Source organism: Lissotriton helveticus, chromosome 2_1 (genome assembly GCF_964261635.1).
Source record: "Lissotriton helveticus chromosome 2_1, aLisHel1.1, whole genome shotgun sequence".
NCBI lineage: Eukaryota > Metazoa > Chordata > Amphibia > Caudata > Salamandridae > Lissotriton > Lissotriton helveticus.
Genome location: NC_136059.1, coordinates 819,803,488 through 820,956,920, shown reverse-complemented (window position 1 = coordinate 820,956,920; position 1,153,433 = coordinate 819,803,488).

The following is a 1,153,433-nucleotide window of genomic DNA, read 5'->3' as shown; positions in this document are numbered from 1 at the left end:
CCACTGCAGGACGGACTGTATGCAGGTGCGAGGGTCCTAATCAGCTAGAATGAAAGGGGCTTTGTTCAGTGGCGCTTGGCGCAGGCCTGTAGGAGTTTCCAGGAATTTCAGGGGGTATCAGCGCACTGGAGAAGAAGCCCGGGAACCAAGGTCAACTATAACGAGGGTCTTGAAGAGTACCATCATGGAGTTTACCGCGCAAAGTTGTACCACGTGAGGGGCGTCCCAAGGGGCGTTTCTATTGGAAATGTGATTTGGTATTAGGGAAAGCGACCCGGGAGGAAGTTAGAGCAGATGATTTTGGGAGCCTAAGGAAGCGGATGGGTAGGCAGATAGGCTGATCAGGAGAGACCCATTATCAGAGAAGAGACAAAGAGAAGTGCGTGATCTTCTTAGGAAGTCACCACGGCTGACACCTAGAGGGGTAAAGATCTTGTTAAGTAGGGATGTCACTTAGCGTAGTGTAGGGACAGACTAACCTGAATTTTTCTTTTCTGTAATGACTTTGAGGTTGCAACTTGTATCCATTTTGGCAACGCTCATGCTTTTTGAAATTGTACTCATTATTCTGTTTTTCAGACTCAGACTATTCAAAAAGTTCATGTTCATAGTGATACCAATTTATCTTCTGAATCTCATTTTGAGAAGTTTGTATCTTCAGTTATCTTTGACTTTATATTAAATCTTTGAAACTTAAATTTGGTCAGTGGTCATTTAGAGTGGTGTAAGTTCTTAAATTGATTGACTTATTGTTAGATTACCTTTTACTCAATGACAGGTACCAACGATTCAGTCGACTTAGTTTGGGATCTGGTAAGGTAACTAGTATCCAGTAATCCCGCGTTAGCACTGGCATTGTGATTTCAGAACATTTTCTGAGTAGTAGCATCATCCACTGATTTGAACAACTTGAACAGTTCCAGAATTGCTTTTTTTGTTTTAATTATTGAGAAATCAAACTAAGCATCAACTGAGATGTTATTTTAAAAGCTTCGTCGGAAAACATACAGCAATTTGAGTCACTCCTCTGAAGAGGCATAAAGGGAAAGACGTGAAACCACAGCACTGTTTCATAACGTAATAAATGGGAATTTTCAAAAAATAGAAATATTCTGCTTTAGTGGAGCGCCTAATGTGCCCAGTGGGCCGCAGACTTTCTGCCTTTTCTGCGTCACTGTTGTTTTGTACAGATTAACATTACACTCCAAGCTCCTGAACAAATAGCACCATTTGTCCCATGTTAATTTAAAAAATATAGTCTTTAAAGCTGAACAGCTGCGCAGCATCCAAATGCTCACAATTTAGTGATGCACTCGTGGGATAGATATGCATTCTTTACTTGAACACATAGAGTATTACTGAGGAATAATGTCCGCTCTTCACCTTAGCAGGGATTGTGGCTGTAGCCTGCCAAAAAGAAGGCCTAACTAATAAATATTTTTGACAGCGTGAACTTCCGCCATACTTCCAGGCACTATCACAAATCTCTGCACAGCACGTCACAGCTGATTAAACAAGTTTGGCAAGACCTAGTTTTTTTTATCGATGGCGTGTAAACCTCTAAAATAACATTCCAATAGACTGCAATCTTAGGAGGGCTTTTTGGATCAACAATTTGTGAAGCTCTTCCCCTGCATTTCACCTTCCACCCTTGACTTGTTTAATCTACATGTTTTAAAAGTATGTTTTTGCTTTCTTCTCTGCCTATAAAAGCTGCAAAAGAACAACTGTTTCTGTCAATAAAAGAAGAAAATTGATTTTGTCATAATTTACTGATACATTTTATGTTAACTCTACAACATCAGATCAGTGGAAATGGTGCAAACAAATCGCCCCATTCTTGTTACTGGCAAATAGTTTGTCATTGTGCATTTAAAAAAACCTTTACTGGGGCATTAAAAAGCACCTGGTGTGCACTGAAGTCCATAGAGTAACGCGGAACACGCATTGATACTTTCCTATTAATTTCTGAGCATGTTCAAGCTAGTTGTAGTAATGCTGTCAATCTAGGGATCACGAGCTGCCGAAATATCAAACCTACAAAGTTAGTTTTGCGCACTGAACCACCCTTCAGAAAAGTGAATGATATCTTTCAAAATGTATGGCAGAAAAGCATTATAGTGCTGATGTTTGAAAAATAGTGAATCACAAACCAGTTGCAAACTGGTTCACAACCACAGTAATGAAGTATTAATATGTACAAAGGTATGTAGTATTGGGTTTTGCTAAAATAGCACAGTGAACAGATTATTTTCCATACCAGTATTTTGCACCCTTACCTAAATGTACATTTCTAATAATGATTCGAAATAGCTATTAGTCACTGTTAGAACTGGCATCCTTTGGGTGATCTTCCCCTAGCCCTTTTGCCTTTTACCTCCTGTTTTTGATGATTCTTTGTAATAGCCTTAGGACTCTGAGCATTTTACCTCTGCTAACCAGTGCTAAAATGCATGAGATCTCTCCCGAACATGGTGACATTGGTGTATACTTGATTGGCATATTTGATGTACTAGTAAGTCCCCTGTAAAATAGTGTACCATATACCCAGGGCCTATAAATTAAATGGTACTGGTGGGCCTGCACCACTGATTGTGCCACCCAAATAAGTACAAAAGAAGAAAGCGGTCCCAGAAAACAACTTCCTAGACACATATTTATGCACCAACATACATTAAATTACTTGCACTATAAACTTCTGCTCAATATTATTTATTCATATTGAACATCTTTCAATGTTCAAAACCCAGCAAAGATCTAGAAATTATGTACAGCAGAAGTGCTCCAAATCGGAAAAAGGGAAGGGGATTGTGTGCGTAAAGTGAGGGTTGAATGGGAGAGGAGATGTAGTGACAAAACATACATCAACAGTATTATTTACAAAGGAAAGGCTTGTCCAGCCTGATAGTTGAGTACCTACAAATCATCTGTCATTGTGTGCACTAAGTAGGCACAGTAAAAAAAGCACTGTTGACCACACTGGCATTAAAGCATTAGAAAGTCGATGGTTAGACCCCAACAATAAGTAGGTAACCTTGATCCTTACAAAGGGGTATACCTCAGGACTGTGTATGGGGCACCTGAGAATTAATAAAGGAAAAACCTTAGAATCTATTGTGATTTCCATTTTGACACTAAGTGTAACAGACAGACAACTGAATTACCGTGAGCCACCATCAGCTGGGTGGTCGAAATGATAAGCGTAGGCCTGTGGGCTCTTAAGGAAGAGAACGGGCAAATGGCAACTTGAAAACAGGGTGGACGCCTTCAGTCAAAATACTAAAAATATGTTGCTAGCTATTAATCATGTCCGCATAACATAGCGCAATCAGTTAGACTTACTTCTCAGAAAATATTTTGTCTCCAGTCAACTTCTTGCGATATTTCTTTAAAACGAGAGGGCCAAGATAAATCCTAAGGTTCCAAATTACTGTAAATATAAATAAGAAAGGGGGACAAAAGGTGTACCACCACTCAAAACATATGGTATAGGAGTTTTCACTGTTAAAAAAGCGGGAGAAATAGAATTGAGACTATTTACCTTATGCAAAATTAGTGCAGTAATAGTAGTTCAATTAGCCTCGAAAGTGCTGGGTTTCTGAAAAAAGGAAGACAATACCAGATTGATAATATGCCCATTGTCTTCCGCGGTCTTGTGAAAAGCCAGGAGACAGAATACCTCTCAAATACCTTCGCGTAGAGTGCATCCGTTCACAGCATGGTAAACGGAGCACTGGAAGGGTGAGCCCTTAAATACTCGATCGTCATAATGTGCATGTGCAGGCTGCGTCATGACAGTCGCTGGATGCTGGCATGTTTAACTGCAGGAATGACGAAGCATGCGAGTAACTCGGTGGAGGAAAGACTATTCAGAATAGTGAAAGTTAGGAGAAGCAGGAAGCTTGAAACATTGTTAATTCAATCCCTGTAAACGTTTTTTTAAGAGAAATTGTGTGGTTTTTTAACTACTAGTTGTGTTTGCAGATTGGCAGAGAAAAATGGTGGAGCCTCCCACAAGCTGTCAGCAATCTCACTGTGTGGAACTTACTGGCGGTAACAGGAGGGCTTGCTGGCCCAAAGGAGCCTCAGCAGAAAAGGGGACTTCATACCTCAACCAGTAGTGCGCCAGGAGGCGCGTTTGCAGAGTGGTGGAGAAAGGGGTGGGGCCTCTAATGACCTGTCAGCAATCCCATTTTGTGGGACTTGATGGAGGTAACAGGAGGGGATCTTGGCCCCCAAGGACAGTCAGCATACAATGGGACTTCATCCCCCAACCAGCAGTGCACGTTTGCAGAGGGGTGGAGAAAGGGAGGGGGCCTCCGATGACATCTCAGCAATCCCGCTATGTGGGACTTTCTGGAGGTAACAGGAGGTGTAGTTGGCCTCAAGGACCCTCACCAGACAAGGAGACTTCATCTCCCAACAACGTGGGTGCCAGGAGGCCCCTTTGCAGAGCAGTTGAGAAAAGGGGCTGGACCTCCAGCAACTTCCCCAGGGGCCGGCCTTTTGAAAAAAAGCCCCAGGGCCCATTTTTGCCCTGGGCCCCATCTCCAGCAGTCTGGATTTTTTTTAATGGGGGGTGGGAGCCATGTGGCCCCCCACCCTGGCCTATTTTGGCCCCAGAGACTCCAACGCCGAGGCCCAGCATTTAAAAAACAATTGTAGTGGGGAGTGAGCCATGCAGTCCCCTTTCCTGGGCTGATTTCAGCCCTGGAGACTCCATCCTCCAGGGCCCAGCCTGTTAGTTTACTTATCTGTAAGTCTGAAGGGGGCACCATGGACCCCCTCTCCTGGCTGATTTTGGCCCTGGGGACCCCATCACCCGGGCCTAGCCATTGTTTCCTGGGTACCCCTAGGGCACCTATACTGCACTAGTACTGCGGGTGGAGCCTGAAGGCTCCCTCGGGCCCTGATCGCTAACTGCCTCCTGTGGGAGCCGGCTTAGCTTCCACAGACAGGGAGCTACTTTATATGCTGCTCCCTGTGTCTGAAAGTAATTTTCTGTTTTCCAACTCACTTGACAGCGGGCAGGGGAACAGATGAATGCTCTGCTTCCAGCAAGCATTTATCCAATCTCACTTGCAGGAAGCAGGGAGCTTGCTGTGGCTTTGCTGGAGTGGTTAAAACTCCCACCAAGGCACAGCAAACAGCAGAGGTGGGCACCTTAGCACAAAGCAGGAGCCGGCCATGAGGGTGGTCCCCAGGGCCATATTTGGCCTCAGGAGGGGGGCTGTGCAGCCCCCTTCCTTTGTTGTAGTAGGGCTTCCCCGAGGGGGTGGCGAGGCCACCATCCCATTTAAAAAATAGAATTAGGTACCAGGGAGGTGGTGGTCCCCGGGCCTCAGGGGTGGTTCATGAGTCCCTCAATACAAAATTAAATAACCCCAAGGAAATGGTGCCAAGGCCCCAGATTGGTGGGGGTCCCTGGGACTGTGGGGCAGCTGCACGGGCCACTTGCAATAATTTAGGTTGATTTGCCCTGGGGAGGTGGTGGTCCGCAGGGCATCGATGGATCTATCGGGCTCACCGACATTTAATAGTGCCTCAGGAATGTGGGCAGTCCCTGGGACTGTGAGGGGGCCGCTTGGGCTCACTGCATTTATTTAAATGTTTGCCCCAGGGAGGTAGCGCTTCTTAAATTTTCAGCAGGAGCCAGGGATCCAGTGCAGCTCCTATAAAAAAAAGCCTATTTTGCCCTGTGGAGTCTCTCTGTGAATCCCCCCGCAAGAGGCCTAGGGGTCAGGGTATTCTTAACCTGCCCCGTCTCTTTTTTTTAATCTCAAGATAGCTGTCAACACTTCCTGGTTTGAAGTGTTGGCAGCCAATCAGATCTCAGCACAAGATCATAAGTCCTTCTGCTGTTAATATTCATAATTACATTTCCCTAACTTTTACTGCACTATTATTTCCACTTCTAATTCTTTTTTTTACCAAATCTTCTTCGGTCTATCTCTTTCTAAATTCTTGTTATCCCTTCATTACCTATCTATTTAGTTATATTTTTTCTAGTGTCTGTTTTTTTTTTACATCAATCTAACTGGCTCTGACTCTGTAGTACTATTAGTCTGTCTATAGCTTTCCCAGTTGGCCACTCTTTATTTTTGTAAAGTTTTAAAACTCAGATTCACCAATAGCTCTAGCCACTGTATGTCCACTACTTTGGGTTGTCCTCTTCTTAATCTTTAGAGTCTTTTCAACAATTGCCACCAACAAACTGCCCTACCAGATATTTTATTATTTTTGATAGGATAGGACATACTACTGTCTACTTTGCTCTAGTACCCGATTTGTACTAGTGATGTATGTGGTGTATGTATGTATAATATTTTCAATCTTGGTAGTGAAAAAAATAAATAGGGGGAGGCGTATTTGGCATCTAAAAATGTTTAATGTTTTTTCTAGGCCTACTGAGCACCAGTGCCAGGACCGGTGGTGGGGCAGGCAATGCCAGCCAGGAAGGAGCAGATGTGCCAGCTGCTGCAGGGGTGAGTGAGCCAGCAGCAGTGGCGGGCGGTGGTAAGTTTTACTTATATTCCTTACTTATTGACAATAGTTACACAGTCGCTGCAATAGTGTACACTGTACTATTGTGGAAGACAAAGTTGTTGTGAACAACGGTTAAAGAAGACACCCTTTACTTAGCATTAGCAAAAGCATTAGCGGGAGTTGAGTAACTAATGGCCTCTGCTATCTGACTGCAACTCAGCTGGGAAAGTTTTATGAAGAAAACTAAGAGTCAGACTACCTTGATGGATGGGTTGAACGAAAAGGGAAAGAAGGATGGAAGGAGGAAGGACGGGCAATATATCATATATGGCTGGCAGAGAAGGATGTGTGGGATGTATAGGTGGCTGATAGGAATCAGATGCATGGGTGGTTGAAGGATGGGTGGAAGGTGAAAGAAAGGATGCCTGCCTGGGAGGGTGAAACTGTATGGGTGATAGGAATAATCCTCTGGGGAGTTTCATATGTCAAACTCAAAGGCAAGCAAGGAAGGACGCATGGGTGGTGGTTAAAAACAAAATTACAAATGTAGTTGGTGAAAGGTTTGTTGAGAGATTATTTAAGAAGGATAGACCTTGGTAAAGCGCTCTGATATCCTTCGGGATCTTGTTCGCGCTATATAAAACTTTATAAATAAATAAAATAAAATGATAGCCATGTTTACTTTATATGGATGGATGCCTGTATGGTACAATCATCATAGCCTTGGGGGAGACTGTCACTGGATGAAGACAATGTAAAAGAAAAATAAACCGTGCCAGAGTAGGAAAGCCAAGGAGTATAGAACAAGATTAGAATTAAAAAATATATATAATGCTAGAAGAGCAATGCAATGATAAATGGAAAAATCACTGGGAAGAGAAACTGGTTTTTTTCAAGGTTTTTGATTCAAGGTTGTGTTTCAGAATACTCCATTGACTCACAGTAGTTTGCAAGCATAGCATATATATTGTGTATGTATGTACCCATACCCACCTATTATCAAGCACCTCCCTCCAACTCCGAGGCCCACACCCTACCTATGTCATTTTCGACTGTGTCAACCTGCCATGGGTGTCCTATCGGCCGCATGGGTACACAATTCAGGTCGTCCCATATATAATCAATGATCATTTGGACCATATATCATCTGCCTTGTTGTAGTAGTCAGGGTGAAAGTGAAATAGAGCAATTGCCATTGATGTAACAGAATATGGCCATAATGGAAAAATAATATTATTGCATAATTGTAGACTACAGCTGCCCGACCTGCAGACGGTTGTAAATAAAAATACCGTGAGTCTGCAACACAAGTATGTCTATAGAGGGTGCAAGCTGACGGAGCTGGCATGCCTACAAGGTTAATCTAGCTAAACAAGAGGGAGAGAAGAGAAAGACTTGTCTACTCTATAGTGCCTAGTAGTAATAAAGCCTGAAACTCCCACAAATGTTAGAGGCTGAGGAAGTGGGAGGATACCACAAATGTTATGTTCTATGCTTGCTAGTGCTACTGTGCCACTATGTGTATAATTAAATTTGTGTTACTGTTTTGCTAAGAGTATTGGTTACAATTGTCTTTTATCTTTCATGATATAGCTATTCCTTCTCGAACCAAACAGGAAGGAGTTAGCAGCCCCGACCCGGTGCCGGAAGCTGGAGGCCATCTGCACAGAATATTGGTGGCTGGTGGCTCTGGCAGAGGAGGAGGAGGAGGAGGCAGCAGCTGCAGCCTCCTCCAATGCCTGAGACCCAGCCAGGCCCCCCAGTGTATGGCACCATGGTCTGGCAGCCGCCCGGCGCACTTCATTAAACACTGCTTCATTTCCTGTGGATGCAACTGTAGAGCATTCAACTACTGCATGCTCCTCCGGATGGCGCGCCTAGAGGAGTGGATAAAGGAGATCCTGGAGATCAACCTGCGACTGTGAGCTTGCCATTAGAACTCCGTTGCCTTGCCCCTTTTTACATTCTTTTGGGGTGGGTGGTAATTGGGCATTGGGGAAAAGTTGGGGTTTGTATTTATGGACGATGGACTTTTTGGAGTGGGGTTGAATTGGACTCTTATCTTTGGATATTGGTTGGGGTTAGGGAGAGGGGTGGGTCAGGTGTTGTGGGTTGTTCTGCTGTTGTTCCCGGGCTTCCTTTTAAAGCTAGCAAATACAATTCAAAAATATCTTTAGGAGTCAAATATAAGCAAATGTAATAAACAACAACACACACAGTCGTAATGATTGAAGAGAAAAAATTATGATACTATAACTATGTTATGTGAAACTGGGAGTTGCAGCTCGGCATTCCTCTTGGTCCTTCCTTCCATGGATGCTCCGTCCGTCACTCTTGGGTGCATGCCTGGTGGAAGCGGATTGGTAAGGTAAGTTGTTTTTCCCAGTATAGCAGAGAGTAATGGCCGGCCTGTAAGTGTAGAAGGAAAAACAAAAGGGATATTGAAAAATCAAGGAGAAAAGTAAAGTTAAACTGCAAAAATTAAGTAGGAGTGCAACAAGAAAACTTCCAGAGGCGGCATGGCTAAATCATGTCCACTCTGGTTCCAGCATTAACCTACAAGAACACATACACAGCAACATAGCATTTTCCAAATTAAGTAACTAAATCAGTGCACCACTGTCAGTCATAGCACTACACTCCCCTCCACCACTACACAGATATGTAGGTCTGGTGTTGTTATTTATCTTTTAGGCCACTGCATGAAATGCCCCGAGTTATTCGTTCCATCAATCATCTACAATCCTACTGACTGATTGTGAGTATGGTATGGTCATCATGGTGTCAAAATCTGTAGTGTACCAAGAAGGGAAACTTTGACTTGAGTCACTTTTTTGTCTGTAGATTAAATACTAGAGACATCATGCACAACAACACAAACACCAATCACTCTGAGTCAGTGCCCAATGCATGCCATCATTTACATGTTCTTATTGGGCAGTCCCTCCAGGCTCAGAAAGGAGGATAACTATAGTCAGGTTCTTTGGAGGGACTCGACTAGGCAGGCACACATTTCACATTTCTTGTACTATTCTCCATCCAATGTCTGGCTTGACAGAAATGGGTTTAGGGCGAGTCAGGACTGGAGCAGGACTCTGAGGAGTGGACTTACTTCTTCACTGTCTGTACACAGTTGCAACTCCAATCCGGAAATAGAAGTGTAAGACGGTGGTGATGGATTTGTTGTGATTCGAACAGAAAGAAAGTGACACACACACATAATAAAAGTATATCATGTTCCTTAGCTGTATCTTATGGAGGGCTTTTTTGGGGGCATCAAAGCAAGAAAGAGAGTAACAAGTCAAAAGCCTAGTTGTTGTCAGGGAAGTAGAGCTCGTCCTTCAACTCTGGTGGTTCACCCAGAAGTAGATCATCTAACACACTACTTCCATGACCTAAGTCGCTTTCATCATCCTTTTCCTGCTGTGCTACTTCAGGTATGGTGTAATCCGGTGGTATAAAGTGCTGAATCATTTTGATCATGGTTAGCCTCTCCACGTTTTGGACCAAGAGACTGGTATTTCTCACTGTCAGAACGGCACCAGCAGCACTGAAGACACGCTCGGAAGAGACTCTTGTGACAGGGCAAACCATATAATTTCTCGCCAGCCTGCTGAGCACTGGCCATTGGCGCCTTTTCCGATACCAATACAGCAATGGGTTGTGATCAATGTAGACCTCTGTTGGGTTATCCAGATAGGCCTGGACCATCCGCTCAATGCTCAGGGGGGCTCCGTTTCCCTAGTCCTCTTTTGCCTTAGCTTCAGCACTTGACCTAACAAGCCCTTGCAGTAGAAACCATTCCTGTGTCGAGTTTGGTGGGCCTAATGCTCCTGTTCTTGTTGTTGCTGATATTGTTATTGGTGGTGTTAGTGGTTTTGGCTGCTGTGAGCCAACCACACTGCTCTCAGGCTTTGAAGTTGAACTTGAGGCCGGCTGCCCTGCAGTACTTGTTGTGGCCTGGAGTAGCAGGCCTCTAATTCCCAGATGTTCTTTTTCTAAGTGACTGGCTTCCACAGCTATCCAGGTTTTGTAGTTGGCAACATCCCCTTCTGAAAAAGGAATCAATGTGTTTAGTACTGCTTTGTACTGCGGATCCACAATTGTGGCACAAACGTAACGGTTGCATGACACAATGCCGCTTTGCACCCTTGTATTTTCAAATAAGCGAAGGGTTAGGCTCTCCACCAATTCATATGTTTCTTTTCTTTCCTCCACACCTGGGTACATTGCAGACACCCCCTTCAGCTGTTCCTGTAGCATGTGCAACAATGGGATGGCTTGGCCCATAGTAGAGTCCTCCTTACTGACTTTATGTGTGGAGAGCTCTAAAAGAAGTAGAATCTCTATCAGGCATTTAACTAGGCCCCACTGGTCCATCTCAATGTTCATGCTTTTTCACAGTAGCATCCCCTCTTTTCATGACATATTCATTGATTGATCTGTACTGCTCTAACAGACATTCAAGCATGCAAAAAGTTGAGTTCCAATGTGTTGGCACCTCCTGGATGAGTGCTTTAACTGGCATTCTATGATCATGTTGAATGATCCTCAGCTGCTTCCGGGCTTTAAAAGAATAGCTGAAATGTGTGCAGATTTTTCTGTAGGTGGTCAGGAGGTTGCTGACTCGATCTTCTTTTTTCAGAAAGTCTTGAACAATGATGTTAATGCAGTGCGCCAAACACTGGACCCTGAAATAGCCACCATCGGCCATGGCGTTAACTATATTACTGCCATTGTCTATGGCAACAAAACCAATGTTAAGTCCTCTTGGTCACAACCATTTAAAGACCTTGCTGTCAAAGTCTTCCAAAATGTTTGCAGCAGTATGATATTTTTTCATGGTGAACATGGCTACAGTTGCATGTTTCTGAGTGGCATTAAACGCTCAACAGTGTCAACAACACCTGCTGCACATATCTTTTCTTTAACCCCCACAAAAGAGATCCAGTTTGCAGTGACGCACATGGGATCAGTGGCTTGGCAACTGGTCCACATGTCTGTTGTCAGTTGGATAGTGTGAACATCACTCTGCTGTAAAGCCTTCCCAAGCAATTCTAGCACGTCGAGATGTAGTGGCTTGAACAGCAACTCTGGTGAAATAGGACCGGCTGGGAACCTTCCATTTTGGACAGATGGCTATCACAAATTCAAGAAAACCGACCCCTTCCACAAAAGAAAAAGGGAGGTGGTCCACTGCTAAAATTTTAGCTAGTTTCGTGTTGTAAAAATGTTCCGTTGAGTGGTTGCGTTCGTACTGCCGCTCCGACCTAAACATGCTGAGAATGGGAGCCTGGATTTTTATGTTTTCTGGTGCCACTGATGCAGGTGACTGCTTGACGCCAGATGTTGTTAGGCTGAACACATGTTTTTTCATTGTGGAACACTCTTGCCAGGGACCCCTTCGTGTGTCAGCCTGACTCTTGTTCCACTGTGATGTTGCTGCTGAAGATGTGTCTAGCACCACTGCACTGCTGGTGACAGTTCTGCTTTGTGTACCAGAGAAAATGTCTCCATCTTGTTCACCAACCACCGTGATTGGATCTTCTACTTCTTCAACCCCACCAACAACAATGGGTGCAGTATTTTGGCAGCTATGGTGTGCCTACCACTGGATCAAGTGGTGTTTTTTCAGATGGATTGTTTGGCCTCCGGTACCATAGTTTGTACCAAGCTTAGCCCGACTAACACCTCGTCCACAAATGGAGCATATAGCAATGCTCACCTCCTTCCTGCTAACCGAAAAGAAGTCCCAAACTGGGGAGGTCAACTATTTGGTGCTGCTGGTGGCCACTATCAATGCTGGATAAATTCGTAGGAGTCAAGCTATCCATGCTGAATGAAGGCTGATAGCCAGAAACCGGTCCTTGGATGCTTGATTCCGGTCTGGGAAAGACATGGCTTGGTAGTTCGGTCTGGACTGTTCCCATGAGGCACAGGGTCAGAGCTGATTTGCATATAGCCAGTGTCTAACCCAGGGTGGTGTGGAGTGCAAAAAAATGATGGATTTAGGCTCAGATCCCTGTACTGGGGTGAATGTATGACATTGTTCTACATTCTGTCCATCAACTATGTTTTTTGCAATTTTCACCCCGAGTGGGCTGGGTATGCTCAGACGTGAGTCCCAGGCTCTCCACACCACTGGAGTCAAGCTATCCAGGCTGAATGAAGGCTGATAGCCAGAAACCGGTCCTTGGATGCTTGATTCCGGTCTGGGAAAGACATGGCTTGGTAGTTCGGACTGGACTGTTCCCATGAGGCACAGGGTCAGAGCTGATTTGCATATAGCCAGTGTCTAACCCAGGGTGGTGTGGAGTGCAAAAAAACGATGGATTTAGGCCCAGATCCTTGTACTGGGGTGAATGTATGACATTGTTCTACATTCTGTCCATCAACTATGTTTTTTGCAATTTTCACCCCGAGTGGGCTGAGTATGCTCAGACGTGAGTCCCAGGCTCTCCACACCACTGGAGTCAAGCTATCCAGGCTGAATGAAGGCTGATAGCCAGAAACCGGTCCTTGGATGCTTGATTCCGGTCTGGGAAAGACATGGCTTGGTAGTTCGGACTGGACTGTTCCCATGAGGCACAGGGTCAGAGCTGATTTGCATATAGCCAGTGTCTAACCCAGGGTGGTGTGGAGTGCAAATAAACGATGGATTTAGGCCCAGATCCTTGTACTGGGGTGAATGTATGACATTGTTCTACATTCTGTCCATCAACTATGTTTTTTGTAAATTCGTAGGTGGGCATGACATTTGACTCTCTGCAGTACCTACTTCTACTGAGGCGTTTATGGTGGAGTAGGTCACTGCCGGCGAAATATGGAAGCTGAAGATGGTGTTGGTAATATCATCTGTGTTGGTGGTATCCGTACCACATCCCCCACAGAAATTTGGGATGGGAGAATGGCGGTCTCCACTGGGGCGGTACTAATGTCCATGATGACTGGCTCGTCATCATCCTCCTCTTCTACATCTACCTCTGTAACCCTAAAGTTTTCTAGAACTTTCCTTTTCTCTAGTCTTGTCTCGTGGCATGTCTCACTCTCAGACCGAGCTGGTGGCTTCCAAGTGGCATCTTGATCATAAGAAGGGGGCTTACTGAAGAAATCGCTGAACTAATCCTCCTTTTTCCTTGCTGGGGATCTGGAAGACAAAGGATCTTCTGAAAAAGTGTCTTGCTCTTCTTCTTCTGCAAGAAGCTCGATTTCCTGTACTGCCCCAACTTCGGGAGGAACAACTACTATTGGGGGCGGTGGTTGCGATGTTGCTGCGGCCATTGTTGCCCACTTATATGAGTCTCCTGCGTTGATTGGGTACTACTTTGCGATAAGTGAATTTCAACATCACTGCTTGTCGGCGTTGGACTTGTGATTAGACTGGTTGCCTCTGCGACAGACATAGGCTTGGGCCTAGGTTGGTGGGTGGGTCTGTTGATGTAGGGGTGCCGCTCCCAGCTTGCTCCCCAGACACTGCTGCTGCAGGCACAATTTTTTGTTTTCCCAAAAAAGGTCTTGGGCGACAAACTGGTCTTCTTGGTGATAAGTGGCAGTGCCTTCTTCTCACTGTCACTGGCAACTTTCTTGCTACTGGACCTGGTACCTTTCTTTGGGGCCATCTTCAAGATCTCAGCAGCACACAGTGGCACAAGTTAAAGAGAGGCCTGTGGTCACACGTCACGTGACGTCGTGCGCAGCAGGATTTCTGTCTGGCAATACAATGCGTGATGTTGTCTCCTCTTTTGTGCACCAAAAAGCAAAGAAGCAAGAAGAACATCAGTGAATCGTGGCATTCATTGTAGTGGTTCAATTACTACTAGCACAAACAAACAAATATAATATATACCTTAGTGTGTGTGGTCCCACTTGTCAGTGTTATTATAAAATGTTATTACCTCAGTTATTAAAAAAGCATAACAACAGTGTAGCCATTTTTGCGACTTCGACAACACGGGCTTTCATGGTATACTGTGTACACTCAGGAAAGATAGGAAAGAAGAAGAACAACAACAAAAATACAAATGTAATGGAACCGGTTTGGCATTGTGCATTTCGTGGGATGCAGTATTCAGGGAGCTGCAGCTGACAATGGATGGAAACAATAAGCCAAGAGGAACAAAGGCATGCAGGCCTATGGCAAAAGCAGTAAAACACACTAACTGCCACCACAAAATGGCCACCACCCACATGGTCACTCACAACAAGAAGGAGGCCTGGAAAACAATGAACTCAAGCAGGCCTATATGGACACAGACTTTACAAATGGCCCCTGGCCACACGGGGAGGCTCAGCCATGGCAAATGCTGGCCCACTATTCTAAACACACTCACACACTGGCCAGACAAAGGAGGCATGCTAAACACAGCGTTAATGCAACAATGCCAAAAACGAAAATCCATAGGGCTAAAAAAGGTTTGCAAGTTACACAACAACCACATATATCCAACAAAGTCATGTATTTAACCCACTCTAAAAAATTGAAATACCAAAACAAATCACATTTTGCAAGTCAATCCAATGCCATCCATGCCCTTATGATGTTTAAATTCAACAGACACCACAGAAACAGTTGCTTCATGCACCCATGAGTAGCTATGGGCCTACTAGATGGAAAGCCCATTGGCAGACTAGGCCACATAGTGAATCAATTAAAATCAATAGTATTGCAAATGTATTAAAAAATATAGGGAACTGTGCTGCATCTTTTGCTGGGTAAACGAAGAAAGAAATGCATGCTAAACAACAACAAGGCATGGCCACAACAAAGAAGGCTTGAAGGCCTAATGCAGAAGCGCACTGTCTGCCTTCACAAAATGGCCACCGGCCACCTGACCAGGCCACAACCACAAGAAAGGGAAAACAGACAACGCAGGCCTGTGGCAAAGCATGCTGGCTGCCTTCACAAAATGGCCACCAGCCACATGGCCAGGCCACAACAACAAGAAAGGGAAGTCAAACAATGCAGGCCTATGGCAAAAGCACACTGACTGCCTTCACAAAATGGCCACTAGCCACATGGCCAGGCCACAACACCAAGAAGAAGTAAGCCTCGAGGAACAAAGGAAAGACATGCAGGCCTATGGCAAAAGCACACTAACTACCACCACAAATTGGCCACCAGCCACATGGTCACTCACAACAAGCAGGAGGATTGGAAACCAATGAACTCAAGCAGGCCTACGTGGACACAGACTTTACAAAATGGCCCCTGGCCACATGGTGAGGCTCAGCAAAGGTAAATGCTGGCCCACTATTACAAACACACTCACGTACTGGCCAGACAAAGGAGGCATGCTAAACACAGCTTTAATGCAACAACGCCAAAAACGAAAATCCAAAGGGCTAAAAAATGTTTGCAAGTTACACAACAACCACACATATCCAACAAAGGCAAGTATTTAACCCACGCAAACAAATTGAAATACCAAAACAAATCACATTTTGCAAGTCAATCCAATGCCATCCATGCCCTTAATGATGTTTAAATTCAACAGACACCACAGAAACAGTTGCTTCATGCACCCATGAGTAGCTCTGGGCCTACTAGATGGAAAGCCCATTGGCAGACTAGGCCACATAGCGAATCACTTCAAATCAATAGTATTGCAAATGTATTAAAAAATATAGTGAACTGTGCTGCATTATTTGCTGGGTAAAAGAAGAAAATAATGCATGCAAACAACAACAAGGCATGGCCACAACAGAGAAGGCTCGAAGGCCTAATGCAGAAGCACACTGTCTGCCTTCACAAAATGGGCGCTAGCCACATGGTCACTCACAACAAGCATGAGGCTTGGAAAACAATGAACTCAAGCATGCCTACATGGACACAGACTTTACAAAATGGCACCTGGCCACATGGTGAGACTCAGCAAAGGCAAATTCTGGCCCACTATTACAAACACACTCACATACTGGCCAGACAAAGGAGGCATGCTAAACAACACAGCTTTAATGCAACAATGCCAAAAACAAAAATCCACAGGGCTAAAAAAGGTTTGCAAGTTACAGAACAACCACACACATCCAACCAAGGCATTTGTTTAACACACAAAAAAGCATTTTGCTATTCACTCCAATGCCGTCCATGCCCTAAATGATGTTTAAATTCAACAGACACCACATAAACAGTTGTTTCATGCACCCGTGAGTAGCTCTGGGCCTACTGGCTGAAAGACCTATTGGTAGACTACTGGGCAAGTGAATTAAATAAATGTTGCCAATGAATTTCAAAAGTTGGAGAAAATGTAGTGAACTGTGCAACATGTTTCCTTTATAAAAGATGAAAAATTACTTCGAAAGAAACAACTAGGCCCCTACTGAAACTACAGGCCACCCACCACAATAAATTTCTAAACAACGATGAAAAGTACAAACAAATGTAGGTGCAATGCCCCAATCAAACAAACAACACCAATTTTCCAAATTAGTTGTAAAATCTCAAATTCAAAATTCCTCAAATCCAATGACATATGATGCAGCAGCCACAAAGAGTGATCCTTCCAGCTCCAAATCCAAATGAAAAGTGAACAGGAGATGGACAAAGCACTGGGAGGAGCCTGCTGGACAGGAACAGGAAGTTGGAGACTCTGGGGCACTTCCTTCCTCTTCAAAAGAAAGTTAAAAAAGAAAAACGACTCCTTGCGCAATAAAGTACAGCCAAATGTCAATCTGAGGAGTTTTTTTTTAATCCAAATCATCATTTCGAAAAGGATTTATGCTGCTTGAGAGAGATTCTTCTTCAGATTGCAAATTCTGCGTTTTCGCAATTGCGATCTTTACAAAACTTCCACCCGAAATCTAATGCTGCACCTGAATGACGTGTTCGCGATCGCACACTCTCGCGGGACTGTGAGGTCGGCTACCAAATCTCATGGCACTCGTGAACGGATGGGAAATCTTTTCAGCGATCGCAGGGTGCGCGAACAAACAAAAAACTCTGCTCCAATGTGGAGCGCAGACTTTTCAGCAACTCCACATTCTACTTGGAATGCGGAGTTGCCAATAATCCGCAAATTTCATGAGCGGAGCGAAGTTTTACGCCCAGGGTTACTTCCTATATTAGTAAATTAAAAAAATATTTAGACCATTTTAATATAAATTAAAAATAATAATTTAAAAATAGTTTGACGATATATGTGTGTATAAACAAAAACACATACATATGTGTGTGTGTTTGTTAAATTTATTTATACATATTTGTAAATATTACCTAAAAGATAATTAGTTTACAATGTATTAATGTCATATGTTAAAATATTTAAGATGTACTACTTTTAAATAAATATATGTTAAAAAAACGATATTTTTGTCTATATTTTGTCTGTATTAGTGTAAAACAATATTTTTCTTCAATATCTTTGTACTTACCTGTATATGTATCGGGAAACAATGTTTTTGACAACTTTTTTCTGTTGCGTGATATTTTTTGTTTCAATATTATGCCAGTAAACTCCAATGGCATTAGGATTCACATTTGTGTGTAAAGTTCAGCATACATGTAGATGAGCTTGCGAGAAAGAGATTGTCTTTTAGCTTCAAAGCTGTGTTGTGTGCATGAGGCTGCGTGAGTACATGTGAGACGGACTACCAATGAAGATACCCCTGTTTCTAGGTCCACCAGGATAGAATGGGAGTTTAAGAGTTTAGTGGTCACCAATGCAGCTGCTCAGATTTGCCCCTCAGTATAATGAATCTAAGTGCAAATACCTGTCCTGAATCATCATCGTAGAGAAGAGAGAAGAGAATACTTTTAGTTGCACTGGACCTGGATCTAGCAGCATGTCAGCCTTTATCTGGCCATAGCAATAACTGCAAATGTTTTTAACTACAGTGATTACATAGCGGTGTTTGCAACTACACAAAAGGAACATGATAAAACACTCGCACACGTACTCTGCTGTTTGGTCATGCAGGTGCTACGCAAACAAATGATGGATGGAATGCTGAATAAATCATACATTCACCCCCAGTCAAAAGATCTGGGTTTAATCCACTGTTCTTTTGCTCACCATGCCACCCCAGTTTAGACCCAGCCATATGCAAATCAGTCTTGACCCTCATGAGAACAGTCGAGACCAAACTGCCAAGCCAGGTCCTCCCTGGAGGGTGAGTGTCTGAAAAATGTCAGCGCTCTGTCCACCATCTGTTTGTGTTTGCTTTGTTCGCCCTAAGTTGGCAGGGTATGCCCAGACGTGGGTCCCATGCTCACTTTGCCACTGGATTCAAGCTAGCCTGGATGATGAGGGCTGTTAGCCCAAAACCGGTCCCAGGACGCTTGTTTCCGGTCCAGGGAAGACATGGCTTGGCAGTTCGGACTGGACTGTTTCCATGAGGCACAGGTCAAGATTGATTTGCATATAGCTGTGTCTGAACTGGGGTGGTGACGTGAGCTAAAGAACAATGATGGATTCAACCCAGATCTTTGACTGGGGATGGGTGTCTGAAAAGTATCCGCACTCCGTCCATCATCTTTTTGTGTTTGCTTGTTCTCCCTAAGTTGTTAGGGTATGCCCAGATGTGGGTCCCTTTCTTACTTTGCCACTGGATTCAAGCTACCCTAGCTGATGAGGGCTGTTAGCCCGAAACCGGTCCCAGGATGCTTGTTTCTGGTCCAGGGAAGACATGGCTTGGCAGTTCGGGCTGGACTGTTCTGATGAGGCACAGGGTCACGACTGATTTGCATATAGCTGTGTCTGAACAGGGGTGATGAAGTGAGCTAAAGAACGATGATAGATTCAACTCAGATCTGTGACTGAGGGTGAGTGTCTGAAAAGTTTCAGCGCCCCGTCTATCATCTCTTTGTGTTTGCTTTGTTTGCTCATGCAGGTGTCACACTGAATGCATAGAAGTGTGAGTTTCACAAAAGACTTAAATTCTTTGGGCATATTTTCTCGAAAAAGGGATGACTCCTAACCCCGAAAGATCCTTCTTAGGCATGGCCAGTTACTACTTCAGGTACATTTGTGATGTTGCCACTTCGAGTGCCCCTCTAAGAGAACTAACAAAGCAAGATATTCTGTTTGAATGCTTAGAGGCACATTGTGGTCTATGCTAGCTGGAGTCTATCTCAGAACTAACGTGCTTATTCTCAACCTGAAAAAGAAAGCTTAGCTTTACTATGGGTGCATGAACACTTCCTTTTGTTTCTGTACGGAAAGCATTTCACCTTTGTCATGGAGCATCAGGCATTACTTACCATTTTCAGATATCCAAAAGCTAAAATGTCCCCTCGCATCAGGAGGTGGGGGTTGCGTCTGCAGGATTATGATTATGCGGCAATGGGGAAGGATCAGAACCATCAGACTACTTTTCACGAGTGCCGCTACAGTGTCATATGACAACGTCCAAAGCTGCTGAGGCCTACATCAACTTAATAGTAAAGTCAATTGCACCTGCAGCTCTTTCTATTGAACATATTCTGACAGCTAGTAATTCTGACAAATACATGCTCAAGCTTAAAGAAATCATTGCAACGCAATCATGCAGGAAACATACTCAGCCCCTGACAGATGATGTCGGGTACCAGTAATTCAAGAATGTTCTGGAAGAACTTTCTATTACACATGATGTTGTTGTACTAATAGGGGCAAGAATAATTATCTCTGAAAGCTTGAGCTAACAAGTTATTGTATTGGCACACACAGGACATTGTCGCATTGCCTCCACAAAAGGTGCCCTCAGGGATCAAAAGTTGTTCCCGCACCTTGATGAGTGAATTAAAAGGGAACTGAAAGCTTCTTATCTGTGAAACTGTCTGTCTCCCAAAATGAGTCAGCGCCCGCTGAATATGTCTTATCTCCCTAAACAGGCCTGGGTGAGGATTGTGGTTGACTTCTTCTGACCCCTAAATATTGGGCATCATCTCACAGTAGTTGTCATAGTCTACACATGCTTTCCTCTAGTGGAAGACTAATCATCAACCATACATGAAAAAGTCATCGAGAGGCTGGATGACATTTTCTCAACATGGGATATTCCTTCCATCCTCAAATCTGGCAACGGTCCATCCTTCAATAGCAGAGAGTTCATAGACTTTCTTAATCATTTAAGCTTCAAACATCAGAAAAGTACACTTTTCTGGTCACAGGCAAATAGAGTTGTTGACCAATTTATGAGTACTTTGAAAAGGGTGATTCAGCGTGCTGCGACCTCAAGTTAGCTTCACACCCATCCTTCCGTGCCTACAGATCCACTCCTCATTTCACTACAGGAGAAAATCCTGCCACCTTGCTGTTAGGGAGCGCTCTTGGCCTGAAGATACCACAATGGACCACCAGTCTGTCACTAGACCTTAGCGAGATTTGTGTCACTGACACTTCTCGCAAATGCAAAATGAAGGCTTACACCTATAAGCACAGATCCGCTCGAGACACGGTCTTCAAGAAAGGCGACCTAGTTTTTAACAAGGAAAAATAGACATGCAAGAATGACGCTCCGTTTAATGCTGAACTGCTTATAGTTGTGATGAGCAAAGGACATATGGTAACTGCCCAATGACTTGAAAAATCTACTTGTATCAAATAAGGATGAGTGAAAGAGGAGGGAGCACAGGGGCCTGTTTGTCTTCCCAAAATCTACCAAATAAACAATATGAATGAGCTAACGGTGGTCTGAAAAGACCAATATAACTTAGGCCATAGAAGTGGTCTTCCTTACTAAAAAAAACATTAGGTTTTTAAAAAGAACCCTCACCCACCTACCTAGTTAGTGGTATGCTTCATCATTGGGTTCCCACCTAGGGGGCTGAGTGCCTCCTAGGTGTGCTTCGACACATGATTCCAGCGGAGCGGGATTTTTGTGGAACATTTGGCTGAAACATGTAGACCACTCCACAATTTTTTGGGATGTCTGAGATAATTTCTCCTCTTTCACGTCCAACTTTGAGGTTAACCCTGCCCCAAGAACCTCTTAATAAATTTAGTCCACCCAGCTTGATTTAGTATCCTGAAGGCATTTTAAGGTTTGCACTCACTACAGTCACCTTTTCTCAAAATTCACTCTCCATTGTAATCAGGTGTTGAAGCACACCTAGGAGGCACTCGGCCACCTAGGTGTGAACCCAATGATGAAGCATGCCACCAACTAGCTTGGAGGGTAAGGGTTCTTTTTAAAAACCTAATGGCTTTTCAGTAAGGGAGACCGCTTCTATGGCATAAGTTATATGGGTCTCTTGAAAAATCCATAACCATTGACTCATGACACTTTAAGCACTTGCCTCGAAGTTCATCAGCTCCAGACTTCATTATTGAGGTAAGTCCCCCTCAGTGTCCCAGTCGAACATCTCACTCTTCTCCAGGGATGCTAGTTGAAGGTGTCCCTCCTCTACCTCATACAACTAGATCTGGATGACTGGTGCGAACACCTCAACGTCGCATGTACATATTTGTAACTTTTTATTTAGCAAAAGGGGGGATGTTGTCTCCTGTGTATGTTTGTATGAGGCCTCTAGTGGTTCTCCGCAGAATTCTTACAAGAATGATGTAATCTGTTGGCTGTGGTTAATAATATTTGTGGTGCAGTGCATTCAGTTAACGACTGCATGCCGAAGAATAAAGGTGTGCAAACCAGAGCACCGTGTGTGGTGTGGTCTGTTACATGCCCACTGGCTGGAGAGGATGCTATACTCTGGACCACTGCTTTGTCTCCCTAAGGCAGCCAACACAATCCAGAGATGTGAATCTAGCTGTGTGGCATATCTTCTTCTTTGTGAACCAGTTGCCACCTCAAATCGGGTCTGATCAATGGTTAATAATATAATATAGTTGCACTCAATGTAAAAGTGTTTATGAACAGCGTAAAAGGTTATTTTGCTATTGAAAACTTTGTGACATCTAGGAATCAAAAGGGCTGCGGCCACAACAGGGCTTTGTTCATTGTGCCCTGAGTTCACAGTGTGTACAATTGAAATTCCAGTAAGAAAGGAAATCCAATAAATCAATATGGGGATTCTAACTATGCCTACCTGCTGGTCGACGGAGGACTGGTTTGCTGCTTCTGCCCAGGTGTTGCCTCTGAAGGACCCACATCTCGCCGGACCCGCTTTACGGGTCCCGCTTTGCGGCACCCTCCGTGAGCTGGGACTGAGGAGGAGGGGCTGAGTCTTCGTGCATTGCTGCATTGGGCTGTGTGGTTGGAGGAGCAGGGCTGCAAGCGGTGTGGTCAGGGACTCCATCTCCCAGGAGCCCCTTACAGCCTGACCCGAAACACCTGGGCCGCTCTCCCTGCTTGCCACGCCCCAAATCTTTGCCATCAAAAACCCTCGCTTTCAAGCGCTCCCTGGGATTCTAACTTTGCCTACCTGCTGGTCGACGGAGGACTGGTTTGCTGCTTCTGCCCGGGTGTTGCCTCTGAAGAACCCACATCTCGCCGGACCCGCTTTGCGGGTCCCGCTTCGTGGCACCCTCCGTGAGCTGGGACTGAGGAGGAGGGGCTGAGTCTTCGTGCATTGCTGCATTGGGCTGTGTGGTTGGAGGAGCAGGGCTGCGATCGGTGTGGTCAGGGACTCCATCTCCCCAGAGCCCCTGACAGCCTGACCCGAAACACCTGGGCCGCTCTCCCTGCTTGCCACGCCCCCAAATCTTTGCCATCAAAAACCCTCGCTTTCAAGCGCTCCCTGGGATTCTAACTTTGCCTACCTGCTGGTCGACGGAGGACTGGTTTGCTGCTTCTGCCCGGGTGTTGCCTCTGAAGGACCGACATCTCGCCGGACCCGCTTCGCAGGTCACGCTTCGCGGCACTCCCGTGAGCTGGGACTGAGGAGGAGGGGCTGAGTCTTCGTGCATTGCTGCATTGGGCTGTGTGGTTGGAGGAGCAGGGCTGCAAGCGGTGTGGTCAGGGACTCCATCTTCCAGGAGCCCCTGACATCCTGACCCGAAACACCTGGGCCGCTCTCCCTGCTTGCCACGCCCCCTGCCCTCGACTCACCCCTCATAACAGGTCCAGCTTTATGCTGCGCGGGAGCGCGCGGCAGCGTCCCGGGAGAAGCCCGGGACAAGGGCGGGACCGTCTGTGGCCGTCTGTGGTCGGACGAGGTTGGGTTGGGCCATCCCCCCTGAACAGGCCTATTAATTAACTATTTATATCCCCATCCAATGTTATTGGTATAAATTATGCCTTTACACTCTGGAAAAGAACGATCTGTTCAGTTGCAGACATCTAAGGGGGTGGTTTCTGGCCCCTTGGACGCCTTTATCACTAAGGCAAAAAACCACCACTGGGTCTGGGCTTCCCACAGCAAGGCTGAGCCACAAATCACAATTAAACAAAAAAATGCCAGTACTGTCTCGATTTTTTAGTACTCAATCCTGAGCACCATACGAATAATACACTATGGTACCGTGACCTGGTTGTGTCTGAGTGAATCTTTTATTTTATTTTTAGAATTTTCTCAAAAAAGACATTTGGTTATTAATTCACCAATTCATTGTACATTACAAGACCTCCTATACACAATATATCATTTTGCACAATATTTACAAACAAACCTTTATACAATTACAAAAATACAAATTTGTTATAATCAGAAACCAATCGTACTCTCATACACGCACAGCCATTCATCACTAAAAACATATACACTCTGGAATTGAAATATTCACAGTAAGCCATACAAAATACATTCCTATCAATAAAGTTTTGTTGAAATTGTTTTGATTTTACTCTTTTTAGTTGGATGGCAAAAATTGTTTATTGATAGGAATGTATTTTGTATGGCTTACTAATGTCTTTTTTGAGAAAATTCTAAAAATAAAATAAAAGATTCACTCAGACACAACCAAGTCATGGTACCATAGTGTATTTATCACTAGGGCAACAGGCATCTTGGAAAAAGAGATAGCTATGGCCGAAAAACGGCTTTCAATTGATTTAGTCAGTGGGAAACGCTCCTTGTTGGGCAAAATTGCTACAATACCTAGCCCTGGTGCACCGGCACCGAGTGCTAGCCTCTTTCGGGTTGCTGCACCGGTGGACGTGCATCGAGAGGCGGAGGGGGAGGTTTCGTCTCTGATCTCCTCTGATAGTGAGACCAACCCTGGTAATTTACAAGGCAGTGGGGCTGAGGGTAGTGTGCTCTTGGCTAGCCAATCTCAGCCGGACTCTTCCTCGTACGAGCACTCCACGAGAAACCTATCACATAAGAGGAAGAGACGTAAGGGCCGTCAGAGGGGAGGTGTAACCAAGATTTTAAAAACAAATGGCTTATCTCACCTAACCACCACTCCCGAAGCGATCCCTACTGCACTCCCTGCCTTGGTCATAGATGATCCCCCGCACCCTCCAAAGCATTCCTTTGGGCTTTCAGATCCTTGTCCTACGTGCTACAGTAGTGATGATGGCTTGTTGGGTAAAATGGAAGCTTTATTCAAAACTCTTTTACTGCCCGTTCTGGAAAGAACAAGATTGATGACCGCAAAAATTGATGCACTTGAGAATCTTGTTAACACCAACACTGGTCTTTTAAAAAAACTAATTTATCCACAAAGTGCTATGGCGAATTCCATTCCCCCTAGTAATTTTAAATTACAGGGAGCAGTGGCCACGGGTAAGTTGTCTTCCATAGTACCCACGAAGCCAGCATCCATAAGACCTGCTCCAAACAAACCCGATGGGACGAGGGCAGGGGGCCGAATTGCGAACAATGTAAACTCACCCACACTGGCCAAAACTACACAGCCCTCAAAGAAGGTTAGCTCTAAATCCAATACCTTGGGTCAGCCAAGCATCCTGAACCCCGCTGTGGCTATGCAGGCCCAAGCCCTTGTGAGGGGTGATTCTAGCTCAACTACACAGCCCAATAGAGGTAACGGAGTACTGGGGAGTAGACCCACCAATCCTTCCATCCCCTCTCTAAAGGTAAAAAACCGGGGTCCCCCGAGCATAGACCTTCCTGTTGAAGCCACCCCATACACGATCGTCCTAACAGGTGTTGCACCCCTTAGGGAGGACCAAACTGAATACTTTGAGGATCTTAAAAACAAAGTTGTATTTTGGTTAGATAAACATCGCCCTCTCCCTCCTTCCTCATCCACAGACATACTGAATGTGCGAAGAGTTGATTGGGTGGGCCACTGTACTAAGGACTTAGAAGGGGATTGTATTATCATATCCTTCAAGGACCCTTGGGTGGTGGACTTCATACGTAGAGAAGCTAGGTTTGGCAGACTGGGTGATGTGCAGACATTGGTTCGGGGTATTTTTTTCCCCATCGTTCTAGTGAGCGCCTCCCCAATTGCATGATCCCAAGAAGACCCATTAGGAGATACCATGCAGATAGAATTCCCTCTATTCCGTATCTCCCCACTTTGTTCAACCGCTTCGAATCCCTTTCTGGCCTAGAGGGTATCGATTGACTTCATCCTGTTGCTGGAAGCGGGAACGTTTCCAGTAACTATGTAGGTGGGGCAGAAGTAGTCTGTACTTTGGCACCGAGTCCGGGGGGAGGCACCCTGGAGATAGAGAATAGGACAGCCCCAATATATAATATGGATGCTAACTTGGAGGGGGGCCCTCACCCCTTTAAGTGTGAGAACTTGGGAGTGGCCCATTGTATTCAGAACGCCACGACATCTTTTAGTCAAGTGGTGTTGCTAAAATTAGCTTCATGGAACATAGCGGGGTTAAAGGGGCGTTTGGGCTCAGAGGATTGGGTAGAGTTCATCGACACCTATGACATCCTATTGTTCCAAGAGAGCTGGGCACCTGGTCCAATACACAGGGTAGGGTTTCTGAACTTTTTCAAACCAGCAGTGAAGGGACAGGGGGGTAGAGCTTCAGGGGGCCTAGTTATCTGGGTCAAACAGTCTACTGGCTTTCGGCCAGTGGAAATTGTTGTGGATAACCCGGATATGCTGGGAATTAAATTACGTAAGGAAAACTGTCACGACGTTGAAGTTATTAACATCTATGCTCGAGGCCGCCCAGGAGGGCGTAGTCCCATCTTATTAAACATACTTGATTCGTACCTCGAGGGGATTGGGAGAGATAAGTTTCTTATTTTAGCGGGTGACCTCAACTGCACCTTTGAACCCTTGCTTAGTGCGGGGGAGGACCTGGGGTTGGAGGACGACATCGTGTGGAATATCCCGATGTTGTCCTTGAACAATATTAAAAGGGGCACTGAGGCGGCACTACATTGGGCGGGATTGTGTCTGGACTGGGGTCTGAGAGCCGTCAATGGTCGTACGGCCTCTAATAAATCCGGCAAACCCACCTTTGACAATGGGGTTAGTAAAAGTAGAATAGATTATATTCTCTTAAAAATGGAATATTGGTCATTTCTGGACGACATGGAAGTCATGGTTCACCCCGAAAGTGATCATAACCCTTTGTCACTTAGCCTAAGACTTCCTGGTGTCCCCGGCAGGCTTACCTCTGCTGTATATATAATGGGTGATGGCATTCTGACCAATGACAGAAGAAGGCTTAAATGGTCAAGGGTTGTAGAGAATCCCTCCCTCCTAGATGGCATAACAGAGGTAGTATCATCCACTCTGAGTGAAATTTTGATAGCATCGCCTGCTGTGGCTGCATTAGATCGGATCTGTGACCTACACGAACAGTGCTTTGACAAACTTAAGGCCCTCCTAACCCTCCCATTAACACAAGGCAAGGTGAGGGCACAGGGCTGTCAAGAAAAATGGTATAATAAAAACTGCAGGGTCGCGCACAGCGACTTAATCAAAGCTGTTAAATCTAGGACCACTAGTGACATAAAAGAGGCAAGCCTAAGGTATAAAAAAGTTCAGTGGGAGGCGAAAAAAGAGTGGGACGAACGTCATTGGCTGGACCTCTTGGAGGCTTGCAGTTCCTCCAATCAGTTCAAATTTTGGGAATTAGTGAAGTGGGGTAGAAACCCCGATTCACAAATCCCTGCTAACCTAGTGTCTGTGGAAGCATGGGTTGAATTCTATTCCAGCCAGTTTTTGGATCCTGACTTAGAACCTAGTACCGGACAAGCCACGTGGGAAACTTCCCCCACACTCATAACCAAGTGTTAATGTTTACGCCCCTAGAAACTGAGTCGGCAATCCGCTTGGTCCAGTGTGGGAAAGCGCCAGGGATGGATTCCATCCCGGCCGATATATTTAAAATCAATCTTCAACTCTGGGTCCCTTACATAACATCAGTAGCGAATGCCAACTCAAAGGGGGCACGGATCCCAGCTTCCTGGAAGGGGGCGGAAATCCTTCCCATCTTTAAGAAAGGGGACCGCTCGGTCCCGGGCAATTATCGCCCCATAAGCTTAATAGACTCCTTTCAAAAAATCATCGCTAGGATGGTCCTAGCTAGAGTCCAGGGCTGGATGGAGATGGAAAGCATTCTCTCTCCTATGCAGGCCGGCTTCAGATCAGGTACCAGCACCATCGATCAAGTATTCAGATTTACTCTGATATACTGGAAGGTGGTGCTGCTGGGCGGCGGATCCATCTATGCCGCCTTTGTAGATCTGAAGTCGGCCTTCGACCTTGTGCCTAGGGTTAAACTGTGGGCTGTCCTAAAAAACCTGGGGCTGCCGTCGGAATTGCTTGACTTGGTAGTAAGATTACATGAGGGCAACTTTGCTAGGGTGAGGTGGGGAGGTCAAGGGCAGGTGACGGATTGCTTCCCCGTAACCCGAGGCGTCCGCCAGGGTTGTGTATTGGCACCCACGCTCTTTTTGTTGTTCATCGATCAAGTGGTGAAGTTCTTTGCCGATACCCCCACTGATGCCCCCTCACTGGGTGGGAGTAAGTTCCCCATGCTCATTTTTGCAGATGACACCCTGCTCCTCTCAAAGACCCGCAGTGGCCTGCAAACTGCATTAAATAGATTTGAGGAGTTCTGCTTGGTTAACGACCTGAAAATCAATGTTAGTTAGACCAAATTCATGGTCCTAACTAAAAGTCGCCCAATTAAAAGTTATGTGAGCATGAACGGAGTAAGTCTAGAACAAGTAGAGGTTATGACCTATCTAGGAGTAACCTTGGACCACCGCCTCAGCTGGAAACCACAGGTTGACACACTTTACCTAAGATTTGTACGTCTTACCGGCTGTCTTCTGCAGGAGCAAAAAAGGTCCCTAACCAAATGGGTTAAACCCGCCCTCAGGATCTATGAAGCTAAGATCAGCTCCGCAATTTTGTACGGGGCGGATCTCTGGGGGTTCATGGACCTATCAACTCTGGTTAGGGCTCAAAATAAATTTTTGCGAAAGTTGGTTGGACTTCCCCAATCCACTCCGACAAAACCACTTTGTTTGGATATGGGTTGTGCACCAATCAATGAGATGGCCCGATATCGGTTAGTAGCCCTGTGGAGACGCATTTGGACATCACCAGATTTAAGCCTCTTTGCTAGGGAATTAGAGGAACTGAGATCGACTTTGTGGTCCAATAACATACCCTGGCTGCGTGGAGTCAAAACAATTTTAGAAGACATGGGCTGTAATCAGCTGTGGGTCTCTCCGCAGTCTACTGCCTTTCCCTCCAAGCAAGACTACAAAGCACTATACTGGGCCTGTGTTCCACAGGAGTCTGTCACTAGCTCAGATGCCACCAGTTTAACTGGTAGATTCCTGTCCCACAAAATAGACCCTTCCCTTGAGAACTATTGGGACCTTATAACTAAGACATTAGACAAAAAACTGTATCATCAGTTTCGAGTCGGGTCCTTACCTCTAAGGTCTTTCACTAAGAAATGGTCTGCCCCTTCTAATGACCGTTGCCCTTGGTGTATTGACCGTAGGGAGAGTGTTGGTCACTTTCTATTTGCATGCCCTGCCTATTATGCACCGAGAAACAAATGGATTAGGCCCATCTGCCTCCTTCTCAAAGTACGAGGGAGTGTTGAGGCGCTGTGGGCGCTACGTACCACCACCTCTGAGGCGGTGGTTGTAGGTGTTGCCAAATTCCTGGGGTGGGCTTGGGTTATTAGAGTAAAACAGCTACCGGCACTTTGATTTTTATTAATCTTTTAACGGGTTTTTGTATATGAGGTCTTTATTGCATTGTTTAATCCCTTCTTAATGATGATTTGTACCATGTAATCATGATGTTCTTAAATTCAGAACTGTATTTTATTTTATTCTTTTAGCTGTCTTTTATGATGTAAAAATCGAAATAAAGACTTTAAAACCTGAAAACCTGAGTTATTTGGTGTATGGTAAAGTCATGCACATAATAAGAGTTTCGTTTCTGTCTTTGTCTATTCTATTGGCTCAAGAGGCGCTCCTGCAACAAATACTTTTTCAAAGCACTCCATGAGAAAAAAAATCAGTCGGCATAGGCTGTGGTTTTTGCTGAGTTAATATTGCTTGACAGGCAAGAAGACTTTTGTCTTTTCTGCATACTGTGAATTATCTCACTCAGCAAACTTATCAGTTGTGTTTTGTGCTACTGCTTGCTTTGCAGGACCTTCCTTAGTTCCCCTCAATATATCAGGTAATATTTGATGACTGATTTAAGAAAAAAGAAACTGCATGTACCGTCAGGTAGGGAAGGAGAAATACAATCAGAACACTTGCGATTTTCTTTGATCTAGTTACACCAGTTTTAAAGGTGTTAAGGTAAAAATACCTAAAAAGTAGCGCCTTGTAGCTTAAGCCAAGCACTGTTCTCTGTGACAGCAGGATACATGTTTTGCAGAGGGAGCAATTTGCCATCCAAGCGGAAGATTGGATGGTTCTCTCTGTCTGTTACCCGGCTCATTACAGCTTATAAACCACATTAGGAGGCATCTGTCTGTGCTATAAAAACCGTCAAAATCTGGACAATGTATTACTGGAGCTGAACATAACAGTTCTTTAATTGCTTGCAAAGCCGGCACCCAGCGAGTTGCCCATCTCTGCCTCTATTTTCTGGTGTGAAAAATAAATCAGTAATGCACCGGTGCTTGATAAATGGGGCCCGGGGTGTGCCTGGCGACATGGCCCTGATATACAGTACATTGCTTTCAGGTACGCTTGATTGACTGGTGACATGAAGACCTAAGGGGCTTATACGAGGTATATCCGGTAAATCAAAAGCCACTTTCAAGCTACTCAAAGAAAATACAAAAGCAGCACCTGCATTAAGCTTTCTCATTTACAACAATATCTCCGATAGAGAGCTGAACACAAGAACCTTGGTCTCAGCGCCATTCAATTATTTTATCAAAATCCTTTGCAGCGGGCATCTGTCGGAAACAGCCCACATAAATGGAAGGACCTTGTTCAGTCGCATTTGGTGTCTGCCGTGCAGCATGTTTAATCCGAGAGCATTCCGCCAGCGAAAACAGGAGCAGGAGATGAAGAGCGCGAGGACGACTTTTACATGGCACAAAGTGCCTTTTACTAGCTCTTTAATTAATAATTCAGGAGCCGCTCTCAAAACTTCAAACAAGCATATCGTAGGCAGAGAAATGTCAAGGCTCATTAATTCACCACCGTGAGCTGACGTCCAAAAACCTCCGGATAGCTAAATAAAAGTTTTGAATGTACAGAATTGTATAAAATTAACAATTTACTAAAAGACTAGGAAATAGATATTAAGATTCACAAAGAAGGTTTCGCAAATGTCAGGTCACCGGTAAGTAAAAAGATCCCCTTAGTCTTTCTTCCCTCCATCACCAGACTACAGTCTGAATGTCTTGGCAAGAAAAAGAGGCATGTGAGCTATCTACAAACCCAGTGAGGAAAAGGGAGCGGGAAATGTCTTCTCTCTGCCACAAAACCCAGATGACATTAGCTACTGCCTTCCGCTCCAGCATTTTAGAAGGGGACTTGAATGACCAGGGAATTGGGGTGCCTCAAGGGGCCTCAAGGTGCATAATCACACGTGGCCTGATAAATCAATATTTTACCTAACCATTATTTCTCCATCTTGAATACTATCCCTTTATTTGTAGAAGCTCTGTCACTTTGGTAATTCGTTTTCAGACTATGCTATCCACTGAATTTCCAAGTTTTTAAACTGATTGCAACTGTTCTTTGGTTCTTTTGTGGTGCCATATTGTTTCATCTCCCTCTTCGCACTTAACGCCAAGCACCCACTTCAACTACTTAGGTGTGGAGGATGTGGTCTTCAAATGTTTGGAGTTGGATGCCCAACTCTCAACAGTTGTGCAGGCACAGGATGTATCCCTGCAACCAGGACCACTTACATGGCAAACTCTGACTATGTACTTTCCTGCAAAGGCAATGGCCACTCCCTGCTAAACACCATCGGGAAAGAAATGGGTTTCAACAATGTCATTATCCAGTTTTTCATCTGAGCAACAGCTATCTATTGCACGAATCTCCCTGACCAGTGGTATTCACCAAGGCCCTTGTGCTGCCACTGGTCATCTTCAACCGATACATGGATCTCTTAGACGAACTTCTGGCAGAAACTCAGCTCTGTGAATATGGTCTCATTTGATCATAATGTTGGTATCTAAAGGAACATATCTTCACATTTCAAACATGGATGTTGAGGCTTACTTGATGCTCAAACCCCTGACCGCTAACGGCTGTATACAACATCAGCTACTAAATTGTTTTAAAACAATTAACTTCTAAGATTTACACACAACTTTCATACAACGCCAAGTCTCTTGGATTCCATATCAATTGCAGCCTTATATTCAAGATACACCTCATAACCAGACAGTGTAGCATAGGCTCATCCAGCTTTACTGAGAAATGACATATCTCCCAGAACCTACTTTCAGAAAAGCTACATAAGAACTAGTTCTATTATATGACCTCCCTCTAATGCACAAGAGCCATGTATTTTTCTGTCCAATCCACCAAGAGCATAACAGGGAAAACTGCATTGATCACTAAGTTTCAATATTTTGCAATCTTCCTCCAACAGACTTGGAATCCAGAATTCAATGTATCCCAAATTCAGCATGAATATCTACCACCACTTGAGGAGGTTTAGGAAATGCATGCACGTAAAAATGCTGCTTTAATCACTGAGACTGGATGTGCAGTCATAGTGGGAGCCAAGATATAGTAGTATTTATGAGCCTTACAACACAGAAGTGCGAAGTGTAATGGTAAGCAAATGTTTGGAAGGCAACTGCATTTATTCTCCTGGAAGCAACTCCGGAGGGAACCTACAGTGAGAATTTATGTACTGCTTACATTTTTCATTAGCTTCTGTGAGAAGGTGGTCCTGATATTGTTACGCAGTTTTGACTGATATTGTTACGCAGTTTTGACTGTATGTCATATCAAGCTCTATCAGTGTGACTTGATGTAATAAAATGTGCAAAACCCTAAAGAAATGTGGGTCACGTTGTTGTAGACAAATTCTGCCAACCACAATGAAGAGGAGCTTGCTTCAGAATCTAGTTATTATTCACATGAAAAACACTGTTATAGTATTTAGTAGTTTTTCTTCATCAGCCTATTGGTTTGAGGATATGGCTAGCAGAGAGCTGGCATCAATATCCTGGAGGTTGCACTTGGCTTGTCAAAGTGGTAAAATATACATTGAAGTTTTGCTGGCAATCAATACCATGAAGACGTATTTCATTCCATAGGGAGACTGTGGCTAATTTCTGGGTAGTTGGTAAACCCTTCGGAGGTATAATTTGGGCAGTTTCAGTTTCCCCACTTTTGAAACCTTCCTTTGTAGGGATAAATTCTACAATCACCTTGAGCTAACTGGTATGCAATTGGCTAGAATGTAAATGTAAATGTATTGCGACTTATATAGCGCACGTATCACCAGAAGGCATCAAGGCGCTTGCCTTGGGAACCCGTCCTGGCTTTTCCCTGTGAGATAACCCCTACTGGGTATCCCCAGGGTGAAAGCCAGGCATCCCGCAGTGGGTGGGCCGCCGTAGTGGAGATTAAGCAACTATTGCCCAGAGTTGCAGCGTGGGACCCCATGATTAGAATAGGCACCGAGGCAAGAATTATCGAGTCCATGGACATTTTGGGCTCAGGACCCTGCCGCGTCGGGAATTGAACCCTGGTCCCGGGCCAGACCTCTGCATCAGGGTCTGCCGCTCTAATCAGTGAGCCACACTCCTCCAGAATGTGTTGGTATGGGCATAAGAAGGACTGTTGGTGCCTGTTGAGGACTTTTGTATTGTGTGCATACAGTACAAGTGAAAATATAGGTCCAAGCTTAGGGTGACATCAACAGCAACTAGGGCTACCTTTGCAAAAGGTGTAATGTTTTCTTCTCCCTGAGATGCCTACTTAGAAGTGATCAACAAAATTATTGCAATGCTCCCTGCTGTGTGGGCCATGTAGCCCTTGCCTTATGCTCTCGTGCCTTTGCATGGACGGGAATCTCCTTTGTAGGCTTTGCCTGCACATAGCTTGCAAAATCTCTTGTAAATTAAAAAAAACTTAAAAGAGTCTTAGTACACCTCCATTACTTACCTTTCCTTACCGCTGGTTGACTCCATGTCACTCTCATTTACATACTTTCTATTGGTCAGTGGCTCCTCCTGATCTCCGGACTTCTTCCTGTCTTTTAGATTCTTCTTCCATGCAGTGGAGCATAGAGCAAGTACTCCTTCCTCTGGCCAATGTCCTTCCAGTGGCCAACAATCTCTTGGAAGTACTCTTTTTATATTTACCAGCATGCACTCTTAGCGAGTGCATGCATCTGCAGACATCAACTCATCCCTCCTTCACCCACACTTGTGTTGATTGTCCGTCTTTCCCTAACTCCCCCAATGCTGCCCACCAGCCCCCTTAGCCCTCCCATCACAAAAAAATAACATTAAGCCAAATAGCTATTGCAAACCTTTCTCGCCACATAAACAGACCTGCCAAGTTTCCTATGTCAAAGTGTGACTAGCTGCTCCAGACAGGTGTGTTCTTTGAATTCTGGACCTTGTAGCCTTGTTTATTCCATTACAAACCATGACTACAAGTTACAGAATTCAAAAGAAAAAAAAACTGGACTGGGAAAGTACATCACGCATGGCCCTGGGAAAATGTGCAGTTATGGGAATCATTTTCATAGGCATACATTTACAGTGATTTTTTAAATCACATAGTCATTTACAATGCATGCATTTACTTCACCTGTGTTTTAAATAAAAATGCAATATAAAACAAGCGTTCACTGTCACAGTGATGAAGCCAATAGAACTCGCATTGGTGAAATCTATTGTGTTTGCCAATGCTTGCTTGCTCTTACGACCTTGTAGAAACATGATGACAAAAACATAGTCACTAAAGAACAGTGACCAAGGCAGCTGACTATTGGATTACTCTGTTGTCAATTTAAAGTACTGAAAGAGTCTGTGATTGGGGAGTATCATAACTGTGTGTCTGAGTCCTAGCAGTTAAGATCAGCATTCTTCACTTGCCATGTTAATAGCCAATAACACCTGATCAGCTACAGCATATTTCCCTTCTGCTGAAAAGGGCTTCCAGAACAAGGTGGCTACTGGATACAGTTGTCCCATACTTAGATTTTTCAGCAGTAAGACTCTTCCAATCGCTACTATGAAGCACCTGCTTTAAAGATGAAGGTCTTCTCAGTGTCCTGGTGCTGGTACACTGGGGCTGTGCTAACCGTCTTGAACATTTTAAAGGCAGGTTCTGTCTCTCGAGTCCACTGAAGTTAGACTCTATTGCGGAGCAGGCTGTTAACATCATTGAGGAAAAGTAATTTATAAAGTGCCAGTAAAAGTTGAAAAACCGATAAAACGTTGGCTATCTTTCAGAGAATATGGACCTTCCCACTGTTGAAAAGCCTTGAATTTTTTATAATCCATTGTTCTCCCCCGTGAAGTTACTATAAATGCAAGGAATATCACCGATTGGGTCTGAAAAGTACACCTCTCCAAGTTAGCGAAAATATGGTGTTCCCTGCTAAAGTATGGCTCGAACATGTTTGAGCCAAGGTGGCACAAAGTAAACTATGAGTACACATCTATGTAGTTCATGAAAAGTTTACTGGAAGGCTATGAGAGCGCTGCAAAGCCCGAAGGGCAAGTCAAGGTATTCACCAAGTGTACATTTAAACCTGGAGGCTATTTGCCATTTATCACCTTCTCTGATGTAAAAGGCATATTGCATTCAATTCTAGCTTGGTGTATACTGCAGCACTTTTTGCTTCACGTAAAAACACAAGAATAAGATGAACTGGGCACTTGTTCTTAATGATGATCGTATTAAGAGCTCAGTAGTCAACACGTCATCAATCACCCTATTTTGTTGGTATGAAAAAGAGACGAAAGTAGACCGTCAGACTTGAGGTTTGGTGAAACCTGAAGCCAGATGTTCCTCGATGTAGGTATTGAGATGCTTATTTTCTTTGCCACGTAGAATATCCTCCTGCACAGTATTGTGGCTCTGGGGTGTAGATCGATCGTGCAATCAAAGTGTTCTTGAGGTAGCTTGCATTAACTATGTCGAAGGTTTCCAAAAATCTGATTATTGAACTGGAAAAATGTCTAGTCAACCAATCCAGGAAACAGGTTCTAAAGCAAATAAGGTTGTTTGTTGCTCTTTTGAGGAAAACCAATTTCTCCATCAGAACTTGGACTGGGGCATAACATTGTATTTACTCCAGTCGATGTCTGGATTTTGCAGGTGCAACATGGGTATCCACAGCATTATCGAAAACCATGATGAGACCATCATGTGTGACAAGGGTCTTGATATGTTCAGCCTGAAAGGTTATGGTTCATGCAAGAGTTTGGGATTTAATGGGGCTTGATATCAACACTTGACTGTCAGCTGCTTGCACTTCTCCTGAAATAGTTTCGTGTGATTGGGTACCCCAATCGAATCAATATACTATACATCCATGAAATGCAATTTAGCACCAGAATCAATTGGAATTTGTTTTTTGTTTTGCCTTATGCAAATTTAATGTCACCTAGTGTCAAACGATGGGAATGGCAGCCATTTGCCGTCTGTGCCAGCTCTTGTAAACCCATTTTAGGAAGACTCAGAGGTGTGGACTCTTTCTGTTTCGAGTAACATCTTTCTGTGACTCTGCTTGAGCAGACACTGACATCTTGGATACTGTTCCTGACGTGTCAGTCAAGTCAAGAGTATTGTGCAGTTAATAAAAACCATTACAATAAGCAATGCAATATAATACCATATAAAATATTAAAGCAGATGACCGGATTTTCAAAATTCTTTCAATGCCTGTTTATTTGTAAAAGTAACTACTCCCACAGATATCTCTCTGCTGTCCTTGGCACTGCCAGTACAGGCTATAAGTATCCAACTTGCTTGTATTTCATTAGTGACACATTTTTGATGTACTTCTTTTGGAATACATGAGTGTAGTGCGCGCTATCAATGTCAAAGGCAGAAGGAAGCAATAAGTGCCATATGTTAGTGTAAATCGTTGAGATTGTATTTCAAAGCCCTGGAGCTTGAACGCATCATTTGAGCTCACTGGAATTAAGATTTATCTGCCATGTGAATAAAGTACAATTAAACTCATTATTAAATTACCAGTTGCAAAGTGAACCCTTTGCAATCTCATGAACACACGTTGAGCCAATTGCGGTTAAAGAGAAACTTACAAACAAAGGGGCAGATTTACAAGCCCCTTGTGCCCCTTTTACGCCGCTGTGGCGTCACTTTTGTGACGCAGTGGCGGCGCAAAAGAAGCGCCATGGTGCGGGGTACTTACAACGTGACGCATCTGGGAGATGCGTCACGTTGTAAAGCCCTGCACAAAAGGAGGCGATGCTGTGCAGGGGGGGTGTTCTGGTGCAGGAACGCCTCCTAAAAGTGGCTGAGTGAAATCTACAAGATTTCACTCAGTCACTTTGGGGCCCATGCTGCGTCAAAACCCTGTGCCTGCTTGAAGCAGGCGTAAGGATTGACGCAGCATTAACAAGATAGGGCCCCCTAGAGCCTTGCTGTAGCTGCATCGTGCCGTTTTTGCCCTTTGGTGCGCCACATTGTAAATGCGGCGCATCAATGGTGGCGGAGGCATGGCGCACAATAAGTGGTGCATCCCTGCTGATATGCAGGGATGCACCACTTATTGTAAATCTGCCCCAAAGTGCTGTGTGCTTACGTAAAGTGGCGAATTATCATTTGTGTGGCGTAATACACACAGTTAAACTCATTGTTAAAATGCCAGTTGTGGAATAAACGATTTGCGCTCGCCTAAACACACTGTGATGATTGAAAAAAGTGAAAAATAAAGTAGCAAGTGCTTATACAAACCAGTAAATTATCCTTCGAATGGGATATTACTACATTATACTGATCGCAGACCGGGTGGCAATGACTTTCGGTAAACTTTACCCAAAGTCAAGGTTTCGTTAGTACAGGATACATGAAAGGGTGTGCGGTACTAAATCCACTTTCTGTAGCTCTGTTATTGCTAAGTCCAGATCGGCACATTAATTGCAGATCTGTGCCCTCCCTACACACTGCTATTGCCTCCTTAATCCATTGGGGCCCAATTGGGAAAGGGGGGGGGGAAGAAAGCACCGACCCGAGACTCAATGTAAGTGTGATAAAGGCCGCTTTATTGGAAGCAGGTGCATCCTACACAATAACATCCTCGGCCTACGCCGCACAATCTAAACCTCATAAATATGTAATTTCCTGCCTCACCCCCACCCCCTCCCCTAACTGATTCCCACAATCCCCAAACAGTAACAATTAGCATAACGTCACTTTGCCTCTCCACCCGGCTAAATACTTTATTGTGCTTGACCTACCCCCCGATACTCCAAACAGTTCTCCTACTCTTCCCCCATATATTAGGAAGAACCGCCCCTACATACAGAATGCACCCCACACCTGCTCCAGCGACATGCGAAAACCCCCACCCAATTCAAAAAACCCCTTTTGCACAGAATACAAACATTGTAAATAGCCTTGCAAAAAACCCTGGCGCAATTCGCCACAGGGGCGAAGCACGTGTCGGCAGTCTACGTTTTATCTTATACAAGTAAAGGCAATTATCCATAAAGCACGACCTCTTCTGATTCTATCCCTACAAAAGGATTGAGCCCAAGGACACCAAGATGTAACGTCCCCACACTCATCACCCCTTTCAAACCCCTTCTTGCACCAGCCTCCAACAAAACGAGCCCAAAATCCCCATCGCCCCCAAAGGGAAAATCCCCCCGTAACGGGCGGAGCCTGTCCGTGACCACCCCCCCCCCCAGAAACATGGCCCAGGGAGGGAGGGAGGGAAAAAATTGTCCACCCGCCACCCCCCACCCGGCGGCCGAGACACCTCACTTAAAATGGTGTCTCTGCCGCGTGGCCGGGCGGATATTACAGCCCCGCCCAACAAGAAGCCCAACCAAGCCCCGCCCCCCAGCCCAAAAGCTACCAAAATAGCCAAACCCGTCCCCGTGTGGCGCCATCTCTACCCCCCCCCTCTCCCCGGCCCCCAAATTCCCCCGGGCGGGCCAGGCCTCCCTGCGGTCGGCCGCCCCCCCCAGGACCCCATTGGGGCCCAATGGGGAAAGGGGGGGGGGGAAGAAAGCACCGACCCGAGACTCAATGTAAGTGTGATAAAGGCCGCTTTATTGGAAGCAGGTGCATCCTACACAATAACATCCTCGGCCTACGCCGCACAATCTAAACCTCATAAATATGTAATTTCCTGCCTCACCCCCACCCCCTCCCCTAACTGATTCCCACAATCCCCAAACAGTAACAATTAGCATAACGTCACTTTGCCTCTCCACCCGGCTAAATACTTTATTGTGCTTGACCTACCCCCCGATACTCCAAACAGTTCTCCTACTCTTCCCCCATATATTAGGAAGAACCGCCACTCGAGGGACGTGTTAACGGTCCTCGACCCCCCCTAGGACTCCCCCTCCCTCACCCGGGACGCGCCACCTGCCCCATTCGGCCAGACCACCCCCTAACTATATGGCTGCCGCGGCCCCCCCTCAAATCCTGTGCTGTCCGGTCCACGCGTTCCAACCGCCGGCAGGTCCTCCCCCCTAACCACAGGGCCATGCCCTCCGTCCCAATGTATAGGCCCATGCCCTCCGTCACCACGTATAGGGCCATGCCCTCCGTCACCACGTATAGGGCCATGCCCTCCGTCACCATGTATAGGGCCATGCCCTCCGTCACCACGTATAGGGCCATGCCCTCCGTCACCAATGTATAGGGCCATGCCCTCCGTCACCAATGTAGAGGGCAAAGCCCTCCGTCACCAAGTTCCAGGGCCATGCCCTCCGTCACCAACGTCTCGGGCCTTGCCCTCCGTCACCAACGTATAGGGCCATGCCCTCCGTCACCAACGTATAGGGCCATGCCCTCCGTCTCCAATGCGTAGGGCCATGCCCTCCGTCACCCATGCCTAGGGCCATGCCCTCCGTCACTAACTGTATAGGGCCATGCCCTCAGTCGACGTCACCCCCGGGGCGTGCTTCCTGGTCGCGGAATCGAGCTCCCAACAGATATGCCGCACTAACACGGGGCCGTGCCCCCTCTCTGGCGCCCAGGGCCCTCCCCTGTCAACACCAGGCCTGATAAGCCGCTCGGCGCCTGCAGGCAGCCCGCCGAGCCGGCCGTCCCACCAGAGAGAAGCCCTCCGGATGCGTGTCCCACACCTGCGCCCGTCCGCCAGGAAGAAACCCCTGCCGCAGTGCCCCAACCCCCCCGTCACCTACCACACCCCGCAGCCCCCGACATGGCAGCGGCACCGTTCGGCGTCAGACCCCCCTGTGCAATGCGACCCCCCTGTCCTCCGGCGGGCGTGCTTCCTGACCACGGAGTCGAGCTCACTACGGAGAATGCCCACACCGACAAGGGACCGTGCTTCCTCTCTGGTGCCCAGAAAAAAGTCCTCCACACAGTGCGACACCCCCAGAGCCTGTCCGCCAGGAAAAAGCCCACTGCGAAGAACGTACCTCTCACCCCCGCGCGATTTGAAACGCCCGCGGCCCCTTGAAACGTTAACTATGTTTGCCGCATTCACAAGTGCAGTTTCCGATATCCTGTAAGGTGTTGCACTCTAGGACTTCAATTGTGAAAATTGTCACTTTTATAAATTTTTGCAGAGCTTGCCTCCTTGTTTCTTACTAATAAATTGATTCTACAGAAGATATCAGCGTGGCACTCCGCAATGCATAGAAAAGATCAGCAATATGAAAACTTGAAAGAAAAGTATGTATACCATTTAGAGCTCGGGATTCTAACACAACATGCCAGACCAGTAACCTGGGCCCATATGTAACATATTTCACGGAAAAGGAGGCGCCACGCGCAACCCCGCCTTACTCTCCCGAAATCCGTGAAGCACAAAATTTACCAAGAGATGCTTCCGCACTACAGGAATGCAAACCTTTTGTCCCGCTACTATCCTTCCGCTGTCCCCCTGAATCCAACTAACTCACTCACTTATACACCACTCAAATACTTTCATATAGTGGATGACTGAGGGATGAAGTGAAATCAGAACTACGCAGTCTCGCTATTGGACCCCCCTGACATTTCGATAGTGCCATTCACTGGCATCTGAGCAAATGTGAGGGCACAGTCACTGTACTCCATCTGTATCAAAACAATTCGGCAACCCCAAATGCTGTGAAACCGTAAGTGTGCCTTTTTGCAAATTAAAATTAACCTTTCAACATGTACGAAAGGCTTTGTGGTTGCAAGTTTAGGAAAGCACAAAACTGCGATTACCTGACATTCCCTATGTAAGGAACGCCAAACAGATTTTCGGTACATGACCTCATCCTTTTTCCAACTAAGCCCTGAAGACGGACATAATGTACCCACAGTAAAAGCAGTGCATTAGCTCCCGGTGGAGTACTGTATTAAACAAAGGCCCGTTGCATCCTATGCATGGCTGTAGGAATTGGGGGTCTAGAGTATTCTAGAAACTGTTTCCTACCAGTGCTACGTACTCGCCAGGACGTTCTGGGTGGCAGCACGTAACGACACAGACAGCCAGGACAAAAGGGGCAACGTGTGATTTACAACAATAAACTATACATCCACATAACACTTTTTTGTCCTTTTTAAGTTTCTCTGTAAGTTACGTCAATTGGTACTATAGTATTATGTGCATTTCGAATTGTCTGGACCACGCTGTCCCCTCTCTTGTTATTGTAGCCATCATTAACCAAATAATATTGTGACATTTGGTGTGCGTAGATGCCCAAGATTTTAAATCTGACTTTATTCTATAAGCTGACAGGAAAACCTATAATACACCCTAAGTTGGAAAAACATTGTTTAATGCATGCCTTTATTTAGTATTGTGATGTGCGGGGGCGTTCGGAATCCGCAACCAGGGGAATCAGGCCAGAGCATTCCCGCTCTCGGATCACCTGCGTGCAGCACCTGCGTGCACCTTTCTATCATTAACCGCAGCTCAGTAAGGGATAACGATGTAATTTACTCTAGAATCGACTGACTAACATGACTGATGTCTTCCAGGGTGAGCTGCAGGTGGTGAATCACCAAACAGCAGCAATCAATGAAAAACGGCGAACACGCTGCAGGGGCGTGCGACACCGAGACCCTAGGCCGCTGACTTCCACACCGAGTAGCCCTGCCAACTCACAGGGTGCCACCGTGTGCCACTCCACAGCGGCCCGTTTCCTGCGCCACCGTGTGATGACCGGTATCATACTGTGTCAGGGAACGCTGGCTGGAAACCGCTTCGTACACAACACGTGACCGCATCTAGAAACCAGAAAACACTCGGCTCTCAAACACAGACGCGCGCTATTAATCAAATGCGGTCTTTCTGATGGTGGTCTTCCGGAAATCCTAGCCACTGGGAGAAGCACGCCTGGCCGTGACGGTGACATTTCAGCCATCCATCAGTGGCCAAATAAAAGGCCAATCGAGACAAAGTGGTATATTAATCAATTCGGCGAAATCAATTTTATCGCCATACAGCAGCACGAAAGAACAAGGTTTGTTGTTTTTGCGCTCTTGTCTTCGGCGGCTGAAGCTGCACAGATACAACCACTTAACGTTCAGGCGTTTGCATTCTCTGTATATTGACAGGTTCAAGTGCATTATCTCAACAGTGCTAACATTAAGGCCACAACGGGCTGCGCTACGTATGCCTAACCACAACCTTACCGAGTATTTACATCGTTCAGAAAACACACACGGTAAACCGAGAAGTAAGCCCCGTCCCAGCCCTTCTGCGGGTTCGCTCATTGGCGATATCATTAGCACAACCAGGGGCATGTGGCAAAGAACCCCCCCATGCTTTGCAAAATTCGAGATAACCCCGCAAACATTAGTTACCTGTTTGGCACACCTCCCCCCCACACACAGCTGGATGAGCCGCCAAGGGCCCATAAAAACGCAATAAACTAAAAATCTCAAAAACCGTGGAACGGTGCACCTGCTCGGATGTTGTCACACGCGGTGCCTTTTGCAATATGCGCGCATTAAATCCAGGCTCTAAAAACTACATTTTGGTTCTGCGGTTCGGATGCGTCAGTTGAAGTAAGCCCCGTCCCAGTCCTTCACCAACATGTCCCCACGTAGCACAGAATTCAGGCTGCTACCCCACTGCTTACACTAGTGGTACAAGATCAACGTGAAAGTACATTACACTGCTGCAAGGCTTACAAGGCACAGTCTCGGCCGCTCTCCCAACCTGAATGCAGCCCGTCTTCCGTTATGTAGCCGCCTGCCCCAAAATAAACCCCGGCGGCCGTATGGACCCTTCGGGTAGAGGCAGCAGGACTCACCTAGTCCCACGTGGGAGCCTGACCGCCCGCACCAGGCAGAACAGGCCCATCCGCTCGGTCGTGTGGAGCCGCAAGCTGCTCCCCGAGCTCCTCCGGTCTCCTGCGATGCCCGTGAAGCGTCCAGCCTGCCGGTGAATTCTAGTGACGACAGATGAGTTCGAAACAATCCCCACAGCCCGAAAGTCCATTCTGACGAAACATTGTCCAAAATTTCGTCCAACCAAATCAAAAAATTGTCCACCCGCCACCCCCCACCCGGCGGCCGAGACACCTCACTTAAAATGGTGTCTCTGCCGCGTGGCCGGGCGGATATTACAGCCCCGCCCAACAAGAAGCCCAACCAAGCCCCGCCCCCCAGCCCAAAAGCTACCAAAATAGCCAAACCCGTCCCCGTGTGGCGCCATCTCTACCCCCCCCCTCTCCCCGGCCCCCAAATTCCCCCGGGCGGGCCAGGCCTCCCTGCGGTCGGCCGCCCCCCCCAGGACCCCATTTTACACCGAGCCGATTAAAACATGGTCGTGAAAACATTCTTCTTAAAAGCAATAGATGTGGACAAACACAACTAACACGAGCAATTGATTCCAGACGATATCCTCGCCCTCTGCAACATTTACATTTCACATAGGTCACCCAGGCTTCTAGTGTTTCAATTGGCCACAGCAAAAATCTCAGACTTAAGTTTATGGCTCTGATAGCTTGTTTCCAATTCAAAGAAAGATTTGGCGGGGGTGGGGGGATGGGGGTCAGGGAGGATGGGGCGAGGTCGAGGAATGGGTTGATATTAGGATAAGTGTTCTGGGCAACTTGCCGAGGGCCTCAATATTTTTGTCATATGCATTCATACTTGTCATCAGCTTGCTTGTGCTAAATGAGGCTAATAAATCTTGTTGTCCCAACACTCCTTGATCTGGAGTTCTCTCGGGATTGTATCAAGGTTGGCGAGATGCTATTATAATTATGTATTTTAAGGTGCTTTCCGAGCTCTTTCCAGATCAAGTTTTTTTCAGAACTCCCCGTGTGCCTTCCTTAATCTGAAATAGTATTTAATGAATTGTAGGTCTTCTAGAGTTGTGAAATTGACCACGCTAAACTCGCCTGAGCTGACTCACTGGTGTTCTCCTGGGTAATCCGATCTCAAATCGAATTGCTAGTACACAGGTGCCCCTGGGGCTTTTTAACTTTCTGTCAATTTTTGCAGCTGGTTTTGCAATGACACTCATGGGCGGGGGTCATACTGAAATTTAAGGCTGGATTATACTCCCAAATAGAGATATATGTCAGTGGTAGATATCGTTTGGCCTTAAATCCTCCATTCACACTTGGTCTTGGTGTGTCCAAATGTCAATTCTTTAGTTTTTGACATATTTGATGTAATTCATTATCCTTATTGTTCTTAGGAGGCCGTTTGAGGCCCTTTGCAGGCCTACTGTGGTCCAACAATGCTGTGTCATCAGTGTACTGTATAAGAGGCAGATGTCTCCCACCTAATTTAGGAGGGGGGAGGATTTGTTTCCCAAGGGTTGGAAGTAAATTGGCTGCATAAATATTTAAGAGAAACAGCGCCAGTGCACAGCCGTGCTTCAAGCCCCAGTTAGTTAGCTTTTTCATATAGACTGATTAACTGTTTCCCAGCTTCACCCTGACCCACGTGTCAATGTGCAGGAGTAAGATTGTGTTGAACAACTGAAAAGGGGGGGCCCTCGGCCCCCCCGCACGCATGGCGGCGCGGCGACTGTCGCCCCCCCTTTTTCCCTGGTGGTCATTCGGCGGTGGGGGCGTGCCCTGGGGGTGCGGCCCACCGCCGATTGGCTGGCGGCCTTCCTGACCCGGATCCAATTTAGTGGGTCCGGGTCAGGGGGGGCGGGCGTTGGGAGGGGCCGACCGGCCCCTCGAGAATAAGAGGTGGGGAGCGCCCAGGAGACCCCCTTGTCCCTGGACGCTCCCTCGCTGAACGTTGTGCCCCGCGTGCGGGGCTTCTTTGTTTTCCCACCCACCATCCCTTGGAACAAAAGTCTTGTAGCAGTTTTATGTCAGGTTGAATGGTAAGTTTCGAAGGTACGGTCCACAGTAGAGATGGATCTGTTGGGGTATTTTGTGATGCGTTTGCGTAGGAATTTTTTCCCCTTCTTAGCGAAACATGTGTGAAGTGAACTGTATTTGATGCCATGTGTCTTTAGGCCTTTTTTCCCTTTGTAGCTATACGTTGATACTGTTATTTAGCGAAACATGTGTGAAGTGAATTGTATTTGATGCCATGTGTCTTTAGGCCTTTTTCCCTTTTTTAGCTATACGTTGATACTGTTATTTATTAGCCAGTGTAGCTGTCCTTTAGAATTTTTCCCATAGGTCGTCGTATTTATTAGGTATGGGGCATGCGGTAAGGTCATTATCGGTGAGCACATATTTGAGGTCTGAGGGGGCGGGCATCATCCTATGGAGGTTCCCGCCCAGGGGGAGGGGCCTGCGGGCCACTCCCAGAACTCCAGGGGCAAGGTAATAGGCAAAGGAGCGCGGGTAGGAGTAGTTCACGCTTTCCTTAGGCTGGTAGCCACCCCGCGCGCGTGGACTCATGACGCCACCGGCGCAGAGTAAGGGCCCTCCTTTAGTGGGTAAATGGAGTTTAGGGCGTAGACCGGGCAATTCCCGGGGTAACACTGCGCATGCGCACTTCTAGGGGGGAGGCGCAGCTTGTAGGACCTGACACCGGTAGTGACCCTGCCATATGGCCAGAAATGTACAAAAATCAAGTTTAGGATGTTTAGTCTAAGTTAGGAAACAACATGTATTAGAGTTTTGTTAAGGTCAGGCTCTCAAACTTGTTGCTAAGAATTGTAACTAAATGTCCTGCTGATTTTTGTATTCATTGTTGATTATGCAATTAAACCTTTTTTAATTTCATACTTTATTAAATACGGCCGGGCGACTAGCGCCCGCCTTTCAAAAAGTAAAGACGTCTCGTTTCCACGTTCCTGGGTGTTGGGTGCCGGATTGGGGGGGAGGCGGCAGCTAGTCGCTGACCATGTGTTCCAGGCTGTTTAAATCCTTTAGCATTCTCCACAGAATTCCACTGTTGACCTTAACGCGACAGTGTAGTCAAGGATGCACACATAGAGATATAATTTATGAACTATTGCTTTTCTGGCTAACAGTTTAATGGTTATCATGTTATCCATGGGTTCACAGCCTTTTCTGAAGCAGGCCTGAAAGGTTGGCAAGATATTAAATGTATTCACCCAGACTTCAAGTTTGGTCAACAATATTCTGGCAAATATCTTTGCTTCATTATTTAGGAGGGCTATAGTTCTGTAGTTCTGAATTCTTATTGGCTGCTTTTCTTGAATGGGGTGCAAGATAGAGCCCCACTAGTTCTCCGGGAAACCTTTGGTGGCTAAAATTGCTTTATATAAAACTAGCAGTGCAGAACAGCAGGTTTCTGCATCATGTTTAAAAACTGCCACTGGAATACCATTCGGGCCAGGCCCACCACTGCTCCTTGTCAATGAGATAATGTTTAGTATGCCTAAACTTGAAATTGTGAGTGCTGGGTGGATATTGGAAGGCTGTTCCTCTGGCAGCAAAAGCAACACGATTTTAATGATTTCTGCAGTTGGCTTGTTGGTGTTGGTCTTTCAAGGTCCTTCATGAGGCACATTGTAGGAAGAATTACCCAAGTATAGCTGTGACAAACAATCTTTCCAGGTATTTTCATCTATGTTGTTTATTATGGTTTGAGAGTCATTTAAGTTATGTATTTACCATCTACAACTAATAGCTTTTCACAGCGAGAAAGTTTCACTTGACCATACTGTTCATGTGAATGGACATTCCACCTTATTTGACGTAGAGATTAATTGTCTTCTTCTAAGGGGATTGCCTTGAGCTGGTCATTGTAATAAAGATCTAAATTAATTTTTATAAACTGGTGCTAGTGGTCACTTCTAGCAGAGGGAAGTATTTGAAAAGTGAGTACCCGCTGCAGAAGTCTTAAGGTCACAAATGTTTAATCTAACACATAGGCGAAGTTTCCAACTTCATGTGTATGCATTGCTGGGTTGTTTGGCTGAAAATTGCCATCTAAATTTACCAGAAGGCAATTAAATCGTGCTACCCAGAACTTTTTATTGCTGCTGCTGACTCTGGATGTATTTACCACCATGTCCAGATCTTGTATAGGTGATTTAATTTGCTTAGGGCAGGCTCTTGAAAACATACTGGAGTCAGTACCGCTTTTGGGTACCAAGTTATGATGTATTCACACTCTGGATTGGCCAACTGTTGGCCCTTGAGATGCAATATATTTCCTGAGTTCATCTTTTTCTTACAGGATGAGGAGGGATGTATGCATTATAGAGCACAATTCCCATTTCTGCTACGAAATCTAATGTCAGTACCAGGGCCAGACTGGGAACTGAAACTGGCCCTGCCAAAGAGCTCGGCCGGCTAGGGAAGGGGGAGATTGCTTGCAGAAAGCTTTGTGCCGTTTTTTTTTTGCTGGGGGACGATATTGCATCTATGCTGTAAAACCGCCCCCTGTTCAGGACTCAGGATTAGGTTTGAAGCTCTCTCCACTGTCAACTATGTATAATCCACCAGAGATATATGTTGTGAGATCAGCCGATAGTCTTCTATGATCTGAGATCTTCACTGCTGTTAGATTGCACTTTTGCTTTCAAGGACCATTCCTTCATGAAGGACCTCCTTTAAACACTACAGGCACAGACTCTGTGATATTCTCCTACTCTTGTTTGACAAGATGAAAATAAATCCTTCCAACCTGTAAGGATTCAGAAACACCAATTCACCTGAGGTTGTCATTGAGACCCCTGCGGGTGAGTAGTGCGCTATACAAGTATCAATTTACATTCTTTTCTCATGACTTGTGATGATTTCTATGTTGTTCTTCCTTTTGGTCAAACACTTGTCCAACTTCACTACCTGATCAAGGAGTTTGGTGTAAGATTCCATGGGAACCACTAACTGTGCCAAGAGGTCCTAAGAATTCTCCTTCAATCTCTCTGAAGAGGAGTGATTACCTCTTTTCTTCTGGCTAACTTGCACCTGAAAACAAATATATTTTTTTAAAATGTCAACTAAGAGCCTAGGTCCAGGTTGATTTCGGAGCTCATTGTCCAGCAATTGAAGAAATGTGTGCTTCTTCACCTCTTTCTTGAGTGCCCACTAATCATATAATAAAGGAATAAAGCTTCATGTCCGTCAACTACAGAAACTGATCAAGAAACTGTCATTCTCATCAAGTAAGAAACAACCAAAACTATCAGGGACTGTTTGTTGGGCAATACCATTAGTCTACAGAGGAAATGCAACTGACATTACTATCCAACTCCCCATCTCCGCCACCACATTTTCACATTTAACTCTAGAATAAATTACTACAAATGTAAAAACCAGGAGGTATGCAGATAAATGCACAGTTTCAAAAGTTACTTGGACCGACAGTCAGAAGTTTAGAAGCATATTTCCTTGAAAACAGAAAATGGCAAATTCAATGGCAAATCATAATAAAAATCACTTCTGTTCAGAAGTAAAATCTTGGGGGCCGATTAGGATGGAGGATTTTCCGCCTCCTCCGGGCCGGCGGAAGCCACCTCCGGCCCGGAGGAGGCGGAAAATCCTCTGCGGAGTCACCAAAGACCCACCGCCGCATTACGATGGCTGGTGGGTCTTGGTTTCTGTCCGCTGCTTTTCCGCCGCGGTCGGATTACAACCGCGGCGGAAAAGCTCTCATTTGGCTGGCAGTGTCTATCAGACACCGCCAGCCAAATTAGGAAGCATTTGTAAACATGCTTTTCCGCGGCGGTTTTTCCGCCGTGGAAAAGCATGTGTACTTTTGATTTTGGGGGCCCGTTGCGGGCCCCCAGGGTGTAGGCGGGTGGGGGGTGCACATGGGGGGTACCTATGGTACCCCCCAGTATTTACATGCACAAAGCGGCAGGCACCGCGCGGTGCCTGCCGCTTTGTGCATGTAAATGTTACACATGCACTTTTAACATTGCGGCGGGTGCTGCTTGAAGCAGCACCCGCCGCAATGTTAAATATCCAGGATGTGACCGCCAGGGTGGCGGTCACATCCTAATTTGCACGGAGTGACCGCCGCAGCCCATGCGGACGGTCCCTCCACCTCTGGGATGGCGGACGGACGCAAGTCCGTCCGCCATCCTAATCGGCCCCATAGTTTGGAGTTTTGCTAAAATAATTATGGTACCTGACCTAGTGAAGAATGGATACTGTTGCAAGCTTTACAGAGATGAGAGGGGCAGTTAGGGAGATTCACACATACTACAGGTAGCCATGCAGAAGGGAAGGAAGAAGTATGGTGGGATAGATAACATGGAAAGTGTGTCATAGCTTCAGAAAAGGAGGTCTTGGTGAGCAGCCTCAGTGAGTGCTTTTCTATCATATATCAATTACAGCTTGCCACAGAGAACTGATTGGTGCAAGTGGGCAAAACCTGCTGTTCTGCTATCACTCAAAGAGCTTGAAACATCTATCAGTTTAAATACCAACAATAACAGATCTTTTTTTAGAGCTGCTTGGCTTACTTTATTCTACTGGTTAGTTTTATCAGCATGGGCAAGACTGCAGTGCTGTCAATAAAACAATCGAGGTAAAGGATGCTGTTTCATGCTTGAGCCATGTAGGACAGCACTACACATTGACCTGTTCCTAAAACAGACTTTTTAGAAACCTGTTCTATGTAAAGCTGCATTACTAAATTCGTAGAGGTGAGTTTTTTTGTGGAGCGCAAAAAATTACAAATATAGCAACCATACCCACAGTAAAGTGCTTATGGATGTCAAGATATATGTGAGAGCCCATGTCATAAACACCAGAGATGTGCCATGGGTTAGCCCGTTCAATAATTGGTTAATTTGGGTCCGCCTCGCTCAGCCATCAGACCAGAAGAGTATTTCTGTCTTGCCGTTAGCTATTGTCTAGTATGTGTGTTAGTCAACCTGTCTAACAATTTATCTGGTTTTTATTCCCTAAGCTGGTACCATGTAGCACCAGAACCCTGTGGAATGAAAAATGTGTCACACTAGGCACAGATACTCTGTGCTCATTTTTGAGCTTATGATTAGTACTTTAGCACCAGCCCTGTTGATCTGTCCAAATCTTGCTTATTTATTGGATTGATAGTATTACCCTACTGAGAACTAGGGATGGTCCCACCATTGATGTAATGATTGTATTTAGAAGAGGGGAGAGGTGGACCATTGAGGATTTTGAGTTAGGCAGTAGGTATCAGGTCTAGCCAGGAATGTGTTGTAGTGTTAATTGAATGGACTGTAACATAATTGATTATATCTCTTTAAATATAATTATTCCTGTTTTGTGGTGAAATACATTGGACCTGATTCACAGAACTAACTTAAGACAAAATCCTAAACTTACTACCATGTTGGTATTTACTGAAGGCACTTACTCATTTTGGTATTCACAGAAGGCACTTACTCATTTCAGTATTCACGGAAGTCAGGAGTCCTAACTTTAGGACTCCTAAATGCCTTCTGTGAATACCGAAAGTCTTAAAGTTAGGATTTTTCTCAGTTTAGGAGTTGTAAAGTTAGGACTCCTAACTTTAGGACTCCTAAATGCCTTCTGTGAATATTGAAAGTCTTAAAGTTAGGATTTTTCAGAGTTTAGGAGTAGTAAAGTGAGGACTCCTAACTTTAGGACTCCTAAATGCCTTCTGTGAATACCGAAGGTCTTAAAGTTAGGATTTTTCTCAGTTTAGGAGTAGTAAAGTTAGGAGTCCTAACTTTACTACTCCTAAACTTAGAAATTCTGTGAATACCGAAGTGAGTAAGTGCCTTCTGTAAATACCAACATGGTAGTAGGTTTAGAATTTTGTCTTAAGTCATTTCTGTGAATCGGGCCCACAGTCTCTGCTGTCCATAGGCTGACCATAATGCATGGATGACTTTCTTAGACATTATATATAGAGCTTATTTTTATATAAATTTACACATAAAAACAAACTTCATGTCAAATGGAGTTGCGGATTTTTGAAGTGTTCAAAAACAAATGCAGTAAATCTTTCAAACTAGTCTCAGTGATTGTGGTGTTGTTTCAAAATGAAGCCAATTTCCTTTCAATTATATATAACAAATTGTGTTAAATATTTTTTGTTTGTATTGATATATTGTGATATTGTCTGCTTTGTTTATTCAGGGGATAATTAGTAATGGAATGCTTCTCCTTTCATGAACCATGAAAACTTGTTAATTCATAAACATAGAAAAGAAACAATATTGTTCTGATACAAGTAAAGTGGGATTGTGTTTTTAAGTGATGTATTGCAAGATACTTCTGATGTCACAAAGGTGTGTGCCATCACCAGAGATGGTACACTGCCACAATATTGAAGTTCAAACATCAATATGTACTCCATACAAAATTGAGTACCAGGTAGATATGAGGTTAGGAAAGTAAACCTATACTTCCATTACCTCTGCTTACCTTGTTGAAATGCTTGTAGCTGATATTGTGGAGTCAAAATATGTGCAGGTCGATGTTCTTCATCTTGATAGCTTGTTCCAGAGGGAGCCCATTTCAGCATTAAGTGTGCTACCCAGTAATGGCTGCTACTGGACAGGGTGGTAGGGCGGGGGGCATTCATTTGAGAAAAAAAACCTCTTACCTAAGGAACAGACGGCAGCCGCCTCCCCTGCATTCTCTTCCTTTATTCCGTCTGGCCAGCAGCAGGAAGCACCTGGCACACATGCTCTACTGAGCCAATCACAATGCTGCAATGCAGCGTTGTGATTGGTCTGAGCGCCCTGAATCATCAAAGACTGGAACAGGGAGCCTGTGCATGTACCTCACCGGGCTGTGTAATGCAGCCTGATAGGAACATGCAAGTTTTTTCAGTGAATTTCTAAGGTTTTTTAAATTCTAATTCCTAACTATAACGTGGCTGAAACCTATGTTTTTTTTAGTGAATTTCAAAGGTTTTGTAAATTATAATTTTCAAATGTATTAATTGTTATATGTTTTTATACTAATTTACTAAATAGTTTTAGACTATTTATTTTTTGATATTTTATTTTTTAAATTACATAACATATTTTTAATATAAATGGAAAAAAATGTTTTAAAAAATATTGAAATTGTAATATTTTTTGTTTTTTAATTTTATATATTTTTTAATTTATATATATTTTATATAGCAGGCAAGGCTATCCTATGAAAGGAAATTCAAGTTACTGGTAAGTACGGTTAAAATTACTTTTCAGGATCAGTACTGGGCTGAAAGATGCAGCACTGAGGTCTCTCCTGATAACAGGTGAGTACATCGGAATTCGTAGTTTGGCTAATTATAGAGGAATGTTTTAAAGTTCCAAAACTCCACACCTAGAAGAATTTCCAAGTGAAACCAGTCAATGTTAGATTATGGAAGAAAATTCAAGTAACTGTAAGTACAGATAGAATTACTTTTCAGGATCAGTAGTGGGCTGAAAGATGCAGCACTGAGGTCTCTCATGATAACAGGTGAGTAAATCGGAATTCGTAGTTTGGCTGATTTCAGAGGAATATTTTAAAGTTCCAAAACTCCACACTTAGAAGAATTTCTAAGTAAAACCAGTCAATGTTAGCCTATGGATGGAAATTCAAGTTACAGTAAGTATGGTTAGAATTACTTTTCAGGATCAGTAGTGGGCTTAAAGATGCAGCACTGAGGTCTCCAGATAACAGCTGAGTAAATCATAATTTGTTCGGCTGATTTTAGGTTAATATTTTAAAGCACCAAAACTCCACACTTAGAAGAATTTCCAAGTGAAACCAGTCAATGTTACACTATGAAAGGAAATTCACTTAGCAGGTAAGTAGTGTTATCGTTACTTTTTCTTACTCAGTGGTGGATCCTGGATCCAGCACTGGTGCATCTCCTGTAAACAGTTGAAAGAATGCGTTTAAGTCATACAGGCAATTTTTTAGGAATATTTGTAGTTTGTGAGAATAGACACTTAGAAACTTTTCTGGTGAAAACCAGACAATGGATTTGTATGGAAGGAAATACAAGATATTTGTAAGTATGGTTAGAATTACATTTCAGGGTCAGTGCTGGGCTAAAAGAGGCAGAATTGGGTTATCTCCTGATAACAGGTGAGTAAATCGGAATTCGTTGTTCTGATGATTTTAGGTGAATATTTTAAATTTGCAAAACTCCACACTTAGAATAAATTTCAACTGAAACCAGTCAATGTTTGCCTATGGAAGGAAATTCAAGTTACTGGTAAGTATGGTTAGAATTACTTTTCAGGATCAGTACTGGGCTCAAAGATGCTGCACTGAGGTCTCTCCTGATAACAGGTGAGTAAATCGGAATCCGTAGTACATCCAGTAAGCGCCACAGAGCTGCGTAGCAGAAAGATGTAAAAAGGGGCATGGCCTGCACCACCTCTCTGCAACGCAGTGCAGTGGCGCTTCCTGGAAGCACCTGGTGGGCTCCTTGGCCCCCATGGTCCCTCAGGTTTGAAGTGGAATTTTCCCCCCAATTTAAAGTACGGCACAGGGCGTGTTTGCACACATCAAGTCAGGCCCCTCCCCTCCCTTCACCACTGTGTAAACATGCCCTGTCACCGTTCTAAGTTGAGACATTAAGTCCCCTTCAATCCTAAGGGTCCCTAGGGTCAAACTAGCCCACTAGGTACCTCCAGTAAGCGCCACAGAGCTGTGTTGCAGCGAGGTGTAAGAAGTGGAGTGGCCTCTGAACACCTGTCTGCAACACAGCTCCATGATGCATACTGGAGATACCTGTTGGCCTATTTGGCCCTCAGGGACCCTCAGTATTGAAAGAGAATTAATTCCCCAATTTAAAACGCGCCACAGGGCGCGTTTGCACATTGGTGAAGGGAGGAGTCGTGGCCTATGGTGATATGTCTGCAAGCACACCCTGTGGCGCGTTTTAAGTTAGAGAATTAATTCCTCCTCAATCCTGTGGGTCCCTGTGGGCCAACTAGCCCACCAGGACCCTCCAGTATGCGCCAGGAGGCTGTGTTGCAGAGAGGTGTTCAGAGGCCAAGCCTCTTTTTACAACACTCTGCAACGCAGCTCCGTGGTGCTTACGAGAGGTACCTTCTTATCGGGCTGGCTTGACAGGCAACCTCCTCACACCTTACCCAAGGCTACTCACTCCTTTCCCAGATTTTAAGAGGCGATGGGTTTGGTGGACAGCTGGAGAACCTACAATCCAGACAAAATCCAACACACTTTCTACTCAGGGGCTCACAACAGCCTTTCACGTCTTGACTACATAATTATCCCCGCCCCGCAAGGTCTCCACCACTCACGAGATCCCACACTTGGCCAGAGGAATATCAGACCATTCCCCCCTATGGGCCCTCATTGTTCCCGATCACACACAAGTGGGGCGCATTGCACCAATCAATCATTGGGACCTTTAAAACCCAAAATCCGTAAAGACCTCAATAAATCCATAGACAACTATTTCCTGAAAAACGAGCGAACGGTGGAATCTCCACAGACGTTGTGGGAGGCCTTCAAAACCGTGGTTCAGGCCAGGCTCTTTCTCTAATAGCAGGATCCAAAAAAGACAGGCGTAAAGCCATCTCAGAGGCCGAGCGCAAGATTTATAGCCTTGCGCGAGAAATAAGCACGGACGCCACCCCGGAAGCCCTTCACTTACTTTGATTGTACCAAGACAAATATCAGGCTCTAGCCACAGACTGGGCAAAACTAATGGGGCAAGACAGACTGGGACGTATTTACGACAGGGGAGACAAGGCCTGGAAACTAATCACCTGGCTGGACAAGAAAGACCACGCTAGCAGGCTCGTCACAGAACTTAGAGACGCTGACTGTTGCCTCATCACAGACCCTCAATTGATAGCTAATCACTTAGCCACTCACTTTTGCTCAATTTACAGCTCAGTGACGGCCTACACAGAGTCAGACTCCTCAGCCTTCATCAGAGATATCTCACTCCCAACCCTCTCTGAAACCGCCCGGACCTTCATAGACAGCTCCCTTACAACAGGTGAAATTGCACTTGCAATCCGGGCACTCCAACCAGGCAGGGATCTCAGTCCAAATGGAATCCCAATTGAGCTCTACAAGCTCCGACCTGACAAATTGGCCCCCTATCTAAAACTCAAGTATGAAGACAGCCTTGAAAAAGGAGCATTACCCCCCGATCAAAGAATCACCACCATAGTTGTGATCCACAAGGACAGAAAACCAAAAACAGACTGCTCTTCCTACCGCCCTATATCCCTCCTTAAAGCAGAACCCAAGATATTAGCTAAGATTCTCGCTAATAGACTGATTAAAGTAATTGGGGATTTAGTGCATCCCGACCAATCAGGCTTTATGCCACGCAGGAGCACAGCCCTGAACTTGCGCAGACTGCAAGGGGTGTTGGGCAGGGCTGCCACTATAAGGGACGACGCGGTCATAGCCTCATTAGATGTCACTATGGCATTTGACACAATTGAGTGGCCTTTTCTCTTTGTAGTACTCTTTGTAGCACTTGGGAAAATGGTCCAGTCTTCTGTCAGTGGGTGTGCCTGCTATATAGTAGACCTATGGCCCAAATCATCGTTAATAACAGGAAATCTGACACGTTCGAACTTAGCCGGGGTACCCACCAGGGGTGCCCCCTCTCCCCACTGCTGTTCGCCCTGGCCCTCAAACCCCTTGCGGCATGGATCCGAAAGGATGTCATGATCCGAGGGATTCGATGGTCGGTGGAATGGGAAGACCGCACCTCCTTGTATGCGGACGATATTCTTCTCTACCTTACATCGCCCTAGAGATCCCTCATTGCCGTATTTGATATCCTTGCCGCCTTTGGCAGATATTCTGGATTCCGCGTGAACTGGCATAAATCCCTTCTCTATGTTCTGCACAGGGGTCCTCCTCCACTACCTCATAACTGCCCAATACCCATTGTCTCTGATGGCTTTAAATACCTGGGCATAAACACTTCTCTATAGACCCACTGGCCAGGTATGACCGTAACCTTGCCCCCCCAGCAGAGACTCAGAAGTGACATCGCGCATTGAAAGACTCTTCCACTTTTGCTTTTGGGTAAAGCGGCCCTTTTTAAAATGATGTCCCTACCTCGCTTCCTCTATGCACTCCAAAACTCCACTGATCCTGTCCCCAATGCATATTTCAAAGAGATTGAAGGACTCCTGCGAGACGTTCTGTGGGCTGGGCGACCGCGCATAGCCATGAAAAAACTTACACTCAGTTGGTACGATTGCGGTATTGGACTACCGGACATCAAGAAGTACTACTGGGCGGCACATCTCACGCACATTAACCATTGCACCTACGGTCGCCCAGACGATCCGGGTTTTAATATTGACTGGTCGATCCTCCCAAACGGGTCTTTTACCCATGCATTATACTCCAAGCCAGATAAATTCCCACTCACGGCCCTACACGGCACGCAGCTAAAATTTGGCATGCTGCAACCAAATCCCTTGGCTGGAGTAACAAGTTGACTCTAGCCACTCCGTTGTGGGACTCTCAAAAACTGGGAGACTTGCGACAATCTAAGGGCTTCGACAAGTCGGACCTAATAAGTATTTCTCATATCAAAGTCCTTTGGAATGCTGAGGGCATGAAACCGTTTGCCACACTGCAGAACCAATACTCCCTTGTGAACTTGGAGTGCTTCTGCTATCTCCAAGTCCGGCACGCACTAACCACAACATTGCCCCGTGATGCAACCTCTCCTGAAAGCTCTCCCTTAGAAGACAGACTATTGGATGGACACCTACCCGAGAAAGCCATCTCCCTTACCTATCGTAAACTAATAAACAATATGGACGACCCCCTACAGACAGTCCATGAGAAATGGACCGGGGATGGGTTCGAACTGGATGATGAAGCCTGGCAGACAGCAGTCTTGTCCCCTAGGACTGTTGCTATCCCGGTGTGACTCCGCCTAGTGCAACTAAAAATCCTTCACAGGACATAACTAACTGGACCCCAATTAGTGCACATGGGTGGGTTGACTGACGACTCATGTAGACGGGGATGCACTCGCACATGTACCTTTATGCATATTCTCTGGCACTGTGATCCAATCCAAGAATACTGGCGTGCAATCCATGTGGTCATGAGCGAAACACTGGGTGTCGAAATCAAACCGTTGGCGTCCATGCCTCCTTAATATCTGGGAACCAACTGATCTCAATACATACGCAACACAATGGGTCACTCTCGCTTGCATTCTTGCCAAGAGAAAGATTGCTCAACTCTGGGGGGCCACACATGTACCCACTGTAGCTGATTGGGAAAAAGACCTAGACTGGAGTATGTTACATGAAAAACTGTATATATGGCCCGGGGGTGCCCCCGGAAATGGTCTAAGGTATGGGCCCATTGGAATGCCTATCGAGGAGATATTTGTTCCCCCCTCAAGATTTAGACAGTGATGATTCTCCCTCCCCGTGACTTCCATCAAACTCTTTACTGTGATTATATGACTTTTCCTTTGTAGTTCACTGTACCCTGCCTACTAATCATTGTGACTATGTACCATCATGTCAAGATTATTTAATACAAAGATTTATAATAAAAAAATAAACCCCAAACCTGTAATAAAAACAAAGCTTTAATTATACTGCCCAAAATAAAAAATAAAAAATTGTATAACATATTTACACATAGTTACATTCAAATGTTAATGTAAATACAATAACCTAATTACATTGATAATAGTATATCAATTTAATTTCTGTAAAAACAGTTACTAAAGTACTACCTGTGATTGAATGAGTATGCCCTAACATAGGACCTATGAGGTGTGTGCCACAGGACTCAATCTTTGCCTAATTGTTACAGCTCAAAAAGGCTTTTTCTGGTCTACCATTTTCCAACAGGCCAGACTAGTGTGGCGTTCCTTCGGTTTCTGTCTAGAGGGGGCATGGCCTGCCAATCCAGGTTGGACTGCTCCTATCCGGGCAGGGCCAAAACTAATGTGCATAATGCTGGTCATTGTCTGGAATAGAAAAGTGAGCATAAAAGGATCTGTAATGGAACCCTGTTTAATTACTTTTTGCTGAGATTATTTCAAGCATTCCAACAATAGTATTTTGTTCCTCCTAAGTTATGTGTCCTAAGCGTGAATGATTCACCCCAACATACATCACTGTACCATAGGTCTTAAAATGCACCTCACAGATGACCTGTTAGCTTGTGTTCTTGTCTAGTTGTGGTCTGGTCTGACAGTTTGGGCCAGACTGTTCAGATTGGCATAGGCTCAAGACTGATTTGCATATGGATGGTCCCTATTTGGAGTACAGGCGAGGTCACAACACAATGGACTTAAATGCAACCGAGTAGTACCAGTGGCTGAGATTAATTAATGAATTCCACCAATCACTATTTTCTAAATGAGATGTATGTAGTTCTATGAGAATACACAGACATTTCTCCCATTCTCATTTTGCCTCGGGATTCAGGCTGTGCCTCACTGATAAAGCCCAACAGGACCTGGCTTGACTGTTGAGGCATGATGTTCTTGTTACTGTTGTTCATTTGCTTTTGACTGGTGTCTGTTTAGAGTGGCATAGGGGGGCAAAAAAGTGATGGAACGGATTGCGGCTCGAGTAATTGTAGTGGCTGGAATTAGCCAGATATCAGTCACAAGTGGATTCTGCCAAAGGGCCTAAACTGTACTGCACTGAGGAGACCCAAAAGGCTGGAATCAACCCGGGATTGCTTGTGTTCTGATTTAGAGGGGATCTTGTTTAGGATTTCTGGCTGTAATATTCTCATTGAAATGAGGTCAGGGCTAATTTGGATTTGGCTTTTTTCAGTTGTTGTGGCATAGTATGCAAAAAGACAAAGGACAAGGATGTTGTCAGAGTAGGTTTACTGTATCCAGATTAATTCAAGCCTTCCATTCATCATGTTTCTCTTAGATCCTCGAAGTGTGGTGGATATGATGAGACAAAGGTTCTGTGTTCACTGTGCCAGAGAGGACAGCTTGAGCCTATTGATGGGGTACAATCAGACTGAAACTTGTCTGGGGTTTGCTTGTGTTCCTTTTTACAGTGGACTTTGTTTAACAGCTTAGGTTTGGGGATTCCGATTACAGTAGAGTTGACACTGTATGATTTGAACATGGTTCATCCGAGTTTGAAGTGGCCTAGTGGACAAAAACAATTAACTGAAATGTAGCCTGAGTATTTCCAGAGATTAATTATTATACCTATCACTTCTTCTTTTGTTGAATTAAAATGCCCTAATTGTAAGAGGTATGCCCAGATGTATGTCCTCTACTCACTGTACCACATAAGTCAAGTTCAATTTCACTCATGAGACCTAAAAATTCCATAACCAGGGTGATGTTGCTAGGGTTCCTGTCTAGAGAGGTCACAGCTTGGCAAGTGTGCCTTATTGCAAGACAGTGTCACAAGATATATTGCACTGGTACTGAGCCGGATGGACTATCCATTACAGTTGTGATGGAGTAACCCCTATATCAAACTCTTAATCAGGTCCCAAGCCACATTTGTATATGGCCGGTCCCTGTCTAGAATGGCACGGTAGCCAAAAAAACTAAAATGTGGTTTGAATAAAACTATAATGTGGTCTGAATAATTACCAGTAGCTGAAATGAATCCAAGCATGTTACCAATGACTTTTTCTTTTTCCACTAATTGAAGAGTGGCTATTAAGCTTTGATTCTTTACGGTTTCATGAGTTAAAGTTGTTTGTTGAATTCATGCACAGGTTTCTTGTCTAAGTTTCAATGGACAATGTGTTTCATAGTAGTGCAGAGAGTTCAATAACAATATCTTTCTACTTTAGTAGCATCTTTTAATGACATGTGCTATATACTTCTTTTATGACATTGCTCCCTATTTTGTTTTTCACTTTTTCAGCAGGCTCAGTTACATTTAATGTGCCTCAAAAAGGACTGACGAATGCTAGTCCTGGGAGATGTGACCTCCAGATGGGGGCCCTAATATCTCACATACCTTCCCAATGGAAAGGTATAAATATCTGGCCATTCCCTTCCGTATAAATGCCAGGCAATCAGGCTTCAAAATCGTGGCTCAAGCATCGCTGCAAAGTAGTCTCATTAAGACGCATGCCATCATTACACTCAGTTTTCATGTCATCATGCTCTCTCAATACTTACTGGCAGTGGTGTCTTTCTATCTCATGTTCGGCGTCTTCTGTACTGGTTGGTGCCACTTCCAAGAAGGTTTGGGACCATAAGGGTCATCAAAGCACTCCTTTCTGCTCTTTCTGTCCAACCCACTGCAATGCCAATCTAAGGAGCAGTGCTGTAACAAAACTTGAGAGGGGTCCTCTTGAAAAGTACATGGAGGGGACCCTACTCCCAAGCCCACACTATTACTTTTGCTGAGCAGCCCCCTGGATCTCGGGGGCCCCCGCACTGCGAGCCTGCGGGGGGCTTATGTTATGCCACTGCCAAGGAGCAATATGATGTGTCACCCAGGTGACTAGTCTCCATCATTACCTGAACATACCAGCTGGGGTCACTCAAGCATAATACTCCCCTAGCTCTGACATGTCTGACACCTTCTGGGGCCCTGCCACAGTAGTCCATCAGCTGGATGTTTTTATTAACACTGTCACTTTAGGGAATTAGGGACTCTCATTGAAAGGCTTTATTTATTTGTATCCACCAGGCTATCTTGTACACAAACCTTAAAATGAAAAAGGGTCCTTGACTTTGGATAAACGTATATCTGAAAGATTACATTCAAGCGTGATTTGACCCACTTTTTGGGAATTGGATGAGGTCAGCAACTATGCTCTGATTGTCAGTGAATGGTGGCAACTTCAATTCATTGAAACAGTTAATTCTCAATTAGTGATAGTGCCATACTTGAGAATAGATCAGAAAGCCACACATAATACAATTTGTTTTAACTTAACTGAAAACTTTGCTCTGAATGTGTTTTTTTAAATAGTTATTTCATAAAATGCATGCAATATTAAGATCGCACAGGGAAATGTAAGGCTTGCAAAAATAAAATCTTCAAACGCCTGGTATCTGAATCCTTAGTAATGCCTCCCTGTGGATACATTCTGCAATGTCCAAAATCAATGCACCATAAATGGAAATTACCAGTTGATGTTTCATCAATACCGACCTTGGAAATGGTGCAGTGTCATCAAGTACAACAAGTTTATTAATAATAATATTCAGACTTCAATGTTTAGGAAACAGTCCTACATAGCATCATATCTTATTTATAGTAATGTATTTGTTTTATATAATTTGTTGCCATCATTGCGAAGGATGCTTTGGCAAGTCAGGAATGAGCAATTTCTTGGAGTTCAGTTGATGTCTCTTTTGAGTTAAAATGCAATGACATTCTATGATTGATGTGGAAATAGAATTCATAAATGTGTCCGGCTGCAGGAATGATATCACTAGAGGGAGTTCTGGTGCTCTCTGTGCTGGGGATATTTATTGTGAAAGGTCCAGTGGGAGAGCACTGCTGAATCTCAATTGAAATCGTAGTACCTCTTTTCCAATGTATTATGCTTCAGCGGTTGTGTGCATATAAAAAGATGCGAGTGTCTGCTGCTGCTGCTGTGCACTAACACCCTTTATAGCCGGGAATCTTGCAGTGATATTACCGCCGGTGTGATCACTGGCACTGCTTTTCCGGAGAATAAATGCAGGACAAAGTCGCACTCTCCCATAAAATCAGAGAATTTAAAAACATTCCAGCCCTAGGGGAAATGCTGTCTCCTATCCTGTAATTACTATCAGCGTTTTAGTTTTTCACTTTCTTATGATTTTGTCAGTAAATATGTATGTGTATGTGAATTAGTACTATGGAACTACTGTTGTATGCATGCTTACTGGAACTTGTGAATCAGCCCTGGATCGTCCAACTCTTTATTAGCAGCAGTGTAAAGAAGGCACACTACTTCCAGTATGTACTAATTGCATATGAATAATATACCCGTGTTAATCTCCTCGTATTCCCATTTTATTGGACCCATTAACAAAGGCATTATGGAGTATATAAAGTAATACCCCAATAGTACTCTTTTAGATACACGTACATACGGAATTGATCTCAAAACATCTAAAATGGGAATATTCAAGGAATATTCATAAAAAAGTTTGGAAATTAAAATTACGGTGCCCCTATGTGCATTTTTACCTATAGGTTGTTGGAGAGTTTAACAAAGTATTTAAGAGTATATAAAAGAGCACTTACGATCTCTTTTAAGTACTCTTACATATCTGTTATTCGGCTCCTATGTGTGCCTTTAAGTGCAATGCAGCCAGAGTGGCCACATATAAAGTGCTGTTTTCACCCTTCAGTATTGTGAATGTATAGTATTAATGAAGGAGTACATTTATGACACTGCCTATACACAATGTGCCTACTGTCGGAATGGAAATAATGTGCAGATCTGTGTCACTGAAATCTGTGTAGCTCATCTGTAGAAACATTTCAGTTATTTCCATTAGACTAGAGCTCTGAATATGAGTTTAGCTGTTATTTATTGCACATAATAAATAGCTATAACACCGGGTTATTGAGTGTGATAAATACTACCTATAACGAGTTGTTGCGGAATAACATGTACATTTTGGTGTTCCACAAACCAGAATCCACATGATACACTAAATATCATGTGGTTTCCCGTTACATTTCAGGAAGCTTGATCTGCTGAAATTTAATGATAGTTGAGTTATTTAACGCATCCATTAAATATAGGACGCATGAAGTACCTAATAACTTGTAATTCCAACCTATGTGTAAACATGGGTTTACTCACGGGTCAGAATTAATCACCCGACTCAGGGCCTATATCTATAGTCCTAAATCCGATGACTACTTTTTTTTAAAGTGGTTGTATACAATCGTCCAAAATGTACTTTACGGTATACCTTAATTATAATTGCTGTTAGATTGTATGTAAAAGTCACAAATGTAAATCCAATTGCCCACTCTGGTTTCACCTCCCGGGGATCTGTGCCACCTATTAGGTATTTGTACTACTACTGCAGTAGGGGCAGGGGAGGAACAATCTCTCCTTGCTCAAAGGAGCTGAGAATGGGCTACGTAGCTTCACACTGTCAACTTGCTCATCACTGTAGTTGGCCCAGCAGATGCCTTGTAAGATGCTGTCAAGTAGCTACACAGCAGTGTGTGGTAATCTACCATGCTGTTTTTGTTTTTTCCTCGAAAAACATGAGTTTACTGGAGAGGAAGCCAAAAAACTGGGATTGCAGAGTTTTTAAATAATAATTCACAGAACAAAATATAGAAAATAAGTTAAAAAACAAATCATAATAAAAAGAATGAAATACTTTAATAAAAAGATATGCTTTTAAACAACATACTCTCGAAATACGCAATACAAATCCAGACGGTAGAGAATATAGTTATCTAATTCCAATTTAAAAACATTAAAAAAAACAGAAAATTCAACTTCACTAGGGAAATAATGAAGAACATGTATGCATAGGGGGCAGAGTTACTATTGTAACTCCAATCCATCAAACGTTGGGACAAATGCAGAAATTGCGGAAGAAGGGGGGTCAAATTTACGATTATAATTCAGGTTTAAAACACAATGTGGAGAGTAGATACATTGGGGGAGATAAGATTTGCTGTTTTAATTTCAAACTAAGACAGGTTGGGAAACGTGCATGCGGGGTGAGATCATCAGACCTACTATTGTAACTTCAGTCCAACAAAATTTGGTGACAGAACCAGTACTGGGGAGTCCAATTTATTATTCTAACTCAGGTCTACCAAACAGTGGTGAAATGCATACATTTGTGTGTGTGGAGAGGGGAGGAAGGTGGGGTTAGATTTACTATTATAACTCTGGTCCAACAAACATTAGGGAAAGTGCATGCATGAGTAGATGAGTCGAATGTACTATTCTAACTAAAGTCTAACAAAAATTAGTGAAAGCACATATCTTTGTTGGGGGTGGGGCACTTTTACTATTTAACTCCAGTGCAACAAAGATTGGGCAAAGTGCATTCATTTTAGTTGGGGAAATATTTACTATTTACTATTCTTAACACAGTCTCGCAAATGAGAAAGTTCATACATTAGGAATGTCTAATTTTAGGTAACATGCAGACATTTGGGGGTAATCCTGAAACCCAAATTATAAAATTACACGTTAAAATGTATTGATATTCAATCAAAATATTTGAAAAAACTTAAAATCATGCAAACATATTCACAATGGAAAAAAGCTTAAATATTTTTGAATAAAATAAAATGTAACAGAATTTGTCCCTAATTAGATGGCAGTTGGATGAGAGTCCGACTACCATTGCTTCCAAAATGTAACCACCCAACATGAAGTCGACAGTTCCACCCGCCTAATTACGATGTGACCGCAGGGTAGGTGGATGGAAAAATGCCTTTTTCCATTGTGGCTTTTGCTGCGCCCAGGAAAGGACTGCAGCACAAGCCACAATGGGAAAAGGCATTTTGCAAACATCAATGCACCGTGTGGTGGCCCACGTGGGACAGGGGCCCTGCTAGGAGTCCCCGAAGTCCCTGCCTTAAGGCAGAGACAATGGACATTGTAATTCCTGCAAGGAAGCTCCTGCTGCTTGCACAGCAAGGAGGCAGTGTGCCTGCTCTCTTGAAGCAGGGGGGCAGGATTGGTGAGGTGCAACACCAATGTTATGAATTCAGAAGATACCAGAGGTGGACTGCATGTTCATTTTAAGGATACTGTGTGAGGCTATATATTTTTATTGAGTTGCAGGATGAAGTATTTAAACCTAAACTCACATTTACTAAGCTAGAGAAGAAAGACATTGATGCTTTACCTCTTTACCCAAAACACTCAGATCAGCCAACAATAATGATAGTCATGGTGTAATGACAGAAAAATACGCAGACATTTTAAATAACACTTATTAGTAATTTGTGTGACAGTCTGTGGCAAAGTATGTAGTTGCAAAACACCTAGTAAGCTTTCTTTAAACTAGTAGCAAAATCATATTAGACTGAGACCATGGAAGTTTTTGGGATCACCATGGATTGCATCTGCAACCCCTGGCTTGCCCCTCGCAAACTCTGGCTTTGCCTTTGTGCACCCTGGCCTCAGAGGTCTCAAAATAAGCTCCAAGATCACAGGGGCAACTCTTCCTTGTGGACGTTGGTTAAGGCTCCACTTTCCATGTTTTCTGTCAATTTTTTAATGACACTAGTAGTGAATATTACTTTATTATTCACTATTATTGCAATAAAAAATGAAGTACAATTAGATTGAATAAGACCCTCCCTGCCAGCTGAGGTAAGTATAACATGTTTTAAAATGTATGTTGTGTGTGTGCTGTTAGGTAAGAGTGTGTTTATGCGAGAGACAGTGTGTATGTGTGATGTATGGGTATGTGTAAGTTTGAGAGTGAAAATAAAGGTCAAATGGTCTGTGATGTTGTTTCCACTATCCCAGGCATTTTGAGGAATTGATGTACATGATTGATTGGCCTTTGACCATTACTAACCCATTGCATTAAAAACGTAGAGTGCGTTATTATGTAACAACTGCAAAAGCACATGGAGATCATGCCCTCTTAGGCATTTTCAGTGCCAGTTCCATGAATGAAAAAAAGTGAATAAACACTGATGAATTTGTTGCACGGTGCTGGCGTGGAAAGCCAGTTTCAACAACTGCTTACAAACTATAAACAGGGACTTCAATAATATCTCAGCAGTTGGCTGTTGTTCCACCAGGATGACGGAGTAAACACCTACGTCGCCCTGGTCGAGGTCCCGACTGCCGGTAAACAGTCCAAATATCGTCTTTTTTATTTCGACAGACAATAATATCGAGTTCAAAATTTCGGAGGAACAGAACATCGAAATCAAGAATATCGAGACCAGAATATTGAGGTAAGAAATATTGTTTTTGTTAATATCGAAGTCAGTAATATCGATAGCAAAAATATTGATGTTATTTCTATCCATATTAATATTAGTGTTATGTATTGTATTATGTATTTTATTTGTTTGTTTTTATAATTTTTGTTAATTATTGTACTAGTTTTAAAATATATGTATTAAATTTTTAGAAGTTAGTAATAATGTATTTAAGTAAATTATGCATTTTAGTACCTTAGCGGGTTGTGGGTGTATAGGGGAATAGGGTGGGAAGTAATTTAATTATAGTAAATGAATTAAATATTTTTAGGCATTATTAAGTATTTTTAAATACATTTTGAGTTTTAGTTCTGTAGTGGGTTGTGGGTTTATAGGGGAATAGGGTGGAAAGTAATTTAATTGTAATTAAGAAAATATAAAACATTTATTTATTGGTGTTGATAAATATTTTTATGTTAATTGGTAATTAATTGTTATTAATCGATTAATTGGTAATTATATTAAGTATATTAATTTATTATTGAAGTGTGTTGTGAGGTTATAGGGTAATAGGGTGGGAAGTAATTTGATTGTAAATAAGTAATTTTGTGTGTGCTGAGCATTGATAATTAAATTATTGTTAATCAATTATTAATTGGTAATACATTATTAATTTATTTTTAATAATTGTGCATTAATAATTACAATTAGATTTTTATAATTGATTGGTATTTATCAATAATGTAGTGTTAATTCATTATTCATTGCTAAATGTTTTTATGAATTTTTGTTAGTTGGTGTTGAATTGTTTTTATTTTTTATTTTAGTATTATTTGTTAATACATTTTAATAATTTAATTGTATTTATTTTAATTGTGAATTATTTATTCATTGGTAATTCTTTTTAAAGTATTTATTGGTATTGTTAGTTTGTTGTAATGTAATAATTAAATTGTTATTTTTTACAAAAAAAATATTATTTTAATTATTAGTAAGTTATTTAGACCCCTATGCCTCCCTCTGGAGTTGGAATAGTAATTTTAGTAATGTTAACCCCTACGCTATCCAACACTTTCCCTACTGTTGCACCCTCTGGAGTTGGGATAGTCATTTTAACCCCTATGCTATCCAACATTTTCCCTACTGTTGCACCCTCTAGAGTTGGAATAGTAATTGTAACCCCTACGCTATCAAACACTTTCCCTACTGTTGCACCCTCTGGAGTTGTAATATTAATTTTTACCCCTACGCTATCCAACACTTTCCCTACTGTTGCAGCCTCTGGAGTTGGAATAGTAATTTTATCCCCTACGCTATCTAACACTTTCCCTACTGTTGCACCCTCTGGAGTTGTAATAGTCATTTTTACCCCTAGGCGATACAACACTTTCACTACTGTTGCACCCTCTGGAGTTGGAATAGTAATTTTTACCCCTAGGCTATCCAACACTTCCCCTACTGTTGCACCCTCTGGAGCTGGAATAGTAATTTATACCCCTTGACTATTCAACACATTCCCTACTGTTGCACCCTCTGGAGTTGGAATGGTATTTTTTACCCCCAGGCTATCCAACACTTTCCCTACTGTTGCAACCTCTGGAGTTGGAAAAGTAATTTTTACCCCTAGGCTATCCAATATTTACTGTTTTAGTTATTTTATTTAAATTATTTTTAAAAATATGTTATATATAGTTTATATAGTTTTATTTATACTATTGGTGTATGTGTATGTATGTATTTATAATTTATAAAATGTTTTAACAATTTATAAGGTATTAAAGTAATTAGTTGTAAATATTATTAAGTAAGTATATATATTATATTTTATATGTATATATATTATTTTTTTTACATTATATGTATTAGTTATAATTTTAAATATATTTTTAACTATGTTTATTTTAATTATATGTATTATTTATTTAATTTTATATTATTTGTAAACATTAAAAAATAGATATTTTTTACTACTATATTTTTGTAAATATTTTTTTTCCGATATTTTTGTACTTACCTTAAGATAGATAGGACTCCGATATTCTTGATGTCGATATTCCGCCTCTGATATTTTTGATGTTGTTATTTTTGACATCGATATTCTGTCAGTGATTCCTACATTTCCACCCATCCTGATTGGGCAGGTGGACATGTAGTCATTTCTCTGACAGCCCCAACGCCCTTTGGACAGGTTTGGCTATGGCAGTGATGGTCACCACTGTAGCCAAACTGAAGGGCCACCTGTATTTAAATTGGGTGGACTGACCTTCATATTGGCAGTATGTATACTCCTTCACCTTTGCGACAGAGTATACATACTGTCAATATGTGAGTAAGGCCCTTTGCCTGTTCACCTCAGCTTACCAAAGCCATGCTGAACAAGAGGGCATGCTAATTAAAATCAATCCCAACAGCAGACAATTTGCTTTAAAAAGGAAGACCATTTATTTTTAACTTTACAATTACAAATAGCTGCAAATCTCTTTGATGAGCTTTTTGGGCAATTAGATGAAGGTTCTTTATCTGGTAATGTTGCTGGCTATGTCAACAACCTTCATCATTGTAGATCATATCATCCTATTAGATAAGCTGGGTATGGCTATTGGAGTTTTGGGTAGTTGGGATTAGTTGGTTTAGTCCGATAGAAAAATGTGGGACTATGTAAATTTGCATCTTAGGAATTTACAATTGCATATTATCTAGCTCGTGGATATTCACTTTCTTCCCCAACTGTTTGTTATCTTTGCTAAATCAATCATGGTCTTACTCCGATCTTTTCATAGCAGCTACACTTCTTTTGACAATGACACACAGGCACTGATCCACAAGCAGATATGGTTAGGCTTTCCACTCTACATGGGAGATTAGGGACATTCATTTTCTGGTGAGTGGTCAGGAAAACACTATAGTTGATATCTATTCATTCTTTCCTTGAAAATTGGATGCAGCTACAGAAAGGGAATAATAGATTTCTGTTGAAACTCATACAGCACTATAATAAATTCTACTATTCTCTCAGATGCAGTATGAAAATACTTTACTTGTATGTATGCTGGTATGTTAAATAATCCACTTGTAAAGGATGCAAATGCTGGAGGTTGACAAAATACAAATTGTTGGGAAATAATACTTAATAGAACTACCATCACTATCTATAAATTGGCTACTCTTCGTTGCTAGAATCAGTTTAAAAATCTGATACTATCGCAACATTTTAGCATAGACTGGGTAAAAACCTAGCATGTCCCTATCAGAATGCCAAGGAGTGCAGATAATTTTCAATTGATAGTCCCACTTGACCATTTTAATGGTACTGGGACAGGAGTTGTCCTTCTATCCGTCCACGTTATTACACAGATTGGAAAACATGTGACAGAACACCAATCATTTCTGCACTTGAGAAATGATTCCAAACTTGCCTGTTTTAATAAATTATGTTTTAACATGTTGTTGCTCTTTAAATATTTTGACAGCACTTTAGTTTTAGGAACAAGTTCAAATAACCTTTTCCTCTGTGGGGCACTACCAACAAATAACTGGCTTGTATATTGTTCTTTTTTCAAGCAAAGTGAATATAAACAATAAACTAAATATAAACATTGATTTGAATTTTGATAGGAAGATTGTACATCTATCCCCATGCTCAGCAGGAAAATCATTTTTTAAGGACAGTGCCTGTGACAGTCTAGTAGTGCAGTCTTCTGGTTTTAGGCAGAAGAAATGATGGCACCTTAGAGCACAGTGAGATTGCAGTCCTCTGCATTCCCTTCCTTTCCATCCACTAGTGCTGGATGAACCAAATATGAAAAAATTTGAATTACCTGGGGCTGTATTACATATTAGCATTGTTTGCGCCGGACGCCCCTTTGAAATACCAATACCACTGTGCCCCGTTATGGTGAATGCACTGCCCTGGGGGCAGCCACGAACTTACGCTGCCTGCTCTGGGGGCAGCGCATTGATGTGAAAACACAGAGACACTGCTCTGTGGTTCTTAACAGCACAGGCGGACCCGCCTGCACTTGAAAGGCGATTGGAGATACCCTTGCAGGCGGGTGCAGTCAGTGACTGTACCCACCTGCAAGGGGATGGCTGGGTGGTCCATGGGACCCCATTGCCCCCTGCAGAGGACTGCTGTCAGGAGGAGCACCAATCGTGCATCACCTTTTCAATGGCGCACTCTCAGTGTGCCTTCTGAAGAGTTCTTTGACTCTGCTCCCGCATCCCTAATATAGCACGGATGCAGAGTCAAAGGAATTCCCTCATTTGCATAGGGCATGCCCCTATGCAAATGAGGGAACACCCTCTGTTGACAAAGCTGGTGCTTTAAGTGCGCCTGCACTATAGGTATTCTTGAAGGGGGCACACAAGTGTCTGCGCCCCCTTTTATAATATCAAAATGCCTCTTGCACTCCTGGGGCCCCACAAGTTTTTCTGATTCAATGTCATCAATCTCTGTAACACTTGGGGGCACATTAGGATGGCGGGCGGACTTTGTTACATGCATTGCCCCCGCCGGGTCGGTGATAGCTACCGCCGGCCCGGCGGGGGCAATCTGCCCGCCATCCTAATGGGCCCCTTGGTGTTTTGATTGTGGCTTATCCCTTAATTTGCCATCCTAATGTTGCATGCAAAACTACTTTTTATGGCACATGCTGCGCTCTGAACCAGCTCACCAGAAATAGCAAAAAGAGAGCAATCCCTAGCATTAGAGCACATCATTAAAAAATGAAGGAAGAGTCAAAGCACAGGCCGCAAAACTAAGCAGATTTTCCTGTGTTTTGTTAAAATTGCTAGTAATCAAAGAAGACGTCTAAGGGCCTTATATAGAGCTTGGCAGAGAGGTTACTCCATCAGAACCATGAGGATATCCTGTCTGCCTTATTATATGTCCAACGCATCCTCATCCACTTCCTCATTCCCATACTTACACAATGCAGTAAGTAGTGAGAAGAATTCTCACAAAGGACACCTCTCCCAAGCACTACCTGACTAAAATAAAATACCTCAACCCCCTTTAAGTTTTAAAGTATTTATTTTGTGAACTGCTTTGAGCATAATTCCTCACAGTGCTTTGGCATGTGTTTTTTACAGTTGGCGATTGGACGTCTATTCCTATTTCAACTTTTTATTTTATCAATGTAACTGGGTTACATCCCTTGGTTGATGTACATGGAACTGTAAATTAATTAATTCTTACAGGAAGAAACATGTTGAAATCTATGTGTCTCTGTTGCCGGCCTCTCCTGGGTGGTCCTTGTGGTGTATGTTCCCGCGTTATGGACACTAAGCAGATTGAAAGTCAGTGGGTCTTTTCGGAAAGAATTGTCATATATGCTGCCTTTTTATGGTTTGGTTTGACAGCACAGCTGTCGCTAAACAATTATGTGAATATTACTAGAAAGGGGCTATCGTTCAGCCCACATATTGTGAGCCAGAGGTACATGTTTTGGTTGGGCAAAAGTTGTGGGCTTCCACAAAAACGTGATTGCTTACCACACAGCTTTGAACAATTTGTTCATTTATACAGTAGGACATTCAGGGGAGCACACATGCCATTATACTTTCTCTGACAGCATGACAGATGGAAGGAGGACAGTCATTAACCTACGTGGATTTTTCGGTCTGGCTTGACAGCTTGACACAAATGCATGTCCATTTTCCAGCTATTCACTTATAATGCTTCTCATTACCAGATAACATTATTTTAAAGCCAGGCCTGCTGGCATGGCTAATGATTGTCTATCTCTTCACCAGTATGGGGCCTGTTTCTTCATTTGCTGGCTGATAGAGAGAATCTTGCTAAAGGCAGCTTTTCTCTCTATGTCTTTTGGTGTTACCTTGCGGTATGATAACTACTTTCCTTTTACACAGACCCTCATGTTGGGGAATAGTATTTCTCTCTAAAAGGGAAAATTGTTGGAAACATATTTCTTCTTGTTTTTTTAATGTGTATTTTGCAGTGTGAGGGCCTGCATTAAAAAAGGATGAAGTACAAGAAGTAGAAAGAGTGAAACATCCCTTTTCCTTTCCGATCACAATGAATTATTTTCTACTCATACTGGAACCTGATGAGTAGGGTACGTCTTTATGAAAAAGAAAATATCTAATGGTATTTATAAATGTACATTAAAGTTCTAAATCTTATCTTATCCCTTGTTCTTCAAATCAGTCAAAGTTGTCCTTTTATTTGTATAATAAGGTGGTCATGAAAAAGATGAGCGACGAGAAAAGAGAGAAAATTTTTCAGGTGTGGAGGAATTAGATTCGCCCTATTTATTCCCTGTTCTTTTCTTTCTTTTTTCCTTTTATTTATTTTAGAAGGAAGCATTTTATTATTTACATGTTACATATAATTAATATTTGATATTTTTAAATGAACTCCGTTGATTTCCTTGAGTCTTTATGGAATGTATAAATAGTTCTCTTTGTTGCCTAGTTAGTTTAAGCTCACAATTGAGAAGTATAGTAAAAAGAGAAGACACCTCTCTTCTGTTCGTTCCAGGAGAAGGTGCCCTCCAGTTCAGGTAAAGTGCCATTCTAAGAATGAATACCTTAGGTGATCATACTTTCTCAGAGAAGCAGGTTGAAGTGATGATAAAATCCATCCTGGAATATTTCCACAGTCAATAGGAAGATCACGGTGGCTGTCTGTTTCACACCATGAGTGAGTTTTCCCAGAGGTCTTACACTTCTAAGTCTTCACTTTCCTCTTCTTGGACCTCTCCCATCTAGGACACTGATGAGTCGCAGTCTAGATTTTCAAAAGGCAAATTCATTTAAAGGAATGAATTAAAATCTGTGGTGACCTTTTCAAGCAGTTCAACAAACCCCTTCGTCCAAGATTTCCAGTTAATTTAGTTGTTCAAGGGCTCTAAAAAAGGAAATGGAAAGAGCCAAAGAAAGCCTCTTTTCCCAGGTGGTTGGGAGGACTCTACCCACTGTCTAAGTGGGCCACTGAATTTTCTCAAAAGCTATTCAAAGACTTGATACTCTGACATTCAGTGATCTAGGTTGGTGTCAGATGAAGTCATGGTTACAGATCAAGAGGATAAGGCAGAAAAAGCCTAATTAAGAGGGCTTACTCTGCATTGAATCTGGGGTTTAGGGCCTATATATTTGCTATTCTACCATTAGTGAAGGACAGCCTTTCAAGAGGGGGAGAATGTATTGCATTTACTGGGATTTACTAGCAGACATGGAATCTCAGGAGAAATTTTTATCTGACATAGTATTTGACAATTTAAAAGTGCTCTGATATATCTGCTATGGCAGCAAGTGGGATGGTTCTGACTAGGAGCCAGTTATAAGGAGATGGAAAACTGATTCTTCACATATGATGTGTTTGCTGAAGATGCCTTTTTCAGGAGATAAACTATTATGTTAGGGGTTGGAGGATGTTATCCTAAATTCATTAGGAACCAGAAAGGATACTCTTACCTTTAAATTTGAGTGATAAACATTTTCAAAGAGAAAGAAACCTAATGGTTGCTCTAGAGGGAAGATGTTTGGCCCTTCCTTTAACAGGAGTCGTTTTCATCGTACTCTAAAAATTCCCAGGGCTCAGAGAACAACCAACGCTCCTCACTATGCTGGGAAGGAAATATCAGAGGGCCCCATTTGGTGGGAGACTAGCTCACCTTTTCATCATATAGCAAAGTCTATTCAAAGACACTTGAGTTCTTCAGATGGTATGCCAAAGGTACTCTTTGGAATTCCACAAGCTCCCTCCACACATGTTTTCATTTGACCCCTCTTCCCTGAATTCCAGAGAAGAGAAAGGGATTGCAGGTGACCGTTCTTTTATTGGCTCAACAGAGAGCTGTAATTCCTCTACCAGCTTGAACCAGAGGTCCAGTGTTCTCTGTAAAGAAGTCTTTGGGAGAGTAATGCTTAACTATTATTGTAAAAATGTTGGACATCTTCTTTAAGACTATAGATTTCTGCACCATGTAATTCTGATAATTCTTCATGAAGGTTTCCTGGATCTTTAGGACACCAATTTACATGTTCCCATGTCAGTGGATCATGAGAATTTTGTCAGATTTGCAGTGGATGGTTCACATTGGCAAATCCAAATTCTGCTATTTGGGACGGAAGCTTCCAAGAGAACAGAACATTCAGAGTTATATTTATGTTTCTGAACTTCTCAATATTTCCAATTCTCTACAGATATTGCTGATAGATATGGATCAGGTGACGCAGACCATCTGTGATTGTGGATTTCTTCTTAACCTCGAAAACCCTTACCTGGAAGTGGGTCTCACTTGCCTACCTATGGAGAAAATGATTAAATTGATTGGAGATCGTTCTAAGCATGAATCAAGCATCAGCAAGGGAGTTTCCTTCGGTTACTAGGAGACATGGTAAGTATCCCTTAAACATTTTTTGTGGGTTACAATTAAGCCTTTTTAGGAACTGTTTTATTTTTTTAACAAAGGCTATTTTCTGTGTATGCTCTTTTATAGGCTTCCTTTTGTTCATTGGGGCAACTTGCACTTCATGATCGTCAATTGCTATCTGATATCTATTTAAGTAGTAATAACAGCAGTTACCAGCAGGAGATGTTGGAAAGCAGTGCTGGGTTTCAGTAATGGGCAGGGTTTTTGGCAGATCCATGAGAGATGGCATTCTTCAAACTGAAAGGAACTCAGCTATTTGGAAAGCACTTCAAATGTTTCTATCCAAAATCTTCGAACAGAATGAAGTGGTTTGGAAAGACAATGCAGTAACAATGTCTTACTTGAACAGGCAGCTCAGGACAGCCTCTCCACCAATGAATAATTTTGTCTTGAACAAAATGGACTGGGCAGAGAAGAAACTCTTGCCTCTAAGAACAATTCATATTTGGTGCAAGAACAACTTAGTAGGGGACTCTCTGAGCATCATTTTCCTTCTTAACAGAATCATGGAATCACAAGGAAGGTGTTTGTCATGATTTTCCAAAAATATGTAGCTTCCTAGGTATACCTTTGCAAATTGGTTCAATGTCCTTCTTCCCCTCTTCTTTTCAAGTTCAGAGATTGGGGGTAGATGCATTAGCATGTCAATGGATGAACCACCTACTATATGCCTTTCCCCAATTCCTCTGATCCCTCACCTCCTGGCGAGAATTCAGGAAGAGGTGGCAGATGTAATTCTAGTTTGCCATTTTTGGCCTCAGAGACATGATTTCCTCTGATAAAGCAAATGTTGATCTTCCATGTTTAGTGTCTCTCTCTCTGAATACATTTCTTCTGCCTCGTCTTTTACGCCTACAGAGTCTTCAGATGTTTAGGGTAGTGGCTTGGAAATCAAGTGGGAAAGACTTAGAAAGTTAGGTCTGTCTGTCTCTATTACCGCATCTATCCAGTTGTCTGAATCATTAGCTATGAGCAAGGCATATGTACATCAATGGTCCTCTTTCTTAAAAAGGTGTAAGGATAAGAGTGTTTCTCCCATCCTTTGTTCTCCTGTTGCCATATTTTTTTCAAGATGGATCTGCTAAGTTTTGGTCCCCTGCTATTCTATGAGTACAATGGGCAGTGATTAAAGCCTTCAGGTTTGCCTCCAGGGATTCCTTATCTGAGGGTGAGGATGGGTTGCAAGTTTTTTTATGGGCTTTGAGCGGCTACGGCTTAAATTAAGGAATACCTTCCCAACTTCGTATCTCCTTTTCATTCTAATAACATTACAGAATGCCCACTTTGAACCTCATGCTTATTCTTCTTTAAAATTCCTGACTTTAAAAGGACTTTTTTTGGTCCGAAGACAAGGTTAACTTTCTGCCCTAATGTGTAATCCTCCCTACGTTAACATTTTTGAGGACTGTATTGTTTTGTCCCAAGGTCCATAATTTAATCCTAAAGTAAATTATTTGTTTCACAAGTCCCAAGAGATCATTCTTTCTACTCTTCCTTTCCCTTTTAAGGTGAAGACTTCTTTGGATGGGGTAAGGGCAGCGAGGATATTTATGTCCAGTTTAGAGGATTACAGGAAATGTTACTCTCCTTTTGTGAATTTTGCTCAGGCCAATAGAGAAAACAAGTCTTCGCTGGCCAACGTTTCACATTGGATTAAATAGGAAATGTTAATTTCTTACTCTAGAGCAGTCTTCACCCTCATGGTGCAGTCCACACTCATTCTACGAGAGGAATGACTGCCTCGTGTGAGGAATAGGGTGGTGTCTCTATCACTATAATTTGTGCTTCAGCAACCTGGGCTTCTCAGTCTACCTTTGTCATTATATGTTCAATTTGGCTCATGGTTCTGAATTGAATTTTGTACAGTTATTCTATCCTCTAAAGGGTTTTAAAGTTGCAGTGGTCTGACAAATTCCTATTTCTGCTTTCTGAAACTGTTTTGAATGAATTCTGTCTAGTGGTATATTTTCTCGTTGCATGCTTAGGTATCACTGCATCTTGTAATTAATGGGTCAAAGAATTGGATGAGGAGATAATGTCTACATCACTTACCGGTAATCTTCATTACTATGATTCCATATACCTCATCCCACTACTTATGTTCCTCCCTCCCTCCTTCCCTCCCTCCCTTCATGATGAGTGTTGATGAAGACTTGTAAAAATAGAACAATTATATTCTCTGTTCTCCTTTAATACTTAAAAAGTGCAATTTATTTGTTATTCAGGATGAGCTTTGAAGGGGTGATTTTTGTGAAGATTTGCCTCAATTCTCCATTATGTAAGTAATAGGACAAGGACTACAGTATCAGTGTAATGAAGATTATGTGTAAGTAATCCTGACATTATATTCAATGGTTTTTGTAATAAGGCACACGGAATATCGGTCCCATTTGTGATGGAGTACCAGTTCGCCAAACTCAGGCCTTTAGTTTTTAAAGCAAATATTTATCAGTACCCTTTGATGAGGCAAATTATCTGCACAGATAAGCAGTTAGTAAACAAGTAGGAAATCCATTTGGAGACACATTTAAATAGTTAAAAATATTATCAGTTGTTAAAGTCAGAACTTTAATAAATAGAGGAAATTTGGTTCTTCTTCTCATAGCTCAACGTAGTTCTACTTACAACAAATATGCTGCCCAGCTGAAGTGGTTCGAAAGTGTAAGCTAACGGCCATGACAGAGAGCTCCAGAGTTCCCGAGATGTGTGGCGTGAGGAGGCTGAGGAGGCGGATCGACAACTGCTGCAGGTTATCGTAAACTCTGCTCTGAGACGCTGCTGAGACGCTTCTAAATAAGAGGTTTCTTCGGCACATTTTCAGCCTAACTTTCACCCCCTAGAGTCACCTCTCTTTTTACGTTTCTTTATATCATTTGCCGGTCTATGCCCACGCTCATATTCACGCCCTCACCTCCCGCCTGCCACCGCTGCCCTGCCCTGTTACCTGCTGATTTATGCCGGTCTCCGCGCTTCTGCGGGTCGGGTGTGGCGTGCATGGAGGGCGGCGTTCTTTTGACTCCAGCCTTGGGTTTCGTGGCGGTATAGGGGCTGAGCTGTGTTTTGTTCGCACCTGCTGTGTTTTGTTTGCGCCCACTCGCCTGCCGTCTGTTTGCTCCTTTGGCCTGCCTGCTTCCCCGCATCTGTTTCTGATTGTGAGACGACTCAGGTGTGGAACGCGTGGATGGTGCATGACGGCGGAGTGGCTTCGGAGCTTCCTAGCAGCCACATCCTCGGTGCTGCCAGAGTGTGGAGCCGGCGGGCCCTCTTGTTCCAACCCCGTTTGCCCCAGGGTGTGGTACTGACCTCCTTTTTTCATTTATCTTGGCAAGCAGTGGAACTGCAGGATCTACAAGACTTGCAGGACTCCGAGCCAACACGAATGGAGGTAGGAGCTGAGAGTGAGGCCGCGGGGTGCGTGAGTGAGCTGGGCAAGGTGACCTTAAATAACACAGGCTTCCTTCCAGTATTGAGGGGTTACACGGAGGGCACTGTATTACACACCTCAAAAAATCCTGTACCCCAATTAATCTATCGTATGGAGAAGGGAGTGGGTAGCAGCCCTGATAGTAAAGTGAGTTCGGTTAAAGAAATATCCCCCTATGAGCCCACGGTCTGTCGGTACACGCTGCATAACATGCCTCCTAGCAGCCTTGCTGTAATCCCGAAGCCAAAGGTTGTTTCACCCCCCATAGTGGTAGTAAAGCCTACCACTAGGCAGGCAATAGGTGCCTCTGTAGTGGAGGGAACGCCCCTAGGTCAGGGAAAAGATTGTAAGAAAAAACCCAGGGGAGGCACTAAAAGTTAAAATTACGCCCTCACTGAAATCCTTCTATAAAGTTATTTACACCAGTACTGTGGTGTGTGGGCAAAATAATAGCACAAATAATAGCATAAAGAATAAGGCTATGGTGGTGACTTTAAATATGGCAACTGTTTCTACCCCTGCTGATACTGCGACTTTAGTCACTACAACTACAGCTATCATTACTACTGCGGATTTGGTGGTTAGTGAGCTAAGTACTCAACTTTCCACTGATTCTTCTGCTATTGTGAACGTGTTCGTCCGCGCAGGACCACATAGAATCTATCCACCTGTCAGTAGAACTGTCAAATAGCTTTTCGGCGTTAGAGACTCAACAAAGCGAGCAGGATGATGCCCTCACAATTTTAGTGAAAGAGGGTGGGTCTGACCCTGAACTTCACACGCACGGAATTCCTGAGCTACTTAACCAATCTCCTTTGTTATCCTCACCATCTGCCCAGTCCGCCCATTCTGTATTCGGTTATGCGGATATGTCTGGGCCCCCTGGGACGCTGGCTGATATCTTGTTAAGCTTGAAAGATGACATCAGTAGGAGGTTTACCACCTCAGAGGCCAATCAGGAGGCTATCCAGGCCTCCTGCGAAGCACTCGCTCAGAAAGTCGAGGAGGTGTCTCAAAGAACGGATGCTCTCGAGGCAGAATTACAAAAAATAAAGGAAGCCCTGAGTGCATAATCTGCTTCGATGAGTAAAATGGTCAAGCAAAATCAGGATCTGAAAGATGATATGGAGCGGTTGGAAAATCATTCAAGGAAGAACAACCTGAAAATTCAAATGTCCCGGAAGATCTAGAAGGGAACGATATAAAGAACTTTGTTGTCTCCGTCCTGAAGGCTACTATCCTGAAAGATTCTGAGGATGTAGACATGGACTTGAGTATGGATATTCAGAGGGTGCAACGCGATCCATTCAGGAGGGTTCAAGGAAGAGAGCGCCCTAGGAAAATTTGGGTGAAGGAGAGGATCCTGTCTCTTTCTCTGAAAGTCGGTCAGCTAAAGTGCAGTTCTTTCTCTACTGTATTTTCTTTCTTTATCGGTTCAGATGTTTCCCATATTACGGCCACTAAGCAGTGAGAACTGGGGAAGAGAATGACAATTTCGAACGGTTTGGGGGCTAAGACCAAATTGAGATTCCCCACATCGCTATGTATAATGTGAAATAATCACATGTATAACATACGTCAATTAGAAGAAGTGGATTCCCTAATAGAGAAAATTGGAGAGGAAAGTGGGGGTGGAAGCAGCTGTAGAGGTGTAAGTGTTAGTAAGGTGTGATTTTGGAAAATTTAGGCAAAACAAAATTCGGATGAGCTGTTTTGTTGAAATGGATATATGTTTAAGTTGCACAGTTGAGAATTTAGTCGACCAAATCAAGCCACACATCTAGGGGGGGGGGCCTCTGTCCAAGGGCATATGCCCAGAGAAAAGGGAGGGTTCCCCATGGGTGTAGAGAGTAGAGGGGTTCACGGGTGGGAGGGAGTGTGGGTGTCAGGGGGAGCACGGGTGGGGTTGCAGCGGGAGAACATTTTTTAAAAGTCCTCTTTTCCACCGTAGTTGTGAGTGTAAATACACTTCTAGCCTGTTTAAAGTTGGAGGGAAACATGGTATATATTGACACTGAATGAAATAAAGTTCCTGTCATGACAGAGGCTAATAATGAAATATTTGGAGCAATCCTCTGCACAGGTTATCCTCCTACAAGAAACCCATTTGGGTTATCTTAAAGCAAGAGTCATTTTTAGTAAATATAAGTGGGTCGAGAGCTTTTGTTGCTCCGAGCAAACAGTGCACAGTAAGGGAGTAGCAATATTGTTTAGATCTAACTTAGATAGCTCCATTAAGGATACGTCAACTGACCAATCTGGGAGGTGGATTTTGGTGCAGGTAGTGATGGGGGGGGGGTGGAACTTGCCATAGTGTCTTACTATGGCCCTATGGCCCTAATGTCGACGACCCGGCCTGTCTCCTTAAAGTGCAGGCCAAACTTGCAGAAGTCACCACGCCAATAATAATGGGTGGCGATTTTAATATCCTCCTCCACCCCTCCAAAGACAGGTCTAATCTTAGCCGCTATGTGGCAGCTCAGCGCATGCATCGGACAATGATTAACATGATGCATGAGCTTGGGTTAGTTGATTTATGGAGCTCAAAGAAGGACGTTGAACCGGGTTTTACTTTTTTTAGTAAAAAGTACGGGCACTCTTCCAGATTAGACTATCAGCCTGATTCATCAACGGGCCGTTTTGCGAGCCCCTAATGGCGAATCATAGCGAATCGCTATTAAGGACTCGCAAAACGGGATTCATGTAGGAATTGCTAAATAAATAGCGATTCCTACACATTCCTTATTTGCGAGTAGCAAATTGCTAATCGCAAATAAGGAATAACTCCCCATTCATTCCTATGGGCCAAAAGGCCCATAGGAATGAATGGGGAGTATTCCTTATTTGCGATTAGCAATTTGCTACTCGCAAATAAGATAGCGATTTCAAGGGTGCCAGGGGTGTCCAAAAGACACCCTGTGGCACCCCTTAAATGTACATTTGAACAGGTGTTGCGCACACACATGTCCAAAGGACATGTGTGTGTGTAACATGCAAAAGAAAAAAATGCACTAAAGTGCTTTTTACACTATTTTCGCAATTTACCACCAAGTCAGACTTGGTGGTAAATTGCGACCAAAGATTGCGATTTCGTAATTTCTAATTGGTTGATGAATTGCATTTAAGGAATCTCTATTAGAGATTCCTTAAATCCAATTCCTCGCAAATATGCGATTTCGGTAATAGAGATTTTTGCATTTGGGATGATGAATCCCAAATGCAAAAATCGCACTCGCAAAGGGCCAGATTCTCAGAATCTGGTCCTTTGCGAGCGCAAATCAGCTTGATGAATCAGGCTGTATATCCTTACGGATAGGTCATGTCTAGAGCTATTAGTATATATCTCTATTCTTCCATCTATTTTGTCCGATCATACCCCAATAACTTTCCTTTATCGTAAGGGGAAATGGACAACTGCTCCTAGGTGGACATTAAAAAGTGCATTGTTGTCGAATAAGGAGTTAATAAGAACCATTAAAACATCAACTGTGGTGTATTTCACCAAGAATGTGGGTTCAACATCATTGGAGTATGTTTGGGACGCGTTTAAGGCCCATATCCGCGGTGTACTCCACAGCTGGATAAGCTCCAAAAATAGGGAAGAAATGTCAGACCTTAATAGGGTGGAGGAGGAGATTTCCAGGCTGGAAAGGGTTAGATCTAGCTGTACATTAGATCTTTGCCACAAGTCCTTAAGGACTTGGAGGGTCATCGTTTGGCCTATAGAGACAAACTGGATCAAAAGCTTAGAGCCCAATGGGCTGTTCACAATATGGAAAATTTTGAATACGGCGAAAAGGCAGGAGCCACCCTAGCACGGAAGATCAAAGGCGACAGAGTGAGGTATAATATCAATAAGCTAATAGTGGATGAGAGTGGTACGACATCTTGTCACCAGGAGGATATGCAGAGGTGTCTCCTGTCTTTATTTTCTAAGCTCTATAAAGAAGACAACGCTCCCTCCACCGCCTCAATCCAAGATTCGTTTAAAAATAAAGCTTTACCTAGTTTGTCAAGGGAGAGCCGGGACCTACTAGAAGGTCCAATCTCTGATGAAGAAATAAGGAGCTGTCTAAAGAAGATAAAAAATAATAAGGTGGCTGGGACAGACGCACTTCCGGGGGAGGTATATAAAATCTTGGAAGAAGGTATAGTGCCTAGACTCAGAGAGCTGTTTAATTTTATCTTTAGCCCTGAAGGCAGAACCCCCCTTCATGGAAGGAAGCAATAATTGTACTGATCCCGAAGCCTGGTAAAGATCCTCTTAGAGCTGACTCATATAGACCAATCTCCCTGCTGAATGCAGATTATAAGATCTTTACTAGCATTCTGGCAGGGAGATTGGTGGGGGTAGCTTTGCAACTAATTAACGAGGACCAAAAGGGCTTCCTGCCGGGAAGATACATCCAGGAGCAAACTTTACAACTAATTGGGTGTATTGACCTGGCGGTGCCACGGTCGGAACCCTTGGCGGTAGCCGCCTATGACGCCGCCAAGGCATTTGATCGTGTAAGTTGGTTGTTCCTCTGGGAGACCCTAAAAGTAATGGGTTTTGATCTTCCGTTTATTAATACACTAACTAGATGCTATGAAGGGGCTTCTGCTGTTAATCTTCTTAACGGATTATTGACACCAAGTGTTAGTATTCAAAGGGGAACACGACAGGGGTATCCTATTTCACCCCTGTTGTTTGATATTTATATTGAGCCCTTGGCTCAAGCCTTGAGACTTGATGAGCAGATCACCCCATTCCAGGTATATGGTTATAAGTGTAAGCTGGCCCTTTATGCGGACGACCTGCTGGTGTATACCAACAACCCAGCAGAGGTGTTTCCCAGGGTGGAAAATATCTTGGTTGAGTTTGGCCTGCACTCTGAATACTCGGTCAATCCCTCCAAGACTGAGGTTATGTGCTGGGGAGTTGAGGGCTATACTGGGAGACACTGTGGGGAGTTCAGGTTTTTGGGGATTATTATAACCCATAATATAGAGGATATCCTCACGAAGAATTTGAAGAAAGTGTCTAAAGAAATTGATAATCTTTTCTTGAAATGGCAGAATCTTCCCCTTACTATTTATGGCAGGGTAAACCTGGTAAAAATGGTTATCCTGCCGAAGTTGATATACCTGTTTGGGCTGTTCCACTTCATTTTCCTGGGAAATTACTGGAAAAAATCCAAAGTAAGATAGGGAGCTTTATATGGGCCAACAAAAACTCCAGGCTATCTTGGAAGAAGTTAAAACGGAGGCTACTTAAAGGTGGCCTCGCTCTCCCAGATGTATTTCTATATTCTCTTGCCTTTTTGTTGAAAAATATCCGTTGTTCACTCTCTAGCCCTCCTGGTTCTAAATGGGGGATGATCCTGAAGGCTATGGTTCACTTTGAGGGAGGTAGTACCGGGTTTTTATATAAATTTGGTGCTCCCAAATTTTTTAAAAAGGTACGGCTGAAAGTAATGAGGTCAGCTCTCAGGGTGTGGCAAAACTTGAAAACAAAGTGGGGAATAAGATATTATTCCGACTTTGCCCCTATTTGGGACTCTCCAGGGCTCCCCGCCTGCCTAAATGATATCTTGGCTATCCCGATTAGGAGAGCGTGAATCGTCATCTGGTCCGATTTAATATCTCTGGATGGAGTTCATCCATGGGATGTGTTAAAGGCAAAGATAGGAGATTCCTTCTCCCGCTTTAAATATTTGCAAATATGTTCTTGGTTTGCTGCCAAGAGAGACCTTATAGGTGGATACTGGGAAAATACACTCCAAAATGTAAACCCCTAAAAAAAGGAGGTAGGGCAATGGTACAGGGCTTTAATTGAAGCAGAGGATACAGTTCTTCCTGTTCCCTATAGGGTATGGAACTCATCACCCCTGGAAGATGCCTCTGTCAATTTGTTTTTTTCTCTCCCTTCATAATTTATATAAGTATGTCAAATCAGCCTCCCTAAAGAAGAATAATTTTTTTGTGGTGAATAGATTATACTACACACCAAAAAAGATTGCCAGGTTTGCTTCAAACTTAGCTCCGAAGTGTCCGAGGTGTGGTTTAGTGGAGGCTGATGATTTGCATATGTTTTTTGATTGTGGATCCCTAAGGACCTTTTGGGAGAATGTGGGTAGGGCTTTGGAGGAATTTTTAAAGTTAAGATTAACCTTAATTTGTCTTTAGTTGTTTTCGGTATTGAGAATAATCTTATAAATCAATTATCTAACAAATTGACTGGTTTACTCCTCTGCTTGATATTAGCGGCCCGTAGAGAGATCTGCAGGTTGTGGAAAGACCCTGAGCCACCGGAATATGAGATTTGGTTGAGAGCAGTATTGAGCATGGCAAGACTGGACCAAGGGGAAGGGAGCATCTGGGCACCATTAATTATTTGGGGAACAGAAATGAGGCTGGTCTAAGTACCCGCGGTCTAATGATTACACCAAGCCTCGCACAAAAGAAGCTGGCCTGGTTGGCCTAAAAGCAAATGCAAGAGCATGGACCCAGGGCGCCCAGTTTGAAAGAGGGTTTTTTAATGCGAAATTGCAGATGCTTAAGGTGTAATGAGGACAAAAAAAAAAGAAAGTGTAAGTTTAATCCACAAGAAAAGCGTTTTATCCATTAGCTAGTCCCAGATGAAATTCTAACTGTATCTCATAAAGTGCCCAACTATGCTTAACTGAACACATTCTAAGAGAGGGATGATGGACCAAGACTAGGGGCTCCACGACACAGCTAGACCTATAAACCTAGACACCACAAAGGAGTTATATGTTCTATAATCAACCAATCTCTTAGGGGGTTAAGGGGACTTTACAATTCATATTTTGTCATCAGATCCCCTCTATGACATAATTGGACCATTATTAAAAGTTGCCTATTAAGTATTCTCTTCACATACCGTTAACATTTTGGAGCTCCTCTATTGCAGCTGAGTCACTTCATTAGTAGCCAAAGAGGATTCCATCAATTTCCAATTTAGATAAGCTCACCTTTTGAAGATTTAGGGTGAATGGGTGGAGATGAATAGGGCATGGGTGAATGGGTGGAGATGAATAGGGCACAATGGGTGGAGATGAATAGGGCCCTATCACTGCCCTATCTCGGGTGAGAAAAAATGCAGCTACGCGAACTTCACGTCCGTTTCATCTACTTTCTGCGGACATGTTATCCGAGGCTCTCATCTCCTTTCCTTGCCCTCTTTTGGGAAGTTTGGAGGAGAATCTTGTCCGCCTACACAATTGGCTTCTAGCAAGATTTGAGTCCTTAATCCCCAAGAAAAGCTCTAAATCCGGAGGGCGTAGGGAGTCAGCCCCTTGGTTCTCCCCTCGGCTGAGGTTACAACGTCAGGAGTGTAAAAGGGCTGAGAGGGCCTGGAGGCGGGCTTACGACCCAATAGAGAAATTGAAATTTCGGGCAGCCATTAAAGCCTATCATCATTCTATCTGGGACGAAAAGAAGGCCTATTTTGAACACCGTATTGATGAGGCTGATAATGTCTGCAAAGAAATTTTTAAAGTGGTCCAGGATTTTATTTCTCCTGTGGTTTGCACCCCCAACCACACTCATACTGATGTGTGGATACAACAACTTGCCACCTTCTTTGTCAATAAGATCACAGCCATCCAGGCCTCTCTCTCCAGTGCACAATCTGATCCATGCCATCTAACGCTACCATGTCCTGTGGAAGATCATGGCCCTTTCCTCTCTGTATTCCCCTCTATGGATCTTAGTACATCTTTGGAGCTTTTGTCCAGCCTGAAATCCGGCTCTCCATTAGATCCATGTCCGGCTAAATGCTTAGGGAAAGTGGCTTCCGCCATTAACATCTTGGTGAACCCCCTGCTGAATACATCTTTGTCGACAGGGGAGGTGCCTCAGGCTTGGAAGCGAGCCATGATTCTACCGCTGCTCAAAAAACCCACCTTGGACCCCCTGATACATGCTAACTATAGGCCAATCTCCCTGCTCCCTGCTCTGGCAAAAGTGGCCGAGCGTTATGTGCACAGGATAATTTCCAGTTTCATCGAAGGAAACGACCTGTTGCACACCTCGCAGTCTGGCTTCCGTGCTAATTTTAGCACGGAGTCGGCTCTGCTGGAGGTCACGGACGCCATCAGGGAAGTACTCGACCTGGGGGGAAAGGCCGTGTTAGTCATGCTTGACTTGTCGGCGGCTTTCGACACCGTTCCCCATGATGCCCTCCTTGTAAGACTCTGGGAGTGTGGCCTTCGTGGAACGGTGTGGAACTGGCTAAAATCATTTCTGGCCGACCGCCGACAAACGATCTGGGCGCCTCCTTTTTCCGCTGATATGGCTCCGCTAGAGGTGGGAGTCCCGCAGGGCTCCATTCTCAGCCCTATGCTGTTTAACATCTTTATGGCCCCTCTGGCGGAAGTCGCGGAATCCTTTGGCGCCCAGATCGTGTCTTATGCCGATGACACCCAACTCCTGTTCACTTGTGACAGGGCTGGGTCATTTGACGGCATAAAGATCAGGGACTGCCTTGGTGCGGTGTTTGAGTGGTTTAGAGGTCATGGCTTGAAATGCAACTCTGACAAGTCAGAGTTGCTTTTTTTCGGCTGCGCACCGGAACTTGACTGGAAATCCTGGTGGCCTCAGGATATGTCTCCTCCTGACAAAGTCGCTGTTAAGGCCAAAAATCTGGGGGTGATAGTAGACTGTGACTTATCCTTTGGACCTCACATCTCGTCCACTGTTGGGAAATGCTTCGGCATCTTACGGATGTTGAGGAAATTTCTTCCTCTACTATCACTCAACCACAGGAAGACAGTCGTTCAGGCACTAATCGGGTCGCGACTGGACTACGCAAACGCTCTCTTTGTGGGTCTACCGAAATATCTTATGACCCGTTTGCAAGTGGTCCAAAATTCGGCAGCCCGTGCCATCTTTGGACTCCCGAGGAGAGCTGGTGCCACTGCCTTACTGAACACCCTTCATTGGCTACCTATCTCCAAGAGAGTCCTTTTTAAATGCCTGACAGTGGCCTTTAAGGCCCTTCATGGTATTGGCCCCAAATATCTCGGGAAACGTTTCTCCAGGTATGTGCCAAGTAGGACTCTCAGGTCATCGGGTCTGTCCCTGTTGTCTGTCCCTGTAATTCGCCGTGCTCGTCAGGGAGGTCGATCCTTCCGTTATCTGACACCCAAGGCATGGAACGAATTACCATTGTCCTTGAGATTGGCCCCTTGTCTTCTTACTTTTAGAAAGGACCTGAAGACATGGCTTTTTAGGTAACAGTTCCTTTATTCCTTCTCCTTTTGTTGTGTGGTTGCTTTTTGCTGTTCCTTTCTTTGCCAAAGCGCCGGGATGCTCCTTTGGAGTTGCCGTGCGCTATAAAAGAATTAAAGTAACATAACATAACATAACAATGGATATGCAGGATTTGCTGTAAAGAGATTGAAAATATCAAACATTGCAAAACTATAGATGATAGATAGGTAGAAACATATTGCCAATACTTAGAAGAAAGGGTGCTGTATTGGGAAAGAACGTCATGTTTGCTCAAATTAATTATGTTTAAAGTGCAACTATTTGATTATCAATAATTTTTAATAGAAATTCTAATGTCTAGACAAGATAGACTTTGACGTGTAATGAATTAGTTAACGTCAAGCGAAGTTAACGTCAGAATTGTTTATTACCTTTAATATTAATATATGTATAGTTTATTTCTCTTTTTATTCGTACATTGGTGATACATTTTTTTTTTCAAACTGAATTCAAGATATTATTCAACAGAAGCAAAACCTTACTTGCTAAGCTGCACTTTTTGGGTCCAAAGTGCCTTGAAACTAAATTGAAAACTATCAAAATGGAATTCCCCTTTTCTTAATTTTGCTGAGGTGAATGAGGGAAACAGGTGTTCTCTGTCTCATTTCTCTGATTGGATTAAGGAGGTAAATTTGATTTCTTACTCTAAAGCTGGTCCTGACCTTGCAGCTGCCTCGTGGGCAGATTGGGGTGGTATCTCTGTTACTGAATGTTGTGCTTCAGTGACATGGGCTTCTCAGTCTACCTTTGTCATAATAGGTTAAACTTTGCTCAGGGTTCTTTATTGAATTTTGGCCAGCTATTCTAACCTCTAAAGAGTTGTGAAGCTGCACTTGTCTGACAAATTCATGTTATTGCTTTATAGAAGTGTTGTGCATGAACCTGTCAAGTGGTATCTTTTCACGTTGCATGCTTGGTTATCACTGCATTTTTTAATGAAGAGGAAAAGGAATTGGATGAGGACATAATGTCTGGATTACTTAATAATAATTTTTAGGACTGCGATTCCATATTCCTTGTCCCACTACTTATGTCCCCTGCCTCCTTCCCTCCCTGTGTCTGGGCAGTGTTGATGGAGGCTTGTTAAATTAGGGCAGCTGTATTCTCTGTTCCCTAATAATAGTTAAAGTGGGTAGAGTAATTTTCTTTTATTCAGGATGAGCTTGGGAGAAATTACTTTTGTGATTTTTGTGAAAATGTTCCTACTGAAATGACAGCAAAAGGCAAATGATTAAAGAATGCTTTTGGCTTCTTAGAATTGTGAGTGTGGAAATTAGTGAGGCCATTATCTTGAAGTGTGCGATGATATACATGCTAGCAAAGTTTCCCTGTCAATGATTATAGTAGATTGGGAGAATTTGCTACGGCCCACATGTATAAAGTGATTTTACGGTCACTAAGGCTTCAATTCGTAAAATCAGAGCCTTTATAACCTCAAAATGGCATGTTTGTATTCACAATATCCAAATTTCAATTAAGAAACACATTACTGAATTGCAATTTGAGTTGGCAAATACCTACCAAATCGATATTTAGAAGGTGTGTGTTAAGGACATTCTTTCCAGATCTGAATTCCTTAAGATATGTATTAATGTTTTAAAACTGAAATCCAGTTGCAAAATATTAAAATGTAACAAATTCCCAAAAGGAGACGGTACGCCATTTGGAACCGGGAGGGGGTACCCATTGGACTGTTTCTCCTTAGTGAATGTGAACAAAACCAGTTTTTAGGAGCAGGCAGTGGTCCATAGGACCACTGCCTGCTCCTAACAAATAAATGTTTGTTACATTTAAAAAACATTTTTAACGCATACTATTTTACTTTTAGGTGAAAGGGTTGCATTTAAAAATAAAATGCTTCATTTAAGACCATGTAAATACAACAATATCCCAACCGGTAATAATTAAAGACAAATAATAAGGATATGAGAACATTATCCAAGGAGAAACAAGGAGGCTCTATTTGATTTAAGGGGGTGCTTAAAGCATCATTTTACTAAACATTTAAATGGAATCAACAAGTACATATACAGTTAATTATCAGCACTGCAAATTGTAATTCAAGGATAACAACCCACAGTTGTACAAGGTGCGCGAGTGACAAAGTGAGAGACACTACGGCGACACAAGTGACAGAGTGGTCAGCGTGAGCGGCGCAAGGTGTAAGTGCATATATATTTACAGTGAGTAAAAACAAAACAGAGTTTCCATATGATTCAGCAGAGTTATTTTCCTTTTCTGATATTCTTGGGATAACCACTGTGTAAGGGGCGCCTATGGTCTGGCTGATGAGTCGACGGCGTTTCGATCCATAGGAATTAGGATCATCTTCAGGACAAGGAGTGTTGATGGCAGTGCTGTAAGGGGAGAAACGAGGGTTCAGAATGTATATAGGATGGCGGGGTGGGGGGGTGGGTGGGTGGAGGGGGGGCAAGTGGGGGGGGTTGAGGAGACTAGGGTGGGGACGGAAGAAGGACGGCGGTGGAGTACTCACCGTGGGGCGCAGCCAGACGGCCGTGGTATCAAGCCGAGTTAGTGGTAGTAATCCAATTGGCAGCACGTGAATCGGGTGCCCAGATGGGCATCCGGCAAGGGGGAGTGGATGGACGCTCCGTAGAGTGGGAATCTGTGGGCCAAGAGTGAATCCACATTAGCGGGGAGTACAGGTAGGGCTGCCAAAGCATATGATACCGTACAGGCGTGGTCAACTTACCCAGACGGCCGTGGGGACAATTAATTAAAATTACACAATGAAGGGGCACTCAAGCCCGCGTGGTCCGTCGAGAAACCGTGTCGATCCAGGAGTGATCGGCACGATGAGGCGAATTAATCTGCAGGAAAGGGAGAGGGATCAGAGCAAGGTAATGCAAAGGGGGGGCCAGAGTAATGGGCGGCGTGGGATCGTGAGACATACCTTCCTCGAGAAAACCGGCATGAATGGCAATCTGTCGGGGTGTCGCTAGGGCAACCAAGGGGTGTTGGGACAAAGCTAAGTAGTGGTTGGGCGATGGAAGACTGGTGGTGACGCGTGTCAGCGCGTGTCCGTAAGCTCAGAGGGGATAGGTTCGTGAGGTGGGGTGGAACCTGGGGAGGCCAGGTCTCGTGGCTAAGGAATGGAGGTGTGACTTGGGGGCGGGTCAGGAGTCGGCGAGGCTGACGGCAAGTACGAGTAATGTGGAAGCCCCAATGTCCCTTGAGCGCCAGTTAACAAAGTGGGAATAGTCCGAGTGCACAAGGATGCAAAATCAGGAATCAAGTTTCAACCATAGACATCATCAAAACAAATTCTTTGTAAGCCGTAAAACTATCCATAACAAGTCGGCATGAGGATACATAGGTATACTTAACTGCAACAAGGACTGGTATCAGCATGAATGAATAATTGCAACAGGGAACTTATGGATACGTTAGTATGAATGGTTAAAACAGGGAACAGTATCAGCATAAAAGTAATTACGTCAGGGAACAGAGTCAACATGAATGGATAGGGAAGGGAATGGGGGAAAGGGAAAAGGAAGAAGGGGGGATAGAAGGGAAAGGGTGAAGACGGGTAGGACAAAGGGAAAAAAGGGGGGTAGAGGGGAAAAAGAGGGAGGGAGAAGGGGGAAACGAGCCCAGGTGAAGTGGAAGATGCGGTCAGCATGTGCAGCTCATATGGTGATGGTACCGCTCCATTCATCCAGGGTGTTTAATCCATTATGGACAGAATCACACAGTGTCATCCACTTGCATTCATTTCTGTTTAGAAGGGATCTGATATCTCCACCTCTGGTGGGCAGTGTCATTTGTTCAATAACCTGCCAAATGATGTCTGTGTCCTTGTGATTTTTTTCGAGGTAATGGGACACTAGAGGGCTGTAGTTACTTTGCAATTGATCTGGATTTTATGTTGGATGATTCTGTTCTTGACACTTTGGGTGGTCTAGCCGATGTAGATTAATTCGCATGGACATTCAATAGCATAGATCATATTGCTAGATCGGCAATTGGTGTGATTTTTTAAGGTGTGTGTTCTGTCTTTGTATTTGAAGACTTTAGTATTGGTGGTCAGTTCACATACTGAACAGTTCTGGCATTTGTAGTGACCAGGAACTGGAGGTAGGTCCCATGCTGCTGTGATGGTGTGACGGTCCGGTGTTTTTTCAGGCCAGGTGATGGCATGTACCAAGTGGCTGGAAAGATTATGTCCACGTTAATAAGAAAATAGAGGTTCCTCCTTAAAGGGGGCAAAGGGACGGAGGATCGACCAATTCTTCTTTATTATCGTTGCCACTTTGTTGCTGCTGGGGTTGAATTTTGAGTCAAAGGGAATTCTTCTCAAAGGTTTTTTGGGTTGTCCAGTAAGTAAGTGTTTCCTGTGGCAATACCACGCTCTTTTTCGGGCTCTAGACACTAGCCGTCTCGGGTAGCCTCTGGCGATGAGTTTCTTTGTTAAAACATCTGCCTCTCGAAAATAATCATGACGCCACTTGCAGTTTCTTCTAATGCGAAGAAATAGCCCGAAAGGCAGTCCATCTCTTAGTCCTCTGGGGTGGTAGCTGTTGTATTGAAAAAGCGTATTTCTCTCTGTAGGTTTGCAGAACAACCGGGTGCCAAGTTTACCTTCCTCTGCATGAATAGTGACATCTAGAAAGGGGAGGTCATTGTGTTTCCATTCACAAGTGAAGCAGAGATTTTCCTGGGATCGATTCAGCCAGTCAATGAAAGACATGAGGTCGGCTTCGGAACCATTCCAAAGCAACAGAATGTCGTCTATATAATGACGCCAGAGCATTATGTTGTCTTTATAAGGATTGATGGGGTGTAGAATCAGAGTCTTTTCCATGTCGTGTACATAAAGTATAGCAAAGTTGGGCGCAAATCACGCTCGAATTGAGACTCCCTTGATCTGTAGGTAGAACGTGTCTCTGTAGAGGAAGTAATTGTTCTGAAGTGCGATGCGCAGTAGATCCATGATGAATTGTGTGGGAATCTTGCTGGGCCGGGGTCTAGTCTCAAGAAGGGCTTGAACAACTTGCAAACCTTCCATGTGGGGAATGTTTGTATACAACGACTCTATATCTAGTCCCGCCATAAGGTTTTGTTCAATGTCATAGTCGAAGTCCTGGATAGTGTTAATGAGATCAGTAGTGTCTCTGATAAAGGTGTCGGTGATGGGGACAAATTCTTTCAGGATGGCGTCAATATATTTTCCGATGGGTTCTAAGATGGATCCACATCCAAAAACAATCGGACATCCAGGTGGATTATGGCAGTTTTTGTGAATTTTGGGCAGGACATACAGAACTGGCGTCCTGGGATAAGGGTTATTGAGGAAGAGGAATTCTTTTTGTGTAAATATATCCCTCAATTTGGCTTCTTCGGTCACAGCGTGTATCTTTTTCCTGATCTCTTGAACTGGGTCTTTTGTGAGGGGACGTTAGTGCTCGGCATTGTCTAGTTGTCGTTTAATTTCAAAGTCATACTTATCAGCTTGCATTACGACAATGCTACCGCCTTTGTCCACAGGCTTGATGACGATATTTTTGTTTTCTTTTAAGGACAAAATAGCCTGTCTTTCAGAGAGGGGAATGTTGTAGGGTACAAATTGAGGCTGTGATTGTAGTTCAGCGATGTCTCAGAGTACAAGTCGTTCAAATGCCAGAATCTCGGGGGGCATTGTAGCTGAAGGTGGATTGAATGACGAGGGCGGGTGGAAGCGTGGGATCATGGATTCGTCTAATTCAGGTTCATCAATGAAGAATTGTCGTAATCTTATTCTTCGAAAGAATTGAAGGAGGCTTGACTGTAATTCCAGGTAGTTAGATCGTTCAGTCGGGACGAAGCTCAAACCTCGGGATAGGATACGGGTTTCTTCACTGGTCATGGTATGGTTAGATAAGTTGAAGATAGGTATAGTTTCCTCTGTATTGGTGGTAGGTGGGATGTCTCTAGGTGTGATAGGCCCTGCTTGTAGGGTAATTACTGTGGAGGACCCCATTGGTAGTAGCGATTGCGTGTCCGTCTTTCTCCTGGCAGTTGAGGTTGGTACTGATGAGCCCTGGGTTGACGTGCTGGAGCTTGGCCGCGTCCGCGGCCCGATCTAAAAAATGTTGGGGCAGTAGGGGTGGTGGTCTGTTGGTCTGTCTGGTCGAGCTTGAGCCCTCTCCTGGGTCCGACTCTTCCGCCGAAGTATTTGAAGAGTCCGAGAAGGTAATGCGTTGGTTGTTCCTGTATCTACCCCAATTCTTGGTTCTAGGGGGGATATATGGAGTATTATAGAACTCTTCGTTGAGGTAGGGGTAGGTGTTTTCTACTTTGTAGAATTTTATATCCTTTTGGATTTTGGTTGCTTTTTTGTTTTGTTCAAAAGTGCTAAATGTGGCAATAGTGTTATTTACTTTCTCTAAGAGACTCTTGGCGTCAGGGATGGTAGAATCGGCTAGGATCATTTAAGACCAGTCACAGACATGGTGGTCCACTGACATGCCACCATGCCTCTGACTCTAACCAATCATTGTGGGTTGCAATTACATACCTAATGTATGCATATTAATTAGGCAGGTCGAATTGCGACCCACTATGACTCGGTATCATGTGACTTGACCTAATAATACAGAGATTGTTTCACAAAATACTAATACATTTGGTAGAAGTTCTGCTCAAATTGTGACCACTTCTACTGAATCAATGGTAGTACAGTCCAAATAGGAAATCTTAAATTGAGAATGTGCACTGGTCGCAATTTTGGATTTTCTATGTGTAATATTAGTATATAAGTCACCAAGTTTGAAAATGTATTGATCACGTTAAACAAAGTGAAATTGTAGTGGGAGATTTTGACGATAAGTAACATTTTCAAGGAATACCTGAGCCAGTGCAGGTGATCTGTGAGCCATTTGAATCAGTGGGGCTGAATAAAGCAATCACTTATGTGGATGGGCATGCTTGTCTTTCCACGTAAGCCTGTCTCCCTAGAGAGGAGTGCAGTTCAGTGCATAAGAGGCTGATACAAGAAGTGAAATAGCCATGAGTGCCATAGAAACAGAAAATCTAAAGATCTGATTAATATTTACCAAACTCAAAAAACAGAGCTAGGCCTGCACCAGTACCTTGAGTAAAATCCACTTAAAAATCCATAGTATAACATACGCATATCCTTTAAAACACATTATAATTACTACACAATGACATATGTTGTGAATTTTTTTATAACAATTAACTAAACTGAACTAAAGTGACAATTAAAATCTTCCCTGAAAAAAGTATTTGCAAAGCCGATCGGTCTGCATTTAATCTTTTCACACATGTATAAATCATTTGTGCATGCAAGTATTTGCATGCATTAGCACATTGATTACAGACATATTGGCACATGCAGACAACCACTCATGTATTAAAAGCATCAACAATGGCAGGCTAATTCTTGGTTTGGCTTTTAAGAAAAGGTTATTTTGTGTCATCCAGACTGGTAGACTTAAGTATGCCTATCTCCCTGCCTTTCTCTTTGACTCACCTCTGTCTCAGTGCATCCCTTCTTGTTCTCCCCCTGTGCAGTCAGTGGGTGATGACCTCTTCAGCCGGCATTGCGATTGAACTATTTGCTAACAAAAGTGCAAACAGGGACTGCAATTCATGACCCAGCTTATACTGTGCATGATATGCAAAGTACTAGTCATGAATAGCAGTCTGTGTCTGCTCTTTTGTATATTACAACACAGCTGGGCTCAGAACATCACATAGGTGGGTTGTCCAGTAATGGAGGTGGCAAGTGTACTTGAAAGTGATTGCTCGCACTGGCCAGCTGCAACTTCTGGGAGCATGCAAAAGGTGATGGGAGGCATGCTTGCAATACGTCTAATCACTGGCAATTGCTTGAGGTAGCTTCCCAAACTATTGTTCTTTGCTCATCGTACCACCTCAGTTTAGACACAGCCATGTGCAAATCAGCCTTGACCCTGCTCCAACAAGAACAGTCTAGCCCCAGCTGCCAGGCCAGGCATCCCCCTAACTGGAACACAAGCAACTCGACTGGTTCCACCTTGATTGGGGTAGCTTGGTTCCAGTGGTACAGTGAGCATCGATCGCAGGTCTAGGCATACCCCTGCCATTAAGAGCCATACATCAAACAAACAAAAGGCGATAAAAGGAATTCTAGCAATGGGCCTAACCACTGGCAATCCCTCAGAGTAGCATTTCAATGCATCATACTTTTGCCCAACATGCCATCACCATTTGGTCCCAGCCATATTATAATCAGTTTCAAACTTTACTCCAGTAGGAACAGATGCTGTTTTTTTGCAATAAACACCCTATATGGGTTTGGTATGCCCAGATGTGAGTCCGGGCTCACTGTGCCATAGGACTCAAGGCATACCACACAGAGGAGCTCAAATAAGGTCGGGAATTGCTTGTGTTCCTATCTGGAGGGGACCTGTCCTGGCAGTTCAGGCTGGACTGTTCCTATTGGAGCAGAACCAAGACAGATTTGTATAAGGTGGGTCTCTGTATAGAATGACAGAGTGGGAAACTAACCAATGGTCTGGAATGTGGTCCAGAGCAATCACCAGTGCCTTAGATTAATTCAAGAAATTCCTTCCATTAGCTTGTTGTTTTTGAAGTAGATGCCCTAAGAGGGACAGGTATACCCAGATGTGGGTTTTGTGCTTAGAGGACTCAAGATATACCTCACTTAAGAGACCTATGTATGTTGAAAACTGTCTGGAGTTGTGTGTGTTCCTATTTGGAGAGGACCTGGCCTGGCAGTTCAGTCTGACCCCGTCATATAGGAGAGGTCCCAGACTGCTTTCCATAAGCGGGTCTTTGTCTAGAATGGCACAGTGGGCAAACAATAGTCTGGAACATGGCCCAGAGTGATTTCCAATGGCTGAGATTATTTCAAGCATTCTTTCCATCACATAAGTAACACATACGTGGACTGGTGCTGCATAATTTACTTCCTCAGTTCGCACCAATGGGACAAGATTAGTACCCTTGCGTTACTGAAACAGGGGAATAGTCTGTAACCAATGATGCAAGTACTACTAGACATGTGTCCTTAACCAGAGGACACCTCAGGTAGAAGTTCAGTGGTGAGCACCATAAATTCTGCTGCAAGTTTCCACACATGAGCAGGGGCTGTACTGCTGTCTCCCCACAATGTGCACCAAACAGAAGAGTTTCTTGAGGGCAGATGTGTGCTGCCATTTGCAGGTTAAAGCAAACAGTCTCTTTTGTGTGTCAATGCTTCCCTTACCAAGAAAGGCTTAGATGTAAAGAGGCAAAACACTATCACTCAAGATGAATAACACCGCAGTCACCAAATGGTTGTCTTATGTATAATCCAAAATGTGAATGACAGTGAAAACAAAGCAATGGATGAAGGTGTATTGCCATAAAATGTATAAACACACCCTTGTTTGGTCTCGTCATATGTCTCTTTTAAACTCTGGTAAACCCCTAGTAGCTATGGTATAAAATGATGGATTCCCTGAAAAATGTGTGGTAAGTTTAAGCAGTACCAACCATTTTAAAGTGAATAAGCAATACAACACATTCCTAATTTAGAAAAAGAGAAAAATGTAATGGGCAAAAACGAACCAACATTATTAAAAGCAGTTAGTGGGACCTGGATATATGATTTTTTACATGTTTAAGGCAAAAAGCACGTAGAAAAAGTGCCATTTAAAAATATCACCTTGTGGCTGACCGTGATCTAGGCAAAATCCAGGCCATGGTTGGGTACACTACGTGGGCTATCCTAAATATTTTCTTGTGACTTATGGGCCTGATTTAGATATTGGTGGATGGGATACTCATTCACAAGCATGATGGGCATCCTGTCCACCCTATTACAGGTGCCCTGGTAAAATGGCAGATGGGATGTCTGTAACATTTGTGACAGAGTATCCCATCCACCAAACTCTAAATGAGGCCCTTAGTGTACTTTTTGGAAGTTAGAATCGTCCTGTCAGGCAAGGCTGAAGCTGGCGAGGGTCCAATAAAGTTTGAAACATCATTGTTGCACTCCTGCTGAAGCCACTAGTTTTGTAGTCAAAAGCTCTAAGCAGAACATAGCTAGATTTCAGAGCTGCTAAGGATGCTTGATCACTGGAATAGCTTTGCTGGATCACCCCAGTCTAAGGGTTTAGCATCAGACTTATTGACCTTTTTGGTTACAAAAAAACCTCCACTGGGGAAAGTCAAGAAGTTATAACTGGGCAGGACTCAATAAGGATTGATACATTCTCCTTCAAATCCCTCAGAGCCCATTGTCAGCACAGTAAAAAGATCTGAGCAGGACAAACCTTTTTGCCCGCCTTGGATGCACTGTCCATGGCCAAGCTTCAGGACCTTGTGCCAATCCTCCAGAGGTGGAGAAAATGGCTAAGGAAACGTTTCTCCAACAACTGTGAAAATTCCTCCTAGTAACTCAGGGCTGGCTTCTAGGGCTCCTGCAGGATCTCGTCCTCAGTAGTCAGGAGCCTTTCCACTGTTTGTGTCCATGGGTAGTTAAACAGGAAGTCAGCTATCTATCACTTGGAGAGAAACTCTAGTCCATGGGTGCCAGCAGGATTCAAAAGTTCTTCAGTTTTCTTTCTTCCAGCAGGGCATTCTAGCAAGTGTAATCTTCCCAGATGCCAGAATGCTCACTTAGTCAGTGATTTGTAGAGCATGGCTACTCACCTGTGCGGGTCTCAAGGTGCTGAGAGGAGAGGGGCTGCTGATCCGTCTGGATGAGGAGGTTTAGTTGAAGAGCCAAGTCTTGAGGTCCTTCCTAAAATGTGTCAATGACGCGGATTGCCTCAGGGGAAGGGGCAGAGAGCTCCAGATCTTGGCAGCGAGGTAGGAGAAGGATCTTCCTCTGGTTTTTGTCTTGTGAATTTATGGGACAGAGGCCAGGGCGAGTTAGGAGGAACAGAGTTGTCTGGCGGGTATGTGGGAGGCGAGTTGGTGGTTCAGATATTCTGGTCCTGCATTGTGGACAGCTTTATAGGCATGTGTGAGGAGCTTGAAGGTGATTCTCTTGTTGATAGGGTGCGAGTGGAGTTGTTGGAGGTGTTGTGTTATGTGGCCGCGACAGGGGATGTCGAGGACCAGTATGGCTGCGATGTTTTGGACATTCTATAGTTTCTTGAGCTGTTTCTGGGCTACGCCGGCATAGAGTGAGTTGTCGTAGTCCTGTCTACTGGTGATAAATGTGTGGGTGACCGGTTTTCTGGATACTGGGGGGAGCCATCTGAAAGTCTTTCGAAGTAGGTGGATATTATGGAAACAGGATGAGGATACTGCATCGATTTGGTGGTTCATTGAGAGCGAGGAGTAAAGCAGGATGCGAAGGTTGCGTGCATGGTCTGTATGGGTGGGAGGGGTTTCTAGTTTGGCAGGCCAACAGGAGTCGCCCCAGGCTGAGTTGAGTACTTCGGTTTTGTCCGAGTTTAGCTTGAAGCAGCTGTCTTGCATCCAGGTAGCGACTGCCTTCTTTCTATTGTGAAAGTTGGTTCTGGCGGTTGCGGCTTTGCTGGTGAAGGAATGTTCTGAGGACATGGTGATGGTGAGGTGCCAGTCATCCTGTATGCTGGCCTGTGATTGAAGAATGTTTACCACCCAATGCTGCCAACCTTCTTACCCTGTAACCACCTCCATTTGCAGCACTTCCTTTCCTCTTTACTGCAAAGATTCTCTGGAGCCTTGCTAACTGGGGTGGCAGAGTGGGCTAAAGAACAGTGATGGATCAAACCCAGATCTTTTGGCTGGGTGTGAGTGTTTGATTGGTTCAGATGCTCCATCCATCACCACCCCCTTTTGTACCGCTTGCTAAGTGGCCGGCAGTTGACACTAGCACCCTGTCTTCCTGGACCCGCAGACTGCACTTTGTCCTTGTGAGAGCAGGAAAGTATATTGGCCTCTGGTGGTGAGATGAGGGGCAAAACTAATTCTAAGCCAGTCTAAGTATATGTTTTTTTCTTTTGGAAAAGACACTATGAGATTGTGAATTATTAATTTGGGAGGGGCTACCTAAGAAATAGTATAACTTGTGTAGCATAGTTCCATTGAGAATACCTGAACTTCATTTCTGGCAGCCAAGGTCTAAAACAGATTTTCCCAGAGACGAGCATGTTAACTAATAAAGCGACACCAAAATAATTGTGAAATTAACTAAATAAAATAGCAAAAAACAAGATACATTTAATACACTAAGGGCCAAATGTACGACTCACCAATTTGCGGCTTGCAAATTGCATCGCATTTGCAACTCGCAATTTGCGACTGGAATTGCGATGTACAACAGTGTCTCAGACACTGTTTGCGATTTCTAATGGGGCGCAAATTGCATACCACATTAATATTAATAAGGCAGGTGCAAACTGTGACCCCATGAGGAATGGCTGGCACTCACAGGGATGGTGGCCTGCTGGGGTCAGCAGACCACCATGTCTGTGACTGCTTTTAAATAAAGCAGTTTAGAAAAGAAATGCCTGTTTTTTTTATTTTAAGGAAAATGGGATTTAATTCCCTTTGAGACCCACTTCATTTTGGAGCACTCTATACGGGCCCTAGTTGTATAGTAGATATTGATATTACATCACATTTTCCCCATTTCCCCACTTTACCTTGCATCTAGCTAACAATAATATCAATGCAGGTATGTCCATTTGTTGGTCATTGTCATCAATATGTTATCTGCATAGTAGGGATTTAATCAGCCCTGGTCTAGGTGGAACTTCCTTTATATGAGAGAATGATCTGATAGTGATTGCTAAAGGCTCATGGGTTGGAAGGAAGAGCAGTGGTAAGAGAGACCATTGTTCTATCCAAATTGTGCAGGACAGGTGGCCCCCACAGTTGATTTGCACTGTCAGTTCTGCATATAGCCACTTAACCTTTTTCATAAAGTCCTGACCTAGTCTAAGTCTGTCCACAATCCAAAATATATAAAGCAATTCAAAGTGGTTGCAGGTCATCTTTGCATCTAATGATATGGCCATGCCTTCCTCCTCTGTGTTCTTGGACTCCCATATCCGGTATATAAGGGTTCGCTTCTAGTTCCACAAAGGCAGACCAGGCACAGAGCCCACCTGGAAAATGCAACTGATGGATGAGATCACTTTACAGAGTCTATTGAAAAGCACTTTCACCAGTACCTTGATGTCATCATTTAGGAGAGATTTTGGTTTATAACACCCACATTCAAGTAGGTCTTCATGTTCCTTGGGTAACACTGTTATAATTGCAAATGGCACAATCAGAGAAAAGGACTAGATAACCTTATGTTCCTGCTTCTTTAAAGGCAGATAATGTATTTGGGACATAGGAAGTGTACACCTCTTATTTAAATCCCAAGGAAAGCCATCCTCTCTTGGTGACTTACATGTTGGTAATCACTATATGGCTTCACCAATTTCTTCAAGAGAGATTTCTCTGCCTAACTTTCTCCTCCCCTCACCAGAGAGAAGCATAGAATCCAAAAACTGTCCTATTTGTGAGGCCCCATCACTACTGGAATTATACGGAGACACTTAGAAAGAGGCAAATGCCTCCAAAATCTCTTTTTTATGTGTGACACTAAGGATGCTTGTTTTACTGTGTTTCTCATTTGCGCCTCTCGTCATATAAGTTGGAAGGCCAATATTCACCTTGCCTTCTAGCCGCATTTGTAATGCCGCCATTTAAGTTTCACAAGCTTTCTCTTTTCCACAAAGGAGAAGAGCTTATCGTATACACATTTTTCTGTCTCTAGGCAGCACCTACTGCATAATGTGGGCCTAGTGTGTATACCAATGTGAGCAAAACTATTAACTGTTCCAAGTGTTATCCTACAGTAGTATGCTTTTTTGGCTACCGCTGAGTCCATCACTAGATGGCCTCTCCCTGTTCCCTTGCCTACTGCCCACACTATCTGTTATGAGGAAACAAATTGCTTGTTTTCCAATAAATATACCCTTACATGTGCATTTAATATCTGCTTCTCCTCCAGCAGGCAGTATTTGGATACCTGCATCCTCCAGGAACTTGCAGAGGTTGAGATCCAAGGTCAATCTCAGCCGCCGTCGGTAGGGGCGTACCTGCCGGGGCGGTGACGTGGGGAGGGGGGAGGGGCAGGGTGGGGGTTAGTAATGTATGGATAATGGAGGTTTGCATGTAAGTAAACATTTAAATAAATCAAACGAATTTGGTTGCGCACACTGCATTGCATTTGGGGATGCAGTGCGCGCAATGAAATTTGTTTGATTTATTTAAATGTTTACTTACCTGCAAACCTCCATTATCCATAAATTACTAACCCCCACCCTGCCCCTCCTCCTCCCCACAGACCGCCCCGGCAGGTACTCCCCTACCGACCGCGGCTGGCCAATCTATATACTTTGCGGCAGATTTACAAGAAACTGACGCATCTGTAGATACATTGTGCCACCATGGATGCGCTGTATTTACAATACGGCGCACCATGGCGCAAGGATTAACAAATGCTTCCGAAATTCTAATGCATGTGTTGACCTAAAAGTCACGCATTGCTGGATTTGTGCCGCAAGCATGACGCAACTCTAGCAATGCATGGGGAGGCCTAGACTCATTTTACTGCATCAGTCCTTACGCCTGCTTCAAGGAGGCGTAAGGTTTTGACACAGTGGCATCTTAGAAGTGGCACAGTGACACTTCCATGAGGCTTTCCTGCGTGGGAAGCCCCACCCTGCATACAGTATACCTGACGCAGCTATAATGATATGGAGGGCTTCACAATGTGAAACATCTAACTAGATGCATCTCATTGTAAACTGGCCGCATTGTTTATGCTGCCGCTGCATCACAAAAGTGATGCACTGGCGGGACAGAAGTGTCACAAGGGACTTGTAAATCTGCCCCTTAATGTTATAGAGTTCTGGGCAGATAGTCACCGTGATAAGATGTCAGTCAGGTATGATGAACTAGAAATATCTATTCTAGACAAGGTATTGTGAATCAATGATATAAAAGTATAGTCTTTCGATGAGGGGTAGTTCATTTGGCATATGTCTACAAAGAAGGACTAATAATTTCACTCTGTCTATGGGTTTGCATCTGTCAAGTGGACCAGTTCTGTCAATAACCGGGTCTGGGATGAGGTTCTAGTTTCCTGAGCAAACACAAGGAGATGATGGACGAAGCACTTAAAGTTTTCAGACACTCTCCCCCAGTCACAGATCTGTGTTGAATCCATAATCGTTCTTTATGTCATGATCACGACTCACCCGAACTACGTTTCCCGGCATGCCCTGGGCTGGAACTACAATTCCCGAGATCCTCAGCGGCGCTGCGTTCTCCCGATGAACACATTTAAGGAGAATGGCGGCCGGGGATCCGTGTCGGGTATTCCGGTCCACGAGTCTGTTCTGGATTTTGGATTCGCTTGTCCTGGTGTGGTAAGGGTGCTTGCACCACAGCCCTGCACAGCAGATCGCTGGTTTTGTTCTGGTTTACTGTTGCTTTGGAGTTTTGCGATAACGACTGTTATCACGATACTAGTTCTGAGACTTGGTATTATTAGGATTGACTCGGTTGGCATATTAGGCCAACGGTGTTTTCACGTTGCTTCGTGCTAACAGAATTTTGGGTAGCACATAGAACTGTCATAGTACTTTCTGTACATTGTAATTCCGCCTGGTACCCAGCTAAGAGGCATTAGTTGGGTGTTTGGAACCGCTGAGAGTTCAAGGAAGGATCTTTTGATTTATGGCATTCGAACTGTGTTTTCATTTATAAGGCAACGTGTTTATATATTCTTTAGGTGTTAACTATGTATTACCTCTTCTATTAACAGGGGATCAGGAGGTGTAGGTTACACTCTTCCCCTGTGAAGTTTAATAGAGCCAATACTTTGGTATGTTCCCATTTCATGTACAGCAGGACATGTAGATATTCCGTTGTATATTCTGTCACGAGGTATGATACAATTTCCTGTCTTTTGTGCGTATTATAGTTACACCATATCAACCCCTGCGTTGCCTCTACACATCTACAAGGTTTAAATATTCCTTTACAGGTATATCTCTTTACAGTAGTTCCAAGAGTATTATTGTGACTAAGGCATAGAATCTAGTCTTATGTGTGTGTTCTGTTTATGTCTTTCAGATCTCCCTCCCTGCTGTCCCCTTCCTTTCCTTCCCTGTTCTGTTCTATTTTACCCCTCGCTTGATCCTGTCCATGCTCTGCGCCATTGCGGCAAATCAGGCGTGGGCTCCATCTAGAGGTGGGCATACCAATCAACAAACCGATCCTGAGGACTACATCATAACACTTTAGCTCACTTCGCTACCTGAACTGCCAAGCCAGCTGTTCCCTGAACACCTGGCTTGTGACCGGTTTTGGTGTAACACCCTCATTAGCCAGGCTAGCCTGAATCCAGTGGCAAAGTGAGCAAGGGACCCACGTCTTGGCATACCCTTCCAACTTAGAACGAACAAAGCAAACACAAGGAGGTGATGGACGGAGCACTGAAACTTTTCAGACATTCTCCCCCAGTCACAGATCTGAGTTGAATCCATCATCGTGCTTTACCTCAGTACGCTACCCCAGTTCAGACCCAGCTATATGCAGATCAGTCTTAACCGTGTGCCTCATGGGAACAGTCCAGCCTGAACTCCGAACCAGGCCTTCCCTGGACTGGAAACCAGCATCCTGGGACCAGTCACGGGGTAACACCCCTCGTCAGCCAGGCTAGCTTGAATCCAGTGGAAAAGTGAGCAAAGGACAGCTACAATCCGAGCAGCTTTGAAAATGGAGTCTGGAAATTGGAACCATAAGCACAAATGTATTATTGGTACACTTATTGTAGGAGTAATCATAGTGATAGCTGTAGTCATTACTGAATCTATTTTAAACGCACACAAAGTGGATGTACAGGGAGGGAGTACATGGGACATCCACACTTACCACTGCTGCCCCCAAAGAGGGTATATTCGGATCTGATAAAAGATTAATGGATCAAACTAGTCACTTTTTGCATGTAGATTTGTCCATGGGTGATTACACATTGAATGCTTATGCCAAGTTGTATGAGTATGTGGATACCATGAATCTGAGAGATTGTTATTAAGCCTGGGTGGAGTTTGCAGAGTTTTACTCCTCGGAACTCAGCGAAGTGCCAGAAAACAGAGTTCCGTCAGCGGCAGAGTCTGTTAAGTCACGCTGCTCGCACTGATTTTTAACGCAGAGTAGTTTGTCTTGCGATTTAAAATCAGTGCAAACTGTACTACATGTCGTGCCAAAGGACGCTTTCTGCCAGCTTGAGTGGGCATTCTACTCAAGCAGCAGCTTTCCCAACCTGAATGGCAGATTTCAAATTGCGAGCAGTCGAGACCTGGTGTGACCGCCCGCGAGGAGAAATTTAGTCATGAAGAGGTCTAGAGCATAATTTATTCTTGTGAGCGCTCGCCAACTTACAGATGGTAAGCAGCTTGAGAAAAAAAACGCTGTTCCATGTCACTTCGCTGAGTTTTTCGGAACTCCGCGCATAGCACGAAGTGGGCAAAACTCAGTACACTCTGCCAGCGTAGCGGAATTCTGCCCCCACTGCTAATTGTTATGTGTGTATGGAGCTGCCTGCTTCAGTCGAGGAAGGTATTAGATACCATCACCTTCCATTGACATATGGCATTACATGTAATTTGCTTCTTAGCATGTTTTATGGAAAGGGTCACAACAAGTACTATTTCTCGAATTATGATCTGGTGCCTTTAGAAGTTCCAGTCTATAAACACCTGAACAAATAAAATTATTACAAACAAGAAGAAGAGAGATTAGGAAAGTATTTCACACCCACAGTAACTTTAGCTACAGCTTATGTGCATAGACACAACTTAAGGTGCACACTAACTGCACGCTGCTCAGGGACTGTCGTGGCTATCCCCTTTTGGTTTCCGGACTCGTGCTGTGGCCGCAGGGGACGACGACGGGCACTGATGCTCCAACTGCCGGCGCTGATCTCCTGTTGCTGCCTGATTCAGTGTGCCAGGTACTTGTTTCTGGTTTGCGCTTTATGCGGAATACTTCCGATTTTAATGATAGGGGGCCGAGGCCTCCTACTCTCTAAATGGTGGCGCCCTAAACTAAACAAAATGGCGGCGTTCTAATCTAAACACTACGAGGCACTGCTCTTAGTCCTTCATAAAATAAATCATTTTATTTTATTATCGCTTTAACTGGATTCTCATTTCAGCCACGGAAAGTAGGTTGTTTTTAACTGGATTTATTCTCAGTTTCCTCCTTTCGAACTATCGCCAAGCTATGCCTGACTCCAAAATGGCCACTGTTTAAGACACCTTCGGTCGCCCCACAGTCTCTTAAGACTTCAACCATAAAACGAGTTGTGTTATAAGCGCTTTGGCTTACATTTCATTGCAACCCTGAAGAGTGGGCTGTGTCAGCAGGGTATGTTCTCATTGAATCAACTGCCGAGGAATGCCTAACTCCAAAATGGCGACAGGTTAAGACATTTTCGGTCGCCCTACATTGCCTTATTTTTTTAAAATAGCAGAGCTACCGTTGATCATACTAGCCTGACATGTTGAGCAACTACCCTGATTTTTTGATGAGAGGGTCATTCTAGACTTATTGCTACTCACGTTAAATCCTGGTTGCCTACACTATCCTCACTGAAGGCGTGCCTGACTTTACACCGGCGGTGCTATAATACCCTATGGATTACTTCTTGATTATCCTTTCTAATTTTTAGTGGCACTCCTGACTTATCACCGCTCACTTGGCTCATCCAAGACAACCACACCACTTGTGAAGCCGTAACGCTGATGCTTCCCCCTTTAAGCACTATTCTCCTAACAACTATGACCATCATAACTATTGCTCACTGATCCGGTTTCCTACCAGTGTACCCTCCCCAAACCAACATGATGGGTCCTGGCCTGATTGCCTCTGAGTCATATACCTACACCCTGGTCTACCTCTCAAATCGCTCAAAAACCGCCAAAATAGCTTTCAAACATCTCACCCTGAAAAACCATCCCGAGGCTCTGATCTCCGACCCTCATTTCTGTGCGGACAAAGGCACCATCACCAACGACCTCATTTTCTACACCAAAAGAATTCCCGCCTGGCGCAACACCCTCTCTCTACTCCTCAATGTTCGCTTCTCCAGGAACATTCCCTATGGCACTAAGCTCTCAATAGGGCCCTCAATATCACTACAAGCTGACCTAACCATCACCCTCTACAAAAGCCGCATGGTATTGGTACAAGCCTCAACAAATAACCTTGACAAATTCTCAGCTCTTTATACAACTCTCCGTAAACATGTGCAGGACACTGGAACGCCGACCAACATCCGGCCTGACGGTAACCCGTCCCCCCGGCCCAATATAGAGCACACTCATCCCGCCACTACTCCTATCAACCCTCATATTGCCAGCGTCCTGAGACCCTTGATTTCCCCCTCCTCACTCTTTGCTCGGAACCCACGATTTCCCTCACAACACACCTCAACCCCTTCAATCTTTCTTCAACCCCACCGATCGTAATTAACCCTGGACCCTCGGTCCCCTCCCCCCTTTTCCTCCCATTCTGACTTTAAGACCACCACATCCTCAGTGATCTTCGCTGTTACAGGTCAAATCAGCCCTGCCAACACTCTATCCACCCCTTCTTTGACCCCTAACACTGTCCACCCTTCTCCAAATCCCCCCACCCTAGTGACGTCCTCTACAGCAGGTCAAGCCAGCCCCACTAACACGCACACCCCCCATTCCATGACGCCTAGCACATTCCTTGCTACCACCCAATCCACCATAATGGTCCACCCTTGTCCTCCTAATCCCTTACCCTAGTGACGTCCTCCACAGCAGGTCAAGCCAGCCCCTTAGCACGCACACCCCCCTCTCCATGACCGCTAGCACTATCCTCCCTACCACCCAACCCACCAAAACTGCCCATCCTTATCTTACTAACCCCCCCTCCATAGTGACGTCCTCTGCAGCAGATCAAGCCTGCCCCGATAACATTCACACCCTCCCTTCCCTGACTCCTAGCAAAGTCCACCCTACCACCCAATCCTCCATACCTCCCAGCTCCATCCACCCCAACCGTCTTACCCCTCCCCCCACTTATACCCGCCCTCTGCACTCCAGAGCCTCCAAAATAATTCAAAGCGTCCACTCCTCTATCCTCGACCTAACAAACCTCCTCCACCTCGCCGAATTAGCCTTCGCAAACCTCATGCCTCAGCGGTCTCCCCCGCCCATCCCTGAACTTCTCAAACGCCCGCTACCAACAGCCTTAAGACATCTTCGCCCTAGCAAGCACACTAGCTGTCTATCTGAGGAGGAAATCCTTGACCACGCCTGCTCATACAACTTTTGCCCAATCACCACCGATTCCCCTGACCTCACCGAAATCGAAATCCTGGATATTCTTAAAGACCTCAACCCAGCCCCTATCCCTCCCTGCCCACCGGACGTGAGTACCGCACACCCCATCTGCACGGTCGCTATCGACCCACACACACTGGCCCCGCTCTGCAATAGAAGGGCGATCAGAAGCAATCTTGCACCTGTACCTCTGACTGCCCAGACTCCCACTACCACTTCCCTCCCCGGGCTCTTAATCAACTGCCGATCGGCAGTAAAACATGCCGCCGATGTCGCTGCTCTCATTCTGAACAATAACACTGACCTAGCCATCCTAACTAAATCATGGCTTAATGATGCATCATCCCCTTGCCTCGACCTCTTAGTCCCCCCCAATTTCAACATTACCAGACTAGACAGACCGCCTAACAAAAAAGGTGGCGGAATCGCTTGCATCTATCGCTCTAACCTCCTTGTCTCTGAGCTTTCAACGGATACCACTGATTCCTGTGAATATCTAGCCCTCTCAGTCTGGAGCAACACCACCCTCCTGTGCAACCTGCACACTTTTTACCACTCCCAGGCAATAACAATCAATTCACTGACTACCTCATGGAAATTATCACGGCTAAGAACTCCCCCAACTCCAAAGACATCTTCCTTGGGGACTTCAACCTGCACTAGAATGACCTTAAGGATCCTCATGTCAGCGCCATTAAAGAACTCATGGCTGATCTAGCCCTGACCCAAGCTTGCCCACTCCCTACCCACTCGAAAGGGGCTACTCTCGACTGGATCATCTCTAATGAGAAAACTGTCAAGATCATATCCACCGACCCCTGCGACTGGTCAGACCACCATGCCATCGCCTTTCTTCCACCCTGCACCCTCAAAACATGGGCTCCTCAACCAGTGCTCCCAAAACGCTGGGTCAGAGACACCAAAAACCTACACCTAGTTGAACTTGAGTCACTTTGCAAATCCGACCTCCCACCCCCTCCCCACATCACCTCAGCCAGTGACCTCAATGATCACTACACTGTTTAGATGTTGAACATTTTGGATTACCTCGCCCCTCTTAAACTAAAAAGGACTCAAGTCAAAGATAGAAACCCATGGTTCACTGGCTCGCAAACTCTTTGAGATGATCAAACTCCAGTCAAACAAACTGTCCAAAACAGCGAAAGAAAACCCCAAGTCTCTCATCTCCACCGAAGATTTCTCCTCGTTCTTCGCAAACAAAATAATAACCTTAGATACCGAACTCAAAGCTGCCTCACTCCCCCCACCAAACACTGACCATCTTCCTCCTCCATCACTGCTACTGACACTGACCTCACCCAAGAACCTAGCACACTGGTCTGAATTCTTACCCTATGATGAAGACTCCGTCGCAAATATCCTCTCCTCTTTAAACCAGAACAACCATTTCAACCACCCGCTCCCCTCGAACTGTCTTGCGACGATTACCAAATCCATCATTCCTTGCTGGACCGTGCTAATCAATGCCTCTCTCCGGCAGGGATCAATACCAATCTCACTGAAAGCAGGACAATTTCTCTCTATTCTGAAAAAGCCATCGCTGGACCCAGCCTCCCCAAACAACTTTAGACCAATCTCCAACATTCCCCTCTTGGCAAAAGTGTTGGAAAAGTGAGTTCACATACAGCTAAGTCGTCACATCAGCAACTTCCATCTACTCGATGACTGCCAATCCGGCTTCCAACCAGGACATAGCACTGAAACGACCATGCTCCACGTTGTTGATGATTCTCTTCAAGCCCTGGACCAAGACAAAACGTGTCTCCTAATCCTCTTGGATCTATCCTCGGCCTTCGATACTGTCAACCACGAGATGCTACTCGAACGCATCAAACTTAGGATGGGTTTAGACGGCACAGTACTCGACTGGTTTAGTTCGTACCTCCAAAACAGATCTCAGAAATTCCTAATCAATGGTGAACTTTCCTCCTCCTCCATGGTCACGGTGTGAGTCCTTCAAGGATCAACGCTGTCCCCCACCCTGTTTAATCTCTATCTAGAACCCCTTGCTGAAATCCTCCGCAATGCTAATATCTCCTTCCATATGTACGCTGATGATACTCAGATCTACATAAAAATCTCATCTCTTGCGGAGATCCTCACCATGAATGAGGCCCTGAAGTTGACCGTCCATTGGCTAGCCTCAAACCAACTCAAACTCAATGCTAACAAAACTGAGTTCCTTCTAATCTCCCCGCTCAAGAGCAACTCTGAGATACAGGCTTGGATCAAAGCTATCACAGCCCTAAACTGTTCCCCGACCAAATCACTGGGAATCACCTTGGATTACAACCTAAACATGCGAAACCACTTCAACTCAATGGCCAAATCTGCCAGATTCCACCTGAGTTACCTATGGAAACTGAAACCATTTCTAACTGCTCCCGACCTAAAACCAGCAGTCCAATCTCTAGTCATCTCTCGGTTGGAATATGGCTGCTCCACCCTCTCTGGTTTACCCAAGATCACTCTGGCACCTTTAAAAGCCTGTGAACAACAAATTGACTGAGCTGTTCCTAAAGAAGAGGAGAAGTAAACGGTCACTAAGGTGGGAGGGATAGTGCTCAATGCAGGACCACCCTTGGGTATCCAATTAGTTGGATATAATGGCCTCACACACCCTTGCGAGTGTCATGCTTCATCATCGGCAATGCTCCTCATTGGGCAGGCGGTGCAATGCCCAACGGGCTCACCTCAAAGAGGGGCTCTTTGTCGTAGATCTTTTATCCAACTGCCTATGGGTGAAGTGTGGGTGAGGGGCCAGGTATGGGTAGATAGTGTAGGTGAGGATAAAATGTGGCACAAGTTACCGGAAAACAATTTTATTCTGGTGGTCCTCTGCCGCAAGTAAGAACGATAGTAGTCTGTGATCGCTGGAATTTAGGTTTCCAAGACACGATACAGACTAGCGTGCAAATGGTGTGGTCAACATGTTTCTCGCTTTTAGTACATTGACTGCGATTATTCAGGACCTAATACAAACTACTATCAACAAAACATGACCTATAATTGTATCAGTTTACATACAGTACAAAGGTTGTACTACCTGTTTGACACTGCTCTTGCCTAAGGGTTAAAGTATGAAGGTGTCAACAGTACCCGGTAGGTCTGACATCAAGGAGGAAACCATAGTGGTTGAGGTTTCAGCTGCCTTTGTCAGTGCCCGTTTTGCCAACCCCTCACTACCGGGTCCGGACCACAAGGCCTGATGGGAACAGTCACCTGAAAATTGTGATGCAAGTAGGGAAAGTGTCCCACTTCTTTCTTCTCTGCCTTAGGAGAAAGAGCCTCTTAGAATTAGCTCTGTAGCTTTAGGCTACTGACCCATTTAAGTGGAGAAGACTTCTTAGGAAGACTCCACATGCTGATACTTTTTTTTTCACCTCTTCTACGAATGCTAAGTAGGGATGTCCTCGATGCAGGAAAAATTAGACTCATGCTCTTTGATTCTATGTATTATTTTCCTTAAATTAATTATTCTGTTTATGCTTCATAGATTGTGCTGGGTGCACAGATTTGGTTTTATGCTAATTCCAATGTATTTGTACACTCTCATCTTGAGATGTCTTTATGTTCAGTTATTCCTGGCTTTGTAATACATTAACTAACTGCACATAGGTGTCTGTGGTTGCTATGAGTCTAAATAACTCTCTTGGGAAGACATGGCTTGGCAGTTCGGGCTGGACTGTTCCCATGAGGCACAGGGTCAGACTGATTTGCATATGGCCATGTCTGAACTGGGGTGGCTGAGTGAGCTAAAGAATGGTGATGGATTAAACCCAGATCAGTTGACTGGGGGTGAGTGTTTGATTTGCTCAAACGCTCCGTCCATCATCCCTTTTGTATCGCTTTGATTTAGATCTCAGCAGATAGGTTACTCCCTCACAACGGTGACAGATATCACCTTAGCCGAAATATAAATCATATAGGAATAATGGGATTTATATTTAAGTGGATGGGATACCGGTCACCGTTGTGACGAAGTAACCAGCTCGCCGAGATCCAAATCAGGCCCATAGTCTGGTCTCCAAAACAGTCAGAAAGAACCTGGCTTGATTCTCAAATGGTCTAACTTTATACACTTTCAGACCAAACAACTGTACAGTCACTATAGGTGACCAAGAGAGTTACAATGCACCATCCAACTGTAAAACAGAAAACACATCACTAGGTAAAATGAAATTCACTCTTAGTGTAATAAATACACTATATTATACGTCACATTGGAAAACAATACCACATTCAAAAATATACACACCATCTCTTTTCGGCTAAAGGTAGATCACTTCAATTATATACAAAGGTAAATCAGTTCTTCCAGGAACATCAGGAACCACAAATATTACCGTTTATAGATGTTACAGGACAAGTAATATTCTAAATTTAGCTGAATTTGGTACAATAATTTAACAGTAAAGGCCAAAATTAAGGCAACCCAGTAACAAACTTGCAAAACGTCTTAACTCAAGCTTCAGAGTTTTTAGAAGCACGCACATCTTGACAAGCAGGCTGCCAATACCCGTGGTAGCCAAGCTACTGACGAATCAAGCTAGGTTAATATTGGCAGACCTGGATGCAGAAGCAGTGAAAAAACACAGGCATGGTTGTCTGGCCTCGATGTTCTATGAGCCTGGGTACCTGCCATCCTACCTTTTCCTGCCCCTCAACCTCACCAGGAAATGTCAGTAATGGGCTTGTGCTTTGTAATAGTCCAACTGAAGTCCTATTGGTATGGGCGGAGGGTCCTGGAACCATTGACCCATGTGCTATGTCTCTGCGAGGAGTTGATCCCACTAATGAAGTTTTGGTTCCACCAATTTGGCGCGTTCTGAATATTCGGACTTGCTAAGGAGCCATAGAGGCATGATTGAGAGGGGAATCTGTACAATTGGCTGCCCACTTTGAGAAGTTTATGAAGGCTGCAGTAGTACTGCTGTCTGCTTGACAAGCAGAAGAGACTGTTTTCGGTGCAGAACCCTTCATAGTCCATAATGCCTAACCCGTCATTTATTTATTTATTTATGCGACTTTTAAAGCGCGCAAATACCCATGGGTGTCTCGGCGCTATAGATCAAAAAGTAGTCAGACAGAAATGGTTACACGGAAAGGACAGTTTACTGAGTGAAAAGCCAAGTTTTTAGCTGTCTCCTGAAGGTCATGAGGGTGGGGCTGGTTTTGATGTAAGTGGGGAGAGAATTCCAAAGTTTGGCGGTGGCTATTACAAAGCATCTGTCTCCCCAGTTGACTCTTCGGGTGCGGGGAATGTTAACACAGTGATAGGAAGAGGAGCGCAAAGTTCTGGGGTTGTTTTTAGGTTTAAAGGCCTCTCTGAGAAAGGTGAAAATTCTGATTTATTGGCCCTCCTTCCCCCACATGCACTCCAAATTAGGGATAGATGGGCTGAAGTGGGAAATTTTATTGTTTGGGGGGAAACAGTACTGGGCAACCGTAGGCCTTTTACTGACTTTGGCTTGAAACATTTGATCTTAACATATCTCAGTTTAAAAAAAATAATTTGTTATATTTTTACTGCAGCTGTTTTTAACTTGAAAGAGTTTTACATTGAAATGATTTTGAGTAATCGTGCAATAGATGAATGAATCCTATCTAAAGCTCCTTGGTGCACAGGATTGGAGAGAGAAAACAAGTTAGTGATAGCCACAGCATTTCAAAAGCATTATAAATGTGCTCTCTGAAAAGAAAAGTAGGCCAAGACCAATTAATGCCAAGTTAAAAGTATCTCATTACATTAAGCACAGCTAAAACATTGCATTTGCGACTCTCTAATACTGATTAGAAATGCTGAGTTATTTGTGGTGGAAGCACTGTGTTACAGATTCAAAAACGTAGCAGTGGCGGCTTCTTCGCTAAGGCGAAGGAAGATCGCTAGCCTGCTTTTCAGCAGGATAAGGAAAAATAAAATGATACTCAATGTTGTTATCATGTTATTTTTTCCTGTTGCGGGTGCGGCAGCTTTGTGAGACGGGGCGAGGCTTCTCTGCTGACAGAGCAGGGGGTGGAGTTGTTTTCACTCCCTAAGTGCGCATGATTTTTTGGCCGCCGTCTTGGACTGGCCAAACATTCATGCACACTTAGCATGTTCTCCACACAGGCTGCATTACATCCTGGGTGGACTAAATGCCCAGGGTCCCAGTCCAAATCTCAGAGCCAAACCAGGGAGCTCAGACCAATCACAATGTTGTGATTGGCTCAGGGGAGCCTGGGTGATTGGTTGCTTCCTGGGTGCTTCTTGTTCCAGCCTGAGGGAGGAGTGGAGAGAGAGGATTGGAGAGACATGACGAGGTGGACACAGTGAGGATGGGGCGAGGAGGTAAGTTTAATGTAATTTGTTATTTACCCCCTTGCCCCCCCCTTCCCTGCCATCTCGATCCACGCTGGCTGCCACTAGTGCTGGAATTGTTTTATAAATTCTGGATTCCTCACTTGCGAGAGTAATTTTGTATGCATGCATGTAACACGTGTACATTTCAGCATACAAACTGCGCATGATCAGGAAGATTTTTCCCTACCTTCCTCAAACATCCCGCAAAACGGTTGTCCAGGCACTAATCACGGCACATCTAGACTATGCCAATAGTCTATATGCTGGTGCCCCCCAATATCTGATTGACCGTTTGCAAATCATTCAGAACGCCGCTGCTCGTCTCATTGGTAATATCCCTGCCCGTAATTCGGTCAGAGCATACCGGGATGAGCTACATTGGCTTCCCATAGCCCGGCGTATCGACTTCAAAACCCTGATTCTTGCATTCCGTGCAATTCATGGAACTGGCCCGACCTATCTGAGCAAACGACTCAAGATTTCATCTTCAGTAAGACACTTGAGATCCAACAGCCTTCGTCTACTGATCGTCCCAAGATTCAGGCTCTCTCGAAGTGGCGGCAAAACTTTCACCGTCACTGCTGCCAAGCTCTGGAACAGCCTACCTCTTGACCTCAGGTTCATTGAATCCGAGCCAGTTTTTCGTCGCAAACTAAAAACCTGGCTGTTTACTAAACGCTAATTAAATGCCTTAGCATTCCTTTTCACTTTCTTTCGGATTTGAACTAGGCCTCTCTCTCTGGGGATACTCTGGTAATCTTAGCGCCGGGACACCTCCGCTGGAGGTAGCCGCACGCTTTACAAGCTACTAAATAAATAAATACATACATTTCAAAAGTGCATTTGCATTTTCTCTCTTTTTTTCTCCACATGGAAAATATTTTGTTTATAGCAAAATGTCTTGCCCAACACTCATTTTAATTTTGGAGGTGCTAACCTCTTTATGTAGATATGAATTTAATCCTGCTCCTGACTGCAACCATCATAGGAATATGTGTTGCAAAAGGTTTGTGAATTCATGAATGAATACTCAGCCTATGAATTACATGTTCGCCCACTAACTAACAGCTTTGTTGGTGTTCCTCTCTTATCAAAGGCATTCCTGCTGTGGAATATCCAGTCCATATCTTTGGGACTAGCCTTTCTCACACATAAAACATAGTCCAGGGGTAATTTTATATATGCGTAAATCAAATTCACGTTTATTGGTTGTAAAACTTGAGTTTACACCTGTAAAACATCTGTAATGCAGTCCAGGACTCCGAAATATAATTTAGGCATGCAAAAGGCTGGGAGAAGCAGGATTCAGTAATGGATGCAACGAGAAGGACGGCCAAGCTTGTAATCTGTAGACACAGACATGTAAGCACTGTAGTGAGGTTGTTGTTAAAATCGGTGAGATTTTAATGTGAGGGATATTCAAATTGTAGGGCGGGGTGTTTTCTTGCTACACGTGTTGAGTTGTAGCTTATTTTCCTGGTCTTGTGTCTGACAGTCGAATGATACCGAACATTTGAAATCAAAAAGCTCTTAATTAGCCATGGGATTTCGAAAAGTTACCTACATGTTTTACAAAGAAGTATTATAATCCAGAATAAAATGTGCTGTCATATTTACACCTGCAGAGGAATATCTTTAGAAGATGTATGCCTCCGCATAATGGCTTTGAATCAAAACCAATATGTTTTGAACCAGCTATTTTTTTCGTAGTTCCTCTGTAACAATTTAATGCACCCGAATGCATTTGTTCTCTGTGGCTTGCTTCAGAGTTATCCTTAATTTATCTCCAGTCCCTCAAATGTGCATGCATTATTTCTGCCAACCTAGTAAATGATTGAAGCACTTGTCTATGAGACATAAAACACAGACCTGGTTTATTATTGTTGTTCTGAGGCAGACAGAAGGCACCAGGTTGCATCTAAGACAGTGTTTACCAATGTTGGCTTGATTAAAGGTGTTGTTGCAATTACAAGCAGGGAGTCAGCACCACTTTAAATCAAGAACTCAATTGTGTCCTGGAATCATTTTGATTTATTGGTATTTATCCATCTTACTGAGCAATCTGTTTACTGGATCCCAACATCTTCTCCTATACTGATATTATTGACAAAAGAAACTGCTGAATATATGCAACACTACTACAAAGTCTGTTTCGCGGGAGGCTGAATGCAGTTTTTAAGTTTGAAATGGCACTACAACACGTCAGTTCTTCCGTATTTTTGCATTATTCAGTGATTACATTTTTAAGATTCACACCTGCAGATTTGACTACGTTTAAAATTGTAATAAATGCATGAATGATACAACTATTATTTGGGACATTGAAACCACTATATTTTCTTTTATTGTATGTTAATGAGTAAGCTCACAAATTACATTAATATAAAAGAATGTAATGGAATATTGGACCAGGGAACAATCAAACATCACATCGAAAGAACTTTAAAGAGTGGGCATAGGAGTGACCATTTGCACAGCCACAAAATACAAGGCTTCAGTTAAATTTAGGTGCGAATGAAACCCTGGCAAAGTCCCTTATATAAAGGGGCAATAGCCACAGACCAAAGAGGCCTAAAAAGACTCAATAAGAACGCATCCCTTTTCCATGGTAGTAATTCGGGCAGAAGTAAGAAGGCCGCTTAGCAGGCAATGTAAGGGGAAAGGTTCCAAAACAGATTTCATTGTGATACCTCAGTGGTTTTTAATTTTTTTCAGTTGTGCAGACCCCACTTAATCTTTACTGGAATATGGAAGTGTTCACTGAACATTGTTGTAATTAGAAGACCCCGGCTGTCGTGACCTGGGCACATGGCACTAGGACCCTGGACCCGACTGGTGGGAGGGGGGCAAGGAACCGGACACCACTTCCGGTCAAGGAGTAGGGGACGGGCAGAAAGCCAGGAACTGGGCATTAGGCAGGACGTGTGGTCTTGCGAAGTGACCAAGAATAATAAAGGGACCTGAATCAAGCAGAAGACTCCTGTCATGCTTCACCGATAATGACACAACAACTGGCGACGAAGGAAAGCAGAATCGGCGCGTTTGTCCAGGCACCCCAGGAGCGAATGAACTAGGAGCCCACCTGGTCCAAGTGCCAGAGCAGAGGAACAGCACTAGCAGATACAGCAGGGGGCAATGTGAGTTTACTTTTTGACAATACAGAGGTAGCTTTAGGTATAATTTCTCTAGGGGTGTGTGATGCTTGTGACATGACCATAGTCTGGGCAGGGGCAGGTGTAGGGGTTACAACTGGGGTACTTGAAGGAGTTGGTATGAGGGTAGTTTGTAAAACAGGGTTAGAAAGAACCTTAGTGGTTGCTAACTTGCTACCCATATCCCGCTCTATCTTCCCGAGCCTATCATCCATTTTATTAAGTCTTTCTACGATAGCAAGAGTGTATGTCCTTATTATGCACTCTATACTATCGAGTAAGACATGGCTTGGGGATTCCTGTGGTACCACACCAACGGATGAATTATCAGAGCTGGCCTCCACTACTTTAGACGTGGGGTTTGTATATATAAGTGATGTAGCCATAGTTCCCTGTTCCGATGCTAGTACCCGCTCTCCCCCTGTATTAGTAGTAGCTTTAATCCCAAAATCAGCATGATTTATTTTGCGCTTCGGTAAGTCTGCCCTTTTCCGCCTTTTTTTATTAGGTGGGGGGCCATAAGTTTTAGTAGGCATAACTTTCTTAGCCCTGCTCCTAGCGGGTTTACTTTGCCTAGGGATAGGGGTTATCAGTGCCTCAGTTATAATTGTGGCCTTATTTACACTGGGATTAATAGGATTAATAGGGGCATTCACAATATCCTGGGACCCAATATCATTCATGGGCGTACGCTCTCTAAATATTAATGGAACACTATCCTGAGAAAAAGTACAATCATTCTCAGTTAAAGTCCCCTCCAAGGTGGAGATGATCAATACGGGTGAGTCAGGTAGAGACCTATTTTTCATGCTTTCCACCGAGCGTCGATGCTCAGCCCGTCGTTCCGCTAGGGTAGGAATACTGGGAGTGTCCATAACAGTTCTCTTAAAATAGTTGTCTAATGTCCCATTGATCAAGCTCACTGGCTTATCTGAACCAACAAGTTCCGGAGTTAGGGCTTCAATAGACATTTTAAGCAGGAAAATAATACCCCAGTGGGCTTACTCCGATAGTCCTACACGGGCCGATGTCCGACCAGAGGTTCTGGCCCAGCCCAGCCTTTTCCCGCCTCTGAGGGCCACAGAGGGCCCGCTCTTTGCCCGGTCTTGGCCCAGCGACCGCCCGCGCGCGTCCCGCGGTCCGCGGGAAGGGGAGGGGTTAAGTAGAGAGTGTTGGGGGCGGGAAGAGACACCAGCTGCGCTGCGATGGAAACCGCGCTGAGAATGCTGGGTCTCGCAGTCCCGTCCCGGTCCCCGCAGGCGGCAACACAAAGGATAGCAGGTGTTGGTTCCCTCCAGGGAACGGCAAGTCCTCGGTACGTCCTTCAGGGGTCAGAGAGTGTCCTCGCTAACAACAGTGCAGGCAAAACCCGTAAGGTAGGAACTACGGGCTGCTTTTAGCCTACGGGAGTGCTGGGGGTGGGAAGAGACACCAGCTGCGCTGCGATGGAAACCGCGCTGAGAATGCTGGGTCTCGCAGTCCCGTCCCGGTCCTTGCAGGCGGCAACACAAAGGATAGCAGGTGTTGGTTCCCTCCAGGGAACGGCAAGTCCGCGGTACGTCCTTCAAGGCAGAGAGTGTCCTCGCTAACAACAGTGCAGGCAAAACCCGTAAGGTAGGAACTACGGGCTGCTTTTAGCCTACGGGAGTGCTGGGGGCGGGAAGAGACACCAGCTGCGCTGCGATGGAAACCGCGCTGAGAATGCTGGGTCTCGCAGTCCCGTCCCGGTCCCCGCAGCCGGCAACACAAAGGATAGCAGGCGTTGGTTCCCTCCAGGGAACGGCAAGTCCTCGGTACGTCCTTCAGGGCAGAGAGTGTCCTCGCTAACAACAGTGCAGGCAAAACCCGTAAGGTAGGAACTACGGGCTGCTTTTAGCCTACGGGAGTGCTGGGGGGCGGGAAGAGACACCAGCTGCGCTGCGATGGAAACCGCGCTGAGAATGCTGGGTCTCGCAGTCCCGTCCCGGTCCCCGCAGGCGGCAACACAAAGGATAGCAGGCGTTGGTTCCCTCCAGGGAACGGCAAGTCATCGGTACGTCCTTCAGGGCAGAGAGTGTCCTCGCTAACAACAGTGCAGGCAAAACCCTTAATGTAGGAACTACGGGCTGCTTTTAGCCTACAGGAGTGCTGTGGGCGGGAAGAGACACCAGCTGCGCTGCGATGGAAACCGCGCTGAGAATGCTGGGTCTCGCAGTCCCGTCCCGGTCCCCGCAGGCGGCAACACAAAGGATAGCAGGCGTTGGTTCCCTCCAGGGAACGGCAAGTCCTCGGTACTTCCTTCAGGGCAGAGAGTGTCCTCGCTAACAACAGTGCAGGCAAAACCCCTAACCATCTAATTTGGGGTCTGCTCCCTGCCAATATAAGATGCAATAAAAGGCTGTCTAGGGTAGTGAAGAGAGTGTTAGTTAATTGGATCGGTAGATTGAAGAAACAATAGAGGAAGCCGGGGAAGACAATCATTTTAATGCCCACCAATTGTCCTGCCAGTGTTAGTGTGATTTTATCCAATTACTGATCTATGTGGTGAGTTGGTCGATGATGAGATCGTAATTGAGGCAAATTATCTGTTCTTTTTCTCTATGGAGAATAATGCACTGGTATTTGATTGTGTTTATCCTCCTGGTCAAGGGGTTTTCAAGAGGTTCAGGCTTCGTTATATCAGTAAGGGGTAAAAGTTCTGATTTGGCCACGTTTATGTTAAGGCCAGAGAGGCCACCAAATTCGATGACTTCTCATATAAGCAGTGGAAAATCGACAGAGGGATGATGAACAAAAAGCAGTATGTCATCTGCAGAGAGCAGAGAGAATAGTGCACTCTACAAACTGTGGTAAATAAATTATTACCCTGGCAGAATTTCTAGGCATTAACAAAGTATCATGCATCAAGTGAGAAGCAAGTCCGTGGTATCTGAGTTAAAATGGGCTTTATTCCGGTTCAGGAAGAGTCTTCTAACAATTATTTACTGAACATAGAATATATACATTTCTTGTACATAGGCTAAGCAGAGCAAGGAAGAAAATGAGATAAGAACATGTGGGTGTACATGAGGGTGTGTACTTTGAAGAGTCATAGGTAGGTGATAGGTAGGTGTCATAGGTGGGTGGGTACTTAGGAGGAGTTTGCATGACCAGCTGGAACTCTGCCCTACTTGTGCAACTTTGAGCATGACGTGCAATTGACGTGTAACTGGGAGGAGAGCTGACTTTCAACCTAGTAGAGGAATCTCAATTATGTCAGGGCGACCAGCACGTCTAGTACAACTGATATCTAGAGTCAGGGGATGTATTATCTGAAGAAAAGGTTGTTCGTCACTAAAAGACAGAGAGGGCATATTTATTCGTTCATTGCATGAGCTTTCTATGGGTGCAAGCACTGTAATTCACTTAAATGGAGACAGAATGGCTATCGGACGGGTTCTGTTTACTTTTCCTCACCGGGCAGGGATGCCACTCTGTACAGCAAACAGATAACTGTTATTCATAATACCGTCTTGGCAGGCTTCTTGCTGACGTGACTGCAGCTCAGTATGCCAAGAGTCATGAAAACATTAATTCAGAAAGTGGTTTCAGGCTCAACCAGTACGATATTTATTTAAAAGAGCACAATGCAAAATGCAAATACATGGGCCTTCATTTTAGCTTAACGTTTGGGAGACTTGATGACTTGACTTGCAGGACATGTTTGCAGAGGCCTAGTGATTCAGGCCACTACGGGAAATATGCATGGGTGACATGCACATGACATGTAACATAGGGTATATGTAGTGGACATATTTGGTCAGGCAAAATATAATTTTCCTCATTCCCTCCTTGTCCCCTACATAACCCTTTAGGATACATCTATATTCATGAGACCGTATAGTTCATCATACAGAATCATTTGTTCATCTTTAACTCTTTGTTTACGTGGATGGGGAACACAGGCAGTGGCACACATGCCGCAAATCGCCGGACCACACTGCAGACAGAGACAGCAACCAAATACCATAAGTAGGGCCATTCCTAGGAAGGACATAACTTTCCATCCCCATGCAGATATTACACCCCAGAACCAACTGGACCAAGTCCATGTGCCTGGATCTTGATGTATGGCATGAGCAATCTTGTAGAGCCTTGTTATTGCTTCGTACACAGATGGTGCATTATCTGGGATGAAAATGCAACAACTAGATCGGATGACTCTACAAGCTCCGCCCCTATCCGCCAAGATGACGTCTAGAACGAGGCGGTTTTGAAGAACGACAAGTCTAATAGCAGACTGTTCCTGGGTCAAGTTCGCCAGGGCAGATGCAGTTACATTTACAACTGTTTCAAGAGTCCTTGTTAACCTGCGTATCAGTTTACTGTTTTGGACGGGACCTATGAAGAAAAAGAATCCTCTGTTGAAATCTGTATATTGCTCCCAAGCTGTTTCAGTCTGATCGATCCCTGCGGAATCTGTCTCTCTCTTTTGTCTAAAATGTTCTAGTCGTGAATCTCTATGATAATTTGATGGGGCTAGAAAAACGGGTGGCAATAAGAATGCTATATAACAAGTCCCACCCCAGTCTAAGGGCAGATGTACATAGGCTGTCTGACCACAAATGAAATAGGTATGGCGTGATGTTTTGAAAGAAGAAAGTCCGTTATCATCAAACTCTACTACAGTGTTACACTTGCTGTGTCCCATATGTACTGAGCCTTTCTTACTAACACATAAATCACCTTTTGCTGGCAGGACTGATATAAACGGTGGACCTGTGTTTTGCTTGGGCTGAACGTTTAACATTATAAAATTAACGGATGTATTTCCCTGTTCGTACTCATCATTCTCTAAATCGGATCCCTTTCTTTGGGGGAATCCGTTTTTGTCTGGAAAACATGCTTCATTCATTACTTTATTCAGGTTTCCATATATCCAGCCACCTGGATAAGCTATGTACCTTCTATCTATTGAGGTCATTAAGGCAAACCATGCTCCACACGAACCATTGTGTGAGAACGGTAAAGGGTAGAAGGGCAAGACTCCCTTCGTCTCTTGATAAGGTGGCATTTGGCCACATACCCAGCAATCGGTCGCATTGCTGGTCTGATGAGAATGGTGTAACATACGAATAAAAGTATTGTTACGTAGTGCAAGTCGATATGACAATTCATGAGGTGGCAGGTCACTAAATGTGTGCTCTGCGGTGCTGTTACTGGAAGAGTGTATATGTGAGGAAATAGGAAAGAAAACATGTAGCAATAAACTAACACCAATTATAACAATGCACAGAATAAAAAGGATGATCAAAGTAACTATACATCTACTGCGTAATACCCTGCAGTACTTTTCCTTCTTATCTCTCTTCTTGCTATTCTCATATGTGATCTTATACATGTCAGAATCGAGTCTAACCGATTCACCACCGGGTGGGCTTAAACAATTAAACTACGTCTGACTTGCTAGTTCTTAATCTAGACCTATACTCTTGCTGAGGGGTATTTTCTAGCAAAGGTCAGTGTTCTTTATAAAAGTTCCAAAGTTCCAAAGTTCCAAATAGTGATGAAGGTGAGTTCGGCCTTTACGTCCTTCCACCAACTTCGGCGTCTTCCAACGTGGCTCAAGGGGACTTGAACGATCAAAAATCCGGACACAAGTATAGAATCCTCTGGTGCTATGGCATGTTCCTTGACCTGGGTGTTGTCAGGGAAGGCGGCAGCAACCTGTGAATGAAAAAGAGAGTAGTGCAGACATCAAGGAAGCCAGGTAATCTGTCAGCATATTACTGTCAACATCAGTTATTTTCTTTGGCATAGGCGTACCCCACATATATACTCCATAAGGAGATAGGCCTGTTCTGGAATGAGCTACCATACGCATGTAAAAGAGGGCAACCGGCAAGGCCACCATCCAATCCACGCCTTTGTCTGTACAGATCTCAGCAACTATGTCTTAATTGTCTGATTATGTCTTTCTACAAGGCCTGCTGTTTCTGGGTGTCTGACACAATGGAATTTCCATGTATAACCTAACAGAAGGGACACTTGTTTCATTAGTTCAGAGGAGAATGGCTGATCGTTATCTGAATAGATCACATGAGGTAGATCACATGAGGTGATTCATAGCTGGGGAAGTACTGCGCACTAATTGTCTGGCTGTTGTAACAGCAGTATAATCTGGAACTGGATATGCTTCCGTCCATCTAGACAGTGCACACACAACTACTAGGACATACTTGTTAAACCTCTACATCTGTCCATTTGGATATAATCCATCTGGAGAACTTCAAAAGGGTGGTCAGGAGGATGAAATCCGCCTTGTTCCACCGGAATGCCTTTACCTGGATTGAACTGGCAATAGATCATACATGTTCGCTGCTTGTTAAACCAAATGTTCCGTAAGCTGTCTAGCATTGCCTTCTCTCCTAAGTGTGCGGGACTATGTGCTGTGCTTATGATTACTTGTACCATAGCATCTGAAATCATGTGCTTTTTCCCTTAGTCATCCAACCTTGGTTAGTCTGGACCCCTCCTTGTTCAGTCCATTTCTTTATCTCATCTGTTGTGGCATATGTCTGTATGTCGAGTACATCTTGTGTAGGATCCCTGACTGTCATACTTTATGTCAGTAATGGTACCTCTGTCCTTGTCGTGTCTGTTGGTGTCTGGGCTGTCTGGGCTGTCTGGGCTGTTCGGTCTGCCAGGTCATTACTCTGGGAAATGGTGTCTGTAACTTTGGTGTGAGCTTTGCATTTCAGGATAGAAATGGCTGTAGGTAAATGTATGGCCTCTAACAGGGCCTGAATAAGCTGGCTGTGCTGAATCTTGGTCCCATGGGAGGTCTCAAGAAACCTCTCTCTTTCTCCTCAGAACCCCGAAATCATGAACAACGTCAAAAGCGTATTGTGAGTCAGTATAAATGTTTACTTTCAAGTGCTTAGCTCTTATGCAGGCTTGTGTCAGAGCAATGAGCTCTGCTGCTTGTGCAGACAGGGTGTCTATTTTCTGTGTCTCTATGACTTCTGTGGTCACGGCATACGCTGCTACTAAGTCTCCTGTACTTGTTCTCATGCATGATCCATCTACATAGAGCGTCAGGTCAGGTCTAGAAGTACAATATCTGTCAGGTCTTGTCTTGGCCTTGTCACTATATTCATAACTTCCACACAGTCATGTGGTGGTGCATTTACTGTACTTGAGGGCAAAAGTGTTGCAGGATTCAGAATATTACAACGTCTGATCTCTATGTGTGGTTGAAATAATGTCAGTCCATATCCTGTCAGTCTCGCTACAGTCAAATGTAAAAACAAATAAAAATAAAAAAACATAAAAAAAGCATAAAATGTTTACTGTAACATGGAGTCGCTTAAAACTGGCGCTTGACATAATGCTCTTTTTAATTCCTCAAATGCCAAGGTGTGTTCTTGTGTCCAAGGGAGAACAGTCAAAATGGCTGCCTCCTGTGTAGTTAACTGTATGAGTGGTTTGGCTAGATATGCATACTGGGGAATCCATTGCCTACAGTAAGAAGTAAGGCCAATAAATGGTTATGTTAGCTGTATACCTGGTGTACCCTCCTTGGAAAGCAAGTGTTGTACACCACTTGCTTTTCACAGAAAGTGTAAGACTGTCAGAGATGCAATGTCACAGTCTGGTTCTGATCTTGCTGTAATTAGAATGTAGTTTATGTACTGTATCAGCGCTGTGCAGGTAAGCATGTAAACACTGACTAGCTGTCGCTTTAATGCTTGACTGCAAATGCTAGGACCCTATGTCATCAATCCAGCAAAAATGAATTACATAAAAATAAATAAATAAATAAAAATGAATTTTCAATCCAAAACCACAATTTTTATTTTGGGGGAACCTCAAACAAACGCTCATGAACCTCTGTTAACCTCTAAGTTAAGTGGAGCCTCGTTCCAAAAGCTCTGCAGTTTATACTAAAATCCTACTCTAAATCTTGGGAATAGTATGACCATACCACCTACAATATGCTCTCTAAATGTATTTGAATAAAATCCAATTTATTCTTGTCATAGACAGAAGGCTGGAGCCTCTGTGAGAAACAGCCCCTCCCTTTAGAAAGATGTCTGCGCTCGGAACTTTGGATCAACTCCAAGCCGGGCTACACTGTGATCTAAAATTGAATGACTGCCAGATGCTGAACCCATTGCAAGAGCAAGACTCCTGCCAATTATGCTTGTTACACTATTTTAAACTATACATTTGCAAGCGTGACTTAACTGTAAGGAAGAGCAACTATTTGTACACAAGTCAGAGGGGCTGGGGAGGTAACTTCGCTACGAACCCACTCCTTGCTCACCTACCCCTCCCCTCAGAGCCAGGAGCTGGCTCAGTGTCAAACATCACTAAGAGGAGACAAGCCTCTCACTCGTCTCTGCTTCTCTAAAATTGGGTCGCTGCCAACGCTGAGCTCATTGAAAGAGTCAGGCGTCTGCCAAGTTTCTGAAAGAGTGAGCTGCAAGCCTCCTCCCTCCACATTCGAAGGAAGCTAGTGTAAGTCTGATGAGCAGCCCTCCCTTTACATAAACAAAAGGATCGCGGAAAGAATTGGAGTATGGCCAATATCAACAAGACAGGCACTGCTCGCTCCAAGAGGGAGTAGCCCTCCCTTTACATAAACATTTACTGGGAGCCAGGCCATCTCGGTCTCGGACGGACTGTCTCAAGGTTAAAAAACACATTCCTTGTACGTCATAACATATCTCTTCCCAGGCCAGAACCATTATTCTCTAACTAACTGAAGCACATTTAAAACGTGTTAAAAAGTAAATTAATAAAGACATGTATTTTTCCGTAACTGAGTGACATGCTAGCATTTTAAAATCATTCTGTACTGCTACTTAAAAGCTCCACTTTCTAAAAAACACTTTTGTCTAACTAATTCAGCTAGAAGGCAAGACATTTGAAACATGGGCATTTGTTTAGCATGCAAATTACCACACAAAAAGGGACAGTTTGCTTCTGCACACAACGCTAAGCACTTTGCAGTTGAGAGAAAAAAAAACGAATTATCATGGACTGTTGCGTTGGGACTGTTCTCTGCATATATCAATTTATTGATCCTATTTTCCAAGTCTTGTTTAATGAACACTGCTTTTACCGTGCAAGATTATACCTTTCTATCAGCAGCCTGTCAAAGTACATAAGTGAGCCTTGAAACTAAATGAATGCAAATCAAGCTAATGTAGGGGACTCTTAGCAATGCACTAAGATGGTAGTGTATTGTAGCTATCAAAAAGGGCCACGTTCATTAATTTACAAATAGCCACTTTCCTAATTAAGCGTGCACGCTCTTCTATTCTACCTATTAAAAGGGCCAGATTCATAATTTTTCAAACAAAAAAAACCCCATGTTTTCTAATTGAGTCTATTAACTGTCACAACGCTATTCTAAAGGGCAGCTTGCATTGGGAAAAATATTCTGTAGGAACATTCCTATTTAAACAAAAAACACTGTTGCATTACACTAATTTAAAGCACATTCTCTAATGGGTCTGTTTCATATTTTCTTTCCAACCGTGAAAACATTGAAGCACTCTTTGTGCAAACCCTTATCTCACATTTCAGAAATACGCCCATTGGATAACATGGCAAATCGCACCTCCACACAAAACATGCTTTTTTCCACCACTTCCACAGCTCGGATCCTTTTCAAATTTGGCATCACAGTAGTCCAAGCTATTCCCTAAATCCTCACTAAAAAGCAACCAAATCCCTCCACTGGAACGGGTACGAATTTCCGCTCAAATACACGACCCCCCCGCAAAAAACGCCAAAATCCCTCAACACCTTGTTGATCAGCATGTTAAAACAAATACTGCCTACTCAGTACAAGATATTAACTCTTCGGCAGCTGAAGCACAATCTTTCCCCAATGACTGCAGTACATGGGAAAGTCATGAACTCATTTCTCCACGTTATCACATAACACATACGCACATCTTCAAAACATTTTCTCCAAGTACTTGAAAGAGATCCAGCTCTCTCCTGCCTAACGTAATGGCTAGGGACCTGATGATAACATGCTCTGCACAAGCCATAACTACATGGCGCTATTCACAAGCCATATTTACAAGAAGCTCAACAAGTCACAAAAATGACACGCTATTCACAAGGCATATTTACAAGGAGCTATACTTAAGAAAATTCAACAAACTACTCACAAGTCTTAATCACAAGGCGCTATTTACAAATAAACCAACTAGTTACTCACAAGGCACTTTCGCAGTCCAGAAGGGACTCGTCTAGATACAAGGAAATGAACTCTTCAGATGCTGTCGACTTATTTTACATACTCTAAAGGGTACAGGTGGTGGCGTTCTTTACCTACTGGGTCTTTCTGAGGTGGTCACTTGAACTAGTTCTTCTGACAGGGTGGGATAAATACCAGTAATGACGGAATTTCTTTCTCTAACAGTCTGTTCTGTCTTGACCTGTTCCCCCTTATCCCGTAGTTCTTTTTCTTTGGCTTTATTTTTTCTCTGCTTGTTTTAGTTCTCTCTGCTTTGTTGAATTCTTTCTCTGATCACCTATGTGACTCTTTGCGCCATAACTCAATGGCATCTTTCTGAGAGGGTCTTGACTTTTTAACACATATCATGACCAGGTGTGTCTCTAGGCCGGATATTAACTGTCTATTCTAGTATACCTTTTCTGGTCCCTATCTGACGCAACTTTGAAAACAGTGGCATGTTGAAATCAACACAATGGAAACACAATACACAAAAATAGACTGAAACAATCAACAATCATTCACACTAAACAACATAACATTGAAACACTAAAACAGATACCATTACAGAGAGTTAAACATGTACTTGAAAAACAGTTTTGTGCACTGAAAATACAGTACAACCATACCGGTCCCAAAAAATTGAGACACGTCTTTACCGGGCCCACGTTTAACCGTGGACCCGTCTTGACCGTTCTCATTTAAAATGAGCCCGTCTTGAAACTTGATACATTCCCCATAGTGGTACTCACCGGGAAAGCAGAACTTGAAACTTGAAGGCCTCGGAAACTTGACTTGACTACGCTTGCGCCTTGGAACAGGTGGACCTCTGGAGACCTCGGACCTAGCTCTCTCACGGGCTGGGCCTCTGGTTGAGACTATCCGCGTTCCTCACCGCCTCACATGGATGCCTGGTCGCAGTCCGTCCTCCTCCTGGGCCTGAGGGAGTAGCGGGAAATCCCGATGGCGTGCGCACTTTGAAGTCCGTCACGGCTGTAGAAGGGGGCAAAGACTAGACCCACAACTCCGGCGAGTGGGGAAAGGGATATGTCCCTGTAAGGGCGCCAAATTATGTGGTAAATAAATTATTACCCTGGCAGAATTTCTAGGCATTCACAAAGTATCATGCATCAAGTGAGAAGCAGAGTCCGTGGTATCTGAGTTAAAATGGGCTTTATTCCAATAACTCGAGTCAAAGGGAGAATATGTTCCATCACCTCTGAGGTTCAGGAAGAGTCTTCTAACAATTATTTACTGAACATCGTATATATACATTTCTTGTACATAGGCTAAGCAGAGCAAGGAAGAAAATGAGATAAGAACATGTGGGTGTACATGAAGGTGTGTACTTTGATGAGTCATAGGTAGGTGATAGGTAGGTGTCATAGGTGGGTGGGTACTTAGGAGGAGTTTGCATGACCAGCTGGAACTCTGCCCTACTTGTGCAACTTTGAGCATGACGTGCAATTGACGTGTAACTGGGAGGAGAGCTGACTTTCAACCTAGTAGAGGAATCTCAATTATGTCAGGGCGACCAGCACGTCTAGTACAACTGATATCTAGAGTCAGGGGATGTATTATCTGAAGAAAAGGTTGTTCGTCACTAAAAGACAGAGAGGGCATATTTATTCGTTCATTGCATGAGCTTTCTATGGGTGCAAGCACTGTAATTCACTTAAATGGAGACAGAATGGCTATCGGACGGGTTCTGTTTACTTTTCCTCACCGGGCAGGGATGCCACTCTGTACAGCAAACAGATAACTGTTATTCATAATACCGTCTTGGCAGGCTTCTTGCTGACGTGACTGCAGCTCAGTATGCCAAGAGTCATGAAAACATTAATTCAGAAAGTGGTTTCAGGCTCAACCAGTACGATATTTATTTAAAAGAGCACAATGCAAAATGCAAATACATGGGCCTTCATTTTAGCTTAACGTTTGGGAGACTTGATGACTTGACTTGCAGGACATGTTTGCAGAGGCCTAGTGATTCAGGCCACTACGGGAAATATGCATGGGTGACATGCACATGACATGTAACATAGGGTATATGTAGTGGACATATTTGGTCAGGCAAAATATCATTTTCCTCAAAACCCCCTGATTGATTGATTGATTAAGGGAGAGAAGGCATCTTGAACAAGGGGATAGGTGGGTATGTGGGAGCATAGTGTGTTATGTAGGCGCCTAGGCACAAAGTGCTCCATGAATGTAGAATGATAGTACCGAGCAGTTTCTGCATGTGTATGCACATGACCATCTTTTGAAAACGTTGCCAATAGTGTGTAAATTGTGTAGCGATAAAGTGCACTGGTTGAGTTTCTCCTGTGTTAGTAGAAGCCAAGAAATGTTAGCCATGGGTATGGCAGGAGAATAACGGCCCCCAGGCAGCGTAGAAGCTTCAACCATGGTGGAAAGTGTTTGTATATCAGATGGATTCATGGAAATGCCCTTGTGTAGCAGGGATGGGATAAGCACCTGTTCAGCCTGGTGCTTTTCAGGTCTTATGCAGGGAATATGTGCATCTGGGTGATACCAATGATATGCAAACTTGCATTGGGCTGCAAAACAGTAAAGTTGCAGATCTAGTAGACCGAACCCAACGCACTTGTAAGGGAGCACTAGGGTGTCCCATCTAATTTGGGGTCTGCTCCCTGCCAATATAAGGTGCAATAAAAGGCTGTCTAGGGTAGTGAAGATAGTGTTAGTTAATTGGATCGGTAAATTGAAGAAACAATATAGGAAGCGGGGGAAGACAATCATTTTAATGCCCACCAATTGTCCTGCCAGTGATAGTGTGATTTTATCCAATTACTGATCTATGTGGTGAGTTGGTCGATGATGAGATCGTAATTGAGGCAAATTATCTGTTCTTTTTCTCTATGGAGAATAATGCACTGGTATTTGATTGTGTTTATCCTCCTGGTCAAGGGGTTTTCAAGAGGTTCAGGCTTCGTTATATCAGTAAGGGGTAAAAGTTCTGATTTGGCCACGTTTATGTTAAGGCCAGAGAGGCCACCAAATTCGATGACTTCTCATATAAGCAGTGGAAAATTGACAGAGGGATGATGAACAAAAAGCAGTATGTCATCTGCAGAGAGCGACAACAGCAGCAGACACAGGAGGAATTACAGGCCCTAAGGGAGATGACGCTCCTGTAAATGCCGAACTAGTGGGTCTATAGGTATGGATAAGGGAAGTGGTGAAAGAGAGCATCCTTGACGGGTCACTCTGGTCATTTGGAAGGTGCCAGTAATTGGGCCATTGACCAGGAGGCAGGCCACAGGGTTAAAATAAAGAAGCCTGATTAGGCCAGTGAAGCAGCAGGGAAGGTCTAATTTGTCTAGTGTCACCCTTAAGAATGACCATTCTAAAGAATCAATTGCCTTTTTGGCATCTAAGAGGGCTACTGCTGTTGGAACATCTGGGGAGAATCTGCTCAAGACTGCAAAAACTGTCTGCAGATTTAGAGAAGTAGATCTGTGGGGGACAAAGCCTGTTTGCATTGGTGAAATGATCTGTTCCATGAGGAGGAAAAATCTAGTTGCAATCACTTTAGCCAGGAATTTATTATCCAAGTTGAGTAAAGAAAGTGTACAGTAAGAGGTGCATAAATGAGGTTCTTTCTCGGTTTTAACAATAGTGTGATTAAAGCTTTCCGCAACGTGGGAGAAAGGACACCCCTCTCAATAGCCTCAGCATGCAGCTCGAGCAGATGTGGCTCAAGTAGCTGTTTATACATTTTATAGAACGCGCCCGAGAGTCCGTCAAGGTCAGGGACCTTGGAGCCATCAAGAGCCTCCATTATCTGCACAATTTTCTCACAGGAGATAAGTTCACTTAAGAACTGTCTATGGCTATCCTTGAGCCACACCATGGCGACGTTGGAAAGGCAGTCTAGAATGGCTGCAGAATCCCCGGATGTGCAGGGTGAATAAAGATGTTCATAATAGCGCACATGTTCATGCATGATAGCTTCAATATCGGAGAACTGTCCAGCCTCAGCTGTTTGTAAAGTGGGTATACATCCACTCAGTCTTTTGGGATGCAGGAGATGCACCAACGTGTGACCAATGTGTTCCCCCTCCCCAAAACGTTGATCCTTAGAGTATTTTTACCAAGTATACCATCTACCTGTCAGACAGGTCTTGAACTACCTCAACAAAACTGAGCAACGGTGTTGTTGGGGTCTGCAGCACGATTGAGTGTCTTTGTGATCTCTGACTTGGTCGGGAGTGTAGCGATGTCACACACTAAGGAGCAAACTTCGACGTAGTCCGTGGAGTAATGGCCAAAATGAGGTGGGGCTGGGGAGAAAGATCCATGCAGTCTGCTGTCAGTAAGGATCATTTGGTTGGCGCAGCCGGGTGCCACCGCTCACAGAAGAGTGCCTTGTCATTAATGCAGTGCAGGGCAGAAGGAGTACTTCCGGCTTATGAGATCAGACGGTGCACCCCAAAGGACTAGTGCAGGAGAGGATCTCCAGTGTAGCGGGCCAGAAAAGCGGTCAAGGCAGCCCCAGCACAGTGGGGCAGGTAACTCACCAGCAGGCTGTAGAGTCCCGCACAAAGGAGCAGAGGCTGTATCATGCTGCCCTGTCCTCAGGGCAACAGTAGAAGCAGCGGTGTAGGCGACTCGGGTCACGGCAGAGGGGGGCATGAGGTGTGCATGGCAGTTCCCCCTCAGCCAGCAGTAGATCTGGGAGAGCGGCACATCCCCGGCAAGGCTCGATAACCCCCACCTCAGGCTCGCCCATGGTCCCTATCGCAGCAGGGCCCCCGAGGTGAATGCTGGGACCGATAGTGGAGACTCCCACTCAAGAAGTCAAGGAGACTGCGGTGGTGGCATTGATGCCTTTTAATAGGTGCTGCGTCCTTCAGAGCAGCTGATCCAACCGTCTGGTTGGGGTCGTATAGAGTAGGAGTAGGAAAACCTTTAAAGGAGGTGCCATTGAAACCAGAGATTTACTGCTGGATGGCCATCTTGGTCGCAGGCATGGCCATGCCCCCTGGTAAAGACAGTTAATCTGAAACATTATGACAGATTGAGCTAAAAGCCAATAAAATCTATCTCAATGTTGAGTCATCACCTATACAGACTGGAAAATCCTTGGTATGGTTCTTAAAAAATGTAATCATAAGTTCATTTTGCACAGAGTTTTGCCATTATAATATACAACCTTGGGCTAAAGGAGTCACCATGGAGCCTACAAGGTCATCACTCTGTTTGGACATACCCAAAGACAAAGAGAGACATAAAGAGGTATGATCACTGTGTGGGGCGGATACTAAATTCACAAATTAAACCATAGACAGAGCTGACACAAATATAAAATCAATAGTAGAAGAACAGCCCCAGCCTTTGAAGGTAGGTGGTATAATAGCAACCCCATCATCAACAATATTACCAAGGGAAAAGCATAAGTGAAATTAATTAAGAAAACTATTAAAAAACTTGCCCTGTCTTGAGTGTTCCATGTGCCAAGTTCTATCAGTTGAGCATATCTGTGTGGCAATAGAGCTAGAACGTCAGCCCCCACAAAGGTGAATATTAAAGCCACCTGATAATATCAAGTGAGTGCAAACAGAATTCCATTCCATAAAGGAGTGCAAATAGTCAGCACTAATTTGGACATTTAGATTAAGCAAAATCAAAATAATCAGCCCATCTTTGGCTCTACCAGAGGAAAAGGGGATGGCAGAGGAAAAACTGGTGTTTCCTGAAAATATATTATGCTAAAAGCCTAATAAAATCAAGCCAAAGATTATCTGATTTCCTACTGTTTAGACCCTACATGTTCCAGCTTACAATTTCAAGAAACTCAGGAATGTATGAATTGGGTCAAAATCCCTTACTGAAACCGACATAGGCAAAGTAGACAGTCAATTGCAATCTTTGAAAGTATACAGAGTTTCATACCTATTTGCATTTAGTCAGAAAATGATAAGTTGCTGTTTGCCTGTAAGTCAGTCGAGCCAACTGAGCATCCTGGGGTGGAGGTTTTGCTGCAACTAGCCCTGGTCTGTAAAATACCCTTCGGAAAGATACATACGAGTGAAAAGTTAATAACTAAGGTAAGGAAATTAGCCAAAACCTGAGCTGCCACCCATAGCTATTTAAAGGTACCACCACACAGTCCCTTTCAAAGCTCTTATCATATTTCATTATCCATCTGACCCATCTGTTCATGTTAATATGATGGGCTAGAAGAGTACCCCTTATGTGGCTGCTCATCTAAGCTTGACCTTATTTTTAAATTGAAGATTGTTTTCCCACAACCTCTCCTTATGGGGGGGGGGGTTGCCATTGAATAAAACTACAACATAAGGTTGCGGGAGATCAATTACCACATTTGAAGTTGAAATATCTGAGTCCAAGGGCCTTTTAGGGGACTGAAAATAACTTGGTCACACTAGGGACGAATGGTCTCAGGTAGGATAGGAATGCCATAAGGAGTGAGAGCGTTAGAAACTGTTATTGCACCTAACTTATTGCTAATATTAGGTCCTTTTCTCTGTTGTTAGAAATTGGATTCCTTGTTGACAGGAGTATAAGCAGTGGTCAAGCAGTAACCACAGTCCTAGTCAGGATAAGGCACGAGCACACCCTAAATTAACCTCTGGTAGGTTGGAACAATAAAACAGTGAAAACACCACACAAAAAGAGTGTACACCAGGTTAGAAAACTAGCGCTTCATTTTATAAATAAAAGAAGACCAGAATGGCAAAAATGTGATAGGTAGAACCAAAGTTATGATTTTTCGAAAGTATAAATTGCAATAGAGTGTCTAAAAACATAAAGCACGGGGATATCTGGTCATGCTTGACTGGGCCAAATCCAAAAGTTCAAGCCAACTGCAATGGAGCGTGGGTCGGATACAGTTCCAGATTAGTCCTGATGAATGTTTACCTTCTCAAGTTTTATGTCAAGAGTGCCATGCATGTGGTAGAAGGAGAGCATTTATGGTGGTGGTCGGCGTGGAGGGAAGAGCTGGCCAGGCAGCATGGACAAGCAGGCAGAAGCCTCGTGGTGGTAATCCATGCTGTCAGAGGATGCTTGCTGTGTGAAGAGACAAGCTTGCGGTGGCTCATGCTGAATCTTTGTGTGACTGACTCAGTTGCGGAGCAAACGGACCCGTTTGCATCTCAAACCACCCAAAAGTTTTTCAAGAGCTCGAGAACCACCCTGGGGCCCAGGAATCTTAGAGATGCCTCTTGAGGGTGAAGTACTCATTGAAGATGAGTACAGAAGTTGTGGAGAGCCTGTTAAGTCCCTGAGGGTCAAATCAGGAGGCCAGCAGACTAGCCCTTTCAGTTACTTCTGGGTCCTTTGTTCAAGATTGGGTCCAGTTCCTCTCCAGGCAAGAGAGCAGTAGGCAGCTGGTCAACACTGCAAGACAGCTGCTCCTTCAGAGTGGCAGTCCAGCAGAGTGACAGTCCTTTTAACAGCACAGCAGTCCTTCTTCTTCTCAAGCATCCAGAAGTCCAGAGGTGTACTGAAGTGGTGGTTTAGGCGGTCCAATACTTATACCCAGTTGTTCCTTTGTTGTAGGGGACACTTCAAATACATGCACAAATACACAAAACCCAACTGTCACCCACCCCAGACATCTGATCAGAGACAGGTAACAGGCACCAAATGGCTAAAGAGAGAACATGCCTACTTTCTAAAAGTGGCATTTCCAGAATGGCAATGTAAAGTCCGACTTAATCATAAGTTTGGATTTTAAATTGTGATTCCAAAGACACCAAATTCAAAAAGCCTATCTTTTCACAATTGGGAATTTCATCAAAAAAATATAAGGTAATGCCACTGTTAAGTTTTTCCTATACTTATATGTGCAGAGTTCTCCTCCCCTACTGCAGAGTGTCCACACTTGTGAGTATAGATTTTGGTAGTATATCTGAGAGGGACATAAGGGTGAATGGCTGGGAAAAGCCTCAGACTTTTTACTAAAGGGGATGGGGTTAGGGAGGAGCAGGAGGTGTTTAGCCAGGGGCAGGGGTGGGTTTAGGAAGGGACATCGCCCACCAACACAAGAGTAAGCCAACTGCATTACTCTGGGGGGTAAGCATTGTAATGTATACTTTTGTAGCAAGTTAACACTCAGAGTTTGTGAATACCAAAGTAGTAAACTTACTATATAGTTTACACTTACTCAAAGTTATAACTTAACTTTGGGAATCAGGGCCAGTGTATTCTGAAAATCGGGTTTGGCTGAGGAATTAAACGTTTAACTGATGTTAACATTGACTTTGAGCATTGCTAAACACTTTATGAATAATTGCATTAAAACTTGGGGCTTGATCCTGTGATTGAAAAGATAGAATTATTAATGTCTAGAAGATGTTACACATGATATGCACTATTATTAAGATGAAGGTACTGAGGATTCTTAGCAAATCATATATGATCTGCTAATGATAAGAAACATTGAATATTAATAGCTGGTAATAATGTTTCCAATGCACAAGAGTAGAATAGAAACTAAATTCATCTTCATCGTAGAGCACATAGTTATGAAGCTTGAGGTAGCTACCTGATCAGTGAGACAGAAGTGTTGAGGAACATATATGGTAGCAATCTCTTGTTATGATTCAGTTTCACCATGCACAAACTTCATATAAGAACACAGAAGGCTGGTTACACAAAGAGGCAGTATCCTCTTCTCTGCTATGGTTAGATGCTGGACTTTCATGGTGGATACTAAGATATCCCCTATTTCCTTTAGATACCCACTTCTGCCTACATATGTCAGTGGCAGCAGAGTCAGAGTGGGGTGCTCAGTCCCTCTGTTTTCTCTGTTATCTCAGTCCCATTTCCGTATTTCTACTACTGGCCCTCACATTTGCTTTTTATGCAGTCATTAGTTGAGGTGGTGTGAGCCAGAAGAGTGAATTTCTCCGGTTGTAACAAGAATACAAAGTAACTACTCTCTGCCTTCTTTCCCCTCAAGTGAGGTCAGGATGTTCCTCATACCGCTGCTGGATGTATGACGTTACAACGCATACTTTTACCACGCATACCTTTACAACGCGGTTTTTACCACGCATACCATTACAACGCATAGCGCTTAGAGGTGCTGGATAGTGGTAAGTATAATTTTCTATTCCAACTCCAGCCCCCGTGGACACTAGGGAAGGTGTTGGATAGAAAATTAAACTTATTCCCTATCCTAGAGCGCCCCCCAGCGCAATGCGTTGTAATGGTATGCGTGGTAATGCCTGCGTTGTAAAAATGTAGTTGTGAACGTTACATACCACCGCTGCTATATGTTCTCCAGTCGTAGTGTAACTTGAGCTGCAAGAAGTGATCACCATAGGTAGCATTCTTTCTTGACGGGGTCATTGAGTGCCTTTCATGTATCAGACAGAATTATCACTCACTCAATTACTTGCTCCATTAACGTACAAGTCCGGCTCTAATATCCTCCCGGCTGACTGTATTACAAATCTCATGTGCATGGGGGGTGGGGCGAGGGGGTGGTGGGGGGGGGATACATTTTGTTAGAGCCCCATCAATTGATGAAGTCCACCTCCTGATATCACAGTTGCCAATCCACTGATGAGGCTCCTGTGTTTCACATAGCTTTTCTCCTTCCTGTCAATTGCAGTAATGAAATGGTATTGTAAACCAGTACCCTATGATATGTAGAAGGTCAAAAATATTATTGGAGCAACGGTAAGGAATGCACTGCATTACACACCCAAATAGATCTGCAATTGGCACATCACAGAGCCATCACAACTATCACAACACTTCTGAGTAAACAGAATTGTACACATTACCAAACATTTCAGGGTCAAAACGGTGTGATGGAGTACTGATCTGGGATGGGCACAAGAGAAACTAGAGTAATTGCTCGGGTCATTGGAGGAGTCTGGAATCAAGAGAGACAATTGCACATCAAAGACTATCAAACAGAAGAGCAGGGGGAGAGTGGGAACCTATCCGTGGGCAGATACCCACTCTCCCACTCCTGGTTGTACTTCCTTTGGAACTTTTCAAAAAGGAGACTCTGGGCGGCAAATGCAATGGAATAAGGAAAACTTCAGAGTGCTACCTGCTGTCTGAGTGATGTGTTGACTGTAAGCAGTACCCCAGAGCAGGCCCCAGAGGCAGTTGACAAAATAAAAAATATTGGCGAAATTCTGCCTTGAGGAAGGGCTATCGGGTGTTTCATTGGTGCCTGAGTAGTTAATAGATATATGTAAATGGAGAATGAATTGTGTGGCAACAAAGAAACCTATTGTGAAGAAGGCCTTCCCATTAATGAAACTGCACCTTCCCCTTTGAACTCGAAAAAGTACATAGCTAGCATGCCCAATAAACCATGCTAATCGCATACGAGCTCTGCACTTGCTCAAAGGCAGGTTGTGCGATTCATCTTAGTATAGCAGCACTGTGATTTTTCAGGAACCAAATAAAGGAAATCCTGTGAATGTTTGTTTTAAAATGCTTGAACGCCTAGCTGTGCTGAAAAGTACATTCTGGTAATAATTTTGACAACATAATTGGAGCTGAAGAAAAACACTTTGAATATCAAGAATTCATTCGGTCATTTAACAAGGCCATGGAAATACTCTAAATGCTGCAAACGAAACATGTTTAATCTGATGGTTTATTTTATTTTTTTAAATGGCAAAAATCCTTGGCAGTAAAATAAATTGCCTAATATAAACCCCAATTAACTGATTCGTGCAAGCAGCACGCATTGTGTCTCTTCCTTACTCTTTGTTCTTGTTTGTGACCTTAAAAGAGGTTAATTAAATGAATTTCGAAGCAACATTTGCATCTCGTCCCTACGCAGCTTGTTTTTTTCTCATCTGGCACGCCAAATGTTTTGTTATGGACGGGAAACTACACTACAAAACGCGGCTTACCAAATTGGATGCTTTATATGATATGTCCTAGGTCTTACCTCAATTTATTATGGGAAATTGTATCCAGGTGTTGCTAATTGACTGCATTGCAAACATATTTGTTCACACTATGGTGCTTCTATCTGGTTTTATAATAGAAAATAGCAATTGGCCGTGCAGTTAAATTGGCACTCAGATGGTGAACTCCAATTACTACTGCATTTTTAAATCTTTATTTGTCACGACTGTGAGCGAGACAGAACTTGCCAAGTAGTTTCTAGAAAATGTGTTATTGAAATGCCCCTCTCAAAACCAATTCTTTTTAAAAACATTTGAAGCATGGGTGGCAAGTAGAAATATTTAGAAAGCCGCGTGAGATTATATGGAAGATTACAATGACTTGAAGGACGCAGTGCTCCTGTCATGGGCTTTTCTTTTACAAATGATTGTTTTCTGTTAGTTAAATTCCGAAAAAGAGAAAAGTAGAGAGAGAAGGGAGCCTGGGGAGAGAGAGGAGCTGAGGGGAATAGGAGGTATGAAAAGATGGGTTAAAAAGGATAGAGAAACCGAGAGGGGTAAGAGAGACTGCCGTAAGTCTAAATGACATGATGCGGCAGGAGAGTGGCTTAAATATGATTATGGCTCAGGACAGACTTCCACAAAACATTTTTTATTAAATTGAGCATTTTCTCACCTTTTAGTAACATGGTCCAAGGCTGAAGACTAAAGATAGCCTTAGGCCATGCACAGTGGGTGTTGGTCACAGGCACCTGCGTATCTACTTGGACAGCCAGCCCTGTCTGTGCATGGAATTAGGCCATGTGCAGCATATACACAAGACCAGGTCCTGAGCTCAATTTATTGTAAGATCAGCCCTCCACTGAGCAAGATCTTTGCCAAGAACTGTGGAACCTGGTCACAAGCAGTGCTTAGTTTGTAAAATATTAAGTGCAGGTGCTCACTTTTTTGGGAGGGAGCCCACACCCACTCTACAGGCTCCGCCTACTTCCCCCAGAGGCTCCACCCACTTCCTTTATTGGTTACACCCACATCCACAAGCCTCCCCACATCATAACCACCTCCTCACATCTTGCGTCCTGCAAGATGCTGAAGACCAGCCTCTTCGCATAAGCACCTCAGGGACCTTAGACCTATATACCTGCCCAAGTGTCTTAAAAGTTTTGACCCCAAAATGAAGCCCATTCTGACAACTGTTGCTAGTGAAAGGGGTCTTGGTACAATGTTGCAACAACATGGTCCCGATGGTATGCTTACCATATTGTTTTTGTCACAGGGCATGAGAGATGCAGAATCTAGGTATTCTGTTGTGGAGAGGGAGTCTCTTGCCATTTACTGGGCTGTTAGAAAATTGAATACGTTTTTGTGGGGTGTAGACTTTGAGATTCGAATGGATCACAAGCCGTTGATTGACATTTTTAACAAGAAGGATCTAGATGTAATCTCCAGTAGTGGGAGATTGCTTTGCAAGAATACAGTTTTAATGTGAAGTGTATTCTAGGCATTGACAACGGGTTAGCTGATACATTGTCGCGCCTAACCCCTAAGGAGTCCCTACCCGTGCTAGATGAAGATGTGGTCGATGATGAGTATGAATGGGTATGTACGTTGGAAAACTGTGTCATTTCAGAAGAAAGGTGGTGTGATGAGTTATCTGCTGACCCTATCATAAATGAGGTAACGCCATTAATCTAGAAGGGTTTGAGTAGTAGGAATTCGGGGTCTGACCTTGCCAGACCATTTTGGAGTTTGCGTGAGCAACTTGGTGTGGAAAAGGGTTTGCTTCTTTTGAGGAACCAGAGTAGTTCCTCTAAGTGGTCTTAGGAAGGAGCTGATCAAGTTGGCGCACATGACCCATCTAGGTATAACAAAAACGAAAGAAAGAGTACGTGCTTCCTATTGGTTGCCTGGGATGGACAAGCAGGTGGAGCGAATGGTGCATGACTGTCTTCCGTATGCTACGAGTAAGAAATCTGAGTGTCCACGTTTACAACCTATGGTAGTAAAAAGGTGTCCTTCACATCCATGGCAAGATGTTGCTTTAGATATCTTAGGTCCTGTGCATGGCAATGGCCTGCAAGTTTATGTTGTAGTGGTCATGGATATGTTTTCTCGGTGACCTGATGTATTCTTTTTTTTTTTTTTTTAATTGAAACAAACAGAAAAACAAAATAACAAAACTCACAAGGCAAGAGTGCAGTTACACATGATCATGAGTCCATGCAGGCAAAGCTCCAGTGTAAAATACATACAGTGCAATCAATCATTGTGGGGCGGGAGGGGTGGGCAAGGAAACAAGCAAAAATGTTATCAATGAATGAAAACTGAACGTCAATTAGGAGGACGTGGAGACGTCCGGGTATACATCTTGTGGGGGGGTACATATATTTCCACGATAGGCATTCCACTGGGACCAGATCCTACCCCATTTCCTGGGCCGGCCCCGGGAAAGGTACACAGTTTTCTCCCGGAGCATGCACCAGTCCATGTTCTCTTTCCATCTGGATACGGTGGGCGGCCTGGGGGATCCCCAAAGCTGAGCAATGTCCCTTTTCGCAACCATATTACCAAGGGACGCCCAGTTGATCTGTGCTGTATTGTAATCATTGGGTTCCCAGACATTCAGCAGACAACGCCTGGCCTCGGGCAGTAGTGACACACCCGTGACACTCTCCATCACCACATGCACACAGGACCAAAACTCAACCACCTCCGGGCATTCCCATAATATGTGGAGGAAGGTGCCAGACATTCCACAGCCACGCTTACACAACCCATCCAAAGAATAACCCATTCGAACCAGACTCGGACCAGTAACATACACACGATGGAGTATCTTAAGCTGGACAAACCTGAGGCGAGCAGGAATAGCAACTTCCTTAGGTGAGGACAAAGCAGATTGCCAGTCCTCGTAATCCAGTTCTAGTCCGTCAGCGCTCCACGAAGCCCTGAGGCGCACCAGCAAATCAGCTCTATTATTAATAAGCTTCTTATAGATCAATGAAATCGTGCTGTTGGGCACATGACCATCCAGAATACGGTCCTCCAGGGGGGAGGACTCAGGAATATCATCACCCACAGCAAATACAGATAAAAGAGCGTGACGGACCTGAGCATACCTGAAGAATTCCGTATCACCAAGCTCGTACTCCGCTTTCAACACATCGAAGGACTTGACGGTACCCTTCGTCCACAGGTCACCCACTTTGCTTATACTGATCATATCCCATTTGTCAAAGCCTTTCGTTCTCCACAGATGTCCCAGGCATTTGGAATCATACAAAGGGGTCGCACGGGTGAGTCTACCACACCAACCCAACGCCGCATTCGCAACCTGCCACACCCTTACAGCAATTTTAGTGGGACCGGTCAGTGTTCCGTAGGGTCCTCTGGAGTACGACACTCTGTTAAAGGGCCCTCCTGGCAAAAGAAATGTATCCATGGAGAAAGCCGGGGCAGGGCCTGTCGCGTAGGTCGCATGATTGATCGCACTCAACTGGGAAGCCCAGTAATAACGCCTGGTGTCCGGGAGGGCGATACCGCCGTCATACCACGGAAGCGTGAGTTTAGAGACAGCGATACGGGCACGCCCATCCCAGACCAGTCGTCTCTGCAGGCTCTCCACTTCACGAAAATAGCCCGAGGTAATCGGGTCAAAAGAGTTCTGAAGTGCGTATAAAAAACGAGGCAGTGACATCATTTTAAAAAGCGCCGCTCTACCGAGTGGCGATAACGGCAACTTACGCCAGCGCACGACATCAAACTTGAGCTGCTGAAGGCGGGGTAGTAAATTAAACTCATATCGCTTGGAAGGGTCCAAGGAGACGTAGATCCCCAAGTACTTAAAACCGGTCTCAATTATTTGAATCGGAAATCTACGACGCAGGATTTAGCCCAATTGATAATGAGACCCAAGTTCTTCCCGAAGGAGGTCAGAACATCGAAAAGGACATTCAAGGATTTGCGAGGGGAGGTGAGGTAGAGAAGGATGTCATCCGCGTATAGTGAGATTCGATCCTCAAAATCGGGAGTCCACCGCATACCCCGCATTGAAGGCTCCCAACGGAGCCACTCCGCCAAAGGTTCCAGAGCAATAGCGAAAAGCAATGGAGACAGCGGGCAGCCCTGCCGGGTACCACGCCCAAGCGTGAAAACGCAAGACACTTTCCCATTAACTACCACCTGAGCCAGAGGCTTCTCATAAAGGAGTATTACCCAAGCGATGAAACCAGGCCCAAACCCAAACTTCGAAAAGGCCGCCCAGAGGTAGGGCCACTCAATGGTGTCGAAGGCCATGGTAGCGTCAAGGGAAGCCAAAATGGCCAGCTCAGTGAGCGTCCCAGCTCTCGCGAGAACTCAATGGAGTCTGCGAAGATTCAGAGCAGTGTTGCGCTGCGGGATAAAACCGGATTGATCTGGATGGATCAAATCTCCAATCACAGTAATCAGGCGATTAGCCAATAATTTAGCCAAAATTTTGGGTTCGGCATTGAGTAAAGAGATGGGTCTATAAGAAGTACAGCGGTCCCGCGGCTTACCCTCCTTATGGATAACTACAATGGTAGCAAGAATTTGATCAGCGGGGAGGGAACCAGACTCCAAAGCCTCAAGGAACATTTCCCTTAAGTAAGGCGCCATCTTGTCGGGTCGCAGCTTGTACAGTTCAATGCGCAAACCATTGGGGCCCATTGCCTTGCCAGGACAGAGGGACCGTATAGCCACAGCAACTTCGTCAACTGTGAGCGGAGCCTCCAAGAGGTCCCTGTCAGTGTCAGAAAGGCAGGGCACAGCGATATCCCGCAGCAGCAAACGAGAGTCCTCCTCATCTCTGCCACAAACCGAGGTGTACACAGTCCTAAAGTGGTCCACGAAACACTGAACAATCCCAACTGGGTCAGTAACACTCTCACCATCAGGCCTCTCAATCACAGGAACAACACGATTCACTCTCTCTTTCTTGTCCAACCACGCAAACAATTTACCAGCCTTTTCTCCCACATCATACAACCTGCCCTGCTGCTCCCTATACATCACTCTCACCGCATCCGTCACAAGAGCTCTGTAGCCTGCCTGTTTCAGGCCAAGGGAATGCAGCTTTGCACTGAAGACACCGAGTTCAAGGTCGTCTTCAAGTGCAGTTATCTCGGATTCCAATTGTACGAGTTCCACATTTGCAGCCCTCTTAGCGGCGGTAATCAATGACAGGGATTGCCCACGTACCACCATATTGAAAGCCTCCCACAATGTGACAGCAGAGGAAACAGACCCCACATTTTCGTCGAAATAGTGATCAATAGCTTTCACAAGTTCGGAGTGGGTATTGGGGGTACGGAAGTGTGGTAAATATTTCAGTAATTTACCTTGATCAGAATTTCTAGGCAATATCAATAAGTTTAAGTATGAAGAGCAGAGTCCGTGGTGGTTCGAATTCAGGGTCTTTATTCAGTAACTCGAGTTAAGGGAGAGCTCCGTCACCTGAGGAGGATCGGAAGAATCTCTAACTTTATTATCTGAACACACAGTATTTATATACAGAAAAGAGGAAGGAGCTTCCCTTCAATGCAGGCCCGGATCATATGTTGCAATAAAAACAGAAGTCATGACTAGAAAAAGAGGCTGCGTCATGAAAAGAGGAAACATAGCAGAGGAGATGAGGCTGAGTCATGATTGGAATGAGGAAGCACAAGAGAAACAGAAATGTGGAGAAGTAACACTAGGCTGGTTCCTTAGATAAGAGAGAGATGGTCGTGACAGGATGTCTGTTTGTCGTGTTTCAGCATTCGGGGGCTCTTCTTCTCGGAATTGGTTGTCGTGGTTTTAGCATAAAGGGGCCCATTTCTCGGAATCGGCCCGATTATAGGGAAATGGTTACAAATGGGGGGGGTCTTGTTCTCGGCATCGGCTTGACCACAGAAATGTATGGTTTGAGTGGGGAAACTGGTTCTCGGATCGCTTTGACCATAAGGATGTAACTTTGAATTTTTGGGGAAGGAGAGTGCGTGTGCAACTTTGTGAGCGCGTGATCGGTTCGTGCTCATGTGCTCGTGTGCTCGTGTTCCGGCATGATGGGCTCGGGGCGTGAATGAAGAGGGTGTATGATGGTACATAACCTACGAGAAATAATCATTTTCCACATTCCCTCCTTGTCCCATAATATACCCTTCTAAAATTCTTTTCCTTTTTCTAATCCACTTCTATACTCATTAGGCCGTTTACTTGTTCCTGTAACGTGATTCTTTCCTTTTCTTTCTTTCTGGACTGTGTTTTGGCAATGCAGGTAGTGATACAGAAACTACAGAGTGCTGGACCGTACTGAATACAGAGGCAGCAGGTGAAAAGAATGGCTAGAGCAAGACCTATGACTGTAAGCGCCTTCCATCCCTATGAGGACAGGAGGCCCCAGAGCCAACCCGTCAGGGACCAGGCGCCGGTGTCTGCATCTAGTTTTCTGGAACGTATATGAAGGCGGGAAATAGCGGAATACACCGAGGGTGCATTATCTGGGATAAATATACAGCAGCTGCACCCGATCAGTTCACATACACCACCACGGTCAGCCAATATGATATCCAGGACCATACGGTTCTGTAACAACATAAGTCTGTCGGCAGCCATCTCAGCGGTGATGTTACTTAATGCACCAGCTGTTTCGTTTATGGCTCCCTGGACTACACAAGTCAGTTGTCTTATGTGGCGGCTGTTGATCATAGGCCCCCAGAATGGGATGACTCCTTTAAAGAAGTCGTCGGCCTCTTGGTCCGCTGTATCTTCAGCATCTATGGCCCCCCTTCGCCATCTATTAATTACGGTTGGAGGGTCACTGAGATGGTAATCTGCTGGGGCGGTGTAGATAGGGGGAAGGAGAAATGCAATGTAGCATTTTCCAGACCAGCCTTGAGGTAGCCAAGTGCGTGCGTGAGGTCCACAGATAAAGTAGGTGTTGGGGGCAGTGGCCATCGTTGGGAAATTTGGATCAGGTAGGGTGTATGTCTTGTTACATTCACTATCTCCCATTTAATGACCCTTGCCCTTTCCTCTTACGCAGAATAGGCCCTTGTGGGGCACGGCCCATCCTTCCTGGTCTATCTGTCTCTTCTGGACTGAGAATGTCTCCCTAAAGAAGGTAGTGTCATTAAAGAGGGAATAACTGGTGTTTTCACTATTGTCTGCTCATCCCCATGTAGTTGTGAAAATTATCATCCTTTCGACGGCTCGTACTGTTTTTGTTTTTATCTCGTTCCAGGTACTAGCGTTCTTGATCTGGGTCTCAGGAATGTTCCTAACAGAGGCGGAAAATTTCATAGAGTGCATAGGTAGATCCAGCATAGCCAAAAGGGAGAGGAATAAAAGGCATTCCTCCGTGCACAGAGTGTGGCATTAAACCACAGACCCAAAAATTGGTCTTGTTAATTACCAATTGATGTTGGTGGAGTGTGGAGATGAATGTGTTATTGAAGAACTCTTTTCTTCTGCTCTTGAGATGTGGAGGAAGATCTACGTTTGAATGCATAGCAGTGTTGTTCAAAGGCGTGGGGGAAGACGGGTGGAAAGCTAGATGAAGGAACCAACCTAGACAAGCCATGATGCAGAAAATAAGAATCATGATAGAAAGGAAAAAAGAAACTTTGTTCTGTAACAATTTCACACAATGAATCTTTATGTTCATGATTTCGGCTGCTTAGTCTTGAGTAAAAGATGCACCAATGACCGGACTCTTCCCAGCAAACGCTTCACCAAGCGTCCGTCTTGGGCTTAAATAGCCACTGGCAGGCCGAGGTTAGATGCAATGTCTCAAGTCTGTTTGGGATAGGATCGCAGCCGTGATTTGTACTCTTCTTTGGGTAAAAGTTCTGAAAGGGGTGAAATAAAGTCTGTCGTTTCAGTGTCTTTAAAGTCTGATGTTTTAGTGTCTCTGGTCTCGGGATCAGCAACAGCGTCTGAAGGAGTTGGTCCGTAGAAGGGTTTACAATGGGATACGTGTAACCACCCTTTCCGTCCCTCGACTTTGACGGCGGTCCTCGTCGTCAGCAGCACCAGCTTGGGGGACGTCCACCTTCTTTCCAGAGGGCTGGTTCGGTCAAAGTTTCTGATGAGCACCCATTGGCCAGGCTGAAGGGAGTGCTCGTCGGGTGTGGTCTTGTCTGGAAAGGCTGCAGCCACCTGTGAACGGCAAGAACGTAGTGCAGACATCAAAGAAGCCAAGTAATCTGTCAGTACATTTGCATCAATGTCAATTAGCTTTTTAGGAGATGGGACACCCCAGATATTCGGAGGCCTCCCAAATGTGATCTCATAAGGGGACAGACCCGTCCGGGAATGTGCCACCATTCTCATATAGAAGAGGGCAACCGGAAGGGCTGTAACCCAATCTATTTGTTTGTCAGCGCATAATTTTGCTAACTTCGTTTTTAATGTCTGGTTATGTAGTTCGACTAAGCCTGCTGCTTGGGGATGCCTAACACAGTGAAATTTCCAGGTGTATCCTAACAGTAAGGAAAAAGCCTCCATCAATTTAGAGGAGAATGGTTGTCCGTTGTCAGAGTATATGACTTTTGGCAACCCATAGCGAGGGAAGAATTCCCTTACCAATTGCTTGGCAGTCATCTGGGCACCATAGTCTGGGACGGGGTATGCTTCAGTCCATCGAGTTAAGGTACAGACTACTACGAGGACATACTTATATCCCCGACATCTCTCCATCTTATGTAGTCCATTTGTAGGACTTCGAAGGGGTGATCTGGAGGATGGAACCCTCCTTGTTCAACCGAAACACTTTTCCCTGGATTGAACTGACAGCAAATCATACAGGTTCGTACTTTTTGTTTGGCTGCTGCATGCAGATGCTTGTTGTGCCAGATCAGATTCAGACTGTCTATTATTCCTTTCTCTCCTAGATGTGCGGGACCATGGGCAGTTTCTATCATTATGGGAACCATTAGGTCAGGGAGAAACCATTTGGACTTGTCCTTTGTTACCCAACCTTGATCAGTATGTGAACCTCCCTCCTCCTCCCATTTTCCCTTTTCGGTCTGTGTGGCTTGGTTTTGGATGTCTACTACATCTTTGGTGGGATCGATAACTGGACAGATAGTTCTAATGGTGGTTTCGGTGTTTAGTGTCTCTGTCTGAGCAGCATGTTTAGTAAGGGTGGGCGTAGTTCGCGAAGTAGCGCTACGCGAAGCTACGCGAAGTGCACTTCGCACTACGCGAACTTCACGTAGCACTACGCGAGCTGCGTAGTAGCATGTTCGCACTGTGCAAGATGCGTTTTCAATGATTGCACAGTGCGGGCAAGCATCCGGCACTGTGCAAGCATTGAAAACGGCATCTTGCACAGTGCGAGCTGTCGTTTTCTGCTGCTCGAGTAGATTATTACTCGAGCGGCAGCTTTCTCAACGCTAACAGGTAGTTTCTCATTGAGAGCGGTCGCGAGCATGCGCAACCACTCAAAAATGAGAAACCTGACCTCCTCGCGTTGAGAATCTCGCCGGGATGTCATTTTGCTTGCTCGCGGTCGCGAACATGACGTTCAGGACCGCGAACAAGCAAAAAATGACCGCTGCACTACGCTACGCTGCACTACGCATGCTCGCACTGTGCTACGTGCAGCTCGCGTAGTGCGAAGTTGCGAAAACTTTGCAAACTCCGCGAGCGTAGCGTAGTGCTTTGCCCAGGGTTGTTTAGCTGTGGCGTCTGCCAGAGCATTACCTCTAGTGATAGAGTCTGTGACCTTGGTGTGTGCTTTGCATTTCAGTATGGCTACTTCTGTGGGTCTGTGTATTGATTCTAGTAGCTGGAGGATAAGATCTCCATGTTGGATCTTGGTTCCATGAGAGGTTAGGAAACCTCTCTCCCTCCAAAGGATGCCAAAGTTGTGGACTACCCCGAATGCGTACTGCGAATCGGTGTAGATATTGACTCGTTTTCCTTTGGACCATTCACATGCTTGGGTAAGAGCTATTAGTTCTGCTGCTTGTGCTGAATGTACGGATATTCAGGCTGCTAAAAGGACTGTGTTTTCTGTAGTGACAGCATAGGCTGCTGAAAGTTCGCCTGTTTGGAGGCGCATACAGGAACCGTCTACAAATAGTGTGTGTTCTGGTGTACTTAGAAGGACATCTGTAAGATCAGACTGGGGTTTTGTGACTAGTTCGACTACCTCTAAGCAGTCATGAATCTGATTGTCAACTGGAACAGTAGGCAGTAGCGTAGCTGTGTTGAGGATATTGCATCTTTTGATGATGATGTGGGGTTGGAACAGAGTGACTTCATAACCTGTGAGTCAAGCTATGGTCAAGTGTTGTGTCTGTGTCCTATTAAAGAGTAGTTCCACTGCATGTGGAACTTGCACTTCAAGAGAGTGTCCTAGTACTATGGAATCACTTTGTCGTATTGCTAGAGCTGTAGCTGCGACAGATTTCAAACAGGCAGGCAAACCTTGTGCAACAGGGTCAAGAGTGCTAGAAAAATGAGCACAGGGATGATGTTTGTTGGCTTGTGTTTGTGTGAGTACTGGCAAGGCTGTACCTTCCCGTTCTGTGTCAAAAAAGGACAACAGGTTTGGAATAATCAGGTGTAGCTAGGACAGGTGCAGAGCATAATGCTTGTTTGAGGGTGTCAAAAGCAAAAGTATGTTCAGGTGTCCATGGCAATGGGGAAGAGGTTGTGGTCGTTAGCTGTATCAGGGTTTGGCCAAGTATGCAAACTGGGGAATCCATTGTCTACAGTAGGACGTGAGGCCAATAAAGGCACGGACTTCTTTCTATGTTTTGGGGACAGGAATGTTAAAAATGAGTTGAATTCTTTCAGGTGTGAGTGTCCTACCCTCCTTTGACAGCAGGTGTCCTAGGTAGGCCACCTGCTGTAAACACAATTGTAATTTCGTGGGTGACACCTTGTGCCATGTTGTGCAAGGAACATTAGGACAATTTGTGATGCTTGCTCACATTCTGGTTCGGAGCGTGCGGTGATCAGCAAGTCATCGACATATTGTAACAATGTCGTATTAGTGGGCAGAACAATGTTGTCTAACTGTCTTTTAAGTGCCTGATTGTAGATACTGGGGCTTTCTGTATATCCTCGAGGAGCTCTTGTGAAACAGAAGCTACGACCTTGTAGGGAGAATCCGAATAGGTACTGACTGTCTTGGTGGATGGGTACACTGAAGAAAGCATTCTTCAGGTCGATTACAGTAAAGTGTGTGGCCTCAGGATCTATAGCTGTTAACAGAGTACTGATGTCTGAGACCACGGGGTATTGTGGTACCACACATTTATTGAGTTCACATAAGTCAACCACAAGTCTGTAGACTGGTGGCGCACCATCATCACTTTTCTTTCGGACTGGCAGAACTGGCGAGTTACATATGTTGGAAGGTACTTCTCTGACTACTCCTTTCTATATCAAGTCATCAATGATCTGGATAAGGGCTTGTTCTGCATCTGGAGGTAATTTGTATTGACGGACACGAGGTAGGACAACGCCTTCCTTCAATGTCACTAGGTGTGGTGTAATATCCATGAATCCTACATCTGTTGGATCAGTAGCCCACAGGGTAACAGGAATGTCTCTCAGTCTGACATCTAGTTCTCGTGTGGTGAAATGACCTTTAAAATCTCGGAGGAATAATCGGACCCCTTCCGGGGAACAACATATTATAGCACCTAGTTCCTTTAGTGTCTGGATGCCAAGGAGATTTTCGGGACAGGACTTTGTAAGCACCAAATCGGTGGAAGTTGTAAGAGGACCAACTTGAAGTGATATTGGTTCAGAAACTTTGTTGATGACAGGTGTACCTGAAAAACCCAAGGAAATACTATTTGAGCCAGAGAGGGGAACCTTGGGAACTTCGTTGTGCTGCACTGTAGTCCTACTAGCCCCGGTGTCGATCAGAAATTTTGCTTCTTTACCTAGGAGTTTAGCATGTACATAGGGACCCTCTTGGTCAACCGGGACCGGGATCAGTGGACGACTATCGTGTTCCTCCCAGCTGTCTCATGAAATCGTGGGGAATTCAGGATAGGATGACACTGGGTACTGGTAAAGTTGTGTGGCAGGTTTAGCATCAGTAGGAGGAGCTGATCTGGGAACAGAAGGTCGAGGGGGATAGTTACGAGGTTGTGTCTTCCCAGTGGCAATATCATGTTGTAATACTGGACAATCACGCACAAAGTGATCTGGCTTTTTACAATAATTACAAGTAACTTTTTCCTGTGACACTTGGGGTTGTTTAGGGTTCTGTTGGATCGTATTAGTTTGTGCTACCAATACCTTCATTTTAGTATCTTTTGCCCTTTTCTTTTCTTGTTCTTGTTCGTCCCTAATTCTATTTTGGTGATATTGGAGCATCTGAAGCGCTTGTGAAGGGGAGCTTGCTTGCCAAGTACTTTCTACCTTCAGTACTCTATTTTTGATCATGGGCAAAGCATTTTCTACGAGTTTGGAGACAAATAATCGACTATAGGCGTCTCCACCTGAGGAGAGGCCGCTATTGATGAGAAAACATTTCTCTAACCTTGAATAATAGTCCCCTATATCCTCATCTGGTTTCTGTTTGCATGCAGAGATAGCATCCCAATCTTCTTTCTTAGTGGTCAGCAACTGGGATAGTATTTTAGGGAAAAGGCGAGGGAGTTCCTGAACTAGAGGTCCCAGGCTTTGTCCAGGATTACGAGTAATGTCTTCTTTCTCTAAATCTGCCCATGCTACCTTTTTCCCTTCAACCTCCCAATCCTTTCCCTTTAGCTTGTCATACGTTCCTTGAGGTAGCAGGACCTTGAGGAGAATATTGAGGTCTTTATAGGTAAAGGAACCCATTTGAAGAATATCCTTGAGTTCCCTATGGAAACCCGAGGGGCCTTTTTCATGAGAAGGGACCATTTTCTTCATTTCTAGTATTTCTAGTTTTGTCAGGGGAGTGTAAACAAACGTTTGTTGCAACTTTCCTGCGGAATCTGCAACGGGGTGTACTTCTCGGAGGGGGAACTGTCCTTGGTCATAGTGATGGGGATTGGTATTATAACTGTCTGTGAAGCATTGAACATATCGCTGTCGTAGGTCAAGGAAGATATTAAGAAACTCTTGTCCCCTGGCCACCAACCTCCCTTCTGAACAGTCTCGTAAGAGAGGGTGTAACTTTTTGGGTGAGCAACCAGTATCTTCGTACATTGTAATGAGGGGTTGAACCATATAGGTGCTAGCTAGCCTTTGAGATGCTAGAGGGATTGATAAAAACATTTGAGCAACTATATCAGGGCCATATATAGAGTATTGAGATACCCAATGGGTGCTTGTTCTAGCGAGTTCTTTTTCTTGTGTGGTGAGTGGAGGCTCGTCGTCCATCCAATCATCTAGAGCTTCTTGTGTTCGTTGGAACAACCTATCTGTAGGGGCTGACAATTTCTTAGTTTTAAGTTTGAATTGTCCATTATTCTGAAAACGAGGGATACGGGAACGTACTGCACCATGAAAGGCAGCTCCTTCTTCCCTGTCTTCGCTTGTACTCTCATTCTCGGTTTCCTGGGTATGGGCATCTTTTCGATGGTAATCAGAAACCTTGCTCGTGAAGAGTGGAATAAAAAGATCTATTTATTTTATTTTATTGTAATTTCCTGCGACTACTGCTTGATTTAGTTGTAGTAAATCATCAGGGACTCTTTTTCCTGCGCTAGCTATCATTCGGATAAAACAAGTGATCATGAATCGTGAGAGGCATTTTTTATGTGCTATGGGTCTATTTTTAATAGCTTCCTGTAAGGTTTCTAAATTTTCTCCTGTTCGAAGAGCCTCATAAATTTTGTTTAGGCAATTTGTGACATTCGGTACCTCCTGTAAACCTTCTAGAGCCTCTCGTAGGCGAAGGGAGATATTTGCTTGTGACCCTTCCCCTGGGGTAGGGTCATAATCGCACTCTAACATGGGTGGAACTTCGCTTGAGGTGTCAGAGGTGGGTTCAGTCTGGGTGACTATTGGTCTGGCTATTATCTGATTGGTATAAGTAGGAGGAGGTTCCATTAAGTAGGTAGTAATAAAATCGTCGGGTACGGAAGGAACCTTAGGACGTGAAGGTGCTGTAGGGGTACTAGAGTCTGGGCTAACCTCGGACCCTATTTTTGGTGAGAGGACAGGATATATACCCGTTATTGAGGCCGAGACCTCTCTTTTCTTTTGTTCAAAACAAATATCATCATTCTGCTCCTGTAACTTTTTCATCTTACTTTCTTCTGACATTCTCTGTGCTTTCTCAACTTTCCTTTAATCTTTCTGTTCCCTTCGATGTGCTTCTTTTCGCCATAGTTCTACACTCTCTAACATCGAGGGTCTCGCTTTCTTTTCCCAACACTTCTTCTCTATTGCCATAATACAATTCAAATCCCATGTATCACTCTTTGGCCATCTAACCGCAATCTCTAAATCTTTAGTATAACCTTCCCAAAGATCCAAATTCAAGATGGCACCAATTCCATACTTTGTATACATGAAGTAACCAGGAGTATCCTTCGGGGGGACTGGTACAGATTGTTCCAGTAACCCCTTCCGGGTACCCAGTTTACACAGTTTAGAAAACAAAGGCATTGTATTAGAAACAAATAAGACTTACACTTGAAAAAACTTGATATACTCTGAGTATCAGAATACAAACATACAGTTTTCTAGAAACCTAGAACCCGTCTTTACCGTGCTCTGAAAAGATCAGAACCCGTCTTGACCGTGCTCTGAAAAGATCAGAACCCGTCTTGATACACCCCCAGCAGTACTCACGAGGTGCAGAGAACTTGAAGACCTTGAAGATCTGGACACTTGATTACGCAGCGCTCGTGGACAGGGACTGGTCGGGTTTCAGACGACCTCGAACTCGGCAATCTTCACAGGTTTTGGGCTCTGGGTCGAGACTTCCGCTGTCGTCCTCACCGCCTCGTATGGATGCTCAGATCTTGGTACAGCCTCTCTTGGACACGAAGGAGTTCATGCAGGAACACCCTGTAGCGTGCACGTAGAAGTCCGTAAATGTCTTGAAGAGACCGGTCTAGGTCTGCATCACCAGCGTGTGGGGAGAAAGGGAAGTTACTGTTCAGGCGCCAATTTGCTGTGGTAAATATTTTAGTAATTTACCTTGATCAGAATTTCTAGGCAATATCAATAAGTTTAAGTATGAAGAGCAGAGTCCGTGGTGGTTCGAATTCAGGGTCTTTATTCAGTAACTCGAGTTAAGGGAGAGCTCCGTCACCTGAGGAGGATCGGAAGAATCTCTAACTTTATTATCTGAACACACAGTATTTATATACAGAAAAGAGGAAGGAGCTTCCCTTCAATGCAGGCCTGGATCATATGTTGCAATAAAAACAGAAGTCATGACTAGAAAAAGAGGCTGCGTCATGAAAAGAGGAAACATAGCAGAGGAGATGAGGCTGCGTCATGATTGGAATGAGGAAGCACAAGAGAAACAGAAATGTGGAGAAGTAACACTAGGCTGGTTCCTTAGATAAGAGAGAGATGGTCGTGGCAGGATGTCTGTTTGTCGTGTTTCAGCATTCGGGGGCTCTTCTTCTCGGAATTGGTTGTCGTGGTTTTAGCAGAAAAGGGCCTATTTCTCGGAATCGGCCCGATTATAGGGAAATGGTTTCAAATGGGGGGGTCTTGTTCTCGGCATCGGCTTGACCACAGAAATGTATGGTTTGTGTGGGGAAACTGGTTCTCGGAATCGCTTTGACCATAAGGATGTAACTTTGAATATTTGGGGAAGGGGAGTGCGTGTGCAACTTTGTGAGAGCGTGATCGGTTCGTGCTCGTGTGCTCGTGTTCCGGCATGATGGGCTCGGGGACGTGACTGAAGAGGGTGTATGATGGGACATAACCTACGAGAAATAATCATTTTCCACAGAAGTACCAGGGATTAATAGGGGCAACTCTACCCTCACTGCCCGCCCCAACCTCATAACTAAGCCACAAGGGGGAGTGATCAGAAATAGCCCTAGGGAGTTGATGAATCTCTCTAATGGAGGAGGATTGGACCGATGGCATTAAGAAGTAATCCAATCTGGAGAGACTACCATGGGCCCCGGAGTGGAAAGTGTATTGTAGTTGTGTGGGGTGCAGTAGTCTCCAGCTGTCTACCAGCCCAAAGGTTTCGAGCAAGTCACTCAGCCACATTTGGGCCCTGGGCAAATCCCTAGGAGGATAACGATCAGAAGTTCCGGAGACAACAGAATTAAAATCCCCACCCAGAATCAGAAGGTCCTCAAGAAGTTCCAATATAACCCTGCCGAGATCAGCGTAGGTCGAGGCTTGTAAGCCCGGGGGGACATACACAGAGAGTATGGACAGTGTCTTCCCCTCCCATCTACCAGTGAGCGCTGCATAGCGCCCCCTGTCATCAAGCTTTACTTCATCAATTTCGAAAGGGAGAGAGGACCGGATAAGAATGCCCGCCCCCCTGGAACCGGAAGTAAACCCAGAGTGAGCCACCAGACGATATCTGCGCCTATTCATGGCCTGACATGCGTTACCTATTAAGTGCGTCTCTTGTAACAAGACAATATCGGGAGAATGACGCCTAAGGAACCGCAACACGATCCCTCGCTTTATCCTGTCACCCAACCCATTGACATTCCAGGATAGCAGTCTCAACTCGCCACCCCCCATCCCCAGGAAATAGGCAGAGCAACACCCACACAAGACCCACTGACCAGAACAAAGAAGAGAAACAATACGATGCCTCGTGAATGAAGGGAAAAACACATACAACCCCCCACCCCCCCAACTTGAACCCGTTACAACACCCCCACCCTGCACCCCTGCGTACGACTCATGAGCCACCCCAACTTGCAGTGTGCCTGTCGCCCCATCATTAAACTAATCTACGCAAAGAACCCAGGAGGAGGAAGAGTCCCCATTCACCCCCCGCCACCCCCAGGCTAATCTAGGCTGAAAAACAAGAGGATCAATGTCCAAACTCAGCTGAAAAAGCAGAAAAGTTCAGACGCCAGGATCCACGGTGCAACCTTCACTCTGGCGCGCCCCCGTCAGCGCCACCGGGGTGCCCAGTACGATCGTCTCTCTTGGGCAGGGAGTCAAGCCAATCACTAACGTTGTCCGGGCGATCAAAGAAAAATGTGCGTTCCCCATATTAAATCCGAAGTCTGGTCGGAAACAGCATGGCGTACTTAAGGCCCAAGTCCCGCAACCGCCTCTTTACTCCCTGGAATCCCAGCCTTTGCCTCTGAACGAGCGGTGTAAAGTCAGGATAGAAGGACACAGAGGCATTTTCAAATTTCTCAGGGCCCTTGTCCCGTGAGGCTTGAAGGATAGCATCGTGATCCCTAAAGTGAAATAATCTGGCAATAATAGGCCTCGGGGGTGCACCGGTTTTCGCCCTCCCGCCCGGAACTCGATGGGCGCGTTCAACAGCAAAGAATTTGCTAAGTCCGGCGGAAGCAAGATAATTTGTGACCAGATCCTCCACCAAAAGGTCGACCGCGGGCATCTCGGGACTCTCAGGGACACCAATTAGGCGTACATTGTTGCGGCGGGCTCTGTTTTCATAATCCTCGAGGCGACGAGCCATAATGTCGTGTGAGGAACGCAGATTACCAATCTCAGTCTGAGCCTCGGTGACATCCGTAATAAGACTGGAAGTCTTCAAATCCAGTGACTTGACCCTCTCGTTGGTCTTCGCCAAATCCGCTCTAATCAGCGTGATGTCGACGGCCACCGTGTCGATCTTAGAGGCGAGGGCCTCGTACTGTTGTCCCATAGAGGCCTGCATGTTGGTAATGGCGCCCATGACGTCCTGCAAGGATATGTCCGAAGGCGCCGCAGATACAGTCTTAGGATCGTCTGAAGTGCGACCAGAACCGCCTAGGGACCCCTTTATCTGAGAGTAGTGGTCCATAATGTTCGTCTGGGTCTGACCTCCACGGAGAGGTGTTTTGATCTTGCGCTTCTCGGGATTAGGTCTGGTGGCCATATTGGAGAAGGGACCCCGAAGGGGTCCTCGCGACCTGGTAAAAATGGCCGGTCGTAGAGTGGCCAGACAGACAACAAAACCAGACCAAATTTGCAGAGACGCCAAGGAAGCTAAAGTCTGGGCACTCAGCAGGGACAACACAAAGCAGTGGAGAGACACCAGGCCAGCCGAAAGTCGATCAGGGCAACGCTTCCATCAATCTGACCAGGGAGTAGAAAACGAAACTGAAAGTCAGGAGGGGGTCGACCGAAGGGGGACCCCCTCAGCCGTTGTTGTTCAACTACTCCCTGGCCAGCCAAGCAACTGAGCCCCCGGTCCGCTTCGGGGCGGGCCGCAAAAATTAGCAGCGATGTAAAAGTGGATCCCAGCGTCCGAATTCGATTTTTCAAAGAATATCAAGATCAGCGAGGGTGTGCGAACAAAAGCCCGTCTTCAAAATCAGGATGTAGTCAGGATATCTGTGAAGGGCGGCGTGGGTCCGGGGAGCTCTGTGCTCACGTGACCATCTTGGATGCCCACGAAGCTCCCCCCTGATGTATTCTTTACTTCTGTTATTGACACAGTACATGTTGTAAAGTGTTTCAATGAGCTGATATCAAGAGAAGGAGTGCTAGGGGCAATTCTGACTGATAATGGTGTACACTTGTTTCCAAGGAAATAAAAGAGTTCTTGTCCTCTTGAGATATATTGCACAAGACGTGCACTTTATCATCCCGAATCCAATGGGAGGGTTGAAAGATTCAATATGGTGCTTAAAGGAACCATTGCTTTAGCTAAATCAAACTTGTTGGACTGGTGGTAGGAAGTACTTAAAAAGGTGGAGGAATATAGGTTGACATCTCACAGTACAACTGGGAAGAACCCTTTTCAACTGTTCGGTGGAAGGCTTCCCAACACTTCCCCCTGAACTGTCTTGGGTAAACAGATATTAGCGCCTAGTAACAGATTAGCGCCTTGACACCCTTGGGTGAATGACTTGTGCTTTATAAATTTATTTTCCATTTAATTTCATATCACATATCTAGGGGCAAGGATTGTGATGAGAGTGGGGTGCAAGAGAGTAGAATTTAAGGTTGCTACCAGGAAAAAATGTTTTGATAACAGAAAAGCTGTAAGAAATATAAAGGTCAAAGGAGGAGATTGGGTGATGATAAAATGTCCAGGATTGTCTGGGAATTCTTGTAAGTTTACGAAACGTTTGCAAGTGATTAAAAGTTTTCGCATTGCTGTGAGGATTATTGCATTCGGAATCTCAACAGAGGCAAGATTTTTAAACGAGACTCTGGGGTGTCCCGGTCGGTGGGTGATCCTGCTTTCCTTGACAATGTCAGAGGAGAGAAGAGTGGCATGACTGATAGTAGACAATCCAGCAGGGTTGTGAAACATCCTGCATATCTGAGGGAATATGTTTAGGCAGTAGGGGACGGTAATTACTGTCTCCTTACGGTCTTGACAGGTCCCTTTATGCTTTGCCCTGATGGATTTGTTTCTTCAGCCTGCCTTTTGGCTGTAAATAGTCTTGTTCATGAATGAAGGGAGGTGTGTGGTATTGGGTGTACTTCTGCTCATGCCTAGGTATTGTTTCCCTTCACAAGCTCATTAGAATCTTGGGTATGTCATTGGAATATAGACATGTCATTAGCCTTGGAATTAGTCTCAGGAGATTCTGGCAGCTGGTTCCTGCTGCTGCCTTTGTTGGTTGGGATCTTCTTTCCCGATGAATAAACCTGAATGTTTACTCATCATTAACTGGTCGGACCCTTCTTTTGGAATATCTCAATGGCCCTCTATTTTCAGTTGAGGGTTGGCTCCTCGCTGCTGAAAACATTTACCGACAAATGGGATTTAGGTGAAGGTATCTTGTGTCCTGTCTGCAAATGCTCTGTAGAAACTATTCCTCATGTTCTGTTTGCTTGCTCTGGTTATGTTGGCCTGCGGTTGCAATGGATCAAACTTCTCTGTAAGTTGTTGGGGACCAGAATCCTGAGATCTGACCCCGGCCATCATATGCATGTTCTGTTGCCAGATGTTTAGCTTGGATGTGGGTGTTAAGAACCAGGATGTATACTTTAAGTGTGACTAGTGACACCCTTGATGTTTAAACAAACTGTCTGGGTTCCATTCAGGGGTGGTTCTTTCACAACCCTGGTTCATCAACAGCAACAAAAGTGCAAAACTATTTTCTCAGCCTTCATCTGGGGGTCTAGTTACACTTTTGTTTTATTCACATTGCAACTAGAGCATCATCTTTTATGGCTCGAACGAGATGTTGAAACCTGTACCATTAAGCAATTGGGCCTCTTGCTGTTTGATGTGCTGCTTTGGCCCCTTTTTAGATTTAATTTGTGTATGCGTTGGTCATAACTCTCTCTCACTGTAATTAATTATCATACGAAGAAGAAATACTACCTATTTTAATATATGGTTTTATAATTGTTCCTATAGGTATGTTATGTAGGTATTTATTGCAACTTTCCTTTTTATGACACGAGTTGTCGAAATGAAGATTATTGATCGAATGTAGAATGAAATCCAAAAATTGTGGTGAACAAGGGTCTCTACTCTAGATTGGACCTCAAAATCGTAAAAATTACACTGAGGCTTCTTATGGATGTATATCACTTTTCAAATTCCAAACACCAGCAGGTAGGGATGATTAAAGCCGCACAGCCCTTCTCCTTGCTCTCTCTCTTTCCTGTCCACGGTCGGGGCTGGGGCCCAACGAGAAGGGGGCGATGGAACTTTACCAGGAGTCAACGACGAGAAGCGGCGCGCACGACTGGCTTGGACTAAGGCCAATAAGATTCAACGGACCCCCCCCCCGGGCGTCTCTTCTCTTCTTTCTCCCCTCTCTCTTCTCTCTTCTTCTTCCCATGTTTATGTAATGCTCCATGTAAATATATTTTTTTCAATAAAAAATTACTGAAATAAAAAAAAAAGCCGCACAGCCCAAATAGTCACTTAAATTAGTGTAGAAACAGAAGATTCACATGCAATGCTATTGCCCACCTCTAAGGTCTGCTGCTTCTAGACCATACAATTAGGTAATACAGAACATAAGGAACAGAGAGGCAACAGAAAAGCTGTTAATTAGTCAAAGAAATGTTCTTGTGTCTTCAGTACAAAGAATTCTTCTTTATTGGTTTCAACCAAGTGCACGTGCAGCCAACGCATTTCTCCCTAAACAGGGCATCATCAGGGCAATGTGAAAACCACCCAACGGTTTTTCTTTGACTACTTAACTGCTTTTCTATTGCCTCTCTTTTCCTTATGTTTCTTTTGGATGTGAATGTCACGGACAAACCAGCGCATGTTCCTGATTTCCGTCTGTTTTTATAATTTCCTTCATGTTGGAATCAACAGGAGGATGGAAGAAGTGACCGAGATGAAACAACAGACATGTTTTGTTCAGGTAGCACGAACCAGCTCGGAAAGTTAAAGTCACTCTTTGCAGCAACTGAGCCTGGAGCCTGCATTATTGCAATGTCAATGGTGTATGAGTTATTTCAGTAATCTATACTGCTTCTCTGGTAGTTCTTTTTATGTATGGGCTCTTTGCATAAAGCAGCGTGAGCTGTAATGCATTCTCAAGCACTAATAACTTTCAATGACAATTTAACACTCTCTAGCATTTTATTTTATAGACCAAAAACAACCGCACTGTGTAGTAAAATAAGCAACGAATAATCTATGTAGTCACTTATTAGCCTTCACGTGTTCATATTTTTGAAATGCACCTGCATGTTTTAGAGACAAATGTATTAATTTACCGAAGAAACACGGAGTTTAAGATGTTTTCATGTGATATTGCTTGGTACAGTTTCTAGTTTTGTCTGGCTCAGTAGAATATTTAATGACGCATCGTAATAATTTTTGCACTGATAAATTAAAATAGCTTGCTTCAGACCTAGGACTTAAGGTGAAGCTATATATTTTCAATTGATAATTACTATAATGTATAAGTGAACTAAATTATAAACTATCTGATGTTTCTGAGATGCAAAAGAATAAAAGTTTCCATTAGTAGCATCTTAAAAGAAGAATTGGTACAGGCAATAGGCTCTGCCTATCAGGGCTATTGGCTTTGGCAACTAGTTTTAGTCATGCTGCACAGCAGCTAGCCATGCTGTACTGCAGCGCAGTTGCTGTGCAGCATGACTAAAAATATGTTGTGCTATAAAGTGGCCAGCACTAGTGCGTTTTTTAGTTTAAAAAAACAAACTAATGGGAGAGTGGGTTGGGGAAAGAGGCAACACAGTGGGAGGGAGGATGGTAGAGAATGACATGGATGGGCGAAAAGACAAGCGAGAGACAATGGTGAAGCACACAGACAAAAGATGGTGGTTGCAAGGAGCTTGGGGAGGCGAACAGACAATTGAAGGTTTGTGGAAGCTGTCTGACAATGGAGGCAAGGCAGGAGGGACTGGGGGAGCAAGCTTAGAATTGTCAGTGGGCAGGACGGGCTAAGGAAGCAGGCTGACAATGGAGGGTGGGCAGGAGGGGATGGGGAGAACAGAGGTTGGGAAGGCTGGGTTGGGGGCAAACAGCAATGGGTGATTGGGAAACAAGAACAGAAAGGGAAATTGGGCGAGGAGGAGTGGTAACTGGAGATGGGGAGAAAGAGTAACATATAAGGGGGAGAAGTACACGAGGGAGACAGCTGGAAAATACATACTCTCTCATGAAAGAAGTAGCACCTAAAAAAATGAGCAGTGGAAGGACACAAGTTATAAATCCGTGCTCCATCGTAGGGCATACAGAAGAAGAGGAAGGAAATCTATGGAAGCTGATGAATAAGAAGCAAGCAAATGAGAGCAGCAGTGAAGCTACCTAATAACCAAAAATAAAGACAAAGATTCGTGGAATGCCATTTCAGAAACCTAAATCCAGAATAATATCCTTACAATATGAGTGTACTTTCTAAATTCTCACAAGAAGAAATTTATTTTTAGGTCTCACGCCTAGCGTTGCAGTGCGTAGCAATACTCGCGCAGCGAGAGACCTCATGTACGGGCTTCAGAAAGCTGACCACACGCTTGTGCGTGTGCTTTTGTTATCGTCAGCTGCTATTGGCTTGTGCATGTTTTTTTTTTACAAAAGGCAGCATGCCATTGGTGGAAGGCGTGTGCATGTCCCAGCTTCTTTGGAAATGTAACAACCCATCTCCCAGTGGTGTCTGTTACGCACAGCAGCTGCATCTTGTTGTAATTATAAACATGTGTTTATAATTAGCGCGCGTTCGCTTTGCTGCTGCGCCCCCTCGCACCCGCTCCTCAGTGGTGCGCGCGGACCACTGGTTTCGATTCCGTGCTTCTTGTTAGTGGAGTGAACAAGTGAATGTCAAACACACTTCAGATCGCTTGTTTTCCTTTTGCACTGTCTTTGTCTTCATCAATGGCAGCCGTGCCATGCGTGGCTCACTCAATGTAACTTTTTAAACCATGTTTTTTTTTTGTTGAAGCGCCAACCTTTAACTATGTTTTGCCGCTCACTCAATATAACTTTTAAAACAAACAATGTGTTTTTTTTTTGTGGTTTCTTTTCAGCGCCAAACTTTAACTATGGCAGCCACACCTTTCTTTTTTTCCCAAGTACTAGGAGCATCAGGGAGGTGCATGGAGCAAGGCATCAAGGCAGCTTGCACCCGGTGGATTATACGACATCCGCGCCCACTGCAGCGTCTGCACCTTGCAGGGGGGCTTGCATGAGGGGCTGCTATGGTTTCCGTGCAAATGGCTGCCAATTCACAGTGTCTGCAGAACCCACCCCTGAATCCTGCTCACGTGCAAGGCCCTGAATCGGCCCAGGATTGGACTGCCCACCACCTGGCCTCACTCCGCTGCTATCCCTGTGAGGCGGTATTGACCGAGAGCCGCGCGGCGATTAGGTAAGGCAGCCCGCCTTGGTGGTGTTAACAGGTGGCTCGGCGTGCCTCATGGGAGCCGCTGGAGGGGGTGGTCTGTTACTGTTGGGGGCACTTGGAGGAGAGCTGTAGCCACCAACCGCATATGTACAGGGGGAAACCCTTTTGATGCTGAACAAGATGTTTCCTGCTTAAAGTACCAAGTGAGCGGTGTGGGGCGCACCTGATGTTTGCTGGCCCTGCACTTGGTGGCAGTAGGAGCAGAATCTGCATCTGCTTGCGCTGGTAGACTCAACCTGTGTGAACTGCAGGCAATGGATTTTCTCCCCTGATCCCCTGTTCCCCTATTTATACTGGTTGATCCTGATGCCCCCCATGCAATGCACTTGAGATGTCTGTGCTGAAAGCTACATCCTACGAAGGTGGCGGCTGCATCATTTAGAGTCGAAGCTACGACACAAACCATGGGCGGGTCTTCGTCGGCATCCAGAGCTGTGATTGACAACAGCTGTTCCTTCCTGAAAATTGTGCAATGTATTACTTTTGAAGCAACTGCTGGACACTTTGTTTTGCGTGGTAAAGGCAAAACTGGACTCCAAACTATTACTACTTGCCACGCCCAGCAGGAGGACGATAGCCGGTAAGTGCGCCTTAACCTACAGGCAAGATGTTGCCTCGGACCGTAGAAAGAGGCTGATGCGTCTGCCAGACTCCTACAATGACTGGCACTTGTGCTGATTAGAGGATTCAATCAGTGCATGACAACTATTCCAGAATCAGCGCACCTTCATATCCACACCACAGTGCAGTCAAATCTGTTCCTCCAGATATGCATCTTCACTATAGAGGCAGAGTGCCACATTTCAAGCGTGATGTCTCCTACCAGATTTAGTTTTCGGGCACTGGCTCTTGCCACACTGGGATTTTTTAGCCCCTACATATAATGAGAACACATAAAAACAAAACTACAAGCACCAGAATTCCCCTGTAGGCGAAAAAGCCAGGGCTCTTTGAGCGTGTCACACAGCGACATAAGCAGGGCTAACTTTAGTGCTGACGTTGTCAGTGCGACAATCATTTTGGGCGCCTCTGCTCCCCCCTCCGACCCCAAACTAGTGGCCTCCTTTACTGATTAGCTCAATACCACCCCCCAACAGAGACTTTCATCTCTTCATAGCCCCTCTCTCACATACACTTCATTTGTTTTAAATCTCTGGTTAGGGTTGGCTTTACTAATAAGAATGCATAGGTACCCAAATTAATCATTTTTAGCAACATTGAAAATTAAATACTGGTGAAAAAACATAATGTCGTAGCTCTTTGATGCCAGTTTATAAGTAACTGTTCTATATTAGGAGTGTAATTTATGAACTGTTGTAACACGGATCACTGTGACAAAAGCAGTAACTCACTGAGCTATCCACATAAATTACCATTCTGAGATCTGCATGGTACACGTTCTTTGCAGCAGACATATTAGTCTCTGCGCTACTTTATAATGAGTCAAAATGCCAGGAGACAAAACTCCATCTCCCTCAAACAGGAACATTAATTACTATCTTTATCTTTCCATTTTATTTGCTGCCTGAAAACTGCTGGATGCACAAAGCTCACTGCAGCAGGTGCTTTTAAAACTTTTACAACGTAGCTGACCCTGAACATTGCCCTTTTGGTAAATCTGTACTCATCCAATTCAGGCACATCACTCCTTTGGTGCTAGTACAGGGGTGTGGCTATCAATGGGGCAGCACTGGCACTCTATGCACTCGACTGGTGGAGTTTTATACTGCTCAGCATGGAAATAGGAGGTCATTTTCCATGGTTACATTAAGGTCTACTGTACCCATACTAAACTACTGCACGTATATTACGTAAACAAATGCAAAATATTGTATCTGATGCTTTTATGAAACGTGAACTCACAATAAGTGAGTAGAAAGATGGCGAACCAGGGTTATTGTGTAGTTCATCGCAGCGTCTGGTAATGGTGCCGGTATCTTTGTATAAAGCAACTGTAACAATATCACTCAGGAATTTTTTTAGGCGTGTACAGAACAAAGGACACCACATTTCATAGGAGACATTTTCAGTTAACATTTTGTAGAACCAATACCGTACATTTCTTTCTGAAGCCCTCTCATGTATAGGTTTCATGCTACATCTCCTTCCTCTCCATTGCTGTCTTTTCAATCTCTCCTTCTACATGCACTTACATTCTCCTCCTCTACATCACCATTCTCCTCCTCTACATTACCTTCTTCTTTCACACCTACCACAAAATACATTTGCATTTTATATAACATGGCCAATATACTTGTGTCCTTCTGCTGCTTGCCATGTGGAAGTGATTATTTTAACTTTCACAACTGGTTGCATTTCCATGATGTCCACTGCATCATGTTCCCACCCTTCTGTGTTGCTCTCTGTGACCATATGCGGCTTTGTTACTTTAGTTATCATATTTTGTTACTTGGCACTGCTAGCTGCTACTGTGGTCCCTTCAGTAATTTCTCCATCTTACAAACAGTGCTGCGAGCTGCTACTCAGGTCCCATCGGTAATGTCTGCATTTTAAGTCCTCTAGCAATTGCTGCAGCTGTGTCTTTTTTCACACTGATAATTCCTCATTCTTAGTCCACTAAGCAGTGCTGCTAGCTGCTTCTCTAGTTCCATCGGTATTTCCTCATTCTAAGACCCCTATCGGCAGTGCTGTAGTTGCATCTTTGGTCCTGTCAGTAATTCCCCATTACTAACAGGTAGATTCGTGAAAGAAAAATCGGCTCGCAAAGGGCCAGATTCTCAGAATCTGGCCCTTTGCGAGTGCAATTTTTGCATTTGGGATTCATCATCCCAAATGCAAAAATCGCTAATTGCGAAATCGCATATTTGCGAGGAATTGCATTTAAGGAATCTCTATTTGAGATTCCTTAAATGCAATTCATTAACCAATTTCAATTTGCGAATTCGCAATTTTTGGCCGCTATTTACCACGAATTGTAACTTCGTGGTAAATAGCGAAAACTTAGAAAAATGCACTTCAGTGCATTTTTCTAAGTTGCATGTTACACACACACATGTCCTCTGGACATGTGTATGCGCAACACATGTGTACATTTGCATTTCAGGGGTGCTACAGGGTGTCCTTTGGACACCCCTGGCACCCTTGAAATCGCATCCTTATTTGCGATTAGCAAATTGCTATTCGCAAAATTTGCGAATAGCAATTTGCTAATCGCAAATAAGGAAGATGTAGGAATCGCAATATTTTTTAGCAATTTCTACATGAATCCCGTTTTGCAAGTCCTTAATAGCGATTCCTTATGAATCGCTATTACAGACTCGCAAAACGGGACTTTGATGAATCTAGCTGTAAGTCCTTTAAACAGTGCTGCTAGCTGAGGCTCTGGTTTAATGTGCCAATGCTTGACTTTTCAACAAGACTGCTCTCATTTTAATGGATCAGTGGCGTCACTTCGCCGCAGGGTTCTTATACTTTTGATTGAACAGTACTGGCACTTTGTAACAAGAAGCCCTGATGTAATTGCTGCACTCTTCAGCAGATCTGCTATTCTTTAATGTTATAAATGTGGATATTCTGAGCAGGGCTTTAAACTTTTAAGTGGGTACTGATTTGACTAAACAGTAGTGGCACTTTTGGGGGGCGTGGCTTGCGCGCCACTAAGTGATGGAGGTCGGCGCTTGAGATCCAGGGAGGCAGCGGCTGTCGGGACGCTTTTGGAATCCCCTTCAGCGACGCTTTCCTGTCCGAACACGGCAATTCATGTCGGAATGTGCCGAGAACGTGTTGGAATGAGCAGACATCGCTGACGACGGCGGGAACATCTTTTTCCGGTGTTTTTCCAGCTCTGCTCAATGGATTTTACGAGCGGCCGCCATTTTGTTTCCTGTGGTGGCGTCGCTCGCTTCTTCTGCTCAAGGCACTATGGCAAATTCCTGGGGACTGCGCTTCTGATTCTATGAGGTGACATTTACCACTTTTTTCAAACTTTTGGATTTTCAACAGCGTTTTCATCGCCTGCTGTTAGTTCCATGGCTATCTTGCCTGGCGTGTCCTCATGTAACACATCAGTGGTCTCCCTCTGCTCTTTTGCTTTTGCCTTGTGATTACCTTGATATTTGGTCTGTTCAACCTGATTGCGAGGTTGTTGGCTACCTGGAATTCTGTTTTCCATGACTCTCTGAGGGTTATTCAAGGTCTTCTTTTTCCCTCATTTGATCTTAACGGCCATTTCAATTCTACTATTACGGCCAGTGGTCATTATTTTGGCATTTATTCAGCTATTATTCCTAGGGTACCCTTGTGAGTTGCCATTTTTGCTATTTTTCTTTCACCGGCTTTGCTCTCTTTATCTCCGCATAGTTGTTCAGGTGCTTTTTTGATCTTTCACCCAGGGCTGTTCTTATGGCGGATAACATGGCTCCTCCTACTACTAATAAAGACTCCAAAGGTCCTCTCAAGAGACCCAAACAACACTCTCCTACTCCAGATTCTTCTCCGAAGGATTCTACTACCACTTTGGATACCATTCTATCGCGTCTCAATGCGGTTCATGATATAGCTCAATCTACTAAGACTAATACTGACCTTCTACAAGTTGAAGTTGCGGCTGTCAGGAATGACTTTAAGGCATTATCTGTGAGGGTCAATGCTGCGGAGTCTCGGATTAATGGTGTGGAGGATACAGCGCACCAACATTCACGGTCTCTTCAGCAGATGGAACGTTCAATGGCTGCTCTACGGAGAGACCTTACGGAGCAGGAAGATCGTAACCGAAGAAGTAATTTACGAATTTTTGGCCTACCTGAGGACGCGGAGAAGTCAGCCTCTTCGATGGTTGACTTTATATCTCAATGGCTTCCTGCTACTTTACAGATTTCATTTTTGCGAGACTTTGAGATTGAGAGGGCTCATCGTGTTCCTTCCTTTAGGTATAAATCTGCGACAGGTCCAAGAGCGGTAATTTTTAAACCACTGCGTCGTCAACATTCGGAGCAAATTTTGGCTCACATGAGGAAGGTCAAATCCGTGACTTGGGAGGGCCATCGAATTGCTATTTCTGAAGACTTTGCCAGAGATACTGTGATTCGGAGGAAGGGGTTTCTTAACCTGCGGAGACGTCTTTTGGACATGCATATCTCTTTTTCTTTTGCTGGTCCCTCCAGATTCCGTATTACATTCCAAGGCCGCTCTAAGATTTTTGACGAGCCTTCTGATCTTTCCAGTTTTTTGGATAATCAATCTGAATTGCAGATGGACTCTTCGCCTGGTCCTGGTCCTTCTGGATCTTGATTCTATTTGTGTCTTGTTTTTGTAACTTCTTATATCTTTCCGTCCGATATGTGCCACTGTTTCAGTGTTACATGTTGTTTTTGGCTCCTTCCATCTTTTTAGATCTCGTGTTTTCTCATATTTTCGACGTCGTAGTTCCTTATGCCTTGAGTCCTGGTGCCTAGACACATATGTTGTTTTTTGTTGTCTCTTGTCCTTTTCGGACGGGTTGTCGTCAGTTTTTTTGGTTAATCAATCCGAATTGCAGATGGACTCTTCTCCTGGTCCTGGTCCTTCTGGATCTTGATTCTATTTGTGTCTTGTTTCTGTAACTTCTTATATCTTTCCGTCCGATATGTGCCACTGTTTCAGTGTTACATGTTGTTTTTGGCTCCTTCCATCTTTTTAGATCTCGTGTTTTCTCATATTTTCGACGTCGTAGTTCCTTATGCCTTGAGTCCTGGTCCTTAGACACATATGTTGTTTTTTTGTTGTCTCTTGTCCTTTTAGGACGGTTTGCCGTTTATCTGCTCTAGCTTGGCAGTTATTTGTGATGTCTGGTATATAGGTAGATTCCTTGACCTCTTTTCTTGTCTTCCTATTCGGTCTTGTTGTTTTTTGTCACTCGGCTGATGTTTTCTCCCTCCCCTGACTGGTATCTTGTTTTGCGGTTTCCTTTCACTGCTTCTTTGACACTTCCTCAAGTTCATTTGGTGTTCAGTGTTTTTATTTTGTTTTTCATATCCATTGTTACATTTTGGTATTTTGCGTCCGTGCTTTGTAGTTCTCTATTTGATTGTTCTCAAATACTGATGTTTTTTTCTTGTTAGTCTTTTTATGTCCTTAGTATAGTTTTCATTTTTCTTGTTTATTCTAATGTTTCTTTTATCATTTATGTGGTACCTTTATTGCAGTATTATTATTATTATTGTACTCCTCATTTACCTATAAGTTTTACCATGTTTGATGAATTATATGAGTTATTAGGTACTGTTCCTATTTACATATGATGTTTCTGGTGATATTGCTTCTCTTCACTTGGTTTTTCATTGTTATGTTTTGCACATAGTTATTATGCATTATGTACTTTTGCTATTACAATTGTTTGTAGATGACCTATGTACTTTTAAGACACCTATTATTGCTTTTGTTAATATCTGAATGTGGTGTTTTATATTTATTGCCACTTTACTATATTGTATGCTTCTTTGCCTTGTTCTTTACATCATATATACTATAGGGTTTATAAGCTTTATCACGTGTTTTCTCCCGGTGGCCTCCTGTTTCCCTTCCCATGTCCCCCCTGGTATGAATTTGGTCTCTTTTAGACCACCCTTGGTGGGTCTTCTCTTCTCTCTTTTCTTTTTCCCCCCTTTGCCTCTCTCCTCTTTCTCTTGGATCTTCTGGGGCGGCTTTCCCTTTCTTTTGTTTAACGTTGGTATTTGCCTGTTTGATGTTTACTGCCCTTTCTCCCTCTATCGCCCATTTTTTTACTGGATTTTTTGTCTATACACTCTTATGCCTGACTTGAATGTTGTGTCTCTTAATGTGAAAGGATTAAATCACCCGGTAAAGAGATCAAAGATCTTAGCTTATTGTAAATCTCTTTCTTCTAACTTGGTATTGTTACAAGAAATAAAAATTTCTTACAAAGAGGCTTTGTGTCTGAGAAAAGAACGGGTTCTTGATGTTGCTTGTTCTGATGCCTCTGGTAAAAAAATGGTATGATTACATTGATCTCTAAAACCTCTGGATTATCGCTGGTCTCTGCTGAACATGACTCTGAGGGGCGCTGGCTATTGTCTAGGCTTTCTAATGGTGCTAATGACTTATATGTTTTCAATCTTTATGCTCCAAATTGTGATGATCCGGTGTTCTGGCGCACGATTACGAAAAAATTGGTTGACACTCCACATCAGGGCAATTTAATTGTTGGTGGTGACTTTAACTTACCTATTGGATAGGAATTCTGCCTTTAAGTTTCGTTCTTCTAAAGCGCATAAACAAATGCTGAACATGTGCTCTACTCTTCAGCTTCAGGATCTTTGGCGGCTTCAGAATCCTACTGGTAGTGATTTTTCTTTCTTTTCTTCTCCACACTCTAGATCTTCTCGTATCGACTACCTCTTAGTTCACTCGTCTCTTGTTCAGGCTTCATCCTCCCCACTCATTCACCCTATTTTGTTTCTGATCACGCAGCTGTTTCCTTCTCCCTTTCGTACTTTGCTACGAGAAAAGGTCCTAGTTTATGGAGATTAAACACAGAAATTCTTTATGATGAGTCCCAGGTTCTGGCCGTAATGACTGATATTAAGAACTTCTTCGCTGATAATGATGGGTCGGTTAGTTCTCCAGTAGTTTTGTGGGATGCGTTTAAATGCTCGCTTTGTGGTTCCATTATTCAATGTATGGCTAGGAGGAATGCTGCAGCTAAAAAAGACCTTAAGGTCTTAGCAGATGAAATTAAATAACAGGAACTTCTCTTCCTTCGCTCTAAAGATAGAAGCCATTTGCAAAACATTAAGGGGCAGATTTACAAGCCCCTTGCGTGTTTTTTACGCCGCCGTTGCGTCACTTTTGTGACGCAGCAGCGGCGCAAAAGATGCAATATGGTGCGGGATATTTACAACGTGACGCATCTGGGAGATGCATCACGTTGTAAAGCCCTGCGCCAGAAGGAGGCGTTCCTGCGCAGGGAGGGGCGTTCCGGCGCAGGAACGCCTTCTAAAAGTGGCTGAGTGAAATCTACAAGATTTCACTCAGTCACTTTGGGGCCCATGCTGCGTCAAAACCCTGCGCCTGCTTGAAGCAGGCGTAAGGATTGACGCAGCATTAACAAGATAGGGCCCCCCAGAGCATTGCTGGAGCTGCGTCGCGCTTGCGTCGAAACTCCAGCAATGCGTCACTTTTACGGCACAGATGCGTCACGCATCTGTGCCGTTTTTGCCCCATGGTGCGCCGCATTGTAAATGCGGCCCATCCATGGTGGCGGAAGCATGGCGCACAATAAGTGGCGCATCCCTGCTGATATGCAGGGATGCGCCACTTATTGTAAATATGCCCCTTAGAACCTGAAATATTCCTACAACACTATTGTTACTAAAAGGGCTCACATCGGGGTTCAGGCCCAGAAATCCAAACATTTATTGTTAAAAAAACGTGCAGGTAAAATTTGGGCTGCGACATTGAAATTTCAGGACTCCAATTTCAAATCCGTGCAAATCTCCTCAATTACCGATAGCTCCGGGTCTACAAAGTTTCAGACCAAGGAGATTCTTGATGTCTTTAGAGATTTCTATAGTAAACTCTACACTCCCACCAATCAATCCTCTTTTGCTCAATACCAGGAGTTTCTGAAAACGTTTCCTCTTCAATCGATATCCACTGAACATAGTCAGAAGCTAGGTGGTGCGATTACTTCTGAGGAAATCATTTCTGCCATTAAGTCTACTCGGTCTGGGAAAGCTCCTGGGCCTGACGGTTTTCCTATTATGTTTTATAAAACCTTTCTTTCCATGGTTGTTCCTCGCCTTAAGGTTCTCTTTGACTCTTTCATCCAACAAGGGTCGGTCTCGGGATCGGCAGCGGATGCCACTATTGTGGTAATTCCGAAGGAGGGCAAGGATCACTTGAACCCTAAAATTTTTCGTCCTATTTCTCTCTTAAATATGGAAGCGAAAATCTTTGCCAAGATTCTGGCTAAGCGTTTAAAATCATTTATTCCTAAGCTTGTTCACCCCTCTCAGATGGGTTTTTAGGTCTCCTGGCGTTTAACAGCGCGTCAGCGCTGTGTCCGCCAGGAGAACTATTGTTGCTGACTCTGCTTCCCAGGAGACAGCACCTGGCCGCGCGCATTTCGCAAAAGGCGAAGGGCGCAGGCCACGCGCGCGCGAACGCGCCCGCCGTGGCCGTCTCCTGGGAAGCGCAAACACACAGGCACACCTCCCACTGCACGCATGCGCGCACACATACACGCACGGAGACATCCCCCCCACCATCGCACACACAGACACACACACACGCACACATACAGGCATCCCCCCCTTCCCCGCTCACCGGCACTCAGGACGGTTGCAGCCTCCGACCGCGGGGCTCTCCCTTGGGCATGGGAGCCCCGCGTCACAACTGCTCCTCGGCTCCAGGCACTCCGTGGGCGCGGGCTTCACAAAACGGAAGTCCCGCCCCCACCATAGGTTTCGTTTTTAGTGCGCGCGCAGTAGCGTCGTCCAGCACTCCAGCCCACAGCAACAGGAAACCACGGACCCGCACTTTTAAAAATAAAGTAATTGGCCTTTGGGTGCAAACTGTTTCTTTCATCTTGATACACGCCGCCTTATCTGCGTGTGGTTTTCTTCATTTCAACACTGGGTGTCATATGTAATGATGCAAAAACATATTGTCTTGCGATAACTGTGCTTCGCAACTCAGCTGGCTTCCTTTTATGTTTCTAGCTCGTTTTTATCTCTTTTTCCCCCAAACCAGAACGTATGCAGCAGCATCGCACGCTAGCTATTCTGAAATGATTGTGGCATTTCTACCCCCTAAGCAGACATTTGAGCCTTCTGTTCCACTTACAAACTTCCCAGCATTTATACTCGCCTCGGTGTATAATCCTTTAAGACGTGCCTTTTTCAGACCGACTTCAAAAGTTCCGTTCTGTATATGCCCTTCTTAATAACTGGCACCGTCGGCGACAACACGGTTCTTGGTTGCCATGGTGATTCGTTGTTAAGCAATTTCTCCGTCCACAGGGTATGCTATATGGGGATGCATCATCCCTCCTCTCCGGTCGCTGGTGATTTTATTTTCATTTCTCAAACCTGTTCTCCTGGTATAAATGCTTAGTTATACAAGAACGGCATTTTGAACAGCTTTCTGAGTTTTGGTATTAGGAGTAAATAGAATGTATATGTTTGTCCTAATATTAATATTGTCCAATATGTTACAACTTTCATTAAGCTCCCAGATTCTTTTGGCCTCTCCTCTTACATTGTTGATGTCTATGTCTCAATTATACTAAAGTATAAACATAGCTTCCTCGCCAGCCACATTGCAACGCCCAGCACTAAACTGATTTTTCCTATGAGGTCATTCACGTTTTCATTGACCAATGCCCAATTCGTCCAATTCTACCCCAATGAAATCTGCCACCCCAGTATGTTCAGCGATATAAATGTAAATAGATGTAAAACTGACGCTTGGTGCTATATTGTAGTGTGAAATGCACCCTCGCGTCCATTTTGGACACGAGGGCTCACCTTACGTTAAAAAGAAGGGCAGAAAGGCAAGTGCTTCAAACAGTAGCTGTAGTAGCCACTGCACCTGCTGTGGCAGAAGCGTTCTTCCTATGCGTTACATTTTACAGCGAATGTTACGTAATTACGTGACATGGCACAGTAGCAGAGTAGTGAGTGCAGAGTAGTGAGTAGTGAGTGCAGAGTAGTGAGTAGTGAATGCAGAGTAGTGAGTAGTGAGTGCAGAGTAGTGAGTGCAGAGTAGTGAGTAGTGAGTGCAGAGTAGTGAGCTGCCTCAAGTGAAGTACTCTGGTACCCAAGGATGACTAGCAAACAATATTATTCACAACGTTGCTTACTATTCAGCAACATTTGACAGTTTGCAAATCATCTTTATACAACAATTCAGAGTTTGATAATAAATTAATGTAACACATTGTAATATACAATACCAATAGCTCAAACTTTAATGCTGGGAGACCTATTGCATTGTAAATGCTTGTTTTAAGGGGCGTTTGGCGAGGGACAATATTCGTACCTTTTGTCATGTTTTGGGGGCTGCTAAACGAACTCTACTTCCAGCTGCCGCCTTGGCCTTAGACGCCAAGAAGGCTTTCGACAAGGTTTCTTGGCCTTTTTTACATGCGGTTCCTTGTGCACATAATTTTGGAGACTCGTTTGTCAATATGGTTATGTCCTTATATGCCCAGCCTAGGGCGAATATTAGAGTAAATGGCTCCACTTCTTCTTTTTTCAATCTTTGCCAAGGAACCCGACAAGGCTGTCCCTTGTCCCCTCTTTTGTTTTTACTTTCTATCGATCCGTTGCTTCGCTTGATTGACATTCATCCAGACATTCAAGGATTTACTTTTGGCTCACATCGTATCAAAACTGATGCATACGCAGATGATGTTCCTATTTTTCCGAAGACATTGAACGGGACATTCCCGCGATTTCAAATATCATCTCCCTTTTTTCTGGCGTTTCTGGGTATACCCTCAATAAGGACAAAACGGAAATGTTTCCTTTAAACGCTTATTGTTTTCCAGATCATATGGGTTCTGCAGGGTTTAAGTGGCAATCTAAACGGCTTAAATACTTAGGAATCTGGTTCTGTAGTACTCTTTATGATACTGTTGCGTACAATGAGGCTCAAACTATTACTAAAGTACGACAGCTTTTAGATACCTGCTCTCCTAAATATGTTTCTTGGTGGGGCCGTTTTCAAACTATAAAAATGATGATTACACCTAATATTAATTTTGTATCTTCCATGCTCCCTGTGAAACTATCTTCTTCTTTTTTTCATACGATGGACTCCCTTACTTCCAAGTTTCTTTAAAATGAGAAGAGAGCTCGGATTGCTTATAAATATCTGAGGAAACCTTACGATATGGGTGGTTGCAACTTCCCTGATTGGGAGAAATATCAAACTGCTTTCTTGGCCTCGCAGGGGGCTCTTTGGCTCTCCTCGGTTCCTGACCATGTTCCTTCCTGGCTCTTAATTGAACAGCACATTACCTCTCCCCTACCACCTTCATCTTTTCTAACTACGTCTACTTTATCTATTCCTTTTTCGCGTTCAATCATCTTAGATACCGTTGCAGCGATCAAACGAGTTGATAGGCGAGTTGCTATTCCTATCCATAAATCGAGATGGTCCTCGTTGTGGCACAATCCTCGTATTAAAATTATTGTTGACCCTTCGTTGATCTTGTTTTGGGCTAACAAAGGGATAACTTTCGTATGTCATCTGTATGATTCGAAAGGGGATCCACTACCTTTTTCTACTTTAGCTCAACAGTTTTCTCTCAATAATTTAGATTTCTACACTTTCCTGAAAATAAAGGTGGCGATAGCTAAAACTCGTCTGGCCCCAACCTCTCCTTCCATTACATTATTTCAAATGTGGCTTCGTTTAGGTCATGTGGCTTCCAAAATTTATAAATTCCTTTCTTCCACTTCTCCTGCCGGCTATACTGTCACCCAACAAAAATGGATATCTCATTTTGAGCAGGATATGGTTGACCATATTTCTGAGGACGGCTGGCGATTGATTGGGAAGCTTTCTCTTCAGAATAAGGTTGCTCCCTCTTCAATCCAATCTAAATTTTTCTCTATTAATTTGCTTCATTGGACGCCAGTACGTTTACACTCTCTCCAGCTGAAGGATGATGATCTCTGTTGGAGTTGTGGTCTGGTTACAGGCGATTACTTACACATGTTTTTTGAATGTTCGCTTCTTAAACCCTTTTGGGATTTAATACACAAACATGTTCAATTGATTTTTAACCTCAGGTTCCAGCTCTCTTTCCCCATGATTTTGTTAGGCCCACTTGCGTCTCGGACTCCTCTGCCCTTGGATTCCTTGGATTCCCAGTTACTAGATTTGTTACTAACTGTTGCGGTGAAAGTCATTCTTATGGACTGGAAATCTTTTTCCTTGGTCTCTTATCACACTTGGTGGGCTTGGGTCTCATATTTGAGAGGTGCACACACCTCAGTTGATGAAGCTCATCTTTCTCCCTCAATTTCTAGTGGTGTCTGGAGAACTTTGGATTCATATATGGATTTAGCCTCTAAGGGTTTGGTTGCTCAATATCCCTTCCTTCCTTCCGTTTCCCTTCTTTTCTTCCTTTTCCTTTCTTCAATTTCCCATCTGTCTCTTCCTCTTTCTTTTCCTTTCTTCTTATTTCTCTTCTTTTCTCTTCTTTTTCGCAAATCTCTTTTTTACCCCATGGTGATACCTCTGATTTATAACACAGTTTTTTCTGATTTCCACATTATATTATATCTTAGTAGTAACTCATGATGAATTCATATCAGCTTTTCTCAGGATTGCTATTTTATTCTTTTTATTCCAATTTTTCCTCTTATGTATCACCTTTATGACATTCAATGTTTGTATGCTCGTTTAATTCTAATAAACTTATTGATCTAAAAAAACAAAACAGTAGTGGCACTTTAATTTCAAGCTCATATCTACACTTGTGTGTTCCTATTGCAGATCACAAGGTGTCCCAACCCTTGACCAGTAAGAGTTTTTACTAACCAGCTGAATGCTCCTCGTTGCATCGACCTTAGGAAGACGATGGGCTGAGTCAGCCCTGCTACAGTCTGAGCATGTGAGTGACCTGCATGTTACACACAGATCTTTGCAGCTGGTGCTTAACCCACCGAGGGATCTCACCAGCTGCTCCAGGATTTGGAAGCACAAAAGAAATGTCGGAAATTTATTTTATTTATTTATTTATAAAATTTCTAAAGCGCGCAAATACCTTACGGCGTCTCGGCGCTAATGTTAGCATATTTCAGATTGCGAGGGTTACAGAATGTTACTGGTTAAAGAGCCAGGTTTTAAGATGTTTTCGAAAGGAAAACAACGAGGTGTGTTCCTTAATCTGAGAGGGAACCTGGTTCCATAATTTGGATGCCGCCACTACAAAACGTCTATCCCCCCATGTCACCTTTTTTGTTGGGGGGATTTGGAGCTGTTGGGCCGTCGATGACCGCAGTGTTCTGCTGGGTTTGTAGATTTTAAAAGCGTTTTTAAAGAAGTCAGGCCCATTATTTTTCAGCGCCTTGTAAGTAATGCACATGGCTTTAAACTTTATCCTGCTTCTTATAGGCAGCCAGTGAAGCTCCCGAATTGTGGGAGAGATAGAGGTATATTTTGGAATCCCCATGAGGATCCTTGCAGCGGCATTTTGGACAAGCTGAAGTTTGTTCACCACTTGTTCTTGTGCATTGAGCAGAAGGCCATTGCAATAATCCACCTTGGATAGTACCAAGGAGGACATTAGGGTTTTGCCAGCAGTAGGAGGAAGAAAAGGGAGCAGTTTCTTCACCATTCTCAGAGTGTAGAAAGAGGCCGAAACCACGGCATTGGCGTGACCAAGGAACGTGAGCTTGCTGTCAAAAAGCACGCCCAGGTTTTTCACCTTGATTACTGGCAGTGGAGGCATACCCAATTCCGGAGGCCACCAGACTGGAGACCAAGACGGGGTTAGTTCGCCAAAAACCAGTACCTCCGTCTTGTCGGAATTTAGCTTTAGGCAATTCTGGTTCATCCAGGTGCTGATGGCCTTCATGCCTGCCTGAAAATTAGCTGCCACAGCTTCTCCGTTTTTGTGTATTTCCAGGATCAGTTGTGTGTCATCGGCGTACGATGTTAGCCCTATGCCAAATGACTTAATTACCCTCGCCAAGTCCGACACATAGATATTGAAAAGTGTCGGACTTAGCGAGGAGCCCTGGGGAACACCGCACGGGAGAGAGAAATGAGTTTTCTATTGAAAAAAGCATGCGTTATGGACATTATAGATAACTTTCCACGGCTTTGACAAACAAGACGCAGTTTTTCTGTGCACTGCAAGGAAACCTAATCTCTGGTGCCCGGCTGCTGCAGTGAATAGTGTTTGTTGTTAAGTTGCTGACTACCATCCGCCTTGCAATGCAATAGGTCTTGCATTACTGAAAATTACAGCTGTTGGTGTTGCATTATTTTTTGCAACGCCAAAAGCTCAAACTTTTACTAATGTGAGACTTATTGCATTGCAAATACTTGTTGAAAGAACCATCGCTAACGATTCTTTAAAACCATATCCGGCTTTACATCCCATAATTTCCTTGACAAGCCCTATAAAATGCAACAGCAAAGCAAAGAAATGACTTTGTCTGCCAATGAATAAATATGTAAAATATACATAACTAATTTACATTGAAATTCAATATAAAAATATTTTCACTAATTTAATATTACATTTAATAAATGTTTTTAGTTTCCCCTATTCTTTACGATAGGGAGATCCCCACCCCAATTAGGAAGTTTCCCTATGGTAAAGTATAGGGAAAGTAAAACATTTTATTTAACTTAAAACAATTAGTAAACATATGTTTATGTTACTTATAAATACAAATTAATTTTGTATATTTATTTTCAATGAAGAACTAAACAGGAAAATGCTACAGCATTATCAACTTAATTTGGAATTGAATCTTTAAATAATTAAATGTATAAAATGAATAAAAATAGTTTTTGTAAATTTTAAATTAGAAAATGAAATCTCAACTAAGGAAAAAATATTAAAGTGTTTCATTTTGCATTAATAATTATTTAAAGAGCTATATATAATGAATTCAAAGAAATTAAATTGTATTTAATACAATTAATGTTACATTAATGTATACATTTGAGTAATGATGTTAAATATTTGAGCATTAGATAATAAATATGTTTTATTTTTTGTTTTTTAAACATTAAAGTATATTTATTAATAGTTTTAACTATTTAAAATAATTTAATTTAACATTATTTATTATGGTGATTTACTTTAAGTTCCTTTTTCGATTATTTCTTATGGCAGGAGGCTGAAGTACCAGTGGTTGGCCATGTGTGGTGCTGGAATTACACCAGCTCTGAGCACGAGTAATTTACTACTGTTTTGGGTCCCTCTTTCCCCATAGTAACTTTAGAATTGCAGTTTGAGAATAGCAATGGGCTTACTCGTTTGTGGCTGGGTGAATGTTGCTCCCTAAACCCCTGCCTAACCCTCCATAAACACTCCTTATTTATCCCTAAACGCCTCCCATTTGAAATAAGTATACCCTGGTTTCTAGCCAGTCCCCCGATCCCTCCAAAATTACTACTAAGAGTCCTGATTTCGATGCGGTTAGGAATGCCTCCTAACAGCGTTTGCTCTGTCCAAATCGGATCAGGAACATGTCTTTCCAACCATGGCCCGATTGCGTGCAGTTAGGAAAGCATTCCCATCTAGGGCCTGATTACGATGTGGTTAGGAACATAGACTCCCATTGAAGTCAATGGGAGTCCAACCAAATCGTATCTGGAAGAATCTACATGCTTCATATTTGGTCGGTTGGATTCTCCCAACCCGATTGGAAACCATTCCCAAACCCATTCAGTCGGGAAGCTTTCCAAATTGCATCAGAATCGGGCCCAAAGTAGTAAATTTACATGTATGAGGATCTCCGCATAGAAAAGTTAGCACTCGTAGGTTTGTGAATTGTATGACCTAGAACTTTGTAGCACTACTAAAAGTACTACAAAAAGCAGTTTGTGAAGAGGCTCCGTAGTGTCAATAACTCAAACAAATTGATTTCAGTAATTGTGAATGGGTAAAATGCCTCATGAAAATGACATGCATTCTCTCACTAGTGTCTTTCTCATGCAGATATGTGTCATATACACCACCTTGTAATCATATGTCACCACCTGGTCATCTCTGGAAGTGATTTCAGGTGCCTATGGTCAGCCAGGAGCATCAGGGCTTCCCTGAAAAGTGTAAAGCACCGTTCTCTCTACAGAACTATGCTCCAATCTTGGGGAGAGTCAGCATTGAAGTCTGTTGTGTGGCTCTATACATGTGTTGTCCACCACTGCCCAGGCTGTATTGTTAAAATGAGTAGGTCAATTTGTAGTGGCAGAATATTTTTTTCCAGTGCTTCTTGCATCCTGTGTGGTGTATCTAGAACTGGAACTGGGGCAGAGCTTTAGCATCTACACATTTCCTGCTGGTGGACCTACCTTTATTTGATGAAGAGCTCCACAGAACACATAAGTTATAGCCCATTGGCAGTCAACTCTGCAGCGCTCTATTCAGAAGCAGCTATAATCTTGCTGTTCCAATAATCACAGATTGTGTAGCCATAAAATGGAGCTACTTGCTACTAGCTAATATACTATATGCTCCACTGGGAAAGATACATTTCAGTTCTAAGTACAGCAGAATGGCAACAACTACTATTTTAAGAGACAGGCACCAAATGTACAAGGCACCAAATGTACAAATGTGCAATTCAACTTTACACCTAACCAGAGGGAGAGAGAGATCAGACTTCACAGAATTGGGTTTAAATATAGGGATATCCCTTCAGCTTACACATTAGGCCTGATTAGAGCATCAAGCACTGTGTACATCAACCCACTGAGATTGTTACAGGTGAGCGAGAACTGCCTTGCCGCAGCATACGCAGGCAAGTACATAGCCTTGAAACATATAGCATGTGCCAGTCAAAGATCATCACTTGTTGTTTGGAAGAGAAGAGGGAGGTAAGGCGGAGGGCCTGGGTTTGATGCAAAGGTAATCTTGAGTGTGAAAGGTGGGGTTTTCAAACTACTTGGAATTCTGGAATGGACAAGAAGGCTATGAGTTTGTTAGCAAGAGTGTTCCAGAAGTGTCCCAGATCAGCCCAAGCACCTCATGACCTGCTCTTTGACGTGTACATGAAGGCTTTGGGATTGTGATGATGCAGAGGATGGATAAGCACAAAATGCAGGTTGAAATATGATGTACACATTTTGACATACATATAATTAAACTAATGGTTTAGAAAACTAGAGAGAACAGTTTTTTTCTGGTAAGTATCTGGCAGATTCCCTTTCTGCATTGTGACAGTCATGCATTATAAGCAATACACTATAATTGTATAGTGTGGCAAAACGATGGTTTTATCACATGGACTGGATGAATAATGGAGGAGTCCATCAAAAAGAGGTTGCAGTAGTATTCCTGCTCACTCATGGCCAGTGTGTTAATGTGATGCTTACATACAATGTCGGAAATGGGACAGGAGTGTTGTTGGACCTTGCTGATACTTGGCCACAGAAACCTAATTGGGGAAGTAATGAAGAAGTTACATTCCATGCAGGTTTTAAATAAAAAGTGATTAAACTGCTGTGACCATGTTTAATGAGAAACACCATGGTGTGATGCTGCAATGTCCATTTATTTGCACAGAAACGATGGCAAGGGACTGACCCTGAGTCTTCTAGTGTGAGTCAGTTGCACACAGCAATGTGAGTTGAGGGAGAAAGCTACCAGAGAAGAAGGGATCTGCAAGTCTTACACTGCCCTGGTTCAAATACTTCCTGCACCGCCTGCTCCCATCTCCTATCAGGGGTGACTCCACTCATTGATGCACTCTGACACACACCCGGGACCACAATGCAAGTTAGAATACTACACATCACTTAGAAGATACTTTAATCTTGCAGAATAGCTCACGCTGGGGAACAAAATAATTGGCAGAGAAATGCTCACCAAAAACACTGGTCAAAACAGGCCAAACAACAAACTAACAGAGGTAAGAAACAGAGTGAACTAAGCTAAATAGAGAATTAGAGCCATAGGTAGTAAAAACTGGCCCCAAAATACTGTTCACAATTAACAACCAGTATTTTTTGTGACCAGTGTGGTAATTTGTGAACCGACCTATGTACAAATAGATAGGTTTGCAAATGACTGGTTTCTAGTAGGCTTAATTGTACCTACCTCATGAATATTAAGGTGGAAAGTTGCAACTTGTGACCCACTAGGAATTGCAGCCATCACAGGAATGGTGGCCTGTTGAGGCCAGCAGACCACCATGTCTGTGATTGCGTTTGAATAATCAGTCTTTTTTTAATGTATAAAAGAAAGGTTAAGTGCATCCTCCCATTAAAATAAACCCATGTAATCTCCTTTTTTATTTTTTTTTATTTTACTGTAAATATTTCCATTAATCCATCAATATTGAAGCGTTCCACAGGGTAGCATGTATTCATACAGCCGACCCGTGTTTCATCCCCTGTGGCTCGATAGCCTGGGAGTTTCTCAAGGCTCATTATCAGAGTACAAGATGCTCATATAATTTCTAAATGGCTCATGTTGATATTCATTAACAGTCAACAGTCAAATATAGCAACAGGCTAAATCTTGATCGGTTTCATCTTGTCCTGGGTTTAATCCCCAAAGATAAATAAGTCCTCTGGCACCACGCTTTTGAAGCAGCCAGTCCATATTTCACTTGAATCAGTGAACGTGTGCTGCCCTCGGGGCAGCAAATTCTGCATAATAGGGCGCACTTTCCCTGTTTGCGCTCAGTGCACCTTTTGAAGGGTGCACCAGTGTCCCATACATATAATATGGCCCTAGATTGCTGTTTTACTGCTGTGTAAGTGCATGTGATGCATGAAATGACTCGTGCTTAGTATGCCTTTTACATTGAATTAATTCTACAGTGCTACATACTGGCAATACTTTCAGTGGTCCCTATATCTGCATGTGCTCTAACTCTCATGTTGTTTAGGCTTTGTGTTTATGTGTTTCCTGCTGTTGGAATGCTCAGAAGTTGTCTATGTGAAGTCTAGCGTTTTTCATATCTCCTCCCAAATAAATAAATGCATGTAGCTTAGTGCTGTGTGTGTGTGTGAGGGGCATATCACTTTAATCGTATGCTTGGTTGTGCAGATATGAGAGAGAGCGGTGTGGGGCAGATGGTGAGAGACAGAGGTAAAGAGATAGGGAAGTGAAGGGTTTTTATACTTTTTATTTGGAGTCATACTGTGATGGAGTTTCTCAGGACTAATTTTGGATTTTGCATTTAGATAGCCTTCCTGCGTTTAGGTGTGCACATTGAGATTTGGGCCAAGATTGATCATTGTGTTGTATTGCCCTTGCATTACGCGAGATGGGGCAGGAGCAATGCAATCCTTATGTTAGATATACCAAGCAAAGCAAGGCCACCCTGCTTGGCCCTGCGTTGCTTGGTAAATCTGGAGTAAGCAAGGCAGAGCAAATTGCTGCCTTGGGTTACTCTACCCTACAAAGACATTTCATGGGTGGAGCGCAGGTTTTCCCACGAACCCAACCATGTATTTTGGCACATTCCCAGATTTATCAAGATTAGTAAGCCTGAGAATGGGTCAACATTGTACGCCTTCCTGATGGAGGCACAAAGAGGAGATAAGGAGAAATATCTTTACTTGCCCTCTTTTTTTCTCTTTCCATGTGTGTTGCATTTTGCGGCACACATCGAAAGAGGAAAACACCTCTAAGGATTGTTTTGGGGCTGGAAGGCGTCCTTTCCTGCACAAAAAATCCTGTCTGCAATGCAGGCACCCTTGCACCTTGGCAGAAGGGTTTCTGCAATCGTGCTAGGCTGCACCAACTGTGCGAGCATCAGTGAGGGAGCGAAATGCACCATATCTTTATAGATAAGGCTCATTCCTGCCCTTACCATTCTATGCAGTCAGTTGCGGCCGGTGCAGGTAAGAGGGGTTGGGCAGGGGGGGAGGGGGCAGTTGGGTTGGTGGAGTCGACATACGACTGCAAGTGAGAATAAAAGAAAAAAAAGCTAAACAATGACTTGTGCTGGACAACTCAGCAGAGGCGCTAATAGATGGCGGACTCGGATGCCAGATTAATTTCTCACATTGTATTCTGGAAACAAAACTCAGGTCAGAGGCGTTTAGTTTGAGCATGTGAGAGGCTGTGTGACAATCCCATGCAGGTTTTGGGGCACAGCTGTGGTTTTGTGACAGTTCCTGTGCCTTGCTCGATCAGACACAATGCATCTCTTAAATTTAATTTGTTTCCTTATTAGCGCAACAAATGAGAATCTTGATTATGACCTAGTTGTATTGGTTGTATGCCATTACATCGGTTGTAGTCAAATCAGTCAGTCAGTCAAATATCTTTATTCGATTATTAAAAATCATAAAAGAGCGAGCAATACATGAGAACATTTCATCAGGACACATAGTAATATAGATCAATATTTTGTTTAAAAAACCCTAAAAACACATTATACAGAATAAAATATACATTAATATTTAAAAAGAAAATAAAATCAATAAAATATGAAAGGTACACATTAATCAGGGACAAGGTGCATAATTCTAGTGCGATGCTTATTTGTACGTGCGCCTGCAACCAGAAAACTAGCAACATGAAATGCTACTTTTAAGTTCGGTAAAAGTTGCAGGAACATCATAGCTGGTTTTACCTGTGTAAAACCCAAATTGCACAGTATAGGCAGCAAATATTTTTTCCTAATCTCTCTATAATGGCCGCAGAACAAAATAAAATGAGTCGTGTCTTGGGTGGAAAAATAATCGCAATCGCATGGTTCAGCATTTTCAGGTCTAATCCACTTTTTAAAATTACCCAGAATGAAGGGAATCAGGTCAAGACGAAATCTTGTTAAAAGGAAACAATGGTATGGTTTGTTTACCAAAAAAAGATATGGTTCCATACCTGGGACAGATGTTAACGTACAATGAGTCTTAACCGTAGATTTATTTAACTCTGTGGCTTCCCTCTCCAAAACATAATAATTAGTCCAGAGATTTTTGACTATTTTTATGTCTTCCTGATTTATCAAATGTGGAGAAGAAAAAAGTTTGGGTCGGCCAATTAAAGTTAACTGCGTCTGAACGTATTTTAACCATGGAATATTGTATGCTCTATCCAGGGCTAAACAATCTTTAAGGATGTTATGATTTAAAGTAAGCTCCTGGTTGAGCCAAACTTCCAACCATCCAATAACTGGGGCTAATTTTAAAATGTCGGTAATATAGCCCAGTCCAAGCTCTGTGTGTATTATATAAGTAGAAGTCGATTGAAGGACAGAAAGCAGGGTTCTCAGGAATTTATTTTCTACTTTCTGAATTTTATCATATTCATGATTAGTGTACCCCCAAATAACAGAGCCGTATTGAGCAACCGACAGACATTTAGCTTTATAGACCTTTATAATGCTTTCCATGGGACGGGCTCCAAGTTTTTTTAGCAAAACCAAGCAACCCAGCAGCCGCTCTTGCTACAGAGTTGCTTTTAGCCAAAAGCTGGGGGCCCCACGTGCCCTTTTCATCGAAGGTCACGCCTAGGTAGGGAAAGGATGGAACTCTCCTAACCTCTTTCCCAGCACAGAAAAATGTTTTGGTCTTTCTTTTCCTGCCTGCGGCCCCTGCTATCATTACATGGGATTTTTCTACATTGGTTTTCATGTCCAACGAGGACATGAAATCCCCAAAGGATAAAAGGAGTTTATTTAATGCCACTCCAGAGCGTGCTAAGAGGACAGCATCATCCGCGTACAGGAGGACAGGTATCTTTATCTCTCCTGCACGCGGGATGTCGATGTGGGACTCTGCCAGGGCTGCCTCAAGGTCGTTTATATAGAGAGTGAAGAGGAGGGGGCAAGGATACATCCTTGCCTAACCCCCCTCTCTGACTCAAAGTGACAGGTGCATCTTCCTTCCTTAGTCACTCTAACCGAGGATCTCTATGTAGCTCGGCCAGATACCCCTCCAGGGGAGCATCAATGCCCATGGACAAGAGGACCCCCCACAGCTTAGCCCTGTTAACCAGGTCAAAAGCTGAGGAGAGGTCCATAAATGCCATGTACAGAGAGCCCCCCTTAGCAATTACGTATTTGTTTATGATCAGTTCTAGATTTAGACACTGATCTAAAGTTCCTCTTTTGGCTCTAAAACCATATTGTGCATTTGATAAGGCGCCCTTCCCTTCTAGAAGCTGAGTCAGTCTTCCTAAAAGGACTCTTCCCAGGATTTTAACACTAGAATCAATAAGGGAAATCGGCCTATAACAGGCCGGGTCTGTTCTTTGTCCCTTTTTAAAAATCGGTATTATGGTAGACTTCGACCAGCTAATAGGAAAAATAAAATCTCTTGTAGCATTAAAAATGTTAGTGAGAATTTTGGCACTTAATTCAGGGGCACTCTTAAAAAAGTCTGCGGGAACCCCATCGGGGCCCGGTGCTTTTTTAGAGTGGGTGTCACTGATCGCTTTTTTTACCTCCTCTATGCTAAAAGGGGGAATAATAGCTACTGCTTGTGTAGATTGTATTCCACAACCTGGGGTATTATCAGGGCAGCTATAGATATTACTGAAATGTGTGACCCACTGTTCATCGGGTATGGTGCAATCTGCTCTCTGCTTGTCTAAACCCACAAAAAAAGGATGGTTTATTATCGCCCAAAATCTAGAACTATCTCTCTGTGTATCGGGCGACAATAAGTCGTTCCAGGCCTCCTTTTTAATCTCGGATTTCCTCATCCTGATAGCATAATTATATTTTTTTCTCAATAATGCTATCTGTGCTTTATCTCTTGGTTTGTTTTTTAAAGCCTTTAGGAGGATTGAGTGAGCCTTGGAACAATTTGAATCAAACCATTTTGGGCCCCTACATATATGGGGCTTTTTCTTTACAGTCAGGTCTAGGTTGACCTGGCGGCAAATAACGTTAAACGCTTCTATCAAGGTAATAGCAGAGTTATTATTATCCAAGCAGATTGCAACCTCTCCCTCAACTTTAGACAGGGTATCCTGTATAAAAGTAATTGGGGTAACTTGATCCCATTTCAGTCTGCGATTCTGATCTCCCAGGACTAAATCAGTCACACATAAAACTTCAGTCTCCCTCTTTCCCAAAACTCCCTGAGATACGATCTCTAAAATTACTGGGTTATGATCACTAAAAACTGAAGTTTCTACCTTGTAACTAGAGACTTCAGACAAGATACTGGACGATAAAAAAATATAATCTACAATTGTGCCGGTGTTGTTACCCACGTATGTTGGTAACTTCAAGCATATGTTACTACTAGAAAATTCATAAAGATTAAAAATTGCTAAGAGTGATTCCAAAGCCTCTCCACGTGGTGAGTGTTCGAAATGCGGGGTGGAGAGGTAGGGGGAAAAATCCTCATATTCCACGCGGCAATCCATGTTACATGGGTGAATATTGAAGTCTCCCATGAGAATCACGTCAAAACCATGAGCACTATTCTCACTGTGGGTGGACAGGAAATCCTCTAGAGTTACCAAATGCTCGTTCAAGATTTGACTGACAGGAGAATTGTAAAAATTGACAAATAAAATAGGCTGTGAGTTTTGTGTGGTTAATTCAACCGCTAAAATATTTGTTGAATTAGTTTTTATCTGTCTTGGCCTTCCTTGAATATCTAGGGAAATATATATAGCCAAGCCCCCCTTTGCCCTTCCAGAATTACTAGGTACTGCAGGTACAAAGAAATGGGAAAAGCCGTCTAGGACAAGTCTGTCTGACGTTTCCCAAGTTTCTTGGAAGGCAAGAATGTCATTGGATCTGACCATCTCCAACCAGTTCTTATTGTTGAATTTAGATCTGATACCAGCAACGTTCCAGCTCATAATTCTGCAGACCCTGTTACCTGTAGGTTTTGGATCTAAAGGCCCGAGAACAGGCAAAGGACCCTCATCATTAGTATCTTTTGTAGGGGAGAGTCAATCGTTTTGATCCATAAAGGATAATGGGGCATAGCGATTAAATAACTGAAGAGGTTCTACGAAAGAATTTTGCTGTGGTAGAAGGGGATAATGGGCCACTGCGTTATGCCTTATATCTTGCCCCCGTCTAGGATTAGAGTCCCAGAATCTATCCCACCCTGGCGCAGGAGTCCTTGGATAAGTGACGTTCTGTTGCTCCCCATAAAAAAACTTCAAGGTTAGAGGAACAACAGTGCCCTGTCTGCGTTGAGGAGGGAATAAGTTAGCAAGTATATTAGGAAGGGCATCTTGATTTGAGAGGCTCACTGCCACACGTCCCCTTTAAACTTTTTCGGCCGGTTTCCCAGCCAGGGGACCCTGGTTGCAGACTTAATTACATTTGCCAATTGGTGTTTTCCCCCTGGGGCTAACCGCATGTTACTGGTTAGCCAGTGCAGAGCCTTACTTGTAAGGGAGGTAGGGCTTTCCACTGTTCCCCCTTCCAAAGGAGGAACGTTTGCTAACACAATAACCACTGGTGTGGCCTCGACTAAGAATTGTAGGGGGTCCGTAGAATGAGCAGTTACTTGGGGTAAGCTGGCAGAGGGATTGTTATCTGTTGGGATATTAACTAAAAGAGGGCCCTCAATAGTAGTGGTCAATGATGTTAATGGTTGGGGCGGTAAGTTCTCAACAGGCAACTGAATCCCTAGATTGTCACATACAGCTTCATTAACCACATTTCCCCCTGTATAATTGCTCAGGTTTGTTACTATCGTAGTAATGTTTTCTACCCCACTTGCAACCGTGGTGTGGAGACCACCCAGTCTCTTAATCTCTGCTTGCAATTTATCAAGTTTAGATATTAACGGTTTTATAATGGCATTAATTTTTAATTCAAGAAAGTCAGCAATCCTTTCAAAAAATGCGTCCTCAAAAGTATAGTTTTGTTTATCTTCCGTTATGTCTACTTGCTTGGTCTTTGGGGTAGTAACCCTTTTCCTTCTTGTCCCCGGGCGTGGTCCACCCAGCTTAGGAGGATTTTTAGTACATAATCGTCTCGGCCTTGTTGCGCGCCCTTTAGGTGTCAGCTCATCAGATGAAACTCGTGCATGTTTCTCCTGAACAGAGTCAATGTCAGTGTCACTTTCGGCCTGTATATTAGGAACCTCAGAGGCCGGGACTACATTGTCAGGTGCGCTACTTGATCCTTGGAAAATAGGGCCACTAATTATGCTCTCCTGATTAGCTTCCTGCAAAATAGTGTCATCAATCAAGATAGATGCAGTCGGGGACAAACAACGAAGGTCTGGGGATTGGCTTAACCCAAGAGAGCTTCTCCTGTGCGTGTTAATTTTTCTCACGGTCTGGACAAGATAATTATCAAGGGTGTTTTGTGGGGCTTCCTTCGATTTCGTAGACATGTTTACATGTACTCGCAGCCTTACTCTTTAAACTGAAAACGTAACTAATATAAATGTCTTTAAACTATAAGTCTTACTTACAATGATGATTCCTGCAGCGTTTCTGGCCCTGCCCCTGCCTCCTCGTGCCGATGAGGGCCGTAGAGGGCCCGCCCTTTGCCCGGGCTTAGCTCCGGGCGTCCCGCTCGCGTCCCGCGAAGCGGGTTCCTGTTGCGCTTAAGTGCGCCTCCCTGGCGCCCTCGCTGTGTCACAAAGCGCGCCGCCGCGTAGGCTGCCAGGAATTGTGGTCCCGGAGCGGCGGCGCGTGTACTCGGCAGGTAAGTGACTCTCGGCGGTGGCGGCGTAGTTCTGGAGTGCCTGGTGAGCTGCGGCGTCTGGCAGGTAAGTTTGCTGCTGGTTCCCCCCGCTCCGCCGGTTCCTGTTGCGCTTAAGTGCGCCTCCCTGGCGCCCTCGCGGTGTCACAAAGCGCGCCGCCACGTAGGCTGCCGGGAATTGTGGTCCCGGAGCGGCGGCGCGTGTACTCGGCAGGTAAGTGACCCTCGGCGGTGGCGGCGTACTTCTGGAGTGCCTGGTGAGCTGCGGCGTCTGGCAGGTAAGTTTGCTGCTGGTTCCCCCCGCTCCGCCGGTTCCTGTTGCGCTTAAGTGCGCCTCCCTGGCGCCCTCGCGGTGTCACAAAGTGCGCCGCCGCGTAGGCTGTTGGGAATTGTGGTCCCGGAGCGGCGGCGCGTGTACTCGGCAGGTAAGTGACTCTCGGCGGTGGCGGCGTAGTTCTGGAGTGCCTGGTGAGCTGCGGCGTCTGGCAGGTAAGTTTGCTGCTGGTTCCCCCCGCTCCGCCGGTTCCTGTTGCGCTTAAGTGCGCCTCCCTGGCGCCCTCGCGGTGTCACAAAGCGCGCCGCTGCGTAGGCTGCCGGGAATTGTGGTCCCGGAGTGGCGGCACGCGTACTCGGCAGGTAAGTGACTCTCGGCGGTGGCGGCGTAGTTCTGGAGTGCCTGGTGAGCTGCGGTGTCTGGCAGGTAAGTTTGCTGCTGGTTCCCATCGGTTGTAATAGCCATTGATTGACTTTGCCATCTTTGTAATTTGAAAGACTTAAAACCCATGGGAATGCTACGGTTCCGACTCGTTTTTCTATCCCACTTAATATGAGACAGTTTTTTTTTTAATCTACGTCTTAACTAGTGACAAGGTGCTTCGCCAATGTGGAATAGTGAGCTAATTGCAGCATCATTGGCTATTTACCTAGAAAGTAAGCAAAAACATGCATAATGTGGTGCAGTATATAACATATCTGCCTCATCAATGGGGCGATAACTAGGAATGTGAGGTATTTGCTTCGCCCCATTATGACCCTCTCATAATAATGGTCAAAGTTTGATGACGTCAAGTAGAGCATGGGGCAGCTGTGCAAAACAGTAATTTTGAAGATTCATTATAAAAAGCGAGGGTATTGCTAATGTCGAAATCAATGTGCATAACTTACCCTTAGATTGAAAGGGAAGGACATTTGGATGCTTGAGTGTGGAAGTGCTCTTTAGATTACTGAAGATGAAATGACAATGCAAAGTGAGCTGCCCGCACTTGATCAGCTCTGTCCTTCATCAACAAATGACGTCTTCGCTAATGACTTCTAAAGAAATACACGCGGCCTGCAAAACAAACCGCACTGATATTTTAAATAAAGACACGCTGACATTGCTGTGAAGGACAGCAGACACATGAACATATTGTGAAAAATGGCCGTATGCAGATTAAATCACCTTCCCGTCCACAAAAACATATTGAATGTCAGTCATTAGAAGCTGAGGTGCAGCCACAGCATTATGAAAATAAATGGAGACTTGTTTTATAGTCTATATTCTTAGGAAAGTTAAAAAGAAAAGCGACTGCTTGTATTAAAACTCACACGGCGCTTTCTTTGTGACACAGCAATGATAAATATGAGACCCCATTTGAAATACATTGATCGGGTTCTAAAACACTCCACATGTAACAAGCACTGGTAAAGACTATTGGTCTGGTTTGCATTTACAGTTACAAGGCATACCTTGAAGCTTTGCCAATACCTGTATATGTGTGCGTGTGTGTGTGTGTGTGTGTGTGTGTGTGTGTGTGTGTGTGTGTGTGTGTGTGTGTGTAAAAATACAGAATGTAAAATGTTACTTTGTGTGTCCTATGTCCTTGGTAGTTGCTGTGTGCTCATCTTTGAGCGTCCAATCAAGGTGCACAAAAGGGGGAGATGGATGAGAACTGCAAGCAGACAAGCAGCACTCAGCCGCCTCACAGGGTGGGAGAGAGTAGGATGCAGGCAGTCATGCAGGCAGGGATAGGGATGAGATAAGGGAGGCAGGTGTGTCTGAAAGGGCAAGAGAAGAGGAATCAGAGGCCTGTCAGTAAAGAAGCGAGGACAGCCACAAGAACATTCCTTATTAAGAGAGAGGAGAGAGCGACTGTGAGCAAGGTACTGTAGTGATGAAATTATTTTCCCACTACTGATTTGGACTGTGAAGATGTGACAAGCACATAGCAGCTTCCAAGGGAAGAGGAGGGAATGGGCCCAGAGCATCAGAGCTGTGGGTCGGTGTGACCTGCATGCCTACTGCTGAAGCTATAGAAGGTGATGGTAGTTTATGGAGATATGGCATGAGGGCGGCAGGGGTTGTGATGGGGTAGATCTGGCATGTTCTCTGCCGTCCTAGCACACCAGTACAGATGTTGGGGTTGTGTCCCAAGTTGTGAAGTTGCAGCAGGTGTACATGCTACATTATGCTCAGTGGGGAGTGGGGCCTCTTCGGTGGAAGCAGCCCTTCAAGATGAGGTGTGTGCGTAATTAACGTTGGGAATCATGTAAAATTTCTGAAAAAAATATTCACAATTACGTCTTTGCAAGAAAAGTAAAAATGACATTTGGAGCATATCTTAGTACAAAATGTGTTCTCGCGTACCTTTTGGATTCAAGGACGCAATTTGCTTTAAAAAAGCCAAAGAGTACAAGCAGCGCGAACAGCAGCCTCTCATGTTCTGGTTGCTTGCGCTGTTCTTGTGCATGTCTCCTCAATTTTCACCAAAATTGGCGCATAATCCTGCAATGTGGCATAGCTTCACAATTTCAGGAATTTTGCATACTATGTGTAACATGGATTGCTGAAATAATGCAAGATTAGGCCAGGTTAATGGACTATCCTGCACATTTCCTGGCCTAGCATGTGTTTGGTAGAAGGTTGGTAGGTGCTTTTACAAGGGCAGGTGGTGCCTGAGTGTGATAGTAATGGTGATAGTTGTGGTAGTAGTAGTGATGCTGATTGTGCTGGTGATGGTGTATGTAGTGGTAGTGATAGTGGAGATAGCAGTTATAGCAATCACAGTGATGGTGATAGTGGATCTAGTGGTGATGGTGATGGTAATGGTGGTGGTGGTAGTGGTAATTGTGGAAGTAGTGGTGATAATGGGGACGTAGTGGGAAGGTGGTGGTGAAGTGGCAAACAGGCTTATTGCATTTATGGTGGTGGTAAATCTTAGGGTGCTGGTAGTGGTAAAGGTGGTGGTGGTGGTAAAAGTTGTTATGAGGCTAATGATGGAGGTTGTTGTGGTAATACTTACTGAACTCAGCAATAAGACTTATAATAAAATATTTGTCGGTTATTTCAATGTTTGCGGCATTAAAACATGTTCTTATTTCTTTCTTACAAATATTAGCAGTGTAACAACTACTGTTATTAGTTTCCTTACAGATTAGTGGTTTTATTATATCATATGCTTTAAATTGTTGCTGCTTGTTGCCTAAAATTCTCAGCATTAAATTTAAACAATCCAATTATGAGGGAGAAGAAAAAGAAAGGTTAATAAAATTGATAATAATAATAATTATAATAATAAATCCCTTTATTAAACAAAAATTGCGTAAGAAGTGCTAAACCTCCAACTCAGAAAAGAGTGTTATGAGGGTGATGTTTGAGTTGTCAGTTTTCTCTGCATTTCTAAGAAAACTTCTGTATGCTCACCTCTTAACAAAAAGATGTAAATCCAACATCATGTCATTATATTGGCCAAGTAAAACAAATGAACGTGCAAGTGTGATTACTGAATAGCACTGTGGCTTTATGACAGGTGTAAGGCATCTAAACTGCATGCGCTTCCCCAGCAAAAAATCCATAAATCAGCAATTAAAATGTTGTTGTATCAGCAACGTAAATACATTAAAAAAATACAGACTTGTTCCAATTCTTAGATAGACATCATGTGCATTCACAGAATAACAAAAGGATGACTTGACGCTCCTCTCACCAAAACCTAATTCAAACACAGAAGGGATAATGTCACCATCCACGAAATCCAATATCCTTAATGGACGTTCCAACCAGGAAGTGGCAAGGTATGAATAGGAATGAGAGCTAAGGGCTTGATAACACGAGGTTCTCCCACAGCTAAAGCTGTCTGTTGTTTGGCCTGATAAGGAGCACTGAGAGAGGGGCGGTTTTGGAATGCCCGTATCTTTTGTTAAGTGAAGAAAGGGCATCAAATAAATGCCACACCTGAGCAGTTTACCACACATTCAGGAGAGGAAACATGAGAGAGTGCATGGTTTTGAGGAATGACACTGCATAGTCCCTTGGGTGAGGCTGAAAGATAAAGAAGTGAAGGACAGGATACATCCGATCTAACTCACTCCCAAGCCTCTTGATAACTTGTGTGACCCTCTGGACTCGCCATATTTTTTGACAAGCCTCACCCTTCTATTATTTTAAATGTGATCTAAAGAGCCCACGATGTAGAACATTGGGAACAGAGACCAAGAAACAAGCTGGGCTTCGTTTGCTGGAATGCCTGCCATCTAGGGGAGGTAGTTTAATGGCTGGAGTAATCTTTCTTCTTCTGCATTCAACTATTTATCCCACAAAGCACCAACACTTCCCATATTTGTCACACTCACAGCCCCCACACAGCCAAGCAGACTCAATCACAAATATAATATACATCTCATGCTGTCTGACCCCCACTCCTCTTTGCTCTATATAAGTGCTAGTAGATTACAAAATGCCAGGTGCGAGGCAAATCTGGATTTGGGCTTTAAGAGCTTCTGTTGTAATATTGAGAAATATCAGAAAATTCTTATAACTCTGTAGTTATTAGGTGCTCGTCACATTGTATTCAAGCCACAGATAATAGAACAATTCCCTGTGTGTAATTTAAATGTACTATATTCATTCCCCAGTACATGTTTGAAACAGACTAGTTTCAAGAGCTCAATTTGTTTGATTTCTGCTTGCAGGCAGTTATTGTCAAGATAAGATGTTTTTGTCAGTTGTAAACATTTTAAGGTTGAACGGACAGACAAGACACGTTCCTAGCTTTAATATTTTACTTGGAATAACCATGCTCTAGCACAACCTTTACAGTTATAAATATGGAATTGCGTCTACTGGCCAGTGAGAGAAAGAGGCCTGCTGTTTGTAAATGTGATCCTTTGAAATGGGAGAAAAAGAAGAGTTACTTAAATCATTAGGTTACTTTAACTATTTATGTTCTCACACTCCATATTTTTTTGTTGTTGAAGTTTTATATAGCGTGAACTCGACCGGAAGGTATTAGAGAGCTTTACAGGAGCACCAGACGCACACATTCATTGTGTTAGGCACAGGGAGTTTAAGGGGCAGATGCATCAAGCTATTTACCGGTTACAAACAGGCCAATTCGCAGAATCAGCCCTTTTGCGACCGGTAAATAGCCTTTTGGATGCATCAACCCCAAAGGCATCCGCAAAATAGGTAAATGCAATTTTTGCGATTACCTATTTTGCGAATGCAGTTAGGAAATCGTAATTTACGAGCATTAAGGAATCGCAAATTACCATCAATTTGAAGTTGATGGTAATTTGCAATTCCTTTGAAAAAATGCACAAAATTGCATTTTTCTAAGTGCCATGTGGCACATATACATGCCCTTAGGGCATATGTGTGCGCCACATGTCCACAAATGCCATTTTGGGGGGTGCATCAGGGTGGCCTTTTGGCTCCCTTGCACCCTTAAATTGCATTCGCAATTTGTGATTACCTATTTGGTAATCGCAAATTGCGAATGCTTGCCCATTGATTACCTGATAGCGAATCGCAATTTGCGATTTGTTAATAGGGAATGTGTAGGAATCGCATTTTGTTCTGCGAAACCTACATGCATAAGGAATTGCATTTACTTAATAGCCATTCCTTTATAATTACTATTAAGGAATTGCAATTCTTTTGCTTGATGCATGTGCCACTAAGTGATTTGCCCAGAATCACAGGACATTGAGTGTCCCTGCCGAGACTCGAACGCAGTTCCCTAGCTTCGAGGCTGACGGCTCTAGCCATTAGGCCACATCCTCTCCCCAATACTGATTTCACAAGTCCTTTTATTTAATTAGACCCTCCAGCATTTCACGATCGCAAATGAATCGCAAAATCAGCTGTGAATCACAATGACCGCAATATTTATCTTTTTGGCTGCTAAAAATGGTCTTGGGCAAATAATCAAAAAAGTGGTGCCATCTGATTGGCTGCCCGCACACACGTCACTATGTTGCTCTTTAAAGCTGAAATAACTGCCTGACTGCTAGCTCCTGTCCCTTAAGAAATCGTGTCCATGGGCCCTGCAGGGCATCGCGTCTAAAGCTTGCATTCTCAGCGGGGTGCCCCTCACAGAACAAAGGGGAAGCAATGCTGTTGAAAGCAAGACAGGAAAACGTAAGTTGCTCTTCACTGGCAAGCTCTTTAACCCCTTCGGGGCTAATGACGAGCTGGGCTCGTCATCGCGCTTACCTGTCCTGCGCGGATGACAAGGCCAGCTCGTCATCAGCCCCACCCTCGGGGGAAGCGCTGGCGCTCCCCCCGAGGCTCTCTGATCCTCGTTGTTTTGCTGGGGGCGGCAGTGGAAGAGCTTCCGCTGCCGCCCCCGCCCCCCCCCATGGTAATCCCTGATGACGTCAGCGCGCACAGCGCGCGCTGACATCATCAGGGATTCCCAGCGCTCAGGAAGCCATTTGCTTCCTGACCGCGCTGGAAGAAGGTAGGTTTCTCGAGGCTGGCGGGGGTTTGGGGGCAGCGAAGAGGCATCAGGGGAGAGGAAAGAGATTTTCCTTTCCCCTGATGTCTCTTTGCAGGGCATTTCTGCCTCACGATCGCGCACAGCGTCGCGATTGTGCTGCGGAAATGCCCCCACTAGACACCAGGGATATACTTTTAGTTTTTAGGAAGTGACCCCTTGGGCAAGGGTCGCTTCCAGGCTGGCTGGCAATAGGTTTTCGTTTTTCTGCCCCCCCCTGGGGGGAAATCGGCCCGTTTTTTCGGCCGTTTTGCCCCCAGGGGGGGCAGAAATTCCCCACTAGCACCAGGGATATTGATTTTTGCCAAGATGGCGGCCATTGATTTTGTTTACGTTTTTCTGTCCCCCCTGGGGGCAAATCGGCCCGTTTTTTTTGCCGTTTTGCCCCCAGGGGGGACAGAAAATGCCCACTAGACACCAGGGATGTAATTTTAGTTTTTAGGAAGCGACCCCTTGGGCAAGGGTCGCTTCCAGGCGGGGTCTGAGTATGTTTTCGTTTTTCTGCCCCCCCTGGGGGGAAATCGGCCCGTTTTTCGGCCGTTTTGCCCCCAGGGGGGGCAGAAATTACCCACTACAACCAGGGATTTTTGTTGGGGCAATGTGTTTGTTTTGGGAAGCGACCCCTTGGGTAAGGGTCGCTTCCAGGTGGACATGATTGTGTTTTTGTTTTTCTGTCCACCCTGGGGGCAAATCGGCCTGTTTTTTTTGCCGTTTTGCCCCCAGGGGGGGCGGAAAATGCCCACTAACACAAAGTTTTTAGGAAGCGACCCCTTGGGCATGTTTGCTGGTGGTGTGTGTGGGGAGTGGTACTTGGCTGGATGGTGTGCGTGGAGCGGTGCTTGGCTGGCGGTGTGTGTGGAGTGGTACTTGGCTGTCGGTGTGCGCTGAGTGGTGTTTGGCTGGCGGTGTGCGTGGAGGGGTACTTGGCTATCTATGCACGGAGTGGTGCTTGGCTGGCGGTGTGTGTGGAGTGGCGCTTGGCTGGTGGTGTGTGTAGAGTGGTACTTGGCTGTCTGTGCACGGAGTGGTGCTTGGCTGGCGGTGTGTGTGGAGTGGCGCTTGGCTGGTGGTGTGCGTGGAGTGCTACTTTGCTGTCTGTGCACGGAGTGCTGCTTGGCTGGTGGTGTGTGTGGAGTGGCGCTTGGCTGGTGGTGTGCGTGGAGTGCTACTTTGCTGTCTGTGCACGGAGTGCTGCTTGGCTGGTGGTGTGTGTGGAGTGGCGCTTGGCTGGTGGTGTGCGTGGAGTGCTACTTTGCTGTCTGTGCACGGAGTGCTGCTTGGCTGGCGGTGTGTGTGGAGTGGCGCTTGGCTGGTGGTGTGCGTGGAGTGCTACTTTGCTGTCTGTGCACGGAGTGCTGCTTGGCTGGCGGTGTGTGTGGAGTGGCGCTTGGCTGGTGGTGTGCGTGGAGTGCTACTTTGCTGTCTGTGCACGGAGTGCTGCTTGGCTGGCGGTGTGTGTGGAGTGGCGCTTGGCTGGCGGTGTGTGTGGAGTGGCGCTTGGCTGGATGGTGCTTGGCTGGCGGTGAGTGGTGCTTGGCTGGTGGTGCTTGTGGAGTGGCGCTTGGCAGGTGGTGTGCGTGGAGTGCTACTTTGCTGTCTGTGCACGGAGTGGTGCTTGGCTGGCGGTGTGTGTGGAGTGGCGCTTGGCTGTTAGTGTGCGTGGAGTGCTACTTTGCTGTCTGTGCACGGAGTGCTGCTTGGCTGGCGGTGTGTGTGGAGTGGCGCTTGGCTGGTGGTGTGCGTGGAGTGCTACTTTGCTGTCTGTGCACGGAGTGCTGCTTGGCTGGCGGTGTGTGTGGAGTGGCGCTTGGCTGGTGGTGTGCGTGGAGTGCTACTTTGCTGTCTGTGCACGGAGTGCTGCTTGGCTGGCGGTGTGTGTGGAGTGGCGCTTGGCTGGCGGTGTGTGTGGAGTGGCGCTTGGCTGGATGGTGCTTGGCTGGCGGTGAGTGGTGCTTGGCTGGTGGTGCTTGTGGAGTGGCGCCTGGCAGGTGGTGTGCGTGGAGTGCTACTTTGCTGTCTGTGCACGGAGTGGTGCTTGGCTGGCGGTGTGTGTGGAGTGGCGCTTGGCTGTTAGTGTGTGTGGAGTGCTACTTTGCTGTCTGTGCACGGAGTGCTGCTTGGCTGGCGGTGTGTGTGGAGTGGCGCTTGGCTGGTGGTGTGCGTGGAGTGCTACTTTGCTGTCTGTGCACGGAGTGCTGCTTGGCTGGCGGTGTGTGTGGAGTGGCGCTTGGCTGGTGGTGTGCGTGGAGTGCTACTTTGCTGTCTGTGCACGGAGTGCTGCTTGGCTGGCGGTGTGTGTGGAGTGGCGCTTGGCTGGTGGTGTGCGTGGAGTGCTACTTTGCTGTCTGTGCACGGAGTGCTGCTTGGCTGGCGGTGTGTGTGGAGTGGCGCTTGGCTGGTGGTGTGCGTGGAGTGCTACTTTGCTGTCTGTGCACGGAGTGCTGCTTGGCTGGCGGTGTGTGTGGAGTGGCGCTTGGCTGGCGGTGTGTGTGGAGTGGTGCTTGGCTGGCGGTGTGTGTGGAGTGGTGCTTGGCTGTCTGTGCACGGAGTGGTGCTTTGCTGGCGGTGTGTGTGGAGTGGCGCTTGGCTGGTGGTGTTCGTGGAGTGGTGCTTGGCTGTCTGTGCATGGAGTGGTGCTTTGCTGGCGGTGTGTGTGGAGTGGCGCTTGGCTGGTGGTGTGCGTGGAGTGCTACTTTGCTGTCTGTGCACGGAGTGCTGCTTGGCTGGAGGTGTGTGTTGAGTGGCGCTTGGCTGGTGGTGTGCGTGGAGTGCTGCTTGGCTGGAGGTGTGTGTTGAGTGGCGCTTGGCTGGTGGTGTGCGTGGAGTGCTACTTTGCTGTCTGTGCACGGAGTGCTGCTTGTCTGGCGGTGTGTGTGGAGTGGTGCTTGGCTGGCGGTGTGTGTGGAGTGGTGCTTTGCTGGCGGTGTGTGTGGAGTGGCGCTTGGCTGGTGGTGTTCGTGGAGTGGTGCTTGGCTGTCTGTGCATGGAGTGGTGCTTTGCTGGCGGTGTGTGTGGAGTGGCGCTTGGCTGGTGGTGTGCGTGGAGTGCTACTTTGCTGTCTGTGCACGGAGTGCTGCTTGGCTGGAGGTGTGTGTTGAGTGGCGCTTGGCTGGTGGTGTGCGTGGAGTGCTGCTTGGCTGGAGGTGTGTGTTGAGTGGCGCTTGGCTGGTGGTGTGCGTGGAGTGCTACTTTGCTGTCTGTGCACGGAGTGCTGCTTGGCTGGCGGTGTGTGTGGAGTGGCGCTTGGCTGGTGGTGTGCTGGAGTGCTACTTTGCTGTCTGTGCACGGAGTTCTGCTTGGCTGGCGGTGTGTGTGGAGTGGTACTTGGCTGGATGGTGTGCGTGGAGTGGTACTTGGCTGTCGGTGTGCGCTGAGTGGGGTTTGGCTGGCGGTGTGCATGGTCTGGTGCTTGGATGGTGGTGTGGGTGGACTGGAACTCTGCTGGCGGTGTGTGAGTAGTTACTTTCTGTTGGTCACTACACACACTGCTAGTTGAGTGACACTCTACGCAGTCCATCATTTTCTGTAGTTGCTATGTCAGATATGTGGGCGTGTGAAAGTGATGGGCGGCTGGTGGTGTGAATGTTTTGTATGTGTCACACGTACAAAAGGTGTATGAATGTCCTTACTGCCCCTGTGTGATATGGGTACTGGTAGTAGCAAAAGACTGACTGGCACCAAAGTGGTCAGGCACTTTAAAAAAATTAAAAAAATTATCCAGTGTCTTGATGTTAAACCTCATCTAATCTCATTTGGTCTAAGCCCTAATTGATGGCCCATCTGGCCGAATTTTAATTTGGGGGGCAAATTTGTGTGTTGTTTTTTTAATTGTTATATTGTTTGTGAAATGTGGTAGTAATTTTTTTTTCTTCTCTATTTTTGTCTTGTTCCAGGCTTTTGCTGTTTGGATTGTTGTAGGTTGCGTGTCTGTTTGCAGCTTGTGTAGTTGCTTGTGCTTGGTAAGTGAATGTATTTTGTACTACTTCTCCTTGATGTTTGTCTTTTTGAAAAAGGTTGTACTTCTAGCAGTTTGTGTGGCTCTGTGTTTTTTTTTTCAGCATTAGTGTTTGATGTGCACTTTGTTTTCTAATGTCATTTCTTTTTTTCTTTCTAGTGGGATTTCATTTCTTTTCACTGTGTCTCAACAGAGTAGGTGCTGGTGAGTGTAGCTATATTTTGTAAGAGTGAAATTGTTTTGGATTGTATTTATCTTTTAGTGAAAGCCTTACCTTGTTTACTTCTTACTTTGCACAGTGTAGGTTGTTGTTCACTTGTGTGTGCAGTCTTCTTGCTTTGTAAGGATAATGGCTAGTCGCAGGATTACTGCTCAGCAGGTTCTTGGTTTGCTTTTTGAGTCTTCCTCGGACCATGGTTCAGAGTCTGAGTCCAATTCGGACTCCCAGGAAGCGGCAGAAGATTCAGGCAGTGAGTTTTCTCTTCGCATGGAATCATCCTCATCGGATGATGACTCTTCTTCTAGTGCTGATGAAGGGCCTATGGTACAGGAGGACATTGTGTTGCCGGTAGTGGGCCAAGAGGCACCTGTGCTGCTGCCTAGGGCCGCAAGGTTTCCTTTCTTTTTACGTCGGCAAGAGGCATGTGGGCTGGAGCCTGCACCCAAAAGGCTTCACATTGCTGTGGTGCGCAAAGGGGCATCTGGTGCTTTTCGTCTTCCTGCTCGTGTAGTGCAGCAAGAGGCATCTGGGGCTGTTAGGCTTCCCATTGGTGTAGAGCGGCAAGAGGCATCTGGGCCTGCTGGGTTTCCCGGTGGTGTAGTGCAGGAAGAGCCCTCTGGGGATGCTACGTCTTCTGTTGGTGTTGTGCAGCCAGAAGTATCTGTGGCTGTTAGGCTTCCCGTTGGAGAACAGCAGCAAGATGTTTCGGTGCTGCAGGCTGGGGTGGCTGCTCCCCCCGTTGATAGGGATGGCCTCTGGGTTCCCCCTGGCTTGGTGCAGCCGGCATTGCCAGAGTTCACTGGTGTTCCTGGGTGTAGAGTGAATACAGAGAATTTTCTGCCAATTAATTTTTTTCAGTTGTTTTTTGACGATGTGTTTTTGCAAGAGATTGTTGAGCAAACCAATTTATATGCAGAACAATATTTGAGGGCCAACAGTGCCAGCCTTAAGCCCTATTGTAGAGCAATCCGGTGGACTCCCACCAATGTTGAAGAGATGAAGAAGTTTCTGGGATTAACTTTTTTGATGGGCTTGATAAGGAAGTCATCAATTACTTCATATTGGTCCACTAGTCCCTTGATGGTAACAGCTATATTTCCAGCAGTCATAAGTCGTGATCGGTATACGCTTCTTCTTCGGATGATGCATTTTGCTGATAATAGTTTAGCGTTGTCACGCGATCACCCTGATTGTGACCGTTTGTTTAAAATTCGGCCTGTCCTTGATCACTTTGTTGATCGTTTTTCTGAGATTTTTGTCCCTGGTAAAGAAATTGCAGTGGATGAGTCTTTGGTGTTGTTCAAGGGCCGCTTGGTTTTTAGGCAATACATTCCTAGTAAGAGGTCACGCTATGGAATCAAACTGTATATGCTGTGTGACAGTGAGACTGGATATGTCTACAATTTCAGGGTGTACACTGGTAAGGAGTCCCGCATTAACCCTCCTGGTTGTCCTTCTACTTTTGGAGTAACTGAGAAAATTGTGTGGGAACTAGGTAGAGGATTATTTAACAAAGGCCATCATTTATATGTAGATAACTTCTACACTGGTGTGCAGTTGTTCAAGGAGTTGGCCAAAGTGGGCACTGTTGCTTGTGGCACAATGCGCAGTAACCGTAAAGGTTTCCCAAAGGAACTTGTTTGCAAAAGGCTTGTGCGGGGACAGTCTACGGCATTGCGATGTGGGGAGCTTTTAGCTGTGAAGTATTCAGACAAGAGAGATGTGTACATGCTGACTACTATCCACGATGAAAGTACTGTACCTGTGCCTGTTTGGGGTCAGGGTGCTGAAGTGCGCAAACCTGTGTGCATTCTAGCTTACAATAAGTTCATGGGTGGTGTTGACAGAGTAGATCAGAGGTTGGAACCTTATGCTGCTCTTCGAAAGGCTTACGTTTGGTACAAGAAGTTGGCTATCCATCTGTTCCACTTGGCATCATTTAATGCTTTCGTTGTGTACCAGAAGTCTTGTCCTGGGACGAAGATGACTTTTCTTAAGTTTCAGGAGTCTATAATAGGCAGCCTTGTACTTGTGCAGCAGGCAAGTGTTCCTAGATTTGGAGTGGTGGAGGAAGTGGCTAGATTGCAAGATCGCCACTTTCCTGAATCTATTCCTTCCACTACTGCTAGAGACTTTCCGACTAGAAGATGCAGAGTCTGTTGGCGAAGAGGCGTGCGGAAGGAGTCTCGTATATACTGTCCTGACTGTCCTTCTAAGCCTGCATTGTGTATGTCAGCTTGTTTTAAATCGTACCACACGCAAAAGAACTATTGGGAGTTTGATTGAGCTGTAAAGTGAATTGCTTGGTCTGCATTCTGTAAAACATTTTTAGTTTGTTTCAAGGATTGGCATTAGTGCAAAGTTTTTATTTTAAGAATTTGTGTTACCTGATTTGTAGGTATTTCCATTTGTTTAGTGTTATTTTCAAAAAAAGAATTCTAAATGTGTTTGTGGTTTGTGCCGGCTGGTGCTTGGCTGGCGGTGTGTGTGGAGTGGCGCTTGGCTGGTGGTGTTCGTGGAGTGGTACTTGGCTGTCTGTGCATGGAGTGGTGCTTGGCTGGCGGTGTGTGTGGAGTGGTGCTTGGCTGGCGGTGTGTGTGGAGTGGTGCTTGGCTGGCGGTGTGTGTGGAGTGGTGCTTGGCTGGCGGTGTGTGTGGAGTGGTGCTTGGCTGGCGGTGTGTGTGGAGTGGTGCTTGGCTGGCGGTGTGTGTGGAGTGGTGCTTGGCTGTCTGTGCACGGAGTGGTGCTTTGCTGGCGGTGTGTGTGGAGTGGCGCTTGGCTGGTGGTGTTCGTGGAGTGGTACTTGGCTGTCTGTGCATGGAGTGGTGCTTGGCTGGCGGTGTGTGTGGAGTGGTGCTTGGCTGGCGGTGTGTGTGGAGTGGTGCTTAGCTGGCGGTGTGTGTGGAGTGGTGCTTTGCTGTCGGTGTGTGTGGAGTGGCGCTTGGCTGGTGGTGTTCGTGGAGTGGTGCTTGGCTGTCTGTGCATGGAGTGGTGCTTTGCTGGCGGTGTGTGTGGAGTGGCGCTTGGCTGGTGGTGTTCGTGGAGTGGTACTTGGCTGTCTGTGCATGGAGTGGTGCTTGGCTGGCGGTGTGTGTGGAGTGGTGCTTGGCTGGCGGTGTGTGTGGAGTGGTGCTTGGCTGGCGGTGTGTGTGGAGTGGTGCTTGGCTGGCGGTGTGTGTGGAGTGGTGCTTGGCTGGCGGTGTGTGTGGAGTGGTGCTTGGCTGGCAGTGTGTGTGGAATGGTGCTTGGCTGGCAGTGTGTGTGGAGTGGCGCTTGGCTGGTGGTGTTTGTGGAGTGGTACTTGGCTGGAGGGTGTGCGTGGAGCGGTGTTTAGCTGTCTGTGCACGGAGTGGTGCTTGGCTGGCGGTGTGCGTGGAGAGGCGCTTGGCTGGTGGTGTGCGCTGAGTGTTTGGCTGGCGGTGTGCATGGTCTGGTGCTTGGCTGGTGGTGTGGGTGGACTGGCGCTCGGCTGGCGGTGTGTGAGTAGTTACTTTCTGTTGGTCACTGCACACACTGCTTGTTGAGTGACACTCCACGCAGTCCATCAATTTGTGTAGTTCCAGTGTCAGAAATGTGGGCGTGTGAAAGTGATGGGCCCTTGAATGGCGCTGTTTGCTGGTGTGAGTGTTGAAATGTGATGGGTCCGCGGCTGGCATTGTGAATGTTTTGAATGTGTCACACGTACGAAAGGTGTATGAATGGCCTGTAAAGAGGTTGGTGCCTTGACGTGGCTTTACAGCTCACGAGCTGTGAGTCAGTGGTTCAGTTTATCATACTTGCAATTATACACAGTGTATTTCATTTTTGTGAAATTACTTGCGTATACAATTGTATGTACTGAATCATCACTCACCCTCGTGCCAAATCCAACCAGTATGTGTGTGTGCTTGCGGATTAGATGGGTGTGCAGTAATAATTGTTTTTTTTTCTCTTTCTGCATTAGGGTGTACCTTGTCCCTTATTGTGATTGTTGTAATGTGTTGCTTTTATTCCAGATGGTGTCAGTGGTCTTGTTTGTATCAGGTATGAAAGGTGCGTGAATGGCCTGTAAAACGGTTGGTGCCTTGTCGTGGCTTTACAGCTCACGAGTTGCGAGTCACTGGTTCGGTTTTTATGCATTTATTTATTGACAGAGCATTTCATTTTTTTGAAATATCTTGTTAATAAAATTTTATATACTGAACCATCACTCGCCCTCGTGCCAAATCCAACCTGTATGTGTGTGTCTTTGAGGAATAGATAGCCGTGCTTGAATGTTTGACTTTTGAGTAACTCTGTTAAGGTGAGGTACCCTTTTACTCGGGAGAACAAGGGGAACGCTGGGTGGTAGGACATTTTTGCCGGCACGGCGATCCCACGGCAACATTTTTGGAAAAGTGCTATTTTTACCTAATTAAGGTTTGCAAGGAGTTCTGGGTAGGAAAACATTGGGGGACCCATGCATGCCATACTTCCCTGGACTCCCCCGGGTGTCTACTTTTCAGAAATGTGTGGGTTTGGTAGGTTTCCCTAGATGGATGTCTCGCACGGGGCCAGAAACCCAGGTAACCCCTCTTGCAAAAGCTGGAGAATTCATGTCCACCAGCTTTTGCAAGAGGGGTTACCCGGGTTTTTGGCCCCGTGCGAGACAGCCATCTAGGGAAACCTACCAAACCCACACATTTCTGAAAAGTAGACACCCGGGGGCTTCCAAGGAGGTATGGCTTGCGTGGATCCTCCAACGTTCCTTTACCCAGAATCCCTTGCAAACCTCATTTTTTGCTTGGAAAAAATCAGTTTTTTCACACGTTTTAGTGTGGGCAAGCGTGGCATCACTGGGCTCACACAAATTACCTCCCACCCAGCGTTCCCCAAGGTCTCCCGATAAAAATGGTACCTCACTTGCGTGGTTAGGCATAGCGGCTGCTTTAGGAAAAGGCCCAATTCATACTGTGGAGACGAAAACATTACCTTTAGCCAAATAATCTTATTTTTTGAGGGGGTTACCTGAGCTTTTGGCCCGGGGCTTGGCAGGCATCTTTGGAAACTACCAAACCCAAACAGTCCTGAGAACTAGACACCCGGGGGAGTCCAGGGTGGTATGGCATGCGTGGGTCCCCCAATGTTTTCCTACCCAGAAACCCCTGCAAACCTGAAATTTTGGTCCAAAAACCCACTTTTCCATACTTTTTTGGGTGGGATCTCACTGCCGGAACAAATGTCCTACCACCCAGCGTTTCCCTTGTTCTCCCGAGTAAAATGATACCTCACTTGTGTGGGTGGGCCAAAGGCAAGTGACTTAGGCTGGGGTGCTTAATTTGTAAAACGTAAATGTGAGTAAAAACTACTTTTTTCAAAATTCATTTTTGGGGTGTTCTGCTTTGGGGCACCCACACAAGTGAGGTATCCTTTTACTCGGGAGAACAAGGGGAACGCAGGGTGGTACGACTTTTTTGCCGGCACGGCGATCCCACGCCAAAAAGTTTGGAAAAGGGCAATTTTTACCTAATTTTAAGGTTTGCAGAGAGTTCTGGGTAGGAAAACATTGGGGGACCCATGCATGCCATACCTCCCTGGACTCCCCCAGGTGTCTAGTTTTCAGAACTGTTTGGGTTTGCTACTTTGCAAAGAATACCACCGAGCCCCGGGCCACAAATTCAGATCCCCCCCCCCAAAATCAAGGTAGTTTTGCAATAAGGTAATGTAAATTCACCACCGTACGATTTGAACCGTTTCCTGTTGCAGCCACTATGTCTATCCACGCAAGTGAGGTACCGTTTTTTTCGGGAGACCTGGGGGCACGCTGGGTGAGTGGAAATTTGTTGCTCCACGCAGATTCCAGAACTTTCCACCACAGAAATGTGGGGAAAATGTGTTTTTTTGGTCAAATTTTTATGTTTGTAAGGGATTCTGGGTAACAAAACCTGGGGGTAGGCAGACGAGTCACCCCATCCTGAATTCCCCTGGGTGTCTAGTTTTCAAAAATGTATAGGTTTGCTAGGTTTCCCTAGGTGCTGGCAGAGCTACGGCGCAAAAACAAAAGGTAGTCTTTTTGTCCGAATCGTGCTAAATTTCACTGGGAAATTGAGGTGCGACCATGCTGCGTTTTGCACTGTTTCATGTCGCAGCCACTATGCCTACCCACGCAAGTGAGGTACCATTTTTTTCGGGAGACCTGGGGGCACGCTGGGTGGGTGGAAATTTGTTGATCCACGCAGATTCCAGAACTTTCCACCACAGAAATGTGAGAAAAATGTGTTTTTTTGGTCAAATTTTTATGTTTGTAAGGGATTCTGGGTAACAAAACCTGGGGGTAGGCAGACGAGTCACCCCATCCTGAATTGCCCTAGGTGTCTAGTTTTCAGAAATGTATAGGTTTGCTAGGTTTCCCTAGGTGCTGGCAGAGCTACGGCGCAAAAACAAAAGGTAGTCTTTTTGTCCGAATCGTGCAAAATTTCACTGGGAAATTGAGGTGCGACCATGCTGCGTTTTGCGCTGTTTCATGTCGCAGCCACTATGCCTACCTACGCAAGTGAGGTACCATTTTTTTTGGGAGACCTGGGGGCACGCTGGGTGAGTGGAAATTTGTTGATCCACGCAGATTCCAGAACTTTCCACCACAGAAATGTGAGGAAAATGTGTTTTTTTGGTCAAATATTTATGTTTTCAAGGGATTCTGGGTAACAAAACCTGGGGGTAGGCAGACGAGTCACCCCATCCTGAATTCCCCTGGGTGTCTAGTTTTCAAAAATGTATAGGTTTGCTAGGTTCCCTTAGGTGCTGGCAGAGCTACGGCGCAAAAACAAAAGGTAGTCTTTTTGTCCGAATCGTGCAAAATTTCACTGGGAAATTGAGGTGCGACCATGCTGCGTTTTGCGCTGTTTCATGTCGCAGCCACTATGCCTACCCACGCAAGTGAGGTACCATTTTTTTTGGGAGACCTGGGGGCACGCTGGGTGGGTGGAAATTTGTTGATCCACGCAGATTCCAGAACTTTCAACCACAGAAATGTGAGGAAAATGTGTTTTTTTGGTCAAATTTTTATGTTTGTAAGGGATTCTGGGTAACAAAACCTGGGGGTAGGCAGACGAGTCACCCCATCCTGAATTGCCCTGGGTGTCTAGTTTTCAGAAATGTATAGGTTTGCTAGGTTTCCCTAGGTGCTGGCAGAGCTACGGCGCAAAAACAAAAGGTAGTCTTTTTGTCCGAATCGTGCAAAATTTCACTGGGAAATTGAGGTGCGACCATGCTGCGTTTTGCGCTGTTTCATGTCGCAGCCACTATGCCTACCCATGCAAGTGAGGTACCATTTTTTTCGGGAGACCTGGGGGCACGCTGGGTGGGTGGAAATTTGTTGATCCACGCAGATTCCAGAACTTTCCACCACAGAAATGTGAGGAAAATGTGTTTTTTTGGTCAAATTTTTATGTTTGTAAGGGATTCTGGGTAACAAAACCTGGGGGTAGGCAGGCGAGTCACCCCATCCTGAATTGCCCTGGGTGTCTAGTTTTCAGAAATGTATAGGTTTGCTAGGTTTCCCTAGGTGCTGGCAGAGCTACGGCGCAAAAACAAAAGGTAGTCTTTTTGTCCGAATCGTGCTAAATTTCACTGGGAAATTGAGGTGCGACCATGCTGCGTTTTGCGCTGTTTCATGTCACAGCCACTATGCCTACCCATGCAAGTGAGGTACCATTTTTTTCGGGAGACCTGGGGGCACGCTGGGTGGGTGGAAATTTGTTGATCCACGCAGATTCCAGAACTTTCCACCACAGAAATGTGAGGAAAATGTGTTTTTTTGGTCAAATTTTGTTTGTTTGAAAGGGATTCTGGGTAACAAAACCTGGGGTAGGCAGACGAGTCACCCCATCCTGAATTGCCCTGGGTGTCTAGTTGTCGGAAATGTATAGGTTTGCTAGGTTTCCCTAGGTGCTGGCAGAGCTACGGCGCAAAAACAAAAGGTAGTCTTTTTGTCCGAATCGTGCAAAATTTCACTGGGAAATTGAGGTGCGACCATGCTGCGTTTTGCGCTGTTTCATGTCGCAGCCACTATGCCTACCCACGCAAGTGAGGTACCATTTTTTCGGGAGACCTGGGGGCACACTGGGTGTATGGAAATTTGTTGATCCACGCAGATTCCAGAACTTTCCACCACAGAAATGTGAGGAAAATGTGTTTTTTTGGTTAAATTGTTTTGTTTGAAAGGGATTCTGGGTAACAAAACCTGGGGGTAGGCAGACGAGTCACCCCATCCTGAATTGCCCTGGGTGTCTAGTTTTCAGAAATGTATAGGTTTGCTAGGTTTCCCTAGGTGCTGGCAGAGCTACGGCGCAAAAACAAAAGGTAGTCTTTTTGTCCGAATCGTGCTAAATTTCACTGGGAAATTGAGGTGCGACCATGCTGCGTTTTGCGCTGTTTCATGTCGCAGCCACTATGCCTACCCACGCAAGTGAGGTACCATTTTTTTCGGGAGACCTGGGGGCACGCTGGGTGGGTGGAAATTTGTTGATCCACGCAGATTGCAGAACTTTCCACCACAGAAATGTGAGGAAAATGTGTTTTTTTGGTCAAATTTTTATGTTTGTAAGGGATTCTGGGTAACAAAACCTGGGGGTAGGCAGACGAGTCACCCCATCCTGAATTGCCCTGGGTGTCTAGTTTTCAGAAATGTATAGGTTTGCTAGGTTTCCCTAGGTGCTGGCAGAGCTACGGCGTAAAAACAAAAGGTAGTCTTTTTGTCCGAATCGTGCTAAATTTCACTGGGAAATTGAGGTGCGACCATGCTGCGTTTTGCGCTGTTTCATGTCGCAGCCACTATGCCTACCCACGCAAGTGAGGTACCATTTTTTTCGGGAGACCTGGGGGCACGCTGGGTGGGTGGAAATTTGTTGATCCACGCAGATTCCAGAACTTTCAACCACAGAAATGTGAGGAAAATGTGTTTTTTTGGTCAAATGTTTATGTTTGTAAGGGATTCTGGGTAACAAAACCTGGGGGTAGGCAGACGAGTCACCCCATCCTGAATTGCCCTGGGTGTCTAGTTTTCAGAAATGTATAGGTTTGCTAGGTTTCCCTAGGTGCTGGCAGAGCTACGGCGTAAAAACAAAAGGTAGTCTTTTTGTCCGAATCGTGCTAAATTTCACTGGGAAATTGAGGTGCGACCATACTGCGTTTTGCGCTGTTTCATGTCGCAGCCACTATGCCTACCCACGCAAGTGAGCTACCATTTTTTTCAGGAGACCTGGGGGCACACTGGGTGCATGGAAATTTGTTGATCCACGCAGATTCCAGAACTTTCCACCACAGAAATGTGAGGAAAATGTGTTTTTTTGGTCAAATGTTTATGTTTGTAAGGGATTCTGGGTAACAAAACCTGGGGGTAGGCAGACGAGTCACCCCATCCTGAATTGCCCTGGGTATCTAGTTTTCAGAAATGTATAGGTTTGCTAGGTTTCCCTAGGTGCTGGCAGAGCTACGGCGCGAAAACAAAAGGTAGTCTTTTTGTCCGAATCGTGCAAAATTTCACTGGGAAATTGAGGTGCGACCATGCTGCGTTTTGCGCTGTTTCATGTCGCAGCCACTATGCCTACCCACGCAAGTGAGGTACCATTTTTTTCGGGAGACCTGGGGGCACACTGGGTGGATGGAAATTTGTTGATCCACGCAGATTCCAGAACTTTCCACCACAGAAATGTGAGGAAAATGTGTTTTTTTGGTTAAATTATTTTGTTTGAAAGGGATTCTGGGTAACAAAACCTGGGGGTAGGCAGACGAGTCACCCCATCCTGAATTGCCCTGGGTGTCTAGTTTTCAGAAATGTATAGGTTTGCTAGGTTTCCCTAGGTGCTGGCAGAGCTACGGCGCAAAAACAAAAGGTAGTCTTTTTGTCCGAATCGTGCTAAATTTCACTGGGAAATTGAGGTGCGACCATGCTGCGTTTTGCGCTGTTTCATGTCGCAGCCACTATGCCTACCCACGCAAGTGAGGTACCATTTTTTTCGGGAGACCTGGGGGCATACTGGATGGATGGAAATTTGTTGATCCACGCAGATTCCAGAACTTTCCACCACAGAAATGTGAGGAAAATGTGTTTTTTTGGTCAAATTGTTTTGTTTGAAAGGGATTCTGGGTAACAAAACCTGGGGGTAGGCAGACGAGTCACCCCATCCTGAATTGCCCTGGGTGTCTAGTTTTCAGAAATGTATAGGTTTGCTAGGTTTCCCTAGGTGCTGGCAGAGCTACGGCGCAAAAACAAAAGGTAGTATTTTTGTCCAAATCGTGCAAAATTTCACTGGGAAATTGAGGTGCGACCATGCTGCGTTTTGCGCTGTTTCATGTCGCAGCCACTATGCCTACCCATGCAAGTGGGGTACCATTTTTTTCGGGAGACCTGGGGGCACGCTGGGTGGGTGGAAATTTGTTGATCCACGCAGATTCCAGAACTTTCCACCACAGAAATGTGAGGAAAATGTGTTTTTTTGGTCACATTTTTTTGTTTGAAAGGGATTCTGGGTAACAAAACCTGGGGGTAGGCAGACGAGTCACCCCATCCTGAATTGCCCTGGTTGTCTAGTTTTCAAAAATGTATAGGGTTGCTAGGTTTCCCTAGGTGCTGGCAGAGCTACGGCGCAAAAACAAAAGGTAGTCTTTTTGTCCGAATCGTGCTAAATTTCACTGGGAAATTGAGATGCGACCATGCTGCGTTTTGCACGGTTTCATGTCGCAGCCACTATGCCTACCCACGCAAGTGAGGTACCCTTTTTTTCGGGAGACCTAGGGGCACGCTGGGTGGGTGGAAATTTGTTGATCCACGCAGATTCCAGAACTTTCCACCACAGAAATGTGAGGAAAATGTGTTTTTTTGGTCAAATATTTATGTTTGCAAGGGATTCTGGGTAACAAAACCTGGGGGTAGGCAGACGAGTCACCCCATCCTGAATTGCCCTGGGTGTCTAGTTTTCAAAAATGTATAGGTTTGCTAGGTTTCCCTAGGTGCTGGTTGAGCTACGGCTCAAAAACAAAAGGTAGTCTCTTTGTCCAAAGAGCTTAAGATTTCACTGGGAAATTGAGGAGCGACCACGTTGCATTTTGTGCCGTTTCCCGTCGTAGGCACAAGGCCGACCCACACAAGTGAGGTACCATTTTTTTCGGGAGACCTGGGGGCACGCTGGGTGGGTGGAAGTTTGTTGATCCACGCAGATTCCAGAACTTTCCACCACAGAAATGTGAGGAAAATGTGTTTTTTTTGTCAAAATCTGAGCTTTGCAAGGGATTCTGGGTAACAAAACCTGGTGGTAGGCAGTCGAGTCATCCCATCCTGAATTCCCCTGGGTGTCTACTTTTCAAAAATGTATAGGTTTGCTAGGTTTCCCTAGGTGCCGGAAGAACTAGGGTGCAAAAACTACAGGTAGGCACTTTGCCAAAAAAGGGTCAATTTGTAACTGCAAAATTTAGGTGTGAGCACGTTGCATTTTGCGCCGTTTCCTGTCGCAGGCACAAGGCCGACCCACACAAGTGAGGTACCGTTTTTATCGGGACACTTGGGGTAATTCAGATTTGTAAATCAACTGTAATTACCAATTGAGCTTTCTTGCATTTCTCCCTTTGAATGAAAGATATTGTGTAGAAAAAAAAACTTTATGAAAAATGACCAATAATTCTCATGCTAGTATGAGTATTCCCAACTTTGAAAATGTGCAATTATATACTGTTTCTGAACTCTATAATTTGTACCCAATTCATACATACATAGGTGTCTTTCATGCAGATTATTCCATGTGTACATTTTCCAAGACAAAGTGCACTATACCCAGTAAATAAAAAAATACCATTGCAAGTTGCTGCTCAGTTTTTGGATCTGGGTTTGTGTGGTTCTTGGTGAAACTACAAGTCCCATATATCCCCACAACCAGGAAGGTCTAACGGATGTAACGGTATATTGCTTTCCAAGAGCTGTCAAAATTAGAGAAAGTTATAGGTGAAAACGTTGAGACAAAAGGCCGTTGTTTTCAACAAATTTTCAAATATTCCAATATCTAACTGTTAGTTTCTATAACGAAACCTTCATGGATTTAGACAAATGACCCCTTTCTGAATTCAGAATTTTGTCTATTTTTCGGAAATGTAAAGCTTTCCAGGATCCATTATTGATTTCAAACTCATTTCTACCATTAACTGGAAGGAGGTGGAAAGCTCTAAAAATAGCAAAAATAGGCTATGTCCCAGAAAAATGCCAAAACTGAGTGAAAAATTTCGGTTCTCTGACAAAACACTGTCATTCCCTAAAAGCTGAGAAAATGGAGAATTCAGCCCCACAAACCCTTTTTTGATACCATATTCAGGGAAAAAGCCAGAGGCTTTCATTTGCAGCCCGTTTTTCCCATTTTTCTGAAAAAAACAAAAAAAACACTATATTTTGGTTAATTTCTGGGACCCCTCCAAGGGAATCCACAAACCCTGGGCGCCTTTAGAATCCCCATGATGTTGGAAGAAAAGGACGCAAATTTGGCGCGGATCCCTTATGTGGTCAAAAAGTTACAAGGGCCTAAGCGCGCACTACCCCAAAACACCAAAAAAAGCCTTAGCACAGGAGGGGGGAAAGGCCTAGCAGCGAAGGGGTTAAAGTGGTGCTTGTGCTCCCAGACCAATAGGCCTGTGGTTGTTTATCTGGGCATGTGGTTGTTTATCTAGGTACAGCCATCAAACTGAGACAGAGGTCTTCAGCATAGTCCACACTGGCTGCAGATTTGTGGATTGTTTGTGGAGGCAATCGCAGAGCTATTGGAACATTACAGGCTGTTAAGAACAGTTGTGAAAGGCAATGAAAGGACTCAGACTGCATGGCAGCGGATGTATGACATTACAACTCATGCTTTTACCACGCATGCCTTTACAACATGGTTTTTACAACGCATGCCTTTACAACGCATAGTGCTTTGGGGCGCTGGATAGTGAATTGTTTAATTTACTATTCCAACTCCAGTCCCCGTGGATAGTAGGGAAGGTGTTGGATAGTAAATTAAACCTATTCCCTATCCTAGAGCGCCCCCCAGCGCAATGCGTTGTAATGGTTTGCGTTGTAAAAGTTGCGTCGTAAAGGCAATGCGTGGTAAAAGTTGCGTTGTAAAGGATGTTTCCCCATGCCAGCTGCCCCTTGGACACTCAGGGAGAAAAAGAATTCGGCAGAGTGGAGCGGGTTAATTCCGAGAATGGACAACGGAGGCAGCACAATAGGAATCGGCCGTACTCTCATGTGGCAATAGGCAGCCCTCCAAGGAGAAAGGGACTGCAAGAGAGAGCAGAGATGAGCGGGCGGCACCAGTGTAAAGGAGCAGATAGCAAGTCTCGCGCTCTTGAGCCCCAGAAACATCTTCCAACATCCTCTCTGGGATGGAGAGTGGGACATAAATTAAAGAGAAATAGACTACATGACCAACTGAAAGTGTGGCAGAGACATAAAATGCAGTCATCAATGCTAGGTGGGATGAAAACAGCGTTTTCAGTGCAGCTTTGCAAATCATCAATTTTCATGAATTAGTGACGTATATTGCACACTGAGTTCTGCGATAATAGTTCTATGTATTTATTCAGGATTCTGAGAAAAATAATGGAAATGACCATTGTTGCAATCCCATCTGGGAGCATATCATGTGATTGGTAAATTACCAGGAGGATGTAATGCTGATGTGTATCAGTTCACTAAACTCAGAAGTGTCTCAGAGATAATCAAGCTTATCATTCTTGCTTAGAATGTATATGCAGGGCCACTGGAATTATGTGGCAGGTGATGGTCAAATTATGCATCAGGGATGATCAAATTATGCAGCAGAAAAGGCAAATTATGCGGCATAATGCAGCACATTTTGTAGTAGTACTACTTCATTATTTCATCACTTTTAAACTTGGTACCACTCTGTGGGCATTGGTTGTGCCTCAATAGTACCAGTTTAACATCCAAATATAACAATATGCAACAGAAAGGAGACCAGTTCAACTTTGCAAAGGGCCTTCCAATGCGCCACAACACGTAGTCGCATTTTTTAGTAACTTTTGAAACCATTTTTTTTTCATCTGCAGATTATGTGGCAGATGATGGATTATGTGGCAAATATGGCAAATTCATAATTAGGTGAAAATTGCACTGGCCACAGAATCGCATAATTCCAGTGGCCCTGTGTATATGCGTCCGCTGACAGATCTCAATAGATCTCATTGTGTGTTTTTCAACATTCAGGGCAATGACCAGACCCTCCACCATTTTGTGATTTCACGAAATCATCGCAAAACCAGCTGAGGAGCGAAATGACCACAAAATTTCTCTTTTTGTCTGCAAAAAACGGTCTCCGGCAGACAGCAAAAAAATGGTGACATCTGATGCGCTGTGTGCTTTAATGTTAACTGGGCTTCATTAAGATGGATGGTGTCGGCCTCTGTGCATGTGTTATGATCTAGCTGTGCATTTGTACCTGTTTGTTGAGTATCTCTTTTTGCACGTTAGATAGAAGAGACACACCTACCAGCTTTGTAAAAGACTATTCCACTGAGCAATTATGATTTTTCTCATGCAATCTGGTTACATTTCAAAACATGGTGTCTATTTAATAGTTAAAATCAGTGAATGTGAAGACACCTGCTGTAGAAAGAGTGGGCAATATAGCGTTAGTGCCATTCAGAATGTGTCACCATTGCTGTGAAGAATGAAACTAGAGAATCAAATTGCTACTATTTTCATTAATTTTCTGGAATTATTCAGTAACCTTCTAAGCCAATTGACACTGTGTAGTCCAACTACCTGGGGAAACACAACATGTTTTAATCAGGTTGAGCTGCAATACTCTATTTGTTTTTCGCTAAGGACACATTTCCCTAGGTTTCACTCAGGCCTTTTAATTTGTGCTATAATAACCCCCCCCCCCCCCGGTTTGTGGCCAGATTAGTTTTGCCCAGTATATGTAAATGGAAGCCTAAATATCTTAGTGAATGGTGTACACATTTTTGAAGGTGGCCATTTGTGACTAAATGTTCCTCCAGTCAAGCCATAGTTCTTGCTGCATTCATTCTAGTTTTCTTTTAAACCTCAGGATACAAAATATCTTGTGAAATGGAAAAGGACTAAGGGCCTGATTATGAGTTCCGCAGAACCCGTGGTGGAGGTCCTGGACTGCCAGACTGTTGGTCCACCTGCCGTATTACGAATGCGGCAGTGGGACAGCCACAGGCCCGCTGAAAACACAGACGATCATGGATCACGTGGTGGTGGTGCATCAGTGAGAGGTCTAATATGCTTGCGGTGCCGCTGCCGCACCGCTGAGCATATTAGGAGTTTCCTCACCGCCATGAAAACTGTGGCAGTGAGGAAACACACAGGGCTCTACATGGTGGACCTGCAATGTGCCCCCCTGTGTGCAGTCACCCCCTTTCCTACACAGCATGGACTGCACAATCCATGCCATGCAGGAACGGGTGTTGGCGTTCCCACTGCAATACCTTTTTAATAGGCACCACTGTGGGAATGCCAAAGGACCACCCACAATAAGATTACTCATAATCTGGCGGGCAGCTGGCGGTCAAGTTTGGCGGTCCTGGAGCAGGGCGCTGGTGTGTCGGCCCGCTCCAGGGCCGTCAAACTGAGGTTCTGTGAATTCTGAACCCGTGGGTTCCATTTTGTGTATTGCAGCCATTTTGTGGTTGCCCTCACATAGGCCGATGACTGTGGCTGAACTAGTCTTTTAAGGACATGTACACCTTAGCTCGAGTTTGTGCTGACTCCTGTTTGACCTGAGTGAACTGACCCTGTTGCCTGAAGCTGACCTTGTTAAACCAGTTCCTGCCCTTTAGCTGATCAAGATTAAGGATCAGAGCACAGGACATCATAAAGTTTTACTGCACACAAACATGCCTTATCCTACTTCTATCTGTTTCTGTTTCTTCTTTTATGATCTATTTACGATATGGGTTGTGGTCCTTTTTATTATGGGTTTGTCCGGCTTGTCTAAAGAAGAATGTTGGGTTTGTTCAATGATTGATTATGGGCCGGACAACTGCAAAATGGGTTTGTCGTCATGCAATACTTTTGCTGTGGAAACATGTGATTGGTTAAACTGTAAACAAGGAATGTTTGCCTGAAGCATAATGTTTGACATAAAAAAGGGATGACTTGCTTTGTAAAGTTGAGCAGTCTCCTGAGAACTCATACTGTGATGATTTCTAGGACTTCTGTTACTGGCTGCAGCCAATAAATTCGATTTTTGACGCCACTCAGAAGTATCCCGTGTCTCTGTATTCTAAGACAGGTGAACCCGAAGACTTTGGGCGTGCCCCTGGCGCCGCTGGGTTCTAAAACCCGGTTCTTCAAAACTCGTAATATGGCCCTAAGCTTCTGTTTAGTGTTTCAGCTACCCAACCAGGCATCACATCACTAAGAAAATGTTGTAAGAATTATTAGAAGTCCCTAAAACCAATTTTTCATTATAGACCTTCGACATAAGCGAAGAAGGTCTATTTGATGAGGCTAGTGAGAACAAGATTTACCAGCACTTGCAATCCCCTCAAAGTACACAGAACCAGTCTTGAATCCTGAAAGGTCTTCAAGTACTGGGGAAAGGGAGAAAAGACAATGGGTAAATGACCTTTACAATACAGTGTTTATTAAATGTTACCTTTACGACAAAGATTTTTCCATGTAAGCCTTTGCCAAAGTAAGTCTTTACCAGGCTAAACATTACATTGGTAAATATGGTTTCAGGTAATTCGTTGGGTTTAAAATGGGGTTGGGAGGGTTTACCTCATAAAAAGGAGAATAATTAAAAAGGGGAGAGTCGGGGCATCTTTGGTCATAAGGAGGAGTTGGGGCTTGACTCAAAAAGAAAAATGTGGTAAATACGGGTGTAGGGTGGTTTTACATAGGGATTTACGGGGATTTTAGGGGTTAAAGGGGGGTGTGATTTAAGTCTCCAAAATGTACTATAAAAAAGTGGTAAATAGGAGTCTAAAGTAATTGTAAATTATGGTGTCAAGTGTCTTGAGTAGTAGTTCCCAAACTGTGTATTACAGCAATCCGTTGAGCCGCCAAAACCAGCCACAGATTCAATTATGAATTATACTAGCTTCTGGAGTGCAGGCTGGGTGTGCTGCATCTGGCACCCGCCAGGTGGTGCACTTGCTGCCTCTTAGAGACACACTGGCGAGCAGGAGGTGTTAAAGCAGGTAATCTAGCAGTATCTCTAGATACGGTGCTCTAGTGGAAGTTACCTCTTTATCACATACATCAATACCATCCCATCCTACGGCATTAGGAGATTAACCACCCACTGTTCAACCTTCTCGAGTACGAGTCATAGCCAGTAGCGGTCGGTGGTGGGAGTAGCTGCAGGGCGGTGACGTGGGGAGGGGGAGGGGCAGGGTGGGGGGTAGTAATCTATGGATTACTGAGGATTACAGGTAAGTAAACATATAAATAAATAAAACGAATTTCATTGCGCGCACTGCATCCCCAAATGCGATCCAGTGCACGCAACAAAATTTTATTTATTTATTTATATGTTTACTTACCTGTAATCCTCCCTAATCCATAGATTTCTACCCCCCATCCTGCCCCTCCCCCTTGCCACATCACCGCCCGGCAGCTACTCCCACCACGGCCGCTACTGGTCATAGCGCATTTTAAAAACGAGCACCATACATCGAATGGGCACGAGTTAGCCACTGCTGAAGCAGCTGAGGATGGGCCTGTCCGACACCACATACTCAATTAGTACCATTTGGTAGTTAACAACCTCTATCAGGTAGCCACATGGCCAGCTTGCCTTGCTTAGGAAATGCAAAACCCAGAGAGGACGTAATTTCACTGTTATTTTTAACTAGCAGCCCGTCCCGACGTTGTCAGGGTATGAAATAGAATGTGTGTATTTGGCAAGGGCAATTTATTTTAAAATCTCGCGGTAGACAACATTTTTTGTTTCATTAGAATCGGGATGGAGAACGCCCAGCTGCAGCCCTGGTTGATGTTAGCAGGCGCGTGTAATTGGTGTAGTAATTCGCAGCCTGAGCCCGGCTACAGCCCTGGTTGATGTTAGCAGGTGCGTGTAATGTCGTTGAATGAGAGAGTTATCAGCCGTGGGTAAATCCGTTTAATGAGAGAGTTGAGTGACAGCGAGTAGGAGAGGCTGCAGTAATTGTCCCCGCAGACACGCTCATTTGCGTGTTCCCCCGCTTGAGGCCCAGATGCAGGCCTGGTTGATGTTATCAGGCGCGTGTAATTAGTGTACTGATCCACCGCCTGAGCCCGGCTAGAGCCCTGGTTGATGGTAGCAGGCGCGTGTAATTTCGTTGAATGAGAGAGTTGAGTAACAGAGCAGGAGAGGTTGCAGTAACGTTACTTACCACGCCTCCAGCTGAATGCGTTTGTCACACCCCCAGCACACGGCCACAGCAGACGATCTTCTGATTAATGTACGACCCACATGGCATGAAGGGCGGAATGTAGCACACGCCCCCAGCGTTTTTCACGCCCCCAGCGTGCCCCTTGATGCGGTGCAATTGCGTTCACATGGCATGAAGGCCGGACACATGCCCCCAGCGTTCCTCATGCCCCCAGCGTGCCCCTTGATGTTGCGCAGCAACGTAATTGGCGCTTGTATGTATGACTCACATGGCATGAAGGGCGGACAATCACCCCAGCGTTTGTCACGCCCCCAGCGTTTGTCACACCCCCAGCACACGCTCACAGCCCACGATATGATGGCCGTACCACACAACCCCAGCGTTAGTCACGCCCCAGCCCACGCCCACAGCACAGCGCAGACACGCCCACAAGGGACTACTTGTTGTATGTACGACTCACATGGCATGAAGGGCGGACACTTGCCCCAGCATTTGTCACGCCCACAGCGTTTGTCATTTCCCCAGCACACGCCCACAGCCCACGATATGATGGCCGTACCACAAGCCCCCAGCGGTAGTCCCGCCCCCATCCCACAGCACAAGGCAGACACGCCCACAAGGGACTACTTTGATGGCACGGTTCTTTTACCTTTTAAATGTATATGGTGGCCATCTGCATAGCCTATGTCCTTCTGCTGCAACTGCTCTTTCCAACGCTGTATTGGGTGTTGTGATTGGTGCTGTGGTTACTGAGATTACCCGCCTCAAAGGTTTCGTCTCTCTCTTTATAACATTAGTATGGTTAACATACCATGCCAGGTAGTTTCCTCCTGTTCTTCTGACATTATTTAATTCATTGGACTCAACTCATTTTATGTTTGACTTTATATTAAGAAAAATATTTGAACTAGTTATTGGGTATATTGGATTCATTTAATAAGTCTTCCCAAAATGAGGTAGAACAAGAGAGCTAATTAACGAACTCTATTGCGAAAGAACGCAAAAGCAACACACATGTACGTTATAGATGCTGATTAAATGGTCATGGGTTGGTGCTTAGTGAGGAGAGATACACTGGCTTTTCGTTTACCTGATGGGAGCTAGTGTACCACGCATCTTTTGTCAGGCCTCCGCAGGTAAAACTGCTGTAGTCACCTCTCTCGCCGGACTCGTGCCAACATGCCCAAAGGTGTGACCGTGCACCACGATTGCAGCCACTCGAACTGTTGCCATCAGTGTTAGCCCACACTGAAGCTTAACCCATTTACCGCGCCCGCGATTTTGCGGAAGTGCGGCACTTCCGCAAAATGGGCGGGGCCGCATCGGCCATTGGCCGATGTCAGCACTGGGGAGGTAGTGCTGCCGTCGGCTAATGGCCAACGGCAGCATGGAAGGGTTTAAACAAAAGTGACAGCCCATTCCACTAGCAAACCCCTCTGTAATGGAAGCCCCCCAAAGAAGGCACAGTGAGCAAGTAAAGAACCTAGCAGAATTAGGGGGCATATTATCAAGAACAGCGTTAAAATTATCGCCGCTTTAGCGGCAGGAAACTGCCGCTAAAGCGGCGATAATGGGCTTGATAATATGCCCTTGCGAATTCCCATAACAGCCCAGGTTCACACCAGAACCTGGACTGATATGGGAATTCACAAGTGCATATTATCAAGGCCATTATCGCTGCTTTAGCAGCAGTTTCCTGCCGCCAAAGCGGCGATAATTTTAACGCCGTTCTCGATAATATACCCCTACATTTGTCCCATCTGAGAAGGACTACTTGTGTTGGTTAGGCACCTCTACACCAAGTTTCTTGCAGTATTTTAATGCACCAAAGGGAGTTCCGTTTTTTCCTGTGTCACTTCCTTTCTGCAGGACGGGATAGTCAACTGCTTTATCAACACCCTCCTCACTTCAGAGAAAGGCGGTTTGACCTTTGCATATATCACAACGGGCTGATCGGCAGTTCATACCATTTGCTCAATTTGTTTGTTTGACTTTCGTCAGCTACTTTGTGGGCAATGGACACAAACCTCAGTAGTTAGGTTGGGGGACCATGATCACGAGAATTGGCTCTGTAGTTTTGCACTACCCCATTTCATGACTAGCCAGTACACGGTACACTTCTCCGAACAGACGGGAGTGTGCCATTCCAAAAGAAGGCGCCTCTAGCCTTTCCAACTACAGGTTTCTCTTCATGTTTGGACAGTTAGTTCATTGTACTGACGCCACACCACTCTACGCAATAGTAATTATATAGTTAGATGACAACGTGAAGCCCAATTATTCTCCAGTTTACATTGGTACGATATATGGCCTTTTTTTTTTTGTTTAAGAAAATTTGTATTTGCATTTTGAATTAATATAACAATACATATGTTATAAATTGTAGGAAAATAAACAAGTCAATACAGATTTACAAAATATATGCAATACTCCATAGGCAAATAACGGGAAGGATAAAGAGAAAACAAAAAAGGGGAGTACATGAGGAGTGGAAAGGAAAAGTGAGGAAAGGGGGAGAGATCGAGAGAGAAAGACGGAAAGGGGGGCAGGGAAAAGGAAGAAAGAAGTAGGTAAAAAACGTGTGGGAAGAACAAAAGTCACTCAAGATGGAGGGTGGGAGGAAAGATACGAGACAAGAGGGAGCCATAGGAGGTCAGATTTTACTTTTAGGGGAACAGAAGAGGATTTTTAGGGGAACAGAAGAGGATGAGGCAATAGCAATCCTATGTTCATCACATATAAAGTTCCACCAAATGTGAACAGAGATCTTAGAGTTATCTTTCCAACATAATAAAACAACTTTAAATGCAATAGCCAGAAACAGGTCCAACAATCTTGCAGAGTGAGAAATAATAACAACATCAGTAGACAAGGAACCTAAAAAAACATTCTGTAAAGATAACGGGGCAGAACAACCAAATATGCGCATACAAATCGTCCAAACCTCTTTTCAAAATGATAGGACAGAGGGGCATTCGTATAACAAGTGTTTAAGTGTCCCCGTCTCTTTAGAACAGGACCAACATAAGGAAGAGGAAGTTTGTGAAAACTTATTGATACTAACAGGGGTAAGGGTGACTCTATTGTATATAAAAAATAAGGATTGAGTAATACGAGCAGCAGGAGAAACTTTGAACAGTTTGGACCATATACGATCCCACAGTAGTACAGAGAAGGAAGTATCAAGATTGGTTTCCCACGCAGTCTCAACAGGAGATTTAGGGCGAATTGTAACAGAGGAGATTAAAAATGTATAAACAAGTGCAGCCTTAGGCTGTTGAATAGAAAATAAAGGGTATAGAGGGGAAATAGGAACAAAAGAGGGAAAAAAATCAGGCAAGGAGAGAGAAGCTAAGTGTGACTGGAAAGCAGATGTAATAATGGTATATTCATTTACATAAGATTTAGGCAGGTTAAATAAAATTTGCTAATTGGGCAATGTAATGATAGATTCACCTTCAAAAAACTGATGTACAAATATTATATTCTTTTCTTTCCAGTGTTTAAAATAAAATGATTTGCCTTTATAACGAAGAAATTTGTTATACCATACAACAGACAATAGAAAACATTGTAATGGGGATAAGGTAGAAGAAAATACATTATGTAACATAGTTTGGGAGTATTTCAAAACAGGAAATTTAGACATAAAAGAACAGTTTGACATAAACACAATATGCTGAAAGGAAAAGTCCTTCATAAGAGAACGTTCTAGGAGAACCCAAGTAGGTATAGGGGTATCATTAAAATCATAAGCCAAGGAAAAGGATTGTTTAATCAGGAAGGCGGAGTGATACAGTTTAAAATTAGGTAATCGTACACCACCTTCATTTTTTGGACGAAACAGTTTATGCAGAGCTATACGGGGATGTTTATCATTCCATAGGAATTTAGAACAAATCGCATTAATGCGTGTAAGGAATGAGTTGGGAATTTTAAAGGGAAGCATAGAGACAGTATATAGGACATGGGGAGTAATTATCATTTTAATCGTATCCAGTCTGCCCCACCTGGAGAGAAGTAAGGGGGACCAAATTTGACGAAGGGATTGGATTTTCTTAATAAGGGAGTCAAAAGTAATTTTAAGCGTGACATTCAAGGAGGATGCGAACCAAATACCCAGGTATTTAATTTTTGAGGGACGCCACGCAAAATCAGTAATATTAAACATAAATTGATAACAAAGTGTATTAAGAGGGAGGACTTCTGTTTTGGATAGATTCAATTTATATCCCGATATAGAGGAATACAGCTAGACCTCATCCAAAAAAGGAGGAAGAGAGGATTCAGGATTAGACATATATATCAAAACATCATCCGCATAAGCAGACAATTTAGTTTCGGTAGAGGAGAGTTTAAAACCAGTAATCAAAGGATTAGAACGAATTCTTTCTAAAAATAGGTTCAAGACACAAAATAAATAACAATGGAGAGAGGGTACATCCTTGTCTCGTACCTCTAGATCAGGAAAAAAACTTGGAAAACTGATTGTTAACAAAAATACCGGCACGGGGAGAAGAATATAGGAGTTTGACCATTGAAATAAAAGAGGGACCAAAACCAAACCATTGTAGGGTACGAAACAGGAATTCCCAATTGATACGATCAAAAGCTTTTTCAGCATCTAGGGAAAGTGCTGCCAGCTGGACCTTGAGACTTTTACTGTGAGCAATGACATTGGAAAACATACGGGCATTGTCCGCAGCAAGCCTACCTTTCACAAAGCCCACCTGGTCCGTTTTGATAAGGCGGGGGATAATGGAATCAAGACGTGAAGCAAGGATTTTAGCAAAAATTTAGCAATCATAATTAATTAAGGATATAGGGCGATAATTTTTGCAATGGGAATGATCTTTATCAGGTTCAGGAATTATAATAATGAGTGCCTCCAAAAAGATCCAGAAGCCTTCGCATCTAAAATAAAGGAGTGAAAAAGTTGTAGGAGTTATGGAGCAAAAAAAGCATAAAAAGAGGAATAAAATTCCACAGGTAGGCCATCCGGACCAGGTGCCTTTGATTTTTTGAGTGAGTTAATGGCTTTCGTGACTTCTTGAAGAGTGATTTCACCTTCCAAGAGAGCAAAGTCATCCGGAAGTGATGGGGGTGTGGGAAGGCCATCAAAAAAGGACGTTAGGTTTGCATTAGAGGGATGAGTGTCATCAGTATATAAGGATTGGTAATAATTATGAAAGACTTCAGCAATGTCTTCATCTGCTGAAACCAATCTATTGAGAGAATCAGTAAAAATTGGACCGACATTTTTGCGTTCAGATTTAAATTTCAAATAGTTTGCAAGCATTTTCCCTGCTTTGTTTTGGCCACCATGGAATTTGGACTTGATTGTAAGGAGGGTGTTACAAGCTTCATTAGTAATGATCTTATTGAGTTCCGTTTTAGCTAGGACTAGATCTTGAAGGGCAGAGGAGGATTTAGAGGAAAAATACAAATGTTCAAGATTTTTAATTTTCAAAAGTTGATCCTCATATCTCTTCCTATTTAGCCTCTTCTTTTTAGCAATGTAGGAAATAGTAAACGCTCTGAAAGTGGCCTTAAAAGTGTCCCAATTATTGGGAATGGCGGTATCAGCAGGATTATTGAGGGAAAAGAATTCATTAAAAAACTCCGCAATTTCTTTTAAAAAAACTGAGTCAGACAAAGAAAGGAATTAAATTTCCACCGGCTAAATTTAGAGGAGATAAGGGAGAGGTCAAGGGTAGTATAGACAGGGGCATGGTCAGAGATAAATATGGAACCAATTGCAGATTTTTGAATGGAAGGGAGCAACGATTTACTAACCATAATGTAATCAATTCTGGACCGGGTTTGGTGAACATTAGAAAAAAAAGTATATTCCAACACATCAGGATTACACAATTTCCAGGAATCATATAAAGGACGCGAGGCAATGGCTGATTGAAAACACTTATGAGATTTGTCAGGTTGGAATTTACTAGAGGATAATCTATCAGAGAAAGGGTCTAACCATTGGTTAAAATCACCGGCAATAACAAAATCGGGGCAGTCAATGGACGAAACCAGGGCTTTAATGTCATTCCAAAATTTAGGGTCAGGACGTACCGGGCCATGGATATTTAGCAAAACCAGTGTCTTATTTTGTATAATCACTTTAGCCATTGCCCAGCGTCCCTCGTCATCATGTTGAGAAGAAAGAATCTGTACTTTTAGAGCTTTATGAAATAAAATAGCAACCCCCCCTTTTTTAAGAACAGCAGGAGAAAAAACAATCTGACCCACCCACTGCCTTTTCAGTTTAAGCGATTCGACATCAGAACAATGCGTTTCTTGGAGAAAAGCAACCTGTGAATTAAGTTTAGATAAATGAGATAATACCTTTTGACGCTTGACAGGGGGACCAAGACCTCTTACGTTCCACGAAACAAAGTTACACACCATTGAGGGAAGGCATGGTTGACGACACGTGGATTGAACACATGGCAGGGGGAAGACTACAGAAAAGGAAATAACAAAAACAGAAGAAGCATGAGGAAGGAACTCCCAAAACACTAATAACGCAAAGACAAAATCTACTCATAATAACGGAATACACCAGATAGAGGAATATTCGAGTGAGAAACCACGTAGGAAAAGGGAAACATGTAGCAAAGGAAAAAAGAAAGAGAAAAAAGAAAGGAAGGAAGGGGAAAGGAAGAGGAACAAAAAACCCAGAGAAAAAAGTAAACAGATCAAGGCAAAGAAGCCTGATCGGAGAGGAAGGGAATAACCAAAACATCAGAGGCATGGAAACACCAGACAGGGGACATATCCCCACAAGCTACCGACAATAAATGGACATAGATAGAAGAAGAGAAAGCATAAAAAGTGTAGGAGCGAAAGTGCAAGAGCAATGGGGAAGACTAGAAGGATAGAGTCAGAAGAAGTCATTGAGGAAGAAGAGAAGAATCACACCTAGAAGGATAAGAACTGCAGAGAAGAATCAAGAAAAGGTAATATTAAGTAGCAATGTCCATAGTTGCAGGAGAGACACTTTGCAGGAAGGCATGCAGTTTTTGAGGATCATCAAAAGAGCGTGTACGCCCATTGTGCGTGATCTTGCAAAAACAAGGGTGAAGGATGCCATATTGGATGTCGAGCTGTCTCATGAGCGGTCGGAGATTCAAAAATTCCTTTCGTCGGGCATTCGTCGCAGATGAGAGGTCTTGGGATATGAATATGTTATGACCGGATCATTGGAGACAACGTTTAAGTCTGGCGGCCTTCAAGACAGACATCAACTCTGTGAATTCCAGAAAAAGCATAATGATGCCATGAGGTTTGTTAGAGTTAGAGTTCATATGGCCCAGGCGGTGAGCCCTTTGAATATTAAGAGGGAGTGGCGCAGGTTGAAGATCCAAAAGTTCCTGAAGAAATTTACGTAGAAAAGACACCATGTCTGAACCTTCCACATTTTCCGGAACACCATAAACGCGTAGGTTGTTTCTACGGTTACGATTTTCCAAATCCTCCGTGTGCAACTTGAGCTTGTGGATTTCTTGCTCTAATAAAGGAATTTTAGCTGAGGCATCGTGGAGGTCACTGACTCTTTGCTCCAAATTTAAGACTTTGGCCTCCATAAGTACCCACCGGTCCGCAATCTGTTTAAGCCTCTCATTGGTGGTGGTCATGAATGGTTGGAGACCATGAACCTCCTCAAGGATGGAGTCCAGAATAGGATTAGAGGAAGATTTAATAGGAGAGGGCAGGTCATTTTTAGGACGTTTAGGTTTAGTGCCAGTTTGAGACAATTTGGGTGCAGGAGAGTCATTAGCCATGCTGGCACTTTAGATGAAAGCCAGAGGACGCTGCAGAAGAAAGAGATACACAGAGGACACTGCACAGGGCAGCCCATGCCAATTATAATGACAGGACCTCACCTAGTTACTCAGCAACAAAAGCGATTAGAATGAATAAGCTAGGTACTGGAAGTTGGTATAAAGGAGCATGGTACGCAAATCTAGCTGTTCAGAGTTGGTGAGGAGACAACGCAGGTGGAGAACGCATGCAGTGCACTAACAGATATTATCAGCTTCCATAAGATGCAAGTATAAGGTTAAGCTGATCGCCAGTAAAACCAAACAATATTAGCTGAGGCACAATGGCAAGAGAGACAAGGCTGAGGCAGAGTGATACTTCGACATTGAGGCATCTAAAATGGCGGCACCTCTTCCTGTCACATCAGACATTGGAACGTCGAAAAACCGGCAACCGGACAGGTTTTAGCAGATTCAAACATCAAAAAGTCATAAAGTTAAGAATAAAAGGCATTGCAATAATTGAAAGGCGAGAACAAGCATGTGCGGTAAAATAGCGGGCTGTAAATTGTGAGGAAAACACCGACGCGGGCACAGCGGCCAAAATGGCGGCCGCCCGCGTCTCAGGAGGCAGAATTTACCGCCCCGTAGAAGATACACCTCGCCGCATGGAATCTTCTCAGGATAGCGACACTATGTGCACGGGTCCTTCCGCCGACTCTGCATCCGTCTCAACCGTCATAAAAAATGGTAAACGCAGCTCCTACGGCATCTGCGGGTCGAGTCCAACGCGGAGCTCACGGAGACGCCGTCCACACCAGCTGGCACGCAAGCCACGCCTCCCGATATATGGCCTTTTGAGGAGGGAAACATCTCTGATTTGGTCATTTGTGATGTTTATTGAGTAGAAAGCCAGGGATTGCAACCCAGCTGGCCAAAGCCACAAGATACTTTAAGTATTTTGTATGTAATTACAGATGTGATCGAGATAACTGGTTGAATATTTAAAAAATTTGATTTCACGTGGTCACTAGTATACAAGATTTTGAGGCCTTGTTTATTTTTCTGCGGGTACAATGTGGTTTGGACAGTAGTGGCTTTTGCTATGAGTAGTAGTTTATTCTGCGTTTTGGTGTTACTCTAAAGTATACTTCATGCACTTTACACCGTCCATTAAGTTAGAAATGGCATTTGTGGAATGTTACTTTAAAAATATTGGGAGCAAGTCCCATAAAAAAAACATCTGCTCTCCAGTGGCATAATGAGGAGCAGTTAGGCAATTTACAAAAGACAGTTCTGGAAAAATGTGCCGCCTCAATTAATCATACCCAAACATGTATTAACTGACAGTGCATCAATTGTCACAAAGACTCATAAACAAACTAAAGCTTAGCAAATGAGACAAGCATCCTCTATCAATTTGCAGGCCTCTGAAAAATGTTACTTTTCTGTAATCATTGACGACTCTGTGCAGTGGTTCGCAAACTGTGCACCGAGGCACCCCAGGGCCCCTGACTGGTTTTGGCTGGATGTGTCCAGCTCCAGGCTGAGCTCACATGAACTGCAAACAGATGCAGACATTGCATGATACGAGGGCGCACAAATATTGGTAAAAGAGAGAGTAGACAAGTCAGTGCATTTCAAACAACATTATCCATTCCTTCATCCCAATTATTTCCATGGATTAAAATGGAAGTACTACGACCAATATATGCTTTTATTTTGTTGTCAGGGTCCTAGGAGTGAGATCTAAGGGCTAAACGACAATAGGACAGGGATGTTTTTTAAACAAAATTTTAAAATGGTGGGGGGTAGGTATTTATTTTTTTGATGTGTGGGTATTAATTTATCTTTCACCTATAATTTTTCTATGCATTTACCTTTTAATAATTTTATTTAATAACATTTATTTTTATCTTTTATTTTGTGTCTATAGCTCGGGGACATTATTTTTTTGGGTGGTGGGGATTTATTCATTTCTAAATTATAAATGTGTAACGCAATTTTTTAAAAGTTTCTATTTTATTTCAGTTTTATGGTTTCAGGAGAAGGATGTAGAGGTTATAGGGAATGGGAATGGGAATGGGCTGGGAGTGTTTTACATTAGTTTCTTTTTAAAATGCTAGGGTGTCCGTATATATTTTTTGAGGTGTAAGTATTTAGGGGCCTATTTACAAGCCCCTTGCACAACTTTTGCGTCACTTTTCCCACGGTAAAATTGATGCAAAAAGTGGCGCATGGGGCTTGTAAATAAGCCCCTTAGTTTTTACTGTAAATTTGCATGCAAGTATTTTTACCTTTTTAAAATGTATCTCTCTCTCTCTCTCTCTCTCTCTATTGCTGAGAAAAGAAAGAGGGAGTGTCCTAAAATGTGTTTTCCACATTCATCATACAATAGGAAATTTAGACAGTGCTACAGCCCAAACGACTGAAAAGGTTTAAACCAAATTTGTCTGGGAGCAAGATCTTGGTCCAAAAAGAGTTCTTTTTGTGATTTGGTGTAAATCTATTAATTAGGTTTTGACTGCTGCAGTTTCTCTTTGAGGGCGTAGGGGCGTTGCCACCCCTATGTTTGCCCCCCCCCGCCCCTGAATTTTATGTAGATAAAATGTACAGTTTCGTTTACTTTGTTTCCAGCCTTGGGCATGTGGTTTAGTACCTGTGTGACATCATGATGAGTAGTGGGTGGGGCTTCATCTCCTGGTCTTTGAACACTCACGCTTCAAAGTGCACATGTCAGGTTGGCTGACTTCCTTTCTGTAGCCATAGTGAGTAGAGAAGGTGATGCCAGTCGTAGCCCCCTAGACTCAGAATGAGTGTTGGTGCTACCTGCCTGATCCAATATTGGTGCTGCTGTCAGCGAGGAAGCAGCACCAGGATTGGCAGGGATACACAGTTAGGCCGTTGGTCCCCAGTGGCCCTGCACACGAGGCACTGACATGGAACACCTGCCCACTCATTGCATGGCTTTATTTTCAGCTATGATGTGAAGTGCAGAATTACCAGGGTGGCTGTTTTCTCCTCCGCCAGTTATATGTTATTGACACTTTTGTAGATTTTGTGGAATTGTGCAATGTTCTCATTGATATTGTGGCAATGTATAGGCTTTCCCCGGTAGATTGTCTGTGATGTGGCATCAATGGCAAGGTGTGGGGTCCTGGGCTTTCCTTCACCACAGTTGTAGTTTACATGCTTCTGCTTATGTCCTGACAAATCGAGTCAGCCTGAATAAAACTGCAGAAATCGGGCACTTCTGCCCCTTCCAAAAGCAAGCAAGCAATCAGTACAAACCATTTGTCAGGACACAAACACGGGACCTGGTAACAGATGGCAGGCCTTATGGCCCCAGGCTGTAGTCTGCTCTGCTGTAGTGTAAACAATATGGTATGAAGATTTTCAGCTTTACCAGCCAAATGCAATGCAGTGTCAACCCTTTGTGCAGGTAAGATAACTGAAACCCTTGCTTTTCAAACTAAACAATTTTAATTCAATAAGATATGTAGCATTTTTTATGAGTTTATTTAGTTTAAATGTTTCAAGACAGCACTTTCACCATTGGTTCATAAACTTTTATGCTTCCTCAAATTAGTCTCAAAATGCACCATTTCCCCACTCTATTTCCAAAATGTTCCCATGGGTGGAACCCCCATGAACTCACCTTATGATGGTAGGGCTTGCTCGCCGCAAAGCAATCACCCCCACATATTACCCCTACCACTTTCAAAAGTCACCAGCCGCCATTGGGTGTTGAGAACTTAAGCCTTAAAATGCTTTGTATAGGGGGCGTGGCTTGGCGTCCGATGGCAATGGCGGCGCCCGTGTGAAGCTCTGCTAGAGACCCGGGAGACTCACCGCTGCAAGCTCGTCTTTTCCTGCTGGACGGCTTTTTTTCAACGGCGGATCCTTTCCAGTCACCGTCGCGACCGTCGGACATGCGCTGAATTACCCTGAAACGGACGACTTTGCAATTGCCGGCAGCTTCACTTCAGGTACTGATGCGGCCGCCATTTCATAACGCCGCGCACCTCAGACTCTTGCCGTTCCCATATGGGACTTTCTGCGTGGCTGCCGCCGCTTGCTCCCTGACACCTCAGCAATAACTTTTTATTCATTTTTTCATGGCCTGCAAGCTCCTCCTCCGTTTTAATCTCCCTCACTCCAGTTATGCAATGTTGCTGCATTATTCCTCCTCTCTGACTGCCATTTTGTGATGCTCTTGGGGATTTACCTCATTGCTCTGTCGCTGTGGTGTGGAAGTGCCTAGATCTGCCGTCAACAGCCACCTATGTACAACGCTATCGCTGAACGTTACTTACAAGTTGTCCACTAACTGGGTGATTACTACCCTGTTTGACAGTAAGCCGTCACCTCTCTATATGCTACTTCTCTTGCCTCAGCCTCACCAGATGTACAAGCCAGAGGAGTTACCAAGCTTTGTACTCTGACTTACTACTACAGCATTGAGATGGAATACTGTCGCCTTGTTGTTCTTTTTATCCGTTGCTTCATACCTTCATTGATACTCGCCCGTGCTGTTCTGATGGTGGTACGCGAGTTTTTCCGCCAATAATTATTGCTTCTTCTCTGCCTGCCACTCCATATTGCTGTTTTTGCTACTACAGATGCTGTGCTGAACTCTGAGTGTGACTCTATGCAAGGTGCTCAGTTTTTCTTTGACGTTTTCCTAGATTAAGACTTATTGTCTTCAGGAGTGCCTTTTTGGACTATTTACTTCTGCTCCATTCCGTGCTTTACATACCTTCTTGTGCAGGTGCCCTCTTTGCTACAAAGGTAGTGCGTGTTACGTAGGTTCATATAGTTTCATATTTTCTTTTTTTTATGGGACGACTGAAATCTATGTCGCGCTTACCCTCCAAAACCACAACAAAGGTGGCCTTTGTGAAGAACTCCAAAGTGTTTTCAGCTTTTTCTAAACTGGAGGATTCTCTTACTTCATCAAGCTCCGACACTGCCATGGATACTTCCCAGTCAGCATCGGGGAAAGCTACCACCAAGAGACTAAAAAAGGACCCTCCCGCACCTCTCAAATCGTCTACGCCTGTCTCCATGGAACTCTTGCTGGAAGAAATAAGATCCTTTCGCACTTTTTTGGAGGAAATTGGGACCCTGCATCCTTTTATGGAGGAAACTAATGTTAAGCTTCAGGCTCTTACGGACAACTGGCCACAAATTGAAACCAGAGTTTCTTCAGTCGAGCAGCCTGTTGCCTCCTTCCAGGAAACCCATACCATGGTTTCTCACCTAACTTCACAGGTTGGCGCCCTCCAGAAGCAGGTGGAGGAGTTGAAAAACAGGAACAGGCGGAATAACCTCCGCATTTACTGCTTGGTGGAAGGCCTTGAGGGTTCGGACTCAGTCACTTTCTTTAGGTCCTCTCTTCCCAAATTGCTCCACCTTCCAGAAGGAACGACTCTTAACATTCAACGTGCTCATCGGCTGGGCCGCCTGCCTACATCTGCTTCCATGTCGCAGCGCCCAAGAGGTGTCATTCTCTATTTTTTAGAATATACTGACCTTCTGAAGGTTCTTGCGGCTGCCAAGGCTTCACCAAAATTAACATGGTCTGGTTCTCCTTTGTTCTTCGCTCAGGACTATGCAAAAGCGACTGCCAATCGACGGAAGGCCTTCTTAGGCATGAGAGATACCCTTCGCTCCATGGGTGCTAGATATGGGTTTTACCATCCCTGCTTGTTCAAGGTCACCTACAATAACAGGACGACTACCTATGAAGACCCAGTGCGCCTACAGAGTTTCATCAATGCACACAAGACTACCGCCATGGACTCTTCTGGGCCTTCTTCATCTCATCATGCCTGAATGGATTCCCCACCTGTTCTTGTTCTTCTGATGCTCTTGCTTTGATCACGTTTGCCATTTGTCTCCGTTTTGTTACCTTGCTTGTCATTCTCCTTTTCTTACATTGTTGTTGACTACTCCTTTTCTCCTATGTTCTCCGTGTGTAATTGGTTTTCGTATTTCCCTGTTTTGTCTCCACAGGTTCCTTCCCCGTCTGACGATGTCTCCCCGGTTCTCTGCCCGGCTGACCCCGGTTATGTTGCCTTGCCTCAGTGGCCCCTTCCCCCCCGGCTCCATTCTTGTCTTCTCCTTTTGTAGGTATGTCTTCCCCTTATTCCTCTTTGTTATTTTGTTCCCTTTTTTCCTTACCCTTCCTCCTATGTCTGTGCTCCCTTGTCTATGAGGAAGTTATAACTTCTTGTTTTTCAGGTTGTAGTTTTCTTCTTATTTTCCCTTTTCTTCCATTATCTTTCATGAGCTTCTCTCTAATTTTTGACTTACTCTCTCTCTCTGCACATTCTTTCACCCTCACCGCTTCCTTTTTTCCTTCTCTCCTCTCCTCTCATACTGTATATGTATCTCCTTTTTCCTCATCCTTCCTCATGGGTCTCTGTCCTCTTTTTGCATATGATTTATTCTATAGTCTACTGCTTACAATATGTCGTTGAATATAGTGTCATGGAATGTTAAGGGTATCAATTCTCCAATTAAACGTCAACGCATTTTATCTCACCTTGCCAAATTGAATGCTGATGTGGTGTTTCTCCAGGAGACCAACCTATCCGATGCAGAATCTGTGAAGCTTAAGAGGGGTTGGGTGGGTGAGGTCTTTTATTCACAAGGTGATGGTAAGCGTAATAGTGTAGCACTCTTGTGTCGCAGGTCTCTCCCTTTCACTGTTATTTCCCAAGAATCAGATACTAATGGTAGATGGATGAATGTCAGACTATCGCTTAGAGGTGTTCCAATCTCCCTCCTTAATGTCTATGCTCCCACTAATGGTGAACCTCTTTTTTGGGCTGAATTCTCTAAATACATCACTCAATTCATGGATGATATTTTCATCCTAGCGGGAGATTGCAATCATCCCCTAGATCCTTTTGTGGATAGAAATTCTAATGCCACTTATGTTCCTAATTAAGCGCACAAACTTTTCACTCAAGCTATTTCCCAGCATAAGCTTGTTGACTCCTGGTGACTATGTAATCCGACCTTGCGGGAGTTTACCTTTTATTCTCCATCTCACCAATCCCAGTCATGTATCGACTATATTTTTGTTTCTCATACCCTTGCTCAAACGCTCATTGCTGCTGAAATTGGTCCTATCCTGCTTTCGGATCATGCCCCGGTTATAATTAGTGTTGACGTGCTTCCCAAGATTGATGGACCCAGAAGATGGCGCTTTAACAACGCCCTCCTCTTGGATCCCAAATTCACTGCCTCCTTCACTGCCTTTTTTGAAGAATTCCTCTTATTCAATGATACCCCCTCCATCCCGAAATCCACCGTTTGGGATGCTTTTAAATCAGCAGCACGTGATTTTATTATTGGCTATGTCGCAAGGAAACGTAGGGCTTCACGCCAGTATACTAATAACCTCCTCTGTGACATTAAAAGATTGGAACATGTCTACTACACCTCACTTTGTAAAGATAGTCTGACAGCTCTTGCTGCTGCCAAGATGAAATTCAATGAGAGGTCTACGGAGGATGCCTCCTTGTACTTGCTAAAATCCAGTGCTATGTTTTATGGCGGTAGGAACAAGGCTGGGAAAATTATTTGAAGGTCAAGCACTACAAATTGAATATTGATTCCTTTTATGACACCAATTCAAATTTACAGCACAAAGACGTAGACATCCTCACTGAGTTCTCCTGCTTTTACAAAATCCTTTACACCTCTGAAACCCAACCCTCTATTCATTCTCTCACACATTTCTTCTCTACTATCCAAAAGCCCTCACACTTCCCTCTCGATCTTTCTTCTTTGGAACTTGACGTTTCAACGAAGGAATTATCCACCGCATTCCAACATCTCAAACTTAATAAAGCTCCTGGACCTGACGGTTTTACCGTTGAATTTTATCTACACTTTTCCCACCTGCTACTTACGAAACTACTCTCTCTCCTTGATACCTTTGCTTCTTTGGGCAACTCCTCAGGAACCTTCTCCGATGCACACATTTGTTTAATACCCAAGGAAGGAAAAGATGCGAAGCATTGCAAGAATTATAGGCCCATCTCCCTTGTCAATATTGACTATAACATTTTTGCTAAGGCGCTGGCGATAAGGTTGGATCATCTGCTCCCGGACCTTTTGGAGGAAGAGCAGTCTGGTTTAGTCAAGGGTCGGTAAATCACTGACAATACTAGACTTTTATTCAACATCCTGTCAAAATCATCACATCTCCAACACTCCCTCGCAGTGATCGCCCTTGATGCCGAGAAGGCGTTTGATAGGGTCGAATGGCCATATTTTTTTCATACTCTTGATTGGTTTGGCTTTGGCCCTAAATTCATTTCCCTAGTTTCATTGTTGTATTCCCATCCACGGGCTGCGATTTATGCGAACGGTCAACTCTCCTCTTACTTTGCCCTTTGTAGAGGTGTACGTCAAGGCTGCCCCCTATCGCCTTTTCTTTTCAATCTTGCTTTGGAGCCCTTTTTGTCCAAGCTTCGCCAGAATCCCAATATACATGGCTTTCAAACTACGGAATCTCCCATAAAACTTGCTGCCTATGCAGATGATATTTTACTCTTTATTTCCAATCCCACTGACTCCATTCCAGCCTTCTTAGAGGAAGTGCGCATTTACTCCTCAATCTCGGGATATAAGCTCAACAATGACAAGTGTGAGATTCTTCCCCTGATGAAATTTACCTTCAAACCTGATTTTAATGCTTCTAATTTTACTTGGATTGCCTCCCATATTAAATATTTAGGTTTAAACTTCACCCCCTCTATTTCAGACACCATTTCCCTCTGTTTGAATAAGTGCTCTCAGAAAATATCAGATCTTACAGCCAGGTGGCACCCTCTCTATCTGTCTTGGTGGGGTCGTCTAGACACCATTAAGATGATGTTATCCCCTATCATTCTCTACACAATCTCTAATATCCCTGTTTCCATTCCAGCCAAATTCTTTAGGGAAATTAATTCGGTCCTGTCTTCTTTTTTGTGGCATAACAAAAAACCCAAAATGTCCCTTGGCAGATTAATCCGCCCTGCTTCTGAAGGGGTGTCAATTTTACAGACTTTCCTGCCTATCAAAAAGCCTTTCTGTTACGTCAAGCTTCTTTTTGGTTTCAGGATTCCAGTTCCCCCTGCCCTTTATGGACTAAGGTTGAGCACCTTTTCCTGTCCCCATTCTCCTTTGCTGAATATATCTTTTCTCACGCAAACCCTCTTTGATCCCCACTCCCATTCACAAATTTACTGTTAAACTCCTTCTCTCCTCCAAACCTCCCCCTCCTACGACTGTTGCTGATTTCCTCTCGTCCACCATTTGGCATAACAAATATCTTTTCATTCACAATAAACCTTTTTATTGGAAATCCTGGAGAGCCAAAGGATTCATATGGATTTCGCAGCTATTCTCCAATTCAATTTTCCTGCCTTTTCATACTCTGTGTTCCTCCTTTGCTTTACCCCCGTCTTTTGCTCCCAAGTATCTTTTACTTAAGGCAGCGGTCATGGAAACTTACACACGACTCATGCAAACGGCATCTCCCTTCACTTCTCCTGACCTAGTGTTAAAATCTAGAGCGTGGCATAAACATTATCGGCGCCATCTTGTCCTTTTCAGATCTATACGTGCGTGTAAGCAGCAGCCATTTTGAATGCCATGGCTTCCTTGCCCACTGCTGATAGCCAGCGCGTCTCTCCCCCTCCCTCTCTGGCCTCGCAAGCACCCCCCCCACGCTCTGATAGCCCCCGATCTCTCCTGCCTGGGCCATAAACGCACCTCCAGCGCGACCCTGCCTCAGAGCCACATCCCGTGCGGAACCCTCACACTCCTTTCATCTCTCTCACGCGAGCGGGCCTTTTGGTAACCTCTCCCTCCTCGTCCATTGTCCGAACCGTTCCCAGGCCACCACCTAGCCTTGCAGCTGCAGTTTATTGCCCCTACAGTAGGAACTCACCCCCCATCAAAGGAGCGGGGGTTAATCAATACCCTCACACCTCCAGATCCGACCGATCGCCCACTTTCCCGTTCACAGCGGAATGTCCAGCTGCGCGATAACCACCACATGCTGAGATCGAGGTGGGAACTCTACTGTAGATGTGTGTGGGAACGGGCCTGGACCGGGGATTCCGAGGATGTCTTTTCTGGCCTTCAAAGAAACATTATGGATGCAATGTACGTAATAAAGCCATAAACCTGTGTATAAGAGGCCAGGCCTCAGAGATGCGGTTAGAGCACCTCGAGAAGATACCCTGTTGTCTGATTTGACGTGTTCTGCTCCGTCGGAATAAACTCCTGTTTCTTGCCTTCCAGTCTCCAGCGTCTGCCTCTTTGTTTGGTAATATTGAATGGTATGAGAGGCGGTTATCGCCGGGCAAACCTTGAAAAGGGGTAATCGAGCTGACCTTTGCGCCCTTTTTAACAATTGGCCTCCCAAACGTGGGGCCCATTAGCGACACGTGGATCCAGTGGGAGAGGTCCCGATGACAGTGTGAACGACTGCAACGATCGGGAAGAGCTCCTGCCCGATAGACCCTCGTCTGGCAGCCGATCATCCGAACTTCACCGGTTCCGAGCAGACCTCTCTCAAGTGATCTACGGTCCTGACTGGGAACCATCAGGAGTGCCACAGCAATTACGGAGAATAGAGGACGATCGGGCGCTGGAAGCGGAAGACGAGAAACCGTCCATGCGGTCCGGGTAAGGTCGTGCGTGTAACAGGGCGAATTGCAAATTGATTGTTTGAAAATACTAGTATTGCTCATTTGATTGTTTCTGAGAGATTCTCTGTCTGCAAACAGGGAAGAATAGGAGTATTCTCTCTTTGCAGATAGTGAAGGGTAGGTAACGCAGGCCTTTGCCCCCGTTGTAATCCGTCGTGCCTGCTTCCCTCTCCATTTGATTGATTGTTATCCAAGCATTTACTGCTTTGGAATTGGTTCTCTTTGGATCATTCTCTATTTGCAAACAAGCACAGAGTCGCAATACTCTGTTTAGTCTTTGCAGATAGTGAAGGATAGGTAACGCAGGCTTTTGCCCCCGTTGTAATCCGTCGTGCCTATTTTTATCCCTCATTTGATTGATTTTTATCTGAACATTGATCGTTCGGAATTGGTTCTCTTTGGGTTATTCTCTATTTACAAATAAGCACAGAGTCGCAATACTCTGTTTAGTCTTTGTGAATAGTGAAGGATAGGTAGTGCAGACTTTTGTCCCCATTGTAACCCGTCATGCCTATCTTTGCCCCGTTTGTTGGTAGTTGGTTCAGCCCGGACCGGAGGGCACCCCTAATAAGGACATGTTTACTAAATATGGACTAGTCACCGTGGCTTATAGTAAGCTGTGGCATAAATACACGAGAAAGGATCGGGAAAGTCAGTGGCCACTGATAGGATCCTTTGATAACGATAAAATAAACGCGCTGGGAACAGCCCTTTATAACAATAAGACAACACCCACTATGCTCGATAGCTTCGGCATGTGGCGCAAAGAAACAGAACAGCGGAAAAAGAGAAATGAGGTCAGGTTAGAAAAGGAATTACGCAAAGCAGCTCACCTAGCCGCTAACAAATTGAAGGAAGAAATAAAAGAAAGATAGAAAACCAAGCTAAAACAAGATTCCGAATCATCGGGCCAGTGTCCCGTCAGGACACGCTCTACACTTTACCCCGAGCTACCTTCGAAACAGCGAACGAACGATGATTTACTACTAGGTCCCCCGATCATCTACATGCCCCCTCCATATGCCCCTTCCCAACCCTTAGCGCAGCACCCGCAACCCCCAACGACAGGCGAGAGTAGTGCCGGAGCCTCGGTCCTCATGGCCTCTGCGCCGACCGAACCCCTCGTACTCAGCGCAGCGCGAGCAGCGACTTCAGATGATCCCGAAGCTGGGAGGAAAGACCCTGCTAGGTTGAATAGATTAAGTAAGGATGAACGAGCTGGGATCGATAAGATTGTAAAGACACTGGTGGTGCGAAAGGAAAGTGAGGATTATGTAACGGATATGTACAATACATATGCCAATAGCCACAGACGACACTTCGTCGTACGCCTTTGTTACCATACCCTTAATGCCTATGAAGACCGATACCAAGGAAAAGGCCCTGAAAACCTAATGACTCTGTATAGGAAAGTAGATGTCGGAGATGGAGGCGAGTGTGATGTGATGAACCTCTTCACGCGTACGCTTGAAGTTTTCCACCAGAGTAGTTGGGCGGCCTCAAAGCCCGCAGCTATCCTTCAGATGGCTCAATACTATGAGCGACAAAAGAACGAGAACGATCGAGCGACTGAGAAAAAGAAAAAGGACTTGAAAGAGAGGGTGATGATTGCTCAGTTGCAAGGGGTGACTATAGGAAGGGAACAGTATAGAGGAAACTACCAGTCGAATGCTCCTGGAAATCCACCCCCTAGAGACCGCCCACCCGCACCCGGCGTTCCACGAACAGACCTCGATGAGAACCAGTGTGCGTTTTGCAAAGGATTTGGCCACTGGAAGTCTGAATGTCCAGTTCTGCAAGAAGCACTCAGAAATAAAGACACGAGAGACGTAGCGGGCGGGCCGAGAAATAGAGGACAGGGATGAGGGCACACAAACGACACCAACAATGACAGACCTGGCAGACCGAACACGTTTGACCGTCCCCGACAGAATCAGTGCCAACAGTCTGACTGCGACAATGCCCACGACTTTGCATAGGACTGCCAAGGGCAAGGAAGGGATCCAGTCGAGCTCTATGTTGACCAGCAAGGTCCTTATGTCACCGCTAAGGTCCTAGGTACGAAGTCTCCATTTCTGGTAGATACTGGTGCAACACGTAGTGCGTTGTCTAAACGATTGATTCCCAGGGCACCCTTGTCTGGCTCACATGTGACATCAATAGGTTTTGATGGAACGCCCTCCACTAATCCCTTGTCCACACCGATCTCTTTTAACTTGGACAATAACACCACTGACACGACGTTTTTGCTCTCCTCCAACACCCCCGACGCCATTACGGGACTTGACTTGTTGAAACATTTTCGAGCCACTATCAGGTGTTCACAAGACGGAGTTCGAGTCATTCTGTACGACAACCCAACGCTGCTCAGATCTTGTCGCACACAACGCATGTTTTCCATCACTGACGCTGACTTGTCCTTACTCGACACCCTACCTCTGTACCTATGGGCAAAGACTGACTCGGATGTAGGACGCATGATGATAGACCCTGTACACATAACTGTTCGACAGGACGCAGTGCTCCCAAAACTCCCACAGTATCGGATATCGCCCGAAGGCGAGAAGGCATTGGTAAAAATCATCCAGTCCCTGGTAGACGCAGGAGTGGTAGAAGAAGTAGTTAGCAATGTTTGCAACAGCCCTATCCTACCCATTGTGAAGAAGCAGGGTGAGGGAGATGAAAAAGCGTACCGCTTCATCATCGACCTACGAGAAGTCAACAAAGTAGTTGTACCTCAGTACCCTGTAGTCTCGGACATCACCACCATTCTGACCCTGATTCCTTCCACTGTTACCACCTTCACGGTAATCGATCTCAAGAACGCATTCTTCTCCATCCCCATCCACTCAGACAGCCGCTACCTTTTCGGCTTCACCTTAAAATCCCGCTCATATAGATTTTGCAGAGCACCCCAGGGCTACACTGAAAGTCCAAGCATCTACAGCCAGGCCCTCAAGAGACAGCTGGATGCAGTCCAGTTACCAGATGGAGTGGTGTTGATACAGTACGTCGATGATATCCTTTTGGCGGCCGACACCACTCCACTTGCAGTCACAGCCACCATCCAACTCCTGCACTTCCTCGCGGAAAATGGCCACAAGGTCTCCAAGAAGAAGTTGCAATTCTGCCAACCTCAAGTCACTTACCTAGGCCACCTCTTGTCCAAAGATGGGAGAAAACTCACACCCGATCGAATTCAGGCTATTCTAGAGACCCCTACCCTAAAACCCCGAAGCAAGTCTGCTCTTTGGTAGGCCTCACCTCCTTCTGTCGACAATGGTTGCCAAATTTCAGCCTCATTGTGAAACCACTACTTTCCCTACTGGCTAAAGATGTCCCCTTCCCGCTCCCTTGGACCCCTGAATGCCAATCCGCCTTCAAGGAACTACGAGACACCCTTTGTTCAGCACCAGTCCTAGGAACCCCTGATTATACAAAACCCTTCTCTCTCTACACTCACGAAAGGGAGGGATGCGCTTTGTCTGTCCTGACTCAAACCATCGGCCCCAAACAACGACCATGTGCCTATTTCTCTGCCACTCTTGACCCTGTAGCAAGAGCTTTGCCTGCCTGCCTTCGAGCAGTAGCTGCTGCTGCTGTCTCTATCCGACAAAGTGAGGGGATCGTACTCTCGAATTCCCTCACGGTACTAGTGCCTCATGCTGTTGACACCCTCCTAAACCAGACCAAGACACAACACCTGACCAGCGCACGACTGACTGGGTACGAACTGACACTGCTCGCACCTCACATCACGTTGAAACGATGCACCACACTGAACCCAGCCACCTTGTTGCCTCTGCCTGAGAATGATCCCGATGTGCCCCCTATACATGACTGTGTGACCCTCACGGACGAACAGACTAGGAGTAGAGTGGACCTTCGAGACACAGCTTTCCCAGATCCTGACGGAGAGCTATGGGTGGATGGCTCTTGCATCAAACTCCCCGATGGCACCACCTCAGCTGCGTATGCAGTTACCACAGCCCGAACCGTAGTTGAGACCGCCCGCATCACACAGAAATCTGCACAGGCAGCAGAACTGATTGCCCTCACACGAGCATGTATCCTAGCAGCAGGGACGACAGCAAACATTTACACGGATAGCCAGTATGCCTTCGGGGTGGTTCATCATTTTGGGCTCCTGTGGAAGGAAAGGGGATTCCTGACCTCACACGGCACCCCCATCCTACATGGAGATCTAGTCTCCGCTCTGACTGAAGCAGTTCTCCTTCCCAAACGACTTGCTGTGATCAAATGTCAGGCACACAAAAGGGTGACAGATATCGTCGGACAGGGGAATGCACTGGATGACATCACCGCCCGGACGACAGCAGAGAATAGGACGACAACACGCATATATGTGACCAGGTCACAAACAGAAAAATGGAAGGACGCTAGGGAGACCATTAGGGACATCCAGATAGCCAGTGCACCACACGAATTGACTGAATGGGCACGGGTGGGACTGAAAGACGATGAAGGCTGCTGGCGGACAAAAGACACGAACAAATGGTTGCTACCCAATTCATACTTGATCCCTATACTGACCATGGCTCACTCCCCTGCACACATAGGAGCAGCCCCTATGGCTGAACTTGTCTCCCGAGTTTGGCATAACGACAAATTTACAGACTCAGCCAAACGTCTTGTCCAACAATGCCTAGTCTGTCTGCAACACAACCCTGGGAAAGGAACTGTCGTACCCCAAGGAGGATTTGGGGTCCCCAACCACCCATTTGAAGTCCTACAGATGGACTATATTCAGTTAGAGAGATGTCAAGGACTGAAGTATGTACTTGTTGTTGTATGGGTGGCTCTTATTCTCTCCCGGCTGGATTATTGTAATGGCCTCCTAGCAGGCATAAAGAAATCTTCCCTTAAGAAATTGCAAAGTGTTCAACACGCAGCGGCCAGGCTTGTTCTGAAACTCCCCCGTAGGTCCTCGGCCTCTGCAGCCCTTAACACTCTTCATTGGCTGCCCCTCCATAAGAGAATTCTTTTTAAGCTCCTTGTCACGGTGTTCAAATCTACCAGGAATACCGGCCCATCTTACCTGACCAAGCGCTTTCTGCGCTACATTCCAACTCGTTGCCTCAGGTCCTCAGGAGCTAACTTAATTACTGTACCCAGAATTAAACTAAAAACTAAAGGTGGAAAAACTTTTGCTTTTTTGGCTGCCAAGGCATGGAATTGTCTCCCCCCCAACCTTAGGCATGCCCCCTCAGAAAGCCTTTTTAGGAAACTCCTGAAGACCTGGATCTTCTCTCAGTCTGACTCATCGGTCCTCGCAGCTATCTGATCCTTGTTCTCCATTGCTGGTTCTCTGTGGGCTCAGCGCCAAGATGCTCCTTCCGGAGCGATAGTCGCGCTATACAAATTTTAATAAATATCAAATATCAAATAGCCTACCCGACGCGTCCCAACACTGCCATTGCCACTGCAAAAGTACTACTGAAAGAGTTCTTCCCTCGCTACGGCCTTTGCCGTATTTTATGGAGTGACAATGGCCCCCATTTCATAGCCGAGGTTATCCAGCTTATCCTGAAAGGACTGGGGGTACGACAGAAATTCCACACAGTTTTTCACCCCCAATCTGCTGGTCTGGTCGAGCGGCACAATGCCACATTGAAACTAAAACTGGCGAATATTGTGGCTACCACAGGACTAAAATGGCCAGACGCTCTTCCCCTGGCATTGCTGTCAATGCGTTCCACCCCCACCAAACACCACTTGACCCCTTACGAGGTTGTTTTCGGCCGGCCCATGAGTATCTGGTCTGCACCCAAACCGACATCTATTCACGACGTCCCGGACGTCCTAATGTCTGACTATCTGTATAACCTAACTAAAACACTGTCTGTTATTCATCATCAGGTGCTGCAGGCCATCCCCGATGCTTCCAGGGGCCCCGGACATACCATCCAGCCTGGAGATTTCGTCCTAATTCGGAACTTCCAGCGGGAGAAGAGTCTGGAACCCCGCTGGACGGGCCCCTGGCAAGTCTTGATCACCGCCCGAACAGCTCTTCGAGTGGAGGAGAAGCGAAATTGGCTGCATGCACATCATTGCAAGAAAATCTCTCCGACCCTGACGTCGACCGAAGACGTGACCACCCAAGAAGAGCTCCTGAACAAAGACCGACCATCCCTGAGCTGCTACCCCGAAACAGAGACACTCGAATTGGCGAAATTCCCTGATCCCACTGTGCCATCCAGAGAAGGGTATAACCTGCGACGAAAGGAGGGAGCTTCGGCTAAGCAGACCACGGACTAAGTTACAATTCTCAGACCGGCGCCTAACACTACTAAGGCTGCCAGGAGAGAAGCCCAATGAAGTTTGTGGTTCTGCCCACTACCGAGCACCTTGAAGATGATGGAAGCGCCCGATACGAAGATGATGGAAGCAACCGGACATCCGAAGACCCACTACAGAAACCCCAAAACTGACAGGTTGCACAGCTCAAAGACTATTGCTCTTCTTATCGCTCTTCTCTTTTGCCTCCTCCTCATGACTACCTTCTGGATCGTGGAAGAGAACGCACCGGCTCATAAGACATTTCTAACGACTGCACGGCCTACCACCATGAAAGAACACTACCTGGTCTCTCTCTCACCTCAAATCCAAGAAAGGCGTAAGGAGTTCTGGAACAACTCCTTCGTACAGTTGCTGCACCAACACAACCTTGCTGCCAATGCCACGAATTGCTGGATCTGTGGGTTGATACCACATGCCACCGGACATTCCATCCCCTTCATCCCTTCACCTTTCTCTGTTCATGGCTCCTGCCTTGCTTGGCTGATCCTCTTGCAAGAGAGCTACAGAGACAATGCCACTTCCAGCGAAACTATGTCACACTTTTATCATGGAGTCTGGTTGAACAAAACCGGAAGAACTGCTGCTCCCTTTTGCCCTCTATCCTCCAATGCTTCTGTTCACATGGACATCCCCGCCAAAGAAATGGTGGAGATGCAAATATTCAACAATCCAGCCAGACCCACCTTCTCCTACCTCCGGAAACGAACAGCTGCCACCCTGACTGTGGCCCTATCTGTCGTCAATGTCTCGGGCCTTGTATGCATTACAGGCCATGGGACACAAATGGTGGGCCACAGCACTTGCGGCATCACCAGAACTTTGGACTCAACCGACCCACCCTCTTTTGTCACCTCTCCAAACATGTACTTCGTCTGTGGTACAAAAGCCTACACCTGGCTCCCAAAGGGTTGGGGAGGTACCTGCTACATTGCCTTCATCCTTCCTCCAACCTATGTGGCTCCGGCAAACCATCACCGACAGAGACGAGCAAAGGACATTGAGCAGGCCGACTCCACTGGAGCACAATTCTTGGATGCAATGAAAGGACTTGTTCCACTTTGGGGTCCGATGGCGAACAGTAGTGCCATTCGACATTTATCCCAGGCAGTCGAGACAACGATGAACATTACAGCTGGTATCCTCACAAACAATACAGCCGAGCTTCAGGCGGTCCGTCTGGTGGCTCTTCAAAACCGCCTTGTTCTAGATGTGGTTCTGGTGGACCGTGGAGGAGCATGTCGTATCATCGGGTCCAGCTGTTGTACCTACATACCAGACAATTCACCCTCAGTCTACAAGGCCATTGAACACCTCCACAGACTCTCCTCAGAAGTTCATCAGGAACAAGAAGGATGGTCGCTTGGGAGTTGGTTCTGGAGTGCTGTAAAGGACTGGGGATGGAGGTTGTTCATGATCATACTGATACCAATCGTCGTAATATGTGGACTCTGCCTGGGCATTCAATGCTTGCCACCTCTGTGTTCACTATTTGCTAACTGTATTTGCCTTAAGACTCCGAACTTCGAAGCTGAGCGCATGAAAGCTTTGTATGATATCGAAATACGTAACATAATGGGGATAGACATAAATTAACAAGCTGGCTAGATATGTTGAAAAGGGAGGACTGTTAAAATCTAGAGCATGGCATAAACATTATCGGCGCCATCTTGTCCTTTTCAGATCTATACGTGCGCGTAAGCAGCAGCCATTTTGAATGCCATGGCTTCCTTGCCCACTGCTGATAGCCAGCGCGTCTCTCCCCCTCCCTCTCCGGCCTCAAAAGCACCCCCCCCGCGCTCTGATAGCCCCCGATCTCTCCTGCCTGGGCCATAAACGCACCTCCAGCGCGACCCTGCCTCAGAGCCACATCCCATGCGGAACCCTCACACTCCTTTCATCTCTCTCACACGAGCGGGCCTTTTGATAACCTCTCCCTCCTCGTCCATTGTCCGAACCGTTCCCAGGCCACCACCTAGCCTTGCAGCTGCAGTTTATTGCCCCTACAGTAGAAACTCACCCCACATCAAAGGAGCGGGGGTTAATCAATACCCTCACACCTCCAGATCCGACCGATCGCCCACTTTCCCGTTCACAGCGGAATGTCCAGCTGCGCGATAACCACCACATGCTGAGATCGAGGTGGGAACTCTACTGTAGATGTGTGTGGAAACGGGCCTGGACCCGGGATTCCGAGGATGTCTTTTCTGGCCTTCAAAGAAACATTATGGATGCAATGTACGTAATAAAGCCATAAACCTGTGTATAAGAGGCCAGGCCTCAGAGATGCGGTTAGAGCACCTCGAGAAGATACCCTGTTGTCTGATTTGACGTGTTCTGCTCCGTCGGAATAAACTCCTGTTTCTTGCCTTCCAGTCTCCAGCGTCTGCTTCTTTGTTTGGTAATATTGAATGGTATGAGAGGCGGCTATCGCCGGGCAAACCTTGAAAAGGGGTAATCGAGCTGACATTTGCGCCCTTTTTAACACTAGCTCCTCAGCTTCACTCTCTCCTTCGCACCACACCTAAAGCTTCCACTGTCTATAAGCACCTTCTTGCTCATCCTTCTACTAGATCCAAGTCTAAGGTGGAAGCGCAGTGGGAACAGGACCTTGCCATATCTTGGCCGGTATCCCTATGGGACAAGATATGGACAAAGGTTCGTAAATCCTCTAGAGCAGAGTCCCTGGCGCAATCCTTGTCTTTCATCTACAACAGACTACTTCACACTCCCTCTACCCTTAACAAACAGTTCCCCACTGTTTCAGACGCTTGTTGGTCTTGTTCTTTACCACATGCTTCTCTGTTTCATATGTTATTCCTCTGCAAACCAGTGCATGATTTTTGGTTACAGGTTTGGGCTCAAATCAATGTTATTTTTCATACTTGTATTCCCCTTTCCCATGTTCATCTTTTTCTAGGGAGCCTTTCCTCTTGCTGGGAGGAAACTGATTTTCCTGTTCACATTTTTGACTTGTTAGTAGCTGTTGCATTTCAACAGATTACTATTAATTGGAAGACTTCTTCTAACATTTCATTTAAAGCATGGTGGTATAATGTTTGTTACAATCACAGGCTTGATACAGCTTTTGTGTTTCCTGCTCAATTGGCAGCCAAACGTGCAGATTTATGGTGTCCTGTTACAATGTATTTGGATAGTTGTGTGACTTGTTCATTTCGCCCACGACCTGCTCAGCAGGAAGTTCCTAAACCTCCCTGATGCCCTTTTCTTTTTTTCTTTTTTCTTTTTATTTTATCATCAGAAAATCACAGTATAAACAATTAATTATTTTTGACATATATTTCTATTACATCAGAAATCATTCATTTAAAGCATAGTCACTTAAAGTACCAAACAAATTGCAAAGCTTAAAAAAAAAAAAAGCATATTTAAGGAAAGTCTAGAGAGGGCTAAGCAATTTTTAACACTGACATCTATAATCCTCTATAAGAGTAAGCAATCATGAGTCAATCCCCCATTTAAATTACCTGTCTAATTTAAGTTTCCATTTTTCTACTGGGGTCCAGATTTGTTTCCCCAATCGCTTTGCATTAACGCCTTTTTTTCATATAAGGCTTTCTCTAGAGTATAGATAGCTAATAATTTCGAGAGCCATTGTTGAAATGAAGGAGGATTAGCGTCTTTCCATACTGTTGCAATACAAAGCCGACTCAGTGTCATTGCTATAAACAAAAATTCTTGATGGGGTACATCCTGCCCCGCATTTGCTACCCCCAGAACCATGATCTCATTAGTTAGTTTTGTAGGAATATCCAATTCCCTTTTAAAAAATTCTTCCATAGCTTGTTTGAAGGGGTCTAGTTTAGGGCAAGCGGCAAACATGTGTATTGTGTCAGCCGCCGTGCTCTGACATCTTGGGCAGAGGATTCCACTCGTACCCCCCCAGCGAGCTATTCTATGTGGTGTGTAATATAGTTCAAATAGAGTCTTATAATATTGTGCCTGCAGATTTGCAACCTTTAAGATAGTGTTTCCTAACCTAAGCAATTTTTTCACCTCATTCCCATCTAAGTTTAATTTAGTTTTCCATTTGTCAAATACCTTTCCTCTGTCATCCTCATTATACTGGCATATTGCCCCATATAATTGAGAGATTGAACATCCCCCCTCATCTCGAATGCATTCCATCAGGTCTACCCTAGTAAATTTACAATTACCGGCTTATTTTCTTTGCAAGACTGACCTTATCTGTAGATATTTTAAAAAGTCTCTCCGATCCAGATTGTATAACTGTTGTGCCTTTTCAAATGTTAATAAACCTGATTGATCTATGATGTCTCCAATTATACTAACCCCAATATTATCCCACCGTCTCATCACTTGATCATGGAATACCTCTGGGAGAAGTTCATTCATGTATAGAGGGGTATTAAAATTCATTCTCCCTAACTTAATTTTCTTCCGGATACTTGACCATACTGAAATAGCCACCCCCAACACCTTAAACTTCGTTCTTTTGTAGTAATTTAGCTCTTTTAAGGTAAGAAGTCCCTTATTAGAGTCCAAGACCAGCAGTTCATATGTATCTGGAATGCGAGTGTTATCTCTCCAGATGTCTTTCATATTGCCACCGATAAGTCCCTTACAATACTGAAGGACTGAAGCAAAATAATATGTCTTAAAGTCAGGTACTGCAAGCCCCCCCCGTTCTTTAGATAGTGCCAGCATCTTTATCGATCTTCGGGTTTTGCCGTTGGCCCATATGAAGCGATTACAGATACCCTCTATTTCCTTAAAACATTTATTAGTAAATAATAAAGGGATAGTGCAGAACAGGCAATTTTTATAACAATGCAGCGGCCTATGACTGTTAGGTGCAAATTGTCCATCCTATTTAGGTCTACTTTTGCCTTTTTAATTAATGGGGTCAAATTTTCCTCCACAGCTTTAGATAGATCAGATGTTATACTAACGCCCAAATAAACCACGGATTCTATAACTCTCCCATCCTGAATGGTAGCAAATTGGTTTACGACTATTTGCGTTTCCCCTTGGTTCAATTTATACCCTGATAAAAGACCATATTTTTTAGCCTCCTTCTCAATTTCTCTAATTGCAATTATTGGTGTTGATTATGTAATTGCTAAATCGTCCGCGTATCCTAATATTTTAGTCTCATACCCAGTCAATACAATTGGGATAATATTTTCATTTTTTTCTATATATCTAATAAACGGATCAATATAACAGGCAAAAAGTAGAGGCGAGCAAGGACACCCTTGCCTAGTCCTACGTTTGATTTTTATTACCTCACTCAATTCTCCCCCTACTCTTACTCTGATACTCAGGTTTTTATAGAGGGCCTTTAATGCTCCTATACATTTTTTCCCGAAGTTGCCCACAGAAAGCCCCACGAGACCCTATCAAAAGCCTTTTCGGCGTCCAGCAATATTAAAGACATAGAGTCTCGTGAGGCCGTTGTGCCATCCAGCAACGCAAACACCCTTCTAATGTGATCGGCCGTACTCCTCCCCGATATGAACCCGTGCTGCCAGGGAGAATCTATCTTCCCAATTACCAAGCTCAGACTATTTGATAAAATTTTAGAATAAGCTTTAGTATCGCTATTCATTAAGCTGATTGGTCTATATAACCCAGGATCCGTAGAGCTTTTGTTCTTTTTTAGAAATACCACCATTGAAGCCTCTCCCCAGGACCCCGGAGGGGCAGCACCGTTTTGTATGAGAACCATAAGTCTCTTAATGTCTGCTTCTAAGATCGAAAAGAATTTCTTATAAAACTCTAGCGGTATTAAATCAGGACCAACTGCTTTCCCAGACGGGAGATCATTACCCCTGCCTCCGTAATCATTTCTGTTATCTGCCCCTGAGTAGCAGGCTATCACGTTCTAATCGCTAGGATTCGTCCTATCTGTTCGCTATATTCATGTTGCTCTTCTCTCCTCGCTAGATATTTTCCAGCTGATTTTGCGGCATATACCTCACTCACTGTTGCTTTGGCCATTGCTAATTTTTGTGTTACTTTTGCCACATCCTCTTTCTCTCTTATATTTCCTATCAGTTCTTCTTCAAGCTTTGCTACTAGACTTATCTTTTTCCCCAAGGTCTTCTTTCTCCTGCTTGCTCCGTCTAAGAGAGTAGCTTAGCGTTTCCCCCCTAACACCTGCCTTCATAGCATCCCATACTATTTGGGGTGACACTGTACCTCTATTGTTTTCCAGGAATTCTTTTAACCAGATTTCCATGTGGGTAACATAATTTGTATCCCGTAACAGTTCTCTCTCGAAAGTCCAGCTAGTTGTATTTTTCTGTGAATTTGGTATAGAGATCTCCATGGAGAGTGGATTATGATCCGACATTAATCTAGGCATTTTTATAATTTTCACCATTGGTATCAGTGAGGGAGAGATAAAAAAATAATCTAACCGGGCTAGAGTTTTATGAGTGGCCAAATAATAGGTTCTGCCTCCCCCTCCAAATGTATGTTCCCAAATATCGATCAGACCATTATCCTGCATGAGTTGTATCAGTGCTCTGTGGGCTTTTTTCTTTTTACCAGTGAACCTTGCGGGGTCATCCTTCCACAGTCCATTTAGGCAATTTATATTTAAGTCGCCACATAGTATAGTGGGGAGAGGCCAGTTGGGTAATTGAGAATTAATATGGATTAGGGTTTCCGGGTCATCATCTATTGGTGCATAAATAGAACATAAAGTACAATTAAAACTTTGAGTTTGGCACTCCGTTAGCACCCACCGCCCGTGTCTATCTACCTGTTGTTTTTTTAATATTATCCTATTTCCCCGAGCTAATATTGCAACCACACGTGTTCTAGTACCCTGAGTCGTGCAGGTCAGTACCTTATAACCCAATTGTTCCAGAAAAAATTTCTGAGAGATCTCTATATGTGTCTCCTGAACACAAATTAAATCAGCTTGCAGTGTTCTAAAATATTCTTTCAAATCTCTTCTTTCTTTCTTGCATTATTTAGTCCACATACATTAATTGTGACTATGTGCATTATTTTTCTTTTTTTTCCCTTTTACCATTCCCTTTCTCCCCCTCTGTTTTGAAACCTTTCTTTTTCTGATGATGAATTTTTTCCCCTGCATCTCCTCCCCCAGAGTCCCCTCCCCCCCTCCCCTTTCCTCCCCTTGAGGCATCCTAGGTCCAACCGGATCCAGGTGTGGGCGCCCATGGTCAGAGCGCCTCAGTGCCCGTCCTGAGGTTCCGTAAAAATTATTACGACGTTCTGGGCATTACCGAATATGGACGAGTTTGGTATCTAGGAACCGTAAATGGCGAGTTCGATAAGTGTACGCATTTTCGCTACACTACCTGATAGGGTTCGCCTAATATTACGTGTTCTTCATCTGAACCCTCGGGTTCCATTTTAGATACGGCATCCATATTGTTTCTTGCCCTCACGTAGTCAGCGAGCAGGTAACTGTTCGCCCCCTGACCCTCTAGTTCCCGAGCCTTGCGGAAGACGCATACTCCTTTCATGCGTCTTTATGGCCGGAGGAATGACACAGCGAAGGCAGATGGCTCAGCTTGAGGGTAATCTGGTCGCGCCGGTCTATTGTGACAGCCGTGCAGGCGATGGGATCCAGCTCTTTGATCCTACGATCATGCTTCCGATATTACCCCCACACTCTTTTCTCTACACGTGTCTGACTTCCTTGCAGCTGCTCTTGTCTCTTTTTCTTGGTCATTGACAAACTCTAATGGGTGTGCCTAATGGTGGGAAGATGTACTTTTACAGTTGGGAACCGGCATTGCTACTGTAATTATGTTCCGGGATTCTGAACACATGAAAGCGACCCTTTTAAAGTTTACTGTGGGAACTGAATTGTAATCTTTTGTTCGCATATTGTGCAATGGCAACATTTTGTATAAAAGAGAGCGACCTACATATGCAATTCGAAGCAGACTCGAAGAACCTACATGCCGATGTACTTCTAATGACTCTTGTTTCCCTGCAGTAAATAAACGCTGATCTTTGACGCCGAAGGAAAGATTCCCGTGTCTCTGTCATTGTGCGCCGAAACAGGTATCCCATGAAGGTTATAGGTGTTGATCCCTGGCACCGCTGGTTCTGTTAAAAGTCCAGTCCTTCAGTTGGCGCCCAACGTGGGGCGACATCAGCGGTACCGGTCCAAAGCCTGACGATCGTGAGGAACTTCGTGTGAAATCTCCGAGGGAAGGTGCACCCCGCTTCATCGATCCTGTTGTCAAAATAAGTGGCCCGAAGATTTTCCCTGCGAAGATTCCCACCTCCTGACGGCTACGACGGACCGATGCCCTGACTGTCGACCTGTCTTCGACGCCCGGCGCCGACCTTACATACAAGCGAGACGATAGACGGGCCTTCCTGGTGACGCCATTGAAGTTCTGAGTTAAGTCTTTGTGGGTCGCTCCCAGTCCTTAGTGGTTGTTCTAGCTTCTTGAAGTTTTGTTGTAGCTTATTAAAGCTTTGTTGTTCTAGCTCATTGAGCTTTGTTGTAGCCTTTTAAGGCTTTGTTGTATTGCATGGTTCCATTGCATTTGTGGTTCTTAGTATTGGTTCTTAGTATTTTATTTGACAGTTGCAATTGCCAAAAACCGAGGGTTTTGTCTTACACGAGGATTTAGCACTTCGGTAACCCTTGAAGTTTGATACTAGGTTAGTGTGCACGATGCCTAGCCATAGTGGTTTGTTTGGTATCTTCAAATGTTGCGCAATGGATTCCCGGTTGGAGGACTCGTGTCCGATACCTCCAGTTGGAACTCCGATATATGAGCTCTACAGTCGACATGGTGTGGGTCCTATTATATATACTGAATACTGGGTCCGTTACACGAAGAAAGACGGTGTCCTTAGTTGGCCACCACATGGAAGTTTTGAACTTACGATTTTAGATAATCTTGAAGCTAAATTATTTCAAAAGAAAGCTAGGCCAGCTATGTTTGATTCTCTTCGGCTATGGCGTAAAGAGGCCAAGCAGAAAGAAATAAAAAAACTTAAAAAGGATCAAAGAGAAGGGTTTGTTCCGATAATGCAAGTTGTACAACAAAGTAAATGAGAAAAAGAAGAAAAAGAAAGGGAAGTTTCCACTAGACTACATCACATGAGTGTAGATAAATGTTATCCGGTTTTACCGACTGGTCTAGATAAGAAAGAAGAAGATCCGAAGGAGGATTCCTTGTTAGAGTATTTAATGAAATCGCCACCTCCTTATGCACAGGGTGCTACGGCTCCTGTAGCTCCTCCTGTAGCTCCTCCTATAGTTCCTCCTGTTGTTCCAGCGGCTGCGGGTCAGCCCGTTGTTAGTCCTACGTTTGTCCCACCACCTGTCCTTGTTCCCACTGCTCCTGTACCTGTACTTCCTCAGTCTGTTATTCCTGGTACTCCGACTATCTTATCTGTTTCTACTATGCTTTCCTTCGCTTCTAATGTTGTTGCTCCTGCTCTTCTTTCTTCTTCTCCTTCTGTTCGTAATCGTATCCCTAACACTGTTGCTACCCTTTATTCACCGCTTTCTGGTCAGTTATTCCCATCCGATAGTTCCGAAACTCCTCAGAGACGGAGTCAGATCCCTAGTGGAAGGGAAAAAGAGACGTTAGTGACTATGGCACATAGATGGATAAGACACCCTGCTAACTACACTCCACGTGTGGTCTTCGACACGTTTTCTCAGTTTAATGAGCCTACGCAGAGATTCGTGTTCGAAGAAATGTGTAACTTTTTGAGGGAAGAATGGTATAACGATGATCTAGATAACGTACCGCCCGATATAACTGAACTCCAGAGTCACTTTTCGAACGGTATGATTGTAGGGGGTGATGTACGACGTGCCTTGGAACGTTTGTTAGCGTTCAGATCCACAGTGCATTCTCGAGTTTCATTTGATGATGCCACTGAGAATTGGAAAGCGGCTCCTGGTCAGTATCCTATGAGAGAGGTTCCGCCACTTTGGGTGCCTGGTGATCCGCAAGCTAACCCTGCGGTTTTACCGCATTTTCGAAGAGTGTGGATACACCTCCCATGGAAACGATCGGAAGTTTTGCAAGTGAAGCAATCCTTGCCTGATCCGCGTAAGAATCCGGCTGGTTATTATAAGGAGCTATCCCAATTGGTGGAAGCTTCTATTATGAACCTTACCGACATCGACATGTTGTTTGGTAATGTTGTACCACAACCAGTTTGGGCGAAAATTCGTCAAGCAAACCACGCAAATGAGTTAGGTGGCGATTGGGCTGCACTGATAGCGGCTGATGCATTGCAAGTCGGTGGGGCTAAACCTGAGCAGTTGATCTTGGATTTACCTCAGAAAATCATTACGCTCATGAAAACTCTCATGCCAGCGATGAAGGTGAACTGGGATAAGTTATCAGCTTGTAAGCAAAAGAAAGACGAGAGTGTCTCGGATTTCTTCACAAGGTTTGAGGAAGCGTTTGTCGACCACAGTGGTCAGGACATGGGCGCTGAGGGAGGCCAGCGGTTATTTGTCGACAAGTTCGTGTCGAATTTGTTGCCTGAACTATGCAACAAATTGAAGAATTCAGAAAGTGCATGGGCGGTTTCAACCACTGCACAGATATTAGCAACGGCTCAATACTATGAGAATAGGGAAAAGGAAGAAAGTGATCGTGTAGATAAGAAAACGAAGGAGCTCAAAACGAAGGTTTTGTTGCAGAAAGCGTTTCCTCCATGATCAAACCAAAATGATTCACAACAGCAGTATCGACCGCGAGCACAGCCCGGTAGGATGCAGCCGCGTTCTGACAACTCTGACTATAGATCTTCACTTGGGTATAATCAGTGCGCATATTGTAGAAGAGAGGGACACATGAAATATGATTGTCCTGCTTTACGGGACCGTCTAAATGGTGTGTCGACACGAGGAAACCGTGGTGGTGGTCCTCAACAGGCATCACGAGGTAGAGGTCGTGGTTCACCCCAAAATCAGATTGATCGCCATCAAAATCAATTAGACACGAATAATTGTTTTGACCAGCGAAATGCGGGGTCAGTTCGATCTGCACAATATAATGTGGACGATTATTACGTAGAACATGAGACTGTTGCAAACGACCATTACTAGGACAGCCACACAGAGAGGGAGTAGTATCAGTTCCGGTTGATCAGAGTGGGCCTTACGTTGCAGTGGCTACATCGGGCGTAGTTGAGCCTTTTCTGTTAGACACTGGTGCGACGAAAAGTTCCATCATGCATTCGAAACTCCCTGGCGCACCTTTGTCTGGCTTAACGAACGTTTCCGTTGGATTCTCTGGCGCCCCTGTTAGCAACCCCGTCTCTAGTCCTTTGCCCCTTACGATTGGTCCTCGTGAGCTGAAGGCTCCACTGATTCTATCCACCGGCTGTGGTGAGAATCTTTTGGGTCTGGATTTGTTGAAACGACTATACGCGACTTTGTATTGCTCTCCTGAAGGAGTGGAGCTTACATTAGGTCGGAGGGTGATCTCTCCTATGTACTTGTCGATCGATAAATTCCCACCGGAATTGAGTTCCCTTCCTGCGTCTCTATGGGCAACAGGTCCCAATGATGTGGGTCTGTTAGACATTCCACCTTATGTGATTCAATTGAAACCAAATGTGCGATTACCACGTTTACCTCAATATCGTATCTCTCTTGATGGTGAGCGAGCGCTGTTAGCTATCGTTCATGATCTAATTAAGAAAGGCGTTGTTGAAGAAACTCGTGGAAACGTGTGTAATAGCCCTGTATTGCCTATTTTGAAACAAACTGACCCATCCAAACCTCCTGTGTATCGTTTCGTAATAGATTTGAGAGAAGTAAATAAAATAGTGATTCCACAATTTCCCGTGGTCCCTGATATCACGGCCTTACTAACAATGATTCCGGCCTCTGCCTCCTGGTTCACGGTGATCGATCTAAAGAATGCTTTCTTTAGTATCCCGATTGCTGAGGAAAGCAGAGACCTATTCGGATTCGCATTAGGTGGTCGCAGTTTTAGGCTAAAACGCGCTCCACAGGGCTACTGTGAGAGTCCGTCAATCTACAGTCAAGCACTTAAAAGTCAGCTTGATGCTTTTGTTTTACCGACGGGTGCGGCTTTGATTCAATACGTTGACGACCTTCTAGTGGCAGCTGATACAGAAGCTATTTGCAAAACGGCTACAGTATCATTATTGCATTATCTGCATGACTTACATCACAAAGTATCACCTTCTAAGCTACAATATTGTTGTCAAGAAGTTACCTATTTAGGTCACTTATTGTCAAAAGAAGGGAGAAGGTTGACCCCAGAGAGAATCGCAGCGATTTCCCGAATGACTGTGCCAAAAACCCAGAGAGATGTTCGTGCCTTTTTAGGTATTACGTCCTACTGCAGACAATGGATTCCAAATTTTTCATTGTTGGCGAAACCATTGATAGCCCTTACGTGCAAGGATGTTTCATCTCCATTGCCTTGGACTGAAGAGTGCCAGAAAGGTTTTTCTGAATTGCGTGATGCGTTGTGTTCGGCTCCTGTGTTGGGTACTCCTGACTACAGTAAGCCGTTTACACTATACGTTCACGAGAGGGATGGCTGTGCGTTGAGTGTTCTGACACAACCTTTTGGCGGCAAACAACGCCCATGCGCCTATTTTTCCTCGACTTTAGACCCAGTAGCTAGAGCCTTGCCGAGTTGTTTAAGAGCAACAGCGGCAGCTGCGGCGTCCATTCGACAGTCCGCAGGTCTGGTCATGGATAATATGCTTACGGTGATGGTCCCGCATGCAGTTGACACTCTTTTGAACCGAACGAAGACTCAACATTTGACGAGCGCAAGATTGTCTGGATATGAGTTAACGTTACTGGCCAGTCATATACGGATAAAACGATGTAATGTGTTGAATCCAGCCACATTGCTGCCGATCGACACGGAGTCAAGTGGTGAAGCACGACATGACTGTTATCTAAAAACTGAGGAAGAAACAAAGGGTCGTATTGACCTAAAAGATACTCCATTGGTAGATCCCGATGGTACTTTGTATGTGGATGGTTCCTGTTTTAAGTTGCCGAATGGTGATGTGACGACTGCGTATGCTGTAGTAACATTGAGTACGATTGTAGAAAGCGCAAGATTGAGTCAGAATTCGGCTCAGGCTGCTGAGCTGGTCGCATTGACAAGAGCGTGTGTGTTGTCTAAAGATAAGCGGGTGAATGTGTTTACAGATAGCCAGTATGCGTTTGGTGTGGCACATAGTTTTGGGCGATTGTGGAGAGAAAGAGGATTCCTTACGTCGCACGGCACGAAGATTCAGCATGGTCAGCTTGTGAATGACCTTTTAGATGCACTCACATTGCCTAAACAGGTGGCCGTAATCAAATGTAGTGCACATCAGAAAGTGACGGATGACGTGGGTCGTGGTAATGCGTTTGCGGATGAAACGGCTAAAGAGACAGCTAAAGATTTGACGAATCGAATGTATGTTACGAGTTCAGTGAGATGGCCAACGGAGACTAGTATGTGCGAAGACACGATTGAGAGTGTGAAGGGAATACAGAATGAAGCCACTGAGACGGAAAAGACTAAATGGAAAGAGAGCATGGGAAGACTGGATGAGAACGGATGTTGGGTTGATTTGTCAGAAAAGCAGAGATGGATGTTACCGGATGCATATGTGCTCGCTGTCATTACAATGGCTCATGGTACAGCACACATAAGCACAAAAGGCATATGCAAGTTGTTGTCTCATGTATGGAAGAATGATGGGATTACTAAGTGTGCAGAGAGAGTGGTTAAGAATTGTATGGTGTGTTTGATGCACAATCCCGGTAAGGGCACTCCCACTCCACCTGGCCATTTTGCCCCTCCTACTTACCCTTTCGAAGTTATCCAGTTGGACTTCATCCACATGGAGAGATGTAACAACTTGAAATATGTGTTGGTTGTGGTATGTGCATTCTCCAGATGGATTGAGGCTTACCCCCTTAAGGATAATACTGCTTTATCCACGGCAAAAATTTTGCTCAAGGAGTATTTTCCCCGATATGGAATGCCTCGGGTTGTATGGTCGGACAACGGAAGTGAGTTCGTGGGAAGTGTGATGAAGAGTGTGTGTCGTGGCCTCGGTATAAATCAAAAATTTCATAGTGCAAATCATCCACAATCAGCGGGTTTGGTGGAAGGATACAATGGCACCCTAAAACTAAAATTGGCTAAAATTCAGGCAACAACTGGTTTATCATGGCCCGACGCTTTGCCTCTAGCTCTCCTATCGACCAGGGCAACTGTACACTCACGAGTAGGGCTTAGTCCATACGAGATTGTGTTTGGCCGTCCTGCTAATATATGGGGAGTCCCAAGGCCTAAGGAGTTTGATAGAATCGAATATCCAATGTTGATTGATTATCTTCATGATCTGACTGCTAAATTGAGTTTGATTCATCAACATGTCTTTGAGGCTCTCCCGCCACGAACAGAGGGTCCTGGTCATCGGCTCCAACCAGGGGACTGGCTCCTTGTCCGCAATTTCAGACGAAAACGGAACCTTGAGCCGAGATACGTGGGACCATACCAGGTGCAACTAGCAACGAGGACGGCAGTTCGACTGGAAGGACGGAAGCACTGGGTACACGCTACCCACACCAAAAGAGTCCCGCTTCCTTTGCCGTCGGACACCTGGATGAGAAGAGGTCTTTCTTCATCTGAAACCGACGTTCCACAACGTTTTGTCCCATTCAGCGAAGCTCAGCTTGTATCTGACGCCCTTGTTGATTCCCCTCAAACAATTTCCTCTCCGTCAACTCTGGAAAGTTCGAGTACTGAACAATCACCTGAACAATCGAACACTCGTTTGCCATCCAATCCACTATTTGAAGATCAAACTCGCTCTGGGAGCAGCAGATACTTTCTTCGTCCACGCACAAGACACTAAATAAAAAGATTTTTTTGTTTTTAGGTTTCACACCTGCCCTGAACATAGTGGACATTGTATATTGTGTATTTTTTTCCTTTTCGTACAGCCAAGAACATTATAATAAATTGAATGTTCAATTTAGCTAAAACCTATCATCCAGGTTGGCCGTAGGGCCGTGCGGGTACTTCCTTCTGTTCAGCAGCTATCGACACTAGGTCGGTTTCTTTTGTCGATTTCTGGGAACTCCTGGGAATTGATAATCGCTACTCAGAACGAAGTGCGTCAAGAACGTCGCGGACGGTGGTTAGGGGATGGAATCGTCATTGTCTGAGCTGTCGAAAAGAGAGAAAATGTTGGCGCAAAGATCTGCATTAGATAAAATGTTTCGTACAAAATGGTTTTTTCTACAGGTTTTCATATTGTTCCTGACTGTATCTATGTTACTGGTGGGGGGAGTATATTTTGGGTCCCAATTCTTACTGCCTTCTACTATACCTACTCTTCCATCTCATGTGCTAAATTTCGTTTCAACTGTCTCTCCACATTCCTTTCATCTTCTGCCTCGACACGAACAAGCCAGACGTGCGGAATTTAGAAACAACTCCTTTATTCAACTCTTGCATCAGCATCAGTTAGTGGTAAACACTACCAATTGTTGGGTGTGTGGGTTAATGCCACATACCATGGATAAGGGTATTCCGTACTTGGTGCTGCCTTATAGTTCCCAAGGGTCAGCTCGAGCATTGCAAACTATGTTCCGTAGCGCACTAGATTCCTACCCCCATCGAGAACCACGCTCAGCGAACTTTGGTCCTGGCCCGTACCACAAGACTCTGGCGAGAGCTATTGCTGATTTAGATAGAGATATTTTCGACGCATCGCTTATCCCAGAGGAGGAGGTGCGAGCATATAAGGAACTAAGTGAGGCTGAGTATAGTGTATCAGTGGGTGATAGGCAGCTTAAAAGCTCATCACCGATATGGATTGTACCTCACCTTGGTAACTTCTGCCTGAAAGGTCTTGTTCGAAATCCGAGAGCTCAGTTTGGGGAGAGTGCGTGTACTGAGACATATGTCTTACCAACGCTCTCATCCCCTGTCTTCCTAACTGCCAAGGGTACCTATTTTGTATGTTATGATCGAGCCTATACGTGGTTACCTCATGACTTCTCGGGTACCTGCTACATTGCAAATCTTTTGCCTCCGACTTTCACTGTGGCCTCAGATTATCACAGAACTAGAGTTGTGAGAGGTGTTGTCAACAAAGAAGATACTGCCGGTCAAGAAGCAGGAGACTTCTTTAAGGGTTTCCTACCGTTCTGGGGCCCTATGGTCAATAGCAGGAACCTGAGGCAGTTAACTCGTGTAGTAGAATCAACTGCCAACATAACTGCAAGTGCCCTTGGTAATTTGACAGCCGAGCTTCAGGCGGATAGACTGATGACGTTACAGAACCGTATGGTTCTAGACGTTGTTCTAGCAGATAGAGGTGGTGTGTGTAAGGTCATCCATTCGAGCTGCTGCATATTCATACCTGATAACGCTCCAACGGTTTATCAAGCCATCTCTAAGTTGCACAAAATTTCGGAGTCCATACACGTGGACGAAGGGAATTGGACGCTTCTGGGATGGTTTTGGGGCCTGATGTCGACTTGGGGTTGGAAGATTCTGATGATCATAGGGGTTGTTGTGATGTTTCTATTCACATGTTGTCTTTGTGTGCAATGTGGTCCTGCCTTATGTGGCCTTTGTGCTACAACGTGTATAAGACAGCCAGTTGTCACCAAAGAGGCATTGATGGATAGAATAATGTATCAGCAACATCTAAATGATCTGATGAATATCGAAATCGATTATGATTCCGACTAGTGCTTGCCTACATGAGGGCAAAAGGACCGTCTGAGGTTCCGTAAAAATTATTACGACGTTCTGGGCATTACCGAATATGGACGAGTTTGGTATCTACGAACCGTAAATGGCGAGTTCGATAAGTGTACGCATTTTCGCTACACTACCTGATAGGGTTCGTCTAATATTACGTGTTCTTCATCTGAACCCTCGGGTTCCATTTTAGATACGGCATCCATTTTGTTTCTTGCCCTCACGTAGTCAGCGAGCAGGTAACTGTTTGCCCCCTGACCCTCTAGTTCCCGAGCCTTGCGGAAGACGCATACTCCTTTCATGCGTCTTTATGGCCGGAGGAATGACACAGCGAAGGCAGATGGCTCAGCTTGAGGGTAATCTGGTCGCGCCGGTCTATTGTGACAGCCGTGCAGGCGATGGGATCCAGCTCTTTGATCCTACGATCATGCTTCCGATATTACCCCCACACTCTTTTCTCTACACGTGTCTGACTTCCTTGCAGCTGCTCTTGTCTCTTTTTCTTGGTCATTGACAAACTCTAATGGGTGTGCCTAATGGTGGGAAGATGTACTTTTACAGTTGGGAACCGGCATTGCTACTGTAATTATGTTCCGGGATTCTGAACACATGAAAGCGACCCTTTTAAAGTTTACTGTGGGAACTGAATTGTAATCTTTTGTTCGCATATTGTGCAATGGCAACATTTTGTATAAAAGAGAGCGACCTACATATGCAATTCGAAGCAGACTCGAAGAACCTACATGCCGATGTACTTCTAATGACTCTTGTTTCCCTGCAGTAAATAAACGCTGATCTTTGACGCCGAAGGAAAGATTCCCGTGTCTCTGTCATTGTGCGCCGAAACAGGTATCCCATGAAGGTTACATATGCAATTCGAAGCAGACTCGAAGAACCTACATGCCGATGTACTTCTATTGACTCTTGTTTCCCTGCAGTAAATAAACGCTGATCTTTGACGCCGAAGGAAAGATTCCCGTGTCTCTGTCATTGTGCGCCGAAACAGGTATCCCATGAAGGTTATAGGTGTTGTTCCCTGGCACTGCTGGTTCTGTTAAAAGTCCAGTCCTTCAGTCCCCCCCCTAACCCTGCGTGAGTGTATTATTTACATACATAGAAAAATCTTTGAGATCAAGGATTCTTTTCTTTTACTCCTCTAGCAAACGTTTTCGTGTATTATTTCACGTGTAGGTAATGATTGTTATTGTTCTCACTTCATTTTACACAAGCTAAACATTCTTATTTTGACACCTATTATTTGATCCACATAGGAAAAGAATTAGTTCTTGCTCATATTCCCGGTCTGTTTTTTTGCAGTCTCCGAGATTTCTTTAAGATAATTTTCTGCTTGTATTTCGCTAGTAAAGCTCCGAGTAGATCCTCTGAATATTATTTTCAGTCTTGCCGGGTTTTGTAAATACACTTTAGCACCAATCTGTTCAGAGGGATTAAATAGCTGCCTCAGCCTCCATCTCCTTTCCACGGTTGCGTGGGCAAAATCTGGTCTTACAAAATATGTACTACCATTGTATTCTTTCTTGCTTGTGGGGCGAGCTAAATCATATATGGTGTCCCGAAGTAAAACATTTCCAAAAAATACCAACACTGCCCATGGATATTTAGATTGATTCTGTGTTCTTGTAGGTTGAGTCAGGGGAAAACGATGGGCTCTTTGGACTTCTTTCTCTAGCTCCCAGGTTTGCAGTTCGGGCATAGATGATTTAAGGAGTTTAATTATGTATCCCCTTGGGTCGTGATCTTCAACACCTTCTGGGAGCCCCAGGAAGCGCAGGTTATTCCGCCGTGCTCTATTTTCCTGTTCCTCCGCCTTTATCATTAGGTCCTGTATAGCACCTTCTTGCCTTTTTTCTTGTTTTTGCAGATAAGTGACATCATTTTCTAGATGGTCAGTTTGTGTCTCAACTGATACCATCCTTTCAGAGATTGCCAGGCAAGTGCTGCCCACCTTATTTACTGCCCCTAGGAGCTTTTGAAAAGCTGGATGATACTTTTGAGTATCTTTTTTGACGTCGTTGTGCAACTTCCTTATTGAGGTCAATATTTCTTTCAGAGATGGTTCGTTTGCCTCTCCTGCCTCGTCATATTCAGAAATGTCCGCAATTGATTCCTCCCCACTTTCCTGAGTCTTCGTTGTTTCTATTAATTTTTTAGATTTTAAGTTTTTCCGAGGATCAGTCAGTTCTGTGTTGCTTCCTTGATCGGTGGTTTCATCATAGGTCGATCTATTTAGTCTTTTATTCCTTGTTCTTCTTTTCTCTAAATTTTTCCTTGGTGTGCTTCCTTGTCCATGATCACTCTCCTTCCTTATTCCAGAGCGTCCTGATATTTCCGGGGATGATAGTTCTTGGTCTCTTCTTTTGTTGACTTCACTCGTCTCACTAGCAGTCGAGATCCCTGTCTCATACATGTCTACATCAGACTCCTCAGAGTTTGTATCAGTTCCTAGCGACAGTAGTTTATCTGGTGGGGGATTCAGGATTACTTGTCCATTGACCACAAGATTGTTTCTTGCATTTCCCCCATCCAGTACTGTTGACTCCTGTGTTATTACCGCATCCCTTAGCCCTTTATTTGCCCCCGTTTTGGGCACTGGGCTAAAAATATTTAATATGCTAGGCTGTGATGCCGTTGACTCCCCCGTCATCTTTGCATTTGCTTTTAATTCTTTGATGGTTTGTAGGCGCTTTGCTTTTTTTACCATTAATTCCATCTCTTCAGTATCTTCATAGTATTTCTCCTTCTCCTTATGTTTCTCTTTAATTTTCTCTTTCTTTTTATCTGATTCCATGCCACTGCCTTTGCCTTTAGCCGCTTGCCTGTCACTTTTTTTTTCCTTTTTTAGTTTTTCTTTAGCACCCTGTTGCTCTCTGTAGTTCATTTTTTTAGCATCATCCTTGTCTTTATCCTTTTCTATGCCCCTTCCGTTACTTGTGCTACCTTTGTCGTCCTCCTTCCCCTTCTCCTTTTCATTCTCATTCTCTTTAGCTCTCTCCTTCTCTCCGTCCTGTTCCTGTTCTTTATTTTTTATGTCTTTGGTCCCTCTTGTTTCCCGTCTTTGCGGCATTGGTTTCAAGGTATGGCCCCTGTCCACTTCTTGTACCTTGTGGTTAGACGTATTAGGCTCATCAGACTCAGGCTCTTCATGCTGTTGTACTCCCCATATATTCGGTCGGAGCATAGAGATATCACTGACCAGGCTCTGATCCTGTAATTCACTTAGCACCTCCTGAGTATTTTCTTGAAGATCCTCCACCCTTTTTATATCCGTTTCATTCATCTTGTCTATCTCTTCTTGCCCTAGACTCTGCTCGTTGTTCTTTTTTTCGTACCTTTGTTTAGTTGGATTTATCTGGTTAAGGTATAGAGTAGTTGATTCCTGCCCTGTTTTTACCGAATTTGGTGTGTTTGAGATGCCCCAGATGCTCAGACTTATGTGTCGTTTAATTCCGTTTCCTTGGACTTTGGGTTGACAGAGAGGACACAGAGAGCCAAATCTGCTATTATTACCATCACAGTTTCGGTTATATTGCTTCTGTATATGTTGTGTATATTGCCTATCACCACTTCGTGGAGTTTTAAGAAGTTCCTGGGTCGTTATCACTGTTACTGCCACCTTTATGACCGTCTTATCATATGATAAGTCAATTTTACTCTTTCTCCGAGGTAGCGCTTTCCGTGCCACGGTGTTTAACTGCCTATAATGCGATCCCTGAAGTTCACATTTACGTTTCCAATGATGCTCTTCTCGCATTCTTAAGTGGAGTGAAATATTGTGGATGTGTGCCTTTAAGACCAGAATCCCTTTTTTTTCTCCCCTCCCTGCTTGTACAAATAGCCACTGTCAGCCTCCGACCAAGTGATTGGTAGCTGAAACCCGGGGCAGAGGTCAGATCCTTCCAGATGGCTGAGCAGAGCAGAGCAGTGTAGTAAGAGCGCTGAGCAGAGAAACAGAGAAACAATGCCCTTCTCAATTCCTTCATTTTTCATTGCATTATTATCTACTATGTCATTCTTTGTATTTACTTCTGATGTACAAATATTGTTTCCCTTCTACTCCTATTGCCCATGATATGCCTTGTGTTATTTAATTATCTTACAAAGTTTGCTCTGTTTCTTTTTATTCTTCTCTTTTTCTCTCTCTTCCCCTTCCCCTTCCCTTCGCTCCCTTATTTCTTTTCCTTCTTTCTGTATTGATGCCTTATTTTATGAACAATAAAGTCTTTTTTGAAACTTAAAAAAATGCTTTGTATATATCACACCACGGATTATCCATGGAGCCGACAGATCTAAGCGTCCAGGGTAGGGATATCCTACTCCCTAGGCCTGGGTGGGGAGTTTTATTTGCAGTGAATTAGCAGTGAATCTGCAAAATGGTTTTAAAAACCTGCATTTTAAAAGTAAAACAGGGTGGGCCTGTGCCCGGGGGAAGGCACATTTGTGTATTTAAGGGAAGGGCACTCCCAGGATTCTGAGGCCCAATGGACCCCATCCCCCGGTGCTGATTGAAAATTACAAGTAAGAGTCATGCACAGCCCCCCTCTCCAAGCCTTGTAAGGTCCTGAGGACCCCATCCACCTGGGCCGCTTTTTTACTAAAGGGGTTACAAGTTACCCTTTCCCCTAGCATCAAAAGGCTGCAAGGATCCCATTTCCCTGGGCCAGCTCCACTGTTGTGCGAGTGCTCCCGTTGAGTGAGTGCATACATTTTTACCCGACAAAAGATTGCTCATGTCCAACGGGAGCAGAGAAAAAACATGCTTCCACCAGGTGGGAGCAAAGCCCGCACCTGGTGCCACCAGGATGAGTGCATGTAAGAGAGCCAACGTGGCAGCGGGGCCTGGGGGTTCCCCCAATTTCTCTAAAGTTGTGGGTTCCCTGTGTGGGCACCAGGGCACTTACCTTAGGCCCCGGGGAGATGGGGTTCCTGGGACCTGTAAAGGCTTGGGGATGGGGCTGTGCGACCCTCGCTCTGAAAATTCTTTCAGCCCCTTGGGTTGAGGTACTGAGGCCTATAATGGTTTGGTGGTGCATGCACCCCTTCTCTTTCAAATTGCATATGGACCTTGGGGTGCCCGGAATCAGTACTGGCTCAGGGAGGGGAACCACCCGCCTCCTCTTCAATAATTAAAAAACAAAAAAATTATGAATTCCCAGCTCCTGTCCAAAGCTAGGATGGGTGCTGGCAGGGGAGCTGGTGGGTGTGCTGTTGGCTGCCCAATAGGGGTTCTCTGTAGGGCCTGACCTGCAGCCAAAAACAATGCGTGGGGTTGGCGTTATGTTGCTCATAAAATCTAACTTTACATTAAAGAAAAGTCTGAAAATTCACTGAAAAAAACAAAGGATAAAATGATGTTCTAGTTATAAAAGATATTGCTCCTCATTACGTCATGGGAGGGGTGGTGTACCATTTTGCCACAATCACATATTTCCTGATTTCAGTCAAACTCAATAGGGTGGATGCACTGGAAGGTCTATGCTCGACCATGGATGCCTCTCAATTCAAAATGTCAGCTATAGCTTGTGTTACATTTCTTTACAAAATTATATAAGATGTCTCAAATCGCCTCTTCCCTGTCTTTGTAAATCCTATTTAATCATTTTTGTTACCTTGCATGATGCAAAGACAACACAAAGGCTTAATAAAACTTTGCCTAAATCTTTTCTGTAAATCATTTTTTTTAGATTTTGGATTGAAGGCATTCCTCTGGCAACATGCGCTGAGATATTCATAACCAGCTCCCCTAGAAATTAACAACAGGTCTCAATGTAGGTCTTTATTTGTTGAACATTTTCTCTCCTGTTTACCTCCGATGTAGAGGCATAGTGGTTATATGTAGGATTACGTTCTACAACATCACCAAGTATAACTGCTCGGCCTTTGCAACAAGTTAAGAAGTAGTCGCATAACCCCAATGAGTCTTTGATTCAGTTTACCAATCCTTAACCCCTTCGATGCTTATGACGGAACGGTTCCGTCATCAGCGTCGGTTGGCCTGTGCTGACGACGGAACCGTTCCGTCATGACCACACCCGTTTTTCGAATCTTCAGCATGAACAATCCATTTCCCTTTTTAGATAAAATGTAGTTTTTCTTTTGAAATGTTTTCCATCCTTACCTGTAAAAAATGAGGAAATCAAAATATTACTCATTTTGACATTATTTTTTACATTCCATCTGCTGATTTGTTTGTCTAGATAGTTTCCTTGGGGTGAGTCTGAAATGCATAGAAAATATTTATATTAAGTATGCATCTATAATTCTTTTCATTTATTCTCAATTTTTCCAATCTGTTAAAAAAAGTCAAATTATTAGGACTTGATGAGGAGTATTTTTTATTTTACTTACTTCCTCCTTTTGCTTTGAGAAAATGTTATTTAACATGTATGCTTATATGATGTACATTTCCAAAGTTTACTGATTTTTTAATTAAAGCTGGAGTCTTCAATATAGAGGGTATTTAAACGTTTCCTTCCAGTATTTCTTCAGTTTCAGTGTGATTGTTAAATTACTGGCTTTACAATTGGTTAAACTGTTGGAAAAAAATTAAAAATACATTTTAAATGTAATTTTATTGTTTTTTTTATCTTGGTATTTTATGTACTTATTATGTTATTTAGTGCTAAGACTCACTCACTTTTTGTCACTTAGATGGAGCTGCTGCTTTCTAAAATGATGTGCTGCTGCTAGAGTCATGCTGTCACCGCAGAGGCTAGCATTGACTGATTTCAAAATGGTGGATGTCAACATTTATACGATTGTTATTTTTTCTACATGATAAGTGATATTTATAATACATTGCATTTTAAATTGTATGTTTTTTTCATAATTATTCCTATGACTGAAACCTAATTTAAATTTTAAGATGGCAAATTAATTTTGACCTTCATTTTCAAATGTCATCGCCATATTTGTTAGGGACCTAAATGTAGTAAGTTTAAAATAGCAAAAAAGAATCAATTTTTAGCATTTTGTTTATAGTATATTAATTACTTTTAAGAATAAATATCATTTTTTGTCTTTGTAATCTAATTTTTTTGTTGCGTGTTTAAAAAAAGGTGTTAAAGAATTGTGTGGTAAAGGTTAACTACATAAAAATACATTACACGTATTAAAGGTTTGCATATTAAAGACCGCATTCTAAACTACCACAATGTAAAAGATGGGCGCTATCAACTTGCATTCATTGACAAAGTCTCTGCAAAGAGACATACTGAAGTCAGATCAGTTTTCTTTTGATTACTTACTATCTATTAACATCTGATTGTGCAATTGATACCTTGGCGCTGTCAGTGATGTAGCCAGAGTTACAAACAGGGGCATGAGTTCGCCCACCTCCACTCACGAAGCCACATAGAAACTGAAAATGCTCACCGTCATTGACTTATGGGCACAATAATAGAAAGAAAGGCACAGCGACAAAGTGACACCCAGAACATGTCCAAGACATGCAGAAGCACAAGCCTCCATCACCCAGCACAGGTTCTGTAAATGCAACAGTGCAAACTTCCCTCATCCTGAGCATGTCTGTAAGATGCAGAAGCACAACCCCCCCCCATACAGAACAGGTCATAAATGCAGAAGTGCAAGCTTCCTTTTCCCAGAACGTGTCTAGGAAATGCATGGATAGATATTTCCCACTCTCAGATCAGGTACAGCATATGCAAAAGTGAAGTCTTCCCCGTACAGAGCATGTCGAGGGTATGCAGAATTGCAAGCTTCCAACTACTCAGAGCAGAACTAAAACATGCAGATATAGAAAGCTCGCATTTTTGCATCAGACGAAGTATTCATATGTAGAAGATCATGGGTCATTCACTCAAAATAGGACTAGCGTATGCGTAAGCGCAAGCGTCCCTCACGTGTCAAGGCAAGCAAAAGTGCAACTTTCCCCTCACTCTGAACATGTTTGTGAGATACTGACGTGCAAGCATCGCTCACTCAGCTTAAGTGCACATATAGTACAGTAAGCTTCCCTTACTCAGAGCTTGTCTATAACATGAATACGTCCTGCAAATGCAAAACTATATGCTTCTCACTTCATATCATGTCCAGGCCATGTAGAAATGCAAGCAACTGTATCTCTCAAGAAGTTTATACATTCATAAGTAGAATCATTCCACACTTAGACCAAGTATACACAGACCAGTTATAAACGAAAGGCAATTTCACTCACTCAGGATAAGTCTAGCTCACACAAAAGTACATGGTTTCTTCACTCTCCTCACTTATATCGGGGCTGCACTAGCAAATGTGCAAGCTTCCCTCATTCTGAACATGTCCATGAGCTGCAGAAGTACAAACTTCCCTCACTCAGAATAGGTCACACTTGCAAAAGTGCAAGCTTTGCTTACTTTAGCTTGTCCTGGACCTGCAGAAATAGGAGTTGCAAATGCAAAAGAGCAAGCTTTCCACAATTTAAACATGTCCAGAACATGCAGACGTGCAAACATCTATCACTCAGAGCATGTATAGCACATCCAGAAGTGCAAGCTTTCCACACTCGGACTAAGCATGCATATGCAGAAGGGCAAGCTTGCTTCACCCACAGCATCGCATTACTAGTTGCATGGCAGGGTCACTATCGTTTGCTTACATTTTAAAGTTGCATAACATAGTCATAAACGTTAATAGTTCGTATGAGCACCTTGACATGGGATGCCTTCAGATGATCTCCCGCAGGTTCTGATGAGCAGAATATTATTATGTCCCTCACACTACAGGCAGACATAATTGAGAGATTATTCTCTCTGTTTGGCTCTGTACTGCCCTATCCTCCTATTCATGGCTTCTGCTTCCCTTGTCCTGCCCATCCCCTTCACACGTCTCAGCTTTCAAGGCCATTGTGTAGCATCATTTAACACATCTCTAATACATATATTTGGTCTTACTTACATTTACCTGCCCCTTAAAGCGGTCATATTCAAAACGTTCAAATAAAATAAAAATATTTCGTGGGAGACTCTCGCTATAGACAGAACATTCTCTGGATTGTCTTTTCAGCAGAGGATGACTGGGACTGCTTTGACTGTACTAATCATATTCATTCCACCTTTAATTTTGGGAAGGAGGAGCAAGGCAGTTAAGAGCTTTCTCAGGCACCCCTCATTCTATAGAGATAATAGATAAACGATACTTCCTGCAAATTGACAGTCCTGCTACTGATATATTAGTCTTTCTATTATGCATGTAGGCTAGGTAAACCAAGACAGCGGTCTACATTCCCAGCCTTTCTCCTATTGCTACAGAAATAGTAGAGAAAGTAAAAAACAGTAGTGTGCACCTTTCCTTTCTCTACCATTTCTACTATATTTGATGCAAATATTTAATTCTGCAGAAAATATGACATATAGGTGGCAGAAAAGTGGCCCCCAAAATAGATTCTGCCTGTGGCTGAAGTAAGAGTGTCCCATGCATATATAATAGGCTTTTGATTATGTTTTTGACATGTCAGATGGGCTAATATGCCTCTCGAAGGGCAGTTAGACTTTATATTAATGTTGGTGAATTATTTATACAACAAAAGTGACCCAAGGAAGATGCAGTACATGTTATCGTAACCTTGGCCCATTGACCTATTACACATTTCATGCTGACTGTGCTATAGGTGGAAGGGGTCTGACTGTCTTTAGATGAACGTTGCACTCCTTTACTGCACTGGTGGTATTTTGCATGAATACACGTTCAGCCTCAGGGACGATTTAATGCAATTTTGTGCATTTTGTATTAAATGTGTCCCATTTTACTTAGGCCTAGTGTGGGCATTCAAGTGTTTGTATTTTCTTAATTGTATTATTGTGTAGTAGGTGTGTTACACTCCGCAACAAGGCAAAGTTATCTAAGATTAGCTCCAGACCACTCTGCCAAAGGATAGTTAACATTGAATTGAAAACTCTTTGCTTCTGAGGGTCCTTCTGTTTGGGCAGTGTTGGACCTCTTTCTCTGATAAAATGAGACTGAGCTCCCCAGAGTGAAGAAGCCATTTCGCCACACGTCCACTCACTACACACCTCTGCGGGCCTGAATCAATCAAATGTGTTGATGATTTAGGCTAGGCAAATATTGATAGAGAAAGAACACTGTATGGTCTAAGATGATCGAACCAGGAATGACTTGATCCTACTCAAAAGGTAGTTCATGATTAAGTGTTTTACTGGATAAAGATAGAATCCAGATAATTCTAAAACACCTTGGGGTAAACCTAGAGGGAATACCTTTCTTAGTATGTAACACAGATATGGTTAAAAACAATATGTGTGATGATAAATGATACAATGGCCCTTTCATCCACTACAGAGCTAACACATTTCTTCCCACACTAATGCCTCAAAGCAGGTTAGGGTCAATCGTCAGGTTTTTACCATATTCCTTGCCGCACAGTGGGCCCGATTCACAGAATGAACTTAAGACTCAATCCTAAACTTACTACTATTTTGGTATTCACAGAATGCACTTACTACTTTTGGCATTCACAGAATGAACTTACTACTTTTGGTATTCACAGAAGTTAGGATTGTGTCTTAAGTCTGTCTTAAGTCAGTCTTAATTCTGTCTTAAGACAAACTTAAGACAAAATCCTAACTTCTGTGAATACCAAGAGTAGTAAATTCATTCTGTGAATGCCAAAAGTAGTAAGAGCATTCTGTGAATACCAAAATAGTAGTAAGTTTAGGATTGAGTCTTAAGTTCATTCTGTGAATTTAGCCCTTAGTTCATTCATGCGTGGCGAAAGGCAATTCTTACCTTCACTGGTCTTCACTTAGGAAACCTAAGTAATATGCCGTGAAATAATCCAAAGTAATATACACACAAACAACCAGAAACATATTTTCTATTCAAAATAGTAGAAAGCTTACACAAAACACTTGTTACACTCTTCTGTCACAGCACACCTGCGCAGCACACAACATATGTGATTAGTGAAGAGTGGAAAGATATATTCACTTGCTCAAAAACTTTACCCTCATATGGGTTTATACTAGCTTCATGTTCTGTGTCTGGAAAATGGCAACTCCTTTATTCACACACTTTTGTAAAAAATATGTAAACATGTTGAAAAACAACTTAAGGGTGTCAGGTATCATAATGAAAATAGTGCACAGCTAGCTGGTAGTTCTTATGTTGGTATTATTTAGAGGTTGCTTTTGGTATATTGCTCGCACCTCTGTTCATATTGATGGCAGTAGGGCACTAACTACTCGGCTCTGGCGATTAAACCCATTATTGTATTTGTCTTTGTTCACAGCTCACAATTTATTTCAGTAACCAATAATATGTAGCAATGGTTGCAGTGGGTATTAGCTGTATCCATGAAATCCATTGCCCCCCTCAATGCAGCTTTTTATCTGTGAGTGTTACTCCTAATAGAACAAGGACATTGTTCGTTACTTCCTCAAGGAGTTGAAGTAAGTGGTAATTTGCCGTTTGTGGGAGAGACTCAGTGTCTAGTAACACTGGATATTGAGTCTCTCTACACAAATATCCCCCAGCAGGCCACAGTTGAGCTGATAGAGAGAATATTAGAGAGTGCCAACTTTGAAGGAGCCAACAAAGAATTTATACTACAGAGTACAGATTTGGTTTTAAAAAACAATATTTTTTTGTTCAAAGATCAGTTGTATCGCCAAAAGAAGGGGACCAGCATGGGGGCAACCTGTGCCCCTAGCTTGGCCTGTCTTTATGTGGGGGAATTTGAAGACGCGCCGTTCGTGCTGGTTTATTTAAACGCTTTTGGAAACTTATCGAGTTGCAAAACCATAACGGGATTTATAAGATTGTCAGTTTGCCAACAGAAGACGGCATTACTGTTCCCTGATGAAGGGTGTCTCATACACCCGAAATACATTGGATTTTGCTTCAGTAATGCAGATATGAAGAAGTTTATATATTTTGAATGAAATTTAAAAGACATCCAAGAACAATTGGAATAAAAATGATATAAGTTACGACATGATCCAGTGTGGAATCCTCATTTCTTTAACAGAGGAATTAAAGTGTGCCTATAGGGATGCGACTAATGTACTGTTAGAAGCACATCCTTGAATATATTCTGACGCCCACGGACGGAGGACGTCACCTATAGAGCACCTAAGAAATTATAAACCATTTCTAAATGGATAAAACGTAATCACTAAACGTAAGGCTGTGCACCATACACAACCAATCAGAATTTGAAGACCGCCATATTTATAATGAAAATGCACCTTTTTATGAAAATGTACTTGAGTGGCATCGTTTTATCGATGATATGTTTTTCATCTGGGATGGACCAAGTGAACAACTCACTGAATTGCTTGCTTGGCTAAACTTAGGCGATTGCAACCTTAAATTTACGGCCCATTATAGCTCCAAAAGAGTAGACTATCTGGACATCACCATTAGGGAGGTGGGAGGGAAGTTGTCAGTTGAACTATTTACTTAACCTATGGCCAAAAACACACTCCTGCACTATACACGCTTCCATCCTAAGGCGCAGAAAAATAATATACCCTTTAGCCAATTCCTCCGCTTACGGAGGAATTGTACAGATTTGCAGGATTTTTATAAGCACTCAGATGTCCTAAAAACTAAACTAAGAGATAGGGGCTATCCCAAAAAATTAATATCACATTCTTTCAAACGGGCTAGGTTTTATGACCGTGAGGCAATGCTAAACAGACCAACAAGAAAACAGGAACAGGAGAGAGTGGTATTTGTCAGCCAGTTTAGCTCTATTAGTAATAAAGTAAAAAATGTAGTAAATAAAAACTGGAACATTCTTAATAATGATGAAATTGTGAAATTAGAAAGACACTTGTTTGCTTTTAAAAAAAATTATAATTTACGTAGCCAGCTGGTGCATACGTATAGAGAAAGGCCCCCTAGAAAGACAACAAACCTTGGATCATACCATTGCTAGAGGCAATGTGCCCTGTGGTAACTGTATGATACGTAACCAATGTCTCACGAGTAAAACACTACAACATAATGGTGTAACAATAGAGGCACACACTGTCAATAATTGTAGAAGTAGCAATATCATATATTTTTTGAGGAGTCCCTGCGGTCTAGCCTATGTTGGGGAGTCTGGCCGCGAGCTACGGGTCAGACTAGCTGGACACAAATCTGCAAATAAAACTAGAAAATTAACTGCCCCCTTGGTCTCCCATTATTTGGAAAAAAACATTGGTTTATTCTAGAGAAAGTGCATATGAATAAAAGAGGAGGAAGTATGGAAGAAAAACGCAAGATGCGAGAACAATGGTTTATTTCCATACTGAATACTGTGAGGTCAGGTTTGAACTCACGAGAAGAATGGGAAAAGCTCCTATAATATCGATGGAATAGATCAGCCCACTGTAGGACCACATGAGTATATAAATAGAGATCTGAGATTGACATCCTTCTTGAATTCAGGAGATAATTTTTCTTCATAGATATAAACATGACACTTAGAAGCTAGGAGGGGACTGACTGATACATTACAGATCCAATCAGATTTTAAATACTAATGTAACAATGTTTATTGAATAGAAACAGTCTAACACTGTGGCTATCATTAAAAAATTGAGGTCTGAATGGTGATTGAAGGTACTGTTTGGTCATATTTACCACATATGAGAGCCTAGGAATGGGCAGAATTTAAGGATAGGATAGCGAGCGATATCTAAAAAAGAATGATAATAAGATGGCAATCAAAATAAAATCGATGGTGGGTTGTCACACTTATAGTAAGCAACAGGATCGGTATAACATCAATATCTGCGGCAATAGCAGGGTACTAATATGAGACCAGCATTTTTAACTATTTGAAGACGGTAATTCTAATCATTCCAAGATGGTGACGACTAATGTTGTTAAGGCTATAGTCCTGTTTCTATTGCTGCTGACACATGGGGAGCTTTTGGCGCGGTCGCGAGACAATTGTGTTTATCATATATAAGGACCATGAGGCGTATTACTCCTTGACTTCCTGACTGATGTGTATGGAGTAGGAGATTATTCAATCCCGGTAAGGAGTTTTGACGGATTTTATAATAATATCACGTGGGCGGACACTCCGGTATAATTACGATGCATGTGTGCATCTTGGTGGTTTGTCTCTGACGGATCCTAATATGATTCCCGCAGTTTAATGCCTGGGTAGTCTTCGGAGTAGTCATGATGTTTTAGGCATGTGGGTGGCCCGTTTTATAGGTTGTAGTTTTAAGACTATAATAGCGGGATTAGGTAGTTTTTGATGTCCGCCGAGAATACGCAGTTCATTTGGTTCATGTAGGCTAAAAAAAACATGTGTCTACATGCAGAGTCGGGGAAACATCTATCACGAAGGGATGTATATGTAGGGCATGCTCTGGGGGGGATTTATGGCATTAAGGCCCCTGCCCCTAGGGCGCCGTAGAGATATGTTCCTTCCCAGCCCGTAAGTGAGGAATCTATTATTGCATGGCAGAGAGGCTTGCTACAGCACATGTTTATGTCCATAAGATTTGGCGTCCTTTGGTATATGTTTTTGGCGGAGAGGCTTGCTACAGCACACGTTTATGTCCATAAGATTTGGCGTTTTTATCAAAACAAAACAAAACAAATAATACCTGGATGGCTTCTAGGGAGTTCATGACTCTAGGGTGTGGGTTAACACCATAAGAGCTTGCTCAATACATGACACTTACCATCGTTCAAAGACATCTGTATATAGTGAATTAGAGATAGAGGAGACATGTTCTTCCTGCTATACTACCTGCAGGGATGTAAAGAGCCAGACCTTGTCCCCTTTTTTAAATGTTTGGTATTAGGGATAAAAAACCTGGGAGCTAGTAATTGTAAACTGATTAGTGTTACACTGTTAAAGATTTAAAATATAACATCGCCTAATAATTTTGTGTTGTAAGTTACGCTACCGTATTCCATTTACAAATGTATTGGCCATAATAAGGAAATAACAAAGTTGTGAACTATATTGAGAAGGTAACTATTGTTTTAAACATTAATATGAAATGCGGACCTTGATATTAAGGGCGCGGTCATCATTAATAGTAGCTCGTCTTCCCTACTTTTAGGAAAAAACTTTTTTATCATATATGAGGGAAGATTGGAGAATCAACAGAGTCATCAGGACCATACAATATTTCTGGTATGCTATGAAGTCTTGTTCTCTAAATAATAAGGAGATATAAGGTAGCATTATAAATGACTGGATTTTATTATTGCAGGTGAGGCAGCAATTTAAGCTGTGTCAGAAAGTCTGTAATAGCAGTGGCTCAATGCGATTTAGCATGGTGAAGATCTTAAGAAAACGTACCTAAGAAAACCAACATATAAGGTCAACGACCTATATCAATCATGGTGGGTACTAGATTCTTGTGTATATATATATATATTCACTGAAAAAACCATAGGTTATAGACCATATATAGTTAGGAATTAGCATTTAAAAAACCTTATTTTACTCACACAAAACCATTGAAATTCCATATATAGTTAGTTGCACTAACTATATATCGCGCACCCGCAATCCACTGCTGATGATGTCACATATTACATCATTCATGACATGGTCAGTGACATCACTGATGACATCACTGATGACATCTCAAATGACATCACTGATGACATCACTGATAACAACATCCAGTGATTTTATGTTTCTGTAAAGTTTAAATATGTCTTACATATTGAAGAATGAGTGGATGTATAAGTGTCTGGACGAAGGATTTAGTAGGTGCATGACTGACTGTATGAGTGAGTGATTAAATGTGTCTCACTGAGTGCATGGGTTAGTGACTAAACTGTCTTAATTTGTGCATCATTATGTCTGTTGTTCTGTAAACTGCTGCATGTGTTGATCAGTAGCTATATGAGTAACTATATGGGTTATTGATTGATTGTCCAAGTATTTGTATGGGAGACTGAGTGTGTGTGTGGCTGGCTGGGAGGTGTGTGACTCTGTGCAGATCAATGTGTACTTATATCAATGATTGTATAACAAGGTAAGTATGTGTTAGTATATGTTTGAAAATGTAAGGTGCTCTATGTTTAACTGTATAGACAAGAAAATGGAAGTGTGATTGATTCTTTACAGGACTGACTAGGTGTGTGAGTAACTCCATGGATGAGTGGCAGAGTGTGAGTGTCTGTATAGGTGTATGAGTGCATATGATAGTGTTGTAAAGATGAGTGATTGTATGTATGAATGATTGTATGGGTGAATGAGTGAATGTGTGTGTAGACGTAGGAATCAGTGAGTACATATGTAGTAACTAGTATTGGTGTCTCAATGGTTTCAAAAATTATACTCTGTATTTAACACTGGGTGAAACAGAGGTTATATTAAAATGTGAGGAGATGCATTGTATTGTCACATGAATGATATCATCAGTGATGTGGTCATTGATGTCAAATGAGATGTCATCAGTGATGTCATCAGTGATGTCATTTGAGATGTCATCAGTGATGTCATCAGTGATGTCATTGACCATGTCATGAATGATGTAATATGTGACATCATCAGCAGTGGATTGCGGGTGCGCGATATATAGTTAGTGCAACTAACTATATATGGAATTTCAATGGTTTTGTGTGAGTAAAATAAGGTTTTTTAAATGCTAATTCCTAACTATATATGGTCTATAACCTATGGTTTTTTCAGTGAATTTTCAAGGTTTTGTAAATGCTAATTCCTAACTATATATGGTCTATAACCTATGGTTTTTTCAGTGAATTTCAATGTTTTTTTAATAGCAAATATCATAAGCTGTCGAATGTCAAGTACGTGGTAAGTGAAATTTTTTTCGTGTTTATGCACACTGATCTGCTTTGAATGGTGCCCCCCCCTCATTTCTATTAGGAGTACTCTCTCTTTGCACATAGTGAAGGGTAGTTAACGCAGGCCTTTGCCCCAGTTGTAATACGTCGTGCCTGCTTCTCTCTCCATTTGATTGATTGTTATCCAAGTATTTACTGTTTTAGAATTGGTTCTCTTTGGTTCATTCTCTATTTACAAACAAACACAGAGTCGCAATACTCTGTTTAGTCTTTGCAGATAACGAAAAGTCGTGTAAAAACAAAAGAAAAGGAATCGAGCAAAATCAGTAGGCCACTAATGGGATCTCTTTTTGACCTCGCTAAAATAGAAACATTAGGAACAACCCCTCATGACAAATACAAAACTAGTGAAATGAACTGAACTCCACACAATGATGGCTGCAAAACAGCTCGGCTCCGCCACCCACCCCGCCCAAAATAACGATAAAGAGCGGCTGCCATGATTGGTTGCGGAATGGCCACGACGGAGCTACGAAATGGTACTGCTCTCATGATAACCCCAGCTTCAGTCTGAAACATCCAGAAACACTGTAGACTACCAATTCGATCAGTTCCGGTAGCGCCCCAATGTAACCCGGTAGAGAAGAACTAGCCTTCCCCTCTTTGACTGATGGTTCTTGTTGCCTGTCCCTTCTGTTGTCATTTAACAGAACTATTTAGCCTGCTGAAAGGGGTTGTGTTCCGACCGCTGGTTGGTGGAGACATTTTGACTATATTCTGGACCTGCGTTGTCGCGTAATGCGTCATATGACGCGCCGCGTTAGCGCATCCGGAAGTCATCCGGGGCGCGCAGCGCGTAACGTAAGCATAACAAGTCATGTGACTTGTTAATAAAACTTTTCATTGGTTCATTTTACTTTTCTTATTCTAATGATGAAAGGCTTGGTCATATGACCTAAAAATTACGCTTTTTATTACTTTCGAACATTATTTTTTCTTAAACATATGTTATAATGTTCCAGGCTAATGTACTTTCCCGGAAAATTTACAACTGTCCTGCAAGTAAAATATATTCTTTTTTCGAGAAAAAGAGCGTTTCTTCGTCCCATGACGGAGCCGTTGAGCAAAACAGGGTCGACCTGCTGTCTTAGTCGCCGATACGCCTGAATATGAGATTCTTATCGATCACTTTATGTTGCAGGAATAGAAAACACAACAGCCCTTGACCATTTATCTTTACTGCGTTCCTTCGTATTATACCTTTTACCCTTCATGTAATTGGTCTGCTTTATTTCACTTGCCTTTTAATGATTCTAAAACAGTGACTATTATTAAAAACTTTACCAATGTATATACTACTACCATGTTTTCTTTTAAAAACCTTTATTGTGAAAATTTCATTATACAAATACGAGCCTATAACCACGTGGGCCGGCCACGGAGCAAACTGTAATCGTATATGATGAGTAGACATTTACACTGTAGAGGAACGTAACGGGCGGGCCATTAGGTTGCAAGAACTAAGGTGTCTAACAGTTACGGAATCGGTGGACGTACATTTTATAATTAAAATACGACAGGGCCAGTTACAATAAAATGATCTAGATATACATTTGCGGGCAAGTACCATGGGTGACGTTAATTCGAACTTTCAATAGTACAGTAATCAATAACACATCAGAACTTAATATCAATAGGGATGTCGAAATATTCAATCAATTCTCGTCCCCGCCCGCCATGTGCTTCAAAACTGCATACGTATCTCGTGATTTCAAGGTTCTGCAACCAGTACACAACAAGGAGTTACAAGTCCCATTTATTCCGGCGCCATTTTGGGCGAGGACGGGCAGGTCCAGGATATAGTCAAAATGTCTCTACCAACCATCGACTATGATGATGTTCATATGCTGTATTTATTAGAGTAACACTCATCTGTCCACATGAAATTAATTTGCCACAATCTAAACATGTCATTTTAATCTTTCCAAAGTTCTTCTAAATATTTGGGACCGTTTCCCTTGCCTCTGATGCTGTCAGTGCCACTTCTTTGATGAATGTACTAGCAGGTCAGGGGTTCTCCTCCAAATCTCTCTTTTATGCAGCACTATAATTAATTGGTGCCACCTCTCCATATGACGATGCATGGTATAGTTACCATAACTATATTTTTTTTCGGTTCCTCTGGAGAGTTCATCGTGGCAGATGAAGCGTGTAACGTACCGGGCATTTACCTTTTTTTGCATGTACAGGAAAGGAAAAAAAAATTGAGCGTCTGAGTTCTAAGGTGTCCCAGGGCCATTTTAGTGCACCAGGCCCAAATCCAAAGAACAGGCCGCCATTTTGAGAGTCCTGTTGCAGCCGCCTGTCGCTGTAGCATCAAGAGCAGCCGAAACTCAGCTGAATGGCAACTGAAATGGTAAAGGGGCGCCCCACTACAGCAGACGAGCCTCCACCTAGGAAGGCCCGTTCACGCCGCCTCCCCCCCCCCCTTCGGGCACCCCACGCCGTTATTCTCAACGCCTTGTGGTGTCTTCTATTCAGAAAACATTGTTATGCTGCCTTCGACCTATTCGCCGCAAGTGCGCACGCAACTCAGCTGCATAGCTTGCTAGACACCACCTCGGTGCCATCCGGATCTTGGAATCTCAGCGCCTTTTGGTGTCTTCTCTTCAGAAAATATTGTTGCGCTGCCTTTGGCCCCATTCGCACATCGGTCCGCTACTGACGCCATCTCACAGGCTAATGGGGCGCCCCACGCCGAGTTTCAGCATTGTAGGATGACCACACCAGTACAGCAACTTGCTAGACATCACCTCGGTGCCATCCGGATCTCGGCGCCCCACTGCAGATGAAGTGCCTCTCAACTATGAAACCACCACGGTGACATCCGGATCTTGGCGCGTTGTGCTGCCTTCGGCCTATTCGCACATCGGTCCGCTACTGACGCCATCTCACAGGCTAATGGGGCGCCCCACGCCGAGTTTCAGCATTGTAGGATGACCACACCAGTACAGCAACTTGCTAGACATCACCTCGGTGCCATCCGGATCTCGGCGCCCCACTGCAGATGAAGTGCCTCTCAACTATGAAACCACCACGGTGACATCCGGATCTTGGCGCGTTGGGCTGCCTTCGGCCTATTCGCACATCGGTCCGCTACTGACGCCATCTCACAGACTAATGGGGCGCCCCACGCCGAGTTTCAGCATTGTAGGATGACCACACCAGTGCACCTTACTAGACACCACCTCGGTGCCATCCGGATCTTGGCATCTCAGCGCCTTGTGGTGTCTTCTATTCAGAAAATATTCTTGCGCTACCTTTGCCCCATTCACACATCGGTCCGCTACTGACGCCATCTCACAGGCTAATAGGGCGCCCCACGCCGAGTTTCAGCATTGTAGGATGACCACACCAGTACAGCAACTTGCTAGACATCACCTCGGTGCCATCCGGATCTCGGCGCCCCACTGCAGATGAAGTGCCTCTCAACTATGAAACCACCACGGTGACATCCGGATCTTGGCGCCTTGTGCTGGTTCCGGCCTATTCACACATCGGTCCGCTACTGACGCCATCTCACAGGCTAATGGGGCGCCCCACGCCGAGTTTCAGCATTGTAGGATGACCACACCAGTACAGCAACTTGCTAGACATCACCTCGGTGCCATCCGGATCTTGGCATCTCAACGCCTAGTGGTATCTTCCATACAGAAAATATTGTTGCGCTGCCTTTGGCCCCATTCGCACATCGGTCCGCAACTGACACCATCTCACAGGCCAACAGGGCGCCCCACGCCGACTTTTACCATTGTAGGATGGCCACACCAGTACAGCAACTTGCTAGACATCACCTCGGTGCCATCCGGATCTTGGCATCTCAGCGCCTTGTGGTGTCAGTCAGAAAATATTGTTGCGCTGCCTTTGGCCCCATTCGCACATCAGTCCGCTACTGACACCATCTCACAGGCCAACAGGGCGCCCCACGCCGACTTTTACCATTGTAGGATGGCCACACCAGTGCCACAACTTGCTAGACACCACCTCGGTGCCATCCGGATCTTGGCATCTCAGCGCCTTGTGGTGTCTTCTATTCCGAAAATATTGTTGCGCTGCCTTTGGCCCCATTCGCACATCGGTCCGCTACTGCCGCCATCTCACAGGCCAACGGGGCGCCCCACGCCGACTTTCAACATTGTAGGATGGCCACACCAGTGCGGCAACTTACTAGACACCACCTCGGTGCCATCCGGATCTTGGCGCGTTGTGCTGCCTTCGGCCTATTCGCACATCGGTCCGCTACTGACGCAAACTCACAGGCCAACGGGGCGCCCCATGCCGACTTTCAGCATTGTAGGATGGCCACACCAGTGCTGCAACTTGCTGGACACCACCTCGGTGCCATCCGGATCTTGGCGCGTTGTATTGCCTTCGGCCTATTCTCACATCGGTCCGCTACTGACGCCGCCTCACGTGCCAACGTATTTTCTCTGCATTTTATACCCTATGCCGCATAACAGGTCATGTGACTTGTTTATAAAACTTTTCATTGGTTCATTTTACTTTTGGTTTCCTAATGATGGAAGGCTTGATCATATGACCTAAAAACAACACTTTTCATTGGATGAAAACTTTTTTTTTCCCCAAACAATGAAAGCCCCACCTTGTTTCTGGATGTTTCAGACTGAAGCTGGCGTCAGCATGAGAGCACCACCATCTCGTAGCTCCGTCGTGGTCATTCCGCGAGCAATCATGGCAACCGCTCCCCACCAGAAGCCTACAGGAGTCGGGGGCCCCCAAAACTTATGATGAATCCTCAAGGCGGAGGGGAGGCTTTCGAGAATGGGGTCCAAGACCTAGCAGACAAGCGTCCGATTTCCAAGGTGTCCCAGGGCCATTTCAGTGGACCAGGCCCAAAAAGGAAACAGCCTGTCGCCATTTTGAGAGTCCTGTGACAGCCGCCTATCGCTGCACCGCAAGAGTGGGCGCAACTCAGCTGAATTGCGGCTTTTGACACAGTGGACCAAAAACGGACGGAATGGCAACTGAAACGGTAAAGGGGCGCCCCACTACAACAGATGACACTCCACCTGGAGAGGCCCGTTCACGCCGCCTCCCCCGGGGCGCCCCACGCCGTTATTCGGAGCAGCATTGTAGGATACCAAAACCAGTGCGGCAACTTACCGGACATCACCTTGGTGCCATCGTTCTGCTGCCTTGGAACTATTCGCACAACAGTTTGCTACTGATGACCCACCCCCCGCGACGCCCCACGCCGGAAATCTGGACGTTGTGCTGCGTTGGGACTATTCGCACAGCCGACCGCTACTTCGTTGTTTTTCCCTAAAAATGTTTATATGTTATTACTGTTTTTGTTTTCTTGTATATATTTATAAGTTATTAAAGTTTTATAATCTTACTACTTTGTCGGAGTGCTATATATTTTTAATGTGACACATAGTTGTAAAAACTTTGATGTACAAAGAGTCATCCCTGGAATCTTCCGCTTCAGGCTCGGTCCCCTCCCCAATCACAATACAGGATGGTTTTCAGATAATAGGAACGCGTCTGCTGTGACGGATCTCATCGAGTGTGGGCCTTGATCTACTATAACTCCTTTGAAGAGGGGTGATTCTTTACAGCTGGGGCCATAAACTACATCTGCAGGGCTAGCTGATACCCTAGGACCGGCCTGGACAATCGGACACAGAGGAAAAGGAGTGTCAGAGGGTGCGGTAGTGAATAGGGCGAAAGGGAGGTGTCGGGCGGGCACAGGGTGTGATTCTCATGGAAGAGCAGCGCAGATGGGGGGAGGTTTATTACCCATGCATAAGACAGAGAGCGGGGGTGACCACTGCCTGGGGGAGATGCTTGCGAGGGTGGGGAGCCATGCTAAGGATCGACAGCGTGCACAGAGTGGGTCTGGTCAAGGCATCTAAAATGGCTGCCGTGCACGACAAAAGTGTGGCATTTGAAAAAAGACAAGATGGCGCAGACAATGTTTTTCAACACTTCCTGATTTCCTTCGAATCGAACGTTAACAGACGTTGGGGCATATTACCAAAGTTAAGCGATATTTATCCCTAACGATGCTTAGCAACGATTTTTTTACCGCTAAGCATCGTCAGAAATTATCGCAGATAAACCTTGCTATTATCAAGGTTTATCGCAAATACGATAAAAAACGACCGCAATGCATTAATATCGCTGAAAACTCAGCGATATTCATGCATTACCGAGCTAATGCTCTTAGCCATGTTATCCACCTCCCATTGGATAACATGGCTAAGAACTGCTCAGGGCAGGTGCTAGCTTTTGGAGATATTCGCGCTTATCGCGAATATTTCCAAAAGTTGATAATAGGAGATAGCGATGTTAGCGACTGTTTCCAGTCGCTAACATCTTGGCATGTCCACTTTGCATGTCATTAGTGATAAATATCACTCACATGCAAAGTGGGGCCCAAGATGGTCGCTATCTCCTACTAGCCGTCGCTAACTGGTGTTAGCAACAGCTAGGTAATACAGATATAATTTTATCTCCGCGAAGCAGAGCGCTGTTACAGATATATATCTTGTTTTTGAACGTTAATTTCTCAAAATCTACTGAAGCACATATATTGAGACCTAGCAAAGGCACATCGAGCTACCAGTCCCTACAATTTTGCCAAGTTTCGTACAAATCCATTCAGCCGTTCGATTATTATTATTATTATTTTTTTTGCCCCGCGGGGCCCTTTTAAAACCTCCACATCAAACCTAAGAGGTCAAGGAGGATCTACTATGCCCCCTTATGGTCATTTGCCCCTTTGCTTTGGCCTCCTCTTGTCTCTCGATCCTACCGAGAGACAAGATGGCGGCCGCTACGGACTGTTTGCAATGTTTACAGACGCCGGAGAACCAATCAGCTTCGCAAACCTCCGTTACGCGAAGCGGAGCGCTGTTACAGATATATATCTTTTTTTGAACGTTAATTTCTCAAAATCCACTGGAGCACATATATTGAGACCTAGCAAAGGCACATCGGGCTACCAGTCCCTAATATTTTACCAAGTTTCGTGCAAATCCATTCAGCCGTTCGATTATTATTATTATTTTTTTTTTTTGCCCCGCGGGACCCTTTTAAAACCTCCACATCAAACCTAGGGGGTCAGCGAGGATCTACTATGCCCCCTTATGGTCATTTGCCCCTTTGCTTTGGCCTCCTCTTGTCTCTCGATCCTACCGAGAGACAAGATGGCGGCCGCTACGAACTGTTTGGAATGTTCACAGACGCCGGAGAACCAATCAGCTTCGCTTCACAAAGCTCCGTACCGCGAAAAGTCCGCGAACCGGAGCGCTGCCCGGTCCGCTGTTACAGATATATATCTTTTTTTGAACGTTAATTTCTCAAAATCCACTGGAGCACATATATTGAGACCTAGCAAAGGCACATCGGGCTACCAGTCCCTACAATTTTGCCAAGTTTCGTGCAAATCCATTCAGCCGTTCGGGCTAAAAGTGAGGCCAACCGCCCTATGGAAAACTCAATGTTAAAAACACGTTTTGGGACCCCCCTTTTTTCTCGGCCCCCCCTTGACGAACCCCCCCAAATTTTCAAGGGCTGCTCAGAAACAAAATGTGCCATTTTCCTGAAAATTTCAGCCAATTCCGTCCACAAACGCCAACGTTATTAGACATAGAATTTTCAAAAATCCCATAGAGAAAAAATCCTAACTATATATACCTACTGGCGACCGCCAGTAGGTAATATATACATTCTTATCATAAGGTTTTGCGAGTGAGTTATGGAAGAACTTCCCATGGTCCATGTTGAAGCAGGGCACATTAGAAGTGTGGTATTATACACACTGGAAGTATTAGATAAAGAAAGGAGATAATGATTTCTTTACCCTCATGATATAATATCTTTGTGAGGTTAAGGTAATATAAATGTGGTTGAAAGATCTGAATGAGTCTGTTACTTTTAATGAAAGGGAGAATGAGATAAAGTGTTGGGTCATTAAATTGTAAGTGCCAGCATTATATTGAGCAAAGCTGATTAAAGATGATGAGTTATCACAATTCATAAAACTTGATATTAAGACTTTTTGTAAATTGCACAGTTGATTGGTTTTTATTGTAGTAAATTCGAATGGAATAAATGTTTATATATTTGTGTATTTTTATAATATAGATGGTTGGAGCATCCTTAAAACAAGCCTGAAGAAGGAGGTTGGACCTGTGTTAACCCTCCAAAACGCGTTGCTCTTTGGCCCACGTATAATATGTTCCTATGTAATTGATTGTGTATTATATGATTCCTTGTCATTGTTTATGAATATATGTACGGTTGCCCTATAAATTTTTAAACAAAGAAAATTTTTTTTATACTTATTGTTTTTAATGTGTTATATTGATGTGATATTTTTCTGTGCAAAATCAATTTAATAAATTCCTTCAGGAATTAAATAATGTTTAAAATGATATTTTGAGAATTATTCTTCTGGCTACTCAGTATACTGACCCGCTGTGAATTGATTGTTATTAGTGTGTGAGTGAAATTTGGATGCGGTTTGTAAAATTGGCATGTTATAAATCCCAAAGGGAATTGTTTCTAGACTTTAACATCTTGTGTGGTGTCCTATCCCTTTGGTGTATTGGACCCCTCTCTTTATATTTGATAGTAATTTCTCTAACGCCAGCCATAGTGGTTTGGCAACCAGAGGATGATATGATGTTTTAAGTCCGCAGCTATGCTGCAGGATCCGCATCATCATGCCTGTGTGTCTGGGGCTGCCCCATGATGGGAATTGTCGTCCGCAACCACTGTTTCATAAATGGCGCATACGTCTTATGCTTAGTGTTCTACTAGTACAAAGGGAAAAGGATAAGCCAGATATTCAATAATATTATTGTTACATTTGCTGAAGAGTGTTCTTATCTCATAAATGTATTATAGTGATTCCATTCTTATTTATTAAGAAATTTAAAAAGGGCCCCACGTCTTGTGGTCCCCTATCAAAATTCAGTGGTTAACTGGAATAATGATATGATTTAGTGCCGTTTACATAGGTGTGGTCCACGATCACAGTCTGAAAGCTGCCTTTTCATTAGTGGTCATATAACAAAAAGTTGGTTTCATACTGTAGCAATAAGGAGGGCGCGCTTCCCCGCCGCTCCGGACCACTGATGCCCTGCATGTTAATTATTGTCTGTGTATATTTAATTGGCCCAGGGTATATCATCATTAAGGCCTTCAGTGTCATATTGGAGCCTATAAATCCAACCTTATACATAGTGCATGAGTGATGCGATTATATCTGCATGCAGTGATTGTAGTTTCTCAGTGATGAACGTGGGGAGCGACCCCTGACCCTGTAGAAGGGAGGTCGCTCTGTGTGCAAAATTTCCTAGGCAGTCAAGGCTTTCAAATAAAATAAACAAGTGAACGACCCAAGACAAGGACAGTTGAATAGCTGAAAAAACTGATCTAAAATCATCAAATTTTAATAAAAATGAACATATAATTAATACAAAAACAAGACACCTGCGGTGAATCAATAATAATTAATACTAAATAACACAATAATAAAAATTACAATTAAAGTTAAGTAGAAGGGAGGTCGCTCCCCACCCTGCGTAGCTCCACCTGACTGCGCCGTGTCCAGGACCCAGCTGCTGCTGAATTCGAGGACCACCTCCACCCGCAGGCTAGCTCCTGCACCTCATCCCAGGTGGTCAGTGGTAGGCCTTAGGTTTGTTTTTATGCCCGCGTTTTGTGCGCTCTGATTATCGTGCCTTGTAACTACTGCTTTGGATTCCTTTGCTTGTTTAGCCTTTGCCTGTGCTTGTTCTTTGTATTATTTGCTTTTTTGCCTTTGCCTGTGCTTTTATTTGTATTATTTTGCTTATTCTGCCTTTGCCTATGCTCGTTTTGTCTCCCGTTCCCTCGCCGGACCCTCTTCCCGCCGCTGCGTCCCCTGCAGCCCGCCCCCGCTCCCTTTCTTCTGTTCCCCCCTCCCAGCTGCTACTCCCTCCCACCTCCCCTTCTTATGGAGGCCGCTGCGCGGCAGTGAGAGCAACCCTTGACCCTGTTGAAGGGAGGTCGCTCCCCACGCCGCGTAGCTCCACCTGACTGTGCCGTGTGCAGGACCCAGTTGCTGCTGAGTTCGAGGCCCACCTGCAGGCGCAGGCTACCACCTGCACCTCATCCCTGGTGGCCAGTGGTAGGCCTTAGGTTTGTTTTTCTTCCCGGGTTTTGTGCGCTCTGATTGTCGTGCCTTGTAACTACTGCATTTCTATTCTTTTGCTTGTTTAGCCTTTGCCTGTGCTTGTTCTTTGTATTCTTTGCTTGTTTTGCCTTTGCCTGTGCTTGTTTTTTGTATTCTTTTGCTTATTCTGCCTTTGCCTGTGCTCGTTTTGCCTCACGCTCCCTCGCCGGTCCCGCTTACCGCCGCTGCGTCCCCTGCGTCTCCGCCCCCCGCTCCCATTTGTCTGTTTCCCCTCTCCCAGCTTCTCCACCATCCCCTTCTTATGGCGCCCGCTGTGCTGCGGGCAGAGCAACCCTTGACCCTGTTGAAGGGAGGTCGCTCCCCACAACGCATAGCTCCACCTGACTGAGCCGTGTCCAGGACCCAGCTGCTGCTGAATTCGAGGCCCACCTCCACCCGCAGACTACCACCTACGCCTCAACCCTGGTGGCCAGTGGTAGGCCTTAGGTTTGTTTTTCTGCCCGCATTTTGTGCGCTCTGAATATCGTGCCTTGTACCTACTGCATTGGATTCTTTTGCTTGTTTAGCCTTGGCCTGTGCTTGTTCTTTGTATTCTTTGCTTGTTTTGCCTTTGCTTGTGCTTGTTTTTTGTATTCTTTTGCTTATTATGCCTTTGCTTGTTTTGTCTCCAGCTCCCTCTCTGGTCCCGCTTCCCGCCGCTGTGTCCCCTGCGGCCCCACCAACCTGCTCCCATTCGTCCGTTCCACCCTCCCAGCTGCTCCTCCCTCCCACCTCCCCTTCTTAAGGTGGCCGCGCGCTGTGGGTGCACCGCTGGCATGCCGAAGGTGCACCTAAGGGAAGCCCGTCTGCACCCGCCGCGCCTCGACTGCACCCAGCGTCAGAACCCCTGGTCCCCGCGGATGCGACAACGCCCGACTGAGCTACGATGCCAGCACCCTCCACGCACTCAACACCGGCCAAGAACACACCTGCTACCGGGCCACCTCGACACGCACTTAAGGACCCTTCACCTGCCGGAGCTGCAGCTTCACCAGCATCCGGCCAGCCAAACCGCCAACCAAGGAACCCAACTACCTCAAATGCATCCTCCTCAACACCGGCTCCACCCGCAAACACGCCATCGAACTCTGGGACCTTCTCGACTCCACCACCCCGGACGTCGCCTTCCTGACAGAGACCTGGTTAAACCCTGCCTCAGCACCTGACTTCGCCATAGCCATCCCGGAAGGCTACAAGATCACCCACAGAGACAGTACCAATGGAGTAGGAGGAGGAATCGCCATCATCCACAAGAACACCCTCAGAGTCTTGACCAAAACCGATGACACCCTCAGCACCGAAGAACACATGCACTTCCAGATCAACACCGACCCCAACACCACCCTCCGAGGAACCCTCGTCTAAGACCCCCCGGACCCTGACCACAGTTCAGCGGCTCCATCGCCGACTTCATCAGCACACACACCCTCGCCTCCACAGACTACATCCTCCTAGGAGACCTGAACTTCCCCCTCAAGAACAACAACGACGCCAACTCCACCACCCTGACCGCCAACCTCGCCAACCTAGGACTCAGACAGCTCATGACAGCACCCTCCCACGCCGCAGGCCACACGCTCAACCCCATCTTTACCGCAAGACCCCACATCTCCTTCAACCACACCACCGAACCCCACTGGACCGACCACCACTGCATCCACTTCACCTTCGAGAAGCCCACCACCACACCCAACAGATGCCTCGACGCTGCTTGAGCAAAGTCACTGAAGACCAGCTAACCTCCACCTCCACCCTCACCCAGAACCCACCCGAAGACTCCACCGATCCCAACACCACCGCCCGCAACCTCAGACAATGGATGGATGACTGCACCAACAACCTCGCCCCTCTCAAGTCACCCTCCAAAAGCCACACCAGCAAGAAAGCCACCTGGTTCACTGAAGACCTCCAGGTCTCCAAACGAACAGGCTGAAAATTGGAGAAGAACTGGCTCCACGAACGATCACCGGACAGCTAGGCAGTCCACAGGAATGCCACCCGCTGACACCATCAACTCATGAGAGCCGTCAGAGGGCCTCCTTCAAGGACCACCTAAATAACAACGCACACAACAGCAAAGAGCTCTTCAACATTGTGAAGGAACGCTCCAACCCCAGCTCCAACACCAACGGCATCCCGCCTTCGCAAGACCTGTGCAACTCACTGGCCACCTTCTTCCACCGCAAGATCGCCGACAATCACGACAGCTTCAGTGCCGCGACCACCCAGACAACCACCGCCCCCACGACCACCACCCGCACCAACCGCCTGCTCTCCTGAACCAGCATCAATGACGAGGACACCAGCAAGATCATGAACACCATCCACTCCGGATAACCAGTAGACCCATCCCCTCATCACATCTTCAACAAAGCCAGCATACCCATCGCACCCCATCTCCAGAGAGTAATCAACACCTACTTCGAGACAGCAACCTTCCCTGAAAGCTGGAAGCAAGCCAAGATCAACGCCTTACTCAAGAAACCCAAGGCAGACCCCAAGGACCTCAAGAACTTCGGACCCATCTCCCTGCTCCCGTTCCCAGTGAAGGTCACCGAGAAAATCGTCAACAAACAACTGGCCCGCTACCTCGAGGAGAACAATATCCTGGACCCATCCCAGTCTGGTTTCAGAAGCAACCTCTGCACCGAAACCCCCCTCATTGCCACCATCGATGACATCAGAACTCTGCCTGACAATGGAGAAACAGCGGCCCTCATCCTCCTGGACCTGTCAGCCGCCTTCGATACGGTCTGCCACCGCACACTACGAACACGCTTACACGACGCCGGGATCCAAGAGAAGGCCCAGGACTGGACCACACCCTTCCTCTCCGGCAGAACTCAGAGTGTCCACCTCCCCCCTTCCGCTCCAAGGCTACCAAGATCATCTGCGGCGTACCCCAGGGCTCATCCCTCAGCCCGACGCTGTTCAACATCTACATGGCACCCCTCACCCACGTCGCCAGACAGCACGACCTCAACATCATCTCCTACGCCAACGACACCCAGCTGATCCTCACCCTCGCTAAAAACCCTCACACAGCCAAAACCAAACTCCACGAAGAAATGAAGGACGTCGCTGAACGGATGAAGAACAGTCGACTGAAGCTGAACTCAGACAAGACGGAGGTCCTCATCCTCGGCCCCACTCCCTCAGCCTGGGACAACTCCTGGTGGCCGACAACACTGGGAACAGCACCAGCACCCACCGACCATGCACGTAAGCTAGGGGTCATCCACGACGCCGCCCTCTCCATGACTAAGCAGGTCAACACCATCTACTCATCCTGCTTCAACACCTGCTTCAACACCCTCTGACTGCTCTGCAGGATCTTCAAGTGGATCCCCACTGAAACAAGAAAAGCAGTCACCCAGGTCCTCGTCACCAGCAGGCTGGACAACGGAATGCCCTCTACGCAGGAACACCGGCCAAGCTCCTGAGACTGCTGCAACGCATCCATAATGCCTCGGCACACCTGATCCTCGACATCTGCCGCAGCCACATCACACCCCACCTGAGAGACCTGCACTGGCTCCCCGTCAACAAGAGGATAGCCTTCAAGCTCCTCCTCCATGTACACAAAGCTCTCCACAACACCCGCCCAGCATACCTCAACAGACGACTCAGCTTCTACACCCCCACCCGCCAGCTCCGCTCCGCCGGCCTCGCCCTCACCACAGTCCCTCGCACCCGAAGAATGACCGCTGGAGGCACTTCTCCCACCTCGCCGCCAAGACCTGGAACACCCTCCCCACCAACCTACGGCAGAACCAAGACCTACTGGCCTTCAGAAGACTCCTCAAGACCTGGCTCTTCGATCAGTAGCAGCCCCTCCCCCCAGCACCTTGAGACCCTCACGGATATGTAGTGCGCTTTGTAAGTATCTTGATTGATTGATTGATTGATTGATTGATGAACCACTGCAAATCGTTGTCAGTGTGCTTCATTTTAAGGACATGGTTTGTCAGTTTTGTGTTGTTTTCTTGTATATTATAATGCTTCGAATCTCATTGAGCCTAATACTTCTTGTGGTCATGCCCATGTACTTGATTTGGGATGGGCAAATAATTACATAAATCACGTTTGTCATGTTGGAGTTATTAAACTGCTTCAGTTGCCACACGGACTGTTACTTTCTGTGGGCATGTGTGCAGAAGCCTGCCACAAAGACTTTGTTCGTTCTTAAAAGAGAACATTGGTGTGAGGATACCAGATGTTAAACTATGCCAATGTGTATTACCTAACATCTTGCCTTTGTTTAGGCTGGGGCAGAAAGTGGTCACACAGGCAGTCCTCTCCGTTTCATTCTTCATTTGGGTTACTAGAAGTTTTTCCCTGTTGCTGTTACTTGCTTTTTTGTCTCTAGTAATGATACCCTTGGCATAGTTTTTTCCTATTAGTTTGTCTGTGAATTTCTTGGTTTGTTGTTATCCTGATGTCTTTGGAATTAGTCTACGATGTAAAAATTGGCCTGCCAAATCATTTCCCGGGGTACACGAGGGTGGGCATTTTCAAACCAATTTGTTCCTATCAGTAGGTTTACAATAGACTTCAGTTTTTAGCATCCTCCTCTTGTATATTCTTAGGTTTAGGAAGGCTAGTTACAGATTGCTCATTTTGGCTGTGAACTTTAGGAAATGATTGAGTTTAGTTCAACCAGACTGTAAACGTGTTAGCCTCTTTCGTCGTACCATTCCCGATAAGGAATGTGGCATCTGTATACCGCTTCCAGAGGATGATGTTAACTTTAACAGGGTTGGTATTACAATGCCATCAGTTTCAAAGCCACGTAAAAGCATGCACATAAAAACATCCTAGACTGGTGGAAAAAGCACTCCACATTGATGTATCATGTGTTTGCACGAAAAAACTCATTTTAAACTCAAAGTATCTGTGAGTTAGTGCCATGTGTGCACAGTCAAAAATGAAGTCTTGTGGTGGTATGTAATCTCACGCTGGTGTTATAAGGAGGTCTTTGTTAACTGTCAATGTTTCCTCCTGTAAGGATGCTGCCTTATTGGGATCCCACAACCATGCTGATCAGTATCTCATTGTCTGGATTGAACTCAATATCCCTGAGTAGGTTAATTATATCCTTGGCATCCTTAAGATAAGATTCATTTGTGATAGCAAGAGACTTAGCAAACAATAACAAAACTGCAAGATTTGATCAAGGGCTGAGCCAATCTCAGACACTGTTGGTTGTCCTGGGGGGATGTGGTATATGTTCTTGTGCACCTTAAGGATGATTAAAACACTGGGGATCCCTGGTTGTATACGTATCAGAAACGATGCTTCTAATTTTGTAATCAAAGTCATTTTCTGCCCCTGTGCCCACTAGGAATGCTATTTCCTCAGCTATTTCTGCGGTGGGGTCATACGAAAAGCATGTGTAATTACGTTCATGATTGAGGAGGCCAACTCCTCCTTGTACATTGTTTTGGTAATAGATCAATGACATCAGTTTTGTCTGCAGGGTTTGTTGTGAATGATTTGTCAGCTGCCACTTCCCTGAATTCTTATCTCTCCTGCTTCATGATGTTTTGGAACTGTCTGTTTTCCACTCCATTCAATAAGTCAATACCTTAATTGACTTCCTGGTCGAAGGCAAGTATCTCTGGTGGAATTTCATATGGAGGAGATGCAGTGTTTGCTTCTTTTCATAAACCGGTAGTTTTCTTTTTTCCGTGGCAATTGTCTATCGTTTCACAAAAGAACAAAAAAAGTCTGATCTCGCTCAGAAACTCAGCTATTTCTGCTTTGAGTTTGACTGTGTTGTCATTGGGGGTAGGAACAAAAGAACGCAATCCTTTGTCCAATACATGCTTCTGTGCACCTGTGAGTGTTTTCTCAGAGATTGTTAACAATATCTGTAATATTATCTATGCCTTACTGATTCCTGGGCGAGAATCTTTCAGAACTGATGCGCTCTGAGGTTGATCACTTTCTTTCAGGTAACACTTTGATCTTTTCTTTCTCTGCCTTCCTTGTCCCCTGCCTGTGTCTCAAAAAGGTTATATTTGTTAAATGCCATGGGAATGAAGGGAGAGGAATCTTGGGGAAACCCTTAGCTCTGTGTCCAGTCCCATGGGTTGGTACTTTCTTGTGCTACTCCTTCTCATTTTTGGTCTCGGTGTTTCACTCAGACTGGTGTCAGAGTCAGAGTAAGTTCCACTAGAAGAGGAAGTATATGAGTAGTAGTAGATCTTCATATCTTCTTTAGTGCATGTGTAGGTCATTTCGTGAAATCATTTTTCGAGTTTCTTTCAAACTTATTAACTTTGGATGAGGCTGGAAATTCTGTAATCCTCTTTTTGACATTGTCAAGTTTCTTTTTATAGGTAGAGATGCTGAATTGAGATTTCAGGGAGTTTTCGCTGGTTTTGAATTTAATAACCACTGCACCAGACAGTCTTTTAGCTGTTTTATTTATCACGACTAACAAATCTTGTGTGCATCTCCAAATATTTATGACTGTACCTGTTCAGAAAGATAAAAAGTTGAGATTCTCAAACCAGGATTGGAACCTGGCACGAGACACCCAACCTGAAACATGTGATCATTGCAGCTTGTACTTAACTTTATTGGCTATCTTACTGGCAGAATACATGGCACAGCACCACGCTAAACAAATATCATTTTAAAGCGTGATACTAAGGTCAGTCTCATATTAAAGGAAAACTATTTATTTGTCTTAAAGCAAAGGAAATCACGAGTAACGTGTCTCCTAAAAGGTATTGAAGGTAAGTAGAGGGCCTTAACCTTTAAAATTCTGGAATGATTTTCACATGGTTAGATTATCTATCTTTTGTAGAGTCAACATGCTAAAACATTGTGTTATGTTGGTCTAATGACACACAGTTGCCCTAGTAGCTAAAAAAGTCTTCAATAAATAAGTTGCATCTCGTGCATTTGACTGTAGAACCTCAACTAAGTAGAATGGGTATGTCAGGATGTGGGTTCATTCTTTGCTTTAACTTGATACAATCTACACTTTATTGTCAAAACATTAAGTCAGAAATACATCAGATGTCTGCTTCTTGCTTGCAAATGTTGTTTGCTGACCATCAATATCATCTTGACTTGTGATGTTTTCTGCAAAGCCTGGCACACAATATAGTTGACTTACATTGATTCACTAGTTCTGCTTTAGTAAAAAAGGGCCTGATTTTAATGACTGGTACTCCATCCATCAGGGTTGCGGAGGACATTATCTCCCCCATCCTGTTAGACTACTGGTGATCAAATTTAGATATGAGCACTGGCCCAGTGGTTATCTCTGTGCATTGTTTCAATGTTCAATAAATTTGGAGGACTCCATCCATTGGTTTTGACTATGATCCACCAAACGTTCATAGTTGTTTTGTCAGAAACAAACTTCCAAGGGAGGAGTTTAAAAAAAACACTCTCATGAACCCCACTCTATGGGAGTTCCCTCCCATAGTTTGTGGGATACTATCATTGTGTTCTGTTCACCAGGTGTTACCTTGTGATGATGAACAGAAAAAGACAATGACACCATCCACCCAAAATTGGCCGGGAACAGTCGGCAAAGCCATCTGGGTCTCAGGCAACAGACTATTATGGTCTAGCTATGTATAAATGAGGCAGACAGGCTGATGGTTTGGCAGGCAGGGCACTCCGTTGCAAATGTATCTTGTCCGCCAAACTCTAAATGAGCTCCACAGTCCTTGGAGGGTTAGCTTGTGAATATACAAAGCATTTTTATTCAGACAGTCTTCTATCATACATACCCAGTTTTGTAGGCTATCAAAGAGATTTACATGTGAAGTTGTATGCATGTAGAATAAAGAGATTCAGCGAAAGAATGTAAAAGTAACATTAGAATTGGAAGTAAAATTGGAAGAAAGTATGTGCTCTCTTTACCAAACAGAGTGTACGGATAAGACAAGTCAACATATAACCTGATGGAGTTATATTATTCACAACATTTGTAGATGGGATCATTGAAATGTCAGTCTATCTTGGAGAATAGTTGTGTCAGAGCACTTAGTTCACCATAATTATCTTGAGGATTTGGAAGGGCTGATGAATTTGGGAGGTACAATGTTTAAAATAAGGTGTCTATAAGAGAATGCAACTATGGGTTGAGGAATTCTTGGGTGCGAAGCTGAGAATCTGTTGGCTAGTGTGAAACGTTTACTGAAGCAAGTGATTACACATCTGCTGATTTAGATTAGAGAATGTTTTGCCTCCAGATACATGTAATTTACTTAATAGGGGTTTAAGGGTGTTTAGTCTTAGGGTTTAGAGGGTGATGAAAACATTTTGAACCCTCATCTGGCTTCTAGATTAAGGGAATACAGTATTGTAGGATTGGGGTAATGTGTCCGTTTTTCGTCTATATGAGATATCAACCTAGTGGCTGCAGGCACACAATATTGACCGGATATATTGTAAAAGCGGTGTAGCCAGTGTTTGCACTGTTATGTAGCAAATATAGATAACATAATACTTTCACACATACATTTTGTGGCCTAAAGTCGTTTACAATCACCTCGCTCTAATGGGTTTAGATTTTCTATTGTTGACGTCTACGGGTGGGTATTTTTGTAAACAATATTTAGGCCAATATACGTTTGTCAGACAATATTTAGTCCACAATATTCTGATACTGTACTATTTCCACAACTTGTTTAATGCTATTTTTGGGGGGGGGGGGGGGGTTTGGCAGCTCAGATTATGTGTAGTCAATAGTAGGCAGCTGAGGAGGAGGAATCTGTTTTGTTTTCTGGTTATTTCGGTTTTCTTTTCTTGGATAGTTCCTAGACATTACTTGAAAACTAGAAAAATGTGCATCTTATTCAATGTCATTTATCCTTAGGTACATTTCTGGGTCATTCACGAATTGGTGGTGGGTAATGTTTTGGAAGTTTAAGATATCTCCTAATGGATCTCAGGTGAAGATCGAACAGCACGAGTTTTGAACCTTGCAGTAGCTCAAAACGTGCACATTTCACAAACACCTTTCTATGTTGTTGTTGTTGATTAAATATATTTAATATTGATCAAGTAAATATTTTAGGCGTTTAAAAATGCACGTGTGTTATTCTCGTGGCAACAATATTTTACTCACTTTTAACATACTAACGTATAAACTCTATTACCCCCAAAATATATACTGTGCGGGGCAGATCTACAACTTCTGGCGCATCTCTGCAAATCAGCAGGGATGTGCCAGAACAGATGCGTCACGTAATCCGCCTTGCGCCACCACTGATGCGTCGTATTTACAATGCGGCGCACCATGGTGCAAGGAGGAGCAGGTGCATGACGCATCTTGTGCGTACGGGCGGGGCATTGCTGGAGACGCGGCGCAACTCCTGCAATGCACAGGGGCCGCCCATACTTAATGTGGTGCGTCACTCCTTACGCCTGCTTGAGCTCAAGCAGGCGTAAGGATTTGACACAGCAGCGTCGTAAAACTAACTCAGTGAAATCTTGTAGATTTCACTGCGTCAGTTTTACAGGGCTTTCCTGCGAGGGAACGCCCACCCTGCGACAGAACGCCCACCTGAAAGCTGATTCAGGTTTCATGTGGCACAGGGCTTTACAACGTGACGCATCTGCCTAGATGCGCCACGTTGTAAATAAGTTGTAACATGGCGCACAGTTTACGCCGCCGCTGCGTCACAAAAGTGACTCAACGGCGGCTTAAAAGTGTCGCAAATGGCTTGTAAATCTGACCCTCCGTTCTTTTCAAAAACACACGTTTTCAAACAGAAAATGGTTTGACTGAGACTGAGTAGTTGAAAGTCCATATTTTTATTCAATCAGACATCGATAAACCCATACGGTGTCTCCCATTTTGCATCAATAATACAATAAAGTGAGAAAAAACAAAGTCTGCATTTACCCTCTGTTTTTAGTGAGGCTATCGTTTTATTCTCTGTGTGGTTTATCTTTAATGTCATTTTTGAATGTATTAAGATATGTATGTAGCTTCTGATGATATTTTATTTTAAAAACCACAGCACGTTTTTTAGCCTGTCGGAATTAGAAATGTTTTCAAGCGTTCTGCAACATTCTTTAGAGGTATGTTAAAGAATTTATGAAATAATAGCATTACGTTAGGGACCTTCACATCCTGACACTGTACGGAGCTACTGCTTTCCTTGCCTTGGGGGTTTCGGATTGTAGAAGGACACTGGCCCTATAAATTAATGGCTGTGGCCTACATTGCCTGTTCATTCAGCGTAATTCAAAATTCTGTCACATACAGTATAACTCAAAGTGATATATTTATCTCGTTCTCAAAGGCAGCCATCATAAAATGTATTAATTACCTTAAATTACAATGAATGACTTTGGTATCAACCTTAGATCTGCTCTCTTTAATCATGATAATACATGTCTACTAGGTCAAAGTGTTTTTCTGAATCAACACGCCTTCATTTTTTCACACTTATGTGGCAACAAACTCTGTCCAATAGTGGAGTAATGAATTCGATAGCACAGAGCCACACAGTGCTACTAGCAACGTAATGTACAGGAATCAACACCGCATACAATTCTTATCGTGATTTCAGAAAGTTATTACAAGAAGAGTGAGATCTACTAACTATTGTCCAGATTTGCTAATATTTTGCGTCTGTCTTCCGTCACTTTTTTGGCGCAGCGCAGCCCTGACGTAAATTCCATTGTGGGATTTACAAAGGCACAGAGATCTCTATTTTGTACAGATTTGTTTGGCTTGTGAATAGAAAAATTAACACAAGGCAGTGAATAATCCTCCCTTGCTGTACCTTGAGTCAGATGGGCATGACATGTCTAGTGTATCGGCAAGACACCTTTTCAGTCCTTAATTTGTAGAAGAATAAGTGCTAGTGCCCCAAACTCTCATCAGAAGACGCAGCCACACCGAATAGCAAGCCTGCATTATCTGCAATCCACCTCATGGCTCTTTATTCTACTACCAAACCCTCTCTGCCATTTTATCTCACTCCTGCGGGTCCCTGCTTTCGACCTTTGTGATGACTTGTCCGTCTTTCACTTTATCCATCTTCACCTTTGTTTGTTTTTCCCTTTCTTGCTTTTGGGAAATGTCCAATGAGGAAAATTAAGTACCATTGCCCGGAGCGGCCCGTGCAGGCAAGAGCAGTGAGGTGGGCGGAGGGGAGTGTCTATGGACAACAATGAGGGAAAATTGAATAAATAATTATTTTTCCCTCGGTGTCATCTGTCTAGTCCCACACCACCCAACCCCACCCCACCCCACCGCTCTTACCTGCACGGGTAACTCCTGGCAAATGCCCAAAAACGAGTGCTGGTGGGCCCTACAGGCAACCACCTACTCAAATTATGTACTGAATACTAAGGCTTCTTGGGCTAAAAACCTGTAGTTCGACCTCTGATGATGCAATAAAAACACTTGTCCTAGAAAAAGCATGCACTAACAAAAATAAGTCATACTGTGCAAAAAAATAATGATAGCAATCAAAACTGCACTAACGCTATCTTGAACGATGGATAAGAACATTTTGAGTGGATGTTCAGATGCCTGGACCATTATTTATTTATTTTTAAACATTACTTTTTTCAGTTTTTGTAATAAACTGCAGCTTTAATTTTAGGACTCTGACCGACATGGCAGTTCATGATAAGGTGCACAAACAGGCAGCCGATCAACTTTTGGTTTCAACATCTCCATCACACCCCATTTCCTAGTGACATACCGAGCTCACGTTATTGAGCAGAGCATGTACAACTAGGAGCAGACCCCTCCCTCAATCTGAGCAATAGCCATGTCCACACTGATATCTGCATCATTCCCACCTGTGGGTCTAAAAACACATCACACACATCCCTCCATACCCGGATCTCATCCTCCAATTTTTCGTCATGCCTGCACAGTTTCATACGCACCTTGTCAGCTAGTGTCCACTCCTGTACGTCCCTGTACCATAAGTCAACTCTGGGGGCAAACTGACCAGGACCAGTGCCAATTTCAGAAATGTGTAGGCCAATTTTACACCTCTTGGGCCTGCTGACATATCCCAACAAGCAGTGTAATTGTGTGCAGTCTGGTCGTAAGCGTGTGGTCCTCCATAAGTCTCTCAACACCTGCCCAAAAGTCTTGAACCGACTGTCACCACCATGCCCGAAGTAGGAAGTCCACCCGCCAACTTTGCATTATGGGCAACTATCGGGCAGTGAGCGGGATACGTGATGGAGGCTCTTCAGAGTCATATATGTCTTGTGAAAAAAGTTAAAGTGCACCAGCTTCAAGCGGGCATTGCAGGACACAGTGTGAGCGAGTTCACAAACGGCAGTCCACGTCCTGTCGTCTAATGGCGTGTCCACATCATTGTCCCATGCTTCTTGCGCCCGCCCCAGCGTACTTGCCACGTCTATTCTCATCATTCTATGAAGCAATGTCAAGCGACGACCCACATCGCAAGTCAGCAAAACATCCAACGTTAGCGTGGACAGTGGTGCAGGGGGAAATGTGGGCCAAATCAATTTGGTGATATTGGTCAATCCAGCATGATGCAAAAAATGCCCCGGCCCCAATGCCTTTGCATGAAAAACTTGCCTGTGTATATGCCCACCAACAGTGCACAACCACAGTCTCTCCATGCCCGAAAAGGCATATTATCCATCAGCTGCTGCACCGGCGCTGGTATCCAGACCAATCGTTCTCAGTGAAAGTGGGCACGCTTCAGGACCACTTCAACATAGTGTTGCCATAAGTACACTGTGTGTCGAACAACATAAGGTAGATCCTTAATCACTGCCGCACCCTCCATCAGCACCACTGATGGCTGATCCGCTGCAACCGATCCAGACAGTAAGTGCTTTTCCCAGTAATCTCCCTCATTTAGCCATCGAGCTGTATGTTGTAGATGTGCAATATGATAGTACGTCTTGATGGAGCACGGTTTTGCAAAATAAAACCTGCTCAGATCAAACTTCTCATTCTGAGGAATATTAACAAAATTATGTGAAAATTAACAGTGATAAACTAAAAACGGGGAGATGGAATTGCCCAAATGCGTGTTGGAAAGAAATCAGTATTTTCCGTGCTTTTCTAGTAGGCCGCAAATGTGAATGGCTAATGCAGAAAAAACAGTAAAGAGAATAATGATAGAAGGCATTTTCCTTTTCACTAAATGTTTGAAAATAATGCACACAATATGACGAGAAATGCAAATCATTAATAGAGCAGTAATAATGACGTTTTATAGTGACAATAATAATCCTATGTGTACTTGAGAAAAAAAGCACATTTTACTGTTCTGCAGGGAAGGCCTCAACATTTTTTTGAGGCTTAACTTGCTTCCTAAAATGTAGGCTGAAAATAAATGTATTTTGTCTTTTGTGAGTTCCTGGTGGCCAAGGATGTGTGGAGGAAGTAATGAATGTTATTAATGGAATTTCCTTGACAACCAGAGTATGTGGACACTTACGCTGCAAGTTTGATACATTAGCGAGTTGGAGAAATGTGCAAGCCGCAGAAGAGATTATCAGAGTTAACTCTGCTGAAGGATAATGACGAAAGTTCTATAAAGAAAAAGGAACTGTTGAAAGTCAGGTGCGCTGGAAGTGGTGTGAGCAGACACCCCCCTGGCCTAGTCCAATTGGATTTGAGGATTTTGGGTTTTGATACACGGGGGTTGGATCTTTAGGGAATTAGGGTATAATTACTAGCTTTAGAACTTTTTAGGTTGGGTTTGTCAGAGAGAGACTTTGACTTTACAAGAGGACAGAGCCATGTTTGCTGTTTCCTAAATTTAACCGACTGGCTGTTGTTCTGCTGATCCTGACTCTTTAACTTTGCTCCTCATACCTTCTTGAGGGTGCCTCTGCTTATTCTTCCGTTAGGAGGGTGTCTCTTCAGACTATTAGCACTTTGTGCTATAGGTATTTCTAGGTTTGTATGATATTCTGAAATTGAATGTATCTTATTTTGCAAATGTTCTTTACTCTTTTGTCTCTTCGCCTATCCACTCCCTCATGACACGGTTTTGGGATGTTATTTTGAATTACTGTATTGTTGTTTCTCTTGTGTGGTGATCTATTGTACCTAATGAGCATTCACATTAATTTAGATAAAAGCATATTGAAATGAAATTAGAGTTTGTCATTATTAATATCATTTTGGTTATATTGAATGAATTCTTTCTTTGTTTAAATCTTCATAAGTTAGGATTCTGTCAATCTTTTGACAATCCCTAACATCTCTCAAAGGCCCATTGGAAACAGAGGACCACATAGATAAAATAAGTATTGGTGTCTTGTTTAAAACTCATGCAGCTTGAAAAGGACTGCTAGGTGTTAAAATTGCTTCCTGATGGTGAAATTTGCAAAAGCCACTTTCCGCTGCATCAATTTTAAGACTAGGCACCTCAAAGCCCCCCTCTTTGTATCATCGGGTTAAGATGTTCAATGCCACCCTGCTGCGATGACCCACTCTCAATAATGAAGTAAGCACAGAATTCAGCTGCTTAAATACCGTCCTGGGTATGGGACATGGTGAGCTTTACAGACTATAAAGGCATTGTGGTAACAATACCATCTCCGACGCAGCCATTTACCCATCAATGACAGGGGCAGTGTGTTCCAAAAGGCAATGGGCTTCTGCAGGGCATCTAGTACCCTACCTATATTAAAGTGTAGATGCTGTGTTTGTGAATGGGTCACCTGTATCCCCAAGTACCAAAATTGTTCCATCTCCCAACGCAATCCCAGTCTTGGGAGGCAATCCAACGGTGTACCAACCAAAGAAGCCAGCGAAAATTGCAGAGATTTTCGCTGATTAAGACAGAACCTGGACAGACCTCCAAACTCATCCAAGAGTTGTAACAGCAGCGCTACCTGTGGAGAAGTAATATACATCAACCTTTGGGCGCATAAAGTGAGACTACATGGCTGGTTTCCCTCTGACCTATGCTCCAGTTCAACAGTCTCTGATTTGTTCAGGTCACCAGAGGTTCAATTGCTAAGGCAAAGAGAAGTGGTGAGAGGGGGAAGCTCTGTTGTGTCCCCTGCTCCAAATCCCATGCCTCGAACCGACTACAACTCACTTGCACTCTGGCTCTGGGTGCGGTGTATAGCAGTTGGATCCAACCCTTGAAACTGAGGACAAAAGCACATAACTCTCAGCACTTTGAGCAGATAGCCCCAGTCCACTATGTTGATAGCTTTTTCTGGGTCAATAGAGACCAAGGCCAGTTCCTCAAAGTTTTTTCTGGGTCAGTAGAGACCAACGCCAGTTACTCATCACGGTGTTCCACTTCATGGAGTATATGGGTCAGACGTCACAGATTTAGGCTTGAGTTTCGGCTTGGTATGAACCCACAATGATCCTGATGGACCAGGTGAGGCATGTGAGGCACCAAGCGGCTGGTGAGTAATTTACACAGGATTTTCACAAGCATGTTAATCATGGTAAGAGGTCGATAAGTGACTGGATCAAACTCACTACCACCTGGTTTGAGACATATGGAGATCTCTCTCTCCCTCATAGTCAGGGCAACACACCTCTCTGACACACCTCCAGCGGGACTTCCATCGACCCTGCATGATCATCGCAGAGAAAGCCATCTCTGCCAAGCGCTTTTGCCCATGAAAGCATATTCAGGGCTGCACAAAGTTCCTCCAGACCAATGGGGGTTTCCAGGGACTCGGCATCCAAGTGTGCTAGCCTTTGGAGATCTAGTCCTTCCAAGAATGGGCTATATTGCGTCAGGGTTATGCCGGGATCCACAGTATATACGCACCGCAAGTGCTGTTGGAATACGCCCAATATTCCTGCCCTAGTGGCTACACAAGTGCCATCCAGCAGTAACAAGTGTGTGATCATCGGAGGGGGGTGCTCTCTGCAGAGTATTCATGCCACTACAGACTGTGGTATCCCAGCTGATCATTATATTATATGAGAATGCTTTAGAGAGCGCCTCCTTATCTACTGAGTCTTCCAGGGTGTCAACCGACATCCTCCAGGTGCGGCCCTCTCTCTCAGAGTCCCCCCACAGCACAACACATCTGACTGGAGAGTGATCCGATAGAAAGCATGCCAGGTAAGTCACCTGTATGTCTTCCATCCATGAGAAGCCCGCCACCAGTATCTTATCCGGTCTACTATAAATATCATGCACGGCTGAATATTAGATGTACACCTGCTGCGTTGTATGGCTCAATCTCCAAATAAGTCGTCAAAAGTATTGAAGTGCTGTTCATCTGGAGGGGGTTGTGAAAGTCACTCAATAACTGGGACCCACTGTGTCTCACTGGGATCTACTGGGGGAATCCATTTGTTGGATTTTAATGCCCTCACACACCCTTTCAGGTGTCATGCTTCATCATCTGGGCTGCTCCTCGTGGGGTCGTCATTGTTTGGAACATACATGATCAAACTGGTCAGATCCCGTCCGTTCAGTGTCCCCCTCAACAAAACAAATCGACCACCCACATCAGCCACCATATAGGTATGGGAAAAAGGGACCCCAGGTGCAATCGAGATAATCGTGCCCCTAGTGTACGTCAAAAATGAGGAGTGGAACACCTGTCATGCCACTTCCTAGCGAGATGAGTGGTACCCGCATCATCTAGGTTTGTCTCCGGTAAGCAAGCAATGGAGATCTTATGTTGCTTTAAAAAGGTGAGCACTCTATACCATTTAGTGTAGGCCCCCAACCCTTTGACGTTCCACGTCAGAAATCAAATGTTTGCCCCCATTATAGTTCATGGCAGTTAGTAATGATCCCCTTTCTCTCCCATATTTGTTAGCCCCTTTAGACTGCTTCAGAATTAATAACATAAACATGTAATGCACAACAAAACCCCCTCCCCCACCCATCAACATACATAGTACAATGATGCGGCTATCAATGCCAACCCCATGCATGTGCTTGGACATGCACAGCTTTCCTGCCATCCCACAGGGACCGACAAACATACTCCTTCGGTCAGCAACCTGACAAGCCATACTTTGTCAAAGAAAACAATCCTGTGTCCGGTCATCCCAAAGCAAGCTCCACAAGTTAGTGCCTGAACCGATAGAGGCCACGCTGCAGGCCATCTCACTCCTTCGGAGGATATAACGGTATCGAGCATTCCAGCAGGATACAAGGCTTGCACTCCTTTTACCAGCTATCCCAATCTCCTGCAAGTTACCATTCATACCCTCCATCCAATTGAGCACTTCAAGCTTCTCATCTCAGTCAGAATTCACCACTACCCTCCTCTGGGACAATGAGGGTGTCAGGAACACAGTCCAGCTTGGGGCTTTGGGCCCCTGTTGCAGCCCCATCAGTAGGTGGCAGCACATTGTCCTCCTGCACCATGTCCTGCACCTCCACTGTGCTAAGTTACATTGTGCCATCTTCCTGCACCGTGACCCTCCTGGCCACTAGTGAGGTGGTTATGGATTCATCCATGACCCGACTGTGGTGGTGAGATTCTCATATCGCTCATGTTCCCCAATTATGTTTTTGGCTATGTCCAGCATGTGGTTGTATCACCTCACCACAGAGTTATAACCATTGCGAGACCTCTTCTGGGCTTTCAAAGAAGTGTGCCTTTCCTTGAGCTATGATCTTCAGTTTTGCTGGGTAGAGTAACTGAAGTTGAAGTGCCCTTAATTTCTGCTTAACACCAAGAAATCACTTGCATTGCTTCTGCACCTGCTTAGTGTGATTTGTATAGATGGTGACCTTACTGTTGAAAAAGAGGGGGCTGGCCATTTGCAGGACGCTCGAAGGTGGCAGTCTCAATCCCTATAGTAAAGGATTTTGGCAAATATGGCCCTCAGGGGGGCCCCCGGCTGTGGAGGGAGCACCAGCTCCATGTGTGCCTTTTCCACCACAAGGAATGAAACAGTCCCGCCTGGTTGAGTTCCTTACACATCCAGTTCTCCAGGAATTTTTCAGCTATACCCCCTCCACTCCTTCTGGAAACCCCAGGACTCAGATGTCACTGCGCTAGGAGCATCCCTCTGCATCCTCAGCTCATTGTTCCAAGTCCTTCTAGACTGTGATCACCTTGGCCATTTGACACTTGAGGGTTCCCACCTCACATTGTAAGTCTGCAATATTGCCCTCCACCTTCATGATTTTATCCACAACTTTTTGCAGATCAACTTGCAATAGATTAACACCAATCGATACAGTTTCTATTTTGTGTTCTAATGCAGTTCTGAAGCCTTGAATCACAGCCAGTAGATCAGTGCAGGAAGGTTCCGTCCTCTCTTCCTGTGCTTCCCTCATATTGCTTGGACCTGTCTGCCATGTTATTCATTGGGTGGGGTGCCACAGACTGGTAAATTGGGTGGTGGTGTTCGCCAGATTCGAACGCGCTGGCTTATCCTTGCCCATGTTGTGCCATGGAATCTGTCCCCCCATCTCCCATCCTCTGAGAAATCGGGTACCTCTGATCACCAGGGCCGTTGAGAGTGTGGGGCCAATGCCACCTCCCACAGGATCACCAACCCCAGGTGGCCAACAACCGACTTCTACAGAGGGTATCAATACAGTTCAACCCCACTCCCCTATGCGGACCACCACAACACCCACCACTCCTAAGTGAAGTGGCGCTCCTCACTGTCCAGGCTCCTGCCGCAGTTGCATCCTCTTGAGTCCTGCAGAACCACACTAGGGGCCAGATGTAGGTAGGCTTTTACCGGGTGGTAACGGCCGAATTCGGCCGTTACCACCCGGTAAAAGCAATTTGACATGTAGGGCCCTGTAATTTACAGACTCGGTAAATTTACCGGTAGGTAAATTTACCGAGTATGTAAAATACCGAGTCGGTATCATTACTGATTCCGGACAATTGGTATGTAGGTGGGACTCTTCTGAGTCCCACAAGCAGTACCACATCGGTATTTTACCATCAAATACTACTTGATGGTAAAATACCGTTTCTGGTGTGCATGCACATGTGTGCATGCACACCTATGCCATATGACAGGCAGACCTGCCCTTAGGGCAGGTATGCCTGCCACATGGCACCCGAGCCTCTTTTGGGGGTGCCAGAGGGTGTCAAAGTGACACCCCCTGCACCCTTGTGACAGTCGGTATTTTCCGATGTGGTAAATACCGACCGGTATATGCCCAATCAATCCTATGGGCTTCAAAGCCCATAGGAATGCATGGGCATTAACTGGTCGGTATTTACCACATCGGAAATTACCGACTGTTTCCGATTCGGTAATTGCACATCTGCAATTACCTACATCTCGGTATTTTTATTTTCCGACCTCTTAAATACCGAGTCGGTGTGACTCGGTATTTAAGAGGTCGGTAAATAAAAATTACCTACATCTGGCCCTAGGTGGGATGAACAGAGGTGGGCTCAAAACCCAGTGATCCCTGCTGAGTTATCAGAGGCAGAGTGACACCTCAGGACTCCCAATCGCACTAAGAAAATTCAGGGTTGCTGCAGTGTCTTACAGTGCTGGTTGTCCCTGGGTTGTGTCGGTAATGAGCACTGGATCCATGGTCTACAATGGTACCATCCTGGCAGACAACTTGAAGGGACAAAGTCCCAGCAGGCAATCAATGGGTAGTAAGCCACACTCTGTTGATCACCACCACGGTCAATCAAACAGTGTAACGGGAGCCCTACTGATGAGGCCATCTGGATGTAGGCTAACTGACACCATCTAGTGCCAGGCAGGTAACTCGCCACAAAATCACAGCTGGTGGCACCCGGCCCCCCCCTTCTCTCCTCTGCAGTCCACTGGTTCACCACTTCAGGGCCACAGCTATGTCCCAGGAGCCAGATTAAACTGACTACCACTGAGGCGCAACACACAACAGCTACTACTCACGTTCCCACATGCAGCCATACGTAGTGTGTTGCAGGCACTCAGGAGATCCCTCGCTCCAGCGGGTCCTAAATGCCGTCACACAGCTATGCTGTTGACTGCACTGACTCCCGACAGTCACTAGCCCTGCACCAGAAGGATGGCAGCCGGACTCAAAAGGTTGCTTCTCTGTTGCCCCTGACTGCACAGTGGCACACGGGCCCCTCGGGTGGTGAACAATGGGGTCTTCCTCCAATGTTAGCCGGCTAGATCGGCTCCCACAACACTGTGATGTAGGTGGTGGAAAGACCGGGTTGCACCTTCAACCCAGGTATCTCTGTGCGGCTCCACCACCGCCGAACCCTCTCACCTCACATCCGGTGCTGACGCTGCTACGGGGCAGTCTATGGTTAATCAGCTTGTTCCCCAGCCTGCGTACCTAGCAGTAGATCGTCTGCAGCCATCAGATGGTCCGTGTTGCAAACCACTGAAAGCCACAGTCTACTCTCCGTCTCACAGCACAGATCACATGCCTTCCCCTGGCGCAGCCCGCATGAGTCACATAGGCCGGGCTCCTCAATGGCAGGCAATCATCATGCAGCAACAGGTTTCAGGTGCCCCACAGCAATGATAGTACTATGAACGACTTCTTTCTGTGCTTTAATCTCAGGATTGTGCAGGGTTTATGAAGATGATTTCAGTGACAGGCCAAGAGCTGTAGTGGTCTCATCCTGTCTGCCATGCTACTTGGCCACACCCATGGCCTGGACCATTTTAAATTCTTACATAAGCAGTGCAGAGCAAAAGTACCTATGTCGACTGATTTTATTACACGTTAAAGCAAAACTACTCAAGTATTTTTTGTAATAAACAAGCTCCTCCACTAATTGTAACAGACAAAAGCTGCAGGTTATGGGGCTAACATGTAGAGTCAACTGTGCATATCCTTTGCTCTTGCCCACAATTAAAACAGTTACAAAGGTCACTGTGAAAACAGCTTTTTATTACTTTAAACATCCGCACAAGCCGTTAGGCACTAATGCCTTTATGTGAGAATCTCCAGTTGAAATGTAGTTTTTTGTAAATTCATGACTGCAGCTGAGACACTTTTTAATCCCTTAACGTGACTCCAGAGAAACTTGAAGTATATTTTGAACATAAACGCCTATTTTATAACATGGCTAGATTAGCACATGTGGGATTTGTGGGTTGCAACTGATATATATATATATATATATATATATATATATATATATATATATATATTGGTAGCCTACAATTTAATTGTACCGAGTGCAGGGATCAGCCCATTTAAAGCAAAATCTGCATTCTACCGCATGATGCCGAAAGATGCAATTGATATCTTTCATGAAAGAGTGACAGATGAGATGAAAAAACTATATCATAAAACCAATCATAGCAAAGCAAGATTGAAACATCATAACATACAATATGAGAATCTCATTCGGAAATTAAAGAACAACAAAGATATAGTCATCAATAAGTCAGATAAGGGTGGAAATGTTGTAATTTGGCCTTCTGATCAATACACTCAAGAGGCCTATGAACAATTGTTCAACACAGACTGCTATGCGAAAACTACTCTGGCAGAAAACAAAAAAGCAAAAGACACCCCCAAGAAAGATCTAATGGGATGGAATAGACTAGTACTGATCTCCAATCAGGAATTTAAATGTATGACCAATGATTTCCCTATAATTCCTACATTGTATCTAATTCCAAAAATCCTACATCAGGTAGACCTATTATTTCAGCTATTGGTGGCATGAGCGAACAGATCACACAGTATGTGGACCATTTTTTGCAAATTCATGTGCCTGACACTCCCTTCATATATATGGGATACTGGTGACTTTTTAGAAAAAATCCAACAAATAAACTGGAAGAAAACCTTTCTAGGGCGAGCGAATCGAAAAGCCCTGTTGAGGAGGTTTTAAAAATGGACTTGGAAATTCCTCACGCTTGTGCGTGTGAGTTTCCATTTGCGGCCTGCTATTGGCCTTTCACTGCTTGCTGTTCTGTAAAAAAGAAACCAATAGGCCAGAGGTGGGCCCATAGCTCAGCCCCTGGCCCATTGGTGTCTATTACGCATATTTTCTGACATATGCTTTAAATTATGGTGGCCAGACACGGGCCGCGATAATTGGAAGCATATGTGTGCACCACTTGTTTCCCCTTGCTCTATCTCTCTCTGCTCTGGGAATGTCTGTGCCGCCTCTCCCTCCCTCTCTCTCCCTCCCTTTGCCCTCGTTATTGCTTTGTGTACTCCGGGCAAGCAGGCACGGAGAGGCGCCAGGGTTCACAAGGAGGACAGGGGAATCCGACAGAGTCAGCAGCGTGTTCATTTTTTTTGCATTGCAGTTTCACTTGCTTTGATATGTTCGCGGCACCGGGGCACTGTGTTTCCCCCACCTGGCCCAGGAATGAGAGTCGTTACTATCCCTCAGACATAGTTCTCTGTTACTGGGAGGACAAACAACTCGTCTGCCTCTCATTGCCTACACATCAGTAGGGGGACAGCACCCAAAATGCACTGGATATGGAATGTTGCCAAACTGATGACTGTATTTCAAATAGATGAATGTGCCCACTCTTTTGTCTGCCCTCATCAAATCCATTCTGGACCAGATCTTCAATTGTGAGCATGTCCAACAACATGAAATCCCAGATAGCTTAGTTGTTGAAAGCATACACATTGCCTGGAAACTGAGGGTCTGTCATGTGACTCTGAGGAAACTGGGGTGGGAAGTACGACTGCTGGTATCTAATAAAGAGGTGCTTTGCAAATCATGCACGCTGATTTCAGGGGCACGTAGAGAAGGGATAGCCGGCTTTGTCTGCCCCAAAACATGTCCATTTATAAGGGTCAGAGTGTCCCCGAGGCATAAGCCTTTGACCATGTCTACCAAGTCCTTTGTTGTCAATGCAACCAAACTTCTGATGTCCAATGATGCAAGCATGTCCTATCAAATCAACCAGGTATAATGTCACCAACAGCCAGTAGCTGCTGGCTATAGCTCCTACAATATGCACTGTAAAATCATCGCACATGTCGTGAGACCTTTGAAAACATGAGAAATACATATCTTACAATTAAACAAAACTCAGTCTTGCTGCCATTCCAAATGCCGTTGCACACAGTTTGATGTATCTCCAGGTGTCACGCATAGCATGCTGTACAATGGCTAGTTTTTCTTACCGCGCATTTTATGCTTTCATGAGTTGTCACAGAATTGTAACTCTGCACATTCCCACGAGTAAGCTGTGATAATGGGATTGTGTGGAAGACTAGCCAACCCGTCAGGGTGTACTAAAGAGATTGGCTCCTCTAGAACTGGTTTCTGCTGCCTACTCACCCCACACCCCTCACCCCCACACTCCCTCACAATCACACCCCCTCACCCTCATACCCCCTCACCCTCACAACCCCACCCCCTCACCTGCCCCTCACACCCCCTCACCCCCTCACCCTCACACCCAATCACCCTCACCCTCACACCCCCTCACCCTCACACCCCTCACCCTCACTCCCTCTCACCCCCCCTCACCCTCACACACTCCCTCACACTCACAACCCCACCCCCTCACCCTCACACCCCTCACTCTCACACCCCTCACCCTCACTCCCTCTCACACCCCCTCACTCTCACACACCCCCTCACCCTCACACTCACACCCCCTCACTCTCACACACCCTCACCCTCACACCCCCTTGCACTCACAACCCCACCCCCTCACCCTCATACCCCCTCACACTCAACCGGCCCCACCCCATCACCCTCACACCCCCTCACCCTCGCACCCCTTCATTCTCACACCCCCTCACTCCCCCTCACCCTCCCTCACCCTCACACCCCCTCACTTTCACACACACCCTCACCCTCACACCCCCTCACATCCCCTCACTCTCACACACCCTCACCCTCACACATCCTCACCCTCACATCCCCTCACCCTCCCTCACACCCACACACAGAGACCCGCTCACCCTCATACCCCCTCGCCCTCACACATCCTCTCACCCTCACACACCCTCTCACCCACCCTCACCCACCCTCACACCCCCTCACCCTCACACACCCTCAACCTCACACCCCCTCACCCTCACAACCCAACCCCCTCACCCTCACATCCACTCAGCCTCACACCCCCTCACCCTCACAATCCCAGCCCTCACCCCCTCACCCTCACACCCCCTCACCCTCACCCTCACACACCCCTCACCCACCCTCTCACCCTCACACACCCTCTCACTCTCACCCCCCACATACCCTCACCCTCACACACCCGCACCCACACACCCCATACCCTCACACCCCCTCACCCTCACACACCCTCACCCTCACATACCCCCTCACACTCACACACACCCTCACCTTCATACCCCCTCACCCTCACCCCCTCACTCCCCATCACCCTCACACCCCTCACCCTCACACCCTCACACACACCCTCACCCTCACATACACTCATACTCACACCCCCTCACACACCCTCACCCTCACACACCCTCACCCTCACTCAACCTCTCACCTTCACACACCCTCTCACCCACACACACCCACACCCACACACACCCTCTCACCCACACACACCCTCTCACCCTCATACCCCCTCACCCTCACACACCCTCTCACCCACCCTCACCCTCACACCCTCTCACCCTCACACCCCCTCACACACCCTCACACACCACCTCACCCTCACACCCGCTCACCCTCACACGCACTCACCCTCACACCCCTCACCCTCACACCCCTCACCCCCACTCCCCCTCAACATCACACCCCTCACCCTCACTCCCCCTCATCCTCACTCCCCCTCACCCTCACTCCCCCTCACCCTCACATCCCCTCACCCTCACAGCCCCTCATCCTCACAGCCCCTCACCCTCACACGCCCTCATCCTCAGCCCCTTACACCCCCTCACCCTCACACCCCCTCACCCTCACAAACCCACCCCCTCACCTTCACACCCCCTCACCCACCCCCTCACCCTTACCTGCCCCCTCACCCTCAACCCCTCCCCCACCCCCTCACCCTCACACACACCCTCCCCCTCACTCCCCCTCACTACCCCTCACCCTCACACCCCCTCACCCTCACACCCACTCACTCTCACACCCCCTCACCCTCACTCCCCCTCACCCTCACACCCCCTCACCCTCACACCCCCTCACTCTCACACACCCTCACACCCCCTCACCCTCACACACCCTCACACATCCTCACCCTCACATCCCCTCACTCTCACATCCCTCACCCTCCCTCACACCCACACCCACACAACCCCCAACCCTCATACCCCTTCACCCTCACACACCCCCTCATCCTCACACACCCTCTCACCCACCCTCAATCTCACATCCCCTCACACACCCTCACACACACCCTCACCCTCACACCCCCTCACCCTCACAACCCAACCCCCTCACCCTCACACCCTCTCACCCTCTCACCCTCACACCCCCTCACCCTCACAACCCCACCCCCCCACCCTCACACCCCCTCACCCTCACACCCGCTCACCCTCACACCCCCTCACCCCCCCAGCCCCCCTCATCCCCACACCCCTCACCCCCACACCCTCACACCCCCTCACCCACACACCCCCTCACCCTCACATTCCCTCACCCTCACATTCCCTCACCCTCACATCCCCTCACCCTCCTTCACACCCTCACCCTCACACCAACTCACCCTCAAACACCCCCTCACACACCCTCACCCACCCTCTCACCCTCACCCACCTTCTCACCCTCACACCCTTACTCCCCCTCACACACACTCATACCCCCTCACCCTCACACACACCCTTTCACACCCTCTCACCCTCAGACACACCCTCACCCTCAGACCCCCTCACCCTCAGACCCCCTCATCCTCACACCCTCACACACTCTCAAACCCCCTCACCCTCACCCTCACACCCCCTCACCCTCACACACCCTCACCCTCACACACCCTTACCCTCACACACCCTCACTCAGCCTCACACCCCCTCACCCTCACACCCCCTTACCCTCACACCTCCTCACCCTCACACCCCCTCACCTCACAACCCCTCACCCTCATACCCCCTTAATGCCCTCACCCTCACACCCCCTCACCCTCACACACCCTCACACCCTCTCACCCTCAATTACCCTCACTCACCCTCACCCTCACCCCCTCACACCCCCTCACCCTCATATCCCCTCACCCTCACACACCCTCACACACCCTCACTCACCCTCCCCCTCACACCCTAACACACCCTCACACCCCCTCACCCTCACACACCCTCACCCCCCTCACCCTCACACACCCTCACACACCCTCACACACCCTCACACCCTCTCACCCTCACTCACCTTCACACCCACACCCTCACACACCCTCATCCTCACCCACCCTCACCTTCACACACCCTCACACACCCTCACTCACCCTCACGCCCTCACCCTCACACTCCCTCACCCTCACACACCCTTACCCCCCTCACACACCCTCGCACCCTCACACCTCCTCACCCTCACACACCCTCTCACCCTCACTCACCCTCACCCCCTCACCCTCACCCTCACACCCTCACCCTCACCCTCACACTCCCTCACCCTCACACACCATTACCCCCCTCACACACCCTCGCACCCTCACACCTCCTCACCCTCACACACCCTCTCACCCTCACTCACCCTCACCCCCTCACCCTCACCCTCACACCCTCACCCTCACACACCCTCACACCCCCTCACACCCCTCACCCTCACACCCTCACCTTCAAACCCCCTCACCCTCGCACCCCCTCACTCACCCTCACCCTCACAACCCCTCACCCCCACAACCCTCTCACCCTCACACCTCTCACCCCCACAACCCTCACCCTCACACACCCTCACCCTCACACACCCTCACCCACCCTCACACACCCTCACCCACACCCACCGTCACTCACCCTCACCAGCATAGCATAACAAAACCTAGCATAGCATAACAAAACACAGCATAGCATATCATAACAAAAAAGCATAGGATAGAAAAACATAGCATAGCATAACAAAACAAAGCATAGGATAGCAAAACAAAACATAGCATAAGAAAACAAAACATAGCATAGCAAAAATCAACAAAGCATAGCATAACAAAACACAACAAAACATGCATAGCATAACAAAACATAGCATAACAAAACAAAGCATAGCCTAACATAACAAAATATAGCAAAACAAAACATAGCATAGTATAAAAAACATAGCATAGCATAACAAAACACAACAAAACATAGCAGAACAAAACATAGCATAAGATAACAAAACATAGCATAACATAACAAAACGAAGCATAGCATAACAAAACATAGCAAAACACAACAAAACATAGCTTAGCATAAAAGAAATAGCGAAACATAACAAAACATAGCATAGCAAAACAAGACAATAATAGCATAGCAAAACATAGCATAGCATACCAAACACAACAAAACATAGCATAGCACAGCATAACAAAACATAGCATAGCAAAACAAAGCATAGCATAATAAAACACAACAAAACGTAGCATATCATAACAAAACATAGCATAGCATAACAAAGCATAGCAAATCATAGCATAGCATGACAAAACATAGCATAGCATAATAAAACACAGTGTAGCATAGCATAACAAATCAAAGCATAGGATAGCAAAACATAGCATAGCATAACAAAACAAAACATAGGATAGCAAAACAAAACATAGCATACAGCATCACTCTGCACCACCACAGCATAACTCAGGGGCACCACAACATCACTTTGCGCTTCCACAGCATCACTGAATGCCACAACATCACTCGTTCGCCATCACAACATCACTCAGCGCCACCACAGCATCAATCTGTGCAACCATTCAACAACAACTGGTTCAAATATGTTCTCTCAATGTTTCAAGCTTTATTACAAATGTAACAAAAAGATGTTAATATTTCACTTCTGTTCTTGGATTTTCGTCACAATAAAATACACTGAACATAATCTTCAAAAACGTTATTTACAAAAGTTTAAGCTATTGCCATTATACATTACAATAACTTTTATTTAAGTATTAATTATTAAAAAAAATAAAAGCCATTGTTATTTGTAATATCAATACATGTAAGTCACGTAAATACAACACACATTGCATTACAAATGCTATAGGTGTCACATTTGCGAAAGTTATAACTATTGGCATTGTAAATGACAAAGCTATTAATTTAGCTATTTTCAAAAACAAAACATAAATAAAAAATTTGTCATTGACAATACCAATAGCTCAAACTTTCCTAATGTGAGACCTATTGCATTGCAAATGCTTGTTCTCATTGTGATGGACATTGAATCGCTCTATACAAGCATAGACCACCATACTGGATTAACTGCTGTCAAACACTACCTGGATAAAAGGCCTTTGACTATGTACAATCATAATATGATGCTCCTAGAAATGATCAAGTGGTGTCTGTTTAATCACTTTTTTATGTTTGACAACAACCTGTATTGTCAAAAGTGTGGGGTGGATATGGGAGCCTGCTTCTCACCCAGCTATGCGTGTTTTTATGTAGGCTGGTGGGAGGAGCAGGTTCTCAGGGGTACCTTGGCCAAAGTATGTGAGGAGCATGTATTGCATTGGTTAAGATATATTGACATGATATTCTTGGTATGGAAGGGTGATCAAGGCAGTGCAGAAGCATTTAGAGCTGAATTAAACAACAATAACATCAATTTTAAGATTAACTGCACACATAACTCAAACACAGGTGACATTCCTAAACACTAATATTTATGTATTAGATAACCAGCTGGAATCCACACTTTATAAAAAACCAACTGCGGGGAATGCCACCCTACATGCTACCAGCTCACATCTAAGCCACCTCATTAGGAGTATCCCCTATGGTGAACTCCTTAGATTGAAAAGAATCTGCAGCACCAAGGAGGAACTCCCCGAATGTACTCAGGAGACATTAGCTAGGTTCAAGGACAGAGGATACAGTGATACCATTCTTCAACAAGCTAGTGATAAGGCTGATATGAGAACTAGGGAATCTCTGTTGGGAGCCAAGAGTGGGACCCTGGAGAAAGAACATACTAGCAGGGAAGAGGAAAACACAGCACCTCGTCTTATCACTACATATAACAAACAGCACAGTCAGTTATGGGCAATAGTGAATAAAAACTGGCCCATACTCAGAACGGATGCCGTTTTGGCACCAACCTTACCTATGAAACCCACCATCACTTTTAGGCGGGCGGTGTCAATGAGGAATCAATTGGTCAAGAGTAGCCCAGAATCTGTATCCAGTGGTACATGGTTACAACCTAAAAAAGGCTTCTATAAGTGTACTTCATGTAGGGCCTGTAAATTCGGAGCTAACCAAACCCATTACACCACTCCATTTAGTCCCAAAGAAATTCGGATAAGGGGGCACTATACCTGACGCACTGAATATGCGGTCTATGTTCTCACTTGTACCTGTGGCCTCAACTATGTGGGCAGTACTAAGCTCCAAGTACATGCCCGCATCCTTCAGCACTTGAGAGCAATTGTAAATAATGATGTTACCTATCCGGTGGCGCGTCATTTTAAGGCAACACATGGCAATGATCTCAAGTGCTTCACCTACTATGTGATCAATGCCATCCCCAATTTACGACGGGGGGCAATAGAGAACAGATGTTGAGGCAGCTAGAGACCCGCATGATAATAGAGCTGGACAGTAAGGGCCCTTTTGGACTGAACACCATGGAGGACCTACACACTTTTCTGTAAACCATATACATAGTCATGATACTTATCCATGCTACAACTAGAAGTATTGTACCAGCTCAGTTTTTCAGTATATTTATTCCTATGTTTATTTGTACCGGTCTTAATAGCTATCTCACGACCTTACATCTAAAAACACTATGTATATTACACCACGTTGTATTTATGATTAGATGATACCTCCTTTTTGATTAATACTAATTAGATAGATTATGAGTAGTTTTTTAACACTTTTAAGAAATTGGCATACTTGCAGATTATTAGCACTTTGTCTTTGTAGCTATATTTGCAAATCAGCAAGTATTTGTTTACAGACAGCACATATGTAGGGGAGTCATTCATGTTGCAGACATGACGGGTTTCTATATGTATTTATTCAGTTACTGCATCTTGCTACAACTCATAGGTACATCAAGGTGACCCTAAGATAGGATTATTTAGTATATCTGACACTATAGTATTAAGTTTCTCTCTACTCTATCCTGGAATAACATCAATTAGGCAGTCGATGCCTGTCTATTACACATTTATGCAATAATTTTGATGTTAACAAATTATTTTTCTGTTTAAATGACATTTTTTCCTTGAATAGCTACATGGCATCTTTGATCGGATAATGATATTGAATAGGACCTTTTTTTTTAACTTTAGTATTTATACAGTTATCAAATTTACCCTGGGTGTCCTTCAATCATTTCCGTATGGGTTTTGCTTCCAGTTACTAATGAGATTTATTTTTCATAGATAGCATTTTATTGAGTAGTCGTAATTTTGTATAATATAGCAGTCATATTGAACACCTATTTATTTATTTATTATCACATTGATGTATTTTACTTTTTATTTCCATGTGCAAATTCAACTAGATGCAGTATTTATATGCATACGCAATTTTGGATTTAACCTGCTGTCGTATCACCGATAAAAATAGAGTCTGTTTTCTATGTTTGTAATCACATGACACGGGTGTAGCAATTTAAAAATCTTTTCCACAAAACCAGCCTCATGTGATCAAGGCCGTTTTACCGTCCGGAACGCGTCATAGCAGGTAGAAGAGAGAAATAAAGAAATGTTCCCTTTTAACACGCAGAGGAGTTCATGCATTTTTTATCGCCGAAATTCGGAGGTTTGAGAGTGCTTGAATTTATATATATATATATATATATATATATATATACATATATATATATATATTCACTGAAAAAACCATAGGTTATAGACCATATATAGTTAGGAATTAGCATTTACAAAACCTTATTTTACTCACACAAAACCATTGAAATTCCATATATAGTTAGTTGTACTAACTATATATCGCGCACCCGCAATCCACTGCTGATCATGTCACATATTACATCATTCATGACATGGTCAGTGACATCACTGATGACATCACTGATGACATCTCAAATGACATCACTGATGGCATCACTGATGACATCACTGATCACGTCTCAAAAGACATCACTGATGAGATCACTGATGACATTATTCATGTGATAATACGATGAATCTCTTCGGACTCTAATAAAAACTTAGATACACTCAGTGTAAACAGACACTCACAGACTGTCACTCATCCATGGAGTTACTCACGCACCTAGTCAGTCATGCAAAGAATCAATCACACCTCAATTTCCTCAACTATACAGTTATACACACCTTACTTATTGAAACATATACTAACACATATTTACTCTCTTATACAATCCCTGATACAAGATCACAATGAATCACACAGCCACTCACACATTCACTGGCTCTTATGCATAGTTATTTATATATGTCAACTCTCACATGTACTGTGTTGTACATATGTACTTACTTTGACATGTAGCACTGAGATATCCATTCACTCACCAATACACTCATGCACACAGTCAACCGCCCATACAGATGTTTCCACATGCACTTTTGAACCCATACACCTAGTGAATCAACTGCTCACACATCTATGCAGAGAGTCATACATCTCCCAGCCACCCATACACACTCTCAGTCTCCCATACAAATACTTGGGCAACCAATCAATAACCCATATAGTTAATCATATAGCTAATGATTAACACATGCAGCACTTTACAGAACAACAGACATAATGATGCACAAATTAAGACAGTTTAGTCACTAACCCATGCACTCAGTGAGACACATTTAATCACTCCCTCATACAGTCAGTCATGCACCTACTAAATCCTTCATCCAGACACTTATACATCCACTCATTCTTCAATATGTAAGACATATTTTAACTTTACAGAAACATACAGTCACTGGATGTAGTCATCAGTGATGTCATCAGTGATGTCATTTGAGATGTCATCAGTGATGTCATCAGTGATGTCATTTGAGATGTCATCAGTGATGTCATCAGTGATGTCACTGACCATGTCATGAATGATGTAATATGTGACATGATCAGCAGTGGATTGCGGGTGCGCGATATATAGTTAGTACAACTTACTATATATGGAATTTCAATGGTTTTGTGTGAGTAAAATAAGGTTTTGTAAATGCTAATTCCTAACTATATATGGTCTATAACCTATGGTTTTTTCAGTGAATTTCAATGGTTTTTTAATAGCAAATATCAAAAGTTTAAAATGTATTCTTCTTTAAATCGAAAAATATATTTTATATGTTTTTAATACAATTTTTTTTTTATTATTATTTTTTTTTGTTTCGCTCCCGGTCCGCGAACCGGTTAGCTTCCCGTTAGCTCAATTTGGTGCCGCGACCCGGTCCGCGAACCAGTAAACGTTCCGTTTCCGCAACTGCCGCGTTAGAAAACAACATCGTGACGCTTCGCGTCAGCGTGACGTATCGCGTTGTCGCGTTAAACGTCATATGACGCGCCGCGTTAGCGTACCCGGAAGTGAACCGGTACGCGAACGAGGCGCGAAGCGCAGCTTCCCGGAAGCGATCCGGGACGCGGCGCAAAGCGCGTAACGTAAACACAACAGGTCATGTGACTTGTTAATAACACTTTTCATTGGTTCATTTCACTTTTGGTTTCCTAATGATGTAAGACTAGGTCATGTGACCTAAAAGTAACACTTTTCATTGGTTTAGAACTATTGTTTTTCCCAAATGATGAAAACCCCTCCTTCTTTGCTCACTCTGACTTTCATCTTTGTGAGAGGAAGACCTTTTGTGATCACTGAACAATGGCTTCATTAGTAGCTTCAGCTGGTGCTTCCCCACCACCTCCACCACCTCCAAGGAAGAGAGGACCACCTGCTGAAGTTATCATTCAGCAAAAAGAGGAAGAAGAGGAAGAAGAGGAAGAGCAGGAAGAGAGGCAGTTTTTGCGTGAGGAGCCCAGGAGGTCTCATTTGAAAGAAAACTTTATTTGGCAATTTTTTAAATATCCCCGGGGCCAAAAAAAAGTTAATGCCCGGTACGTAACTTGCCTGATATGTAAGAAGGATTTGTCCAGAGGGACAGACAAGAAGTACAGTTACGGCAATTATACAATGCATCGCCATATGGATAGGTGGCATCCTATCAACTACAGTGCTGCGCAGTTACGTGACCAGCAAGATAATCCCCCTTCTGTGGCCAGAAGATCAGTTGTACAGGAAGTGACGGGACCAGAGGCGAGGGAGATGGTCCCAAATATACAGATGAGGTTCGGGGAAGTGAAACAAGTGTGCGTGCGCTGTAATCAGTTCATTTGCTACAGAGAAAGTAGCATCAATCTAATCAACAGAGCTATCGACAATCATGTTTGTCCGAAACGCCCCAGAGAATAAATTCTTTTTTTTTGTTGCTCCTGTTGAGCCCTTTACAATGAATCGTTTTCGTTTCCCCCCCAAAAAAAACCCCCAAAAATATAAAACCGTTCAAAAAATACAAAAAAAGTAAAAAAATGTTCAGTAAAATAATAAAAAAATATAAAACAACAAAAATAATAAAAAAAAAGTTCTTTTCAGAACTACCTCCCCTTTATAAAAAAATTCATAGAATGTTTAGCACTCTGCCAACCTCTATTTTTTTGAGTTCATTTCCCGGTTCGCTCGCCGGTACGCAAACCGGGAGCGAACCAAAAAAAAAATTTTTTTTTAAAAAGAAGAGTAAGTATAAGGGAAGGAAACAGAGAGTAATGTTAAAAGAAAGACAGCTATAGGGACTAAACCAAAGATACTGTTTAATAGATCTATTTACCGAAGAAAAGATGGAAGAGGGTATAATTGTGAAAAACAAAATAGATAAGGAAGTGATAGAAAAAAAGGAAAGTAGAAGAATAACAAACAAGAGTTTCTTAGAGAATGTGACTGAATAATCAAAGTAAGATTAAAACATTGGAATAACAGAGAGAAAAAACACAATGCAGAAAAGAAGAAGTAACAGAAAAGGAATGATTGAAACAGCAAAGAAATGTAAATAACATAGGGGCATATTATCAACATAGGCGATAAAAGTTTTGCTGCTTTTATCGGCAGAAATCTGACGCTAAAGCCACTTTTGCTGCAGTTTTCTACCGATAATGACTGCTTTTATCGGCAGAAAACTGCTGCTAAAGCCGCTTTTGCGGAAGAAAACTGCAGCTAAAGCCACTTTTGCGGCAGTTTTCTGCCGATAAAAGCAGCGATAATTTTATTGTCTGTGTTTATAATATGCCCCTTAGTGTGCTTGAACTACAGAGAGAAAGCATAATGAACAAGTAGTGAAAGAGTGATCAGTCAGAGACAGTGAGAGTAATAGAGACGGAGTGAGTGAACAAGAGTGAGGAAGTATGAGAAGAGAGGGACTGAGAAAAATAGTGGAAGGAGTAGAGTAAGTAAGTAATAGAAAAAGGAATGAGGGAAGTAGCAAAGGCAGGAAAGTGAGGGTTAAAGAAATGAAGTAGTGAAACTAATAGAAGTTAAATGTGATAGAAATGTAACGAAAAGAGTACAAAACATTTACCTTATAATTGTCGTTAACTTAGTCACTTGTTATTTTTATACTTTCAATCTGTGAAAGAGAGAACAAACATTTGAAAAATATTAAAACATGTATTTAAAAATTAGAAAAGACAAGGGAAAAGATTGAAGGACAAACAGTTTTTCAACAACTTTGACACTTACAGAAGCCTCTGCTTCTCCATGCCCCTACTCAGTCCTAAAAATATACATTTTAAACTAACAGTATCTTGATGTAGATGAAGTGAGGCCTATCTTGCAACATGGTGCAACTTTTGCACTGCTGCTGTCTCACAAAAGTGATGCAACGGCAGCGCAAAAGAGGTGCACAGCCATCATAAAACTGTCCCTAACATTTTAAATGATTGTTTCAGGATGCCAATAAGGTGTGTCCTCTCCAGAGGTTTGTTTGAGGTGAGGCGTACTCAGGGTTGCAGATGAAATTTAGAGTTGTTGAAGAGTACAGAGGAGATAATACATTTGCAGGCCTACCAATGAAGTGAGTCATGTCCACTGCACTCTTGAACAAAGGCCAGACCTCCTCTGTTTCCCTGGACAGGCCTAAACTTGATCTGCACAATGTGATGTGTAATGTTAGGAAACACAGGTGATGTAATTGAAAAACTTGCAATTTCTTTTGCTCATTTCACAATCACTGCAAAAACAACAATGATGGACAGAATGTGGATCAATGTCACACATTCACCCCAGTCAAAAGATCTGGGCCCAAATCCATCGTTTTTCCACTCCACGCCACCCTGGGTTAGACAATGGCGATATGCAAATCAGCGCTGACCCTGTGCCCCATGGGAACAGTCCAGTCCGAACTACAAAAGCCATGTCCTTCCCAGAACGGAAACAAGCATCCGAGGACCGGCCCGGTTTCGAGGTAACACCTCTCATCAGCCCGGCTAGCTTGCTTCCAGTGGTGTGGAGTGCCTGGGACTCACGTCTGAGCATCCCCAGTACACTTAGAGCGGTTACTGCAAAAACAACAATGATGGACAGAATGTGGATCAATGTCACACATTCACCCCAGTCAAAAGATCTGGGCCCAAATCCATCGTTTTTCCACTCCACGCCACCCTGGGTTAGACAATGGCGATATGCAAATCAGCGCTGACCCTGTGCCCCATGGGAACAGTCCAGTCCGAACTACAAAAGCCATGTCCTTCCCAGAACGGAAACAAGCATCCGAGGACCGGCCCGGTTTCGAGGTAACACCTCTCATCAGCCCGGCTAGCTTGCTTCCAGTGGTGTGGAGTGCCTGGGACTCACGTCTGAGCATCCCCAGTACACTTAGAGCGGTTACTGCAAAAACAACAATGATGGACAGAATGTGGATCAATGTCACACATTCACCCCAGTCAAAAGATCTGGGCCCAAATCCATCGTTTTTCCACTCCACGCCACCCTGGGTTAGACAATGGCGATATGCAAATCAGCGCTGACCCTGTGCCCCATGGGAACAGTCCAGTCCGAACTACAAAAGCCATGTCCTTCCCAGAATGGAAACAAGCATCCGAGGACCGGCCCGGTTTCAAGGTAACACCTCTCATCAGCCCGGCTAGCTTGCTTCCAGTGGTGTGGAGTGCCTGGGACTCACGTCTGAGCATCCCCAGTACACTTAGAGCGGTTACTGCAAAAACAACAATGATGGACAGAATGTGGATCAATGTCACACATTCACCCCAGTCAAAAGATCTGGGCCCAAATCCATCGTTTTTCCACTCCACGCCACCCTGGGTTAGACAATGGCGATATGCAAATCAGCGCTGACCCTGTGCCCCATGGGAACAGTCCAGTCCGAACTACAAAAGCCATGTCCTTCCCAGAACGGAAACAAGCATCCGAGGACCGGCCCGGTTTCGAGGTAACACCTCTCATCAGCCCGGCTAGCTTGCTTCCAGTGGTGTGGAGTGCCTGGGACTCACGTCTGAGCATCCCCAGTACACTTAGAGCGGTTACTGCAAAAACAACAATGATGGACAGAATGTGGATCAATGTCACACATTCACCCCAGTCAAAAGATCTGGGCCCAAATCCATCGTTTTTCCACTCCACGCCACCCTGGGTTAGACAATGGCGATATGCAAATCAGCGCTGACCCTGTGCCCCATGGGAACAGTCCAGTCCGAACTACAAAAGCCTTGTCCTTCCCAGAACGGAAACAAGCATCCGAGGACCGGCCCGGTTTCGAGGTAACACCTCTCATCAGCCCGGCTAGCTTGATTCCAGTGGTGTGGAGTGCCTGGGACTCACGTCTGAGCACTGGTGCGCTGGGGATGCCCAGACGTGGGTCCCAGGCACTCCACACCACTTGGAGTCAAGCTAGCCGGGCTGAAGAGAGGTGTTACCTCGAAACCGGTCCGGTCCTCGGATGCTTGATTCCGGTCTGGGAAAGATATGGCTGTTGTAGTTCGGACTGGACTGTTCCCATGGGGCAACAGGGTCAGAGCTGATTTGCATAAAGCCATTATCTGACCCAGGGTGGTGTGGAGTGCAAAAAAACGATGGATTTGGGCCCAGATCTTTTGACTGGGGGAGTGTGTGACATTGATCCACATTCAGTCCATCACTTGTTGTTTTTTGCAATTGCCGCCCTAAGTGCGCTGGGGATGCCCAGACGTGGGTCCCAGGCACTCCACACCACTTGGAGTCAAGCTAGCCGGGCTGAAGAGAGGTGTTACCTCGAAACCGGTCCGGTCCTCGGATGCTTGATTCCGGTCTGGGAAAGATATGGCTGTTGTAGTTCGGACTGGACTGTTCCCATGGGGCAACAGGGTCAGAGCTGATTTGCATAAAGCCATTATCTGACCCAGGGTGGTGTGGAGTGCAAAAAAACGATGGATTTGGGCCCAGATCTTTTGACTGGGGGAGTGTGTGACATTGATCCACATTCAGTCCATCACTTGTTGTTTTTTGCAATTGCCGCCCTAAGTGCGCTGGGGATGCCCAGACGTGGGTCCCAGGCACTCCACACCACTTGGAGTCAAGCTAGCCGGGCTGAAGAGAGGTGTTACCTCGAAACCGGTCCGGTCCTCGGATGCTTGATTCCGGTCTGGGAAAGATATGGCTGTTGTAGTTCGGACTGGACTGTTCCCATGGGGCAACAGGGTCAGAGCTGATTTGCATAAAGCCATTATCTGACCCAGGGTGGTGTGGAGTGCAAAAAAACGATGGATTTGGGCCCAGATCTTTTGACTGGGGGAGTGTGTGACATTGATCCACATTCAGTCCATCACTTGTTGTTTTTTGCAATTGCCGCCCTAAGTGCGCTGGGGATGCCCAGACGTGGGTCCCAGGCACTCCACACCACTTGGAGTCAAGCTAGCCGGGCTGAAGAGAGGTGTTACCTCGAAACCGGTCCGGTCCTCGGATGCTTGATTCCGGTCTGGGAAAGATATGGCTGTTGTAGTTCGGACTGGACTGTTCCCATGGGGCAACAGGGTCAGAGCTGATTTGCATAAAGCCATTATCTGACCCAGGGTGGTGTGGAGTGCAAAAAAACGATGGATTTGGGCCCAGATCTTTTGACTGGGGGAGTGTGTGACATTGATCCACATTCAGTCCATCACTTGTTGTTTTTTGCATTTCACAATCACATCAATTGTGTTTCCTTTGCTTAGGTATCTCATTGTGCAGATGTAGTCCAGCATATGAAAGAGTACCCAGAAGTGCAGCACTGCATGCAACAACTTTGACACTTACTGAAGCCTCAGCTTCTGCATGCCCCCTACACAGTCCTAATTATATAAATTTTAAACTGACGGTATCTTGCTGGAGATGAACTGAGGCCTATCTTGCAACATGGTGCATCTTTTACACTGCTGCTGCGTCACAAAAGTGACGCAAGGGCGGCGCAAAAGAGGCGCACGGCCATCATAAATCTGCACTTAACATTTTAAATGATTGTTTCTAGATGCTGATAAGGTGTGGCCTATCCAGAGATTTTTTTCAGGTAAGTCCTACTCAGGGTTGCAGATGAAATTAAGGATTGTTGAAGAGTATAGAGGAGATAATACATGTGCAGGCCTACCAACGAAGTGAGTCATGTCCACTGCACTCTTGAACAAATGTCAGACCTCCTCTGTCTCCTGGAACAGGCCTAAACCTCATCTACACAATGTGATGCGTAATGTTAGGAAACACAGGTAATGTAATTGAAAAACGTGCAATTTTTTTTGCTCATTCCACAATCACATCACCTGTGTTTCCTTTGCTTAGGTATCTCATTGCGCAGATGTACTCTATCATATGAAAGACTACGCAGAATGTGAGCACTGTATGCAACAACTTTGACACTTACAGAAGCCTCAGCTTCTCCATGGCTCCTACACAGTTCTAAATGTATATCATAAATACAAAAAGTACAGAATTAATTATACATGTTAAATGGTTTATTTTTGCTGTTCTCAGAATTTATCAAATTTCACTAAAAACAGTGACTTGAAGGTATTCATCATATAACAGCGGGGAAAAAAAAACACAATCAAAATGATTGTGTTTAAAAAACCCATATAACATAACCAATCAGAAATCAGAACTCCTCAAAAGTAACTTACTTTCCATGATGTCGAAGGATATCCTATGAACAGCTTACACTCTGTTGTGCTGTTATTATTTTCAGCCCGCCACTTTCTGAAAGAAAACTCCATCGTTTTGACAAATATGTTACATACAATAAATGACTTCTCGCTCTCTACCGCACTTTTCCACAAGGCCAAATCGTGTAAGAGCCATTTATAACTCTTGGAATTCTTCTAAGCAAATCCCGTCATTTTGTATTTCCGCAACTTTCAGAAAGAAAACGTTCAAGATCACTTTCACAATCCTGTACTAGTAATATCTCACCCTTCTTGCTCACTCATGTTCCACATTTCCTATGACACTGATACTGCTTACTATAAAGCAGACTTACACTACCTCTATGACTACTACAAATATTTAATTCTCTACATCACTTTTAATCACAAAGCAATTTAAAACAGTAGATAAAATTATATCAACCCCTAGAATCATTATAGGCCAGTTACCTACCCTAAATTCTCTTTTCTGAAAACAGAAAGTAAGAATATTTTTAAGTAAAAAGGCAACATTGTATCGTAGTCAAATGGAAATCATTTCCGAAACAGCAGCTTTTTTTACATTTTCAATAAGCTGTGTAATAAGCGGATCTTGTCAAAGGACCATCATGTCATATAATAGCTGCAGTTACAAATGTTCTTCCTAAAATCAACGACTGTGTAGCCACAACATTTGTAATTAAAGTTGAAGACTTACTTTCATCAGGTTTATATTCTTGGAATTTTAAAATGACATTATAACCAAAGGTTTGGACAAATAATCTAGACAGCATTGCAGACTTACATTACCTCTACTCCATGTTTTGATTGGCTGATTGAATTAGCGTATAAAAAGAAACAGTTTTTCTGAACTCATTCAAAGTGCAGTTATTTTTCCATGACGTCAAGTGTTATGGTAAGAACACCGTTTGCTTTGGGAAATACTCTGTTGTCCTTTAACTAATCCGTGCCCACCACTTTCTGTAAGAAAACCTTCTTTTTTTCCAGGAACTATTTAGAACTCAAAAATAACTTTTGTCTCTGTACTACACTTATCCTCAAGGCCAAATAGTGTAGGAGCCATTAGAACCTCTTGAAATTCCTCAGAGCAAATCCCGAGATTCCTTCCCTAAAATTTTGGTTTAAAAAACCCTAGGTAAGAATTTTTAAGGTCAAAAGGCAATTTTTTTTTGAAAGTTAAAACAGAATCATTGCAGAATGACCAGCCGTTTCTAGACTTTAAATAAGCTGTGTAATGTCCTGATGTTGTTGAAGGACCGTCATGATATATAATTGCTGCAGTTACAAAAGTCCTTCCTGATATTGACAACTGCGAAGCCACAAAATTTTTAATTAAAGTTGTCAATTTTGCTCCATCAGGCCTACATCGTTGGAACATTAAAATGACATACTGGCCATATGTTTGTATAAATAATGTTGACAACATTTCAGACTTACATTGGCTACACTCCATGTTGTGATCAGCTGCTTTTACTAGCTTATTAAAGGACACTGATTTACTGTCTGGCAAAGTTAAATATATACATTTTTCTGAGTCTACACTAGTAGTACTTGATACCCTACAGTTCTCGCAGTCATGCTGCCATTGATAAGAAAGCCCAAACAGGTGATCTACATCTACACCTTCATCATGCAATACATCAAGCATATACATTAAAAACTCCTGACAATCTTGCTGAATATTTTGAGAGAATTGTGTTTGACCTGAACATCTGTCTAACAGATTTCGAATTTCAGACACACTTTCTATTTTTGTTCTATCAGTGCTACATTTCTCTAACACAGAATTCAACAAACTGCAAAATCTTTGATCTGAATTGACCACAATCTCTTCTTTTACATTTTCTAGAGAAAACAAAATATTAACCACTACATTAGCATAGCAGTTGACACCAGAACTGTTTTCAAATTGAAAACCAACAACATCTTCAACAAAATCCTTTTTCTTTCTGCTTATAATTTCTGGTTCATCAACTTTTCGTCTTTTTGCTACAACCTCCCTACTATTGGTCACATTTCTTCGTTTCCGGCCTACCACACGTTTCTCAAACAAAGGATATTGAGGCAAATGTGGCGCATACTCTCTTCTTAACCTATTGTATTCCTTAACACAATCTAGATCCGCACAAATGTTTGTGACATCACACTCAATCAAGTACAATCCCGATAAAGTTCTAACTCGTGACAATGCCACATATGCCATACCCTCCTTGAACACAGAACTGCCAATATTCACCAATGCACTGTCTACACTTAAACCTTGCGATTTATGGATTGTCACCGCATATGCCAAGCAAACAGGAAACTGCTTACGGCGAACATATAAGTCTTTTACAAGCAAAACCCTAGCAGAGCAACGACCAATTAGCTGTACTTCCTCAATGCCATCAAATTTAATTTGTAAAAATTCAATTCCATCTCTATTTCTGTATTTCTCAAAATCAACAACATTACCCATTGATCCATTTACCAGACCTCTTTCAACATGTAAATTCCTTCTTAAAATTATACGGCAATTTAAGCACACATTCAGAGTCTTTTCAAAACCTGCAGTTTTAGATATAGTCTTCTCTAATGAATCCAATTTTGATTTCAAATTCTCAGACAAAATAATTGTTGATCCCATATGCTCTACTCTGTCAATAGCTTCCAGTTTCACAATCTCTTGGTTTTCTAAATACAACATTTTGTTGTTGAAGATGGCACATTCTGCAAGAGTTGGCATCAAACATATTACAGATTTCTTCTCAGTAATTTTCTGAAAAATATTCTCAGGCACAACGTCTTGTTCTGGATACAAATTTGACAGTAATCGTGCATATAAAGCTTCTTTCCCATGCTCGGTCACTTTTCCGATTCTAACATCTTGTAGAATATTCTTGTAATCTTCATCCTTCGCCTGACGCATATTTTCACGCAGTTCAGCATAATTGAAGTTTAACCATATATTAACGTTGCCAATGCTCCCTAGGCACTTCCTGGTATCTTCATGCGTGAGCATTTTGAACACAGGTTGTCCTTTCACTGGTGTCAGCTGCAGAAGATCACCGAAAACAATGATGTGTTTGCCACCAAATAACACATCATACTCTGTTTTGAGAACTTCTTGCATTCTCAAATGCACAAAGGCAAGCATGACATTAGAAACCATGCTTACTTCGTCAATGATAAGAAGTTTCATTTTCTTCAAGACTCTTGAAACTTCACAACAAGCATCTCCAGATAACTTGTGGTATTGTAATTTGTTATCATGCTCCACTGGCAGCATCAGTAGACGATGCAAAGTAATACCTTTAATGTTATATGCTGCCAGTCCAGTTGGAGCGGTGACAACACAAGACAGCGATGACTCAGTCCTTTCCTGCAAATAACATGAAATTGCTTTAATGAGGAAACTTTTTCCAGTTCCCGCTTCTCCACTCACGTACAGTCGGACAGGCTTCAACGACGTACATGAGCACTCTTTCTTCTCATGACTTAATCCATGATCAATTTGGTTGGTAACTTCGTCATATATTTTCCTCTGCTCAACGTTGAGTTGTCTTTCCAAGTCTTCTAAGTTAACCGCATCCTCCTGAGCATGTGCCATGGCTCTTTCCACTTCATTCATGGCAGTGGCAGCTTCATTTTCGATAACTGGTCCTCCTAGTGGATCCTGACTCAATGAAACAGAACTCTGACTGTCCTGAGAACTGTCTCTAGCAATCTCGGCTGCAATCGTTGCTTCCTGCTCGATTTCCGCATTCAACATTTCTAGATATTTGGGAAAAACAGGACATTCTATGGTCTCCTTGGCGGCAGTGAAAGAGTCTTCGTAACAGAGGAAATCTCCAAGCAGTTCCTCTTCTGCACGACAAGGCTTGAAATGTTGCAAAAGTGCTAAATAGAAAAACTCCTTTTTTTCAGGAGATTCGCCACTCAATTTTCGATGGTTTACCAAGTGGCATTTTCTTTGCTTGACCAGACATCCCTCACTTCCAATTACAGCATACACTCCTTTATCAATATCTTCTTTGATGTTCCTCTTGAATATGTAAAATTGTAGAACCTCATACAGACAAACATTCTCGAGGTGACTGCTTCTATTTGGATAATATGTATCCAACATGTTGGTCTTCAAAATATCGGTACTGTTTGGCTCCTTTTCCGCCAAATACTCAATTTCCCGCACAGGTTTCAGAACTCGATTACACGTTGCAGCAAGACCAAGACTCGCCCAAACGATACTCCTGGATTTGGCATAGAGACTTGCTGAAGACAACCGGTCAGAACATTCGTAAGCTCCGATTTCTCGATGTGACAACATCTTCAGACTGAAACTGTACAACTTCTTACTGAGGCCCTTTTCATGGGAAATGTCCTCCCACATATCCTTCAATTCTGTCTTTTCCTTTTTGGTGATGTAAGATGTCACATACCGAGCCACAGCCATACAGTTATCAGCCACAAACTGTATATCCATGTTAGCATTCCACATGGACAAAATCACTGGGTTGTAGTCGTTGATGTACTTGGACTCTTCGTTCCTTTTCAAATTGAATGTGTTTTTAGGTGATTTCTTCATCACATTATGTCGCAGCGAAGACATCAAACTGTTTACTCTTCCTTTAGAAATCACCGGTCGTGGAAAGGCAAAACGACATTTGGTGTAGAACTTGTCCTTGTTTCTGAATTTACGACGACAGTACTTTTCACAACGATGGCTTTGGAAACGTAGAACTTGTTCTCTTAGGCTTTTGTTCTCCTTTGCGTTTGGAACAGCACATGTAGAATACTGTTTTTTGAAACTCATTGCTAAGTCTTCTGGATCTGTTCCAAATTTAGGTGCATCCTTGATCCACAGCAGCATATGTATACGAGGAGCGCCTCTTGCTTGGTACTCCTTTCTGCAGAAGAAATCCAACACCTCTCCAAGAGGTGGATTCTTCTTATTCATGATGAAAGACATCATAGCTTCAAATCTGTGATTGAAGTACCTGCATACATTCACTGGATCCAAAGAGCACAGTTCTCCGGGTGTCTTGAATTCGATATTTTCAATGTTTCCATTTGCCTCTCGTAGAAATTCAAGTAAGTCTTCCCAGCCATACTCGGCACAGCTGAGAGTGAGGAACCATGTGGGAGTTCCTAAGTTCCTCAGCATACATTTTAAATCACCATGACGACGGTACCAGTACTCATTAGTACCACGCTGACACGCCATGAGATTAATCAGGTGAGAATCCAAAATACTGTCTTGCACATTGACTTTATCCATAAAGTCACTTGCCGAGATGTTTTGCATCTGTATACCACTTTTCAAGATGTGGTTCACTGCATTTGACAGTCCAGACAGATCGCTTTCAAACAGGAGATGAAATAAATAGGGAATGTATTGTCGAAACCTAGGATCTTCTGCATACAATTGTAAAGTCCGGTATTCAGAAGCAGGAATTTGATGAGGTCGCTCATCATATCTTCCTCCTTGACCTGTTGGAAATAGCTGTGGGAAACACCGAGCTTCCAAACTTTCCTCCCAAACACTAATGGGACTCCCTTTGGCTTGTTTCATTTGAAACAACTCAATAGCATTCCCCATGACTTCCTTGGAATGCAAAGGATGAACACTATAATGTTCATATATTTCTTCACTTTTAGAGGGTTCTACTTTCTCAATTTGACCAGCACACAAATCGCTATCCTCTTCTTCACTTACTTCCTCTTCTGCAACATATACCTTCTTATAGTACTTATTATTTTTTTTCAAATACAATGTTGCCTTTTTGACTTTCCTAACATCCACTAAATCTTGCCATATTTTCTTACTCTTTGTCGGAACCCCATTAACTAAGATAACCAGAGGTTCCTCTTCCACTTTTTCTACTCCAATTGTATTAATGTTTTTCTTCAAATCTAGAGGCAAATAAACAACTCTTCCCTTTAATCCACTCTGTAAATCTGATGGAGGCAATTTCCCTGTCTTTGGCTCCATTCTTACAATAGCCTGAAAGGGATGGATACTTTGAATCAAAATAGATTCATAAGTATTTAAATCCTTCAATTCAGAAGGAATCTCAACCAATTCCAGATTATTATGAACCGCTCTAGCAGGCATCTGGTTTTGATTTAATTTGTTACAACAATAAGTACACACACGTTGATCCGATCCCAAATCAAAACAATTTTCTACCATCAAGTATGTTGCGAAATCCTTCCATTCACTATTATTTTCCCTTTCACTTTTTGCATATAAATCCACTAACTTAGGGGCTCATTAGGATGGCGGACGGAAGAGCCACCGCGGCCCTGGAGTAGGCGGAAAAAGCCTTTTCCGTGTCCGCCTGCCGCGGATACTCCGTCCGCCATATCAGGATAGGAAAACGTGTCAAATTTCCGTCCGCGACGGAAAAGCACGCACCGCCGCCGAACTACACACGAGACCGTGGCGGACGGAACACATCCGGAGGCCCCGCCGTACGTACTGACGTCGAAGACCGTCCCCCAAATCAAGATGGCGGAAAATACACATAAAACCGCAGCGGAAAAACAACCTGTCTGAACATGGCGGAATCCCCACAGCGAACATAGGTGACATAGCAGAGATACCCACCGCAAGCTGACCACCACCATGGACCCAGCGCTACACGCTTTCCCGATGCTCTTCGCGATCCACCACGTCCTAGTCATGGCCCACCATGGACGACGACGCAGGTAAGGCACAAACCATTGGCTGTCTGCAGGGGAATACCAGTAAGGGACGTGACGTAGGGAGGGGGAGTGTCATGTTACCGAAACCACTGATGAGAAGCAAATACGAATACACATTAGTAGTACGCAAGCAGGAATGACAACGACAGACCACGAGACTTGATAGACTACCTTTATTGTACAAAATAGGGGTATAATCACAGTGTATGCGTGAGCATGGGCAAAGTGGGCACCAGAGCAGCTACATCATTGGCAGTCAACGAGAGGGCAGAATGCAGTATCAGAGCATCAACAGGGCATTGTGCAGTTCAGAGCAGGTACATCATTGGCAGTCAACGAGAGGGCAGAATGCAGTATCAGAGCATCAACAGGGCATTGTGCAGTACAGAGCAGGTACATCATTGGCAGTCAACGAGAGGGCAGAATGCAGTATCAGAGCATCAACAGGGCATTGTGCAGTACAGAGCAGGTACATCATTGGCAGTCAACGAGAGGGCAGAATGCAGTATCAGAGCATCAACAGGGCATTGTGCAGTACAGAGCAGGTACATCATTGGCAGTAAACGAGAGGGCAGAATGCAGTATCAGAGCATCAACAGGGCATTGTGCAGTACAGAGCAGGTACATCATTGGCAGTCAACGAGAGGGCAGAATGCAGTATCAGAGCATCAACAGGGCATTGTGCAGTACAGAGCAGGTACATCATTGGCAGTAAACGAGAGGGCAGAATGCAGTATCAGAGCATCAACAGGGCATTGTGCAGTACAGAGCAGGTACATCATTGGCAGTCAACGAGAGGGCAGAATGCAGTATCAGAGCATCAACAGGGCATTGTGCAGTACAGAGCAGGTACATCATTGGCAGTAAACGAGAGGGCAGAATGCAGTATCAGAGCATCAACAGGGCATTGTGCAGTACAGAGCAGGTACATCATTGGCAGTCAACGAGAGGGCAGAATGCAGTATCAGAGCATCAACAGGGCATTGTGCAGTACAGAGCAGGTACATCATTGGCAGTAAACGAGTGGGCAGAATGCAGTATCAGAGCATCAACAGGGCATTGTGCAGTACAGAGCAGGTACATCATTGGCAGTAAACGAGAGGGCAGAATGCAGTATCAGAGCATCAACAGGGCATTGTGCAGTACAGAGCAGGTACATCATTGGCAGTAAACGAGAGGGCAGAATGCAGTATCAGAGCATCAACAGGGCATTGTGCAGTACAGAGCAGGTACATCATTGGCAGTCAACGAGAGGGCAGAATGCAGTATCAGAGCATCAACAGGGCATTGTGCAGTACAGAGCAGGTACATCATTGGCAGTCAACGAGAGGGCAGAATGCAGTATCAGAGCATCAACAGGGCATTGTGGAGTACAGAGCAGGTCCATCAGAGGCAGCACGTGAGAGGGGCTAAGTGCATCAACAGTTCATTGCACAGAACAGGTCCATCAGAGGCAGCACGTGAGAGGGGCTAAGTGCATCAACAGTCCATTGCACAGAACAGGTCCATCAGAGGCAGCACGTGAGAGGGGCTAAGTGCATCAACAGTCCATTGCACTGAACAGGTCCATCAGAGGCAGCACGTGAGAGGGGCTAAGTGCATCAACAGTCCATTGCACAGAACAGGTCCATCAGAGGCAGCACGTGAGAGGGGCTAAGTGCATCAACAGTCCATTGCACAGAACAGGTCCATCAGAGGCAGCACGTGAGAGGGGCTAAGTGCATCAACAGTCCATTGCACAGAACAGGTCCATCAGAGGCAGCACGTGAGAGGGCATACAGCATCAAGAGAACAGCAACAGGGCAGTGTGGACACCAGAGCAGGTACATCAGAGGCAGTACATCACAGGGCATACAGCATCAAGAGAACAGCAACAGGGCAGTGTGGACACCAGAGCAGGTACATCAGAGGCAGTACAGCACAGGGCATACAGCATCAAGAGAACAGCAACAGGGCAGTGTGGACACCAGAGCAGGTACATCAGAGGCAGTACATCACAGGGCATACAGCATCAAGAGAACAGCAACAGGGCAGTGTGGACACCAGAGCAGGTACATCAGAGGCAGTACATCACAGGGCATACAGCATCAAGAGAACAGCAACAGGGCAGTGTGGACACCAGAGCAGGTACATCAGAGGCAGTACATCACAGGACATACAGCAGTATCTGAGGCACCACAAGTACGAATCACCAACAACCCGTAACAAGGTCCACAGCAGTGGAAGACTGTGTACAATGGACAAATCACACACCATGTCCAATTACATGTGAGTGAAGACAACAGCACCTTACATCAGACCATCAGGTGGATTGCGTGAAGTTCCCGCATCGGACAGACTGGCAGCACCTGAAACAGGAGTGTGAGACACAGCCACAGCCCGAGTGACCGACACATGGGCCACAGACCCAGACAGACTGGCAGCACCTGAAACAGGAGTGTGAGACACAGCCACAGCCCGAGTGACCGACACATGGGCCACAGACCCAGACAGACTGGCAGCACCTGAAACAGGAGTGTGAGACACAGCCACAGCCCGAGTGACCGACACATGGGCCACAGACCCAGACAGACTGCCAGCACCTGAAACAGGAGTGTGAGACACAGCCACAGCCCGAGTGACCGACACATGGGCCACAGACCCAGACAGACTGCCAGCACCTGAAACAGGAGTGTGAGACACAGCCACAGCCCGAGTGACCGACACATGGGCCACAGACCCAGACAGACTGCCAGCACCTGAAACAGGAGTGTGAGACACAGCCACAGCCCGAGTGACCAACACATGGGCCACAGACCCAGACAGACTGCCAGCACCTGAAACAGGATGAGGCACAACTGATACAGTGGCACTACATGATGCATGACAGCAAACAACAGACACAGTGCCACTACCTGACACATGCGAGTCAACTGCAGCGGCGCCACTGGGACCACTGAAATGATGAGCCACAGGGCTGTATGGGCCAGGAGGCAGGGTGGCTCTGGGAGCGGGGGATAGTTGCAATTGGCCGACCTCGGGTTGGGCATGTGTCAATGGTGTGTGTTTCCGTTTCTTGGTGACATGTGACTGCACCCTGGACAGGACAGGACTGGCAAGTGGGCCTGACTGGGCAGAAATATCACCCACCATGGGAGGTGTATCTGCTGGCGGGGGAATGCTCTCTGGGGACGTGCTTGAGCCAGCTTGTCGTTTGCTGTGTGGCTGCCTTCTGGCCTCAGCAACATGTGGCATGGGGGATGCTACTACAGGGTCAACCTCCATCCGCTCCTGACGGGCCCTGATGGGAGTGGAGGTAAGGGGTGACTCCACTGTGGAGACATCTGTATTCCGTTTCCCAGAAAACAGCAACCGCAGTGCATCAAGGGGTGATGTATGCCTGTCCTTGACAGCACCACTGTCCATGGGAGATGCCTTTGCCCTTGGATGTCCAATTTCCGTAGGAGGAATGATGTCTGTGGATCCTCCCTCTTCCCTGGATGGTGCCCTGTCCCAGGCAGCAGACTTGTCTTTGGTGTACACATCCCCAGGACACACCTTCTCCCTGTGTGTGTCCCTGCCCCTGGGAGTGTCCGTGCTCTTCTTAGGTGCGTATGTCTTGTGACTGTCCTTGTCCATGCCCTTGGGAGTGTCTCCTTCCTTCCTAGTCTCCCTGCCCTTGGGAGTGGCTCCTTCCTTCCTAGTCTCCCTGCCCTTGGGAGTGGCTCCTTCCTTCCTAGTCTCCCTGCCCTTGGGAGTGGCTCCTTCCTTCCTAGTCTCCCTGCCCTTGGGAGTGGCTCCTTCCTTCCTAGTCTCCCTGCCCTTGGGAGTGGCTCCTTCCTTCCTAGTCTCCCTGCCCTTGGGAGTGGCTCCTTCCTTCCCAGTCTCCCTGCCCTTGGGAGTGGCTCCTTCCTTCCTAGTCTCCCTGCCCTTGGGAGTGGCTCCTTCCTTCCTAGTCTCCCTGCCCTTGGGAGTGGCTCCTTCCTTCCCAGTCTCCCTGCCCTTGGGAGTGGCTCCTTCCTTCCCAGTCTCCCTGCCCTTGGGAGTGGCTCCTTCCTTCCTAGTCTCCCTGCCCCTGGGAGTGGCTCCTTCCTTCCTAGTCTCCCTGCCCCTGGGAGTGGCTCCTTCCTTCCTAGTCTCCCTGCCCCTGGGAGGGTCCCTGCTCTCATGAGGTGCCTTCCTCTTCTCACTGTCCATGTCCAAGGTAGTGTCAATGGAACTGGGAGTAAGGTTTGCCTTGGGAGTACCTTGTGTGTGGGATGCCTGTGCAGCATGTCTTGCCATTGAACCCAAACCCTCTATTGGATCACGTGTCTGTACTCCACTGTCTCTGACGGTGTCTCTGTGAACAGATTTAGCTGACCTAGGGGATGGTGTCTGAGCCCTCCGAGACTTGACGTGCTGGCTGACGCTGCTTCTAGTGCAATGACCTGTGTCAGACAATTGACTCCCCCCTGAGACATCCAGTGTTGTAGATGGTGGAACAGAAGTTGCACCCAGTCCCTGCGACTGTACAATGGCAGACGACACACTGTTCCCCAATGACTGCACTGTCCTGTGTAGAGCAGCCAGATCGCCATGCATACCTTCCATGAACGCTACCACCTGCCCCAACTTCCTATCGTGGTCTTGCAAAGCATTAATCATATTGGTCTGCCCCACACACAGCTGTCGCAGCAGATCAACAGCCTCAGCACAAAGAGCATTTTGGCTCACGGAGGCCGGGGCAGCGGTTCCGGCACCGAACGCTACTCTGCTCCCCCTACTCCTGCGTGCACGAACAGTACATGGTGCAGTTGGCGGCAGGGTGGGCCCTGTGTGCTGTGTCCTGACCAAAGGTGTGAATTGCCCACTCCCAGTCTGTGGCAACAGTGCTGACTCACCAACACTGTCGGAAGATGTTGACGATGTTGTCTCCACATGCGAGTCCTCCGGGACGGTCCTGTCCCCCTCTCCGGCGCTGCCCCCTTCTGTGTCAGTCTGCGTGTGCCCGACGTCTGATCCGGATGCATTGGCTTCAAATATCTCCTCGGTCTGTGGCTGAGTGTCCACTGGCAAAGCTGAAATTCACAGGAAAGAGGTGTAAGTCACGGCCACACTCACGTACAGTACTGGTACGGAAACCCTATTGCCATTGCTGACGATGTACTTCGATCCCCCAACCTACACACGGGCCACCCCTACCAGTCATCCTCACACGAAATAAGTGGCGTTGTCCGTGCGACATGTACAGCATGCGGACAGGGCATGAGCAACTACATCTGCACACCAGTCTTGCCATGGGGTGACGGAGCACTACAGCATGTGCACCAACACTCAACTGCTTAGCGAGTGCCGTCTCAATATGCCGCACCGGAAAGTGACTTTTAACTGCGCCAATGTCACCAACATGGCATTGCAACGAGACGCACGAATCACGGAAGTCACTAATGTGTCTGGCCAACATAACATGCATTGCACTCACAAGCAACATTCACTGACAGTATGCTTACCGCCACGTTGCTGGTCATCCACACGCAACCGCTCGGACAGGGCAGGATGCGTCACAGCTATGATACGGTGCATGAGAGGGGTCATTGAGCGTCGGGCCAGTCGTGCCGTTCTTGGAATCATCCCTAGTGTCACTTCCGCTACGTTCCTGCTCAGCCTGCAAATGTCGTCCCAGCGTTTGTGGCAGTGTGTATGTCGTCTATTGGACACCCCCACTGCTCGTACATCACGTGCAATGCTCCTCCACACGTTCTTGCGAAGGTGCAGCTTGACCTACCATGATGGGAGACAAAAGGGTGCAAGTTAGTGGACAGTTGGCCAGTCACACAGATTGGGGCAACACGTTACTCTCAAGCAGCAATGCACATTGCGATTCATGCGTTGGTCCCACATCACACCGCCAAGATCCCAGAGCCCAGGTGTCATGGTACACATCATGCACATCAACTTGTCCCCCACTGCACTTACCACCTGTCCGGGTGCGCCGTACAGGCGTCCGTAGTTGCGGAGCACACCGTCCACGAGGACATCCAGCTCCGCGGTGGTGAAGGGACGAGACCGGATCTCTTTGCCTCTCGACATGGCAAGGTCACGGAGTAGGGCACTAGAGCGGCAGTCGGTGGTCAGCTCCGCAGCAGCAGTTGGAGGTGATGGTCACAGGCAGCAGTCGGTGGTCAGCTCCGCAGCAGCAGTTGGAGGTGATGGTCACAGGCAGCAGTCGGTGGTCAGCTCCGCAGCAGCAGTTGGAGGTGATGGTCACAGGCAGCAGTCGGTGGTGATCGTGGAATGTGTGGTATTGCACATGACACATTTATAGGGCCCTGTGGCCATGTCAGTGGCATACGGCGACAGCCATTGGGCAGCCCTAGAAGCGTGTTTGGAAATGGGCCAATGACTGGCCCTGGTGTTGCGCTGTCCAGCATACGGTACATTCTATTGGGCACACGCCGCCCTTGTTCGCACCTCCCATTCCTGCACGTGCACAGACCGTCACGCTCACACACCGGCAAGTGCATGTGCAAGGTTCCGGGACGGATGGTCGATTTGCAACAATGTTGTATCACTGGCGCCAACATGGCGGGGCACGTGATCGGCGGGGGACGTGCAGGCCAACACATCCATTAGCTGATGTCAATGCACATGGCAGGTCATGCCCCCCCTTACAGTGCCATTGCATCATCCAGCCTTCACCGGCCGGCCGGCCGGCCGGCCCTGCCCTGCCCAGGACCTCCGTGCCGGCCATGGAAACCACCGCCATTGCACGGCCCTTCCACTACCGCCGTGCCAGGCCCTGCCCAGGACCGCCGTGCCGGCCATGGAAACCACGGCCGTTGCACGGACCGCCAGGGAACGCCGGTAGTGGAAGGGCCGTGCAATGGCGCTGTTTGCCATGGCCGGCACGGCGGTCCTGGGCAGGGCCTGGCACGGCGATAGTGGAAGGGCCGTGCAATGGCGGTGGTTGCCATGGCCGGCACGGCGGTCCTGGGCAGGGCCTGGCACGGCGGTAGTGGAAGGGCCGTGCAATGGCGGTGGTTGCCATGGCCGGCACGGCGGTCCTGGGCAGGGCCTGGCACGGCGGTAGTGGAAGGGCCGTGCAATGGCGGTGGTTGCCATGGCCGGCACGGAGGTCCTGGGCAGGGCAGGGCCGGCCGGCCGGCCGGCCGGTGAAGGCTGGATGATGCAATGGCACTGTAAGGGGGGGCATGACCTGCCATGTGCATTGACATCAGCTAATGGATGTGTTGGCCTGCACGTCCCCCGCCGATCACGTGCCCCGCCATGTTGGCGCCAGTGATACAACATTGTTGCAAATCGACCATCCGTCCCGGAACCTTGCACATGCACTTGCCGGTGTGTGGGCGTGACGGTCTGTGCACGTGCAGACAATGTGAATGTCGAAGGCGGCCCGCGTATGCCCAGACATAAACAGCGGATGCAGTGCACCGCCATGGCGTGGTCAATGTTTGCATCTTAGCCGATGATGCACCTTGTACCATTGACTGCAGCTGCCTGCTCACGGTTGTGTGCGTGATTGCGTGGCTACACATGTCATGCTCCAGCCCATGTGTGTCCATACCATGGCCATCGGTGAGCCACAAGTGTCCATCACGTGTGCATGTCCACATCGGGTAGTACCGTACACAAGTTTGTCGTACCTCACATGTACACAGTACATCCCGTATGTATGGGCACCTGTGAATCAGTTGTCAGTGAGTGGTATGTGTCAGATGATGACTATGGTGGGGGTTCTGTTGTGTACTGTACATGTGTGTTGCCTATTGTGTCCCCATGCATGTGATGTCCGTATGCCCACCATTACTGGTGTTGCCATTGGTGCATCATGAAATGGGGGGGTGGTGGGGGTGTTTAATTTAGTATGTGTGCATGTACTTGCATGTGTGCATGTGATGTTGGGCCTACACATGTGGGTCATGTCACATGTCTGGTTGGCAGTGATGTTGAGGTGAGACACTGTGCATTGCACATGTTGCTAAACATCATGTTGCTAGTGGATGCACATTGTTGCTACGTCAATCCATGTTGTCCTGACAATCAGAGGAGTCACACATATGACAAGCATACACTGGATACTACATGTTGGTAGAGGGCGTTGACATGTGATTAAGTTGCACACACATGCGTTGTATGTGAATTGACTTCCATTCCATCTACTCCCACACAGGAGGGCTCCAAATGTCCTTCGCCCATACACTGTGCTGGAGGATATGGTGGACGAGGAGGTGATCCGGAAATTCAGGCTGGATCGCCGTCGATTGTTGGAACTTGTGACCCTATTGTCTCCTCACCTGCAGCCGCGAAGAACCTATCCAGGTTCCATGACACCCACGCAAAAGGTGATGGCGGCACTCCATTTCTTTGCAACAGGCACATTCCAGTACACAGTTGGAGATGCCGGGGGAATGTCACAGGCCATGTTCAGCACGGTACTCCGGGATGTACTGACAGCCATGATGCTGTACAAGCATGACTATATACATTTCCCTCAGGCGGCGGAGTTGGCAGCGGTCAAAGCTGACTTCTATGCCCTGGGTCGTATACCACACGTTGTGGGTTCCATTGATGGCACGCATATCGCGATCATTGCACCACGGGCACGTGAGCAGGTGTATAGGAATCGGAAACACTTCCATTCCCTGAACGTGCAGGTGGTGTGCCAGGCCGACAACATCATCTCACATGTGTGTGCAAGATTCCCTGGCTCTGCACATGACGCCCACATCATGCGGAGCAGCATGGTCCCCCAACTGATGGCTAATCTGCGTCCGGCACAAGCGTGGCTTGTTGGTGAGTATGCTGTGGTGACAGGAGTGATATCTGTGTGGCATGGTGTGCCACACAATGCAGGTTGTGATGTTTCTCTCTCTCTCTCTTCCACCAACACAGGCGACTCGGCTTACCCAAACAGGCCTTGGCTGCTCAGTCCCATACGCAATCCCACTACAGCTGGAGAAATGAGATACAATGATGCCCATGGTAGGACACGTCGAGTGGTAGAACGGACATTTGGCCTGCTCAAGTCTAGGTTTCGGTGCCTGGATAAGACTGGAGGGGCCCTGCCTTACTCACCAGGCAAAGTATGCAAGATCGTGATAGCGTGCTGCATGCTCCACAACCTGGCTGTGCGCTATAACATTGAACTGCTCTTGGACCCTGATGAACTGCAAGTTCCTCGCCCTCCCGACCCACCCATGTCAACTGATGAGGATAGTGGTGAGGAGGAAGGTGTGGACCAGAGGCGCCAGATCATTGATCGCTACTTCCCTTGATTGTGAGTGTGCTCCTCTTGTGCTGCTTGGGTATGCCCTGTGAATGTGTGCTGGTGTTGTGGCATAGTGGTGTGCTTCATCTCTGTGTTCTGCTATGTGATGCATGCATGTGTGTGTGTGTGCTAAATTGTGGCCAATGCACGTCTCCATGATGTGTGTCGTCTCATCCATTACTGTTGTGATGCGTGTGGGTTGTTCAATGTTGCACTGCAGTGTGTTCTGATGAGTGTGATCATGTTTCCTGACGTGTCTTTGCGGTTTCTATTTTCCCTAGGTCACTCCCGCAGCGCCATGATTCTGTACCAGTTGGATACCTGTACCTAGTAACATCTGTTTCTGATGCATTCATGTGAATAAACATGGAGGCAACACATGATTGAGTGAGTAAGTGGCTTTTATTTACAAATTGTGCATGGGTGTAGGTGCATATTTACAAATGAGTGAAGGGGTGGGGGAGTGAGAGTAGAAGGTTATGGCAGATGAAATGTCCGTGCTGACACCACATAGGGTGGTGTCTGCCTAGTACAGCAGGCCTGTGGCAGGTGGGACCGGATAGTTGGCAGGGTGAATGGCATGCTCAGGTACTGGTACAGTCATTTTCGGTTCCTCTTGGAGCGTGTGCCAGCTGCTTCCACACTGCTCTCGCCCACTTCCAGCCTCGGACGGCCCCTCCGTCTTTGTGCCGCTACGGAGTCAGCTGGTTGCGCTGGGGCATCGGGTACCACATCCGCCGCAGGTGGCGGTGGCGGTGGCGGTGGCGGTGGCGTTGTTTGTGGGGTGGTGTTAGCGGATGTACATGGCATCCGCATGTTGGTTGTCCTGGTAAAGATGTCCACTAGTTGGCCAAGCCGCCTCTCAATGGCCCCCAACATTGCAGTGTTGTCAACAAAGTCCTGGTGGGCCCGGTCTGCCTGTGCCTGACCACGTTGATAGCTCACCTCCACCCTGCCCAGTGCTTCCAATGACTGTTGCACAGGATTGGGTGTGTTGGTGTCCTCGTGTCGTCTTTGGCGTATGCTCCTGCCTGCCGGATCTGGCCTTGCATCTCTGCCTTGCCTCACACTCTCCCTGCGTGGCTGGCGCTGGCACGGCGTTGGCCGTTGGGTTGGGCAGGGTGGCAGGGGCAGGAGTGGTGGTAGTAGTGGTGGTGGTGGAGGTGGTGCTGGTGGTGGCTGTGCAGGTCACAGTGGTCGGTGTTGTGACAATGGCAGAGGCCGTAGTCGTTGGTGCAGGTGTGACCTGGGAGCCAGATGGCCCTGGCTGCCTGCTTGTGCCGGGATCATCCTCTGCCCCGGAGGTGGCTGCCCAATCGTCCCCTGAGACTTCTGTGAGTGGCGAGTCTGGAGGGCGGGTGTTGCTTCCAGCTGTCAGATTAGGATGACCTGCAAAACCAAAATGTGAGGATGAGTAATGTGGACTTGACAGGTTGTTTTCATTTTGTTGCCGATTCTGTCTGCACTGGTACTCACCCCACCCACCACCACCACCGCCATCCCTATGGACATGGGGGCCTGTTGGGAGTTGTAGTTCCATCCCCTCACACCCACCACCACCCACCACCACCACCGCCATCCCTATGGACATGGGGGCCTGTTGGGAGTTGTAGTTCCATCCCCTCACACCCACCACCACCCACCACCACCACCGCCATCCCTATGGACATGGGGGCCTGTTGGGAGTTGTAGTTCCATCCCCTCACACCCACCACCACCCACCATCACCACCACCACCGCCATCCCTATGGACATGGGGGCCTGTTGGTGTCATTTCGACGTTGGTGAGTATGTGGACTGCATGCATGGGTTGGGGTCTGGGAGATGTGTCTTCACAGTTGTGTGAGGCACACCATGTAGTTGTGCTCGTGGTGCTTGGTTTGTACTTACCAGCCTCTTCTTCCTCAGGAAGTCCATCAAGGCTCTCAGGGTGGATGATGGTCATCACCTTGTCCTCCCACTCGGTGTAGGGTAAGGGCTCCGGGGGGGTTCCACCGCCTGTGTGATTTGCCCGGAGATAGTTCTTGGCTCGAATGGATTTCACTCGGGTCTTTAGATCATGCCACCGCCTCTGTATATCCTGCTTCGTCCTCGGGACGCTCCCGGAGGCATTCACCCTGGTGACTATCCGGTCCCACATGCTGTTTCTCCTGGCTATGCTGGTCTGCTGCACTAGGGCCCCGAATAAGTGGGGTTCCACACGGATTATCTCATCTACCATAACCTTTAACTCGGTGTCAGTGAATTTTGGTTTTTTTTTTGGTGCCATGGTGTGTGGTGCTCGGGGTGTGGGTTTGCGTGGATGGGGAGGTGCAGGTGTGTGGTGTGTAGGAATGGTGTGGTGGGTCTTTGTGTGGTGGGTGTGTTTGGGTGTGGGTTGTGTGAATGATATATGTCTTTGGTGTCAGTTCAGTAGTGTATCCTGCTAGCAGCTATGCAGTGATGCAGAGGAGTTGTGGAGTGGGTGGGAGTTCTTTTATGGTGTGTGTCTAGGCCGTGTCTGAATGGTTATTGGCAGTCAGGTGCTAGGTGGGAGTGTTGCCAGGTGTGGATTGTGTGGTGCTTGGCGGTGGATCATTGTGTGTTGTGATTGGTTTGGATGTTTTCGGTGGGTGGCCGTTTTTTTTCGTGTGTTTGGTGATAACTTCCGTTGCAATGTATGGCATTGGTTTGACAGTAGGGATGTTGTTTGTGTTGTCGTTCCGCTGTGGAGCACGGATTCTCGGTGCATTGGTACCGCTGCGGACGTGGATGGCGGTGACTACCGGGGTACTTGCGGAGTTATCCTAATTGCGGACACGGACATTGCGCAGGTATCGCGGGGGTAGTGGATGTAATCGCGGTCATGTGTGTACGCGGCGGTCGGTGTTCTTTCTGTTCCGTCCGCCTGCCGCTGACTCAGGTGTACTCCGACCGCCGCGGACGGGGATTGTTGTGCTCCGTACGCCGTGGTCGGCGTTTTTTGCATGTTTTATCCTAATTGCTGTTGCGGATTTTCTGCCGACAGGTCCGGAGTATCTTGCCACCTTCCGCGGCGGACGGTACACGTTTCCGTCCGCCATCCTAATCGACCCCTATGTCTGATTCTTATAATAAGTGCGTCGACAACACACACAAGTGAAATTAGGCCTCTCACTTGATTTCACCTGAAACGTGGCAATTTCCTTCTGAAAATTATCTGTACTGGAAACCTGTACACTATCTTCCACATTACCCTCTTCTTCTGGGTCAATTTCAACATTCTCCTCTTTACTTCCAAAGTAACAAAACTCAATTTCTTCACAAATATTCTTCACATCTATTTCAGAACCATGCAAAAGAGCAGGGCATAATTGTTTAAGCATACTTGCTGGACTCTTAGCATAATACAACATTCTAACTAATTTCCTCACTTTATTATGATGCACTGCTAGCATCCTGAAATGATGAAAAACACTCTGGCATACTCTCCTGGAAAGACAAGCCAGTGAATGACCATGCAAACCTGTCACTTCTCTCACTCTGCAAGGATCTAATTCTTGCAACAACATCATTTTCTGCTTCAAACTTTTCTTATTAAATGTCCGTACAAAATCACAAAGCAAATTGATGGAATCCTGTCGCACACTGCAAATACTACTACACTTCCAGGTGTACACAGGTCCCTTAGGACATCTTCCTAAAACCTCATTACCTAACACCTCTTCTGCCTCTGTTGTCACAAGTTTTTCTTTTTCAACTGGACAACCATCTTTCACCTCATAAGCTCGACCACTGGTGTCAACTGCATGCACCAAATCATTATCCTGGAAATAACTCTCCTCATTAAAAAATGCCTCACAACTTGAACTATGCATCCATTCTCCTGAAAAAACTTCACAAAAATTACTACGATTAACTATTCTCTTCCATCTACTATTTCTTTTGAAATCATAAATTGCCTTGTTTAGCTTCCTAATTCTATTGATTATCAAAATAAATAACTTTCGCTTAATTTCAAATGCCTGATCAATAACTTTCTCAACTTTTTTTTTCTCTTATAAAAAACCACTTTCTGTTGACCTTTCTTAATATTTTTTAACAAATTGCCAATTATCCTGTTGCGGAACATTCGTCTACGAATGTCCCTAAACTGTTGTTTCCTTCTACTATCATTCACAGAGTTATCTCCTGCTCTAGCAGTAACATTTTTGATTGGCCTTTCCTTTCCGTTTAAATTGCTTCTCTTTTTCTGGACTAGAAAAAAGTTTTTTTTGTAGAGGACTGCTGCAAAAATCTATGAAGCTGCTGTCTTTGACGTTTTGTAGCCTTTCGGATTCTATCCTTAGACGGCATTCTCTAATTTTGAAATGATCTGCAGTTGAATCTGTGGTAAAATATAATAAAAAATGTTATTAACCACTATTACCAAACAGTAAATCAATAACAGTCGTCAAAAATGTAACACACTACTTGTCATTTTTACATAGAATAATTTTTAGTGCATTGGCAAATTTAGTATTCACAAATAGTAGGAAAGAAATTGAATGCTTCTACATTTTACCTGTGCTGTTTTATATGTGAATCTGATCTAATTTTATGAGCATATTATACTATTTTATTAAAGACACTACACATAACCTGTTTTTGAAGTTGTGTTTAATTTTAAATGAAACGGTTTACATTTTTGCTTTTTAATTCCGTTAAATTTTAAAAATAAATGTTTATAGTTCCATAGGCTCAAGCAGGTCAGCTTCCCACCCTATGTCATACAATTCTGACAAATCGGCATCCTCATCATGTTCTTCATCATCCTCAGGATTTAAATCATCTAAGGGATCTACTTCCACTGACGTTTCAATGACAAGTTCAACGATAAGATCGAGATTAACGGATTGCTCATTATCACTCATGGTTGATGTTGTCGTTATCTTTAAAGAAAGAGAACAACAATGAGATGTTGCAGGATAAGAGACAAATCTCAGAGACTATAATAGTAAAATTGTTTAACAAGAGTAACATTTTGCAGCTATTATTTAGCCATGTCCAGCGATGCTGAGGAGGTGAGGCCTATGTCCAATTTTTCAGTGAACAGGACTCATCTCTTCTTAACCTTGGATAAGCCTCACCGACTCTGTGTCCCCTGCTCATACTTAAATGTAAAGGGGCAGATTTATGTTAACTGGCGCATCCCCAGGGATGCACCAGTTAATGTGCACCGCTGCTCTGCCACCCATGGTGTGCCGCATTTACAATGTGGAGCACCATTGAGTAAAAACAGCACAGATGCGTCACGCATCTGTGCCGCAAAAGCAGCACATTGCAGGAATCACGTCGTAAGCGCGACATGTCTACTGCAATGCACAGGAGCAAACCACACATTGCATGGTGCATCACTCCTTATGCCTGTTTCAAACAGGCGTAAGGATTTGATTCAGCAATGCCATAAAGCTGACTCAGTGAAATCTTCTAAATTTCACTGTGTTAGTTTTACAGGGCTTTCATGCAAATAAATGCCCACCCTGCAACAAAACGCCTATATGAAACCTGACGCAGGTTTCATGTGGCACAGGACTTTACAGCATTACACATCTGCCTAGATGCATCAAGTTGTAAATATGTCGCAACATAGCGCATCTTTTGCGCCGCCGCTACGTCACAAAAGTGACTCACAGCGGCGCAAAAGAGGCACACGGCTATCATAAATCTGTCCCTAACATTTTAAATGATTGATTCAGGATGGAATAAGGTGTGGCCTATCCAGAGGTTTGTTTGAGGTGAGGCCTACTCAGGGTTGCAGATGAAATTTAGGCTTGTTGAAGAGTACAGAGGAGATAATACATGTGCAGGCCTACCATTGAAGCAAGTCATGTCCACTTCACTCTTGAACAAAGGTCAGACCTCTTCTGTGTCCGTGAACAGGCCTAAACCTCATCTGCACAATGTGATTCGTAAAGTTACGAAACACAGGTGATGTAATTGAAAAATGTGGAATTTCTTTTCCTCATTTCACAATCACATCACCTGTGTTTCCTTTGCTTAGTTATCTCATTGTGCTGATGGAGTCTAGCATATCAAAGAGTACACAGAAGTTGAGCACTGTATACAACAATTTTGACATTTACAGAAGATTCAGCTTCTCCATGCCCCCTACACAGTCCTGAATGTTTACAGTTTAAACTGACGGTATCTTGTTGGAGATGAAGTGAGGCCTGCCTTGCAATATGGTGCATCTTTTACATCACTGCTGCATCGGTTTCATGTGGCACAGGACTTTACAGCATGACACATCTGCCTAGATGCATCAAGTTGTAAATATGTCGCCACATAGCAAATCTTTTGCACCGCCGCTGCGTCACAAAAGTGACGCACAGTGGCGCAAAAGAGGCACACGGCTATCATTAATCTGTCCCTAACATTTAAAATGATTGATTCAGGATGACGATAAGGTGTGGCCTATTCAGAGGTTTGTTTGAGGTGAGGCCTACTCAGGGTTGCAGATGAAATTTAAGCTTGTTGAAGAGTACAGAGGAGATAATACATGTGCAGGCCTACCATTGAAGCAAGTCATGTCCACTTCACTCTTGAACAAAGGCCAGACCTCTTCTGTGTCTGTGTACAGGCCTAAACCTCATCTGCACAATGTTATTCGTAAAGTTAGGAAACACAGGTGATGTAATTGAAAAATGTGGAATTTCTTTTCCTCATTTCACAATCACATCACCTGTGTTTCCTTTGCTTAGGTATCTCATTGTGCAGATGGAGTCTAGCATATCAAAGACTACGCAGAAGGTGAGCACTGTATGGAACATGGCTATATAACTCAAAGAATCAAAATCTAAATTTGCCAAGCACACATGGGGGTGTATTTACAGGGATCTTCCACCACGGGGAAATGTCTTAAATTAAAATGGGAAAAATAACATCAAAGGGACTCAAATGCTTTTTAAATATACCCCAAGCAACCTATGAAACTCTACCACTACATATCAAGAAACCTAATTGATTTCAAAAAACGTTTTTAAACACATCATTTAAATCAATCATATACCTACATTCGAAGGGAAATGACTTAAAATGCCCTAAGACACATGAAAGCGTTTTTTTACAGCATGACACATCTGCCTAGATGCATCAAGTTGTAAATATGTCGCCACATAGCAAATCTTTTGCACCGCCGCTGCGTCACAAAAGTGACGCACAGTGGCGCAAAAGAGGCACACGGCTATCATAAATCTGTCCCTAACATTTTAAATGATTGATTCAGGATGACGATAAAGTGTGGCCTATTCAGAGGTTTGTTTGAGGTGAGGCCTACTCAGGGTTGCAGATGAAATTTAAGCTTGTTGAAGAGTACAGAGGAGATAATACATGTGCAGGCCTACCATTGAAGCAAGTCATGTCCACTTCACTCTTGAACAAAGGCCAGACCTCTTCTGTGTCTGTGTACAGGCCTAAACCTCATCTGCACAATGTTATTCGTAAAGTTAGGAAACACAGGTGATGTAATTGAAAAATGTGGAATTTCTTTTCCTCATTTCACAATCACATCACCTGTGTTTCCTTTGCTTAGGTATCTCATTGTGCAGATGGAGTCTAGCATATCAAAGACTACGCAGAAAGTGAGCACTGTATGGAACATGGCTATATAACTCAAAGAATCAAAATCTAAATTTGCCAAGCACACATGGGGGTGTATTTACAAGGATCTTCCACCACGGGGAAATGTCTTAAATTAAAATGGGAAAAATAACATCAAAGGGACTCAAATGCTTTTTAAATATACCCCAAGCAACCTATGAAACTCTACCACTACATATCAAGAAACGTAATTGATTTCAAAAAACGTTTTTAAACACATCATTTAAATCAATCATATACCTACATTCAAGGGGAAATGACTTAAAATGCCCTAAGACACATGAAAGCGTTTTTTTACAGCATGACACATCTGCCTAGATGCATGAAGTTGTAAACATGTCGCCACATAGCAAATCTTTTGCACCGCCGCTGCGTCACAAAAGTGACGCACAGTGGCGCAAAAGAGGCACACGGCTATCATAAATCTGTCCCTAACATTTTAAATGATTGATTCAGGATGACGATAAGGTGTGGCCTATTCAGAGGTTTGTTTGAGGTGAGGCCTACTCAGGGTTGCAGATGAAATTTAAGCTTGTTGAAGAGTACAGAGGAGATAATACATGTGCAGGCCTACCATTGAAGCAAGTCATGTCCACTTCACTCTTGAACAAAGGCCAGACCTCTTCTGTGTCTGTGTACAGGCCTAAACCTCATCTGCACAATGTTATTCGTAAACTTAGGAAACACAGGTGATGTAATTGAAAAATGTGGAATTTCTTTTCCTCATTTCACAATCACAACACCTGTGTTTCCTTTGCTTAGGTATCTCATTGTGCAGATGGAGTCTAGCATATCAAAGACTACGCAGAAGGTGAGCACTGTATGGAACATGGCTATATAACTCAAAGAATCAAAATCTAAATTTGCCAAGCACACATGGGGGTGTATTTACAAGGACCTTCCACCACGGGGAAATGTCTTAAATTAAAATGGGAAAAATAACATCAAAGGGACTCAAATGCTTTTTAAATATACCCCAAGCAACCTATGAAACTCTACCACTACATATCAAGAAACCTAATTGATTTCAAAAAACGTTTTTAAACACATCATTTAAATCAATCATATACCTACATTCAAGGGGAAATGACTTAAAATGCCCTAAGACACATGAAAGCGTTTTTTACAGCATGACACATCTGCCTAGATGCATGAAGTTGTAAATATGTCGCCACAAAGCAAATCTTTTGCACCGCCGCTGCGTCACAAAAGTGACGCACAGTGGCGCAAAAGAGGCACACGGCTATCATAAATCTGTCCCTAACATTTTAAATGATTGATTCAGGATGACGATAAGGTGTGGCCTATTCAGAGGTTTGTTTGAGGTGAGGCCTACTCAGGGTTGCAGATGAAATTTAAGCTTGTTGAAGAGTACAGAGGAGATAATACATGTGCAGGCCTACCATTGAAGCAAGTCATGTCCACTTCGCTCTTGAACAAAGGCCAGACCTCTTCTGTATCTGTGTACAAGCCTAAACCTCATCTGCACAATGTTATTCGTACACTTAGGAAACACAGGTGATGTAATTGAAAAATGTGGAATTTCTTTTCCTCATTTCACAATCACATCACCTGTGTTTCCTTTGCTTAGGTATCTCATTGTGCAGATGGAGTCTAGCATATCAAAGACTATGCAGAAGGTGAGCACTGTATGGAACATGGCTATATAACTCAAAGAATCAAAATCTAAATTTGCCAAGCACACATGGGGGTGTATTTACAAGGACCTTCCACCACGGGGAAATGTCTTAAATTAAAATGGGAAAAATAACATCAAAGGGACTCAAATGCTTTTTAAATATACCCCAAGCAACCTATGAAACTCTACCACTACATATCAAGAAACCTAATTGATTTCAAAAAACGTTTTTAAACACATCATTTAAATCAATCATATACCTACATTCAAGGGGAAATGACTTAAAATGCCCTAAGACACATGAAAGCGTTTTTTTACAGCATGACACATCTGCCTAGATGCATGAAGTTGTAAATATGTCGCCACATAGCAAATCTTTTGCACCGCCGCTGCGTCACAAAAGTGACGCACAGTGGCGCAAAAGAGGCACACGGCTATCATAAATCTGTCCCTAACATTTTAAATGATTGATTCAGGATGACGATAAGGTGTGGCCTATTCAGAGGTTTGTTTGAGGTGAGGCCTACTCAGGGTTGCAGATGAAATTTAAGCTTGTTGAAGAGTACAGAGGAGATAATACATGTGCAGGCCTACCATTGAAGCAAGTCATGTCCACTTCACTCTTGAACAAAGGCCAGACCTCTTCTGTATCTGTGTACAAGCCTAAACCTCATCTGCACAATGTTATTCGTACACTTAGGAAACACAGGTGATGTAATTGAAAAATGTGGAATTTCTTTTCCTCATTTCACAATCACATCACCTGTGTTTCCTTTGCTTAGGTATCTCATTGTGCAGATGGAGTCTAGCATATCAACGACTACGCAGAAGGTGAGCACTGTATGGAACATGGCTATATAACTCAAAGAATCAAAATCTAAATTTGCCAAGCACACATGGGGGTGTATTTACAAGGACCTTCAACCACGGGGAAAAGTCTTAAATTAAAATGGGAAAAATAACATCAAAGGGACTCAAATGCTTTTTAAATATACCCCAAGCAACCTATGAAACTCTATCACTACATATCAAGAAACCTAATTGATTTCAAAAAACGTTTTTAAACACATCATTTAAATCAATCATATACCTACATTCAAGAGGAAATGACTTAAAATGCCCTAAGACACATGAAAGCGTTTTTTTAAGGCCCTTGCACCATTTTTGGGTCACTTTTAACATGGCTATGTAACTCAAAGAATAAAAATCTAAATTTGCGAAGCACAGATGGGGCGTATTTACAAGGACCTTGCACCACGGGGAAAGGTCTTAAATTTAAATGGGAAAAATAACATCAGAGACACTCAAAGGCCTTATAAATGTGCCCCAAGCAACCTATGAAACTCTAGCACTACATATCCAGAAACCTAATTGATTTCAAAAAACGTTTTTAAACACATCATCTAAATCAATTATATACCTACATTCATCGGGAAATGACTTAAAATGCCCTATGACACATGAAATCGTTTTTTTAAGGCCCTTGCATCATTTTTGCGTTACTTTTAACATGGCTATGTAACTCAAAGAATCAAAATCTAAATTTGCCAAGCACACATGGGGACGTATTTACAAGGACCTTGCACCACAAGGAAATGTCTTAAAATAAAATGAGAATAATTTACATCAAAAGAACTCAAAAGCCTTGTAAATATGCCCCAAGCAACCTATGAAACTCTAGCAGTACATATCAAGAAACCTAATTGATTTCAAAAAACTTTTTTAAACACATCTTATAAAACTATTATATTCCTACATTCATAGGGAACTGAGTTAAAATGCCCTAAGACACATGAAAGTATTTTTGTAAGACCCTTGCACTATTTTTGCATCACTTTTAACATGGCTATGTAACTCAAAGAAACAAAATCTATTTGTAAAACACTTGACTAAAAGCAACATTTTAAATACACAACTTTCTTCATAATTTTCTCCCTAAAGCATACTATTCTCTATCTAAATTAAATGAATCTTTTCTCACCTTAGCAAATACTTTATGATTTTCAAAACAGTCTCAAACACACACCAATTTGTCTTTAGCAGAGCAAAAAGTATGCACTCCAGAGGCTGCAGCCATAAAAAGCACAGAAAGGCTGTAATTCATCACACATATCTCTCATGTCACCCAATCAAAACTCTTCCCTCACTTTTTTCAAATTAACACCCTTCCCCCCTCTGCCCTTTCTGCCTTTTTTGCATAGCAACCACCTCCTGAAAGACCTCTGATGTTTGCAAGTTCACACAACAATGTTTCAATTGAACTCTGAACTCTCAGTACACCTGCATATCCAGTGCAATGTTTCATTAAATGATTTTTTCTTGACCATTCAAATTACATCTTTCAAAGAACTCATCCATGCACCCTAACTTTCTGTTTTCAGCAATCAAAATCCACCAATCACTGCTACTGCTTCATTAACACAGAAACTCCACAGTTTTTTTCATTTTAAACTCTTATTTTTTCAACTGCCATTTCATTGCCAGACTTCATCTGACTGCAGCAGAACCTTCTCTCACCATGTTTTCTGTCTGGATTGTTGGACATAGTTACATCTACTGGGCTCAAAGGTATGCTGATAACAAAATTTTACCTAACCTCAATTTACAAAATGTGGAAATTAAGTGGATTGGCCACAGAGGATTAAAATGTCACCAATTGATACCATTGGTGAAAACCTTTTTGCATTTGCCAAAACCTGACCTGTTAATTGTGCACTGTGGAGGTAATGACTTGGGCACTTTGACTGGGGTAGGTCTGGAAATGCTTTTAAAGGACAACTTTGAGCAATTGATGGCACTTTTTCCTCAAACTGCCTTGGTATATTCAAATATATGCCAAAGACAGAAATGGAGGTGGTCAAACCAATTTTGTCCACAAATTGAGAAATCGAGGAAGCATGTAAATAAGTCTGTTTCAGCTTACATGAGAGACCATGGAATGGGCTCCATCTACAACAATAACTTGCGTTACTACATGCAAGATATCTACAGAGGAGATGGAGTTCACTTCTCAGATGAGGGGAACAGAATTTTCATTCTGAATTTAAGACTGTGCATTGGTACCTACTTATAAGTACCTAAATCTACCATAAACCCAAAAGCTCTTCTCAGAGCTACCCTAACTATGATCACCATAAACAAATTTTAAATGTAACTTTTTTTTACAAATTTTCACAATTTACGCTTCCTGGAGCGCTTTTTTTTCTCGCACATATGGACCTCCTCAGCCACCCTCAGAAAACCTAGGGGGTCAGGATACGTCTACCGTGCCCCCTTCTACCCATTCTGAACATTTTTTGCCCTCCATCTTGTATCTCAATTCTACCGTAATACAAAATGGAGGACTCCCGTAACGCTGCCGGTTCGCGTACCGGGGCGCTCACCGGGAAGCGCTCCATTAAAAAAGGTGGGAAAGTAATTTACAGAAAAACGACTGGAGACACTTTCACCAAATATAGATTAGCTCATACTACATACCAATCCCTACCATTTTCACAAATTTGATTGAAATTCCATTTAGCCATTTAGCCTGTAGACCTCTCTAAATACCCTGAGGTAAATTACTTCACAAAAAACATCTGAAGTGTTGGAATTGACAACCAATTAAAATGTTACTTTCATTTTCTACTTTTTTTACCTGACATTTGATTGGTTATGTACCTGAATATATATAAAAAAAGAGAGAGAAACACAGCCATTTTGACTACTACTTCCTGAACTACATTGCAAGATCATTTTCACTCACAACTTAAACTTGTTTTTAAAAGGTAAGATATTATTTTATAAATTTGAAAACATTTTCAGATAGTTATATACTATCCCTCTGTAAGAGTTAGACATTGAGAAAGGCTTCTTTATTATAATTATGGATTGATTTAGGTTTCTGTGGTATAATTATGAATTTACTTGGGCTTTTTCACAAGCACTTTTTAATAGTACTACTTCACGCCAGAAAAAAGTACCCGTCTGAACTTAAACCCAACAGTGCCCTATCTCTACTGATATATTTATTTTTTATGCAAATTTCAGCACAAAAATGGAAGGAGAACAGAACGTTTCCTTTGAAATTGTCCTAGACATGAACAATGAGGAAATCATTGAACCCATTGACTTGGAATTCATGGATGAATCACGAGACCATGAACTTCTACAATGTGTAGAATCTGTGGATTTCTTACTTCAATATGAGGACGGTCAAATGTGGGAAGTTATGTTCAGTCAAAAAGAAGACATATCGGACAGTCAAATGTTAGACGTTCTATTAAATTTTGAAAAAGAATCAGAAAAATAAAATTATATTTAATATTAAAAAATTGTTCGAGTCTTTAATCATTTTTATATGTAATTCATAAACTAGTACCAAATTGATTATAATGTAAAGTCAGACTTATAGTATACTGTGCACAATCCCAAAAATAAATTTATATTTAATAATCATAAATACTGCTACTTAAATAAAAAAAAAAAAAAAAAAAGAACAATCAATAAACATACAATATTTCAAAATATCATAGTCTAGCATTCTTTTTTCCTTATAGTACGCTCCCCAGAACGCTTCCCAGTGCGCGTACCGGGCGCTCCCCACGCAAAAAAAACAAAATGTTGGGTTTTTTTTTGCCCCGCGGGGCCCTTTTAAAGCCTCCACATCAAACCTAGGGGGTCAGGGAGCATGTACTATGCCCCTTATGGTCATTTCCCCCTTTGTTTTGGCCTCCTCTTGTCTCTCGATCCTACCGAGAGACAAGATGGCGGCAGCTCCGGACTGTTTAGAATGTTGACAGACACCGGAGAGCCAATCAGCTTCGCTTCGCAAAGTTCCGTTACGCGTCAGGTACGCGAACCGGGGCGCTGCCCGGAGCGCGCTTACAGATATACATATTTTTTTGAACGTTAATTTCTCAAAACTCACTGGAGCACATATATTGAGACCTAGCAAAGGCACATCGGGCTAACAGTCCCTACAATTTTGCCAAGTTTCGTGCAAATCCATTCAGCCGTTCAGGCTAAAAGTGAGGCCAACCGCCCTATTGAAATTAACATGGGAAAAATGCGTTTTGGGACCCCCCTTTTTTCTTGGCCCCCCCTTGACGAACCCCCCCCAAATTTCAGGGGCTGCTCAGAAACAAAATGTTCCATTTTCCTGAAAATTTCAGCCAATTCCGTCCCACACAAACGGCAAAGTTATTAGACATAGAATTTTCAAAAATCCCATAGAGAAAAAATCCTAACTATATATACCTACTGGCGACCGCCAGTAGGTAATATATATACATGTATATATATATATAGATATATATATATATATATATATATATATATATCTATATATATATATATATATATATATATATATATATATTCACAGAAAAAACCATAGGTTATAGACCATATATAGTTAGGAATTAGCATTTACAAAACCTTGAAAATTCACTGAAAAAACCATAGGTTATAGACCATATATAGTTAGGAATTAGCATTTAGAAAACCTTATTTTACTCACACAAAACCATTGAAATTCCATATATAGTTAGTTGCACTAACTATATATCGCGCACCCGCAATCCACTGCTGATGATGTCACATATTACATCATTCATGACATGGTCAGTGACATCACTGATGACATCACTGATGACATCTCAAATGACATCACTGATGACATCACTGATGACATCTCAAATGACATCACTGATGACATCACTGATGACATCATCCAGTGACTGTGTGTTTCTGTAAAGTTTAAATATGTTTGATTTATTGAAGAATGAGTGGATGTATAAGTGTCTGGATGAAGGATTTAGTAGGTGCGTGACTGACTGTATGAGTGAGTGAATAAATGTGTCGTACTAAATGCATGGGTTAGTGACTAAACTGTCTGAATATGTGCATCAGTATGTCTGTTGTGATGTAAACTGCTGCATGTGTTGATCATTAGCTATACGAGAGGTTATATGTGTTATTGATTGGTTGCCCAAGTATTTGTATGGGAGATTAAGTTTGTGTGGGGGTGGCTGGGAGGTGTGTGACTCTGTGCATAGATGTGTGAGCAGTTGATTCACTAGGTGTATGAGTTCAAGAGTGCATGTGGAAACAGCTACATGGGCGGTTGACTGTGTGCATGAGTGTATTGATGAGTGAATGGATATCTCAATGCTACATGTCATAGTAAGTACATATGTAAAACACAGTACATGTGAGAGTTGGCATATATAAGTAACTGTGCATGAGAGCCACTGAATGTGTGAGTGGCTGTATGGATCATTGTGAACTTGTATCAGGGATTGTATAAGAGAGTAAATATGTGTTAGTATATGTTTGAATAAGTAATGTGTATATCTGTATAGTTGAGGAAATGGAGGTGTGATTGATTCTTTGCATGACTGACTAAGTGTCTGAGTAACTCCATGGATGAGTGACAGTCTATGAGTGTCTGTTTACACTGAGTGTATCTAAGGTTATATTAGAGTCTGAAGAGGTTCATCGTATTATCACATGAATGATGTCATCAGTGATGTGATCAGTAATGTCAAATGAGATGTCATCAGTGATGTCATTTGAGATGTCATCAGTGATGTCATCAGTGATGTCATTTGAGATGTCATCAGTGATGTCATCAGTGATGTCATTTGAGATGTCATCAGTGATGTCATCAGTGATGTCACTGACCATGTCATGAATGATGTAATATGTGACATCATCAGCAGTGGATTGCGGGTGCGCGATATATAGTTAGTGCAACTAACTATATATGGAATTTCAATGGTTTTGTGTGAGTAAAATAAGGTTTTCTAAATGCTAATTCCTAACTATATATGGTCTATAACCTATGGTTTTTTCAGTGAATTTTCAAGGTTTTGTAAATGCTAATTCCTAACTATATATGGTCTATAACCTATGTTTTTTTCTGTGAATTTCATTGGTTTTTTAACAGCTAATATCTGTAGCTGTAAAATGTATTCTTCTTTAAATCCAAAAATATATTTTATATGTTTATGAATAATTTTTTTTTAAATATTTTTTTTTCTTCGTTCCCGCTTCGCGAATCGGGAAGCTTCCCATTAGCTGACCTTGATGCCGCGAAATAGACCGCGAGCCGGTAAACGTTTCTTTACCGCAAGTGCCGCGTTAGAAAACAACATCGTGACGCCTCCCGTCCGCATGACGTTTCACGTTGTCGCGTGATACGTCATATGACGTACAACGTTAGCGAACTGGTACGCGAAGCGAGTCGCAAAGCGCAGGTTTCTGGAAGCAAACCGGGAGGCCCTGCAAAGCGCTTAACGTAAACACAGCAAGTCATGTGACTTGGTAATAACACTTTTCATTGGTTCATTTCACTTTTGGTTTCCTAATGATGTAAGACTAGGTCATATAATCTAAAATTAACACTTTTGATTGGTTGAGAACTCTTGTTTTTCCCAAATGATGAAAATCCCTCCTTCTTTCCTCACTCTGACTTTCATCATTGTGAGAGAAAGACCCTTTGTGATCACTGAGCAATGGCTTCTTTAGTAGCTTCAGCTGGTGCTTCCCCACCACCTCCACCACATCCAAGGAAGAGTGGACCACCTGCTCAAGTTATAATTCAACAAGAAGAGGAAGAAGAGGAACAGGAGGACGAGCACGAAGAGAGGCAGTTTTTGCCTGAGCAGCCCAGGACGTCTCACCGGAAAGAAAACTTCATTTGGCAATTTTTTAAAATTCCCAAAGGTCAGAAAAAAGTAAATGCAAGATACGTAACTTGCCTTATATGTCAAGATAGACTGTCCAGAGGGACCGACAAAAAATACAGTTTCGGAAACTACACAATGCATCGCCATATGACTAGGTGGCATCCTAACAACTACAGTGCTGCACAGTTTCGGAACGACCTAGATAATCTCCCTATCATGGCCAGAAGATCTGTTGTACCGGAAGTAACGGGACCAGAGGGCAGGGAGATGGTGCCAAATATACAAATGAGATTTGGTGATGTAAAACACATCTGCGTATTTTGCGATGGATTCATTTCCTACGGAGAAAAAAGCATCACTCTGATCAACAGAGCTATTGACTATCATATGCAAGTTTGTACGAAACGCCCAAAATAATAAATACTTCTTTTTTTTGTTTTGTTGCTCCTGTTGAGCACTTTACAATGAATCGTTTTCATTGCCCCCTCCAAGAAAAACCCAAAAAAATATAAAACTGTTCAGAAAAATTCAAAAAAAGTAAAAAAATGTTCTGAAAAATAAAAAAAAAAGTTCTTTTCAGAACTACCTCCCCGTTATTAAAAAATTGGTACAATATTTGGAACTGTGCCAACCTCTATTTCTCTTAGTTCGCTTCCCAGTTCGCTCCCCGGTACGCGAACCGGAAGCGAACCAAAAACAGTAAGTATAAGGGAAGGAAACAGACACTTATGTTAAAAGAAAGACAGCTATAGGGGAGTAAACTAGAGATACTATTACCCGTAATCCACTGCTGATGATGTCACATATTACATCATTCATGACATGCTCAGTGACATCATCAGCAGAGGATTGCGGGTTTTTTGGCAACGTGCCTTATCCACGGTTTAATAACGCTGCCTTTTGCTTTATATAAGTTTTCAAATTGTATGAAATATATACCAATAGGTCGTTATGAACCTTTAGGTAGTGCTTTTCTTCATGAGGTCTGGTCGCTTCCATACACATACAGATGTTTCAAAGATGATCAAGAAGTTTATCTGAATGGAGAGGAATGCACTGAGACGCCAGATCATTCACTAATGTGTAGGCACATACAGTTACACGGTTCATGCAACAAACACCGACCAAATATGGCTTGCGTGTTGCAAGGCACGCCAGTTCCTGCTATCATCCCCACGTTCAAGTTGTTGGAAAATGGTAGTTATTTGATGCTCAATAATGAAGATTGTTCTGAGTTAATTAAAAGTATTCCTTTTATCGTAACAGTAAGTGAACGGGTTATTTGCTGCAGAAATGTTCTATTTCCTCCCACACATGAACATAGGGAGTTTTCAATCTGGCCACAAATACCAACCTTGGGACAGATTTCAACGGCATGGCAAGAATAAGAGCTCTTTTGTCTCAGAGAGAGGTGGCCTTGAGTTCGGCCCGTGAAACTTTCGTGCTTCACATAGCGAACACCCGTAGAGAGGTGCACACACTTTTCAATTCAGATTTGCCTTTCAAATTCAGCAAGATGGTTCCGACTATCTTTAACGCATCCTCCGCAAAGTCCCTGGCGCACTTTTTTAAAGTTGTTACCAGTGGTCTCGTGACTTCATTTGAGAAAATCTTTGGACTCATCCCTGCTTCCTTTCATTCTATTTTCTCCACTCTGGTTCGTGGATTGGCATTTTTACTTGCATTACCAGCGGACGCTCTTGTGCTTTTTTACATTTTTAAATATGGATGTCCCTCCTATGCAACCTCCCACCCTGCAGCTGCTGACACTGTTCCGCAATCGCATGCTAGAATATTATGGCACAATGCCGTTGGCGATATTATGCACGGCATATGGATTATCTTTTCAATTCTCCTACTTCACCTTTGTCCAGCCTGTATTTCACTGCCTGACCTGTGATTTCGATTGGGCCATTGATTTGTGTCTCTGCGGACCGGTTTCTCCTGACGTCGACTTTAATCAGCTGATGACTCCTATCATTACTCACGAGTTGGTTTGTCCTGGCGAAAGGATTATGGCTGTGGCATTGATGCATGGACTACTTGGTCCCTGGAATTTACTGGCGGAGACAGCACAGTCTTTCTTGGAACAGAGCTTTCTTGAAAACCCACCGAGCTGTCCTCTGATGGTGATAGAGGATCCGGTGCTGGGAGAGCACGTATGTTCTTTTCCGCTTTTAAATTGGATGGCTGAACTGTTTTCGGATGAAGACGGTGACTTCCTATTGGAGGCTGTTGCAGCTTATTTTGCATACACAGTTATGTCATAGACCTTTTTCATGTTTGATATGCTGAGTACTAGCATTTCATTGACAATTCATTGACTTATTTGTCAAGTTTTTATTATTTACCTTGCCTATTGGCTTAAGACTCGATAAAGTACTTGGCTGTTTTATTTTTCTTTAGCATTAAATTTTCCTAGTTTTTAATGCTTTACCTTGCGGACCGTCCACATATGAACTTGCAATCTGCTCTCATGAGATGGCACTTCTATTATCTTATTCAGTTCGTTTCCGGATCATGGGGAGGTGTCATCTAGGTCCTGGATATCTTTACACCGTGTTAAGTTAGCATGGGCTCATTACCGGTTTAAACGCCATTTTTCCTTTTTTGCAACTTCTGCACACGACACTTAGTTGTTGCTTTAGCTTTCCACCTAGTAGTTCATCGTGGTTTACATGAGAATAATATGTTATTGCTCTACTATCTGCTTTGCTTGTTAAACTATATCTGTACAGCGAGTGCTAAAGTTTCAAGAACAACACGATACAGAATTGTTATGAGGTCTGATCTCCACGACTTCATACTCATAACATAAGTGCAACTTCTGCCAATTCTGGGCATGAGGCGGGTTTTATATTGTTTTGCCGAACACACATACACAACAGTTGATGCGGCTCACATGAAGAGAGAGCTGGTGTATGCTGATGTGATTCCTTCAAATCTAAGACACTAAAGTATGGGCACGCCCTAAACCAACACAAAGAGACCTTCTTAGCAAATAATATAATATGTGTATTAGGGAGGGTGAGATATAAGCAGCCGCGGGCCGTGGAGGGAGTTACGGTGAGGCAGGGAGGCGGGGAGGGGGAGAAGCAGGGTGGAGCCCTCTCTACCTTGCCCCTCCCCCTCCCCGCCTCCCTGCCCCACCGTAACTCCCTCCACGGCCCGCGGCTGCTTATAAGTGTTGCTAACTCTTATTCATTTACAGCATGTTAACATACTATCACCATTAGCTTTTTATGTACTAGTAACTATGCTGGTAATTTTGCTACTGATAATATGTGTACTTGTATTATCTAAGATACTACGCCTGTGAAGACGGCATTAGTAAATAAACATTTCAAATACACATGTGTTCTTCTTAACTCCATGTTCTGGTTTCTAAGAAATATATAACGACCGACTGTTCATAAGTTCCACGTATCCTGAGGTACTATAAGTTCATATTCTGGATTGTCTAAACATTGAGAGTTTGTTATATCCAATGTGACACTGTACCTAGCTTGCTAAGGAGTTTTTGATTACTAACGTGAGTTTTGGGACACCCTAATTCGCCGAGGTTCCAATCCTCTGTCCACAGTTCTGTGTGAGAACAGAAACCCTGCGACAGGGGCACCCCCGACCCTTGCTGGAGCTTCATCACACTTGCGATACAACTCCAGCAATGCGCCACCTTTACGGCACAGATACATCACGCATCTGTGCTGTTTTTGCCCCATGATGCGCCGCATTGTAAATGCAGCACACCATAGGTGACGGAACAGCGGCACAGAATGACTAACACATCCCTGGTGATGCGCCAGTCATCATAAATGTATCCCTATGCTTCTTATCTTGTTAGAGATGAACCGCCATATGTATCATCAAAGTTTTTTGCAGTTCCTAAATAGCGAACTTTAAGGAATAAATAGCGATTCTTTACCATTCCTAGTTTGCGATGAGCTATTTGCTAATTACAAATTACCCATTCATTTCCTTCATTTCCATAGGGCGGTTGGACTCACTTTTAGCTCGAACGGCTGAATGGATTTCCACGAAACTTGGCAAAATTGTAGGGACTGGTAGCCCGATGTGCCTTTGCTATGTCTCAAGATATATGCTCCAGTGGTTTTTACGAAAATTAACTTTGAAAAATATATATTGGGCTACATTGGCCTATATATATGTTGGAGCCCAAATGTAGCCCAATGTAGCCCAATGTAGCCCAAAGATGGCCGCCAGACACACAAAAAAACAAATGTAGCCCAAATATCAGCCAGATGTAGCCCAACTATAGCCCAGTGACAGAATGACCAATCAGCTTCGCAAACCTCCGTTACGCGAAGCGGAGCGCTGTTACAGATATATATCTTTTTTTGAACGTTAATTTCTCAAAATCCACTGGAGCACATATATTGAGACCTAGCAAAGGCACATCGGGCTACCAGTCCCTAATATTTTGCCAAGTTTCGTGCAAATCCATTCAGCCGTTCGATTATTATTATTATTATTTTTTTTTGCCCCGCGGGGCCCTTTTAAAACCTCCACATCAAACCTAGGGGGTCAGCGAGGATCAACTATGCCCCCTTATAGTTATTTCCCCCTTTGTTTTGACCTCCTCTTGTCTCTCGATCCTACCGAGAGACAAGATGGCGGCCGCTACGGACTGTTTGGAATGTTGACAGACGCCGGAGAACCAATCAGCTTCGCTTCACAAAGCTCCGTTGCGCGAAAAGTACGCGTCCTGGGCCGCTGCCAGGTCCGCTGTTACAGATATATATCTTTTTTTAAACGTTAATTTCTCAAAATCCACTGGAGCACATATATTGAGACCTACAAAAGGCACATCGGGCTACCAGTCCCTACAATTTTGCCAAGTTTCGTGCAAATCCATTCAGCCGTTCGGGCTAAAAGTGAGGCCAACCGCCCTATGGAAATTAACATGGGAAAAACGCGTTTTGGGACCCCCCTTTTTTCTCGGCCCCCCCCTTGACGAACCCCCCCAAAATTTTCAGGGGCTGCTCAGAAACAAAATGTGCCATTTTCCTGAAAATTTCAGCCAATTCCGTCCACAAACGCCAAAGTTATTAGACATAGAATTTTCAAAAATCCCATAGAGAAAAAATCCTAACTATATATACCTACTGGCGACCGCCAGTAGGTAATATAGATATATATATATTACCTACTGGCGGTCGCCAGTAGGTATATATAGTTAGGATTTTTTCCCTATGGGATTTTTGAAAATTCTATGTCTAATAACTTTGGCGTTTGTGGACGGAATTGGCTGAAATTTTCTGGAAAATGGAACATTTTGTTTCTGAGCAGCCCCTGAAAATTTGGGGGGTGTTCGTCCAGGGGGGGCCGAGAAAAAAGGGGGGTCCCAAAACGTGTTTTTAACATTGAGTTTTCCATAGGGCGGTTGGCCACACTTTTAGCCCGAACGGCTGAATGGATTTGCATGAAACTTGGCAAAATTGTAGGGACTGGTAGCCCGATGTGCCTTTTCTAGGTCTCAATATATGTGCTCCAGTGGATTTTGAGAAATTAACGTTTAAAAAAAGATATATATCTGTAAGCGCGCTCCGGGCAGCGCTCCGGTCCGCGGACCTTAAGCGTACCGGAACTTCGCGTAGCTAAGCTGATTGGCTCTCCGGTGTCTGTCAACATTCTAAACAGTCCGGAGCGGCCGCCATCTTGTCTCTCGGTAGGATTGAGAGACAAGAGGAGGCCAAAACAAAGGCGAAAATGACCATAAGGGGGCATACTAGATCCTCCCTGACCCCCTAGGTTTAATGTGGAGGTTTTAAAAGGGCCCCGCGGGGCAAAAAAACCAAAAAAAATAATATATATTTTTTTTTCGTGGGGAGCGCCCGGTCCGCGAACCGGGAAGCGTTCTGGGCAGCGTACTGCAATGAAAAATGAATGATAGACTTTTCAAATGCTGTATGTTAATTGATTGTTGTTTTTGTTGATTATTTTTTATTTTTTTTATTTTTTAAGCATTTTTTTTATTGTGATTGTGTTTCATAATTTATTAAACTTTCTAACATTTCATTGTCAGAAATTTCATAATTATCATGGAATATACATTGTAGTCTCTGAGGGTGTAAAATGTCCTCATTTGCAAGGAGGTTATCTACTGCTTGTACACATTGCAGTAGTTCATTGTCCCAAGTTTCATCGAAAAATTCAATGTCAATTTGATCAATTGTATCAATCAATTCTTGGCTGCTCTCTTGCAGGTCCATTTCAAAAGAAACTTTGTTTTCGCCTTCCATTTTGCCTGAAATTTGGATTAAAAAAATATATATTAGTAGAGATAGGGCAATGTTGGGAATATTTTTAGATAGGCATTTTTTATCAGTGAATTTATCTTTGGGCAGTGTATAGTATCAGAGTGGAAGTAGGAATATAAAAAAGTGTATGTGATTTAACGTAAGTAAATTCATAATTATACAAGAGAAGCCTAACTCCATCCATAACTATAACAGAGAAGTCTCTCTAAATCTATAACTACTACAGAGGGATAGTATATATCTATCAGAAAAAGTTTACCATATTAACTTATAGTGCACAATATACTTCAGTTTTAAAAATAAAAACTTACCTTTAGAAAGAAGTTGAAGGAATTAGTGAAAATACTATTGAAATGTACAGCAAGAAGTAGTAGTCAAAATGGCTGTGTTTTCTTCTCTTCCTTTATATATATTCAGGTATATAACCAATGAAATGTCAGGTAAAAAAAGTAGAAAATGAAAGTAACATTTTCATTGGTTGTCAATTCCAACACTTCAGATGTGTTTTGTGAAGTAATTTACCTCAGGGTATTTAGAGAGGTCTACAGGCTAAATGACTAAATGGAATTCCAATCAAATTTGTGAAAATGGTAGGGATTGGTATGTAGTATGAGCTAATCTATATTTGGTGAAATAGTCTCCAGTGGCTTTATCTGTGAACTACTTTCCCACCTTTTTTGATGGTGCGCTTCCCAGGGAGCGACCCGGTACGCGTACCGTTGAGCGCCCTGGTTCGCGAACCTTAAGCGTTCCGGGAGTCCACCATTTTGTGTTTCGGTCGAATTAAGATACAAGATGGAGGGCAAATAATGTTCAGAATGGGTAGAAGGGGGCACGGTAGAGTTATCTTGAACCCCTAGGTTTTCTGAGGGTGGCTGCGGAGGCTTATATGTGCGAAAAAAAAAACATTTTTAAAAATAATTTCGCGAGGTTAGCTCCCGGTTCGCGTACCGGGTAGCGCCCCAGGGAGCGTACTTTGTTGGAAATTAGTGAAAAATGTTAGAGTAAAATAATAATTGTGAGTGATCAGATGTAGGGTAGCTCTGAGAAGAGCTTTTGGGTTTATGGTACATTTAGGTACTTATAAGTAGGTACCAATGCACATTCTTAAATTCAGAGTGAAAACTCTGTTGCCCTCATCTGAGAAGTGAACTCCATCTCCTCTGTAGATATCTTGCATGTAGTAACGCAAGTTATTGTTGTACAGGGAGCCCATTCCATGGTCTCTCATGTAAGCTGAAACAGATTTGTTTACATGCTTCCTCGACTTCTCAATTTGTGGACAAAATTGGTTTGACCACCTCCATTTCTGTCTTTGGCATATATTTGAATATACCAAGGCAGTCTGAGGAAAAAGTGCCATTAATTGCTCAAAGGTGTCCTTTAAAAGCATTTCCAGACCTACACCAGTCAAAGTGCCCAAGTCATTACCTCCACAGTGCACAATTAACAGGTCAGGTTTGGGCAAATGCATAAAGGTTTTCACCAATGGTATCAATTGGTGACATTTTAATCCTCTGTGGCCAAACCACTTAATTTCCACATCTTGTAAATTGAGGTTAGGTAATTTCCTGTTTTCAACGTACCTTTGAGCCCAGTGAATATAACTATGTCCAACAATCCAGACAGAAAACATGGTGAGAGAAGGTTCTCCTGCAGTCAGATGAAGTGTGGCAATGAAATGGCAGTTGAAAAAATGAGAGTTTAAAATGAAAAAAAACTGTGGAGTTTCTGTGTTCATGAAGCAGTAACAGTGATTGGTGGATTTTGATTGCTGAAAACAGAAAGTTAGGGTGCACGGATGTGTTCTTTGAAAGATGTATTTTGAATGGTCAATAAAAAATCATTAAATGAAAGAATGCACTGGATATGCAGGTGCACTGAGAGTTCAGAGTTCAATTGCAACAAAGTTGTGTGAACTTGCAAACACCAGAAGTCTTCCAAGAGGTGGTTGCCATGCAGAAAAGGCATGAAATGGCAGAGGGGGGAAGGGTTTTCATTTGAAAAAAAGTGAGGGAAGAGTTTTGATTGGGTGACATGAGAGATATGTGTGAAGAATTACAGCATTTCTGTGCTTTTGATAGCTGCAGACTCTGGAGTGCATACCTTTTGCTCTGCTGAAGACAAATTGGTGTGTTTCTGAGACTGTTTTCAAACTCAAAGTATTTGCTAAGGTGAGAAAATATTTCTTTAATTTAGATAGAGAATAGTGTGCTTTTAGGAGAAAATTATGAATTATGTGGCGCAAATTGCTTGTAAATATGCTCCCACATGTGCATGGAAAATTTAGATTTTGAATTTTTGTGTTACATAGCCATGTTAAAAGTGATACAAACATGCTGCAAAGGCAATCAAAAAACGCTTTTATGTGTTTTAAGGACATTTTAAGTAATTTTCCCATGTGCAGTGTTTTGAAATTATGATTTGAAAATCGTTTTTGGGGAAAAGGAATTGTTTTTAAATTTATGACAAGGACATAATGGTGTATGCTTCTTTATACGGCAATTGACTGTCCCTGATGTTATTTTTCCCATTTTAATGTAAGACCTTTCTCTGTGGCGCAAGTTGCTTGTAAATATGCTCCGACCTGTGCATGGGAAATTTAGATTTTAAATGTTTGTGTTACATAGCCATGTAAAAAGTGACCCAACCATGCTGGAAAGGCAATAAAAAAACACTTTCATGTGTCTTAAGGACATTTTAAGTAATTTCCCTGTGGGTAGTGTTTTCAAATTATGAATTGAAAATCGTTTTTGAGGTAAAGGAATGTTGTTAAAATTTATGTGCGCCATATGTCCACAAATTTCGTTTTCAGGGGTGCAGCAGGGTGTTCTTGAGACACCCCTGCACCTTTGGAAAAATTCCTAATTTGCGATGAGCTAATTGCTAATCGCAAATTGCACCTTCATTCTTATGGGCCTCCTGCTCCATGGAAATGAATGGGTAATTTGCAATTAGCAATTTGCTCATCGCAAATTAGGAATGGTAAAGAATCGCTATTTATTCCTTAAAATTCGCTATTTAGGAAATGCAAAATAGTTTGATGATACATATGGCGGTTCATCTGTAACAAGATAAGAAGCTTAGGGATACATTTATGATGACTGGCGCAATGAAGTGGACATCACTTACTTCATTGGTAGAGCTTTACATGTATTATCTCCTCTGTATTCTTCATCAAGCGTAACTTTAATCTGCAACCCTGAGTAGGCCTCACCTTAAACAAACCTCTGGATAGGCCACACCTTATCGTCATCCTGAATTAATCATTTAAAATGCTAGGGACAGATTTATGATAGGTGTATGCCTCTTTTGCGCCACTTACAAAACACTGTCCACGGGGAAATGACTTAAAATGTCCTTAAGACACATGAATGTGTTTTTTTAAAGCGTTTGCAATTTTTTGGGGTGACTTTTAACATGGCTATGTGACTCAAACAGTCAAAATCTAAATTCACCATGCACAGGTGGGAGCATATTTACAAGGAATGTGCTCCATGGGGAAAGGTCTTATAATGTAATATGGGAAAAATGACATCAGAGACACTGAAATGCCTTATAGAGAAGCATACACCATTATGTCCTTGTCATAAATTTGCAAACCATTACTTTTCCCCAAAAACGATTTTCAAATCATAATTTGAAAACACTGCACATGTGGAAATTACTTAAAATGTCCTTAATTCAAAATTTGCTATTCCTTATTTTGCGATTGCACTGAAGGATTTGCAAATTTTGCGATTCCTTAAATGCAATGTATCAAACAAAAAATATGTAAAAAATGATATTAAGGATTTGGAAACTACCACCAACTTCTAGTTTGTGGTAATTTGCGAATTCTTTTCAAAAAGCATTTTTTTCCAAAAAACAAAAGGTGCCATATGACGCCTATACATGTCCTTAGGACATGTATGTTTGCCATATGCCCCCAAATTTCTTTTTCAGGGGTGTAGCAGGGTGTTCTTGAGATACCCCTGCACGCTTGAAAAAATTCCTATTTTGTGATGAGCTAATTGCTAATCGCAAATTGCAACCTTCATTCCTATGAGCCTCCTAGCCCATGGAAGTGAATGGGTAATTTGCAATTAGCAATTTGCTCATTGCAAATTAGGAATGGTAAAGAATTGCTATTTATTCCTTAAAATTTGCTATTTAGGAAATGCAAAATAGTTTGATGGTACATATGGTGGTTCATCTGTAACAAGATAAGAAGCTTAGGGATACATTTATGATGACTGGCGCAATAAAGTGGACATTACTTACTTCATTGGTAGGCCTTTACATGTATTATCTCCTCTGTATTCTTCATCAAGCGTAACTTTAATCTGCAATCCTGAGTAGGCCTCACCTTAAACAAACCTTTGGATAGGCCACACCTTATTGTCATCCTGGATTAATCATTTAAAATGCTAGGGACAGATTTATGATAGGTGTATGCCTCTTTTGTGCCACTGTGCGTCACTTTTATGATGCAGCGGCGGTGCTAATTTGCAATTAGCAATTTGCTCATTGCAAATTAGGAATGGTAAAGAATTGCTATTTATTCCTTAAAATTTGCTATTTAGGAAATGCAAAATAGTTTGATGGTACATATGGTGGTTCATCTGTAACAAGATAAGAAGCTTAGGGATACATTTATGATGACTGGCGCAATAAAGTGGACATTACTTACTTCATTGGTAGGCCTTTACATGTATTATCTCCTCTGTATTCTTCATCAAGCGTAACTTTAATCTGCAATCCTGAGTAGGCCTCACCTTAAACAAACCTCTGGATAGGCCACACTTTATCGTCATCCTGGATTAATCATTTAAAATGCTAGGGACAGATTTATGATAGGTGTATGCCTCTTTTGTGCCACTGTGTGTCACTTTTATGATGCAGCGGCGGTGCAAAAGATTTGCTATGAGGCGACAACATTACAAATTGATGCATTTAGGCAGATATGTCATGGTGTAAAAAAAACGTACCACATGAAACCGATGCAGCAGTGATGCAAAAGATGCACCATGTCGCAAGACAGGCCTCACTTGGGGCCATATGTATCAAGCTAATTAGCATTCGCAAAGATCAAAATTCTACGAATTTCGGCCTTTGCGAATGTTAATTAGACAAATGGTATGTATCAAACAAGTTTGATGCAAAATAAGGAGTAGCAAAATTTGCTATTCCTTATTTTGCAATTGCACTGAAGGATTTGCAAATTTTGTGACTACTTAAATGAAATGTATCAAACAAAAAATATGTAAAAAATGACATTAAGGATTTGGAAACTATTGTGGTAAATTGGTGGTAATTTGTGAATTCTTTTCAAAAAGCTTTTTTTCAAAAAAACAAAAGGTGCCATATGACGCCAACACATGCCCTTAGGGCATGTATGTGTGCCATATGCCCCCAAATTTCTTTTTCAGGGGTGCAGCAGGGTGTTCTTGAGACACCCCTGCACCCTTGGAAAAATTCCTAATTTGTGATGAGCAAATTGCTAATCGCAAATTAAACCTTCATTCCTATGAGCCTCCTAGCCCATGGAAATGAATGGGTAACTTGCAATTAGCAATTTGCTCATTGCAAATTAGGAATGGTAAAGAATTGCTATTTATTCCTTAAAATTCGCTATTTAGGAAATGCAAAATAGTTTCATGCTACATATGGCGGTTCATCTGTAACAAGATAAGAAGCTTAGGGATAGATTTATGATGACTGGTGCATCACAAGGGATGTGTCAGTCATCCTGCGCCGCTGTTCCGCCACCCATGGTGTGCTGCATTTAGAATACGGGGCATCATGGGGCAAAAATGGCACAGATGCGTGACGTATCTGTGCTGTAAAGGTAGTGATTGCTGGAGTTGTATCGCAAGTGCGATGCAGCTCAAGCAAGGCTCAGGGGTGCCCCATCTCCACAATGTTGTGTCAAGACCTATGCCTGCTTAAAGCAGGCGCAGGGTTTTGACGAAGCTTTCTCCTATCTGATTGTAAATACGGCACACCATGGGTGGCAGAGTAGTGGTGCACGTTAACTGGTGCATGCCTGGGGATGTGCCATTTAACATAAATCTGCCCCTTTACATTTAAGTATGTGCAGGACACACAGAGTCGGTGAGGCTTATCCAAGGTTCAGAAGAGATGAGTCCTGTTCACTGAAAATTTAGACATAGTCTTCACCTGCTCAGCATTGCTGGACATGGCTAAATAATAGCTGCAAAATATTACTCTTGTTAAACAATTTTACTATTATAATCTCTGAGATTTGTCTCTTACTCTGCAACATCTCATTGTTGTTATCTTTCTTTAAAGATAAAGACAACCTCAACATGAGCGACAATCTGCAATCAGTTGATTTTGACCTCATCATTGAACTTGTAATTGAAACATCAGTGGATGTTGATCCCTTGGATGATTTAAATCCTGAGGATGAAGAAGAGCGTGATGAGGATGCAGATTTGTCCGAATTATATGACATAGGATGGGAAGCTGACCTGCTTGAGCCTATGGAAATATAAACATTTATTTTAAAAATTTATAATTAATAAAAAGTAAAAAGGTAAACCGTTTAATTTAAAAATAAAGACACCTTCAAAAGCAGGTTATGTGTAGTGTCTTCAATAAAATATTAAAATATGCTCATAAAATTAGATCAGATTCACATATAAAATAGCACAGGTAACATAAATATAAATGTCATTTCTTTTCTGCTATTTCTGTATTGTAAATTTGCAAGGACTAAAAAATCTTCTATTTAAAATGTCAAGTAGTGTGTTAAGTTTTTGATCACTGTTATTGTTTTACTGTTTGGTAATAATGGTTAATAACATTTTTTATTATATTTTACCACAGATTCAACTGCAGATCATTTCAAGATTTCACCATGCCAACAATAGAAAGACAGAGAAAGGCTGCAAAACGTCAAAGACAGCAGGTGAAAGAAAATAAGCAGCAGTCCTCTAACAAAAAGATTTGTCAAGTCACGAAGAAAGCACCGGGTAAGAGCACAAAATATTTCATAAGAAATATGTGTAGTAAAAAAAATATTACTACAGAAAATGTTTCAGTCCATAAAACGAGAAGGAATTCAAATGGAAAGGAAAGGCCAATCAAAAATGTTACTGCTAGAGCAAGAGATAACTCTGTGCATGATAGTAGAAGGAAACAACAGTTTAGGGAGATTCGTAAACGAATGTTCCGCAACAGGATAATTGGCAATTTGTTAAAAAATATTAAGAAAGGTCAACAGAAACTGGTTTTTTATAAGAGAAAAAAAAAAGTTGAGAAAGTTATTGATCAGGCATTTGAAATTAAACGTAAGTTATTTATTTTGATAATCAATAGAATTAGGAAGCTAAACAAGGTAATTTATGATTTCAAAAGAAATAGTAGATGGAAGAGAATAGTTAATCGTAGTAATTTTTGTGAAGTTTTTTCTGGAGAATGGATGCATAGTTCAAGCTGTGAGGCATTTTTTAATGAGGAGAGTTATTTCCAGGATAATGATTTGGTGCATGCAGTTGACACCAGTGGTCGTGCTTATGAAGTGAAAGATGGTTGTCCAGTTGAAAAAGAAAAACTTGTGACAACAGAGGCAGAAGAGGTGTTAGGTAATGAGGTTTTAGGAAGACGTGCTAAGGGTCCTGTGTACACCTGGAAGTGTAGTAGTATTTGCAGTGTGCGACAGGATTCCATCAATTTGCTTTGTGATTTTGTACGGTTATTTAATAAGAAAAGTTTGAAGCAGAAAATAAGGTTGTTGCAAGAATTAGATCCTTGCAGAGTAAGAGAAGTGACAGGTTTGCATGGTCATTCACTGGCTTGTCTTTCCAGGAGAGTATGCCAGAGTGTTTTTCATCATTTCAGGATGCTAGCAGTGCATCATAATAAAGTGAGGAAATTAGTTAGAATGTTGTATTATGCTAAGAGTCCAGCAATTATGCTTAAACAATTATGCGCTGCTCTTTTGCATGGTTCTGAAATAGATGTGAAGAATATATGTGAAGAAATTGAGTTTTGTTACTTTGGAAGTAAAGAGGAGAATGTTGAAATTGAGCAAGAAGAAGAGGGTCATGTGGAAGATAGTGTACAGGTTTCCAGTACAGATAATTTCCAGAGGGAAATTGCGACGTTTGAGGTGAAATCAAGTGAGAGGCCTAATTTCACTTGTGTGTGTTGTCGACGCACTTATTATAAGAATCAGACTAAGTTAGTGGATTTATATGCAAAAAGTGAAAGGGAAGATAATAGTGAATGGAAGGATTTCGCAACATACTTGATGGTAGATAATTGTTTTGATTTGGGATTGGATCAACGTGTGTGTACTTATTGTTGTTGCAAATTAAATCAAAACCAGATGCCTGCTAGAGCAGTTCATAATAATCTGGAATTGGTTGAGATTCCTTCTGAATTGAAGGATTTAAATACTTATGAATCTATTTTGATTCAAAGTATCCATCCCTTTCAGGCTATTGTAAGAATGGAGCCAAAGACAGGGAAATTGCCTCCATCAGATTTACAGAGAGGATTAAAGGGAAGAGTTGTTTATTTGCCTCTAGATTTGAAGAAAAACATTAACACAATTGGAGTAGAAAAAGTGGAAGAGGAACCTCTGGTTATCTTAGTTAATGGGGTTCCGACAAAGAATAAGAAAATATGGCAAGATTTAGTAGATGTTAGGAAAGTTAAAAAGGCAACATTGTATTTGAAAAAAAATAATAAATACTATAAGAATGTATATGTTGCAGAAGAGGAAGTAAGTGAGGAAGAGGATAGCGATTTGTGTGCTGGTCAAATTGAGAAAGTAGAACCCTCTACTAGTGAAGAAATATATGAACATTATAGTGTTCATCCTTTGCATTCCAAGGAAGTCATGGGGAATGCTATTGAGTTGTTTCAAATGAAACAAGCCAAAGGGAGTCCCATTAGTGTTTGGGAGGAAAGTTTGGAAGCTCGGTGTTTCCCACAGCTTTTTCCAACAGGTCAGGGAGGAAGATATGATGAGCGACCTCATCAAATTCCTGCTTCTGAATACCGGACTTTGCGATTGTATGCAGGAGATGCTAGGTTTCGACAATGTATTCCCTATTTGTTTCATCTCCTGTTTGAAAGCGATCTGTCTGGACTGTCATATGCAGTGAACCACATCTTGAAAAGTGGTATACACATGCAAAACATCTCGGCAAGTGACTTTATGGATAAAGTCAATGTCCAAGACAGTATTTTGGATTCTCACCTGATTAATCTCATGGCGTGTCAGCGTGGTACTAATGAGTACTGGTACCGTCGTCATGGTGATTTAAAATGTATGCTTAGGAACTTAGGTACTCCCACATGGTTCCTCACTCTGAGCTGTGCCGAGTATGGCTGGGAAGACTTACTTGAATTTCTACGAGAGGCAAATGCTAACGTAGATAACATCGAATTCAAGACACCCGGAGAACTGTGCTCTTTGGATCCAGTCAATGTATGTAGGTACTTCAATCATAGATTTGAAGCTATGATGTCTTTCATCATGAATAAGAAGAATCCACCTCTTGGAGAGGTGTTGGATTTCTTCTGGAGAAAGGAGTACCAAGCAAGAGGTGCTCCTCATATACATATGTTGCTGTGGATCAAGGATGCACCTAAATTTGGAACGGATCCAGAAGACTCAGTGATGAGTTTCATCCAACAGTATTCTACGTGTGCTGTTCCAAACGCAAAGGAGAAGAAAAGCCTAAGAGAAAAAGTTCTGCGTTTCCAAAGCCATCGATGTGGAAAGTACTGCCGTCGTAAATTCCGAAACAAGGACAAGTTCTACACCAAATGTCGTTTCGGTTTTCCACGACCGGTGATTTCTAAAGGAAGAGTAAACAGTTTGATGTCTTCGCTGCGACATAATGTCATGAAGAAATCACCTAAAAACACATACAATTTGAAGAGGAACGAAGAGTCCAAGTACATCAACGACTACAACCCGGTGATTTTGTCCATGTGGAATGCTAACATGGATATACAGTTTGTGGCTGATAACTGTATGGCTGTGGCTCGGTATGTGACGTCTTACATCACCAAAAAAGAGAAGACAGAATTGAAGGATATGTGGGAGGACATTTCCCATGAAAAGAGCCTCAGCAAGAAGTTGTACAGTTTCAGTCTGAAGATGTTGTCGCATCGAGAAATCGGAGCTTACGAATGCTCTGACCGGTTGTCTTCAGCAAGTCTCTATGCCAAGTCCAGGAGTATCGTTTGGGCGAGTCTTGGTCTTGCTGCAACGCGTAATCGAGTTCTGAAACCTGTGCGGGAAATTGAGTATTTGGCGGAAAAGGAGCCAAACAGTACCGACATTTTGAAGACCAACATGTTGGATACATATTATCCAAATAGAAGCAGTCACCTCGACAATGTTTGTCTGTATGAGGTTCTTCAAAATTACATATTCAAGAGGAACATCAAAGAAGATACTGAGAAAGGAGTGTATGCTGTAATAGGAAGTGAGGGATGTCTGGTCAAGCAAAGAAAATGCCACTTGGTAAACCATCGAAAATTGAGTGGCGAATCTCCTGAAAAAAAGGAGTTTTTCTATTTAGCACTTTTGCAACTTTTCAAGCCTTGGCGTGCAGAAGAGGAACTGCTTGGAGATTTCCTCTGTTACGAAGACTCTTTCAATGCCGCCAAGGAGACCATAGAATGTCCTGCTTTTCCCAAATATGTAGAAATGTTGAATGCGGAAATTGAGCAGGAAGCAACGATTGCAGCCGAGATTGCCAGAGACAGTTCTCAGGACAGTCAGAGTTCTGCTTCATTGAGTCAGGATCCACTAGGAGGACCTGTTATCGAAAATGAAGCTGCCACTGCCATGAATGAAGTGGAAAGAGCCATGGCACATGCTCAGGAGGATGCGGTTAACTTAGAAGAGTTGGAAAGACAACTCAACGTTGAGCAGAGGAAAATATATGACGAAGTTACCATGCAAATTGATCATGGATTAAGTCATGACAAGAAAGAGTGCTCATGTACGTCGTTGAAGCCTGTTCGACTGTACGTGAGTGGAGAAGCGGGAACTGGAAAAAGTTTCCTCATTAAAGCAATTTCATGCTATTTGCAGGAAAGGACAGAGTCATCGCTGTCTTGTGTTGTCACCGCTCCAACTGGACTGGCAGCACATAACATTAAAGGGATTACTTTACATCGTTTACTGATGCTGCCAGTGGAGCATGACAACAAATTACAATATCACAAGCTATCTGGAGATGCTTGTTTTGAAGTTTCAAGAATCTTGAGGAAAATGAAACTTCTTATCATTGACGAAGTAAGCATGGTTTCCAATGTCATGCTTGCCTTTGTGCATTTGAGGATGCAAGAAGTTCTCAAAACAGAGTATGATGTGTTATTTGGTGGCAAACACATCATTGTTTTCGGAGATCTTCTGCAGCTGACACCAGTGAAAGGGCAACCTGTGTTCAAAATGCTCACGCATGAAGATACCAGGAAGTGCCTAGGCAGCATTGGCAACGTCAATATATGGTTAAACTTCAATTATGCTGAACTGCATGAAAATATGCGTCAGGCGAAGGATGAAGTTTACAAGACTATTCTACAAGATGTTAGAATTGGAAAAGTGACCGAGCATGGGAAAGAAGCTTTACATGCACGATTACTGTCAAATTTATATCCAGAACAAGATGTTGTGCCTGAGAATATTTTTCAGAAAATTACTGATAAGAAATCTGGAATATGTTTGATGCCAACTCTTGCAGAATGTGCCAAATTCAACAACAAAATGTTGCATTTCGAAAAGCAAGAGATTGTGAAACTGGAAGCTATTGACAGAGTAGAGCATATGGGATCAACAATTATTTTGTCTGAGAATCTGAAAACAAAATTGGATTCATTAGAGAAGAGTATATCTAAAACTGCAGGTTTTGAAAAGACTCTGAATGTGTGCTTGAACTGCCGTATAATTTTAAGAAGGAATTTACATGTTGAAAGAGGTCTGGTAAATGGATCAATGGGTAATGTTGTTGATTTTGTAAAATACAGAAATAGAGATGGAATTGAATTTTTAAAAATTAAATTTGATGGCATTGAGGAAGTACAGCTAATTGGTCGTTGCTCTGCTAGATTTTTGCTTGTAAAATACTTATATGTTCGCCGTAAGCAGTTTCCTGTTTGCTTGGCATATGCGGTGACAATCCATAAATCGCAAGGTTTAAGTGTAGACAGTGCATTGGTGAATATTGGCAGTTCTGTGTTCAAGGAGGGTATGGCATATGTGGCATTGTCACGAGTTAGAACTTTATCGGGATTGTACTTGGTTGAGTGTGATGTCACAAACATTTGTGCTGATCTAGATTGTGTTAAGGAATACAATAGGTTAAGAAGAGAGTATGCGCCACATTTGCCTCAGTATCCTTTGTTTGAGAAACGTGTGGTAGGCCGGAAACGAAGAAATGTGACCAATACTGGGGAGGTTGTAGCAAAAAGACGAAAAGTCGATGAACCTAAAATTACAAGCAGAAACAAAAAGGATTCTGTTGAAGATGTTGTTGGTTTTCAATTTGAAAACAGTTCTGGTGTCAACTGCTATGCTAATGTAGTGGTTAATGTTTTGTTTTCTCTAGAAAATGTAAAAGAAGAGATTGTGGTCAATTCTGATCAAAGATTTTGCAGTTTGTTAAATTCTGTGTTAGAGAAATGTAGCACTGATAGAAGAAACATAGAAAGTGTGTCTGAAATTCGAAATCTGTTAGACAGATGTTCAGGCCAAACACAATTCTCTCAAAATATTCAGCAAGATTGTCAGGAGTTTTTAATGTATATGCTTGATGTATTACATGCTGAAGGTGTAGATGTAGATCAGCTGTTTGGGCTTTCTTATCAATGGCAGCATGACTGCGAGAACTGTATGGTATCAAGTACTACTAGTGTAGACTCAGAAAGATTTATATATTTAACTTTGCCAGACAGTAAATCAGTCTCCTTTAATAAGCTAGTAAAAGCAGCTGATCACAACATGGAGTGTAGCCAATGTAAATCTGAAATGATGTCCACATTATTTATACGAACATATGGCCAGTATGTCATTTTAATGTTCCAACGATGTAGGCCTGATGGAACAAAATTGACAACTTTAATTAAAAATTTTGTAGCTTCGCAGTTGTCAATATCAGGAAGGACTTTTGTAACTGCAGCAATTATATATCATGACGGCCCTTCAATAACATCAGGACATTACACAGCTTATTTAAAGTCTAGAAATGGCTGGTCATTCTGCAATGATTCTGTTTTAATTTTTAAAAAAAAATTGCCGTATGACCTTAAAAACTCTTACCTGGTGTTTTTAAAACCAAAATTTTAGGGAAATAATCTCGGGATGTGCTCTGTGGAATTTCAAGAAGTTCTAATGGCTCCTACACAATTTGGCCTTGAGGATAAGTGTAGTTCAGAGACATAACTTCTAACCATAGGACTGGACATCATGGAGAAATACGTGCACTTTGAATGAGTTCAGAAAAACTGTTTCTTTTTATAAGCTAATTGAAGCAGCCAATCAAAACATGGAGTAGAGGGAATGTAAGTCTGCAATGCTGTCTACTGTTTTACATTGCTTTGTGATTAAAAGTGATGTAGAGAATTAAATAATTGTAGTAGTCATAGAGGTAGTGTAAGTCTGCTTCATAGTAAGCAGTATCAGTGTCATAGGAAATGTAGAACATGACTGAGCAAGAAGGGGAAGATATTACTATTCCAGGATTGTGAAAATGATCTTCAACATTTTAATTCTGAAAGTTGCGGAAATGCCAAATGACGGGATTGGCTTACAAGAAATCCAAGAGTTATAAATGGCTCTGACCAGATTTGGCCTTGTGGAAACTTGTGGTAGAGAGCAAGAAGTCATTTATTGCATGTAACGTGTTTTTAAAAACGATGGAGATTTTCTTTCAGAAAGTGGCGGGCTGAAAGTAATAACAGCACAAAAGAGTGTAAGCTGTTCATAGGACATCCTTGGACGTCATGGAAAGTAAGTTAACTTTAAGGAGTTCTGAATTTTCATTTCTTATGTTGTATGGGTTTTTTAAACACAATCATTTTGATTGTGTTTTTTTTCCCCGCTGTTATATGATGAATACCTTCAAGTCACTGTTTTTAGTGAATTTTGATACATTCTGAGAACAGCAAAAATAAACCATTTAACATGTATAATTAATTCTGTACTATTTGCATTTATGATGTATATGTAGAACTGTGTAGGAGGCATGGAGAAGGTGAGGCTTCTGTAAGTGTCAAAGTTGTTGCATGCAGTGCTGCACTTCTGCGTATTCTTTCATATGCTGGACTACATCTGCACAATGAGATACCTAAGCAAAGGAAACACAAGTGATGTGATTGTGAAATGAGCAAAATAAATTGCACGTATTTCATTTACATCACCTGTGTTTCCTATCATTACGAATCACATTGTGCAGATCAAGTTTAGGTCTGTCCAGGGAAACATAGGAGGTTTGAACTTTGTTGAAGAGTGCAGTGGACATGACTCACTTCATTGGTAGACCTTCAAATGTATTATCTCCTCTGTACTCTTCAACAAGTGTAAATCTCATCTGCAACCCTGAGTAGGCCTCACCTGAAACAAACCTCTGGATAGTAGACATCTTATTGGCATCCTGAAGCAATTATTTAAAATTTTAGTGTCTTGCGACACTTTTCTGAAACAACAGCAATGCAAAAGATGCACCATGTTTTAAGATAGGCCTCACTTCATCTGCATCAAGATACTGTTAGTTTAAAATGTATATCTTTAGGACTGTGTAGGGGGCCTGGAGAAGCAGAAGCTTCTGTAAGTGTCAAAGTTGTTGAAAAACTGTTTGTCCTTCAATCTTTTCCCTTGTCTTTTCTAATTTTTAAATACATTTTTTAATATTTTTCAAATGTTTGTTCTCTCTTTCACAGATTGAAAGTATAAAAACAAAAAGTGAGTAATTTAACGACAATTATAAGGTAAATATTTTGTACTGTTTTCGTTACATTTCTATCACATTTAACTACTATTAGTTCCACTGCTTCATTTCTTTAACCCTCAGTTTCCTGCCTTTGCTACTTCCCTCATTCCTTTCTCTATTACCTACTTACTCAACTCCTTCCACTCTTTTTCTCAGTCCCTCTCTTCTCATAGTTCCTCACTCTTGTTCACTCACTGCGTCTCTATTACTCTTAGTGTCTTTGACTGATCACTCTATCACTACTTGTTCATAATGCTTTCTCTGTGTAGTTGAAGCACACTAAGGGGAATATTATGAACACAGCCAATAAAATTATTGCTCTTTTTATTGGCAGAAAACTGGTGCAAAAGTGGTTTTAGTGGCAGTTTTCTGCCACAAAAGCAGCTTTAGCGACACATTTCTGCCAATAAAAGCTGCAAAACTTTTATTGCCTATGTTGATGATATGGCTCTATGTTAATTACATTTCTTTGCTGTTTCAATTAATCTTTTTCTGTTATTTTTTGTTTTCTGTTTTCTATTTTTTCTCTCTGTTATTCCTCATGTTTTAATCTTATTTTGAACATTCACTCACATTCTCCAAGAAACTCTTCTTTGTTAATGTTATACTCTCTTTTTTTTTCTTTCACTTCGTTATCTATTTTGTTTTTCACAATTATACCCTCTTCTGTCTTTTCTTCGGTAAATAGATCTATTAAACAGTATCTCTTCTTTACTCCCTATAGCTGTCTTTCTTTTAACATCACTCTCTGTTTCCTTTCCTTATACTTACACTTTTTTTTTTTTTTTGGTTAGCTCCCGGTCCGCGTACCGGGAAGCTAACCCGGAAGCGAACCAAAAGAAATAGAGCTTGCCAGAGTGCTAAACATTCTATCAATTTTTTGGGAAAGGGAAGGTAGTTCTGAAAAGAACTTTTTTTTAAATATTTTTGTTGTTTTATATATTTTTTTTTTTTTGAACATTTTTTGTATTTTTTGTATTTTTTGAACAATTTTATATTTTTTTTGGTTTTTTTTGGGGGGGGGGAAACAACAAAAAACAGGCGTTGAAAAGGGCTCAACAGGAGCAAAAAAAAATTACTGGGGGCGGTTAGGGCAATCATGGTGTTCATACGCCAGGTTGAGTGCATTGATGCTCATGTTGCCACAAGCTAATAATGCACGACAGTGCATACATAAGTGAATCATGTGCCCAAAATTTTCTTGAATATTTGGCACAGTTTCCCGTGCCTCTTCTGGTGTTAGAGAAACCGGTATTGTTGGTCGGGCCACAGGAGTTGGTCTTGGATTGTCGTGCATATCCCTTAATTCCGCCCGGCTGTAATTTAGGGGATGTTTCCTCGTCATGTGCCTGTGCATTGTGTGATTTCCAAAGCTATATTTTTTGTCCGTCCCTCTGGACAATTGTTCCTTGCATATCAGGCAGGTGACATACCTCGCGTTGACTTTTTTTTGGCCACGAGGTATTGAAAAAAACTGCCAGATGAAACTGGCTTTCTTTCTGGAAACCCGGGGCAACTCTTCTAAAAATTGTGGTTCTTCTCCCTCCTCATCCATTTCTTCCTCTTCCTCCTCAGTGTTGGTCAGGACCTGGGGAGGTGGTCCTCTCTTCCCATGAGGAGGTGGTGGTGGTGGTGGGGGTCCACCAGCTGAAGCTACCAATGAAGCCATTTTCCAACAAGCAAAATAGGTCTTCCTCTCACAATGATGAAAGTCAGAGTGAGGAAAGAAGGAGGGGTTTTCATCATTTGGGAAAAAACAATACTTCTCAACCAATGAAAAGTGTTATTTTTAAGTCACCTGACCTAGCCTTCCATCATTATGAAACCAAAAGTGAAATGAACCAATGAAAAGTTTTATTAACAAGTCACATGACCTCTCACGCTCATGTTACGCGCTGCGGAACGCTCCCCGGTTAGCTTCCGGGTCGCTAAGCTTCGCGCCCCGGTCCGCGCCCCGGGACACTTCCGGGTGCGCTAACGCGATACGTCACAAGACGCATTTCGCGGCAACGCGATACGTCGCGCTTTCGCGCCGCGGATCGCTTCCGGGGAGCTGCGTTTCGCGCCTCGGTCCGCGCCCCGGGGCACTTCCGGGTGCGCTAACGCAGTACGTCATAAGACGCATTACGCGGCAACGCGATACCGTCACTATGTTGATTTCTTACCGGGTCGCGGAATCAAATTGAGCTAACGGGAAGCTTCCCGGTTCGCGGACCGGGAGCGAAACAAAAAAAATATTTAAAAAAAATTATTAATAAACATATAAAATATATTTTTGGATTTAAAGAAGAATACATTTTACAGCTATAGATATTAGCTTTTAAAAAACCAATGAAATTCACTGAAAAAACCATAGGTTATAGACCATATATAGTTAGGAATTAGCATTTACAAAACCTTGAAAATTCACTGAAAAAACCATAGGTTATAGACCATATATAGTTAGGAATTAGCATTTAAAAAACCTTATTTTACTCACACAAAACCATTGAAATTCCATATATAGTTAGTTGTACTAACTATATATCGCGCACCCGCAATCCACTGCTGATCATGTCACATATTACATCATTCATGACATGGTCAGTGACATCACTGATGACATCACTGATGACATCTCAAATGACATCACTGATGACATCACTGATGACATCTCAAATGACATCACTGATGACATCACTGATGACATCTCAAATGACATCACTGATGACATCACTGATAACATCTCAAATGACATCACTGATAACATCTCAAATGACATCACTGATGACATCTCATTTGACATCAATGGTCACATCACTGATGATATCATTCATGTGACAATGCAATGCATCTCCTCACACTTTAATATAACCTCTGTTACACCCAGTGTTAAATACAGAATATATTTTTTTAAACAATTGACACACCAATACTAGTTACTACATACGCACTCACTGATTCCTACGTCTACACACACATTCACTCATTCACCCATACAATCATTCATACATACAATCACTCATCTTTACAACACTATCATATGCACTCATACACCCTATACAGACACTCACACTCTGCCACTCATCCTTGGAGTTACTCACACACCTAGTCAGTCCTGTAAAGAATCAATCACACTTCCATTTTCTAATCTATACAGTTAAACATAGAGTACCTTACATTTTCAAACATATTCTAACACATACTTACTCTCTTATAAATCATTGATACAAGAACACATTGATCTGCACAGAGTCACACATCTCCCAGCCAGCCACACACACACTCAGTCTCCCATACAAATACTTGGACAATCAATCAATAACCCATATAGTTACTCATATAGCTACTGATCAACACATGCAGCAGTTTACAGAATACCAGACTTAATGATGCACAAATTAAGACAGTTTAGTCACTAACCTATGCATTCAGTGAGACACATTTAATCACTCACTCATACAGTCAGTCACGCACCTACTAAAACCTTCATTCAGACACTTATACATCCACTCATTCAGTTGTGATGTGATGTCATCAGTGATGTCATTTGAGATGTCATCAGTGATGTCATCAGTGATGTCATTTGAGATGTCATCAGTGATGTCATCAGTGATGTCACTGACCATGTCATGAATGATGTAATATGTGACATGATCAGCAGTGGATTGCGGGTGCGCGATATATAGTTAGTACAACTAACTATATATGGAATTTCAATGGTTTTGTGTGAGTAAAATAAGGTTTTTTAAATGCTAATTCCTAACTATATATGGTCTATAACCTATGTTTTTTTCAGTGAATTTTCAAGGTTTTGTAAATGCTAATTCCTAACTATATATGGTCTATAACCTATGGTTTTTTCAGTCAATATATATATATATATATATATATTTATATATATATATATATATATATATATATATATATATAAAAACAAGCAAGTAGCCCCAACTGGAGCGCTGGGACCCTTGAAGAGTGGCGTATATACTGGTGAAGCGGTCCGGTGTCTTCAGTAATCCACAAATAACAATCTTCATATGCTCTCAGGAAACAAAATAGGCAACCAAAAAGTCTTGTAATCCGATTAATTCACTCTACGGGTTTCGGCGAGAGCCTTGATCATGTGTGAAAGTGCACATCAATACAGTCACAGATAAAGTTACACGAACAACATTAGGCACAAACAAGGGACAATGTTACTACCCAATGTCCCTAGTCATGGCAGACATCCTACAGTGGCAAATTTGAGTAAAAATACCTCTACATCAGAAACATCTGAACTGGGCAAATGTACGTTTACACTTTCCCTGAAAGTAACCACCATCTCGTAATAATATAGGCATAATGCTTATAAGTCTATAACAGTATCACTGTAATAGTGAGAGAATGGTGCGTGTGGCGTGCGTGTCACAATGCCTTCTATCAAATAGTACTCAGTACTAGGCAGATGTAAAAGGTACTAAGTCTCATCTATGTTGACTGCCAAGTGGCTTAGGTGTGTGATCGGCCTGATCTGATATACGGCTGGGGTTGAAACATAATAGCCGGTTCTGTCAGACAGAACCCAGTAGCAGCTGTAGTTAAGGTAAGACATGTCACCTCCATGTAAGGCAAGTGCCTGAGTGGTACAAGTGGTGTGACTGAAGAACAAGATGCTACGACAAGCTATATGTCCAGAATAGGTATATAGCTGTGGTGTCTAGTGCTTGACAAGTGCCTACGAGACATACACAGCGTACTTAAAGTAATGTATCATGCACCTACCAGTGACTTCAAGGGGACAGCTAGAGTGAAATATACAGGATGTGACTAAAGTGCATTCATACCGGATGAAAAGGGTAGGTTGCCCGTGCTGGTGAATACATGTGAAAAGCAAAAGAGAAAAACACAAATGGTTAAAATCATGAAACGGCATAGGGAATTGCTACTGTTCTTGTTACAACATATAGCACAACATACAGTTGCCGTACATCCAACGGGAGGGGGAGGGAGGAGGAGAGAGGAGATGAAGGATGCATGAATTCATATATTACAATTAAATGACGATGTTCAAGTGCTCATGTGTTGTTCTAGTCTGAAAACTGAGAAGGGGGTAAAGTAGGAAAAGAGGTTATCACCTTTCTCTAAGATGGACGGAAAGCTCTTCGTCCATGTTGAGACCCCCCCGGGCTTCTAGTCTGAAAATCTATGATATAACGGGATTCCCTTTGTCTCAGAGTGAGTTCTCTGTCCCCACCTCTGGGGCTCTTAGGGATATGTTCAATAATCAAAAAACACAAGTCTGAGGCATTGGAGCAATGTTTCTCTGCAAAATGACGTGCAACCGGATATTTGGGATCATGATTGGTGATAGCTCTGCGATGTTCCAGGACCCTCTTTTTGCGGTGCAAGTCGTGCTGCCTATATACCAAAGTTTGCAGTGGCACTCTATGGCATAGATGACAAAGCTAGTACTGCAGGTCAAAAATTGTGTGATCTTCTTGGTTATCTGATTTCAAAAAAGAGAGGGTACCCCACTATCACCAGGGAACAGGGTAGAAAGACAGTAAGTCAAAAAGGGGGGATCCCTGGGGTTGAATAGTCTATTTCCCACACAGGCCTTTCTTGTGATACAAGTAGAGGTCACAGTATGTCATAGGTATTCCGACAAGCATAAGAATGGGTTTCCACAAAGAAATAGTCTTGTTAAACAATCTAGATTTATTCGAATTACATATATATAAACAATAAAAACAAGGTAAAATTCATCCAAAGTAATTAAAAGCCAAGATAAAATATCTCGGTGGGTTAAGAATTAATATTAGACAATGTTACATCAACACAATGTTATAATACACAACAAATGAAAAAGCAATCAAGATGTATTCACAATAGACGACAGACTGAACATAAATACAAAAAACCCCTTATATTTGAGTGGCCTGCTTAGTATTTCTGCCACTATATTTGAGAAGATCCAATGGCCATAGACAATTTAATTTTTCTCTAGCAGTGATGGAGAAATCTAATGCCCATCTACAACTCTGTCTGGCCCTAGTTGGATTCTTTTGGATCAAAACAGTGCGTCGACGCGTTTCGGTGCTTGTCACTCAATATCGTGGCACCTTCCTCAGGACTTCTTGTTTCTGGGGTTTCAGGGAACGGTTGAATATACCGTATCCTTATGACTGCCCACTTGTGGTGTATCTCCGATATTTATAAAACTTGTTTAGAACGGGCATATGTTGTCGTTGGTCTGCTCCTGAACTGGATATGTTCGTTTTTTAGCAACTCGACCGCTTCTGCCTCGTTCCTTCACTCGATCAGACCAACGACAACATATGCCCGTTCTAAACAAGTTTTATAAATATCGGAGATACACCACAAGTGGGCAGTCATCCGACAACCAAATAACCAAGGAACCCCATCAAAAGGAGCTCTCGTTACAAGAGAGAGAAGGGCCCCAAGGACCATAGGTGTAGTACCAATAGAGGGAGACCTTAAGGAGACCCCACCTTTGAGCGACTACAATACGGCCCTAAGGATACGGTATATTCAACCGTTCCCTGAAACCCCAGAAACAAGAAGTCCTGAGGAAGGTGCCACGATATTGAGTGACAAGCACCGAAACGCGTCGACGCACTGTTTTGATCCAAAAGAATCCAACTAGGGCCAGACAGAGTTGTAGATGGGCATTAGATTTCTCCATCACTGCTAGAGAAAAATTAAATTGTCTATGGCCATTGGATCTTCTCAAATATAGTGGCAGAAATACTAAGCAGGCCACTCAAATATAAGGGGTTTTTTGTATTTATGTTCAGTCTGTCGTCTATTGTGAATACATCTTGATTGCTTTTTCATTTGTTGTGTATTATAACATTGTGTTGATGTAACATTGTCTAATATTAATTCTTAACCCACCGAGATATTTTATCTTGGCTTTTAATTACTTTGGATGAATTTTACCTTGTTTTTATTGTTTATATATATGTAATTCGAATAAATCTAGATTGTTTAACAAGACTATTTCTTTGTGGAAACCCATTCTTATGCTTGTCGGAATACCTATGACATACTGTGACCTCTACTTGTATCACAAGAAAGGCCTGTGTGGGAAATAGACTATTCAACCCCAGGGATCCCCCCTTTTTGACTTATCTTCTTGGTTATGCCATTGTATGTCAGATCACTTCTGTATTTGCCATTTTTACAAGCTTTACAGTGGCCACAAGGATAGAAACCTTTAAGGCCAAGGCTGGTGTTAGACGGATAGTGTGTAATGTCATTTTTGACTACTAGATTAAAAATGTTTCTGTTCCACCTATAAGTGGTGATGGGTCTGTTCATCATACTGCTCCCCAACACACTATCGTTTTTCAAGATTTCCCAATGTTTGGCAAATACATGTTTTACTTTAGGTGATTCTGCATTATATGTGAGGATCACCAGTGTTTTGTCATCGTCCTCATCAAGCGTGAGTTGTGCGTTGTCCTGGAGGGTTTGGGATCTGCCGATGGTCTAAGCCTGTTCTTTGGCTTTATTCAACACCCAATTGTGATAACCCCTCATGAGGAACCTCTCAATTATGTTGTCTCTCTCTTCCTTGTACGCCTCAGTGTTGTTACAGTTCCTTTTGGCCCTTAGCAGTTCACCAAAATGTATGATCCATTTCAGTGCTTCTGGATGGATGCTGAGGGCATGCAGGACAATATTGCCTGCTGTGTCCTTCATGAAGAGAGAGGTACATACTTTGCCCTGTTTGTTTTCCAGACATACATCCAAGTAGTCTGTTCTGTCTGCACTGATATTACCTGTCAGCTGAATGTTCTACTTGTTGGATTTAAGTTTCTCAATAAATTTCTCAGCATCGGCCTTGGTGCCTCTCGAGATGATGAATAAGTCGTCGATGTAGTGTAGCCACATGGCGATTATCTGGAGATCCTCTTGTTCCCAGTAGCCCATAAAGAGGTTTGCAAAACTGGGCGCAAAACAAGAACCCATGGTAGTACCATTGACCTGCTTGTAGAGGGCGCCATTGAAGGCAAATATGTTGTTTTTACGGCAGAAATCAGTCATTTCAATAATCATTTTGCTGTGTTCATGATATTTGATAGGCCTGCATTGTAAATAGTGCTCACATGCCTCCAAACCCTGCTCATGATCTATAATGGTATAAAGTGAATGCACATCAAGTACAATGAACATGAACTCCGGGTCCCAAACCAGATTTTCAATTTTACACAGAAAGTCTTTTGTATCCCTCCAATAGCTGGGCAGTTGTATCACGAAGTCCCTTAGGAAGTGGCTCCATACTTGGAAATGTGCTTGCTGACACTGCTAATGGATGATACGATAGGGCTCCCTGGTGGTTTAATATTGTTTTTATGCAATTTTGGAATGAGGTAGAGTATGGGGAGTACCGGATGGTCTTTTTTCAAATAGCAAAACTCTTCCCATGCCAGTAGTCCCTTCTCCCTCCATTTGGTCAGTTTTTCCCATATGCTGGTGATATTCTGGTTGTACATCTGTGTGATAGGTATATAAAATTTGCTCTCATTGAGTTGTCATAAGCCCTCTTCTATATATTAATCTCTGTCTAAAATGACAATATTGCCCCCTTTATCCGCAGGGCGGATCACACTATTGGTGTCCTCCTGCAGGGACTTTAAAGCCTGTCTCTGGATGTGAGACAGGTTGTTGGTAGTGTGCCTGGTTTGTCTGTTCCTGTGTCTAAGATCTGCAAGTGCCTTGATGGTACAGTCATGGAAGGTATCTATATTATCATGGGGTAGAAGTGAAATAAAGGTGCATTTAACCCTGAAGCCTGTCCTGGCAGACACCCCCATTTCTAGTCCCATGTTTTCCAGAACCTGTGTATTACCCATGTCATTAGCAGTGAGTTCACTCTCATTGTTGAGATCCGCTATGGTAATCAGGTTGTCCACATCACTGATTTGAAAGTTATTGTCATTCAGATTGCTATTATGATATCTGAACTGGTTGTGACCTAACCTCTTTAGCTTGTGCAATTTCTTGAGTTTCAGTTTCCTCACGAATTTAAATAAATCAATCTGAGTGTCCATATAGTTAAAGTTAGACATAGGACAGAATGAGAGACCTAGGCATAAAGTTCTTGTCACTATTTCACTTAAGGGTCTTTTGGACAGATTAACCGCAGTTTTGTTTACCGTGTTGGTATCCATCAGTAGGCCTTGTTGGACCGTGTTCTGCGGCTTCCCACTGCGCCCCTTCCTTTGCCTGTATTGCCAGCGTTGCTTGAGTCCTTTTTTGTGGTTTCGGCGTTTCCTTGTCCTCTGCCTCGACGCCGCCCTCTTGCTCTCATTCTCATTGCTGGATTGTCCCTCGTTTTTTGTCGATCCTTCTGCATCACCCGAAATTCATCTAAAAAATTGATCTGATGTGAAGTACGTTCCTCGCCCGACACATTTCCTTCTGAGACATCTGATTCGGTATCGCTCATGGTTGAATTTTCTATTGTTATATTGGTGGTGTTAACTCCTGGATTTGTGGGAGTTTGAGCTTTATACAGATGATCATATTTCCTACTGAAAGTTAATATTCGACCACTCTCATAATCAGCGTAGTCACGGTTCATTTTTCTTTGTTTTCTGGCTTTGATCTCCTCCTCATACTTCGTGAGGCGTTCTTTCATTGAGTCCAGTATTTTGTTCAATGCTGTGCTATCCATTGATAGTGATAATTCATTTGTGATTGCTTTTATCATTTTCAGCGTCTCCTCTCTGTCTTGCCAGGCGTATTTGATTAATATTCCCATCATTATCCTAGAACTGGCTGCAGAGTGTTCAGACCATTCTTGTAACATCTTTGGGTAAGGTGCCTCATATGTTGGGGTGATAAAAATTCTTACCCCTGGGTGCCATGGCCTGGTCGACGTAGTTTTGCAGTGAGATCGCCTCCCACCATTTTGAAGTTTCTTTGTGTTTCAGTTTTTCAAGTTTCTTGATTTTATCTGCCAATGATTGGGTTGTAGAGTTCGTTTTTTCAACCCCCCCCCCCCCTCTGGATCTCCATTCCAGGTTTCCTGCTAAACAGGGTCAGAGCAGCTGCTCTCCTCTCTGCTTCCTCCTCCATCTCGTGCTTAAATCGTAATCAGTGTCTATTGGTCAGGAAGCCTGTTTTCCACTCTCCTAGAAATAGAGAGTTCTCTTTGCCAATACTGTTACAATGTCTTGAGGACTCTCGTGATATGCCCAAGTGTGCAGTCACCATGCAACGTAGGTGGTAACTTTAGTTTGTCACTGTCGATATCCACTGCCCAAATCCACACAAATCGAGTAAACACAAATGTATCTCAGTTAAGTACTGTCCTAGGGTGTGTGTACAACAGTAGTCTGGTGACAAAATCACAGCATCAACAGTGGCGACATGCATGCACACACTCGGTAGTTTCTACCGCTCATGCCGCTGCCCCGGGGAAGTATATGCATCACGGTTTCAGAGTGCTTGGAATATATATATATATATATATATATATATATATATATATATATATATATATATATATATATATATATATACATATATATATATATATGTATATCAAGCTACAAGACATCCCAGGATCCTTAGTCCATAAAGAAAGTAGCACTCACAGGGGGTCGTTCCTCACAGCAATTTATACCGGGAACACACAGCAACGACGCGTTTCGCCTTAGGGCTTTTTCAAATTGTGCAGAGAGCCGAGGCGCGCGTCTACTTAAAAAGACGTCATTCAATGTCACCAAAAGTAAGGTAGGACTATGAAATACGCATGGTTGCCATCTTAAGACGGTGTAAATTACCATGCGAATTTCATATATACAAATATATTAGAAAACCTGAACAGGATTAAATAATCAAAACAGGTCTAAATCAATACGTACACATTCAATAACACAATAATTGAAAATGGTAATTATTAAGCTCAGTATGAGCAATCACAGTCGAAACCTTAACACAAAAGGCTGATACCGCCCTGAATGGGCATGTAAATACAAAAAATAGAGTGTGGCAACGAGTAAACATGCAATCAACAGAAGAGCCAATTGAACGCACAAGTACGTACCAGGCTCTAAATGAAAACACGCTTAAAGCTGTACAATATTTATACTTTGTGCAAATAGCATAGAACTACCGTACAGATTCCATATATTGGAAAATTATGATGCTCATACTTCTCAGATTACCAACCGCACTCAAACAATGTCTAGCCCTGGATGGGCATATTGGAGGTATCAGCTTAATACATATAGGAATGACATCCAACCATACAAAATACATATTAAAACATTAACTTAATGTTCATACTGGTACAGAATATCCTCACGGATGATCAGGACATAGATAATGAGTCTTAAAGAAAAGATATAATATACAGTCAGTAAGTATACAATGGTAATCACCACCAAATGATGTAGCATTCATCAACCCAAGTGTACTGATAATTCTTCATGCATATTTAGGCCATTAGGATTTTTACTCTGCATGTCAATTATGTACCTGGATTCAAGCCGTCTGAGTTTTAGAAGGCGATCACCCCCTCTGATATTAGCCGGTACACTATCAAGACAAACATAAGATAACAGATCCCTGTTGTTGTTATGCATTTTGTCAAAGTGCCTGGCTACAGGATAGGTTTCATCTTTCTTGGCAATGGCACGCATGTGCTCCAAAATTCTAAGCTTGACTGCGTTGGTAGTACTGCCAATGTAGTTCAGGCCGCACGGGCATGTGAGACAGTAAACAGCGTAGGGCGTGGAGCATGTCAAAAATGTCATGATCTGTCTTGGAGTCACTATGCCAGGTATCTTGTAAGTAAGCGTCCGCTTACTATATTTACAAGCCTTGCACCGCCCACAGGGGTAAAAGCCGTTAAGTGCAGGCAATCCAGTAGTTCTTTCTGGAGCAGAGAAATGGCTAGAGACCAAATGGTCCTTAAGAGATCTCACCTTTCTAAAGGTGACTAGGGGATTAGAGGGTAGATCTGCCTTGATAATATTATCAGATAGTAGAATATTCCAGTTCTTTCTTAGTATTTTCTTCACTTGCCCAGCATTGTGAGAGAAAGTGGTAATCAATCGAAAACTACCATTATTAGGTTTCGCTGCCTTAGTTGATTGAAGTAGCTCATGTCTTCTCATCTTTTTAGCTCTCTCATAGGCACGTGTTAGAACACCATCACTATAACCTCTCATCCTAAATCTCTGCATGCTGGCATCCGCCGCTTTCTGAAATTCACCATCATTAGAGTTATTTCTCCTTAGCCTTAATAGCTCTCCATAGGGGATACTATCTATCAAAGGCCGAGGGTGACTGCTAGTAGCAAAAAGGGTGGATTTTCCGGCCGTTTCTTTTCTAAACAGCTTAGTCTGCATTTTGCCATCCTTATCAATGTACACTGTGAGGTCTAGATAGTTTACCGAAGTCTTGCTGATATGGCCAGAAAATTTAAGGTTAACGTCATTACAATTCAGAGCTTCCACAAAAGTACTAGCTGTTTCTACAGGGCTTTCTAGAATAATAAAAAGGTTGTCGATATAACGATACCACCCTATAATCCGACTGTCCAATTCTTTGTGTGTGTCACTCCAGGCTGCCCGCTCCTCCCACCAACCCACATCTGCTTATACAGCTGCTTGCCGAATAAGAATATATTATTATTCAGACTGAACATCATAAATTCCATTAACATTTTGTTGTGCTCATAGAATTGCATTGGACGTCTATCCAAAAAACTGGCCATGGCTTTAAGACCATCACCATGTGCTATACAGGTGCATAGACTGGTGATGTCTAACACCATCATACAGTATGTATCCTTCCAAATAACCTCATCAATACAGTTCAAAAAGTGCTTTGTGTCTTTTAAATAAGATTTCAAAGACATAACCAAAGGTGAAAGAAAAGAGTCCACATAAATGGAAAGATTTTCTGTGAGGCTCCCATTCGAAGCTACAATGGGCCTACCCGGAGGGTTAAGTATGTCTTTATGAACCTTGGGAAGGTAATAAAAAGTAGGAATCACAGGACTTAGACAACGTAGAAATAAATATTCATCGGTGCTTAACATGTTGACATTATACCACTTTAATATCATATTGTGGTAATCACCCACGCTTTGATTGTATACTCTTTCATTCACTGTTATGTAAGTATTGGTGTCACCCAACAGACGTAAAGCCTCAGTTTCGTATTGGGCAGCTGTGAGGAGAACGATATTTCCCCCCTTATCAGAGGGCTTGCATACCAGCTTGCTATCTTCGCATAGAGTTTTCAATGCTGTCTGCTGTTGTTTCGTAAAATTGTCTTTGCGTGGTATATATTTTCTGGTATTCCTCAATTTGGCGAGATCCCTCACCACGGCATCAGAAAAATTGTCAATAGCATCGGTACCCATGATTGGCATAAAAGTGGAAGCCGGTTTAAAAGCACTGGCCCCACCTTTTTGTTGCACCTCAAAATTGTCCAATAATTGGGTATTGGTTACGTCACCATTACCTCCTATGTTTATTTCTTGATTAAAGCCTTCAATCGCTCGAAGACCTCCAAGGTCACCACACCTGAGTTCTGTACCTCCGGTATCTTTGTTTGTCACAGTATTCACACAATGTGGTTTTAATTTGAAAAATGTATGCAACTTAAGTTTTCTGATGAATTTGAAAACGTCAATACGAGTCTGCGCAAATTCAAAATTTCTGCGTGGACAGAAGTAAAGCCCAATTTGAGTATCGAATTTTCTTCTTTCGATAACACCTTATTTGTCAAATTAATGATGGTAAGATTATCATGGGAATCAGGATCCGATCTTAATTCTTCTTCCTGTAAAAGTTTTTCTTGCTGCGGGTGACCGGAGGAGAGCCTAGAGGATTTCTTCCCCCAGCCCCCCCGCCGCGTCTTCCTCTTGCCACTTGGTTGTCCGGAGGCTTTCCCCTACCCCCTTCTAATTGTTGTTTGCGCATGACTTTGTACTCTGCGTGAAAAGGAGCCGCCTCTTCGCTGCCGTCCTCACTGATTCCATCATCAGGATTGACATCGGATTCTGATGTTACCACCTCGGCAGTTACTGGCCCACTTGTCTTTTTCTTTAGTTGCTTTCTGGTGTTCTCATATTTTTGGGCAAAAGTCAGCGCTCTTCCCATTAGATAATCATTTTCGTCCCTCTCGAATTTTTCTTCTTTGCGCTGTTTGATTTTTTGTTCGTATTTCTTAAGGCGTTTTTTAATCTGTTCTCATTTATCTCCCAGGATCACCTGGTCTTCCTCTTTTAATAATTCATCCTCGAGTTCTTCAATTTGTTCCAAAGCCTTTTCTCTGTCACTCCAGGCAAAGCGTACTAATATCCTGAGACTCCCTTTACATGATGCGGCCGTGTGTTCTGCCCATGCATCTAATAACTGAGGATCTGGGTTTTCATACGCTGGAATGGTATATATCCTCAAACCTCTAGGGACGCGATCCACATCAATGTAATTCTGTAATGAAGTTGCCTCCCACCATTTTCTAATCTCACGTTCGTATAGACGTTCGAGTGAGACTAGTTTGGTATGCAGAGACTTGCTTTCCCCATTCGCTTGGTTAGTGCCTGCTTTTTTGGATCATCCGATTTTTTCCTGTTTTGAACATTCCTTGTTCCGTCTCTCTTCTCTCTGCCTCGCAAAACATGTTGAATTGGTAGTGCAGCCGCAACTACCTATGATAGTAATACGCTGTATCCCCCCTTCGCTCTGAGTAGAATGCCCACAGTACAAGATCTTTAACAGTTCGTAAAGAGTTTTTAATGCACTCACAGCGCCTTACCCGGAAAAATGGACTGCCCTTACAAATTTGATGTCTTGTCGCGGCAATAAATCTAGATATTTAGGCGATACGTGATTTTTCAGGGCATACTCGGTGCAGCTGGTAAATAATCCAATTTCTTTAAGACTCATTATCTCTGTCCTGATCATCCGTGAGGATATTTTGTACCAGTATGAACATTAAGTTAATGTTTTAATATGTATTTTGTATGGTTGGATGTCATTCCTATATATATTAAGCTGATACCTCCAATATGCCCATCCAGGGCTAGACATTGTTTGAGTGCGGTTGGTAATCTGAGAAGTATGAGCATCATAATTTTCCAATATATGGAATCTGTACGGTAGTTCTATGCTATTTGCACAAAGTATAAATATTGTACAGCTTTAAGCGTGTTTTTGTTTAGAGCCTGGTACGTACTTGTGCGTTCAATTGGCTCTTCTGTTGATTGCATGTTTACTCGTTGCCACACTCTATTTTTTGTATTTACATGCCCATTCAGGGCGGTATCAGCCTTTTGTGTTAAGGTTTCGACTGTGATTGCTCATACTGAGCTTAATAATTACCATTTTCAATTATTGTGTTATTGAAAGTGTACGTATTGATTTAGACCTGTTTTGATTATTTAATCCTGTTCAGGATTTCTAATATATTTGTATATATGAAATTCGCATGGTAATTTACACCGTCTTAAGATGGCAACCATGCGTATTTCACAGTCCTACCTTACTTTTGGTGACATTGAATGACGTCTTTTTAAGTAGACGCGCGCCTCGGCTCTCTGCACAATTTGAAAAAGCCCTAAGGCGAAACGCGTCGTTGCTGTGTGTTCCCGGAATAAATTGCTGTGAGGAACGACCCCGTGTGAGTGCTACTTTCTTTATGGACTAAGGATCCTGGGATGTCTTGTAGCTTGATCTAAATAACGGGTACACCCCCGTTGTGTGTGCACCCGCTCACGAGTGCAGTTGGATGGTGTTTGGAAGCTGTTATATATATGTATATATATATATACATATTATACACACTAACAACTCATCTCACTCTCACATGTGACATGGTGCAGCTTTAGTGGCACAGGCACTTGCAGGCACAGACCGCTGGCGCTGGCAAATTGGTACGATCCTACCGCATGAAGCATGTGTAGTTTACAATGAGTGCCCATGACACAATTTAGACTCACATCTGCCATGTCCCACCCATTCCCCCACCCTGAAGACATGTGCTGCACAGCATGCACAATGTGTAGTGTAGTCATGTGATGTTGCAGACCTGAACTTTCCAGGACCCAGCCTGTCCTGACCCTGCTCACAGCATCCATCAACCCGTCCTCAACCGTAATTAACCAGTGGGAGTGGAATGCTCCTTAAAAGGTAGGCGTGCACTACTGATATCACTAACATGATGCAGTTATCAAGCCGAGACCTGAGTGGGCCATCCTTTGGACATACCAGGCAGACATGCATCCAAACTGAAGGAGGACAGGATATGTAGGTACATTTATTTTTAATAATTACTGGGCCCATTGCACAGGGAAGAAAAGTGTAATAGCCCCAGCCCTACTAAATAAGTGCAGGTGCCAAGCATAGGAAACCACAGGCACAATTTAAGCACTGCCTTTGGTGCAAAATCATGTTTACAAGGGGTCATAAACATGGGTCATAAATATGGTGCACATACCTGAGGCTTGGCCTAATAAGGGGGCATGTCTTTATTTCCCCATATTCACTTCTGTGCATGTGTCGTGCATTCTACAGAGAAAATAGCCTCAAAGGATAGTTTTTGTACAGGAATGTATATTTTCCTGCACAGTAACTAACCTGACCACACTGCCAGCACCCTTAACCTAACCAGACTGCAAGCACTCTTCTACCATGACGCAAGAGTGCCTACATTGGCGCTAGGCAGCCAGAAGTGCACCAGCTGCAGTAGAGAGTAGATCAGATACCCCTCTGACTAGGTTACAACAATGAAACTATCTTTAAGCACACTATAAACTTAAACAGCTGCCACTGACACGTAGTGACTGCTAGGGCACAGGTGGCCTTAAAAGGGTACATAGTTTATGTGCCTGCTATCATCTGTATTAATTGACATACTGTGTTTATGCTTATTTGCTGTTACATATGAAGTGCATTGCTGCCACTCTTGATAAAATGATGCAATAGCTTACAAACTTTACTTTCAGAATAACCCAAACAAATCATTACTAATCCAGGTACTTAACAAATCTATACTAACCAATACCACCAAACAAACATACACAACTAATGGATGGAATCACAGAGTCGCAGAATCGCAAAGCAGTCCTTCTTCCTGGCAGAGTCCACAGATGCAGAAGTGTGCTGAAGGGTTGGTGTCTAGGGTGTAATATTTATATCTGCCACCCTCTTTGAAGTTAGATAAGCTTCTAGAGGTTTCCACCCCCTGAGGTGTCAGGCATCCCCTTTCTCCCTGCTCTGGCCCTAACTTGTCTAGAGCCACTTTAGACTAGTATCAAACCCTTTGTGAGAGGGACCAGGCATGGCCTTTGTGATGTGGAGGGGTGGCGAGTGGCGCTCCTACCTCTTGTTAACACAGAATGGCCCACCCTTTCTTTCCTTGGCCTCACTGTCTGGGAGCAATACACGAAGAACAATTGCCAGCTACACCTAGTCATATGACTCAGGATCAGGCTGAAGACACCAAATGGTTAGGACAAAACAAATGACAACTTTCTAAAAGTGGCATTTTCAGAATTGTGACTTGTTTCATTACAATTTTCTAGACACCAAACTTTACCTGTCTAGATGCTCCCAATTATAAGATTTATCTTATTAAAACTAATAAGTAACTCTAATGTTATCCTATGTAAGAGTTTTTTTACTACCAGGACATGTAAAACGTAAAAGTACATGTCTCACATTTTAAAATATGCTGCAGTCTGCCCTGTTTATGGCTTACCCTAGGGCCTATCCCAGGGGTGACTTATGTGTACTGAAAATAAAGGTTTAGGCCTGGCAAAATGTTAATATTACCAGGCCAAAAATGGTAGTTTAAGCAATAGCAGGCCTGAGCCTTTCTTGCAAGGCTACTTAAGTGGGTGGCACAATAAGTGCAACAGGCCCACTAGTAGCATTTAATTTACAGTTCCTGGGCACATGCAGTCCCACTTTACTAGGGACTTACAAAGTAAATAAAACAGACCCATAGGGTATAAGACAATTTTATAATATTAGTGGCACAAGCCCTTTATTACTGGTTAACAGTGGCAAAGTGTGCAGAGCCCTAAAGGCCAATAAAACCGGGATTAGAAAAGGAGGATGAAGGGAATAAAAGTGTTAGGATGACCCTGGAGAAAGGGGCAAAGTACAACGAGTAGCAATGAGAGAAAATATAAGTTTACAAACTCCAAAATGTTTCTAACTGCAAATTAGTCAGAATCCACATCTGCCTATGTTCCACACTACACACATATTTACCAATACTATCCTAATAAAATGGTGTTATCCCCAACACCTCAAGTCTGTAACCGAAATTTATTTTTTGAAATGTACATGTTCACAATCACATATAATTTAAAAACGCTTAAACTAGCCTTTTTGTCGAAACATAAAAATTAGAATACGATTTTGCCTTTAACGTGTTTACTAGAGTATCTAAGTATTCTAATTACAGATCTTCAATACGCCATTACTGATATGTTAGGTATAAAAATTGGTCACATAATTTCAAAGGCTGGAAAAATGCTCACATGCCAGACATTATACTCTAATCATTAACTTAGTTGTATCCATACAAAATTGATGGGATGCACTATAGGTGAACCACAGTATCTCTACCTATTTCCATATTTATTTTATAAATGATTATTTGTCAATGTAGTCGCACAAACTACCACTTAGAATGTCATAATAGAACTTCACAACAACACTATCACTTTCATTCACTGATGTGGGAAAGGTACTGGTTGGGACAGTTGACTCTGGGGAGAAAGGGTATGGGAATGCTAGGGCTTTGGGGTATGAGTAAGTTTATCGGAAGGTTTACGGTTTTGGGGGATGTTTGGGACTGGGAGAATTGGGAAGGACAGTGACAGGAATGGTGGGATTCTGGCATATCAGTAGGTTGAAGGTTTAAGGGTTTTGGGGTTGTTGGGAGAGGCTGTTCTGGGGTTGGAAAGTGACTTGAATGGTGGGGTCTGGGGTATCCAGGCAGTTAATAACTTGACAACCTTCTAACGTATTTTCAGTGCCTCCTCTGACTGCTCTCACAGCAGTGCTGGCAGCATTAGTGCAGGGAGAAAGGTGCTTGGGACAAAGGAAATCCCAGTCTGTTTATGGAATGGGTGATAGCGCTTTTTAAGGTGTACAGGACCACATTTGGCAATGGTAGTCGAGGTGCTGGCAGACATAGGAAAAGGTGGAGCCTCCTGGGTCCAGCCTATGGCAAGTCTCAGAATCAGATGTTGTAGTGGCCTCCTTGCCAGACCCATCACCATTCATGCCATTGGGTCCTCCATCTACTGATTCCAAGTGGCTCTCCTGTTTCTCCCTTGAACTCTGCCAAACATTTGCTTCACTTTCTCCGGAGGAAGCTGAAAGCACATGTATACACATATAAGTTACATACTATAGAGGTATAAATCAAAAGATACACACATCAATGAGGGCCAATCATAAAACATTTTTAAATACTCATTTCAATTAGCGCCATACAAAGGAACATCATAACGGGGGTTCACATAGATATTTTATTTACCCATTGCACCTTCAGAAATGAAAAAGATATTCTGTGTACCTTATTACAAGTTTGTTATATTATGCAGCACTTGGAATAAGGATGGTGTTATATATTTCACATTTTGAAATTGATTAACTTGTTTAACAGTTTTTTAATCTCGGTCATATATATATATTTTACTTTATAAAAAAAGATATACTATTTTTATTCATTTTTCCAAAATATGTAAGTATTACATAAGATTTGTATTAAAAAAACTGTCCTGCACATATTGTTTCTCATTAAGTATTAAAAGGACTCTTCACATGGTAGAAATTACTTATGCCATCTTAATACTAGAGTATTCTCACAGTGCTAATTATTTTTGTTTTGAAGCTAATATTTTTGTGTCACAAATGTGGCATTTATCCTGTCTACCTTATTGCATTTATGAGTGTCATATCTCTTTTTATGTTTTTAGGTTGACTCAATATTAGTCAAATGTGTGATACAATATTTGTTCTTCAAAACGAAAATCTGTGTCAAAGTCAATTCTCATTCCAGATGTTTGGAATAAGTCCAATTTGAAAAAACTTGAATGTGATCAAAAATATACTATTTATGATGGTTAATTACCTCACAAACGTGTCAGATGTGCCTTCAGTCTTTTTGCATCTCCATTATATCCTAAAACACTTCTAGTAAGGTGGCTGAGATACCCGTTATGCTTGTGATGTAGTTAACCTTTCACAAACCTCTGCATCATGTATGAAATGGTTTCTTAATATAGTAACAACACTGAAATATTGATGTTAAACGGAAATCTGAAAAGAAAAAATATTAAATAACACATGTATTGTTCAAGTTTGATACAATTGCTCCCTTGTCACTGCTCCATCGCTTTCAGCTCCGTATCCAGATCAGGGTAGTCCAATGCCAGAATGCATCGCATCATGAGGTTTAGAGCGAGCTGCGCCCACTTTTTTTTTTATGAAACGGTCTTTCCACTTTATTTAGAGGGATGAAGAGGGTCCACCACCCAAAGTACTCCCACAGTTTATAACAGTGCATGTTGCGGTGCTTATAGACCCATTGTGATGCACTTGCCCGGCAATGGCTGCTAGATTAGTGGATAAGTGTGGCTTACTGGTTAGAGCAGGCATACCCTGAAGCAGAGGTCAGACCCGGGACCAGGGTTCAATTCCTGACGCGGCAGGGTCTTGAGCTCAAATGTCCACGGACTTGATAATTCACGCTCGGTGCCTGCCCTAATCTTGGGTTCACACGCTGCAACTCTGGGCATTAAGCTTGCTTAATCTCCACAACGCCCCCCCCCCCCGCGGCGGGATGCCTGGCTTTCACCTTGGGGATGCCCTGCAGGGGCTATCTCACAGGGAAAAACCAGGACGGGTTCCTAAGGCAAGCGCCGAGATGCCTCCCGGTGATTCGAGCGCTATATAAGAACATACAAAAAAAAAAAAGATTGTCTTCTTCTGGGGCTGGCCTACAGAGAGTAAGAGAAAAAACACATTAAACAAATTAACTTAACATTGAGGTAAACCACACAAGTAAAGAAACAGATGCATGTCTATATATTTTCAATTATTTATCTCTTACAATTATTGTGGTCGACATTTTGTTAGATGTGTTAGTGACTAACTACAGTAACAGAAATGCCATTCAACATATTTGATGAAGGCCATATACAACATTGAGGCATATTAGCAAGAACCTCCTTAAAATTATCGCTGTTTTGGCGGCAGGAAATTGCCGCTAAAACGCCGATAATGGGCTTGCTAATATGCGTTATAGAATTCCAATAGAAGCCAGGTTAGATGTCCTGCGCATCTAACCTGGGCTTCTATTGGAATTCTATAACGCATATTAGCAAGCCCATTATCACCGTTTTAGCTGCAGTTGCCTGCCCCTAAAACTGCGATCATTTTAACGAGGTTCTTGCTAATATGCCCCATTGTATTTTCTATGGTAGTTGGATTTTATGTTACTCTTTTATTCCAAAAAATGTCAAATAACTGTTAAGGAATGACAAATATATTATTTTACTTTTTTTGGCTTGATTTAGAGTTTGTCAGACAGATGCTCCACCAAACGAAATGGTTATGCTGTTAGTCTCATTACAAGTGCCTTACATACTATGACAATAAGGCAGTTGGGAAGATGTTTGTGACAGACTTCCTGTCCGCCAACCACTAAATCAAAATCTATGTCATATTGTATTGGCCAATATATCAATGATGTCTGATGGCATATTTTATTACATTTAGTGACTGGCTTTTTTAAGGTCAGTGTTACACCATGAGAATGTGATGCAAGGTCACTAAGCACTCCAAGTAATTTGGGGGCATATTAGCAAGAACCTCGTTAAAATTATCGCAGTTTTAGCGGCAGGAAACTGCCGCTAAAACGGCGATAATGGGCTTGCTTGCTAATATGCGTTATAGAATTCCAATAGAAGCCCAGGTTAGATGTGCAGGACACTGCTTTGAAGCTATCCTGCGCTACCCCAGATTGTAAAGTCAGCATACTCAACATTTGCTTCATTCTGAGCCTTTAAAAAATGATCATTTGGTCGCTCTTCTTGCTACATTGCTACATCTATCAGGTTTCTGCCCATAGTGGTAACATTGGTAGGGGTAACAACCTTTACAACGCAACTTTTACAACGCACTACCATTACAATGAAACTTTTACAACGCAACATCCATTACATCGCATGCCATTACAACGCAACCATTACAATGCATGACACTACAACGCATACCACTACAATGCATGTCATTACAAAGCATAACATTACAACGCATAACATTACAACGCATACTACCCTTACACTATCCAACACTTACCCTACTGTTGCACCCCCTGGAGTTAGAATAGTAATTTTTACCCCTACACTATCCAACACTTACCCTATTGTTGCACCCCCCTGGAGTTAGAATAGTACATTTTACCCCTACACTATCCAACACTTACCCTACTGTTGCACCGCCCTGGAGTTAGAATAGTAATTTTTACCCCTACACTATCCAACACTTACCATACATGCAATGTAATGTTATGCGTTGTAATGGTATGCGTTGTAAAGGTAGTATGAGTTGTAATGGAAGGCGTTGTAAAGGTAGTTTTTAAAAATTCGTTGTAATGGCATGCGTTGTAATGGGTGTTGCGTTGTAAAAAATGTGCTCTAAAGGTATGTGTTGTAAAAGTATGCATTGTAACGTCATACATCCCATTGGTAGCCACATACTGAACCTCCGTACCTGCAGTAGGTTTGCCCCATCCCTTTCCGTACCACCCTGTGACCTATCCTGTGTGGTCACTGATGTAGTGTTTCCTGGTTCCACAGCAGAAGTTAGGCAAGTGGTTGACACAGGAACCAGGATAGTTGTGGCCACAGTTGTTTGGTTATGGAGCCACAGGGGGACTGTGTAGGCAGTGATGTAGGCAATGTGGACAGGACTATGCTGTATTTAGTCGCTGTTGTGCTCTGAAGGAGCTTAAGAGGCATAGGACACTGGCCACACAAACCTTAGGTGCCAGGTTGTTCTTCCAAATGTTAATCATTGGCAGGAGTTCTGCTCCCACTGAAGGCTTCAGATCTTTTGTCCTCAGGCAGAGTGGCCAACACAGTTGAGTTGATGCTGATGATTCTGATCTTGCTGTTTGACCTTTGAAAGAAGAAAAAGAAAATTGTTTACCTTATGTGACTGTATAACACTTTTAATTAACAATACAACTCTTGTAGCTAATTTCTTATGGCCCTGATATACCGTATACTTTTTCTTTGACTAAGTAAGGCCTAATTTAAAGTTTGGCTGATGGGTATTCCGTTGCAAATGTGATGGATATCCCCCCGACTTATTACAAGTCCATTAGGATATACTATGGCAGAGGGGATTTCTGTCATGTTTGTGATGGAGTACCTGCCTGCCAATCACTATATTGATAAGTAATGTGAATTCAGGCTTTTGATTTTGGGCCTGCAGTAGTGTGGTGTACATTATCTTGCAATTCTAGGATTTTTTCATTCTGATATCCCAGGGTCCAGCGTGATATATCTTACTATCTGCTTGCCAAGTAAAACTGCTGTATTTTGATATTAAAACGAATGCTTATCATGGCCTTGTTATGGAATTAACAGAGAACATACCATTCACTATCATTACACATGGACTTTGTTTTATATTTATTCCATGGAACTTTGACGATTAATCAATTTGAATATGGGGATGCATAACATTATTATCTCAGAGTATGGGGCAAGATGGCGTCCGCATGACGGACGTGTGTGTGAGGGGCTCCTAACTCGGCTTTCCCGGTGCTCTCACGGAGACGGATATCGCAGTGATTATTGTCTGATTATTGCCGGCGAGCACAGGCTAGAGCTTGTCTCGATGCTTCTGAAGCTTTCTTGCTGCTGGATAACGTGAAAAGTCTCTCTTTCGACAAGGGGGAGAGCCGCTGTAGTCGCTGGCGGATCGTGGAGGTGCGGCGGTTGCTGAACGCCAGCTGCGCGTGTTACAGCTCACGACTCACCTGCGGCGTTTGGAAGCCGGATCAGATGGTTTGTGTGTGGAGCCGGAGTAGCGCTCTGCAAGTCAGACTTGGAAAGGCTTGGATAATTAAACACACGGCCAGCACTTTCTAACTTTGTGGAAGAAGAAGTGGAAGAAAAATCATTTGGAAAAGCTTTAATTAAACACATGGTGAGCACTGGAGCATAACGCATTTGTCGTGGGTTAAAAATTTTGGGAGGAAAAGACTTGGAAGAAGAACCATTTGAGACATTATTGGTAATTTTGTTGCTGGTGATGCTGACTTGGTATGAGCTTGCAGGCGACAGATTAACAAAGAAATTAACCAAGAGCGGCTGAGACTTTGTTGGTGAGTTTGTGAGCTGCTTCTCGAGAGGCAATTTAATATTTGGGGCTTTTTACCGCTGGAGCTCACTAAAGTTACTGTATTAGGGCAGTGGGTGCTATATTGTGTGTTCTACTTTGAGACATTGTTTTGAGGCTTGCCATGGAACCTAAGGTCGCACGTAGAGGGAAAACTAGAGCTACAGGGGAAGGTATGGAAGGAACACGCGCCGCACTTGCCGCAAAGATGTCTAAAGAAATGCTGGTTGCTGAGGACTTGGAAAGCACTGGGCAGGGCAAAGACTTAGTTCAAGGAACTCCTAAGATTTCTCAAATGTTTCAGCCAGTTACTGGGAAAAAAACTGGGATATCTGCAGCTAAATCTGGTAATTTAGATGCCCAGTTAGCGGGAAGTGAAGTGATTGCTGTACCTTCGGAGCAGAGACAGATATCTCCAGTGCATGTGCAGATTGTGGCTCAGACTGTGGCTGATGGCAGCGAGTGTACTTTAACGGACGACCACCATGACATTATTAGTGAAGATGCTAATGAGCCTTTAAGTAGTAAAGATAGCGAGTTTTACTCGCTCTCAGAGCATTCAGAAGGATCTGATTTGGAAGGAGATCTCCTATATCAGGAAGATGGATCGGGAGATATTACCTCTACTATGATGGATGACAATCATAGTAAAAATGCCTCCCCGGGGGATGTATCTGCAGAGGCACCTACGGTTCGGAAGAAAGATAGGGAAGGAATTGTGGGACCGGCAACTGCAGAAACGCCTGACTGGGATCTCTCCAGTTATTGGAGAGACTGGACTTATCTGGCCAAGCTAGTGGGGTTCAGTCGTGGAGATACCAAGTTCGGTGTCTTTGGAGGAAATTTACAGATCCATCTCAGAGCATAGGCTAGAGGCTCGAGCGGAGCATCTAAAAACGCACACTGCTTGCAGGAAATTTCAAAATACTGTCAGACGCTTGGCAAAAACATGTAACGACTTTACTGACAGAATGGCGGAAGCTGAGGCCCATATATCATCATTAGAAGACCAGATGGTGACCCAAAAAGAAGTTGTTGCAGACATGAAGGCGCATAAGGATGATATACATGATAAGCTTGCCGACTTAGAAAATCGACTACGGCGTAATAATTTACGCATTCTCGGGGTCCCGGAAGGTCTTGAGGGGCACGATATCCGTAAATTTGTAGCTGAGCTGTTTGAGGAAGCATTTCCCGAGGTGAAAGAATGAAACTGGGTCCGTGGAATCCAACGGGTGCATAGATTTCCATTTCGGCAACGAACTGCAAGGAGTGGGCAAGCAGTGCCGCAACCGCGGGCCATATTGATTTCTTTGAATAATTTCCTGGCTAGGCAGACACTGTATGACTTAGCCAGATCAGATAAGAAGAGATCTGGTAAAGGGATAACAATTTTTGTGAGGCCTGACTACTGCCACTCCACAGTGGAAAAGAGATGGCAGTTACGGCAGCTGATTGCCCCGTTTCAAACAAAGGGCCTCACGTTTTTCTACTGCAACCAGCTACTCTAAAGACTGTTAATAAAGGACAGACACAATTCTTTACGTCGGAAGCTGCTGCTAAAGAATATCTTCACTCTTTGGTTTGAATGATTAGTGTATTGGCATGGATGCTAAGTATCTGTAATGAGACATTTTAATTTGTGGCTATGTGCACTGATTTCTAAAAAAAAATGTTATTGCTGTTTTTATGTCACTAGCCTTGTATATTTAAGATCAAGGGAGGGCCGAGTACCATGCGAGCCATTCACCGGGCATCACAAGAGCGATTGGCCCTATTGCCTCATTGAAGGGGGAGGGTCACGTGCAGGGTGGGATGGTGGGGTTCTGTTAGGTGGGGTAATGGGGGTTCAGAGGGACACTTGTGGTGGAGTTGGTTGGGTGGGCACTTGTTCAAGGGTAAAAAGGGTAAAATGTCAGGTCATATAATGTGCTGTAGGAACTTCGGAGAATATCTGTTTCTTTTTCTGCATGTTAAAGGCCAGCAATATATAAGTTTAAATGACAGATAGGGATCTACATATATGTTCATTTAATGTTTGGGGCTGAATAATATCCTCAAGAGGAAACGGGTGATTGCTGAGCTGTGGTTAATTAATCCCGACATTTTTTGTTTACAGGAAAAGCACATACCTTGGTCCAATCGTAGGATATTATCGGAGTTGGGACTTACTATACTATCGACATCTAGACAATCTACTATGAATAGGGGGTGGCAATTCTGGGGCGTCGGGGTGTAATCGGTAAGGGTAGAGAGAGGGTGGAAAACTTAGGGAGATCGGTGACCACCGAGTGTATTATAGGGGACACTAAGACCACAATTTGTACAGTGTATGGGTCAACTTTTGATGAAGGAGAGATCTTGGAGTCTTTGAATGTAGAGTTAGCATTGTGGGGGACCCCGCTGTTGTTACTTGGGGATTTTAATATACATGGGGATTCTCAGATATGGGAAACTTAATTTGCTGACTACAAAGGTCGCAACCTGAAAGTATTCAGGGCTCTGCATCAGTTATTACAGCAACATGGTCTTGTGGATGGGTGGACGGTGCTGAATCATGGAGATCCAGGGTATACGTTTTTCTCCTCTCCACATAATAAGTTTGTTAGGTTAGACTATCTTTTTTTACCCCGATTTTTAACTGTTGGTGCAAAGATGCAGGTAATGCCCGTATTAGGTCAGACCATGGCCCTGTGGTTATGGATTTGGCTCGCTTTAACATTATGAGGGAACAGCGATCATTCACATTTAGTAAAAAGCTTCTAAGCGACGAGGAATATATATGCCATATTCAACTTTGGACTACGTGGTTTTTAGAACATAATAGAGGAACAGCTGCCCAACCAATGATTTGGGACTCTTTTAAAGCCGGTCTAAGGGGTGAAACATTTAGTTATGGCTGGGTTAAACAGAAGAAACAGAAAGCATTAATAGTCGAATTAATTGAGGATTTAAGAAAGGCTGAGTGTGAGCTTATCTCAATGATTAGTGCCAATATGGACAGTCAAATAGCACAAACTAAGGTAGCTTGTAGTAAGGCTAGGATTAATGGGTTCTGGAGGCAAGAAATAGCAATCCAGTTCAAAATACATAAAGCCGAAAAATACGAATATGGAGAAATAACAGGTAGATGTCTAGCTCAAAGACTGCGGGGTAGGTAGGCATCACAACAAATTGAAATTTTGGAGAATGATGGAAGGGGTACAGCTGAGACTATGGAAGACATAATGGAGGTATTCCATTCATACTATAAAGAACTATATACTCAAGATCCTGTTGCTCATGGTCAGATTGAGAAATACCTCCGTGAATTCAACTTATCTGAGCTAGGGTCTACTGAAAGAGAAGAGCTGGAAGCTCCAATTTCTATGCAAGAATTACAGACAGCATTAGATGACTTAGCGCTAGGGAAAGCAGCTGGACCGGATAAACTTCCTTTGGAGGTTTATCGGATGCTATTTACTATTATAAAGGATGATATGCTTGCTACTTTTACATCTGCTCAATGTGGAAACCCCCCTTCTTCTTGGGATGACGCAAATATAGTGGTCTATAAGAAGAAAGATAAGTCCCCCAGACTTCCTCGGTCATATAGACCTATATCATTAATAAATGCGAATGCCAAAGTATATGGAAAAATACTTGCAACTCGACTAGTGCAAGTCCTTCCACCACTGGTATCTCAGCATCAGCATGGCTTCCTGCCTTGCAGGAGCACGGTCAATCATTTGCATAGGGTCATAGCATTGCTGGATTATGCCACTTCACTACAAAAAAACATAGGCATAATTTTTTTAGATGCTGAAAAAGTATTTGACTTTGTATCATGGGCATTTCTATGGGCTACAATGCTCAAGATGGGGTTTGGGCCCCAGTTTTTGCTAGCATTACAGACCATGTACAAACGCCCATGGGACAAGATCTGTACAATGGGCAAGAATCATCTTTTGTATATATAACCCGGGGCACACGGCCAGGATGCCCATGCTCGCCTTTACTTTTTGCCATTTATATCGATCCCTTGCTGCAAGTGCTGGAGACCACTAATGGTATACAGTCAATGGTAGCTGGCCAGCATCAAGTGGGTGTCCTAGCCTACGCTGATGACATAGCGGTTGTAACATCGGACCCAGAGCAAGCACTAAGAGAGATTGAGCATTTGACCCAGAAGTTTGGGAAGGCCGCTGGATACAAGTTAAACATCTCAAAAACCCAGGTTGTTTGTACTGAGGGGCTTTGTCCTGGAGAGGCACGAGTGACACAAGAAGCAAGGTGCTTGGGGATTAAAATATGGATGTCACTCCAGGAGATAGTCGATGTAAAGTGGGCAGATATACTAGGGTCGGTTAAAAGACAGTTGGAAAAGGTGGAATGCCTACACTTATCAATGGTTGGTCAACAGAATGTTTTAAAGATGTGTATACTTACCAGGGTGCTCTACTATTTTCGGGCGGTACCGTTGGAGCTGACACGAAATCAATCAATGCAGTTGCAATCGGTTGCAGATAGGTTTATTTGGGGCTGGTAGAAGTCCCTGGCGTGCTTCAAAATATATGATGTTGCCATTGGCACGAGGAGGGTGGGGAGTACCGAATTTTGCTTTCTATTATTTGGTTTGCTTTTTGCAAAATATAAAATATTTGGTTATTGGGGGAGCAACAAGGCTGTTTGAATCCTCAAACATTTATCAGATGCTATTAGGAATTCAGGCGCAAGAAGTCTTAGCTTGGAAAATGACGCATAAAATTATATCAATAAACCAAATAAATTACTATACGCCTTTCCACTCCACAGAAATATTCCCTTTGATATTCTGGGATACAACGATGATGACATGGCGGGATAAGGGGATTCGTCGCCTAGGGGATATTTATAGTGTAGGGGCAATTGTTTCTTTTGCGGAACTAGTCGAACAATTTACAATATTTAAGAATTATTTTTTTAAGTATTTACAGATACGGGACTTTATTTATAAACACTGTAGACATCTACCTACTCTAACTAATGAACTTCTAGAAGCTTTGACTAAAAGGGTTAAGATCGGGACTCTCTATGATATATTATTGACAATGCAGTGTGATGATATAGGGATTCAAGATAAGAAGTGAATTCTGGTTCATTTGTGCAGGAATCGATCGTCATGGCTTGCAAAGTTATATTGTCGTCAAACTTGCGCACCCAACATTGTAAAACTTTGTTTAATCTATACTATACACCTGTTAAATTGATGAAGTGGGGTGGTGTTCATGATGGGAAATGTTTTAGGTGTCAGTCGGATGCTGCAGATATTGTACATATATTTGACTGTATCGTGTTGAGACAATTTTTTTAATGTATTGCACAGTTTCTGTCTCAAACGACGAGGGTTAATGTCTCTATATCTAGGGAGACGATGCTATTAGGGGTGTGTGAGGACAGGAAAACTACGGAGACTTGTTACCCTTTTTGATATTTTATTTTTATGGTCATGGCCGTTGCTCGACTATGTATTGCTTCGATGTGGTTGCAACCAGAGGCGCCATCATATGAAATGTGGCGAGCAAAGTTTTATAATGTGTTTAATCTTGAATTTAATTTGTATTGTGTAAAATCGCTGAAGAAATAACAATTCGGGGTAAACATTTGGCAGCCAATGCTACAACATATGGAGATGTCGCTTTGAAAATTATGTTTTAGATGATATCCATTTTTGATTTTTTATGGAATTTAGTAACGTCTCTACAGCACTTTGATCGTTAATCTATGTATGATTTATAATGATTATTCATGCTATGAACTGAACAATAAATAATAAAAAAAAACATTATTATCTTATTTTGAAGAAAAAAAATATTTAGTTTTTTAGACAATATGCAGTTCTGGGTGAAAGATATCTGTGTTAGCTGATTCTCTGTTACTTTAACAACAGCCTATATTTGAACTAGTTTCAATAGTTAGCTGTAGTGGAGATATTTTATTATATACTATATATTTTGTTATATTTCACAAACAAACTGATACTTGAGTGAGAGAGCTAAAATACTCTGGTCCGCAGACAGATGTAACTTCGTAGTGTTGTCAGAGATTTATAGATACAAAATTGAAGAACAACTTCTATGTAGATGAGGCCATGCACTTATTTTGTTTTTAAATAAAATGAATAGTATCTAAATTGTTATGTGAGCTACTTAAACATTGTTATGCATGCTGATAATGTATCAAGACATACAGGGCTTGTATTTATACAAAATGATTAAACATTTTTCAGATGTATTTTTTTACATAATTTTATTTTTATTTATTATATTAAAATTAAATCTTTAATTTTATCATTTTATATATTACAGCCTAAAAATATAAAAAACTAAAACATCCATGATGTAGTCATATGGTATTTTCAAAACTAGGAATGGAAGGGACATTGTAGTCCTGGTCACAGAGATTCATCTGATCTAAGTTCTAGTAACAAAAATGAATTTTTGGAAATAGTAGTGTATATATGATGTAAATTAGCTTGTGGGATGTGAATGAGATTAGAGTGTGTACAATTTTCATTAGTATGAGTACATTGTTTGATGCAGATGTTACATAGGGGAGGGTATGTTTTGTCACCAAAATGTGATTTTACACCTGTTCTAATGCTTTATTTATGTGAGTTGCATTAAACAACATGGTGGAACAGAGTGAAAAATTGGTAGATTATGAATGGAGAGAGGATATAGTGAAGTGAGACAGATGACCTATAGGAAATGGATGTATGACGTTACAACGCATGCTATTACAACGCATGCCTTTACGACGCAAGTTTTACAACGCAAGTCGTTACAACGGCTTGCGTTGGAGGGCGCTGGATAGTGAATAGTTTAATTTACTATTCCAACTCCAGTCCCCGTGGATAGTAGGGAAGGTGTGGGAAACTATTCCCTATTCTAGAGCGCCCCCCAGCGTTGTAAAAGTTGTAAAAGTTGCGTTGCAATGGTTGCGTCCTAAAGGTACTTCGTTGTAACAGTTGCGTTGTAAAGGATGTTCCCCATAGGAAATTTGTATAAAAGGTGTTGCATTAGTTGAGAGATTTTGGTTAGGGAATATGGATGCCAGAGTAGAGCGAGGGTGAAATTGTTAGCAACTGAAAGGTAGTCTTTCTTTTTACCAGTCTCAAATCTGCCTCTACTTTCCACTTTGACTTCAGTGAGGAGTATGGACAACACCTTGTCATCCCAGTGCATTAGGTTGAAAGGCTTTCTGATCGGCCCTGGAAGAGACGGAACTGACTCTCCCCAGTAGGTGGTTCCACTGCTTGTGGATGTCCTGTGAGCATCTGCTGTTGGATCAGCATTCACCTGTTCCAGAATTCTGGCCCATAATTTCCTTCTCTGGCACATGGTTTTTGTCTGAACAGCAAACAACTGTGGTTCAATTCTGATTATCTCATCGACCATAATAGTTAACTCATTTGCTAAGAATCTGGGGGCTCTTTTTCCAGCCATCTTTTTTTTTCTGTACATGGAGCTTTGGTGCTTCTGCTGCTTAGTGCCAGTGGTAAATGTTTTTTTCAGGTTTGAGGAGTATGTTTGATATTGAGATCTGCAGATGCAGATCTGCAGATGTGGTTGATGAGTTCATTTTCAGCAGGTGTGTGTTTATGGACCTGTCTGTCAAAGTTGACTGATGGGTTTATCCACCCAAAACCCCATCCCCAATCACTGTCCTAAATAGCGCGGGTCCCTCCTCCCACTCTGATGGCAGACAACTCTAAATATGGCAGATGTATGTCCGCCATACCAATATTTACAGAGCTGGATGGACGGTGGAACCGACAACAGAGGACTGATGATCAGGGATGGGCCAATAGATGAGGGTCCAACAGATTAAACCTTACATATGGCTGATGGAAATCCATCAGACTGATTGATGGGTCACTAAACAAAATCAATTGGTTTTATCGGGATATGCACAATTGCTTAGGGTATTGTTTGTAAACACAGAGAACAATTGCTTTTTTATAGAACACATAGCAATAATTCACAAAAGAAAATTAATTCACAAAAGGAAAAAAACACACCCAAAATAAGAATCAGTAGTGTATTCTAAATGAGTATCAAATACTAATGGCTGTCACAGTTACACATTCAATTGCATCAAGAAAAAATAATTGACCATGGTGAATAAAGTGGCATGTAGTGATTAAGTGATATGAACAGTACACTATATACAAGACAAATACATGTAGAATAAAAAGGGGGAGGGGACATGTTGGAAAAAGTTTTGTCCTGTTTCTTTTAGCAAATGTGCTGCAAGATCCAATAGTAAATTAAATCATGATCATGAGGGCTGTGCAGACATATATGGCATGTTGACTTTTCGACCCAGAGAGTAGCGCAAATGTAAGGTGCATCAGAGCGGGTCAAGTCAAGTCAAGTCAAGTCAAAACCACTTTATTCGATTATTTAAAATCATAAAAGTATGCTATACAAATACAAAAACATTAAAAATATCTGTTAAAAATGTAGTATACAGAATAAAAATGCAATTCAAAATCGAATAAAATACCTGATCATTCATTCCCATGTTTAAGCAATTGATAGGAATACATTGTCTGTGTATTAAGAGGATTCAAGTTCTTGAATAGCTTTCTGTCTAACCCTCTTATTTCTAACAGACGCGGCAAGAAAGCTGGCGACACAGAACATAGTTACCGGGGATTCTAACAGTTGTAAAAACAATAAAGCAGGTTTACACTGAATAAAGTTCATCTTTTTCAGTAATGGAAGAATAAACCTTTTCCTGGCGTCTTGGTACAATGGGCAAAAGATCATAAAGTGCATAGTGTCTTGCGGGTAAAAATCATCACATTTGCATGGAGCAGCATCTTCAGGTCTACTCCAACCCTCCAAATCCCCGAGTACTGTGTAAATTTGGTTAAACCGAAGTTTAGTCAATAACCATCTATGGAAAGAATTTGTTACAATGGTCAAGTAAGGTGACATAGCTATTGACTGGGTAACCAAAACATGGCCCCTAACCAATGGTTTACGTAGTTCTACTCCTTCCCGTTCTGCCTCCCTTAGCTTGATGAAATTAGTTTTTACCCACTCTAAGTCTGCCTTACAAAGAGATTCCGGATTAAAAAAGATCTCTGGTCGCCCCATATACATTGCTAACATTTTTATGTAAGACAACCACTGGATTTTGTTCATATTGTCGAGCATAATACAGTCCTTTAAGATCTTATGATTTAGGGAGAGGTTCGGGTTTAACCAAATTTTAATCCATAACAGCATTGGGGCTAATTTAATTGTATCTGCTAGTTAACCAATCCCCAATCCTAGGTGGACAGAGTGGGTAGCAGTAGATTGAGGGAGGCCTAGGAGGGACCGTAGGAATTTGTTTTCCTCAGTTTGAATAACGTCGGGTTTAGTGAATCCCCATATTGAGGCCCCGTACCTTGCGATGGAAATAGTCTTGGCTTTGTAGATTGTTAAAATTGCCTCATAGGGTTTCCCCCCCAGCCTTTTAGCAAAGCCTAGCACTGCAGCTGAAGAATTTCTCACTGAATTTACCTTAATTGAGAGTTGAGGGGACCATGAACCCTTGTCATCAAAGACTACTCCCAGGTAGGTAAATACCTTCACTCTGGTGATTTCTTCACTACCACAAAAAAGGTCTTAACTTTGTTTTCAGAGGGCCCCAGAGACATAACATGCGATTTGCCGTTGTTTACTACCAGATCCAGGCTTTTCATAAAGTCTCCAAACTAGTCCAGCAATCTTTGCAGGCCCAACGGGGTCCTCGCCAACAGGACAGCGTCATCCGCGTATAGGAGCACCGGAACCGGTGTTCCTCCCATACGCGGAATGTCTAGAGTTGCTGTTGACAGGTTTACCTCCAATGAGTTTACATATAATGTAAATAACATAGGGGCCAAGATGCATCCTGGTGCACCCCTCTGCCGGACTTAAAACTGGACGTGCATTTCCCCTCATTTGTCATCCTGATTGAGGCGTTCAGATCCTTATGCAGCTCGGCCAAAAAATACACAAGGGACCGGTCAAGTCCCAGTTCCAGGAGCATGGTCCACAGCTTTGACCTATTGACTAGATCAAAAGCTGTGGACAAGTCCATAAAACCCAAATAAATGGAGCCCCTGGCAGCCTTGGTGTACTTAGCTGTTATTAAGTGTAGGTTCAAACATTGATCCTCCATGCTCCTCCCAGCTCTAAAGCCATATTGGGCATCTGACAGAATGTTATTGTCAGAGGCCCACCCTGTTATCCTTGCTAGAATTACCTTCCCCCGAATTTTAATAGAGGAATCTAGCAGGGATATGGGCCTATAACATCTAGGGTCAGCCCTTTGGCCCTTCTTAAAGACCGGGATTATTGTTGACCGGGACCAAGATTTAGGGAATCCAACACAGGCCGAGGTATTAAAAACATTAGTCAGGATGTTAGCCCAGTACAATGGGTTAGCCTTGTACATGTCTGAGGGAACCCCGTCTGGCCCTGGTGCCTTTCGTCCTGCCGAGTCCTCAATTGCTTTTACAACTTCCGCCAGGTGAAACCTTACAGGCAAGACGGGAGATTCTGAGGCTGGGGCCACAAATATTTCTAAGTCCAAATGACTACCATAGATTTGTTCAAATTGGCTCAACCAGTCCTCCTCTGTGATATTTACTTCTAAAACATTGTTTTTGCTATTTGAGAACAGGGGCGTGTTAATGATAGACCAGAATTTTGCACTATCTTTTAGGGTTGCTTTGTCCATTAGCTCAACCCACGTGTTTAATTTTATGTTTCCTTTCCTGTACTAACCTGGAGTACTCACTTCTGAGCTGGGCAACCAGAGCATTATTCCTTGGTCACTCCTGGAGTGCTTTTTTCAGGAGGTTATGGGATTTAGTGCATTTGTGGTCAAACCAGCCCGTAACCAGGTTATTTTTGGCTGGACGACTTTTGGTCGTGAGTTCTTTAGCCACTTTGGAGCAGATAGCTTCATAGGAAAATATTACTTGCTCCCCGGTTGAATGGGGATCTCCACAGATATTTAAATCCTGAGCTGCCTTCGCAGTAATGATATTAAAGAACTCCTCTGGCACAACCTTACTCCAGTTTAATCTCCTCCCCTGGTCTTTTACTTTAACTTCAGCTACCACCGATGACGGGGTGGTTTTATTAAAAAGGGAAAAACCATTTCCCAGTTCAATTGCCACTGGATTATGGTCACTAAAAGAGGAGGGTATAGCATTATAAGAAACAACATATTTTAAAAGTCCAGAAGAAAGAAATATGTAATCAATTATAGTTTCACAATCCCTGCCAGTGTATGTGGGGACACGAGAACTTTTATCTGAAAATCCTGCTTCAAACAAATCATTGTTAGATAAGAGTTTCTCCAGTGCTTCCCCCTTACTAGTATGCTCAAAATGTTGCGGGGATGTGAAGTATGGCCCATCATTATCCACTAGTAAACAATTATGACTACATAAATGGACATTAAAATCACCCAACAAAATAAATTGGCAAAAAGTGGTTTGCTTTACAGTATAGGTGTTTAAAAACTCTGTCAACCACAACAAGTGTACATTTGGGGAATCCCCTTGCTGAGAATTGTAACAGTTTTCTCAAATTAATTTGGTGTTATTAGTAAGTTTTAATTCCAGGATTAAGAAATTATTAGAGGCACATTCTACCCTGCTAACTGACCCTCTTACATTCACAGAAACCAATAACACAAGTCCCCCTTTATCTCTCCCGGCCAACGATTTTAATGCAGGGACAAAATAAGAGGTGAAACCATCTAACCAGAAATCACAGTCTCTGTCCCAAGTTTCTTGAAGAGCCACAATATCATATTGTTTCACGAAATTTAACCAGTTGGTATCATCTCTTTTTGAACGCAGACCAGCGACGTTCCAACTTATCATCTTAACCGTTACCCCCTTAGCATTACACAAAGTTACAGGGTTACAGTGGGTAGCGGGAGGAGACAAACCAGGTTGGTCCTGTACCGGGGGGGCCGAGACAGGGTGTGACTCTTCCTCAGGACCCTTTTTTACCTCTCGTCAATCGCACAGTTCCAGGGTAGAAAGCACATCAAATCTGTTGTGTGCAGGAATGTTGGGCCCAAAGTTAAAGTAATTCTCTCCACCGGGTCCCTGAAATGAAACCGGCGTCTGCGCCATAGCGGGAGTATGGAGTCTCCTTCTCACACCAAGGTAAAAATAATTCTCACCACCGGGTCCCTGAAATGAAACTGGCGTCTGAGCCATAACTGGAGTATAGGGTCTTCTTCTCGCACTATGTGGGGGCATTCCAGATAGATGGTTATAAAAAAACCCAAGAGGACGCACCCCTATGCTGTTAACATCGTGCGTCAGTGAGGCTGCCCTTAACAGGACTGTGGCCACATGTTGTGGGTGTCTAAAGTTAATGATTATACAGTCCCCTTCACAGGTCTTCTTAGAAAGCCCGATCCAATTAGCCCTTCTAGTAGTTATGATATCCGGGGCAAATTTTGTAGGGAAACCACAGTTCCTGTTTAACCATGACACAGTCTTGTTTTTAAGGGCATCATGTGATTCCTCGTGAGTCTGGGCTAATTGCGTGTCTTGGGGCGGAACATTTCTTAAAACTACAACGTAGGGGGAACACGCTGGAGGTAGGTTCATAGATCTACTTCTCCTTACCAAATTATTACTGGGTGAACGAGGAGGCCCTGTTGTTGTTCGTGTGGTTTCACTCGCTACAGTGGTGGGAGCTGTTATGACTGGGTCAATATTCTTTAAATGCTGGGTAGCTAGCTGCTGCTTTCCCCCTCTAGCTACCTGCTCTGGCCCTCCTATATCCATCACCACCTCCTTGGTACTGTCAGCCGCTGTTAAATGTTTTGAAAGCAACCCTCCTAACCTCTTAACTTCGGCAGTAACACTGTTGAGTTTCCGCACTAGGGGTTGAACAAACTGCTCTAATTTGGCTTCAAACATTGCTTCCAGGGAGTGAAGTAGTTGCGAAAATTGGTCAGGACTTAGTGGGCTATTAGTCACAGTGCTTTCAGCCTGTACATTATTAGGCTCATCTGTAATGGTCTGCGCTTGTAAGGGGGTATCTACCCTTTTTTTGGAATGCTTCCCCCCCTTTTGTTAGGTTGTTTCCTGCAATTTCTAACCGGTCTGGCAACAGGCAGTGCTTCCTCATTGTCCTCATTGTCCTCGCTTACTTAGTATCTACATCTGGTGGCTCAGTGTGAACCTGGGCTATGACCGTGGTAAACACTGTAGGATCCGAATCGGGGGTAACAGCCTCTGGGAGGCTCTCCACAGGAGTCGGGGGGACTTGTATAATGTTAGGGTGACTGTCCCTTCCCAGGGAGGCTCTCCTATCATTGTTGATTTTATTTACCATCTTCACCAGGTAATTGTCAATAGGGCCTGACCCCGAAATAAATTTCTCCTTGGAACGACTTTGCATGGTTTGTCCTAAGCCTTGGTAAATGAGCTAAGGTGATATTAAAGCCACAAATATATGCAATACAATGCAACCTGGAATATAAACAATATATCGGTGAACACTTTACCGGAATTGAGAGTCTTTAAAGTCCAGGAGATCCGTTACAGGATAGACCAGGAGATATGGCCCAGCCCTGCCTCTTCCTGTCTATGACTGTCATAGACTGTCCCGCCCTTGTCCCAGGCTTCTCCCGGGCACGCCCGCGCGCGTCCCGCGGGATGAGGAAGCAAGGGATCCTTGAATCGATAGGCATTTTTACGAGACCCCAACCGGCTGGTGGAGGTCTGGTGAAGATATAAATGAGACTCCAACCGGCTGGTTAAATATACCTTTTTCATATTCGTACAACACAGGCAACAGGTATCAAGAGTAGCAGATCTCATTAGGGTAGAAATTGGCAATTAGGTACGTGAATGTCTGCTGTCCAATACACAAATGTAACATGCACGGGACATGGGGCGATGGTCCATAGGTAAATGTATGCATGTATTTTGAGACAATGTGCTCTCAAATCTGTGGTGCTGGGGTATGTAGATTTTAACTCATGGTGTGTGACCTGGTAGCTGTAGAATCAGGAGAAGGGGCTGCTTGGATATATGGATTATGAACAAAGCAGGTCTTCCGTGCTCAGGAGACAGCAAATATTTTGTTTGATCCTACATCTTCACATTGTGCTGGTAGAGAATGGACCAGTCAGCAGTGGGTTTTAAGACTCGGATGGTTTGTGGTTTGCCCCATAAAAAGCACCTAAACAGATAAGCTCATTGCTAGACCATAGGTAGAGCTACTTACGCCATCTATGAGGCACCTAAGGTACCACAAAAAGAAATTCCAAACCCACCATACACACAGGCAAGGACAACCAGTTTAGACCTTGCCAGAAAGGCAACAATAGCACCATTATTTGCTACAGTTGAGAACAATATAGCCCTATACACATAGCTGAAAATATCAGCAGATATTTAGTTAAACATCTGCACTGACTCAGAGACACTTGAAAATGTCAATACATCAACTACTTAACTGAGAAACTGAAGTTCATACAAGGATTATCTATGGTTCTGGAAAAGATGAGAACAATGTAACTGCAATTCACTTTGCCTCCAGGCCATCCTTGCTTCAAGTGTACCTTGCTGTCCAAATCAAAAATAGTTGACGAAAACACAAAGGCTAAAGTGCTTGTACTGACTCCCGTAAAACATGGTTAAATTGGCCTATACCAAATGGCATATTAAATTTACTTACAAGGGGCGTGGCCAAGATGGAGGCGGTGTAACAGCATTTCTCCGGAACTCCGCACGCGAAGGTCTTTACAAGCATCCACACCGAATTCTGGGGCCTGGAAAACCGGCTAGGAAAGGATCGGAAGGTATCCTAAACAAGCTGTGGGGACTGATTGCGGCTACGTGACTATTGGACTTGGCCCTTCTGGCAGGTTCACCCCTGAACTTTTTGCTTTTCAAATGTGACCTGGTGATGGTGATTTTTGGTTTCTGCGCACTTTACCACTGTGTCCCAGGGTAAAGTGCGTGCGTGTGGTGGGATTGGCCTGCCCTCCCATAGGAATGCATGGGGAATGTATGTGTCCCTGGCAGTTCCTGATGCGTGGGGAGTGCAGGTGCGAGTTTGGTATGTGCGGACTCGTGTGATTGAATGCTGCGCGATGATGTGTGCGGCGTGAATGTGTCTAGTGTGGAAGTGCCACTTCTAGAAGTTGGTGTACCTGTGCAGTGAATGTGCTGGCTTGTGATTGGCTGGAGATGGCTGGTGTGCCAGGCCCCAGGAGTCAGGATGGGTCTGCCCCGGTGGTGAATGGGAGATCTGCATGTGTGATGTGAGGAAGGGGTGCACCTGGGACCTGAATAGGGCTGGGCTTTCCCCACACAATACTGGCTCCGCCCCCTGTGGTGCGACTGATGACCCTAGCCTGACTGGTGAATGGAAAGGGTGGCTGAGCAAAACAAAGTGCTCCAGAACCAGCTGCGACTGGTATTCCCCCCACCTAGCAACTTTAGACAAAGGGACTTACTGTATAAAAAGAGGCTGTGGCCTCTTACAAAATGTTCTCTTGTTCCTGATCAGAAGAGGGGGGCCTGCGGCTCCTGGGCACCAGGAGGATACCGCTACTGGGATTGCCTCCCTGCCTGGAGGGCCCCGGGAGCTGGACCCTGGGCCCAGCCTTGCCCCCCCTACTTTCCTTCTTGTTACAGGATTCTGTCCCTGGGCTTTTGGGGACTCCTTTGACCTGCAGCGCCTGGGGAGTGCTGGCCTCCCCCTCCAAGAGAGCGCGTTGCACCGCTGGTGCGGTGATCCTGTCCTCGAGGGATTCCCCGGCGTGGGGATCCCCCTTTGTGCCCCCAAGCGAGTACCCACCTCGCATTTGTGCCGCTCGTGGCATAATTTAGCTAGCGGATGGCCAGCCTGCTTTATATTTAAATTAAAGAGGGAGCCTACCCCTCGTGTGGCCCAGTTTAATATTTAACTCGAAGGAGCCTACCCCTTGGTTGATTTATCCCCCAGCCTGCAGTGCCTGGAAGGGCCGCTGCACTGCCCGCGGCGACCCGGAAGTACTGCCTCCAAAAAACGGAAGTAGACGGGAGCACACCCCGCGCTTCGGTGTCAGGAGGAAAAGTGCCAGCGAGATCGAGGAGAAGAGCCCGTAACGGGCAGCAGCAGTAGAGGCGGGGCGGAGGGGCCCCAAGGCACATTGTCGGTGCCTGCCCACGCCGCAGTGAGAGGAGTCGCGCCACTCTCCCCCACCAGCAGAGACCCGGTGAGTGAAGATCTGGGCTGTTGGGTTCGGGAGGTGCGGGCCCCTTGCACTGATCACCGAGTGGCCCCGACTGGCAATGGGCCGCTCCCACAAAGCTCCCTAGTACTAAGGGGAGAGGGGGCATATTTCTTTTCAGTGCCCGGTGGCTCCAACGTGAGAGTGAGGCTTCATTGTGGAGAGTACACGAGAGGCTCAAGGGGGCATATTGGAAAGAGCCCTGAGAGGCTCCATGGCATTACTCCACTTCGAGTCCCCAGAGCGGGACTCCAACGAGTGTCGGGGCAATTTGGATTGGTAGAGCGGCCCCGGAAGGTAGCGGGCCGCTCCCACCTTGCCCCACAGTTATTCTTGACCCCAGCGAGGCTCACGGGGCCACGAGTTTTTTGGTGGCCAGAGCCTGTGAGGCTCCTGCATCCAAGGGGGCAGATTGTGTTCAGAGCCCACGAGGCTCCACCGTGTTGGTCCCATTGTCCCTACAGCTGCCCAGCACTTACTGGGCAGCTGCGCCGTTGAGGCCTCCTGACATTTTGGGACACATGGCGTTTCAGCCCCATCGAGGCCAGTTGGCCTGGGGACAGTCACAGGTTGTGGCCTATGTGTTTTTATGCGTCATGTGTAATGCTTTTATGCCTATACCCCTAAATTTATAGTGATACTTAGGTGGTTGTTCTTTCTAGTACAGGTGATACTAGTGTTGTTCCTAATTCCCTGCGTGACATTTTCCTAAGGTGGTTAGGGTTGCGTAGGTGGTACTTACCTCTTACCAGTGGTTACTGGTTGTGTGCTCTATTTTCTATTTGGTGCTACAGTTATATGTTCTATGTGCGAATTATTATTCCTACAAGTGCTAATTCTAACAAGTATTCTACATCTAAAAGTTCATATTCCTGACAGTGGTCCATGTGGCCCTGTCCTGTACATATCCCCTGTAAATTCTGCCTGTGCCTGTTGGCACATTGTAAAGTGTGTGTTTTTATCTAATGTGTTTGGTATAATACAAAGGCTATTTTTATATATAACCTTGTGTGGAGTTTCCTTTGTGGTCGGCCTTGGGTGTTGTTTCTGGGTGCGTGCGCAAAAACTTAACTTACATAGCCTCCGGGATAAGCCTTACTGCTCGCGCCACGTTGCCTAGAGGGTGAGCAAGGGTTATCTTTGGCGTGTAACTTCCTTGCCCTGACATAGAATTGTGGTTTCTGTCTGGCTTTAGCGCAAGCTTCAGCCAACCAGAAATCCCATTTCTCAGCCATCGCGGTTACCCTGAGAAAATCACCAGAAAAGCGGAAAAAAGAGCACGAAATCAAAACCGTGAAGGCATCTTGGAACCTAAAATATCTGGTACCAAAACAGTTCCACTAACCTGTGTGACAACATATAACCCTGTATCTAACCAGATAGCCAACTTAGTTCAAAAACACTGGGAAACTTAGTTGGGAAAAACCCTTGTTCTCCTATCGAAAAGGTAGAAGTCTGAAAGACACCCTGGTCCATACCAGACCACCACAACTCCAATATGAAGTTAACACAATAACCAGTACATTGGGCCTGCCCAAGATTACAGGACACTATCATTGTGGAGACTGCAGTGTGTGTCATTTGACTACGACCACTAAAACACTGAACTTAGGGGCTGGGAAAGTCTGGGAGATACGCACTCACACTAACTGCAACTCCCAGAATGTGATCTCTTTAATAACTTGCCCCTTTAACCTAAGGTACGTGGGCATGACGAGCCGCAAAGGTAATACGAGAATTGTGGGACATAGAAGTTATATCCGCTGTAAGCGCAACATTTCTCGCATGACAAATCACTATTTGGAAATGAACCACACCCCTAACGATATGCACTGGGTGGTCATTGAACAGTTATCCCGTAACACCAATAAATCCAACAAGCTTTGGTCGACAAAGAACAAAGGTGGATATACCGTTTGTCAATGCACATCAACGGGCTAAACGATAATATCCCTTGGAACTCCCTGAACCATAGATAAGGCCTAACTGTATTTCATAAAATCTTACCTTTTTACCTCTTATCAGTATTTTACAAAATCTGACCCCTTTTTACCTCTTATCAGTATACCATCCACTGATCCCCCCTTTTCCTGTTCTTGAAACCGACTATTGAGAAGTAACATCAAAGCTCTGCACACGTCAGTGTACATTTAACCTGACGTCCCTGTCTACAAATAACACAGCAGGCAATAGACACCCCACCCTTTCTGTACTTATCGCATAACCCGGTTGTCTCTGTATAACTTTTCACTAATAGGGCCATTTATGCTAAAAACGATATATCGAATTCTTATCTTTTTAACTTATTTTGGTTGCTTTAAACAATTAATTTTTCTGAGCCATTTTGGTTTCATACATTTATACTTTACACGAGTGTCAACCTAAAACGCACTCCAAGATGGCCGCTAAATCCGACCTTCCAAGTCATTCACGCCCCAGCGGCCTACCCACAGAGCCATACACGCCCCCACGTGACCGTAGGCACGGCCAACGTGATGACGGGATTGCAGCACCCGGAAGCGCTGGCGGCTTCTTACTTCCATATATACAGCCCGTAAGAACGCTGTTTGTCGCCAGCCTTTGCCCCGGGGACACGCGTATTAGGTGACACGGTGGAAACTCCAGGTTTAACAAGTAAGAATTACCCATGAGCGCGGCGGTCCTTTACCACCACACTCACCAAACTAACCCGTTAACTTCATAGAGAATGCCGTCTATAATTTCTTTCGGCAAACGATAAGACCAGTCCCGCATTTACTTTCAGATAGAAATCTGAGAGAGGCAACACAAAGTACCCCCGCAACCTGGGACAAAGATTAGAAATCCTAATTCTGGATAAAAGTAACTATCTTTGTTGTTTGAAAAAATGCATGCCTCATGAATGTCTGTATGTTGCTTCATGATAACGCGTGCACAGCTATTTCCTTCATAATGCAATGATTTACTATTTCATAGGAATCACATCTGTTGTCTTTTACAACAAAAGGCACACATTGTTATCCATGCCACAAGGTATTCATTAATGACACAGGCACTAATCATAATGTTGTGTTCTGAATGTTTCTTGCCGTATGTCCTTATGCATGATAAAGCAAGCTTTATTTGTCCATCTGAGCACACGACAAGTACTTAGCACCACTTATCATTCACCAGTACTGTCGATATCCACAGTATGATTGATAGTGTACACTGGATATCACTAGCCAGCACTGGCGAAATATACAGGCATAAGTACAGCCTACACTGGAGACATATATCTAATGCCAGTATTCCACACTGTATTTTGCTTTACAGGTAATTTACATTTTTTTAGAGGATAACAAAACGGGCTGTCCTCTCTGCATGACACACATTCCTTAGCGTGAATGTGAATATGCAATACATGTGGTAAATTTTTTACCACTCACTTTATTTTCACTTAATCACATGCATTTTGAGAGGTCTTGAAGAAAGCCCTACTTATATTTTCCATGGGCTGAAACATTTCGAACATCTGATGATACCTGCAGCTACACATAGTGACTGGAAGATCTCATCCACTCTCTATTAATTTTAATCATACCCCAGAACTCCAAAAATAAATCAACAGGTAGCATTCTGAAGGTATTTTTAACGATAAATTCACACACTTAGTCACACATCACATCACCTCAAAAAAACCTGCTCCACTGTAATTCAGGTGTTGAAGCACAGCCAGGTGGCATTCGGCCGCCTGGCTGGAACCCGATGATGAAGCATGACACCAACCAGGTTGGTGTGTGAGGGTTTTATTAGCAAACCTAAGCGGTGCTAGTACTTCACATTTTGGCAGACAATATTTTGTTCTTGGCCGTCTTCTTTTGTTTTTCAATATATTACCTGGGACACAGACGGCTGTCTTGTAGTCCTACCTCTATAAATTGTTTTTCAAATAACATTAGTAGGCAGCTGAAAGGATAAGGATTTGTGTTTGCGCTGTACCGCAGCATCAGCTGGTTGCACCACAAAACTCTGCATTTTAGATGAAACACATTTTGAGGATTATTGGTTCTAAAATCGTTCTTTTTCAGTTCTGTGGAAATGTGTTTCTTGTGCACTGTGAGTTAGGTATCACTAGTTATGGGTGGTGTTCTATCCCCTAAGTGCAGTTTGAATTTTCTGGATTCACCAGAGGGTGGGATCCAGCGGTAGCAGCGTAATTGTGTCCAGTACATTTGTTCCCCGCCCTGCTCCCAGAGTTTGGTACCTGTGTCACGCGTGGTCAGGTTGAGGAATCAGGAGTGGTAGAAACTGCCTTACCAGTCCGAGGGGCGTGGGGGGTGGATGAATGATGTGCTGCACTGGACAAGTGAGTGTGAGTTCTCTGGAATAGGGAGCTCGCTGAATTCTTTGTAAATTTTGTACTCTTGCTTCAGCTCTGACAGTTAAGTCCCCTGTGTTGCACGTGTCTGTGAGCATCCCACCAAGATGGAATCCGCTTTTAATTTCTGGGGCCTGTTCATTCATGAGTTGGTAGAGTTTCGTGAAGAGAGAGACATCACAGTGAATGAGTCAGACACCCAGCCCAAACATAGGGGTAACCTAACCCAATGGCAGAATGATGACTGGGAACGTGAGCACAGTGAGGAAAGGGCCCAGGCCACACCCCAGGAGGGTGGTGGGTCTGAGGGGAGCCCTGAAGAATCTGAAGAGGAGAAAGAAAATGACAGTACATGGATGCCAGTAGACAGTGAAGACCCCATAGATAGGGAGTCCCTTTCTGGGTCCAGTGTCAGGAGCAGCACCCCATCCCTGTTCCTGTCCCCAGAGGAGTGGGTAGATAGGAGGGAAGAGAGGGAGCATCAGCTAGCCATGGAGAAGCTCAGGTTAGAGCATGCCAAGCTAGAGACCGAGAGGGTCTTAGCGCAGGAGAGAATAGAGGAGGCTGAGAGAAATTAGCTCTGGAGGGTAGACTATCCCCTGCGCGCAGTTGTAGTTTTCTGGACTCCCCAGGGAGGGTTGAGTCCAGTGGTGGCAGCTATATGAACTTCAGTAGAGGAAGTCCCCCTCCCAGTTCCCAGAGTATGGTACCTGTTTCCCGAGAAGAGGAGTTGAGGTTGAAATTCAGGGGCAGTAGGAAACTGTCTCACCAGTCTTGGGGGGAGTTTACGGATGAATGTGATGGAGCAATGTTTGATTGGGTAAAGGTTCACATGGAAGGTGATTTTTACACGCTGCTCAATATGATTCTCAAAGAGCAAATGCTCAGTCTTTGTTGTTGGCCGGAGATGCAGCAGCACCTGTTGAGGTTGAAGGACTGTGATCCTTGGAACCTTGCAAAGGAAGTAGACCTCTGGGAAAGGGCAGGAGGTTCTGGAGAGTCATTAGTCATTGATTCCAACAGTAGTGGTTCAGGTATCTTTCAGCCCAGTGTGGTGGAGGAGGTTCCGAATAGCCCAGCTAGGTCCCAGAGTAGCGAGGGGGGTAGGGGCTTACGACCTGTGTCAGTGGAACAGGAGTGAGTGGGTTAACAAGAGTCCCCAGATGCCCAAAGCCCTACCTCAGGACCTGGGTGGTTTCTTGAGGAAACACCAGGTTGGGGACCTAGGCTGTCCTGTTAGTCCACTTGAGGAAGATCTCCTAGTGTCTAGGGAACCTGGATCATCTGTAACTAGAGCTCCAGGGGTTCCAGTGTCCGGCAGTGTCACTCCAGGTGGGAGGGCACAGAAGTCCGAAGTGAGGAGTGAATGGGGGATGTGTTCCCCAGTGGAAGAACCAGTGGACCAGGGACTAGCCAGTTGGACTAGATCTTCTTGGGCGGACCCGGGTGGCGCTACTTCTGTTCTGGGGGGTCTTCGCGCACTGTCAGGTGGACAGGGGACGGGAGATCTGCGCCAGACAGACATTCACACGACACATGAGTCATGTGTCAGCCTCAGGGGGATGGTGTGTGAATCCCCCGAAGTCCTGGAGTGCCAGGCAGTTATTCCTCCAAAGGTTCTAGACCAGAGGTTGGAAGGCCAGGTTCAGGATCTGCCTGACCTGAAGGGTAGGACGGCTGTAACCAGCGTCCTGACCGGTTCATCTTCCAGGGGTACCACTCCAGTTGGGAGGGTGCAGAACTCTGGAAGGGGGTGCAGAGGGTGGGAGAGCCCGCCTCTGACCCCGGTGCAACCTGAGGGGTTAAACCCTAGTTTGGGTGAATTGTGTTCTAAGGGTACCCCTCGCAGGCGGTAGAGGAACCCTAGAAGAAGAGGTAGGGGGAGGAGAGCCTCGCCTGAGACTCCTGGTCCGCCTGAGGGTGTAGACCCTAGGCTGGAGAACCAGTGGCAGTCTAGCCCTGTCCTACAGACAGGAAGAGTGGAGAATGGCTACTATACGCCAGGGGTTACTACCCCCCACTCTGCGAATTGGCAAGGACTGGTGGCACCTGGGTGGCCCAGGGCTTGGTCCTGGCTGCGGACAGCTTGGGAGTACCTGTGATGTAGCCCAGGTGGTCCAGACAATGGTTTTAGAAGGAACCCGATGGGTTCACCGTGGCATAGAACAGAAGGGTGTCCCTGCAGTTGCGGGCCCGCGTCCGTGTTCTATCGCCCCAAGCAGGGAAGCCCATCACGGTGGTGGTTGGTCTGCCCTGCGTTTTGGCTGGAAGGGAGTTGTGTTGGACTTGGCCCTTCTGGCAGGTTCACCCCTGAACTTTTTGCTTTTCAATGTGACCTGGTGATTTTTGGTTTCTGCGCACTTTACCTCTGTGTCCCAGGGCAAAGTGCGTGCGAGTGGTGAGATTGGCCTGCCCTCCCATAGGAATGCATGGGGAATATATGTGTCTATGGTAGTTCCTGATGCGTGGGGAGTGCAGGTGCGAGTTTGGTATGTGCGGAGTCGTGTCATTGAATGCTGCGCGATGATGTGTGCGGCGTGGATGTGTCTAGTGTGGAATTGCCACTTCTAGAAGTTTATTTACCTGTGCAGTGAATGTGCTGGCTTGTGATTAGCTGGAGCTGGCTGGTGTGCCAGGCTCCAGGAGTCAGGATGGGTCTGCCCCGGTGGTGAATGGGAGATCTGCATGTGTGATGTGAGGGAGGGGTATACCTGGGACCTGAATAGGGCTGGGCATTCCCCACACAATGCTGGCTACGCCCCCTGTGGTGCGACTGATTACCCTAGCCTGACTGGTGAATGGAAACGGTGGCTGAGCAAAACAAAGTGCTCCAGAACCAGCTGCGACTGGTTTTCCCCCCACCCAGCACCTTTAGACAAAGGGATTTACTGTTTAAAAAGAGGCTGTGACCTCTTACAAAATGTTCTCTTGTTCCGGATCAGAAGAGGGGGGCCTGCGGCTGCTGGGCACCAGGAGGATACTGCCACTGGGATTGCCTCCCTGCCTGGAGGGCCCCGTAAGCTGGACCCTGGGCCCAGCCTTGCCCCCCCTACCTTCCTTCTTGTTACAGGATTCTGTCCCTGGGCTTTTGGGGACTCCTTTGACCTGCAGCGCCTGGGGAGTGCTGGCCTCCCCCTCCAAGAGAGCGCATTGCACCGCTGGCATGGTGATCCCGTCCTCGAGGGATTCCCCGGCGTGGGTCTCTCCCTTTGTGCCCCCAAGCGAGTTCCCACCTCGCATTTGTTCCGCTCATAGCATAATTTAGCTAGCCGGTGGCCAGCCCACTTTATATTTAAATTAAAGAGGGAGCCTACCCCCCGTGTGGCCCAGTTTATTATTTAACACCATCGCTGCTATTGCTATTCTTCCCCTGTGCTGGCCCATAATAGAAATGGGTGTGGTCATGACGAGCTCAGCTCGTCATGAGTACACGAGCACCGTGCCTCATGACGAGCTGAGCTCGTCATGAGCATGGAAGGGGTTAACTCGAGGGAGCCTACCCCTCGGTTGATTTATCCCCCAGCCTGCAGTGCTTGGAAGGGCCGCACATTGTCGGTGCCTGCCCCGCCGCAGTAAGAGGAGTCGCGCCGCTCTCCCCTACCAGTAGAGACCCGGTGAGTGAAGATCCGGGCTGTTTGGGTTCGGGGAGGTGCGGGCCCCTTGCACCGATCACCGAGCGGCCCCGACTGGCAGTGGGCCGCTCCCATGAAGCTCCCTAGTACTAAGAGGAGAGGGGGCATATTTCTTTTCAGAGCCCGGTGGCTCCAACGCGAGAGTGAGGCTCCATTGTGGAGAGTACACGAGAGGCTCAAGGGGGCATATTGGAAAGAGCCCTGAGAGGCTCCGTGGCATAATTTTACCTCGAGTCCCCCGAGAGGGACTCCAATGACGGCCGCATTTCTTTAGAGCCCACGAGGCTCAGGGGGCATTACTCCACTTCGAGTCCCCAGAGCGGGACTCCAACGAGTGTCGGGGTATTTTGGATTGGTAGAGCGGCCCCGAAGGCAGCGGGCTGCTCCCACCTTGTACCACAGTTATTCTTGAGACCAGCGTGGCTTACGGGGCCACAAGGGTTTTGGTGGCCAGAGCCTGCAAGGCTCCTGCATCCAAGGGGGCAGGTTGTGTTCAGAGCCCACGAGGCTCCACCGTGTTGGTCCCATTGTCTCTACAGCTGCCCAGCATTTAGTGGGCAGCTGCTCCATTTAGGCCCCCTGACATTTTGGGACACAGGGCGTTTCAGCCCCAGAGAGGCCAGTTGGCCTGGGGACAGTCACAGGTTGTGGCCTATGTGTTTTTATGCGTCATGTGTAATGCTTTTATGCCTATACCCCTAAATGTATAGCGATACTTAGGTGGTTGTTCTTCCTAGTACAGGTGATACTAGTGATGTTCCTAATTCCCTGTGTGACATTTTCCTAAGCTGGTAAGGGTTGCATAGGTGGTACTTACCTCTTACCAGTGGTTACTGGTTGTGTGCTCTATTTTCTATTTGGTGCTACAGTTATATGTTATCTGTGCGAATTATTATTCCTACAAGTGCTTATTCTAACAAGTATTCTACATCTAAAAGTTCATATTCCTGACAGTGGTCCATGTGGCCCTGTCCTGTACATATCCCCTGTAAATTCTGCCTGTGCCTGTTGGCACATTGTAAAGTGTGTGTTTTTATCTAATGTGTTTGGTATAATACAAAGGCTATTTTCATATATAACCTTGTGTGGATTTTCCTTTGTGGTGGGCCTTGGGTGTTGTTGCTGGGTGCGTGCGCAAATACTTAACTTACATAGCCTCTGGGATAAGCCTTACTGCTCGTGCCACGTTGCCTAGAGGGTGAGCAGGGGTTATCTTTGGCGTGTAACTTCCTTGCCCTGATGTAGAATTGTGGTTTCTGCCTGGCTTTGGCGCAACCCTCAGCCAACTGGAAATCCCATTTTTAACAGTGACCCTTATGCCTGAGATCCGATGTAGAAACCAGGAAGTGCGATCTGGCGGGGGCACCTGGGCGCAATAGTGTGTCCGGGCCTCGTGGGTCGCGAGGCCCCTGCAGTAAATTTTACCAGAGGAGGCGGTGTTTGTGGAGGTCCTTCGGGGCCCATCAGTGAAATACGCTGCCATCTGCGAAGTGCTGCCGCGTTCCAGGCCGGGACTGATTGTGGAAGAACAGGCCCTAAGTCTCCGAGCTGACGAGCGGTGCTGCAAGTGGTGAGGCCTGCTGGGGAGCGCGCTGAGACAGATCGCCCCAGAACATTAAGCCACAGACATCAGGGGCTTCTGTGACAGTTGCTCAGGCGAGCTGCCATGCTCTCTGAGCTGCTGTGCCTAGGTGGGCCCAGGTGGAGGACATGTAGGCCGCACCCTAGCGACTGTGTTGAGGAAGCAGACGACCGGAGGAAGCCCGGTGGGTGGCTAGCCCAGAGGGAACTGCCAGGACCCGGGGGGTACTGCTGAGCAGAGGAGCAATTGGGGGGCTTGAGATGCTATGAAGAGGTAGGCCTGGAAGGTGAGCAAATAGGCAGCAGCCTTGGCGGCCGCAGTGTGTAGACGGAGTGGGCCCGGAGTGTACCTGACACCTAGCGAGAGGAGAAGCAGCACGGCCAGAGACAGGGTGCAGGCGTGGGTCCGACCTACCTGACAGGCTGCACTGTGGTGGTTCTGGGTTACGATTGAACAGGTTATAAACACAGCAATTGCAGAGGGACCGCAAGTGACTTGGGAGAGATTGGCTGGAGAGCGAACTTGGTGGAGCAGCCACTTTCAGCCCTCGTGCTTCTGTGCCCTAGTGTATGTCAACCTTGACTGAGTACTGAGGCGGTACTGTGACCCACAGCTCTGTGTGGGGGTGAGGGCTTGTGATCTGCGGCCTGAGCTCCCTCAGTCGCAGAGCAGCGAACTCAGGGAGCCTGGTTCTGGGCTAGGTTGACTGGCTGCTCCAGCCATATTCTACTGGGTGGGCACGACACCAAGAAACTGCACTCAGTGTCCCCCAGGCTAATGCGCACACGAACCACGGAGTGGAGCTGAAGCGGCAGCCCGCAAGCCTCTCACAGCCAATGAAGAGAGACCCTGAACTTGTGTGCCCTTTCAAAGAAGGTACCGGACCACTCTACGAGACCTGGGGACCCCTCAAGCAGAGATGACCGCGCACAGGTCAAGAAAAGATCCCTCAATAAAAGATCTTCTACAAAAACTGAACCCTAAAAAGACAGAGGGACAAATCCAGGATCAATCAGTAACCCACACCCAAGAGAAGGACATGGATTCCTCTGGGGAGTGTTCGGGGCAGCCAATTACCCATTTTTTTTTAGAACAACTGTTTGGAACGCTATGAGAAGATATTGCTGGCCTGTGACAGGCTGGCCTGTGACAGGATGTTACCTCCGACATTAAGCAAATCTGACCCGAGATACAGGAACTCGGGGACCGCGTTGACATGCTCTAACAGAATGGTGACTGCAGAGAAGAGGATCTCACCGAGCAGGCCAGAGAGCTGCTGGAGCTCAGAGACCGCGTCGATGAACCTTATCTGCACCTGGAAGACCTCAAAAATCTCTCTCGAAGGTCTAACATCCGAATCAAAGGTGTTCCTCTACAAGCAGATGGAGGGAAGCTGGAGGAGTGGGTGATCTGGTTCTTCCGACATGCAGCTGCCAGGCTCAGTGACATAGAAATCATTCTAAATTGTACCCACCACACTGGGAGACCAGCTAATAACCCTGGGCAACATCAAGACATTCTCACATGCCTCCACTCCTACCAGCAGAAAGAGATTAACATGTGCGCGACTCTGGATAAGGCGACCATTGCATTTGACAGGTTGGTGTCTACCAGGACCTGTCTCCGCTCACCTTGCAAAGACGGAGAGCCCTGAAACTGGCCACAGCATTCCTACGAGACAAAGGAATCCGATATCGCTGGGGTCACCCATTCAGACTCTCCTTTGTCTGGAACAAGGAGCTACATGCGGTTAGATCCCTCAAGGAAGCGCAGGTGTTGCTTGGCCTAGATCTCGACAAAGAGAAAGCCTCTGGATCCCAGACAGATAAAGCAACATCAAGGGAAATGCTGAAACCACCTCGGAGACATGGGGGCAGAAGGCAGAAAGTTACCAAAGCCCTCTGAACTAGAAAGTCAGAAAGAGAGAGAAGCCGTCCTTTGTCAGTTAGAGAATAAAGATGAAACTGAAGACCCGCTGAATGTCTGAACCTGCAGCATCCGCCGACCTTGACCCACGGAGGTGGCAATGAGTAGCTGCGCCCTGGGAAAAGCACACTCGGTCTTGGTGGACGAGCCCGCTTCCCATGAAGAGATGACCGATGATCGACCATATGGACCCATGCACGTTAGTGCGAACATTGCCAAATTGCAGACGAATCTTGCTTTTTACTATCTTTTCTGCTCTTTCCTTCTCATACTCTTCCTCCCCCTCTGCACTTCCCTATGGATGTCTGGGACTTCTCTTACCGAGGGCCAGGAGGGATACCTGATAGGAGAGTCACAGGTGCCTTGGATCACTGAGGTTACAGATATACGACCACGAGTGGTGGAACGGCGACACTCTGGGCGTTACATCCTCCCTAAGAAACACATTCCATACCCTCTTGGGCTGCTCAGCTGGTCACAATGCATAGTTTCAGATATTAGACCGGGAACTGACTTCTGGGTCCCCACTAGCCCCAGTGCCCAGGGATTGGGATGGAGGAGACAAGGTTCAGCGCGGACAACAGTGGTTGGGAACTGCGAGCCCTGTGTCAGAGATGGCTGGGCAGGCATACCCACATATCCTTTGGGAGCCCGCACACTTATTCTCTTACACTTCCTTATCCCCCACATGTCAACGTTTAGAGTCCTAATTTTAAGTTTCAATATTTGGGACCTAAATACGCCAGTTAAGTGACGCGCGTTCCTCACGATGCTTAGAGATACCAAATGCGACATCTGCTTATTGCAGGGGGCCCATTTGCTGCGCGCAGATTGGAAACGCCTCCCCTCGAAGTGGTTTGATAGGCAGTACTTTCCCTCGATGTCAAAGAAAACGGCAGGGGGGGCCATCCTACTAGCTACACACTTCCCAGGAATAGTGCAGGGGGTCCATGCTGAAATTCCTGGGAGACTACTGGCACTATGAATATCGATAGGAACCTACACGTACACAAATGTTTCCATATATAACCCAAATGAACAGCAAGAAAGCTTCCTCAGTGACACCCTGAGTGCCACTCTCGACTCCCCGGACTCACAGCTCGATAGGTTGGGGTGCGGGTAGGACACTCTGGCTCACTCTCAGGCCCCATGCTACAAACACTGGAGGAGGTAGGACTGACGGACACCTGGCCACACCGCTACCCTACCACCCAGGAATATATACGTTTTTATCTGCGGCACACCTCACTTGTGCAAGAATAGATTTATTTTTTACATCGCCTTGGGTCACCAGTTGCACGCATGACGTCGCTATAGGAACGGTTACCCTCTCAGATCACTCGCCAATATCCCTGGCGTTAACCCTGCCTGGAGGGACTCCAGGTCAGAGAACATGGCGCCTAAACCATACTCACATACGAACCCATGGTTGCCAAGATATGGGTGGATTTACAGTCTTAATTGGCACTTAATGATGACGGGTCAGTCCGGTCCCCATGGTTTTGGACGCATTGAAGGCAGTCCTTAGAGGCCGATTCCTGGCCATTGCGGTGTGACTGAATAAGGATAGGAGAGTTAAACAGGAAAAATTAGAGACACAGGTCAGGGATTTGGAGGGAGTCCATCACTGCACAAGTGCGATACAGACTCAACGGCAGCTCTACACCGCTCGTAAGCAATTGAAAGTCTTAGACTACGACAGAGCAGAATATGCCCTCCTGCGCACTAGGCAGTGCTATTATGAAGGGGGAAACAAAGCCGGTAGGCTTCTGGCGCATCTCTTGAGATCCCAAACGAACTTGCTTCATATTACTGGGATACGAAACTCCAGAGGAGAGATCCTTTCGTCTGATACTGATATAGCTGTGGAGTTTGAGACATTCTATACAAAGCTTTACACGGCCAAACACCTGAACTTAACTGCTGCTGAGGACTACGTCAGGTCAGCACCGGTGACACCTCTCCTCAAGGAAGATGCAGACTTGCTGGAGGTGGACATCCGACCGGATGAGGTGGTACGGGCTATCCAGGGACTAGCCTCTGGCAAGGTCCCAGGCGATTACGGCTTTTCTTTTTTTTTTGTAACTCTTTTTATTATTAATAAAAAACAAACAGACAAGGCAATAAAAAGCAGTACAGTGGGATATGTGTTCGAGGAGGAAGGAAAGTGCATTACAGTATAATACAAGGAATCATTAGTACAGGGGGGGGGCAGGGGAGAAACCAGAGTAAAAAAACATAGAGGCTAAACAACACTAGGAATGTCGGGTCAGGGGGAAAGAGGAACATCTGGAATATCTGCAAGGGGAGGTGTGCATATATCTCCACGGTAGGAGTTCCATTGACCCCAGATTTTACCCCACTTCTTAGGTCTGCCCCGCGCCACATACACTGTTTTTCTCTAAACATACACCAGTCCATGTTCTCCTTCCATGCCGAGACCGTGGGCGGTCTCTGGGAATCCCACAACTGCGCAATGTCTCTCTTGGCAACCATATTCCCAAGGGTCGCCCACTGCGTCTGCGCCACATCATAGTCATTCGGCTCCCATACATTCAACAGACAACGCCTGGCTTCAGGCGACAGCGCGACACCCGTGACCTCCTCCATCACAGCATGCACCGATTCCAAAACGCAACCGCTTCCGGACACTCCCAAATTATATGGAGGAAAGTACCAATTAAACCACAACCACGCTTACACAACCCATCCACAGAATAACCCATATGAATCAGGCGAGGGCCAGTCACATAAATCCGATGCAGGATCTTAAGCTGGACGAGTCGGAGACGGGCGGGATTCGCGACCTCCTTAGGTGAGGATATCGCCGATTGCCAGTCTTCGTCATCCAACTCTAAACCGTCACTGGTCCAGGCCTCCCTGAGTTGCGCCAACAGGTCCGTTCGATCGTTGATCAATTTCTTATATATCAAAGAAATAGTGCTGTCGGGCACATAGCCATCAAGCACCCGATCTTTAAGTGGGGAGGATTCCGGGATGTCAATACCTTCAGGAAAAACCGAACTCAACGCGTGGCGAATCTGCGCATAACGGAAGAATTCCCTGTCACTCAGCTTATATTCTAGCTTTAACGCCTCAAAAGTCTTAATCCTGCCCTTGACACAGAGATCACTCACCCTACAAATACCAATCATATCCCACTTATCAAATCCTTTCGTCTTCCACAGGCTACCCAATCTTTCAGACGCATAGAGCGGAGTCGCCCGGGTCAGTCGATCCCTCCATCCCATTGCCGCATTCGCACAGTGCCACACTCGTACCGCTATCTTAGTCGGTCCCGAAAGTTTCCCTCGAGCAGATTTGGAGTAAAGCGCCCTGTTATAATCCCCGCCCGGTAACAACCACTTATCCATCTCAAACGCAGGATTTAACGCTGGACCATACATTCCATGATTGATCGCTCCCAGCTGAGAGGCCCAATATTATCGCCTGATATCCGGAAGTGTGATACCGCCGTCATACCAGGGAAGCGTCAGTTTGGCGAGGGCAATACGCGAACGCCCAATCCACATCAATCACCTCTGCAAACTCTCCACCTCCCGAAAATAGCTCGCCGGAATTACATCAAACGTGTTCTGGAGAGCGCATAAAAACTGCGGCAAGGACATCATTGTGAAAAGAGCTGCACGCCCAAGGGGGGATAGCGGCAACCTGCGCCAGCCCACAATGTCAGATTTTAACCGTTGGAGCGGAGGAAGCAGATTACGATCGTAGCGAACCCCTGGATCTAATGTTATAAAGACCCCCAGATACTTAAATCCCATCTGCGTCACCTGGATGGGACACCAGCGCGGTAAAGGAGGGATGTCACCCGAGAGCACATACACGCAGGACTTGGTCCAATTAATCACAAGGCCGGAGTTCCTTCTGAATGAGTTTAGCACATCAAACAATACAATCAACGACCTTCGAGGCGACGTGAGGTACAACAAAATGTCGTCTGCATAGAGCGATATGCGATCCCCAAATTCCGGGGTCCACTGAATGCCCCTCATCGATGGCTCCCATCGCAGCCAGGCAGCTAGAGGTTCCAAGGCAAGGGCAAAAAGAAGCGGAGACAACGGACATCCCTGCTGCATACCCCTCCCAAGAACAAAGGACTTAGAAACCCGACCAATCACCACAATCTGCGCCAATGGTTCCTCATACAAAAGTTTCACCCAGCCAATGAAACCAGGGCCAAAACCAAACTTCGCAAGAGCAGCCCAAAGGGACGGCCATTCCACTGTATCAAAGGCCATCGTAGCATCCAAGGAAGCCAAGATGGCCGGTTCACGCAGTGATGCCGCTCTCGCGAGAACGCCATGCAAGCGCCTCAAGTTCAGTGCTGCATTGCGATGTGGAATGAAACCGGATTGATCCGGATGAATCAAATCACTGATTACCTTCATCAAACGGTTTGCCAGCAACTTTGCGAGGATCTTAGGTTCCGCATTCAGAAGCGAAATGGGCCTATAGGACGCACAACGATCCCGCGGCTTCCCTTCCTTATGAATCACCACAATGGTCGCAAGACCATTGTGTCGCAAGTGAGTAGGCGCGCGGCCCTGAACTTGTAATTACTGCGACCCATGCGCCACCTGCTTCAAGCGTGCGGAGCTTCTCGTCAGTGAAAGTTCGTTTAAATTCACCTGTTTACTTCTACATTGCCTTCTTCCTAGAACTAGCTTGGATTGCTGTGGTAAAAGCCCCACGTATGTTATCAGTATTAGTAGAATAGCGATTGAGTGCTTGATTGAATGGAATCCTGCGTTGCTTTATGGAGTCAACATTCTTCATAGCAGTTGCCTAGGAGGCGAACACTTTTTTTAGATTGCATAAAATTGTAGCCATGCGGCACCCCTAAAGATGCTAAACAGGCTTTGTCTCATAGCTAGAAGTGTTGTTTATTGCATGTGAGAAGCTGAAGACTATAGAGAAGCAGGACTGGAGGCACCGCCGGTTTTCTCAGGCCTTTGGGTCTTATTTGCATTTTCGGTTGAGTGTACCTAAGAAGTCTTGTCGTAGGTGTATGGCTAAGCATTGAGCAGTGTTGGTTTTTCTGTGCCGGAATAGTCCGTCCGCAGTCCCCTTCCAAGTAAGTGCCTAAAAAATGAAAGTGTGTCCTCATGTAACGTAACTGGTGCTATGTAAAGCGCTCTGATAACTGATTCGGTTCCGTTCTAGTTCGCGCTATATAAAACTCTGCAAAAAAAAAAAAGACGCTGATCACGAGGAAGGGAGCCAATGTCTCGCGATTCTAGGAACATATCACAGAGATACGGCGCCATTTTGTCAGGACGCAGTTTGTAAAGCTCGATGGGAAGACCATTAGGAGCCATAGCTTTTCCCGAACAGACAGAACGAATGGCGAGTGCCACCTCGTCAACCGAAAGTGCTGCGTCCAGCAAGTCTCTATCTGAGTCTGACAGACAAGGCAACGCAATGTCTCGCAGCAGCAAGTGGGAGTCTTCCTCAGGTCTATCGGAGACTGGGGAATACACCTCTCGAAAATGTTCAGCGAAACTCTCGACAATCTCAACAGGGTCAGTCACTCGCACTCCATCAGTTCTCTCAATCACAGGAACCACCCGACTCGCCCTCTCCTTTCCATCTAACCACGCAATCAGTTTCCCAGCCTTGTCCCCTACATCATACAGCCGTCCCTGCTGCTCTCTACTCATAACTTTAGCGGCGTTTGTTATCAACGCCCTATAATCAAGTTTTTTGAGACTGAGGACATGAACCTTGTCACGAGTAATACCCAGCTCCAAATCCCCTTCCAGCTCAGCTATTTCGGTCTCTAGGCGGACCACCGCCTCATTTTTGCTTTTCTTGGCACCAGCAATTAACGATAGTGCCTGTCCACGGATAACCCTCTTAAAGGCCTCCCACAGTGAAACAGAAGAGGACATCGACCCCTCATTCTCAGCAAAATACTGATCCAGAGACTTTACCAATTCAGCCCGGGTTTTGGGGTTACGGAGATACCAGGGATTAATCGGGGCCACCCGTCCCTCAGCACCCATCCTCGCATCCATCAGGAGCCACAGTGTGGAGTGATCTGAGATTCCCGAGCCAGATGTCTAACTTCCCTAACTGACAAGGCCTGTGTTGCCGGCATCAAGACAAAGTCTAGTCTGGAGTGACTGCCGTGGGCACCCGAGTGGAAGGTGTATTGTGCCTGTCCCGGATGCATCAATCTCCAACAGTCTACCAGTTTCAGCGTCTCCAGAAAGCCACTCAGCCAAGACTGTGATCTTGTGAGGTCCCTGGGGGATACCGATCTTCCCTACCAGAGACGACAGAATTGAATTCTCCACCCATCACCAGGATGCCATCTGGGAGCCCCAGAACTACCTGCCCCAAATCAGCAAGTGTGGCAGGGTATGCTCAGACGTGAGTCCCCGTGCTCACTTTGCCACTGGATTCAAGCAAGCCGGGCTGAAGACGGCTGTAATGCCAGAAACCGGTCCTCGGAAGCTTGTTTCTGGTCCAGGGAAGGCATGGCTTGGCAGTTCGGGCTGGACTGTTCCTATGAGGCACAGGGTCAGACTGATTTGCATATAGCCATGTCTGAACTGGGGTGGCAGAGTGGGCTAAAGAACGGTGATGGATCAAACCCAGATCTTTTGACTGGGTGTGAGTGTTTGATTGGTTCAGATGCTCCGTCCATCACCACCCCCTTTTGTACCACTTTGGCCGCCACAAGTGTGGCAGGGTATGCTCAGACGTGAGTCCCTTGCTCACTTTGCCACTGAATTCAAGCAAGCCGGGCTGAAGACGGCTGTAATGCCAGAAACCGGTCCTCGGAAGCTTGTTTCTGGTCCAGGGAAGGCATGGCTTGGCAGTTCGGGCTGGACTGTTCCTATGAGGCACAGGGTCAGACTGATTTGCATATAGCCATGTCTGAACTGGGGTGGCAGAGTGGGCAAAAGAACAGTGATGGATCAAACCCAGATCTTTTGACTGGGTGTGAGTGTTTGATTGGTTCAGATGCTCCGTCCATCACCACCCCCTTTTGTACCGCTTTGGCCGCCACAAGTGTGGCAGGGTATGCTCAGACGTGAGTCCCTTGCTCACTTTGCCACTGGATTCAAGCAAGCCGGGTTGAAGACGGCTGTAATGCCAGAAACCGGTCCTGGAAGCTTGTTTCTGGTCCAGGGAAGGCATGGCTTGGCAGTTCGGGCTGGACTGTTCCTATGAGGCACAGGGTCAGACTGATTTGCATATAGCCATGTCTGAACTGGGGTGGCAGAGTGGGCTAAAGAACTGTGATGGATCAAACCCAGATCTTTTGACTGGGTGTGAGTGTTTGATTGGTTCAGATGCTCCGTCCATCACCACCCCCTTTTGTACCACTTTGGCCGCCACAAGTGTGGCAGGGTATGCTCAGACATGAGTCCCTTGCTCACTTTGCCACTGGATTCAAGCAAGCCGGGCTGAAGACGGCTGTAATGCCAGAAACCAGTCCTCGGAAGCTTGTTTCTGGTCCAGGGAAGGCATGGCTTGGCAGTTCGGGCTGGACTGTTCCTATGAGGCACAGGGTCAGACTGATTTGTATATAGCCATGTCTGAACTGGGGTGGCAGAGTGGGCTAAAGAACGGTGATGGATCAAACCCAGATCTTTTGACTGGGTGTGAGTGTTTGATTGGTTCAGATGCTCCGTCCATCACCACCCCCTTTTGTACCACTTTGGCCGCCACAAGTGTGGCAGGGTATGCTCAGACGTGAGTCCCGTGCTCACTTTGCCACTGAATTCAAGCAAGCCGGGCTGAAGACGGCTGTAATGCCAGAAACCGGTCCTCGGAAGCTTGTTTCTGGTCCAGGGAAGGCATGGCTTGGCAGTTCGGGCTGGACTGTTCCTATGAGGTACAGGGTCAGACTGATTTGCATATAGCCATGTCTGAACTGGGGTGGCAGAGTGGGCTAAAGAACAGTGATGGATCAAACCCAGATCTTTTGACTGGGTGTGAGTGTTTGATTGGTTCAGATGCTCCGTCCATTACCACCCCCTTTTGTACCGCTTTGGCCGCCACAAGTGTGGCAGGGTATGCTCAGACGTGAGTCTCTTGCTCACTTGGCCACTGGATTCAAGCAAGCCGGGTTGAAGACGGCTGTAATGCCAGAAACCGGTCCTGGAAGCTTGTTTCTGGTCCTGGGAAGGCATGGCTTGGAAGTTCGGGCTGGACTGTTCCTATGAGGCACAGGGTCAGACTGATTTGCATATAGCCATGTCTGAACTAGGGTTGCAGAGTGGGCTAAAGAACGGTGATGGATCAAACCCAGATCTTTTGACAGGGTGTGAGTGTTTGATTGGTTCAGATGCTCCGTCCATCACCACCCCCTTTTGTACCACTTTGGCCGCCACAAGTGTGGCAGGGTATGCTCAGACGTGAGTCCCTTGCTCACTTTGCCACTGGATTCAAGCAAGCCGGGCTGAAGACGGCTGTAATGCCAGAAACCGGTCCTCGGAAGCTTGTTTCTGGTCCAGGGAAGGCATGGCTTGGCAGTTCGGGCTGGACTGTTCCTATGAGGCACAGGGTCAGAATGATTTGCATATAGCCTTGTCTGAACTGGGGTGGCAGAGTGGGCTAAAGAACGGTGATGGATCAAACCCAGACCTTTTGACTGAGTGTGAGTGTTTGATTGGTTCATATGCTCCGTCCATCACCACCCCCTTTAGTACCGCTTTGGCCGCCACAAGTGTGGCAGGGTATGCTCAGACGTGAGTCCCTTGCTCACTTTGCCACTGGATTCAAGCAAGCCGGGTTGAAGACGGCTGTAATGCCAGAAACCGGTCCTGGAAGCTTGTTTCTGGGCCAGGGAAGGCATGGCTTGGCAGTTCGGGCTGGACTGCTCCTATGAGGCACAGGGTCAGACTGATTTGCATATAGCCATGTCTGAACTGGGGTGGCAGAGTGGGCTAAAGAACGGTGATGGATCAAACCCAGATCTTTTGACAGGGTGTGAGTGTTTGATTGGTTCAGATGCTCCGTCCATCACCACCCCCTTTTGTACCACTTTGGCCGCCACAAGTGTGGCAGGGTATGCTCAGACGTGAGTCCCTTGCTCACTTTGCCACTGGATTCAAGCAAGCCGGGCTGAAGACGGCTGTAATGCCAGAAACCGGTCCTCGGAAGCTTGTTTCTGGTCCAGGGAAGGCATGGCTTGGCAGTTCGGGCTGGACTGTTCCTATGAGGCACAGGGTCAGAATGATTTGCATATAGCCTTGTCTGAACTGGGGTGGCAGAGTGGGCCTAAGAACGGTGATGGATCAAACCCAGATCTTTTGACAGGGTGTGAGTGTTTGATTGGTTCAGATGCTCCGTCCATCTCCACCCCCTTTTGTACCACTTTGGCCGCCACAAGTGTGGCAGGGTATGCTCAGACGTGAGTCCCTTGCTCACTTTGCCACTGGATTCAAGCAAGCCGGGCTGAAGACGGCTGTAATGCCAGAAACCGGTCCTCGGAAGCTCGTTTCTGGTCCAGGGAAGGCATGGCTTGGCAGTTCGGGCTGGACTGTTCCTATGAGGCACAGGGTCAGAATGATTTGCATATAGCCTTGTCTGAACTGGGGTGGCAGAGTGGGCCTAAGAACGGTGATGGATCAAACCCAGATCTTTTGACAGGGTGTGAGTGTTTGATTGGTTCAGATGCTCCGTCCATCTCCACCCCCTTTTGTACCACTTTGGCCGCCACAAGTGTGGCAGGGTATGCTCAGACGTGAGTCCCTTGCTCACTTTGCCACTGGATTCAAGCAAGCCGGGCTGAAGACGGCTGTAATGCCAGAAACCGGTCCTCGGAAGCTCGTTTCTGGTCCAGGGAAGGCATGGCTTGGCAGTTCGGGCTGGACTGTTCCTATGAGGCACAGGGTCAGACTGATTTGCATATAGCCGTGTCTGAACTGGGGTGGCAGAGTGGGCTAAAGAACGGTGATGGATCAAACCCAGATCTTTTGACTGGGTGTGAGTGTTTGATTGGTTCAGATGCTCCGTCCATCACCACCCCCTTTTGTACCGCTTTGGCCGCAACAAGTGTGGCAGGGTATGCTCAGACGTGAGTCCCTTGCTCACTTTGCCACTGGATTAAAGCAAGCCGGGCTGAAGACGGCTGTAATGCCAGAAACCGGTTCTCGTAAGCTTGTTTCTGGTCCAGGGAAGGCATGGCTTGGCAGTTCGGGCTGGACTGTTCCTATGAGGCACAGGGTCATACTGATTTGCATATAGCCATGTCTGAACTGGGGTGGCAGAGTGGGCTAAAGAACGGTGATGGATCAAACCCAGATCTTTTGACTGGGTGTGAGTGTTTGATTGGTTCAGATGCTCCGTCCATCACTACCCCCTTTTGTACCGCTTTGGCCGCCACAAGTGTGGCAGGGTATGCTCAGACGTGAGTCCCTTGCTCACTTTGCCACTGGATTCAAGCAAGCCGGGCTGAAGACGGCTGTAATGCCAGAAACCGGTCCTCGGAAGCTTGTTTCTGGTCCAGGGAAGGCATGGCTTGGCAGTTCGGGCTGGACTGTTCCTATGAGGTACAGGGTCAGACTGATTTGCATATAGCCATGTCTGAACTGGGGTGGCAGAGTGGGCTAAAGAACAGTGATGGATCAAACCCAGATCTTTTGACTGGGTGTGAGTGTTTGATTGGTTCAGATGCTCCGTCCATCACCACCCCCTTTTGTACCGCTTTGGCCGCCACAAGTGTGGCAGGGTATGCTCAGACGTGAGTCCCTTGCTCACTTTGCCACTGGATTCAAGCAAGCCGGGTTGAAGACGGCTGTAATGCCAGAAACCGGTCCTGGAAGCTTGTTTCTGGTCCAGGGAAGGCATGGCTTGGAAGTTCGGGCTGGACTGTTCCTATGAGGCACAGGGTCAGACTGATTTGCATATAGCCATGTCTGAACTGGGGTGGCAGAGTGGGCTAAAGAACGGTGATGGATCAAACCCAGATCTTTTGACAGGGTGTGAGTGTTTGATTGGTTCAGATGCTCCGTCCATCACCACCCCCTTTTGTACCACTTTGGCCGCCACAAGTGTGGCTGGGTATGCTCAGACGTGAGTCCCTTGCTCACTTTGCCACTGGATTCAAGCAAGCCGGGCTGAAGACGGTTGTAATGCCAGAAACCGGTCCTCGGAAGCTTGTTTCTGGTCCAGGGAAGGCATGGCTTGGCAGTTCGGGCTGGACTGTTCCTATGAGGCACAGGGTCAGAATGATTTGCATATAGCCTTGTCTGAACTGGGGTGGCAGAGTGGGCTAAAGAACGGTGATGGGTCAAACCCAGACCTTTTGACTGGGTGTGAGTGTTTGATTGGTTCAGATGCTCCGTCCATCACCACCCCCTTTTGTACCGCTTTGGCCGCCACAAGTGTGGCAGGGTATGCTCAAACGTGAGTCCCTTGCTCACTTTGCCACTGGATTCAAGCAAGCCGGGTTGAAGACGGCTGTAATGCCAGAAACCGGTCCTGGAAGCTTGTTTCTGGGCCAGGGAAGGCATGGCTTGGCAGTTCGGGCTGGACTGTTCCTATGAGGCACAGGGTCAGACTGATTTGTATATAGCCATGTCTGAACTGGGGTGGCAGAGTGGGCTAAAGAACGGTGATGGATCAAACCCAGATCTTTTGACAGGGTGTGAGTGTTTGATTGGTTCAGATGCTCCGTCCATCACCACCCCCTTTTGTACCACTTTGGCCGCCACAAGTGTGGCAGGGTATGCTCAGACGTGAGTCCCTTGCTCACTTTGCCACTGGATTCAAGCAAGCCGGGCTGAAGACGGCTGTAATGCCAGACACCGGTCCTCGGAAGCTTGTTTCTGGTCCAGGGAAGGCATGGCTTGGCAGTTCGGGCTGGACCGTTCCTATGAGGCACAGGGTCAGAATGATTTGCATATAGCCTTGTCTGAACTGGGGTGGCAGAGTGGGCCTAAGAACGGTGATGGATCAAACCCAGACCTTTTGACTGGGTGTGAGTGTTTGATTGGTTCAGATGCTCCGTCCATCACCACCCCCTTTTGTACCGCTTTGGCCGCCACAAGTGTGGCAGGGTATGCTCAGACGTGAGCCCCTTGCTCACTTTGCCACTGGATTCAAGCAAGCCGGGCTGAAGACGGCTGTAATGCCAGAAACCGGTCCTCGGAAGCTCGTTTCTGGTCCAGGGAAGGCATGGCTTGGCAGTTCGGGCTGGACTGTTCCTATGAGGCACAGGGTCAGACTGATTTGCATATAGCCATGTCTGAACTGGGGTGGCAGAGTGGGCTAAAGAACGGTGATGGATCAAACCCAGATCTTTTGACTGGGTGTGAGTGTTTGATTGGTTCAGATGCTCCGTCCATCACCACCCCCTTTTGTACTGCTTTGGCCGCAACAAGTGTGGCAGGGTATGCTCAGACGTGAGTCCCTTGCTCACTTTGCCACTGGATTAAAGCAAGCCGGGCTGAAGACGGCTGTAATGCCAGAAACCGGTCCTCGGAAGCTTGTTTCTGGTCCAGGGAAGGCATGGCTTGGCAGTTCGGGCTGGACTGTTCCTATGAGGCACAGGGTCAGACTGATTTGCATATAGCCATGTCTGAACTGGGGTGGCAGAGTGGGCTAAAGAACGGTGATGGATCAAACCCAGATCTTTTGACTGGGTGTGAGTGTTTGATTGGTTCAGATGCTCCGTCCATCACCACCCCCTTTTGTACCGCTTTGGCCGCCACAAGTGTGGCAGGGTATGCTCAGACGTGAGTCCCTTGCTCACTTTGCCACTTGATTCAAGCAAGCCGGGCTGAAGACGGCTGTAATGCCAGAAACCGGTCCTCGGAAGCTTGTTTCTGGTCCAGGGAAGGCATGGCTTGGCAGTTCGGGCTGGACTGTTCCTATGAGGCACAGGGTCAGACTGATTTGCATATAGCCATGTCTGAACTGGGGTGGCAGAGTGGGCTAAAGAACGGTGATGGATCAAACCCAGATCTTTTGACTGGGTGTGAGTGTTTGATTGGTTCAGATGCTCCGTCCATCATCACCCCCTTTTGTACCACTTTGGCCGCCACAAGTGTGGCAGGGTATGCTCAGACGTGAGTCCCTTGCTCACTTTGCCACTGGATTCAAGCAAGCCGGGCTGAAGACGGCTGTAATGCCAGAAACCGGTCCTCTAAAGCTTGTTTCTGGTCCAGGGAAGGCATGGCTTGGCAGTTCGGGCTGGACTGTTCCCATGAGGCACAGGGTCAGACTGATTTGCATATAGCCATGTCTGAACTGGGGTGGCAGAGTGGGCTAAAGAACGGTGATGGATCAAACCCAGATCTTTTGACTGGGTGTGAGTGTTTGATTGGTTCAGATGCTCCGTCCATCACCACCCCCTTTTGTACCGCGTTGGCCGCAACAAGTGTGGCAGGGTATGCTCAGACGTGAGTCCCTTGCTCACTTTGCCACTGGATTAAAGCAAGCCGGGCTGAAGACGGCTGTAATGCCAGCAACCGGTCCTCGGAAGCTTGTTTCTGGTCCAGGGAAGGCATGGCTTGGCGGTTCGGGCTGGACTGTTCCTATGAGGCACAGGGTCAGACTGATTTGCATATAGCCATGTCTGAACTGGGGTAGCAGAGTGGGCTAAAGAACGATGATGGATCAAACCCAGATCTTTTGACTGGGTGTGAGTGTTTGATTGGTTCAGATGCTCCTTCCATCACCACCCCCTTTTGTACCGCCAAATCAGCAATAGTCGTGGTCTGCAGACCAGGTGGGACATAAACAGAAAGCAGTGAGACAGTCTTCCCCTCCCACCTACCAGTGAGAGCAGCATAGCGCCCGCTGTCGTCAAGGATTATGTCATCTACCTCCAGACCTTAACTAGAATACCCACCCCCCTAGAACCAGTAGTGTACCCATAATGTACAGCAAGACGATATCCTCGCCGATTTATAGCGTAACAAGTGTTTCCGATCAAGTGTGTCTCTTGTAATAACACTACATCAGGGGAGAGGCGTCTCAACAGTTGCAACACTACCCCACATTTTATCCTATCCCCCAACCCGTTAACATTCCAACACAATAGTTTCAATCCCCTACCCCCCATCCCAGAAGTGGATGCAGAACCCACCCCATAGCGAACACAACACCCAGATCCAGGAGTAAAACAATATGTTGCCTTGAGAGAAAATGAAACACACCCAAACCCCCCCCACCCCCTAACAGAAGCCCGATACAACCCCCCCCACCCTGCACCCCTGCGTTAGACTCAAAAGCCACCCCAACTTGCAGTGTGCCTGTCACCCTAACATCAAACTAATCTACAAAAAGAAACCCGGAGGAGGAAGAGTCCCACTCCCCCCGCCACCCCTGGGTGTTCCACCATAAGTCACGCAAATATAAAAGTCATCGAACCACAGCTGTATGTTATACACATTGTTCGGAAACCGGAAACCACTTCTCATTCTTGCTCCGACGGGCGCCTTCAGCTCCACCAGAATGTTCCGTGTGATTACACCGCATAGGCAATGTATCAAGCCAGTCACTCACTCTCTCAGGCCGGTCAAAGAAAAACGTCCGATCCTCATATTCAACACGCAGCTGGGTTGGGAAAAGCATCGCGTATTTCAAATCCATGTCTCTCAGTCGTCGCTTCACCCCCTGAAACTCCATCCTTTGCTTCTGAACGAATTGGGTGAAGTCCGGGTAGAAGCTCACCATAGTGTTCTCGAACTTCATGAGCCGCCCACCCGCGATGCCTGCAGGATAGCGTCTCTATCTCTGAAGTTGAAAATTCTGGCGATGATCGGCCGCGGAGGGGCACCCGGCTTCAGTTTCCCACCCGGCACTCTGTGCGCACGTTCCACCGCAAAGAATTTACTCAGGCCTCTGGGGGCGAGGTGATTTAGGATGAGGTCCTCCAAAAGGAGATCTGCAGCGGGTTCTTCCAATTTTTCAGGGTCCCCGATAATACGTACATTATCTTGTCTGGCCAGACTCTCAAAATCCTCCAGCCGACGAGCAAAGAGATCGTTGGATAATAGTAAGGTGCGAACCTCCGTCTGTAGGTCGGACACATCAGTCATGAGGCTGGAGGTCTTCAAATCTAAGGATTTGACCTTCTTGTTAGTCTTTGATAAGTCCACTCTAATCAAATTGACGTTGATGGCCACAGTGTCAAGCTTAAGGGCAAGAGCCTCATATTGCTGGCCAATGGAAGTCTTCATACCAGCAATGGCGCCCATGACATCCTGTAGAGTTAAGTCGGCCAACGTAGTAGGGCCTTCACTTGCCTCTTCCAGAGTCCTACTCGCACCACCGGGGGACCCTTTGGGTTGGGTATAACGATCCATGACATTCGTTTGTATAGTACCCCCCCGGGGAGTGGTCTTGGATTTTCGTTTCTCGCTATCGGGTCTGCCCGCCATATTAGGCAATGTGCCCCCAAGGGGGCTGTGAGACCTGGTAAAAATGGCTCCTCACGATTCACCCACCGGAATCTTCAAAAGCGAATTTCAGCTGTTATGTCGCAGCAACCATAAACACGCAGTCATTGGCACACGATGAATTCACGGGGTCCGGCTGCACCTCAGGCTACCAGATCGGTCTTGAGATAGGATGAGGCCAAAGACCCAAAAACGAAACTGAAAGTCAACTCCAAGGCTGTGATGAGAGCCCCGCAGGCCGCTGTTGTTCAACTACTGCCTGGGCACTTTAACAACTCGAGCCCCGGGTCACTCCATGGGGTGGGCCACAAAAGTTCAAAGTGTCGTAGTTGCGGTTCCCGGAGTCCAAATCAATTTCTGAAAGCAGCTATTATATCAGCTGAGTTGCGTCTTCAATAACCCGTCTTCATAATCAGGATATGATTCAGGATAGATGCGGGAGGTGGCGAGGGTCTCGGGAGCCCTGTGCTCACGCTGCCATCTCGGATGCGCGCGAAGCTCCTCCTCGATTACGGCTTTTCAAATGACTTTTATAAGGTCTTTGCCTCGGATCTCGTTCTGCTACTTGTGCACCTCTTTAACTCCTTCTGTGAAGTGGGCATCCTATCCCCCACCATGACTATGGTTGAAGTTGTCGTGTTGCTCAAACCTGGTAAAGACCCACACAAGTGTGTGTCCTACCGCCCCATCTCCTTGCTGAATGCGAATCTAAAGATTTTCACCAGTATACTGGCCAACTGCCTTTCCCCGTATATGCAGGGCCTGGTGGACACGGACCAAACCGTTTTTTTACCTCAGTGCAATTGCAGTGATGGCTCCAGACGGCTGTGTCACCTATTGAATAAAACCCATCACCTTCAACAACCTACAGTGTTCCTGTTGGTCGATGCCCAGAAGGCTCTTGGCCGGGCACACTGGCCCTACTTACGACAAGTCCTTCAAAAATTCGGGATTAGCGAGCGATTTTTGCACTGGGTAAACTGCATATATAATAGTCCGAAATCTCGTATTAGGATGAATGGGATAGCATCCCCGCTGGTTATGATCGCGAGAGGAACGTGGAGCCTTTCGCAGAACGAGTACAACATTGCCCCAATGTCACATGGATTAAGATGGGTGATAGAGAACACAAAATGTCCTTCTACGCAGATGACGTGGTGGTCTTTCCTACATGTCTACTGCTATCTCTGCATCCCCTCTTGGATGGAATAGATGCGTTCGGCAAGGTTTCAGGCTTTAAGGTCAATATTCAAAAAACGCTTGTCCTCACCCTTACTTTACCTGCAACTGAGCAACAACAACTGTCCGCCTGCTTCCCGTTTGTGTTGGCACATAAAGGAATATCATATCTGGGGCTGCAGATCTTCCCCACAATCAAGAAGACAATCTCCACAAACTACTCATTCCTCCTCGAAGGGACCCGCTGGAAGCTCCTTAGCTGGAAAAAGGACAAATGTCATGGCTGGGTAGGTTAGCGGCCATCAAAATGACCCAACTGACCCACATCCTATATGTGCTGCAAACACTTTCATTGATGCCCCCACCCCTCCTGTTAGCTCAGATGCAGCACCAAAGATTTGTTTGGGAGGGGAAGAGGGCCCGCATGGCAAAATGCCTGACATAGTTTTGCCAAGCAGACAGTGGCCGTGAGGTTCCGCACTTGGGACAGTACTTCCAAGCAGCGCAGTTGCACTACATGACAGAATGGTACAAACTGGAAACTGAGAAACATTGGTGCTTTATAGACTGAGTGATTGCAGGCATGCACATATGGAAGTGCCCTAGCTCGCTAAGGGAAGTAGGCCAGTGCGGGTTTATATTTCGCCAGTACTGCGGGCTACCATGGGGGCTTGGGACAAAGTTCAGGAGACCTGTGGCCTAGCCCGGTGTCGCCCTTGTGCTGAATAGGGGACCTCGTTGACTAAAAAGGGATTATGGACTTCACCCAACATGTTTTAGGCTGTGGAATCCGCAATGAGGCCTATTGGCAATACCTAGCATTAGGGCATTGGGTGACCCAACCACATATGCAACCTCACGCAGGCCGCCACCTCCCTTAATTCGAACTCTGGTTCATAAACCGCACCTCGTACAAACACTTGCTATCGGACATATACGCATTTCTGAACAAACCCAAAGAAAGCTGCAAATCCCGGGTGCAACACAGATGGGAAACAGAGATAGACTACGAGTTCTCCCCCAAAGATTGACAGGACATTATCCACAGAGCAAGGGCCTCCTCCTGTAGCACAGCAGGAAAGCAGATGTTTTTAAAAATTGCGCATTACTAGTACTATACCCCAGCCAGAGCTTTGCGATGGAAACCTGGTAGGAATGACCGGACCTGGTGCAATTGTGGGCAACATGGCACACTCACACATATCCTTTGGCAGTGTCCGAAAATACAGGCGTGCTGGGATAAAGTCCTGCGCGATATCAATGCCATACATCAAACTGAAATCCCAAGACTGCCTAACTTCATATTACTAGGTCTCCCTAACCCTCTTACTTATCCTCTTAAGGCCGACCGAGGGAAAGCAATCACTCTAGCACTAGGAGCGGCCAAACTGACATTGCTGGCGTTCTGGGGAACAGCAGAGATCCCAACCAAGATGGACTTGTTACACAAGATCTGGGTACTGGTATGCATGGAAAAGATCACAGCTGGCCTCTCCCGCACTCTACCATGATTCGATAAAATGTGGGGCTCCACCATTGCCTTCCCTTCCACAGAATTCATGGAACTTACATGCCCACGATGCCTCCGAGTACTCCGGCTCACTAATGTGAACATACCACCTGTAGATCAGCCCAAGGCAGCACAAGCACCTTGAGCAAGGGAATCCCAGATCCATTGAGACACAGAGCACACCCAGACATCTTAACCCTCCCTCTGTCTCTACTACTGTTCCTTATCCTTTTTTTCACTATAAAACTTGATATGTCTCACCACTGGCCAGTGGATGTAGGTGGTGGTTAATGTAAATGCATATATCCATACAAAATCAATACAAATTTGTGAAACCATCCATTTACTCACAAGTCTCTTATGAATTGGTATACCCTATACCCAGGATCTGTAAATTACATGCTACATTAGGCATGCAGCTCTTCTTGTGCCACTCACTTAAGTAGCACTTTAAACCATGTCCCATGCTGATGCAGCCTGAATGCAATTTTAAACTGCCATGTCAACTTGGCATCAAAACCCCTTACCAAGCCTTAAACTCCCTTTTTATTAGATATAGGTCATCCCTAAGGTAGGCCCTAGGTATCTCAAAGGGCAGGGTGCAGTGTATATATAAGGTAGGACATGAACTTTTAGTTTTACAGTTCCTGGTAGTGGAAAACTCCTAAATTTGTGTTTCACTACAGTGACGTCTAAGCCTTCCATAGGATAACATTGAGGATTCCCTATTACATTTAATAAGCTGTAATTTCCAATTGGGAACAGGTAGATATGTCATGTTTAGTGTTTATGGAATTGTAATGAAGAACCCCATTTATTGGTAAAGTCAGATTTTTTTATAAAAATGGCTATTTTAGAAAGATGGCATTGTTGTGCCTTTTCCCTTTTAGTGCCTGCAGCCTGGCCTGGGTCACATGACTGGGTGTAACTGACAGTTAGACTTTGGGTATGTCTCCTAGACAGTAATACAATAGAGGGATTAGGTGTGCCTGGATGGTCCATCTGCTGGCAGGATAGGGCCACGGAACTGAGCATAACACCCCTTGCAACTGAATAGAGAGTGTGCTACCTTCACACAAATGGCCTAACACCTCCTCATTGTTACTGCAGCCAGCTTGGAGTCAGGGCAGGGGAGTCAGGAAATTCCATGCACTTCAAAGCAACTGTCTAGAAACCCACCCACCTTACAGAGAGAGGGTATCAGTGTATAAAAATAGGACCTCAGACACCAACTCTTCAATAAACAACTGGACCTGTGGAAGGACTCTCAGAGTTCTGCCTGCTGTTGTGAACTGCTGCATACTCTGCAATACTGCTGCTGCACCTGGAAAGGCTACTTTGCTTTCTGGAGTCTGCCATAAACCCTTAGAGACTAGCCCTGCTGTTGAACCCTGCATCTTCACCTGAACCCAGGACTACCAGACTCACTACAAGGGCTAGTTTGCTGGCCTCTTGTTCAGAACCACAGGGACACAAAAGGCTCCCACCCTCTTGTACCCGCACCTGGACCTGAGTTAGTCCTGAACCCCTAAGTGGTGTCCCACCAGTCCTGGACCCTTGGTTGTTGAGCTAAAGGTTCCCAGATGGCCAATTCCCAAAACTGAGGACTTTGGAAATCTTTGGCAAAATCTTCTGTTAGAACCTGGAGGATACTGGGACCAACCTGCTTCCCTATCCGCCCGCGGTACATGGCCGGTAAGATTGCCTTTGCGACATCTCCGCTACATTATTCTCCGCAGCAGCAAATCCATTTCAGTGGCCCTTTGACAAAGGGATATGCAGCCTTGTGGAACTGTCTTTGGCTACAGACCTCTACCTCATCCAACCGGAGAATTTCATCCCCAGGCTATTTGTTATCCACCATTCCTCAACGGATACCTCCTGCAGCCTTGTCCTGCTTAACCTATACCTTTTCAAAACATTTTTCTCACAAATGTTACAGGTCAGAAGGTAAGTGCTGACTGGGCCCAGTCCACTTCTTGTATGTGATCAGAGCTCCATCGCTGTTGGCCATATTTTAAACTGTAAATAGATGTCAGCAGTTGAACTGTGATCTTTTAGATGGCAGTTTTAATACAAATTCATAACTCCCGTTCTGCTGATTGGCTTTTTGTCATTTTGGTGTCCAATAATGTATTACAATTTGCTCTATTTTTCAAATTTGTATGGAATTTTTCTTGTTATGTTTTCACGTTACTGCTGTTTGTGTGGTGCATAAATACTTTACACATTGCCTCTAAGCTAAGCATATTCTGATTTAGTGGTTTTTGTGATTCACCTTGCATGGGATTGTGGCAGTTGCTTGGCCAAGGCTCATACCCCAGTCAACCAACAATCCAATTTCTCACATGCAATCAAATCTGTGGCATTACAGTACTGACTATGAATTCCCTGAATACCCTCAGAACTCCTGCTTCACTACATCTAAAATGGACACAGTCTTTCACACATTCTTAGAAATCCAGTAAGGATGTTATTCACAGGATTTTTATATTGCTAGTGAAAAACAACAAAAAAAATTAATTAGCTGAAACTTTTTTTCCTACCTTCAAAATAGGGCACCCAATCTTGCAGTTGCAGGAAAGTTATTGAAGTCAAATGTCTTGTTGCAGCACCTGAACACCTCTTGAACAACAAAAAGTGTGGAAAAAACATCAAACAAGAGAAAGTTACTTGCTTCAAAGTTCAAATAGAGTTGGTGTCAAATGGCATTGGGGCAGATTCCCAGAACTAATCTGAGACAAAATCCTTAACTTACGACTTCTGGTATTCACAGAAATCACTTACGACTCCTAACTTTACGTCCGCACTCAGTCCGAAATATTCGCACCTGGAGTGGAATTTCCTCACGCAGATTGGAAATCCTGCACTTGTGCCGGAATCTCTGCTTCTGGGCTGCAATATCCGCATTATGGTTAGTTGAGTATTTTCCTCAATGCTAATCACCTGTCTAGGTGCCTACAATTCCCCATCATGCATCAGATGAAGTCAATTAATACCAGAATGTGGGTATCCCAGCCTGGAAGCAGAGATTACAGCCCAAGGGGCAGATTTATGTTGGGAATGCGCCACGTTTGCGTCACGCAACTGCGGCGTAAACGTGGCGCATCCCTACGACCCATTTACAACGTGACGCATCTAGGCAGATGCGTCACGTTGTAAAGCCCTGCGCCACTTGTGGGCGTTCCGGTGCAGGGTGGGCGTTCCGGTCCAGGTGCGCCTCACAAAAGTGGCTGAGTGAAATCTATAAGATTTCACTCAGTCACTTTCAGGCCAATGCTGCGTCAAAACCCTGCGCCTGCTTGAAGCAGGCGTAGGTCTTGACGCAGCATTGTAAAGATGGGGCACCCCCGAGCCTTGCTGGAGCTGCGTCGCGCTTGCGATGCAACTCCAGCAATGCGTCACTTTTACGGCACAGATGCGTCACGCATCTGTGCCGTTTTTGCCCCATGGTGCGCCACATTGTAAATGCGGCGCACCATGGGTGGCGGAGCAGCGGCGCAAAATAACTGGCGCATCCCTGGGGATGCGCCAGTTATCATAAATCTGCCCCCGAGTGTGGAAATTCCAGCACAAGTGTGGACGTAAAGTTAGGAGTCATAAGTGATTTCTGTGAATACCAAAAATCATAAGTGCCTTCTGTGAATACCAGAAGTAGTAAGTTTAGGATTTTGTCTCAGATTAGTTCTGTGAATCGGACCCCATGTGTTTCTGCAACACTTTCAGTCCATATTTTTGTTTTAATCCTAAATGCTTTACATTTCAGTAGTTGGAAATCAAATTATATTTCTCATAATTATGGACTTAGAATCACAGTAAATAATGTGCTGATGGGATTACTCTTCGAAATTGTCACTCATGACATGAAGCATCTTAGCAGCTGGAGGCATTATGCTCAGGAGGCTAACATTTTATTTATTAATGGAAATAAAATGCTAGAAATGGAAAATACTATGCAGGTGGATTTATGTGTTTCTTCAGTCCTCTCACCATCGGCATAGATTGTGACTTGGATTTGTTCAGCGACTCAACATGCATGTGTTAAGGCAATGATTTCGGCCACTTGTGCAGAATATAAGTCCAGTAACCAAGCAGCTTACACCACTCCGGAAATGGTACAGACTGCTCTCAGATTTCCTTCACTGTCTCTTAAGCATAAACCATTAACAAATGGGGCTTGATCAGGATCAGACAATGTGAGGTATTGGTTTTGTACGACAGTCATGGTCTTCACATTCTTCCACATCAGCACTTGGAATGGGTAACAAGGTAGCAGGATTAAACACAGAGCATCACTTCAGGGTTACATTCTCAACAGCAAGAAACATTCAGTAGAGAGACTTCTGTTATTTGTCAAGTGCTGTGTCTTGCTTCTCACCGTCAAAAGCTCAACTGAGTGTGGTACATACACTGTAAGAGGAGGACCATTCACAATGCTCTTGCATTGCATTGTTCAATACTGACACCTGTTGCAGCAACGAATTTCACACATTCGGGCAATGCTCAGTCTACAGGATCTAGAGTAGCTGAGAAATAGGCCACTGGTCTACGGGCACCCCCATGTGTCTAGGTGAGCACAGCTAGAGCACAACCTTCCCATTTATGGCAAAACAGCAAAAATGCTTTTGTTGTAATCAGGCATTCCTAAAGCCGGGCGCAAAACGGGCACTCTCTCAGCTCCAGGAAGGCAAGTAGGCAATCGCTGTCCCAAGTCACCGGATCACCCACATCCTTGTGAGTCAGCATCTGTAAAGGTTTCACCATCAGTGAAAAGTTGGGAATCCACTGTTGACAATAGCCAACCATTCCCAAAAACATTCTGACCTATTTATGGGTTCTATTCATCTTCATGATCGCTTCACTCTTTCTGGTGACACCTTCCTCTTGCCCATTTCAATCCCATGACCCAAGATCTGAACTTAATTTAGACAGTACTGAAGCTTACTCAGGGACACCAAATGCCAATTCTCAGCCAGGTGGTTCAGTAAGGCAATGATATCATCCCTGCAAGCATCTTGCGTCTGAGACGCAATGAGATGGTCATCGATGTATTGGACCAGTACTGTGTTTCGAAGCAACATCAGACCTTCAAGTTTCTTTTTCAAAAATGGATGGACTTTCAGTATACCCTTGAGGGATGAAACATGATGTTAAGACATGGTTTTCTAGATGGAAAGCGAACAAAAATTGGCTTTCCTTATCCAATGGGACAGAGAAAAACACATGACAAAGGCCAATCACCGCAAACCATTCAGTTTCACAAAGAATTTGAAATAGGATCACAGACGGATTCAGTACAATGGGACAACATGGAATCATTATGCTGTTAAATTTCCTGAGGTCTTGAACAATGCATTATTTTCCGCTAGGTATCTGAAATCCCATGATAGGAGAGTTGCACGTATTTCCCATGGTCTCCTTTAGGATGCCCTGTGCAATCATAGACTCAACTACAGGTGAAATTCCTGCCACTGTTTCTGAGGTCAGATTGTTCTCAGGTGCTCTCAGAAATTCTGCATTTGGCTTGAACTGTATACAGACTGGCTCGACTCCTCAAATGAGTCCAATCTCCTCTCCTGAGAAGTTCCACACCCCTACCGAAACAGTGTCTCTGAAATCTAGTGACATGTCTTCCACTGTCAGTAAGGGAAACATGGCAGTGCAAAAGTTCTGTTTTTACAGTTTGAAAGCAATGTCCTCATCATTGGTTTGCAACTCAGTCCCCTTTGGTGTGCAGTAGATGGTACAATTCAGTTTACAGCAGAGATCATGCCCTAACAAACACACTGGGCTTGAATCACACACTACAAATTGATGGTGATCCTGGAAGGTTCCAATTTTTACCGGCACCTCATCCGACAAAGCTTTGGCATCTTTTTATTAGTGGCTCCTACAAATTGGATCGATTTTCCTGAGAGGGGCAGGCTTGGGGCTACTGCAGAGCTCACAGTGTAGTACTAGTATCAATCAAAAATGTAATGGAATGACCATCCATGACTGCTTCTATGTAGGTTCCATTGTGGTCTACCTCTAAGACTGCGCCAAGTGTACATTCTTCCTCCCCTCTCAGCACCATCCTAAGGACGGGTCCAGACCAAATCCATCCAAAGACTCCATCATGGGTATCTAGTGGTAAGTCTGATTGGCCTGTGCAATTTACAAAGGCTGAGGCACTTGAGCTAATTGGTTCTGACTCCCTCACGCATTAAGTGATCTCGGTCTGGTCACGGTCTGTTACTGGTTCACACCGTCTATCATCTATATGAGTTCTTCTCCCTGCTCTTAGTTCACAGGATTGAGGCAACACTTGCACTTCCAATGTCTGATCTTGTGACAAAAATGACAAGCAGTGGACTTCTTCACTACAGCAATGTCTATCCCTGTATTCTGATCTATAGGGATACCTCTTCCTCTTCCCTGATCCATAGACCCTCGAACTTGTTATACTTGAACCCCTCCTCGATTATTCCCCTGACCATGAGCTACAGCTCCCATCATCCCCTGTACCTGATCTCCTTTCTGGGCATTACACATTTGGACTCAAATCAGTGTCTCCTTTATCCTCCTATGTTTAGACTCCACCTCATCACTGCAGTACCTGGCATACCATAAGATTTCATCCACGGTTTTATTTTACCAGCAAATCAGATGCTGTTGGATCGTGAGACTGATCTCTGGCCTCAATCCAGTCACAAATTTGGACACAAATTGTCCCATGTCTTTGGAGTCAAGAATATCTAACCCACTGTACTGTTCAAAGGCTTGTAGCAGCCTTTCATAATAGGCATGTACTGACTCTATAGGCTCCTGGGTCTTTTGATCTATCTTGACCCAATAGATGTCCTATGGGGCTATTTTGGACTGCAATCATGTGATCACCTGATTGTACTTTTTCATGACCAACGGCGAAGGACCATGAGTTACTGAGTCCTTACTGAGTCCTTTTGTGGCTCAGCACATAGCGACTCAACAGCTATCTTACAAGTAGACCATAGATCAGCAGGAATCACAATCATTAATACAGCGAAGGGATCTCTGCCTGCCACAGAGTATTCCCAATCAATCAATCAATCAATCAATCAATCAATCAATCATTTGTAAAGCTCACTACATACCCGCGAGAGTCTCAAGGCGCTGGGGGGGCGGGTGCTACTGATCGAACAGCCAGGTCTTGAGTATCCTCCTGAAGGTCAGCAGGTCTTGGGTCTGTCGTACGCTCAGTGGGAGGGTGTTCCATGTCTTTGCGGTGAGGTGGGAGAAGGATCTCCCAGCGGTGGTTGTTCTTCGGATACGCAGGACGGTGGCGAGTGAGAGGTTGGCGGAGTGTAGCTGGCGGTTGGGGATGTAGAAGGAGAGCCGTCTGTTGAGGTAGGCTGGGCGGGTCTTGTGGAGTGCCTTGTGTACGTGGGTGAGGAGCTTGAAGGATATCCTCTTGTTGACGGGGAGCCAGTGCAGGTTTCTCAGGTGGGGGGTGATGTGGCCGTGGTGTGGTACATCAAGGATCAGTCGTGCCGAGGCGTTTTCGATGTGTTGTAGTCGTTTCATGAGCTTGGTCGGGGATCCCGCGTAGAGGGCGTTTCCGTAGTGGAGTCTGCTGCTGACGAGGGCCTGGGTGTATCTGTCTGGATCCATCTGTAGATCTTGCGGAGCATGTGGATGTTGTTGAAGCAGGAGGAGGAGACAGCATTGACGTGCTTGGTCATTGAGAGCATTGAGTTGAGGGTGATTCCCAGGTTGCGTGCATGGTCGCTGGGTGTTGGGGCTACCCCCAGTGTCGTCGGCCACCAGGAGTCGTCCCAGGCTGACGGGTTGGAGCCAAGGATGAGGACCTCCGTCTTGTCCGAGTTCAGCTTCAGACGGCTGGTCTTCATCCAGTCGGCGACGGCCTTCATTCGTTCGTGGAGGTTGGCTTTGGGGGTGATCGGGTCCTCGGTGAGGGAGAGGATCAGCTGAGTGGCGTCGGCATAAGGGATTATGTTGAGGTCGTGCTGTCGGGCTACGTGTGCGAGCGGTGCCATGTAAATGTTGAACAGCGTCGGGCTGACGGAGGATCCCTGGGGTATGCCGCAGATGATCTCGGAGGCTTTAGAACGGAATGGGGGAAGGCGGACGCTCTGGGTTCTGCCGAAGAGGAAGGAGGTGGTCCAATCCAGAGCCTTGTCTCGGATCCCTGCGGCGTGGAGGCGTGTGCGTAGTGTGCGGAGGCAGATGGTGTCGAAGGCGGAAGAGAGGTATAGGAGGATGAGTGCTGCGGTCTTGCCGTTGTCCAGCAGGGTCCTGCTGTCATCGGTGGCGGCGATGAGGGCTGTCTCGGTGCTGTGGTTGCTGCGGAACCATGACTGGGAAGGGTCCAGTATTCTGTTTTCTTCGAGGTATGGGTTTAGCTGTCTGTTGACGCTTTTCTCGATCACCTTGGCCGGGAAGGGGAGCAGAGAGATGGGCCGGAAGTTCTTGAGGTCGCCTGGGTCTGCCTTAGGTTTTTTGAGTAGGGCGTGATCTCGACATGTTTCCAGATCTCTGGGAAGGTCGCGGTCTCGAGGGAGAGATTGATGACGTTGCACAGGTGGGGTGCGATGGAGCTGCGTGCTCTGTTGAAGACGTAATGCGGGAATGGGTCTGACATAGAGTCGGAGTGGATTGTGCGCATGGTTTTGATGGTATCATCGATGCTCACGCTGGACCAATGACCACCACCCAATCCCCAGTGTGGCGCTACATCAACCGACCTATCACAGTTTGGCACAGTCTGACGTCTGATATCACTGTCACTCCTCACAGCAATTCACCAATTTCTCTGTACACATTCAGTCTTACATCCTAAATCCGTAATTGTCTGCCATTCTAAAAGATCGATAGAATTCAACTACTCAAGAATATTCATACCCAGTAACTCTCAACCAGTGTGTATCACCCAAACAGGTATAGTTAACTCCTGTACACAAGGTCCACTAGACAATCCCCATACGTCTCATTCAGACAAAGTTCCCTGTTTTAAGTGGAACTGCTTATGACATCTCACGACAACTCCTCAATTTTCCGATCAGACAATCACAATCACAATGTCTTCTACACCTTTCAGTATCCCTGAATCTTACGCCACTTTGGGACCACCAAATCAAATCTCAATCCTTGGGCCACGTCAGACCCGAAACTACATTCACTCGACTCTCACTCCACAACACATCACACAGTCAAACAATTCCCGCAATCTAACATTCTTCACAATTCATTTTAACACTCACTCTACCTTCCACTACTGAACTTGCCGCACCATCAAACTCAGTCGGTCTCCGCCGGATTCCTTTGCCTTCTGTTCTCGATAATTGGGCTCTGGTGCGAGGGTTTTGGTGTTCTAGGTTCCAACTATGCTAAACTATTTCTAGATTCTCCTCTTACTTCATGCACAAACCATCCTACTCTGCTACCAACTGAAAGGCCCGTTTCAAGTTGTTCTGGAACTTTTCTAGAGACCCACTCCGATGGGTCTTTTAAGCAGCATGTAAGCGTGAAGGGATGATAATCATTAATGCACAGTTAATTTAGAAACACACTGCTATCTGATACATAATAACTAAAGGAAAACTGAGGAAGGTTAGTTTGATTTATTACAAAAGCAAGAAATAACTGGACATAAACACACCTCAACACAAGGGTATGGAAATACAAAGGAAACAATATGAAGCCAAATCTACCCACTCAATTCAGATGGTACAACATGAACAGAACTATTAACTCTAGAAGGAGGATACAGACTATTAAGAAGCAGGAGTCCAAATTTCCCTGCATAGAGAGCTGATGAATAAAGAGCATTTAAATCTATCCCTACTCTATCACTATGACATCCCTACGTTAATGAGTAAGCATATCGAATCTGGAAGAAAGGTATCAGTCATTGAGTCTTCCTAAGGAGTCTCTCCACTGTTGAGATGGGTGAAGCAGCATAAATCCACCATTACAAGAGAAACAAGATAAAGAGCTCGTGCTGAGGTGCTCCCTTTCCAAAGGCAAAGAGGATGTGGGGCACTATCCCTAATTCCAACTACCAGCTATCCACAGGTAGATTTCCCTTGATGCACTTTTCCATGTACTCCACAAAGGGCACAGTCACATGCATACTTTTCCACTGTGTTCTCAAAGTACATCCTTTGCAACAATTCATCCTTGGCTCCTGTGACTTCGCCCGTGTGAAACCAACTTCTTTCCTTTATTGCCTCCAAGTCATAAGATTATCACTTCAACTTTCCTTGTCTAGCTTCTAAAACAAAGACATTATTGAGCCTAAAGAATGCTTCTCCTCCTGCAATGCAAAATATGAGAGAGAACAGCCTACACAGTGAACATGAAACTCAGAACATTAATCCTAAAGCTTGAGCTTGTCCGGGGGTTGCATTTCAGGCCTACAGCTTTAGCTAACATAAGAACGTATCATTTAAACATTAAGAGCCGCAAAACTATATTTCATCTCGACTAACACATTTACCAAATTATAGAAAGTATTATTATTAAAAACATTTAGAACATGAGCAATGTCAAACTTCACAACACAGTTTCTCCATGGTAGTGTTTTCTGCTAGCTTTTGTCATTTCCTATGTTAATTCTTCATACTACTTGTCAATAGTCTAAAATATATCACATAACTACATTAACGCGGTTCAAAATTCTAACACTCTCATTTACAGGAGATACGAGTACATGCGGGTGCACTCTACACGTGATTATGATGCACCCCTATAAATGAATAAAAAGCAGCTTCAAATGTCCACTCAATCAAAGACATGGAGTACCTGACCAAAAACACTGACATCTTCATGGTTGATAGGTGGGTGACACGTTTTACTTTAAGTGCGTGCCCTGAGGCTTAATGGTGTATCTCAAGGAGCAGTATTGACCTGAAAATCAATGGTCTGCCACTTCAACTGCAAACTGCTCCTGATACAACTCATTATGGATGGAGTGAAAGGGTCTCAAAATGAGCTTAAATTAGCGCAGTCCCCACCTCCCTACACTGTCTCCCTGTGGTACACTGTGTATCTTGAAAAGATTGTGGCATATCTGAAGAGCTGTGTCACACAACTTACTGAATTACTGCTATAACAAACAAACCCTCTTAGGAAGCTTCCCGAACGAGCCACAAATGCAATCTCACTGGCTGAGCAAACACTAAAGCCTACAAACCCTGTAAAATCAGCCTTTTCCACATTCTCTTCTCAAATAAGGAAGTAAAAATTCTTTCATTTCTCCTTCCTTTTACGACTTTGCATGCTTGCTGTACTGTGCAGCACGCATACAAAGTTGGAAAAGCTTTCCCTTGTGTCTAGGCATAGTATTTTGTACAGGAACTGGACTCACACACACACACACACACACTCCCTAGCGCTAAAGCGCTAAGGTGTGCGGTTGGCGCACAGCAGCTGTAATCAGCACCAGTGCAAGGGAAAGTGAAGGAGAGATATCTTTTAAAATATGAGGCTCTCCTGCTCTCTCCATTTCGCACAGTGCAGCGCAGCATCACGGGGGACTGTGCTGCGTTGAGTGGAGATTTAGTAACTCCCCCATTAATTTCACAAAATTCAATACTTTGCAAGGCACCAATTTACATGGCTGGCCACCATTTTTTACCTCGCTTATCCAGGTAAAGACATGCTTCAGGTTGCATAAGCCATTTGACCCTTATGTATCCTAAGGCCTTGTTGCACCCATAGTTGGCGACTTCAATGGTGTTGGGTCACTTGGAGGCAATTTTAAATATTATTGAGACTCTCTTAATATGAACCCTGCCAACCGAAGCTCACCGTGTTGAGAAGAACTGACAATTTGATACAGTGGCTGTATTCACCACACACACCCATGATGCCCCTCATGCTCATTCTCTGTTTTCTTGCATCCTGCTTACTCTCTCCTCAGCCCTTCCACCTCCTTCTCAGACCTCTGACAATTTCAAGTTTCACTGATTGGGCTATACAAATTCATAATTAAAAATAGGAATACATAACGTGTATTTGTAAAGCGCACGTTCACCCATTGGCATCTTGGCTCTGAATAACAGATGTTTACTGTTATCCAACTCAATGGCACTCCTTTTATCGACCTCAGATGGATGAACGGCTGAGTGGACCAGCCAGGATTTGAACCTGTGATCATGAGGTCAAACACAGGACACTGCTGTGGACAAATTAGTCCACTGAGCCACCAGACCCGGCTATTGATTGATTGTGGGTTTCTAAAGTGCTAAAATCAACCCCCGAAGGAGTATCTCTGCGCTGTAGACCACTGGGGAACCCGTCCTGGCTTTGCCTATGAGATGGTCCCTACTGGGTATCTCCAAGGCACCCCCAGCGTTGTGGAGATGAGGCAAGCTAATGCCCAGAGTTGCCGAGTGTGATCCCTAGTTAGAGTAGGCACCGAGGCGAGAATTATCGAGTCCGTTGACCCTGGTCCAAGACTCTGCCGCGTCGGGAATTGAACCCTGGTCCTGGGCCGTCCTCTGCTCCCCGGTCAGCCGCCTCTAACCAGTGAGCCACACCACTCCACTGCATAATGCATATATAATCAACCTTCTGCAATTGAGTTTGGCGCACAGTTTGCATTGTGAAACAGAGTAGCGCTTCTGAAATGTAAGAAATATTTATAATATTAAATGTTATTTGCTTCTAGTGCTTACAGGTCGGAGTCCTGAATGAGAACTCACAGAAAGGACCTTTATACTCACACACTGCTTTTTCATCCATGTAAAGTAGCTGGGATCAAGACCAAACAGAATCTAGGAGAATGGAGCGTTCATTTCATGCCCTAGAAAATGAACTATGGTTACCAGATGGCTGCAGGTCATGCTGGACAGGCTTGTACAGTTCTGATTAATAGTTCTTATCCTACTGTCTTACAAAACACAGAAGCAGCGTTCTTATAACATGGGGGCGTCTGTCCAGGGCTGTCACCTCTCCCCAGCAATGATGGAAAGGCATCAGATAACCTTCGCCCACGAGATGATGCAGACTTTCCCAACGGAAGGAAGAACAATTAATCTGTTTTCTATTTCCGCCTCCTGTGCACTCCTGCTTCTCAAATTGTTTAACGGCATTTTCGTAATGTAATTTAGAGTGGCAATAATTAGAATAATTAAAAGAACATCACATTCTCGTCTTTATGTTGTGTGGGAAAGGATATTAATTTGCACAAATATACTATAAGTGTTGTCTCAAAACTAATAACAATATAATTGAAACGCATAAATGTTAAGAGACCCCTTATAAAACAATGCTGTGGTGGGTTTTTGCATAATTTATGAGAGGATAGGAAAAAAGCCTGCCGCGTCAGGGTTTAGTGTAATCATATTAATTTGTGAGGTGCATGGTACCGTCTTTTCCAATACGCTCCCTGCGCACACTATTTGCTAAAAACACATTTAAGGGGCAACTCAACACATTGTTATGGGTGTTATACAAAATGTTACTTGCACGAGCACTCCTTTCAACACCTATGCTCGCCATTCTCTCTGCTTTACCCGGCGACATGATAGATTGAAGCACAGCGTTGATGCGCGACAGACACTATCTTTGTACAGGGCACACAAGCCGAGACCCTTTCCATCCACTGAGACCTGACCCTGACTTCTTGAAGATCTCAAACAAGGGTTAGTCGCCTACCCCACACTTTGTTTGTAAGTGAGTAGTCCCCCAAAGGGTTGTACCTACTCGTACTCTTGGAAACCAACCGAGAGAGTGGAGGTGTCGAAGGGTAGGTGTAGCGCGCAGCAGCCACATTGAAACTCCTGCCAAATTTGTGGAACCTCTGCCCCATCCCATGAGGCATCATGATAGAACTTCTATTTAGGTCAGACAACCAATTGAATATTGACAAAAATAGGTAGCACCCTTCAGGGGGCTACTCACTAACAAACATAAATGCAAGAAAAAGTGTGAGTTTTAGCCAAAGTCTGAGTTTTGCAAGAGCTTCTGGGTAAAAAAACGAAATGGAATCCATTGAAGTTACACATTATTGAGCTCTACTGGGTGTCTAGTTTTCAGAAATGTCAGCATTTAATAGGCTTCCCTGGGTGTTGGCCAAACTGTTGACAAAATTCTGCAGCCAACCACATTGTAAAAAAAGCATTGATTTTGCTAGGAGAAATGTGATATCTCCAACTGGTGTTTTCTGTGTTTATGTGTTTTGTGTCGTGGCCACTAGGCCCAGCAATACAAGTGGGGTAACATTTATTATTGAAAGACTCGAAATAGTAGAATATTGCTTTTGCCAATAGAATTTCTATGCACTTTTATCTTTCAAAAGAAAGAAGACATTTTACAAAATCCCTTCTAATAAGAGTAAACCCAAAGTTAGAGGACTTGAAATATCCACTGTTCCTAAACTCAGCATCATTTGCACATTTAAAAAATACATAGGTTTCCTTTTTTAATTGGTCCTTATTATTTTATATATGATTGTAACCCATGGAGACAGGCGTATTCCAACTGCAGAATTAAGGATGAACATTAGTAAAATGAGCCATTGGTCTCCACGCTTATATACATGAAGTCGACAAGCAACTATCTCCATCTAACACTCATCTCCTTCCCACTCAGAGCATCTGTAGTAATCAACTTTGCGAGATGCTAGTATGGCAAAATGATATAATCATGTACAATATTCATAATAAACACCTCCAGGTTCGTTCTGCCAATGCCAGGGGGTTTATTTGTTGCCATTTATAAAGCGCGAACGAATACCCGCAGGCGTCTCGGCGCTAAACAATTCGCATAACTACAGCTCGATATTAAATGCTCCGAAGGATATTTGATGGAGGTTATTGATCAAAAAGCCATGTCTTTAATCTCTTGCGGAACTGGAGAAGTGAGGAGCTTAGTATAATATCTTGAGGCAAGGTGTTCCATAATTTGGGTGCCGCAACCAAAAAGCGGCGGTCGCCCCAGGACACTGTTTTAGAACGTGGGATCACTAGATGGTTAAGAGTAGTGGAGCGAAGCTGTCTAGAAGGTTTGTAGGGTATGAGCTGGTCCTTAAGAAAGTGCGGTCCTTGATCGTTAAGTGCCTTGTACACTATACAAAGTGATTTGAACTTGATCCTGTTCCGGATCGTCAACCAGTGGTATTTTTTAATGGTATTTGATATGGCCACAAATTTGGGTGTTCCAGACAGCAAACGTGCTGCGGCATTCTGTATTGCCTGTAGCTTCGTCGTGACCCTAACCTGAGCATTTAAGAATAGGCCATTACAGTAGTCAAGGGACGATAAGACCAAAGAGCTGACCAGTGTTTTAGTAGCTGCCGCTGGCAGGAACGGGCTAATTTTCCTGATCATTCGTAGTTTGTGATGGGCTGTGGTTGCTACTTTGTTCGTGTGATCCATGAAGTTGAGCCCCTCCTGGGTGTCATCTCCTTCTCCACGGCACTTTGAGTTGCAGTCGCAGACCAGTGTGTTCCCACCTCTGTGTGTTGTGGCCATGTCCATTATCAATTGGTGTATGTTTTGCATATCATCTATGGCTGCAGTTGGCATTCTTAGCATTAAAGATTGCCAAGGAACCTTCCCAAACTTGTTCTCTATTCAGGTCACCCATCACTGCCTGTTGCTGTCCAAATATTAGCTAACTCTGCCACTGTTCATTTATGGGCATACTTCAGCTATTGCATACTTGATGGAGCCGTTCTTTCGCTCCAACCCAGTGCAATGTTACTTTTTGCCAAAATAAATGCTAAATCAATACATCAGCACATAGCAAGCATACCAAGGGGTAAGTGGAGATTCCCTTCCCACCTGTCACCTGCGCCACATTGACCAAAATGTGTGAATCATCCCGCATGGCCAAACCATGTGAAATGGTGCACAATTGTGACATTGAGGGCAAGAACCAACGAATCAAAGATAATCTCAGCAAACGGATGTAATGAGAGATATGTCTGTTGTACATAATTAATTTGTGTGAATGTGAACCTTTGATTCCTAGTAACTGTTTTGTGATAGCCCAGTGCATAAATACAGTCAATCTTCAATATATCTTTACCCAAGTTGCGTTCCCGGAGATTGGTCAGCCTTGAATACGGGTGCTAGGGTTACATATAATATTGCTACAGCATGTCCACAGGGTGAGTATATTTATGAGTGCTACAGATCTTTCAGGTTCTGTGTGCTCAGCCCCCCATGCACCTCGTGTCAGCCTTAATATCATTGCATGTTTCATGAAGTGACCTATTTCTCTATTCATCTCACCTCTCAGAGTCTCAAATGTATGTGAGTAACAGACCACCCTGATATTGGTTACTCACCGTAAGGATCTCTGCCTCACTCCGGGTTCTTCTGTTGCATATATGTGGTAATGATATAAACTCTGGCAAGCATCATAATGGTCTGTTGGGGACATAGGATGCCCTACCTCCTAGCCTGTCCACATATTTATGACAACAGAACTTAGATGCACTAGCTGGCTTGGTATGGTCCTTTAGTCCTTTTCTGTCCATCAGTATCATTCCCACCATACCCTTTGATCGAGTCACTCTACAAATATTCTGGAATTCCTGACAGTTAACGTCAAAGACCCATCTTATAAACCACAGCTGCTGTGCTGCATAGTAATAAACTTTGTGAACAGGTACGTTGATGCTGCCTTCATTCAACAGTCATTCCATTTTTGTGCATTCCAGTCATCTCTTCTAGGATGCCCATTTCAGGTTTACTAACAGGCAGTTCATTTCTTCAATAATATTGAGATAGCCACAAACAAGTGCAATTTTAGTGATAGCGGCTACTCGTCCCATGGGTGGGAGGAGAAGTCAGGGCCATAAAAGTAGGGTTACTTGATTCTCCCTACTGCTTTCCATAGATTCCGAACATACAAGTGTTCGTTGAAGTTGTATTCTTGCACTCTCAAGTATTAGAAAGTGTCTAGTTCCTATTTGAGCAGGAGCCCTACATCACTCTGAACAAGCGCCTCCTCTACAGGGGAGATCAGGAAAGTTCAGGATTTCCCCCCAATTTACCTGAAAGATCATGTGTTGCCCAAAACTATCCAATATTGCTATGATGCCCTTGAAACGTATTCAAGGTTTCCTGAGATATAACTGGTAATCATCGGTGTACAATGATATCATGTGGGATCCGGTTTCCAGTTGTAGTCCCCAGATTGTGTGCCTGCCCATGCAATATGCTAGCCAATGGCTACATCCCAATTCTGATAACTATTGCGGAGAAAGCAGACACCCTTGTCTTGTGCCCTTCTGGATTAACCAGGATTTTGCAGAAAACTAGTCCTGTATGCATCCGAACTTCAGGGTGCCTGTATAGTTGCCATATCCATTTTATGGTCACCAACCCCAGTTTTAATTTCTGAAGCACAGCAAAAAGGAAGGGATAACCTAGCCTATTGAATGTCTTTCTTAGCACTATAAAAAGTATTTTTAGGTTGAGATGTGTACTTCTCCCCCGAATGAAGATGGTTTGATCCGCGTAGATCAAGTCTCTGATATAATGCATCAATGTATTTTGCCAATAATTTTCGCAGGATTTTATACTGAGTTTTTAAGAGCGAAAGAGGTCTATATGATTTGACATCCAATGGCTCCCTCCACAACTTGGGTAGTACTATGAGCACAACAGCTCTGGTATATTCAAGTAGCACCCCACTGTGTATACACTACTAAGTGAATCGCAGCCGGCACCTCGCTATAGGTGCCATTACATTTGGGTAGGAGCCCATCCATCCTTGGTGTTTTCCTCTTGATAGTGATCTATAGCGAATTTAATTTCCTCTACAATTAAGGGGTCATTCAAGCAGGATCCATGTTCCTGGGACATGGTGGGCATGATGATCCCAGTCAGGTATCGCATCTACACTTCATCCCCTTGTGCATTAGGATCAGTGTAAAGAACCTTACAATTGGGACTAAAGGCCTGATTCATGTCCTGTTGTGTTTGTAATATGGTGCCCTCAGATCGTATAGCATAAATACATTTCTGTTCCACTTCAGTGCAAACCAGCCATCCCAATAAGCGCACTGCTAGTGCTCCGTGGCCCTCTTCATGTTACCTAGTTACATATTCTTTATAATTGTTACTCTGAAGTCTAATCAACAACTCTCTGTATTATTTGCCCCTCTTATGCCGCAACTGGGTCGCAGTAGGGTCAGAAATGTCTCTCATAGGGGGGCATGGCCGAACCGCCAGCAAGATGGCAGTGGACTTCTAAGGCCCTCCATTGTTCCGGAGCCTACCATCGACTTCCGACATTGTCTTGACACTGGCGAGCATGAGCGGAGTGGAATTCTAGACATGTATGCAGTGGTGTCAGGTATTTGTGCTTTTGGGCGACTCAGAACCCTTGTACCTGTCTTTTTCCCCCGTGTCACTTCTCGTCACAACTGGAGGCTTCAATTGCCATTTTGTATAGTTAATAGTGCATATGCGCTTTACCGCTCTCGCTCTGCCTGGATTTCTTCAAATCTGATTGCTTTGCATGCCAGTAGGTGAAATTCTGCCATTTATTTTTATAAAATTGGTTTTTTACTTATTTTCCTGATGCCTGCAGTTTACAAGAATAAACTCACTCTCACCACGGCATAGAGCATTTTTTAACCCTTAGGAGGCTTGTTTTTTGGCCACACTTCAGCCTGTCTGTTCTCTATAGCTGCTGAGGCCTGACAAGAACTAAGTGACAGAAGTGCATGATTAATGAACTGTTTACAAATGAGACCTGCTTTCCTTGGGAGCTCTCAGTATATGATGTGCCTCTGTAGGTGTACAGGCCATCTATTTACTTATCTGGTCAAATGTTTTGCATTCTCAGTCACTCTGTTCAGTGAGATATGTGAATTTGTTTCTCAGATTCCTTTTTCTGTGTTTTTCCTGCACATTTACCCCATCGACTATAGATATGCCCTCTCTTTTGACCCTCACAGATTCTGCTATTTTCTTCAATTATGGAGTCCTCTTCATGTTTTGGCCAAAAGGTTTCGACTCCATCTGTCAAGTACCTGTAACCAGAACTGTGGTTTCCACAGGAGGAGACGAGTATTTCCTCAATCCCCTACTCCACTACAGCGAGCTAGCAAGGAGCAAAGAGGGGGAAAGGGGATTGGGATGAAAAAGAGAGACTGGATTGTTCTGGTCTTGGCTTGTGCTACTCTCCTGGTAGGTGCCTGCAAAAGATAACTAATATAACACTGCCACTTGGAAATACTCTATAACTCTACTACAAGTACCATCTCTAAGTTACCTGTCGGTATCCCAGTGGTTGCAACTCTCTGGTTGAATGAGAAAGTGTCTGACCTGTCTCTTTCTGTATTATATGGTGTCTTATTTCAGGTAGGAAATCTGCAACACCTGAGCTCATGTAACATTCACAGTATTTAAAAAAACTATTTAGTTAGGTTATTTCTTCTAAATATACCTGTAGGTTATTTTGAGTATCCTCCTATCTGTTCTATTCTTGATATAGTTAATTTTATTCTATTGTTGTCTAATTCGCCTTTCTTATGTTCCTTTCTTTATTATAGGAGCCAGACTGCAGTTCCAAATGGTTGGTAAGTACAAATATATATATATATAATTATATCTACTTGGTGGTCTTGAAAATCAATTGTCATTAGTTGTAAATTGCGCTGAAGTATCCAGATTCAGAAAAGGGGGTGGTGATGAACAGAGTGTCTGAATTAAGCAGACCACTCTTACCCAGTCCAAAGATCAGGGCTTGATCCATCACCGTTATTTATCTCACTGCCCCATCCCAGCTCAGAACCTGGCTATATGCAAATTAGTCTGTCCCTGGCCCAGTGCATCATGGGAACAGGGCAGACCAAACTACCAAGCCAATTCTTCACCAGAAAGGAGATAAGCTACCGGGGACCGGTTTCTGGCATTTCAGCCTCTTCGGCCCGGCTTGCTTGAATCCTGATGGAGCAGTGAGAAAGGGACTCATGTCTGAGTATACCCTGCCACACCTATAGTGGCCATTTTAAGGGGGTGGTGATGAACAGAGTGTCTGAATTAAGCAGACCACTCTTACCCAGTCCAAAGATCAGGGCTTGATCCATCACCGTTATTTATCTCACTGCCCCATCCCAGCTCAGAACCTGGCTATATGCAAATTAGTCTGTCCCTGGCCCAGTGCATCATGGGAACAGGGCAGACCAAACTACCAAGCCAATTCTTCACCAGAAAGGAGACAAGCTACCGGGGACCGGTTTCTGGCATTTCAGCCTCTTCGGCCCGGCTTGCTTGAATCCTGATGGAGCAGTGAGAAAGGGACTCATGTCCAGATGACTTAGTCTAGTCACTCTCTGACTCTTGATATGCTTGTGACTTGTCCTCTAAGGTGAAAGTCTCTTGAACACTGTCCTTCACCCCTACACTGGTGGTGCTTAATGGAAATTCTAGAGAAGCTGTAAAAGCTCTACTCTTCTGCTTGACTCCAAATATATATATATATATATATATATATATATATATATATATATATTACCTACTGGCGGTCGCCAGTAGGTATATATAGTTAGGATTTTTTCTCTATGGGATTTTTGAAAATTCTATGTCTAATAACTTTGGCGTTTGTGGACGGAATTGGCTGAAATTTTCAGGAAAATGGAACATTTTGTTTCTGAGCAGCCCCTGAAAATTTGGGGGGGTTCGTCAAGGGGGGGCCGAGAAAAAAGGGGGTCCCAAAACGCGTTTTTCCCATGTTAATTTCCATAGGGCGGTTGGACTCACTTTTAGCTCGAACGGCTGAATGGATTTCCACGAAACTTGGCAAAATTGTAGGGACTGGTAGCCCGATGTGCCTTTGCTAGGTCTCAATATATGTGCTCCAGTGGATTTTGAGAAATTAACGTTCAAAAAAAGATATATATCTGTGACAGCGCTCCGGGCAGCGCTCCGCTTCGCGTACTTTTCGCGTTACGGAGCTTTGCGAAGCGAAGCTGATTGGCTCTCCGGTGTCTGTAAACATTCCAAACAGTCCGTAGCGGCCGCCATCTTGTCTCTCGGTAGGATCGAGAGACAAGAGGAGGTCAAAGCGAAGGGGCAAATGACCATAAGGGGGCATAGTAGATCCTCCCTGACCCCCTAGGTTTGATGTGGAGGTTTTAAAAGGGCCCAGCGGGTGAATGGATTTGCATGAAACTTGGCAAAATTGTAGGGACTGGTAGCCCGATGTGCCTTTGCTGGGTCTCAATATATGTGCTGCAGTGGATTTTGAGAAATTAACGTTTAAAAAAAGATATATATCTGTGACAGCGTCCCGGGTAGCGCTCCGTTTCGCGTACTTTTCGCGTTACGGAGCTTTGCGAAGCGAAGCTGATTGGCTCTCCGGTGTCTGTAAACATTCCAAACAGTACGGAGCGGCCGCCATCTTGTCTCTCGGTAGGATCGAGAGACAAGAGGAGGCCAAAGCGAAGGGGCAAATGACCATAAGGGGGCATAGTAGATCCTCCCTGACCCCATAGGTTTGATGTGGAGGCTTTAAAAGGGCTCCGCGGGGCAAATTTTTTTTTACAAAAAATCGTTTTTTTTGGTGGGGTGCGCCCGGTTAGCGTAACGGGAAGCGGACTGGGGAGCGTACTACAAGGAAACAAGAATGATTGACTTTTAACTTATTGTATGTTTATAGACTTTTTTTTCTTCTTTTTTTTCTGCTGAGTGACGTCTCGGCCTATCTCCACGGGATGCAGTCCCTACCATCTCGGCGTTTAAGCCCAGGGGGACCGGTAGTGTGGGAGAGATAACGTCTGTTAACGTTCGATTCGAAGGAAATCAGGAAGTGTTGAAAAACATTGTCTGCGCCATCTTGCCTTTTTTCAAATGCCACACTTTTGTCGTGCACGGCAGCCATTTTAGATGCCTTGACCAGACCCACTCTCTGCACGCTGTCGATCCTTAGCATGGCTCCCCACCCTCGCAAGCATCTCCCCCAGGCACTGGTCACCCCCGCTCTCTGTCTTATGCATGGGCAATAAACCTCCCTCCATCTGCGCTGCTCTTCCCTGAGAATCACACCCTGTGCCCGCCCGACACCTCCCTTTCGCCCTATTCACTACCGCACGCTCTGACACTCCTCTTCCTCTGTGTCCGATTGTCCAGGCCGGTCCCAGGCTATCAGGTAGCCCTGCAGATGTAGTTTATGGCCCCAGCTGTAAAGAATCACCCCTCTTCAAAGGAGTTACAGTAGATCAAGGCCCCCACCCGATGAGATCCGTCACACCACACGCGTTCCTACTATCTGAAAACCATCCTGTATTGTGATTGGGGAGGGGACCGAGCCTGAAGCGGAAGATTCCAGGGATGCCTCTTTGTACATTAAAGTTTTTACAATTATGTGTCACATTAAAAATATATAGCACTCCAACAAAGTAGTAGGATTATAAAACTTTAATAACTTATAAATATATACAACGCAACAAAAACAGTAAAAACATTTAAACATTTTTAGGAAAAAAGAAGGAACAATGGTCAGTAGCGGTCGGTTGTGCGAATAGTCCCAAGGCAGCACAACGTCCTGAGTTCTGGATGGCACCCAGGTGATGTTGCCTGGGTGCCGCACTGGTTTTGGGTATCCTACAATGCTGCTCCGAATAACGGCGTGGGGCGTCCCGGGGGGTGGCTCGTCAGTAGCGGTCTGTTGTGCGAATAGTCCCAAGGCAGCAGAACGCGCTGAGATGTGGATGGCACCCAGGTGATGTCAAGTAAGTTGCCGCACTGGTTTTGGTATCCTACAATGCTGCTCCGAATAATGGAGTGGGGCGCCCCGGGGGGGGGGGGGGTGAGGCGGCGTGAACGGGCCTCCCCAGGTGGAGGCTCGTCTGCTGTAGTGGGGCGCCCCTTTACCGTTTCAGTTGCCATTCCGCCCGCTTTTGGTACACTGTGTCAAAATCCGCCATTCAGCTGAGTTGCGCCCACTCTTGCGGTGCAGCGATAGGCGGCTGCCACAGGACTCTCAAAATGGCGGCAGGCTCTTTCCTTTTTGGGCCTGGTCCACTGAAATGGCCCTGGGACACCTTGGAAATCGGACGCTTGTCTGCTAGGTCTTGGACCCCATTCTCGAAAGCGTCCCCTCAGCCTTGAGGATTCTACAAAAGTCTTGGGGGCCCCGACTCCTGCAGGCTTCCGGTGGGGAGCGGCTGCCATGATTGCTCGCGGAATGACCACAACGGAGCCACGAGATGGTGGTGCTCTCATGCTGACGCCAGCTTCAGTCTGAAACATCCAGAAACAAGGTGGGGCTTTCATCGTTTGGGAAAAAAAAAGTTTTCATCCAATGAAAAGTGTTATTTTTAGGTCATATGATCAAGCCTTCCATCATTAGGAAACCAAAAGTAAAATGAACCAATGAAAAGTTTTATAAACAAGTCACATGACCTGTTATGCGGCATAGGGTATAAAAAGCGTAGAAAATCCGTTGGCACGTGAGGTGGCGTCAGTAGCGGACCGATGTGCGAATAGGCCGAAGGCAGCACAACGCGCCAAGATCCGGATGGCACCGAGGTGGTGTCTAGCAAGTTGCCGCACTGGTGTGGCCATCCTACAATGCTGAAAGTCGGCGTGGGGTGCCCCATTGGCCTGTGAGTTCGCGTCAGTAGCGGACCGATGTGCGAATAGGCCGAAGGCAGCACAACGCGCCAAGATCCGGATGGCACCGAGGTGGTGTCTAGCAAGTTGCCGCACTGGTGTGGCCATCCTACAATGCTGAAAGTCGGCGTGGGGCGCCCCGTTGGCCTGTGAGTTTGCGTCAGTAGCGGACTGATGTGCGAATAGGCCGAAGGCAGCACAACGCGCCAAGATCCGGATGGCACTGAGGTGGTGTCTAGCAAGTTGCCGCACTGGTGTGGCCATCCTACAATGCTGAAAGTCGGCGTGGGGCGCCCCGTTGGCCTGTGAGGTGGCGTCAGTAGCGGACCGATGTGCGAATAGGGCCAAAGGCAGCGCAACACGCCAAGATCCGGATGGCACCGAGGTGGTGTCTAGCAAGTTGCCGCACTGGTGTGGCCATCCTACAATGCTGCGCCGAAAGTCGGCGTGGGGCGCTCCGTTGGCCTGTGAGTTCGCGTCAGTCAGTGGGGGTTGTTTGAGGATCTGACTGCATTGGAAAGCAATGTGATGCTGTGCGTCGCCCCCAAGATGAAGGTTCCTCGGCTGCAGTGGGGCACCCCTTGGTGTTTCACTCGCTATGCAGCTGAGTTGCGTGCGCACTTGCGGCGAATAGGCCGAAGGCAGCACAACAATATTTTCTGAATAGAAGACACCACAAGGCGCTGAGATTCGGTTGGCACCGAGGTGGTGTCTAGCAAGTTGCCGCACTGGTGTGGCCATCCTACAATCCTGCTCCGAATAACGGCGTGGGATGCCCGAAGGGGGGGCGACGTGAACGGGCCTTCCCAGGTGGAGGCTCGTCTGCTGTAGTGGGGCACCCCTTTACCGTTTCAGTTGCCATTCAGCTGAGTTTCGGCCGCTCTTGATGCTACAGCGACAGGCGGCTGCAACAGGACTCTCAAAATGGCGGCCTGTTCTTTGGATTTGGGCCTGGTCCACTAAAATGGCCCTGGGACACCTTAGAACTCGGACGCTCGAATTTTTTTTCCTTTCCTCTACATGCAAAAAAGGTAAATGCCCGGTACGTTACCTGCCTCATCTGCCACGATGTACTCTCAAGAGGAACCGAAAAAAAATATAGTTATGGTAACTATACCATGCATCGTCATATGGAGAGGTGGCACCGATTAATTATAGTGCTGCACAAAAGAGAGATTTGGAGGAGAACCCCCGACCTGCCAGTACATTCACCAAAGAAGTGGCACTGACAGCATCAGCGGCAAGGGAAACGGTCCCAAATATTTAGAAGAACTTTGGAAAGATTAAAATGACATGTTTAGATTGTGGCAAATTAATTTCATGTGGACAGATGAGTGTTACTCTAATAAATACAGCATATGAACATCATCATAGTCGATGGTTGGTAGAGACATTTTGACTATATCCTGGACCTGCCCGTCCTCGCCCAAAATGGCGCCGAAATAAATGGGACTCGTAACTCCTTGTTGTGTACTGGTTGCAGAACCTTGAAATCACGAGATACGTATGCAGTTTTGAAGCACATGGCGGGCGGGGACGAGAATTGATTGAATATTTCGACATCCCTATTGATATTAAGTTCTGATGTGTTATTGATTACTGTACTATTGAAAGTTCGAATTAACGTCACCCATGGTACTTGCCCGCAAATGTATATCTAGATAATTTTATTGTAACTGGCTCTGTCGTATTTTAATTATAAAATGTACGTCCACCGATTCCGCAACTGTTAGACACCTTAGTTCTTGCAACCTAATGGCCCGCCCGTTACGTTCCTCTACAGTGTAAATGTCTACTCATCATATACGATTACAGTTTGCTCCATGGCCGGCCCACGTGGTTATAGGCCCGTATTTGTATACTGACATTTTCACAATAAAGGTTTTTAAAAGAAAACATGGTAGTAGTATTTACATTGGTAAAGTTTTTAATAATAGTCACTGTTTTAGAATCAGTAAAAGGCAAGTGAAATAAAGCAGTCCAATTACATGAAGGGTAAAAGGTATAATACGCAGGAACGCAGTAAAGATAAATGGTCAAGGGCTGTTGTGTTTCTACTTCTGCAACATAAAGTGATCGATAAGAATCTGATATTCAGGCGTATCGGCGACTAAGACAGCAGGCCGAGCCTCTTTTGCTCAACGGCTCCGTCATGGGACGAAGAAACACCCTTTTTCTCGAAAAAGGAATATATTTTACTTGCAGGACAGTTGTAAATTTTCCGGGAAAGTACATTAGCCTGGAACATTATAACATATGTTTAAGAAAAAATAATGTTCGAAAGTAATAAAAAGCGTAATTTTTAGGTCATATGACCAAGCCTTTCATCATTAGAATAAGAAAAGTAAAATGAACCAATGAAAAGTTTTATTAACAAGTCACATGACCTGTTATGCTTACATTACGCGTTGCGCGCTGCGCCCCGGATCGCTTCCGGGAAGCTGCGCTTCGCGCACCGGAGCACTTCCGGATGCGCTAACGCGGCGCGTCATATGCCGCATTACGCGACAACGCAGGTCCAGAATATAGTCAAAATGTCTCCACCAACCAGCGGTCGGAACACAACCCCTTTCAGCAGGCTAAATAGTTCTGTTAAATGACAACAGAAGGGACAGGCAACAAGAACCATCAGTCAAAGAGGGGAGGGCAAGTTCTTCTCTACCGGGTCACGTTGGGGCGCTACCGGAACTGATCGAATTGGTAGTCTACAGTGTTTCTGGATGTTTCAGACTGAAGCTAGCGTTAGCATGAGAGCACCACCATTTCGTAGCTCCGTCGTGGCCATTCCACGAGCAATCATGCTAGCCGCTCCCCACCAGAAGCCTGCGGGAGTCGGGGGCCCCCAACACTTTTGTAGAATCTTCAAGGCTGAGGGGACGCTTTCAAGAATGGAGCCCAAGCTCTAGCAGACAAGCGTCCGAGTTCCAAGGTGTCGCAGGCCCATTTTAGTGGACCACGCCCAAATCTGAAGAGCCGGCCGCCATTTTGAGAGTCCTGTGGCAGCCGCCTATCGCTGCACCGCAAGAGCGGGAGCAACTCAAGTACATGGTGAGCGAGACGCTGTAGTCGAAAGAGCGGGCGGTAAACAGCTGAATAGCGGAAGAGGCACAGTGTAGCAAAAGCGGGCGGAATGGCAACTGAAACGGTAAAGGGGCGCCCCACTACAGCGTGTCTTTAGGTGAAACGGATTGGGGGACAAGGTCAAGAATGGAAGAGTCACCAAAAGGGAAAAAGTTCCGCTTGACCCCGGGAGCCGGCCACCTATGTCGGGGGCGATCTCAGGCCACACCAGGGCAACACGACTTGCGGAGGGGGCCGGAGCCAAGCGCCCCCTCCGAGTCCGCGCCATGACACCGTCCCTCGGGGGCCTCCGTCAAGCGGTTCAGGGTGGCACCGCATCACATTGTTTTCAAATGCAGTCACGTCCTCAAACAGCCCCCACTTACATTGAGAATAGTGAAGCTGTAGCAAGTGCAAATAGGCTTCAGACAGTGTTACAAGCACTCCTCAAAACTTTGAACTATCAGAGTGCATGAGTTTCATGCTCGATCGATTGAGCTAGCCGGATCGGGCAACAAAAAGTATAAAATAGTTATGTAAATAGTTATTTAATAAAATGTTTTACCCTGTTACTTTGCTGGTGTGTTGTATATATTTGTAATATTTGCATAGAGTTTATCGTTATTTTGGGCGGGGTGGGTGGCGGAGCCGAGCTGTCTTGCAGCCATCATGGTGTGGAGCTCAGTTCATCTCACTAGTTTCGTATTTCTTATGAGGGGTTGTTCCTAATGTTTCTATTTTAGCGAGGTCAAAAAGAGATCCCATTAGTGGCCTACTGATTTTGCTCGATTCCTTTTGTTTTTTTACACGATTTTTCACTATCTGCAAAGACTAAACAGAGTATTGCGACTCTGTGCTTGTTTGTAAATAGAGAATGAACCAAAGAGAAACAATTCTAAAACAGTAAATGCTTGGATAACAATCAATCAAATGGAGAGAGAAGCAGGCACGACGGATTACAACGGGGGCAAAGGCCTGCGTTAACTACCCTTCACTATCTGCAAAGAGAGAGTACTCCTAATAGAAATGAGGGGGAGGGGGGGCAGCATTCAAAGCAGATCAGTGTGCATAAACACGAAAATGTTTTTACTTACCACGTACTTGACATTCGACAGCTTATGATATTTGCTATTAAAAAACCATTGAAATTCACTGAAAAAACCATAGGTTAGAGACCATATATAGTTAGGAATTAGCATTTAAAAAACCTTGAAAATTCACTGAAAAAACCATAGGTTATAGACCATATATAGTTAGGGATTAGCATTTAAAAAACCTTATTTTACTCACACAAAACCATTGAAATTCCATATATAGTTAGTTGCACTAACTATATATCGCGCACCCGCAATCCACTGCTGATGATGTCACGTATTACATCATTCATGACATGGTCAGTGACATCACTGATGACATCACTGATGACATCTCAAATGACATCACAGTGTGAGCAAGGGAGCAGAGGCTTCCGAAACGCGTAACAGCAATAAAGCAGCACTGTGTACCACTTGATTTCTGAGTGCGCGTCTGACTTGGATACTTTTGGAAAATTAACTGACTGGCGGGGCTCTGCCAGTGTGAAACGCTCCACCAGACTACGGGAGGTTCCGCCGTAAATGAGCCGTGGGAAGCAAGCATATATATATATATATATAGATATATATTCCAACCACATCCGACTTCTTCTCCAAAAAACCGGACACCGACACAGGAGCAGGTTAGATCACCAGCCTTTCAGCCTTTCAGGGTAGTTTTATTGTAAAAGCATGACGCGTTTCGGCATACCTGCCTTGTTCACAGATATATATATATATATATATATATGTTTATATATGTCAACAAAGATGCAGCTTCTCCGAGGAAGTCCGCCCGTTGTCTGGTGGCACACAGGGGCCGGTAAAGCCACAGCCGGCAATTAATCTTCAATCCGTATATGAATAATAGTGCGCTCTCGGTTTTTTGGTATAAAGCAGGTCTATATATATATCCTTGAACTCTTAGACTTAGCAACAGTATATTTGGGGTAACTTACTTGCTGTTTTTCAGGAAAAGGAAGCGACCCCTCAAGCAAAGACTGTCTTACTCTTACTAGGACTGCTGTCGTCCCACTTTAGTTGAACGCTGACGAAAATCTCTTGAACCTGTATTTCTCTTCAGAAAAAGGCACGCTGAAGAAGCACCTTCGAAAATGAGTTCTAATGCTTCGAAAATTCCAAAGTGGGCATGTAGATCCATTAACGGCAGCCGGAATACCAGAAGAAAGCTACTGCCTCATGGAAAACTTCAATTGAAGTGTGCCACCTTGTTGAGCGCGAGCGCAAATACAGCTGGGCTTGGAGTGCTGGGGAAACACGAGAACGGTAACCAGAGCTGCAAATATTGGTGGCCATCTGGGATTGTCGCGACTACATTGGCAATAACATTCGCAGCCACAATGAGAGCGGAACCAAAGAAATGGCCCTACGAAGTCTCCTGTAAAGGTTCCCATACCTCTTATAAGGGGCACAATGTCTTTCTTGCATTTTAGATGCTCTGACCTGACCACTCCTTACAGTACCCTCCACCAAAGCCCCCCTCTTAGTCTCCTTGGACTTCTGGGGATGAGTTTTGTGAAACTCTCATACTAGCTTGGGAGCATGCAAATTTCTCTTAGGTTCCCAAGACCTTTCTTCCGGACCGAAACCCTTCAGTCAATCAAATAAAACAACTCACCTCTCTTAACTCTGGAATACAAAATTTGTTTAACTTCAAACTCCTCCACTTCCTGCAACTGAACTGAATTAGGTGGATCCTACAATCTAGTATGAAGTGGATCCATTTTGAGCAGAGAAACATGAAAAACTGGGTATAATTTCAACTTAGAAGGGAGATGAATCTTAACACTCATTGGGTTGACCATCTTTTCAACCAAAATAGGTCCCACAAATCAAGGTTGGAATTTGCGATTCCCTTTTAGACGCATATTTCTAGTTGAGATCCACACTCGGTCTCCTGGTTCATAAATGGGATTTGTACGTCACTTTTTATCTGCCTGTTTCTTATAGGAACACTTTGCCTTGATTAGATTGCTAGTGGCCACCTGATATGCCTTGAATACATCGTTTACCACTACCTCTACAGCTGGAACTTCACTTTCTTGCCTTCCCACCAAAGTGTTTGGATGTCTTCCTGAATTCAAATAAAAAGGGGGAACCCTGTAGAAGAATGCACAGCATTGTTATAAGCAAATTCCGCCACCCAAATGAGACTAGGCCATTCCCCCTCATGATCCATCAGAAACAGTTGCAAAAATTGCTCCAACTCCTGATTCACACGCTCCGTTTGTCCATCAGTCTCCGGATGAAAACTAGTAGACAAACAGGAATCGACATCCAACCTTTTCAGAAAGGCTTTCCAAAAATGGGAAACGACCTGAGGACCTCGATCAGAAATTACTACCTTTGGAATCCCATGTGCCCTTACTACATGTGAAGTGAAAAGAGTGGATAATTGGACAGCATTAGGAAGAGCTTTCAATGGAACAAAATGACTCATTTTGGAGAAATGATTCACCACCACCCATATAGTGGAGAAACCTTTACTAGAAGGAAGTTCCACTATAAAATCCATGGAAATAGTATGCCACGGATATGGAGCGGGGGGGTATGGGAAGCAACAAACCTTGTGCAGCCATTCTAGTGGTCTTTCACTTAATGCATTGTTCACAAGATGCCACATATTGTCTCACCTGAGCGTCCATTGCCGGGCAAAAAACAATTTGTTGAGTCAGTTCTAAAGTCTTCTTCACACCCTTGTGACCTGCCGTTAAGTCATCATGAAAGTGTTGTATCACCTTCTCACGAAGTTTGTTATTGGGAACATAGAGTTTTTCTTTGTAGTATGGTTTACCATCTTTGACTTCTCGACCTGTCCCACCAGTTACCCATTCATTCAATTCTTCTTTGGATATGGTATTCTTAAGCTTGTTTTCAAACTCTGGGTAGACAATGGTTCCAATGATCTTTTCCTTGGTAATAATGACCCCTTTCTCCACAGTCTAACTGCTGTCGCCAGTGTCAAGACGAGATAAAGCGTCCGCCTTTCCAATAATAGATCCGGGCTTGTAAGTCAGGACAAAATTAAAGTCTGCAAAAAATAGTGACCATCTGTTTAAGTTCAAAAAGAATTTTATTAGGGAAAAAGCAAGGTGTCAATACAGAGTATAAGAGCAAGTCAAAAGAGAAACGTTAACAATTAACAAAACATTATGTCTAAAGAAATAGGAAATCATTAAAACTGTGAGTGTGTGTGAAAAACAGAGGGTTTACAATTATTATGAATATAAAATAATGCAATAATAACCAAGTACAGTAGGGTAATAAAGAAAGAAAGAACGGCAAGGGTATTCATGGAGGTTTAGAGACTTCTTGCTGAGCATGTCATAAATGAAAGGAATGATTAACACTTGTATCAAGATATAGCGTAACTGGGAGCCATAGATCTATACGTTTCGCCGCCATATGAATGGGAAAGACAAATGCTGTATCCAATCTATGATTATGACATACTATAGCCTACGTAAACTCCAGCTCGTGCAAAACCAGGCAGCACAGCTGGTGTACGGTCTCTCCCGCTTTCATCATTCCACGCCACTACGGAAGGCGCTACACTGGTTGCCTGTCCAGCAACGTGTACTCTTTAAAACCGGTTGCATGGTCTTCCAGGCACGCCAAGGAATGGCCCCTGTTTTCATTTCGTCCTTTTAACAGAATATGTCCCCACCAGACAGCTCCGATCATCTTCCCAATCTCTTTTACAGGTCCCTCGCTACAAGAGGAAAAAAATGGGAGGGTCCAATTTTTCAGTTTTGGCTCCCACGTTTTGGAATTCCCTCCCAGACCATCTACGAGCGACCAAACATTACTCCCTCTTTCGCAAGGGCCTGAAAACTTTTTTGTTTGTCCAAGCTTTCCCGCAATAATTTTCTTCACTTTTTTGCTTCTCATGCCTCCTAAAGCGCCAAGAAACCGTCTGGTGTACGCTGCGCGATATAAATATTTTAAATTCAAATTCATTGTACCACCAAGCTTTAAAGGAAATGTTTGAACATTTTTTCCAATTGACTGTGATCTGCTGAAATGCAACAGCCAACAACAAATCTATGATTTTAACATTAAGTGAGACATCCTCCCAGCAAGGAGAAAGACTACCGAGAAAAATGTGAGTAAAGGAAAAAGGAATGCAGGTATGAAAAATTAAATTAATCTGGGACCAAACTTGTAACCAGAATTCACGGACAACCTTGCATGAAAATAACATATGAGATAGGGTAGCAGATGGGGAAGAACAAGTCCAACAAAGGTCTGGAGTCCAGATCTTAGACCAAAGAGATGAAGGCCAAGATGTGGCGAAGTCACATTCCCATTGTTTTTCCACCTTAGTTTTAGGCCTAATGGAATCTGTGGAATGTAGGTATTTGTAGATGGCAGAAGCTTTGGGTGTAGCACGCAAAAAAGAATGGAGGTGAGTGACGAGATTGGAGGGTGCGGAGGGGGTACAGGAATGTGAGAGTCGTACATAAGTTTACATGACAGCTTCCTTAAGTAAAAAGTATTTGCTAGCAAAGGAGGGGGGTAAGTCAAAAGATTGGCTAAGTGCAGAGAAAGATAGAAATGTGGTGTTAGAGAATAGTTGAGAAACCCAAAGTAACCCTTTTTGCCTCCAGGACTTCCAATAAAAGGGCTTATTTTTAATTAGTAAATGCATGTTTTGCCAAATGGTAGAGCTAAGAAAATCAGCAATTGTAGTGAGAGGTGGGGGTGGAGAAGAGAGAAGCAGATTAGTGGTGAACTTATGTAAGAGAGTGGAGAGCGAGGGTGGTTTGTGAGAAAAAGATAAGTATTCCGTAAAAGAGAAGGGGGATAATGTAAGACGTTCAACCGTGACCCACAAAGGACAAGGCTCTGCAGGATCTTGTAGCCATAAAGAAGCCTGCCTTAAGAGAAAATCTTTTTGATAGGCTGGAAAATCCAGGAAATTAACTCCACCCTCTTATTTTGGTCTTGTTAGTCTGGCAAGAGACATCCGAGGCTTCTTACCATTCCAAAGAAAGGAAGATAGAATTGAATTAATTTTCTTTAAAAACTTGGAGAGGATGGCTACTGGGATATTGGATATCGTGTAGAAAATTATGGGAGATAACATCATCATAATCGCGTCGAGCCGGCCCCACCATGACAAATAAAGGAGATGCCATCTGGACGTTAAATCCGATAATTTCTGAATGCATTGGTTCAAACAGAGAGAGACTGTGTCAGAGATGGAAGGGGTAACATGCAGGCCTAAATATTTAATGTGAGAAGGACTCCAAGTAAAGTGCGCAGGGTTAAAGTCAGGTTTGAAGGTATACTTTGTTAAAGGCAAAATCTCACATTTGTCGTTATTGAGTTTATAGCCCGAAATGATGGAATATTCACGTACCACATCAAGAAAGGCAGGTATAGATTCAGTGGGGTTAGATATAAAAAGAAAAATGTCATCAGCATATGCAGCCAATTTGATGTGATAATGTGGTGTTTGGAAGCCATGAATGTTAGGGTGTTGATGAAGTTTGGAAAGGAAAGGCTCCAGAGCTAGATTAAAAAGAAAAGGGGACAGGGGGCAACCTTGACGAACCCCTCTACCTAGGTCGAAAAAGGAAGACACTAGGCCATTGGCACATACAGCCGCACGTGGGTTAGAATAAAGAAGGGAAACTAAAGAAATGAATTTGGGGCCAAACCCAAACCATTCGATGGTTGAGAAAAGATGGGTCCATTCAACCTTATCGAATGCCTTCTCTGCATCCAATGCAATCGCAGCCAGAGAGTGCTGTGAGTGCGAGGACTTCGACAAGACATTGAATAGAAGTCTAGTATTATCGGTGATATAGCGTCCCTTAACAAAGCCCGACTGTTCAGCTCCTAATAAGTCAGGTAATAGGAGATCTAACCTGGCTGCAAGCGATTTAGCGAAGATTTTGTAATCGATATTAACTAAAGAAATCGGTCTGTAATTCTTGCAGTATTGGGTATCCTTCCCTTCCTTGGGAATGAGGCAAATGTGAGCATCAGAAAAAGAACCTGAGGAACTACCTAAAGTAAGAAATGTGTGATGCAAGGAGTGCAGTTTTGGTATGAGTAATTTCGAGAAGTGGAGGTAAAATTCAACTATGAAACCGTCTGGTCCGGGAGCCTTGTCCTTTTTAAGGTGTTGGAGCGCAGAGAGTAATTCTTGCTGGGATAAATCTGATTCTAAAGAGGTGAGGTCAAGAGGAAAGTGTTGAGGTTTATGTATACTGGAGAAAAAATTTGATAAGGATTGGGGGGAGGGTTGAGTGTCAGAGGAGTGTTGTAAAAGAGTGAGAATTCAGTTAAAATATCTGCATCCTTGTGTTTAAGGTCCAAGTTATTATCATAAATAGATTCAATGTTCAACTTATTGTGTTTAACTTTCAAATAATTAGCCAAAATCTTCCCAGCCTTGTTTCGACCCTCATAAAATTTCGCACTCGACTTCAGTAAATATACGGAAGCATATTCCGTAGATTTTTTGTTAAATTGCATTTTGGCCTGAAGAAGAGCTGTCAAACTATCTTGGGAGTGCGAAGTGTAATAGGTATGTTCCAAACTCTTAATTGTCTGGAGAAGATCTCCAGTGAGATTACGAGCAGCTTTCCTCTTCTTAGCAACATATCCAATAACTAAGGGCCATATGTAGGTAAATGGCATTTACCGAATCGTAAATACCGAATTTTACCGATTCGGTATTTACACAAATCTGTAAATGCCATGTAGGTAATTATTCTGTAATAATTACCGAATCGGTAAGAATCGGTAATTACCAAATCGGTAATTACCGATTCTGTATTTGCCATTGATTCCTATGGGCCTTGAAGCCCATAGGATTCAATAGCAAATACCGATTCGGCCATTGGCACATACAGCCGCACGTGGGTTAGAATAAAGAAGGGAAACTAAAGAAATGAATTTGGGGCCAAACCCAAACCATTCGATGGTTGAGAAAAGATGGGTCCATTCAACCTTATCGAATGCCTTCTCTGCATCCAATGCAATCGCAGCCAGAGAGTGCTGTGAGTGCGAGGACTTCGACAAGACATTGAATAGAAGTCTAGTATTATCGGTGATATAGCATCCCTTAACAAAGCCCGACTGTTCAGCTCCTAATAAGTCAGGTAATAGGAGATCTAACCTGGCTGCTAGCGATTTAGCGAAGATTTTGTAATCGATATTAACTAAAGAAATCGGTCTGTAATTCTTGCAGTATTGGGTATCCTTCCCTTCCTTGGGAATGAGGCAAATGTGAGCATCAGAAAAAGAACCTGAGGAACTACCTAAAGTAAGAAATGTGTGATGCAAGGAGTGCAGTTTTGGTATGAGTAATTTCGAGAAGTGGAGGTAAAATTCAACTATGAAACCGTCTGGTCCGGGAGCCTTGTCCTTTTTAAGGTGTTGGAGCGCAGAGAGTAATTCTTGCTGGGATAAATCTGATTCTAAAGAGGTGAGGTCAAGAGGAAAGTGTTGAGGTTTATGTATACTGGAGAAAAAATTTGATAAGGATTGGGGGGAGGGTTGAGTGTCAGAGGAGTGTTGTAAAAGAGTGAGAATTCAGTTAAAATATCTGTATCCTTGTGTTTAAGGTCCAAGTTATTATCATAAATAGATTCAATGTTCAACTTATTGTGTTTAACTTTCAAATAATTAGCCAAAATCTTCCCAGCCTTGTTTCGACCCTCATAAAATTTTATTGGGGGGAGGGTTGAGTGTCAGGTAAAAATTTATCGATTTTACAAGGGGGACAGGGTGTCACTTTGACACCCTGTTGCACCCCTGTTTCTGGCTTGTGTGCCATGTGACACACAGACATGCCCAGACATGGCACAGGTGTACATGCACAGATGTGCATGTACACAGGAATTCGTTATTTACCATGCAATAATATTTCATGGTAAATAACGAATTCCTATGGGCCTGTGGCACTGTTTCCAGTGCCACCTACATCCCATATTACCGAATCTGTACATTTACCGATTCGGTAATTTACAGAATCGGTAAATTTACCGATTCGGTAAATATACAGATTCGGTAATATTTTGGCCACCTACATCAGAAATACAAAATACCGGTCGGTAACGGCTGAAATCGGCCGTTACCGACCGGTATTTGGCCACCTACATATGGCCTAAATCCCTTGCGGAAGCTTTAAAAGCATCCCATATAGTGTGCTTGGCAATGGAATGAGTATCATTAATCTAAAAAAACTCATTTCAAAAATCGGTAAAGGAAGTAGTAAACTTGGGGTCTAGGAGAAGAGAATTGTTAAAACGCCACCTCCTAGGTCCAGCAATTTTAGGGATGATGTCGATACGCATTGAAACAGGGGCATGATCTGATAGTAAAATGGGGCCAATTTCAGCATGCGTGAGAGTTTGGGCAATGTTATGGGAGACAAAGATATAATCAATCCGTGACTGAGAGTGGTGTAAAGGGGAATAGAAAGTAAACTCTTTCGTCGTCAGATTGCAAAGGCGCCAAGCATCAATTAGCTTATGTTGCGAGATTGCTTGAGCAAAAATGTTGTGGGACTTATTGGGAATGAAGGGAACCTTAGAGTTCCTGTCAAGGAAAGGGTCAAGAGCCTGGTTAAAATTCCCTGCTAATATAAAATTGTCGTCCACAAATTTAGTGACATGCGTTGAGAATTCACGCCAAAAAGTAGGGTCGCCACCTGTGGGGGCATAAACGTTGAGGAGAGAGATTGGAACACCCCTTAAAGATAGTTTGACATGGACCCATCTGCCCTCAGTATCTGAGTCTTGTGTTACTAAAGAATGAGAAAGAGATTTTCGACATAAAATGATAACCCCATTACGCTTGCCATCACCAGGAGAATAATATACCTCACCTACCCAACCCCGCTTAAGTTTGGCAGACTCTACTTCTGAGAGATGAGTTTCTTGCAGAAATGCAAAATCAACATTCAACTTGGCAAGATGAGATAAAATTCTTTGTCTCTTGATAGGAGAATTAATACCCTTAACATTCCATGTAACAACGTTTAACGACATATAATAAAAAATTGATTACGACAAACAACTTGAACTGATGCATAGAGAAAGCCCAAGAAGAAATTATAGAAATCAGATAAGATATCTATTAGAAAAGGAAGAACGAAGTGAAGAAGAAAAAGAAGGAACAAATAATTATATAAAGAGGAACAAAAGATATAACAAACAAGTGGAGTAGGATAACAGAGAGAAATTACGCAATGAGATGAGCTCAAAAGGAGAAGGAATACATAATTAGAAGAAAGTGGGAAGAAAAAGAAGAGTACATGAAAAGATGATACATTCCTAGAAAGAGGGAAAAGAATCAAAGAAGTAGGCGAAGAAGAATCAAAGGATAATAAGAATATACCAAGGAAGAAGAGCGACAACGTCAGTGAGGAAATCATATAAAAAAAGGAAGATAGAAAAAGAGAAAATGGAGAGGATAAACCTGAAGAGACACCTGTATAGGACAAGAAGCAAAGGAAGAAGAGGAAAGGGAAAAAGGTATACCAGATAAATGACATGTGGAAGGAACGAAGGTAAAACATACCTACAAAAGGGGAAGATGAGGGATCACAACCAGGAACAAACCAGAATCGAGGGGAGGGGGGGTGGAACCACATAGAGCAGGCAAGGCATCCGGGGCCAGCGGGGCGCACAACCGGGAGGACATCACAAGACGATGATCTGACCTATGGGATACATGAGGAAAATGGTGAGCGAATAATATAGAAGGGTACAAGAGGGAATACCAACATTATCAATGCAGCAAAAAATGCGAGTAGTAAACAAAACACAGTGAACCGAAATCACTATATAAACATTTCAATATTGGAAGACAAGTATGAAAACAGAAAGAAAAACGATTCAGGGAAGAACCGTGAAATACATCAGGAGAATTGGGGAGCATGCATAGGGAAACAAAGTGAAAGAGAACCACAAAAGAAAGACATGGGATTCAGGGAGGAGAAGAGGAAGAAGCATTGGAGATGTCCATATCAGCCGTTCTGCAGGAGTTCAGGAAACTTTGAAGACGAACAGGATCCTCGTACGCTGTAGTCTTGTTGTTGTAGGTGACTTTGAAAAGACATGGATGAAATAGTCCATATCTAGCTCCTATGGCTCTTAGATCAGCTCGAATGTCCAGAAAAGCCTTTCGTTTGTTCGCTGTGGCCTTAGCATAGTCCTGTGCAAAGAACAAAGAAGATCCGTACCAAGTAAGTCGAGGAGAAGCTATGGCTGCCGACAAAACTTTCAAGAGATCTGTATATTCAAGGAAATACACTCCTCTTGGACGTGATGGAGTGGCAATGGTAGAAGGAAGCCGGCCCAGTCTGTGAGCTTGTTGGATATTGAGCGCAGTGCCCTCTGGTAGATGCAAAAGCTTAGGGAGAAAAGACTGAAAGAAGGCAATGGGATCATTCCCCTCACAGCCCTCCACCAGGCCGTAAATACGCAAATTATTGTGTCTGTTGCGGTTTTCAAGCTCCTCCACCTGCTTCTGAAGAGAAGAAACCTGCAGATGTAAGTGAGACACTTTAGTATAGTTTCTTTAAAAGAAGAAATGCTCTGCTCCACAGATGAAACTCTCGCATCCATTTCCGACCAGTTGTTTGCCAGAACTTGTAATTTGGTATTGGTTTCCTCCATGAAAGGATGGAGAGCCCTTCTTTCCTCTAAAAGAAGCTCCAAGGAGACTGGTGACATCCGCTTAGGTGGAGAGGGGGGATCCTTTTTTAGTCTTTTGGAAGTTGCTTTCCCAGGGGCTGGCACGGCAGATTCCATCGCAGACTGCGTAACCGGAATCAAGAGCAGCTGAAGAGCCTCAAACTTGGCACAAAGAGTAAATAGTTTAGAATTCCTAATAAAAGCATGCCTTGAGGTAGTAGAGGTAGAGTGTGGCGCAGATTTGCTCATAGAGGAAAAGAACCAAAGAAAGTAAGTCACGATGTGAGAAAAACCGACAGCAAAAATAAACCAGGACAATGCCATCCGTCTTATGTCACAGGAAGTAGGCTGCACAACAAAGAAGGCTAGTTCACAGGAAAGGCATCCATAAATTGACCATTAGCAGTGTCCAAGCATATAAAAAGAAGGAAACGCTGCATCAAAAGCAAGAAACAGCAAAAAAGTTAACCTGAGGCGAAGAACGACATAAAATGGCCGCCACATCTGAGGAGATACTGAGCGTCACGCAGTTGCTGGGAAAAGCAGCCTGGAGAGAGTCAAATGGCATGGGTAGAGAAGCTCAGGTATTAAATAACGCCTGTGAGGCATTGAAATGCATCAAATCGCCATGTGATAGAGCAGGAGCCAAGGGAGGCAGTTCAGGCGTTTTGCAGGAGATTGCGGAGAGAAAAAGAAAAAAAATGGCGGCCGCGACCTTCACAGAATTGCGTCCGAACTTACTCCGACGAAATTGGAGTGTAAGATGCCGCAGTAGGAGCTAAAAATGGTCTCCCAACATGCTCGACCCCTTCCTAGAGCAGTACCCGTCCGCGATGGCAGGAAAGAAGTTCTCAAAACACGACGTGCCTTCCCAGCCGGCGGAGCGCTCACACCAGAGCTGCCATGCTTCTCGGGCGCCAAGCCACGCCCCAATAGTGACCATCTTAATAGTCTAGATTCCGATGATCGGTGGAAACCGTCACCTCATGTTTTGCTCCCAACTAATAGTTTCTTCACTCCTGGAAAGCGTGTTTAACAGCCACATTTTCTTTATCCGCAATTGAATAATTTATCTCTGCTGGGGTACATTTTCGAGATTTGTATGCCACTGGATGTAACTGTCCTGTGTCTTGGTGTCTTTGTGATAGAATGCTTCCAAAGGCCAGATTCGAAGCATCAGCTTCAACTTAAAATGGTTCTTCCAGATTAGGATGAAGAAGCACTGGAGCTGTGATGAAAATCTTCTTTAATTCAATGACGGTTTTCTCTGTATTCGCATTCCACTCAAATTTGATGTTTTTCTTCAATAATCGAGTAAGAGGGCACCCCTTATCTGAAAAATTGGTAAAGAAACGTCTGTAAAAATTGGTAAAGCCAATAAAACTTTGTACTTCCTTCACATTTTGAGGAGATGGCCAGTCCCGGATTATCTGTACCTTTGCATCACCCATGGAAACGCCTTCTTGGGACCCAACGAAACCCAAAAACTCCACCTGAGTGGAGTGAAACACACATTTCTCCAACTTGATGAAGAGTTGATTTTCCATCAGTTTTCTCAGAATTGCCTGAACATGCTGGAGATGTTCTTTCATGTTGGTGGAAAAGATGAGGGTGTCATCAATGTATAGGACTGCGAAGCGATCCAGAAATTCCCTTAAAACGTCATTGACAAAGTGCAGGAAAGCCACTGGAGCGTTGCACAGCCCCCTGGTATTCGAACAAACCCAGCCGAGTTTGAAACGCTGTTTTCCATTCATCACCTTATGCCATTCTCACCAGATGGTAGGCCCCTCTCAAATCCAGTTTAGTGTACACCTTGGCATCCTTCACTTGGTCACACAACTCAGAGATAAAAGGTAGAGGGTATCTGTTCTTCTTTGTAAGCAGATTGAGAGCCCTATAAACGATGCACTTTCTAAGTTTGCCATCTTTCTTCGGAATAAAAAATATCGGAGAGGAGATTGGCGATTGGGACGGACAATTTAACCCATTAGCTACATATTGATCTAAGTACTCTTTGAGATGCTGATTCTCCGCTTCTGAAAGTGCATAGATTCTACTACACCGCAATGAGGCCCCAGGTTCCCATTCGATCTTACTCTCTATGCGGAGGTAACTTCTGAGGCTACTGTTCATCAAAAACTGATGCCAAATCATGGTATTCACGTGGGATATCTTGAACTTCAATGACACAAATCGAATGGGTCAAACTAGCCAAAATTGTCAGTGGAGCCAAAGGATGATTATTCTCCTTCCAACCAAAACAGTGTTCCTGACAATATGCGGAATTCATCTTGATAGATCTCTTGGCCCAATCAATCTTCGGATTATGTTCAGTGAGCCATGGTAATCTCAAAATGAAATTGAATTGTGGGGCATCGATTAAGCTGAACCTTAAGACACTGATATGATGACCTGGACCTCTCGAGGAGATTTCTTAAGTATCATGATCAATTGGTCCTGAAGATAGATTAGTTCCATCGATGGCATGCACAGATTCAGGTCTCTCTTTCTTGAGGAATCGAATTCCTTACAATTTGGCAAATCCAATATCACAAAAATTTCCAGTCACTCCTGAACCGATCATGACTGCGATTTTATCCACTTCCGTGTTTCCAAATTTAATCAGGACTGAGATAAACATATGAGGAGCTGCGAATTTCAATGTATTGATGATGAATGGAGAATCTGGAGTTGACTTATCATCAGCGTCCACCAGAGCATCTCCCTTTACTGGTGGAGCCTTTCTTTTACCCACAAATTATTCTTAGGCTTCTTTGGGCACTCTTTTACAAAGTGTCCAGAGTTTCCACAATAGATGCAAAGTTTGCCAGATCATCTCTTCTCCCTTTCCTTCTTGGTCAAAGGCCCACAAACTGACCCAATTTGCATGGGCTCTTCTTCAGATGTAGCCTCTTTTGATCTTGAATTTCCTGACCTTGCTCTGTCAAAATGAGGGGGTAAATATCTCACATGCTTCCTCCGCTCACTTCTTCATTCACACTGACGTTGGTCAATGTGTAAAACTAGATCAATTAACTCCTAGACATCGGAAGGTCACTTTAGAATTTGAGCCAAGCCATCCATTGACTCATCTTTGAAACCTCCGTAAAATATGGCGGCCCTCTTGGCCTCTGGCCAGTTTGTCTCTACTATTGGTTTATTAAATTGAGCCATATAAGCTACCAAATCTACCGATTGCCTTGCTTAAAATCTAATAGTTTGTTCTCTGTAGATTGAGAGATGGAACATTTGTCAAAAATATGCAAAAATTCCCTTTTAAAATGGTCAAATTCATATAAAATTGAATCATTATTGTTCACTAATGGCATAGACCAGGTGACCGCATCTCCGCTCAGATAAGACAATATAAAAGCCACCTTAGACTGATCCTCCTTGAAAATAATGGGTCGACACAGAAAATGTAATGAACACTGGGTGATGAAAATGTGGGCCTTATGGGGATCCCCACTTAATCTTTCGGGTGCAGTTAATGGAATAGTTGGGGAAATAGCCTGTACTACTTGAGTGGTGAGCTCTGCAGATGAGGGTGCTGGAGAAAAGGTCTGTGATTTATATCCCTTCGACATTGGGTTTGGGCCTACCGAAATCTCCTCTACTCTTTGACGTAAATACTGGGTTTTCTGACTTCATTTCCTAACCTCTTCTCTGAGAGATTTATTCTCATTCATAGCATCTCTCAACTGTTTTTGTATACCATCTAACACTGATGCCAACGCCTTCATATCTATTCCCTCCGCCATTCTGCTCAGGTGGAAGTTTTGGAAAATGGCACTTTAATCTGTCAAGTACCTGTAACCAGAACTGTAGTTTCCACAGGAGCAGACAAGTATTTCCTCAATCCCCTACTCCACTAGAGCGAGCTACTAGATGCTTACAAGTGGCAAAGAGGGGGAAAGGGGTTCGGGAAGAAAAAGAGAGACTACCACTGATTGTTCTCATCTTGGCTTGTGCTACACTCCTGGTAGGTGCCTGCAAAAGATAACCTAATATAACACTGCCACTTGGAAATACTCTATAACTCTACTACAAGTACCATCTGTAAGTTACCTGGCGGTATCCTAGTGGTTGCCACTCTCTGGTTGAATGATAAGGTATCTGACCTGCCTCCTTCTGTATTATGTGGTGTCTTATTTCAGGTAGGAAATCTGCAACACAAGAGCTCATGTAACATTACAGTAATTAAAAAAACTATTTAGTTAGGTTATTTCTTCTAAATACCTGTATGTTATTTTAAGTATCCTCGTATCTATTCTATTCTTGATATAATCACTTTTATTCTATTGTATTCTAATTTGCCTTTCTTATGTTCCTTTCTTAATTATAGGAGCCAGTCTGCAGTTCCAAATGTTTGGTAAGTACAATTATATATATATGTATATATATGTATATATATGTAAACACCAGCTATTTATGATTGTAATAGGTAGTCAGGTTCCCTGTTATCTATTGTAAAGTTAACATTAGTCCCTCAATCTCTTAAAGAAAACATCAAATATTCTGTTTTCCCTCTTTTCTTTGTGGATTTTTAATACACACAGGGTGTTTATATCACTTGTAAATATGATGAATTGCTGTTTTATGAAATGTTTTGGATTTGCTTTTTATTATGAAAATATGGCGTTGTCCGATTTTTAATTATAGTAATATTTAAACATTTATATACAGGTTTTTTATCATACGCGTAAGCACTTTATACCTAAGCATATTGCACTTTATAGTACACAGCTTTTTGCACATTAGGCAAAGGATTTGAGCCAGGATTAGTAGCACTTTAGGATCAACTCGTTTACATATATCCCAGCGAATTTTCTGTTCGAAAAGGAAATATGTGACCATACCTAGTATTATATGGTAATTGCAAGTCCCAGAAATTTTAAGGATTTATCCAACTATGTATAATAATGTTATGGGACAGGCTGCAGTCTTCTATGGGGATAAATATTGAGGATTGTTTATTTCCATATGGATATTAACGCATTTATGCGGTGAGAAAATGTGGTGTTTTATAATCTACTACACACATTTTGTACTATTGTTTCATTTAACATAGTATTTTTTCCCTGTTCATAGTCACATGACCAGGCTGGAGGCTGGATGTAGGCGGGTCAAATTGCATTATAAATGCTGCATGTGAACAAGGGCTTCCTAGCCCGAAACGCGTCATTTCTGTTTTTTACCACCTGAACCTGTTCAAGTAAAGAATTGTCACCTGATCTTTTGGTCCGTCTCCTGCTTCGCCGGTCCGAGGGGATTGGAGGTGGCTGTTGGGAGTTTTCGTGCATATATATATATATATATATATATATATATATATATATATATATACATATATATATATATATATATATATGTTCCAAGTTGGCTCCTGATTAGCAAGACCCCTGGCGCTCTAAAGTCCGGTGCAGAACTCCTCAGCTGAGCCCAGCCTTAAATATGTCGCACACCCCCTCACAACGAGGGATTAAGTTCGCACTCACAAAGGTTTTCCAAGTTTTCCAATTTTTAGTTTATTTTCTTATTTCCAGCTCATCAGTCACAAAAACAGAGCCAATGCCAAAGAAAGAAAGGATGTACTAACTGTGAAACGCAAAAACATAATATCCACCGATACAGCAGAAGACAGAAAAGTAAGACTGATTTTGGATTATACACGGGAATCCAAACAGATTGTAAGGATTATCAGAAAAACCTGGAAACTGCTACAATTGGATCCAACTGTCAATAAAATCATGGGTAAACATCCGGAGATTACATATAGAAGGGCGAGAAACCTGAAAGATGGACTCATACAGAGCCACTTCAAAGATCATACCAAAAAGGCAAAAGGAATTCAATGGATGAAGACCAAAGGGTTCATAAAATGTCAGCACTGCAAGGTGTGTCAGATAGCAGTTAACAAAAAGGAGGTGTTGATGCCCAATAACAAAATGTGGCAAATTAAAGAACTAATCAACTGTCTAACTACACATGTAGTATACGTGATTGAATGTCCGTGCGCACTGAAATATATCGGAAGCACCAAAAATGAATTGAAAAAAAGAATCCTTGAACATGTCAGAGCCACAGTGAATAAAGACAGAAATAATGCTGTGGCAAAGCATATGGAGACTTTACACAATAGTGATTGGACATTGTTGAAATTCTATGCCTTGGAAACAATTCTCCCAAATGAAAGGGGAGGTGACAGAGAAAAAACTTTGAGATGCAGAGAATCGCGTCAAATCCTAAATTTTAGGACGATGACCCCGAGGGGGCTTAACCAGAGTGAAGAACTGCATGTACATTTGTGACGCAAAACTACACAACAGTGGGATAGTGTGTGGTATCAAAGAGATGATTTGAATGACAGTGCACAATATTCTTAACGAACTTTAATTTCCAAAAGGGGACTCTAAATGAATTGTATTTAGCATTCAATGTACACTCAATATTCAGGGAGAGATGACCTGGGGTATATGCATAAATGATAATGGCCCACCGGAGGACAGAAAGGGTCTTCATTAAACGAAGGTAAAATAGTGCGCATTTAGCACGTTATAAGATACAAGTTGTATTAAGTCATGTGTTGTGATAAAGTTTACACCTTATAATCATATGTGGATAAAACGATCAAAAATATGTGTGTATAACCATAATAGAATACAAAAATGTGATTAATTTTGCTGCATACAAGGTCAGAAATGTAAAATTGTATAATGAATGCATATCAAAACAATCATGTAATACAAAACGTGAATTTGTAGTTTTTAGAATAATCAAAAACTACAATCCCCAGTTAACTTCCGGTTGGGATACAGGAAGTGATGTACTGCAATTCTGTTTGGCGTTTTACCCTGTAGAAATAGGAGGGGTCAGAACGAATCTAATGTTTAATCGTGAGCAAGCTGCGTGTGGGAGCAGCGAAACGCGTCGGTTTTTTGTGACTGATGAGCTGGAAATAAGAAAATAAACAAAAAATTGGAAAACTTGGAAAACCTTTGTGAGCGCGAACTTAATCCCTCGTTGTGAGGGGGTGTATATATATATATATATATATATATATATATATATTACCTACTGGCGGTCGCCAGTAGGTAGTTATAGTTAGGACCTAGTTTCCATAGGAAATCCTCAACATTCTATTTGGATTAACTTTGGCCCTGGTGGATGAATCTTTGCGAATTTCTCAAAGAAGATGGCTCGGTCCGCTGCGCTCCTTCCCTGAAAGTTTGGGGGGGGAATGGTGAAGTGGGGGCTGAGATAAAAGGGGGTCCCAAAACGTGTTTTCTACATGTTATTTTCCATAGGACGTTTAGACACGGCTACAGGTCGAACGGCTGAATGGATTTATAAGAAATTTGGCAAAACTGTAGAGTCCGGCTCGCAGATTACGCTTTTTTTGGAATGGTGTAAATCCGTTCAGTAGTTGCTGAGAAAATTAAAGTTAAAGTCAATTATATATCTATACGCGCGCACGGGTGCGCGCACTCAAGCAGTTGCGCGTGAGCGGAATTTTTTTTTTGCTGCGTGACGTCTGTTAACGTTCGATTCGAAGGAAATCAGGAAGTGTTGACCGCCATTTTGTCACTGCGAGTAAATATATTGTTCATTTCAAAGCGTTTGAACATGGAAAGGGGAGAAGGTAGAGATTGTTTTGCTGCGTAGGTTTTCTCAGGGTGTGCAGTAAGGTCCTTAAAGGCGAAAATATATATATATTTTTTTTTAAAAAGTTGCGGGGTGCGCGCACTCGGGCGCGCACACCTATTTACAAGAGTGTGAAAATGGAGATAAATCAGAAGTTTCAGTGCTTTGATATAAGGTGGGTCTGAAAAGAGCCCTTGTGTTAATTGAGTTTTTTCTGCATTTATAAGTAAGTAGCGATGCAGAGCCGGATGTTGCAGAGGAAGATTCTGTTTCTGCCTTCCTTCTTACTTAGTTATGGTTTTTTCACTCCCACTCCAGGCTTTTAGTCTGTGGATGGAAATCCATGAACCTAGACTCACCTATGAAAATCTCACTATTGATGCTTGACTGAGGCCAAGGAGATCAGAGTGGATGTGTGTGTAAGGTGATGTAATCCTGGGGAGATGATGTTACATTTAAACGTAGCCCCTGAGTGCTGAGTTCGGTGCTGTTCTCTGTCACTGTTGTTGATTTAGAGCCCCAAATACAAAGGCTTGTTGTTGCTTGTGAATCCCCAAGTGTATATTTGCTCATACTGATCCATAACGCCCCGGCGTATCCATGTCGTAGGCCGCAAGAGTGGGCGAAACTCAGCTGGCCGAGCAAGACTTGGGGAGGGGGCAGGAGCCAAGAGGAAACAAGGAGGGGTTTTCATCATTTGGGACAAAAAATATTTCTAAACCAATGAAAAGTTTTATTAACAAGTCACATGACTTGTTATGCTTACGTTACGCGCTCCGCGCCGCGCCCCGGATTGCTTCCGGGAAGCTGCGCTTCGCGCCTCGCGCACCGGAGCACTTCCGGGTGCGCTAACGCGGCGTGTCATATGACACATTATGCAACAACGCGATACGTCGTTGGGGCTCCACCGGAACTGATTGAATTGGTAGTATACAGTGTTTCTGGAAGTTTCAGACTGAAGCTGGTGTCAGCATGAGAGCACCCCGTGGCTACGTCGTGGCCATTCTGCGAGCAATCATGGCAGAAGCTCCCCACCGGAACTCCGCGGGAGTCGGGGGCCCCGGTGACTCTTGTAGAATCTTCAAGGCTGATGGGACGCTTTTGGGAATGGGGCCCATGCCGTAGCAGTCAAGTGTCCGAGTTCCAGGGTTGTCCTGAGCCATCCTTGCAGGCCAGGCCCAAGTCTGTGGAGCCGACCGCCATTTCCTGAGCTGCGTGGCAGCCGCCTGTCGCTGTACCGCAAGAGTGGGTGCAATTCAGCCGGATGGCGGGTCAGACGCTGTAATAGCAAGAGCAGGCGTAATTGAGCTGGCCGAGCGAGGCAATGTGCCGCAGGAGCGGGCGCAACTCATCTTGTCGAGTGAAGCGCTGGGGTGCAGCTGAGAAACCTCCACCTGGGGAGGTGGGGGAGGCTCGTTCGCGCCGCCTCTCCCTTCCAGTGCACCCCACGCCGTCTCCTGGCGCAGGTATATGTGATGGTTAGACCAGGGCACCGCAGGACGTGTCTTCAGGTCAAACGGATTGTGGGACAAGGTCCAGAATGGAAGAGTCACCAAAAGGCTAAAAGTTCCGCCGGACCCCAGGAGCCTGCCGCCTATGTCGAGTGAAGTGCTGGGGTGCAGCTGAGAAACCTCCACCTGGGGAGGTGGGGGAGGCTCGTTCGCGCCGCCTCTCCCTTCCAGTGCACCCCACGCCGTCTCCTGGCGCAGGTATATGTGATGGTTGGACCAGGGCACCGCAGGACGTGTCTTTAGGTCAAACCCTCAACTATGGCACCCAACATCCACGACTCTGGATATGCTTGGTCCCTGAAATTCTTCGATGTCACTGCCATCCACAAATGGCATAAGTCGTGGATGTTGCCGTCTCCTGGTGCAGGTATATGTGATGGTTGGACCAGGGCACCGCAGGACGTGTCTTTAGGGGTGTAGCTGAGAAACCTCCACCTGGGGAGGTGGGGGAGGCTCGTTCGCGCCGCCTCTCCCTTCCAGTGCACCCCACGCCGTCTCCTGGCGCAGGTATATGTGATGGTTGGACCAGGGCACCGCAGGACGTGTCTTTAGGTCAAACCCTCAAGTATGGCACCGAACATCCAGGACTTATGCCATTTGTGGAAGGCAGTGACATCGAAGGTCCTCCACCCCTAGGCCGCCAGCTATGCTACCTTGACAGGAACAGTGTCATGCATTTGGATCGATGTTGCAGCAGGCTACCATGTAAATAGTTATTTAATGAAACGTTTTACCCTGTTACTTTGTTGGTGTGTTGTATATATTTATAATATTTTCATAGGGTTTGTCGTTATTTTGGGCGGGGTGGGCGGCGGAGCAAATTCACTGAAAAAACCATAGGTTATAGACCATATATAGTTAGGAATTAGCATTTACAAAACCTTGAAAATTCACTGAAAAAACCATAGGTTATAGACCATATATAGTTAAATATCTCAAGTCTATCTGTGCACTCGATGGAGATACAGGTCGTCGATCAGAAAATGTGCTGGCCACCTCTAATGGTAATAGCGTGGCCAGGGCTTTTGTCGATGCCTCTGCAAATTGCACAGGGTGCACTTGTTTGACATGCCGCACCATGGTATGTATGGAAAAGGAATATTTTTTTGTTGGATTTCCTCTTGAGAGAAACGAGTCACATATTGTGCAGGTTACTTTTGGTGCATTTACTTTCTTTTGATCTTCAGGATAAGTGAAAAATTGCCAGATGAAAGATTCTTTTTTGCTTCTTAAAGGTAGTCGATCATTTTGTTCAGATTCGGAAGATGAATGAGATACGGTAGCCATTTCACCAAAGTCTTCCGAAAAATGTAGGACGTTGTTCTCTCTTGAGAGTAGAAAAGATAGTGAGAGAAGTGGGTGGAGTGCTGCGTGTAAATTCCAGAATAGAAACTAGTAAGAACCAATTGGAAGTGTTGTTTTCATGTTGCAGCAGGCTGCCATGTAAATAGTTATTTATTAAAACGTTTTACCCTGTTACTTTGCTGGTGTGTTGTATTTATTTATAATATTTGCATAGGGTTTGTCGTTATTTTGGGCGGGGTGGGCGGCGGAGCCGAGCTATGTTGCAGCCATCATGGCGTCGAGCTCGGTTTCTCTCACTAGTTTCATATTTCTCATGAGGGGTTGTTCCTAATGTTTCTATTTTAGCGAGGTCAAAAAGAGATCCTATCAGTGGCCTACTGATTTTGCTCGATTCCTTTTTGTTTTTTCTAACGATTTTTAAGTTAAAGTTTGCTAGCACGATACAGCGGCTAGTCCGCATTTTAAATATATGTCTTTTTTATTAGGGGTGTCCTCCGGTGGAGTCGGACGATCTACCTCTAATAAACGGTAAGTGTTCCTCTGAAGGAATGCGTCTTGAAAGTGGCTGACTGTAATGTATGATATTTCACTCCGTGACTTTCAGGCCCATGCTGTTTCAAAACTGTGCATGTGCTTGAAGCAGGCGTAGGTATTGACGCAGCATTGTGAATATAGTGCATTGGTGAGCCTTGCTGGAGCTGCATCACAGTTGCGATGCAACTCTAGCAATGTATTACTTTTTCAGCACAGATGTGTTACGCATGTATGGTGTTTTTGTACCATGGTGCGCCACATTTCAAATGTGGCACACCATGGGTAACGGAGCACTAGCATACTGTGGTGCACATTAACTGGTGCATATCTGGGTATGAAGTAGTTAACATAAATCTGCCCCCTAGGTTACAAATCCGCGTTTAGTAGACTGTTTGGCCTTTGTAGTTTTATGTTTTTTCTGTTATTCTATGTAGGTATGTAATATTGCAATATTTTTGTCACGAAAAAGAAGCCATGAGTATTGGGTTTGTGAAAGATTGCAAGATTTTTAAAATTAAAAAGCAACAACCATGGCATTGTTTAATATAGTATTGTAAATACTTATCTTTAACAATGATGAGAGAGTAAAAAAAGGTTAACCTGATGTTTTAAAGTTATTCACAGGCTTCTTTAGAGGAAGTATTCTATATGATTGTAGCGTGGGTGTTTCACTTTTTTATAGGTAATACAATGCATTCTGTATGCTGTAGCAGGAGGAGTACTACATGCTTGAATATTCTTCAGTGCTTATTTTCATTTCGTAAGTGGTATTGAGACCGACACAGAACTTCAATGGATCGGAGGGGCTGTTCCTTTGCATCTGGAGGACTGCCAAGCCGTTGCAGCAGTGGGAGTGAGGCCTCTCACAGGGGCGTAGCGCAGCTCCTTTTGATGCTCACAATTGCAGATAACAGGGTAGAGATGTCTGTGGAATTTATAGATGGTTAGTCACACTAAAGTGTGGGCGGCGCCCCTAGCACTTCATTACGGCACACAGGGGAGCCGTGTTGCACAGTTTGAGAATCAGAGACTTAGGAGATAAACCTTCGTAATAGGAAGGCTTCTAAGTGATAAAAATCGCCGGTGCTCGGCGTTAAAAATATCACTGCTATCGGTGGAATTTTCCGCGGTGTTAGTGCTTCAACAGAAATGGGAACACATATCTGATAGAAAATCCTGTAACAATCTCAGTATTTCACATTATCACGTGAAAAGAAAGTCTTTCGAAAGATGTTGAACGTTGTTCTCTTTTGAGAGTAGAAAAGATAGGGAGAGAAGTGGGTGGAGTGCTCCGTGTAAATTGCAGAATAGAAACTACTAAGAACCAATTGGAAGTGTTGTTTTCAAGTCACATGACTTCACATGCGCGTCTCAGGACGTGTACGCGGTGATAGTATCTGGTCACGTACGCCATTTGGAAGTAGCGGTCTAATTCAGCGAAGTTTCAAAACGTGAAAAGGAGTAAATCCAAACACATCCGGATTTAATATATCTTCTGAGCTCGATTCAAGCATACAATTGTTAAAGTATAAAACCTTTTATATTTTTTTTTTTAAATACCAAGGTGTGTACATTCGTTCACGCACGAAAGTTTAAAAAGACATTCGGCTCCATTTAATGAAAATTTTCATAATAATAAAAAAGAAGCCTAGGTTTAGTGTCTTTGACGTAGTATAAGTTCTTTGATGGGTCTATGAAGAAATTTAATAAGTTGCAATTGCAAAGTTTTCACGAAATATATAGGCGGGTGCGCGCACACGGTCGCGCACGAACGAAAGCCAAAAAAGCGGAGATAAACCCCCTTTATAATATGCTCCTGGAGCTCTTTTTGGTAGAATGAGTTAGTTCTGAAAAGAACTTTTTTTTTTTTTTTTTTTAAACAAGTGTTATGTTGTTTTTGATTTTTTAAACTTGCAACAACATTTTCATGTGTGACACAGGATCAAAATGAAATGAAGAAATTGATCTTTTCTCGGGGCATTTATGACTCGCAATTTTTAGTTTAGTAAGAATGAGGCTCTGCTCTCCGTACAGAAGAATTTCTCCACACTCGTTGCATTTCATGTGCACCGTTGCAAGATATGGTCTCAAGTCCATCACAGCACTCGATGGAGATACAGGTCGTCCACCAGAAGATGTGCTGGCCACCGCTGATGGTAATAGCGTGGCCAGGGCTCTTGTCGATGCCTTCGCAAATTCCATAGGGTGCACTTGTTTGACATGCCGCACCATGGTATGTATGGAAAAGGAATATTTTTTTCTTGGATTTCCTCTTGAGAGAACCCAATTGCATATCGTGCAGGTAACTTTTGGCGCATTCACTTTCTTTTGTTCTTCAGGATAAGTGAAAAATTGCCAAATAAAAGATTCCTTTTTTCTTTTTAAAGTTAGTCGCTCATTTCCTTCAGATTCGGAAGATGAATGCGGGGCGGCAGCCATTTCAGCAAAGTCTTCCGTAGCGTGTTGAACGTCGTTCTCTTTTGAGAGTAGAAAAGATAGTGAGAGAAGTGGGTGGAGTGCTCCGTGTAAATTGCAGAATAGAAACTACTAAGAACCAATTGGAAGTGTTGTTTTCAAGTCACATGACTTCACATGCGCGTCTCAGGACGTGTAGGTGGTGATAGTATCTGGTCACGTACGCCATTTGGAAGTAGCGGTCTAATTCAGCGAAGTTTCAAAACGTGAAAAGGAGTAAATCCAAACATATCCGGATTTAATATATCTTCTGAGCTCGATTCAAGCATACAATTGTTAAAGTATAAAACCTTTTATATATTTTTTTAAATACCAAGGTGTGTACTTTCGGTCACACACGAAAGTTTAAAAAGACATTCGGCTCCATTTAATGAAAATTTTCATAATATTAAAAAAGAAGCCTAGGTTTAGTCTCTTTGACGTAGTATAAGTTCTTTGATGGGTCTATGAAGAAATTCAATAAGTTCAGATTGCAAAGTTTTCATGAAATATATAGGCGGGTGCGCGCAGTCGGTCGCGCACGAAAGCCTGGAAATGCGCTATCCATTTTATTGAGAACTGTTGCCGAGAGAGCGCACACTGGGTCGTGCACGAAAGTTTAGAAAGGCTATTTTTATTTACAGGCAAATTTTAATGCGTTGAAAAAAAGGCAAGGTACAGACTTTCTAATTCTGTATCGCTTTACAAGGAGTCTCTATGCAACTTGAACAGTGAAGAAAACGGCTTGTTTCCGACAAAAATATTGCCAGAACTTTATTGACAAAAGTATAGGTTGTATACACGAGATATTTCTGAATTAGCATTTTAAAAACCAATGAAATTCACTGAAAAAACCATAGGTTTTACACACGTTATAGTTAGGAAGTAGCATTTACAAAACCTATGAAATTCACTGAAAAAACCATAGGTTTGACACCAGTTATAGTTAGCTGGAAATTTTACTGATATAAAACCAATGAAATTCCACGTTATAGTTAGTTGGACTCACTATAACTTGCGCGTGTAATGCACTGCTGATGACGTCACATATTACATCACTCATGACATCACTGATGACACCATCCTTGTGACACAGTGACAGACCTCCTTTCACTGTAATCTAACCCTTGAAACACATATTCAAAAATAGAAACTAAAATTTTCAAAAAAATGGAGATACCCATACCAGTTACAACAACCAATTCAATAATTCCACCATCTATATACACATGCACTAATTCACCAACAGTTCTATATAGTCACTCATACATATATTCACTAATCATATGTAGTAATACACCTACACATCCTGTTACACACCGACAGTCATCCAAAAGTTATTCACACACATACTCACACATGCAAATAAACTATTGAACATCCATTTATTTGCATAAACAGCTATACACACACTACCACTTTACTTCTAAGAAAACTTACACATACTTACTCTCTTAAAAAATCACTTATAGAAACACATACTAATTTAAACAGGAACTCTTACAATCCCTCACTCTCAGATATACTCACTTATATACATCAATATTCACATATACTAGATTAAAAGATATGTAGTTACTGATAAAGACACTAATAAGACAGTCATTCACTCACTAACACAGACATATACACACTCATCCACCCATACAGTCCTGCACATATGCTGTTTTCAAAACACATACAAACAGAGACTCAGTCATTCTTGCATCTATGTACTAAGTAATACTCCCACCAAAGCATGCAAACACTCATACTGATACTAAGAAAAACACCTAATAACCTATATACATACACATGTACCTACTCATCAACCCATGCAGCCACTTATACACAAAGTGAAACACTAATACATATATTTAAACATTTAAGCATTATTCACTAATATATGTATTCACTAAGATATTCAATAATATATACATATATAACACATATTTATTTTTCAGAAAGACACACATTCACTGGATGGTGTCATCAGTGATGTCATGAGTGATGTAATATGTGACGTCATCAGCAGTGCATTACACGTGCAAGTTATATTGAGTCCAACTAACTATAACGTGGAATTTCATTGGTTTTATATCAGTAAAATTTCCAGCTAACTATAACTGGTGTCAAACCTATGGTTTTTTCAGTGAATTTCATAGGTTTTGTAAATGCTACTTCCTAACTATAACGTGTGTAAAACCTATGGTTTTTTCAGTGAATATATATATATATATATATATATATATATATATTTTTTTTTTTTTAAACAAAGGAGGCGGCACAATCAGGAATCGATTTAAAGCCTTATTTATTACAAGACTTCACCCCACCAGGTGGGGTGAAGTCTTGTAATAAATAAGGCTTTAAATCGATTCCTGATTGTGCCGCCTCCTTTGTTTCAAAAATTACTTGGGTCAGGATCCGACCCCTGGGCAGAGCACACACTGCAGAGCGCGCCCACATGGCTATTGGATCTCTTTGGATGTTGATATATATATATATATATATATATATATATATATATATATATATGTATATATATATATATTACCTACTGGCGGTCGCCAGTAGGTATATATAGTTAGGATCGATTTCCATAGGGAAATCGCAACATTCTATTTGGAATAACTTTGGCGCCGGTTGAGCAATCAGGCTGAATTTTTCAGCAACTTTGCCTCGTGGCTCTCTGCTCCTTCCCTGGAAGTTTGGGGGGGATTCGTCAAGCGAGGGCTGAGATAAAAGGGGGTCCCAAAACGTGTTTTCCCCATGTTAATTTCCATAGGGCGGTCTGTCCCAGTTTTAGCTCAAACGGCTGAAAGGATTTGCACCAAACTTGGCAAAATTGTAGGGACTGGTAGCCTGATGTGCCTTTGCTATGTCTCAAGATATGTGCTCCAGTGGATTTTGAGTAATTTAGGTTTCAACAAATTTATATATCTGTAAGTGCGCCCCGGTACGCGTACCGGGGAGCACTCCGGGCGCGCCACGCGACTTGCGCACGGCAAGCTGATTGGTTCTCGGGTGTCTGTAAACATTCGAAACAGTCAGCAGCGGCCGCCATCTTGTGTCTCGGTAGGATTGAGATACAAGAGGTGGCAAAAATCAAAGGGGGAAACGAGCAAAAGGGGGCAGGGTACACCCCCCCTGACCCCCTAGGTTCAGGGTTTTTTTCGATTTTCGCGGGGGGAGCGCCCGGTACGCGCACCGGGGAGTGTACCAGGGAGCGTACTTAGGTGAATAATAGTGAAAATAATAGTGTAAAATAATCATTTTGAGTGATTACAGGTAGGGTAGCTCTGAAAAGAGCTTTTGGGTTCTGTGGCTGTTTTAGGTACCTACAAGTGTGTCCCACACACACCCACATGCACACAACCCCACACCCACACACCCACACACTCCCCACACACACTTCACACATGCACACTTCCACCCACAGTCAAACACCCCACACCCACACATCGACACCTTACACAGCCACACCCACACCCACATCCCACACACCCACACTCAAACACACACATCACCCCCTTTCCACCACACACACACACACACACACATGCACATACACACAAATATCTCACAGACACACCCCACACATCCCACACACACATCTCCCCCCACACACACCAGAGACAACTCACAGACACATCCATACATCTCACACATACATACACATCCTACACACATACCTCCCACACCCACACACACCCCACACACACCTCACACACCCACACTCCCACCTACATTCAAACACCCCATACACTCACACCCACACACACACCTTACATACCCATATCCCCACCCACATCCATATACCCCACACACCTATACACCTCATCCCCCCTAGACACACACACACACATACACACCTCACAGACACCCCCCGCACATCCCCCACACACACCTCCCCCACGTCTACACATGGGGAAAACTAAGTGAAACACTAAAATAATAATTTAAAGTGCTTAGAGGTAGGGTATCTCTGAATAGAGTTGTTGTGTTGTTTGGGTGTTTTAAGTACCAACATGTAGGTACCAATGCTGAGTCTTAAAGTCAATGTACACCGTCTCCTCTGTAGATAATTTGCATGTTGTTACAGAAGTTATTTTGTTTTATGGAATCCATACCATAGTCTGTCAGGAAAGCAGAAACAGATCCTTTAAGTACTCTCTGAGAAGACCTACGGGATCATGGGTAGTCTACCCTGCTCTCTTATGATGTTTTAAAATTGCACAGTATATTGTAAGTTTCACTTTATACTATAATATAAACATAATTATTTTGGTAGTACTTCAGGAATTAGATATAAAAATGAATAATGTCTCAAACTATTTTTAATTATTAAATACAAATTTATTGGTCAGAATTTTCATAGTTCAATAAAACTTCCAGCATTACATCATCTGGAATCTCCTCAAACATGCATGTTTCTATGTTTTGTAAACATTCAATAAATTGTTCATCCAAAGACTGATCCATAAAATCTTCATCCAAAAAATCTTCATATAGATTGTCCTCAGATGTAATCTCGAAGGAAATATTGATATTTTCTTGCTCCCCTTCCATTTTTTTGCTGTAAATTGTATAAAAAATAACTATATCAGTAGATTTAGGGCACTGTTGTGTTTAAGTTGAGACAGGTAGTTCTGTTTTTTTAACAGTTAAGTTAACTTTGGGTAGTGTATGGTAACAGGCAGGAAGTAGAAATATAAAGAAGTGCCTGTGAAGAAGCGTAAGTAAATTTATAATTATAGCAGAGAAGACTAAGTCAATCAATAAATATAACAGAGGAGCCTATCTTTATCTATAACTATAGTAGAGGGACAGTAAATAATTATCAGAAAACGTTTTTACAAATTAACTTAAAGTGCCCCTTACAAATTATCAACTTACTTTACAGAGAGGTGAAGAAGCTAAAATGCGAAAATCCTTTCAAGATGTACTTCAGGTAGTTGTAGTCAAAATGGCCATGTTTCCCTCTCATTTTTCATTTATATTCATGTACATAACCAATGAAATGTCAGGAAAAAAAGTAGAAAATGAAAGTAACGTTTTAATTGGTTGTAAATTCTAACACTTCAGATGTGTTTTTGTGAAGTAATTTACCTGAGGGTATTTAGAGAGGTCTACAGGCTAAATGGCTCAATGGAATTCCATCGAATTTGGGAAAATGGTAGGGATTGGTATGTATTATGAGCTATTCTATATTTGGTGAAAGTGTCTCCAGTGGTTTTTATGTAAATTAACTTTTAACATTTTTTAGAGCGCTTCCCGGTGCGCGTCCCGGTACGCGTACCGGAAGCGCAATGGGAGTCCTCCATTTTGTGTTTCGGTAGAATTGAGACACAAGATGGAGGATAAACAACGTTGGGAATGGGTATAAGGGGGCACGGTAGACACCCCCTGACCCCCTAGGTTTGATGTGGGGGCCATAAAAGGGTCCTGTGGGACCAAATTTTTTTTTTCTCGATTTTCGCGGGGGGAGCGCCCGGTACGCGCACCGGGGAGCGTACCGGGGAGCGTACTATGGTGAAAAATAGTGAAAAAAGTTAAAAAAAGATAATCATTTGGAGTGATCAGAGATAGGGTAGCCCTGAAAAGGGCTTTTGGGTTCTGTGGCTGATTTAGGTACCTACAAGTAGGTACCAATGCACAGTCTTAAATTCAGGAGGAATATTCTATTCCCCTCATCAGAAAAGTGCACATCATCTTCTCTGTAAATATCTTGCATGTTGTAACGCAAGTTGTTGTTGTATATTGAACCCATTCCATAGTCTCTCATGTAAGCAGAAACAGATTTATTCACATGTTTCTGTGCTTTCTCAAATTGTGGACAAAATTGATTGGACCACTTCCATTTCTGTCTTTGGCATATATTGGAATATACCAAGGCAGTTTATGGAAAAAGTGCCATCAAATGATCAAAGGTGTCCTTTAAAAGCATTTCCAGACCTACCCCAGTCAAAGTGCCCAAGTCATTTCCTCCACAGTGCACAATTAACAGGTCAGGGTGTGGCAAATGCGAAAAAGGTTTTCACCAATGGAATCAATTGGTGACATTTTAATCCTCTGTGACCAATCCATTTTATGTTCACATTTGATAAATCAAGGTTTTGTAAATTTCTGGTAGCTGCATACCTTTGAGCCCAGTGGATATAGCTATGTCCAACAATCCAGACAGAATACATGGTCAGAGGAGATTCTGGTGCAGTTAGATGAAGTTTGGAAAAGAAATGGCAGTTGGAACAATAGAAGTTTGCAAAAAAAACCTGTGGAGTTCCAGTACTTTTGAATTACAAACAATGATTGGTAGAATGAGATAGGTGAAAACTGAAAGTTAGGGTGCATGGTTGTGTTCTGTGTAAGAAGTAATTTGAATAGTTAAAAAAAAGTTATTTAAAGAAACCTTACACCAGATAGGCTGGTGTATTTGCAGGTCAAACATCCTTGCAGAGGTGATTTGCAACATTGTAGAATACACTTTTAACCCTGGGAGCTCAGTGAGGAGGGAGTTGCTATGGTAACAGGTAGAAAGGGCTGAGGGGGGGAAGGGTGGTGGTTTGAAAATAGAGAGGGAAGAGTTTTAATTGGTTAACAAAAAGGGATATCTGTGTAGAATTAGAGGTTTTCTGTGCCTTTATGGTTTGCAGTGCCTGGAGAACATACCTTTTGCTCTGCTAAAGAAATATTGGTGTGTGTATCTGACACTGTTGTGAATCTCCTAAAGCATTTGTAAAGGTGAGTTATGATTCATTTAATATACATAGAGACTTGTATACTCTATGGAGAAGATTTGGAAGGAAATTGTGGTCTTTACATGTTGCTTTGTGTCATGCTTTTTGATAATGTTTGGTAAAAAGTTTTTACTGCATAGAGTAATTGTATTTTGTAAAATTGTGAATTTTTAGTCGTGATATGGAATGCTTCTACGTAGGACCTGTGCTGTGTTTTGTAAATGTGATGTAAAAAAACGATTTTGGAGGGAAAAAATAGTTTTTACATTTTTTTAAAGGAATAAAGAATATGTGCATGTTTAATAGAAATACATTTGACTGCTTACAATGATGTTAGCTGTGTTAACTCAGTGTAGGAAGCATATTGAGTTTGTTTGCATAGAGGAATTGTATTTTGTAAAATTGTGAAGCTTAATGTGCAATATTTTGCCTCAGTATTATCCCTGCTGTGAGGCAGATGGTTGTAAATATGATCTGTGCTGTCTTTCCTAAATGTGATGTCAAAAACGATTTTGGGGAAAATAAATGGAGTCTACATATTTGAGTATAATGTGGTGCAAAGGTTTAAAAAATGACGCATACTTTATCACTTTTTTAATATGGGGAAAAAAGGTACATGTTTGGCCTTTCCTGGGGAGCCTAGGTGGTGAGGATTATATCTAAGTGTGCAGTGGACTAGGCTTCATGAAGCATAAAAATAGTTTTTACATTTTTTAAAAGGAATAAAGAATGTGTGCATGTTTAATAGAAATACATTTGACTCTTTATAATGATGTTAGCTGTGTTAACTCAGTGTAGGAAGCATATTGAGTTTGTTTGCATAGAGGAATTGTATTTTGTAAAATTGTGAAGCTTAATGTGCAAGATTTTGCCTCAGTATTATCCCTGCTGTGAGGCAGATGGTTGTAAATATGATCTGTGCTGTCTTTCCTAAATGTGATGTCAAAAACGATTGTTTTTACATTTTTGAGTATACCTCTGTGCCACATTATACTAAAAAATGTAAAAACCATGTATTTTCCCCAAAATCGTTTTTGACATTACATTTAGGAAACACAGCACATATCCTATTTACAATCATCTGCCTCACAGCAGGGATAAGACTGAGGCAAAATCTTGCACCTGCCTCACAACAGGAATAAGACTGAGGCAAACGCTTTCTCATGGAGCTTCACTATTTTACAAAATACAATTCCTCTATGCAAACAAACTCAATATGCTTCCTACACTGTTTTAAAACACAGCTAACATCATTGTAAAGAGTCAAATTGACACCTGTCTCTAAGAATGCAGACAGGGATATGCTTCATGAAGCTTAGTCCACTGCACACTTAGATACAATCCTCACCACCTAGCCTCCCCAGGAAAGCCCAAACATGTACCTTTTTTCCCCATATTTAAAAAGTGACGCATGTATGCGTCATTTTTTAAACCTTTGCGCCACATTATACTCAAAAATGTAAAACCCATTTATTTTCCCCTAAATCGTTTTTGACATCACATTTAGGAAACACAGTACAGATCATATTTACAATCATCTGCCTCACAACAGGGATAAGACTGAGGCAAAATCTTGCACCTGCCTCACAACAGGAATAAGACTGAGGCAAACATTTTCACATGGAGCTTCACAATTTTACAAAATACAATTCCTCTATGCAAACAAACTCAATATGCTTCCTACACTGATTTAAAACACAGCTCACATCACTGTAAAGAATCAAATTGACACCTGCGTCTAAGAATGCAGATAGGTATATGCTTCATGAAGCCTAGTCCACTGCACTCTTAGACACAAGCTTCACCAACTACGCTCCCCAGGAAAACCCAAACAAGTACCTTTTTGCTCCATATTTAAAAATTGATGCATGTAGGTAGATGCGTCACTTTTTAAACCTCCGCGCCACATTATACTCAAAAATGTAAAAACCATTTATTTTCCCCAAAATCGTTTTTGACATTACATTTAGGAAACACAGCACAGATCCTATTTACAATCATCTGCCTCACAGCAGGGATAAGACTGAGGCAAAATCTTGCACCTGCCTCACAACAGGAATAAGACTGAGGCAAACGCTTTCTCATGGAGCTTCACAATTTTACAAAATACAATTCCTCTATGCAAACAAACTAAATATGCTTCCTACACTGTTTTAAAACACAGCTAACATCATTGTAAAGAGTCAAATTGACACCTGTCTCTAAGAATGCAGACAGGGATATGCTTCATGAAGCTTAGTCCACTGCACACTTAGATACAATCCTCACCACCTAGCCTCCCCAGGAAAGCCCAAACATGTACCTTTTTTCCCCATATTTAAAAAGTGACGCATGTATGCGTCATTTTTTAAACCTTTGCGCCACATTATACTCAAAAATGTAAAATCCATTTATTTTCCCCTAAATCGTTTTTGACATCACATTTAGGAAACACAGTACAGATCATATTTACAATCATCTGCCTCACAACAGGGATAAGACTGAGGCAAAATCTTGCACCTGCCTCACAACAGGAATAAGACTGAGGCAAACGTTTTCACATGGAGCTTCACAATTTTACAAAATACAATTCCTCTATGCAAACAAACTCAATATGCTTCCTACACTGATTTAAAACACAGCTAACATCACTGTAAAGAATCAAATTGACACCTGCGTCTAAGAATGCAGATAGGTATATGCTTCATGAAGCCTAGTCCACTGCACTCTTAGACACAAGCTTCACCAACTACGCTCCCCAGGAAAACCCAAACAAGTACCTTTTTGCTCCATATTTAAAAATTGATGCATGTAGGTAGATGCGTCACTTTTTAAACCTCCGCGCCACATTATACTCAAAAATGTAAAAACCATTAATTTTCCCCAAAATCGTTTTTGACATCAAATTTAGGAAACACAGCACAGATCCTATTTACAATCATCTGACTCACAGCAGGGATAAGACTGAGGCAAAATCTTGCACCTGCCTCACAACAGGAATAAGACTGAGGCAAACGCTTTCTCATGGAGCTTCACAATTTTATAAAATACAATTCTATATAACTATATAACTCAATATTTTCTTGTGAAGCATAGGTGGTGAAGCCTGTGTATAAGAGTGCAGTGGAGTTAGACATAGGTCTGATCTTCTTTGTAGTTGTGGACAGAGCTGTCTTCCACTATATTTTTCAATACAGGCCTCACCTTTTGTGCACCACTGGAGAATCCTCACCTGATCTGAAACCCTGTATTGATTGTTTGCTTTTTGTCATTGCTTTGTTGTTTGGTAATAGTGGTCTATAATGTGCTACTGTTTTTCTTTAACCCAGATTGAAATCGTTATTTGAAGAAAAAGCAAAGATGCCCACAAAGGAAAGGACAAAGAAACTATGTAACCGCGAAAAATCAAAAACAGCAACGGAATTACAGTATTCTTCCACAACAGATAATTCAAAAAACAGGAACAAAGCTCCTGGTAAGACAACTAAGTCTTTTTTACGTAACATATGTACATCCCGAAAAAATAATGGACAGCCTGTAGAAAAAGAAAATGAGAGAGTAAAATTGAAAAGGAAGGAGAGAACTTCAAAGAATCCTAAAACTGGAGCAGGAGAGAATAATATGTATAGGAATAGAAGGCAGAATCAGTTTAGAGACATTCGTAGACGAATGTTTCGCAATAGAGTGGTTTTAAATTTGTTAAAAAACATTAGGAAAGGTAAACAGAGAGCTGCTTTTTATAAGAAAAAGAAAAGTGTAGAGAAGATTGTTGATCAGGCTTTTGAAGTTAAGAAAAAAATATTTATTTTAATAATCAATAGAATTAGGACACTTAACAAGACAATTGATGTTTTCAAATCAAACAGTAGATGGAAAAGAGTAATTAATCGGACAAATTTTTGTAAAGTTTTTTCTGGAGAATGGATGCACAGTTCAAGTTGCGAGCCATTTTTTAATGAGGAGAGTTACTTCCAGGAGAATGATTTAGTGCATGCAGTTGACACCAGTGGTCGAGCGTATGAAGTGAAAGACGGTTGTCCGATTGAAAAAGAGAAACTTGTGCCTAGAGAACCAGAAGAGGTGTTATCTGATGGAGTTTTAGGGAGACGTACTAAGGGTCCAGTGTACACTTGGAAGTGTAGTAGTATTTGTAGTGTGCGACAGGAATCGATTGATTTGTTTTGTAATTTCTTACGTACATATAGTAAAAAAAGTATAAAGCAGAAAGTGAAGTTATTGCAAGACTTAGATCCTTGCAGTGTGAGAGGAATCACAGGTTTGCAAGGCCATTCACTGGCTTGTCTTTCTAGAAAAGTCTGTCAGAGTGTTTTTCATCATTTTAGGATGTTAGCAGTGCATCATACCAAAATGAGGAAATTAGTGAGAATGTTGTATTATGCAAAAAGTCCAGCACTTAAGCTTAAACAATTAAACAATGCTCTTTTGCATGGAACAGAATTAGATGTGAAGATTTGTGAAGAAATTGAGATTTGTTATTTTCGTGAGCAAGAGGACAGTGTAGAAATTGAGACAGCAATTCAAGGTAATGTGGAAGACAATGTACAGATTTCAAATACAGAAAAGTTTGAGCAGGAAATTACCAGGTTTAAAGTGAAATCAAGTGAAAGGCCGAATTTTACTTGTGTGTGTTGTCGACGGACTCATTATAAGATTCAGACTAGGTTAGTTGATTTATATGCGAAAAGTGAAAAGATGAATAATTATGAGTGGAAGGATTTTGCAACATATTTGTGGGTGGAGAATTGTTTTGATTTGAGTTCTGATCAGCGTATTTGTAAATATTGTTATGATAAATTAAATCAAAACAGAATGCCTGCTAGAGCTGTTCATAATAATCTGGAGTTGGTAGACATTCCCCGTGAATTGATGGATTTAAACATAGGTGTTGTGTGTATAACTGTATAGATGAGGAAATGGGAGTGTGATTGATTCTTTGCATGACTGACTAGGTGTGTGAGAAACTCCATGGATGAGTGAAAGTGTGTGAGTGTCTCTATAGGTGTATAAGTGCATATGATAGTATTGTATTGATGAGTGACTGTATGTATGAGTGATTGTATGGGTGAATGAGTGGATGTGTGTGTAGACCTAGGTAATATTAAGGTTATATTAGTGTGAGGAGGTGCATCGTATTATCACATCAATGATATCATCAGTGATATGATCAGTGATGTCAAATGAGATGTCATCAGTGATGTCATCAGTGATGTAATTTGAGATGTCATCAGTGATGTCATCAGTGATGTCACTGACCATGTCATGAATGATGTAATATGTGACATCATCAGCAGTGGATTGCGGGTGCGCAAAATATATAGTTAGCGCGAACCGAGGCGCGAAGCGCAGCACCCCGGAAGCGATCCGGGGCGCGGCGCGGAGCACGTAACGTAAGCGTAACAAGTTGGCAATTTTTTACATTCCCTGAAGGGCAAAAAAAAGTCAATGCCCGCCATGTGACATGCCTGATCTGCAAAAAAGTTCTGTCCCGAGGCACAGATAAAAAATATGCGAATTTCAAAGGTTTTGTGTGAGTAAAATAAGGTTTTATAAATGCTAATTCCTAACTATATATGGTCTATAACCTATGGTTTTTTCAGTGAATTTTCAAGGTTTTGTAAATGCTAATTCCTAACTATATATGGTCTATAACCTATGGTTTTTTCAGTGAATATATATATATATATATATATATATATATATATATATATATATATATATATATATATATATATATATATATATATCACATCACAAAAAAGTTGTCCACTTGAGGAGCCACGAACAGAGAGTTGAAATGCCTTTATTGGGAAAAGCAGCGTGGCCATCAACAGCAGGTATTACTTCATATTGCATACTCCCAACGCGTTTCGAACAGCCCAGTGTTCTTGTTCACGGGAAAGGAAATGAAAATGGCAGTCTTTACGGGAAACACCATGATAAGTATTCATAGCTCCGCCTCCTTCAAAGAGTGCAACACTGCATGCTGGAGCTTGTTGTTCTCGTAGTTTTACCCATGTGGGTGCCGCCACTGTCAAATTTGTAATCCATATTAAAACCCCAGTGGGCGAAGGTACCTCTGGTGTGTGCCGCCGTGCATTAGTGAAAAAACGGCCTCTCTGCTTTCAATGCGTTCGTTTGTAACAAGCGCTGAATCTGCAAGTTCAGTAGCGGGCTTCCTCGCGACCAGACAGGGCCGCATAACATCACATCACAAAAAAGTTGTCCACTTGAGGAGCCACGAACAGAGAGTTGAAATGCCTTTATTGGGAAAAGCAGCGTGGCCATCAACAGCAGGTATTACTTCATATTGCATACTCCCAACGCGTTTCGAACAGCCCAGTGTTCTTGTTCACGGGAAAGGAAATGAAAATGGCAGTCTTTACGGGAAACACCATGATAAGTATTCATAGCTCCGCCTCCTTCAAAGAGTGCAACACTGCATGCTGGAGCTTGTTGTTCTCGTAGTTTTACCCATGTGGGTGCCGCCACTGTCAAATTTGTAATCCATATTAAAACCCCAGTGGGCGAAGGTACCTCTGGTGTGTGCCGCCGTGCATTAGTGAAAAAACGGCCTCTCTGCTTTCAATGCGTTCGTTTGTAACAAGCGCTGAATCTGCAAGTTCAGTAGCGGGCTTCCTCGCGACCAGACAGGGCCGCATAACATCACATCACAAAAAAGTTGTCCACTTGAGGAGCCACGAACAGAGAGTTGAAATGCCTTTATTGGGAAAAGCAGCGTGGCCATCAACAGCAGGTATTACTTCATATTGCATACTCCCAACGCGTTTCGAACAGCCCAGTGTTCTTGTTCACGGGAAAGGAAATGAAAATGGCAGTCTTTACGGGAAACACCATGATAAGTATTCATAGCTCCGCCTCCTTCAAAGAGTGCAACACTGCATGCTGGAGCTTGTTGTTCTCGTAGTTTTACCCATGTGGGTGCCGCCACTGTCAAATTTGTAATCCATATTAAAACCCCAGTGGGCGAAGGTACCTCTGGTGTGTGCCGCCGTGCATTAGTGAAAAAACGGCCTCTCTGCTTTCAATGCGTTCGTTTGTAACAAGCGCTGAATCTGCAAGTTCAGTAGCGGGCTTCCTCGCGACCAGACAGGGCCGCATAACATCACATCACAAAAAAGTTGTCCACTTGAGGAGCCACGAACAGAGAGTTGAAATGCCTTTATTGGGAAAAGCAGCGTGGCCATCAACAGCAGGTATTACTTCATATTGCATACTCCCAACGCGTTTCGAACAGCCCAGTGTTCTTGTTCACGGGAAAGGAAATGAAAATGGCAGTCTTTACGGGAAACACCATGATAAGTATTCATAGCTCCGCCTCCTTCAAAGAGTGCAACACTGCATGCTGGAGCTTGTTGTTCTCGTAGTTTTACCCATGTGGGTGCCGCCACTGTCAAATTTGTAATCCATATTAAAACCCCAGTGGGCGAAGGTACCTCTGGTGTGTGCCGCCGTGCATTAGTGAAAAAACGGCCTCTCTGCTTTCAATGCGTTCGTTTGTAACAAGCGCTGAATCTGCAAGTTCAGTAGCGGGCTTCCTCGCGACCAGACAGGGCCGCATAACATCACATCACAAAAAAGTTGTCCACTTGAGGAGCCACGAACAGAGAGTTGAAATGCCTTTATTGGGAAAAGCAGCGTGGCCATCAACAGCAGGTATTACTTCATATTGCATACTCCCAACGCGTTTCGAACAGCCCAGTGTTCTTGTTCACGGGAAAGGAAATGAAAATGGCAGTCTTTACGGGAAACACCATGATAAGTATTCATAGCTCCGCCTCCTTCAAAGAGTGCAACACTGCATGCTGGAGCTTGTTGTTCTCGTAGTTTTACCCATGTGGGTGCCGCCACTGTCAAATTTGTAATCCATATTAAAACCCCAGTGGGCGAAGGTACCTCTGGTGTGTGCCGCCGTGCATTAGTGAAAAAACGGCCTCTCTGCTTTCAATGCGTTCGTTTGTAACAAGCGCTGAATCTGCAAGTTCAGTAGCGGGCTTCCTCGCGACCAGACAGGGCCGCATAACATCACATCACAAAAAAGTTGTCCACTTGAGGAGCCACGAACAGAGAGTTGAAATGCCTTTATTGGGAAAAGCAGCGTGGCCATCAACAGCAGGTATTACTTCATATTGCATACTCCCAACGCGTTTCGAACAGCCCAGTGTTCTTGTTCACGGGAAAGGAAATGAAAATGGCAGTCTTTACGGGAAACACCATGATAAGTATTCATAGCTCCGCCTCCTTCAAAGAGTGCAACACTGCATGCTGGAGCTTGTTGTATATATATGGAAAACAAAACGCCTCCACCAATAATGAAGGAAGGAGCCCAAGCAGGGGTGAGTGAAGAGGTTCTTTATTTGCAGGCAGATACGGCGTTATGCATTTCGGCGTGAGCCTTCCTCAGACGCCTCTGCCCAACTGCGAGTTCATGCGCCCAGCTGTCATCTGCCGCACCCTTATTTAATTAGTGCGCGCCTCCCCCTACCACATGATTGACAGATGCAGTTTGTGGAACTGCAAATCCCAGAATGCTTTCACCCTGGGCGGTATAGCGGGGGAAATCAAAGTCAAATCCTTGTATTGCTAGGCGTTTGCAGAGCTGGGCAATGTTCAGGACAGTCAATATTAAGCATTATGAACCCACCCGGTCCCCGCATTCGCTTCAACCAGCAGTTGGTAGGTTGGCAGGATCGAGTGCTGGTATGAATTTACCAAAAACCTCAGTGAAGTCACCGACTGTATTTCCAGCGTTCCTTGCTTTCCTGCTTGCTGCGGGTGAGCTGCCTCGTGCCAATCCATTGACCAAACAAAGACTGCAAACGCAGGTGTCCAGACGAAAGGCAGCCAACTTGTGAAGCGTGGACTCCCAACCGTGTCTCTGGCTGACACGCACAATATGGAAAACAAAACACCTCCACCAATAATGAAGGAAGGAGCCCAAGCGGGGGTGAGTGAAGAGGTTCTTTATTTGCAGGCAGATACGGCGTTATGCATTTCGGCGTGAGCCTTCCTCAGACGCCTCTGCCCAACTGCGAGTTCATGCGCCCAGCTGTCATCTGCCGCACCCTTATTTAATTAGTGCGCGCCTCCCCCTACCACATGATTGACAGATGCAGTTTGTGGAACTGCAAATCCCAGAATGCTTTCACCCTGGGCGATATAGCGGGGGAAATCAAAGTCAAATCCTTGTATTGCTAGGCGTTTGCAGAGCTGGGCAATGTTCAGGACAGTCAATATTAAGCATTATGAACCCCTCCGGTCCCCGCATTCGCTTCAACCAGCAGTTGGTAGGTTGGCAGGATCGAGTGCTGGTATGAATTTACCAACAACATCAGTGAAGTCACCGACTGTATTTCCAGCGTTCCTTGCTTTCCTGCTTGCTGCGGGTGAGCTGCCTCGTGCCAATCCATTGACCAAACAAAGACTGCAAACGCATATATATATATCTATCTTGGTGTTCTTGAAAATCAATTGTCATAAGTTCTAAATTGCGCTGAAGTATCCAGATGGTTTAGTCTAGTCACTCTGATGACTCTTGATATGCTTGTGACTTGTCCTCTAAGGTGAAAGTCTCTTGAACACTGTCCTTCACTCCTACACTGGTGGTGCTTAATGGAAATTCTAGAGACGCTGGAAAAGCTCTACTCTTCTGCTTGACTTCAAATATATATATATATATATTCACTGAAAAAACCATAGGTTATAGACCATATATAGTTAGGAATTAGCATTTAAAAAACCTTATTTTACTCACACAAAACCATTGAAATTCCATATATAGTTAGTTGCACTAACTATATATCGCGCACCCGCAATCCACTGCTGATCATGTCACATATTACATCATTCATGACATGGTCAGTGACATCACTGATGACATCACTGATGACAACATCCAGTGATTATGTGTTTCTGTAAAGTTTAAATATGTTTTACATATTGAAGAATGAGTGGATGTATAAGTGTCTGAATGAAGGTTTTAGTAGGTGCGTGATTGACTGTATGAGTGAGTGATTAAATGCGTCTTACTGAATGCACGGGTTAGTGACTAAACTGTCTAAAAGTGTGCATCAGTATGTCTGTTGTTGTGCAAGCTGCTGCACGTGTTGATCAGTAGCTATATAAGTAGCTATATGGGTTATTGATTGGTTGCACAAGTATTTGTATGGGAGACTGAGTGTGTGTATGGCTGGCTGGGAGGTGTGTGACTCTGTGCAGATCAATGTGTACTTGTATCAGTGATTCTATAAGAGAGTAACTATGTGTTAGTATATGTTTCAAAAATGTAAGGTGTTCTGTGTTTAACTGTATAGATGAGAAAATGGAAGTGTGATTGATTCTTTTCAGGACTGACTAGGTGTGTGAGTAACTCCATGGATGAGTGGCAGAGTGTGAGTGTCTGTATAGGTGTATGAGTGCATATGATAGTGTTGTAAAGATGAGTGATTGTATGTATGAATGATTGTATGAGTGAATGTGTGTGTAGACATAGGAATCAGTGAGTGCGTATGTAGTAACTAGTATTGGTGTGTCAATGGTTTCAAAAATGATACTCTCTATTTAACACTGGGTGTAACGGAGGTTATATTAGAGTGTGAGGAGATGCATTGTATTATCACATGAATGATATCATCAGTGATGTGATCATTGATGTCAAGTGAGATGTCATCAGTGATGTCATTTGAGATGTCATCAGTGATGTCATCAGTGATGTCACTGACCATGTCATGAATGATGTAATGTGTGACATGATCAGCAGTGGATTGCGGGTGCGCGATATATAGTTAGTGCAACTAACTATATATGGAATTTCAATGGTTTTGTGTGAGTAAAATAAGGTTTTTTAAATGCTAATTCCTAACTATATATGGTCTATAACCTATGGTTTTTTCAGTGAATTTTCAAGGTTTTGTAAATGCTAATTCCTAACTATATATGGTCTATAACCTATGGTTTTTTCAGTGAATTTCATTGGTTTTTTAACAGCTAATATCTGTAGCTGTAAAATGTATTCTTCTTTAAATCCAAAAATATATTTTATATGTTTATTAATAACTTTTTTTTAAAATATTTTTTTTTCTTCGTTCCCGCTTCGCGAATCGGGAAGCTTCCCGTTAGCTGACCTTGATGCCGCGAAATAGACCGCGAGCCGGTAAACGTTTCTTTACCGCAACTGCCGCGTTAGAAAACAACATCGTGACGCCTCCCGTCCGCATGACGTTTCGCGTTGTCGCGTGATACGTCATATGACGTGCTACGTTAGCGAACTCGTACGCTTACCGAGTCGCAAAGCACAGGTTTCTGGAAGCAAACCGGGAGGCCCTGCAAAGCGCGTAACATACACACAGCAGGTCATGTGACTTGGTAATAACACTTTTCATTGGTTCATTTCACTTTCGGTTTCCTAATGATGTAAGACTAGGTCATATGATCTAAAATGAACACTTTTCATTGGTTGAGAACTATTTTTTTTCCCAAATGGTGAAAATCCCTCCTTCTTTCCTCACTCTGACTTTCATCATTGTGAGAGAAAGACCCTTTGTTACCAGTGAGCAATGGCTTCTTTACTAGCTTCAGCTGGTGCTTCCCCACCACCTCCACCACATCCAAGGAAGAGTGGACCACCTGCTAAAGTTATAATTCAGCAAGAAGAGGAAGAAGAGGAACAGGACGACCTAGATAATCTCCCTATTATGGCCAGAAGATCTGTTGTACCGGAAGTAACGGGACCAGAGGGCAGGGAGATGGTGCCAAATATACAAACGAGATTTTGTGAAGTAAAACAAGTCTGCGTACATTGCAGTGGATTCATTTGCTACGCAGAAAGTAGCATCACTCTGATCAACAGAGCTATTGACAATCATGCTCATGTTTGTCCGAAACTCCCCAAACAATAAATTCTTTTTTTTTGTTTTCTTGCTCCTGTTGAGCCCTTTACAATGAATCGTTTTCGTTGCCCCCTCCGAAAAAAAACCAAAAAAAATATAAAACTGTTCAGAAAAATTCAAAAAAAGTAAAAAAATGTTCAGAAAAATAATAAAAAAAATATAAAACAACAAAAACAATTTAAAAAAAAGTTCTTTTCAGAACTACCTCCCCGTTATTAAAAAATTGGTACAATATTTGCAACTGTGCCAACCTCTATTTCTCTTAGTTCGCTTCCCAGTTCGCTCCCCGGTACGCGAACCGGAAGCGAACCAAAAATTTTTTTTTTTAAAAAAGAACAGTAAGTATGAGGGAAGGAAACAGACACTTATGTTAAAAGAAAGACAGCTATAAGGGAGTAAACTAGAGATACTATTACCCGTAATCCACTGCTGATGATGTCACATATTACATCATTCATGACATGCTCAGTGACATCATCAGCAGAGGATTGCGGGTAACAGTATCCCTAGTTTATTCCCTATAGCTGTGTTTCTTTTAACATAACTGTCTGTTTCCTTCCCTTATACTTACTGTTCTTTTTAAAAAAAAATTTTGAGATCAGTCAGAAACAGTGAAAGTAATGAAATATAAAAGACTACGTACAATATGAGCACTGTATGCAACAACTTTGACACTTACAGAAGCCTCACCTTCTCCATGCCTCCTACACAGTTCTACATGTACATCATAAATGCAAACAGAACAGAATTAATTATACATGTTAAATGGTTTATTTTTGCTGTTCTCAGAATGTATCAAATTTCACTAAAACAGTGACTTGAAGGTATTCATCATATAACAGCGGGGAAAAAAAACCACAATCAAAATGATTGTGTTTAAAAAACCCATACATTAGAAATCAGAATTCAGAACTCCTTAAAGTTAACTTACTTTCCATGACGGCCAAGGATGTCCTATGAACAGCTTACACTCTGTTGTGCTGTTATTACTTTCAACCCGCCACTTTCTGAAAGAAAACCTCCATCGTTTTCAAAAACATGTTACATACAATAAATGACTTCTTGCTCTCTACCACAAGATTCCACAAGGCCAAATCTTGTCAGAGCCATGTATAACTCTTGGATTTCTTGTTAGCCAATCCCGTCTTTTCGCATTTCCGCAACTTTCAGAATTAAAATGTTGAAGATCATTTACACAATCCTGGACTAGTAATATCTTCCCCTTCTTGCTCAATCATGTTCTACATTTCCTATCACACTGATACTGCTTACTATGAAGCAGACTTACACTACCTTTATGACTAGTACAATTATTTAATTCTCTACATCACTTTTAATCACAAAGCAATGTAAAACAGTAGACAGCATTGCAGACTTACATTCCCTCTACTCCATGTTTTGATTGGCTGCTTCAATTAGCTTATAAAAAGAAATAGTTTTTCTGAACTCATTCAAAGTGCACGTATTTCTCAATAACGTCCAGTGTTATGGTAAAAAGTTATGTCTCTGTACTACACTTATCCTCAAGGCCAAATAGTGTAGGAGCCATGAGAACTTCTTGAAATTCCTCAGAGCACATCCCGAGATTCTTTCCCTAAAATTTTGGTTTTAAAAACACCAGGTAAGAGTTTTTAAGGTCATATGGCAATTTTTTTTTGAAAATTAAAACAGAATCATTGCAGAATGACCAGCCATTTCTACACTTTAAATAAGCTGTGTAATGTCCTGATGTTATTGAAGGACCATCATGATATATAATTGCTACAGTTACAAAAGTCCTTCCTGATATTGACAACTGTGAAGCCACAAAATTTTTAATTAAAGTTGTCAATTTTGTTCCATCAGGCCTACATCGTTGGAACATTAAAATGACATACTGGCCATATGTTCGTATAAATAATGTGGACATCATTTCAGATTTACATTGCCTACACTCCATATTGTGATCAGCTGCTTTTACTAGCTTATTAAAAGAGACTGATTTACTGTCTGGCAAAGTTAAATATATAAATCTTTCTGAGTCTACACTAGTACTACTTGATACCCTACAGTTCTCGCAGTCATGCTGCCATTGATAAGAAAGCCCAAACAGATGATCTACATCTACACCTTCAGCATACAATACATCAAGCATATACATTAAAAACTCCTGACAATCTTGCTGACTATTTTGAGAGAATTGTGTTTGGCCTGAACATCTGTCTAACAGATTTCGAATTTCAGACACACTTTCTATGTTTGTTCTATCAGTGCTACATTTCTCTAACACAGAATTTAACAAACTGCAAAATCTTTGATCAGAATTGACCACAATCTCTTCTTTTACATTTTGTAGAGAAAACAAAACATTAACCACTACATTAGCATAGCAGTTGACACCAGAACTGTTTTCAAATTGAAAACCAACAACATCTTCAACAGAATCCTTTTTGTTTCTGCTTATAATTTCAGGTTCATCGACTTTTCGTCTTTTTGCTACAACCTCCCCAGTATTGGTCACATTTCTTCGTTTCCGGCCTACCACACGTTTCTCAAACAAAGGATACTGAGGCAAATGTGGCGCATACTCTCTTCTCAACCTATTGTATTCCTTAACACAATCTAGATCCGCACAAATGTTTGTGACATCACACTCAATCAAGTACAATCCCGATAAAGTCCTAACTCGTGACAATGCCACATATGCCATACCCTCCTTGAACACAGAACTGCCAATATTCACCAATGCACAGTCTACACTTAAACCTTGCGATTTATGGATTGTCACCGCATATGCCAAGCAAACAGGAAACTGCTTACGACGAACATATAAGTCTTTTACAAGCAAAAATCTAGCAGAACAACGAGCAATTAGCTGTACTTCCTCAATGCCATCAAATTTAATTTTTAAAAATTCAATTCCATCTCTATTTCTGTATTTCACAAAATCAACAACATTACCCATTGATCCATTTACCAGACCTCTTTCAACATGTAAATTCCTTCTTAAAATTATACGGCAGTTCAAGCACACATTCAGAGTCTTTTCAAAACCCGCAGTTTTAGATATACTCTTCTCTAATGAATCCAATTTTGTTTTCAGATTCTCAGACAAAATAATTGTTGATCCCATATGCTCTACTCTGTCAATAGCTTCCAATTTCACAATCTCTTGCTTTTCTAAATGCAACATTTTGTTGTTGAATTTGGCACATTCTGCAAGAGTTGGCATCAAACATATTCCAGATTTTTTCTCAGTAACTTTCTGAAAAATATTCTCAGGCACAACATCTTCGTCTGGATATAAATTTGTCAGTAATCGTGCATGTAAAGCTTCTTTCCCATGCTCGGTCACTTTTCCAATTCTAACATCTTGTAGAATAGTCTTGTAAACTTCATCCTTTGCCTGACGCATATTTTCATGCAGTTCAGCATAATTGAAGTTTAACCATATATTGACGTTGCCAATCCTCCCTAAGCACTTCCTGGTATCTTCATGCGTGAGCATTTTGAACACAGGTTGCCCTTTCACTGGTGTCAGCTGCAGAAGATCTCCGAAAACAATGATGTGTTTGCCACCAAATAACACATCATACTCTGTTTTGAGAACTTCTTGCATTCTCAAATGCACAAAGGCAAGCATGACATTGGAAACCATGCTTACTTCGTCAATGATAAGAAGTTTCATTTTCCTCAAGACTCTTGAAACTTCAAAACAAGCATCTCCAGATAGCTTGTGATATTCTAATTTGTTGTCATGCTCCACTGGCAGCATCAGTAAACGATGTAAAGTAATCCCTTTAATGTTATGTGCTGCCAGTCCAGTTGGAGCGGTGACAACACATGACAGCGATGACTCTGTCCTTTCCTGCAAATAACATGAAATTGCTTTAATAAGGAAACTTTTTCCAGTTCCCGCTTCTCCACTCACGTACAGTCGGACAGGCTTCAACGACGTACATGAGCACTCTTTCTTGTCATGACTTAATCCATGATCAATTTGCATGGTAAGTTCGTCATATATTTTCCTCTGCTCAACGTTGAGTTGTCTTTCCAACTCTTCTAAGTTAACCACATCCTCCTGAGCATGTGCCATGGCTCTTTCCACTTCATTCATAGCAGTGGCAGCTTCATTTTCGATAAGAGGTCCTCCTAGTGGATCCTGACTCAATGAAGCAGAACTCTGACTGTCCTGAGAACTGTCTCTGGCAATCTCGGCTGCAATCGTTGCTTCCTGCTCAATTTCCACATTCAACATTTCTACATATTTGGGAAAAGCAGGACATTCTATGGTCTCCTTGGCAGCATTGAATGAGTCTTCGTAACAAAGGAAATCTCCAAGCAGTTCCTCTTCTGCACGCCAAGGCTTAAAAAGTTGCAAAAGTGCTAAATAGAAAAACTCCTTTTTTTCAGGAGATTCGCCACTCAATTTTCGATGGTTTATCAAGTGGCATTTTCTTTGCTTGACCAGACATCCCTCACTTCCTATTACAGCATACACTCCTTTCTCAGTATCTTCTTTGATGTTCCTCTTGAATATGTAATTTTGCAGAACCTCATACAGACAAACATTCTCGAGGTGACTGCTTCGATTTGGATAATATGTATCCAACATGTTGCTCTTCAAAATGTCGGTACTGTTTGGCTCCTTTTCCGCCAAATACTCAATTTCCCGCACAGGTTTCAGAACTCGATTACGCGTTGCAGCAAGACCAACACTCGCCCAAACGATACTCCTGGACTTGGCATAGAGACTTGCTGAAGACAACCGGTCAGAACATTCGTAAGCTCCGATTTCTCGATGCGACAACATCTTCAGACTGAAACTGTACAACTTCTTGCTGAGGCTCTTTTCATGGGAAATGTCCTCCCACATATCCTTCAATTCTGTCTTCTCTTTTTTGGTGATGTAAGATGTCACATACCGAGCCACAGCCATACAGTTACAGCCACAAACTGTATATCCATGTTAGCATTCCACATGGACAAAATCACCGGGTTATAGTCGTTGATGTACTTAGACTCTTCGTTCCTCTTCAAATTGTATGTGTTTTTAGGTGATTTCTTCATCACATTATGTCGCAGCGAAGACATCAAACTGTTCACTCTTCCTTTAGAAATCACCGATCGTGGAAAGCCGAAACGACATTTGGTGTAGAACTTGTCTTTGTTCCGGAATTTACGACGACAGTACTTTCCACATCGATGGCTTTGGAAACGTAGAACTTTTTCTCTTAGGCTTTTTTTCTCCTTTGCGTTTGGAACAGCACACGTAGAATACTGTTCTATGAAACTCATCACTGAGTCGTCTGCATCCGTTCCAAATTTAGGTGCATCCTTGATCCACAGCAACATATGTATATGAGGAGCACCTCTTGCTTGGTACTCCTTCCTCCAGAAGAAATCCAACACCTCTCCAAGAGGTGGATTCTTCTTATTCATGATGAAAGACATCATACCTTCAAATCTATGATTGAAGTACCTACATACATTGACTGGATCCAAAGAGCACAGTTCTCCGGGTGTCTTGAATTCGATGTTTTCTACGTTAGCATTTGCCTCTCGTAGAAATTCAAGTAAGTCTTCCCAGCCATACTCAGCACAGCTCAAAGTGAGGAACCATGTGGGAGTTCCTAAGTTCCTCAGCATACATTTTAAATCACCATGACGACGGTACCAGTACTCATTAGTACCACGCTGACACGCCATGAGATTAATCAGGTGAGAATCCAAAATACTGTCTTGGACATTGACTTTATCCATAAAGTCACTTGCCGAGATGTTTTGCATGTGTATACCACTTTTCAAGATGTGGTTCACTGCATATGACAGTCCAGACAGATCGCTTTCAAACAGGAGATGAAACAAATAAGGAATGCATTGTCGAAACCTAGGATCTCCTGCATACAATCGCAAAGTCCGGTATTCAGAAGCAGGAATTTGATGAGGTCGCTCATCATATCTTCCTCCCTGACCTGTTGGAAAAAGCTGTGGGAAACACCGAGCTTCCAAACTTTCCTCCCAAACACTAATGGGACTCCCTTTCGCTTGTTTCATTTGAAACAACTCAATAGCATTCCCCATGACTTCCTTGGAATGCAAAGGATGAACACTATAATGTTCATATATTTCTTCACTAGTACAGGGTTCTACTTTCTCAATTTGACCAGCACACAAATCGCTATCCTCTTCCTCACTTACTTCCTCTTCTGCAACATATACATTTTTATAGTATTTATTATATTTTTTCAAATACAATGTTGCCCTTTTGACTTTCCTAACATCTACTAAATCTTGCCATATTTTCTTATTCTTTGTCGGAACCCCATTAACTAAGATAACAAGAGGTTCCTCTTCCACTTTTTCTACTCCAATTGTGTTAATGTTTTTCTTCAAATCTAGAGGCAAATAAACAACTCTTCCCTTTAATCCTCTCTGTAAATCTGATGGAGGCAATTTCCCTGTCTTTGGCTCCATTCTTACAATAGCCTGAAAGGGATGGATACTTTGAATCAAAATAGATTCATAAGTATTTAAATCCTTCAATTCAGAAGGAATCTCAACCAATTCCAGATTATTATGAACTGCTCTAGCAGGCATCTGGTTTTGATTTAATTTGTTACAACAATAAGTACACACACGTTGATCCAATCCCAAATCAAAACAATTTTCTACCATCAAGTATGTTGTAAAATCCTTCCATTCACTATTATTTTCCCTTTCACTTTTTCCATATAAATCCACTAACTTAGTCTGATTCTTATAATAAGTGCGTCGACAACACACACAAGTGAAATTTGGCCTCTCACTTGATTTCACCTCAAACGTCGCAATTTCCCTCTGGAAATTATCTGTACTGGAAACCTGTACACTATCTTCCACATTACTCTCTTCTTCTTGGTCAATTTCAACATTCTCCTCTTTACTTCCAAAGTAACAAAACTCAATTTCTTCACATATATTCTTCACATCTATTTCAGAACCATGCAAAAGAGCAGCGCATAATTGTTTAAGCATAATTGCTGGACTCTTAGCATAATACAACATTCTAACTAATTTCCTCACTTTATTATGATGCACTGCTAGCATCCTGAAATGATGAAAAACACTCTGGCATACTCTCCTGGAAAGACAAGCCAGTGAATGACCATGCAAACCTATCACTTCTCTCACTCTGCAAGGATCTAATTCTTGCAACAACTTCATTTTCTGCTTCAAACTTTTCTTACTAAATGACCGTATAAAATCACAAAGCAAATTGATGGAATCCTGTCGTACACTGCAAATACTACTACACTTCCAGGTGTACACAGGACCCTTAGGACGTCTCCCTAAAACCTCATTACCTAACACCTCTTCTATCTCTGTTCTCACAAGTTTTTCTTTTTCAACTGGACAACCATCTTTCACTTCATAAGCTCGACCACTGGTGTCAACTGCATGCACCAAATCATTATCCTGGAAATAACTCTCCTCATTAAAAAATGCCTCAGAGCTTGAACTATGCATCCATTCTCCAGAAAAAACTTCACAAAAATTACTACGATTAACTATTCTCTTCCATCTACTAATTCTTTTGAAATCATAAATTACCTTGTTTAGCTTCCTAATTCTATTGATTGTCAAAATAAATAACTTACGTTTAATTTCAAATGCCTGATCAATAACTTTCTCAACTATTTTTTTTCTCTTATAAAAAACCACTTTCTGCTGACCTTTCTTAATATTTTTTAACAAATTCCCAATTATCCTGTTGCGGAACATTCGTTTACGAATATCCCTAAACTGTTGTTTCCTTCTACTTTCATGCATAGAGTTATCTCTTACTCTAGCAGTAACATTTCTCATTGGCCTTTCCTTACCATTTGAATTCTTTCTCCTTTTCTGGACTGAAACATTTTCTGTAGTAATATTTTTTTTACTACACATATTTCTTATGACTGTTTTTCGACTCTTACCCGGTGCTTTCTTGGTGACTTGACAAATCTTTTTGTTAGAGGACTGCTGCATTATTCCATGGTCCTGCTGTCTTTGACGTTTTGCAGCCTTTCTTACTCTTTCTTTGCTAGGCATCCTAAAATCTTGAAATAATCTGCAGTTGAATCTGTGGTAAAATATAATAAAAAATGTTATTAACCACTATTACCCAACAGTAAATTAATAACAGTCATCAAAAACTTAACACACTACTTAAGTATATAATATACTGAAGCCTATCTCCAATTTTTCACTGAACAGGACTCATCTCTTCTTAACCTTGGATAAACCTCACCTACTCTGTGTCCCCTGCACATAATTAAATGTAAAGGGGCAGATTTATATTAACTAGCACATCCCCAGGGATGCACCAGTTAACGTGCACCGCTGCTCTGCCACCCACGGTGTGCCGCATTTACAATCAGATAGGACAAAGCTACATCAAAACCCTGCGCCTGCTTGAAGCAGGCATAGATCTTGACGCAGGTAGGCTGAAAGCTAAAGCAACAACTAAGTGTCGTGTGCAGAAGTTACAAAAAAGGAAAAATGGCGTTTAAACCAGTAATGAGACCATGCTAACGTAATACAGAGTAAAAATATCCAGGATCTACATCAGTTTGGGGTTCACGAACCTGGCAGGTACAAGGCACTGAGGCTTTCCACCGTGCATGTCTCATCCCAAAACATATGTGGTTTGTGAATGAAACAATTTCCCAGACCAAATGCTTTGGATTGGCTACTTCTAAAAAATTAAACACCCCTACTATCCCGGAGTTAGAGGAATATGATGGTTGGAGTAATTTTACTCGTTGTCTATTAAAGATTTACAGGCCCTACTCCGTAACTCTTCCTTTAACATTTCCAGTATAAATCCAAAAGGTTGACTGCTTTGGCAACGTGCCTTATCCACGGTTTAATAACGCTGCCTTTTGCTTTATATAAGTTTTCAAATTGTATGAAATATATACCAATAGGTCGTTATTAACCTTTAGGTAGTGGTTTTCTTCATGAAGTCTGGTCGCTTCCATACACATACAGATTTTCAAAGATGATCAAGAACTTTATCTGAATGGAGAGGAATGCACTGAGACGCCAGATCATTCACTAATGTGTAGGCACATACAGTTACACGGTTCATGCAACAAACACCGACCAAATATGGCTTGCGTGTTGCAAGGCACACCAGTTCCTGCTATCATCCCCACGTTCAAGTTCTTGGAAAATGGTAGTTATTTGATGCTCAATAATGAAGATTGTTCTGGGTTAATTAAAAGTATTCATTTTATCGTAACAGTAAATGAACGGGTTATTTGCTGCAGAAATGTTCTATTTCCTCCCACACATGAACATAGGGAGTTTTCAATCTGGCCACAAATACCAACCTTGGCAGCACATTTCAACGGCATGGCAAGAATAAGAGCTATTTTGTCTCAGAGAGAGGTGGCCTTGAGTTCGGCCCGTGAAACTTTCGTGCTTCACACAGCGAACACCCGTACAGAGGTGCAGACCCTTTTAAATACAGATTCGCCTTTCCATTTCAGCAAGATGGTTCGGACTATCTCTAACGCGTCCTCCACAAAGGGGCTGGCGCACTTTTTTAAAATTGTTACCAGTGGTCTCGTGACTTCATTTGAGAAAATCTTTGGAGTCATCCCTGCTTTCTTTCATTCTATATTTTTCCACTGTGCTTCGTGGATTCCCATTTTTACTTGCATTACCAGCGGACGCTCTTGTGCTTTTTTACATTTTTAAATATGGATGTCCCTCCTGTGCAAGCTCCCGCCCTGCAGCTGCTGACACTGTTCCGCAATCGCATGCTAGAATATTATGGCACAATGCCGTTGGCGATATTAAGCACGGCATATGGATTATCTTTTCTATGCTGATGTGATTCCTTCAAATCTAAGACACTAAAGTATCGGCACGCCCTAAACCAACACAAAGAGACCTTCTTAGCAAATAATATAATATGTGTATTAGGGAGGGTGAGATATAAGCAGCCGCGGGCCGTGGAGGGAGTTACGGTGAGGCAGGGAGGCGGGGAGGGGGAGAAGCAGGGTGGAGCCCTCTCTACCTTGCCCCTCCCCCTCCCCGCCTACCTGCCCCACCGTAACTCCCTCCACGGCCCGCGGCTGCTTATAAGTGTTGCTAACTCTTATTCATTTACAGCATGTTAACATACTGTCACCATTCGCTTTTTATGTACTATTGACTATGCTGGTAATTTTGCTACTGATAATATGTGTACTTGTATAATCTAAGATACTACGCCTGAGAAGACGGCATTAGTAAATAAACATTTCAAATACACATGTGTTCTTCTTAACTCCATGTTCTCGTTTCTAAGAAATATATAACGACCGACTGTTCATGAGTTCCACGTATCCTGAGGTACTATAAGTTCATATTCTGGATTGTCTAAACATTGAGAGTTTGTTATATCCAATGTGACACTGTACCTAGCTTGCTAAGGGGTTTTGATTACTAAGTTGAGTTTTGGGACACCCTAATTCGCCGAGGTTCCAATCCTCTGTCCACAGTTCTGTGTCAGAACAGAAACCCTGCGACAGGGGCACCCCTCAACCTTACTGGAGCTTCATCACACTTGCGATACAACTCCAGCAATGCGCCAACTTTACGGCACAAATACGTCACGCATCTGTGCTGTTTTTGCCCCATGATGCGCCGCATTGTAAATGCAGCACACCATAGGTGACGGAACAGCGGCACAGAATGACTAACACATCCCTGGTGATGCGCCAGTCATCATAAATCTATCCCTATGCTTCTTATCTTGTTAGAGATAAACCGCCATATGTATCATCAAAGTTTTTTGCATTTCCTAAATAGCGAACTTTAAGGAATAAATAGCGATTCTTTACCATTCCTAGTTTGCGATGAGCTATTTGCTAATTACAAATTACCCATTCATTTCCATGCAGCAGGAGGCCCATAGGAATGAAGGTGCAATTTGCGATTAGCAATTACCTCATCGCAAATTACGAATTTTTCCGACGGTGCAGGGGTGTCTCAAGAACACCCTGCTGCACCCCTGAAAAAGAAATTTGGGGTCATATGGCGCACATAAATTTTGAAAACATTCCTTTACCTCAAAAACGATTTTCAACTCATAATTTGAAAACACTGCACATGGGGAAATGACTTAAAATGTCCTTAAGACACATAAAAGCATTTTTTGATTGCCTTTGCAGCATGTTTCAATCACCTTTAACATGCCTATGTAACGGAAACATTCAAAATCTAAATTTGCCATGCACAGGTGGGAGCATATTTACAAGCAATTTGCTCCACAGACAAACTTCTTACATTGAAATGGGAAAAATAACATCAGAGACTCTCAATTACCTTATAAAGAAGCAGACACCATTATGTCCTTCTCATCAATATTAAAACCATTGCTTTTTCTCAAAAACGATTTACAAGTCATAATTTGAAAACACTCCACAGCTCCTATGCACATAAAAGCCCTGTCAGTACTAATACTTCACATTTTCTCCAATTACAATTTCTCAAAGAAACAAAATCTATTTGTGAAACACTTGAGACAAAGCAACATTTGAAAAACACAACTTTCTTCATAATTTTCTCCTTAAAGCACACTATTTTCTATCTAAATTAAAGAAATCTTTTCTCACCTTAGCAAATACTTTGAGTTTCAAAACAGTCTCAGAAACACACCAATTTGTCTTCAGCAGAGCAAAAGGTATGCACTCCAGAGTCTGCAGCTATCAAAAGCACAGAAATGCTGTAATTCCTCACACATATCTCTCATGTCACCCAATCAAAACTCTTCCCTCACTTTTTTTCAAAGCAAAACCCTTCCCCCCTCTGCCCCCTCTCTGCTTTTTCTGCATAGCAACCACCTCTTGCAAGACCTCTCACACAACAATGTTGCAATTGAACTCTGAACTCTCAGTGCACCTGCATATCCAGAGCATTCTTTCATTTAATGATTTTTTCTTCGCCACTCAAAATACATCTTTCAACGAACTCATCCATGCACACTAACTTTCTGTTTTCAGCAATCAAAATCCACCAATCACTCTTACTGCTTCATTAACACAGAAACTCCTCAGTTTTTTTCATTTTACACTCTCATTTTTTCAACTGCCATTTCATTGCCACACTTCATCTGACTGCAGCAGAACCTTCTCTCACCATGTTTTCTGTCTGGATTGTTGGACATAGTTACATATATTGGGCTCAAAGGTACGCTGTAAACAGGAATTTACCTAACCTCAATTTACAAGATGTGGAAATTAAGTGGTTTGGCCACAGAGGATTAAAATGTCACCAATTGATACCATTGGTGAAAACCTTTATGCATTTGCCAAAACCTGACCTGTTAATTGTGCACTGTGGAGGTAATGATTTGGGCACTTTGACTGGGGTAGGTCTGGAAATGCTTTTAAAGGACACCTTTGAGCAATTGATGGCACTTTTTCCTCAGACTGCCTTGGTATATTCAAATATATGCCAAAGACAGAAATGGAGGTGGTCGAACCAATTTTGTCCACAAATTGAGAAGTCGAGGAAGCATGTAAACAAATCTGTTTCAGCTTACATGAGAGACCATGGAATGGGCTCCCTGTACAACAATAACTTGCGTTACTACATGCAAGATATCTACAGAGGAGATGGAGTTCACTTCTCAGATGAGGGCAACAGAGTTTTCACTCTGAATTTAAGAATGTGCATTGGTACCTACTTATAAGTACCTAAATGTACCATAAACCCAAAAGCTCTTCTCAGAGCTACCCTACATCTGATCACTCACAATTATTATTTTACTCTAACTTTTTTCACTAATTTTCAAGAAAGTACGCTCCCCAGAACGCTTCCCGGTTCGCGAACCGGGCGCACTCCACGCAAAAAAACTAAAAAAACGGTATATTTTTTTTTGCCCTGCGAGACCCCTTCAAAGCCTCCACATCAAACCTAGGGAGTCAGGGACGATCTACTATGCCCCCTTATGGTCATTTGCCCCTTCGCTTTGGCCTCCTCTTGTCTCTCGATCCTACCGAGAGACAAGATGGCGCCCGCTACGGACTGTTTGGAATGTTTACAGACGCCGAAAAACCAATCAGCTTCGCAAACCTCCGTAACGCGAAAAGTACGCGAAGCGGAGCGCTGTTACAGATATATATCTTTTTTTGAACGTTAATTTCTCAAAATCCACTGGAGCACATATATTGAGACCTAGCAAAGGCACATCGGGCTACCAGTCTCTACAATTTTGCCAAGTTTCGTGCAAATCCATTCAGCCGTTCGATTATTATTATTTTATTTTTTTTGCCCCGCGGGGCCCTTTTAAAACCTCCACATCAAACCTAGGGGGTCAGGGAGGATCTACTATGCCCCCTTATGGTCATTTTCCCCTTCGCTTTGGCCTCCTCTTGTCTCTCGATCCTACCGAGAGACAAGATGGCGGCCGCTACGGACTGTTTGGAATGTTGACAGACGCCGGAGAACCAATCAGCTTCGCTTCACAAAGCTCCGTTGCGCGAAAAGTACGCGAAGCGGAGCGCTGTTACAGATATATATCTTTTTTTGAACGTTAATTTCTCAAAATCCACTGGAGCACATATATTGAGACCTAGCAAAGGCACATCGGGCTACCAGTCCCTACAATTTTGCCAAGTTTCGTGCAAATCCATTCAGCCGTTCGGGCTAAAAGTGAGGCCAACCGCCCTATGGAAATTAACATGGGAAAAACGCGTTTTGGGACCCCCCTTTTTTCTCGGCCCCCCCTTGACGAACCCCCCAAAATTTTCAGAGGCTGCTCAGAAACAAAATGTGCCATTTTCCTGAAAATTTCAGCCAATTCCGTCCACAAACGCCAAAGTTATTAGACATAGAATTTTCAAAAATCCCATAGAGAAAAAATCCTAACTATATATACCTACTGGCGACCGCCAGTAGGTAATATATATATATATATATATATATATATATATATATATATATATATATATATATATATATATATATATATATATATATATATATATATATATATATATATATATATATATATATATAAATATATATATATATATATATATTCACTGAAAAAACCATAGGTTATAGACCATATATAGTTAGGAATTAGCATTTACAAAACCTTGAAAATTCACTGAAAAAACCATAGGTTATAGACCATATATAGTTAGGAATTAGCATTTAAAAAACCTTATTTTACTCACACAAAACCATTGAAATTCCATATATAGTTAGTTGCACTAACTATATATCGCGCACCCGCAATCCACTGCTGATCATGTCACATATTACATCATTCATGACATGGTCAGTGACATCACTGATGACATCACTGATGACATCTCAAATGACATCACTGATGACATCACTGATGACATCATCCAGTGACTGTGTGTTTCTGTAAAGTTTAAATATGTTTTAGATATTGAAGAATGAGTAGATGTATAACTGTCTGGACGAAGGATTTAGTAGGTGCATGACTGAATGTATGAGTGAGTGATTAAATGTGTCTCACTGAGTGCATGGGTTAGTGACTAAACTGTCTTAATTTGTGCATCATTATGTCTGTTGTTCTGTAAACTACTGCATGTGTTGATCAGTAGCTATATGATTAACTATATGGGTTATTGATTGATTGTCCAAGTATTTGTATGGGAGACTGAGTGTGTGTGTGGCTGGCTGGGAGGTGTGTGACTCTGTGCAGATCAATGTGTACTTGTATCAATGATTGTATAAGAAAGTAAGTATGTGTTACTATATGTTTGAAAATGTAAGGTGCTCTATGTTTAACTGTATAGACAAGAAAATGGAAGTGTGATTGATTCTTTACAGGACTGACTAGGTGTGTGAGTAACTCCATGGATGAGTGGCAGAGTGTGAGTGTCTGTATAGGTGTATGAGTGCATATGATAGTGTTGTAAAGATGAGTGATTGTATGTATGAATGATTGTATGGGTGAATGAGTGAATGTGTGTGTAGACGTAGGAATCAGTGAGTACGTATGTAGTAACTAGTATTGGTGTGTCAATGGTTTCAAAAATTATACTCTGTATTTAACACTGGGTGAAACAGAGGTTATATTAAAATGTGTGGAGATGCATTGTATTGTCACATGAATGATATCATCAGTGATGTGGTCATTGATGTCAAATGAGATGTCATCAGTGATGTCATCAGTGATGTCATTTGGGATGTCATCAGTGATGTCATCAGTGATGTCACTGACCATGTCATGAATGATGTAATATGTGACATGATCAGCAGTGGATTGCGGGTGCGCGATATATAGTTAGTGCAACTAACTATATATGGAATTTCAATGGTTTTGTGTGAGTAAAATAAGGTTTTTTAAATGCTAATTCCTAACTATATATGGTCTATAACCTATGGTTTTTTCAGTGAATTTTCAAGGTTTTGTAAATGCTAATTCCTAACTATATATGGTCTATAACCTATGGTTTTTTCAGTGAATTTCAATGTTTTTTTAATAGCAAATATCATAAGCTGTCGAATGTCAAGTACGTGGTAAGTGAAAACATTTTCGTGTTTATGCACACTGATCTGCTTTGAATGGTGCCCCCCCCCCTCATTTCTATTAGGAGTACTCTCTCTTTGCAGATAGTGAAAGGTAGTTAACGCAGGCCTTTGCCCCCGTTGTAATCCGTCGTGCCTGCTTCTCTCTCCATTTGATTGATTGTTATCCAAGTATTTACTGTTTTAGAATTAGTTCTCTTTGGTTCATTCTCTATTTACAAACAAACACAGAGTCGCAATACTCTGTTTAGTCTTTGCAGATAACGAAAAATCGTGTACAAAAAAAGAAAAGGAATCGAGCAAAATCAGTAGGCCACTAATGGGATCTCTTTTTGACCTCGCTAAAATAGAAACATTAGGAACAACCCCTCATGACAAATACAAAACTAGTGAGATGAACTGAACTCCACACAATGATGGCTGCAAAACAGCTCGGCTCCGCCACCCACCCCGCCCAAAATAACGATAAAGAGCGGCTGCCATGATTGGTTGCGGAATGGCCACAACGGAGCTACGAAATGGTGCTGCTCTCATGCTAACCCCAGCTTCGGTCTGAAACATCCAGAAACACTGTAGACTACCAATTCGATCAGTTCCGGTAGCGCCCCAATGTAACCCGGTAGAGAAGAACTAGCCCTCCCCTCTTTGACTGATGGTTCTTGTTGCCTGTCCCTTCTGTTGTCATTTAACAGAACTATTTAGCCTGCTGAAAGGGGTTGTGTTTCGACCGCTGGTTGGTGGAGACATTTTGACTATATTCTGGACCTGCGTTGTCGCGTAATGCGTCATATGACGCGCCGCGTTAGCGCATCCGGAAGTCATCCGGGGCGCGCAGCGCGTAACGTAAGCATAACAAGTCATGTGACTTGTTAATAAAACTTTTCATTGGTTCATTTTACTTTTCTTATTCTAATGATGAAAGCCTTGGTCATATCACCTACAAATTACGCTTTTAATTACTTCCGAACATTATTTTCTCTTAAATATATGTTATAATGTTCCAGGCTAATGTACTTTCCCGGAAATTTTACAACTGTCCTGCAAGTAAAATATATTCTTTTTTCGAGAAAAAGAGCGTTTCTTCGTCCCATGACGGAGCCGTTGAGCAAAAGAGGGTCGACCTGCTGTCTTAGTCGCCGATACGCCTGAATATGAGATTCTTATCGATCACTTTATGTTGCAGGAATAGAAAACACAACAGCCCTTGACCATTTATCTTTACTGCGTTCCTTCGTATTATACCTTTTACCCTTCATGTAATTGGTCTGCTTTATTTCACTTGCCTTTTAATGATTCTAAAACAGTGACTATTATTAAAAACTTTACCAATGTATACACTACTACCATGTTTTCTTTTAAAAACCTTTATTGTGAAAATTTCATTATACAAATACGAGCCTATAACCACGTGGGCCTGCCACGGAGCAAACTGTAATCGTATATGATGAATAGACATTTACACTGTAGAGGAACGTAACGGGCGGGCCATTAGGTTGCAAAAACTAAGGTGTCTAACAGTTACGGAATCGGTGGACGTACATTTTATAATTAAAATACGACAGGGCCAGTTACAATAAAATTATCTAGATATATATTTGCGGGCAAGTACCATGGGTGACGTTAATTCGAATTTTCAACAGTACAGTAATCAATAACACATCAGAACTTAATATCAATAGGGATGTCGAAATATTCAATCAATTCTCGTCCCCGCCCGCCATGTGCTTCAAAACTGCATACGTATCTCGTGATTTCAAGGTTCTGCAACCAGTACACAACATGGAGTTACGAGTCCCATTTATTCCGGCGCCATTTTGGGCGAGGACGGGCAGGTCCAGGATATAGTCAAAATGTCTCTACCAACCATCGACTATGATGATGTTCATATGCTGTATTTATTAGAGTAACACTCATCTGCCCACATGAAATTAATTTACCACAATCTAAACATGTCATTTTAATCTTTCCAAAGTTCTTCTAAATATTTGGGACCGTTTCCCTTGCCTCTGAAGCTCTCAGTGCCACTTCTTTGATGAATGTACTAGCAGGTCAGGGGTTCTCCTCCAAATCTCTCTTTTATGCAGCACTATAATTAATTGGTGCCACCTCTCCATATGACGATGCATGGTATAGTTACCACAACTATATTTTTTTTCGGTTCCTCTGGAGAGTTCATCGTGGCAGATGAAGCGTGTAACATACCGGGCATTTACCTTTTTTTGCATGTACAGGAAAGGAAAAAAAAATCGAGCGTCCGAGTTCTAAGGTGTCCCAGGGCCATTTTAGTGGACCAGGCCCAAATCCAAAGAACAGGCCGCCATTTTGAGAGTCCTCTTGCAGCCGCCTGTCGCTGTAGCATCAAGAGCGGCCGAAACTCAGCTGAATGGCAACTGAAACGGTAAAGGGGCGCCCCACTACATTTCAGCATTGTAGGATGACCACACCAGTACAGCAACTTGCTAGACATCACCTCGGTGCCATCCGGATCTCGGCGCCCCACTGCAGATGAAGTGCCTCTCAACTATGAAACCACCACGGTGACATCCGGATCTTGGCGCGTTGTGCTGCCTTCGGCCTATTCGCACATCGGTCCGCTACTGACGCCATCTCACAGGCTAATGGGGTGACCCACGCCGAGTTTCAGCATTGTAGGATGACCACACCAACTTGCTAGACATCACCTCGGTGCCATCCGAATCTTGGCATCTCAACGCCTAGTGGTATCTTCCATACAGAAAACATTGTTACGCTGCCTTTGGCCCCATTCGCACATCAGTCCGCAACTTAGACATCACCTCGATGCCATCCGGATCTTGGCATCTCAGCGCCTTGTGGTGTCAGTCAGAAAATATTGTTGCGCTGCCTTTGGCCCCATTCGCACATCAGTCCGCTACTGACACCATCTCACAGGCCAATAGGGCGCCCCACGCCGACTTTTACCATTGTACGATGGCCACACCAGTGGCACAACTTGCTAGACATCACCTCGGTGCCATCCGAATCTTGGCATCTCAACGCCTAGTGGTATCTTCCATACAGAAAATCTTGTTACGCTACCTTTGGCCCCATTCGCACATCGGTCCGCAACTTAGACATCACCTCGGTGCCATCCGGATCTTGGCATCTCAGCGCCTTGTGGTGTATTCTCTTCAGAAAATATTGTTGAGCTGCCTTTGGCCCCATTCGCACATCGGTCCGCAACTTACACATCACCTCGGTGCCATCCGGATCTTGGCATCTCAGCGCCTTGTGGTGTCTTCTACTCCGAAAATATAGTAGAAAATATTGTTGCGCTGCCTTTGGCCCCATTCACACATCAGTCCGCTACTGACACCATCTCACAGGCCAACAGGGCGCCCCACGCCGACTTTTACCATTGTACGATGGCCACACCAGTGCCACAACTTGCTAGACACCACCTCGGTGCCATCCGGATCTTGGCATCTCAGCGCCTTGTAGTGTCTTCAAATCAGAAAATATTGTTGCGCTGCCTTTGGCCCCATTCGCACATCGGTCCGCTACTGACGCCATCTCACAGGCCAACGGGGCGCCCCACGCCGACTTTCAGCATTGTAGGATGGCCACACCAGTGCGGCAACTTACTAGACACCACCTCGGTGCCATCCGGATCTTGGCGCGTTGTGCTGCCTTCGGCCTATTCGCACATCGGTCCGCTACTGACGCAAACTCACAGGCCAACGGGGCGCCCCACGCCGACTTTCAGCATTGTAGGATGGCCACACCAGTGCGGCAACTTACTAGACACCACCTCGGTGCCATCCAGATCTTGGCGCGTTGTGCTGCCTTCGGCCTATTCGCACATCGGTCCGCTACTGACGCAAACTCACAGGCCAACGGGGCGCCCCACGCCGACTTTCAGCATTGTTGGATGGCCACACCAGTGCGGCAACTTACTAGACACCACCTCGGTGCCATCCGGATCTTGGCGCGTTGTGCTGCCTTCGGCCTATTCGCACATCGGTCCGCTACTGACGCAAACTCACAGGCCAACGGGGCGCCCCACGCCGACTTTCAGCATTGTTGGATAGCCACACCAGTGCGGCAACTTACTAGACACCACCTCGGTGCCATCCGGATCTTGGCGCGTTGTGCTGCCTTCGGCCTATTCGCACATCGGTCCGCTACTGACGCAAACTCACAGGCCAACGGGGCGCCCCACGCCGACTTTCAGCATTGTAGGATGGCCACACCAGTGCACCTTACTAGACACCACCTCGGTGCCATCCGGATCTTGACGCGTAGTGAAGCTGCAGCAGCTGCAAATAAGCTTCAGACAGTGTTACAACCGCTGCTCAGAACTCTCAACTATGACACCACCTCGGTGCCATCCGGATCTTGGCGCGTTGTGCTGCCTTCGGCCTATTCGCACATCGGTCCGCTACTGATGCAAACTCACAAGCCAACGGGGCGCCCCACGCCGACTTTCAGCATTGTAGGATGGCCACACCAGTGCTGCAACTTGCTGGACACCACCTCGGTGCCATCCGGATCTTGGCGCGTTGTGTTGCCTTCGGCCTATTCGCACATCGGTCCGCTACTGACGCCGCCTCACGTGCCAACGTATTTTCTCCTAATTTTACACCCTATGCCGCATAACAGGTCATGTGACTTGTTTATAAAACTTTTCATTGGTTCATTTTACTTTTGGTTTCCTAATGATGGAAGGCTTGATCATGTGACCTAAAAACAACACTTTTCATAGGATGAAAACTTTTTTTTTTCCCCAAACGATGAAAGCCCCACCTTGTTTCTGGATGTTTCAGACTGAAGCTGGCGCCAGCATGAAAGCACCACCATCTCGTAGCTCAGTCGTGGTCATTCCGCGAGCAATCATGGCAGCCGCTCCCCACCAGAAGCCTGCAGGAGTCGGAGCCCCCAAAACTTTTGATGAATTCTCAAGGCGGAGGGGACGCTTTCGAGAATGAGGTCCAAGACCTAGCAGACAAGCGTCCGATTTCCAAGGTGTCCCAGGGCCATTTCAGTGGACCAGGCCCAAAAAGGAAACAGCCTGCCGCCATTTTGAGAGTTCTGTGACAGCCGCCTATCGCTGCACCGCAAGAGTGGGCGCAACTCAGCTGAATTGCGGCTTTTGACACAGTGGACCAAAAACGGACGGAATGGCAACTGAAACGGTAAAGGGGCGCCCCACTACAACAGACGAGACTCCACCTGGAGAGGCCCGTTCACGCCGCCTCCCCCGGGGCGCTCCACGCCGTTATTCGGAGCAGCATTGTAGGATACCAAAACCAGTGCGGCAACTTACTGGACATCACCTTGGTGCCATCGTTCTGCTGCCTTGGAACTATTCGCGCAACAGTTTGCTACTGATGACCCACCCCCCGCGACGCCCCATGCCGTTATTTGCTGGGTGGCAACTTACTAGACATCACTTTCGTGTCATCTAGATTTCGGCGCGTTCTGCTGCCTTGGAACTATTCGCACAACAGTTTGCTACTGATGACCCACCCCCCGCGACGCCCCACGCCGGAAATCTGGACGTTGTGCTGCGTTGGGACTATTCGCACAGCCGACCGCTACTTCGTTGTTTTTCCCTAAAAATGTTTATATGTTATTACTATTTTTGTTTTCTTGTATATATTTATAAATTATTAAAGTTTTATAATCTTACTACTTTGTCGGAGTGCTATATATTTTTAATGTGACACATAATTGTAAAAACTTTGATGTACAAAGAGTCATCCCTGGAATCTTCCGCTTCAGGCTCGGTCCCCTCCCCAATCACAATACAGGATGGTTTTCAGATAATAGCAACGCTTCTGCTGTGACGGATCTCATCGAGTGTGGGCCTTGATCTACTATAACTCCTTTGAAGAGGGGTGATTCTTTACAGCTGTGGCCATAAACTACATCTGCAGGGCTAGCTGATACCCTAGGACCAGCCTGGACAATCGGACACAGAGGAAAAGGAGTGTCAGAGGGTGCGGTAGTGAATAGGGCGAAAGGGAGGTGTCGGGCGGGCACAGGGTGTGATTCTCAGGGAACAGCAGCGCAGATGGGGGAGGTTTATTACCCATGCATAAGACAGAGAGCGGGGGTGACCACTGCCTGGGGGAGATGCTTGCGAGGGTGGGGAGCCATGCTAAGGATCGACAGCGTGCACAGAGTGGGTCTGGTCAAGGCATCTAAAATGGCTGCCGTGCACGACAAAAGTGTGGCATTTGAAAAAAGACAAGATGGCGCAGACAATGTTTTTCAACACTTCCTGATTTCCTTCGAATCGAACGTTAACAGACGTTGGGGCATATTACCAAAGTTAAGGGATATTTATCCCTAACGATGCTTAGCAACGATTTTTTTACCGTCAGAAATTATCGCAGATAAACCTTGCTATTATCAAGGTTTATCGGAAATACGATAAAAAACGACCGCAATGCATTAATATCGCTGAAAACTCAGCGATATTCATGCATTACCGAGCTAATGCTCTTAGCCATGTTATCCACCTCCCATTGGATAACATGGCTAAGAACTGCTCAGGGCAGGTGGTAGCTTTTAGAGATATTCGCCCTTATCTCGAATATTTCCAAAAGTTGATAATAGGAGATAGCGATGTTAGCGACTGTTTCCAGTCGCTAACATCTTGGCATGCCCACTTTGCATGTCATTAGTGATAAATATCACTCACATGCAAAGTGGGGCCCAAGATGGTCGCTATCTTCTACTAGCCGTCGCTAACTGGTGTTAGCAACAGCTAGGTAATACACATATAATTTTATCTCCGCGAAGCGGAGCGCTGTTACAGATATATATCTTGTTTCTGAACGTTAATTTCTCAAAATGCACTGAAGCACATATATTGAGACCTAGCAAAGGCACATCGGGCTACCAGTCCCTACAATTTTGCCAAGTTTCGTGCAAATCCATTCAGCTGTTCGATCCTACCGAGAGACAAGATGGCGGCCGCTACGGACTGTTTGGAATGTTTACAGACACCGGAGAGCCAATCAGCTTCGCTTCGCAAAGCTCCGTAACGTGAAAAGTACGCGAAGCGGTGCGCTGTTACAGATATATACCTTTTTTTGAACGTTAATTTCTCAAAATCCACTGGAGCACATATATTGAGATCTAGCAAAGGCACATCGGGCTACCAGTCCCTACAATTTTGCCAAGTTTCGTGCAAATCCATTCAGCTGTTCGATTATTATTATTTTTATTTTTTTTTGCCCCGCGGGGCCCTTTTAAAACCTCCACATCAAACCTAGGGGGTGAGCGACAATGTACTATGCCCCCTTATGGTCATTTGCCCCTTCGCTTTGGCCTCCTCTTGTCTCTCGATCCTACCGAGAGACAAGATGGCGGCCGCTACGGACTGTTTGGAATGTTGACAGACGCCGGAGAACCAATCAGCTTCGCTTCACAAAGCTCCGTTGCGCGAAAAGTCCGCGAACCAGAGCGCTGCCCGGTCCGCTGTTACAGATATATATCTTTTTTTAAACGTTAATTTCTCAAAATCCACTGGAACACATATATTGAGACCTACAAAAGGCACATCGGGCTACCAGTCCCTACAATTTTGCCAAGTTTCGTGCAAATCCATTCAGCCGTTCGGGCTAAAAGTGAGGCCAACCGCCCTATGGAAATTAACATGGGAAAAACGCGTTTTGGGACCCCCCTTTTTTCTCGGCCCCCCCTTGACGAACCCCCCCCAAATTTTCAAGGGCTGCTCAGAAACAAAATGTGCCATTTTCCTGAAAATTTCAGCCAATTCCGTCCACAAACGCCAAAGTTATTAGACATAGAATTTTCAAAAAACCCATAGAGAAAAAATCCTAACTATATATACCTACTGGCGACCGCCAGTAGGTAATATATATATATACATATATATATATATATATATATATATATATATGTATATATATATATATATATATATGTATATATATATATATATATATATATATATCCTTGAACTCTTAGACTTAGCAACAGTATATTTGAGGTAACTTACTTGCTGTTTTTCAGGAAAATGAAGCGACCCCTCAAGCCAAGGCTGTCTTAGTCTTACTAGGACTGGAGTTGTCTCACTTTAGCTGAACGCTGATGAAAATCTCTCGAACCTGTATTTCTCTTCAGAAAAAGGTGCGCTTAAGAAGGGCCATCGAAAATGAGTTCTAATGCTTCGAAAATTCCAATGCGGGCCTTTGGAACCGTGAACGGCAGCCGGAATACCAGAAGAAAGCTGCGGCCTCATGGAAAACTTCAGTTGAAGTGCGCCACGCTCGTTGGGCGCGAGCGAGAACACAGCTGGGCTTGGAGTGCTGGGAAAACACTAGAAAGGTAACCAGAGCAGCAGATAGGGGCGGCCAATTTGGATTGTTGCGACTGCATTAGCAATAACATTTGCAGCCACAATGAGAGCAGAACCAAAGAAATGGCTCTACGAAGTCTCCTATAAAGGTACCCATACCTCTTATAATGGGCACAACGCCTTTCTTGCATTTTAAATGCTCTGACCTGACCACTCCTGATACCATCTGGAAATATGCATTCCACCCACAAAAAGGGCAGCGCCAATACTGCTGCAAAATGAATTAAAAAAGACTGTGTTTACCCAAAGAAGTCTCCTCTACTGGTGACCTTAGAGGACCTTATGAAAGAGATTAAACTTGTAAAACTTTTTGTCATGGAAACCAATGCCATGCTGCATCAGATAGAGGAAAAATTATCCTGCCTTGAATCTAGAGTGTCGGAGGTAGAGCAGCGCGCCAGCAATATATAGGATGCGGCTACTATGATTGAGGGCATGTCCAAGGAAATTGTGCTCTAGAAACAAAAAACTGAGGATTTAGAAAATCACAATCACCATAATAATTTAAGAATTCATGGCATCCTGGAAAGGTCTGAAGGTTTGGACATACTTTCCTTTCTTAAGATACATATCCCGAAGACAGTCGTCCTCAAGGAACATACAAACTTTAATCTATATGTGCTCATAGAATTGGTCCTAAGTCTTATGAATGCTCATCTTCTGTTCGTCCAGAGGAATAATAGTTCTCTTCTTGGAGTATACTAAACTTCTCATGGTTCTTTCAACAGTCAATTAGAGGAGGCAAATGCTTTGGTCTGGTCGAAGAGTCTTTTTCTCTCAGGTAGTGGCTTGTACAACGTTGTAAGGAATTCCTCTCTTTTTGCCTTGCTCTACCCCCCATGAACTGAACATATGGTCTAATACTTTCATGTTTCTTCAAAGCACCTTACAAAGAGAGAACATTTTCATTTGATTCGCCTGGTGATCTACGACAATTAATCTTCCAGCGTAAACGTGAAGTAATTGAGCTAGAGAAAACTTTAAGTATTTTTGTTGTTGATGTGTTTCTGTTTAATTTAACCCCTTACATGCTTGGGATGGCCCCCGGCCGTCATGCATCATGGTGGGTGTGTGCAGAGGACTGCTGGGGGCCGTCGAAATCCCGCCCACTATTCAGAGTGCTTGCACAGCGCAAAAACTTGCGCGGAATGCAAGGGGTTAATGTTCTCTGTTTGTTTAAAATTATTCTTATTGTTCTTAAGATACATCTTTAATTCATTTACTAATAGCAGTTTCATTTGGCAGGTGTCTCTTGAAAGACCCAGCAGTGTTTTCTCCAATGTATCTCCCATCCAGAGTTATTGTATATACCTTATTCACATATTTTGGGAGTGCACTTTATTAGTCAATATTGTACTTTCGTTATTTTGATTCTCCACATTTCTTTAGTCTTCTTTTGTCTCTAATTGCCGTCATAATTTATATTTCAATATTGATTGTCTTTGTGGCTTCTGTTTTCCTTTTTCGACTGTGATTAGTCTGCTGTTTATCTTTTTTCTTCGTTCTTCCCCACTCCCCCCATTAATGTTTCTACAGTGGATATGTTTCATTTCTCGCATGGCTGAAGCTGTTCAGCTTTTTTCCATTCTCTCTTTTTTTTATATAATTTTCCTTTTTTCCTTTTTTTTATCCTCTTACCTCTTTTCTCTTTTACTGCTTATTTTTCCTTACTTGACTCTTACTGTGGAAATACAAGTTACCTATTTATTTGCATGACTTGGTTATCTTTTTCCTTTTTCCAATGTATCTTTTTTTGAATTAAGAATGTATTTACTGTATAACCTGCTTTTCTATTCTTATGGGTAATAATTTGTGAATAGTGTCCTGGAATGTGAAATTTCTATGTAAACCTATTAAGAAGCAGAGGGTGCTCACACTTTCAGCCAGAATACAGTGTAAGAGTGCTAGATGACAAGAAATTAATTTCACATAAAAATATATTAACTCTTTAAAGATGCATTGGATTGGCCAGGTATGCTGTTCCTCTGCAAATCAGAATAGAAATGCAGTTGTTACCTTATTTCATAAGTCGTTTTCAGTATAATTTGAAAAAGAGGAGCGGCCAAACATGAACATCGACTCCTCCCCACACCACCATCAATAACACTGACATTTCCCTCCTTAACATCTACAGCCCCACTAACATAGACATACAATTCTGGGAGCACATATCTAGCCTTTACATTCCTTGTCTGGACCAATCTTCTTGTGGAAGGGAACTTTAACGAACTTATGGACCCTTTTACTGATAGAAAATCTCTTGCCAAACATACACCTAATAAAAAGCAAAAAACCTTCAAAAGTACTATCCAATACAGGGGCTTGGTAGATGCATGGAGGATCTATAATACAGAGAATCTCGAATATTCCTTTCATTCCCCCACACATAATTCTAAATCTAGAATTGATTATATTTCATCTCAATTACTTCCCATGTTAGTCCTTGCAGAAATTGGTTCTATATTAATATTGGATCACGCACCGGTTTAGATTAAAAAGATGGTGTTTCAATAACTATTTACTGAAAGATCAAACTTTTGTAGAAAGTTTCAAACTTTTTCTGAAGGATTATATTAATTTAAATATTACTTTGGATCTCCCATTCTATACCATCTGGGACTTTTTCAGGACTACGGCTAGAGGTTATATTACTGATTGCATAATAGTCAAAAAGAAAACATCTTTGAGGGAGTCTGCACTCCTCCTTCCTTCTATTAAACAATTTAATCACCAATATACTTCTAACAATGAAAACTCTCTTAAGCATTTGATGAAGCCAAGGTGGCTTTTAACAAAAAATCAATTGAAGAGGAGTCTGGGGTGCTATTAAAAATTAGTTCAAAGATTTATGGAGGATGCAATAGAGCAGGATAGCTTCTGCCAAATTATTTAAATATAATAGATGACACAGGGGTCAATCACTTCAAAGATGAGGATATTCAACAAGGTTTCACTGACTTTTATCAGAATCTATACACGCTGGAATCCTCTCCATCTGAAGAGGACCTAAACTCTTTCATTGAATTTCTTTCCCCATCTTCCCACCTGCCTCAAGATTACTCCCTACTTGATAAGGACATATATTTAGCTGATAATAAGTCTACTTTAGTCAAATTTTCCAAAGATAAAGCCCATGGAACGGATAGATGAACAACTGAATTCACTCATTTTACTTCCTCATCTCCTCTCTTTATACCAATACTTTATTCTTAATAATTAGGCTAGAGGCACTTTTCTAGAGGCAATGCTTTGTTTGATCCCTAAAAAAGACAAAATGCTCCCCTCTTAAGCTAACTACAGACCTTTTTCACTTATTGAGTTGGATTGTAAGATCTTCGCAAAAATATTAGCTCTTTAACTCAATCTATTCATCCCGGACCTTATTGGGATGGAAAGAATGGGTTTGTTAAGGGTAGGCATATGGCTGACAATTGAAAAGCCTTTCTAAATATTATTCACCTTGTGTCTCAGAGTTCTGCCCCTATTGCCACCATCACTTTGGATGCTTAGAAAGCCTGTGATCATAATAACTGGCATTTCATGCAGCGATCGCTCAAATGGCATGGTTTTGGCCCCAGAACTTTGTGATATATTAGTTTGTTTTATTCTTCTCAATTGACCTCTATTTTTGTTAACGACTCCCAATCCTCTTATTTTCCGCTCCAACATGGTTCCAGACAAGGCTGTTCTTTACTTTTCTTACTATCCCTAGATCCCTTTTTACATATTCTGCTCCATTCATCATCTTTTCATGGTTGTAAGCACAAAAGCACAGAAATTAAATGCATAGCCTATGATGATGATATTACTCTCTAGGTCAAACGTCCTTGCCTGCTTTAACAGGCCTTTTAAACATCTGCTCTAATCAATCTGGCTGCAAATTAAATTTTTTCAAATCTGAACTGCTCCCATTAAATAAATATTGTTTCAAAGAGATGTTTGCCAAAAATGGTTTCAAATGGAATTCTAAGTATATTGAATGTCTAGGGATCAATTAGTCTGCCTGCATCTCCCATACCATACACACTCATTTGGATGCTCTTCTTCATAATATTCTCAGAGAAATGGTCCCCTCTCTATTTATCCTGGTGGGACAGGCTAGACATAATAAAGATGATGATGGTTCCCATCATTCACTCCCTTAGTACATTTTGATTGAAAGGATGCAGAGTGCATATTTCTTTATCCTTTTTGTACAAACCCAAAGATAAGGGTGGAGTCAACATTCTTAACTTGCAACAGTATCATTTTTCCTTTTTGATCAAACATGGTTTATCTCATAGTCATCCATCTCATGAGACCTTTAACGGTGTGGCTTAATTGGAGATCTTGTTGATTACCCTCTTCCCGTTTTGGTCTCTAGTTCATTTTACACATCCTGCATGTTCTTTTACATCTCCCATTATTTCTCATTCTATTCCACTCTCTTTCCGAACCTTAGCCAATCCTTTTTATCCTTCTATGTGTTCCTAGAATCTTCCATATGGCAAAATTAAATTCATTAAGATAACTAATCGCACTTTTTGAAAGATTGGGTTGCTAAAGGAATAATTCAGGTTCCCTACCTCATCAGAAGTGCAAAAAACATTGGCCTGTCCGCCGGCTCCACTTTTAAGTATGAATCGCTTAAAAACTCCCTACATAACATATCACTTTGCTTTCACGGGCTCCTTCTCCCACATCTGATCTCCTTCCTGCACAATAAGTCTTTTCCCTGCTGTTTAAGGCTTCCTATATATGTGAGCTTCTTCACTATTCTATACCTAATCATCCCAAATACAAATTAGAACATTTATCGGAATCAGAATTACAACACTCTTTCTCCACAGAAACTTGGCAATCTATTTGACTAAAAATACATCATAACTCGTGTAATGCCAGCACCACTCAAACTTTACACTATTTTTGATCACAGACTGTTCTTAATTCCTACTTCTACAGTAAATATAATTAAAGTCTGTCAAATTCATGTTGGACCTGCAAAAATACACCAGGCACATATATAAGTTAATTTTTTCATTGCCCTCACATTAAATCTTTCTGGAAGAGGATGTGTTTTTTTATTTTATTTTTATTCCTCCTTTTGCGATTGTGTAAATAAGGAGGCTTCGGGAGTCTGGTGGTCCCACGTTCTATGCCTTCACTGCCCCGTTGTTATCGGCTGAGTTTGGGGAGTATCCCTTTAGGAGTTGTGGCCCATCAGCTTTCTCCAACGCCCTTTATCATAATCAATAATTCCGGTGTTTGGGGGGGGGGAGCTAGCCATCCTGGCTACTCAGCAGATATGATTTCTGCCTGGAATTATTGCCATCGCTTTAATCATTGGAATTTATTTTCTGGTGACCCAAAAGGAATTAACGACTTATTTGGAAGTGCTGTTCCCAAATTTCCCAAAAGTTTACTCTCTTGGAACTTTTCCCTTTCCTATCAAGTTTGTTATTTTTTATTACAGAGTTTAACCAGTTTGCGTGTATGGGTGGTGCTGGTTTAATCCAGTTTATACAGATCTCTCTCCTTGCTAGCAATATCAGTACGAACAAGAGATTTTCCTGCCTTTTAGTTAGCTTACCCGTACCCACCTCATAAGTGTCATATATCCCAAAGATAATAAGAGGGGTACTTACAGTTATCTGGATTCCTAATACCGTGGTTAACGTCTTACCAATCTCAAGCCAGTAGGAGCAGCGTGCAGGGCAGTTTTGGAACATGTGGGTGCCATCCGCTTTCTCCTCTCCACACTTGGGGCAAGACTTTATGTTTGTTCCTTTAAATTTTGATAGTCTTTTTGGGGTCCAGTATGCCCTGTGTATTGTGAACATATGGTTCCTTTTCAATGAAGCTGGTTTTATATGCGACCAACATTTTTCTAGAGATCTTTGCCAGATAGTCTGTAAGTCTAAGTCTTGGTCAGGCATATCTTTCCTCCATGTTGTTTCCAGGACTAAAAAGTCTTCTTCTCCAGCCCCGATGAGAGCCCAATACCATTTTGATATTTCTTTCTTTACTGGTGTTATTTTTATCATTTCATTTTCAAGATTCTCGTTGCCCCTTTTTCCCTCTGGTAGAGAATTAGCCCAACTGGTTAGTTGATAATATTTGAATTTTGATAACTTGGCTTCAGTGATTACGTTTAGTTGGTCCCACGTGATTATAGAGTTTTCTACCAACAATTGTCCCCATCGTTCAATTCCTGCTGTTTTAAGTGGTACTGCTAGGGAATCTTTCCGACATTCTGGTGTCCCTGGGGAATCCCATATCGGGGCCATGGTACTGTAATACGATATATTTACGGTGTTTCTGATCTGGTTCCAAAGCTTTGCCGCATTATGTAGGATATTTTTTTTTAATTTTTTTTTTATTTTGGGTGACCAAACTTAAACAGGAAATGGTCTGTTCTGTCCGTCATATTCTGTAGGTAGTTTGGATAGAATTGATATTCCTTAGTAAGGCTCTAATGTTCTTAAATTGAAATGATCTGTAATACTCAAATAAGTCAGAACTAGCTATTCCACCTTGCCCTTTCCTCCTCCTTAGTTTATTCCAGGCTATTCTCGTGCTTTTAGATGCCCAGATAAAGCTGGTTATTTCTCCCTGGATCTTCTTCAGGGCATCTTTTTTAAATTCCAATGGGATTGTGTTAAAAAGGTAAGTGAATTTGGGAACAATGGTCATTTTTATTGCATTGGATCTTCCCAGAAAGCTTAGTGGTAATCCCCTCCAGACTCTAGGATGTCTTCTCATTTCTTTGGCAACTCTGCTCAGGTTTAATTGTGGGGTTTTTTCAATTTCTTTAACCAACATAATTCCTAGATATTTTATTTTGTCTCTATTAAATGAAATAATAGGACTCGTGTTCCAACTCATCGCCTCTGTTTTCTCCTGGTTTGTTAGGTAGCCTGAAACTCTACCAAAGTTGTTTATCGTGTCTTCTATTACTTGATTGACATCTTCAAAGTTGTCTGTAAATACCATCAGATCGTCCGCATACAGAGCAACTTTTTTTGACCAGTTTTGGTGTTAGAAAGGTGGTATTAAGAGGTGGTTTCTGATCGAGCAGGCTAGTGGTTCAATGTAAAGATTAAAAAGTAGCGGGGACAGCGGACAGCCTTGCCTTGTGCCCCTCTGTATTTCGATGTTACTGGTAAGGCTCCCATTAACTATTATTTTTGCTCTTGGATTGTTATATACTTCCCTTACCATGTGACCAAAGCTTTCCCCTAGTTTGTTTTTCTTGATGGTTTCATTTAAAAAGGTCCAATTGACTCTGTCGAAACCTTTGGCAGCGCCATAGGTGATTATAGTTAAGGGTAATTTTCCACATGGGTCTATGTCTATTGCTGCGAATAATTCATGAGTAATCTCATGAATTTGCCGTCCTTTTATAAAGCCCTTCTGGTCTAAGTTGATCAATCTTGGCATTACCTTCGCTAGTCTTTTTGATATGACTTGCATAAATATTTTATAGTCACAGTTGAGTAACGATATGGGTCTATATGACTCACATAGCTTGGGGTTTTTCCCAGGTTTTAAGATGATGCTGATCGTTGCATCGTTGCATGAGTCTGGAATTCTTTCGTGGTCCAGGTATATAGTGTTCATTAATTCTGTTAATTGGTCAACTAAGGTTTCCTTTAGGGCCATGTAAAACTCATTTGGAAGCGCGTCCTGGCCAAGTTTGGGCCATAGTAATCGGCTATGATAAAGATATTATCGTTTATTCTGACTTTAATCACTACCCATCTTACCTTGCTGTCTACCACTTTACTTTTGATCTTGGCTTTTAGAGATTTTTTTAGAATAATTTCTACCCCTTTTATATTGCAATCCTGCGTAGTGTGTACACAAGCATCCACCCAGTTTAGTTTTTTTACTATTTGGTCTCACTCAGTGCTTACGAGATGAGTCTCTTGAAGGATAATGATTTCACTTTCAGCTTCCTTTAAATATTCCAGAATTCTTCTTCTGTTAGAGGTTCTAAGGCCGTTAACGTTCCACGAGAGAACATTAATTGTCCTTTCTTGTGTCATCTTTCATTTAGTTTTTTTGGATCGTGGTCTAGGCTAAGAAGTATTTTATAAGTTCTATTTGACTCCCATTTGACTCCTGTTTTTTGATTAATGAGGATATTTTTTCTAATTTTTTTCCCTAGTTTGCACCCCACCCGTGTTTTGACAAAATGTACATTATTAAATATTTGTGAGGTTCGAGTTTCCCTCCCTGAGGAAGCCTCCCTTCTTCTTTTGGGCGGAATTTTCCACCCGGTTCGAGCTCCGTTATCACCAGATTGTTTTTTAAATGGTTATTATTTTTTAAAGATCACTTTCCTTTCCTCAATTTGGACCTGGTCCTTTATCTGTTGTATAAAGTTTTCTACCTCTTGGGGCTCCCTTATATTGTGCATTTTATTACGCCACATTATTTTAAGGGCCGAGGGGAACTTCATCTGAACATTTGCCCCAAGAGATTTTAGCTCTTGCATGTGCTGCCCCAGCTCCCACTGTCTGTCTTGTGTGGCTTTGCATATGTCAGAGCGGATCTTAAAGGACCAGTTGCCTTTATTATGTGTTCCGCTTATGATTTTTTCCTTTAATGTGTATGTCTTCAAATTAATTCAAATTTTCCTAGGGGTTTTTCTTTCTTTGTTTTTCCTGAACGGATCCCGGTGAACCCTTTGGATATCCTCCCTCAGATTGCCATCTTTGGTCCAGGGAAAGAATTCTTCATATAGAGAGACGATAAATGCCTTGATGTCTGCCCCTTCCATGTTCTCAGGTACGTTTAGCACTCTTAAGTTATTTTTTCTTCCCTGGTTCTCCAGTGATTCCTCCTTCTCCTTGATAGCACGTTCACTGTCTTTTAATGAACTAATGCTTTTTTGATTCGTGGCCACTTTTTTGCTGAGAATCTCAATTGTCGATTCTACTGCCGTGACCCTCTCTCCTAGATCGTTTAATTTTTGGTCTAGGTTCTCACATACTTCGTGTATTTTATTCTGGTTTGCTTCAGATATTGCAAATTTTTCCCTCATCTCTCCCATGATTTTATCCATGAACATCTCCATTAGTTTCCCAGTTTGGTTGTTTATCAATGGTTTGTTTCCAGCTTGGTCTAAAGACTGTTCTGAGAGTTCAGGGAGTTCTGCTATGGGTTGCGTGGAGGCTTCTTGATTTGACTCCCTTTGTGGTACCATGCCAGAGGGTATATTTGACATTTCTCCTTCACTTGTTGTCTGCACTCTCTCCCCTGGAATTTTTAGTGCTAGCTTCTTCTCTGTCGAGGGGATTATATTTAGCTTGTCATCAGTGGATGGGAATAGGGAGGCTTTCTTGTTCTGAGGTGAGGGGTTATCCCCTCTCACTTGCACCAACTGTTGGACTTTAAATAACGATCTTAAGGTCGGAGTCACTTTGATTTTTTGTTTTGATACAAGCGCCCCTTGTTCTCTTAGCTTCGTGGATCTGGATTTTATATTTTCTGATAGTTCCACGAGGTTGGGAGATATCCTCTGTTTCCTTCTTGTGCTCCTAGGGGTCACAGTCTTTTTTGGGGGAGGCAGGAGGTTTTGTTTAACAAGCTGACGATTTCTAAGGCAGTAAGTGGACCTCCCCCTGCTTCCACTCTCTGATATTGTTTCTGGCTCAGTTTGGGATTGAATTTTTCCTTCCCGCCTGTCCTCACTCCCACCTTCTGCCGTTCCTGAAGAATATCGTTTGTGCCCTACAATTAAATTCGGGGCTGCTGCTCCCTGATCTCTTCCCCCCCTCGTACTTGTATCTTTGATGAGTAGTTGATGAGTGGTTGCAGTGAATTAATGTCTGTTTTTTCTGTTCTTTTGGTTGCTGGTTGCTGGTTACTGTATACACTCTGTACACTGTTTTCCTCCGCTTCTGCTCCTAGGGCCCGGTGAGGTCTTATTTCTTTTTGCATCCGTTTAGAATCCCCCGAAAAAAAATCAGTGTGCAAGATGTTTTGTTTGTTTTGCTTGGTTTGCAGATTTCGCCACTGTCCTGTGCTGGAACCCCTTTTCGCCGTAGCCGTAGCCTTCAGCCTTTTCTTCTCGCTGAACTTCAGCAATTCGTCCGTGTATTCAGGTTTGTTTCAGTACTCCACTCCTATCGGCGTCTGGCAGCAGAACGGCTTCCCTGAAACTGACAGTGTTTCGCTCAGCAGATCACCTTCCTGGCTGCAAGCAGAACCGCCGTCTCTACCTCCTATGCCCCGGAACAGGAAGGAATCCTTCCAAACGCTTTGCGGCAGCTTCGTTTCGCTCCCAGCGCAACAGCCCAGATCCCGGTGCGCGATGGACCGCTTGGCTCTGGGTGCCTTCCTCGGGGCGCGTTGATCATGCCGTAGCTTCAAGCCAGCCTCAAATTCCGTACAGGAAGCAGGTAGAGTGCTATGGAAACGCTTAATTTCACTATATACGCTCTAAATCATTCTTTGTACGGGAAAGTATCTCTTTTTCTATGATTTCGCATTGGTGAGATGATAGGAGCTCCCGACCGAGCGTTTTCAGCCGGCCGCCATCTTCCTCCCGAAAGTTATTCAAAATAGCTGGAAGAGGATGTGTTAAACAATTTCAAATATATGTTCTCTTAATTTTCCCTTTGAGATTACATATATCTTTTGGGGTAGTTCTTCACCTACCTTAATTGGTACAAGTTAATTGGCTAGGTTAGTTGACTTGCTTATTGCCATTGCTTTTCAAATCACTGCATCTAACTGGAAAGACGCCACCAAAGTTACCTTTTCTGGATGGTGAAACTTACTCTACCACCCCAATAGACTCAACAGAGTGTTATAAACCTCCACAGTTCATCTTATTAGGAAAGCTATTTTTTGGTCACCTCTAACTAATTGATGTTCCACTCCTTCTGCACAGATTGAGGATAGTAATCTTATTTTTCAACCACCTTGATTTTTTTATTACTGTTTATAACATTCAAATATAATTAATTGATGTCATCCTTATGTTCAATGCTTTTCTAATTTTGAAATTACTGTCTTCGGTAAGCCTCGTTATTCGTATTATTTCATTTGCTACTCCCATTAGGATCTTCGCTTTTCTCTTCTCGTCTTCTCTTTTTCTTTCCTTTCTTTTCCCTCTTCACACAAAACACAAAATGCAGTAATATTATGGTAATATTTTATTAAGTTTTTCTTAATTAGTCTGTAATTTTCACAATGCAGTATTTTAATGTTTACTTGTGCTCTAATTTTATCATTTTATCATTTTATTTCTGTATTATTATGTCAATAATATTTTTCTTTCCAGTTATCACACATACTCCATTATAAAGTACCTTTGTGATGGATTTATTTCAATAAAGCTTTCTTAAACTAAAAAAAAGAAATCCCTCTTATGGCCAGCTCAATTATCTTCTGTTCCAACAATTGGTGGGACAATAAAAGTCATGCCTCCTTAGCAGTCTACAAGTACACCTCAGACATCACCACTTAAAAGGTCTCTCATCATGTAGCAATATCTCTACCTTTTCTCTCATTCTCCTTAGAATAGTTAATAATGTTCTCTTCTATTGCATGTCTGAAGGACATTGGTCTATTCAAATACCCAGCTCCCATAAAAAAAAAAATAGGTTTCCTTCATCTTTTCAATTATTATTTTTTGCCATATGAATTACTGCATGGTCAGTTCACAATTAACAATCATTAAAAGCTTCATCTCAGTTGTTGGCTCTGGCTAGCACATGTTTTTGGAAGCATCCCTGCGACCTGAAACTTTTGTTGATATCATTCTTAGACAAAAAATGCTTTCTTGTACAGCACTTTTTTTCCCAATCCCCCCACCACCCCTAAAATCTATATTTAGCTATATTTTGGCTACTTCATCCAGAGAACTCAACAAAATCTGGGTGTGTTGGGGAAAAAATACACAAATGTAGCTTTGATACTTTTTTTAGGACTAACGTTTTGAAAATATAAGCGTGAACTCCCCAAACGTCTAACAAAGGGCTTGCACTGGGGGGTGGAGGGTAAGTGGGGGTCTGAAAGAATTAGCAGCCGATAGGTTAACCACAACATTGGTTTTGCTTTGAATTCTTGTGTTTATCTTATTGCCTTAAAAAGCAATTTCCTACTAAAATGAAAGTGAAAATTTAGTGAGGAAATTTAGTGAGGGCAGAATGATACCAACTTTGTACCCAGTTACCTGTCAGGATTGTAAAGAATAATTTAGTTCTTACAAGTTCTATTGAGAGTGTGTATGTATTCCTCCTTTATTCTGGTCCAAACGCTTCCATATAAGATACAGGAATACAATCATACCATATGACAGAATACACAGCATAATAAAAACACATATTTAAAATATCCACAACTTTTAAAACAGTATGCGTTGATAATTCTCTGAAAATCTATGGCTATTCGCAGCTTTGCACTAAATGTAGCCACATAAGAAGTGCAGGTTATTCAGTGATCAATCAATTCTGGAGAGCCCAGCTCTTTAGGGTGCCCGCAAAAAGCTTATCACTGCTCAGAGAGTAAAGGGATTTGGTAACAACTGTAAGTGCAAAAGTGCCACTTCAGCCTGACTAAACTTTAGGTTCTTTAACAGGGGCCAAAGAAATCATTTTCTTGGCAATGAGAACAATCTTCAAAATAAAACAAAGTGAAGCATATCCTGTGGAGATCAGAGATCGCAGCCACATGGGCCCCTTTGAGATAAGGGAAGAAATCCAGCAGGGGATGCTAAAAGATGGTGAAGTTGATTGAATCTAAAACTTGTAAAAATCTATCACAGGCGCTAGTTAGTGCTAAAATATATGGTTCCATGCCCAACACAAACTTTAATATTACATGAGCCCTCACTGTGGGTTTACTGAGCTCAATAACTTCACGCTGCAAAGTGGAATATTTATAGTGTAAGTCTTTTATGATGTTGCGTGCAAAAAACATTTCTGGCCTACCTACAGCCTGAAAAGACTATTTTATATATGGTATCCATGGAATTTTATTGCCATGCTCCAAGGCCAAACAATCCCATAGGATCAAGCGGTTTAAACCCTTATCCTCACAAGTCCATAACTTTATCCAACACAGTAAGGGTTTGATTGCCACTTGGTCCACCAAGTAATCAAATCCTAACTCCTCGTGCACAGACCAAGCTGGCGTGCCTCGAGAGGCTTGCAGGATCCAGTGCAGAAACTTATTATCCACCACTCGTAACCAGTGAGAGGGAACATACCCCCAGATTTTACTGCCATATTAAACTTTTGCAATGACTTTGCACTTATACAGTTTTAAAATGACCTCTAGTGCCCATGAGCTCTGTTTACCAGGAAAGCTAGTAATAGCCCCACAGATTTGTTTAACTTGCTCAGCTTCCCCTCTAAGAGAGCTCTCCATTGTAGGCTGTCAGCAAATAACACTCCTAGGTAGGGAAAGACTGGGACCTTAGCGAGAATAAGATGCCCAGCTTTCAAGCTTTTAAAGCTTTTCGTACAGAGCCCCCGGGGACCAGCAAATAATAGATAGAACTTAGTAAAATTAACAGACAGGTCCAGCCTGTCCATAAAGGTGACCAAGCCATCCTTTAAAACCTGCAAGCCCCAGGCCGTGCAGGCCATTAGGACCGCATCATCGGCATAAAGTAAAACTGGTAGGGCTCTCCTAACCACTCTAGGCGAAACCGATTGAAGTGCAAAAAGGACCGCCTCAAGACCTTTAATGTAGACCGAGAATAGAAATGGAGCTAAAATACAACCTTGGGGCACCCCCATGTACAATTAAAATGACTTTTAAGGGCCCCCTCATGTGAGTATCTCACTGGCGCTGTCGTCCTGGCATGAAGTGATGTAAGTAAATGAATGATGCAAGGATACACCCCAAAGAAATTAAAATGTCCCATAACTTGGCCCGATAAACCTGATCGAAAGCGGACCTAAGGTCCATGAAGGCCAAATACAAGATGCCCGGTTGTGTCAGAGTGTATTTAGCTGTCAAATGGTAAAGATTGAGACATTGATTGGCGGTTGACAAGCCTTTGCAGAAACAAAATTGGACATCCGATAAAATCTGGTTGTCTGTGGCCCACAAAGACAATTTAGATAAAAAGGACCCGCCCCAACACCTCTACTACCGCATCAATAGGGGAAATCAGGTGATAAGATTGCGGGTTATCCTAATCCCCTTTTTTTAAAATTGGTACTATTGTAGTGGTGGACCAGGAGGGCAATGTCCTCTTTGACACCGCTGGATTTAAGACTTGGGTCAATATAGGGGCCCAGACCTCAGTGCTATCGCAGAAGAGGTCCGGAGATATTCCTTTGGGGCCAGGGGCCTTATTTAGTGATAGCATTTCAATACTAGAGTGTACCTCTTACAGAGAGAAGCTAATGGGGGTGACAACCAGACCGAAGGGTGTACCTAAACATGGCTCCACTGGAACATCTGCATTATTTACCTTTTCAAAATGAGAGACCCACTGGTCTGTCATAGTGGGATGGCACACGGTTGGTCGACCTTGATCAGCAAAGCAAGGGCTCTTAATAATCTTCAAAAATAATTACGTCCTCCCATATCTGCTTTTGTAACTGGTACCTGCACTCTTTCAATGTCTCTTTATAAAGGCACCCGCACAAAGTCACTCTGTCTTTCTCCCGGGGCACCTGTTTCAGGGCTACCTTTAACTTATTCAAATCCTGAGAGCACTTGCGGTCGAACCATGAGGGGTAAGCCTGGCCACACATCACTATCTGTGTGGTTAAAAAGCCCGAAACAACTCAGGCGATCGAGGAAAACAAGTTTAAGATTTCCTTGCTCGATATATACGGATCGAAACATAAACATATCTCTTGCTGGCAGGAAGAGAAAAGGCTTTGAAGGTCTTTGCATCTATACACACCCGGCGTAGGTGCCTACTCTGATCAGTTGGGGTTAGACGTGCTTTAGACTTTTGGGGACCCATTGAATGATTACACACCCCCATCAACAAGAGTGTCAGTGGATTATGATCGCTGAATGTTTTTTTTTCTATATTAAAAGATCGAGGAACCATGCCCAAGGGAGCTCACAAAAAAATAAAATCTACGATAGTAGCAGAACCTCTGCCTTTATAGGACATGGCAATTGTGAGATAGCCCTTGTGTACCAATGGTCTAAAGAGTGTACCAAATTATGAGTGAGTAAAAAATTGTTTAATTCCTCTCCTTCCGTTGTATGCTCCATGTGCAGATCCTCTAAATGCGGGCAAGGTTGTATGATGGATTGGTTCTTTACAAAAGACAAGCACAGGTGGAAGTTAAAATCCCCCACTAAAATAAGCATCCCTAAAGGTGCCAAAACCCTCCACCTTTAGGGAGTCTAAGGCACAATGTAGGGCATTTAAATTGGGGGGCCAGGCCTTCACCCTCTTTGCATTGTAAAAGTTAATTATAACAATTGAGGGCGCTCTCCCAATTGATAATTTTATACCCTGAAACACCTGGCACCCCACTTTAAATTCTGTAACTCCTTATATAATTCTAGTTCAACAAACGAGAAGAGGCCCTAACTAACTCTTCCCATATTGGAGTCTTCCGCTGGGCTTAAAATTGTGTTGTACCCTTCCAAATAAAAGTCATTCTTTGTTATCCAGGTTTCCTGTAAGCATATGATTTTGTATGACCTGATGTATGATAGCCATCTGTAATTGGAAAACTTGGAGGACAAACCTGCAACATTCCAGGAGATAAGACTAAGTTCTCTATAGGGCTTGAGGTTAGTCCCGCCAATATGAGCTAAGAGAGGGGGAGATGTGTGGGCCTCACTTGGGGATCGGGTTTGACCCTGGGATGCACATTAGGAAGAGGGTCTAATACAATCTTATTTGGGCTTAATACTGGCGGGGCACGACCTACCTCTACTCCTGGTGCAAAGAGCCTAGTTATTGGGGCAACTGAATATAATGGGACTAGTAGATTGCCACAAGATAGACCAGATCAGTTTTGTGTCACTACTGCTATTCTTACTGGAGGTCGCCTGTCCTTGACAACATTCAGGAGCATGAGATTGAAGTGAAAACCTATAGTCAAAGGTAACTCTCTCAGCTGGATGGAGTCACAGATGCCCTCTGGCACTAATCATAATGCCCTATAATGTAATAACTGCCTTAACACCTGCCTAAATTGATACAGGGCAATGCCCATCACCCATCTTACTCTGTAAGAGGGCCAGTGAACATTACATAATGCATTCCTGCTAAGGGACTCTCTTTTCATGTGTGACATTGTCACCCATTCCTTGAGTTCAAGCAACTAGCCATCTGAACGTTGCAATTCATGAGGGGACAGATGAAACTACAGGTCTCAGAATATTGGCTGCAAAGCACAATCTTACTGAAGCAATGACACTTAAAATGCATCCACTTGTTATATATAAACAACTTTGCATGGACCTCTATTTATATCAATGGGTTCTTCCAGATAAGGTTATGTTACTACAGTGGCTGCCATAACATTAACTTACTTTTCATCATCCTGGGTACAGACCACCCATCCATGTTTTTTTTTCTTAAATGAAGTTACCCTTAGCCTACTTTTAATGAGTGATTACCCGTAGCTCACTTTGTTTAACTTGCCTTTGAAGAAGTAATGTCTGGCAATATAGGGGAGGGAATCTATCGGAGGCGGTGTAGTTGGGGTACACTTTCAGATAACATACATTGGGTCATAATTCTCTCACGCATCCATGGTTGTCAAAAGTATGATGAAACCTTAACATTGAACACAGACCTCAAGCACTAAATCACATCTCAGAAAGGACTTTTGATACATTGAAAGGTATCATTGCACCCATGGAGACATAATTTTAAAGTGTTCAAATAAGCATTTTCTAATATAATGTGGAAAACAAATCTTGAAGAAGTATTGAAATGCTTATCAAATTAAAACAAACCACATGCCATTGTTTACTGCTCTATGGGAACTTCAGTGGTAACACCTCAATACACCAGTATTTTCAATAGGTGCAGCATTATCCTAGGGTTTAGGATCTTTGGTCTATGATTTGGACTAACAACCAATGCACAACCAGCCTTGTGCTGCTGCAATCAGCCACAGTTTTCTGTGGTGAGATGGGGCAATATTACATTTGCGCTCAGGTATAAGCATGTGGCTCAGTCTGCGGTAGTGGTCCAGTGTGCAGTATTCAAATGCAGCACATTTATAGAATCATTATAGTGCTATAAATGAGGGCCTTAGAATGGAATGAACTGAAAAGTGCACGGCCAGGCGAGACTCACAGTAAAATCTTAAACAGAAGAACAAATCCATCGCCTGCAAATCACCACACTTGATAATGTAGGTTAAAGATGGAGTGGATCAAGCAGGCCCTGAACACAGAATACTAACGATCCAGGAATGAAAACAAAGCAATTCTAGGACAAACATGTTTGCATTAGAGACTCTAATCCAGTTATTTGAAGACCATCAAACTACTTTAGAAGTCATTTTGCCATCATAAGACATAATCACTGTCTGAAAATCATCAGACATGTTTGACAAGTGTACTCGATGATTTGAGAGCTATTTGAAAATGATTTATTTCACAAGCATCACCATATTGCATTCTGTGAGCAAAAATGGAGTACTTAAGATTTTAAAATGATTTACTATGTCTACGTTTTATTTCAGATTTTCTCATCATAGTTGACAGTTTAATTTGACCTAACTTTTTGTTGATAATTTCACAATGCTTACTTTTCTTGTTAGAGACATGTTTATATCTGCTTAAAAGTCAGCTTTAGGTATTTGCTAAATTTCTTGAATTGATCCATGAAAAACAAGCAATTTCAATACATGCTCTGCTGAAGTGCTATTTACAATGTAGTTAAGTCCACAGTTAGTTTATATAGATCGGGCATTGAGTCAGCCCTTTTCAGCCATTAGCCTTGTGGTCAGTATGTAGTATCCTGCATATGTATTGTATTTTCCACCACCTGATTAGCCAGTGCCTGTGCTCTGAACTCAATAGAATGTTGGAGTCCTGATGTGCCTCGAAATGCTGGGACACAGAGAGGTGAAGTGACAGTTGGACATGGACTGAGCAGCAGACATGCTGCCACTGGTGGGGCTCTCCTTCAGAACTTAACTACCTGTGGTCTAGAATTATACTACTTGTTAACTACTTAAATAAAGCATCTATATATATTACCTTCCAGCGTGGACTTCCTCACTACACAGTACCATTCACATTTTCCCTCAGCTCATAGGTCAGCCATTCAGTGTTTGGAGCATCATGCAATGTGAGTGATGCAGTATTTCCTTTTTAAATATGATTGCGCATTTGGAAGGGGGCCAACACCGAAGAGGCAATGAAATGAGTCCCTCATTACCCAAATATATGAAAAGATATATTTTTAAGCAGCATTTTCTATAAATGTACTTTTGGGTAAATGGGGGTGGTGATTCTGGTGATTCTTTTGTTTTGTAAAGAACTTTCAACAGTATATCTGTAAATAATCCTACAAATAAGCACTGTTTTATTTTGAATGCTGGAGCCATTTCAAGTTAACAACCACTAAACTAGGTCTGGGGTATTTGCTACAAGAATTATGTGGTTTCCTTCAGTATCATCGTCAATCACCCACGAACCACACAATGGCCCTCATTATGAAGGTAGTCAGTCGGACCGCTGACCGCCATCGTATCAGACAGGTGACTGTCCGACAATGAGTCGGCGGTCCAACCTGGCCTAAAATGGTCATAATGCTGTGCAGGAGGTCGGAAAGTGCCTTTTTCTACTGTGGTTCGTTCTTCAACCCAGGAAAAGGGCCACAGCACAAGCTGCAGTAGTGAAAGCCACTGTGTATAAGGCACCATGTGTGTGGGGGGGCACTACGTGTGCCCTCCATGCCACTTAAAAGTGGCCCACAGAGGCCCCCAAAGTCCGTTTCCATCTGCCTTTTCATGGCAGGGAGACTGTCATGAAAGGCAGTTGGAAAGGGACATCCTAATCCCTATGGTAGTGCCTGCGCAGGCACTGCCTCCATTGTAGGGAGAGGATGTCAACCGCCGCCCTGACCAGATCTTGGATCCTGTTGGAGGAGGCGATCTCCCCCCCCCACCTCTGCGCTCTGACCACTGGTATTGTAATCTGGCAGTTGGGGCGATGGCCAGGATGTCAGGTGGAATGCCACCGGCGGCCTGTCTGCAGCAGTCTGCCCGCCATCGTAATGAGGCCCAATGTGAGCACAATGTGGGCAACAGCACAGAAATGTGGGGGTTGCGGTAAAACGAGAGATAATGTTTTTTCTGTTAAAATAGATTATAAAGACATCCTGTAGCTCCTGCTCCTTTTGAGTTTTTTTTCCTGTAGTATAATGTTTGTATCTTCCTTATTACTTTCAAGGCTCTGGGGCCAAGTTTTTTAAAGATGTCATGGAACACAGCCCATCACTTACAAATGATGCACTGCATTGTATGACAGGGAGAGAGCGGGAAAGCACCACATCTACACAGATATAACACTTTCATGCTCTGTACATAGTGTGTGCTGCCTAGCGCCATGCACACAGCTTTACACCATAGTGCAAGGGTGTGGTGATGGTGTGGGCAGCTCTACGCCACGGGTTATTCCTCCTATGCCCGCGGCGCTCTGATATGGGTGAGGCCAGGGACTCCCTTTGAAGTAGAACACTCCTACATTGGCAAGGAAGGCAGACTTGTGGTGGTGAGGGGACGGCTAGACGGACGCCCTATAGTGTTGGCATCGGTATACGCTCCTAACATGGACCAGCAGAGGTTCCTTACACAATTCTCTACTGTCCTATCACCATGGCATGGATACTGGGCAGGGATTATAATTGCATCCTTGATGCCGCGCTGGATCGCTCCTTTCCATCTCTGCCGGGTGCACCTATGCTGTGAGCCATGAAAGCCCCTACATCTTGGGCCACGCAATGGGATCTGCGTGACGCATGGCGGTGTCGCAATCCCGATGTTAAGATATACTCGTTCTATTCAGGCGCCCATGATCTACATGTGCGATTAGACAGATACAAGTTGTCCAGCGACTTACTCCCGCACGTAACTGATGCCTATTACATGGGCCGTACACATTCCGATCACAACCCGCATGTATTGGAGCTTGCGTGGACGCAAACACGTCCCCCTGTCCCCACCTGGAGATTGGAACCGGATTTGCTTCTTGACGCCCCATTCCGTGACTCTCTCTTTGCACAGATAGTTCACTACTTTGAGGACAACACAGGTACGGCATCCGCCCCCAGATAGAATGGGATGCCTTCAAAGTTTTGATCAGGGGCCACTGTTTGGGTACACACGTTAATCTACGGAGACAGTTAGAAAATGACCTAACATGGATTGAGGTTGGCCTCATGCAAAATGAACAGGCGGCGGATGAGAGCGGGAAGGAAAGCGTGTTAGAGGCTCAGGCGGAGCGTGAACGGTTGCTGGACAGGCTGCGCTGCCCCAACTATGCGGCCCTCTCGGCACGCACTTACAGCATGGGTGATAAACCTGGCAAACTATTGGCCTGGCTGATTAGCCGGGAAGACCGGTAACGGCGATGCAAGGCAGCCGGGCGACATGCTATACTCACAGAGCGAGATACATGAGGCTTTTGTCACCCATTACAATGCGCTGTATCACTCCCACCTACAAACTCCCCCCCGACGCTGGCGAATATCTCGCAAATATACCCCTATCGTCATTAAGGGATGCCCAACGCGGAGACCTAGAAGCACCCATCACACCCGAGGAGCTCCGCATGATCATAACTGCGCTCTCCAATGGCAAGTCCCCAGGACCGGATGGATTGCCAGCGGAGTTTTATAAGGCTTACTCGGATCTGCTGATCCCGGAGCTAATCCGGATGTATGAATCGGCAATAGAGGACTCCTCCCTTCCGCTCACGCTCAACGAAGCCACCCTTATTTCCCTCCTAAAACCAGGCAGGGATGGCACGCAATTGGGCTTGCACCGACCTCTTGCTCTTCTAAACACCAACTATAATATATTGGTGTCCACTCTGGCGCAAAGACTGGCCCCCCACACACCCACACTGGTACATGTCGACCAGAACGGTTTTGTGCCCACACGGAGCACTTCACATAATATCCGTCGATTATTTAGAGTACAAAAGTGTGCAGTGCAGCAATGGCCAAGGTCGGGGTGCTTAGTACTTGATTTAGAAAAAGCTTTTGATTCAGTGGAATGGCCTTACCGTAGGGCTGTATTGCAGAAGTATGAACTTGAAGATACCTTTACAGATATGGTCAACTTGTTGTATCAGATGCCCACAGTGCGGGTCCGCACCGGCGGACTACTGTCCGTCACCATCAGAGTCCGGAGATGCACGAGGCAGGGTTGCCTCCTGTCACCGTTGCTCTTCTCATTGGCAATGGAACCACTGGCAGAACTGTTAAGAGGACAGAGTGAGGATTGGGGCATCCCCTTGATGGATGGAATCCACGCGGTCTCCTTGTATGCAGACGACCTGCTTTTATATCACTCAGGTGCCACAGGCGCTAACGGACACCTTTTGCACCTTTGCGGCCCTCTCAGGACTTAAGGTTAACTGGGGCAAGTCCGGGGTGTACTCCTTCAACCCAGACATGCAGGAATGCGAGGTGCGGCTTGGCGGAGTACAGCTAACCTGGCACTCTACCGCGTTCAGATATTTAGGTATCCATATCTACCGATCTCCCGGGGATGTGTTGGAGGGCAACCTAGTCAGAGCTATTTCCTCCATGCAGGCACAAATGTCCTTCTGGAAATCGCTCCCCCTTAATGTACCCAGCCGAGTAACCCTCACGAAAATAATAGTACTACCGAGGCTGCTATGCTATTATTCCAACATACCGGTATACGTCCCAACCCGCATCTTCCGAGAGCTGGAAACTATGGTCAGAGCTCTCATTTGCTGCGGGGGGACTGGCGGTTCCCAATCAGGAACTTTACTACTTGGCAGCGCAGCTACAGTGGGTGGTTGGATGGTTGAGTGGGAAGTGCCCGACTGGGTAAACAGTCAAAATATCGAGTAAAAAATATCGAATGGACATAATATCAAGTTTAAAATATAGAATGGACAAAATATCGAATGGACAGAATATAGACAACAAAAATATAGTTTTTAAGGTAAGTAATATAATATCGAATGTTAAAAATATAGAAAGTTAAAATATCGAAGTATATAATATAGGTTATTAAAATTATCGAATTTTTAATAATATCGAATTTTTTATAGCGTTTTTTATGTTATTATAATGAATTTAGTTTTTTTAATTTTTGCGTAATTTAATTCTGTAGCGGGTTGTGGGTTTATAGGGGAATAGGGTGGGAAGTAATGTAATTATAATTAATTAAATATGTAAGTGTATTTATTGGTATTCATTTTTAATTAATTGTTAATTGATTTATATTTAGTATTTAATTAAATTTTAATTGGCAATTAATTTTATTTAATTGATTAATTGCTAATTATGTTAATTTAACTAATTTATTTTCTGTAGTGGGTTGTGGGTTTATAAGGGAATTGGGTGGGAAGTCATTTATTTATAATTAATGAAATATGTAAAAATATTTATTGGTATTTATTTAGAATTAATTGTTAATTAATTTTTTATGGGTAATTAATTACATTTTAATTGGCAATTAATTTTATTTAATTGATTAATTGCTAATTATGTTAATTTTACTAATTTATTTTCTGTAGGGGGTTGTGGGTTTATAGGTGAATAGGGTGGGAAGTAATTTATTTATAATTAATTAAATAATTAAATGTATTTAATTGTATTTAATTGGAATTAATTGTTAATTTATTTTTAATTGTTAATTAATTAATTCTTAATTTGTAATTAATTTGTATTAATAGGTAACTAATTGTAATAATTAATTTTATTGTGTAATTTTAATTGAATAATTATTATATTATATTAAATTGGTAATTACTTTTAATTGATTATTTATAGATATTCATTTATATTTGTTTAAATAATATATGAAGTATTTACTTTCCCTACTGTTGCACTCTCTGGAGTGGGAATAGTAATTTTAACCCCTACGCTATCCAACGCTTTCCCTACTGTTGCGCTCACTGGAGTGGGAATAGTAATTTTAACCCCTACGCTATCCAACGCTTTCCCTACTGTTGCACTCTTTGGAGTGGGAATAGTAATTTTTACCCCTACGCTATCCAACGCTTTCCCTACTGTTGCACTCACTGGAGTGGGAATAGTAATTTTACGTCCTACGCTATCCAACGTTTTCCCTACTGTTGCACCCACTGGAGTGGGAATAGTAATTTTTACCTCTAAGCTATCCAACGCATTCCCTACTGTTGCACTCACTGGAGTGGGAATAGTAATTTTTACTCCTACGCTATCCAACGCTTTTCCTACTGTTGCACCCACTGGAGTGGGAATAGTAATTTTTACCCCTACGCTATCCAACGCTTTCCCTACTGTTGCACTCAATTGAGTGGGAATAATAATTTTAACACTCTTGCTATGCTACGGTAATAATGTTGTTTATTTTTTAATAATATTATGTTAATATATATATATATGTTTTAACAAATAAAATTGTATTTTTTTATAACTTAAATTAATTATTTAATAATTTTAAGGTTATTTAAGTATTTTTAAGTATATTTTAGTTATTTATTTTTTATATTTTTTTAATTTTACATTCATTTTAATAAATTCAATAGTTTTACAAAGTACATATTTTTAAACGATATTTTTTATTCGATATTTTTGTACTTACCTGTTTGTAGATAGGACTTCGATATTTTTGTAGTCGATATTTTGGAGTCGATATTTTAAATGCCTATATTTTTGTAGTCAATATTATGTCAGTGATCCCCTGACAGACACGACCTCAGACACTTCAACTCTGACCCATACACAGATCCTTACATTGTTTCATCCCCTAGCCAAGACACCTTGCCCGACACAATTACATTTGGCAGTGGCTCACAAGTGCTATACACACAGCTTACGGCTCACACGAGCGGTGAAGCACTATGCCCCTGTGCTCCCTCTGCTGGGTACCCCCAGAGATGGAGGGGTTGTAACCACGTCTACTCTGGAACGATGGACGCAGGCCGGGGTAGAAACAATGGCTGAGCTGTACACGGATGGTGCTCTGCTCCCATTCGATAGACTGGCGGCGACCACTGACTTACCTGCAGGGCAATTTCTATTGCATGCATCTTTGGTACGCACGTACACGAAGGCCTGGGGGTATATGACCGAGGAACTGCAGACTCATTTACTAGTGCAATATTTACACGTCATGGGGAATGGATCCATTGGTTAGCGCAAGAACTATTGCTGAACACGACTCGCACCCTCCAACCACTGAGAGACAAATGGGCAGCAGACAGGGGCAGTGACTGGACGGATAAGGAATGGGAAAGAATACTTGAAGGGCCCACTAATATTCCACGCAACTCACGTTGCAAGATTATCCAATTTTACATAATACACAGAGCGTATTTGTCACCAGACAAAATTAATCAGTATTTCGCAATCGACACGTCAGTGTGCCCACGATGCTCACTGACGGGTGCGAACATTCTACATATGCTCTGGACCTGTCCTAGACTGCTGACATATTGGCGCGGCATAACATCGCTGTTAACACAAGGGTCTGGCGTGGAGCTGCCGCACACATGGGAGGCATGTTTGCTTGGCTTATATAAAAGGACGAAACACAATAAAGTCCACACTAGGTTCTGGGATCTGGGGCTCGTCACTGCTAAGAGGCTCCTCACCAAACATTGGAAGAGCAGGGACCCACCGCACATCCAACACTGGCGCACCTCATTTAATAACTTGGAGGTAGCGGAGAGCCTAACCTTACACATGGAAGAGACGGCAAGATTGAGGGCCATTCCAATAGCACAGCCCTGGGATGATATCTTGAAATCCTTCCACTAGGCATGTCTTGAGCAGGGAGTCACCTAGGCGCTTGTTTTGCTGGATGTTGTTGGAATGATGGACGAGAGGAGGAGTGATGCGCATGGGGGAAGGGATCAGGTCCCAGACGACAGCGGAATATCATGCTTACGATACAAGATACTGTTTGCACGCCACCAATCACTGACATCGGCCTGTCCCCTGTGCACGAGACCAGAAGCCAATACCATACAAAAACACACTGCAGATAAGTCCACCCCACCCCAGCTTTGTAATTCCTACAACTGGGATCAGTAACACACACCAATCGACACGTTTGAATGCATTACCTCCCTGCTCACCTTTTAGACCTCTCCCAGAACAACGCTTTTATTTCCCTTCCCCTTTTATTGTTATTGACCCCCTTTTTATTTTCAATCTTTATAATCGTTTTCTCCCCCAGTTGACTAAGTTAGTGGTGTCCCGACGAGTTCATCAATGGACACGATAGTTAAATTGTTTGAACAGCACCATGTCAAACATATCACGTTTGTTCCTTAATTGGTTCGCAATGCTTACACTTAAACTTGAGGGGCCACTCCACGTAACGGGTCTCCTAGACATGATAAGTGATAAGTGGAACTGTCCCACATACATGACGCTGGGTCTTGAATGGCATGCTCATGAGAAATGAGCCACAGTTTTAACCGATCCAGGTGACAGCTTACTCTTTGACACCCCACTAGGCACACAACTGCGTACCCGATGGGCCATAGCTTTGTGACAAGTACCGTAAACTCAGTTTCTAGGCACCATCTTTCTTCCTGCTGATGACCATTGCTCTGTGGAGATGGGAAACACTCTTCGGTATAACATCCTGTGAGGAACTGTTACTTAATCCACGCATTCCTTTTCTCCTTTCCGCAATAATGGTTCTGATATAAGTAAAATGTAATGTATTAATCTATCACTGTGCATGATCATTATTGTGACTTGTAAGGATGACTTCTTCTCACACTTCCTCCATGTATTGATTTACATTGTGACTAAATGTTGAAAACCTAATAAAAATATTCAACAAAAAAAAAATAGGGGCAGTGTGGAACAAAGCACAGCTGGATGTCTATGGCAGCCACTGGGTGTTACTAATGAAGTGAATAGTATTGTAGTCAGGCTTCATAGTTGAAACAGGTAATGGTGCTGTTAACTGGCATTTGTAAACTTTAGCACATATTTACTAATGTTTCATGCAGGGCAGCAAGCAGTGTCCACTAAAATATGGCACATTTCTGCTCCTTCCTAGCTCTGGTGCACTGTGGGTTGCCGAGCCCAGGCAAGGTGCCTGTGTTATGAGCAGTAATGTTTTTGTGCAGGAAGGGGTATTTTCCTGCACAAAAGCAATCCAAAAAGGTATTTTCATCTTAACAAAGAGAAAATAACAAGTAGACAAAATAGTTATCTCTTTGTTTGGTCATCCTCTGGAGGCGTACCCATTTGACACAATTCAAGGTTTACAAACCTTTATAAATCTGGAAGTGCGTTAAATCCATGGGTAGATAAACGGGAACATCAGTGCTTCATCGATGGAACACTTACCATCTTGAAATGAAATGTAATGCAGCACAAGCTGCTGTGTTGTGTTACGTTTTTTTACAAAGTCACACAAGTTAGTGTAAATCTCCCCTTGTGTGGCTTTGTAAATATTACTGAAGCCTCATCTTGTGACGCAAGGAAAATTCAAAGGATAAGTAAATCTGGCCTTCATATCTAGTGGTCTGCATACATTTCCTCAGTCTATAGGAGCATATTTATGACGGGTTGCGTTGCTCTTGCACTACGCAATGTGGCCCATGCACAAAGCAAAAAATGTGATTTAAGTCATGCAGGGGCCATCTTGCATGGCCCTGTGTTGCTTTATAAATCCAGAGTAGCACAATGCAGTGCAAATCACTGTGTTGCATTACTGTGCCCTGGGATGGCGTTGTGTGTGTGTTCCCACAGAACCCCCATGGATTTTGAAGCATTCCCAGATTTACCAAAAGTGGTAGACCTTGGAATGCGCAAAAAAGATACGCCTTATCAGGTGATGCGTAACTAGGAGAAATATCTTTATTTCTCCTCTTTACATCCACGTTCTGTATGTGCTGCATTCTGCAGCATATATTGAAAGAGGAATATGCCTCTCAGGATTGCTTTTGTATAGCAAGGTATTCCTTTCCATCACAAAAACAATCCTGCATGCAAAGCAGACACACTTCACCAAGGTGCACGGCTGCCTTTGTTGGCGCTAGGCAGCCAAAATGGCGCCAGCACAGGGATAAAGGCAGAAATGTGCAGTATTCTTCTAAATACTGTGGATTTCTGACCATTCCTGTCACACAGCACAGTAAGGTGACTAGCTGCGCTGTGTGACTTTCTTGTAAATATGCCCCTTAGTGACAAACTTTATTTGATGTATGTGATTTCAATGAAATATATATGCTGTTATTTACTGTAGCGTACATGCATTTCGGGACACAAATTATATGTTTTTCAAAGTAGTTTTTCATGCGTTCTCTCTGTATTGTTTGAAGAAATCCAGCGATGCAAATACATGTTTTTTCTGTAACTTAAGTGTACTTTCTTTTGTTGGCAGTATGTTTTCTTCTAGTATTGCAAGGCCTGGGCGTATTGCGTAGCAGCACTACACGTAGCTTCACCTAGTTTACTTTGAACTTCACGTAATACACATAGTCTGTGTAGCATAGATGATGACACTATGTACTTGTCTGCACTGTGAAAAAATTACAAAATAAATGCAAATGGCATCCTGTACAATGCCAGTTATGATAAAAAAGGGCGCTCCTGGAACACTCGTTTTGGGGTGAACTCTACTCGTACCTGCTATTGCTGGCAACAGGATCTCTCTGGTGCCCTCGGTGTTTCCCTCCCGCCGCCGCAGAACTACAGGCTTGTGGCTGCCGTGGGGTGGGGAAACTACATCCCCCAGACTCCTTTGCTCACATTTGCGCGCCCGGAGGCGCTTGAAAAAGAAGGACAGCCCCCGCGTCGCGGGCTCGCACGCGGGCCGCGCCGGGCTAAGCCCGGGACAAGGGCGGGCCGTCTGTGGCCGTCCGGGGCCAGAGGAGGCCGGGCCGGGCTATACCTCTAACATCTCCATTTGTATGGGTCAGTGGGTTAGCTCTGCTCCTTGTTGAACTATTTAGCTGCTCCATAGTTGTCACTGTTAGATGGGGCATGTGATGTGATTTGTACGTTGTGGCTCCTAGGTCATTGAGTTAAGAGTGATACATTGTATTGCTTATTACCCTGTTTGTTGTACCTGGTCTACCTGCGTCATAACTGTTAAGATGTCGACTGCAGGGAAAGGGAAAAAAGGTGTGACTAGCAGCACAGGCGGGTCCATAACTAGGACCATGGATGAGTTCATAACCAGGGCTGCAAACGTGTTGGAACGCGAGATAGCCTTAACGGAAAAGAGATTGTCGACTGCCCCTTCCTTTCTTAAGCGTTCCTCACTTGGCACTATTAGTGATGCAGTTACTCCTAAACAGTTACGCGCCAATACTCCCCTGTTAGAAAACCGGTTGGATTCTAGCCTGTCTGTGGAGGCTATTGATCTATCTGATGTTTGCTCCACAGCGACTACCCCCATCACGAGTCCATTACCAGAGGTCAGCACTAAAAAAACTCACATCTCACCCACTAAACAAGGGAAAAGGAAGCGTAGGGGGGTGTACAAAAGGGTAGGTGCCCGAAAGTCATTAAAACCTCTGATATTAGTAGGGCTGCTGCTACATTCTTTCAGCCTGCTACTGATAGTACGCCTCACTCTTCTGAAGCTCGAGGGAAGAAGCCTCTCGAGCCGGTTCAACACCTGCCATTGACAGCACAGCTCCCTGACAACATTTTTGGCCAGAGCAAGCATCTGATGAAGTCGCTGATGCTTCCTCTGTTTGAAAGAATTAAATTAGTTCTTGAAATTTGGAAAATCCTGTTGCGGCGAATTCTGTTGCCATTGAAAGATGCTTGGGCTGTGCAATGGCCCCAAATTGTTTTGTACAGGGAGGGCCAGTGATAGCTCCTGGTGGTACCCCTGTAGTTAGTTCTAACCTTAACCCCCCTATCCCCCCTGCCCTCCTCTCATCTTGTCAGTAGGGGCAATGCTGAGTCCAGCAAGCCAAATCTCACACCCTGCGAGAGAGTTGAAGTACTGGGGGGCAAAGATAAGAAGGAACTGGAAAGAACCGTAGTGGTGGAAGAGGATCCCCCATACTGAGTAGGAGGTTATAGGTGTAGAAAACAGGGGGAAGAAGAAACACCCCTGTATTGATCTCCCTCCAGAATCTGCGCCTTACACTGTGGTTCTGTTAGGGGTTCCAGAGATTCCACAGGAAAAGTAGGAAAGTCACAGGGAGCTGAAAAACAAAGTCATCTTCTGGCTCAGTAACTTTAGACCACTCCCTGCCCACATTAATAGTGAAATATTACTTGTAAGGAGGGTGAGCTGGCTGGGTATTAGATGTAAGGGCCAGGCTGGGGATTGCATAATTGTTAATTTTAGAGACCCCAGAGCAGTTAGGTTTATCTGTGAAGGAATGGAACATTGTAGGGAGGGTTCGATTAAAACGTTTCATCTGAATTATTTCTATCCTCAATCTACCACGGGTATCCCTCTGCTCTCACGGAACTGGTCTGAATCGCCCTTCATCAAACAGAACAACCGATTTAGACATAGGGGAGTAGGAGGTCCTCAGAAAGATTACCTAAGACCTGATCTTACATTCCAGCTTAATAACCGTTATGAGGTCCTTTCCTCACTTGAAGTTAATGACTGACTGGGTTCGAGCTTGCAGGTGAATTTGGTTTGGGGGCTTGGTTTGGGGCCGATGCTTCCATTATGATGCCGGACAGCCCCATTCCACCATTGGCTAATGTATCTTCTAGCCCTTTACGCTATGTAGTGCCGATCCCTGAGGAACATCTTGAGGGTAATGTAATAAGCAGGGGCCAGATTGACTCTCCTATGCAGTGGTCGACTTTGGTTCTTGCTTCCTGGAATATAGCAGGTCTAGAATCAAAGGCCGTCTCTGATGAGTGGGCCTCTTTTGTTAAGGGAGTGGACATCTGGGCCTTCCAGGAAACGTGGTCTATTAACCCTGTGTTCCATGATGGCTATTTAAACTTTACAAAACCAGCTTTAAGAGGGCACAGAGGAAGACCACTGGGGAGGTCTAACGTGCTGGGTTAGGCAGTTCGAGGGGATCACAGTAGAGGAGTTAGTTCTGGATAGTCCGGATATACTGGCAATCAGAGTCAAATCCGCTAAAGGTCTTGACTTGCTCCTGTTCAACATGTATGCAAGAGGCCTCTTAGGAGGTAGATCATCTCAGGTTGTTTCTACCCTAGAGTCATTCCTGGCCGAAGGGCCCCCAAATGTCAATCTTGTTATCGCAGGGGACTTCAATACCTGCTTTGAGCCCCTAGACAGCGATGATGGTAGACTTAGCGCTGAGGTAGACGAAATTTGGGGCGTTCCCCAAATGAATCTTCCCCCCATCAAGAAATGGTCTGAAGCAGCCCTACAACTAATAGGGCTGTGTCTGGAATGGGGTCTAAGGGCAACAAATGGTAGAACAGGGTCTGATGTTGGGGAAGAGGCTACTTTTGATAATGGCCGATCCAAAAGTAGAATTGACTACATCCTAGTGAAAGTTGAGTTTTGGCACCCAGTCCAAGATATGGTAGTGCAAAGTCGCCCCGAGAGTGATCACAACCCGCTGGTTCTTTTATTGAAGGACAAGAGCTTTTGTAGCCCTTGCGAACCCGTAGCCGAGTCCGGCCTTAATCAAGTTATTGTGGCCAACGACATGAGGAGGGTACATTGGGCCAAGGTCTCTCTCGACGAAAAGAAAGTGCAAGGGCCCTTGTTTCGGGGTCCTTAAAGAAATTCAACAGCTTCAAAAATCAGGAGGATTGTAATGCTCTCTTAATTAGGGTACATAACGATCTTTTTTAGGGCTAAAAAACTATTTTATAAATACCAAGCCAATTAGAAAGATTTCCACCTTGAAACCTAACTTGTGGTACAATGAGACGTGCAGAGTTGCTCAAAAGGAGTTAGTGGCAGCAATTTAGGCAAGGAACCACAGCACTACTAAACAGTCCCGACTGGCCTATAAATCTGCCTGAAAAAGGCTAAGAGGGACTGGGATGAGGGGCGATGGCAGGATCTTCAGGTAGCATGCAAAGGTAGGAACATGACCCAGTTTTGGGAACTGATTAAATGGGGTAACGGGCATCACTCTATAATTCCCATTAACAACGTAGAGCCCGATCGTTGGGTTGCCTTCTTCGAAGCTCAATTTAAGATCACTAATATTAACAAGGCACCCGTTCCCCTTCCTATCTTCCCAGAAACACCTCTGCTCTTTAGTACAAAAGAGGTTGAGGCAGTTTTGAAGGTTATTCCCAGTGGTGAGGCTCCTGGGCCTGATTGTATTCCGGCGGATTTATTCAAGCAGGACCCCGACTTGTGGATTCCCTACATTACAAACCTTATTAACGAGATAGCAAGGGGAGCGCCGATTCCATCGTCTTGGTGCGGCGCGGAAATTATCCCTATCTACAAGAAGGGTGATCGTTCTGCTCCGGCCAACTACAGACCCATAAGCCTTATCGATGCCCTCCAGAAAGTTGTAGCGAGAGTCATCCTGGGTAGGATCCAGTTTTGGATGGATGATGAGTGTATCCTCTCCCCGTTACAGGCTGGTTTCGTGCCCATATGGAGACATTGGATCAAGCTTTTAGATTCGTTATGCTCTACTGGAAGGAGGTTCTGATAGGTAAGGGCATGATTTTCGCTGCATTCGTTGATTTAAAATCTGCGTTTGATTTAGTACCACGATCTAAACTGTGGGATGTCCTGCTGAGTCTGGGAATGCCCAAAGAACTGGTAGCTCTGGTGGCCTGGCTTCATAGGTCTAACTTTGCACAAGTCCGTTGGGGAAAGCCAGGGGAGGTTACCAAAAAATTTACAGTGGGAAAGGGTGTCCGGCAAGGCTGCGTGCTGGCCCCCACATTGTTCTCCCTTTTTATCAATGGGGTGGTGCGGTATTTTTGATAACCAACCAACGGATGCACCCATGTTAGCAGGCCAAAGAGTCCCCCTGCTCATGTTCGCGGATGATACGCTGATTTTATCCAAGACGAGACAGGGGCTTCAATTTGCACTGTCTCGTTTTGAGGAGTTCTGCCACAACCACAAACTGGTAGTTAACATTGAGAAGACAAAGTTTATGGTTCTTCATGGGGCTAGGCCCGTATCTTCAAGAGTTTTCATGAGCGGGAAACTCTTGGAGCAAACCAAAGCCTTCACCTACCTGGGAGTTACCTTTGGCGATAGACTGAGTTGGTCTCCTCAGCTGAAATTACTGGTATTGAAGCACTCCCAATTAGCTGAGGCCCTGCTAAAGGAACATTGTCTATCGATTACTAAACCCATTGTTCCTGTTGTCAAAATGTACACCACAAAAATCATCCCCGCTGTTTTGTACGGGGCAGAGATATGGGGTGCGTGTGACCTGTACCAGTTAGCACAGGCCCAGAACAAATTTCTGAGATCAATTGTGGGCCTCCCCAAATCATCTCCTCAGATCCCCCTTCTGCTCGGGTTGGATAAGGCAAATAAAATCGTATGGTTAAGCAGCATCAAATCCCTGCTCACTAGGATGGGGGTGAGAGACTTGTAGGAGTGCCCTGAAACCGCGTCATTTCCATCCAAAACTGTCTTTAAAGCAGCATATTGGAACCTCATTAGTGTCAGGAATGGCTTCCAGGTTGGGCATTCACGATTAGTTTCCCCCCTCAACAAGTGTTTGGGTTTGACAAAGAACTCTAGCATCGCAATGGGTTGGAGCGCTCTGGTCTCTAGGTACCGTGGGAGTCAGGTCAGGCACACTCCTGTTGCCACAGTTTGCGCTTGCGGTTAGCGCTCTAGTGGTTTCAGTGCTCGAGGGCTCAGCTGCATGAGAAGCGCGAGCGTCTTTTGAACGTCGCACTTCAACAGTCATTTTTCGGGAGGCGGTTGGGTATTCCCGCTCTCCTGTCCAAATTAGCCTGAGGTATCAACCCAAGATTATTCCCAGCATATTTAGTTATTTAACCTCTCAGTTCTGTTGGCGACAATCCCAGAGAGCAGCATAATTTTGTCCGCCATACGGAGTTCGTGCCTGGCGTTTTTACGTTGGGTTCTTCCTCAGCCTATCTAGATTTCCAGTCTGACAACATCACCTCACTAGCCCAGCAGTGGTGGCAGCAGTTATCTTCTGACTTTGTTTTCCAGCGTCGGATTGGGTGAGACCTTTCTAATTTAATTTGGAAGTCTTTGAGTAACGTACTGCTTCCTGAGTTCCGAGACATTTTCCACAGAGACTTGTATTTGCAGTATTGTTTATTCAGTAAGACTAGAACTTGTGTATTAAAGCCTCAGTCTTGCTGGGTATTTCGCTCATGAAGTAATGAGCATTCCGGAGAAGACATCATCGTAATGAACACCAAAGACTTTTGTTCATGAAGTAGAATTATCATATGTTAACCAAGAGCGCCCTCTGCTGACCAGTTTTGGCGCAACCTTTGGGACAGATATTTGCGACTTAAAACTAATTGGAATTTAGTGGATATCAATTACCAGTGAAGTCACCTTTTAATCAGACACTACAAGTAGATAAAAATATATATATATATTCTTGTGTACCACCTTATCTTCCATCACTTCACCAATTTGGAATCCACTTATTTTGATGTTCCAAGCATTAAGTTCATATAGAGATTTACATGAGAGAGGCTAAATCCCACACTAAGTCTGGTAAGATTGGGTGATAGAGAATTTAGACTTACTGTTTAATTGTGTGCAGGAACTTAGTAATGTTTTTGTTAAATCTTGTAGGAAGAACATTCATCTCTCCAGAACAGTCTATGTGAAGAATCTTGTGTGGGCAGTCTCTCTGTTTTTTCTCTTCCACTTCCCCTTTCCCCCGTATCACTGAGGCAAGAGAAATCTGGTGCAGTGGTGTGGGGGGGTTGGGAGCACTCATCACCTTCGGCCAGGCACTCCCGCGGAAATCAGGAAATTTCAGGTACCAATCTGACAATTAGAATTGAGCGGTTCTCGTCTCTGACCTGTTCATCTTTAACCAGAGTTTACTGTGAATTCAAAGATGAACCATCGATAGAAAGCTATTGGGATCTAATAACTAAACCCAGACATCGCAAGCTCTACCATCAGTTCCGTGTCGAGACACTTCCAACAAGGAAATGTACTAATAAATGGTCTCTCGGTTCAAGTGCCATGTGTCGGTTCTGTCCCGAGCACACTGAAGATATTAACCATCTCCTTTATGTTTGTCCAGCCTATCAGCTCCCCTGAAGTACGTGGCTTAAACCTATATGTAGATCTATGGGCACCTGTTTTGCAATGGTCGCCAAAAGGCTATTAAAAACAGGCTGTAATGAAATAGCTGTTATTGGGGTGTCGAAATTCCTGAGCTGGGCTTGGGCTATCCGGGAAAAAAGAATGGTCTCTTTAGCCAATTGAGTTATTGTATTAATTGGCTTGGCTGAATATTTTTATAGGCGTACCCTTTTTGTCTTTTCCGCAAAAAGTCTTGTGATTGTACTAGATTTAATCTTTTCTTAGCATTGGTTTTAATGTAACCCTGTTATTTATATTTTTAACTATGGTTCTTTTATCCGACAGTTTTATGATGAATTTTGAGTCCTGTATACTTTTTGTAATCTGATCTTCTGTCTTTTATGATGAATAATCGAAATAAAGACTTTTTGAAATTGAAATTGAATTGAAATGAATAAAATAAGTATCTCCGGGGCATATTACCAAGCAATAGCGATAATTATCGCTATTGCTTGGTTAGAGACAAAAATTTACCGCTGAGCTGCGGCGATTTTTATTGCAAATAAACCTTGGTATTACCAAGGTTTATCGCAAATGCGATAAAAATCGGCCGCAATGCATGAATATCGCTGAAAAGTCAGCGATATTCATGCATTACCGAGCTAATGCTCTTAGCCATGTTATCCACCTCCCATTGGATAACATGGCTAAGAACTGCCCAGGGCAGGTGTTAGCTTTTGGAGATATTCGCGCTTAGCGCGAATATCTCCATAAGTTGGTAATAGGAGATAGCGATGTTAGCGACTGTTTCCACTCGCTAACATCTTGGCACGCCCACTTTGCATGTCATTAGTGATAAATATCACTGACATGCAAAGTGGGGCCCAAGATGGTCACTATCTCCTACTAGCTGTCGCTAACTGGTGTTAGCGACAGCTAGGTAATAGGGAGATAGTTTTATCTCCGCTTTCTTGGCTTTTAAAGCCAAAAAAGCGGTGATAAACCCCCTTGATAATATGCCTCTCTATCTTTATATGCAAAAGCACATATAGTAAAATTGAAAAATGAGCACGCATTGAGAGAGGTGATGATTTTGGTATCCTCCCTAACCTAGGGGGAATAACAAACAGATGCCTTGAAAACAAAAAAGCACATCTTATTGAACAATTTGGTGGTGGTCCCATCCTCTCAGGACCACTCCAAACACAGATATTGGCAAAAAACATTCCCAACCAAAGGCCCTGCAAAGCATTATGGGATGAGATTAGCAGTGGGAAGTGAATATTATATAGTATCCAATATCAAAATAATTCTACAAAGAGCTGCAGTTCAACTGGTGGTTACTAGATGTCCCTCACGAGTCAAATGCAAATGCTTGATGAAAGGGTTTCAATTAAGCATGGGCGGATCTAGCGGATCTCGCGTACGCGAACTTGCGGATTTACGGATTCGCAATCCGCGAAGATCCGCGAACTCTAGCGGATTTGCGGATTTTCCCGTTTTTTGTGTTTGCGCGCGTTCGCGCCGATTTTGGGACATGTTCGCAATTGCGAACTTACTTTTCGGCTCGCAACGGCTGCGACTATGTTGTTTCTACGTCTGGTTTATCATCACAGGTTCACAGCACCCTCTGTTTCACCACTGCCACCCTCTGGGACACCCATGTCACCCTCTGGTACATCCTCACTGCCACCCATTAGGTTTATTTATCACTGTAGATTATGGTGGTTGAAAAAAGCAAGCACACCTGCCCTTCTTCAACTGCCATCAATTAATTTGTGTTTCATTAATGTGTCAGTAATTTTGAAAGTTCCAGTCTGGCTGGCACCTGCTTCCTTCCTTATCTGTAATTTGCTTTTTGTTGCAGTGAAATTTTTTTTTCACAGGACCTTTATGGTCTACTTGTAGCTATTCTATGAGCCTGCTGTTTGGGTCATAGCAGGGTCATAGAATAGTTGCAAACTCTGGAGGGGCCCATCAGGAAGCACTACCTTGAATGTTACTAATGTTAAGTTTGAACTTTTGCACCTGCTCATTGCTTTCAGTTTAGCTAAAATCGTTTTTTTCTGCAATTTCGCGCGTTTTTTGGGGCGCGAATCCGTGCAAGATCGATTTCGGAAGCCGCGAATACGTGCGAATACAAAATTGTTTTTTTTGCGACGTGTATGTTCGCGTGATCTTGCGCGTGTTCGCGAGGCGCTTCTAGCTATACGTTTGCCAAGTTACCCTATCGGTCGTACACGGGCGCGGCCATCTTGTTTGCGTGACGTATTCCGTTTCCGGCCGCTATGTGTAATCTCGCAAAGTGTGCTGCTCGCTAGTACAATTTCGCGCGTACTCGCAAGGAAAATCTCACGCGAACTTACCCACGCGGTCGTGAACGGGCGCGGCCATCTTGTTTCTCATTCATTGCTATGGTTCTGGGCATGCTTTCTCTATCCTCTCTCAATCTCTGCCATCCTTTGCTTGTTTGAAGTTTTTTTGATCTAATTTTACTTATTATCTATCCCTCTATTTTTCTAGCTCTATATTTTTGTGTTTTCTGCAGCTTTTAGTTACTTTTAAACTACTTTTTTAAACTCTTTTCTTTTCTTCTTCACTATTCTATTTCTTGTTTATCATTTAACTCTATTTCTGCCCAGACCATGGTAAAGGGAGCCGGGAAGCACCCTGAGAAGGGGAAGGGTCCCGCACCCCGTGCCCGGCTCCCGTGCGGGCGTTTAAGGGGGGAGCAAGTGGTCCCGCGGGAGATCTTCAGCGCGGAGGAAGTGGCGGCACTGATCTTCCACGTCCAGCGCCGCCTCCCCAAGACGATCCTGGGAGGCGGCAAGATCGCGACTGGCTATGGCATCCGGGAACGTCGCAAGCGGTGGGAGAAGGTGTGCCGGGCCATGTACAAGATCTCTGGGGTCCGGCGCACATATAACCAGGCCACCCACCGCTGGACCGATGTCATGGACCGGGAGCGGGACTTGCTGGACGCGCTCGGCGTAGAGGTCCCCGGGCTTGGTGAGTAGTAGTAGTAGTACATTTACTACTCTGTTTTATCCTGCTCTGTTATTTGCAAATCTTTGTTCTTTACCAAGAGCAATAATGCTGCCGATTACATTGAGGTAAATTATATTTCAAAATCTTCTATGCATTTCAGGTGCACTGCTCTCCTTCTCAGTAGCCTTGCTTGCTACTATGCTTCTTTGTTTTGTATGTTGTGTTCAGAAGCATTTCATTGGCCTGAGAAATTATGTATGAGTGTAGTGTAAAGATAAGAACTGCGTAATGCTAGACAGTAAGGGTCATATTTTCAATTACCGGCGCATCCCTGCAAAGTAGCAGGGATGCGGCAGTAATTGTGTGCCATGCCACCACCACCCATTGGCCCAAAACGTCACAGAAGCCTTACGCATCTGTGCCGTAAAGGCAGCGCATTGCTGGAGTTGCGTGCCAACGATGGCGCAGCTCCAGCAATGCTCTGGGGTACCCTATCTCCCCAATGCTGCATCAAGCCGTACGTCGGCTTCAAGCGCGCAGGGTTTGAGTCATGCATCATTGTCCTAAAAGTGACTGATTGACATCTTGTAGATTTCCCTCAGCCACTTTTAGGATTCGTTCCTGCGCAGGTACGTCCTCCCTTGCGCCGGAACGCCCCCTGATGGCGCAGGGCTTTACAACGTGATGCATCGCCCATATGCCCATATGTGTTTTTTTTTAATATATACGCCGCACCAACACCATGGCGAGTCTTTTGTTCTGCCGCTGCGTCACAAAAGGCACGCAACAATGGAGGAAAATGAGCCGCAACTTCCGCAAGGGACTTCTAAATCAGCCCCAACAGACTGAAGTCCAGTCCTTCCTTTAGACACATGGCTATAAGAAGAAATAGTGGCGGTGGTGGCGGGTGGATTGATAGTTTGAGTATTCACTGATCTGCAAGCAGGATGGACTTTGTCTGTCACTTCGCGTGCTGCGCACTGCTGCCTGCAGTGCCAGGCCTAGGCAAACCTCTTTAGTAGTCTGTTTATTGAGTTACATAGGAACTTTCTAAGTCAACGTTCCGCAAATCAGGCAATACGAATAACGTAGTATACCACATGAGATAGATCCCGTGGAATAGTTGTCTATCTATTTGCTATTTTTCCAAAATATTTTGTTATTGTTCTTTTGAAATGTTTGATTTGGTTGAAAAATCTCATCCATGTTTTCTGGTTTTTCTTTCTTTCATGTTGTACATCAGCTCCCCCCAAGGGCAAGAGGACACAGGAGGAGGGTGCTGAGGATGCAGGCCAGGATCGGGCAGGCGAGGGCTCCTTTGCTGGCCCCAGTAAGTTTACATTTTAATACACAGTACCTATTTTTTCCTAGCGTTCCTCATTCGATTTTTTCTAAATCGTCTTTGATCTTCTTGTAGACTGGATATAAATTCTTATCCTGCCTCGAATATGACTCCCTGTGGTATTACTAGACTATTCTTATTAGTCTGTCTGTGTAGCTAACTAAGATTGGACATTTGGCAATTCCATTGGACTCCCATTATATTCAGCAATACCTCTATGCACTGTCTCCTTACTGACTAGATAGTGTGGCAGAGTCATTCAGCTCCCGAAGTCACCGATTATAGATCCCCAATGATCTCTAGATTATCGTACGCAGGACAAGAGAGTAGTACGGAGTCACAGCACAGTCAAGAAGTGTCAGAGTCACTCATGCTTGCAAAAATTCCAAAACCTTTAGCTCATCCACTCTAGTCTAGAGGAACAAAAACCACAGAGTCTATTTAAGTGTAAAAGCTTTATTAAAAGTAAACACATTTATTAAAATCTACTTTGTCATAAAACTATTTAACTGTAAACGGAAAAGTGGTTAGTGCTGACGATTAATTGGACACATTTCTTGTGGTCGAGCCGAACTCTCACCTAGTTTGAACTTGATCCTGGTCGTGTTCTTAGGACTCAGGAGTCAAGCTTCTGTCTGTTAGGAGAAAAAGTGGTGCGTGTTAAAAATCAAAAGCAAGCATTCATCAGTTGTGCATAAAAGTGCAGCAAGACAACAGCCTTCCCTGGAAAATGGGACATTTTTACTATGGAGTAGACAGTCACAAATTATTACATTGTATTCTATTTTTTTAACATTTCTCCTAGACCAAATATTATATAGTAGTGAGTGGTGTATTCTAACATTCTTAAATGTACTTTGTAGGTGTAACATCTGGTGACGGGGCCAGCGCGGAGGTGGCTGTGTTGGGCGAGGACTCGGAGCACTCTGGGGAGGAGGCGGTGCAAGAGCCGGCGGACGTTCCTGTGGGGGTTCAAACGGTGGTGGCGGAAACAGGTAAGCTATATATTCCTTACTTATTGAGATTGAAGACTGCATAGTGTGCTTTCTGCACGGGTGTATTACAATTACAAATCAACCAGGTAGTAGCCTCCTCGAAATGTACTTCGACTTAGCTGTGAAGTTTTTGGTGAGAAGAATCCCAATAAGTTCTTAGACGAACGTGATGGATGGGATGAACGAAAAGCGAAAGAAGGGTGTAAGTAAGTGGGACGCGAACTTGTATGATGGCTGGCAAAGAAGAACGATATGTGTTTGCTTGGCCCCCGAGGTGGCTGGGAAGGAAAGAATATGGTATGGTGCATGGCTGGGTCAATGATGAAGCAAGGATGGGTGGAAGGACAGCAGCCTGGGTGGGTGAAACAGAAACTGTATGTGTGCGTATACTTTGACTGAATGGATGCCTGGAGCATGGTATTCTCTGACTCTTAGATAGCACATGTGTATCTAGAGAGAGTAAATGGTCGCCAGGTGAAGTAAGTGTTACCTTGAAGAGCATGTACCACCGCACCCGCACGTCCGTTCCAGTGCAGGGAAGGCAAGGAAAAGAAATTGTAAATGTGTCCAATACTACCATGAATAGTAGCAGTACTTTGTATTGCGTTTGCAATCACAGCATATATCTGGTTATTACGGTGGACACTCCGTACCTCTCTTAATAACTTTAGTTTACTTGTAGTACGTCATTCATGTGTGGGTGTATCACTGTTCACTCAATATTAAGCAAAGCACCTAAAGTCATCTCATATGTCATCAAATACGTCCCATGTGAAGTGATAGATAATCAAATTAGTTAGCTTCTTCATTTTCCTTTTCTAGTACTCATTTGCACTGTAGGGTGAAAGGTAAATTAATTAAGCAGTAGCCCTTGTAACAGAGTATTCTCAGTGCCACCCGTAATAGAAAAGTAATAGCTTCACCACCTGCATGTACTGGACCGGTACAGTAACGCAAGTCTGTCTCACTCATCATGGTGTGCAACTTTTTTTCTCGGGTGCAAGTTCACTGTGCTGTCCATGTCATTCTGCCGGCTTGCATAAGATAACGTACCAATTTCCCTAAACAAGAGAGAAGAAGAAGAATAAGACTGGTGTACTGTCATAGTCGACTGTAATGGAAGTCCATAGTGGTCGTAGAATTTGTTCATTAAACTACCACTAATGTTAGTGCAAGGATGCAGAAGTGGGAGGTTACATAGATACTGTCCTCAATAGTTATGTACTGTGCTTTCAATTTGCTACTTGTACTCTGTGACCCAACTTTCGGCTCAATCACTTTGTGTTATTAATAAGGAGCATTGGTTACAGACTATGTCTTTCTTTCTTCATATAGTTGCTCCTTCCAAATCAACAACACGGAGGGAGCAGGCTAGATTGGCCCGGCAACGGAGGCTGGAGGCCACTGTCGCCGAATATCGGCGGCTGGTGGCCCTGGAGGAGGAGGAGGACACGCAGTCGAGCGGGGCAACAACGACATCCTCATCTGTGACCACTGCATCCTCCTCCGTGACTAAGCCAGCGGGACCGAGCCGGGCTAAGAAAGACGACCGCCACCGCCAAGCAACCGAAATACCAGCTGCCCCCCACAGGAGCTGCAAGGAACGCCAACGCCGCCTACGAGTCCACATGTCCAACCTGGAGCAGGAGGTCCTGAAGTATAAGAACTTGGTTAAGGGCCTCCGCTCCGAGCTTGCCACCCTCCACAAGGAGTATGATGCCCATGCCGCATCATGCACCAGCACCAGCACCCTCCAGTAGTGGAGTGTCCCTTGCCCTTTTTTTATAGACTTTTGGGGGGTGGGATTTGGGAGTTGGGATCGTTTTGGGACGTTTCAAAGACAATCGTTGGGGTTAGGGTGGGTGAGGGAGATTATTTTGTTAGGGCTAAATAAATATATTTTCAAACTTTATCTGACCATACCTGTTTTTTACTGCTTTTCAGTCTGGTGGGTGGGGGGCGGGGGTGTAACAGTAACTTTGTTTTCCTGAACAGTCGTAGGACTTTAGTAGTACAACCGTCAATCTCTTGTCTACTCCGAAATAATACTCCATTATACTACCTCCCACCAAACGCTTATCTTACCTGTAATTTGTGTTAGAAATTAGTGCTAGGCCCAGGGCTGGCTCCAGGTGAAATGGGGATTAACGTTGTCAATCCTGGGCGGGTGACATTTCCTCATTGCAGTGGTACTAGTGGTGTGACACAGTGGCAGTTGCATGCCTATGGAAAAAAAGAAAACAAAACCTTGTTTGTCCTCCTTACTGTAGCATTACAACGGTTACGGTACGATCGAGAAAATAGCAGGTGACAGTACACTAGAACAGTGCCATAATGTAGCCTAACAAATGGTAAAGTATTTGCTTGCAAGTATAACTAGTACTTGCGTTGAATTTATTTGACATTGGCTACTACTACTAGAAGATATAGTACTGAAGCTGAGTAAGTCTAGAAGATATCCTCGTATTCCTTCACCAGCCTGTTGCTATGACCTTATCCTCCCCAGCAAGTGTGTGGAATTATTGATGTCATTTTAGTCAGACATCAAGCAAAACAACACAGCCCGGGGGAAGAGGGTTAGGGTTTGTAAAATGGATGGGAATGGGGGTTTCTTTTTGGGTAGGTTTTGTTGAGAGAAGAAAAAAAAAGCAGAGCATGGACAAACAATAATTGAAGATACAGACAATCTTTGGTTACAAACTAAAGGTAAGCACATGCAGTCACACTCATAGAATAAAAGACAACAATGGATACTGTATCTGTATTGCGTATGTTGTTGGAGTTGTCCTGTTGAATTTGGTAAGTAAGTTGCATGCAGCAAACAATTCCTCTTATTGGCGGCACTCCTCCATTCCAGCTGACGCTTCGTCCATCAATGTGGCTGGTGACCACTGACAGAAGACACCCTGTCCACTGCCTGCCTGGCGGATGTTGACTGAAACCCGGCCTGTAATTATTGAACGGAAAACAGGAAGTGCTATTACAATACCACTGATAAATAAATAAAAGGTATGTACGCTGTGTGGTTCAAAAAGTGACACTTTGATTTCCCTAATAGACAGTACAATATTTTTGAAATTGCGTGCTCTGTCTGAGTCACCTTTTTAAGGATCAATAAGTATGGCCAAAATATTATAGCGGATCTTTCCCCTCAAGGTAGGTGTACTGTAAACTGTGTTTTAGAACAAAATTTGACCTTCCCAGCAATGCTCCCACCAAGACCCTTACTAAAGCCAGTCGCAAAAATGTAGAAGAACCCCAATCAGATCTCCAAAAACGATGCCTAGCAGAAAAATGGTTACAAAACGTACTTTGAAAGTAACAGTAGGCCCAAATACAGACCGTGGATTGTATTCAAACCACTTGCAAGCAAGCAAAAGTATCCATAGCCAGCATCGCTCCAACAGTGCTCTACAACAACAGAACTGCGTTGCAATAGAACCCCCCGAAACACATGCAATCCTGCTGCTAGGGCTAACCCTAACGAACCCTAACTTACAAAAAGTGCCAAAACTGGTGTTTCCTTATGGATTTTGTCCAACAAACTTCTAGCCGGTATTAGACCTTCCCAGGAATGCCCCAGGCAAGACCCGCCAACCCACCCGCAAAAAAACACCCGACAACACCCCCAAACAGCGAAAAAGCTAAATCTCATACTTACAATGTCTCTCGGCCTTCGGTCCAAACGCGGCGCTGTGCAGCTAGGTCATCATCATCATCAATCATCATAACTCCTGTTTTCCACCACGGATTTCCTGAAAAGCAAATGCAATCAAGATTAGACTGTCGCAGCAGTGCTTCGACAGAGACCCCGGCCGCAACCCACCCACGAACAGCAGGAAGCCCCCCAAAACGCTACATTGAGCAAGATGTCAGAAGAAATAGCAAAAAAAAAGGCTGTTCCTTATGGATTTTGTCCAAAACACTTCTATCCGGTATTAGACCTTCCCAGGAATGCCCCAGGCAAGACCCGCCAACCCACCCGCAAAAAAACACCCGACAACACCCCCAAACAGCGAAAAAGCTAAATCTCATACTTACAATGTCTCTCGGCCTTCGGTCCAAACGCGGCGCTGTGCAGCTAGGTCATCATCATCATCAATCATCATAACTCCTGTTTTCCACCACGGATTTCCTGAAAAGCAAATGCAATCAAGATTAGACTGTCGCAGCAGTGCTTCGACAGAGACCCCGGCCGCAACCCACCCACGAACAGCAGGAAGCCCCCCAAAACGCTACATTGAGCAAGATGTCAGAAGAAATAGCAAAAAAAAAGGCTGTTCCTTATGGATTTTGTCCAAAACACTTCTATCCGGTATTAGACCTTCCCATGAATGCCCCAGGCAAGACCCGCCAACCCACCCGCAAAAAAACACCCGACAACACCCCCAAACAGCGAAAAAGCTAAATCTCATACTTACAATGTCTCTCGGCCTTCGGTCCAAACGCGGCGCTGTGCAGCTAGGTCATCATCATCATCAATCATCATAACTCCTGTTTTCCACCACGGATTTCCTGAAAAGCAAATGCAATCAAGATTAGACTGTCGCAGGCTCGCAGCAGTGCTTCGACAGACACCAAAAATTACCCACAAACACCCGGAACCCCGCCAAAGAGCACCTCAAAGGCAAGCAAGTCAGCAAAAACGGCAAGAAATTTCCACCTCATATTTGGTCCAAAACACTTTTGTCCATTATTAGAGCTTCACAGCAATGGGCCCAAATCCGTCAACTCACCCGCAAAGAAGTACAACACCCCCACAAGTGCTGAGTCTTTCTTCATTGGGCGTAATCCAGCACTCTGCTTGGAGGGAAATCGCAGTCTGGAGGAGGAGGATAGAGGAGCATGTTCTTCAGAACTTGTGAACCTGAGGAATGTAGACTGCGGCACCTTCAAATCAATAAGCAAACAAGTGAAGACAGTTCTGATGATGGTCTTGTTTTTGGGATTAGGTGATTAAAGTTTGAATTAAATTAACTGTGCAAAACAAAGAAAGAGAGACACAAAGCACACAGGAATAAAAGTGAAAAGGACGAAAAAGAAAGTTCTTGATTGATTGTCTCATTTTCAGGGCTCGGTGTCAGGGAATAAGAACAAGATTTCGTCATCATACTCTGCGAATTCAGGCTGGATGAGGTCAGTGCCACCGAACAGAGAACAAATCCCCTCATCTACGTTGCCGTCCTCCTCGTCTTCATGCGGCGTGCTTTCTCGTACTTTGTAATCTGGTGGTATGAGGTGCTGATTCATCTTGATCATTGTCAGCCGCTCCACATTTTTGGCCGAGAGGCGGCTCCGTTTGGGAGTTACAATGCCACCAGCAGTACTGAAAACACGTTCAGAAGACACACTTGCGAGTGGGCAAGACAAATAGTTTATAGCCAGGTTGAAAAGCTGTGGCCACAATTGTTTTTTGCCATGCCAATACTGCAATGGCTCATCATTAAGAAAGACCTCTGTTGAGTCATTCAGATAGTCCTGCACCATCGACTCAAGGTCATCAACGGTTCCTCCACTTTGCTTACTTTTTGCTGTGGCTGTGACATTTTTTCGAGAATCATACCCAAGCAAACTTAGCCAATCCTCTACAACAGCCACTGTTTTTGTTGTGTGTGGTGCAGATGATCCAGTTGCCGGTGTCTTTAACGGCTGAGAGGTCACTTGTGCCCCAGCCACAGGTGCAGAAGTGGATTCTTGTGACTGGGGATGGCCTGCTGATGCTGATGCTGATGTACTGGCTTCTCCTTCAATAACCTGCCGTTCTTTTTCATACCTCTTGGCTGACCAGGCTAACCAATGTTTGTACTTTTGAACATCTGCATCAGCAAAAGGAAAGAATGCTTCGCCTGCCAGCGCCTTTTTGTAGCGTGGATCCAGAATAGTAGCACAAATGTAATGCTGATCTGACTTGATCTTTTCAAGACGTTCATCACCACGTAGGCGCTCTAATAATTTCTCAGACAAAATAAAATGGTCTTTTTTTTTTCATCTTTTTCAAAGTCAGAAGACACCGCCATCAGTTGGTGCTCCAGCATGCACAACAATGGGATAGCTTTTCCCAAATTACAGTCCTCCTGGCTGACTGCACGCGTGAAGAACTCAAAAGGACGAAGCATGTCTGTCAGGCTTTTAACTATGTCCCATTGCGCCGCACTCATCCGCAGGTCCTCCTTCTGAGATGTACCCTCTGTGAAGAAATAGTGATCGAGTACCGTATACTGCTCATACAGACGCTCAAGCATGTAGAAGGTTGAGTTCCAACGTGTTGCCACCTCCTGGATGAGTGCTTTCACTGGCATTCCACGTATAAATAGCAGTCTCCGCAGATGCTTCCGGGCCTTAAAAGAATGGATGAAATGGTTGCACATTTTGCGGCAGGTGGCCATTACCTCGAACGCTGTACTCTGTTTATCCATCAAGAATTTTTGAACTACCAGGTTGATACAGTGCGCCAAACACGGCACTCTAACATGGTCACCCTTCAACATGGCCTTAACTACATTGGCGCCATTATCCGTGGAAACATAACCAATCTTGAGTTTTAGGGGGGATAGCATTTTCAACACCTTTTTGTTAAACTCTTCCAAAAGGTTTTCTGCTGTGTGACTTTTCTCCAAGCCAAACATGGCTAGTGTTGCATGTTTCCGAGCAGCTTTGAAAACTTTGTCCGGGTCAACACCTGCGTTTAGCTTTGCTATAACACCTGAAAAAGAGACCCAGTGTGCAGTGATGCACATGTAATCAGCGCCTGCGCCACTGGTCCACATGTCTGTTGTCAGATGTATTGTGTGAACAGCACTCTTCTGCAAAGCTGCCCCAATCGCCTCCAGCACATCTTCATGTAGTGCTGGAACCGCAACTCTGGCAAAATAGAACCGGCTCGGAACCTTCCATTTAGGGCAGAGCGTTGCCACTAATTCAAGAAAACCTACCGCTTCTACAAAAGAAAAAGGTAGAAGGTCCACAGCTAGCATTTTAGCCAGCTTAGTGTTATACAGACGCGTCAGTGGGTGGTTGCATTCATATGGCACGTCTGAAGTAGGCATTGTTCTAATGTTGCCCTGGACCAAGCATTTACGGGCTGCTAATGACTTCGTTGACCCAATTTTGCTCGCTGGTGAACTTTTGTGCGTTGGTGTCTCACTCGCTCCAACACTCTTAGTGTGCCTCACATTGGGTGTGGTGCTGACAGGGGTACTGGGTGTAAGGGAAGTGTTTGACACGTCTTCTTCCTGCTCGTCATCATCAGATGAAACATCAACGTTTCCTTGAATTTGGCCTTTCTTGATCGCATCTAGGTGCGCAAACCATTTGACAGTGTGCTGTCTCCTAAGATGACCTCTCTGGCCTCCGGTACCATAGTTGGTACCTGGCTTACCACGACTAACTGCTTGCTTACAAATGGTACAAATGGCAAACTTTGGATTTTTTGGACAAACAGTAAAGAAGTCCCAAACTGGGGACTTGAAGTGTCTGTGGGACATGGAGGAGGTGGCGATACTGGTGGTGGTGGTCATGAAGCTAATGCCAGATGAAGTGGAGGATGTGGATTGCCCAACTTTTGTACGTTTTGCACTTTCACCGCCACTAATTAAGGTCGAGGTTGACGGAGGTCTCTTCTTGCCAGAAAGAAATATGGAAGCGGGACAAGTTGGTGTACTACTTAACTCCAATGATTGTGGTGTTTCCACTGCCTCCTCATCGACAACATCATCATCATCATCACGCTCAGCAGCTCTTCGGGCTAGGGTCAAAATGTCTGTTTGCTGCATGCCCGCTGGGGCTGCAGTGACCTTTATGATGACTGGGTCGTCGTTGGCAGAGTCTTCATCAGCAGCAGTATCCGCCACTTCTTGTTGAGACTCATCACACTCCATAACTCTGAGACTTTGGACGAGCTTCCTTTTACGCTTAACTACCTTTGTTGGATCATGGTGTGCCTCACTCTCAGACGGCTGTGGTGCTGGTTCCCAAGTTTGATCCGTATCATCAGAAGGAGGTGTGCTTGAAGAGGATGTAGACACCACCCTTGATCTCTTCCTTGCTAGGGGTGTGGAAGACAATGAAGGATCATCAGGAGGAGTGGCTTCCTCAAATGATACCTCGCCTTGATTGTCGATTTCCTGATGTGCGCCTACTTCGGGAGGAACAACTATTGTGGGCACTTGTTGTGACCCTCCATGCACCTCTGCTTGCGCATCTCCTTGCGCTGCCTCTCCTTCCACATGTACTTGGGCTTGTACTTGCACATGTGATTGTTGTTGCGGCTGTGGTTGTTCAACACTCGTCAGATGAGCTACAACAACCTGTGTTGATTGAGGGACATTGCTGCTGCTTTCTTGCGATGAGCCAACATCACTGGTCGATGGTGATTGAAGAACTATACTGGCTGCCTCTGCAGCACTCAAGGGCTTGGACTTAAGTTGGCGTGGTGGTGGTGGTGGCACTGAGCCCAATGGAGCGGGGGTGCTGCTGCCAGCTTGGTCCCCAGCAGATCCCGCTGCTGCTGCTGCAGGCATACTTTTTTTTTTACTCCCAAAAAAAGGGGCGGGCGGCACACCAGTGTCCTTGTTAACTTGCTTCTTCTGCTCCTTACTGGCACCTTTCTTGCTAGAGGAGCTACGGGTTACTTTTTTTGGGGCCATCTTCTTCAGAGCAGGTCAGCAGGCAGCAGTTGCACGAGTTGCAGAGGGTTCTGTGTCCAGACGTGACGTCGCGTGACGTTATGCTGCACACACCGCTGCAGGACTTCTTCCTGGCACTGGTGGTTCTCTTGAGTCTTCTTGTGCACCTAAAAGCAATGGAAGACAGAGGAACATCAGTTCAGTTATACACCCCAAAAAATCGACAAAACACAGAAAAATGAGCACAATCCCATGCCATCCATGATGTTTACATTGAAGACACCCCACAGAAAGACTAGGGACATGCAAGTATGCAACACTCACTACCCCTGGGCATAATGGATGAAAAGTAGGCAAAATAAGTGCAGGCCTCAGACACTGCCTCTCCTCAAAATGGCCCCCTTACACCCCAAGCACATGTTGCCTGTACCAGCCAGCACTCAAGATGGCCACCACCACCACCCACATGGCCAGTCCACATCAACAGTACACCCCCAAAAAACAGAAAAACAGCCAGAAATCACCACAATCCAATGCCATCCATGATGTTTACATCAAAGAGAGTGAGACCACACCACAGGCACACTCAGTCCATGCACCACCACCACCCCTGGGCAAGCAAAAGGCCACACCAGCAGCCCCCCAAAAACGACAAAAAACAATAAAATAAGCACAATCCCAGCCCATCCATGGCCTCAATTATGTTTAAATTCAAGAAGACACCCCACAGAAAGACTAGGCCCATGCAACACTCACCACCCCTGGGCAAAGGGCCACACCAGCAGGCCCAAAAAAACGACAAAAAACAATAAAATCTGCACAATCCCAGCCCATCCATGGCCTCAATGGTGTTTAAATTCAAGAAGACACCCCTCAGAAACACTAGGCCCATGCAACACTCACTACCCCTGGGCATAAGGGATGAAAAGTAGGCAAAATAAGTGCAGGCCTCAGACACTGCCTCTCCTCAAAATGGCCCCCTTACACCCCAAGCACATGTTGCCTGTACCAGCCAGCACTCAAGATGGCCACCACCACCACCCACATGGCCAGTCCACATCAACAGTACACCCCCAAAAAACAGAAAAACAGCCAGAAATCACCACAATCCAATGCCATCCATGATGTTTACATCAAAGAGAGTGAGACCACACCACAGGCACACTCAGTCCATGCACCACCACCACCCCTGGGCAAGCAAAAGGCCACACCAGCAGCCCCCCAAAAACGACAAAAAACAATAAAATAAGCACAATCCCAGCCCATCCATGGCCTCAATTATGTTTAAATTCAAGAAGACACCCCACAGAAAGACTAGGCCCATGCAACACTCACCACCCCTGGGCAAAGGGCCACACCAGCAGGCCCAAAAAAACGACAAAAAACAATAAAATCTGCACAATCCCAGCCCATCCATGGCCTCAATGGTGTTTAAATTCAAGAAGACACCCCTCAGAAACACTAGGCCCATGCAACACTCACTACCCCTGGGCATAAGGGATGAAAAGTAGGCAAAATAAGTGCAGGCCTCAGACACTGCCTCTCCTCAAAATGGCCCCCTTATACCCCAAGCACATGTTGCCTGTACCAGCCAGCACTCAAGATGGCCACCACCACCACCCACATGGCCAGTCCACATCAACAGTACACCCCCAAAAAACAGAAAAACAGCCAGAAATCACCACAATCCAATGCCATCCATGATGTTTATATCAAAGAGAGTGAGACCACACCACAGGCACACTCAGTCCATGCACCACCACCACCCCTGGGCAAGCAAAAGGCCACACCAGCAGCCCCCCAAAAACGACAAAAAACAATAAAATAAGCACAATCCCAGCCCATCCATGGCCTCAATTATGTTTAAATTCAAGAGAACACCCCACAGAAAGACTAGGCCCATGCAACACTCACCACCCCTGGGCAAAGGGCCACACCAGCAGGCCCAAAAAAACGACAAAAAACAATAAAATCTGCACAATCCCAGCCCATCCATGGCCTCAATGGTGTTTAAATTCAAGAAGACACCCCTCAGAAACACTAGGCCCATGCAACACTCACTACCCCTGGGCATAAGGGATGAAAAGTAGGCAAAATAAGTGCAGGCCTCAGACACTGCCTCTCCTCAAAATGGCCCCCTTACACCCCAAGCACATGTTGCCTGTACCAGCCAGCACTCAAGATGGCCACCACCACCACCCACATGGCCAGTCCACATCAACAGTACACCCCCAAAAAACAGAAAAACAGCCAGAAATCACCACAATCCAATGCCATCCATGATGTTTACATCAAAGAGAGTGAGACCACACCACAGGCACACTCAGTCCATGCACCACCACCACCCCTGGGCAAGCAAAAGGCCACACCAGCAGCCCCCCAAAAACGACAAAAAACAATAAAATAAGCACAATCCCAGCCCATCCATGGCCTCAATTATGTTTAAATTCAAGAAGACACCCCACAGAAAGACTAGGCCCATGCAACACTCACCACCCCTGGGCAAAGGGCCACACCAGCAGGCCCAAAAAAACGACAAAAAACAATAAAATCTGCACAATCCCAGCCCATCCATGGCCTCAATAGAGTTTAAATTCAAGAAGACACCCCTCAGAAACACTAGGCCCATGCAACACTCACTACCCCTGGGCATAAGGGATGAAAAGTAGGCAAAATAAGTGCAGGCCTCAGACACTGCCTCTCCTCAAAATGGCCCCCTTACACCCCAAGCACATGTTGCCTGTACCAGCCAGCACTCAAGATGGCCACCACCACCACTCACATGGCCAGTCCACATCAACAGTACACCCCAAAAAAACAGAAAAACAGCCAGAAATCACCACAATCCAATGCCATCCATGATGTTTACATCAAAGAGAGTGAGACCACACCACAGGCACACTCAGTCCATGCACCACCACCACCCCTGGGCAAGCAAAAGGCCACACCAGCAGCCCCCCAAAAACGACAAAAAACAATAAAATAAGCACAATCCCAGCCCATCCATGGCCTCAATTATGTTTAAATTCAAGAAGACACCCCACAGAAAGACTAGGCCCATGCAACACTCACCACCCCTGGGCAAAGGGCCCCACCAGCAGGCCCAAAAAAACGACAAAAATCAGCACAATCCCAGCCCATCCATGGCCTCAATGGTGTTTAAATTCAACAAAACAGTTGTATCATGCACCCATAACCAACCCTGGTCCTACTGGATACTGTGGCTACCCACAATATAATTTATTTAATTTTCTGAAAAAGTTCCAAAATTGTACTTGCAGCAACTGTAATGCCCCAAACAAACTTACTTGTGAAAGTTGATTTCTAATCCAAAAGTGATCCATAGACAGTCAAAAAGGCCTCAAATCCAAATATCCAGCAGCACCCACAAAAAGTAATCCTTCCAGCTCCAGATCCAAATGAAAGTGACCAGGAGATGGACAAAGCACTGGGAGGAGCCTGCTGGACAGGAACAGGAAGTTGGAGACTGTGGGGCACTTCCTTCCTCCCCCCCCCCAAAATGGACTCCTTGCAAAAAGAAAGGCCATGCAAATGTCAACCTGAGGAGTGATTCTGATAAAAATCATCATTTTCTGAAGGTTTATCCTGTTTGCTGGTGATTTTCTTGTGCGAAATTGCAAAATCTCTACTTCGCAAGTGCGAGATTGTTCCTTTCCGCCGCAACTACGTGTTCGCAATTGCGAACTCTCGCGAGATGTGCTGTGCAAGGTGGCAAGCCGCGATTACGTATTCGCGGGAGCCAAACTCCCGCGGGAACACGCAGCAAGATCCAAAATGGCGCAGCACTCTCAAAATATGATCGAGAAAAACAACTCGGCAAATGCTAAATGACGGAAAGTGAACGCCGTGCACCACGCCGCGCGCCGCAACCAAGCAAAAAATCCGCCGCGAGCGGATTCACGGATTTTCGACAAATTCGCGAGCGTTCGCGGATTGCGAATTTGCCGAAAATCCGAAAAATCCGCGAGCGGAGCGGATTTTACGCCCATGCTTAGTTTCGCATTTGACTCGTTAGTAACGACTAGTGGAACTGCAGCGTGATGTAAGAATAATTTCAATGCTTTGCATTTGACTCGTGAGGGACATCTAGTAATGACTAGGTGAAGTGCAGCTCTTTGTAGAATTATTTTGATATTGGTTAGTATAATATTCACTGCCCACTGCTAATCTCGTCCCCTAATGCTTTGCAGGGCCTTTGGTTGGGATTGTTTTTTTGCCAATAACTGTGCTTGGGGTGGTCCTAAGAGGATTGGACCACCACTGAAGTTCAACAAAATGGGCTCTTTGTTTATGCTCTTTGTGTTCTAGGCATCTGCTTGGTCCCCCCCTAGGTTAGGGGGGACCCCAAAATCATCAGCACTCTCATTGCCTAATGTTTTCATTGTTAAAGTTCACTTTTGTGAATTGGTTGTATGCTTTCAGGCATGTAAAATTGCTTTGTCAAAGCATCTGAGGATGTTATTGATTTAGTTGCTAGGTTACATGATTAAACACAGTTTTGGTACTGTACTATGTGTTATTTGCGAGTTAGTACAAACTTTGCATGCTCTGTTAGCGTAGAGTAGTATTAGGCCCACTGTTACTACTGACAGTGGGATTGTGAAGTGACTTCAGCAGCTAAGATGCTGTAATATTTGAAGGTTGTATTCTGACAAAGGCTACCTATAGGGGGTGTATACACAAGTCTATGGAATGTATTCTATTAAATCATATATTTATATAAATACTCTGCTAATCTATCACTGGGAGGGCTTCTTCAGTTGCATCAATCAAATCAGTTTTACAAGTTCCCTGCTCTTTAGTGCGACAATAGGCGTGTAACTTAGGTCTAGGCTTACTTTTACGCCTAATCTTACTCCTCGTCGTGCTTATGCTCTCACACCCACTTCTGCCTATGGTTTTGCAGTTGCATTTACTCTTAGCGGAACTTTTATCTCTATTTTCTCCTTCTTACCTCGATTTAAGCCTAATCTGTCTCATATTTACTCTGGAGTCTGGGGGGCATATTACCAACAACTAGCGATAATTTTTGTCTCTAACTTGTTTAGAGACAAAAATTATCGCCGCACATCGGCGATTTTTATCGCAGATAAACCTTGCTATTAGCAAGGTTTATCGCAAATGCGATAAAAAACGGCCGCAATGCATGAATATCGCTGAAAAGTCAGCGATATTCATGCATTATCGAGCAAATGCTCTTAGCCATGTTATCCACCTCCCATTGGATAACATGGTGAAGAACTGCTCAGGGCAGGTGTTAGCTTTTGGAGATATTCGCGCTTAGCGCGAATATGTCCAAAAGTTGGTAATAGGAGATAGCGATGTTAGCGACTGTTTCCAGTCGCTAACATCTTGGCACGCCCACTTTGCATGTCATTAGTGATAAATATCACTGACATGCAAAGCGGGGCCCAAGATGGTCGCTATCTCCTATTAGCTGTCACTAACTGGTGTTAGCGACAGCTTGGTAATAGGGAGATAATTTTATCTCCGCTTTCTTGGCTTTTAAAGCCAAAAAAGCGGAGATAAACCCCCTTGATAATATGCCCCTAGATTCCTCAACTTAGTTCTACTGGTACTCTTACCCTTGCTTGGTCCAACTCCTACTCCTACTTTTGGTTAGTGCTGGTTACACCCAGGTTAAATTGGAACATTAATAAAATTACAAAAGGGGTTATGTGCCTGCTGCACTTGCAGTGTGCCATATTGTGCCATTTAAAAGGCTTCCATTTTAAAGATTGTTTCTAGTGGAAGCTCCCTGGTTTTGGCCTTTACTTCATATAGATGTTAAATCTGAAATCTCACAATAACTTGTAAGGTGAGATTTTGAGTTCAACACGTGCTACAGTGGCATCTTGGATGCGGTTCTAAGGATACGGAGCAATGCCCTGAAGCCTTTGCCTGCGATAACTTCCCAGTGAGTGGATCATCTCCGGTTTCCAGCCTCAGTGTACCCACCTTTTTTTTTGATGAAACACAGCACTAGTCTGGGCTCCTGTTTTGGTCAGGTGGATGCCCCTGTTTGTATTGTCTCTTCCCTCCTAAGAGAAACAACCATCCTCGATCAAACGTCAAGGACAGAAAATAATTGTATACCAGGAAAATCTCTGAACCGCATCAAGCATAAGGTTGGTGCACTAATCCAACTGATATGCTTAAATCCAAGAACACTTAAATTCCAAGTAGTGAGAGCTTGAATATTTTGAGAGGATGACATTTTAAAGTTGGATGAAAATTTGCTCATGTGGGCATTCATAAACCAAGCCCTGAGAATCAAAACCTAATAAAGCATCACTCTGTGAAGTGAATAGAGTGAGAAAAGACTAAGGTACCTACCCTCAACAGAATAAAAAGAGGTAAGCCAAGATCTATTAGAAGAAGATGGAAACCAACACAAATTAATGACTATATTTTGAGTTAGCAATTGTTTAGCTTTTGATTAATCGAGCATTGATTTTCCCAAATCAGTTAGAACAAGGAAAACACATTGATGGTTCCTCCCAAAGGAGTATACAAGGTGACTTTGAATCCCGACCTTTCCAGAGATTGACACAACACCTAGGGGGTCATTAGGATGACGGGCGGACTTAGTCTGCCCGCCATCCTATCGGAATTCGGGACTGCCCGCCAGAAGGAAAACATTTTTCTAGAGTCCCCTCCCTCACCAGGGTTTTCCCTATGAGGCATGCTTCATCATTGGGGTCTTCTCAATTCGCTGTGGATTGAGGCGTGCTGCGACTTGCGGAACTTTGTAGGAGCACTAAGTGGTTGAAAATGTGTAGTGCAGTGAAAGTGGAGTGGAATAACAAACATTTTTAAAATACCTAATCAGTGGGCTAATATTTTAGTCCTGCCTCTAGTTGGTATGACTAAAATCAGGGGTTAATAATAGGGAAAGTCTAATTATAATGAGAATGGAGTCCCTAGTATTGGGTTGACATGTTTCGAGCTGTCCCCTCAAAGCTCTTCTTCAGGACCACATGTGGACCAGCCCCATGCGTGCCACTCCTAAGCATACCTAGAATTAGTAATTAATGAGGTGCACACCTACTGTGTATACGCCTAACACGTAATACTTACAGTTAATCACTGACACAAACTATTTTAGTTTAGGCAGAATTTTGCCTCATGATCTGCGAGGGTAGAGGGGCTTGTAGTCACACCTTCGTCAAAGCGCACCTCTGGCAAATCACCTAATGGCACCCCCAGATACCTGGAGACCTAGATCATAATTAGGCAGTCAGAAAGTAAACTGTGGGCCAATTCGGATTCAACCCTGAAGGCTGACCGACAGTCGGAGCTGAAACAGTCAGCATCGTATTTGGCCCCACAGTAGTAAAAGAAAGAAGGACCACAAGGAATGGCTGGATAAAGGGGCATATTTACTACTAAATGTAGGGTTTAGGCAGGAGTTAGCAGGGTTAGGGAGGGTTAGGGAGGTGTTTAGGTGTACCCTCCATAAAAGAGTGAGCCCATTGCTATTCACAAACTGAAAGTTTGTACAGTTAATACAGTCAAAGGGGGTACAAAACAGTAGTAGATTACTCCATCTCTGAGTTGGGGTAATTCAAGCAATACACATGGCCAAACACTCATACCCCAACGCCATTCCATAGAAAATTATTAAGGTAGGGCCTTAAATTAACCACATATGAAATAATTTTAAATATATATTATAATGATTATTATTGTTAAAATAGTTAAAAATTGTAAATACATACATTTTGTTTTTTTATTCTAAAAATAAATCAGCACTCCTGTTGTACCATAGGACATTGCAGTAATGTATGGAGTGTGCAGTACCTTCAAGAACTAGTTATGAGTGAGCACCTGCTTGTGCCGAGCAAGTTTATTTGTCAAAAGTAAATGCATTTCCAATTGCTATATTTCATTCTAAGTTACTGCTTTATGGCCCGTGCTCAGTCTTCACTGGGCGTCTGATGCATGAGGGCAGGCTGCTTGAGGGCTCCCTATTTATTATCTGGTACTTCACAAAATAAACGCTGTACTATTCTCTGCTAGGCTCCTGAAGTCTCAATGCAACATTTGGTGATGATTTATCCAGAAATTTGTGACTTTTGAGAATGTTGAGTCTACATCCTACTCCAAATAACCCATGATATCATCGATATCATTACACTCATAGAAACCGTGATCTGGTGAATGCTTCTCCTGCACTTCCTGGAGCTCACACAGCCTAAGGCTACTTTTGGGCTATTTAGAACACAGCTCCTCCACTTCTTCATTTTGGTTCAGTGTGCTCTGTTTTTCCTCAACACGTGTGAACCACAGAGCCAGCACACTTATGTTTGCCCTTGATATCATTTCTTCAGTTTACATGCCTGTCCTACAAGTAACGACTTAGCTACATTAAGTGCATATGTCCTCCTGGCACTATCTTTACATTTCTGACCTGTTTCTGCTTTATCACCGTTGTGTCAATATGCTCATATTTCAATATCCATGCTAGATTGCTTTTATTTCAAGTTTACAGTACCTTTTCTTTAAAACTTGAGAGCTTTTGTTTGAATTGGCTCAAGCGAACTTGGAAATACTTATTGACTTCTCAGAACTGTGGCGTTACCGGTATCAACTCTTCATTGCATGGTGGCATCTTAAACCAATATTTTCAATGATTTCTAACAAATTGTCTCAAATCTCACCACTTACTGGCAAGCCTTTGATTATGTGGAATGCTTGGATAAGACCTTTTGAGAACTATATAATTGCAGTTGGAGCAGATGGCTTTGAACATAAAAGAAAGGCTGCTATTTTATTTAGTCAATTGGGAAATAACCCTTCATTTCCAGATTGACTAAATAACATTTTTGATAAATTTCCTCCAGTTTTTGCCTCATCTTGACAATAAGGAGCTTCTAATGAGTACTCAGGAGCGATTACGAGACTTAGCATCAAATTCTCAGAACAACCTAGTAACCCATTGGAGAGATTACATTTTTTCAAGAAGAAACACACAATTGATGAAACTGTTGAAGAATTCATATCAGCAGTAAGAGCATTAGCTGCTACATGCAATTTTGGAGCATCCATTGCATCTTCATTTGAGATAAGTTTGTGTATAGCTACTTTTAAAAAATGCACAAGAAAGGCTACTCCACACTGTCCTGAGCTTCACGAAGGCGGTCGCTCCCCCACGCTGCTCCCAGACCAGTACCTGACCTGAGCTGGTATCGTAGCGCTGCTCGCACTATAATTGCACGAAAGCTGACCTCTGTTAACTGCAAGCATTGTGGCATCTCGCGCTACTAAGGATTAATTTGATCGTTAGGAGCGCTGTGCCGCCAGACTGCGCTTCGTTTGCTTATTGTTGTCCAGTGCTGCTGTCCTTTGCCTGATTGCCGATTCACGCCTAATTGTGCACATTTATTTATTTATCTAGCATTCTCTGTTGCATTGCTTTGCCTGTGCCCCATTTCGCCCTGATTGCCTTTTGGCTCGCCGACATTTTGATTGTTGTTTGTAGTGCCTCCCAGCCCGGCTATCCGCCCTGCCCCCGCCTCCCAGCTGACCCTCCCTCGCCCCTCCCCCCTCCACCATCCTCTTATGACAGATGCACTTGCGCGCAGCGGTCACGCGCAGCGGTCGCGCCGAAGGTGCGCCAAAGGTAAGCCCGTCTGCGCCTGGACCGCGCCCAGCGCCAAACCCCCCGGTCCTCGCAATACCCACTCCCCCCGCATTACATTTGACGCCGCTACTCTCCTTGCCCTTAACCCCGGACGCAAACCACAATGCTTCGAAGCTGCCCCGGGACGTACCCATAGTCCTTTCGCCTGCCACTCCTGCAAATTTACCAGCATCAAGAACCAAACCACATCCACCGATTCCACTCACAGCTCTGACTCTAACCACCTGAAGTGCATCCTGCTGAACACCCACTCGGTCCACAGACACGCAACTGAACTCTGGGACCTACTCGACACTGCGTCACCGGATATCGCCTTCCTTACAGAAACCTGGATGAACACATCATCAACACCCGACATCGCCATAGCCATCCCGAACACTTACAAGATCACCCGAAAAGACCGCACCAATCAAACAGGAGGAGGCATCGCCATAGTACATAAGAACACCATCAAAATCACGACCAGTCTCGACGATAACCTCACAACCACCGAACACCTCCACTTCCAGATCCACACCGACCCCAAGACCACACTTAGAGGTTCCCTCATCTACAGGCCCCCAGGAACCCGTAAACAATTCAGCGAAGACATCACTGACTTCATTAGTCCACATGCCCTCGCCTCCGAGAACTACATTTTACTAGGAGACCTCAACTTCCACCTGGAAAAGAAAAACAACATCAACACCACCATCCTCCTTGACAACCTGGCCAATCTCGGACTCAAACAACTTGTTGACACCCCCACCCATATAGCCGGACATACACTCGACCCAATCTTCACTTCCAGCAAATACATTTCCTTCGATCGCACCACAGCTCTCCATTGGACAGATCACAGCTGCGTTCCCTTCAGCTACAAAACCACCTCGACCCACAACCCCCCACAACCTATTCCCCAAAGAAACTGGAGCAAAATCACCACCGACCAACTCCTCTCATCGCTCAACCAAAACCCACCTGCCCTCTCATCGGACCCAAACCAAGCCGCCACTAAACTCAAACAATGGATCACAAACAGCGCTGAAGAATTAGCACCCTTGAAAAACCATCACACCAAACAGAACAGCAGAAAGGCCCCCTGGTTCAACGATGACCTTAAGAAATCCAAGAAACTATGCCGTAGTCTCGAGAAAACATGGAGAAAAAACCCAACCACCGACAACATGACCACCTTCAAGGCAGCCACCCGCAAACACCACCAACTAATTCGATCCACCAAGAAATCAGCATTCAAGAATCGACTCGACAACAACGCCCATAACAGCAAGGAACTATTCAACATAGTCAAAGAATTCACCAACCCCACCGCAGCCTCAAACGACATCACTCCCTCCCAAGACCTCTGCGATTCATTATCCTCCTTCTTCTACAACCAAATTGCCGACATTCATAACAGCTTCAAGAACATCTCCAACGAACAATCCTCTCCATCCCCCTCCGAACCTAAACCACCCTCTAACAACCTCAGCGCCTGGAACCCAATCACCACTGAAGACACCATCCGCCTAATGAACTCCATCCACTCTGGCTCGCCAACCGACCCCTGCCCCCACCACATCCTCAACAAAGCAGACTCCATCATCGCACCCCATCTCCGTGAGGTCATCAACTGCTCCTTCAACTCTGCTACCTTCCCAGGAAGCTGGAAACACGCCGAAGTCAACGCCCTCCTGAAGAAACCCACAGCAGACCCCTCTGAACTTAAAAACTACCGCCCCATTTCCCTCCTCCCATTCCCTGCCAAAGTCATTGAGAAAGCCGTCAATAGCCAGCTCGCCGCCTTCCTTGAATCCAACAACTCCCTCGATCCCTCACAGTCCGGCTTTCGAGCCAAACACAGCACCGAGACCGCCCTCATTGCAGCTACAGATGACATCCGAACACTACTGGACAACGGAGAAACAGTGGCCCTCATTCTACTCGACCTCTCTGCCGCCTTCGACATAGTCTGTCACAACACCCTCATTCAACGCCTCAGCAACATCGGCATACAGGGAAAAGCCTTGGAATGGATCATCTCGTTCCTATCTGGGAGAACTCAGAGAGTCCGACTTCCCCCATTCAAATCAGAAGCCACCGAAGTCATCTGCGGTGTACCACAAGGATCATCACTCAGTCCCACCCTCTTCAATGTTTACATGAGTCCACTCGCATCCATCGCGCGTCAACACAACCTTAACATCATCTCCTACGCTGACGACACCCAGCTGATCCTTTCCCTCACCAAAGACCCTATCACCGCCAAAACCAATCTTCACGAAGGCATGAAAGAAGTAGCCGAATGGATGAAAAACAGCCGCCTAAAACTTAACTCAGACAAAACGGAGGTGCTCATCCTAGGATCATCCCCCACTGCCTGGGACGACTCATGGTGGCCTTCGGCGCTGGGCACAGCACCCATACCCACAAACCACGCACGCAACCTTGGCTTCATCCTAGACTCCTCACTCTCGATGACCAGACATGTCAACGCCGTCTCATCCTCCTGCTTCAACGTACTTCGTATGCTCAAAAATATATTCCGGTGGATTCCCTTCGAGACAAGAAAAACTGTCACCCACGCACTGGTCACGAGTCGACTGGACTACGGAAACACCTTCTATGCCGGAATCACAACCAAACTACAGAAAAAACTCCAACGCATCCAAAACGCCTCAGCCAGACTCATTTTGGACATCCCTCGCCAAGATCACATTACCAGCCACCTGAGGGACCTTCACTGGCTCCCCGTCAACAAGAGAATAACGTTCCGTCTCCTCACCCACGCACACAAGGCCCTCTACAAGCTAGGACCCGAATGCCTCAACACCCGGCTGTCCTTCTACACTCCCTCCCGCCAATCAAGCCCTCGCCGCACTTCCGCGTATCCAAAGATCCACCATGGGAGGCAGATCCTTCTCCTACCTGTTGGCCAAGACCTGAAACTCACTCCCCACTCACCTCCGCCTCACACAGAACCACCTCTCCTTCAGAAAAGAACTTAAAACCTGGCTATTCGATAAATAATGAACCCCCTCCCCAAGCGCCTTGAGACCCTCCGGGTGAGTAGTGCGCTATATAAATTCTTGAACTTGAACTTGAACTTGAACTACTCAGTTGCAGAGATCCTCCATTGTCAGAGGTTGTTGATCCAGCCAAAAGCATTGATCGTTCAATAATCTCCAGCCGCATGTTGGCTCAGGAATTCCCTCAGACATCTTCTCCAATTGTTAATGCTGTGGGGTATTCTGAAAGTGTTGATGCTGTACAAATTAAGGAGAAAGTAATTAAGAATGTTCAAACATAACACTAACACTTTTTGTTTCAGGTTCGGATCTAAATCTCATTTAAGCAATGATATGCAATGTCCAGCAGTAGGTAAATGATGCAATAAGTGCAAGAAATGGGTCACTTTCACAGTGTTTGCAGATCTGGTAAACACCAAGTTTAAGTACACAGTGTTGACTTAAATGAAGGAGATCTATCAAATATGTTACTGAAACTTGAGTTTGACTCCTTGTCTACTAACAACATTAAGAAACCTTTATGTCAGGTAACTCTAGGTTACCAAATATCTCTTATCATGAGGTGTGACTCAGGTGCACCTCTTACTGTCATATCTGATAATTTATTTTACCAACAGTGGGAGTCTAATGTTAACTTGAGCACACTGGACATACATCTTAAAGCTTATGGTTATCAGGATATGAATATGGTTGGGTTGTTTGTATACACTATGTCTTGTCTTGGCAGGCCAATGTCGACTAAAATCTATGTTTCAGTCAAGTGTAGAAATTTGGTTTGCTGGTAGGACCTTGCAATACCTAGTCTTATGCTTGTACCTGGTGCTGATCCATCAGTCAGGGTAGAAAATGTATCTTTACTCCCTGCTGATGTTAAAAGATTTCCTGAAAATATTTCTGCTAAGATTGAGCTCATTCAGAAATATGTGCACACAATTAAGTTGAAGAGGCATGCTATTCCTGTTACACAGAAAGCAAGACCTTAAGTGTTAGAGCTCAATTTAAAAAGCTGTTAGAGAAGTTAGCTGGAGATAGCATTATCAAACACACTGACTCCTCTGAATGGGTTAGTCCCATTGTGATTGTGTGCAAAAAGGAGTTTGAGATTAGCTTGTGTGCTGATCGGTGCAGTGTCAACTGGAACATTGTGGTTGATTGCCATCCTCTGCACAAGGTTCAAGACTTTCGTGTCACCATTGGAGACTCTAAATTTTTTACAATTTTGGATCTCAAATCAGCTTACTATCAGATCCCCTGAAATGAAAGGTCCCAAGAGCTAACCACCTTCATTACTCCTTTCAGCACATTTAAGATTTGGATTGGCTCCGGAGCTAGTGTTTGTAAGCGCCTCATGGATAACAGATTGGAGGGTATGAGTGGGGTACAAACGTTTCAAGATGAGGTGCGTATTTTTGAAAAATCATTGTCTTAACAGAATTACCCTCATGAAACAATTTTCACTAAATTTAAAGAGCTTGGTATCACTCTTTACACAGATAATTGCTAATTTTTAGCAGAATACTTTTACTACTTAGGACACTCTGTCACTCCGAATGGTATTTCTCCAAAAGCTTACTTGATTTAATTTATTGTGCAGTCCTTGAGGAACTCCTCAAGAAAGGTGTGAAGTTCATCGGGTCTGTTTATGGGCAAGAAGCTTTTCAGAAAGTGAAAAATCTCATTATTTCGGCTCCAGCCTTAAGTCCATTTGTAGCAGGCAGAAAGTGTATCATAGCTGTTGATGCCAGTAAAGTTGGATTGGGGGCTGTGTTTTCACATTTATATGAGGACAAAGAAAACACCCTTGCCATTGCCTCTCACTCTCTCAGTAATACAGAATCCAATTCCATCACCACTGAGTGGGAGGCATTGGCATGCTTTTGGGCAGCGGAAAGGTTTAAGGCTTTCATTTGTGGTTCTCATTTTGATCTATTCACAGACCACAAAGCATTGAACCAGCTATAGTGGCAATGGTTCAGGGAAAGCATCATCATAATTGGTCAGATTATTATCAAAGCTGCAAGTATTTAATTTTATAATGAAATACATACCTGGTGGGGAAAACATAATGTAAAAGGTGAGGCAGATTTCGATCGATAAATACCCAAGTATTGCCCGGCGTTAATCGCCTCTCGTACCACTCAAAATTATCAAACAAAGAGGCAGGCGCTGGAGACTGGAAGGCAGGAAACAGAGGTTTATTCCGTCGGAGCAGAACACGTCAAATCAGACAACAGGGTATCTTCTCGAGGTGCTCTAACCGCATCTCTGAGGCCTGGCCTCTTATACACAAGTTTATGACTTTATTGCATGAAACACATTCCTGTAAATGCTTTGAAGTACGGAAGACATCCCTGAAATCCCCGCTTCATGCCCGTTCTCACACACATTGACAGTAGAAGTCCCCACCCCGGTCTCAGCAGGTGATGACTGTAGCGCAGCTGGATATTCCGCCGATTCCCGGAATGTGTGCGGCTGATCGGATCTCATGGGGTGGGAGGGGGTTTCGATTAGTCTTAGATCCATTGAAGAGGGGCAGCTGCCTACTGTATGGGCAATAAACTGCATCCGCAGGGCTAGGTGACGGCCTGGGATCGGGCTGGACAATCGGGCACAGAGGATGGGGGTCCATCAAAGGATGTGTGCATCAAAGGGACGGAGGGAGGTGTTGGCCGGGTACGGGATGTGGATCCGAGGCAGGGTCGAGCTGAGAGAGGTGTTTTATGGCCCGAGCGTGTGAGAGCGGGGGCTGTCAATGCGCGGGGGGAATGTCTACGAGGTTGAGAGAGGGAGAGAGAGACGCGCTGGCTATCGGCAGTGGGCAGAGAGGCCATGGTATTCAAAATGGCTGCTGCTTACGCGCACATATGAGCCAGAAAGGGACAAGATGGCGCCGATAATGTTTAAGTCGCAATCTAGATTTTAACAGTCCTCCCTTTTCAACATATCTAGCCAGCTTGTCAGTCTATGTCTATTCCCATCATGTTACGGATCTCTACATCATACAATGCTTTCATGCGTTCAGTTTCAAGGTCCAGAGTCTTAGGGCAGATGCAGTTGGCACAAAGTGAGCACAGAGGTGGCAAGCATTGAATACCCAGGCAGAATCCACATATCACAATAATCGGTATCAAGATGATCATGAACAACCTCCACCCCCAGTCCTTTACAGTATTCAAAAACCAACTCCCAAGCGACCATTCTTCTTGTTCCTGATGAACTTCTGAGGAGAGTCTATGGAGATGTTCAATGGCCTTGTAGACTGAGGGCGAATTGTCTGGTATGAAGGTGCAACAGCTGGACCCGATGATACGGCATGCTCCTCCACGATCCGCTAGAATTACATCCAGAACAAGGCGGTTCTGAAGGGCCACCAGGCGGACCGCCTGAAGCTCGGCTGTATTGTTCGTGAGGATGCCAGCTGTAATGTATATTGTTGTTTCGACTGCCTGGGTCAAATGTCGGATGGCACGGCTGTTCGCCATCGGACCCCAGAGTGGAACAAGTCCCTTTATTGCGTCCAGGAATTGTGCTCCGCTGGAGTCAGCTTGTTCAATGTCTCTTGCTTGCTTTTGTCGGTGATGGTTTGCTGGAGCCACATAGGTGGGAGGAAGGACAAAGGCAATGTAGCAGGTACCTCTCCAACCCTTTGGGAGCCAAGTGTAGGCTTTTGTACCACAGACAAAGTACATGTTCGGAGAGGTGACGAAAGAGGGTGGGTCAGTTGAGTCCAAAGTTCTAGTGATGCGGCAAGTGCTGTGGCCCACCAACTGCGTGCCGAGACCTTCGATGCATACAAGGCCCGAGATGTTGACAACAGACAGGGCTACAGTCAGGGTGGCAGCTGCTCGTTTTTGGAGGTAAGAGAAGGTGGGTCTGGCTGGGTTGTTGAACACCTGCATTTCAATTCGTTCTTCGGCCGGAATGTCCATGTGAACTGAGACATTGGTTGTCAGTGGGCAGAAGGGGGCAGCAGTTCTTCCTGTTTTGTTCAGCCAGACTCCATGATAAAAGTGCGACATGGTTTTTCCGGAGGTGGCATTGTCCCTGTAACTCTCTTGCAAGAGGATCAGCCAGGCAAGGCAGGAACCATGGACAGAGAAAGGTGAAGGGATGAAGGGAATGGAATGTCCAGTGGCATGTGGCAACAGTCCACAGATCCAGCAATTTGTGGCATTGGCGGCAAGGTTGTGCTGGTGTAGCAACTGCACGAAAGAGTTGTTCCAAAACTCCTTCCGTCTCTCTCGGAGTTGAGGTGAAAGAGAGATCAGATGGTGTTCTTTCATGGTGGTAGGCTGTGCAGTGGTTAGAAATACCTCACGAGCTGGTGCACTTTCTTCCATGATCCAGAGGGTGGTCACGAGGAGGAGGCAAAAGAGAAAGGTGATAAAGAGTGCAATAGTCTTTGAGCTGTGTAACCTGTCAGTCTTTGGGTTTCTGTAGTGGGTCTTCGGATATCCGGTTGCTTCCATCATCTTCGTGTCGAGCGCTTCCATCATCTTCGTATCGGGCGCTTCCATCATTTTCAAGGGGCTCGGTAGCGGGCAGAACCACAAACTTCGTTTGGCTTCTCTCCTAGCAGCCTTAGTAGTGTTAGGCCACCGGTCTGTGAATTGTAACTTAGTCAGTGGTCTGCTTAGCCGAAGCTCCCTCCTTTCGTCGCAGGTTATACCCTTCTCTGGATGACACAGTGGGATCGGGAAATTCTGCCAGTTCAAGTGTCTCTGTGTCAGGGTAACAGCTCAAGGATGGTCGGTCTTTGTTCAGGAGCTCTTCTTGGGTAGCCACGTCTTCGGTCGTCGTCAGCGTTGAGGAGATTTTCTTGCAGTGGTGTGCGTGCAGCCAGTTCTGCTTCCCTTCCACTCGAAGAGCTGTTCGGGTGGTGATCAAGACTTGCCAGGGGCCCGTCCACCGAGGTTCCAGACTCTTTGCTCGCTGGAAATTCTGGATCAAGACGAAATCACCTGGTTGGATCTCGTGCCCGAGGCCCCTGGAAGTGTCGGGGATGGCCTGCAGCACCTGTTGATGGATAATAGACATTGTTTTGGTCAAATTGTACAGATAGTCAGACATAAGGACGTCCGGGACGTCATGAAAGGATGTCGGTTTTGGTGCAGACCAGATGCTCATAGGCCTGCCAAAAACGACCTCGTAAGGAGTCAAGTGGTGTTTGGTAGGGGTGGAACGCATTGACAGCAATGCCAAAGGGAGAGCGTCTGGCCATTTCAGTCCTGTGGTGGCCACTATCTTTGCTAGTTTGAGCTTCAGCGTGGCATTATGTCGCTCAACCAGCCCAGCAGATTGGGGGGTGGAAGACTGCGTGGAACTTTTGCTTTACACCCAACCCCTTCAGGATGAGCTGGATAACCTCGGCTACGAAGTGGGGGCCGTTGTCGCTCCACAAAATTCGACAAAGGCCGTAGCGAGGGAAGAATTCCTTCAGTAAGACCTTTGCAGTAGCAATGGCAGTGTTGTTGCGAGTTGGATAGGCTTCCACCCACTTGCTAAATGCGCACACGACAACAAGCACATACTTTAGGCCTTGGCATCTCTCTAGCTGGATGTAGTCCATCTGCAGGACTTCAAATGGATGGTTGGGGACCCCAAACCCTCCCCGGGGTACAACAGTTCCTTTCCCAGGGTTGTGTCGCAGGCATATCAGACATTGTTGAACTAGGCGTTTGGCTGAGTCTGTAATCCTGTCATTGTGCCAAACTTTGGAGACAAGTTCGGCCATAGGGGCAGATCCTATGTGTGCAGGGGAGTGTGCCATGGTCAGTATGGGGATCAAGTATGAATTGGGTAGCAACCATTTGTTCGTGTCTTTTGTCCGCCAGCAGCCTTCATCGTCTTTCAGTCCCACCCGTGTCCAATCAGTCAGTTCGTGGGATGAGCTCGCCATCTGGATGTCCCTAATAGTTTCCCTAGCGTCCTTCCATTTTTCTGTTTGTGACCTGGTCACATACATGCGTGTCATTGTCCTATTCTCAGCTGTGGTCCGGGCAGTGATGTCGGCCAGTGCATTCCCCTGCCCAATGATGTCCGTAACCTTTTTGTGTGCCTGGCATTTGATTACAGCAAGTTGTTTGGGGAGGAGGACTGCTTCAGTCAGAGCGGAGACTAGATCTCAGTGTAGGATGGGTGTGCCGTGTGAGGTCAGGAATCCCCTCTCCTTCCACAAGAGCCCAAAATGGTGAACCACCCCGAAGGCATACTGGCTGTCTGTGTAAATATTCGCTATCGTCCCGGCTGCTAGGATACATGCTCGTGTGAGGGCAATCAGTTCTGCTGCCTGTGCAGATCGTTGTGTGATGCGGGCTGTCTCAACTACAGTTCGGGCTGTGGTAACTGCATAAGCGGCTGAGTTAGTGCCATCGGGGAGTTTGATACAAGAGCCATCTACCCATAGCTCTCCGTCAGGATCTGGAAAAGCAGTGTCTCGGAGATCAACTCTGCTCCTGGTCTGTTCGTCCGTGAGGGTCACACAGTCATGTATCGGGGGCACATTGGGGTCGTTCTCAGGTAGGGGCAACAAGGTGGCTGGATTCAGTGTGGTGCATCTTTTCAGAGTGATATGGGGTGCAAGCAGAGTCAGTTCGTACCCAGTCAGTCGTGCACTAGTCAGGTGTTACGTCTTAGTCTGGTTTAGGAGGGTGTCAACCGCATGGGGCACTAACACCGTAAGGGAATTCGAGAGTACAATCCCCTCACTCTGTCGGATAGAGATAGCAGCGGCAGCTACAGCTCGAAGGCAGGCAGGCAAAGCTCTGGCTACGGGGTCAAGAGTGGCAGAGAAGTAGGCACATGGGCGTTGCTTGGGGCCAATGGAATGAGTCAGGACGGACAAAGCGCACCCCTCCCTTTTGTGAGTGTAGAGGGAGAAGGGCTTTGTGTAATCGGGGGTTCCTAAGACTGGTGCGGAACAAAGGGCGTCTCGTAGTTCTCTGAAGGAGGATTGGCACTCGGGGGTCCAAGGGAGCGGGAAGGGGACATCTTTAGCCAGCAGGGAAAGTAGTGGCTTCACAATGAGGCTGAAATTTGGTAACCACTGTCGACAGAAGGAGGTGAGGCCTACTAGGGAGCGGACTTGTTTCTGTGTCTTAGGGACAGGGGTGTCCAGGATGGTCTGAATTCGGTCGGGCGTAAGCTTCCTCCCGTATTTGGACAAGAGATGGCCTAGGTAAGTGACCTGGGGTTGGCAGAATTGCAACTTCTTTTTGGAGACCTTGTGGCCATTCTCCGCGAGGAAGTGCAGGAATTGGATGGTGGCAGTGACTGCGAGTGGAGTGGTGTCGGCCGCCAAAAGGATATCATCGACGTACTGTATCAACACCACTCCGGCCGGTAACTGGACTGCATCAAGCTGTCTCTTGAGGGCCTGGCTGTAGATGCTGGGACTTTCAGTGTAGCCTTGGGGTGCTCTACAAAATCTATATGAGCGGGATTTTAAAGTGAAGCCGAAAAGGTAACGGCTGTCTGGGTGGATAGGGATGGAGAAGAATGCATTCTTGAGGTCGATTACCGTGAAGGTGGTAGCAGTGGAAGGAATCAGAGTCAGAATAGTGGTGATGTCTGAGACTACGGGGTACTGAGGTACAACTACTTTGCTGACTTCTCGCAGGTCGATGATGAAGCGGTACGCCTTTTCATCTCCCTCACCCTGCTTCTTTACAATGGGTAAGATAGGGCTGTTGCAAACATTGCTAACTACTTCCTCCACCACTCCTGCATCTATGAGGGACTGGATGATCTCTACCAATGCCTTCTCGCCCTCGGGCGATATCCGATATTGTGGAAGTTTCGGGAGCACTGCGTCCCGTCGAACAGTTATGTGTACTGGGTCTATCATCATGCGTCCTACGTCTGAGTCAGTCTTTCCCCATAGGTACAAAGGCAGGGTGTCGAGTAGGGACAAGTCAGTGTCAGTGATGGAAAACATGCGTGAAGTGGGACAGGATCTGAGCATAGTCGGGTTGTCGTACAGAATGACTCGAACCCCATCTTGTGAACACCTAATAGTGGCTTGGAAATGCTTCAATAGGTCAAGTCCCATAATAGCATCAGGGGTGTTGGATGAAAGTAAGAACGTGGTGTCAGTGGTGTTATTTTCCAAGTCAAAGGAGATCATTGCGGACAAGGGGTTAGTGGAGGGCATGCCATCAAAACCTATCGATGTTACATGTGAGCCAGACAAGGGTGCCCTCGGAATCAGTCGTTTAGATAACGCGCTGCGTGTTGCGCCAGTGTCTACCAAAAATGGAGACTTCGTACCCAGGACCTTAGCGGTGACATAAGGACCTTGCTGGTCAACATGGAGCTCGACTGGATCCCTCCCTTGCCCTTGGCAGCCCTATGCGAAGTCGTGGGCATTGTCGTATTCAGACTGTTGGTACTGGTTCTATCGGGGACGGTCAAACGTAGTTGGTCTGCCTGATCAGTCGTTGTTGGTGTCGTTTGTGTTCCCTCGTCCCTGTCCTCTATTTCTTGGCTCGCTTGCTATGTTTCTCGTGTCTCTATTTTTGATTGCTTCTAGCCGAACCGGACACTGGTATTTCCAATGGCCAAATCCTTTGCAAAACGCACACTGGTTCTCGTCGATGTCTGTTCGTGGGGTGTAGGGTGCGGGTGTACTGTCTCTAGGGGGTGGATTTCTAGGAGCATTCGATTGGTAGCTTCCTTTGTACTGTTCTCTTCCACTGGTCACCCCTTGCAACTGAGCAATCATCACCCTTTCCTTCAAGTCCTTTTTCTTTTTCTCAGTCACCCTATCGTTCTCATTCTTTTGATGCTCATAGTACTGGGCCATCTGAAGGATAGCCGCGGGTTTGGAGGCTGCCCAACTACTCTCGCTAGTCTGTAGTTTCTGTGAGACCTCCTGTGACAGACCTTTGACGTAATTCTGGACAAACAGATGATGTCCGGTTGCAGTGGTCATGTCCTGGCCGCTGTAATCGGAGAACACCGTCTCAAACCGGGAGAAGTATTCTGATACGTCTTCCTGGGTTTCTGGCGGCAGACTGTTACTATCGACCAATCCTCTTTCTTTTCTGGGATCAGGGTTTTCAATTTCTGGACGATCTTGTCTGGGAGGTCTAGAATGTATTTTAAAGGTTTCTGCCCAGGCTCTCGTTGCCTATCTATGCCATCGAGTTGCGACCAGGTATGCCCGAACAGCTCAAGGTGGTTGACTTTCCGGATTTGCTTCCACACATCAGCTGGCAGACATAGCCCGAAAAACAAATCGATGTCCGCTAGGGTCATAATCGTCGAACCCAAGGCTGGGACTAATTCAGTATAAAAGGCGGTGGGGTTCTTTCATAAATCAGGCAAGGATTTTCGGAACGTCAAGATGTCTTGCCGATCCCATGGTTGGTAGACCCAGTTGTAAACAACTCTCCCTCTTGCATCTTGGTGGTTAATGTCGTCATGTGTTCCCTGTCCTCTTGGGGGAACCCAGTAGGGAGCGGCCTCCTTTATAGGCATCATAGTATTAGCTTTTTCTGTTTGGGGTTCGGTCGCTATAGGAGTCGCAGTGCTAGTTTCTGGTCTCTGTTCAGTGAAGTGGCGGAAGACTTCAAGCGTACGCGTGAAGAGGTTCGACACATCACACTCGCCTTCATCCCCAATGTCAACTTTCCTATAGAGGGTCGTTAGCCTCTCAGGACCTTTATATTGGTATCGATCCTCATAGGCATTGAGGGTGTGATAACAAAATCGCACAACAAAGTGTCGTCTGTGGCTATTGGCATATGAATTGTACATATCTGTTACGTATTCTGCACTCTCTTTTCATTCCACCAGTGTCTTCACTATCTTATGGATCCCTACTCGTTCATCTTTGCTCAATCGGTTCGTTCTAGTGGGATCTTTCCTTCTAGTTTCAGGGTCATCTAGTGTTACTGCTTGTGCTGTGTTGAGTACAAGGGGTTCGTCCGGCGCGGAGGCCGTGAGGACCGAGGTCTTGGCACTATTCTCACCCGTACTTGGGGGCTGCGGGTGTTGTACTAAGGTTTGGGAAGGGGCGTATGGAGGAGGCATGTAGATGATTGGGGGACCTAGCAATAAATCATCGTTCGCTCGTTGTTTCGAGGGTAACTCAGGGTAGAGCATAGAGGGTGTTCGGACGGGACACTGGCCTGATGTTTCGGACTCTTGTTTCTGTTTGGCTTTCTCCCTTTCCTTTATCTCTTCCTCCAACTTTCTAGCAGCTAGGTGAGCTGCTTTTCGTAGCTCTTTCTCTAATCTGACTTCGTTTCTCTTTTTCCGTTGTTCTGCTTCTTTGCGCCACATGCCGAGGCTGTCGAGCATAGTGGGCGTTGCCTTATTGCTACGAAGGGCTGTTTCCAGTATGTTTATTTTATTATCATCAAAGGATCCTATCAGTGGCCACTGACTTTCCTGATCCTTCCTCGTATATTTATGCCATAGTTTACTATAAGCTATGGCGACTAGTCCGTATTTAGTGAGCATGTCCTTATTAGGGGTGCCTTCCAGTGGAGCTGGATGGTTCATCTCTAATAGGCGGTCCGGGTTGAACCAACTACTATTCAGTGGGGAGAAGATAGGCATGACAGATTACAGAGGGGGACAACGGTCCGCACTACCTATCTTATCACTACTTGCAAAGACTAGACAGAATATTTCTATTCTACGTTATTTGCAAACAGAGAATACCTCAAAAAGAACCAGCTTCGAACAACCAATGTTCGAACAATCAATCAGTCAGTGGGGAGAAAAATAGGCACGGCAGATTACAGCGGGGGACAAAAGTCCGCGTTACCTACCCTTCACTATCTGCAAAGGAAGAGAGAATATTTCTATTCTTCCCCATTTGCAGGCATAGAATGTCTCAAGAACAATTCAGCTTCGAACAACCAATGTCCGAACAATCAATCAGTCAGTGGGGAGAAAAATAGGCACAACAGATTACAGCGGGGGACAAAAGTCCGCGTTACCTATCCTTCACTATCTGCAAAGCAAGAGAGAATATTCCTATCCTTCCCCGTTTGCAGACAGAGAATATCTCAAAAACAATTCAGAGAGCAATACTAGTATTTTCAGACAGTCAGATAATCTTTTCGCAATTTGTCGTGCTTACACGACCTTACCCGGACCGCAAGGACAGTTTCTCGTCTTCCGCTTCCAGCGCCCGATGGTCCTCTATTCTCCGTAATCGCTGCGGCAGTCCTGATGGTTCCCAGTCAGGACCGTAGATCACTCGAGAGAGGTCTGTTTGGAACCGGTGAAGTTCGGATGATCGGCTGCCAGACGATGGTCTATCGGGCAGGTGCACTTCCCGACCGTTGCAGTCGTTCACTCTGTCGTCAGGACCTCTCCCACTGGATCCACGTGTCGCTGATGGGTCCCACGTTTGGGTCGCCAATTGTAAAAGGTGAGGCAGATTTCGATCGATAAATACCCAAGTATTGCCCGGCGTTAATCGCCTCTCTTACCACTCAAAATTATCAAACAAAGAGGCAGGCGCTGGAGACTGGAAGGCAGGAAACAGAGGTTTATTCCGTCAGAGCAGAACACGTCAAATCAGACAACAGGGTATCTTCTCGAGGTGCTCTAACCGCATCTCTGAGGCCTGGCCTCTTATACACAAGTTTATGACTTTATTGCATGAAACACATTCCTGTAAATGCTTTGAAGTACGGAAGACATCCCTGAAATCCCCGCTTCATGCCCGTTCTCACACACATTGATAGTAGAAGTCCCCACCCCGGTCTCAGCAGGTGATGACTGTAGCGCAGCTGGCTATTCCGCCGATTCCCGGAATGTGTGCGGCTGATCGGATCTCATGGGGTGGGAGGGGGTTTTGATTAGTCTTAGATCCATTGAAGAGGGGCAGCTGCCTACTGTATGGGCAATAAACTGCATCCGCAGGGCTAGGTGACGGCCTGGGATCGGGCTGGACAATCGGGCACAGAGGATGGTCCATCAAAGGATGTGTGCAACAAAGGGACGGAGGGAGGTGTTGGCCGGGTACGGGATGTGGATCCGAGGCAGGGTCGCGCTGAGAGAGGTGGTTTATGGCCCGAGCGTGTGAGAGCGGGGGCTTTCAATGCGCGGGGGGAATGTCTGCGAGGTCGAGAGAGGGAGAGAGAGACGCGCTGGCTATCGGCAGTGGGCAGAGAGGCCATGGTATTCAAAATGGCTGCTGCTTACGCGCACATATGAGCCAGAAAGGGACAAGATGGCGCCGGTAATGTTTAAGTCGCAATCTAGATTTTAACAATAAGAGCAAACTATCTCTCCATGTTACCTATCAGAGGTGATGAATCCAACACACTTCAAGATAATGAGAATATGATTGCTTTTGTGGAGAACAAAAGGTTGATCACAAATAAACACTGGTTATAACCTTCCAAACAGAATGCCACATCATAGTCTGTTTACAAATTCATGAAAGAAGGTTGGCCCAAGGAAAGAAATGTTGAAGTGAAATGAAAATTAAATTGCTCTACTAGGGTGTCTAGGTGCTGCTGCTCAGTAAGAAGAGAGAAAAAATATTGTAAACAGAACATACAGAAGAAAGGTAAATCTGACATATTTTTGAGGTGCTGCGGCAAGGAGTTTCACCGCCTAGCCATGCAGGAAATGAAGCTTCTGCCTCCCCAGTTGGCTCGCCAGACTTTGGAATTATGAGGCTAGATGCAGTAAAGGAGCACAGAGATCTACTAGGAACACATTGATGAAAGTGCTGTTTCAAGTAATCAGGTCCTGAGTCATGTGGTGCTTTAAGGGCAATACAGAGGGCTCCAAATTCAATCCTCCACTTGATAAGTAGCCAGTGTAAATTTGAAAGAACAGGCAATACTGAATGGTGCTCAGGAATGGCCTGAAGCAGGCGGGCGACTGCATTCTGTTTGATTTGCAGCCTATATAAAACCCTTTCCAAATATTGGTAAAGAGAGCACTGCAGTAATCGATTCACCACAGAACAAGCGCAGGTATCACAGCATTCTGCAATTCAGGGAAAATATGGGGGAATATTTTTCTGAGGGTTTTAAGCATATAAAAGCCAGAAGATGTGATGGGCTTACCATGGCCTTCCATGTTGAGGATTGCTTGAGCCCTTTTGTACAGATTTCAGAGGATCGATCAGTTGTTGAAGGGGTGCTAGTATGCAATAATATGTGTGTTCCTCTTGTAACTATTAGAGATCATATTATGAAGGAGGCACACAAGGGCAATTTAGGGGTCAGCAGCACATGCAAATATATAAAATAGTTTACTGGTGGCTTGCTTTGGAAGCTAGGTTTTCTCAGTTAATTGATAATTGCACCACCTGCTTGGTATCTGATAAGCACTGGAAGATACATGAGTCACCTATTCATAGGGTCCCTCTACTGGAGGAAGCTTGGCAAAAAGGGGCACTTGAAATTGCAGGTCCATTTGAGTCATTGCCTATTAATATACAAATATACATGATGGTTTTGATTGATTATTTTGCAAAATGGGTGTATTTTGGTGTTACCTTTTTTCCCAACACTGACGCTATATTAACATTTTTAGAAAGAAATGTTGATGTAAAAGGAGCACACAAAGAAATTGTAACAGACAATGGCACCCACTTCACATCCATACACATGAAGGGCTTCATTAAAGGTTTTCACATTACTCATCTCAGAGTCGCGCTTTACTCATGTCCTGCCAATGGGAGCATGCATGAATACGTTCTTAAAAGAGGGTGTAAAAACAGCCTTGGCCATGGGTCTTGAGGTTGAAACTTTTCTCAAAGAGAAAGTTTGGTCATATCTAGTAACTCCACATAGTACAACAGGTATGTTTCCAGTTATGATGTTACACAAAAGATTTCCAAGGGCCTCAGTTTGTCTTGAGTGGGTGAGTGAGGTAACCAAAAACAAGCACACCTGACTTGCAGACAACTGCATCCAGAGTTGAAGCAATGCAAAGTCAGGCTAAAGAACACTCTGGCAATTTACACTATGTCAAAGAATTAAAGTTAAAAGCAGGGCATTAGAAATCAAAAAAAGGTTAATATGGGTTTCTCGATATTTTCAAACCAGTTTGAGTTGAAAGAGCATCTAAAGGTTGAGTACTTATAAAAGACAAAGGCTGGCAGAGTAGGAGAGATCTGGTCAAGATTACCCAGGTGTAGGGAGCCAGAATTCAAGCTTTACGAAGCTATGAGTGCAATAATTCTTCTCTTGAAAGCACTTGGTGGCAAACAACTCAATTGCATTCAACTGACTATCAAGAGTCATCGCAGATTGATAATGCAAATCTCTCTTTACATACAATGAGACAACCTGGTACAAACATTGTTTCAGAACAATCTAATGATTGCATTACGTCCCATTGCACCAGAGCTGGAAGCAATACTACTATACCTTCTAAATGTAAGGATTACTATATGTCTTACAAAAACAAAATAGATGTAGAGAAGTAAATATTGTGTTGTTACGCTTTATTAGAAATGTTCATTTTATATATTTGTTCATATGAATTACTCAGCATACTTTCTTTTTTAAACAAGGCAAAAGTTCTGGCTTTTGAGTGCACCAGAGCTCCCTTCACAGAAGTGACTGCCTGGCATTAAAAGAACCTCCCAGGGCAGCCTAACTTAGTGGATGAAAGTTTGCCAAGAGTGAATCCAATAGAAATGGGAGAGAATGAATCCAGCAATGGGAGAGGAGTAAGGTCAAAATTCTACGTCTATTTCAGTATCGGGTGGTGTGCTGGACGAGCAACAGGGGGCAGGGGGTTGGGGGCATACGGGTCATGGGTGATAAAAAGAAACTATTTTTTTTAATTACCTTCAGCCGGCCGCATCACGCTCCTCTTCTCCAGGTGACACAGCCTTCCAGAATGCCCTACGGCTGATCATTAAGCTGCTCTCATGCAAGAGAGAAGCTTCAGGATTGGCCCTCAATATGCACTCCAGGACGGACTGAGAGTCTGTGCCTGCTCTCTCCAACCCAACTGCTTTGCTGGGTTGGAGAGAGCTTTCATTGCGCATGATGATTTGGCCGGCCTGAGACGGCCGGCCAAATCATCATGCACAGTGAAGGGGGTGCACTACCACTTCCCTCAGTGCCCGTTACCCCCCCTGGCCCCACCCCCAAGACTCATTAGGAAAGGAAAAAGAAAATGAATGTTTGTTATTGTTTTATTTTTCCTTTCCTGCAGTTTGTGGACGGGGTGACGCTTCTACGCCATAGTGGAGTATGTTGGAAGTGAGGGTCTGGGGCGAGAGCTGATCTAATAATTTCAATTTTCTTAGAACATTTGGACAGTTCATTGCAAAGACATTGTGGGGCTGAGATAAATGTCTGTCAAGAGATATGATTGGAGAGATCTTCATTCTAAAAACCTCATTCATGGGGTCCTTAGCTGGATAATGTGGCAAAGATAATGTTCTGAGCGTGCTGTTCTGATGGCATACATATAGGATTTAATATTCTTGTAGGGGGTTTTCTAACCAGTTTGCCCTTACACGTATCAGTAATTGGGATGATCGCCCCTACCAAAAGATGGTTTCGAGGGTGCCACATGTTCAAGGGCAGAACTAATCCAGGTGTTAAAGGTAGTGGTAATAGATCAAACATCAATTAAATGAGTGAAATATTTTAAAAGCATTAGAGAGGTTGGAAGAATCCATTTAGGGCCATGTTCTCCTTAGGGAAGATGCAGGTATTGCTAGATAATCCATGTGTTGCTGATTAGGCAGGTCTTAACTAGTTTGATGGCATCTGTGCCCCAAGCCAAATGTCTCTGGATTCCTGCTGGACAAAAGTGACAATGCTGGCCAATGCAGCAACTAAACAACAGTCAAATAAGAACCACAATGAAATCAGCACAGATGTGCTTAAGTCCAAATACAAGGGCCTAAACTCAGCATACTAACATGGAACAAAAACAATACATCAACAATGATAGAGACAGAGTAATACTGGTTTACCAGATGTCTAACAAAGAAACATCATGTCCCACAAAGGTCAATTGTTTAAACAATTTAAATTGTTGATTTGATGAACACTTTAGTTCCCCTATGACTATACATAAAACAGGAGATTAAAATGATTATCATTATTTCTAGGACCGCTGCCATTCCCCGGTTCTTTTTTGCAGCCATTTGGATTTAATTAGGGAGATCAGAGATGGATCTCTTTCCAAGTCTATTTAACTCTCATCATTCTATATTCATAATTAGAATTCCGGTGGTGTGAACCTGCAGGATTCCTTAATGCCTTTCTTTCATTCTTTTTGATTTAATCAGTAAGTAGCATGGATGATTGGGATATTGCCTTTCTAGAAAATAATGTTCTGTTTTGTCATGATGTGCCAGCTAATGATAATTCAGACTTAGTTCAGGTGACCTTCCCCTGCAGTACGTAAAGCTAGGTCCTGTCGATATGCACAACCCAGCTCTGTGTGTGTATTTGAAACAGGCAGTGATTCTGACAATAATTCTGACCTTGGGAGAGTTTCCTCCTTGTAGGCGTCATTAAGATCATTCGCAAGAAAGGCCTTTCCAGACCTCAGTGCTAGAAAATGGTGAAACGTCCTTAACATTGTGAATACCCTTTTTTCAAGTACCTCTAGGGGTGCTCTCATAAGGAGCTGACATTTTCAATGCCTAGAGATCAATGGGTTTAAATAAAGTCACTGGCTCCACCATATTATCCTCCTTATGAGCTAGAGGAGGATGTTTCTTAGGCGATACCATCTTTAAAGTAATTTTGCTATTGATTCTGACGACCCTGAGATTGGGAGATGTATAATCTCTTTCATGCAGGGTTCCATATTTCTCCCAAACCAGTGTTTCTTTGGTATGGTCTCTGTTTCTGTCCCCAGGTGGACTTTTCGTTTTATCAAAGTCAGGTGATTGTGCTCAGGTCTTATTTTCCTCTCCTATTTTGGCAGAGGGATCCACCGAGGGATCCACTCGGCGCTGTTGAGCATGCTTAGGGCAGTTCACATCTACCTCGTGATGCACTGTTCGTTAGTTTTGCATCTCATAGAAATGTGTTAAAGGCATTTTCTACAGTATTACTTGGGTGGATAAACAGGGTTATCTCTTCCATTCAGAAGAACTATATAACAGACAGGGAGGCAGAAGGTTGGGGCATAGGTCTGTTCAACATTTGAAAGCTAGGTACATGGAGAAACACTCCAAAATTGTTATCCCATTATAGTTTAGATCTTGGGGCAATTGGCTGATTTGAAGTTTGGGAAGGTGCTGCTTGCCGGCATGAAGAAATGAGGTAACACCAAGCTGTTGGTGAAGCTGCTTAATATATTAAGCAGAGCTCATATTTATCACCCTGCTTCTTTCGTGCCTGCTTCTTATCTAGTCCACTTGTCTTTCTAAAATGAAATTCTGCTTTCGAAAAATGCTATATGCACACAGACCGCATTCCTTACACACAACGTTAATTTCACCCTTACTTTCAAAAGAAACAAATTAAACAAAATACATATAAAGCAAAATAATAATTATAAAAACCAAGTTATTAAGTCATCAGTTCTTGAACCACATCTCTTCAAGAAATCACTGAGGCCATCATATACTTCTGGCAGGTCTTTGTTTCATCACATTACTCGTAGCATGACCTTCAGTTCCACACATATCCCGTTGTACTGTCAAGATATTCCTCTGGAGTAGTTAATTTTCTACATTTGCATTTCTTCTTGCATTGTGCGGAGTACTTTAGGTTCATCAATTGGGTTAATGATCTTTTTGAATTGTTTCACATTCCTGGTAATATCTTTATTTGTCGGTGCTGCAGAAACTATAGTCTTTTAACTTGCTTGACTCGCAAAAGTTCTCTAAAATGGATCTGTCTCTATAGTAAATGACTTGCCATAAAGAAATAAATGTTAATGGTCACACGCTCAGACAGCAGAAAGACTTTCTTTCTCTGGAGGCAAATTTACTTGTTCAGTTTTGGTTAAGCTTCGATTTTCATAGGATACTACACACCCGGATGAGTATTTTCCTGGTTTGTGTTGTGATAGTATTGCACCTATTCAAACTGAGCTTGCATCCGCAGTTAATTCAGTGCATACATTTGGATCAAAATAGTACATGTTTCTGCTGATGTTATATTTTCCTTGATCTCATTGAATGCTTGCTCATGCATTTGTGTCCAAATGAATTTGTGTCCCTTTTTTGTAAGTTCGCTTAGAAATGCACTAATTGTTGCAAATTGAGGAATGTATCTTGAACAATAACTTGCCATGCCTAAGAAAAATCACACTTCCGATACATTAGTTAATGTAGGTGTTTTGCATATAGAATATATTTTTAAAGTGTCGGATTGCATTCCTTTTTCTGAGAAAATGTAAATAGTGAAATTCAACTATCATATGTCAAACTTACATTTCCCTTTATTAAGTGTTAGTCTGCATCTATTGGGCACCTACATACTTCCTTGAGGACTTGATCATGTTCCATTTGATTTTTCCAAAACACAGGAATATCATCACTGCAATTTAAGTAGTTCTGTACTAACTGAATGACCTTTCTCACTATTTCTTGAGAAATTTCTGCAGCTGAAAAAATTTCAAAGTTCAATGTTTTATACTGAAATTACCCAACACAAGTTGAAAATACAATGATGTAGCAAAACTGTTGGTCTAATTCTAGTTAATAGCATCCTTTTCAAAGATCCAATTTTGAAAATATTTTAGATCCATTTATACAACAAATCATGTCTCCTAAAATTGGACCTGGATGTCTTCTCACTGAATTGCCAAATTTGACTGATATATATCCACACAGATGCAAATCTTGGTTGTTCCTTGTTAGTTCCTTTGGATCAGGTCCTTGTGCTAGACCCCTCTGCAACAGTTCTCTTGTCCAGCTCGCCCGCAGTCTGCTATCCTCTGCTGCCTGTATACCTGCTGCCCTCTGTTAGTGCATCCTGTGCTCCTTTCTTGCTCTGTTTTGTCTTTCCTGCTTATTTTTCTTCCCTCTGTTTTGTGTTTTTTCTGCCCTCTGTTTTGCCTTTCCCGCTCATTGTTCTGCCTTCTGTTTTGCCTTTTCTGTCTCGTTTTTTATTTCTGCCCTCAATTTTGCCCTCCTCTGCTCTGCTTTGCCTTTTCTTCTTGTTTTTCTGCCCTCTGTTTTGCCTTTTTGTTTTTCTGCCCTCTGTTTTGCCTTTTCTGCTTTTTTTACTGATCTATATTTTGCCCTCTTTTGCTCTCTTTTGCCTTTACAGCTCATTTTCTGCCCTCTGTTTTGCTTTTTCTGCGACTTTTTATGGCCTCTATTTTACCTTTTCTGTTTGCTCATTATTCTGCCCTCTGGTTTGCCTTTTTGTTCTAATTTCTTACCTCTTCCTGCCATTTCCTGAATACCTGGATTTTTGACTGAGGCAGGACCACCTGGCGTCCAAATACCCCTATGGGAGGCAGTGCCACGCTGTACAAATTCTGATTGAATTACTCCATTTTTTGGTACTGCCACAAAAGGAGGCACCCCAGTATTTGGACCCACCACTGGCTCTATGAGAACTGGTGTATCAAGCTTTGGATTTCTTCTGTTACTTTGGCCTGCAGATGTATTTGAATCCTCCTATAATTGTGTGCCACTGGATGTATGGCTTCTTTTATTTGTCATTTGAGTGCCACAGAGCATGCCTAACCCAACACACAATTCTAAGAATTCTCTGAATATTCGATGGTCAATTGTGATATTGTACTTAATGGCTACAAGCCCCATCATTTGAGTTGTTACATTGCTCAGTGTACATGGTGCAGTAACATCCCCTTTTTAAACACGTATTCCTTTCATTAAGTACATGACTTTATATCAAATGACATCCTTGAACTTGCCTAAGTTTTCTACTGGATCTCTCACTCCCCGTTGAAATACATTCACAGTTGATGATGTAAGTACTTGTTTATTCACCATTTTATTATATTCAGATACACACATTATATTACATGTTACTCCACTATCCAACACAAAGTTTGTTCAGAACTTTCCTTGTCTACCATTGTTGCTTGTGCTTCTGCTCTTGCTTCAGAAAGTGCAACCTGCATTAGTTTTGGTAAGTCAAAAGATTATTGTATTAATTGTATTCTAAATGTTACAATAACACACAATCGTATAGCTTCTTCATTGTATAACTTGTAGATTTAACAGTGTGTTACCAACTTTTGCTGTGCTGTCACAAATTAATCTGTACTTTCATCAGCCTCTTTACTCGTTATTTTAAATGTGTATCTTTCAAAATCAATATGTCTTTGAAGGTCACACCATTCATTCCATCATTTTATTGTACCTTCATACTTGTGTATCTATTCTGAAGAGGTTGTTGTTAATAACTCTTCTACTTCATCTCCTACTAAGTTAGTTGGCTGATCATTTGCTCACTCATCTGTGTATTGTTTACATGTTGCTTTGAGATAGCATTTAAATGTTCTGTGCCATTTTTCCTATTGTGATCCTAGTTACTGTGAGTCAGACATATCAAAGTGTTGTGGCCTTCTAAATATTGCAGTTTAGATTGCTTCTTCTGTACCCTCATCTGTTATAATTTGACTTGACATTCATGCTGTGCCATTTGATGCTGTTATTTACGTATGTAATACTTTGAACTGCAAAATAAATTTCACTTTCTTTACTTTCATTTTTATGTACATCAATATTAATATTTATTTTGCTTTCAATAAAGTATTGTAAATGCAGACAGTAATTACAAACTGTTTGTCTAATTAATGATGTTAATTCCACATTAAGTGTAGCCATTACCATGAACTGGATCGCCATTTTTTGTAATGAATTTCTGTCCAAAGTGTTAAAATGGCTACCACACACAAATACAAATGTGCTTTCTACAGTAGACTGAGCACCTTTTTGATGTGCAAACCTCCAAGATGGCCACAAAACCAATATTGATGTTTTCGTTAGGAGATTGGGCACGTTTTTTTTCTTTCAGCCCAAACATCCAAGATGACCACCAAAACTGATATTGGTTGTTTCAACATACATTTGGGCTCATTATAACATCTTCCTAACCTTCAAATATGGCCGCCAAATGCTTTCTGTGATTTTTCAAAGGAAGTACACACCTGACTTCTCCTTCTCTCAAGGAAGCTGGATAATGGTGCTGCTCCTCTTGGCCACATCACACATAAAACAAGGTCCCAGTTGACATCTGGTTAGCCATGCAGTCCTCCGAGGATCCAAACACTTACTCCTGATATCACCTCCATATTAATCCTGCTTGCCAGCTGCTGGTCCTGATATGTACTTCTGAACACAGCACAATGTTTTTTTACTCCTCCTGTGCATCGCCAATGTCGAGGTGAAGAAATCAGGTAACACCATGCTGTTGGTGAAGCTGTTCATTATATTTAGCACAGCTCATATTTCCAATCATGCTTCTTTCATGCCTGTTTCTTATCTAATCTCTTTGTCATTCTAGAATGGAATACTGATTTTAAGACTGCTATCCGCACACAGACAACATTACACTGGTGATGTGTCTTACATGCATAACAGTCCATTTTGAGATTTATACTGATGTGTGGTTCATCTAGATGTGCTTGCAGCATTCTTTGATCATGATCTGTTTTGCTAATTATTTTGCAATGGACTGAGTCAGAAAAGAACTGCTTAATTAAACCTGCCTCTTGTAAGGTCCAGGACATTGAAAAAAATAAGTAAGGTAATTTTGGAATGCGGAGAAAACTTCTCTCTCATCCATATCGCAATCCATTGGAACAATTGGTGTTCCACTGAACAGTTTTGAAGCTTTGATATTCATCTAGGATCCAGAGGGTTCATGCTGGTCACTGTGAGAGATAGGAGTCCAGAGGGGAAGTTAATGAGTTTGTCATCAATTTCCATATGTAAAGACAGGTGTCTGGAGATATTACAGTGTAGTATCACCTTATCAGTAACCACTGGCACAAGGAAGGTAGAATAACAACAATATAGATCACTATGAAGTCATTCAATAGGTAGGAAATAAACTTGTGAGAATTATCCCAATGAGGAAACTCCAACTTGTCTTTCAAATGGTGGATCAAACCACAGGGGAAACATATGCCTAAAGTTTTCCAGTACCCGGCAAACTTCCTCACAGTTACCCAAGATGACACAGGCCACACAAGCCTCTGAATGACCCAAGCCACAGAGAATTAAACATATACAAGATAGCTGTGACAGGGAGCATCCCGTCCAAAATGAGCTTGTGCTTTGACTTGTACATGTCATAAGTAGACAATCATCAGATAAACTAATTATTATTGCTCATTATTCACAGGTTATAGAACAACAGCACAACTTTGTTAATGTAAAGAGACAGGGAGACTTGATAACATCCTTTGACTTCATTTTGATCGTTAGCAACTTGCGTGATTGAACTTGTAATGGTTTCAGCTTCCTAACACACACCAAGAAGGTTATAACCTATTTTGTCTTCAGAAAAATTAGCATCCACTTTCTGCAGGTTGGGGGTAGATTGATTTTTTTAACTGCCACGCGTGCTAAGGTTCAGTCTCTCCAAATATCTCCACAAGGGTGAAATAAACAACTGTATAACTTATTCAACCATAGTACAGGATATGGAGAGGTGAATATACACAGCAAAGATTTGAATCAAAATGTAAACCCAAAGGGATCACAGTTGTATCATGCCACTAAACTCTGAAACAATGGATGGTCTAGTGATAGGAGAAGGTGATAGGTGCATGAACAAGCACAGTGGCTCAAGTGTAACCCTGTTTTTTTCTTCTCATGTGATTCCTTGTTATGTTTCCTTGTTATAGGGAGAGGATTTGGCCTAACGGCTAGTGTGGTCGACCTCAAATCTGGGGAACTGGGTTTGAGTCTCAGCAATGACTCTGAACATCCTGTAATTCTGGGCCAATCACTTAATCTCCCGGTGCCTAACAAAAATTTAAGTGTCCTCATGTAATGCAACTAGTGCTATGTAAAGAGCTCTGATACCCGATTCAGGTCAACTTTGCGCTATATAAAACTGTAAAAAATAAAAATGACCAGACTGAAAAGCCCAATGTCTTCCTCTCTGCCTGCATCAGTCTTCAACTCCCCACTTCCTTCAATGCCTAGCCTATCTCTATGTCCCCTCGCGCATTCTCCGGTATTCCACACAAGCGGAATTCCAAGTCCCTAAGGTCAGACTTTCCCGTATGGGAGCGCGCTCCTTCGCATACTTGGGTCCTGTTTTATGGAACGATCTGCCTTTGTTTCTCTGTACGCAATCCAACCTCCTTCTGTTCCGCAAGTCTCTGAAGACTTGGCTTTTTAGTCAGTAGTTCTCTCCCGTCTCTTTGCTGTCCACTCACGGCACCGGGAAACCCTTTTTGGGTAGCTGTTGCGCTTACATATAAATATAATAATAATAATAATAATAATAATAATAATAATATTTAACTATTAGTTTCCACTCAACAACTTCTTTTCTGGTGCTGGACCATCGTTGAGAAGAACATGTGATGTCAAGAAGACATTGCACCCATTTGGAAAAGACTGAAGACTTCTATGTCAGTCTTGAATTCTACCATTCTGTCCTTATCTATGTACCTAGTTGCATAGTCAGTGAAAATGTCAGATTCTTTTCCAGTTACTATTGTTGCACTTATCCATGTACTGTTTGTGAGGGAATTACCTTTTTGCAGGTTCAGCCTCACTTTTTGCTCCCACATTTTTCTAGATTCAGTGTTGTTTTACTGACTCTTAAGAAAGGAAATTTGAGGGATGGCCCATTACTTTTGAGGAAACACAAATCCTCCCAGGTATTGGTATTTTACAGAGGGATGCGAGTTTGGAAATTACCTACAGAGTACCAAGGGCTTTCCATATCCTTTCTCCTCTACATTTAATAATAACTACCAATTGTATTGTCTGTTTTTGAATTTGGGGATTGTGTGAGGAAATGCTATTTTAGCAGTAACCCCCCCTCCCACTGTTTGCTAGATTTACCGCTGGTTTACTGAGTCTGAACACTGGCGTCCAACGCCCAGTGTAGGTGCTATGACCCTTAAGTATATGTGCAATTGGCTAATCCCCGATTGATATATTTCACCTACTTACAAGTCCCTAGTATATAGTACCCTGTATACCCAGGACCTGTAAGTTAAATGTCAGTAGTAGCCTGCAGCACACATTGTGCAGCCACGAAAGTGACTGTACAATGCATGAGTGTGCAGTTTTAAACCTTTCAAATTCGCTGCCAAAATAAACCTTTTGCCAATCCAAAAAGCTTTTTAAATACTTATAAGTCACTCCTCAGGTAGGCCTGCTTGCCCATATGGCAGAGTGCATGGTATTTAAAAAGTAGAACATGTGTCTCTTAGTTTTACATTTCCTGACAGTGAAAAATCTCCTAAGTCGGTTTTCACTGTAGCAAGACAAGCTCTCCCATACAAAAACAGTAACTTATAACACATTATAATTTTATAACTTCAATTTGGGAATAGCTAAAACCATGGTTCAAGGACTCAAATTAATATTAATTTAAAATCCAAATTTACGTAAATTCAGATTTAAAATTGCTGTTGTGAAAATGCCTCTTGTAGAAAATTGGCACTTTTCTGAATAAAAGTTCTAGTAGCCCTTTCGAAGATAATCCTCAGCTGTCCCTGGCAGCCTGCTGAGAGGTGTTAATTGCTCTCAGGAAAGGGAACAAAATGGCCTAGGCTGGAAGGAAATTTGACTTCCTCCTGACAGGATAGCATGGGGGATGTGGCTACCAACTGGACAAGCTTCAAAGGGACAACCCCTGTCATAGGCAGATGTAACTCACACCAAGGCCTGCCTATGCCATTGTATAAGTGGCCAAAGTGGCACCAGGGCAATTAGAAAGAAACCCTGTCTCAGAACTGTTTTTTCAGAGGGATTCCTCATTTCCATTGAAACACCTCAGGGGTGTGTCCATAGCTCTGACCTAGGAAAGGAAGATTCTGGCATCTTGGATTTGGGATGAGAAATTCATTGTGGGATTGTTTAGTGCCAACACTCAGGAAGTAATAAAAAAGAGAGAGTAGGATTGCCTTTGGGAATTGTACTCATCCTCTACCTCTCTGAAGATCCCAACACCACCTTGACAACTTTCACTACTACATGATCAACGTCACAGACTGGAAGAAAGAAAACTGCCTGAAGCTCAAAACTTACAAGATGGAGGTGCTGATCTTCGAAAGAAAAAAACCCTCATGGTAGCCCTCACAGCTTGGCCCCACATCTACTCTGACTAAACGTGCAAAAAAACTTGGAATTAACTTGACAGCAAACTTTCCATGGTATCACAAATTAAAGACATCACATCCTCCTGCTTCTTCATCCTTTGTATGCTAAGCAAGTTCTTCAAGTGGCTCCCCCAGGACTCAGGGCACATCGTCACCAAGGCCCTTGTGACAAGCAGACTGGATTATGGCAACACACTCTATGTAGGAATACCAGCCCACCTCCTCCAAAGACTCTGGACTATCCAGAAAGCCCCCGCCAGACTCATTCTTGATCTCCCTCATCATACCCACACCCCTCCACCTCAGGCAGCTTCACTGGCTCCTGGTTCGAAAATGATGCCCAAAATGGCTGCCAAACCGTCATATGCACACTAAGTACATGGACCACTCCTCCCGCTTTGACACCAGCCCCACCCTAGCCCAGCCCTATAGCAACAAAAAATAAATTATAATAACAATGGTATTATCATTTTATTTTTCCTTGTTGCTGCTTTGAGAGCAGTGGATGATGCTCTGCCGCCTACACGGAGGTCCTCCACCTGTTCAAGCTCCTCTCATGCATTCCATGCACTGCACAGCACCGGACCCTCCTACCTTAACCACCACTTTGAATTCTACCAACCCTCCAGGCACCATCGCTCTGCCTCTCTCTCACTCGCCCACACACCCCACATACACAAAAGCAGATCTGGAGGCCGATCCTTCTCCCAACTTTGAAGCCAAGTTCTGGAACGCCCTCCCCCTCTACCTCAGGACATCCACGTCACTACTGGAATTCTAAAAGAACCCGAGGACCTGCCTCTTAGACCAGGTCACTAGTCCCTCCATCATCTCAGATAACACCGATAAGCTTCACTCTAAAAATCCACTAACATAGCATAACTCCTATTGGTCAGAGAGCCACCCCAGACACAAGCTAATGCCAGGCACAAAATTGGCACCCCTACATTCCACAGATCACTGCTGCACCTGTGGAAAAAAGAAAAAAGACTGCACCTGATGAACAAAAGGACTGGAATGCAGATGAAATACGGAGCCTGTTGTTTCACTTGTGGAGAGAAACAACAATGTGCTGCACCTGCTCCCACTTTAACCACAGACAGAAGAGTGAACTCCAAGTGCTTGTTAAGAAGCCTGTATAAAAGAAGAATCCAGCTGACCAGTTTCAAATGGGTTTGCCCTGGGCCCTGCTGGTGGCTTCTGGGAGACTGATTCCTAACTCACCAAGAGAGGTCCAAATTGTCTGTGACCCTTGACTGGTGTTAGAATGTCTCACCCTCAAGACTGCAAAAGTGGACAGTTAGAAGCCTTTTCCAAATTTTTTCATATAAGAACCTGAGGCCACAATGGGACTACCGTCAAACCGCAGCCGCCATCATTTCATCTCCGATCAGATTCAACTTTCTTTTTTGCCCCTCTGAAAGCAGCTCGACTTCCAGAAAACTTTCTACATCTCAACATGGAGGATTTTATTGGGACCAACACCAAGTAGCACCCTGTTGGCATTGCGTTCTCAATCGTATCCAGCCAGAAGCCAGAATTGTTGGCAAGAAAAATCCTCCAGAAAATAGACTTAGGGCCTGATTTAGACTTCAGCGGGTATCCAGTCCGCCATATTACAAGTACATTATATCCAATGGCACTTGTAATATGGCACAGGGGATATCTGTCATGTTTGCGATGGAGTTACCTGTCAGCTAAACTCTAAATCAGTCCTTAAGTTGGAAGGTAAACTTTTCACCTGGACTAACCTGTTCCCTGAAGTCGACCCACGCTCCATCTTGGTTGGCCATAACTTTTGACTTTGTTCCGGTCAAGCGAGACAAGATACCTACAGTTGATGATTTGAGTTTTCGGTGCTAGAAATTTTTAACGCTCTGGATCCCTTTATCCAATTTTTGTCATTTTGGTGTATATTTCAAGACAAAAATATATACTATTTTGACAAACTGGAGTGGGATTTTGATTGCATTGTTTATTAACTTATTAACTGTCTTGGTACTGATAAATGCTTTAAACATATGTCCAATGAGTTAAGCCTGACTGCTTTGTGCCACAGCTGCCCTGGACTGAGCTATGGTTTAAATTAAATTAACCTAACTGGACCAGAGACAGAATAGTGACGTTATTACTTGGTGAGGTCTCACCACCACCCCACCTAATAATCCACATTCTCATACTGATTCTCTGTATTGTTGGTCTCTTTGTTTAGCTGTTACCTATAACAATATAAATAAAATCATTCTATGGGTGCCACCAGTAGTAGAAGTTAATTCCCCCTTTGGGTGGTAGCTTAGCTAGTGAAGCCTGTGCATTGGTTAAACAATAGCACTTTTACTATCTTCTATGTGTCACAAATCGATATCAGTTGCATGTTTCTTGGGGTTACAGCTCATGACAATCAAAGTATGAGTTGAAGAACTGCATTAGGTGCCTGTGGTTTCCTGTGAGATTCCTGTATATTCTCCAGTTAGGAGTTTGATTTTCAGTAACATTGCAGGGCACTATTAGTATCCAGTGGCAGCTCGCAGAGGGAGTGCTGCAGGGCGGTTGGGCGGGGTAGGGCTGGGTGTGGGGTAGCTGGAGTTGTACATACGACGGGCAGGATGCAGCGAGCGCAAGGTAAATAGTTTTATTTATTTATTTATTTACTTGCTTACTTTACTTCTGCCCGCCGTATGTCACTGTTAGTATCCTGAAGTATACAATATAGCCTACCGGCTTTCAATGTATACAATGTATTGAATAGGACGAATTATTCCAACTTTCTGGTATCTCTAGCCCTTCTTTGGTATCAACACTTTAAGTGTGTACACCCGAGGCTCTGACCTAAAAGTCATGAATTAAATCGTGTTCTATCACTTCTTTTTGAATTGCCAAAAAACTATTTTAGAAAATGATGTGCTTCTCTTCTTTAGTCACATATAAAACAAACTCATGCTGTTTGTACGTCTTTTTGCTCCCAACACCGTAACACACAGATCTGACACCTGTAAATCTCTACCAAAAAGACCTTCTCAGTTGTCACGAATTTGTTTCTCATTTATCCCGCCAAGTGGAGAAGGGGGAGGAAGGTACATGGTTTTTATCTTAGTCCTCTAATGTCCCCGTTTCCTATTAATACTGCTTTCTAACACCTCTGCCTTGTGCTTGTTTATGTGTGTTGACCCCCTTTGGACATATGAATATTTTCTGTGAACTCAACAAAGGCAAGTCACTAATTTAAACTATGTTTATGTGAACAGCGTAGCAGTGAATTATGCCCATACAATAGGCATAACTTTTGTGTTGTTGCTATTTTTAAGAGCCATTGTTTTGTCATGTTACAATTCTGTTTATAATGTAATTTGAATACACATTATTGGAAAATGTTTTTGGTATTAAAGACTTCTTGCTCTGTTGAAACATCTCCACAACAGTCTTACCATGGGTCCTTAATTAGTATCGAACAAAAACAATTGGTTAGGACCAGAGGGAATTTTTAAGACCAAGCTACAATAGGTTCCCTACAAACATTGAACTACACAACAAATATATCAGAGGGTCTAATGAGAGAACTAAAGTGTACATGCAATGTAACCTGACAGAAAAACCTAGATGTACCTATCATGTGTGTATCTATCTAGGGTCATCCCTTCAACAAATCCACAAAGTGGTCAGGCAAGGATGCCCATCAGTCACCACACGGAACCGCCCTTCATCATTTGGGATTCCTTCAAGACCACCACTGGGAGTGCCACTTAACTTTCACGGTCGAGGGTCCAGGTGTTTGAAAAGGAACCCTCCGCCGGTCAGATAGGTCTTACTGTGGTCTTGCTACTCAATTATGAGGATATTGGCACACATAAAAAGTGGGGGACTGACGTCGCAGTGCACAAAAAGTGTGAAAGAAATAAGAAAAAAGGTGTTCATAAAATTGGATGAGGGGGTACTGACAATTTTATTCGGATACTACCCACTCTTCCAATGTTAAAAAGTAGTCAGTGACAGTCACTACAATATGGACTGCCCAGATATTTTATAAGGTCAACATGTTTCAGCAATTAGTGACACGTTTGTCATTGCTTTCTTCAGGACCGTATTTACTGATAGCTACTGCAACAAAAGTGATGATGAAAACAAAACTGTGCTCAAAATAAAAAAAACAGATACAGAGATCACCTGAGTTCACTAGGTGTTCGCATCGTTTTCTTCACTCTTCTAAGTCATGTGAATATACTAGAAAAGGAGTGAAAACATGAAGGTCAGGAGAAGGTACCCTTCAGGAAAACACCGCGTACAAGAATTAGTTCATGACTCTAAACACAAAAGTATATATCCCTTCTTGTGTTCGGTATCAATATTATGTACACCAGTAGCACTAAAAAAATAGGTGCAAATGTCTCAACATTGGATCAAAATTCATGAATACCAACATAGCAAACAAAAAACCATCTTACCATGCTTGTAAGAGGTGTAGACCTCACCCCACCTGGCCACGGCTCAGGGAAAAGGGGAAGCACCGCTCTATGAAAGAAGGAGATAAGTGCACAGAACTCTGTAAACCCAAATCCATCACTATTTGTTTAAAATAAACCATCTAGCGCAGATCTAAACCAGCCATTACCTCACTATCCACTCGTGGGAGTGAAAAATAACATGACTCTCAATGACAGGAGTCATACGTGTTGTCAGGCAGTAAATCATGAAGCAGTCACGTTTTTAAGGATATTCTGAATTAAAAGCAAGTCGCCGTGCACACAAAATGAAATCACGTGCAGATCAAGCCACAACATACCAGTAGAAAAACCCCGTTGTTGTCGCCCTTCGAGCCTACCTGTCCGTTGGTACTTCCGAAATTGGCATCTGAGCCGATCGGGGAGGTACCGAGGCAGGGAAAGGCTCGAGGTTATAACGCCGCGTGTGGTTGGTCAAAGGCCGGTCACATGGTGCGTTAATACGGCGTTCAAAACACACTGTCTGGCTCTTAAAGAGCAACTAGTCTCCAGGAAATATCCATCTAGACTGGTACAACGCTCACTTAAGCGTGCCCGTAATAATAATCGCCTGGCCCTTCTTGAACCTTCTGTCCCAAAACCTCCTTTGGACAGGCTCACTTTTGTGACTACTTTTGGAACATTATCTAACAAAATACAGAAAGTGGTCAAGAGACATTGGTCTATTCTCAATTCAGATCATGTTTCAATTCAGAGCCCACTTTTTTCATTCAAGAGGGGACCTAATCTCAGGGATCGACTGATTCATACACGACCACGTGAAGAGAGACCTAGGGCCCTGGGTTCTCTCTGGGATCTTCCCCCGGTCACAGGTCATCATCCCTGTGGAATGTGCCAATCCTGCCCACAAACGAGAAAGACGACTGAAATAGATATAGGCACCTCGAGACCGTGGATTCAGTCTAAATTCACGAATTGCAACAGTGATAACCTCGTTTATCTCATCACCTGTCCCTGTGGGCTTAAATACATAGGGATGACAACCCACAAAATCAGGGTCAGAATCTCCGAGCATAAGAGCACCATCAGGTGTAAGAGACAAGCGACGAAACTGACCAATCACTTTCTAGAAGCACGCCATCCTTCGACGGCGTTCCAATGGACGGTGATTGAGCAACCTTACATTCCCGCACATATTACAGATGTGTCCAAATACCTCCTACTTAAAGAACAGAAATGGGTATTCAAGATGGGCACGAATTGTGTGGGCCTGAATGACGACATACCTTGGTCGACCCTCTAATTTAGATAAGGTGACCAAACACTGCTGGCTTATTGAGTGTAAGTAAGGGCTTAGTCCAATAGCAATCACAAGGAACTATGGTTCCCTGCAGAATTATATAATCTTGCTATCTGTAGGCATAGCCTCCATGGACATGATAGTCCATTTCCATGTTCAAATTATCATAGGCATTACATCACTATGCTATAAGTGGATCGTTAAACACATTAAGGGTAGACAATCAATGTTTTACTTGTTCCATTTGTTTTATTCTCTATGTTATATGACTAATGGTCAGGCTTTACGATCTATTTTTACATCACGAGCGTTTGCTGTCCATGAGCAGTATCGATAAAGTTTGGGCAAAACCTGAAAAAATGAAAAGGTTATTAGAAGACAGAGGCTGGCTCGATGACATACTGCGCTGATTGGCTGGCCTTTCATACTTTTAGACCAATCAACAGCCTGTTACTGTCTTTACTTGTTTCTAGCAAAACAAAGCACCATGTGACCGGCCTTTGACCAACCACACGCAGAGTTATAACCTCGAGCCTTTCCCTGCCTCGGTACCTCCCCGATCGGTTCAGACACCTTTTTCGGAAGTACCGACGGACAGGTAGGCTCGAAGGGGGACAACAACGGGGTTTTTCTACTGGTATTTTGTGGCTTGATCTGCACGTGATTTCATTTTGTGTGCACGGCGACTTGCTTTTAATTCAGAATATCCTTAAAAACTTGACTCCTTCATGATTTACTGCCTGACAACACGTATGACTCCTGTCATTGAGAGTCATGTTATTTTTCACTCCCACGAGTGGGTAGTGAGGTAATGGCTGGTTAGATCTGCGCTAGATGGTTTATTTTAAACAAATAGTGACGGATTTGGGTTTACAGAGTTCTGTGCACTTATCTCCTTCTTTCATAGAGCGGTGCTTCCCCTTTTCCCTGAGCCGTGGCCAGGTGGGGTGAGGTCTACACCTCTTACAAGCATCGTAAGATGGTTTTTTGTTTGCTATGTTGGTATTCATGAATTTTGATCCAATGTTGAGACATTTGCACCTATTTTTTTAGAGCTACTAGTGTACATAATATTGATACCGAATACTAGAATGGATATATACTTTTGTGTTTAGAGTCATGAACTAATTTTTGTATGCTGTGTTTTCCTGAAGGGTACCTTCTCCTGACCTTCATGTTTTCACTCCTTTTCTAGTATATTCACATGACTTAGAAGAGTGAAGAAAACGATGCGAACACCTAGTGAACTCAGGTGATCTCTGTATCTGTTTTTTGATTTTGAGCACAGTTTTGTTTTCATCATCACTTTTGTTGCAGTAGCTATTAGTAAATACGGTCCTGAAGAAAGCAATGCAGACGTGTCACTAATTGCTGAAACATGTTGACCTTATAAAATATCTGGGCAGTCCATATTGTAGTGACTGTCACTGACTACTTTTTAACATTGGAAGAGTGGGTAGTGTCCGAATAAAATTGTCAGTACCCCTCATCCAATTTTATGAACACCTTTTTTCTTATTTCTTTCACACTTTTTGTGCACTGCGACGTCAGTCCCCCACTTTTTATGTGTGCCAATATCCTCATAATTGAGTAGCAAGACCACAGTAAGACCTATCTGACCGGCGGAGGGTTCCTTTTCAAACATCTGGACCCTCGACCGTGAAAGTTAAGTGGCACTCCCAGTGGTGGTCTTGAAGGAATCCCAAATGATGAAGGGCGGTTCCGTGTGGTGACTGATGGGCATCCTTGCCTGACCACTTTGTGGATTTGTTGAAGGGATGACCCTAGATAGATACACACATGATAGGGACATCTAGGTTTTCCTGTCAGGTTACATTGCACGTACACTTTAGTTCTCTCATTAGACCCTCTGATATATTTGTTGTGTAGTCCTTAATTAGTATAACAAAAGTGCAAAGATCAAATGTTATTCATAGGGGCTCGTTGCCTTTGGTTCCAAATGCAAGCATGGTAGAATACCAAGGCTGCCTAGCTTTGATACAGTCTCATGCTTTTCTCTTCCAATACTTTCTATCGCCTTGCCATAGTCTTGCAGGATAATTTGCATCCCCACTTTTTCCCTGTGTTGCTTTTCCGATTTATTTCTCTGCCAACTTCTCTCTCCTCTTTTCTGTTGTTTTGCAGCAAGAGGCATCTTCCTGCACAAAAACAATCCTAAGAGGCTTTTTCCTCTTTCGATGTACACGGAAAGAGGAAAAAATGAGGAGAAATAAAGTTATTTCACCTCTTTATGCCTCACCTTGGGAGCAGTAGGGCTTTTCCACTTCCCCAGGTTCACTTGTTTTTGTAAATCTGGGACAGCGTCAAGTTCCATGGGTGGGGAAACCCATTGTAACACCTTTGGAATTCCTCAGAGGCACAGAGGAAGGCCATGCAACGATTTACGCTGCGTCACAGTACTCATGATTTATGAGGTCACTCAAAGCCACGCAGGGTGCTTTGCGTTGCTTTCTCAATCTTTATGAGAGCCCTGCATCATTCATGCACCACTTTACGTGGTGCAAAAGTGATGCAGGTCTCTCACAAATCAGCCCCTAACTGTCTAAGTTGTTGTGTATGTGATATTACTAAAATCAAGAATCGGAGAATTACTCATTGGTAAATATAAAGAGAGAGACACTTGAGTCCAGTTACTCAGAGTTTTAGGTCTGCCCTAGAGCCGTACTTTCTTTTTTTGCTAGCTCCATGTTATGAAAAGCATAAATAAAACATAGACACGCATACATGGAGGGGCTTTGGATAACCCCTCTTCATCCATTGTTTTGCTAAACAGTCATGCACTGTTAGATTTTGCTAACTAGGGCATACAGTATAAGGCAATGTGATAGCCACCTCAGCCATTGGCTCTCTGGAACTGTGAATGGCATTAGTTTGCAATAAAAACATGAAGCAATATGCCAGCTTGTCAAGGCCACACCTATTGGCTTTGCCAATGTCTTTTTAGCCAAAAAGCCTAATTCTCGTATTGAGAGCTGTGAATATTTCTTTCCTAGCACGTAAATCGTCTCCTTTTCTCTTAAAATGTTAAAGTTCAGACTGCACTTTAGCAGGGAATAATGTAGAGAACTGTGTGAATTAGGAAACGCCTCTATGTGTGCTCTGCTTTCTGGGACTGAAATAAAGCCTTTATATATAGTTTACTTCAATGTTTCCTTACAAGTTCAGTCAACTTCTATAGCACAACGAATTATACCGAAGATAAAGATTCTTCATCAACTCCAGGACATTTCACAGGCATTTTAAACACTCCTTTCTTCTTTCAAGAGACAGCCTGTTTCGCCGAACTAAGCTTTGACCTTTCCTGTAGAATGAGGTGGGTACCGTTTTAGCATGCCGGTGGAGGACATGCTCCTCTCGGCACCAGTGAATGTCTCGCTTTCTTCTTGATTAGATATTTCCTGACACCTATCCTCCCGCCCTCTTCTGCTTGCGAGTAGCCTGCGGTTCTATGCAGATGAATGTGTGAGTTCACAGAATCTAATTATGCGCTACGCACGCACACGCTCACTTTACCTTGACATTTCAAGACTTCACGCATCTGCCCTCCGTGCTGCCAACCATTATCCTTCAGCGGGCAGAAAGGATGGCGGCTGACCCGCCCAGACACGCGGTGCTCATTTCCTGCAGTAATGACGTCACGCTCCCGAGCAGGAGCAATTCAGAGCTGTATCAAAGGTGCAACGTCATATTGTCCAGTACAGCTGCTGAGATAGCTAGGGCCCTCCCCCTGAGGTGAGCGCTCCTATAACTTCACGGCATTGTGTGACCGGCTAGAAATGACTGATAGTTTTCTATACAGGATATGTATGAGTAAAAGTTCCCAAATATAAAGCACTGAAGCCTTAGCAACCATTCACTGGTAATGATGTATACTGTGAAGGTATGGCTCATCTTTTGCTGTAAGTTGGTACTATACACAAGGCAGGACATGAGTTGCCGAGGTCCAGTACATTCCGTCTTTAATGATCGAGCTGTTATGTCAGTTACTGGAATTCAGTTTCATCACAGATGCAGTGGGAAGAGTCCGGCGGATGCGAAATGACACACTGAAACAACAAGGAGCTTTTCAAGCTTAGCTTTTTACAACCAGAAGAAGATTGGGAGGCCATTTGCGAGAAAGTGCATGACATTATCCAGAGTGTTTTCGAACAGATGCAAAAAGAGACTCAGAAAATCCACTGCAAATGCAATGCACTGGGCCTGCATTCAAGATTTTTTGGAGCTGAACTGCCTCTGCACAGGCAGGTCGTGCTAGCTGAGCGAGAACAGAGTTTATTCTGTGTCTCAGTGGTGCTTTCAGAAACTGGTTCCAATGAAAATTGGCATCCAGTGGTGTGGTATGCTGTGCCATCCATCTGCCAATTAATTACAACGTTTATTTGGGGGAACAAACCCCTTAAAACGTACAAACTCCATTATAAAAACTGTAAAACTGTGCATAGATAAATGTCAAATTCATTCTGTTTAACATGAGAGGATGTAGCATTACGGCTAGAGCGGTCGACGTCGATGTAGTGTCCTGCGGGACACGTTCTAGTCTTTCTGAAATTGTACCCACACTATACACGAACCCACCACCGGCATCACGAGTCAGGTGACCCGGTCAATAAAGGGGACCGAGCGCACGTGCTCGAGGCCAGTTTACTAACCCACCACCCTGTGTCTGTGACTCTATGATCACCGTAATGTGGGCCTAGTGCCTAACACTACACTGGCGACGAGGCGGGTTCGACCTCGTGTGCACGCTACCAGGCGCTCCGTCATTCCTCATGGGGAGGAGATATGCCCGGAATGTCAAGTCCCCACTGCCCTGAGGCCCGGGTTTGGCACCATCTTGGAGCGACTGACTGGGTGTCCTCTACCACCGCTCTGACTCCAGTTTGAAAAGGAAGGAAGCGTGACCTCCCAGCACCAGGATAGGCGACGTGCCCCGTGCCCCTCAACCGCGCCCCTGGCATCCTTGGAGGGCGGAGTGGATCACCCCACAACACCCCGGCGGAGTACAAGGCGGAGTACAAGCCCCAGAGACGCCCACCGCTGCAGAATGCCTGAGCACACCAGCGCATGAGAGCCGCTACAGCGCCAAAGGTACGGCGGGAATCGACCCGCAAGAGAACGGTACAGCGCTGCTCAGAACTGCCACAGGAGTGAGGGAGGGGGCGAGAGGGGACGAAACGGTGCAGAAAACAGGTTTATGCCCCCTCACCTGCTCGGGTTTTCCAAGGCCGTCTCACCCGGTACTTGCTGCTTCACTGACAGAAGCAGTAGTGGAAGCGCTGTCTTCCGAGTCTTCACCCCAAGCAGCGACAAGACGGCCATAAACAGCCTAGAGAGTGCTCTTGCCTCTCAGGGGCCCGCAATACCAAACACCAGTACTGCGGTGGAGAAAAATGCACAGCGCTACCTGCTGATCCAGCACCGCATCGGCAAACCGGCCAAGCTGAATGAAAAGAGACTTTGCCCAGAACCAAGCCTTCTCACTGCATCATCCCTCCTGCAGTCGCCCAGCACCACGGCGCACAGTGAGCTAAGCCCCTGCAGGCTGCCCCAAATCCAAACACAGGCTGCCCCAAAGCCAAACACACATTAAGCAAGTTGTGTCCCGAGCAGCCACGTCCCTGCACAACAAACACGCACAGACAGCTGATAGCTGCTCATCTACAAAGCTCAAGAGCCGCCACCTCACCGCTCAAACCCTTTGCCCATGCGTGCCCGGACTCCAGCTCGAGGTCGGCAGCATCGCCAGGACTCCGCACCATCTAGTGCCTGAATTTTCGTTGGCAATTCCAGGAGAGACTGCTGGATCCTGCTAGGTCGAAGCGCGACACTGCCGTCTGGTGGCCAGCGCGCGCATTGCACACAAACCAAGGGAACACTCCACAAGGAAATGCACGCAATGATGCACAGTCTGCAGTGGTCCTTCAGCCTACAACACTACACCACCTACTAGAGTGACAAGGGGAAGGACACACAACCGAGGAGAATGGCAAGAAAGACTGGGGATGTGTCAGCACCGCTAACCCGCCTAACAGTTGCATCTCCACCCCAGTTTGACGTTCACTTTTGGCAACACTGCCACACACCAGCAAGCAAGTGCCCGGTGCCACGCTGGCACGCTGCCACCCCAAAGAGATGACACAATCAGAAACCTGCTGAGCCACGAGGTGCTCACTCCCAGGCACCAGCAGGTAGCCTCATCTTGCCCATGGCCTGTAGTGAGGAAAGCCAAGAGTCATCCACACCCATCAATACAGGCATTACCTCTGGCACACTGTCACGGAGAAGCCCGAAACTTTAAACGGACACTGTCCAGTCAGGCTACAACCAAGTAGTTCCAGCAATCTCCCCACAAACTCTGCCGCTTGCACTAAACGGCCCCAACGAGCTGCCCCTCCGACGGAGGAGGAAAACGACCTCACTTTGAAACACACAGGAAACCGGTGCCAAGCGCACCCCGCCGGTAGCTGTCTGACTGTACCTCCCGCAAAGGCACTGCAACACAAGCCCCACCATCACCAGTGAACGGCCATCCAGAAAAGCAATGCCTCAAGGGAGCTGTCCACATCAACAGCACAGGAACAAGAAAGACTGGTGCAGAGCACGCACCACCCGTGGCTGCCCAACGCCACCACCAGTAAAGAGGTCGCATCACCCACCCTACGGGGAACAGGCCCAACCACAAGCCACACCACAAGCACCCCAAGTGCCAGAAGCAAACGTCCAAGGACGAGACCAAGCACTCAAAGGACACGCCAGAAGCGCGCAGGAGGTCGCGCCAGTGAACCTGACTGCACAGCCAGCACCCAGGAAACCTCTCCACACAGAAGCACTGCTGAACGCAGCTTGGAGAGCACACACATCTCCACCGCCACAGCAAAGCCCTGCAGTCGGCTGAAGACCACCCACGGTGTCCCCCTCACACTGCCTCAAGATGGAGTCGGCCGCGACCCAGATCAGCGAGAGAGAAGTCGCACACCCCACGTGGCAGGCCGTCACAGCACCATGCGCTCCAACAAACAGCGACACAAGACCGGACGTCACGTCGCCCAGCAAGCAAGGGACACGTCACCAAGCGACTAGTCCAGACAAGCATGCCAGAACAAATGCAGAAGCCGGCGCCATGACAGCGCCGCCTCGAGGTCCAAACGTAACACCCTCGAAGAAAAAAAAAAGAAGAGTGACAGCCCTACCTCCTTGAAGACCGGATGAGCACAGGTGGGCTGAACAACCCAACAAAGGGAAAAGACCGAGGACTCACAGACAGCCAAGAAGCACACCCTGACACACCAGACAGATACCAAGGTGGACCAACGTCCCTGGATACAGCCTCATGGATGAACCGAACATAAGCCACAGCAAGCGCCAACCGAGTCTCATCCCAATGCTCCCAAGGCGACCGCCCGTCCCTGAGCGTTGGCAGTCAAAGCCAAGCGCATCCCTGCTCCTGTCCGCAGATGCCACAGGTGAAGATCAGCACTGAGTGCCCACCCTCACACCGCCTCAAGATGGAGTCGGCAGTGGCCCCACAACAGGCAAGAGAGGATCCCCACACTCTATGTGTCAAGCCGACACAGACACTCCACCTCAGCAAAGCTGAGGCACATGGCTGCTAAGTCTCTCCGGACATCCAACGCTCCCAGCAAGTCACCAACACCTGTCATCCGAGTCACTACAAGGCTGGCAACCACCGTCACCCCAGCCATCAGCACCTGCGCCAGACAACACCCCTGCCAGAGATTGGCAGAGTGGACTGACAAGAGGTCCGAGAAGTTCAAACAAGACGTGGTCCGCGAACATGGACCAACGAACTTCAACATCATCAAGAACCAGAAGTAAAACTATCAACAGGAGAAGGTCCCGGCGACCGGTCCAGTCACAGAGTGAAAAAGAAGACAGTGTCCTAGAGCCAGGACAAGACCAGATGGAAACGGGCGGAGTGCACGCCGCTCGGAGAAGACTGGTCCGGAAGTCAAGAGCAGCAAGATGACCGGACCGCGTCGCGAGGAAGAAAGGAAGAAAGTAATCGAAGAGCATGGTGCCACCATATACATCAACTTCCTGGAGGATGTGAAAAGGTGTGGCAAGCCAACACGCACCAAAAGAGAAGGTGACACGCGCCATGACATCAAATACAGGACTTACAAGTCCAGGGGAACATCGGTAGCACTAGGAAAAGAACAGGCATCTACTTACAAGTCCTCTGACAACCTGTCGGATGCAGGAAGGAACAGGCCGGACCATTGTCAACACCCACTTTTGGGATTGAGCAGAAGTCTGGATGGGGAGAGCGCTCAGATGTCCGGCAGAAGGAGAACTGACCACTCCACACCAGCCCGTAGATATCCAAGGGGCAAAGGCCTCAGGGACACCGGTGGCAGAGGGTCCCGACAAGAGAGATCGTTCCACCGCCGTCCATCATGCACGTCCCAGGAAGAAGAGGAACTTGTGCGCAAAGGCAGGAGTCAACACCCACCCTCCAGGTAGAGCTATGGACTTTGAGGTAGTACTCTCATCGTCTCCTCCATTCACACGCAGACTGTGGAGTTGGAGCAACGCTGTGGAGAAAGCCCGGCCCAGCGGAAACCTGATGAAAAGGGCCTCTGGGATATCTCGTGGCAGGGGAACACCCGCGAGAGGGGCGTCCTAGTGAGAAGGATGTCTTTCAACTACTCCCTCCTTTGCAAAGAGAAGCCACACTGCCTACACTAAAGAAACCAGATGGATTGGTAGAGAACAACATCCCTCAACTCTGCCATTGTGGCATCTGTCAGTCGTCACCACAAGAGCGAGGCTGAAAGCTCAGAAAGGCTCATCCACGGAGCACCAGGACGTCATGCCCATGTGAGCTACTAGTTCCAGCTGCAAGTTTCCACCATCGTCATCCGTCAAGCAGCTGAAGTGACTTTTATAAAATTGTGACAATAGCATATCATATGTCTATTTCCTCCCGCAGGTTCGGACTTTGTTCTTTTCAATTTTTATTACATTTTGGGAGGAATGTAGTGCCCTGCGGGACACATTCTAGTCTTTCTGAAATTGTACCCACACTATACACCCACCCACCACCGGCATCACGAGTCACGTGACCCGGTCAATAAAGGGGGCCGAGCGCACATGCTCAAGGCCAGATTACTAACTCACCACCCTGTGTCTGTGACTCTATGATCACCATAATGCGGGCCTAGTGCCCAACACTACAGTCGACTGGGGAACCAGGTTCGAGTCTCGGCAACCACGCTTAACATCATGTGATTCTGGACAAATCACTTAATCTCCACGTGGCTAACACAAATGAATGAGTCCTCGTGTAATGGAACTGGTGCTGTGTAAAGAGCTTTGATACCCGATATCTTCGGTTCTAGTAAGTGGCATAAAAAGAAATAGGCTCCCACTGTAACATACTTTTTAACAACATATCACGGAACACACTGCTGGAGCACAGCGTTCCACTTGTCATTTACTCATCTACATGAACCCCGCATACAGGTCGATGGATCTTTGATGTCAGCTGAAGCTGAAGAAGTTAAATCTGAATAATAAATTGGTATACTTATCATTACTTTAGTTCAGTAAATAAAGAGGGTTAAGTTGAGTTAAAGGGTACTATTTTCAAATCTTTCAAGCATTCATTCTTTTATTGAAGTATTATTCTTCGAGTTTCATCATTAAAGGTTAACCTAAGAGTTGAGTCAACATTTAGTAATCAGGTAAGTCAGTTCAATAAATCAAAATAAAGCATCAATACAATAAAGAAACTTTCCTATTCTAAGCTAAGCCAAGATCAATGCGAGAAGGGTCAAAGGTGTCATTTAAGATGCCCTTGAAGAGCTCTGATGAGAGATTCAAGCATAAGCATAAAGCGTTAGCAGAATAAGCTGGAAAGTATTTTCAGCTCTAATCACAGCAAATCAAGAAATACATAGAGACTTCATAAAGAGATGTAGAAGAAACTCAGTATAGCGTCTCAGGGAATAAGGGTCATACACTAACTGCTGCAATCAGGAATCCTACGGACATCTGAGAAGACTGTCCTAACTAATCTAGGAACACGTACAAAAATAAACACAGGTTTTCTATGTTGCTACATTAATATTCTTTCTCCTACATGTTGACCATTAAGATTTCAGCACACTCCCGGGAACAGGCCTAATCCCCATCCTTTTACTAGAGTACAATAGTCTTTTAACCATGTGTCCTTGAATGTTTGCAGCACATCCATTCTTGTTTTCAAAAACAGCTTCTCATGAATCATCCTCCCTGTCGTGTACATCTTTTGCGTCATGAACGTCACTGGTCTAATACAACAATTATCTATTTATTAACTAATAAACAGTAGCTTCCGAAATTGCAACGTCTGCAGCAAAGAGAAGAAAAACAAATTGCACAACTGTAGTTGAAAGTGAATAACAAGAATGTCATCCTTAATGGGCATTCATGTTAAATTATGGCATCTTCAACCATGCCAATTTAAGAATCCATGCTATATTTCTATACTAGCAGCCTGCCCCGATGTTGTCCGGGGGAAATGAGGCTTCTGGGCCAACTGCCCGCCCAGGCCCCCGCCCGCCCCGGCCCCCGCCCTAGCGGTTAGCCGACAGGATAAAGCGGGGAAAAAAGCATGCGCAGCTCGCGGGTCGCTCTGACGCAGTGTCTTGGAATGGCGGGTCGGGACTGCAGTGCGTGTCTCAATCGCCCCACATGCCTATTCACTTGTGTTTGAAGCCGCCTTTCTTCAGGGCCAACCTCCCGCCCCGGCCCCCTCCTGCCCCGATATTTTACGTGTCCCTTTGCCTTACCTGAGCCACCGCTCCTCCCCGTGCTTCTGACTTCACCGCCGCTCCTCGCCGCTCGTCACCGCTCCTCCCCGCCTGTCCGCCGCTCCTCTCCGCTCCTCCCCGCCTGTCCGCCGCTCCTCCCCGCGCTCATGTCCGCCGCTCCTCCTCTTCATCACGCACGTCGCGGCCAGCACTAAGTCGCATCCGGCGCTACTTCCAGGGGACTACTTTTTTTTAAGTTAAATTTTTAAATTTACGTTTAATTTTTATTTTATATAGCCTATGTCCATCTGCACACCCTGACAATGTCAACGATATATCGGGTGTGTGGATTGGTGCTGTGGTTTCCGAGTTTACCTGGCTCAAAGGTTTGTGTTCTCTCTTTATAATAGTAGTATAGATTACAGGCCTATACGTAAGTATGGTTGCCTACTACAATTTTTGTATTAAACACACTTCAATTTTAAATGTAAACTCTGCACATTCCATTTTTAATAAAGCCTTTCATAAATAATTACATTCACATTAGCAGCAGCGAAGCAGCCAAAAATGCTGCACTGCATTGCGTGACAGGGAGGGAGCAGAAGAGCACCATATCCATAGAGATATGACACTCTCCTCCACTCTCCCTAGTGTGGTGCAGAATTTTGTTGCTGCGTGCCACATACATACTTTTGCCCCAGGGGTGGCTCCTCTGCTACGGCGGAGGAGCACTGCCCCACTGCATTTGGAAAAAGGAAAAATAAAATGATAACACTATGTCATTATCGTTTTTTATTTTGGCTCCAGGCAGATTTACAGGATGGGTGGGGCTTGCCTGTTGTCACAGCCAGCAGGGGAGGAGTGGTTGGGGCACTTAAGTGCGTATGACGGTTTGGCCAGTCGCCTTTGGCCGACCAAACAGTCATTCGCATTTTGCATGTTCTCCACCAGGCTGTAATACACATCCCGGTGAGGAACATGCACAGGCTCATAGACACATCCGAGTGCCAAACCACGATGTTCAGACCAATCACAGTGGTGTATTTCAGCAATGTGATTGGCTTTTGGGGAGTCTGTGTTGGCTTCCTGCTTCAAGCAGGAACAGAAGAGGATGACACAAGGTGAGGCAGTAGTCCAGCAGCAAGGCAAGTAATGTTTTAATTTATGTTTTAATCCCACCCACACCTCCCCACCCATGCTTCTAGGTGGCAGCAACCATTGCTTTGCACCATAGTGCAGGAGTGTGGAAGAGAGTCTAGCATAGGTTTTGTACTAGAAGGGTTCCCTTCCAGTACAAAATGCTATGCATAGACAAGTTTTACAACGTCTCCTACTTTGCATGTATGCAATACTGTGCAGCACACTTGCAAAGCCTGAAAACAAAGGAGAAATTAAAGTATTTCTCTTATGCCTGCTTTCAAATGGTGTTAATTAGTGAGGCAAACCCCTGTCTAAGATTGTTGGTAGATAGGGTTTGCATTAAAAAGCAATGGTGGTTGTATGGGAATGCCCACCTAACGCCTGCCCTTGACACTAAGAAATGCAAAGAGGCAATTAGTGCTACTTTGCATTACTTTTAGATCATGTACAGCCCAAAGCAGGCTTTGGGCTGAAAGGTAAATATTAAAAAACATTGTGTGCAGGTTTGCATCACTTTTGTGAAGCAAACACAGCTCAAAATGTTTCCAAATCTGCCCCAAAATGTATTTCAGAAATTATTACTTTCAAAATCTAGGCATATCCTTCAGCTGCTTAGCTGTCATAGTACTGCTACTTTACTACTAACAAAGCTCCCTCTTACCACAGGAGCGCCTGAAAGTAACAAGAGCAGCCGGTAGCAGATTAGGAAATGGGAGATGAGTTTCAGAGGACTGTGATGAGAATAAGCACGTAGGCCCAGATTTACTAGGATTTTGCGTAAGTCGTGCATTACTTTTAAAGTGCACCCTGATGCGAAATCTATTTGGGGACTTATAAAGCCACACAAAGTATGACTTGCAAGACTTTACATTGCTTTATTAAAAAACAAAAGTAAGGCAACAAGCACTGCCTTGTGTTACTTTGCAGCATTCAATTCTCTTTCTATGCATGCTGCATTCTACAAAGAATAGTCGCGGTGGAGGAAGGTACCTCGCTGTGCAGGAAGGTACCATCCTACACAAAAACTATCCTGACCACAACACAGGCACCCATGTGCCATTCCACAAGGGTGCCTGCTTTGGTTCAAGGTATCCACAAATGAGTCAGCACTAGGAGAGACCAGAACTTCTCCATATCTTTGTGCAACTTCCCTTACTACGCAGTGTTGAATGAAATCCCAGTAAATCTTGGCGTCAGCGTAATAAAGATCACCGGAAATTAATCGGGGCATCACCAGCTAGTCCATTATCCTCATCGCAGTCTTTAGCATGTGACGATATTGAGGATATAAAAAGCACAACAAAGTTTACAGAGGCCAAGTTATAGGAAACCAGAGAAAGAAAACACAACATGGTCAAACAAGCAGACAACAAAACAAATAAAAAATCAACAGAAGGCAGAATGGTTGTTCTGAGTATACCAGGATGTGCAAAGACTCAAATGGAAACATTTTCCAAAGGGATGAGGGACATATAGCACCATGAAAGCCTGGTGAAAGTACAGATCGCCAATCTCTGGCATGGACAAACTTGCAGAAACCATCCAGGATACATACATCTCCATAACAAGTGGCAAAAATATAATTCGGCACCAACTACTTCAAAACCCCAGGGGCTGTCTAAAGAGATTGAACCTTCAGTTGGGGCAGTAAGCTGTCATCACAGTCCTCTAGCTTAAAATGCTGCCAACAAAGACAGGTAATCTTGGAAATTGCCAAGAAGAGGTAAGGTAACCAGAAAGCCAGGCTTACATCCCTTCCAGGCAAGACATGCAAACCCCAAGCGAGACAAGGGAAACTAGAAAGAAAAGCCTTGCTGACCAACATTTCAGCAGGGGTGGCTCCTCTCATAAGGCGGAGGAGAGTCGATCTACTGCTCTCAGAGCAGGAGAAAGGAAAAATAAGATCATAACCTCGTTATTATGTTTTATGTTTCATTAGGGGGCTGGCCTGGTGTGGGAGTGGTGGCACATGGGGAGGAGTGGTTTGCACAGGAGAAGTGTGCATGACTGATTGGCCGGCCATCTTGGGCCGGCCAAGCAGTCAGGCAAACTTTGCATGTTCCCCAAAGACTGTAGTACACTGCCTGGTGGGGAATATGGACAGGCTCCCTGTCCTCATCTGAGCGCTAAACCATGGCACTCATACCAATCCCAACTCTCCATTACAGCGTTGTGATTGGCTTATGGGAGAGAGCCTTGGTGCTTCCTGTTTCTGAGGTTCTGTGAATTCTGAACCCGTTTTATAAATGGCATGGTTTTGTTACGAATTCGATAATAGCAAACAGTAACTAGTGAGTTCAGCAAGTACGAGTGATCTCGTCACGTTAGACTTACAGATCCACTACGTTTGTGGAGATTTCGTTCTGAACCGTGGGTTCCATTTTATGTATGGCAGCCATTTTGTGGTTGCCCTCACATAGGCCGATGACTGTGGTTGAACTAGTCTTTTAAGGACATGTACACCTTAGCTCGAGTTCGGGCTGACTCCTGTTTGACCTGAGTGAACTGACATGTTGCCTGAAGCTGACCTTGTTAAACCAGTTCCTGCCCTTTAGCTGATCAAGATTAAGGAACAGAGCACAGGACATCGTAAAGTTTTACTGCACACAAATATGCCTTATCCTACTCTCACCTGTTTCTGCTCCTTTCTTTATGGTCTATTTATGATTGGGTTGTAGCCTTTTTTATTATGGGTTCATTCGACCTGTCTAAAGAAGAATGTTGGGTTTGACCGATGATTGATCATGGGCTGGGCAACTGAATAGTGGGTTTTACTGTCATGCGATACCTCTGGTGTGAATACATGTGATTGGACAGTTTGTAAATGTTAGGTATTTGTCTGGAATGTGATTTTTGGCATAAAAAGGGAAGACTTGCTTTGAAAAATTGAGCAGTCTCCTGAGAACTCATACCGTGATGATTTCTAGGACTTCTGTTACTGGCTGCAGTCAATAAATTCGATCTTTGACGCCACCACGAAGAGTCCCGTGTCTCTGTATTCTAAGACAGGTGAGCCCGAAGACTTTGGGCGTGCCCCTGGCGCCGCTGGGTCTTAAATAACCCGGTTCTTCAGTTGCCGTCCAACGTGGGGCGACTTCAGCGGTACCGGTCCAAGCCTGAAGATCGTGAGGAGCTTCGTGAGGAAATTCTGGAGGATGGCCACCACTTCATCGACCCCGGCATGTCGAACGTGGACTGAAGGTCTTTTCTGCGAGGCTTCCCGCTTTCCTGACGGCTACGAAGGACTGCTGCCCTGACTGTCGCCCTGTCTTGGACCCATTTGTGATGCTTTGTATGGCGAGACGATAGACGAGTCTTCTGGTGGCGTGACTGATACCTCAGTTAAGTATAAGTGGGTCGCTCCCAGTCCTTAGTTTTTGGTCCTTTGGTTCTTAGTTTGTTTGGTCCTTAGTTTTGATTTGAAAATTGCAATTTCCAAAGCCGAGGGTCTCGTATATTTACGAGTGTATCTGTAGAGATAATCCCTTGAAGTTTGAAGCTCGATTAGTGAGCGAAGATGCCTAATCGTAGCAAATTTGGTACTTGGTTTGGTTGTGGTTGTAACAGGAATTCCCGATTGGAGGATTTGTGTCCGATACCTCCGGTCGGAACTCTGACTTATGAGCTCTATTCTAAACACGGCGTGGGCCCCATTACGTTCAATGAAGGATGGGTCCACTACACTAGAAAAGATGGTGTCTTACAATGGCCCCAACATGGTAGCTTTAATACGGAGATTTTAGACAATTTAGAAACTACATTATTTAGGAAGAAAGCCCGGCCGGCACTGTTTGACTCCTTTCGCCTTTGGCGTAAAGAAGCCAGACAACGAGAAATTAACCAAGCTAAAAGAGATAAAAGAGAAACGGATGTATCAATAATGCAAGCTGCTAGGCAGTTTAAAGAAAACAAAGAAGATAAAGCAATTGAGGTGTCAGATAGGCAACGTTGCATGCCCATAGATAAATGTTATCCGGCCTTGGCGTCTTCTCCTCCGAAAGCGATTGAAGATCTTGAGAAAGATTCTTTGATCTCTCATTTACTGAGATTGCCACCTCCTTATGTGCAGGGTTCTACTGCGCTTCCATTACCACCGGTTGTTCCACCCTTTGTTGTTCAACCTCCTGCTGTTGTTCAGCCACCTGGTGCTCCACAGATGGTTTTACCTTCTCCTGTGCAACCCGCTCTAGGGTCGCCATCTTTGCTACCAGCTCTGCCTCAAACTCCTTTGCCTTCTACTTCTGTTTCTTCGACTACGACTGTTCTTATGCCTACACCTTCTTTGCCTCAGAATACTTGTTCTCCTGTTCTTATGTCTGCTTCTTCTCCTTCTGCTCGAAAACGAATGACCGAGACTGTTGTTAATCTGTTGTCTCCATTGTTTTGGTCTTTGAATATGACCCCTGTTTCGGAACGTAAGCAGAGTCCTAGTCAGCTTCCTAGACTCGAGGAACGGACAGTGTTGGATTTGTTGGCTCGTAGATGGATTTTGAATGCTTCAAGGTATAATTTGCCAGCGGTTATGGATGTTTTCTTTCAGTGGGAACCGCCTAAGCAAAAGTATGTTTTCGATGTGATGTGTACTTTCCTGCGTCAGGAATGGGAAGATAATGAGTTGGGTCCGATTCCGCAGGATGTGCTTGATGTTCAGTCAGATTTTGCTAAAGGGATGATAGTGGACACTGATGTTACAGATGCTGTAGAGACGATATTGGCTTTTAGATCTAGACTTCCGCCTCAGACGTATGAACCTGATCCCTCTGTTAGGAGGAAAGTGAGACAGTATCCAATGAGAGAGTTCCTCCACTTTGGAAAGAAGGAGACGCAACTGCTAATCCGCCTGTTTTGCCTCATTTTCAGCAAATATGGGTACATATCCCTTGGAAGAGAGCAGAGGTCTTGGCTCTTAAGTAGACCTTACCTGATCCTCGTAAGAATCCTGCTGGTTACTACAAAGAGTTGTCTCAGACAGTAAATGCATGTATAATGAATTTAGCCGACGTTGACATGTTGATGGGTAATGTAGTTCCGCAACCTTTGTGGGCGAAGATTCGTCATGAGAATCATGCAGCAAAGTTAGGTAATACTTGGGCGAATATTGTTGCTGCAGATGGTAGACAAGTAGGAAGTGCTAAACCTGAACCCTTAGTTGCAGAATTACCTGGTAGAATTATTACTTTGATGAAGACAATGATGCCTGCTTTACGAGTGAATTGGGATAAGTTAGCAGCATGCAAGCAGAAGAAAGATGAGAGTGTGTCTGACTTCTTCACTAGGTTTGAAGAGACGTTTATCGATCACAGTGGTCAGGATATGAGTACGGAAGGTGGTCAAAGGTTGTTCGTGGATAAATTTGTCTTTAATTTGCATCCCGAACTTTCTAATAAGTTGAAGGACTCTGAGAGTTCATGGGCCATTTCTTCGTCGGCCCGGATATTGGCTACTGCTCAATATTACGAGAATAGGGATAAAGATGAGAAGGATAAAGTAGAGAAGAAAACGAAGGATTTAAAGACGAAAGTTCTTTTGCAGCAAGCTTATCCGCCTCGTCAGAATCAGCCTCAGTTTCAGCAACCTCCACAATTTCAGAGATTGTTACAGAAGCCTGAGCCTTATGTTCAGCGATTTTTTTCTGGCCCGAATCAGTGTGCTTACTGTAGAGAGGAAGGTCATTTCAAGAATAATTGTCCGACTTTGTTACAGCGTGCGAATGGTGCACCTGGTCAGAGAGGTCGTGGTGGTTTTCAGCAAGCGCCTAGAGGAAGAGGTCGTGGCGTGATCCCCCAGAATGAGTGTTCCTCTTCCCTACAGAATTCTGCAAATTATTTTGATAGACAGAGTGTTCCGAGTGGTCAGTCTCCTCAGTACTATGTTGAGGATTACTATGTTGAAGGTGAGAGTGTTGGTTATAATGATAACTTGGACAGCCATGGACAAAGTAAGGGAGTAGAGTCAGTTCCAGTAGATCAGAGTGGACCGTATGTTGAAGTGATTACATCAGGTGTAGTAGAACATTTTCTTTTGGATACTTCTGCGACAAAGAGTTCTATTATGTATTCTAAACTCCCTGGCGCACCTTTGTCTGGCTCGACCAATGTTTCCGTAGAATTTTCAGGCGCCCCAGTTCGTAATCCGGTTTCTAGTCCTTTGTCGCTTTCTATTGGCCCTTGTGAATTGGAAGCTCCACTTATTCTAACGACTGGTTGTGGTGAGAATTTGTTAGGATTGGACTTGCTGAAAAGATTGTATGCGACATTGCATTGTTCTCCTTCGGGAGTACAACTTACTCTTGGTAAGAAAGTGATTTCTCCAATGTATTTGTCTAAGGATTGTTTGCCACTGGAATTACGTTCGCTTACTGAAACGCTTTGGGCTGCAGGTCCAAATGATATTGGTCTTTTGCAGATTCCACCGTATGTTGTTACGCTAAAGTCGAATGTTAAGTTGCCTCGTATACCACAATACAAGATCTCGAGTGATGGTGAGAGAGCTCTTTTAGCGATTGTCTATGATCTGGTTGAGAAGGGTGTGGTTGAGGAAACGAGAGGTAACGTGTGCAATAGTCCGGTTTTGCCTGTTCTTAAGCGTACAGATGCTTCTCAGCCACCTGTGTACCGGTTTGTGATCGACCTTCGAGAGGTCAACAAGATTGTCGTGCCACAATTTCCCGTGGTACCTGATATTACTGCATTATTGACTCTGATTCCTGCTTCGGCAGTTTGGTTTTCTGTCATCGACTTGAAAAATGCTTTCTTCAGTATTCCTATTGCTGAGGAGAGTAGGGATATTTTTGGCTTCTCATTAGGAGGACGAAACTTCCGATTTAAGAGAGCTCCCCAAGGTTATTGTGAAAGTCCCTCAATTTATAGTCAAGCGTTGAAAACTCAGCTTGACGGGTTTGTGTTACCAGTTGGTTCTATTCTTATTCAGTATGTCGATGATTTGTTGATTACTGCTGATGACGAAGACATTTGTAAAGAGGCTACTCTTTCGTTGTTGCGATATTTGTCTGACCTTCATCATAAAGTGTCGCCTTCGAAGTTGCAATATTGCCGCCAAGAGGTAACCTACTTAGGTCATCTCTTGTCGAAGGAGGGAAGGAAATTGACCCCGGAAAGAATTCAAGCGATTGCGCAAATGAGTGTGCCATCGACACAGAGAGAAGTTTGTGCCTTTTTGGGTATTACGTCATATTGTAGACAGTTGATCCCCAATTTTTCACTGTTGGCGAAACCTCTGTTAGCATTGACTCTGAAAGATACTCAGTATCCTCTTCCTTGGTCTGATGAATGCCAGAAAAGTTTTTCTGAATTACGTAATGCATTTTGTTCGGCTCCTGTGTTGGGTACTCCAGACTATAGCAAGCCTTTTACGTTGAATGTGCACGAGAGAGAAGGATGTGCGTTGTCAGTGTTGACGCAATCTTTTGGGGACAAGCAGCGTCCATGTGCGTATTTCTCAGCAACGTTAGACCCAGTTGCTAAAGCATTGCCGAGTTGTTTGAGAGCTACAGCCGCAGCTGCCGTTTCTATTCGACAGTCTGCTGGTTTGGTATTGGATAATACGCTGATTGTGATGGTTCCGCATTCAGTGGATACTTTACTAAATAGGACTAAGACACAGCACCTTACTAGTGCACGTCTTTCCGGTTACGAGTTGACACTGTTGGCTAGCCATGTTCAAATTAAAAGATGTAATGTGTTGAATCCAGCTACGTTGTTGCCGATCTCTACAGAGACGGATGCTCAAGAACAGCATGATTGTTTTCTTCGTACAGAGGAAGAAACAAAAGCTAGAGTGGATCTTAAGGACACTCCTTTTAAGAATGTTGATGGTACGCTGTGTATTGATGGTTCGTGTTTTAAGCTTCCGAATGGTGAAATGACTGCAGCATATGCTATCACAACTTTAAATACAGTTGTTTAGACAGCACGCATACCACAGAATTCTGCGCAAGCAGCAGAGTTGATTGCACTGACTAGAGCGTGTGTTTTGTCGGAAGGAAAGCGAGTGAATGTTTATACCGATAGTCAGTATGCGTTTGGTGTTGCGCACAGTTTTGGACGTTTGTGGAGAGAGCGTGGGTTCCTTACTTCTCATGGAACTAAAATTCAGCATGGGCAGTTAGTGAATGAACTTTTTGAATCTCTCACTCTCCCAAAGCAGATTGCAATTGTGAAATCTAGTGCACATAAGAAAGTTGAGGATGATGTTGGTCGAGGGAATGCGTTTGCGGATGAAGTTGCGAAGGAAACAGCGAAGGACATGATGAGCCGTATGTATGTTGCAGGACCAGCAAGATGGGTTATGGCTGGTGGAATGTGTGAAGACACGATAGAAAGTGTGAACATGATTCAGGCTGAAGCTACAGAAAAGGATATGAATGTTTGGAGAGAGAGTACGGGTATGTAGGATACTACAGGTTGTTGGATTGAGTTGTCGGAACACCAGCGATGGTTGTTGCCAGATGCGTATGCGCTCCCAGTGGTTACAATGGCTCATGGATTGGCTCATATAAGTTCGAAAGGGATATGTAAGTTGTTGGCTCCAGTTTGGCAGAATGCTGGAATACCGAACTGTGCAGAGAACGTGGTGAAACATTGTATGATTTGTCTGCAATATAATCCTGGTAAGGGAACTCCAGCTGGTCATTTTGCTCCTCCGACGTATCCGTTTGAGGTGATACAGTTAGACTATATTCACATGGAGAGATGCAACAATCTGAAATATGTTCTTGTGGTTGTTTGCGCCTTTTCTAGATGGATAGAGGCTTACCCCCTAAAAGATAATACTGCCTTGTCTACAGCCAAGGTTTTGTTGAGAGAGTATTTCCCTGGGTATGGATTGCCGAGAATTGTATGGTCAGACAATGGGAGTGAATTTGGTGGTCAAATCATGAAGAAAGTATGCTCTGGATTGGGAATCAATCAGAAGTTCCACGCAGCGAATCACCCCCAGTCTGCTGGACTTGTTGAATGTTACAATGGTACGCTTAAGCTGAAATTAGCTAAGGTACAAGCGAGCACTGGTCTTACATGGCCAGATGCCTTGCCGTTGGCTCTTTTGCCAACAAGGACGACTGTGCATTCTTGAGTGGGACTTAGTCCGTATGAGATTGTGTTTGGTCGTCCAGCGAATGTTTGGGGAGTGCCTCGTCCGAAATAATACAGCAGTATTGAATACCCTATGTTGGTTGATTACTTACATGACTTGACTGCTAAATTACGTGTTCTCTACCAACAGGTCTATGACAGTTTGCCGACAGCTACTACAGATCCAGGCCACGTACTTGAACCTGGACAGTTCGTTCTTGTGAAGAATTTTCAGCGTACCAAGAACTTGCAACCTAGATAGACCGGCCCCTATTTGATTTTGTTGGTTACTAGAACCGCTGTTAGAGTAGCAGGCAAAAAGAACTGGGTGCATGCCACCCACTGTAAAAAAGTTCCTTTGCCTTTACCATATGATCAGTGGGTAAGGGATGGTATCGCCGATTCTGATTGTGAGAAGGTCCCTAGATTCGTTCCATTTAGTGATGCTCATTTGACATGGACACAATCTAAACGTGAGGATGATGATGTTCTACAAGCTGATGTGTCTCCTCATCTGAAGATTGACACCACCAATCCGGATCTTCTATTCAAAGATCAGACTGTGCCTGACAAAGAACGCTACGATTTGAGACCAAGAAAGATTGTTCATATGGACAAATAAATATTTTCTTTTTTATGTAGTGAATTTACACTTTGGCAGATCAAGAAACCTTTTTTTTCTTTTTCTTTTTCGAACCGCCATCTGGGTTCAGCTGTAGGGTCGCGGTATAAAAGACTTGGGATTGCAAGCCGTGTAGACACAAGGTCAACGGTTCTGGTTGGTCCAAGGGCGTTCCCTAGACTGACAGGCGCATTCCTTAGCGGAAGAGAACCAACTGCAGCGAACAGCACGGTTAGAGGATGGAGTTTTTTGACGCTGCCCAGAATGTTAGGAAAATGGACTCTAAAGTCCGAATATGTGTATTGGTTCGTAGCAAATGTTTTTTAATAATGTGTTTTTTAATGCTTTTGAATATTGCATTAGCTTGTGTGGGTTTGGTTTTCTATGCCACACAACAGCCGTTTGTACCTACTTCCCAACCTATGTCTTTTCCTACTACTGTTTCTTTACATTCTTTTCATATTTTACCTGAACACGAGCAAATTAGAAGGTCGGAATTTGTGAATAATTCCTTTGTGCAACTTCTCCATCAACACCAGTTAGTAGTGAACACCACTAATTGTTGGGTGTGTGGTCTTATGCAACATACTATGGATAGAGGTATTCCTTATCTGGTTCTGCCATTCAGTTACAATGGGTCCGTATGGGCATATCAGGGGATGTTTATTTATGCCATCGAAGTCTATCCCCTGCGTTCCATGAGAGATACCTCAAGTAATAAAGCCTTGGTGAAGGGAATTACAGATATGAGTAGAGATATCGAAACGTATAAGACTATTCCCAAGGATGAGTTACTAGCATATGTTGGTTGGGATGCAACCGGATATAGTATTAGTCTGGGTGAGAAGCAGAGACGATAAAGGTCACCTCCGATTTGGATTGTACCCCATCGTGGTCATTTTTGTCTGCAAGGGAAAGGCAAGAATCCGAGAGCTCAGTTAGGGAAGAGTGTTTGTACTCAGACGTATGTCTTTGCGTCCCAAAATTCCCCACCGTTTTTAGCAGCTAAGGGCACGTATTTTGTCTGCTATGATAGAGCATATACATGGTTGCCCCCTGATTTTTCGGGAACATGTTATGTTGCATATTTGTTGCCTCCTACGTATACTGCTGCTGTAGATTACCACAGAACGAGAGTTGTTAGGGGTGTCTTCAGTGAGGAAGATACTACGGGACAAGAAGTGGGAGACTTTTTCAAGGGTTTCCTATCGTTTTGGGGACCTATGGCAAACAGTAGAAACATACGGCAATTAACAAGAGTGGTTGAATCCACTATGAATGAAACTGCCGGTGCCCTTAGTAATCTGACCGCTGAGCTTCAAGCGGATCGCCTTATGACATTACAGAATCGAATGGTTTTGGACGTCATACTTGCGGACCGAGGTGGGGTATGTAAAGTGATCCAATCGAGTTGCTGCGTTTTCATACCAGGCAATGCTCCTACAGTATACCAGGCCATTTTTAAGTTACATAAGATCTCTGAGTCTATAAATGTGGATAAAGGAGATTGGTCGTTGATTGGATGGTTTTGGGAACTGTTATCGACCTGGGGATGGAAGATTCTGATGATCATTGGGATGGTTTTAGCGATTCTCTTCTCATGTTTGACTCTGTGTACAGTGTGGCCCTGCCATATGTGGCCTTTGTACTACTACGTGTGTGAGAAGACCTGTCTCGAGAGAAGTCCTGAGTAATAGGATGATGCTCCTGCAGCATCTTGATGATCTGATGAATATTGACATCGACTCAGACGCAGACTGAGTGATTGCCTATGTAAGGGCAAAAGGAGGTCTGAGGTTCTGTGAATTCTGAACCCGTTTTTTAAATGGCATGGTTTCGTTACGAATTTGATAATAGCAAACCGTAACTAGTGAGTTCGGCAAGTGCGAGTGATATCGTCACGCTAGACTTACAGATTCACTACGTTTGTGGAGATTTCGTTCTGAACCGTGGGTTCCATTTTATGTATGGCAGCCATTTTGTGGTTGCCCTCACATAGGCCGATGACTGTGGTTGAACTAGTCTTTTAAGGACATGTACACCTTAGCTCGAGTTCGTGCTGACTCCTGTTTGACCTGAGTGAACTGACCCTGTTGCCTGAAGCTGACCTTGTTAAACCAGTTCCTGCCCTTTAGCTGATCAAGAATAAGGATCAGAGCACAGGACATCGTAAAGTTTTACTGCACACAAATATGCCTTATCCTACTCTCACCTGTTTCTGCTCCTTTCTTTATGGTCTATTTATGATTGGGCTGTGGCCTTTTTTATTATGGGTTCATTCGACCTGTCTAAAGAAGAATGCTGGGTTTGACCGATGATTGATCATGGGCTGGGCAACTGAAAAGTGGGTTTTACTGTCATGCGATACCTCTGGTGTGAATACATGTGATTGGATAGTTTGTAAATGTTAGGTATTTGTCTGGAATGTGATTTTTGGCATAAAAAGGGATGACTTGCTTTGTAAAATTTAGCAGTCTCCTGAGAACTCATACCGTGATGATTTCTAGGACTTCTGTTACTGGCTGCAGTCAATAAATTCGATCTTTGACGCCACCACGAAGAGTCCTGTGTCTCTGTATTCTAAGACAGGTGAACCCGAAGACTTTGGGCGTGCCCCTGGCGCCGCTGGGTCTTAAATAACCCGGTTCTTCATTTCCATAACCAAAGCTGAGGAGAGATGGCGGCATGAGAAGGGACTGAACCTGAGGAGAAATGGTTGCCTGTAAAAGCTAGTTGTTCTTTTTTTTCAAATGTTTTGCCCATCCCCCTGCCACCACTGTTCCCTGCTAGCCGCCACTGCATTTCAGGGCCTGCTAACAAACGTCATGATGAAGCCAGGTCCCAGGCTGCAACTACACCCAGACAGGGAGCACAAAGAAAAAGCATCAGCAAGAAATGAATCCCCAAACACCAAAATTGCCTTCATAAAAAATACACAGTCCAAGGCTGTTAGAAATGGGGGTCTCTAGTTGGCAATGGTTTGCACCGTTGTCCAAGTAAGGACCCTTCTTCCTAGTCAGGGTAAGGGGGATAGACTTCTAAAATAACCCCTGATCACCCCTTGGTAGCTTGACACGAGCAGATAGGCTTATCTCAGAGGCAGTGTGTAAAGCATTTGTGAATACATACAGCAATGCAGCGAAACCACTACTAATGGACACCACATCAATAATAAGTAATCTTTATCTAAACCAAACAAGACCAAAATGAGACAAATCCACAATACAGTACTAGAAATATGATTCTTAAAAGGTAGAAACAGTTCTGTTCCAAGAAAATGTTGGAAGTGACACTCTTACATAAAGTACCTTGGATGCGTCAGAAAATGCAAGAAAAAAGGGACACAGGGAAGGTGATGAGCCAGTTCCTTACACTCAGGGAAGGTGATGCGTTGGTTCCTTGCTCCGAGAAGGTGATGCATCTGTTCCTTATTGGTGCGCAGTGGAGGTGATACTTGGGCTCCTTACCGGAAAGGAGGTGATGCGTTGGTTTCTTACTGCGTGGCGAGCTGATGCGCCTGTTTCTTACTGCATCCCCAATGATGCGACGAACTTGGTGCTTCGATGAGATATGTGTCATTCCAGTACGATGCAATGAGTGAAGACCCGGGATGTGCTGTGATGATTTCAGCCTCGTCCCCTCAATGTGTTGGTTCTTCCACAGCAGGGACTGCCTCAGAATCAGTGCTGTGATCTCGGACATCGGAGATCGGTGCACAGGATTCGTCCCACGGTGGACACATCAGCCATGAGCAGGCACTGTGTCGATTCTTCAGTGGCAGCGAAGCATTGGAAAATTCTTCTCACACAGCTGCGATGCGTTGGAAATAGGCGAAGCGTCGATTTTCACAGTTCCTGTAGTTTCCAGTCCGAAAACAACCTCCTGAGGTCCAGAATAGTGACAGGCACCTCTCAGCAGGTCAGAACTCCCAGCAAAGGAGTTCAGGGAAGACTGGGGGTGAAGTCTTTGTGTCCATGAGACTTCAGAAAAGGAGGCATGCTCTACCTAAGCCCTTGGAGATCTTCCTCAAGCAGGGGACACAGCAAACAGCAAAGTCATTCTCCTTTCCTTGGCAGAAACAGCCACTGCAGGCCAACCCCAGACAGCACACAGCAAAGGGGAAGTACTTCTCCTCAGTTTCTCCAGCTCTTCTCCTTGGCAAAGGTTCTTCTTGATTCCCAGAATGAACTAAAAGTCCTGGGTCTGGGCCCCTCTTTTTATAATACAAAATTCTTTGTTCTCTGTGGCAGAGAAGCTCTTTGCCCTGCCAAAACCAGTTCTGTCCACTCTGGTGCAGCTTCCTGGCAGAAAGTGGAGACAGCATTGTCTCAGGTAGACCAGGCCCATTCAGGTGGGAAAGAAATCTGCTCCCCCTACTCAGAATGCATCCCAGGTCTATTCAGCCCAGCCCTGACTCACCCTGGAAAGGCAGGACACACCTCAACCCCCCAAGTGGCTGTCTGAACAGACTGCTCATCCCCAGCGCCTGTCACTCCAAAGCCAGAGAGCCAATACACAACCTAGCAGAGGCACACTGGATGGTTAGTCAAGAAAATACCTTCTTTCCAGAAGTGGTATTTTCAAACCCAGAATGTAAAAATCACCCTCACTAAAAGACGCATCTTCAAATTCTGAGTTCAGACATATCAATTTTCCTATCTTGTTCCCATGGGGAGTAATACTCTGAAGATGTAATGAGCAAACTCAAAATTCTATCATAATGGACAGCTTGCCTTACAATAGTGAAAAATGAAATATGCAGTATTTCACTATCAGGACATGCCACATACATCAGGGCTTGTCCTACCTTGTACATACACTGCACCCTGCCCACAGGGGTACCTTGGGCCTACCTTAGGGGTGACTAACATGTACGAAAAAGGAAGGTTAGGGCCTGTCAAGTGGGTGCACTTACCAGGTCGACATGGCGGTACCAAACTGTGCATGGGCACTGAAGTTGCAGGTCTGAGTTACATTTACAGGCTGCTTATGTGGGGGGCACAATCAGTGCTGCAGGCCCACTAGCTGCATTTGATGTACAGGCCCTGGGCACACACAGTGCACTGTACTAAGGACTGACTAGTAAATCAAATTCGCCAATCATGGAATCACCAATCCATAACAACAATTTACAGGGAGCTCTTGCACTTTGGCACTGAACAGCAGTGGCAAAGTGCTCAAAGCATCTAAACCAACAAAAGCGTAGTCCAACACACAGCAACATAACATGAGGTAAATGCCAAAAATGCAGGGGAAACTGACACCAATGATGCATGGTCTAACACATGTCCCCTCCAGCTAAAATGTGGGGAGAACTACCCACACTCTTGGGAGTTCTTTTCACTTAGGCGAAAAATGATGGACAGACCATCAGCATTGGTGTTTTCTGTACCACAGTAAAATCCATCCCTCGTAGGAAAATGGGCCACCTTTACAACTTTGGGTTCTCACTCCTTACCTGCAGCAACCATCTGAGGGGTCCGTGGTCGGTCTGAATCCGGAAGTGAGTCCCAAACAAGTAGGGCCTCAGCATCTTCAGCGCCCAGACCACAGCAAAAGCCTCATGCTCAATGGCACTCCCCTCTGTTCCAGTGGAAGTGACCTCCTACTAATGAAGGCAACAGGTTTGTCTAGGCCCTCTTCATTTAGCTGTGAGAGCACAGCCCCCATACCATGCTCTGAAGCATTTGTCTGCACCATAAATTCCTTTGAGATGTTGGGTGCCCTAAGCACTGGCGCCATGCACATGGAGGATTTCAGGGCATCAAAAGCTTGTTGGCAGGCGTCAGTCCAGTTAACCTTCCTGGGCTGCTTACTGGACGCCATCTCTGTCAAGGGGGCAACAATGTTGCCACACCCCTTGGCAAATCTCCAGAATATACGGTGAGGCCTAAAAAAGCTCCCACCTCTGTCTGGGTCCTGGGGGGTTCCCAAGCCAGAATGATGTAAATCTTAGGCTGTAGTGGCGCCACTTGGCTGCTCCCTACATGGTGTCCTAAGTACACCGCTGAGCCCTGCCTGATCTGGCACATGCTTGCCTTGGTTGTGAGGCCTGCCCTCTGCAGGCCCTTCAAAACTTCCAAGATGTGATGCAGATGTTCCTCCCAAGTGGCACTGAACACTGCGATGTCATCCAGGTGGGTGGCACTGATATCCTCCAGTCCAGCCAACACCTGGTTGACCAACCTCTGAAGGGTGGCAGGGGCATTATTCAACCCAAAGGGCATCAGCCAGAATTGGTAGTGCCCCCAGGGGGTTGAAAATGCAGACCTTTCCTTGGCCCCACCTCTTAAGGTGATCTGCCAGTGGCCAGACGTTAAGTCAAACGTACTTCTTGGTGACTGAATTGAGCCCTCAGTAGTCCACACAGAACCGGAGTTCTGACGTGGCACCTGGTGAGGCAGCCTTTGGGACCAAGACCACTGGTCTCGATCAAGGGCTGTTTGAGGGCTCAATGACCCCTAGTGCTAACATCTTGGAGACCTCCTCCTTAATGCAAGGCTTGACCCTGTCAGTCACTCTGTAAATGTTGTGCTCCACAGTGTCCACATCATGAACACACACCACTGAGTGACACCAGGGGTCAGGGAGAACAGAGCAAAAAACTTTGCTAACAATTGGCGGCAGTCACTCTGCTGTTCAGGAATCAGGGCGGGGGAGAGGGCTTCACCGTTCAATGATCCATCATGTTCCTTAGCAGACAGGAGGTCAGGAAGAGGCTCAGTCTCCTCTTCCATTCCAGCATCTGTCACTAGGAGCATGTCCACCTTCGACCTCTGTAAGTGGGGCTTAAGGCAGTACACATTTAGGACCGGCAAAGGGTTCCTTGGAGACTGCTAGTCCACCAGGTAGGTGACTTCACTCTTGCGCTTCACCACCTCAAATGGTCCAGTCCACATATCTTGGAGTGCACAAGCCTCCACTGGGGCCATGACCCACACTTTTTAACCAGGCTGAAACTCTATCAGAGTAGCATTCTGATCGTACCACCTATTCATCTCTCCCTGGATGGCTTCCAGATTCACCTGGGCAAGATGCCTGAAGTGCTTAGTCTGGTTCCTGAAGGCCAGCATGTAGCTCTGTACATCCTGGGGAGGTTTACTGGGAGCTTCCTCCCAGCCTTCTTTGACCAGACTTAGAGGTCCTCTTACAGGATGCCCATACAGGAGCTCAAAGGGACTGAATCCTAAGAACGTCTGTGGTACCTCCCTGTAAGCAAACAAAAGGCATGGTTTCACCAAGACCCATAATCATGCCCTACAGGTCGCGGTTGAATCTCTCAACCAGCCCATTAACTTGGGTGTTGTAAGGAGTGGTGAACTTGGAGGTAACACCACACTCCTGCCACAGGGGATTCTTATACTTGGATATGAAGTAGATACCCCAGTCAGAAACCACCTATCTGGGGAATCCCACACAGGAAAAAATCCCCATTAACGTCCGACCCACCATAGCGGCTGTCACAGTCTGGAGAGGGATGGCCTTGGGGCACCGGGTGGCATGGTCCACCAAGACCAGGATGAACCTGTTGCCCATGGTTGTCTTGGTATCCAGAGGCCCCAAAATGTCAATAGACACCCTCTGAAAGGGGGTGCTAACTACAAGGTAAGTTGGAGAGGAGCTTTCTACTTCCCCCTACTGTTACCACTTGCCTGGTAAGTCTGGCAAGATCTACAATGTATGTCAGAGTTCTTGTACATTTGGGGCCAGTAAAAGTAGGTGACAAGCCTTTAAAAGGCCTTGTCTTGCCCCAAATACCCTGCCAAAGGCACATCATGAGCTAGCCCCATTAGGAAGTTTCTGAAGCCTGGGGTACCACCAGCACATGGGCTGACCCAGGCTCAGAAGACACACAATTGATGGAAGGAATGCAGAACAAATCAAAACATTCACCCTCAGTCAAGAGATCTGGATTAAATCCATCATTCTTTTGCTCACTGTGCCACCCCAGTTTAGACCTGGCCATATGCAAATCAGTCTTGACCCTGTGCATCATGGGAACAGTTCAGTCCAAACTGCCAATCCAGGTCCTCCCTGGACCAGAAACAAGCATCCTAGGACCAGTTTCGGGGCTTCACCCCTCATCAGTCAGGATAGCTTGATTCCAGTGGCACAGTGAGCCCGGAACCCACGTCTGGGCATACCCGGTACACTTAGGGCGAGGAAGCAAAAGACACACAATTGCAGGATGGAATGCAGAAAAAATCTAAACATTCACCCTCAGTCAAGAGATCTGGGTTAAATCCATCATTTCTTTGCTCACCATGCCACCTCAGTTTAGACCTGGCCATATGCATATCAGTCTTGACCCTGTGCCTCATGGGAACAGTCCAGCCCGAACTGCCAAGCCAGGTCCTCCCTGGACCGGTAAAATGCATCCTAGGACCAGTTTCGGGTTTTCATCCCTCATCGGCCAGGATACCTTGATTCCAGTGGCACAGAGAGTCCCGGACCTCGTCTGGGCATACCCGGCGCACTTAGGGTGAGGAAGCAAAAGATACACAATTGATGGATGGAATGCCGAACAAATCAAAACATTCACCCCAAGTCAAGAGATCTAGGTTGAATCCATCATTCTTTTGTTCACCATGCCACCCCAGTTTAGACCTGGCCGTGTGCAAATCAGTCTAGACCCTGTGCCTCATGGGAACAGTCCAGCCCGAACTGCCAAACCATGTCCTCCCTGGAACGGAAACAAGCATCCTAGGACCGGTTTTGGGGTTTCACCACTCAGCAGCCAGGATAGCTTAATTCTAGTGGCACAGTGAGCCCGGGACCCACGTCTGGGATTACCCAGCGCACTTAGGATGAGGAAGCAAGGGACACACAATTGATGGACGAAATGCAGAAAAAATCAAAACATTCACCCCCAGTCAAGAGATCTGGGTTAAATCCATCATTCTTTTGCTCACCATGACACTCCAATTTAGACCTGCCCATATTCAAATCAGTCTTGACTCTGTGCCTCATGGGAACAGTCAAGCCTGAACTGCCTAGCAAGGTCCTCCCTGGACCGGAAATAAGCATCCTAGGATCGTTTTTTTTGTTTCACCCCTCATCATCCAGAATAGCTTGAATCCAGTGGCACAGGCGGCCCGAGACCCATGTCTGGGCATACCCGACGCACTTAGGGCGAGGAAGCTAAAGACACACAATTGATGGACGGAATGTAGAACAAATCAACACATTCACCCAGGCTCAGCAACCTTAGGCTTACGATACAGGAGGCCATTCTCCCAGTAAATCCAATGTGATCCAGACTGATCACCTGCTGCCTGGTTTGCAGCCTGCTGCTGCAAACCCACACGAGAAGGGCATTCCTGCTGCCCCTGGCAGCGTTCCTCCCTGGAGGGGCCCCATTCCTGCTGCTCAGCTCAGGAAGGTCCCTATTTCCGCCGCTTGCTCCCCTGTAGGTTCCAGGGCATCCCCCTCAAGGTTTTCCTCCTCCTGGCCTGTGGGAACTTCAGGTCTGGTTTCCAATGGCACCTGCCTCATCTCTTTCTTGCAGCCCCCTGGGCCTCTCTTTCAGGCTCCAGGTCCTCAATCATCAACCTTACTGGCTGCCATAAACTTAGTGGTAACACACGCTCAATCAGGCAGACCCAACATCTCCAAATGAGACTTATGCTCCACCTTCTCCCAAGGGGAACTCTCCAAATCATTGCCTAGCAGACAGGCAACTGGCATGACTGGCCTCATGGCTGCTTTCAAAGTACCTAAGCCCCCCCCCACCACTCAAAGGGAACCTGTGCCACTTTGCAGAGGCACTCCAAGTTGTCAGCTGCTACTACTGAGTAGAATGTGTTGGGGGACCGCCTGCTCCTGATACACTAGCCGACAACTGACAGCTGTCACACTGGTCCAGTGTTCTCAGAGCTTCCACACTATGGCCATTGATGGTCAACCACTGCCTATATTTTTTAGTGTTATCAGGTAGATGAGCACAAGGGCCCATCTCGCTGTCTCCTAAAGAGACTATGGTCATTTCTAGGGGGTTCCACCCTTTTGGGAACCCGACTCCAACCCAAGGCTACACTAGCCAACTCTTCTCACTGGCGACTGGGAACATTTTCCTTGGTTCCCTTGGGAATAACTTTGGGGCCCTTTTTGGAACTCCTTCAGTTTACCCTTGTCTCCCCACTTATCTGCTGGAGTCCCTGCCCACCTTTGTCAGAGTCTCCCACACAACCTTTTTAGACCCGGGCACTAACCCAGGGGTCCGCCTCCACAGCATGCTTCCTAGGGGCAGGTATATATTAAACAACTGTTGTTGGGCTCATTTCAATATTACTGTCAATGAAGTGCTGGCGTAGCTCTGGAAATAATTATCTGACAAGTGCTCCCATGCAACCAAATCATAGAGCCCCTGCAAATCATTTACCTGGCTACCCTTCACCCATCCATCCAGTGCTCTGCAGAAATAGGACACATACTCCACCCAAATGTGTAACTCCAGCTTTTTACAGGCCATGAACTTCTGCCTGTACAACTCTGGGGTCAAACCATACCTCCTGATTAAGGCTTCCTTCATGGGGGCGTAAGACATCTGGTCCTCAGTGGGTAATGCTGGCAACGTGTTCCTCCCTTCAGTGACAAAGCGGCTCCACAACCCCAGTCTCTCTCAGTGATTATGTAGGACCTCATCGCTACCTCGTAGGCCTTAAACCACTGACCAATGTATTCCTGCTTCACAAAATACTTAATGACCTCCTTGCGGATATACGCCCTCCCTTCTCCAGGCACTGGCAACAAGCTGGCACCATTGGAACTGGGTGCCACACTCTTGGCCTTTACTTCCAGTTCCTTCAAACCTCTCTCATGCTCTAACAGCATCCTCTTTTCTTCCTTGGCCAGTTTCTGCTTCTCAAACTCTAATTTCTTACTCTTCATGTCACACTCCTTCCCTAGCCTGAGCTTGGTAAGTTCCAACTCATGCACTATGCTTCTCTCCCTGTCCTCCAACTGCTCTGGGGACAGACCCTTTGAAGATACACTGCTGCCCCCCTGGATGGTAACTTCCCTCCAGGCAGACCCAATATCCCATCCGCCTGCCCATCTAAATTCTCATCCTCGACCATATGGTCCTTGGTATGCTCACTGGCATTCCTTGATTCCAACTGGGCCCTCAACGCCTTTTGGAATTCCTCCTTTCTGGCGATGCCTCTTACTGAGATTCTAAATTTCTTGCAGACAGCTTTCAATTGTGGCACACTGTAGGTTTCAACCCTATCCTCTTCAAATTCAATATCCACAGGTGCAAGTGATGCTGGTTTACTCGTGGTGAAAATTGGCAGTTTTCAAGTTGCAAAAAAAATTCGAAGGAAAAATTTCCACCAATTGTGAGTGATCACGTGATGGTCTACACTATGCTAGTAGTGTACACCAATCACTGTATGTAAGGCACAAATGCAAGTCCAGATCCTCACAACTGCCCACCAATGTTAGAAATGGGGGTCTCTAGTTGGCAATAGTTAGCACCATTGTCCAAGTAGGGACCCTTCTTTATAGTCAGGATAAGGAGGATACACTTCTAAATTGACCCCTGGTCACCCCCTTGGTAGCTTGGCATGAGCGGACAGGCTTATCTCAGAGGCAGTGTGTAAAGCATTTGTGAATACATACAGTAATACAATGAAACCACTACAAATAGACACCACACCAGATTAGAAAAATAAGTAATCTTTATCTAAACCAAACAAGACCAAAACGAGAAAAATCCACACTACAGTACTAGAAATATGATTCTTAAAAGATAGAAACAGTTTTGTTTCAAGAAAATGTTGGATGCAACACACTTACACAAAGTACCTTGGATGAGTCCGAAAAGGCTAGTTAAAAGGGTCTCAGGGAAGGTAATGCGTTGGTTCCTTACACTCAGGGAAGGTGATACATCGTTTCCTTGCTCCTGTGGCAGTGATGCGTCAGTTCCTTACTGCTGCGCAAGGTAGGTGATGCATCGGTTCTTTACCAGAGAGGAGGTGATGCGTTAGTTTCTTACTGCATGGGGAGGTGATGCGTTGGTTTCTTAGTGCGTCCCCCAATGATGCGACAAACGTGGTGCTTCAATGCGATGTGTGACAATCTGGTACGATGCAATGTGTGAAGAACCGGGATGCTCTGCAATTAATTCAGCCGCGTCACCTTGATGCGTCAGTTCTTCTACAGCAGGTCTTTCCTCAGAATGGGTGCAGTGATGTCAGACGATGGAGGTCGGTGCACAGGATTCGTCACATGGCAGACACTTCAGCCGTGAGCGGGCGCTGCGTCGATTCTTCGGCAGCAGCAATGCATCAGAAAATTCTTCTTGCACTTCTGCGATGCGTCGGAAAAAGGAAATGCATTGATTTTCACAGTTATTGAAGTTTCTAGTCCGAAAATAATCTCCAGAGGTTTAGAACACTGGCAGGCACCTCTGAGCAGGTCAGAACTCCCTGCAAAAGAGTTCAGGGGGGAATGAGGGGGAAGTCTTGGTGTCCCTGAGACTTCAGAACAGTAGGCAAGCTCTACATAAGCCCTTGGAGATCTTTCTCAAGCAGGGGACACAGCTAACAGCAAAGCCCTTCTCCTTTCCTTGGCAGAAACAGTTACTGAAGGCCAACCCCAGAAAGCACACCGCAAAGGGACAGTACTTCTCCAGCTCTTCTCCCTGGCAAAAGTTCCTCTTGATTTCAAGAATGATCTAAAAGTTTGGGGTCTGGGCCCCTATTTTTATAATACAACATTCATTGTTCTCTGTGGCAGAGAAGCTCTTTGCCCAGACAAAACCAGTTCTGTCCTCTCTGGTGCAGCTTCCTGGCAGGAGGTGGAGACAGCATTATCTAAGGCAGACCAGGCCCATTCAGGTGTGAAAGAAATCTCCTCCCCCTACTCTGAATGCAGCCCAGGTCTATTCAGATCAGCCCTGACTCACACTGGAAAGGCAGGACACACCTCAACCCCCCCATGTGGCTGTCTGAACATATTGCAAATCCCCAGCCCCTGTCACTCCAAGCCAGACAGTTCATACACAACCTAGCAGAGACACCCTGGATGGTTAGGCAAAAAATACCTACTTTTTAAAACATTTCTTTTCAAACCCAGATTGTAAAAATCACTATCACTAAAAGATGCATCCTAACATTCAGAGTTTAGGCATATCAAACTGTATGTTCCTATCTTGTTCACATGTGCAGTAATACTCATAAGATGTTTTTAGCAAAGTCTCCATTCTATCTTAATGGACAGATAGCCTTACAATAGTGAAAAACGAATGTGGCAGTATTTCACAATCAGGACATGCCACATACATCAGGGCATGTCCTACCTTGTACATACACTACACCCAACCCACACGGGTGGCTTGGGCCTACCTTAGGGGTGCCTAACATGTACGAAAAGGGAAGGTTAGGGCAGGCAAGTGGGTGCACTTGCCAGGTCGGCATGGCAGTACCACACTGCGCACAGACACTGCAGTGGAAGGTCTGAGTTACAATTACAGGCTGCTATTGTGAGTGGCACAATCAGTGCTGTAGGCCCACTAGCAGCATTTGATTTACAGGCCCTGGGCACACACAGTGCACTGTACTAGGGACTTACTAGTAAATCAAATATGCCAATCATGGAATCAACAATCCATAACAACACTTTACAGGGGGGCCTGAACAACAGTGGCAAAGTGCCCAAAGCATCTACCCAGATCAGTTGACAGGGTGTGAGTGTTTGTATTGTCAACGCTCCGTCCATCATCACCTTTGGTTTTTCTTTGTTCGCCCAAAGCATCTAGACCAGCAAAACCGAAGTCCATCACACAGCAACATAACAGGAGGTAAAGGCAACAAATACAAGGTAAACCCACGCCAATTATGCCAGGTCTAGCAAAGGCCAACAAAAAGTAAAAAGTTACAGGGTCCAACAGAATGTGAGCACCTTTGACATATAACAACTGGGAACAGCACTCATTTAGGCGAAGGAGCAAGAAACACCTGCCTAAAAGCTAACAAAGTGACAAAACAAACAGCCTGCCAAGGGAGCTCCTGCATTAACAAGACACAACTGCATCAAGAGGACATACAATATCACAATAACCAGAGGGAGTGGGCCTAGAATCCAAATGAACACAAAAGGATGTTTAGGGACAAAAAGAGACCACAGGAGTAAACAATCACCCCCTGTTGGACTTGGCCCTTTTTGCAGGGTCATCCCTGAACTTTCTCCTAGCCTTTCGCTTTCTGGTGTGGTGTTGATGGTTCTGGGACTCTGGGCACTTTAGCACTGCTGTCCAGAGTAAAGTGTGTGTGCTCTCTGTGATAAACATAGTAAGACTGGTCTTCACCTGTTTGGCTTATTTAATTTACCTGTCAGTCCCTTGTAAAGTGGTATCTAATATACCCAGGGATGCTAAATTAAATGCTACTGGTGGGCTTGCAGTGCTGATTGCGCCACCCACCAAAGTAGCCTTTCAAACCTGTCTCAGGCCTCTGCCATTGCAGGGCCTGTGCACGCAGTGTTACTGCCACTGTGACGTGGCACCTAAAGTATGTGCCATGTCTGTGACCCCCCCTTTTACTGCATGTCAGTCACCCCTAATTTTGGCCCTAGCTAGCCCTATTGGCAGGGTGCATTGTAGGTAAAAGGTAGGACATGTACCTTAAGTGTGTGACATGTCCTGGTAGTGACAAACAGTCATTTTGATGTCTCACTACTGTGAAGCTGCCCTCCCATAGGAATGCATTGGGGATTCCCTGATAAGTGTTTCAGTGGTAATTCCTGATATGAGAGGAGCAGCGGGGTCAAGTTTGGTATGTTGGAATAGTGATAATAAATGCTACGCAATGGTATGCGCAGACTTATTATAACTATTTTCGAAATGCCACTTTTAGAAGTGGGAATTTTTGTGTGCTATTTGTCTACCTGCCTGATGTGGATTGCATGTCTGGCTTTGGAGTGACTGGCTGGTGAGGTGTGTGTGGCTCCAGGAGGGGCAGGGTGAGTCAGCGATAGGCTAAATAGGGCATCTGCATTTGGAGTAGTGGGTGGAGTAGTCCCCATACCCTGAAAAGGACTGTGCCTGCCTATGTGAATGCTGGCTCCGCCCCTCTGTGGTGCGTCTGATGACAGAGCTCCAACCTGACAAAGGGGAAGAGGAGCCCTGTAAACAAAGTGCTCCCCACTCCCCACAACCAGTTATGACTGGTTCCCCCAAGCCCTGTGCCAGGGCAGACAAAGAGAATGCTGGTATAAAAATTGGGGCTGGGACCCCATGAAAATGTTGTACTTTGTGCTTCCAGGCGACTTGCTGCTGCTGGGCCCCAGGAGGAACCACCACGGGGGACTGCCTCCCTGCTGGAGGGCCCTGTGTGCTGGCCTGCCTGGGTCAAGCTATGTTCCCTGGACCTTGAGGACTCTAGCACCTGGAGAGCCCTTACTCTTTATTTCCCAGAGAAGAGGAGCACCTGGCCTCCGCAGCGTTGGGCTGCAGAGGCATCCCAAGGGAATCCCGGCATGGGGATTCCCCTGCATGACACAGGGATAGACCGGGAGCCCACCTGCTGTTTCATGGCTCTTTAGGCGTGGCCTACCCCGCATTTTGGATGCAAGTTTGGCGGGTGCCCAACCCGCAATTGTGTCCCTGAGAAGCGAGAGCCTACCCCGCATTGTGGAGTTCACAGGAGAAGTGGAGCCTACCCTGAATTCTCACCCAAGAGTAGTGGATACATCGCTCCATTGTCTGTGGCATTACCGGCAGGGCTCCCGTATGCGAGAGGGAGCCCTGCGTTTCACCAAAAACAGGAGTGGGAGCCAACCCCGCATTTGTGTGCCGGTACTGGCAGGAGCCCACCCCGCATTTGGGTTCCGATAATGGCGGGAGCCTACCCCCGCACTTCTGCACTGAGGGAGAAGAGGAGTTGCTGCTGCTGCAGGCGACCCGGAAGCCAGGCGCCCACTGCCTGACTGTCGGCAAGCCAAGAAAAAGGAAGCTGCATCGAAGCAGGAAACGAGGCCTGGGTGAAGCCCCGCGTGCTGCAAAGGATAAGGACGGAGCAGCTGTGCGGCGTGAGGGCAGCCCCCAAGGAGACCAAAGGAGGTAGAGAGCAGTGGAGAAGACCCCGGTGAGCGGGACCTATGCTGGGCACTTCGGATGCAAACTGGAGGCTGCCAGAGTGAGCTGGGGGCTCCGACCGGCCAGGAGTGGGCAAGATGGCAGCCAATGGAGCCAAGCCGCAGAGGGGGGCCGAGCGATTGTCCCAGGGGGAGCTCGGTGAACGGGGCTCCTCAGGCACTGTGGGTGCCAGTGTAGATTCCTTTGAGGAAGCACGGCGGTGCCAGTGCCTATTTCTTCACATGCACCACTGATTGCAGGCAGCTGCAAATGGGAGGCAACTTTTGTTGAAGGAGTCCCAGAGTGTGGATCCACAGGCATAGTGGTGCCAGGGCTAATTTTACACAGCTGACCCGCCTGTTGGAGGGCAGCTGCATGTTTATTGTGATAAAGAAGGGGTGAGCGGCACCCCCTGTCCCCAGTGCGCTACGCATATTGCTTTCACTGCCAAAGCAGCCCAAGGGCCAGTGGAAGGCCCACAGCTTACGCCCTGACTATCTGGACATAGGGCATTTGAGCCTCAGTAAAAGGCCAGGATTATGTTGGTGGGGCGCAAAGCCTTAATGTGATGTCTACTGCATGATGTGATTTATGCCTACTGTTATTGCCTCAAGGTGATATCTATTGCGTAATGTGTTTATGCTTATGAGGTTATTGCATAATGTGTTTATGCTGTGAGGTTTGGGCCTAATGTGTTTATGCCTATTGTCATGCTATAATATTTTAGGATGGTGTCTAATGCTAATGTGATAATGCTGAGGTCATTATGGTACCAGTAGTTAATGTTTTTGTTTTATATTTACTACCTGCATTCTGTTGGTTCTGACCATGGCCCGATTGGCCTGGTCCTTTATAATCCCATGTGAATATTGCCTAGTGCCAGTTGGCACAATGTAACTGTGTGATTATGGTTCTAATGTGTTTATGATACTACAAAGGCTGTTTTTTTATATAACCGTGGGTGAAGTTTATTTTGTGGTGTGCCTAGTGTGTTGCTACTGTGTGTGTGTTGCACAAACGCTTTACACATGCTTCTGGGATAAGCCTGACTGCTCGTCACAAGCTACCAAGGGGGTGAGCAGGTGTTATCTTCAGCGTGTAACACCCTTGCCCTGAATAGAGTGGTGGTGCTGACTTAGGCGTATGCCCAAGCCAACCAGAAATCCCATTTCTTACATCCCAGAAGAAAAGGAATTACAGAGGGAAGTACATAAATGTTACAGTTACCTTTGTTTTACAGTGTAACTAATTACATTAATGCATGTGCGTCCATATCACAGTCTTTTGAATTGTTCTGATGATATTTGCCTGAAATGGCCAACAACCATGTTCAACAAAAAATACAAATGCTCAAATCAGTAAAAAAAAACTCAAAAATAGTTTAAAACATATATTTTGTATGTTCACCTGAGTGCAGGTGATTACAGGAAGATGCCATAAAAGTCTTCTGCAACTCTCTTTAAAAGTTGAGGAATTCAAATCAAAGAAGAATGGAAAATAGAGAGGGTATCATGCCTCCTGAGTAATGTGCCTTTCGATCCACTCGGACCCCACCTTCACCAGTTTGTTTCAAATACCAGTGCACCGCAAAGGTGTAGGGAAAAGGGAAGAAAATTAACCAGTAGAAAGTAGGAAACGAAAGAAAAAGAAATCTGAAAACTATATTAAAAAGATTGAGATTCCCAGGTTACTCAATGGGTGTTAGAAGATAATAAATCCCATTGAGTATTGATGGTTGACTGGCTTGCTACCGCATTGCGTAGAAATTGTTTGCTCTAGTCAGACACAGCCCAGGAACTCCTCTTTCCATTGCTTAAAAGCTGACACTATGACACTAAGATAATTCCTTGTAATTAGCTTGTACCTCACTCTACTTATCCAGAATGTAGCTTATTCTTTGCAAACTGACAAACTGATAAAGCATAATGTGTTGCAAACAGGATGGGGGAAAGCCTCAGCCTGAAGAACATAATTCAAACAGAAAGAAATCTGCAAATCTTCTCCTGTGGTAATTGAAGGTTTCCACATACAGCAAACACATGACCATGGTGTAACCTCTGTTACCAACACCTAACCCAACATTATATAATATTTTCTTAAATCTACTGTAGGAAGGCATACAAGTAATGTACACATGATAACACCCAGACCAAGTGACAGAATTGCCTAGAAGAGTTTTACTGTATTTGCAAAATGGTGAACATGAAATTTAACTATTTGGAAACCTCTCACGGAAGATAACCAGATTGCATCTAGCACTACGATGTGACAAATTCCCCTCAGGAACATGATGGTTGTTTAAGAAGAAAACAAGATAAGCTGGACAGCAGGCCTCTGAGCCTCTCAAACTGAGGGTCTGCTTGAAGCAATGTGAATGTCCCTCTCCACATGGAGGCAGTCATAGGATGGGCCCTAAGCACACCTAGTGTCAGGTATACTGAACCTAAGACCACCCTCACCTATAGTGCCAAGTATTGTGGTCACACATCGTCTGACACTTGGAAGATATTCGCTTCTCAAATAGCCAAGAAAAGTCTAAAATGCCCCAATGTGTGCAACTCATGAAAAATAGCCAGATAAACCCGTCAGAAATGCCTACATACACACATATAAATTTCTAGTTTGAAACCCAGCAAGGTCATGCATGGCACTGTTGAGTTTAATAATTACATCTGTTATATGAGGAATTGATACAATTTAGTTTTTATAGGTGTTATTTTAACAAATACATGGTATGTGGAGGAGAGCACAGAAAATATCAGATTTCTGCCATGCACTAATCATGGCCACACATCTATAAGGCCAACGGAAGCTACAATTAAATAATGTATTTCAAATTACACAGGCTTAAGACCAGCACGCATGAACATATGACTCCAGGTTGGAATGAAAGGGAAGTAAATCACGTAACGCCAAATTCAAATTCACCCACAACCTTAACTTAAATGAGATACCATCAATATGAACCAGATATTTGCCCTGTGGATTAAAATGCAGTAGAAGCTGTCACAGTGTTGCACCCACACCCAGCCACAACAATTCCAATAGTGTTCTAGAATTTTTATCTTAAGTCAGGTATATTCCTACCCAACTGGAAGGCAGCTATTATTAGGCCTATCTTAAAAAGCGGTACTTAAGGCTCAGCAGCCTAACAATTTTAGACCCATTTCACTTTTACCTCACTGACCTAAGCTCCTCAAAAAACATGTATTTTTCCATCCCTACCATTAAGTGGAACAATGCGGCCTTTTTTATAATTTCCAAGGGGACGTTCCCCCAGGAAGAAGTGAAGAGCTAGTTGTAGTATTGGTATTCTGCTGATCTGTAGAGGCCAGTGGAATCTAATGATGTCTGGGCCCTACTCCTTTTCAGACTTATCTTTTAGTTTCAATTCCATTAACTGTACCATACTCACCATCAAACTTCACTACGCAGCAAACAAAGTGACTGTGGTTAACCAGTTAATCTTCTTTTTACCAAATTGCTAACAATCATACCCCTATAGGTCTAAACCCAAAGCTCTGAGTTGTGGAGTCCTTCAGGAGTTGATACCCTCTCCCCTATTATCTAACAACTATTTGCGTCCCCTGGACATCTTACTTAACCAAAGTGTTATCAAATTCTATATGCAGGCTGATGTCACACAACTGATCTTTGGTTAATCACGGACCACACAACACTGCTCTGGCACATATTTCATCGTTAATTTGGTATTGGATGTCTAAACTAATATTTTATTAAATTGAACTGCACTAAAAGAGAGTATCTTTTTACTCCAAGAAGTTCTGGATCTGTATAATACCCATACAGGCGTTCTGTAATGGGTCTGATCCATAATTCAGTTGTTTCTGTCCATAATCTGTCCATTTATTTGTATGTGAATTTTTCCTTGGACATTCAGGTTACCAGCTTCTGTTCTTCTCAGTTGAAAGCACAATTTATTTTCTGATTTATAGAAAACAGATGTCATATTCCTGTGAATAATGCTTTGGTTCAATCTCGATTGGACTATGGCACCCAGAAATGATCAGGAATTGCCTTCAGTTGGCTTGTTAGTAGCGCTCATAAACTAGGGAACCTTTCCCCCAATTTAAGACAGATGCACTGACTGATGTTTCTGTATAATTTAAAATGCTATAGTGATTTTCCAAAAAGTTATTTACTCTGGCACGCCCAATTTTTTGACATCCAAATTTGCGTGGCACAAGCCTGCAAGATGCTTAACTTCTGCTAAACTATTTCTAACATTTGCACCGAGGGTCATAAGGCTTGGAGATCATGCTTTTTGTTTTGCTCCTACACAATATGGAGCCTTTTTTTCTCTGCAGTAAACCTTCTCTGGCTCACTTCAGAAAACTATTTCCATCCCTTCTATTCAATTTATACCTTAAGCACCATGGTGTAGTTATCTGTTTATGTAGCACCATGAAAGTCTGGTGAACATGCGCTTTATAAGTAACCCTAAAGCAATACAACACTATGGAGGTGTGCTGCAGAGTATTTCATTTTGTTTCTTTACTCTTGTTTTTTCCACAAAGTCCAGGATATTCAAATCTTGTCTCCAAAAATACAAGAACACATTCCTGGTTGTTTGGGGATTGAATGTCTGTGTCTAGAAAACTGAAGAAATTAGAAAACAAATAAAAAAATTCAAGTGAGAAACCCAAAAGCTTTACTAATACAGACCTTATAAGGAGGAAGAGGAGGGGTAGGATGAAGTAGAAGTGAAACTGAAATAGAAATACAATTGAAACAGAAGCATAAAAGGAGAGCTGGTGCTCAGCGGGAGTTAAAAAGTAGAGCCCATGATAGTAGGATGTGACTCCTCAAGGTGATGCATGCTCACAAAAACACCAAGGGTAGAAGCACATGAAACTCATATAGAAAATAACCTGTGGGAGACTATGCAAAATTAGAAGCGGAAATAAAATAATGGTGGATTTAATTATAAGAATAAAGAAAATATTAGATGGATGCAAATGGCCTAAACGTCGCACATTATTGAAATGCAACGTGTAACTATTTACAGAACATTCTTCCATTGATAGTTGACAGCGCAGGGAGGCCACTATTCCAGCTGCGCAAGTATGCAAAGTTACTTTTACACCAGTACTACATCATTAAAAGCAGATATTATACCACAAATTAAACTTGACCCATTTAGAGTAGTTTATGTAGAATATAATATTGCTTCATCACAAATTAGCAGTTAGTAGGTTCCTTTGACACACATAATAGCTCCTCACCAGTTCACTAACGCAATAAAATGAGTGTGGAGTTTACTGGAAGAAAGGGGAGTTGGAGGCTTATAAGGGGAACCCTCCTTTGACGCCTGTCAAATTAGATCCATGTATTTTAGAAATACTGGAGAGAAGCTTTTGAGTAGCAGCTTTCCTCCGTAGCAGCTCTCGTCAGAGCCTTAACCTAGTGTCTATTTTGTAATTAAATATAGTGAACAATTCCCATGAGGTCTATAAAGTAAGCACCAATCGGCAGTACGTGATTGGGCGAAATGATGAGTTGAGCTGCTAGTTCACCAACCTGAATGGAACTGCACAGGGTCTGGCAGATACTAAACACTGTGGGGTAAATGTATGAAAAAGTGGTCCAGGAAAGCGCAGCAAGTCACCTTGCTGTGCTACACTGCCTCAATGGTAAAGGGCAGGAAGGCGCCCAATTTAAGGCATACATCGCATTCCTGACTTTTCCCGTTTGCGCTGGTACACAATGTGCTGCCTCGAGCTGACTCAGGCACCTTTGCCCCATGGTGAAAAGGTGCTTGCGTTGTATGCAGGATTGCTTTTATGCAGGTAAGGATGCCTTCCTGCACAAAAACAATCCCAAGAGGCATATTCCTCTTTCTGAAAGTAAAAAGGAGAAATAAAGATATTTCTCCTTGTTACACCTCTCCTGGGGAGGACGTTTCTTTTTGGCACATTCCCAGGTTTACAATGCATCAAAAAACATGGGAGTTGCATCGGAACACCCACAAACGCCCATGGAACACCTTCCCGGGGCAGAGTAACACAACGCATCGGTTTGTGCTGTGTTGCGTTACTCCAGATTTTTGAATCCACCCAAAAAAAGCTACACAAAGTGTCTTTGTGTGGCTTCAAAAATAGGACTTAGAGGTTTGCGTCACTGCATGTACTACGTTGCATGGTGCAAACGTGACGCAACCCTCTCATAAATATGCCCCTGTGTATCAACGAGGCAAATCCTTACCACACAGACTGTGAAAAATGTCCTGGATGCAGTACTCCTGCTATCTGCCTCTAATTACCTGCTTCCGTTTCCAATTTGAACCTGTTAGAGCTGAAGAAGCCGCGCGTGCTCCTGCCTGTCCATCACGCCCCCGCTGCCTGTCTGTTGTTTCTATTTGACAGACATGCAGCACTCCGGGGCCGGGGGTTCAAACGAGCGTTATTAACAGCTTTCATTATAGTTCACCGGGGATTCTCTTTCTTGCTATCGCTCCGAGATGTTGAAACGCATATATTTCTTGTAAAAAGAGAAACGTTTGGACAGGTTGATTCATTTAGCTAAGCAGCAGGTTCTGACTGCTGTTTCGAATCAAATGGAATCCCCGGGGAGAACCCTCCAGCTGAATGGGCGAAACGAGGGCACTGGTTTTAACAATTCCTCGATTGAACTGTGCAGTGGGTGAAAGCATTGAAATATTGTTCTTAGTAAATTCGTGCCAGCTGATTAAGCACTCTTACTACATTGCAGAATTCACTTGAACCCTTTTCTAAAATAAGCACTTGACTGAACAGTACGTACTTGGCAGCACCGTTCATTTTGCGAGGCCTTTGTTCTTTGTGTCATGAGACTAACACTGTTTACTTCAAGGCGCTCTTCGTTGATATCGATTTATATACATGGCAAAGGGGAAACCGCTTTCCATCCATGCACAAGAGAGCCTACTAGCGTATACACGTACTCTGATGATGTACAAACATAATAAAAATGTTCAAATCGCTCTAAGTCGTCTCTGCATCGACGTGCATCTCATACTCGTGTTCAAGTCAGCCTCGATCAACTTATTTTTTGCTTGGCGCACCCGCTTGCGTATAGTTTGATATTGGCGAATTTGAATTTTTTTACATGGATTGCAGTTACATTTAATTTGAAATAAACCTAGCATTATATATTGGCCTGGTTACTAACCGATAATTCTCATTACTCCGAGCTAGGTCTTCCTGGTCACAGCCCTTGCTGGCGGAATTCTCTTTCTTCCAGATATGAACTGGAAAGAAGGTTTTTGGCCCATATTGCTTTCTGACGTAACCAAGCCAAAAAACCCTAAAACATTTTCGCTGCTTTAAAAACATTCACCCAGGAGGGAGAGAGGGAAACTAGGACTGTGAGTAGGATGATTTAGGGTGGGATTAGTGAAGACTAACGGTAGGTAACCAGACCATTACATTCTTGCCCACCTTTCTTGTCCCAGTCCTTACTGATGGAGTATATAATCAAGCAGAGAGCAAACAGCAAAACATAACAAAACACACGAAAACTAAAAATCTGCTACACCCAGTTAATCTAATTTTCACATGCAGTGGCTTTCCAATGAGTCTACAGATTCCAATACTTTAACCCCAAAATCCGAGGAGGAGTCCCCTGTAATCTATATCGTGCCATGACTGTGTGTGGGTTGGACCATGTGGCAGGTGAACAAATGCCTTCATCGATGCCCCTTTGAAAGAAGTTCATGACGTTGAGACTCCAGGGGTGGATTGGCCTTGGACAGCACCAGGAAGAGCGGTTCCTTGGCAATGGTAGGCGATGACAATTGAAGACTTAAGCTGTCTACTCAAAGTAGAGGAAGATGGCTTAGGACCCTTACCAGCCAGACACAAGGTGACAAAGGAGTCCACTTTCACAAAAGGAGCTCTTCTTCTAACAGAAGTAGTGACAGCTCGATGTATGTCCAGAGCACCTCTTCCTGAGATGATGGATTTAGGTTATAAGAAGGTGTAATAAAGATGACTTCGTAGGGGTATGCAGCATTTAGAACGCAAGCATTACCACGGAATACCTTTACAACGCGGGCGTAACAACGAAAGTTGTTACCACGCATTGCGCTGGGGGGCGCTCAAGGATAGTAAATGATTTAATTTACTATCCCAACACCTTCCCTACTATCCACGGGGACTGGTGTTGGAATAGTAAATTAAATTAATCAATTTTGCGCCCCCCAGCGCAATGCGTGGTAACAACTTTCGTTGTTACGAACGCGTTGTAAAGGTACGCGTTGTCAATGTATGCGTTCTAACGTCATACATCCCTTCGTAGGAAATAAAGTAGGAATCATTTAATGACAAGCAGGTTCATCAGATACATCCACATACAACAAAGCCTGGTGAATAACTGTTTTTTTACTATTCTGGAACACACTGATGTAATATAGAATTACTGTACCTGTAGCCACATCTCCTTCCTTTATATAAACATCTATATTAGATAATGGTATCAAAACAAGAAAATACGACTACTAAATAACTTAACTAGAATTACTGAACATATAAAGAATCAAACAAAGAGTGGGTGCACAGTAGGTAAATACCTATTTTGTTATAATGGAGTAATATGTATATGAAGCAATATACAACTATCTAATAATTATTAAAGCAGTAGAAAATACAACGCTTGTCTTAAACTTGAGGTATAAAGATGCAGTATCACCCTAATCCCTCTCTTAATAAACAATTAATTACATTACATAACTTCTATACTTCAATTGTACATTTATCACTCTATCAATTCGTGTAGCTTTTATAACATTTCCTGAGGTTTGAGGATCTCCCTCAATGGGGTCTGATGAATCAGTGGAAACAGTACTTGTAGAGTGTTGACCGGACGTGGAAGCGACAGTGGATTGTTGGCTTGAAGATGATGAGATATTAGAAGCACTCTGGTTATCTGAAGCAGAATGCATAACTTCATCCCACATCCAACTCATTGAAGAGGAAGTTTTAGCCCATTTTTCATTTTGTTTAGTATTCTTGTACAAAGACATTCTGTTGTAATGCCATATGTTCCCATCACTTAGTTTTGCTGACTTTGAATATGGTGATGTGACTTATAAAGGTGAAGAGTATTTGCCAAGACCTTTCTTAACTTTTGTTGGTAATTTTACTTTGACCCAATCTCCAGTTTTCAACTTAATATCATTACTATTGTGCATTTTATCAAAATGAGTTTTGCAAGAATCATGCATTTTCCTCATGTTGGACCTTACTAGAGCTGGTGACCATTTGCTATGAATTTTCTTCACATTCCAAGCAACATTATTTTTACTAAACGGTTCTCCTCCTCTGAAAATTCTGAAAGGACTATGGGCCATATGTATCAACATTCTGTTTTGCGATTCCTAAATAGCGATTTTTAAGGAATCGCTATTTAGAAATCGCAAAATGGTATGTATGTAGGAAATCGCTTCTTTTTAGCGATTCCTTAAAATTCTGAAATTGCGATTAGCAAATTGCAAATCGCAATTAAGGAATAATTTCCCATTCATTTCAAAGGGCCAGGAGGCCCATAGGAAGGAAGGGGAAATTTGCGATTCGCAATTTGCCAATCGCAAATTGTGAATATTTTCAAGGGTGCAGGGGTGTCTCAAGAACACCCTGCTGCACCCCTGAAAATGACATGTGTGCGCATATGGCGCACATACATGCCCTAAGGGCATGTATGAGCGTCACATGGCACCTTTTGATGTTTAAAAAAATGCTTTTTTAAAAGACTTCGCAACTTACCACCAACTAGAAGTTGGTGGTAATTTGCGATTCCTTAATGGCATTTTGGAATGATTTTTTCCTTGATACATTGCATTTAAGGACTCGCAAAATTTGCAATTCCTTAAATGCAATCGCAAAATAAGGAATGGCAAATTTAGCGATTCCTTATTTTGCACCAAAAATGTTTCATACATACCATTTAGCGAAAATGGGTTCGCAAACGCCGGAATTCTGCGAATTTTGGCGTTTGTGAACCCATTTTGCTTTGATACATATGGCCCCACATCCAGTAATAGTGGGAGTGTTTCTATAAGCCCACAATGTGCATAACAGTTCTTTTTCCCAGTCTTTTCCTGCATTTATTGCAGCTTGAATACTGCACATTATTACTCTGTTGAATCTTTCAAGAATACAATTTCCTGCTGAATTATATACTGGTGTGCACTTTTTACAAATACCATTCCTTTCTAAAAATGTTGTGTATTTCTCAGATGAAAATTGTGGACCATTGTCACTCAAAATTTCTTTAGGTATTCCTTCACAAATGAATACATTTTGTAAAAAATTGATGATATGTTTAGTGTCAACATTTTCTGTAATATCAACTTCAGGTCATTTTGAATATTCATCGATGATTACTAAAATATGTTTAACATTTCCATCTTTATCTTCGATAGGACCGAGCCAATCTATACTAAGATGTTTCCATGGATTGTCTGGAATTGATCTTAACCCAAGTGTAGGTGTCAATGTTTTTAAAGATTTGTCTGAATTAGTACAGATAACACAGTCTCTAACGAAATGTTCTGTATCTTTATCCAGTCCTGGCCACCAATATAGCATTTGAATTCTCGATTTTAGTTTTGAAATCTCCAAGAGACCTTCATGATTGATTTTTAATATCTTCATTCTTAATGCGGCCACGACAACAATTGTTTCACAGCTACAGATGTAACCACTATTGTCAATGGATAATTCATCTTGAATTTCCCACATGGCTTTTAAATCACCTTAAAGATTATTCTTGTTTGGCCATCCCCTGGAGACGAAATCTGCAGCTTTTGATAAACTAATATCTTGAGAATATCCATCGTCCCATTCTTCCTTGGTTATGGCATTAGTGTCTTCAAAGACAACTGCTACACTGAAATTTTATGTCTCATCATTAGAATTAGGTTCTTGAGGATTTGGTGATCTGCTCAAATAATCAGCCACTGGATTGTTCTTACCTGGAAAGTACTCAACATCGTAGTTAAAATCTAATAATTTCAGACTCATCTTCGCTATTCGGGGTGTAGCCTTGAGTATTCCTTCTCAAGTTAAAACCTTAAACAATTGTTTATGGTCGCTGCGAAGAATGAATCTTGTGCCCCAAACAAACTGTCTGAACTTATTCATGGCCCAAACAGTGGCAAGCATTTCCTTTTCTATTACGGAATATTCACTTCTGATGGAGATAATGATCGAGAAGCAAAGGCTATCATTATTTCCTTCCCCTCTTCATTAATTTGTGACAGTACAGCCCCTTCCCTCTCTCACTTGCATTGGTAGTGATAATGCTGTGAACTAGGTTGTCAAAAGCTTGAAGAGGAAGAGCAGATGCAAGGTCAGCCTTAATTCCTTGAAAGTCATGCAATGAGTAGAAATATCTTTATTTCTCCTCATTGTTTCCTCTTTCTAAGTGCGCTGATTTTGCAGCACACTTAGAAACAGGAAAGAATCGAAGGATTGTTCTTGCGCAGAAATATTTCCTTTCCTGCACAAAAACATTCCTTCCAGCAAGGCATGCACCACTTCACCAAGGCGCCAGGGTGCCTCTGTTGCCACTAGACTGCACTGAGTGAGACAGCTTAAGGAGAGGACAGGAATGCACCATATCTTGATAGATATGGTGCATTCCTGCCGTCTCCCTTTCACTCAGTGCAGCAAGTTGTCTTGCTGCATTGCATGAAAGAATTATAAATGGGCCCACTGATCTCGAGAATTCCAATGTTGACTAATCTAAGATTGCAATTGTCACCGGGAAGGGATGAGTTGGAAATATCCATTGAGGGGATGTAGCGAGTTTGCGAAGAAAGGAAACTGATTTCTCTGAGGCCAATAAAGGGCTCCTAATAATACCCAGGTATGAATAGAAAAAGAGAGAGTATAGGCCAGGTGGAGGCACAGAGGCTGGGAACTAGGGCCACAGCAAAATCATGGAGTGGAAGGACATGGAGAACTTAAGAGTAAAGGCACAGGGTGACTAGGGTTAGTGGCACATGTGAAAAAGGAAAGTATTTATTATTTATTTATTTTGAAGCTTGTAGAGCGCACAGCTACCCCCAACGGGGGTGTCCGGGCGCTAAAGACAGCAACTAATGAGGTATGGTAAAATCCAGGAAGATTAAGTGGACTGGATCAGGGAGAAGAGCCAAGTCTTAAGTTTCTTTCGAAACAGTTGCTCTGATGTAAGGAATCTAAGTTCCAGTGGCATATGATTCCAGAGTTTGGCGGTGGCCACTGAGAAGGCCCTCCCTCCCGTACGCGCATGACGAAATTGAGGACAAAACATCAGGCGCAGATGGTTGGATCTTAGATTGCGTGTTGCTTGTGAGAACTTCAGTCTATGTCTCAGATAGGCAGGGCCGTGTCCATTGAGAGCTCTAAAAGCCAAGGTCAGAGATTTGAATTGGATACGTAATCTGTCTGAGTCTTCTGAATGACCCTTGGGATCAGTGCAATCAGTGGAAGTGTAGAGGGTAGACCAAGAGGCCATACTATAAATAGGGCATTCAGTGGTCATGCCAGGCTGGAATGTTGTAGTGGACAAAACTCCAAAAGAACATAATTTTCCTGCTTAGCAAATTGGCCTAATGCAAATCTTCTTGAATACCCTCGGGTGTAATCACAAAAAAGTTAAGGTTTGGAACAAGCAGCTGAGACTGTCTGCTTGACCATCCCGTTTTCATGGGAGATACACTGCACTGATATGGGTGAGATTAATCTTTGCCCAAAGACTCATCTCCTGTGATAATTGGTACAATATTTCTGGATACCTTCAGGGGTGACAAGCCTCACTCTACAAATCCTATTTGAATTCTTATGATCCTGTTCCCCTTGGTGGTTTATGAGAGATTTGGCTACCAAATTTTCTGTTCAGATAAAGATTGATTAACCTGTCAATAGGTGGAAAAACATGTCAGAGCTAAGAGAACTGCCAGGAGTTAGTAGGCAAACAGGTCACAAGGGTAAAAAACTGGTAGACTGGGAAGTAGTAGCAGGTAAAAGACACAGGGAGCTGAGAAAAAGGGGCATGAGGAGACATTTCAGAAGAGGCACAGGTGGGACAGGGGAATAGCCCATGGAGTAGTAGGTAAAGGCACAGGCATTTTGAGAAGTAGGAGCATAGAGAGACTTGGCAAGAGATGTGAAAGTGGGACTGAGGAATAGAAAAAGAGAGAGTATAGGCCAGGTGGAGGCACAGAGGCTGGGAACTAGGGTCACATCAAAATCAGGGAGTGGAAGGACATGGAGAACTTAAGAGTAAAGGCACAGGGTGACTAGGGTTAGTGGCACATGTGAAAAAGGAAAGTATTTATTATTTATTTATTTTGAAGCTTGTAGAGCGCACAGCTACCCCCAACGGGGGTGTCCCGGCGCTAAACACAGCAACTAATGAGGTATGGTAAAATCCAGGAAGATTAAGTGGACTGGATCAGGGAGAAGAGCCAAGTCTTAAGTTTCTTTCGAAACAGTTGCTCTGATGTAAGGAATCTAAGTTCCAGTGGCATATGATTCCAGAGTTTGGCGGTGGCCACTGAGAAGGCCCGCCCTCCCGTACACGCAAGACGAAATCGAGGACAAAACATCAGGCGCAGATGGTTGGATCTAAGATTGCGTGTTGCTTGTGAGAACTTCAGTCTATGTCTCAGGTAGGCAGGGCCGTGTCCATTGAGAGCTCTAAAAGCCAAGGTCAGAGATTTGAATTGGATACGTAATCTCACTGGAAGCCAGTGCAGTTTGATAAGATGGGGAGAAATAGAGTGGCGGTAAGGGACATTGCAGATCAGCCTGGCCGCTGAGTTATGCACCATCTGGAGTCGATTGATGAGATACATCGGAGCTCCTACATACAGGCTATTGGCGTAGTCCAAGTGGGATGTTATAAGGGCATGGACTACTATTTTACGAGAATCGAGTGGTAGGAAAGGGATAATTTTTTTAAGCATACGGAGTTTTCCGAAACAAGCCGCCGATACTTTATTAATTTGGTTCTTACAGGAGAGGGCTGAGTCAAATTGATAGCCAAGGTTACGGGCAGATTGGACGGGAACAGGGGGGGGATCCAGTTCAGCAGGCCACCAGAGGCCAGTAGGGATAGGCAATTCCTGATTAAAAAATAAGACTTCCGTCTTATCCGTGTTGAGTTTTAGGTTATTTGATGACATCCAAGAGGCAATATTCACCAAACAGTGGCGAAAGTTTGACAAAGAGCTTTCAGAGTGATCCTTAAAGGAAAACACAAGCTGAGTGTCGTCAGCATAAAAGATCACTCTGACGCCCCATGACTCCACTACTTTTGCCAAGGGCTTCAGGTATACGTTGAACAGGAGAGGGCTGAGAGCAGATCCCTGCGGAACCCCCCATGTCAACAGTTTCTTGGTGGAGAAGAAGGAGCCCAGCATTACCTGTTGAACTCGATCCGTGAGGAAAGACTTAACCCAGGCCAGCGGGGTCCCACCCACACCCACCTCCTGAAGCCGAGTTATCAGAGTTTCATGGGAGATGGTATCAAATGCTGACACTTCTAGTAAGGCTGATTCCGTACTGAAGTCCAGCCTAAAACCTGACTAAGAGTCATGGAGGAGCAGATTTGATTCAAGATAGTCGGACAGTTGTTCTTGTACCGCTTTCTCAAGTACTTTGGCTGGCTTGGGGAGGAGAGAAATTGGTTGGTAGTTGCTAAGACACGTGGGATCCATACCAGCTTTTTTTTGGATGCGAATCAGCAGTGCGTGTTTCCATACGGAAGGGACGACTCCCGATTGCAGGGAGGTATTCCAGATTTCGATCAAGGGATTAATGATTAGCGGGGCGAAATCATTTAGGATCAATGCCGGGGCTGGGTCAAGAGGTGAACCTGATTTACATTTTAGAAATAAAGTCAGGGCCTGCTCTTTAGTCAGGGTTTTGATGGAAGTGAATACTATAGTGCAGGAGGGGTCAAGATCCAGACTAACTTCTGTACGATTCAGACGAATAGTTACCGTGGTATTAGCAATTTTTTCAGAGAAAAAATCTGATAGGTCTTCACTGAGCAGTTGGCTGGGGATGACAGGAACGGACAAAGCAGCCGGGTTTGTAAACTCTTTCACAATATTAAAGAGGGTCTTAGTGGCGTTTTTCGAGCCAATAATTTTTTCTGCGAAGTGCAGACTCATAGTATTGCGTTTGAGTTTATGAAACTCTTTAAGAGCCGGTCTATAAAGGGATTTATCAGCTGGGTCATAGGTGCAGCGCCAAAGGCGCACCAATTTTTTGCACCTGCTTCGGTTTTCCCTTAGTTCCTGAGTAAACCAGGGAGCTGACGGTTTAGATCTGCAGGAAGTAAGGGTCTGTAAGGGCGCGACTCGTTCAATGGCGGCCGAAAGGTCTTCATTAAATATAGATACCGCTTCATTGAGGTCGTCAGGGAATGAGTATAGATTATTCTTATACGTTTGCTCCAAGGCATTAAGTGAGACCTTATGCCAGCAAGTAGGAGCTCATAGTGCTTTGCAATAGATGTATATGGAGGGCTGCATGTGAGAGTCACATGGGCACACAATAACAGAGGTGGAAGAAGCAAGGCACTAAAGAAACAGGAGAAATTGAGGTGCAGATATAACCTTAGTGAGGCTAAGATGTTAGCATATGCAAAGTGTAGCTGGATGCAAACTGTCCTTAGAGTGGTAGTTTTTGCTGGTTAGTAAGGTGTGTATGATAGAATAGGCACCTGCTTTCTGTAGTATCATTCAAGAGGGAATAAGAAATGGAGTTGTGGTGAAATGTGCCATGTCTTCTGCAGCTTCCTGTCCATTCCCAGCTGGGCTTTAACATCACACACGTGCCTGTCCCCTCAAGGTTCTAGCGCAGGCTCCACCTGACTCTGCAAGAGTAGCTCTTGCCCGCCTGGTTACCCTACCAGCACAGCAACCTGACTGCATCCCTGCTCCACCAGCCTCCATTTTTTCCAGAACATTGACAAAAGGAGCAGAGAGGTCTAGGAAAATTCCCAAGTTGTAGCCGCACATGGGTGAAGGAACTAGATTGAACAGTTTAATACTAGTGGCTCTAAAATGTACAGCGACTTGGACAAAGGAGTCTCTCAGTGCAGCTCACCATTTCACTGCCCTAAGTCACTGGGGCCTCTCCTGCTATATGAGGACTTTAAGACACATGAACGTGGTATGCATGGGGAGATCTGGGGTATTAATTCATGGGCGGCTGGATACTGCTCGCTGCTGCTCTTTGCTCCCCTGGTCCATAATACTGAAAGAATACCTATCAAGAGTTAAAAATGGAAAACTATGAAATAGAAGCCACATTCAAACAATTTCCCAAGTGAAAGAAACCTATTAAAGGGCCATCATTTTCAGGGTCCAACCATCACTGTTGTCACAACAGGTCTTCAATTCACACATGTATGAGTTCGGTGAATTATGCAGGCATCCAACAGCCATATCTAATAACAGGTGTAGGAGAAGATTTGCAGAACAAAGGCTCAGATTCTAGGTGGTAGAGAATCCAAAGAAGATTTTGACTGGGCTTAATCTTGGCGACCAGGAACGGATATTATATGTTCATGCATTTGGCTCATGGGAATTGGATTAATTTAAAGTGAAGTATGAGCATTGAAATTGATTGAAAAGAAAAAGTATAGCTTTTTGGTACAAAGATTTGCAGGCTGTGTGAAACCCATCTGAATCAAGTTGAAAACTTCCTCAAATTGGATTAGGCCATAAATTAGTATGTAAAACATTCCCTTTGTTTTAAGACTACACACAGAAAACATCCTACTTACTAAAATGTATGTCTTGGTGGGTGAGTATGAAAGATGATATGAAGCCAAGTGTCAGAATGTTCACTGAGCTAGCACCACAGCTAACAATATAGGAGGATAGAATGGACCCAACAAAAAACCTTCCACTGTAGATCCAAGTATAATCATCCATGCAAGCTATCACTGTCATTGCGTGGCATCAGCGTATGGTGTAAGTATGCCTGTGTTGTGGTAGATTGCTTTTCTAGATCACTCAATGCATTTGGCACTAAAAGAGATTCTGAAAAAACAGCACACAAGGTGCCCAAGATAAATATCATGTGGCATTGCATTCCATAAATGATAATTTCTGAACGGATACCAAAAAATTGAACAAATGGATGGAAGACCTGTGGAATATGTTGGACATTGATCATATGCCACATGTTACATATCACCCTTAGTCATCCAGAGTCAGCTGGGTAGGCGGAGAGGCACAGTCAAAGTTTGAAAATGAGCTGAATATGTTTATTCTTTTTATAAGGATAGATTGGGACATGCTTGAGGTAATAGAAATACAATGGTAGCCATATAGGAAAGTTATGGAAGATGACTCAGTGTGTAGATACTGACTACTGACATATGAATTAATCTGCATTACTCAAGTGTATTTACCAGCAAGGCTACTTTATCTTCCATTGTTCTGGGATTGATACATTAAGTACCATTATACTGGGTAAGAGATACACATCCTATTTACACTAGAGCTTCAATACGGCAGTGGGGTGTATTGGAGAACATGGTAACTGTTAATATTGCAACTATTATTATTATGAAAAATTATTATTATTACTATTATTATTATAATTACTATTAATATTGCGGTTGTTATGTTATTATTTTGATGATTATTGCTGTTGATGCTGTTGTTGTTGTTTTGTAGTTGTTCCTATAATTATTATTATTATTAAATATTTCTCCAAATGAAATTTTCTTCTGATAAAATATATGAGACCTACAAACCCAGTGTTATCCTGGAGGAAGGGTAGCCAAGAGTTGGAGGTGCCAAACAACGGGACTTACAAACCATGGTGGGCCGCCTAATTTAAGGCTGCAGGAATAAATCCTCTAGGGATAGTTACCTGGTGGTCCAAGGTGGGAATACACTAGAGAAACTTATAAGCACTTAGGGGCTGATTCATATTAAAATGTGAATATCTGAACACATAGGTTTACACACTGGCCTTGATGCAGATGTACTTTCATTTTTGAATAATAAAGGCTTGCAGTACTAATTCTGGAAACCAGCAACAGTCACAGGTTCCCCAGTGGAACCCTGAAAAATAATTTAATGGCAGTTCTGGAAAATCTTACATAGTGTACACCTGTCCTCTGGAGGTAATGAGTCATGGAGAAAGTTATGAACACCCACAAACTTTGAAATTTATTGGTGTTCCCATATTTTGTAGGGCATGCCCACCAGTGAATGCCCAAATCCAGTCATTAATATCAATACACAGCACTAGAAAGTATTGGTGTAATATTCATTAGTGAAATCATTTACAAATGCAAATTCAGATGGCCATGGATGCATACATTTGTGAGTCAATGGTATTTTCAAACTTATACTTGACCCATTCCCACCCTGGAAACAGTTGGAAAGTTACTGTTTTCAAGGTCAACAAAACATCACTTTATAGTGTTGGAATAGAAAAGGAATACCACCAAAGTTAGTTCAAGTGTAGATTTATGGATAATTGTGTAATTACATAGTGGCAGTCACAACTGTGGAGTGAGAGTTAGGTTAGAGCTTACACAGCAAACATTTTTTTTTTGCTACTAACTTTCTCACTGTTGGACAAATCTGCACAAAACGTTACCAATAAAAGTTTAGCCACCTCAGCTCTCCTCGTATGTTTTGGAGTCACCTATGAAGCAGCTACCAAAAAAAGATATGGTTGCTCAACATTGATTTCCCATGTTAATTTATATAGGGCAAGTTTTAAAGTGATTCAGACAAATGGGCAAACAGAATTACATGAAATTCGGCACAATATTAGACCATTTCTCAGAAAACATGCTTACAACTATTTAGTCTAAATTTGTGCTGAATTTTTCAAGAAATTTCCATTTAAAGAGGGGCTCAGGGTGGCCATGAAGTGGTTAAAAACGTAGGTATATTGAGCTCTGATGTCCTGAATTTAAAAAGAGATATAAATAGTGGCAGGTTAAGCACAGGGTATATGGAGGTGGGGATCCTAAAGGAAACACTCTTTGATTGGCTGGCCACAACATGGACAACATGTTGTGGCAGCCATTACTGGACTAGGAGGCCTGTGCCCCATTGACATACATTATATTGAATGCCAAATTTTGAGAGTCACAACAAGGAGCATACTTAATGGGGGATGGCAGATTTTAGTCACAACATAAATTATTAGTTACTAGTGTTATAATCAATTGTGAAATTCTGATGATTTTTCAGGTGATTTTAGCATGTGACAATGCTGACACTCTGCAGGAATTTGAGGAACCATGTTTATGAAAAAAAAATCACTTTTGATTTTCTCATAGAGGTTGTGTAAGATGCTCCAGAGGCTAAAATGACACACATTTTGTGTAAGTTCATAATATCTTCTTCAGCCATATGAGAACAAAGTCTAATATTGCGAGTAAAACATATATGTCCAGCAGCAGCATCCTTTCAGTAGTTTTAACAATGCAGCTTCTCACAATATTCTAATAAACAACTTGAGCTGTAAAGTTCTGTAATTATGTCAAACTGTGGCATGTCCGAAGGCAGCTTGATGGAATGAAAAGTAACCCTGTGCGGATTTCCGCGAGTATGCCGAGTTGCTTGGTCCGACGTTTGGCAACGCTTATTGGGTGTTTGGTGGGAAGTATTGAGCAATGTTCACCGCGCGTTCGCACATGGGCACGGCCATCTTATTTTGTTTGTCTGGTTATGGTTCTGGGGCCTGTTTTTCAATCCTCCCTAAATCCTTTGTCCCTAAAACATTTTTCTGATCTTTTTTTATTTAATATCCATCCTTTTCTCTTCCCAAGTGTATATTTTGCGTTTTTTCTACTTTTTGTGTGCTTTACTGCATTATGTACTGTTTCTCGCCGCTTTGAAGCCCGTTTTTGGGTGAAAAGCGGCAAAAATATTATCGCATTATCAACAAGGACACTCTAGCGCATGTATCCTTGCATTAGCGCCCCTTGTCAGCATGCCTCCCATCGCATCGCTAATGAGATGCAAAGGAGGCGTGCCTGACAAGACTCCCTTGGGTAAATATCCCTAACCCAGCTCCGTCATATTAACAACGAGGGTAAGCGATATTTAAAATCATGTTAAGTATGCCTTAACGCAGGAATTTAACGTCTGTTAAATTCCTGACTAAGGCATACCTAACATGGGGGGTGGATTGTGTGGCTAAGACCACAGGCCCTATCACCAAGGATAATGCCATTTTCCATGGAGCATTGCTGGAAAACCAGCGATGTTCCATGGAAAACATCACTATCACTGGAATAATTATCGCCATTGCACTATATGTTGTTAATACAGCGCTAGCATGGCGATAATTATCTGCGATAGCCGGCGATAAAAATCCTCACGCTAAGAGCGGCCAGTGATAATTATTGCTGCCGCTTGTTGATATGCCCCTAAATTTTTTGACTCCTACATTTTCTTTTCTGCCCCCTGCCCCCTGAACCAGGACCAAGAAGACTACAAAGAGTGCTTCCCCTTCATCCAGTTCCCGGGGAAATTCGAGGAGCCACCTTCTTTGCGAAAGCTGGCGCCCGGAAGGGGTGCAGCCCGGGGCCTTATCTTCTGAGGTGGAGGTGGCAGCACTCATTTTCTTGTGCAGCGCCACCTCCCCTTAACCCTGGCAACAGGCCGCAGGCCGGGTTCCGGGTACGGAATCCAGGAGGGTCACCGCCAGTGGGCGAGGGTGCGCCGGGCAGTGTTTTGTTGCTCTGAGGTCCAGCGCACCCATAACCAACTGACGCACCAGTGGTCCAACATCCTGGACCGGGAGCAGGACCTTCTGGACCTGCTAGGTGTTGAGGTTTTGGGGCTTGGTTAGTAGCTAATTCTATTACTATTGTGTGTTCTGTTCTGTGTTATTGCGAATATTATTTTTTCTCAAATAGCAAGAATGCTGCTGCTGCTTACATGCAGGTAAGTTACGTGTATAAAGAATTTATAGTATGTGATTGTTAATCTTCTAGACAGGGGCTCGCCCTACTAATCTTACTTATTTGCAACTTTGCTCTCGCTTGGGCTGATTATGTAAGAAAGGTTAGAGAACTTAAGTTAGGTAATGCAGACTAGAGAGACTCCTTTCCGTTGTCCTGTCACTAAGATAGTGGTAAGTAGTAGTTACTTACTTAGTATTAGTTGGTAACTTTTTAGCGGTCTGCGTGACATGCCGTCCTTTCACATGCTGCTGACTCCTTAGTAGAACCTTTTGGAGTTTGTTAGGGAGTGAATTATATTTTTGGCAAGTTTATCAAATCTTTATTCCTCCTAGAACCGAGAAGGTCCCTGGTAACAGAGATAGAGAGAAAAGGGAAAGAAACAACCAGTGATAAATGAGGGTGTGTTCTACAGTGAAGAAGAACACCTGACAGAGTCTACACCTTGCTGATTTAATAATCTCCCTTGGTTGAAGGGTGGAAAGGGAGGAAGGAAGACTCTTTTGTTATTATAGCCCTCATTCACTCTAATAGTGACATCATATATCATCGGGCTCACCCTGACTCCTAAAGGTCAGGGTGGGCTCAACCGTATTTCAGAGAGTACTTATGAAGATAGTTTGTATGGGGTGTAAGGTTAAGATAAAATTCCTCTCCCGCTCCTAAAGTATCCTTTATTGGTGGAGAGGGATCGAAGGTTAAAAACTGACTATGGTAAGGTGGAAGAATATGGTGGTCCTATGACCCTAGCTGAACACCAACATGTTTCAGGCCTAAATGCTGGCCTATTTAATGGTCCCGGGCTTTCATCAGAGTGGGATGCAAAGAGGTCACTTCCCCCAAAGATGTGAATGCGAAGTGGTCATGCAATTAACTTGTCCCACACTAGTAAATATATTACTATCCAAGAGACAAGTCTAGTACCTGCCAATGTTCTTTTCGAGGAATTACCTGAAAGAAAAATGGAAAAAGATACGAACATACACATGAATAAAAAAATTGTGACTTATGTGTGGTAAAGCCAGAAGCTGCTTGTCGCAAAGAAGCTTCACTGATGTTGTTTCCCTGGGAAAAATACAGTGAGAGAGACTGGTATCATATGGGGAGCACCAGAGATTGATTGTGTCTGGTGTTCACGAAATTGAGATAATACCAGTGACAGACATCCACAGAATTGGCGCTCAGCCATATATTTTATGGGTAGAACATGCAAACAAGTTTAATATAATTTGTCCAATACACAATGAATTATGCTTCTCAGTGTCACACACACATGCACAGTGTTACCCATTTCAGTAGTTGCCTAAAGTGAGTAAAAGTAAAAGTAAAAATGGCAGTTTGGTTCAGGTACTCACCTCGTATGTGACAGGGCTTCAGCTCACAACAGGGGGCTTGCAGGGGGAAGATTTGTAGTCACACTTTAGTAGTAAAGAAGAAGGAGAAACAGAGGAGAATATCCGGCAGCGTTATTTACTGTAAATAATTTCAGAGGCTGTGGGATGTAGTCTCCATGGATTACAGTTGTTTGCCAGGCATCTAATTCTAAAATGGGGCACCACTAACTGTATCAAAGGTCTATCCCTGTAGGAGACCTACTGTGCTCTGCTCCCCTGCTTGTCTGGGGAGGGAATCAATTGCAGTTTTTAAAATACTTCACTCACAAGCGCAAGCCGGTTGCGTGCACCCGGATGCCCCGCCTCCGTAGTTTACCCGTGACGCGCTGTGATTGGGTTAGTGGAGGGAGCTCAGCGCTGAGTCCGGAACCACCTGATCAGGTGCATGTAGGATGGAGGAAGTATGATTATCCTTCTTGCTTTGGAATGTCAAGTGAGGGCCTCCACTCTCTACCGGACGGAGACACTGCTAGCACTGTCTGTACGACCAATAACGTTTTTATACCAATTCATGAGACACTGTATTTCCAAGAATAAGAAAGATCATTACAGGCCTCCATTGGGATGGGGAGGTAGAAGTCGATGGGTGTGGTGGGGGAAATAAAATTGAAGCCACCCTATTCCTATTGTAGGATCTTCTCATGACATAAGCCATAGTTTAGGCCCGTATGGGTTTGGGGAAGAATGCCACTAGAGTAGCAAACAGGGGGAGCTATTTAGGCACCTTTTAAGTTGCCCTATTTCCTTAGAGGGTTCTTCCCATGTCATTATACATAGTTTAGCACCTGCATGAGATGGGGAAGTTATTTATGCACCTTTAAAGTGACTTGTAGTATGATGCATGCCGTTATGCGATCAACGTCAATTGTGAGCGGGTGTGGGTATCAGGAAAAGTTCCCATTGTGGGAATATATATGTAGATATATAGATGTAAGCATATCTATTGATGAAAAAGAGGGGCCAGACAATCATCTGTTTAGGTTGTTTACTTTTTTCCAAGGAATGTCGTCATTAATACCTGTTTTGTATGTCTGAAATGGAACATCCATCTTTGTTCTTTAAGTAGGAGCGTTTGTTGGACTCTGTTATGTGCAGTTGTTTTCTCTATAATCATCCAGTGTAGGTCATCCTCAGTGTTATTTGATTCCAAAAAGTGGGTCGTAAGTTTGGTCATGTTTTTTTCATAGCGGATAGTGCTTCTATGTTCGCTGATCCTGGCTTTTATTTTTCTGGTAGTCATGCGTATGTATTTGATATCCCATGGGCAGATGATCATGTATATAACTTTTTTATTGTTGCAATTTGTGTGGGTTCTTTGTTCCCACACTGTTCTGTGTCCTAGATCGATGCTGGCTGTATGTGTTGTGAAGGGGCATACAATGCAGCTACCACATTGGAAATGACCCATGGAAGGTCCCAAAGCGTGCCTTGTCTGTTCGTTGTTGTGCTGGTGGTATTGCTGTGTACTATTAGAGTGAGTGAGGGCTATAATAACAAAAGGGTCTTCCTCCCTTTCCACCGTTCAACTAAGGGGGATTATTAAATCAGCAACGTGTAGACTCTGTTAGGTGATCTTCTTCACTGTAGAACACCTCTTCCGTTATCATTGGTTGTTTCTTTCCCCTTTCTCTCTCATTCTTTTACTAGGGACTTTCTTGGTTGCAGGTGGAATATCTATTTGTTAAATCAGTTATACATAAGGAGGATATTTCCCTTCCCAGGTCCTCAGTAAGGCCTTCTTTACCCCTCCCGAGACCCCACCTGTTAAGGGTTCATTCGCCGCACTCTCCTGAGCATGAACCCTCCTTAGAATATTGTTGACATCAGTGGTGTTGTAATTATGAGATTAAACAAATCTGTTGTAGTTAGCAATGCTTGTATTTTTTGTTTCTAAGAGTATTTGTAGCTAGCAATGTTGTTACCCTCTTGAATCTTGTCACCTGCCTCACATGAGTAAACCGCTGAACGGCGGGCTGAATTCTACGTGAGGCACATGTAAATGTGCTGAAGACGCTCCTTGCTGCAAGTATAAAAGACGTGCCGTGGAGAGAAAGGGCGCTTGGCTTCATTTGGATTCGACGCATCACCACGAGCGTTCCGGACCCATTTTCCAGTCGGTAAATTCCTTGTTTTATAGAAATTGCTCCTCTCACCCTTCGGATTCCCTTGCCCCCTCTTGATTGGTCTGCATTCGGAGCGGAGCTCGCCTTGTCTTCCCGCCTCCCGCTCTTCCCTGTCTTCTCCCGCGGCCACCCTTCCTTCTGAGCATTACTTTTCCCGTCTCTCCGCCTCCCTCCTCCTGCTCTACCCAGGTTCTCCCGCTTCCCCTTACCTGTTTCTTGAGACTCCGGACATCGTTCCTCGTTGCTGGAGCCGGCGTCTTCTTCTTGGATTTCGGAGGTTCCGGTTGACATCAGGATAATTTCCTTTGAACCTAACAAAACAAAGAAAAGGGTCAACTACCAGGTAACCGGACGCTGACACAAGAAGCGACGAACACTGGTAAGACTATCGAGACTTTCTCGAACAATTGCACCATAAAAAGCAAAGAAGATTTAAAAACATAATGCAGAGAACTTCATATTTGCACGGAGAAAAAACGTGAGGCGCATGTAAATGTGCTGAAGACGCTCCGTGCTGCAAGTATAAAAGACGTGCCTTGGAGAGAAAGGGCGCTTGGCTTCATTTGGATTCGATGCATCACCACGAGCGTTCCGGACCCATTTTCCAGTGGGTAAATTCCTTGTTTTATAGAAATTGCTCCTCTCACCCTTCGGATTCCCTTGCCCCCTCTTGATCGGTCCGCATTCGGAGCGGAGCTCTCCTTGTCTTCCCGCCTCCCACTCTTCCCTGTCTTCTCCCACGGCCACCCTTCCTTCTGAGCATTACTTTTCCCGTCTCTCCGTCTCTCCGCCTCCCTCCTCCTGTTCTACCCTGGTTCTCCCGCTTCCCCTTACCTGTTTCTTGAGACTCCGGACATCGTTCCTCGTTGCTGGAGCCGGCGTCTTCTTCTTGGATTTCGGAGGTTCCGGTTGACATCAGGATAACTTCCTGTGAAGCTAACAATACAAAGAAAAGGGTCAACTACCAGGTAACCGGATGCTGACACAAGAAGCGACGAACACTGGTAAGACTATTGAGACTTTCTCGAACAATTGCACCATAAAAACCGAAGAAGATTTAAAAACATAATGCAGAGAACTTCATATTTGCACAGAGAAAGAACTTAACATTTGACTTGCTATTTGCACAAAGAACTTGATATTCGGACAAGGATGTTTGTTTGAGACTTTGCAGAAACTTAACACCGTCTGGTGATATTATAACTGTTTGGACATACTACAGCATATTCATGTTAGATTTTAGATTTTACAATATTGTATTAGGCACTTCCTAAAGTTCCAAATTAAAGACTTTTAAACTAATCTACAAATGTGAGTTGGGCACTTGACAAAAATAGAATTTGCTGACATTACAGAATCCTTTTTGGATTGTTTTTGCTTCTTCTTTTATTTGTCTTTACAGAACCCCATTTTAGAAGACTTTGCATAACGGCTTGAAGGTACGAAGTTAATGCGGACATTCATTGTTTTCAAACTAACACTTATTAACCAGTTTAATGCTTGGGGGTGTTTTACAGAGAAACTAAAATCGTTTTGTGTCATTTAAGGTGGTAAACTCCTTGCGGTAGAGTTTTTTCCAATTCACCTGTCAAACCATAGAAGTGTTTGCATGGATCCTCAGACTTTGGGTATGTTAATGAGAAATGAGGAATAACAAATGAATGTCATTACTATTGATAAGTCATTTGAATACTGATTGTGTCTGGATATTGTTGTTATAATAGGTGAAACTTCACATCATTGAAAGTTTGATCAAGGAAGGTCCAGAGCAATTCATCTAGAGAAACCTTTTGGATTCCTCGAGACGATGATCCAGTGTTTGTTTGTTTCTCGCTCCACTTCCCTTTTCCCTTGCGGGTCAGTCGGTTCATCAAGTGTTCACTTCCTTGTTGGGCTGGCCGGCTCGTGGGGGAATTGGGACCGTACGACTTCAAGAAGGAAACAACCGGAACGTTGTGACTGCTTGCGCAACAGAAAAGCAAAGCCACACTCCCTTGTTTCCCCTTGAAGTTGTAATCACCTAAGTCATCATAATGGATATCACTCAGTTGACTCAACTTGTGCACAAACTCAATCAAGAAATGGAGGAGTTACGTTTAGAAAATCAATCCCTTCGTCAGGAATTAGATAAAACTAGGACTGGGTTTACCACTTGGAGAGAATCCACAGCAGAAGGAATGCCCATTTTAACTCCTTCTAAATTCGGTAACACAGCTTTTCAAGCTCAACATATTTCAGGCCAGCCTACCGATCAACAGGTGCAAGTCACAGTAGTTACCCCTAGTCCTATCCCATTAGCCAATCCAGAGAGGTTAACAGGAGATTGTAATAGATACAGAGCATTCATGTGTCAGTGTCAGTTGCACTTTATGTGCAAGCCTCAGATTTTTACAACAGACCCCTCTAAAGTGGCTTTGTAAATCTCTTACCTTGGAGGGGTGGAAGCTAATTGGGCCATGCCCTTAGTTGATAGTGATGATCCTATTCTACATAATTTACATAATTTTAAAATTGCCATGTCTAATCTCTTCGCTAAACACACATTCATACAAGCTTCAGATAATGAACTCCTAAACCTGCGTCAAGGGTCAAAAGACCTGATATCCTATGTCACCAACTTTAACAGACTATTGGCTGAAACTCATTGGCCTGAGGAGAAGAGTATCACTTTTTTATAGAGGACTTAGGGATGACTTGAAGAACTCTTTGGCTCATATTGTTAATTTGCCGGAGGATTTTGCTGAATTCCAAGATTTAGTGGTCAAGTTGTATCATAGGCTGGGAGAAAGGAAAAGTGAAAGGCCTGGAGGGGATATTAGAAATTTACATTTTAAAACAGAAAGGAAGGAAATTGAGAATAAGAGTTCTGTTGTAGAACCTATGCAGTTAGGAGGAGTGAAAGGTCCTTTATCACTCGAGGAAAAAGAACGAAGACGTAAGGGGAACCTATGTTTTTATTGTGGGAGGGCTGGTCATTTTGCTAGTGAGTGTCCTGCAAAACCCGCTAAAAAAAGACGTTAGCTGTAGTGGAGGATATATCCCAGAAGTTGGAAAACTAGGTTCCTCGGAGAAAGATGAGGTCGTTTCTCCGGGATGCATTGTTAAAAAGATCTCTCAATATGCTACTAATATAACAAATCATATTCCCAGACATTTCACGGTAAGAGTGATTTAAATTTTGTCCACTCATACCCGTCTTAATTGATTCCGGTGCCACAGGCAACTTTTTTGATATAGGATCAGCGAGAAAGTTACAGTTAATTCAAGTGCCTACGAGAGAACCAGAGCCAGTAAGGGCAGTAGACGGGTCAGCTTTGTCTTCTGGTCTAATAAGGTTTAACACCACACCTTTGACTCTAGTCGCAGATAACGGCCATTCGGAAAATACCATATTTGACCTCCATGATGCACCCACTTTTGGGGTGATTCTTGGAATCCCTTGGCTTGAACTCCATAACCCCAAAATCGATTGGGTCAAACGTACTGTTACCTTGGACTCTTCTCATTGTAGGCTTCATTGTTATCAAGTAACTAAGGACCCGGTCATGCCTCTATTTTGTGCCGCATTGAATCAAGAAATTGTAAACATACCTAGTGACTACTGAGATTTATCCAATGTGTTTGACCCGGTTACGGCTACCAAATTACCACCCCACAGAGTCTATGACTGTACAATCGATTTAGTCCCTGGAGCAGTGCTACCCTGTAGTAGGATTTACGCGCTAACCGAGCCAGAAAATCAGTATTTGAGATCATACTTAGATGAGCTGTTGGAAATTGAATTCATCCGACACTCAACGTCACCAGTTTTGTCGCCGCTCTTCTTCGTGGCGAAGAAGTCAGGTGATTTGAGAGCGTGCATCGATTATCGCGCTGTCAATAAGGCAACAATAAAGAATAGGTATCCTCTACCATTGATTCCAGTGCTGCTTAATCAGGTAAAAGGGTCCAGTATTCACACCAAATTGGATTTGTGAGGCGCTTATCACCTTATCCGTGTTAAGGAAGGTGATGAGTGGAAAACAGCTTTCCGCACCAAATTTGGTTTGTTCGAATATACGGTCATGCCTTTGGATTATGTAACGCCCTGGCTGCGCTTCAATACTTCATAAATGAAGTATTGCATGGTCTTCTGGACGTCTATGTAATTGTGTATATAGACAATATTTTGATCAATTCTAAAAACCCTGAAGAGCATGTACATCAGGTTCGATCAGATCTACAAAAAATTAAGAGACAACTCATTGTTTGTAAAATTAGAGAAATGTGTCTTCAATACCCCTAAGGTAGAATTTTAAGGTTATTGGTTGTCTCCTGAGGGAATTATTATGGACCCAAGAAAGGTGGAAGCTATTTTGAATTGGCCAGTTTCCACATCAGTGAAGGACACACAAAGGGTTTTGGGATTTGCTAACTTCTATAGGTGGTTTATCTCAAATTTTTCTTAAATTGTAACACCAATTACACAGTTGCTGAAGAAAGGTAAAAAATTCCAATGGACTTCGGAGGCTGAACAAGCCTTTTTTCAAGTCTAAAAAAGGCTTTCACCTTGGCACCCATCCTAATTCATCCTGACCCAGATAGACCATTTTTTGTTGAGGTGGACGCCTCACAAACAGCCTTGGGAGGCGTGCTAATGCAAAAGGATTCTAGTACTGGACGCCTACATCCGATAGCCTTTTTCTCACGTAAGCTTTTAACCGCAGAACAAAACGACACCATTGTGGAACGTGCATTGTTGGCTATAAGAGCAGTTTTCAGGAATGGAGACATCATCTCCTGGGAGCTAAGCACACCATCACCATCTTCTCCGATCATAAGAATTTGCAGTTCTATTCTACCGTAAAAGCCTTTACAACAAGACAGATGCGCTGGTTGCAGTTTTTTAGTGAATTTGATTTATTAATCACATATCGCCCAGGTTCTAAACAGCTTCTGTCAGATACACTTTCACGTTTAGTATGTGAAAAGCATAACAATCAGGTTGACAAAACACAGAGCATTATTCCTGCAGAAAGATTGGTAGCGGTAACCCACCCAGATGCCTTTCTAAGTCAAATTCAAAGGAAAGTTGAAACTCTGGATCATCAACAATGGCTATCTCAGAAACACAATTCAATCCGTGTTTTTTTTTTCCTCCATAAGGATAAAATATATGTTCCTGAAAAAGAAATGCGTTTACAAGTTTTAAGTTGGAATCTTGATCTGGCCACAGCAGCCCATCAAGGGATCAACAAAACTCTAGAACTATGTCAAAGACATTTTTGGTGGGAGAACATAATAACCGACGTAGAACAATATGTTAAGGGCTGTCCAGTCTGTGCACAACAAAAAGCCTTACACACTGCACCAATGGGTCTTTTACAACCAATGGCTGTTCCTTCTAGTCCCTGGCATACAATAAGTCTAGATTTTATTACAGACTTACCCAAATCTAATGGTTTCACTACGATTTTGGTAGTAGTAGATTTACTATAAAAAAATGGGGCATTTCATCCCGTTGTCTAAATGACCATTGGCAACTGAGTTCAGTGATATATTTTTGGTTAATGTTGTTAAACTTCATGGTCTCCCAAGTAAAATCCTTTCGGACAGAGGCCCTCAATTCATTTCAAAATTCTGGAACCACTCAGTAAACAATTAGGGATAGAACTAGCCTTATCATCTGCTTTTCACCCTCAGACCGATGGGCAAACAGAAAAGGTGAATCAATATCTTGAACAAGGTTTACAATGCCTGATTTCTACCATATCCACTAAATGGGACGAAGTATTACCCTGGGCGGAGTTTTCATACAATAATACCACACATGCAGATCTAGGTTGTTCACCCTTTTATTTTCTAACAGGTCAGCATCCACATTCCATTCAGTAACATTTCCAGAAAAAGAAGAAATGATGCCAGCAGTTACTGAAAGGCTGTCTAAGTTACAAAAGTTTCAGGAACTAATGAAAAAGAACTTAGTTAAGAATAAATTAAGAATGAAAGACTCAGCAGACAGACATAGACTACCAACCCCGCCATATAAGGAGGGAGATTTAGTCTGGTTGTCAATAAAAAACTTTCAAATTGAAGGTCCCAAAAAATTGAAACCGAGATACATAGGACCATTCCCTATTGAAAAAATTGTGAATCCAGTCTCAGTTAAATTGGTTCTTCCCAAAGATTATTCTATTCATCCTGTGTTTCATGTCTCCCTCCTAAAACCCCATGACCCAGCCACACGTCCAGACAATGCTCCTCCACCAATTGTGGTTGGCTATCACCTAGAGTATGAAGTTAAAAAGATTCTAGATTCAAAACGTATTGGTGGTCGTCTTTACTACTTACTCGATTGGAAAGGATATGACCCGTCTGAAAGATCTTGGGAGCCAGAAAATAAAGTGCACGCTCCAAGATTAGTTAGGTCATTTCATGCCCTTCACCCGGGAAAACCACGCCCTGTGAGAAGGCCTTTGGGGGGAGGAACTGTTAAGGGTTCATTTGCCGCACTCTCCTGAGCATGAACCCTCCTTAGAATATTGTTGATGTCAGTGGTGTTGTAATCATGAGATTAAACAAATCTGTTGTAGTTAGCAATGCTTGTTACTTTTTGTTTCTAAGTGTATTTGTAGCTAGCAGTGTTGTTGCCCTCTTGAATCGTGTCACCTGCCTCACGTGAGTAAACTGCTGAACAGCGTGCTGAATTCCACGTGAGGCGCATGTAAATGTGCTGAAGACGCTCCGTGCTGCAAGTATAAAAAGACGCGCCTTGGAGAGAAAGGGCGCTTCGCTTCATTTGAATTTGATGCATCACCACAAGCGTTCCGGACCCATTTTCCAGTCGGTAAATTCCTTGTTTTATAGAAATTGCTCCTCTCACCTTTCGGATTCCCTTGCCCCCTCTTGATCAGTCTGCATAGGGAGCGGAGCTCTCCTTGTCTTCCCGCCTCCCACCTCCCGCTCTTCACTGTCTTCTCCCGCGGCCACCCTTCCTTCTGAGCATTACTTTTCCCGTCTCTCCGCCTACCTCCTCCCACTCTACCCTGGTTCTCCCGCTTCCCCTTACCTGTTTCTCGAGACTCCGGACGGCGTTCATCGTTGCTGGAGCCGGCGTCTTCTTCTTGGATTTCGGAGGTTCCGGTTGACATCAGGATAACTTCCTGTGAACATAACAAAACAAAGAAAAGGGTCAACTACCAGGTAACCAGACGCTGACACAAGAAGCGACAAACACTGGTAAGACTATTGATACTTTCTCGAACAATTGCACCATAAAATCCGAAGAAGATTTAAAAACATCACGCAGAGAACTTCATATTTGCACAGAGAAAGAACTTAACATTTGACTTGCTATTTGCACAAAGAACTTGATATTCGGACAAGGATGTTTGTTTGAGACTTTGCACAAACTTAACACCGTCTGGTGATATTATAACTGTTTGGACATACTACAGCATATTAATGTTAGATTTTAGATTTTACAATATTGTATTAGGCACTTCTTAAAGTTCCAAATTGAAGTCTTTTAAACTAATCTACAAATGTGAGTTGGGCATTTGGCAAAAATAGAATTTGCCGACATTACAGAATCCTTTTTGGATTGTTGTTGCTTCTTCCTTTATTTGTCTTTACAGAACCCCATTTTAGAAGACTTTGCATAACGGCTTGAAGGTACGAAGTTAATGCGGAAGTTCATTGTTTCCAAACTAACACTTATTACCCAGTTTAATGCTTGGGGGTGTTTTACAGAGAAACTAAAAGTGTTTTGTGTCATTTAAGGTGATAAACTCCTTGCGGTAGAGTTTTTTCCAATTCACCTGTCAAACCATAGAAGTGTTTGCATGGATCTTCAGACTTTGGGTATGTTAGTGAGAAATGAGGAATAACAAATGAATGTCATTACTATTGATAAGTCATTTGAATACTGATTGTGTCTGGATATTGTTGTTATAATAGGTGAAACTTCACATGATTGAAAGTTACAATACCTTTCTGTCACAGTACAGCAGCACACACGCAGTCTGCAGATCTGATCATTATTTCAGTAAAATATGCAGGGCTGCTTTGTCTCATCTGCAAGATCTGATCCTTTCATTAATGAAGGCAGGGCTGATCATTTTACACAGAGGGTTATGATAATGATCTTCACAGTGACTTATCAGTCATTTAAAGGGTGCTCTCTAACTACTTCATATTTAAAATTTCTTTTTCTTCCAGATTTGTTTTCTTTTTCTAGAACATTTGCCATCCGTAACCAATTTCTGGAGGCTAATGTGCCTGTTAGATTGATTTGTTACTTTTTGGTCACAGAAACGGATCCTGATGGGGCCTACTCGGCCTTTCATACAGATCGATAAATGGATTGCCATTGTGTTGGGCAGTTGGGCCACCGAATATAGCCGAAACAGCTGAATGAAAATTATATGCTGCCATGTTGCTTTTATATACCAATGGTGCATGATTATTTACAACAGTATAAATTGAATCAGTAAGACATTGCTGCTCTCTGGCTGGGGTCTTTGTAGAAGCCAGTCATTTTATGTTACTTTTACCGTTGTTTTTGCTGCGTACTAAAAAAGGTAGCAATTCTGTTTGGCCTTGGGCTGCATTCCGCTATTACAGTGATTGAGCTCTAGCATGAACATTTATGATTTTTTTTCATCATTTTTTTCTCAATGAAGCCATATTGTCTACCCTGGGCTTCATGTAACAGTTTAATCTGTGTGCGGCAAGACTTTCTGCGAGAAATGTCCTGGTAAACATCTTCAAACAATGAAGACTCAATAACAAGTTGCAGTATGTCCATTGATTTACAATGTTTGTGTGTCAGTTTTTCAGGGCTTCCACAGTCTTGGTGAATGTCATTTTAGTGCTATTTTCAAACCAGCAAGTTAATTAAGCTAGTATTTTATTAATCATATTTCTGGTGGGTGGGAATAGGGAGTTGAGGAAAACTTGTTTTTTTAATGGACACTTTGATTTTTTAATTTATGGACATTTGACAATTGGACTTACTGCTGGACATTAGTTGGGGTTAGGGAGAGGGGTGGGTCAGGTGTATTGTTTTTTTTCCATTCTAGTTTATTTGTTAGGTGAATACATTATTCATAGTTTACTTATGATGTAAATCTTCTGTGGGGGTGTAACTCTTTTACTTTACACTATTTCCCTTCCTGCATTGATGCCACCAGTTTTTAATTGAAATCTGCAGACAGTGTAACACACCAACAGGTAGATATGGTGGCCTCACTTGTCCTTCCAGTACCGTTAGTCTCTCCTCCTAGTCTATGCAGTCTGCAACTAAAACCGCTATGCACTCTGAAGGGTGTGGGTGTGTTAATTAGTTAGTTTCCATAGTTTATACATTATGCCTCCCTCACACTTTTCTTACCTGTGATTGATGTCTATACTTAGGCAAAGCGATGGCTACATGGTGATGGTTTGGTTTCCCAATGTGCTATGGTGGTGGTAGCACTAGTAGAAAATGACAGTAGCATTTTCAAACAAAGAAAATGAGACAGTAGGTCACCTGAGGGAGACTAGGGAACGAGTAGTAGTTAACAAGAATACTTCCAAACAAGAAACCATGATGATAAGCAATGCTAAAGTAAAAGAAAACAGAATGGAGGGCTAGCCTAGTACAAGTTACAAACTGTAGTCGACTTAAGCTATGAAGTGGACAAGCGGCTGTGTAACCTTTAGTGCTGGAACTATGATGAGTAATGTCTCTATGCTGGCAATTATAGTCTGATAGATTATGTTCCTCTAGAAAGAAAATTGAATATCGAATACTGTGCATGAGTGGGCAATCTAATCTCTATATATTGCCTGTGTGGGCTACAGTATATATATACTTAGAGCAGAAAAAGATCCTCGCCCTGCCTTGAGTTAGTGTTGCTTTCACCACATCCGCCCCAGCAAGTGTGTGATTAATATTTGGTGTAAATTTAATTTAGTCACGCCTCAATATAAATCACACAGCCCGGGGGGAGAGGGTTAGGGTTTGCTGAATGGTTGGGAAGGGGGATTTGAGGGAAAGGTTTGACAAAGACAAACACTACACATGGACAACACACATTCATCTTGGCAGCCGACCATCATCAATCTGTTAAGGGAGAAAAAGGAAAAGCATGCATGATGATGATGACTTGATGAGTAGTACTACACTAGTACTGAGCAGTATATTATTAATTATGCAATTGCCTTGCCTGTCTGCCCCCAAAGAGACCCAATTTACATAGATTTTATGTTCTGTTGTACCGGGCTTGCTTTGAAAGATAGCAAACAAAATAAAAAAATATCTGTAGGAGTCAAATATAAGCAAACATAAAAACACACACAGTTGTAATTGAAGAGAAAAAATGAATCAAATGAAATGATACTATAATTATTGCCAAATTGGGAGTTGCATCTTCACATCCCTCTTGGTCTTTCCTTGTACTGTCCGTCTATCAATCTTGGGTGCCTGGTGGATGCGGTTTGGTAAGGTGAGTGTGAGTTGTTTTACCGGTATAGCACAGGGTAAAGGCCGGCCTGTAGATGGAAAAACAAAAAGAATATTAAAAAACTCAAGGAGAAAAGTTACACTGCATAATTAAGGAGGAGTGGAACAAGAAGGCCTTCAGAGACATCATGGCTAAAACATGTCTGTTTCCAGCAGTTACCTCCAACAATAGGAGCAGGCCTCCCACCACACACAGCAACATAGCATTTTCCAAAATAAGTAACAAAATCAATGCACCGCTGTCAGTCACACCACCACACTCGCATCCACCACTACACAGACATGTAGGTCTGGTGTTGCTGTTCACCTTTTAGGCCACATCACGCCCCAAGTAATTCCATCAATCATCTCCAATCCTATTGACTCTGACTGCGAGTATAATATAGTCTTGGTATTAAACTCTATGCCAAAAGTGTCCTGAGTGAGACCAGATTCAAAATGCAATGGATCAGCCTGGAGTATTACAATTTTGCTATTGAACAAGAAGAAGGGAAAGATTGACTTGAGTCACTTTTTTGTGTGCAGAATACTAGTAAACATCATGCACAACAAACACCAAATACATGCCATCATTTTATCTGTTCTTCCGGGGCAGTCCCTCTAGGCTTGGAAAGTATAGATATAAACTCGGATTGGGACTCGAGGCAGGCACACATTTCACATTTGTTTTATGTATTCTCCATCCAATGTCTGGCTTGAGGGAAAAGGATTCTGACTGACTGACTGACTGAACATTTATAAAGTGCTCTGTTGCTGAGGCGTCATGGCGCTGAAGAATGTGAGGACCGGAAAAGCAAGAATAATTTGAGTTGCGTGAAGAGCAAGGTTTTTATGTTTTTCCTGAAAAGCGTCCAGCAAGACTGAAGTCTTACTTGGAAGGGGAGGGCCTTCCATAACTTAGCTGCTTGGAATGATCATCATTTACCTCCACATCGTACTCTTTTTGTTCTCGGAAGATGTACCAGTCCAGTGTCAATAAATCTTAGGCAGCGCGGTTGAGCATACCGAGGGAATAGAGATTGTAAATCATCTGTCCCACCTCCATAAAGGGCTTTATGAACAAGGCAGAGGGCTTTAAACTCCACCCGTCGTCTCACTGGAAGCCAGTGAAGTTGCTTTATACTGGCACAAGTGGGGTTGTGTTTTGGTAAACTAAGCAGAACTTGTGCTGCTGCGTTTTGAAGTGATTGGAGTTTAGTGAGCTGCCTTACGCCGGCGTAACGGACACCACTAGCTGCATGTCATCAGCGTAAGACATGAGCAGCAGACCATGACTTTTTATTAATCTGGCTAGAGGGGCCACGTATATGTTAAACATAGTCGGAGACAGGGCCGAGCCTTGGGGAACTCCACTTTGGAGAGTAAACAGTTCTGATCAAAGTCCCTCCCAATGAATTAATTGATCCCTGGATGACAAGAATGATGTTAGAAGGGCCAGGGCTTTACCACTAATACTGATGGCCTGCAGCCTTCAAACTAATTCCACATGGTTTACGGTATTGAAGGCTGCCGTAAGGTCAAGCAGTACCAGGGTAGCCCTACCGCCTCTATCCATCACCTTACAGATCTCCTCTGTCGCCATGATCAGGGCTGACTCCGTGGAGCGCCGAGATCTAAAGCCATGCTGAGTGGCATCAAGGATGTTTTGTAGGTCCAGATAGGCCGTCATCTCAGAATTCATGGCTTTCTCCAACATTTTGGAGGGTAGAGGTAGACATGAGATGGGGCGGTAGTTTTTAGCCTCTAGGGGATCGAGCATGTTTTTTTTTTTTAAATGGGTCCAATACAGATCTTTGTCCAACATAAAGGAAAGACCCATATCTTGTGATTTGGTTTAATAGAGGGGTCAAGGATGTATAGATCTCCTCAGGCACCAGATGTAAGATGTGAGGGGGACAGAGATCAAGCGGGGACCCAGATTTAGTTTGCAGCAGTAAAACTACCACTTTCTCTTCTCTTAAAGCGGAGAACTGAGTTAGGCTGCAATGAAATGTATACTCATCCTGACCCTCTAGATGGTTTCTCCCCCTCGTTTCAGATGTGCTCAGGAGTTTATTATCAGACGGTCTGAACTTTGTCCTGGAAGAAGAACTCCAATTTGTCCATGAAATTTGGGTCTGGAACAAACACAGTATCTCGCGGTCAGCTCGACAAAGCGGTTACTGTTTTGAATACTTCCTTCGAGGAATTTGTGGCCTCCTAAATTTTGGAAGTAAAATAAGCTGTCTTTGCTTGTTTTATAGCCAACTTGTATTGTTCTAATTCTAAGCAGTAGTCTTTCTTATGTGCTGCACTATATTTGGATCCCCAAATGCGTTCCTTATGTCTGCATTTGATTTTAAATTGCTTAAGCTCAAACGAATACCTGGGAGAAGACACTTGCCATCTCCTAGCCTGTATAGTCATTTCAGGTGCCAGCTTATTTACTGCCCGGTTGATCCAGTTGTCAAAATTAGTTGCTGCCTCATAGGAGTCTATAGGGGTAGGGGGCTTCTCCTTTAGAGCTATGATCAATTCCTGTTGTTGTATTGTTTTCCAGGAACGTAGTTTAATCATGGGGGGTCTATTCCTTCGACACGGGTTGGTGTCTAAGAACTTAACAGTGAAGTGGACTGCAAGGTGGTCTGACCAAAGTAGAGGTCCTGCACTATTCACTTTAATAAGTTCATTATTTGTAAAAATACCGTCCAACGTATGGCCTGCTAGATGTGTTGGTTCTCAAACAATCTGAGTCAGCCCAAAACTGGCTAAATTGTCGGTCAGGCTTATTGTGTCAGAATTGTTATCAGCTTCCAAGTGAAAGTTAAAATCACCTAACACCGTAAAGGAGTCAGAATTTAAGCAGGATTCCAGATGTGTCTGAAGGGAGGTGATAAAAGAGGAGGATCTGGGCCCTGGTGGTCTATAAATCAGTAGCCCCGGGAAAAGTTCCCTATTATTATTTTTAACACTAAAAGACATTGGCTCGGCATCCAATGATGGTTCTGGCACAGTTCTCACCGTGTAACAGGATCGATAAATTAGTGCAAAATCACCCCCCTTGTCCCTATCCTATCAATGTTCGCAACATAGTAACCTGCAGGTACTAATACATTCCAGTCGGTATCACTTGTTTCATTTGCCCAGGTTTCTATAAGTAAAACGAGGTCTGGCTTTTCTACTTGAATCAAGCACTGTAGGTCATTTTTATGCTTAGTCGTTGAACTAGCATTAATTAAGACGCAGCTGACAGATTTAGGATTCTTATCAGAGATGTCTTGTGTTAGGACACAGGATTGAAAAGCCCTACTGTCCTGGGTGGCATTATTGTGCTTATAATTGGAAGTCAAACTACCTTCGCTATTCCTGCATGTGTAGTTCATACCTAAGTTCAGGGTCACCAGGCCACATAAATTAAAGCGCATAGGGTTGTTGTATGTTTTATCCAACTCTAATTTAGTATGCGGGCACTCACCGGGATTAAGCCTGATAAGTTCACTTCTTGAGTAGACATGCCTCGAGAAATGGGCAGGGGTTCTGGCGCTGGTCGGCGCAAACGGGCTTGCATCGGTGTTTTGTGGGCAGTGGTGGAAAGTGGTCTTGCGAAAAACTAGAGCGCTGACTTCCAGGCGGGTCTGCTCTAACAGGCGGGCACTGCAGTCAGTGAGAGCAGCTATCAGGTAGGTTAAAATAGCACACAGTCAAGTAAAATCACAATGTTATTAAAAATAAAGCAACACAGATCTCCCAAGCGCTCTAATCAGAGCTGTAGACAGAACCACTTTACCGGTGCACGGACGAGGCTTCCGGTGTTTTGTAGGCAGTGGTGGGAAGTGGCCGGGCAAAAAACTCGAGCGCTGACTTCCAGGCGGGTCTGCTCTTACAGGCGGGCACCACAGTCAGCGGACCAGCTATCATGTAGGTTAAAATAGCACACAGTCAAGTAAAATCACAATGTTATTAAAAATAAAGCAACACGGATCTCCCAAGCGCTCTAATCAGCGCTGTACACAGAACCACCACTCCTGACTCACATTTTAGGTGAGTCAGGAGGAGTGGACTTACTTCTTCACTGACTGCACACAGTTGCAACTCCAAACTGGCAATAAAAGAGTAAGACGGTGGTGATGGATTTGTGGTGATTTGAACCAGAAAGACAGTGACACGCACAAATAATAAAGTAAATATTATTCCTTATCTATATCTTTTTTGGGGCTTTTTTGGGGCTTCAAAGGAAGAAAGAAAGTAACTTGAAGGCCTAGTTCTCAGGGAAGTAGAGCTCATCCTATGGTGGTTCACCCAGAAGTAGGTCACCTAACGCACTACTTCCATGACCTGAGTCCCCGTCATCATCTTACTGCCATGCTACTTCAGGTATGGGGTAATCCGGTGGTGTAAAAGGGTGATTCATTTTGATCATGGTTAACCTCTCCACATTTTGGGGTGAGAAACTGGTCCTTCTCACTGTCAGAACAGCGCCAGCAGCACTGAAAACAGGCTCAGCAGAGATGCTTGCGACAGGGCAATCATAAGTTTATCACCAGCCTGCTGAGCACTGGCCATTGGCACCTTTTAAAAGTTTGTGGACCGCAGCACTCCAGAGTAGATAATGTTATCCAGGGGTAAATACTCTTCAATGGTAATAGGTGCACAGGAAAACACCTTCTGGGTCCAAAAGGTGCTGCAAATCTGAGAACAATGAAGCCTTGCAGGTAGTAAGGACAGATTCCTGGGCACTCTGGCATGCACAAAAGTGCGTGATGCAAGTTATAAACACTGCTTTAAATAAATGTCTGTAGTCACGGTATTTCAAAGATTTACTTCAAGTATTTATCCATAACGTTACAGTTCGACATTTCGAACATGTTCCATATTCCATCATATGGTAACGTTGTAATTCAAAACATGAATCAAAAAGTCATAAAGGTAGTTAACTCCGTGGGTTAAATGATCCCCGATGCATTTCGTGCATAGATTGCACTTCTTCAGGGGGAATCTAAATGGTAAAGAAACAAAAAATGTAGGGCGCTACAAATACAGGAGACTAGTGCATATATAGGCACGATTTGAAGGTAGCTAACAGTGAGGCTTTTACAAAGAAAAGATGCAAACGGAATCGAGACTACATTACGTTACAGGTAAACAGGTGAGGGGTAACTAAAAGAAACTAGTCTGTGCTCGATGTTTCTAAAAGGTGTGGAGTGACATGTTATTTCAAAGAGGAATCCAAGAACTTAGAACTATAGGTTAAAACGTGCAAGAGGTTATTGGAATGGTGATGGGGATCGTATGACGAACAGTGGTCCGAGGTGAGGAACTGGTGAACACTATGCGGAAAAACGGGTGCATAATGCTGTGCAGCGCGTAAAGTGAAATACATGCAGTTCAAACAAATCCCAAAGAGGACAGTGGCAAATAATCGTGAGCGGTAGGCACTTACCGACAGTAGGTGTTAAGGATTCGTACACGAAATTCAAGTGGTAAACTCCGGTTCGAGGTAAACGAAACCCGGAAGACGCCGCGCATGCATGCTGGCTCAAAGATTTGTAGAGGGGGAAGTGTTATGAGGATAGAAAGCGGACTATGTTAGGGAGCGGAAGAAGGTGAAGTGAAGGATCGTGAAGAAGCAACAATCACTTAAGTAGAAGTAGTTAAAAGAACCCGACTAGTGAGTGATCGTACAGATGAAAGTGACCAAGATAACCTACTGCGTGCTGTTGAGTGAAATAAATGGAAAAGTAAGAAGGGTAAAGCAAGTGCGGGATGAACAACCGGAAGAGGTGGCAACTGAATGGACAGGTGGCAACAATAATATTGGAAAAAAGAATAAGATGAGAATGGGGGGTGTGAAGGAAGTGTGAACATAGGAAGGTGAAAGAAATGAATGGGTTAATAAACGCGAGAGGGTTAAACCTTCAAAGAGAGATCAAACTAAGATAACACATATATACAGTACAATGCTGATGACTGACTGATGCAGCAATTATATTGCTTGATGCTTGTTTCCGTTCTGGGAAGGACATGGCTTTTGTAGTTCGGACTGGACTGTTCCCATGGGGCACAGGGTCAGCGCTGATTTGCATATCGCCATTGTCTAACCCAGGGTGGTGTGGAGTGGAAAAACGATGGATTTGGGCCCAGATCTTTGGACTGGGGTGAATGTGTGACATTGATCCACATTCTGTCCATCACTGTTGTGTTTGCAATTACCGCTCTAAGTGTACTGGGGATGCTCAGACGTGAGTCCCAGGCACTCCACACCACTGGATTCAAGCTAGCCGGGCTGATGAGAGGTGTTACCTCGAAACCGGGCCGGTCCTCGGATGCTTGTTTCCGTTCTGGGAAGGACATGGCTTTTGTAGTTCGGACTGGACTTTTCCCATGGGGCACAGGGTCAGCGATGATTTGCATATCGCCATTGTCTAACCCAGGGTGGTGTGGAGTGGAAAAACGATGGATTTGGGCCCAGATCTTTGGACTGGGGTGAATGTGTGACATTGATCCACATTCTGTCCATCACTGTTGTGTTTGCAATTATAGATGGCAACTATATTCCAGTCTATCATTCAATCCCTTCGGCTGTGTGGCCTGAAGGGGGTATATCCAGTAAAGTTCTCGATGAAGTAGATATTTGCTGTTGTCAGTATGAGTGTGTTTGTCCACTACTTCTAGAATGAGGAAGCGAATTTGACTGGGATTGTGGCTGTGTTCAATAAAATGAGCCGCTACACAAGACTTCAGGTTTTTGGTGCGTATGTTGCTGCGATGTTCAGTCAACCTTGTTTTAATTTTGCGCTCCGTTTTGCCCACATATGGGAGGCCACAAGGGCATTTTAGCATATATACAACGTTCATGGAATCACAGGTAGCATTAACTCGGAGGGGTATGGGAGTGCCTTGAGTGGGATGAGATAGGCGGTTACCTGGGATAATACTGTTGCAGTGACTGCAATTATGGCATGGTATTGTCCCTTTGAAGGTGATGTTCTCCATTGTAGGTGGTTGCTTCAGTAGTGATGCAATGTTTTTAGAACGTTGACATGCGAAAGTGGGTGGTTTTTCAAATATTTTGTTGAAATCTGTTTCAAGTTGTAGCATGGGCCAGTGCTTGCGAATTGACTGTTTGATTTTGGTGGATTGTGTAGAAAATTTAGATACGAAAACTACACGTGTATCCATGTCAGGAGACTTTTCTCTAGGTTGTAGTAACTCTTGTCTCAGTTTGGTGGACACTCTGTCTTCAGCAGTTTGGGTGAGTTCTCTGGGGTAACCCCTTTGTTTGAATTTGGTGATATTAGTAGCGCTATTCTGTGTATACAATTCTGGTGTGGATGCAATCCTTTTGGCTCGGAGAAGTTGTGAATATGGTAAATGACGTTTCAGACTGGGTTGATGGAAGCTGCGGTAATGTAGATAATTGTTACGGTCAGTGGTTTTTGTGTATATGGAGGTTACAAATTGGTTATCTGATAATGTGATCTGTACATCCAAAAAAGGTATAGTCAAGGTGTCACTGTTGTATGTGAACTGGATGTGATCATCCACACAATTAAGATGGTGAATAGCATTCGACAATTGGGTTTCATTGCCTTTCCAAACTAGGAAAATATCATCGCTATATCGGTGATAAGCTAGTAAGAATGGTTGCCAATCTTGGTTCTTCAAGATACGTTCGTTCTCAAATTGGTACATGAATAAATTTGCATATGCTGGAGCTGCACAATTTCCAATTGCGACTCCAGATAATTGTTGAAAAAATTCATTTTTGGGAGATTTGAAGTAACTGTGATGCAACATGAATTGCATCAATTCAATGATAAAGATTTGTAAGTCTGTAGGTTTGTCACTTCGTACCAGAGCAGATTCTATAGCTTCTAATCCCAAGTTGTGGGGTATTGCTGTATATAAAGAATTAACATCTATGGTACATAAGATAACTGGCTGATCAGATGGAACTATGATCTTTTGAAGCTTCACTAGAAAATCCGTGGTGTCTTGGATGTATGTTGTCATACTTGTTACAGAACTTTGTAAGTGCTTGTCGATGTACTTGCCGGTTGGTTCGTGGATGGAATTACAGGTGCTAACAATAGGTCTGAAGGGTGGCTTAGTGGCGTGTTTATGAATTTTTGGTACTAAGTAAATGTGTGGTACTTGGGGATGTTCTTTGATAAGATATCGTTTGTCTCTTTCTGTGATGGTGCCGGTGAAGACTGCCTTGTTTACGATGGTAACCAATGTTTCTTTGAAGTTATTGGTGGAGTCAGTGCTCAAGGGCATGTAAAGGTCCGGGTTGTTGAGGTGAGCGTCTAAATTTTGAGAGTAATAACAGGTGTCTAAAGTTACAAGCGCTCCTCCTTTGTCTGCTTTGCAGATTGTTAAGTCTCTGTTAGAAGCAAGTTGTCGTAGTGCTTGGTATTCTCTGGGGGGTAAATTTGAACGCTGTTTTTGAGAGGTTCTGAAGATGGTATGTAGATCTTGTTGAACAGCTATTTCAAAAGTGTCCAAGACTTTGTGGCTGGTAGGTGGAATAAAAGTGCTTTTTGGTCTTAGGCCCATAAGTGTCCCTGATTCTTGAGTTGTTTGAGGGGGACAAATGTTGGTAAAGAAATGTCTAAGGCGCAATGTCCTCATGAATTTGTAGAAAGATATGGTGGTATCGAGCTCGTTCGTATGGTATGTAGGTACAAAATTCATACCCTTTTGTAGAACTTGTTGTTGAATGGTAGTTAACGGTATCTGTGAGATGTTAACTATTGGATTCTGTGACTCCTGGTGGATTTGGCCGGTGGTGGTAAGTCGGTGGGTCCTGCGGGACCTCCTGGGTCTACTGTTGGTACTCGACCTACTTCTAAAAAAGACGTTGATTCAGCAAGATTCCTTGGGTTGGTTCCAAGATCGCTGGGTGCACCAGAAGTTGAAGGTTGGTCAGATCTTTGTGGGCCGGTTGGGAAAGGTCGTTGTCTGGGTTGCCCTCGAGTAAATCCGGGTCGTGACGTCTCTTCAGATGATGACGTGTCTCCGTCAGTTGATCTGTTGGTTTGAGTGCGGTTTTGTCTTCTGGCCGCGTAGATTTCTGCCCAGTTGTACACTTCACCTAATTTACAGTCAACTGTGTCTCTTTTGAATTTTCTTATCTTTCTTTCATTGATTTCTTTGACGTATTTATCCAATTGATTATTTATATCTTCAAGACTTGTTGTAAGTTCCTCGGGGGTTAACTTGGTGCTTAAATCATGTTTTAATTGTTTTACTTCATTTTCCAGTTCTTCCAATAGTTTGGACAATTCTTCAACTATGAGCAAAATTAAAACCAGGGAACACTTATTCAATATTCCGAACCACTTTTCTGTAAATCGGGGATTGTTTTTGCACAATGTGGATTTCAAAGGAATTCGCAAGCCTCTGGGGATGCGTTGAACACGATGATATCTAATTAGGGTTGAAGCATGCAGTCTTTGGTTGATCTCTCTTTTAGCAGTATATAGTAATTGGCGAATGTTAGCTTGAGGAGAGCCGGTACTAGAGGATATATATTCAGGCTCCTGTATTAGCGAGTATATGCGATCTGTGTCTTCAGTATTGAATTCAAAGGTGTCTGCTTTATTCGTTTTTATTCCAGCGATGTCAGCATAAGACATGGTAAGTGGGTGCACTAGCGGTATGTACCAGAGGGGAATATATGAAAGTTTGTGGACCGCTGCACTCCAGAGTAGATAATGTTATCCAGGGGTAAATACTCTTCAATGGTAATAGGTGCACAGGAAAACACCTTCTGGGTCCAAAAGGTGCTGCAAATCTGAGAACAATGAAGCCTTACAGGTAGTAAGGACAGATTCCTGGTCACTCTGGCATGCACAAAGTGCGTGATGCAAGTTATAAACACTGCTTTAAATAAATGTCTGTAGTCACGGTATTTCAAAGATTTACTTCAAGTATTTATCCATAACGTTACAGTTCGACATTTCAATCATGTTCCATATTCCATCATATGGTAACGTTGTAATTCAAAACATGAATCCAAAAGTCATAAAGGTAGTTAACTCCGTCGGTTAAATGATCCCCGATGCATTTCGTGCATAGATTGCTTTTCTTCAGGGGGAATCTAAATGGTAAAGAAACAAAAAATGTAGGGCGCTACAAATACAGGAGACTAGTGCATATATAGGCACGATTTGAAGGTAGCTAACAGTGAGGCTTTTACAAAGAAAAGATGCAAACGGGCCTAAGACCAAAAAGCACCTTTATTCCGCCTACCAGCCACAAAGTCTTGGACAAGTTTGAAATAGCTGTTCAACAAGATCTACATACCATCTTCAGAACCTCTCAAAAACAGCATTCAAATTTACCCCCCAGAGAATACCAAGCACTACAGTTCCATCTGATCAGCCAGTTATCTTATGTACCATAGATGTTAATTCTTTATATACATCAATACCCCACAACTTGGGATTAGAAACTATAGAATCTGCTCTGGTACGAAGTGACAAACCTACAGACTTCAATCAATCAATAATAACTTTATTCAGTAGTTTAAAAGAAAAACACCATAAAAGTTCACATTAAGCAAATGACAAAGTTTACAAGCATTAAAACCACTTAAAAATACAATTATTAAAAAACTGTTAAAAAAGACGTCTCAGTTTATATATTTTTCAGTCATACCATAACATACAATTTTCCATTTATCTAGCAGTCTTTCATTTGGGCAGGGCTTATATATAGTTCATAATCAAAGGTTCGCACTATGACGGATACAAAATTTAAGAAAACATACAATCGCTTTGGCATAATTTTCGTTTTCAAGATACTGAAGTGCCAAGTATGCTGGACGACACTGTCGAAGCCCCCACGTTTTCAAAATGGGCAATATCCAGCATTTGCGGGGTTCAATAAAAAATTTACAAAATAACGTTATATGTATAGTTGTTTGTGGTGACACCAAGTCACACGGACACATGGACAGTGTAGACGACCAAACATTTTGAATTGGAAATGCGACCAGTAGATGAAATATATCAAATCTGAAACGGGTAAGCAGCATTTTTTCATATTGCGTTAAGCTAAACATCAAATAGGGTTCAACAGAAAACACAGTCTGCGCTAATAAAGAGTGTTGAACAGATGGCTTATGAATCTCTGATAATAAGCGTAGCTGGCGCAAGTGTACAAGACACTCTTTTTTTAGATCCTTCTTGGAAATTTCATTTATCGTTGACGGGTGGTCAAAAAACTTCCTATAGCCTAAATCTGTTAGTAGCGCTTTGACATAAGATAACCATTTGATTTTCCTACACTGATCAAGTGTCAAAATATCTTGAATAATCGCTCTAGTTAATTGACATTGTTCAGTGACCCATATTCGTCGCCACAGCATTACTGGTTGTAATTTTATAATATCTGCTATGTAATCAATACCCAGTTCTGCGTGACAGGCATACGTGGAACAACTTTTAGGTACCGCAAGCAGGTATCTCAAAAAGGAGTTCTCGACTTTTTGTATTGAGTCCACGTTCGCAAAGCCCCATATCCCCGCCCCATATGTGGCCGTGCTTACACATTTCGCATTATATATTTTTAACAATTCTAATGGTGGTCGCTGCCCCAGTCTTTGTGAGAACATTTTTAACGATACCGTCTCTCGCAGGAAAGAAAGTTTCCTTGCATTTATAGCTGAGTTCCATTTAAATTTTTCGTCTATAACAATCCCTAAATAGGGGTAAGTTGTAGTCCTGTCCAATGGTTCACCTTGTACAAACAGCCTCCGATTTTTTACTTTCTTTTTCCCCGCGTGCATAGTGTATGTTTTCTTTGCATTTAATTTCAAGTTTAAACTTGCAATAAAGGCGCATTATCTGTCTAATGCCAGCTGGAGCTCAATCGGTGTTCTTGATAGAATGACAGCATCGTCGGCATATAAAAGCGCTGGTATCTGCCGACGAGCAATTAGGGGAAGGTCTTTACTGCCTTGAAGCATGGCGGTCTCTAAGCCGTTAGTATACAGGGTGAATAAAAAGGGGGCCTGTACACATCCCTGTCTGACCCCCTTTTCCACCCTGAAAGTATCCGTAAGCTCACCTTTCACCCCGAATCTTACCCTGCCTGTAGTGCCAGTATACAATTCTCGGAGGAAGTCCACAATTGGGGGGGCAACCCCCATTTTCAGAATAATGCTCCATAGCGTTGAGTGTGCCACGCAATCAAACGCTGCGGAGAGGTCAACGTACACCATGTGGAGCGTGGACCCCTTAGCCTCCACATATTTGCCCGCCAATAGGGACAGATTTAAAGCTTGGTCTACTGTTCCTAGCCCCTCGCGAAACCCGTATTGTATATCTGAGATGATGCTATAGTCAGTGGCCCACTCCTGGAGTCGATCGAGAAGTATCTGCCCTGCCATCTTCCCGAGCGAATCCAGGAGGGAGATAGGCCTATAGCAAGATGGGCTATTTCGGTCCCCTTTTTTAAATATGGGGACCAACGTCGATGTTCTCCAGGAATCTAGTAATCCCACTTCAGTGGTGGCATTCAAGACATTGGTCAGCAAGGGAGACCAAAGGTCCGCTTGATATTTGCAGATGTCAACAGGGACGCCATCCGGACCGGGAGCTTTGGCTGTTTTTGAGAGTCTTAGAGCTTTTTGGACCTCTTCATGGGAAAACTGCAGCTTTATTGTATAGGAGACCTGTATCAAGGGGTCTGATTGATCCATATCTACTGAGGCGTCTTTACTAAAAACTTTTGTAAAATGACTCACCCACTCCCGTTCGCTTATGGCGACATCAATAGAGGGAGAGTCATCTTTATCTGTTAGAAAAGGGGACCGGACTACCTGCCAGAACATAACACTATCTTTTAGTTCTGAACTTTGTTTAAGGCGTTCCCACAGTTCAGCTTTCAGTTCTTTTTTCCTATTGTTTAGGGCAACCGCATACTCCTTTCTAAATCTGCTAACTTCAATTTTGTCCCTATGATCTCTGTTTAGGGCTTCCTTTAAACTTGAGTGTGCCTTTGTGCATGCTGAATTAAACCAGCCTTTTTTCGTTAGGGACTTTTGTTTGTGCGTCCTGGTTAATTCTTTTTGAATATTTTTTATAACAGCCAAAAAACCCGTTATAACTTCCTTAGGTTGTAACTTAGGGTCAAGGCAATTTATGATAGCAACTTGATTATATTTAACTATTTTTCTAGTTGTTGCTTCCTTATCAATACTACCCCATTTCAATGTCTAACCGTTCAAAGAGCCTAGTACTAACTCACGTTGGTGTAAGATAGTCATTATATCATGAGGTTTGTGTATTTTTGTTTCAGATAGGACCATGGTATTTGGAAAGTGGTCACTCAAAGGGTTTTTAGCAACCTCAAATGATTCTATAGTGGATCCCATAGAGACTGAAATTAATATGTAGTGTATCAAACTTGTTAGACCTCTACCATTAAATGTGGGCAGGAAAGGCACTGATGGAATCCTTATTTCGTTAGCGAAGCCTAGCTCTAATTCTGTCATGACCTTGCTCATTTTCTCTCCTTCATTAGAATGTATGAAGTGTGCTACATTATTATCATCCTCATCACTGATACCACACTTATCATTATTATTATTCCTACATAGGTGGAGATTAAAATCTCCCCCCCAAATTATTGTACACGACTTTTTAATATATCTTAGACGTTGTTCTTGTAAAACTACAGAAATCTCTGAGAGAAGGGTGATCAAGTCAGCCTGACACAGATTATTATAAAAATGTACTACTATATATAATTTTTGTTTAGTACTCTTTAAGACAATGATCTGAAAATTCTCTTCTAGTCTTAAAGGAAGTATGTCGTCGACAAGTAGAGTGTTTATAATATAAGTGACTAGGCCACCACTATTTCTACCAGAGATTGATTTCTTTGCAGGTGACCAAAATGTCTTAAATCCCGCTATATGTGTTGGCCTGATAGCCCAGGTCTCCTGAAGGCAGATGATACCGCTCATGTTAATCTGACTCAGGAAGCTGGGATTTGTCTGTTTAGCAGCCAAGCCTGCAATATTCCAAAATGTAAAGTGTACTTGCAGGGTAGTCGAAGTAGGATCTGCAGCAATAGCTGTTTCGACTATATGATCTACTGCTCCCGAATTAGATGGAGCAGGTAGTACAGTCATCAGATCGTCTGTCTCATGATGTTTTATTATGGGATGCTTACATTTACCAGGGGTAGATATAGACTGGTTTACCAAATTATCAGAAGTTGTAATTGTTAGAGTCTCCCCTATTTTAAAAGAATGTGAGGTTTCCCAGTTAGTTTGAGGACTATCAAGTCAATCATTAAGATCCAGCCCAGAAAAAACGTTAAATCTGTTGTAGGTAGGAATGCTGTAGGAGCTAGCTGGTACAGGAGCAGCTTGTCTCCATCCATTGTCCCTATTCTCTTGATGTGGAGTTACAGAGAGATAGGGATGGATAGATGGAGGTATGTGTGTTTGGCTCTGATGCCATTGCACCGAGCCTGTTGGATAGACAAACTTGGAGTTTTGATGGAAAAAAGGAGTATGCGTTTCAGAAGGAAAATGCCTTTCTTGTAATACGTTCATGGCATTGAGTGGCATATTTGAGTTTATTGTTAACAAATGCCTATAGAAGTAACCCAATGGGAGAAGAGTTGTGTTGAATTCCCATGTAGAGGGTGGAGGGGCCTTAGCTAGTGTCTTTTCGGCCCATTGTGGGTTCCTAAAATTAATTGTTACGCAGTCCCCCTCAAACTTTTTCCGCAGAGGGCCTATCCAACCTACTCTCTGAGTATGAGTAATTTCCCCTGAGCATTCCATTGGAAAATTACAGTTCAGGGTCAACCAGTGTAGGATCTTATTTTTTAAAGAGGAAGTGGTTTCACTCTGCTCTTGTTTAAGTGTCGGTACATTTACTAATACAAGTACATAAGCTCCGCATTCAGGGGGGAGAGTAATGCGCGAAGGAATCTGTCTTGACCTGTATGGGTGTTCGTACGGAATCTTGGGCTGCTGCATTGTGGCAGCCAACTGATTAGATTGGCTAAGTGTTTGTGATCCGTGTTGGAGTGTTGTATGGATCTTCCCTGACTGGTTATTAGCAAATTGAGTGTTCATGTTGGTGGTGGGGGTGGAACTAGTAGATGGTGCAGGTTTATTCGCAACAGGTGGATTATTGGTAGTGGTCTTCTGTTTCACCGTAGGTACTAAACCGGGGATAGCTTTTGATTGGGGGATGGTTGTTTTGCTAATATTTGCTTTTGGTTTTGGGGTTACAACAGTATTTTGGGGAACAGTGGGTGGTTTTATTTTGTTTAGGGATACTAGTTCTTCAATTTGTTTCTCTAGTCAAACAAGCCTGGTTTCGACTGGTGACAGATAGATACTTAGAAGATCCCCAATTCGTTCAATCAGATGATCACTGTCTATAATACTCTCATACTTATCCCTGTATTCCTCCCCCGCGTTTGTGTCCGAAGCCCCCAAAGATTGATGTGTTTCGACGGCTATCTCTTTACTTTTTTGCCCTCTCGCAATGTTTGCGCTTCTTGGGAACCCGAGACGTCGATGGAATCGGTCGCTTGGTTTGTTTTGGAATTGCGCCCCCTAGTGTATTAACGGCGTCTTTCTCATAGGTGTCATCCACAAGCTCAGGTGTTCACCCCACATTAAGAGCTGAAGATCTTTCTAGATCACTACTCAGATCACAATTAGTGCTAGAGTCCGACACTGACAGATCGACCTCGTTTGTTAGAATATGGAGGTCGTCTTGAGTGTCATGAGTGGCAGCAGGATGTGAATTACTAGAATTACCTGGTGTTCTAGCTAGCTTAATGCTACCTAGGGAAGAGCGTTTGGCATTGTTCAAATCACACGATACTCTTCGTTGCAGTATTGAGATACTGAGATCGATAGCGTCATTTGTTCTTGTAATAAAGCTATCTATTGGCCCTATAACTGAAGCCGCTCCTGCGGCAGTCTTGCTTCTACTGCCTCTCGTAGACATTTTGCGATCGTTGATGTTATATCAATTAAGTAATATGAGTTCCCAATATGAATTAACCACTGCGGATGTATATGGCTACACCTTTGGAACACAGTAATACAATAATACAAGTTAACAATGTCCTACTTGTTCAGCAGGCAGGAATGTTAGGGGGGTACACCCGACCCGACCTCTTTGTCCTCGGACGGCCGCAGACGGCCCGCCCTTTGCCCAGGCTTAGCCCGGCGCTCCCCCGCGCTCCCGCGACGCGGGTAAGCACTTTGCGCTTTTAGCGCCGCCAGTCGTGTTGTGGGCGTGGCCCCGTTCAGCTTCCAGCTGCCGAGAATGCTGGGAAATGTGGTTCTCCCCTACTCAGCGGCCGCGCACAGATGCCAAGTGCGGCGGCGGCGAGGGGAAAACACTCGGGGTCCCAGATGGCAAGTTGATGCAGAGAAGGTTAAGGTCAGTCCCTTAAAGTTGCAGAAAAGTGCCCCCTACAGACTTACAAATCTTTATCATTGAATTGATGCAATTCACGTTGCATCACAGTTACTTCAAATCTCCCAAAAATGAATTTTTTCAACAATTATCTGGAGTCGCAATGGGAAATTGTGCAGCTCCAGCATATGCGAATTTATTCATGTACCAATTTGAGAACGAACATATCTTGAAGAACCAAGATTGGCAACCATTCTTACTAGCTTATCACCGATATATCGATGATATTTTCCTAGTTTGGAAAGGCAATGAAACCCAATTGTCGAATGCTATTCACCATCTTAATTGTGTGGATGATCGCATCCACTTCACATACAACAGTGACACCTTGACTATACCTTTTTTGGATGTACAGATCATATTATCAGATAACCAATTTGTAACCTTCATATACACAAAAACCACTGACCGTAACAATTATCTACATTACCGCAGCTTCCATCAACCCAGTCTGAAACGTCATTTACCATATTCACAACTTCTCCGAGCCAAAAGGATTGCATCCACACCAGAATTGTATACACAGAATAGCGCTACTATCATCACCAAATTCAAACAAAGGGGTTACCCCAGAGAACTCACCCAAACTGCTGAAGACAGAGTGTCCACCAAACTGAGACAAGAGTTACTACAACCTAGAGAAAAGTCTCCTGACATGGATACACGTGTAGTTTTCGTATCTAAATTTTCTACACAATCCACCAAAATCAAACAGTCAATTCGCAAGCACTGGCCCATGCTACAACTTGAAACAGATTTCAACAAAATATTTGAAAAACCACCCACTTTCGCATATCAACGTTCTAAAAACATTGCATCACTACTGAAGCAACCACCTACAATGGAGAACATCACCTTCAAAGGGACAATACCATGCCATAATTGCAGTCACTGCAACAGTATTATCCCAGGTAACCGCCTATCTCATCCCACTCAAGGCACTCTCATACCCCTCCGAGTTAATGCTACCTGTGATTCCATGAACGTTGTATATATGCTCAGATGCCCTTGTGGCCTCCCATATGTGGGCAAAACTGAGCGCAAAATTAAAACAAGGTTGACTGAACATCGCAGCAACATACGCACCAAAAACCTGAAGTCTTGTGTAGCGGCTCATTTTATTGAACACAGCCACAATCCCAGTCAAATTCGCTTCCTCATTCTAGAAGTAGTGGACAAACACACTCATACTGACAACAGCAAATATCTACTTCGTCGAGAACTTTACTGGATATACCGCCTTCAGGCCACACATCCGAAAGGATTGAATGATAGACTGGAATATAGTTGCCATCTATAATTGCTGCATCAGTCAGTCATCAGCATTGTACTGTATATATGTGTTATCTTAGTTTGATCTCTCTTTGAAGCTTTAACCCTCTCGCGTTTATTAACCCATTAATTTCTTTCACCTTCCTATGTTCACACTTCCTTCACACCCCCCATTCTCATCTCATTCTTTTTCCCCATATTATTGTTGCCACCTGTCCATTCAGTTGCCACCTCTTCCGGTTGTTCATCCCGCACTTGCTTTACCCTTCTTACTTTTCCATTTATTTCACTCAACAGCACGCAGTAGGTTATCTTGGTCACTTTCATCTGTACGATCACTCACTAGTCGGGTTCTTTTAACTACTTCTACTTAAGTGATTGTTGCTTCTTCACGATCCTTCACTTCACCTTCTTCCGCTCCCTAACATAGTCCGCTTTCTATCCTCATAACACTTCCCCCTCTACAAATCTTTGAGCCAGCACGCATGCGCGGCGTCTTCCGGGTTTCGTTTACCTCGAACCGGAGTTTACCACTTGAATTTCGTGTACGAATCCTTAACACCTACTGTCTGTAAGTGCCTACCGCTCACGATTTTTTGCCACCGTCCTCTTTGGGATTTGTTTGAACTGCATGTATTTCACTTTACGCGCTGCACAGCATTATGCACCCGTTTTGCCGCATAGTGTTCACCAGTTCCTCACCTCGGACCACTGTTCGTCATACGATCCCCATCACCATTCCAATAACCTCTTGCACGTTTTAACCTATAGTTCTAAGTTCTTGGATTCCTCTTTGAAATAACATGTCACTCCACACCTTTTAGAAACATCGAGCACAGACTAGTTTCTTTTAGTTACCCCTCACCTTTTTACCTGTAACGTAATGTAGTCTCGATTCCGTTTGCATCTTTTCTTTGTAAAAGCCTCACTGTTAGCTACATTCAAATCGTGCCTATATATGCACTAGTCTCCTGTATTTGTAGCGCCCTACATTTTTTGTTTCTTTACCATTTAGATTCCCCCTGAAGAAGTGCAATCTATGCACGAAATGCATCGGGGATCATTTAACCCACTGAGTTAACTAACTTTATGACTTTTGGATTCATGTTTTGAATTACAACGTTACCATATGATGGAATATGGAACATGATTGAAATGTCGAACTGTAACGTTATGGATAAATACTTGAAGTAAATCTTTGAAATACCGTGACTACAGACATTTATTTAAAGCAGTGTTTATAACTTGCATCACGCACTTTTGTGCATGCCAGAGTGCCCAGGAATCTGTCCTTACTACCTGTAAGGCTTCATTGTTCTCACATTGGCACCTTTTCCCATACCAATACAGCAATGGGTTTTCATCAAAGTAGACCTCTGTTGGGTCATCCAGATAGGCCTGGACCATCCGCTCAATGCTCATGGGTGCTCCACTTTGCTCAGCCTCTTTTGACTTTGCCTTTGCCTCAACACGGGGCTTAAGCCTTGCCTGTAGAAACCATTCCTGTGCCGATTGTGTTGCTGATGCTCCTGTTCTTGTTGTTGTTGTTGACGTTAATCTTGGTGTTGTTGAAGGTTTTAGCTGCTGTGAGCCCACCATACTGCCATCAGGCTCTGAAGTTGAACTTGAAGGCTGACCTGCAGTACTTGTTGTGCCCTGAAGCAGCGGGCCTTTAATTCCAATCCATTCTTTTTCTAGCTTACTGGCTTGCTTAGCTATCCAAGTTTTGTAGCTGCAATATCCTCGTCAAAAAAAGGAATGAATGTGTACAGTAATGTTTGTACTGTGAATGAAGAATTGTGGCACAAATGTAATGGTTAGATGACACAATGCCTCTTTGAACCCTTGTATTTTCAGATAGGTGAAGGGTTAAGCTCTCCACCAACTCAAATGCTTCTTTTTTCCTCCACACCTGTATACATTGCCGATACCCCGTCAGCTGTTCCTGTAGCATGTGCAACACTGGTATAGCTTGACCCATAGTACAGTCCTCCTTGCTGACTTCACCTGTGAAGAACTCGAAAGGAAGTAGCATTTTTGTTAGGCATTTAACTAGACCTCATTGGTCCATCTCAATGATCATGCCTTTCACAGTAGCATGCCCTCTTTGCATGACAAATTAATTGAGTGGTCTGTTCTTCTCAAACAGACATTCAAGCCTGTAATAAGTTGAGTTCCAATGTTTTCTCATCTCCTGGATGAGTGCTTACACTGGCATTCTATTATCACATTGAATGATCTTCAGCTGCATCTGGCCTTTAAAAGAATGTCTGAAATATGTGCAGATTCTTCTGCAGGTGGTCAGTAAGTTGTTGACTCAGTGTTGGTTTTTTCAGAAAGTCTTGAACAATGATGTTAATGCAGTACGCCAAATACAGGACCCTGAAAAAGCCACCATCGGCCATGGCCTTAACTATATTACTGCCATTGTCCTAGGCAATAAAACCAATGCTAAACCCTCTTGGTCGCAGCCATTCGAATACCATGTCTGCCAAAATGTTTGCAGCAGTATATGATTTCTCCAAGGCGATCATGGCTACAGTTGCATGTTTCAGAGTGGCATCAAAAATCTCAGCTGTGCCAACACCTACAGAAATCTTTTCTCTAACCCCCATGAAAGAGATCCAGTGTGCAGTGATGCACATGTAATCAGTGGCTTGGCAACTGGTCCACATGTCTCTTGTCAGTTGGATAGTGTGAACAGCACTCTGATGCAAAGCTTGTCCAAGCAATTCCAGCACGTCATGATATAGTGCTGGAACAGCAACTCTGGCGAAATAGGACCGGCTGGTAACCTTCCATTTTGGGAAGATGGCTGCCACAAATTCAAGAAAACCCACCCATTCCAATAAAGCAAAAGGGAGGAGGTCCAGCGCTAACATTTTGGCCAGCTTCGCATTGTACAAATGTGCTGTTGGGTGGTTGCGCACATACTGCCCCACTAACCTAAACATGCTTAGAATGGTAGCCTGAATTTTTTTCTTTTCTGGTGCCACTGATGCAGGTGTCTTCTTGAGACCAGATATTAGCCTCAATTCATGTTTTTTCATCATGGTACTCTCTTGCCTTGGACTCCTTGGTGTCTCAGCCTGACTCTTGTGCCATTGTGATGTTGCTGATGATGATATCTGTGGTACCACCGCACTGCTGAGGACAGGGCTGCTTTGTGTATCAGAGAAAAATTCTCCCTCTTGTTCACCTTCCACCGTGATCAGATCTTCTTCATCCCCTCCACCAAAAACACTTGCAGTTTTTTGGACGCTAAAGTGCACCTCCCACTGGATCAAGTGGTGTTTTCTCAGATGGGTTGTTTGGTCTCCAGTACCATAGTTTGTACCAAGCTTACGCCGACTAACACTTGCTTCCCAAATGGAGCATATAACAATGTTTACCTCCTGCCTGCTAACCAAAAAGAAGTCCCAAACTGGGGAGGTCAACTTTCTAATGCTGCCACTTGCAATGTCGCATGAACTGGTAGGTGGGCGTGACGTTTGACTCTCTGCAGTACCTACTTCTACTGAAGTGGTTGTTGTGGTGGATATAGATCACTGCCGGGACATTATAAAGCTGTAGGTGGTGTTGGTTGTATCTGTGAAGGTGGTATCCGTAACATATCCCTCACAGAAATTTAGGGTGGGGTAGTGTCGTTCTCCACTGGCGTAGGGCTAATGTCCATGATGACTGGCTCATCATCATCATCCTCCACTTCTACATCTACCTTCATGACTATAAGGCTTTCTGGAACCTTCCTCTTCCCTAGCCTCACCTGGCATGTCTCACTCTCAGTCTGAGGTGGCTTCCAAGTGGCATCTAGTTCATCAGAAGGGGGACTTGCAGAAGAAGTTGATGGACTAACCCTCCTTTTCCTTGCTGGATATCCGGAAATCAATTGATCTTTTGAAAGAGTGGCTTGTTGTTCTTCTTTCTCTGCAGGAAGCTCGATAGCCTGAACTGCCCCTACTTCTGGAGGAACAGCTACTATTGGGAGTGGTTGTGGCTGTTTTTGCCCACTTATCTGAGTTTGCTGCATTGATTGGGTACTACTTTGCGATAACGATAAGTCAATTACAACATCACTGCCCTTCAGCATTGGATTCATGATTAGACTGGCTGCCTCTGTGTCAGACCTGGGCTTAGGGCTAGGTTGGTGGGTGGGGCCACTGATGCAGGGGTGCTGCTCCCAGCTTGCTCCCGGACACCGCTGCTGCGGGCGGAATTTTGGATTTCCCAAAAAAGATCTTGGGCCACATACTGGTCTTGATAATTGGCAGTCCCTTCTTCTCACTGGCATCATTCTTGGTACTGGATCTGGTACCTTTCTTTGGGGCCATATTGAAGATGTCAGCACACAGTAATACAAGTTGAAGAGATGTCTGTGGTCACACGTCATGTGACGTCGTGCGCCATCTGTCTGGCAGTACAATGGTTGATGCTGTCTCCTCCTCTTTTGCGCAACTAAATGCAAAGAAGCAAGAAGAACATCAGTGAAAAGTGCCATTCATTGTTGTGGTTCAATTACTACTAGTACAAACAAATATAATATAACTTAGTGTGTGGTCACAATTGATAGCGTTATTAATATTATTAAATGTATTACCTAAGTTATTAAAATAACAATACAGTGTTGCCATTTGTGAGACTTTGACAACAACAAGGGCTTTCATGGTGTACTGCCCTAGGATACACTTGCACATCTAGTGCCAGTGCTGTCCTCAGGTACTGTACAGTACACTCAGGAAGGATAGGAAAGAAGAAGAACAACAACAAATTAACTTCCAATCTCCTTACTCCCCTACTTGGCTAAGTTACTGGAAGCCCACGTGACTAAGTGCCTGTCCAACTCGATTGAACAATCTAACTACTTAGACTCATACCAATCAGTGTTCTGCCCTGCACATTCAACTGAGACAGTAATACTAGCATTGTGAGACACCCTGCGAGAGAAAGCCGACAGGGGCTCCCCTCAGGCCTTGGTGTTGGTAGAACTCTCCGCAGTCTTTGACACGGTTGACCATGGTATTCTGGTAGACCTTGTCAGGGAGGCAGGCATCCAGGGCTCTGCCCTCAGTTGGATCTGTTCCTTCTTATAGAGCTGCTCCCAGTCGGTCCGCATAGCCCAGTTCACGGCACCAAAGTTGGAAACCACTTGCGGGGTTCCGCAGGGCTGATCGTTTCCCCCTCTTTTGTTCAATCGCTACCTCCTCCCCCTGATCCATTATCTTAAAGAAAGGAAAATCACCACTTTTAACTACGTGGAAGATCTGCAATTGATGTTCATCATCTACAATTCCCCCCTATCAGCTCTTGTATTTCAGTCAACCATGCTGCACATCCGTCACTGGATGGACTGCAATCACGTAAAGCTCAATCCAGGAAGACTGAACTGGTCCTCACGGGTGGAAGCCACAACCTCTGGGGCCCACACTTCTGGCCAGTGGACCCTGACCCCCCATCCTTTCTCCCTCCGCAAAAAGCCTTGGCGTCACATTTACACAATGACCTGTCTCTAAAATCCCAAGTCAGCTCTCTGATCTCTACCAGTTTCTTTCACCTACGGAAGATCAGAAATATCAGTAGGCTTCTCACTATTGAAGTATCGGTACAGTTAGTGTTAGCCACGATTATATCCCATCTAGATCTCTTTGCCAACTCAGTCTATCTTGGTTTACCACTATCTCTAAGTAAACGCCTACAGCTGATGCAGAATCAAGTGGCCAGACGGATTCACCAGCAACCCAGGTGGCAATTTGTTACCCCACTGTTGAGGAAGCTACACTGGTTCCCCATTCCTCAGCCCTGTGCCTTTAAAGTAGGATGACTGGTCTTTAATGCATTACATTGTCAGTGCCCCAAATTCACTGAAAGCCTTTTTCAAGGTACCTTCTCTCACTTAACCTGTGCTCGACCCACTTCCATCTCCTGACAACTCCCACCTTCTAGTTGAAGCAACAAGGGGGCTGCAGGTTTACAACTCTGGGACCCAGACTCTGGAACTCCTTTCCCTTGGATATTAGATCATGTACGGACCTGGTGAGCTTCAGAAAATCCCTTAAGAAATGGTTGTTTATCCAAGCATATAAATAAACTCCAACTGGGCCGGTTAGTCTAGATACAGCGCCATAAAGCCAACTGGTGTACGTGCGCTTTAGAAGAATTTTATAACATAACATGAAAAAGAATAAAAATGTAATGGTGTAGCATTGTGCATCCTGTGGGATGCAGCATTCAGGGAGCTGCAGCAGACAAATGACGATGGATGGAAGCAATAAGCAAAGAGGAACAAAGGCCTATGGGAAAAGCACACAAACTGCCACCACAAAATGGCCACCAGCCACATGGCCACTCACAACAACAACAAGCAGGAGGCCTGGAAAACAATGAACTCAAGCAGACCTATATGGACACAGACTTTACAAATGCCCCTTGGCCACATGGGGGGGCTCAGCCAAGGCAAATGCTGGCCCACTATTACAAACGCACTCACACACCGACCAGATAAACGAGGCATGCTAAACAACACAGCTTTAATACAACAATGCCAAAAACAAAAATCCACTGGGCTAAAAAAGGTTTGCAAGGTACAACAACCACATGCATCCAACAAAGGCATTTATTTAACACACGTGAAAAAAAAAAGTGAAATACCGAAAGAAATACACATTTTGAATTTCGATCCAATGCCATCCATGCCCTAAAATGATGTTTAAATTCAACAAACACTACAGCAACAGTCGTTTCATGCACCCATGAGTAGCACTGGGCCTATATGTTGGAAAACCTATTGGCAGACTAGGCCACATAGTGAATCAATTCAATCAATCAATAATATTGCAAATCTATTAGAAAATGAAGTGATAAAAGAAGAACAATTTGCATGCAAAACAACAACCAGCAAGAAGGCATGGCCACCACAAAAAAAGCTTTCAGGCCTAATACAGAAGCACAATGGCTGCCCCTTCACAAAAGGGCCGCCAGCCACATGGCCAGGTCACAATAGCAAGAAAGGGAAGACAAACATTGCAGGCCTAAGGCGGCAAAAGCACACTGGCTGCCTTCACAAAATGGCCACCAGTTACATGGCTAGGCCACAACAACAAGAACAGGAAGACAGACAAGGCAGCCCTATGGCAAAAGCACACTGGCTGCCTTCAGAATATGGCCACCAGCCACATGGCCAGGCTACCACAACAAGAAGCAATAAGCAAAGAGGAACAAAGGAAAGACATGCAGGTCTACGGAAAAAGCACACTAACTGCCGCCACAAAATGGCCACCAGTCACATGGTCACAAGTCACAACAACAAGCAGAAGGCCTGGGAAATCAATCGATTCAAGCAGGCCCATATGGACACAGACTTTACAAAATGGCACTTGGCACATGGGGAGGCCAGCCAAGGCAAATTATGGCCCACTATTATAAACAAACACACTCACCTACTTACCAGACAAAGGAGGCATGCTAACAACACATCTTTAATGCAACAATGCCAAAAAGGAAAATCAACAGGGCTAAAAAAGGTTTGCAAGTTATTACAAGTACACACATCCAACAAAGGAACATGAAAAAGTCAAATGCCCCCTCAAAAACACATTTTGTATTAAATTCAATGCAATACATGCCCTAAATGATGTTTAAATTCAACAGACACCACAGAAACTGTTGTTTCAGGCAGCCATGAGTAGCTCTGTGCCTACTGGCTGAAAGGCCTATTGGCAGACTACTGGGCTACATAGTGAATTAAATAAATAATACTAATTGATTTCAAAAGTTAAAGAACTTTTATGAACTGTGCAAAATGTTTCCTTTAGAAAACAAGAAAAATTACTTACAAAGCAAAAAGAAGGCCCCTACTGAAACAACAGGCCACCCACCACAATAAATGTAAAAAAGAAATGATGAAAAGTGCAAATATTTAGGTGCACGGCTCCAATCAAACAAACAACAACAATTTTCCAACTTATTTATGAAATCACAAATCCTGAAGTCCTCAAATCCAATGACATATGAAGCAGCAGACACAAAGAGTGATCCTTCCAGCTCCAAATTCAAATGAAAAGTGAAGAGGTGGAGACTGCTGGACAGGAACAGGAAGTTGGAGACTCTGGGGCACTTCCTTCCTCTTCAAAAACAAAGTTAAACATGAAAAAGGACACCTTGCACAAAAAAGCACAGCCAAATGTCAATTTGAAGAGTTTTTTTAATCCAAATCATCATTTTGAGAAGGTTTTGATGCTGCTCGGGAGAGAACCTTTCTCAGATTGCAGTTGCAGTAGATTCTGCATGTTCTGGATCTCGTTCTTCACCTCCGGAAGTCTGATGGCGTGTCCCAATGACGTGTTCACGATTGCACACTCTCGCTGGACAATACGGCCACCTAGCAAATCTCGTGGTGCTCGTGAACGGCTTGGGAAATCTCATCAGCGATCCTAGGCACCTGATAAGTCGCTCCAGTGCACGCAAAAACGCATTTCGGGCGCGCAAACCATGTCAAGAGTGATGTAATATGTGACATCATCAGCAGTGCATTGCGGGTGCGCAAGTTATAGTTAGCTCAATTAACAATAACAGGTGAATTTCTCTGGTTTTATGTGAGACAAATGTTCAAATAACTATAACATCCCTAAAACCTATGTTTTTTAGTTAATTTCTAAGGTCTTTTAAATGCTAATTCCTAACTATAACATGCCTAAAACCTATGGTTTTTTCAGTGAAGTTCTAAGGTTTTTTAAATGTTAGTTTCATATTTTAATGTTTCTAAAACCTATATTTTTTGCAATTTAAAAAAAAATACTTTGCAACTATATTGTACTTCTTTTTTTAACTTTAAAAATTATGCAATGTTTTATACCGTCTCAAAAAAATATGTATATATTTATTTTTTCGGAGAAAACTGCACTCCCATACCGGTAGCATACTAAGCTCCATCACCACGCAAATCCTACCCGCCATATTGCTAAAGTCGTAAATGATGCGCATTTCGTATCCGAGGACCTCTTGGCACCGCATCCCACATATCATCATATACGCATGAAGTCACCCCAGCTGCTACTTTGGTATCCGACGGGTACACAGTAACAAGGCACGCGTTACGTCATGTACGTATGGGGTCGCACCCGCTGCGCGTTGTGTATGCGACAAGTACACGCTGCCAGGCCCTGTGTTACATCACAGATGTATAGTGTCACGCCGGGTACGCCATTCCCTCATTTTTTCTCTCTCAAAAGTATATCTAAATAACTTTAAACAGTATATGAGAGCAAGCAATAATCTAAAATATTTAAAACTTTTAGATATTTCTAACAGTAATAAACTTACAATATGATAAATATATTTTGTCAAAATCGCGTTTGGTGCAGCCTCCGTGCGCGTTTGTCATGTGACCTAAAAAAAAAGCATTTAATTGCTTCATAACATTTCCCATTGTAACAGTTGTGTGGTATTGGGTTTCGTCAGGTCTACATACCCTGCAAATACTCTCGAACACCATAGAATAGAAGTTGGCACGGAAACTGGAAAATGCAAAAGACAAGTTTATTAAGACCCCATGGGGTGGTGGTACATTCCTACAGCACCCTTCGGCAATGCAAGAAGTATCACCCCGAACATCGGTGTGCGACCTCTTTTATACAATTTTAACAGTAATAAAAAGGTAGGCGGTATACTCTTTTCACAGTTTTAGGTACATATAAGGGCATTTTTGGAACACAGCCAACATGTGGGAGGAGTTTAGTACCACTGGTCAGTTTGGAGAACATTCCTAAGAGATGACCGCTCATAAACCAGAGTATTCGAATGCGCATGCGTAAACTTGACCAGTACTAAAAATAGCCTGTTGCCGGGCAAAGTAAATGGTCATTGGTACAAAGGAAGGACAAAAGGGCATGCTGACCACGAGGCCGCATATTCATACAAAATGGAAGCCAGGGAATACAAAATGGCCCCCGCTCATTTGGTCAAGTTAACGATAAAAAGTTTGTGTAGCTGAGCTAAATGCTAATTCAGTTGCTGCCAAATTACGACAGACGGCCCTTTTAGCATTTAGCTGAAGCTACCTCATAATGGAAGTAGTCAGGATGTTCGTCATCAATATTGATCATCAGTATCTTCATCACTTCTATATTACTCATTTGCTCATTTTTGGCAATAGCTCGTCTGGATGGGATACAAGCCGTAATACATACAGAGCATAAGGTAGGGCCACATTGGATACATAGACAAAGGAAAAAGAGTATTCCAATAATCATACATATAATAGTCAGTAATTTCCAACCCCAGGTACTAAGCAAAGTCCAGAACCAATTTGAAAATGTCCATGTACCATTTTCGGGGTGAATTTCAGCAGCAATTTTGTGCAATTTGGAAACGGCATCGTACACAGAAGGCGAATTGTCTGGAACGTAAACACAACAACTACTTCCGATAATGCGGCATGCACCCCCACGATCAGCCAATACTACATCAAGAACCATTCGGTTCTGAAGCGTTACAATTCTGGTAATTTGGAGTTCCTCAGTTAAGTTCCCCAAAGCAGAGGCAGTTTCATTAGCAACAGCTTCCACAACACGTGTTAGCCGTCTTATTTTCCTGCTGTTTAAGGCAGCACCAACAAAGGAGAACAGGCCTAAATTAAAATCTACATATTGTTGGAAGGAGGTGTCAGTTTGGTCCACATTTTCAATCTCTATTGTTCTCTTAAACCTATTTAATATAAAATCATGATACAGTACAAAATCATTATGATACATAGGCGGAGCAATAAATACAGAGGGTAGTATAAAAGATATATAGCAAGTTCCTAACCATTTAAGGGGAAGACGATGATATCCTTTATTACCACAGATAAAATAAGTATTTCGTGAGGCTACAAACGCAATACCACTCGGTGTGTCAAATGTGAGAGTAGTATTACATTCACTTCTCCCTACCGGAATTGTTCCTTTGTTTCTTACACAAAGATCAGCCTTAGTATCAATAACTGTAATCACATGTAAACTTGACATATTTATAAGTCTTTCATTAGTGAAAATACGAGGTGTAGATACATTGTCCGGTCGATATTCTTCCCACTCAAATTTAGTCCCTTCTGCTTGTGGATAACCATCTCTATCATGGTAACATACTATGTTTAATCGAAAAAGTATCCCATCTTTTGTTGGCCATCTTAGGGTAAAAAGAAGAGTGTACCAAGCATTACAAGAAGCATTATGTGAGAACGGAAGAGGAATGAGTGGAGTTCCTCCTTTCTTTTGATGTCCAGGCAACATTCCACATACCCAACAGTTCGAAGTGTTCGTCATGTTGTGGGTATGATGCAGAATTTGTATGAAACTATTATTCAAGTAAGTCTGTCTATGTCTCTCTTCATGATAAGGCAGAGTAAAATGGAAATGTTCAGATGGAATTGGAGTGGTAGGCAGTAAATATTCTCGAGCAGGAAGCAATCGTTCTACAGTCCAAGCTATTACTGCTATCACCACTATAGTCGTAAGGAAAAGAACTTTACCCAGAATTCTTCTGCTTCTCGTTGTCGTAGGTGCCATAGTACAAAGAACAAAGTTTCAAAAATCAAACTAAAAAAAAAAAAAAATTTAGTGCTAAGATCCGAGGTAGCTGCTGGTTTCTTCTCCGAGATTCAAGACGGGTGTCGCTAAACTAGCCAGAACTGATCCCCCCCCCTTGATATTCTTGGCTTCCGTTTTCACAAACCTCAGAACGGGAACTGAACCAGTCTTGAAAAAATGAAAAAAAAAACTCTATTTCCTTGGCCGTAGCTTATACTTCGCTCCACCTGAAACAGCGTGGTCCGGGAAGGCTCCCTCCGACTCGTGAGGCGTAACAGCTGGGCTCTTCTCTGCATCCAAGATGTCTCGATAATCAGACAGCACCGCAGGATTCACCAGATCCGGAGAAACACGACGGCAGTGAGTTGAATGTATCCACCGCTTCTTGTTCGTGACTCGCACAGCCGTCCGAGTTGCCAGCAATACCTGTTCAGGGCCACGCCACCTCGGCTCCAAACTGCTGGCTCGCTCAAACACGCGGACCATCACGTGGTCCCCAGGACAAAGATCGTGAGCCTCTCCAATGGAATTGTCGGGGAGCGCTTCTCGAACCTGTTGATGAATAGAAAGTAAATCATTTGTTAATCGTGCCAAATAATCGTTCATCATTATACAAGGCACATCATGTATCGAATGAGGCTTTGGAACTCCCCAAATATTCATAGGCTTTCCGAACACCACTTCATAGAGTGTGAGGCCAGATCGGGAATGTGGCACTGATCTAATAGACAGTAATGCCAAAGGCAAAGCGTCCGGCCATTTCAAAGACGTGGATGCCACGATCTTTGCTAGCTTCAGCTTCAGAGTCGCATTATACCGTTCTACTAGACCTGCTGACTGCGGGTGGAATACAGCGTGGAACCTCTGTTTAATTCCCAATCCTTTAAGGACATGCTCCACTACTTTCTCAACAAAATGAGGACCATTGTCATTCCACAAAAATTTGCAAACACCATAGCGTGGGAAGTACTCTTTGAGTAACACCTTAGCTGTTGTCAATGCTGTATTATCCTTCGTGGGGTAAGCCTCAACCCATTTGCTGAAGGCGCACACCACCACTAGGACATATTTGAGGTTATTACAGCGCTCAAGCTGGATGTAATCCATTTGCAGTACTTCGAATGGTGCAGTAGGTAGAACAAACCCTCCTTTAGCAGGATTGTACTGTAGGCATATCAGACAGGTCTGCACTACTCTCCTAGCCGTGCTAGCAATCTCAGGATGTTCCCAAACTCGAGTGAGCAATTTAGTAATTGCAAGAGCTCCAACATGTGCCAGCCCATGTGTCATTTGAACCATTGCTTGCAAGTAAGCGGCAGGCAATTTCCATCTCTCCATGTCTTTACTACGCCAGCAACCCTCATCATCCAACACTCCCTCTGTTGCCCAGTTTGCAAGTTCTGTTTCAGATGCTGATTTTTGTATGTCTAAAATTTCCTCTCTAGCATCATGCCATCGCTCAGCTTGTGATATCACCACACACATAGGAGAGGTGTTTTGTAACATGGCAGTCTCTCTCGCTATTCTATCTGCAAAAGCGTTTCCTTGTCCTATTTTGTCTGTCACCTTCTTATGTGCACTACATTTGATTATCGCTACCTTCTTTGGACATAACAGTGCATTCAGGAGGTCACGTACCAGCTCTCCATGCATGATGTGTACTCCATGCGAGGTCAGAAACCCTCGTTCCTTCCAGAGTAGGCCAAAATCGTGCACTATTCCAAAAGCGTAACGGCTATCAGTGTAGATATTCACACATAATCCAGCACTTAACTCGCATGCTTTCGTTAAGGCTATCAATTCAGCTGCTTGGGCCGATTTTTGCGGTATTCGTGCTGTTTCTACCACTGTCTTAAGTGTCGTGATCGCATAGGCTGCGGAAGTCGTACCATCTGGCAACTTTAAACATGATCCATCAACCCACAGTTCCCCATCTACATCTGGAAGTGGCGTATCCTGTAAATCAATACGACCCTTTGTTTGTTCTTCGGTCAGAAAAACACAATCATGATGTTCTTCCTTCTGGGTCTCAGCAACAGGATAGGGCAATAAAGTAGCAGGGTTCAAAGTGGCGCACCTCTTCAGTGTAATGTGTGGCGCCAACAGTGTTAGCTCGTACCCTGTTAAACGGGAGCTAGTTAAATGCTGTGTTTTCGTTTGATTCAGTAAAGCATCTACCGCATGGGGAACTACCACCAACAATTTGTGTGACAGAACTATTCCCTCACTCTGTCGTATAGCTACTGCTGTTGCTGCAACTGCTCGAAAACATCCAGGCAATCCTCGAGCCACAGGATCGAGTACTGCTGAAAAGTATGCGCAAGGTCTCTGTTTATCTCCGTGTGTCTGCACTAAGACTGACAATGCGCACCCATCCTTCTCGTGTACATACAATGTAAAGAGCTTCGTATAATCTGGTGTACCTAACACTGGTGCAGAGCAAAGAGCTTGTCTCAATTGCTCAAAAGCATTCTGACATTCATCTGTCCATTCAAGGGGAATTGGTGTAGCTTTGGACAACAATGCTAACAAGGGTTTTACAATGTGCGAAAATCCTAGTATCCATTGCCTACAAAAGGACGTTAAACCTATAAAGGCACGAACATCTTTCTGAGTGCAAGGGACTGGCATATCTAAAATTGCTTGAATTCGGTCTGATGTCAATGCACGTCCCTCCTTAGACAAAAGATGACCGAGGTAGGTCACCTTTGGTCTACAATATTGCAACTTCTTCCGTGAGACCTTGTGATTATGTTTAGCAAGAAAAGAAAGGAGGGAGAGAGTACTCTCCTCACATTGCTCCTGCGTATCTGCTGCAAGCAAAATATCGTCAACATATTGAATAAGAGCCACCCCAGACTGTAAGTCGAAAGAATCAAGCTGTCTTTTCAAAGCCTGACTGTAAATACTTGGGCTTTCTGTGTAACCTCGAGGAACTCGACAAAATCTATATGATTTGTTATTTAATGTGAAGCCGAACAAATATCGACTATCAGGATGAATGGGAATCGAAAAGAAAGCATTTTTCAAGTCGATTACCGTGAAGGTAGTGGCTGTGGGTGGAATCAAAGTGAGTAAGGTGGTAATATCAGACACCACCGGATACTGCGGTACAACTATCTTATTAATTTCCCTCAAATCAATAATGAAACGATAAAAGTGTCTGTGTCTTTCTTTAGGATCGGAAGAATCGGGCTGTTACAAACATTATAGGGAACTTCCTCCACCACCCCTGCCATAATCAAGTCATTCACAATGTGTGTCAAAGCCACTTCACCTTCTCTGGAGATCTTGTATTGAGGTACACGGGGCAAAGATACTCCCTCCTTTACAGTAATACTCACAGGAGGAATAGTCATTTGACCCACATCGGTATCAGAAGTGGCCCATAAAGTACTTGGGAGGGAAGCTAACGCATCGGCCTCCTGCATGAGGCACGATCTCTCAACCTCTGGGTAGATCTCATTCAAAATAACCCGCACCCCTTCAGGGGCACAACGTATGGTTGCTCGAAATTAATTTAGCATATCAAGTCCCACAATATTATCTGGTGTGTTTGGAGATAACAAAAACGGACATGGGGCAGTAAATTTGTCAATATGAAATATAAGGGGTTGAGACAATGGGCTAAGAGAAGGTGTTCCATCGAACCCTATTGAAGTAATTGTTTCGCCAGACAGGGGAGCCCTTGGAACCAAGCGTTTGAACAGAGCGCTACGAGTAGCTCCTGTATCGACCAGAAACTGATCAGTAGAACCCAAAACATGTGCTGATATATATGGACCCCTTTGATCGACTGGTACTTCAACCGATTCCACACCCCATCCTACGCAATCCTATGCATAATTATTATCCTGAGACTCGGTAAACTCTCCTTCAGCTATCTGATACTGATTCCGTCGATCAAAAGTATTATAATCAGTCTGACCACAACCCCTTGCTTCAAACCTACCACGATCATTCGCTCCACCTCTCGGTCCTGCATAACTATTCCGTGACCTTCCACTCCCTCGTCCACGCTGAGTACGCTGTTCACGAAGCACCGGACAATCCGAAGCCCAATGTCCAAACTGTTTACAGTATGCACACTTATCCTCAGAAATATCAGTACGAGTAGAAGACGTACCATACGATCCTCGTCTACCCCTATCGTTCCCTCTTGACTATCGAGTTTTGATGTCTAACTAGGTAACACCTCTGCCTAATGTACAAAAACTGTGCAAAAATTAGTGCAATATATACTATAAAGGGCAAAGTGTATGGTAGAAAATTATCTGTATAAATATTGTTAACAGTAAAAATTGGTCATTGCCTCAATCCATTGTTAAAATCATATAAACACCATATCTAAAAGCAGTAATTCATCATACCTAAAAATGGTGCACAACCCATGTGTAGTATATAAAAAAACATTAGAGGGCGGTATTTCATCGTATATACAAGAGACTGATAGAGGAATGTTTCATATCATAGGTAACAGGGAACCTGACTACCTATAAGGGATAGGAAAGACCTGAGACTCTGATAGGATCCATATATTGAAGGGAGAAGGTTTTGAGACGGTAAGGCCTAAGAACAGTATGGGGCGATAACTGGAACAATATACCCACAAAAAGTTATACATGTCTTCTGTATTATTAAGACCGTTAGGCCATTTACTATCGAATTCCAAGATCATGGTTGTTTCAAGTTGCCTCAACTGTTGCTCCCTATTGCCACCTCTGCGCGATTTAGGAATGGACCCCACCACATAATAGGTTAGGCAAGCTACGTCATTGTTATGTTTCTTTTTAAAATGCTGTGCTACCGGATAGGCAGGGTCATTATGCAGGATGGCTCTAAGATGTTGCAAAATCCTGACGTGTACCTGTAGTTTTGCGCTGCCGATGTAATTTAGGCCACAGGTACACATCAGGACATAGACTGCAAACTCAGTCTTACAATTAAAGCTACCAGTAATGGCAATATCAGAAGAACAAAAAGGAACTTGGTAGTGAGTTTTGTTGGTTCCAAATTTGCACGCCCTACATGTACAGCAATTCCGGAACCCTAAAGCAGGTTGTAGCCACATAGTGTTCTGTCTCGTCTCTGGGCTGCTCCTATCTAGAAATGACCCCATGCTTTTAGCTTTTCGGAAAGTGACCAGCGGCATACTAGGTAGTTTGGGACCCAGTACCACATCCGGTAACACTATGGGCCAATTCTTCCTAATGATGGCCCTGATTTTGCTTTCCTCATTGCTGAAGGCAGTAATTAACCTAGGGCAATTATTAGCCTCATTCTGGGATGCCAAATTGGTTTCTATATCATCATTGCTAATAGGCTTCAATGGAAAAAGACTTTCTCTTGGTCGTAGATTGGCTTTAGTTATAGCCTGATGCAACATTGTATCAGAGTATCCACGTGCCTTTAGCCTTGCCCTCATCTCTTTTACACATTCCTCAAAATCACTTGTGGAACTGCATATCCTTTTAAGTCTTAAGATCTCGCCATAGGGAATGCTAATGATAGTGAGTTTAGGGTGTAGGCTAGTGGCGTGCAGTGTTGTATTTCCAGCAGTTGGTTTTCTGAAAAGCGTTGTTTCTAATCTGGCATTTTTGACATACACTTTCACATCCAAAAATTCTATCTCACATTTACTGATGTGAGAAGTGAAGTTCAGGTTGAGGGAGTTATCATTTATCTCTTTTAAGAATGTTACAGCTTCCTCCTCATCCCCTTGCCAAAGAATAAAGACGTCATCAATAAAACGTAAATATTTCACAACCTTTTCATTGACACATGCACGATGTTTGATGTTGAGGACCTGTTCCTCCCACCAGCCTACGTGTACACACGCATAGCTGGTGGAGAAACAGGATCCCATCGCCACGCCCCTTAGTTGTTTCCACACATCTTTACCAAAGAGAAAAAAGTTATTATAAAGACACCATTCAATGAGACTAATAATGACTTTGTTATGTTCATGATATTCAACAACTCGTCTACTCAGGAAATGTTCAACCGCTTTCAAACCACTCGTGTGTCCTATGCTCGTATATAGGGACTCCACGTCCAAAGTTATTAGCAGCATATCATCATTCCATTCTAAGTCCCCAATTTTTTAAAGGAAATCACTGGTGTCCCTAACAAAACTGGGTGAACATTTTACCATTTCCTGCAGAAAAAAGTCAATATATTGCCCGATCTGTTCACTTGCACTTTTGATCGCGGAAATGATCGGTCTATATACGAAAAAACTGAAATCCACTCACTGAAAAAAAGGTTAAAAAATTAAAGCAATGCTATATTTAGCAAGGTTAATTAGATCTACCTTAAGTTCCAATGAAACAGAAATTCACTGAAAAAAACACAAAGGTTAAAGTGGCATTATAGTTAGGTGACAAAGTCATGCTCAACATATTGTTTAAAAACAAAAAAACAAATTTGCTAGTTATAATTAACGGATCTAACAACAACTTGTGCCCACGTCATGTACTGCTTATGACCTCACATATTACATCACTCATGACATATCTTAAATGACATCATTGATGATATCACTGATGACATCTCAAATAACATTGATGAGATCACTGATTTCATGATCCAAGCTACTGCTCTTCAAACTACTCTCTATAAACTGCTAGATCACTTTAGAAAACAAAGTAGGTATTAAAGGGTCAACAAATAGATACAGAATGGATTGACTGGGTGTACATGTGTGCATGTACGCAATAGAATTGTTGTTGTCCTGGACACAAGCTTGATTAAGAATGATTGATTTTATTTTGTGCACAGTTAACTACCAGTTACGTTTTAAGTGACAACTGTACTTCATTTCAACAATAGAGAGACTGAGCACAACTAATGTGAGTGGCAGGTGTCTGTTAAAAAATCAATGTCCTGGTACCAAAATATGTGAAAAAACTAAGGCTTATCAGTACCTGTGAATTTACATGCACATGCTGGCATTAAAGAGTTTTTATGTCGCGGCATTAACAATTTCTCAATATACTGGAGATTTATAGGCTGCAGTTATGTGTTCCTAGAAGTTGCTGATTGCATTATTGTCATCAGAAATATTATGTTTCTTGTACACCTGAATAAAGAGCATAATATTGATTAAATGTAGGTGCTATTACTGATATTTTACATGCTGTGAACGGTTGCACCTATTAGAAATACAGAGGAGATAGAAAATTGGGTCTAGGTGTGGCTCGCTGAATATCTTTCAGTAAGAAAAGCATATAGCAAACTCACATTCATTTGATGATGCCATCAATTATATCAATAAAGTAAGTTGTGATGTCATCAGTGATGTCATGTGAGATGTCATCAGTGTTCTCATCAATGATGTAATGTAACATTTCATGAGTGATGTAATATATGAGGTCATAAGCAGTGGTTGGCAGGGGCGCAAATGAACTATAAATGGCAAATTCAGGGTTTTTTCAGTGTTTAAACATCATTCTGCATATGACTGTCATGTAACTATAATGTCACTTTTACATTTGTTATTTCAGTGAATAAGTATACAGGGCCACTCGAATCTCATGTCAGCTCGCAAATGCTCATTTCGTCCGAAAATGATATCAATCAATCAATCAAAGCATTTATATAGCGCACTACTCACCCGGGGGGTCTCAAGGCACTAGGGGGGGGGTCCGCTACTGCTCGAACAGCCAGGTTTTGAGCTGCTTCCTGAAGGCGAGGTGGTCCTGGGTCAGGCGGAGGTGGGTCAGGAGGGAGTTCCAGGTCTTGGCGGTGAGGTAGGAGAAGGACCTTCTCCCTGTGGTGGCTCTTCGGATGCGGGGGACTGTGGCGAGGGCGTGGCCGGTCGATCGAAGCTGGCGTTTGGGAGCGTAGAAGTTGAGGCGGTTGTTGAGGTATCCTGGGCCTTCGTTGTGTAGGGCTTTGTGTGCGTGGGTGAGGAGGCGGAAGGTGATTCTCTTGTTGACCGGGAGCCAGTGCAGGTCTTTCAGGTGTCTGGAGATGTGGTTGCGACGGGGGATGTCCAGGATGAGTCGGGCTGAGGCGTTCTGGATCCGCTGGACTCTCTTCTGGAGTTTGGCGGTGGTTCCGGCGTAGAGGGCGTTGCCGTAGTCCAGACGGCTGGTGACAAGGGCCTGGGTGACCGTCTTCCTTGTCTCGGTGGGGATCCACCGGAAGATCTTACGTAGCATACGCAGGATGTTGAAGCACGACGAGGAGACGGCGTTGACTTGTCCGGTCATGGAGAGGGAGGAGTCCGGGATGAAGCCCAGGTTGCGTGCGTGGTCTGTTGGTTTGGGTGCGTTGCCTAGGGCGGAGGGCCACCAGGAGTCGAAGATCCCAGGATGAGGACTTCCGTCTTGTCCGAGTTCAGTTTCAGACGGCTGTTCTTCATCCATTCGGCTACCTCTTTCATCCCTTCGTGAAGGTTGGCTCTGGCGGTGGCGGGGTCGTTGGTGAGGGAGAGGATCAGCTGGGTGTCGTCGGCGTAGGAGATGATGTTGAGGTTGTGCTGGCGTGCGATGGCTGCGAGGGGGCTCATGTAGACATTGAAGAGGGTTGGGCTGAGCGAGGAGCCTTGAGGGACGCCGCAGATGACTTCGGTGGCTTCTGATCTGAACGGGGGGAGGCGGACTCCCTGTGTCCTTCCGGCGAGGAAGGAGATGATCCACTCCAGTGCCTTCTCCTGGATTCCGACGTTGCTGAGGCGCTGCACTAGGGTGCGGTGGCAGACAGTGTCGAAGGCCGCGGAGAGGTCTAGGAGGATGAGGGCCGCTGTTTCTCCGTTGTCGAGCAGGGCTCGGATGTCATCGGTCACTGCGATCAGGGCGGTCTCGGTGCTGTGGTTGGCCCGGAAGCCAGACTGCGAGGAGTCGAGGGATCCGTTCGTCTCGAGGAAAGCGGCTAGCTGCTTGTTGACGGTCTTCTCGATGACTTTAGCTGGAAACGGGAGCAGCGAGATGGGGCGGTAATTCTTGAGGTCGGTGGGGTCGGCTGATGGCTTCTTTAGTAGAGCGATGAGTTTGGCGTGCTTCCAGCTCTCGCGGAAGGTGATGGTGTCGAAGGAGGTGTTGATGATGTCCCGTAGGTGGGGTGCGATGACAGCGTCGGCCTTGTTGAAGACGTGGTGAGGGCAGGGGTCGGTCGGAGATCCGGAGTGGATGGAGTTCATCATGCAGATGGTCTCTTCGGTGCTGATCGGGGTCCAGGCGTGGAGGGTGGTGGTGGGGGGCGGTGGTTCGATCTTGGCGTGCGTCGGTTGAGTGCAGAAGCTGTTGTGTATGTCCGCGATCTTGTTGTGGAAGTAGGAGGCGAGGGAGTTGCAGAGGTCTTGCGAAGGGGTGATGTCGTTGTGTCCGGCGTTGGGGTTGGAGAGCTCTTTAACGATGCTGAAGAGCTCCTTGCTATTGTGTGCGTTGTTGTCCAGTCGTTCCTTGAATGCGGTTTTCTTGGTGGCGTGGATCAGTTGGTGGTGTTTTCGGGTGGCGAGCTTGAGGGCAGTCATGTTGTCCGGTGTTGGGTCTCTGCGCCAGGTTTTCTCGAGTACTCTGCAGTTCTTCTTGGAGCTCTTGAGTTCGTCGTTAAACCATGGGGCTTTCTTGCTGCCGGGTCGGCTCGGCGGGGCCTTCAGAGGGGCGAGGTCGTCTGCGCAGTCGCTGATCCATTTCGTGAGGTTGGTGGCCGCTTGGCTGGGGTTTGTTGTGCTGGTGGGAGGGTTCTTGCTCAGGGAAGTAGCGAGCTGGTCGGCAGTGATCTTGTTCCAGCTTCTGCGTGCAGCCTGTTGCTGGTGATGGTGGATCGTGGTCCTTCTGAAGCTGAAGTGGACGCAGCTGTGGTCCGTCCAGTGGAGTCCGGTGGCGTGGCTGAAGGCGATGTCCTTGCTGGATGAGAAGACCGGGTCGAGTGTGTGTCCGGCGTCGTGGGTGGGGGTGGTCACCAGTTGCTTGAGTCCGAGGTTGGCGAGGTTGTCCAGCAGGGTGGTGGTGTTGCGGTCGTTGTTGTTCTCCAGGTGGAAGTTGAGGTCCCCGAGGAGGATGTAGTCAGCGGAGGAGAGGGCGTGCGGGCTGACGAAGTCGGCGATGTCCTCGCTGAATTGTGTGCGTGGTCCCGGGGTCCTGTAGATTAGGGTGCCTCTGAGGGTGGTCTTGGGGTCGGTGTGTATCTGGAAGTGCAGGTGCTCGGCGGGTGTGAGGGTGTCGTCGGTGTTGGTCGTGATGCGGATGGTGTTCCTGTAGATGATGGCGATGCCTCCTCCAGTCTGGTTGATGCGGTCCCTCCGGATGATCTTGTAGCCGTCTGGGATGGCGATGGCGATGTCGGGCGCTGAGGAGGCGTTCATCCAGGTTTCCGTGAGGAAAGCGACGTCTGGGGCTGTGGTGTCGAGCAGGTTCCAGAGCTCGACGGCGTGTCTGTGGACGGAACGGGTGTTGAGCAGGATGCACTTGAGGTGGTTGCTGCAGGGGTTCGGCTTGGTCGGTGCTGGTGTGGTGCAGGTCCGAGTGCAGGTGAACTTGCAGGAGTGGCAGCAGAAGGGTCCGTGGGTGCGTCTCGGGGTGGCTCGATAGCAGCCCGGGATTCTACCGGTGTTGAGTGCGTTGAGTTCGGTGGCGTCGTAGGTCCGTCGGGTCGGCTTCCGTCGGTGGAGGCCAGGGGTCCTGGCACTGGGCGCGGGCCAGGCGCGGATGGGCGCAGACGGGCTTACCTTTGGCGCACCTTCGGCGCACATTCGGTGCTCCCGCTGCGCGCGTCCGCTGCGCGGTCGCTCAGGGGGCGTCATAAGAAGGGAGCCGGGAGGGAGGGTTCGCTGGGAGGCGGGAGCGTGTGAGCCAATCGGCTCACGGGGGGGCGGGGCCACAGGCAGGTAGCGGCGGGAAAGTCTGTGCGGGCTTGGCGGGCGGCCCTGCGGCGGCTGGGGCGCCAGGAACGGCGAGCAGGCAGCAGGAGGCTCAGGCGCAGGCAGCAGGAGGCTCAGGGCAGGTGAAGCGAGGATCGTGGGGGCGACCAGGCCGAAGGCGCAGTGGTCGCTCCCGAGGTGGAATCAAGGTCCCCTTAAGAAGGGAGCAGGGAGGGAGGGTTCGCTGGGAGGCGGGAGCGTGTGAGCCAATCGGCTCGCGGGGGGCGGGGCCGCAGGCAGGTAGCGGCGGGAAAGTCTGTGCGGGCTTGGCGGGCGGCCCTGCGGCGGCTGGGGCGCCGGGAACGGCGAGCAGGCAGCAGGAGGCTCAGGCGCAGGCAGCAGGAGGCTCAGGGCAGGAGAAGCGAGGAGCGTGGGGGCGACCAGGCCGAAGGCGCAGTGGTCGTGCATGTCTGTCTTTTGCAATATCTTTTGACGTTAAGGAGAATTAATGAAATATATTTATAAACTTTATCTTGGGATTTCAATTATTTTCATCTATTTTGAAAGCTCGTGTGATTTAAATGCCAACCATATTTAATATGCAAATAGCAGCATGAAAGTATACACTGAAATGATGGAATAAGCGGCACAGGTTAAAAGGTTAGAATCATAAGATTACAATTCACTGATGCGGTTTTGGAACATTACTGTGGCTCATTAGACTGTGCAGTTTCATTAATAGTATGAGGGGTCAAGTGCTGGCAAGATTTAGATTTAGAGACAATTATTTTCCTACATTGCTAATAAAAGGCTTCAACGAGACTGTGCAGTGACCTTAAATATACAATAATAATGTATTTACAACTTTCTCACACATTTATTAATATTGTTTTATTTCAAACGTGTTAATGCTCCTTGTCCTACATTTTGATAACATATAGTACAATAGTTTAGCACTCTCAGACTTTGATTCTTTTTCACACTACAATGAACACGAAGGGGCATATTACCAAGCAATAGCGATATTGCTTGGTTAGAGACAAAATTTTACCGCTAAGCTGCGGCGATTTTTATCGCAGATAAACCTTGGTATTACCAAGGTTTATCGCAAATGCGATAAAAAACGGCCGCAATGCATGAATATCGCTGAAAAGTTAGCGATATTCATGCATTACCGAGCTAATGCTCTTAGCCATGTTATCCACCTCCCATTGGATAACATGGCTAAGAACTGCTCAGGGCAGGTGTTAGCTTTTGGAGATATTCGCGCTTAGCGCGAATATCTCCAAAACTTGGTAATAGGAGATAGCGATGTTAGCGACTGTTTCCAGTCGCTAACATCTTGGCACGCCCACTTTGCATGTCATTAGTGATAAATATCACTGACATGCAAAGTGGGGCCCAAGATGGTCGCTATCTCCTACTAGCTGTCGCTAACTGGTGTTAGCGACAGCTAGGTAATAGGAGATAATTTTATCTCCGCTTCCTTGGCTTTTAAAGCCAAAAAAGCGGAGATAAACCCCCTTGATAATATGCCCCGAAGTTCCTTAGCAGTGCATCCATTTGGGAAAGCCTTTCATGAGATGTAAAAAAGCTTTGGTATAGTCAATAATTCTGGGTTTAAATTGCTAACACATGCGGCGTTAGCACATTAGAGTGAAACACGTTTGAGGCAGCCAGCAGAAAAGGACAGGGAGCTATATGCAGTTCAAAGCAAGCACTCAAAGGGAGGAGGAAGCATATTCCGATACAGCCTAGGTGATAGGGCTTGAGCCATGGTGTGATTGACAAAGTCTGTAATGGTTGTAAAATGGAGGATGTGGACACCCAATGGTTGAAAGAGAAAGACACAAATCACACTTTATGTATATTGTCAGCAATAGGTTTGCTTGAAAGCTGCAATATCCAAGTCCAGACCTAATGGTAGCCCCTCCTGATGGTTTCCTTATGACGTTCACTTAGAAAACCTCTGTGTTAAGAAGTACTGCAAGCTGTACCAGTTAAAACTGGAAATTCACCCGCGGTGCTCAAAGCAGGGCTCTAGACGACCACCTTTAAGAAGTAAATGTAAATTGCAGAAGAAAGAGACAGCCGTGAAGAATTGACTACAAAGCTTCAAGGTAGCATTACTAGCAGACATTTTATAGTTAGTTTGAACACAGAAAATATTCCACTCCAGGAAGCTTTGAACCCTCCTGCCAAGCATCTCTGCGTTTACCACTGTGTTTCATTCTCTGTTTTAGAGTTTTTGTTGATAACCAACGAGTCTAATTTTGGGAAACCTTTCCTCACTACAGTTTCCAGACTTACCCCAACAAGATATTTGACCTCTAACAACATTGAGTGGGATCAATCTTAATTTTTTATCTTGCTTCAATAATTTGCTGATCAGCAACAGATGATGCACGGGGTCTGGTGAACCACAGGGATGTCAATAGGATGTTTTTTTTTTTTGGATAACATTAAATGCCTTTTTCCAATGTTTCCCTAGTGTAATTTCTTTAATACGCCTGATCACTTTAGTTTCCCTTTTTATCAATTTTGTTTTATTCAACTAAATTGGTTTAGAGATAGTTGGGACTTGTAGCGGCTCAGTCATAGCTCCCATCTAGACTGTATTCTCTCTCCTACTATCTAACAGTATATCCCCTACCTTATATAAAATGAAATCTACAACTGAAGAAGTGTAAACATTGTTTCTCCAAATGTGCAGTTAAACATTGCAATTGTACTTTTTTTTATTTTGCAACTTTTGGAAGTGTGAAGAAGGGGCAGCTAATTTTTAGCACACATCGAGATAAATACTTTGCAAAACAGCTACACTTTATTCTTGATGTTACTCGCACCAGGCCTCTTTTTAATTATTTTTAGCATTGTTAGAAAGCAGGTTCCGGGGGCGTGGTCTTGCTGCACATGGAGTGAGATGCACGCTGAGGGAGCTGCTGTCTGCCGCTGATTTTTAAAGCATATACAGCAGCGCAGGGGCGCCAGAGGCGACCATACCCAGCCTGCCAGGTCAGCGGAGGCATCTGGGAGTCCTCTGCTCGACCTACGCGATTCTCTGGGCACTGGCAGCCGCGTCTTCAGAAGCCTTGGTGTCGAGGTCAGGCCCGTGAGCCCGCAGCCGCCATCTTGATTCCTTACATCGTCGGACAACACACTATGAGTTAGGGTTCCCTTCCGGTGCGGGACAATGCTTTAGGGTGCTCTGCCAGACCATCTGAGACTTAGCGAGGAGGTGCGGCGATCTACGGCTGAGCCCCCAGACTGCGGGAGGAGTGCTGCGGATGCTGGGGCAGCAACCAATTTGTGATTCTACGAGAGGGGTTAAAGACTTTGCTTCAGAGCCCTGAGTGGACTCCCCCCTCCTTGCACATGCCCTGGAGCCTACGGGACGCTGCACCGCAGTTGTAGAGAGGGGCGAGACTGGGGGATTGGCCCTCTTTGGGACCTTTTGCCTCCTGCATCCAGGGGTGTGTGCTGGTCGGGGGACTTGGATTGGCTCTGCTGCCCCCCTGGATTTCTATCTCTTGGGACACCTCGAAGGCGTGCCCTGCATGGCGAGACTATTTGGGGCCCTGAGACTTTGTTGGGCAGTGGATTTCTGCATTGCCCCACCTCCTGGCTCAAGCCCGACTCCTGGAGGCTCCCCTGGTTTTACATCTCTGGTTCTGGTGGCTGGGACACGCTGGGGTTCACTGAAAACCCGAAGTGAAGGCATGACACAGTTTGGATTTCCCAGGTGGGTTTCCCAGTGGCGCTACTCAAGGTGCAACTTACCCAAGGGTCCCCCCTCCTGCTGCTAGCTTGGCCCTCGTTCATGTGGGGTGGCATGCACGATTGTCGAAGGAACTATTACATCTGCTGGGATCCTACGAGGTGTCTCTTCCCGCTTTGCCCCTATTGGCCTCTCATGCGGGCCAGAGGGGGGAGTTAGAGGAGGCCTTGGATGCATTGGGGTGAAGCTGCTTTCTCCCTCTCTTCTACGGCAGATTGCCCTGCTCACCTATGCTGCAATGGCTCCTAACTCTCCACCGGGGATGCACCCGGCTGTCTGCCCTACTCCCTTGACCTGGCTCTTCATCCTATCCTTTGGCGCTTAAGGGGTCATGTCACACTCTGAAGCTGGGAAGGACATTGTTGCTCCCCCGAGAGACAACCCTGTGGAACAAACCTGGTTCTACACCTTCTGCCTTCTGCGCCTATGGGGTCCACGAAAGAGAGCTCCTCAGACCTTCTCACGGAATCTTTCATGGCCAACTTTCAACCGGAAATCTTGTCCGAAATTGGATTGCTTAGAACCGAGGTTCAAACCTGTATCAAGGAAATCAGGAGAGAAGTCACAGAAATTGGAGAAAGAGTTGATTGACCCTGGAAAAACAGTTGATGCTCGCACGGAAGACCAAGAGCAATTTTGGCAACGATTGGCCTCCTAGAGGAACAACATATCGAACTCCAAATTAAGCAAGAGGACTTAGAAAACCAGAGACGCCGTAACAACTTGTGCTTCAAAGGCGTTCCTTCTGGGGCAGAAGGCTTTGACATTGTGGACTTTTTGGCGGAATTGCTCCACGAGATCAGAGGGGATGATGATGCCTCTTCTCCTGTGCTTGACAGGGTCCATCGTGTAGCTGCACCCACTGGACACACACGTCTGGTTACGACATATTAACCAGGGTTCACTTTTTCACTGAGAAAGAGGCTATCCTAAAGGCAGCATGTTCTAAACCGGAGCTAACTTATAAGGGTTCCCCCATCCAGCGTTTTCAAGACCTTGCTCCCACCATGCTGCATCGCCACAGAGACTTTAAACCCGTCACTGATAAGCCCCGCGAATTTGGCATTCAGTATCAATGGGGCCATCCTTTTGCACTTATCTTTCAACGCAGAGTGTTGCGATCCTTTCAAGAGGCTGCTCATCTGCTTCGCCTCCCGATTTCCTCTCCGCGACCTAGCCCTTCATGTCTGCCTTCTTGGGGATCGATAACCTGTGAAGCCACAATGGGCCAGAGTGCTTAGACTGCGGTGGCTGCCTAAGTGCGGAGAGCGGTCATCCTCTCAAGCCAAGCAAGACATCATTTAACACCTTCGTTTCCTCAATGGAGAGAATTCGCCCTCCCAGTCAAAGGAGAACTGAAGGACCACCGCATTCTAGGAGGTCATTGGCTTGGTCGCTAACAGTTCCCTGCAGAGACAGAGCTGGACTCCCATGTACTCTGCTTCTTCTTTTTTCGCCCTAACTATGGTATGGCACGGGTGCTTGTGTGCACCCCTCAACAGCACTGCTGATCTCCAGAGACTCGCCCCCCTTCCTAGTCATAAGAGAGTGACATCTCTGAGATGGCTTGTGCTATTGTGCGCTGCCTGCTCCTACACTGAAATAGGACCTGTTGGCAATGTTGGCTGTGGTTTATTCTTGAATCTTTGTTCTCCTCTACTCCTTCCCCCTTCCCCTTTTTACCTGTCTGGAGGGAGGGAGGATTATGCTACTGGGAGTGTGTCATATTTATACTAATGGTTCTTATTGCGTGTATCGGCCTCCTCTTGTATGTTGCTAGGCTTTGCGATGTACTCTAGCAATATGTACTTCTTATGGTGGTTTGATGAGGGGGGACGCAGGCTAGGGGCCATGTCAGCGCCCCACTGATGGCGGGTGACTGCAATCAGTTTGTTTCATGACTTCTGTACCTTGTTTGAAACACCTTTCCTTCAATGTAAAGCATCTTAATTCCCCTAACAAGCTTTGTCAAATCTGGCGCTATTTGCTGCAACAAACCCCAGGCATTGTCTTCCTACAGGAGATTCATCTCTAGTAGCCGGATATTTCTTGTCTGGCCCACCCTAGATGTCCCCTTCAACAAAAACAGCAGCTTAGCTATTCTCTGTAGGGCAGGCCTTCAACATGGGAATAACAGAGTGGTCCGTGGCGGAGGTGGCAAATTTCTCAAGCTAGAGGTCCGGGTTGGGGTACAGTCACTCACACTGCAATATCTATGCTCCCTATCAAGCGTAGGATCTTTTTATCAGGAAACTCCTACAGGAACAAATCACACATGACGGTCATCAGCTCATACTGGGGGGCGATTTCAATCTGGTGTGGGATGCGGGAATAGACCATCGTACTCGTATGTTTCATGGGGCCATGCCATGTCTGCTTCTCTGAAGAAGCAGTTTACTGACCTGGGACTGCTAGACATTTGGCACTACCACTCTCCAACCACGCGAGATTATTCCTACTATTCCAACGTTCATCGCTCCTATTCATGCATTGATTATCTGTTTGTTTCGCACTCCCAGGTATGCGATGTTCTCTCTGCCTCTATGTCTGAATCTCAGTATCAGATCATGCACATGTGGAGCTTCTACTACACGATCTTACTGATGGTCTCCCGGTCTCTTTCTATCGCATTTTTATTCCACAGATACAAGAATATCTGCTCGGCTTTTATAATTCCTTTTCCAATACTGAAGGTCCCTCCAACTCTATGGCGCTGGCCGAGATCGCATTCCTTCCTAAGTCAGGAAAAGATCCCTTGCTGTGCTCCTCTTTTCACCTTATTGCACTTTTAAACACAGACCTCAGACTTTATACTAAAATTCTGGCCAAGCGTCTTGACCCACATCTACCCAGGATTTTCAAGCCTGATCAAGTTGGCTTCATTTGGCATCGGCAGGGCGCAGACAACGTGAGGCGCATAGCTCATTTAGTTGGGAAGGCACACCATTGGAACATACCTGCCTGCTTATTGTCACTTGATGCTGAAAAAGCATCTGAACGAGTGGGTTGGGACTTCCTGCGGGCCGTCTTACATAAGATAGGGCTGGGACCACTGATGATTGCAAGGATCATGGTGCCTTACCGTTCACCTCAAGCTCAGGTCCGGGTTAATGGACAACTTACGTGCCCTGTTCACATCTACAGGGGCACCCAACAGGGATGCCCTTTATCTCTTCTAATATTTGCCCTTGTCGTAGAACCTTTAGCCATTCTGATCCGCCAATCTCCTGACATTACAGGTATTATCCATGGAGGATAGGACCACAAAATTGCCTTGTTCGCTGATGATCTTCTTCTTACATTGTGTTGACTTGCTCCTCTTTGCCTGCCCTTCATACACTGCTTCAGTTTTTTGAAAATGCCTCAGGCCTCAAAATCAATCATGCAAAATCGTGGGCTTTGAATTTCACAATTCCTGCAATCGAGATCCCTGAGCTTCAGTCCCTGGTCCCATATCAATGGGCCTCACATTCCATTCGATATCTTGGACTTAATTTAAACCTTAATCTCCATATGTGCTCTCAAGCAAATTGGCAGGACTGCAAAACGGCAGTCTTGGAGGATCTACGAACATGGAGATCTCTTCCTATCTCATGGCTGGGGCGCCTGAACGTGGTTAAAATGTCAGTGCTCCCAAACATAATATATATATCTCAAACTCTGCCCACACCTATTCTGCAACACCAAATACAGCACCTTCAGCGCAAGCTTACCGCCTTCATTTGGCGATGTACGAGTGATACTTGGGACTTTATTCACATTTGGTAGCACTGCCGGCTATTGACCACATACTGGAAGGAGGTTCTTAGCCACATTAAAAGGGTGACTGGTTATCCTCTCCCGAAACCCCGATCACACTCATCTTGGCATCAAACCAGCAAACTTACTTCCCATGACACACAGGGATTGGCACCTAACTCTACACATGCTTGGCGTGGCCAAACAAATAATTGAGTTATACTGGAAGGGGGCTGAAACACCCCCAGTGAACGTCTGGTTCACCCGCCTGTGGCATACCATGGCAATGGCACTGCTCACGACGCGGCATCAGCATTGTGTCACTAAATTCATGAAAATCTGGCAACCACTGGTTGATCCTTTTGCAAACTCAATCATGCCCATCTCCAACCTCCGAGACTTCGGGCTCTTCACCTTTTTGAGGACAACATACTCCCCATTGATGCAGATACACTCTGGGGGTCCAAAGAGAAACTGCTTAACTCCTTCTCTACATGGCACTGACCACTTGCGTTGCTACGTCTTCCCTCCGACCTTTTTCCACACCTGGCTCCTCCAGTCACAGGGGTTTTGTTCCTTGATGTGAGACACTCCGCCCACTCCAACTGTAACTCAGGCAGCTCCTCTTTCCTTACGAGTCTAAGCAACTCCTAGCCTCTCATGTTGAATGCACTTCTTCTTCCGTAAAATGGCTTTCTATATATGCCAAACTTGCAATGTGCCATTATTTTGCATTCTCTGATTTTTCTTATTGTGATTCAGGAGCTGTCAATGATGCGTCCTTCCCTTTCCTCCCCTTCCCTTGACCTCTCTTTCTTTTTTCTTCTCCTTTTCTATTTTCTTCCTTTTCATGATATTTTGATTCTTGTATTGTTTTGTTTTGTGTTTTCAATAAAAACAGACTTGAAAAAAAAGAAAGAAAGCAGGTTGGCTTTTTGTAAATTAATGAAACTGAACTATGAGACCAGTTACTAAAAACCCTACATGAATTATTACAAACAAATGCTAATCTCTGGAATGTGAGATTCCCAAATTGGCGTTCCACCTTTATATGAACTCAAGACTATCACTAGGCTATAATATACTTTCCAGGATATAGGGATATCCAGAACATAGGTGCTTATTCATGAGAAACTAACGAAGAGCAGTGCCGCAAGTTAATTTGTAAGCCCCGCTCTGTTAGTTTCGAGGCACGCCGGCGCAGGCACCCTTGCACCATGGTGCAAGGATGCCTGCATCATAGGGAGATTGTTTTTGGGCAGGAATGGGCAACTTCCTGCACAAAAAGAATCAATTGAGGTGATTTTCTCGTCCACTGCGTGTTGTAGAATGCAGCATTCATTAAAAGAGAAAAAAACTAGGAGAAAGGAAAACATTTCTCCCTGTTGCGCCTCGCTACACCACCTCTGCGGGTTGCGTGGCCTTCTGACACATTTACAGGTTTACGATTGCTCGTAAATCTAGAAATGCATCAGTGGACATGGTGTTGCGTTGAAACACCCAAGTTACGCCTCTAACACCAAACGTGTTGCGTGAAATGGGGCGATATTTACAAGCACAAGTAAAGCCATCCAGTGTGGATTTACATGTGCTTGTAATTTTCACGCAGCAGGTTGTGCCGCAGCACCGTGATGCAAATACTGCGCAAGGGGCTCATAAATAAGCCCCATAATCTTTTAGATTTTTAAAAACTTTTTATTATGTTTTTCTCTATTTTTATGATGAAAATGAATTAGGTCGTTTTTATATATGTTTGTGTTTTTAAAGTTGTTAGCTAAGTGCTGAATATTTTTGGTATGATAACAGAAATGTATTTAAGTTCAAATCTCTGTTTCACATTTGAATATTTGTGTGGGTTTTTTGATTTGTGGAAGAACAGAGTGGGATATGTTTTAAGAAATAATTAATTACGTTATATTATTATTAATTAATAATAAATTAATTGGATTATTTACCCAATTAATTCATGTGTTATTTTCAATAAAGTTAAATAGATTCTTGTTTTTTAGGCGAATGGTGTGGGATGTGTTTTAAAAATAAATTGTTTAAATGTATTTGTTGTTTATTTCTATTCATTTATTAACAAATCTATTAATAAGTACAATTACGTACTAAGTTATTCATTTATTTGGAGACTGGGTGGGATTATTTTATATAAAAAAGATAAAATACTTTATTTGTAAATTAATTCAATAGTTAAATTAATATTACTTTATTTTTGTAGCTGTGAAATTTTAATAAGTTAAAGTGAAAATGAATGGGGTTTGAGGTTTAAAGGGAAAAGATTTACGGCCACATGCATCATTGCACCCATTTGCGATTCCTAAATTGCGAAAATTAAGGAATCGCAATTTAGGAATGAATGGGAAGGCATTCACATTTTGCGAATTTCAAATTGCGATTCGCAAAATGTGAATACAATCTCAAGGGTGCGGGGGGGTCCAAAGAAACCCTCCCTGCACCCCTGAAATGTAACTTTAAATGCAATTTACACACACACATGCCCCAAGGGCATATGTGTGTGTAAATTAAAACTTATAAAAATGCAATTTGTGCATATTTGAAAGTTTTCGGTAAATTAGCATGAAGTTCAACTTCATGCTAATTTACCACTTCCAAATTGCGAATTCGCAATTAAAAAATGATCATGCATTGCATTTAAGAAATCTGAAATTGCGATTTCTTAAATGCAATCGCAATTTTAGAAATCGCAACATGGTTGCGATTCGTAAAATTGCAAAATGCATGATGCATTCCAAATTAGTCAATTGCATTCGCAAACGTCCGAAAATTGCGATTCGCACCGTTTGCGAATGCAATTGACTTTGATGCATGTGGGCATTAGAGTGTAATTTGAAATGATTAAATTAAAAGTGGACTGGTGTGTTTCTGTGTTACTAGAGTGTAAAATAAAACACATTCAAAATAATTTTGAAAATCAAACTAAAATATTAAATATTAACACTTTAATTACAAATTATGCTTAAAATGTATTGTCAAGAAGTTATATGGGAAAGCAATTTTTAACCTCTTCCGTGTGGCCCCGATTCCCCCCCGGTGCTGAGCCCTAATGAAAATGGGCGTGGTCATGACGGAACGGTTCCGTCATAAGCACAGCTCGACAGATGCTCATGACAGAACCGTTCCGTCATGAGCATCGAAGGGGCTAAGTATAAAAATTTATCATTTTCATTGATTTGTTTAAAAAGTGTTTTGACATACAAACTGTTTTAAAAAGTTACATAAAATTATTTATGAAGTTAAAATTAGAATAGTAATTCAAAAGATCTACAAATTAAACTCTTTACACCCAATGATGTAAAAAGAATTGGGATACAAAATCTAAACTCCCAAAATTAAACACTCTCCCCAGTGGTAGTAGGGTTGGAATTAAAACAGTAAATCTGGATTATCCGTTATGTAAGGGTTTAGAGTTGGAACAATGAAAGTGAACCAATATTATACGGCTTCTCCAATGGGTATGGGATAGGAGTTAGAGTAGTAAATCTAAAATGGTCCACAATTAAACACTTTCCCCAGTGGTTGTGCATTTGGAGTTAAGGTAGTAAACATGAACGCCACTGTCACTGATGCTTTCTTGTAATAAGCACTGCAATATCAATTCTGTTGGGCTTCCTAGTACTTCAGCAGATTTGAAGTTAGATCCATGATTTGAATAATCCTAAATCCAAATAGTCAATTATCTCACTACTACAAACGAGTCAAGTAAAGTAATAACACTTGTACAATTGAGTTTGTGAGTCTAAGAGTGAAGGCAGCACTAAATTCATAGACATGGTAAGATGATTCCAAAATAAAGTTCATAGTACATAATATCATTTATAGAACAACACTGGATAACTCCGGGACAGAGTTCACAGCACAAAACCACAGTAATCAAGCATAGAGCGCATAGAACAAAAATAGATGAATCCAGTATAGAGCTCACAGCTCAAAAACAAAATAATCTAGTATAGAGTTCATGTCTAATGTGTTACATGGTACTCCTCTCTGTATACAAGATCATGAGTCACTCAATACATGAATTAGTCCAACTCCTGGAATCATTGGTCTTGCCAGCTGCAACAAGAAGATGAATTTTAGGCATTGGAGAAATTTAAATTATGTGGCATAATTTACGTAATTTTGAGAATTTTCCATTACACCTGTAATGCGAAATTCCCAAACTATAGCATTACGCCCCTTACTTTTGTTAATTAATATGTTAATTATTATGCAATATATTCAAACAACATACCACATACCACAAATTGTGATGTCAATTGTATATATTGTTTGTATGTGTGTAGATATATATGTTTGTATGTTTTAAAAGAGTACCAAAAAACAATGTTTATTTTTTCAAAAATGTCCTTGTGGTATGTGGTTTGTTGTTTGAATATATTTCATATTAATTAACAAAAGTATTAAGTACTGTGTATAGGGTAATTTGAAGTACCCTGTAGTTTAGTAGATAATAGAGATTTTTCCTTCCTTGCCATTTCTTTTTTCTACATTTGTGTAGAACATGGAGCATGAAGTTTGAAGGCAGGCACCCCTTACCGTTCATCAGGGCGAGGGCCTTTCCAATCCACAAACGGCAATTGCCCTCTAACAATTCATGCATCCGTATTTCTTAATCATTTTCAGAATCCATCTGACTAGATGCAGGATGTGGACAAGATGTATTTTTCACAGAACAAAGTTTTGCTAAAGATACATGAAACCCTTGTATGAATCTTCATTTCACAGATCTTGGCAATTTTAACTGTACTCTTACAGAATTCACCATTCCTCAATGGCAAATACGCCCAAAAATTGGGGCTGTGTTTTAGAAGCTTTTTTATATGCAAATTTATTGTATCCATTCTTTTTCACCTACACTATACTTAGATGCTGTCCTTTTTTCTTAGCAGCAAAGACCATAGAAATGTAATTAGCCTTCTCTAAGACTTTTCATGTAGCTTTTGGTATGCTCTAAACTGTTCTTAAATCCTATTGTACAAAAGGAACTGATGTAGTCGAATTTAGATCTAATGGCAATTTCCTAGGTTAATATTCATACATACAGAAAAAAAGTGACATGCTCATAGAAATATGCTTAGCATTATTATAGGTTAATTTGGCTGACTGTAGGACCATATCCACTCCTTTTTTTGTAACAATTTTCGCTGCCTGTAATATTGCTCAACACTTTGGTTTAATATTTGGGCTGTCCCTCCATCTGGGAATCATTATTGACTAATACAGAGACAAATTTCTATATCCAAATCTTTGCACAATGCTGACCAAAATTCTGAAACAAATTGAGAACCTCTATCTATCATCAAAACCTGAGGCACCCCAAGTTATTGAATGATATCATGTGCAAAAGTGTGTACTAGTTCTTTAGAGATGGGCAATCCAGGCAATAGAACAAAATGTCACATTTCAGACAAATGAGTAAAAATCACAAGAATAACAGTGTAATATGACTATTAGGTAATTTCTCAATACAGTCCACAGATTTAGTGTGCCTTGGTCTGGACGGAACAAATATTGGTCTTAAAAGGCACTCGGTTTCATGTATAAACTTTTTAATTGGTCACATACTGCACAGGTCTATACATACTGTTCAATAATGCTTCACTCGCCAAAGCCCACAGAAAACGCCAATCCTGAGACTAACAGAATAGGCCCTGCCAGGTGTAAGAGAAATGACTGCTACAGTTTCCTTGGCCACAGATATTGCCAAATGATCGACCCGACCCACCCCACCCCATCATGAAATGGTCTCCTCAGGAGGTTCTGGACTCCACTAAACAGTCATCTCATATGCTAATTTTGTTCATCTAGTACCTTAAAGTTCGGCAGGCGGTTGAGAGGAAAATGTAGTATGTCTGATATTTTGTATGTTAGTTTCCTTATTTATGGGATGACAGGTGCGTCTAGAGGAAAAGTATGGTGTGAAGGTTTTGGGGGGCAATTAATATTTATTTAGTTAGGTTTTATTCAGGAGAAAGGTGTTCCATGGATTGGCCGCCCATTAGGGGGACACTTCTCCATTACAAGGTTATGTGTCATATCTGTGGGGCCATAGAGACCTGACTTGGAATATTAATGGTCTCCTGAATAAGATTAGGTGGGAATGGTGATGCCTTTCTTAAAGAGCCCTGGTGGCCATGTTACTGCAGGAGGCCCACTTGATAGGCCCCAGGTGAGAGTTATTTGGCCACCATGGTTACAGAACAGTGTACCGTGCAGTATTTGCCAGGGGATCCTTCCCCCTAGCAGTCACTCTGGTCCATCTGAACACATTGGACAGATAGGCAATAATACTGGGCACATTGAAGGAAGTCCCGTGAACAGTAGGCAGCATATGCGCACCACTAGCATTTGTAAACAATATCCCCAGGGAGCTCTCTGAGCTTCTGTGGGGTTCCCCACTAGGGACAATGATCTGAGGGGGAAGGTTAATTGAATCTTGAAATCAAACTCTAGACATGGACAGCCCTCACTCAGGCATTAGTTCACTATTCTCCAATAATTGGATGGGCTCCATGGGGCTGGCCAATGCATGGCACCAAACATACCTATCCAAAAGGCAATACAGATGCAACTCTATACCACATAAATGTTATTCTAGACTAGACTATCTGCAAACAATCCGGCTCCCCGCAAACAGAAAACACAGGTTTTCCTGCCCGCGCTGCTGTAGGCAGGGACACTGCTTTTTCAGGGGATGGGCTCTCTGGGACATAGTTACTGAGACGGCCCGGGGGGTGGTTGGCTCAGTGAGTGGGGCCATTTGGTCCCTGCTCCTAAAGTAATCAGCCTCTGGGGTGGGCTCCCTGGGGCTTTTATTGGCTCAGGAACATGAGCATGTGTGCCCCCTTCATATTTTGTTAGATTTTGTCATTCGAAGTAGGCTCTTTGGGGCCTATCAAAGCTTGGGGAAGGTGTTCATGTGGACACCCTCCCCATATAAAAAAATGTCAGCCCTGGGGGTGGGGTCCCTGAGGCCATTAATAGTTTCTCTCCTTTTTTGTTACATTTCAGTCCTGTGCTTTAGCTCCTCATGGCCTTTGGAGACTCAGGGAGGGGGCCAGTACGGTGCCCTCCCAATTTTCTTAAATTTCAGCCCAGTGGGACTCCTACTCATATAAACACATTTCAGCACTCCGGGTGCTATCCAGCCTTGCATACCCCTCCGCTTCATGATTATAGCTCTGGGGGTGGGTTTTCTGCAGGATTACCATAATAAATGAGGACTGGTCGCCTTTTGTTTTGATCCCGGAGCCATTAATGGTCCTTCTCCATTTTGTTACATTTAGGCTCCTCTGGGCTCTCTTGAGGCTAGGAGAAGGAGGCTATATGGCATGTTCCCCATTTTCTTAAATTTCAGTCTCGCAGCACTTCACCCCATATAAACAAATTTCAGCTCCAAGTTACAGCAGAGCCATGCAGCCCTCCGCCTCTTCATGAATACAGCCCTGAGGGTAAGGTTCCTGGGGCATAAACTTAATAAATGAAGCCTGTCTTATATTTCTTTTGGATCCCGTGAGAATCTGCAACATTGTTTAGTGATTGATTTTCATTTTTGGCCCTATGGAGGGTCCCTCTGGGTCTCCCCAATGGGGTCTTGAGGTTCAGTACATTCCTAACCTACTCCTTAATACCATTCGTTTTTTAAAAGATTCAGGACAAGGGACTAAGACTAGAGTCCTGTAATGGCTTTTAGTAAAAATTTTCTCATGTTGCTGGCAGCCAATCAGAGCGCTCCCTCGTGGAAGCGAGATGGCCCAAGGAAAATAAAGCTCCCTGGGCCAGTCAGAACCCCGAACCAATCATCCAAATAAGCAAATATTATTTAACCTTAATTTCTCAAAAACGACTAAATGTATTTACACCAAAAGACAAAAAGCGCAATCTGCATACCAGGATCTAGCTTCCTGCAAAAATTTGGTGTAATTCCATTCGTTAAATGGGGCTAAAGTTATTACCAAACCAAAAAGCTCTCTTTAAATCAAAAAGTAGACCTAACTATTAGGGGTGAGCGAAGAATTCGACTCCGCTGGTGGGTTTTGCTGAGTTTTGCCCACTCCAGTTCCAAAAAACTCAGCATAGTGACCCGGAGCAGAGTTTTTTCTCTCGAGTAGCTCACCAATGTTAAGTTGCAGAGCGATTGCAAGAAAAAACAATGCACTTGACCTCCTCCTGGCGAGATTCCTCATTGCGGGTAGTGGCGGCAGGTCACAACTGCTCGCATTTAGATGGCTGTCACTCATGTTCAGAAAGCTGCTTCTCGAGTAGAATGGCTACTCGAGCGGCAGAAAACAGTAGCACACTCTGGCGCGGCACGTAATGCCATTCATGCTGATTTTTGAGCGCGGGACAAACACCTGCACTAAAAGTCAGTGCGAGCAACGGGACTTAATAGATTCCACCACTGGGGAAACTCCGCAGTAGTGCTTTTCTGCCACTTCGCAGGGTACCGCGTAGTGAAACTCCCCAAACTCCGCCTAGGCTTACTAACTATAACTACTTAGTCAATAAATCAATCACACATTTATAGAGTGCAGAAAATCATCCTTGAGAGTCTCACGGCGCTGGAGGTGTTGCCTACTACATGGTTGTTTGATCGTTAGAACAGCCAGGGCCTAAGTCCTGATTTGCTAGAGCGATGGTGTGGTCCTGAGGCACAGGCAAAGGTTGTTCAATGCATTGGCTACCTCGTGTAAGAAGGAGCGTCCTCTACTGTTGGTTCGGCGGATCCATGGGTGTCTGCAAGAGAGAGGGAGGCAGATCAAATACGTCTGGTCAGTTGGTGGAAGGTCAGGTGTTTGTTGAAGTATACTGGTCCTTCGTTATGCAGACCCTTGTTGGCATGTGTAAACGTCTTGTACTGGCATCTCTTCTGAATCAGTAGCCAGTGTAGTTTCTTTAGATGTGGCATGATGTGGGACCTTCCGGGGAGGACGAGGATGAGTCTTGCTGTACAGTTTTGTATTGTCTGGAGTCTCTTCAGGAGGAGTGAAGTGATTCCTATGTAGACTGTGTTTCCATAGTCCAGTCTGCTGGTGACAAGTGCCTTTGTCACGGTCCTTCTGGTGTTGACTGGGAGCCACCAAAAGATCTTGCGGAGCATGTGGAGGGTGTGTAAGTAGGCAGAGGAGATTGTTTTGACTTTTTTCTTCATGGATATCTTGCTTTCCAGGATGATGCCGATGTTGCAGACGTAGTCTATTGGGCCGGCTGATAGGGCAAGTTTCACATAGTGAGGTGTTGTTCCCAAAGATGAGGACTTTTGTCTTGTCTGTGTTGAGTTTGATGCAGTTGTCCTTCATCCAGTATACAATGTTGATCTTGCATCTGTGGAGGTTGGGTTTGATGGAGGAGGGGTCTTCAGACAGTGAGAGGATGAGTTTGGTGTTGTAGGCTTAAGAGATGATGTTGAATCCGTGCAATCTGACAGTGTGAGCCAGGGGGGTCATGTAGACATTGAAGAGGGTGGGGCTGGGGGACAAACCTTGGGAGATCTCTGCAGGTGATATTCTTGAGTTCTTAGGTAAACAGTGGGAGACAGATCCTTTGGGTTCTGCCAGTGAGGTAAAAAGTGATCTATTTGAGGATCCTGGTGGAGCCTGTTGATCAGGATGTGATTGGAGATGGTGTACAACATTGTAGACAGGTCTAGGAGGATGAGGGCTACCATTTCTCTGCAGTATAGGAGAGCTCTAATGTTATCAGTGGTTGCGTTTAGTGCTGTCTCTGTTCTGTGGTTAGCTCAAAATCTGGAATCTGAGGGGTCAAGGTGGTTAGGGTCTTCTAGGTGTTGGGTGATTTGCTGGTTGATCACTTTTTTTAGTCCTTTAGCTAGATAGTGTTGCAGGGAGATGGACGGTAGTTTTTCAGGAGGAGTGTCACTCCTGCATGCTTACACTCCTATTGGGATGGGGGCCACAGTGATGGAGGTGTTCAGTACATTACTGAGCTCATCGCCGATTGTCTTGCATCCAATGTTAAAGATATGGTGGGTCCAGGGGTCCGTGGGTGCTCCAGAGTGCACAGAGTTCATGATAGAGATGATGTCTTGCATGGTGAGGAGGTCCCAATGGGTGAGCAGGAGTTTGAATTTGTGTACATGGCTTTGATCTGGTTGATGCTGTCGGCGGTGGAGGGATGGCATTCAAAGTTTTTGTAGACGGCCGAGATCTTGTCATGGTAGAAGTTGGCAAGGTTGTTGCACAGTTCCTTGGAGGGAGTAATGCCAATCTCAGTGGCGACCACCACTAGGAAATATATATTACTAATTTGTTCATGTGTTTGGTGTTGTATTTTTTCACCACTTTACATTTTTCCAAATTGCTTAATATATAGTATAAGTTTGTATATTTATAGAAGAGTTTTGCATGGATTGGTTTATTTGTTTTAGTATGATGTTCTAATATGTTTATTGTAGAGTAGGTTATAGTACAGTTTAAGGATTGGTTTCTAGGTTGCCTAACACATGGTTGTTTGGAAAGAGTAGAACTTTGGCAGCTAATATCTTGTGCATTTGGTGACTTTGGATGGCTTTGGGTGTTATTGGCTAGGGCTTCCTTTCAACAAAGGTCCTAATAGCTATGTCTCTTTTTAAAATTGGTAGGAAGAAATTATATATGAGAGGGTGGCTTCCTACAAGAGTGTGTTGGAAGGAGTTATGTCACCCTTCTAATGCATTATTAGTTTAGACTTCCTGAGGTCGTTTTTTTTGTACACATTCCATCCGAGTATGTGGAAATGTAGTTGCACCTGGGTGCTGAACAGTGCATATGTTCAACCCAAGTGTCTTCAAAGACGGTAGAAGGGAGTTAGTTGTAAACAAGCATTGGCATAGCCAATAGGTCTCGCCTTTGGGACCTTGTAACTGTTTAGCCATGCAACAGTTGATGTTGTTGCACCAAGGATATTGTGCTGGATAAATAAACACGTATAAGTTCCCAAAGGTGAGACCTAATGGCTATGCCAATGTTTGTCATTTCTGTGCTTGTTGTGCTTGTTGCTTTTGTCACTTTACTAAATTTGGGTAACCCCATTTTTTTAATCAGTGATATTTTACCTTTTCCATACCACACATTTGCGTGTCATCTATTAGCATTGAATCAGACAGTAACAGTGAAAAGGTTAAAAATGTATTTATTTAAATGTCTTTTCACTGTTAAACCAACATTCTCTTTGGGTCATTGGAATATGTTGCTCTATGGCTGATTTCTGCTGCTGTTTCTTTAAAGAAAAAAAAAACTTGCCAGAAGCTTGACAGAAGCTGGTTTTGCACAAACAGCTGACGCGGTTGTTCCTGTGCCAGCTGTTAAGATCACTGAGAGAAGGAAGGGTCGTAAACGATAGCGCTGTTCAAATTTAAGATTTACACAGTTTACGAGTTTATTGTATTCTGTTCATAAAAGTGTACTGAAAAGAGAGTAGCATGTCCAGCGTGTAAAGAAAAAAAATAGACAATGGATTTGCAGCAAGGTAAAAGCATAGCTGGTCGTTGCAGAATACACAGTGTTGTGTAAACAATGTGTGTGAATGCTGCCTCTTGGGTATTTTTGTGAGAAATGCAGAATTGTCGATGATTGGATTAGCATGGTGTAAGTTGCCCGTGGAAGAGAACTGAAGTATTAGAAGCCGACTGACCAGCACTGTGTGTAAAGTAAGAGAGCCCCGGCTCTCATGCACTCTTACATAAAGTTATATTTCTCTCAGCTGTATTCAAACGTCAACTAATCCTCTGTAACATTGCCTGCAAAATGAGCTGCCTTGTGTCGCGACTTTGAACCAAGAAGAAAAGCTGTGAAAGTAAGCAGGGCGCAAAGTTTTAGAAGCCTTCAGAGGCTACTGCACGGGGGCACCTTGTTTTAAAATAGCTTGTTATTAATTTAGCTTCCATCAGGTTTTTATGCTCGGTAGTTTGAATACTTTCTACAGAGGCCGGGGAAAAGATTAGTGAACCAGTTTTCCTCAGCTCCGATAAGTGTAACACGCCACGTGTCTAGGACCAGATATCTTGTACGCTATGGAAATGTGGGAGCGTCCACAGTCCATGTCGGTGATACCCTCCAGTTGAAGTGAGTTAAGTATGAGAACTGTGATGCAGCACGCAATGTAGGCATGCCAGAAACGTGCAAATAGTGGTGAGGAATAGTTACATGTTCTTTATAGTGCTATGAAGTCCCTGACTGCAACTTAAAAGCACTGTGAATATGCGGGTTATTATTTTATAACTGGTATGGCGCGCAGTATTAGATAGGTTTTCACAGCAGACTGCCGGCGCTGTACAGGAGACATTCATCCGTTACCAGGCTCCTAGTGGCGCCCTTAGGAAGTTCAAGCAGGGAGGAAGCGCAGTGCAACAGTAGGGGGAGGCAATGAGTGGTGCTCTGACAGGGGTGAGAGGCAGACGAGGAAACTACTGCGCAACACACCCAGGAGGGAGGAGCCATTAGCAGGATGAAGCAAAGAACCGGAAAGAAAGTGAAAGCACTCGTGCATGTACTGCATCTTCCGTGCAGCGCCATATGTTTCCAATTAACAAGGGCAGGCGTGATAATTGGAAACAGATGGCGCAGCTGCTCGCTCCCCCTAGGTGGATGCCTTACATACAGAGTACTCATTAGAAACAGTGCAGTACATGCATACGTTTCCTTAAAAGTACAGACCGATTCCAAAAGATCAGATCCTAAGCAGCGCTTGCGCGCTGATTAGGCTCAACCTAAAAAGGAGTACGTTTTGATTGATAGAACGGTGATTTGAGTAGTAAGCATAACAATTTGAATCCTCAGTTGGTGGGACATATGGCAGGGCAATATATATTTCTTTATTTCGAAAGCACTATAATTATTGTTAGAATAGTCAATGTCTAGTGTGAACTTTTAGAGATATTTCTATTAAGCTTTAATAGTATGGATACTTGTAATGCCCTGTGAGAATAAATATTAGGGTCTTTTTTAATCATTGCCAGTTCATTTGTTTGAGTAGAGTGAGGTTTAAAGGTGCTGGAGGGATTACACTTAGGAAGAGTGACGGTCTTGTTTTCTGTGGGCTAGTTGTGTAGCGGTTTGGGTGCGTCGCATGTTCTGTGTTTATGCTGTTTTTTAATTAGTTCTGTACTTTTATTTGTCAACATCTTCGATTTTGAATTTCATTGATTAAAGTTTAAATAGGTATTCTTTTTTAGGCATTAACATATATTGAAGACACTAATTAAACTGTTCCTGTGTTTATTTCATATGAGTGGTATATTTATTTTTTTGTGTTGAAATATATTGTTATGTGAGCATAAGTGTTTATTTGATATCTATAATGGTATAATATTAGTTGAAATGTTGGATTGTGTCCTATCCATTTTGAAAGTTTGTATTATTATTTTTGATATTGGTAGATTTTTCCATTGTTTTCACTGACAATATTTTTGTAGATGATATTTTAGTTTTTTCCATAGGGGTAAAAGGAAGTTGAGATTGTGGATATCAGAGTTTTTGTAGCAATCTTCATATGCAATTTTTTTTTTGTGGTTGATAGCGCTCCATACAAACTACCAGATTGAAAGAGGGAGTAAGGAAATCCCCAATCCTATATCATTATTGTATTAGGTCATCCCATGGTTCATAGAAACCCCTGAAATCACTTTCTTTGGGTTTTGGCACCCCTTCTAACCTGCATTGCTTGCAATCATGACTCAGTGACATTTCTGAGTATTGCCCGTGTCTTTGCTGTTTTAGCCTGACAAGATTAGGCTAAGAGGCATTCCTGGAAGGAAGAATTTCCATTTTTGTGACATGTTTCCTAGATTTGCTGACCGTCAAGAAGGTGAAAATATAGAAATAATTTGCAAGCCCATTACCATGTCACCATGCAATTAGGTTCCTCCAGAGATGCAAGGATGTCATTATGTCACCCCTGGATAGGGGGTTGGGAAGACAGAAAAAGGCATAAACAATGTATTTACTGTTGCAGTTCTTACAATTAGAAGGAAACAGCTTAAGTCATTTTTTTATCACCATATTGATTACTTACCACTGTTAGACCTGTCATCTTTAGCGTGGTCTTCCTCCAACTTTTTGCCTGCTGACCTCCACTTTGTGCTGTATATTTTTGTTGGCCTTCGGACTCTGAGCTCTTTACCACTACAAACCATTGCTAAAGTGCATGTGGTTCTCCCCTAAACATGGTGACATTGGTGTATACCTGATGGGCATATTTAGTTTACCTATAAATCCCTTGTAAAGTTGTGTACCATATACCTACCGTCTGCAATCTAAATGCTACTATTAGGCCTGCAGCACTGATTGTGCCACCCCCACATGTCGCCTTACAAACCTGTCTCAGGCATGTCATTGCAAGGACTGTGTGTGCAGTTTACTGCAACTTCGACTTGGAATTTAAAACCACTTGCCAAGCTTTAAACTCTCCTTTTATTACACATAGGACATCAGTAAGTTAGGCCCTAGGAAGCTATATGGGCAGGATAGTGTAAATAAAAGGTAGGACATGGACTTTTAGGTTTTACATGTCCTGGTAGCCAAATTCGTTTTTTACTACTGTGAGCCCTACTCCTCTCTGAGGCTGGCATTGAGAATTCCTGAAAACACCTTCAAGCTGTAATTCTTGGTTAAGAAGGAGTAGCTAAATTATGTTTCATATTTTTGGAGTGGTAATGATAAATCCTTCTTAGTGGTAAAGTTGGATTTTATGTTACTATTTTAGAAATGCCATTTTTCGGAAGTGGACATTTCTGTGCTTTAACTTAGCTCTGTGTGCCTGCAGTCTGTCTCCAATGCACATCCGGTCTGGGTGACAGCTATACTTTGTGCAGTCCCTCTAGGCAGCCAAAAACACAGGAAGGATGAGTGTGACAGAGGACTCATCTGCATTCATTTGCATTTTGATAGCCTTCCTGGGCATGAACGGGGGTTGGGAGCTGACTCATCTGAATAGGCTATATCCTGTCCCCACACAAAGGTCTAATTACCCCCACAGATAACCTGGCAGACAAGGTTGCAATGAAAGGGGACCTGTGCACTTCAAGGATCTGCTTTGGAATCATCTCCCACTTCAAAGGCATATTTCAATATAAGTACTGGGTCTCTGTCCCTGCCAAATCAGTACACTACAGGTCAGGTGAAGAACCCTGCCAGGAGTGAGGACTGCTATGCTACAATGATTGCCACTCTGCTTGGCTGACTGTTCCAAAGAACTGCTTCACTGCTATGCTGAGCTGCCCCTGCTGCTTGCTGATCTCTGACCTGCTGAGGACTAGGACTGGACCCATCTCACTTGAAACCAGAGTGACTCCAATGGCTTGCAGACTTGTCTCCTGTTTTCTTAAGTGTCAGGGTCATAAGAGACTTCCTTCAATACTCTTGGTGCTGTTTGACTTGGCCATCTGTGAGTCCTACCCTTGCCTGAGGTGTCACCTACAGTCATGGGCCTCAGAAGTGGGTTCTACAGCTTTTCCTACATGTTGAAGCAGTGACTTCGCACCAACTGGAACTGACAGATTGCTGAACCAGTGGCTGCTCAACAACAGAGATTCTACTTCTGGAGTGGCTCGGTGCAAGTGGACAGCGCGGTTGATATCAACACAGCGCATGCGTTGCAAAGGTGTCTACGTTGAGAGGAAGACTGTGTATGTGCAGGAAGTTCCACTTTCCTGCACATAAACAATCTTTAAATGTTATTTTGTAACTTTATGTATACTGCTTAATGCAGCACAGATAGAAGGTGCAAAAGGAATTTTTTATAAAATGATTGTTTATGTGCAGAAAGGGGAACCTTCCTTCAAGTAAACAATCATTGGTGTTTTGCTGTTCCCATGTGTACTGCACAATGCAGTACACATGGAAACAGCAAAAATGAGGAGTTGTGCTGGAAACCCACTGCAACACCCATTGCCCTCCCCTTTCACACTAAATAAGCTCAGCATGAAAGAGCTGGACATCAGAGCCCTGAGAGGGGGGTCCAGCAGCAGTGATGGTGGCAGCATGCCTGCAGTGTCCGCTGGTGAGTCCAGAGTCAGAATCCCAAAGTATTTGGTGCCCAATTATGTGGTGAGGGATGACATAGAAAAATAGTTTGCAGCTCATGAAGTGGCTCTGAGAGTGCATAAGGTCCCAGAGAAGTTCTGGGGTGGTAGTTATTGGAGGAATATGCCCTTGATGGGAAGGGACACACTCCTTACACTAGAGGTGAAGGACCGGGCATTCTACCCTGTAATGAAGGCCATTCTAGTAAATAAGTTTGGATTTACCCCAGAGACGTTTAGGCTCAGATTCAGGGGCAACCACAGGATCTCACCACAAACATGGGTGGATGTCGTAGATTATGCCAGCAATGCAGTGAAGGGCTGGGTGAAGGGAAGCAAGGTTGATAATTATTCAGGGCCGTATAACTTGATTTTGAAGGTGCACATGCTTGATATTTGTTTTCCAGAGCTGCACCAACACCAGGTTTGATAGGATTCTTACCTCTGCCAATCAGAGCCCAAATTTCTAACAACCGCCATATACTGTCCCCCACACCATGGATATACTAGTTCTGATGGTGACAATTTACTGTCAGCTGTATTGAAATGTCCACCCACATGTTCTTCTACAGAGCTGGAGAGATCCAACCCAAATGTGTTAAGTTACATTTGAATTCCATAGCTGATAAGCAGAGGCATGTATACTGAGGCCACGATTAACTCTTTTGCAAACATTGTCTTATGTATTCTTACATGTATTCTCACATGATGTAAGGAAAAGAATACCCGAATAATTTTAAAACTATTGTCTTCAACATCTCATCAGGAAGCAAGGAAACTGGCGTATTCGTTTTTACTGGCTTACACCAGTAAATGTGATTGATAGCAGTGCTTCAGTCTCAACTAAAAATGTACGCATATACTAAAGGTACTTTAACGATCACATGAAATATCACTTTTTTGGAATTTCATTTTAGTCCCTGTTAGCCTGAATTTCAATTCTGAATATTTCATTTCCTGTGCTTGCGTGAAATGTCAAGCTTTTGCTGCTTGACTAAGTACGTTTGGATATGGTAAATTTACCTATTGGATGGGCCTAAAGATATCAAGGGCAAACCTTATCTCTTGTACACTCATTTCTGCGTGAATCAGTGGCCAAGGACAGGAAGGGAAATATCCCCTGCCTGCTGGATGGTCACTGCACTATTATTAGTTACACCCCTGGCATGAATCTGGTGATCTCTGCTAAAGCAGAGATGATTGCGGAAATCGACTCCACTTCATAATGGAACGTGTAAGTAATTTAGAACATATTTCCAAAACAATGTTCACCATTCTTTTTTTTCTTAGACAAAATTGAATGTATTGATTATGACCTACAGTAAGAGGGTAATTGGGAAGTGAAGTAAAACAATAAGTATGCTTGTAACATGTAACATAACACAAGGCTACGTAACATAACATAAAATGTAGTTTATAAAATAGCAAGAATGAGAAAATTCACTTCTGGGACAAAAAGTGTTGATTAAAAAACGGTTATTTATGGAAAATGACAAATAAGTGTACTGTAATTAACGCTATGATTATTTTGATTCCATAGGAAGCCGATATCATTTTTGTCAAATTCTAAGGGGCTTATTTAGTAAAGGCTTGCATTGCCCATGCATAACCCAGATACTTCCTGAGCGCGACGGACGAGGACGTCCCTCTCTTCATTCAAAGAATTGGATTGCCTTGGCGGCCATTTCTATTATTAACTTCAACCGGATGGTGAAGTGTGCATCGCTCAAGACCACGACTTCCTGTGGCCCTCCATGACTGTCCACCCAGACCACGACCTACCGGCTTGAGTCATAGGTGAAGGCTGACACCTATTATCTTCCTGTAGTTCCAGTTGGATTCCGAGGGGCAGATTTATGAGGCCCTTGCGCCTCTTTGCGCCGCAATTGCGTCACTTTATTTGACGCAACGGCAGTGCAAACAATGCGCCCTATTTACAACATGACGCATCTAGGAGATGCGTCACGTTGTAAAGCCCTGCGCCATAAGGAGGCGTTCCTGTGCAGGGGGGGGGGGGCGTTCCTGTGCAGGAACGCCTCCTGAAAGTGGCTGAGTGAAATCTATAAGATTTCACTCAGTCACTTTCAGGCCAATGCTGCGTCAAAACCCTGCGCCTGCTTGAAGCAGGCGTAGGTCTTGACGCAGCATTGTGAAGATGGGGCACCCCCGGGCCTTGCTGGAGCTGCGTCGCGCTTGCGACGCAGCTCCAGCAATGCTCCACCTTTACGGCACAGATGCGTCACGCATCTGTGCCGTTTTTGCCCCATGGTGCGCCGCATTGTAAATGCGGCCCACCATGGGTGGCGGAGCTGTGGCGCACTGTGGCGCACATTAACTGGCGCATCCCTGGGGATGCGCCAGTTAACATAAATCTGCCCCCGAATTTTTAGGATCCGCTGTCCTCCCCATCCTTGTCCTAAAGAAGACCTGCCTGGGATGCCCATGAATATGCTCCCTTTCCTAGGGTCTGAACGTCGACGTTACAATCATTATTAAGTCATTATTAAGTCCACACTATCCCCCCGAAATGAACAGGAAATTATAATCCCTGCCGGAGGGTTATGTTAGCACTTTGTACTCGACTATAATATGCGGTTTCCCCCTCTTTGTATTCCATGACACCCTTGTACAGCACAACCATCACTTATCACGATTATTCACTCATTGTACACTTGAATCTTATGTAGTTATTGTTATTTGTGCTTTCTGTCACATGACAGCTAACCCAATACATTTTGAATAGTAAAGAGTAACATTTACTGTTTATCCTAATGATTTTCTTTTGGTGTGTTACTTGAAATTTGTTTCTTTTTCTTAAATAACTTTTGTGTATTGAATATTGTGTACAAATCATTTGTCATACCCGACATAACCACCATTTCTTATTGCATGCATAACATAAGTCATCGCAAGGCAATTCAAGTTCATCAATGGTATATTCCAATCCACTCAAAGCCACCTTGCGTGGCTCTGCCTAGTGTGGTAAATCCAAAGTATTAGAAGGCAGTGCATTTCGCTCCTTTGCATTAATTAACGGATGTATGACGTTACAATGCATACTTTTACAACGCCTACCTTTACAATGCGGTTTTTACCACGCATACCATTACAACGCATAGCGCTTTGGGGTGCTGGATAGTGAATAGTTTAATTTACTATTCCAACTCCAGTCCCCGTGGATAGTAGGGAAGGTTATTGGATAGTAAATTAACCTATTCCCTATCCTAGAGCGCCCCCCAGCGCAATGCGTTGTAATAGTTTGCGTTGTAAAAGTTGCGTTGTAATGGTAGGTCGTTGTAAAAGTTTCGTTGTAAAGGTTGTATACCTTAATTAACTGATTGCAGGGAAGATATCCATGGGTGGTGTATGGGCATTCCAATGCATCCACCCATGTTGTTTTTTTTACATAATCCAAGATTTACTAAAGTCAGTAAACCTGAGATTGCATCAAAATACTGCACCTCCTTGATCAAGGTATACTGAGGAGAAAAATCTTTATTTCTCCTCATTTCTTCCTCTTTTTAAGTGTGCTGCATTTTGAAACACACATAGAAAGTGGAAAATGGCTCAAAGGTGTTCCTTTCTACACAAACCAATCCTACTCATAACGCAGGTGACCGTGCAGCATGGCACGAGGGTCCCTGCATTGGCACTAAGCTGCCACTATGTGCCAGTACTAGGAAACAGACGAAATGAGCCAAATCTTAGTAGTAGATGTGGTGCATTTCTGCTGTCTCTCTTTCATGCAACACAACATAACAACTTGTCTGCTGATTTGTGTTGTGTGCAGTATTGGTAAATATACCCCCAAATCTGGTAACTCGCTGGTATGATATAGCAACAGTTGATAACAAAACATGCTACCGTCTGCTGTTATATGATAGAGGGATTCCAGGCCAGGTTGCCAGGGCTCCCTGAGAGCCTGTTAGCACAGTGCAGTTTGTCTGTTTCACGTGAAAGGAATGCAGTGAAGGTGGTGGGGTTTTTTGAGAATGGCAGGTCAGGTGTTATTTTTCATATTTTTGCCAGGGATGAGAGGCCAAGTTATGTATTGCTCCCCCATGACCTCTCTGCACTCGTGTTGCAGGGTCAGATGATTTTGGGGGCCATATATTATAGGGGTGGGCGGGCAGCTACGCTCCGTCCACAGAGCATGCGTAGTGCCGTCTGCTACGCATTTTGCGGTGCGGGCGTAGTAGCCGGCACTACGCATGCTCCGTGGACGAGCGTAGCTGGCCCGCCACCCGCCTCCCTCCCGCCCTCAGTAAATACCCCCTTCAATGTTTAAATAAGTTTAAAACCACTTACCTGGTCCGCGCGCGTCCCGGGGCTCCCTCGTCTTTTTCAGTGCGCGTCTTGAACCCTAATGCGCATGCGTGGCCGCCCGCGCATGCGCATTTCTCGCTAGAAATGCGCATGCGCGGGCGGCCACGCATGCGCATTAGGGTTCAAGACGCGGGCACTGAAAGAGACGAGGGAGCCCCGGGACGCGCGCGGACCAGGTAAGTGGTTTTAAACTTATTTAAACATTGAAGGGGGTATTTACTGAGGGCGGGAGGGAGGCGGGTGGTGCGTAGTGGGGCTACGCGAAGTGCGCAGGTGGGCGTAGTTTCTCGCCCACTTTGCGTAGCTTCGCGAAGCCCCACTACGCTCACTACGCCCAGGGTTAATATATTACATACAATTATAGATGGGTAAAAAGTGAATTAAGGGAATGTTTTCACCTGGGGGTTCTGAGTGGCATAATAGAAAACTCAAGCTTTGCTCTTGTACATTTGATGTCATTCAGAACTCTTCAATGAAAAAGATCGCTGTAGCTCACTGTTCCCCATCTATAATTCTATATGTTATGTATGTCTCTCCTATAATCTATCAAGGGTTGTTAACAAAAGCTGTTAATCACTGTTGCTACATCATGAACACTGTTGCTACATCATAAGGCAATTTCAGGCTGCTTTGGCTGGGATTTTCGACAGCATGTTAGAGCAGCACTGATAAGCAGGAAGCACAGCTTCTGTGGAAGAGGGAGGCCAAGGCACTTAGTTTACCAGCTGTCACACATGGCAGCACAGCAACCAAAGTTGCTGTGCTGTGTTATGATGTGAGAGGGAGAGAGCATGAACACAGCATGTTTACAGAACAATGGGGCATATTAGCAAGAACCTCGTTAAAATTATCACTGTTTTAGCAGCAGGAAACTGCCACTAAAACGGCAATAATGAGCTTGCTAATATGCATTATAGAATTCCAATAGTAGCCCAGGTTAGATGTGCAGGGCATCTAACCTGGGCTTCTATTGGAATTCTATGATGCATGTTAGCAATCCCAATATCGCCATTTTAGCGGCAGTTTCCAGCCGCTAAAACGGCGATAATTTTAACGAGGTTCTTGCTAATATGCCCCTATGGAACTATCCTGCTCTTTTCCTAGAACTGGAGCACAATCAGGCTCCCCGTGCCAGGCACACACCTTTGTGCTATTTTGAAAATGGGTCCCCGCGAGACTAGCCTAGGTTTTGTAATAGAAGGGTGTCCATGAGGCAAGCAACATTGGAGGCCTTTTACTTCTGATGTCCTGGGGCACTGCCTACTATTGGCTCTGAGCAACTGGGCCAAGTGCCCCTTCAGCATGTGACTCTCAGTTGTAGTGTGGGTTAAGCAGCCCAAGGTCACTTAATGAGGACATGGTAGGTGTAAGGGAGGTACAGGCAGACAACTCAAAATACATCAAGGAAGCCCAATAAATGATTATCCAGTGAAATACTTTTTTGTAAAAAAGGAGTATTTGTCTACTAACACAAAGTACAATACAACAAGTGCCAAATAATATTCACAGGCTTCTAGAGGGGAGCCCATTAGCATTTCTGTGTCATCTTTTAAGTCTCACTTCCCTGCTTATGGCTGTTGGTTATTACCCATCCACATATGGGGACATCCAAGCTAGGCCCTGGTAAGGCGTTTGAGTCACCGAAGCTCTATGGGTTTCTATAGCAAAGATCCCTAAGTCCCTGCACAGAAGTACATCAATCAGAGCAAGTTCTCTCATGGCCCGAGGGGTCCAATTATCAATCTTACTCGTTCTCACAGAGTGGCAGTTCAGACTCTCTGGGCACATCTCCGTAGCCTGACCGTATCCTTATGGCGGAAACCTGTGGACATGGTGGCCGCCATCCTTCATGCTCCTCTGATGCAGTAAGTCTCTTTTGGAATCCGGAAACAGTTCTCTGATGTTCCCAGATGGGAAAGTTGAAGTATTTGCTTTCACTCGGCTGCGCGTAGATTCAGGAAGACTGCCCTATTCCTCCTTCATGGCCCCTACCTCCTAACACCAAGGTAGAGTCACAGCAACATATACAGGAGAAAGGCCCTTTCTCTTCACACTGTACCCCACCTGGAATACGGGGGACAAGTGCCGCACGAATACAGTGACTGCCCACTTCGGGACACATCTGTATCAGGCAACAGCCCTCCTTCTCTCACAGTGCAGCACCAAGGGCTGACAGCTTTAATCTTCACCATGGCACCCACCTGGCAAGGGGTCCCAGGTTTTGGCAGAAGGGCCAGCGGCCCCTTTGGGGCAGCAGTCCTGATGGACCAGAATGTCAAACTCCACTCCCAGAATCCACACAATGAGATATCCACTGGATTTCATTTCCTGCAAGCACGCTTGTTCACCTCATGGGTACACAGGTCGTGGGTCAGGCTGAAGCGGATGCTACAGGCTCCAGGTGAGTGTTTTTTGAGCCCCCTGGATGATGTCCCCTCACCCAGCATGGGAGGCTAACAGACCTATAGTCCCCAGGCCTGGTCATCACAGGCAGTACTCATGCTGAGCTTTTCCAATCTAATGTACAGCTACAGTTTGACAATTTAGAATTTTCCTGTTTTATAATCCATTTCCAGACACACTTGTGATTTTTTGTCTCTGCCTTTGAAATGTGTGTTCTGGGGAACACTGTCTTGGAAGTGCCCACTCCTTTGTTGTGCTCTTCCTCCAGAGAGCAGCCTATCACAGCAGGTCAGTCTAAAAGCATGACAACCCCAAATATAGGCAAGGAGAGTGTCTAGATGTTCACACCTGGATGTTATACTAAGAGATATGTGCATCAAAAGGTTACCAAAGGACACCAACCCTCTTCTTTATGATGATCTTCTCAAGCACATCTCCTTACTCAGATGTGCCAAGGCCCCTTTCACCAGTGACCTTCTTTCAGATTCAAAGAGTGCACCGAAGAGCCTGGCTCTTCCTCTCTCCGATGTGTGCCCCACTTTCGCGAAACACGTGTTGGCTTGGCGGTATATGGCACAATATTTCAAGAACAACTTTGTATAAAGTGTATGGAGGCTCGGATGCAAATTTCACACTAATTGAGGAAGAATTTTCTCAAGTGTATAAAGAGAACAACTTGAAATAAAAGACTATATATGGACATCATACTTATTTTACCCAGTACATCACACATAATCAATAATTGATTACATTTTCATTTCAAATACTTTATCTCAAACCTCAACATTCCTCTGACATAGGCTCCATTATAATATCAGATCATACACCTCTTTATTCAACTACATATTTACTGAACACTGTTAAACCTAACCGATGGAGATTTGATAACTCACTTTTAATACATACCTCTTTCACTTCTGCTTTTTCCTCCTTTACTCATGACTTCTTTCAAATTAATCTCTCTTATGATCATCTTTTTCACTCTATTTGGGATGACTTTATAGCTTCAGCTCAGGATTTTATTATCAGATTTGTTTCAAAGAAAAATAAATCCTATGTGAACAGCCTCAAAGAAACCTTTACAAAAATGTAACACTTGGAGCACACACATTACACCCCAAAATCAAAACTGTGTTAAAAAGAACTTAATAATGCTAAACTTCAATTTAAGAAACTCTCTAATGATAACATTTCATCATACGTTCTAAAATTTAGTGTCAAATACTATGGTGGTCAGAACACGTCAGGAAAGCTACTGACACATTATCGTAAAATTAGGAAGAACAGAAATAAAATTGATTTCATAGTAGATAGTCATTAAAATCTACTGCACAAAAATCCAGACATTTTAGGACAATTTGTCCAATTTTACAAAACACTATATACCCCTGATCATAATCCCTATAATCTCCACATCACAACTTACCTCTTAGCCATACATATATCTTTTAATACTCACTAGGAGTTTTCAGATCTACTGATAGACATTAATTTATTAGAACTTCAGACTGCCTTCTCCTCCCTTAAACCTCATAAAGCTTCTGACCCTGTTGGCTTTAACATTGAATTTTTCACTCATTTTTCCAAATTGTTTCTCCCTCAACTATCTTGTCTGATTGACTCTTTTCTTCATAAAGGTGAATCATCTGGATCATTTTTAATTGCTCTTATTGACCTCTTTCCAAAAGATGGAAAGGATCCTCAATCCTGTATAAACGATAGGCCCATTTTTCTCATCAATATGGACTATAAAATGTCTAAATAAAAAAATAACGTTCGCTCTTCATCGAGAATCTTTATGACCCAAACTTGGAAAATAATAAGAATTCCACTTATGACGACCCTTCTCAGTTGAATTTTTTTCAATTCTGTAAAATTGAAACTATGAATGTCTCTAGACTCACTAAAACTTGATCTCTGCTTTGGTTCATAGTTTCTACTCAGTGTTGATTTGGAAAAGAAGAATCTGGTTTTGTCAAGGTGATGTATATATCTGATAATACAAGTCTACTATTTGATGTTTCATCTAAATCTTCATGTCTTTCAGATCCTCTGTCAGAAATTACTTTAAATGCTGAGAAGCATTTTGATTGTGTAAATTGGTCTTTTATTTTTCACACCCCTCAAATGGTTTGGATTTGGATTGAAAATTATCACCTTCATATCACTTCTACACACTTCCCCCCTTGCAGCTATTTTTACTCATGGCCTTACTTCTCCCTTTTTGACTTTAGGTAGAGATGTCCATCAAAGTTTCTCCCTTTCACCTTTTCTCTTTATTTTCGCTTTAGAACCTTTTATCTCTAAAATCAGGCAAAACTTAGCCTTAAAGGGCTTTCTGTAGTAGAATCAATAGTTCAAAATGGCAGTTTATGCTGATGAAATTCTTTTATTTATTTCACAACCTCAAACATGAATTCCTGCTTTTACACGAAGAAGCTTACTACTCTCTCCTGATACAAATTAAATCACAACACATGTTAAATGTTACCTCTAAACAAATAACATTTTTAACACATTTTTCAGTTATTTTAAGTTTTCCTGGTACATAACAAATATCAGCATTTACGGCTATAGTTCTCCCAATCACTTGAATCTTCTATTTCACTAAGTCTAGAGGATTGTATTAATAAATTAACAACTTTAGTTCATTGTTGGCATTCTTTACATCTCTCCTGGTGGGGTCACCTTGACACTATAAAGATAATGTTAGAGCCCAATGTTCTTTACTCTATCTTTATATTTCTAACATTGTATCATCTATCACATTTAATTTCTGTACACAAATCAGCTGCATACTCTTTTTGTGGAATGGAAAAAAATCTTGCATATCTTTATTGAAACTAATTCGTCCCAAGACAGATGGTGGAGGTTATTGTCCTGCTTTACGTTTGACACAATCTATTTACTGTATTTTAGACTCTTCTGAATAATAATCTCAATGGCTAGAGCTGGGAACATGTTATATTCCCCCTTATACTTTTTGCAAATATTTGGCATTCTCCAGGAAACCTCCAACCTTTTCCACAACTATTGTTAAACATCACTGTTCATTACCAGACACTTTGTTGGCATATACACCCATTGATGCAACTTCTTTTGTTGAATCTCCAAATTGGCATAATACCCCTAATACTTCACAATGATAAACACATTAACTAGAAGGCTTGGCAGACAAATGGGCTAATATGGGTCCAACAACATTTAGTTAATAATTCATTTCTGACTTTTGTACAAGCTACAAACGTTTTAATTTCCCTTCTTCCTTTCAAAATACATTTCACAAATAACAAACAAATATAATGGAAGTCTTTAATAATTTCCAGTCCTGTGCTAATACCTCTCCACTACCTATCTTTCCACTAAGCACACTTCTCCATACTTCCCCAAAGGCTTCTTTCATTTAACTTTTATAGATAGATGTAACACTTCCATCAATAAGTCTAAATCAGATATTGAGGTAACCTAGGAGTATCTTCACCCATTTCCACCTGGAGACAAATCTGGGTGAAATTACGGACACTTTCCTCTGCTACTAAATACCACCAAAACTCTCTTTTTTATTTATAACAGACTTTTCCTTTCCTCTTCCACTCTCCATCACATGTACCCAGACAGCACTGACAACTGTTGGTACTGCCATTCACAACCTGCTGGCTTATTACATCAGCGATTCACCTATCTCCTAGTACACACTGTTTGGACACAAGTCTGGAATCAAATGAAATTCTATTTTCAATGGATCAGTACTTTTTCTATTATTAATGTTTTCTTAGGCAGTCTCTAATGACTGAAAAGATGTTTCATATCAAGGAAAATTATAGACCTCTTGTTAGCAGTGGCATCTCAGCAGATCACCAAGAACTGGAAAGACTTTACTCACTTATCTTTTCAAGCCAGGTGGTATGCAGTTTACTACTATCACAGACTTGATTCTGCATATGCTCACCCTCCCTCACTTGCTTATAAACGTACTGTCTTATGGTCTCTCATCACAAATGTCTTAGACAACGACATAAAGTCTTATTTTCAATGACAACCTATCATTGAGGAAGTTCTTAAGCCCCCTCGACTTCCTTTGTCTGCTCTGCTGCTCTGTCTGACTTTACTATTGGCTTAAAAAAAAAAAAAAAGTAAGACATATTTATAATGCTTCATATGTTTTTCATATTGTTATCTTATTGTTTGCAAATGTTGACCTTGTATGAACTGACGCCTATATTATCCCAATATTCTCCCCCCTTTCTTTCTATCAAGTTGCATCTTCCATTGTTTTTAATTGCATTATCTTGTTGTTCTTGTTAAATGAGAAAAAAAATCCTTTTGAACTAAAAAGAAAAAATAAAGCTTTTCCCATCTAGGTGGTGTATTGTACAGTGCAGCGCACACGCAATGGAACGCATAACAGTGCGTTGCACTCCTTTGTGTTTCTGTCAGGCTACTTTTCAGCACAAAACATGTTTTGTGCTAGAAAGTAAATCCTACAAACTATACTTTTTGCAGGTTTGCTTCACATTTGTGACACAAATCTAGGGCAAAAGGTTTGTAAATCTGGTCGAGAGAGCGGTGTACATGGGGAGCATGAGACAATATACATATGTATTTTTAATTGGTTCAGAGAAAAGAGACTATGTTATGTATGGCTCCCCAGTACTCCTCTGCATGACAGTTGAAAGCAGAGGCAGGTGATTTTGGTTACGATACAGAACATAAAATAATTGATGGGTACAAAGTGAATTACGGGTATGGTTTTCACCTCTGGTTCTAGATGACATCTTAGACATCTCCAGCTTCATTCTCGTTGTCTGTTTCATGTCATTCAGAAAACTTGGTGAAAATACTTCCCTTAATTCACTGTTACCCGTCTTTGGCCCGATTCACAGAAGTAAACGTACACTTATTTGTAGGTTTACTTTTTTAAACAAACGATTTAATAGTTATTTTATGACAGCGGAGAAGTCATGCTTTACCAATAATGATAAGCAGTGCGAGCACCGTAAACATGGCCTCATGCATCCATGCATTAACACTTTACAGTCAGTACGGCAAACTCCACAGAGAGAAACATAAGATCGGCCTATACAGGCTTTGTAAAAAAACAACAGTTTCTGTGAATCAGGCCCTTTAGGACCTCAAAAACCCTTTCACATCTGGCCCGAAGAACTTCCCTGGAGGAAAAGTTCATGCTACAATTTCCATGCAAATAACCTGATTGAGACTTTATCTTTTCCTTTAGTAACTCACCTTGGATTTACTGGAGGATATGTGAGCCACCACAGTTTCAATAAAGAGCAGAAAGTGGCAATTATATTGTTACCATCAATGACAAAAGGGGTAGTAATGAACCAACTCTTGTGTACTCTTCGAACGTGTATCATATCTCATGCTACAGATTTGAGTGTCCTGCAAAAGGTTAGATAGATTGTTTTTGCCTTATTTGTTCTGGCTAGACCCAGCTTTGGCTTCAGCTTTAGTGAATGCATAGTGACTGATTTATAAAGGCATTTATGAGTATCTAAAGTAGTTGTAAACGCCAATGTGAATCTAACCCATGGAGAGTGGCTTACCTTTTTCTCCTGTTAGCCATTTGATTTGGGTCAACGCCCTTCAGCCATTGCTTGTTTGAAGTGTCCTTCTCAGTTTAGATCAGCCTACATACATCACATCTATTTGAAATAAAGACTTTAATCATGACATTTGGCATTTTGCAGACGCGTACTACATTGGTAGTGATTGGCAAAGCAATCCGCCTTCAGGAGTGCACTTGTGAAGAAAGCCTCTGGTTTTAGCAAAGTAGAAGATAGGGCCATGGATTTAGTACATTAATTTTGTTAGTCTGACGCCGTTGGGGAGCAGGCTTCCTTTGGCAATACACGTGTGGAACGTGCTGGCTGTCTTGGAATAGTATGACATGTTCAGGTTGACCACTACCTTCAGGATCTGTGCTGAATATAGCAGTCATCACACAAATACGTTGCACTGTGCAAACCCCTCCTCCCACGTAGGGGTGGTGAATCTGGGTGACTGATGTGCCAGTTATGAGCATCAATGCAAACAACTACTTATTATTTAGAGATGGAACAAACAAATTTCGTTGCGTGCACTGCATGCCCAAATGCGATGCAGTGCACGCAATGAAATTAGTTTTATTTATTTATTTGTTTACTTACCTGTAAAGCTCCGTAATCCATAGATTACTACCCCCCACCCTGCCCCTCCCCCTCCCCACGTCACCGCCCGACAGGTACTCCCACTACTGACCGCGGCTGCGCAAGTGTAGTCACAGTCTTTGCAGCCCCTGTGAGTCATCCTGACGGGAAACATCCGTTACAACGCGGATGTTTCCCCGCGGTGCTGTTACAACGTGTCCGTAACAACGCAAGTCGTTACCACGACTTGCGCTGGAGGGCGCTAGAAGATTAAAAATAGTAAATTTACTATTCCAACACCTTCCCTAGTGTCCACGGGTACTGGTGTTAGAATAGTAAATTATACTATTCGACATCCGCGCCCCCAACGCAAGTCGTAGTAACGACTTGCGTTGTAAGGGACGCGTTGTAACAGTACGCGTTGTGACGGTACGCGTTGTACCGTCATACATCCATCCTGACTCTCCTGTGCCACCCGAATCACTGTCATTGAGTGTGTGTGTGCGGATGTATGACATTACAATGCATGCTTTTACATCGCATGCTTTTACAAGGCTGTTTTTACAACGCATACCATTACAACGCATAGTGCTTTTAGGCGCTGGATAGTGAATTGTTTAATTTACTATTCCAACTCCAGTCCCCGTGGATAGTAGGGAAGGTGTTGGATAGTACATTAAACACATTCCCTATCCTAGAGTGCCCCCCAGCGCAATTCGTTGTAATGGTTTGCGTTGTAAAAGTAGCGTCGTAAAGGCACTGCGTGGTAAAAGTTGCGTTGTAAAGGATGTTTCCCGTGTGTGCACCTGCCCTTCCTCTTAACACACAAGTGGAGTGAGCATATGGGCTTGAGCTATTTCTTTTGGTTTTGTGTCAGGAGTAATCTTTTCCTGGTGCTGCCACATGTGTGCTACAGGGACTTCATGTGTACTGTGTGGTATCTGGATAGGGGTGCACATTGGGTGTGTAGATATCAGTGGCAGCTCCTCCGCTAAGGCAGAGGAGTGTCACCCCACTGCCATGAAGCAGTAAAAAAAATTTTTAACAATGATAATAACGTAATGTAATTATCATTTTATTTTGTCCTCCTGCTGCAGCAGCTTTGCAGGATGGGGTGGGACTGCATAGCAGGGGAGGAGTGATAGAACCCTTCTAAGTGCGCAATGACTGTTTGGCCAGCCATCTCAGGCCGCCCAAAACAGTCATGCGCACTTTCCCTGTTCTCCGTACAGGCTGCATTACATCCTGCATGGAGAACATGCCCAGCCCCTTAGTCCCTAGCTGAGTGCTGAACCACGATGCTCAAACCAATCACAATGCCTCATTGCAGCATTGGGATTTGCCAGGGTGCCTGGGTGCTTACCAATCACAACGCTGCATTGCAGCATTGTGATTGGTCAGGGGAGCCTGGCTATGCTTCCTGGAGTCTGAGACGGAGGTCAGCAGGAGCAAAGACGTGGAACCCGGCGGCAAGGTAAGTGTATTTTTCATTTATTTTACTTTGTGTCCTGCGGCCACCCCCCTGTTGCAACCACCTGCGAGCCATGCCAACCGCCACTGGAAGATATCTATGTCACACAAATGTCAGGACTGGTGGGGACCATACATGGATCTCCAGCAAACGCCTCTAACAAATGGAGTTTAACAACCGAGCATAGATTACCAGAAACTAAATGCTTCTACGAACCCCCAATTGAATACTTCAGCATTTGTATCATTACTCTTTGATGGAATCAAGACAGGATGTCAGACATCCTTTGTACCAGTAATTTGTGTACAGTCATCTTTTGTGGAAGATACTGATGTACAGGAACCCTTTGTAGCTGTAACGAGTGTCAGGAATCCTTTGTCACAGTAACAGATGTACAGATACGAGTAATCACAGTACCTATGTACAGGCATCATTCGGACTAGTAGATGATAGGCAGGAAACATGAGGCCCAGTAACTTATGGAGCGGCATGCCGGGGCCATGTGTCTGACTTTCAGGCATTATAACCTAGTTACTGACAGGAAATGCCATCTATGGCATGCTTTATGTAACACAGTAACAGATGATATGTGCATTCTTGTTAAAGTAACTTTGGTTAGGTTTACTACGACATAGAGCTTGTGGATAAACACAAAAACAGGTGTCCCTGTGCTTTAAGTTAATGGAATCCCCTGTACAGTTTTATTTAGAAAGATATTGTCAGAGAAATATTCTGATGGTTCCTCTATATCTTGGCATAGGGATTACGATGGGTATTATGTCTATTGAAAAACTAATATATTTGTGCTGCTGCATTTTCTTCAGATTGTTATTTGTTTCTTCTGTGGCACAAGCCATTTTTGAGATACAAGGTTAAACGTAGTTATTTGTCTGTGAATAACAATGAATGCTTCTGAAAGCCCTAAATCTCTGAATATTATAATCTGATTACATTTCTGAGTTTTCCTGGCTTTTTTGGTGCACAGCAAATAGTTCATCATACTTGCCAACGCTTCCAATTTAAGCAGGAGTCTTCCAATCCTTTAAGCTAAAAATTACATTATTTGAGCTTTTTCCACCTTAAGGTTTCCTCATTTCCAATGCAATTTAATACATTAATTAAAATATCCCTCAATTTGCTCTCTAAATTCCTCTGTAAGTGGTTCCTAAGCGTTAGGAATATGTGAACTTTAGAGTGTTGTGACCAGCTTTGATCTGGAGGCAGCATCTCACTATTTATGGGCACTATCCTACTTGCGAAGCCGTCACATTGCTTGTGTGGCAGCATTAGAGAGTCCTGGTGTGATGTCAAGAGAATCCTGCATGTGGATTTCGGTGCTATCACATGCTCCCACTTCCATTCACTTGTATTGGGAAAAAGTGTATGAATGTAGTTCCAAAATATATACATTTTAGCATTACATGCTCCAAATGATCGGAGTTCAAGCTACGGTTTATTGAGTAAGAAATTGCCTTGCTTATTTTTGAGTGCTTGTAGATAATTTTTTGCATGTTATACTACTATGTGCTATGCCGAGTGTCTGTGTTTTCTTGTACTGAACCTGGGTATTATGTACCAGGAAACAACTCCACTCATGGAGCAGGGAAAGTGCTGGACTGGACCTCACACGATAACCCTAGGCTACAGAGGTAAGTGAGAGATTTCTCCGGGAGAACTGAGTTGGGACATAGCCCAGCATCGGAGATTCAGCCAAACAATGGGGCGGATTCACAGAACTAATCTGAGACAAAATCCTAAACTTACTACTTTTGGTGTTCACAAAAGGCATTTAGTATTAGTAAAGTTAGGTTTTGACGAAATCCTAATTTAGGACAAAATTCCAATTAAACACAAAATCCTAACTTTACTACTACTAAATGCCTTCTGTGAATACCAAAAGTAGTAAGTTTAGGATTTTGTCTCAAATTAGTTCTGTGAATCGGCCCCAATGTGAGCATGTTGAACCAAATTCAGGTGAAATATAACTGTGTTTCCCTTACTTTGCCTTCTTTCTGTGAATGTATTGTCTTGCATTGTTTGCAATGATTTAAAGCTGCTCTGAATATGTCATCTAGGAGGGAGACAATGGGAAATTACACTGGTTGGGTGGTAGGAATGAGAGCAATCCTGAGCCGAAAATGGTATGTGTGCAAATCCATGGTTTAGAGTAAGCGTGCTCTAGAAACAGTGCAGAGATACAGGGAAGATAGGCTGGCATTCCAGAACTTGAAGTTTATACCCTTGAAGGCTTAATGTACGTAAGAAACAGGCCCTGATCTAGCCACCTAGAATCCTCCCTAGCCACCCTAACTCACAACCGAATGTCACCCGAACACAAACGGATCTTTGTGTATGAGTGAACAATTCCTTTCCTCCACAAGATCATTTAGAACATTCAACTGAGGGAACCTTCACCCTGCTTCCTGTTTCCTCTCCCTTCCCACTCTATGGCATGAGCTGCAGCCACAAGGCAGGATCTTTTCCTGCTTTGCATTATGAAGGAACAGTAATGGGACCTACAACTCTAAACATATTGAACCCTGACTTAAGGGGGCCCCTGCCAACACTATGTACCACCAGTATGGCAAAGTAATGTGCAAATATCTGAAGCAGTGGGTGGGACTCTCTGATGAGGATGGGTAGAAGTCCTTCCCTTAACATTGTACCTTCAAAACAGAGAGATTGGGTGACGTTCAAAAGAAGTTAAATGATCCTGCAAACTACTACTCAACAAACTTGCACGGTTGTACCATGGAGCTGCCCCTGTTGGTAAGGATGCAAAGACACATGATGCTGCAACCCACTTGTATGCTCATTCTTTCCTTCTATGACCCAACATATGTGTCATTCCTGTGCTACATGCCTGTCCCATAATGCTGGAAATGACATTAGAACAATCCCTGCTGCTCACCCACCCATTAGGGGCATATTTGTCTACCGTCAAATGGATTTTATCAAAATGTCTAGGTTCACTGTCTATTCTTATTTGTTGTTTGCATATTTTCTGGGTGGGTGGAAACCTTTCGCTGCTCAAAAGAAGATGCCAGTACAATCCCAAATTGCTTACTCAGGAACTTCATGCAAGGTTTTGGAATCTTAAGTCACTTTTCAAGTGACACAAGAACACAATTTATTTTACAGTGCAGGAGATTTCTAAACTGCGTCAATAACCCTGAATCAGCAGGCAAAGTCGACCAAAATAATGGTACACTCAAAAACAAGAAACTGAAGATATGCTCAGAAACTCATTTGAAATGGACCAACGCCCTGACCTAGCTCCGTGATCCATATAAGCTGTACCAACACAGAAAACCAACAAGAGCTCACATGAAATACATAAAGGATGTCCATTGATGTTACCTTCAAACTCTCCTATCTAAGCTGCCAAGCTTTCTTATAGTTTTATGATGATGCTTACCTTCAATACTGCAGAAAGCATATATGGTGTCTTTACAGTTTCTGTTTAAAGGATCAAACTGCCTTACATGAGAGTCCAATTGAATTCTGCCATTCCCTCCGGCCTGGTGACTGGATCTACACCTGGGTTCATCAGAGGAAGACCGCTCTGCACCCCTGTTTGTGAGGCCCCTATCAGGTTCTGTTCATCACCAACATCACTGTCAACTGTTGTGGTCTGGATGCGTTGTTCCACTCCTCCCAGTGGAAGTGTGCAGCGTCTCCTTAAGAAGCCAGACATCTGGTGCCTGCTTCAGGACCCGCATCAAGCCCTGGGCTGGGGCCCTATTCCAAAGCTGTCCATGGTGCTGTGCTGCCACCTGCCATTGGGTAGCACCTCCAGTGCTAACTCTCCTTGCCTGCGTTACCACAGCAACTCACTACTGCACCAATCAGCTCTCGCTGTTACCACCTCCGTCAGTGATATACAGACAACTCCCGAATGCTGGCTCTCTTTGTAGATCTGGCTTGCTATCTTTAATGCTGCCAGACTGGCAGATGAGGGGTGTTACCCCGAAACCAGTCCCAGGATGCTTGTTTCCAGTTCAGGGAAGACTTGGCTTGGCAGTTCGGGCTGAACTGTTCCCATGAGGCACAGGGTCAAGGCTGATTTGCATATAGCTGTGTCTTAACTGGGGCAGCAAAGTGAGCTAAAGAATGATGATGGATTCAACCCAGATCTATGACTGGGGGTAAGTGTCTGAAAAGTTTCAGCACTCCGTCTATAATTTCTTTGTGTTTGCTTTGTTTGTCCTAAGTTAGCTGTGTATGCCCAGACATGGGTCCTTTCCTCACTTTGCCACTGGATTCAAGCTAGCCTGGTTGATGAGGGGTGTTGTCCTGAAACCGGTCCCAGGATGCTTGTTTCCAGTTCAGGGAAGACTTGACTTGGCAGTTCCGGCTGGACTGTTCCCATGAGGCACAGGGTCAAGACTGATTTGCATACGGCTGGGTCTGAACTGGGGTGGTGAAGTCAGCTAAAGAACGATGATGGATTCAACCCAGATCTGTGGATTCAACCCAGATCTGTGACGGAGGGTGAGTGTCTGGAACTTTTCTACGCTCCGTCCATCATCTTCTTTTGTTTGCTTAATTTTTCAATTAAATATTTTATACTTCTATGCACTATCCTGAATGTCTCTGTTTTCTTTTACAGATGCAACACATTAGAAAAGGGGATGGCAGTATCTTAAAAAACGGCTGCTATTGGTTAGCACTAAGGTGGTCATTTAGAATTCAGGGAAGCATATTAACGGCCATACATTTTCAGTTACTAACCCACCAACGTGCAGTTTCATTGCCACGTTTAAAGGTTTCCATGAGCAGAACTTCAGCTCGCTCTGCCTGTGAAACCTCTTGAGATCTCACTCTACTGGACTGCCATGCAGTGATGCCAGTAGCGGGCAAGGAAATCAATCAATGGCTCTGACACACAGGGAGAACATTTCCTACACAACAGGGACATTTTCTGTGTCTAAATAACAAACTCCCATACTGAGCAAACTACTCTGTTTTCACTGCAAATGCCACATCAGTGGTTGCATTTCAGACAGTGAAATCCCCAACAAGCAGACAGGGATCTTATTATTAGACAGCCAGTCCTTCTCCAGCATCGTGGATGCCAGAGGAGCCACTGACCTGATGGGCTGGTAGACCGCACACCCAACTATAGAAACTCTAAATGACTGTAAGTGACACTCTAAGAAATGCAAGGGAATACCGTTTTAATTATTGATGGTTTAAGACGCCAAGCATGGTCTGCACTATACGTATGTCTTAACAATGTTGATACATTTCACGAGAATACAAATACAAGCTAAACAATATGCTGCATATCCTTGTGGATGGGGAGCACTCCAGTAGCAAAGATCGTTTTTCCTCGAGCACCAAGCATCTTTGCATTATTTCTAGAGAGGTAAATTGATCTGTACATTATAATCCTATATTTTTCATTAATGGTAGACTCAGATAGTTGTGGCTGTCTCTTCGGAATTGGATGCTAGATTAATTTAGAAAATAGTAGGCTAATCAGATTACTGCTAATGATAATTTTCACTTTATTGAAAAATCCAAATTCACTTAGCACCATTTCAGACTACAAATTCACCATAATAAAGTTTTTCAGGTATTGGAACGGTTGTAGAAAAGCTTTCCATCCCTTAGTTGTTTTGGTGCTGCGGTGGGAGCGATACGTAAATGTCAGTGTTTCCATCCTTTTATTTTTTGTATATCGTAAAGAGAAATACGTGAAGAAACATATTTAAATTTCTTTAAAGTTTTATTTATTTGGTTACTTTTCATGGCCAGTCCTTTAGTTTTTAGTAGTGCTCTGCATTTTTATCACTGTATTTACATTGACTGGAACTAGAAAAGAAGCCGCCATGGTTTGAGGAAAAATCTGTGTGTACCTATTGTAAAATAACTGTCAGAAGTGATTGATTAGTTGCATAAATGCACAACAAGGGTACTGAAATAGACAGTGAAAGAGAATGAGAGGCAAGATTTATATTCTTTATTTCAACCCAATTTGGAAAGTGTGCTGGATGATAAAATAAAGCAGCTAAGCACCTGCTAGAGTACAACATACCACTCAATGAACAGACTTTAGAACTAGGGGTGTATTACATATAGAATGCATTTTTCCTATTTGCATCATGGTATACTTTTAAATTGGTGTGCCGTGTGCAAACAGAAAAAGTGTGCCGTATTACAGTGAATGCGCTGCCTGCCCCCAGGACAGCTGAAAACTCATACTGCACTGGGGCAGCGCATTCAAGAAAAATACAGAGTAGCTGCTTTAAAGTTGCTCTGTGTTTCAGTGAGCAGGCGGCACACATCCACACTTTTAAGAGGGGAGAGAGATCCCCTCGCAGGCGGGTGCAGAGCCGAGAGAGTTCCCCTTGCACATACCTAAGGAGATGTCTGCGGGGGTCCCTGGGAACCACTTTCTCCCTTTCAGAGGGCTGCCTCAGGGGGCTTCCTGACAGCTTCTTTGCCGTTGTGCCTGCATCCACAATACGGCACGGACTCAGGCAAAGAGTTTCCCTCATTTGCATCCCCTCACGCAAATGAAGGAACACCTTCTTGAGAAACTCTGGTGCTACATATGCACCAGCACAATCTGTATTACAGAAGGGGACACACAAGTGTCTACAGCCCCTTGAATAATACCAAAGTGCCCTGGGGGCGCACAAAGCAGGAGCCCATGCCCGTAGTGGCACCGGGCCACTTTCTGTAATACGGCCCCTGTTGAGCAAAACAGTAGTGTTTCTCAAAATGGGCAGGTCCAAGTGAATTTAAAAATGTGCCCCAAATCACGAGAGACCAATAACACACAATACTGGTGAAACATTGGAACATTGGATTTTGATAGCCCAATCAAGCTACAGATGATTCATACTGATGTTGAAACTAAACCTTCACAGTTTGATGAAGTTCTAGGACAATTACATTTGTTTGCACACATTTCTTCATATTATGTATTTTCCTGAAAGGTATCAAAACGAACGATTGATAACAACCATTTAAGAGAACTCTCTTTCTTTCAAGAGAACAACGGCTTTTTTATGTAGTTTTTTCCAATGTATATTATATTCTTAAGAAATATTTTAGCAGAACTAAAGCCTCCGTGTTAAGTGGTATTTTTATTCTTTTATCCTATAGTCACTGAAAAATGTTAAAACCACGGTTCCATTCTACAATTTACTGACCAATGTATAGTGCTTATATATGCGCTGTTTGTCGCTATATTTGAACCAATCCTGATTATTCCAGCTGCCTTGCCCACTTACATGGTCGAAAGCACCAGGATATTTCAAGTGTCCATGCCGCCACTCTGCAATGCTGGCTACACTCCTGAATTAGCTTTTGAGAATATCACATCACATTTTGTTTACTTTCAAGTGATGCTTAAAATGAGTACCCAGTGAACTTTAATTGAGCATTTTGAAGTATAAGTATAAATTGAAAATATTTTAAGATTACATAAAACAAAGGTCCTTTAATCTCTTGGGCACCACAAACTCCAATACAAAGACGTGGATTAAGCATTAGAAGCGTGTGAAAAAGCTGGCTGATTGCAGAAATATATTTGCTCAAAAGGCAGGCTGCTTTAGAAACTGATATATTTCGCTGTTTACATAGAGAAAAGCAGGCAGTAAGAGTGGAGCTTTGGGCATCAATGCATTTCATAACGCAATTATTTGAGCAGCAAAGAAGGGCATGTTTGTTTTTGAAAAAGGCCTGTCTCATTCTGCCTTGTGCACTGCAGCAATCCGTTTGACTTGGCAATCTAATAAATACCACCATAAGTAACGCACCATATTTTTCTGGTAAATATTGGGTGTAAAATCGGTCTGAAGCACTTGTGCATATTTAGATAGCAGAACAAATACAGCTTTGAGTTCCACAAAATGCACATTTAACTTTAAAGTTCCAGAATGATTGTAGGAATTCCTTGCATGGATAAATGGGCAAAAGAATAAATGAGTCTTTACATTGATGAATGGGAAAATAAGTTGATGAGTAAGTGCATAGATTGATGGATGAAAAGGGATGTGCTTTAAATGTTTAAATGGTACAAAAGGGGGTGTTGATGGACGGAGCATCTGAACCAATCAAACACTCACACCCAGTCAAAAGATCTGGGTTTGATCCATCACCGTTCTTTAGCCCACTCTGCCACCCCAGTTCAGACATGGCTATATGCAAATCAGTCTGACCCTGTGCCTCATGGGAACAGTCCAGCCCGAACTGCCAAGCCATGCCTTCCCTGGACCGGAAACAAGCTTCCGAGGACCGGTTTCTGGCATTCCAGCCGTCTTCAGCCCGGCTTGCTTGAATCCAGTGGCAAAGTGAGCAAGGGACTCACGTCTGAGCATACCCTGCCACACTTATGGTGGCCAAAGCGGTACAAAAGGGGTGGTGATGGACGGAGCATCTGAACCAATCAAACACTCACACCACCCCCTTTTGTACCGCTTTGGCCACCATAAGTGTGGCAGGGTATGCTCAGACGTGAGTCCCTTGCTCACTTTGCCACTGGATTCAAGCAAGCCGGGCTGAAGACGGCTGGAATGCCAGAAACCGGTCCTCGGAAGTTTGTTTCCGGTCCAGGGAAGGCATGGCTTGGCAGTTCAGGCTGGACTGTTCCCATGAGGCACAGGGTCAGACTGATTTGCATATAGCCATGTCTGAAATGGGGTGGCAGAGTGGGCTAAAGAACGGTGATGGATCAAACCCAGATCTTTTGACTGGGTGTGAGTGTTTGATTGGGTCAGATGCTCCGTCCATCAACACCCCCTTTTGTACCATTTAAACATTTAAAGCACATCCCTTTTCATCCATCAATCTATGCACTTACTCATCAACTTATTTTCCCATTCATCAATGTAAAGACTCATTTATTCTTTTGCCCATTTATCCATGCAAGGAATTCCTACAATCATTCTGGAACTTTAAAGTTAAATGTGCATTTTGTGGAACTCAAAGCTGTATTTGTTCTGCTATCTAAATATGCACAAGTGCTTCAGACCGATTTTACACCCAATATTTACCAGAAAAATATGGTGCGTTACTTATGGTGGTATTTATTAGATTGCCAAGTCAAACGGATTGCTGCAGTGCACAAGGCAGAATGAGACAGGCCTTTTTCAAAAACAAACATGCCCTTCTTTGCTGCTCAAATAATTGCGTTATGAAATGCATTGATGCCCAAAGCTCCACTCTTACTGCCTGCTTTTCTCTATGTAAACAGCGAAATATATCAGTTTCTAAAGCAGCCTGCCTTTTGAGCAAATATATTTCTGCAATCAGCCAGCTTTTTCACACGCTTCTAATGCCACCCCCTTTTGTACCCCTTAAATGTTTAAATGTCATGGGGTCGTAGATTACCATCAATGGACTAATATGATTTGGGCTTCCGATTCACAACATGACAATTATTTTAATAATTAAGCTATCCTGTATTCAGTGTCTATTTGTCATGGAAAACGCATATATTTTGTTTAGAGAAGACGAAATTCAGGGTTTTAAGTGTCTTCCTACGGAAAGCGTGTGCAATGGACTTATGTTAGGCTATTTTAAGCATAGACCGTCTGGGTATTACACTTTCACTCACAATCACATCTCATCACCTCTCTCACATCTCATTACCTCTCACACTTACTCTGTCAGGACTCTGTCTGGTTTAAAACAGTAAGAGTGCTGTATTCAAATGTTTTAATAAACAAATTCCTGGGTACAATTGTCGGTCATTCGCCTACTTTTTACTGGATATTATAATATTGTAGGGATGGTTAACCCTGCCACAGCATAATACCTTGTGAAACCATTAACATCTTGAATTGCACCATATTCATTAGTAGCCCAAACTTTAAGGAACCCAAAATGTGATGCTTTCATCATGTTCACCACTGCTTTTCTGCACTTTTTGTCTGACTACAATAAGGTGGCGATGTTGTTGAGTGAACATTCATAGCTGCTAATTTTCTGAATGACAAATGTCTCATTTAAAATCAGTCCTGACCTTTCAACAGAGATGTCCTTGTGCTCTGGAACTTAAACATTTGCTGTTAACATTGAATCTATGGGCTCAAAATCTCCATCAGCGAAGTACAGTTGGGGAAACAATCAGGATTAACTGAAGGTATGGCACATAACAATGGGAAACCTTGTAGCTATGAATTTTATTGGTATGTGGAACATCTTGGGTCATGTTTTCAGGTTCCTGGCTTCAATGGGCCAGGGGTCCCTAGTGGACGTCAACATGTTTCGAGCTTCCCCAATGCTCATCTTCAGGACAAACACAGGGTCCTGCCCTGTGTGTACCACTTCTTAAGTGACCTAAAGTGAGGAAAAACGGGTTGCACTGCAACTAATAAGCATGCAAGGTTAATACATACGATATAATAATCACGTAGTATTAGTTAAAAAGTGCTTCATGGTCTCTGTCGGGCTGAGAGGTTCGTTCTCGATCGTTGAGGGTAATCTCCTCTCAGGCATATTCACCTGATGTGTCCCTCGAGACCGCATATCCAAGGGTTTTACCCATTCTGTGTCTGTGGATGAAGGTGACAATAAAAATAACCTCTTAAGCACCAAAGGGAATATTTTATTTTTAGCTTGGGCTGCTCTGGAAGAGCTTTTTGAGAAACCTATGTCTTTTTTTTAAATGTACATTAATTTTGATCAGCGTGCAGGGTGCGCTGGAGTCATTACAGTAAAGAGAAAGTAAAACAAGCTAGTTTTACTTTCACTAAATCAGTGCTTGGGGGCACATCTCAGAACCTTGAGCATTGATTCTACTGGGAGAGACCTCTCTGCCCAGTAGTTCCCTACTTGGGGATCGTCATAGGACAGTGATTCCCAAACAGGGATCAATCATTAGATATCAGGAATTTTGGGGAAGCAACTTTTGGGGAAGGGCTTGGGCTCCCCCACACATGCAAAATCAATCTTTCTGTGCCCCGGGGACAGATGGGGGCACGCACCTCATTCTACCCTCCAGGACAGAAAGCCTACTAGACACCAGGGAATATTTTTGATAAGAAAACATAGGGGTGGGGTTTTCCCAAAATGGCCATGGCCAAGACCCCACACCACAAAAAGCAGCAACAATCTATCTGCCCCACATGGGGGGCAGATGGGGTGATTACTCCCAAGCTGCCCCTAGGGAAGCTGAATGTTCACTAGACACCATGGAAATGTTAATATATATAGGGGTGGGGGCTACTCACCCTGGCATGCCCCACCCCAAAAATGTAGCAACAATCTGCCTCTTGGAGGGTAGATGATGAGTGATTTCCATGAAGCTACCTCCTTGAGGGGGAGCTTGCCCACTAGTCACCAGCGAAATGTTTTAGTAAGAAGAAATTGTAGGGGTGGGGGCTGCCTACAATGGGTATGGCCATGCCTCCACACCACAAAAAGGAAAAACAGTGTTTCTCCCCCCCCCCCCCGGAGGGTTGATGGGGGTGATTACTCCCAATCCACCCATGGGGTAGTGGGTCAGAAAGCCCACGAGACACCAAGAAAATTAAAAAAACAATATGTATATGGATGAATGTCTGCCCACCATGGGCAGGGCCCAGCCCCACTCAATTACAATGCGTACTGTCTTTCTGCCCCCTGCAGGAGTGGATTGGGGTGATTACCCCATCTGTTCCCCAGGGAGCAGAAAACCCACTAGACACCTGGTCACATAAAAAAAAAGGAAGGCTTGGGGGCTGCCCATCATGGGCATGGCCATGCCCCCACTATAAACAAATATGATGACAGTCTTTCTGCCTCATCTTGTTGGGCGGATTACCCCCAATCTGTCCCCCCCCCGGGGCAAAAGCCCCTTGGACACATGCCCCGTATAAAAACATTGTGACGCACTATGGTAAAATCCATGGCGCTTTTGCAAGTGCAAAGGTTTTTTTTTTCATGGTATTTGGAAAGAGTGTTTAGTTTAGAGAGTGTGCTGCATTCAGCCCCTGGTGACTCTTGTGCTTCCGGAAAGAAGTGTTGTTTATAATGAGGTTTACTATGTTCTTTCATTACAGGATGCACCTGAAAAACATTCTGGAGAGCGCTTTCCTCTTTGGGGACTACCTGTCCCATGATCCTCAAGTTATGGCCATCTTGTGAGAGGGTGTCGTATAAATAGAGCCCCACCCTAGACCAAGCGCTCGCTATCTTTGCAACCTAGCCCGAAGCTGTTGCAGAGGATTTCCGGGAGACCGAGTGGTTTTATAGCTTAGGCCCCGATCGTCTGGCCGCTCCTTGGGGGATCTTGGATTCCCTTTGCACTGATGGCAATAGCTGATCATGTCATGCATTGAAGGAGATGGCAGGTGGAAGAACAGTGAGAGACTGGTCCCAGAATGCTTGTTTCCGGTCCAGGGAAGACCGGACTTGGAAGTTCGGGCTGGACTGTCCCCGTGAGTAACAGGGTCAAGACTGATTTGCATGTGGGTGAGCCTGAACTGGTGTGGCGAAGGGAGCTAAAGAACAATGATGGATTCAACCCAGATCTGTGACTGGGTGTGAGTGTCTGAAAAGTTTCAGCGTTCCGTCAATCATCTCCTTATATTTGCTCAGTGAGAGATTGGTCAGATCTCAAACAGTAAGAGATTGGAGGTGCTTAAAGCACTACAGTGTGTCCATGGTTGAGATTTCAGCTGTGCATAAACTTGAGATGTGGTAAATACCATGCAGCACAGGTGTGTGACCTAGTTTTTGGACACTTACAGAAACATTCAGACTTTGTGAGTGATGTGAGAAGCTGATCCCACTTAGAAGCAAGTGATTGTTTGAACATTGTAAAATCATCAAAAATGGGAAGTGTGTTCACAAGACTGTTGTGTTTACGTAAGAAGATCACTTAAAGCAAGGCAGCAGTGATTAATGAACAGACAAATGAAGGACATCATCTACAGCATTTGCAGAGGTTTGTCATGGCGGGCATTAGCAAATATTTAGTCATAGTGGACACTGTACCATATTGTTGGAGATTTCTGTAATTGAAGAAGATAAGGCATATCGTTATTCTTTCTCTCAGGTGTACGACCCTAGTTGCAAATACACGTACAGCTCATGAACCCACAGACTGGTAAATGCAGAGTTACAGGTATACTATATTTATGAGGGGAGATTCAGGGATCGGGAGACCAATTACAAAACCTTGTTACTTGTTCTTGTAGATCTCCCTCCCAGCTGCTCCTTCCCCATCACCCTTTCCCTTGCCTTGCCACTCCAATATTCTGCACCATTACAGCAGTTCAGACTTGGTGCTGCCTGGAGTTGGACTTCTAGGTAGGTAGGTACATTCCTTTATTCGGCATTATACAAAACACCATAAAAGTTCAATTAAAAAACTAGTAATACACACATTCTATCATCTGCACAAATAATATTTTTTGAAAAGGGCAGAGCAATATTTATTACAGTTCGCTACGGTTCATTAGTCCCCTATCTGTCCCTCACTCCTTTACATATCTCCTCTTGTCTCTCTTAATTTTAGTGCTAGCCTTAAAAAGCTTATAACGGAAAGCAGGGTAAGTGGATCTTGCGCCATTTGTAAATGTAAAAGGGCAACCTTAGCATGCCTGAATTTAATTTTTTTAACAAATTTATTAGATACAGGCGCCTAGGCAATGAGTAAAAAGGGCAAAGTAATACAAAATGAAGGGTTACCTGTGGAGATCCGTGATCGCAGCCACAGGGACCCTTTGGCTCTACATGATTGATAAAACCTGCCGGTTCGACTAATAAATAATGTAAAATGTTGAGCCTAAAACGTGTGATTAAAAATCTATCCTGAGCGTTATATATAAGGGCGAGGTATGGCTCCATTCCTTCACTAGACCTCACAGAATTATACGCTTTGATTGACTGTTTGCCACGTTCCTTCTCCTCTCTGGAGGCTGTTTTATAAATAGTGAACCTCTTCTTCACACTAGCCTTATCCCGGACTACTCCTCCAGTGGGGTTTGGGAAGAGGTCCTTACAGCCAATTGTTTCGCAAACTGCCTTGAGGGACTTTAGCCATGGGATGTCCATACCCTTATCCCTACCAAGGCAATCCATAATTATTTGCCTGGTCAATTCGGCCTCCGGGTTATCCCAAATCTTTAGCAATGCTAGCAGGGGTCTGACCTGTATCCTGTCTTCTATAAAGGCCCCCCAGCTCTTCATGGATAATATAATCGGGGATACCCTTTGGGACCCTGAGGAGCCTTCTCATGTATTTATTCTCCTCTACCTGCAATTTGTCTAAATTGGCAAATCCCCAGAATTCCGCTCCGTAGGCCGTCTTGGATTAGCAGATAGAGTTATATAGATTCATCATATGCTCCGGGGACCACCTTCCTAATCTACGGCCAAAATTCATTATTGCCTCTGTACTAGACAATATCGTGTTACAGCGCTCCTCAATTAAAATCTTAAAATGTAATTGCCCATCCAATAAAATGCCTAGGTAAGAGAAGGATTGCACCTTCTCTAATTTGTGTTCTCCTATTCTGTAGGTGAAGCTTTTTCTTGATTTTGACCCTGCTTCCATGACATATGACTTAGTTAGGTTGGCAGATAAGTCTAAGTTATTCATGAAATCCACGAAGCCATCTATTAATGTTTGTAGTCCCCGTGGAGTACGTGCCAACAGTACCACGTCATCAGCGTAGAGTAGGACTGGGATTGCTCTCTGCCTACCCTTGGCGAATCCACATTCAAGCTTAATAGGGCTTGCTCTAAACCATTTATGTACACTGAGAAGAGAAATGGTGCCAGGATGCATCCTTGTCTCACACCACTGGTGCAAGCAAAAATATCTGTATACCCACCCTCCAAGTTATATCTTACATTGGCCGTCGTGTCCCAATGTAAGGCCTTTAAAATCTTTATAAGGTCTGGATCTGCCCCTAAACTCTCCCTATTGACGCAGTCGAATGCTGCGTTGAGGTCCATGAAGGCTAAATAGACCGCTTCGGTGCCAGCAATGGTATATTTTGCCACCAGTAGATAGAGGTTTAAACATTGGTCTGTTGTTGATCTGTTAGCCCTAAATCCATACTGGACATCTGTGATACGTTCTTCCTCAGCCCAAGTCATCAGATTTTAGCAGTGACATCTATAAGGGAGATTGGGCGGTAACACTGGGGGTTATCTCTATTACCTTTTTTAAAAATGGGCACTATTGTGGCTGAGGACCAGGAACACGGAAGCCCTGTAGCTATAGCAGCATTTAATATTCTTGTTAGAATTGGAGCCCACAGGTCTATTTTACTTAAATGGAGGTCCGGTAGGATACCATCCGGTCCTGGTGCCTTATTTTTAGTAAGGCCCTGGATACCAACCGTAACTTCCTCTAGAGAGAATTCTAGTGTTACTTTCCACCGCTCCGACCTCTCGTCCATATCTGACAGCTCATTGTGCCTTCGATTATAATGGGCTCCGAAGTGCGCCACCCACTGTTCTGGAAGAACATTGGAACCTATTTGTGGACTATTAACCTCTTGGAGACAAGGATTATTTATTATGTTCCAAAAGGCAATTGTGTCCTTCACTTCCGCAGCCTCTCTTAGGTCCTCCCAAGTTTGAATTTGGAGGGTTTTCCTACGTCGATTTAGTGCCTGTTTATATTGTAACCTACATTGCATCACCACTGGTTTGTCCCTTGGGTTGCGCCTCAGGGCAGCTCTCAACTTTCTTTGTGCAAGAGAGCAAGCTTTATCAAACCATCTTGGGTCCCTTTTAGGCTTTCCCTGTCCCGATGTTTTTAGGAGGGCATCTATTAATTGGCCCATTTGTTCAAAAGCAACCACCAGGTGTGACCCTTCCACTGATAGGTCAAAACATTTCTCTAGAAGTTGCCCGCCCTCATTTACAAATGATCTGTAACACTCTTCTCCATTGATTATTGCCCATTTCAGGAGCCTACCCTGGTCGGTGATCTTTACTCTATTTAGACCCCCCTCCCTATTGTTTTTCCTACTTGCGTTTGGTGCTAAAAATGAAGGTATCAGGGGATTATGATCGCTGAAGTTGCTCAGTTCTATTGAGAAACCCTTTACCCCTTTCTTTAACAAATGTGACACTAGAATAAAATCAATGAAGGGGCTACAGCCCCTCCCTTTAAAAGTGGGAATTACCCACTTTTTGGGGTCTACAACCAAAAGATCCATTGTATGTTCACGCATGAATTGGCCCATCAACCTGCTCAGTTCCCTACCCTCCAGTGTGTGCTCAAAATGCGGTCCGTCCTCAGAGTTACAAGAGGTCAAGACTTCTTTAACAGGTAGCAAATTTGGGCACAAGTGGCAGTTGAAATCCCCCGCAACTAAAAGCATTGGTACAGTTGAGCCCTGCTTCTGTTCCTTCAGGTGGGTTAATCTCTCCTTAAGTTCCCCCACTCTGGACCCTCTTTAGTTATAAAAATTCACCAAGTTTATATTAAGGTCCCTATTTTTAAACCCAAGCCCTAACATATCTTCCAAATTCTATTTTAAATCCACCCAGCTCCCCCCCAGGGACACATCTGGGAATATTGAAAGTCCTCCCCTTGCTCTTCCGGCCGTCGGAAAAGTAAGGGGATTTATACCCCACTATATGGCAATCCGTGTAATCAACTTCCCAGGTTTCTTGGAAGCACATTATTTGTAACTTCCTGATATATTCCAGCCACTCCTGATTCTGGAGTTTGGATGCCAAACCTGCACATTCCATGATACTAATTCGATAATGCTCCCTGTTATGTCTGCATCGGGGCTATGGCCTGTACTGAGTTTCTCAATGCTTTGGGTTGTCCCAATTCCGGGAATCCGTGTATTACACGGTGCAGTCTGGTGTGTGTTTAGTGTTGCTTCCCTTTCCCGCACTTCTACTTTCGAGTTTAAATTTGAATGGGCCGTGATCGGGGCATTCTCCTTACCTAGTTCCCCCCCTGGAGTCAATCCACCTCACTGAGCTGTCTTCCCCATTGCAGTGGAGCATATCTATTATATAATGGAAGAGCCAATCCAGCCCACTCCCTTAATGTTGCTATCTTCTGGTCATGTGTATCTCCCCTGCCTGATATAGTAACCCTGGGGTCATTCCTTCCCTCTACCACCCCCCCTCTAGACCTACTTGGCTTAAAAAAACTGCTCCTATCATCATTATGGCCTTCAGGGTTCGGTGTACAGTCTAGTTGAATGTAAAAATATCTTAAATTCCGAGCTTGGACAGATGAACGTGAATTGATCCAAGGGCCCCAACAGACAAGCTCCACCACCCATCTTGCAGCTGTCCTCTGGAACTCTTTCCCCCTTCATCTAAGGCTGAATGACAGCACCCTCAGCTTTAGACACTCTCTGAAAACCTGGCTCTTTTCTCAAGCACACTACTGAGCTGCTCCAGCTCTACTAACTGACTGTCGCGTCTGGTTCTTTTCTATAGCGCCATGAAGCCCCCGGGCGTACGAGCGCTCAATAAATTCTGACTAACATTAACCACCCTGGGGTTGTTAAAGTTAACAACAATACAGTCTCCTGCTGAATTCTTTATCCTGCCTCCTACCCAGTTAACTCTTCTTACTGAGAGAATTGTACACCTTATGTCTTGGGGTAGTGGTCTGTTTAAATTTAGCCAGTGCGTTGTTTTATTTTTTAGTTGCTCATAGGATTCGATTGTACCATCCCTCAGTTCTGGGACACCAGTCAGAACGACCACATAGGGGGTACATTCGGGGGGTAAGTCTAAGTGAGGCTGCAAATCCTTCATCTCTTGCTCATCCCTGGCACTGGCCTTGCTGTGGGATATGCCCTGTACATTTAGCGGTACTATAGATCCTCTACTTGCTAAACCTCCCCTTAAATGATATGGTTCCGTGAGATTGACAACCAGGCCCATTGGTGGTGCTATTCCCTCACTGGGGCATGCAACAGGATCCCTACCTCCCTCCCCTCCACGACCCCCAGTGACTACTTCCTTTTCAATGAGTCCTAGTGTAGGTATTATCACTCCTTCCAATTTCTCGAGTCTATTTTCGATCCGTAACAATTTGTCCATTAGTGGCCCCAATAATGATGAAACAATGGCACCTAGTTTCTGCCAGTGCACTTCTTCTGTGTCCACTAAGTCGATTATGTTGTCATCTACTCTAGTAGTAATTACGGTAGGTGCAGTAGCTTGTGGGGCCTCAATTGTTGGTATATCCGTGGGAGGTATCATGCTCTGTTTGTTTGACTTAACAGTCTTGGGTTTCTTCCCCTTGTGCTGCGTGCCTCCCCGAGTGCCTCCTCTTTTTCTCTTCCCGCACCCTCCCTGTGTTGAGTCCATAGATTGGGAGAGCTCATTGTGGACTTCTGCCGCGCAGACTACTGTACTCTTTGTTTGGGCGGCAATGTCCTTCCCTGCAACCCACGGGCATTCAGGGGATCATCTTCCGTATTAGGTGGAGGGGAGATCAGGACATGTTGTAAGACTGTGCTATCCAGCAGGGGTTCCGTAGTAGTAAAAGTGTGACACAGCCTTTCCGGGGAGCGCGCATTAATTATACTGCCCAAGGACGAGTGTTTGGAAAATACCGGGTCCATGGAGAGGCGTCTTTCCGTGATGGCAATCTCGGTTGCTAACACAGATGAAGCCCTGGTTATAAAGTGATAAAGGGTTCTGGCCACATACCCAACTCCCGTGCCTTTCCTCCCTCTTCCCTCACGTGCTGACATATTAATTCAGTACGATTACTGTTTTTGAGGGTAGGGGTTTATGCAATTGATTATGTATTGGGTGAAGAGCCACTTACTAGGAGAGTGCTTCCACCGTGAGGTCCAAGGTCTTAGAGGGGTGGCCCAGCCCAGCCTCTCCTGGTCTCGAACGGGCTCAAACAGGCCCGCCCTTGGCCCGGGCTTCACCCGCGAAGCGGGAGGCGCGAGGCGCGAGTCGTTGTTAACGGGCTGCTGCTGCAGGGAGGGGCTGCTACACACGTGGAGACGCCCGCTGTGTCCTGGGCCAGGTAGTCTTTCCACCAACACGCACGATGAACACAATGTCCCCGCAGATCCTCGAAGCGGGAGGCGCGAGTCGTTGTTAAAGGGCTGCTGCTGCAGGGAGGGGCTGCTACACACGTGGAGACGCCCGCTGTCTCCTGGGCCAGGTAGTCTTTCCACCAACAAACACGATGAACACAATGTCCCCGCAGATCCTTGAAGCGTCTCCCGCGAAGTGGGAGGCGCTAGTCATTGTTAAAGGGCTGCTGCTGCAGGGAGGGGCTGCTACACACGTGGAGACGCCCACTGTCTCCTGGGCCAGGTAGTCTTTCCCAACAAACATGATGAACACAATGTCCCCGCAGAACCTCGAAGCGTCTTCTAATTCATTGTGCAAGCTCTTGGGAATCCCACAGGTGCGCTGACAGGATACCGACCCACAGATACTATTCCTCCTGATTTGTCTGATGACAGAGTGGCACCTTGGATGACATCATGAAAGCCTTAGTGCAGGTCCAACGGGAGCTGGCAGAATCTAATGTGACTATGTCAGCATTAGCAGATAAGGTGACACAGTTGCAGCACAGGGTGTAGTCAAGACGGGTGCCAGAATGAAATCCATTTGATATCCATTTAGGGAAATATCCTATTGTAGTACAGACCCATACTGCAGGGCCAACTGCAGCAGCAGTGTGTCGCTCTCCCACTAACATATTGGTCACAGTTCCATCACAAATATCTTTAGCTGCCACAGAAAGGTTTTCAGGCGATTCCGATAAAGTGCAGGTGTTTCTTACACGGATATACTTACATTTTACTTGCAGACCAGCGTCTTTTCCTGATGCTCAATCACAAATTGACTTTATAATCTCTTACTTGGCAGAGGATGCAGCCTTGTTGGTTGTGCCCTTAGTTAGGAATGAAAATCCAATTGTACATGATTGGAAACACTTTGCCAAAGAGTTTGAAAAAGTCTTTGATAGAAGGGCAACCACCCTATCAGCATACCGTGAGATACTAGAATTAAAGCAGGGAAATAGGGATTTAGTTACATACTTGACACAGTTTAACCACTTAGTAATGGAGACAGCTTGACCACAGGAAAAAGGGTCGGGTGTGTATTACCAAGGTCTGAAGGATCACTTAAAAAACATCCTGGCGCAAACAGATCCACAACCTCAGACTTTTTTGGAGCTCATTCATCTAACACTGAGACTCGTCCATAGACTGGCAGAAAGTAAAGGGGATTGAAGGCAGAGTGAGCGCCCATTTGCCAGATTTGATTATCCCAGATTGTGATGTCCACCATGATGTCCACCATGAGTAATGATGATTGTAGTGAACCCATGGAAATAGGGTCAGTACATCTAGCTCTTACAAAAGATGAAAAAAGGTGTGACAAAGCACTGGACAGTGTTTCTTTGGGCGCAAAAAGGGGTATTTTGTGAAAGAGTGCCCCACCGAAACCCAAGAATAAAATTACAGGATCACCTATTGTGAAAGCAGCCAACACAATAGAAACTCTCATGGAAAACTAGAGGGCTCAAGAGACAGAGAAGGGGACCTTCGAGCAATTGGTATAATGTATCACATTTTACTTTAAATATGGAGTTAATTCCCACACCAGATCAAAGCCATACCATTATTGCTTTACTAGATTCCAGGGCCACTGACAATTTTGTGGAAGTAACCCTGGCTAGAACATTAAAACTACCTTGTAATGGTAAAAAATCTGAAGTAGTACAAACTAATGAAGAACGAGTATTGTCCTCAGGCCAAATTACCACTCAAACAGCTGAAATTATTTTGGATTTTTAGGTAGCAAACCAATGACCTTCAGAGATGATTCAATTTTATCTAATCCGCGCCCCACAATATATGTTCATTTTGGGATGCCCTTTGCTTATGATACATAACCCCAGTATAGATTGATCCACTCGTTCGATTACTGGTTTGTCTCCTTATTATAACGAACACTATGTAACAGCACAATGCAATGAAAAAGGATATTCTGTGGTAATGGATGCTGAAAAGCCCATTACTCTAGCAGACCACTATGCTCTATTCCATCAGGTCTGTGATGAAAAGTATACAGAACAATTACCACCTTACTGCTCCTATGATTGTCAAATTGACCTGGCTTCCTAAACCTTTAAATGTATGCCTTATTGGAGAAAAAAAAATATCATCTTCAAGAATATCTAGATAGGTATCGAATAAACGGGTTCATTAGACCTTCTAAGTCTCCTGCAGTATCACCACAATTTTTGGTGCCCAAACATAATGGTAAACTCTGTTCTTGCATCAACTACCGCGCACTGGATAAGGTAACAGTCAAGAACAAGTATCCCCTCCCCTCAAGTGAAGTCGGTGGTCATCGACACTAAGTTAGATAAAAAGAGGGCAAACCACTTAGTGAGGATATGCCAAGGAGATGAGTGGAAGACCACCTTTAAAACCCGCTACGGTCTGTTTGTATATACAGTGATGCCATTCAGGCTATGCAATGCACTGGCGGACCTTCAATTCTATTTAAATTATGTGCTCAGAAAGTACCTAAACTGATTTTTCATAGTATAAATTGATGATAGTTTGATTGACTCCACTTCAGAACAAGAGCACATACATCATGTGACCACCATACTAACAGTTTTACAAAATCACAACCTGTACTTTAAAATTAGTAAATGCGACTTTCATGTGACAGGGGTAGAATTCTTGGGAGTGATCTTGACTCTGAAAGGACTATTAATGGCAGAAAGGAAGATATAAGCAGTCTTTTAATGGCCTAAATCAAAGAATATCTGAGATGTTCTGTGCTTTCTTGGCTTTGACAACTTTTACAGTCAATTTATCAATCCCTTTTCCCAAGTAGTGGCACCGATAGCCCGTCTCCTGAGAAAGAATACTGCTTTCGAGTGGAATACTAATGCTCAAAAGGCATTTACACAAAAAAGAAGCTTGTACCTCAAGACCCATTCTGGTACACCGAACCCACTCTTGCCTTTTATTGTGGAGTCTGATGCCTCAGAGGTAGCAATCAGAGTGATCTTTTCACAGAGACATGTCACTACAGGACTATTGCATCCAGTGGCATATATTTGCAAAAAATTGACCTCAGTAGAACTAAATTACACCATGGCTGAGAAAGAGCTCTTGGCGATTTGCAAAGCGTTGAAAGAATGAAGACAAATCTTTACTGGGTGTGAAACATAGCGTTACAGTATTTACAGATCACCGAAACTTACAGTATATGAAAACCACATGAATAGTCTCTCCTCGAGAGCTCAGATGGATATTTTTCTTTGCAGAATTTGACTTTGTGGTCACCTACCACTCAAGCACAGAAAATCGCAAATCTGATGCATTGACTCTACAAGATGCTGCAGGGTTACCCATAACCAAACCTATTCAAGTCTAATTTGGATCCAACCAAAGTTCTGAACTTATTGTCCCCAGAGACCTTCCTAGATACAGTTAAAGAACATTTCAAGATACATCCCTGGCAAGTGTGGTTGCAACAACACACACCAAAAAGATGAATCATCCAAGGTCTACCAATTCATGATGCCAAATTATTCATGCATACCAAGACTTTGCAGAAAGCGGTATTTCATTGGAATCATACACACCCTTGTGCTGGTCACTCTGGTATTCACCAAACAAAAAAGGTCATTTTGCAAAATATTTGCTGGCCTTCCTTGAACCATGATGTAAAACAATCGACTAAAGAGTGCAAAATCTGTGCAAGAACTAAAAGTGAACAAGGAAAAACAAAGGAATTATTACTACCCTCACCTACTCCCACAATTTAATGGGAACATTTCTACTTAGACTTCATCACAGATATACCAATGGACCTAGGATATACCACCGCTCTAGTAATGATAAACAGTTTGACAAAATTGGGCCATTTCATATCATGCAAAGGATTGCCTGCCCCAAGCTAGTTAGCTCAACAATGGCTGCACAATGTTGTCTGATTACATGGGATCCCAAAAATTATTGTATCTGCCAGAGGCCCACAATTCACAATTGAATCATGGAAAGGTTGGTGCATGACTTTACAAATAGTCCCAACAATACCCACAAGTCACCACCCACATTCCGATAGGCAAACTGAATGACTAAAACCAGGCACTGAAATAATATATCAGATGCTATGCCACCATGGCTGGTGATTCCTGGGTAAACATGCTTTGGTTAGCAGAAATAGCTTACAACTCAGCCCATCATTCACCCATTCAGTCTTTGCCATTTTATTGCATGAATGGTATCCATCATAACTTCCTTCTGGTTCTATGTCAGTTACACCCATGACAGATGCAATCAACCACATTTTCAATATCCATGCTCAATTGGCCAAACATTTGAAAGCAGCAAAAAACAGTTAGAAGACATTTGAAGCAAAGAAACTGCATCCTGGGCCAACCTATGCAATCGGTGATGAAGTCTAGCGTTCCACCAGGAATTTTGTTTTCTGCAAAAAGACAATCTTTCATCCCAAGGTTATTGGCCCTTAGTACATAGTTCGGCAGGTCATTCCACTCACTTTTCAATTTGGTTTGCATCGACAGCTTATAATCCATCTAGTATTCCATACATCCCTCCTGAAATCTCTGCACCAGAACTGTAAGCCAGCACCCCCACCTCTCCTTGTCTAAAGTCAGGAGGAATATTAGATCCATCATATTCCGAATGTCCACCGACGGGGTACCAAGTTGTGATATCTCATCTCCTGGAAGGACTATGGCCCTGAAAATGACTCTTGGGAGCCTGCCATGAATGTACATTTGCCACTTCTTGTGGACCCTTTCCATGTATTACATCCCTTTAAGCCAGCCCCTGACAGCCGCTCTAAAGGTGGGAGTACTGTCGTGGCCATGACCGATGGCTGTGTGACCCCTTGTGGTAAAATCCATGGTTGTTTTGCCAGCTCAAAGGTCTGGCTTCATGGTTATCACTGGTCATTTTCATGGTATTCAGGAAGACTGTTAAGTATTGAGTGAGCACTGCATTCAGCCCCTTATTGCTAGGCCTGGGCGGTAAATTCCGTTCTGTTCGCGGAATTTGCGGAATTTGCGGAATTTTGGTAATTTCGCGTTCCGCGGAGATCGTGAAATTGCCCAAAATTCTGCTTTCCGCGACTTAGCGAAATTTTTTGCTTGTTCGCGTTCTCAAATAGTGTTCGCAAGATATTTATCTTCTTTTACCGTTTCGCGGAGATTTGCGTAACGCGATTACGCAAATTCCGCCCACCCCTACTTATTACTCTAGTGCTTCCAGAAACAAGTGTTGTTCATGTTGAGGTCTACAATGTTCTTTCAGTTCAGGATGCACCTTCAAAGAGACTTTGGAGAACACTTTCTTCTTTGGGGCCTACATATCCCATGATCCTCAAGCAGTAGCCATTTTGGGAAGGGTTCTTGTATAAATAGAATCCCAACCTAGGCTACGCGCTCGCTATTCTTGCGACCTTGCCTGAAGTAGTCATGGAGGATTTCCTGGAGGCTAATCGATTTTTGAGCTTGGTTCCCATTCGTTTGGCCGCTCCTTGGGGGAATCGAAGATTCCCTTTGCACTGATTGCAATTGCTGAGCGCTTCTTGCCCTGCAGGAGATGCTGGGTAAATGAACAGTAAGAGATCGGTCAGATAGCTGTGTAAAAATTGAGACTTGGTAACTACCATGTGTGACCTAATTTTTGGACACCTACACACATTCAGACTTTGGTAGAAATGTGCAAAGCTGGTCCTGCTTAAAGACAACTGATTGTATGAACATTGTAAAATTGTGAAAACTGGAAAGTGGGTTCACAAGACTTGTGTCTATGTAACAAGATTGCATAAAGCAAGGCAGCAGTGATTAACATAGATGCTCGCCTTTATTACAGACAAATAAAGAATATCATCTACGTTGTTTCCAGAGCTGTTACGTGGTGGGTATTAGAAAATATTTTGCCATAGTGATCCATAACACTGTAAAATATTGTTGGAGATTTGTGTAAATGAAAAAGGTAATGCATATAGTTCTTTTTTCACTTAAGTGTAATGCCCAAGTTGTAAACACTCCCATAGCTAGTGAACGCACAGACAACTAAACACAGATAAATACAGATTCAGTAATAACATATTTATGAGGGCAGGTACAGAGATTTGGAGACCAATTGTTCTTGCAGGTCTCCCTCCTAGTTGATCCTTCCCAAGAACCCTTTCCCTTGTCTAGCCACTCCAATACTCTCCGCCATTATGGCAATTCAGATTTGGTGCTCCCTGGAAATGGACTTTTAATTCATTGAGCAAGCTCTGAGGAATCCCAACGGTGCTCTGATGGTCAGTGAATTTGATTTGAAAAGATATAGGGATGGGGCCGCCTACCACTGACATGGCCTTACCCCACCCCAAAAACACAGCAGGCAGTCTTTCTTCTCTCCCAGGGGATGGATGGGGGTGAGTACCCCCAATCTGTTTCCTGGAGGTGGGGCAGAAAGCCGTCTAAACACCAGAGGTTTCAAAATGAAGCCTAAGCAAACAAAAGAAAGGGGGTGGCCTATCCTTGTAATGAGACAAACTCTCACCCCAGAAGGGGCAATACTACATTTCTGCTACCGTTTGGGCAGGTAGGAGGTCTGTCTCAATTTGAGAGGCTATCTAAAAATGTTCCCAGGGGGTAGAAAGTCCACCTGACACCAAGGACTTTACCTTTGATGAAAAATAAAGTGGTGTGGGAATTGTGGGTACCAGTACCCACAAATTCGGAGATGTACAAATAACCACTGCTCCTAAACTGCGTATCATGTGCCTATTTCAGAAACACATAGGTTTTCTTGATACACATTTTTCACTTTGCGTATTTCACCACATGAAAAAGAGGTGATAGTATCAAAGGGGAAGGTAAATCAAGTATGGAAGGGGATTCTGATAGAACAAAGATAAAGAATGGATGGGAATAAAATAAATTATGGTTATATTTAGAGACCATAAAAAGGGAGAGCAAAGGAAAATCAACAAGGAAATCAGTCCCCCTAAATTGCTACCAGTTACTTTTTTTCCTCTCAAAATCTTCAAGCCTTAAGCCTATAGCATCAAAAGTTCTAAGAAATGTACAGTTTACCATTGACACAAAGGGCAACGAAGTAGCAAAAGTATTACTGTACTCAGAAAGAGTTAAGGCAGCATTTGAGTAAGCTGAAGCTGAGATGCTAAATAAAGGTATCAAATTAGTATCAGAAAACGAAATTCAAGAAGCAGGAAACATAAATACCCTTTTTGAAGCATCATGCAGGCCTAGGATCAGGGCAAGTTATCTTTGACGAACATGGTATCATGAGTAGAAGATACGTAGTATGCAGTAAGAAAGGAGCACTATAAGTAATTGTCCCACACCATAGCCCTGAAGAATACAGGAAAGTTAGCGGCAAAGGGAATCATGACGCAGTGCAGGTCACATCAGCTACAAATGAGTTAGGCTGGTTGAGTGACATAATTTTACTTTATTGCATGATTTGTTAAACACTTTTGCAACAGTATACCAAGACAGAGGTGCATTGCTAAGTGCTTGACGCACTTGACTTTAACAATAAAGTTAAAACATCATTGTGTCCTTAAGTGCTGACTTTGACAGTGAAATTAGAAGCTTCATTAAGATCTAAAATCTAAAAGTTCATTAGGTTTTAGCTTAAAGAGTTGGGAATTAAAAATAATTAAAATAGAATTAAACATAGAAGCCTCTGTTGCCTGATGCACAGACCATGATACTCTGTGGATTATGTTCGATTAAAAAAGAGAGTTTAGCATCTTCCTAATGAAGCGGAAGAGGCTATGTAAAAAATGAACATACATTAATAGTGAGTCTAAAGCATGTCTATTGGATGCTGACCGGAGGCGATAGTCTCAGTAAAAGCGAAGAGACAGATTGCCAGACTATCCATCATGCGCACATCTTGTGTCCTCTAACTTCTCAGTGAAGCGATCCATAAATCTGACGAAGGCATAATTCAGGATTGTATTCAAGGGATAAAAACAAGCCAGATCCGCTCCTCTGCAAAATCTTATATCCTTTGCACTCCAACCCCTTCATAACATGGCCCTTCTATCTTCTAAGAGATTGGGACACAGGCATATCACATGGATTATATCCTCCCTGTGCTGGCTACAGAGCCTACACGTTTCCTGGGCACAGTCTCTTTTCCATTTTGGGAAATGTTAGGAAAGGGGGATCACCCCCATTCTCAGCTTTATTAACTGAAGCTTAATACAATCGTTGAAAGTGATTGATAGATAACGCTGGGGTTTCAGTTGTAGATAGGTATGTAGAGTCATCCAACCATGATTCCGTACAGAGAGGCTAGTCCTGTCTTCTAATGAAGAAATTTGGTTTTCACTGATTTTTGCTAACCTCTTGAATTTGTGTTTCCTGACATGTAAGTCCCAAAGGTGGCTCAAACCGAGATAACTGAGGGCTCGGGACAGGTAAAGATAGTCCGCCGACCCGTGGCTTATACTAAAGTGGATTTATACTTTGTAGGCCAGAGTGCCTTCGTTTGATGCCCTGAGCTTATGGCAGCATATTAGGAAGGCTGCTATATGGGCCTGTACCTGTCTGCAGATGCCAAATTCCAGTCTAATTTGTGCTGGTGATGTATACGACGGAAGCTGGAAGGTTTTCGATAACGTTTTGTGACTACTTTGTCAAGTTGTCTGCTGTCCCACTCTTTCAGAGCCTCAACCCCATATGTTAGGATTGGAATGACCTTTGCCTGGGCCATCTAGAGGATTGTTGTAAATGTAGGGCCATTTAGTCTTTTGTCGATGGATCTAAGTGCAAAAGACAATGCAATTCCTTCCTTTTTTTGTTCAGCCAGCTGACGCGCGTACTTGCCGTTGCTGTTGAAAAGGATACCTAGGTACTTATGGCAAGTGGTTGCTTCTATTGTTTCCTGGTGTAGTGATATAGACTAGGATGAAATGGGGTCGCACAGCCTAGGGATCAAATCTTGGAACATCTGTTGGTTAACAAAAAAGAAAAGATTACAAGTGTTCAAAGAAATTATGGAAGATTCAATGAAGAGATGGAATGAATTTGTACAAACTATTATAAGGACATGATCTTGCTGCTGGCTGACTTCAACCACAGACTGGACCCAACAAAAAGTCTGATCCCTGTGTAAAAGAGATTATGTCAGCCTTTAATATTAGTACTACTAAATTTCCTGCAAGTACGATAGCAACACATGTTGCTGCATTTGTGAACTATCTGGGCTTACAGGGGATGACCAATATAAATGGCAGTACGGAACTTGATTGCCCAGCGAGACATACTTTAACAAATGGAATCCAACTGTGCCTGATTTAATATATTTTTATGCACCCCTGTATTTTTTTATGAGATTGGAGGCTTTAAGCTAAAGCAATTTGAGGGAAGTGAGCATCATGAGGGGTGGCAAAGATAGAGAATCTGTTCTCCCCTTTGCGGTAGAATATCTTAAATGACTAACTATTAGGATTTCTGAGAATTATCTGGTTGAAATTGTTGATTTCCAACAGAGCAAGATGTGACAAATGTCTGGTTGAATTGTTTAAAGTGGTATGGTAAAATGATTCACCAGGTGGCACAATGTCTAAAGGTGGAACTAAAGGCTGATAGGAGGAAGCAGAAAAAGGCCCAGGACACACCAGAAAAAAATTAATTCTTGGTTCGATAGAGACTGCAGACAATTGAAAAGCATCATAAGGAAAGAGGAGAATAACCTAAAGTTAAAATGTGATCTAAATACATACTCTAATCTCCTGAACAACAAGAGAAAATATTTAGAAAAATTATAAATGAGTAAAAGAGCATAGAGGATAATTGCTGGAAAAATATGCTAGAAACTACGGAAACAAAATACAAATAAGCAATGGCAGCTGATGCAACAAGGGTCTGGCAAGGAGAAGGGGTAATGAAATGTGTTGCACATGAAGAAGAATGGGTAGAATATCTCAAGGAAATGTTTGGAGCTGGTCATGAGGTAGAATGTATGACAATTTGGACCAGGATAGATTAGGATAATAAGAAACTGTCAAAATATCAAAGAGACTATAGTGGCCATGAAATTAACTAGAGCGTTACTGCAGAATTACATAATATCCAGCCCGATGTGGTTTGTCTCCAAGAGACAGACATACCCTGGGCCCAAAGGCCAGTCTTAGAAACCCTTGGATACTCATTGACAGTGGCTTCACAACAATCATCTATGATTAGAGGAGTGGCAATATTAGTTAAGGATAATAGGGTTATTATGGGACGGTGTTTAGCGGATAAATGTGAAAGATGGGTCATTGCAGAATGTAGTATTGTGGGGCTAAATATACAATCTGTGTTATATATGGATCTAATATGGACGATGCTTCCATTTTTGAAGAGTTAAATATTGAATTAGCACTGTGGGGGGCACCGTTGGTTTTATGTGGCGACATGAACATTAATTTAGCTAATTCAGATTTTCAGAAAGGACCACAGGGATATTATGGGGGCAAACCACAGGTGTAAAGCCTTGTATGACCTTCTAAATGATCATGGTCTGATCGTTGTATGGAGTAACTTAAATCCAACTGACCCGGGGTTTACCTATTATTCTTACCCGCACAAAAAGTGTGCATGCCTGGATTTTTTTTTTAATCTGTTTCTTTAAAGGGTGATGCGGCAATTTAGATTTTACAGAGGATCACTTCTGATCATTCTCCGATCATACTAACATTAAATGTTACTATTCAGTATTCACCTATGAAGACATTTTCATTTGATCGAAAAGTTTGTCTTAATGGGAACTTTAAGAAACATATGTCTAGTTGGGTTAGTGAGTTTTTCACTAATATTAGAATTTCGGTTCACTGAGCTATAGTTTGGGACTCATTTAAGGCATGTTTAGGGGGAAGTGCTAAGCTTTGTTTTTCGACAAAATCAGAAGAAAAAGGTAGAGATACAAGATCTGTATGTAAGGCTTAAAGACGTTGAGGGAAAGTTAATCCATGGTGTTAGATCAGGGGCAACTAATATCGCAGAGCTAGAAGAAGCTACTGAACAAGTGAGGGCTAAAATACAAGTTGAAAATCCCAAGGAGCCTCCTTAATAATATAGATGGTTTGCATTCAAAGACCTGGACTCAGGTAATTATTGATACAGAAGGAAGGTTGACCTGGAAAATCCCTATTAAGAATGGGTTAAACCAGGGGTCTGTCCAGGCCACTTGCTTTTCTCCCTGCTTATTGCTGACCTGGCATAACAAAAGTATTAGCTGCATGCCTCCTATATGCAGATGAACTGGCATTTATTTGGGGATTACTGTAATAAGAAAAGGTTAGTGGTAAATATGGACAAGGGATATGGTTAGAGAAGAAACTAATATGGAAATAACAAATTGAATCATATTGATTTACTTAAAAGTGAAAGCCGTAGCATCAATAAGCAGTCTACAAAAGTTCGCTACATGTTATGGAGATATATCCCTAAGACCTGTTTTGGCTGCCTATGCAGCCATAATCCGCTTGCAGTTTCAGTATGGAGTTGAATTGCTAAGCCTAAGTGGCAGATTAAAATGGGAATATGAAGAAGGGTAATGTCTGAAAAGCCTGCTGTCACTATCAAAGTTGGCACTGACCGAGGCTATAAGAAAAGAAACATGAATAACATCAAGGAGCTATATAGCATATGCCAAGATTGTAAGATTCTGGCTGCGCTTGGAGACAGGAGAAGTGAAAAAACCTTTGTCAGTGTACACGAATTAGATCATGCACAGTGAGTTGTAGTGGGCTGAGAGCACCAGAAAATACCTGGAGGAAATATGTAGGATGTTGAGTTTTAATATAAGAAACAACAATCTTCAGATAGGGACAACAAAGAGTGAACTCTGTGTACTGATACAAAATAAAGCCAGAGGGCAGGATATGCAATATCTAAAAGGGAAGTCATCTAGCCAATTCATGATAAATTCATGGCAAAATGAAGAGTGGTATCACTATGTTAACGCACTACCAAATCCCACAATTATATCAGAGATACTAAGATTAAGAACAGGTCTAAATCCATTCCATAGAAATAGCAAGGCAAAAATGAACTTGTTGGTTAAAGGTAAAGTGTGACAACCTGCACATTCGTTTAGATTGCATACATTTTCAGGCTCTTCGAAAGGTAATACTAAAGTCTCTTTTTCCTAAATATGGTCTCCAAAAACAGAGGCAAACAGTAACGCTTTTAATTGATATGCAAATTTTGGATGTGACATGTGCTGTAGGAAGATTTGTGGTCACTGTTAAAGGCATTTTATTGAGTTTTCAATGGGATTTATTTTAAGGAATGGATACATTTTATGTACAAATTGAATTAAATGAAAGAGTTCTTTTATAGTGCAAACTGCCACCCTACGGGTATCCTGGTGCTTAGACTTGACCAGAGTACAGATATGTCAGGATATCAGAAGGAAAAAGGAGATCAATCCTTCGGAAAGAGCCAGGTTTTAACAGCCTGATTCATCATTCTCCCGTTTTGCGAGCCCCTAATAGCGATTCATAACGAATCGCTACTAAGGACTTGCAAAACGGGATTCATGTAGAAATTGCATAAAGAAATGCGATTCCTACACATTCCTTATTTGCGATTAGCAAATTGCTAATCGCAAATAAGGAATAACTCCCCAAAAGGCCCATAGGAATGAATGGGGAGTATTCCTTATTTGCGATTAGCAATTTGCTAATCGCAAATTAGATAGCGATTTAAAGGGTGCCAGGGGTGTCCAACGGACACCCTGTAGCACCCCTTAAATGCAAATTGAAACAGGTGTTGCGCACACACATGTCCAAAGGACATGTGTGTGTGCAACATGCAACTTAGAAAAATGCTTTTAAAAGCATTTTTCTAAGTTTTCGCTATTTACCACGAGGTTTGACCTCGCGGTAAATAGCGGGCCGAAATTGCGAATTCGCAATTTTTAAATGGATGATGAATTGCATTTAAGGAATCTCAAATAGAGATTCCTTAAATGTAATTCCTCGCAAAATAGTGAAATCGCTATTACCGATTTTTGCATTTGGGATGATGAATCCCAAATGCAAAAATAGCGCTCGCAAAGGGCCAGATTCTCTGAATCTGGCCCTTTGCGAGCCGATTTCGGCTTGATGAATCAGGCTATAAGACTCTTTCTAAACTCGATCAGGGAGTTAATTTGTCTGATGCTCTGGGGTAACTTGTTCCAAAGATGGGCACCAGCCACATTAAATGCCCTCCCTCCCACCCTAGAACGCTTGATTCTGGGGATCGCCAGCAGACTGGCACTAGAGGAGCGAAGCTGCCTCTTGGGCTGGTACCAGGTGAATTTTTTCTGCAGTGGGACTGGACCCAGACCGTGTACCGCTCTGTGCACCAAGCAGAGTGATTTAAAGTGGACCCTTTCCTCGATGGGCCGCCAATGTAGGTCTCTCAGAGCCAGGGTAGTGGATAATCTACGCTGCCTATTCAGCACCAGTTTTGCTGCTGCAGACTGGACTCTCTGCAACCCCTGAAAGATGTACTGTGGTGCTCCCAAATACAGGGAGTTGCAATAATCCAGCCTTTTTTATCACTGGGCTTCTCACTACAAGGGAGCGCGAGTCTTTTGGTAGTAGAGGGAGTATCTGACAGTGTGCTCGTTGTGTCCTGAGGCGGAAAGCCGGGACTGAGAGTGTGTGTGTGTGTATTTGGATTACCTTTATTTTTATTAGCACTACGCCCGTTTTGTGGTCATTTATCTGACCGAATTTTTAATTGTGGCACTGCACTCCTGTGCGGACACAGAACTGCTCATTCCCCTAATCTGCATTCTTGCCCTGGTGCTCGTCCCTATTGCAGACGATTAGGAGCTGCCTGGGGTCCAGCCCTCTAGCCGCCACCATCTTGGGTGAGGAGCAGGCGAGCGGTCCAGGGCTCGGCCCCTCCTGCCCTCGCATGTACAAAAACCCCACTGCTCCCAGCGCGCACCGACCGACAGTGTGCTCATTGTGACCTGAGGCGGAAAGCAGGGACTGAGAGTGTGTGTGTGTGTATTTGGATTACCTTTATTTTTAATAGCACTACGCCCGTTTTGTGGTCATTTACCTGACAGAATTTTTAATTGTGGCACTGCACTCCTGTACGGACACGGAACTGCTCATTCCCCTAATCTGCATTCTTGCCCTGGTGCTCGTCCCCATAGCAGACGATTAGGAGCTGCCTGGGGTCCAGCCCTCTAGCCGCCGCCATCTTGGGTGAGGAGCAGGCGAGCGGTCCAGTGCTCGGCCCCTCCCGCCCTCGCAGGTACAAAATGGCTCCCCGGTCTAGGGAGCGCAGCGGGCGCGCCGGCGGCGCGCCAAAGGCAAGTCCGTCTGCGCCTGTCCGTGCCCAGACGGGCCCCGGGGCCAGCCATGCTGTCGGGTCGGTTCCCTACTCCCGTGCTGATCTGCTGAAATACAACAAAGGCCAGGGACATTTGCCTGGGGAAACGTATTACCGAGCTCGGAGACAAGGGATTTTGGTCAACTGCAACTCTCCCTCAGAACCTACCAAACTGATGAATCTATGCCCTAAAAGCCGGCCAGAGCCTGGCACACACGCCCCTTCCCTGTCCATACTCTATATAAACACCCGATCCATGGTGAAACATCAGTTGGACCTTTTTCTCCTGCTAGATATGGATAAACCTGACATCCTTCTACTCACTGAGACCTGGCTGACCCCTGACTCCGCCCCTGATATAATAGCGGCACTCCCACCGAGTTACTGTATCACTCATGCTGACCGTGGGCTGGGCAAACCAGGCGGAGGGGTAGCGGCTATTTTCCGTTCCCATCTGAAAGTCACTGGCCTGACCTGCCTGAATCTCCCAGATACTGATAACCTGGTCCTAAAACTTGAAACCCCCCACATGACAGTGGCTTGTGTTCTCTTGTATAGACCCCCTAGCAATATGCCTTCCTTCCCTCTCACGTTTAGCAAACAAATCGCTAATCTGGCTATAGATCATGGCAGGATTCTTCTGGTAGGGGATTTCAACTACTGGTACAATGACCCCTTGGAAGGCCGCCATTCGAGTGAACTCACCGAGCTCCCCTTGAACCTGAATTTTGTACAACAAGTGCTCTCACCAACACATTGTAAAGGCCATATCCTGGATCAGGTCTGGTCGAACTCCTTGTTAGTCACAACTCCGGTAACCACCCCTTGCGTGTGGTCTGATCATCTCCTCCTTAAATTTTATCTTGCCTATTCTCCCAATAAGATACCCGCTACAGCAGCGGGTGTACGAGCGAGGAAATGGAACTCCCTTGACAGATCAGAATTTTTACATACACTGGCTAACTCCATTCCACCCTCCCACTCGGATATTAATGCATCCGAAAGCAACCTCTCTGGCTGGCTGCAAGCAGCAAGTGATGTCCATGCCCCATACAAGAAGGTCAAACTGGCCCGGCATGCAGACGCGCAAAAATGGTTCTCATCAGACCTTAAAGCAAAGAAATTGTCCTTGCGCCAATTGGAGCGACACTGGCGCCACAGTTATGCCCCTGACTCAATAATTAGATACTGCAAAAAACACAGTTGATGGACAGAATGTAGAACAATGTCATACATTCACCCCAGTACAAGGATCTGGGCCTAAATCCATCGTTTTTTTGCACTCCACACCACCCTGGGTTAGACACTGGCTATATGCAAATCAGCTCTGACCCTGTGCCTCATGGGAACAGTCCAGTCCGAACTACCAAGCCATGTCTTTCCCAGACCGGAATCAAGCATCCAAGGACCGGTTTCTGGCTATCAGCCTTCATCAGCCTGGATAGCATGACTCCAGTGGTGTGGAGAGCCTGGGACTCACGTCTGAGCATCCCCAGCACACTCGGGGTGAAATTGCAAAAAACACAGTTGATGGACAGAATGTAGAACAATGTCATACATTCACCCCAGTACAAAGATCTGGGCCTAAATCCATCGTTTTTTTGCAATCCACACCACCCTGGGTTAGACACTGGCTATATGCAAATCAGCTCTGACCCTGTGCCTCATGGGAACAGTCCAGTCCGAACTACCAAGCCATGTCTTTCCCAGACCGGAATCAAGCATCCAAGGACCGGTTTCTGGCTATCAGCCTTCATCAGCCTGGATAGCATGACTCCAGTGGTGTGGAGAGCCTGGGACTCACGTCTGAGCATCCTCAGCACACTCGGGGTGAAATTGCAAAAAACACAGTTGATGGACAGAATGTAGAACAATGTCATACATTCACCCCAGTACAAGGATCTGGGCCTAAATCCATCGGTTTTTTTGCACTCCACACCACCCTGGGTTAGACACTGGCTATATGCAAATCAGCTCTGACCCTGTGCCTCATGGGAACAGTCCAGTCCGAACTACCAAGCCATGTCTTTCCCAGACCGGAATCAAGCATCCAAGGACCGGTTTCTGGCTATCAGCCTTCATCAGCCTGGATAGCATGACTCCAGTGGTGTGGAGAGCCTGGGACTCACGTCTGAGCATCCCCAGCACACTCGGGGTGAAATTGCAAAAAACACAGTTGATGGACAGAATGTAGAACAATGTCATACATTCACCCCAGTACAAGGATCTGGGCCTAAATCCATCGTTTTTTTGCACTCCACACCACCCTGGGTTAGACACTGGCTATATGCAAATCAGCTCTGACCCTGTGCCTCATGGGAACAGTCCAGTCCGAACTACCAAGCCATGTCTTTCCCAGACCGGAATCAAGCATCCAAGGACCGGTTTCTGGCTATCAGCCTTCATCAGCCTGGATACCATGACTCCAGTGGTGTGAGAGCCTGGGACTCACGTCTGAGCATCCCCAGCACACACGGGGTGAAATTGCAAAAAACACAGTTGATGGACAGAATGTAGAACAATGTCATACATTCACCCCAGTACAAGGATCTGGTCCTAAATCCATCGTTTTTTTGCAATCCACACCACCCTGGGTTAGACACTGGCTATATGCAAATCAGCTCTGACCCTGTGCCTCATGGGAACAGTCCAGTCCGAACTACCAAGCCATGTCTTTCCCAGACCGGAATCAAGCATCCAAGGACCGGTTTCTGGCTATCAGCCTTCATCAGCCTGGATAGCATGACTCCAGTGGTGTGGAGAGCCTGGGACTCACGTCTGAGCATCCTCAGCACACTCGGGGTGAAATTGCAAAAAACACAGTTGATGGACAGAATGTAGAACAATGTCATACATTCACCCCAGTACAAGGATCTGGGCCTAAATCCATCGTTTTTTTTGCACTCCACACCACCCTGGGTTAGACACTGGCTATATGCAAATCAGCTCTGACCCTGTGCCTCATGGGAACAGTCCAGTCCGAACTACCAAGCCATGTCTTTCCCAGACCGGAATCAAGCATCCAAGGACCGGTTTCTGGCTATCAGCCTTCATCAGCCTGGATAGCATGACTCCAGTGGTGTGGAGAGCCTGGGACTCACGTCTGAGCATCCCCAGCACACTCGGGGTGAAATTGCAAAAAACACAGTTGATGGACAGAATGTAGAACAATGTCATACATTCACCCCAGTACAAGGATCTGGGCCTAAATCCATCGTTTTTTTGCACTCCACACCACCCTGGGTTAGACACTGGCTATATGCAAATCAGCTCTGACCCTGTGCCTCATGGGAACAGTCCAGTCCGAACTACCAAGCCATGTCTTTCCCAGACCGGAATCAAGCATCCAAGGACCGGTTTCTGGCTATCAGCCTTCATCAGCCTGGATAGCATGACTCCAGTGGTGTGGAGAGCCTGGGACTCACGTCTGAGCATCCCCAGCACACTCGGGGTGAAATTGCAAAAAACACAGTTGATGGACAGAATGTAGAACAATGTCATACATTCACCCCAGTACAAGGATCTGGGCCTAAATCCATCGTTTTTTTGCACTCCACACCACCCTGGGTTAGACACTGGCTATATGCAAATCAGCTCTGACCCTGTGCCTCATGGGAACAGTCCAGTCCGAACTACCAAGCCATGTCTTTCCCAGACCGGAATCAAGCATCCAAGGACCGGTTTCTGGCTATCAGCCTTCATCAGCCTGGATAGCATGACTCCAGTGGTGTGGAGAGCCTGGGACTCACGTCTGAGCATCCCCAGCACACTCGGGGTGAAATTGCAAAAAACACAGTTGATGGACAGAATGTAGAACAATGTCATACATTCACCCCAGTACAAGGATCTGGGCCTAAATCCATTGTTTTTTTGCACTCCACACCACCCTGGGTTAGACACTGGCTATATGCAAATCAGCTCTGACCCTGTGCCTCATGGGAACAGTCCAGTCCGAACTACCAAGCCATGTCTTTCCCAGACCGGAATCAAGCATCCAAGGACCGGTTTCTGGCTATCAGCCTTCATCAGCCTGGATAGCATGACTCCAGTGGTGTGGAGAGCCTGGGACTCACGTCTGAGCATCCCCAGCACACTCGGGGTGAAATTGCAAAAAACACAGTTGATGGACAGAATGTAGAACAATGTCATACATTCACCCCAGTACAAGGATCTGTGCCTAAATCCATCGTTTTTTTGCACTCCACACCACCCTGGGTTAGACACTGGCTATATGCAAATCAGCTCTGACCCTGTGCCTTATGGGAACAGTCCAGTCCGAACTACCAAGCCATGTCTTTCCCAGACCGGAATCAAGCATCCAAGGACCGGTTTCTGGCTATCAGCCTTCATCAGCCTGGATAACATGACTCCAGTGGTGTGGAGAGCCTGGGACTCACGTCTGAGCATCCCCAGCCCACTCGGGGTGAAATTGCAAAAAACACAGTTGATGGACAGAATGTAGAACAATGTCATACATTCACCCCAGTACAAGGATCTGGGCCTAAATCCATCGTTTTTTTGCACTCCACACCACCCTGGGTTAGACACTGGCTATATGCAAATCAGCTCCGACCCTGTGCCTCATGGGAACAGTCCAGTCCGAACTACCAAGCCATGTCTTTCCCAGACCGGAATCAAGCATCCAAGGACCGGTTTCTGGCTATCAGCCTTCATCAGCCTTGATAGCATGACTCCAGTGGTGTGGAGAGCCTGGGACTCACGTCTGAGCATCCCCAGCACACTCGGGGTGAAATTGCAAAAAACACAGTTGATGGACAGAATGTAGAACAATGTCATACATTCACCCCAGTACAAGGATCTGGGCCTAAATCCATCGTTTTTTTGCACTCCACACCACCCTGGGTTAGACACTGGCTATATGCAAATCAGCTCTGACCCCGTGCCTCATGGGAACAGTCCAGTCCGAACTACCAAGCCATGTCTTTCCCAGACCGGAATCAAGCATTCAAGGACCGGTTTCTGGCTATCAGCCTTCATCAGCCTGGATAGCATGACTCCAGTGGTGTGGAGAGCCTGGGACTCACGTCTGAGCATCCCCAGCACACTCGGGGTGAAATTGCAAAAAACACAGTTGATGGACAGAATGTAGAACAATGTCATACATTCACCCGAGTACAAGGATCTGGGCCTAAATCCATCGTTTTTTTGCACTCCACACCACCCTGGGTTAGACACTGGCTATATGCAAATCAGCTCTGACCCTGTGCCTCATGGGAACAGTCCAGTCCGAACTACCAAGCCATGTCTTTCCCAGACCGGAATCAAGCATCCAAGGACCGGTTTCTGGCTATCAGCCTTCATCAGCCTGGATAGCATGACTCCAGTGGTGTGGAGAGCCTGGGACTCACGTCTGAGCATCCCCAGCACACTCGGGGTGAAATTGCAAAAAACACAGTTGATGGACAGAATGTAGAACAATGTCATACATTCACCCCAGTACAAGGATCTGGGCCTAAATCCATCGTTTTTTTGCACTCCACACCACCCTGGGTTAGACACTGGCTATATGCAAATCAGCTCTGACCCTGTGCCTCATGGGAACAGTCCAGTCCGAACTACCAAGCCATGTCTTTCCCAGACCGGAATCAAGCATCCAAGGACCGGTTTCTGGCTATCAGCCTTCATCAGCCTGGATACCATGACTCCAGTGGTGTGAGAGCCTGGGACTCACGTCTGAGCATCCCCAGCACACACGGGGTGAAATTGCAAAAAACACAGTTGATGGACAGAATGTAGAACAATGTCATACATTCACCCCAGTACAAGGATCTGGTCCTAAATCCATCGTTTTTTTGCAATCCACACCACCCTGGGTTAGACACTGGCTATATGCAAATCAGCTCTGACCCTGTGCCTCATGGGAACAGTCCAGTCCGAACTACCAAGCCATGTCTTTCCCAGACCGGAATCAAGCATCCAAGGACCGGTTTCTGGCTATCAGCCTTCATCAGCCTGGATAGCATGACTCCAGTGGTGTGGAGAGCCTGGGACTCACGTCTGAGCATCCTCAGCACACTCGGGGTGAAATTGCAAAAAACACAGTTGATGGACAGAATGTAGAACAATGTCATACATTCACCCCAGTACAAGGATCTGGGCCTAAATCCATCGTTTTTTTTGCACTCCACACCACCCTGGGTTAGACACTGGCTATATGCAAATCAGCTCTGACCCTGTGCCTCATGGGAACAGTCCAGTCCGAACTACCAAGCCATGTCTTTCCCAGACCGGAATCAAGCATCCAAGGACCGGTTTCTGGCTATCAGCCTTCATCAGCCTGGATAGCATGACTCCAGTGGTGTGGAGAGCCTGGGACTCACGTCTGAGCATCCCCAGCACACTCGGGGTGAAATTGCAAAAAACACAGTTGATGGACAGAATGTAGAACAATGTCATACATTCACCCCAGTACAAGGATCTGGGCCTAAATCCATCGTTTTTTTGCACTCCACACCACCCTGGGTTAGACACTGGCTATATGCAAATCAGCTCTGACCCTGTGCCTCATGGGAACAGTCCAGTCCGAACTACCAAGCCATGTCTTTCCCAGACCGGAATCAAGCATCCAAGGACCGGTTTCTGGCTATCAGCCTTCATCAGCCTGGATAGCATGACTCCAGTGGTGTGGAGAGCCTGGGACTCACGTCTGAGCATCCCCAGCACACTCGGGGTGAAATTGCAAAAAACACAGTTGATGGACAGAATGTAGAACAATGTCATACATTCACCCCAGTACAAGGATCTGGGCCTAAATCCATCGTTTTTTTGCACTCCACACCACCCTGGGTTAGACACTGGCTATATGCAAATCAGCTCTGACCCTGTGCCTCATGGGAACAGTCCAGTCCGAACTACCAAGCCATGTCTTTCCCAGACCGGAATCAAGCATCCAAGGACCGGTTTCTGGCTATCAGCCTTCATCAGCCTGGATAGCATGACTCCAGTGGTGTGGAGAGCCTGGGACTCACGTCTGAGCATCCCCAGCACACTCGGGGTGAAATTGCAAAAAACACAGTTGATGGACAGAATGTAGAACAATGTCATACATTCACCCCAGTACAAGGATCTGGGCCTAAATCCATTGTTTTTTTGCACTCCACACCACCCTGGGTTAGACACTGGCTATATGCAAATCAGCTCTGACCCTGTGCCTCATGGGAACAGTCCAGTCCGAACTACCAAGCCATGTCTTTCCCAGACCGGAATCAAGCATCCAAGGACCGGTTTCTGGCTATCAGCCTTCATCAGCCTGGATAGCATGACTCCAGTGGTGTGGAGAGCCTGGGACTCACGTCTGAGCATCCCCAGCACACTCGGGGTGAAATTGCAAAAAACACAGTTGATGGACAGAATGTAGAACAATGTCATACATTCACCCCAGTACAAGGATCTGTGCCTAAATCCATCGTTTTTTTGCACTCCACACCACCCTGGGTTAGACACTGGCTATATGCAAATCAGCTCTGACCCTGTGCCTTATGGGAACAGTCCAGTCCGAACTACCAAGCCATGTCTTTCCCAGACCGGAATCAAGCATCCAAGGACCGGTTTCTGGCTATCAGCCTTCATCAGCCTGGATAACATGACTCCAGTGGTGTGGAGAGCCTGGGACTCACGTCTGAGCATCCCCAGCACACTCGGGGTGAAATTGCAAAAAACACAGTTGATGGACAGAATGTAGAACAATGTCATACATTCACCCCAGTACAAGGATCTGGGCCTAAATCCATCGTTTTTTTGCACTCCACACCACCCTAGGTTAGACACTGGCTATATGCAAATCAGCTCCGACCCTGTGCCTCATGGGAACAGTCCAGTCCGAACTACCAAGCCATGTCTTTCCCAGACCGGAATCAAGCATCCAAGGACCGGTTTCTGGCTATCAGCCTTCATCAGCCTTGATAGCATGACTCCAGTGGTGTGGAGAGCCTGGGACTCACGTCTGAGCATCCCCAGCACACTCGGGGTGAAATTGCAAAAAACACAGTTGATGGACAGAATGTAGAACAATGTCATACATTCACCCCAGTACAAGGATCTGGGCCTAAATCCATCGTTTTTTTGCACTCCACACCACCCTGGGTTAGACACTGGCTATATGCAAATCAGCTCTGACCCCGTGCCTCATGGGAACAGTCCAGTCCGAACTACCAAGCCATGTCTTTCCCAGACCGGAATCAAGCATTCAAGGACCGGTTTCTGGCTATCAGCCTTCATCAGCCTGGATAGCATGACTCCAGTGGTGTGGAGAGCCTGGGACTCACGTCTGAGCATCCCCAGCACACTCGGGGTGAAATTGCAAAAAACACAGTTGATGGACAGAATGTAGAACAATGTCATACATTCACCCGAGTACAAGGATCTGGGCCTAAATCCATCGTTTTTTTTGCACTCCACACCACCCTGGGTTAGACACTGGCTATATGCAAATCAGCTCTGACCCTGTGCGTCATGGGAACAGTCCAGTCCGAACTACCAAGCCATGTCTTTCCCAGACCGGAATCAAGCATCCAAGGACCGGTTTCTGGCTATCAGCCTTCATCAGCCTGGATAGCTTGACTCCAGTGGGGTGGAGAGCCTGGGACTCACGTCTGAGCATCCCCAGCACACTCGGGGTGAAATTGCAAAAAACACAGTTGATGGACAGAATGTAGAACAATGTCATACATTCACCCCAGTACAAGGATCTGGGCCTGAATCCATCGTTTTTTTGCACTCCACACCACCCTGGGTTAGACACTGGCTATATGCAAATCAGCTCTGACCCTGTGCCTCATGGGAACAGTCCAGTCCGAACTACCAAGCCATGTCTTTCCCAGACCGGAATCAAGCATCCAAGGACCGGTTTCTGGCTATCAGCCTTCATCAGCCTGGATAGCATGACTCCAGTGGTGTGGAGAGCCTGGGACTCACGTCTGAGCATCCCCAGCACACTCGGGGTGAAATTGCAAAAAACACAGTTGATGGACAGAATGTAGAACAATGTCATACATTCACCCCAGTACAAGGATCTGGGCCTAAATCCATCGTTTTTTTGCACTCCACACCACCCTGGGTTAGACACTGGCTATATGCAAATCAGCTCTGACCCTGTGCCTCATGGGAACAGTCCAGTCCGAACTACCAAGCCATGTCTTTCCCAGACCGGAATCAAGCATCCAAGGACCAGTTTCTGGCTATCAGCCTTCATCAGCCTGGATAGCATGACTCCAGTGGTGTGGAGAGCCTGGGACTCACGTCTGAGCATCCCCAGCACACTCGGGGTGAAATTGCAAAAAACACAGTTGATGGACAGAATGTAGAACAATGTCATACATTCCCCCCAGTACAAGGATCTGGGACTAAATCCATCGTTTTTTTGCACTCCACACCACCCTGGGTTAGACACTGGCTATATGCAAATCAGCTCTGACCCTGTGCCTCATGGGAACAGTCCAGTCCGAACTACCAAGCCATGTCTTTCCCAGACCGGAATCAAGCATCCAAGGACCGGTTTCTGGCTATCAGCCTTCATCAGCCTGGATAGCATGACTCCAGTGGTGTGGAGAGCCTGGGTCTCACGTCTGAGCATCCCCAGCACACTCGGGGTGAAATTGCAAAAAAACCAGTTGATGGACAGAATGTAGAACAATGTCATACATTCGCCCCAGTACAAGGATCTGGGCCTAAATCCATCGTTTTTTTGCACTCCCCACCACCCTGGGTTAGACACTGGCTATATGCAAATCAGCTCCGACCCTGTGCCTCATGGGAACAGTCCAGTCCGAACTACCAAGCCATGTCTTTCCCAGACCGGAATCAAGCATCCAAGGACCGGTTTCTGGCTTTCAGCCTTCATCAGCCTGGATAGCATGACTCCAGTGGTGTGGAGAGCCTGGGACTCACGTCTGAGCATCCCCAGCACACTCGGGGTGAAATTGCAAAAAACACAGTTGATGGACAGAATGTAGAACAATGTCATACATTCACCCCAGTACAAGGATCTGGGCCTAAATCCATCGTTTTTTTGCACTCCACACCACCCTGGGTTAGACACTGGCTATATGCAAATCAGCTCTGACCCTGTGCCTCATGGGAACAGTCCAGTCCGAACTACCAAGCCATGTCTTTCCCAGACCGGAATCAAGCATCCAAGGACCGGTTTCTGGCTATCAGCCTTCATCAGCCTGGATAGCATGACTCCAGTGGTGTGGAGAGCCTGGGACTCACGTCTGAGCATCCCCAGCACACTCGGGGTGAAATTGCAAAAAACACAGTTGATGGACAGAATGTAGAACAATGTCATACATTCACCTCAGTACAAGGATCTGGGCCTAAATCCATCGTTTTTTTGCACTCCACACCACCCTGGGTTAGACACTGGCTATATGCAAATCAGCTCTGACCCTGTGCCTCATGGGAACAGTCCAGTCCGAACTACCAAGCCATGTCTTTCCCAGACCGGAATCAAGCATCCAAGGACCGGTTTCTGGCTATCAGCCTTCATCAGCCTGGATAGCATGACTCCAGTGGTGTGGAGAGCCTGGGACTCACGTCTGAGCATCCCCAGCACACTCGGGGTGAAATTGCAAAAAACACAGTTGATGGACAGATTGTAGAACAATGTCATACATTCACCCCAGTACAAGGATCTGGGCCTAAATCCATCGTTTATTTGCACTCCACACCACCCTGGGTTAGACACTGGCTATATGCAAATCAGCTCTGACCCTGTGCCTCATGGGAACAGTCCAGTCCGAACTACCAAGCCATGTCTTTCCCAGACCGGAATCAAGCATCCAAGGACCGGTTTCTGGCTATCAGCCTTCATCAGCCTGGATAGCATGACTCCAGTGGTGTGGAGAGCCTGGGACTCACGTCTGAGCATCCCCAGCACACTCGGGGTGAAATTGCAAAAAACACAGTTGATGGACAGAATGTAGAACAATGTCATACATTCACCCCAGTACAAGGATCTGGGCCTGAATCCATCGTTTTTTTGCACTCCACACCACCCTGGGTTAGACACTGGCTATATGCAAATCAGCTCTGACCCTGTGCCTCATGGGAACAGTCCAGTCCGAACTACCAAGCCATGTCTTTCCCAGACCGGAATCAAGCATCCAAGGACCGGTTTCTGGCTATCAGCCTTCATCAGCCTGGATAGCATGACTCGAGTGGTGCAGAGAGCCTGGGACTCACGTCTGAGCATCCCCAGCACACTCGGGGTGAAATTGCAAAAAACACAGTTGATGGACAGATTGTAGAACAATGTCATACATTCACCCCAGTACAAGGATCTGGGCCTAAATCCATCGTTTTTTTGCACTCCACACCACCCTGGGTTAGACACTGGCTATATGCAAATCAGCTCTGACCCTGTGCCTCATGGGAACAGTCCAGTCCGAACTACCAAGCCATGTCTTTCCCAGACCGGAATCAAGCATCCAAGGACCGGTTTCTGGCTATCAGCCTTCATCAGCCTGGATAGCATGACTCCAGTGGTGTGGAGAGCCTGGGACTCACGTCTGAGCATCCCCAGCACACTCGGGTGAAATTGCAAAAAACGCAGTAGATGGACAGAATGTAGAACAATGTTATACATTCACCCCAGTACAAGGATCTGGGCCTAAATCCATCGTTTTTTTGCACTCCACACCACCCTGGGTTAGACACTGGCTATTGCAAATCAGCTCTCACCCTGTGCCTCATGGGAACAGTTCAGTCCGAACTACCAAGCCATGTCTTTCCCAGACCGGAATCAAGCATCCAAGGACCGGTTTCTGGCTATCAGCCTTCATCAGCCTGGATAGCATGACTCCAGTGGTGTGGAGAGCCTGGGACTCACGTCTGAGCATCCCCAGCACACTCGGGGTGAAATTGCAAAAAACACAGTTGATGGACAGAATGTAGAACAATGTCATACATTCACCCCAGTACAAGGATCTGGGCCTGAATCCATCGTTTTTTTGCACTCCACACCACCCTGGGTTAGACACTGGCTATATGCAAATCAGCTCTGACCCTGTGCCTCATGGGAACAGTCCAGTCCGAACTACCAAGCCATGTCTTTCCCAGACCGGAATCAAGCATCCAAGGACCGGTTTCTGGCTATCAGCCTTCATCAGCCTGGATAGCATGACTCCAGTGGTGTGGAGAGCCTGGGACTCACGTCTGAGCATCCCCAGCACACTCGGGGTGAAATTGCAAAAAACACAGTTGATGGACAGAATGTAGAACAATGTCATACATTCACCCCAGTACAAGGATCTGGACCTAAATCCATCGTTTTTTTGCACTCCACACCACCCTGGGTTAGACACTGGCTATATGCAAATCAGCTCTGACCCTGTGCCTCATGGGAACAGTCCAGTCCGAACTACCAAGCCATGTCTTTCCCAGACCGGAATCAAGCATCCAAAGACCGGTTTCTGGCTATCAGCCTTCATCAGCCTGGATAGCATGACTCCAGTGGTGTGGAGAGCCTGGGACTCACGTCTGAGCATCCCCAGCACACTCGGGGTGAAATTGCAAAAAACACAGTTGATGGACAGAATGTAGAACAATGTCATACATTCCCCCCAGTACAAGGATCTGGGCCTAAATCCATCGTTTTTTTGCACTCCACACCACCCTGGGTTAGACACTGGCTATATGCAAATCAGCTCTGACCCTGTGCCTCATGGGAACAGTCCAGTCCGAACTACCAAGCCATGTCTTTCCCAGACCGGAATCAAGCATCCAAGGACCGGTTTCTGGCTATCAGCCTTCATCAGCCTGCATAGCATGACTCCAGTGGTGTGGAGAGCCTGGGTCTCACGTCTGAGCATCCCCAGCACACTCGGGGTGAAATTGCAAAAAACACAGTTGATGGACAGAATGTAGAACAATGTCATACATTCACCCCAGTACAAGGATCTGGGCCTAAATCCATCGTTTTTTTGCACTCCACACCACCCTGGGTTAGACACTGGCTATATGCAAATCAGCTCCGACCCTGTGCCTCATGGGAACAGTCCAGTCCGAACTACCAAGCCATGTCTTTCCCAGACCGGAATCAAGCATCCAAGGACCGGTTTCTGGCTATCAGCCTTCATCAGCCTGGATAGCATGACTCCAGTGGTGTGGAGAGCCTGGGACTCACGTCTGAGCATCCCCAGCACACTCGGGGTGAAATTGCAAAAAACACAGTTGATGGACAGAATGTAGAACAATGTCATACATTCACCCCAGTACAAGGATCTGGGCCTAAATCCATCGTTTTTTTGCACTCCACACCACCCTGGGTTAGACACTGGCTATATGCAAATCAGCTCTGACCCTGTGCCTCATGGGAACAGTCCAGTCCGAACTACCAAGCCATGTCTTTCCCAGACCGGAATCAAGCATCCAAGGACCGGTTTCTGGCTATCAGCCTTCATCAGCCTGGATAGCATGACTCCAGTGGTGTGGAGAGCCTGGGACTCACGTCTGAGCATCCCCAGCACACTCGGGGTGAAATTGCAAAAAACACAGTTGATGGACAGAATGTAGAACAATGTCATACATTCACCCCAGTACAAGGATCTGGGCCTAAATCCATCGTTTTTTTGCACTCCACACCACCCTGGGTTAGACACTGGCTATATGCAAATCAGCTCTGACCCTGTGCCTCATGGGAACAGTCCAGTCCGAACTACCAAGCCATGTCTTTCCCAGACCGGAATCAAGCATCCAAGGACCGGTTTCTGGCTATCAGCCTTCATCAGCCTGGATAGCATGACTCCAGTGGTGTGGAGAGCCTGGGACTCACGTCTGAGCATCCCCAGCACACTCGGGGTGAAATTGCAAAAAACACAGTTGATGGACAGAATGTAGAACAATGTCATACATTCACCCCAGTACAAGGATCTGGGCCTAAATCCATCGTTTTTTTGCACTCCACACCACCCTGGGTTAGACACTGGCTATATGCAAATCAGCTCTTACCCTGTGCCTCATGGGAACAGTCCAGTCCGAACTACCAAGCCATGTCTTTCCCAGACCGGAATCAAGCATCCAAGGACCGGTTTCTGGCTATCAGCCTTCATCAGCCTGGATAGCATGACTCCAGTGGTGTGGAGAGCCTGGGACTCACGTCTGAGCATCCCCAGCACACTCGGGGTGAAATTGCAAAAAACACAGTTGATGGACAGAATGTAGAACAATGTCATACATTCACCCCAGTACAAGGATCTGGGCCTAAATCCATCGTTTTTTTGCACTCCACACCACCCTGGGTTAGACACTGGCTATATGCAAATCAGCTCTGACCCTGTGCCTCATGGGAACAGTCCAGTCCGAACTACCAAGCCATGTCTTTCCCAGACCGGAATCAAGCATCCAAGGACCGGTTTCTGGCTATCAGCCTTCATCAGCCTGGATAGCATGACTCCAGTGGTGTGGAGAGCCTGGGACTCACGTCTGAGCATCCCCAGCACACTCGGGGTGAAATTGCAAAAAACACAGTTGATGGACAGAATGTAGAACAATGTCATACATTCACCCCAGTACAAGGATCTGGGCCTAAATCCATCGTTTTTTTGCACTCCACACCACCCTGGGTTAGACACTGGCTATATGCAAATCAGCTCTGACCCTGTGCCTCATGGGAACAGTCCAGTCCGAACTACCAAGCCATGTCTTTCCCAGACCGGAATCAAGCATCCAAGGACCGGTTTCTGGCTATCAGCCTTCATCAGCCTGGATAGCATGACTCCAGTGGTGTGGAGAGCCTGGGACTCACGTCTGAGCATCCCCAGCACACTCGGGGTGAAATTGCAAAAAACACAGTAGATGGACAGAATGTAGAACAATGTTATACATTCACCCCAGTACAAGGATCTGGGCCTAAATCCATCTTTTTTTGCACTCCACACCACCCTGGGTTAGACACTGGCTATATGCAAATCAGCTCTGACCCTGTGCCTCATGGGAACAGTCCAGTCCGAACTACCAAGCCATGTCTTTCCCAGACCGGAATCAAGCATCCAAGGACCAGTTTCTGGCTATCAGCCTTCATCAGCCTGGATAGCATGACTCCAGTGGTGTGGAGAGCCTGGGACTCACGTCTGAGCATCCCCAGCACACTCGGGGTGAAATTGCAAAAAACACAGTTGATGGACAGAATGTAGAACAATGTCATACATTCCCCCCAGTACAAGGATCTGGGACTAAATCCATCGTTTTTTTGCACTCCACACCACCCTGGGTTAGACACTGGCTATATGCAAATCAGCTCTGACCCTGTGCCTCATGGGAACAGTCCAGTCCGAACTACCAAGCCATGTCTTTCCCAGACCGGAATCAAGCATCCAAGGACCGGTTTCTGGCTATCAGCCTTCATCAGCCTGCATAGCATGACTCCAGTGGTGTGGAGAGCCTGGGTCTCACGTCTGAGCATCCCCAGCACACTCGGGGTGAAATTGCAAAAAAACCAGTTGATGGACAGAATGTAGAACAATGTCATACATTCGCCCCAGTACAAGGATCTGGGCCTAAATCCATCGTTTTTTTGCACTCCCCACCACCCTGGGTTAGACACTGGCTATATGCAAATCAGCTCCGACCCTGTGCCTCATGGGAACAGTCCAGTCCGAACTACCAAGCCATGTCTTTCCCAGACCGGAATCAAGCATCCAAGGACCGGTTTCTGGCTTTCAGCCTTCATCAGCCTGGATAGCATGACTCCAGTGGTGTGGAGAGCCTGGGACTCACGTCTGAGCATCCCCAGCACACTCGGGGTGAAATTGCAAAAAACACAGTTGATGGACAGAATGTAGAACAATGTCATACATTCACCCCAGTACAAGGATCTGGGCCTAAATCCATCGTTTTTTTGCACTCCACACCACCCTGGGTTAGACACTGGCTATATGCAAATCAGCTCTGACCCTGTGCCTCATGGGAACAGTCCAGTCCGAACTACCAAGCCATGTCTTTCCCAGACCGGAGTCAAGCATCCAAGGACCGGTTTCTGGCTATCAGCCTTCATCAGCCTGGATAGCATGACTCCAGTGGTGTGGAGAGCCTGGGACTCACGTCTGAGCATCCCCAGCACACTCGGGGTGAAATTGCAAAAAACACAGTTGATGGACAGAATGTAGAACAATGTCATACATTCACCTCAGTACAAGGATCTGGGCCTAAATCCATCGTTTTTTTGCACTCCACACCACCCTGGGTTAGACACTGGCTATATGCAAACCAGCTCTGACCCTGTGCCTCATGGGAACAGTCCAGTCCGAACTACCAAGCCATGTCTTTCCCAGACCGGAATCAAGCATCCAAGGACCGGTTTCTGGCTATCAGCCTTCATCAGCCTGGATAGCATGACTCCAGTGGTGTGGAGAGCCTGGGACTCACGTCTGAGCATCCCCAGCACACTCGGGGTGAAATTGCAAAAAACACAGTTGATGGACAGAATGTAGAACAATGTCATACATTCACCCCAGTACAAGGATCTGGGCCTAAATCCATCGTTTTTTTGCACTCCACACCACCCTGGGTTAGACACTGGCTATATGCAAATCAGCTCTGACCCTGTGCCTCATGGGAACAGTCCAGTCCGAACTACCAAGCCATGTCTTTCCCAGACCGGAATCAAGCATCCAAGGACCGGTTTCTGGCTATCAGCCTTCATCAGCCTGGATAGCATGACTCCAGTGGTGTGGAGAGCCTGGGACTCACGTCTGAGCATCCCCAGCACACTCGGGGTGAAATTGCAAAAAACACAGTTGATGGACAGAATGTAGAACAATGTCATACATTCACCCCAGTACAAGGATCTGGGCCTAAATCCATCGTTTTTTTGCACTCCACACCACCCTGGGTTAGACACTGGCTATATGCAAATCAGCTCTGACCCTGTGCCTCATGGGAACAGTCCAGTCCGAACTACCAAGCCATGTCTTTCCCAGACCGGAATCAAGCATCCAAGGACCGGTTTCTGGCTATCAGCCTTCATCAGCCTGGATAGCATGACTCCAGTGGTGTGGAGAGCCTGGGTCTCACGTCTGAGCATCCCCAGCACACTCGGGGTGAAATTGCAAAAAAACCAGTTGATGGACAGAATGTAGAACAATGTCATACATTCACCCCAGTACAAGGATCTGGGCCTAAATCCATCGTTTTTTTGCACTCCCCACCACCCTGGGTTAGACACTGGCTATATGCAAATCAGCTCCGACCCTGTGCCTCATGGGAACAGTCCAGTCCGAACTACCAAGCCATGTCTTTCCCAGACCGGAATCAAGCATCCAAGGACCGGTTTCTGGCTTTCAGCCTTCATCAGCCTGGATAGCATGACTCCAGTGGTGTGGAGAGCCTGGGACTCACGTCTGAGCATCCCCAGCACACTCGGGGTGAAATTGCAAAAAACACAGTTGATGGACAGAATGTAGAACAATGTCATACATTCACCCCAGTACAAGGATCTGGGCCTAAATCCATCGTTTTTTTGCACTCCACACCACCCTGGGTTAGACACTGGCTATATGCAAATCAGCTCTGACCCTGTGCCTCATGGGAACAGTCCAGTCCGAACTACCAAGCCATGTCTTTCCCAGACCGGAATCAAGCATCCAAGGACCGGTTTCTGGCTATCAGCCTTCATCAGCCTGGATAGCATGACTCCAGTGGTGTGGAGAGCCTGGGACTCACGTCTGAGCATCCCCAGCACACTCGGGGTGAAATTGCAAAAAACACAGTTGATGGACAGAATGTAGAACAATGTCATACATTCACCTCAGTACAAGGATCTGGGCCTAAATCCATTGTTTTTTTGCACTCCACACCACCCTGGGTTAGACACTGGCTATATGCAAATCAGCTCTGACCCTGTGCCTCATGGGAACAGTCCAGTCCGAACTACCAAGCCATGTCTTTCCCAGACCGGAATCAAGCATCCAAGGACCGGTTTCTGGCTATCAGCCTTCATCAGCCTGGATAGCATGACTCCAGTGGTGTGGAGAGCCTGGGACTCACGTCTGAGCATCCCCAGCACACTCGGGGTGAAATTGCAAAAAACACAGTTGATGGACAGAATGTAGAACAATGTCATACATTCACCCCAGTACAAGGATCTGGGCCTAAATCCATCGTTTATTTGCACTCCACACCACCCTGGGTTAGACACTGGCTATATGCAAATCAGCTCTGACCCTGTGCCTCATGGGAACAGTCCAGTCCGAACTACCAAGCCATGTCTTTCCCAGACCGGAATCAAGCATCCAAGGACCGGTTTCTGGCTATCAGCCTTCATCAGCCTGGATAGCATGACTCCAGTGGTGTGGAGAGCCTGGGACTCACGTCTGAGCATCCCCAGCACACTCGGGGTGAAATTGCAAAAAACACAGTTGATGGACAGAATGTAGAACAATGTCATACATTCACCCCAGTACAAGGATCTGGGCCTAAATCCATCGTTTATTTGCACTCCACACCACCCTGGGTTAGACACTGGCTATATGCAAATCAGCTCTGACCCTGTGCCTCATGGGAACAGTCCAGTCCGAACTACCAAGCCATGTCTTTCCCAGACCGGAATCAAGCATCCAAGGACCGGTTTCTGGCTATCAGCCTTCATCAGCCTGGATAGCATGACTCCAGTGGTGTGGAGAGCCTGGGACTCACGTCTGAGCATCCCCAGCACACTCGGGGTGAAATTGCAAAAAACACAGTTGATGGACAGAATGTAGAACAATGTCATACATTCACCCCAGTACAAGGATCTGGGCCTGAATCCATCGTTTTTTTGCACTCCACACCACCCTGGGTTAGACACTGGCTATATGCAAATCAGCTCTGACCCTGTGCCTCATGGGAACAGTCCAGTCCGAACTACCAAGCCATGTCTTTCCCAGACCGGAATCAAGCATCCAAGGACCGGTTTCTGGCTATCAGCCTTCATCAGCCTGGATAGCATGACTCCAGTGGTGTGGAGAGCCTGGGACTCACGTCTGAGCATCCCCAGCACACTCGGGGTGAAATTGCAAAAAACACAGTTGATGGACAGATTGTAGAACAATGTCATACATTCACCCCAGTACAAGGATCTGGGCCTGAATCCATCGTTTTTTTGCACTCCACACCACCCTGGGTTAGACACTGGCTATATGCAAATCAGCTCTGACCCTGTGCCTCATGGGAACAGTCCAGTCCGAACTACCAAGCCATGTCTTTCCCAGACCGGAATCAAGCATCCAAGGACCGGTTTCTGGCTATCAGCCTTCATCAGCCTGGATAGCATGACTCCAGTGGTGTGGAGAGCCTGGGACTCACGTCTGAGCATCCCCAGCACACTCGGGGTGAAATTGCAAAAAACACAGTTGATGGACAGAATGTAGAACAATGTCATACATTCACCCCAGTACAAGGATCTGGGCCTGAATCCATCGTTTTTTTGCACTCCACACCACCCTGGGTTAGACACTGGCTATATGCAAATCAGCTCTGACCCTGTGCCTCATGGGAACAGTCCAGTCCGAACTACCAAGCCATGTCTTTCCCAGACCGGAATCAAGCATCCAAGGACCGGTTTCTGGCTATCAGCCTTCATCAGCCTGGATAGCATGACTCCAGTGGTGTGGAGAGCCTGGGACTCACGTCTGAGCATCCCCAGCACACTCGGGGTGAAATTGCAAAAAACACAGTTGATGGACAGATTGTAGAACAATGTCATACATTCACCCCAGTACAAGGATCTGGGCCTAAATCCATCGTTTTTTTGCACTCCACACCACCCTGGGTTAGACACTGGCTATATGCAAATCAGCTCTGACCCTGTGCCTCATGGGAACAGTCCAGTCCGAACTACCAAGCCATGTCTTTCCCAGACCGGAATCAAGCATCCAAGGACCGGTTTCTGGCTATCAGCCTTCATCAGCCTGGATAGCATGACTCCAGTGGTGTGGAGAGCCTGGGACTCACGTTTGAGCATCCCCAGCACACTCGGGTGAAATTGCAAAAAACGCAGTAGATGGACAGAATGTAGAACAATGTTATACATTCACCCCAGTACAAGGATCTGGGCCTAAATCCATCGTTTTTTTGCACTCCACACCACCCTGGGTTAGACACTGGCTATTGCAAATCAGCTCTCACCCTGTGCCTCATGGGAACAGTTCAGTCCGAACTACCAAGCCATGTCTTTCCCAGACCGGAATCAAGCATCCAAGGACCGGTTTCTGGCTATCAGCCTTCATCAGCCTGGATAGCATGACTCCAGTGGTGTGGAGAGCCTGGGACTCACATCTGAGCATCCCCAGCACACTCGGGGTGAAATTGCAAAAAACACAGTTGATGGACAGAATGTAGAACAATGTCATACATTCACCCCAGTACAAGGATCTGGGCCTGAATCCATCGTTTTTTTGCACTCCACACCACCCTGGGTTAGACACTGGCTATATGCAAATCAGCTCTGACCCTGTGCCTCATGGGAACAGTCCAGTCCGAACTACCAAGCCATGTCTTTCCCAGACCGGAATCAAGCATCCAAGGACCGGTTTCTGGCTATCAGCCTTCATCAGCCTGGATAGCATGACTCCAGTGGTGTGGAGAGCCTGGGACTCACGTCTGAGCATCCCCAGCACACTCGGGGTGAAATTGCAAAAAACACAGTTGATGGACAGAATGTAGAACAATGTCATACATTCACCCCAGTACAAGGATCTGGGCCTAAATCCATCGTTTTTTTGCACTCCACACCACCCTGGGTTAGACACTGGCTATATGCAAATCAGCTCTGACCCTGTGCCTCATGGGAACAGTCCAGTCCGAACTACCAAGCCATGTCTTTCCCAGACCGGAATCAAGCATCCAAAGACCGGTTTCTGGCTATCAGCCTTCATCAGCCTGGATAGCATGACTCCAGTGGTGTGGAGAGCCTGGGACTCACGTCTGAGCATCCCCAGCACACTCGGGGTGAAATTGCAAAAAACACAGTTGATGGACAGAATGTAGAACAATGTCATACATTCCCCCCAGTACAAGGATCTGGGCCTAAATCCATCGTTTTTTTGCACTCCACACCACACTGGGTTAGACACTGGCTATATGCAAATCAGCTCCGACCCTGTGCCTCATGGGAACAGTCCAGTCCGAACTACCAAGCCATGTCTTTCCCAGACCGGAATCAAGCATCCAAGGACCGGTTTCTGGCTATCAGCCTTCATCAGCCTGGATAGCATGACTCCAGTGGTGTGGAGAGCCTGGGACTCACGTCTGAGCATCCCCAGCACACTCGGGGTGAAATTGCAAAAAACACAGTTGATGGACAGAATGTAGAACAATGTCATACATTCACCCCAGTACAAGGATCTGGGCCTAAATCCATCGTTTTTTTGCACTCCACACCACCCTGGGTTAGACACTGGCTATATGCAAATCAGCTCTGACCCTGTGCCTCATGGGAACAGTCCAGTCCGAACTACCAAGCCATGTCTTTCCCAGACCGGAATCAAGCATCCAAGGACCGGTTTCTGGCTATCAGCCTTCATCAGCCTGGATAGCATGACTCCAGTGGTGTGGAGAGCCTGGGACTCACGTCTGAGCATCCCCAGCACACTCGGGGTGAAATTGCAAAAAACACAGTTGATGGACAGAATGTAGAACAATGTCATACATTCACCCCAGTACAAGGATCTGGGCCTAAATCCATCGTTTTTTTGCACTCCACACCACCCTGGGTTAGACACTGGCTATATGCAAATCAGCTCTGACCCTGTGCCTCATGGGAACAGTCCAGTCCGAACTACCAAGCCATGTCTTTCCCAGACCGGAATCAAGCATCCAAGGACCGGTTTCTGGCTATCAGCCTTCATCAGCCTGGATAGCATGACTCCAGTGGTGTGGAGAGCCTGGGACTCACGTCTGAGCATCCCCAGCACACTCGGGGTGAAATTGCAAAAAACACAGTTGATGGACAGAATGTAGAACAATGTCATACATTCACCCCAGTACAAGGATCTGGGCCTAAATCCATCGTTTTTTTGCACTCCACACCACCCTGGGTTAGACACTGGCTATATGCAAATCAGCTCTTACCCTGTGCCTCATGGGAACAGTCCAGTCCGAACTACCAAGCCATGTCTTTCCCAGACCGGAATCAAGCATCCAAGGACCGGTTTCTGGCTATCAGCCTTCATCAGCCTGGATAGCATGACTCCAGTGGTGTGGAGAGCCTGGGACTCACGTCTGAGCATCCCCAGCACACTCGGGGTGAAATTGCAAAAAACACAGTTGATGGACAGAATGTAGAACAATGTCATACATTCACCCCAGTACAAGGATCTGGGCCTAAATCCATCGTTTTTTTGCACTCCACACCACCCTGGGTTAGACACTGGCTATATGCAAATCAGCTCTGACCCTGTGCCTCATGGGAACAGTCCAGTCCGAACTACCAAGCCATGTCTTTCCCAGACCGGAATCAAGCATCCAAGGACCGGTTTCTGGCTATCAGCCTTCATCAGCCTGGATAGCATGACTCCAGTGGTGTGGAGAGCCTGGGACTCACGTCTGAGCATCCCCAGCACACTCGGGGTGAAATTGCAAAAAACACAGTTGATGGACAGAATGTAGAACAATGTCATACATTCACCCCAGTACAAGGATCTGGGCCTAAATCCATCGTTTTTTTGCACTCCACACCACCCTGGGTTAGACACTGGCTATATGCAAATCAGCTCTGACCCTGTGCCTCATGGGAACAGTCCAGTCCGAACTACCAAGCCATGTCTTTCCCAGACCGGAATCAAGCATCCAAGGACCGGTTTCTGGCTATCAGCCTTCATCAGCCTGGATAGCATGACTCCAGTGGTGTGGAGAGCCTGGGACTCACGTCTGAGCATCCCCAGCACACTCGGGGTGAAATTGCAAAAAACACAGTTGATGGACAGAATGTAGAACAATGTCATACATTCACCCCAGTACAAGGATCTGGGCCTAAATCCATCGTTTTTTTGCACTCCACACCACCCTGGGTTAGACACTGGCTATATGCAAATCAGCTCTGACCCTGTGCCTCATGGGAACAGTCCAGTCCGAACTACCAAGCCATGTCTTTCCCAGACCGGAATCAAGCATCCAAAGACCGGTTTCTGGCTATCAGCCTTCATCAGCCTGGATAGCATGACTCCAGTGGTGTGGAGAGCCTGGGACTCACGTCTGAGCATCCCCAGCACACTCGGGGTGAAATTGCAAAAAACACAGTTGATGGACAGAATGTAGAACAATGTCATACATTCCCCCCAGTACAAGGATCTGGGCCTAAATCCATCGTTTTTTTGCACTCCACACCACCCTGGGTTAGACACTGGCTATATGCAAATCAGCTCTGACCCTGTGCCTCATGGGAACAGTCCAGTCCGAACTACCAAGCCATGTCTTTCCCAGACCGGAATCAAGCATCCAAGGACCGGTTTCTGGCTATCAGCCTTCATCAGCCTGCATAGCATGACTCCAGTGGTGTGGAGAGCCTGGGTCTCACGTCTGAGCATCCCCAGCACACTCGGGGTGAAATTGCAAAAAACACAGTTGATGGACAGAATGTAGAACAATGTCATACATTCACCCCAGTACAAGGATCTGGGCCTAAATCCATCGTTTTTTTGCACTCCACACCACCCTGGGTTAGACACTGGCTATATGCAAATCAGCTCCGACCCTGTGCCTCATGGGAACAGTCCAGTCCGAACTACCAAGCCATGTCTTTCCCAGACCGGAATCAAGCATCCAAGGACCGGTTTCTGGCTATCAGCCTTCATCAGCCTGGATAGCATGACTCCAGTGGTGTGGAGAGCCTGGGACTCACGTCTGAGCATCCCCAGCACACTCGGGGTGAAATTGCAAAAAACACAGTTGATGGACAGAATGTAGAACAATGTCATACATTCACCCCAGTACAAGGATCTGGGCCTAAATCCATCGTTTTTTTGCACTCCACACCACCCTGGGTTAGACACTGGCTATATGCAAATCAGCTCTGACCCTGTGCCTCATGGGAACAGTCCAGTCCGAACTACCAAGCCATGTCTTTCCCAGACCGGAATCAAGCATCCAAGGACCGGTTTCTGGCTATCAGCCTTCATCAGCCTGGATAGCATGACTCCAGTGGTGTGGAGAGCCTGGGACTCACGTCTGAGCATCCCCAGCACACTCGGGGTGAAATTGCAAAAAACACAGTTGATGGACAGAATGTAGAACAATGTCATACATTCACCCCAGTACAAGGATCTGGGCCTAAATCCATCGTTTTTTTGCACTCCACACCACCCTGGGTTAGACACTGGCTATATGCAAATCAGCTCTGACCCTGTGCCTCATGGGAACAGTCCAGTCCGAACTACCAAGCCATGTCTTTCCCAGACCGGAATCAAGCATCCAAGGACCGGTTTCTGGCTATCAGCCTTCATCAGCCTGGATAGCATGACTCCAGTGGTGTGGAGAGCCTGGGACTCACGTCTGAGCATCCCCAGCACACTCGGGGTGAAATTGCAAAAAACACAGTTGATGGACAGAATGTAGAACAATGTCATACATTCACCCCAGTACAAGGATCTGGGCCTAAATCCATCGTTTTTTTGCACTCCACACCACCCTGGGTTAGACACTGGCTATATGCAAATCAGCTCTTACCCTGTGCCTCATGGGAACAGTCCAGTCCGAACTACCAAGCCATGTCTTTCCCAGACCGGAATCAAGCATCCAAGGACCGGTTTCTGGCTATCAGCCTTCATCAGCCTGGATAGCATGACTCCAGTGGTGTGGAGAGCCTGGGACTCACGTCTGAGCATCCCCAGCACACTCGGGGTGAAATTGCAAAAAACACAGTTGATGGACAGAATGTAGAACAATGTCATACATTCACCCCAGTACAAGGATCTGGGCCTAAATCCATCGTTTTTTTGCACTCCACACCACCCTGGGTTAGACACTGGCTATATGCAAATCAGCTCTGACCCTGTGCCTCATGGGAACAGTCCAGTCCGAACTACCAAGCCATGTCTTTCCCAGACCGGAATCAAGCATCCAAGGGCCGGTTTCTGGCTATCAGCCTTCATCAGCCTGGATAGCATGACTCCAGTGGTGTGGAGAGCCTGGGACTCACGTCTGAGCATCCCCAGCACACTCGGGGTGAAATTGCAAAAAACACAGTTGATGGACAGAATGTAGAACAATGTCATACATTCACCCCAGTACAAGGATCTGGGCCTAAATCCATCGTTTTTTTGCACTCCACACCACCCTGGGTTAGACACTGGCTATATGCAAATCAGCTCTGACCCTGTGCCTCATGGGAACAGTCCAGTCCGAACTACCAAGCCATGTCTTTCCCAGACCGGAATCAAGCATCCAAGGACCGGTTTCTGGCTATCAGCCTTCATCAGCCTGGATAGCATGACTCCAGTGGTGTGGAGAGCCTGGGACTCACGTCTGAGCATCCCCAGCACACTCGGGGTGAAATTGCAAAAAACACAGTTGATGGACAGAATGTAGAACAATGTCATACATTCACCCCAGTACAAGGATCTGGGCCTAAATCCATCGTTTTTTTGCACTCCACACCACCCTGGGTTAGACACTGGCTATATGCAAATCAGCTCTGACCCTGTGCCTCATGGGAACAGTCCAGTCCGAACTACCAAGCCATGTCTTTCCCAGACCGGAATCAAGCATCCAAGGACCGGTTTCTGGCTATCAGCCTTCATCAGCCTGGATAGCATGACTCCAGTGGTGTGGAGAGCCTGGGTCTCACGTCTGAGCATCCCCAGCACACTCGGGGTGAAATTGCAAAAAAACCAGTTGATGGACAGAATGTAGAACAATGTCATACATTCGCCCCAGTACAAGGATCTGGGCCTAAATCCATCGTTTTTTTGCACTCCCCACCACCCTGGGTTAGACACTGGCTATATGCAAATCAGCTCCGACCCTGTGCCTCATGGGAACAGTCCAGTCCGAACTACCAAGCCATGTCTTTCCCAGACCGGAATCAAGCATCCAAGGACCGGTTTCTGGCTTTCAGCCTTCATCAGCCTGGATAGCATGACTCCAGTGGTGTGGAGAGCCTGGGACTCACGTCTGAGCATCCCCAGCACACTCGGGGTGAAATTGCAAAAAACACAGTTGATGGACAGAATGTAGAACAATGTCATACATTCACCCCAGTACAAGGATCTGGGCCTAAATCCATCGTTTTTTTGCACTCCACACCACCCTGGGTTAGACACTGGCTATATGCAAATCAGCTCTGACCCTGTGCCTCATGGGAACAGTCCAGTCCGAACTACCAAGCCATGTCTTTCCCAGACCGGAATCAAGCATCCAAGGACCGGTTTCTGGCTATCAGCCTTCATCAGCCTGGATAGCATGACTCCAGTGGTGTGGAGAGCCTGGGACTCACGTCTGAGCATCCCCAGCACACTCGGGGTGAAATTGCAAAAAACACAGTTGATGGACAGAATGTAGAACAATGTCATACATTCACCTCAGTACAAGGATCTGGGCCTAAATCCATCGTTTTTTTGCACTCCACACCACCCTGGGTTAGACACTGGCTATATGCAAATCAGCTCTGACCCTGTGCCTCATGGGAACAGTCCAGTCCGAACTACCAAGCCATGTCTTTCCCAGACCGGAATCAAGCATCCAAGGACCGGTTTCTGGCTATCAGCCTTCATCAGCCTGGATAGCATGACTCCAGTGGTGTGGAGAGCCTGGGACTCACGTCTGAGCATCCCCAGCACACTCGGGGTGAAATTGCAAAAAACACAGTTGATGGACAGAATGTAGAACAATGTCATACATTCACCCCAGTACAAGGATCTGGGCCTAAATCCATCGTTTATTTGCACTCCACACCACCCTGGGTTAGACACTGGCTATATGCAAATCAGCTCTGACCCTGTGCCTCATGGGAACAGTCCAGTCCGAACTACCAAGCCATGTCTTTCCCAGACCGGAATCAAGCATCCAAGGACCGGTTTCTGGCTATCAGCCTTCATCAGCCTGGATAGCATGACTCCAGTGGTGTGGAGAGCCTGGGACTCACGTCTGAGCATCCCCAGCACACTCGGGGTGAAATTGCAAAAAACACAGTTGATGGACAGAATGTAGAACAATGTCATACATTCACCCCAGTACAAGGATCTGGGCCTGAATCCATCGTTTTTTTGCACTCCACACCACCCTGGGTTAGACACTGGCTATATGCAAATCAGCTCTGACCCTGTGCCTCATGGGAACAGTCCAGTCCGAACTACCAAGCCATGTCTTTCCCAGACCGGAATCAAGCATCCAAGGACCGGTTTCTGGCTATCAGCCTTCATCAGCCTGGATAGCATGACTCCAGTGGTGTGGAGAGCCTGGGACTCACGTCTGAGCATCCCCAGCACACTCGGGGTGAAATTGCAAAAAACACAGTTGATGGACAGATTGTAGAACAATGTCATACATTCACCCCAGTACAAGGATCTGGGCCTAAATCCATCGTTTTTTTGCACTCCACACCACCCTGGGTTAGACACTGGCTATATGCAAATCAGCTCTGACCCTGTGCCTCATGGGAACAGTCCAGTCCGAACTACCAAGCCATGTCTTTCCCAGACCGGAATCAAGCATCCAAGGACCGGTTTCTGGCTATCAGCCTTCATCAGCCTGGATAGCATGACTCCAGTGGTGTGGAGAGCCTGGGACTCACGTCTGAGCATCCCCAGCACACTCGGGTGAAATTGCAAAAAACGCAGTAGATGGACAGAATGTAGAACAATGTTATACATTCACCCCAGTACAAGGATCTGGGCCTAAATCCATCGTTTTTTTGCACTCCACACCACCCTGGGTTAGACACTGGCTATTGCAAATCAGCTCTCACCCTGTGCCTCATGGGAACAGTTCAGTCCGAACTACCAAGCCATGTCTTTCCCAGACCGGAATCAAGCATCCAAGGACCGGTTTCTGGCTATCAGCCTTCATCAGCCTGGATAGCATGACTCCAGTGGTGTGGAGAGCCTGGGACTCACGTCTGAGCATCCCCAGCACACTCGGGGTGAAATTGCAAAAAACACAGTTGATGGACAGAATGTAGAACAATGTCATACATTCACCCCAGTACAAGGATCTGGGCCTGAATCCATCGTTTTTTTGCACTCCACACCACCCTGGGTTAGACACTGGCTATATGCAAATCAGCTCTGACCCTGTGCCTCATGGGAACAGTCCAGTCCGAACTACCAAGCCATGTCTTTCCCAGACCGGAATCAAGCATCCAAGGACCGGTTTCTGGCTATCAGCCTTCATCAGCCTGGATAGCATGACTCCAGTGGTGTGGAGAGCCTGGGACTCACGTCTGAGCATCCCCAGCACACTCGGGGTGAAATTGCAAAAAACACAGTTGATGGACAGAATGTAGAACAATGTCATACATTCACCCCAGTACAAGGATCTGGACCTAAATCCATCGTTTTTTTGCACTCCACACCACCCTGGGTTAGACACTGGCTATATGCAAATCAGCTCTGACCCTGTGCCTCATGGGAACAGTCCAGTCCGAACTACCAAGCCATGTCTTTCCCAGACCGGAATCAAGCATCCAAAGACCGGTTTCTGGCTATCAGCCTTCATCAGCCTGGATAGCATGACTCCAGTGGTGTGGAGAGCCTGGGACTCACGTCAGAGCATCCCCAGCACACTCGGGGTGAAATTGCAAAAAACACAGTTGATGGACAGAATGTAGAACAATGTCATACATTCCCCCCAGTACAAGGATCTGGGCCTAAATCCATCGTTTTTTTGCACTCCACACCACCCTGGGTTAGACACTGGCTATATGCAAATCAGCTCTGACCCTGTGCCTCATGGGAACAGTCCAGTCCGAACTACCAAGCCATGTCTTTCCCAGACCGGAATCAAGCATCCAAGGACCGGTTTCTGGCTATCAGCCTTCATCAGCCTGCATAGCATGACTCCAGTGGTGTGGAGAGCCTGGGTCTCACGTCTGAGCATCCCCAGCACACTCGGGGTGAAATTGCAAAAAACACAGTTGATGGACAGAATGTAGAACAATGTCATACATTCACCCCAGTACAAGGATCTGGGCCTAAATCCATCGTTTTTTTGCACTCCACACCACCCTGGGTTAGACACTGGCTATATGCAAATCAGCTCCGACCCTGTGCCTCATGGGAACAGTCCAGTCCGAACTACCAAGCCATGTCTTTCCCAGACCGGAATCAAGCATCCAAGGACCGGTTTCTGGCTATCAGCCTTCATCAGCCTGGATAGCATGACTACAGTGGTGTGGAGAGCCTGGGACTCACGTCTGAGCATCCCCAGCACACTCGGGGTGAAATTGCAAAAAACACAGTTGATGGACAGAATGTAGAACAATGTCATACATTCACCCCAGTACAAGGATCTGGGCCTAAATCCATCGTTTTTTTGCACTCCACACCACCCTGGGTTAGACACTGGCTATATGCAAATCAGCTCTGACCCTGTGCCTCATGGGAACAGTCCAGTCCGAACTACCAAGCCATGTCTTTCCCAGACCGGAATCAAGCATCCAAGGACCGGTTTCTGGCTATCAGCCTTCATCAGCCTGGATAGCATGACTCCAGTGGTGTGGAGAGCCTGGGACTCACGTCTGAGCATCCCCAGCACACTCGGGGTGAAATTGCAAAAAACACAGTTGATGGACAGAATGTAGAACAATGTCATACATTCACCCCAGTACAAGGATCTGGGCCTAAATCCATCGTTTTTTTGCACTCCACACCACCCTGGGTTAGACACTGGCTATATGCAAATCAGCTCTGACCCTGTGCCTCATGGGAACAGTCCAGTCCGAACTACCAAGCCATGTCTTTCCCAGACCGGAATCAAGCATCCAAGGACCGGTTTCTGGCTATCAGCCTTCATCAGCCTGGATAGCATGACTCCAGTGGTGTGGAGAGCCTGGGACTCACGTCTGAGCATCCCCAGCACACTCGGGGTGAAATTGCAAAAAACACAGTTGATGGACAGAATGTAGAACAATGTCATACATTCACCCCAGTACAAGGATCTGGGCCTAAATCCATCGTTTTTTTGCACTCCACACCACCCTGGGTTAGACACTGGCTATATGCAAATCAGCTCTGACCCTGTGCCTCATGGGAACAGTCCAGTCCGAACTACCAAGCCATGTCTTTCCCAGACCGGAATCAAGCATCCAAGGACCGGTTTCTGGCTATCAGCCTTCATCAGCCTGGATAGCATGACTCCAGTGGTGTGGAGAGCCTGGGACTCACGTCTGAGCATCCCCAGCACACTCGGGGTGAAATTGCAAAAAACACAGTTGATGGACAGAATGTAGAACAATGTCATACATTCACCCCAGTACAAGGATCTGGGCCTAAATCCATCGTTTTTTTGCACTCCACACCACCCTGGGTTAGACACTGGCTATATGCAAATCAGCTCTGACCCTGTGCCTCATGGGAACAGTCCAGTCCGAACTACCAAGCCATGTCTTTCCCAGACCGGAATCAAGCATCCAAGGACCGGTTTCTGGCTATCAGCCTTCATCAGCCTGGATAGCATGACTCCAGTGGTGTGGAGAGCCTGGGACTCACGTCTGAGCATCCCCAGCACACTCGGGGTGAAATTGCAAAAAACACAGTTGATGGACAGAATGTAGAACAATGTCATACATTCACCCCAGTACAAGGATCTGGGCCTAAATCCATCGTTTTTTTGCACTCCACACCACCCTGGGTTAGACACTGGCTATATGCAAATCAGCTCTGACCCTGTGCCTCATGGGAACAGTCCAGTCCGAACTACCAAGCCATGTCTTTCCCAGACCGGAATCAAGCATCCAAGGACCGGTTTCTGGCTATCAGCCTTCATCAGCCTGGATAGCATGACTCCAGTGGTGTGGAGAGCCTGGGACTCACGTCTGAGCATCCCCAGCACACTCGGGGTGAAATTGCAAAAAACACAGTAGATGGACAGAATGTAGAACAATGTTATACATTCACCCCAGTACAAGGATCTGGGCCTAAATCCATCTGTTTTTTGCACTCCACACCACCCTGGGTTAGACACTGGCTATATGCAAATCAGCTCTGACCCTGTGCCTCATGGGAACAGTCCAGTCCGAACTACCAAGCCATGTCTTTCCCAGACCGGAATCAAGCATCCAAGGACCAGTTTCTGGCTATCAGCCTTCATCAGCCTGGATAGCATGACTCCAGTGGTGTGGAGAGCCTGGGACTCACGTCTGAGCATCCCCAGCACACTCGGGGTGAAATTGCAAAAAACACAGTTGATGGACAGAATGTAGAACAATGTCATACATTCCCCCCAGTACAAGGATCTGGGACTAAATCCATCGTTTTTTTGCACTCCACACCACCCTGGGTTAGACACTGGCTATATGCAAATCAGCTCTGACCCTGTGCCTCATGGGAACAGTCCAGTCCGAACTACCAAGCCATGTCTTTCCCAGACCGGAATCAAGCATCCAAGGACCGGTTTCTGGCTATCAGCCTTCATCAGCCTGGATAGCATGACTCCAGTGGTGTGGAGAGCCTGGGTCTCACGTCTGAGCATCCCCAGCACACTCGGGGTGAAATTGCAAAAAAACCAGTTGATGGACAGAATGTAGAACAATGTCATACATTCGCCCCAGTACAAGGATCTGGGCCTAAATCCATCGTTTTTTTGCACTCCCCACCACCCTGGGTTAGACACTGGCTATATGCAAATCAGCTCCGACCCTGTGCCTCATGGGAACAGTCCAGTCCGAACTACCAAGCCATGTCTTTCCCAGACCGGAATCAAGCATCCAAGGACCGGTTTCTGGCTTTCAGCCTTCATCAGCCTGGATAGCATGACTCCAGTGGTGTGGAGAGCCTGGGACTCACGTCTGAGCATCCCCAGCACACTCGGGTGAAATTGCAAAAAACACAGTTGATGGACAGAATGTAGAACAATGTCATACATTCACCCCAGTACAAGGATCTGGGCCTAAATCCATCGTTTTTTTGCACTCCACACCACCCTGGGTTAGACACTGGCTATATGCAAATCAGCTCTGACCCTGTGCCTCATGGGAACAGTCCAGTCCGAACTACCAAGCCATGTCTTTCCCAGACCGGAATCAAGCATCCAAGGACCGGTTTCTGGCTATCAGCCTTCATCAGCCTGGATAGCATGACTCCAGTGGTGTGGAGAGCCTGGGACTCACGTCTGAGCATCCCCAGCACACTCGGGGTGAAATTGCAAAAAACACAGTTGATGGACAGAATGTAGAACAATGTCATACATTCACCTCAGTACAAGGATCTGGGCCTAAATCCATCGTTTTTTTGCACTCCACACCACCCTGGGTTAGACACTGGCTATATGCAAACCAGCTCTGACCCTGTGCCTCATGGGAACAGTCCAGTCCGAACTACCAAGCCATGTCTTTCCCAGACCGGAATCAAGCATCCAAGGACCGGTTTCTGGCTATCAGCCTTCATCAGCCTGGATAGCATGACTCCAGTGGTGTGGAGAGCCTGGGACTCACGTCTGAGCATCCCCAGCACACTCGGGGTGAAATTGCAAAAAACACAGTTGATGGACAGAATGTAGAACAATGTCATACATTCACCCCAGTACAAGGATCTGGGCCTAAATCCATCGTTTTTTTGCACTCCACACCACCCTGGGTTAGACACTGGCTATATGCAAATCAGCTCTGACCCTGTGCCTCATGGGAACAGTCCAGTCCGAACTACCAAGCCATGTCTTTCCCAGACCGGAATCAAGCATCCAAGGACCGGTTTCTGGCTATCAGCCTTCATCAGCCTGGATAGCATGACTCCAGTGGTGTGGAGAGCCTGGGACTCACGTCTGAGCATCCCCAGCACACTCGGGGTGAAATTGCAAAAAACACAGTTGATGGACAGAATGTAGAACAATGTCATACATTCACCCCAGTACAAGGATCTGGGCCTGAATCCATCGTTTTTTTGCACTCCACACCACCCTGGGTTAGACACTGGCTATATGCAAATCAGCTCTGACCCTGTGCCTCATGGGAACAGTCCAGTCCGAACTACCAAGCCATGTCTTTCCCAGACCGGAATCAAGCATCCAAGGACCGGTTTCTGGCTATCAGCCTTCATCAGCCTGGATAGCATGACTCCAGTGGTGTGGAGAGCCTGGGACTCACGTCTGAGCATCCCCAGCACACTCGGGGTGAAATTGCAAAAAACACAGTTGATGGACAGATTGTAGAACAATGTCATACATTCACCCCAGTACAAGGATCTGGGCCTAAATCCATCGTTTTTTTGCACTCCACACCACCCTGGGTTAGACACTGGCTATATGCAAATCAGCTCTGACCCTGTGCCTCATGGGAACAGTCCAGTCCGAACTACCAAGCCATGTCTTTCCCAGACCGGAATCAAGCATCCAAGGACCGGTTTCTGGCTATCAGCCTTCATCAGCCTGGATAGCATGACTCCAGTGGTGTGGAGAGCCTGGGACTCACGTCTGAGCATCCCCAGCACACTCGGGTGAAATTGCAAAAAACGCAGTAGATGGACAGAATGTAGAACAATGTTATACATTCACCCCAGTACAAGGATCTGGGCCTAAATCCATCGTTTTTTTGCACTCCACACCACCCTGGGTTAGACACTGGCTATTGCAAATCAGCTCTCACCCTGTGCCTCATGGGAACAGTTCAGTCCGAACTACCAAGCCATGTCTTTCCCAGACCGGAATCAAGCATCCAAGGACCGGTTTCTGGCTATCAGCCTTCATCAGCCTGGATAGCATGACTCCAGTGGTGTGGAGAGCCTGGGACTCACGTCTGAGCATCCCCAGCACACTCGGGGTGAAATTGCAAAAAACACAGTTGATGGACAGAATGTAGAACAATGTCATACAATCACCCCAGTACAAGGATCTGGGCCTGAATCCATCGTTTTTTTGCACTCCACACCACCCTGGGTTAGACACTGGCTATATGCAAATCAGCTCTGACCCTGTGCCTCATGGGAACAGTCCAGTCCGAACTACCAAGCCATGTCTTTCCCAGACCGGAATCAAGCATCCAAGGACCGGTTTCTGGCTATCAGCCTTCATCAGCCTGGATAGCATGACTCCAGTGGTGTGGAGAGCCTGGGACTCACGTCTGAGCATCCCCAGCACACTCGGGGTGAAATTGCAAAAAACACAGTTGATGGACAGAATGTAGAACAATGTCATACATTCACCCCAGTACAAGGATCTGGGCCTAAATCCATCGTTTTTTTGCACTCCACACCACCCTGGGTTAGACACTGGCTATATGCAAATCAGCTCTGACCCTGTGCCTCATGGGAACAGTCCAGTCCGAACTACCAAGCCATGTCTTTCCCAGACCGGAATCAAGCATCCAAAGACCGGTTTCTGGCTATCAGCCTTCATCAGCCTGGATAGCATGACTCCAGTGGTGTGGAGAGCCTGGGACTCACGTCTGAGCATCCCCAGCACACTCGGGGTGAAATTGCAAAAAACACAGTTGATGGACAGAATGTAGAACAATGTCATACATTCCCCCCAGTACAAGGATCTGGGCCTAAATCCATCGTTTTTTTGCACTCCACACCACCCTGGGTTAGACACTGGCTATATGCAAATCAGCTCTGACCCTGTGCCTCATGGGAACAGTCCAGTCCGAACTACCAAGCCATGTCTTTCCCAGACCGGAATCAAGCATCCAAGGACCGGTTTCTGGCTATCAGCCTTCATCAGCCTGCATAGCATGACTCCAGTGGTGTGGAGAGCCTGGGTCTCACGTCTGAGCATCCCCAGCACACTCGGGGTGAAATTGCAAAAAACACAGTTGATGGACAGAATGTAGAACAATGTCATACATTCACCCCAGTACAAGGATCTGGGCCTAAATCCATCGTTTTTTTGCACTCCACACCACCCTGGGTTAGACACTGGCTATATGCAAATCAGCTCCGACCCTGTGCCTCATGGGAACAGTCCAGTCCGAACTACCAAGCCATGTCTTTCCCAGACCGGAATCAAGCATCCAAGGACCGGTTTCTGGCTATCAGCCTTCATCAGCCTGGATAGCATGACTCCAGTGGTGTGGAGAGCCTGGGACTCACGTCTGAGCATCCCCAGCACACTCGGGGTGAAATTGCAAAAAACACAGTTGATGGACAGAATGTAGAACAATGTCATACATTCACCCCAGTACAAGGATCTGGGCCTAAATCCATCGTTTTTTTGCACTCCACACCACCCTGGGTTAGACACTGGCTATATGCAAATCAGCTCTGACCCTGTGCCTCATGGGAACAGTCCAGTCCGAACTACCAAGCCATGTCTTTCCCAGACCGGAATCAAGCATCCAAGGACCGGTTTCTGGCTATCAGCCTTCATCAGCCTGGATAGCATGACTCCAGTGGTGTGGAGAGCCTGGGTCTCACGTCTGAGCATCCCCAGCACACTCGGGGTGAAATTGCAAAAAACACAGTTGATGGACAGAATGTAGAACAATGTCATACATTCACCCCAGTACAAGGATCTGGGCCTAAATCCATCGTTTTTTTGCACTCCACACCACCCTGGGTTAGACACTGGCTATATGCAAATAAGCTCTGACCCTGTGCCTCATGGGAACAGTCCAGTCCGAACTACCAAGCCATGTCTTTCCCAGACCGGAATCAAGCATCCAAGGACCGGTTTCTGGCTATCAGCCTTCATCAGCCTGGATAGCATGACTCCAGTGGTGTGGAGAGCCTGGGACTCACGTCTGAGCATCCCCAGCACACTCGGGGTGAAATTGCAAAAAACACAGTTGATGGACAGAATGTAGAACAATGTCATACATTCACCCCAGTACAAGGATCTGGGCCTAAATCCATCGTTTTTTTGCACTCCACACCACCCTGGGTTAGACACTGGCTATATGCAAATCAGCTCTTACCCTGTGCCTCATGGGAACAGTCCAGTCCGAACTACCAAGCCATGTCTTTCCCAGACCGGAATCAAGCATCCAAGGACCGGTTTCTGGCTATCAGCCTTCATCAGCCTGGATAGCATGACTCCAGTGGTGTGGAGAGCCTGGGACTCACGTCTGAGCATCCCCAGCACACTCGGGGTGAAATTGCAAAAAACACAGTTGATGGACAGAATGTAGAACAATGTCATACATTCACCCCAGTACAAGGATCTGGGCCTAAATCCATCGTTTTTTTGCACTCCACACCACCCTGGGTTAGACACTGGCTATATGCAAATCAGCTCTGACCCTGTGCCTCATGGGAACAGTCCAGTCCGAACTACCAAGCCATGTCTTTCCCAGACCGGAATCAAGCATCCAAGGACCGGTTTCTGGCTATCAGCCTTCATCAGCCTGGATAGCATGACTCCAGTGGTGTGGAGAGCCTGGGACTCAAGTCTGAGCATCCCCAGCACACTCGGGGTGAAATTGCAAAAAACACAGTTGATGGACAGAATGTAGAACAATGTCATACATTCACCCCAGTACAAGGATCTGGGCCTAAATCCATCGTTTTTTTGCACTCCACACCACCCTGGGTTAGACACTGGCTATATGCAAATCAGCTCTGACCCTGTGCCTCATGGGAACAGTCCAGTCCGAACTACCAAGCCATGTCTTTCCCAGACCGGAATCAAGCATCCAAGGACCGGTTTCTGGCTATCAGCCTTCATCAGCCTGGATAGCATGACTCCAGTGGTGTGGAGAGCCTGGGACTCACGTCTGAGCATCCCCAGCACACTCGGGGTGAAATTGCAAAAAACACAGTTGATGGACAGAATGTAGAACAATGTCATACATTCACCCCAGTACAAGGATCTGGGCCTAAATCCATCGTTTTTTTGCACTCCACACCACCCTGGGTTAGACACTGGCTATATGCAAATCAGCTCTGACCCTGTGCCTCATGGGAACAGTCCAGTCCGAACTACCAAGCCATGTCTTTCCCAGACCGGAATCAAGCATCCAAAGACCGGTTTCTGGCTATCAGCCTTCATCAGCCTGGATAGCATGACTCCAGTGGTGTGGAGAGCCTGGGACTCACGTCTGAGCATCCCCAGCACACTCGGGGTGAAATTGCAAAAAACACAGTTGATGGACAGAATGTAGAACAATGTCATACATTCACCCCAGTACAAGGATCTGGGCCTAAATCCATCGTTTTTTTGCACTCCACACCACCCTGGGTTAGACACTGGCTATATGCAAATCAGCTCTGACCCTGTGCCTCATGGGAACAGTCCAGTCCGAACTACCAAGCCATGTCTTTCCCAGACCGGAATCAAGCATCCAAGGACCGGTTTCTGGCTATCAGCCTTCATCAGCCTGGATAGCATGACTCCAGTGGTGTGGAGAGCCTGGGACTCACGTCTGAGCATCCCCAGCACACTCGGGGTGAAATTGCAAAAAACACAGTAGATGGACAGAATGTAGAACAATGTTATACATTCACCCCAGTACAAGGATCTGGGCCTAAATCCATCTTTTTTTGCACTCCACACCACCCTGGGTTAGACACTGGCTATTGCAAATCAGCTCTGACCCTGTGCCTCATGGGAACAGTTCAGTCCGAACTACCAAGCCATGTCTTTCCCAGACCGGAATCAAGCATCCAAGGACCGGTTTCTGGCTATCAGCCTTCATCAGCCTGGATAGCATGACTCCAGTGGTGTGGAGAGCCTGGGACTCACGTCTGAGCATCCCCAGCACACTCGGGGTGAAATTGCAAAAAACACAGTTGATGGACAGAATGTAGAACAATGTCATACATTCACCCCAGTACAAGGATCTGGGCCTAAATCCATCGTTTTTTTGCACTCCACACCACCCTGGGTTAGACACTGGCTATATGCAAATCAGCTCTGACCCTGTGCCTCATGGGAACAGTCCAGTCCGAACTACCAAGCCATGTCTTTCCCAGACCGGAATCAAGCATCCAAGGACCGGTTTCTGGCTATCAGCCTTCATCAGCCTGGATAGCATGACTCCAGTGGTGTGGAGAGCCTGGGACTCACGTCTGAGCATCCCCAGCACACTCGGGGTGAAATTGCAAAAAACACAGTTGATGGACAGAATGTAGAACAATGTCATACATTCACCCCAGTACAAGGATCTGGGCCTAAATCCATCGTTTTTTTGCACTCCACACCACCCTGGGTTAGACACTGGCTATATGCAAATCAGCTCTGACCCTGTGCCTCATGGGAACAGTCCAGTCCGAACTACCAAGCCATGTCTTTCCCAGACCGGAATCAAGCATCCAAGGACCGGTTTCTGGCTATCAGCCTTCATCAGCCTGGATAGCATGACTCCAGTGGTGTGGAGAGCCTGGGACTCACGTCTGAGCATCCCCAGCACACTCGGGGTGAAATTGCAAAAAACACAGTTGATGGACAGAATGTAGAACAATGTCATACATTCACCCCAGTACAAGGATCTGGGCCTAAATCCATCGTTTTTTTGCACTCCACACCACCCTGGGTTAGACACTGGCTATATGCAAATCAGCTCTGACCCTGTGCCTCATGGGAACAGTCCAGTCCGAACTACCAAGCCATGTCTTTCCCAGACCGGAATCAAGCATCCAAAGACCGGTTTCTGGCTATCAGCCTTCATCAGCCTGGATAGCATGACTCCAGTGGTGTGGAGAGCCTGGGACTCACGTCTGAGCATCCCCAGCACACTCGGGGTGAAATTGCAAAAAACACAGTTGATGGACAGAATGTAGAACAATGTCATACATTCACCCCAGTACAAGGATCTGGGCCTAAATCCATCGTTTTTTTGCACTCCACACCACCCTGGGTTAGACACTGGCTATATGCAAATCAGCTCTGACCCTGTGCCTCATGGGAACAGTCCAGTCCGAACTACCAAGCCATGTCTTTCCCAGACCGGAATCAAGCATCCAAGGACCGGTTTCTGGCTATCAGCCTTCATCAGCCTGGATAGCATGACTCCAGTGGTGTGGAGAGCCTGGGACTCACGTCTGAGCATCCCCAGCACACTCGGGGTGAAATTGCAAAAAACACAGTAGATGGACAGAATGTAGAACAATGTTATACATTCACCCCAGTACAAGGATCTGGGCCTAAATCCATCTTTTTTTGCACTCCACACCACCCTGGGTTAGACACTGGCTATTGCAAATCAGCTCTGACCCTGTGCCTCATGGGAACAGTTCAGTCCGAACTACCAAGCCATGTCTTTCCCAGACCGGAATCAAGCATCCAAGGACCGGTTTCTGGCTATCAGCCTTCATCAGCCTGGATAGCATGACTCCAGTGGTGTGGAGAGCCTGGGACTCACGTCTGAGCATCCCCAGCAAACTCGGGGTGAAATTGCAAAAAACACAGTTGATGGACAGAATGTAGAACAATGTCATACATTCACCCCAGTACAAGGATCTGGGCCTAAATCCATCGTTTTTTTGCAGTCCACACCACCCTGGGTTAGACACTGGCTATATGCAAATCAGCTCTGACCCTGTGCCTCATGGGAACAGTCCAGTCCGAACTACCAAGCCATGTCTTTCCCAGACCGGAATCAAGCTTCCAAGGACCGGTTTCTGGCTATCAGCCTTCATCAGCCTGGATAGCATGACTCCAGTGGTGTGGAGAGCCTGGGACTCACGTCTGAGCATCCCCAGCACACTTGGGGTGAAATTGCAAAAAACACAGTTGATGGACAGAATGTAGAACAATGTCATACATTCACCCCAGTACAAGGATCTGGGCCTAAATCCATCGTTTTTTTGCACTCCACACCACCCTGGGTTAGACACTGGCTATATGCAAATCAGCTCCGACCCTGTGCCTCATGGGAACAGTCCAGTCCGAACTACCAAGCCATGTCTTTCCCAGACCGGAATCAAGCATCCAAGGACCGGTTTCTGGCTTTCAGCCTTCATCAGCCTGGATAGCATGACTCCAGTGGTGTGAAGAGCCTGGGACTCACGTCTGAGCATCCCCAGCACACTCGGGGTGAAATTGCAAAAAACACAGTTGATGGACAGAATGTAGAACAATGTCATACATTCACCCCAGTACAAGGATCTGGGCCTAAATCCATCGTTTTTTTGCACTCCACACCACCCTGGGTTAGACACTGGCTATATGCAAATCAGCTCTGACCCTGTGCCTCATGGGAACAGTCCAGTCCGAACTACCAAGCCATGTCTTTCCCAGACCGGAATCAAGCATTCAAGGACCGGTTTCTGGCTATCAGCCTTCATCAGCCTGGATAGCATGACTCCAGTGGTGTGGAGAGCCTGGGACTCACGTCTGAGCATCCCCAGCACACTCGGGGTGAAATTGCAAAAAACACAGTTGATGGACAGAATGTAGAACAATGTCATACATTCACCCCAGTACAAGGATCTGGGCCTAAATCCATCGTTTTTTTGCACTCCACACCACCCTGGGTTAGACACTGGCTATATGCAAATCAGCTCTGACCCTGTGCCTCATGGGAACAGTCCAGTCCGAACTACCAAGCCATGTCTTTCCCAGACCGGAATCAAGCATCCAAGGACCGGTTTCTGGCTATCAGCCTTCATCAGCCTGGATAGCATGACTCCAGTGGTGTGGAGAGCCTGGGATTCACGTCTGAGCATCCCCAGCACACTCGGGGTGAAATTGCAAAAAACACAGTTGATGGACAGAATGTAGAACAATGTCATACATTCACCCCAGTACAAGGATCTGGGCCTAAATCCATCGTTTTTTTGCACTCCACACCACCCTGGGTTAGACACTGGCTATTGCAAATCAGCTCTGACCCTGTGCCTCATGGGAACAGTCCAGTCCGAACTACCAAGACATGTCTTTCCCAGACCGGAATCAAGCATCCAAGGACCGGTTTCTGGCTATCAGCCTAGATAGCATGACTCCAGTGGTGTGGAGAGCCTGGGACTCACGTCTGAGCATCCCCAGCACACTCGGGGTGAAATTGCAAAAAAAAAACGTTGATGGACAGAATGTAGAACAATGTCATACATTCACCCCAGTACAAGGATCTTTGCCTAAATCCATCGTTTTTTTGCACTCCACACCACCCTGGGTTAGACACTGGCTATATGCAAATCAGCTCTGACCCTGTGCCTCATGGGAACAGTCCAGTCCGAACTACCAAGCCATGTCTTTCCCAGACCGGAATCAAGTATCCAAGGACCGGTTTCTGGCTATCAGCCTTCATCAGCCTGGATAGCATGACTCCAGTGGTGTGGAGAGCCTGGGACTCACGTCTGAGCTGTAGTGTAGCTCCTATTTTCCCAATAGGCTCTGCGCATTGGAATAGTACCTACAGCAGTAAAGGCCTAGGCCAGACGTTAACTAGGTCTACTACTGTCGATACTAGACTTAATTTTTGGGTTTGCCAGCTAAGCTCAGAGTTCGCTAGAAACTTTCTCGAATGTTCAAGGAAGGAATTAACTCCCCTGATTAGACAAGAAGGGATTTAGTTTCTGACAACCATAGAACATGACAACTTTGCTCTCCCCTAATCAAGAGTCAATCTCGAGAGTCGTGTGAGCACAATGCAATTATTTTACTCAGTCAGTACGTGCATTCTTAGTCTCATCAGAATGTAGAGAAAAGGAAGAGACGGGCGTGTTCAATAAAAGATGTTATTTATTGATCAGTCTCTTTTCTCATACATGAGAAATGGATCGATATTATTGCAATACTTATAGTTAAGTAAAGTGCATACATTAAAAGCAAGAGTATAAAATAATACTGTAAAAACATTGATATGGTTTCTGAGCCATATGATGTTTAAAATGATTAAAATATATTTACATACACATATACATTTGACTAAACGTACTCAACTGGTGTTTCTAAATACGCCTACCCCGTGTACCTGACCTAAGTCTAATGCGTGGGCGGGAATAGAAAGTTACAGTTTAAGTTAAGTTTGTTTTTGCCAAGTGAATAACTAAAGAATTCTCTGTGAGGGGTTATTCAGTTCTGTACCTGGAATTTAGGATGGATGAGGAATAGTATCTCGTTCTCTGGTCTCGATATTCCAGGCTGCCTGCGAGGGCTGCCCGAAAGCGCCGGTGCTGGGTCTCTCGGCTTGAGATAGCAGCGCGTCTCTCAGCGCGTCAGGAAGGCGGGGCTGCTGCCAGCGGGGTCTGCTTCTGCTCTCGGCTTCGGCAAGTATGGCTGCTCCGTCTTGTCACCACGCGTGTGTTTGCATAGGGCAAGATCGGCAATATTTATACCTTAAAGGTGCCGAGATTGACGTAAGGATGGACATAGATACGTCAATAAAGATGTCATACGACTTGCTCGTTAGCACATTCTTTACTAAAGTTCTCTGTGAAATCAAAACAATGGCCGCACGGATTATCCAGGTTGTCATAGGTTTGATTTGTTATGAGAACGTCGTATGCCTTATCAGGGGCTGGAGGAATGTCGCTTGTCTAATTAGATCTCAAGCGTTATGACCTAATCAGATAACACGTTCCTGTGCCGTAGTGTGACTGCGTCAGATAACGGTATCTGCATCATGGGGGCTTTTCTTGCCTCATGGGCTGACTGTTAGTTAACTTGATAGTTAGTTTAACCAGAATAGGGTCAGGAATAGGGGGACTGATTCAGAACCTATAGAAATACACGACAGAGCATCCCCAGCACACTCGGGGTGAAATTGCAAAAAACACAGTTGATGGACAGAATGTAGAACAATGTCATACATTCACCCCAGTACAAGGATCTGGCCCTAAATCCATCGTTTTTTTGCACTCCACACCACCCTGGGTTAGACACTGGCTATATGCAAATCAGCTCTGACCCTGTGCCTCATGGGAACAGTCCAGTCCGAACTACCAAGCCATGTCTTTCCCAGACCGGAATCAAGCATCCAAGGACCGGTTTCTGGCTATCAGCCTTCATCAGCCTGGATAGCATGACTCCAGTGGTGTGGAGAGCCTGGGACTCACGTCTGAGCATCCCCAGCACACTCGGGGTGAAATTGCAAAAAACACAGTTGATGGACAGAATGTAGAACAATGTCATACATTCACCCCAGTACAAGGATCGTGGCCTAAATCCATCGTTTTTTTGCACTCCACACCACCCTGGGTTAGACACTGGCTATATGCAAATCAGCTCTGACCCTGTGCCTCATGGGAACAGTCCAGTCCGAACTACCAAGCCATGTCTTTCCCAGACCGGAATCAAGCATCCAAGGACCGGTTTCTAGCATCCAAGTCTGGGAAAGACATGGCTTGGTAGTTCGGACTGGACTGTTCCCATGAGGCACAGGGTCAGAGCTGATTTGCATATAGCCAGTGTCTAACCCAGGGTGGTGTGGAGTGCAAAAAAAACGATGGATTAAGACCCAGATCCTTGTACTGGGGTGAATGTATGACATTGTTCTACATTCTGTCCATCAACTGTGTTTTTTGCAATTTCACCCCGAGTGTGCTGGGGATGCTCAGACGTGAGTCCCAGGCTCTCCACACCACTGGAGTCATGCTATCCAGGCTGATGAAGGCTGATAGCCGGAAACCGGTCCTTGGATGCTTGATTCCGGTCTGGGAAAGACATGGCTTGGTAGTTCGGACTGGACTGTTCCCATGAGGCACAGGGTCAGAGCTGATTTGCATATAGCCAGTGTCTAACCCAGGGTGGTGTGGAGTGCAAAAAACCGATGGATTTAGGCCCAGATCCTTGTACTGGGGTGAATGTATGACATTGTTCTACATTCTGTCCATCAACTGTGTTTTTTGCAATTTCACCCCGAGTGTGCTGGGGATGCTCAGACGTGAGTCCCAGGCTCTCCACACCACTGGAGTCATGCTATCCAGGCTGATGAAGGCTGATAGCCAGAAACCGGTCCTTGGATGCTTGATTCCGGTCTGGGAAAGACATGGCTTGGTAGTTCAGACTGGACTGTTCCCATGAGGCACAGGGTCAGAGCTGATTTGCATATAGCCAGTGTCTAACCCAGGGTGGTGTGGAGTGCAAAAAAACAATGGATTTAGGCCCAGATCCTTGTACTGGGGTGAATGTATGACATTGTTCTACATTCTGTCCATCACCTGTGTTTTTTGAAATTTCACCCCGAGTGGGCTGGGGATGCTCAGACGTGAGTCCCAGGCTCTCCACACCACTGGAGTCAAGCTATCCAGGCTGATGAAGGCTGATAGCCAGAAACCGGTCCTTGGATGCTTGATTCCGGTCTGGGAAAGACATGGCTGGGTAGTTCGGACTGGACTGTTCCCATGAGGCACAGGGTCAGAGCTGATTTGCATATAGCCAGTGTCTAACCCAGGGTGGTGTGGAGTGCAAAAAAACGATGGATTTAGGCCCAGATCCTTGTACTGGGGTGAATGTATGACATTGTTCTACATTCTGTCCATCACCTGTGTTTTTTGCAATTTCACCCCGAGTGGGCTGGGGATGCTCAGACGTGAGTCCCAGGCTCTCCACACCACTGAGTCAAGCTATCCAGGCTGATGAAGGCTGATAGCCAGTAACCGGTCCTTGGATGCTTGATTCTGGTCTGGGAAAGACATGGCTTGGTAGTTCGGACTGGACTGTTCCCATGAGGCACAGGGTCAGAGCTGATTTGCATATAGCCAGTGTCTAACCCAGGGTGGTGTGGAGTGCAAAAAAACGATGGATTTAGGCCCAGATCCTTGTACTGGGGTGAATGTATGACATTGTTCTACATTCTGTCCATCACCTGTGTTTTTTGCAATTTCACCCCGAGTGGGCTGGGGATGCTCAGACGTGAGTCCCAGGCTCTCCACACCACTGGAGTCAAGCTATCCAGGCTGATGAAGGCTGATAGCCAGAAACCGGTCCTTGGATGCTTGATTCCGGTCTGGGAAAGACATGGCTTGGTAGTTCGGACTGGACTGTTCCCATGAGGCACAGGGTCAGAGCTGATTTGCATATAGCCAGTGTCTAACCCAGGGTGGTGTGGAGTGCAAAAAAACGATGGATTTAGGCCCAGATCCTTGTACTGGGGTGAAGGTATCACATTGTTCTACATTCTGTCCATCACCTGTGTTTTTTGCAATTTTACCCCGAGTGGGCTGGGGATGCTCAGACGTGAGTCCCAGGCTCTCCACACCACTGGAGTCATGCTATCCAGGCTGATGAAGGCTGATAGCCAGAAACCGGTCCTTGGATGCTTGATTCCGGTCTGGGAAAGACATGGCTTGGTAGTTCGGACTGGACTGTTCCCATGAGGCACAGGGTCAGAGCTGATTTGCATATAGCCAGTGTCTAACCCAGGGTGGTGTGGAGTGCAAAAAAACGATGGATTTAGGCCCAGATCCTTGTACTGGGGTGAATGTATGACATTGTTCTACATTCTGTCCATCACCTGTGTTTTTTTCAATAATTAGATACATCACAGCCAGGAAAGAATACATGAAATCCATTCTATCCACCAAAGCAGCTTACTTTTCTTCCTGCATTGTCAACTCGACAAACAGATCAAAGGATATTTTTTCCATTTTTAACGAGCTAACGAACCTCGATAATGCCCGCCCTAGCTTACACCCAACCCAGACCCTCTGTGATTCATTGAACGTCTTTTTCATCGAAAAAATCGCGGCCATCAAAGCTAGTATCCCACAACCCATAAATTCCACCATCTTCACAACTGCCAGCACTAATATCACTGGCACTCTCAGCAGCTTCCCTCCAATTACCCCAGAGCAATTTCAGGATCTGCTGGTGAGAGTGAAATCAGGGGCCCCGTCAGACAGATGCCCACCCTACATCTTAAAAGACTGTCTCTCAGTTATCCCGGCTCCTGCCTGTACCCTCCTGAATGACTCATTGGCCTCCGGACTAGTCCCCCTTGCGTTCAAGGAAGCTGCCGTCATACCGCTCCTAAAGAAACCCGGGGCGGACCCAACATGCAAGGCAAACTATCGTCCTATTTCCTTACTCCCCTTTCTAGCAAAGGTGCTGGAGGCTCATGTTGCCAAATGGAGGACTCAAACTGCCTCGATCCTTATCAGGCGGGGTTTTGCCCCGCCTACTCAATGGAGGCGGTGGTAACTTCAGTACTAGACACTCTCCGGGACTGTGCCGACAAACGCTCCCCCCAGGCCCTAGTGCTCCTGGATTTGTCGGCCGCGTTTGACACGGTCGATCATACCATCCTGATCGACCGTGTTACCCAGGCCGGCGTCCGGGGAACAGCAGCCAGTTGGCTGAAGTCCTTCCTGGAGGACCGATCTCAGGCAGTCCGCCTGGGAGATTTAGCCGGCACCAAACAGACCATCACGTGCGGTGTACCCCAGGGCTCCTCCCTGTCACCCCACTTGTTTAATCTTTATATCTTTCCCCTAATCCAGGCTCTGAGAGATAAACAGGTGACGGCGCTCAACTATGCAGATGACCTGCAACTGCTCTTTACAGTCGACAATTCTGAATCGTCCATTTCCATTTTTCAATCTACCATGAGGTACATCCAAGCTTGGATGGATCAAAATCACTTGAAGTTGAACCCAGGAAAGACCGAACTGGTCCTCACAGGTGACAGTGTCAAACATTGGGGCCCGAATTATTGGCCGCCAGACATGGGTCAAGCACCAACTCCTTCCTCTTCAGCAAAGACACTTGGAGTCACCTTGAATAGTGATCTATCACTTAAAACCCAAGTGGGCCAGGTGGGGAAAATCTGGAAGGTCAGGCGCCTCCTTACCCCAGAGGCTTTGACACAGGTGGTGATCGCCACCGTGATCTCCAATCTAGATTACGCAAATGCTATTTATCTGGGCTTACCTCAGTACCTTCTGAAACGTCTTCAGATGGTACAAAATTACGCAGCCAGACTGATTCTGAATCAGCCCAGATGGCAATCAGCCACCCCTCTCCTGATGAAACTCCACTGGCTCCCTGTAGCTCAGCGCTGCATCTTCAAAACGGCCTGCATGATATTTAAAGCGTTACACTGCAAAAGCCCCAAATTTATTGGAAAACTCATTACGAAGCATGTCCCATCCCATAATCTGCGCTCAGCCCACCAAGGCCTATTACAGACACCATCTTTTAAACGCAAGCGCTCTGGCGGCTGCAGATTCGGAACATTGGCCCCACGGTTGTGAAATACCTTCCCTCTCGAGATCCGGTTTTGCCCGGATCTTATATCATTTAGGAAAGGTCTAAAGACCTGGCTTTATCAACAAGCATAATAACAATCCCGCACGCTTTGAAACCCTGGTCACGCCCTCTGTCTTTCCATAACGCCAGGAAACCAATCGGTGTCAGTGCGCTTAATAAATCATTATTAACATAACATAACATAACATCAGGGGGAAGCACACACTGGCGGTCTAATTTGCCTGTGACTCCATTTGAAGTTTGTCGTCGATCAGAACCCCCAAATTGCGTACCATGCTGAAAAGAGCCAGCGGTTCCTCCTCAGGGGTGAGCCTAAACTCCAATGGTATATGTTTAGACATACTGATAGAGGACCAGTACACCACCTCAGTCTTGCCACCATTAAACTGTAAGGAGCCAGATAGCCGTCCGACGCATGCACTCTTGGAACATGTCCATGGATACTGCATGTTCTCCTTCCAGGAAGAACGGCAGTTGTGTATCGTCGGCATAATTGACTAGGTTGACTCCAAATGATTTAATGATGGGGAACAGGGGTTTCAGATAGACTTTGAAAAGAATAGGGCTGATCGTAGAGCCATGCAGCACCCCATGGACTACCAGGGATTTGCTGGAGGAAAACGGTGCCATGGTCACCACCTGCTGTCTCCCCGCTGGACAGGACTGCAACCACTGCAGCGCCCATCCCTTCTTCTCCAGTCTCTCCACTAAGATTGAATGACTCACCGTATCAAAAGCGGCCGACATATCGAGAAGCACTAGAACAGTGGCGTTCCTGTTGTCGGCCCGCATACGCAAGTTGTCCAGCATGGTTGCCAAAGCCATCTCGGTCCCATGACCTGGGCGGAAACAAATTGGTCTCTGTCAAGCAGTTGATTATCCTCCAAGAAGAACAATAGAGTCTTGCTTACTGCCTTTTCCAGAATTTTAATCAGGTATGGCAGGAGGGAGTTGGATCTAAAGCTTGCAGGGATTGTCGGGTCCAGTGAGGGCTTCTTGATCAAAGGTGTCACCACAGCTTGCTTCCATCCCTCTGGGACAATGTCTTCTTCTAAAGGCTGGTTGCAAATCTGCCGCAGCCAAGGGAAGGTCTCTTGGCCAAATGTCTTCCAGAGTTTGTGGGGGAGGGGGTCAAGGGGGGAACCCGAGGACACACTATACGCCAGGTTATTAAAAGCGATATCAGTGAGAGTCTGAAAATTGTCCAGGGCAATTATCAGTCGCAGATCCTCCATCTGCTCGAAGTTGTCCTGATCATCGATATTATTAGGATGGAGGGTACCGACAATTTTGGCAATTTTGTCTTTAAAATAAGAGGCAATCTCATCGCACAATTTCTGCGATGCCGCCACTTTGTTACTCAGACAGGCCTGGGAGGAGATATCCTTAACGATCTTAAAAAGGGCTTTTGTCCCATTAGGGACAAATTGTATGATGTGATATTATTTGTACTTTTATGCGTCATGATGGCTAATTTTGTTATGGTTATATGATGTTTTAAGACTAAGGTCAAAATAAATATTTCTTGACTTACTGACTGATTGACTGACCTAAGAGAGAACTGCCCCAAATAGCCAAACAAGGGATTAGCAATGCGGGGGGCGGACCAGCAGTTAAGGGGTTAAGCAAGCCTTAAATGCCAACAGTACCATACAAATTACCACATTGTCCCAGGGCTAACATTATAATAGGGCTAAACACTAATATGCCTTGCATGATCACCACATGCCAAGAAAGATCATCATAGAGCCAGCATTATATCAAGGGTTGGCACCATCATGCCACAGATGCCTACAATGTACCATAAATTACTACCATAATGGCAGGAAAATTATTATATCAGGTGTGAGCAAAATAATGTCCCATATGTGTGCGAATTAATTCTACCATTATGCTAGAACTTGCATTATCTCAGGGGACACATAGGCATTTACACACAAAGTTACACAGATACCCGTATCCACCAGAGCACAGAAGCTCAGAAGCACATACATACTCAAGAACTTTTTTTATATCACCTGCAACATATCTCCTCTCCCTCTCCTTTTCCTTATCAGGAAGGTCGTCTTTCTCATGGCTCCTAGTTGTCTCCCTACTTATGTCCCATGAAAAGTGCAATGCAGCTAATAAAATCGTGATTGAAAATCCAGGGCTTGCAATTCTTGAGGCACATAATTGTTAGCTGTGTTACACAGCCTTTGATGTTAATTAACTTTGAAGTACTGATTTGCAGCACTCTGCAAGTTCAGTCTGCATGCCCCTAACAGAGAGCCAATGCCCCCATGCTTCAAACTACAAAAGTGCATGTCCATGGTGGACCAAACACCCATCAGAGATTTGATGTTTGTCTATCTGTTTCCCCTAATACTCGGAGTGTCTGGAGTTGTGCCGTCCATTATGATGGTAGCACTACAGCTTCAGACCTTCAGACTGTAAGGGGGTAAACTGTTATGGCTCCACACAAACATCCAGAAGCGTCAGCTATCCTACCAACAATGCACCAAGAATTTACCATTATACCATGGTTGTCATGATCCAAGATACAAATAATATTTCAGGATATAATTTTACCAATGGTGCCCATCATCATGTGATGGATAATCACAATATACCATGAACTACCACACTATGGCTCGATGATCAGTATACAAAGGGCGAGCACCATTATATCATGGATAGCACAAATATGTGTAGAATTATCACTATTATGCTCTAGTCCAGCATTATACAAGACGGGAAAATAAAACCATTACTCCCTCAAACACATAGACATATACTTATACCTACACACAAACACAGCTGAATTCAGAACTTGCAACTTTCCCCAGTCTGTCTTCCATGTCTGTGCTAGATAGCACTCCTCTAATTGGCTACAAGTTAGCTCTCAATTGCTGCCATCCAAAAACTAAGAACGTCTATGGTAGGAGATTAATGTAATACAAACCTCTCACAATATTTTTCTGCAGATAGCAAGGCAGAAGATTTTACGGCCATATGTAGCTGGGGCATTTAGTTTGCACAACTCTTACTGGCAAACGTTTCAGACAGAAGTAAGGAAAACTATTAGCATTAAATATAAATCTAGTAAAATCATTATACTGCCCCAAAACACACACACACACACACACACACTATCTCTCTCTCTTTCTCTCTCTCTCTCTTTTTTCTCCCCCACACACACCCATATTTAAGACGCATTTTATCTATTTATCCAGGTCCTGCTCTGATTGCCCTATGAATAATGCTGCTGTACTGGCCTCCTTGTTTTCATTCAGTTCTCTCTTATCTCTGTCATACTCACTATACTGCAAAACGTGTACCACACAAAATATTTGGCAGGTCAGAGCCTATAAGACAGTCAAACCTTTAGTGTCATGCAGTGCCGGTTGTGTTTTTTAGCACTATCCTACAGTGCTCTGCTTCAGCTCTCTAGGCTCTGATTATGGGTCCCACATGTGCATGCTCAATAAAAATATAAACATGCTTGTTTGAGGGACTAAGAATGGACAGAAATCCAACAGACATGCTCATTTAGTTTTTTTCTTGGCTCCTTTAAATGCCAGACCCATATAATGGAACTTTCTTGGGCATTGGACAGTGAGATCATGGGTGAGTCACTCTTTTGAGAAAGGATGGGATATGACAAGTTGTTATACTCCAAAAGCGGGGTTAATTAAAGGATATTGATAGCTGGTAAAAATCAACTCTTGCTAAGGCAGACTAACAAAGAGTAAATGTGGGATGCACCAAAAATGAAGAAAACACAGAAACTTGCCACTCAGTTCATTCTAGTTCTGCTATCCTTATTCATAAGCTTATTAAATGTTTTCACAGTATTTATTTTATTCAGCACAATTACGTGAGCATTTCGAGTTTGGTGAGGCAGGAGACCAGTTCTTCATTGACTTTCCCCCCTCTAACACACAAAAGGTGATGGGAGGAATGCTTGCAATGAGTCTAGCCACTGACAATCGCTAGGGGTAAGCATTCCCAATTTGTCTAACCTCTGGCAATCGCTTGGGGTATCCATCCCAACACATTATTTCTTTGCTCACCATGCCACCTCAGTTTGGACCCAGCCATATGCAAATCAGTCTGGCAAGCCAGGTTCTCTCTCAAGTGAAACACAAGCAACCCAACGTCAGTTTTGACCTAGGTATGGGCTCATCAGCCATGTACAGCTTATTTCCAGTGACACAGTTCTTGTGTTTCATGTACTGCATTAAGTGGCATGGGTTCAATCTGAGGTAGCATGGTCAGCAGAAGCCCCTACCATGGATTGGAATGGTATGTCATGTGATTGTCAACGGTTAGACAAATTGCAAGCATTCCTCCCAACACTTTTTATGTGTTCCAGAGGGGGAAGAGTCTGAGCGGTTATGGAGCTTTCTCCCTTGTCAGGTTACCCTATGGGCTACATCACCCTCTCTCTCTTCTCTGTGGAAGACCCTTGACTGGCAGTCACTCCCGAGTTTCAGAGAGCTTATGGCTATTGTAGCACCAGCAACGCAGAAGGTTCTACGCACAGCCCCAACCATGCCTCTGGAGTTCTAGCTGTGCCCGGGGCATGCCATCGACAGAGAGCAGCCCTGCTTCATCATTTCTGAGTATGAACTGAACCACCAGGTGGACCAGTGCATCACCAAGACCATGATGGTGAAGATGAGGGGGTGTAGTGGGAGAGTAGAGGGGAAGGAGTACTTGTGGAGCTTGGATGGAGGGGAGAGTTCTTGGGGCCACGTAATGGTTAAGAGACCTATGGTGCGGATAGGGTGATGGACTCAGTGTGAATACACATTTTAGAGATGAACACACACAGCTCTTTGCAAGTTTTACCTCGTGCCCATGTGTTCTGTTGGTGGTCAGTGTTTGCGAGCACTGGATACCGTATCACCAAATTGCTCTCTTGATCAATCAAATGGGATTTGTAGAGCAATGCTTATCAACCCAGAGTGTATCCAGGCACTGGGGGAGGGGTGATGCTGCTGCTGAGATGAGTTAGTTGAACAGTCAGGTCTTTAGGTTCTTCCTGAACTCCTTCAGGTTGGGGGAAGTACAGAGGGGGAGGCAATCCAGGAGTTGGCTGCCAGGTGTGAGTAGGCTCGGACACTGCTCCTGCTTTTATGGATGCGGATGGTGTGGGTCAGGAAGAGGGATGAGGAACAAAGTATTTGGGTAGGTTGGTGGAAGTTCACCCTGTTGTTGAGGTAGGCTGGACCCTTGTTGTGAAGGGTTTTGTAGGTGTGGGTAAGTAGTTTGAACTGGATAGTTTCTGCAGTGTTCCCTCACTGGTTCCTCATCTATGACTTCTGTTTCCACATCAAGCATAGTTAACTGAAACATTGCAAGACTGGCTTCACATTGCAAGACTGGCTTCAAATTGCAAGACTGGCTTCTAAAATGTGTAACAAAGAATGAATGTTGTTTATTAATGTCTATGATATTGTTGTGTTGCAGGAGACGTGGTCTGTTAAAGTTCCTATTCACTATGGATCTGTTTGGTTGTCAGTTCCGGCTGTTAAATCTAACTCAGGTAGAGCTTTCGGGAGGGTTTAAACCTGCTGTTAACTTGAGTGTTACCTTGAGTAACTTGAGAATAGAGGGATCGAGGAATTCTTTGTAGAATGGTGTAAAGAGGTACATTTTGTTTTGATTAATTGCTATAACAATTAGTTCAACTACCCTAATATTAATATTTCCTGTAAATTGTTAAACCGGATTGGTAATTTGCTGGTTTCGTTCAAGTTCCTTTTCTCAGCACCAAGTTGGGTCATCTGAGGAACTTCAATGACAGTTTCAGTACTGAAATCAACTTCATGGAACATTTTCAGGTGCAGTTCCAGTTAGCTGAAACAAAAGATGGGCTGAGCTCAGCAAACAGGTCTCGGAACGTGATCTTGTAAACATACATCAGAGGATCACCCCAGTCTACCATTTAGCCCACCTTTTTTAGAAGAATGTCCTTGCCAATATTAAAATATAGCTATTTGTCTAGAATTCTTATAAATCGATTACTTTCTTGCGATATTTTACTTATGAACTTCGGGATCCACAACCCCTTGACTGCTGTATTGCTGGCTGCCTCATACATGATTTGCAGCATTTCCAATATTTATCATAATTTTTAACCTCATAATAATAACCTGTGTCTTGTCTTGAACTTCCTGAACCCTGAGTTTTTTGCAGTCCGTGAGAAAATCCAACCTCTGTCTTTTTCTCATTAGCCTTTTTGGCAAAGCAGGAAGTGATTATATCCTGTCTGCATTTAACAATATGTGAGCTGCACCTAATACTGTTTTACTGAAACTGGTAAATATAGATTTTCCTAATAGTTTATGAAGGAAAGTCTTAATTTTCTCAAAGACACCGAGGCGAGCAATAGACTTTCTTATCTTGCTTAAATTTTAAGAGCAGCAGTCAAGATAACGATAGACTACAAATCCAAGTGGCAATGCGAACAGCTAATGGGAGAACACAGAATCATCAACACAGTAACCAATCATATGAGGGAACCATGTATAAAGTCCTACTTGACTGCGAACAGCCCTCTTTTTTTGTATGAGAAGTTAGATAGACTCAGCAAATAAAGGGAAAATGGAAAGAACAAAAAAAAAACAAGCCAAAGCCAACATATAAAACTCCTGGCAAAGTTCCATTAAAACACGTTCATGTGCAGAAGCAAAGGTCGATAAACCACATCCAGGCTGTGGAGAAGGTAAATGAGGAGAAGAAGCATCCTGTAGTTAAAGGACACGATTAAGAAGAGGTAGGTTGCAAAGCTGGAGCCACTGTCAAGGGAGGAAGAACACACATGTTAACAAGTGCTAAGGTGGGATAATACTGGCCTCTGTGGGGCTGATTCACAGAACTAACTCACAGCAAAATCCTAAACTTACTACTTTTGGTATTCACAGAAGGCATTCAGTAGTCTTAAGTTATGATTTTTTCTTAAGTTAGGATTTTGTCTTAAATTATGATTTTGTCTTGTTAGGATTTAGTCCTAAGTTAGGATTTTGTCTCAAGTTAGGATTTTGTCCTAAGTTAGGATGTTGTCCTAAGTTAGGATTTTGTCTTAAGTTAGGATTTTGTCTTATGTTAGGATTTTGTCTTAAGTTAAACTTAAGACAAAATCCTCATCAGCATCAAAATTATCAGCAATATCAACTGAGTCATCCATGTCATCATCAGTGTCCAAGATATTATGAACCACCATTTGTTGAGGTACCTCTTAGGAGTATTTAGACTTAGATTTGCATTGGTGAAAGATTTGAAAATCCCCTCTTTAGAAGGAGGCCTGAGAGGAACTTTGTGCTCCACCTTATGTGAGGAAACCTCACTGTGCTCCTGTGCAACACCCTCAATATTAAGTGCTTAATTTTTAGAATTGGAAAGATGTACAGATTTTCTGTTTCTGCTTTCCCTAGCAGAATGGGCCATTAAAGTCTTGGACATCATTTGTAACATAGAATTTCCCATATTCTTTGAAACATTTTTCATGGAGGCTTTAACTGCCTGCTTCACAGAGGTATAAATAAAAACATTCAAATCATTTTTAAATGCCTCCCCTCCCTCATCATCTATAACAGAAAGGGGCGAGCTATCTATCTCAATTTCAATGAAATAAAGAATACCAAAATATTAAACAGCAGGAAAAGGATTAAATATTACAGAGAGTAGAAGGAAGGGCTTGAACCCCTCCACCCCGGTGCGCACTTGACAAGCCAGCGGTGTCCCAAAGACAGAAACCACGCCCCAAAGTAGAGAAAGGCTGTCTGACCCAGAAGGATGACATCAGAGCAGCCGGGTGGTGAAAGCGCGCACAGACACTGAAGAAAGTAGCGTCAGAGATGCAAAGAAATGCTGATAAAACTCCGCTGTAGAAAGCGTTTACAACGTCTGTCAGGTAAGGCAAAAGAACGCTCTTGCAATGATGAACTCGCACGTGGCACAGGCAGGAAGCAGGGCTGCGGCGCGAGAGCCGTTGACAAACACCAGTACACGCGAATGGAGAGCATGGGGAAAACGGAGCAACACTTAGTCAAAAGACTCACAAGAATAAGCAAAGATAGGAAACCACAAAGTGCACAATACCTATATATTATAATGACAAATTTAGTGCACTTACCTTTGTTTGCGTGCAGCTAGAAAAGAGGTGGAATGATCAACAATAATATATCAAAGCACAACATTGATATTTTCAATACAAAGAATCAACTTGAGAGTGTGTTAGAAATAAATCATATATTTTCAGAAAATGACAAAACTGGACACATATTAAAACCTACACAACAAACATACGTGCTTATCTACAATGGTGACATATATAAGACAATATAAAGTGACTGGACATATATCAACACAACTAACAAATAAACCAAACACAGGTGACATTGATTCTTTTCGAGTAGCGTTATAAACAAAATATCATAAAACCTAGCCTGACTGCCTTTAGTGTATGAGTTTGGTTGGGCACAAACGCTTATTAGTGAACGTCGACGTTTCAACCCCTAAAATGGTGCGTATATCAATGACATCACTGTAGGGTCTTCATCAGGACCATGAAACAGTTGTGTAAGCCTGTCACTAAAGAAATGAGTATGTTTTAGAAGTCAGTGTGTGTGTAAAGTGGGACGAAAATGAAACAAAAAATGAGGGAGCTCACATTCTACTAAGATTAAAGAGCCTCTACTCTTTTTGAAGCTTGAAACCTGCACAGTCAATTGCAGGATAACCAGGACACCAAAAATATGTCGGAGGGTAAGACATCTTCCTCCTGCCACAAATAAAACAACTCATTTAGTGGTTTAAGGGATGGTCCTTAAAAACAGAAAACAAAGGTAGCCAAGATCCTACCTATAAATCCTAGTATCTCTACATTCAGGCTGATATTGAATAAAAATAGGAGCAAGCCTGCTCCTCACCAATCTGTATCTGAGACACAAATAATTACAAAAACGTATTAGGAACCAACGTAAAATATCCACCACCTAGTGAGACAAAGGGGCTAGGATTAGTGAAAATAAAACTCACTTCCGGTGTCACTCGGCAATCCTCGAACTCACACTGAGGTTGCTATAGCAACATTTACTGGCCTCGCATTACGTACAAGCCCAACGTGCATGCGGAAGTGAGGGATGGCATTTATCTATTTCTCAGAGATCACACTGAACCATTTACACAGGACCAGCTTTTTGATTCACCATTATAATATATTAGCTTCCGAGTTTTGAACTGGAAGAATTCACATAGACATGGCAAGGACATGTCAAATTGATAAGTATCTTCACTTATCAATTTAACATGTCCTTGTCATGTCTATGATGTGTGCGATGAAAAACTTACCTCTGGTGTCTCGCTCTTGGAGTGATCTGAGAGAGCCAGTAATACGTGGCGAGGACCTCTGCAAAAGACATAGTAGATTGTCTTTATACATTCTCCTTTTCAGCTATTTGGATATAGGAATATTGTGTTTATCTTTTATATGAATTTATGTGTTTTTAATGATGTTAATAATTACCTGTGTTGAATGAAAATCTGTACAGTTTTATATTGATTAAAACATACATATATATTTTTTTAATTTGTTGACTTATAAGTGCCTTAATTCATTCTGAACAAATTGGAAAGTAAGGTATGTGTGAGGTATGAATATTGTTGGACTTCGGTTGTGAATTGTTGGATATAGGATCCCATCCAAAGCATATTTTGTTTTAACTTTACAGTTAGCAGGTGCTCCATCCCTTTGGATTTAAGAGCCCCCTCTACTTGATTTCAAGATAAAGATATTTAGTCCCGCTTTTTGCAGTTTGGGGACCTGAGGAGTACACTGTAGCTCAAGGGTCAAGGACCTGTGGGGCACTACTTGGAGGTCAGAGATCACTCAAATGGAGGCCAGCAGAAGGATCCAAGGCAGGTCCAGTTGGAACTTACCAGCTGGTCAGTTGCTGGGAGGGCAGCCTCTGGAAGCTTGATGTGTTTCTTCTGCTCAAACAGAAGTTCAGCTACCTGCCCCTTGGAGTCAGTTGGCTGACTTCTAGGGTCCTGAGTTTAAGGCAAGCAAGTCCAGTCTTCCTTTTAATGCTCTTCAGATAGCAAAGTAGGCCTTCTTTTGAATCCTCAGCAGGGCCATGAGTTTTCTGAGGATAGGTCTGTGGGGTCACAAAGGGAGACAGACCTAGGTGTGAGGTGTATCTGCCAATGACAAGGTGGATATCCTTTGAAGCTCAGGAAGGGGCTGGGCAATCCCCCAGGCCATCCTATCAAGAGAGGCGACCCTCTCCCCACAACCAGAGGCCTTTGTGCACTGTCTGGGAGCAATAAAGATCTCCCTATAGGAGTGCCATTAGGATCAAGGTACCAGCTGGACAGTAGAAGGAAAGCCTTCTGGTTTTGGGAAGGAAAATTATAAAAATGCTGTGACTACAGAGAAGGGCGTACATCCTATATGTCTGAGAAAAATAGTAATTGTATTGTACAGCATGGAAAAAACTGCTAATAAAACTTTGTTTATTCTATTCTTTACACTCAGCAGAGGAGATCTGATGGGTATTAGAGAGTAATCTTTGATGAGGGACTTAAACAACTAGATCCCATACTTGTGGAGCAATTGGACTCCCCGATCTCTATGATAGAATTAGAAATTGCAGTTAAAAGTCTGGCGCTAGGGAAAGCGGCAGGGCCAGACAGGATTCCCGTGGAAGTTTATAGGTAGTTTTTTAATATAGTTAAAGACGAAATGCTAAAAGTACTACAGTTGGCACAGCTGGGACACCCACCTAAATCATGGTCAGATGCCACGATTGCAGTATTTTGCAAGAAGAGTAAATCTCCAGATTTAGTGGGATCATACCGTCCAATTTCTTTATTGAATAGTGATAACAAAATATACTCTAAAATTTTGGCCAATCGTTTGTCTAAAGTTATCACACCTTTGGTTTCATTAAATCCACATGGCTTTATCCCGGAACGTGGTACGGTGGACCATGTGAATAAAGTAGTAACACTGTTTGATATTGCAGGGATCTAGCGTTGATTTTACAGGACACAGAGAAAGCGTTCGATCGCGTTCAATGGGATTATATGTGGCAACTGATGGATAAAATTGGTTTTGGCAAGAAATTCATTGTAGCACTTCAGGCGTTATACATGGCTCCTACGGCTAAGATATCTGTAATGGGATTGCTATTGGATGCTGTGAGTATAACTAGAGGCACTTGGAAGGGGTGCCCGTGCTCCCTTCTTCTGTTTGCTTTATATATCAATCCTTTTATAGAACAACTGTCTCATAATGTATCCATTCCTCCGTTTCGGGTTTTTGATTATTGTTTTTCTGTTTTTGCTTATGCTGACGACATAGCTGTAGTCGCAGAGAATCCTTCTCTTGCGATAAAAGAGATAGAGCAGTTAGCTAAAGAATTCGGCAGGATCGCGGGTTATAAACTCAATGAGTCGAAAATGCAAATTCTATGCTCCGATAGTGAATTATGGAGGGACAGCCGGGTGGTCAAAGAGGTGACTTATTTGGGGATACAAATCCGAGCTTCTATGTCTGAGCCTATGGATGTAAACTGGAATTTGGTATTCATAAAGTTAAAGCCTCCTTGGATAGGTGGGATCGCTTGTACTTTACGATAAATATTGTTAAAATGAATGTACTCCCCAAGGTTCTTTACCTATTCCGGGCAATACCCTTGGAAGTTTCCAAGGCTAGATTGCAACACCTACAATCAATCTGTGGAAAATTTATATAGAGCCCGGGGAGACCTAGGCGGGCGATGAGATTCATGACTTTGCCCCTTGATAGAGGGGGCCTTGCGGTACCCGATTTTGCACTTTACTTTGTTACATGCTTTTTGTTGAAAATGTGGGTGTTAATTACTGGGGAGGTAGCTACTAATAGTGCCACGGCCCCAACATTTTTTGAAATTTTATTAGGCCCAATTGCTAAACACTGCTTTTTTCTAGAACTAGATGGCAGCTACTTTAAAAGAACACGATTTAAATTCCTGATTAGTGCATTTAAAGTGTGGAAATTGATTTGTAAATCGAATTTAATGGGGAAGATCTCATATTACACTCCCTTTAACGCGTCCAAGCTCTTACCAGGAATATTTGGGGATAATATCTCGCAAAGTTGGGAAAGGAAGGGTGTTAGATATTTAGGCGATTTGTATTCTGTTACTGGGTTACGTAAATCATTTGATGAATTAATTTTACAATATGGTTTACCCAAAACACATTTTCTTAAATTTATACTAATTACTGCTTTTGGATAGACCAGATGATCTTGAAAAACATAAGTGTAAATGGTCTGAAGTGCTGGGAGAAACAGATATTGTGTTTGAAGATCTCATTGTGATGTCTAGAGAATCATTAATGTCAGCAAATCTGAAAGTTCCATTTTTTAAGACTCTATTTGATTTATATTATACCCCGCACGGATGGCTAAATGGGGGGGTGGGTATGACGGGAAATGTTCTCGATGTGGAGAAGACAACGTGGATAGTGTTCATATTTTCTTTAGATGTGATAAACTGTATAGATTTATTGTAGATATAGAAAAGTTTTTGTCTTTGGTTATAAACCTACCTTTGACCATTACTCTTGCTATGATGTTATTGGGGAAAATTTCTATAAATAGCTCTACGAATGGATTGCATCAACATCGATATTTGTTTTTTTTCTCGATGACTGTTGCCCGTCTGTGTATCGCAGCGGAATGGTTGCAGGAAAAGCCGCCAGCATTTGAACTTTGGCGAGCAAAAATGTGTAATTTATATAAATTGTAATGGGGTTTATTTTCGGTTAAAGGTCTCAGGAAGCGACAGATGGGTATAAACATTTGGGGAGCTTTTCGTGATTATTATGAGGGTTGACGTTAAAATGGAAAGAATTGTGTTTCAGTTATATATTTGCTATTTTTTTTCTCCCTTTGTTTTGTGATTAACGATTATCTAAGCTGCCTTCTTTGTATGTATGTTTGTATCACTGGTACTATGAATTATATAAGGATTCATATAATCTTGCTGCTGTGAAACTATGAATAAAAAATAAATAAAAATAACACTTTGTTTAAAAATAAAGTTGGTTTTTAAATGAGTATTAAAATGAGCCCTTGAACTATTTTTGCAGTTATTCCGAACCTGAATTTAGCAATCAATAAATGTAATTGTGTAAACCAGTGGGGGAGCCAGCCTTGCTACAGTGAAAAACTACTTTGGAGGTTTTCACTGCCAGAACATCTAAACCAATAAATATGCATTTCCTACTTCTAAATAACATATATTTTGCCCTGTGGGCTTTTAAGGCCTAATTGAAGGGTGAGTTATAAGTATTAAAAAAAGGAAGTTTTAGGCCAGACAAAAGTTGTTTTTTTGTCAGGTCAAAATGGTAGTTTAAAACTGCACACTTAGGCTACATTGGCCAGCATAGAGACATGCCTTATAGTTCTTCTTTAGAGTATTGCACAATGAGTGCTGCAGCCCACCAGGAGCATTCAATTTGGAGGTCCTGAGTACAGGTAGTACCATATACTGAGGATTTATAAGTAAATACAATTTTCCAATGACGTGTATGCCAATTTTACAATGTTTAAAATAAGAAAGCACAAGCACTTCACCACAGATTAGAAGTCCTACTTCCCAATAAAAATTGCTTAAATAAAATGAGCAAATGCCTGGGGGGAATTCCATGCAAAGATGGTCATTTTCAACCGTGGGAGCTACAGTAATACATGTTCTTCCTGATCTCAGAGGACGGTTGGTGATTGAAGAACAACTGTTGCTGATTCAGAACCATATTAAAAGGAACTTGGAAATGCCAATGGGAGAATTATTAGAGCCTTAATATTCTTCCATCCTCTTGCCTCAATTTTGGAAAACTGTTCCCGTTATCCCACTGGTAAAAGTAACTATTCTGAATGAATGAAAGGATATATAGAAGACAGCCTTTCCAAACTTCCATTCGAGAATATATACTGTAGATGATTCAGACCTTCCAGTTATGTTTTTATTAACCCTGGGCAGAGTTTGCGGAGTTGCACTATGCAGAACTCCGCAAAGTACAAAACAAAACTCCGCCGCACTACGCGGAACTCCGCAAGCGGCGAAGTACGATAGAAAAATGCCGTTCACAGTGATTGCACAGTGCCGGATGCTTGTCTGCACTGTGCAATCACTGCGAACCGCATCATGCACAGTGCAAGCGGTCCCTGCTTTCCTTTTCTATCGCTCGAGTAGCTTTTTACTTGAGCGGCAGCTTTCTCAACGTGAACGGGCAGTTTCTCAACGTGAGCTGTCGGAAGCATAGGCAACCACTCACAATGAGATACCTGACCCTCATGCATTGAGAAATCTTGCTGGGATGTTGATTTTCCATGTTCGTGCTCGCCAACTTGATGTTAACGATCGCCAACGAGGAAAAATTTCACCGGGAGGTTGATTTTCCTCGCTCGCGTTCACCAACTTGACATTGACGAATGCGAGCGAGGAAAAAACGCAACGCGAACCAGAGTTTTTCGGAACTCCGCGATCTCTGCGTAACGCGGAGTGCAGAAAACTCCATGAGCGGAGCGGAGTTCACCGCCCAGGGTTAGTTTTATCAACACCATGCTTGCTAATCTAGCAGTTTGTTTCACAATGTTTTCAGGTGATATTTCACAGTCAGATTCAGTGCACAAGAAGGTGGATGGTTCACTTTGTAAAATACACTCTGATCCCAATCTGGCCATAAGGGCATCTGCAAATTCCTCCCATGCATCCGAGAGTTCGGTGCATGATTTTTAGTCTTTGTGTGAGGCAATTATAGCAGGAGACGATTTTTCTGATCTCATTGCAAAGAAGGAGTTGCAAGCTCTTTTCCTGCTGGATGCATCGTTTTACACCTAAGACTGGACTTTTGAAGGTCTACAAAAATCATCAGTGCTTAATTTATCCTTTTTAGGTTGTAATTTCCTTTGTTCTCAGTTGGATGACATGATATGCGAATCCTTCAAAAACTGTAAACATGTGTTACTCTTTACAGAAGTTTAAAGAACATCTAGAAGAGATCAGAATTGACATTGCCCATGTTCTGCAGCTATACTTTCCAATGAGGCAGCTACCTGGTATCAAGGGGAGAATTTAGGTCAACCATCTAAAGCTACCTACAATCCAGCACCTACCCTTGTTCCTTATTACTGTCTATTTCATGTTTCATGATTCTGTCCCACAAGGACAAAAAATCCAAAGGGTCCTTCAGCAATGCCAAGATTTAAATTCAGACTCCTTAGGTTTTAAAGATTGTTCAGGAGGGTAACAGAATTAAATTCTACTCTCTTCAAATTCCAGTGTCTTAAGGACTCTGTGGTCTTGTTCTAAGGACAAACAATTTGCTTTCAGAAAGGGTTTCATTCATTACTTGACAAGAAAGTCAATACACCAGTCCCCCAGGAGGATTGAGGTTTAGACCGTCACTCTATTTCTTCCGGGTTATAAATGTACTCACATGTCTTCCTGCTTTCAAATGTTTTGGGTGGAATAAGAATAAATATGTACCTGAATGGTGCAAATCATGACATATAGACAGTTCATTTCCAAATGGTCATGTTGCAGAACATTCTTGCATTGATCTAGCAAGGTGAATTTTGAAACCCAGAACATAAATAGCTCCATATCCTAATCAGAACAGCTCATTAAACGTTTCTATGGTTTGCAGTGATGTCAGCTCATTTCCAGTTTTAGATTCTCCCCTTCATTCTGAAATCTGCCTGATGGGCTTCCCATGTTCGCCGCAATGATTCATAACAAGATTAACAGTCTCTTCCCTTTTCTGAATGGCTGGCAGATCAATGTAAAAACCAGACTGAAAACAGAGAATCCTGTTCAAACAATTTGGCAGCTTTTGGTGTCTTTAGGAATCATGGTCAACAGAGCTAATTCCCCATTCTCCCCTGTCTAGGATCTTCAGATCATTGGAGACTGATTTCAGCCAGATGTGGGCTTGGTGTCACTATCGGTGGATCATACCTGTCTCAACCATGCTCATTTAATCTCTTCGGTCCAGGCAGATGTCCTCAGCTAGGAAATGGATGCAGATAAACGGAGATATTGTGAAAACAGCTTTTCCCAGGGGCAAGGAAAGATTTGGGGGTTCTTGGGAGGGTGCCTAAGCTCTGTTTTTCTTGTCTTACTGTTCAAAGGTGTTCTGACAAATCTGTTCTGTATGAATCTATTCCAGTGTTGATCATACAATTACGAAAATAATGGGTTAGAGTTGTGATTGTCTTATGCTACTCATAGGGTTCAGTGGACTGCAGTCGGTTTTATAAACCCTTAATGTGGCTTGCAGCCTACTCAGTCCTCGGTGGGCCACATTTCTTAAATGATTCTTGTTTGCTTGTCCACCTAATGAAAGGGTGATCCTCTTACGTATTTGTCTGTTTTACTATCGCTATGGCTCCATTTGAGCTTCTGTTGGAAATTCCCTTGAAAAGTTTGTCTTTCAAACCTTTTCCAAGCAGCAGTTACGTTGGCTAAACATCCTGGGGAACTGCGTTTCTTAGTGATTAGGTCCTTATCTAAAAATCCTTCCTTATTATATCACTTTGAAACCGGGGGCTGGGTTTGTTCCTAAGGTGGCTTTAACACTTCCACAGAGATTAAGGATAGGTATTTCCAGTATTTTAAATGATCTATGGAGGAAGAGGCATTACAAGAAAGTCAAGGGTTACATCCTTCAGCTGGAACCTTCAGTCACCAGATCAAGTCCCCTACCTCCTTGTCTTAATATAGAACGGTTGGTGATATACCTGAGCCTAGCCAATTCAATAGGAATTGTGGCTTCAAATGCACAAGTGCATGATGTCTCTATCAATGATATTTGTAAATGTATCCATGACATTTGTGTAGCAGCCACGTTGTGTGTTCCTTTCAGTTTTGTAAATCATTGTTGTTTGAATTTAGGGCCATGGAATAAATTGTCACTTCACATTAGTGCTTATCATTTTTTTCTCTAAATTGTATTCAACATAAAATACTGAGATTAAATTGTGCTGGGTGTTGCATCCTATTACGATGTGTTGATCTCCTTTATTGAACTTGTGTAGTTTTGAAGCTGATGGTAAAGCCTATGGTGTGTCCTCTTTATTGAAGGACGAGGAAGAAGGATGAGGAGGTAATAGCCAGATTACTTACCAGTAAAGCCATTACTACGATTCCTTATTTCTCGTCTCAATCCTTTCATTCCCACTCTCTATCCTGCTGGCCTAGACCTTGGCTTGAGGCTTGGGCATTATAAGCAGGAGGAATTATGAGAAAGGTGGCCCATTTAAGGCTGTGTCGGGTGGATGGTAAAAATATGCAGTTTATGTACTATGGGAGAGGCTGTCAGGACGGAATAATATTAAGGAGATTACCGGTGGGTGATCTGGACATTTGAAATTCATTGTAGGTTGAAAGAACCTAGGGCCATATTATCAAGCAAGGGCGATACATTATCGCCGCTTTTATCGGCAGGAAACTGACGCAAAAGCGTCGATAATGGGCTTGATATTATGCCATTGTGAATTCCCATAGAAGCCCAGGTTAACACCAAAACCAAGCAAGGGCGATAATGTATTGCCCTTGCTTGATAATATGGCCCCATGTTATCTGAGGCTGAACGCCCATTTTTTTATTTTACTCAAATGTCTAATGTTACCTTTGTAAGTGTTGTGGGATTGAATGAAGACTATACTGTTTTTCCCGTCTCAAAACCATACTCTCTATGCTACATCTTGTGCTCGCTGTTTGGAACGATTATTGAATTCAAAAGCAACATTTTGCATAAGAAATGCCCATCAAACTTCCCGTCTTACCCAAAGCGTCATTGAAATTCATCGCTGTGTAAACTTACCGACACTGTCCTGCAGCCTCAAATCTGACATGTTTTATTTCATGTCAAGGAGTGTTTACCTGTGGAAACGGTGGGACTGAGCTTTGTATTACGGTTAATGTAAGCAGTGCCACATGGCCCAGCAATGCACTTTAAAGAGAGGCCCTCAACAGAGCCTCGGCTGTGCTCCTGTGGGGCAGTACAACATACCTCTAGCCCATGGGGCTGACATCACAAGCATCAGACCAAATGTGCTTCAAATTATCAACCTTCAGACGGGTTTAATCATCAGAAGTTACCTGAAGTAATTGCAGTGAAAATAAATATATGGCATACATCTCATCTTTTATCATAGCCAGATGTATGTCTTTCCTCTGGTGACTACTAGACAGTGTCTCCATGTGTTGTTATACACGCTATTTACGTCTAGGCCCAAAAGTCCATGCACTACACAGTAATGGCTCCTTCCACGTGCAAACAGAAACCTTTCAGTGTGCTCTGACTAGTCTCATCAGCAGCAGCATGCTATTGTCCATAAAACCACCCCATCATCATGGGTGTAGAACGGCATGAGCACATTTTCATCAGTTCATTTGTTTTCCATATAGACATTCAATATCTACTGCAAGGCCCCTGAAAATGGGAAATTAGCAATTAAATGTCTATCCCTGCGAGCCAGACGCCCAACCTGCTGTAAATTACTGCTGGAACGTGACATGCTGCTTACTTATACTTATTTTTTACTAGACATTTATTGCGTCGCTATAAGACTACTTCTGTATCTGACCGCAGCAGTTAAATGTAATCATTTGCAGATTTTGCCCATTTGTGCTTTTGGAGATGAAAAGCCAGTAAGGCGATATTGCATAATGGAATTGATTTCTCATTAAACTGCACGTTCCTTCGAGAGGCATGCATTGCAACCGCATGCTGATGCTCGGCACCATAAACTCTGATTGGAACCAGGCGCAGAGTGTGTGAATAACAGCCGTGCACTTTTTGCATGATGTGCACATACCACCACACGTCAAAGAGAACCTTCCGTTTTTCATCTTGAAAATATAGGTTATGCAAAAGAAATGCAAATTATATTTTTTCTGCTATGGCGGTCATCCATCAACAGTCTATTGTGCCCGTTTGATGGAGCACAGCCTTAAATTACAGTGTCTCGATTCTGTGCATTTGCATTGTGACTGGTATATTAATCCTTCGTGATGCAAACGTGGAATGGCATAATCACAGGGCAGTGGTATTTGTACAGTTATTTATATATAAATGTGTTCTTGGCCATGGGGAAGAGGAGAGGAAAATAAAAGAGGCAAGTAAACTATTTCAGTGTAAAGAGTAGGTATGGGGCAACGTCAAATTCAGAGGGCTGAGCTTCGAGCTATGACTTTTGTACAACATAATATTAAAGTATACTACTGGCATGTTTTGCTTGTTTTGATTGAAATAATAAAAAAAACACATGTAATTCGTTTGCCCGAACTAGTCATTCATCTGCATTCTCTCAATATACTGACCATGTACGGTCCCAGATATACATTAGCTATTAAATTATTTTGATCCCCTTGGCCTATGCCTTGGATTCCTAAATCAATTTACTTTTCTGGTCTCTGTCACTTTTGCATGTAGGATGTTAAATCTACTGATCGTGAAAATATATATTTTTATCTTAATACTTTGATCTTCTGTCAGCGTCGCATTATGACGCGTGCATCTGGTCAATTTTATTTCACAAAATCTATGTCACATCCCCAGACCAAATATCTTGCAATCCATTTTCACCTAATTATGACGTCACTTTAACCTTTTATTTCTTAGGGAATACACGAATGCATATATTAAAAAAAAAAAGTTAGAGGGAAATTATAGTTAGGCTCAGGATTCACTAGTACAAAACCAGTGAAGTTCAGCAATTATAGTTCGCTGAGCTAACTATAGTTTGCGCCTCCACAATGCACTATTTATGACCTCACATATTACATCACTCATAACGTGGTCAGTGACATCACTAATGACATCACTGACACATTTCAAATGACATCACAGGAGGTCTTGTTGGACCCTAAGGACCCTCAGCAGTCAAGTTAACATCATCGCCCAATCGCAGAGTGGTGGAGAATGGGGACGGAGCCTCCGGTGAGTTTCCCGCATTTTTTCCTTTCTATTTTTTAGGAAGGGGGGCCTTGTGGCCCCCTTCCCTGGACTATATTGGGCCCCAAACGACCCCATCTCCCAGGGCCTTCCACTTAAAAAACACTTTTTGATAAAAAAAAGAAAGGGAGGGTGCCGCACAGCCCTCCTACCAGGCCGATTTTAGCACCTGGGGCCCCATCCCCAGGTCCTTCAACTTTTTAAATTATTGTTTTATAAGAAAAATAGGGAGGGGACCGCACGGCCCCCATCCAGGGTAAATTTCAGCCCGAGGATCCCATTCCTCTGGGCCTGGCCTTTCTTTCTTTTATTGTTTTCTTTTTTTAAATAAAGGAAGGAAGGGCTGTGAGGTCCCCCTTCTCTGGGCCATTTTCATCCCTGGGGGCCCCATTTTTCTGGGACTAGCTCTTTATATATATTTTTTTTAAAGGAGAGGGGAGGTGTGCCACCCCCGGCTGATTTCAGCCAGGGGAACTCATCCCCCGGGACCTGACCACTTCATTGGGGACTGTGGTGTGACCCTGAAGGTTTCCATGGTCCCTGTTGACTCCCTGTCTCCTGCGGGAGCCGGCATTGCTTGAGACCCAGGGTGCTGGATACATGCAACTCCCTGGATCTCAAAGCAATGTCTGGTTCCCTGCTATGCTTCCAGCAAGCAAGAACATTTTCTGCTCTTGCTGGCTGAAAGTGGAGCAGGTTTGCTATGGCTTGGCAGGAGCATGCAATAGAAAATGCAATGTCCCATGTGTGGACACCACCAGGACTTTGCTGGAGCTGGCCCTGGGGGATGGCAGTCCCCTGGGCCATGTATAGCTCCAATGTTAACTATTTTTTATAAAGAACAAAGGTCCTTAGCTTTTCAATGTAATTATGAGTAGCAAGCACAGACTTAAATAAGATCTATGGCTTTTTTCTCCAATGTCCAGCCGGACAAGGGAATATTTATTTTCAAGATTAAACAGAAATTCACGAATACGTGAGGCACGACACAAATCATAAACTGGGCACAAGCCTGTACTAAGTAAAGGGGAGGGAAAACAATATAGGGAAAAAATAAAGAAGGAAATTAACAGGCAAACAGAGTGGAGCAAAAGGTGGCTTACAGTACAATGCAATCTTGTGTAAGCTCCAACCAACAGTTACTGCAACAGATATTGTACAATTGAGAAATGCAGTACTGTTAAAACAGTCGACGTGACGTTTCGATCCCTAGCTCCAATTAATAACTGGGTTCATCTTCAGGACTAGTTATTGTGCTATTGCCTGAATGGTTTAAAACGCCTGATCGCGGATGGGTGGGGAACCAAGGCGTCTGGGTGTGAAGCCTTGGAAGTGGTGTAATTCAGCTTAACATGTGCACAGGGAGCCTGAAGAGGCTTCTGTGAAGTGGTGGGCGGCGTGGCAGAACGTCTGGTGGGCGTTCCTCGTACTGGTGTAAATGGCCTTTACGCGATGGCAGAGGGCCAAGTGCGTTTTTTTGAGCCTGGGATATTATGGGCAGGGGGCGGCTGCAAGGTTATGCTGTCCGGTTCCAGCTGAACCTCAATGGGATCACAGTGTCGGGTGTTTGTAGTCCCGTCTAAATGTTAACTATAGCAGTTGGGAGGCAGTGGTCCCTGGGCCCGGGGGGCCGCAGCAGACTCCCTTCATTTTGTGTTTGTACCCTGAAGAGGTGGCGCTCCTAGGATGGCAGGGTGCTGAGAGGGGCCCCTAAATTCCTATTAGGTGCCACAGGGAGGTAGCAGTCCCAAGGGCGGCGGGTGAGGCTGTAGGGCCTCTCCCGCATGTCATAAAAAAATGCAGTGGGCCCCTGAGATGTGGCGTACCCTGGGCTGCTGAGAGGCTTAGTGCCCCCCCGCATTCCTATTAAGTGTCCCAGGGAGGTGGGGTTCTATGAGGCTGCAGGGGAGGCCATAGGTCCTCCCCCGCTTATTTTTCCTTAAATATTGTATGTGTCCCAGGTGAAGTGGCGGTTCCTGGTGCAGCTAAGAAAGCAATAGGGCCTCCTCCACATTTTGTTGAAAAAACAGTGTGCTCCGGGGACTTGGCGGTGCCCGGGGAAGCAGAGGGGCTGAATGGGGCCCCCAGCATTTTGAGTGTTGATTGTCCCAGGAGGTGGTGGTCCCTGGGGCTGTAGAGGGGGCGAGTGGGCTCCCTGTATTGTTATTGTACTGCCCCAGGGTTGTGGCGGTCCCAGTGGCTTTGCATTAGCCCAAGGAGGGGGCCCCATGAGTTTCTCCTCCTTCATGCCCCCGGGATTTGGTCCGCGTGTTTTCCTTTTTCTTTGCACAGATTCGTGGATCCACCCCTTTTCTTTATTTTTTACTTAGTTTGTGGGACTCGGCTTCAAGTCAAGACCCAATATGGCTGCCAACACTTCCTGATGGCTGCCAAGACTTCCTGGTTGAAGTGTTGATAGTCAATCAAATTTTTTTATATATTTTATATTTTTAAGTTAGATATCTCAATAACTATTGAACTGATTTACACCATATCACAAAAAGCACGCTTTCTTGACCAACACCAGCTTTCTGCCAAATTTGGTGTAATTCCGTTCAGCAGTTTGAGCTGCAGTCATGATCAAAAAGTGAAAAATCCCCAGAAGAGATGGGGGAAACACATTTTGGGACTCTCCTTTTTTTTGGCCCTAACTTGATAGATCACCCCGAAATTTTCAACAGAGCAACTGAACCAAAAAGGGGACGTTTTGTGAAAAGTTTGTGGAAAATGCACCTGCAACAAGAGTCAGTTATGACTGTTCTTCCAGAAGTAGGAGCAGAGCAGGAAGTTGAGCACGTTGCACACAGGATGTTGTGAATGTTCTTCCACCATATACATTGACCGTCTTCTCTTGCAAGTAAAACAAGCCTGACTGCAGTGTCTTTCGAGCTCCCTTTAGAGTAAGGTGATATGGAGTGAATCCCTGAGTCCTGCCATGGAAGACAAGGGGAAAGGAAGGTTCCAGAAAGTCTACCTGGTAGTGAAAAAGATCATCTAGTGATTATTTGTGTTGAGAGTGGCACAGAGGAAGTGCTGATCACTTCAATTCTACCTGTTCCTGTATAACCACCATATTTTACAAATATCACACCCTCACGAACCACCATCCATTCAGAAGCCATTGAATTTGCCGGGGAAAGCAACCACAACCACCTAACTCCTTCTCAATATCTCAATACCATCTGGACATTATGGAGCCTGAGGCCAATTGGCCCATATGAAAACCAAACATCCAATTGTGTGCAAACATCATCTGTGAGTTAATAAATTCAGGATTTGTTGTTGAGAAAGGAACTTGACTTACCATGCATCCCAGTAGTCCCTTGCACCTCCTGTCCCTCCCCCTCCACAGGATGATGTTGCTCCTGGTCCTGGCCCTCCTCCTCTTTGGTGTCACCACCGGCAGGCAGAAGGAAAAAAAAAGCACTTATTCAATTATATTAATATCAGTAGTTTTTGCACAAGTAAAAAAAAGAACATCTAAATAATTTTCACTTTAAAATGTTTACTTCTACATTTTAAATATCAAATGTCAAAAATGAAATGCTATACACTTTTATTGATAGGGAAATGTCTCAGGAAAACAATTTTCAAAGGAAGAAAAATTGAATGGTTGAGGTAAAAGTTAGAGGTGTATGGGAAAGGCTTCTGCTACAGTAAGAAGAAACGGGGGGTGGAAAGGGAATAACAAAGTAGACAGGAGGAAGTAGGCTGAGGAAATAAAAGGAAATGTGAAAGGTAAAACAAGGTAGCGAGCAGGGTCATAAAAGTAGATAACTGGGAAGGTAGGAAAAAGTTAGGAAAAAAACAATGAAGGAAAATACAGAAGGTCGTGCTGCTTTTTGAGTTAGTTTAATTGGTAAAAATAAGAAGAGTAAATAAATAAACATGATTTACCACCACCGGGGGGAATACCTTCTAGTGTGGTGGTAGTGGTTGAATCCCCTCAGCTCTGGAGAAGGACTTATTATTTCTGGTTCAGCTCTGGAAGAGGACATATTATTCCTAGTTCTCCTCTTCTTTGGTGATCATAAAAGGAGTTAAAAAAAGAGGAACCACTGATTAGAGTTACTATCTATTAGTAATAGAGCACATCTTATAATTTCCAGGCAAACAAGTTTACTGCTTCAGCTATCAGTGCCATTCCCTCCTTTAAATACCATTTTAAATAGTTTCTAATAGTTTTGCTTACAAATGATTTTGCTCCTCCACTACTTTCATACATTGTTGTGGTCTTACGAAAGGTCTCTAGTAAGTCGTAAAGGTTGCACTGGACCTCATAGAGAAACAGACTGTGTAAGAACAGAAGAGGAATAGAGGAGCCATTCTAACCCTCAGAATAAGATCTTCCTTCAACCCTGTTGACTTGCTGCTCTTCAAGCAATGCCTAAGCATATCTGACCCCCATACTCCGTACTGCTGACACACATGGTGTTACCCTCATGGGTGATTAGTGCGCTCTACAAATCAACATAACATAACATTATGCTATAACATCCACTTATCGTTGAACAGATTTTTAATAATCTCAGTACTGGCCAATATGACTTGAAGTCGACTTTTCAGTCTTCCTGACAGTCTACCTGCAATGCCCCACTAGCCTTTCTGGACAACAGGCTCTCTTCACCCTAAAGTCTAAAGAGATACTAATGTGTAATATGTCTGAATATAAATAAACTAATGTATGTACAGATTAAAGGGGGCATTTGCAGGTTAATATAATTAAGAGAGTAAGTAAGGTTTAGCACTGTAAAATATCTGTTTTTTAACAGTGTTAAACCTTATTAAATATATAAATAATTGTGTTCATATATATAATATTTATTTACATCACTTAAACTTATAGGAAACTACAAAATTTTCAAATCGCAATAGCAAGACTGGTACTCAACATCCCATGCCAAAGCCATATCACCGAACACCTTTGTGAACTTCACTGGCTCACAATCAAAAAAAAGAATCACCTTCAAGCTCTACACTACGCTTAGAGACCAACGTCAACAAGCAGGTTAGTAGCTGCCTTGCTCTAATGCGAGGACTCCGCAAGCTGCTGCCCCTCTTACCTTCACAGGTTAGAGCCACTATAGTCAGGAGCACCATTCTCAGCCTCCTGGACTACTGTAATGCTCTTTTACTGGAATCCCCTATCTACCTTATCTCCAGGCTTCAGAGTATCCAGGCGGCTGCAGCAAAACTGGCACTGGCTCGAGAGCGGAGATCCTCTACCACTCTCGCCCTGGCTGACCTACACTGGTTGCCCATACACCAGAGGATCCTCTTTAAATCCCTATGCATTGTCTTTAGAGCAGTGCATGGGCTAGGCCCCCGACCACTTCAAAATAAGTTTAACTGGTATGAACCCACCCGGTCTCTTCGATCCTCTTCCTTAAATTTCATTAATGTACCCAGAATCAAGAAAACCACCCTCGGTGGTAGAGCTTTCAGTAAAGCAGCAGCTCAATTGTGGAACAGTCTACCTATTGATATCAGAAAAACAAGGGAACTGATGCCCTTTCGGAAAAAGGTGAAAACATGGCTCTTCCCGAAAACTTAATTCACTAGATCCTGAGTCCTTGTCCCTCCTCTGTTACACAGTACTTTTTCAGCCATATGTACTCAGCGCCAGGATGCCCGTAGGGTTGCAGAGCAAAAATAAATAAATAAATAAACTCACGCCTGAAAAGCCCTCCACGACACTGAACTAGCATATCTGAACCACCGCCCCGCATTCCACGTTCCCGTCAGACACCTCCTCTCCGCCCGACTAGCACTTGCTTCAATCCCTCGGATCCACAAGACTAGAACTGGAGGAAGATCCTTCTCCTACCTCACCGCCAAGACCTGGAACATCTTTCCCCTTCCCCTGTCGATTACCCAATTCAAGAAGGATCTCAAGACCTGGCACTACAACTGAACCCAGATGGATCAGCTGTCCACCCTTCCCTCCAGCACCTTGAGACCTGCGATGCGCTATAGGAAACCCCTGAGTGATTGATTGATTGATTACATTTGATGTAATGCCTCGAGGGAAGTGCTAAACATAAAATATCAAATTTAAATTTAAAAAAATCATGTACTAGTTAGTGCAGCCAACTCAGTGCTGAACAGGTCTTGTTTGTGATCCAAGACAAGCCTGTGACACATGACCTGACACTGGCTGCAGGAAATCTTGGTGTAATGGCACATGCTCTGCCACACTCGTTCCCTGTATAGTTTTTGTTCTGCAAAATTGAATGCCTTACTGCCACCTTCTCTTCTGAAACAAACATTCAACAAGGTCATGCCCTTCTAGAGACATTGGAACCTGGTGTCTGAGGGCCCACTGCTTGCCTCTTGCATGACTGAGGGTGCAGGTTGCGGGGTTGATAAAGAACAAAACACAGATAGGCAGGAAAAAAATATATATAAAAAACACAGATAGGCAGGAAAAAAATAAATATAAAAAACACAGGGAGAGTAGATAAATAGTGAAAATGAAGTAGGACAAATGGCAGGAAAACAGTCAGTCTGGTCTGGGATAGGCAGAGACACTCTAGGGTACATGCAGGCAGGCTGTTATCTGGAGTGCCTTACCCATATCAAAGTTTCCATTGGCATGTATCCCATGGTCATGCTGCTTTGGCACTATTTTTTTGAGTGCAAAATATGTCCCCTTGTAATTTTAATGCACAAGGTGCTGAAACCACATTACAGAAGGGGTGGAGTCTTATAACTGTTGCTACTCGGTATTCGGGCAGAGATCTCTGCCTTGGTATATGCAAACATCTACGTATGCTGAGACCTCTGCAGGTAGATTTCTCTTAAGAATAGACCACGGAGTTTAAACACAAACGGGTAACCATAAAAAGCGAGAAAGAATGGACAGAATAAGAATTGGGAAAACAATGTCCTACTAGTTTTGGCACTGCAGTGCACTTCTCTTTAGCAGATATGATCATGCGAAGTAATGAAATAATGTCACTGACAGCGCAAGAGAGACAGTGACTTAGGGGCAGATTTACAAGCCCCTTGCGCCACTTTTGCGTCACTTTCCCCATGTTAAAAGTGACGCAAAAGTGGCGCAAGGGGCTTGTAAATATGCCCCTTAGTTGGGCGAATCAATGCTCAATACTGTGTAATGTACTGGGTAGAAGCATCATGTAAATGACAAATGAAGAAAGAGAGCTGACTCAAAGCTCCTCTATGACTGGTGTATTTATTTTGTGTTTGATTACATGAGCTTCTTGAGACAGCTACAACTGTTTTAGTGCCAGGCTTAGAAACATCTGTGTAGGACGGCATGAGGAGATTAATTGTCTTGAATACGCATATATAGTTATATAGTTTACGTTTTTATTTCACTATGCATACATTTACTTCACATATAACACTGGTGAAAGCAATATTTTTTGTTATTCTCTCTGTGTATCCCCAGGCTGTGCAGTAGGCATTCTTTCAAAGGACAAAGAGTGGCAGATCTCATTTAAATCAATAAAGTATGCTTTTTGAAAGAGCCTCTCTCCCTGTTATGGCAGGCTACTGATTATAGTAAGCCTGTAAAGAGGAGCAGATGGAAGTATTGCTAGTGAAAATGGGAACTCTTTATAAGCAGATTGAGGCTTAAGTCAGAGATTCTGGCAGCCATGTCACAATGTAATAACTCATTAGGCACTCAGATGTCACAAATGGAAATGGAAATTAACTTGATGCAAGCTGATTTTGGAAAATTAAGCATTAACGTAGAAGTAAACACAACAGACATTTCCATCTGCATTAAACGGATTCTGGAGTAAAGCAATCTAATGTGGTGTTCAAAAAGACAGAAATACAGCATTTAGAAGGAGATGTGATCACATTGAAGTATGCTGTACCTCCAGGCTCTGCCTGGGCTATAATAATGATGGCCCTAATTGTTTGCAATAAACATATCAATTCAAAAATAAGAACCCCTAGATTTTTGTTCAGTTGCTAAAATTGGACATGGTCTCTTTTAATTTGCGATCCACAGATGCCAATGCCTGAGTCATCATTGGATTTTTAAACATGAAAAAATAGGTAGGGCTAGACTTTCACTTCAGTAGATCATTTGATTCATTTCAACATCTATGGAGCTCTAATGGTCGCATGTCAAAATATTGTGGTAGAAAAATACCACAGCCAGAATAATGAATACTAAAACACGATGAAGGTATGTATATTATATTTTAATGGCAGCTCTACGTATCTTGACTATATAGGCTGTCTGTGAATAAACAACACCATTGTTTTGACATCGGTTTTGGTTATCAATGCAAACAACATGGGCCATAACTCATGCCATTAACTCTGGTTTTTTTATTGTCTCAAATTGGTGTTTTGAGCATGGCGTGAGGCATGAATTACGGCATGTATTGTATGCGTTGATAAACATAGCTGATGAATTTCATTCGTTTTTTGCTTTTGAACCAGAACCATAACTTTAACAATGATTTGCAAGTGTATTCACTATTTTTAGGTTGAGCCTTGACAGCGCATGTCTTGTCTGCAAGACCTGCTGTAATCTGTAAAACCACTCTATTCCCACCTCCTGCTTACTATTGGTTCATTTCAGCATCCCTCTTCTTTTCTGCCTCCTGTCTCATTCCCTGAGCCTATAGCTTATTTCCTTTGAGGGCTCAGGTGCTCCTATAAAGTACGGTGTACCTACGCTCGCCGTTGTTATTTCCGGTGTGTAAGAACTACTTCATTGTCGTTATTGATGCTTTTGGCTTTGCTGTTTTCCGATTTTTGATTCCCCTTTGCCTTATAGCCCTCCCCCCACCCTTCGGGCATACACAGCCCATGCAGCAGTCTTCTTTTAGCATAGCTGCTTTCACAGTTTTGATTCCCCTTGCGTTATCAGCCCTGCCCCCACCCTCCGAGCATACACTGGCCCTGCAGGAGTCTTATTTTGTCCCATCGCCGTTGTGAATCCCCTTCACATTATAAGCCCTCCCCCACCCTCCGAGCGCACACAGCCCGTGCCCCAGTCATCTTTTGGCCAGTCACTGCTTGTTTTCAAATCCAAGTGATGAACCCTTTCGTGTACATGGTTGAAAACAAATAACAAACAGTCATGCCCATGCCCCCACCACTCTGCCTTCTTTTTAGAGATCCAAGGTGCAATTATGCCCGCCAGGCAGAAACCAGATTGATTATTATCCTTAAAGTAGGGATTTTTCATCAGATTTGCTGTTTCACAGAAGCGACGAAGTGCGAGGTGTTAACTAGTCATTCATTTTATTCTTATATAGGGCATGTAACAATTTAAATAACAAGTCATGACCTACGAGTTGTTTCATTCTCGGACCTCAAAAACATGCTGTGGTTAGTCAATTGTCTAATACTTCTTACAAGCAACAAAAGCCTCATTTTTAACTAACAATTGCAGTCCAAAATGTGCATGTTCTCCTCTCCAGTAACATTAAAGGCACACAGCAGGGTTCTTTTTCAATTTTCTGCTCATTCTCACATCAGTGCTTCTGTGGGAATTTGGTCATTCTTTGCCTTTAAGACGTACGTTCTACTTTCAGGGGATCTCATTAATGGAAAGCTTAATTAACGGGGATCTTAAGATTTGGGGCATAAATAGGTTAGTTAAGGTCTGTTACCAATCTCTGCACTGTCCTTGCCCATTCTCCCCACTCCCTAACAACACCTTTCTGGCTCTGAATGCAGTAAAACATTAAGGAGCCGATTCCGATCTCGCTGGGAGAAGGATCTGTCTGACTAGGATCCGGAGGACTTTCCGACGGATTCGTGCTCCGAGCCCCCGAGTACGTTGCGAACAAGCGCTGACTGACACAGGTCGCTTGGAGCCCCATTGGGAGCCTGTTGTACGAAGTGTACAGTTATATGAGAGAGCCTCCCAATCTAGATGGACTCTAGATCGCACAATTCTGCAAGAAGAAGAAGTTATAGCAGCATTATCTGGAGAAACAGAGAGTTTTTCATTTTAATCGGGGGTCAGCAGCATACGGAATGATTTGGGATGCTTATAAAGCTTTTCTGAGAGGAAAATAAGGGACATTGGCTGCTGAAAAAAGGCATAGCTATCATAAAGAGGTGGCAACAGTCGAGAAACAGGTTTGGGCCTTAGAGATAGATCTGAAGGATCCTATGGTAGATGAAGAAGCCCAGGAAAGTATGTTACAAGAAGTGCAGGCAGCAAAATCCAATTTGGCAGTAATCTTTCACGGAAGGGTGAGGAAAAATGGGAGGTCAATAGACAGGCCTATTTTGAATATAGCAAAGGCTGTAGTAAGCTGCTGGCCCGGAAGGTTAAAAAAGATCAGGTGGGAAACAGGATTAACCAAGTCAAATATGAAAATACAGGTGTCCTTATTAGTGACAATAAGGAGATTGAGCATGTTTTTCAAAATTACTACAGCAGGGTGTATCAAGAAGATCTAAAACCTACCCAAGATGAGGTCGACGCATGGCTAGGACAGGGGTCAAGTAACATCCTTACAGCTGATAAGAACAGGCAGTTAAATCAGGAAGTAGGGGAGGGGAAGAAGAGCTCGCGCTAAGACAAGGTAAGAAAGGAAAAGCTCCTGGTCCCGACGGTTTCCCCCTTGAGGCTTACAAAGCATTGGCAAGTGCACTGAAACCTATTTTTGTAGAACTTTTTAATGATTTCTTTATAAATGGGGCCGTAATGCCGGCCACATGGAATGACACTAATACCTCCCTAATTCTGAAGCCAGGTAAATGTCCAATGAATTGTGATCCGTCTCGGCCAATATCTCTACTAAACTGCAAAGATATTGGCTGATAGGTTAAACGGACCCATGGCGGAGTTAGTCCATTCAGATAGAAAAGGGTTTATACTCCCTGTAGATCTTTGGAGGAGTTGACTTACTCAGTGATAGGCTCAATAGATTTAGCATCCACCTACGAGCTTCCACTTTCTGTAATAGCTTTAGATGCAACTAAAGCTTTTGACCGGGTCAACTGGGTCTTTCTACAGACAGTGACAAAATCTGTAAATCTTGGCCGAAACTTCTGTAGGTCGCCAAAAGCTACTGATTAATGGCTTCTTGACGGATCCCGCTTTAATTAGTAGAGTCATGAAACAGGGGTGTCCCTTATTGCCACTCCTATTTAATATTATATATAGAGCCCCTAGCAAGAAAAATTAGGGAGGGTTCAGAGATTACACCTTTCAATTGGAAGGTTGGAGTAAGAAATTGGGTCTCCATGCAGATGACATTCTTATCTATACAACTAACCTACGAAACACCTTAAGTCGTATTACAACACTTACAACAGATTTTGGAAAAATATCGGGCTATGATATAAATAGGAGCAAGAATGAAGTCATGTCTTGGAATTTAGGAGTAGGGGAAGCAGCCAATAGGGAAGCGATTAGATATTTGGGAGTCATGATTCCACAAGATATTTCTAAACTAACCAAAATTAAGTTTGAGAAGGCGAAAAAAGAGATTAGTGGGCTCCTAAAAATGTGGGCACATCTCCAGCTTACCTTATTAGGTTGGGTTAACCTGATAAAAATGATGGTTCTTCCTAAATTAACCTTTTTGTTTGATACTATCACCCTTCCTTTCGAAAGCGAAGAGCTTAAAAAGCTGCAAGGTCAAATCAGCAGATTTATCTGGTCAAGTAAAGGTCCCAGAATAGCCTGGAAGAAATGAAGAAGAAGGGTGGAGAAAGGGGACCTAGCATTGCCGGATTTGCTATTCCATTCATGGGCCTTTTTATTAAAAAATGGGAAAATATTGGTAAACACACCCACATTATTGGAGATTGGGAGACTGCTGGGAGTAATATCAAGGCAGGAGCCAGGTGGAAGTATGGGCTTTATGTTCAAATATGTGGACCCTAAATATTTTAAGACAGTTAGGCTAAAGATCTTGAGAGGCCTGGCAGAGACCTGGAATAGGGTCAGAAAAGCCTTAAAAATATCATACTACAGCCAAATGGCTCCTATCTGGGACTCACCCGGCTCACCGGTCTGGACAAAAGATGCACTGGCTCGACCACTGAGAGAGGCAGGTCTAGCAAGAAGGAACCATATTACACATGATGGCCATTTAATAAGCTGGGAAACGTGTAACTACCTTTCGGAACATCAAGTATTCAGATTTAAATATGTGCAAATACAAAGTTGGTTCCAAGATCCAAGCTTGGTGATAGGAAGATTAAACAAATTGGAAGACAGACTCTTGGACAAGGCAGTAATCAAAAAGGAGCTTGCAACATTATGCTGGTTGATGGTGGAATCGGAAGATGGGCTTTTACATTGCCAACGGAATTGTGAGTTAGATGCTTGCCGGAGTCTTAGCCGGAAAATAAGTGGCAAGTATCAATGTCTATGTTATTTAAAATAGTAAAACCTGCACACCTTAGAAGAAATCACCTTTTCTCCATTCACAGAGCCTATTGGACGCCTCAGAAGCTGTTAAAGTTTGGGAGAAGAGGAGACGTAGCTTGCCCTAAGTGTGGCAGTCTGAAATAGGATGATGTGCATATGTTTGTGGAATGCTCCGTGATTCAGCCATTCTGGAATGATGTGAGTAGGGTCTTGTCCACTATGTTGGATACCGATATTAAGGTAATCGCTTTGTCGGTTATTTTTGCATGTGCAGATTCCTCCAAAAGAATCACAGATAATAAGGCAAGGTTACTTTTCTACTCTATGTTATTGGCACATAGAGAAATTTGTAAGTAGTGGATAGCTGTATCCCCTCCCAGATTTTTCAATTGGTTAACCTCCATTAAATAGGTTGCTAGTTTGGATGGTTAAGGTAATTAAAAAGCATAATTTTTGGTCTCCCTTAATGGAGTGGTGTGAGCAACAAACGAATAACGAAGTCCAATGATTATGCCTTCTCTACCTCTTTTTGCTATTTGGTCTCCTTTCGCTTCCCATTCTATGCTTCGGCTCATGGGGGAGAGCAGGGGAATGATAGCGAAGGAATGGAAGATGGAAGACGACGCATCAAACAAACTAGGGTGGTAAAGGTCAAAGCTAGAGTCTCCCTTTCTTTTTTCTCTCCCTGCTTCCAGCACAAAAGGGCATGATACTCCATTCACAGGTGCAAATGGAATGGCGCCTTTAGAGGCAAATGAGGACAAAAAAAAATGTATGATACGTCACCCCACTCTTCTCTGTGACACGCCACTCCATTGTATGGCATGGTGTTCCACTCTACGACACTTTTCTCCACTTTGCTGTATGACACTCCACACGATGACACTCTACACTGAGATACTCTATAATGCTCAATCAATGACACTGTACTCCACTCTATGACACTGTACTCCACTCTATGACACTGTACTCCACTCTATGACACTCCACTCTGCCCCGCTGTGCCACCTCTATGAAACTCTACTCAATGGCATTCCTCTCACCGACACTCTACTTTAAACCACGAAACGCGTCACGAATAAAAGATTAAAAGATACCAGAATGCGGATGTTGGTTCTTCTTTCAAAATTAAACCTGTTGGTTGACACTTGCTGGCAAGTGCCCCTCCAAAGCTTTTGGGCACTTGAAATTAAATAAATCACACGGCGCCCTGCCGTGGGAGGCTGCACCATTCCAGAAATGTTGAGGAAGGCTGCTGGTTGGAACTTTGCCATCAACGGTTTACAGCGCAGCAAGTGTGAATAAAATGAACCTGCTCTGGCATCCTGGGCCCCACTGGAGAGAAACAATGCTGGAAATTAAGAATGAAGACACAGAACCTACAAAGGGCAAATACTTTTTTTTCTCTAATTTAGGACCACAAGTCCCAATATGCACTACAAGAACGCAGTGTGCAAAGCCCACTGTGGGCGATTTTCGAATTGTTAATGAACTAATCAGAGCTCTCTGTGTCACACTCGAGAAAGCTGCCTATGAGTAAGAAGCTTTTACACTTCAAAACGCGTCAGGAATAAAAGATTAAAAGATACTGGAATGCTGATGCTGGTTCTTCTTTGAAAATTAAATCTGTTGGTTGACACTTGCTGGGAGTGCGCCTCCAAAGCTTCCGGGCACATAAAATTATATATATATATATATACATATAAATTAAAAAACGAATACAAGAACTGAAAAGAAGTGACTTGTTGGGGCATTTGATGAACATTTGCAGTGGATGATGGACATGGTAGTCCGGAAATGCTCTCAACTAAACCGAAGGAATGACATTCAAGCATGAGTTAAATATCTGCACTGTTGCCTGAAAATGGTAGAGAAAGGTCATACACTATCCGGAGGTTTGTGACATTTGTAATGTTGGAAAATGAAAACTATTTAAACATTCTGCTCTGAAACCCTATTGCAAGTCCTTCTTTGCTCTTTGGTAAACTGAAATGCACTTAAACCTTGCTCACCTGCTCTCCGAGGACGCATATGATTAAGACCTGCAGAGGTCAAAACCGGTAATGCTTTTCCTGGTGAAATAAAAGCTGTTTCCTCGATGTCCGACTGGTGGGCTTCATTTCTGCGCTAGAAGTAAGCGTGAAGAACTGTGTGCTATATATATATATATATATATCCAAATCAAAGAGTTGCCTCCATAACGAAAGAAGCCACAGACAGGTAATTATAGCTGAGGAATTTATTGGGTGAAGGCTGCAGTCAGGAAGAGTCCGAACAGTCAAAGCATATGCGTGCGAGCCTGACGCGTTTCGTGAGTTTATCACTTCTTCAGAGGCTCGATGTTGAAAGAGTCACGCTGCAACAGATGCCACTACTTATGCTTACGAAACCCAGCCCCCAGTGGGTGTGGCCGTACCTGCAGCCTTCTGGGATCTGTAGTGAAGCTTGTCTTACTCAAGTGAGCTGGCGCGTGATTCGATCTTCCCTCATCTTTGTTTCCCCGGTGGGTTGCTTGTCTTTGCTCTCTTAAAACTGCTGCACCTCGTTGTCTTCACCACCAGCTCCTAGCCCCCCTGCACACGCCAACTAGGCGGGGCATGGGTCCACGTTGACACGGCGGGCTTCTCTCCCGGCTAGGCACAGCCGTTACTATCCAAATCAAAGAGTTGCCTCCATAACGAAAGAAGCCACAGACAGGTAATTATAGCTGAGGAATTTATTGGGTGAAGGCTGCAGTCAGGAATAGTCCGAACAGTCAAAGCATATGCGTGCGAGCCTGACGCGTTTCGTGAGTTTATCACTTCTTCAGAGGCTCGATGTTGAAAGAGTCACGCTGCAACAGATGCCACTACTTATGCTTACGAAACCCAGCCCCCAGTGGGTGTGGCCGTACCTGCAGCCTTCTGGGATCTGTAGTGAAGCTTGTCTTACTCAAGTGAGCTGGCGCGTGATTCGATCTTCCCTCATCTTTGTTTCCCCGGTGGGTTGCTTGTCTTTGCTCTCTTAAACCTGCTGCACCTCGTTGTCTTCACCACCAGCTCCTAGCCCCCCTGCACACGCCAACTAGGCGGGGCATGGGTCCGCGTTGACACGGCGGGCTTCTCTCGCAGGCTAGGCACAGCCATTACTATCCAAATCAAAGAGTTGCCTCCATAACGAAAGAAGCCACAGACAGGTAATTATAGCTGAGGAATTTATTGGGTGAAGGCTGCAGTCAGGAATAGTCCGAACAGTCAAAGCATATGCGTGCGAGCCTGACGCGTGCCTTTATCCAACTCCGCCCATCATAAACAAAGGGTTGGATTAGAATATGAGATCATAACCCCCATAAACCCCCCCCCCTTTTTTTGTTGTAAGCCCTCTTTTTTAACCCCCCTTCTTTTGTTAACTTCCCAGTTAAGTTATCATCACCCGATGCCTTTTAATTATCTAGTACTAGACGGTATGGGCATAATAGTAATTGAAACCATCCACTATCAATGGGATAAAAACAGTACTGATCACAACAATTGACTGAGGCTAAGTGCATACGTGGCTTAGCTGTATAACCACGTAGAACAAGATGTTTCTTTTAAAATTACCTGATCTGGCCACATTGGTAACCCTGCATAGGTTTAGAAGAAAGCATAGAAATAACTTCGAATTTCTGCAAAGTTTTGAATCTAAATACATTTATTCGTTACCCTACGATATTTTGATTTATGTAAACGTTTCGAGTCATTTTCGATTAATTAACGTAACCATTCAATAGCAGTCTCGAACCGCTCCTTCCAGGAGCGCCTGCCGACTGACATACACCCAAGATGGCCGCCATCGATATGCGGTCTAGCGGCCCGATGCCTCATCCCGGAAGCTCGCTTCCTACTTAACAACGCGAGCTCCGGTCACCGGGTAAGATGCGGTCCGTAAGGGGAGCTGTCTGTAGGTATTTCCTCGCGTTTTCACCTAAAAGGAAGTAAGTAAAGCGTTAGATAGAACCAAACCATTATAGAAATGGTGATTTGTTTAGACATGAACTCAGGCTACGAATACTTACCGAAGTATTTCTCTCCACCTGTCCCATTAACCCCGAATCGGCAAAACCAGCATTGAGTCCATGAGGTGACAACGAACCCTTAAAGAGACGATGAAGTGCCATTGAGCACAGCATCAAGTAACTATTATAAAACAGTTATTTTCTGGCTAAAACTGTAATTATGCTTATATGTGTTATATGTGTCTATCGTCCTGGTCACATTAAGTCCTGTCTTGTTTATTTGTGTGAATTCACAAACCACTTGTTTTGTAAAATACCATAGAGTATTGCGCAATCTGAGAGCCTGCACGCACCACTATGGTGCAAACCTTCACCATAGCACACGAGGCGTGCGTCATGAGAAGACACGATGTGGTTCTCCTCATAAGGGAGCCAAAAAAACGCTACTAATGTTGTGCTTTTTATTCACAGTTTTTGGAAAAGCCAAAAAAATGTATGTATTCTATTATGAACGCATGCTTTATTTTCTTGTAATTATTTTTAATATCACAGTCTAATTAATAGACCCAGGAGTGGCATATGTAGGGCTGGTCCCTACATGGTCCTGAAGAAATGCTAGGGGTAGCATGAAACATGGCGACCTTCACTGAGCCAATCCCCATTATAAGTTGGCTATTAGTGATTTCACCCCATTTTTAATATACCTGACTAGGAGCAAAATAAAGTTATTGAGGCCCACTAATCACTGTATTCTTAATCCACTCACACCCACTCCATCACCTTGCACCACACATAGTCTTCTCACATAAAAGTGCTCCTGAGTAGTTCGTGAGTCGCAGCACGCCCCTTTTCGTAGAGAATTGGGAGGGCCCCAATGATGAAGCATGTCACCGTGAGGAAACTCCGGTGAGTGAGGGGACACCAGAAAGAAATTTTTCTTTCTTGGCAGGCACCACTGACCACACAGGTTAGTTGCCACGAATCGAGCTAGGTCTACAAATCCAGTATCGTGGATTTTTGGTTGTACAGTTAGCTTTGGAGGACGACCTAGTCTCTTAATCCTCCCTCTCCCCTAGTATTTTGCTTTAATACATTGATGTAGACATTTGCGGGTTTTGCACACTACAATATGGCGCCCATTAACATTTGTGGCAAGTAGTCCTACATCGTTTACCATAACCGTGTAACGTGTGGTTAAAAATGTCGCCCGAGTTTCCGTAAGGTAAACACACTGAAAAAGGGAGGATCCCGAAACGCGTTTGTGAAGCATTGTAAATAAACTAAAGCTGTGAAACAACCCCGTGAGTGCTGCTAATTTTCTTCCCGGCTGGGAGAGAATAATTTTGAGCGTGATATTTACACGGAGCACCACCGTGTTTGCGGCACCCACCCACGAGTGCTCCGTTTTTTAAAAAGGTGCGGAGGAGCGGAGATTGAAATTTACGGAAGCACCGCCCTGGATGTAAAAGAAACAAAGGAGAGGCAGAATGTAAATGTATTTGAGCTTGTAAAGCGCACTGCTACCCGTCCGTAGGTTTCCTGGCGCTGTATAACTCTGGGGAACCCGTCCTGGCTTTCCCTGTGGGATGGTCCCTGCTGGAAGTCCCCAAGGTGGAGCCAGGCATCCCCGGAATTGATGGGGCCGTTGTGGAGATTAGGCAAGCTAATGCCCAGAGTTGCCGGGTGGAACCCCTGATTAGAGTAAGCACCGAAGCGAGAATTATCGAGTCCGCTGACCCAAGCCCACGACCCTGCCGCGTCGGGAATTGAACCCTGGTCCCGGGCCGACTTCTGCTCCAGGGTCTGCCGCCTCTAACCAGTGAGCCATACTACTCCGGCGAGCCGAGGACAGCGTGTAGTGTAGTTCCTATATTCCCAATAGGCTATGCGCATTGGAATAATATAAACAGCAGTGTAGACGTAGGACTGATGTCGACTAGGTCTCTACTGACTATATTAGACTTAATTAGTTTTGCCAGCTAGCTCAGAGGTCACTAGAAACTTTCTCGAGTAAACAAGGAGGAGTTTAACTCCCCTGGATAGACAAGAAGGTATTAGCTTCTGACAACCATATAACATGACAACTTTGCTCCCTCAGAAAAAAGAGTCTATCTCTAGAGTCGTGTGAAAACAATAGACAATTATTTCACTCAGTCAATCGTGCATACTTAGTTTCACCAGAGTGCAGAGAAATAGAGAGACGGGCGTTTTCAATAAAAGGTGTTATTTATTGAGCAGTCTTCTTTCTCATGCAAGAGAAATGAATTGCCACAATTGCAATACTTCTCATAAAGTAAAGTGCGTACAGTAAAAGGAGTATTATGAAATAATACTGTAAAAGCATTGATATGGTTTCTTAGCCATATGATACTTTAAAATGGATAAAATATTTACATACATAAATACATTGACTAACGTCCTCAACTGGTGCTTCTAATCTACGCCTACCCCGGTGTACCTAATCTAAGCCTAATACGTGGGAAGGAGTAAGTAAGTAGCAGTTTAAGTTAAGTTGGGTTTTGCCAAGGATCCTAATCAAGAATTCTCTTAAGGGTTTAGTCAGCTCCATACCTTGGTAATAGAATGTAGGAGGTCTTGTATCTCTCTCTCAGGACTCGATATCCCAGCAACCCGCAAGGGTGGCTGGAAACACCGGAGCTGGATTTTCTCGGCTGGAGAAAGAGACAGCGTCTTCCTCAGTGCGTCAAAAGGGGAGGGGCGGCTTCCTTCGGCTCCTCGCATCAGCTGGGCTTCCGGGCAAGTAGATAGCCACTCTGCTCCAAACCACCGTGTGTTTGCTTAAGGCAACGTTGGTATATTTATACCTGAAAGGTGCCGGGTTTGACGTAAGGTTGGACATAAGACTTCACCAAGAACTAACAGTTCTTTCTGACTCTAGGAGTTCTTGTGCAAATTAAAACAAGAGCAGGGGGATTTCCCGGGCTGCTGGAGGCTTGGTTTGTCTAAAGAACACGTTGTACTTTCTAGGAGTCTAGGGGAGTAGCCTTGCTGTATTTGGACTGCATGGGCTATTACTAAATATGGATATGATTCTTATGCCTTTATAAGGATACTATTTATTATAACAATATAAGGGCATAATCGGGAATATCGAATTAGGGTCCTAGATAGAAACACAACACCCACTCCACGAATTAATGTCCATCATTACTAAAAACTAAGCAATATCAAACATAACGCTGCATGTGTGTTTTCCAACCCACCCCAAAATACGAATTTCGCATTTGAAATGGTATATGGTAAATACACGAAAATGAGTATTGGTACTGTACGCTTTTCAAGCAGTGTTATCATTCAGTTAAATGCATATATATATATCAGCTGAATGAATTGTGAAAATTCCACATGAAATGGCTCTGTATACAGAAAAGAAGGTCGAGACCATTCCATCACATATTTATACAAATGCTGTACATGTGCTAGAGGCTGAGGTAAAATATTGTCTCTAGAGTTCCTAAAATAGAAGCTCTGTTCTCTAAGAATAGTTCTACTTTAAGCAGAGTACTTTGTGCCACAAAAAGGGTAAATATTTTGGAAGTGAAAAAAAATTAATTTCGCTCTCAAGGGAAAAATAGTTCCAAATGTTTTCAGTAGCTGTGTTTATCAAAAAACTGAAGGCCGAATTCAGAGTTCAGGGAATGCTGTGTGCTGGTTGTTTTTAAAAGTTATTCTTTTTGTTCAGGGGAGAACATCATTTCAGACAGACTCGCAAAAAATTGGTCTACAACATCAGGTGAAAGTTCGACCAAGTTCGAAAATGCTGAAATTGTGCACATGTGAGAATGATTGCTATCATCGATGTCAGGATCAGCAATGCTCACAGAAGGTTGTATCTGTTTGGTGCTGCTTTCCTCTCGTACTTCACGGCCACCTACTCGTAATGGTGAAGTCTCAATGAATGCCGTCATCAGAATAGGTAGCCGCTGGGGACAACACGTTGCATGAGTCGTTACCGGACCTAGCAAAGTATCGATATCCATTGGTACTGCTGATTGTAGTGTGAGACAGACGTCTAACACGCATTCTTCTCCGCATAGCAGACATCGAAGCACAGGTAAGATGCAATCTTGCCAGATAGGTCTGAATGAAAGAAACCAGGTTGCACTTAGATCTCTTAGTGATGCGGTCCCGGTAGCGTATAGCTAGGATCGTTTCTCTCATCGTTGCTGGAGTCTTGTCTGTGGCTTGGCTTGCCATATCGGAGCAGAAGGATCAAAAATAAAATTCCTGCTACGAGTCCCAAAAGTAAAGGCAGTCCGCCAAAGACAGAATGGACAAAATTCGGAAAGATGCCCATAACTGTTTCAAAGGGTGTTAATAGTCCCGAAAAAATTGTCTTAAATACATGTGCAATGCCACTGGTATCAGACATGTGTAAAATTTGGCTTAACATTTCTACGAAATGTATGGGGCAATTTGTTGAAAATAGGGAATGTATCTCTGCTGCTGTCCTTGCAACTTGCAGATCATACGTCTCTTTGGACGAGGTTAAAGGCACAGTTGTTTGTAAAAGAATGGATTTCATTCTGCTTAAAGTATCAATTCGAATAGAAGAGATATTCAAAGAAGGCCATATTCCCGCCTCCATGTCTGGATTGCTGTTTGGATACAATACTTGCATACAGCAAGTGACCATGGAACTAACGCTCACGAGATAGGCTTTTCCTGGCACCATGCCACAACAGCTGTGGTCACTTATTAGAACGTAGCTGCCGTTGGAAAGTTGTCTAAAAAATGGCTCTATCTGTGCTGCAGGAGTGCCGTGCAGGTGACATGAAAGGTTATTTGAAGACCCTTCGCAGGCTCCATGCAAGTTAATACCTTGACACAGAAGTGTACCACTCAGTGATTTTTTACAATTATTACCACTAAGAAATACCTCCTTTTTCCCTTCACTATAACATTTGTGTGTATAAGGTAATTTCCATGTTGACTTTATGTATCCTTTACCCAACCTTTCAAACAGGCCTGCTGGTATATATTTTTGGCAATACTTAAACTGGAAAGTTGTTATTGGGATTGTAATCGTCCCATGTATTATCCATTCAATGATAGGTCTCTCTGACATTGTCAATGGTAATCTCTCAAGTTTTTCAATGCTCAGAATCGTATAGTCTGCTCCTTTTTGTGCCAAACTGATTTGTTTATCAGTAAGGTTAAAGATAGAGAATAATGACGTTACGTTGATTAAACGCCATGGCACGTAGCCTGAATGCAGATTTTGCAACGTCCAGCCAAGCTGTACAATAGAACGTAATTGGGACTGACCATGTTGTAACATTAGCAAGTCCTGCTCTATTATATCAATAGCAGATGATACAATGCTGTCCAGTGACTATATTCTCGAGGACAGAGTCGTTAACCCATTGTCCACTACAGAAAGTGATTTTTCCAAATTTATACGATCAATTTCTCGTATTTTTTCAGCTGTTTCAATTTGTGTTACTTTCCAAGCCTCGTTGTAAGCAGCGTATATACCGGTGTATATGAAACGTTTTTGACGCTGTTTGCGAGGTCCCAGTATGAAATCTCGCAAGTCAGCACCGTCTTTAAGTAAAGTCAAGTGTTGCTTAATTTCAGCCAGTGTGGATTTCTGTAGCCATTCAAGGCAGAGTTTCCCTACACTGTATGTTGTAACTATCCCTGGATGTTGTCTCTGGGAGTATCTAGGGTCTGGCCTGGTCTTTTTAAACCCCTGTGTTTTGTTCAGGAATCTATCTTGACAGTTATTTGTGTCTGTGGGCCAGATCAACATGTTTTCCTATCAGGATGTGTTCTATTTTGGTGTAAAATATGGGATACGTCTATCCCCACATCTGTAGTGCTATTACTATCAGGCATGGGCTTCCGAATAGATGGTTTATTTAAGTCTTTTATCTTGGCTAAACCAAGACATGTTGTTTGCTGAATGGTGTCATTCAGGAATATCAATTGTTCTGGGATCATGCAGGCTCTAAATAATGCTTCTAAACCTTGGACCTGCCATTCTTTTGTACCCCAGATGGTTTTTGTTTCAATGTTGTTTTTCCAGAATTCAAAACCAAATGTAGTCATTTTTTCATAAAATATTTCAGAATAAATCAATTTAATATTTGTCAACATTGTTTTCATTCCTATCTTATTTAATATTTTAAAATAAAACGTTTCTGCATCACTTGTGTTAAAACCTGAGAAGTATGGGAATTTCTCATAAAATGTTTTCGAGCTGCCTTTAGGCGGTGTTGCACAATGTTCCCATTGATTATAATTTAAAACATTTCTAGGTTGAGCAGATTTATTCAAATAGTGATGACCATAGTGATTATAACAGTATAACTCTTCATAATTTGACGAACCCTGCAAATAATCATGTTCTGTAAATTTAGCTGACATTACTAAATCTGACATCATATTATTAATATTTTCAAAGTCCCAATCATCAGAAAAACTACTTGGTTTTACGAAGTCACTTAAAGAAACCTTGAACTGGTGTGGATATTTCAAGAGCTCAATCTGGCCATAAATTTCATAATCCGTTTTGTCCCATGCTACCCCACCAGGTATTGGATTGGCTGTGATGTTCACTGATGACAGATCTCTTTTCTCGATGTGAGAGGATGTGTGAGGCTTTAGGACCAAGTTGATGTTCTGACTTGCTGTGTCCATTGTACTATATGTTCCATCAATGAATTTTCACAAACATAGAACCATGATGAGCCAAAGCAGGAGGAAAAGTACACCTAACACAATCCAAAATTCAATCAATGGTGAAATCAGATAAGTTTCATTTAGTTGGTGAAAAAGTTCAGTTACTTTGTCTTAGAAAGTTTTTGTTGCTGGCGTTTCTTCATGCTCGCTTGGATCTACAGAAAATTCATCGAAATTGATGAAGTAGCCAGATGCAGTTCTGTCAATTGTTTGGAAGTGTTTCCGGATTTTCTTTAGTCTTTGGATCTTTCTTTGAGACATTAGTATAGTCCGATGCTACATCGTTGTAGATTGGTGTTTCTTGACGAACTGTTGCAATTTGGGTTTCAAGAGGCAACAGTTCCATGGCTTTGTTGCATAGTCCTTTTTAGTTCACTGCAGGTTTATCAAAAGTGATTAGTCTTTCAGTTTGAACCTCTTGGATTGTAGTAAGATTTGGTCTTCTGCTATTTCTTGGGAGTCCACTGGGCCTACTACTTATTATTGGTCACATGATTGTGGTTTTACCAGGTCAATGGATACAACTCGGTTCTCCATTTTACCAGCAAGGGGCAGTAGTACTACTGATCTTGTTCCGCTGACAGCTAAGACAGGTACTGCTTTTCTGTAAGAAGGCCCAAATTCCTTCTTTACCGCGATCTTTTCTCTGACCAGATCCCCATTCTTTGCAATCCAGACAGGTCTTGCTGGGACAGGTGGTTTTTCTTCAGTGGTTGTTGGCTTTAGCTTTGTATTACTCAGACTTCTTCTTGTTTCATTTAAGTCCTGTAAAACAGCCAAACGGTGTTTGATATCAAAGGCTTTTTCTTCTACCACTGAAGTGTGACTATCTAAGTCCTGGATATGCATTCTAGTACCGACCAATAGTTCGTAGGGAGTGAAACCTTTTAGAGAATTTCTTGGCAGATTGTTAGGACTACGTTGGACACTTGTTAAATGTTTGACCCACCCATCACCCGAACCTAATACCCTCGCCGTTATAGATTGTTTTATGTCACGGTTTTTTCTTTCCGCTACCGCATTTCCCTCAGGATGGAATGGAGAAGAGTACCGCAATGCAATGCCCATGCTGGTCATGGCCTCTTTGTAAGCCCTAGAGCTAAACGCAGGACCCTGGTCAGAATGTAGCATGCCAATTGCGTATATGCCGATAAAGACTCGCTAATCTTTTATAACAGTTCTGGCGTCAGCCGAGCGCTGGGGCCTGCATTTTAAGTGAATCTAGTCTTAATATTTATGGGATCGCGTTTCTCCTGCTGGATTTTTGCATTTAGATAGCCTTATGCTTTCTAATAGAGGTATCCTGGCACTAGTCTGGTCCGGTTCACGACTGCAATCTCGGTTGCAGTTTGGACAATCCTTTGCAAATTTGTAATGTTGCAGGCTCATCCCCGGTCACCAGTATTCTGATTGTAATTCTTTTAGAGATTTCACTATCTCTTGGTGCCTTAGACCCAATCCCATATGTGCGTCTGCTATTAAAAAGACTCTCCTGTTCGTGTTTGGAATTTAAAAAGACTCTCCTGTTCGTGTTTGGAATTACTCTATCCCCCACTCCAGGGATATGAGCAAAAGGAACGGAGTTTGCATCTATTATGTATGTATAATTGAGTGGATAGCCGAGAGGTAATGCTGCATAATCGCCTTTTAATGAGGCTTTGACCGCTAGCATGGTTTCTCCGTCTATGTATTTTTTAGAACGCTTTTTTGTGTCTATGGAAGCCGGTAGGACTGCTTCCGCTGTGGCTTTGTTAACCAATGAATTCCCTGCAACCTGAACGCCATCACGTCGATGACTCAGTGTATGTATCACATGAGTCTTTTGTAGTTCTTTCTGCAAAAGAACTACCTGTTCCCAGATTATTACGGACCCTTTGCGTTACCGGGTTCAGGTAACACAAAGGGTCGGTAATAATCGTTACAAAACAAAACGAGACCTGAGACTACCCACGATTGGGGTTTAGTCTATATTTTAATCGCAACCGCACGGCCGGTAGGAGTCACTTGGGCCGTGGAAGGTCATGAAGAATGGTGTGTCCAAGCATTGAGTGCAGTAGCAAAAACTACTAGCCCTGACGAAATTGCCCAGAATCTATAGGGTAATGAAACATGTTGGCAAATGGCAGTAGGCTATATAATTAATAGCCACTTCCTGTTGTTTTTAATTGGATAGGCTGCACTAAGAAGAAGAAGAAAAATTGTGTATGTGTGAAGGTCCTATCTTGTTGCATTACACTGTTTGTTTTATGTGTGTTGCACTTTTATCCACTGCGCTTCATATTGCACTTAAAATGCACCTACACATTATTTTGGACACCTTACTTTAAAGCTTGATGACCGCCGATGATGATAACAGGGCAACACTGGTGAGTACCTACCAGGTTTCCCGTTGGTGGTGCGCCCGTGAGGGGTCATCTCGCTTCTCACACTTTTTTTCACCATACACTGTGTTGTTGGTTGTTGACATTGTTCTTGACTGTCTTAGAAGGGATTGAGGCCTTTTAATCTTGGCATAAATACACTTTACTCTCTACCCCAAGGTTTAAAAAGAAGGGGAGGTTGTTGTTAAAATATTGCAACTAGAGTTACTTTGATGAAAATATTAGATATTGCCGAAGGGGACCTGGTCAATATTGTTTGTATGACTTAATGAATTAATCAAATAGTTTTATAAAGTGTGCAATTACCCTAAGGTGTCTTAGCGCTAAACAAAGGACAACAGAGCCAATCAGATGCTAAGAGTGCCAATAACTCTAACAGCGACATATTCCACTTAAGTGTCCTATCTTTGCACGGCGGTCGAGTCCAAAGTACTGTTCTTGGTGACAGTGTCTTCTTTGTGTCTCTTCTCGGATTCAAAGTCAGAACTGAGGTTCTGGTGTCATTGGAGTCCCTTAAATCCTAGTTTAGAGGCATTAAGGGCATGAGGGACAGTGGCCAATGGGCTACTGGTCCCTGCAGCTAACCTGCCCGAGTGGTGACAGTATCAAGTGGGTGTACATCACCTTTCTACCCAGAGTCAGCGCCGGACTGCCTACCGGGCAGTTGTGTGTGCGGCCATGCTGGGGGCTAATTTCGTTGATGGGGACCTGCGTGTGCAAAACGAAATTCGTTTTGCTTTTTTTATTTCAAATCGCACGCAGGTCCCTATCAACGAAATATTCCCCCACCACAGAGAAATTAGTCCCCAGCTCGGCAGCACACACAACTGCCCGGTAGCCAGTCCGGCCCTGCCCAGAGTTCTCTAATTTAGGGTCTTCCAACATGACAGAACCCTTCCTTGGCTTTACAGTCCACCTAGCCCACCCTAAAGGTTTGGCTAGCCCTTTGGAGGTGTACGCCTCCTGAGTAACTAATTTTACTGCCTGCCGGGCTGGACAGGGTAGGAAGGGCTTTGACCTCAAGTAGGGGACAAGGATTTACACATCCCTCAGTGTGGCACCCTTGTGCATGCCAGCTCACTCTCAACACGAGAATCATGTTGGGGTGAAAATGTATGTTGTTTGACACTAAACATGACACAATTCGGTCTTTCCATAAGGGAGCTGGCTATCTTGAATTTTCTCAGTAGCCAGCTCATGTTACTCTATAGACAGACGGTCACTTACAATAAAACTTTTGTTAAGTGGTTACTGCAGAGATATATATGTATAAACAAATATATATCCAACCTTTCATATAATGCACTCTACTTCCTGGGATTAAGGAAGACAACCTTAAGAGTGGCTTACTTACATTAAGGCAGTGATGGGGCTCTGCATCACATGGTGTGCGCAGAGTCACTTTCAAACAGACAGGCTGATCATCCAGGGCTGCAATGGCAGACCTGCACACATACTTTGACTTGGGTCACACAAGGTGGCACAATACAGTGATGGTTAGCAGGCCCCAGTGCATTATCAGAGTTAAAAACCAGCATTTAGCTGCCTAAAAAGGGACAAAAAGTGGCGGGCATCTGAAAAGAAGCCCAGTTTCCAATACTAAGCCTTACTTTATATCCCTTGCTTCTAAAGGGTTAGATGTTTGGCATCTGTGTGCTTGAACCACAACTTCGGGACACCCATTTCCCCCACCCTATAGCTTACTTTAAGCCCCAGTCAACTCAGCAATAACCTGGAACCTCTGCTTAGTTTGCTGATTTTTCAGGCCCCCACAGAGTTTTGTTGTACCCTCTCAGTTCAGTTGAATCAATTCCTAATATTTGCTACCTGCTGTTCCGCCTATTGTGGTCTGTAAAATCAGGCTACATAAATACATTAAAGAGTAATAGAAATAATACTGTTATTATTATGATTATGATTATTAATATTATTGGTATTATTATTATTACTATGGGTATTAGTACTAGTATTATTAGCAGTATTATTATTATTAATAATAATATTAATAATAAAAATAATAGTAGTAATAATAACAATAACAATAATCCAAACATACATTAACACATTTATACCATTGATTGGCAGTCAATATAGTAGAAAAGGGAGACCAGCAGAAAAGATCCTCTTCGAACTTACTGTCAACAATAAATGCACAGCATGAACCAGGGGCATGTTTGAATTATTGGCATAAAAGAAAAAACAAGTTTTGAACCAGAACATTTTTCTCGGTTGATGCATGCCCGTGGGGCACGTGTCATGTAAACAGCTATTCTAAGCGTGCCTTGGCCTGTTTTTAGTGGTTTAAAAAAACACTTTATGTAGCCGAGCGTTTTGCTGAAACTTCACGTGGAATTCATTTGGCGCAGTGCACTGAGCTATAGAGGCTGATTAAGTTGATTGATGCTCATCCAAATATTATGAGGGGCATGAGATTATCCTGTCTGTTTGTAAAAGATGTCATTAATATTAATTGCGATTCATATGCTGCAATTTATTTTTAATTACGTTTACGGGAGGCACAGAAGGCTCACATCCCCATTTGATGAAAATTATGGAAATTATAGTTATTAGGATTTGAAACTAAACACCCCAGAAAATATGTATTTCCAATTACAAAAAAGCATGACAAAGTTTGTATTAGTGGGCTATATCATACTGAATGAGAAAATGCGTTCATCTTTTGGTCATTACACAAATAAATCAGAATTTGCATTCGGAAAAATAATTGTTAGATTCACGTTTTTAGAATTATAAAGAGATTCCAAATCAATAACAGCATGTAACTATTACCACTTTTATGTAGGGGCACTCGATGCTCTCCTATGTTCCCAAATCATAATCCAAGTCCACAGAAAACTGGCTGCAGAGGTCTACTTTAGTGTGCAGACTGGTAGGCCTGGGCCTAGTTGGCAGAATCTGCTACACAGAACTCCATGAACTGCCGGAAAAACTATGCCACGTTCCACAGAGTTCCGCAAGTGGTGCAGTAAGGTAAGTGGCACTGCTCGTGCTGATTTTTAGCACCAGAAGTTTGTCCCGTGCTGTAAAATCAGTGCAAACAGCGCCACGCTCAGAGCAAGAGGGTGCTGCTTCTTTCTGCCACACAAATAGATGTTCTACTCGAGCGGCAACTTCTCACACAAGCAGCAGGTTTCTCAACCCAAGGGGTAGAGACCTGCCACGACTGCCCACCCTGAACTGAAAAATCTCACTGAGAGGTGCTCTAGCGTATGATTTTCCTAGCTGACACTCGGCAACTGAATGTTGGCGAGCCGCACGCAAGGAAAACTCCACCACGCGGAGTTTTGGAACTCTGCGATCTGTGTGGAGCTTGAATTAGCAAAACACCACAAACTCTGTAAGTGGAGTGAAATTTTACACCCGGATCTAGAGACAGACCACTGGTAGGAAACAACAAAGACAGAAATGTATTCCTGAACATGTTCTAGAGATTGACCAGTAACATGATTGACAAGAGAGATCCCATTCAGAGCATGGAATGTGTGTGTAAAATCACCATTCGTAAAAAAGTGTTACCATGGCACCCCACAAGAAGCAATCTAAAACTGTGCTATCTCTGTCCCACCCCCACTCAAATTCCAAATTCAATTATAGTGTTTGCAACCAAACCCCAATGTCAGCAATTACATAGATGTTTGGTCCATCTGCATAAAATGGCATATTAGGAATCAGAATTACCATACAGTAAATCAAATGCAAATCAAAGTACTAACATAACGCCCACTAATAACATAACACTTTAGGTTTTATTCATGTTTACTGTATTTCTAAGATAGACACCTTCCAACAAGTGTAATATTACACATGTAGAATCGGAGATATCCCCAAACAACCCCAAGGTCCCCCTTCACACCAATCTCACTGATCATTTTCCATGCTGTTAGAATGCTACTGAGTTGTTATTCATCTTTCCTTGTGTTCCAGTGGCATCTGATTCTTTTCCACCCATGGTGTTCCTAGTCTCGAATGCCTCCCAGGACTTGCAGTATTTTAGGCCAATGGATGTCTCGGACGTCTCTGACCAAATAAAGCACCAATATACCTCAATGTTTCATATAATTCTTAACCTTGACGTACCTACTAGTCCAGCTGCTAGTTTTTAAATACCCAACAAAGTCCATATCCTTACCCATCAAGTCTCCAATGTGGTGTTTCTGCTTTACTGCCAGTATTTCCTATTTTGCTTCTGAAAGCATATGTGAAATGAGCTTAAGTTGACAATAGATTTATACCGAGGGGGCCACAATAATTTCTTTAACAGACTCTTCAGCTGTGTTTAAGGTACTGTCCCAAAATGTTCAAACTACAGGCAAGACCACTGTATATGTTTTATGTAAGCCCTATTTCTTTAGCACCTTCAGAATGTATATTATTGCTGTATGTAGATCACATGAAGTCCAGCTGGTGTGAACTGCAGCCTGTATACTCCTATTTAAGGATTTCCCTGCCTTGTGCATGGCCAGCAAAATTAAAATTGTGCTTCAAAGACATCCTGCCATTGGTCTACATCTAACGGGATATCCAGCTCTTTCTCCCATGCCAGTTAGAACCAGGTCTTCTGTCCCTCCCAACTCACCACCTACATTTTGGTAAATTGTCTGGGACTAAAATACATTTTCTCAAAGCATTAAAAGCCTTAGTCGCTCCAAGTCACACTTCTGGTTTGAGACCCAGTGCCAGGCTTGATCATATCTGAATCCATCTCTTTCTAATTGTTTATATTCTTGCTTTAGTTTTTCAAACCCTTAGAGTTCACCTTTGTGAAATATATTTCCTGGCCTGATGGTAGGCTGCATGTGTGTTTCATCCCTCAGTACTTTTTATTGTTTTTATCCATGCGCCACTTCAATGTGGAATAGTTTTCTGTCTTTTGATCTGATTGCATGGTCATTTTTTTACCTCCACCTCGGCATTAGTCGCTTCACATGCTTCTCTAGTCCACCGCTGCATTCCGTGCCGATTGAGCAGAGAGAAATGGAGCATTTCCATTGGAGAAGCCGCACTTCCGGCTGAGTTAGTAGCCTATTGCATCAAGGAACGCCCATAAATTTGTCATGCTGGGGCGGATGCGCAGTGGGTGCGCCGCTGGCATGCCGAAGGTGAGCCAAAGGCAAGCCCGTCTGTACCCGTCTGCTTCTAGACTGCACCGTGCACCAGGACCCCTGGTTCTTGTACCAGGGAAAAGCATTATATATTCACTTACTCCAGAGATCAGCTTCTTAACTTACGGGGACAGGGAAACACTGCTGCCTGGTATCTCCCCCTAAGCATGGAAGTACTTCCGACCGACAACTTCACTGCCTGCCCTGCCTGTATGTTCCAGCCCACTTTCCATTAAACCATACTTGACAACAACTCAGGATGCCCCTCTCCCCCATGGCCCAGGTGAGAACACCCTTTAATCAATGCCAGACCACTGATTAGAAATAAAACTGTGTTTTCCAACTTCATTTCTCATCATGAGCCAGACTGGGTGTTCATTACAGACACCTGGGCTAAAGACTCTTCGGGTCCTGACCTGGTTGATGCTATTCCACAGGGATATTCCTTCTTCCAACTTGATAGATCAGGAAAAATTGGGGGTGGGTTGGCCATTATCTATAAGGGTTCCTACACTTGCATTATTAAGCTTCTATCTACTCCCAAAGGTCCTGTGAACCATTATTTTTCTCTCTAAAAGTGTTCCAGGTGGAAAATGTTGCTGGAGTCCTGACTTACCGGCCAGCAAGACCTAGGTCCTCTTTTATCATGGAGTTTGCCAACCTTATAAAACCCTTCCTTGGGAAACAAAACCTTACCCTTTTGGGAGATGTACATTTTCATTTTGACAGTTCTTCCTGCAAAGCCTCTCAGACTTTTAAAGATACGATGCTATGCTACTATCTTGCCCAACCAGTAAAGACAGCCACCCTTTCAGGACAAATTATTGGTGGCATTTTCTCTAATAATCATCGTCTTAGGGTGGATGAACCTCTTCTCCTTTCTTGTTCTGACCATAACACTGTCCGTTTTTCCCTTTCTTTTCCTGCAATATTTGAAGTTGCCCCTAAGAGGATTAATAAGGTGCTTAAAAGAAATTACAAACTTATAAGCAAGAAATCTCTTCCTTGGGCTTTTAATAACCAACATTGGACTGAACATAATGACTCCAATCTGGCAGCTACAGCATACTCAAATTGGCTCATGTCTGCCATTGATTTTCTTGCTCTCCTCAAAGAATTTTATGCAGGTAGAAAAAAGCCCCTGCTCCTTGGTTCTCAGAAAAGCTTAGACCAATCACACAATCCTGTCGCCGCCAAGAAAGTATCTTGCGTCAATACTATGATCTGATTGAAAGAACTAATCACAAGGCTTAGGGGCCTATTAGGATGGCGGACGGAAACGGGTGCCATCCGCCATGGTCGCGGCAAAATCACTCCCGACCGCACCGCGGAGAATCCGCGGTTGCCATTAGGATATTTATGTCAAGAAACTCCGCCCGCGGTGGATGGATCACATCAAACACTGTCCGCGGCGGACGGACCACACCAAAGACCGCCGTAAGCGGACGGTAGCAAAGAAACACCCTCCGCCGCGGACAAACATGACCGCGGGAACAGGCCCAACCGCCGCTATACCTGCGGAGGGTCCGGCCGCGCGATTAGGATAACGCCGCCATTCCAATGGAACTCACCACCGTCCCCGACCGCCGCGGAAACAATGCATCGCCAAACGGACAATGACTGCGGAAGGACCACACAAACACCATCCCTGCTGTCAAACCGATTACAAAATGGCAGACGGAAGTAAATAGAATATACACTAAACAGGACACCCAACCACCTGAAACACCCACCCCCAGCACCTATACGCCCCAATGACACCCCCCAAGCACCGAAAAATGCACCAAAATCACCACACCCACAGAACACCTGATTGCCAACAACCATTGGGACACCACCACCACACAGAGTATAAAATGAATCCCACCCACTACCACAGTCCTTTGCATCACAGCATATCTGCAAGCAAGAGCCACAATACCACTAACAGCAGACACACACAAACACACATACACACCCACCACACAAACCCCCACAACGCCATCCCTACACACCACACACCTGCACACCCCACCCCACCCCACCAACACCTTGCACATCACACACCATGGCACCAAAGAAAAATCCCAAGTTCACAGACAGTGAGTTGAAGGTCATGGTGGATGAAATCATCCGTGTCGAACCCCATCTTTTCGGCACCCTAGTCCAGCAGACCACCTTGGCAACCAAAAACAACATGTGGGACAGGATAGTGACCAGAGTCAATGCGTCAGGGACCGTGCCACGCACCAAACACGAGATCCAGAGGCGGTGGCACGACCTCAAGGCAAGGGTGAAAGGCATCAGGGCGAAGAACCACCTGCGGGCACACCACACTGGCGGCGGCGCTCCCCCGGAGCCCATACAATTTGCAGAATGGGAGGAGAAGGTGCTGCGCATACTGCACCCTGAGAGCCTGGAAGGAATTGAAGGGGGGACTAGAGGCTGATAAGTACAAACCAATGACCACTATCACACTGCCATGGTCTGCCTTGCACAACTGCCAACACACATCTCCCTGGCTCCAATCCATGCATGTGTGCCACATAGTCACCCAAATGTGAAGTCCTGGGCTCAAATGCACCCACCATGACCAAATACAAATGTTGCCTCCTACCTTCCCAGCCTTGCATGTTGTCAAAGCAGCCAGCACCACAACTCCCAACAGGCCCCCATGTCTACAGGGAGGGTGGTGGTGAGTGGGGGGTTTGCGACACCAGCAATACAACTCCCAACAGGCCCCCATGTCAAAAGGGAGGGTAGTGGGGGGTGTGGGGTGTGAGAGAGGTGGGTGGGGTGTGTGAGAGAGGTGGGTGGGGGCTGTAAGAGACCAGCACTACAACTCCCAACAGGCCCCCATGTCTACAGGGAGGGTGGTGGGTGGTGGGGGGTGTGCGAGACCAGCACTACAACTCCCAACAGGCCCCCATGTCAAAAGGGAGGGTGGTGGGGGGTGTGGGGTGTGAGAGACCAGCACTACAACTCCCAACAGGCCCCCATGTCAAAAGGGAGGGTGGTGGGGGGTGTGAGAGACCAGCACTACAACTCCCAATAGGCCCCCATGTCTACAGGGAGGGTGGTGGTGGGTGGGGGGTGTGAGAGACCAGCACTACAACTCCCAATAGGCCCCCATGTCAAATGGGAGGGCGGTGGGGGGTGTGGGGTGTGAGAGAGGTGGGTGGGGTGTGTAAGAGAGATGGGTGGGGGCTGTGAGAGACCAGCACTCGACTCCCAACAGGCCCCCATGTCAAAAGGGAGGGTGGTGGGGGGTGGGGGGTGTGAGAGACCAGCACTACAACTCCCAACAGCCCCCCATGTCTACAGGGAGGGTGGTGGTGGGTGGGGGGTGTGAGAGACCAGCACTACAACTCCCAACAGGCCCCCATGTCAAAAGGGAGGGTGGTGGGGGGTGTGGGGTGTGAGAGAGGTAGGTGGGGTGTGTGAAAGAGGAGGGTGGGGGGTGTGAGAGACCAGCACTACAACTCCCAACAGGCCCCCATGTCAAAAGGGAGGGTGGTGGGAGGTGGGGGGGTGTGAGAGACCGGCACTACAACTCCCAACAGGCCCCTATGTCAAAAGGGAGGGTGGTGGGGTGTGAGAGACCAGCACTATAACTCCCAACAGGCCCCCATGTCAAAAGGGAGGGTGGTGGGGGGTGGGGGCTGTGAGAGACCAGCACTACAACTCCCAACAGGCCCCCATGTCTACAGGGAGGGTGGTGGTGGGTGGGGGGTGATAGACCAGCACTACAACTCCCAACAGGCCCCCATGTCAAAAGGGAGGGTGGTGGGTGATGGGCGGTGGGGCATGTGAGAGACCAGCACTACAACTCCCAACAGGTCCCCATGTCAAAAGGGAGGGTGGTGGGGGTGTGGGGTGTGAGAGACCAGCACTACAACTCCCAACAGGCCCCCATGTCAAAAGGGAGGCTGGTGGTGGGTGGGGGGTGTGAGAGACCAGCACCCATGTCTCACCCCAGAGCAAGATTGAGTCCGCCCACCATTTGGTGACCAGTGCATCTCCTCCTGCAAACTGACAGGTAGATAGACATCTTCTCAGGGGGAACATCCAATAGCAGGACAGGACCACACATATCCAAGTATTGCCTTCCCAACGCCACGCCACCATATTGCCCTGTACTGTCAACCACAACAACATGATGACAACAACAACCATGTCCTGATTCCATGTGATCTGTAATGTTGCTACCAAAAACATGTCATGTCCACAGCATTAATTGTGAAAATATTGTCCCTCAGGTGATCGCAACTTGACCGGCGCAAGCAGCAACCGCCAGCACCAGTCGCCACCCTCACAGCCAGGACTCTCTGGGGACGATCCCATTGACAGCTCAGGGGCAGAGGATGATACTGGCCCAAGCAGACTCCCAGGGCCATCAGGCTCCCAGGACATCCCGGCATTCACCACCTTGGCCTGTGTCACTACACCAACACCTGCCATTGTGAGCTGTGCAGCCACCACCACCACCACCACTCCTGCCTGTGCCACCCTGCCTGACCCATCGCCCGATGATGGGCCATCGACATCCCAGGCTAGCAGGGAAAGTGGGCGGGAGAGGACACAGGTGAAGCCACAGCTCACAACCCGGAGTGTAGTAGCTAGGCGAGGTCGGGAAGGAGACCCACCCCATCCTGGGGCCGAGACCCTGGAGGCCATCGCCAGAGTCAATGCCTCCTATGAGCGGTCGCAGGCACAGTCCGATCAGGCCCACCAAGACTCGCAAGAGAGCAGCCAGCTCTTGCGGTCCATCGACACTCGCATTGGCCAAATTGTGGACCTCATGGGCCAGCAAACTGCTCTGTGGATGGAGTGGTTGTCCCGTGCCACACCACCAGCCCCTCACCCAAGTGCTCAGCGGTACAGGTCACCAACACCACCGCCACCATCACCTGAGGCCACGGACAGGGAGGTGGACCCTGACCAACCTGCCCCCACAGCTGGCCCCGCTCCATTTCCAAGACGGAGGGGCCGTCCGAGGCTGGATGTAGCCGAGAGCAGTGGAAGTGCACCATCTACCCGCTCGAAGAGGGGCCGCCACTGACTTCACCCTTCCTTGAGCCTGCCATTCACCCTGTCAACTATCCTGCCCCACAATGCCAAGCATTGGCACACGTCTGTTGGACTAGATGGACATCACACAATGTGGTGTCCCCACAGTGTTTTCATCTGCCATGACCTTCAACTCTCACTTCCCCCAACACCTACTTGTAAATATGCACCAACATCAATCCACAACCTGTAAATAAACACCACGTTAACACTCTATGCTGTGTGACCTCCATGTTTTAATCACATGTTTGTCTAATAAATTGCCATTACCAGGTGCAGGGATCAATGTTCTGGAGAATCATGCCTCTGTGGGAGTGACCTAGGGATAATGAGAGAACAACAAGCACAGGTCAGGAAAGTGATTCACAACCATCACAACACACTGTACTGCAACATCCCACAAACCACACTCATCACCAAGTAAGTGGATCACAGGACACACATCAGGGAGCATTGCATGTACAACATCTCACACACACACCTGCAAACAGAACTTACCAGAACAGGCAGCATAGACACACCACACCCACACATCACCAGCAAACATCCATCACGCATTGTCTATCTGCACAAGAGGTAGCTACTCATATTCAAGGAAAATAGCGATCAATGAGCTGATGCCTCTGGTCCACACCTTCTTCCTCCCCACTATCCTCATCAGTGGACATGGGTGGGATGGGAGGCGGAGCAACCTGTTGGTCTTCAGGGTCCATGATCAGTTCAATGTTATTGCGCAAGGCCAGGTTGTGGAGCATGCAGCAGGCAATCACGATTTGGCATACTTTGCCTGGTGAGTATGGCAGGGCCCCTCCGGTTTTATCCAGGGAGCGAAACCTAGACTTCAGCAGTCCAAAAGTACGTTCAATGACCCGACGTGTCCTCCCATGGGCCTCATTATAACGCAATTCACCAGGGGTTGCCGGATTCCGTATGGGGCTCAGCAGCCAGGGGCGGTTTGGGTACGCAGAGTCGCCTAGGTGGGGGGATGACAGACACAAATATCATTACCAGGATTGGTGGGAACATCATGCCACACATACAACACAATTGTCCTCACAGCACACTCACCTACAAGCCACGCACGTTCTGGACGCAGATTAGCCATCAGTTGGGGGGCAATGCTGCTCCGCAGGATGTGGGAGTCATGGGCGGACCCGGGAAATCTGGCACACACATGGGAGATGATGTTGTCAGCCAGGCACACCACTTGCACGTTGATCGAATGGTAGTGCGTCCTAATTCTTATATACAGGTTCACGTGCCTGGGGTTGTATGAGACCAATATGTGTTCCATCAATGGAACCCACTACATGTGGTATCTGGGCCAGGGCATAGAAGTCCGCTTTGACTGCTGCCAACTCTGCCGGACATGGAAAATGGATGTAATCATCCTTGTAAAGCATCATGGCATTCAGAACATCCCGAAGTACCATGCTGAACATGGATTGTGACATCCCCCCGGCATGACCAACTGTGTACTGGAAAGTGCCAGTTGCAAAGAAGTGAAGTGCCGCCATCACCTTTGCTGTGGGTGTTATAGCTCCTGGATATGTCCTGCGTGGCTGCAGATGAGGTGACAATTGTGTTACAAGCTCCTGCAATCTAAGTCGATCAAGCCGGAATTTGCAGATCACCTCCTCGTTAACCATGTCCTCCAGCACAGTGTATGGTCGATGCACATTTGGAGCCCTCCTGTGTGGGAGTAGATGGTAGCAGCTGTCAATTGACCAATAACGCATAGCTGTGCCACACTATCACATCTTGACCAACACAATGCAAATAATACATGTTGCAGACAGTGATTATATGTGTGACGTGACCAATATATAAGGCAATACAGCTAACCACACACACAATGTTCAACCACAAACAACATCCTGTGTGCAAACATGTCCAATGTAACGTGCACACATGTTGAAATATCTGGCAACAACACATGACTGAGGGCCCATATGTGGACAAGCGTCCCCCCAGACACACATGTACATGCACACACAACATGAACATGGAACACACCCTCCTTGTCTTCATGCACCCATGACCACACCTACACTGCTGGGCCTTCTCACATGACATGCATGGGCACACAACAACAGACACGCATACACAGAATGCATGAACACCCAAATCATTGTTACTTGCACACACAAACCACACACTCACAACAGCTTATGAATGTGGGTACACACCCTTGATGTACTGTGTAGATGTGTACAAATGGAAACGTGTGTCAGCAAAACCAAGACGTCAACACGTCGCCATGCACATCTGACGCACCTTGGGTGCACATCACTAGCCTTTGTTAACCACTGGCAAGGTCAACAGTATGAGCACATATGCAACAAATGGACATGAATGTCACACGTGGACACGGTCCATTGACTTGACATCATTATTCTTGTAGCATTCCGGACATGTCCTGACACACGTGTACAACTATGAACATTACATGTGTGCGGAGACATGCAGTGTGTGTACCTACGCCATCTGGGTCGCCTTCCCCCAACACAGAAGATGATCGTTGACACAGCAATTAAGAATGACATATGCTGTATGGTCAAGGACCATCCCGGTCACACCCCGCAAAACGCATGTGCGCACTACCGCGACGGTGCATCATTTGAAACCAATCACTCACTGGCGTCGCTATGGCGGTGCACGCATTCCGCGGGGTGCTGCAGGTTAACACATACATTTGAAATGCAATTCGAAGTGACAGTTGATACCCCCCTTACAGTCACATTGCTGCACCCAACGCTGCCCGCCAGTCCAGTCCGGTCACCCACCGCCAGTCCAGGCCGGTCACCCATGACCAGTACTGGCCGGTCACCCACCGCCGGGAGCTGGCCGGTCACCCACCACCAGTCCTGGCCGGTCACCCACCGCCGGGGGCTGGCGGGGGTGACCGGCCAGGACTGGCGGTGGGTGACCGTCCAGGACTGGTGGTCGGTGACCGGCCTGGACTGGCGGTGGGTGACTGGCCTGGACTGGCGGTGGATGACCATCCTGGACTGGCGGTGGGTGACCGGCCTGTACCCGGTGGTGGGTGGGTGGGTGACCGGCCAGCCCCCGGTGGTGGGTGACCGGCCAGCCCCCGGTGGTGGGTGACCGGCCAGGACTGGCAGTGGGTGACCGGCCAGGACTGGCGGTGGGTGACAAGCCAGGACTGGTGGTGGGTGACCGGCCAGGACTGGCGGTGGGTGACCAGCCAGGACTGGTGGTGGTTGACCGGCCAGGACTGGCAGTGGGTGACCGGCCTGTACTGGCGGTGGGTGACCGGCCTGGACTGGCAGTGGGTGACCGGCCTGGACTGGCGGTGGGTGACCGGCCTGCACCCGGTGGTAGGTGGGTGGGTGACCGGCCAGCCCCCGGCGGTGGGTGACCGGCGAGGACTGGCGGTGGGTGACTGGCCAGGACTGGCATTGTGCCCTCTCATGTGCTGCCTCTGATGTGCCTGCTCTGTTGTATACACTGCTCTGTTGCTGTTCTGATACTGCATTGTGCCCTCTCATGTGCTGGCTCTGATGCACCTGTTCTGTGCCATGGACTGTTGATGCACATTGCCCCTCTCACGTGCTGCCTCTGATGTACCTGTTCTGTGCCATGGACTCTTGATGCACTTTGCCCCTCTCATGTGCTGCTTGAGATGTACCTGTTCTGTGCCATGGACTGTTGATGCACATTGCCTCTCTCACGTGCTGCCTCTGATGTACCTGTTCTGTGCCATGGACTGTTGATGCACTTTGCCCCTCTCACGTGCTGCTTCAGATGTACCTGTTCTGTGCCATTGACTGTTGATGCACATTGCCCCTCTCACGTGCTGCTTCAGATGTACCTGTTCTGTGCCATGGACTGTTGATGCACATTGCCCCTCTCACGTGCTGCCTCTGATGTACCTGTTCTGTGCCATGGACTGTTGATGCACTTTGCCCCTCTCATGTGCTGCTTCAGATGTACCTGTTCTGTGCCATGGACTGTTGATGCACATAGCCCCTCTCACGTGCTGGCTCTGATGTACCTGCTCTGTTGTAAACACTGCCCTGTTGTTGTTCTGATACTGCATTGTGCCCTCTCATGTGCTGCCTCTGATGTACCTGCTCTGTTGTAAACACTGCCCTGTTGCTGTTCTGATACTGCATTGTGCCCTCATGTGCTGCCTCTGATGTACCTGCTCTGTTGTACCCAGTGCCCATGCTCTTGGGTAGTGTACGATTATACCACTATTATGTTTAATAAAGCAAGTCAATCATGTGCCGTGGTTTGTCGTTGTCATTCCTGGTTGTGTACTTGAATTGTTGATATATTGGTCAATCAATCAATCAATCGTGGCATTTGTATAGTGCGCTACTCACCCGGAAGGGTCTCAAGGCGCTGGGGGGAGAGGGGTCCGTTACTGCTCGAAAAGCCAGGTCTTGAGCTGCTTCCTGAAGGAGAGATGGTCCTGGGTTCGCCGGAGGTGGATGGGGAGAGAGTTCCATGTCTTGGCTGCCAGGTAGGAGAAGGATCTTCCACTGGCGGTGGCTCTGCGGATGCGTGGAACGGCGGCGAGGGCGAGGCTTGTCGACCGTAGCTGGCGGGTGGGCGTGGTGCGATCGTAAAGGCAGTTTCACAAACATGACACTCCCCCTCCCTACGTCACAGTCCTGGCAGGTATTCCCCTTCCGACATCAATTGGTGTGTTGGCCTACCTGCGTCGTCGTCGGTGATGGGCCATGACTTGCTGGTGGTGGAGCACGAAGAGTATCGGAAATGCATGTAGCGCTGGGTCCATGACGGCGATCTGCTTGTTGTGTGTATATCTGCAATGTGTTATATCTCCGCTGTGGTGATTCCGCCGTGTTCAGGCAGGTTGTTTTACCGCAGTGATTTGATGTGTGTTTTCTGCCATCGTGATTTGGAGGACGGTCAGAGACGTCATTCAGTACGGCGGTGTGTCTGGATTGGTTCCGTCCGCCGCGGGGTCGGGTGTACTTCCACAGCGGTGCGTGCTCTTCCGCCGCGTACGGACATTTGACTGTGTTTCCCATCCTAATATGGCGGACGGTGTGCCCGCGGCAGGCGGACTGAAAAAAGGTATTTTCTGACTACTCCAGGACGGCGGTCGTCTTTCCGTCCGCCATCGTAATCGACCCCTTAGTTGGTAAAATATAAAGGAGCCATTAAACTAGATACATCATTATATTGCAATCAGATGTTAGTCTACCTTAAGTCCCCCAGTGATCTATTTAAATTAATCAATCTATTATCCATACCGTCTGCTCCATCCTACAACAAGAGCTCGCAGGACTTTTGTGACCGTATGGCCAAATATTTTCATTCCGAACTCTTTGAGATGTACTCTTCTTTGAATTGTCTTAATTCCAAACTCTTTATCTCTGCCCAAAAGATTAATTCCACAGAAGAGGGATGACTGTCTGCCCGTTTTTCTCCTTCAGTCTTATTAACAGATGAACCAGCTTATACTAGGATTCAAATAAGGTTCCCCACTTGAACCTTGCTCCCCGAAACTGATGCTGTTGGAAGGGGACATTATTCCCCATCTGACATCAACTCTCAATCTGGACATTTTCTCTGGATGCTACCCTCATAGTTGTAAACAGCGGCTGTTAAGCAGTTGCTTAAAAAACAACTTGGAAACATCTGAATTTTAAAACTATCATCCCATTTCCTTATTGCCTTTTGCCGCCAAGATCTTGGGGAAACACTAGATGATGACTTATTTGGAACAACAGCATCGGCTTGACTCCTCTCAGTATGGATTCAGGAGTAACCATGAGACTGAGACTGCACTAATATCTGCAATCAATAACATCCGTAACATGGTCGATACTGGGAAGACTGCGGTGCTGATTTTGTTGGACCTATCCGCGGCCTTCAATACCATCTCTCTGACAAGGATGATTGACTGCCTACATGAAATTGGGGTGACTGTCTTCCTTCCTGACAGATAGGTCACAGACAGGGATGGTGGACCGATTCTACTCTGATCCCCTATCTACTTTATGTGGAGTTCCGCAGGGCTCATCTTTGAGTCCCACCCTGTTCAATATATATGTTTCCCCGTTGGCTAAGATGATTAGATCCTTTGGCTGAAGGCTTCATCCTTTGCTGTTGGGACACAAATAATTGTGTCCATCACAAACGATATAGAGGCCTCCACCGTCAATTTCAACATTTGCATAAAGGCTGTGGCCTCTTGGATGGTAAATAACTACCTCCGACTGAATGGGAACAAAACCAAGGTGCTAGTCTTTGGAAGTTAACAATCTATCTGGACCTACTCATGGTGGCCAGGAAAGCTTGGACAATGTCCCTGTCCCTTTGACTCGGCAAAGAATCTTGGTGTCTTAGTTGATAACAATCTGTCTTTTAATCTTCATGGTTAATAAGACAGACACATCCTGCTTCTGGGTTATAAGGACCCTTAGACAGATATTTCCGTTCTCTCTCTCCCCGCACATAAACAAGCAGCTGTGGCAATAGTTAGGTAAACATTGTTTACAACGCGGTGTTTACACTGCACGACCTTTACCACGCGGCCATTACAACGCAAGTCGTTAGTACGACTTGTGCTGGATGATGCAGTTGGTTAAGGAATATTTTAATTTTATATTCCAAGACCTTTCCTACTGTTACGTGGACTGGTGTTGGAATATAAAATTATAAAAATCCACAATCCGCTCCCTCCAACGCAAGTCGTTGTAACGACTTGCGTTGTAAAATCCGCGATGTAAAGTACCGCGATCAAAATGATCGCGTTGTACTATCATACATCCCAATATTTATGTCCAGGATGGATTATTGCAGCACACCCTACCTGAACATTAACAAGGCATCCATCTATAAGCTGCAGCTTGTTCAGAATGCTGCAGCAAGGCTTATTTTGGAACTTCCGAAATATAATTCGATCTCTGCTGATATACGGAAATTGTACTGGCTCCCAGCTGAGAAACAAATTGTGTTCAAGACCCGATGCATTGTTCACAAGGCACTTCACAACTCGGGCCCAGAGGGATTTAAACAGCTTTTCCAACACTATGTTCTCCCTAGACACCTGCGCTCTGCCGAGTAGAATCAGCTGGTTATTCCTAGGTTTAGGAGGGCAAGATAGGAAGGATGAGCCTTTGCTGTGGCGGCCTCTAAGTGTTGTACTACTCTCCCCAAATCCATTACTTAATTGAGGAACACCTTCCTTTCTGTAAGGCCTTGAAGACCTAGCTTTTTGCCTTGTACCTGTTTCTGGCAGAGGGATGATGCTCTCGCACCCTGGCAGAGAAACTGCATCAGCGCCTTGATGTCCTCGGGCATTTGTTTGCACTTTATAAATTGGTCATTCATGCACATTCATTCATTTTAATGCAATCGCACTCCCTCAATGCTCCAAATACCTCTATCTGAATGCCAAGTGTAAAGTCTTAATTTCCCCACAGTGGTGTGAAGCGTAGTGGGTAGAGTGGCATCCCAGTCCTCTCCAACATGCTCCACATCCCCATGACTGTTCACTTGACTGGAGATCTTTAAAAAATCCCTTTACATTTATTATTAGAAACACAAGGTATTTCCTATGTGTGTCTGGCTGTTAATGAGTTATATATCATGCACCATGCTTTCTCAGTCTGGTAATGGCTAGTACTATTTGGGAGCCTAAGAACGCCTTTCTTGGGTTTTGTATTGTACATTGTCTACTCTTCATTTGTGGTCTACTTCTTTCTCATAAATATTTATTATATTTGTTCTGAAATTGGGCGAGCTACACATTTCAAAGAAATAGTGATAGGGCCTAAAGCACATATACTATTCTAGGACACACCACTAGTGTAACTCCTGAAATTCCGCCAACCCATGACCCTTCAACTCTAGAGTGTATCTTTAGCTGACCTCTATAAAAAATATGTAATTTCTACTCATGGCCTTTGCTGTAGTGGATGCTGTGTATATGTTCAGTTTTTTAATGTATGATGTGGACCATTTAAATGTGTGATGCATTGCAAGGATTCTGTCATCTCTTTGAACAGTGACACAAGGAGCACCTCTGATTTTGTGCTGTTAATAGTGATTCAGTCCCTGGAGTAGATTCTCGGTTTAAGGCATCAGGAGTTTACGCCCCATAAAAAGTGCCACTTTACATGTGTCATTTTCCAGCTTAATTCTAAAGCCCAGTTAACCCTGTTATTTGGCTTAGTACTTCATGAAGCACTGCAAATATTACCAGGGAAAGTGGATATCCCTGATTCATTCCCCCAGAAATCCATTTACTCTAATAACGCTCTTGGAGACTCCCATCCTACTAGCATTAAATTAAGCACTCTCTCAAAAACCCATTTCCATCAGCATTACATTAATGAATATCCTGTCCACTCTTTCAAATGCTTTGTTCTCATTCAATGGGAACAGCATCAGCTATTAGTACTGCTGCTCTGTGATACCGATTAAGTGCAGTGTTGTCGTCAACTTGTCCCCCTTTAAAAATCCTTGTTAGTGTGGGTGGATAAAGTCACACATGGTCCTTTCCTATAGGATTATACAAATTCCTGTACATAGTTTACAAACTGAGTTCAAGAGGCTGGATCAGTCTGGATGCTGTGCATCTTGAGTCATTCAGAGTTTCAACAGCCTGCAACCATGGTCTTATATATTCTTGAGATGACTTGCCCTATATCTTTGAAGTAGCTGAATAACTCCACTGGTGGTTCTCGTAATACATTTGCAAAGGCTTTCTAAAAGCAGGATTTGTACTAGTCTAGACATTCACTCTTCCTTATCTTAAGGTCTTTGATTTCTGTCAGCACCTCTTCCACTGCTATTAGGCTGTTCAAACTGTCATTCCTCGCAGTGACTAACTGTGGTTTCCTCTCCTTTTTCAATTGAGACCCTTCTATTATGAGGCATCCCCTAAATACACTCCACCACATAATCACTACTACACCATCATTCCAGTTATGTTGTACATAATTCTTTTTTCTATCTGTGACCATCGACACCACCACATGCTCTTTCAGCAGATGCTTGTTAACCTTTCACCCTTAGACCTACCTTTGGGTTTTACTAACATTCTTTGAAAGTAGCCAATGTGTTCTACCGAGGCACAAGATGGTTGCAAACACTTCCCGGTTTGGAGCGTTGACAGCCAATTAGCATGAAGCTCGGGAGGGTGTGCGGATCCACCGGGCCTCTATATATCGATATTTTAATTGTTATTTTCTCAGCAACTACTGAACGGAGTTACACCATTTAAGAAAAAGAGTTGTTTCTCAGGCAAGGGCTACCTTCATGCCAATTTTTTTGTAATTCTGTTCAGCAGTTCAAGCTGTAGCCTTGTCTAAAGTTTGCTATGGGAAATGCATTTTGTGACCACTTTTTCTTTACTTTCTTAGGAACTACTGAAGGGATTTACACCATTTAAAAAAAGAGTTATTTTTGAACCAAGGGCTACCTTTTTGTCAAATTTGGTGTAATTCCGTTCAGCAGTTCGAGTTGTAGCCGTGTCTAAAGTTTCCTATGGGAATTAACATAGAGAAAACACGTTTTGGGACCCCCCTCTTTTCTCGGCCCACGCTTGCCAAATCACCCCAATGTTTTTAAGATGGGAGCTGACCATACTGCCCCACGGGCTTTGAAAATTTTGCGAAGATTCGTCAACCGGAGCCAAAGGTATTGGGAAAAGAATGCTACTAATTTCCTATGGATAATAGGTCCTAACAATAACTACCTACTGGCGACCGCCAGTAGGTAATATAAAAATATATATATATATGTATATTTAGATGAAAAAATGTGTTTTCTAAATGAACACGCTAATTTTGTAGAATTCACATGAAACATGAAATTATCAAATCTACATTAATATATCTACATGGCAATACATACCAAATAAAATTTAGGGGTCAAACACACAACACATTCTAATTTGTGGTGTACTATAACCATAATTAAGGCTCCCGGTTTTCCATTTAAACGGATTTTTACTTATAAATGCAGACGGAAAACTTTTTGTCCTTCGTCTGTATTTATAAATAAAAATGGAAAAATACTGACAAAGTGCTTTAGCTCCGGGTTGCCTGATCTGATGCAAAGAATGCAGGCTGCTTTCTGCACATGAAAGTCGCGCCCTACTTAGAGGGCGGACTCAGCGCAGCTTTTGGCACTCTCTCTTCACAGGTCATCCTTCAGGACTGCTGGTGGGGAGCCTGGGATAGTCATCCCCAACCAGCATGCTCTCACTTATGGGCAGAGGCGCAATAACAATTTCGGCGGGGGACTAATTATTCCGGCTGAAGGGGTGAAAAAACAACAAAGCCTCGCTAACAAGTGAAGTGATGGTCTTTCAAAGACCTGTGAAGTACCCGGGTGCGGCTGTTTGTGTGCCTATGAAGCATCTCAGCCCGGGCAGACAGCAGACACACACGACAAGGGTGTGGGGGGTGGGGGGACTATGCACGCCTGCATAGGACAGATAAGATCGCAGAGGCTCACGAGGCAGCCGAGGCGGATGGCAGCGTGAGCGCTGAGCTCCGCTGAGAAACCCCGCAAATCTCCTGAAAACCGGATACCCTGATTCCCCTTTCCCCACCGGGGGGTCGAGAAACGGAGGGGGACCGAATAGCAGCAGAGTCGCTCCTAGACCCGACGCATATCAGGGCTACTAGGAGGATCTCTGAAGGCTGGAGAGCCCGGCAAAATGGCGGCTCCCTAATACAATGATCGTCCGATTCGGACCCCGAGGGAGCAGCGACGGAAGGACCCGCGAGCAGCGGAGTGGCGGACAACAACTGACTTCTGGGGGGATCGCTTTGGGCGCCGGATGTGAGCACAAGGGAGCGAGCGTGTAGGTCGCGGCACCCGCCGGCCGTGCTGGGATGTGAGCCGGCTGCCTGCATCCTTGAATCCGCGCACAGGCACCTTCGCATCTGAAATGAGGTGGCTTCTCAACCCCTGAGGGACAGCGTGGCCAACCGAAAGAGGTGAGGGCTGAACTTTTGGAAATATCTGGCATAGCGGGCAGTCTGGGCGTTGCGGTGCCCGTGATGTAAACTGCGGCAGCAAAGCACACAGAGGCACAGGAGGAGGGGGCCGGGGGAGCCGCGGGCACAGGCGGCGGCAGCATGGTTGACAACACCACCGTGGCCACCAAGTCTCCCCTGGTAAGCGCAGCGCCGAGAACCTTGGGCGCCTCGGACTTTGGGAACCTCGGGCGGGTGGAGAGCCCCGGACAGAGGTGAGAGCCTCGAACTTTAGGGGAGCCTCGAACTTTGGGAGCCTCGAACCTTGGGAGCCTCGGGCGGGTAGAGAGCCCCGGACAGAGGTGAGAGCCTCGAACCTTGGGAGCCTCGAACAGCAGCAGGAGCCTCGAACTTTGGGAGCCTCAAACCTTGGGAGCCTCGGGCGGGTAGAGAGCCCTGGACAGAGGTGTGAGCCTCGAACCTTGGGAGCCTCGAACAGCAGCAGGAGCCTTGGACTTTGGGAGCCTCGAACCTTTGGAAGCCTCGAGCGGGTGGAGAGCTCTGGAGAGCGGCAGGCGGACCCCTGCAGCTCTGATCCCCGGACGCCGCGGCCGGTAGGTGACTCAAGGAGTGCATGCCCGTGCTGCGTCCCCGGGGGGAGAATTGATGCCCGCCATTTTAGGAGTTGGACTCCACGTGGGCTCAGACGGACCTGAAATCAGCCCTTTCGGAGCTCGAAAACTCCTTCCCCTGCCATCTGAGGTAAGCGCATGGTTGCATAGGGACCCTTCACCTCTACCCGGGCTTTTATGGAGGAATTTGCTTCACTAGGGATAAGATGTGTACCCCACTCGGGTGATGCCTGACTTCAAAATGGCGCAGCGCTCAGTACAGGATGCCTCTTAACCTGTCCCCCAGCCTGTGATTCTCATACCAATGTCCAGCGCAACGAGTCTACTACTAGTGGGGATAAAATTCAGCCCTAGTTTTTATGCTGGCCACTCGTTGATTCTTATTGCCTGAAAGAAGCCCATGTCCACTCATGAATGCCTGACCTTAAGATGGCGGAACTAGAGACTGCTCTCTACATTGCCATTATCAGTGCTCCTCGCCCGAGCTTGTGCCCTTGGAGCAGCTAATTGCACCCCTAATGTTATTTGCAGGGGCCCTTGGCACATTATAATCACTGTCTCTGTCTGATCTTTCATTGTCACGAGCTTGCCCTTCAACACGGTGGAGAGCTAGGAGCAGACCCGGGAGCAGGTGAGCACCTCGACGCCGCACACAGCGCGCACCTGCACGCCTAATTACTGAGCTGTATTAAGTGAGTTCACGGCCTGTCTTCCAGATTACTTATTGCTTATTACTGAGCTGTATTAAGTGAGCTCACAGCCTGTCTTCCAGATGTGTCATCTTCACGACCAGTGCTTCCTGCAGCAACCGGACAGCCCTGCGGGCACCTGCGAGAAATGCATTCTTCCATCATAATCACCATCCGCTTAACTCTTTTACTGTGTGGTATTTATTTTTATCACTTTTACTGCTGCGCAGCAAATAGTGCCAGCTGCACCGTTTAGGCCTTTTACAGCTGCGCAGCAAGTAGTGCCAGCTGCACCGTTTAGGCCTCCTACAGCTGCGCAGCAAGTAGTGCCAGCTGCATCGTTTAGGCCTTTTTTACAGCTGCGCAGCAAGTAGTGCCAGCTGCATCGTTTTGGCCTTTTTACAGCTGCGCAGCAAGTAGTGCCAGCTGCACCATTTAGGCCCTTTTTACAGCTGTGCAGCAAGTAGTGCCAGCTGCATCGTCTAGGCCTTTTACAGCTACGCAGCAAGTAGTGCCAGCTGCACCGTTTAGGCCATCAATCTGATGTACAGCAAGTAATCCCAGCTGCATTGTTTTGACCTTTTCACAGGTGCACATCTTGTAGTGCCTGCTGCACCTATTAAGCAACTTTCTCTGTGGGTACAGTTCAAATTGAGTCATGACTCCTGCTGCATCAGAGGTGGTCTGAAGATGACGAGGTTACTGTGCATTTTCTAGACATTGCTAATCAATTTGTGATCCACCCTATGCTCTTTTCCCTAACGTTAGTGTCTCACAGGAGCTTAGGGTCATATAGCAGTCTGTTGAGAACTTGGGCATACATGGCGGCTGGTACCGAATATGGTTCTATTAGCAGGCTGGTACTAAGTTTAGTGTTCTCCAATGGTCACTGGGTGGTCATTTTTATTCTGTTCTACTTTGTCTGTATTTGCTCTGTGATGGGTCCCTACTGTTTGCAAATATTTCCCTTGTAGCTTTTATCTAGTGCTAGGTGGCACCTCTTACTCCTAGATGAAGGACCCAACAAATTCCCACCTCACTTCCCTGACGGCACATTAACTCGGTTATCTCACCATAAACGTTTGGATTATGCGCCCCCTTTTTGCCCTTTTATTTCTCCTCACCACTGCTTTCCCAATAACACCCCTCTCATCCCCCCCCACCCTTCTTCGCCTCTTCTTCCCAACATGGCCACCTCTCGAGTTAAGTCTGGAGCCAATTGCTACAAAATCATTTATCCTCCCGACCAGACTAAAGCTACAGTAAAGCATAATACTATTGAACGTTTCCCGGACTCCCTTTTTGTTGATCAATTTTACAATGGTTGTCTTGGGAGACTCAAAAACGATTTCATTTTCTTCACTCGCGACACCCCCTCTTGGTCCAACAGTTTTTACAATTCCCTTAACGTCACCTCCTCCTCCTCTATCCCTTATGGGAAACAACTAAAAATGTCCCCCTCTGAGTGCTTCAATGGCTACCTCACTATCTCACTCTATAACAACGGTACTGTCATGATCCAAGGGAAAGACGCCTGCCTCTCGCTCTTTGACCACCTCTTCCCCTCCTTACTCCCCTCCTCTGCAACCGGGTTTCCCCCTGTCTCTTCTTCCAGCTCCACCCATTACTCCCTTTCTCCTCCGCCGACCCCACCCCACTCCAATTGGCGGCCTTCTGGAGAAGCACAGGTCGGCCCTCTTCCCTCCCCACCCCAACTTACATCATCTCCTATTCCCCCCCTCACAGTATGTCCCCTCCCACATTACTTCAGACTTACCACTAGCTAATACGCTCCTCGTCCCATCTGCACTTACACAATACTCCAATCTCTTCTCCTCCCCCATACTTCTTCCTATCACCCCCCTTTTTAGTCCACCTCTCCTCCAACCCTCTCCCCCAATTAACTTTCCCTATGCTCCCCTTATCCCTCCTTCCATCCCTCCTCTCCACCCCTTCATCCCCTCGTCTTTCATCCCGTTTTCGCCACATTCCCACTGCATCTCTCTCCTCCCTCCTACTCCTCCAGTACTGCTGCACTACCCCCCTTCCCCTCCTAGTAACCCCTTCCATCTCCCTCCCTCGGGCCCAGAAGGACCACTTCCTTTCCTCAACTTCCCTCTCTCTCAACCCCCCTCACTCTGCCAGATGACCGTTCCCTCACTGCCACCTCTCCTAACTGACATGACCTCCACAACCACTGCACCTCTTTTCCTCCCAAACCTCCTACATTCCCATGACGCCACACAGGCCTCCCCCCTCCTACTTCCCTACCGCCGTGTCCCGCACCTTTCTCACTCTAAATTTGTCCTTAGTTCCTCTCCCTCTTGCAACACCAACAATGACAACTCTCCCTTAACGCCCAATTCACTTACTCTACCTGTGAACCCCACACCCCAACTTACCTCCTGTCCCCCCACCTCTCCCCAACTTACCTCCTGTCCCCCCACCTCTCCCTGCCCTCCACCACCAATTCCACCCCCCCTTGTCTCAATCGAACCACCCAACCTTCCGTGCTCTGCCTCATTCTCACTGGAAAATACGCTAGGCTCTCTGATCACCTCCATCTCCCAGCTTACAACTGCCATTTCCCTTTTATGCTCTAAGATCTCCACCCACCCATGCACCTCTACTCCCTCCCAACTTCCCATGAGATGCACCTCGCCCCCTCACCCCAATACAGCCAAGCTCAACCTCTCGTCTGCGAACGTCGTTAACTCACACAAACCCTTGAACGCCACCCTTCTTCAACAGACGTACCCTAGCAACCCCACTATCTACACTATTCCGACCATCACCTCTGTCAGAACAAAGCATCCACCTAAAACTCCCGAGCACCCCCACATAAGTACAATATCCCGATCACCCTTCAGAGCCCAAGTGCCCCCGTCACCAAAACAGTCTTGACAGAGCTGCGCTGTATGCTTCACAACTGCAGATCTGCAGTAAAACACAAAATTGAAATCTCCGATACCATCACCCTTCACAAACTTGACATGCTCTTCCTCACAGAGACCTGGTTCAAAGATACCTCTCACTCTATGTTTGATGTCCTATTACCCAAAGGTTATTCCATTTTTAGGAATGACAGAACACGGGGGGAGGTGTTGCAGTCATCTTTAGAAACGCCCTCCAACTTAAGGCTTCTCCAATCAGTTCTTCCCTCACCTTTGAATGCCTTTCTCTTGAGCTTCAATTGAAACACCGTTCACCGCTCAGATTCCATATCATTTACCGCCCGCCTCGTAGTGGCCCTTCGTTTATAGAAGATCTCACTGACTTCATCAGCGATCAATACACACAAAGTGACAATCAGACCTTCGTGGGTGACTTTAATCTCCACTGGCGCGTACCGCAAGACTCCTCTGCAAACTCTCTGGCCACCTTCCTCTCTACAAACGATCTTATCCAACACTGCATTGAACCAACCCACTCTAAGGGCACAATCCTGGACCTTGTTATTTCTAAAGCAGGCATGCTTTCTACCACTACCCCAATTCATGTAGATTGGTCTGACCACCACCTTATCCCATTCTCTCTTCAACTTTCACACTCTATAACTCTTGGCCAACCCAAGAGGGCCATATCCTGGTTCCGTGATGCCAAAAATATTGATGTCGGTCCCCTCTGTGAGTCAGCTTGCTATCACTTCCAAGGCTAGACCCGAACATAGCTGTTGACGACCTCACCTCCCAATGCCTCACAGTTCTTGCAGCTGAAATTAATAACGTCGCTCCACTCAAAAGCAAAAGGATAAGGCCCACTCCTTCAGCACCTTGGTTCAACAAATCCCTTTATGAGGAAAGGAAGCAGCTAAGATTCCTGGAGAAGCAATGGAGGCAAGTGCCCTCCACAGAAAATTTAGCCATGCTTCGCACAGCAAGATCCAAGTACCACAAGCATATCTTCCTTGAGAAAGCGGCGCACTTCAAAACCCTCCTTGACTCCGCCAAAAATAGACCCAAAAAACTATTCGATCTCATCAAGATTCCAAGCTGCTCTCCCCCATCCTCCGAGGTGGAGGACTCTACTAAGAGAGCAGCGGATTTCGCTATTTTCTTCGATGAAAAAGTGAAATCACTTGTGGATCAGGTCGCTCATCCTACACCTCCAGAGGAGCGCAAATCCTTAGCCATTTGGCAGAGCTTTGACCCCATATCTGAAGATGCCCTTCTCAAGTGCATACGCGAAACAAAGCCCTCCAACCATTCTCTTGACCCTATCCCCAGTGCCATTGCCTTTGACTTCTATACCCATTCCCTTTCTTATTGGACCACTCTGATCAACCGCTCCCTCTGGCAAGGCTCCCTGCCTGTCTCCTTCAAAACTGGGCAGGTCACCCCTCTGCTTAAAAAGCCCACTGCTGATGCGAAGGACCTCAACAACTTCTGCCCCATCACTAACCTTCCCTTTCTTGCGAAGATCACAGAAAGATGTGTAGCTAAACAACTCTCTCGTCATATCAAGGACAATGATCTTCTTGACAATTGTCAGTCCGGCTTCATCCAAAACTGCAGCACTGAAACAGCCCTACTGCAAGTGGTTGATGATGCGCTGAGGATACTCGACTCAGGGGGGTCCTGTCTGCTAATTCTCCTTGACCTTTCTGCAGCCTTTGACACTGTGAATCACAACACCCTCCTCAATATCCTTCAACAGAGAATGGGCATGGAGGGCACTGTGCTTAAATGGTTTGCATCCTTCCTCTCTGACAGATCTCAAATGATCAAAATAGCGAACAGTCTTTCTCCTCCTGTGGCGGTGGGTCAAGGTGTTCCCCAAGGCTCTATACTTGCACCCACTTTGTTCAATCTCTACTTAGAACCACTGGGAAATCTCCTAAGCAAATCCGGGATTCACTATCATCTCTATGCAGACGACACTCAACTCTATCTCAAGGTTGCCTCCACTCATGATCTCTCCATCCTAAGCTCTACTCTTGACTCCATCCAAAACTGGATGGCAACTCATCAATTGATTCTGAATCCCTCCAAAACTGAATTCCTCCTCTTCTCCTCCTCTCTCTTTCCTCCCCCGGTTCAATCATGGATGGATCAGATGAATCTACTAAACAATAAACCCATCATTGTCGACAGCGCAAAATCCCTTGGTGTCATTCTAGACAAAAAACTCAATCTAACTCCCCACATCAATTCTATTGCAAAATCTGCTCGTTACCAACTGCGCCTTCTTTGGGGAATCCGACACTTCTTCCCGGAGCAGGACCTTATAACCTTGGTGCAATCGCTGGTCCTCTCCAGACTAGACTACTGCAATTCTCTTCTTACTGGCCTCCCCAAATCTCACCTGTCCCCACTTAAGTCTGTTTTCCATTCAGCAGCTCGCTTCATTTATGGGGCCAAAAGAAGCGATCACATCACACCGATGTTATCCACCCTCCGCTGGCTTCCCTTCGAGGCTAGAGCTATCTACAAGACCGCTTGTATCACCCACAAAGCCTTGCACTCCTCCTCTCCTCGCTACCTGGCGAATAAACTGAAACTCTCTGGAGGCTCTAGACCTTCACGCAATGCGGAGAATCTACTGCTTGAACCTCCCACTTTCAAGAAGGAGAGAACAATGGCCCAATCCTTTTCTGGCAACGCAGTGAGAATCTGGAACTCTTTTCCGCCTCAGCTCCGGACCACCGCCTCCTCCCAGGCCTTCAAAAGGGACCTCAAAGTACTCCTCCTCCAGAGACACCTCCAAAAGTAATTCACGTCCTCATGTTATTGGAGGAAGACTTCCCACTATTGAAAATTTCTACTTTCCATGACCCTGGAAGTGCCTTCTAATTGTGTTATTGTGGTTGGAGTGTCTGCCTTTTTGCAGTATTTTCCATGTACTTGTGTTTGGTGCCCTTTTGTAACATGCACACACCACTTTACCCTTGTATCACACGGTTTGCTACCTCTCACATGTTTTTACCTTTGATACTTGCACAAGTGCCACCTTTGCCTACGTAACGCTTGTTTTTGTGCCTGTGTGTCTAGCACCTATTGCAGTATTATACCTCAAATTATACTTCGTTTTCTCTTGTAACTGCACACCTGTCACTTTTTCCTCTTGTGCACTTTTTACTACCTCATGTATTTTGGTTGCTCACAATTTTTACTACCTCATGTATTTTGATTGCTCACAATTGTCACTATTACCTTATGTAACGTAACGTATGCTTTTGTAATCTGTTCTTGTGTAATGTTTCTCATTATGTTTCATTTCTGTTCCAAATTGTGAAGCGCTCTGACGCCTTCGGGTAAAGTCCGCGCTATATAAAAATGCATAAATAAATAAATAAATAAATAAAATAAGAGAAAAGAAAGATGGTAAGGACCAGAGACCTGGTGACTGCAGTGAAAGAGACCAAGGTTAAATGGAGTGGAAAGAGAAGTGAGAGGCGGCTAACGGCTCAGGGTAAAGACACAGGGTGAGAGTACTGGGAAGAGATGAGAGAGGGTGTAATAGGAAAGGTAGATAGTAAATGGGAGGCGCTGGGTCCAGCAGAGGCAGTGAAGAGGGCACAGCCAGCAGAATCCATAGCCCACCCGCTTGCTACAGTGTCTCAGCTGTACCCTACTCAGCACTGTATGTTACCTTTTCTAGGCCAGTACAAGCTGTGGACTCGGAGCTGCGGGGAGGGGTGAGGGGCAGAGAACTTCTGTCAATAGCACATTAGATACTCTGTGATGTGGCGCCCCCTCTGCTTTTAGGGGTCGAAGAGCCTCTCTGGAGAGGGGCCTTTTCGACATCCTGGCACACAGATGGGGTAATGCTTGTCTCTTGGTCATTTTGAGCATGTTTGGGCCCCTGGAGCCCCCCGCCCCGACTTCTAGAGGCTTTCATCCACTCTCAGCCTTACACCCCACTTCTCCTTGCATTCCCTCACTTCACTCATGCACAGGTGGCACAAACCTGGTCTTACAGCTTCTAGTTACAGCAAAGAGTCCTAGGACTAAGTGGGCATTGAGTCTGATAGGCAGTGTCAGCTATTGGCATACGTAAACAATGTGAGGAACCTACCCTGTCGGGCAGTGTGAGATGCTGCCACGGATAGACAGCATGAGGGATTGGCAATTGGGGGCATGTGAGGATCTCTCCAAGTGGGCAGTATGAAGAACGGGCAGTGGGGGCAAAATGTGTAGTTGCAAGTGATGGGCAGTTTAAGAAGCTGCCACAACGAACATTTTGAGGAAGAGGCTGTGGGGTTCAGAATAGTAAAGTTACACTGGTGAACAGTGTTAGAATCTTGCACTGTTGGGTAATGTGAAGAACTGGGGTGGGCAGTGTGAACATCTGGCACTGGTGGCCAGGGTGAGGAAAAAACAGTGATGTGGGAGGTAGCGGTGGGGGGGCTGAAGCCAGTTGAGCCCAATGTGTGTTGTGCGCCTCCTTCTGGGTGTGTGAAGCATCTCATTGTCTGAGAGTGCTTTGCTTTATTAAGGTGAGATTGGGCAGAGTTAAAGACTGTTGCTCCTGCCTCCAGGTGCCTTCCCTTATGGAATGTGCATTGCTTTACTTGGGTCCGCGCTTTTAGCGGCCCCTTGACCTCAGGTTCACTCCAGAGGAGAAGGGGGAGGAGTGCATTGCGTTATTGTGTACACATTTTCGCAGCCCCATTGTTGCAGGGGGAAGCACTTTGGGCCAGTTATTAAATTTGAATGCTTTCAGTGGGTAATTCTGGACGCTGCATCAGAAAAAAATTGTGATTCTGAGCATATCACTTCATTTCCACATGTTTGTAAACAATGCATATGAAAAGGTAAAACTGAACGGACGCTCGGGTAAAGCTCCCCAATACCTGCGGGCCCAGTTCCATTATACTTTGTGTTGGCTCCGGGGGAAGACTGTTTCCGATACGGACACAAAGCATTTTGCACCCTCTTCACCTCTTTCCCATTTTATCTGTATTTTTCCACATTTATTTTTGTCGCAAGCAAAAGAAGGCGCTGCAGCCAGTGTTTTTCCACATTTATTTAAATATGCACTGCACACTTGCACTCAGTGGTAATAGGTTTAGATATATGTATATATATATCAAATTAAGTAAACACAATATATTCATCTGAAAACTTTGTCGAAATAATGTAAAGAGAACATAGGCCTAAACAGACCTTGTGTAACTTGCATGAGGAAACCTTTACTGCAGGGCTGTACAACCTATGGACCTTTAACTCCTGTTCTTCTCTTGTCACATTTGATGTGCCTTCAAAGACAGAGGTCCAATGTCAAGCTGTGTCTTTGAGGGATCAACCCATTCTTTTTTCTCATTGCAGAACAATTTCCCTGGGATTATTTAGGGCTACAGAGGAATTATTTTGACAGATTTTTCTTCCATTTTTTTTAAACGGAGATAATTTTCCAGCGTACAATATGATAAATATCTATTCATAATTTGCTAAAACGCAGGGTGACTCGGGTACTGGCTCCATCTTTTGGGCAGGGGGACGGCGTCCACCGGGTAAAAACCCAGTAAAACAGGTTGGGGGACGCCGTCCACCCGCGTGGTACCCCAACTTGAGCCCTGGTTACGGGTGTGAATCCTGAGCTTTTCTCTTTTTTAGTTAAATACCATTGTCGGATTTAAATATATTTTTTTATAATCGTAATCGTTGTTGTGCTTCATTGTAGTGAGTATAAATATAAATTCAGAGGAAGGTTATTGTTGCATTGCACAGTGTATTAATTTTAAATGTAGCTCTTTATCGGTAACAGGAAACTTTCACACCACACCAGGTGTTTGTAATTTAGTGCAGCAGGAGTATTTAAGGAGAAAGACATTTGGAGCCCAGTGCACGTCCAGGAACTGAAGGAGAAGGATCAGGAGGTGTCCAACCTGTAGCTGGTAAGCATAGGGACTGCTCTATTGATAGCTATTCCTGGGGAAGATGGAACTTGAGTTAGTCTTAAGGGTGCTCTGCTCCTTAAGAGTCATTCAGGGTGTTAGTATGTTTGTGGTTTTATTTGATGGGCAAAGGGAAGACGGATACCACTTTTAGTTTAAAAGTAATCATTTAAATAATTACTTTAGTGATTGTTATTTTTGTTATAGAGCCTTATCTAGGGGGACCTGAACTATAAACTTTGCATAAGGAAAGCAATCTTAAACTGACATACGAGAAGCACTAAATATACGAAAAGAAACTTAGGTGGTGAGAGTATTTTACAAATAGACAAATAATTCTTCTAGGGTATGCTCAGATATATCAAGGTATTTCTACTTTTTTACTACCGAAATTAATTATGGATGAAAAGAATGATTTAATAACTGGAGCAATGAAAAAGTATCAAGCTCAGAATTTTAAGGTAAATTAAAAGTTCCAGACTTATTTTTGAATATTTAATTTTAGAGAACATTAGATGGTGTGCCTCAGGAATGGTATTAAGGCTCTGGATGTGAACATTCCAAGAAAGGTAAAACTATCTCTAAAAATAGAGGTTGTTTGGTCAATTGGATTTTTTTTTATTTACAAACAAACCGAGGGATTGGGTCATGATGAATCAAAGAATAATGTGGGGATGTGACTATCGATCAAAAATCATGCTATGGGACTAATATTTGAAATATATGTAAAGTTATGAAGGGAAATAATTAAGTCATTGTACTCTCTGTAGCTTTGTTAAATTGGGAATTAAAACTGTACTGTTAATTCCATAAGTGTGTTGTGAAATAGATTGATTACTGTTACAGTCAATTATATTTAGATTTTGATTTATATTATTCTATGTTTGTAACAGCCCGAAAATGTGCAGTGGAGCGCAAAAGACGTGTTGGCTTTTGTCTGATTGCTTACAGTATATGGCTGTTTTGTATTTATTGACATGGAGAATAAACTTTAATAAAGAATGAACACAACTGAAGAAACCAATCAATGTTTGTTGTGAATCATTGCATTTGTGGATATCTCAGTATGTTGTTATATATATATATATATATATATATATATTACCTACTGGCGGTCGCCAGTAGGTATATATAGTTAGGATTTTTTCTCTATGGAATTTTTGAAAATTCTATGTCTAATAACTTTGGCGTTTGTGGACGGAATTGGCTGAAATTTTCAGGAAAATGGAACATTTTGTTTCTGAGCAGCCCCTGAAAATTTGGGGGGGTTTCGTCAAGGGGGGGGGCGAGAAAAAAGGGGGGTCCCAAAACGGGCGGTTGGCCTCACTGTTAGCCCGAACGGCTGAATGGATTTGCACGAAACTTGGCAAAATTGTAGGGACTGTTAGCCCGATGTGCCTTTGCTAGGTCTCAATATATGTGATCCAGTGGATTTTGATAAATTAACGTTCAAAAAAAGATATATATCTGTAAGCGCGCTCCGGGCAGTGCTCCGGTTCGCGTACTTGACGCGTAACGGAACTTCGCGTAGCGAAGCTGATTGGCTCTCCGGTGTCTTGTCAACATTCTAAACAGTGCGGAGCGGCCGCCATCTTGTCTCTCGGTAGGATCGAGAGACAAGAGGAGGCCAAAACAAAGGGGGAAATGACCATAAGGGGGCATAGTAGATCCTCCCTGACCCCCTAGGTTTGATGTGGAGGCTTTAAAAGGGCCCCGCGGGGCAAAAAAAAAAAAAGAAATTTGTTTTTTTTGCGTGGGGAGCGCCCGGTACGCGCACCGGGAAGCGCTCTGGGGAGCGTACTATAAGGAAAAAAGAATGATAGACTTTTCAAATATTGTATGTTAATTGATTGTTTGTTTTGTTGATTTTTTTTATTTCTTTATTTTTTAAGCAATTATTTATTATTGTCATTGTGTTTCAAAATTTAATAAAATGTCTAATATTTCACTGTCTGAAATGTCGTTATTTTCATTGAACATAGCTTGTAATGTTTGAGTGTGTAAAATGTCCTCATTTTCAAGGAGGACATCTACTGATTGCACACATTGCAGTAGTTCTTGGTCCCAAGTTTCATCCATAAATTCAATGTCATTTGGATCAATGATTTCTTGGTTGGTCTCTGCAAGGACAATTTCAAATGAAACTTTCTGTTCGCCTTCCATTTTGTCTGAAATTTGCATAAAAAAAAAATATATTAGTAGAGATAGGGCACTGTTGGGATTAATTTTAGATAGGCAGTTTTTAACAGTGAATTTATCTTTGGGCAGTGTATAGTATCAGAGTGGAAGTAGGAATATAAAAAAGTGTATGTGATTTAACGTAAGTAAATTCATAATTATAAAAGAGAAGCGTAACTCCATCCATAACTATAACAGAGAAGTCTATCTAAATCTATAACTACTACAGAGGGATAGTATATAACTATCAGAAAAAGTTTACCATATTAACTTAAAGTGCACAATATACTTCAGTTTTTAAAATAACAACTTACCTTTACAAAGAAGTTGAAGTTATTAGTGAAAATCCTATTGAAATGTACACCAGGAAGTAGTAGTCAAAATGGCTGTGTTTCCTTCTCTTCCATTATATATATTCAGGTACATAACCAATCAAATGTCAGGTAAAAAAAAATAGAAAATGAAAGTAACATTTTAATTGGTTGTGAATTCCAACACTTCAGATGTGTTTTGTGAAGTAATTTACCTCAGGGTATTTAGAGAGGTCTACAGGCTAAATGGCTAAATGGAATTCCAACCAAATTTGTGAAAATTGTAGGGATTGGTATGTAGTATGAGCAAATCTATATTTGGTGAAAGTGTCTCCAGGGTTTCTTCTGTAAATTACTTTCCCACCTTTTTTGATGGAGCGCTTCCCGGTAAGCGCCCCGGTACGCGAACCTGCAGCGTTACGGGAGTCCACCATTTTGTGTTTCGGTCGAATTAAAATACAAGATGGAGGGCAAATAATGTTCAGAATGGGTAGAAGGGGGCACGGTAGACGTATCTTGACCCCCTAGGTTTTCTGAGGGTGGCTGAGGAGGCCCATATGAGCGGAAAAAAAACATTTTTTTTAAAAATTTCGCGCGGTTAGCTTCCGGTTCGCGTACCGGGTAGCGCTCCGGGGAGCGTACTTTGTTGAAAATTTGTGAAAAAAGTTAGAGTAAAATAATAATTGTGAGTGATCAGATGTAGGGTAGTTCTGAGAAGAGCTTTTGGGTTTATGGTACATTTAGGTACTTATAAGTAGGTACCAATGCACAGTCTTAAATTCAAAATGAAAACTCTGTTGCCCTCATCTGAGAAGTGAACTCCATCTCCTCTGTAGATATCTTGCATGTAGTAACGCAAGTTATTGTTGTACATGGAGCCCATTCCATGGTCTCTCATGTAAGCTGAAACAGATTTGTTTACATGCTTCCTCGACTTCTCAATTTGTGGACAAAATTGGTTCGACCACCTCCATTTCTTTCTTTGGCATATATTTGAATATACCAAGGCAGTTTGAGGAAAAAGTGCCATCAATTGCTCAAAGGTGTCCTTTAAAAGCATTTCCAGACCTACACCAGTCAAAGTGCCCAAGTCATTACCTCCACAGTGCACAATTAACAGGTCAGGTTTTGGCAAATGCATAAAGGTTTTCACCAATGGTATCAATTGGTGACATTTTAATCCTCTGTGGCCAAACCACTTAATTTCCACATCTTGTAAATTGAGGTTAGGTAAATTTCTGTTCTCAGCATACCTTTGAGCCCAGTAGATGTAACTATGTCCAACAATCCAGACAAAAAACATGGTGAGAGAAGGTTCTGCTGCAGTCAGATGAAGTGTGGCAATGAAATGGCAGTTGGAAAAATAAGAGTTTAAAATGAAAAAAACTGTGGAGTTTCTGTGTTAAGGAAGCAGTAGCAGTGATTGGTGGATTTTGATTGCTCAAAACAGAAAGTTAGGGTGCATGGATGTGTTGTTTGAAAGATGTAATTTGAATGGTCAAGAAAAAATCATTTAATGAAAGATTGCACTGGATACGCAGGTGCACTGAGAGTTCAGAGTTCAATTGAAACATTGTTGTGTGAACTTGCAAACATGAGAGGTCTTTCAGGAGGTTGTTGCTATGCAAAAAAGGCAGAAAGGCCAGAGGGGGGAAGGGTGTTGATTTGAAAAAAGTGAGGGAAGAGTTTTGATTGGGTGACATGAGAGATATGTGTGATGAGTTACAGCATTTCTGTGCTTTTCATAGCTGCAGACTCTGGAGTGCATACCTTTTGCTCTGCTAAAGACAATTTGGTGTGTTTCTGAGACTGTTTTGAAACTCATAAAGTATTTGCTAGGGTGAGAAAAGATTCATTTAATTTAGGTAGAGAATAGTATGGTTTAGGGAGAAAATTATGAAGAAAGTTGTGTATTTAAAATGTTGCTTTGTGTCAAGTGTTTTACAAATAGATTTTGTTTCTTTGTGTTACATAGCCATGTTAAAAGTGATGCAAAAAAAGTGCAAGGGTCTTACAAAAATGCTTTCATGTGTCTTAGGGTACTTTAACTCACTTCCCCATGTATGTATGAATATAATTGCTTTACAAGATGTGTTTAAAAACGTTTTTTGAAATCAATTAGGTTTGTTGATATGTAATGCTAGAGGTTCATAGGTTGCTTGGGGCATATTTATAAGGCCTTTGAGTCTCTCTGATGTTATTTTTCCCATTTTAATTTAAGACCTTTCCCTGTGGTGCAAGGTCCTTGTAAATACGCCCCCATCTGTGCTTGGCAAATTTAGATCTTGATTATTTGACTTACATAGCCATGTTAAAAGTGATCTAAAAATGGAGCAAGGGCTTAAAAAAAATGATTTATGATAGGTGTATGCCTCTTTTGCGTCACTGTGCGTCACTTTTGTGACGCAGCGGCGGTGCAAAAGATTTGCTATGTGGTGACATATTTACAACTTGATGCATTTAGGCAGATGTGTCATGCTGTAAAGTCCCGTGGCACATGAAACCGATGCAGCAGTGATGCAAAAGATGCACCATGTTGCAAGACAGTCCTCATTTCATCTCCAACAAGATAAGAAGCTGAATCTTCTGTAAATGTCAAAATTGTTGTATACACTGCTCAACTTATGTGTACTCTTTGATATGCTAGAGTCCATCTGCACTATGAGATACCTAAGCAAAGGAAACACAGGTGATGTGATTGTGAAATGAGGAAAAGAAACTCCACATTTTTCAATTACATCACCTGTGTTTCCTAAGTTTACGAATGACATTGTGCAGATGAGGTTTAGGTCTGTCCACGGACACAGAAGAGGTCTGGCCTTTGTTCAAGAGTGAAGTGGACATGACTTACTTCATTGGTAGGCCTTCACATGTATTATCTCCTCTGTACTCTTCAACAAGCGTAAATTTCATCTGCAACCCTGAGTAGGCCTCACCTCAAACAAACTTCTGGATAGGCCACACTTTATCGTCATCCTGAATCAATCATTTAAAATGTTAGGGACAGATTTATGATAGGTGTAAGCTTATTTTGCGTCACTGTGTGTGACTTTTATGACGCAGTGGCGGTGCAAAATATTTGCTATGTGGCGACATATTTACAACTTGATGCATCTAGGCAGATGTGTCATGCTGTAAAGTCCCGTGCCACATGAAACCGATGCAGCAGTGATGCAAAACATGCACCATGTTGCAAGACAGGCCTCATTTCATCTCCAACAAGATAAGAAGCTGAATCTTCTGTAAATGTCAAAATTGTTGTATACACTGCTCAACTTATGTGTACTCTTTGATATGCTAGAGTTCATCTGCACTATGAGATACCTAAGCAAAGGAAACACAGGTGATGTGATTGTGAAATGAGGAAAAGAAACTCCACATTTTTCAATTACATCACCTGTGTTTCCTAAGTTTACGAATGACATTGTGCAGATGAGGTTTAGGTCTGTCCACGGACACAGAAAAGGTCTGGCCTTTGTTCAAGAGTGAAGTGGACATGACTTACTTCATTGGTAGGCCTTTACATGTATTATCTCCTCTGTACTCTTCAACAAGCGTAAATTTCATCTGAAACCCTGAGTAGGCCTCACCTCAAACAAACCTCTGGATAGGCCACACCTTATCGTCATCCTGAATCAATCATTTAAAATGTTAGGGACAGATTTATGATAGGTGTAAGCTTATTTTGCGTCACTGTGTGTGACTTTTATGACGCAGCGGCGGTGCAAAATATTTGCTATGTGGCGACATATTTACAACTTGATGCTTCTAGGCAGATGTGTCATGCTGTAAAGTCCCGTGCCACATGAAACCGATGCAGCTGTGATGCAAAACATGCACCATGTTGCAAGACAGGCCTCATTTCATCTCCAACAAGATAAGAAGCTGAATCCTCTGTAAATGTCAAAATTGTTGTATACACTGCTCAACTTATGTGTACTCTTTGATATGCTAGAGTCCATCTGCACTATGAGATACCTAAGCAAAGGAAACACAGGTGATGTGATTGTGAAATGAGGAAAAGAAACTCCACATTTTTCAATTACATCACCTGTGTTTCCTAAGTTTACGAATGACATTGTGCAGATGAGGTTTAGGTCTGTCCACGGACACAGAATAGGTCTGGCCTTTGTTCAAGAGTGAAGTGGACATGACTTACTTCATTGGTAGGCCTTCACATGTATTATCTCCTCTGTACTCTTCAACAAGCGTAAATTTCATCTGCAACCCTGAGTAGGCCTCACCTCAAACAAACCTCTGGATAGGCCACACTTTATCGTCATCCTGAATCAATCATTTAAAATGTTAGGGACAGATTTATGATAGGTGTAAGCTTATTTTGCCTCACTCTGTGTGACTTTTGTGACGCAGCGGCGGTGCAAAATATTTGCTATGTGGCGACATATTTACAACTTGATGCATCTAGGCAGATGTGTCATGCTGTAAAGTCCCGTGCCACATGAAACCGATGCAGCAGTGATGCAAAACATGCACCATGTTGCAAGACAGGCCTCATTTCATCTCCAACAAGATAAGAAGCTGAATCTTCTGTAAATGTCAAAATTGTTGTATACACTGCTCAACTTATGTGTACTCTTTGATATGCTAGAGTCCATCTGCACTATGAGATACCTAAGTAAAGGAAACACAGGTGATGTGATTGTGAAATGAGGAAAAGAAACTCCACATTTTTCAATTACATCACCTGTGTTTCCTAAGTTTACGAATGACATTGTGCAGATGAGGTTTAGGTCTGTCCACGGACACAGAAGAGGTCTGGCCTTTGTTCAAGAGTGAAGTGGACATGACTTACTTCATTGGTAGGCTTTCACATGTATTATCTCCTCTGTACTCTTCAACAAGCGTAAATTTCATCTGCAACCCTGAGTAGGCCTCACCTTAAACAAACCTCTGGATAGGCCACACCTTATCGTCATCCTGAATCAATCATTTAAAATGTTAGGGACAGATTTATGATAGGTGTATGCCTCTTTTGCGTCACTGTGCGTCACTTTTGTGACGCAGCGGCGGTGCAAAAGATTTGCTATGTGGCGACATATTTACAACTTGATGCATCTAGGCAGATGTGTCATGCTGTAAAGTCCCGTGCCACATGAAACCGATGCAGCAGTGATGCAAAAGATGCATCATGTTGCAAGACAGGTCTCACTTCATCTCCAACAAGATAAGAAGCTGAATCTTCTGTAAATGTCAAAATTGTTGTATACACTGCTGAACTTCTGTGTACTCTTTGATATGCTAGACTCCATCTGCACTATGAGATACCTAAGCAAAGAAAACACAGGTGATGTGATTGTGAAATGAGGAAAAGAAACTCCACATTTTTCAATTACATCACCTGTGTTTCCTAAGTTTACGAATGAAATTGTGCAGATGAGGTTTAGGCCTGTCCACGGACACAGAAGAGATCTGGCCTTTGTTCAAGAGTGAAGTGGATATGACTTACTTCATTGGTAGGCCTTCACATGTATTATCTCCTCTGTACTCTTCAACAAGCGTAAATTTCATCTGCAACCCTGAGTAGGCCTCACCTCAAACAAATCTCTGGATAGGCCACACTTTATCGTAATCTTGAATCACTCATTTAAAATGTTAGGGACAGATTTATGATATGTGTATGTCTCTTTTGCGTCACTTTTGTGACGCAGCGGCGGTGCAAAAGATTTGCTATGTGGCGACATATTTATAACTTGATGCATCTAGGCAGATGTGTCATGCTGTAAAGTCCTGTGCCACATGAAACCTGCGTCAGTTTTCATATAGGTGTTTTGTTGCAAGGTATGCATTAATTTGCATGAAAGCCCTGTAAAACTAACACAGTGAAATTTAGAAGATTTCACTGACTCAGCTTTATAGCATTGCTGAATCAAATCCTTACGCCTGTTTGAAACAGGCATAAGAAGTGATGCACCATGCAATGTGAGGCTTCCTCCTGTGCATTGCAGTAGACATGTCGCGCTTATGCAAGATTCCTGCAATGTGCTGCTTTTGCGGCACAGATGTGTGACGCATCTGTGCTGTTTTTGCTCAATGGTGCTCCACATTGTAAATGCGGCACACTATGGGTGGCAGTGCAGCGGTGCACATTAACTGGTGCATCCGTGGGGATGCGCCACTTAGCATAAATCTGCCCCTGTACATATAAGTATGAGCAGGGGACACAGAGTCGGTGAGGCTTATCCAAGGTTAAGAAGAGATGAGTCCTGTTCACTGAAAAGTTGGACATAGGCCTCACCTCCTCAGCATCGCTGGACATGGCTAAATAATAGCTGCAAAATGTTACTCTTGTTAAACAATTTTACTATTATAATCTCTGAGATTTGTCTCTTACTCTGCAACATCTCATTGTTGTTCTCTTTCTTTAAAGATAACGACAGCATCAACCATGAGTGACAATCAGCAATCAGTTGATCTCGACCTCATCATTGAACTTGTAATTGAAACGTCAGTGGAAGTAGATCCCTTGGATGATTTAAATCCTGAGGATGATGAAGAACATGATGAGGATGCCGATTTGTCAGAATTGTATGACATAGGGTGGGAAGCTGACCTGCTTGAGCCTATGGAACTATAAACATTTATTTTTAAAATTTACAATAAATGAAAAGTAAAAATGTAAACCGTTTCATTTAAAATTAAACACACCTTCAAAAACAGGTTATGTGTAGTGTCTTCAATAAAATATTAAAATATGCTCATAAAATTAGATCAGATTCACATATAAAACAGGACAGGTAAAATGAATAGGAATTCCATTTCTTTTCTGATATTTGTGTATTCTAAATTTGCCAAAGCACTAAAAAATATTCTATGTAAAAATGTCAAGTAGTGTGTTAAGTTTTTGATGACTGTTATTGATTTACTGTTTGGTAATAGTGGTTAATAAAATTTTTTATTATATTTTACCACAGATTCAACTGCAGATCATTTCAAATTTTGAGAATGCCAACTAAGGATAGAATGAGAAAGGCTACAAAACGTCAAAGACAGCAGGTCCATCATTTACTGCAGCAGTCCTCTACAATAAAAAATCGTCAAGTCACCAAGAAAGAACCGGGTACGACCACGAAAACATTCATAAGAAACATTTCTAGAAAAAAAAGTAGTACTACAGAAAATGTTTTTGTCCAGAAAAAGAGAAGCAATTTAAACGGAAAGGAAAGGCCAGTCAAAAATGTTACTGCTAGAGCAAGAGATAACTCTGTGCATGATAGTAGAAGGAAACAACAGTTTAGGGACATTCGTAAACGAATGTTCCGCAACAGGATAATTGGCAATTTGTTAAAAAATATTAAGAAAGGTCAACAGAAAGTTGTTTTTTATAAGAGAAAAAAAAAAGTTGAGAAAGTTATTGATCAGGCATTTGAAATTAAACGAAAGTTATTTATTTTGATAATCAATAGAATTAGAACGCTAAACAAGGCAATTTATGATTTCAAAAGAAATAGTAGATGGAAGAGAACAGTTAATCGTAGTAATTTTTGTGAAGTTTTTTCCGGAGAATGGATGCATAGTTCAAGTTGTGAGGCATTTTTCAATGAGGAGAGTTATTTCCAGGATAATGATTTGGTGCATGCAGTTGACACCAGCGGTCGAGCTTATGAGGTGAAAGATGGTTGTCCAGTTGAAAAAGAAAAACTTGTGACAACAGAGGCAGAAGAGATGTTAGGTAATGAGGTTTTAGGAAGACGTCCTAAGGGACCTGTGTACACCTGGAAGTGTAGTAGTATTTGCAGTGTGCGATAGGATTCCATCAATTTGCTTTGTGATTTTGTACGGACATTTAATAAGAAAAGTTTGAAGCAGAAAATGAAGTTGTTGCAAGAATTAGATCCTTGCAGAGTGAGAGAAGTGACAGGTTTGCATGGTCATTCACTGGCTTGTCTTTCTAGGAGAGTATGCCAGAGTGTTTTTCATCATTTCAGGATGCTAGCAGTGCATCATAATAAAGTGAGGAAATTAGTTAGAATGTTGTATTATGCTAAGAGTCCAGCAGTTATGCTTAAACAATTATGCGCTGCTCTTTTGCATGGTTCTGAAATAGATGTGAAGAATATGTGTGAAGAAATTGAGTTTTGTTACTTTGGAAGTAAAGAGGAGAATGTTGAAATTGACCCAGAAGAAGAGGGTAATGTGGAAGATAGTGTACAGGTTTCCAGTACAGATAATTTTCAGAAGGAAATTGCCATGTTTCAGGTGAAATCAAGTGAGAGGCCTAATTTCACTTGTGTGTGTTGTCGACGCACTTATTATAAGAATCAGACTAAGTTAGTGGATTTATATGCAAAAAGTGAAAGGGAAAATAATAGTGAATGGAAGGATTTCGCAACATACTTGATGGTAGAAAATTGTTTTGATTTGGGATCGGATCAACGTGTGTGTACTTATTGTTGTAATAAATTAAATCAAAACCAGTTGCCTGCTAGAGCGGTTCATAATAATCTGGAATTGGTTGAGATTCCTTCTGAATTGAAGGATTTAAATACTTATGAATCTATTTTGATTCAAAGTATCCATCCCTTTCAGGCTATTGTAAGAATGGAGCCAAAGACAGGGAAATTGCCTCCATCAGATTTACAGAGAGGATTAAAGGGAAGAGTTGTTTATTTGCCTCTAGATTTGAAGAAAAACATTAACACAATTGGAGTAGAAAAAGTGGAAGAGGAACCTCTGGTTATCTTAGTTAATGGGGTTCCGACAAAGAATAAGAAAATATGGCAAGATTTAGTAGATGTTAGGAAAGTGAAAAAGGCAACATTGTATTTGAAAAAAAATAATAAGTACTATAAGAATGTATATGTTGCAGAAGAGGAAGTAAGTGAGGAAGAGGATAGCGATTTGTGTGCTGGTCAAATTGAGAAAGTAGAACCCTCTAAAAGTGAAGAAATATATGAACATTATAGTGTTCATCCTTTGCATTCCAAGGAAGTCATGGGGAATGCTATTGAGTTGTTTCAAATGAAACAAGCCAAAGGGAGTCCCATTAGTGTCTGGGAGGAAAGTTTGGAAGCTCGGTGTTTCCCACAGCTATTTCCAACAGGTCAAGGAGGAAGATATGATGAGCGACCTCATCAAATTCCTGCTTCTGAATACCGGACTTTACGATTGTATGCAGAAGATGCTAGGTTTCGACAATGCATTCCCTATTTGTTTCATCTACTGTTTGAAAGCGATCTGTCTGGACTGTCATATGCAGTGAACCACATCTTGAAAAGTGGTATACAGATGCAAAACATCTCGGCAAGTGACTTTATGGATAAAGTCAATGTCCAAGACAGTATTTTGGATTGTCACCTGATTAATCTCATGGCGTGTCAGCGTGGTACTAATGAGTACTGGTACCGTCGTCATGGTGATTTAAAATGTATGCTGAGGAACTTAGGAACTCCCACATGGTTCCTCACTCTGAGCTGTGCCGAGTATGGCTGGGAAGACTTACTTGAATTTCTACGAGAGGCAAATGGAAACATCGAAAACATCGAATTCAAGACACCCGGAGAACTGTGCTCTTTGGATCCAGTGAATGTATGCAGGTACTTTAATCATAGATTTGAAGCTATGATGTCTTTCATCATGAATAAGAAGAATCCACCTCTTGGAGAGGTGTTGGATTTCTTCTGGAGAAAGGAGTACCAAGCAAGAGGTGCTCCTCATATACATATGCTGCTGTGGATCAAGGATGCACCTAAATTTGGAACAGATCCAGAAGACTTAGGGCCAGATGTAGGTAATTTTATTTTACCACCTCTTAAATACCGAATCATACCGAATCGGTATTTAAGAAGTGGTAAAATATAAGTACCGAGATGTAGGTAAATACAGATGTGCATTTACCGAATCAGAAATATTCGGTATTTACTGATTCGGTAAATACCGACCGGTAAATGCCCATTCATTCCTATGGGCTTTGAAGCCCATAGGAATGATTGGGCATTTACCGGTCGGTATTTACCGAATCGGTAAATACCGAATGTCACAAGGGTGCAGGGGATGTCACTTTGACACCCTCTGGCACCCCCAAAAGAGGCTCGGGTGCCATGTGGCAGGCATACCTGCCCTAAGGGCAGGTCTGCCTGTCATATGGCATAGGTGTGCATGCACACATGTGCATGCACACCAGAATCGGTATTTTACCATCAAATAGTATTTGATGGTAAAATACTGATTTTTGAATGCTTGTGGGACTCAGAAGAGTCCCACCTACATATCAATTTTCCCGAATCGGTAAAAATACCGACTCGGTATTTCACAGAATCGGTAAATTTACCGATCGGTAAATTTACCGATTCTGTAAAATACAGGGCCCTACATCTCAAATTGCATTTACCGGTCGGTAACGGCCGAATTCGGCCGTTACCGACCGGTAAATGCCTACCTACATCTGGCCCTAAGTGATGAGTTTCATAGAACAGTATTCTACATGTGCTGTTCCAAACGCAAAGGAGGACAAAAGCCTAAGAGAACAAGTTCTACGCTTCCAAAGCCATCGTTGCGGAAAGTACTGTCGTCGTAAATTCAGAAACAAGGACAAGTTCTACACCAAATGTCGTTTCGCCTTTCCACAACCGGTGATTTCTAAAGGAAGAGTGAACAGTTTGATGTCTTCGCTGCGACATAATGTGATGAAGAAATCACCTAAAAACACATACAATTTGAAGAGGAATGAAGAGTCTAAGTACATCAACGACTACAACCCAGTGATTTTGTCCATGTGGAATGCTAACATGGATATACAGTTTGTGGCTGATAACTGTATGGCTGTGGCTCGGTATGTGACATCTTACATCACCAAAAAAGAAAAGACAGAATTGAAGGATATGTGGGAGGACATTTCCCATGAAAAGAGCCTCAGTAAGAAGTTGTACAGTTTCAGTCTGAAGATGTTGTCGCATCGAGAAATCGGAGCTTACGAATGTTCTGACCGGTTGTCTTCAGCAAGTCTCTATGCCAAATCTAGGAGTATCGTTTGGGCGAGTCTTGGTCTTGCTGCAACGCGTAATCGAGTTCTGAAACCTGTGCGGGAAATTGAGTATTTGGCGGAAAAGGAGCCAAACAGTACTGACATTTTGAAGACCAACATGTTGGATACATATTATCCAAATCGAAGCAGTCACCTTGAGAATGTTTGTCTGTATGAGGTTCTACAAAATTACATTTTCAAGAGGAACATCAAAGAAGATATTGATAAAGGATTGTATGCTGTAATTGGAAGTGAGGGATGTCTGGTCAAGCAAAGAAAATGCCACTTGGTAAACCATCGAAAATTGAGTGGCGAATCTCCTGAAAAAAAGGAGTTTTTCTATTTAGCACTTTTGCAACTTTTCAAGCCTTGGCGTGCAGAAAAGGAACTGCTTGGAGATTTCCTCTGTTACGAAGACTCTTTCACTGCCGCCAAGGAGACCATAGAATGTCCTGCTTTTCCCAAATATGTAGAAATGTTGAATGCGGAAATCGAGCAGGAAGCAACGATTGCAGCCGAGATTGCCAGAGACAGTTCTCAGGACAGTCAGAGTTCTGTTTCATTGAGTCAGGATCCACTAGGAGGACCTGTTATCGAAAATGAAGCTGCCACTGCCATGAATGAAGTGGAAAGAGCCATGGCACATGCTCAGGAGGATGCGGTTAACTTAGAAGACTTGGAAAGGCAACTCAACGTTGAGCAGAGGAAAATATATGACGAAGTTACCAAGCAAATTGATCATGGATTAAGTCATAAGAAGAAAGAGTGCTCATGTACGTCGTTGAAGCCTGTCCGACTGTACGTGAGTGGAGAAGCGGGAACTGGAAAGAGTTTCCTCATTAAAGCAATTTCATGTTATTTGAAGGAAAGGACTGAGTCATCGCTGTCTTGTGTTGTCACCGCTCCAACTGGACTGGCAGCACATAACATTAAAGGTATTACTTTGCATCGTCTACTGATGCTGCCAGTGGAGCATGATAACAAATTACAATACCACAAGTTATCTGGAGATGCTTGTTGTGAAGTTTCAAGAGTCTTGAGGAAAATGAAACTTCTTATCATTGACGAAGTAAGCATGGTTTCCAATGTCATGCTTGCCTTTGTGCATTTGAGAATGCAAGAAGTTCTTAAAACAGAGTATGATGTGTTATTTGGTGGCAAACACATCATTGTTTTCGGAGATCTTCTGCAGCTGACACCAGTGAAAGGACAACCTGTGTTCAAAATGCTCACGCATGAAGATACCAGGAAGTGCCTAGGGAGCATTGGCAACGTCAATATATGGTTAAACTTCAATTATGCTGAACTGCATGAAAATATGCGTCAGGCGAAGGATGAAGTTTACAAGAATATTCTACAAGATGTTAGAATTGGAAAAGTGACCGAGCATGGGAAAGAAGCTTTACATGCACGGTTACTGTCAAATTTATATCCAGAACAAGACGTTGTGCCTGAGAATATTTTTCAGAAAATTACTGCGAAGAAATCTGGAATATGTTTGATGCCAACTCTTGCAGAATGTGCCATCTTCAACATCAAAATGTTGCATTTAGAAAACCAAGAGATTGTGAAACTGGAAGCTATTGACAGAGTAGAGCATATGGGATCAACAATTATTTTGTCTGAGAATTTGAAAACAAAATTGGATTAATTAGAGAAGACTATATCTAAAACTGCAGGTTTTGAAAAGACTCTGAATGTGTGCTTAAATTGCCGTATAATTTAAAGAAGGAATTTACATGTTGAAAGAGGTCTGGTAAATGGATCAATGGGTAATGTTGTTGATTTTGTGAAATACAGAAATAGAGATGGAATTGAATTTGTAAAAATTAAATTTGATGGCATTGAGGAAGTACAGCTAATTGGTCGTTGCTCTGCTAGATTTTTGCTTGTAAAAGACTTATATGTTCGCCGTAAGCAGTTTCCTGTTTGCTTGGCATATGCGGTGACAATCCATAAATCACAAGGTTTAAGTGTAGACAGTGCATTGGTGAATATTGGCAGTTCTGTGTTCAAGGAGGGTATGGCATATGTGAAATTGTCACGAGTTAGAACTTTATCGGGATTGTACTTGATTGAGTGTGATGTCACAAACATTTGTGCGGATCTAGATTGTGTTAAGGAATACAATAGGTTAAGAAGAGAGTATGCGCCACATTTGCCTCAATATCCTTTGTTTGAGAAACGTGTGGTAGGCCGGAAACGAAGAAATGTGACCAATACTAGCGAGGTTGTAGCAAAAAGACGAAAAGTTGATGAACCTGAAATTATAAGCAGAAAGAAAAAGGATTCTATTGAAGATGTTGTTGGTTTTAAATTTGAAAACAGTTCTGGTGTCAACTGCTATGCTAATGTAGTGGTTAATGTTTTGTTTTCTCTAGAAAATGTAAAAGAAGAGATTGTGGTCAATTCGGATCACAGATTTTGCAGTTTGTTAAATTCTGTGTTAGAGAAATGTAGCACTGATAGAACAAAAATAGAAAGTGTGTCTGAAATTCGAAATCTGTTAGACAGATGTTCAGGTCAAACACAATTCTCTCAAAATATTCAGCAAGATTGTCAGGAGTTTTTAATGTATATGCTTGATGTATTGCATGCTGAAGGTGTAGATGTAGATCACCTGTTTGGGGTTTCTTATCAATGGCAGCATGACTGCGAGAACTGTAGGGTATCAAGTACTACTAGTGTAGACTCAGAAAGATTTATATATTTAACTTTGCCAGACAGTAAATCAGTGTCCTTTAATAAGCTAGTAAAAGCAGTTGATCACAACATGGAGTGTAGCCAATGTAAATATGAAATGATGTCAACATTATTTATACGAACATATGGCCAGTATGTCATTTTAATGTTCCAACGATGTAGGCCTGATGGAACAAAATTGACAACTTTAATAAAAAAATTTGTGGCTTCACAGTTGTCAATATCAGGAAGGACTTTTGTAACTGCGGCAATTATATATCATGACGGTCCTTCAATAACATCAGGACATTACACAGCTTATTTAAAGTCTAGAAACGGCTGGTCATTCTGCAACGATTCTGTTTTAACTTTCAAAAGAAAATTGCCGTATGACCTTAAAAATTCTTACCTGGTGTTTTTAAAACCAAAATTTTAGGGAAAGAATCTCGGGATGTGCTCTGAGGAATTTCAAGAGGTTCTAATGGCTCCTACACGATTTGGCCTTGAGGATAAGTGTAGTACAGAGACATACGTTATTTTTGAGTATTAAATAGTTCCTGGAAAAAAAGAAGATTTTCTTACAGAAAGTGGTGGGCACAGATTAGTTGAGGGACAACAGAGTATTTCCCAAAGCAAACGGTCTTCTTACCATAACACTTGACGTCATGGAAAAATAACTGCACTTTGAATGAGTTCAGAAAAACTGTTTCTTTTTTATAAGCTAATTCAAGCTGCGAATCAAAACATGGAGTAGAGGGAATGTAAGTCTGCAATGCTGTCTAGATTATTGGTCCAAACTTTTGATTATAATGTCATTTTAAAAATCCAAGTATATAAAGCTGATGAAAGTAAGTCTTCAACTTTAATTACAAATGTTGTGGCTACACAGTCGTTGATTTTAGGAAGAACATTTGTAACTGCAGCTATTATATGGCATGATGGACATTTGACAAGATCCGCTTATTACACAGCTTATATAAAATGTAAAAAAATTTGCTGTTTCGGAAATTATTGCCATTTGACTACGATACAATGTTGCCTTTTTACTTAAAAATATTCTTACTTTCTGTTTTCAGAAAAGAGAATTTAGGGTAGGTAACTGGCGTATAATGATTCTAGGGGTTGATATAATTTTATCTACTGTTTTATATTGCTTTGTGATTAAAAGTGATGTAGAGAATTACATAATTGTAGTAGTCATAGAGGTAGTGTAAGTCTGCTTCATAGTAAGCAGTATCAGTGTCATAGGAAATGTAGAACATGACTGAGCAAGAAGGGTAAGATATTACTAGTCTAGGATTGTGAAAGTGATCTTGAACGTTTTCTTTCTGAAAGTTGCGGAAATAGAAAATGACGGGATTTGCTTACAAGAATTCCAAGAGTTATAAATGGCTCTTACATGATTTGGCCTTGTGGAAACGTGTGGTAGAGAGCGAGAAGTCATTTATTGTATGTAACATATTTCTCAAAACGATGGAGGTTTTCTTTCAGAAAGTGGCGGGCTGAAAATAAAAACAGCACAACCGAGTGTAAGCTGTTCATAGGACATCCTTCGACGTCATGGAAAGTAAGTTACTTTTGAGGAGTTCTGATTTCTGATTGGTTATGTTATATGGGTTTTTTAAACACAATCATTTTGATTGTGGTTTTTTTTCCCCGCTGTTATATGATGAATACCTTCAAGTCACTGTTTTTAGTGAAATTTGATACATTCTGAGAACAGCAAAAATAAACCATTTAACATGTATAATTAATTCTGTACTGTTTGTATTTATGATGTACATTTAGAACTGTGTAGGAGGCATGGAGAAGGTGAGGCTTCTGTAAGTGTCATAGTTGTTGCATACAGTGCTCACATTTTATGTAGTCTTTCATATGATAGACTACATTTCCACAATGAGATACCTAAGCAAAGGAAACACAGGTGATGTGATTGTGGAATGAGCAAAAAAAATTGCATGTTTTTCTATTATATTACCTGTGTTTCCTAACATTACACATCACATTGTGTAGATGAGGTTTAGGCCTGTTCCAGGAGACAGAGGAGGTCTGACATTTGTTCAAGAGTGCAGTGGGCATGACTCACTTCGTTAGTAGGCCTGCACATGTATTATGTCCTCTATACTCTTCAACAAGCCTAAATTTCATCTGCAACCCTGAGTAGGCCTCACCTGAAACAAACGTCTGGATAGGACACACCTTATTGCCATCCTGAAACAATCATTTAAAATGTTAGGAACAGTTTTATGATGATTGTGCACCTCTTTTGCGCTGCCATTGCGTCACTTTTGTGAGACAACAGCAGTGCAAAAGATGCACCATGTTCCAAGATAGGCCTCACTTCATCTGCATCAAGATACTGTTAGTTTAAAATGTATATCTTTAGGACTGTGTAGGGGGCCTCGAGAAGCAGAAGCTTCTATAAGTGTCAAAGTTGTTGAAAAACTGTTTGTCCTTCATTCTTTTCCCTTGTCTTTTCTAATTTTTAAATACATGTTTTAATATTTTTCAAATGTTTGTTCTCTGTTTCACAGATTGAAAGTATAAAAATAACAAGTGACTAAGTTGACGACAATTATAAGGTAAATGTTTTGTACTCTTTTCATTACATTTCTATCACATTTAACTACTATTAGTTTCACTGATTCATTTCTTTAACCCTCACTTTCCTGCCTTTGCTACTTCCCTCATTCCTTTCTCTATTACTTACTTACTCTACTCCTTCCACTCCTTTTCTCAGTCCCTCTCTTCTCATAGTTCCTCACTCTTGTTCACTCACTCTGTCTCTATTACTCTTAGTGTCTTTGACTGATCACTCTTTCACTACTTGTTCATTATGCTTTCTCTGTGTAGTTGAAGGACACTAAGGGGCATATTATGAACACAGCCAATAAAATTATTGCTGTTTTTATCGGCAGAAAACTGCTGCAAAAGCGGTTTTAGCGGCAGTTTTCTGCCGCAAAAGCGGCTTTAGCGACACATTTCTGCCGATAAAAGCTGCAAAACTTTTATCGCCTATGTTGATAATATGCCCCTATGTTATTTACATTTCTTTGCTGTTTCAATTATTCTTTTTCTGTTACTTATTCTTTTCTGCTTTCTGTTTTTTCTCTCTGCTATTCCACATGTTTTAATCTTATTTTGAACATTCACTCACATTCTCTAACAAACTCTTCTTTGTTATTCTTCTACTCTCCTTTTTTTCTTTCACTTCCTTATCTATTTTGATTTTCAGAATTATATCCTCTTCCCTCTTTTCTTCGGTAAATAAATCTATTAAACAGTTTCTCTGGTTTAGTCCCTATAGCTGTCTTTCTTTTAACATTACTCTCTGTTTACTTCCCTTATACTTACTCTTCTTTTTATTTTTTTTATTTTTTTGGGTTCGCGTACCGGTTCGCGAACCGGGAAGTGAACCAAAAGAAATAGAGCTTGCCAGAGAGCTAAACATTCTAGCAATTTTTTTATAAAGGGGAGGTAGTTCTGAAAAGAACTTTTTTTTAATGTTTTTGTTGTTTTATATATTTTTTTTTTTCTGAACATTTTTTGTTTTTTTTGTATTTTTTGAACAGTTTTATGTTTTTTTTGTTTTTTTTGGAGGGGAAACAACAAAAAACAGGCATTGGAAAGGGCTCAACAGGAGCAACATTTTTTTTTATTTTCTGGGGCGTTTAGAGCACTTGTGGTTTTCAAATGCTCTGTTTATTAAGTTAATGCTCATATTGGCACATGAGAGTAATGTACCGCAATATAAACAGACCATCTTTATGTGGACAAAGTTTTCCTGAATGTTTGGCACTGTTTCCCGTGCCTCTGGCCCTGACAGAGATATCTGTGCCGATGTCCTGGCCACAGGAGTTGGTGGGTTGTCCTGAAGGTCACGCATCTCTGCCCGGCTGTAATTTAGTGGATGCCACCTCTGCATGTGACGGTGCATAGTATAGTTGCCGTAACTATACTTCTTTTCTGTGCCTCTAGATAAGTCCTCTTTACATATCAGGCACGTCACATATCGAGCATTAACTTTTTTCTGTCCTTCAGGAAAAGAAAAAAACTGCCAAATGAAACTAGTTTTATGATGAGATACCCGGGGCTCCTCTTGTAAAAACTGTGGTGCCTGTATTTCCTCTTCCTCTTCTTCATCCTCTTCCTCCTCTGTGTTGGTAATGAACTGTGGAGGTGGTCCTCTCTTCCTATGAGGAGGTGGTGGTGGTGGTGGGGGTGCACCAGCTGAAGCTACTAATGAAGCCATTGCTCAGTGATCACAAAGGGTCTTCCTCTCACAAAGATGAAAGTCAGAGTGAGGAAAGAAGGAGGGGTTTTCATCATTTTGGAAAAAAAATAGGTCTAAACCAATGAAAAGTGTTATTTTTAGGTCACATGACCTAGCCTTACATCATTAGGAAACCAAAAGTGAAATGAACCAATGAAAAGTTTTATTAACAAGTCACATGACCTGTTACGCTTATGTTACGCGCTGCGGAACGCGCCCCGGATCGCTTCCGGGGAGCTGCGCTTCGTGCCTCGGTTCGCGCTCCGGAGCACTTCCGGGTGCGCTAACGCGGCACGTCATAAGACGCATTACGCGGCAACGCGATACGTCGCGCTTTCGCGACGCGCCCCGGATCGCTTCCGGGGAGCTGCGCTTCGCGGCTCAGTTCGCGTACCGAAGCACTTCCGGGTGCGCTAACGCGGCACGTCATAAGACGCATTACGCGACAACGTGATACGTCACGCTTCCGCGACGCGTCACGATGTTGATTTCTAACGCGGCAGTTGCGCAAACGGAACGTTTACTGGTTCGCGGACCGGGTCGCGGCACCAAATTGAGCTAACGGGAAGCTTCCCGGTTCGCGAACCGGGAGCGAACAAAAAAAATAATAATAAAAAATTATTAATAAACATATAAAATATATTTTTTGATTTAAAGAAGAATACATTTTACAGCTATAGATATTAGCTTTTAAAAAACCAATGAAATTCACTGAAAAAACCATAGGTTATAGACCATATATAGTTAGGAATTAGCATTTACAAAACCTTGAAAATTCACTGAAAAAACCATAGGTTATAGACCATATATAGTTAGGAATTAGCATTTAAGAAACCTTTTTTTTACTCACACAAAACCATTGAAATTCCATATATAGTTAGTTGTACTAACTATATATCGCTCACCCGCAATCCACTGCTGATCATGTACATTATTACATCATTCATGACATGGTCAGTGACATCACTGATGACATCACTGATGACATCTCAAATGACATCACTGATGACATCACTGATGACATCTCATTTGACCTCATTCTTGTGCTAATACGATAAACCTCTTCAGACTCTAATATAACCTTAGATACACTCAGTGTATACAGACACTCACACACTGACATCTCAAATGACATCACTGATGACATCACTGATGACACCTCAAATGACATCACTGATAACATCTCAAATGACATCACTGATGACATCACTGATGACATCTCAAATGACATCACTGATGACATCACGGATGACATCATCCAGTGACTGTGTGTTTCTGTAAAGTTTAAATATGTTTGATTTATTGAAGAATGAGTGGATGTATAAGTGTCTGGATGAAGGATTTAGTAGGTGCGTGACTGACTGTATGAGTGAGTGAATAAATGTGTCGTACTAAATGCATGGGTTAGTGACTAAACTGTCTGAATATGTGCATCAGTATGTCTGTTGTGATGTAAACTGCTGCATGTGTTGATCATTAGCTATACGAGAGGTTATATGTGTTATTGATTGGTTGCCCAAGTATTTGTATGGGAGATTGAGTTTGTGTGGGGGTGGCTGGGAGGTGTGTGACTCTGTGCATAGATGTGTGAGCAGTTGATTCACTAGGTGTATGAGTTCAAGAGTGCATGTGGAAACAGCTACATGGGCGGTTGACTGTGTGCATGAGTGTATTGATGAGTGAATGGATATCTCAATGCTACATGTCATAGTAAGTACATATGTAATACACAGTACATGTGAGAGTTGGCATATATAAATAACTGTGCATGAGAGCCACTGAATGTGTGAGTGGCTGTATGGATCATTGTGAACTTGTATCAGGGATTGTATAAGAGAGTAAATATGTGTTAGTATATGTTTGAATAAGTAAGGTGTGTATAACTGTATAGTTGAGGAAATGGAGGTGAGATTGTTTCTTTGCATGACTGACTAGGTGTGTGAGTAACTCCATGGATGAGTGACAGTGTGTGAGTGTCTGTATACACTGAGTGTATCTAAGGTTATATTAGAGTCTGAAGAGGTTTATCGTATTAGCACAAGAATGATGTCAAATGAGATGTCATCAGTGATGTCATCAGTGATGTCATTTGAGATGTCATCAGTGATGTCATCAGTGATGTCACTGACCATGTCATGAATGATGTAATATGTGACATCATCAGCAGTGGATTGCGGGTGCGCGATATATAGTTAGTACAACTAACTATATATGGAATTTCAATGGTTTTGTGTGAGTAAAATAAGGTTTTTTAAATGCTAATTCCTAACTATATATGGTCTATAACCTATGGTTTTTTCAGTGAATATATATATATATATATATATATACTACTATTATAAAGAGAGAACACAACCCTTTGAGCCAGGTAAACTCGGGAACCACAGCGCCAATCCACACACCCGATACATCCTTGAAATTGTCAGGGTGTGTAGATGGACATAGGCTACATAAAATAAAAAAAAATGTAAATTAAAAAAATGTACTTTAAAAACAAAGTAGTCCCCTGAAAGAAGTGCCGGCCACGACGTCTGCGTCATGACATCGGGAGCGCAGGTAGGAGCGGTGTTCAGGAGCAACAGGAAGAGCGGAGGACATGATGGCGGGGAGGAGCTGCGGATAGGCGGGGTGAGCGGTGAGCGGCGGACAAGCGGTAATGACCAGCAAGAAGCGGAGGAACAGTGGAGCCGTTAAATCAGCAGCGCGAGGAGGTGCGGCGAGTAAGGTAAGTGAACCATCCAAGAGCCGCGGTAAGTGAACCATCCAAGAGCCGCGGGTGGCAAACGAGGGACGGGCGGAAGCCATGGGTGCACGCAAGCCTGAAATGCTGCCCCGAGCCCCCTTCTGCCCCGGGCAACGCTGCCGCACGCCTGAATTGCTGCCCCCAGCCCCCTTCTGCCCCGGGCAACGCTGGGGCGGGCTGCTAGTATATACATATATATATATTTATTTATTTTCACTGAAAAAAACATAGCTTTTAGAGGTGTTATAGTTAGCTGTACTAACTATAACTCGTGCGCCCGCAATCCACTGCCGATGATGTCACATATTACATCATTCATGACTTCACTGATGACATCATCCAGTGAATGTGGTTTGGTTTGATATTTAAATAAGTATTATATATATATGAATCTGTATTGAAGACTGAGTGGATGTATAAGAGTGTAGATGGCAAATTTAGTAGCACTGTGATTGACTGTGTAAGTGCTTAATGTAAAGTTTATCATTAAACATATGGGATAGTGATTAAACTGTCTGAATATCTGTATCACTTTGTCTCTTGTTGTGTAAACTAATGCATAAGATGGTTACTACCTATGTGAACCTCTATATTAATTTTTAATTAGCTAATTGAGGTTATATGGGAGAGTGAATATGTGTGCGGTTGGGTGGGATGTGTAAATAGTTGTTTTAGTAGGTATATGATGTTAAGACTGCATGTGGAAACAGTTGTTTGGGTGAGTGAATCTATTTATGGGTGTGTTTATGAGTAAATATATTTCTTAATAATACACGTGCAACAATGTTGAAATATAAAAGGCACTGTATGTGACAGTTGGTGTATATAAATAAGTATATATAAGAATTAGTGGTTGTCAGAATAACTGTATGGAAAAATGAATACTTATACTTATCATAGTGATTTTATAGCACACTAAGTATGAGTTTCTTTCTATAGCAATAAATAAATTTATGTTTGTATAAGTGTTTAGCTGAGTAAATGTATGTATGATCAATTGTTTACATAAGTGAGTCGGATGACTGCATAAGTGAGTAGAATATGTGCTGCTGTGTAATGTTGATATAGGTGTATAAGTAGGTTTAATATTGTTCTATTGATCTTTGTCAGCATGTATGAGTGAATGTATAGGTAAGTGTTTAGATGTGTGTGTAGATGTACAAATCAAATGTAGATGTACAAATCAGGGTTTTTAGAAACTTGTGTTGGTGTGTCAATGGTTTCAAAAATGGTAGTTTATATTTTATAGTGAGTGATGAAAGCTTATGCTAGTGTATGATGAGGTGAATCTCATTGTCACGTGGATGATGTCATCAGTGATGTCATCCGTAATGTCATTTGAGATGTCATTAGGTATGTCACTGACCATTTCATGAATGATGTAATATGTGACATCATCAGCAGTGGATTGCGGGTGCGCGAGTTATAGTTAGTACAACTAACTATAATGGAGGAATTGCAATGGTTTTGTATGAGTGAAATGTCCAGCGAACTATAACATCCCTAAAACCTACGTTTTTTTCAGTGAATTTCTAAGGTTTTTTAAATGCTAATCCCTAACTATAACATGTCTGAAACCTATGTTTTTTTCAGTGAATTTCGAAGGTTTTTTAAATAATAATTCCTAAATATAACATGCCTCAAATCTATGGTATTTTCAGTGAATTTCAAAGGTTTTTTCAATGATCATTTTTAAATGTATTTATTGTTATATTTTTTTTTCATTTTCGTATACTACATTTTTTAATCTATTTATTTTTAGATATGTTATTTTTTAAATTACATTACACATATTTAACAAAAATGTATATATTATTTAAAAATATATTTTTTTATTATTTTATATTCCTTTAAATACATTTATATTATTTTCTTTATTGTTTTTTTTTCAATTCTTTTGGGAGTCGTGCACCCAAAGCGCACCTTTCTCGATCACTGCGTGGAACCTAGTCACCATTTTAAGATTGTTGTGTGGGATCCGCGTAGGGTGTGTGACGGATACGAGTTTTCCTACGCGATTGCTATACGACTGGTACGCAACTTGTGGCGCATACGCGACATGCACGAATTACGCTACGCGGCGGTCACGCAGTTGCGCGTGACGTCATATGCGTGTTGGACGTGGTGGGTGCGCGATTCCAGCTAAATGTTTTAATGTCTAAAAGATATATATTTGTATTTAATATAAATATTAAGGCAAGACATTATCTAAGCTAATCATAAAAATAACATTCTTTAACTTTTATAAAGTTAAATTATATTAAATGCAATTTCGCGAAGGCGCGCTGGGTGCGAGCTGCGTGCGTACACCCTACGCGGACCCCATGTGACCAGAAAAAAAGAGATTTGAATGGTTCATAACACTTCCTATTCTAACTATTGAAAAGCCCCACCCATTTCAATCACTCTTCTTAGACCTTCCTTGAGAGAAGACCTGTCTTCAGAAGAACATCACATTTTTTTTCATTGGACACCTCAATTTGGTTCTTGGAGACAAAAATGTCTACACCAGAGGTAAAATCTTCTGAGTCTGATCATTCTGGGGTAGAAGAATTTCTCCCAGAACCTCCCCCTCCTGAAAGATATACATCCATTGTTTGGAAATGTTTTACTTTACCGGAGGGGCAAAAGAAAGTAAATGCCACAAAGGTGATGTGCAAGATTTGCAAGGCAGTGGTCTCCAGAGAAGATCCAAACAAGAAATACTCCGGTGGCACTGCTAGCATGAGGAAACACCTACATTCGCTGCATCCTGTAAATTATGCACACGCGGAGTGCAAAAGACTGCGTCGAAATGCTCCTGCACCACCGGCAAAACCTAGTACCTCTGGGGCATTACCATCAACATCGGCACCAGAGATACATCCCCAATTTGGGAAAGTGAAAATGCATTACATGCAATGCAATCGTTTAATTTGTTATGGGGAGCAGTCAGTGGACCTTGTTTGTATCACCATCGATAACCATCGATGCTAGTTGTTTTTTCCCTCAATGTTTTTGTTTTTGTTTCTCCTGTTGACTTTTTCTTCCTGTTTAAAAAAACAAAAAAAAACAAAAAATCATTAAAAAAATTAAAAAATATATATAAAGCTACAAAAAGAAATAAAAAGTTATTTTCAGAACTAACTACTCTGGTTAAATAAAGAGCTAAATTTGTATGCTACTTTGTGAAAGTTTAAATGAATGTATGTCTAGTGGATAATTGACTAAAAGAATGCATTTGTGGTGTATGGTGAATGTATAAGTGCAGAACTATAAGGTAATGCTGCAGCATGTCACTGTAAAATCTTTAGCTACAGCGTGCTGTGGTACTTCCGAAGCACAGGGATGTAACATATGTACATAAATATGTTGAAAGTCTGTGCTTCCCTCTGCACTGCTGCTTAAACTGCAGCCATGTGGTGACACAGGCACCCTTGCACCATGGTGCAGGGATATCTGTGTCGTGTTGAGTTTGTTTTTGTGCAAAAAGACACACCTTTCTGCACAAAAACTATTTGTGAAGGCACTTTTCTCCTTCAGTGTATACTGTACATTTTAACATACATTTTAAAGAGAAAAAATGAGTAGAAATGAAAATAATTCTCCTTGTGCCGTGCTACAGCAATTGGAGGACGCTGCAGCATTCACACACATGTCCAGATTTATGATATATGATAAATCTGGAGATGTGTCTTGTTCTATGAGTGTTCTGTGCAAACACGCACAGCAACACCCATAGAACACCCTTTCAACGCAAAGTGGTATGTATAATAAGTTTGTATTTACATGGAGAAGAAAAGGTACACAGACTGCCTTTTCCTCTCTTTGTAAATATGAAACAGTGTCTTGCACTATAAGTACGATGTACATGCATAGTATATAAAGAAATTAATTTGTATTAGGGTTAATGGCTAGGCCAATTCTTATATGAGTAATAAGTAGAAAAATGTCAGTACTGCAAACAGAGAACAAGATAAAATTATAAGTAATTATGTTTTGGCAAACTTATAGGACTTGTTTATAGATTACTGAAGGGAAGGGATGAGGCCTGATTTGACATGTGCAAACACACTCAGTGATGTGTTTTAAGTTAAGGAATGTTATCTCTGTTAATCCTGAAATTCCCTGGGCCCTACTAGTCCACCATATATCTCTATGGAATACCATACCATGTGTGTTTCAGACAGATGCTTTGAAGCTGTGTCCTATTTGATATCTGTCTGCAATTGAATTCTCTGGCACATATCTACTCCATCCATCTCCCCTTTTTTCAACTGTGTGCAAATACACGCCATTGTGCATTTTAATACTTACTTAAACTTACCTCAACAGTAATACACCTAAAAAACGGTACACATTTTATTCAGTTGTTTTGTATAATCTAAATTGTGGTAAATTGCATATTTTAGAATTAGGATCTGTGAAAGAAAATAAAGATTAGTTATAATATATAATAATATATTTTTAACAGCACAGTATAATTTTAACATTTTACATACTATTTTCTTTGACTTTTGTGCTGTTCTCAGAATATATTGAATTTCACTAGAAACAGTGATTTTAATCGCACTCATCACATAAGAGAGGGCAAAAAAAACAATCAATATAATTGTTTTTAAAAAAACAAGAATCCATCCTCAAAAAATACCATGTAATACAAATCACACATATATAAAATGCTTACCGCTAAGAAAATTTTATAACTTAAATTTATAAACACTGTAAATGTTGTTGCTTAAAACAATACGCCGAGACAATGTGCAAGAAAAAGACCGTAACTCAAACATATACATTTCCTTGAAGCCAAATGGTATTATTGCAATCCTTTTTTATTTAAATTGTCCAATAGTAATCCTATTAAATCATAATAATACATTCCTCAGAGGCTGAATTATCTTGCTAAAACTTTGGCTTTAAAAATATTAGGTAGGAATTTGGTAATTCGCTAGGCAAATGTTGTTTGGAAACCAACTGAGCATCATTATAAAGTGTCCAGCGTTTTTCACATTTTAGATAGGCAGTATAACGTCCAGATGTTGTGGAAGGACCATCATGGAAAATTATTGCTACTGCTACAAAAGCCCTTCCTGATATTGATAGTTGAGTTGCTACAAAATGTTTTATTAAAGTGTCCAAGTTTCTCCCAACAGTTGTACAACGTTGCAACCTCAAAATCATGTTTTGTCCATATCTTTCTATAAATAATGTTGACAATGTTTCTGATTTGCATTGGCTACACTCCATGTTTTGATTTGCTGCTTTAACTAGTTTATTGAAAGGCACTGATTTACAGTCCGGTAATGTCAAATATGGATATCTTTCCGTGTCTATGTTAGTGCTACTTGTATACATACAATTTTCACAATGATGTTCCCATTTATTACAAAGCCCAAAAAGATTTTCAATTTCTACACCTTCATTTTCCAATACGGTAAGAATATACATTAGAAATTCCTGGGCATCTTGTTGGATATTCTGCGTAAATTGTGTAGAACCAGAACATACATCCAAAAGTTAATGAACATCACAAACACTTTGTATTTTACTTGTATCAGTTCTCAATTTTTCATAAGTGGAATGTAACAAGTAACAAAATCTTTTTTCCCGATTCTCCATAATTTGCTGTTGCAAACCTTCAAGAAAAAAAACAACATTGACCACTACATTAGATTAGAAGTAGACACCTGAACTGTTTTCAAACTGATAACCAGCAATCTCTTCAACAGTGTCCTTTTTCAATTTGCTTGCAATGAAACATTTTCTTGTTTTTTTCCTTCTCTATACCTTCACTACAGATATTCTCATACCTTATTTTTCGAACTACTGCACGTTTTTCAAATATAGGATATTGACCTAAATTGGGAGCATACGTTCTTCTTAACCTATTATACTCTTTTACACAGTTTGCATCTGCAGTAAACTTTGTGTCATCAAAATCAATCAAAAACAAACCAGATAAAGTTCTGACTTGCGACAAAGCAACATATGCCATACCCTCTTTAAACACAGTACCTCCAATGTTCACCAAAGCACTGTCTACACTTAAACCTTGAGATTTATGAATAGTCACTGCATATGCCAGAGAAACTGGAAACTGTTTTCTACGGACATATAAATCTTTAACAAGCAAAAAACTAACTGAACAATACCAATTTGTTTCACTCCTTCAAACTGATCAAATTAAATTTTTTTAAATTCAATACTATCTTTATTTGAATAGTTAATAAAATCCACAACTTTGCCCATTGCTCCATTAACTAAACCTTTTTCTACATCCAAATTACGCCTTAAAATTACCCGACAGTTTCTACATGCATATAGATTCTTTTCTAAACCAGCTTTTTTAGATATTGATTTTTCTAAAGAATCCAATTTTGTCTTCAATTTTTCTGTCAAAATAATAGTGGTTCCTTCATGCTCTATTTTATCGATGGCTTCCATTTTTAATATTTCTTCATTTTCCAGTTTCAAAAGTTGTTCGTTGAATATAGAAAACTCACGCAGTGTTGGCATTAAGCAGATTATAGATTTGTTTTCTGCAATTTTCATGTATATTTTCTCAGAAACTATATTTTCATTTGGGAACAAATTGGAAAGTAACCGACTCTGCAAAGCTAGTTTGCCATGTTCTGTCAGTACTCCAATTCTTATATCTTGAAAAATACTTCCATAATCAACATCATTTGCTTGTCGCATATTTGTAATGAGTTCTTTGTATTCAAAAAATGACCAAATGTTAACGTTTTCCAACACTACCCAGAGACTTTCTGGTGCCTTCATGCGCAAGTGGTTTCCTTTTACGGGAGTAAGTTTCAATAGATCTCTGAAGACTATGACATGTTTTCCTCCAAATAACACGTCATACTCATACTTTAAGAATTTGCTGCATTCCTAAATGCACAAAAGCAAGCTTTAAGTTTGAGACCATGCTTACCTCATCAATAATCAGAAGTTTCATTTTCTTCAGCACTCTTGAAACTTCACAACAAGCTTCTCCAGATAGCTTGTGATATTCCAATTTGTTTTCCTGCTCCACAGGTAGCATCAGTAAACGATGTAATGTAATTCCTTTAATGTTGTGTGCTGCCAACCCAGTTGGAGCAGTTACAACACAAGACAAATGTGACTCAGTTGTTTTCTGTAGATAAATGGTGATTACTTTAATTAAGAAACTTTTCCTGTTCCAGCTTTACCACTCACATAGATTTGGATAGGTTGAAATGATGTGCATGTGCATTCTTTCTTTTCATGAAGAATACAATAGTCAATCTGTTGTCTCACTTGCTGATATATTTGTTTCTGTTCAAACGTTTAGCTGTTCTTCCAAGTTTTCTAGGTCTGTTACATCTTCTTGAGCTTGATGCATTGCTGTTTCCACCTCATTCATGGCGATTGCTGCTTCATTTTCAACAATTGGTTGTCCCACTGGATCTTGACTCAGCGCAGAAGAACTTTGACTGTCTTGAGTACTGTCTTTAGCAATCTCAGCAGCAATCATAGCTTCTGGATCAATTTAATTGTTCAACATGTTCACATAATTTGCAAAAACAGTTCATTTTATGGTATCTTTACAAGCATTAAAGGAATCTTCATAGCTCTGGAATTCTCCAAGTAATTCTAACTCTGAATGCTATGGTTTGAACAGTTACAAAAGAGCTAAATAGTAAAATTCCCTTTTATTAGCAGTGTCACAACTCAGCTTCCTGTGATTAATCAAATTTCCTTTTGTTTGTTTCACCAAACATCCTTCAGAACCAACCACACCATATTTTCCATCATTGATGTTCTCTGTAGTGTTCCGTTTAAAAGTGTAGTTTTGCTGCACTTCATAGAGACACATGTTCTCAAGATGATGACTTCTGTTTCGGTAATATGTATCCAACATATTAGTTTTCAAAATATCCGTACTTTCTGGATCTTTTTCTGCTAAATATTCAATTTCTTGTACAGATGTCAGTACCCGATTTCGCATTGCTGCAAGACCTAGACTCACCCAAATTATTCTTCTAGATTTGGAGTAAAGACTTGCAGATGATAACCGATCTGAGCATTCATATGCTCCAATTTCCCGATGGGATAACATCTTCAGACTGAAACTGTATAATTTCTTACTTTGACTTTTCTTGTGAGAAATCTCTTCCCACATTTCTTTCAATTCCGTCTTTTCTGATTTTGTAATGTACATTGTAAAATTGATACTTGTATAGCGCACTACTCACCCGCAAGGGTCTCAAGGCGCTTGTATGAATACCGCTGTGGAACCCATCCTGGCTTTCCCTGTGAGGTGTCCACTCCTGGGCACCCCCAAGGTGGAGGCCAGGCATCCTTAGCGTTGTGGGGGCTGTTGTGGAGATTAAGCAAGCTATTGCCCAGAGTTGCAATCCATGATTGGAATAGGCACCGAGGTGAGAATTATCAGGTCCATGGAATTTTGAGCCCAAGACCCGCCGAGGCGGGGAATTGAACCCTGGTCCCAGGCTAGACCTCTGCATCAGGGTCTGCCGCTCTAACCATTGAGCCACACTAGGATGTTACATATCGAGCAACAGTAATGGAATTGTCCACAATGTACTGAATATCCATGTTAGCATTTCGCATGGATAGAATAACTGGATTGCAGTCATTTATGTATTTTGACTCTTCGCTTCTTCTTAAATTTTAAGTATTTGTTGGAGACTTTCTTGTGATGGTCGCATAGCCGACATAAAACTGTTAACTCTTCCTTTGGATATTACTAGACTTCCGTCTGCAGTATTTTCCACATTGATGGCTTTGGAATCATAAGACTTGTTGTCTTAAGTTGTTTTCTCCTGTGCTTTTGGGTACAGCACATGTGGCATATTCTTCAATAAAAGACAAAACAGTATCATCTGAATCTGTTCCAAATTTGGGTCGCGTCCTTGATCCATAACATCATATGTATATGAGTATCACCTCTTGCTTGAAACTCCTTTCTCCAAAAGAAATCCACAACTTCTCCAAGAGGAGGATTTTTTTTTATTACAGATAAAAGACATCATAGGTGCAAATCTATACCTGCATACATTAACAGGATCCAAAGAGCACAATTCTCCATGTTTCTTGTATTCAATATTTTTTATATTGGAATTTGCCTCTCGAAGGAATTCAAGTAAATCATCCCAAGCATACTCAACACAGCTTAGGGTGGGAAACCATGTAGGGGTCCCTAAGTTCCTTAGCATAGATTTAAGTACTCCATGACGACGGTACCAATCTTCATCAGTGCCACGCTGACATGCCATCAGATTAATCAGCTGAGATTCTAAATGATCATCTCACTGATGCACTTTATCCATAAATTCCTTTGCAGATACATTTTGCAGATGTCTCCTGTTTTCAAAATGTGATTAACTGCATGAAAGTCCAGACAAGTCACTTTCAAACAAAAGATGAAATATATAAGGGATACATTGTTGAAATCTTGGATCTTCCTCATATAATCTTGTTGTCCGATATTCAGATGCAGGAATCCGCACAGGACGTTCATCATATCGTCCACCTTTTCCTGTTGGAAACAACTGCGGAAAACAATGAGCTTCCAAGCTCTCTTCCCATACACTCATCGGACTTCCCTTTGCTTTTTTCATTTGAAACAACTCAATAGTGTTCCCCATCACTTCTTTTCAATGAAGTGGATGTACACTGTAATGTTCATAGACTTCTTCACATCTTGACATGTCCACTTTTTCAATTTGTCCATTTGACACTTCAATATCTTCTGCTAAAAGTATTTCATCTTTTCCCATATAAACATTTTTATAGTACCTATCGTTTTTTATCAAATAAAAAGTTGCCTTCTGTACTTTTCTAACATCCACTAACTCCTGCCAGATTGTCTTACTCTTAGTAGGCACACCAGTAACTAGAATAACTACTGGTTCACTTTCTACACTCTCTAAACAATAGTTTCAATATTTTTCTTTAAATCTAACAGTAAATACACAACTGTTACTTTTAATCCTCTTTGCAAATCTGAAGGATGCAATGTACCTGTTTTAGGCTCCATACGAATAATAGCCTGAAATGGGTGCACACATTGAATGATAATAGACGCATAGGTATTTAAATCTATCAGTTCTGGAGGAATAGCAACCAACTTTAAATTATTATGGACAGCTCTAGCGGGCATTTTAGTCTCATCTAATTTGTTATAGCAGAATTTACAAATACGCTGCTCAGAACCCAAATCAAAACAATTTTCTACCAACAAATAAGTTGCAAACTCCTTCCACATAATTTTGTTTTCTCTTTCACTTTTTAAATACAGATCAATACTCCTAGTTTGATTTTTATAGTGAGTTTGCAGACAACAAATGCAAGAAAAATGTGGCCTTGAACCTGAAATCACTTAAACTTTGTAATTTGATCATCAACATTTTGTGTAATAGTATGTTCCACATTGTCTTCAACATTTTTTCTAGTAATGTCTCAGTTTCTGCACTCTTTTGTTCAGGACCAAAGTAACACAACTCAATTTCATCACAAATCTTCTTCTGCACAAGTGATACTGACCTACGCAAAAGAGCATTATTTAACTCATTTAACTTTAGTGCTGGACTTTTTGCATAATACAATCTTCTGACTAACTCCTGCATTTGAGTATGAAATACTGCCAACATCCTGAAATGGTGAAAAACACTTTGACATACTTTCCTAGAGAGACAAGCCAGAGAATGACCTTGCAATCCAGTATTTTTTCTTACTCTGCAAGGGTCTAGTCCTTGCAACATCTTAATCTTTTGTTTAACACTTTTTTAGTATATGTTTGTAAGGAATTGTGTAATAGATCAATAGATTCTTGTTGTACAAATACTACTGCAATCCCAAGTGTACACAGTGGCTTTAGGACATCTGCCTAGAACTTCATCAGCTATCACTTCTTCTGCATTTCTGGAAACCATCTTCTCTTTCTCATTTGGACAACCATTTCTAACCTCCTGAGCTCGACCACTGGTGTCAACTGCATGCAAAAAACCAGTGGTCTGAAAATAACTCTCTTCATTCAAGAAAGGCTCTGAACTTGAACTGTGTTTCCATTCCCCCCCATTCCTTTTCATTTAGTAATTTTATACTGATTTTCGCTTCTGTTTTTTTTTTCCTTTCCTATATTTTTGCCTTTTTTTGTGGTTGGAACATTTTCAGTGGTTTCAACATTCTGAATATTCTTTCTGGGTCTAGTAAGATTTTTATTAAATTTCTTAGTGGTCTTACCAGAACATTTTCTCTTTTTAGTCACATTATGTTGCGCATCAAATACTTGTTTTTGAGTTTTCTTCAAGTAACTGTCCTTTTGCTCTCCTTTTCTCTTTCTGGATTTTTCAGGCATGATAACTTTATTTTCATGATGATAAACAATATCTGAAAAAAATAAACATAAATAAATATATATTAATAACTTGATAAATTATACTTTTCTATTACTATCCGAACACATTCTATGTAGATACTGACTGATGAAATGAACACCTTAAATACAAGTGTGAAGGTGGTTAGACTACTACATGCATAGTGCATAGAAGTTTGAAGCACTCCGTGCCCTAAAGCCTGGCTCACTGCATGAGTACATGCATACTAACTGAATGAATGATTATAATACTCTAAGAAGAGACACTGGGCGAATTCATAATTGATTGAGTTTTACTTTAGTGAATGTATTAGTACATGGTACTGAAAGAGTCACTATGGGATCGCAAGAACACTCACAGGGTGTTTGATGGAGTGTATGGATACTGACTGGGGTATTGCAGGCCTGAAACACAAGTGTGAAGGTGGTTAGACCACTACATCCATAGTGCATAGGAGTTTGAAGCACTCCGTGCCCTAAAGCCTGGCTCACTGCATGAGTACATGCATACTAACTGAATGATTACAATACTCTAAGAAGAGACACTGGGTGAATTCATAATTGATTGAGTTTTACTTTAGTGAAAGGATTAGTACATGGTGCTGAAAGAGTCACTATGGTATTGCAAGAGCACTCACAGGGTGTTTGCTGGAGTGTATGGATACTAACTGATAAATTGTAGGCCTCAAACACAAGTCTGAAAGTGGATAGACTACTACATGCATAGTGTATAGGACTGTGAAGCACTCTGTGCGCTAAATTCTGGCTCACTGCATGAGTACATGCATACTGACAGAATGATTACAGTACGATAAGGAGAGACAATGGGTGAATTCATAATTGATTGAGTTTTACTTTAGTGAAAGGATGAGTACATTATACTGAAAGAGTCACTATGGGATTGCAAGAGCACTCACAGGGTGTTTGCTGGAGTGTATGGATACTGACTGGGCAATTGTAGGCCTGAAACACAAGTGTGAAGGTGGTTAGACTCCACATGCATACTCTATAAGAGTTTGAAGCACTCCGTGCCCTAATGCCTGGCTCACTGCATGAGTACATGCATACTGACTGAATGATTACAGTACTCTAAGAATCTGAGAGTCTGTAAGAGGTAAGATGACTGAACACATTCCACATATTTTAGAAATGCAATGTACTGTGGAAGCCTTACTCATTTTGCAAATACATAAGCAATGACTGCTCTCAAATTCTACCAAAACTTGGCAATATGATACGTTTTTAACCAGTTATATATCTGCAAGCACATGAAGTACCCACAGGCTTTTCTCACAACAGTTCCCAAATATACACAGACTCACAGTGTGATTCTAGACAACTAAGACTATCCCTTGGACTTTATCAAAACACATTGACTGATCTACAAAAACTAAGGTGACAACTAACCCTGGGCGAAGGACTTCGTAGTGTTGCCTACTTCACCCTTTGCAAGGTAGGCGTAGCAGGCAACCCTACGCCCACTCCGTGGGCGTAGCGAATTTGCCCGCCACCTGCCTCCCTCCCGCCCTCCTCTACATACCTAATTTTTGTAAATGCTCAAAGAAAAGTAAATAAAAGGCACTTACCTTGTCCGCTGAGTCCCGGGGCTCCCTCTGATCCTTCACGCCGCCGTCTTGGATACCAATTCACATGCGCGGGCGGCCGCGCATGCGCATTGGTATCCAAGATGGCGGCGTCAACGAGCCGATGGAGCCCCGGGGCGCAGCGGACAAAGTAAGTGCCTTTTATTTACTTTTCTTTGAGCATTTACAAAAATTAAGTATGTAGGGGAGGGGGGCAGGCGGCACATAATGGGGCTACGCGAAGTGCGCAGGTGGGCGTAGTTTCTCACACACTTTGCGTAGCTTCGCGTAGCCCCACTACGCATACTACGCCCAGGGTTAGTAACAGCACACATTCCACATATTTCATTACTGCATTTCAGTGTTAAAGCCTAACTAATTTTCCAAATACATAAGCAATGTCTATTTTCTAATTCTACCAACACTTAACAACAAGAAAGGTTTTTAGGCACTTATGTTTCTGCAAACACATCATGCAACCAAATGCTTCTCACACAGTTTTCCCAAATGCACACCGACTCACAGTGTGATTCTAGACAAATAACAGTATCCCTTGCACTTTAGCAACAAACATTTACTAGTCTGGAACAGATGACATGACTGCACACATTCCACATATTTTAGAAATCCACTGTACTGTGGAAGCCTTACTCATTTTGCAAATACATAAGTAATGACTGCTTTCAAATTCTACCAAAACTTGGCAACAGTATACATTTTTAACCAGTTATATATCTGCAAGCACATGAAATACCCACAGGCTTCTCTCACAACAGTACCCAAATGTACACAGACTCACAGTGTGATTCTAGACAACCAAGACTATCCCTTGGACTTTAGCAAAACACATTGACTGATCTCCAAAAACTAAGGTGACAGCACACATTCCACATATTTCATTACTGCATTTCAGTGTTAAAGCCTAACTCATTTTTCAAATACTGAGCAATGTCTATTTTCTAATTCTACCAAAACTTAACAACAAGAAAGGTTTTTAAGCACTTATGTGTCTGTAAACACATCAATAAACCTAATGCTTCTCTCACAATTTTCCCAAAGGCACACTGACTCACAGTGTGATTCTAGACAAATAACAGTATCCCTTGCACTTTAGCAAAAACATTTACTAGTCTGGAACAGATGACATGACTGCACACATTCCACATATTTTAGAACACAGTCTCACAAAGTGATTCTAGAGAAGCAAAATTACTCACTGGACTTTACCAAGAGAAACACATTAATCCTATTAAAAACAGACACACCACATAGAAACTCTCACAAATTAATAACTCACCTTTCAAATTGATTTGTAGATTAAGAAGTATGTAAGTCACACAACAGATTTTCTGCACACGTATACATGTAAATATCAAATCACATTGCTTCCCACATTAATTCAAAAGCTAACACACATTTCCATTTGTTACAAATTTCAGCCCTTTCCAAATTACATTAATTTGAACCCTACCACCAATCTGCTCACTGCCTGTTACCATAAAAACACTTAATGGAACACTCAACTAAACTCATAGGTCACAAGTTGCTAATCCAAACATCAAGGGGTCGATTCCGATCCTGGAAAAAAATCGTCCGTACGATTCGTATCCGGAGCCCTCTCCGTACGAATCGTAAACATGCCTTACAACCCGACGAGTACGATCCGAACCGGGGTATGAGGACGCGATTTGTACGGTCCACGTCAGGTAAGGTCGATTTGTACAGAAAAGCACACAATCACATACACACCGTACGGTCCGTACACCCCATGATCGCAGGGGTATGTTGTGTACCGCAGGGGTATGTTGTGTACCCCTGCGATCATGGGGTGTACGCACCGTACCCCGCCATCGCAGCGTGTACGCACCATATACCCAGCGAACATGGGGTATGGTGCATACACCCCATGATCGCAGAGTACGGTGCGTACACCCCATGATCGCAGGGGTACGCCCGTACCCCTGCGATCATGGGGTGTACGCACCGTATCCGGGGGGGGCATTCCGTATCTGTTTCGAGGCGAACTCTGCTTCTCTGGACGTTTTCGGCTCCCGTAAAAAAAAGCGTTGTATGGTGCATACCCGACACAAATCGTACTTGCTGGGTCGGAGAAACCAGCCGCGAACCGTACGGATGTCGCGTACAGCGGGTTCCGATGGAGATTCTTACGGGGGTTTGATTTGTACGGTCTCTGTACAATTCGTACGGAGTCCAGCTCCTGGTACGAATCGTACTTCGTCGTACGTACGGGGGATGTTGCAGGGTACGATTCGTATGGGAAAAGCGCTCCGTACAACTGTTCGGTGTGGTTTTTCTTGAATTGGAATCGATCCCCAAGTGTGCTTGACTTTTCGAAATATCAGCTTGTCCTATGTAATGTTCCTTTCAAATACTTTTTCTTAACCAATAAGGAACATGCTTTTAAAAAATATAAACATGCAACCTACTTTTCAGACTAGAATGATCTCAAACAGCCAATCATTTCTTTTCTTCTTTCAAAACTGCATCTTATCCATCATCTTAGAAAAATCTCACTTCTCAAATTGCCATTTCACATACAGAGACCATCTGAGTGCATCCAGACTTCCCTTCAAGATGCTTTTAGTGTGGATTGAGGGACACATCTATATATTTTCTGGAGCCAAAGTTATGCAGAAAACAGAGGCATCGACAAAGACCTAGCTTTGCCAAATGTAGACATTAAATGGATTGGACAGAAGGGGTTAAAGTGGCAGCAATTGATGCCATTGGTTAAATACTTTTTGCATCTCCAACACCCTGACCTCATAATTGTGCACTGTGGTGGCAATGACCTAGACACTTTGACTGGGGTAGGTCTGGAAATGCTTATAAAGGACACCTTTACAGAATTGATGTCACTTTTTCCCCAAACTGCCTTTGTCTATTCTAACATATGCCAAGGGCAGAAATAGAACTGGTCCAATCAAATTTGAGAAAGATTGAGAAAGCTAGAAAACATGTCAATAAATCTGTTTCTGCTTTTCTCTGAGATTATAAGATGGGGTCCATTTACCACAACAATCTGTGTTCCAATATGGATGTCATCTATAGCAGAGATGGTGTACATGTTACAGATGAGGGTAACAGAGTCTTCCTCTCGAACTTTAGACTCTGCAAAGGTACTTACTTGTAGGTACCAAAATCTCCCAATAATCACAAGGGCTCTTTTTAGAGCCACCCAAGAACTAAACACAAAAGCTTGATGTACATATGAGAAATATATATGTTTTATTGCTTGGAGTTGTGCACCAAACACGCTGGAGTTGCTCACCCTACACCTTAGGAGTCATGCATCCAGCGTGTGCACACCAGGGGGCCGCGCTGAGCACCTTGCTTGGTGCGTGATTCCTAATTATACCGTAAAAAAAATAGCCCCTATCACTAATTTCTATTATCCCCAGGCACCCCATCCCCGGGGCTTATATAAAACATTGGGGACCGTAGGAGGAGTACCAATGCCCCCACAGTCCCAGCCGGCTCCCCGCGTCCTTCGAGATCCGGCATTGCTTTTCCACATGGGGAGCTGCTAACATGCAGCTCCCCGTGTGGAAAAGCAATCTGGTTTGGATTTTGAAAGAGAGAGCAGGTTTCCCTGCTTTCTCTTTCAAAATCCAAACTAAGTTTGCTATGGGAGGGCAGAAGCCTCGTCTCCCGCCCTCCCATACCAAACAGCAGAGTCCCGGGGGTGGGATACCTGGGACACTGCAGGAGCCGGCCCTGGGGGGTGGTGGTCCCCAGGGCTACAAAAAGGCTCCTGGAGGGGGCCGCACGGCCCCCCTCTAACAATACACAAAGCCCTGGGTGTGGTGGTCCCCGGGTTGTTTGGGGGGGGCCTTGGAGCCCCCCCAACCTTTTATTTTGTAGCCCTGGGGGTGGCGTTCCCTGGGGCTGGGAGGACCCTCTAGGCCTCCCATGAATTTTAATAATTTGCCCCCGGGATTTGGCCCCCTGGGGGCTAATTATGAAAGAAACTCTGTTATATATATATATATATTTTTAACGGCAGGATCTGCACACCTTGCCGTTTACATTTTTTTAAAAAAAATTGGGGGCCCTGGAAGTCCTTGTGGAACCCCCTAAGCAGGTCTAGAGGGTCAGGGTATTTCTATTCTGCTCCCTTTATACATTTTGCACACTTATTCCAGTAAGCCTCGCATCTACTGAGGCACAAAATGGCTGCCAACACTTCCTGGTTTTGAATGTTGGCAACCACTTGACAGCCAATTAGCATGCAGCGCGCGATCAGAAAGGTGCGCTTAGGGTGCGCTCAGGATGCGCCAATCCACCGCGGCCGTAGATTTATATGTACTTTTAAATGTCATTTTCTCAGTAACTACTGAACGGATTTACACCATTTAAGCAAAAGGCATGAGTCAGACCTAAGGACTACCACTTTGCCAAATTTGGTGTCATTCCATTCAGCAGTTCTGGCTGTAGCCGCGATGAATGGTTCCTATGGAAAATTGCATGGGGAAAACACGTTTTGGAACCTCCCTTTTTTCTCGGCCCCACTTGACGAATCACCGTGAGACTTTCAGGATAAGAGCGGACCGGAGCTGGCCATTAGTTTTGCACATTTTGCAAAGATTCACCAACCGTATATATATATATATATATATATATATATATATATATATATATATATTCACTGAAAAAACCATAGGTTATAGACCATATATAGTTAGGAATTAGCATTTACAAAACCTTGAAAATTCACTGAAAAAAACATAGGTTATAGACCATATATAGTTAGGAATTAGCATTTACAAAACCTTATTTTACTCACACAAAACCATTGAAATTCCATATATAGTTAGTTGCACTAACTATATATCGCGCATCCGCAATCCACTGCTGATGATGTCACATATTACATCATTCATGACATGGTCAGTGACATCACTGATGACATCACTGATGACATCAAATGACATCACTGATGACAACATCCAGTGACTGTATGTTTCTGTAAAGTTCAAATATGTTTTACATATTGAAGAATGAGTAGATGTATAAGTGTCTGAATGAAGGTTTTAGTAGGTGCGTGGTTGACTGTATGAGTGAGTGATTAAATGCGTCCTACTGAATGCATAGGTTAGTGACTAAACTGTGTGAAAGTTTGCATCAGTATGTCTGTTGTTGTGCAAGCTGCTGCATGTGTTGATCAGTAGCTATATGAGTGGCTATATGGGTTATTGATTGGTTGGCCAAGTATTTGTATGGGAGACTGAGTGTGTGTGTGGCTGGTTGGGAGGTGTGTGACTCTGTGCAGATCAATGTGTACTTGTATCAGTGATTGTATAAGAGAGTAAGTATGTGCTAGTATATGTTTGAAAATGTAAGGTGCTCTATGTTTAACTGTATAGATTAGAAAATGGAGGTATGATTGATTCTTTGCATGACTGACTAGGTGTGTGAGTAACTCCATGGATGAGCAACAGAGTGTAAATGTCTGTATAGGTGTATGAGTGCATATGATAGTGTTGTAAAGATGAGTGATTGTATGTATGAATGATTGTATGGATGAATGAGTGAATGTGTGTGTAGACGTAGGAATCAGTGAGTGCGTATGTAGTAACTAGTATTGGTGTGTCAATGGTTTCAAAAATTATACTCTGTATTTAACACTGGTTGTAACAGAGGTTATATTAAAATGTGAGGAGATGCATTGTATTGTCACATGAATGATATCATCAGTGATGTGGTCATTGATGTCAAATGAGATGTCATCAGTGATGTCATTTGAGATGTCATCAGTGATGTCATCAGTGATGTCACTGACCATGTCATGAATGATGTAATATGTGACATCATCAGCAGTGGATTGCGGATGCGCGATATATAGTTAGTGCAACTAACTATATATGGAATTTCAATGGTTTTGTGTGAGTAAAATAAGGTTTTGTAAATGCTAATTCCTAACTATATATGGTCTATAACCTATGTTTTTTTCAGTGAATTTTCAAGGTTTTGTAAATGCTAATTCCTAACTATATATGGTCTATAACCTATGGTTTTTTCAGTGAATTTCATTGGTTTTTTAACAGCTAATATCTGTAGCTGTAAAATGTATTCTTCTTTAAATCCAAAAATATATTTTATATGTTTATGAATAATTTTTTTTTTAAATATTTTTTTTTCTTCGTTCCCGCTTCGCGAATCGGGAAGCTTCCCGTTAGCTGACCTTGATGCCGCGAAATAGACCGCGAGCCGGTAAACGTTTCTTTACCGCAAGTGCCGCGTTAGAAAACAACATCGTGACGCCTCCCGTCCGCATGACGTTTCACGTTGTTGCGTGATACGTCATATGACGTGCTACGTTAGCGAACTGGTACGCGAAGCGAGTCGCAAAGCGCAGGTTTCTGGAAGCAAACCGGGAGGCCCTGCAAAGCGCTTAACGTAAACACAGCAGGTCATGTGACTTGGTAATAACACTTTTCATTGGTTCATTTCACTTTTGGTTTCCTAATGATGTAAGACTAGGTCATATAATCTAAAATGAACACTTTTCATTGGTTGAGAACTCTTGTTTTTCCCAAATGATGAAAATCCCTCCTTCTTTCCTCACTCTGACTTTCATCATTGTGAGAGAACGACCCTTTGTGATCAATGAGCAATGGCTTCTTTAGTAGCTTCAGCTGGTGCTTCCCCACCACCTCCACCACATCCAAGGAAGAGTGGACCACCTGCTCAAGTTATAATTCAGCAAGAAGAGGAAGAAGAGGAAGACGAGGAAGAGCAGGAAGAGAGGCAGTTTTTGCCTGAGGAGCCCAGGACGTCTCACCGGAAAGAAAACTTCATTTGGCAATTTTTTAAAATTCCCAAAGGTCAGAAAAAAGTAAATGCAAGATACGTAACTTGCCTTATATGTCAAGATAGACTGTCCAGAGGAACCGAGAAAAAATACAGTTTCGGAAACTACACAATGCATCGCCATATGACTAGGTGGCATCCTAACAACTACAGTGCTGCACAGTTTCGGAACGACCTAGATAATCTCCCTATTATGGCCAGAAGATCTGTTGTACCGGAAGTAACGGGACCAGAGGGCAGGGAGATGGTGCCAAATATACAAATGAGATTTGGTGAAGTAAAACACATCTGCGTATTTTGCGATGGATTCATTTGCTACGGAGAAAGAAGCATCACTCTGATCAACAGAGCTATTGACTATCATATGCAAGTTTGTACGAAACGCCCAAAATAATAAATACTTTTTTTTTGTTTTGTTGCTCCTGTTGAGCCCTTTACAATGAATCGTTTTCGTTGCCCCTCCAAGAAAAACCCAAAAAAATATAAAACTGTTCAGAAAAATTCAAAAAAAGTAAAAAAATGTTCCGAAAAATAATATAAAACAACAAAAACAATAAAAAAAAAGTTCTTTTCAGAACTACCTCCCCGTTATTAAAAAATTGGTACAATATTTGGAACTGTGCCAACCTCTATTTCTCTTAGTTCGCTTCCCAGTTCGCTCGCCGGTACGCGAACTGGAAGCGAACCAAAAACAGTAAGTATAAGGGAAGGAAACAGACACTTATGTTAAAAGAAAGACAGCTATAGGGGAGTAAACTAGAGATACTATTACCCGTAATCCACTGCTGATGATGTCATATATTACATCATTCATGACATGCTCAGTGACATCATCAGCAGAGGATTGCGGGTTTTTTGGCAACGTGCCTTATCCACGGTTTAATAACGCTGCCTTTTGCTTTATATAAGTTTTCAAATTGTATGAAATATATACCAATAGGTCGTTATGAACCTTTAGGTAGTGCTTTTCTTCATGAGGTCTGGTCGCTTCCATACACATACAGATGTTTCAAAGATGATCAAGAAGTTTATCTGAATGGAGAGGAATGCACTGAGACGCCAGATCATTCACTAATGTGTAGGCACATACAGTTACACGGTTCATGCAACAAACACCGACCAAATATGGCTTGCGTGTTGCAAGGCACGCCAGTTCCTGCTATCATCCCCACGTTCAAATTGTTGGAAAATGGTAGTTATTTGATGCTCAATAATGAAGATTGTTCTGGGTTAATTAAAAGTATTCCTTTTATCGTAACAGTAAGTGAACGGGTTATTTGCTGCAGAAATGTTCTATTTCCTCCCACACATGAACATAGGGAGTTTTCAATCTGGCCACAAATACCAACCTTGGGAGCAGATTTCAACGGCATGGCAAGAATAAGAGCTCTTTTGTCTCAGAGAGAGGTGGCCTTGAGTTCGGCCCGTGAAACTTTCGTGCTTCACATAGCGAACACCCGTACAGAGGTGCAGACCCTTTTCAATTCAGATTTGCCTTTCAATTTCAGCAAGATGGTTCGGACTATCTTTAACGCATCCTCCACAAAGGCCCTGGCGCACTTTTTTAAAGTTGTTACCAGTGGTCTCGTGACTTCATTTGAGAAAATCTTTGGAGTCATCCCTGCTTTCTTTCATTCTATTTTCTCCACTCTGCTTCGTGGATTGCCATTTTTACTTGCATTACCAGCGGACGCTCTTGTGCTTTTTTACATTTTTAAATATGGATGTCCCTCCTATGCAACCTCCCGCCCTGCAGCTGCTGACACTGTTCCGCAATCGCATGCTAGAATATTATGGCACAATGCCGTTGGCGATATTAAGCACGGCATATGGATTATCTTTTCGATTCTCCTACTTCACCTGTGTCCAGCCTGTATTTCACTGCCTGACCTGTGATTTCGATTGGGCCATTGATTTGTGTCTCTGCGGACCGGTTTCTCCTGACGTCGACTTTAATCAGCTGATGACTCCTATCATTACTCACGAGTTGGTTTGTCCTGGCGAAAGGATTATGGCTGTGGCATTGATGCATGGACTAATTGGTCCCTGGAATTTACTGGCGGCAGCACAGTCTTTCTTGGAACAGAGCTTTGTTGAAAACCCACCGAGCTGTCCTCTGATGGTCATAGAGGATCCGGTGCTGGGAGAGCACGTATGTTCTTTTCCGCTTCTAAATTGGATGGCTGAACTGTTTTCGGATGAAGACGGTGACTTCCTATTGGAGGCTGTTGCAGCTTATTTTGCATACACAGTTATGTCATAGACCTTTTTCATGTTTGATATGCTGAGTACTAGCATTTCATTGACAATTCATTGACTTATTTGTCAAGTTTTTATTATTTACCTTGCCTATTGGCTTAAGACTCGATAAAGTACTTGGCTGTTTTATTTTTCTTTAGCATTAAATTTTCCTAGTTTTTAATGCTTTACCTTGCGGACCGTCCACATATAAACTTGCAATCTGCTCTCATGAGATGGCACTTCTATTATCTTATTCAGTTCGTTTCCGGATCATGGGGAGGTGTCATCTAGGTCCTGGATATCTTTACACCGTGTTAAGTTAGCATGGGCTCATTACCGGTTTAAACGCCATTTTTCCTTTTTTGCAACTTCTGCACACGACACTTAGTTGTTGCTTTAGCTTTCAACCTAGTAGTTCATCGTGGTTTACATGAGAATAATATGTTATTGCTCTACTATCTGCTTTGCTTGTTAAACTATATCTGTACAGCGAGTGCTAAAGTTTCAAGAACAACACGATACAGAATTGTTATGAGGTCTGATCTCCACGACTTCATACTCATAACATAAGTGCAACTTCTGCCAATTCTGGGCATGAGGCGGGTTTTATATTACTTTGCCGAACACACATACACAACACTTGATGCGGTTCACATGAAGAGAGAGCTGGTGTATGCTGATGTGATTCCTTCAAATCTAAGACACTAAAGTATGGGCACGCCCTAAACCAACACAAAGAGACCTTCTTAGCAAATAATATAATATGTGTATTAGGGAGGGTGAGATATAAGCAGCCGCGGGCCGTGGAGGGAGTTACGGTGAGGCAGGGAGGCGGGGAGGGGGAGAAGCAGGGTGGAGCCCTCTCCACCCTGCCCCTCCCCCTCCCCGACTCCCTGCCCCACCGTAACTCCCTCCACGGCCCGCGGCTGCTTATAAGTGTTGCTAACTCTTATTCATTTACAGCATGTTAACATACTATCACCATTCGCTTTTTATGTACTAGTAACTATGCTGGTAATTTTGCTACTGATAATATGTGTACTTGTATTCTCCACCCTGCTTCTCCCCCTCCCCGCCTCCCTGCCTCACCGTAACTCCCTCCACGGCCCGCGGCTGCTTATAAGTGTTGCTAACTCTTATTCATTTACAGCATGTTAACATACTATCACCATTCGCTTTTTATGTACTAGAAACTATGCTGGTAATTTTGCTACTGATAATATGTTTACTTGTATTATCTAAGATACTACGCCTGAGAAGACGGCATTAGTAAATAAACATTTCAAATACACATGTGTTCTTCTTAACTCCATGTTCTGGTTTCTAAGAAATATATAACGACCGACTGTTCATGAGTTCCACGTATCCTGAGGTACTATAAGTTCATATTCTGGATTGTCTAAACATTGAGAGTTTGTTATATCCAATGTGACACTGTACCTAGCTTGCTAAGGGGTTTTTGATTACTAACGTGAGTTTTGGGACACCCTAATTCGCCGAGGTTCCAATCCTCTGTCCACAGTTCTGTGTGAGAACAGAAACCCTGCGACAGGGGCACCCCCGACCCTTGCTGGAGCTTCATCACACTTGCGATACAACTCCAGCAATGCGCCACCTTTACGGCACACATACATCACGCATCTGTGCTGTTTTTGCCCCATGATGCGCCGCATTGTAAATGCAGCACACCATAGGTGACGGAACAGCGGCACAGAATGACTAACACATCCCTGGTGATGCGCCAGTCATCATAAATCTATCCCTATGCTTCTTATCTTGTTAGAGATGAACCGCCATATGTATCATCAAAGTTTTTTGCATTTCCTAAATAGCGAACTTTAAGGAATAAATAGCGATTCTTTACCATTCCTAGTTTGCGATTAGCTATTTGCTAATTACAAATTACCCATTCATTTCCTTCATTTCCATAGGGCGGTTGGACTCACTTTTAGCTCGAACGGCTGAATGGATTTCCACGAAACTTGGCAAAATTGTAGGGACTGGTAGCCCGATGTGCCTTTGCTATGTCTCAAGGTATATGCTCCAGTGGTTTTTACGAAAATTAACTTTGAAAAATATATATTGGGCTACATTGGCCTATATATATGTTGGAGCCCAAATGTAGCCCAATGTAGCCCAATGAAGCCCAATGTAGCCCAATGTAGCCCAAAGATGGCCGCCAGAGACAAAAAAAAACAAATGTAGCCCAAATATCAGCCAGATGTAGCCCAACTATAGCCCAGTGACAGAATGACCAATCAGCTTCGCAAACCTCCGTTACGCGAAGCGGAGCGCTGTTACAGATATATATCTTTTTTTGAACGTTAATTTCTCAAAATCCACTGGAGCACATATATTGAGACCTAGCAAAGGCACATCGGGCTACCAGTCCCTAATATTTTGCCAAGTTTCGTGCAAATCCATTCAGCCGTTCGATTATTATTATTATTATTTTTTTTTGCCCCGCGGGGCCCTTTTAAAACCTCCACATCAAACCTAGGGGGTCAGCGAGGATCTACTATGCCCCCTTATAGTTATTTCCCCCTTTGTTTTGGCCTCCTCTTGTCTCTCGATCCTACCGAGAGACAAGATGGCGGCCGCTACGGACTTTTTGGAATGTTGACAGACGCCAGAGAACCAATCAGCTTCGCTTCACAAAGCTCCGTTGCGCGAAAAGTACGCGTCCTGGGACGCTGCCAGGTCCGCTGTTACAGATATATATCTTTTTTTAAACGTTAATTTCTCAAAATCCACTGGAGCACATATATTGAGACCTACAAAAGGCACATCGGGCTACCAGTCCCTACAATTTTGCCAAGTTTCGTGCAAATCCATTCAGCCGTTCGGGCTAAAAGTGAGGCCAACCGCCCTATGGAAAACTCAATGTTAAAAACACGTTTTGGGACCCCCCTTTTTTCTCGGCCCCCCCTTGACGAACCCCCCAAATTTTCAAGGGCTGCTCAGAAACAAAATGTGCCATTTTCCTGAAAATTTCAGCCAATTCCGTCCACAAACGCCAAAGTTATTAGACATAGAATTTTCAAAAATCCCATTGAGAAAAAATCCTAACTATATATACCTACTGGCGACCGCCAGTAGGTAATATATATATATATATATATATATATATATATATATATATATATATATCCAAACATGAAAAAGCGGCGTGTTCCTGCCTCTTTTTTCTCTCGGCGGGCTCTCGACAGGGTCGCCGACCCATAAACTTTAAATCACCTCCTGGTTATACCCTCTTCACAGAAACCAGAGTCGAGGCCCCAATAGTGCGCAGAAAAGGTTTATTAGGCACAAAGGAAAATTAACCTACGCGTTTTGAAGTCAGCCGATCTCTTGCTCACGGGTGGAGATCTCATCCATTCCCATTCCTTTTAAAGTGATAGTGACATATTTTGCTGGTGTGCATGTGATCAAACCACATAAACAACATACTTAGAGTGTTACATTGTTACTCAGTCAAAACCCAGTTGTATTAAATCAAATTGCAGTATTTTAACAAAGCGATTTACACATTATTGAACCACGCATTATGATTGTTATATAAATCATATTGTCCATTTTGTCTGTTATTTGTACATAAATGCCCCAGTGGGCATATATTGTTTCCCGTACTTTCACCAGGGACAAAAATTATTTTATAATAGTTCATGAGTATTGCCCAAGTGATATATATATTGTTTCCAATTCCTGCACCTCGGCCTTGGATGCCAACGTTAACACAGGTACAGACCACGAAATACGCGTAAATGGTATGCAAAGGTGGTTTTTATTGTCCCATATATATATATATACACACGTATGTTTGACCTGGCATCTTTTGCTGTGGTTTCCCCTGTCTTTTTGCATCTGACCTGTTTTTGACTGTGTGTTGAACTTCTTTTCTGCTGGTTTTAGGCTCTGTGTCCAAAATGTAACCCTTTGTATGCGTCGTCTGGCCCCTGGCCGTCCGAAGTTATGGGTGGCGTGTGCGTCGGACGGCTAGGAGCCGTCCGTATTGGGCACGCGTGAAATTTCGCCTGCATCCAAAGGGTTAAAATCATTTGGTTTCTTCATGATTGACATTGAGTGATGTACGCCCATTATTAGTGATCTCCTTTTGTATGGAATTTTGTCAGAAAAGAAAGAAAATTCAAGAGAATAAATCAAGATTCATGAAGCAATGAATTATAAAACATTGAACCATCGTTCGATAATTTTTTTACATGTATCATGTAGATGATGTTAGACTATGTGTAATTGGATTAAATAGAACAAAAAACGGAGGTTAATTTTGTTGTGATGCTTCACGAACTGCATGACTAGTGCATACTCCGTCTAAGACTTAGGGCCAGATGTAGGTAGCCAAATACCGGTCGGTAACGGCCGATTTCGGCCGTTGACGACTGGTATGTGGCTTTTGAAATGTAGGTGGGTCGGAATTTACAGAATCGGTATATTTACCGATTCGGTAAATTTACCACTTCGGTATTTTACCGAATCGGTAAACATACCAATTCTGTAAATCCATATGTAGATGACACTCCTGAGAGTGCCACAGGCCCTTAAGAGTCGGTATTTTACCACCCAATCCTATTGGGTGGTAAAATACCGAATTCAGGTGTGCATGCACATCTGTGCATGCACACCTGTGCAATGTGACACACAGACATGTCCTTAGGGCATGTATGTGTGCCACATGGCACACAAGCCTGTAGTTGGGGTGCTAGAGGGTGTCAAAGTGACACCCCCTGCACCCTTGCAGGATTCGGTATTTGCCGATTCTGTAAATACCGATTCTGTATTTTCCATTATAGGAATCAATGTGAAATACAGATTCGGTATTTATAGAATCTGTAAATACCGACTCTTACAGAATCGGTAATTTTTTACCTATATCTGCCTCCTTCAAATATACCGACTCTTAAATACCGATTCGGTATGGGTCGGTATTTAAGAGTCGGTAAATCGAAATTACCTACATCTGGCCCTTACTGTCTTAGTAGTCTCTTTGGGGAGAGGGGTTGGCCTAACGGCTAAGGCGCTCGACCTCGGACCTGGGGATCTGGGTTCGAGTCTCAGTAACGACGCCAAAAAACCCCTGCGATTCTGGGGAAATCACTTAATCTCCCCGTGCCTAAAATGAAAAAAAAAAATGTGTCCTCATGTAACGTAACTGGTGCTATGTAAAGCGCTCTGATAACTGATTCGGTTCGGTTCTAGTTCGCGCTATATAAAACTCTGCCAAATAAAAAAATAAAAAAATTACTGGCGGAGGGGTAGTAACGCCTCAGAGTGCACACAAAAAATCTTTTTATTATTTGTTTCTTTGGTTTACTTGTTAATCGTTCAAAACACGAGTGCAACAACAGCTGTTTTTTTCTCTTTAAGAAAGTAGGCATTTTCTTACTTTAACCATTCTGTGCCACCGCCTGTCCCTAGAAAACACATCTGGGTCATGGTGGCAGCTGGTCTTTGTGCACTCTTTCTAGATAGTCGCACAAAAGGAGCTGAGGTGTACCCTCAATATCCTGATGACCCATCACCAGGCTGATGAGACTTCCTGAACTACAGTAGTGGGAGGAGCTGACACTGAATAGGGCTGTGCCTGTCCCCACACAAAGAGCTACATACCCCCCTGTAGTGTGTCTGGAGTTAGAACCAGGAAGGGCAGGGTCATGTGCACTACAAATACCTTCTGGACTGAGAACATTCTGCCATGAAGAAGAGCTATTGTGCTGCCAGGAAGGAATGACACTTTGCTGCTTGTTTTTCTGTGTTGACCTGCTGCCTGCTGCTGCTTCTTGCCTGTGAGTGAGAGGACTGGAGTTAATTCTCTACATCACGTAGTTCTAAAGATTCTCCAAGGACTTATTGGGCTTGTCTCCTGGTGGAAGACTCAGGAATATCAAAGACTTCACCTGCATGTTGCTATTAGCACATGTGCTCCCCAGCTCTGAGTCCTGCTCTGTCAAGTGGTACCAAATCCATTCCTGGGCCCCTGTATGTGAGTATTTGTGCTGCAACCCAAGAAACCAATGCACCAATTCCAAAACGTCATTTCGGGACTGGTGCATCCCAGCAAAACCAATACATCGACGTTGCCTAAACCAAAGCAGTAGTCGATGCTCGCTGAGTATGCAACGCATTAAACTCGACTTACAACTCAGCCCCTACTTTGTCGATGCACAGCTGTTGCCTGCGAAGCCCTGGCTACTGCTCGCAGACTGCGTGATGCAATGACCTCAACCTACAACACAGCCTTGACTTTGCCACAACTCCGAAGAACCACTGCTGCATGAATCTCGAGCACCGCTTCACTGATATCTGTGGTGCACTGTCCCGACTCTAAAACATCCCTAGCCCATCATAACTTCTCATCGATGCATCGCCTTCAGCCTGGCGGTTCGGCATTGACTCCTCGGAACTGATGCACAGAGCTCTTGCCATCGTTGCTTCAATGCCCGATTTCGGAACAAATGCATTGCCTGCAACAGCAATCCATCCCCTCTGGATTTTGCGGCATTGTCCCCAAGTCTCGAGGCATCCAAGGTACTGTCAGTCAGTGTGGGTGACTCCTGTATCCGGCACACGATCTATCGAGGTCTGACTAAACCTTTGGATTTGCCCTGGTCAAGCATGACCAGAGAGCCCCAGTTGGAGCTATTGACTTCTAAGCACTGCATTTTGATGTAATCTTGTCAAATGTATATCTTAAATTGTATATGTTGGAAGTTTGGTGTTTTGGTCTTGTTTTACTCACATTAATATTGGCTATTTTTCTAAACTGGTGTGGAATACGTTTATGGTCTTTTCACTGTGTTACTATTTATGTGCATAAATACATTACACATTGCCTTTTCAGTTTAGGCTGACTGCTCTGTGCAAAGCTACCAGAGGGTGAGCATAGTTAAACTTTTAGTGTGCACCACACTTACCCTGACTACAGTGGTGATCCCTACTTGGACAGGGTGCATATCTATACCAACTAGAGATCCCATTTCTAACAATATATAGATAACGTAAATAAGTTAAGAGCCAGGATACAGCCCTTTCAAACCTGTCTGGATTAATCAAGCTATTTGTACATTCCCAGACCTCACTTTGGCTGTATGATCAGAGTGGCAGCGGAAATCAATAATCAATTCAAAATTCATGTTGGATAGAATAGGTCAATGCGTTGACCTATTAATATGATCAAATGAAGAATTAGGATGCATTAATGCTAGGTCTAAAGAACCACTAAAGGCTGTAATATATTTATTAACCAACAAATGCAGATTTAGCTAATTATTCATGCCAGCCCATAAGCCATACTGGGTCTTTTCCAGAATAATTTTATCATGAGCCCAAGTGTGACTTTCTTCCATAATAGGTCTAAAGACTATCTTGACGATCAAATCATTCAAAGAAATTGGGCACAACTAAAGGCCATGACCAAAATGTGGGTAACATGAAATTCCTGTAAGCATTTAAAACCTTAGTGACGGTACAGCTAACAGGTCCAGATTATTTTTAAAAAGGTCCATAGGTACGCCATCTGGGCCAGGGGCTTTGACAGAGATATTAGCCTTAATCACCTCAGTATACTTCTGTAGTATGACAATCTATCAATTTCCTTCAAGTTTAGGCTCACTTGCATTGTCAGTAGAAACAATCGAACTACAAATACTACTAAACTGAAAAATCCAGAACTCTGTTGAAATATCCATGTGAACCAAAGTACTGTGATTTTGTTAAAAGCACGGAGTGATCACTATGGACTAAAATCTTTTTGAGCACTAATGACTCACAAACTATTCCAGGCTTTCCTAATAACAGAAATAAATGTGATAGGTTTCCCATTTCTCACAGAATGTTGATAAGCCAATCTACATTGAATGATATCCTCCATATTATTGTGGCAGGGGCTTGAGAGCGAAATGTAAATATGATTTACCTGAGAGCAGGAGAGGTCAAAACATTTGAATTCGTCCGTAAAGGATGGCTGAGATGGTGTAGTGCCTAAAAATGTTTTTACAATGGAACACGTATTGAATGCTCTCAGAGTAGTGTCAGGGCTGCTAAAGTCTCCAAGTCATAAAACATAATCTACATAACAGGGAACCACCAAGATCTTCAAACCTGGATTTGAATTAACTAGATGCCATCTCATCCCTATCCCACTAGTTACTTGGGAAAATATGATGTGATTGTGTATCAAAGTGGTGCTGTGCAAGTATCAGATTCAGTGGGCTATGGTCACTAGGTGCATGAGAGATGACAGAATGACCAAGAACATATTTTCATAAGTCCTCTGACAAAAGTGTTATCAACAGTAATAGAGCAACCTTCAGCTAGAAATGTAGCGGTGGGAGAGTTATCGGACACAGATATGTTTTATTCACATCAAAAGATTTATTTTAGCAGCTAAATCTAGTAAAGCTTCTTCTTGACATAGTATTTCATACATAGACAAAATCTTCTCATAACATACATAACTGCAACCAATAGAAACAGGAGTAAGCTTATCTAAACCCTATTAGGCATCAAACTCACCCACTGGATGATAGAAATGCCAACACACTACCACTATTAGTGACAAAAACGTAATCTATAAAATGTGTGATTTTGTTAGGAATAACATTATCCTTATTTAAATTTATCAGAGAAACTTAAGGTCATTCTTAAGAATGAGCCTGGATGTTAAGGCACCCAGTGAATAGACCATCAATGATACACCCAAGAGGAAACACCACCCTCTTATTTGAACCCTCTTTTGCTCTGCCAGAAGAAAAAGGAATAGCAGGTATGGCAAGTGTTAAAACCATCTAAGAATGTATGATTGCCCTAGCCACCTGAAGAAGGATGATATAATTCTAGATAAAGTGAATCCAATCCTAATTGATCAGCTTGAGCTACATCCCAGCAATGTTCCAGGAGATATTTGTACAGTTTTTCAGAAATTGGTTGTTTCAGCCATTGGAGGGACATCAAAAGCATGACAGCAATTAGACACAGCATTGGGAGGTATTGGATATATGAGAAAAGTTGGCCACATTGTCAGCAACAATTACATTTGATGGCACTCAGTAGTTATCATGCAATGATTCCAAAGGAGAGAATCTGTTCGAAGAAAAGTGAGGGTTATCAGAATGTGGCTGCTTGTTTTGAAAGGTGATAAGTACTTGCCATGTTGCTCTGGTCAGAAGGGGATAGAATAGACAAATAAAATAACTCAGTTGGATGGCTTTGACATGAGACCACAAAAAACTCCCCCAATACACGTCAGAACGGATTTCACAGCAGCTAAGGATTTGTAAAATTATTCATCACACAACTCCCTTTCACCATTTGCAGTTTCTGGAGCATCACATCCTGTGCACCTACCATAAGAGGGGTTAGTTTAGTTTCACATTACTGCTTGACTTGCCATTCCCCCAGTCAGTGATGTTGAGACTGGCAGGTCTCTGAATAACATGATGTTGACAGTAATTCCTCTAATCTGTCTCTATCTTTCAACACCAATGTTTTGTCTGTGTGTGCCACACAGTTACAAGGATTAATCACCACTGCCAAATTATGCCATTATTCTCCAAACCCAAAATGCGTAATTCACATGTTTACTACTGAACCCACTTTCTTGTCTTACATATAACGCATAGTTGTCAGATATCTTTCCTTAAAGCACTCAGGGACCAAATCCTGCACCCCAGCAATAGTGAAATTGGGCCAGCTTTGCTGCCCTGATTTGCTCCTTCACTGGAAAATATGGCTAGCGATTGTAGGTGTGTGAATTGTATTAATAATCCCTTTGCTTCACTTCCGATTTCTTTACAACTCTCTGGTATATTGTGAGAAATTGAGTTGTTTGAGAGAGTGTGAGCCCTTATCAACCAACAGCCACGACTTTTGTCAGGATCAGGGTGAGCCACAAAAGTCACTAAAAGAACCTTTGATTAGCTTGGCAAAAAAGTAGGCAGTCTGAACTTGGAGGCAATGTGTAAAGTATTTATGTAGTACTCAGACAGTAGTAAAATGAAAAGACAAGAAACAAATCCCAGACAAATTTAGAAAACAGAGTAAAGTGTAATAAATTATTTGAGGCAAAAAACAATAAAAATCCAATCAGCTGAACCAGAGATATGCAATTTCAAAGATTCAAGGTAAGTATAGCGCGTAAAAGCACAAAGCGCCACACACAGATATCTGGATGTGCGGGACCCGGTGAATGTCACAAGTTCAGGCTGACTGTGATGACGTGCAGGCCAGATACAGGGACCAGTTAACTCCGGTGAAAAGGTTTCCTTCTAAAGCCCACTTTGAAAAATTCAGTCACAAAGAACAGGAAGAGCACTGTGGATGGTCGTTGATGTAGCACAAAGAACAGGCCGGGTATCGCAGACAGTCATCGCTGTATCACTAAGATCCTGAAAGGCGTCTCAGAGGATCATTGCTGGAGCTTCACATTGACGTACATGATGGGCTGTTGATGCTGTCTCATGAAGTGCAGATTTCACTTTGCCGAGCGTCACAGTAGCACAAATAGACAGGTAACCTGGAGCTTCATGTTAGCAGTCGGTGTGGGCATAAAAAACCCAAAACTCTGGATTTTTTCTTTAATTCAAGGAAGAGCTCAACTGATGCCACACCAAGGCCCCAGGGCCTGGGAGGCACGTCTTAGGGATTCAGAACTCACTCCAGTAGAGGCCAATAGAGCTCAGGCAGGTACAGTTACAGGCCCAGTCTGATCCAGTGCAGGCCCAATAGGTAGTTGCATGAAGACCTCTGGAGCTTGCTGTGTTCCTCCAACTCAGAACAGGAGGCCAGCTAACTAGCCATTGGAGACGCTCAGATAACCTGGGTTGAAAGGTGCAAGTCCTGTCTTCCTTATCAGATAGCAGGGATCAAGGAAATCCTTAAGGCAGCAAGGCAGTCTCTCTTCTGTAGTATGCACAGGTCGAGTACTGTACTGAAAAGTCGGTCTGAAAGTTCTATTTTCATACCTGGAGTGCTGCTTTGAAGTGAAAGAACCTTCTGGAGTCTTCTTCCTACAGAGATGCCTGGAATTTCCTACCTCTTTGTCCTGTACCCAGTCTCTCTCTGGGGGCTCAATAGTCTAGTTTGAAGCCCTTTGTGAATGAGTGAAGGCAGTGTCTTTAAAGTGCAAGTGGGACAGGTGACAGCTCTGCCCCCTCATCAAGTTAGGGTGAACCCATCCAGCCAACAACCTGTCCCTCCATTGTGTGGCTGTCTAGGAGGAATACACAAAGGCCAACTGCAAACTACACCTAGCCATGTGGCGCAGGATACAGACTGCAGACATCAAATGGTTAGAAGAAAATGACAACTTTCCAAAAGTAACATTTTCAGAAGTGTGACTTAAATCCGACTTTACCATTAAAGAGGACTTTTAATTACATTTTCTCAGACATCAAACAAGTTCTCATTTATTAAATGTAATAAGGTAACCTGATTTAATCCCATTGGAGAGGTAGGCCTCACAGTAGGGAACAGATGAATGTAAGAGATGTTCAATACCTGTAAATGCAAAATGTAAGAGTGCATATCCAACTTTTTAAATACATTACACCCTGACTTATGGGCTGTTTATGGCCTATCCTAGGGGGGACACATGAAATAAAAAAGGAAGGTGTAGGCCTGGCAAAAGGTTTCTTGTGCCAGGTTGAAATGACAGTTTTAAACTGCACACACAGGCTGCACTGGCAGGCCTGAGGTATGTTTTCAATAGTTACTTCAGTGGGTGGCACAATATGTGCAGCAGACCCACTAGTAGCATTTAATTTACAGACTCTGGGTACCTATAGCACCCCTTTACTAGGGAGTTACACATAACCAAAATAGGCCAATCGAGTGTGAGCCAATTTTACCCTGTTTTGACAAGAGAACACAAGCACTTTTAGCACTGGTTAGCAGTGGTAAAGGGCACAGAGTCCCAAAAGCCAAGAATAAAAGGCACATAAAACTGGAAGGGTGAAGGCAAAATGGTTGGAGGCCAGATCCAACATATATCATATTCTTTGAAGACACATGTCATCTCTGTCACCATGTGTATTGTATCACATAAACTGAAGCTAATAGTTCACATGACTACTCCACTGCCCCCAACTTGCATTAATTGTTGCTAATCATTATCTGTTATCCCACATTTTAGTGTGATCCTACTCCCATGATCAGTCTGCTATTTATGTGATGCTTTGCTATTCTGGGAGTAAACTCGTGTGCGTGCAGTTCATCATCTCTTGAAATCAATGTCTTCAGGATAATGGGTAAGGGAGTCTGCCTCTTTCCCGGGTAGTGGTGTTGAGGATGTCAACAACTAATCCCACACATCATTGTTTCAGGAGCAGGCATCCTCTCTATGCTGGTCTTCAACATGGCCTCTTCCAAATCTGGCCCCCTTGAGTATTTGGGACAATGCCACAATTCCTAGTCCCTAAAAGCCAGGGCACACCTGATAATTCCACTTGCCCTGCCCAGATGAAAGATGGTTTTCCATAGTTACACTCTCCCCATGTTCTACTCCCTCTGGCAGTCCTCGATGTATCATGTCTATTTTCAGTGAATTGCTATGGCATTAAAACTGCAACATACACCTGAAGACATTAGGAAGGGTAGATGCAGACCAAAACTAAAATGGTAAGAAGTCAGGCCAGTTACTGCTCGATTAAAATAAAAACGTTATATAAAATGCCAATCAAACTAAATGGCACAATCCAGGTGAGGGTAAATTTGGAATGTGGATTAGAAATTAACAGTATACACCAAATTACATGCAGAAATTCGTATTGAACATGACTTAAAAATCATCTCTTTGGTGTAATAGGACAAAATCAAAACATTACATCTGAATGCTACATTTTTAAAGGTTTGGAATAGCAATACTCCAAAGGCAGTATTTGTACACTAGGAAATATGCCAAACACTTTGCCTGTTTGTCCTAATGTCATAAGAAGAGTGCTAGGGGAACATACAGTTGCATTCAGTGGCTTGCAGTCGGGAAGGCAGTGGGCCTAATGGCCTACCCGTAGAACTATATAAAGGGATAGTGGACAAGGTGGCTCCACATATGCCAGCTACGTTTCAGTAGGCACTTAAAGAGGGATGTCTGTCATAGGACCACTGGATAGCCATTACAGTAGTTGTACGTAAGAAGGGCAAGCTGCTGATGAACTGCACCTCATAAAGGCCTATTCCTAAGAGATACGACGGTGGTAATGTCCTATGACACCAAGATGGTATTTGAGAGCATTGAATGGAACTATATGTTCACAGCACTGACACGGTTGGTCTTTGGCCCGAAATTTTGTGGCTTGGTCCTGCTCCTTTAACAGGAACCATTAGCTAGGATACTAGTCAATGGTGCGGTCTCTCATGTTTGCAGAAGGACACAAGGTAGGGATGCCTCCTCTCACCCATGATGTTTGCCCTGGCTGGCCCTTGAAACACTTGCGGCCTTGATCTGGCAGGACCTGCTGTTCCAGGGGGTGAGAGGTGATGGGAAGTGAGAGGAACATATCTCACTCTGCACTGACAACATTGTGCTCTACCTGCCTAATCTGACCCTCTCCATAGACATAATCCTACCTTTATTCGACCTTTTAGGCAGCTATTCAGGCCATTGCCTCAACTGGACAAAATATTTGGTCTTCCCCTTGTCGGATGATGTCACGCAGCACCCCCAATCCTTCATGACGCTTTTGGTGAGGGCGGGTTTTCTATACCTGGGGAAACATATCACCCCAGACCCCCAGGAATTCAAATGCAAGAACCTTCTCCTGCAATTGGAAAGGCTGAGAGGGGATGTCATGCACTGGGGTACTCTGCCATTATCCCTGATCGGCAGAGTTGCGTTACATAAGATGATGACACTCCCCGTCTTATATATGTGCTCCAAAACATACCCTAAATGGTCTCATAGGAGTTCTTCCAGGAAATTGAGCATGAAGTCTGCTCATTGCTGTGGAAGGGAGATTGCAATGTGTTGCGCTCTCCAAACTGCAGAGGATGACCTATGATGGTGGGCTAGCGGTTCCAGATATAGTCAAGAACTATTGGGCAACACAGCTGAATGTGGTTAATAACTAGGTCTTTGCAGACCACCAGGTGCCAGCATATAGAGTGGACGGAGAGGTTATGAGTCGCGAGGCCACGAGGCAACTCTCTACCAGAGGAAGAGAGAGCGAGGACTGCCACCACACACCCAGATGGTAGCTAGAATATGGAGGGAGCCCACAAAGTTTTTGGGCTGAAATGTGTATCTCATCAGCATAACTCCACTATGGGACAGTGACCAGCAACAGAAGCTGGGTGGACTGAAGGGCTTCTCAAACTAGGAACGGATAGGAAGTGTACACTTGGGAATGTCTGGCAGGACCAGGCCTTCTACCATTCAAAACCCTGAGTCAGGAATTAAAGTTGGTGGAGGCAGAAAGATATGAGCATTTGCAAGGGGGGCACGCCCTGGGTAGACACATACCTAGAAGGGGCTATACTACCAGAGGCCTCATCTCCGGAGGATTGTCATCTTACAGAACACATCTGTGACAAGGTGATTTCCATTATCTATCCAAAGTTGGTCAACTGCGGGAATCCTGGGTGGGGGATCTCGGTGACTTAGACGATGATGACTGGGTGGTAGTATTTCAGGGTCTACATGAGATAGCAATATGAGCTGGGGTTCATCTAGTTCAGCTCAGAATTCTATATAGATCCTAATACTCAAGGACCCTGTTAGCCAAAATCAGGAGGGCACCCACATCAACATGCATCCAGGGGTGTATACATTTTTTCACATTCTGCAGGAATGCCCGGTGATAAAAGAGTATTGAAAGGGAGTCACCGAGGTTGTGTCACATTTATTGTCTCTTGAGATCCCACTAGATGCAAAGTTGCTCCTCCTAGCAGTGTTGGGGGAGGAGACCTGACCTAAATACCACAAAATCTGTCTGTTGCTGGTTGTGGGGTCGCACAGGTGAATATAGCAAGAGCGTGGGGGAGTGCTGATCCACCAAGACTCACGGATTGGGAGTCTGATATAAACTGGTGCCAGAGAGCGGAACAGGTGGTTTATCAGAGCAGGTGTGGGGAGATTGGAAAGCTTACAGGGGGTACTGAAGAGTAGGAGTATATTCCAGGGGATAGACAACATCCTATTTATTTGGGAAATGGGAACCTGCTGCATAAAGTATGATAGGCCCTAAAAGCACCACAATTGATTATGACCCCCCTTTTAGCTGCTATCACTTCCTAACTGGCATGTATGTAGCACATCATTTGACAATTCTTGACTGAATACACTGTATTATGATCATGGTTTCAATAAAAAGAGTGATAAGAAAGAAGAGTGCTGGTTCCATTAGTATGTGCATATATTTAATTGAAGACTAAAATTACCAACTATCTCTATAAAACACTAGAGTCAGTCAAAAGCATGCAAAGGTAAGGAAAACATTCAGAGATTGTGTGTTTGTATGTGTGCGTGTGTGTGCTTGAGTGTGTGTGTGTGGGTGGTTCAAAACTGATTCGCAACTCAATGTATCAATAAATCTAAGGAGTCCAAGTTTCTTTGTTTCAGTGCCAATGACATTTCAACCTCATTTATTACTTTACAATGTCATCAGCAGGAAAAAAAAATATTGAGAACACCTATATGATATTAGAGAGACAGTAAGATATTTGGATATAAAGATGAAAGGAGGCAAGGAGGAAAAGAAACAACTTATGTTACCTAGTGCAAAACATTTTCTTAGGAAAGACAAGAAAGATGAAACGTCCAATAAAAGCATAGTGGTGGATGACATGGAGTAAGAAATCGTACCTTTTCAATCGGCATACAATGATAAATTGCTAAACCATTGTGGGGAATAATAATAGAATTTATTTAAAGGAATTAAAGGGAGAGACACTCAGAGAAAAAAGTAATGAACAATGATCGAAAACATATAGAATAATGTGTCAAAAGGCAAGTTTTCTGTCAGGCTAATCATCTATGTACTGCCTCTCACATATGTGTCAGTGAGCCATACTTAAATTCGCTGATGAAAAGGACGAGAGATGTCATGACCAAGACACATCCTGACATGATCAGGTGGACTTTCAGCATTTTTGAGGAATTTAGGCAGTGTATATAAAACGAATATCCTAGGGAGCTTTTTATTCAGTAAGAAGACTTTTTTTCAGCTAATGAAGCCCACACTCATTGAGGTTGAAACGTTATCCGCACTGCAAAATAACAGACTAGGTCTCCTTGAATTCACTAATGTATTGAGCAGTGAATCATTTTGAACCACTGATATGCCTTCCTGTGTTTGACTGTAGTCATTTTTTGTTTTGATTTGATCCAGCAATTCTAGACCCACTACTTTACTCTCTCTACTTACACTTGGTCCTCAGGTGGACCTTTCTTGTTACACTGTGACGAAAGGGAGTTAGTGTTTAGTGTCCTTTTAATCAAATACATTTAATTGTGTAACATTTGGCTATACATTGAGGACCAGGTATCGGTAGCCAAGTTGAACATTAGTAATCAGATTTAAATAGTTCACACTTAAGCCCATGCTATAAAGATTCAAAATGACAACTGGAATCCAAGCCTCTCAAAGAAATAGAGGCAGACCAATATTAAACAGACATGCAATTCAGTTATTGCAATGCAGAACAATAACATTAGAATCTGATGCTCAGAAAACAATCTTAAGCTCTCTTGCCAATACATTAGTGATCTAAATATTTCAAACACAGTGCAAGGGATGGTTTGATTATCTACAGAATCTCGGAAATCAAAGGGTTCAATGTAAGGAACAGGGACAAGACAAGGGAACTTAAATAGAACAAACATTTGCATCTCAGAATCTCAATCAAGAGACTTCGGTAGGTCAGGAATAAGTGATAGCCTAAGCCACACATAGGACAGGATTCAAGGGATACATAGAGGTCTAAACCTCTAAAGGTTCATTAAAGGGGTTAATCGAAATCATAGAAGGGGTTGATAAGGAGTCCAAGGAAGGATTTGGATAGAGTCTGCAGAGAGGGTTTCAGCAAAGAGGTCTAGTAAGGATCAGTGGAGTTTATCTCCTCCACGGGGGTATGGCCATATCCCTTCTCCAACGGGGCTGTTGGTATATTATAAAGTTTGTAGTTGACACCTCTTTGGTCACAATATCGTCAAGTGCTTATTTTCTTTGTTCCATTTTCCACATTGCAGACTACAACGTTGATAAAATGTCCCACACTAGACATGGGAACAGCATATCTGTCCCACACCCAAGTCCGTGAAGAATAGTCCTTTCTGGCTTCCCACGTACTTTCACCAAGGTCTGTTTCACAGGCTATGTATCTATCTCTAATACAGAAATTATTCTTTTCTAAACTAACAATGCATAAACAGTATTTTATGAAATGCAGCATGGTGAAATAAAGGCCTAAACTATAAAGTCAAGTTAACCATTAAACCTCATAGTGCACCTGTAATATGCATGTGCACAATTTAGCATACACAATATAAATGCTTTAATATATTTTAGTTCCTACTGTAAATTATCAATTTACTCAAAGGTAAGTCTGAGTGAGAACAATGTTTAAATGTACAGACATATAACATTAGTGCATACATTACACATGGGTTATTGTTTAAGTTACAATGCCGCTCGTAGCCGTGGTTTGGAGAAACTGCTGCCTGATCTCTGTGGAGTGTCCCCTGAGTTGCTGAACCGGACTTCACTTGGCTGGAAATCATTGGGGAGACCTGAGCCTGTGTGGGCAGTGGGCGCAGGACTGCGAGTACCAGCAGGCTGAGCACTCGTTCATCAGCGCACCTGCGACTCTTCCCGCCCCACCCCTCCTCTGCTACTGAAAACGGCTCGCGGCCCCCGCTCCGCGGGAGCCGCTCGTAGCCGTGGTTTGGAGAAACTGCTGCCTGATCTCTGTGGAGTGTCCCCTGAGTTGCTGAACCGGACTTCACTTGGCTGGAAATCATTGGGGAGACCTGAGCCTGTGTGGGCAGAGGGCGCGGGACTGCAAGTCCCAGCAGGCTGAGCGCTCGTTCATCAGCGCAACTGCGACTCTTCCCGCCCCACCCTCTCTCCTCTATATATGTCATCTTAAAACGCGCACGCGGGACACGCGCGAGACGGCGCCGGGCGAAGCCCGGGCCAAGGGCGGGCCCGTTCGTGACCGGTCTTGACCGGACCGGGCCCCCCCCCCCTCCTGTATTTGTTGTCCCCCACCCCTGCCAGCCTCACCGGCCTCTCATGGCTGGACGTGAAACAAGGAGCAAGACCTCGCTAGCCGGTGGTTCCACAGTTGGAGGAATGGAAAAATTTCTTACTAGAGCCAATACAATCATAGACATTGAAAAACGCCTGTTCAAAGAACTGTCGGCTTTTAAGAGATCCTCCCTGGGATCAATAGCTAATGCTAAAACCCCTGAAAGGCCCGTCGATACCGTTACCAGCGATGTGGCCGGCCAAGCCTCCATATCTGAAGTTGACATACAGGCTTCACTGGACATGGACATTTTGGTTACTGAAACACTTCCCGACATTAACTTAGTCCTTGATAATAATGTACCCATTTCTCCTGAACTTGATGTTACTATTAATAATACTCTGTCACAGGGTGTTAAAGAAGGGGCTACTGCAAAACGCAAGAGGACCTACAATAGGAAAGCTGGTAGAAAGTCTAAATCAGCGAAGTTACAACATGACACTATTTCACCTCCAATTAGTCCAACCCAACCCTTGATTAGCAATGATATATTATCTGAAAGATTGGGTGCTCTATTTAAATCGATTCTATTCCCTCTAGAGGCCAAAATAGAGCGGATAGAACTCAGACTGACAAATATAGAGAAAGTTACAGCTGCTATATTGGCTAATTCCGTCAAGCCCAGTAACCCGAGTACCTTATCAACTACCCTTACTATCCCTGGTCCCTTACCAGTTAAAGAGCCCTTAATTCTAACCTGCCCCCCGGTAGGCCCCCAGTACTCCATTCAGATTAATTATAATGTTCCCATGAAACAAATATCTGGGCTGCAACCAATTACTGCTAGCGCAATTGGGTTAACGGTTGAAGGCCAAATAGATTCCCCGGCCAAAGAACCTAGAGCCCCTAGACCACGTTTGCCAGACCTTCCACCCGAAGCAAACCGTTTTATGGTAGTCTTAGCTGGAGCTCCTACGTTGGAAGCTGGAGAAGTGGAAACCTTTAATTCCCTAAAAAGCAAAGTTGTTAGGTGGCTCAACTGGAATAGACCGCTTCCGGCCCACCTCCACAACGAAATCATCATGGTAAGGAGGGTGCCATGGCTGAGTAAAACTGCTAATACCATAAATGGAGACTGTATAATGGTCAGTTTCAGAGACCCTAGAACCGTTTGGATATCTGTGCAGGTTTTAATAGGTCCTTTGACTCCACCATTCAGCCCCTCCCAGTGTCCTTTTTCTTTCCACCTAATTGTATGAACCATGGTAGAGGCAGAGACGACTGGACCAGAGTTGAGCGGAGGGGTAGACAAAGAAGATACGATGTAAGTCCGGTCATGTTGCCCCAGTATGCCCCCTTTTGTGATTTTAATCGGTTCAGTTGTCTAGCTGGTCTAGATGGAGTTGACTGACTATCCCCAGCCCATGATTCAAGATTCTCCCTCCCTGACACTGGTAATGGTTTATTGGCTGGAGAGGCTGAGATAAATTAAATGTCCCCCGTAGAGTGCTTGCCAATGGCTGTAGCCCCTATGAAGTCACCTCCATCTACTACCATTAAACCCCTAGAGCTATCCCTGGAAACAGATCTAGCTGATGCCTCCCACCCGTTAATCTCTTTGGATATATCAGAGGAGCCGCTAACAATCTTAGTGCTCCCAAGTGACCCAGGGTTAGAAGAGTCTGTCTCTTGTCCCCCTGGTTTCAAAATTGCGAGCTGGAATATCGCCGGTTGGCGACAGAGGGTGTCGTCTTTGGGCTGGAGGGAATCCATCTCCAAGTTTGACATCCTCTGTTTACAGGAGACCTGGTCTACGACAGATATCCATTTGGATGGCTTTGTGACCTACAATTGTCTAGCACAAGAGTCCAATATGGGTAGGGCAAAAGGTGGCCTTGTAATTTTATTGTCTGTGAACTTTCCAGTACGTGTGAGATCCCATTCTACTGTAGGATCTCACTCTCAAATTCTTAGGTTGGAACAAAGAGGGGGCCGTGATGCATTGTTAATCAATCACTACAACAATATGTTTGACTCCACGAGCTCCTGTGTTGTGGATGAACTCGAGATAGCTGTTAAAAAAATGTGTAGAGATATTCGTAAGCCTTGTGATATTATCTGGGGAGGGGATTTTAATATTCGGACTTGCCCCAATTCTTTTACAAATGTATGTGGGTTTGACGGGGATAATGGGGAGAACCGGGCTCATTTTACCCATACTCCTTATGGCGACTCCCTTAATACCCTTTTGTTAAATTTTGATTTGTTAATCCACCAACCTGCTGCGGATAAAGAGGGTAATATTGCACCGACTTTTGTTGGGAGGAATTCAGCCTCCGTCATTGATCATCTGCTGTTATCGGTGCATATTGCCCCACTCTGTACGGTCCCCATCATTGTTGATTTTGGTATTAGTGATCACAATGCCATTACTATGTCGACCTCCATCTGGGGGACTATGTTTAGTTTTAAGCGTATGATTGTTGATGAGATTACCCCTTGTAGGCAAAATGGTATACGGATCAAATGGTGTGGGGACAATTCTGATAAACTGCTCCGGAAAATAGTGGGAGCAGGTTCTGAAGAGCTACTCCGCTGTCTTGATGTTGATGCTGCCCCCTGGTGCATTATTGCCGATTTTGAGAAACTCGGCGATATAATCAAAAGGTCCCTCATTATTACTAAGGGTATATCCAAAAGGGCAGCTTTAGGATGGTTCGACAGAGCCTGCACAAATTCGTTACAAGAACTAAAGAGGGCATTGTCAAGCCACCCTAGAGATAGGGATGCTGTTACACTTCTTAGGGCGACCTATAAACACCAGTTGACCCGTAGAAAACAGGAGCTTAGAGAGCAAGCCTGGGACAACTTGACCAAAGCGGCGGAGCTGCATGACAGTAAGTTATTCTGGAGTACTGTCAACAGCCCATTCCTCCAAAAGGAGGAATTTCCAGTTTTAACTGCCCAGGTTAGTGAGGATAGCTGGGTCCAATATTTTACAGGAATCTTTGATCCAGCTAGGGAGGATCAGGCTAGTATTAGTGCTGATATTACAGGACTTAAACAACCCCTGGGGATTACACTACAAGAAGTAGATAACGCCATCCGTAACAGCAAGGGGGGAAGGCCCCAGCACCGGACGGAGTTCCGGTCGACCTGTACAAAACCGATCTGGCACTATGGAGCCCCCTCCTAACCCAGGTGTTTAATGCCTCCGTTAACGATAGTACTCCCTCTACCTGGAGTGAATCCATAATCTTGCCGATTTATAAGAAGGGAGATAGAGGAGAGGCCAAGAACTACCGCCCTATCTCCCTTCTGGATTCTTCGTTAAAAATTATGAGTAGGATCATACTGTTACAATTGGAGGAATGGGCAGAAGCCAATAATATCCTTGCGGACTCCCAATATGGTTTCCGGAAGGGTCTCGGCACAATCGAGCAGTGTATTAATTTAGATCTTATTATAGGGAAATACACTAAAGCTAAACAGGGCTCTTTATTTCTCTGCTTTGCAGACCTTTCTACTGCTTTTGATTTGGTGGACCATACTCTCCTGTGGTCCACCTTACTCGAAATGGGAGCCCCGGCAGCAATAATCTATTTTCTTGCCAGACTTTACAATAAGTTGTCAGCCCAGATCCGCTTTGGGCAAGCGGAGGAATGCACGAAGAAGATCAAGGTTAAATCCGGCATTAGGCAAGGTTGTGTCTTGGCCCCGCTACTTTTCTCCCTTTTTATAAATTCTATGGAGTCTGACTTGAAGAGGGTCCAAGCTGATGCTCCTCAAGTTGAGGGTCAACCAATACCGGTACTGCTTTATGCAGACGATACTGTCCTACTTTTGAGAACTCCAATAGGTCTTCAAAAACTTATGAATCACTTTTATGATTTTATTCAAGGGAGGAAATTAAAAATTAATAATTCCAAGACTTTTATCATGGCTGTGGGAAAAAGGTGAATCATCTTAAATCATTTCAGTTCAAGGAACATCGAATCGAGGTTGTGGACACATTTTGTTATCTAGGCATAACTTTTAGTAACAGTGGGTCGTGGGCCCCGGAGCTACTCAATGTTAAGGCCAAGATGGGCAAGGGGTCCTCAGGAGTTTTTCGCTTCGCTTCAAAATTAGGCAGTCGTCGCATCCCTGATATGCTGAATGTCTATCGGCACAGATGTGCTTCGATTGCCCTTTTTGGATCAGGAGTGTGGGGACATTGGAACCAAGGTGACCTGCAAGTAGCCGAAAATCTATTCCTTAAGAGACTCCTCTGTCTCCCTCCCTCTACATCCACTGAACTGATCCATAAAGAGGTGGGGCTGGAATACTTGACTGACCTAACAGGATTAGGACCCCTTATGGCATGGAGGTCAATCTGGGCTAAGGACGAAACCGGATTTACCAGGCGAATAATTCAAGACTGTCTTCGCTTGGACAAAGCCCGCCATATCCCCTGGTTAAACTATGTTTTAACTTCCTATAAGGAAATTTTTGACTTGGACGTTCATACTGACCCCTTATGTGCCATTAATATACCTAAACAGGTGGTCAAAGGCGTTTTTTTGGAGACCAAATTTAACAGGCGTAAAGAACAATGCAGCCATTTTATAACTCATGTTTTTTATTTTTCCAACAAGGAGGAAGGTTATGGCATGCCTAAGTATTTAAAAGTAATTACTAAACAGTCTCACCAGTTCGTTCTCACAAGGCTGAGATTAGGCATTGTTCATAACCTGGTGGCATTCCCAAAGATGAAAACCCATATTTCAACACCATGCCCGTGTGATGGTACCACCAAACAAAGCACGTTGCACTTTATGCTAATTCGTCCACTGTATATGCACCTTCGTATCTGTTATCTTAAACCTCTTTTTAAGAAATACTCTGCGTATACAATTGCTACTGCCTTGAGATTACTTTTTGCACTTGCTACCCCGGATATCTGTTTTTTTACTGCAACCTTCATTTTAAAATCAGTGTTCATTAGAAAAAGCCTGGAATTTTAACATGTTTTTTGTATAACTTGTTGCTGCTAGGCCCATGGTATTGCATCCATTCGAGTTGTCCCAACTTTTTGTAATATATTGTAATTCTTTTACCTTGTAACAATTTTAATGTGACTTTTTTGATTCTGTGTGCTTTTATGATTGTTTATTGAATAATCGAATAAAGCTTATGAACTGAACTGAAGTTACAATAACATTCACATATGTGAAGATGGTTTTGTCAAATTTTCAAGTGATTATACATTATACAGATATATAGCACATGTTTAGGAAAGTCAGGGTTCTTCATCAGGTAAAACACAATATGTATTAGACGAGGGTGGTTTTATATTAATCAAGCTTCATTAAAACATTTTAATCAGCATGGTTAAACACATACTTATGAGAATATTCTCTACAATAAATGCACTCTTTAATAGTGATATCAAGTGTAACTTGTTCACCAATCATTGCATCAAGTAAGTAGCATGTGCTAGGTGCAAATTCATGTCTCATATCTGTGGAGACTCTGTCTTATTTTATGACATATAAAGAGTGGGCAACTTTTAACTGCACCGCTTGCATGCACACACAAAAGGTTTTCCTCATTATCTGTGCGACCACTGGGAAAAAACAAGTACGTTTCTGACTTATACTATTGTTTTATACATATTCTTTGCAATTTTAGTCTTTAACCCCTTCGGCGCTCATGAGTTACGATGCTCGTACGCTCATGATGAGCTGAGCTCGACATGTAACACGGCTTTTAAAAAAACGCAGCACACAGCGGGAAAACCGCTAGCGCGCATGCGGTTAAATAAATATGTGAGCATTGTAATGGAGGATACCTATCTCTTGGTGACATTCAGTGTTTACAGTAACCTAATTGCTGTCCAAAACGAGAAAGTTCTCTTATTGTTTATAGTATTTGCTATGAGCCCTTAGCGAAACGCGGTTCATTATGTTTACAATTATCGAGATTCCGCTTGGTGTATGGGTTGCTCTTGTGTTATATGCTAACTGAAGATATGGTCACATCTTGCTAGTGTCAATGCATGTTGATAGTGGGCCTTCCTTCATTGCTTGATGCTTCAGAGGCTGCAGTCCTTTTCTGAAGACTTGGTTTATATCAATGGCCTTCTTCCTCCATAAACGTTGATATGACTTTAGTGTTTAGAAAATGCTGCGGTCCAAGTCATGAGTGCTGCAAACTGTGGCATACTTAATCTGTCTGTGAGGCAGCTCTGGTTTTGATTAGTTCACAGAGACAATTCATGGCCATCTGTTTGGCACACAAGGCATTCCCTTTCGATTCTTCTATCCTTTTTGTTACTTGCCTTGAATGATACATCTTTTTCAGTTCACTCCCCACAGCCAATAGGAACCTGCTGCAAATCCTAATATTTTGCAATGTATGAATGAGAGGACCTGGCTTCACTGCTCAGGCAGCAATTTTGTGGACTTTACTCCATGTGGTGCTGAAAGAAATCAATTATTTTGCCTTTAGAAGAAACTACAGTATTGTTATTCAAGCAGTCATCATAGTGCGATTCACCCATCAGTTCATTAGCTGACATCTGCATCTCCAACCACCACAAGGAAGATTGATTGGCTTTAGTGTACTTTAAAAAAATACTTCAGTACACAATGAGCTTCAGCCCTGTTGTACCAGGTGATGCCTAGTGTCACACACAAAGAGCTCTCATAAAATAACCATGTGCAGAAATCCCACTGTCTGAAGTTCATGGTTGGTGCACAATTGCTTTTTAGTGGCCCTGCTGTACCTCTAGTGATTCACTGCAGCATGGCCTCTTTTATCCTTTGGGGATCATTACCGTTTGAGATGTGTGTGCAGTCTGGAGTGCATTTGCAGATCAGGGGTTACACTCCAGCAGAGAAGAACAAGCTGTGTAACATTTTAAATCGCTATTTGCATACAAAATATAGTGCTGTTATTATGCACATAAGTTTAAGCTTTCTGCTGGTAATTTTGATAATGGAACTTAATGGGATGAGAAGCAAAGTCCTCCACGCTTAATGAAATGTGTCCATTTAGAGCTCAAATTGATATGGGGCCTTCTAAAACGCACGAAAAAAAATATTATCTCTCCAATACCAGGCATGCAATGCTGTTAAAAATACCGTTTGAAAAATCTGCTTTTAATCTCATATAATTGTAATTGTTTAGACTTGAGAGCATTTTACCCGTATTCAGAAAGCTTCACTGCCACACTTTTCACGCCACAAGGCTTTTAAGTCGCACAATTCTTTAAAATAAAAGTTTTGCTTTGATAGAATAGATGGTGCTTTAATGGTGTGATAAGTTTTAAAAACCGTTCATCATAGTTTCTGCAGCTCGGTCATTTTAAAGTTCCATCTCTGAGAGCCCAGCAGGGCTCGGCTCTTAAAGTAAGTGCCAGCTCTTTCTTCTTGTTTATCCAGCCACACTGGAAGAGTTTGTGCTGTAGAGAAGCTTCACTTTCTGAAGTTTTAATTATTTCTTTCCTGTTCACAGAAATAGAAGAATGAAGCATACTCTGCTTTCCTGAAACACATGCTGGTAGGCTGAAATAGAGATGCTACTTTCATAGCAACAAGGGGGCATGCTGTCACTTTTTTGAGACATAAAATGGCGCAGTGCACTCCCTTACGGCTACCTCAATGGTCCCAACAGATAAAATGTGAGCACAATCTAGGTTTAGTAATTTAATAATGTTTGCACATGCATAATGTCCAAATAGTTGCAATTTTCAATGCTTTGACATGTAGGTCTAATTTTCCAAAGTCGTCTTTTTGAACGGAATTTTTTGAAGGAAAATATTTCTTGTGGTAGTGATATAATAATGCGCAAAGGGTAATTTAGAGTTATGATACTTATTTCAAGACAAATGCACTATAAGGGTGTAGGTTGTCTAGTCAGCAAAGGTAACATTCTTTGTCAGTTCAGTTCAAATAACTTTATTCGATTCTTTAGAATGATTAAAGTTTACATATATACATAATAAAACAATTAAAAGCATTTACGAAGTTTGCACATGTTCCCTTCCATAAATCTAAGCATACCAGCAGAAATGAATCATCTTTAATATCATCATACACTTCCCCAGCACAATTTATACATTTGACTAATTCTTAGTAGTGCAAAAACAACAGTTGATGGACAGAATGCAGAACAATATCATACATTCACCCCTGGACAGAGATCTGGGCCTAAATCCATCGTTTTTTAGTACCTAGAATAAATATAAAATTTAGATTCCTTTCACAATTCATAGCGTTTTCTGATTAAAAATGCATTTTTAATAAAACTAAGCACTGCACTTGAAATTGCAGCTGTAGATAATGATGTCAGGTAGTCAAAGCACTCCTGATAGGAACAGGGCTTTCAGCATAGGCTTAATAAATCATGCTCTATGGTCTGTATAAAGTGAACAAAACCGCATGAAGTGCATTGTACTCTGTTTGACCAGATTGTTACAGGGGCAGGGGGCTAGTCTCTCACACCAGCCAACCTGTTTAGGATAGACCACTAAAGTGCAATGTGCCTAACCAAAATCTAGTCAACAAGAAACGCGATTCTACATGGAAAGTAAAATACAGATAAAATTGCTGGTGGCTTAACACCCCACCATCTAACATTTCCCGGTCCCGGTTGGAAAATATTTAATTCAATACAGTGTGCATTTTTTATAACTTTTTTCATGTTAGGTTGGATGGTACCTGAGTTATTGTAATATTTATCTAGGCCAATTTTATAAAAGGTATCGTTAACATAACGTAGCCAAGGGAGTGACATGCAAATTCATATAATCTTTAAGGATACTCCTAGAGAAAGTCAAATCTTCTGAGGACCAGATTTTCCCCCATAAAATAAGTGCTGCAATATTTATCCTGCCTTTCACATATTCCAGGCCCACCTCAGAATGACAAAATAAGGTTGTAGAGCTACTAGGGATCATTAATAATCTATTTAAAAATGTGTTCTCTAAAACCTGAATCTGATAACTCTTATGGTAATGCCATACTCCGGCCCCATAGGTAGCTACCATTAAGCATTTTGACTTATATAGAGTTATCATTTCTGCAACCGGCTTGTGTCCTAATTTACAAGCAAAGCTAAACAGCCCCTCTGTTAATCTACTGGTCTGTTGTGCCCTTGTCATGACAAGCTCATCCAAATTCAATATATTATTAAACACCTTGCATAAATAAGTACAATTGGTCATCTACTCAATAGTTTTTTCTCTTCACAATAAATGTCCTAGTTTTGTTTTTTTCACACCGCAGACCATAATAAAGGATTTACTGAAGTTTACTTTAAGGTCCAATGCTAGCATGAAATCAGTGAAGGCTGTCAGGGCTTTTTGTAGGCCCATTAAGACTGTATCATCAGCGTATGAAAACAGAGGAACTAATTTACCATCTATTCTTGGAAAATCCTGTTTAATCAGGAATGATTCTAGGCCGTTGGCATGTATAAGTATTAAAAAGGGGGCCAGAATGCAACCCTGATAAACCCGCTCTGTGGAGGCAAAGGGCCCAGTCTTTTCCCCTCCTGGACCAAAGCGAACAGCTACAGTGGTAGATTCATGCAACCTACGCAACAGGGTAATGAGGGGTTCTTCAAAACCCATTTCCCCGATCATCGTCCATAGCTTTCCCCTACTCACAGTGTCAAAAGCACTGGACAATTCCATGAAGGCCAGGTGAATTGAAACCCCCCTGGCCTTCATATACTTGCCCATCATCATGGACAGGTTAAGACACTGTTTGTTTGTTCCCATCCCCTTTCTAAAACCATATTGAGTATCAGCCATTAAACCAAATGCACTTGCCCATGATTCCAATCATGCTAAAATCACTCTCCCCATAACCTTACAAGTAGCATTTATCAGGGAAATTGGCCTGAAGCAAGTAGGGTTATTCCTATTACCTTTTTTAAAAATTCACCACTGCTTCCTTCCATGAAGATGGAATGTGACCAACTATTACCGCCTTAAAAACATTAAGCAGCAAAGGTGCTCATAATTGAACATTGATTTTAAGCAAATCTAAGGGAACCCCGTCTGGACCATGTGCTTTTAGAGATATGCCCTTAACTATTGCATCGTCGACCTCACTCAGGGAAATAGTTAAGCTTAGCTCATGTGCGGTTTGTAAATTAATAACTGTCTCATCCCTTTGCTCTTGTATTGATATGCCTCGTGGATTAAAAAATTTAAAAAAGTGAGCTTCCCAGGCTTCACCGGTTATGGTCGAGTCCATGCACATGGCATCATTGGAGAAGAGCAGACGATTTATAATCTCCCAAAAACTCTTAGAGTCCTTGAGCGAGCTAGCTCTCTATAGGTCCTCCCAGGCTGTTCTTCTTAATTTATTTTGCAAGGCCATATTCCAAGGAGCTGTTTGCAGAGCTTTCTTAAGTTCTCTTTGCGCCCTAGAACACTCTGCATTAAACCACCTAATTTCAAATGAGTCCCATTTCCTGATTGGCTTATTTAATTTTTGGACCACATCTCCACAGATTAATTCAAAAGACTGAATTACTATGTCTGGGGGAGAATCAATAGTTAGGCAGGTCATGAATTTACTTTGGTTTTCTTTAAAAATGGCCTCCTCAAATTGCTTTGAGTCTACTAAATTCCATTTGATCCTTACCCCTTGGTTGCGTTTATACTTTAATGGGCACTCATCCCCCCTAACTTTCTGTGCTGTACCATACATAGAGAGAATAAGGGGATTATGATCACTAACAGCATTTGGTTCAACTCCGAAACTATCTACAAACCATGTGTATTTACTAGAGATTAACATAAAGTCAATTGTACTCACACTACCTCCCCCCTGGTAAGTTGGAAACTGCGCAGAGGGACTACTATCCAAAGTATTCATCATACAAAGATCCTTTACCAAAATAATATAGTTCAATGCATCGCCTTGCGGTGTATGCTTAAAATGCAGCACAGGTTGATTTTCTATGTCAACTACACCACATACTTTGTGTGAGCTATATTGGCAAATGGTAAAGTTGAAATCCAGAGGCCGTTCTCTCGGGGCATCTGTATCTGCCACTAAGAGGTGCTAGTTTGCAACACATCTGTTCTGGGGCGAACAGGCACACTGCACCAGGGAGTATCCATGTCACTGCGGCCACTTTCTCACTATGCCACTGATCTTAAGCTTTCCATTTCACAGTTGCTGGAAGCGCAGGTGCTCCCGGACCCCAGGGCACCCTCGGACCACCTCTGCTGTTCAATGATCCACTCTGCTCCTCCGCCCAACAAACCATCCCCTTCACCTTTGGGGTCCAGGCCACATAGGCCATTGACTTCACCAGCACCTAACCTGTCAGCCCCCGCGGTGAGCCACCAGGGCTCAGGCTGGTCTTCTGTCCTCATATCTCTCACCAGTCGGTCTGGTCCTCAAAACTATTCCCGGACAGTTTCTTATGCCCGTCGGCTCTGCTAATTCAACTCCTTCCAAGTAGGTCCTGGACTCGTTGCCAAAGGCCCGTCGGGGTCCAGTGTAGTCCAGGCTGGCTTCTCTGTAGTTCAACATGGCCTCCACAGTCATCTGGTATAGTGCTGGCTCTCTGCAGATTGGAGCCACCAGGCATTCAACAAAGCCAGGCAGCCACGGGGCCCGCCACACACAGGCCCACACTGTAGCTAGCCAGCCAGACAAGTGCAGTGCACCAGCCCACACAGCCTCACAATCGAGCCTGCACCTCAGCAGCAAATGGCCTTCTGTGTCGGCCCAGGGGGAGGGAAGCCATTCAGCTCTGTACTGGGGCTGTGTTTCAGTCATCATCACCATTACAACTCGTACAGGTCTGGATTTGTGGACGGATTCTTGGCTCAGGTAGCCGGTGAGCGTGGAGCTCCTAAATTGTGCAGCTATACCATGTCAGCACCAAGCCATGCCCCTAAAAACTTCATTATACACCTTGTGACAAACGTATAGTTTCAAAAACTCTTCTGCGTTGGACATGTGCCAACCTTCATGTAGCTGTGAAAATTAGTTGCTATAAAATGATTGGGTAACATTCTCCACTCACACTACAATTTACTATGTTGCTGCTGCTTCTGGGCTCTCAACTGCCCATCAAGCGCCGGATAGGCCACCACAAGAATGCGGGCCATTAGGGGGATCAGTGTGTGGTGCACGCACGTCCCGCGCTGGGAGGACTCACTGAGTGGGACATGTTTTTTTACTTTCAGGGTCAGAGTCGCACGTCCTCCGACCTCTTTCCGCAGTGAATCCTGAGCTGCTTGTAGACTCCCAGTCCACACCTTCCTGGTGATGGCCCTCCAGATGTCCCACTTCTGATCGGTGTTGACCAGTATGGATGCAAGAAAAGAAAGTAAAAAGAATGGGTTTTGTCTTTTTGTTTGTGTAAAGTGATGTCACACAATTTTTCAACACTATCCCAAGCACAACTTATAAGTTAACATGCCACATGTGCACCTTCACATGCTGACCAAAACAAATATTTAAATGTGTACTTTTGTAGTGACCTGCTTATTGGCAGCAGACCCCCTCATGGCCAGGTTCATTGATTTGATGCCTAAAGTCCCTAGAGGTAGATACTCTGGTTGGAAGCACATACTATGACTAGGGGCAAAATGAAAGGTCTGTCATAAGTGTCAGTGAGAGTGTGCTCTTTGGGGATGTATGAACAAGTGTATCTATGGATGGGCCAACATTGTACGGATCACACAGTCTGTGTGGTAAAATCTTGTGGCACAGGACACACTTTTTCCCATATGTAATACAGTTACATGGATGACACAAACATAGATGTGTATGTATATTTGGTTTGGGAGAAAGTGAAGGTGCAGAAAATGGTTCCAGATTGAGAAGTGTTTGATAGAATTTTTCTCTGCACCATAAGGTTTCTCCAATTCAAACTGACATACAATTGTTTGTTTGTGTCAATCATATAACAATACCACATATGGGAGAATGTGTGTTCTATGCCACAAGAGTTTACCACACAGATGTACTGTCTGATGACCTCAACCCTCTTCCTCCCAGTGACGAGTATTCACTGTGCCAACAGTACTAATGCACAACACAGCCCTTTTTTAGATGTGTCATGTTTGAAAATGCAGAAAAATGTACCATGATAAGAAGTGTTTGACAGAACATTTCTGTGCACTTTAAAAATATCACATCTAACAAAGGGCTGTGTCTTGCATTAGTATGTATGTCACAGTGAATACTAGGCTCCGGGAGTAAGAGACCTGCAGTTGGAAAGGATACACTTCTGAATGGGAGGCAAACTGAAATGAAGTATTTCCTCAAGAAGTGAAGTAACTCTCCATTTCAAATGTCATCCATATCTTAGCATACAGGGGCATTGTTTTGCACACACCTCTAAACTTCTGTTGTCAAGGAACCAATTTTAATGGCACCAATACCTCAGTGCTTTGTGCTTGTGACTCAACCCAAGCTCTGCCCTTGATTCTCCCAGGAAATCAAGCTCGCGTTACACTCTCGAACCGAGCACCGTGATCAGTTCCATCCCAATTTACTTCGGATTCAATCCCCATGACGCTCCTTACCCAAATAGCAACGAGCGAGCGTTTCGCTTAACGATCGGTACCGCCATATCCTGACGACGCCACAATCCATTTCTGACCCATTGAAGTACTGCAAAATCGCGTGGTTACCTGCCCCACCCCTTGGTCCTGATGAAGACCCCACAGCAAGGATCTCAATCTCCCCTGCATTGATAAGAGGGTCGAAACGTCGACTGTTGTTCTTCCTGTGGCAATTCCACGCCTGAACTATGTATATTTAATATACCATGTGGAATATGTCTACCAATAATTCTGGTCACCGTTAGCCGTTTTGGCCTTTGCTGTTAGACGAATCACAGCTTTATGTAATCTCAAATGTCTGATTTTACTGTCACACAATCCCGCCACTACCTTATCCTCACTTTTATCACTTCCCTCCTCCTTCCCGGGGCACTTTATAACCTTCAATACAGCTATTGAGTTGTTTTTGTATTCATTACATTTGATCCCCTAGTGAATAAAACTCTGTGGATCTAACTTGTGTGTTTTTTGATTAATTCATCTAATTTTGCAAATTGTGATAATTGTTGTCCGTCTATACTGGGACCCCCTCTTCTTTGTAACTTGATTCTGACTGAGCACTGCTCATTGTCAGGTCCTGAAATTCTGCAGTATGTGGATCGTGATGTCACATGAACACAGCCTTCCCTTAACTTTCATATGGAAAACTGACCATGTGACCATCTAAATGACTTACGTCAAGGCTGTGTGCCGCTCTTGGGGGGTCTGAGAGCTACTGGTTGCTCGCAAACTGCTGTTTTGAGAACCTTGATCTAGACAGAGGGTCTTGTGGCATTATACACATAGCAAACATCAATTTCATTTGGTAGCTACAGAAAACATTTACATGTATTACATTAGAATGTATTTTCAGATGTAGATCATGTGACAATAATGCATTCATATGTATAAAAACTATGGGGCCTATTAGGATGGTGGCCAGATCGCCACTGCCGGGCTGGCGGGGGTAATCCACCCGCCGTCCATACCTGAAAGACCCCCCCGCCATATTAGTAAGGCTGGGGGTCTGCGGCAGATGGAAAGACCCTCCGCAGCTTTTCCACCGGTCGACTCATCGACCGGGCGAAAAAGGGGCATGATATGGTGGCGGTGTCTTACAGACACCGCCATCCATATCATGATGCAGGTGGAGACCAGCCTTTCCATGGCCTTTCCATGGCGACAACGGGCATGCAGTTTTTGCTGTTGCGTGCCCCCAGGGTGTTGGGGGGTATGGGGTGTACATGGGGGGTGATTATGGTACCCACCTGCATTTGCATGCACAAGGTGGCAGTCACTGCGTGGTGCCTGTGCACGATTTTTACATTGCAGCGGGTGCTGCTTACAGCACCGCCCACCAAAATGTAAAAAATGCGGATGCTCCTGCCAGTGTGGTGGGTGCATCCTAATTTGAATGGCGGGACTGCCGCAACATGGGAGGTCGGTCCCGTGCTACGATGCGGTGTCTACCCGCCATCGTAATAGGCCCCTTGATATGGATATTTCTCTACATGTACAGCCAAAAGTGATCTTAGGCTTTGAACACATAAAACATACTACTTAATGTGGCCTTTTGTTTTTTATGAGAAAGTGCTTACAAATATCCAGGATCCTTGTCCTATATATGGAACTAAGGGCCAGATGTAGGTAAAATTATTTTACCACCTCTTAAATACCGAATCATACCGATTCGGTATTTAAGAAGTGGTAAAATATAAGTACCGAGATGTAGGTAAATACAGATGTGCATTTACCGAATCGGTAAAATTCGGTATTTACCGATTCGGTAAATACCGACCGGTAAATGCCCATTCATTCCTATGGGCTTTGAAGCCCATAGGAATGATTGGGCATTTACCGGTCGGTATTTACCGAATCGGTAAATACCGAATTACACAAGGGTGCAGGGGGTGTCACTTTGACACCCTCTAGCACCCCCAAAACGGGTACAGGTGCCATGTGGCAGGCATACCTGCCCTAAGGGCAGGTCTGCCTGTCATATGGCACAGGTGTGCATGCACACATGTGCATGCACATCTCGATTTTACCGATTCTGTAAAAATACCGGTCGGTAAATTTACCGACCGGTATATTTACAGATTCGGTAAAATTACCGAAATTGCCTGTTTTCAGGCACCTACATTTCAAAAGCCAAATACCGGTCGGTAACGGCCGAATTCGGCCGTTACCGACCGGTATTTGGCTACCTACATCTGGCCCTAAATCTATGTCACTTCACAGCATTCACTATACTTCATTCAGGAACTCAAAGGGACATTGTAGCCTGTGTATCAGGAAAAATGTAAAAGTTAGACAGATCCACACGACAGACCTTGTGAGAAGGGTGTAAGATTGTAAGATCATGTCCCTAATTGTGACCTCCATGATACAGTCAGCCATTTACAGGGCAAGTACATTGAGGGCTGTGCATTGTTGGACACAGTGATTCTGTCCCGAAACATAATTTCCAATGTAATGTATGTCTTGGTCACCCACGAACTGGATAGCAGATGTGGGCCTCCTACACATAGCTTTCTGTGCTGGCATCCTGCATGTGTATGGGATGGGCAGGTACTGTGTCTACACTCATACCTGCATGCATTTTGGTATGATTATCCCATGCTTATGTACTACGTGTCATGCTGTATTGTCTCCTCTAGACATATCTGTGAAGTAGTGCTGAGTTAGTATCATGTTCTTGTACTGAGAGATAGTGGTACATAACCCAGTGTCACTGAATTCTCCCCTCTTGTCTCCCATGCCTGCAGCTCAAAGTCCACCAGCGTAAGGCAGTGTGGAAGGCTATTGCACGCAAGGTGCAGACTCTGGGTGTCTCCAACCGAAGGCACACACACTGTCACAAGAGGGGGGATGACATCTGCCGGCTGAGCAAAAACGTGGCAGAGATGACGCTGGGGCTGTTCCCTCGGACTGGCAGGTTTGCGAACAGGAACATGACATCACTAATGGCCCACATCTTAGCTGTGACTCAGCCTGAGCTGGATGCAAGTCTGAAGGAGCATCAGCAGCAAGCTGGGGGTGAGTATTCTGGGAAGGGTGACTTTGGTTGTGAGTGACTGTATGTATTCCATGCCTGAGCCAGTACTGAGCTCTGTGATGTTCAGTGGGATGCAATGGCTTGTAAGTGGCCTCTGTGTTGGGTGCAGCTGTCGTGCATTTTCCCTACCTATTCTTTCTCATGTCATTGAAGTAATGGCCCTTGACATTGCATTCTGAGTTGTGTCCTTCTGACATCAGCTGCATTGGGGGAGTCAGGGACATCCCATGGAATTGTGTAGTGACTTGCATTGCCAGAGAAGGCAGCACTGTAAAAGTACTGGAGCTGCTAAAACTATTGTCTCACTTTAACACTGCTGGCTGTGACCTCTTCACAGATATATTTCGACCCGATCACCGCAGGATAAACAGAAATCCGGAATGCATGGGCCATTCCTAACGTGTAAGGCAAGGCCGAGATGCAGCGAGTGATGTGCACAGGCATCGGGCCCTTGTGAATCACTCTAGTGATTTCAGGAGTGTTCAGAGAGTTGAAGCAGGCATCTCACAACTGTTGGCTTCTCATCCTAGCTCACAGACCAACCCACAATTCAGGCCAACATCACCACTACCCCCGAGTCTTGGAAGCACAAAATAAACGTAAATCATGCTACTGCAGCAACTGAACACAGGCCAACCTCATCACTACCCCTGAGGAAGCGCAAAATAAACACACATCATGCAGCAACTGAACACTTACCGAATCGGAATGAGATGGTGTTTGCTGGGCTGGGTAATGTCGGTTCCGAGGCAGTTGGGTAATTTTGGTCTGGGTCTTCCTCCTCTGGCACTCACACAGGAGCCTGCAGGTCAGGGGTCGGGTACTGGTCCCGAAAAATGCAAAAAGGAAAGGCCCAAAACGTTCTCTGCATGTCCAGAAGTACAGTGGCTGGGTACCCAAAAGCTGTTCTCATTGGCCCTGAATCAGGGCCAATGAGAAGCACTGCTGCAGTGTACCAGCGAGCTCTAGGATTGGCTGATGTCTTTCAAGCCAATCCTAGCTCGCTTTATTTGTTCTCCACAGCAAACGGTTGGCATTAGAAGACATATGATTTGCTGTCACCCAACAGCTGTTAAAATTAAGGACAAATGGCGTACGTTTGCTGGTGATGGGTCAGTGCACCTATGTTGCCAGACTGCACATTACCTGCCACTGTATCTGCTAACATGTACCAGGATTTCAGACAGGTTAACTCCTTCCTGAGTGGTATGTGATTTCCTTTTGTGTATTGACACCACAGGGGTAAAAGTCATACAACAATTTCTGATAATATCAACAAATTATGAATTAGAAATTATGAAACCTAACACTCCTACCTCTTTTTCATCAAACATTGTTGATAGGTATGTTAGGATGCTACAGAAACTCGTTATTCCTAGGTGAAATTAATGATAAAGTGAGAGCTACTTGAGATCCATGAAACATGTCAGTGGTTGAACATTATGATGGAGTTCGGTTGTTTTCCCCAAAGACATTTTTTGCAAAATAAGGTGAGCACTTTTCCTCATATTCCATAAACAGACATATTCACTTATTGAGATGAGAGAGAGCATAATTAGAAATATATTCATTTTAGCATTAAAAACAATATGGCTTCTCTCATGGAATCTATAGTTCAAATAATTATAATTACATATGAAAATAATTTTCTGTCACTTCTCCAAATCTGAAACTTGTAGTAGAAAACCTACGCAGAGATGAGGCTGAAGGGTGTAAAAAGACAGTGAGGGCCCATCACCTAGTGAAGAGTGTGGATGGTATGGAGCCATACTTGTACCTTATGTATAATGCACAGGATAGGTTCTCGATGTGCCGTTTCAGATTAAACCTACTCCCATTTATGTTGGCATCACCAGCGGGATTTGCTACATCAATAGAAGAGAAGGGGCCCTGCGGCTGCGACAACAGGTCTCCGCAGGACTCCCTTCACTTTGTTTTACTCTGCCCCTTTTACTCAATGCCCAGACGCAGATACCTGGTAAACCTCTTGAAGAAAGCTAACTTGGTCCACGCTAGGGAGGCACTAGTATTTTTACAGAAAGCTGCGGAACCATTAATACTGTGTAGCATCATGAATTTTATTAAGGTAGCCTTGCGCTTAAGGCTCACCAAAGGAGAAGTCTGAATTGTTTTTATCTTAACCTTTAAGCGTTAAATAGGATTAAATTGTTATATTTATGTTTTGCAAATTTACTGTACAAAGAACCTTGAAATGTTTAATGATTTTTTACTATGTATATATGAGGGTGCTTTTATGGTGTTTTTTAATCACCGAATAAAGATTCTTTGACTTGACTTGACTAGTAGAAAACCAACATTAATCACTAAATGGATTTTCTTTAGAATGTGGCAACTACATCTTGACTCACGCATAGTCGCTCTGTCTATGTCAGTGCTAAATGCCATTTCAAATGAGAACACATTTCCAAGGTTCTGATTATAATGTGAGTTTTGGCTTGATGGAAGATGAATCTTAAATCAAAACGACATTTGAGAAGTCACCAAGATAAGTTATTAGGGTAATGGGTTTAAACATGTATGTTTTACTCACAAAAGTACTGTCATGCTAGAGCAGCATAATTTTGATCTCATTCTAAAATAACTTAGGAGCACATCATATCCATGTGTAGTCATCACTCGAACACATTTTGTGTGACTAATGTTACTAAGAGGAGATGGAGTATTGTATATGTAAAGTACTCGACACAAAACCTAATGAGACTTATAAATGTGGTGCATAGAAATGTGATCAATATTCGTTTCTGCAATATTTACATTTTAATATTCTAAGAGGAATTAAAGCTTATAATTTGTCTCATTGTGAAACTGATGAAATAAAGTGTATGTGTAGGCTTATATGTAGACAGTTATATGTGTAACAAGAAATTATATTCATATTGGTGTATTTTGTGATAACATATTTTCTGGAAATCTTTTGCAATTTATTAATGCATTAAGAAACTGCATTTGTTGTGTTTAGAAATGTGTAAGAATTTGTGACCCTGTGCACTCTTATGTTGACATGATTTCAGGCCTTTAGAACAGTTTCAGTATAAGCTCACGTTTGAGTCTAACAACTAATACATATTTAATCTCCAATGTAGAATGTGCTTGCTTGCATTTTTGTTTCTAATACAGGTGTGAACAAAGAGTCATTAGTTAGTAAAAGAATGGTTTGTGTTTCAGTGGGCAAGCGAGGCATGCTAAGATGGGAGTTTGGCAAGGAGAAAAACAGTAATGAGCAAGGAGATGAGTTCCCATGGAGGAGGAGAAGAATGGCCAAGTACAAATGAAGTAGCAACTTATTGAGTAGCCAGTCAGTCAGTCAGTCAGTCAAACAAGCTTTATTCGACATAGTCATAAAAGCATTACATATAAAATCTATAAAAATTGGAATTAAAATTGGTACAGAATTTAAAACAAATAATTCATTATAAAAAATGAACAATTTAAGATACATAAAGTATTCATGTGTAAAGTGCATTTTCAAAAACCAACCCCTTTACATTTTTTGCTTCTGATAATCCAGGCCCATCCTAGATATTTCGCCACAGCTATATATATTACAGGGCTTGGGTTTGTACAGATAATTCTAGTAGCCACAGTTCCGCTCTGAGTGCCTAATAGTTTAGCCATAGGTCGCAGCCAAACTCTGCGCGGGGCAGAGTAGGTCGGGCACACAATAAGTAAATGGCTAACTGTTTCTTTGAGATCTGGGCAGAATGGACAAGAGCTACTTCCACCGTTTGACCATCTGGATGTGAATGATCTGATAGGTATACTACCAATTCTCAGTTGAAAATAATGTTTTCTATCCAGTGGCTTCGTTATGTCGTCCCAGAATGTCTCGAAACAAGTTTCATCCTTGAACTCCATAAACACCCCTGTTAGTGAAAGTGGGGGAACGGTCCTAAACAGTTTCGAAGATATCATCTCCCAGTACAAACCCTTAATGACCTTTTTTGATGGAAATACAGCATTGTTTGGGTCTTCCCATGTTTCCGCCAGACCCAGCTCTCTGAGAACCGCTCTAATTCCAGAGAGCCATTTTATCTGTTGGAAAACATCACATTTAATGATGTCCAGGAGTCCCATGGCAAATATTTTCAACTCCGGCGTTACCCATATTCGTCGCCAGTACAATACAGGACGGAGATTTGCAATAATCTCAATTGGTTTTATTCCTAAATCCTGTAAAACCGGGCCCATGGGGGTACTGTGCGGGAGCATAACAAGATTTCGTAGGAACCTATTTTCGGAGGCCGTTAGCTTGCTTAGGTTCCCATGTCCCCACATCTCAACCCCATAAAGTGCTGCACTCACGGCCTTTGCATTATAAACCTTAATTGCAGGTGCCATCGGTTTTGTCAGGGATTTTGCGTGTTCGCGCGTCAATGCCCCTGCGATTTGCCTGTGCTTGAGGGTGGCCAAGTCAATCTGTTCATTCCATCGTAGGTCATGTTGGATGGTAACACCTAAATATGAAAACGATTTTACTTGTTCTAGGGGTAGGTTATTCATTAAAACTTTTCCTTTGAATGACTTGTGTTGATTAAAAGACATAAATTTGGATTTTGAGACGTTAATTTCCAGGCCATGGTCAGTACAGTATGTTTCAAAGATCCCAAGTGCTTTTTGCAGACCACTTGGGGTCTTGGAAATAATAAGACAGTCGTCGGCAAGCATTAAGATTGGTATCTTAGCGCCTGCTAGTATTGGTGCGTCACCATTTGCCTCCAACAGGGTCTTTGCGACATTATTAATATAGAGGGAAAAGAGGGTAGGCGCTAGCACGCAGCCTTGGCGCACCCCTCGCTCTACCGGGAACTGATTAGTAACATGTCCTGGGGAACCCCATCTTATCTGGGCGTAATTATGCTCATGTAATTTAATAATCATAGAAAGAAGGGTGGGGGGCATGCCCATATTATTCAAGACACCAAAGGTTGGGCCGAGGTACAAAGTCAAAAGCTGCCCTCAAATCTATGAAGGCAGCATACAGGCTTCCTCCCCCAATTTGAACAATCTTCCAGTAGAGCATTGCAAAATGTAAGACTTGATCGACTGTACTTATGGAGGTTCTAAATCCTGCTTGGAGGTGGGTCAAGATGTCCATCTCCCGCACCCACTCTTGGACCTTATTTAATACCAGTCTGCCATAGATCTTCTGGATGGTATCAATTAGACTGATCGGGCGATAATTGCCCGGAAGCGATTTATCGCCCTTTTTGAAGACGGGGATTATTTCCGCCCCGTTCCAGGATTCGGGTATTGGGGATCCACTGGCTACCATGTTAGCCAGTAATAGTATGTACTTCCCCCAGGATTCTCTATAATTGAGGAAGATGTCAGCTGGGACACCATCTATACCTGGCGCCCTTCCAGGAGTGATAGAATCTAGTGCACATTGGATGTCCATGATGGTAAATGCATCTTCCGTACAGGGGGTACATACAATCCCTTCTCTCTGTTCTACCGGTAGTTCCGGCCCTTTAGCATATTGGGGCCTAAAATGAGTTACCCAATCATCCTGGGCTACCCAATTTTGGGTTTTTTTTCGGGGCTTCCTTCACAGCCCCATTTCAAAAGGTCCCAGAATTGTTTACAATTTTTGTGGGAACTTGCCTCCTTAAACTCCTCCCATCTTTTTTCATCGCAGGCGCGCTTAGATTTATGAATAATAGTTTTATACGCGCTCCTAGCAATGCGAACACTAGCACTGGACCCATTTTTAATGGCGTGGCCAAGTTCCAACCGCGCTTTTCTACATTCTTTATTATACCATCTTGGAGATTTATTGGTCCTATTTTTGTTCGTATTATTTGGTTTAACAAACAAACCTTTTATTTGCAAAAAGAGGGTTTCGTGGACCTTACTTGCGCTTTCTCCCTCAGGGGTAAAGGGTTCGGCGTTGGAACAGGCGATCAATTCCATAATAGCTTTCTCTAGATTTTTTAAAACAAAGTCAATGTTTGACTGATTTTGGGCAACTTTGGCCCACTTCAGGTGGCGCATATCATTTGCCAATACAACAGGTTGAGAGCTTCCCTTATTTGCCTCCCCTGGTGTCACTGGAGCTTCCCAATAAGAGAAGATCATACATAGGGGGTTATGGTCACTCTCTAGGCGGTCAGCAACCATCATGTCTACCAGGTGGTGCCATATCTCAAGGTGGACTAGTATGTAATCAATTCTACTTTCTCGGCTGCCGCTCTTAAAGGTGACAGCACCCTTCCGATCTTTCGGGGTCCTTCCATTGACTGCCCTTAATCCTTGATTCAGACACATTGAGTTAATTTGGATCACCAGATCGGTCCATCTTTTCACTGGGTCCAATTCTAGTTTAGGAACCCCCCACTGGGTATCTTGGTCATCTACAAAATGAGAATCGCCACCTGATAATGGTTCAAAGTTTACATTAAAATCTCCAGCAATAATCAACCGTGAGTTTTGGGAACATTTTTCAATGAGGCCTTCGAGGACAACAAAAGTGTCTGACTTCCGCCCTCCTGTGCTCCTAGCGTACACATTATAAATGCATAAAGGTTTGGCTCGATTAAGCGTGAGGGAGAGAATCTGTATATCCTTGTGATTAGAAGTGAGCTCCTTTACGGTGATCCCAGAATCTTGTTTGACCCAAATAGTTAGTCCCCCCGAGGGTCGTCCCTTGTCTCCTTTTACAGCGGCAATACTAAAATTCAAAAACCCTGGGAGATATAATGGGTCAAGGAGCCACGTTTCTTGGAATATACAGATTCTGAACTGGCTAATAAACAAGGCCCATTCAGGGCTTTGTACCTTGGTGCTCAGCCCTGCAATATTCCATGACAAGATTGAACCAAATATGTCAAAATCTATAAATCGACTTACATCAGTGTTCAGGTTTGGTGAACTAGCTCCCCCTTTGCAGAGCCCTGTATCTAATGAGTAACAAGGATTTCCTGTGTGGATGTCCTGGAATACAGATACATCGGAATTCGGGTTTGATGGAATATATTCCCTGTTATACTCTACTATTTCTTGAAAAACACAAGGTGCTCCTATATGGGATCTCTGTGGTGCAGTTATGGTGGATAGAGATGGATCGTCATAATGTTTAACATAAATGTCATCAGGGGTTAGTCAATCATTTAAATCCAAGGGTGACCCACCCACTCCTACCCCCTGTGATTGAGTTCCCATTTCATTCAGCCACTGTGGGGGGGGGGTAAAGATCTAATTTGAATGGTTGAATGATCGGGGGAGCAAGACCTGAACTCCAGCGTTATTAGATTTTGTGCAATATTTGCATTTTTAAATGTGAGTTCTATACAATCAGTCCCATGACCTGGATGCGAGAGCCTGGAAGCCCTGGTGATGTCTTCCCTTATCACTCATCGGCATCCTCTGGTATGCCTAATCCAGTGGATAGCCTTGTTTGTCAGTGAATCTTTGGTTTCCAGGTTCTTGCCTACACTTAGTTTTGGGACGTTCACCATGTATACTTTAGATAGGTCAGGAGGTATAGGTCGGAACAGGGGAGGACATCTCCCACCGATATTTCTATTGGTGATGGGGGTATTAGAAGGCCTATCAGTAGGCTTTGCGTGCCCATTATTTTTAGCTCTTTCAGGGGATTTGGGTTTAGATGTTATCACTGGTAGGGGCTTTGCTAACACCTCTGTGGCCTTCCCTTGTTTGGTGGATAAGGTATGTGCTTTAGTCTGGGTACTACCCCTGTGCTGCTTTGATACTGGACACTGGGGTGTTACCTTCTGCTTCTCAACAGTACCAGAGCTCAACTGTTTTATAACAGGATTACAAGTGGAACAAGTATTCGCATTAGTGATTACCTCGTGAACTTTAGAAGTTAAAATGTCAACTTTATCTTGCATGCAATGTATAAAGCTACATAAACGGTTCACTAGGCTACAGAGTTCAGATATATCATTCCCAGTTTCTAAAATGGATATATGCTGGTTATGCTGGTTAAGTTCCAATCTCTGGCCATGGTAGGCATCTGTTGGTATTTGTTGGGTCAGAGGAACACCATTCTCTTTATCGGAGCAGTCAATGTCTGTAAGAGGTAAGTACTTGTTTGAGCACAATACAAGTGGGTTAAGCGAGCTATGGGAACAATTTTCAACCTCAATGTCTATTGTGGTTGGGTCATCATTTGGAGTGTCCCCTATATGCTCATCAATATTAGGATTAGACTTTTTCTTCAAAAACATCCCAGGGACAACAGCCACTCCCCGTTTGCCTTTCTTCTGCGTTGAGACGTCATCCCCTTCCATATCTATTAAGATGTTCTCTGATGGTGGCTTGGATGTAAGAATGAGACTACAATCTTCAATCAACTCTTCGATGCGTGTCATTACACAGTTCTCTCCCGCATGTTTGGGTGCTTTTGAGACTTTGGTAGCTTTTTTAGACTTTCTCCTTTTGACCCGGGAGCTTGGCACATCCATGACACCCTCCATTAATTTACTCTTCCCCATTATAAATGATCGTAAAAGCACAGTACCTTAGATAATGGAGGGACGATAGTGATGTTGTAAGTGGCGTGGCCCTGCCCTGCCTCCTCCTGCCCCGGACGACCACAGACGGCCCGCCCTCTGCCCGGGCTCAGCCCGGCGCCGCACGCGCGCGTCCCGCGGGACGGGAGGCGTTCCGCTCTTTGTTGGCGCCTCCGGGCGCTGGGTATGACGTCCCAGGTGCGCCTCTGCCACTGGGGCACCTGGGAGTTGTGGTCTTCGCTGGCCGTTTACCTCACGGCGTGCTGGGGCGGAGAAGAGAGCTGGACAAGCCGTTCCCGTCACGGCGGTGAGTAAAGTTAGTGCTATTGAGTAGCCAATTTGTGCTGGACTCATGGAAAGTTACTGGAGTTGCTCACCCGCTTTGAATATAACCGATATCCTATGCTGTAAATTAGAGAGAAACATCTTCGGACTTCTACAGGGTCAGACCTGTTCTTCTGCTTGGTGTGGCTTCTCACTACATGACTCTTAGTGGAAGTTTCTTCTACTGAAAACTGACACCTTTCTATTATCCATTCCTATTCAATGCTTCTTAGTTTGATGGTTGTTCCTTTTAAGGTAGTGTAGGGAGAGATAGGGTGCTCATGCTTACTTTTGAAAATCAACGGATGCAATTTAATGTTCAACAAGTTTGAGGAGCACAATAAGATTGTACAATGTCTGAAATGTTGCTCTTATAATCTAGAACGTTTATAAATTACTAATGTTTAGGACAAATGACAGTAGACACATTTCGTCCCTTTTTCTTTTTCTTCACATGGGACTTCTTCAGGGCTGTTTAAACATAAACACATACAGTCAAACAATATATTTAAAAAAACAATCAAACACAAATTTGTGTTTGATTGTTTTTTCTAATATATTGTTTGACTGCATGTTTTTATGTTTAAACAGCCCTGAATAAGTCCCATGAGAAGAAAAAAAAGGGATGAAACGCGTAGGCATAGGCTGTTGCACATTTTGAAATTGACCACCTGTATTATTATGAAATTAAAGAATAAAAGAAGATGAAAAATAATCTGATTGAAAATCTGACTTTGATATTGTATGCCTACTAAATGTCTTCTACTGTCATTTGTCCTAAACATTAGTAATTTATAAAAGTTGCAAATTATAAGAGGAACATTTCACACATTGTAGAATCTTATTGTGCTCTTCAAGCTTGTTCGGGCTGGACTGTTCCCATGAGGCACAGGGTCAGACTGATTTGCATATAGTCATGTCTGAACTGGGGTGGCAGAGTGGGCTAAAGAACGATGATGGATCAAACCCAGATCTTTTGACTGGGTGTGAGTGTTTGATTGGTTTAGATGCTCCGCCCATCACCACCCCCTTTTGCACCGCTTTGGCCGCCATAAGTGTGGCAGGGTATGCTCAGACATGAGTCCCTTGCTCACTTTGCCACTGGATTCAAGCAAGCCGGGCTGAAGACGGCTGTAATGCCAGAAACCGGTCCTCGGAAGCTTGTTTCCGGTCCAGGGAAGGCATGGCTTGGCATTTCGGGCTGGACTGTTCCCAAGAGGCACAGGGTCAGACTGATTTGCATATAGCCATGTCTGTACTGGGGTGGCAGAGTGGGCTAAAGAACGGTGATGGATCAAACCCAGATCTTTTGACTGGGTGTGAGTGTTTGATTGGTTCAGATGCTCTGTCCATCACCACCCCCTTTTGTACCTCAAACTTGTTGAGCACATTCTGGAATAATAGATATAAACTGTCCAGGCGAAGTCTAGGCCAAAACCGGATTTTTGTTGCATTACGGATGCAATTTAATGTTCAATTCTTTCTCCTGATCAGTTGCATGGCTATAAATCAATTACTTGTATGCTTTTTGTTATATTGGGTACATCTCTATAGGAGATTTGGACTTATTCTGTTTGTCCTATATTTGTGTACCATGATGGTAAGACTACTTTATATCAATCTGTTTCTGAATTTATAATGAAACCTTACTGATCTCAATATTCGTTGTCGGGCAGTTATTGTGTAGCTAAATTAGTTATACTGTAATGTGATTAAATTGTGATTGTTTTCTTCCTTCTTACCTCTCAAGCAGCTAAAAAGACCATCTTGTTGAGTTGGGATGTTTAAGTGTGCCCAAGCTTTATCAATGCTTTTTCCACCATGCAGAAATGTAATCCTATTGAGATCTTCTAAACCCTTACACAGTTGTTTACTAACTTTTTCCACTTCCGAAGGGATTGAAAGTTAAGGCAGAATCATCGGAGGAGGTTAAACATATGTAATTAGGTTGGTACCACCTGAGAATTTATGAGGATATGGAAAGTATTTTCAATTATCTTTAGAACTATGTAGTGAACACTTTCTCTCCCATACCTTGCACTTTCAAACAGACTAGACCAAAATCACATTTATATTATCATGTTTCTTAAAAGGTGCTATATTGTTGGCTACACCCTTAATACTCTATCAGAGTCCTTGGCTTACAATTATGATCTATTTATAGAACATTCTTGATCCACGTTTGGAAAAAGACATACCAGACACAGCAATCCAGACTGGGCTCCTGCTCTTGAAATAAGGAGAAAAGATTTTGATAAATGATACAAGTTATTTTTAGCCTCTAGGGGCTTATTTACTAGTTTTTGACTAAGAGCTGCACTGCCCAGGGTCAAAAGAAAATGGCAGGAATGTGGCATATCTGTGAGATGCTGTGCATTCCTGTCCTCTTCCATCACGCTGGTGCACAGTTGCCTGCCTGGCGGCAACACAAGCACTCTTGCACCATATTGCAAGGGTATCTGTGCTGTGGGAATGATTGTTTTTATGCAGGAAGGAACACCTTCCTGCCTAAAAACAATCATTGGCGGAATGTTCCTCCTTCTATGTGTTCTACAAAATGCAGCACTCAAAGAAAGAGGAAACAAAAGGAAAAATAAAGGGGCATATTATCAAGAACGGGCGTTACATTATCGTCGCTTTTATCGGCAGGAAACTGCTGATAAAGCGGCGATAAAGTGCTTGATAATATGCTCTATGAATTCCAATCGAAGCCCATGTTAGATGTGAAGACATCTAACATGGGCTTCGATTGGAATTCATAGAGCATATTACCAAGCACATTATCGCCGCTTTATCAGCAGTTTCCTGCCGATAAAAGCGGCGATAATGTAAATTACCAAGCACATTATCGCCACTTTATCAGCAGTTTCCTGCCGATAAAAGCGGCGATAATGTAACGCCCGTTCTCGATAATATGCCCCAAAGTTATTTCAATTCGTTATGCCGAACGTATTCCCAGGTTTATAAGTCCTTGTAAATCTCGGAAAGCGCTGGATTCCATGGGTGTTGCATGGGAACACCCACTGCAATGCCTCTTTGATGTAGAGTAAGGCAACGTAGCGACTTACACTGCTTTACCTTACTCTATATGTACGAGGCCATGAAAAACCACGTAAAGTGGTTTTCATGGCCTTGTAAATATAGGTCTACACTCTGCACCATTGGTGATTCCAAAAAAGGGTCGCACCAGTGGGGCAATGGGTCCTCTATTCTGCAAAGGTAGGTATACTGATATAGGGGCATCAGCCATTTAATATCGCAGCTTAATATATGAAATTATAAATGCTTTGTCCCTAATGGTAAACTGATCAATCACATTCACAGCTTTGATTAATTTGGCATTTCAGATCAACGCTCAACGATGGAACTGACAATGGCAAAGAAGGGGTTTACACAGATGATTGCCTCCAGTAAGACTTTCTGCCACAACCAGTATGACCAAAAAAGGCAAAAAAAATCCATAAACCTGGCTCTTTGATTGATCCTCAACACCCAGAAGGTGTGATTGATTAATTGATTGACTTAAACACATGAGGTAACCACTTATCCCAAAAGAAACAAATAAAATAGACAAAGAATGGTCTCTTGTTTTTACTGCTGAGAGCCAGGTCTCTTCCTGCATAACTGACCAGCACACTTAAAATGACAATGCTCATCCGTGAAAGACAGCCCACAGATGAGCAAAGAATACATGCAGCAGTTTGTCCACAAGTATGCTCCTTTTCTGATGGAAGTAGGATTAGTGAGGCCTTTCAGGATGTTAAAAATAATCGATTGTGGGGACTCTTCATGTTATGGACAATAGCTTTCACAAGAAGGCCTGAATCCCACCACACAAGAAAGAGAAAGCTGAAGAAATCAAGGCCAATAAAAGGGCACCGCTGACTTTTGGAAATGTTAGCATGGAATCACTTCTGCTTCTCTTAGTCACTATGTCGGGGCATGTAGAGTCCATTTCCTTTGATTTAATTGATACCCCTTCCTTTGCAGTCACTCTTGGTGCATCTTAGCTCCATCACCTCAGTCTACACATTATTCTGGCAGCATATACCATTACTTTACCATGAAAGCATTGTGCCTGACATGGGCAGGGTTCAGCCTCTTCTTTGTCTAGCAGATACTGCATATGAGCTATCAACTTCGCTTTCTCTAGTATATCATAAGTCCCCAAATCTCTGTGTTCTGGTTTTTAGCTGTCAGGGAGTACATGCATTTAATTCTCATAGAGATATGATTGTGCTATAGACTTATATCCAGGAGCCAAGTTATCTCAGTATAGGATTTGTCTGATCACAGTCAAAGACAATACAGGCTAACAGGAATATTTAGCAGTGATTCTCAAGAAAAGATTCATTAGGCAGTCTAGCTCGTCTGCAGGGGCACCAATTTTCTCCATACTAAAACCTACTAATGAATATTATCTCTGTATTCATTATTGGGTGCTAAATGGCATCACCATAAGGAATCACCCCCTTAATCTCTGACCTACTGGATGGATAAAAACAAACATGTACTTTTCCAAGTTAGACATTAGAGGTGCTTACAATCTCATAAGAATAAGTGCAGGAAATTGGTGGAAAATAACTTTTAACACTTGTTAAGGCCACTTCGAACATTTTATATTGTCTTTTTGGTTATGCAATCCCCCTGCAATGCCCCTGCTACTTTTAGTCATTGGGTTAAGAACATCTTCAGAGATCTGCTACGTGCTACTCGCTGCTCTTCTGCTGTGCACAGGCTGAGGCTCCGAGATTCCCCTACAGCCAATCCAGACGCTGCTCTCATTCTGGTAATATCCCTGAAAGCAGCTTCAGGATTGGGTGGAGCTGGCTGGTTTTGCTCCCCATCGGGGACTGGCAGCCTGTGCCTGCTGTTGTTCTCCACCCAGCAACACATCTGGGTTGGAGAGATGTCAGTGCGCATGTCAGTTTGGCTATCCTAAGACAGCTGGCCAAACCGACATGCACACTGATAGCAATGTCCATCACTCCTCCACCATTCTTCGCATGGCCCAATCCACAAGACTCGGCTCCTGATGAAAAATAAAATGATTATAAAACTGATATAATCCTTTTATTTTTTGTTTGCCCCCCCCCTGGCGGGGGGTGGGATGCTCCTACACCATAATGGAGGAGCCGCCGCTGGTTGCACAGCTTCTGTAAATGATCAGCAGGTTGACTGGAGTAGGAGAAACTAGACAGAGAATGAACCACTGAGAAGACGTCTTTAAAAGCATTAGTGACTTCTATGTTCATTGCTTCAATGTTTTCAAGGATTCACAAAATTCCATAAACATTTTATAAAAAACGTCTGTACTTTTCATTGCTAATAGCTTTCCTGACAAAGAAGGAAGTTCCCTTTCAGCCAGGATCTGAACAACAACTTAACTTTAAAACTTTAAAGGAGGCATTTCCCTCGGCACCTATTTTAAGAAATCCCGACTATCGTCAGCCTTTTGTTTGTAGAGCCAATGCTTTCTCTTTTGCAATAGTGGCCATTTTATCAAAAAGACGGCAGTGTGAGATCCTTTAATCTAGTAGCTCTCTATTAGAATACCGTGATTCTAACCTCTAGGATATGGAATTGCTGAAGGCGCAGTATCCAAATGTATTAGTTTATCAGAATCATAAGTTATGTCCCTAAAGTCATGTTTCATTTAATGGACGTAAATCCATGAAAACGGGAACCAATATATCAGGGAGAGAGAAACCCCAAAAATGAGGCAATGTCTTGATTTGTCTATCCGCAGAAATATTTCTTTTAAAAGCCGTTTCATATAATAGGCACACAAATACAGCCAACATGTTTCATCCCACCATAAAGGGACTTCTTCAAGGCTGGTAAAAAACATATAACGGAGACAAACATATTTCATATTCTTCACAAATAAGTTATCACACATATTTACAATCTCATATATATAATAATAATAACACAACACAATATAGATCCACAGACAAATTACATGTAATCAAACAGTAAAATAATATAAAACATGACATGTAACAATGAATATACAAATACTATACAATAAACTTCAACTAATTGATGTCATAAAACAGCAATATTGTACATAGACCAAAAACAAAAGCGAATGTGCAAAAAACAAGAAAAATAAGTGAAAACATAAACAATTGTCAACAACATCGTCAGCGACCTTCTATTAAATCTGATAAAGTGTTCTATCTCCCCTTCATCACCCACACTAATTTGGATATGTTACCTAATTGAATACTCGCAAACAGGATTAAAAAGTTATCCCTCTATTAAAACTTGGACAAGTAACTTGAAAATTACCCACCGAAATATAGATAGACAACAAAGTAACTGTTTCCTAGTGCAAGACCATTTCACTTACCAAAGCGCAATCCACTCAAAAATACCGGGAATCCTAGTACAATTTGAAAAGATTCCCTATATTCCCTATATTAAAACTTGGGCAACTAGCTTGAGATTTACCCACCAAGATATAAATACACAACAATGTAACTGTTACCTAGTGCAAGACCATGTCACTTTGCAGAGCGTAATTTGTTCGAAAATACAGGAATCCTAGTTCAATTTGAAAAGACATGGGATGTTTATTATGGACCCTTGGAGAGAGCACATCGTTATTAGAAACTCTACAGTGTGCAGCATTACATACCACAATTGTTTTTCTTTTTGTATTTGCATATAGAATTTATGGCCATCAAAAATACATTTGACGAGTGGACCTTAACATCCTCTCATCATCGGGACAGATCATAAAAACTCAAATTCATGGAGTTCTCCTTCAGGGTAAACACGCAGCTTAGGGGAAGTTGGGAACTAATGTTGTATTCTACTATTAAACAGTCCAGCCCAAACTACCAAGCCACGTATCCCATGAATCCTCGATTAAAAAAGGACCTGAAAATCCTTCTCCTCAACCAATACTTTCCCGACCAAGTCAACTAACCTAGGCATCAATAACCTAATGGACTCCCCCCTCACTCTGACTATCAAGGATGATGATTGTCTGACTGTGTCAACCACTATGAAGTCTATGATACAGTAAGCAACTAGTCCTAAGCCTTTGAATACCTGTCACACTTAGGTTGTTGCAGAGAGAAAAGGATGAATTGCATAAGTTAGGCCCCTGTCTTGAGTTACGATGTAGGCTCACTTTATTATCTGTGGCTTAGAATAATTCAGGCTATAAACCAGTCCCTTAGTTCTGCGATATGGTCTCAGTGCTAAAGACGAACCAAACACAGTTATTTTACTTGGTGTGCCATAGGAATCAACTTGCTGGCAAGTAGAACCAGACATTTGCTACTGAGGCAGGACCCTGCCTGATTAGCAAACGACCGCCCTTTGTCTAGAGAGGCAAACCGGGCAAAATATCGATGGACCTGATTGCAGCCCAGAGTAATTACCAAAGTGATAGATTATATCAAACATTTTACTCATCTTTTAATTTTTTAGTACTATTTCTTAGGTTCCAATGGGTATGCCCAGGCATAAGTCCCTTGCACAGTAATAAAGAACTCAAGCCACACCTCGATGTCAAGGCCCTATAAGACTAAAGCTAGCTTGTGGTTGCTTTTATATCTGTGTCTTGGAGAATAGTTCTGGCACTGCAAGCTGGAATAGTCCTTTGGGGTCCAGGACCAATTCTGATTTGCATAAGGCTGGTCCCTGTCTGGAATGACACAGTGGACAAAGTAAGATGGTCTGCAAAGTAGCCTAGGGGCAGATGTATCAACATTCAATTTTGCGATTTCTAAATAGCGATTTTTAAGGAATCGCTATTTAAGAAATCGCATGGGCCTATGGGCCAGGAGGCCCATAGGAATTATTGTGAAATAATTCTGAATTTGCGATTCGCAATTTGCTATTTGCAAATTGAGAATAATTTCAAGGGTGCAGGGGTGTCTCAAAGACACCCTGCTGCACCCCTGAAATCTACATGAGTGTGCATATGGCGCACATACATGCCCTATGGGCATGTGTGTGCGTCACATGCCACCTTCAAAATGCCAAATGGTGCATTTTTTAAAGAATTCGCAAATTACCATCAACTAAAAGTTGGTGGTAATTTGCGATTTCTTAAACAAAATTCGCAATTCAAAAATGCTACATACATAGCATTTAAGGAATGGCAAAATTGCGATTCCTTAAATGCTATGGCAAAATAAGGAATCGCAAATTTTTGCAATTCCTTAATTTGCGAAATTTTGATGCATGCCAAAACATGCAAATAGACCGTTTGCGATTCGCAAATGGCTTGATACATCTAGGCCCTAGTCTTAATTCTATTTGTTTAGATTATTAACTTCATTCTACACATAACATTTTTGATTTTTTCCTCTCATGTATTTTGGCAGTTAGTTTCTACATATCTAGTGAGAAGTATTGTCAGTTCCCCCATGCTCAGCAGCATTAAATTACCATTCCCTATCCCATATTAGATTTTAGGCCAGATTTAGAGTTCGACTGACAGGTTAATCCATCACAAACATGACGGAGATGTCAGCCGTATTACACGTGCCATCGGATATAATCCACTTGTAATACGATAGAACCGGCATATCCCTTATATTTGTGACTTAGTAACCCGTCCGTATATTTCTAAATTGGGCCCATTGTCAACTTGCCTTTCAGCAGCAATTATCAACTCCAATGTGCCCAAGAATAGGTGGTCCATCGCTACAGGTCGAAGAAGACGTTCTCAGTTTCCATAAGAAAAATGCAAGTGAGAGTGTCTGACCCAGAAACACACAACGTCGCATCCGATGCCCTTAGGTTGTGATTGCAGCAATTCCTTAAATCTTGCAAAGTTTCCGCATTAATAGGTGCACCTAACAAACGTAAATACCTCAATTCATGATCCTGTGGTAAGAGGTGTATACATTTCTATAGCAATGTGCTTTTCCTCCACGATAAAGTACAATTTGCTTGTGCAAAAACTGTCTATCAGTAACACTCTATAAACTTTCCTCCAGGACCTACAAGACATTGGATTGAGAGAGCCCACCTCATAGGCCCACATGTTTGAATCGACGTACAATAGGGGGGCTTCGGAGACACGTTTTGTACTCCAAAGTGTGTATTTCAGCCTTTAAGTATCACTAAGGAAACATTTATTAGTGTAATATGTAAAATGAAAGGTATAGTTTTACTCACGCTATACATGACTTTAGTCACTTTGAGAGATATGCTAGAGGAAGGTAACGCACCTTTCCATATTACTCTTGGTGGATAAATTCATAAATTCCAAACGAAAAACATGGATGTTTTACTTTAATGGCTAAAGTTGTGTGCTGCATCAGAGGTGCCAGATCTCGGGTAAAGACACACAATTGTATTGGACAAGATTGCTTAAACTGTGTCAGGAAACTACTTGACTTCTTGTAGGACAAAATAAATAGTTATTACAATAAATGTCAAGCAAACAGAATGTATGCAAAATTAATACATTTATTCTATTCTGCTCTTTCCGTTGCCCTGAAAGGATAGAATAGATGCACTTATTTTGCATAAATTGTTTTCTGGGCTTGGAATTTAATATTACAGCATTTATCCTGCATGACAGTCACAAAAAGTACAGTAATCTAGAATTTCAAACTTAAAAATGGCAAAACAATATTTCTATTAATATACTTTATTTATTAAAAAGTCCTGCATTGAGATGTAAACTAAATAATCAAGCTTTTCTGGTACTGCATTTAGCATCAATTATTGGGCAAATAATATATGCAGAACAGTAGCAACATAATACAAGGCATTTACTCATTTTGTTGTAATTTTGAAACAGAGGAAACAGAGAAAGAGGGGCAAATACAGAAAACGTTAGCCGTAGCCACCAAAGAAAAGTGGGGCAAGCCTAGTAGACATTAGATTGTAGTTAAAAAAGAGTGCGGTCCGGGTGGTCCATCAAGGCGTCAGGCCTTACCCTCGGCCCTAACTGCTCCAATAGTCTACCCCCGCCCCAGCAGAAAACCTGCTAGAAATCGGGGATTATTTTTTAGAGAAACAAAATATTGGGAGTATTGGCTTCCCCCACCCCTAAACAGCATCACTGTCTTTTTGCACCCCCTCCAGCGTGGGCATAAAGCTCTCTACATCCAGGGATATTTTGGAGAAAAAAAAGAGAATTGGTTTGGGGCTTTCCAATGTTGGGAGGATTTTCTTATAATCTAGATATTTTAAAACATGGGTGTTCCTCTGGGAGCACATTTGACATATGGGTTGGCAGAGTGGGTAAAACCAAATTTTTTCTCACTACCTTGATGAATGGCTGCAGTACTGGGGCTCTGCATAAGTTAGAAATCAGGGAAATCAGAGAAAATTCGGCATTTCAGAGATCTAGGCGATTCCAGGGTGATGTGGCTTGTACTGATCGTACAACATGTTTCAAACCCAGAATGCCCCTCAGAGGTTGAACTTCTGTTTGCTACTATCTCTGCTGCAACAACCGTCACCAAATTCTCAGATCAGGTCAGTATCAGACAAAGTGGTAGGCTAGCTAGGATATCGAAAGGAAGCATTATACTTGCTCCATAAAGACTTACAATTGTCATGCTACAATACAGCACTTATCTACTATCTATTACCATAATATTTGTGCTATTCAATGATGTAATTGGAGAAGGTACACCATTATAAATTTGTTTTTGCTCAAAATAATAAAGAATTGTTGCAAAAATAGAATTACAGTTACAGGCTAAGAAATGGTGCCATGATTCACATATCACTGGGTATTCTGGACAGCAGACAATGTAAGATATAATAAAGAGACGTTTTTGGTGGCCCAACATGTGTGCTTCAGTGAAGAACCTGATTAAATGTTTGATTTGAACACAAGTTAAAAAAAATAGTTATCATCCTGCAGGATTGTGAAACCCACTACCAGTACCCCCTCAGCCATGACTCATGATATCTATATGCAAAAAGAACAATTGAGAGAAGATCTTTGCACCATTTAATTGCGTTATCATGTTAGCAATGTGTGAAGTTGGATGTCCTTCTCGTTCAATTACCTTGCTAGTTTAATGCATGCCAGCGCATATGCAGACAGCTCCTTCACTGTCCTTTGTGGGCACTACTACTATTGGAGAAACTCATAGTGTTGAACGAGTGAAGGTAAGGTAAAATGTATTATGCATAGTTAATTTAAACAAGTGCAAAGCATGTTACAAAAGGATTGTAAAATATCATACTATAAAACCGTTAAAAAATAAACATACGATTAAAAGGTACAGTGTGGCTGTTCATGCGCCTTTTTACAAAGACGGAACAGCGGGTTCCCTTACTTCCTTCTGTCCGTCTGCTTGTTAGCCTGTATCTGTGTTGTTGGTCCCCGGTTTTGGCAGTCTTGGAATTCTTTGCTCGACCATCGCGAGAAATTTGACATATCTGCAGTTCAATTTAGTGTTTGCAGGATTCAGGCAGGCGAGCACCGCTTGCCTTCTGGTACTGATCCCTTTTTGCTTAAACTGATCCTTAAGGAGCAGTTGGCGGGCTTGTTGTAGTTCTTCACAAAGACAGGTGACATGGAGAATGTCACCCTTCTTTGAGTTGCAGAGCGGGCAGGCCTCATTGCCCTCTGTCCTGAGCCATGGTGGGAGATACTCTGTACTTGGTAGAATCCCTAATCTGTATTTCAGGAACATCATTTTTGTGGCTTTTTTATGTAATCCTGTGGTGTCAATGATTTGTACGAGTTGAGGGTCATCCATGCATGAGATCTTTTGGAAAAAGCAGCCTTGTCCTTTAGTAAGGAAAGTAATTTGACATTTTTCCAAACTAGTTTTTTAAAAGTATTATGCCCAAGTTGCATGTCCCAAAGAGCAGAGAGTTTAGTCGCTCCCAGTGCTGCCTGCAAGTAAGTTCGTGCCTGAGATGCGTCCCTGCCTTCTATGTCCTGCCATAGCAAAGAGTTTAATGTGTCTGTAGTGGCGGTTCTGAGTTTGTGATTCAGAAAAGGGGGTGGTGATGAACAGAGTGCCTGAATTAAGCAGACCACTCTTACCCAGTCCAAAGATCAGGGTTTGATCCATCAACGTTTTTTAGCTCACTTCACCATCCCAGCTCAGAACTTGGCTATATGCAAATTAGTCTGTTCCTGTCCCAGTGCATGATGGGAACAGGGCAAACCAAACTACCAAGCCAATTCTTATACTGGGAAGGAAACAAGCTTTCGGGAACCGGTTTCTGCCATTTCAGGCGTCGTCGGCCCGGCTTGCTTGAATCCTGATGGTGCAATGAGCAAGGGGCTCACATCTGAGTATACCCTTCCACGCTTATGGTGGACAAAATGATTCAGAAAAGGGGGTGGTGATGAACAGAGTGCCTGAATTAAGCAGACCACTCTTACCCAGTCCAAAGATCAGGGCTTGATCCATCACCGTTTTTTAGCTCACTGCACCATCCCAGCTCAGAACTTGGCTATATGCAAATTAGTCTGTTCCTGTCCCAGTGCATGATGGGAACAGGGCAAACCAAACTACCAAGCCAATTCTTATACTGGGAAGGAAACAAGCTTCCGGGAACCGGTTTCTGCCATTTCAGGCGTCGTCGGCCCGGCTTGCTTGAATCCTGATGGTGCAATGAGCAAGGGACTCACATCTGAGTATACCCTTCCACGCTTATGGTGGACAAAATGATTCAGAAAAGGGGGTGGTGATGAACAGAGTGCCTGAATTAAGCAGACCACTCTTACCCAGTCCAAAGATCAGGGCTTGATCCATCACCGTTTTTTAGCTCACTGCACCATCCCAGCTCAGAACTTGGCTATATGCCAATTAGTCTGCTCCTGTCCCAGTGCATGATGGGAACAGGGCAAACCAAACTACCAAGCCAATTCTTATACTGGGAAGGAAACAAGCTTCCGGGAACCGGTTTCTGCCATTTCAGGCGTCGTCGGCCCGGCTTGCTTGAATCCTGATGGTGCAATGAGCAAGGGACTCACATCTGAGTATACCCTTCCACGCTTATGGTGGACAAAATGATTCAGAAAAGGGGGTGGTGATGAACAGAGTGCCTGAATTAAGCAGTGAAGAATTGGCTTGGTAGTTTGGTCTGCCCTGTTCCCATGATGCACTGGGCCAGGGACAGACTAATTTGCATATAGCCAGGTTCTGAGCTGGGATGGGGCAGTGAGCTAAATAACGGTGATGGATCAAGCCCTGATCTTTGGACTGGGTAAGAGTGGTCTGCTTAATTCAGACACTTTGTTCATCACCACCCCCTTTTCTGAATCGTTTTTGGCCACTATAGGTGTGGCAGGGTATACTCAGACATGAGTCCCTTGCTCACTGCTCCATCAGGATTCAAGCAAGCCGGGCCGACGAGGCTGAAATGCCAGAAACCGGTCCCCGGTAGCTTGTATCCTTTCTGGTGAAGAATTGGCTTGGTAGTTTGGTCTGCCCTGTTCCCATGATGCACTGGGCCAGGGACAGACTAATTTGCATATAGCCAGGTTCTGAGCTGGGATGGGGCAGTGAGCTAAATAACGGTGATGGATCAAGCCCTGATCTTTGGACTGGGTAAGAGTGGTCCGCTTAATTCAGACACTCTGTTCATCACCACCCCCTTTTCTGAATCGTTTTTGGCCACTATAGGTGTGGCAGGGTATACTCAGACATGAGTCCCTTGCTCACTGCTCCATCAGGATTCAAGCAAGCCGGGCCGACGAGGCTGAAATGCCAGAAACCGGTCCCCGGTAGCTTGTATCCTTTCTGGTGAAGAATTGGCTTGGTAGTTTGGTCTGCCCTGTTCCCATGATGCACTGGGCCAGGGACAGACTAATTTGCATATAGCCAGGTTCTGAGCTGGGATGGGGCAGTGAGCTAAATAACGGTGATGGATCAAGCCCTGATCTTTGGACTGGGTAAGAGTGGTCTGCTTAATTCAGACACTCTGTTCATCACCACCCCCTTTTCTGAATCGTTTTTGGCCACTATAGGTGTGGCAGGGTATACTCAGACATGAGTCCCTTGCTCACTGCTCCATCAGGATTCAAGCAAGCCGGGCCGACGAGGCTGAAATGCTAGAAACCGGTCCCCAGTAGCTTGTATCCTTTCTGGTGAAGAATTGGCTTGGTAGTTTGGTCTGCCCTGTTCCCATGATGCACTGGGCCAGGGACAGACTAATTTGCATATAGCCAGGTTCTGAGCTGGGATGGGGCAGTGAGCTAAATAACGGTGATGGATCAAGCCCTGATCTTTGGACTGGGTAAGAGTGGTCGGCTTTATTCAGACACTCTGTTCATCACCACCCCCTTTTCTGAATCGTTTTTGGCCACTATAGGTGTGGCAGGGTATACTCAGACATGAGTCCCTTGCTCACTGCTCCATCAGGATTCAAGCAAGCCGGGCCGACGAGGCTGAAATGCCAGAAACCGGTCCCCGGTAGCTTGTATCCTTTCTGGTGAAGAATTAGCTTGGTAGTTTGGTCTGCCCTGTTCCCATGATGCACTGGGCCAGGGACAGACTAATTTGCATATAGCCAGGTTCTGAGCTGGGATGGGGCAGTGAGTTAAATAACGGTGATGGATCAAGCCCTGATCTTTGGACTGTGTAAGAGTGGTCTGCTTAATTCAGACACTCTGTTCATCACCACCCCCTTTCCTGAATCAGTTCTGAGTTTGTGGCAGCAAATAATGTGTGCTCCGTGCGTGGCTAGATCTTGTTTTTGCAGGCCGAACTCCAGTCTTATTTGAGCAGGCGTAGTGTGGTGCGGGAGCGAAAACATTGTTCTGTAAGCTTTAACCTGTATGTTGTCCAGGTTTTTAGAGTCTCTTCCCCGCAAGGTCTCGCTGCCATACGTAATCGAGGGGAGTAGCTTCACCTGAATGACTTTCAGATAGGGGGTCGGTGTCGGTCCCATCAGTTGGGTTGCTAAATTTTTCAACGTCACGGCAATCAGTGCTCCTCTCCTTCTTGTTTCCTGCTTCTGCTGCACAAATGAGCATTCTCTATCAAAAATAACTCCCAAGTATTTATACTCACAAGTTGGCTCAATTTTTAAACCGCCAAGAGACCAGGTCTTCTGTTGTTTTTTGTTGATGTTGATTGACATAGTACGAGTCTTGCTCAGGTTTATTTTTAAGGTGTTTTCCATTGCATAATTGTGCATTTCCATCAGAAGCTGCTGGAGACCAATATAGGTGTGGCTGAGTAGTACAACGTCATCAGCGTACAGAAGGTTGCTCAGAGTTTTCCCTCCCATCCTCGGGGAGTGGGAATTGCAGGTATCGAGTAGTCTTGGTAAATCTGCCATAAAGAGATTGAACAATATTGGAGCAAGCATGCACCCTTGTTTAAGTCCTTTGGTGGTACGAACTTTTGAGGACAAATGGGTACCGCTTCCTAGTTTCACCTGCACCAAGGTGTCAGTATGAAGAAGCTTCAACATGTTTAGAGTCGGCTGTGATATGCCCCATTGTTCCAGTTTCCCCCATAGTCTGCATCTCTCGATGTTATTGAATGCAGCACTGAAATCGACGTTGCACAAATGCAGCTGGAGCTTTTTTATTTTTGCTGCATCAATAATTAATGAAATGGCAAGGATATTAGTTGCTGTGCCGGTATTTTTCCGAAAGCCGGTCTGGTTTAGTAGCATGATCAGATTTGACTCAGCCCAATGTGCGATCTCCTCTAAGATAGTGCCCGCAAAGTATTTCACCTCGTTGTCAAGGAGAGCTACTAAGCGATAGTTGTTTGGGTCCATCTTGTCTCCTTTTTTGTAAATAGGGACGATCGTCGACCCCCTCCAGGATTCTGGAATTCTGTTTAGAAGCCTAACTTCCGTGAATAGGGTTTGCATGATATCCGCCCACTCTGTGTTTTTTGCTTTAAAAAGGGCTGGTGGGATAACATTTGGTCCTGGAGCACCTTCTTTCCTGCCTTTGGTTATCTGCTTTTCAATTGAGGCTATCTGCTGAGTTCTAGAGGTGTCTTGGCTGTTGGTGAGTGAGCCTTGATCAACCTGACCCAATATCGCGGACATGCACGTTTCACAATCTGACTCTGTGCTCTTGTTGATCCTTTTTTGTGCTCCTGCATACTCTGAATGGTCATTGAAGTGACTGGAGAGGTACTTAATCCAAGTCTCATCCGTGATGTCAGATCCTAAATCTTTGTGCTCTGGGCGCAAGATCCTGTTCACTGATTGCCAGAAGCGGGCACTGTTGTTAGTTTTGGTGTTGTATAGTAATTTTGCCCAAACCTGGTTTTCAGCGTCTTTTTTATTATTCCATTTTGTTCGATTGAGCACAGCCCTATGGTGTTTCAGCTCTGCTCGTAGGTAGATGTTGTTAGGGGCTCTTCTCAGCTTCCGTAATGTCAGGTTTACTGATCTTTTTTGTGTCTTTATTTGTGCTCTCTGTTCTTTCTTTAGGTTGTTTTTGCTGCTCTCTTTGTGAGGATGAACTTTTGGGGCAACCTTAATTGCCAGTTCTTTTAGCAGTATTCCCATGTAGTACTCCCAATAAGTAGTGTGCCCGACTGCAATTGGTTTTTGGATGGTGTATAGTTAAAGTGCAACTTCAGCCAGAATGGTTGAATTAAGTGGCGTGCATTTGATCCATTTTTGGTTCATGGAGTAAGTCGGCCCAAGCGTTATATCTGGCCTGATTGCTGTTGGTGTCTTTGATATTATATGGCATTCCTGGGGGCGATGATCGCTTTCACCCTTATCCCCCATTCTAAACCCCAAGATGTATGGGAATAACGCAAGACTAGCAAAAGTATAGTCCAGAATGGAGCTTGCTGTGGTCGAATAAAAGGTTTCTACTGGAGGAGAGTCTGTCAAAAATCTTCCATTTCGTGCCTGAAGGTTTTGATGTTCTAGGTCTTCGAGAAAACGGTTGTTTTGATGTTTTCTCCTGTTTAGTGGGGCACTTTGCGTTGGTATAGTATAAATTCTGTTTAGAGCCGGTGCCTCTTCTCCTGGTGATGAGCCAAGTAGATCTTGATTTAAGTCCCCTGTCAGAAGGGAGAGTGGTTTTTCCATCTGGGTGACATACTCAGCCAATTGATTGGAGATTTTGGAGGAGTCTTTAGCTCTGTTTTTGGGATGGACGTAAGCGTTGATTATGTATACCTCTTCTTCTTTATTCCCAAGGACTAATTTTATCTTTACTGCTAATGTTGTAGATGAAGATGGATCCATAAGGACAGCCGAAGATATTGATGTAGTGGAAATGTAGGTGGCTAAGCCTCCTGAATGGTGGCCAAATCTGCTGGTCCTAGCTGCTGCAATGGCAAAGCAAGTATAGCCCGTGATGTGCTGTGGAGTTATAAGCCAGGTTTCTTGCAGCGTTATTATGTCGAAGAAAGTAATATAATGCTGGAAGTCTGGATCGTCCATTTTTTAGTTTAGGTCGTTAATATTCCAGGAGCAGATGCCTATGGTTGATGCTCTTCCCCTGCTGCCTTCTCTGTTTTGTTGATAGCGTCAGGTCTCTTCAGGGCGTATAAAGATGGTTTGGGACAGTATTTCCTTTATTGGAGCTTGGTTTTGCTCTGATACCACCATCAAGCTTGCTTCCGACCGGCCCAGGAGGCTGCATATGCTTCCTTTTGGTGAGCTTCCTCGTGTGGTCCTAATTGCACTGAAAGTGCGAGTCTGATGTTTCTTTAGCACTGGGCTCAACCGGCTCGTCGATGGTGGTAAGTGAGGGCCTGCTGCCGCCGTTGGACGTACTGCTGGTCGCTGCCAGGGGCTACTCTTGTTTCTTTTAGGTGAGCTTCCCAGTGCATCCCTAAAAACGGTAAAGGTGTGAACCTGATGTATCTCTGGCACCAGACTTGTCCTGCTTAGAAATGGCGAAGGATAGGCTGGTCTTTGTAGGGGGACCAGCTTGGTTCCCCAGTTTTTGAATAACTCTACTTCCGCTAAGATCAAATCAGCGACATTGCTAGAGGTCTAAGTTGTCTTGGTTGCCTCCGGGCTTGTGGGTTAGCAGCGGGTAAGAAGTCCTTTGTGCTTATGCCCCCCAAGTTAGGGATACATTCCTTTAATCTGAGAATGTTGCCACGATTTAGCAGGTCCTGCTGCCCTTTTGACATGTATTCAGGGTAGAAAACCAGGATCTCTGTCGGCTGTTGGATGCTTCCTTCTCTCTGCGGTTTTGTTGGTGAGTGGTATGCTTTAACTGTTGGTCCATAGCCTAATTGTACTTCATGGGTTACCAGGTAATTACTTTCACCAGGTGTTGTGGCGGGATGTGTTGTTGATTTGGTTGAGGAAATTTGCTTTGATATTTCACCCGTGTCGAGTGGCCATTTTGCCTGTGAGTGCACTGTTTGGCTGGGAATGGAATGAGCAGTCGTGATTGCTGTGACCCTGGTTGGATCTTCGTGGTTTGAGCTTAGCATTGGACCAGTGATTCTTTTTCTGTCCCCTTCATGGGGGTTTGACGTGGATGATTGCTTACTTACAGCTGTTGTTAGTGCCTCTTGGTTGACCGTCTCGTCAGGTGCTTGCTCTAGGGAAGCAGACTACTTATTTGGAGGTGCTAGTTCTCCCGCTTGTCCTTGAGTGTCGCCCTCTTGTTTGATCTTGTTGCTGCCGATTTGTATAGGCAGTTGGATCTTCATTGCCTCTTTTTTTTTGTGTGCATCACTTTGTTTAGTTTGGTCTCTTGTTGGAGAGTCTTGGGTCCGTTTCCCATCTTGGTCCGGCGAACTGCTGTTTAGTTTTTGCTGTCGATTGAAACTGTTTGAAGGATGATTTGCCCGATCTGTTGGATATGCATTGATTATGTTAACCGAATGTTTTTCCTTTGTACCAGTGAAAATAGAGAAGTATTTTATTGTATCTGTTTGTGGTTTTTGGTTGCGCCCTTTCCTTTTTTGTTGATGACGTTGTTTTGCATTGAGTTTTTGCGGGATCCCTAGTCCCGTCTGTGTTATCTCCTCATTTTCAGAAGCAAGGTGGTCATTTGGCCTTATACCGGATGTTTTCTTCCTAGATGCTCCCTCTTCGATTTTATTGGAGCCTAGATCTTTTGTTGCTTTTTCTGTGTGTAGGTTCCTTATGTCGCCTATGAGGCCAGTTAGCATTGAGGGCAATGTAGCTAGTTTGTCCACTACCTGGCTGCAATTGCAGCTAAGGTAGGTGTTTGTTTGTGCTCTCGTTATCAAATTGTTCAAGTTGCCCGGCTTATCATCAATACCGGCTGTAAAGACTGCCAGTGTGTTAAGGAGGGTTAGTTGTAACTCCATTTTTTCTGATTGATATTGCAGGGATTCGACAGCTAGCTGGATTGTGTTTAGCAATGAATTCCAGGTACCGGTGTTTTGCTCTTTCCTGAGCTCTTTCTCGTTTTTACTGTTGTTGATATTGTTAGCGTTGTTGGCTGCCAGGGGTGGGTAAAGGTGGAGGTGCTCTTTGTGATCCGGATTATAGGTTGCAAGCATATCTTCCCATTCAAGTGAGTTAAGATAAGACACCGTTGCCCTGCCATCAGCTTTCTGACTAGGGTCCTGAGAACCTGCTCCTAGCCTTCCCAAGTTGGTCAGTACGTCAGCTAGGCCATGGTCATCCGGATCTGTAAGTGGTGGAGCGCTTCCAGACGTTGGGTTTACAGACTTGATAGGTGTGCTGTGGCTGTGGCTCGTGGATTGTATGGTCGGCATAGGGCTGAAGTGTGTTTCCTTAGAAAGTACTGCTGCTTCTGTATTTGGATCGGCCCCAGGTGCCCTTTCAATTGACCAATTACCTGGTTTGTCGCCTGAATGTGATGCTAAAGAAATTTTTTCGTTGACTGTAGGTTCGGCCAGTGAAGACCTCTGGATGTTGCTCCGACTGCATGTATCCTGTCCTACCAGGTGGGCAGGAGGTGATTGCGGATTGGAGATAAAATCATGGGGCTTTCCACTAACAGATGGGATCCTCTGAGCTGTGCTAATGTTCCTGTGCTTCGAGATCCTGCCTTGATGCAGTTGTGCCATGTTTTTTTCTGGGGAAGAATGGCTTGTGGTCGTTACTAACATTGGTGGTGGCGGATCTGATGGTCGCGGTGACAACGGTAACAGTGGGGCTTGCAAGCCATGCAGGTGTTCGTTGCTCGAGAAGATGGCTGAACCCGCGTCCTTTAAAAGGTTAAACTTTGTGTAAATCTTTGGTTGATATCGCTTGTTCGTGGCTTGCGGTTTTATTGCTGGCGTCTCATGGGCCGAGACCGGTTCCTGCTCTGTTGTGATGAGGTTCGGCTCTGTACCGGGGGGTGCACTTGGTTTGTTTTATGTCCCTTTTTATTTCCCGTTGTTGGCTTCGATTTCGGCTTTGGCTCCAAAGACCCCCTGGTCCTGTCTGACCTCATGAGTTTGCCCTAAATCGCTGCCTACGGATGCGTCCGTAAATGCTCCTTTCTAGGACAGGAATCAGGGTTCAAGAGCTCAGAGGTTCAAGAGCTCAACTCCGTGGTTCGCTGTTGGTTCTCTGTCCTACTGCCTATAAACCAGCAACAAGCGGAAAGCTTATAAACCAGCAGGCGGAAAAGCTTGTTTCCCTCTTCCTCCCGCTGATAGTGCTCAACCGTGTACAGGTTCCTCAAGTTTCCAGCTAGCTAGCTAAACAGCATGCTGCCGTCTGCCATCTGTCACCACGCCCCCTCTTCTCCCACTATCCCCTGCTGAAGCAGGGGGTAAGACCGGGGTGGTGGTAGGACAGCGGTAGCAGATGCAGAACTAGCGCTGGCACGGACACTGGAGACTGGAGCCTGGAGCCGGGTGTCGGACACAAAAGCTGTCAATCGTCTCCCTCGTCTTCTGAAGCAATATGCACAGGGTGCTGGGCGGTGGGTACAGAAGCGCAGAACAAGGGCAGAGGTGACCTGCTGACTTAACCCCCCTCTCCCCCGAGACCTACTGGATCCTGTAGTGCGCTGCTGACTGCAGTACGAGCAATACGAGGTGATACAAGGCAAGGCGAGGCGGGAGCGTGGGGCCGTAGGGCTGCGCTCTCTCCTCCTCCCGCCCGCCTCCGCCTTCCCCTCTTGCCGCTGCTCACCTCTCCCCCGCCGCTGGTGACCGCCGCTGTGCTAGATGCAGGATGCTGGATGCCGGGTGCTGGATGCCGGGTGCCAGGGGGGCCGCGACCACTGTTCCGCCCCTGCTTTGGGCTAGCTTGCTTGGACTCGGGCTCTGCGGACCCCTCACGGCTTCTCACTGTATCGTCCGCAACTGCGGCTTCGCTGCTTCTCTTCGCTGCTTCGCTTCGCTGCTTGCAGTTGCTCTCTAGCGCCACCGGATGCTGACCACCATCCCATAGTGTTGAACGAGTAGAACACTTGTTAATATCATGCTTAAGTAACAATTCAAGTTCTTTCTCATCAGCGTCTTGCAAAAAAGCAATTTATTCATGTCTTTGAGCAGGAGGACGGATGTCCTCATTAATGTGCAGCTTCACTTTCATAGTCTTACATTTTCCCAAACCATGAAGTAACAAAGAGAACTAACTTTCTATTTTGTGGTGAGCATTCATGTTGTAATTCACAGAAATCCATCCCATATCCCATATCAGCGTCTGTGCTGAAACTTAGTAGACATTGTTACACTACGGAGTGAGGTCCTGGGACGTGGAGGCAGCTGGACCAAATAATTCAATAAACAAAAAAATTGCTGACCCCACACTTAACTCTTATCTCCAATACTAAGAGTAAAAAACAAATCCTAGTCTTATGTTTGTTAGGTATATTTATTTTTACCCTTTTAAATTCATACTTTCATTTTTTTGATTTTTCAATTTTCATGAATGAGAAAGAACACTATACATTTAGTACACATTGTCAAATATATACAAAACGATTTCACAAATTACATATATACACATTATATACAATCCTCATCTATATTTCACTACTTTTTAACCACAAATAATTACTCTTTGTACGATGTTTATCAAGTAGTTATAACTAAACATAAACAACAATATTGGGCAAAGTCATGCTAAAAGAAAGATCAAATAAGGCGTAAAACGATATTTTTAGTCAAATTCACAATCAATGTGATTATTTTATACTTCCTTTATGCCGACGCGTTTCGAATCCGGAATAAGCAATTGCCGTATTCTCATCAGGGCTCTGTCGTTTTTGGTTGTCTAAAAGATATAGAAGAAGGGGATTTATTTTAGTTCTCTATTTTTAAGTGTACCCCTAACGATAAATGTCACCCATTTATTCAAATGTACCTGTTATCCAGCTTGGCTGTTCCCACAGGTTCACTTCCTTTTGTGTTAACGCAAAGTATTCCAATTTGCTTTTTTTAAAAGAGGGAAGAATCTCCTAGAGTGCAAATGAAAAAATTCATTTGTCAATCTCAGTCATAAGCCAGTCACAAAGTGCCTAGAAACCAAAGCTCTCACTGGACCTACCTCTTTACTCAACAGCATGGCATGGAAAGTGGCCATGGTCAGATCCCTGATTAAAAAGCCGAACCTCGACCCAGGAGATCCGGCCAACTATCGACCGGTATCCTTGTTACCTGGGATGGGGAAATTGACCGAAAAATTGGTAAACATCCAATTGGCGGCATTCCTGGAGAAGTACAATCTTCTCCATCCATCCCAGACGGGGTTCAGGAAGGGACAAGGCACCGAGACAGCACTGTTGAGGGTGGTAGAAGAGGCCAGAAGGATTTTGGATGCAGGTGGCAGTGCAGCCATTATCCTTCTGGACCTCAGCGCCGCCTTCGACACGGTAAGTCACCATCTGCTGCTGTCTCGACTCCGGAACATCGGGGTAACCGGGAAAGCCATGGAGTGGTTGAGATCTTTTCTTGAGGAAAGATATTTTCAGGTGTTTGAGGGCAACAACTGCTCTCGCCTGTTAGCGTTACAGTGTGGGGTACCACAGGGGTCTTCCCTTAGCCCCACACTGTTTAATGTCTACATGGCCCCGTTGGCGGAACTAGTTGCTCCGTTTGGCATCCAGTTAATAAGCTACGCGGATGACACCCAGCTGGTGTTTTCCTTGCAACAAACAGACGCCCCCCGAACAATCTGGCTAATTGTTTGGAGGTTGTAGTAAACTGGATGAATTCGTCTCAGCTCAGACTTAACAGAGGAAAAACTGAGCTGATGCTCTTAGGAAAGCAGGATATCCCCGACTGCCTAGCTTGGCCCACTTGTATGGGTGCCATACCATCACCCAAACCAAAAATAAAAAGTTTAGGCTTCTGGCTCGACAACGCTGTAGTGTAGCTCCTATTTTCCCAATAGGCTCTGCGCATTGGAATAGTACCTACAGCAGTAAAGGCCTAGACCAGACGTTAACTAGGTCTACTACTGTCGATACTAGACTTAATTTTTGGGTTTGCCAGCTAAGCTCAGAGTTCGCTAGAAACTTTCTCGAATGTTCAAGGAAGGAATTAACTCCCCTGATTAGACAAGAAGGGATTTAGTTTCTGACAACCATAGAACATGACAACTTTGCTCTCCCCTAATCAAGAGTCAATCTCATGAGTCGTGTGAGCACAAGGCAATTATTTTACTCAGTCAGTACGTGCATTCTTAGTCTCATCAGAATGTAGAGAAAAGGAAGAGACGGGCGTGTTCAATAAAAGATGTTATTTATTGATCAGTCTCTTTTCTCGTACAAGAGAAATGGATCGATATTATTGCAATACTTATAGTTAAGTAAAGTGCATACATTAGAAGCAATAGTATAAAATAATACTGTAAAAACATTGATATGGTTTCTGAGCCATATGATGTTTAAAATGATTAAAATATATTTACATACACATATACATTTGACTAAACGTACTCAACTGGTGTTTCTAAATACGCCTACCCCGTGTACCTGACCTAAGTCTAATGCGTGGGCGGGAATAGAAAGTTACAGTTTAAGTTAAGTTTGTTTTTGCCAAGTGAATAACTAAAGAATTCTCTAGGAGGGGTTATTCAGTTCTGTACCTGGAATTTAGGATGAATGAGGAATGGTATCTCTTTCTCTGCTCTCGATATTCCAGGCTGCCTGCGAGGGCTGCCCAGAAGCGCCGGTGCTGGGTCTCTCGGCTTGAGATAGCAGCGCGTCTCTTAGCGCGTCAGGAAGGCGGGGCTGCTGCCTGCGGGGTCTGCTTCTGCTCTCGGCTTCGGCAAGTATGGCTGCTCCGTCTTGTCACCACGCGTGTCTTTGCATAGGGCAAGGTCGGCAATATTTATACCTTAAAGGTGCCGAGATTGACGTAAGGATGGACATAGGTACGTCAATAAAGATGTCATACGACTTGCTCGTTAGCACATTCTTTTGCAAAAGTTCTCTGTGAAATCAAAACAATGGCCGCACGGATTTTCCAGGTTGTCATAGGTTTGATTTGTTATGAGAACGTCGTATGCCTTATCAGGGGCTGGAGGAATGTCGCTTGTCTAATTAGATCTCAAGCGTTATGACCTAATCAGATAACACGTTCCTGTGCCGTAGTGTGACTGCGTCAGATAACGGTATCTGCATCATGGGGGATTTCTTGCCTCATGGGCTGACTGTTAGTTAACTTGATAGTTAGTTTAACCAGAATAGGGTCAGGAATAGGGGGATCGATTCAGAACCTATAGAAATACACGACACCCACTCCACGCTAACTATGGTCATATCTACTAATCTATGCATAGTATAACATAGTACAACATACTATAGAGTATAGTGTATACCTTACCACCCCAAAATACATAAATGCATTTCGAAATTTTCAAATATACTGAAAAATTGCAGTCATATATATTGTATGCACTTAAGCTATGAATTAAATGCAAAAGTAAACACGCATTGTTATGCATTATTGCTTTTTGGTATATGAGAAATACACATGAAATGGCTCTTAATATGGCTATACAGAAAGGAAGTCCGAGACCATTTCATCACATAATAAAATATTTGTGAACCTACCAGCGGGCAGCTAAAGTCTATATAAAGTATCTAAAAATAGAAATCTTAGTTCTCTAGGAATAGTTTCTTACTTTAAGCAGAAGATCAGTGTCCCGGGAAAAAATATGTAGAAAAATATTTTAAGGGGCATGCTGAAAGAAGTTGCTGTCCGTGAACTGGATTGTAATTGTTCATGTGACTTTATTTTTAAAGGTTGAAGGCCGAATTCAGGGAACGCCGTGTGCGAGTTTACTCAAAAGTCTCTATTTCTGTTCCGGAGAGAACATCATATCATTCAGGCTTTCGAAAAAACTGTCAACAGCTTCATGGGAAAGTTCCACTAAGTCGGAAATAGGGGTAACCATGCATTCATGCGCATGATTGTCTCCATTGACATTCTGATTTGCATTGCTGACAGAAGGTCGTACCTGTTCGATGCTGCTTTCATCTTGAACTTCACTACTCTTCAATCGTAGTGGTGAAGATTCCAGGAATGCCGTCATCAGAATTGGCAGCCTTTGAGGGCAGCACAAAGCGTGAACCTTGGTAGGAACCAACAGTGTATCTGCATCCACCGGCGCATCCGATTGTAGCGTCAGACAGGTGTCTAACACGCATTCTTCTCCGCATAGCAGACACCTTAGTACAGGTAAAACACACCTTTGCCACATTGGTCGAAATGATAGAAACCAAGTCATGTTTAGGTCTCTAAGCCGGGAGAGTCCCAGGATTTTTGATATCCGGTCCCGGTATCCAATGGCTAGGATCGTATCTTCCATTGTCGCGAGAGTTTGATCTGTGACATGGGTTGCCATAACGAAAAATAAGGACTAGGAATAGGATTCCTGCAATTAGTCCCAGGATCAGGGGAAGTCCGCCAAAAATCGAATGGACGAAATCTGGAAAAATACCCAGTATGGCTTTGAATGGTGTTAATGCCATCGAAAATACTGTCTTAAATACCTTTGAGACCCCAGTGGTATCAGAAATATTTAAGATTTCGCTCAGGATTTCCGCGAAATGTACGGGGGAATTAGTTGATAATAATGTATGTATCTCTGCAGTCGTCCTTGCGACTTGTAGATCATACGTTTCTTTAGATGACGTGAGCCTTGTAGGCGTCTGAAGAAGCACTGTTTTCATTCTGCTTAAAGTGTCTATTCGAATAGAAGTAATTTTCAAACCGGGCCATGCCCTTGCCTCCCTGTCTGGTAAGGAGCTGGGGAACAAAGAACGTCCACAGCACTTGACCTTCGCCGTCGTGGTGACGAGATAAGGAGTCCCGGGCATAAGACTACAACATCTGCGGTCTACAATAAGAATGTAACTCCCATTATAGAGTCTTTGAAAGAATGGTTCTATTTCAGTTGCAGGTGTGCCTTGCTGGTGACATGAAAGGTTGTATGAATTCCCTTCACAGGCTCCGTGCAAACTAATACCGTTACACAGAAGCGTGCCGCTTAGTGACATAGCACAATTGTTGCCACTAAGAAACACTTTCTGTCCTTTGTTACTGACACATGCATGTGAATAGGGCAGGTTCCAAGTTGTTTTAAGGTACCCCTTTCCCAATTTCTCGTACATGCCAGCCTGTATATATTTTTGGCAGTATTGAAACCTGAAGGTTGAGATTGGAATATTTATGATTCCGTGGATTATCCATTCACTGACAGGTCGTTCTGACATTGTCATTGGTAATCTTTCTAGTTTTTCAATGCTCAAGATTGTATAATCAGCACCCTTCTGCGCCATACCGATTTGTCTATCAGTAAGGTTAAAGATTTGGAATAGTGACGTTGTGTTGATTAAACGCCAAGGCACATAGCCTGAACGCAGATTTTGTAACGTCCAGCCAAGCTGGACAATAGAGCGCAATTGTGACTGACCATGTTGCAATAACAGTAAGTCTTGCGATAATATATCGATTGCTGAAGACACAATGCTGTCCAATGAAAATATTCTGGAGGACAGAGTCATTAACCCATTGTCCACTACAGAAAGTGATTTTTCCAAATTAATACGATCAATTTCACGTATTCTCTCTGCTGTTTCAATTTGAGTAACCTTCCAGGCCTCATTGTATGCTGCATATACAGAGGCTGCTATGAAACGCTTTTGACGCTGTTTGCGTGGTCCCAGTATGAAATCACGCAAGTCAGCACCATCAGTAAGTAAAGTTAGGTGTTGCTTAATTTCAGGCAGTGTGGAAGTTTGTAGCCATTGAAGGCATAATTTGCCCACACTGTAGGTTGTTATTATCCCTGGGTGATGTCTTTGAGGATATCTAGGGTCTGGCCTGGTCATTTTGAAACCCTGTGTTTTATTCAGGAATCTATCTTGGGCGCCATGTAGTGTAGCTCCTATTTTCCCAATAGGCTCTGCGCATTGGAATAGTACCTACAGCAGTAAAGGCCTAGACCAGACGTTAACTAGGTCTACTACTGTCGATACTAGACTTAATTTTTGGGTTTGCCAGCTAAGCTCAGAGTTCGCTAGAAACTTTCTCGAATGTTCAAGGAAGGAATTAACTCCCCTGATTAGACAAGAAGGGATTTAGTTTCTGACAACCATAGAACATGACAACTTTGCTCTCCCCTAATCAAGAGTCAATCTCATGAGTCGTGTGAGCACAAGGCAATTATTTTACTCAGTCAGTACGTGCATTCTTAGTCTCATCAGAATGTAGCGAAAAGGAAGAGACGGGCGTGTTCAATAAAAGATGTTATTTATTGATCAGTCTCTTTTCTCGTACAAGAGAAATGGATCGATATTATTGCAATACTTATAGTTAAGTAAAGTGCATACATTAGAAGCAATAGTATAAAATAATACTGTAAAAACATTGATATGGTTTCTGAGCCATATGATGTTTAAAATGATTAAAATATATTTACATACACATATACATTTGACTAAACGTACTCAACTGGTGTTTCTAAATACGCCTACCCCGTGTACCTGACCTAAGTCTAATGCGTGGGCGGGAATAGAAAGTTACAGTTTAAGTTAAGTTTGTTTTTGCCAAGTGAATAACTAAAGAATTCTCTAGGAGGGGTTATTCAGTTCTGTACCTGGAATTTAGGATGAATGAGGAATGGTATCTCTTTCTCTGCTCTCGATATTCCAGGCTGCCTGCGAGGGCTGCCCAGAAGCGCCGGTGCTGGGTCTCTCGGCTTGAGATAGCAGCGCGTCTCTCAGCGCGTCAGGAAGGCGGGGCTGCTGCCTGCGGGGTCTGCTTCTGCTCTCGGCTTCGGCAAGTATGGCTGCTCCGTCTTGTCACCACGCGTGTCTTTGCATAGGGCAAGGTCGGCAATATTTATACCTTAAAGGTGCCGAGATTGACGTAAGGATGGACATAGGTACGTCAATAAAGATGTCATACGACTTGCTCGTTAGCACATTCTTTTGCAAAAGTTCTCTGTGAAATCAAAACAATGGCCGCACGGATTTTCCAGGTTGTCATAGGTTTGATTTGTTATGAGAACGTCGTATGCCTTATCAGGGGCTGGAGGAATGTCGCTTGTCTAATTAGATCTCAAGCGTTATGACCTAATCAGATAACACGTTCCTGTGCCGTAGTGTGACTGCGTCAGATAACGGTATCTGCATCATGGGGGATTTCTTGCCTCATGGGCTGACTGTTAGTTAACTTGATAGTTAGTTTAACCAGAATAGGGTCAGGAATAGGGGGATCGATTCAGAACCTATAGAAATACACGACAACGCTTTGTCCTTCGAAACTCAAGCCAGAAAGACCTCTGCAGTTTGTCATGGGATACTTAAATCCCTGCGTAAAATCTTGCCCCAACTCCCTGAAAAAGCAAAGAAGACCGTAGTTCAATCCTTGGTTTTATCACGAATTGACTACGGGAATGCTTTATACCTTGGGGCACCGGCATCCACTTTTAAAACCCTACAAGTGGCTCAGAACTATGCCGCCAGGATTTTGACTGGAACTAGTCGATTTATGTCGGCGAAGCCAGCTCTAAGATCACTCCATTGGCTCCCTGTGAAGGAACGGGTGCGATTTAAATCCCTATGCATCACATATAAGATCATGCATGGAGAAGGCCCTTCCATTTTGGAAAATATGATAAGTCCTTACAAGCCCCAACTAAATCTCCGCTCGAGTGACCACAACCTGGCAATCATTCCCAGGATAAAGCGAGCCCGCTCAGGCGGCCGGCTCTTTTCTCTGCAAGCAGCAAGAGAATGGAATGCCCTCCCATATAACTTGAGGCAGGAACAGACCTTCCTTCAGTTTAGGAAGAAACTCAAAACCTTCCTATTCCCCAGAAATTAGCCTGCAGTAGGAATGTAGATCGGACTAGCCCAGGGTTACCGTTGCCAAGAGCGCTGGGATGCCTACATGTAGCCATGCGCTATATAAGTGATTTTACAATTACAATTACAATTACAGGCGTGTGTGAAGACTCCTAGTAATGCAATCCTTAGCTCGGCACGATCTGAAAAAATGATCACAATCGGCCCTTAGTTTTCTGCATAAAGCGTGACGTGCCTCTGTCTCTATCCTTGAAGTGAAACGTACCTTCATTAATTCAATCTTCTCAAATGTGCCGGGCGCTTTCCTTCTGCTCTTGTTCACTGTCTCCTTTTAAGTTCAACACGCTATTTTCACGGGCGTGTCATTTTGCCTCAACTCTCCTGTATAAGGTCACAGCCTCGTTAGTTAAGATGATAAAACTAATCGCGCCTGACACTTTCTTTATAGCAGCGCTATCGTACCTGTTAATCACTTCAACTCGGTGAAACTGCAAACAAACCGTGGACGCAGTGGGCATATTGGATCCCTCCCATATATAACCAATCTTTGTGGTGCATTCTGGTCAATGGAGTTCGGTTTCTTTTAATTGCGCAACAGGTTAGAGACAGGGACCTGACTTAGAGTCTTGATATCTCAGACAATGTATTAAGGCCGGTTTGGGTACTGTTAAATTTTAAAATTAAATACGCTTCCTTTTTCAACAAAACTTTATCTATACCTGTCGAGCATTTTGTTTGATTCAAACTGAACAGTACAGACCATTTAAAATCATTTTCCCCATGTTTTTTTTCAATGAAATGTTGCACCAAATGCGCAGTCATAACCTTATTTTTAAGGCGTGATCTGTGTTGAGTCATTCGTACATTAACTTGTTGGTTCTTTTTCCAACATAGATTTTAGGACAGGGGCACACAATTGCGTACACTACATTTCGAGTCTTACAATTAGAGAAACCTTCATGTTTCCACTTAACGTTCGCATGTTGGAAAACATTTCCCTCAATCGTGGTTTCACAAGACACTCAATTGCCGTACCGATGATGTCCTTCGATAGGTTTCATACCCCATTGCGACAGAAGGTCCTTTTTGGATTTGGGCTAAGCAATGTCGGCTCGGACAATTTGTTGGCCGATATTCTGGTTCTTCCTATATGCAAATATAGGACGAGGAACAGGGCACTCCAGTTTTTCTAGAAGATGCCAGTTCTTAAGAACCATTTGTCTTATCTTGTGGGTGTCTGGACCGTATGTAGTAACGAAGACCATTCTTTCAAGTTCGCGTTTTTCTTTTACTTCAAGCAAGCATTCTCGTGGAGTGTAGCGTGCTCTCTTGTAGGAATGTTTTAATAACTTTCTCGGATATCCTCTTTGGGTCATTTCATCACAGAAACGCTGTGCATGTTGGTCATACTCCACTACTTCTGAACAATTTCTTCTTATACGAAGTAGTTGCCCATAGGGTAAGTTAGCCCTTAGATTCCTGGGATGCGCACTTTTGTAGTGGAGAATGGTGTTTTTATCAGTTTTTTTCTTGTAAAGTGAAGATTTTAAATGAACTTCTGCACATGTGATTTCAACATCTAGGAATGTCATCTTCACACAGCTGGTGTCTATGGAGAATTTTATATCCTGATGTTTCACGTTTAGCCACTCATGGAATTCAGACAATTCGTTGTGGCTCCTTAGCCACACGTCGTCAATATATCTTAGCCACTGCATAATGTGCTGGTTATTCTCTTCCACACATTTCTTTTCATATTCTGCCATATACAGCACAGACATTTCTGAAGCATAAGGACACTCCATCACAGTGCCCTTAATTTGCATAAAGAATTCATCGTTAAAGCGGAAGTAGTTATTTTTCAGAGCTACTTCTGCCAGTTTTAGAATAAATGATGTAGGCTAGCTTGCTTGGACTCGGGCTCCGCGGGCCCCTTACGGCTTCTCACTGTATCGTCCGCACCTGCGGCTGCGGCTTCGATGCTTCTCTTCGCTGCTTCGTTGCTTGCAGTTGCTCTCTAGCGCCACCGGATGCTGACCACCATCCCATAGTGTTGAACGAGTAGAACACTTGTTAATATCATGCTTAAGTAACAATTCAAGTTCTTTCTCATCAGCTTCTTGCAAAAAAGCAATTTATTCATGTCTTTGAGCAGGAGGACAGATGTCCTCATTAATGTGCAGCTTCACTTTCATAGTCTTACGTTTTCCCAAATCATGAAGTAACAAAGAGAACTAACTTTCTATTTTGTGGTGAGCATTCATGTTGTAATTCACAGAAATCCATCCCATATCCCATATCAGCGTCTGTGCTGAAACTTAGTAGACAGGCACTGGGAGCTGTGCCTTGAAGCAAATGGATTCATGCTTTCAACTTTGTTTTCTTGTGTTTCATTATCGCTACCAATGAATCTTGACATTTTTAGCGCTCGGCTAAGCCAATGTATACAGTTTGGTTTTCATGGGGATAAGTTGTGGTAATGGAGATAATTCATTGTATTTCTCCCCAGGCATAATGTTTATCAATGCACCACTGTCGATAATGGAAGGTATTGAACAGCCATTTATTTTCAGTGTAACCTTTGGATAATGTTTGAATGACTTCAGTGCCTTGGCATGTCAATCTTTATTTGACTGATATATTTCTAGACAAGTGGCCAAACTAACATACGCATGTTATTCTGATGTCAACATTGACTTGGCACAATCATTTTCTTCACTTTCACTTCATACTGATATAGAATAACTGTTTGATGATAATTTAGATGGTGATCAACTTCTTTCAGTGTCTATTTGTCTTAACTGTTGTCGCTGCTTGGCCTTGTGGGTGTGCGCTGCTTCTAGAACTTTCTGGTGTTTATTTTGTCTTCGAGCCATGACACACTTTCCCTGCACTTTGAAACTGTCACAAAATGGTTGTCCTTCCCACAGCCTTTACATATCTGTTTAAGAGTGGGTCATTACCTTCATGTGGAAACAAAAATCCACATCTAAAACTGGCTTTCATACTCATGACAGATTCATTCTGGGAACCGCCGGCCTCAATGTCAGCAGCTTGTTTATCAGCATGCTCATCTACTCTGGCAGCCATTAACACGCACTCCAGACTAAGAGTTTCTCTCAGCATTTGTCTTCTGAATGAATCTGACAAACATCCGTCAATAACTGTCAGACACATACGTTCTTCATCATTTAACTCATTTAGCTCACAAGATCGGATGAGTGTGTGAAATCTCAACACAAATGCGTCAAATTGTTTCACCAGCTTTCTGGCATTCCTGTTTGAAGATGTATCTTTTATAATCAACATTTGCCATAGGATTAAACGTGAGATTCAACCCTTCTTTAATCTGACGATGTGTGATTTCTTTATTGCTTCATGAAATTCTCTTTATAACTTCTTTACCCCATTACCAGCAAGATGTTTGAGATACTTGATAATTTTTTTGTTATCAGTCTTTTTAAGTGCATCGATGAAATCATCACATGTCTCTATCTAAGCAGTCCATCTATTGTTGATATTTAGCTTTTTGGCGGCACCAAGTGTTGTAGACCAGTGTGGCACTTTCTGACTGTGTTTAGATCTCTGTGGCTTGGTTTAGGTGATGCAGTAGCAAGGCCTTGCAAAATGCTGGCCTTGGGATCATCTTTAACGATAGCGGGATCTGTGACTTCCTTCTCTGCCAGTTGATGCATTTCACTATTCTGAAGATATTTTGAGACTGTGGTGATGGTAGCGCTCCTGTCACTTAAGCATGATATTATTGAGTGCTCCACTGGTTCAACGCCATAGGTTTCTCCCACAGTAGTAGTGCCCAAAAAGGACAGTGAAAAAGTTGTGCCTGACCTGGGTTGCAGAGTCTCGGCACAGATTATATCGGCTCACTTTACTCTGGTTCAGGTGAGTAAATATTTGTTTTATCCATAGGAGTCACTTTGTGAGCTCCTGGTCCTGACCACTTTCTAATTGTAGAGTTATTTTGCACTTTGTGATTATAAATAATGGCTCTTTGAAAACCTGATTGCATCTGCCTTTAGGGTTCACTCTCTGGATTACATATGACTGTATATTGCGCAGCAGTGCGTTACATTTATTTCTGATCTGACCAGTAAGTTCTTGATCATTGATACAAAGATTTCTTTGTAATTGTTTCTTTCGTAATTTCTAACTTCCTTACTGCAGCTGGAGTTGTGCTTTGACTACACATGTTTAACATTGGTACCTCACTTTGACTGAGTACTTTGCTTGGACGAATGCAAACTCTCTGGGAGAGCACTATAAACCTTTGGGTTACTTATCCCCTAACTTGTTGTCAGTTGTAGTGTCTTCCTCAGCCTGGGTACCCACTAAGGACTACGCCACACACTGCGATTAGTAATACACTTCTTTATTCTTCCGCACGTAACTGCAAACCCCACAATCTAAACCAGACTTCCTTGCATTTCACACTAACACTTATGTTACCTTTCTATGGAGTTCATCCCGAGTCACAAGGGTTCCATCATTTTTACTAGACACTGCAGCAGATATTATCCCTTTTGGGATTTATCCTAGAAGCCTGAGACTTTTTTCTGAAGTTGTTAGATTTCTAATTTCCAGGCCTCTGCATATTACAGCCTATGTTCTAGCACTGACACTCTCTTGTCAATACCTTCCACTTTACCATTATAGGCATTCATGGTCAATGATTTATTAGACTGTCATACTGAGTTAACCACCTTGCACTTCATCTTAGTGGTTGAATTTGTTCTGAGAAGTGACCAGAAAAGCATTTATTTATCATCAATATCTATTTATAAGCCCCCTTGCAGTTTGTGAAGGACAGGCCAGGTTCATTCTTACAAGAAATCTAATTTTAGTTTCTCCATAGAATAAGGAATTCAATTCCAATCTATTTTTTGAGTGAAGGACTTTAGCAATTTTATTTCAACAAGACATATACTTTCAGAGATCTAAACAGCATGGGATTAAAAACTCACAGTGGCAGATATGGTGAAGACCACCCCCTACAAATCAAACACTTTTCAGCGGGCTCCACGATTTGAATTGATTACAACTTCATACTTGTGTACTTTTAAAAGAATAGCAAGAATAGAGATTGATCATCATCTGCAATTAGCTGGACTTTTCTTTCCGTATGAGAAAAATCCAGCAGAGGACAACATTACAGGCCACATCTACATCGTGTGAAAGAATAAACTGGAATGCAAATGTATGGCCTACGCTCGTAACACTGGGGGATAACAGGAATGTTGCAATTTGGTTGGTTGCTAGGATGCAAAATGGAGAATCAAATGGCTTCAGAATAATCTACTGGGAGCCATTCTTAATGCACATCAAGACATAATAAGTGCCTCCAGCTTTACTTTATCTTGCAAGCAGAGTGGGAATATATAAGCAAGAACATAGAATTTTTCTGTTAAAAATAAGGAACATAAAAACCTACTGAAGATATATGTAATACACTAAAATACACATGATTGGACTTCAGAGATTAGGGTTAATGGGTTAGGCAGAGGGTTATGCTTGTACCCCTGCTTTTCTGTATATAGATATCTGATCTACTTGGATTCATGAGTAAAAACAAGACTTTTTAAAATCAATATTATGCTCACAATGCATCCTAAACCTAACACGAAAAAATTCTGGTCCTCTTCTTATTATCAACTATACCTATTGACCCATAGTGGGGGCCTACAAACATTTCTGTATTAAGAGCTACTTGTGGTGTCATGCTGGGCTACTATTATTATTAGAGTGGTAATAGTGACCACATTAGACAAGATTACATTAGTGCTTACCGCTTGCAAGATTAGCTGCAGCAATCACCTCATTTCAATAGACAGGGTTGCAAACAGTATTGTGAAAAATGCTTTGTGAATCTGGACTGCCACTCTATGGTTTATACATGCCATCCATAGTCGGTAGTGCCCTCAGTACAAATGTAATAATATTAGTAGTAAGTCTTCAAAATGACATATGATTGAACATCAGCTATTACCTTTTCAATTATGAGATACATATATTAATTCAACTGAGTAAAAGCTTCTAATTTAGTAGGCTGGGATGCACACTGGAGAGCTGCCTAGAGGTAGCTGGAGAGCTACCAGTGGCTCATGAGCTGCTCGTTGGAGAAGCCTGGCCTACAGAGACTACTAACCAACTCAGGTGACTACAACGAGAACCATCTCCAAATACATATGACCTAAATCACAGCATTCCTTAACTAATAGTCACTTATAAATGGAGACTCAGTAAAATCAAAGTCCAAAGGGTAAAGCAATATCACTATCTATACATGGTAATTGACCATGAATTAAAAGGAGCAGCTCAACACAAATCATTGGATTTCTTTCATTACGTTAAGGCTTTGCATCTATTACATGGAGGTGTAGAAGAGGAGAAGTGTGGCTCACTGGTTAGAGGCAGCAGACCTGGATGCAGAGGTCTGGCCCGGGACCAGGGTTCAATTCCCGACGCGGCAGGGTATAGGCTCAATGTCCGCGGACTCGACAGTTCTCGCATTGGTGCTACTCTAATCATGGGTCCCACTCTGCAACTCTGGGCAATAACTTGATTAATCTCCACAATGGCCCCGGTGGCGCTGGGATGTCTGGTTCCACCTTGGGGGTACCCAGTATGGGGCATCTCACAGGGAAAACCAGGAAGGGTTCCACAGCGGTATACAGCGCCAGGATACCCTGAGTAGGGTGGCAGTGCGCTTTACAAGTAAACCCACATTTACATTTGCTATTAAAATAGATTTATCAGTGGCATACGGGATACCAGTACCTACTGGACACAACTGAATTCAAGACTTATTTCACGTGAATTAGTTATTGCAGATGCTAGGTCACTGTCACTTTACTTCCCACCTTATATCACTGTTAAAATTACATCTCACTCTTATAACAGTAAATATTTAGAAACGTCACCTGAACAACTTTAGACTCCGCTCTTGATCAGCACCAGACACTAGTAAGGTGCATCTATATAGATGCTGTAAATAGCCTTCCCCAATTCCTTTTTCTTTCTCTATAAGGACTAGCTTGTTCTAATGCTACTGAAATATAAGTTAGGCAAATGGGACTCAAAGCTAACAGTGCTCAATTTCAAATGAACGCAACAGCTAAACCTACCAGACGGTTCACTGACAAAATATCAATGTTAAAAATATAAAAGTAAAAAATATTGATGAAAAAATATAGAATGCAAAAATATGGACTCCCTATACTTAAATAGGAAAGTACAAATATATAGAAAAAATATCAATGTTAAAAATATAGTTGTACAAAATATCGAATTTTATGTTAAATAATAAAATAATATAAAAAAATAAAGTAGAATTAATATAAATTAAACAAATATAATAAAAACGCGTAGGGGTTGTGTTTGTTCCTATGAGAAATAATTGAATTTATAAGTAATAAATATTGTATTTAGAACGGTCTCTGGAGTGTGACCCAGTCCTTTTCTTCGGCTGAATTAAAGTGTTTTGGTAATATATATATATATATATTAATTACCTATTGGCGGTCGCCAGTAGGTAGTTATAGTTAGGACCTCTTTTCTGTATAAAAAGTGTTTTTTTCTTTGGTTAATATCTTTGGCGCCGTTTGACGAAACTTCACAAACTTTTTTAAACTAATGGGACGTTCCGGCCAGCTCCTGTTTTGAAAGTTTTTGGGTGATTTGTCAAGCGGGGGCCGAGAAAAAGGGTGGTCCAAAAACTAATTTTCTCCATTATAATTTCCTTAGGAACTTTAGACACGGCTACAGCCCAAACTGCTGAATGGAATTAGATCAAATGTTGCAAAAAGATAGCTCTTGGTTCAGAAAGTTACCTGGTGTCAATCCGTTCAGTAGTACCTGAGAAATTCAAAAAATAAAAATATCGATATCTGAGGGCTGAGGAGGGTTCACAACCCCTCCAGAGCACGAGCTTCATTATTATTGGCTGCCAATATTCCAAACCAAGAAGTGTTGGCAGCCATCTAGTGACTCGGTACCGAGTCACAAGAAAAAAGATGGAAAAAGTATAAAAAACAAGAAAAGGGGGCAGGGTAGAAACAACCTGACTCCCTAGGCCTGTTTAGGGGGTCCCACATTTCCAAAACCATTTTTAGCCAAATTCGCTCTGGGTGCTCGAATTCAAGCAAAAAAAAAAGAAAAAACGAAGTGCAGCCTCCCACGCTTTGTTTCTTTGAGCCCCTGGGTGGGGCAGGTTGCAGGGGCTATGAGTAAATTATCCTCCTGCCCCCCCCCCATGCTGCCCCGGGGACCACCAACTCCCCGGGGCATTTAATTATTTTAGGGTGTGGGCCTCACAGGTCCCCCCAAGCCCCGGGGACTGCATCTCCCCAGGGCTTTAAATAATTATGAGCGGTGGGACCTAGAGCACCCCCAAGCTCCGGGGACCACCACCTCCAGGCGCTACATGATTTAAATGTGGGGTGTCACGTGCCCCCCTCAGCCCTGGGGACCCCCACAACCCTGGGCTAGTTTAAAAAACAAAGTGAGTGTGGGCTCGAGCCCCCCCACACTGCCCCAGGGACCACCCCCTCCCCGGGGCACTGTTGATTAAAATGCGGGGTTCCGTTGTGGACCCCAATCCCCTGGGTTTAATCAGTTGTGAGGCAGCCGTGCGGCTCTCCTCCTGGAGCCCTAGATGGCACTGGGGACCGCCACCCCACAGGGCCGGCTGCTGCAATGTCCCGGTGTCCCCACCCCCATGACATTGCCATTTCCTATGGCAGGGCGGAATTGCTTATGGGAAAAGGAGCTGTATGTCAACAGCAGCTCCCCTTGCCCAAATGCAATGCCAGTTCCTGCAGGAGGTGGGGAGCCAGCTGGGACCGCGGGGACATTGGGGCTCCCCACGCAGTCCCCAACGTGAGGGCTGGCCCCTGGGGATGGTATCTGCTGGCCAATAGTGGGCCAGGTAAGGGGGGCCACGCGTCCCCCTCCCTAAAAATAAAAAATAAATACATACATTTTAAAAAGAACAAAGCAAATCCCCTGGGGCTAACAATGGCCTCAGGATTAGGGCTGCAAAGCCCCCCTCCTTAAAAGTAATTAAAAAAAATATGTGTCCATGCCCCGGGGGATGGGGTCCCCAGGGCCAAAATAGGCCATGGCAGGGGGGCCCCTTTTTGTTTTTTTTAATTAAAAAGGCCAAAAAAATGCTCATGCCCTGGGGGATGGGGTCCCCAGTCCCCAAAAATAATAACGGGAAGGGGGGCCACACAGCCCCCCTTCCAAAAAACAAATAAAAAAAAAGGCAGCATCTCGCCGGAGGCCCCTTCCTGCACCACTGTGCAAATGCGCCTCCTGGCACGTTCTGAATTGGTGATTAAGCCCCCTTGAATACTAGGGGTCTTTAAGGGCCAACTAGACCACCAGGTACCTCCAGTAATCCCCATACAGTGGGTACGCTGAGAGGTGGTCTGAGGTCATGCTCCTTTTTACACCACTCTGCAAAAGCGCCTCTTGGCACACTGTTGGTAGGGTGATGAGGTCCGCTTGTGTCCTGAGGACCTCAGGACTAAAGTGAACTTCATCACCTGAGCAGCAGTGCACCAGGAGGTGCGTTGGTGGTGTAAAATGGGGCCCGGCCCTGGCCTCAGACCCCTCTCAGCAATCCAACTGTGTGAGGCTTACTAGAGATAAAAGGAGGGGTGATTGGCCCCCAGGGACCCTCAGCAGGCAAGGGGACTTCATCTCCCAACCAATAGAGCGCCAGGAGGTGCATTTGCAGAGGGGTGGAGAAAGGGGGCGTGTCCAGTGTCCACCTCTCAGCAATCCCACTGTGTGGGTTTTACTGGAGGTAACAGGTAGGCTAGTTGGCCCCTAAGGACCCCCACAACTGAAGGGGACATCATCCCCCAACCAAGAGCATGCCAGGGGGCGTGTTTGTAGAGTGTTGGGCAAAGGGGGTGTTGCTGTCTATGAGAACTTAGCAATCCTGTTGTGTGAGGGACTTAATGAAGATAATAGGAGGGAAAGTTGGGCCCCAAAGATGTCCTTGGGGGCCGATTACCCCTCCTGTTATCTCCAGTAAGTCACATACAGTGGGATTGCTAAGAGGTCTTCGGAGGCCAGCCCCCCCTTTCTCCACCCCTCTGCAAACATGCCTCCTGGCACACAACGGGTTGGGGGATGAAGTCGACTTTACTCCCGCGGGACTTTGGGGGCTAAAAGACCTCCTTTTAACCCCTGTAAGTCCTATGCAGCTGCATTTTGGAATGCTGGTCAGAGGCCCTGCTCCCTTTTCTGCACCTCTCTGCAAACACAACTACTATGTTGTACTTATAAATTAGCATTTAATAAACGTTAGAAATTGACTGAGAAAAAAAGAGCTTTCAGGGACATTATAGTTAGTAATTAGGATTTCAAAAACCTTAGAAATTCACTGGAAAAACATAGGTTTCAGGGACATTATAGTTAGAAATTATCATTAAAAAAATAGAAATTCACTGAAAAAAGATAGGTTTCAGGGACGTTATATTTAGTTGGACATTTCATTCATACAAAACAAGAGAAATTTGTCCGTAGTTATAGTTAGTTGAGCTAACTATAACTCGAGCCCCCACAAAGCACTGCTGATGACGTCACATTTTACGACACTCATTACATGGTCAGTGACATTTCTGATGACATCACTGATGACAGCCAAATTTCTCTGGTTTTGTACCAGTGAAATGTCCAACTAACTATAACGACCTTGAAACCCGTGAATATATATAGTTTTTATATGGGTTATATATATATATATATATATATATATTACCTACTGGCGGTCGCCAGTAGGTACTTATAGTTAGGATTGATTTCCATAGGGAAATCGTAACATTCTATTGGGAATAACTTTGGCGCCGGTGGACGAATCTGCCTGAAATTTTCCTCAACTTTGCCTCGCGGCGCTCCGCTCCTTCCCTAAAAGTTTGGGGGGCGTTTGTCAAGCGGGGGCCGAGATAAAAGTGGGGTCCCAAAACGTGTTTTCCCTATGTTAATTTCCATAGGGCGGTCGAACTCACTTTCAGCTCGAACGGCTGAATGGATTTTCACCAAACTTGGCAAAATTGTAGGGACTGGTAGCCCGATGTGCCTTTGCTATGTCTCAAGATATGTGCTCCAGAGGATTTTGAGTAATTTAGGTTCAAAAAAATATATATATCTATAAGCGCACCCCGGTACGTGTACCGGGGAGCGCACCGGGCGCGCTACGCGACTTGCGCACGGAAAGCTGATTGGCTCTCGGGTGTCTGTAAACATTCGAAACAGTCCGCAGTGGCTGCCATCTTGTGTCTCGGTAGGATCGAGATACAAGAGGTGGCAAAAAACAAAGGGGGAAATGACCAAAAGGGGGCAGGGTACACCCCCCCTGACCCCCTAGGTTTGATGTGGGGACCATAAAAGGGTCCCGCGGGACAAAACATTTTTTTTTTTTTTCGATTTTCGCGGGGGGAGCGCCCGGTACGCGTACCGGGGAGCGTACTTTGGTGAAAAATAGTGAAAATAGTAGTGTAAAAAAATCATTTTCAGTGATTAGAGGTAGGGTAGCTCTGAAAAGAGGTTTTGGGTTCTGTGGCTGTTTTATGTACCTACAAGTACGTCCCATACACACCCACACAACCCCACACCCCCACAGCCACACACTCCGCACACATACCTCACACACGCACACCTCCACCCACATCCAAACACCCCACACCCCCACACCGACACCTTACACATCCACACCCACACCCACACACCCCACACACCCACACACACACCTCATCCCTCCCCCAACACACACACACACATGCACACACAGATACCTCAGAGACACATCCCACACACACACCTCCCTCCCCCCCTACACACACACACACACCTCACAGACACACCCACACATCCCACACATACACACACATCCTACACACATACCCCCCACACTCACACACCTCCCACACACACCTCACACACCCACACCTCCACCTACACTCAAACACCCCACACACCCACACACACACCTTACACACCTACACCGCCACCCACACCCACATACCCCACACACCAACACACACCTATACACCTCACCCCCCCAGACACACACACTTCACAGAGACACCCCACCATCCCCCACACACACCTCCACCCCCCCCACATGGGGAAAACTCAGTGAAACAGTAAAATAATAATTTAAAGTGCTTGGAGGTAGGGTAGCTCTGAATAGAGTTGTTGTGTTGTGTGGGTGATTTAAGTACCAACATGTAGGTACCAATGTAGAGTCTTACATTCAATGTACACCTTTTTTTCTGTAGATGTCTTGCATGTTGTTACAGAAGTTATTGTGGTATATGGAATCCATATTATAGTCTGTCATGAAAGCAGAAAGAACATGGAGGCAGGAGATGAAAAAGAGATGTTAAATACACATTGGAGATAATATAGTGGGAGAAAGGAAGTAACTATGAGCAAAATTACTATGTAACATTAAAAAGTTGCATAGTATACTATAAGTCTGAATTGACATTATAATCAATTTGGTACTAGTTTATGAATTACATAAAAAAATTAATAATGTCTTGAACAATTTTTGGTTATTAAATATACATTTATTTTTCTGATTCTTTTTCCAAATTTAACAGAACTTCTAACAACACATTGTCGGAAATGTCCTCATTTTCAATCAGCGAATCTACTGCTTCTACACATTGAACTAATTCATAGTCCCGTGATTCATCCATGAAATCTAATTCATCATTGTCTTCAATACCTTTTCAGCGTTGTTCTCCAGAACAATTTTAAAGGAAATATTCTGCTCTCCTTCCATTTTCGTGCTGTAATTTGCATAAAAAATAAATATATCAGTAGAGATAGGGCACTGTTGGGTTTAAGTTCAGACAGGTAGTTTTGATTTTTTAACAGTGAAGTTATCTTTGGGCAGTGTATGGTATCAGGCTGGAAGTAGAAATATAAAAAAGTGTATATCATAAAGCCTAAGTAAATTCATAATTATAGAAGACAAGCCTAACTCCATCCATAACTATAACAGAGAAGCCTATCTCAATCTATAACTATTACAGAGGGATAGTATATAACTATCAGAAAATGTTTTCCAAATCAACTTAAAGTGCACAACATACTTCAGTTTTCAAAATAACATCTTACCTTTGAAAAAGAAGTTTAAGTTCTCAGTGAAAATCCTTTTGAAATGTACTTCAGGAAGTAGTAGTCAAAATGGCTGTGTTTCCCTCTCTTTCTTTATATATATTCATGTACATAACCAATCAAATGTCATGAAAAAATAGTAGAAAATGAAAGTAACATTTTAATTGGTTGTAAATTCTAACACTTCAGATGTGTTTTTGTCAAGTAATTCACCTCAGGATATTTAGAGAGGGCTACAGGCCAAATGGCTCAATGGAATTCCACCAAATTTGGGAAAATGGTAGGGACTGGTATGTAGTATGGCCTATTCTATATTTGGTGAAAGTGTCTCCAGTGGTTTTTATGTAAATTAACTTTTAAAATTTTTGGGAGCGCTTCCCGGTGCGCGCCCCGGTACGCGTACCGGCAGCGCTGCGGGAGTCCTCCATTTTGTGTTTCGGTAGATTTGAGACAGAAAATGGAGGACAAACAACGTTGGGAATAGGTATAAGGGGGCATGGTAGGCACTCCCTGACCCTCTAGGTTTTCTGAGGGGGTCTTAGGAGGCCCATATAGGCGAGAAAAAAAAACATTTTTAATTTTTCGCGGGGGTAGCGCCCGGTACGCGCACCGGGAAGCGTACGGGGGAGCGTACTTTGGCGAAAATTAGTGAAAAAAGTTAGAGTAAAATAATCATTGTGAGTGATCAGATGTAGGGTAGCCCTGAAAAGAGCTTTTGGGTTCTGGGGCTGAATTAGGTACCTACAAGTAGATTCCAATGCACAATCTTAAATTCAGGAGGAATATTCTATTCCCCTCATCTGAGAAGTGCACACCATCTCCTCTGTAGATATCTTGCATGTTGTAACACAAGTTGTTGTTGTATATTGAACCCATTCCATAGTCTCTCATGTAAGCAGAAACAGATTTATTCACATGTTTCCTTGCTTTCTCAATCTGTGGACAAAATTGGTTGGACCACTTCCATTTCTGCCTTTGGCATATATTGGAATATACCAAGGCAGTTTGTGGAAAAAGTGTCATCAATTGCCCAAAGGTGTCCTTTAAAACCATTTCCAGACCTACCCCAGTCAAAGTGCCTAGGTCATTTCCACCGCAGTGCAAAATTATAAGGTCAGGGTGTGGCAGATGGTGAAAGGTTTTCACCAATGGTATCAATTGATGACATCTCAATCCTCTTTGGCCAATCCATTTTATGTGCACATTTGGTAAATCAAGGTTGTGAAAATTTCTGGTAGCTGCATACCTTTGAGCCCAGTGAATGTAGCTATGTCCAATAATCCAGACAGAGTACATGGTGAGAGGAGGTTCTGGTGCATTCAGATGAAGTGTAGGAATGAAATGGCAGTTGGAACAGTAGGAGTTTGCAAAAAAAACTGTGGAGTTTCAGTGCTCTTGAATCACAAGCAATGATTGGTGGATTCAGATAGTTGAAAACTGAAAGTTAGGGTGCATGGTTCTGTTATGTGAAAGAAGTAATTTGAATGGTTAAGAAAAAGTCATTTAAAGAAAGATTGCAGTGGAAAAGCTGGTGTATTGAGAGGTCAAACATGCTTGCTAATTTGATTTGCAACATTGTAGAATAAACTTTTAACCTCGGGAGCTCAGTGAGGAGGGAGTTGCTATGGTAACAGGTAGAAAGGGCAGAGGGGGGGAAGGGTGTTGATTTGAAAAAAGAGAGGGAAGAGTTTTGATTGGTTACCATGAGGAATATGTGTGTAGAATTAGAGGTTTTCTGTGCCATTAATGGTTGCAGTGCCTGGAGAACATACCTTTTGCTCTGCTAAAGAAATATTGGTGTGTATATCTGACACTGTTCATAATCTCCTAAAGCATTTGTAAAGGTGAGTTATGATTCATTTAATATAGATAGAGACTTGTATACTCTATGGAGAAGATTTGGAAGCAAAATGTGTTTTTTTAATGTGACTTTCTTCATGTTTTTTTAACATGCTTGATAAAAAGTTGTTGCTGGATAGAGGAATTGTAGTTTGTAAAAATGCGAAGTTTCAGTAGTGACCTGGAATGCTTGTACATATGACCTGCGCTTTGTTTCTAAAATGTTATTCAAAAAACGATTTTGGGGCAAATCAATGGCTTTCAGTAGTGAACATGAATGCTTGTACATAGGACCTATGTTCTGTTCCTAAAATGGTAATTGAAAATCGATTTTAGTGCAAATCCATGGCTTTAACATTTTTAAGAAGGAATAAATAGTGTGTGCATAATTATATAAAAATATTTGATTGTTTTACAAACATGTTACCTGTTTTACCTCAGATTGGGAAGCAGAGTGAGTGTCTTTGCTGTTGGTTTGTTTCATTTTTTGGGTAATGCTTGGTAGGAATGTTTGCAAGAGATGGGAAATGTATTTTGTAAAATAGTGACTTTTCAGTACTGAAATGGAATGATTGTACATAGGACCTGCACTGTGTTTCTAAAATGTTATTGAAAAATCGATTTTGGGGCAAATTAATAGCTTTTACATTTTTGAGAAAGAATAAATAGTGTGTGCATGATTACATAAATCCATTTTACTTTTCTCACTTTCACCCTATTACACCTTCTCTGTTTTTTACTATGTAATAAACAATCCCTCTAGCTCTCTTTCTCTTAACATTACTCTCTTTGTGTTCTTCTCTCATGCTAACTCCTTCATTAATTTTTTTTTCTTTTTTTTTTTTGGTGCGCGCCTCGGTGCGCGCCCCGGTGCACGTACCGGTATGCGTACCTTGTAGAAAAAAGATTGACAGAGATTCTTTAAAAATATAGGTTTATTTTTATAAAGTAAAGGTAGTTCTAAAAAGAACAGTTTTTTTTCTTCTTTTTGTTGTTTTATATTTTTTAAAATGTTTATTTGAACATTTTGTACTTTTTTTGGCCTTTCTGAACACTTTTATATTTTTTTTGTATTTTTTATGGGGAGAAACAAAAAACAGGGAATTGTAAATGGCTCAACTGGAGCAAAAAAAAATCAGGAAAAAGTAGGGTTTTCTTATACACTTATGGTTATCACCAGCAACCATGATAAGTTCGATACTTTGCTCACCATAGCAAAGTGTCTTGTTACAATATTTGCACACGATTTTGTAATCGGCAAACTTAGGTTGACTAGTATCCAATGTGTCTCTTGCCCCCGGACCCGATGGAGTGGGTTGTTTTGATGTTGAGGGTCTAGACATTGATGGGGTAGTTTACTGCAGAGGTCCCTTAACTCTGCATTAGAGTAATTGTTTGGATGCCAACGCATCATGTGGCGAATCATTGTATGACTCCCGAAGGAATATTTTTTGTTAGGGTTCCCCCTAGACAGCTCAGCACCACAAATCAAGCAAGTTACCTTTGCAGCGTTGACTTTTTTAAAACCCCTTGGGATTTTGTAGAACTCCCATACAAAGTGCTCTTTAGGTTTGTAGGGCTGTTTATCTTCAGGCAGGAACTGCCTTGTCTGTGCCTCCTCTTCATCATCCTCCTCCTCTTCCTCTTGACCACCAATGTAATCTTCTCGTGGTCTTTTAGATGGTGGTGGTGGTGGTGGTGGTGGGCCAGATGCTCCAGCTGTTGCTGCTACTGTAGCCATTTTATACTAGTAAAGAGTAGAGATAGAACTCAAAACAGGTCTTCCTCAGTCAAAGGACAAAGTCAGAATAAGGAAAAAAGGTGGGGTCTTTCATCATTTGGAAAACAAAACTGTTCTGGACCAATGAAAAGTGTTATTTTCAAGTCACATGATGCAGGCTTTCATCATTTGGAAACCAAAACTGATCTGCACCAATGAAAAGTGTTATTTTCAGATCACATGACCCGACGCGCTTACGCTACGCGCCCCGGGGCGTGCCCCATGGCGTAAGCGAGTTGAGACGTTGCGCGATCGTATGCGATCGCGTGTTTCCGGGTGCGCTTACGCAGTACGTCATATGACGCATCACGCGGCTGCGCGATACATCACGATGTTGTTTTCATTCGCGGCAATAGCGCTATCGGGACGCTCACCGGTACGCGCCCCGGGGTGCGCCAGAACATTGCGCTTACCCGTGCGTTCACCGGTACGCGCCCCGGGAGCGCTCCGGGCAAAAAATATAAAAAAAATTATTAAAAAAAATAATATATATTTTTTTTTACATAATTATACAATATAAAATGTGTTATAACAAAAATATTACTTTTCATACCTATAGAGATTTGCTATTAAAAAACCTATGAAATTCACTGAAAAAACCATAGGTTTCACACCAGTTATAGTTAGGAATTAGCATTTAAAAAACCTATTAAATTCACTGAAAAAACCATAGGTTTCACACCAGTTATAGTTAGCTGGAAGTTTTACTCGCATAAAACCATTGAAATTCCCACTTTATAGTTAGTTGGACTCACTATAACTTGCGCGTGCAATGCACTGCTGATGATGTCACATAATACATCACTCATGACATGGTCAGTGACATCACTCATGACATCACTGATGACACCATCCAGTGAATGTGTGTCTTTGTGAAAAATAAATATTAGTGAGTAATGTTTAAATATTTAAATATATGTATTAGTGTTTCACTTTGTGTATAAGTGGCTGCATGGGTTGGTGAGTAGCTACATGTGTATGTATATGGGTTATTAGATGTTTTTCTTTGTATCAGTATGAGTGTTTGTATGGTTTAGTGGGGGTATTACTTAGCACATAGATGCATGAATGACTGACTCTCTCTTTGTATGTGTTTTGAAGACAGCATATGTGCAGGACTGTATGGGTGGATGAGTGTGTATATGTGTGTGTTAGTGAGTGAATGACTGTCTCACTAGTGTCTTTATCAGTAACTACATATGTTTTTATCTAGTATATGTGAATATTGATGTATATAAGTGAGTATATGTGAGAGTGAGGGATTGTAAGAGTTCCTGTTTAAATAATTATATGTTTCTATAAGTGATTGTTTAAGAGAGTAAGTATGTGTAAGTTTCCTTAGAAGTAAGGTGGTAGTGTGTGTATAGTTGTATATGCAAATAAATGGATGTTTAATAGTTTATTTGCATGTGTGAGTATGTGTGAGAGTATCTTTTGGATGACTATCGGTGTGTAACAGGATGTATAGGTGTATCACTACATATGATGAGTAAGTATATGTATGAGTGAATATATAGAACTGTTTGTGAATGAGTGGATGTGTATATAGATGGTGGAATTACTGAATTGGTTGTTATAACTGGTATGGGTATCTGCATTTTTTTGAAAATGTTATTTTTTATTTTTGAACATGTGTTTCAAGGGTTACATTACAGTGAAAGGAGGTCTGTCACTCTGTCACAAGGATGGTGTCATCAGTGATGTCATGAGTGATGTCACTGACCATGTCATGAGTGATGTAATATGTGACGTCATCAGCAGTGCATTGCACGCGCAAGTTATAGTGAGTCCAACTAACTATAACGTGGGAATTTCAATGGTTTTATGCGAGTAAAACTTCCAGCTAACTATAACTGGTGTGAAACTCATGGTTTTTTAAGTGAATTTAATAGGTTTTTTAAATGCTAATTCCTAACTATAACTGGTGTGAAACCTATGATTTTTTCAGTGAATATATATATATATATAAAACCTACTGGCGGTAGCTAGTAGGTAGTTATAGTTAGGACCTAGTTTCTATAGGAAGAACATTTTTTGATTTGCTTATAACTTTGGCGTCGTTTGATGAATCTTCATGCCATTTTCAAACTACTTCTTTGTTCATATTAGCTCCCATGTTGAAAGTTTGGGGGTGATTCGTCAAGGGGGGCTGAGAAAAAAGGGGGGTCCCAAAACGTGTTTTCCCGATATTAATTTCCATAGGAAACTTTAGACAAGGCTACAGGTCGATCGGGTGAACGGAATTACCCCAAATTTGGCAGGGAGAAGGTTATTGATCTAGAAAGCAATATCAAAATTTACAGATATCGCTATTTGGGAATTCTGCCATCTGATTGGGTGCGAGAGCTGCGAGCGGTTGCAAGTAGGAAGTGTTGGCCACCATTTTGTGATTCCGTTGAAGCGAGTAAGGGGACAAGAGGGTGAGAAAAGTAGGAAAGGAGGGTAGGAGCACTGTAAGGTCTGTGGAGGAGTGCAAAGCGGAGTAATCACTCCTACCAGTCTGAAAGTGCGGTGTTGCTCAGAATGACATGAAGGTGAGATGATATGCTGCTACACTCGGGTATGAAACCGAGAGCCTAAACCGTGAGCTCATTGCTGTAAAGTAATGTGCTCTGGTCTTTGTAGCATGTGCAAGTAGTGTTAGTAGGCGTTTATACTTTACAGGGAGAGGGAAGCGAACTACTGACCGCTACCATGTATTTATACTATACTGGAAGCAAATTACTCACGCCTTCTGGTGTGAAGACTCGGGAATCAAACCGAGCTAATTGCTGTAAAGTGATGGGCTCTGGGCGCTGTAGGATACTGGCCGCTGTAGTATAACTGTGCAAGTAGTGTTGGTATGCATTCATAGAATATAGGGAGTGGGTAGCAAACTACTTTCTCCTACTGGTCTGAAGACTCAGGGATTAAACTGTGAGCCTAAATCGGGAGCTCATTGCTGTAAAGTGATGTGCTCTGGGCACTGTAGTATACCTGTGGATGTAGTGTTAGTTTGCATTTATATAATACAGGGTGTGGGAAGCGAACTACTCACCCCTACCGGTCTCAAGACTCCTGGGTAAAACCATGAGCTCATCGCTGTAAAGTCATGTGCTCTGTGTAGCATTCCAATGTAAGACATAGTAGAATATTAGTATGTAATACTACTAGAATGTAAGTATGTAAAGTTAGAATGTAGGGCTGTCATGAGGGGAACCTTGGGGAGTTTGTACATGGTGCTGGAGAAGACGGTTGCCTTGCTTCCTGCTCCTGTTGGTGGGTGTTTAAGGTGTCTTTTTTTCCTACAATAAATCTACTTATCGGATCCACTGCTGTCTGCCTCTTCACTACATAAATTTGGCGACGAGCGGGAGAAGGTAAAGAGAAGGCAGCACTCACCAATATTTGAAAGTTGCTTGCGTTGTGCTGAAAACCCGTTTTCTTTGTGTAGCTGTTTCTACATACCTGGGTCATCGGCCTATTGTACTATGTCATCCGACCTCTGGTAGGATTTATATTTTTAGATTTTGTGCTTCCTCTGCCTCTTCACTATACTGTACTATACGTGTGTAAGTAGTGTTAGTATGCGTTTATACTAACCAATGCATCATGGTCCTAGGGAGCTCGACCTCCCAGGCGTAGCTCATACAATGTCCCGGGGTGTGAATCTGCGGGAAATTTATGTTTGCTATTAGAGGGCGGGTGCATGGCTTCCACCCTGTGATAACAAATCCTTGTTTGACTAGTTGAAGCGAGAGGAGGAAAACCTTGTATCGCTTTAATAGAGCGGATCCAGATGGTAAAAATTGAAATAAAGGCGGGGTTTCACTCATTTATTTAAATGAGGCTCCTGGTGGGTAATGTTCCGTGACTATTCCTATTATTATATTGCGAGGTCTCTGTAGGACTGGAGATGTTAATGTCACATGTAAATTAGGCGCGGAAGGGCACAGAGACGTTTCGCAGCATTGGGGATTGCCACCTTCCCGGGTATTGCTTACTAATTGTTCAGGGGGCTTCAAGGCCAACTGAAGTCCGGGAATCGCCACCCTCCGGGGCTTTACTTAAATATGCAGGGTGGGCCTCGGCAGTCCCAGAAGCTGTGGTGGTCCTAAGCAGAGCCTTATTGGTTCTGTACTCACACGGGCAGTACTCATGGTGTTATAAAGTGATACACGCGTAGAACCCTTGCAGTTGTAGAATTACGCAGGCTTCATTTATGTAATAGACTGTTGGTTTATATTTGGTAGGCGCACCCCAAAATTACAAATGTTTTCTTTTATAACGTCCTATAAACAGACGATTTACACAATAAACTACAAACAAGTGTTGTCAGAAAAAGAAGACCTGCACACTCACTTATTTATTGGAAAAATAAATAATCTTTATTAAAACAACACAAATAAATGGAAACGCAAGTTTCTTAGAACATACAACAGTATAACAAGAAATACGTGGGTGGGACTCCTCCAGAAGCAGCGTACAAAACCTGCAAGACAAAAATGAAACATAAGTATGTGTTCCATGTGGAAGAGGAAAAGAAAGGTAGTGCGAATGAAAGGAAGATAGTGATAATGGAAGGGAGAGGGTGCAGGTGGAAGGGAGACAGAGCGTCGGCCTACTGCACCCAGCCCTCAGTGTTTATGTCCCATCACCCGTTTGTCTAGGACACTGGGGTCCACGAGAAATAGTGTGGTCGAGCAAGTCCTGAAAATGAAACATATGAATGAGGCCAGAGATTACATTATTAGCTACGGGAACATCACTTGCCTGCACCTGTGCACCCAGGGTGCTGCACTCAGCACCTTCCCCTGCACTGTGCTCAATTGTAGGTCCTGCACTGCTCACCTGACACCACCGGTGTGTCCAACGAAGTGCAAGCTCTGACTCCTGGGTAACTTTGTAGGGTGGGAGAGCAGGTCTCCGGTCAGGGACGGTGTCTTGATACCATGATGGAAGGCGTCAAAACGCCGAGGGCATCATCAAGGGGTGAGCACCAGCTCTGCCCATTTTGGCTCAATCAATTCAGTGTCTGAAAAGGGAGAAATAATTTAATGGTGGAAACATCTGGAGGTAAATGAAGGTTTATTTTAAGCTTAATGGAAAACACCAGTTGAGTGCATCCTTCGTTTTTGAAGTACGATCTACCAACTGTTAGTGGTAATCATGGTTCAAAGAGGAGTTAGAGTGCACGACAATACACAAGGTTAAATAATAATATGTTATGCTAATGTTTACATACAAAGGAAGCATAATGTGCATGTGTAATGCAATGGCGGAAGCCTGTGTGCATGTACACTTAGTAATGAGCTCACTACAGTGCCCTAAAAGCCAACGCCATGTGTCTTTAGGGCAGCGCTGCCCGCTGCCATAGGCATACAGTAAGTTCCAGCAGGTCCTTAAAATGAGACAGAGATGAGATTGAATCAGGACAGAGATCACATCATTACACACGGCAACATCGCTTTTTGGCACCTGCGCACCCAGGCTGATGCATCCTACCCCTCCTGCAGCACCGCGCTCTACACATGTCTGTAGGATAGTGCTGCCCACTGGTACAGGCCTACAGTACGGTCCAGCAGGTCATTAACATAAGAGAGAGATGTGACTAAATAAGGTCAGAGATCACATCATTATGGACGGCCACATCGCTTGTTCGCACCTGCGCACCCAGGCTGATGCCCCTAACCCCTCCAGTAGTATGGCCAGAGATTAGATTATTAGCTATGGGAACAGCGCTTGCCTGCACCTGTGCACCCAGGCTGCTGCACCCCAGCCCCTTCCCTCGCACTGTGCTCAATTGTAGTTCCTGCGCACTAAGTTTTCACTGCTCACCTACCACCATCAGTGTGTCCAACAATGTGCCAGTGCAAGCTCCAAGTCCGGGATACTTTTGTAGGGTGGGAGATCAGGTCTCTGGTCGGGGACGGTGTCTTGATACCAGGATGGAAGGCGTCAGAATGCCGAGGGCATCATTACGGGGTGCGCACTCCCTCTGCCCATTTTTCGGTCAATCAATTCAGTGTCTGAAAAGGGAGAAATAATTTAATGATGGAAACGTCTGAGGTAAATGAAGGTTTATTTCAAGCTTAATAGAGAACACCAGTTGAGTGCATCCTTCGTTTTTGAAGTGCGATCTACCTACTGTTAGTGGTAATCGTGGTTCAAAGAGGAGTTGGAGTGCACGACAATACACAAGGTTAAAAAATAATATGTTATACCAAGGTTCACATACAAAGGACCAGAGTGCATGCTAGAAGCATAATGTGCGTGTGTAATGCAGTGGCAGACCCCTGTGTGCATGTACACTTAGTAATGAGCTCACTACAGTGCCCTAAAAGCCAACGCCACATGTCTGTAGGGCAGCGCTGCCCGCTGGCTCAGGCCTACAGTACGTTCCAGCAGGTCCTTAAAATGAGACACACATGTGACTGAATGAGGTCAGAGATCACATCATTACGCAGGGCAACTTCGCTTGTTTGCACCTGCGCACTCAGGCTGATGCAGCCCACCCCTCCCGCAGCACCTCGATCAATTGGAGCCGCTGTGCACCCAGGCCCCACTGCTCACCTGTTGTCATTGTTGTGTGTGCAAACACTACGGGCAGCAGTGTTCACAATTCAGTTGTAGTGTTGATTGCAGGATGGTGTACACCTCATGGATCCCTTTAGAAACACAACGGGCAGTAGGGTTCACAATTATGACCCAGTGTTGATTGCCAAGATGGTGTACACCTCATGGATACCTTTTTTTTATTGTGCATTATGATATGCGAGGTGGATGTGGCCATATTACCTGAGGCAGTGTGGAAGAACTGGGACATGTGCCGTCGTCGTTACCCTATTCATACGTATGCAAAATGGGCTGGGCTTGCGTACGCCAGGCAACTATCGCTAATGAGATGCTGTTCGAAAAGATTGAATGGCGAACATCACATGTTGTTGTCAAGGTTGTGGATATGCGCAGACATGCATGTCAATGGTGTGCGGTATTATTAAAAGTGTTGCTATCGCGAAGCGTACACATGTGAAGGGAGGATTAGCAGTGAGGCTACATCATACACAGTGATAAGGCTCATTACAGTCAAGCAATGTATGTCAAACGTGAATTTGGAAGTCTAACATATAACACACTACTATATTGGTAAAGTCTGACAACAGAGTGAACAGCAATACAAATCTATACATTACTGTTTACTGTTTGTCACATGTGATCTAGGATGTGCACTCTGCCCGTGGCTGATGATACTCCTAATAGTCACCAGCACCCAGGCCAACAGGCAACAGGGGCATCGTGTAACACACATTTGTTTTTTGATGTAACTTTTCAGATGCATGGCCAGCACACATGGAAGGATTAATGTACAGAACATGAATATTGATCAAGATAATTGTTGCATGTAGAGTGTAGTATAAGATATGTGTAGACAGAAAAAAAACTTTCAAAAAAGCTGTTTAAGGTGAAGAAGTGTCTCTCATCAAACGCTGTAGAGAAAATGACTAAAATGGGTGGGATCGTCCAACTGTTACAATGGGAAATGTTATGAAGCAATCAAATGCTTTTTTTTAAGGTCACATGGCAATAGTGCACCGAGAGTGCAAAGAGGGCGCACCCGGCGCGATTTTGAGAAAATATATTTATCATAATATAAGTTTATAACAGTTACAAATATATAAATGTTTAAAATATTTTAGAGTATCGATTGCTGTCATATACTGTTTAAAGTTATTTAGATATACTTTTGAGACAAAAAAGAGGGAATGGCGTACCCGGCGCGATACCATATGTCTGTGACGTAACACAAGGCCTGGCGGCGTGCACTCATCGCATTCACAACGCACAGGGGGCACAACCCCATACGTACATGATGTAACGTGTGGCTTGGTACTGTGTACCTGTTGGATACTAAAGTAGCAGCTGGGGCGACTTCATGCGTATATGATGTTACGCGGGATGCAGTGTCACATACCCGCCGGATACGAAATGTGCATCATTAACGAGTTTAGCAATATGATGGATCGGATTCGCGTGGTGATGGAGCTTGGTACACTACCGGTATGGGAGTGCAGTTTCTCAACAAAAAAAAAGAGATACGTATTTTTGGGGGAAGATATAAAACATTGCATAATTTTTAAAGTTAAATAAAGAAGTATAATAGAGTTCCAAATTATTTAAAAATATAATAGAACAAATATAGGTTTTATAAACATTAAAATATGAAATGAACATTTAAAAAACCTTTGAAAAAACAATAGGTTTTACAGATGTTATAGTTAGAAATTAGCATTTAAAAAACATTTGAAATTCACAAAAAAAAACATAAGTTTCAGGGACGTTACAGTTAGTTGGACATTTGACTCATATAAAACCAGAGATATTCACCAGTTATAGTTAGTTGAGCTAACTATAACTCGGGCACCCGCAATGCACTGCTGATGATGTCACATATTACATCACTCATGACATGGTCAGTGACATCACTGATGACATCACTGATGACATCTCAAATGACATCACTGATGACATCATCCACGTGATAATCTGATGCACATACTGATGCTCTAATATAAATTGTGATACACCCATTCTAAAATACAGACTACTATTTTTGAAACCATACACACAACAATGCCAGTTACTACATACCACCGACTATTTCCTAGGTCTATACACACATCCAGTGTCTTATACATACAGTTACTCATCAATACAGTACTATAATATGTACTGATTCACCTATACATACATTCACACTTTACAACTCATCCATAGAGTTACTCACACACCTAGTCAGTCATGCAAAGAATGAATTACATACTCGTTTACTCATGTATACAGTTATATACACCAACTGAGTTATTTATACACACACCATATCACTTATTTATGCAGATAATAAGACATACTGAGGAGCCGATTACGATCTCGGTCGGAAGGGCACCGAATCGGGTTCAGCATTAGTGGATCCGATTCGGAGGTCGTACACGGGTCCGGATGTCAAAGTACGATGCGAACAAGCGCGGAGTCTCCATCTGAATTGTTTCCGGGTCCAAACCGCTCCGTACGACTAGGTCACAAGCAAACCTTGGCGCGTAATTGAGACGTTTCACGACCGAGCTAGTACGATGCTCGATTCAGACAGCCGGATCGAGTCGGAGCGTCTGGCTCGCAAGAGCTCCCGGATCTGGATTTCGGGGGTCTACGTCAGACCCCCTGTTACCCGCAGCCTTATAACTCGGACACGGGGGGAGACCCATGGGTCTCCCCAACACAGGCATGTATGGTGTGGATGGTACCAACACATACCGACTGTAGGGGGTGCACTTGTCCACGATGTACCCATTCAGTCAATGGGAGCCCATATACGCGTCGCATGACCTGCTCCCATTGACTTCTATGGGAATCTGACCAAACCGAGTCCGACAGCATACGGCCGCATCGTACTCACTTGGTTGGACTGCAGGAGTCTAGATCGGTCAGAAAACACCCCGGATCCAGCTCGGTTGGAGTGCTTTCAGACCCAGATCGGAATCTGCCCCTGAGTGTCTTATAAAATCACTGATACAAGCAGACAGTGATTTATACACCCGCTCTACAAATAGCTTACTCTCATGTATACTCAGTTATATACTCCAACACTGACATATACTGCCTTAAAACATATGTAGATACTTACACATATTCCACTGAGACATTCATTCATTCACCAACACATCCATACACACACTAACTCACCCATGCAGCTCTTCACAGATGCACTTTTGAATCCATACAACTAGTGAATCACCCACTCAGACATCTATGCACAAAATCACAAACACCCCCACCCACCCACACAGACACTCAGGCACCCATAGAGATACTCAGATAACAAATCAATAACATATATAGACACTCATGTAGCAACTCACCAACCCATACAGCCGCTTACACACCAACTGAGAGACTAATAAAGACTTTCACGCAGTTTAGTCACTAACCCATGCATTCAGTAAGACACGTCCAATCACTCACTTATACAGTCAGTCAAACACCTACTAAATAATCCATTCAGGCACTTGTAAATTCACTCATTCTTCAATACACCTTGGCATAGATATATGAAAAATATTTAAACTTTACAGAAACACACATTCCCTGTATGGTGTCATCATGGATGTCATCAGTGATGTCATTTGAGATGTCATCAGTGATGTCATCATTGATGTCACTGACCATGTCATGAGTGATGTGATGTAATATGTGACGTCATCAGCAGTGCATTGCCCGAGTTATAGTTAGCTCAACTAACTATAACTGGCGAATTTCTCTGGTTTTATATGAGTCAAATGTCCAACTAATTATATCGTCCCTGAAACCTATGGTTTTTAGTGAAAAAAAAAATATATATATATATATATATATTACCACCAAAGCGATCCTTCAGCAATAGGAGCGCTCACCAGTGTGTGCTCGCCCCAGGGCTGGATCAGAGCCCGAATTTCAATTTTCACCACAAAATTGGGCAGCACAACCGGATACTTAAGGAAGCTTTATTATTCAACACAACACCCCACCGACGCGTTTCAGCCTCACGGCTTTTCTCACGGTCAGCAAGTCCCTTCTCACTTTCCAGTTATATACTGCCCCACCTTAGCTTTAAGGTAGCATTGTGGGATACGTAGTTCCTACTGATTAAAAATGTACTTCATTTCAACAGACAAAAGGACTGGTGTGTTCACACATAATCATGTCTAGTACAAAGCGTCCCATATGTGTTTCACTCAGGGCATACATTTTCAAAATTATTTTACAAATGTTTGATTTTGAGGACATATAGTCTTTACTGTATTGAGTATAGTACCCTATTCATAATGTTTTCTGCTCAGTTAAGCGCGATCTTTACTTCTACTCCAGATGTACGTGGAGATCTTCTCCAAAGTTCATCCCTTTGGGATGCTTGGTGCGGAACCGAACGATGAGACGTGATTCCATTTGTCGAAGGAGTCGAGTTGTGTCTCCTCCTCTCTCTGATTTTGTGAGCATTTTTAGTCCATAGTATTTCATTGCTCGCCAGTCCCCATTTTGACAAGTATTCAAGTGTTTAGCTGTAGCATACAGCATGTTGGAGTTTTTCACCGCGCGGATATGTTCCAGTATCCTTTTTTTGAGCATACAGGTGGTGCATCCTATATACTTCATCCCACATCTGCATTCTATGACATATACCACATTTTTTGATGTGCACGTGATATATTGTTTGATTGGCATGTTTTTGCCATCTGGATCCTCCACAGTTTTCATTCTCTTTCCTATTTTACACGCTTTACACGAAGTGCAGGGTTTGAAACCTATATTTTGTTCTGTCCACCATTTCGGTTGTTGTTTAGTTTGGAAGAAACTTTTCACCAGTAGGTTTTGCAAAGATGTATTTTTTCTGTATGTGATGGAAGGATGTTCGCCAGCCATTGTGCCTATATCCGGATCGCTGGTAATGAGATGCCAATATTTTTTCATTTTTTTGGCAATTATTCCACTCTCCTTGCTGTACGTTGTCACAAATCTAGGAGGATCTTTGTCTTGTGGGGGTTTTGGCTTTCTTATAGATGTATATAGATATAGATATAACCACAGCTACAGAATCTTCACAACTCCGTAATTCTGAGTTAGGATCAGAAACGGACACCAATTTCCTTCGTGCAAGTACATTTATTCAGTGCAATTCCGCCATGATACGTTTCAGCCCCTAGAGGCCTTGATATATATATATATATATGTGTTTGTGTTTATGTGTACCAATAACACAAATCTCACTTAAAAAAACATTCTATTATAACTTAAAACTTGAAACTATTTAAAAATCTTCAAAAAGGCTGCTCTATGAACAGTCATCAAAAACATGCCAACAGGCTGCAGAAACGTTTTCCTGAATAGCATTTTACATTGCTAATTCAGACAGACTGGTTTTGCCACAAGCAAACCAAAGCCTCATCTGAACACACTGTAAAAAAGCAGGCATTGAGTCCTGCAATTTGTACACCAAGTACTCGTAATTGCTAGAATAACAAAGCATTTGTGGTCACAACAACTTCCAAGTCACTGCCAACCAGTAGGCCTTAAAAACAGTCAGTGGTGTAGTAGTTTTTCAGTCTAGCCCTGAGAAAAAAGTAAATGTTCGCTTTGGCACCTGCACCACTTCCAATCAGGAACTACACAGTGGCCAATCTGGGGGGTCCTGAATGGGAACATCATGGATGTGTAAACATCTGTAATCTTTGCATCCAACAGAAATAGCCTAGGATGAATACCAAAGGGATCATTAAGATGCAGAAGAAGAGGCGGATACTTCATCAACAGATGTTTTGCAACAGGAAAAAGAAGCAGAGGATGAAGATTTGCAGTCTACTGTGACATACTGTATAAGATGACACAAATGAATCAGTTCTTGAAAATCAAACCAACAAGATTTTGTGAAAGCACTGACCAGCCACACGAAGAAGCATCACAAAATGAGTGTAAACAATAAAACAAAAATAAAACAAATATGAATTTGCATAAAGAAGTTGAAAAATAGTAATTCTTTAACTGCAACATAACCCCCCCCAAAAAAAATTAAACCGAAAAAGTGTGAAGAAACTCACCGCTCCCAAATAAAGCATGCCTTCAATCAATTCTACACATATCAATAGGCTGTGTGGAGATGTGGCCAGGTTGGGTGATTTCACTGAGTTAGACACAATATCAGGTCAAGGATCTGGTGTTGTGCCCAATCCTATACTGCAAATGACCTATTTCGATCTGGGAGGACGTGTTACTCTGTCACATAGGTGATGCATATCCTGACCGCCAAAATGTAAATTCCATTACATCCTATGGGACTTATATTTCGGTGAATAGGGTAACCGTAACCCATCCAATGAGATATAAATCAGGCCTTATGTGACATTTACAGAGATTCTCGACACTTGAAGAAAAAGTTATGCTTCATGAATGTTGAAAATACAAAAAAAAACAGTAATTCATTGAAAAAAGTTTGTTGAATGTGGACATGTTCACAACATTTACCTGTAAAAAGGTTTTCAGCATCTACCTGTCTGGCCTGAACCACATCAGCACTGATACCTTCACAAGCTTCTTCTCTTTGCTTCTCTTTGTTTACATGGCAGAAAATGCCATACCATAACTGCTGTGACCTTCCTCAACAACATAAACCCTTGACTAGTTCATATATAGAGGACCTTCTTGATGCACTCCAGTATAAATATTACTCTTTTGCAAAATAGAACATTTGGTATTTTAGCATAGCATTCTTCATCGTCACCCGAGATGTTTTCACCTGTGCTTTCATCTGTGATCTTGGATTGTTCGAACATTCTGCACAAACTTGACAAGTGCCCTGCTACACGTAAGCTATTCAGAATGATTTTTTTTGTAGTATATCAGATATCAATCACTAATAAAAACACTGAACACAGTTTGTGCTATGCTCAAGGTTATCACACACAAGTAGGACATCATGCAAAAGACCAAACAATGAAGTTGACTTGTCATTAAGGATATGAATTCATGCATTACCATTTAGTACTGTTTAAGGTGCATTGATGTTTGTTCAGAAATCTGCTTCACAGTGAGGTGCACCAATATCTAAGTATTCATCAGGCAGATCGCTATCCGAAGTCTTAAATATTTAAAAGGATATCACATATTGTATATCTAGCCCCAAAACTCTGTGCAACATGTGCAGCAACCTTTAAATTTAAGTTTATCTGAGCCATTGACCAATTCTTCAAGAGAGCTATCCAGCAATAATGCATTGTGCACTGCAGGCTTGATCAGAAAAGCCGGCCACAACATCCTCACCTTAGCCACCACCCCATCATACATCAAGAAGTGTGATCAACTAATAAAACTGCAGAAACCTGTAATGTTCATCCATCTGCTCCATAACCTATCAAATGGAAAATTACCGTTCAGCCATAAAACCTTGACAATAAAAGATCAAGGACCATCCCCAAACTTATTGTTTTGATTTAAACAAAACCCTGGCTCCCAGATTGGTAGTTACTTTCATCCACAATCTGTGCAAAACCTGAACATCAAATGCGACCTCCAAGCTCACCTCCAATGTGAGCACAGGTCCCCAGGGCTTCAGTTTGCTGCACCACATGAGTAACTGGAACATGACGTAATTTGTTTTTACAGGGTGTTAAAGATTATAGCTGTGAAACACGGTAACAGGACTCATAGTCTAACACCACCAGTTTCTTTACCTTAAAGGTCAGTTTCAGTCTATGCGGAGCAATGCAAGCCAAGTCACCATTCCATTAAATCTGTACAGCCATGGGGATACTGGGAGTGCTGTTCCATTTAATAGTTGTTCAAACTTTATCATTGAAAAGGGTTTTCAAATATAATTCTTCGGACAACAAACTCAAGAATCCCATTTACTCCCAATGTACAGTTATCACATAAAATATAATACGGCAAATCGGTGTTATTTTATGGGAAAGGTAGGCCTCTCAGTTGTGAAAAACTCATTGCAGAGTTTTTCACTACCAGGACATGTAAAACTTAAAAGTATATGTCAAACATTTTAAATACACTGCACCCTGCCCTATGGCCTATTTTGGGTCTACCCTAGGGGTGACTTATATGTATTAAAAAGGAAGGTTAAGCCTGGAAAAGATTTATTTTGCCAGGTCAATATGGCAGGTAAACCGCACTTACAGGCTGTCATGGCAAGCCTAAACCAAGTTTAAAGGGATACCTAAGTGGGTGGCAGGGCCGGACTGGGAACCAAAACCGGCCCCCCAAAAAGTGCTTGGCCGCCCCCCCGGGGGGAGGTTGGGGGTGTGACCGAGCTCTTTGCCGGTGCCGGTTTTCGGCTGATTTTGTTACAGGGCCGTTTTTGCAGCTATGCTGCATAAACGGCCCTGTAACAAAAACGGCCCCTGGGGCCCAAAACTGGCCCCCGCCCTTGCGGTGTACTGGGGGATTACCCAGTGCCCGCAACAGCCAATCCGGCCCTGGTGAGTGGCACAATCAGTGCTGCAGGCCTACTAGAAGCATTTAATTTTCAGGCTTCGGGTACTGGTAGTTCCACTTTACTAGGGATTTACAAGTAAGTTGAGGGCCTCATTTATGAGGTTTTGACGTAGGGCAGTGCCGCAAGGAATCTTGCTACCTGCGCTACGTCAAAACAGAAGGGCAGGAATGCACTGTATCTATGTGACACAGTGATGTCCTGTCCTTTCCCCAGTGCCGGCGCACAATGAGCTGTCATGCGCATACACAGGCACCCTTGCACGACTGTGCAAGGGTGACTGCGTTGAGAGGCTGATTGATTTTGTGCAGGAAGGAACACCTGTTGAAGGACAACATGTGGTAATCAGTGTTTTGAAATTGTCGGTCTCATCCACAGGACAAGCCCATAGCCGATGAAGAGCATGAGGACTATCATATCTCCCAACTTTAACTATGAGTTAACTTTTCCTGTTTTGTGTTTAACAAATTAATTGCCTGTAGCCTAGTAATCTGAAGCCCTATCTGCCCCAGTAAAACTATATTCTGTGTCACTAAGAATTATACACCTTCACTTACCTAGAACTTAGAATTAACTTTCATTGTATCAAAAGCTCCTCATTTGGTGCTTGACCATCCTGATACTCTCCATCTTTTCCAATCACGCATAATGACAGAGAACGCATCTATTATTAACACAGATAACCATCAGTGGCTATGCTAATGACCTTGTACTCTCTAAACCCTCAAGAAAAGAAAGAGCAGAAGAACACAACAACTTTGAAAAAAGATCCATGAAGATCCTCTTTCTGACAGGCCCAGGTGATCATTTTCATATCCATTTCTCAACCAGCCCCAAATATCAGGGGAGAGAAAGCAATGAGCCTAACACTGCGAAAGAGTGTCACAGAAGACCCAACTGAGACACAACAACAGGGCAGGAACTTAAACAAAAAGCAGCAAGGTAGAATAAACCCCACTTCTGACCTTACTATGTAAAAAAAGTACTAATATGAAACACCATACTACTTCATACAATTTCTTGATTGTGGTGTAACTAAATTAAATTCAAAATAACTTTATTCGACACCATGACCACAAAAGTTTAAAAGACAGACAATACAATTGGTAAAAAGTTTAAATTATTGGTTAGAAGATAAAATCACAGTTAAAAATAATTAAAATAAGCACCTCTTCAGTCATAAAGATTCATGTTTCTTAAAACGAGCTATACCATGGGTCCGATTCCCTTACAAATAGCCGTACGGAGCATATTTCCCGTACAAATCATACCCATAAACGCTCTCGCACGTACGATGAAGTACGATTCGTATCCAGAGCAGATCTCCGTATGAATCATACTAAACACCGTACGACAAAAAAATACGTACAAATTGTATCCAGCACACGCAGTACGCGATGTCCGTACGCAAATAAGCAGCAGTTTCCGGCCCAGCAAGTACAATTCGTCTCTGCGACACTCCGTACGACCCTTTTCTTACGGGGGCTCAAAACGTCTGTAAAAGCAGAGTCCAACTCGAACCGTGTCCCCGGTACGCGATATACACGCCTCGAACCCCATCATCCGTGTCATCCCAGTCCTGTACGCCTTCGACCTGGTGCACAGAAACCGACGACGGCGCATATGGTGAGAACAATGTACCGCAAAAACGGAAGTATACTTGTACGGTGCTTCTTACACCCTCGCATATGGCACCATTGCAATTGTGATACAATACGCACACACGCCAAGAATGTTGGGGTGCGGTGCGTTTAACACGCTCGCGTATGTCACCATTACAATAGTGATATGATGCGCACACACGGCAGGAATGTTGGGGTACGGTGCGTTTCACACGCTCGCCTATGGCACCATTACAATAGTGATACGAGGCACACACACGCCAGGAATGTAGGGGTACGGTGCGTTTCACACGCTCGCTTATGGCACCATTACAATAGTGATACGAGGCACACACACGCCATCAACCCCATTATCCGTGTCAGCCCAGTCCTGTATGCCTAGGACCTGGTGCGAGAACAACAACCTGGGGCTAGGGGGGGAGGGGCGGGAAACATCACCCATTCCAAAGTCCCACCTCATAATCTGTTTGCCATACATCACCACCAATGTCCAGCTACCTGGGGGTGTGTGTTCAGCAACCCCTGCGTACAGCACAAACGGAAGGGTACACGCCGATCTGGCCCTTCATATTACCTTCACATCGGTATGTGCAGGTCTGGGCCAGCAGTGTCCAGCTCCAAGGGGGGGGTGGGTGTACATCCCCCAGTGGCCAACAGTATGGGGGTGGGTGGATATGACTCCCAGCAGTGGACAACAGTATGGGGGTGGGTGGCTATGACTCCCAGTAGTGGCCTACAGTATGGGGGTGGGTGCACAGGACTCCCAGTTATGGCCAGACATATGAGGGGTGAGTGCATAGGACTCCCAGCAGTGGCCAACTTTATGGAGGTGGGTGCACAGGACTCCCAGCAGTGGCCAGACATATGAGGGGTGGGTGCATAGGACTCCCAGCAGTGGCCAACAGTATGGGGGTGGGTGGATATGACTCGCAGCAGTAGCCAGACATATGAGGGGTGGGTGCAAAGGACTCCCAGCAGTGGCCAACAGTATGGGGGTGGGTGAGAGGACTCCCAGCAGTGGCCAGACATATGAGTGGTGGGTGCAAGGGGACTCCCAGCAGTGGCTAACAGTATGGGGGTGGGTGGCTATATGACTCCCAGCAGTGGCCAACAGTAAGGGGGTGGGTGCATAGGACTCCCAGCAGTGGCCAGACATATGAGGGGTGGGTGGCTATGACTCCCAGCAGTAGCCAACAGTATGGGGGTGGGTGGATATGACTCCCAGCAGTGGCCAACAGTATGGGGGAGGGTGCGCAGGACTACCATCAGCGGCCAGACATATGAGGGGTGGGTGCATAGGACTCCCAGCAGTTGCCAACAGTATGGGGGTGGGTACACAGGACTCCTAGCAGTGCGCAGACACATGAGGGGTGGGTGCATAGGACTCCCAGCAGTGGCCAGACATATGAGGGGTGGGTGGATATGACTCCCAGCAGTGCTCAGATATAGGGGTGATACAGCATCATCAGCATACCACATATACATGGGGGTATGTGCACATCCCTAACGTGTGACTATAATGATAGTGCCATACCAACACATCACTTACAGCAGTGTCCCACTCCCTGGAGGATGGATTACTTTCACACACTGCGTGACACCCCACATGTGGGTCTGATGTCAAATTCCACATGCATACCCACCCATGGAGGCTGCAGGTGAAATACACACCCTACCATCATGACACAATAGTGTATAGTGATGTTACAGCCTACCAAACAAAGAGAGCGAAAGGTAACACACCCTGTCAAGCACATCCCAGGACTGATATGAATGTCCAGGTGGTGGTCAGACCACCAAGATGTAGTCTCTTATGGAAGGAATAGGGTTGAAACCCCTTGGATACAATGCACAAAATTGTGAGTCATGTGCGCAAATACCCTGCATAACAATTCCCATCATAGGGTTAGGCTGTGATTACACACATGCATAGTGGTGAAAAGGGTGAATGTGTCCCGGAAGGCATTTGTACATACTCAAAACACAAGTACAGTGAGTTACAAGGATGGCACAGACGAATGAGCAGTAGAAATCTGTGAGCAGGCATGGCCATTGTTGAAGGGAACCGTCACCAAAAAAAGAAATGTGTACACATGTCAGCACATCAATTGTGCAACTGTCTGCAGTGAAGATGTCAGGTGCCACAGAGGAAGGAACACTCCTTGGAACAATGTCTCTAGCCAAACTGACCACACACGACCAATGATTACTTGCAGAGTCATTGTGATGGCACACAGATACCATGATCCACCTCATGACCATCAACAAAAAACATTTTTCAGAACCCCAAAACATTACCAGAACACCAACTCCAGGCCCCTCATCACCAACATCAAGTACCTGAAATGCAATATTGTTCACCGTAAAATAAAAGGCTTTATTCAGCTGGAAAAAATAAGATGTGCAAAAATGAGTCCGTGCTCAAATAAGGCCAATGGCCAGTCCACAAATGTCCTTGGAGGGGGACGTTAAATAGGCCGTCTACCCCTAACCTGCCTGTACATGGAGTAGCTAATGGGATGTTGACCCTTGGGGGGCATCATGGGGGGCAGGACCAGGCACCGCAGGGACAGGAGTGGGAAGGGTAGGTGTGGTGGGTGCAGGAGTGGACGTATCCTCCTCAGTGGCTTGTGCAGCACCAAAGGTGGACAGATACTCTGCGCTGCACACTGCTGCCAGTTCGTCCAGCCCAACCCCTGCACTCAAGGACACTATTGGAGTGGAGGGAGAGGACTGTGAGGAGTGCGGACTGTGACTCTGGCTGCGTGTATGCGGTCTAACCCCAGCCCCTGTGGGTGTGCTTGCAGCCCCCAGAGTGTGCGTGTCATGCAGTGTGGGGGGGTGCTGCCTGTGTCTGTTGGGGTGCGTGATGGTGTCTTTCTGCTTGTGTGTGGGACAGGTATTGGAGAGGGGAGTGTGGATGGGTCCGAAGGAGGGGGGACGGACTGCTGCAGGAGGGAAACTGCTGCTGTCAGTGATGAGTCCATGGACTGCATAATCCGACGTTGGTCAGACATCGTTGCTGACATGCCCTCCATGAAAGACAACAACTTTGTCAGGATTTCAGTGTGGGCATGGAGGACATTCAGCATCGATGTCTGACCAACCTGTAACTGGCGGAGTAAGTCCACAGACTCTGCACTGAGGGCAGCAGGGGTGACAGGGGCAGGGGCTGCGGTGCTGGGGCTGAAGGAGACATGGGGGGCTGCACGGACAGAAGGGATGGTAGCAACTTGGAGGGTGGAGATGGTGCTGGAGGGGGCGGGTACAGACTCGGTGCTGCTGCCCGGTGTTGCTGCAAATTCCCCCTCCTCATGGGAATCAGAATCAGATCCATCTGCCTGGTAAGATTTGTTGCCTTCCAACAGGTCTGCAGACTGACTCCCCTCACCCTCCGTGCCACTGGCTCCCTCGGACTCCTCGACGCTGGTGGCACTGTGGCTGGGACCCTTCTCCTGGTCCGTGCAGCTGTCTCCTCCAGTTTCGGGTGATGATGCTGTGGGCAAGAAGTAACAGAAATGCATCAGTCACCTGTACACATCTGACACATGCTCATACAATCAGTAGGTCACACTGCAAATCATGCCATGCATCATGAGTAACAGCCAGATAACTCTGCACATATTTGAGCCTTGTACTGGCCAGTTGGTATAGACACAATGCTATTTGGACACAGGGATCCAAAAAACACACCAAGCCACAACTTGAATGAGAAATACACAGAGAAGCTAGTGTTTGTGTACAGGAGAGCAGATCAATACAAGGAGGTGATGCCAGCCGAAGCTCAGGGCTAAATAACCCACCCCACTATCCAAGGTGTCACCACACTCAGAGACCTGTAAGTACAGTGGGCAAATATATATTTTTTTTAAAGTTGGTACCTTGGGACTTACGATACTTTACACAATCGACATCTATTGAATGTGCTAAATCGTCATTTTGTGAAAAGAACACTTGCCTGCATAATAGATGTCTCACGAGGAAATGCACACTAAAACACATTTACACATTCATTGATAAAGCTGGCACCCTTCAAAATAAAACACTGTTAGAAACAAATGGGGTTGCAGATTGTCCATATACATCAATCAATCAATCAATCATAGCATTTATATAGCGCACTACTCACCCGGAGGGTCTCAAGGCGCTGGGGGGGGGGGGGGTCCGCTACTGCTCGAACAGCCAGGTCTTGAGCTGCTTCCTGAAGGCGAGGTGGTCCTGGGTCAGGCGGAGGTGGGTCGGAAGGGAGTTCCAAGTCTTGGCAGCCAGGTAGGAGAAGGACCTTCCTCCTGTGGTGGCTCTTCGGATGCGGGGGACGGTGGCGAGGGCGTGGCTGGTCGATCGAAGCTGGCGTTTGGGAGCGTAGAAGTTGAGGCGGCTGTTGAGGTATCCTGGTCCTTGGTTGTGTAGGGCTTTGTGTGCGTGGGTGAGGAGCCGGAAGGTGATTCTCTTGTTGACCGGGAGCCAGTGCAGGTCTCTCAGGTGTCCGGAGATGTGGCTGCGGCGGGGGATGTCCAGTATGAGTCGTGCTGAGGTGTTCTGGATCCGCTGGAGTCTTTTCTGGAGTTTGGCGGTGGTTCCAGCGTAGAGGGAGTTGCCGTAGTCCAGACGGCTGGTGACGAGGGCCTGGGTGACCGTCTTCCTGGTCTCGGTGGGGATCCATCGGAAGATCTTTCGTAGCATGCGCAGGATGATGAAGCACGACGAGGAGACGGCGTTGACTTGTCTGGTCATGGAGAGGGAGGAGTCCAGGATGAAGCCCAGGTTGCGTGCGTGGTCTGTTGGTTTGGGTGCGCTGCCCAGGGCGGAGGGTGAGGATCCCAGGATGAGGACTTCCGTCTTGTCCGAGTTCAGTTTCAGGCGGCTTTCCGACATCCATTTGGCTACGTCTGTCATCCCTTCGTGCAGGTTGGCTCTGGCAGTGGCGGGGTCGTTAGTGAGGGAGAGGATCAGCTGGGTGTCGTCGGCATAGGAGATGATGTTCAGGTTGTGTTGGCGTGCGATGGCTGCGAGGGGGCTCATGTAGACGTTGAAGAGTGTTGGGCTGAGCGAGGAGCCTTGAGGGACGCCGCAGATGACTTCGGTGGCTTCCGATCTGAACGGGGGGAGGCGGACTCTCTGTGTCCTTCCGGCGAGGAAGGAGGTGATCCACTCCAGTGCCTTCTCCTGGACTCCAACGTTGCTGAGGCGCTGTACTAGGGTACGGTGGCAGACAGTGTCGAAGGCCGCGGAGAGGTCCAGGAGGATGAGGGCCGCATGGTGCAACGAGGTCCTGATGTCTTGACACTCATTAGTTTGTATAATTGACAACAAAGGAGTTTCAAGACCTCAAGACCACTGTGGGGACATGTATATGGAGATCAAGGCACACCATTAATCGCTAACACTGGCCTCTTTGAAAAGGTACCTGCGTCTTACATGAAAGTGGAAATGGCGTTGTGTGTGCACTACCTTGTGAGACATCTATCATGCAGGCAGATAAGTATCATTTACACAATTCATCATATTACCACATTCCAAGCATGAACAACTTTTAAAAAGTGTTGTGCGTGCCAAGGTACAATCATTTATGTGACACAACTTGAAATATGTCAGTTCTCACATGGGCATCCATTCCCTGATGACACAGTTGCTTGCACATAAAACCTACTGGCTGTCATGTGGGGTGGCACACATGTCCCAACTCTTGACAATGCTTAAGCTAATGGTCCAGCAACTGTGATGAACATAAGCATTGCTGCATTGTGGACACACCGTTATCCCCAAGCAAAATGTCAACACAGAAGTGTGCACACTAAGACAAAACAGCGTTGCATCTGAACAACATACATGTGGCAAAAATGTCTGATCCTGAATCATGTCTGGAACAAAATGACATAGGCTGCCAAGCCCCAACTGAAATCCCTGGCCAACATCACAGGGGCAGTGCATGGTGGATGATTGTTCAGCCAATTCTCACCCACAGGTCAGACCTGGCAAGGCTAAATCAGGCAGGCCCATGTAGACCTCTCCTGCACAACACCCCCATACCTCAGTCAATGTGATTGATACAGCTCAAGAAGTGAGACCTCTGAATCGGGGTAACAAAAAATGTACAGCAACAATTCCAAAAGTAACCCAACCTCACCTTGTGGGGCTGGCAATACATATTTGTGACAAACAACCATCAACAGATTGTTGTGAATAGGCACACAGGCACTGCCCAGTGTGAGTAGGCACAAGCCAAATGTTGTATCCCTGTAAAGTGGACACATGTAGCAGACACAGGAAAAAATACAAACTATGCCAGGGACCAATGCCACAGAGGCAGACCCATGCAGAACCCACATAGAATGGGCACATTGTTGGATGACACACATGATTAGGAGGCCAGGGTGTCTCAGGGGACTGTAGTGGGCACACTGATCCGTGGGTCTGGAATGAGCTGACTGTACCATGAGCAACCGTCATGGCACTATGCATATCTCCCACTGATGTACATCATGTCTGAGGAAACAACATAGGTCATGCATGCTGCAAGGGTGTGCAGTTGAAACTTCACACTCCTATGTTGAGACTCATCATCAGTGCCAACAAATATGAAGCCCAAACACAGTGCACAGGTCATGGCACAGGCAAGGTCCCAACACATGTCACAGACCACCCTCCGACATGATGCGTAAATCATTGTGCAGTGTGAATTTCTTGTACCCTAGATGAACATGTGCAAATGTGATTACACACAGACCAGGGGACACATGTTAAGGAGGGGAAGGGATGAAAATGAGCACCAGGTGACTATGGGGAGCCAAAAAGGTACTGCACATATAACCTGTATGAGCTGACACCCGAACTGTGGCAGTGTAGTCAGGCTTCAGAGCACTTCAAAAAGCAGGTGACACACAACACAACAAACAGCCATGTACCTACCTCCTACTTGCTGCTGTCTCTCCTGCAACTGCCCATCGAGGTCTGGGAACACCACCGCCAGGAAACGGAGCATGTAGGGGGTCAGGTGACGGCGTCCACCATGCCGGCATGGAGGTGATAACTTCAGCTGGACCCGGGTGATACGCCGGGTCCAGCACTGGATGTCCTGCCACCTCTTCTGCACATTACGTAGGTGCCGGCGAGGGCACCCCGCAGACCTGACGGCCCTGACGATGTCCCGCCAGATTTCCCCCATCTCGTACGGTGTTCCCTGTCAGGAAGACACAGTGAGACAACATCACTACACCTGCTCCATGTCCCAGAGATACACACTTACACATCTTTGTAATGTGAACAGGGCATAGGATGCTGACAGGACTGGCATCTTTGTCCATGTGAATTTGGCGGGTGTGCAAGCCCCAATGCACTACATGGCATTGAAGGCCAACAGATGGTGTAAAGGGTGCATCACACTCACTGATCATGGCACACACTGGGCAGCACTTGCAACTGCAGGGTGTGGGACAGCACGTGCCAAGCAGTCACATATCCCACTCCACTAAAGAACCCTCAGCAGACCATACAGACACACCCTGGCACAGATCACTCGCCTGTCACTGATCATAGCGGATACAACCCTCACTTTGCACATGTGCCAGTTGCTTGTGGGGTGTCACTGGTGTCGTACTAGCTTTGCAAGTCACGCACACAGCACTGCTTACTTGCCACAACAGATGGGGAGAGCTGCTGTATACGCCATGCAGCAGTGGTGCCACACATCGCATACACACTCACCCACAGGACAAGGCACATTCACACACACCAATGTCCATGAGGTTGTACATATCATTTAGACAATCTCACCACAGGTCCCCTCAACTCATAAACATCTGTGAGTACAGTCACCTGTCACTCCGGGGGGACCACTGTTCCACCTCAGGACATTTAGAAATGAACACACCAAGGTCTGGCACGGCTGAATGTGTCATTCACTGTGCATTGACTGTCACAGTAAGCACAATGCAAGTGAGGACTGAACACACATGAACTACATCATGCTCTGCATGAGAGACATTAGCATGTACACCCCCTGGGACTCACTCCAAACCACATTGCATGTCTGTCCCACCTGGACACAATGCCTGTTGTGACATTCACACAAAAGGTGCACAGTCAAAGGTAGTGGAGTCAGCACTCACCTGTTCCTCTGGTCACCCATACAGCTTTGGGTACTGTGGGAGGAGGCTGTCCAGCAGGGCCTGGTTCTCCTCCTCAGTGAATGCTGGGGCCCTTTCCACAGTACGTGCCATTGCAGGAGACAGAGGATGCAGAGACAGCAGCAGTGTGGTCCACTCCAATGTTTAGCAGGCAAGTGCCCTCTCAGGGGTTCATGCTGCCTTAAATCAGTGCGGCTGAGGGGCTTTCAGTTCGAGGAGTACAGAGGGATAGGTCAGATTTGTTCGCTTCATACGTTTCCTCCAATCCCTTCAAACATACGGCTCTGACAGCATTCGCATCGTTCAAAATTTGAGCTTCAGCTAAACAATCATTTTGCAACATTGTATTTTTTGGGCCAACTGACTTTTGTAGGTCACCTGTTGGACACATAGCTACTCAAAACTCAGTATCCATGATATCCAGGATGCATTTAGGACCTAATACTCGTCCCCTATGTGTTCCCTTATTAATTTTGAGATACACACACGTGTACGGTGCGTTTCACGCGCTCGCGTATGGCACCATTACAATAGTGATACGATGCGCACAAGTAGGGGTAGGGTGCGTTTCACACGCTGATGCGAATGCAGGGGTACGGTGCGTTTCACACGCTGATGTGAATGCAGGGGTTATGTGCGTTTTACACGCTGATGCGAATGCAGGGGTACGGTGCATTTCACACGCTGATGTGAATGCAGGGGTACGGTGTGTTTCACACGCTGATGTGAATGCAGGGGTATGGTGCGTTTCACACGCTGATGCAAATGCAGGGGTACGGTGCGTTTCACACGCTGATGTGAATGCAGGGGTACGGTGCATTTCACACGCTGATGTGAATCTATGGTTACGGTGCGTATCACGCGCTCGCGTATGGCACCATTACAATAGTGATACGAGGCACACACACGCCATCAACCCCATTATCCGTGTCAGCCCAGTCCTGTATGCCTAGGACCTGGTGCGAGAACAACAACCGGGGGCTAGGGGGGTGAGGGGCGGGAAACATCACCCATACCAAAGTCCCACCCCATAGTCTGTATGCCATACATCACCACCAATGTCCGGTTACCTGGAGGGCATGTCCAGCAACCCCTGCATACAGAACAAACGGAAGGGTACGCGTCGATCTAACCCTGCATATTACCTTCACATTGGTATGTGCAGGTCTGGGCCAGCAGTGTCCAGCTTCAAGGGGGGGTGGGTGTACATCACTACCACCAGTGGCCAGTCATAAGGGGGTGGGTGCATAGGACTCCCAGCAGTGGTCAACAGTATGGGGGTGGGTGCACAGGACTCCCAGCAGTGCCCAACAGTATAGGGGTGGGTGCACAGGACTCCCAGCAGTGGCCAGACGTATGAGGGGTGGGTGCATAGGACTCCAAGCAGTGGCCAACAGTATGGGGGTTGGTGCACAGGACTTCCAGCAGTGGCAAGACATATGAGGGGTAGGTGGATATGAATCCCAGCAGTGGCCAACAGTATGGGGGTGGGTGGATATGACTCCCAGCAGTGGCCAACAGTATGGGGGTAGGCGGATATGACTCCCAGCAGTGGCCAAAAGTACGGGGGTGGGTGCACAGGACTCCCAGTAGTGGTCAGACATATTATGGGTGGGTGCATAGGACTCCCAGCAGTAGCCAACAGTATGCGGGTGGGTGCACAGGACTCCCAGCAGTGGCCAGACATATGAGGCGTCGGTGCATAGGACTCCCAGCAGTGGCCAACAGTATGGGGATGGGTGGATATGACTCCCAGCAGTGGACAACAGTATGGGGGTGGGTGGATATGACTCCCAGCAGTTTAACATAACCAAACATCTTGGCATACTTACACTCATGTGAAAAAGTTGTTAATGAGCTGTCTCCTGCCATCAACCTCTTCCTCCTCCACGTCACTGGCAACGTGCCCCAGGTCCGGATCCTCTAATGATGTAGGCCTTTGGTCCATGTCATCCTGGATGAGCGGGAGTCTATTCCTCACAGCCTTGTTGTGAAGCATGCAGTACACTATTATTATCTTGAAAACCTTCTCTGGAGAATATTGAAGGGCACCCCCTGTACGGTCAAGGCAGCGAAATCTGGTCTTCAGCAGCCCAAATGTGCGCTCAATCACTAGCCTGGTACGCACATGTGCCCCGTTGTAACGTACATCAGCTGGTGTGACTGGGTTCCTGAGTGGTGTCAGCAACCAGGGCAAGTTGGGGAATCCAGAGTCACCTACATTCATCAAATGGAGATGATAATGTGAGCCATTACAGGGTACAACATGACAGGCAATGCACACACCGCAGAATCTGACAACATGACTCACCTACTAGCCAGGCATGCTCATTCCTGATCTGTGACATCATTTGGGTTATCCGACTCATCCTCATAATGTATGTGTTGTGTGCAGATCCCGGAAAACGCACACATACATGTGAGGTTATCTGGTCCGCAAGACATACCACAAGTGCATTGATAGAATGAAAGTGTTTACAATTCCTGTAAACCTGTTCCTGGACTTGCGGTGCAACCAAACCCACATGTGTCCCGTCAATTGATCCAATCACATGCGGCATGTGGCCCAGGGCATAGAAATCCTCTTTAATGGCACGGAACTGTGGTGGTGTAGGAAACTCTATGTACAGGTCGAGGAACCTCAACATGGCCTCACACATGCCGGAGGACTCGACTAAACATCGTCTGGGACAGGCCACCCGCATCAGCCATAGTAAATTGGAACGATCCTGTGGCAAAGAAATGTAGTGCCGCCATCACCTTCACCTTGGGGGTCAGGGCGAAGGGATATGTGCGTCCAGGTTGCAAGTGTGGTGACAACTGGTCTGTCAATTCAATAATTAATCCCCTCATGAACCTGTATTTCCTCAAGCACTCACGTTCCACCATTGTTGCAAGATGAGTGAAGGGTCTGTGGACATTTGGGCCCCTGCGGAACATGTGACAAAGTATGTACACATATTACTATCTAAAAATAGATTCATGTAACAATGAATCAACATCTTGCCTTGCAATTGGAATGAAGACACAGTGAAGTCAGATGTGTGATGTTGAGCTAATCATCAATTGACAGCCTTGTGAACCTGGACATACACTCAATTATGTCATGTAGATCTTATAATACAGTGTTGTACTGTGACTAATCACTGTTGTCAGACACTCTCCATGTGCTCAATCGTAACAGACACAACACACACACACTAAAGTATCAGACTGAGAGTCATAGCTTAACTAGCACATGTAATGAAGGTTACACAGAAATGGAAAAGGTATGGCAACCTAGTAACAACACTACATACAGACAGATTGTGACCATGCACAACACTGTCATGGTGTGGACATTGTCATGATGTGATGTATGACCTACCTGTCCTATCACAGACACAGAACAATCATGATGTGTAGCACATAGCTAATTCACTATGCATACATGCAATTCAGTGACACAGAGACACTAAAGCAACTCACATGACAATTACACGATGTGAAGAAACTAAATGACTGTGACAACTCTCACAAGTAAGTTTTGCGTAGTACAAATCTCACATACTGTGTACACAGTCCAAAAGAATGAACACATTGTACTTTTAATCATGATCAGATGATGGTGTGCTCTTGTGTCAATGTATCCTGTGTTAACACAATGAGCCACTGGGACAGTGGCCAAGCATAGGAGGATGATCTGTGAATTGGTCACACAGACTTGTCATGTTCTCCACAAACAATGCAAAAGTTGCACTGTAAGCTAGTATCATAATGTGAGTAGTCATGTCTTTTGTCTGTGTCCCATTTTACTTGTGCTTAACTCCATCCACACAGGGCATACAGAATGCCATTGATATTACATGTACTGTCTGACATGATGAGTGGTCATTGAATGGACGCGTGAAACACATCCTGACCGAGCCGGGCAGACAGATTGCATGCCCAATACTATGGTGTCCGACGCGGTTGACTATTGCATGGACGAGCCTACCACATCCTGACCAAGCCGGGCAGACAGATTGCATGCCCAATACTATGGTGTCTGACGTGGGTGACTATTGCATAGACGTGTCTGCCACATCCTGACCGAGCCGGACAGGCAGAGTGCATGCCCAGAACCGTTTCGTGGGACGCGGGTGACTATTGCATGGATTCGTCTGCCACATCCTGACCGAGCCGGGCAGACAGATTGCATGCCCAGAACAGTGTTGTGCAAAGCGGATGACTATTGCATGGACACATCTGCCACATCCTGACCGAGCCGGGCAGACAGATTGCATGCCCAATACTATGTTGTCCGACGTGGGTGACTATTGAATGGATGCGTCTGGCACATCCTGACCGAGACGGGCAGACTGATAGCATGATCAATACTATGGTGTCCGACGCTGGGGACCATTGCATGGACGCATCTGCCACATCCTGACCGAGCCGTACAAATTCGGTTTATTATTGCAACAAATGTATCAAAGTTTAGGTTGTGGGAAGAGCAAATTTTGAACTTCGCGGTAGGCGTGTCCGAGGCGTGCAATGTGATGGATTGGACAAATTCATATGATGCAAACAACTCAGACCTATTGCTTTTGAGGCATGGAACTGAGTCCACCTCTGCTGCCCAGATATAAGTCAGTGTGCTAACAACATTTATCACTTGACTGCACTAGCTGCTACTGACTGCAGATCTACAACTGTGCTGCAGTTTATGCATCCCATTGGAGTCACCATGGCACGTACTGTGGAGAGGGCTCCTGCATTTACTGAAGAGGAGAACCAGGCCCTGCTGGACAGCCTACTCCCGAACTACAGCAAGCTGTATAGCACACCAGGGGATCAGGTGAGTGTTGTTACACTGCATGTAAAAAAATTACACGTCTAGAAACTTGCCCTCGAGCACTGAACCCAAGGGCATGTAGGCAGACATATTTGTAGTACGTTTTACAGTGTGTAGGTAGAAATGCACAGGAGAGGTAAAGTGATGTGGCAGTGCATGGGTACTCACAAACTTTCTCTCGGGGACCAAATCTACAGTGTGGTTTGTGGCTGAGGGCCGCACTGGTGGGGTCAGTGGGGGAGGGGAGAGGGGTTATAACAAAGGTAAACTGTGACCAAGAGGTTGAACACAAGCCCATGCTTTCGTCCACTGAGCCACCAGACTCGGCATACACACATCTTTCTCTCTCTCTCTCTCTCTCTCTGTCTCCTTCTCTCTGTCTCCCTCTGTCTCCCTCTCTGTCTCTGTCTGTCTCAGTCTCTGCCTCTATCTGTCTGTCTGTCCCTGCCTCTGTCTGTCCTGTCAGTCCCTGTCTCCCTCCCTCTGTCTGTCTCCCTCTGTCTGTCGCCCTCTCCCTCCCTCTGTCTCACTCCCTCTGTATTCCTATCGCCGTCTCCCTCTGTCTGTCACCATCTGTTACCTCAACCTAGCTTCCCGGGCACACACACAGCCCCACCTGAGTACTTCATAGGTCTTTAAAAGACCATTTACTTGTTAATGAGGCTTTGATGTGAATCGCCCGACCACCATGGAGCAGAGTGTCTCGGAGTCCGTGCTGCCGCTGCTGTGTTTGCTGACACTCTTTAATTTTTTTATGGAAAAAACACAGGTACAATGTCTGCAAGGTCCGCGGGCCGCCAAGGAAGGCTTGCCGGGCTGCTGGCGGCCCACGGGCCGTACTATGAGTACCTATGTGGTAGTGTGTATTGTGGGTCAGTCTTCCCTGCCCTTTTCTCATGTTCCTCAGGGAGGTTTTCACACAGGACAACTGTTGAGGAAGATACTTGTCTTCCCTTTAGACAGGAAATGCCAGTCTGACCATGACTCATATGTCCATGTGTGTGAAGCATAAGACATTGCAGATGGAGTAATGAGTTATCACCATGTCATCCTTTCAGGTCAACTACCATCAGAAGGCAGAGATTTGGCTGACCATCACCCATGCTGTGCGATCAGTGGGGGCCTACCAATGCCGTCGCAGCCACTGCCAGAAGAGGTGGCAGGACCTCTGTGGCTGGACCCGGAAGATCGCAGGGGTCCAGCTGAAACTGTCACCTCCTTGTCTGAGGGGTGGCCAACAGACACTGTGGTTCTGAAAATTCTGGTCTTGTGTAATCATTCTGGACTCGAGAATTAAACTTTGTCGAAACATGACGAATTTGATATCAAAAGACCGAGAATGACGAGTACACTATGTACAAGCATTTCCAGCATATTCGAGTGACGATTTCACCCCGAAATGGCCATTATCGTTTTCATCCCCTGGCTTCCATTTTGTATACGGCAGCCATTTTGTGTGTTGCCCTTTACATAGGCCTTAATCCAGCTAGATTCGATCCCAAAAGGACACGTACACCTTCATCGACTTTCCTATGACCTGTGCAAGTTGGAACCATTGCCCCAGGCCGAACTCGTTAGGTCAGTTCCCCTCCCAGTGGCCGAACAAGATAGCATCAAGGCTCAACAAGCCATAAAACCATTTTCAGCGCACACACCTGCCGTATCTTGCTCGCATCTGTCTCTGCTCTTTTTGCTTCACTTGCTTTATGGTGGGGAGGTGCCCGTTTTATTGGGGGTCCACCGATATCTGATGACATGTTGGGCCTTGCCGGGTGATTTGTTGTAGGCAGCACGAAGTGAAATATGGACATGTCATCATGACTCTGCTTTTTCTTTGTATTGAAAATATGTCAATGATCTACTGTAAAACCAAGAATGTTTGCCTGAAGCTTAAAATTCTGTATAAGAAGAGAAGCCTGACTTTGTAAATTCGAGCAGTCTCCTGAGAATATACTTCCCGTGTGTTGTACTTCTAGTACACTTGTTACCTTGGTTGCAGCCAATAAAATCGATCCTTGACTTTACTTAGAAGACTCTGAATTTCTGTGGTCTGAATCAGGAAGGACTCGAGGTCTCTGGGTGTACCCTGACACCGCTGGGTTGCCGGTTCTGTGCCGGTTCTTAAAAACCCAGTACCTCAACACTGACCCCTCACATGCTGAGGATACTGCCGGTGGTCTTCCCTGACCTTGATGCTCAGTTGAAGGACAGACAGCAGCAAGAATGTGGTGAGTATAAGCTAGGTCTATGTACTAGGTATGTAATGATTGTTCTCCTCCCTCAGCCTGCTCAGCCTCTCAATTTCTGAGTAGACACCATTACAGATGACGGACAGGTGTGTCTCTCCCTGTATGTGACATGTTTCACTTGGGATATGTGTATATGCAGCTGTCCAATGTTAATGTGATCCTCATCATTTTTCAAAAGGTGTATTTAGTTTAGCATCATGAGAGCTTTAATTGCCTGACATGTGTCCGCAGATTAACTGCAGTATGATATGTGCTCTGTGTGTACCATACATATATCTTTGAAGAGGCAGATCTGGAAAAATACCGGTGTTTGAAAATAATGCTAAACACACATGCAGCAGGGGAGACCAATGTTGAAGCCTCAGACTATTGCAATGGATAAGTTTACAAAACGGTGTAGTCACCTGCGTGTTGCTCCATGTAATCCAACATTTCACATGGCCAAAGGAAGGGTATGCCAAATTAGCCCATAAGAGACAAGGTCACATTGTTTTTTTCTGTGTCGGCAACACGTCCTACATTGCAAAGTCGATTCTCATGTGTCTGACTATGTGACAGTGTGAACAGGCTGAACTTTGTACACAAAATAGGTAGTTTATACATTTAATCTGGACAGACAGCTAATTAATGTGAACTGGATAAAATACACAGTACAGAACATGCGTGTCTCATGCAGCTTAAATTAATTCCTGATTGCTACGTAATAGGTCCTGTGGACTGATGTGTTAATTCATGTGGTCCAATGCCAAAGTAGCCCAGGGTGGCCTTGTCAGAGTCTTTAACTTGGGTGTCGCACAGAGAGACTTGAGCAATGCAGATGTTGCATGGAAGGTAATTTTAATGTTTGTGCCACAGTGCAGACTTATACCTTGGGATTGGCTGGTCCGGGATATGCAGACATGCAAGTGGCACAGCATGCCACATTGAAAGAATATGAAGATGTACAATCTGAACTTGTCAATAGTCCTGCATTTAGATCATCATAGCATTAATGTTCGGGACATGTGCCCACCATGATGTCTGGTGATGGTAGTATATTTAACATTACAACTTTAATATCAGTCCATCCAATTTGCTGTGTCACTTTCCAGTATCCCCTAAATGAGAAGGGAGATGTGTGTAATGACACATTGCACGCATGTGCATTACAGATCATGCAAACTGCAAAAAAGTGCATTATGTGTAATGTATTTTGTGGGCCAAGTTACACATCAGACAAATGGTTCCATTGCCAGTATGTGTTTGTAAACAAAGGTTTACTGGCAGACTGACAAGTGCCATGTTCACATATGGGGAAGGAATGATAAAGGTGCCAATTACATTAGGCAAGGGTTTGCTCTGCGATGTGTTGTGCTTGTACTCATGTGTCAAGTCTATGCAGATGACTAATATGATTCTGTTCATCTTCCTTGTTCACAGCATCACCTATGCCAAGTGGAGGAGACAAATACACAGACCTTGAGGAAGCAGGTAGCCAGACTGGATCCAATGTGGAGGAAGAGGAGGTACCCAGTGGCACGGAGAGTGCGGGGAGCCACCCTGAAAGCATGTCAGACACAACATCTGCCGATGAACTGTCAAGCACCGGCGATGACTCCCTTGTGGTTTTGGCTGAGAATATTCCAGGTCCCACTACATCTGCATCTGTCCCCACCACCACCACTACCTCCACCCTCCCAGCTAGTTACAGGGCAAAGGTCTGTGGACACACCCGTGTCTCCTTCATGCCAGTCACCGCTGCACCTGCATCTGTCCTCCCTGATGCTCTGAGTGTGGAGTTGGTGGACCTGCTCAAACAGATCCATGTGGCGCAGCCATCCATTCTGAGTGTCCTCCATGCACACATTGGTCTGTTGACACAGTTGGTGTAATTCATGGAGGGCATCTCATCAGACATATCTGCCCTACAGCGGGGAAATCAGTCCATTGCCTCCTCCCTGATGGCAGCAGTGTCCCTCCTCTAGCAGTACCTCACCCAGACCTCCACTGCCCCATCCACAGTCATCACTACTTTACCTGTCCAAAGCATACTCACACAGGCTCAGTCACACACCCAAACAGACACAAGCAGCGCAAAACCACCCAAGACAAAGTACAAACAGGCACGCAGGCACAGTCAGAGGACTGACAGCACACACACAGGTGAGAGGAAGCATACAGTCTCACACACAACCAAAACAACTGGTCATTCCTCAAAGACGTATCCCTCCAAGACCCCTACCCCTGACTCTCCTGCAAAACGTACTAGCCAGCGGCTCTCACTCTGTGACCTTGGCCTCGTCCCCAAAGATCCAACAGTCCCAGCTAGCAAGAGGTGTGGAAAATCTCCAGGCACAGATAGGAGTCCACCCCTAAAAACACCCCCTCACCTGAGTCCAAGGCCCCCACCCGTAAATCACCCATGTCACCCAAATCGGTGCCAGCACAAAAATCACACACTGCACCCCCCACCTCCACATCCTCACAGTCCCAGGGACAACATACCAAGGATAAGACCCCACACCCAATAACAGTTTAACACACACACCATTACAAAATCCCAAAGATACTAAGGCCTTTCCCCACTAACACAAGCACTTCCCCTCCAACTTCTCCACATCTCCAGTCTGATCCAAACACTGCAGTGGAGCCACCCCCTTCAACATGAACAGGCTACTTCAGTGAAGCCAACACACCCTCAACATGAACAGGCCGCTCAGTGGAGCCAACACACCCTCAACCCAAACATGACATTGCAGTGTTGAGCGAATCCACCCCAGTTCCCATCCTTCCATAAACTGTAGTAGCTCACCCATAGTCATGTCCATGCGGTGCCTGCCATGCCCTTACAGATGCCCGTCCAAGGGGAGATATCCCCTACTTCTAGCAGTGCAGGCAGGTGAGGGAGAGTAAGTTAATTATATCCCCCACTAAGGGACTTGTTGGAATGGACTGGCCATTGGCCTCATTGTATTTTCTCTTCTTGGAAACAATATACAATGGCTGAAAAAAGCATTCATTTTATTTGAGCTTTCAATTTTGTGTTCCTATGTCTGTGAATTGTTGTAATAAAATTGCAGTTGAAATGTTTGTTGGGGACAATCCAGATTGGGCAATGTGATGGTCCACATGTTGTCAATGATATGTGTGTCCTTTTAACGTAGGTATCAGAGTCAGCATTGACTGCTATTGCAGCTTGTCAAGATCAACAATGTTTTCTTCATGATTTGAGACATTCTTTTGAGACATGGCCATATTGGACTTACACTTTAACAGATAGGTTGTGCTGACATTTGTACACATTGTACAATATTTCTTTTGTACAAACCTCTACGGCTGACATACATGATAGATGCAAAAACAACAGTTGATGGACAGAATGCAGAGCAATGTCATACATTCATCCCAGTACAGAGATCTGGGCCTAAATCCATCATTTTTCTGTTCACCATGCCATTCCAGTTTGACGTTTCGATCCCATGCTCATTACTTATCGGGATCAATGAGCATAGGATCGAAACGTCGACATTTCTAAATAGTGCCACAAATGTCCACTGTGTCTAACTATTGTGGTTTCTATTTTGGCTAAACTAGCTGAAAGATATCTCTTAATGCAAGGTGCCACAGCTCAAAGGCTTTGCCTGTAATTGTTTTATTTTTTGTTTTGTTTAAATTGTCTGCATTGTTATTCCATTCCCCCGCACCTCCCCCTCGTTGCAGGGTACAAGCTTGTATGAATAAAACTCCTTGTCCGGCTGGACATCGGATGTATATAGTAACCTATCACGGTCTATATTCCAATATTTTTGTAATTTACTGGTTGCTTAGGCCCAATGTTCTCTGAAATATAATGGGCAAGCATGACACAGCTGAGCTTCAAGATTTGGTAAATCGTCTAATGGCAATGTATTTTCTATGTGACCTATCAGGGGCCCATGGTGTGTGTAATGTTAGCCTTTGTCCCTGTGTTCAAGTACCATTTCAGTCTATGAATGTTGTCCCTACAGATGTTAATGTGTGTAAATCTTGCTGCGTTCTGTGTGGAACAGTTGTTTCTGGGCCTATTTGTCTTACAGTGTCTCTGACTTGTGTGCCCCAGTACAATGTGCTCATTGTGGGGTAATCCATGGTTGGTTTGAGATGTGAGCCTGCACTGTGTGCAAACTCACATGTGACACATTTAGTATTCCACGAGTCACATGTGTGCTAGCAAATTCAGCGTGTAGTTGATCTGCAATCTATTTTAGTGAGCTTGGCAGTTTGGTTGTCTTTGTACATTTTCAGCCATGCAGTTCTCATTGCTTGGTGTGGCATGTGGTGTATGTTTGTTAGTTGTCATTTTCTGTACTGGCCCTGGGACTCATGCATCTTCAGTCTGCACTTGAGTTGTAATGCTTAGTTATATTGCCATGGCTCCCAGGGTGTGGAACGGGATCTCAGCAAATAGGTAGTTTCAGACATGCTCATTTGTATTTGTGTCTAGCTGATGTGAATGAAGGAGTGTGTTAATGCTTTTTGATTGTCACTTCTTACATTGTACATTTGCAGTTTGCCGAAAGAGTTATCCCACAATGGCAATAGTTGTCTGCACATGGCTGTGTGCATTTTTACTCACACTACATTGTTAGCCTCAACAGTCCTGTGTTTGTTTGGCACCCAACCAGTAAATTATTACAACATTGCTTGTGTGTTTGGTCACCCAGACACACATTATTGTTTGAACATGCTAGGGGTGTGAGACGTACATTCACCTTAGTGTCACTAGACTGAGGGTGGTGTTAGCCCCATACCATCAATGTGATTGATTATGTTTTGGGATTTAACCCCATACTAACCTCTTTGTGACCACAGTGAGTGGGGTTATACCCCATTCCAACTATGTGATTAATGATGCTGTGGGATTGACTATGAATTGGTCTGGATGGGAAACCTCCCAACCTGTTGAAAGTGCGCACTTATATCCAACGAAACATAAGTTCCTTATCAGCTTCTCAAAAAATTAATATATCCTTGTAAAGATGAATTGCAGACTTCTTTTATTTCATTTCATGTTTTTGAAAATTTCTTCATAATTTCATGACTTATACATCTGTCTCATGAATTACACCCCATGCATTTCGGGTCTCTTCTTAGGACCCTTCCTCATGGGTCTGAAAATTGATAGAAAACAGGAAACTACGTAATCTCAAATCTCAAAAACGGTTGAAATCAAGAACATGTCAATTTTCCAAAAATCATAATATAATAACATTGTTGCAACCAATCAATAATGTCATCAACATTTAGTTATGTCACTTCATAATACTGCGTAAAACTTATATTTATCTGAAAAACCTAAATCTATTAATGATGAACTGGATTTCATTAAGCAGTCAAATAAACAAAACCCGAGATCACATTACTGCAATACTAAAACGTGTAACTCTATGTACGACCTGACATATGTTGTACAAACCCCCCAATAACCCCCTAAACTAATATTTCCTAAACTCATATAGGAATTCAACCACAAACCAGTCGCAAACCAGCTTAAGGGTCAAAACTTACTTGGAATTCACGAGTATCAGCTCTCGCTTACAAGCTGCACATCATGCTGCGCGGATAGTAACAAAAGCACTACTTTTCTTACGCTGCAGGAGTAGCGTCTTGGTCTAATCACCTGTCTCGAGAGGTGCGGCTCAGTGCTCTATACTTCCTGATTGTGAAAACGAGAGCGTCAATGCGTGATTATGTGTTGGATGTGTAGCGTCCTAAAGACGTTAGTCTTAATGAATCTTAAAGAAAGCGATAACACCCAATATGCATGAGGTGGCATATAAAAACAAGATGTTCATGCCATGATGAAACAGGCATACTAGTAAAAATACTAAGTTCATTGGGCTAAAAAACACATACATAACATTACATCACTAGAATTTCAGTCCAGTGTTGGGATCAGTTAGATATGAATAAATAATATACGGAAAATGAACATGTCACAACACTTTACAAAAAACAAGATAATTAAATCCGGTCATTTAACCCAAACGGCTGCAAGGTATTCAATTTTTTAATCCAGAGGAATTCTGCCTTCAATAATTGTTTATGTGGGTCAGCCCCCGGATCGGCTCTTACTACTTCCAGTACTTTGTATCTTAATTGAGACACATTGTGTCCAGCTTCTTGCCAGTGCATGGCTACTGTTGATTTGACATTCTTCAATATTATATTACTTTTATGTTCTGTAACTTCTACGCTCAATGTAATGGCACATCAATGGGCTTTGCCGGAGCCCCCACCTACGCGAATATGTCATGTCAAAATTCAAACATGAGAACATCCTTCAGGAATTGACATGGGTTGAACACCTAGTGTCATTTAAGCGCTATATTGACGACATCTTTATAATTTGGGATGGAGAAGAGAGTCACTTGATTGAGAACATTCAAAAACTGAATGAGTGCCAACAACACATCAAATTCACGTATACCAATAACAGAAACTGTATAGCTTTTTTGGATGTGCCAGTACAAATTAGGGATCAGACCTTTTGGAGAGAAGAGAATGATTTCTGTTTTTTTAGGGTTAAGTTTGAGAAGTTAGAGTGGAACCAGGATTGGATTTTGGTGTTATTAAGGTGCAGAACTTCTGAGTGGGATTTGATCTTATAGTTGGGTGTCATCGGCATATAGGTGGTAGTTGATACTGGCTTGTTTTAGAATGAGGGTAAGGGGCTCCAGAAAGAGTTCGAAGAGCGAGGGGGAGAGAATAGAACCCTGAGGGACACCTAGGGAGATGGGTGTGAGGTTAGAGAGGCAATTGTAGATTTTGATTTATTGAGTTCTGTGGTGTAGGAAGTTGGAGAACCAATTAAGTACCGGGCTATTAAGGCCAAATCTCACTTTGAGCGCATTAAGTAAGGCAGGGTGGTTAACCATATCAAATGCTGCAGAGAGGTCAAGCAGAATGAGTAGGCAGGTCTCGCCGATGTTGAGAGAGTGATGGATGTTGTCAACAATACTTAGTATGGCAGTTTCTGTACTACAGCCTTTTCAGAATCCGGATTGTAAGGAGTCAAGTCAGTTAAAGGAGACAATGTGTCTGTCCAGTTGATGAAGGGCACATTTTTCAAGAGCTTTAGAAAGAAGGGGGAGGTTGGAGATGTGGCGGAGATTATTTAGGTCATGAGGGTCAGCATTGGGATTTTTGAAAATGGGAGTGATTTGTCCGAGTTGGAGGGAGAGAGGGACACATGCCAAGGTAAAGGAGGAGTTGATGATAGAGGTCCAGTAAGGAGCAATGATGTGCTTGAGCTCCTGAACGAGGTTGGCAGAAAGAGGGTCTTTGGTATGTGAGGAAAGTTTAAGTTTGGAGATGATGTTAGAGACTTTGAGTTCCGTAACGGGGTGGAAATTGAGCCAGGAGGCGTTGTTTTTAGGCTGAGAGTTAGAAAGGCTGGAGTCCGGAGGGATAGTGGCAGGAGGGAGGAAGGAGGGGTGAGTTGATAGGGAGGAAGGTTGAGAAGTAGAGATATCGATAGATAGGGGATGTGGCAGAGATGCTAGGAAGGATTGGTCTATAATGGCTATTTTTTCGGAGACGAAGTTAGCAATTTCTTGGCATTTATCAGTTGTGGCCGTAAGAGTTGGAGAGGCAGAGGAGATTTGCTTTCAAACTATGCTGAACACCTCTCTGGGATGATTTTTTGCTCAATCGAGTTGGGTACGGAAGAAGGAGGCCTTTTCCGAGAAAATGTGTTTCTTATATGTGGCTTCGGCGGATCTGTGGAGAGCAAGATGGGCAGGGGAAAGGTACTGTTTTTTAAGCGAGTCTAAGGGCACGCATTTTGTTATTCAGGTTGGAATTGTACCATGATTTAGATGGAATGTTTCTTAGGGTTTTAAGTTTGGACGGGGCAATTTGGTCTAGGACATCAATGACGGTTTTGTTAAAATGTTCAGTGAGTTCATTAGCATTAAGGGAAAGAGGGATGAGCAGAAGTTGGCTTTGGAGTTTAGATTCGAATTTATCACGGGGGATGCAATTAAGATTTCTGGTCCATTTTTAGACTTTAATGTTGTTGGTGAGTGGGGATGGGTCAATGTTTGCGATAGTGAACAGAATGAGGTGATGATCAGACCAGTCAATGGGTATGATGTCAGAGAGGGAAGCCAAGTCGTTGCTGGTAATGATGGCGTCAAGAGTGGCTCCTTTGGAGTGGGTGGGAAAGTAACAGAGTTGTTTGAGTTCATTGATCTCAAGAAGATTGGTGAGGAGGTGGACTGAGGAGTCAACAGCCACGTTCCAGTGGAGATTAAAATCTCCAAGGAAGAGATTTTTGTTGTTAGAGAGAGAGGATTGGTTAAGAAATGTGGATAGTTCTTCGATGAAGGGGAGTGGGTCACCAGGTGTGAGGTATTTATTGTGCAGTCGAATCGTGGGGAAACCTTAAGACTTAAGTTTGGTTTCAATGTATTCAAAGATATTGCAGTTGTGATTCTTGACAAGGGAAAGTTGGAGTTCATTTTTAAAAATAATCGCTAGTCCACCCCCTATTTTATCTGTCCTGTCTTTTCTGATGATAGAGTAACCCGGGGGGAAGTAAGTCCAGGCTGGAAGTAGAGTGGTCATTGAGCCAGATTTATGTGAGGAAGGCTATGTCAATGTTTTCACTAAGAATGGTTTCTGAAATTTCAGTTGCTCGCCTGACAGCCAAACGGCAGTTCACTAGCATGCAGGTGAGGTGTTTATTATAGTCTTTGAGGGAAGGGCATGAATGGATGGTAGTACATTGGAGTGGGGGTCTCGGGAAGACGGGAGAGGGTGGGGATCGTGTGTTCCCTACAATAACAGGAATGTTGGAGCTAGGGAGCAGGCAGGAGAGGGGGATTAGGGAAGTCTTTGGGGGGAGAGCGTGTATGGATGGTGGTGCTTTGGGGAGAGGGCCTGGGGGAGACAGGAGAGGGTGGGGAATATGGTGGCCCCGAAAATGACTGGAATGTTGGAGTTTAGGAGAATGCATGAGAGGGGTTTAGGGAAGTCTGTGAGGGAAAAGCGTGAATGGATGGTGGTGCATTGGGGATGAGGACTGGGGAGACAGGAGAGGGGAGAATCTGCTGGTGCCCAAAATAATGGGGATGTTGGAGTGAGAAGGGGGAGGAACGTGACTAGAGGAGTAAGGAGGGTAGGTGTTGCAGAGGGTATGATGGCCACAATGTGTGTCAATTAAGATGCACAGTACTGAAAGAAGTAAGTACCGATCCGAGGACTGACCCACATAAACAATTATTGAAGGCAGAATTCCTCTGGATTAAAAAACTGAATACCTTGCAGCCGTTTGGGTTAAATGACCGGATTGAATTATCTTGTTTTTTATAAAGTGTTGTGACATGTTCATTTTCCATATATTAATTATTCATTCACAACAACTCTCAACCTGAGCAGCTCTAGAAAATATAAAAGAAGTCCATTCAATAATATCTTTCCAAAATTATGTAGTTTTCTGTGTCTTCTTTATTTCTTCCAAAATAGATCCAGTCACTGGGTACAATTATCCAATAATCTTCATATACAAATAACCAACTGATCCTTGCCAACACGTGTTTCATCTGGCTTTACAGCCAAAAGACTTCGTCAGGGCTAAAGACAAAATGGAATATGTACTCGATTACTATTTATAGATAAGCGTCAACTTCTTTTAGTACATTTCTTCTCAATTAACAGGAAAAAAGAAATTCCAATTAACCGAAATTAAATTATAATCAGAGATAGACCTAACAGGGAAGTGAAGTTCAAAAATAAATTCAATTCTGTGAATAGATAAATCCTTACTACTCCCAGATACTAGAATTAGAAAAGGTAATGAATAATTCAAGCCGAGTGATGAATATTAACAAGAGGAAAAAGGTGAAAGAAGAAGAAGAAAAGATCCATAAAACAGATTCATCTAATAAGTTAATCTTACAGTGAAAATCTCCACCAGAGAGTAGAAGAAAAATCTGAAAATATAAAGTATTTTCAAGAAAAAGTGTCTTAGAGAAGTGCATATTTAAAAACCCTATCTAATTAGTGAACTCACACCATTCAAAAAGTTAAGAAAGTGAATTACCCACTTCCTTTTAATATCATGTTATGCAAAACTTACCGATCTCCCTATATTTTAAATAGAATATCTTAAAAGTTGGTGTTCTCAGTATTAAAATCCTATTGGGAAAAATTCAAAGATACCTTATTTATGATCTGCCGGTTCAACATTCTAAAAATAACATTTTTCACCATAACTGATTCATCTCCCAATAACTAATTATTAGAGATAGTTGGTATCAATAATCCATATTGTACCGAAGATAACTTAAACTATTGCGATATATAAAATAGATTCTCCAACTCCTATTTTATCAGGAGCCACTACTCTGTTCTTACAATATTAATGGGTACATTCACATAGTGAATAGTTTATTTTAATATATAGTTATCACAAGGATCTCCAACCTATTGCATAAATGCCTGAAAAGATAATACATCTATGTCAGGTAATGCTAGGTATATATCCAACCTATGACATTGTCCATGTCTATGTTTTATACAGGCTTGTCACTCTTGACCCATATTCGTTGTTCGCTTACAATTTAGAATAAATGAAGCCTATATTAAGAGTATATTTATGATAGGAACAATATATTTAACAAAAAACTCTAAACATTTCGCTGCACCATTAATATTACCAAACAGATTTTACCTCCAATCGAGGTTTACTTTCCTCCGCGGTACACAATATTAGGTTGTAGATATATTATAGTTCCCGAAATTTGCATCTGCAAAGGAATCGTAATGATACCTCTATAAGAATCGTCGTTATATTTCTTATTTAAAAGACATAAAATTATTAACCTTATTAAAAACTTCATAAACTCATAATCCCTAGCTTCCAATAGACTTACCCACTGTAGTAAAGCACGTTACTCGTATCGTCCTCATCACAACTCGGCGTCTTGCAACAGCGCCATCTTGAAATGGGCATTTTATACTTCTCCTACTTGGTAATCGAAAGAGGACTATTTCGAAATGTTTATCGGTAACTTTAAAAACCTTAACAATATTCCTCATTCTTTAAGCTGTAATATATTAGTTATCAATATTATATCTCATATTAACTTAATCCCGATAAATAAGTAATTACGCAAATATCTAATCGAATTTTTTATCACGAACCGGTATTTAGCTTACGCTATTAATATAACTAGCAGACAATATATTGATTCAAATTAAATTTTCAGAGCCTGGTTTTTCACAATATTGGGCATATATTAACTATTATTGGGTTTATCATATAGAGGAAAGAGAAGAGAAACTAACGTTTTTCTATAGACGCCATCTTTGAATGGTGATATTTAACCTATTTTAATATATTATTAAAAGCAAGGATTTAACTGGAATTAAACCTTCCCAAAATTATTGAAAAAATTATAAAAATTGTTACTAGCATGTATATAGTTAACTTGCTTTGATTCTAGTAGCAATAGGTTTTAGTCGGGTACGATTCCTCCTAAAATTACTGCACTTCATTATAAAGAAAGAAAAGAGAGAAAAAATTATTAGAAGCCCAAATATACTAAAGAAGAATAGTGCATAGAGAGCAAGGAGAGACATTCTTTACAATATATTTAGTTCTTCAACCTTTTCTCTGATTCAATAATAGGTCATATATTGTTGTATCTTGTACATATTAAACCTGGATGAATTCTTACATTACATATTTTATAAACAATCAATTTAAAAAAATGTGAATAACATCTCAATGCATCTGTCCCAATCCAATAACCATTAATGACTAAACTTTTATGAGTGTGTACACTGTAGATGGAATACACGTATCACACCTCTTACGTTTAAGATTAATTCTCATTATTCATTGTCACATTCTCAACCCAAAAAATATTGAATCTCTTTATCAATATTTATGCCCTTCTCTACTGCATAGAGTCTAATTATCCAATGTACTTCTGCCTGTCTTAACATGAGCTCGCGATTCCCACCTCTCGCATCAATGGGGATGCTCTCTAGTCCATGAAAATTAAAAGTAGATTGTGTAGCTTTACAAGGGCAGGTTGCAGCATGTACACCTATGGGGTATCTTAAATCCATATTTTTAAAGGCTCTGAAATGCTCAGATATAGTATTTATTCATATCTAACTGATCCCAACACTCAACTGAAATTCTAGTGAAGTAATGTTATGTACGTGTTTTTTTAGCCCGATGAACTTAGTATTTTTACTGGTATGACTCTGTTTCATCATGGCATGAACATCTTGTGTTTATATGCCACCTCATGCATATTGGGTGTTATCGCTTTAAGATTCATTAAGACTAACGTCTTTAGGACGCTACACATCCAACATGTGATCACGCATTGACGCTCTCGTTTTCACAATCAGGAATTATAGAGCACTGAGCCGAGTCTCTCGAGACAGGTGATTAGACCAAGACGCTACTCCTGCAGCGTAAGAAAAGAAGGGCGTTTGTTACTATTCGCGCAGTATGATGTGCAGCTTGTACGCGAGAGCTAATACTCATGAATTACAAGAAAGTTTTTACCCTTAAGCTGGTTTGTGGTTGAATTGCTATATGAGTTGAGGAAATACTAGTTTAGGGGGTTATTGGAGGGTTTGGACAACATATGTCAGGTCGTACATCGAGTTACACGTTTTAGTATTGCAGTAATGTGATCTTGGGTTTTGTTTATTTGACTGCTTAATGAAATCCAGTTCATCATTAATAGATTTAGGTTTTTCAGATAAATATAAGTTTTACGCAGTATTATGAAGTGACATAACTAAATGTTGATGACATTATTGATTGGTTGCAACAATGTTATTATATTATGATTTTTGGAAAATTTACATGTTCTTGATTTCAACCGTTTTTGAGATTTGAGATTAAGTAGTTTCCTGTTTTCTATCATTTTTCAGACCCCTGAGGAAGGGTCCTAATAAGAGACCCGAAATGCATTGGGTGTAATTCATGAGACAGATGTATAAATCATGAAATTATGAAGAAATTTTGAAAAACATGAAATGAAATAAAAGAAGTTTGAAATTCATCTTTACGAGCATATATTATTTTTTTGAGAAGCTAATAAGGAACTTATGTTTCGTTGGATATAAGTGCGCACTTTCAACAGGTTGGGAAGCCTCCCATCCAGACCAATTCATTGTATTATATAGGCACTCTGACCAAGTGCAACAAAGGGAGCAGCACTGACACTGTTGTTTAAAACAGAGTATTGAACGTAACAAAATTGACACAGTGTGCACGGAGCACCTCTTTGTATTTCTGCTGTGGGATTGACCCCACAATTACCTCTTTGTCACTACAGTGATGGAAGTTTTCCAAATGTTGTTCGTCATGTCTAAATTGTGGTGTCAGTATACATACATTAATACTATTTTGACTGATCATAAGTGGGGGAGTGTTCTGCCTACACACCTTATGGGGTGGACAATGCTGGGAGTCATAGGCATCCACCCCCCTATGGGGTGGACAATGCTGGGAGTGATAGGCATCCACCACCCTATGGGGTGGACAATGCTGGGAGTGATGGGCATCCACACCCCTCTAGTTAGGATATGTTAGTAGTGATAGACATCCACCCCCCAATGGGGTGGACAATGCTGGGAGTGATGGGAATCCACCCCTTCTAGTTAGGATATGCTAGTAGGGATAGGTATCCATCCCCCTATGGGGTGGACAATGCTGGGAGTGATTGGCATCCACCCCCTATGGGGTGAACAATGCTGGGAGTGATAGGCATCCACCACCTTATGGGGTGGTCAATGCTGGGCGTGATGGGCATGCACACCCCTCTAGTTAGGATATGCTAGTAGCCATAGGCATCCACCACCTAATGGGGTGCACAATGCTGGGCGTGATGGGCATCCACACCCCTCTAGTTAGGATATGCCAGTAGTGATAGGCATCCACCCCCTATGGGGTGGACAATGCTGGGAGTGCTAGGCATCCACCCCCCAATGGGGTAGACAATGCTGGGAGTGCTAGGCATCCACCCACCATGGGGTAGACAATGCTGGGAGTGAAGGCCCTCCACCCCCTCTAGCCACCCTAGGGCTATCTCCTCACCCTGATTTAAGTTGCAGCTTTTTGGGGGTACTCCAAAATCTATAATTATAAGCACTGACCGTTAATCTTATTCACTTTGCTAACTCTGTAGCAACCAATCTCATACTATGTGTCTTGCTAATTTAAAACCATGACTTATATGTAGCAGCCTATCTTATACTATGTGTTATGCTAGCTTAAAATAATGACTTACATGTAGCAACCTATCTTATACTGTGTGTTATGCAAGTTTAAACAACTACCTATATGTATCAGCCTGTCCTGTACTATGTGTTATGATAGTTAAATACTATGTGTCATACAAGTTTTAAACCACAACTTATATGCAGCCGCTTGTCTTATACTGTATGTTATGCTAACTCAAAATAATGACTTGCTTGTAGCAGCTTGTTTTATACTTTGTGTTATGCAAGTTTATAACAACGACTTACATCTAGCAGTCTGACTCATACTGTATGTCATGCTAGGTTATAATATATTTCTTTATGTAGCAGCCTATATTATACTGTATGTTATACTAGCTTAAAATAATGACCTACATGTAGCTACAACGACTTTTATGTAGCAACCTGTCGTATACTGTATGTTCGGCTAGTTTAAAATAACTTCTTACAGGTAGTAGACTGTCTTATACTGTGTATTATTCCAAGTTTAAAATTACGACTTACTTGTTCACTTATCCCCCCAATAGCTACTCGACCCTTGCGTCTGCTCTCTACCTCACCCCCTTTAACTCCGACCTCGCTCTCTCACCTTCTCGCCCCTTGTCTTCCCAACTTCAACTCAGCGACCTAACATGCCTCCCCTTAATCACACCCTCACCCCCCGAGGCTCAACCCTAATCAGACATGGCCCCAACTCATGGTCCATCACTTACCCTCCTAATCTCTCAAAAAATGCTAAGAAACATTTTAAACATAAATTGCTAATTCGGCATCCTGAAACACTCATTGTAGACAACTACCTCAGCCTTGCCTCCCCAATAAAAACATCTTCCACTCCAAACGCCCTTCCAAATGAAAGAGCATCTTCCTTCAACACCTCCCAATATCTAAATCTATAAAAATTCCTTATGGATTCAAACTATCCACTACCCAGTCCCCAATTTTTCGCGCTGAAATTGACATCTCCATATTTAAAACCAGTAACATTCTCATACAATCCTCTGAACACCAACAATCTTTGAGCAGCACTTCCAGACTCTGTCCTTCCATCTATCCAAAACCTTGTCTAACTCCCCTACTACTCAACCCCTCAATGCCCTTTGGCACTCTCCATCTTCCCGACTCAAATCCTCAGTCCCCCAACGTCTCTAAAGCTAATACTGTACCCCAACTCTCTTCATCCAGTCACACAGTCTCTCCTGAGAGCCTTCCCCCGGCCCCCAAACTACATCATCCATCTCCTTAACTCTCGTGCTCACTGATGTCTTTCCACCTCCAACCCCTAATGTTTCCTCAGATCACACTCCTGCCGCCGTTTCTTCCTCCCCGGAACCCCATAATTCACCTCATCTGACCCCTTTCTTACCCTCTTTGAACTACAGTCCTCCTCCTACACCCGCTGTCGCCTACCCCCTCCCTTATCATGTCATAGCACCTTCTCAAGCCCCTCCTCTTAACTCTAGGAAAGTCCCGACCTTCCCATTGGACATCCATACTTCTTATAACCCAGACTCCCCTCCTAGCCCCCTTCCCGAACTGTCTCCATCACCTCACACCAGGTCTTCTCCGACCAATACAGAAACCTTCCTTCCCCCACCCCTTCCCTAACTGCACTCTCCCATACCCTTTTAATTCAGACTCTATCCAACAGTGAACGCAATCTCACGACCTTGTCGACTGAACTCACACGGCTGAGAGAAGATGTCAACTTGCTCTACTTCAAATCCCTACCTAACCGCTCTGACTCCATCAACCCTGGCCCTCTACACTTATCGAATCCTCAACTGTGGAACACCACTCCCCTTGGCTGCTGTTCTCTTAGGCCCCAGAGCACATCGAATCATCGCACCGCTTCCGTCCATCATACCCTCTGCAACACCTACCCTCTTTACTCCTCTAGTAACGTTCCTCCCCCTCCTCACTCCAACATCCCCATTATTGTGGGGACCAGCAGATTCTCCCCTCTCCTGTCTCCCCAGTCCTCATCCCCAATGCATCACCATCCATTCACGCTTTTCCCTCACAGACTTCCCTAAACCCCTCTCATGCATTCTCCCAAACTCCAACATTCCAGTCATTGTCGGGACCACCATATTCCCCACCCTCTCCCGTCTCCCCCAGACCCTCTCCCCAATGCACCACCATCCATACACGCTCTCCCCCAACAGACTTCCCAAATCCCCCTCTCCTGCCTGCTCCCTAGCTCCAACATTCCTGTTATTGTAGGGACCACACGATCCCCACTCTCTCCCATCTTCCCGAGACCCCCACTCCAATGTACTACCATCCATTCATGCCCTCGCCCCCCCAAAGACTATAATAAACACCTCGCTTGCATGCTAGTGAACTGCCATTTGGCTGTCAGGCGAGCAACTGAAATTTCAGAAACCATTCTTAGTGAAAACATTGACATAGCCTTCCTCACATAAATCTGGCTCAATGACCACTCTACTTCCAGCCTTGACTTACTTCCCCCCGGGTTACTCTATCATCAGAAAAGACAGGACTTAGAAAATAGGGGGTGGACTAGCGATTATTTTTAAAAATGAACTCCAACTTTCCCTTGTCAAAAATCACAACTGCAATACCTTTAAATACATTGAAAGCAAACTTAAGTCTTAAGGTTTCCCCCCGATTTGACTGCACAATATATACCACCCACCTGGTGACCCACTCCCCTTCATCGAAGAACTATCCAAATTTCTTAACCAATCCTCTCTCTCTAACAACAAAAATCTCTTCCTTGGAGATTTTAATCTCCACTGGAACGTGGCTGTTGACTCCTCAGTCCACCTCCTCACTAATCTTCTTGAGATCAATGAACTCAAACGACTCTGCTACTCTCCCACCCACTCCAAAGGAGCCACTCTTGACACCATCATTACCAGCAATGACTTGGCTTCCCTCTCTGACATCATACCCATTGACTGGTCTGATCATCACCTCATTCTGTTCACTATCGCAAACATTGACCCATCTCCACTCGCCAACAACATTAAAGTCTAAAAATGGACCAGAAATCTTAATTGCGTCCCCCGTGATGAATTTGAATCTAAACTCCAAACCCAACTTCTGCTCATCCCTCTTTCCCTTAATGCTAATAAACTCACTGAACATTTGATCAAAACCATCATTGATGTCCTAGACCAAATTGCCCCGTCCAAACTTAAAACCCTAAGAAACATTCCATCTAAATTATGGTACAATTCCAACCTCAATAACAAAATGTGTGCCTTAGACTCGCTGAAAGAACAATACCCTTCCCCTGCCCATCTTGCTCTCCACAGATCCGCCGAAGCCACATATAAGAAACACATTTTCTCGGAAAAGGCCTCCTTCTTCCGTACCCAACTCGATTGAACAAAAAATCATCCCAGAGAGCTGTTCAGCATAGTTCGAAAGCAAATCTCCTCTGCCCCTCCAACCCTTACGGCCACAACTGATAAATGCCAAGAAATTGCTAACTTCGTCTCTGAAAAATTAGCCATTATAGACCAATCCTTCCTAGGAGAAGTGTGGCTCAATGGTTAGAGCGGCAGACCCTGATGCAGAGGTCTAGCCCGGGACCAGGGTTCAATTACCCGCCTCGGCGGGTCTTGGGCTCAAAAATTCCATGGACCTGATAATTCTTGCCTCGGTGTCGATTCCAATCATGGAGTCCCACTCTGCAACTCTGGGCAATAGCTTGCTTAATCTCCACAACGGCCCCCACAACGCTAAGGATGCCTGGCCTCCACCTTGGGGGTGCCCAGGAGTGGACACCTCACAGGGAAAGCCAGGATGGGTTCCACAGCGGTATTCGTACAAGCGCCTTGAGACCCTTGCGGGTGAGTAGTGCGCTATACAAGTAACAATTTACAATTTACATTTACATCTCTGCCACATCCTTATCTATCGATATCTCTACTCCTCAACCTCCCTCCCTATCAACTCACCCCTCCTGCCGCTATCCCTCCGGACTCCAACCTTTCTAACTCTCAGCCTAAAAACAACACCTCCTGGCTCAATTTCCATCCCGTTACGGAACTCAAAGTCTCTAACATCATCTCCAAACTTAAACTTTCCTCACACACCAAAGACCCTCTTCCTGCCAACCTTATTCAGGAGCTCAAGCACATCATTGCTCCTTACTGGACCTCTATCATCAACTCCTCCTTTACCTTGGCATGTGTCCCTCCCTCCCTCCAACTCTGACAAATCACTCCCATTTTCAAAAATCCCAATGCTGACCCTCATGACCTAAATAATCTCCGCCACATCTCCAACCTCCCCCTTCTTTCTAAAGCTCTTGAAAAATGTGCCCTTCATCAACTGGACAGACACATTGTCTCCTTTAACTGACTTGACTCCATACATTCCGGATTCTGAAAAGGCTGCAGTACAGAAACTGCCATACTAAGTATTGTTGACAACATCCATCACTCTCTCAACATTGGCGAGACCTGCCTACTCATTCTCCTTGACCTCTCTGCAGCATTTCATACGGTTAACCACCCTGCCTTACTTAATGCGCTCAAAGTAAGATTTGGCCTTAATGGCCCGGAACTTAATTGGTTCTCCAACTTCCTACACCACAGAACTCAACAAATCAAAATCTACAATTACCTCTCTAACCTCACACCCATATCCCTAGGTGTCCCTCAGGGTTCTATTCTCTCCCCCTCGCTCTTCGAACTCTTTATGGAGCCCCTTACCCTCATTCTAAAACAAGCCAGTATCAACTACCACCTATATGCCGATGACACCCAACTATAAGATCAAATCCCACTCTGAAGTTCTACACCTTAATAACACCAAAATCCAATCCTGGTTCCACCCTAACATCTCAAAAAAACGGAAATCATTCTCTTCTCTCCAAAAAACAAAGGGGTCAATTAGGATGGCGGACGGACAAAGTCCGTCCGCCATCCTGTCGGAGGACGGGACCATCCGCCACAGGGGCGGATGTCCATGCCTCGAATTAGGATGCACCCTCCACAGTGGTGGGTGCATCCCGCATTTTTTACATTGCGGCGGGCTGAGTTGAAAGCACCGCCCGCCGCAATGCAAAAAATGCATGTTGTGCATTTCAAAGCACAACATGAAAGGCACCGCGCGGTGCCTGCCATGTTGTATTTTGAAACGCATGTGCACCCCCCCACACCCACCTGCACCCTGGGGGCCCGCAACGGACCCCCAAAGCAAGGACCGCATGCCTTTTCGTGGCGGCATTGCCGCCACGGAAAGGCATTCCCCTCAGCCCATCCTATTATGGCTGGTGGTGTCTGATAGACACCGCCACCATATTAGACCTTTTGCGCCGCGGTTGCCTTGCGACCGTGGCAGAAAAACGACGGACGGTCTTCCCGTCCGCCACTGTCCCCCCGCCATTTTTATTTGGCTGGGGGAAATAGGTGGCGGACGGGCAAGGATGGCGGACGAATCGCCACAGCCTGCATGGCGGTGGCGATCCGTCCGCCATCATAATTGACCCCAAAATTCTTCCAATCCAAACATGGATTTCTGACTTTAATGTCCTCAACTGTCACCTCACCTTATCAAGCTCAGTAAAATTTCTTGGCATCACCATTGACAATAGCCTAACACTCCAGACCCACACAAAAAAATTGACCAAAGGAGTGCTCTTCAACCTACACCATCTCAGGAAAATCAAACCCTTCATCCCAGCTGACGACTTTAAATAGGTCGTCCAATCACTGGTCCTCTCAAAAATTGATTATGGTAACGCCCTCTTCTCCGGAGCCCCAAAAGTTAACCTAGCCCCACTCAAATCTGTGCTAAACCTAGAGGCCAGGCTGATCACTGACTTCAAACGCTTCAACCACATCTCCCCAGCCTTTAGGGCCCTTGAATGGCTGCCCATTGTAGGCAGATCCACCTATAAAATGGCATGCATTACGCACAAAGCCCTTCACCAACAAGCCCCATTTTATCTTGCTAATAAACTCAACAAAGCAGGATGTGCGCGACCGTTGAGAAGCACCAACGCCCTCCTCCTAATCCCACCAAGGACAAAAAAGAAAACCACTCAGTCTCAATCTTTCTCTGGATATGCCCCCAGCATATGGAATGTCCTCCCCAAAGACCTGCCCTGCAACCCCTCCTACATCAACTTCAAAAAGGACCTCAAACTGCACTTGTTCAAGAAATATTGGGGTCCATAATCCTTTCTTTCCCCTACCTTTCCCTTCTCTCCTCCTTTGTCCTCTCCTTTTCCCTACCTGCCTTACCTCCTAGCCCTCCTCCATCTCAGGATACCATATACTACTTGACCACCTGTACTCATCTATTTCCATTTCATATCCCTCTCGCAACGCCATTTTGTTTATTTGTATTTTGCTACTTGTTCTCCTCAATCAAACCTATGTTATCCACAAGATCTGCCCGTATGTCTGTATTAGCTTCACTCATGTAAAGCGCTTTCCTACCCCCGGGTCCAGCCAGCGATATATAAAACCTTTTTAAAAAAAAAATATGTGTTTGTTTGGTAACAAAGCATATATAAATGTGAATGCAAGTGTTATGATATTGCCCATGAATACTGTACAGTTGGTAGAATGGTTCAGGGCATATGCTAAAGGTGCCATCCATCTTCCATGGTGGCTGTGTTGAAGTTTATTTATATTGTTTGCTGTAGCAAACATAATAATCATTTTATCTTTATTTTTGTTATCAAAGAAGATAAAAGGGTCATCGTTATGTGTTATACTAAGTTCAGGGGGAATTATAACATCCTGAAATTGCTGGTCTTGTAGATTTTTTGGTTCTAGCTATTGTTCTTTTAATAGTAGCTATTGTTGGTAATTGACCTCTTGCTTATTTAGGTACTTTAAGTAATAGTTCTTTAAGTATAAAACTTGTAGAAAGTTCTAAGGTGCTACTTAATTCTTTAATATTTTCAAGGGTTGATCTAACTTCAATTTCAGAGAGATTTGGCAGATGGTTATGCTCACTTGTATGTAATATAGTTGTCTTCCTGGTGGTAGCACTACCATAACATTTGTTTGAGTAATATTTTGAATATTTCCAGTTCACTTTAAGGTCTATTTGCTTCTCTTGGGTGTAGACGTACCCCCATATAACACAATACACATTTCCCTTTCTGAGATGTTATAAATTGGGCATCTTCAGTCATTGTGAGGTGGCAAAATCTATAAAAAAAATGTACATGAAAGTATTTGTAAAAGAATATTATACATTTTGTATGATTAATAACAAATTCATTTTCATCATACACTTACCAACTGTTATTTACTTGTAGTTGAATGGAGACATTTTCTTGTTCAATGAATGCTGCATTTTTAAGTGCGCTGTGAAAAGAAAGTAAAGAATGTTTTGTTTTATGTTTTTAATTTATATGTGGTGGTGTTGATTTTTAGGATACAGTATACTTTATATAGTTTCATTTTACAAATGTTTAAAAAAAAAAAAAAGTCTAAATGGTGTCTTTTTGGTGGTTAGGATATTTTGGGGCCGATTCTGATCCTGGATTTTTATTTTCCATACAAATAGGATTTTTATTTTTTTCCATACAAATTGTAAAAGTCCCTTCCAACCCGTGTAGTACGATTCGTACGGGAAAAATACATACAGATCGGCCCGATCCGTACAAATCGGATCGGGAAAAGCTGTACGACACGGACTTGTTAAAAAGAGCAAACAATTTGTAAAAAGGCTGTCCAACCCGTCAAGTACGATTCATACCGGGTTGTCAGCATACGATTTGTTTGGAAAATGGCCTGTATATGGGAATGACTCGTACCGGGCAACGAAACGAACCCCTATACGCCTCGTACCATGGTATGACTCGTTCTTGGGGTATGACTCATACCGGGGTACGGGTCATATAGGGGTATGAGGCGTACAGGGGTCCCCCCACATGCGAGGCGTGTGTATGGTGCGTACCCCAACATTGCGCATGTACGCACCGTGCGTACGCGATTTTGGGGTACGGTGCGTACATACACGATTTTGGGGTACGGTGCGTGCATACGCGATTTTGGGGTATGGTACGTACATACGCGATTTTGGGGTACATACGCGATTTTGGGGTACGGTGCGTACGTACGCGATTTTGGGGTACGGTGCTTGTACGGTGCGTACACGACCAGTACCCCTTCATCACGTATGTACGCACCATACCCCTGTATTCATGGGGTGTACAATGCGTACATGAGGGGGTCTGTCTCGATCTGTTTTCGGGGCGTACAAGGTTTTTCCGGCACTTTTTGGCTCTTGTAAAAAATGAGCCATACGGAGTGCCGTTTGTACGATTCGTACTTGCCGGGTTGTAAACTGCTACCGGGAATACATGGGAACGTCGCGTACAGAGCAATCCGAATCGCAATCGCTTGTATATACGAGTTGTATGGTCTTTTTTACAATTTGTATGGAGTGTGTCTATTTGTACGGATCATACTTCCTAGGTTGTAGGGGCCTCCTTACAAGTACGAGTTGTATGGGGAAAACGCTCCATACCACGATTTTTACAGCGTTTTTCCAGGATCGGAATCGGCCCCTTTATGTGTTCAGTTATCTTTTAGTGAGCTTTAAGAAATTATTTTTGAACTATACTTACTTTTTTAGTTAGCTGTTTTTGCAAGGTGAAGTTTTTGTTCACTTTTTTGGAGTAATATCTGTTGTGGAAATATAAAGAGATAACATATATAAGTTAGTATTTTTAGTTAGTAATTGTAATCTGGGTTACATTTAAAGTTAACAGTTTATTTACAAATTCTAATTTACTTACTTTTTCTTAGGTGTAGTAGGCTTGATTTTAGAGAAGTATTTGAGAGAGATGAAAATCCAGCAGAGTTTCTCCTTCCTGACTTTTTTTAGTGTTGAAGGTGTAAAAGAAGCCTGTTTTTTTGTTCATATAGTGTGTTCTTAATTGTTAATTGTTTAATGTTTTTCTGTGTTTCTATTGGTTCATTTGATTTTTTTTTATTTTTGTTTGGTAATTGTTTTACTTGTATGGAAAATGCAAATTGAGAGAAAAGGTATTTTTTTTAGGTGAGGAAGGAGATTGATTATATAAAAAAGTATAATATATGTTTAACATCTTGAATATGTTGATAATATTTGTTTGTAAATATTATTATATGTGTATCTGTTATGTAAATATTAATTTATGTTGTTTTTATTTCTATAGCTGTTTTTATATAACTTTTATGTTATATGTGTATTTATGTCATTTATCATATTTATAGTGTTGAAAGAAGTATACTTTTAATGTATATTAGAGTTGTCGATATTTTGTCAAAAACGATAATATTGATGTCTATATTTTAGTTTTTGATATTTTGGACACGTTCTGTATTTAGCTATGATTGTCAATACTTTGTATTACAATATTTATGTGTGCGATATTTGTGTTGTCGATATATTTTCATTACGATAATGTTGGTTCGATTTTAGTGTATTTTTATAAATAAGTATACAATATCAATATTTTACCTGTCGATATATTTGCATCAAAATATTTGCATTTCGATTTTGTGACTTTCGATATTATGTCAGTGATTCGGACCAATTACCACTGAACATTGGTCAGCAGGGGTTGCCAAAGACCAGTATTTAGTTTGAACAGATCTAGTGGAATTCCATCTGGACCTGGGGCCTTCTTTAATATTCATTTCACTAAGGCTTCTTCCACTTCTGCTACCGTAATCGAAGCACTAAGCTCAGCTGGTAGTCCAAGTGTACGAGATGCTCCTCATTGCTTGCCATCAACACCATACCACTAGGGTTGGAAATGGTCATGAAATAGGATTCCCAAATGTCTCCCAAGATCATTGTGTCCATTTTAATGGTTTCCTCAGTAAATTGGGGTCGGTTAATGATGGTCCAAAAACTTTTGCTATCTTGAGAGAACTTGCCCTCTCCAGGTCCTTCCAGACTAGATGCCTCAACTCCTCTTTTCTTTTCTTTTAGCGATATTTTTTATATAGACATTTAGCACTTTTTATTAGTTCTCTATTACGGGGATGGAATGGAGGGCAGTTTTTAGATTCTTGTGGGCTCTCGAACATTCTGCATTGAACCACCTCGACTCTAGACGCTGCTTGGGCCTGATCTGTGGTGTAACTCATTACTGTACAGGGCAAAAGAAAATATGTTTAAATAACAATGTGATCCCCACACTCACTTCCCAGATTTTATTTGAAGTAGTTTACTTTATTGATGAACTGCACGATTACTTAAAATCTTTACAGTATAAAAACTTAATGAACATCCCCCCCCGATGTGCCCCACCCACACATAAAAAGTAGATACCACTTTGAGTTAAAATACTGACAATTAATACTGCTTGGTTGTCCAGAGCAGAGTTCTTTTAAAAAGAGGAGAGTATTGGACACTCCATTGTTCCACAACAGATGAAGAGAGGCGCATAGAAGTTCGGTAGAATCAATTCATACACCAAAGCCGGTTGATGATAGGTGGGTTCCTCGTTGGGCCCTTAGACCAACCCAGATTAGATGACTGGGGCTGATGAATTCCAATTACTTTACAGGCACACCCTAAATTAGCTGTGAGCTACCATCATTGGGGCCGCTGGTGGGGCGCAAACCCCATTATCGGAACCATTAGGATTAGTGGCCGTTAAGTGGGAGTCGAGTGCCATTTTTACCTGATGTATGAATTTCCCAACTCTGGCTATCATAGAGGCACCAGTCCGAGGCTTCTCTGCAAGTTCTGTAGCCTAAGTTCCGTAAGGTCGGACGCAGCAAACGATGACGGTCGTTGGCCAACTTTGGGCAACAACACAGCAATGGTAGCCAGGATTCTCTGCGATAATTGCATAGACGGCAGGCTATGGCGCCATCCGTTCGTGCCCATTTAGGGTTAAAGTCCGCGGTCCTGAGGGCCAAGAGGCAAAAATACAGAATTTTCTTTCTCGCGTGGGTGGATACTGGATCTTGCAGGTATATTTGGGGTTTACCAGAGATGTATGATTTGTCTAGGGCCTGAGTTAGTGGGTTTTGCCGAAGGGATGCAAGGTCAAGCCCGAAAGAGATGGTCTGGACTTGACACTTAACGGCTTGGGCCCAGGCTGAAAATGGAATTTCGTGCAGGGGCAGGCTCCTTCTCTCGATTTTCAGTGCATCAATGGCTAGTTCCACCTTGGAATGCCATGGGGAGCCCACTTCACCAAAGATTGTTTTTAGGAAGTGCTTTAGGGTGTGTTCTGGCGCTTTCAATACTCTGATATAGAATTTTACCATGTCCCCCAGTAGTGCGAGCTCTGGTCACATGCTCAGTGTATTTGTAGAAACTCTGATTGCAAAAAAACATCATTGTGTGGGTGGAAGTAATGCACCTTGTTCCTGACTTACCTTGCAATTGTCTTCATCAAATTACTTCCAGGTCTGCGGTGTCTCCACTCTCAAATCAGAATAGAGGGAGAACACACTTATATTGTATGATAAAGTATAATGTTCCCAGTTAGCTGTATGCAAAGCTATCTTATCTTTGTTGAGCTTATGCTGAATTGTAGGCAAACTGGATTATGATCCCAGGGGTATCACTGTCCAGGTGTTCAGTGAGCCTTGTAACTCTGAATGTCTCTGACAGTTTCAGAGTCCTTGAACCCTGTAGGATATATCTCCAGGATAAACTCTAAAGTTGCCTCTTTAGGGCCTTCAGGCATTCCTGGGACATGCACATTATTGCCTCTTGAGCAAACTTCCAGGTTTCAAAGTTTGGCTGACTGCTACTTTAAGGTGTTTGTATTTCTTTTATGACAACTTGGATATTCTGCCTTTTTCTATACGGAACCTAGCTCACATTATGACCATATCCAGTGTGAGAAATGGGGGCAGAGTCGTTCGATTAATCTATTTTGTCTGTGATCAGTTTATTATTGCCACACATAAAAACTCTTTTAGTTACAAGCTGGATGGCAGGTCCACTCCATGGGCCATAACACCCACTCCCAGATGAGACATTTTGGCAAGGCTGTAGATAATTATATGTTGGGCTTCTCCGGTAACCACCTCCTTGCCCCGCCTCCTGCCCACCCTTCACCTCTACAGCTCTCAGCATTAATGTGACAGGATGCCTTTTAGTTAGAAAGACAGACCCCCAGTGCCCCTGAGGTAAAATTGTGTTGGCTGGTCACAAGTGGTAAGCAGAGTCTCACTGGCACGTAAACATATGATATTGGGGAAAAAGTGCATGTATTCTTACAAGCATAAACAGCTTTAGGCAGAAGATCAATTACTCCACTGTCTTTTTTCCACATTACATGTGCTGCTTCTAAGTTATCTTTGCTCTTGCAGGAACTCAACCTACATCCTCCATGTTTCACAGACATGACCCAGATTTCAGCCATCTTCTCCACTTCCTGTGATTGCACACAATTATAGTGGCATTGACATGTGTAGTGTGGTAAGCAAATGCTTCCCAAACCTTTTTTCACATGTGAAGTATTGAACAGTGAATTCTCTTAAGTTTTCACTCTTAGGTTTCCACGTTTTGTACCATTGATGAAAGTAATATATATAGGCTATGTCACTAAAACGTATTCTATGAAACGTATTCTATTAGTAAAAAACAAAATAGTGTTTCCCATTAAATACTGTGTGACTGAATATATTTTTTCCCCTACAGAAATGTGGCCTTCATCACAAGATGAAGTGGAATTTTAAAACTGGTTTCCAGACCCATACTCTTTACAACAGGTCAATGGAAATTGATCCATTGTTGTTCAACTTTGAGAAGTGCAACGTTCTGCCCTGTATTGCTCAGATATTTTTTTAGTTGTTTACTTATGTCTTTCACCCATAATGCACTCGAACTTTATTGCATCCTCTTGTTGTTACCATATGGTGACCAACAATACAAAATGAAGTTAACGAAGGAGGAGGCTATTCCAAGGAAAGCAAATTGACCTAGGTGTCTACTTCTCTACAGACATCATACAAAAACAAGAATATTCCCCTAAGCACGCAAACAACAGCAACTTGTGTTTTTGTTATACATGTCCCTTTAAAGGCACATTTTTCAAAAAAGCAGTAAATGAATAATACTTTCTCGAAACTACGTGTAATTTATTCATAAATGAAAATAAACAACCAGATGGCAAGCAAGAAATACGTTGCAGATTCAAAGTGTTTTTCCAGGTTTTGCCTGCCAAGAGGTACCAATGCCAGCAAAAATATGTCACTGGTAATTTGTCTAGTGCCCTGCTAATAACAGACGCTGTGGCTGCTGAAAATAATCATAATGCCTTTCCCTCCAAGTCCTTCCTGGTACATTTAGAAATGAATCTAACAAAAGGTACATACAGCTCTCAAACATCTGACACAGTCACTAGTCAATATCCATGTTTATTATTGTTACTTCTTCCATCCTTACTTTTCACTTTATTGAATTTGAAATCACACTGAAATATGCCAACAATCTAGCTTCTCTTTTCTGTGATTCTGACTCATTAACCAGGGTGAAAGATTTGTAGCATTAGATTATTTCAGTTTACAGTCCATCATCCTTTCTTCCCTTTGTGCTGGACTACTAGATCTGCTCATCGGCAGTATTATTCCAATAAACATAAAAATACAGCTGTTGCATCTACAATCCAACATTTTGACCTGTGACAAATGATAACAAGTTCCCTTTTGGATGAATACCTTCTGCTGGGTGAGTACATTCGAGGTCGTGAAATATCGTTACAATTTTTATTCTCATGCTTGAGAGGAGCATTATCCCATTGCTTAGAGATGGCCAATTTAAAAGCCTTGAGACTGGATGTATTTCTTGTTACTACACCACTTATATAGAAAAATTCCTAGTCTCGGCAGTTCCGATATTGTGCACTCATAAGTGACTGATGGACCTCAAAGGCAATTATGTCTGAGGATATCTGCCTGTTCATTTGTAATGGGACTAGTTTTGAAGCGAGTAGTATTATATTTTCAATGTATTACATTATCAAAATATCAAAATATTTACTTTGTTGCCTATTCTTTTTTTTTGTTGCTTTGGCTGTGATTTGTTTCACAGGAGTTTGCACCCAAACTCGAAATGTGGGCCTAAGTTGTTCTCTTCAAAGCATGTTCTATGCAGAACTTTTTCTTTCGCATTAGTTGAGATTAGATGCGATTTAATCGTTGACGAGGTCATGATTTTCAGAGGGTTGATCCAAAGGGAAAAACTATAAAAGGTTTTAAACTGAGAAAAGCTGCTAATTTTTCTGTAGAACTTTCACCAGATTGCAAAAAAAACTCTGCCGCTTTGGACAATCTTCGTTCCAAGACAGAGAGAAAGAGAAAGAGAGAGAGCATCAAAAGTACGTTTTTTCAGCTACCAGATACGAGCTCGACCTGGGAGAAATTTTATTGAATTAGCATAATGTCTTGTAATCCCTATTTTTGCATTATTCACATTTCGCTGAATTTTCACTTGTTACAATTACCTTCTTTCAGATAATTTTCATCTGCGGAAGAGAGGTTCGGGAATAAACTGGTTGCAGAAATTGTAGAACTGATGTGCAATACGTATGAGAGAAATCTAACATTACTTCTTCACATGAGATACACGCTTGCATGCTATTTTTTGCAGCTTAAATACATTTCGTGTAAAACACACATTTTGAAAAATATACCTATATTTTGCAATGAAAAGTTTTGCAATGTACTCCAAATACTAACTATTCAACATCTTGAAAATACAGCCATCGACTCTGTCATTGTCAACTCCCTAATTAACATCATATAGTCTCTAAAGTCAGCTTTTTAGAGTACTACCTCTCCAAACAAGACAAAGCTATCCAACTTCGCTATCTGTTTAAATTCTCCTGAAGGGCACTTGCTTCTTCCTGTTGATACAATGTTGGCTAGCTGAAAAAAACACAGATTACTTCTTAAAATACTCTTCCTGGCCCTTAAAGAAGTAAATGACCCCTTAGATACTAGGTGGCATATTTACAAAGAAAGTGGCGAAGCGTGTGTTAAGCCTAGAAGGCTAACGACAGCTCTGCCACTTCCAAAACGCAGGGCTGCACCATATTCAAAAGAATATGGTGCAGCCCTGATTTCCCCCTGCGCTGGAGCTAACTCAGCTGCCTAGCGCAAACGCAGGCACCCTTGCACCATAGTGCAAGAGTGCCTGTTTTGAGGGAATGATTGTTTATGTGCAGGAAGGCCCCCTTCCTGCACAGGAACAATCTTTAAATGCCGTTTTGTAACTTCTATGAGTGCTACGTAATGCAGCACACATAGAAGTTGCAAAACAGCATTTTTTTTAAATGATTGTTTATGTGAAGGAAGAAGGACCTTCCTGCATATAAACAACGATAGGCAGTTTGCTGTTTCTATGTGTGCTGCACAAGGCAGCTCACAGGGAAGCAGCAAAAACGAGGAGAAATTAAGCATTTCTCCTAGTTTCAGCTGACTATTTATGCCCACCTCAACACCCATTGCCCTCCCCTTTCACACTAAATAGAGCGTGAAAGGGTGCCTTATTTACAAGGCAGCTTTACGCCACGTTAAGTGGCTTAATGCTGCCTTGGAAATAAGACAAGGCCCTTATGGGTATCACAACGTCACTGAAAGTGACGTTGTGGTGGTGATAGAGGCTTGTAAATATGTCCCTATGTCTACCAGAATCTATCCCACTATGCCCCTACATGAGCACTGGAATCTCCCTAATGTCAACCACTGCATAGTTCCAAACCCACTTTAAGCCCCATCCAAGGTACGTTGCTAGGAACTACTAATACCCTTCAACTGTGACAGCCTCCCCAATGAATTTTGGATCGAGACATAAAGAAATACACAAGTGAAAGGGAACTGATCTCTATAACCCACACCCATTGAAATGTGACATGTTGAATTCTAAGTTCTGTGTAACTGTGGGGTCGTTCATGTAAGCATTCCCAGATAAACAGTATTAGAATAGTCTGTTGCCCTGCTGCTTGAGGTGCAAATTTGGGGAGTCCTCTTTTGCATATTGTACCTGACAGAACCACCGGGGAGAGGGGAGACCCAGCACGCCTGCAACCTCAGCCCACGGCCATCACCATTGTTGCTGGGAGGTTGGAGACTACATCTCCCAGCGTGCTTTGTGGCAGAGACGCAGTGTGGAAGCCGAGATCGCTCCAGGAGGCACTTGAAAAGCCCCGTAGGGCTCCCAAGGCGCGGAGCGCGTGCGGACGGCACCCGGGCAAAGCCCGGGCCAAGGGTGGGCCCATCCTTGCCTGTCAGGGACCGTCAGAGGCCGGGTTGGGCCACCCCCATTTATTCTTTGATTCAGGAAACAGAAGGTACTGTTGCCTGTCTTCCTCTGTATATGGCCTATGTCCAAATATATCAGGCACAATTCATAACAGACCATTTCTGTTGGAGTTCAGGACTTGATTTGAGGAGCTCGGGAGGCAACAGACTGCGTTTTGTTCAGATTGATCTATGTTTTTAAATAGTGTCTAGTGCCTAGTGTCGTGACTAGTGTTGTGACTTTGCTTCCCTCTCCCTATTTAAAAGTTTTTGCGAAGGTCTTTTTCTCTCCTTTTCTCTAATGAATAGGGGCAAATGTCCCACGGGGCGGGGGTGGTGGGAAACTTTAGACGCGTTCCGACAAAGGGCAGAGTCGGCATTAATCCATGAAATTAAGTTAACTGAGCGCAGACTCTCATTGGAGCCACAAAACCATACTGTGGAATCTGTGGCAATACCCCCGTAGCAGTATTCCCCCATAATAGTAATAAAAGCAACCCATGTATAACTATAATGTCCCAATCTATTGTAGAGGACCCAGAGGTTGCAGCTCTAACAGAGAAACCAGTGCCTGGTACTAAGAGGCCAAGGTCTAGGCCAAACGTGACTACCAGAGGCCAAAAGGCTAAATCCACTGAGCATAACAGACTCACGCCCCCACCTAAAAAAAGAAAGGGACAGGGCTTAAATAAAATTAGAAATCCTGTAAAAAAAACTGGATGGTAAAAGCAAGTCTGTGGGTAAGTTATCTAATCAAGTGCAGGCCCCCACTATTAGTGGTGATGAAAACTTATGGTCAGGACCACAGCTTGAATCTGGGTGGGAGGGTTTTCTTGCAAAAATTTAATCGACAGTGGCCCTAATGTTAGACCCGCTGAAGCATATGCTCTCTCAAATTAATGAAAGGCTGGTATCACTGGAGAGCTCTTTGAATATATCTCCGACGGTGTGTACTAGATGTAGCCAAACAGCCCTCTCAAGCTCAAAAATAGCAATTCAAGACAATCATGCTGTAGAAAGACATGCCAATGGGGTGGCAAGTCAACAGCAGTCACAGCAGACTCAGCCAGAATATAACACTTCAGATGCTGGAAGAAAAGAGCCGTGGAGAGTAAGTGCTCATAATTCCTCTTCTAACCAAGTACAGCCAATCCGGGTTGGACAAGACATATTATCAGGGTCGGGCTCAGGGAGAGGGAGGCTGACAGAAAACTCTATGCCGCCTAGCAATAAGGTGATTAACTCTCCAGCCACAGCAGGTAGTCTAACATTAAGACAGGAATGTCCACCAGAACCTAGGAATCTGTCCCTCCCTCCGAAGCAACTCCATACACCATTATCTTAGCGAATGTTCCCCCAATCACTAATGGAACAGATGAACACTGGACAACCCTGAGAATAAGGCCTTACAAATCCTGGGGGTAAGGACGGGACTCTCTAATACTCTGTTTGCTGAGTTCAAAATGGCTAGACGAATTGCCTGGGTGGGAGTTTAAATTAAATCCTCGCCCGGTGATTGTTAGTGTTGTCTTTTGGCTCGCCCAAACTGATTAAAACCATTCTGGAGAGAGCTGGATCTAGTTATGTCACCCCAAGGGATATAAACGTCCTACCATTGGGCTTTTTCTATCAACTCCCTAGGCGCCTACAGTATCAGAGGGAGATAGTGAATTGTTCAGGAGGTTTCCAACAGAGATTTAATGTTCCAACTAGCAATCAATTTGAAGCTTTAAGCTCCCTGGGGGAAATAGACTGACTGAATGCGGGTGGACATCATCCCGCAGAAAACATTAAGACAGCAAATTCCTTCAGGGAGGACTACTTACAGTCTGATTTGTGTGATATGGGGGTAGTTGATAGTGAGTTTGTAAGTTTAGGGGGTGAGCAAGTGAGGGGTCAAGAAAATGGTGACGAGGTTCGCCTAACTTCTAAAATTGCCCCTATTTCACATATTTTTGAACCTCCCTTTACTGGGCTAATTTTAGTATCAGGAGCATGTCACCGTTACCGCCGGTGGACGATGAAGTGCCCCTCTGTGATATTTTCTCTTGGAATATTGCAGGATTGCAATAAAAAATAGATAACCCAGAATGGCTCAAGTACATCAGGGATAGAGACATTATAGGCCTACAGAAAAACCTGGGTAAACGAGCCAATTTATAAATAATGGGTTTAACACTTTCCATACGCCAGCCGTGAAAGGCCGGGGGGGAAGGCTTAAGGGCGGCCTGAGCTTGTATATTTCTAATAAGTTGGAAACTGTTAAGATACAGGCTCTCTTGAGTAGCAGCTTCTATCAGATGATTAAGGTGTCCTTACTTATGAATCAATGTTTGATATTTGTGAATTTTTATAATAATGTGATTTCAACAGAACTTTGTGTGGTTTTAAAAAACTTAGGTAAAGAGTCACATACAATTTGTAAGGCTAATCCTGCAAATGCTGCGAAAATCAATAATTGTGCAATGTGTTCCATCGAGGATAGGAGACTTTGTGGTCATTTATATGAGGAAGCAACACACCTAAGCCATTTTTGTCACTCCACGGTGGGAGAATTGTTTAATGAAGTCTTAGCAACATTTGATCTAGGCTTTGTAAATGAGCTTCTGGAACCCCCAGAAATGATGCCTTACACCTACAATGGGAGAGGTGCCTCAATAATCGATTATATATTAGTCTCCAATAATCATGTCCTTAGATTACTTAGTTTTGGGGTGGATCAGATTTCCATAAGCGACCATTTCCCGCTGCGCTTGGTTGTTGCTCTTCCAATAAAGAAGGTATTTAATACCAATAAGGAAAGTGAAGAAGCGGGTGAATTGGCTCCGGACAAACATAATGGGTACACTCTTAAATGGGCAATGGTTGATCCTTCAGATGTAACTAGATCCCTTATGATTATTTGTAAGACAGCAATTGAAACCTGCCTGTCCAAGATAGTACCGGCAGAGAGTATAGTTGCATCTTACGCGGAAATATCACAAGCCCTTAAGAATCTATTAGTGGTACAGTACAGAAAGAAAAATAAGGATTCAGGTTGATTTGATTCAAGATGCACCAAACCTTATCGTAACTTAAAATTAGAATTGCATAGGCAGCCCAGAATAGCGGAAGACGGCAGTCTTGTAAGGATGGAATATCAACAGTCTCTAAGGGAAAACGAAGCGTGGGAAGCCCTGCAATCAGCGGCAGACCTGAAAGATAGTGCAGCTTTTTAGAGTGTGGAGAAGCTACCATTCATAACCACAAGAGAAGGCCCATCAATAGCCATTGCTATTACAGAGGAGGAGTGGATTACCCACTTCATGCAGGTATACAATGGTACTGATGTTACTCATATTTTACCTGTTGAAGAATTAGAGAACGACCACCCAAAACTGAATTTAAATTTTACTTTATATGAAGTTATTAGAGAATTGCACATGAGTAAGTCCGGCAAAGCACCTGGTCCGTACAGCATCTCGATAGATTTGTTTAAGTTTAATGTCACGCAATGGGGCCCCATTATAATGCAGGTTTTAAATGCAAGCTGTCAAACAAAATTGCCAGAAACCTGGGGTATGTCACTAATAGTACCGATCTTTAAAAAGGGAGATCGCCAGAGTCCGGGCTGTTATAGACCGATCTCCCTATTAGATTCAGTGGTGAAAGTGGCGGGACGAGTGATTTTAGAACGTCTGCTGGAATGGGCGGAAGAAAATAAACTTTTAAATGACTTACAATATGGTTTTTAAAAGGGGCTTGGTACTATAGAACAGTGTCTAAACCTATCCCTACTCATAGGAAAATATACGAAGGCCAAAAATAGTAGATTATACATGGTCTTTGTTGACCTAACAGCTGCCTTCGACTCAGTGAGACATGCAAGATTATGGGAAATCCTTGAGGTCTTGAAAGTGGATCCCCAAATTATTCTCTTTTTAAGAAAGCTGTATAATAGTGCAAAGGCTAGTGTTCGTTATGGAATAGGAGGTTAACATACAGCCAATTCTCCCGTCAGAAGCAGGTGTGAGACAGGGCTGCGTGCTCGCCCCTTTTTTGTTTCATTTGTATACAAATGGACTAGAGGAAGCACTAACAGAAATTACACATGATTTCCCCCACGTTGCCGGTCGGCCCATTCCTGTACTTCTTTATACGGCCGACGCAGTTATGCTGGCGAGACCTCAAGTTGCCCTTCAAAAGATCCTAAATGGTTTCTTTGTTTTTATGAAGGATCTAGGCCTTAGTATCAACATCCCCAAAACATATGTAATGAGATTTGGTCATGGACCCAAGCAAGTGAAAGATATCTTTGTAGAGGGGCAGAAATTAAATTCAACCAAGAGTTTCTCTCGTACATGGGTGTTTTGTTTAACCAAAACGAATTGTGGGCCTAAACCATAACTGCTAAAACTTGGGGACTTGCAAACACAACACAGTTACAACAAGTGGAGAATTCTTTTTTAAGATTTATTCTGTCCGTTCCCCCGAGCATGTCAGCTTTTATTTCACATGAAGAGTTGGGCATTTCTTTTCTATCTGACTTAATTAAGATAGAACCAATACTATTGTGGCATAGTGTCTGGGTTAGGGAACAAACACAGTTAAATAGGGATGTAATCGCTGATTGCCTCCTTCTTAACGGAGTGCAAAAAATACCATGGATTAGATATGTGCGAGACTTTATGAACAATTTTGGATTACCCACTTCATGCAGGTATACAATGGTACTGATGTTACTCATATTTTACCTGTTGAAGAATTAGAGAACGACCACCCAAAACTGAATTTAAATTTTACTTTATATGAAGTTATTAGAGAATTGCACATGAGTAAGTCCGGCAAAGCACCTGGTCCGTACAGCATCTCGATAGATTTGTTTAAGTTTAATGTCACGCAATGGGGCCCCATTATATTGCAGGTTTTAAATGCAAGCTGTCAAACAAAATTGCCAGAAACCTGGGGTATGTCACTAATAGTACCGATCTTTAAAAAGGGAGATCGCCAGAGTCCGGGCTGTTATAGACCGATCTCCCTATTAGATTCAGTGGTGAAAGTGGCGGGACGAGTGATTTTAGAACGTCTGCTGGAATGGGCGGAAGAAAATAAACTTTTAAATGACTTACAATATGGTTTTCAAAAGGGGCTTGGTACTATAGAACAGTGTCTAAACCTATCCCTACTCATAGGAAAATATACGAATGCCAAAAATAGTAGATTATACATGGTCTTTGTTGACCTAACAGCTGCCTTCGACTCAGTGAGACATGCAAGATTATGGGAAATCCTTGAGGTCTTGAAAGTGGATCCCCAAATTATTCTCTTTTTAAGAAAGCTGTATAATAGTGCAAAGGCTAGTGTTCATTATGGAATAGGAGGTTAACATACAGCCAATTCTCCCGTCAGAAGCAGGTGTGAGACAGGGCTGCGTGCTCGCCCCTTTTTTGTTTCATTTGTATACAAATGGACTAGAGGAAGCACTAACAGAAATTACACATGATTTCCCCCACGTTGCCGGTCGGCCCATTCCTGTACTTCTTTATACGGCCGACGCAGTTATGCTGGCGAGAACTCAAGTTGCCCTTCAAAAGATCCTAAATGGTTTCTTTGTTTTTATGAAGGATCTAGGCCTTAGTATCAACATCCCCAAAACATATGTAATGAGATTTGGTCATGGACCCAAGCAAGTGAAAGATATCTTTGTAGAGGGGCAGAAATTAAATTCAACCAAGAGTTTCTCTCGTACATGGGTGTTTTGTTTAACCAAAACGAATTGTGGGCCTAAACCATAACTGCTAAAACTTGGGGACTTGCAAACACAACACAGTTACAACAAGTGGAGAATTCTTTTTTAAGATTTATTCTGTCCGTTCCCCCGAGCATGTCAGCTTTTATTTCACACGAAGAGTTGGGCATTTCTTTTCTATCTGACTTAATTAAGATAGAACCAATACTATTGTGGCATAGTGTCTGGGTTAGGGAACAAACACAGTTAAATAGGGATGTAATCGCTGATTGCCTCCTTCTTAACGGAGTGCAAAAAATACCATGGATTAGATATGTGCGAGACTTTATGAACAATTTGGGTCACGCAGAGTATTTTACAAATCCTAGCTCCATGCAGAACATCTCGCGGAAAGCTTTAAAAAGGGAGAGGCTAGGTATGCTAGAAGAAGCTAGACTGTCTAGCGAATTCATCAAACCTACTGTCATCCAGCACCAAAAAATGGTAACTTCTTTTGGAATAGAGCCTTGTTTGTTATACGTTCCTGCTACTTTTGATAGAATGGTATTGATTAGATGCAGGTTAAATATATTTCATAGGATGGTTTTGTGGCCCAAATTGAATGATTGGTACAGACATCTCAAACTGTGCCCATGTGATTACCATTCAAGTCAATCTACAATCCATACTGTCTTTTTCATCAAATTTTATTCGGTTGTAAAAGCCTATGGATTAAGACAATGTCGTCCTGCTTTTTTAAAATTACTACATTTAGAAAATGATCATGTCATTTGGAGACTTGCCATGCTCTTAAAGAGAGTATTTTATCAAAGAAAAAGTCTAAGTAATACTGTTGAATTATAAATTTGTAATTGAATGGTCTTTCTAGCATTTCTATGGATTAACCTTGTTAGTTCTTGTTGATAGCGTTGTTTGCACAGTACGAAAGCTGCTACTCTGTAAAATTCTTCTAAAATCGATTTAATATAATAATGTTTTTAATTTGTGCTTTTAGGATTGTAACTTTCTAACAATCGAATAAAGTCTTTACAAACAAACAGGTGCAAATTTTAGGAATTTGAAGAACGGGGGGGCTCGCAGAAGCGGAATAGCTTGAAAAAACAGCTACTCACATCTTCTCTGACTTCAGGAGCAAATAAATGCTTAGAGCCAATTTTCTCACACCATCTCAAACAATTACATATAAAAACAAAGCATTTTTGTGGTTAGACTCTTTCGTAACCACCAGAACCCAACAAGTTCAAATAAGCTATTTTTCTTCATCTGCCACTCCCCTCTGCGGGGTTTCCAAAGAAATCCTCCTTATCCCCTTTGCTATTTATCAAATACATTAATTATTGCATACATTGACAACTGGGCGAAGTACTTTATCAAGCTCACTAGGGTGATTCTGGAGGGTGCTGAGGTCCCAGCTACCTGAGAAGCTGAATAATTAGTTCCGATTGACAAGAAGGGACTAAAGGATACTCCATTAAACTATAGACCAATTAGTCTCTCAAAAAATATTTATTTATTTGCAAAGTTTTATATAGTGCTGGCTAGACCTGGAGGTATCAGAGTGCTTTACATGAGGATCAGTGAGTTATAGGTTACATAATTACATAGCCAACAATAGACATAGGAGAAAAAACCTATGAGATTACACAATATTGTGAGTTATTAGCGCATACACACATCTTATGGGGAGTGAAAAGGTAGAGGGGAAATAGTAAAGAGGGGTAAGGAATGCAGGTAGGAAACACAACTGGGTGGCGAGGAAAACAATGTCTGATATACGCTGGATAGGTGACGGCCGAGGGGTGAACCAGAGCCAAACTCCTCTATAGCGGCAAAGGACAGCTCCACCGGGCATCGGCCAAGGTTGCTCGGGCACCGCAGTAAGTACAGACAGTTATGGTTTCCACCCAGGAGGCACCGTCATAGATTCTTTGAGAGCACTGGTCAAGGTGTTGCTGGGAAGTGCCGTCCGCCTCATCCTCCAGCTCGCCACCAGGTCAAGAGTTGTGAGAGGAGAGGTGGAAGGGACAGGTCCAAAGTCCACAGATCTTCCCCATTCCCAGCAGCAGTAGTGAGTGTTGGACATTTGAGCAGGATCCCAGTGGTATGTGGACCTTGGGTGCTTCAGGGTCAAATAGTGATGCTGCTACCCGGCAAGAGGTAGGTCGCATTTAAAGCCTCCTTACCTCCACCAGGAACCGGGATCTCAGAGCTCCCAGAGGTCGAAAGGGGAGATCGCTGGTGGTGGCATAGGAAAAGTTACCTGGTGGTAAATGGTATGGGGTCATCTCGCTCAGAGGGCCTGACTTTTTTGTTCTTCACTTTATTTTAAACCACATATATATGCTATCATGTTCTGTTTCTGGATGGATGGACCATATGGAACTATTATAAATTAGCTGTTTGATAGCCTAAGCAGAGGCCTCTGGGCTATGTACCCTATAGCCATGTGTTAAGGAGGTCCTTTTACTTATGTGTGCTTCTAGTTTTTTGTGACTTTTTGTGTTGTACTGTATTTAAATGATGTACCTGGATGGTTCCATGTGAAATACTTTTAAATTAGCCATCTGCCTGCTTATGTAAAGGCCTATGCTTGAGTTTTAGAGAGTTCTTTTAGATTTTATGATTGATCTGCCCCATGTGGGCTTTTGTCGATCAGTATGGAGGCCAATAACCTCACTCTGTGAAAAATTATTGAAATGTACATGCAATCCCTATGTGTTGCCCCACACTCTCATGGTGTACCCCAATGTCAATCTTTTGCCAACTTTATGAAAGTTACTATGAAATGGCTTTTTATTGCTTTTATGTATGCTTTTATGGTGTATCACCAAAATAAAACATCTTTGACAATTTATAAGTACATTCAGTCCCACACTAAACTAGTGAGCCAGTTCAAGGTGACTGTTTATATAGTGAGGATAAAGAAAGCAGGATCAACGCATTTATTTGCTCGGATCTGCATCTGCCACAGACATCTGAAGTAGGCAAGGTAGGTGGGGGGTGCACCAGTGGTGGCAGGCAGTAGCACCAGCCACCCATCCATCCATACTCCTCATCCACTCTGTCCCCAGCCTTAGGAGGCCCCAGCCACAACAGCAGATGAGGGTGAGCCCCCTCCCCACCCCTGGTCCCCAACCACTCCAACATGTCTCACCGCATCTCAAGGTCATGCTCTGCATATTCATCAGTCTACACTCCTTCCAACTGCCACTCTTCAGCCACTGCACATTCCTGCAAGTCTGCCCACCATCTGTGCATTGGTAGGAGAGTGGACTGATTCAATGAATGGTGATGCTCTGTCTGGCCAGTACCAGGTCCAGCAGGACAACTCTATGTCCTATCTTCCTCCCCTTCTTGGGGTGTGGCAAGAGACCCAGGAAGCACTTGAGTGCCATGAGCTCCAGCTTGACACTTGTGACCCTTCGCAGTGTTTGTATTATTTCCCCTCAGTATTCTTGCAGTCTATGGCTTCCCCATGTTACATGCCAAAAGTCTGCTGGGGTTCCAGACACCTGGCACAACACTCAGGGCATCCCGGCAATATCCTATGCAGTGTCAGTGGTGTCAGGTATGATCTATGTAGGTAGTAAAGTTGTGTGAGTTTAAATCATTGCTGATGACCTCCTTCACTTGGGCTCCAGTCCGTTTTCATTCCCCATCCATAAGTGGATTATTGAGGTTATCAGTCCAGCTATCACTTGTGGACGTTGTGTCTGAGTGTATAGCAGTGATATGATATTCCTATTCAAGCATGGGTCCAACATGATACTCAGGGAGCGAGACTCTTCGGACTCCGCTGGAAATGTCGCTCACTGGAGTGCGGGGGATACTTAAGTATTGTAGGAACTGCCCTGGTGTCACTCCAAACAGTGTCCAAACCTCCGCCATTGTTACAAACGAGCATTTGTGAAATAGGCCCCCAGCCCTGTGACAGCCCCCTTGTAGTCACTAAGACCTATCCATTAAGGACGGAATGTGCAAAAAAGGGTGTCTACCTCAAAAATGGCCTGTTCCCAAAACTCACGCCACCTGTCACACAATGTAAGGTTTATTCCCCAGAAGGCTGTGTTCACACTTTAGTATCCTGGGGAAGGTCCGCCTCCTCCACCAGACTTGTCAGGAGCTTCTTCTCCAGTTAGGCTCATCTGTGCACCACATCACTGCATACTGCAGGAGATCTGCTCTATAGTATACATGTAGATCTAGGAGTCCCAGCCCACCATCCACATGGTGTAGCTTTAGGACTTCTAACCTGACTCTACCCCTCTTACCTGCCCATACAATTGTCACCAGCAATCCATTAAGTTTCTTGGACAGGGAGCAGAGCGGGTTCTGCATAGCGTATAGGCACCAGGGTAGTAGAACCTTGCCCATGAAGGATAGGGGCAGAGTGGTCAGGCCATTCACCACTCATCCGCCATTGAGATTGTATTGCTGTTTCGGGTTGTGTGCTACCTGTATCCCATGGTATAAGACCTACCCTGTCTCCCAAGGAATGCCTATCTCAGGGAGATCAGCTCTCTGTCGTAACATAAGGGCTGCCAATAGGAAAAGTATGGTATTGTGTCTGAGGACTTTGAGATCAGATACTTGTCCATAGTCCTCCATAATCCTTAGAAGGTTCGGTAACAAGCTTTCTGGGCTATTTTGGTATAGAAGGGTGTTATCTGTGTACATAGAAACAGTATGCATAACATTCCCAACTCTCACCCCCAGTCTTCGAGTGTCTGCCTCAGACACAATGCAAACAGTTCCATGGCCAGGGCAAACAGGAACGGGGACAGGGGTTGTCCCCGTGTTGTAACTCACCCAATCGAGATGCTATTCGACACCACCTGTACGGTCCGTACTCTTGCTAGTGCTTCCATCTACAGCAACCGTACGCATGACAGGAAACCCGGTCCCTTCCCCATTTGATGCAGCACCTCCTACAGGTAGCCCCACCCCAAGGTATCAAAAGTCTTCTCAATGTCTAGTGCTACCAGTACTGCCTCAATGGCTGTGCCCTGGACCTCATGTAGTTAGGGCAAGCAGTGTTTGAGTTTCATATGGGTACCTAAATGCTGCCTAAATATGCATTGGTCTTCTCTCACAGATGTTATCACGTGACCTAGTCTCATTACAAGCACCTTAGTAGTTTGGGGTCCATGTTTAGCAGAAGCCTGTAGCATCTTGGATCTCTCGGGTAGCTATCCGGCTTTGGGAGCTAAACAATAGGGGCTCCTGCATGGCTATCAGTAGTATGCTATTATGTCTTGCCTCCTGGAGAGTCTTAAAGAGCCTGGGGAGAAGCTATGTGGAGTATGTTTGATAATCCTCCACTGGAAGGCCATCAGAGCGTGGACCTTTCTCATGGGCCATGTCCTGGAGGGCCTCCTCTAGCCTTAGCCTCTGAACCTCCATGAGCCTAGTTATCTGCAATCTGTCTAGAAAGGCTATCCCTCCATTCTCTGTGTCCTCCACTGGGGCTCCGTATACCCTTTCTAGGTAGTCTCTCAAAATTCTATTTGTTGCTTGCTGACCCATCACAGCCACTCCATCTGTCCACACCACGGACAGACTTATCAATGGAGGACTCTCCCGTTTGAGCAGCCAGGCCAGCAGCCAGCCTGACTTAACTCCATCCCTGTGAAGTCACTGTCTGTACTCATGCCTGAAGTGACAGTCCATCCTATCCAACAAGAGTGCCGCAGTGTGGTGTGCTTTGAGGAGCATTGAGGAGCATACCCTCAGCCATCTCCCTCATGCTCTCCCTCCCACCTTTGTAGTTGGTTCATTACTCCTGTCCCTCTTGTAAGTCTAGCTCCAGTTTCCACTTAGTCCCATAGTCTTACTGAGGCGTTCACCTCTTACCACTACTTTCAGTGCCCCATTCAGTTCCCCTATTCTCTATTATGTTCCAGTTAGCATCAAAGTACCTCTGCAGGACAGTCCTCATGTGGTCCTTATATGTGAAGTCTCCTAGAGATTCAGGTCAGAGGTGCTACAGAGGGGTACAAGGGCACTGTCTTCCCAAACCATACTCTAATAGTAGGGGCTTGTGATCCAACAGAAAGCACACTAAATATTTTGTCAAAATCCGTCCAGTTTGCTGTATGCACCGGGGGCAGGTGTAACGCATGTGAAATCTTTAACATTCAGGTGGAGTTCCTTCCATATATCTAGGCAGTGTAATCAGGCCATTGTCTCCCTTAATCTAACAGTCGTATTTGGTTTTATCTACCCTCTAGGGGGGTGCCTATCCAGTGTACCAACAAGTACACATTTAAAATATCCTGCCCATATGATGGGTATATCCATGTAGGGTAACAACTCTGCCTTTAGTAGGCCAAAGATCTTCCAGTCATCCACATTTGGTGTGTAGACATTAAGGTGTCACAGTTCTGTGCTATCCAGTCCCCCGTGCACCAGCATATACCTCCCTCCTATGTCTGCCAAACAACTGCGCAATTAAAATGGGACTCCAGGTGCTATCCAGATGGATACCCCTCTGGTATTTCTTGTATAACTTCTGCTCCTCCACCTCCATCAAATCTATTGCTTGCAAAAGTGCTATTTGTGTCTTCATCCTTTGTAAGTCGACATTTACTCCATAGTGTTTAACAAAGGAGTTCAGGCCCCTCACAGTTATTGTAAGCATGCTTATAGTTCCCATCGTCATGTCCTGCAGTCTATTGTGTCCTTCCCCTGGGTGTAAAATCCGCTCTGCTTGCGGAGTTTGCGGATTTTTGGCAACTTCGCGTTCCGCATAGAACGCGAAGTTACCAAAAACTCTGTGCTCTGCAGCGGAGCAGAGTTTTTTTGTGTTTGCACTCTCAAAATGTGTTTTATGCGCGCCGGGGCGACTTACCAGCATGCCTGCGATTGCCAATGAGATTTCCCATCTGTTCGCGAGCGCCTCGAGAATTGGTAGCTGGCTGCACGTTCCCGCAAGAGTGTGCGATTGCGAACATGTCATTCAGGTGCGCCATCGGATTTCCGGCGGAAGTTTTGCGAGGCTCACGATCCCGAACATCCAGAATTTGCAATCTGGAGAAGAATCTCTCTTGAGCAGCTTCAAAACCTTCTCGAAACGGTGATTTGGTTTAAAAAAACTCATCAGATTGACATTTGGCTGAACTGTTTTGTGCAATGAGTCATTTTTCTTTTTTTACTTTTTTTTTAAAGAGGAAGGAAGTGCCCCAGAGTCTCCAACTTCCGGTTCCTGTCCAGCCAGCTCCTCAGAGTGCTTTGTCCAGCTCCTGTTCACTTTTCATTTGGATTTGGAGCTGGAAGGATCACTCTTTGTGGCTGCTGCATCATATAGCATTGGATTTGAGGACTTTTGAATCTGAGATTTCACAAGTAAGTTGGA